General features: G+C 40.1%; 10 protein-coding genes and 3 pseudogenes across 35 annotated transcripts; 3 read left to right on the top strand and 10 right to left on the bottom strand.

Moving 5' to 3' along the window:
• The first annotated feature begins 137125 nt into the window (after positions 1-137125).
• Positions 137126-138986, top strand: LOC118665797 (annotated as a pseudogene).
• Positions 138987-155075: 16089 nt separating this feature from the next.
• On the top strand, positions 155076-336547 carry PTPRZ1 (protein tyrosine phosphatase receptor type Z1). 5 transcript variants are annotated; one of them, XM_036328839.1, is made up of 30 exons: positions 155076-155407; positions 213110-213175; positions 252267-252446; positions 255824-255975; positions 260533-260628; positions 261112-261178; positions 263955-264112; positions 264252-264402; positions 274098-274282; positions 275635-275761; positions 282556-282602; positions 288107-291647; positions 297071-297215; positions 306102-306193; positions 309004-309089; positions 312047-312067; positions 312231-312327; positions 315233-315315; positions 316630-316764; positions 317783-317917; positions 319162-319325; positions 322474-322609; positions 324805-324951; positions 327952-328045; positions 328360-328433; positions 329161-329289; positions 330150-330296; positions 332277-332419; positions 333422-333557; positions 335605-336547. In XM_036328839.1, exons 1-30 carry the CDS (start codon positions 155350-155352, stop codon positions 335743-335745), a joined length of 6933 nt encoding a protein of 2310 aa, XP_036184732.1. In that variant the 5' UTR covers positions 155076-155349; the 3' UTR covers positions 335746-336547. The 5 variants fall into 5 exon arrangements, with proteins under 5 accessions (XP_036184732.1, XP_036184733.1, XP_036184735.1 ...); XM_036328842.1 differs by having other exon boundaries at positions 155086-155407; positions 288107-289076; XM_036328840.1 differs by lacking the exon at positions 312047-312067.
• Positions 336548-342093: 5546 nt separating this feature from the next.
• AASS (aminoadipate-semialdehyde synthase) lies at positions 342094-412129 on the bottom strand. 3 transcript variants are annotated; one of them, XM_036328836.1, is made up of 24 exons: positions 411984-412129; positions 402836-403060; positions 399420-399596; positions 396193-396277; positions 393232-393299; positions 392982-393128; positions 391774-391852; positions 391513-391640; positions 389982-390130; positions 388656-388778; positions 388160-388271; positions 373715-373774; positions 373461-373528; positions 370860-370981; positions 370553-370679; positions 364885-364995; positions 364471-364579; positions 362681-362821; positions 354825-354992; positions 350039-350134; positions 347891-348006; positions 347142-347230; positions 345547-345723; positions 342094-344286 (listed from the first exon to the last, which is right to left on the bottom strand). In XM_036328836.1, exons 2-24 carry the CDS (start codon positions 403043-403045, stop codon positions 344168-344170), a joined length of 2781 nt encoding a protein of 926 aa, XP_036184729.1. In that variant the 5' UTR covers positions 403046-403060; positions 411984-412129; the 3' UTR covers positions 342094-344167. The 3 variants fall into 3 exon arrangements, with proteins under 3 accessions (XP_036184729.1, XP_036184730.1, XP_036184731.1); XM_036328837.1 differs by lacking the exon at positions 354825-354992 and having other exon boundaries at positions 344148-344286; XM_036328838.1 differs by lacking the exons at positions 342094-344286; positions 345547-345723; positions 347142-347230; ... (1 more) ...; positions 350039-350134; positions 354825-354992 and adding an exon at positions 358974-359274.
• A 50173-nt stretch (positions 412130-462302) lies between these two features.
• On the bottom strand, positions 462303-462999 carry LOC118665755 (annotated as a pseudogene).
• Positions 463000-475685: 12686 nt separating this feature from the next.
• Positions 475686-477227, top strand: LOC118665796 (DNA-(apurinic or apyrimidinic site) endonuclease 2-like). Its single transcript, XM_036327074.1, is given in 3 exon segments — positions 475686-475803; positions 475806-476704; positions 476706-477227. Coding segments are annotated over 3 exon segments (1539 nt in total).
• Positions 477228-503876: 26649 nt separating this feature from the next.
• Positions 503877-506139, bottom strand: FEZF1 (FEZ family zinc finger 1). The gene is made up of 4 exons (XM_036327073.1): positions 505345-506139; positions 505034-505168; positions 504661-504793; positions 503877-504226 (listed from the first exon to the last, which is right to left on the bottom strand). The coding sequence occupies exons 1-4, from the start codon at positions 506137-506139 to the stop codon at positions 503877-503879; spliced, it is 1413 nt and encodes a 470-aa protein (XP_036182966.1).
• A 14415-nt stretch (positions 506140-520554) lies between these two features.
• Positions 520555-1027089, bottom strand: CADPS2 (calcium dependent secretion activator 2). Of its 19 annotated transcripts, XM_036328812.1 has the most exons (32): positions 1026241-1027089; positions 926996-927109; positions 851451-851783; positions 837921-838001; positions 829761-829997; positions 822345-822466; positions 778419-778530; positions 754722-754861; positions 699204-699270; positions 678509-678617; positions 676973-677173; positions 673667-673675; positions 669233-669369; positions 668040-668227; positions 644288-644389; positions 633226-633289; positions 629710-629833; positions 627718-627738; positions 606365-606468; positions 604738-604746; positions 598613-598769; positions 581109-581250; positions 580864-580983; positions 574887-575042; positions 573398-573545; positions 572685-572699; positions 566983-567057; positions 561728-561811; positions 561593-561625; positions 546525-546632; positions 526731-526835; positions 520555-521491 (listed from the first exon to the last, which is right to left on the bottom strand). In XM_036328812.1, the coding sequence occupies exons 1-32, from the start codon at positions 1026577-1026579 to the stop codon at positions 521318-521320; spliced, it is 3930 nt and encodes a 1309-aa protein (XP_036184705.1). In that variant the 5' UTR covers positions 1026580-1027089; the 3' UTR covers positions 520555-521317. The 19 variants fall into 19 exon arrangements, with proteins under 19 accessions (XP_036184705.1, XP_036184708.1, XP_036184707.1 ...); XM_036328815.1 differs by lacking the exon at positions 572685-572699; XM_036328814.1 differs by lacking the exon at positions 604738-604746.
• On the bottom strand, positions 588258-590344 carry LOC118666459 (telomeric repeat-binding factor 2). 2 transcript variants are annotated; one of them, XM_036328831.1, is made up of 2 exons: positions 589847-590319; positions 588258-589564 (listed from the first exon to the last, which is right to left on the bottom strand). In XM_036328831.1, exons 1-2 carry the CDS (start codon positions 590309-590311, stop codon positions 588629-588631), a joined length of 1401 nt encoding a protein of 466 aa, XP_036184724.1. In that variant the 5' UTR covers positions 590312-590319; the 3' UTR covers positions 588258-588628. The 2 variants fall into 2 exon arrangements, with proteins under 2 accessions (XP_036184724.1, XP_036184725.1); XM_036328832.1 differs by having other exon boundaries at positions 588259-589651; positions 589847-590344.
• LOC118666539 lies at positions 720069-728259 on the bottom strand (annotated as a pseudogene).
• Positions 883830-885672, bottom strand: RNF133 (ring finger protein 133). Its single transcript, XM_036328833.1, has one exon. The coding sequence runs from the start codon at positions 885254-885256 to the stop codon at positions 884123-884125; it is 1134 nt and encodes a 377-aa protein (XP_036184726.1). The 5' UTR covers positions 885257-885672; the 3' UTR covers positions 883830-884122.
• On the bottom strand, positions 968075-969001 carry LOC118666462 (taste receptor type 2 member 41-like). Its single transcript, XM_036328834.1, has one exon. The coding sequence runs from the start codon at positions 968999-969001 to the stop codon at positions 968075-968077; it is 927 nt and encodes a 308-aa protein (XP_036184727.1).
• Positions 1027090-1145275: 118186 nt separating the features above from the next.
• On the bottom strand, positions 1145276-1145713 carry LOC118665754 (small ubiquitin-related modifier 2-like). Its single transcript, XM_036327050.1, has 2 exons — positions 1145560-1145713; positions 1145276-1145502 (listed from the first exon to the last, which is right to left on the bottom strand). The coding sequence occupies exons 1-2, from the start codon at positions 1145711-1145713 to the stop codon at positions 1145426-1145428; spliced, it is 231 nt and encodes a 76-aa protein (XP_036182943.1). The 3' UTR covers positions 1145276-1145425.
• Positions 1145714-1145912: 199 nt separating this feature from the next.
• On the bottom strand, positions 1145913-1146836 carry TAS2R16 (taste 2 receptor member 16). Its single transcript, XM_036327071.1, has one exon. It carries the CDS (start codon positions 1146834-1146836, stop codon positions 1145913-1145915), a length of 924 nt encoding a protein of 307 aa, XP_036182964.1.
• Between the last annotated feature and the right edge of the window lie 6597 nt (positions 1146837-1153433).

The following is a 1153433-nucleotide window of genomic DNA, read 5'->3' as shown; positions in this document are numbered from 1 at the left end:
TTGCATACTCACTCCTGATTGGCTAATGGGTGTAGCAGAGTGGCGGGGTGATGGTTAATTTGCTTCTTACTCTTTTATTAGTGTAGATAAAGTGATTCCCCCTGCTAAGTTTAGTACCCACCTGGCACCACACATAGTTATTACACTATTGCTGACTATAATAAATTACAATTTACTGATTATTCTCTATGGTGTACTTTACATCCCTGTGACTATTTTGTAACTACCAATTTGTACTTCTTAGTACCTTCATCTTTTTCACCCATTCCCCCAACCATTCTTGCATCTGGCAACATTCAGTTTATCTGTATTTCTGAGTCTGCATCTGTTTTACTTGTTTATTTTGTTACTCAGATTTCACATATAAGTAAAATCATATGGTATTTGTCTTTCTCTGTATGACTTATTTCACTTAGCATAATACCTTCTAGGTAAATCCATGTTGTCATAAATGGTAAGGTTTAATTCCTTTTTATGGTCAAGTAACACTTCATTATATACTACTCTTTATTGAATTGTCTATTGGTGGACACCTAGGTTGCTCCCACATATTGGCTAATGCAGTAATACACATAGGGATGCACATAGCTCTTCAAATTAGTGTTTTAGATTATAGAAAAATACCCAGAAATGGAAATTCTCAGTCATAAGGTAATTTTATTTTTAATTTTTTGAGGAACTGCTGTATTATTTTCCACAGTGGCTGCACCAATTTCCAATTCCACCAACAATGGGTTCCCTTTCCACCACATCCTTGCCAATAATTGTTTGTTGATTTATTAATGACTAGAGGCCCAGTGCACAAAATTTGTGCACTGGTAGGGGCCCTATCAGCTGCCGGCTGGGGCCTGCCTCCCTTTCCCCAACCGGCTCTGCCTCCTGGTCAAACTTCCAGATGAATTCCCTGTCAAGGGGACAATTTGCATACTATGCTTTTATTATATAGGATAGCTATTCTGACAGGTATGAGGTGATATCTAGTAATTTTAATTTGCATTTCTCTGACAATTAGTGATGGTGGACATTTTTTTATATGTCTATTGTCTGTCTGTATGTCCTCTTTGGAGAAGTATCTAGTCTGGTCCTCTACCCATTTTTTTTTTTAAAAATTTATCTTTATTGTTGAAAGTACTGCAGTTGTCTCCTTTTCTCCCATTGACTCCCTCTACCCAGCTTCCTCTCCCTACCCAGGCTTTCACTGCCCTATTGTCTGTGTCCATGGGTTATGCATATCTATAATAATAAAAGCATAATATGCAAATTGACTGAACGACCAAACAGCAGGAAGACTGTCCAGACGACCATGCTATGACATCCACTGGCACCAGGCCAGCCAAGGCAGGTGTGATGCAATTGGTTGGGGGGCCCCGCCATCACCCCACGATTGCCCCACAGAGGAAGACCCAGGCCACCCTCTGTGGGGCAATGAATGGGAGGGCTCTGCAATCAATTGCCCCAAAGAGGGAGGCCCAGGTCAGCTAAGCATCACACCCCACACCTGTGGCCTCAGAGGAAGGTGACAGGTGGTGGGGGAGGAGATCAGTGTCTCACAGATGGCAAGCAGTGGCAGCAGTGGGGGAAGAGCCAGCTGCAGGAAGCTGGGGGAAGGAAAACCCTGATAGGCCCTGATTGCTGGCCAGGCCTAGAGACCCTACCCAAGGGTCCCAGATTGCAAGAGGGCGCAGGCCGGGTTGAGGGACAACCCCCCCCACTGTGCACAAATTTCATGCACTGGGTCTCTACTAGTAGTATGCATATAAGTTCTTTGGTTAATCTCTTACAGCGCCTCCCTCCCTTCCCTCTGAGATTTGTCAGTCTGTTGTATGCTTCAATGTCTCTGGTTCTATTTTGTTTGTCAGTTTATTTTGTTCATTAAATTCCACATATAAGTGAGATCATGTGACACTTGTCTTTCTCTGTCTGGCTTATTTCACGTAGTATAATACTCTCCAGGTCCCTCCATGAAGAGGCTGGACTCTGAAATAGACCTCTTCTGGGAATTAAACCACCGCCCCCCCCCCCCCAAAAAAAAAAAAACCAACAAACTTTTGCAACCATATCGTAGTTACCCTGCCAGACATTGGAATTATAATATTTCTTATTTGTTATCATCATAATAGGTAGGAGATCAAATAGATAGACAATAACTACACACACTACAGTAGGTGTCTATGTAGAAGCTTTATCATGTGAACAACTAAGTGAAATTCCAAACAGAATGTTTGCCCCCTTAAGCTAATAAACGTTCCCAGGTATTTCAGAAATATTTGTGTCCATACAAAAATGTAATGGCAGAGGCTTGCCATTGCTTAAATCCATGTTTTGATAACCCTGTTTACTTGAAAATAATACACATTTTTCTTAAGAATGATTCCTAATGCAGGATTTTATTTCAGATAGACTTCTCCCCATATTCACCCACTTCAATTAGTGTTATATTAGCCTGGGCTGTATTGAGATGATAAAAATCAAGGATGTGCTCATTTTAAGAGCATTTATATTTGCACTAATAAATAGTTCACCCTATTTTTTCCTTTTTACAATACTTGTAAGTAACTAAATAATCTTTTTATTTTATGGAAATTATCTTTGTTTTGAAATACTGCTGTGTTTGTGTCAGCATGTGGAAAACAGTAAGAACATGATAGCCTACCTGAATGCTGTTTAAAAAATGAAAAGATTGAAATGCTGTCCTCACGTTAGGGCGTGTTATTATGTCTGGAAGGTCAACAGTAATGCTTAACACTTAGAAGAAGGAGTCTGGCAGGCTCTTGACCATTGGAAGCATTTATATGCAGAGATATGTTGCCATCTGCACTCCAGGGACACAGATCATATCCCACCTTGACCACAGCCAATCACCAATAGAAAAATAATGTAATGAAAGTCTTACCACTTTTCTTGGGAGGTGTCAGGCCCCTCTGAGGCATTGCCGGAGATATTACAGTGCCATAATGAGACTCATAATTCATGTCAGCCCCAAATTCTTTCATTCATTTATAAATGTTTTACAGCCCTGTGATTCATAATGCCATGAGCTGGTTTTCTTTCAGAACTGTCATGCTCCCATTAATACCATCCATTCCTGCTTCTTGACCAGAGACAAAGCCCTTCAGTAATATATCACAAAGTTTAGCATTCTCCTTGAATTGTTACAGTCAAAATTCTCTTCTAGGTATTGGATTAGTGCAAAATAAAAGGTTTTAGAAAAATATTAAACCTTGGGGGAAAAAATCAAGAAAGCAAGGGGAAAAAAAGAAAGCAAGAAAAGAGCTCTTCACCATCTAAGGTATTATTTTAGAGTTATTCTCCATTTCTAATACAATGCCTATTTTCTTTGTATGCTGAACTGGTATACCCTAGGAAAAAGGTAAACTTCAATGCTTAACTGACATACAATAATGATGAAACTTGCCATTTACATTACGGGTTTATAATGAAAAGTTTTGTGGGTATTGATATGATTTTTTGATCTCCTTCTTAATAAATAATGTTTCCAATGTATTTTTTTAGCCTCACTCAATGATTCATTTTGTAGTTAATTACAACTATTAAACATTATTCTATTAAGCACAACAGAGCAGTTCTTAAAATCATTTGAAGTCACCTAGCATAAAACGAATGTTTCATGGTATATGTAAGCCTGTAGTTTGTGAGGCACTATGTCCATGGGTGCTGTCCTTCACTGGCAATGTCCTCTCCAGAGCCCACTTGCTGTCCTACTCAGCATGGCTAATTTGTTATCACCTTGATCACAGTGTGGAACAGCAGAGGGACACTGCAGAAAGGATCTTTGATTCTACTCCATTCAGCACAATTCTTTGGACCCACCTATGGTTTGAAAAATCCACTGAAGGCTCGATCCAGTTCTAGTTCCCGAGCTAATTCAGGTAAGAAGCTTCAACAGCTGCCCCTGCCCATAAATGGGGGCTTACACTGGTTTCTCTGCCCAGATCTGGAATCCCCTTACGTAAAGATGACTTTGTAGGTCTTTGTTATCGGGCTCCCTGCGCCTTATGTTGTAAAAAGAAAGCCTGGTTCCTCTTTCTGAGTTTCAGCCAATTACCTCATCTAAGTCCTCGCTTAAATGTCTGGAGGCTCTTCTGCCCCAGACACTCCAGTTTATCCCAAGACCCCAGCTCTGAAACTGGAGTTTTGCAGCTTATGGGAGGATTTCCTAATGAACAACCTCTCTCTTGTGAGTCCAGTGTTGGTTACTAACTGGACACTCTATCACCAAATTGAAGTGGTGACAGCCAGGCTAATTTTCTCAGACACAAATGGGTTTCTTTGGTTCTCTAATTGCCTGCTTTTGGGCCATGGGACCAAACAAGGAGACATTCTTTTGTGAACTTTATGTTTTTATTTTCCCTATACGTAAAATTACTTTAAAATTGTGCTAAGTATTGGAACTGGTTGCAGGAGAAAACAGTGTGAAGCTGAAAAATAATTATCTGGTTTCACCACAACCTCAGGAAAGCAATATTGGGGAGAAGACTAGCAAATAGGAACCCCTGGATTCCAAAGAGAAGAAAAAGAGGGGCAAATGAAAGGCTTGTTCTAGTATCCCTAAATAATTTCCAATCAGTTCTTCTTTCCCTTAAAAATCAATAATTTTTCAAATTAAAAAAAAATGAACTCTAAGGCAAACACCCCAATAAGCAACTTGCGAGGTATATAACACAAAATCAGTGCAGCCTTCACTCTAATCTTAACTTTATTCTATTGACTTCACTTTCCTTATGGGTTCACATCTTAGGTTGAGCAATAAACGCCTTTAATTCATTAAAAATGTATCATCATAGCCCATCCATTTAACTTATTTTAGCAGATATCCATTAGGCAACAACTATCATAAGTAAACGATTGAAGGCTTATAATATTCCAGGAACTTTCTAAGCATTTTATATGTAGTATGTAATTCACTCTTTCATAATGTCCACAATGTAAATGTTATTGTTCCCATGTTACAGACAAGAAATTTGAGGTACAATTAGGTTTAAGAACTTGCCCAAGTTTGTTGGGGAGCACAAGAGACTTGGTTGGAAAGTTGTAAGGAGGACATTCTGAGAAAAGGGAAGTGTGCAGAAGGCCGCCTGCCCTGTTTATCAGAATTCTGACTTAGAGGAGTGCTGAAGGCAGTGCTCCTAATTATTCCTTGATCTTTACAAACAAGTCTGTGCATGAGCAGACCCCCAGGTGCTTAGTGGAATCTTTATGCTTAATCTTTTGGGTGTCCTTGCTTAAAAGACACTACAAACACATGTGTCCTCCCAAGAATACTTACCCTGCTGATTGTATCTAAAAGGTAAACTTTATCTCAAACTTCTGTTACAATAAAAGGCTAAGGAGGCAGGCAATTTAAGCTATCTGGTTCCTTTAGCCAGGCAGTCCCTTAGCCCTCTCTTTCACAGAAAATGTGTCAGAGTAATCATTCATCCATCACTCAGGGTCTACTGGCCAGCCTGGCACAAGTTCACCTATCCAATCTGTAATGGAGCCAGAATTTGAACCCAGGCATCTGTCATCAACATTATAAATAACAATGCACATGTCACATATGTGCATATAGAATTGTCCCCATGGTTCTAACACTAAAAGTTAATAATTAAAGAAACAGTATATGTACTATACAACATATACAAATATATGTTTATAAATACTCAAAGCACAGCCACTTTGCTTGCAGAACTTCGCAATTCTGCCTAAGGCTATTTTTCATTTTTCACATTTCATGGCAATTTTCATTCAATTCGGTCTTCAAATGAGCTCCATTTCTTGCTTTAATAGGAAATGATAAATTTATATTATTTAGCACTGATTTAAAAAAGTGTGTTCCATGGAATATCTGTCTCCACATTAAATATTTTAGATTGTAGGTTTCTGGCCCAAACCTTCTGTATCAGAGTCTAGGAATTTGCATTTTACAAGCTCCTCTGGTATGTTCAATGCTTCTTGAGTTTGATTTACTAGTAGAAGCTGCAGAGCTTCCTGGCCGGCTTTCCATTTATCACTTCTGTCTGCTCCAATTTGGACTAATTAGTTAGAATATATTAACTTTCCACTCTTAGGCCCTAATTGTGTATCTAACAAATACAACTCCTTTCAAGTGGTTCTTATAGCCTTGACCTCTACTAAGAAAATAAAATTAAAAAAAAAAAATGAAACTCACAGCTTGTGTCCAACCCATGGTAACCCAGTCCCTAGTGAGCCTTCCAAATAAAACCTTTTAAATTTTCTGAAATATTTAAAAGTATTATTAGCAGAGAATAGTTTCCCACCAAATTTATGTCCTCTCTTTGCAGATGATCCTGCCAGTCATTTCATTCTTGCTCAACAATACTTAAAACTGACTCTGAAGCCAGAGGTTATTCTGACCAGCTGGGTACTTTGAGAAACAACCAGCTTAAGTTCCTCAAAGCAAGGCTGCCAATGCATTGTCCAGTCATCGTCGTGTGCAATATGTGAGGAAAGCCGGGATTCCAAGCAGCCACTGTGGGCGTCAGCTAAAGCAGATGTTTTAAGGAAAAACTTGAAAACACTGCTAGGACATGCTGAGCGACAATCGTAAAGGAGGTAGATTCTTTGCAAACTGTCGAGGAAGATGAGAAGAGGAACAGATTTCCTTCAGAGTTAAAATGATTAATTTCAAAACGGGCCACTGATCAACATCTGAAGCATGACTGAAAAAAAGTAGAGTGGGTTAGGAGCATGATTGCCACAATCACTTCGAAGAGAGCACAATATGAGAATATTTTTGTACACTATAAAGCCTTTATTATTCTTATACAAACATTGAAAGTATAAATAGACAAATGTCATTCTATTCAATTCTATGCTATATCTGTATCTCGATATTGGTTATATTTCTAAGTTTAAGGAATTGTTTTGTGTTTTCAACTGCATTAAAGTATGTGGATACAAGTATTGATGAAAATAGGGTGACCAAAATGTGGCACATTTGGAAATCTTTTAGTTGGAGATTTGGGTGAGTGGGTATGAGATTTATTTATAGATAAAATGCTGCAAGAGACTTTTTTGGGGTGAAATAAGCATGTTTTTTTCAAAAGCCATTACATTTGATATCAATGGTAACTGTAAATTGTGTCATATCAACTTGAAAAAGATTTCTTTATTATGCCATTAATATCAACAATTTACAGTCAAGCCTAGAAACTTGTAACAAAACCACTAAACAATTCCATCTCCTGTGCCCGAGTAAGTAAAGTATTTTTGGTTAAACCTAGTAATTTTATAATCACATTGAGTTACATTAAATCAATGTAAAATATTCTCATTAATTAAATTAATTATCTGGGTGAGAGTATACAAAATGTGTATCTATTACAACCTATCATTTTGAAACTAATGACTATCATTTAAAAAATTCGCTTCCTAATAAATTTTGCATCTGCCCTTCAGAATCCAGTGTAGCATTCAATTAACTGTTCCCAAAGGGCCCGCATTTTAAAATGCACAATTCTGACCTAGCTATTCAAAGCCCTCCTCAGCAGAGGCTGCTTGCCTGTTTTCTAATCTAAAGTGTCTTTGAAGTTATCAAGCTCATTTTTAGCCCTCCTGGGACTTGGGTTTCAGTAGACCATTTTTTATTTTCTCACTCTCTGGGTCCTCTTTTTTTTTGTATTTTTATTGATTTCAGAGAGGAAGGAAGAGGGAGAGAGAGAGATGGAAGCATGAATGATGAGAGAGAATCATTTGTTGGCTGCTTCCTGCATGCCCCCTACTGGTGATCAAGCCCAAAACCTGGGCATGCGCCCTGACCGGGAATCAAACCTCGACCTCCTGATTCATAGATAGACGCTCAACCACTGAGCCACACTGGTTGCTGGTTCCTCTTTTAGCATCCTCTGACCATAGCCGATCTCCATACTATCACAGATATTGCACACACCAGACACTATGGTGTTTTTTTTGGTCAGAGTCCCAATAGAATGACACCTGCTCAAATGTTTGGGTCCTCTATTTTGCATAGCTCAGTTTCTTGATCTTCACTTCCTTTGTTTGGCTGACCTGTGATGAACTTATCTCTGGTAAGGAAATCTAGGAGGAATCATGGTTTATTTTAAAAAGAAGGTACTATTTTCAATGGCCAGGATATTTAAGGGTTATAATTAAGACATGTCCTTAAGACATATCCTAGTCTTTCTTTAAGCCTGTTCTACTGAATTAAACAACTCATAAAATAATCTATACTTATACCAGTGCAAAAATTTAAAAAAATCTTAATTTAGACTTTTAAAATCATTAATCTTTTATTCCTTCTTTCCCCTCCCCATTCCTCTCTCCCTTCCTCCCTTTTTACCTCACTTCCCTCTCTCTCAAATTTTGATATCTGATTTTCTTAAGAACATTAATAAGTAGAATATCATATTTTCTCAAAATAACTAGCTATGAACCAAAAATGGTTCCACATAAATCTTTCAAAAGGACCTAGAGAAAGGGACTTTCCCTCACATTATTTATAAAACTGGAGGTTTGATAATGAGATTCTATGAAAAATTAAAAGGCATTTTGCTTTTTTCTCTAGCTTTGCATACATTGCTTTTCAGTGGTGTAACACATTTTCTCTTCATTCATGTTAGAAAAATACTTAATTTCACTAAAGTCTTTAACATATACAAGCCTGAACTAGACAGGCATGAAACTCTTTGTTAATCTGCAGTGAACACATAGAGACCAGAATATCATTAATAGTGCAGAGCATTGCTCAGAAGGTAAGAGTTCCTAGTTGTCAAGTGTGTGTGTATGTGTGTGAGGCGGTCCTTCATTTTGAGATTCAGGTACATGGATCCTTGTGTGTGGCAGTGGCACCATTGCCTTAGAATATCCCCAAAGGTGAGAGAAGAGAAGACACACCCACTTCATCAACATCTTGACCAGAAATTGATCACTTTCAGTTATACTCCCTTGAGAACTGGGCAGGAAGCCCTAGTTAAATGTAAGAGGGGTTTGAAAATGTAATTATTGTCTGGGCACCTGCTTCCCCACAACAACTCTATACCATGGGAAGCACAAATTTTGATGGACAATTAGTTGTCTCTGTTATACTTACCCAAAGTCTTAGCTTTCTACAGACCAATGATTTCCTTTTTTTTGTTTGTGTTGTTTTTATTTTTATTTATTTATTTTTATATTTAAAATGTAGCTTTATAGTAGTGTTGCATAACATCTGGGTTATTCAACTTACAGTTATTTTTTTTTTGCATTACTCAAGTACATCATGGAGGCTGGGTTATGCATGGATTTTTCTAATGGTTATATATAAAACACTTGAAGTCTCTATCTATAATTATAAAAGGGTAATATGCTAATTAGACCAGATGTCTTTCCAGACAAAAGCCAGGGCTGGGAGAGAAGCCTGGGTACAGGGTGCCAGAGGGAAGCTGGTGCTGGCAGCTGGGGGAAGGAATGAGTTTCTTCCTACTCTTGAATGAATTTCATGCATCGGGCCTCTAGTTAAAAAACACACAAACAGAACAATGATTTCCAATCAGTGTGCTGTCGCAAGCTCACTGGTGTGCCATAAGAATTTTTAAATAATACAATACCTGACTATTTAGTCAGGGTTACTGACCTCTTTTTGCTTAGATTGTCAAATAAAAAATAGCAATAGCCAGTGTGAATGAATACAAATTATAACCTTTTTTTTTTTTGTCAGATCAACAAAAAATGTAAGCTATTTTTTGGTGTGCCACAGAATTTTAGCAATTAGTTTATGTGAGCCATGAGATGAAAATGGTTGAAAATCATTGCTATAAGTCATCATGAACTCCACCCTGGTTACTACTTCTGTTGTAACTCTTGGGGTGAGCAGAGTTTATGTTAAAGTACTGTGAAAAATTTAGAAGAGAATATTCAAGAATCCTTAGAGTTATCCATTTCTTAAAAAAGATACTTCAACAAGTAGATAGTCTTTGAAAGTAGCTTAGATTTCTACTTTTCAGTACTCTTCGATTTTTATATTATAGTTTAGCAACCAAACAGTGATAATTTGCAATGTTAATTGTTCTCATATCATGCTCATCTCGACTGGAATATGTTCTCAACTTATGAACATTTGCTGATTTTAAAGCATTTCCCATTCAATGTGCCTAGTAGGTCAAGTCTCCACTGCAACAATGTCGTTGCCTGTTGATACCACACAGAATGGTCACAGAGGAAAATATAGAGGATCTGAATTACTCTGCAAAGAGGACCTAATTAGGTTTTCCCCATTCATAGAAATAGATCATTCATCATTGACAATACAGTGCAATTAGGGGAGGTCTCTTGTCACTTTTCATGGATATAGTCAGATGATATTAATGTTTCTTTGGGAAGCACTTGAACAAACGATGTCTCATCATTTTTATGTGAGAATTTCTTCTCCTGAGAGTTGTCATCCAACTCAATATTTAGGACTGAACTATTTTTATCCCAGTGACTTTATTTTTAATTCCAATTTATTTTTAGTATAAACTTTGTCAGTTCTGTAAGCATATTTCATATACTTTTAAACACTTTCTAATGGGCATCTTATTGATCAAACACTGTAAGTATGTTTTATTCTACTTAGCATATTAACAACAGTTATGCTAGTATATTTAGAGCTTAGAAAATAGCTTTCCATCTTATTCACTTAATATTTTTTTTAAATATATTTTATTGATTTTTTTACAGAGACGAAGGGAGAGGGATAGAGAGTTAGAAACATCGATGAGAGAGAAACATCGATCAGCTGCTTCCTGCACACTCCTTACTGGGGATGTGCCCGCAACCAAGGTACATGCCCTTGACCGGAATCCAACCTGGAACCCTTCAGTCCGCAGGCCGACACTCTATCCACTGAGCTAAACCAGTCAGGGCTCACTTAATATTTTTAACAGCTTTGTGCAACTCAGAAAATGACTTGCCAAAGGAAACACAGCAAGTCAATAGCAAAAGTGATTTCACATTCAAGTTGGGTGATTTTCTACTACACTATGGTGTCCATTTAACTTTATTACAATGCATGAACCTGAAATAATTTGAGTAATAAAATTCTGTGTTATTGATAGTAAGTGCATAGAAAGATAACAGTGAATATGTAAAGCTTCATTCAAAATTATGACTTGACATGTCATGAAGATGAAAGGATGGATGCTTGGATGTGTGTGTTGGTTGGGTGGATAAGATAAAGAAAGAACTATTCAGGTAGAGGAACCAAATTCCTGGGTAAAATCAGCCATGAGAGGGTTATGTACAGAGACTGTGAGGAAACTGAAATATATGGTGGGAGTGGGGGGAGGGCAAGAGAGTAATAATGATAAAAAAGGCTAGTTGGGTCAGTTAAAGAAGGCCTATGTGCGGGGAGATTCAAAAGCCTGGCAAAGAAATGTATTCTTACTCACAGGGCACTAGCGAACCCACGTGATTTCTTAAGTTAGGAGGATCAGAAGAAAGTGCTTGGAGGATGTACTTGGCAGTGAACTGTGTGATAGCTTTGAAAATAGAAAGGCTGACATCAGCCAGTCCATGGCTGCCAGATCAAGATGTGAAAAGGATTTGACCCAGTGGCAATAGAGTCTGAAGCAAAACAGAGGCCACAGCTCAGGGCTATAGAGACATAGAGAGTAAATGAGAGTAAGTTGTTAAAAATAGAGCCCTAAGGTTTTAACCAAGGAGACTGGAAGAATGTGGAATTTAAGTAAAACGTGTTCAAAAATAATGTTGAGGTAATCTAATTGTCAAATTACAACTTAGTGTTGCCAAAATAAATGCCTTATTTCTGATAATAGACCTATTTCTAAGCTATGCAATTTTGACTTTATTCCCCAATATTAGAAATTTCTAAGAAACTGTTTATTAGATAAATATTAAACTATAGAGCCACTTTATGTCTTAGGAATAGGATTATTTTTTTAAATATATATTTTATTGGGTTTTTTTACAAAGAGGAAGGGAGAGGGATAGAGAGTTAGAAACATCGATCAGCTGCCTCGTGCACACCCCCTACTGGGGATGTGCCAGCAACCAAGGTACATGCCCTTGACTGGAATCAAACCTGGGACCCTTCAGTCCACAGGTTGACACTCTATCCACTGAGCCAAACTGGTTAGGGCAGGAATAGGATTCTTTTTCCAATCCTAACAAAAGTAGCTAGTATGTCAAAAATAAGTAAACCACTAAGTGTCCTCATAAAACAAGCCCGTATGTTGCTAATATTGTGAAACTATTCATTCCAACCTTTAGAATAGCTTGCCAATTTATATACAAAGCAGCACTTTGGCTACTAAGCTTTGAAGTCAACATACTTAAGACATTGTTCTTCAAAGCAGTTGTGTGTTTATAGAACCACAAAGAATTTTAGAGATCATTTTTTAGCCTTCCATTTTATAGACAGTAAAACAGAAAATTTATTTAAAACACAGATCCAATTAGTAGCAGAAATGGGATTCAATATTCTAGAATCTTCTACTTGGAAAATTGTTAGCCATAGATGCAAGAATTTGCCAGGAATGGTTTAAAGTCATTTTATATCTATTGCCTTCTAAATACTGACTAAAACCTCAATGAATAGATGCTACTATGACACCTCCCTGTGAGGGAGGAGCAAATGAGACACATACAGTTGGAATAGCTCAGCTAAACAAAGTTTGAATAACTCATTCAAGTCATATACTAGTGAGAAATGAAGCTGAAATTTGAAGCCAGATAACCTGGTTCCAGAGGCTGTGTCCCTGCTGTCTCTCAAGTCCCAGCCCCAGTTCTACTCTTTTTAAGTACATGTGCCACCTTTAAAACAGAGAATAGTCAACTCAACATAAAAACACACACAATCCAATTCAAAAATAGGCAGAGGACCTGAATAGACAATTTTCCAAAGAAGACATACAGATGGCCAACAGAAACATGAAAAGATGCTTAACCTCACTAATCACCAGGGAAAAGCAAATCAAAACCACACTACGATACTAGCTCAGAATGGCCACACTACGATCAGAATGGCTGTTATTAACAAGACAACAAATAGCAAGTGTTCCGGAGGATGTGGAGAAAGGGGAAACCCCGTGCGCTGTTGTGGGATTATAAATCAGTGCAGCCGCTCTGGAAAATGGTATGGGGATTCCTCAAAATATTAAAAATAGACTATTGTACAATCCATCAACTCCACTTGTGGGTTTTTATCTGAGGAAAAAGAAAACAATAGTAATTCAAAAAGATATCTGCACCCCTATGTTCATTGTGGTATTATTTACATTAATCAAAATACAGAAGCAACCTAGGTGTTCATTAATAGGTGAATGGAAAAGGAAGAGGTGGTACATATATACAATGAAATATTACTCAGTCATACATAATAAAGAATGAAATCTTTCCATTTGCGACATGAATGTATCTAAAGAACATTATGTTAAGTGAAATAAGTCGGACAGAGAAAGACAAATACCAAATGATTTTACTTATATAGAGAATCTGGAAAACAAAACACAACCAATAAAACAGAAATAAACTTATATAATACAAATGGTTGTCAGATGGGGTGGGGGTTGGTAGAAAAGGGGAAGGGGATTAATAAGAAATAATCATGGGGATATAATATACAGCATAGGGAATATAGTCAATGATATTGTAATATCTAAGTACAATGACAGAGGGTTACTGGATTTATTGTGGTGATCACTATCGAAACTAATATAATATTGTATGTCGACCATAATTAAAAATAAGTTAGAGCCCTAGTTTGTTTGGCTCAGTGGATAGAGCATCAGCCTGTAGACTTAAGGGTCCCAAGTTTGATTCAGCTCAAGGACACATGCCTGAGTTTTGGATTAGATCCCCATTGGGGGCATTCAGGAGGCAGCGGATCAATCAGTGATTCTTTCTCATCATTGCTGTTTCTACCGCTCCTTCTCTCTTCCTTTCTGAAATCAATAGAAAATATATTAAAAAGGTAAATAAATAAATTAGAAAAAACAGTGAATAGTAACTATAAGGAAACAAAATAATAGAACTCCCAAATATTTTCTGCCTCTTCAACCAAAGACAGTCTTAGATTTTGGCAAGAGGTTCTTTTGTCATTAAAAGCTTAAAACAGATTTCATGCTCCAGCCAATTTCAGGGGTGGTAGGGCATTCAACCAGGAACAATAACTGAAAAAATCTTTCTTATCCTGCTGTTTCTTGGACCCAGGAAGAGTGAGTTCTGAGGAGGAGAGCCTGAGCATTAGGGGGCCACTAAGCCAGGACTCTAGTATTTGGAAAAGTGCAAAGAGACTGAGTTTCCGTAACGAAGGGGGTGAACAGCAGTATCGGACACTTAAGAGAATCCAAATGAGAAGAGGACTGAAAAGCGGTGATTGGACTTGGGAAATTAGTGAGTTTTAAAAGCAATTTCACTGAAACCTAGATTTCACAGCGCTCAGTGTTTTAACCAAGGTCACCTATCAGAGAAAGGTTGTTTCCCTAGGTGGGGATTTTTCCCTGGAGTTAAGGAGGGAATAAAACCCCTTAACTAAGTGCCAGGCGGGTAATTAATCATTTTAACTATGAACAATCACACTTAAACTACATAATCTTTACTTAGAATAATCTCCTTCAGTTACTTCCTTGTAGCTTAATAGAACAATAGAGTAACCCTGGAATGGAGATAAGAAACGCCCTAACCTTTGGAATAGAATGGATAGGATTAAAACCAACTGGTATAAATACAGAGGTAACAGAATAAAGACAGAACTTGGCTGGAGATCCTGGACAGAACCTGGCTAGAGAACCTCGCTATACTGATCAACTGAAAGCTGTCTCCGTGTCCTTCATTCTTTGCCGATTCCATCCACACCTTGGGGAATCCCTGGACCTGCTGGGGCTGGACCCCAACATAGAGTCAGATTCTCTGTGGTTGCTAGCCATGGGCAACTTATCTGTGCTTCATTCCTTTATTTGTAAAGTAGGAATATTAAAAGTACCCGCCTAATTTGAGTTCCTATGAAGATGAATGGGTGAGTACAGGCAAATCACACAAAATATATCTCAGCAAAGGGTAAAGCGTGTATTTGTTGGCTATAATTAATATAATTAATATTCAGCATACTTTCCTAAGTTTCTTCCCCTTTAGTGGTACATTCTTTTGAAATAGCATCCAACCATAGAATAGTCCTTCACTTTCAAAACCTCTCAGAATAGTAGAGAAGAATCTATATTTTAAATGTCTAAACTATGCAAACACAAACTATTTCAAATAGTGTCAGATTTCTTAAAAATATGAAAATCCTATAAATATAAAAACCTTAAAAATGAAGGTAAGAAGGCTTTCTTCTGTTTCATACTTATTATTATACTCTAGTGCAGTGGTTCTCCACCTGTGGGCTGCGATCCCTTTGGGGGTCGAACGACCTTTTCACAGGGGTCGCCTAAGACCATCGGAAAACACATATATAATTACATATTGTTTTTGTGATTAATCACTATGTTTTAATTATGTTCAATTTGTAACAATGAAATACATCCTGCATATCAGATATTTACATTACGATTCATAACAGTAGCAACATTACAGTTATGAAGTAGCAACGAAAATAATTTTATGTTTGGGGTTCACCACAACATGAGGAACTATATTAAAGGGTCGTGGCATGGGGAAGGTTGAGAACCACTACTCTAGTGCAATGAATACTTATCTTCTACTTACATCATGTTTTCAACTTTAAAAGTTCCAGCTCACACCAAATGAATTTTGTTTGTGTGCCTGTGTGTCTAGTATCACACTGGTCTTACAACATCAAACTGCCATAAAGCCAAAGTGAAATGTCAGATAAAGTAAAAACAAGTATATTTTGCCTGCCCAGCATGGCTCAGCGGTTGAGTGTCGACCTATGAACCAGGAGATCATGGTTCCTGGTTAGGGCACATGCCCAGGTTGTGGGCTCAATCCTCACTCGGGGGCATGAAGGAGGCGGTTGATCAATGATTCTCTCTCCCTTCTTCTCTGAAATCTGTGGATGAAAGGGGCCACATGCTAACCTGACAAGCTCAGGGAAGGCCTGCATGGCAGTCTTGCAAACTCAAAGACCTAAAGTAACTACAGAGGATGGTCTGAGATTAAAACTTTAACTTAAAGCAGTTTACAGTGGGTAGTCATGTTCTAGACCAGTATCTTCCCTGATAAAGGTCAAAGGATGGTCTGAAATTAAACTTTAACTAAAAGCAGTTATGGTGGGTAGTTACGTCCTAGGCCAATATCTTCACTGACAAGATCAACCTTTACCTTAACTAAGCCTATCTGTCTTTTTGCATCTAACATATCCTTGAAATGCCTGGGAAACTTGTAACTTCCCTTTTTCTGGACCCCTTGGGGCACAACCTAAAGTGCCTGGGTGCCAGGACAGATGCCACAAATTCCTTCATTGTTATCATGTTCATGGTTCCTGTGCCCACCTAAGAATGTGTCTATCATTTACTTTTTATCCAATCCCAGAGGTTTCCCCACTTTGCTTTCTCCTACTTCTCAAATTTATCACCAATGGATTTCATGTAACTCACCTATGTCCCTCCTTTGATTGCAATGTATAAATACAGACGTAACCCGCCATTCTCTGGAGCATTATTCCAATCTGTTGAGATATTGCTTCCCAGCAATTGTTGACAGTTGGGCTCAAATAAACTCACAAATTTTTTTTACAGGTTTGAATGTTTTTTCATGTTAACAAATCAATAAAAATATGTAAAAAAGCACACAAGTATTTTTACTTTAATAAACCAGAAAGGCAATGCCATTTAACATATTTAAATTTCCTTGAGTAATATACAGTGGGGCCTTGACTTAAGAGGTTAATTCGTTCCGTGACGGAGCTGGTAACTCAAATTACTCGTATGTCAAATCAATTTTCACCATTACAATGACACGTGATGCTGGGCTGATGTTGTGGCCTTCACTGTGACGTTCGCTGTGTCAACTAGCAGTGGGGTATCTAAAGCTGGCTCGTAACCCGAATTTTAGCTCTCAACTCAAAGCAAAAAAATCAGCCGAGAGACTGCTCGTATCTCGAAAAACTCGATAGCCTGGACACTCGTAAGTCAAGTCCCCACTGTACTTAGCAATTTTATTATCTCATAATTTGTCATTTTTAAGCCACAGTTCTGAATTTATTGTGCAATTATTTTACTTTATTTGCCCATAAAATGCTACAGTTTCTAGTGTGAGATAGTTATCTTATAGAATTTACTAGCAATCATGCATAGTATCTTTTGCATGGAATTGAATGTGTGTCATTCAATTAAATGATGAAGGAAAGTGGGCAACCTGAATATAATTACCAAAGTTGGCATGTGCCCAGGATCCTGTAGATGGCAGTCAGATGATCTCATGAATGATGGGGTTGGCTAGCTCTATTTCTAGATGGATTATATGCCATTGGCCTTGCCCAGTCATAAAATTATTTTCTGTTTTTCACTGTCCAAACTTGTAAAGATTACTCAGACTTTTTGAAATGAAATTAGAGCATCTGGCGGTAGGTCAAATTAAGGATGTTAGAGCAATCTAACAGTGACATCTGTTACTACATTGTATGCCAGGTTTGATTCGAGGGATTTGGATGGTTGGAAGATGTCCAGTAATTCCCTCACTGTTCTATAATTGTCATCCTGCCATAGGCATTGGCTGTATCTTCAGCATGTCACCCACAACAAAAATGGTGATAATCCCAGGCAGAGGAGGATGGCACTCTAGTCCAAGCAATAGAATTAGCTGAACACTCCTGCTAGAAACTCAAAACAAGTCTGCAAGGCTCCTGTTGAAATGCCAAGCTCTACTTTAATTTATAAAACAAACATTTTAAAATGCAGTAAGAATGTTCAATTGAAGGTAAACAGATTCAAGGAAATTGCTTGTTGATATGTCTTTAATGTTCTCTGTTCTGGGAAAATTTCACTCATTTGGTCACTCACTCAACAAAGATCTAGTCATGAAATGGAATTTTTGGACTGGAATACGGGGTATTCCCCTGGGCAGACGAGTTTCTGGGCTCTTGTCCTGTGGAGTGGAAGAATGAATCCATGGACGGAAGGTGGTATAGCAAAGGTGGATATTTACTGAAAAACAAGTACAGATCCCCACGTGGGGAAAGGGAAAGAGTCCATGTTTCCATGGTTTATAAAGGCTGCAGAGCGTGGTGCCTTGATATCCTCTCTGATTGGTCACTATTTCCTTAGACTGGTTACTATAGTAACTCCTGAGCTCAAAGGTGGAACCTCACTTGGGACAGGTGAGGTTCTCCCCCCCTCCCCCCTTCCTTATTGTTTTCCTATTCCCTTTGGGCTTTCTTCTTCTCCTTCTGGATGAAGGGCTTCCTTCTTTTTATTTTGTAAATATGGACCTTTTGCTGTTCCCAGCTCTCTCATTCTATGGAAATGTACCTGTTGTAGCTTTTTAGCTTCCCTATTCTATGGAAATATACCTTCTGCTGCTCTGCAGCCCTGTGCTTCTTCCATGGTCCCCTTAATTTCCAGAATTTCTAAAATTTCCTAAAACCTTCCTTTTTCACCACCCAAAATTCCTATTTCAGTAATCTCATTTTATGCAGAGGAAACAGTATTTGGAAAGGCCTGGAGATGAGAGAAAACATGGCAGTTCAAAGAGGGAAAGGTAATTATGGCCAGACCAGGTTGGACTAAGAACAATAAGAAGAAATTTAAGGATTTAAGTAAGGAATTGATTATTGTACTGCATTTCCTGACAGATTATTTTGGCTATACAATGTAGAAGACATATTGGAGGGGAAGGAAAAGAGAAGGTGTGGGGAGGACCACTATGAGACTGTTGCAGGAATCTAGGTAAGAGATATGATGGTGGAAATGAAAACAAGTGGATGGATTTAAGAGATATTTAGGAGAAGCATAAGATTTGTAAAGAAGAGGATATAGGCACTGGTAAGATTGATGGAGAAGACATAGGAAATGCCCAGGTTTCGGATGTAGGGAACTGGTTGAAAGGTAGTCCTATTGATTGGGACTGGAAGGTGAGATGGGAAGTAAGGGACAGTGATAAGTTCAATTCAGGCATTGGAATTCAAGGAGGATGTGCGCTACTAAAAAAAAAAAATACCCAGAAGGCAGTTGTAAATATAAGTAGAAGGTCAAGAAGAAAGACTGCAGAGATCCTCACTGGAGCCTTAAGATATGCTCACCACAGTTATTTTTGCATAGGTATGCACTCAACCCAGAAAAGAAAGAGTTAAGGTAAGTTTTTGGATAGCAGAGAATGAAATAGCATTGCAGAGAAGGGATAGTTATTTGCATAGTATCTTTTTTCAGCCAGCACTTGGCTAAGCTCTCATGAGTTTTACACTAAAAAAGAATGAATTTTAACAAAAGCTGCTTGGCACCTTAGCTCAGGGCGTTGGCAGCATTGGTGCCAGCAAAGTAGAATTTGCTGACAAATGGCAGGCTTCCTGAGATTGAGCATAAATCCCTGAAACATCGAGCATTAGCAGGTCTTGATACACATATCCATAGGCAGAGCTCACAGAGGAGGGACTTCACAGAGAGCATCAGGGATAGCAGAGCCTTGGCAGACATGGGTAGCCTTGACTGAAACAACCATCCAAAAAATAGCAAGTGCCATAGAGTCACCAAGATGACGGTTAGTGAAGAGCACATGAAATTGGGTATTTTGAATTAAAGAGAGAGCTGACATGCCCTTGGACATGGTGGTGAGAGAACTGGAGACATTCTCTTTTGTTACTGTTTTTGGACCTTATTTTTAACACTGGTCTAGGCAACCTAATGGGGAGGTCTACGATTTTTATTTTACTTTCTTTTCTAACATATGCATTTATTCTTTATTTTTTATTACAGTTACACTCTACCATTCTGTATTAGTTTGAGATGTACAGCAAAGTGGCAGAAAGTTATGTACTTTCCAGAGTAGTTACCCCAATATTTCAAGTACCCACCTGGGCTCATACATAGCTATTATGATGTCATTGACTACAGTCCCTAGGCCAGTGATGGCGCACCTCTGACATGCGTGTCAGAGGTGACACGTGAACTCATTATTTTGGTTGATTTTTCTTTGTTAAATGGCATTTAAATATATAAAATAAATATCGAAAATATAAGTCTTTGTTTTACTATGGTTGCAAATATCAAAACATTTCTATATGTGACACGGCACCAGAGTTCAGTTAGGGGTTTTCAACATGCTGACACGCCGAGCTCAAAAGGTTCGCCATCGCTGCCTAAGCTATAATTTACATCTCTGTGACCATTCTGTAACTACCAATTTGTACTTCTTTTTTTTTTAATATATTTTATTGACTTTTTACAGGGAGGAAGGGAGAGAGATAGAGAGCTAGAAACATCGATGAGAGAGAAACATCGATCAGCTGCCTCCTGCACACCCCCTACTGGGGATGTGCCCACAACCCAGGTACATGCCCTTGACTGGAATCGAACCTGGAACCTTTCAGTCCGCAGGCCGACGCTCTATCCACTGAGCCAAACCGGTGAGGGCCAATTTGTGCTTCTTAATCCCTTTACTTTTTCAGCCAGCCCCCTAACCCCCCTTCCATCTGTCTACTGTCAATCTGTCTCCATATCTATGAGTCTGTATGATTTCACTTATATTTGGAATCTAAAGAACAAAATAAACAAACAAAATAGAAACAGACTCATAGAGTTAATTGCTTTTTAAACAAAATGGATCCTAGTTCATTATTCCCCTAGATCTGTAGTTTGAAATGGAAAAAGTGTTTCTCTGCTTCTCTTTAAAATCCAATGGAAAGAATTTTGTTAATTATAGTTATGCTATTATTTTCCATGTCAGAAATAATACTCAATTGAAACAAGTCTCCCAACCATGAGTGAGAGTGAAAGATGTGCTTCCTAATTTAGATTTTAATTTCACCTGATTATCAATTCATTTTCACACATAAACTGTGTTTTATCAAATTAATTAATTAGGGCAATTGCTTTTGGTCTCATGTGCCCAATTTTATGTGAGGGTGGAGAAGTGATATCAAATTATGTTGTAATTTGATAGGAAGCAATATCTGGTGATAAAACCTGCAAAGAGAAATAAGAAGCTGCTACCTTTGAATTAAAACACTCAAAAACTACAAAGTCCATTGTGCTATCATTATGCTTCATAGCTCAGCTTTGAATCTCAGTTCTGCTACTCTGTATTCAAGTTGCTTTGACCTCTTTGAGCTTTAGCTTTCTCTTTGGTAAAATGATTACTATACTTGGAAAATATTAAATCAATGCACTTTTATTTCTTTCTATAAATCAGGTTCATTTGCTGCTACCTCCATAAGGAAGAAGATGTGACATTGGAGGAAGTTCCTGGCATGCAATGGGAGAGATAAGAAGGCTTTTCTGGCCTTCCTGAAGAAGGGTAAGGGAGCAGGTTGTGAGAGAAGTGGTCAGGTTAACGAAATTCCTAAATTCCAAACCACACCCCTCTCCCCCTCAACACACACTCCTAAGATTCAATTCGCAAGTATGTGAGGAAAAGCAATGTTTAGTTCTTAAAAGGAGGGTGGAGGCATATATTGGGAAAAGTCTCAACCCAATTTCCTTGTTCAGATTCTGGAAGGCAATTGTCTCAGGAAAACCAAAATGGGGCTGTCACTCAGAATAAAAATGGTCGCTAGATTAGATGCCTAAGATGAATGCACTGAATGAGAGTTTCATCCAAGACATAGGGAGATCCGCAGCACAGTCAAAGCCAAGGTGGGGCTGAGGTAGCAGAGGAGAGAAATGGCCAAACCACCTGTGAGCTTTGCTACTATTTCACCACCATGGAAGGCAACACCCAACCTGTGATCCCTTAACACTCAGCACGAGAGCCTGCTCACCAATGTGAGGTCCCAAACCCATCACAAGAAGGCACATGCAGCTTAATTTTCTTCTTAAACAGAGGCCGTCGTCAAAAGGAAGAGACGACACACACACACACACACACACACACACACACACACACACTATGAATTACAAAGTAACTATACACTTCCCCCCAAAAAGGATAGTAACATATTGAAAAATATTTGAATGGTGAATTTCTTTTAAAAATATTTATTTATTTTTGTTTTTGCAGTTTACATTCCTATTATTTTGTATTAATTTCAGGGGTAGGTAATTTGCTTTTATTTGGTAAGTTTGCCTCTATTCCTCCCACCTAGCCTCTACTATAGATTGAGGCCCATGAGGAAGTTGAAATCAGTTATGGAACATTAAAAAAAGTATGTACATCTTGGTACTGAGTTAAATGTGTAAATATACAGTTTCTGGCATCATACTTTTATTAAAAAGCACAAGCAGAGCCCAGCCAGTATTTCAAAAAGCATTGGTAGTTGTAAGATAGTCGTGGGGATATAAAATACAGCATAGGAAATAGAGCCAATAATATTGCAATTACTTTGTATGGTGCCAGTTGGGTACTAGAAATATCAGGGGGAACACGTTGTAAAGTATAGGATTGTCTGACCATTATGCTGTACACCAGAAACTAATATAAAATAAAATTCAATGTAAAGTGTAATTGAAAAAATAGATAATAAATAAATGCCAAAAATATTTAAACAAAAAAGCATTTTCACTCACATTTTCCAGCTTTATTGAGATGTAATTGACATATACCATTGTATAAGTTTAAAGTGACTTGATATGCATGTATATTGGAAACTAACTACCACAATAAGTTTTGTTAACATTCATCACTTCATAGTTACATATTTTTCCTGTGGTAAGCTCTTGTAAGACCTACTCATAGCAACTTTTAAGTATGCAAAGTTAACTATAATCACCATGCTGTACATTGCATCCCCAGATGGAAGTTTGTACCTTTTGACCACCTACACCCAGTTCCCCACCCCCTAGTCCACTTACATTTAACAAATATTTGTTGAGTTATTGAGTGTAATATGGCAGGCCCTGTGCTAGACACTAGAGACACAGGTGGGCAGGCGCGGTGTCATGGTCCCTGTCTTCAAGGGTTTGTAATGTGATAGCAGGGGAGAGTTCATTCACATTGACCATCAGAGTAAATTAATGCTTCTAGCTCTACTGGTAAGCCTAAGGCACACCAGTGGGAAAAAACGATATGAAAAGAAGAAAGATAAAGAGAGGCAAAGGCAGACGTGGTAGCATGTCATCAACAATTACCCTGGCTATCATTCAAGGACACTTTCTACCTCACACTGCCTTTCCCCAGGCCTGACCTAATTCTGAAAGGGAGTGTAATGGGGATGAAATTATGAATGGCAATCGCATGGCTCACTGCCTTTTCATGAGCTGACTCCAAAGTGCCCCAAACAGATTTGCTTTGTGGATGAAACCACATCTTTTAAGAACTAAGCAAATTCAAAGCTTTTGCTGCTTGTAATCCTGGTTGCTAAAAGCTGGTTGTAGTTTTTTTTTTTTTTTAATTAAATATAATTTCACAATCATATAATTCAAAAGTTTTGTATTTTATAGCAATATTCTCAGACATTCAATTATTAAGTAGAGGAAGGAGATATTTATTTTTCTACAATGCAACAAAATTCATTTTTTAAGGGCTGTTATTAATTCTTTGGGTACCTCACATTCCTAATAACAAACCACACAATATTATAATGAGATTCTTAGATGTGATTTTAAGCTTAAATATTGCAAAAAAGACCAAACATCAAACAAGAACCCCAATTCCACAAATTATCTATAATGCAATTTCATTTAAAATTTCTGAAAGAAATGTTTAGGTTTGATTCAGCAGAATGCTGGGAAGGTGGTATGGAAATTTCCAAAGGTTGAGTCAAGGAATTGGTCAAGAGAGAACTTCTAAGCAAAGGCATATACTTGTTCTAACGCAACACTTTGGGTATTTGGTGGTGGTCCATTTGAATGTAGCCCAGGGACCTGAAAAACATATTTATCTATTGCATCATTAAGGATGTCAGCTAAGAGGTTCATAGGTCACCCCCAGAAGTCTCAAAAAAAATGATTTCATGGTCAAGATCCCTATAAACTACAGTACAGGGTAACATCAATGATAACTCAATGCTAGTAGTCACCTAAACAGTGTTAGGAATTTCTAATCCTAGGAAACAACATGCCATTCTCTGAATTTACCAGACTTCTTCACATAAACATGTTGATCCCTCTGTCTGAAATTCCTCTTCCTTCTGCCTGGAATAGCTTCCCCTCCTCCTGCCCCATGTAAAGCTTCTGGCCATCCTCCCATTTCAGCTCTTGTATCTCCTATGGAAAGTGCTCCACGGGTCCATTCTTTTTTTATGCTCCATTGGCATCTTCTAACAAATGTCATCAAAGCGCTGTTAGTGCTGTCTTCCAATTGTGCCAGGGCATGTCAGTTCTAGGCTCTGGGCAACTTAAAGACAAAGACAGGTCATACTTTTAATCGTCATAATTCCAGTGCATAGCAGAGTGACTGGCATATAGGAAGGGCTCACTAAATATTTATTGAATTGATTTTTAAAATATCAAAAGTGAGTCAAACAAGGTCAGTAGGTATCAATTATAAAAATAGTTTTATATTTATGTTCTTCCTCCTGCACTCTATTCTGGGTAATTGTATATTACCCATGTCATTCACCTAGAAGATTTCCAACAGCAGATAACATTCCAGCTGGAGTTGCTAATGGGTAGGAGTTCATCAGCAGGACAAGCAGGGAAGAGCAACCAGGCACAATGGCCTTCACATGCAGAAATAGCAGCGGAGCACGGGGCAGGAAATAGGTCTTGAATTTCATGTAAGGAATTTAGATGTGATTGTGGGCACTGAGGAGCTGTTGAAGAGTTGAGTTGAATTTTATTTGAACAATATAACAGATTATAGAGGAAGAGCATGTTTAGCAGTAAAGATGATGTTTGCTTTTTAAAGTGTTCATCTTGAACAAATTATAGGAAAACTAAACCAGAGGTAATACACTGGTGGTCAGTGGGCTGCATTTGGAATGCAAATATGTTTTGTTTTGCCTCCTACTCTCTCTCTCTATAAAAGCCTAATATGCAAATTGTCCCCTCAGGAGTTTGACTGGGAGACCTGGAGTTTGATTGCTCGCTATGACGTGCGTTGACCACCAGGGGGCGGCATGGAATGAAGGAAGGCCCTGGCCAGTAGCTGGCAGCTGGGGAAGGGAGGCCCCAGCCGGCAGCCAGAAGGCCCTGATTGTCTCTGATCGCTGGCAAGGCCTAGGGACCCTACTCGTGCCTGAATTTTGTGCACCAGGCCTCTAGTGTTTAAAATAAAATAGGGCAAATTTAAAAATCAGAGTACTTCATATAAAAAACCAGATACCTGAAACCTTTTTAAAAATTGGAAAATTTGCCGAAACTGGTTTGGCTCAGTGGATAGAGCGTCAGCCTGTGGACTGAAAGGTCCCAGGTTTGATTCCAGTCAAGGGCATGTACCTTGGTTGCAGGCACATCCCCAGTGGGGAGTGTGCAGGAGGCAGCTTATCGATGTTTCTAACTCTCTATCTCTCTTCCTTCCTCTCTGTAAAAAATCAATAAAAATATTTTAAAAAAAAAATCTAAAAAAAAAAAATTGGAACATTTGATGATGCTTTTTCCACATGCCCCACATGGCAACACTCTAGAGGAAGCAGTAGAGTAGAACAGTAAAGATTATAGGCAGAGGGGCCACACAACTCTTTATTTTATGAGTTAATAAACTGAGCACAATTCGTACTAAAATCTAACGATTACTAAATATATACTTTAATCCCTGTATTAAACAACAAATATAAATTCTAGTCTTCTTGTCTCCTTGCCCCAATTTGGTTTGCAAGCACCTTCCTCTCTGACTATCATACACCCCAAATTTTACTAAAGATACACTCCTCCCTTGTCCTTACCAGATTACTTCAAATGGAGTTATGAAAGAAAGAGTTCTTTTTGGAAACAAAGAGGTGGATTCACCTCAGAAAATCTCTTCTTGTCTATCATTGTAAAATTCATCCCCAGTGTGAACAAATGACATCCTAGAACTTGAATAATTAACCAGAAAATAATTCCTTGACCCTTACTCATGACCTCTCGCCACACATCCAAAACCTGAAAGGGAGTAGGAATGAATAAAAAGCTTTCAACGCCTTAGAGAGAAGTTTCATGTAAATACAAGGTACTATTCAGAGTTACCACACCTTAAATAACTTTCTCCTTTCAATAGCAAAGAAAATGAAATAGAGCCCAACCCTAAAACGCTTGCTGATCAACTTGACTACCAGGTGACACTGATTATAGTCTTATTTGGAACCATTAAGGTGTTTGATCCCTTAGTGAATAGAGTTTTAAAAAGCTTTAACTCTGCATTAAACTTGTATCTATTTAAAATACAATTTTTGAGGCTCTTCGCTTACTGTAAATATAATAGAGCATCTGCACCAAACCAATAAGGAAGGGGTAACAGGCTGCCCCACCCTGTACCTACTGGGAAGTGAATCCTTTGCACTCCAGTTCTTTTTTGACCTCCACATATATCCTCATTCAACTAAGAGTCAACTCAGCATTGGTCAGTTGAACATTCCTTTTAATGGGATAAATACACCTATCAGCATAGCTAAGTTAAATGAGCACATACTGAAGTCCAGCTTTCCAGGTTGATTACCAATGCCATCACTTAGTAGGTGACTAAACTTGGCCAAATTACTTAACCTCTTTGTGACACAGTTTCCTCATTTACAAAAGGAGGAGGAGAACATTTCCTACTTCTTAGTACTGTGAGAATTAATCAGGTGATGTTTGTTAAAGGCTTGAGCACATAGGCATGCTGAGTGCATGTCAACTTGCATAATATCCCCCCAGTAGAATGCAATCACCTTGCAGACAGATGGGTTCCCAGCACATAATGGGTGATTGTTAAATATTTGTTAAATGGACAAACCACTTCTGAGGTTTCTATAGATTTAGAAAGACACATGTAGTTTTATGACATGACTAGAGGCCCAGTGCATGAAATTCGTGCACGGGTAGAGTCCCTAGCAGCTGCCAGCTGCCCGCCAGGACCTTTCTTCATTCCGTGCTGCCCCTGGTGGTCAGCGCATGTTATAGCAAGCAATCGAACTCCTAGTCGGTCGAACTCCTGAGGGGACACTCTGCATATTAGGCTTTTATATATATAGATAACCACTGTTCTAGGTGCTGTACAAATATTCACCATTTCCTTCTCAAAAGATCCTTATGAGGAAGGCACTAATATCCCATTTTTTCAGAGGAGGAAACTATACAAGGTGTAGATCATTTATGTGAGGTCACCCTGCTCTTAACAGGGACTCAAACCCAGAAAGTTTAGCCCCTGAGTCTATGCTGCACTAGGAAGGATTTCCCAAACTTCAGTATTTATAAGAGTCTGCTGGATAGCTTGTTTTTTCCCCACATATATTTTAATTTATACTGATATAAACAAACAAACAAAAAACCCATAAAGATAGAGGTGAAGGAGAATGATCCTTAGGTAGTCATGGAGAGAGAAAATGCTACTTATAAATCTGCCCCACCCCAACCATATCACTGATGACCAGTCCAGGTTGCCTTGCTGGTCAGATTCCAGGTGGAATGTTGGGGTGTCTCGGGGTTTGCTGTGGTCAGAGGCTTCATGGTGATGAGGCAGTGCCTGTGGTCTGTGGAGGGGCTACAGTGCTTCGTGAAGCTGGGCGAGGTGGCCTCACTCCACGCCTCACTGTCCACGTCCTCCAGTGGGAGACAGCAGCATGTCTGCCTCTCATTGGCTTCTTGGTGGGTCTCTTAGTTATACTCAAACGTGTTCGATCTGTTCGAAGTAAGACGTGAAACACAGCTCGCAAAAGCACTGTCCACGCAGACTGAGGATGCATGCCACATCATGGACAAGTCCAGTGCATGGAGAGAGGAGATGCGGGGATCTAGTCATCCTTAGAGGCTGCCTGGAGTGAGAAGGAGTCATTAAATAACCCAGCCCTACCAACGCTTCCAGAAAGGGGACCGTGACCTACTGGGTGCCGAGGCAGGAAATGACGTCCCTGGCTCCAGGACTAAAGGAAAAGAGATGCAAAAGCTCACAGCAAGAGGAAGACATGGCGGAGAGGCGAGAGGCATTCAAGTCCCTGGAAGAGGTTATGCAATCGCTACGTCACGAGGAGCTTTCCCAAACCTGCCAGGAGGCCCAAAGCTACTCCCTGATGGTCCCCTTCTCAGGAGAGGACCTGGGTCTTAAAGCAGTGCTGTCCCCCCTCTACTCAGGCCTCCCAGCTGCCAGGTCCACCTGACAATCCCCGAGGCCAGCAGATGCAGGGGAGTCCCCTCCCCGGACTGGAGCGCCTCCTCCTCACGCCCCACACAGCAGTCAGCTCCTGCAAGGACGACCCTTCCACATATAAAGAACATAAGACTTCCTGAAATACACGAAGACATGTGGGTGAGGGGGGTGGGGGTGGGGGAGGGCTTCTCTATAGTCACAGAGTATTTGGATTCTCTCTCAGTAGCAATGAACATATTTTTTCCTCTCCTTAAAAATTGCATTTTTATTGGAAAATATATGCAGCTTTGCAATAAAGACTTTTAATAGTGAAATAAATTAAATGTAAAACTTTATTTAATTTTGCTCATTGACACAACTTCATTCATAATCCCAAAACAAGAGAGTGTGAGTCCTAAAAGGAACAGATTTATTAACCATTTAGGAGAAACCATCTGTTTTAAAATTTTATCTCCCTCCCTACAACAGAGCAAGTTCTAAATAAATTAAAGATTTTTGTCACCATCCATGATCATTATAAGAGCAAAAGATTTGGAGGAACTCATAACCAAATTATAGAAAAATTATGGTTAGCAACTTAATGAAATATTAAATCAGTTGGTTCTCAACCTTCTGGCCCTTTAAATACAGTTCCTCATGTTGTGACCCAACCATAAAATTATTTTTGGTTTTTATGCGATCTGAAGAGAAACCAGAGTATTGAATTGGTTTTTAGATGGTATAAATTTATACATATAAAAGGTGGGTGTTTTATGTATTAAAATTATGCTTTAGGCATATATGTTTATGTAATATATATATTCATATATATGTATATATACATAAAGCATAAGCTGTAAGCATAAGCTTGAAACTCTACTGTTTTAAAAGTCAAACAAATGTGATAATATTTTTAACGTAGATTTTAAGATACAGATGTTAAAGTATAAGGTCACTAACCAAAACATAAGTTCATTTAACATGATTTACATTTTTCTGGTGGTGGACATTTACAAACTATAATCTCTTTCTCATATATGCTCTCTCCACGCTCAAACTCTCCCAAAAGCTATATAGTGGATTCTCCTTAGAAAATGCATTATCAGAGAAAATGAGTAAAATGGTTATATATCATTTTTCCTATTTCTTACACTTATTGATGTATTGAATGAGTCCCAATATAGAGTAACTTGAAATAAAGAATAATAGGAAAGCAAAGAAAGGGTTTGTGGGACAAGATACTCTCTAAATATAATTCTGAAAAGTAACAATTGAATCATTGGTCTATGTAAAAACTTTATAAATAGTTGATGAATGAGTGAATGCTTAAAATTTATGTTTACAAAGAAGGAACTTAAGACCCCCTAAGTCAGTGGTCGGCAAACTGCGGCTCACGAGCCACATGCGGCGGCTCTTCGGCCCCTTGAGTGTGGCTCTTCCACAAAATACCACGTGCGGGCGCGCACATACAGTGCGATTGAAACTTCGTGGCCCGTGCTCAGAAGTCGGTATTTTGTGGAAGAGCCACACTCAAGGGGCCGAAGAGCCGCCGCATGTGGCTCGTGAGCCACAGTTTGCCGACCACTGCCCTAAGTAATATGTAAATGATATTTGCAGAGTAGCAACATTCTAAACTTTTATAAGGAAAATAATGGTACTAAAAATATGGGCAGCAAAACTGAAGTTTGTGAAGTATGAAGGGGTGAAAAGAACTCTTAGTCCTATCCATGTAAAAATTATATTAATAAAGTGCTCATCTGTTCATCCATTTTATTATTTCATTTAGCAAATATTTCTGGTGAGTGGAGTCTACAGGCAATCACAGTTCTAGGTGATCAGTGATGGTACCCTGGTTGGTAGGGTCCTGTCAGGGTTGAAAGAAAGGTCATATTTAACCAGTTGGAGGGGAGGTAGTGTGACGGGGAACTAGCATCATAGGTGAAGGGAACAGCAGGTACATGGACTGCAAGGGGAGAGAAAGGGTGGTACATTCTTGAGTTTTCAGGATGGCTTGCGCACAGAGACAGAGGAGGAGTGAGAAATGATGAAAAGTGAGGCTGGAAAGGCAAGCAGGAAAGTGGTTTTGATTTGGGACTACCGGGGTCGCCACTGAAGCTCTAAAACCGGAGGGAGTCCTGGTAATATATGCATTGAAAGCATTCCACTGGCTTATTTGGAGTTCTAGAGACATCTATCACTTTTTACTGTCACCAGAGAATTACTCATTTTTATAATATTTTAAATCTTGTTATTAATGTGTCACTCCAGCTAGACTCACAATCACTGATTATTATTTTTTTAAGATGACTTTTATCTTGGGTAAGCGTAATTTTTGATAAAGAAGAAAGGGCAGGCTAAAACAAGTAAAACAGGGTACAAAGAGCAAAATAAAAAAGGATTTGTTCCTTTTTTTTTTTTTACGATGGTTCTCTTTTGAAACTAAATAAAGCAAAGCTGAACACAGTATCATGATGCACCTTGAAAACTTAGGGAAGTTTTCAAGGAGGCTAGACCTCTAGAGAGGCTATCATATTTCAAAGGCTAAGCCAATCATCAGAGCTCCGTGCAATGAAACCGATTTCACAGAGGTCGTTGTTTTTTAAATGCAGGCATGGTCCTCAGAAGTGGGTTCCGCACAGCTCTGGGATTTAACAAAACTACTTATCCCGATCTAATTAATTTTCAAAGCTTTTACACTACATTTCTCTCCCTTTTATCTCTTGTCATGATGTCTCTTCTTCATTAACGCTGGATTGCGGTTTTATTTACTCCTGTTGAGAGAGAATAAAAGTGGGGCGCTTAGTGACTGAGTACAGAGGAGGAGTGGAGAGGCAAAGCATTTCTTGGTGCAGGACAAGATGAGGCGATTGGAAACATTTCATACGGTTTTAGGTTCCCCAGATCCTTCCCCATGTCTTACGGGTTGATTCATGCTCAGTTGTTGGGTGTGACCCCTCCCCTCTGACCACAAGGAAACACTCAGAACAGCACATGCGGATTGAGCGGCTGGGTGCCACACCTTCCGTGGCAGTGCCAGGTTATCTTGGTTATCTGAAGACACCCCTGCCTTTCTTTCACTTTTTCTCCTTTTTAGAAAAAAATCGTTATGGAACTAGTATGAGTGGCATTCTCTAACTTATTAATTCAACAGATACTTGTTGATGCTTCTACAAGTCACTGTGCTAAATGCTATTCTCCTAAAATTTCATTTCTAATCACACAGAACATCTGTGCTTTTCTTTTGTGACAATTAGAAGAATTGCTCGCTATAAGTGGTACATGGATCAACAAAAGGTGTCTATGATAATTCTTTCTGTCAGAAATAAAGTTGAAACATAAAATTGGCCAATAGTTCAAAACAGATACGCCAAGAGGATTAATGAAGAGACATCATGACAAGAGATAAAAGGGAGAGAAATGTAGTCACTCGGCTCTGAAAACCCTCAGAGTTTATTTTAATCTGAGTGAAGACAGTGCCATTTCTAAAGAAGGAAAGTGTTTTGTAGAAGGAAGTTGTTTTAGCCATGCGAGTGTCATTGTCATAATTAGCTACTTTATTAATATTAATAATAGGAAGAGAGCAAAAGGGAGGCCAGGCATTATACTAGTAAGCTTCACAGCTTCACGCTCCCCAGGGAACCACCAGGGGGACCCCTGCAGATCACTGGGGGAAGATATCAAACAAAGAGGGAGATGGGGGCATGGGCAATGAAGTCGGGGTGACACAGGGAAGGTGCTCTCCTGTCAGTCCAGCCTGGGAAAAAGGATTATTGGTTAGGAGAGGGAGGGCGGAGCCACTGCAAGCCTGTGAAATCATGGAAGGTTAAAATCCTCAGAGTTCTCTGGCTCATGCTCTTGCCCACTCTTGCTCCATGACCTGCTGCTTGCCTCCATAGCCAAGTGGCCTTAAGCAGCGGCTGGCCCATGGCCGTGCAGACTCCACATGCAGACACTCTGGGCAGAGACTTTGGGCAGTGGCCTTAATCCTGGCCCTACTGAAAACAAGATGGACTTTTTCCATGGCGAGACGGATGAAGATGGGACCTTGGAGGGGAAGCCCCTTAATTTTACATTATCAATAAAGCTTTCCATGAACCTCATCCTCCTGTGGGGGCCTCAGGAAATTCCTTTCCCTGAAGCACCCCAAGAACTCCACTTCCACTGATATGAAAGTGGGAAAAGGAGATTTCCAGAGACAAAATCAGTTCCATTCAAGTTCTATAGTGGGGGTGGGGGGGGGGGCATGAGGTTACCTGTTGAATCAACAGAAGAAAATAGACCTCTTGTCAGGTATATATCTACCCTGGAAACCCATCAGAACCCAATGGTATAAAACATTTATATCATATAATCGAGCCCCTCTCTTTTGAACCCTTGTTCAATTGAAATCTTGATCATATGGTTTTCCCAGTAGTTGCCCTCAGTGAGAAAATACACTGGTTAAATTAACGTTAGAATTAGGTCCAATTGGCAGTTATGGTTTTCATTGTGAATTAAACTTTTCTGGTCTATATATTAGTCGCGTGGCTGCCTAATTAGCATAAATCGGTTTCCTCAAATCCACTCAGTTCCAGAACTTTGGCAAATTCAAATTCTGAGCCTCTTAGGCTAAGAGCTAGTCTCTGATCTTCAATTAATTCAACAAGACAAACATTACCTGCTGAGATATTGAAATGGCCACTGTTTGTGGTGTCTTAGTCTAATCACTTACTGGTTTTTGAACATCAACACCAAATTTAAAGAGAGGTGTGTTAAGATGATACAAATGTTTTGCCCCCATTTGGCTAGCAGGATAGTGGTACAAATAACTGAATAATTGACCGAGGATAGTAGGGGAGGGTGCTAAGTGACACAAATGAGCTGGCTTAGTAGAATCAGTATTATATTCAAAATGTTATTTAAAAATATAAAAGTATTCTATTTTTATCTTCTACCCTATGTATATATTCAAAGCTATTATTATTTCTTCTTTTGTGTGAATAAATATTTGAAAGCAGGTTTTTTAAAAATATATATTTTTCTGATTTCAGAGAAGAAGGGAGGAGAGAGATGGAGCATCAATGATGAGAGGGAATCATTGATTGGCTGCCTCCTGCATGCCCCACACTGGGGATTGAGCCTGAAACTCAGGCATATGCCTGACAGGAATTGAACTGTGACCTCCTGGTTCATAGGTCAACACTCAACCACTGAGCCATGCCAACCGGGTAAAAGCAGGTTTTAATAACTCAGAGAAAATTGAGCATCTTGGAACAAGGAGACTAGATGTTAAATGATCTGAATTTACTTTAAAATATTCTAATCATGTGATACATATATGTTAACTTTATGTACACCCTGAGGGAGAGGGAACTTAGTAAACATTTTTAATACTCTGATGAGATATGTATATGTGGGGTCCCTGACCAAAGTACAGCAGATATTAAAAGCCTATTGCCATACACATGCACAAGGGCAATAACACAGCAGTGTCACTATATGTAGGTACTGCGCAGGCGCACCCTTATATAACTACTTATGTTACTCTAACACAGATGTCTCTAATTAGCATGAGGCCTCTTTTGTTTCAGCACGTATAAAAGGTGCCATTGACCAGCCAGTTGTTGGCTGCTTTGTTTGCAATAAAGCATGACCCACCTACCTATGGCTGCTGGTTTCTTTTTCCAATTCTTGGTGTCCAAAGAGGTCAAGTCCCTGGGCAGAGGAACTTGGACCCAACAACATACTTCAAGGATGGTTTGTTAATATCTAAAAAGCTCTACTAAAAATCCAGAGGCAGCCTTGACCAGATTGGCTCGGTGGATAGAGCATCGGCCTGTGGACTGGGGTTCCAGGTTCGATTCCGGTCATGGGCATGTACCTTGGTTGCCGGCACATCCCCAGTAGGAGGTGTGCAGGAGGCGGCTGATCGATGTTTCTCTCTCATCGATGTTTCTAACTCTCTATCCCTCTCCCTTCTTCTCTATAAAAAACAAATAAAATATATATTTTTAAAAATAAAAATAAATAAATAAATAAAATCCAGAGGCAGTTTCTAAAAGCATCAGCATTCCATATCTAAGTATTCACTAGAGGGGCTCTTAACTGCATAAAGGAGATCTGCAATAATTTTTAATTGGGTGAAATGAATGGTATCTAAATATATGAATTGGTTAGACATGTTGTACAAGCACCTCGCTTGCATAGACTATGTGAATCCTGGGGTCAAGAATTTCCATTTAGTGCTGGATTTCATCATTTAAGGATATTGTATATCTCACTCAGGGATCCTGGACCTGAATTCCAACTAAAAGGTTACCTGCCTCCTGCTGCTAAAATAGTATCATACCTGTCTCCAAGGAACATTTCATACAAAATACTCGAGAGTGTGTAAGATAACAGAAAAAGGGAACTTCCCTAGAGTGGAAAGAACAACATAGTTAATGCTTTGGGGTCTGCTTGCTCCTAAATATTTGCACTGTGGCAAATAGGTTTGTTCAGACACTTGCTTTGATGTAACATTCCTCCTGGCTGTGACAACATGGAAGAGGAGACTCTTAAACTTTCCTACCTCTAGGGTTAGGTTCTCATATCTCACAGTTGTGCTTGGCCAAATTGGCTTAGGTCAGTTTATATAAGAACATGCCCACTCTGCAATTTTAATTGTAGTCAGAATCTGTTCTAATTAATCACTGAAAAGACATAGCCACCAGTAGGTTCTTCCTGTTCTCACTTTTTACTGCTTAGACTCTTTGCAGTTGTCACAATTTTCAAGGAATGACAACAAAATGCCAAAATTACACTGGCTTTGTGTTGCTAGGAAGCTCAAAAGATTCCTCAGAATGGTGTGTCTGTTTTTCTCCCCTGCAGAGATTCCCTCACTCTAGGGTAGCAGCTTGGTGAGGGGTGTGTGCGGTGTGGGAGTGGAATGAGGGTTTTATGTTTCTTTCCAGGAGGCTCCACCTTAACTTTATTGGCCCGTCTCAAATCTCCTTCCTTGAAGAACAAGCTGGGGACAGATAACCTGTTACTCAATTATCTTTCTTTAAATGCAGAACTAGGTCTTTCCTCAGGCCCAGAAACCAACTGTCTAGTATATTCATAGCTCACTTTGGTAAACAACAAGGGATTCAGCTTATTAGCTGAAGTCCCAGGGTATCGCGTGGGTCTTGGAGACTTCGTTTGCTCACACTGCAGGAGAAAATTCGCTTCCCAAGGGGAGCCGGATCCCAGGACAGCTCTCTGGGAAACTGTTGGCCATCTACTGGCTAGTAAGATTTTCGAGAATAGCTTTCCCATTTCACTACCCTATTAAAGATATAGGAAAAGAGGAGAATTTTTTTTCGAAGGTCACTGGGTCATGGGGGAGAGAAAGAGAAGAGGAAAGATGAGAAAAGGTGGGTTAGGGATAGGAAGAAGAGTAGGAAGTCTTGAGGAAGGCAGGAATTGAACGATGTGCCATATCCATCCCCCTGAGTCCTTTAATGAGTCCCATCTACTGGGTTCCTTTAACTATCCTGAAAGCTCCCCTATGTACCTTCTACAGGAGAGTCTAGTCATGGTTAAGCTCACTTGTCAACTTTAAGCTACAGGTCAAGGTCATTTTTATTTTTATCAGGACATTGTGTTCTCTTGAGACCATTTTCTCTGAGTGACAAAAAAAATTTTATTTTAAAAAATTTTCACCAGAGGATATGTTTTTATTAATTTTAGAGAGAGAGGTGAAGAGAGAGAGAGGGAGACATTGATGGTGTGAGAGAGAAATATCCATTGGTTGCCTCCAGACCACAGCCTGACTGGGGATTGAACCCAAAGCCTACGTATGTGCCCTGACCTGGAATCAAACCTGCAACCTTTTAGTATAAGGACGATGCTCCAACTAATTGAACCACCTGGCCAGGGTGAAAATTTTCCATTGTTAGTCCTTTTATTAATTGTCTAGAGCAGGGGTCCTCAAATTTTTTAAACAGGGGGCCAGTTCACTGTCCCTCAGACCGTTGGAGGGCCGGACTATAGTTTAAAAAAAAACTGTGGCCGAAACCGGTTTGGCTCAGTGGATGGAGCGTCGGCCTGCGGACTGAAAGGTCCCAGGTTCGATTCCGGTCAAGGGCATGTACCTGGGTTGCGGGCACATCCCCAGTGGGAGGTGTGCAGGAGGCAGCTGATCAATGTTTCTCTCTCATCGATGTTTCTAACTCTTCTATCTCTCTTCCTTTCTCTCTGTAAAAAAATCAATAAAATATATTTAAAAAAAATCAATAAATTAAAAAAAAAACTGTGAAAAAATTCCTATGCACACTGCACATATCTTATTTTGAGTTAAAAAAACAAAACAAAACAGGAACAAATACAATATTTGTATTTGCATGTGGCCCGCGGGCCGTAGTTTGAGGACCCCTGGTCTACAGCTATAACAAAGCACCACAAACTGGTGGTTTGAAGCAACACAGATGTCTTCTCTCACATTTCTGAAGGCTGGAAGTCTAAAGTCAAGTTGCTGATGGGGCCATGCTTCCTCTGACTCCTCTTTTGTCTCCTGGTAGCTCCAGGCTTTCCTTGGCCCGTGGCAGCATAACTCCAAGCTTTGCTTTCTTTAGCACAGAGCATTCCCCTGTGTGTGTTTCTCTGTCTCTTCTGTTCTCATAAGGACAGCAGCCATATTAGATTAGGTTGTTTTCCAATAACCTCACCTTAACTGGAGTACATCTGCCTGGAGTTTCCCCCCTAAATAAAGTAACAAGTACTAGGGATTAGGACCTGAAAATTATAATTTCTGGGGACACACTTCAAGCAATAATAGTTCTCCAGATATGGAAATTTGAAAAGCACTAAGTGAGGCAAGAAGGACAACAACTGCCTAGGGCAGTGGTTGGCAAACTGCAGCCCCCTGAGTGTGGCTCTTCCACAAAATACCACGTGCAGGCGCGCACATACAGTGCAATTGAAACTTCGTGGCCACACTCAAGGGGCCAAAGAGCCGCATGTGACTCGCGAGCCGCAGTTTGCCAACCACTGGCCTAGGGCACTGAATTTATCTGACACCAAATTTCTAGCCTATAATAATAATTGTAATATGTACCAGCTATAATTCCTTTATGACTATTAGTATTATTTTATTTTGCTCTTTCCAAGAAATCCAATATTTGCTTTGATTCCTACAAATAACCTATGGACTCTTTCACAAATGAGGGAGGCCAGTAGGATTACATCTTTTATCTTCTAATTAATAATGCAAGATCACATCCACCACACTATCAGGCATCTCACTTTTGAGGGTTGTGTCTTTCCTGTGATTTGTCAGATTTCATGCAGTTGATAGAGTTGAAAGGAAAGGGCCAACCCGACTTTTACATCAAAGAGGGGAGAATACTGGAGAGTTCAGTCAAGGCTCCTTTCCTACTCACTGCCATGTGGTGTCAGTGTTGAAAACTGGTGCCACTCTGGTGATGCTGATAACCTCTCGGGACAGTGTGGCTCTTTGTACGGAGTGCCTCATTCTCTTAGATCAAGTTAGTCTGGAAGGTGCTCCAACTGAGCTCCCACGTTTGCAGCACTTAGTCCTAATTTTCAAGCTTTATACAGTCACTCTCAGGTGGCTACTTGGCCTCTATTAGGCTGTTGAGCCTAATAAGACATCCACCTAGAACCTCTGCTTCCTCTTCTCTCCATGGGAATTCCTACTGAGGGCTTCCAAGTTCTGCGAGGTGCTTTAACGAACCATATGCCTTGCTCAGCCTTCACAGCTCACCTTGTCGCCAAGGTTAAGGTGCTTGGACTTGCTTCCTGCTACAAATGCAAGGAAAGGTTTGAAGAGTGTGTCACTAGGGGATCTAGAAATCCAGGCTTGGAGTGAACGCAAAAGATGGGGGCCCAGTTCTGCCTGCATCCTCCATCAGGGCTGATACTCATAGGGCAGCAGTGCCTCCTTGCTGTCTGTCCACTCTCAAGCCTCATCCCAAGACTATTGCTGGCCTTGAGAACACTGTGCCAGAACTCTGCAACAGTTTTCCACTTTTAGTGCCCTGAGTCTCCTCCTTATTCTCCAAAGGGATTTCTCTTTCTCAGTCCTGCCATTATGTCTATTTTAAATCTCAGAGAACCATCACCTTATCCTTGCTAGGCAGTTATTTGCTGTAATTTCCAGGTATAAAGGGTGTCATTCCACATCCATGTTGTAGACTACAGGACCAGTTGCCCTACCCCTCCCCTTCTGGACACACTATCTTTCGAGACATGTGTCCACAGGGTGGGTGTTGCTGTTCTTAGCAAATCCAAGATGGTTTCTTATGCTTCCCATTAGAAGATGAGGGGGGAAAAAAATCTTAATCTTTATCAGGGCCCTGTACTGTTAAGATAATAGTGATACTTTATATGGCAAATTGTATAAAGCCATTGTGGCCATTTACAACTGTTAAGTTTGGGAAATTAGAAGTGGATAAACCTACGTGTCTCTTCCCCTCACAACCTCACGACTAGACAATGGGAAGCAAGTCTTATACTATAGCTTGCCCTTTATACAAACACTAGAGGCCCAGTGCATGAAATTCATGCATGGATAGGGTCCCTAGGCCTGGCCAGTGATCAGGGCCAATCTGCGGGGTGGCAGGTGGGGCAATTGGGTGGGCCCCTGCTGGCACCCACCATGGCTGGCAGCTCCTGCGTTGAGCATCTGCCCCCTGGTGGTCAGTGCCCATTATAGTGATCAGTTGTTCCACCGGTTGTTCTGCTGTTCGGTCACTTTGCATAGTAGGCTTTTATTATATAGGATTTATTAGCAAGCAGATACACAAAAAAAGTCGTACAGCCTGCTGTGTAGCTTGGTGAAGGCTAAGTTTTTGACCTTTTAGGAACTCTGAGAAAACCTGGCCAATATATATATATATGCACATTCCTGCCACTTGCGAAAGGTACTGGTATTCTTGGCACCACCTCCAGAGAGTGTGATTTAAGAAGTCTGAGCCCTTCAACAGCTGAGTTACTAGTGGCAGCAAAGACTGTACATCCTACAAATCCAAAAACATTTACTACCTGTGCCTTTACGAAGAAATCCTGCTGACCCCCGGTCTACAGCAGTGCTTCTCAAAATCTGTGTTGAAGAAGCCATTTTTTTTCTTTGTTTGTTTCTAATTTCCAACCCATAGTGGACCAAAACTTTTATTTAAACACAATAAAAATAAATTATCATAAAACAGAAAGATGAAAATATAAGGCCTGGGTTTTTTAAATATTAGATTCAAAAGACATTGACTTACTCTGTCAAATTGTTGAAAACGTTTGGTAAGTGCTTGCTTTCCATTTCTGTACCCGTCGCTGACTGGTACCTATGGCAGGTCAGCACTGGCCTTTCAGGCCGTTCACTTGAGTGGCTCTTAGGTGTGTTCACAGCAGCTGCCTCACCTGGCTTTGGACAGCTTGGCTGCCAGCTTGGGCATGGCAATGAAAGCTAGGGATTGAGTATAAATGCTTCCTAAGTATAGAATATCATCACTCTTTGGTAAGCTATTTATTTGAAGAACTTCAGCTGATGTTTTATTTACCACTCTCTCATCACAGCTGCCAGCTTCCATCTGCCTTATTTCAGAATGTATGCAGCCGCTGCCGCTACTTTGCATTAAGTGGTGCTCACCAACTCACTCCTGAGCTGTCAGTTTTAAATATAGTATCTATGCTCACTCTGCTGAAGGATCAGAATCCTCAAAAGACATCACTCTGAAGACACGGGGAAATTCACAACATGTTGTTGTCTCATTGACATGGGGAGCAAATGTTAGATTCCAGAAAAGACAAAGGATTCAAGAACACACTTTCCAAATCCCCCTATAAAAATTACCTGCAGTCTGGGGAAATGAAAAGCCTCCAACGCCCCTCCATTAGCTGGTGTCATGTTGCTAAGCAACAAGCTCTCAATAGCTCTTGGCCCAAATCCGCGGCCAGGTTTGTAGGAGTCAGGCTTGCCTCGGACCTCCCCAGGAGTCCTCAGCTTTGACTCCTGTCTTCTCTACCTTCTGTTCAGTCACTTCAGAGACTGCCTGATTCTGGGATTCTGGCCGGACCCCGAACCTCCAGCCCAATAGAGCTTTGTCCCTTTAGGAATCACAGGTGGGAAAACACTTACCCTGACCTCTGCCCCTGTGTTTGCAGTCTGGAAGAAAGCCTGCAGGTCATCACGATGCATTGCAGGCTGACCAAATGCTTTCCTCCAGAGCTGTTGCGATCTCAAATGTGCCCATAAGCAGAATGAGAGCATATCTAGGCCAGGGTTCGAAAGCACATTGAGTCAGAGAGTGGCACCCCCTGCCAGCAGGCAGCTGTTCTCTACTCTTGACTCCTCAAGGCCTTGAATAGAGCTGTCCATCATTTTAGAGAATGCGCTCCTGAAGCCTAAAAGTGGGTGTTTTTTGAATGATCTGTACAGCGTACACCACTAGGTAAGCACATGATAAAAATTAAATATTAATGTGTGACTTTTTAATACATGAAAGAGTAGAATAAGGTCAGCTGCCAGGTAAACTTGCCATAATTATAGTCAGTGACTCTCAGTGTGTTCCATTATTTTCATCCTCACCTGAGGATATGTTTATTGATTTTTTTAGAAAGAGAGAAAGGTGGAGAGAGAGAGAGAGAAACATCAATGTGACAGAGAAATATTGATTGGCTGCCTCCTGAACATCAGGACAGGAACCCGAAACCTAGGTGTGTGCCCTGACCAGGAAGCAAACCCGCAACCTTTTGGTGTACAGGATGATGCTCCAAGCAACTGAGCCACCTGCATTCCATTTCTAACCATATGTAGGAACAACAAAAATGGTCCAGGACCTTCCCCCAGCACATCATAGATTTGAGAATAAATTGGCCCAAATGAGAAATCCACATGAGAGAGAGAGAGAGAACTGAAATTACATAATTTTCCTGATGAAGGTAAAAGTGGGAACAAGATGAAAGAAATTGTGGTCATTATTCCAGTAAAATGCAACCATTCATTCAGGGTTCACAGTATGCAGGACTTTATTTATTTATTTATTTAATATATATTTTATTGATTTTTTATAGAGAGGAAGGGAAAGGGACAGAGAGCTAGAAACATCGATGAGAGAGACACATTGATCAGCTGTCTCCTGCACACCTCCCACTGGTGATGTGCCCACAACCAAGGTATATGCCCTTGACTGGAATCGAACCTGGGACCTTTCAGTCCGCAGGCTGATGCTCTATCCACTGAGCCAAACCGGTTAGGGCAGGACTTTATTTTTAATCCTGATAATAGTTAAGTGGCTAGGTAAGCAAACTCATTCTCACTTTATAAACAAAGACACGGAGGTTCAGTAAAGTGTGTCCTAGTTGGATTTTTTAAATGGCAGAAGCAGGATTTGAACCTGAATCTTATTTGGTTCACGTTCCTACTAATTACGATGCCTCTATCAGTGACTCCTTGCACTGATAGAGGAAACCAGAGGGACCTAAAATATAGTTGGAGTTTAAAAATGAATAATAAAAACTTCTCGATCATCAGTATCTGATACCAGGATAAAGAGCAAAAGTGACCTGGGGATCCTCAAATTTGCAACGGCAAGTATAAAATGGAGATGGGGCAGGGGAAGGATGGGAGTGAATGCAGCGAAGGAATTTGAAACTTTCTTTGGAGCTTTTTGTGTTCTGTTTCTCAGGGTCTCACCTGGCATTTCAAGTGTTAAATATACTAAAATGATCACTTCGGAGAGTAATTCAGTACACAAGTTTTCCAGGGATGTTGGACTTGCACATCCAAAGGCAAACATTCCAAGCTAAATTATTCAGTGAAGATTTAGTATTCATCTATTACTGCTGAATTCTAATGAGAGTGAGAACGTGGTTTATCATTTTCTATTACAATAGAAAAGAAAGTTATATGCAGAGTCGCTGAGAAATATCTTTCTTAGGTCACTAACCTTTGAATATTTTGAACTCTCAAGTGAGAAACAAATGTTTATGAAGTATCAATCATGTATGGCCACCACTAGGGAATGTGTATGTTTGTGTAATGGTATCTATCTAGTGTCTCCAGCACATGCGTATGTGTGGCAGAGGGTGAATCTGGGGATTGAGAGCATGGGAATTCAAACAGCAGAATGACCTGTCACCAAAGAGCTAATATTTAGCTAAAGAAGTGACGCATACACTTAATACATCAATCCATCGAAGTGATAAAGAAGTAATTGTTTGCCTGGCCTGGTGGCTCAGTTGGTTGGAGCATTGTCCTGTGCACAAAAAGGTTGCAGGTTCCATTCCAGATCAGAAGAGATTTTTTTGAAGGTACCTTGAAGCTTGAATGCTTGTGTCCTTGAAGAAAATTTTTATAAATGTTAGCATGCCCACTGTGCCACTCTGAATGACTTTCTTCCCTCATTATGCGGGAATATGCCTTACATATACAACTTGTTGCCATGACCCGTGAGATTTAGGACACAAACTCAAGTCTTTACTTGCATACTCTGGAAACATGTAAGCAGCCCAGTAGGCAGTTCATGGCAATGCTGTTTAGAATCCTCTCCCTTTAATACTTTGGAATGCCTCAATGCCTCTTGCATTCTTAACACAAAAAAATTGACTTTTTCTTTTCTGTGATCTAGTTCCTTAGGTCATTTCTCTCCCCTTCACCAGAGCCGCTCACATGCTTTGCTCCCAGCACATCCCATTTCTTTACCTGCACATCTTTCTGGGGGAAAGCAACTAATTTAATCTTCTCTGTCACAGCTTCACTCAACACACTGCAGGAGAGGGAGACAAGATAACCTGGTAATAGCCATATGCTCTTTCCACATGGCAGGAAAAGGAAAGGTTCAGAACTACTTTCTCTCCAAACACACAGACACATACACACACACATCACCACCACCACCACCGCCATCTTTGCCCAGTCATATATATCAAAGGAGAAACTCCTTGCCAGGTCTTTTCAAGACCCTGAAATATAAATACTTTGTAAGTGTGCTCTTGCTTCAAGCAAAAAGTAATATATAAAAATGTGCACTTATTAAAAAGAAAATTAGATATTATTGCTCACTATATAAGGGTACTTCACATATTTCCTTTAAGTAAAAAGCTCTCTGGTACAATTGTTATGTAATTTCACATACAGAATAAGTATATTAGTGATTTTAGAAACACTGATAATAACAACCTTGAGTTGCTACTTCATAACTGTAATTTTGCTACTGTTATGAATCGTAATGTAAATATCTGATATGCAGGATGTATTTTCATTGTTCGTGACCCACAGGTTGAGAACCGCTGGTCCATTCATGTGGTCTCAAATGGTAAGATTTCATACCTTTTTAGGGCTTAGTAATATCCCATTGTATATATGTACCACCACTTTTTCATTCACTCATCTATAGATCTGGACACTTGGCTTGTTTCTATATCTTGGCTATTTTAAATAATGCTGTAATGGACACAGGAGTGGCATATATCCCTTCAAATTAGTGTTTTGGGTTTCTTTGGATATATATCCAAAAGTGGAATCACTGATTTTTAAGGCATTTCCATTTTTTGAGGAAACTTCATACTTTTTTCCATAGTGGCTGCACCTATCTGTATTCCCACGAACAGTACATGAGGGTTCCTTTTCCTCAAGACCTCGCCAATACCTGTTTGTTGATTTATTGATGATAGCCATTCTGACCAGTCTGAGATAACATCCTTGTTATGGTTTAATTTGCATTTCTCTGATGATGAGTGACATTGAGCATCTTTTTATATGTCTATTGGCTATCTGTATGTCCTCTTTGGTGAAGTATCTATTCAGGTCCTTTGCCCATTTTTTAATTGGATTGTTTGTTTCTTTGGTGTTGAGTTGTATGAGGTCTTCGTAAATTTTGGATATTAACCCCTTATTTGATGTCTCATTGGCAAATATCTTGTTCCATTCAGTAGGTTGTCTTCATTTTGTTCATGGTTTCCTTTTCTGTGAAAAAACTTTTTAGTTTAATGTAATCTCATCTATTTATTTTTTTTCTTGTTTCCTGTGCCCAAGGAGATATATCAGAAAAAAAATTGATAGGAGAAAAGTCAGAGATTTTACTGTCTACGTTTTCTTCTAGGAGTTTTATGGTTTTGAGTGTTACATTTAAGTCTTTAATCCACTTTGAGTTTATTCTTTTTTTAAAAAATATATTTTATTGATTTTTTTACAGAGAGGAAGGGAGAGGGACAGAGAGTCAGAAACATCGATGAGAGAGAAGCATCCATCAGCCGCTAAATCTATAGATTGCTTTAGGTAATATGGACATTTTAATGATATTAAATCTTCCTATCCATGAGCATGGTATATGCTTCCATTTATTTTTATCTTCTTTAGTGTCTTTCTTTAGTGTTTTATAATTTTGAGAATAGGCCTTTTATCTCCTTGGCTAAATTTATTTCTAAATGTTTTTTTTTTATGTAATTATAAATGGGATTGTTTTTCTTAGTTTCTCTTTCTGATAGTTCATAGTGTATAAAAATGCAATTGATTTCTGAATATTTATTTTGAATCCTGCTACTTTACTGAATTCATTTCTCTGCTCTAGTAGTTTTCTGGTGGAGTCTTTAGGGTTCTCTGAAAATAATGACAGTTTTACTTCCTCATTGGAAATGATGAAGTAGTTTAATTGCTGTGGCTAGGAATTCCAATACTATGTTAAATCAGAGTAGTGAAAGTGGACATCCCAGTCTTGTTCCTGATTTTAAGGGAAATGTTTGTAGCTTTTGCCCATTGAGTATAATGCTGGCTATGGATTTGTCATATATGGCCTTTATTATGTTAAGGCATGTGCTCTCTATTCCCAGTTTGCTAAGAGTTTTCATCATAGATGAATGCTGGATTTTGTCAAATGCTTTTTCTGCATTTATTGATATGATAATAAGATTTTTATTTTCCATTTTGTTTATGTAGTGTATCACATTAATTTATTTGTGGATACTAAACCAAACTTGCATCCCAGAAATAAATTCCACTTGGTCATGGTGTATGATCTGTTGAATGTATTGCTGCATCCGGTTTGCTAATATTTGTTAAGAATTTTTCCATCTATGTTCCTCAGGGATACTGGCCTATATTTTTCTTTCTTTGTAGTGTCTTTTTTTATATATAAATGTAATTTATTGATTTTAGAGAGGAAGGAAGTGGGAGAGAGGAATAGAAACATGAATGATGAGAGAGAATCATTGATTGGCTGCTTCCTGCATGCCCCACTTTGGGGATAGAGCCCACAACGTGGGCATGTGCCCTGACCGGGAATTCAACCGTGACCTCCTTGTTCATAGGTTGATGTTCAACCACTGAGCATGCCGGCCGGGCTTTCTTGGTTTTAATGCCAGCCTCATTAAATGAGCTTGAAAATTATCCCTCCTCTTGAACGTTTTGGAATAGTTTGAGAAGCATTGGCGTTATTAATTCTTAATATGTTCAGTAATATTCATCTGTGAAGCTATCAGGTCCAAGACTTTGGTTTGTTGGGAGATATTTTATTGCTACTTTGATTTCTTTGATTGTAATTGGTTTGTTCAGATTTTCTGTTTCTTCTTGATACATTTCATCCAGATTGTCCCATTTGTTTGCATATTTGTTACTTCAAAAAACTTTAACCAAAGTTTTTGAATTAAAATTTATTAAAATATTAATTACAAATTTACCATTTGTAATTTAATTTTAAAAATTTAACATTTTTCGCTAAAACCGGTTTGGCTCAGTGGATAGAGTGTCGGTCTGTGGACTGAAGGGTCCCAGGTTTGATTCCGGTCAAGGGCATGTACCTTGGTTGCAGGCATATCCCCAGTAGGAGATGTGCAGGAGGCAGCTGATCGATGTTTCTCTGTCATCGATGTTTCTAACTCTCTATCTCTCTCCCTTCCTCTCTGTAAAAAATCAATAAAATATATTTTAAAAAAAATTTAACATTTTTGGAACTCAATATAATTGCTGCCTTTTCACATATTAATATTAGCATTTTAATAACTTTCAACACTGGATTGTTTTTACTATGTATTATAAATTGGATATCTATGAAGATGCTGATGTTACCATAGCTATCTATTTTACATCCTATAGTAATAAAATTTAGCAACACAATATGTTTTTAAAATTAATTGCCAGCAACATAATTTTATATATTAAAGGAAGGAAGAAAATATCAAAACAATCCAATGGACACTAGAAAGAGCTACTTATACTTTCTCCAGTCTGGTCTTCTTCTCACCACACAAAGAAGAATGTTTTCATGGTTGCAAGATATTTCTCATATATCAGATTAAGAATTAAGGTGACTTGTATTTAGAAGACACTTTACAGTATATAAAGAAATTAGTACCTGACATCAACTAGATGCTGAATGACTATTTGTTGAATATAAACTGTGTAGGTGATTCCTTTATCTCACTGAGTCTTCATACCAACTTCTTAAAGTAGGCAAGTATATCCTCACTTTACAATTGAGTTTATCTATGTCAGAGCTGAGATTTTAATTCAAATGATTTTATTCCAAAGCTCTCTTCATTTACATATGCACATTTCATAAAACAATATGTGTAAATCACATTTTCACCTTAAATTATTTATACTATGAAATTGTAGAGATTGTGTTTATCATGTGTTTCAGTCATAGTCATGACAAGACACACATGGCACATCCTATCAGTTAATTGAGGAGAGTTTAATAAAAAAATGTATAAAGTCCTAACCAGTTTGGTTCAGTGGATAGAGCGTTGGCCTGCGGACTGAAGGGTCCCAGGTTCGATTCCCGTCAAGGGCAAATACCTTGGTTGCGGGCACACCCCCAGTAGGGAGCATGCAGGAGGCAGCTGGTCAATGTTTCTCTCTCATTGATGTTTCTAACTCTCTATCCCTCTCCCTTCCTCTCTGTAAAAAAAAATTAATAAAATATATTTTTTTGAAAAAACAAATAACAAAAAAAATGTATAAAGATGTGGGCAGATTGAAATTAAGTCAATAGGTGACTGCTTATGGATCTAGGGAGCTAGCTACAGTGAGTGGGAGCTACTGTCATCTCTTGCCTGAAGAGTGAAAAAAAAAAAAAAAAAAAAAAGAGGTGATTCCAACCTTTCAGCCACCACAAGCCAAGTGAAAAAAAAATCCTTTTGAATTGAGTTTACGTGCAAAAGATAAAGATTGCATAGAACATTCCTTTGGCCACTGGGGTTAGGGGTCTGCCTCAGGGTGCCTACTTGGTTAAAGAAAATAAGTTGAATTGGAGAAATATGGCAGCTCTGGGGCTCTCCTGGAGCAGTCTCCACTCTCCATTTTCCCAGATAGAAGTTGCCAGGAGCTTATCCACGTTTGAGTTGTCTTACTACTATCATGAACAAGAGGACCGCAGCAACAAGAGGATATGGGAGGTACCCTGGAGTGGGAACCTGAGTGGAACTCTTTAAAAATTCATACTTGCGTATCAGGTAAGAGAGCCAGCCTTGGAATCCAGGTGTAAACAATTGGCTTTTCTCATATTTCTCTTTCCCAGCTCCAATGTAGAAGGAGATGGAAAAGAATTAGGAAAGGGGGAGAAGTGAAAGAACAGGACTCACACACATGACCTTCACAGTGCAATTTCCTTAGGCCACCAAGCAAGCAGAAGAAACAGAGAGGCGCTGTGCTAATTTGGCAAATAGCTTACCTTTGATCATTCTAGAATGGAACTGATTTTTTAATATTGTGGAATGGATGGAAAGTTACAAAAACAATCTCAGAGAATTTTAAGAGTACTAGAAAGGGTAATTTAACAGAGCAGGATTGAAAATAGCATTTGGAGAAAAAATAAAATAATTTCATGTTTACACCCCACCAGGATGAAACTACTTAGCAAACCAATTACCTATAGAAGCAATGAGCACCATCACATATGTATTGGACCACGGTACTGCAAAGAGGTAACTGCAAATAACCTTTAGCCTTATTAGCCTACATTATCAATAATTTTGCTTAACAAAACTGACCACAAACCATCAGTTAAGTAGAAACTCATGTTTTACTATAGACTACAAAAATATATTCAATTATCATTTACTATGTATGTGCTATCAAATACATACTGACTCCTATTTTTTAAAACACAAGCCCATTTTTTGTTTTACTTTTGTGACTATCAAATTCACAGAGCTTAGGAGTATAAGTCCCAAGTTCCTTCCAACTTCAACTTCCTACTTGTTTCCATATCTCTCTCCTATATATTTTGAGTGAGCATAGAAATAAGCTTTTTTTCCCCCACAAGATTAAATTCTTTACTCTTTTCCAGTTCTAATCCTTTGAAAACTAAGCAAGAGAGCAGAAATATATCTACTAGCCACTGTATCAAGCAACTAAGAATAACCCCAAAAAAACTTCTTAAAAAATGACGCATCCTCCCTAAAGGTAAAAATGTACCTAATTCGTTTATTTGGGAGTTAGGTTACACTGCTTATCTTCAGCATTCAAGGAGCAAAATGATCATATTCTCCACTGCATAGCTTTCAGTAGCAATAGGGTAAGAACCAAGTCTGTGCATCATTACACAAGATCCTCATATTAATAATATGTATTAATCTTTTTGAAAGCATTAATAGTACAGTGTGCTCCTCATGTTTTTCAGGGGAAAATATCTAAAAGTTTGGATTTTAAAAAATAATTTTTGCCTGCCCTCTGCCCCCAGATGAATGAATTTCGCTCTGAGCTTTGACGTCTCCTACTTTATTTTCTGTCTCCTTGACGATAGTTGACCTTCTTGGTCACCATGTCCCCTTATTGGGATTCCTGTGAATCCCTCAGCTACATGCTGAGTCTCGAGCCCAGTGGTTCTCAACCGTGGCTGCCCATTAGAATCACCTGGGAATCTTTTTAAAATCCTGATTTCTGGGCCCCACCCTCCGGAAATTCTGTTTCTTTGTTACTAATGTTGTGGCCCCACCCCATAACAAACAGAATTTCTGGAGGGTGAGGCCCAGAAATCAGGATTTTAAAAAGATTCCCAGGTGCTTCTAATGGGCAGCCAAGGTTGAGAACCACTGCTCTAGCCTCTCAGCCTGTCATTCTCTTCTGCACCCAGCTGCCAGGACTATCTTTCTCAAACACTACTTTCATCATCCCCGTCTCTTAGAATCACTTTCTCTTGCCTGGAGCATCTTGTCTAAATTCCTTATTCTGGCATTTAAGACCCTTCATTAACAAGGTCCACAATCCCTATCTTTTCTGACCAAACATGTCATTACTCTTCCACATACCATTGTTCTAGTTTCATCAAAATAAACCATCACGTCACACATATATCTTAATCACCCCCTTTATATGTTTTTCCCCACAACCTCAAACTCTCTCCTTTGTCCTTTTTACTGGCCCATGCTTATTACTGGCCAAATTTACTATTTTTGGTCATATTATTACTGCAGGATTGTCAGGCCTGAGACTACAAAACTTCCTCTACTTCCCATCTCTCCGATTTTTGGATTTTCCTTCATGGTCTCATGCTTAGCAGTAATCAGTCAGAGATAACATCTAATTGTTGACTGTTAACTATCCTGCACCCACCTAAGTAAAAGAAGTATGTGTCTATCATTTTACTTTTTATCCAATCCCAAAGGTTTCCCCATTTTGCTTTCTCCCGCCTCCCTAATCTATCACCAATGGATTCCATGTAACCCACTTAGGTCTCCTCTTTTGACTGTAATGTAGAAAACAAGGTGAAGAACTGCCATTCTCCAGAGCATCATCCCAATCCGTTGAGATTCTGCTTCCCGGCCATTGTCAGCAGCTTGGTTCAAATAAACTCACAAAAATTCTTTGCAGGTTTGAATGTTTTTACGTTAACAGTCCTCCCATATGTAAGCAGGTACTAGTTAGTTTTGATTACCACTGGGCCATTTAAATATATGTGCTTTATATCTAGGAGGCATTATCTGATAATTGAAAGAATTCATTCATTCAACAAATATTTGTTGAGTACTTGCTAGGTACAGAATGCATGAGTGAATGAACTCCGTAATGAGGGAAATTATTTTATCTTATTGTAACCAGTGTCAGAGGAAATACATTTTACATTATTAAAAATGTGGACAAAGTACCTAAGGACATGGAATGCTTGCTTTCAGTAGCATTGAAAATTATTCTTCAATTTAATAATGTGTACTAAAATAAAACTCTAAACAGCATTTTGTAATAACATCAAAGATCTAAATATCAACTGTTGTATCTTGAAAGGCAGACCAGAACCTTACGTATTTTCCACTCCCTTATATCATAAAATTCTCTGGAAACACTTAACTGTGATTTTCTTACTTCTAAAAGAAAAATAGCATTTTAGGCTGAAAGAAAGAATTCAGTGTTTGTTTTATTCTGTTGATCTATTTACATAATTAAAACTACAAGTGATTGCCATGGAAAGAAATGTTTTGGGTACCAAAAATGTTTTTTAAAATAGAATTTATTACAATTACTCAGTGAATACAAAATAATTTGTATTTTGTTAAAAATAATTACTCTTTTAAGTCTCTGGACTCTTCACACAGATCTGTTGGTTTCCCTTACATCCTACCTTTTAGTAGTTTTGCCTTGTGGTCTGCCAGCAACAATAAACATGGAGAGAGCCAGTGATCTTTGACCTCCACATCGACCCCAAACAGCTTCGGGCATACATCCAGCCACTTCCTGTTAGTGTGGTATCTCATTTCTCTTACATAATATATATGATGCCCAGGCTTTTTAAAAATATCTCTCAATAGCTACTTATTGGAAAAAGACGAAATAATAACATGCGTGCAATAAAAACTGTTAGAAGGCAGCCTCACGTAGGAGAACCTCTCCTGTTAGTGACCTGAGATGGGTCTTTCTAAGGCATTCAATGGGACATGAATAGCAAACATGACAGATGTCTCATAAACCATCTGTTCACAGAATGTGTATTCCTAAAGTGTCAAAAAGAGGACAACTACCTGCTGGAAATTGTGAACAAAATCAAAGTCCAATCAAGATTTTGGGAGACCTGAAGCTTACACAACATTAGGGTACCCTCCATAAAGAAATATAGACATGCAAAGACAGTATTAGGTAGAAAAGTGCATATATATTTAGAATGAGAAAATAAACCACCAGAATTTTCTGCAAATTCTGGTCCTTTTCTTTGGTGATCTTTTGGGACAATTTCCAACAAAGAAATGCTTCATTTGTCACCCTTCCTTCTCCCCTCCACCTAAAACAACTCCCAGAAATTCTCAGCATGCACCAGGTAAGACACTTGAAGCTTCAGTTCATTAGTTTCATGGTAAATTTCCTTCTGCAAGTTAAAACAGACAAATGAACAAACAAAACCTTAATACTCTATTATCTTTTCAAAGATACAGTTCTTAGTTTCATTGATTTTTTTTTAAGATAGTTGGCAATTTTCTTTTTTTTTTTTAAATATATTTTATTGATTTTTTACAGAGAGGAAGGGAGAGGGAGAGAGAGTTAGAAACATTGATGAGAGAGAAACATCGATCAGCTGCCTCCTGCACACCCCCTACTGGGGATGTGCCCGCAACCAAGGTACATGCCCTTGACCAGAATCAAACCTGGGACCTTTGAGTCTGCAGGCCGACGCTCTATCCACTGAGCCAAACCAGTTACGGCTTGATTTTTTTTTTCTATTGCTTTTTTTTAAGTCTCTCCTTTGTTTATTTCTACTGTAAGCCTTATTATTTCCTTTATTCTACTCTGTGTTTTGTTTGTTTTTCTTTTCCTGGTTCCTTTAGGTAGAGTTGCATTGTTTATTTGGTTGTATTTTGTTTCTTGAGGTAGGCCTTGCTTTGAATTTGCCTCTTGGAACCATAATGATCTTTTATTTTTTAAAAATATATTTTATTGATTTATTTACAGAGAGGAAGGGAGAGGGATAGAGAGTTAGAAACATCAAGGAGAGAGAAACATCGATCAGCTGCCTTCTGCACCCCCCCCCCCCCCCCCCACTGGGGATGTGCCCACAACCAAGGTACATGCCCTTGACCAGAATAGAACCTGGGATCCTTCAGTCCGCAGGCCGATGCTCTATCCACTGAGCCCAACCAGTTAGGGCCATAATAATCTTTTAGATGGTTTCTTCTGTCTGCCTGTTGGCCTTCTATTAAGCTTCTGGCCTTTTCAGGTTTGCTATGATGTGATCATTATCTCTGGTGAACAAACCAGTGCTTTGGATTTAGAACATGGTGTCTAGGAGTTGTTGGTGACATGACTCCACAAAGCGGGCACCACTCTCTTATTCCCCATTATGCAAAAGAGGTTGACATTCCAACTCCACAGCCCACAGTTCTGCTCGCCTGGATTGGATCTACCTTTACCAGACTAACATCCAAATGTTGCAGTCATCTCTATTTTCTTGATCTTCTCCATGTTGACCATAGGCATGCATTCAGGGCCACACCCCCTCCAGACTAGGCAAGCAGAGGGTGCTAAGTTCTTGGGCAGGTCCTTTGGCTCTCGGAGCAAATGTGGTACAGATATCAAGCCAAGATATCCACTGAAGCCAAAAATAAAACTTTCCAATAGATATGTCAGATAGTAAAGCAAAAAATAAAAAATAAATTCCCTACATCATCTGTCTAGAGCAGTGGTTCTCATCCTGTGGGTTGCGACCCCTTTGGGGGTCGAACAACCCTTTCACAGGGGTCGCCTAAGATCATCGGAAAACACATATATAATTACATATTGTTTTTGTGATTAATCACTATGCTTTAATTATGTTCAATTTGTAACAATGAAAGTACATCCTGCATATCAGATATATACATTACGATTCATAACAGTAGCAAAATTATAGTTATGAAGTAGCAATGAAAATAATTTTATGGTTGGGGGTCACCACAACATGAGGAACTGTATTAAAGGGTCGCGGCATTAGGAAGGTTGAGAACCACTGGTCAAGGGCATCATAGGGTAGCTTATAAAATATTCCATTTTCAGCCCAGCTGGTGTGCTCAGTTGGTTGGGTGCCCTACCATGCACTGATAGGTTGCCAGTTCAATTCCTGGTCACATGCCCAGGTTTCTGGTTCAATCCTTGGTAGGGGGCATGCAGGAGGCAACTGATAGATATTACACTCTCACATCAATGTTTCTCTCTCTCCCTCTCCCTTCCTCTTTCTCTAAAAATCAATAAATTATTTTTTTTTAAATCTTCATTGTTGAGAGTATACAGATGTCCCCATTTTCCCACCCATTGCCCCTCTCCACCTGGTTCCTGCCCTGCCTCAGGCCTTCATCACCCTATTGTCTGTATGTATAGGTAGTGCATATAAAATCTTTGTTTAATCTTTTCCCATGCCTCCTCCCCCATTCCCTCTAATATTAGTCAGTCTGTTCCATATTTTCATGCCTCTGGTTCCATTTTATTCATCAGTTTATTTTGTTCATTAGATTCTTTGTTTGTTTATTTTGATTCTTTAGATTCAATTGTTGATAGCTATGTATTTATTGCCATTTTATTCATATTTTTTATCTCACTTCTTCTTCCTCTTCTTAAAGAATACCCTTCAACATTTCATTTAATACTGGTTTGGTAGTGATGAACTTCTTCAGTTTTTTTCTTGTCTGGGAAGCACTTTATCTGACCTTCAATTCTAAATGATAGCTTTGCTGGGTAGAATAATCTTGGTAGTAGGTCCTTGCTCTTCATCACTTTGAATATTGCTGGCCACTCATTCTGGCCTGCAAAGTTTCTGTTGAGAAATAAGCTGACAGTGATGTGGGTGCTTTTTTGTAGGTAACTGACTGTTTTTCTCTTGCTGCTTTTAAGATCCTATCTTTGTCTTTAACCCTTGGCATTTTAATTATGATGTGTCTTGGTATGAGCCTCTTTGGATTCCTTTTGTTTGGGGTTCTCTGCGCTTCCTGGACTTGTAAGTCTATTTCTTTCACCAGGTAGGGGAAGTTTTCTGTCATTATTTCTTCAAATAGGTTTTCAATATCTTGCTCTTTCTCTTCTCTTTCTGGCATTCCCATAATGTGAATGCTGGTATGCTTGAAGTCCCAGAGGCTTCTTACATTATCTTTATATTTTTTTAATTCTTTTTTTTTTTTTGCTCTTCTGATTGGGTGTTTTTATCTTCCCCATAATCCAAATAGTTGATTTGATTCCTGGAATCCTCTACTCTACTGTTGAAGTCCTGAAAATTATTCTTTATTTCAGTTAGTGTATGCTTCTGTAATTTCTGACTGGTTCTTTTCATGTCTTTGGCATTCTCACTAATTTCCTTGAAAGTCTCATTAAGTTCCTAGAAGCTTTCATTAAGATCTTTTAGCATCCTTATTACCTGGTTTTGTACTCTGTATCCAGTAGTTCCCTTGCTTCCATTTTATTTAATTCATATTCTGGAGATTTCTTCTGTTCTTTCATTTTGTGACTTATTTCTTTGTCTCTGCATTTTGGCTGTTTTTCTGTGTTTATTTCTATGTATTAGGTAGAGCTACTATGTCTCCTGGAATTGGTAGAGTGGTCTTGTATAGTAGATGTCCTATAGGGCTCAGGGGCTCAGCCTCCTGTTACCTGAGCTGGGCACTGTAAGTGAGACCCTGTGAAGTCTGTGTGCACAGTCTTATTGTAGTTGAGCTTTGATTGCTTTGGCATCACTGGGAGGAATTGTCATCTAGGCCAATTGGCTGTGAGCATCAGGTGTGACTGCAGTGGAAGAGCTGCTGTGCAAGAGATACTCCTATGGAGCAGGACTTGCTTCATGGGGCTTTGGTGCTCACTGAGTCTGTTCCTTGAGTGTGTCACTTGTTGATGTGTAGAGTTGTAATCTGGTATGGCCTGAAGCTGTCCACCAGGTTCACTGGCTCTGGGGCCTTCCGAGAGGTGCAAAGTCAGCCACTACCTGGGCTCACCCAGCAGGAAATACAGAGCTATCTGCAGATGGCTGCTATTTGTATTGGGCTTGGGAGGGCCCAGGGAGAGCCAAACTGTGTAGCAAAGTGATCTGGTGCTAGTTCTAGGTCTTGGGTCTCTTATTGATAGTTATGAGGCACGCTTATACCAGCTGCTGCTTGTTTCAGATATTTTAGGAGAGTCTGAAGCCTGAGCCAGGACAGGCCATTCATATGAAAAAGCAGCTGCAAAGAGCTTGGGTGGGGCTGCAAATTGGATGGGTTTAAAGAATCAGGAGGGCAGAGTGAATAGTGTGAACCAAGCTGATGGAAAATCAGATATAACTGCCAGTCAGCTCTATGATGGAGGAGGTCGAAGCACAAGAACAATAACCCCTACAAGCACCCCCATCTGGGAGAAAGCCACCCCCGAATTCTTGCCCCAATGCCAGACAATTCTGTTCCCCTCCATATGTCCCCAGTTCCCCCAATGCTGCTGCCAACTGCTGGAGCTCAGAGGAAGTGGGCTGTGTAAGTTCATGTACTGGCCCTTTAAGATGGACTGCCCGGGACTCCAGCAGCCTCCATGTCACTCACCCACAATCCCTGCAGGTTTTTACAACCTGGAGCTACAGGGACTTCTCTTTCCAGTTCTTGAACCCTGGGCTAGGTGTGTGGTGTGGGGCTGGGACCCCTTGCATCTCATGGGGGGCCTTCGCAGTGAAGATATACCTCCTGATTTAAAAAAAGCCACACATGGATATTGGATCAGCCAGTTCCTTGCCTCTGCCCCTCCTACCAGTCTCCATGTACTTTTCTTCTTTACTTCCCCAGTGTAGGACTTCCATTCAGCCAGATCTCAGGCAGTTCTGAACGATGGTTGTTCTATATTTTAGTTGTAATTTGGTTGTGGTTGTGGGAGGTGGTGAGTAGGCGTTTACATATGCCACCATCTTGGTTCTCCTACACTATTCTTTAAAAAAATCAATTTTCATAAAAAACTATATTGCCTTTCACATCTGTCTACAAATTCACAAATTGTTTATACCAAAAGGTTATTTTCTGTTTATAAACAGCACACTAAAACACACGATTTATTGGGAGATCTTGAGTCCTCAGTGAGCTACAAAAAATAATTCTACGCTGTTATTAGGGATAATTTTATAATATTAACAAAAATAAATTTTGTTTCAATATTTCCTATCAGGATTTTAGGAACATTAGGTGGGGCAGAGCCCGAGACTGGGAGTTTGGCCCTAAGGGTCTATATTTAATTCCTGAAATAAAGTGTTTTTGGCAGTTCACTTCATAAAACTCAGTTGAAGCTCATTTAAAAACTGCTGGGTATTGTTATGGTTTATATAAATGGTTGTTGATCCGCTTTTTCTTTTAAGTAAAATGTTATTTTTCCTCAATTTTAACAATTCTGAAGCAAATTTAAAATAATACCGAGCTGTCTTTGTAGAACTTGCAGCACTGTTAAGGAAACTTTAATGAGTAAAATTTATCTTATGCAACTATATTGCTAATTATTTAGCAACTAAATTTGCTGGGAAAACTAGGCTCCCAGAAGATTAATGCTTACTTTGGCAGGTATATTCTGGTATGTTTCTGAATGGAGTAACCCTTTACCAGTGTCTGTAATATAGTAGGAACTTACACACTTTTTAATAAACCTCTTACACTATGTCATTCTTAATAGTGCATATGGGAAACAAATAATGAATACTTTCTAAATATATATTGTTATTGGATAACTTAGAATATTATTTTCCAAGATGAGCATTTTAGGATTCTACTTTATTAATGTGTAGATATGGAAAATCCATTAATAAACCTGCCCTTTGAGAAAATATCACAGTGGTATTCATTTATGGAACCAACTCATAGATGAATGATCTTCTAAGTATGATCCAAGGACTGAAATAGAAACCTATTAAGTGAGCTATTAAGGTTCATTAATATTTGTCATTCATAAACCAAAATTGCTCTGTTTGAAGAGTTTTCTAAAGACTTTAATGCAACATTCTGTAAAGAAACCTGGCTGTCATGCTATGCTTGACAGTGTTGTAAAGTCCTGCTGGGCACATTCCTTCAGATAGCTGAGATTCCTGACATTTGGTAGTAGACTCATACACTATTATTAATGTATCATCGGTGTCATTTTTAGTAAATTATAGCATTTACCTGCTGCTCTTCTTTATTTGTCTTTAATTCTATGTTACTGTTGACTTTAATTCATCATTATCAATTATTTGTCATAAATTGGGGTATTTTTGTTTGTATTGATGTAGATTTTCATAAATACATGAAAAGTGTCTAAATATTAATAGTCATCAGAAAAGTTCAAATTAAACTCAAAATGGGATCACATTTGGCCCACTAATATGGCTAAAATAAAAAGAATGTTCATTAAGTTCATTAAGCTCACTGTATTCTTATCATAGCAAGGAAAAACGTGATCTTGACAGATTTTTAATAGCATAAAAAAGGAATGGCAAAATCTTGGTATCTGTGAGTACCAGGAGTCTGGTTTCAGATAGATATTCAGTGCAGGGGTTTGACTGGAATTGGTACAGATCATTATTATTTAGTTCCGGTGGACACAGCAAGTAAGGATTTTGAAGCATGAATTTCAAAGAGTTTAGGAATGTAAATAGTTGTTTGATGCTATCTGCTGAACAATTGAACAGTTTGTATTTATTTAAATGGCTTTTTCAGGAAGTCCTGGAACAAACTATAAAATTATTTGCATCTTTTATTTTTCTAGATAAGAGCTTCCTAGAATAGTAAATAGTCTGGTATTGTATGTTTTAAAAATTTGTGTGGCACATTGATTGAAAATTGCTGGTGTAAGTTGTTTCAGTTCTCACTGTTCTCATAAGCCTGGGCTGTGAGCGAGTCCACTAACATCAGGGGATCTGCTCAATCCAAATTGTCATCACATGAGTGGTCATGACAATGCATCACATTTCCAGAGATGGTTGTTTCAACCTCCACCCGTGTCAGGTTTTCCTTTTCTTTTTGTTGAATGATCATTAGTTGGCTCATTCAGTGGAACAGGGGCTGCTCAGCAATATAAAAAAAAACAAACATGGAGAACACATATCAGAACACCACAACCATACAAATAATTAGAGAAGAATTATTATTAGAGTTTGTAATTTACTTGTCAGCCAGGAGGCAAGGTGTCCAAATTGGACAGAGAATAGGTCTTATCTTCAAATCAAAGAGCCAAAATATCAGATAGAGGTTATTAGCCAAAACGATAATCTTACGGTTTCTTCCCCCCTAAAACTTTTTCATGATATTAAAGACACCAAAGAGGTTTGCAAGAATGTAAGCACAGGTGTGAGGTCGTATCTCACTGTAGTTTTAATTTGCATTTCCCTAATAGCTAGTGAGGTTGAGGATCTTTTCATATATCTGTTGGCCATTTGTACGTCTTTCCATTTCTTTGTGTCTTTTCTAATCTCTTTTAATAATGTGTTGTAGTTTTCAGTATGTAGATCGTTCACATCTGTTGTTAATTTTATTCTTAGGTATTTTATCTTTTGTTGCAATTGCAAAAGGATTTTTTTTCCCAATTTCTTTTTCTGAAAGTTCATTGTTAATATACAGGAAAGCAGTGGGGTTTTGTACATTGATTTTATATCCTGAAAATTTACTATATTTGTTTATTGTTTCTAAAAGATTTTTTGGTGTCATCTGCAAAAAGTGACACTTTTACTTCTTCATTCCCAATTTGGATGTCTCATTTCTTTCTTTTGCCTGATTGCTCTCACTAGAACTTCACCTGAGACCTGTTAGAGTGGCTGTTATCAACAAGACCAGTAATAACAAGTATTGGCGAGGTTGAGGAGGAAAAAGCACCCTCATTCACTACTGCTGGGAATGTAGACTGGGATGGCCACAATGGAAACAATATGTCCGTTCCTCAAAATATTTAGGATAGAGTTACCACATGACCCAGCAATCCCTCTTCTGGGTATCTACCCCCAAAACTCAAAAACATTTATTCACAAAGATATATGCACCCTTATGTCATTGCAGCATTATTCACGGTGGACAAGACATAGAGACAACCAAGGTGTCCTTTCATTGAGGATTGGATAAAGAAGATATACTATGGAATACTACTCGGCCATAAGAAAAGATGAAATCCTACAATTTGCAACAACATGCATGGACCTTGAGAATAATATGCTAAGCAAAATCAGTCAGTCAGAAAAAACTAAGGACCATATGATTTTGCTTGATCTCTTCCCACCTACCCACCCTCCCCCACCTTCCCTCTGAGATTCCACAGTATTCCACACAAAGTATTACAAAGACATCTTCTGTGTCTTTGGATCTATTTTGTTCATCAGTTTATTTTGTTCATTAGATTCCACATATGAGTGAGATCATGTGATACTCTGACTGGCTTATTTTGCTTAACATAATACTCTCCAGGTCCCTCCATGCTGTCTCAAAGTGTAAGCGATCCTTCTTTTTTACTGCTGCATAGTATACCATGGTTTAAATGTACCAGAGAGCTTGTATGCATGTATGCATAACCCATGGACACAGACAATAGGGTGGTAAAGGCCTGAGGCAGGGGGTGGAGGTGGGCTAGAAGAGGTCAATGGAGGAAAAAGAGGGACATATGTAATAATTTCAGCCATAAAGATTTAAAAAATAAAGTTATATTAACTTGGGAAAAAAACATGATTTTTCTCATATGTGGGATATAAAACTGAGAGGGAAGGGGAGGAGGGTACTAAAAGGTAAAGGGGGCAAATATATGGTGATGAAAGATGATTTGATTTTGGGTGGTGGGCACACATGTAATGTACACAACATGCATCATAGAAATGTACACTTGAAACGTATATAATCTTATAACAAACATCACCCCCCAATAAATCTAGTTTAAAAATAAGAATGTCAGCACAACCGTCATCCCTAAAACAGCATATAGTCCCTCCTACGAGGCCAATATTATATCTAAAGAAACTCTATTCTGAACCAAGACTTGTTGAAGTTCATGCATTTCTCACGTGACACCTCTCTTGGTGGCACTCTCTAGCTCTTTTGCTAGTCTATGAACCATGGCATGAAGGATTATTCCTGCTCATCAGGCCTGTTTTAAAGCACATAGAGAACTTTTCTAAAAGGGGAAATGTGTGGGCCAGAATGGTTCCTGGGTGTTTGATGCAGAGACTAACCTGAAGATAGGGATCAGATTACTAATATAACAAGTCCCCGTCCAGTTGGCAGGTAGAAATCAGTAGTGCTTTGTACACAAATCCAATACCACTCATTGGGAGCCAGCCAATGATCTGTTTTTTGACAATCTATCCTAATGGATTGTCACATAGTGTTAAGTTTGGCACCACTTGTCAAGAATGGTCCAGTACCAGGCGGTGAAGTTTTCAGTGTCGAGATCCTTAAGTAGATCTAAGGCAAAAGAAAAACAGCGTCTCTCTGAGACCTTTGAAAGTTAGTGGCCTTCAAGTGCCGTATATACCATCTGTACCCTGATTCTCTTCTCACTTCTATGTTTGTGAAAGCTCAGCTTCAAAAGCGGAGCCCAACAAAAGATCACTTAATGTTGTTTTATTGAAAACAGGAACTTCCTTTTCTAAGTACAATGTGACATGGGGTTTCAGATTTCTGGCTGTCTGGTCTGTTGTGGGGTTTTATACCTTAAATGTTAGTTAACAGTCAAATGCAGTTGGCTTTAATACAGCAAGAAAGAAAAAAAATATCTAAAAAAAACCCCCAAAAAACAAAATATCACAGATCAAACCATTGCAATCTACAGTCTTATTCTGTGTATCCTGAATGGAAGTTCTTTAAGTAACACCTTGTCATCTTCTCTGTCCGAAGAGCTTGAATTCAAACTATCTCCTTTAGAAGATTGTCTGCTTCTGGAGAGATCCAAAGAATCAGCTTGAGATCTCCGCTAAGGACCATCTCTTAGTGATTCAAAAATAGTCTATGCCTCTTTCTGTGAGAGACATAAATCCAAGGAACAAGTGCTTGGAATGCTACCATTGCTCTAGTTATGAACAGCGCTTGACGGGCTTTTCCTAGAACTGGCCTTAGTTTTTATGTCACGCAATGGTTGCTTAGAAGGAATATAAATACAGTCTGCTCAAACCTCTTGCTGATAATACTGCATGTATTCCCTAAATTCCTTGGCGCATTCGACCATATTTATTTTTAGTAGGTTAGAGTTGAGAATTGCGGGTGTTCTATATATATCAACATTTAAGATAAGGTAAGAGTCAACGAGTCCCAGGATTTGGTCTCAATGGCAGTACCTTAGATCTCAGGAGTTTGAGATTCTCTGAAAGTTTTGCTGATTTGAGTTCTACAGCTCTGTTTGTTCTTTCTCCCTTTCCTAGAGATTGGGAGCAATGTGTACAGTAAAGTTTCTCAGTGGAAGAACTACACAAAGCTTTTTAACAGCAGTCCTAGAAAAATGGGTGCTCTCATTACTGGACAGATAGATTGGACTTTCCTAGGATGGAAATACAAAATTAAGTGATTTTGGGGGGGATATTATTAGAGACTACTTCTCCAGCATAAAAATGTTTTTAAAATCCCAGGAACAAGCAGACCAGAATATATTAAACATCTATTGTGCCAAGAGAACAGAATAGAGAGGAATAAACCCACACATATACATTCAACTGATTTTTGATAAAGGTTCCAAGACTACACAATGGGAAAAGGAAAGTGCTTTTTAAAAATAGTGTTGGAAAAACTGTATTTCTACATGCAAAAAAGTAAAATTGGACCCTTAACTTACATCAAGAACAAAAGTCAACTCAAAATGAATTACAGACTTAGACATAACCCAGCAATCACACTTCTGGAAATTTATCTGAAGAAACCCAAAATACTAATTCTAAAGAATATATGAATCTCTATATTGATCGCAGTATTATTTACAATAGCCAAGTTTGGAAGCAGCTCAACTGCCTATCAGTAGATAGTGGATAAAAAAATCTGTGGTACATTTACACAGTGGAATACTAATCAGCCATTAAAAAGAAGGAAATGTTACATTTTGCAACAGCATGGATGGTCCTGGAGAGTATTATGCTAAACGAAGTAAGTCAAATACCATATGATTTCCTTTAAATGTGGCATCTAATGAATAAACCAACCAAATTAAACAGACTCATAGATACAGAGAACAGGCTGGCAGCTGGCAGAGGGCAATGGGATTAGAGGGCTGGGTGAAGAGATTAAGCAAAACAAACAAACAAACAAAACAGACACAGACAACAGTATGGTGATTGCCAGAGGGAAAGGGGGTGGAGGGAAGAAGAAGAGGGTAAAGGGAAGATAAATGGTGATGGAAGGAGACTTGACATTGGGTGGTGATCACACAATGCAATATACAGATGATGTATTATAGAGATGTACACTTGAAACCTGTATAATTTTATTAAGCAATGTCTTCTCAATAAATCCATTAAAAAACAACAACACTTAGGCATAAGACCTAAAACTATAAAAACCATAGAGAAAAAATAGGGGGAAAGCTTCTTGACATTGGGATTACATCCAACTAAAAACCTCTGAATAGCAACGGAAACAATAAAAAATGTGAAAAGGCAACATTCAGAATGGGAGAAAATATTTGCAAACCAAAAAATTTACTGTAAATAGTGTAAAGAGAGGAAACTTTGGGAGGTTATAGGTATGTTTATGGCATAGATTATAATGATTTTTTTTGTTTTTATATTTTTATTGATTTCAGAAAGGAAGGGAGAGGGAGAGATAGAAACATCAATGGAGAGACCACTGATCGCTGGCTCCTGCACACCCCTTACTGGGGACTGAGCCTGCAACCTAGGCATGTGCCCTGACTGGGAATGGAACCATGACCTCCTGATTCATAGGCCGATGCTCAACCACTGAGCCATTTTGGTTGGGCATGATGATGGTTTTACTTGTGTTAACTTACCTCCAAACTCATACTTCAATAGAGTGGTTTAAAATTTTTTGGGGGAGGGTAGTTTTCTGAAGTCATTTTGGAGGTGTGCCAAGGCATCCTGGGGCTTTGACACTTGTCCAAACCTTTACAGTTTTACTAGAATGATGCTGGTGTCAGGTGATACCTGAACCAGACTACCCTCAGCGATTTTAGTGCAATTGCCTTATCTGTGCTAATTATGCATAGTCAATTTATTCTTGCTGTGGTGGGTAATTTCCTATAAAATATTTGCAAGATTCCATTTGAGGTCCTCTGGTGCTATGAGGAAGACATCCTAAGAGCATCAAAAGTTATCTTTATACAACTTGCATTTTGTTTATAGTCTAACTCTGAAGTCAATAGTTGACATTTTGTAGGAGATTCTTCGAAATTTTCTAGAGATTTTGTCTCTTGGTGTATCATGAGGGTAAGGAGCTTGGTGATCCTGCCTGTCTGCCATAATGGTCAGCCAAGGCATTTCCTTTAGTCTCCATGGTATCCAATTTTGAGTAAGCTTCTTCTTTTATAATAGCCACATCTATAATAATAAAAGCGTAATATGCTAATTAGACCAGATATCCTTCCGGATGTCCTTCTGGATGACCCTCTGGACGAAGTCAGGGCTGTGAGGGAAGCCCAGATTCCAGGTGCCTGCTGGCAACCAGAGGGAAGCCTGGGTCCTGGGTGCTGGAGAAAAGCCGGTGCCAGCAACCAGGAGAAGGAAGGCCTACTCTTGCATGAATTTTGTGCATTGGGCCTTTAGTCCTATATAATAAAGAGCTAATATGCAAATAGTTGTCACACCCTCATGCCCTCACACCCTCATGCCCTCGTGCCAGGACGGGGGGACCTGAGGCTAGGCCAGGGGACATGAGGCCAAGCCCCCCACCCAGCGGGGCTTGACGGGGGACCTGAGGCTGCGCCCCTGCCCTGTGGGGCTTGGCGGGGTGGGGCCAGCCAGGTCTGGGTCTTGCGTGATTTTGAGGCACACATGGGTGGGCGGGGACTTGACTCTGGGTCCTGTGGCATGCCCAAGACTCTGATAGGAGGCAGATTTTCATATACATTTTACTAATTTTTTTTCATCCCTGACACTTCTATTATAGAGAAATGGAAAATAGCAATATTAAAATATTTCCTCTAATTAATTCCCTTTTAATATGCATGAATTTTGTGCACTGGGTCGCTAGTATAATATAATAGCATTAGAGTCCTCAAAATTTCTTTAATATGCTAGGCATTATTCATTGGGGTTTCTTTCAAAGTCAAGAACCCATTTTGCTTCCAAAGTATTACAAAGTTACGAACAACCCCAAAGCATGTCTACTATTAAGATTTACGCTACTTTTTATCTTCAGCTAGTCAGAAAGCTCTGGTCCCCACAAGGAGTTCTATCATCTTGGCAGATTTTGCCTTAGCAGAGAGCATTACAGCATAACTTACCTGGTATTTTTTGGTATAGTCTTAAAGAATGATCCATTCATTAAGTCTAAATTTTCTAAAGGAGTTAAAATAAAACTATTGAGAGCATGAGTGGTAAGCAAACAGAGGTTAGACAATCGTTACATTTTTCAGCAAGTAGACAATCATTACATTCTTCAGTAAAGCAAGAAGAATGTGAGGGAGACAGTAATAGGATTTCCTCTATTTCTGGCTTAAGACTGTTTACAAAAAGTGACAAGAGCACTAAGGTTACAAGTGTTTCAGGTGCTACTCTTGAATGCTAAGAGTGTTTAAGAGCCTATCCCTAAAGTCTCTGAACTCCTCCTTCCTTTGCTTTGAGTACCAGAATAGAGTCCACTCATTTTCACAGGAAAGACTGGCAATAGCCTCCAAAAGACCTTATCTAACATATTTAGCTTTTCTAAATCCTCCTGGTTTCCAATGAAATTTGAAATATTTTTAGTCACCCTCAGAAACTTCCTATTCTGCCTTGTCCATGTAATGGGCCCACTAACATATGAATTAATTGGTACAGATCTGGGACCCATGGCTTATACATTTCAAAACAATTCTAAATTTCTCTGCAAGTTTTTCCAAAGACTTGGAAAGTCATTAACAATGGCTCTCAACTCAAAGAAAGACCAGATCTTAAATCCAACCAAGAGATTTTCCTATTCTGAGGGAGTTTTAACTGTAAGAAGTGATTGAGTTTTTTTGTTTTTTGTTTTTTAAATATATTTTATTGATTTTTTACAGAGAGGAAGGGAGAGAGATAGAGAGTTAGAAACATTGATGAGAGAGAAACATCGATCAGCTGCTTCCTGCACATCTCCTACTGGGGATGTGCCCGCAACCCAGGTACATGCCCTTGACCAGAATCGAACCTGGGACCTTTCAGTCCGCAAGCTGACGCTCTATCCACTGAGCCAAACCGGTTTCGGCAAGAAGTGATTGAGTTTGAGAAGGATGTGGCTGAACAGATTTGGGGAACAAATAGGATCAGAGGGAAATTGAGGAGCATAGGATGGAGGAAGAATATATAGGATTAAAACCTTAAGTTAGTTGTCATTTAAAGGAAACCAAATGAGAGAAAGTTTTAAGTTTTTAACTGTTCTCTTCTTTTGCTTCACCCAGTTAATTACTGGCTGAAGCAATTTGGATTCTATTATTAATTTCTCTTGAATAAATTTATATACCAATAAAAATGCAAATAATTGGATATTTGGAATTTTCCCCCCTTTTCTTCTAAGATACCTCTCTAATGAACAATTATGAGAACATGAAAATTTCCTTTTACATATATCCCTTAGTCCTTTTCTATGTCTTTTTAGAGGAATCTCTGTTAAGTCCCTTGCTCACTTTTAGGTTGAATTCTTTGCTTTTTTGCTATGAGTTGCAGGAATTCCTTACATATTTTGCATGTTAACTCCTTATCAGATACATGGTGTGTAAATATCTGTTCTCATTCTGTATGCTGCCTTTTCACATTGTTGACTCTTTCCTTTGATGAGTGTATGCTTAGTTCAATGTAATCTCATTTGTCAATTTTTGCTTTTGTTGACTTTGCTTTTAGTGTTTTATCCAAGAAATTATTGACAGAGCCAATATCAAGAAACTTTGCCCTTATGTTTACTTTAGGAGTTTTATAGTTTTAGATCTTATGTCTAAGTCTTTATTCCAGCTTGAGTTTATTTTTGTGTATGGTGTAATACAGGGCCCAATTTCATTCTTCTCCATGTAGATAGCCAGTTTTTCTAATACCATTTTTAAAAGAAACTATCCTTTTCCTCTTATCTATTTTTGACAGCCTTACAAAGTTATGGGTAAAGATCAGTCAACTAAACAGTCATGGGTTTATTTCTGGCCCCTCTACTTTGTTCCATTGGCTTATATAACTGCTAACATACTGTATTGTACACTTAAAAATTTATTAAGAGAGTGGATCGCATGTTACATTTTTTACCACAAAAAGCCAGCTTCACAAGATTTCTGTAGGATTCAAAATGCAGTATAAAAACAGTTTTTGGCATTTAACACTTCTGCACTAATACCTTGATCTAAAAATATGAGCTTTTGTAATTCTAAATTATTCTTGGTGAAATTATGTCATCTAGATACAGATATTTAAATCATAATGTTTTACGGCTTCAATTTATAATGTTATTAGCTGATGTTACCTTAATAAATTTAACTTTTTCAAAAGAAATTATGAAAAAAAATATGCCATTTGGGAAAGCAAGTTCCTAGATTTAGTTTATAGCATCTCTCTATATAAAAGGCTGATATGCAAAGTGTCCCCTTGGGAGTTCGACTGGGAGACCAGGAGTTTGATTGCTTGCTATGACATGCGCTGACCACCAGGGAGCGGTGCAGAATGAAAGAAGGGCCCAGCCGGCAGGCAGCAGCTGGGGAAGGGAGGCCCCAGCCAGCAGCTGGCAGCCATGGAAGGGAGGCCCCGGCAAGCAGCCAGAAGGCTCCAATTGTCCCTGATCACTGGCTAGGCCTAGCGACCCTACCCGTGCACAAATTTTGTGCACCGGGCCTCTAATAAATACACAAAAGAAGCAGGAATCTGGCCCAGAGGGAAGCACAGCTGGGTTCAAACAGAGAAGAGCCTGTAAGACGCTAGGAACAATTGGCCATAAGTGTTGCTTGTGTACCTTGTATCTTGGTGCCTCAATCCAAGGGCTAGATTGACTCCAACTTGAAACCTGACTAATTTAAAAATTTTAAGAGGTAGGAAGATGTAGGAAGAGATCTCTTCCAGAACCAGACTCTCTGACAAAACAAGACTAAGGAAATTTCTCATGGGGTTTTGGTAAGTGACCTGTTACCTGGAACACATTTTGTACAGATGAAGTCAGTTGAGTAGACACCTTCTGAATTTCTCAGTCTGCAGAGCTGCTGGAAAAACAGCCTTATGGGGCCTACCTACACTTGTCCTGTTCCCTATGAAATTTAGAGACATACACCAAGAAAATGGCAAGGACAAAGACTAATTCAGTGGTGTCAGCAATTTGGGTTTCTGGACCCAATTTCCAACATGTAGATGGGGCTTCTGCACAACAGCAGGCTGTCTGAGAATTCCACTGAATTCTGAAACTATCTCCCCAGAGATAACATCCGTCTCTGTAGGTTAAGAGCTCAGTTCCACAAGACCGCCCTCTACTGCAGATGCCAATGAGAAGCCAAGGTTTTTTTTTATTGATCAGCTACAAATGAGAGGCTGCAAGGGCCCCCTCCAACTCAGCGTGCCAATGGCAAGTTCAAATAGTTACCCACACTTCAGAGGGACTGGCTGTAAATCAGAGGTTCCCACATACCCTCCTTGGGTTTCATTAATTTGTTAGAGCAGCTCACAGAATACAGGAAACTCATAGATCACTGGTTTCTTACAAAGGATATTAAAAGATATGAATCAACAGCCAGATGAAGAAATACATAGGGTGAGGTCCTAAACAAAGGAGCTTCTGTCCTCATGGAGTGTGGGCCCTAGTACTGTGGTACTTAGAAGAGTTCTGGTTTCCCAATCTGGACACTCTTCGAATCCCTTCTGGTTGGGTTTTCATGAAGACTTTATTATGTCATGATTGATTATATTAATGGACATGGGTGATTGACTCAACCTCAATCCCTCCCTCCTTCCTGAAAATCGGGGGTGGGAGGGGTGGACAGGAGGGGGTCTGAAACTTCCAACCCTCTATTCCTGGTTGGTTCCCCTAGCAACTAATCTTTCATTAACATAAATCAAGTTGTGATGGAAAGGGACTTGTTATGAATAACAAAACACCCATCTCATCTTTATGGCTCTGAAGTGTTTTCAGGAGCTGAGGACAAGAGACCAAATATTATAACAAAAGATATTCTGATTTCTCTCTCTCTCTCTTCTAAAATAATGTTTTTACTGATTTGAGAAAGAAAGGGAGAGAGATGGAGAGAGAGAGAAACATCAATGAGAGAGAAACATCCATTGGCTGCCTCTTTCATGCCCCCACTGGGCATTGAGCCTAAACCTGTACTTGTGCCCTGACCTGGAATCCAACTGGCAGACCTCTCGGTGAATGGGAAGACACTCACCAACTGAACCACTCCAGCCACTCCAGCTGGCTGCTCTTATAGCTTAAGAAATTACAAGGGGTTTGGAAGCTATGAGCCACAAACCACAAGAGGAAGACCAAATATATATCAGAAATATGTACTTGGTCATCTGAATGCCCAAATATATTTCTTATAAATCACCATATTGCAATTGAACCCACAAATTTGAATGCCTAACACAGAATAAGGTCAATAACTTAAACATCAAGTATGCAATAAGGAAAGATTTATTTTCAAGAGACAGCCAAACAAGGAGATGAGGAGAAAGCCCAAATCTTCCTCCCTGATCCAGGGTTCCATGCGTTTGTAAGGGGTTAGAGGGAACCCATATGCAGGAGCACTGGTAAGGCAAGTTGTAACTGGACGACCTTGGAGCTTGGCCATTGATGGTTAAGGGGCTTCAGCACCAGATCTTCCTTCACTTCTGAAAGGGTTCAGGTGCTCAATTTCCAGTTACGTGGGGGCAACACTTTGGTTCTGGGTGCAGTGGGAGACCAAAGTTCTCTCCTCTGTGCGCACCTTTGCAGCATCACTTGAGGTTTTGCTCTGTTGTCTCTGGAAAGCAACTCATATCTTGATAAAAACAGGATAAGGACCATTTGAGCTGGTTCAGTGTTTACAATATCACAGTATTAAGGCAGATTTCCAGCGAGAATAGAAGATCTACAAAACTGATTAGATAACCAAAGAAGTCCCTTTAAATGGCTTATTCTTCCTAGAAGACAAAATAAAGTCAGTATTTGGTGAGCGGAAGAAAAAGATAGAAATAGGAGGTTGGACCCCATGCAATACCCCTGAGCTGAAAGCTCGAGGAATCTCAGAGGGATGCCGTTGTAGTAACTTGGTTATTATTTAGCAGGGAAGAAGGAAAAGGGGAGACCAGATAATAGAGGCATGCCATTTGTACAGCTTTGCCAGAAAGCTGCATTTAACACTGTCTGTATCTGTTGCCTGCTCATTGATGGGGGAAGGGGCTGGGCAGAGGCAGCTTAGATGCATGCCCAGTAATATCTTAATGATGTGGGAAGGTGCTTGCTCATCAGTCACACCTGGGAACAAATTAATGGCCAGGATGGGTGTGGCCACTGCAGGCACACAGAAACCCGAATATATAAACTTCTAGACAAAGAGGCACTCTCTTCTCTTGGCTAGAGGGTGCCAGGCCCCTGGGATTTCTGTTGCACCCACATAGCTCATGGCTATATGGGGCCCCCACAATAGAATAATGGACTTGAATTAACTTGGATGCTGAACCGCACCCAACTGCACCATGGAGCGGGCACTCTTCAGAGTGGCCATCCTTTTGGCTCTGCTGACCCCCCCGCTGACCCTCTTTCAGAACTGGCTTACGGGATATGGGACTTTGAAACCCAAGAAATGTAACTGCATGCAAATAAAGCCTTTCCCACATCCCATCCTCTGGCTATGCCTTCTGAAAATTCTCATTTCAGCAGTACCCCAAGAACCTCCACTTTGCTCCCATAAGCGATGGGGAAATTTGATTCTCCTCAGGCAAGCAGATTGCTCTGTTCCCAGATTGAGCATCTTGGGCTACAGAAGTGTGAAGTTTAAACCAGATCTCAATGGGCCGCCAAGTTTACCAAAGACCACTTCACTACAAATGTCACCAAAAGAATCTTTTGATAAGACAAAGATGAATTTATTCCTTCTGAGATAAAGAAGAACACTACTCTCCTATGGGGAGTGGGGACAAGTTGGGAGATTTAGATACTAGTTTAAGACATCCTTTCAATGAAGAGAACTTTATTGAGATTTTATAGAAATCATGATATAATAAATTAGAATTGATGAAAATGGAAAAATGAGGGGTTTTTAAAAGATGTTTTTAAAGTGTAAGAGTAAGAGTAGTTTGATGCTGTCTATAGAAAAGTTGGACAGTTTTATGTTCATTTAATTTTTTTTTAGTTAGTTTCTGGAGCACACAACAAAGCTATTTGCAACTTATATCTTCTTGGGCAAGAGTTTCCTGAAATAATAAGGCCATGTTGATAAAAATAGTAGAACAGTAACATTGTGTTAGTGAAGATAGCTGAATAATAAAGACACGTAATATAGATGGCAAGCTGTGTGGGTGTATAAGCTTTCAGTTCTCACTTTTGTTCTCCCACAGAAAAATGTGTTTTCTTGAGTTTCCAAGAGCTTCTAAGAGTATGAGAGTATTTTGTTTATCAATAACTAATGGTTGTTAATAGGAATCCATCAAGACCACCATCTCTTGTCTAAAACTCTACAATAGCCTCAACTTTTGTTCTACTCTAAGCTAAAATCCACATAGCAGCCAGAGTAAAACTTTGAAAAGGTAAATTAAAACACTTTTATGTCCTTCACCCTCTGTTACATTAAAAGCCAAATCTCATCAAGACCTTTAAGGCCTTTTGGTGCCATCTTCAGAACCCAGTCTAGAACTTGTGCTGTAGAGAGCTTAGTTCTGGCCTCTCTCCACCTATGCTACCAGTTGCTCCCGTACACCCACCACCAGATAAGGAGTCTCCAAGATATTGAGTATCCAAGGTACCCAAAACATGACCTGGTTCTCCAGAGGCCCCGGATTCCTGCTTCCAGAGCTGCAATCTATTTTTCTATATGATCCATCTCTCTAGAAACAGGTGTGAACACTAGACCCAAAAGTTAGCCAAGAGGCAGCTGTTTGCAGGGGTGAGAGTGAAGCTTGGATATAATGGTCTGGGATGTCCATCCATATGTATAATCTTTCAAAATATAGAATGGAGCTGAAGATAAAAAGAGAAGGGGACAGATTAAGGACCAGGGATCAACTCCTTGTTCACCAGCCGTGGCCTCCTGCGTGTTATAAAGATTAAAGAAGGAGGATAAAAGATTTTATTTAAGAGTATGTTAGCTTGATTTATAACTTTTAAATATTCAACATGGGCCTTCATCTGCTTTTGCCCCTGGTTAACTGTCAGGTATGAGCTGCCCCATAGTTAGTGCCTCCCCTACCACTCTCTCCCTCCTTCACTTCTGTGGGCTGCTTTGCTGTTACTGAATCACAATGGCATGCTTCTGCCTTTGAGCCTTCGCACTTACAGGTCCTTTAGTCTGGAATGCTCTTCCCCAGATAAGTGAAAGCATTGGTTCCAGGCTTTATTTGTCTCTTCAAATATGGCCCCCTCAGAGAGGGCATCCTCCTTCACCGCATCAAACATCTCCTCTCCATTTTTCTCTATACTTTAATTTTATTCATAGCTCTTTTTAAACATAGCACTACCTGGTCTTTTATTAAATAGCTATTTGTTGGTTGTTGGTCTTCCTGCTACTGGAAGTAAGTTCCGCAGGGGCAAGTATGTTATCATCTGCTTGATTTACTGTTGTAAACTCAGCTCCTAGTACACTTCTTGGCAAGTACTAGTCTCTCTCCCTCTCTCTCTCATCCATATCACACATGTAAAATAGAAGTGAATAAGTTAATTAATCTGGAATTGTTCAAGATGTCAATTTAGTTAAACAAAATGAGTAAATTGTCATAATCTTTAACATTTTAAAAGTGTTTCATCTTTCAGTAATTAAAAAGTGTACTATTTGGTTGATTTGAAAGTATATTTATTGGCAATGATATTAAGAATTTGACATTTTTATAATTATGTTTATTTTTGATCCATTTAAAATCCTTCAAACACTGACAGTGTAGCTTCTGCAGAGATTGGTGAACGAGAGAGAAGAAACCCTTTGCATGAACTGGTGCCTCATCTATGTGTGGAATGAAGCCATAAAAGTTAAAGAGGGGAAACAGTCTCTAACTGATACAATACATCACATAAAACATGTGTCATAATATATAAATAAATAAAAAATAAGAAACCAAATAAGAAGCTATGGTCTTTATCATTTTTGTAATTCCTATTGTTATAAATTTAATATAAGATGCATTTTATAAGAGAATAAACTATGAACTATAATAACATATTTAAAATTTGAAGTTATAATACTTATGGTATTGTTTGTTTATAATATTTACAACTATATTTCCAATATTCATATTATTCAAGTTATGTTTACACACAATTGAGATGATTTAAATATTTGACATAGTCTTTTAAAGCCTACAGAAAATATGGAGGCTGAAATAAATATTGGACATAAAGAAATATCCAGTTGCTTTCAAATCCTTTCTGGTAATTTATTGCAGATGACATGAAGTTGCCTCTGGTTTTTCAAAAAGAGTTTCTTAGCATCATGTAAAAACATCCTAGTGCTTAGTCAATAGTAGGCACTTAATAAATATTTCTTGAATAAATAATTAAACTTGAATTGACTAGATTGTTCTGAATTAAAAAAAAAGACAAATATACAGAAACATCATAGAGACAAACATTGAAAACTACAGGAGAAAATACACAGGCGACTTGTTAATTTATTAAAACAATAGAAAGAGATAAAGAAACATACATTAAAACACATATACTCAAAAGCTAGAAGCCAAGATTATACATATTTTTTCTAAATTGTGTTCTGAATTGATCAGTACCAAATAATTTCCTTGACTTATTAAAATTTATCCATTCAATTGAATAATAAAATTGCCCAATGAGATGGCTACATTTAATTAATGTAGATTATTAATACTTATAACTTAGAACCATTTTACCACAGCTTCCCTATCACCGCCTTATTTCATAGTCAGCCAATTGTTTTTTCCTTTCACAAGAAAAACACACTTAAACCAAGCCCCAACCTGCTCCTTTATGTGTTGTAGTATGTCAAGCACTGAGGTATGTGCCTTGAGGGTTTATTTTCCAACTTGAGGAAAGTTTAAACTTGTATCAGGGATTCCAAGGTAGAGAGCACCCTCTCTCTCTCTCTCTCTCTCTCTCTCTCTCTCTCTCTCTCTCTCTCTCTCTCTTTTTTGCAATTGGCACACTGTATCTCCTTTGAACTGTGAGTCATCTGTCAGAGAGAAATAGGAGTAGTTGCTCAGTTCTGGGCAAATAATTCAAAAGACCCATCTTTATCTTCATAAATTTCTGCCCCAAAGTACAGTCATTGTAAATGTAAGATGCTTCTAAGAAGGCACAGGCCAAATGCCTGCGAGAATACCCTCCCTGGGTCAGGGAATTTTCAGGATGGATCTGATGTAGTAGGCAGTTAGCTAGCGGGAGTAGAATAGGAGCAATAGGCCAGGTACAGAGGATCACCAGGGTGGAAAGCCCTGGGTGCCTAGCAATGGGGAAAACTGGGAACATAAGCATTGTAGGGTAGAACCTCACCCCTAGGGTGACTTTTCCTGCCCTAGCATATCACTGGTTATGTGGTTTGGACCCCCTGGCCTTTTATATCTCTGATCATGTGGTTTGGACCCTCCTCTGGCCTTTCCTCCTATGACATGCAACTAGTCATATGGTAGACTCCCTTATAAGGGGAACAAGGGAGCTGGAGAATAGCCTCATATTACTCCCTTGCACAACCACTCCCTTAAGCATTAAGCCCTCAGGACAATGATGTTCTGACCTGCATCAAATAATCTTAAGAACAAAACCTCAGGTCTGGGGACCACAGAGTTTTGTTTTTTTTCAAACTAGAGATAACATCTAGGCTTCAGTTGTGTTTCAGCACCAGGCCCAGAAAAACAGCAAACCAGATGAAATGATGCCATGGCTGACATCAGAACCAGCTGCAGTAACTGATAACACCCCTCCCCTAGCACCGACCAGTCAATAAAGACTATGAAAGGACACATGTGGAAAAGCTAATGAATAGTCTTTTGAGATCTTCCTCTGAGACCTACCGTAAAATCCCTCCCTATGGAAATAGATAAAACCCCTTAAAACAAAGGACCCAGGGAGCACTCGCTCTCTCTCTCTAGAGAGCATGCCAGTGTTCTTCATCCCTCTTTTATCCCTCAAGGTTCATACCTTTTCTTTCTTTTTCTTAAGCCTCAAGGGTCCTTCTTTTGCTCTGTAATTCACACAGCCCAACTGGTTCATTTCTTCTACCTCTGTGACTTTATAAATAAACTTTCACTTGTATTTGAGTCTTATCTCTGAATTCTTTCCTAGCTAAAATGAAGGACCAAGGTCTAACATCTGGTGCTATTCACCATTAACAGATCCAATATATTATTCTTTCAAAATATCAGTCATTACCCCCACCCACCCACTCAGTTCTCAATGCACAAATGGAAAAATGAACAAATTATCATATAACTAGAAATGATAAAACTTGGAATTTTCCCTTTTTTTCCTCTAGCAGTAAATTTCAGGAGAGCAGAGACCATGTCTGTCTTATTCACAATGTACCTGGTATGAAGTAGGCACTCAATAAATATTTCTTATTTGAAATAATTGAAAAGAAGAATGAACAAAAGCCTTTGCTAACAGTTCTCATAAAATGGCAGAAGTATATCATACTTAATATAGCAAAAATATATTTTCTGGAATCTCTGTTTGTTAGCCCTGAATTGAGAAGGAGGGACAAGGTACCTGTTTGGTTTGCATGTACTTAAGCAGCCATACTTGTCATTTTCATTCCATGGCTCCTTCTATAGGCTATAATGCCTCAGAAATGAGAGTCATACAACCAGTGTATCCACAAACCAACAGAGATCCCCTAAGGACCTACCTGTAAAAAGACAGCATTCTTTTGGGGGAAAGGGTATAGTGCAGGGGTCCTCAAACTACGGCCCGCGGGCCACATGCAAATACAAATATTGTATTTGTTCCCGTTTTGTTTTTTTACTTCAAAATAAGATATGTGCAGTGTGCATAGGAATTTGTTCATAGTATTTTTTTTTAACTATAGTCCAGCCCTCCAACGGTCTGAGGGACAGTGAATTGGCCCCCTGTTTAAAAAGTTTGAGGACCCCTGGTATAGTGTGCTCTTATTTCACACTGTAGTTGATTTCTGAATAGCTAGTTTCAGATAACATCTGACTATAAATATCTCATACACTCATATTAAAACAACTGTCTGCAGTCCCTCTTGCTATTTCTCATCTAGAATAGTCTAAGCTTTTAAAGGCTTCAGTTGTCAATCATTCCATTGGTTTTGGTCAGCATTTCCCCAAAAGTTCAATCTAGTCCAAACGGATGTTCCTGTTGTGGGTTGGGTGAGGAAAATAAAGATTTCTTAGAAAAATACAGTGTGCTTTTAGCATATGTAAGGTTCTGAGAATTCCTGAGTTAAAAGAAGTTTTATTTTGTTAAGACTATTTTCCACTCAAATTTATCTAATCTGAAAATTTCCTTTTAAATCAAAATATGTGTGAACCTGTTATAGAATACTCTTAAGGAAGCAATACTAGCACAGTCTGCTATATGTAGCTCCATATCTCTGAGGTCCATCTTTTTAAAAAATATATTTTTATTGATTTCAGAGAGGAAGGGAGGAGAGAGAGATAGAAACATCAATGATGAGAATCATTGCTCAGCTGTCTCCTGCACGCCCCCTACTGGGGATCAAGCCTGCAACCTGGGCATGTGCCCTTGGCCAGAATTGAACCTGGGACCCTTCAGTCCACAGGCTGATGCTCTATACACTGAGCCAAACCGACTAGGACTCTCTGAGGTCTATCTTGTTAAACCTCATGACAAATAGGGTTCTGTTGATGGTTTTTAAAATGCTTGCTTTGGAAGTATAAAACTATTCTGTTTATTCTGAATGTTTGCCATGTGTCCTAGAAGTCTCAAGCTATCTCCTTGTGGGCCAACTGGAAATCTTAACAGTGCCCTAGCCATATTGTTCAACAAATGTTCCATACCTGGAAACACACTGTGAGATTATAATTTAATGTGATCCCAAACACATGAAAACACCATTAAATGAAGGATAAGAATTCCTGGGAATTTCCTGGGAAACCCAGGGAAATGCAAATGAGCTTCACTTCCTCCTCAAGACAAATGACATGAATATCCAAACAAAGTGTGTTTGGAGATAACAAAAATATAGAGGAGGCCTTGGGTTATACATGGGTACACAACCAATGAGCTGCCTTTATTAAGTGCCTACCAGTGAATGAATCTATATTTTAAGCTCCTTAGGAAAATCACTATATAAACCAGTTTATGATTTTCTTTCTCTGATCATTGCAGCTGGTCATTTACTGAAAACGATGATCTCAGAATCGGATGTTCCTGCCAAAGAGCTTGCACACAGAGAGACGCCTTTGTGAATCCAGCCATAGAAACCTGCATAAAATTGGCCTTCTTTTCTTCATAGAGAGCTGCACGAACAAAGATGAGTTTGTTGCTGACTCAGAGCTGAAAGCTTTGATTTGTAAAGCTCTCTGAATGCATTGCACTCTACCAAAGGAGGGCTCCTTCTTAAAAAAAAAAAAAAAAGATGAGAAAGAACAGTAAGGGAAAACCAGACAAATCCAAGTGCACACTCTTTGGTAGATATTTGTGACTAAAATGGCTTGGATCTCTCTCTCTCTCTCTCTCTCTCTCTCTCTCTCTCTCTCTCTCTCTCTCTCCTGAATACTGGTCACATTTCACAAGCTGAATAAAAATGAAAGAAAAAGGAACTTTAATTAATGGGATGCCTTTTGATTTGCAGAGCAAAACTGCCAGAGCAGATGTACCAGCAAAGAGGATTAGATTGTCCCTCTATGACGCACTGAAATTTCCTTTTGCCTCTGTGGTGACCCCACTGAAGAGAGGCCGTCTTTAGTGTCTAAGATTCAGCGCTGCAAAGACACTGTTGTCCTTGGGCACAAAGGGCCACTCTCACAAGACCAGACAGAATATGTGAGGAGAGAACTAATATCCCTTTAAATCTTGGCAAGACGGCTTCCATTTTACTATTTTTAAAAAGCTAAAATAAAGAGAAATTCTGATGCATTCAAAGTTAATAAAATATACATTAAAGTGAACCTTAAAACATTCATGGCTACCATTTATCATTTTCAAAACTCCAATTAAATCAAGGACAAAGGGCCAATTTTCCTTTATTTTAATTTAATCAGTGTTTGAGGGTTTTTTTGGTTTGTTTTGACTTGTTTTTTATTATTGCTGAGCTCCTCATAGAAAACGATAAGGTTATTTCCCCTGAAAGGGAATCATTGCCAGAATGTGAATTTTAATTGCCACCAGAGAAACCAAGATGATCTGTAAATCATCCAGATAGTAAAGGGCATGCTTAAGTGAGTCTTAAGTGAGGGGCAGGAATAGCATGCTATTATTATTATCATTACATGTGCTCATGAAAGGAAAACAAGAATTAAAGAAGTGCATTTGTTCTTAATGTCTACTTCTAGGTCATTGGTATTTCTTCAGTTCTGGGGAACCAGTAAAGGGGCAGAAAGCTACTCTGCTCAGGGGTGGGGGTGGGGTTTGATCCCAAATGAAAATAGCCGTGGGTCGCTGTACAACTCAGGTTGTGGAAATCCATGAAAACTGGCACCACAGACTCATTTATTCAAGGGGAAAGTGAGGTCGACCTATTGAGGAAGCGAAAGAAATAATCCTCTCCTCATTCTACCCACTACAGCCCCTGGGCAGGATAAAGTATTTATGCAAATGAATACTCTCTTAGAACTGGGGTCCATCTATCTCTTTTGCAGACATGAGGTTTTATCTTCTGGCAACAAGTAAATCTGCAGTGCACATACACACACACACACACACACACACACACACACACACACACACACAGAGGCAACCACACAAACAAGCCTAGATCCCCCTCCATTTTAACAACAAAACTGTTAGTAGTTATCACTTTTTAGGACTGAATTAATATTCATGTGACAAATAATGTTCACATTATGGCAGCGGTGGGGAACATCTGGCCCACAGGCCGTAGAAGGCCCACAAAATCATTTGCTCTGGCCTTGCCAAGGCATCAGGGGTGAGTTAATTAAACGTTTAACCAACTATAGCAGGCTGTTTTAAGTTGATAATTTTGTATGGTGTTCGAATGACGTTATAAATATCCAAATGGCCCTTTCAGAAAAAAACATTCTCCACCCCATGCATTATGGTCTAAGTGATTTTTCAAGTAACAGTTAGTTCTATGGTTCCCAGTGCAGGCTGACGGAACAGCTCATTAAGGGTGACACCACCTGCTTACCACTGTCCCGAGTGACAGTGACCAGCCTTCTCATTGTGATAGGAGGAGAAAGTTCCCAGGGTTCTTTTATGATGTTCCAGATAACTGTGCAATACTTCATTGGGTTTCTCATTTCTCCATCTAGACCAGAGCCAACATACAATGGCCCAGGCTAATCATGGTAATTAGACACATTTACATACAACACACATCCATGAGAGGCTGGTGGGAACCTGCAGGCCAGATAATGGTGCTCCCGGAGATCCTTGGAGGGCAATGTCAACATTGACTAACGTTTAAATGAATTTCAGACAAACTGACAATGGCCCAGAAACGGACCCACCTGTATTTTCACATACCAACCTAATCAAATCCCAACGGCATGTAAAGTACCATTGTTCCCTTTGTTTCTACAGAGTGACACAGAGCATTGTGGACAAAGCCCCTGATGTTAGAAAAGATGCGAAAGAACCTGATTGCTGTGGTTGAGTGTTGACCTATGAACCAGGAGGTCATGGTTCAATTCCCAGTCAGGGCACATACCCAGATTGCAGGCCCAGTCCCCAGTAGGGGGTTTGCAAGAGGCAGCTGATCAATGATAATCTCTCATCATGGATGTTTCTATCTCTCTCACCCTCTCCCTTCCTCTCTGAAATCAATAAAAATATATTAAAAAAAGAAAATAGGTGAAAGAAAATTAGACAAACTATATACCTCTTGGTTTCATCCTCAGTAGAGCCAGGAAACAGCTGGGAATCTTTCTCTGCTTAACTACTTAATGTGTATAATTAAAGCCTCTTTTAACTCCCCTAAAACCTCTCATTTTCATCCCAAATCATATCAGTTCCTCTGACCTTTTCTCAAAGGTCTTATCTTAACCTCTAACCTCCTTGTGCCCAAACACTAGACTTTCTCCAAATTCTTTATTCTTCCCTACTCTTGCCATTGTTTCTAGAAGCATGCTGCATAAATGCAACTGTGTTTCTCTTCCTCTAACTCATATCTTCATTTCTTCAGTTGAGCAAATGAGTATTGACTATATTGTAGAAGATGCCATTGGGGGAAATAAAGAATCTTGAAAGTAAAAATACCGTGTCCAGTAAGTTCACAATTCCCTAGCAGATATTTACCCAATAGCGCTTGACTCAAAGCAGAATGAAGTGAGTGCTCTAACCGAGGTTCAATAAATATGCCATGGAAGGAAAAAAGGATGAGTAATGCTATCAGACTGAGGGACAGTGGGATAGCGTTCAGGAAACACTGGCCATGGAGAGGTGGCATTTGCGGCCCAAGTAGTAAAGGAGTGAGATTTTAGTTAGGTAATGAATGATCCCTAAAGGAAGGCTTGGTGGGTAAAGTCCAGCCCTCTAACATTACAAAGTGTTATGCAACACCCCTGCTGTAATCATAATTTCTCAGCAGAAATTATGGTGGAAGCTTGCACTTTGCCTGCTGTAAGTGGACCACTAACCTTCTCAGTTCAGTGGTGATAAAATCGCCCTGGGCCTTACAGGCTAGGAATATGCCTACATTGATGTTCTTCTTGACCTCCATTCTTTCACCATCAATGAAAAGAGGATTGGTAGATGAACGTGTTTAGAAATTTTAGCAAGGTGACCTGAAAACAAACTAAATGTTCCGAGAGCTTAGGTGTCCAGCATGAATAGTGTACATTGAAACATTGAAAATAGTGTTTAAAACCATACTATCCGTTCACTTCTCAGGCATCAAATTCTTTGGCCACATTTCCCACGTGGGCATTCAGAAAGTGTGGCTGAAATAAATTTTCCATCGTGCATCCCTCTCTGGTTTCCACATACTGGTTCCATGCTGTGAAGGCCCTCCTGCCCTTCACCATGTCCTCAACTGCTGTTGCTTCTTTAACTTGTTGAACTTCTTTAAGATCTGGCTGCAAAGGACATGTTTGCTGTGGTGTCTATTTCAAGCCAAATCCACGCAGAAATGTCCAGTCATTCCACTGCACTCAAAGCCCTTTGTACAAATGGTGAAGGTCTTCTATCCAGTCTTTACGTAATGAACCTCAGCAGGGTGCTGACTTCACCGACACCCTCTCTCACTCTCTCCAAAAACACATGGACTCTGGTCCACGCCTGCTCAAAGCTCCAGACAGTGAGCACCTTCCACGGCCCTGCATCCTCTGCCTCTGCCAGGGAGTCACATGCTCACCAAGAGGCAGGTTATTTGTTGCCAAACTTCTTTATGCCACTGGCATTTAACACTTTTATTATTCATATAATATGTAAGTCAGTAAAATATGAATGAAATGATAACTAAGTTACTTGTGGGCAGGACTCTAAGAGAAACTTCTATGAGTTAGTAGCGAGTTAGACATTCATAAACTATTAAGGAAAAAATAAAAATGTGACAGGATTCTACAAGTGTCTTTGCAAGCATGTCTGTTTTCCCAGTGTCTTTAAGCTTCCATTCTACTTTCAGAAAAGTGTGATTAATAGGAGTGATACAGAATGTCTTTTATGTGTGGTTTATGGAAGAAAGGGAAGTTGGAACTTCAATCAGCAGACCCATACTCAAAGGAATTACATATACTATTAAAATATTGACCAACATATGTATATTTATGTGGGTTAAGTTAACGTTAAATATGTATCACTCATGCAATATTTTACTTAAATTCACTTTTTTGATAACCTATCTTCTCCAATCTGAATCTAATGGGTAAGTGGGTTTCTGTTGTACCTCCATCATAGTACTTATTATGATGATCAGCCATTATTTATGTGTCTGACTCCTTATCTGAGGGAGGGGACTATGCCTTATTTATCTTTGCACCCTCAATGCCCATTTCATTGCCTGGCACACCTTCCTCCGTAATGTTTCTTGAATAAAAGGTCACATATTATCTTAGCTGACTTTCGTAATAGTTGGTAAAGTAGCTAATGTAGATAGTATACTAACTCTAAGATGAGAAAACCATATCTCAGAGGTTGAGTGATTGCCCAGGGGCAAAACTTGGGATGAAAATAATGTGGCCTCCTATCTCCTGGCCAGAACTCTAAAGAGCAGATGGAACCAGTGAGTTTGATGAAGGGAGTTTGCTTTGATGATTTTCCAGAGGAAGCTGGATCTTATCTCTCACAGGAAACGAGACCCCATTCAGTGGCCTATATAGAATTATTTTTCCTTTTCTAATCAGAGAATTCTGGATGGCATATGTTTGTTAACCCTTTTGGTCACAAAGTCTACATAAGGGGAGCTGATAGGGCATGAATGTCATAGTTCCAGAAAGCTTAGGGCCCATGGATCACTGCTGTCACCCCACATCTATAAGGCCAAAAGGAAAATCACCCTCCTACAAATATCCAGAAATCATCTGAGGGATGGGCTACGCATTTGCTTAACTCTTTCCACCTTTTTAAGAAAATAGGTAGCATGAGAAAAAAACAATGAAACCATTAAAGAAATTGAGGAGATTGAGGAGCCTCCTGAAATACGAATTAAATTGGAGTCTTCAGTTGCCAAGCCTTTGAAGACAGGTTAGCATTGAGGAAGTCCAGAGTTTGCTGAGTCAGCGGGCAGGGCCACAATGACTGAAGAACCTGAGGCTCTTCAAGGAAGGGAAATGAAGGCGGTCTTAGTCTGGACGGGGAAGAAATGGGCATTGCTTTCACTCCGCACACCTGCCTTCTGAGGGTTACCTGGTATGTTTGTGTTCTTTTCTCCACATTGAAGGCTCATCTGATATTAATCTCAGTGTGAATAGTTTTAAAGTTAGAAATGATAAAAAGAAAATCATCTAGGGCTTCTTGTTAGGAGGTCCCGGGACTGCAGGAGCCCGTGTGGCAGCAATGTTTCTGGTTCTCAAGGCAATTACGTGGAAGGTGGCGAATAATATCATAAAAAGGCGTCTCTGCCTGTCTCAGAAAACATGCTCTCTGGTTTTTGCCCCAGTTGTAATGAGGGCTACTGTTTTCCAGCACCCGCTAAGTGCCTACTGCTCTACATACAAGGCCCTATTTTTTTTTAATATATTTTATTGATTTTTCACAGAGAGGAAGGGAGAGAGATAGAGAGTTAGAAACATCGATGAGAGAGAAACATCGATCAGCTGCCTCCTGCACATCTCCCACTGGGGATGGGCCCGCAACCCAGGTACATGCCCTTGACCGGAATCGAACCTGGGACCTTTCAGTCCGCAGGCCGACGCTCTATCCACTGAGCCAAACCGGTTTCGGCACAAGGCCCTATTTTAATTCTGATAATAAACGGTCACACTTCATTCACGTCAGATACCTGAGCTCCCCTGATTGAAGAGATGTGATGAAATATTGATCAGATGACTAACCCCTGTTAATGTATCAGCTAGCTAATTTGTAACTCTAGTGTTTAGGGGGAAAATGTCTTTATTTATTTAGGAGATGTGTATCTCTAGGAGGTGACGCAGGAATTTTAGATAAATTAAATATGAATAAAATTTGTATTCAGGCTACCTTTTGAGGGCCCTCCAATTAAACAAAAAAGCTTCCTCCACTGTTTCTTTATAGAGTCAGTCCTACTGAGAAAAAAAACAATCAAAAGGCAGAGTACTTCAGTAACCTTGGTAATGACACATGAGCACCCTGCCCATACTCTCCATGAGTCATCAGGAAGTACCAGTAGAAGAAAGCAGGCAGCTCCCAGCCCAACTCTTGCACGCCATTTCCTCTGTCAATAGTTGTAGAACTGGATTTAGAAGACAAAAGCCTCTAAATATTATATAACTGGATATATTAGCTTTTTATAAGTGGCGGTAGAAACCTTAAAGACTGGGAGCAGCTGTGGAGAGAGACAGAGAAACTCAAGCAGTCTTACATCCAAGCCCCCTTTGACCTCGTTTATAGTAAGACATCTGCAACAAGGATGGAGCAGAGGAATAGTCACATAAATACATCTGAGGAAGAAACACAGTTTACAGACTATTTCAAAGACCTGGATCTTGAAGCCAGATCTTTGGGAGAATGGGCACTTTTTAGGAGCTGACTTGAGTTGTATGGATATACCAGAAATAACATAAGGTACTGACAAAATTTTAAGAAGAAACAAAAGGTTGAAAAAACAACTTTGAGTGAGTGAGTGAAGAGGTGCGGTGTGATATTTAAAGAGGGTGGCTAGGAAAGTTCTTGAAGAGGACATGTAGGCAGAGTCTGGAATAAAGTGAGAGAGGGAATCTTTCTCTTTTTTAAAAAAATATATTTTATTGATTTTTTACAGAGAGGAAGGGAGAGGGATAGAGAGTTAGAAAAATCGATGAGAGAGAAACATCGATCAGCTGCCTCCTGCACACCCCCCACTGGGGATGTGCCCACAACCAAGGTACATGCCCCTGACCAGAATCAAACCCGGGACCCTTCAGTCCGCAGGCCGATGCTCTATCCACTGAGCCAAACCAGTTAGGGCGAGAGGGAATCTTTCTAATCACACCCTTCTAAAGTGGTGCATTTTCCACACCACCTTTAAGACTACAGGGCCCATTTGTTAGAGGAAGCAGTGGAAAACACATCATTGGAGGAATGGTGGTCACATGGCAAGTCACAGTAGAAAGGTAGTAAAGGAGAGAAGTTGATATGTGATGACACCTTCTCCAATCTATACCCACCTGCCCTGTTCCCACCACTGAGATATGGCTAGGACTTGCATCCAGGTGGGGTTTCAGTGTCATTCCGATGTCCCTGACAGCCGGCTTTTCTACTGCTTTCCTTAAGAGCTGATCCCTGTGAGCACTAGTCCTTCTTCACTCAACCTTGTTTGGGGAGCTCCTGAATGTTGGGAAAAAGGCGCCAATTTTTCTCTTTGTGTGTGTAGGTGTGGCAGTCAGGACCTTCGTGCACCTGTCACATCTGCCTAAGGCTGGTTCCAATTAGACTTTTCCCAGTGGAACCAGGAAAAAGTTAATTAATGTTGTTGGTAGCTTCCTTTTTAGTGATTCAGCAATTATTCATTTCATGCTAAGCCCTTGAGTGAGCATCCACCCTGAGTTACCAAGTACTGCTCTGATGTCATGGGATTTATGTGTAAGGATACTTTTCCATGGTGTAATCTTGAATGGTATTGTGTACTCTCTGCCTCTGTCAGTGAGCGCCAATTTACTAGCACATCAGGCAAGAGTCTCTTCTGATAAAGAGGAAATTATTACAAATAAATAGACTATTTTCCTGAAATTATAACCTTTAAGAAAGCATCCAGGAGTGGATTGAGATGAGTGAACTGTGAATGGTTTTTACCAGATGGCTCCAGCCACAGTCAAGTAGAAAATTTTAAAGAAAGAACCTATGTTTCTGGAAACCTCTAGGACTCATTGTGTCTGAAAAACAGGATTGCTTCTCTGCAGCTTTCAGCTTACCAAATCTGGGTGTAGAATCTTATCACCTCTAATCCTATATAATAAAAGAGAAATATGTAAATTGACCGTTCTCAGCTACGCTCACTAGCAAATCAGGATTGAGTATGCAAATTAACCCAACAAATCTAGCGGGTTAATTTGCATACACAGGTGCCAGGCGGAGAGCAGAGCAGGAGAGCCGGTGGAGAGTGGAGTGGCTTGGGGAACTTGGCTCCCCAAGCCACCAGACGGAGAGCAGAGGGAGAGCTGGCGGCATGGAGGACTTGGCAGAGTGGGAGGCCATGGGACGGAGACAGAACAGGAAGGGAAAACCAAGAGCATGGGGAGCACCAGGAATTCTGGGAATTGTGCCACACCAGCATGACCAAGGGTGATCCCGAGTTGGGGGGGTGAAAGGATTAAGGAAAGACAGACAAGAGAATAATAGCTGGGTCTCGATGCGATGCTGCTTCCCTGATGAGGAGACAACGACAGCGCCCACAAGCGTGTCTTTATTTTATAGCAGATGCCACGAGACAAAGTAGGGGCGTGATCATGTTGTTTACAGCATTCTCGTGAGTTTCAACCTCACTCAACTACATGCACCCAAACTCTATCACAAGGCACATGGGGCTAAGTGTTTGGACCATAGGTTCAAGCTTACAACCACAGCTGTTGGCTATAATTGTGCTGGGAGGGCCCTGCCCTCCAGCTGGGACTTGCATGTTGCAATGAGAGGACCCTGTCCTTTCGTTAGTCTGAGGCTTAAACCTGGCCAAAACACCTTAACTGCACCCCACAGGGAATAGTAGTTCTGGTGATAGTCCCAGGACCAAAAGCAGAAGCCCAGAGTGGGGGAGCACCAGGAATGCTGGGAATTGTAGTTCTGGTGGCAGACGGATCTCCTAGACCAGTGATTCTCAACCTGTAGGTCATGACCCCTTTGGGAGTTGAATGACCCTTTCACAGGGGTCACCTAAGACCATCGGAAAACACATATATAATTACATATTGTTTTTGTGATTAACCACTATGCTTTAATTATGTTCAATTTGTAACAATGAAAATACATCCTGCATATCAGATATTTACATTATGATTCATAACAGTAGCAAAATTATAGTTATTAAGTAGCAACAAAAATAATTTTATGGTTGGGGGTCACCACAACGTGAGGAACTGTATTAAAGGGTCATGGCATTAGGAAGGTTGAGAACCACTGTCCTAGACACTACAGCAAAGTGAGCCTGGAGCAAGTTACTGTTGTAGTGGGGGATGGAGGGAAAGCAAAGGTGAGAGACATAAGTAAAATCAGAGTGTCCAGGAAAATTTAAAGGGAAGATATACTAAAACTTCCAGGAAATCTCTACCAATGAAACAAAGAAAAAAAAAAAAGCCTTATTATTCTGTGAGCAACAAACCAAACTGAGTTGGGGTCTCAGACAATTTGCTCATATGATTGCAAAGACAGACAGAAACTCCCGGATTGGAGAGGGTGCAGGTCAGGCTGAGTGACCCCCACATCCCCCAGTGCACGAATGTCATGCACCAGGCCTCTAGTAAATTTATATCCTTAAAGGATAAACTTTGAAGCTTTATGTGGCCCCCCCATAGAATACATTTTTCTCCTGCTCATTCAATAATACTTAGAATATCTATGATTCATTTTAGTATTTGATCAAGTACTACAGAAAGTATTTTAGTTTGATACAAAAGAATAACTATATTATTGAGCATGCTATATGATGGGTGCTCTTTGTGAATATTTTATTTAACCCTCACAGCCCTAGGTATAATTATTATTAAGGAAACTGAGGCTTAGTGAGATTATATTGATCACCTGAATTTGCACAGCTGGAGATTATGGCTGTATTGCCATCCTTTAGTTGGTCCCTTAATTAAATTCTGAATATCTAGAACTTTAACACAAACACGGTGTGTGATATCCAGCAATTTAACTCTTCATGTCTATGCAAGTGGGTGCTTGTGAGCTAAGTGGGCTCTGACTCATACCAGGCATGTCTGTCCAATTATACCAGGTGTACCAGTTAATAATGCGGATTTTTCAATAGATGGAGTTACACATATGTTGATATATGCGATTTGATATGTATGCTATTTTGTTGTATTGACAGCAAGCTTCAAAACTTCATATGTCAAATTTTTTTAAGGTGTTAACATCATAGATATTTTTATGCTTAAAAATGTCGAATTTCATGCCAAAAAAAGAGAATTTGCGGGAAGTTTTAATTCATTACTTTATTTTGAAGAAAAGTGCTGCTGAAAGTTATCGTATACTTTGAGAAGCTTATGGTGAACATGCTCCATCTCAAGATACTTGTGAACACTGGTTTAAATGCTTTAAAAGTGATGATTTCTATGTGAAAGACAAAGAACGTCCAGGTCAACCGAAAAAGTCTGAAGACCAACAATTACAAGCATTATTGGATGAAGATGCATGTCAAACTCAAAAACAACTTGCAGAAAGATTAAACATTGCTCAGCAAACAATTTCTGATCATTACAAGCAATGGGAAAGATTGTAAAGGAAGGAAAATGGGTGCCACATCAACTGAACGAAAGACAAATGGAAAACAGAAAAGTCATCAGTAAAATGTTGCTTCAACAGCATGAAAGAAAGTCTTTTTTGCATCGAATTGTGACCGGCGATGAAAAGTGGATTTATTTTGAGAATCCCAAACGCACAAAATCATGGGTTGATCCAGGTCAACCATCAACATCAACTGCAAGGCCAAATCGCTTCAGAAAGAAGACAGTGGGATCAGGAAGGTGTGGTGTATTATGAGCTTCTAAAACCAGGTGAAACCATTAATACTGATCACTAAGGACAACAAATAATCAATTTGAACCACGTGTTGATAGTAAAACTACCAGAATGTGCCAGAAGACACGGCAAAGTAATTTTGCTTCATGATAATGCACCATCACACACTTCAAAACCAGTTAAAGACACATTAAAAGATCTTGCCTGGGAAGTATTAACCCACCCGCTGTATTCACCAGACCTTGCTCCTTCAGATTACCACTTGTTCCAATCGATGGCACACGCACTTTCTGAGCAGCACTTCAAAACATACGAAGAAGTGGAACATTGGGTCTCTGAATGGTTTGCCTCAAAACAAGAAAAGTTTAATTGGGACAGTATCCACAAATTACCTAAAAGATGAAGGAAATGTGTAGCTAGTGATGGACATTACTTTGAATAAAGCACTTTTGATGTTTCTCTTGAAATTATCGTGTTTTTTTTATTATTACAAAATCCGCATTATTAACTGGTACACCTGATACAGCACCTCTACAATTGTGACCTGATATTTTTTTCTAAAGTTTCTACCTTCACATCATTTATAGAGAAGAAATCCCTCTTCAACATTGCTGATACGGTCATTGCTCAGTCTTAATATCTAGATCTGTGGGTGGTAACTCAAAGGTCAGAGGTAGTCTCTGTAGAGCTCCTATATTAATGCTACTCAAACTGCAGGCTGCTGACCAGCTTCCTGTCTATTTGTTGTTCTCAGTATGTGATAAGGAGCTGTCCGAATGCCAATCAACCACATCACTGTTTTAGTCTGCTGCTATAGCAAAATATCATAGACTAGGTGGCTTATAAACAACCGACATTTATCTCTCACAGTTCTGGTGGCTGGAAGTCCAAGACTAAGTTGTGGGAGGTTCAGGCCTGGTTCTCAGATTTATTCTCAGATTAATCTCAGGAAAGGCCACAACTTTTTTTTGAAGTGAAAGTCTCTATAGAATCTCCACATATAAGATATATAAAGGCATAACTTCTTAATTGCAGGGAAATCAGAGAAATTCTTTACCCCCGGAAAGTACCCAAGATACCTTCCCAGAGCCCTAGAATTTTTTTAACACAGTTTGAGAATCACTCTTACAGTCACCAATTTCTGGTGTATCGTTTACAGACTCTAGTTACCTCATCTTTCTCCATACTTCCAACTTTAGGTCCAGATGCCAGAAGTGGCTATGAACAGTGATGAGTTCAATGCTTAAAACATGAAACTTCTTGGGGCACGCTCCCCAAATATTCCCAACAAGCATTGCCACCTCTCAGTTCTGCCATGTGCTCCCGTTAGAGTTCAAGTGGCTTTTCTCCCACTGTGATAACAAACAATCTCTAAAAACAAAACTTAGCTTACAGTAGTGCATCAGGGCAGGCAGTACCATCGCTTCATTCTAAGTGTGTTTCAGAGTTTTGACCCAAAATATGTTCCAGGTCTGGATGGGGCCCAGGCATTTTTACCATCAATTTCTCTCCTTTCTACAGAAAGAAGCCATTTTTCTAAAATATTATAAAGTTAAGATTAGTGCTATTTTTCTATGTCCTCCTCCCAAGATATTGATCTCTTCCTGGGTCTCAAAGATCATGGAATATTCACAGGTCAGCATTTGAGCTGACCTCCCTCCTGAACACTTCACCCACTGTGTCGCCGCTTCTATACCAGTCTGTAAATCCTTTCATATCTGCCAGCTATCATCACAGTCACTGATATCCCTGATATCCCCAAACGTTTCCTCTCAAAGCACACAAAACTCACAAATGCTTTGATGCTCTCAACTACTCATCTTATTTACTGTCCAAATGAAAAAGTTATACAAGTATTTGATGCATGCTTGCTTGTGGGTTTTTTTAAAATTTTTTTGTGTGTCTTTTTTGCTGTTTTTGTTTGTTTGGCAGAAAGTATCAAAGGAGTGTGTGTGTGTGTGTGTGTGTGTGTGTGTGTGTGTGTGTGTGTGTGTGTTTGTAGTAAGGGTGAAGAGAAGACATAAACTTTATCCTATTTGACACTATTTCTAGAGTTTTGATTAAGAAATTATACTGAATTCTGAATTTTCAAAAACTGTGATAAGTTAGACATGTCCTGTCTCATTGAATAGACTATAAATTCCTTGAGGATATAAATCATAGTTTGCATTTGTTTGGAGTTGCCAACAGTATTCAGAACAGTGCCCCTTCATAGTACTTTTGGCATTGAATCAAATCAAGTTAGAGCTTTAAATTAAGCCAGTGATCAGTTCCTACATTGTTCTTAAATCTTGTGAGTGTCCCTCTGTAATTTATTAAGTTTAGGCCTGATGTCTCACATTCTGAATGGACTTATAGCTGAATGATAAAAGCCATCACTGCCGACATAGCTTTTCCACTTCTTTGGTGGACTATTATCCTGACATAAGAACTTGAAAAGAGTCAATTGGGGGCCTACAGAGAGTAGGTGAAGAAACTGTAAATTTAAAGGTCTTAAGTGAGCTAATACCTGATAATGGTAGCCAATCTCCCTTCCTTATCCCCAAGTAATTTCCTATGTTCTATTGGATGTTTTTAAACAAAATTTTATGACACTGAATAAAATTATGTCAGAAATTTAAAATGCAAGTGCCAGTTACAGAGTAACACTAATTAATATCAAGTTTACTCATTGGAAATTGAGAATTTTGGTTATAGGCAGGGGTAAAGGTGGGGATATGAAGTAGGTAATTTTGAAAAGGAAGAAAGAAAGGCATCCAAGCAAATTTTCTTTGAATATCTCTCAGAAGTTTTTATGAGTTAGCAAATGGCAAAAAAGATCCTCATTTATGCAAAAGTTTGTTCATTCATTCAGTTAATAAACCCACCAATATTTATGAAACATCTTCTCTGTCCCAGACACTCTATGAGTCACCTACCACCATGCCCTCATATATTTTTTCTCAACCTCCTTTCATTTTTTTAACCTCTTTTGCACCAAAATATTTACTACTATGTGGAACCCCCACTTCCTAGACCCAGATTTCAAGTTGGTATATTTCAAATACAGTTCAAGCTAATGGTGACTATATTTTTTAAATTACTGGATAACCTGACGTTCATTTATAACAAAAATAGACCACAAAAGGTGTCAAATCTTAAAACATTTCAAGTACACATAACTAATAGCTTGGAAAATTTGGTAAAAATATAGCTTCATGAAATTATGCTTTTGTAAAATTAAACATATCTTCATTTCACGTGGCTACTAATTTCGAATTGTACTCAGTGACTTTCTAGTTATAACTAAGGGTTATGGTGATACTACCCCTTTACACTTTAGTTTTCTGTGTTCTAAGCATTTCTTTGGTGGTTCTCACTGTCGTTAATAGTAAGACTGTGGTATGACCATTACAAAACCTTAAATGTAGTGGTGCTAACTTTTTATAGTGCATCAGTGACCTGTGAAAAAGCAAGCAAAACAAAATGAGAAATGTTGTTGAAAATAAATGAAACAAATGTCAGGAAAAAGTGAGTTGCCCAGATTTAGCTATTAGTTAACAAATATATTGATTCATCTTAAACCCCTTCTGTGAAGCGTGGGTTCAAATACGTAATTTCATATTTGGATAAGCCTGCACTTCTTGAACCAAAAACTAGAAAATATTTTATTTATTTATTTTATTTTATTGATTTATTTTTTTTAATCCTCACCTGAGGATATTTTTCCGTTGAATTTTAGAGAAAGTGGAAGAGAGAGGGAAAGACAGAGAGAAACATCGATATGAGAGAAGCACATCGATTGACTGCCTCCTGCAAGTGATCTGACCAGAGCCCTGGCCAGGGAAGAGCCTGCAACTGAGGTATGTGCCCTTGACCAGAATCAAACCCAGACCCTTCAGTCCACAGGCTGATGCTCTATCCACTGAGCCAAACTGACTAGGGCTAAAAAACGTTCTATAAGTGTATAGTAATTTTAGTAGATTGAGCACATTTTATCGACATTTTCTTCATTTAGATCTAGATTCTACCACTTACTTAGTGGGAAACATACCAGTTTGTTCAACCAGTTGGGCATCAGTTTTCTAATCTAAAAAATGTAAACCATATCACCTGCCTCAGTCTCATATGAGAAAGTGTAGGCAATAGCCTTCTATAAATGATAATATACCCTATAAATATGTAATTAAATATCAATTCAAAGAAAGCAACTAAGAGGAGCATTTGAGGAAAATGTGACAAAAATCTGCAAATCCTCAAACATCTGAATGGTTTCCAGTGGTCGGCAAACTGTGGCTCGCGAGCCACATGCAGCTCTTTGGCCCCTTGAGTGTGGCTCTTCCACAAAATACCGACTTCTGTGCATGGGCCACGAAGTTTCAATCACACTGTACATGCGCGCCTGCACGTGGTATTTTGTGGAAGAACCACACTCAAGGGGCCAAAGAGCCGCATGTGGCTTGCGAGCCGCAGTTTGCCAACCACGGGACAGAAATTATAGAACTTAAATATAAACTTGTACATACATGACACATCTAGGTTAGAGATAATTAGGTGATATCTGTGTTATTAAATAAAAGCACAAATGTCAATAGTCAAAAATGATTTTTACATAAAGACTAATTTACAAAAAATGATCAATTTCTTGTTATCCAAAATGAACATAGCCTTGAAGCATTCCACAGAGAAACAATAGATATTTTTTACAATTTAGATTAGTTAGTTCCCCCCCAAATAAAAGATCATTAATGATAAAGTTGTCATTGGTGTTTAGTGGTAGATGTTAGGCTTCCAGCATATTTGAGAAGGAGCAACATGGAAGTAGCTCTCTAAATATTCTCCTTAAAATACAATCAAGGGCTTTCTCTTTGCACAAAGTGGCTATGAATTGCTCACCACCAACTTATGTAAAAACCACCTAAATATCTGTTTTGTTTTGAGTGTTAAATTTGGTTGTTTTAGATAGTATTGTTATCATTGCTTGCATCTCTTCTTAACTTATTTACATTGTTGCTTGAGCTATTTTTTTTTAAAGAAGAAGAAATTTTAGCTTACTTTCAAAAGCTAAAACACAGGCAAAAAACTAATGCCCACCAGGATTTTGTATATCTATTTCTATGCAGTCATTGTTGCTTAGCAACAGTGACCCTTTCTGTAGAGAGGTGAAAAAAATTATGTATATATACACACACATATATATAAAACCTTTAAAAAATGAATACTGTTTAATGAACTATTTTATCATTTTCAATATCTTCTTGCATACTGGCATTCACATTGCAGTATATGATTTATTAATAGTTTATAAAAACAGGAAAAAATTGTACACTAAAATATACTTTCTCAAAAAAAATTTAAGAAAAAGAGCAGAAAACTAAAAATATGAAACTCAAAACTATGATATTTGCTTTAACTATAAAATGTTAATAAAAACCACTCAGGAGACACAGAGTATAGAGAGAAAATAAACTTGTTAGAAGAGTGTGTAAAATAATTAAGCCCTTTTGGATAAGTAGTCCCAGACTTTATCCTAAATAACAGAAAAATGATTCAAGTATTCTCTTCAAGTGAAACTTATATATATGTATATATATAGAGAGAGAATAATGTATGACATATATTAGAATACAAGATAATTTAAAATGCTAAAGCTCCGCCAAAGTAATCTAACATTTCTGATGTCTCAAGATATATTTCAGTTTCTCTTAATAACTTAAGGTTTCATTGTGAACAATAATTCTTATTGCACAGTACTGTGAAAGTTATATTTATTTAATTGTTTTCTAATTCTGAATGCAAAAACCTATCATACAGCCAATACTTTACTTAAAAAATAATTGACTTTTCACAATGTGGTTCCTAGTCAGTTCTTTGAAATTGTGAGAATATTTTTCCTTTACAAAATGTTATATACTTCTGTTTCCATTCAACATGAAGTAAAAAAAAAATTAGAATTATCCTTCCACCTGAAACAATTAAGAGCTGACAAAATATATGACACAATGGTTTTCAAGGCATTGGCATCAGGCAACAAAGGGATCCCTGAGAGATGGGAAATAAAGAGATGATCCCAATGACTGTCTTCAGAGAATTTCCAAACTGTAGTGAAAGGAGGGAAAACGCATGTGGAGAGTGGCAGGCTCCCTGAGTTTAGAAGATGGGGCTGAGATTCTGAGGGGATCAAAGTATCTAGAGTTTTTAGGATGGAGTACCAAAAAGGAGAGAGATACAAAGAGAGAGAATACATCTTAATATCAGAAGTTCTGTAAGACATCCTGCTTTGGTCCCTAACAAATCTTCAAAGCAGCACCTGAATGAATAAATTTCTCAAGAAACAAAACTAACGACATAACAGAACAGAGCTCGGGAATATTTATAGAAATACAAACACATACAGCACTCAACCAGGTAAATTGCATAATGCCTGCCATCTAATAAACAATTACTAGGCATATAAAGAAGCAGAAAAACCTGACTCATAAAAGGAAATACATCAGTTAAGGAAAACCAACCTAGAACTGACACATGCGTTAGAATTATCAAACAGGAACGCTAAAACGGTTACCACAAAATTTCATGTATTCAAAATGTTATGTAGAGACATGGAAGTTATAAACATAGACCCTAATCAAATTTCTAGAATAAAAAAAAACACCAGATGGAATAAATGGCAGAAAGAAAGATTAGCATACTGAAGCCATGGCAATAGAAACTATCAAAAATGAAATATATAGGACAAAGGAAATCAAACAAAAAGTAAAAAAAAAAAAGTGTTAGTGAGCTGTGGTACAATTTTAAGCAGGCTAATATACAAATATATTTGTAATCACAGAAGGGAAGATGAGATAAAAAATGTTTTTGAAAAAATGCTTAAAAATATTCCAAATTTTATGAAAATTATAATCCCACAGATTAAATAACTCAATAAGCCTGAGATATAATATATCTGAAGAAAACTACATCAAGGCACATTGTAATTAAATGGCTCATAACCAACAAGAAAAGGAGAACCTAAAAGCACTCAGAGAAAAGTGAAATACTAGGTAAAATGAACAAAGATAAGGAGAATAGAGCTCTCAGAACAGTGCAAGTGAGAATATGGCGGAGCAATAACTTTATTATACTGAAAGAAAAAAACTCAACTTATCCAGTTTCAAGAACATAGGCAAAATGAAGACTTTTTCTGACATGCAAAGGATAAATAATTCATGTCAAGTACACCTGCACCGCAAGATGTGGTAAAGAGAGACCTTCAGGCAGAAGAAAATGATACCGGAGGGAAACGATCTACACTAAGGAATGAAGAGCATGAGAAACTATAACTACAGGGGTAAAAATGAGATTTTTTTCTATTATGCAAAACTCTTTAAAATATATTGATTATTTAAACACAAGTTAAGAAACCTGTATTATGGAGTTTATAACACATGGAAAAATTAAAAGTATGTCAATGTTAGCCTCAAGGCTGGAGCAGAAAAAAGGAAGCATATTATTATGAGGTTCTTATACTATGGAAAAAAATGATATAATTTTAAGGTGGAGTGGAATGAGCTAAAGATGTATATTATAACCCCCAAATCATCCACTAAAATAACAGAAGAAAGATTTATAGGTAATAAGCCAACACATGAAATAAAATGAAATCATAAAATGTATTCAATTAATCCCAGAGAAGGCAGAAAATATTGCAAAGGGAATAAAGAACTGGTGAGAAAATTAATAAACACAAATGTGTAAGTAGTCTAAACACCCTAGCTAATAGGCAGAGGTTTCAAATGGATAAATAAATAAGACACGACTGGATGCTGCCTATAAAAAATGTCCTTGAAATATAAAAACACAAATAGGTTACAAGTTTGGGGATGATAAACACAATGCTAGCACTAATCAAAAGAAAGCTGGAGTAGCCATATGAATAGCAATGTAGATTTTAGAATAAAGAATACTACCTGCTACAAAGAAAGTCATTTCATAATGAAAAATAGGTCAATTCACCAAGAGGGTATAATAGTCCTAGACATTAATATACATAATAAAAGAATTCAGACTACATGAAACAAACATTGACAGACTCAACAGAGAAATAGACAAAGTCATAATAGCAGTTGGAGATTTCAATATTTTTCTCTCAATAACTGATGGAACAAGTGGAGAAAAGGTAGTAAGGATATTGAAAATTTGAACAACATCATTAAACGACTTGGCAAAATTTACATTTATAGGACATTATGCCCAACCACAAATACATATTCTTATCACATGTACACGTATTTACCAAGATAGACCATATTCAAAGTCATAATAGAGGTCCAAATAAATTCAAAAGAATTCAAGTCATCCATGTATATTTTCTGACCACAATAGTGTAAGTTAAAAATCAGCCCTAACCGGTGTGGTTCAGTTGGTTGGAGTATCATCCTGTACCCTGAAAGGTCATGGGTTCAATTCCCGGTTGGGGCACATACCCAGGTTTGGGTTCGATCTCTGGTTGGGGCACTTACTGGAGGAAACCAACTGATGTTTCTCCCCCCCTCCCCCAATCCCTCCTGCCCTTCTTCTCTTTCTAAAATCAATGAAAGCACGTCCTTGGGTAAGGATTGGGTGGGGAAATTCAGTAAGAGAAAGATCTCTGTGAAAATCCCCAAATATTTGGAAACTAAACACACTTCTAAATAACCCATGGGTCAGAAACAGAAATCAAAAGAAAATTAGAAATTTTGAACTGATAAAAATACACATATAAAAATTTGTGGACTTTCTCTAAAGTAGTATTTAGAAGAAAAATTGGGAACAAAACCAATAAAGAAAATCAATACAATCAAGAGCTGGTTTTTTGAGATCATTCAAATGGATTAACTGCTAGCCAGACTTACAAGGGAAAAAGCAATATAATACAGAATACCAACATTAGGAATAGGAAAAGTGAAATTGCTACAGATTCTAAAGGTAGAAAAGAAAAATAAAGAATATTAAGGACAAGTTTATGCAATAAATTCAACAACTTGGATAAAATAGACAGATAACTTGAAGGATATCAACTAAGCTCACTCAAAAAAATAAATAAATAAATAAAAAGTATGGATGTCCTGAATAGCCTCCCTATGTCTACTAAATAAATTGAGTTTGTAGTTACAAATTTTCCCATAAAGAGAACTCGAGGCACAGACGGCTTCGCTGGTGAATATTCATAAACATTGAAGGAAGAATTACTATTTTACATAAACTTTTCCAGAAAATTGAACAGGAGTGAATATTTCCCAGCTCTTCTAAGTGGGACCAGCATCACACTGATACCAAACTAGACACACACACACACACACACACACACACAAACACAAAACACACACATACACACAAAAAAAATCAGAAAAGAAATCCCAGATAAGTATCCCCCATGAACATAAATGCAAAAATCCTCAGCAAAATACTAGCAAGTCAAATATAAAGTGATGCCAATGGAGTTTATTCCAGAAATGCTAGGTTCACTTAACATTCAAAGATTCATCAATTTATTTCTAATATCAATAACCAAGGGACAAAAATACATACCTATCTCAAGACTCAGAAAAATCATTTGAATGAATGTAATCTCCATTCGTGATTTTATAAAAAGTCTCTTAAAGCAGGACTAGAAGGGAACTCTTACAAAATGTGAGGCATGGTGTTTCCAGGGTAGCTTGCAAATTGATTTAGTCCTTGTGTGAATTATTATATCTGTACTAGAGGCCTGGTGCATGAGATTTGTGCACTAATGGGGGTATGGCCTGCCGGGATCTCTTGCTGTGGGACCACTGCTCATTCTGGTCAGTTGAGCGGCTGTGGACCCGCCCTCTGAGTGGCTGCTCCCTGGTCTGGCATCTTCCATGGAGCCGGAGCACTCCCCTCTCCAAGGGACCCAGTCTGGGCCAGGCCTAGGGACAATAGCACTGACAAGCAGGGGAGTAGATCTCAGTCCCGGGGCAGCCACAAACCTGCCTCCCAGCCTCTGGGGTCAGCTCTGCGAGGAGGCAGCAGGGAGCAAGGAGGAGGAGCCTGGGGTGAGGAGGCTATGATCGCAGCCTGGGTTCCTGCCCATTGGCCCGGGGTTCACAGCGGGAGCAGCGGCTCATCTTGGTTAGCCGAGTAGTGCTCCCACTATGGTAGCACACTGACCACCAGGGGGCAGCTCCTACGTTGAGCGTCTGCCCCCTGGTGGTCAGTGCACATCGTAGTGACTGGTTGACCGGTCGTTTCGCGTTCAGTCACTGGGCTTTTATTATACAGGATAATTATAAAGGATTAGAGGCAGCACGGTTAAAATCTACAACCTGGCATTTCAGTTACACACACTCATTCCTTCAGCACTAGGGCCCCTAGGGAGTAAGCTGGCTGCTGTCCCAGCATGCCTGAGCTTGTCTCTGAAACTCAGCCACACTCGGGTGTAAATAATTAGTACCAACTCAGTCTTGACTCTGTTAAAGGGGTGAAGACAGAAGATCAAGGAGCACCTACAGAGGAGATGGAAAAGACAATTGGAATTTCTTACATTTGTAATCCTATCACAGGCTTTTATTGTCCATCTCTGTCCCAGAATAAAGGCACAGTTTTAATAGGTGTTAAAGCCAAATGGGAAAGGAGAATAAAGAGGAAGAGGCCTTTTCCAGGCTATATCAAACTTGAATGGGCTAAGATCAATACACATCACAGATCAGAAGGAGGGAAGGGAATACTATCCCAAGATTTTCTACTATTAACCAAATCAGTCCTTGTACTCCCTGCAGCCTGAAGGTAAAGCTGGTTTCTGCTCAAGGCCTGTTCTGTCCTACAAAATCCAGCCAATTGTCTTGCAGCTTAAAAACCTAAATGTAACGAGTCATACTATTCAGCTCTCAATAAAGGCCCTCATAGTTCTTAAGGCTCCACGGAGTCAGCCTTGGTGAAAGAGAAAGAAACTCTGGCGGTACATGTTCTGTTCATTTCCTGTGAGTAAGTGCCTGTATGTGAGAATGTGGTCCACACCCTTATCAAGACCATTGCCGCTTCAGCTCTGGAATCCCACAGTGTCTACCCTCCTCACTCATCCCAGGAGTCCCCTCACCTCTCCCCACTGCGGACATGGATGGTGAGAAACCAATGTTGAGTATATACCACATCCAGCTGAGGTAGGTCTCTGGATTCTACAGATAGAGGAGGTGAGAGGGGGGATAGAGGGCTGCAGGACAATAGGTCCCACGGAAAGGAGTAACATGCTTTTACCACAGGCATTGGAGGCAGTCAGTGTTTGCAGATGTGGGTCCCAAGTATGGGGCTACATGGGACTCAAGAGGTAACATCCGCTTTCCCTGCCTGAGCTAGCAGTGCGAACTAGACAGAAAGGACACAGATAGAAAAGAAAAAATACATACCATCTTTATCACCAATAAGGCTGACTGTGGAGAAGGTGGGTTACATGAGCAGCCACCTAGGCTTTGCAATACTGAATCACTGACTTAAAAAACTTTCCACACCCAGTCTTGGGCATTGCTGAGAAGCAGTGGAAATGGAAAAGAATCCTCCAAGCAAGTGTGAGTCCTCTCAGAGGAAGAAAGGCTCTCCCCCTAATTTTCATCATCACTGAAGAACAAATTGACAATGTGGAAAGGGCAGCAGTGTTGGGTAGAGGCTGTAGGGCTGCACAGGGCTTGGTGAGGAGGAGGATTAGCAAGTAACAGGAAAGCATGGGAATGAAAGGTTAGGGCACAAGCATGCTGCTATAAAGGAATGGGCTTCGTGGTAACAGAGCTAACTTGGAATGAGCTGAAGGGGCAGAATCTTAGCTAAGTAATCATTTTAAAATGCTCTAACATTTTAAAGAGGGAGGTACCTAAAGAAACCTAGAAGGGATTTGGAAAAATCATGGAATGTGGGCACATGACCAAAGCTAAACCAAAAGATCAGTGTGGATGCGTGTGAATAGTGTCAGGAAGATAAAGTCCTCCCTGAAAAAGATGAGGCTCAAAAATTGTAAACATGGCAAAAAGCACGTTAAAGGTGTGTTCCAGTTAAAAAGAAAGAGAACGAGTCTCAGGGAATATGATGTCATGTTCCTATGACAAAGCAACTGAGCTCACGTTACTCCTGGGCGAGTCATTTTGTCTCTTCATGACACAGTTTCCTGCCTCCTCAACACGTGAAAGGCATTGGACACCAAGTTCCCATCCAACTTAATTTTGTTTCCAATGTTCATGAAGAAGCATGATCTTCAAGCTTGGGAGGAGAGTATATACCAAAGGGATTTCCTTATAATCATAGCCCAGTGAGAAAATGTAGGTTGGATTAATAAATGGAAAAGCTACCATAAGTGGAGTAAAAATCAGGCATGTCACATTGATGTCCTTTCTGCTGTGAGAGGAAAGTTCATTAACATAAAGGTGCTTGATTTTGGTGATGTGTGCATGAATCCTCCAAAGATATACTTTTAGATAAAACAATTGGAGTGTAGGGAGGAAAATGAGAGTGAAATGAAATATGAACAATAGGCACAGTATGTGTTTTTATCATTCTAACTGTGTGACCTTGTAAACTTCTCTGGGTCTGTTTTTTTATTTTTTAAAATATTTTATTGATTTTTTTTACAGAGAGGAAGGGAGAGGGATAGAGAGTTAGAAACATCGATGAGAGAGAAACATCGATCAGCTGCCTCCTACTGGAGATATGCCTGCAACCAAGGTATGCCCTTGGCCGGAATTGAACCTGGGACCCTTCAGTCCGCAGGCCGACGCTCTGTCCACTGAGCCAAACCGGTTAGGGCTGGGCCTGGTTTTTTTTTAAAAAAAAATCTTTATTGTTGAAAGTATTACATATGTCCCCTTTTCCCCCCATTGTCCTCTCCCAGACTTCCCCTGTCCCCCCTCCCCAGTCCCGGCCTTCACCCCTCCACCCCCATTGTCTGTGTCCATTGGTTATGCTTATATGCATACAAGTTATTTGGTTGACCTCTTACCACCACCACCCCCCCGCCAGTACTCCCTCCACACCCACCCTCCCCTGCCTTCCCTCTGAGGTTTGGCATCTGATCGATGCTTCTCTGTCTCTGGATCTGTTTTTGTTCCTCAGTTTATATTGTTCATTATATTCCACAAATGAGTGAAATCATGCGATACTTATGTTTCTCTAATTGGCTTATTTCGCTTAGCATAATGCTCTCCAGGTCCATCCATGCTGTTGTAAATGGTAAGAGTTCTTTCTTTTTCACAGCAGCGTAATATTCCACTGTGTAGGCATACCACTGTTTTTTAATCCACTTGTCTGCTGGTGGGCACTTAGTGGGTCTGTTTTTGTTGGTAAAAAAATAAGCACTTTGATAATTTAATTCTGAACTGATTTCCTACTCTAAAATTCAAAGGCTCTAAAGTTCTAGAAACTTGATAACAACATGTAAGGAGACTTTCGTAGACTGCAACAAAAACTTTTCTTAATTTTGCACTGTTCAGGATTTTTAAAAAATTGAATTTAGAGAGGGAAGAGGGTGAGAGAGAGGGTAAGGAGTTGTTCCTCCCAGCGAGGAGCAATTGATTCTCCACTGGCCTCTACCAGCAGGAAGTCCTGCAAATGCCAAATGTCCGTACCACTTGTGCTACCATTGCCACCACTGTTCTACGGTTGAGATGAGCTTCCCCACTCCTCCGTGGACTTGTATTGCTGTTGACAAACACTTGAGCATCTTGGAGAACACTGAGTATCAGAGTAAAAAGACCACGGAGGACAAAACAGAGGTCATGGCCAACTGCAGTGCCATTCAACCTGCCCCTTCTTTCTCTTCACCGGGCTGGGCAATGGCAGACACCCTGCCCCTGGCCACTCAAACTGTGCAGGTCCCTGCTAGCACCACAGACAAGGTAGCTGCAGATTTGACTGCTCAGCAGACTTTAGATATGTATGGTATTTAAATGGACACTACTCCCCTTTCTTATGGTGCCATAATCACACCTTCTCCAGGTGCCAGTAAAAGATTCCTGCCAGTTTACCAAAACCAATACAGTGTGGAGCATAAGCATCCTGCAGTCCCTCCACCGGCCCACTTGCATTGCAGGAGCACTGCCTCACCTCAGATCATCCCACTGGCCCCCAAACCACCTCAGCCTGCCTTAGGGAACGCTGATGGTCAGCAGAAAGGAACCTCTTTCCCCAGGGCTCCTGCTAGCCCTGGACTATCCCTTCTGGGTTCTGCAGTCACCTGTGCTCCAGTAGACAGCACCTCTGCAAACATCAACCCTGCCATGGAGACCGAGGCTGTAAGACCACTCCTTCCCAGGCGGCCCTTTTCCGTGTTCCCCTCTCTCCAGGGATATCCACTCCCCATTGTCCATGGCACCTCCTAATCCTGATAATTCCCCACCCAACGGCAGCATTCTCTCCGCTGATGTCTCCACCCATTTACCTAAAAAGCTAGTGAGCAGAGGGACCCAAGTTTCTAACCCTCCCTTGGGCCCAGGGACCACCTCATAGCCCGCATCTGGGGCCAGTGATGGCCAGCAGCCTACAAACCCTTTAATGCTGAAAAAAAGTGATTGCTCCAGCACCAGGGATGGGCCTAACTTCTTCTCCAGCTCAGGGGCAGCATAACACACTCAGGTAGTGCAGGTTTGCAACTGCCAGATTCCACATTTGACACCACTGGCAACACTCAGCTGGCCATTGGTGACAAGCCACGTTTTCTCCCCATTGTCACATCCACTCCTGCTGGCATTAGAGTTCCCTCCAAGGTGCTAACACGGGGGATAGTAGTTCACTGTTAACCAGTGCACATGCAGGCCCACTTGTGGTTATGGGTCCTGCAGCTCCCCTGGATGGTGGGAGCTCTGGGGTTAAATGTCCATCCCAGGCCCCACTCATTCACAAGCATTCAGAGCATCCCTATTAGAGATGGACTTGGGAAGGCATGAAGCTACTGGACCTAGAAACTGACAAGTGCCCCAGTTAAATGGCCAAGTGATCATTCTGTTACTAAAAAGTGGAATGTGGCTCTAGCTGGTTTGGCTCATTGCATAAAGCATTGGCTGCGGACTGAGAGATTCCGGGTTTGATTCTGGTCAAGGGCACATGCCTGGGTTGCGGGCTTGATCCCCAGTAGGGGGCGTGCAGGAGGCAGCCGATCAATGATTCTCTTTCATCATTGATGTTTCTATCTCTCTCTCCCCTCTCCCTTCATCTCTGAAATCAATAAAAACATATTTTTAAAAAATGGGCGAAAGACCTGTCTAGACACTCTCCAAAGAGCATATAAAGATGGCCAAGAGACATGAAAAAGAGCTCAAAGTCCCTAATCATCAACAAATCAACAAATGACAAATGCTGGCGAGGATGTGGAGAAAAATGAAGCTTTGTGCACTGCTGGTGGGAATGCAGACTGGTGCAGCCATTGGGGGAAAATATATGGAGTCTCCTCAAAAAGTTAAAAATGGAACTCCCATTTGACCCAGTGATCCCACTCCTAGGAATATATCCCAAGAAACCAATCAGAAAGGATACATGCACCCCTATGTTCATAGCAGCACAATTCACCATAGCTAAGATCTGGAAACAGCCTAAGTGCCCATCAGCAGATGAGTGGATTAAAAAATGGTGGTACATCTACATAGTGGAATACTATGCCGCTATAAAAAAGAAGGAACTTGTACCATTTGCAACAGTATGGATGGAACTGGAGAGCATTATGCTAAGTGAAATAAGCCAGTCAGAGAAAGATAAATATCACATGATCTCACTCATATGTGGGATATAATGATCAACACAAACTGATGAACAAAAATATATTGAGACAAATGGCGGGAGTGGGGGGAGGTGGGTTAAAGATCAACCAAAGGACTTATATGCATGCATATTGGCATAACCAATGGACACAGACACTGGGGTGGTGGGGGCTTGCCCGTGGGGTAGGAGTGGTGGGGGGGGGGGGGTCAATGGGGAAAAAGGAGACATATGTAAAACTTTAAACAATAATGAAATAAAATAAAACACATACTTAACCTGGAAAAAAATAAATTGGATGAATATAAAAAAATTTTTTCACAATAAATATAAATTTTTTTAAATATGGACTTCTCCCTGTTTTCTCAGGGCTTAATTTAGCATGGAAGACTGTTGATAAATGATTAATAAGTAATTCGTTAATTAAAATCATGATAAATCCTAAAAATAAAAAGTATACAATACTATACATATATATGTATATATATATATATACGCACACACACAGATATATATATATACACATATATATATATATATATACATATATATAGTGGACATATAAGATATAAATAAATATAATATATGTAATAATATTTTATAATTCAAAACACCTTTTAAAAATGAAGCCATATTCAGTCTAGCTTATAAGTATGTGCTGGTTCTGTAGAAACAATTTTCCTTGATTTCTATATGATCTTGCTATTATGAGTAAAGACAATGATATCTGAGGTACAAAATAGAAAACTGATTTCCCACTCCTGGGCAAGCATCACTGACTAGTTTAGCTGCAGACCTAAGGCGAAAGTGTAATATTGACTTTTTCTTCCTGGTGTTTTACTCTGGAGCAGCTATTTTCTGCTTTTACCAGTTGTATGCAGCCATCTATCATGGTCAGTAATCTCCAACAAAATAAGAAGAGCAAAAATATAAAGAGGCAAGTGATTCACCATTAGTCCTGCCCGCTGGAAGGGAAAAAGCCATTTCTGACTTGGAGCTAGCAGGCACAATAGCACATTATTCCCAAAGGAGCTATGACTTGAAATTTCTGAATGGGCTTCCACCAGTCTCAGCTGGCAGCCTACTATGCATGCTCAGGAATGCAAATTTTTCAAATATACTTCCCTACTCCCCACCCCCCACCCTCCAGTATTGGGACAGTTCCTGGTGTTTCTATAATCATCATAAAACAAGGTTAGATTTTCATTTTTTGTTTTCTCCCACTGATTTAATGCTTCTCACTATGAGAGTATAAAACTCCCTGCTACTCTCTTTATCAATGCCTTTCTCTTCCTCAAACATGAGGCACCATACATATAGGGTGGCACCTCTGATGGTCAGTGATGAGTACCGAGAATAACAGATTGGAGGCTTTGATAGTCATATAAATGGGAGCAGGAAGGCCACCATCCCAGCCACTTTCTGATGTGGCGTGTGGGTGGAACAAGGGCCACTTGGACAGAATCCCGCATTCCAGTTAGGGACGGCCCCGTTGGGAATGAGACCACCTCGCAGACTTGACCATACACAAAAGGTTACCAGGGAGAACCAGTTGTGCTACGGTCCTCAATCGAAAGAAAAAGGCAGTGAGCTAATAAATGCCATTGTTATTGTGTCCTATAATTAAATGTCATTTACATGTTTTTAAAGGACTATGAAGAGCACATTATCCATATAGGACATTTCCCACAATGAGCTACGAATGTTGCCCTTGCAACAAGCAATAAAGGGGAACGTGAGAAATAAAATATGCTTCTCCAGACATTCCCCCCTCTTTCCCTAAGAGGGGAAAACAGGGAATTTTTGTGGCAAACATATTGGAGACATTGTTAAAGAACAGTTCCCCTTCGCATAAGGGTCACCTCTGTAAAACTGCCAAGGTCTGTGCCCTGGTGGGTTATCTGCCAACGAAGTGCCAGTTGTGAAATCTATACAGTGGCAGGCATGGAGGCAGCTTCTCTCTCCCACCGCCCGCGTGAGTCACCACCGTTCTTTGCTCCTTTGTACCAGAGCTGCCACTTTTCCCACTCTCTGCGCCCTGCTCATTGGAGAGATCTCTTTCCTCACATGTGAGCTGAATGTGCCCTTGTCTGCCAGGAAGCCAGGCTTGCTGAATGCTGATTTCATGGAAGTCATTCAAGAGAGGCAAACCCTAGTTTCCCAAGTGATCTAAAATAAAAAGTGACCTTAAAAGACACAAAGTGCTCTACTTGGTGCGTGCTGCAGCATTGGTGCTATTTTTTAAAATTATTTTTAAAATTTCTTTATTGAATTATTGGGGTGGCATTGGTTAATATAAGTATATAGGTGTCAGGAATACAATTGTGCAACACACCATCTGTGTACTGTATTGTGTATTTACCCCGTCAAGTCTCCTTCCATCACCATTTAGCACCCCTTTACCCTTTACCTTTTCCTACTTGTCTCCATTCCCCCTTCCCTCTAACAACCATTGTACTGTTGTCTGTGCCCATGAGTTGTTTTTTTTCTTTGCTTAAACCCTTTACCCTTCCCACCCCTTTCCCCTCCTGACAGCCGTCAATCTGGAGAGGAGGAATATATATATACACACAGAATTTGTTCATGATAGATACACATATACTTATATGTATATGTGTTTGTTTCTAAACTTTGTGAGTATTTTAAATGGCTTTGTCTTTTTTATCCAATGACATTGTTTCCCTTTTAAAGTTGCATGAGAAAAGTGCATCTTCAAACTAGCTGTTCCAATTATTTAGTCTCTTCTCTGGTATATTCAGAGCACTTAATATCCTGTTTCTAGGGACTGATACAGTGCAGAATTAGATTCATTTCTTTTATTTTGACATGTAAGATGGGAGGAACAATTAAATAGAAGAACATAAGTGTTCAATGAAAGATATTCTCCCAATATACTAGTATAAAATGTCCGTATTGTCATTTGGATATTGTATTACTTTCTGAAGTCCTCAAAAGTAAAAAAATCTAGCATATGTCATTTCTATGACCCTTTTGGCATTATTTAAGTTATTATGCTAAGACAGGAATTTACAGGAATCAAAAGATGATTAGGTAATTGCTTGTAAACAGCTCCTTAAGGCAAACTATCTCTCACCTTTAGGTCATCTATCACTAGATATTGTGGCTTGATAAGGTCACAGAGTAAATACTGCCTGATGGTTATTTGTGATTTGTTTTTATAGGACAGAGTGGAGGATTTCAGGTTACATTTTGAGTAGTACATGTTCATAGATACAATTCTTCAAAACAATGGAAAGCACAGATTTCTTGTAATGAAAACCATCCCGTAGTATATCTTAATATCAATAAATTGTCTGTAGTGTGTTAACACATAAACTATGTACAATTTTTAAATATTGTTTTATTTAATATGTTATCTTCTCCCATATTTATGATAAATTTTAAAAGAATCAAAATAAGCTAATTTTGCTTGAGAGAAACATATTTATTAAAAAACAATACACAGCTGACAATATATTGTAAATTGTGACGCAAACAGCTATTAAGACATGAAATATCCATGTTAATAATGTGATTCCACTACAGACATTTTTCATATGCTATTTAACTAATGAAGCAATAGAAGTCATCAAAATGAAATCCAATAAGAAGTCGGATACTCAGAATCTGTCATGGGGGGGAAAGACTCAGTGTCGCCTGCCTGTGCAGCTCAGCCCAGATGGACAGACAACTAAGAGCTGCTTGGCCCTCTGGTAGCAATCTTGGCACAGATTTGGAAGGTTGAATGGAGATGAATTCCTAATGACTTCCAACTGTTTAGGTGGGGGGCTCATTGCAGAAGGGGAATGAGATACAAGGATTACAGTTACAGAATGAGGGAACTGGGCATTGAGGCTTCTCCTCAGGGTGGAAACGTAAGTCAGTTCTCAGGAAACATAATATCCTTATCATTGGATTTAAATGAAAACAAAGGAGTCCTCAACATACATTTAAAATATTAATTTCCAAATAAATAAATAAATAAATAAATAAATAAATAAAATAAAATATTAATTTCCTTCAAACAAAGAGCATTTATGTTGGTCTTCTGAGACATTTAAAGACAGTTATGCTTCTATCTTGAGTGTCCTCAGGTCTAAGATATGAATTTTCCTTTCGGAGTAATTTTAATTGGAAATTACACTGATATTTGATATTTGGTCCTAATGCTCTCAAGCTCTAGGTCAGTGGGTCTCAACCCTCTGGCCCTTTAAATACAGTTCCTCATGTTGTGACCCAACCATAAAATTATTTTCGTTGCTACTTCATAACTGTAATGTTGCTACTGTTATGAATCGTAATGTAAATATCTGATATGCAGAATGGTCTTGGGCGACCCCTGTGAAAGGGTCGTTCGACTGCCCAAGGGGTCGCGACCCACAAGTTGAGAACCGCTGCTCTAGGTGGTCACCTATTGATTTTCAAATATCATGTTCTAGATTAAGCAACCCTCGTCCAGTTTATATATTTTGGAAAGTACATATAAAATAAAAGTCATAACCAATCACCAATTCTAGAATGAAAATGTCTTTCCCTGTGTAACAATGTTTTTTCCTTAAGGCAGATTAGCAATATGCACTCCTATTATCCATAAGGAAGCCACAAAAGTCTATTGAGTACTTAAACTGTGGCTAGTCTGCATTGACATGCAATATGAATAAAAAATACCAGATTTTGAAGATATATAAAAAAGAATAAAAATGTCTTAATAAGGTTTTTATATTAATTACATGTTGAAATTATATTTTAGATATATTGTATTAAAATGAATTTCACTTGTTTACTTTTACTTTAAAAATGTGGCTAATAGAACATTTGAAATTACATATGTGGCTCACCTGGTGTATCTCTTAGATAGTGCTGGTATATATAGTTATAGTTAATAGTCAATATAGAAGCAAATCCTGATCAAAGCACTTTAAATTTTTTTTTTGCCCAGTCCATTTTTCATGTTTTATGCAGCCTAGATATTTCATCTAGGAGAACAAATGAGGAACATGGTAGGCAGAGGTATTTGACATCCAAAAGATGGTCCTCAACATCAGCAGTGTTGCTGTGATCACCAGGGAAGAAGGGTCCTTAATACATGAGGTGATGGACATATTAATTTAACCTAGATCCCAAATTGTAAAAAAGGCCTGGGACCACAAGCACATCACAACACAAAATACAATTCATTGTATGGAAGCATTCCTTTAAAATGTAACACATGAAACTACAAAATATTGAACTTACTATTTCTTACTCTCAGTAGAAAGCTTTGTCTATTTCTAGATTCTACGATTTAAAATGGAGGAGTACAAAACCTTTCCACTGATTTGGTGCCCCCATCATTAGCTATTTGGCAAATCGGGTAATTTTTTTCAAATAATTGGTCTTTTTTAGTTGAAGCCTTTTATTGTCTTCAAAATCAAATTAACAGTCTCCTCCTGCTTTATGTCCCCAGCACTTGTTTCGTTAGTGGTCATTATGTGAACTAGCATCAACTCATAAAAGAGACTAGACTAGGAAAAATATTCTTCCCTTTTTATAGGATGGATTTTTCTTTATACATAAGAAAAAAACTAACCAGTTACTAATTTATGTTCAATTCTTAAAGATGGATGTACTGTGGTATGTTTAGGTTACCAGCTTTCTATACTTACTACATACATATCACAACTTTGTACATAAGTATTGTCCTCATTTTACAAAGAAGAAAAATGAAGAACAGAGATAGTAAATAATTTGTCTATATTCACCCAGCCCGTGGGAGAAAGGAAGGTATATCTGACTCCAGATTGGTCCCTTTTAGTCACATAACTGCACTGCCTTTCAGCGTATGAATTGTGTGCACCAAAGTCAGATGGTGCATATGTTTGAAATTTGCAAAATATTTCATCTGAAAAGTGTGAACAAGAGAAGGACATGCTTAGTCATCCTTTCATATAAAAATTTCCTCAAACAGAACAAGAACTTTGATAAAAATACATAGCTCAAAACAAAACATGCTTTGTTTTTGTTTTTTAACAGAATAACCAACCTAAGAACCAAGAAAATGTAATGTAGTTAAAAAGCATGGAACCACCCTAGCCTTAGCCGGTTTTGCTGAGTGGAGAGCATCGGCCGTTGGATTGAAGGGTCCCAGGTTCGATTCCAATTCCAGTCAAGGGCATGTACCTTGGTTTCAGCCTTGTTCCCTCGTGAGGGAGGCAATCAGTCCAATGTGTCTCTCTCACATTGATGTTTCTCTCTGTGTGTCTCTCCTCCTCCCTTCCACTCCCTTTTTAGAAAGCAATGGAAACATATCCTCAGGTGAGGATTTAAAAAAGCATGGAACTATAGGTAACTTATCAACTTACAAATTTGTCTTTCCCTACAAGTATCAAGTGATTTGGAATGTATTTCTACCTATAAACTTTAAAAATATTTATGTCTGACCTACAAGTAATAATTTTAATGTATAAATTTCATGTACAAATTTCATATGATTTTTGCCTTGGAGTACTGCTTTTATGCATTTTTTTTTCTTTGAGAATTTCTGCTAAAATTGGTTTTGGAATGCATAATTTTTCCTTTCAGCCATGGAGTCCATCTGTTTTCTTACACAAAGCCAGGGGCAATTAACAGAAAACACTACGATGAAATTTCATTGGAATGAGCAGAGAATATTTCTGATCACTTCTGAATAATTTGCTGTTTTTAAACAAATATACCTGGCTTAATATAAATTAACAGCTGGTCAGTGCATGGCACAATAAAATAATAAGTTCCACCCACAAACTAACAGATTGCATTTTAGGTACTGGAAAAAAGCAGTCAAATTTACTAATTAATTTTTTAATGTCAGGGAAAGAATTTTAGCATCTTTTGAAAAGATTGTATTAAATGCATTTTCAGGTAAATAAAATTAAATTTGACAGACATATTCTTATGGGTGTACATGTTAATCTAAATTAAAGTGTAAGTGCCTTCGTGATTCTAAATTGTTTTCAGTAGTTTCATGTTTATTACCTCCATTCTCCATCTATCCCATCCTCTGCCATTAAATGGTATGTTCTTTTAATATATAGTCCATGCCTTTGTTTATTTATTTTTAACTACTGTGACATAAGAAATTTATGTATTTGGTCTCTGCCCCATCATCCTGCATGATAAGGGTGAGATGAATATCCTTTGTATTAATAACTAGAGGCCTGATGCATGAAATTCATGCAAGAGTAGGCCTTCCTTCCCCTGGCTGCCGGCACTGGCTTCCCTCTGGCACGTGGAACCCAGGCTTCCCTCACAGCCCCAGCTTCGTCCAGAAGGACGTCCAGCCTGATTAGCATATTATGCTTTTATTATTATAGATAAGCCCCTTTTAATCATACCTGAGTTTATGCAAATGGGGTGACTTTTGGAAAATGTGGATGGTTGTCAGAGGAACCAAGCATGTAATTAGAAAGTGGAAATTTCAACCCCTCTCCTTACTTCCAAAGAGAGAAGGGCTAGAGATGGACTTAATCATCAATTGCCAGTGATTTAGTCAGTCACGTTTGTGAAAGCAGCTTCCATAAAAAATCCTAAATGAAGGGGTTTTGAGATCTGGCCACATGAAGGGGTCCTGGGAAAGTGGCACACCCAGGGGGGACATGGAAGCTCCATACCCCTTCACCATGCCTTGCTCCATGCATCTCTTCCTTTGTTTGCTCTTGAGTTATATCCTCTTAAAAAGATAGGAAATAGTAAGTAAAACACTTTCCTTAGTTCTGTGAACTGTTCAACAAATTATCAACCCCAGAGAGTGGTTGCATTTGGTCAGAAGTACTGAGGCCTGGATTTTAGGTTGATGTCTGAGGTGAGATACAAACTTGTGGGACTCAGCCCCTCACCTGTGACATGCACGCTAACTCTGGGTAGTTAGTGTCAGAAATGTTATGAGAAGAGAAACTATTTTTTTTTTCTTTTACTATCCCTACTCTTTAAGAATAAAAATACCTGCCTGCAAATGTTTGAATGAATGCATGTATGAATAAATTACTGAAGCAGAACACAAACAATACGGAAAACAAGTATAAACCCAAAATATGGAAGAAAATTTTAAATTCTGCTAAACATTTTTGGACAATAGAAAATCAACTGAAAGAGTACAATATATGAAATTAAACATTATAATCAGTTTATATTTTTCCTCCAGTCCTTTGGCAAATATAATTTTCCTTTTTTGAATTATATTAGTATTTTTACTTGTTTTGACAGTTATTTTTTCAAAAACCTGACCCAACCCCAGTAAGAGAGTGGAATAAAACGAACCTTGCCTTTCTACTCTGTGGGGTGGAGGTGAACAAGCTAGCATAATTCCATAATTCAATATGCTCATTATTTACTCTTCTGTGCTTTACGTTTTTAAAGATAATAGTAGCTTCAGTGAATGTCTGTATTTTAAATATTGGATCATTTACTAGGTTATTTATAACTTAAGGAGAATTAGCATTTTAATGCATTAGTTCCTTTTAGTCTCATAGACGTGCACTTCCATTTGTTCAATAATTCTAGACTTCTTGGGTATGAGTGTCTCTGAAAAGTTGTTTTTATAATTCTTCAGGTAAATTGCTCACATTTTATATTCAATATATTCCTACCTACATTATCTTTTTAGCTCTCATTGAAAAATCTCTATTTTTTAATTTGTAGTTCCTTAGATTTCTTTTACCCATTCTTTCATTTTTTTATGTTTTAAATCACTTAGTTTTAGTTATATGCTACTAAATATATAAAATATTAATAGACAATGAATATTATTTAATAATTAACAGATGAGTTAAAACAATTCACAAGTATCAGTATGACAAACATGGATTATCTTAGTCCTGTTAAATTATTAAATAGCTTTTCTGTTTGAATATCTTAAAAAAATTATTCACCATGTTGCCTGTTTTCTTTATTTTGGTGTATAATTCTCCTGAAAAATGAGAAGTGGTTACCTTTATATTTATACTATGCCTTTATATATTTAAACACCTTTTCTTGTTTGGGCAATATGTTTCTAAATTTCTTTCTAAAAATATTAATATATTTTATTTGTACTCCCCATTTCTTTATCCACTCAATTTTAGTTAATTTTAATATCTTTTAGTTTTTCCATTTGTGCTGATATACCTACATTAACTGATTTAACAGACATGTTTTAAATTTCAGTTACAGTTTACATTCAATGTCATTTTATACTAGTTTCAGGTGTTCAGCACAGTGGTTAAACAATCATATACTTTACTAAGTGTCCTCCATATTTCTAGTACCCAGCTGGCACTACACATAATTATTATAATACTAGAGGCCCGGTGCATGAAATTCGTGCATGGGGAGGGGGGGTGTCCCTCACCCCAGCTTGCACCTTCTCCAATCTGGGACCCCTTGAAGGATGTCCAACTGCCCATTTAAGCCTGATCCTGGACCTAAACAGGCAGTCGGACATCTCTCTCACAACCCAAGACTGCTGGCTCCCAATCACTTCACCTGCCTGATTGCCCCTAACTGCTTCCGCCTACCAGCCTGATCACCCCCTATCCACTCCCCTGCCAGCCTGATTTACATCTAACTGCCCTACCCTGCTGTCCCAATTGTCCCTAACTGCCCTCCCCTGCTGGCCCAGTCACCCCTAACTGCCCTCCCTTACCAGCCTGAGTGCCCCTAAATGCCCTCTCCTTCAGGCCTGGACCCCCCCAACTGCCCTCCCCTGCAGGCCTGGGTTCCCCCCAATTGTCCTCCCTTTCAGGCCAGGTTCTTCCCAACTGCTTACCCTGCTGGCCTGATTACCCACAACTGCCCTCCCCTGCTGGCCATCTTGTGTCCACATGGGGGCAGCCATCTTGTGTGTTGGAGTGATGGTCAATTTGCATATTGCCTCTGGATTATTGACTGAATTCCTTCTGCTGTATTTTACATTCCTATGACTATTTTGTAATTACCAATTTGTACTTCTTAATCCCTTCACCTTTTTCACCCAGCCCCCATCCCCAGCCCTCCTCTTTGGTAACCATCAGTCCTTAACAGATACTTTTTATTTTCAGCTAATAAAATTCATGTAATGGATCCTTTTGCAGCATTTCCCACTTTCTTTCTCCATTGCCTCCTAATGTTTTTTTATATCATTGTCTTTCCTGCCTTCTAATTTTTTCTTTGATTATGTTGTGGTTTTCAATACTAGCTGTCCATTCAAGTCACCTGTGGAGATTTAAAAAAATATCAATGACTAGGCTCCAGCCAAGAACTATTGATGATGAATCTATGGGTTTGGGGCACTGGTAGGCTTTCCACAGGTGGTTCTAGTTCTATGAGGTCAGGTTTGAGAAGGACTGAGTCACATGATGATTTTATGTTACCATTTTCATTCATTCTGCGCATTCAGGTTCCATCACTGATGTCTCACCATCTCTTTCCATTACTCTTCCACAAAAAGGCAAATGCTTCAGTAAGGTTTTTTTTTTTTTTCATAATTTCTGCTTTTCATGATGATGAAAGTCTGACAATTTTCCAGTGTTTGGATGGCAACATTTTCTGGTGAGGGTCTTGCTTTTGTGAATTTATTTTTCTGTTCCATTTCTTTCATTTTCTTGTAATACCTCCGATTAAACCCTCTACTAGCTCTTCTTTATTTCATATTTCAAGAAAGTGAGCTTTTACCTGGGAAACAGCATTCCATTGAGACAAGGCTTCATGGACATGCAACCTGAGTGGTCACACAGGTCCTTTGCACAGAAGGGCTCCATGTTTGGTTCAATGCTCAGTTGTCACTGTATCAAAATGTTTAATAATTTTCTCAAAAACTGTTCCAGATTTTCATTTTGCCCTGGGCCCTACAAATTATTTAGTCAGGCCTACATTGATGGAAGGAAAATGGAAGTGTTTTATGCTAGCAAGAATTTTCCTTATGACCCCAATGGAGATGGACTTTTTCTAATATTCACCCTCCCACTGTGGCTGGAGAGAGTCCTGCTTCCCAGAAATGTGGATTCTTCATTGTGTGGTACCTGGTGTAGCCTTGGCTCCTCTAACTCTTGGAAAAACATAAGATCAGAATAAGGTCATGAAAACAGATCAGATAGCACATTTCAATAGCAGCAGATGGGGACCTAGAACAGGGTAAGTCCTGAGGACTTTCTGAAGTCAGTATGTTTGTGAGGTCCTGTTTCCTACTCCAGTTCTGACCACAGCTTCGCCAGCCCTCTCACCCATGTAGGGGCTCAGAAGTTTTGTTGCTGCCTAATTTAAAAAATAAAAAACAAAAAACTCTGATATTTGCAGTTTTTGTTTTTATTCTCCTTATTGCTTTTGAATGGTTTGTAGGAGAATAAAAAAGGCAAATACTTGAATTTACATGACCATCTTTAAAAGTATATTAACTTTCTGTGTCTTTATGTTTTATGCTAGAGTCCCGGTGCTCTCGCAGTCCGGGAGCCCTTGGGGGATGTCCAAATGATGGCTTAGGCCCACTTTCCCAAAGCTTTAGTCTGGCCTCCCTCTGCAGGAGGTGACCGGTGGGCGGATTGGGGGACGGTGCCGGCCTGCCCCACCCCCCATTGCCCCTCTGCCACTGCTGGTTGCCACCATCCCCCAATAGCCATCCCCGCCTTCTGCCCACTGGCACCCACCTTGGCTGGCCTGGCGCTGCCCACTCTCTGGCCCCGCCCCCTGCCAACTGGTTGTTCCGCTGTTTGGTTGATTTGCATATTAGGCTTTTATTATATAGGATATTTCTTCTGTAGGCAACATATAAACCAACAATTTTTATCTTTTAGCTCTGCTTGTGAGAGTGAGGTGAAGGTTAATGCATGTACATTTACTTGTACTGATATGTTTAACTTTCTTAATTTTTCTATTTTAACACATTGAGGAAGGATCATGAGAATTCTCATGTTTCCTGTTCTAAGTCTTGTGGCCAATCATGAGAATTCTTTAAAAAGATATTAGCTTGTAATAACATGTAATAAATAACTTCAAAATGCAATGGGTATTTAATTTTAAAGAGTGCCTTTAACATTTATGTAAAATGTCTTTTGTACTCATTCAATAGAAACTTATCTGGTCACTGGGTAAAGTTAGTAATAAAACTACTGGTCCGCAATGTGTTAATATATATATATATATATATATATATATATATATATATATCCATCATTTCTTTCTCACTTTCTAGTAACATTTTTTATTGCATTTTCCCTCTTAATATACACTTAATATACAGGACTTTAACTCCTATAGTACAACTTTCTAATTTAATATTTTTGTCCAGACACAAATTTTCTCTATTTGTTTATTATTCCACAAATTAGACATTATTATGGTTGATAACTTGTGGTAAACCCATATATTTTGAAATTTCTTAGCTTTTTATTCCTATTTACTTCTCAGATTTTCTTTATTCTCTGATAGTTTTATTTTTTTTTTCTTCTTTTATGCATATATGCATAACCCATGGACACAGACAATAGGGTGGTGAAGGCCTGGGGGGTGGTCGGGGGCAGTCTAGAAGGGGTCAATGGCGGTAAAGGGGGACATATGTGCTGCTTTCAACAATAAAGATTTAAAAATAGAGAACCAAGATGGCGGCATAGGTTAACGCCGGAGTTTGCTGCCTTGAACAACTACTTCAAAAGTGAAACTAAAAGACGGACCGGACATCACCCAGAACCACAGGAACGCTGGCTGAGTGGAAGTCCTACAACTAGGAGGAAAGAAAAATGCATACGGACACTCAGAGGAGGCGCAGTGCTGAAGTCAAATTCTGAGGTGCGGAGTGCACGGAGCGGGCTGGCAGCGGAGGGCATGGTTGGCATTTTCAATCGGGAGGGAGTCGCAGACTCTGAGCTCCAGATACGGGCGAGTCTTTAGGGACCCAGACTCAAACGGGAGAAGCGGGACTGTCTGGCTTCGGTCAGAGCGAGTGCAGCTTTCTCTCCGAGCAGCGGGTGCTGGGACTCAGAGAGGCAGAGCCCCTAGGGACAGGACTGAGAGCTGCCATAACTGCTCTCTCCGGCCCATCCTGTTGATCCTGTGCGACCCGCCCCACCCAAGCCCTGCACACAGGCATTTGCCGGATAGCCTCAGTCAAAGGCTAGTTTAGCACCTCCCTAGAGGACAGAAGTTCTCTCACTGCAGACACAGGTGATTCTCACAGCCACTTGGCCTGGAGGTCAAACCCTCCCTGGTATTAGCTACAACAATCAAGGCTTAACTACAAGACTGTGCACAAAGACCACTAGGGGGTGCACCAAGGAAGCATAACAAAATGCGGAGACAAAGAAACAGGACAAAATTGTCAATGGAAGATATAGAGTTCAGAACCACACTTTTAAGGTCTCTCAAGAACTGTTTAGAAGCCGCCGATAAACTTAATGAGATCTACAAGAAAACTAATGAGACCCTCAATGTTATGATGGGGAACCAACTAGAAATTAAGCATACACGGACTGAAATAACGAATATTATACAGACTCCCGACAGCAGACCAGAGGAGCGCAAGAACCAAGTCAATGATTTGAAATGCGAGGAAGCAAAAAACACCCAACCGGAGGGGCGGAATGAAAAAAGAATCCAAAAATGCGAGGATAGTGTAAGGAGCCTCTGGGACAGCTTCAAGAGTACCAACATCAGAATTATAGGGGTGCCAGAAGATGAGAGAGAGCAAGATATTGAAAACCTATTTGAAGAAATAATGACAGAAAACTTCCCCCACCTGATGAAAGAAATAGACTTACAGGTCCAAGAAGTGTGGAGAACCCCAAACAAAAGGAATCCAAAGAGGACCACACCAAGACACATCATAATTAAAATGCCAAGAGCAAAAGACAAAGAGAGAATCTTAAAAGCAGTAAGAGAAAGAAACTCAGTTACCTACAAGGGAATACCCATACGACTGTCAGCTGATTTCTCAACAGAAACTTTGCAGGCCAGAAGGGAGTGGCAAGAAATATTTAAAGTGATGAATACCAAGAACCTACAACCAAGATTACTTTATCCAGCAAAGCTATCATTCAGAATTGAAGGTCAGATAAAGAGCTTCACAGATAAGGAAAAGCTAAAGGAGTTCATCACCACCAAACCAGGATTATATGAAATGCTGAAAGGTATCCTTTAAGAAGAGGAAGAGGAAGAAAAAGGTAAAGATACAAATTATGAACAACAAATATGCATCTATCAACAAGTGAATCTAAGAATCAAGTGAATAAATAATCTGATGAACAGAATGAACTGGTGATTATAATAGAATCAGGGACACAGAAAGGGAATGGACTGACTATTCTTGGGGGGGAAAGGGGTGTGGGAGATGCGGGAAGAGACTGGACAAAAATCGTGCACCTATGGATGAGGATAGTGGGTGGGGAGTGAGGGCGGAAGGTGGGGCGGGAATTGGGAGGAGGGGAGTTATGGGGGGAAAAAAGAGGGACAAATGTAATAATCTGAACAATAAAGATTTAATTTAAAAAAAAGATTTAAAAATAAATAAAATTTTAAAAATGAAGTGGTACACATATATAGTGGAATATTACTGGGCCATAAAAATGTGCACTTGTAATAAACTCTTTTTGTGGGTTTTTATTTATTTTTAATTTAAAAATATTTCAGTTACAGTTGACATTCAATATTATATTAGTTTCAGGTACACTGCATAGTGGTTAGGCATTTATATCACTTATGAAATGTTCCCCCCCGATTGTAATACACTCTCTTCAGTTTGCTTGAAAACGTGTTTCAATATTGAGATAGTTTGCCAAGTATATGATTCTATGTGGATAGTTAATTTTTCTAAATTCTATTCATATATTACTTTACCATCCTCTGGTTTTTATTATTGCTTTTGAGAGAGCTTCAGTGGCATAGCATTATAGGTAAGATGTCTTACCCAGTGGTTTTTGATGACTTCTCTAGCTGTGGAGTTTGCTAAGTATTTTACAAATTGGATTTATCCTTCTGGGACTTGAGATGTTTTCTGAACCTGAGAATTCACGTCTCTCTTTAATTCTGGGAATTCTCTGACACTCTCTCTACAAATATACTTCTTCCCATTCTTGTATTTCTACCCTTCCAGAACTCAGAGCAGATGAGTTCTGCTACCCTCTCTCATACTAGCCTCCATATATCATGTATTTTCTTTCTTTCTTTCTTTCTTTCTTTCTTTCTTTCTTTCTTTCTTTCTTTCTCTTTCTTTCTTTCTTTCTTCTTTCTTTCTTCTTCTCTCTCTCTCTCTCTCTCTCTCTCTCTCTCTCTCTCTCCTCTCCCTCCCTCCCTCCCCTCTTTCTTTCTTTCTTTCTTTCTTTCTTTCTTTCTTTCTTTCTTTCTTTCTTTCTTTCTTTTCTTTCTTACATTTTATTTCAGGGGAGAAGAGAGAGGGAGAGAGAGATAGAAACATCAATGATGAGGGAGAATCATTGATGGGCTGCCTCCTGCCCGCCCCCCACTGGGGATTGAGCTGCACCCCGGGCATGCGCCCTGACCGGGAATTGAACTGTACCTCCTGGTTCCTAGGTCGATGCTCAACCACTGAGCCACGAGAGCCGGGCTCTCATGTATTTCCTATTTTCCTTCTCTTTGTGCCTCTTGGTTGAATTCTAAATAATCTCTTTAGATAGACATTGTGGTTTCAGTGATTTTAATTTTTACTTCTAAATTTCTGGTTTATTTCTCAGATTTGCTTTATTTTAAATCTTATTGCTTGCCTATTTTGTGGTTTCGTGTTTTTATTTTCTTAAACTTTCTGGTCATTACTATTTCTTGGTCCTTCAGGGTCTAATTTTGCTGCTTTTTTTTCTTCTGACTTTTGTTTATAGTAGCTTATTTCCTCTTCCCTTTTGAAATGTTGAATTATTAGAGCATCTTTTCTTTTGCATCTAAGAAAATTATGTTGAACGATAGATGAGGATGAATCATTTCAAATACAATTTGTTGTTAACTTATCTTTTCCTAACTTATCTTTCATATGTTTCATCTCTTTCTCTGCATTATTCTCTCAAAAATTTTCTTAGATCTATTTTCCAATGTATTAATACTTTTTCCAGCTTTTTACTCTGCTCTCTAACCTCCCTTTGTTGTTTTTTTTTGGAATGACTTAATTTTCAATTATAGAAATTTATCACTGTTTCAAATATCTTTGTAAAAAATATGTACTGTTTTCACACTGCCTAGGTTTTTAATTTTGTTTCTATTAAATTTTAATCCTTATTTAATAAAATATTAGTGCATATTTATTATAGATAGAATATTCATACCCATAGATGGCACTCTGAAATGTTGTCTTTTTAGTATGAATTCTACCCAATAATTATTTAAGAAATCATGGGAAAGAAGGATTAACTAATCACTATGAGATTACCTCTTCTATTATACCGCTTCTATCACTATACCGCTTCTATCATGCAGAGTTTTGACAAGAGTTGTAACAGAAACTTGAACTACTTTATAATAATGCCTCTTTCATCAGCCAGATAGCATCCAAATTTTTCACTTGAATTTCTTGGCTAATTTCTAAATATAGGACAGTAGGATTAAGTTTTCATTGACCACCCTGGATATTTTGAAGTTCTCCAATCATGCGTGTCTCTGATGTCAGTTATTGTGCAGTGCAAACTGCTTCAGATTCTAATGACAGCCTTAATTCTTTTTGTACATTTCAGGAATGAAGTCTCTTACTTCATGCATAGCACTGTGTGCAAGTATAGAAAATGTATCTTCCCCCGACTGATGAATAATTACTCTTCTTTCTATGAAGCTTTAAAAATTGCATCTCCCTGTTCCAAGAAACTTGGTTCACTTTTTTTATGATGGAATCTGGACAGTGTCTACTGTTTCATTTTCTAGATGCTGGAGATTTTGAATTGTGTTTATTACCTGTTATATCTTCTCCTTTATGACTGAGGCTTGTTGAATGGCCTGCATTAAGTTTTTATTTGTGTCCCTGGAAATTTCGTATTGAGATGCATTACAGCTATTCCCTTATTGATGTCAGCTATTTTAAAATCTATATCACCATTTCAATCTTCGGTCCCCATTATTTCTGTCAATAAATGATAATATCCCATTTTATCCTTCTCAGGAGCATTTTTAAATCACATCACCAGCAGATGCAGTTGAAACCCCTGCATTCATGAATTCTAAACTTCCACTACAAGTCAATACTTCTGCCTTGTACTATCCAATAACTAATTGTTAGTCACATATGCTATTCAAATTCAAACATAAATAAATTAAATTAGCCCTAACCAGTTTGGCTCAGTGGATAGAGCATCAGCCTGCAGACTGAAAGGTCCCAGGTTCGATTCTGGTCAAGGGCATGTACCTTGGTTGAGGACACATCCCCAGTAGGAGATGTGCAGGAAGCAGCTGATCGATGTTTCTCTCTCATTGATGTTTCTAACTCTCTATCCCTCTCCCTTCCTCTCTGTAAAAAATCAATAAAATAAAAAAAAATTAAATTAAATTAAAAATTCAGTTTCTGGGGTATGCTAGCTACATTTTAGATGTGGCTGGTGGCTAGCAGCTTGACTGACAATGCAGATAGATGTAGAATGTTTTGATCATCACAGAGAGCTCTACTAGAGAGCACTTCTGTAGGTGATGACCCATTTGATTCAAGTACCTCAACTGTTACTCTAACTGAGAAAGCAAACTCTTTTTGAACAACAGCACAGAAAGCTTTATCTGCTAGAGCACCATGTTCATGTTCCCTTGAATCTATACAAATGACTTTGTCAACTCATTAGTTATGTAAGTAGAAACCTGATAGTACAGCATAAAACGTGTACCTCTTATCCCATTATAGCTATTATAATAAAATAGGACTTCACAGTGAATTCTGATGAATCTAATGTGACAATACAAAGTGCCAGCAACTGTCCTCCTTAAGAGAGTGCTGATCCATCAAGAGTTTTAAACATGTCAGCCTCACAATTTATATTCCAAAGTGCAGTCATATCTCAACCATCATACCTTTTGTAGTCATTCAAAACAATACTACAAAAACCTCCTGAGAAATGGTATTGAAGGATTCTATTCGTAAGGGATGACCTGTAGAAATATTTCTTCAGTATCCAATATTACTTTGCTTTTAGCTTTATCTCTGGAAATTTTTAAATGTCCAAAATTAAAACAAAATAATCATTACAAGGTGAATATATGACAGTATTTCACAATCTCTTTTAAAGCATTAAATAACATCTAACTTAGCTGCTTGGTAACACCAGCTTCTTTTACTCATTGCTATATAGCCTAAACTATTTGTTGGGTAGATGTCACCACCACTTTGATGTCATGACAGGAATCCTGATGTACCACCTTTTTAAAAAATTCATTTTAGAGAAATAGAGGAAGTGGGGGAGAGAGAGAAACATTGATGTGAGAAACATCAATTGGTTGCCTCCCCTATGCACCCTGACCTCGGATGGAACCCGCAACCCAAGCATGTGCGCTGACCAGGATCAAACTTTCAACCTTTTGGGGTACAGCATGACGCTCCAACCGAGCCAACTGGCCAGGGCCTGATGTACCACATTTTTGCAGACCCTTCCAACATGACAATCTGACGTTTTGGTGCTTGGGCATCCATCAAATTTAAAGTGTAAGGAGATTTTTTTTGCATGTGTATATTATGTTAACACATTCTCCATTAATCATTCCTAATTGTATCACCCCATCAATACCCATTCCAAGAAATATCTCATAACAAGAGGGCTACAAAAGCTCTATTGTTACCATCTATTACAAAAAATTACAACGGTACTATGTACTGTAAAACTAGTCAGCTGGAAAGGGATGTTTAATTGAACCATTTGTTATTCACTTGTAACCTTTTTCTTTTTAATCAGAGAAACCAAACTCCCTTCTGAGAGAGTATGTGGGAATTCCACTTGCTGTCAGCTTTCTGTCTGTTGTCAACCACCAAAGGCATGAGCAGAGAGTGTGAAGATTTTGTTTTACTGACCACTGTGACTATCACTGTAGTGTCACCCCACAGAACAACAATAGAGCCATTCACATATACAGCCAGTTTTCCAGAGAATATTTCTGGTTTCCTTTGGCTTAATTTCACAGCCACATCTCTAGACCTTGTGCCCACTTTCCACAGCACTTGTACCTCCATTAGTGGGTGCAAAGGATGCCATTCCAGCAGTCAGTCACAGGAACATCCCTATAACCTACTTAAATACAATGTGTAAGGTCTTTTGAATTGTTCTGATATTTCTAGTTCTTGTGGTAAAATTTTGAATTATGGACATGTCCATACAACAGAGTTTTCATAAGTCCTATACCAATTGTTAATATTAATTTCCTTCTGATTTCTAAAATTCTACTGCAACCACTCCTACTGTTCCTTAAGTTGCTGAATATGAAACCATCACTATCTCCACAATTGATTTTAATTATGAGTCATGTTCAAGCTTGTGGCACACAGGAATTGAGTTTGGATTATAATTTTAAATCATAGATATGTGTTGTTCTGAAAAAAAAAAGAAAGAATAGAAGGAAGGGAGGGAAGAAGGGAGGTAGGGAGGAAAGAAAGGACTTAGTCAATTTCTTCATGGGACAAATATGGCCTTACATTGAGATGTACCCTTGTTGTGAAGACTACATAAATGAATTAGTTTCCTCTCCCCTGGAAATTAAGGATCTATTTAATAATATTTGCTGATTTATTTTACCTAATAATGAATAATCATTCTAATAGGTACTAGACTCCTGGATACAGATAGATATAATAAGGGCTGCCTATTTATTGCTTTACTTTGATTTCTCTCTCTCTCCCCACCTCCCCCTAACCTGTCTCTCTGGAGGTCAACTCTGTATTTTTTTAGTCTTTAATTTTTACTAATACTTTTCTAAAATGATTCATTACTTAGTATATGATAGTTTTGAGAAAAATTTAGCATTGATCATACATTTACTTATACAGAACAGTCTTCAGAATTCATTGATATGGGGGAAGGTAAAATCAGTTAAGAAATAAAATCAAGCATTACAAAGCATCATAATTTACAATTCAATTACATCTGTTTGCTTACAATAGAGCAATTTCTTCAATGAATAATAAAAACAGGCATCCTATTAATCACTCTGGCATTTAATGCTTCTGAGTTCCATAAGAGCTGATCAGATTGTAATTATTTTCAAGTAACCAATTAGTCTGCCATTTTACCTTCAATTGCTATTCTAGGTTTTCCACCTTTTTGCTTGTCAGCCTTTTGTGACTACAATTCATTGTTAAATGGACTTAATTGTTCTTAGAATTGTGCCTTTTCTAACTTTATGCTTAACTCTGACCAACCATCTTATGTTAGAAATCCAGTAAGTAAGGGAACAGTGGGAGAAATGTGGTAGCAAGAGGTGACGAAACCTGTTGCTTCAACACATACACCCACCCACATGGCACTCCTGTGCGCCCATTCACAAATAGCAGAGCATAAAAGGGGCCTGCTCCGTTCAACATTGGGCTTCCCATTCATTTTGCTAAAAGACAAGAAAAAGTAATAAAAGCAGTTAAAAAAGTTAAAACGTATTTACCGCCATAGGTAACTATAAGCCATCAAATAGCCGACTGTCATGTGTCTCCGGGGCCTCTTTCCCCATCTATGCAATCAGTCCTAGAGCTAAAGAATGAATGGGAGCCATGAGGTTTCTTTTTTTTCTAATATGTTTTATTGATTTTTTACAGAGAGGAAGGAAGAGGGATAGAGAGTTAGAAACATCGATCAGCTGCCTCCTGCACACTCCCCACTGGGGATGTGCCCGCAACCAAGGTACATGCTCTTGACTGGAATCGAACCCGGGACTCTTGAGTCCTCAGTCTGATGCTCTATCCACTGAGCCAAACTGGTTAGGGCACCATGAGGTTTCTTTTTTTTTTTAATTAAAAATCTTGTTTTAATGGTTTCATCAGATATTTTCTTCTCTTTTCTTTTTTATTGCTTAAAGTATTACAAAAAGTATTACAAATGTCGCCTCTTCCCCCCCCCCCCGCCCTTGACAATCCCCTGGCCTCCCCTACCCCCCAGTGTCTTATGTCCATTGGTTATGCTTATATGCATGCATACAAGTCCTTTGGTTGATCTCTTACCCACCCCCCTCCTGTCCTCCCACCCTCCCCAGCCTTCCTGCTGTAGTTTGACAGTCTGTTTGAGGCAGCTCTGCCTCTGTATCTATTTTTGTTCATAAGTTTATAATGGTCTTATTAATCCAGAAATGAGTGACATCATGTGGTATTTTTCCTTCATTGACTGGCTTATTTCACTTAGCATAATGCTCTCCAGTTCCATCCATGCTGTTGCAAATGGTAAGAGTTCCTTCTTTTTTATAGCAGCATAGTATTCCATCGTGTAGATGTACCACAGTTTTCTAATCCATTCATCTACTGATGGGCACTTAGGCTGTTTCCAGATCTTAGCTATGGTGAATTGTGCTGCTATGAACATAGGGGTGCATATATCCTTTCTGATTGGTGTTTCTGGTTTCTTGGGATATATTCCTAGAAGTGGGATCACAGGGTCAAATGGGAGTTCCATTTGTAGTTTTTTGAGGAAACTCCATACTGTCTTCCATAGTGGCTGCACCAGTCTGCATTCCCACCAGCAGTGCACAAGTGTTCCTTTTTCTCCACATCCTCTCCAGCACTTGTCGTTTGTTGATTTGTTGATGATAGCCAGTCTGACAGGTGTGAGATGGTACCGCATGGTTGTTTTGATTTGCATCTCTCGATGATTAGCGACTTTGAGCATGTTTTCATATGTCTCTTGGCTTTCTGAATGTCTTCTTTTGAAAGGTGTCTATTTAGGTACTTTGCCCATTTTTTGATTGGGTTGTTTATCTTCCTTTTGTTAAGTTGTATGAGTTCCCTGTAAATACTGGAGATTAAACGCGTATTGGTGATTACATTGGCAAATATGTTATCCCATGCAGTGGGCTTTCTTGTTGTTTTGTTGATGGTTTCTTTTGCTGTGCAGAAGCTTTTTATTTTGATGTAGTCCCATTTGTTTATTTTCTCTTTAGTTTCCAATGCCCTAGGAGCTGTATCGGTGAAGAAATTGCTTCGGCATATGTCTGAGATTTTGTTGTCTTTGGATTCTTCTAGAATTTGTATGGTTTCCCGTCGTATATTTAAGTCCTTTATCCATTTTGAGTTTATTTTTGTGTATGGTGTAAGTTGGTGGTCTAGTTTCATTTTCTTGCATGTATCTGTCCAATTTTCCCAACACCATTTATTGAAGAGACTATCTTGACTCCATTGTATGTTCTTGCCTCCTTTGTCAAATATTAATTGAGCGTATTGGTTGGGGCTGATTTCTGGGCTCTCTATTCTATTCCATTGATCTATATGTCTGTTCTTTTGCCAGTACCAGGCAGTTTTGAGAACAGTGGCTTTGTAATACAGCTTGATATCTGGTATTGAGATCCCACCTACTTTGTTCTTTCTCAGGATCGCTGTAGCTATTCGGGGTCGTTTTTTATTCCAGATGAATTTTTGGAGAGTACGTTCTGGGTCTGTGAAATATGCCATTGGTATTTTAATGGGAAGTGCGTTGAATTTATAGATTGCTTTGGGTAGTATGGACATTTTAATGATATTGATTCTCATGAGGTTTCTTTAAACTGATCCTACTGTTACGAAATCACATGTGGAGAGCTGTAGCAGTTATCTTTATGTCTTCCACCAAAAAAGGGAAGGAGTCCTCTTCTGGGATGAAGGGCAATGTTTTTACTAAGTTCGAAAATATTTCCTGAGGGATCAACCATTTGAATCCACCAAGTTTCTGCAGTTGAAGCCTTTATCTTTAATAATTGTTAACATACCGTTCGACTTATTTCCTTGTTTTCTCACCTGTTTCTCCCGCATTTTATTGTTGGAATTCTTTTCTGGGGGGTGGGAGGGCTGTTGTTTTTAGGATTTTAAAATATCTCCCATAGGTTCTATTTTCTCAAACTGCATCATTTTGGTTGACTCCTCTCAAAGCCTTTACAGATTTACATCATTTGTAAAACCTGGCCTCAGAAGTTGGGCAACTACTTCCTAAGGGCTTGAACTAGCTTAAGAATTCTCATTTATTTTTCATGCCTCACTAAGGAGATACAAGAGACTGGGATATAAGCTTGTAAATAGTTACAGTAACAAAGGAGAATGCTTATGGCGGTGAGGGGGCACTGTGGGAACATAACAGGAACACCTATTTAGCTGTATTTCTTTAGGTGAAAGCGTGAATTTGCTTATCCCTAATTTTAAATGAGTGCTTTAAAACTATGCCATCTTAATCTTTACCTAAAACTCAAAGGTTTCCCTATCCCTCTACTCCAGCTTCTTGCTTCATTAATTATCCATTTTTTCTTAAAATTTTCAGCTTCTTTTTCTCCAGTGAGTCTTTCAGTCTGCAAATATGCTTAATTGTTCCTGTCCTAAAAAACACAAAATAAAAACTTCTATTAACAATTCCTTCCTGAGTTGTAAATATTTCTCCCATTTTGTTTGTTCTCTAAAAAATTTTAGAGAAAAATCTATAATTTCTTTCTTGCTACTCACTGACTAGTTCTCCTAGTCTTTCTTCCCTTCCTTATAAATTTTTAAAATTCTTGACAGCGGTCTGTATTCCTGTCTTCACTTCCTTAACTCTCTTATGCTCACCTGCACATTGGAATCCGGCCTTCACTGGCCATTGCTCTACGTAAACTTCTTTGTAGATGAATGTCCAGTGGCACTGCCTCCCTGCTCCCTTGCTTGATCTCAGGCGAGATTTGATTCTGTTGAAACTTTTTTTCCCTTGGGTTCTGGCCCACAACGCTCCAGCGGTTCTCAACCTGTAGGTTGGGACCCCTTCGGCGGTCGAACGACCCTTTCACAGGGGTCGCCTAAGACCATCCTCCGTGTCAGATATTTACATGATGATTCATAGCAGTAGCAACATTACAGTTATGAAGCAGCAACGAAAATAATTTTATGGTTGGGTCACAACATGAGGAACTGTATTTAAAGGGCCAGAAGGTTGAGAACCACTGGATTAGGCTCTGTGGGTTTTAGAGCTTGGACTAAACCTTTATCCAATAGTCTATTGAGTGGCTAGTTTTTTTCTTATTGATTTAAATGTATATATATTTTTAAACAGCTCTTAGAGTCTCACATGAGTTGTAAATATTTCTCCCATTTTGTTTGTTCTAATATATTAATCATAAAAAATAATTATCAATATTCATATTAAATGTACTTAGCTTTTTTAGGTAGATTTTAGGCTTTTGGATCTTGATTTCCAAGGTGAAAAATAATTATACCATTATTTCTTCTCATAGTTTTATGATACCAGTTTTTGCCTTTAAATATTAGTCAATCAAGAATTAAATTTCTTAAACTAGATAATTATTTATTAGAAATACCATCTTCATTATGTGTTGAATTCTCATATCTATTTAGACTATTTCAAATCTTATGTCAATACAAAAATATTTAATTTTTAAAATTGATCACTATAGCTTTTATACATTCAATAACTTGTAGGGCTTATTCCTTTTATTGTTTTTCTTTTTCAGACTTTTTTATTTATTTTAGCTATTCCTAAACATCTATTTTCTTCATAAAAATATTAGAATTCAGCTTGCCTAGTTTCAAAAATAGCTCTATATTTTTTGGTCTTATAATAATGTATGCTATCTAGGGAAATAGATATCTTTACACTACTGTTTTTCAATCTATCAAAAAACATTGTTTGCCTTTCTCCGTGTTCAAGTCCCTTTCAGACACATCAAACTAAAATCTCCATAGTGGAAATGATTATTTCTTTGCCACCACCGCCTACACTGTTCAATTTTCCAGTTGGAGAAAATAAAATGCCAAGAGATCTGCTAGAAGTAGTGAACACAAAATTGGCTATGTATACTATAAAGCATAAGTCCAAGTTCTATTTGTTCTGTGACATTAGAAGATTGCATTTTTTTCTGTAAAAGAAAAAATTTTAGAGAAAAATCTATAATTTCTTTCTTGTACTCACTGACACTACCAATATGCACTTTCTACTTAGTGACTTTCTATTGTCTTAAATTTTAATTCATGTGGACAAATTAACAGAGATGACTCTTTGTGCACAAATTTGTCTTTCATTTTTATGAAATTTCAGTCATAACAATTTTCTCTTAATTATCATTATTTAAAAATTATGGAACATAGTGAAAACCTGTTTTCTTCCTCCTTAGCATCTCCTCCATGTCCAAGCTGCTCCGACAGCCTAAGTGCTCTCTTCCTTCTTTCTTTCATTCCTCTTTTGTCCTGTCGCTTCCTTTTTCTCACTCGTGATTCCTGAGAGAAGTTGTCCAAAGTCACTAGCATCCAAGCAAGAGAAACAACAAGACACAGTGTGAAGTGAGGAGTCATTATATGACGTCTGAGAGTTTAGGTTCTGTGGCCACTGCCAGTCTCCCTGTGTCATCATAGATCATTTTGCTGTAGATACACTGGTCTTTCAGTTCTTACATTTATTTGAGTCTTCTTTACCTCTAAGTGTTTGCATATGCTGAAATACTCAATTATCTTCTCACCTCTTCAATTTGCTAATTCTTACTCAGCATTTAACATTCAGCTTAAATCACGTACCCAGGAAAGCCTTTCTAGTATCTCATATGAGGTTAGGCAGCCTTGCCATACAGTCACATTACATATCGTGCTTTCTATTAATGACACTTGTTTTAGCTTTGCTAGAGTGAGTTGATAGCCTTTATTCTGGGGACAGGTTAATCTTACTAGTAAAATAAGGCTTTTGGAGTCCTTATTGAACACTACAAAATGTTAAAACTATCTCAGCTCTGTTTCATTGGAACTTGATATCTCCCAGTCATGAGTGAGCTCTGGGAAATTTTCAGCTTATTCTTTTTGCCCAGGCTTATTGATTTCATCCACAGATTCAAGTACATTTTATGCATATCTCTAGAGCTCAATCTCTTAAGAGCTCCCCTCTCTCCTATGCTTTTCCTCCCAGAGCCACTCAGCCTCCCAAAACTCTGATTGGTCCCTCCAACTCAGCAAGATCACGTGACATGCTCTGCTTGGGTACTCCTCTCCTACACCACAAAAGAATATGCTTCCAGACAGAAAACCAGGATTATTATTGGGCTTACCTTGTTTGTTGCCCTTATCTGAGTATCCACAGTCTAGTGCTATCTATTGCTCAATATCTTAAAACAACTGTTTCCTCGTCCTAGCTGGTTTGGCTTAGTGGATAGAGCCTTGACCTTCAGACTGAAGGGTCCCGGGTTCAATTCTGGTCAAGGGCACATGCCTGGGTTTTGGGTTCCATCCCCAGTAGGGAGTGTGCAGGAGGCAGCCAATCAATGATTCTCTCTCATCGTTGATGTTTCTATCTCTCTCTCTCCCCTCTCCCTTTCTCTCTAAAAATCAATAAATATAGCCGAAACCGGTTTGGCTCAGTAGATAGAGCGTCAGCCTACAGACTGAAAGGTCCCAGGTTCGATTCCCGTCAAGGGCATGTACCTGGGTTGCGGGCACATCCCCAGTAGGAGGTGTGCAGGAGGCAGCTGATCAATGTTTCTCTCTCATCGATGTTTCTAACTCTCTATCTCTCTCCCTTCCTCTCTGTAAAAAATCAATAAAATATATTTAAAAATAAATAAATAAAAATAAAATCAATAAATATATATGTAAAAAAACAACCCAACTGTTTCCTGTATTTTGACTAATATTTATTTATAGCAAGATAGCAAGTCTGGTTCTAGTTCCCTGTCATAATTGAAAGAAGAAGGCTCTATATTTTTATTTAAATTGTAATTTGCAGAGAATAGTTTAGGGAGGAAAAAATGAATGTGGAAAGCAAGTAAAAGGCTATTGAAGCAGTCAGTGAGAAATGACCTAGGATGATATTAATAGAATAGTTAGAATTAGATTACTTTACGATACATTTGAGGGTAGATTAATGGGATTGAAGGGCTAAGGAGAAAAGCAGTCTCAAGGAAGATTCTCAGTCTTTTGGAGTAAGCAGTTAGGTAGATGGTAGATCCATATGTTCAAATGAAGAATAAGGGAAGAGGGATAAAAAGATATTCAAGAAGCAGAACCCAAATATGCTTGATGATAAGTTCACTCTGGTGGTGAGTCAATAGGAAGAAACAAACAATGGTAATCTCATGATATTTGCTTGTTTTAAAGATCAAATGATGAAGTACCTTAAAATGCTCTTGTCCATATAACAAAATACAAAGAATCTTTAAAAGTTACAAAGACAGGAATGTTATTTCAATGATCAGATCCGTTTGGAGTTTATTTGGGGGTGACTCTGAGTTCTCCTATGCTTGTGTTTCCATGGTTTCTTCTCAAGGATTATATTATTTTAGGACCTGGAGGTCATCTATTATTCCCAATTTGCTGATTTTTATATATATTAGTGTTCATAGTCATTAATAAAGGCTTTACTGTCTTTGTCTTTGTCATTGTTACATGCCTTCCCTTGTACTTGCTTTTGGATATTGAAACAACCCTCATAACCTCTGCAAGTCTCAGTGAGTGAGTGCATGTCATTGCCTTCCTTTGTAATACCACTGCACTGCGATCATTAAACTCAAGCTTAGTCCAAAGACTAGTTTCTCTGTGACTCATCCTCTGAATAATTCACAAGCCAGCTCACCCTTCTTTAAATGGCTTCTCATATGGAAATCCCACAAGAACTTTTCTACCTTCTGTAAATTGCTGTAGCCCTGGCCAGTTTGGCTCAGTGGATAGAGCATTGGTCTGTGGACTGAAGAGTTCCAGGTTCGATTCCGGTCAAGGGCATGTACCTTGGTTGTGGGAACATCCCCAGTGGGGGGTGTGCAGGAGGCTACTGATTGATGTTTCTCTCTCATCGATGTTTCTGACTCTATAACCCTCTCCCTTCCCCTCTGTAAAAAAAGTCAACGAAATGTATTTTTAAAAAGACAGTCTATTAAAAAAAAGTACTTGTCGGCATCATTTATATCAGTTGCCATTTTGTGATCGACAATGAAATATTTCTAGTTGCTTATGTCCTGGCCTTAAGAATGTGTTCATTCACCTATTTCATATTTATTAGTTACATCTTAGACATGGCGTTAGGTGCTGGTTCTAGATATTCCTGAAATATAGCTCCTGTTCACAGCCTTTGTGTGTGTGGTGGTGGTGGGGGGGGGGTGAATACCACAAATGACAACCTATGCCTCAAATCCTTTGTGTTTCCCAAAGAGAATGCACCTAAGAGGTACAATAAATACATGCAGGATAGAAAAATACTTACTTGGTATTAAAAACCTGAAATAACCACTTTCTCATTTTGAAAATAATTGTCACATAATGATTGTACTTTACCGGATCTCAATACCTCCCCTCATTCCCCCCCCAAACACACACACACACACACACACACACACACACACACACATTCTTTCTTATATGAGAAAATAAGAGCCTGAATGAACTCTCTAGAAAAAGGCTTATCTGGCATAAATTTCAGATAGCAAGGAGAAAACCTCAAGAGGTTCAGAATTTCAGTTCAGAGAAGCATCCAGAAGTTCAGATGATTATCTGGCACTAATACAACTTCCTTAACATGAAAATAGAGCTGTACGTCTCAAAGAATAGAAAATATTTTTTAAAAGTAGTATTTACCATTTTTTCTTCCTCACCCAAAGATATGCTTCTCATTGATTTTGGAGAGAGGGAGGGAGTGAGATAGAGAGAGGGAAGGAGGGACACAGGAAGGGGTGGGGGAGAGAGAGAGAGAGAGAGAGAGAGAGACATCTATATGAGAGAAAAGCATCAATCCACTGCCTCCTGTACACACTCTGACCTAGGATCAAACCAGCAACCAGGGTATGTGCCCTGACGGGGAATCAAACCTGCCACCTTTAAGTGTATGCGATGACACTCCAACCACTGAGCCACACATCCCAGGGCTCAAAGTTTAGAGGATTATTTAAGAATTTCAAAGCCTCCTGCTATTAGTGGAAAATCTTATAAGGGTAACCCCCTTTAGAACACTGGCAATATGCTTCCAAGCTTAGCATGTAGAAGCCTATGTTCGGCTAAGTGGAGGTCAGAAGAGAAGGAGATGTGTTCCAGTTCCATGGCCTTTGGAGCCTCTGGTAAAATCGGCTCTTTCTGCTGGGCTCTGTCATCATCTGTGAGAAGGAGGCAGCTCTAAAAACATGGTCACAGAGATGCTTCACAGCTCCAGGAGTCACGTCTCCACTTGTTTTAGAATGTCAATAACAGCTCAACGATCACTGCAAAGAACAGACTTTATGTGGGGTCATCTGTTTGTACAGCTCTATCAAAATAAAGAAAAGGAAAAGGGCCCAGAATCACTGTGATTTCCCCAAGGGGCACATTATTTTACAGTAAACCTGGGACAAGAACCCAGATAGCCTTGAACCCTTTCCCCTATTCTTTCCTTGGGTTCTGAGCAATGCAGAGAATCCTATATAATAAAGATGTAATATGCAAATGGTCATTACGCCTTGACGTGTAATGACTGACAGTGTAACGACCGGATCATGGATCAGCAGGAGGGTGTGGCAGCAAGCTATAAGCGGGTGGTGGAGAGCTACAGGAGGGGGCAGGGCAGCAAGGTATAGGGGAGGCGGGGGCGGGTGCTGAGGGAGCTACAAGAGGGCAGGGCAGAGGATGGAGAGCTACTGGAGGGCGGCAGTGAGCTACTGAGGCATGGATTTGTGTGCAGGGCTACTAGTTAGAAACAAAAGGCCTTTGTTCTATGTAACTGGTTCAGGATTGGCAAGATTGCAATTGCATCACTGCTTATTAAATGGTATCTGGAAATTCTGAAAACTAAATAAAATACATACCAGGCACATAGAAAACAATCGTTCCTAAGGACAGTTCTATGGAATGAGCAGGAATGGAAACTAAAGATGTGTATGGGCTGCAGTGCCAAACAGGATGACTGAATCCTTGTTTTCAGGCACCTTGAATGCTCCACCCCACTGTGTTTGATAGTCTTACAATGCAATGCAAACCACCATTCAGCCACAGAAATCATTAAGCCATCATACCAGTTGGATTTCCACGGCATTTTAAAATTTACAAAGGACATTCACCAACTTTATCTCATTTAATCCTCCTAAGAACCCTGTAAGAGAAATCGTACTGCCCTCACTTACCAAGGACGCAAATGAGGTTTGGGTAAGTCATCTGCCCACGCTCACACAGCAAGCAAATGACAGAACGGAGGCCAGATGGGTCTCTGTGCCTCAAAACCCACACTGGGTTTTAACTGTTAACATCTTGGTTACTGCGCATGAAGAAAAACCTTCATTAATTGACACCACTCTGCAAAAAGTGCATTCTTTCCTCTAGCTCTGGGCAAGATGGCTCCATTCCAGGCAAAGCTGGCACTAGCTCCCATTATGTTACTTTCCTGAAGGACCTCCTGCAAAATGTAATCATCATCACCCCAAACAGATTGAAGCTTCAATTCATGGCAGTACGGCACAATTTTACATTATTTCCTTTCACTGCAAACGAGTTGACTCTCAGAAATTACCCCTAACTTATTTAAGTTTTTGTAGAAAATAGTGTTGCAAAATATTGTTAGCAGGCATATGCAAGATGTGTAGGATGAGGTAAATTCTCTCTTTGAACATCACACTTGCAGTAAGTTTCTAAGACTAAAAGTGAGAGCTGCCGAAACCGGTTTGGCTCAGTGGATAGAGCGTCGGCCTGCAGACTGAAGGGTCCCGGGTTCGATTCCGGTCAAGAGCATGTGCCTGGGTTGCGGGTACATCCCCGGTGGGAGGTGTGCAGGAGGCGGCTGATCGATGTTTCTCTCCCATCGATGTTTCTGACTCTCTGTCTCTCTCCCTTCCTCTCTGTAAAAAATCAATAAAATATATTTTTAAAAAAAAAAAGTGAGAGTAAAAATGAGCCCGAGGCACTAAGCACAGAAGCTGTGGGGTTGGCTTCTGGAGAATCTTGTCATTGAGGAAAATCTAGCTGTGCCTACTGCCAGGAAAAAAGTGGGAGAACTGAAAAAATAGGAGACCTTGGTGTATAAAAGTTAATAGGGCAGTAAGTCTGTTTTCCATCATCTAGGAATGTAAGTTCATGTTTGAACTTACTTCACAGTAGAATAATATAAGAAAAAGAACAATAAGAAGGAAAGAAAATGATTATTTCTAGACATAGATGCAGCTCCAGAGTTAGTTCCTTAAATGGCATCAGGGAGCGTTAGAAAGAAAAGTGGTGTCACAGCTCTAAGTCATTGGTTATGATGCCTTTCAGCCTTGCCTCCTGAGAATTTATGATGTGTGTGTGTGTTTTCGGGGAACTAGTATTAACGTTGTCTTAACCCATTAAATATTTGTTAAAGGTAAGAAAGGAAAAAGTAAAATGCTTCAAAATATAGTAAGTGCTACCTATTTGATTTGCTTGATGGTCTTATATAAGAATTTTTCCTATAGGTCCTAATTCAGTACTTCCATTCTTCATTATATAGAACCATATATTATGAAATGTACCTAATCATATCTTCACTAAAGAAGACATATGCATTATTGCCACTAAGTAATTAGCATTTGAAGACCTGTGTAATTTTGTGGAAGCACACAAAAAATCTGTTTACACTGTTATATTTAAGGGCAAGAATATAGAAAAGCAGAAGGCACAGGTGAAATAAATGCAAAATAATTATTATCAAGTGTTTGAGCACTCAGAACAATTCTTTAATTTAACTTGGGGGGAAAAGACTTCTTAGGAAATAAATAATAGCCAGTTCAATATATAATAGGATACTGAGTGAAATTTTTCCTGTTATCTCAAAATTTTAGTGAAGGCCTAAAGCCAAAAGTGAAATGCCAAATTCTGAAGACAGTCCCCCTAAAACAAAACATTGGGAAGAGACCCTGAATGCAACATTTACTAAGAGGCTATCCACTGGCTCTGAAACCACCGACTGGGGAAAGGGGGAGAGGGGTCTGTTCTCTAAGAAGTGCCTGTGCTGAGAAGACTTTCTTCCTCTGTGCCATGCTTCTTTCCCCCCCACCCCCACCCCCAACCCCACAGACAGGTGGCTAGGATGGGGAGGATGATTCATTCAAGTGAGTCATTCAAAAGACATATGGTGCCACCCCAATTAAAGGTATTAAATATGGTGGACTGAACACACACATACATCTATCCCTATTCCTTATAGAAGCCCTACTGAAACAACAGTTAGGAATATTTGTTAAGTAATGATAACACAAGGACAAAGAAAACAGTGGAAAAAAAATAATTGCAAAAGAAGACAAAGAGAAAAATCATAATTTGAAAACTGGGGTGAATGTTAAGGGATCTCCAGGGCCCGAGAGTGCTGGGTCCTGAACTAGCCATGGGGAGAGCCAGTAAGCCACTCAGTGTGCGCTGCGGAGCCCTGAAAACACGCCAGCTGGACACTGCAGGTGCGTCTGTGAGTAAGGGAAGGACGGCCTGAAAAACAGCAGATTGGCTGACAGTCTGTTTAAGAACCTAGAATCCTAGATCCTCTCACTTACTTCACACGTTCGGATTACCCTGCCTTCCCCAACCTGATAGAGACTAGAGGCTTTCATCTCTGAAGAAGGTGACATAGATGGTAAAACACAGCATTCCTGGAACAAGAACAGGATACTACTTTTGAAGGACATTTACATACCAATAAGAGCTCTTGAAAATGAAAAATATGATAAAATAAACAATAAACTCAGCAGACATGTTAAGAGAGAATTGATAAAAACTCTCCCAGGAAGCAATAACTAACTAAATAAAAGAGGTAGGAGAGAAAAGAAAAGGGATTCCTGATCTGTTTCAGCTACAACAGAAACACCATAGCTTCTGAATGGCTTGCGTCTAACAGAAATTTACTTCCTGCCCTTCTGGAGGTTTGGAGGTCTAAGACCAGGGCCCTGGCAGCAATGGTGTCAGCGCAGGACCGGCTTCCTAATTCACGGACTGCCTTCTCCTCACTACACCCTCGCAGGGAGAAGGGGGACACTGTGTCCCCATCTTTTAAGGGTACCATTTTCATCATTGAGGGCTGTCCCCTCATGACGTAATCACCTTCCGAAGACTCCATCTCCAAATACAAACCTAAACAGTAAAAGGTGGACGCCGTCTTGTCTGAAGGAAAGTGGCATTTTGTTCCCTTGTTAGGCATCTGCCTAAGCCGTAGAATTGCTAGTCTGTACTTTGCCCACCTGAGTTGGGGAAATTAAGCACAAAACTAAGAGGAGAGGAAGCAGCCAAGTGTGGAGCAGCCAGTAGCGTTGGCATGGCCAGGACACAAGGTTGCCTGGTGTAGTAGTTCCCCAACAAATAAAAAAAAAAAAAAGAATCACCCCAGATCTAGTGGCTTCACGCAAATTGACAGTTCTGTGGGCGATCCCTCTGACACTGGTGTCCCCGGGCTGAAGTCAAAGTGCCACCACGCCTGCCTTTCCTCCCGAGGCGCTGGGAAGGAATTCATTCCTTTGTCTTTAACCAGCTTCCCGAGGTCACCCATATCACTTGGCTCATAGCCCTCCTCTTCCATCTGCAGAGCCAGCAAGGGGTGGTGGAGTCCCTTCCACATCACACCCCGCTGCCCTCATCCTCCGCCACCCTCTTCCACTGTTAAGGGCCATTGTGATTACATGGGATCCACCTGGATAATCCAGGATAATCTCATGTAGAGTCAGCTGATTCGCAACCCTAATTCTGTCTGCAAATCCCATTTTGCCATGCGACGTGACACATTGCTAGATTCCACGGATTAGGCTGTGCAGATCTTCGGAGGGATCATTATTCCGCTCAACACATCTCGGGATGCGCTGGGCAAAGAAGAAGGTAGCTGGAGCTTCAGTTACCTTGCCGGGTCTGCACCTGCGAGGGATTCCCACGGGTAAACGAGAGCGTGAGCAGCAGCACAGGGGTCTGTGGGGTTTCCAGCGGTTGTAGGTTTAATGGGGGAAAGCTGGAGACAGCTTTGCATCATGCACATAAGAAAACTTGGTAGAGCCGAAACCGGTTTGGCTCAGTGGATAGAGCGTCGGCCTGCGGACTGAAGGGTCCCAGGTTCGATTCCGGTCAAGGGCATGTACCTTGGTTGCGGGCACATCCCCAGTGGGAGATGTGCGGGAGGCAGCTCATCGATGTTTCTCTCTCATCGATGTTTCTAACTCTCTATCCCTCTCCCTTCCTCTCTGTAAAAAAGTCAAAATATATTTTTTAAAAAAGAAACTTTGTAGTGAGGAAGCTCCATAGAATCCATATCTTTGCCAAACCATCAAGAGTTTGACTTTGGGGCGCCCAGCGGCGCTCACGGAGCCCCGGGGAGCCCCTCCGCGCGTCCCGTCACCCTGCCCCGGGGATACAGACAGCTCGGCAGGTTCCACTCAGTCCTCCAGCCGCCCGCCCGCCCGTCTGCCAGTCCACCCCGTCCGCCTGTCCGTCCACCGCCCCGCGGGCCGCTTCTCCCTACCCCCACCCCTCCACCCCCGCCGCCCCCCCAGGGCGCATGGCTCCATGAGACAGGAACAGGCGGTGCGGGAGCGGTCCCGTCCGCCCCGGGAGAGAAGGTACCGGAAGAAAGGATGGGATCAGAAGGAAGAAACTTCATTTCAGAGACAGAATAGCCGCCCTCCTCTGTTACAGCTGTTCCCGGGGCGGGGGATACAAACTCTCTGCTCCAGGTTCTGCGCATTCCAGGCCGCGAGCACCGAGTCAGGATGGGAAGGACGCCGCGTTCTTCCACTCGAGCCCAAGTTGGCCGCAGGCTGCTGCGGGGTCCAGACGCCCACGTCTTCCATCTGGAAGTGGGACGCACACTCACCGGAACCAGTCCACCGCCGGCCCGGCTCCAATCGGGACCTCTTCCAAACCGCCAGCATGCGGTGGCAGCAGGTTGGTCGGGAGGAGGTGTCAGACTTACCTCTGGGACCTGAAACTCTCCCATCGCACGGATGAATCCCGCCTCGGGAGCTCTGAGTCCTCTGCCCCGACCCAACGGAACTGCCAGCACCACCAAGGATCTGGCGGTGACCGCAGAGATGTGCTGCTCCTGCTTTGATGTCCTCTACTGTCACCTCCATGGCTTCCCTCAGCCAGGACTCCCTAGATTCACCAATGGCCCCTTTCTGCTCTTGGTGACATGAAGACAGGGCGGGACAAGCGGCTTTGTGGCTGCATTGGGACCTTCTCGGCCATGAATCTTCATTCAGGACTCAGGGAATACCGCTAACCAGCGCCCTAAAGGACAGTCGACCCTCCACCCCCCACACAACCCCCCTCAACCCCCAGAGGAGCTGCCTAAACTGTCCTGCTCTGTCTCCCTCCTCACTAACTTGGAGAACCGCCAGTGGTTACCTGGACTGGGAGGTAGGGGTCCATGGAATACGAAATGAATTCATCAATGAAAAAGGTGTCAAACTACAGCCACATATTTACCTAAGGTTGCTAAGGAGCAAGACTGGAATCAGATCCGGACAACAGACTCCTTGCTCAGGAAAGGTGGCTTTAAGGCTCCAATTACCAGTGAACTCAGAAAAGTGATCAGACTCACCAGGTACCGAAGTGAGAAAGTGACAGTTATGCAGAATATATTGCTTCTCTACTGCACGGTTTCCAGATTGGCACTCTTCATGCCCCGCCCCTCTACAATCATTACTCCTGGCACACGGCTGCATGACCAGTCCCACCCCCCACCCCACCCCCTGTGGCCACCGATGGCTATGACGTCATTGGAGCAGACGCCTCCTCTTCCTGGTCGCGTTACTTCTATTACTACACCATTTTATGAGGCTAGCTTCCGTTGCCAAGTCTGCCTCCAGCTGACTCGAGGGTGGGGTGCGAGGGGGGTGTTATACTGAATGAAACAGAACTCGCAGGGCCCAAGCCTTATTTCAGCCTTTCCTCATTATGGGGTTCGTTGGATTGGGGCTCCTCCATGACTAGTGAGAATTGCCTGCGGGTACAGAAGGCCCTCGGCATGCACATGGCCACCTGCTTGCTGGCTACACAGTGCGAGCTGGAAGTCATGATTCCTGAAGGCTGACCCCGCTTGCACCCTTGTGGCCTTCCCAGATCCAGTAGATGGGGTCTGGGCAACGGAGAACAACAAGACACATTTTTAGGTTGTTTTAAATTCCTTTTTTTTAACGTCCAGTTTATTGCATACCAACAGCTGATGACAACCTCCATGCTTCCTAAGTGGACACCATGTTCGGATTGGCCGTGGGCACCGTGAGTCTTGTGAGGCTCCTGGACAGACACCCACATCCAGAATGAAAGTTCCCGGATGGCGTGGCAGATCTCACTCGTTGCTGGCGCTCTTCTCGCAGTGAGTCTCCTGGTCCTGCACAGGGAGCTCTGTGGTGGAACCTGCTGAGGTATGAACCGGGACGCCTGCAGGAGGCCCTGACATCCTTGCCTTACTCAGTGTGAAAGGGGAGGCCTCCTCCTTACCACCCGCTACCTCGCTCCTCGCCTGGTAGCAGTGCCTATAGCTGCATCTAGGTTCACAGAAGACATAGATGTTCAAACAAGTACCTGGGTTGGGCTGTAGAAAGACACATTGTCACAGGAGAAAATCCAGGGTCTCCAAGCTGCTTTTGTCTTTTCAGGCAAACATCTTTAAGGGACTGAAAAGCAGAGTAGTTCTTTTTTCTAGTTTCCCTGTAGAAGTGAGAAGATAGTTGATTCAGTCCTTTACAGGACTTTAGAACAAAGCTGTGTAATTAAACACGGTGAATCGTTATCTTGCCTAATATGCTGGGAATCTTCACCCCACCAGGGCAGGGTTCCAAACAGCTCATTTTAGTCTCAGTCATTCCGTTTTCCTGTGGCATATTTCCCTTTCCCATAGCTGCTGACTAAGTACCTGTCAGCAAGTTCCTCTTCCCTCTTGCCCAGCCTTCACTTCCTTGGTGCAGAGCTGATGGCACTGGGACTTGGAAGGGGTGTAGCAGCACTGTCCTGTCACAGAGGCACTGCTGGAAGGGCTTCTAAGAGGAGTGGCCGGTGGGAGGAGAGACCCTACGGCAGTGGTTCTCAACCTTCCTAATGCCGTGACCCTTTAATACAGTTCCTCAAGTTGTGGTGACCCCCGACCATAAAATTATTTTTGTCGCTACTTCATAACTGTAATTTTGCTACTGTTATGAATCATCATGTAACTATCTGATATGCAGGATGTATTTTCGTTGTTACAAATTGAACATAATTAAAGCATAGTGATTAATCACAAAAACAATATGTAATTATATATATGTTTTCCGATGGTCTTAGGTGACCCCTGTGAAAGGGTCATTCAACCCCCAAAGGGGTCGCGACCCACAGGTTGAGAACCGCTGCCCTAAGGTAAGACTGTTCAACAGCGCACTTGGAGAACTCTTGAAGTGGATTGGATGTCAACCTGGTGGACAAAATGTTTTTATTTAATTTATTTTTAAAAGTTTATGTGGTGCTGGTGTGGCTTTCCAGAATGGTCAAATAGTCAAGTCAAAAGGCCTTCTTCTGCCAGGAATTGGGGAAGGTGGTGGACAGGGACACAGTCTAAGGCACGACACATGCTATTATAGGCATAGCTGTCTCGTTTCTTGGAAGAGATGAATACAGATGGGTGGATGTAGGGAGCAGCTCTAGGGTCAAGCCTCAGGCTGACCGGTGGCAGGGCCACAAAGAAGTCCCAGCCTGGAGGAGAGAGCTCTCCTAGCATAATTAAGCCTGACCTTGTAGCCCTCCTTAATTCCTTCCTAAGTAGCTAATGGGCTATGGGAGGGGCAGCAAGTGTTGCCAAAACAAGAACATTTGTATACATGTTAATCTACCCTTGTTTTAATCAGTCTATAAAATAAAGCATCGGCTTGCAGGCTGGGTCTTTTGTGTCCTCATCCAGGCATGGGAGGTCCACCGAGCCTCATTCTCTTGTCTTTTCTTCAATCTTTTACCGCCCCTCCTCAGGTTCACCCTTGGCCATGCTGGCGCAGCACAGACAGATTAGCCTGGCGTCATCCTCTTAGGCTATGGCGCGTGCAGGGGCAATGGGCTGACATCCGGATGCCCAGGATGGGCTGCATTCTCACTTCCTGCCACTTTTCCTTGCAGGGGTAATGAAAAAGAGCTATTGAAGATGAAGGGATTGTTTCATGATTTCCTGCTGCTGAGAATAATAAATGTCTTGTTATAAACGTGACAACAGTTAATTTTAGGTGCCATGGATTGATGTCAAGGACTAAACCACCCACCTTCAATTTGTACAACAAGATTGATCTATAGCAGTGGTTCTCAACCTTCCTAATGCCGTGACCCTTTAATACAGTTCCTCATGTTGTGGTGACCCCCAATTTCATTGTTACAAATTGAACATAATTAAAGCATAGTGATTAATCAGAAAAACAATATGTAATTATATATGTGTTTTCCGATGGTCTTAGGCGACCCCTTGTGAAAGGGTCGTTCGACCCCCGAAGGAGTCGCGACCCACAGGTTGAGAACCGCTGATCTATAGGGCTACACTTCATTATTATCCAAATGTTCTATGTTAAAAGTTGTGTTTAATTTCTAAAGATTAAAAATAAAAGCAAAAAAAAATGGTGGTAAAATTTTACCCCTGAGCACACTCAGTGAAACTGCTCATGCAAGCATTTACAGTGCCAGGCTTTTCAAGCCTATTGTTTCTCATAGAAATGCTGCCCTATTTGTCTTCCCCAATGTATAGTGCGATTTTTTTTATTTTATTTTATCTTATTAGGGATGGGGTAGGATACCTGCCACTAAGAAAATGAATAGAAAAAATTGAGCCCACACACGAGGGGGCTGGGAAATCTGCACAAGAACTGGGCTGGTGAAGCCCAGCACCACAGTGCAGTGGGCTCCCAGTCCCTGAGCTCCACCCAGGCCCAGCAGCAGAGAAGCTCAGGGGTCCTCTTGCTTGTCACGGGGACTCCAGAGTTGACCAAGGAAAGTTATATGGCCCTGGAAAGAATGACGTTATCTGTGTCCGTCTTAAATGGGGCTTAGTCAGGAAGCAGTCTGGGAGTGCACGGTCATGGCCACCTCATGAAGGTGTGGCAGGTGGCTCTCAGGAAAAACACTGAGTCTGGATCATCCGTGTGGCAGTTGTGCAGAAGGGGATGACAGCTCCCAGCTAGAACTGAACTGCTCTCCGCGCACTCCATCTGCTCAGTGATGAGGGCGGCCAGTCCACGTGTGAGTGGTGGGTTTCAAGAGAAGGGATGGTTTTGCTTTGCTCCGTTTGTCCTCGGGCTGCTCAAGCTGAACAGTAGGTGACCACTGTTTTCGACCATGTGGCTGGTTTGGTTCAGAGCTTGTTTCATCCCTGGCAGTGAGGGCCTTTTGGTCTGGAAAGTTAGCTTGTCTCCTAACACCCACAGCGAGGAATTGCTCCCGCTGTGAGGTTCTTAAACTTTTTTTGCTTCATAATTAATATTAAAGCAATTCATGTTAGAGAGCCTTTCAATATGAAAGGTTTGTAATGGAGACAGAACATGTTGTTGTTTATAATAAAAATCATCTATACAGAAGTCCTAGGTGTTCATATTTGCACAAGATCTGTTGTCCATGTTAACACCTACAATTTCACTAACTGTTGGTGTTATTTTCCGTTGAGATTCTGGAGGCTAAGGAGCTTGTGTGTTTTTTGTTAATTTTCCTATTTCCTTGAAGCAAGAGATTTTATATAGCCTTCAAGTGCAAGGACTTCAGACCAATTCTTTGTATTACACTTGGTTGCCTCTTGACTATATAACTGCTGAGTGCAAATCATTGACCTCTTTAAGAAAGTATTGTAGAGAATAAATCATTATGGGTAAAAATTGTTCTTTGTCCTGCCTTTTTCCTTTTTTTTTTTAAAGTAGTTTATTGATTTTTAGAGAGAGGAAGAGAAAGGGAGAGAAAAGCATTGATGTGAGAGAAAATAATTGATCGGCTGTCTCCTGCACGCCCCCTACCTGGGATTGAGCCCGCAACCCAGGCCTGTGCCATTGACCAGGAATCTAACCTCGTACACAGGACTACGCCCAGCCAACTGAGCCACTCCGGCCGGGCATCTCTTTTTTTTTTTTTTTTTGGAATAGTGATATCAGTCATCCTATTTTTAAAGGCAGCCAACCAGTTGGTATTCATTCAGGCTACATATTTTGTGTCGTGTTCATGACCTCCAATAATATTTCACTTGTATATTTTTTTGTGTTTGGAAGTAATGCCACAGTACTGGTTTATTAGAGTCAAGTTTCCTGAACCAGGGTTTATGAGCCCTTGAAAGTCTGGACTTTGGAAAGAAGACTCATAGATCTCATTAGCTTTTCCAATAAAACTGACCTTGCCTATAAAGTTAAAAACTGAAGAGGGGGGAGAGATACTCAAATTTAAGATATCATTTGGTGACATTAATCCACCCTGGGACACTAGTATGTTCTGACCTAATGGAAAAGGTTGATAGTTCTTAGGAGGCCCAGAAAAGATGAGATGTATTTGGAGAAAAATGACAAATAGTCTTCAAACAAATATATTCTGAGATTGTCAGTCTTTGGTTTAAATTTTTATTTACAAGGATGTAATTTTTTTTCTCCTTAAAATACCCAGTTCTGAGGCCTGGCAGAAGTCATAAGCATATGACCACATGTTAGATGTCAGGGTTATATGATGATTTTGGAAAAACTATGAACAACTGATTAAACAGTTTGGCAATAAAAAAAAAAAAGAGTTAGACTTTGAATACCCTTCAAAAGGCACAGACAGCCAATCAATGATAAAGAAGTGGCAAGGACCAATCAGAAGAAGATTGTGTCATCATAAAGTAAGTGACACTCTTCTATGATATCTCTAACCAAAGCCCAGAGGAGTCAGAGCTTTTAGAAGATTTAGAAATGGGAATCCTATAATAATACACCACCACCAAGCTACTTGCATCTATCTGTCCCTGGAGAAAAAAAAGAGCTTTGAATCCATCCAATATTGATATTGCTGACTTGATTGGAGTTTTAATAAACAAGATTGTCTGGGAAATTTGCATACTCTGACCAAGATGCTATAAGAAATGGGAAGAGTAGTTTACAACATAGTACCTGTTGAGGAAAGTCAGTGAAAAAACTCAACTTACTCAGAATTTTACTTTTATGTGTCTATATTCTTCAATAACCTGTTAGAAGTATATGCACATCTGGAAAGCCATTCTATTTGCATGTAATCTAGATTACATTAGCTCTGGGAAGTATAACAGAGAGGAATCATGATGACTCTTAGCTGAGCTAAAGGGCCATGGTCTTTCCTCAGGCTCTTATTTCCAGCAATATATGTTTTTAAAACTATATTCTTACTGTAAAATTAAGGAAATTGGGCTCAAGTTAAAAGTGGAAAAATTATTCTCCCTTTTGTATGTAGTGATAGCACAACTGGTGCTGTTATGCTAGTAAATACAAATGATGAGTTCATGCCTTCAAGATCTGAAAGTATATAAATATAATCAACATTTTTCTAGGTTAAAAAAGGCAGGAAAGAATCAGAGAAACGATTTGCTTTTATAATACAAACTATTTGTCTTGCTGTCATATTCAGTCCTTTCAGTCTTATTCATACCCTCTTCAACCGCCTACGGAAGCCATCAGCGATGGAGCAACATCTCAACTTGAGATGTTGAGGGAAGGTATTAACAATTTGTGAGCTCAAATTGTTAATGGTGGAAACTAAACTCTAATGGTGGAAATTTACTATTTCTTCTGAAAGACTTCAGAATAATTTTTAACATTCAGAACCAAAGAAAAGATAGCAAAACTATTACAATCAGTATGCAATCATAAATCATTGTGCTCTGTTGATTTTGAGTTTCTTTATATCTTTTTTATTTTATACTCTCATTCTCTCTCCCTCCCTTCCTCTTTCTTTTTGTTTGTACTCTGTGTAGCAGACATCCATTTTACCCATATTTGTTTCTCCTTTTCTTCTAGGCACATTGAAAAGCCAATGGATTGGAAGGAAAGTAATATATGCCCTATCTGTATGGAGATATTTAAGTTGACAGTACAAGATGCACCAGCACTTTCTTTCCCTGAAATTGTGAAAAATGCGTGTTGAGAAAGAGATGCCAAAATCATAAAACAGCCTGAATTCAATGCAGCTACCCTGACAAGTCAATTTTCTTGGTTACTGCAGTATAATCTAGCCCATCCTGACTGTTATACTCACTTTGCATTATCTTTTTTTTCCATTTTGGTTTTTATTATTTTAATTTGCTCTCATCCTTGAATACTTCTTCATGTTACTGAACATGCTTAATCAATCTTTGCCTTTAATTTGACAAGTATACATCTATAAAGATGTACAGGTATTACTGCTATGAAGAACCAGTTTCATTGGAGTATAAAGCTAGCAGGAGTCTTGTCAATTCAGGTTGAACCACAGGTGCGCACTAGGGGAGTGGGTAAGTATGGGGCTACTTCTGCTTGAGAAAGAGGCCTTCCTATAGCTAACTAAATTCATGGTGTGTTTATGAAAAGAGCATACGCACTGGCACCAGAGAAACTCAATTTTTAATTCTAATCCCACCCCTCTCCCCTCCAGACCTTTGAGTAATGCTAAACTCATTCCGCCTCAGGAAACATCTACAAAATAGAGAAATGATATATTAAATTTGGGGTTTGGTTGTGATTAAAGATAACAATATAAAAACATTTGGCTTACAGTTGATAGTTGGTAAAAGATAAATGCTATTATTATGTTCTGTTTTCCTGTCAAGGTTTTGGGGATGACCAGGGGCTGGAGGCTTCAGGGAAGAAAACAGGGACTAATAGCGCCCTTTGTTCTCCAGCTTTGGTGTCGCGTTCTGCTCGACTCTCCTATATTGATTTCCCAAACCCTTTGAGGGATAGTTCCAAAATAGATCGACTTAGGTAACTGAAAAGAAACACAGTCAGTATTCTCCTCAGGCTAACAAGAATCTTATTTGGGCAGATGGCACGCTTGAATTCCTGGAATGATGTTTATTCCTTGCACCACACACTGTTCATGTTACTGCCATTTGGCATGCAACAAGCTTTGTAAAATGTACTATGTATCAGGAAAGCAACATAGTGACATGCTTCCTACTATGTAAGGCACCTGATCAGAGTTTGGTAGGGGTTAGTTGGGGAAGAACCTCTTAGGTGTCTTCAGGAAGATTCATTGTAGGTTAATAGTTAAATATATAGTTCATACCCGAGGTCTGTCACTTACGATCTGTGTGACTGATCAAATCATTTTTGTATCAGTTTTCCTACAACATTGGGAAGATGGCAATGTTCCCACCTTGCAATTTTGACGGAGGATTAAACAATCATATACAACACCTTCAGAACAACATTTGGCACCTCATATGTGCTATGTAAGTGTGGTTGTAATCATTGTTACAGTAGAAGGAGTATAGAAGAAAGCCAATAGTTAGTTTTCTAGAACTTCGGTGTATACCAGCTTCTCAACTGTATATCTGTGTAGTTTTATTTTTTCTTATGAGAATAATGAGAGAATCCTCTAGGGCTGTGGAACCTCCTTAGCTTCTATTCCTATTTTAAGGAACAGGAGAAGCTGTGTAGAAATAATGTAAGTAAAAGTGGATGCTTAGACAGATTTTGGCCAATGACAAATTTCATGGTTTTGCAATAGCCTCAAAATATAGAGGCTTCTTAACTCTCAAATTTTTGAATAACTAAAGGCCAAATACTGCTGCTGAAAACATCAGGGAAAGATTGAAGCCCCCAGGCCTGGCTGGTTCTCTACTTGAACAGAATCTGTGGAGGAGTTAATCATGAAAGAAGAGGAGGGAATAAGATTATGATCTGGGAATGAATGCACTGGAGGTATACTAGGTCTGCTAACCACACTGACAGTTGAAGAACAAAAGTCAAGGCAAATGTGTTATGAGTAGTCTAAGTCTATTATCATAAAAACCAGCCTCCTTATTCAGAGGGTGTAAGTTAGTGTCCAGAAAATGATAGGGAAACATCCAGGCTACAGGCGGATGAATTGCATAGCTCTCTTGAAACTTACCGTAAGCAGGCAGGAGAGGCAGCTAGTAGTACTGTTTTGACAATGGCCCATCTTCAATAAATTAGTTCATATATTTAAATATTTATTAAGCACTGACTATATGGTAGGTCCATTGATCATCTGAATAAATAATGATTGATAGAGAGTAGAATCTCAGAGTGAACTGTAGGATTTGGTGAGTGAGGAGCTGAGGCTGGGGAGGCAGAAGAGGCCAAGGAGATTTCTCAGGTGTTATAGAACATAGAAAGCACCAGTTTTGGAGGAACTATGAGATTTTAGTTTCAAGGTGCACTGCACTTGCAAGACCATTAGAATGGGATTATTTTTTACCCAATAAAGATAACTATTAATGGAAAAAAGAAGGCAGAAACCTAATGTTGATGCTTTGAGAGAAATTGGAAGGTAAGGAAGTAGAGATGACGATAGTCCATTCTTTCAAGAGAATTATGAAGACTTACCTGGCACTATAATTATCATAAAATATGGTCAAAAAAGACTTTTTAATGGAAAATATTTACTAGCCTGGTGAGAAGAATAAATTGGAAGGGACAAATTCAAAGAAATGATAGATCCTTGACCCCAGAAGAGTCAGTGGGTTCAGATCAATCCTGGAAGAATGAACATTTAGCAAGAAAAGAAAATAAAAAACTCACTAGGATTGGAGGAGAGAAGGAATTCTTTCTACAAGTAAAGGGGAGAGGTTTTTTTTCTGGGTCCCTAAGGTCAAAGGATGGTATTATAGAGAGATAATATTTAGGCTAAAAATAAAGGTGAACATAATAGTTTTTAATATTGTCAAAGTATAGTGGATCATCAAGAGTGTTTGTATGTTATTTTTGATTGGAGATAGGCAGGAAAGAGCTAAGCGATTATTTACTGGAAATGTATATGCATTTGAAATAGAGTGGCTCATTCCAATGACCCAGTCTACTGCTGATTCTCTGATTTTTCAGAACTTGTTCTACACATTTACTTTCCAGTCTAACACTATCCTGGGTATTTTTCGAAGGCCTAGAGAGCAGAAAAATATTGATTTTTAAATTAAGCTTGTAAAAAGACTTTCAATCCTGTGCTTGCTTCTGATAAGAGAGGGAGAAGAATGTTTTCACCTTTAAATGGCAAAGAAATGGAAGTAGCAATAAACCTAAATTTGGCCACATGAATCTTGGTAATTTAATGAAAATTTGAGGATACATTCCCTTGGAACTTACCTGAATAATGAAATTCAGATCATGGATGTTGGGGGGAAAGAAAAATATCACTAGTTAAAATAGAGATGGTCGTGAATGGGGAGAAGGGGGGGAGCGCAATGTAAAAGAGGAATCACCCGCTCCCATTCTAAAGATTACACTTCTCTGTGGTTGTTTTTTTAAATATGTTTTTATTGATTTTTTAGAGAGAAAGGAAGGGAGAGGGATAGAAAGCTAGAAACATCGATGAGAGAGAAACAGCATCGATAGGCTGCCTTCTGCATGCTCCCCACAGGAGACCGAGCCTGCAACCTGAGCACTTGCCCTGATGGGGAATCAAACTGGTGACCTTTTGGCTCCTGGGTTGATGCTCAAAGGCTGAGCTGCACCTGCTGGGGGTGAATACAATTCTCTTAATACAGCTAACAGTGATCTTAACACAACCAAAAATTAACAATATAGTACACTGCTGATTGACATGAGCTCCTCAAATAAACGTCCCCACCATAGAGATGAATTAATAATTGTTGGATAATACTTTTAGATCCCTAGAAGCAATCATTAATGCCAGTTCCTATTTACTGGTGTGTCCTCCATCTTAGGTATTCATTTAAAAAATTACTCTGGTATTGAGTATGGACTAACCAGCAGAAAGACTAATGGCAGGACAACCAATAAGAAAGCAGGTACAATATTCTATCCAAGAGGGTCAGAGCCAGTAACAAGGGGACGGGGCGGGGGGGGGGGGGGGGGGGTGTGGAGGGAAGGGAGATTCATCTGAGAATAAACATTTTTTTAAAATCAAGAGCAACTTTTCCAAGGATATAACATGGATCCAGCATGCATTATTCTTAAATAATATTAAGTGGCTCCTAATGATCACTACTTCCTTTTCTAAATGATCGTAAATCATGCTGCTAATAAAAATATTCTGAAATCAATACACTTCTTTGATAAGTTCAAGAAGACACCAAAGGAAAATGGCCTGAAAGGTGGTTGGTGAAGTAGTTTAAATCAACCCAACTCCTTTGCCCAGAAGGTCGTTTTAGTTTATGGATGTAGATGCAGATATATATACATATAGAAAGAGAAGAAATAAGAAAAAAGAGAGAATGATAAAGGTAAAATATTAGCAATTGGAGAATTGCAGCTCCGTGTTGATTCATGGATTATAACAAATGTATCTCTTGGTCTGGGATGTTGACAGTGGAGAGGACTGTGCAGCTCAAGGAGACAAGAAATGCAGGGGACTCTCCCTACTTGCTGCTCAGTTTTGCTGTGAACCTATAACTGCTCTAAAAAATAGTCTGTTTAAATAATAAAAACCATTTTTATACGCGTTCATCAAATTAAAAGTTTAGTTCAGGATAAAGAGAGGCTCAAGAATTTTAATACCCTTACTTTTAAACCTATACAAAAATTGGGCCTATTCAAAGACAAAGGAATATTTCCAAAGCAAGACAGCAGTATAACCAATCAAAGATTTAAGATGACACCTAAGATCCTTGTTACAATAACATATGTTTTCTTTTTGACATGTAAGCAATATTCATCCACAAATAATTTTTTACAGTTTTATGTTTATTTTTTTCTAACCACTGTTTTAAATTTATGCAAAATGCACAAATAAATTATTCTAATACACAGAGGAAAAATTATCCTGAACTAAATGTTCCTGACATGGATAAAATGGTTCCTACCTTTCTGTGGTCTTTAATACAGTTTTAATCACTAAATTATATACTTTGCAATCATGAGTTTAAATTATTTTATAGTGAATCATGATAATATACTAAAAGGCTAAGTATGCAGCTCACTGTGATTTTCTTTTAAACCTAATTGTCCCTTCTTCAAATGGACTCAGAGGACCACATCACACTCAGCTCTGGACCTATCAGTGAGGATCCTCCCACCTGTTTTATACCTGAAATGTGAAAAGGTGGTAATAGGCCAACTCGCTAAACTCCTAAGCGTCATTAGGAGCAACAATGCAAAACTCAGGCAGGTTCCTACCTGCTTTTGAGGTAGAAAGTTGCTAGTAGGACAAATCCAAATAAAAGGTTTGACAATGTCACAGAAAGTAAAATTATTCTTCAGTCTTTTCAGAAATTTCACAAGAATACTGAGTATATGCCGTTGTCTCAATCAGATGTGAACAAAATTTGTAAGGTTCAAAACACAAGGTAAATCTATCACCACATTCTAAAATACTTGGTTTCAAGTAAAGTGAGATTTGCTTCTGATAAACATCTTATAATCACAAAAAACAGACTTTACTTCCAGTGAAATAAAATTACATTCTCAGACTGGAAATATTGAGTTGGTCCAACCTAATGATTTCTGCTCAAAAAGATTTGTCAATGAAAAGGGATAGAAATGAGCAATAGCCTATGTGAGCAAAACAGGAAGAACTCATTACTGTCATAGTATAAGAAGTAGATATTTTACATGTTCCTTAATTCCATGTTCTATTCAATGATTATACAATACTCATTCTGAGCCACACATATTCTGCGGAGAAAACACCCTCCTTCCTCCATCTGCCCTATCTTTATCCATATTAGGGACACTTTGGAAATAATTTCCTGAGGAAGAAAACTTACGGGAGACCATGGATATTTCACCACCACAAATGACTAGTCCTGACATCAGACAATTCCCAGGCCCACCCAAGTGTGATGGGAAGACTTAGTAAATAAAAATACAGGACACCCTGTTAAATTTAAACTTCATATAAATAATGAATTTTTACAAAATATAAAAATGTCCCAAAAGTTGCATTGGAGAGCACTAAAAATTAATTTGTAAATAAAAATTATTCATTACACTAAAAACCTATTACTTAAGTTTATTCATTGAATTTAGTGCATCGCAGTACACGAAAATTATTTTGCACTAAAAAGTATTCATTGCTTACATAAAATTCAAATTTAACTAGACATCCTGTATTTTATCTGGCAATCCTCAGTAAAGATATTTTGTAGAACAATGCCTTTATCTCCTTTCAGACTGTGAGTTCCTTTATGGTAATGATGGAGCGACTAAAACTTCAATGGTCAGCTCCTAAAGCCATGCATAATATATAATGGACACACAATAGAAATGTTGCATAATAAAATGTAAAGAATGAATTTTAAAGAACTGATGTAGAGATATAGAGAATGGGAGAATGGATGGATGGATGGATGGATGGATGGATGGATATAGGTACTTACCCTATAGCTTGTTTTGTTAGCATAGTTCAACAAAGTAATTATTACCTGTACTGGCAAAAAGTGAAGCCAGAGTTCCAGCCCCACTAGGTTTACCTCTTTGGCAACTGGTAGGAGCAACAGCACAGCTGCTGCTCTTCTTCGGCTACAGTGTGGCTGTGTAGTGGGTGGAGATGGACATACCCGTCTTCCTCCATGTGAGACCTCGGGGTGCACACTGAAACTTTGGCTCCACTTGCGTTAACCACTTCTCCGGATGAAAACTAAGATGAAGACCCACTAGAAGATCCTGATCTTCATTGACTATTTAGGAATTAAACAACGAGTTTATGGTAAAAAGCAAAGAACTCTGTGACTCTCTCATAAATTGCCATTGGCAGCCTCTGGATATATTTCATTCTAAAATCCAAGATGATAACCCCCCAGACAAGCAAGATGTCCGTTAAGCTACTGAGCTCTCATAGTAAGTGTATCCTGTTTCGTTTTTATTTTTGAAAAAAACAAAACAAAAACCCACAACAAAATATTCTCCCAGGAATATACTAAACTCTATCTGTAAATACAAACTTCCAGGACTTAAATGTGATTGACATGAGAGAGCATAATTTAAATAAACTTTATCAGTCCCCCCATACATATAATATTATAGATTATAGAATATATGTCTAGATATACAAAAGATATAAATATGTAAATATATTTATAAATGTAAGTATATAAAATATAATATATGTAACGATATATGGCTATCAATTGGTTTACACATGGATAAATAGGTAGATAGGTGATAGATTTAAATTCTGATGTGATTTCACAGGTTTATAACTTTAAATCACAATAACTAATGAATATTAATCAGGCAACACATCTCAGAAATGACCATGATCTCCATAACATTGTGAAATGTGAGGTATAACTTGCTTTTGATGTTCCTATCCTTCTGATGCCTTCTCTTCTCCAACACCTGGGCTGTTGACCTATTTTTCAAGAACCTGAACCATCTGAGCCTCCGGCTCCATCACCCACCCCAGGACCATCACATCATTGGCTGGTTCTCCAAGGCAGCTTCCCATTGTGTTACTCAGTCATCTAGAATTGGTGGCCATCCTGCTCCCAATGCAAACCTCCGTAGCAACTTGACAATTCCCTCAAGGTGGCTTCTTTGCCTTCCTGGAAGAATGACAATAATTTTAGCTGAGAAGTGAATTAGCAGAGACCACAGGACCCACCTGTCCTTTGTACCAGGGTAACTTCGATTTCAACAGTGTCACTGTTTTGTGATCTCACTCCAAAGAGTGACTGGTGATGTGACTTTTTGGCCAAGTAAGAAGGGAGTTAGAGTCATTGTTGTTATTGTTGGATTATTCTGGCAGCCTAGTGAGGGAGACTGGATAAGTGAGGCATTATGGAACACCGCATAGGCTCCTGAGCAAAACTAGCTTCTATCTAAACAGTTGAAGTTCCTGGAAGTTTCTTTTGTGGTTCCCTCTTTCTTAGTATTTCATGTGTGAGCTCCTCCAATAGGAAATCAATGTTTCCCACTTAATCTGCTCAAATTTAAGTCACACTGTTTTTATAGCACATGACTGCTTATTTCATTCTTGTCCCCAAACCTTTGACCTCAGTTTTCCCCCTTCTAGTCCTTCTCAATTAACCACAGATCTTCAGGAAACCTCATCTTCCTACTCCAGCCCATATGAAACACTTTATGTGACATCTTGGTACATTCCTAGTTTATATGCATTTCTTGCTGTGTTACCAAATATTTTCTTCCCTAGTGGAAACTGAACAATCAACCCCTATTATAATTCTTTTCAAAGTTGCAACTTTTAATTTTATTCATGGAAGGAATAAGATTGAGTCAATTTCTTTAAATGTATATGTATTCCTGATTAAGCATTCTAGATCGATTTGAAATTTATTACATGATTACAGTCCATTTCGGAAGTAATAGCAAATAGTATTAGTGCCTCTGCACATGTAATCTGGGGGTCAGAGGCTGTGGATATTGGTGAGAACAGGTGGTAACACTCGAAGTACATTCAGAACCCAATATTGTATGTGATAACTTTCTTTAAAATGTTTAAACTAAAATACTATTTTTGAGACAAGAACAGGACACAGGAGCACACACTTTACAGATAGCCTAGTCAAATGGTTGCTAAGAATACAAAGGATAAATTCATAACTTGATTTTCTGTATCTTGGAGTGGACTTCCAAAAAGCTCCAAATTTGGTCTTGTATAAGTAGAAAACATATTCCAATAGTTAAAGGATATATATAAATGAAAATATTTGAAAAGTTTATGAATTTTTCGGGACATTACGTTATCTTGTCATTTAGTTAATTCAACAAATACGTAGGGAACACATATTGGCTATCTCTGCCTCTGTGTGAGGAGCTGGGTGATAAGAACTACGGCAAACTCCCTACCACCACAGCGCACACAGTCTAGATATGGAGACCACCACACCAACCAGCACGCACAGCGTGACAGCTCCAGCTCCCAGGCAGCAGAAGGCGTTCAATATATCTCTGTTGTTTATCTTTCAATCAAGCAATTAAAAAAAATCCTTCCCTGCCACCCATTGCCGTTGAAAGTGCCTCCAAGCCGCTGTGCGCAGCAGGACAAGTTGATGAGACTTTGGGGAAGGGGCAGGGTCTGACTGGTCACACAGTCTGGGCCGGAGATCACTTGCCGGCCAGCTGCCCTGAAGTAACAGGGTCTGGAACTCCTTCGGTGATTCGGAAAATGGAAACGGGGCGGGGCACCCCGTGTCCTAGAGCTTCCCCACCACTTTCTGATCGGAGCCATTTAGCCTCTGCAGGGAGGACGGCAAAGAACTGGAAAACATTTCCAGGAGTGAACCCCCCAAAGGTCAGTCTCTGGCTGTGCGCGACTGCGGGGGGTCTGGCCTCTTCTCTTGCAAAGGGATGAGGGAGTCCGAACGAGAAGATCTTTACTCCGCGAACATTCTAAACCCCAGCGGGTCCCACCAACTTCAGCACCAAGCAGCCACTGCCGGGGCGGGGCGAGGGGTGTCGCCATGGGACTCGTTACCTTGGGACCCGGACCCTGAGCGACAGCCGCGCCCCTCCGCCCACCATCACGCGGAACCCCGGCCCGCGGCGAGTTCCCAGCCACCAGGCAAGGCTGTGCGCCCCCGCCCCCGCCCCCGCCCCCTCCCCCGCCTCCGCCCCCTCCCCCGCCTCCGCCCCGGTCCTGCGGCGGCGCGCACAGCCCGGCCCGGCGCGCACCCGCCACACCCGCGCCGCTGCGCTCCGAGCGCTCAGACCGTGGTCGCCGCAGCCGGAGAAGGAGAAGGAGACGGACTCCCGCCCGCCCGCCCGCCCGACATGCGCCTCGGCTAGTGGCTCCCGTTCCCACGATCACCACCACGCGTTCTCTCTCTCTCTCTCTCTCTCTCTCTCTCTCTCTCTCTCTCTCTCTCTCCACACACTCACACACACACACACACATACACACACAATCTCACATCAATCTACACATCTATATGCTGGAGGAGAAAACATTCCCTTCTCGTTCCCTCCCTCTGCGCCCCGAGAAGCTGAGCGGCCGCGTGGCGGGGGCCCCCAGATCGCCTGGAAATGCTCCTCCTCGCGCGCGTCCTCGCTTTCATTCAGCTCCTCTGTGTCTGCCGCCTGGGTGAGTGATGAGACCTCGGTGGGGTTCCTTTCGGGGACCCTGGGGCACAGGTGGGGTATTTCAGAGCGTTAGGTGCTCGCCCTCGCCGCCGCCCCGTAGCGAGGAGGGAAAAGGGACGGGGCCCGGGATGCCGCCGGGTGTCAGCGGCGGGGAGAGTGCGCCTCCCCACCTCTCACCTCCGCACCTGCCCTCCGCCCGCGGGGTCCAGGCCCCCACCCGCGCAGGGGACACGCTGGGCGACCACTGCCCCTGTCCTCACCGCTTCCCTCCTCTTATTTTGCAAAGTGTAGAAAGAGCCTGTTTGTTCGCTACACATAAGATAAATGCAGCCATAAATACAACCGTGGTGCGGGGCTGCATGCTACATCGCGATTTTGCTGTTAAGTTCATGCTACGGATATTATGGGCGTGAATGAAAAATACACGTGCCTGATGCGCATTACACACACACACACACACACACACACACACACACTCACACACACACCCCACACTCACACACACCCTTCCCTCTCCCCCCGCCCCCCCCCCCCACACACACAATGCCTGAAAGGTAGTAACAGGAACAAGCACCAACCCGACTTTTCAGTGTTTTATCATACTTTTAATTTAGTCACATTCAAGTCTGGGCAGTTACTTTAAAAAAAAAGTTTCAATCAAAATCTCTGTCAGCCTTCTGCCACTGGTGCCAAAGCCAGAGGAGAGGAGAGCTGCCGGTTGACCTGTTTATTCGTGGATTCATCTTTCATCCACCACCTTTTAGGTTCCAGTATTTCATACTGGAGTTGCACTCAGAAGGAGCCAGTCAGTTGCCATTTTCCAGAAGAATTGTAAGATTGGATTTTTTTGCATTTTATTAAAAAATGTCTTTTTTTTTCCTTTAGAAAGATTTGCTATAATGATGGACTATAATAGGTTTGGAGGCATGCACTTGAAAGTTGGGAAGCATACCTCCATTTATGGGTGCACATACTCTTTTTGGTTAGAGGATAATACTTTTTTCAATGTTTAGATTGTTCATATTAAAGTAAATATTAACCTACATTTTCATCCAATAGATGGTGCTGTTCTTGGCACAGTCACATTTACAAGAAAAAATAATTTCATATTCTAACTAGCTAGAATTGTACCGCAAACATGCTGATAACTGCCAACACCCCCTCCCCCCAGATACATGGTCATAATATAAATCCCAAAAGCTTTATGGAAGTACTCAGGGGTGATGTGATGCTCACAGTGGCATTTAAGACTTGCAGGGGATTCTGGTCCTGGCTTTCTCTGGCATCATACAGTTGACTCTGGAGAGGGGAAGACATCTTTCCTAAGTGTTGTGGTAGTCAGATACACACCTGTTGAATGTACATTTCCTCTGTCGATCTGTTTTAACAACAAAGCCAGATCCCCTTGGTACTTAGACCATTATTTAAAGTACATCTCACTGCAGTATAGAAATAACTGAGAGAATACTGCTTTGTATGCCTTCCAAACCGCATCCCCTGAGTATACTATGAATTTTTTTTTTAATTGAGGTATAATTCACATGGCATACAATTCATCTTTTTAAAGTGCACAATTCAGTAGTTTTGGGTGTTTTCACAAAGTTGTGCAACCATCACTGCTATCTAATTATAACATTTTCATCACCCCTCACATAAGCTCCATTCACAGTCATTCCTCATTCTCTTGACCCCAGCCCTGGCAACTTCTAATGTACTTTTTCTTCTATAGATTTGCCTCTCTGAGTATTTCATATACTTGGAGTCGTAGAACATGTGGCCTTTGGGGGCTGGCTTCACTCACTTAGCTTAATGTTTTCAAGATTCTTCCGTGCTGTAGCCTGTATCAGCACTTCATTCCTTTCTGTGGCTGAATGATATCCCATTCCAATAGGCCACATTTTGCAAATTCTTAATAAAACATAATTTGTAGCTTGTTGCTTTTGGTTATTTAGACTGTAGTTTATTGGATATTTTCTTTAATGCTTTGATGATGTTAGATTGTAAAGGATTTAATTGTTTAAGAGCCGCACACGTGTATGTGATGATATAGAATGTAAGCCTGTTTTAGGATTCAAATTGGGTGGGGTGTTTTTTGTGTGGATTTTTTTTTTAGACTGGCAGTTGACTCCTTATATCCTTTCTCCATTTTAACTAAGTTGGCCTTTTACAGTGCTGCCTACAGGCTGACCTACGGGTCTTTACAACCTCAAATCTGATGAGTATCTTGATTCAGCCTCCACTTCAATTATCTTTCCCTTAACATCTACTCTGGTATCTATGGGTGTGTTTGTGACTCATCTTTAGTGCCCCTGAAGCCAACAAGAGACCTCGCACTGGTAATAGATGCTCATGAGCCCTCTTCCTGCTGAGGCCAGCAGAGCTTGGTGACAGCTCCGGGACAATTTGAATGTTAGGCTGCCATTCTTACCATTATCTGTAACAATTTGTAGAATTCACTAATGCTTTCATTATTAGCAATTAAGACTATCAAAATGACCTTATCGCTTTTGTCCAAAATATTTTGTTCAAAATATGTTTTGAATGAACATATAGACCAATTGCATCTTTCAAATAACTTCAGAACACAAACAAAATATCATTAGACTATTTAGACTGAAACAATTTTTTTTCCAAATTACTACCAGGGACTAAAGAGAAACATTATGGGTTTTTTTTTGTTTTTTTTTATTTGGGGGGGGGAGGTTGTTAAATATGTTGTGAGTTCATCTACTTGGACTGTTCTGTTAAGCTTGGCCTGTGGCCTGAACTGTTTTTGCTAACTAGCTAGATCACAGTTCTCAAACTTTAGTGTGCATCAGAATCACCAGAAAAACTTAAAACACAGATTTCAGGGCCCATCCTGAAGAGTTTCTGATTCGGTAGGTAGGGGGTGGGGCTTGAGAATCCACATCTAACAGATTCCCAGGATATGCTGATACTAGGTCCAGGTCCGCACTTTGACAACATCTGAGCTAGTTTGACATGTAAATGTTAGCATAGTATCCAGATAATTAACAAGTTTTTACTGTGGATTTGATTTCTGATACCTGACTTAATATTATTTTTTAAAAATTACACGAGTGCCGGAACCGGTTTGGCTCAGTGGATAGAGCGTCGGCCTGCGGACTGAAGGGTCCCAGGTTCGATTCCGGTCAAGGGCATGTACCTGGGTTGCGGGCACATCCCCAGTGGGAGATGTGCAGGAGGCAGCTGATCGATGTTTCTCTCTCATCGATGTTTCTAACTCTCTATCTCTCTCCCTTCCTCTCTGTAAAAAATCAATAAAATATATTTAAAAAAAAAAATTACACGAGTAACACATTTAATGCTAGAGATTCTTAATAAGAGAGGCAGAACTTAAAGATGACTCTAAGATAATCCCCTAAGTGGATTTGGACCTTCTCTAAAATAATTGAGAGGTGTGCTCCTAGGTGGAGAACTAATGTGATGACTATATGACTCTAATTATTATTTAATCTTGACCCACTGAACAGGTAATGGGAAAAGCTGCGGTGGCTTTCCTGTAAGGAGGCTTAACTGTGAGTCAGAGAGGAGAGGTAACTGTTTTAAGAGCTTTTAAGGAATAGTTCCTTTGAACTAATGAGAACTCAGGATCTTTGAATTGAGTTATAGCCCTGCAAGGTACACAAAATGTAAATGTTTAAATATTATTGTTAAAGGGGGTGGGGGGCTCGGTGCTAGAGCTTTAGTAGTGAAGAGTTCAGTAGCCACTCTGTGGCCTCTATACTAGTAGACAGGTGTTAAAGGGGAGAGATTAGCTCTTAGTTCACAAGTGAGTGCTCTGTTCCCACAGCACATCATCCATGATGGGTTGTAGCATTCACCATATCATTTTATAGTGTATCTCTCTATCCCCCCCTCTAGACTAGCTCCTTGAGGGCAAAGAAAGTATTTCATTCACCCGTGGACTTAGGATTCTTGGACTGAGAACCTATAGTAGGTACTTGGTAAATATTTAACGTACGGGTCATAGAGAAAAAGAACTGTGAAGGTTCTTAGACAGCAGTAGCTTTTTGCCGTTGAGATGGGTCCATCTCATCTGACATTTCCTTCTTTGGATTCTGACCCCTACCCAAGAATTAGGTCACTATTCTCTTTGAACAATCCATCTTTAATGCCACTCTGGCACCTAATCTTCACATTCTTTGATTCTCCCAGAAAGGCCCACAAGCACCACTTAGATCCAGACACAACCTGTGTCTTAAAATGGAGCTCCCATGGTTAACCTTTGAGTGAAGGTTAAATTCTAGATGAGTTGGCACTAATGAAGCTTGGATATGGCCCGGGGAGCAGGGCATCAAGTCATTGTATGTGCCTGTGCGGGTGTGTGCATGTGACTGTGTATATACACGTTTACCTGTTAGGGAGGAGAGGGCAGTCGGGGTGAGGGGTGGTCAATAATGAAAAATGAAGTGTCTTCAGCCCATGAAGACTGTGCTTTTAGTCAGTCAAAAGCCATCATATTGGATTAAGTCTCCTCCAGTTAAGCTGGCTACAGGAGGTAGTGGCCAAAGCAGTTCTGGAAAGCAGATGAAGGACAGGAAGTACAGTTATTACATGGATATGCATGCTTTTGCAATTTGTCTCTAGTTTTATCATTAATCTAAGCTACACCTAGCTTAGCCCTGCACATAGCAGGTATTAAGCACATATTTGAATTGAGTTGAATTCAAGCGGAACTGGGTGTGGGATGAGTTAGAAATCCTTAGAGGAGTTAAAAACAGAAAAAAAAGACTTGGTCCTCTTTTAGGATCTTTGCTTTATTTTCTCCTTTCTCCCCTTCCTTTCTTTCTCTTGTTTGTCTGGTTTTTGGTGGCCATTGATCTTCATCTTCACTTCCTTTAAGCATGAATTTAAGATTTAAAAAAACCTCAGCATTGCCCAGCATCTTGATGAAGAATTTGATAGGGAGGATATTGATGGTGTTTGATACCATTATTTAAAAATATCTCACTGTGATATAATTTGGGGAGCTTTGTAATTAACATAATTTTTAAAAGATGTGTTAACATTTCCTTTTCTTTTCATATTTGCACACATATATGAAAGTAAATGAAAGTCCTGGTTAATGTAAACTTTCTGATCTCATTCAGTAAACATGAATCAATTTATGTACACATTATACACATTAGCAGGGGATATGTTTTTTACAAGTTTCCTTAGAATATATAGTCTTTATATATTTGGAAAGAATAATGCATTAATTGGTAGGAAAGAAGGATTTTCTGTTAAAATATTCATAACAACAAGTACAGTTACTCTCCCACGCTTGTAGAATAGTCTGTCTGTCTTTCTCTGATATCCCCATCAGCATTGATACTTTTTCTGTTCTTTCACTGTCACTGACTGGACTGCTTATTTCTTGAATCCTAAAGCTTTGATATATTTACTTAAAGATGGAGATTGATACTAGACTATTTCTCTGAACTTATTAATTCAGAACTTTGAAGAGGGGGAAAAACACTGTTGTTGTTTAAAATGACCTCTTTTAGCAGAGATCAGAGTCCTGATTGTGTGCTCATAATAACAAAATGCTGGCCAGACATAAGGAACTTTCTATTTTCACCATGATTTTAAGTTACATCGTCATTAGAGTACAAATTATGTCTGTAATTACGCATTTACCCTCTTGCATTCTTACACATTTTCTTGAATGGGATACAGAATTGTGCAGAATCTTGGTCTGCCCACAGGAGTGCATTACACATGCGATATCATTGTCATGTTTGTTTCAGTGCAAATAAAGATTGACAACCATTTATCTAGGTCAATGGTTCTCAGTACTCCATGTGCTTTGTAATTGCTTGGCGTTATGTCTCCTCCCAACATTCCTATGTTGAAACCCTATTCCCCCTGTGATGGGATTTGGAGGTGGGGCCTTGGGGAGGTAATTCGTTCTAGAGGAGGTCATTAGAGTGGAGCCCCCCATGATGGGATCAGTGTCCTTATGGAAGGGAAAGAGAGACCAGAGCTTCCTGTGAGGATACAGTGAGACGGCAGCTGTCTGTAAGCCAGGGAGAGAGGCCTCTCCAGGCCTATCCAGAACCAAATATGCCCGCTCCTTGATCCTGGACTTCCCATTATCCAGAACAATCTTATATAATAAAAGGCTAATATGCAAATCATCCTTTCACCTGGGAGTTCAACCAGGAGCTTGACCAGGGGGCGGGGCGGGGCTGGCCAGCCAACCACCCACAGCCCCTCCTCCCAGCTGGTCCCGCTCCCAATTGCCCCCACATCCTTGATCAGGGGTGGGGCCAGCCAGATCCCACCCATGCATGAATTTGTGCACAGGACCTCTAGTGAGAAATAAATCTCTGTTGTTTAAGCCACTCATTTTATGGTATTTTATTATAGCAGCCTGAGCTGACTGAGACACCTTTGGAACTTTTAAAACATACTGATGTCTGGGCCCCACGTGGATCCAATACATGTGTGGGTACAGGGCCCAGACAGAGACGTTTTCTTAAAATTCCCCAGGTGATTACAGACTACAGCCAGGGTTTAAAAAACACAAATCTAGGTTAACCTTGTGATACTACTAATCTTAGTTCATTTTTCTTACTAGTAAGTAGAGATATTTGCAAGTTTCGTGCTATCCTAAAACAAAGCTAGTGCCACAGAACAAAGGTTCTGGAAAGCTTCCCATCCCTTTCTGTTGTTGTTGTTGTTGTTGTTGTTGTTCCTCCTCCTCCTCCTCCTCCTTCTTCTTCCTCCTTCCTTCTTCTTCCTTCCTCCTCCTCCTCCTCCTCCTTCTTCTTCTACTTCTTCTTCATCCTCACCTGAGGATATTTTTCCATTGATCTTTTAGGGAGAGTGGAAGAGAGAGGGAATGACTGAGAGAAACATCGGTGTGAGAGAAACACATTAATTCGGTTGCCTTCAGGGCCAGGCTGGGGAGGAACCTTCAACCAAGGTACATGCCCTTTACTGGAATCAAACCCAGGACCCTTTGGTCTGCAGGCTGGCCCTCTATCCACTGAGCCAAACCAGCTAGGGTGCAACTCCTCTTCTTAAGGCAGTTTCAGTATCAGAGTAACCCTAGAAGGAGGAGTGTGGACTATAGTGGCTGACCTCATAGTCTTTGCAAGCCAGAGGAACTTCAGGAGGCCAGATAGTCTTGGAGTTGGTCCAAAGATTTAAGTCTGTCAGCAGATGGATGGATACCTGAACCAGCCTCTGAGATGGGAGTCCCAGGTGCAACATAGGCACATAATATATTTAGTTTTGTCAATGACACATATTCTTGCTATCCATTTGTCTTGTTTACTTTCTTTCTCCTTGCATAGGTTGCTAGAATCAAACTTACTGTTTTGTTATGTAATAGGTATAAAATACAGCCATATTTTTTATTTCAGCAATTGATTTGTGTGTATTTCTTAAAATAACATATTCATCAGGTCTAGGCTATTTGGTTTTTATTATATTTGAAAATTACTAATCGCTCCATTTAAAAGTTAATGTAGAACTTTTTCAGATGGTTCAAATAACTATTTTAATATCCTTAATCATTAACCGTGAGGACACAAGCACAAATCAATTCAGTGAGTCTTTGTTGAGCACCTCCCATATGATAAATATTTCCTGAGAGAGAATATTCCTCTAGTGGTTTGCTAAACCTTTGCAAGAGAGAGATCCATCCATAAAGATCTCGCATACATAGCAGAGTTTGCAGAATATGAAGGTGTGAGTGGTATGGGAGTGTAAACTGGATTCACCTTTGGGAAGGTTTCCAGGAGACAGGGTTGGGTGTAGACCCCGCAGTGTGGGTAGGTAGGGCTTCAGGGGTCACTGGTGGAGGAAAAGTCATTAGTTTCAATATACATTATGTATGTCACAATATACATTAAGGATATATGAAGTGGTAAATTAATTAAGTGGTAAATAAATAAATAAATAAATAAATAAATAAATAAAGTTTAGGAAAGAGAATGCAAGCATATTTTTCCTTGTGTAAAGAAGAAAGGTAACTATATTGTTCTATTAAGAGCTGTATGCAAGAATTTGATATTTAAGAAGTATGGCTGAATGGATTCTTCAAGAGTAATATTTGATTATGATAAATTTGCCCTTGATGGCTTACAAAGTGGGGAAATGACAGGTAATATGCATGTATAATATATATTTATATAAGTATTTTATATGTAACTACATATGTATATTTACATATACGCATATATACACACAATTAATATGTAAGGATATATGTTTTCTGCTTCTCGAAATTGATAGTGCCTTATTTTGAGCATTCTAATTATAAGATTATATCCTTTATAAAAATTAAGCTTCATGGTAGGACTTATGCTGAATATTTTGAGCCTGTCTTTTTCCTGCTTCCCACATAAAGAAAGGAGAGGAAGAAGGTCTTCTTCCTGTGACCTGAATACAGTTCTGTGCCTCTCAGAGGGGTTGCGTCCAGTTGAGATCAATAGAACTCATTTCACCAGGTCCTCATTGAACAGCTACTGTTTGCTTAGCACTGTGCTGGACTTCAATAGTTTTTCTCTTTCAGGAGTTAATTTTGCTACAGATATAAAATGAACCCTGGTGGGAGTATACCAGAATAGAGAAGAATGAAATAAATGTTAGATTATATGAATCAGATTTTAAGTCTGTACAAAGTCATAAAAAGGACAAACAAAATAAAGATGTGAATTCATTTAAAAAATATCTCTGTGAACATATGAGCAGTACTTTCTCCTTTTGAACATGGGACATTTACTGTTTCATTTAATAATTGAAGCCCCTTTTGTACCTCCTCCCTTATTTTTGCTATAGACAGAAACAAAAAGATAAGCTTATATTTATTTCTCATTTCAGGTTATTCACCCAAAGAGAAGCTTCAGTACAGAAGTTGGTTGGGTTTTGCATCTGTAGTCTGAAATACATTAACTTCACCTACATACCCCACCACATTGAAAATAGTAGTGTAAATAGCAAGATATAAGCAATATATTTGTTAAAACACTCATCCTGTATGTTCTGTTCAACACCTACTGCTAAGAAAATGTCACAGAATTTCCATAGTTATGTCTGTCCCAATGTAAAGTTTAATTTTTGCTGGTGGCAACTGCTGTTTTATTGCAAAGATAAACTCTTGGTGCTAAGATTTCAAAGACTGGGTTGATATGCCTATGATTCTTAGATAAAAGTTTATCAAAATGGGGGAAGAATTTTAGACATAGATGTCAATGCTGTCTTCAAAATTGATTCACGGGAAGAAGCACAGAGAATGAAATACATTTTAATTAGTCAAGAATAGCTAGAACATGTTGCCTTTACTAGTATCTCCTTTAAGATGCAGTACAATCTGGCCATCATCCATCCCACAAGAGAGTATCCCTCTTGCCTGTGATTCCAACTTATATTCTTCCTTATCTTTTATTACATTTTAGCTATTTAGTATTCTTGGCAGAAGAAATCAAGAAAACACAAGATGCTTCCTTGTTCCTCGGTAATTTATTCAAAATTTTATACTAACCCCTCCATTCCCTGAAATGATAAAATAACCATCATTTTTTTTTTTTTTAAAAAAAGAAAATATTCCAGTTCCCTGTTTGATGGGAGCTTTTCAAGATGGCAGCTCTCTCTCCTCCTCCTTCTCTTCCTCCTCCTCCTCCCCCTCCTTCTCCTTCTCCTCTTCCTCCCCCTCTTCCACATTTTGGAATTAGAACCCTACAGCATCTGCCATTTAAAAAAATAAAACAACTGGTGCATTTTTACAAGCATGATGAGCTGTGACGATGCATCAGACTCAATGGCATTCAGGCACAGGAAGATGATATTTAGCCAAATAGTCACTCTGGTGATGGTTATGGTGCATAAATCCTTTTACCTGAGACGGGTTGCGTTTTCTCTAAATGATGACAGAAGGTCACCTCATGCAGTGAGTTTTCCATTATGAGCCATGGGGGTGCTGGCTTTCTAAATGTGAGGCTTTGCGACTGCAGCACACAGTCTTCTGGAGATTTGTTTGGGTGATTGCATTATTGGAGTAAATGCTGAAAATAGGTTAAGAAAAGATTGATACAGACTTTTGTGTGGAAGTGATTGTGCTTGTTCGTTGCCTTCTGCTATCGGCCAATATGCCAGACGATGCAGTTTCAGTGAGAAAATGTGTTCACATTTATCCCAGTTAGGATTTGTAGGCTGAAGTGTGTGTTTCCACTGATTGGACCTCTCAAGATCTTTATAGGAAGAGTTTTTTGCATATTACATATCTTATTGCTCGGTCATCTATAAATCCCAAATACACACTTATTCGTTGATCAAAACACAGCTGGAGAGTTCCATTGCACTACATGTCATTCACTTAACATACATACACCCACACACCCACACACAGAGCCGTGAAAATAGTAACACATCCATTCCCTATTAACCTAGGAAATCTTGTTAACCTAGGAAACCAACCTGTTCTCTTCCCATAATGTAAAAAGTTCAATAAACATGCTATAGTCATTAGTGACTTAACACACAGTATTGCTTGTCTAAGGCCAACGTTAAAAAGTTTTATGCAAGTTTGTAGCAACAAATGTTGGTATGCTCTTCCTCTTACACAGTGTGTCTCTGTAATTCTCAAAAAGAAACTCATCAAAAACCAACTTCAATAATGAAACACAATAGAGGAATAAGGTCTCCATCCATGGAAACTAGAAAATATTAGATGGGATTTTGTTTTGCTTCTACTCATTATTGGGAAGGATTCGTTGATTCATGTCACTCTTGATATCATATGATGCTCTTACGAGAGCATTCAAGGTGCTTCAAACCTGAACTCAGGCTACTTGTCCAACTTGACCTGACCCTCCACACCTGTGCCCCTTCACTTTGGCTAAGCTTTTCCTTTTCCTTTGGAGGCTGTGGCCCCTTGCATTCCTAGTTCTCTTTTACACACACTGTGAAACCTCTAACACATCACGTTTCCCTCCCCCAGAGAGCGAAACATCACTCATGTTTTATCCATAGCTCTCTTCCTTGAAAGGGTCTTGTTACAACAATCCCTGGTCTGTAAAGACCCCTGACGGATAAAGTAGGTGCTCAATAAGTACTTGCGACATAAATCAAAGGTTGTAATTCCTGCCAAACCAGTCACTTTGAGAACAGAAAATTTAATAGGATCCATCTCGTCAAATGTGAAATATCGCCTCCACCTCATCTCATTCAGCACACTCTTTAGCAGAGTAAGGAACTTGGGATCACATTTCCAGCATTCAGAATTAGAATTCAGTTCACCCTCTTATTTTGAAAAAAGTAAACTAAAAGTAGGTCAATCAAATCACATTCTCATTTTAACAGACCCAAGAGTCTATATAGATTTTGAACTGAATTGGCATACTCTCATGGACCACTTTCTAAGGGCTTTTCCTCTTGGCATTCAGGCTTTTAAGAAAGAAAATTAAGCGATTGGAATAGAGTACAATAGTGAATGCAGAAGAAGGGAAGAAAGATGACTGTGGCCAGAAACATGAGAGAAAGAGGACTATAAGTTTCTTTATTCTAAGTAGTGGTGGGAGACTCTACTCGTTGGCCTGCACAGCGGATGCGCCATTTCTGTGGCTAAGTTTTCCCTATGCTTCCTGTCAAACCAGGGTTTTAATGAAACAAAAAGATACCGGATCCTTGTCACTAACACCTCCTCATCCCTGCAGGGCCAGCCAAGAGCATTTCTCTCAGTTCTTTTTATCCTTTTTTCAAACCAAGAACAAGATCTGAGATACGTGAGATCCTGTTCGATTCAAGTGTGGAGAAAGCACTGTAAATTTCATAGCCACCGGTTACCTGTTGCTGTCAATAGCTTTATTGTCTGCATTTTATCATGTGTCCAGTGCTTTAAAATTTTGAACAGCCTAAGTTTTAGATTTGTAGCATAAAAGCTATTTTACTTGGAAAAGAGAGCCAGTGTTCTTGATACTTAAAATCTCAAAAAATGTGAGAATAGCAGAGTTATGCCCGGCCCTCCTTGGGGGTCTGTGAGGGACATTCTAAAACCAAGTTTTGTGACAAAAACTTTAGTTTCTTCTCTTTGGGCTTCTGAGCTGGTTTACAGTGTAGCTGGAAGGCTCACAATAAGATATGTAAAATATGAAGAGTTTATGAAAAAACAGACTGCTAAAATCAAGTCTATCAAGATGAGGCAAATGTTCAGTGAAATATTATAGAAGTCAGTGTTCTAGTCAATAAAAAGAGTTTAAATATATATGAGATTAATAGGCAAATAGAAATTATTTGCAGACCTCTGTAACTTCCCAATTCTGCAAATAACCATGAAAGGAAGTTGAATTCAGGAAAACTTGTCCTGGTTAGACTAGGATAAAGGACCCTTTAAAATACACAATCACTCATATTGAAAAAATTAGTCATTCTTTTTAACTTAATGTCAATTATACTATTATTTAGTAATAGATTATTTAAGAAATTATTTTGAAATGTTTAATATGCCCAGAACAAAATGTAGGCATTATAATTTAAGAAATACAAAATTAAGAGAAAAAAAAAAACATCTGAGGAAAAGAATTACAAGGCTCAGATATTTAATTAAAATACACTGAAAAAGAGAGTGCTTGTTGAAATAGTGATGCTTGATAGAATATTAGGTTATTAAAAGTTCAAAAAGCTATTTTTTTATATAATAGAAGCAGCGGTATTTGGTCTGATGCAGAATTAGCTAATAGATTTAAGCAATGATTAAGGTTCCTATGGGACTTACTTTGGGAAACAAGGTTTTAAAACGGTTATATAGGGAATGAATTAGATGATCAAAGTTTTAAAATTATGACCACAGAGAAGAATTGGGTTAATTTAACATTAATTTTTAAGAGACGCAATATTTTCATCCTGCTTTTTAAAGAGGCTTTTGTGATTTTAATTAATGAATTATTCTTTCAGAATAAGAGGCTTTTGTGATTTTAGTTAATGAGTTAATCACTCATTATACGGAGCCTCACACAAAAATTCAGCCATTATGGTTGTGGTCCTTTGGAGGTAATATTAATCATAAAGTTATGTGTAGCCTATGTTTTCGGAAATCTTGTTATGACTTCAGAAATTTTTGATAATAAATGATCTCTTTTGAAAAAGCAGAAGGGACAATGTAATATTGGAAAATGTGGGTGAAATTTCTGTGTGTGACTTTGCAAGGACTTCCTCCCATCCTGAATTAGGAGGCTCTGTGTGAATGCTTGCAGCTAAAGCAGAATTTTAGTTTTTGCGTTATATCTATTCATAACTGAAGCGATGCTTTCTTTCCAGTTATTAGCTTAACATATGATAATACAAATTAATCAGCAGATGTTCATTTAATGAGTGTTTCTTATTAAATGTTAAAATAACAAGTGTTTCTTGTCATGCTGTTGGTTCTACCATTAAAAAGAAATCCTCTCGCCTTCTGCCCCATTTCTCTCTTTCCCTTTTCAGCCAGACCTTTGGGAAGTGTTTTCTGTATTCATCATCTCCATGTGCTCTCCTCCTGTTTGCCTCTGAACGCACTCTAAACAGGGTTCTGTTTCCACCCCTCCGAAAAACTGCCCTCATCAATCTCACCAGTACCCTCAAGATGGCTACACCCAATGGGCAACGTTCTTGATCCTCATTTTACTGACCGACCAGCAGCTTTCGAAAATTATCACTTTGTCTGTTTGGCACGGCTTTGTTCGTGTGACTTTCAGAACGCCACGCTTGGCCTGGTTCTCCCGGCTGTCTCACTGGCCACCGACGTCACCGGCTCCCTCAAGCACTTTTGCTGGTTCCTTCTCATCTCCCAACTTCTAAACACTGGCCTCCCCATGACTCAGTCCTTAGGCCACTTCTCTTTTCTGTCTACACTACTTGCATGGTTCTGTCATCCCTGTATTCTCGACATAGGGAACTCCCAAATTTATATCTCTAGACTAGACTCTTATATGAACTCCAGAGCGATATATGCAACTGCCTACTTAGGTATTTAATATACCTTTCAAACTTGATGGATCCAAAATTGGTCTGCTCTTCCTCCAACCCCATTCCTAACTTCCAGTCTCTCTCTCTCTCTCTCTCTCTCTCTCTCTCTCTCTCTCTCTCTCTATCTCTCTCTCTTTTTATAATCCTTTATTGTTGAAAGTATCACATATGTCCCCTTTTCCCCCACTGACCTCCTCTAACCCCCTCACCTCCACATTCCGCCCCAGGCCCTCACCACCTCATTGTCTGTGTCCATGGGCCATGCATATATGCATACAAGGTCCTTGGTTAATTACCTCCCACCCCCCAAGCTTCCCTGCTTTCCCACCTAGATTCCAAACTCTGTGTCTTCTTTATCTAAGTAAATAACTTCACTCTTTATGTTGCTCAGGTTCAAAATTCTTGAAGTCATCTTTGACTCTTCCTTCTCTCTCACAACCCACATTTACTCTATCAGCAAACATCTCCTAGCTTGTATTTTCTTATGTTCTGCAACCACTGCTACCATCTGTTGGAGCTTCCATCCTCTCTTACTTGGATTATTGCTCCAGCTTCCCATTGGTGTCCCTGCTTTGCCTCACAAATCACCTGGGTGATCTTGTCCAAATGTAAGTTAGACCATGCATTTCCTCAATTTCCTGTCCCACTCACAATAAAAGGCAAAAACTCTGCATTTTTTCCTCAAGCCCTGACTGGTCTGGCTTCCTTTGAGCAGTTTAGCTTGAAGGAGTCAAAATGTATATGCCAGGTTTCAATTGTGTGGCTGTTGGTGCCCCTAACCCCCGACATTGTACAAGGATCAAATGCACTTCACTAATTGCCCCCCTGCCCTCACTCCTCCTGCCCCAGCCTCACTGGCCTCCTTGCTAGTCCTGAGTCATCCAGACTCATTCTCCTCCAGGCTGTGTTTCTGCTGTTCCCTCTATTTGAAATATCCTTCTTCTATAACTCTTTATAATCCACCCATCATCCCCTTAGATTTTTGTTCAATATACATTTTTATTGTGGACGTTCCTGGACACCTTGTTGAAATTGTGACCATCTCTCTCCCCCAAATGCCTTCTATCCCCCTCTATTTATCTTCTTCTTCAGTACTTATCACTTATATGCATTTTTAAAAAAAATTTTTTTTTTATTGCTTAAAGTATTACAAAGGGTATTACATATGTGTCCATTTTATCCCCCCGCCCTAGACAGTCCCCTAGCCTCCCCTATCCCCCAATGTCTTATGTCCACTGGTTATGCTTATATGCATGCATACAAGTCCTTTAGTTGATCTCTTACCCCCCTACCTCCTGCCCCCCAACCCTCCCTGGCCTTCCCGCTGCAGTTTGACAATCTGTTTGAGGCAGCTCTGCCTCTGTATCTATTATTGTTCAAAAGTTTATAATGGTCTCTATTATCCATGAATGAGTGAGATCATGTGGTATTTTTCCTTCATTGACTGGCTTATTTCACTTAGCATAATGCTCTCCAGTTCCATCCATGACGTTGCAAATGGTAAGAGTTCCTTCCTTTTTAGAGCAGCATAGTATTCCATCATGTAGATGTACCACAGTTTTCTAATCCATTCATCTACAGATGGGCACTTAGGCTGTTTCCAGATCTTAGCTATGGTGAATTGTGCTGCTATGAACATAGGGGTGCATATATCCTTTCTGAATGGTGTTTCTGGTTTCTTGGGATATATTCCTAGAAGTGGGATCACAGGGTCAAATGGGAGTTCCATTTTCAGTTTTTTAAGGAAACTCCATACTGTCTTCCATAGTGGCTGCACCAGTCTGCATTCCCACCAGCAGTGCACAAGTGTTCCTTTTTCTCCACATCCTCTCCAGCACTTGTCGTTTGTTGATTTGTTGATGATAGCCAGTCTGACAGGTGTGAGATGGTACCTCATTGTTGTTTTGATTTGCATCTCTCGGATGATTAGTGACTTTGAGCATGTTTTCATATGTCTCTTGGCTTTCTGAATGTCCTCTTTTGAAAGGTGTCTATTTAGGTCCTTTGCCCATTTTTTGATTGGATTGTTTATCTTCCTTTTGTTAAGTTGTATGAGTTCCCTATAAATTTTGGAGATTAGGCCCTTATCAGATATGAGATTGGCAAATATGTTTTCCCACACAGTGGGTTTTCTCGTTGTTTTGTTGATGGTTTCTTTTGCTGTGCAGAAGCTTTTTATTTTGATGTAGTCCCATTTGTTCATTTTCGCTTTCGTTTCAAGTGCCCTAGGAGCTGTATCAGTGAAGAAATTGCTTCGGCATATGTCTGAGATTTTGTTCATTTTTAAATTATGTTATTCTCTATCTCTATTAGCACCTAATGCCATGAGGGTTTGTGGGTTTATTCACTCACTAGCTCCAAACCCCAGCACAGTGTCTGGCACAGAATAGTGCTCAGTAAATATTTGTTGAATGAATAAATAACTAAAACTATGCCCCCCTCCCCTTTTGCTTGATTTTGTTTGAATTCTATTTTGGGTGATATCATTGTGTCTTTCTTTAGTTTGCATTGGCATAGATGTTTTAAGCTCTCCTTTTATTTTTGACATTTCATGTAACTTTTCATTAAATGACCCCTGTAATCATCATACGGCCAGATTTTAGCTTTATCTGAAATCTCAGTGTGTTTTTTCAACATTTTTCCTCCATCTTGTGTTATTTCAATTTAATATTTTTGCATTTTAATTGTTTTACATGCGCTCTGATTTTTGCCTTATGCACTGTTTGCATTTATCTTTTCCTGGGTTATATTTTTAATTTCTATTTGATTTTAAGTAGTAGGATGCTTTAAAACTGTTACGAGGGAAGTTCCTTTTAGTCTTTCACAATAGCAGCCATGAGATACATTACCCGCCAATAGCCTCTTTCATTCTACCAACCAGCTTTCTCTAACTTCTCGGTCACTATTACTTGGTGTTGTAAATATGGATCTGTTATTTTAAATATAGAACACTGTTATTAAGTTACTATTTTTTACACTTTCTTTGGCCATTGATAATTGGTTCAGCAGCCAGCTCTGTGAGATACATCTGGATTGATTACTTTTTATGCCTTAGAGCTTACAGTGGTTGTTATATATCATAATTTTATCATTCTTGGATTCCTCCTTGACGTATTTATTTAAAGGAGACTTAGGTGACTTGCTTTATGTATCAAGACATAAACCTTAAAGTCTTTTTCATCTTCACAGTCAAAACCTGGATGACCTAAGTTTTTTATCATAACCTTTTTTTCCCTACAAAATACATGGGCTCTGCTTTTTTATATGATGGCACTTAGTGTTACTGAAAAAAAAAAAAAAGAGTGTAAAGGGCACTCATTTTCTGCCAGAACTGGCATATTTAAGGGCTGCAGAAAGAAGGCAGGCGTGGTGAGAGTGGAGCTGTATCCTGGTTTCATCAAAACCCAGTGCCTGCCTGGTGAAAGGAAGGGAAACAGACTTCTGATTGGTGGAGACACCAGAACTACAGAATGTATTGATTGTGGCTCTTTGTAGTCAAAAATGATTAAAGGCATTTAAAATTATGTATTTTCCACTGTAATATTTAGCATGAATAGTCCAAAAGTATTCAATTTGGCTTTTCTATTTTACTATTTAAAGGATAAAGTCATTCTGCCTGATATATCTTAGAGTTCTGCAAGATTTCTCATAAGTGTACACATACTTATGTATATGTATATGTGTGTGTGTGTGTGCCCATGTATTTCATTATGTGTCTCTTTTTTTAATCTTCACTGGAGTAAATGTTCATTTATTTGAGAGAGAGAGAATATCTATGTGAAAGAAAAACATCAATCAGTTGCTCCCGTACACACCTGGACCAGAGATTGAACCCACAACCTAAGTATGTGCCCAGTAAGATAATAATAATATAATACTTAAAAAGTGCATAGATAGCATTTCCTGCATGATAGTGGCTCTCCTTGTTTTTTGGAAAAATCTTTTTCACGCTTATACAATTGTCATTGCAGATATCCAGAAATTCAACCCCAAATTCTATCAGAGATAAATATTTTTAACATTTTAGTTTACCTCTCCCCTGAAATTGTTCTAAGTACGTACACACACACACACAGGGAGGGAAGGAGAAAAATATATATTTTTAACAAAGATTGCCCTGTACAAATGGCTTAGTGATCAGACTTTTGAATTAAAATATAGTGAATAATTTGAAATGTCATGAAACATTGTGATTTTAAATTGATTTAGTTAGAATATGGCTTGATCGCATGTTGAAATCTCAAATGATTATTTGTCTCAAGTCAGAATGAAGTTTATTTCTCTTTTGCTTATCAGTCCAGCTTGGTGGAGCGTTCTCCTACAAAGTCAAGGGTGATAGTCTGCACTCAAAAGTGTCAAAACCCGGAGTTCTTTCATCTTGTTGTTCCACCATCTCTGGGGTATTTTCCTCTTTGCTGTGTGTCCCTGATGACTCACAACTATGTCAATGGGAAGGGTCAATAGGGGAATGGCACGGCCTACACTTTCACGTCTCATTAAAGTTACAAAGCTGAAGTTGTACTTAGCAGTTTGCCAGAACTTACCCATGTGTCCACAAGGAAAACTAGAAAATTTTGAGGATACTCTGGATAGCTAGGTGTCCAGCTAAGTATTTGTTACTGTAGAAGAAGGGGGGGAGAATGGAGCAATTAAGAATCACTGTCAAATAGTATTCCTTTAAACAATGTGCGACCAGTTTATTGCTGTTATTTACAATGTATTAATGAACATCCTCATATTTCTATATCTGTTCCCTTATCAAATTAGCTGTTTAAAGATGGCCAAGATTTTCTGAATATTTGTCAGGTGCCAGATAATATGCTAATATTTTACATATGTCTTTTTTCCACTAAATATACTAGTCTTTTAAAAAATATATTTTTATTGATTTCAGAAAGGAAGGGAGAGGGAGAAAGAGATAGAAACATCAATGATGAGAGAGAATCATTGATTGGCTGCCTCCTGCATGTCCCCTACTGGGGATTGAGCCGGCAACCCAGGCTTGTGCCCTTGACTGGAATTGAACCTGGGACCCTTCAGTCCACAGGCCAACTCTCTATCCACTGATCCAAACTGGCTAGGGCTATAAAAATCTTAATAGGTAAGTATTCTTCTCAATCCTCATTTAGGAACTGAATGAGGAAATCAAGACTTATAAGTCTTCCTTAGAAGGCTTAGATTAAATAAGAAAGTATTAAGTAGCTTTATCACATACACAGGCCTAATAAATGGTTGGTTAACATGAAATTCAGATCCAGGACTATCTGACTTTCAAGTCCTACTTCCTACTGCCTAATTACTATTTTAGGGTAAATTAAAGGAAGAAAATGTTCTGCTACAAAGGTATGCATATGGCTAAGGCTGCTGATTCCTTTTGTCAAATTGTCCTCTGGAAAGCAGATCCCAGTGGGTGCTCCTGCAAATGGTCCCATTGGATATGTAATTAGATATCTTTGCCATTAGATATGTAAGAGGCAAAAATAAAAGTAAAATAATGAAAACCCACTCTTAGTTTGCATTTAGTTAACATTTATTAATACATAATGGGGTTTAACATTTACAGCTGTATTTATTATTATTACTTATATATTTTTTATGAATAGCCTTTTGGACAAATCACTTGCATTAAGATATTTGTCTTTTATTTAGAGATTATTAGAACTCTTTTCTTAAGCATAAACATGTTTCAGATTTCCTCCCATCTCCTTGGATTTTGATGTACTCTATTGGATTTGGGGGAGGATATATTGTTTATGTTCTTGGTTTTTTTAATATGTAGCTTTTCAGGATTTATCTCTCTGAAAGTCAATCTATTTTAAAAGTGAAAGATAGCCTAAATGTCATGAGAGTTGACTCTTACATGAAAAGATCACCCTTATTTTTTAAAAAATAATAATAATCCCTTTCCTAGGGTGTGGAGGACTGGAGTGAAATATGTTCTTTGATGGCTTTTATTTTCATAAATTGATTATCTCTTATTTAAGTACCTTTAGCTATTTTAAGATTTGAATGCTTAGAAAAAATACGTTGTTTCTCTTTTGAAACAGAGGATGAAGCCATCGTTTAAGGTGCATAGAAATAGGCATTGGCTGAAAACAAGCTGGCCTGTGACCCCAATGAGAAAAATAAATAAGACCTGTCTTTCCTCTGTTCTCATCTCATCAGGTGTTGCCTGCCAGGTCCTGCAGGTGTGGGATAAGCATACTTATACATTTTTTGGAGACAGATATTGGATTTTAGTCATTTAAGAAAATGGGACAGCCCAGCCAGTGTGGCTCAGTGGTTGAGCACTGATCCAGGAACCAAGAGGTCATGGTTCGATTCCCGGTCAGGGCACATACCTGGGTTTCAGGCCCGAGTCCCAATAGGAGGCGTGCAGGAGGCAGCCAATTGGTGATGTTTCTCTCTTATTGTGTTGATGTTTCTATGTCTCTGCCCCTCTCCCTTCCTCTTTCTCTAAAAATCAATAAAAACATATTTGAACCATAAAGAGAAAATGGGACATCTAGGAGGTGGAGTGTTGGATGGGATTGATCCCAAAGCTGCTTAGAATTCTTGCAGACTGCTTGCATCAAAAATAGCAATGCACCTTTTTTATAAAAACGCTAGAGGTCTGGTGCATGAAATTCATGCATGGGTAGGGTCCCTAGCCCTGGCCAGCGATCAGGGCCAATCGGGGCCTTCCAGCTGCCGGCTGGGTCCTCCCTTACCCAGCTTCGGCTGCCGGCCAAAGCATTCCTTTGTTCATACCGCCTCCTGGTGGTCAGTGCCGTCATAGCGAGCGATCGAACTCCCAAGGGGACACTTTGAATGTTAGCCTTTTATATATATAGATACTTACTGAGGGAGATTTAAAACAATGGTATTTTAAAGGAAATGTAAACAGAGGACAGAGTAGAGAATTTTATACATGCCATGTTGTGGTGAAGGCTCAATGTAGAAAGTTGTTTTATTATAACCATTGCTAGACTTTGATGAATCTTCTGGTATTACACACTATTGATCTCAGAAATAAAGATATCTTTGTCTTGAAGGGTTATTTGAGAAAATTGTGATGACTCAGATAGGCTTTATGAGGAAAGGATATAAAAGGAATTGGCAACCCACAGTCTGTACCCCAAACAGTTTAAGAAAATAATTTTCAATGAAATACAAAAAACCCTTCTTTCAGACATGCAGGAAGATCTCAAAGAAAAAAACAACACTCTAGCTTAGCAACTTTTCCTCTTCTTTTACTTATTTATTTATTTAATTTAGTTAGTTAGTTAGATTTTCAATTACAGTTTACTTTCAATATTATTTTGTATTGGTTTCAGGCATAGAGCATAATGGTTAGGAAATTATTTACTTTACAAATATTTTCCCTCAATATTTCCAGTACCAACCTGGCACCATACATAGTCATTGCAATATTATTGACTATAATCCCTATGTTGTACTTTACATCCTCACGACTATTTTTTAACTGCAGATTTGTATTTTTAATCCCTTCACTTCTTTCACCCAAGTCCCTCAACCCCCCTCCCCTCATACTACTCAACACAACACAAAACAAAACAAAACAAAAACACCCCAAACAATTCAATTTAAAAATGGGCAGTGCACCTGAATAGATACTTCTTCAAAGAGGACATACAGATGTCCAATAGACATATGAAAAGATGCTCAACATCACGAATTGTCAGAGAGATGCAAATGAAAACCACAATGAGATATTTACCTCATACCTGTCAGAATGACTATCATCAATAAATCCACAAATGGCAAATGTTGGTGAGGATATGGAGGAAAAGGAACTCTAATGCACTGTTGGTGGGACTGCAGATTGGTGCAGCCCCTATGGATAAAATTATGCAGGTTCCTCAAAAAATTACAAATGGAACTGCCTTATGACCCAGAAAGTCCACTTCTGGGCTCTTATCCAAAGAAACCCAAAACACTAATTCCAAAGAATATAGGCACCCCTATGTTTATTGCGGCATTATTTACAACTAGAGGCCCAGCGCACAAAACTCATGCACAAGTAGGGTCTCTAGGCCTGGCTTGCGATCAAGACCAATCTTCTCCAACTGCCATCAGCTGGCCCAGCGCCCCAGCGCCACCACTGCCAGTCACCCTCTGTGTGGGGGGAAACTGGTGGGGAGATTGGGGCCCTGGCGCCGCCTGCATCCACCTCTACCCACCCCTGGTTCCCGGGTCCCCATTGGGCAATTGGGGCTTGCAGGCTGGGGTCAGCTCCTGCATTGAGCATCTGCCCCTTGGTGGTCAGTGTGCATCATAGCCGACCGGTCCTTCTGCTGTCCGGTCGATTTGCATACTACACTTTTATGTATATAGACAGCCAGGATATGAAAGTAACCCAAGTGTCCATCAATGATGAGTGGGTAAAAATGCTGTGTTACCTACATACAATGGAATGTTACTCAGCTCCCTTCTTGATTTATTCTTCTCCCATCCTCCTAAGACAATACTTCAGGCTGCATTTGGAAGGCCTGCACCCACTGTTTCTGCACCTCTTCTGGGTTCTCCTTTTTGCCAAGTGTTTCAGGCTCCCTAATTAGTCGGCTGTCCTGCCTCTTTTTCCAATCAAATCTCCATTTCTTTATCTTGACTACTCAGTTGCATACTTCTTCACTGGTTGTCTGATCCATGCAATTCATGCTGGTCTGTAAATGATCAAAATCAACAAGGACACAGGTAGAATTGAAAAGGCAAGCACATTAACAGCAATGATTCTGTAACTGGCATAAGCATAGAGCAGATATTTTTGAGGGATTGAGACAGCAGGCTCTTTTGGGTAGGATGTTTTCCACTGCTTCATACATATGACTTCATATTATTTTTCCCTCCATTGACATTTTGCCTTAATCTCTAGATTAGCAGTGGATTTTTCTAATAATCGTTGCTTGTGTGAAGCTTTGTGAATTCCTTCATTAATAATAACCATTTGTTGAGGCATTCATGGTACCAAAGACTTTATTTCTATGATCTCCTATCTTTATAATGCTGTGACAGACATGATTGTTCTCATTCCTCTTTTAGCTTCCTTAAAGTCACAACTGGAAGGAAGAACTAAGATTTACACCCAAGTCTGCTGATTTCAAAGCCTCTGCTTTTAACCCCTGTACTGTTCCGTAAAGATGGCTTTTTATATCTTATATCTTTTTTATCTCTTAAATGTGTACACATATATCTTAGTGTACACATTTCAAAGCACTAATCTCTGGGTGGGGGAGGGAGAGAAGCAACATGATTTAAAAAACAACAACACAGAGTTTCGAGGGTTTTTTACATTGCTTCTTTTGGTTTCAGGCTTCCTGCTGCCATGATGATTTCAGAAGCATGGACATTTGTCACTCATGCTTCTAACCCCCTATGTGTATGCCTTGGTTTCCAGAGCTGGCTGGTTGGTTAGCCTGACCACTCTGTCACTACCTGTCTTAACCGTCGTATTTCACCAAGATTCCTCCCTTTAAGTATCTAGGAGGCTTTGTTCACTTCCCACTGCGATGGAAGCCTGAGCCATGGTATCCCGCCTCAGCATTTTTTCCACCTTGAGTTGTGCACATCAGTTTTCTCTGCCTTCTCCCCAAGCACGTGCAGTGACTACTTTTACTCAAAAAACACTAAGAGATTGTAGTGGTAAGAAATACAAAGCAGCATGATGGCATAGAAGGCAAAGTTATCGACTTCATGCATCCATTCCTCATTTAATCATTCAACTCGAGTTTTTGAGCACTTGTTATTTTCCGTAAAATATTATGGGCCCACTGATTGCCCTAGCTTGAGTGAAAAAAAATAATTTTTCCCAGTAAAGGTGAAAAGTAACATTCACTGGTGGGATATTTAAATGCTGCAGTAGCAGAAAGTGATGTCTGAAAATGTGTAGCGAGAGGTATGATATGCCCCTTCTGTTGCCGAAACAATAAAACATGTAAGCATTGGGAGGCGTCCGAGAATATGTGCAGCCCTCATAGATTTCACCCCAGGTAGTGAATTACCTTCAGAGAACGTCTCTTTAACCATGGAAGTATTTGATGGATTTCTCATGTTTTATGCATTGTATCAGTATAAAAAGAATTTGAAAGAAATAGGACACAGGCCCTACCTGGTTTGACTTGGTGGACAGAGCATCAGCCTGTGGACTGAACGGTCCCAGGTTCGATTCCAGTCAAAGGCACGTGCCTGGGTTGCATGCTTGATCCCCAGTAGGGGGCGTCCAGGAGGCAGCCAATCAATGATTCTCTCTCATCATTGATGTTTCTGTCTCTCTCTCCCTCTCCCTTCCTCTCTGAGATCAATAAAAATATATTTTTTTTTAAAAAAAAGAAAGAAATAGGACACCGATCTTTCCCAATCCAAAAAATGGTATTGTTGTAGACGGTTCAGAGGTGTCTCTGCCATTAAAGGAATATCCTTAAAGTCTTTTCAGCTGCTGTTTGGGGTAACCATAATATAAATATACTAGGTGTCATCTCTGTTAAATTCAAAGAATATTTTCTGGAGCATGAGAAGCTGAAGTTTGCTGGCATTCTTTACTGTTGTTTTGTTTTTTGTTGTTTTAAGGATAGTTTATTAATTTTTAGAGAGGGAGGGAGAGGAAGAGAGAGAGAGAGAGAGAGAGAGAGAGAGAGAGAGAGAGAGAGAGAAACATTGATGTGAGAGCAAAACATCGATTGGCTGCCCCCTGCATGCCCCCTACCTGGGATGCAGCCTGCAAACCCGGGCATGTGTGCATGTGTCCTGGACAGGACAACCAACTGGCAACCTCCTCGTGCTTAGGATGATGCCCAACCCACTGAACCACACCAGCAGGGCAACCCTTACTGTTTTTTTTAAAAATAGTGGTTTTCTTCGCTGCAAGAATAGTGGCAAATTAATTTATGTTGCTCCTTCTTTTGGATACACGACGGAGCATCTTGGATGTGTTCCTTTTGAGTAAACTGACAAGTCTGACTGAGAAGTGCTGCCAGGTCCCTTCTTTACCGCATTACACATCAGAATGAGGGGGATGCTATTCTAAACATAAGAACATCTTGCTATGAAGAGAAATGTTTCATACACTTGTAATCTACCAAGGAGTGCAGGGAAGCTCTTAATAAGTAGTTCAGGTTGACTAGCCTCCAGGGAAAAGCTGATGCAGAGTGTCTACGTGGGAAGTACAAGAAGACATGGAACAGAATAGTCAGTGATGGGAGGGCACGAGGAGCTGCTGTGAAGCGATATCACAGGAGAGCAAATCCAGTCTAATGCTTGTGTTTATTCATGATCACGTAGCTTTGGATTATTACTGTGTTTTAAATTTTCCCAGACAAAAACTTGCCATCGCTGTTTGCTTCTCTTTTTCTTTGCTTGTCTTACATTCAAGTCCTAGATGTTTTTTAAAAATAGCTTCAAAGCGAATGTTTTCCATTCGGCTAAAACAATAGTGAGGAGGACATATCTCTATTCCTCCTCTTTGCAAATCCGATTAGGCATTGCCGTTCCAGCCCCAATTCAAATCGATTCTATTTCCTTTCAGTCGTGCCTCAAAATGCCTCTAGCTTCTAATGCTTGGAGGCATTCCTATATGATTTCCAGATCTCTCAAATACATCCCTTGCAATTGTTTTTGGCTTCATTATATTCTTAATACTTTACCTGTAACACTCTGAATATATGAAAGATAAACTCTGCTCTTTGTACAAGTTCCTATCTTGTTGTTTACATTATCAGAAGTTTTATCTTTGAAGTTTCAGGAAGCTCAGATTTCATTTGAGCAGAATGATCACTTAGGAACCCTATCTGGTTTCCTTCAGACTGTCTCTCTCTCTCCTCAGGAAGCTCGGATCCCGGAGCTCCTGGGAGTTGGAGCCGAGGCCAGGAGACAGTGGGTGGCTATGGACTCGGGGAGAAGGGAGGCCTGTGTTTCAGGCTCAGGCAAAAGCCAGATCTGATCGGAAGGCTCTACAGCTCTGTGCTGGCCGGGCTGGGCCGGGGCAGCTTTCCCTGGGAGCTTGACACGTCTCCCGAGGCGAGGCAGTGGGACGCGGTGTGTGTGGATGAAGGTGCCTCCTATGGATTATTGGAGACCAGGCTTGGGGCTGGGGACGAGAGAGTGTTTGTAGTACCGGCAATTTCTGGAACGATCATTTACGACTCAAGCGACCTAGTTGTGTTATAGTAGTGACCGCTGTGCTCTCTGTGGCTAAACTTTGGGGCCGGCATTGCTTTTGGAACAGACTCACATCCATTTTTCTGAAGAAAATGCTGGCCTTGTCAATAGATACTCCTATGGCAGAGATGAGACAGCCATTCACCGGGGGACAACAGGACACCAGAACGGTCACTGAAACCTGAGATACAGGTGTCAGGAATTCATAGTTGGTTTTCAGAGTGAAGAGGTCAAGTTTGGAAGCTGGAAGGAAGGAAGAAACATGACCCCGGGAGAGGGTAGATAGAAAGGGTGACCTGAAACTGGATGCTAAGGACACGGTCATAAATGTGAACCAGGGTCAAAGCCTTGGCAACGCAGGAAACCACAAGAGGCCGCTCACCCTTCAGAAGAGAATACAAACATCACCTTCTCTCTGATGCTTCTCTCACTGTCCCGAGAGGGTCACTCACGCTTCTGTGAAATCATATTGTTCAAGCATGTCTCTCACTGCTAAGATCCCGCGGTATGGCAATTGTTTATACATTCCTCTTCCAGTTCTAGTGTGTGAACTTGGTGCCAGAAACTAGCTCACCACCTGGCACGTGCATGCTGTTGAATTGGCAAAGAAACCTTGAGAGTCCCTTTATCTGTCTATAGAGAGAGCCAACAGATAGCCTATTGATATGTTGGCTCATTCTGGGACGTAGATAAGGGTAAGTCACATTGCCCCAGTCAACTCCGTGGCTCTCCCTGCCTGCTCTGCCTTTGCATTGGTCGAGGGGCACAGGGATGTATGGAGATACATACCTGGAGCCAGAAGTGGCAGGTCCGTACTTTTAGATAAGCATTCTGATCAGTGTGTGGGATACAAAATGAAGATGATGAAATCCCTACCTGCAACGGCTAAGGCTAAGCATCATAACCACTGTTTCTTACCCATGACCTGGGTGCTCATCATGGCTAAGTATTGTCCGTTTTTATGTGATATAACTCTTCACAGCAACCCTATGGGATTTGTTTTATCCATTTTACAAATATGAAGTGTAGGGAAGTCAAGTAACTTTCCCCGGTATCATGCAGCTGGTAAGTAGGAGAGCTTGGAGTAAAGTGTCTGAGCCCAAAGGAAAGGGAAGGTCTCAGTGGTATGTGTCCCTATACATGTACTCCATTCTCTGTGTCTGACACTATCACCATGGCTCTGAGTGAGAGTGTCTTTTTCCTGAGAATGAAAACAGTAAAGAGAGCACTATTTAAGACGTCAGGCAAAGACATTAGCCTGCCAGAAATCTCATTTTCACATTCACTATTCACTCAAAGTGCGAAAACAAAACTAAAGTAGGGATGAGGCTGTGTAATGTAAAATTCCTGAGCAATGTAATGAAAGCTAATTTTAAGTAAATAGTACAGAAAAAAAGATGTATTTTGTTAAAATGGTGAGTAATTGGGGGAAAAGAACAATAAGATCTTAAAATCTCTTCTGTTATGTTTGTGTTCAACTGCCTATCTGTCTAGCTCAACCACTTTGGAAGGAGCTGAATTTGTGCATTGTAAATAGCAGCTCTCATCCAATGTGTGGTTCAACCCTAGCTGGTTTGGCTCACTGGATAGAGCATCGGCCCACGGACTGAAGGGTCCTGCGTTCAAGTCCGGTCAAGGGAATGTACTTTGGTTGCAGGCTTGATCCCTGGCCCTGGTCAGGGCACATGCAGGAGGCAACCAATTGATGTGTCTCTCTCACATCAATGTTTCTCTCTGTGTGTCTCTCCCCCTTCCCTTCCACTCTCTCTCTCTCTCTTTCAAAAAAAAAAAAATCAATGGAAAAATATCCTCGAGTAAGGATTAACAACAACAAAATGTGTGGTTCAGTTGTATTGGAAAAGAGTATCAACTATAAACTGTGTATTTCTTAGTTATATTGTTTGTTCTTTGTTAAGAGTACTGGTGCATCCTTCATGTTCCTTTCCGGTTTTTGTCATATTCTAGGTTCTGCATCAGATTTATTTCCATCCAGCCTTTCTTGTGGGCTTCAGCTACTAGTTTTCCCGGGTCTTACCGCCCTTCTGCTCCAAAATGGATTGTGTATTTCTGTAATGATTCTCTCTGTATTTCTACTTCCTTTAGTGGCAAGTGACAACACTTTAGGTGAGCTCTCCTTAAAAATTAGAAGCTTGAATAAGGTGAGACTTTAAAATAGGTCACTAACTAGCCATTTGGACCTAAAAATGTTCCCAATAAGCAGGTTTCAGGCTAGAATAACGTCAGGTATGACCTTGTAGTGACAGTGCTATTTGTTTTTTTTGAAATAAATGTCAGATAGACTGGGATAAGGATTAGCAAAGTAAAAATTTGGAGCAAATTATTTTTGTTGTAGAAAAAAATCTATAGTGTTGATTTTTTTTAAAAAAGAATAGTCATTGGTACCTGAGGGTTTCATGGCAATTTTTTAAGGATTTGCAGGATATCAGCAGACGTGTTTAGGCTTTAATATTGTGCTGACATTTCTGATTGTTCTATGTATTAAGTATGTGTGCTTGTGCTAAGATTATTTTGAATTAAATTTTTCTCTTTTCAAATTAAACTTTCATCCTGCCCTTTACATCTTGCCTTGGATACCCATGCGTAGCAGAGGGCAGAGATGCGTTACAGGGGTGAGAAGAGGGAGTTAGCTGAGAGTCTGAGTGCCAGCTGTGATGCATTCCTGCATCCTGGCCTCAGGATGCCCAAGGGGTGGTGTGAACAACAGATACGGCTATTTGAAATGCCACAATGGAAAATCTACCTTACGTTGTGGTCACCCTCTAGTGAAACATCATTTGACAAACTTCACTCACGAAACACACCTTCTCTAGGCTTTAGTGTGTTTCTCATAAATAAAAAGGGTCAGTCTAGGATGACCATATATTTAAGCAAAATCTCCTAGTCTGAAAGTGATCCAAAGAAACAATAAGTAAGCAAAAAGAAACTCAAAAGAAACTGAGACAAAACAGGAAATAAAGTGAAATTTTATAAAACCTAAAATTATTTAGAGATATTTTATATTCACAAAATAAGAACAAGATATTTTTTAAAGGGCATGAAAAGAGAACAAGAAAGTGCCCTTAGAATTTTTTAATAATGAAATAATGGTTGAAATAAATGATCAAATATTAGGTAGAAAATTTCCCTAAAAGTAGAACAAAAATCCAAATACATGGACAGTAAGAGAGAGGAGATCATTGAAAAGTAGCTGATCCATCCAGAAAATCAAATATCTAACTAATAAGAGTTTCAGGAAAATGAGTAACAGGAACAAAGAAGAGAAATTTATAGGAAGGAAATGTCAAGAAAATATCCTATTACTGAAGAATAGGATTCTCTAAATTGGAAGAGCCAAAATAGACCCACTATAGTCAATGATAAAGAGATCCAAACCAGAGGATTATTATGGAAAATTCAAAACATCGGAGATAAAGAAAATATTCTGAAAGTTTAAAGTGGAAAACAACAACAACCAGATTCAATATACAAAGACTGAGAACAAAAACGGTGTGAAGTTCCTCAGCATCCATAAAGGAGTGACACATACCTTGAGAAATTAGGGGGCAAAGTTATTTTCAACTGAGGATTGTGAAACTAGAACAAGACTGCTTATGTTCAGACATAAACATTCTCAAAACTTCCATGTCCTGCACTTCTTCCCAGAGGCTGGCTCAGTGTGCCTCAGTGCTCCATTACCAACCCAGATACACTCACAGGGGGTTTGGTGGAATCCCCTTTGCAACCAGTGAAACAGCAACCAGAGGGAACACCTGACGATACCAGCTCGGCAGCAGACTGTGGCACCACCAATTGGAACAGAAAAATTCAGGAGTAAAAAAACAACAAACAACTGGATTAGCTACTAGTAATTAGCATTTCATTATCGACATTGTGTCCCTGCCCATTGTTGTTTGAGAGCTGTCAAGTATGGGAAATATAAGATAAGAGAGTATTTATAAAGTTGATAATGTATGTAGCATTGCTGTGCATCAGTACATCATTCATCAATTCTTTTCCTGTTACATATGTATTGAGCACTAATTTTGTGCATGGTATTATAGAGGATCCAAGGATTCCCTGATTTCTATTCTTAGAGTGAACATCAGACAGAAGAGAGACAGGTATAAATTTCTTGCAGGAGGGCAACAGTTGCCGTTAGAAGAATGTATGGGAGCAAAGATGCTTAGTGCATTTGGTAAACAGAGGTCAAGGGGAGGTTTTTGTTTTTGTTTTGTTTTGTTTTTTGTATAGCAAAAGGTGGAAATTTGTTGAGAAACAAGCACAGACTCCCACGTGGGAAGGAGAAAGTCCCTGGGAAGGATAATTTTTAGGGTGCAGGGTTGAGTGTGTTACAAGGGCCCAAGGAAACACTCCAGTGAAGAGAGAGAGATTGAAGCCCAAGAAATCCTGGAGAAGGTAGGACGAAGAACTATAAGTAAAGATAAAAGCTAATTAAAAGGTGCAGTGGCTTCTGTTTTCTTGGTGATAACAGGATGTTGGGTCAGCCTTTAATTGTAAACGAAGAGATTTAGCACAGTCATTAGTCTAGAAAATGTTGATGACCAGAGAGGGATAAATGAATTATACGTGGCAGGGAACATTCATCTGAGATTGTAAATCCTAAATTTGTAGTTTATTTATTCAATGAATATTTATTTAATGCCTACTGTGCATCTAGGTTAGGTGTTGAGAAAACAGCAAAACAAATAGACACATTTCCAACTCTTAAGAAATTCACAGCCTCTCACAGTAAACAAACATCAAATATTATTACACAAGAAAAAAGAATTACCTAAGAAATAGTATAAATTGGTTTGACGTAGGGGAAGAGAAAGAAAAAACTATTACACAAGTTATTTTTCAAATATAATTGTGAGTGAGACTGTGAAAGAGTCATAATAGAAAGGACTTCTTTGAAAAAGTGGTATTAAGATACCATATGAATGATGAGAAGGATTGGGTGTGGGTAAGGAGGCAGAGAAGGGAGAGAGTAGCTATGTTCAGCCAGGCTGACAGCTGAGCAAGGACTGTCAGGTAAGAAGTTGCTTGGGGGAAGAACTGCCAAGAGTGTGTCTAGTATTCATCTATTCAGGTCTTACATGTCAGGCCAGGGCACTGCCAAAATAATCATTTTCTGAGTCATGATAGGAAAAAGTTTGAGAAGCCCTGCATTAGGTGGATGGATGCTAAAAAGTTCTCATCTGAATCAATAGCTAGATGCCTGGAGTAGATGACACCTTTATGTGGCCCTTCTCATGTACCGAGTTCTACACATCCCAAGATGATGTCACATCTCCTGTGTTTACAGTCATTGAATGAATTCCTTTATTCTATGTTTACAGTCATTGAATGAATTCCTTTATTAAGTTAATATGTATTTGATAAAATGATGCTACATTTAACCTGTCGTCGTCATTATATAAATACTAGAGGCCCGGTGCACGAAATGTTTACACTCGCGGTCGGGCGGAGGGGGTCCCTCTGCCCAGCCTGCACCCTCTCGCAGTCCGGGAGCTCTTAGGGGATGTCTGACTGACGGCTTAAGCTGGCAGTTGAACATCCTTAGTGCTGCTGAGGAGGCGGGAGAGGCTCCTGCCACCACTGCTGTGCTCGCCAACCGTGAGCCCGGCTTCTGGCTGAGCAGTGCTCCCTCTATAGGAGCACACTGATCACCAGGAGTCAGCTCCTGCATTGAGTGTCTTCCCCCTGGTGGTCAGTGCACATCATAGCAACCGGTCATTTTGCATATTAGCCTTTTATTATATAGGATCATAAATCAACATGCAGAGGGTGTGTAAAATGAAAGTTTATCTTGGGATTGCTTACAGAGAGAGTGGGACAGTGCTCTTACCTTAGGCAGCAGGAACAGGAGAGAGTTTTCTTTCATTCTTTTTATATTGACTACTGCCAGTAGACTAGAATAAGATTGAGTGGAACTTCAAATTATGTAATATTCAATGAAAAGAATCCTCAGATTATTTACACAAATTAAATAATTCAGGAAGTCATTCATAAAGTTCAGGCAAAAAATTATCCAAGTGGAATTGTTGCCTGGAATTATCCAGCTCCACGGACTATATTCCTTAAATTGCATACTTATCCTCTTTATTTCTGAATACAGTGCCTATTTAAGAGAAGCAAAAACCCAGCATTGCTTTTCTTAGCTGTGCGTTATTACCACTCTGACATCATGTGTTTGACACTGTCTTAAAGCATTGGTTTCTGATTGCTTGATATAGTCTGAATTTTTAAAGCATTATATTTTTATTTCTGTAGAAAAAAAAATGTTAGCATCATAGACATTACTGGTAGTGATTTGTACTATCACTTACAAAGGTGCATATTGAGGTCCTAAGTAAGCTTCATGCATAGAAAAGACTCCACGGCTCTCTCTTCTTATACTCAGACGTAAACTTGTGACGGTCTCGAGTCTGAAAGGCATGGGAGCGTGTGTCCATGGCAATCTGCTGGCTGTGTATAGGAAGCTGCAGCAGCATCCAGCCATGAAAAGGATCAGTTGTTTTTGTGAAAAATCCTCAAGACATGCCTTGAATTCAAAGACACAAGTTCATTAAAATTGTGAAGCATCTATTAGTCTTTTTTTTTTTTTATCATGAGAAGTTCTTGATGGCCAGTTGTATTTTAAAGATCAAAATGAAAAACATGATTGTTGAAGACCATGAAATACAATCCCCACTGCCTTTTCTTCTTAAAAACTTTTTACCGAATACTTGCTAACCTTCACCTGACCATAGAAGTGAACATGATGTGAGGTTTATAACTTTCCATTCATTTATTCACTCCTGTGCCAGGCACCCTGCTGGTTTTGCAGACGAAAGCATCCCAGGGGTTCTTGTTATATCCAAAAGCACTGCTAGGTTTCCCATAAATCATTTGGTGGACTGGGCATTGAGGACATTATATTGTTACCAGAGAATTGAACTCCTTTGTAGCTGGAGGGAGCGAGATAGAGGTTCTCGGGGTGCCGCTGAAATAAGAATTTTCAGAAGCCCCCAAGAGAGGAGGGGATGTGGGAGAAGGCTTTATTTGTGTGAATTTACATTTCTCAGGTTCCAAAGTCTCCTGCCACTTAAGCCAGTCCTGGAAAAGGGGCAGCTGGGGTTCCAGCAGCCAGAAACAAGGCCAGTGCCCAGAGCTTCAGCACTCAGGCCAGATTCAAGTGCATGAGTCCACGTGTGCCGCCCCACATGGCCCTGCGCTCTGTGGGTGCAGGGGAGCCCAAGCTCTCTGCAGCCGCAGTCCCAAGAGGGCCCAGCGTGCCAGAGAGGAAGAAGAGAGGAAACTGCCTTTGTTTGGAAGTTTAATATTCATGTTTCTCTCACTTGCAGTGGCCATGCCCATCCCGGCCACTGACTGGCTTTCAGGTGTGATTGAAGAGCAGACAGGTAGCCTTCCCAAGTACCCACACCTTACTCGGTATGCATCTAAACTGCTTTTGTCTAGTCTCTTCCCCCAGTGATCAGCATGGAGCAGACTTGGAGAATGTTAAATGCAGCTTTCTGGCAAAGCCGTGTAAATGGCATGCCTATATTATTGGGTCTTCCCTTTTCTCCTTTCCTGTTAAATAATAAGCAGGTTATTACAATGGCATCATTACAAGAGGCTGATAACATTACTTTACTTCTAATTGGATGTCCCAGGAAGATGGGGTGATCTTGCTCCCTTTGAGGAGAGATGGATGAGGAAGGCCCATTAGGGTGTCACAATGTCCTGCACATACACTCCTGTGGCTGACAGGGGCTCTGTGGGAAATGGGAAAGCATGTAGGGTGATGGTGTTACCGCCAGTTCGGGGTGGAACACCACCCGAAATTACCAGACGCTTCCTGAACTGGAGGGAACAGTGAGTCTCTGGCCCTGGTAATAACTAGGAAATGAGTGCGTAACCTCAAGGCGCCTGGCAGGATTCTTGGGAAATGCCAGAGTACTTGGCCTACTCATGCCCTTTGCTCTGATACCCAAGAGGCTTCTGGGAATCCTTCCTCATGGGAAATATTTATTTCACTTAAATATTAAATGAAGCGAAGCATTTCAGTTAGCTGGAGGTACATAGATGTCATTTAAAACGGAAGGAGCCGACAGTTTTTGTAAGCTGTTTTTTCTGAAGTTTAAGAAAAAGGTAGTTAATTAGTATTTCAGTAGTCACTATTTTCTAAGCTTGCCAAAGAACTTGAATGACATGTTAAAGAACTTTAGACATTATGCTATAATTTGTGAACAACTTGAAGAGAATCATTTTTATTTACTAGTAAGTGGTGTGTCCCTCAGGCATACAGTTTAATAGGCACTAACTGTTAAATGAATTCTTAGTGAACATTCCATTTGGTACCATTGTGATGGAATTAAAGAAATGTTTAAGTAACTAAAATACATCCATTAAAGCCCCAAATAGTTACTTTAAAATCTCCCCAGTTTATGATGAAAACCATCTTTCTACAATGTAAATAATTTTTCTACTTTGTTAAAAATACAGTTAATATAATTTAACTTCTTAAATGACATCTCACATCAGTATTCTCATCTATATCGTCTATCCTATCTAATAATAGAGAAACATGGTAATTAACCGTAACTTTGCTACCCTTCCCATTGGCTAATCAGCGAGATATGCAAATTAACTGCCAACCAAGATGGCGGCTGGCAGCCAGGCAGCTGAAGTGAACAGGAGGCTTGCTCCAGTGAAGGAGGAAGCCAAGGTTCCCCGCCTGCTGCTGCTGGGCTCTGAGCTTGCACTCTAAGAAACAATGTTGCAATTATAGAAGCTAAACAAACTCCAGAAACCTGCTTTCAGTCATCAGAGCTGGAGCTGCAACAGTGTTTCAATTATAGAAGCCAAACAAACCCAGATACCTGCTTTCAGCAGCTGAGGTCTCAGAGCTGGAGCCGAGCCTGAGAGCTAAAGCCAGCTCTCAGCTCCAGTGACAACCATAGAAGATAAATAAATCCCAGAATAAAAAGAAAAAAAGAAAAAAAGGAGAGGTTGGGAGCTTCAGTCATCCGCCAGCCTGAAAATGGCCCTCAGCCCCTCACCCAGACTGGCCAGGCACCCCAGTGGGGACCCCCACCCTGAAGGGGGTGCTACCAGCTGCAAACAGCCATCATCCCCTCATCCAGACTGGCCAGGCACCCAAGTGGGACCCCCACCCTGATCCGCAACACCCTTCAGGGCAAACCAGCCAGCCCCAACCCGTGCACTAGGCCTCTATCCTATATAGTAAAAGGGTAATATGCAAACTGACCCTAACAGCAGAACGACTGGGAATGACTGGTCACTATGACACACACTGACCACCAGGGGGCAGACACTCAATGCAGGAGCTGCCCTCTGGTGGTCAGGGCGCTCTCAAATGGGAGGAGCTCTGCTCAGCCATAAGCCAGGCTGATGGCTGCCAGTACAGCGGTGGTGGTGGGAGCCTCTCCTGCCTCCTCAGCAGCGTTAAGGATGTCCGACTGCAGCTTAGGCCTGCTCCCCGCTGGCAAGTGGACATCCCCCGAGGGCTGCCGGGCTGCCAGAGGGATGTCTGATTGCCATCTTAGGCCCAATCCCCCGGGGAACGGGCCTAAGCCAGCAGGTGGTCATCCCCTGGGGGTCCCAGACTGCGAGAGTGCACAGGCTGGGCTGAGGGACCCCCCCTTCCCCCCAAGTGCACAAAAATTTGTGCACCAGGCCTCTAGTATATGTATAAAAGCCTAAGCGACCATTTGAACCTGAATGACTGGTCACTATGATGTGCACTGACCACCACGGGGCAGACGCTCAATGCAGGAGCTGTCACAGCCAACCTCCCGCGGCCCCTCCCCCTGGCTGGCCAACCTCCCATAGCCCCTCCTCGCTTCATCCAGCCAGCCAACCTCCTGTGGTCCCTCCCCCCAGCTGGCCACCCCCCCCCAATAGGCCTTAATCGCCAGCCAGGCCGAGGGCCCCTACCCATGCATGAATTTGTGCACGGGGCCTCTAGTCTATAATAATTCTTTAAGATGCTGTTGAAGAATGAAGCCTATTTTTCATGTCATTAAATGGCCCATTACTATTTTTGAGGTTCTTTCTTTTTGGATTTTTAATGGTTGTTTGGTCCACTTGCTCTACTATCCATTGTCACTTTTTAATACTATTGGAATTTCTTCCTTCAGATTTTCTCCATTGTGTTAGTGTTTGAGACTTTTTACTTTCTCTGGATTCATGGTAGTTATATGTATGTTGAAGATGTAAAATCTAAACTCTGGGTGATATAAGAAGAATTCTTATGTACGAATTTGCTTTGTAGCTATTTCTGTTAACTATTCAGGTTTTTAAATTAATTTATTTCAGTTTAATTAAATAAAAATTTATTATCGATTGCTTACTCCTGTGGATCTCTTCAATTGGATTAATTTTTATTGAGTAAATATGACTATAAAAATATCTTTTAAAATGTAGATTTCTCCTTGAATTAAATTCAGTGAACATTACTGATAGAATCTTTATGTAAAATGACTTGCCAGATGCTAATTTTTGCAAATTAACTTTTTTGTTTGGCAAAGAAGTTAATGGATCAGTGAAATTGATGAAGTTAAAATAATAGCAGGATAACTCTAAATGTAAAGTATATATATATATATATATATATATATATATATATTCCCAAGCATACATTGACATAATTATTATGCCATTCTGTAGATACAGGAATTGAGACTTAAAGACAAACACCGACTGGCCCACAGAGATAGGAAGCAATATAAAGCCTTGTTAAACAATAGGATTGGGTAATATGGAACATGAAAGAAAGGATAGAGAAAATGTCTGCTGTAGCAATATAAGAAGTAAGTTTTGTTCTTTAAGATAATGTGAAAATAGGGTTCCAGTTATTTCCCGGATGAAAACATTATTGCTATGTCTTCTTATCCTTTATAAACACATGCAAATGAATTAATGAATTGGATCCCAAACCACCCCACCAGCACAGGAGGGCCTTATGCTTCAGGCAGAGGAACTGAGGCTCTGAGGCAGGCAAATGACTTCCAAAATTCCATAGCTGGGAAAGTTAAAGCCAGGTGTAACATCCTTAGTTCTTCTGGCCCCCTGGCTGGTTCCAGTCTCCTTCCATCATGGTTCATAGCCTTTCAAAGTTTCACAAATGAAGCACGGCCTTTTACTTTTGGGAGGCACCCTTGACTGGAGAAGATGAGTGCTGTCAACTAGGGAACACAAATTTACAACCTCCAGTGAAATGTTAGTGCTAAATATAAACACACAAGAGCACTTAATAGTTAGCCCTTGCCTTTTCTTCCTGTAATCTATATTTAGTCAGTGTGACCATTTAGAGAGCAAATACAGTATAGGAGAAAAGTATTATTTTTAATCAAAAGGTTAACATTTTTATGTTTAAAGGTGAACTTGGAGTGGTGATTGTAGCATTTCTTTTTAATCATAGATCTGTTCAGTCACCCCACTGTTTTTTATTTTAAAACTCAAGACAGCAATAAAATAGTATTCATTTCAGTATAAAATAGATATTGTGCAAATTTTATTTCCCAGGTTAAATCTGTGTTTCTTTGACTAGATGTAGAATAAATTATCAATTAAACATTTGCCACCAAAAAATGAAAATTAGGATAAAGACATAAACTTCAGAAAAGTATAAAGTCACTTAAATGTTTAAAAATATATTAATGAAAACAAATTATATTTCAATATCATAAGTATTTATGATGTATTTATATATATATCATATCAAGGAATTACATGTATGTTTCAAGGACTAATTCCCTTCATAAGAAACAACTTTTCTTTTTCCCTTGAGGAGCAAAGATGCTATCCTGTTTTTTTTAATCCTCACTAAAGGATACTGTTAGGGTCACCGAAGGAGGAAGGCACAAGGGCAAAAGGGGTAAAGAATTATGAATTTATTAGGTCATCTGGAAACTATATGGGCTGAACCCCCAAATGGCGGCAGCCCCCAAAGACAGGAGTCAGAGGTTTTTAAAGGACTCTAGGGGGGCTTTTCCTGGGCAGAGAATTCTCTGTGCAGGTCCAGATTCTGGGAAACTCCGGAGGGGAGAGAGAATGGTCTTAGCAAGTGGAATGTGGTCTAAGCAAGTGTAATGTCCATTGTGAAATGGCCTAAAGGTCAGTTCCCAAGGGAGGGGGCATCGATTGAATTATTTGATCAGACCTAACAGGTATGTTTTTATTGATTGTTAGAGAGAGAGGAAGGGAGTGAGAAACATCCAAGTGAGAGAGAAATATCAATCGGTTGCCTCGCATACTCACCTTGACTGGGAATGGAACCTGCAGCCTTTTTGTGTATGGGACAACGCTCCCACCCACTGAGCCGCCCGGCCCAGGCAGAGATGCTACCCTTGGTCTGTTGTAAGATGTTCTTTTTCATTCCACCATCTCCATTACCACATTAGACACTGCAGGAGTATGCTAATTATCTTGAGGTGCCCCAGTGGCCCAGTAACTCCAGGGCAAAATACCAGCAGAGTCCTGGTTGCAATCCAGGTTGAAAACACTGCATTAACTTGTTTAGTCTCTTAGCATCCTCACAAACAGTAAACCTGGAGAGAAAATGCGTTTAATCAAGCTGAGTTAAGTTTTCCTAAATAAATAATACCTAACTCCTGGCCAACTACTTGTGATTGTGGGTAAAAAGTCACTAAAGAACTATATTCTCCAAGGCTATTAATTATCTACAGAACAGGAATGCTTTTTAGATATTGATCCTCTGAGTGCAATAAACCTGGGTTATCTAGGCAACCTAATGAGCATCTTTGAACATCTTTCACTGCACACAGCTTTCAAGTTTCAGGAAAAACTATTGCAACAGTGGGCCACTATGTCAAGACAGGTCACCAGTGCCAGACTTGAAGATAAGTGTGTCATGATTGATGATTGAATAGACGCCTCTTTTCTTAGCGTGGACTTTGGTGGTTTACAGAATGAATATCATGGAGACACCAAGTTCCATGGGGTGTACACATGTTCTACATGAGAAAGATGAGTGCAGTGGGAGGCTTTGCAAAGAGCAGCAGCTTGGTGGGAGAGTAAGAAAGTGAAACATACAAAATGATTCTGCTACCCCAACAGAACCTTCCTACATCCTCCCAATCAATTGAGCCAATAGGATTTGAGCAGTTTCCACTCAGTTCAAATGCATTTTGTAACAGACCAAACTAAGTTGATGAATACTATTTATCACTTGATAGTCTAATGGCATGTTGTCCTTGTGAGACTCGGTTGAACATTTGAATGTAGGGATTTGTATTCCCCATGTACATTGAATGTCCATACTTACCTTTAAGACTAAAGGATACTTTAGTCTAAAAGTCAGACAACCATAAACAAATATTGTGACTGAACAGAATATGCTCTGCACGTGATCTAAATGTATTATTTTGGGGGCTTTTGCTTCACTCGTAGAAGAAAAAACTAAACACTTGGAAAATAAATTCAGGAAATAATGAGTTGATATAGCCTTTTTTATTTTATAAAAGAGAATGGTCAGATAAGGCCTCATAGAGAATATAGTGTTGACAATTATTATTTAATGATGGTGGTGTTGGTGGGTATATTACTTTCTGGTTGTCATTTAAAAATTATGATTTTAGAGAGAGGGAGGGAGGGGAAAAGAGAGAGAAAGAGAGAGAGAGAGAGAGAGAGAGAGAAGAAACATCTCTTGTTTGCCTCCCATAAGCGCCCTGACTGAGAATTGAACCCACAACCCAGTTATGTGCCCTGACTAGAAATCGAACCAGAAACCTATTGCTGCACAGGATGACACTCCAGCCAGGGCACTATGTAAGCCATTTTTAGGGAGCTCAAAATGGCTTAATATATGCCCTATCATTTGTTACAGTGTCCTTATAAGTAAATAGGAGATAACTATCCCCATTTTATAATTGTCAAAATGCCACCAAAGACATGTGACTGCTCCAAGGTCACCACTCAGAAGGAGGGTCCAGATTTCTGATCCTAAATATTCATAAAAGGGTTGTAAAATATTGATAGGTCTATAATTTAAATTAGGCAGATCTACCAGGCTCACTCTGGTTTCTTTTTGAAATATTGCCCAAGCCCATGTAGGTTTAATGAGCAGTAACATCTGGCTTATTAAGCTTATAAAATAAATTATAAAATGATAAATACTCAAAATCATTAACAGCTATTGAAAAATGCCCTGGCCGATGTGGGTCAGTTGGTTGGAGTGTCATTCGTACACCAAAAGTTTGCTGGTTCAATTCTGGTCAGGGCAAAAACCTAGGTTGCGAGTTCAACCCTGGGTCAGAGTGAATAGGGGAGGCAACCAACTGATGTTTCTCATAGCGATGTTTCTTTCTCTCTCTCTCTCTCTAAAATAAAATAAAATAATCTATTAAAAATTATCAGCCTCTTTATTATAATGACTATGCTTCCTATGAATAAAAGCTTTTTTTTGCTAGATCATTAAAAAAATAAAGTCTAAATGAAACATGTGACAAAAATGAATTTTCAGTCACTACATTGGAAAGTCAAGAAAATCGTTCTGCCTTGTCCAGATATAACTACATAATGAATCAGTCAAAACGCTGGCAGCTATTTTAACATACAATCCACCTGTAACCTATTTCATAACAGGCTGCCAACTCATAAAGTTGCCAGGTTTTCCTGCTTTATAGGATAGATATGTACACGTGGGGCTAATTTTGCCTCGGAAAAAAGTATTTGTTTTAGAAGACACAAAGTGAAATAAGGCTGTTTCAAAGTTTACACCAAAATAGATGACTTAGTCAGTCTAGTCATCACAGCTAATTAGATGTTCTGAGAGTTTGCTACATTCCTATTTTGCTATGGCTCTTGTTTTTAATTTTCTTGGTAGTTGAAATGCTCAGATTGCCTACCATGTGTAGGCTTGGTTATGATTTTCTAAACTTAGCTCAAAAATATTGTTAATGCTACTGTGCAATCTCTTGTGAATAAAGATAAGCTGTTATTGTAAAATCTAAAATAAGAAAGGAAAATGGGTTTCAAATTTTTCTTTACCCAGTCTTCAAAACATAAATTTGGCTTGGGCTGGTTTGGCTCAGTGGATAGAACGTTGGCCTGTGGACTGTAGGGTCCCAGGTTTGATTCCAGTCAAGGGGCATATGCCCAGGTTGGAGCTCGATCCCCAGTAGGGGACGTTCGAGAGGCAGCCAATCAATGATTCTCATCATTGATGTTTCTATCTCTCTCTCATTCTCCCTTTCTCTCTGAAATCAATAAAAATATATTAAAAATAAATAAAACATAAATTTGTCTCTATTTGGCTTTAGAATTAGAGATACTGTTTCAGAGATGCATATACATTTTAAATTTTTTAATATTTAACTAATACAAACATAAAATACATGGAAAACTTTAAAACATATTAAAAAATAAAAATCGCTCCCAATGTGGCCCCACATAGAAACTTACATTTCTGAATATATGTAATATTATAAAATTTTTTACCGTAACTGTTGATAAGGTTTTATATTGTGTGCATTTCTCCAAATCAATAAATACATTATTTCATATTATGAACATTACATCATTTCTTTAAACTTCCCCTCACTTATTGTACATTAACTTATTTTCCAACTGGTCACTGTTACTTTCAATGTTTTGAACATCGTGGAACATGGCACTTTGTTCTTATCTCTGTTAATCTTTTAAAATATTCTCCTTGAAATGAAATTACTGTCTCATAGGATATGAAGATCCTTAAGAATCTTGATGACTCTTGCCAGCTTACTTTTCAGAAAAGTTATACTTGTTCATACTTCCACCTGTATATTAAGAAACATCTCAAGATAATTTGGGTGTCACTGAATATTTAAAAGAATAATAATAATAATAAACCTTTGACAGAAATGCTATCTTAGTATTATTTTAATTTTTGTTTCTTTGATACCCAGTAAAGTCTAACAGTTCTCTCTAGGTTTATTAATTATATTTTCATTTTAGAAACTTGTCTGTTCATATATTTGCCTTTATTGACTTGTAAGCATTTATATGTTTGGAACATATTGTCACATTTGTTGAGTGCATTTTAGCAGTTACCAATAGTTCAACATTTGTAATTTGCATTCTACTAAGCATTTTTCTTACAAGTTTTGAATGTTATGGAGTCAATACTATAAATATTTTTATTATATCTTTTGTTTGTGTGTACAAAGGTCTTCCCCATCTTATAATAGATTAAATATTTACTTATATTTTTTTCTTATAGTTTTTGTGAATTCTTTTTTAATCAATCCTTAATCCACTTGGATTTTATTATTGTTATTTATTTATTTTTAATCCTCACCCAAGGATAGATTGCCATTGATTCTAGAGAGAGAAAGGAAGAAAGGAAGAGAAACATCAGTCAGTTGCCTCCTGTACAAACCTGGACAGTGGGTCAAACCCACAATCTAGGCATGTGTCCTGACTGGGAATCGAACCCACAACCTTTTGGTGTACAGGATGATGCTCCAAACAACTAAGCCACCTGGCCAGGGCCACTTGAATTTTATTTTGATACTAGAGGCCCCGTACACAAAATTCGTGCGGGGGAGGGGTTCCCTCAGCCCGGCCTGCACCCTCTTGTAATCCAGGCCCCTCAGGGGATGTCTGACTGCTGGTTTAGGCCCGATCCCGCACGGATCCCTGTGGGATCAGGCCTAAACTGACAGCCGGACATCCCTCTCACAATCCGGGACCGCTGGCTCCTAACTGCTCACCTGCCTGCCTGCCTGGTCGCCCCTAACCACTCGCCTGCCTCCCTGATCACCCCTAACCACCTCTGCCTGCCTGCCTGGTCGCCCCTAACCACCTCTGCCTGCCTGCCTGGTCGCCCCTAATCACTGGCCTGCCTGCCTGATTGCCTCTAACTGCCTCTGCCTGATCACCCCTAATAACTGTGCCTGCCTGCCTGATTGCCCCTAACTGCTGCTCACCTGCCAGCCTGCCTGATCCCCCCTAACTACCTCTGCCTACCTGCCTAATCATCCCTAACCACTGGCCTGCCTGCATGATTGCCTCTAACTGCTTGCCTCCCTGCTTGATTGCCTCTAACTGCCTCTGCCTGCCTGATCACCCCTAACCACTCTGCCTGCCTGCCTGATCACCCCTAACCACCTCTGCCTGCCTGCCTGGTCGCCCCTAATCACTGGCCTGCCTGCCCGATTGCCTCTAACTGCCTCTGCCTGGTTGCCCCTAATCACTGGCCTGCCTGCCTGATTGCCTCTAACTGCCTCTGCCTGATCACCCCTAACAACTGTGCCTGCCTGCCTGATTGCCCCTAACTGCTGCTCACCTGCCAGCCTGCCTGATCCCCCCTAACTACCTCTGCCTACCTGCCTAATCATCCCTAACCACTGGCCTGCCTGCATGATTGCCTCTAACTGCTTGCCTCCCTGCTTGATTGCCTCTAACTGCCTCTGCCTGCCTGCTTGATCACCCCTAACCATTCTGCCTGCCTGCCTGATCGCCCCTAACCGCCTCTGCCTCAGCCCCCGTGGCGACAGCTTTGTCTAGAAGAATGTCCGAAATGACGTCTGGAAAGTCATTCTGCTGTCCAGACTAATTAGCATATTATGCTTTTATTATTATAGATGTGTAAAGTGTGACTAAACTGCTTTTTCAAAATAGCCAGTGTTCCCCAAATTGGTTGAACTTTCATACTTTTCTTATTTGACTGTGATGTTTCCTTTATCATGGATTAAACTGGTATCTATCCTAGGTCCAATTTTGGTGCTCTATGCTTTGTTAAATTGATCTGCATATCAGTTTATCTTTTAGTGATTGCTTAATCAAGCCCCCTTATTTCACTCTTTTTCTTAACTGTGTTATTATTATTTTTCATTTAATTTCTACTGAACTTTAGAATAACTTTACTGATTAAAAACACTCCATTGAGATTTGACCTATTTATTGACATGCAAAGAACTGATATCTTCCCGAAATCCTGTGCTTCTACTTAAGGATGTCATAGTTCTCCTTATTTATTTACATTTTATTTTATGTTAATAACAGGTCATATCTTTATTTATAAAACATCTTCATATTTTATGCTTTTCACAGTAAATGTAAATGGAATCCCTTTGTATCCTTGGGAATTTTGGTGTGCCAGTTGTCCAGAACTTCCTGAGTGATCCTAACCATGGAGGGACACAGACATCCTTGCTCTACTCCTAACTTCACATGGGCATAAAACTGAACAGCAGAAACATTATTTAGATCACTGAATATTAACACACTATCATTTAGATATCACTATAATTGTATATAATAGAATAATAGTATATTAATGCATAACACATTTTTGTACTAGTGGCCCAGTGAATGAAATTTGTGCATTGGGGGAGGCTGTGTTCCTCAGCCTGGCCTGCACCCTCTCCAATTTGGGACCCCTCGAAGGATTCCTACTGCCAGTTTACAGGGATCAGGCCTAAACCAACAGTCGGACATCCCTCTCGCAATCCGGGACTGCTGGCTCCTAACCACTCACCTGCCTGCCTGATTACCTCTAACCACTCTGCCTGCCGGCCTGCTCGCCCCCAACTGTCCCCCCGACCCCTGCTGCCGGCCTGCTTGCCCCAAATGCCCCCCCGCCAGCCTGATCACCCCAAACTGCCTCCCCTGCTGGCCTGCTCACCCCTACCTTCCCTCCCCACTGGCTTGCTCATCCCCAACTGTCCCCCTGCTGGCCTGCTCACTCCAAACTGCACCCCTGCTGTCCTGATCACCTCCAACTGACCCCTCACTGATGGCCTGCTTGCCCCCAACTGGCCCCCTTGCTGGTCTGGTTACCCCCAACGGCCCCACCCCCCACCAGCCTGATCACCCACAACTGCCCTCCCCTCTTGGCCTCCAACAGCCTCTACCCGCCACCATGGCTTTGTACAGAAGAACATCTGGAAGGTCTTCTGGAAGGTCTCCCAGTCTAATTAGCACATTACTCTTTTATTAGTATAGATATATTTGTCTGTAAATATGATTATAATTGCAGATATGAGTAGGACCAGGTAAAATTTTATAGAATGGGCCTTTTATTACAGATAGTTTGCCATATATGCATTTTTTCTAAAGAAGTAAAAATTACTTCAAAAAATTTTTCAGGAAGACTTTGAGAAATTTACAGTATCTGCTTTTCTTCCAAGGAAGTTGTCACTTTTATGCCAGAGTGAGAATTATTTGTATGTCAGCATTGGGCCACTGTGACTGGGGAGCACTTAGCTTGACTTGAGAGTAATTATTTTGCTCACTGGCTGGGAGGGAGGGTGTGTGGCAGAGGAGATAAATACTCGGTTCTGGATTACTCATAGATTGCTGACTTTCTGGATTGATTGTCCACCTTCTATTGACAGACAACTACCCTGGGAGAGAAATGAGATGAAACTCTCTTTTCATTGCAAAAAGCATTTGAATTCCTAAGGTGTGATAAGGCCACCCAGCCATCCGCAGTCAAGGTACACATTTTCATGGAGGATGTTCCCACTCTTGAATAAATTAAAACAATTTTTTTCTTTTATTTTAAACATTCTTCTATAACTGTTTTCTTGTTACTTAAAAGCTAGTTTTTTTGAAACTACTTCCAAAGCTTTTCAAGCTGCATATGTCCTTGGAATGAATTTATAAATAAGAATTGAGCACGGCCGGTGTGACTCAGTGGTTTAGCATTGACCCATGAACCAGGAAGTCACGGTTTGATTCCAGGTCAGGCCACATGCCCGGGTTGTGGGCTTGATCCCCAGTACGGGGCTTGTAGGAGGCAGCCGATCGATGATTCTCTCTCATCATTGATGTTTCTATCTCTCTCCCTCTCCCTTCCTCTCTGAATCAGTAAGAATATATTTTAAAGAGAGAGAGAGAGAGAGAGGGAGAAAGAAGAGTATATATGTTTGTAAATAAGAAAACATGTATTTGATGCTCTTAGAAAGTCTTATTTTCTTTCGTTAAAACTTGTGCAGTATAAGGAACTCCATAGATTCTCTTAATTTGAAGAAAGTTAGAGGGAAAGGTACTAATTCAGAGTTCCTTGGGAAAATGTGTCACTTATATATTTTTTATGTTTATTTTTTTAATCAAAAACTGAAATATTTTCTATTCAGAAAATATATTTGGATCTAAATATCTTCTGTAATTTTAACCCTAAAATATCAACTTAAATATTTTAAAAATGGTTGGGATGTTTGTTTTTTAAAATAAGTTAGGTTACTGGAGTTCTACATGTTACTGATCACCTGGGGTAATTTTCTGATTGGAAAATTAAGAATTATAGTCAGAGGGGAGGACATGAGAATTTTTAAAGAACATATTCAATTTACTTTAGAAGTCAAACCTCTCTTATCATGTGACTTGTTTTGTATGTTTCTTAAACTATTTTATCACATAAGCATTGCTGCTATTGGGACAAGCAGTGACAGTTGATTCGGGTCATTTGAATGTCCACTGTCTGTTTTAATTTGTATGTTTGTTTTGACTCTGTCATATGCTCAAACTTCAGTGGAAGTCATGAGAACCTATTATTTTTGCCTTCTCCCTCCTTTACGTTGGAAATATTCTTTTTTACTCAGAGGGACCTTAACTTTGATGTAAGGGATTATTTCCGTTGCCAACTTTTTTCTTCTTTGCCATGTAAGACAGTTGTTGTGAACTCTTCAGTGATGCCTTCCCTGGGATATTTGCAGATGTGGTTGGGAAAAGTCATTTCATCCCTGACCTTTGCATGTCAGGTGCTGGGGTGCCGGGGTGCCCCCTTGTCTGCGCCCTGGCTCTCCGATTGTGATGCGGCTCTCTCTCCCTCTGATCGCCTGTGGCCTGACTTTCCAATGGCAATCACCGGCTGGGGGGCTGGCAAAGGCGCCCAGCTCTCAGATCCAGGGCCAGGGGGCAGGATCTTGCCTGCTGCCTGGGTTTCCGATCACTGTTCTTCCGTCCTTCCCCTTTCGCCTCCCATAATTGTGCCTATGTATGCAAATTAACTGCCATCTTTGTTGGCGGTTAACCGCCATCTTTCTTGGCAGTTAATTTGCATATCACCCTGATTAGCCAATGGGAAGCGTAGCAAAGGGATGGTCAATTACCCTTTTTGTCTTTTATTGGATAGGATATTGGTGAAGTCCGTGTTTTCTATTCACATTCATATGCTTTTTCTTCTACAGATTTGATTCTCTTCCCACTTTTAGTATTATTTTAGCTCCTTCTTCTAACAACTATGTTCACACATGTTGTTATTTCTATCTTTGATCCCATCACCATTATTTCATCGACAATTGTGTTTTTCTCTTATAGTGGAATAATTTCACTGTTAGTTGTTGTCATAAACCTAGGTAGTTGTGATAATTATAGCCCTGTACAATAACAATGAATTTGTGCCATTTTAGTGTTTCCTTGGTGTGGTAGAACACAGTTGACAGGGAAAATAAAAAGTGTTGCTTACTCCCCTTCAGACTTTATTTTATACATAAAGCTCAAACTAGCTTAATGGAAACTTTCATCACCCATATAATTTAAGTCCAAGGAATAAATTTTCCAAAGTTAAATCAACTTTTCATTTTAATATTAAGAATGTAGAGAATGTTTTAACTGAACTGTTATGAGGCTATAAAACCCTACTATTAACTGAGAACATATCAATGATTTATTATTATGTGGAAAAAAACAAGTCACCAAATAATGAAGTAGTATAATTCAATTTACATAAATTATAAATTCATTACATAGACGTAATATAACATGCACAAAATTATATTGGCTGTAAGAGATGGGATTATAAGTGACTTTTAAAATTATTTTTCTTATCTTTATTTTTCTAACTTCTCTGGAACAGGCATGTGTTATTGCTCATGTAATACAGATTAAAATTATTCATATGTTTTTGACAGAAAAGGCCTCAGCTTTAAGGATACAAATAAATACATTAGGTTAAACTCACACATCTAAGGAGTATAAGAAAATACACTGGTTACTTTTTCAAGAAAAGCTTGTGAATATTTTGAGCTTTCATTGAAAAGTTTTCAGTAGCTTTAGTAGATAAATTGCCAACATACAAACCCTTTTTAGGGAAGCACACACAGTACTCAGTGTCTAGGGAACAGTAATATCTAATTGCTCACCTCCAAGTCTGTCCTTAGTCCTATGAGAAATGTGTATTTAATTAGATATCTGACTACCAAAATAAGCATATGGAAGAAATATCTCCCTTTGTGCTCTTATTTAATTATCTTTTATATCTATTACTAGAGGCCCAGTGCATGAAATTCATACACTTGGGGGCAGTGGAGTCCCTCAAGCTGGATTGAGGGACCCCACCAGTGCAAGATCCTGGCTGGGGAGGGACACAGGAGATTGGTCAGCTGGGGAGGGACCGTGGGAGGGCTCCAGGGCATGTCTGGCCTGTCTTGCTCAGTCCTGATTGGCTGGACCCCAGCAGCAAGCTAACCTACTGGTCCCAGCATCTGCCCCCTGATGGTCAGTGCACGTCATAGGGACTGGTCAATTGGTCGACTGTCTGCCCCCTGGTGGTCAGTGCACATATAACGAGCGGTTGAGCCGCCTTAGCATATCATTAGCATATTATGCTTTGATTGGTTTAATGGCTTACCGGATGAACATACACTAAGCATTTTATGCTTTTATTATATAGGATTATATAGGATATTTAATTTTTCCATCTCTCTGGATAATTTTCCCATTTTCAGTATAGTGTCTCAAGAATATACTTTTTCATCTTTTTAACCTTATCTTTAAATGAAAAGTCATCTGGACTTTAGTAATTCATCTCTTTTCAGAATTCCTTTTTGTTATCAATATGAATTAAGTACCCTCTTATTTGGCATTAAGTTGTAAATTTAAGTTTCAAGACTGTAAGCAGTACTTTAATTTTTAAATCTTTATAGAGAAGAGAAAAACCAGTGGAATTCTTCTTACTAACACAGAACAGTAGCTGAAATTGGGAAACAAATGATTTAGGGGGAAATTTATATATAAGTATAAATTTATATATACTTCTTTAGGGAGTTTTATTATATCTGAAGAATAAACAGGAAGTATTATGTTTGAACTATAATAGTATCTTAAACAAGCTTATTACCTGAATCATCGTACTTAGCTAAATTATGTTTCACAAATGTCTTTGCACATATACTGGATAAAAGCTTATTATCCACATTGGTAAAGGCAGGCTATATGATGACACAATTTGACAGTAATATTGAATGACAGGAAAATCCAGAGAAAATCTGCCGTGTATGACATATAGACTCTCTACTATATCATGGGCAGATTTAATTTTACTTGGAAAGTTTGCCTTAGTTATCTAATCAGGGTTTTGGTTTAGGTCACTTGGATCATAAACTCAGCTTGCTTATCAAACAAAGATATTATAATAGAATACTGACGAAATAAAGGTCTTTCAAAGCTAGGTGATGTGTTCACAGGTGTTCTTTAATCAACTGCTAATTCTCTTCTTTTTCTTTTTTTTTTTTAATATATTTTACTGATCTTTTACAGAGAGGAAGGGAGAGAGATAGAGAGTTAGAAACATCGATGAGAGAGAAACATCGATCAGCTGCCTCCTGCACATCTCCTACTGGGAATGTGCTCGCAACCCAGGTACATGCCCTTGACTGGAATTGAACCTGGGACCTCTCAGTCCGCAGGCCAACCCTCTATCCACTGAGCCAAACCGGTTTCGGCAAATTCTCTTCTTAAAGGAACTCATATTTCTGATTTTTTTTTCTTTTCTGAGAGGGAAGTTCTATTATTTTGTTTCTAGTAATAGATGGTTAATGACTGCTGTAGCGATCGCCCTTTTTATTCCTGCCACTTCAGTCTTATGGGTGTCTGACTGCCACATTATTTAGTGGGTGGTAATTGCTCCAATGACACTAAACTGTCTTCAGGTTTTCCAGGTCCCTCTTCGAGCAGATACCAGCCACCTAAATTTCTTTACCCACCCACCCCCAACCTCTTTCACTTCAATTAGAAATATTTATTGCATTATTACACAATCTTATTCTTTTTTTACTAAATATGCTTTTTATTGATTTTATAGAGAGAGGAAGGGAGAGGCATAGAGAGAAGCATCGATGAGAGAGAAACATCAATTGGCTGCCTCCTGCACACCCCCTACTGTGGATTGAGCCCTAAAACTTGGCTTGGTCCCTGACCGGGAGTCGAACTGGTGACCTCCTGGTTCATGGGTGGATGGTCAACCACTGAGCCACACCAGCCAGGCTACTTACTCTTCTGTAATTCCCTTTAAAATATACACAGTATATGAAATATACTTATACTTTCCAGTTAACTCAGCAGACTATTTCCTTCCTGTTTTTAGAAGAAATGTAGATAAGAGGAGAGAGTTGGATGAAAACAAAAAGTATGGAAATTGATGTGACTTTTGTATCATGGTGAGCTGTCACCAAGAATAAGTTCCTAGTGACCTATGCAGACCCTACATGAGGGCCCAACTGGCCTTTTAAACCTTTGGTTTCAGCATTTGCCACTGCTTGGTGCGCATGCCTTCCTCTGCTTGAACCTGTCAGTCCCTGTCTCCCAGTCTCCTTGTCAGTCTTAACCAAGGGCTTTAAAGATTCACCTCTAAGGTATTTCTCCTCTGCCTTTCCAGATTTCTGCCATCAACTGACTTCCTTCCCCTCCTCTGAAGTTCCTTCATGATTGTCTTTTAAAGGCTGTGAAATTTGTTAGTATCATCTACTTTAGCAAAGTCCATTAGAGAAATTTAGTTTTAGAATCCTAGACTTCAAACTTATATCGGTGGTTATTTTTCACCAAAAGCTTTTTTTTTTCTTTTTCTTAAAACCACTGAATTTCTTCTCCTTATCATAATATTTGGCCACTTTATAGCATTAAAGAGAGTGTGTGTATTTTGTCAGAGCACTGTTGCTAGATTATGTACTTGGATACAGACAATAAAGTAGAATACATGATAGTCAGCAAGAAGCAGAGACTATTTTTAAGTTAAGGGCAAAATCAGGCATTTTTGTAATTCGAAATATAATGATATTTTAATAGGAAGTGAGCACTCTGATTTTGTTGTAAAAACCTGAGCAAAAATGCTAATTTTACCTATATCTTTTATAGACATATTTTATTTTTCTTTATGTTCTTTGAATATAAAATATATATATAATATATATATATATACATATACATACTTGCATATATCTACGTGCTCAAGGTAAGTATAAGATCGAATATGTTGCAACAAATACTTTTACGGTTACTGAAATAAAATAAAGCAAATTTCTCTCCGTTTTTTGTAGTAGATTATAAAACCATTTTATGAAGAATATTTTAGGACAAATTTTAGAGTAGCCTTAAAAAATACTTTCTAATGTATATTTTCTTGTGTATCATGTGTGCAATTCATTTCTGAAATTTATTTCTTAGTTTTAACACTACAGAACACACCAAAACAGACCTGGCAAATACATTTAAATAAAAAGAAAAATATATAAAACTAAAGAAACTAAAATTCCCAGAAACAGAAACAGAAGGCTATTTTGTTATTTTAATTGGTTTAAAAATATTTACTTGGATAGATTCTGTTTTATATACTGATTTTCAAAGTATATAATGCAAGAAAAACAGTGACCCTAGCTTTTTTCTTGTTCATTGGAGCTATCACATCTTATCTATCAGACCTCTAAGGAGATACTCTCTCACACTCAAGGACTATGCAATTAGCATATGAATGTGTACTGGGTTGTTTGAAGTAACAAGAGAATAATACGGAAAGGAACTGAAGGAGCTACCAACACCTGGGAATCTTGTATTGGAAAAAAGCTTGCTTTTTTTTTTAAATAATAATTCTTTATTGTTGAAAGTATTACACATGTTCCCCTTTTCCCCCCCCATTGACCTCCTCCAGCCCATCTCCACCCTCCACCCCACGCCCTCACTGCCCCATTGTTTGTGTCCAAGGGCCATGCATATATGCATACAGGCTCCTAGGTTGATTACCTTCCACTCATCTACCCCTGCTACTTCCCTCTGAGATTCCACCCTCTGTTTTATTTCTTAATGTAAGCAATTAAAAACCAAGGACAAGTGCTCATTGTTTGAGCCCTACAAGGAAAACTAAAATTTGCTATTTGCTGTCATCTTTTAGACTGAATCATTTAAACAAGAATTTACTGTTTTATTTATTTCAATGTAATACTTGCTAAATGTAGGTTTTGTATGGTCTTTGATCGGAAATCATCAAAATGCATTAGAGGACAAAAAGTCTTACATTTAAAAATATTTATATTTATAATATATAATAGGATGAAAAACCTGTTCCCTGTGGTCAGTGCAAAGTTTCAGAGGAAAATTACAATTGATAGCCAGTTCAAATCAGGTATACAGTCAATTCTCAGTCATTTATATATCTAAATAATTTCTGTAATGTTTTGTTTTGTTTCTTTTGAAGGTATACATGCTATAGTGGTTCCTGCTCAGGCAACATACCTTTGGATAGTAACAAATAGCTCAGGATTGTTAGAGTCACTGATACTGGGGAAGGCTCAGTGGAGTAGGAGGCAGGAGCTGTGCTTATTGTGTTCATTTCCGTCACTACCTTTACACACCACTTATATTTCTTTGGCATAAATTACCTTACTGTAAAATAAGAATTTTTTTAAAATATATTTTTATTGATTTCAGAGAGGAAGGGAGAGGGGAGAGAGATAGAAACATCAATGATGAGAAAGAATCATTGATCAGCTGCCTCCTGCACGCCCCCCATTGGGATCGAGCCCACAATCCAGGCATATGCCCTTGACCTGAATGGAACCCAGGACCTTTCAGTCCGCAGGCTGATGCTCTATCCACTGAGCCAAACCAGCCAGGGCAGGAATTTTTTTTTTTTTTTTGTAGACTGTTGAGGTCTGAGTCAAATGACCTTTGAGACGTTTTCTAACATTTAATTGTATATATTCCTTGATGATCATGAAGAAACACTTTAACCATAAATGACCACCATACTATGGGATAACTCTATTTGATAAATGAAGTAGGAACCTAATATTTAATTTTTAAGTAGAAAAACAAATACATACATACATGTTAATATCAATTCTATTCACAATAGTCCCCCCCCCCCCAAAAGAAACAACCTAACTATTCATCGGTTGATGAATGGATAAATAAAATGTGATACATCCATTGTCAAAACAAAAATTGTACCAGACAGGGTTAAACAGCAAGGAAGACTTTATTCAAAGCTATTGCAGTTGGGAAAGAAGCCATAATTAAGTCTGAATTCAACTCCATTGAAGTAGAGGGGGTAAAGTTGGAATGAGCCCTAGTGGAAAAGTACTGCAGGACAGTAAGGGGAAAATCATACACCATTTGTGTTTGCCAATTGGCTTTATTCAAAGGAAAAATAAGTGCATAACTTTATGGCAAAGGGGTAGTTTTTGCAACTTGGAGTAGGCACCCCAATGAAGTTAGGCTCCTACCCTCTCATAGAAACAGGAGATAAGGGTGCTATTTCCTTTGATGATTACATTTCAAAGAGAAGATTCCCCTGTCCTTGAGAGTACATTTCTGATAGTAAAAGTGCCACGTGGCTAGGAAAAAAGACTTACATCTCAAAGGGACACAGAGAGAATTTACCACATGAGTTTTCTAAACTCTACGAAAAGGTAGGTCAGGGGCCTAGAGTCAAGAAGAAGCCAGTCCAAAGTTTATTCAAGCCGAGGGGAACTTTAAGACCATTTTGGTCACCATACACTGAGTATTTTTAAGGCAATGAAAAGGAATGAAGTAACGATCCATGCTACAACATGGATGAACTTTGGAAATACTAATTATGCTAAATTAAAGAAGCCAGTCACAAAAGACCATAGATTGTGTGATTCTATTTATAGGAAATGTCTAGAATACCAAATCTATAGCGACAAAGTAGATTAGTGGTTGCCTAGATCTGAGGGTTTTGGGTGTTGGGTTTGGAATGGCAGCTATATGTTTTTTGAGGGAAAGTAATGAAGATGTTTTAAAATTGTACTCTGAATGTACAACTCTGTGAATATACGAACAGCTATTAAATTGCACACTTTAATGGGTGAATTGTATGATATGTGAATTACATTTTAATAAAGCTGTTATAAAAACAAGTAAGTGTTGAAATGTGCTACATGGCCAATGGAATATTTTCTAGTATTTATGGTTATAAAAATTTTTAAATAAAAACAAAACCCTTATTTCTCCAAAGTATATTTTTATTATCCTATGGATTCATAATGTATATTTCTCATAGCTGGCCTGCTTTTCAGTTTTTATAAAATAGTTTACCAATTATTTATTACCATGTTGAGCTAATCAGAGAGTATGTGATGTAGGAAAAAGGAAAATAATTTCTGAAATGTCCTTAAGATATTTGCTTCCCTGAAATTAGGAACTGTTAATAAAGAGAAAACAACTGTTTATTGAGAATTTTAAAAACACAGTTTTTTTCTTAGCTATTGAGAATATCAGTATAAGTGTGGAATGGAATGGAATGGAATGGAATGGAATGGAATGGAATGGAATGGAATGGAATGGAATGGTATGGAATGGTGTGGTATGGAATAATATGGAATGGAATGGAATGGAATGGAATGGAATGGAATGGAATGGAATGGAATGGAATGGAATGGAATGGAATGGTATGGTATGGTATGGAATGGTATGGTATGGTATGGTATGGTATGGAATAATATGATATGGTATGGTATGGTGTGGTGTATGGTATGGTATGGATGGTATGGTATGGTATGGTATGGTATGGAATGGAATAATATGGAATGGTATGGTATGGAATGGTATGGTATGGTATGGTGTGGTATGGAATAATTGTATGGTATGGTATGGTATGGTATGGTATGGTATGGTATGGTATGGTATGGAATGTTATGGTATGGAGGTATGGTATGGTATGGAATGGGATAATATGGAATGGTATGATATGGAATGGTATGGTATGGTGTGGTATGGAATAATATGGTATGGTATGGAATGGTATGGTATGGTATGGTATGGAATGGTATGGTATGGTGTGGTATGGAATTATATGGAATGGAATGGAATGGAATGGAATGGAATGGAATGGAATGGAATGGAATAATATGGAATGGTATGGTATGGTATGGAATAATATGATATGGTATGGTATCGTGTGGTGTGATATGGTATGGTATGGAATGGTATGGTATGGTATGGAATGGAATAATATGGAATGGTATGGTATGGAATGTTATCGTATGGTATGGTATGGTATGGTATGGAATAATATGGTATGGTATGGTATGGTATGGTATGGTATGGTATGGTATGGTATGGTGTGGTATGGAATAATATGGTATGGTATGGTATGGTATGGTATGGTATGGTATGGTATGGTATGGAATGTTATGGTATGGAGGTATGGTATGGTATGGAATGGGATAATATGGAATGGTATGATATGCAATGGTATGGTGTGGTATGGTGTGGTATGGAATAATATGGTATGGTATGGAATGGTATGGTATGGTATGGTATGGTATGGTATGGTATGGTATGGTATGGAATGGAATGGCATGGCATGGCATGGCATGGTATGGCATGGAATGGCATGGAATGGTATGGAATGGTATGGTATGGAATGGTATGGTATGGTATGGAATGGTATGGTATGGAATGGTATGGTATGGTATGGAATGGTATGGAATGGTATGGAATGGTATGGTATGGAATGGTATGGAATGGTATGGAATGGTATGGTATGGAATGGGATGGAATAATATGGTATGGTATGGTATGGTATGGTATGGTATGGTATGGAATAATATGGAATGGTATGGTATGGTACAATATAAATAAATCCTTGCATTCCAATGAAGGCTTTATTGACAGATCCTCAATTTCTGAATAACATTCTATAAGTTCTCTTGTAAACTATTTGTAGCCATTTCTACAGAAACAGTTTTGTCAACACTTATCAGGGTTTGGAACCTGATTTATTTGAAAGGATTTATTTGACCCACAGAGTACTAATGATAGTGCAGTCTGGGTGTAAGGGACAATGGCACAAGGAGGAGCAGGATCCATCCAAACACCCCCATTTTCTGGGTGCAGGCATGACTCCAGGCAAAATTTTGAATTTTGCAGAGTGAGACTGATTTTAAAAGGTTCTGGAACCAATTTCTACTTGTGGGGCCGGGGGGTTCCCACACCAACAATTCTTGGACACCAACTGGGTGTCCTACAATTTTACTCAATTCTGACACTATCTACATGGGAGAGCAGCCGATCGTACAGGGTTAGTCCTACAAGATTGTCCCTACCTCTTCAGACACCAGTCTCCAAATCCATATTTTCACCTGTGCTTCTGACCAACTGGCTGAGGTTTAGAGTTCCAATGACCACCTCCTCCGGTTGCATTAATTTGCTAGAGTGACTCACAGAACCTAGAAAAACTTTTTACTTACTAGATCACCAGATTATTATGAAAGAATATAACCCATGGACGGCCAGATGGAAGAGAAGCTAGGACAGGTATGGGGAAAGGGCTCAGAGTTTCCATGCCTTCTCAAGGTGTGCCTCTGTCCCCAAGTCTCCACATGTTCACCAACCAGGAGTGTCTCCAACTGGGAAGTTTTCCAAACCCTCTTTGAGTTTTTATGGAGGTTTCGTTACATAGGCATGGTTGGTTAAAACACTGACCACTGGCACTTGGTTCGTCCTCCTGCTCCTCACCACTCCGCAGGGGATGGGCGAGAAAGGGACTGAGAGTTCCAACCCTCTAACATCAGGTGGTTCCCAGGACCATTGGTTGGTGAGTGTCCTCATTAATCTAAAAAAGACACGTTTATGGCTCTCTACAATTAAGAAATTCCAAGGTTTTAGGAGCTCTATGCCAGAAACAGTGATGGAGACCAAATATATATTCTTACTATAAATCACAATATCACAGGCTTTTACCCACTTTCTTTTCTATACCTCCTTCCCCATGTTCTAAATCTAGAGACTTTCTTTCTAGTCATGAGGCATCTCTAAGCTTTGAGGATGCCCTAAGCTTCCCATTGTGCTACCCAACTCAGGCATCTCTGTTTCTCCAAGGGACAGGTTTACCTACACTCTCTAACATAACCTTTCTCCCAGCCAATACACACACATTTACATTCCCACTTTCTTCAAGGCACCTTATTTAACTTTGTATTGTAAAAGAAGCAAACTTTCAGAGCATGGTAACCTCTGGGTCTCCCAGAAGCATTTACAGATAAAACCTGTGTTTTTATAAACCCAAAAGTATTACTAATAATCAATAGGATTTTAAGCATTAGACTTAGGGAATGGGAAGAAAAATTTGAAGATAGGAAAAGTTGAACTGCCTGACACCCATCTCTCTTATTGCCTCCTAAAATTTACACTGTCTACAAAAAGAGCAACAATGGAATCTATAACGGTAGTGATTGGGATTGGGAGGAAACATTGGGAAAGTGATGTGGTAAGGATAATCAGGAACCATTCATGGCATGGATAATTTGACCATCTTACGTTTTGGGTGTTTTTTTTTTAATTTATTCATGTTTTTCTATACATTAATTCTTGTTTTTTTTCTTGGTTATAGATTGGGCTTATGGATACTATAGACAACAGAGAAAACTTGTTGAAGAGATTGGCTGGTCCTATACAGGTAAACATATTAACATATAATGAGTTTCAGAAGAAAATTTTATTGGCTTTTTATCTATTTTTATATGTAATAGGAAACTTTGTACTCAGATTATCTTTTTTAACTTAGCTACATGGATATTCATTTAGATTAACTAATACAAATGTTATATGCAAAATGATCTCTAGTGGATTTCCCATAAGCAAATTTGTTAGTGTGGAGATATTGGCATCAAATAGAGCTGGATGTGAATCCCAGTTCTACAGTGGCTTTATCTCCTTGGGAACTATGCATAAACTACCTGAGGCTCATTTTTTTCATATTTGAAATGGAGGAGTATTCTGGACATTAAGATAAATGAAATTTGAGCAGTGCCTTCTTATAAACAGGAAGCTCTCAAGAAATGTTACTGCTATTGTTATGATGACAGTAGTGATTTTTTTATTCATTTAACAAATACTAATGGGATTTTTGCTCTCAGAGGGGTTTTCCTTCTGAGTTACTGTGCTGCACTCATTGGAATTAGGTCCAAAATGATTTTTTAGAATTGCCAACCTTGGCTTAGAGCATCATGAATATCTGAAGGTGGCTTCACATGGTTACAACCAGACATCATGGTCAGAAACCCTAGGGCAGAGGAGAAGCTCCAGGCCTGATGGGCGGCATCTGGATGGGCCATGACATGCCTGGCGACCATCTGAGACAGTGTTGAGTGGTAGAGGAGTGGAGAGGGGTTGGGGAGCTGAGTGAAAAGGTGAAGCGATTAAAAAAAAGCCACCCCAAACTCATAGACACAGACAATAGCATAGTAATTACCAGGGGAAAAGGGATAGGGGGAGATAGAGGAGGGTAAAGAGGGGCCAAGTGGTGATGGAAGGAGATGACTTGGGGTGGTTGAACATACAATACATTATACAGATGATGTGTTACTGAGTTACACACCTGAAACCTATATAATTTCATTAACAAATATCAACCCAATAAATTCAATATAAAGGGGAAAAAAGAATAAAATTGGATGGATAAAATGGAATCAGATTGAAAGGGCTTTAACATGAATATAGCCAATTTGAACTTTATTTTATAGGTGAAGGGCAACAGCACCATGGATTTTATAGATAGGTGTGCATTTTCTATTTTTCTATTCTTTCTTTAAAAGTAGTAAATATTTGTTGTACAAAACTTAGAAAATATGTTTAAAGCACAAAGAAGAATATAAAAATTACTCTTAAGTACTTCCAGGCTTATCCACTAAAAAAATTGTATATTCCTTTTAGGCCAGTTTTTATTATATTATGTTTGTATATTTTATATATAGTGTTATGCATCCAATATGCTGGAAATTATTTTTTGAGCATTTACTCATTTCAGTGATAATTCTTGTTGACCATCATGTTTTATTTTTAACCATTCATTATTTTTTTTATATTTAGCTACTGTAGAAGCAACACTAGATGAATAGACAGATTGATATGAGTCTTTATTTGTAATTTTATCATTTGGTTATTAAAGAATATTTGATATGGCAGTTACTGAGTACAAAAAATAATTAAATGCTTTCCTTCAAAATTCTTGATATACATAGCCTAACTGTTTTCAGACTAACCCACTGAATGCTAGCCGGGATTAGTGATTGTCATTTTTAAATCTTTACTAAACTTAAAAAGTGACATTTTGCTTTATGTTGTTTTGTTTAATTACCACTGAAGTCAAGATTTTTATTTCTATTAGCCATTTGTATGACCTCTTCAATGAAATAAGTTAAATTAGAATTTGGAAAATAATCAAGATATTCATCAGAGCAAGAAAAATGAGCAAATTAAGGCTTACCTATACTGTGAATTACTGGCAGATAGGTACGAGATAGATCTGTATGATATTACTATATGGAAGGATTTGCCCTTAATTTACCCATTTTTAATTATGACCATATATCTAAGAAATACCAGTTTTTTAACTTTAATATTTCAAATCTTGAGGAATATATTAAAGGAAAAATTATCCATGATTCTACACCACTTTTAGTTATTTAATTGCAATTCTTTCTTTTGTTTAATGTTTTGCTATTACATACCCAAGAAAGTAAACATTTCCAAACTGTAGTTACTTAAGCAATTTTTTCAGAATATTGAACTTTAATAAAAAAGGTTTATTACATCAAAGTGTCTAAATGTTTATAATATTAATAGAGGTAATCCAATTAATTTCAAAAAATTTTGTTAATTCATATTTCCACATTTTTACTAATACTGTTTTTTTTTATTTGGTCAATTTGATTGACAGAAATTACAATCTCGTTTTTAATTTGTAGTTTTCTGATTACTTAATTTCTTACATTATCCCAAACAACAGGGTCTTAATTAGGGTTTTGGAAGGATATATGATAAATAAATACTACTTGAGGTAATGGTTATGTGAATAAAAATGATAGACATGAATAACTAATATAAAAAATGAGTGATTCATTGGTTTCTCCTAAACAATTTCACTTTTTATTAAAATTGTACATGTTATATTCTATTTGAATAAATTTGTGTCTTTCTCTGGATTCGATTCCAGGCCCTGGACCAATTCTTTCTTCTCTATTTTATATAAAACTCATAAAACAATGATTTTAAGAGAGGTTATTTTGAGTAAAAGATAAAGGTAACGTTTTTTACTTTAAATTGTATTTAAAGTAAGATTTTTAAGTAAAGTATTTAAGCATAAGAGGAAAAATATTTTCCCTTAGTCTTACCTTATTAAAATAGCACCAAGACTAAGGTTAAAAATTATTAATAATGCCGAAACCGGTTTGGCTCAGTGGATAGAGCGTTGGCCTACAGTCTGAAAGGTCCCAGGTTCGATTCCGGTCAAGGGCATGTACCTGGGTTGCGGGCATATCCCCAGTAGGAGATGTGCAGGAGGCAGCTGATCGATGTTTCTCTCTCATCGATGTTTCTGACTCTCTATCTCTCTCCCTTCCTCTCTGTAAAAAATCAATAAAATATATACAAAAAAAATTATTAACAATAAAACAACCATCAAACAAGAGTAAATACCAAGATAAATCCAAAGGAAGAGATAAAAAATTTGTAGAAAATAACTGCTAACATGTTTTTCTACTTTTGAAACATTTGAAAGTCTTGACTATTCAAATATATTTCTTGATTATTCAAATATATTTCTGACCTGAGAATATTGTTACTTTTAATGAATTATTTAGGGAATTCCTCAAAAATTAATTTGCTTATAATAAAGAAAAGCCAAAATGCGTCTCCTAAATCATTTTTGGCATCATGTTATATTCTTTAAAGATACATGTCATTTACAATTATTTTTACAGAAAGTTGGTTTTAGATAGAAAGTAATATATATATACTGATATAAAAGATAAATTTTTCATGTCTGTTTTTATTTGTACTATGAGTTGGGTTGTAATTTTATTTCATAATAGTATTTATTGGGGTGACATTGGTTAGTAAGATTATATAGGTTTTAAGTGTACATTTCTATGATATATGGTCTGTATATTGCACTGTGCCCACCACCCAAAGTCAAATAATCTTTTATCACCATATATTTGACCCCCTTTATCCTTTACAACTCCCCCACCTCTCTTCCCTCCTATAATCACCATACTGTTGTCTGTGTCTATGAGTTATTGTTTGTTTTTCTTGTTTGTTCATTTGTTGCTTTGAATTTTATATCCCACATATGAGTGAAATGATATGGTTCTTAACTTTTTCTGTTTGACTTATTTCACTTAACATGATATTCTTAAGGTCCAACCATGTTGTTGCAAATGGCAGTATTTTATCTTTTGTTACGGCTGAGTAGTGTGGTCCATTAGATGTACCACATCTGCTTTATCCAATCATCTATTGAATGACACTTTGGTTGTTTCCATGTCTTGGCCACCATAAATAATGCTGTAATGACTAAAGGGGAGCATAGTATATCTTTGCCAATAAATGTTTTCAAAATTTTCAGGTAGATATCCAGAATAGGGCTTGCTAAAGTCATATGGTAACTATATTGTTAATATTTTGAGGAGCTAGCATATTGTTTCCATTGTGGCTATACCAGTGTACATTCCCACCAGCAGTGAATGAAGGTTTCTTTTTCTCCATAGCCTCTCCAACATTTGTTACTACTTGTCTTGTTGATAATAGCCATTCTGACAGGTGTGAGGTGGTATCTCATTGTAGTTTTGATTTGCATTTCCCTAAAAGCTAGTGAAGTTGAGCATCTTTTCACATATCTGTTGTTCATTTGTATGTCTTCTTGGGAGAAGTGTCTGTTCAGGTTCTCTGCTCATTTTTTAATTGGGTTGTTTGGTGGGATTACAGGAGTTCTTTATATATGTTAGATATTAACCCCTTGTCTGAGCAGAGAGTCCAGAGATAAGCTCATATGTATATTTGCAAATATTTTTTGACAAAGGAGCCAAAAAAACACAAAGGAGAAAAGAAAGCCTCTTTAATAAATGGTGCTGGGAAAATTGGAAATTCACATGCAAAAGAATGAAACTAAACTATTGATTGTTCCCAATACAAAAATTAACTCAAAATAGATCAAAGACCTAGATATAAGACCTGAAAAAAATAAATTACATAGCAGACATAGGTACTAACTTACGGACCTTGATCCTAGAGAAGATATTATGAATTTGACCCCAAAGACAAGGGAAATAAAGGCAAAAATAAATGAATATGATCATATCAGATTAAAAAGCTTCTGCACAGCAAAAGAAACTCCCAACAAAATAAAAAGGCACCCAACCGAATGGGAAAAGATATTTGCAAAGAACAGCTCCAGGCTGTAAGTTTATTACCAGTAACTGATGTAAAAAGTCTTGTATTGTTCTATTTTCAAAGCTTTTTGTGCTTTGTAACTTTATATCTGACCACTATAACTCATTTTGTCTTTCTTTTTCTCCAAAATCAAAATCCTAGTTTTTTTTTTATAAAAGTGACAGCACATTTTTGCCTTCCTAATAATTATGAAAAAGTCTGAATACTTGGAGTGCATTTATAACCACGGAAGATAGCATCATGATGGGCAGCCCTTTTGTTCTCCTGGAAAATATTTGCTGATGTCACTATTTGGGGATTTAATCCAGGATACCTTTTAAAAAGGATTTATTTGGATATCACTGGTAGGTATTAGGGAATGCTGATTGCAGGATAAACTTTCTCCAAGAAGTTTTTCATGAGGATTAAATTTCTACCTGCTTTGGCTGGTTACATTTATATTTCCTATTTTTAACTGCCAAGAATATCACAGCCAATTTTTAAAAGTTCAGCACTCTGTTTGGATAGTTTTTGCTGTGGATAAAAAGTGACATAGATAGCCTTTTTAGGAAACTTGATACAGAGAGACATGTTCATAGATAAAAATCATCTGGGTTTAGTTTCTTAACAACCACCTAGTTTTAGAGATGGAGCTAAAAGTAAGTTATTTTCCTCTAGACAATAAATCTTTAAAGAGAGAGCTCAGATATTCACCAAGTATGACTTAAATGGAAAAACAAGCTTTAATGTGTCCTCCATTCTTCCTAAACCTAGAATCAGAAAACGGCCTAAGGAGAGAGAGGGTTACAGTTCTCACCAAGCACCAATGTGTGTTGACTGATAGAGTGTAGTGTTGTGTGTTTTCCAGCAGACCAGGGTCCCTGAGCAGCTGGGTTTGCCTCACCAGGTCAGGAGAAGACAACACTTCTAACGTTGGGTTTATTATTTACCAATGCAGATACCACTGTGTATATCCTATTGTCTTAAAAGGAAGCCACAAAGCTCTCCCTTTAATGGGCTAATTGTGTATAGACCTGGCCTCTGTAGAGTGGAGGGGTCTTAGCATAAACAATGCACAGCTCTTTGCTCTCTCTTGCTCTCTCTTATTTATTGATATTTATTTATTGATGTATTTATGTATTTATTTTACTAAACCATCGACTTAAGCTAGCTTTTATTTACTAAGGATTAATCTTAGATCACAGGAATTGAAAAGCATTGAGTTAGTTTCTATATTTCTGAAAATTGTAGAATGCTCAATCCTTACTAGTGCTTGCCTTTAAATTAATTTTGACAATACCATCTGGAGGTAGAAAATTATCGCATATTTATAAAATACATCTATATGCATACCCAGATAGACACACACAGAGAACAGTTGGATTCAAATTTTGTTTTCGAGGCTTTTTATGATTTATATCTGCCCTTGACGAGTCAAGTTCTAACTGACCTTCCCCTTTTAAAATAAGGACAGCCATTTTTAACACCTTAAAGAATTGTTTTGACATCTAAATGACATAATAGGTTGATCTATTTCTCTAAACACTCTTTTATGAAGCTTCTGGAGACCAATGAAATGTTTAATTTTATAGCTAGCTTTTTCTAATTGTGTGCACAAAAATTAATTTAGAAGTATCAAGGAATCCTCATCTTGGCCATCTTTATATTAATGGGAGACTGTGGTGGGCCTTGCTGGAGTGGGAGGCTCCATTTCCCTTGTTAATTTTGAGATCTGTGGAGTCTGAACAAACTTCTAGGGAGTACCAGCCTTTATGTGCACATCTCTAGATGAGCCTAATGCTGTGTATCTCTGTATAGGAGTACTTTGTGCCCTAGGGGCAAATTTTTCTCAGGAAACTCCACAAAGATTCTTAGTTTCCTAAGAATAGTAGAGAAAGGGCCACAGAGCTTACCGGGTGTGTTGGAACTGTGGTGCTTCCCAGGCATGGGTCCCTCTCTCGGGGTGAACCCATTCCAGGGTGCCCTTCCCTTCTCCCCAGGGCTCCCACTGGCTTCTCTGGAATCAACTATGCATAACTGCACTAGACAACTCCTGATGCCCATGTCTGCCACTCCAGATATGGGGTTTGAAACAACTGTTGTCACCCCATTGGCTATTCTGGTTGGGGAAGCAAACGTTCTCTCTCAGAGCTAAAGAAAGTTCAGTCTCTCATTTAACCAGCAAATATTTGTTCGGATTCTGAGTAAGTGTACGATTCAAAATCTAGAATTAAAAACTACAACCTATTTTTTTTTTCCTTTCCCTTGGTTATCTCACCCCAAGGATTTTCTAAGAATAGTCCAAATAAAGTCATGGTCTGCTACTCAAAGCACGGAGGCCTGAAATCCCAATGAAACTCACCCCAGTTCACCCAATACTAAGCTGGGGGCCAGTAGGGCACAATGGCCCCTGCTTGTACCTGGCACCAGGTCCGGGTCTCTGGGGTGATCCTGGGTAGGCTTCTTTGGAGTCCTGCTGACTACGCCAGGTAAATGTCAATGTAAGAAACATCCAAACCTGTAGAGAATGTTGTAAGAGCTTTTTTTGAGCCAAACTGATAACATATGCCAGGGAGCGAGATCTCAAATGCTCCCCCAGTTCTTTGCTTTACGTTCAAGTTGCATCATCTTGCTTATAACTTAGGGCCTGTTGGCTCCTGCTCCTTTAGGAGACAATCTGCTGATCAAAGGCATAGACTCATTAAAAAAATGCCATTTTCTGTGTGGGGAAGTGGTATAGGTCTCAAAAGGGAACGTTTCAGATGAGGACATTTTACAACTGCTTAGCTCCAACTGACTACAGATTGCTTTTTTTTTTCTGAATTCCTAAAGTGTTAAAAATAAAGCAAATGAAAGTCTTTATCCAAATGGATGTGTCTCTCTCAAGCAAATTACACCTAACCAAGCATTTATACTGTGGATTATTCACTATAAAGTTTATTATCTCTTTTTATTGTTAACACAAGTAGTTAAAGGTTGATAGTATTTTCAATTTCTATGCTTACTGTTACACCTAGAAAGTGAAAAACTATACTCCCTAGATGAAAGTCTTAAGATTCTTAACTTTAACTGATTGATGAACGGCTGAAGTAAATTGGTTTTGACTACACTTGATGCTAATTTCATCCAGAACAGTTTATCTTGGTGAGCTATATAGTTCTGTTCTTTCTTGTATTGTGTTATCATTGAAATGTGTCAGATTAGTTGCTATCTCAGTAGAAAGGTTTTGCCTTTGAATATTTGTACATACAGAATTCTATTAAAAATTACTGGGAACATCATGACATTTATCTGTAGGAGAGCTCATTGCTGTACCATAGCCATTTAAAATATTACTGAAAAGGAATTGCATCAGGCTAAGGTTGTTTATGAAAGATTACACAGTTATTATATGTGAAAAAACAGTGGCAATCTCTGCTGGCTACCCGCTGGGTGGAGAAATAGAGGGTGGAAGAAGAGAAGGTAGTACTCTTTCAGCTGTATTTTTATATAGGTTAAAAACAACTCTATAGGATGTTTGCTATCATTATGTTGAGAAATGACAGGGTTGGTAAATACAGTTGACAGTCCCGTTTTTAAAGTTATTATAGGAAAGTGAGCAAGGCGTGTTAGTCATTGAGACAAAATAGTGAATGTTAAACCTGGGAATGTCAGCACTAAAATCCTTAGTAATTTAGTTCTTTCCTTAGTAACTGCATTTCATTAAAGGGCTTCAGAAGGTGAATTTCCTTCTTCCTAGTAACCTAAAATTTTCTATGACAATACCTGAACAAAGACAATTCAATAAAAATAAAAACTAAGTTACTTGGTCTTTCTTTTTTTTTGATATATTGAACACATAACCCACGATCATCATGGGAAATGTTCGGATCCTCCGTTTGAGGTATTAGAACTTTGCAACTTCAAGCAATAGATGGGCTTTCACTGCTGCATTCTGAGGAGTATCACTATTGAAATGGAGTCTTATTGCCCTGTCTGGTGTGGCTCAGTTGACTGAAGCATCATCCTAGGCACCAAAAGGTTGCCAGCTCTGTTCCTGGCCAGGGAACTTGCCCAGGTTGCAGGTTCAATCTCCGTGTGGCCAATCAATGTTTCTCTCTCACATCAACTTTTTTCCCCTCTCTGTCTCCCTCGCTCTTCCTCTTTCTCTAAAATCAATAAAAATTTATTGCCCAGCCAGCATGGTTCAGTGGTTGAGCGTCGATCTATGAACCAGGAGGTCATAGTTCGATTCCCAGTCAGGGCACATGCCCAGGTTGCGGGCTTGATCCCCAGTGTGGGGCATGTAGGAGGCAGCTGATCAATGATTCTCTCTTATCATTGATGTTTCTATCTCTCTCTCCCTCTCCCTTCCTCTATGAATTCACTTAAAAATATATAAAAAATAAAAATAAGATAAAAATCAATAAAAAATTATTGTAAAAATAAAAAAATGTAGTATTTATTTCCTGGATTTGAAAAATATTCTGTTTTGTGTTGTTTTTTTGTTGTTGTTTTTTTACCATATTTCAGAGCAACTTGAAATTGAAAAATTTTTTTTGATATTTTTCAAGTTCTTAAAACCTGGATACTTGTAAAGTTTTAGTTAAAGGGTTGCATTGGATATAAGTAAAAAAGGCCACACAGGTGTCATTCTTAGACACTTGGCTGAACAATTCAGAAGGAAGGAGGCTTTAAGTACTGAGTTGATTCTGTTGTCATAAATAGAATATCCTGCCTAAACAGTATTTCCAGTCCAACAAATATATAAACTAGAAGATGCCACTTATGGCAAACTAAAGAGCCATAATAGAAGGTTGTGTGCATGGTGGTTTTATGTTTGGCATTTATTTTTGGACATTCTTGGATTTAATGTTTTAGCTCTCTTATACTAGGAGAAAGTAGGCTAAATGTATCTCAGAAAGAAAATTTAAATCCACGTAGAACAATGACTGGTTTCTGGCTCATCCAGGCATCCTTTTTCTTCTAAAATCTAAAATATGTTTTTACAGTAACATATTGTATTTTCCTCTTTGATTCATCACTCCTTATATTAAACACACTGTTCACTTATCGTTTCCAACTTAGGTGTGAAAAAGCAAGTTCCAGAACTCTATGTATAGAATTATCTCATTTCTGTAAAAACCTGTATATGAACATAGACAAAAGGCCTAGAAGGATACATACCAACCTGTTGGCAGTGGTTACCACCAAGGAAGAGACTATGGAAGGCCAAAAGAGGCCGGAGACATTCACCACTCATTGTATACTGCGTACCTATATTGCATTAAAATTTTAAAACAAGTATATTGAAACAAAAGGTTTCAACTCACTTAGCTAAGAAGGGTAAGGTAGTTGGGTAAGGACCACAGCTTTGGGTTTTCACCAGGCAGAATGTAAGGCCTCTGCTTGGCTGAGTTGCAGGGAGAGGATGTCCCAGACATCTGATCAGAGCAGAGAGCGCTTAAGCCAGGCTTTGTGGACATCACTAACACTCAGGCTCACCAGTCTGCCATACTCTATATTTCAGTTTTGCTATTTGTCAAAAGTTTGTAATGATGCCCCACTTAATTGTTCATGGTTCAAATAAAGGTCGTAGGAGAGCTGTTTGAACAAGTTCACTGCAAACCTAAGTGATTATTATTTGGCAGCATCTTAACTGGATCCCAGATTGTACGAGTCTCACAGAAGGATTTAGAAGGAGTTGACTTGCTTGAATGCATATTATAGACAAGGACTTTCTATCAACTGTATATTTTCAAGAGTTTAGCTAAGATCTGTGTCCTGGGAAAACTTTCCCTATGCTAAATCATCAGTAGAGTATACCTCATTGTAGAGGCTGAGCAGAGTGCAGTTAAATGATCTAAAAACTCAGAACTTATTTCCCTGGAACTATCATTTAGTATAGAATTAAAAAAACAAAGTGTGGCTGTAGAATAGCATTCTGATCAAATAATCACAGCAAAATTTATCTAGTAGTAAAACCAGATACTAATGAGTATTCTTAAAATTGTATAGATTCTCTAGCCCAGCCTCATAAGTAACCCTCTGGGAGCACCTTGAATGGATTGGTCAAGTCCTTTGGCAGCTCAAGCTGAGAACATCTGGCTGTTCCTCCTCTGTCTGTGCTCACACTTATGGGTTTTATATCTTTGTGTAGTGTTCTTCCCTTTTCTGGAACTTCTTTATCTCTCTGTGTTCTTTTCTCTGGAGTGCTCTACTACGTGAAATATATATTTTAGCAAAATAAAAAAGAAAGATTATTAGATGGTTAAGAAAACATCTAAGATTAGGCCATAGTTTGTGTTGTCACACAAAACTCATTTAAACATTTTCAACTTTTAGGCAAAATACCATTGCAGTTATTTTAAGCTGGCCTTCCTATTTTATGAGTCAGTGAAGACTGAATACAAGGGTTATTTAGTTAGTTTCCTATGTTTTCCTAATGGTAATTCTGAATCTTTAAACCAAAGATTTTCAAAGAGCAAAAAGTTGAAAAATAATATAAATGACTCATTATATTCAGAAAAATTTCTTATTAAAATGAATATAAAATTTCTTATATATTTTCATGACTGAAGCACAGAATTACAAAAAATTACTTTGAAATATATTCAAATATGTTTAGGACTGATAGATTTTATTTGTTTATCCCTTGAATGTAAACATAAGTAAATATTTATAAACATATACATATAAAGTATATAGTATTTATAGATATAAATATAAAATAGCTGGGATTTCACCCTCCAGAGACAACTGCTATTAATATCTTCTGTTCAGAAAATATAATTTAAAATAAAATCTCCAAACTCAGAAATCCTTTCCATAAAGGTAGTAGAGAAAGAGAACAGTTTTATTATTGAACTAGAGGCCCGATGCATGAAAATTCGTACAAGAATGGGCCTTTCTTCCTCTGGCTGTCAGCACCGCCTTCGCTGTGACCAGAGCTGCCTTTCCACCTTCCCATGCTGCCCGGAGGCCCAGAGGCCCAGAGGCCCGGAGCAGCTGGGGCAGTGTAGAACTCCTGCATTGTAGCCATGGCGACGACGCAAGCATCCTGCCCCACCCCCAGCTGCTTGGCACTTGCATATGCAAATTAACCTGCCATCTTTGCCAGTTTAATTTGCATACTCACTCCTGATTGGCTGGTGGGCATCACAAAGGTATGGTCAATTTGCATCTTTCTCTTTTATTAGTGTAGATAAGCATTAAACCAGAACATCAAGACAATGCACTGAGAGACTGCAAAGACAAAAAAGAACTTCATCCCTTTCCAGTCAAGCAGATACAACCAATGACACACATATTTTCAAGATAAACAATGACTAGTAAGTCCTCAAGTAAGAACTTGGCAGCAACTTTATCGCACATAGTTCACCCTAAGTTTCCCTGGTAATTGGAGTGTCTACATGTGTTGTTAGCATATTGGCTTTACCTGGAGGGAAAACAAACCTCCTATCTTTATCAGAGGAGGTAGCTTTGCAAATTGGAACAAGGCACCCACCTCAGTTAGGCTCCTACCTTCCTTCCCATGGAAACTGGGAGATAACGCTTTATCTTCCTTCTTGTTCACATTCCATAAAAGATGGCTCCCAGGTCCTTGAGAAAGACATTCCTGGCTCATAAAGATCACAAAAGGCCCGTGGAGTTTTCAAAAGGATGCATATACTTTTCAAAGAGCAGAGAAAGGACTTACCATGATCAAATTTCTAAAGAAAATGCTCTAAGAAAAGTAGAAGTCACTTCCCTATCTTCAACAGAATTGTCTCTTATTTTTAAGGTTAATTTTTCCTTATACTTCCTAATTATTTTTTCAGACATTTTTCTGACCTCTTATTAAATGTGCCACTCTCTGTACTCTGCTTTATTCCAAGAACACTTTTTGGCTATTTTTCTAGGGAAATCTATTGTAACTAAGTCAGGGTGGAGGAAACAAAGAACTAAGCTGCTCCTAGGGCTAAGCTTCTGTTTCTTCATTGTATTTCCAAGCCTCGAGCAGAGCCTCACACATAGATGACCAATAAATATTTGACACTTATTCATCTACTGCATTCTGTCTCATTGGGATATAGAATTAATTTCACCTGGGAAAAATTGTGACTACTAGTAACATAATTTTAGGGAACCAACCTAAGTCAGCCTTGCAACAAATAGGGATATAGAAAAAAGGAACACTGTGGAGTGAGTCCAGAGCAAGTTTTAGTACATGAGAAGTAGCTATACATCTTAATGAAGTGGGAGGCAGGAAAGTCTGTATTTTGTAGCCCTTTGCCACCTGGAAATTGAAGCAATAGCAGAAGCTTCCAAAATCAACGTTAGAGCAAATTCAAAACTTGGCATAAACCAAATTGGATGATCGATCTCTAAACTGAGAATGGCTAATTTAGCTCTCCTCCCATATGGTTCCTATCCTTTCATATTCCATGAGCATCTCTAGGATGTAAGAGCTGCTTGCAGAACATTTCCCATAGATAACATATAGTTTTCCTTTTCCAAAACCCCAAAAGTTTGTTCTTGAGGACCAGTTGCATTTAGGCATATACTAGCAGTGCCCTCGCATATATCCCTGAGAAGATTTTTATATTCAGTTCATCTTTGTTAGAATGTGTAGGATTTCGGTTCCTATCACTTCCCTGGCTTTTCTTCTCTTTGATTATTATTCTCTGGTCTTCAACAAAGGAAAATCTAAAGTTTTGAGATTATACGTTTCATTAACAAATGCTTACTGGGTGCAAAAACATCAGCCAGACTGAGTGCTAGACTCCAGGATGCAATGAAGGATGGAAGCAACGACGAGCATGCCAACACCAGTGATTACAGAGTGATACATGCCCAGTGGTAGACTGTGGTGACAAGCACAAGGTCGGGCGGGGTGGGGCGGGGGAGAAGGTGGGCTTCTGCATAGCTTCAAGGGTTCAGGGAAAACTTCCTATAGAAAGGGACTTTGGACAGAGATAAAGCATGTGTAGGAGCTAATTAAGCCACCATGGGCGAAAGATCGCTCCAGGCACAGGGAGTAGGTGTGCCAGCCTGGAGGTGAGAGAGAAGTGGCTGTGCTCCAGCCTCTGCAATATTCTTCCTGCTTTTGGACACAGCTAGGAATATGGCCACACTCTCTATAGAGCACGCCCCGCCCCTAACTCTCCACTCTCTTTTGTCTCTCAGGGTACGTGTATCTCTCTCTCTCCCCTAAGCTCCAAAGGCCCTTCTTTTGCTGTAACTTGTTTCCTGGGCCTTTTCTTCTATGTCTCACTTCTTCTACCCCTGTGACTTTCTAAATAAATGTTTAATTATAATTAGAAAAAAAACTAGGAATGTGATGAGACCGATTCTTAGAGCCTCATGAGTTAATTCTCATTCAGTTGACATCCTTGTCCTATTCAAATTTCTGGATAATAAAATTCATACCATATTTTGATTGGCAACGACTTGAAATGTTAGTTATTGGATTATTTTGCATTAAGGGATATTAGGCATGATTTTACACCAACATGTTAGTTAGTGAATGAAAGGAAGATGAACTGGTAAAAACAAACAAACAAACAAACAAACAAAAAAACAGACCAAAAGAGAGAGGTATGAGGAGGCGAAGGTTTTACAGAACATCCCACTTTTACAGAAATGGAAGAGGGTTTCAAAAAGACAGGATTAATCAACATCATCGAATGACTTCACAGGGAGTCCGCGGTGAGAGAAAGATGGTGGACCAGGCCATGTTCTAAGGAAACAGATTTTAGTGGGGTTTCTTCTGCCGGTTTGTCTGAGGAGGGACAAGCTCTGGGCTCAGACTATCTAACTGCTTGCCTTCAAAGATGGCCTCCTTAGACCTCACTTCCTTCCCATTTCCTCATCGCTAAAAAGCTGAATTAGAGATGCGATTGTCTTATTCTCCTGTTCAAATCCCTCCCGTTGCTCCCCATCACCTACGGAATGAAAAATGGACCCTAAAGAGTGGCATAGAGTACCTTTTGTGATCTGGTTCAACCCCCCTCTCTGTTGCCCATCATTATCTCTCTCTGCCTACTGCTACACTAGCATTTTCAAAAGCAGGTTCTCTCTGATTGTAATTGTTCTCCACTGTTTTGCCTGAAGCCCAAACCTCTGCACCTCCTGCAGGAAGCGAAGCCTTCCGGATGCCTCCTGCCCGTGCTCTGTCCCCAGCTCTCCTCCTTGTTGCCCGTGACACAGAGACGTGGCAGGTCCCGTGTTCTTTTCATCTTATGCTCTCAGAGGGCAGCATACAGTTTGTGCTCAGCAGGTGTTGGTGGCGTGCGTGAACCAAGCTGAGAAGCAGACGGTGTTTTCACTTTACAAATGCAGAACCAGGTGACGTCACTGTGCAGAGTCACAAGAGAGCAGAAGACTGGACTCTTGAGCCTGAGTCTTGACTTCAGCACTATTTTCTGAGAATCCTGAATTCTTTTGTTGCAGTGATGTGGGCGATAACATAAGGTATAAAGCTGTTAGATTTTGAATTCTTGTGTAGATATAAAAAATGCTGGTTCCAAAGCCAAGGTGTTTGATATTGTCTTTTTTTACTTTACACATGTGTTTTTATTTTTTTAAGAATAGTCTATTGAATTTTAGAGAGGGAGAAAGGGAGAAGGAGAGAGAGAGAAACATCGATGTGAAAGAGATACATATATCCACTGCCTCCTGCATCCTTCCTACCGAGGATCTAGCCCACAACCTGGCATGTGCCCTTGACTTGGAATTGAACCAACAACCTCCTGGTGCACCAGATGACACCCAACCAGCTGAGCCACACTGGTCAGGGAGTGCATGTGTCTTTATTAGGATGTGTTAAGAGCAGACACTGCTAACAAATGTGATTGTGGGTGCCTTTCTTCTTTCTATTTTTCAATCCTCACCTGAGGATATTTGTTGTATTGATTTTTAGAGAGAGAGAAAAAGAGAGAGATGAAATATCCATGTGAGAGAGAAACATTGATCCATTGCCTCTGGTATATTCCCCGACAGGTATGTGCCCTGACAGGGAATCGAACCCTTGAGCTTTTGGTACATGGGGCAATATTCCAACCAACTAATGTATTTGTTTTATAATTGAATTGGGGGGGCTTAAACTGAATATACGTTAATTTTTATTCTGTGGATGATTAAAATGTTGTTTGCCGTCACAGAAAATCTGCCTCTTCATACTTCCTCATTCAGTAATGGTCTAGTGCAGCGGTTCTCAACCTGTGGGTCGCGACCATTGGAAAACACATATAGCATATCAGATATTTACATTACGATTCATAACAGTAGCAAAATTACAGTTATGAAGTAGCAACAAAAATAATTTTATGCTTGGGGGTCACCACAACATGAGGAACTGTATTAAAGGGTCGCGGCATTAGGAAGGTTGAGAACCACTGGTCTAGTGATTTATGTATCTGGGCCCATTGCTATTTGACCATAGCAGGTGAACTGCTTTGCTGATCGATAAAGCAAAAAATACTATATTAACCATTTATATCCTTAAAGAGTATGTGATAAGTTGCAATTAGTGTAGAAATGAATAGCGTTCTCTCACGGAAATGGTAATGTTATTATACATTTGGTTTCACCCGGACCCAATCTAGCCAGCATTCCATCGAGGGCACTGACAGGCTCACCACCTGGTGTTCTCTGCGGCGGTGCTATCTGCTCACTTTACATTTATTCCTAGTCTGGGTCATCATCCCAGCTCAGTGAGAATATTTCTCATCATTGACGGAACCACTACCAGCTCAGTCGCATTTTGTACATCATTTACCACAGAGTATATATTTTTTAAGAAGTCAGAACAATTGTGCATGTCTCCTAGAGCCTTGAAATGCCCCCCAAATGTGCTTCGGAGCAGTTGCCCACCCCTGGAGCTCCACTTCTTCTGCAGATTGATTGACAGTGTTGCTGGCCTCTAGATAAAGGATCCCCATCCCAATTCACCGTTTTCTAAGTGAGCCTCTGTTGGCATGAAAGAGTCCATTCTCTTTTGAAAGGAGGACGGCTCCTCTTTGGAAAGCAACCTCTATTGCTGCCTTTTAGCAGAATAATTGCCTCTTTAATTTCTGTGGAGATAATGAAGAAAGCCAGCTCGGGTCTATGTCTGTGTGGCTTCAGTTAGATTTGGAGAGAAGGTTCTTTGATTTTTAATTATGATTGTTTATCCCCAAAACATACATGTTTTAGTAAATTATAAGAACGTCTATTGTCAGTCCCCATGATTTCTTATTCATGCTTAAGCACAAGAAAGGCGTGATTTAAAATCCAAAGCCTACTGATGTGTTTTAAAATGCCATCAACATTTCAAAAAGTAAATTGAAGTAAAAAAAAAAATAAGTTCTGGCATATGCAAATTTCTCTAAAGTATTTGGCCTCAGTTTAATCATTTATGAGCTATCACTACAAGACATTTATATAGATTAGAAACCACAGAGATCTAAGGAGCTATATTTATTTGATCCTAATTAATAGTTGGCCTTACATAGATAATCACAGCACTTTCCAATTTCCTAATGTTAAGCAATTAAGCAAGCGGCTGTTGGCCAGATACATATTAAGTATGCCAAGTGGATGTATCAAATTGTTTACCATAGTTGGACTGTATTAGAATAGATTCCTAGACGTGTTGAAATCCACATACCTTAAAAAGAGGGTCTATTTAATAGTGCTAATATTTATGCTGAATTATCACAGATAGTTTAATGCATGTTTGTTCATAGTTTGTGAAGATACAACTAAACTTAACTTTTTGAGACTATGTAAAAGTGATTGATACTTAACATTAAAAGTAATAGAATACTGGATTAGTAAGGAAGTCCATTACCTTCATTGGAAGGTTCTTAAACTTTATATGTTGCCATTTTTGGAAAATGAAATTGCCAGAGGAGCAATTACAATGGTAAAGAATAAAGGGGACACTAAATATAGATAGTTTATCACTTAGACCAGCTGTTTCTAAACTTTAGTGTGCATCAGAATTACCTGGGCAATTACTCAAATAAGACTACTGAGTCTGACTTCCAGAATTCCGTTTCCGTAAGTCCTAGGTCGAGGCTGGAAATTTAATATCTAACAAATCCTCAGGTGATCCTGCTGCTGAGCTGGAGTGCCTCAAATTGCACTACCCAGAGCCTTGACCAGTCTCTACTTCCATTGCCTTAATCTGTGGAATGAATGAATGGATGAGAGAGTAAAAATTAAGAGAAATAATATGCATTTATAATTGTGAAAGTGCTTTAGCTCTCCAAATGTGTTAAATTGATACGAAAGAATATTATCATTGCTTCCATTTAATATACCATCATATCTTAAATGTTATTTTTAAAAAAATATATTTTATTGATTTTTAAAAATATATATTTTATTGATTTTTTTACAGAGAGGAAGGGAGAGGGATAGACGGTTAGAAACATCGATGAGAGAGAAACATTGATCAGCTGCCCTCTGCACCCTCCCTACTGGGTATGTGCCCGTAACTAAGCTACATGCCCTTGACCGGAATCGAACCTGGGACCCTTGAGTCCTCAGGCCGACGCTGTATCCGCTGAGTCAAACCGGTTAGGGCTATTTTATTAATTTTTTACAGAGAGGAAGGGAGAGGGATAGACAGTTAGAAACATCGATGAGAGAGAAACATCGATTCAGCTGCCTCCTGCACAGTCCCTACTGGGGATGTGCCCACAACCAAAGTACATGCCCTTGACCGGAATTGAACCTGGGACCCTTCAGTCTGCAGGCTGACACTCTGTCCACTGAGCCAAACTGGTTAGGTCTACTGAAATATTTTAATAAGACAAACTGGGACACATGAAATGGAGTTTCATGCTCCATTGAACTGAATTCTCTGAAGCTGTTTAGAGATGTTTAGAAAGTTTTAGTAACTTTATTCAGTGTTAGTGATGATGTTTCTCCTTCCATTGTAAAGTGCATTTTGTTGTTCATTCAATTATTCTGGAAATGTGAGTTTGTTTATCTGCCTGCTTCAGAGAGCACTCATGAGAATGAAGAGAAATGACAAATACTAGTAAATACAATAACAATTATAGGTAATACTCATCAATTTATTCATTCGGTACTAGTCTCTGTAGATACAACAATTGACAGACCAGATAAGTTACTTGCTGTGAGTAAGCTTACGTTCTATTAGGGAGGGAAAGACAGAAAAACAAGTAACTGTCAATGTAAGAAACATTCAAACCTGTAAGTGATATTTGTGAGTTTATTTGAGCCAAACTGACAACAATTTCAGCGGTTTGAGAAAATGCTCCAGAAAAATGGCAGTTTTGCACCTTATTTTATACATTACAATCAAAAGAGAAGATGTAAGCGGGTTACATGAAATCTATTGGTGATAGATTAGGAAGGTAGGAGAAAGCAAGGCAGGGAAACCTCTGGGATTGGATAAAAGGTAAAATGATAGACATATACTTCTTCTACACAGGTGGGTACAGGATGGTTAACAGTCAACAATGAACATGATAACAATAACAATGCGGGTATTTGCCGTCTTTGCTGTGGTGCAGTGCCTATGCTTTGAGGGGTCTGGAAAGAGGTATTTGTCATAGATGCAAAAGGTATGTTATCATAGATGCAAAAACACAATGACAGGCTCAATGAAAGTAAAGACTGACTTTTGTCAGGGAAGATTCGAACCTAGGAAATCACTACCCCGCCTTAAATTACTTTTAGTTTAAAAGTTTTAATTTCAGACCATCCTATGCAGTTTCTTTAGGTCTCTGAGTCTGTCAGGCCACCACTCAGGCCTTCCCTGAGCTTGTCAGGTTTAGTATGTGGCCCCTTTTCATCCACATAAGTAAATAAGATAATTGTTGACCATGAGAAGTATTTCAAAAGGAATAAACACAGTGATTTTATTATTGGTGGAAGTGGAGTTCTTGGGGTATCCTGAGGCCCCCACGGGAGGATGAGGTTTTGTGGAAAGCTTTATTGATGATATAATATTAAGAGGGTCCCCCTTCAAGGTCCCATCTCACCATGGAAGAAGTCCAATCTTAACTTCAAAAGTGCTAAAAGTAAGGCCACTGCCCAGAATTTCTGCTCCATATTGAAGTCCAGTCTAATCCATTATCTGGCTAGTTTATAACTTGTGTCCCCAGCTGCAGTCCATTGAGTGTAGGATCCTCCTGGCCATGGGCCATGCGGCTGCTTGAGGCCACATGGCTATGGAGAGGAGAACACGGGCCAGTGTGGGTCATGGAGCAAGAGTGAGCAAGGGAAGGGAGCAAGGAGAGAGGGAACTCTTTGGGGGAAGCTGCCCAGATGACCATGCATATAACATCCCCTTTGCTCTCTTCCTATTATTAATATTTACTAGGCAATTATCACGATAACAATGTGATAAACAGCTGCTTAGCAGAATGGGGAGGGGGCCATTTCAACTGAGATACGAGGAGGAGAAGGAGCCAGTTGGTGAAGAGTAAAGTGTGAACGTTTCAGGCCAGGGCATAGTGCATGCAGGGGCACCGAGACAGTAAAAGAGTGTTGTGACTGAGAGAAAAAGGGTGGAGTGTGGTAAAACGGAGAATCCATAATCCCTTACTTTGTGTCAAGCACTGTGTTAGCTCATTTAAGCCTCACAGTAATCCTGTGAGGTTCATCCTAATATAATCTATATTTTTAGGTGGTAAATACTGGGGAACAGAGAGGTAAAGAGACTTACCCATGACTAGTCACCTGATAAGTGATGGGGACAGGATTTTCAACCAAGCAATCTGACTTCAGAATTTTCAATATTATTGCATGCCAATTACCCAAAGAAAGTGCCATACAAATAGAAAGTGCTTTGTTATTATGGTAAAGTTTTTGTTATACTTTTTAAAAATATATTTTATTGATATTTTTACAGAGAGGAAGGGAGAAGGAGAGAGATAGAGAGTTAGAAACATCAATGAGAGAGAAACATCGATTCAGCTGCTTCCTGCACACTCCCTACTGGGGATGTGCCCACAACCAAGATACATGCCCTTGACTGGAATTGAACCTGGGACCCTTCAGTCCCCAGGCCGACTCTCTATCCACTGAGCCAAACCTGTCAGGGATTTGTTATCTTTTTTAGCTTAGAAAGCTCACCTGGCCCTACTCGGCTTGGCTCAGTGCATAGAGCGTCAGCCTGTGGACCGAAGGGTCCCAGGTTCAATTCTGGTTAAGGGCACGTACCTTGGTTGCAGGCTCCTCCCTGGCCCGGGCCCTGGTCAGGGTGCATGCAGGAGGCAGCCAACCGATGTGTTTCTCTCACATCAATGTTTCTCTCTGTCTTCCCTCTCTCTTCCACTCTCTCTAAAAATCAATGGGAAAATATCCTCAGGTAAAGATTAAAAAAAAAAAAAGCAAGCTCATCTGTATTTCCATAGTTCATTTTTTTATTGTCTAAAGTTTTACATTTGTCTTCAGTTCATAGTTCATTTCTTAAAGAATGTTATGCCCTCCCCCATATGCCAGGCTTTCAAAAAATATAGACAAATTGGAGAGTATTTGGAAGAATACCACCCCTCTTCGTTGGTAGTGTCTTGACATATGTAAACAGATGTGGTTCTATCCTGAAAAAGATAAGACTCAGGAGTCTAGTGCCAATAGTCATATATTTACAGAACTATCATGTGAAAATATAACAACATTTTGAATGGCTCCAAATAGATACTATTTGGAGAGGAATTACTTGTGAAGAAAAACTTAACATTGATAAAGGAAATGACTTCCTAACCTCAAAAAACTTAAAGTACAATATCCTGTCATCTGTGAATAATAATTTTCCTTCCTTCTTTCCAATTTGGATGCCTTTTATTTTTTCTTCTTGTCTGATTGCTGTGGCTAGGACTTTCTGTACCATCTATATAAATAAAAGGCTAAGTGACTGACCATCTGTCCACCCGACCATCCAACCGACTGGCCAGTACAACTGACTGGCCAATACAGACTGGCAATTTAAAAATAAACGTTGACTGTCACATGTGCAATACATATAAAGCTCTTGCTGGCGCCAATCATACACATGTTTCAATATGTCATTGCCGATCATGAATTTGGTTGTTTTTGTTGACATTCTGAAGCTGAAAGAAAGCAGTGTCTGTTTTTATATCATGTTTTTGTTGTTTTTATATCATTTCTTTATTGTTGTTATATCATGTTGTTTATTTATTAATCAATTTATACATTTTCATATACATTTTACTAATTTTCTTTTATCTCTGGCACTTCCTTTATAGAGAAAGGGCGAATAGTGGTATTAAAATATTTCTTCTAATTAATTTCCTTTCAATGTGCGTGAATCCGTGCACCAGGCCACTAGTGTTGAATAAAAGTGGTGAAAGCGGACATCCCTGTCTTGTTCCTATTCTTCAGGTATAGATTTTGCCATTGAGTATGATGTTGGCTGTAGGCTTGGCATATAAGGCCTTTATTATTTTGAGGTATGATCCCTCTATTCCCACTTTGCTGAGAAGTGTTATAAAAAATGGGTGCTGGATTTTTTTTTTTTTTTAACTCTTTTTGTTTTGTTTTTTTTGTTGTTTTTTTATATATTTTATTGATTTTTTACAGAGAGGAAGGGAGAGAGATAGAGAGAGAGTTAGAAACATCGATGAGAGAGAAACATCGATCAGTTGCCTCCTGCACATCCCCCACTGGGGAAGTGCCCACAACCCAGGTACATGCCCTTGACCGGAATCGAACCCGGGACCTTTCAGTCCGCAGGCCGACGCTCTATCCACTGAGCCAAACCGGTTTCGGCGGTGCTGGATTTTGTTGAAAGCTTTTTCTGAGTCTAAAGAAATGATCATATGATTTTTATGCTTTATTTTGTTTATGTGATGGATCACATTTATTTATTTGCATATATTATACCAGCCTTACATAATTGGAATAAATTCCACTTGATCATAATGTATGATATTTTTATTATATCACTGGGTATGATTTGCTACTATTTTGTTGAAGATTTTATCATCTACATTCATTAGGATATTGCCCTGAAATTCTCTTTACTTGTGGTGTCTTTATTTGGTTTTGGAAGTTTTATGTTTCTAAGAATTTGTCCATTTCATCTTGGTTATCTAATTTGTTGGTATGTAGTTGTTCATTTCTTACAATCCTTTTTATTTTTGTGGTGTCAGTTATTACTCCACCATTTTCATTTCTGATTTTATTTGTTTGGGTCCTCTCTCTTTGTTTCTTGATGAGTAAGGCTAGGGGTTCTGCCGGGGTCCAGCCCCAGAAGTCCAGGGGTTCCCAAAGGTGTGGACAGAGTTGGCAAAGAATAATTTACATGGAGACAAATTCTCCGTGGATATTCCCCGTGCCTGGCTGAGGCCACAGAGAGAGATGCAGAGGCAAGCTGAGCCTTTATAGTCAGAGGTAAACAAGGTAGTAGTTACCATAGTTACATTGTTCTTGTGAGTTTCACTTGTTTTGGCAGTACTTGCTACACCTCCCTCAGCCCATTAGCTTCCCAGATAAGATCTAGGGAGCATTATAAGGTCAAGCCTAGTTATGCTAAGAGGACTGTGCCCTCTAAGCTAGGACTTGTTTGTGACTTTGCCAACAGGTCAGTCTGAGGCTTAACCCTATATGGGCTCCCCACATCTCATCCTTCTTTTACTTTTAAGCTATTATAATGAAAGTTTTTAAGCTACCATAATGAAAGTAAAACTTAAGCATCAAGAATAAAACTCTGGCTATTAAAACAATAACAAAACAAAGCCAATGCAAAACCCAAACTACAGACCATAATGAAAGTAAAACTTAAACATCAAGAACAAAACTCTGGCTATTAAAACATTAACAAAATAATGCCAATGTGTTAACATTTTTAAAACTTAAGAATAACATGCCCTAACCAGTTTGGCTCAGTGGATAGAGCGTCGACCTGTGGACTGAAGGGTTCCAGGTTCAATTCCGGCTAAGGGCATATACTTTGGTTGCGGGCACATCCCCAGTAGGAGGTGTGCAGGAGGCAGCTGATCGATGTTTCTCTCTCATCGATGTTTCCAACTCTCTATCTCTCTCCCTTTCTCTCTGTGAAAAATCAATAAAATATAAAAAAAAAAGAATAACAAAAATGCCAATGCAAAACAGTAATAAGTGAGAAATCAAACTACAGTAACATTTTTCTACTAAATGAAAGTTTCTTTTGCTGATTTACTCAGAGTCCTTGGACATGGCTGTGCAAGACTTTGCAGAAGACTGGCAGCTAACCAATGCTAACATAGCCAGAAACATGGTTGAGGGAGTAGCTTCCACTTCTTACTTTTCTACCATCTGCTGGGACTCAGTTGTTAACTTCTTCAGCTGACCCCATGTTGGCACCTCGGTCCCTTGCGTAGCCTTCGTCGTCTTCCTTTTCCGCATCGCTGTCATCGGGGCAACTTTCAGTCTTTGGAATGATGGGACAAGGAGCTTCTCTGGGTCCATTGTGGTGATGCACGTAATGCTCTGGTACCCAAATTGGCTGCACTGCTCCTTCTGGGAAAGATACAAACACAGCCTCTTCCCCACATCATTGCTGAATCTGGTAAAACTCTTATCTGGTTTGTGCATCCTTCCACTGGGCTAAGTCGGCAGAGGCTGTTGTACAGGAGGCCCGATGCCTTTCGGCCGCTGTACAACCCTCTGCATTGTATTTTTTTTTTAATTTAACATATAACATTCTTCTCCTCATTTTTTGTTTTTATAGAAAAGGTTTATACTGATGGAATTCTCAGTTTTTCTTTTTATGTCAAGAGCTAGCTTTGATGTGTTAAAACGAAGTAAAATGCATTTACTCAATCCAAAGCAGGCATTAAAAAGAAAAACCCCAAATGCTCTCTTGTATCCATTTTAAGAATAGGATTGGCGCTTTCCGCTATTACCTGAGTCCTGATCTATCACCCCAGGGAGAGCTGGCCAATCCTGCACTTTCCCGGGGTGGAAAGGCTGCAGCGGGGTTAAGGATAAGGCTCCTTGGGCCTACCTTCTCCCATGCCTTTACATGTACCTTTCCTTCCTCAGAAGAGCATGGACGTACGTCTTGTATAAAACATTCCGTCTGACTGGGAGTAACCTTAACTCCTCTGTTAGCAAGCACGTGTTAAAAGATCAATACAGAGTCTTTTTTCTTTAGATTCAGTATGGCACATCTTCTCAATCTAAAGATCAATACAGAGTCTTTTTCCTTTAGACTCAGTATGGCACATCTTCTCAATTTAAGTTCTGTACTATCCACCTTCTTACCCTACTTATCCTCTATAGGGGGGTCTGCAGCACCCTGGTGGAGTCCTATCCGCCCCGAGTGTGGGGGCTTCTCAATGCGGGGGGGCTTACCTAGGGAAATCCTGTTCGGCCTCTCCAGGCGCCATATGCCAGGCGGTCCAGCCCCAGTGGTCCAGGGGTTCCCAAAGGTGTGGACGGAGCCAGCAAAGAATGATTTACATGGAGACAGATTCTCGGTGGATCTTCCCTGTGCCTGGCTGAGGCCACAGAGAGATGCAGAGGCAAGCTTTATTTTATAGTCAGAGGTAAACAAGGTAGTGGTTACCATAGCTACACTGTTCTTGCGAGTTTCACTTGTTTTGACCATAGTTACACTGTTCTTGTGAGCTTCACTTGTTTTGGCAGTACTTGCTACACCTCCCTCAGCCCATTAGCTTCCCAGATAAGATCTAGGGAGCATTATAAGGTCAAGCCTAATTATGCTAAGAGGACTGTGCCCTCTAAGCTGAGACTTGTTTGTGACTTTGCCAACAGGTCAGTCTGAGGCTTAACCCTATATCCACTCCCCACAGGGTTCATCAATCTTGTTTATCTTTTCAAAGAGCCAGCTCTTGGCTTCATTGATCTTTTCTATTGTTTTTTTTGTTTTAACTTCTATGTTATTTATTTCTGCTGTAATCTTTATTATTTCCTTCCTTGTACTTACTCTGGGATTTTCTTTTTGTTCTCTTTCTAATTCTTTAACTTGTAGGGTTAAATAGTTCATTAGTAATTTTTCTTGTTTTTTGAGATAGGCCTTAGTGCTATAAACTTCCTTCTCAGGACTATTTTTGCTGTGTCCCATAGATTTTGTGTTGTTGTGAGTGCATTTTAATTTGTTTCCAAGTAATTTTTTATTTCTTTCTTGATCTCATTGGTAACCCATTCATTGTTTTATAACAAGCTATTTAGCCTGCATGCTTTTGAATGTTTTTGAGTGATTTTACTGTAGTTGATTTCTAATTTCATGCCATTGTGTTCCGAGAATGCTTGATATGCTTTCAATCTTCTTGAACTTGTAGAGACTTAGTTTGTGTCCTAACATGAGGTCTGTCTTTGAGAATGATCCATGTGCACTTGAGAAGAATGTATGTTCTGTAGCTTTGGGGTGAAATGATGTATAAATGTTGATTAATTCCATCTGATCTAGTGTGTTATTTAGGATCACTGTTTTCTTGTTGGTTTTTTGTCTAGAAGATCTATCTAGTGATATCAGCGACATGTTAATGTCTTTTACTATTATTATATTGCTGTCAATCTCTCCCTTAAAGTCCTCCAGAAGTTTTTTGTTTGTTTGTTTGTTTGTTTTTTATATTTGGGTGCTTCTATATTGGGTGCATATATTTTTACCAGGGTTATATCCTCATGTTGGGTCGATCCCTTTAATATTATGTAGGGCCTCCATTGTTTTTTGTTATGGCCTTCATTTTGAAGTCTAGTTTTCCAGATATGAGTATGGCTACCCCAGTTTTTTTCATTTGCATTTGCATAGAAAATTTTTTCCCATCCCTTCACTTTCATCCTGTGTTAGTCTTTTGTTCTGAGGTGGGTCTCTTGTAGACAACATGTATATGGGTCATGTTTTCGTTTCCATTCAGCTACCCTTTGTCTTTTGATTAGAGCACTTATGCCATTTACATTTAAGGTTATTATTGATAGGTACTTACTTGTTGCCATTTTTATTTTTTTATATCTATGTTCCTCTCTTTCTCTCTATTTCTTATCATTATTATAATAGTCCCTTTCTTGTAGTGCTGGTTTGGTGGTGATAAACTCCTTTAGCCTTTTGTCTGTGAAGCTCTTTATTTCACCTTCAATTTTGAGTGATAGCCTTCCTGGATAGAGTAGTCTTGGATTCAAATTCTTGCTTTTCATTAATTTGTATATTTATGCCACTCCCTTCTGTCCTAAAGTGTTTCTATTGAGAAATCAGCTGACAGTGTAATGGGAGCTCTCTTGTAACTTTCATTTCTTGCTACCTTTAAGAGTCTTCTTTGTCTTTAATGTTTGCCATTTTGATTATGATGTGTCTAGGTGTGGGTCATTTTAGAGTCATCTTAATTGGGACTTTCTGTGTTTCCTGAACTTGAATGACTTTTTCTTTCAACAGGTTAGGAGGTACTTTCTTTCTGTCATTTTTTTCAAACAGGTTCTCTATTCCTTGCTCAGGTTTTTCTCCCTCTGGCACCAATATGATGTGGATGTTGTTATATTTCATGTTGTCCCAAAGCTCCCTTAAACTATCTTCCTGCTTTTTAATATTTTTTTCAATCACTGCTAAACTGTATGTGTTTTTCTCCTTTATCTTATACTTCATTGATATTGTCCTCAGTTTCTTCTAATCTACTCTTGTTTCCTTCCATGGTATTCTTTATTTCAGGTATGTCATTATTTATTTCCAATTGGTTCTTTTTTTTTTAAATATATTTTATTGATTTTTTACAGAGAGGAAGGGAGAGAGATAGAGAGTTAGAAACATCGATGAGAGAGAAATATCGATCATCTGCCTCCTGCACATCTCCTACTGGGGATATGCCCACAACCCAGGTACATGCCCTTGACCGGAATCGAACCTGGGACCCTTCAGTCCGCAGGCCAACGCTCTATCCACTGAGCCAAACCAGCTTTGGCTCCAATTGGTTCTTATTCATAGTTTCTATACAGTTTTCATGCTGAAATAGTTTTCACTATATTCCTTATAGTTCTCAAGTTGTTTGAGCATCCTTATAACCATTACTTTGAACTCTATGTGTGATAAATTGCTCTCTATTTCATTTAGATCTTTTTCTGGTGATTCCTCCTGTTCTTTCATTTCTTTGTTTCCCCCTCTATTCTGTTTCTTTGTGTTTGTTTCAGTGTGTCAGAATACTACTATGCCTCTCAATCTTGGTGGGCTGGCCATCTTACGGGACCCAGTGGTATAATCTCCTTGATCTAAGTTCGGTACTCTAGGAATGACCCTTGTGTGAGTTATTTGGGTTCTCCTGTTGAATTTGGGTCTTGATAGTTGTTGTTATATTTGTGGATGAGCTCAGCCCTCAGGCTTGTTGACCGTGAGTCTCAACCCTGAATACATCATTCCAACTGTTATACAGGTGCTAACAGAACTAGACTAAACCAAAAAGAACACGAAGACAACAACAACAACAAAAACTAAAAAAGGAAAACAAATACCAGTACCAACAACAATAAAACAATAGCCACAACTTGAAGACTAAAATACAAACAAATAAATGAAAAACAGATACTAAAAAAGAACACTAGAATACATGAGACCAGAAGAATTAGAAGAGGAAATAAAAAAAAATACATTTGACCTAGTAATACCACTTCCAGGAATATATCCCAAGAAAACAGAAACATCAATCAGAAAGGATATATGCACCCCTATGTTCATAGCAGCACAATTTACAATAGCTAAGGCTTGGAAACAGCCTAAATGCCCATCAGCAGATGAGTGCATTAGAAAACTGTGGTACATCTACACAATGGAATACTACACTGCTATAAAAAAAGAAGGAAATCTTACCATTTGCAACAGCATGGATGGAACTGGAGAGCATTATGCTAAGTGAAATAAGCCAGGCAGTGGTAGAAAAATACCACATTAACTCACTAATTTATGGATAATAAAGAACATTATAATCTGATGAACAAAAAGGTAGATACAGAGGCAGAGAAGCATCAAACAAACTGTCAAAGTATATCAGGAAGGCTGGGAAGTGTTGGGTGGGGGAGTAAGAGATCAACCAAAGGACTTATATGCATGCATATAAGCATATTCAATGGACACAAGACACTGGGGGAGAGGGGGAGGGCATGTGCCGGTGGGTAGGGGAGGCCGAGGGAAGGTCAATGGGGAAAAAAAGGAGACATTTGTACTACTATTTGTAATACTTTAAACAATGAAATAAAATTAAAAACAAAACAAAAAAATTAAAATAAATAAGTAAAAGAGAATGTGAAAGCAAAGAAGGAAGAGATCAAAAATTGGGTAGGTATAAAAATAAAATATAGAAAATAACAAAATAATAATTTTTAAAAGTGATAATACTAAATAAAATAAAATGTAGAGTAGGAAAAGAAAAATGGAAACAGAGAAAAAAATAAATTGAATTAAAAATAAGAATTAACAAAAAGAGGATGAGAAAGAGGAAAAACAGACCAAAATTTTAAAAAAGCAATTAGAGAATATGCAAGTGAAAAGAGAGAAAGAAAATAAAAAACAAACAAACCCAAAAAACACAAAAGAAAAAAAACCAAAAAACCAAAAGCCACACACACAAAAAGCCTTGGGTATACTATTTGTGGAGCTCACTGGAATTTGCTTTGATGCTGTTGCATCTGGTGTATGGGTCTTGAATCAAGTAAGAGGACCACACCTCAGGGTGTGATGTGTGTGTTGGGGGGGATGTTAATTTGAGGGTAAGGGGAAAATGAGCCCTGTTGAGAAGTACCTGCAACTTAAATCCCTTCAATAGACTATCAGATAAAGTTCAAACCCTTTATCCTGGCATTTAAAACCTCAAAATCTCATCTCTACTCATTCCTCTCCCCTCCCTGCCTTGCATTTTCGGTATCATCACATAGAACTTCCTGCTGTTTTTCCCAAATAACCATTCTGTGCTCATGCTGTTCTCTCCTTCTAGATACCTTCGGCCCTGACTTTCTTACCCACCTTCAATTTGATGATCCTTGCCCATTATTTAAGACTTCTTTCAAGTATCTTGTCATTCAAAAGTCTTCTTTGTCTCTTGTCCTGTCTGGATTAGGCATGACATTTTATGTCCCTGGAATACTCCATGCATCTCACTGCTGTCATACTTAGTAGATTGTATTACAATTCACAGTTGATATGTCTTAGGGCTCACTAGAGCATGAATTCTTTGATGATGTGTGCTGTTTTATTCATATTTGAATCTTTTGTACTAGATTTATATTCTATCTCACACTAGGCACTTCGTTAAATATTTGATGACTCAGTGAACCAATGAATAAATGAAAGCTGCCTTCATTGGGATTAAGTTTTCATGGAATATAGAGATAATACAAAATATAAACTTCCCTGCTGCAGCAATGGATTTATGATATCTTCCCACAGCTTTTTCTTAGTCCTTGCATGGAGCAGAAGCACGCACTGAGATCTGATTTAACGAAGAACCCCATAATCAGTGTTTATAGAAAGGAGGAACTGACGATTCTATATAGGGATTAAACCAGAATATTTGGTTTTATAGACAGTGTGCTCTTCAACCAAAGCAATAAAATAATACCGCAGAAAATTATCAGAAAGCCTATCACAAATAGAAAGATGTAGGATGATATCTGTGTCTCAGACTTCAACTCTGAGTCTCTGGTCCTTTTACCCATGTCAGTAATAAGTATGTGGACAGTAACCCTTGGGGGCAGATGTGATGGTGGTGCTACTGTCAGAAAACCGGTGTTATCTATTGCGCCATTGCTTCTTTGCAGAGGAGCCTGGCTCCTCAGTTATTGGAGAAGAGGAATGTTGATGACCACAAGTGTTCACAGTGACTTTAAGGCACTTTCAGAGTTTTTCCTCGAACCAAGAAGTAACTTGCAGGACTTCTTTGGGTTCTGTATTTACAATATCATCAGTGATAGCCAGTCTGCAGCAACGAAGTAAAGAAATCTCACTGTTTCTCATCATTCCACAGGTAGTTTGCCTGCCTTTCAGTGAGGTTGGTTAGTTAACAGCAAATACTACAGAAAGGTCCTGCACTTCTTCAGCCCGCATTGCCTTCCTTCTGAAGCCTGAATATTCAAACACAGTGGACTCATTTGGAATCATGCAAATTTAAAGTTCATGACTTTAATCAGAGTTACCTAATCCCTGAGCCTCGTCTTCCTTTTTAGAAGTGCTAGCTTGTTGGGATAGGTAGACTAACAAGAACTCTTCATGATTCTTACAGCTTGTTCAGGTTCAGCTGTGTTTTTCTGATTTGTTCAGTGAATATTTGATACCAGGCTACAGCAGTAGAAACACTCCTGCATTGGGCCACAGTAATTTATAAAGCTGTAATTTATAGTGTATGGAATCCTGGAGTGTATTCAAGGCAATTAGTAATGAATGTTATAATCATTACTACAGCCTTACAGCAATATTACATTTATATTTGCCTTTTAATATTTGTACATGTAAAGATATAGAAATGCAAACATTTTCTTAACACAAAATCTGGACCAGAGCTCCAGCCCCTGTGACTCAGTTGGTTGGAATGTCATCCTGAACACCAAAAGGTGATGAATTCGATTCCCACTCAGGGCACACACCTAGGTTTCGGGTTCCATCCCAAGTTGGGGCACATATGGGAGTCAACCAGTAAATGTTTCTCTCTAACATAGATGCTTCCCCCCCACCCTCTCTAAAATCAGTTATATAGCCCTAGCTGGTTTGGCTCAGTGGATAGAGCATTGGCCTATGGATTGAAGGGTCCTGGGTTTGATTCTGGTCAAGGGCACATGCCCAGGTTTCAGGCTTGATTCCCAGCAGGGGGCATGCAGGAGGCAGCTTATCAATGATTCTCTCTCATCATTGATGTTTCTATCTCTTTCTCCCTCTCCCTTCTTCTCTGAAATTAATAAAAATATATTTTAAAAAAATAAATAATAAAAGCAATTACATATATATAATTTGGACTGGAAAATAAATTCATTAAAATATGTTTTTCTTAACAATATCTTGCTATTTGAGTAATCAGTTCTAAGTCAACTAACTGTTAATCAAATCTTGTTAAATAATAGCACCTTATGGTAACTTAAAAGAAATCATATTGGAATTTTTATCAAATTTTTGTGAATTTTCAGTGGCTCTCTGCTGAATACCTTAAATAATATTACAATTATTTTATCCATTTTCCTCACATTGGAAGGGAAGACCAACAGGAATAATGTAAAAATAGATAGGAAGAATTATTTTTCAAAACTTTTATTTTTTTACTTTTTTTCTCCAAACAGTGAAAACATTCTTCTTTTTTTCTTTCTTTCTTCTTCCTTCCTTCCTTTCTTTCTTTCTTCTTTCTTTCTTTCCTTTCTTTCTTTCTTTCTCTCTCTCTCTCTCTCTCTCTCTCTCTCTCTCTCTCTCTCTTCTTTCTCTTCTTTCTTTCTTTTCTTTCTTCTTTCTTTCTTTCTTTTTTCTTTTTGTTAGAGACTGGTGAAGTAATATTTCCCCACATAGAATATTTTTTAAATGTGTTTTTATTTAAGACAATAATTGGTCAAGATGTATAATACAAAGACAGAGAAGGGTAGGTAACTGTAGCTATCTTGCTGAAGCATTTATTTATTCAGGAAATGTTTAATCCTTAAGTGGAGTTCTAAGAAAGTTGCTGAAATTACAACATGAATAAGACACTGATATATTGTTGTTCAAATAGGTCTTTTCAGGCTGCTATACCAAAATCCCATAGGCTGGTAGCTTATAAACAACAGAAATCTATTTCTCACACTTCTGGATGTTCAGAAGTCCAAGATCAAAGTGGCAGAAGATTCAGTGTCTAGTGAGGGTCCTTTTACTAGGCTGCTATCTTTCCACTACAACCTCACCTGGTGGAAAGGGCCAGGGATCTCTCCGAGGTACCTCTCATGCGGCACCAAGTTCTTTCACAAGAGCTCAGCCCTGGTGACCTGATCACCTCCCAAAGATCTGCCTTCAAATACATCCATCCCAATGGGGATTCAGATTTCAACATATAAAATCTGAGAAGGCAAACACTCAGCCCCTTGCATAGGGATTTTGTAAAAAGTGAATGAAATCTTAGCTATGGTGAATTGTGCTGCTATGAACATAGGGATGCATATATCCTTTCTGATTGGTGTTTCTAGCTTCTTGGGATATATTCCTAGAAGTGGGATCACAGGGTCAAATGGGAGTTCCATTTTTAATTTTTTGAGGAAACTCCATACTGTCTTCCATAGTGGCTGTACCAGTCTGCGTTCCCACCAGCAGTGCAAAAGGGTTCTTTTTTCTCCACATCCTCTCCAACACGTGTTGTTTGTTGATTTGTTGATGATAGCCATTCTGACAGGTGTGAGATGATACTGCATTGTCGTTTTGATTTGCATCTCTCGTATAATTCGTGACTTTGAGCATGTTTTCATTTGTTAAGATTTGGAAACAGCCTAAGTGCTCATTAGCAGACGAATGGATTAAAAAAATGTGATACATCTACACAATGGAATACTACAGTAAAAAAGAAGGAGTTCTTACCATTTGCAACAGCATGGATGGAACTGGAGAGCATTATGCTAAGTGAAATAAGCCAGTCAGAGAAAGAGAAACACCACATGCTCTCACTCATGTGTGGAATATAGTGAACAACATAGGCTGCTGAAAAGGAATAGATCCAGAGACAGAGAAGCAGCGATAAGACTGTCAAACCTCAGAGGGAAAGTAGGGGAGGGTGGGGGTAAAGGGGAGAGATCAACCAGAGGACTTGTATGCATGTATATAAGCCCAACCAATGGACACAGGCAACAGGGGGCAAGGGCATGAGTGGGGGGGGGGTAGTTTATGGGAGGAATGAGGTCACATGTGTAATACCTTAATCAATAAAGAAATTAAAGATTGAAAAAAAAGTGAATGAAAACAAATAATTGATGCCTGTGAAATGTCTGCTAATTATGCAGCCTCTCTCTCTCTACCTCTTCTTCAGTCCTGCCAGCTTCTTCTCTCTAATAGGACTGTTGCGAACTCCTTTCCTCATCCAAGGCCTCCGGGCCTCCACTGGCCCACGCAGGCTGCCGTTCCACCTCCATCTGGAGGACCTGGGCAGCCACTCTTTGCTCAGTGGACCAAGCTGGGTTGCTCACTTCTCTCTGAGCCTTGCCTGCACTTTTCTGCCACAGGGAGCTCCCTCCAGCTCACAACTCAACCAGACATACTATTGGTTCCCTCTCGGTGGTGAGGATTCTACCCATTTCTCTGGGCTCACTGTGTGCTTTTACTCTCCATGTTGACCTACATTCAGATCATCTACTCCTTTAGGCATTTGTCTAGTTCTTATGTAACAACATGCCTCCAACCTCTGGAATGCAAGAATGAAAAAGCAAGTCAACAAACTTGAATCCATGTTTATTTACCTCCTACAAAGCCTAGAATCGCTTTCAGTTCTGCTTGGAATGGAAAGTGCGCAGTGTTTAAATACTGAATACATTCGTTAGGTGCACAAAGACTATTTTGCGAGAATTTTATTCGTTTCTATGTGCCCGCCTGGGAGTTTGGCAGTAAGATACAGATGAAATAGATAAGTTAACAAACAAAATACAGTCTGTTACGTGCTCCACTAGAGATAACCACAGGACATGTATGGGAGTGGTACTAATCCAGGTAAGTCAATAATTGGATGAAAGAATGGATGACTGTGTGAATGAATAATTTATTTTCATTTTCTAGAGCTGACATTTAGTACTCTACAGTCCTCCTTGTGGGTAATCAGCCTGATAATTCTGTGTTGCAACTACAGTGACTCTCCTCATTTCTTCTTCGCCACAGTCACTAATAACACAGTGAATATCATTCTAATGAATTCTGTACACCTGCTTTCTCAGGTACATCATCATGGCTTTAACCACTACGTGGACCGAGCTCTCAAATTGCGACATTAAAAATATTAATTTGGGAGTTTTAAAAATGTTTAAGCATAAGGTTAACCTACTATTTTATTATTAAAGACAGGTAAAATATACTTAATGCTTCTTTGATCTATGTTTCATCTCTGTGCACAGTTATAACACATTATTATTTTACTGCTCTTGGTTTTGTACTTATGACGATTTGAAAGAACCTAATTTCTAGAGTCGTTTGCAAAAAGAACCTCAGTGGGCTTTTGTTGTTTTATAGCTTTTTAAAAATGTTTTTATTTTTATGGGACTTTTTCTTTTACAACCTTTTCATAAAATATCATTTTCCCTACTTTCTCTCTTTTATTTTGTCTTTTAGTCACAAACATTAAGGATGCTTCTTGACCCTGTATTTGACCTCATGCTCTAGTACAGTGGTTCTCAACCTTCCGGCCCTTTAAATACAGTTCCTCATGTTGTGACCCAACCATAAAATTATTTTCGTTGCTACTTCATAACTGTAATGTTGCTACTGTTATGAATCGTAATGTAAATATCTGATTGCAGGATGGTCTTAGGCGACCTCTGTGAAAGGGTCGTTCGACCGCCAAAGGGGTTGCGACCCACAGGTTGAGAACCGCTGCTCTAGTAGCTGTTTTAAACTAGGTCCACACTCAGTGTAACTATTTGATTCACTTCAAACCAAACCTTATCACTCAGGATCACTATGCTATAAAATGTCAGACAACATTTAGGTTGGATGTCATGCCTTTCTTGATATCCTTCAGCAGAAGTTTAGTAGGGACTACCCAACAAAAGTATCATATGGCAAACAGTAAAATGTGACCTACTGGTGAGGTTAGAAATGGTTTTCTTTTCTTTTCTTTTTTTCTGTTGCAATTTAATGTTAATCCCTATGAGCTCAAACTCATATAACAAAAGACATCATCATCTTTTATTTGTCTGATTCAGTCATTCTACAAATGTTCATTGAACACCTATGCTATGTGCCAGGACTTTTTTTTCCAGGTTCTAAGGAATAGGAACAAATAAACATAATTAATATCTTAGGAGAACAAAATTAAAGAGAGGGAATCAGGAATGACCAGGGTAGGGAAGTGTAATTTATACAGGATATCCAGAGAAAGCCTCTAACAAGATGCATTTGGGAGGGACCTCATTGAAGCAAGAGAGTAAGAGAGAGAACCTTGCACAGCGTTTCGGGAAGCCTTCTGGGAAGAGGTGGCATCAAGTGCTGGGCCCTGAGGCTGCCCACGTTCCAGGAACAGAAAAGCTAGTGTGGCTAGAGTAGAGCTGGCACCACAGAGCAATGGGAAGTGAGATTAGGGAGGATGTAAGTGGTGACATCATGTAGTATTTGTCAACCATGGTAATGTTTCTTTACATTTTTCTCTGAGTGAAATGAGAAGTTATGGGAGGGACCTGAGCCAAGGAGTGACCCGCGATCTGATACATATTTTAAAATATTACTTTCCCTACTTGTTGCTTTAGTTTTCCCACATGGCACAACAAATTAGTACAACTTTAATGGCTTAAAACAACATGTATTTGTTATCTCACAGTTTCCATGGGTCTAGAGCAGCGGTTCTCAACCTGTGGGTCGCAAACAATGAAAATACATCCTGCATATCAGATATTTACATTACGATTCATAACAGTAGCAACATTACAGTTATGAAGTAGCAACGAAAATAATTTTATGGTTGGGGGTCACCACAGCATGAGGAACGTATTAAAGGGTCGCGGCATTAGGAAGGTTGAGAACCACTGATCGAGAGTCAAAGAGGAGGAACCATTTAGCTGACTTCTCTGCTCATAAATCTAAAAACAAGATGCCCTTTGCAGCGCAGAGTCCTGTTTCTAGCTCATGCAAGTTGTTGGCTGAATTCACTTCCTTGTCGTTGCAAGATTGAGATCCAGGTCCCCAATTTTTGTTTGTTTGTTGTTGCCACCCTAATCATTTTCCTACTGTGGTAAGAATTTCATAATATAAAATTTACCCTCTTAACCATTTGTTAAGTGTACACAGTTCATTAGTGTTAAGTTTACTTACATTATTGTGAAACATCTTTAAAAAAAATTTTTATCTTGCAGATTTGAAACTCTATACCCATGAAATAATTTCCCTTTATCCCTCCTCCCATTTCCTGCTAATCACCATTCTGCTTCCTATCTGTGTGAGTTTGACAACTGTATGTGCTGCAAATAAGTGGAATCATGCAGTATTTGCCTTATTGGTACTGGCTTGTTTGTTTTGGCTGGCTACCTGCCTGTGGCCACTCTTAGTACCTAGACATATAGGGTGTGGGAATTTCGGGGGCCATTTTATAATCCTGACAACTATGTAATTGGGGAACAGAATTGTGGGAGGGATAGGAGAAGAAGCTGGAGATCAGATAGAAGGCACTGGAGATGTCTACCCATTGCTTCTCAAAATTTGATCTCCTGGGGTTTGTGTTAAAATTAGCTTCTGACCTAGTAATGCTGCGAACTGCCTCTCCTAACCATCTCCTAGTGATGGCAATGCTGCTTGTGGAAGATAAAGGCATAGACTAATGATGACAGTGGGCTGGGCTGGGCTTGGTTGGTAACAGTGGAGATGAGAAATGGTCTGGTTAGGGATATGATTTGAAGGTAGACCCAAGGGGGTTGCTGAGGAAGAAAGAGGCATCAGGCTGACTTCTAAGTTTAAGGGACCACAAAGATTACAGCTGGAGCTGGTTTCAGTTGTTCAGTTTGGATAAACCAAATAGGAAGCCAAAGAGAGATGATCACGAAATGCTATGGGAAATAGCAGGTTTATAAATCATATGCGCTGGTACCAGAGACTTGAATTTGTATGTTTCTGTGAACCACAACTATAAGATTCATCCTAGGGTTCTTGGATTTATTTCACTATATTAAAAATTTAAGCAAACAAAGGGTCTTACTGATTGGTGTTGCATTTTCTCTGCTTCTCTTGCACTGACATAGTAACATGAGCTGTGTTTTTTTTGTCCTCATGCCAATTTCTTTACAGTGAAATAAGCACAGTATTTCTCATTAATAGAGCTGTTCCTGGAAGCTGACATGTGCATCACTGTGCATATTTAAAGCATCTGAAACTCCAGTGCTCTCTAGGAGTAGTTAGATTTTTTTTAAAAAAATTTTAGCACCTGTCGATTTTGGTAGATGCCTCACTAGGGGATGAATTACCTAATCGCCCCTGGCTATCTAGGTATAGTTTCATGGTGTGACTGATTATTATTTTTTTCCTAAGCTAAATTATGGGTATTATGATTATGCATATAAATGTATTATGTAATATTAATATTAAGATGTATATGCTTATATTTGATGGGGAATATAATTTAATGTACAGTTATACATAAAATGTATTATGCAAAGCTAGTTTTGTCACATTATGAGAGCTTGCATGGAGGTCCATCCTCACTGAGTTCTTTATCACAGCGATTTTAGTGTGCCACAAAATTTTTGGGGCACACCCAAAAAAGTATTTTTTGCTGATCTGACAAAATAGTAGGTATAATTTTAATTGATTTAAAAAAATAATAATAGTAATTACCTACCCTTTTTTTCTCCAAAGTGACTTTTTTTAAAATTCAGGTGCCTATAATTGTATAGAGGATGTCTGGTACCAAGAATTAAAGAATCATACCCAGCTGGTGTGGCTCAGTGGTTGAGCATCGACCTATGAACCAGTAGGTCATGGTTCATTCCCATTCAGGGCACATGCCCAGGTTGTGGGCTCAATCTCCAGTAGGGGGCATGCAGAAGGCAGCTGATCAATGATTCTCTCTCATCATTGATGTTTCTGTCTCTCTCTCCCTCTCCCTTTCTCTCCGAAATATATATATATATATATATATATATATATATATATATGTTAAAAAAAGAATTTACCTTATTATGTGGTGTGACCAACAAGATTATATGACCTATTTATTTATGGTTCAAAACAGGGCATTCATACCAGAAGGCTACTGTTGTGTTGACTGTCGTCATATTTTTATTTGACAATCTAGGGAAAAGAGGTCATTGCCCTTCATTAAAGAGTCAGGTATTGCATGTTTAAAAATTCTTGCAGTACACTATTTGAAAATCGCTGTTTTATTACAAGAAGTAGATTGCATAGACTACAGGTACAGGGGGGTGGAGGTTGTTTACTTATAATTTCCTTCAACATCAATCATGGAAAACCTTGGCCTTGCTCAAACGTGGGCTAGGACTCACTGCCTTACATGACAATCAGGCTTTCTGTTATTTGATGAGTGTGATGGCTAAAGAAAGGCTGTTGATCTCTGTACTTGATGTGTTTGTTCTAGAGGCCTGTTTTTATAGCGTATTATATTAAAACCCAGAATCTAAATCTAGGCATGCTAGTTTAATATTGGTTCAAAGATGTCTCAAGTTTCTTCCTATTATATATATTTTAATGTAATGGATTCATTACTTTATAACATAAAATTTAGCTTTTGCTTAGTAATTTATGAAATTAACTTCTTACCCTTTTCTTTTCCTAGGAGCACTGAATCAAAAAAATTGGGGAAAGAAATATCCAACATGTAATAGCCCCAAACAATCTCCTATCAATATTGATGAAGATATTGCACAAGTAAATGTGAATCTTAAGAAACTTCAATTTCAGGGTTGGGATAAAACATCTTTGGAAAACACATTCATTCATAACAATGGGAAAACAGGTAACATGTTTGCATTTTACTTGTGACTTTAATATATTTATTGGACCTAGAGGAAGTTCAGATTAGTTTCATTTGATTTTCCTTTTATAATGTACTATGAACTGGATATAAACTATCTGTACAACAAACCAAACAGAGCCTAGAAAATCCGAAGTTTAGACATTTTGAAAATGTGTACAAAAAAATAAAATCACCAAAGTAGTTATCTCATGTTCTCCAATAATATAACAATAATGATGCCTCCACTAGAAGATGTGATAAATATACTGTAATATATAATTAATGTAATCTAATAATTCCATCACCGGTTAATCACTTAGTCAATCAGGATTTCCTTTTCTTGGGCATTATAGTTTGATTTGTCTGCTGAACCTCAGACTATATTCAATAATTGGATAAGAAAGAAGCAATTGACTATAATTGAATTTTAAGAAATTACTAGCCCTTTTACACAAAAGCTTAAAATTATATACAGTCCTTAGGAAGCACTCTCAACGTGCTTTTTCTTGACACTGTCTGTTTTTAAAAACATGCAAATTATAATGCCATAAAAAATTCCACTAAATGATAAGTAGAAAAAAAATATTTTTCAAAAAGTGTATACCTTTCTTTTCTCTGATATGTTTTAAATGAAATTGTATATATTTCAAGAAGTTACGTAAAATAAATATAGTCATGGGGAAGAGATTGGAAAAAATATTCAAAATGATCATAGGGGTAATGTTGAGGTGGTTTGTAATTAGAGATTCCTAGAAGTGGAATCCCTGGGTCATATGGCAGTTCCATTTTTAATTTTTTTGAAGAAATTCCATACTGTTTTCCATAATTGCCGCACCAATCTGCATTCCCACCAGCAGTGTACTAGGGTTCCCTTTTCTCCACATCCTCCCAGCACTTGCCATTTGTTGATTTGTTGATGGTAGCCATTCTGACAGGTGTGAGATAATACCTCATTTTAATTTGCATCTCTCAGATGATTAGTCACTTTGAGCATTTTTTCATATGTCTCTTGGCCATCTGTATGTTCACTTTGAAGAAGTGTCTATTTAGGTTTGCCTATTTTTTTATTGGATTATTTGTCTTCCTTTTGTTAAATTGTGTAGGTTCCTTATATATTTTGGATATTAACCTTTTATCAGATGTATCATTACCAAATATATTCTCTCATACAGTGGGCTCTCTTTTCATTTTGTTGATGGTTTCTTTTGCTATACAGAAGTTTTTATTTTTAATGTAGTTCCATTTGTTTATTTTTTCCTTAGTTTCCTTTGCCCTAGGAGATGTATCAGTAAACATATTGCTATGAGAAATGTCTGCAATTTTGTTGCCTATGTTTTCTTCTAGGATTTTTATGGTTTCATGACTTACATGTAAGTTTTTTATCAATTTTGAGTTTATTGTGTATGGTGTAAGTTGGTGGTCTAGTTTCATTTTTTTGCATGTACCTGTCTAATTTTCCCAGCATCATTTATTAAAGAGACTGTCTTGACTCCATTGTATGCTCTTGCATCCTTTGTCAAATATTAATTGAGCATAATGGTTTCGGTCGATTTCTAGGTTCTCTTCTGTTCCATTATCTATATGCCTAGTCTTTTGCCAGTATCAGGCTGTTTTGATTATGGTGGCTTTGTAGTATAATTTGATATCTGGTATTGTAATTCCTCCAATTTTGTTCTTCCTTAAGATTGTTGCAGCTATTTGTGGTCTTTTATTATTATTATTATTATTATTATTATTATTATTCCATATAGATTTTTGGAGAGTTTGTTCTAGATCTGTGAAATATGCCCTTGGTATTTTAATAGGGATTGCAGTGAATCTACAGATTGCTTTGGGTGGTAAGGACATTTTAATGATGTTAATTCTACCCATCCATGAACATGGTATATTCTTCCACGTGTTTATATTTTCCTCATCTCTTTTTTCAATATCCTGTAGTTTTCTGAGTACAAATCTTTTACAAAACTCCTTGACTAAGTTTATTCCTAAGTATCTTTTTTTGTTGCAATGTAAATGGGATTGTTTTCTTAGTTCTCTTTCTGAGAATACTAGCACATTATTGGTGTATAAAACACCATCGAGCCCTACCCAGTTTGGCTCAGTGGCTAGAGCATCCACCCATGGACTGAAGTGTCAACTTACGAACCAGGAGGTCACTGTTCGATTCCCAGTCAGAGCACATGCCCAAGTTGTGGCTCAATCCCCAGTGTGAGGCATGCAGGAGGCAGCTGATCAATGATTCCCTCTCATCATTGATGTTTCTATCTCTCTTTCCCTCTCCCTTCCTCTCTGAAATCAATATATATATATATTTTAAAGTACAGCATTAAATCCTGATCAGGTTAATCTCTGTGTCTCCCCCTTCCTAGGATTGTGTGAGTAGCAAATATTTAATGCATGGCACATTGTAAGTGATAAAAAAGAATGTTGACCATTATTGTTATTGTATTGTTATTGTTGTTATTATTAATGGAAGTTTATGTCTCTAGTTGTCCGACCAGCATGTTGAATTAAGTCCCTAATGCCAACAGTGGTTTCTGCCTCATGGAACAAAAACTGTTTAGATCTGATTGAGAGATTTCAACATCTTGTCTTAAGCTCTCAAGAGAATCCTTAATCTCCACACAACTCTTGAAATACTGTCAGATAATATCTGATATGGAACTCAAATTAAGAGATTTTAAGATTCTGCAAGTTGTCACTCAGGATTCAAACATGAGATGGCTAAAACCCCTCAATGGGACTGGGTTTCCACCTGCCTTGCTGCAGCCTAGGACATGGCTTGATGAAGCCTGGGGTGATGCATGGAGGGGTATGAAGGGGAGACAGAAACAGCACCCTGATAACGAGTAGAAATGAGCTGAACATGAGAAGGTGGGGAGCACTCCCAAGAGAAGACTTCTTTCCTCTCTTCTGTTCCTTCTCCCTTTGCTCTGTCCCCTCACTGTCATCACATGCCTTAGGGAAGCAGAGCTTTGGGGTAAGGGCCATCTCAGGACTCCAGAGAAGCAGGGCAGGTGGACTGGCTGGCTGTCCTCTGCCAGAAGGGTCCCACAGTACTTACAGTCTTCAGGTTAGTTTACATTTTAGGCAATAAGATATATGGATTTTTTAAAAATTTGAATTTCCTGGGGTGACATTGGTTAATAAAATTATAAGGTTTCAAGTGTACAATTCTATAATACATCATCTGTATATTGGGTATATTGTGCAGAGTTACAGTTCAGCTTCCAAAATGGCAACTTAATTTTTAAAAAATTAATCAAAGAAATTATTTTTAATGTACCTGTAATAGGAGAAAATGTACTTGAAATTTGTAATTTTGATTTTTAGAAATTTAGATGCAATCTTATTTTTGTCTGTGTATGTGTTTTTAGTGGAAATTAATCTCACTAATGACTACCAGCTCAGTGGAGGAGTTTCAGAAACGGTGTTCAAAGCAAGCAAGATAACTTTTCACTGGGGAAAATGCAACATGTCATCCGATGGATCAGAACATAGTTTAGAAGGACAAAAATTTCCACTCGAGGTAAGTCACTAGTTCTGCTGGTGCTCCAGTCTGGACTGGTTGCCCTCTACATCCATGCACAGCCATCCTAAGATCTCCTGAATCATTCCCTCGGAGTCCCTCTGATCCTTTCCTCTATTCATTGAGATTTTATTAAGCATATTATTTTATTAACTAGAGGCCTGTTGCATGAAGAGATTCATGCAATAGGCCTTCCCTTCCCTTGGCTGCTGGCACCAGTTTTCCTCTGGCACCCGGGACCCAGGCCTTCGCTCTGGCTGGGCTCCGGCCAGAGCCACGCCTCCCAGCCGTCAGGCCTTGCGGCTCCGCTGATTCTGGGGCTGTGAGGCCTCAGGGCTCTGCCTGGTGCCGGGGCCCTGAGACCCCTCAGCTCTGCTGATCCCTGGCGTGAGGCCTCGCGGCTCCACTGATCCCAGGTCTGAGAGGCCCCGCGGCTCCGCTGATCCCGGGGCCATGAGGCCTCGCTGCTCAGCTGGCTTCGTTCCACCTTCGTTCCACCACTTGGAGCCTACATATGGAAATTAACAGCCATCTTTGTTGGCGGTTAATTTGCATATCACCCTGATTAGCCAATGGGAAGTGTAGCAAAGGTATGGTCAATTACCCTTTTTGTCTTTTATTAGATAGGCTTTGCTATCAAATTTTATAATTTGTACAGTTATATTTTGTTTGCTTTGTTAATATCTGTCTTCCTTACCAGACTAAGTTAAATAATACCCAAATTTGCTTTTTCACTTCCTGGTAACCCAGAATGTCACATTATTGATGATAAATGTTTATGAGTAAATGAATAAATGAAATTTTTTCATATCCCTGTAGGGAAAAAAAGAGGGGGGGAGGGTTCATCATTATACTGGAGAATCAAAGAAATGCAAAGTAAAAAGAAAAAATTTTCAGCTTTAAAATTGGCAAGATAAACATAATTATAATAAATCATGAATGTGGGATGAAATAAACACTTTCATACATGTCTAGAGAGTATAAATTGGTAGACTTTCTGGATGCAATTTGCTTGTTTTTATCAAGAGCTTTAAAAAGCTTATTGTCAATATCTGTCATTTCAATTTGTAGCAGTTTAACCTAAAATATAATTAGAGATATACTCAAAAATGTATGTGCAAAGATTTATTTACAGTAATAAAAAGTTGAAACAAGAGAACATGATTACATTATGATGGGATATCATATATCTTGTAAAAATCATATTCTTAGATGATTTACACAAAAATGGTTCATCATAAGATATTAATGCTTTTTACTTTTTAAAGATATTAATGCTTTTAAAAAAGAATATAAAAAGGTGAACATGGTATTGTTATTTCAACTTTGTGAAATATGAAAACTAGTCACTGAGAGTACAGTTTGAATCACTGACTAAGTTTGAATATGGATTTCATCATTTAATTATTAAAGACACAACATTGTACAAATTATTGTTAGTTTAGTTATTAGTTAAAGACATGACATTGTAGAAATTATTTACTTTACCTAAGCTTCCAGTTCTCTTCTGTGAAATTAATGTAATAGTAGTAGCAACTATCTTATGCAGTTATTATGAGGATTAAATGAGAAGATGGATTATTACTAATATAAAAATAATTGAGGGAAATCAAGAAAGCATTAACAATGATTTTTCCCTTTGTCATGGCATATAGGTGCCTTCTTCAAAATTCCCATGTTTTCTAAATTACTTAAAATGAAACTATTAATTTATAATCCAAAATATATATTGATAATAAAAGTAAAACTAGCGTGAATGATCTCTTAAAGCAGCAGTTCTCAACCTGTGGGTTGCGACCTCTTTGGTGGTCAAACAACCCTTTCACAGGGGTCGCCTAAGACCATCCTGCATATCAGATATTTACATTACGATTCATAACAGTAGCAAAATTACAGTTATGAAGTAGCAAGAAAATAATTTTATGGTTGGGTCACAACATGAGGAACTGTATTTAAAGGACCAGAAGGTTGAGAACCAATGTCTTAAAGGGTTAAAGATCATTTTTCATGTGGATAAGCACATTCAGATTTATAGCTTGCAATTTATTTTTAAACTAGGGGCCCAGTGCATGAATTCATACACCTTGAAAGGAACTGTGGGTCATGAGGCTACGGTGGGCACAGGGGTAGGTCTCGGCCCGTCCTCCACACCCCTGCCCAGTCCCTCCCACTGTGACCCCTGATCCCCTGTCTGCTGGCAGCCCCGCTAATGCCTCCGATCCCATGAGCTGACAGCGCCAGCCCCACTCGTGCCTGCTGCGGCATGGAGCGATTGGGGCCGGCACCAGCAGCCGGTGTGAGCGGTGGCTGCTTCCCCAATCACCCCCCCAGGAGCAGGTTTCATATATATAGATATATTAAATGTTCTTAAAGAAAATACAGTATCAAATTTGGTTTGTGAAAGAAATAAAAGTCAATTCATTAAACACACATAACATTCTCATTTCTGAGAGTTAGCTCTTTCACAATATTACTTATTTAAAGCACAGATGAAAATCAATATATAGATGATGTCTTAGAGAATTGTACACTTGAAACCTATATAATTTTATTAACCAATGTCACCCTAGGAAATTCAATAAAAATTTTTTAAAAATCAAGAAAAACTCTGGCAACAACATAAGTTCTGAACCGGCAAATGAAACAGTAGAGAGTCTGTGCACTACCCTCATATATTTTTCTTATTTAAAAAGGCCCTCAAGTGTTCTTAGTGGTATTGTCTGTTTGATGGTTGTTTGTGTAACTCTCTCCATGTCATTGTGCAAGCAGGAAACTGAGGGGCATCCTGGACTTGTTCTGTTTTTCTGGTCTTTCTGCTTGCTGCAGACAAGTCTTCTCCATTCTGCCCCTACATGATGTGGGAGATCAGATGAAAATGTAAACCACCTTTGCCTCTTACGTCGCATATGGAATGTTTCTGAACTGGTCTCCTTCTCTCTAGTCTTAATCTCTTCCATGTCCCCCTCTCCCATCCCCCCATCCTGCTCCCTCCGCACCCTGTTAGCTGAAATGCATCAGGACTTGCCATTGCTTTCCAGACCAAACTGCAGTCAGGGACGGCCTCGCAGGCCTTCCTGGTGTGTCCCCTGCCTACGTTTCCAGCTTCATCTCTCCTCTTGGTCACATATGCTCAGCTGAAATCACCAACATGACTTCCCATTTCCCACATTTCTCATATTTGCTTGCCTATTGGCCTTTTTCTGGTCCCTCTGACTTGAACACAAGCTTATCTCTTCTGCCTTTTCACCTCTGAGCTTTAAAGCTTCTCATCCTTTTGGATTCGGCTTAGAAATTCTCTCTTTGAAAGGCTTTGGGGATCACTCAAGGCAGGAGCCACTACCATCCCCTGCTTCACACCCACTATTTCTCTGATCACCGCCCTACAGCACATTAGCCTTCTCAGAGGCATTCTCTTCTTCCCTTAATTATGCTTCTAAACTCAGTTACCTCATTTCCAAGCCCATGACATGAAGATCACCCACTTATAAGTGAGACTAGGGGCTATCGACAGATATATAGGCTAAAGTAGAAATTAACAAGGTGTAGCCTCAGACCTGGAAAGAAGACAAAATAAGGAATTAAAACTCTTAGTATTTTTTAGGTGGAAATAAGGTCCTTAAGAATTTCACAATTAATAGAGTGAAAGACAAAGTCCGAAAATAGTAACCCTCAGACCATCAAGAAAGGCACGTCCAGTCAAAAAAGAATGAAACTATATTTGAAGGAATACCAGGAAAATAGTTGAAGTAACATTTGATCATTTATTACATTTGATAATTGTTCTAGTAAATTATTACTTTAATGCCACCTGGCAATCTCAAAGTGGTCATTTCAATTGTAGATATGTCTAATTTGTGTTTCCTTCCTCAATGCAGGATGAGAAATGATAGTAAATGCAGTTGTGTATACACAAAATTGAATAATTACTTTTTGCCGGGGCTCTTGTCCCCAGCATCAAGAAGGGTTCAGGAATCTGGAGAAGGCTGTGTGTAGATTTAATAGGAATCCAGAGACTAATGAAGAGTCCGGAGACGAGATATAATTTTGAAAGGCATTGGGGGTCAGAGGAGCTTAGCTAAAGGAGCTAAGATCCAAGATCTTAAGTCTAAGGTCTGAGGTTCTCTCGTTGTCCCCAGAACCCCATGCTTTTTATTAACACAATTTGTCATGAGGCGAGGCAGAGATATACACTTCAAAGGGTTAGGGTTTGGTACAGAGTCCATTGTCAGAATGGGGGGAATTAGCCTATGGTTGTTATCAATTTAATGTATCCTATTCAGGTTTGGGAAATGCCTTCAGCCATTCCCAACAGGTAATTACATGTGTAACTCAACCCTGTTGAGTCCCCAAGTTTCATCTACCTTTTGATGAAACTCTTGAAATTATGACATGCTGGAATTGGTGTCTGGCAACTTTTAAATATGCAGAGTACAGAATTATACAGTTTAGAGAATTTTTCAGATAGAAGAGATTGAATTGGTAAATTATTTTATTGTTTCTTTGCTCACTTTTGTGAAGCCTTTCTATATACTAAAGCCGTCATTGTTACATTTATAGATGCAAATCTACTGCTTTGATGTGGACCAATTCTCAAGTTTTGAAGAAGCAGTTAAAGGAAAAGGGAAGATAAGAGCATTATCTGTTTTATTTGAGGTAATCATTGTACTTAGATTTACCACTAACTCCATTCCTGTTTGAATCACATGACATATTGATGTGAAATGTCAAAACGTTCTTTGGAACAAATAGAAGAGCTCACAAGTAGAATGCTAACTTGGAGAACAACCCCTTGGCTGGGCAGTTGAAAGGGCCTCTTGTACTCATCTGTTGGGTACCTCACAGCCAGCCGGAGCAAACTGTCCTGAGGGCACCGATTTGCCTCTTTGTATATGCAAAGGATCATAATGATATAGCAGAGACTATGAGTCATGACATTTTAAAATGTACTTTTCATGGTGGAAAAGTTTAAGAGATTTAAAAGGTTTATGTTGTATTTGTACCTTGCTGTGGAAAAAGAGTGAGCAATTTGGAGGACATTACTTTTGACTATTAAAATGGAAACCACTAATCTTTACATTTTAGTGGACACAATCAAATATTTTACCCCATTTTTAGAATGTCATTCTTCTTTAACAGATTGGAATGGAAGAAAATTTGGATTACAAAGCAATTATTGATGGAGTCGAGAAAGTTGGTCGTTTTGGTAAGTAAGCTATTTGGAGACGTCTTCTAGATTCTGCTTTGGATGCTAATGAATTTTTACATTATTACAAAAATCAGTTGGGTGGGAGAATGAGTTAAGAACAGATCTCACTGGGAGATTGCCTCCTGCAGGAGTGAGGGTTGGCACACGAGTAGCTAAATGACCAAGGCACTGCTATTGGGATGTGCTACTGGGAAGATGCAAAAACAAAAATGGGACTATTCAAGGAGACAGGAAAGCCATATTGTTTAAGGATTCTAGGACCAGATGAAATATTTAGGAAAACTCTACCCATTTTTTGTTTTGGGTAGGAATTCTCTGTTTTGAATACAAGACCTATATTCTTGTATATCTAGCAAGTTAAATCAATATTTGTTCTTGTACTATATATGTATGTGTATTTATATACATATGTTACCCAGAATATATGTTCCACTTTTTGTCTTGGCTTTTTACTCTCTTAATAGTGACTATGGATGAATAGATCTTGATTATCACATCTTAAAATTTATCTTTTATGGATAATTTTTGTGTGCCATTTCAGAAATCTTAATCTACCATAATATTATAACGATAATTTTCTCTTTTTTCTCTTAAAGTTTTATTATTCTGTTCACATTTAGATCTATAATCTATTTATAACTGATCCATGCAGTGTATTTAGAACTGATTGAGTGTAAAGTAGGGATTCAAGATGCACTTTTTTTCCATAAAAATATTCAACTGATGCAGCAGTCTTTTTGTTGTTGTTGTTAATTCTTACCCAAGGACACTTCTTCCATTGATCTTTAGAGGGCGTGGAAGGGAGAGGGAGGGATAGAGAGGAAACATCAATGTGAGAGAGACATATTGATCAGTTGCCTCTGGTACTGGGCCAGGTGATTGAGCCTGCAACTGAGGCAGGCACCCTTGTCAGGAATCAAATCTGCAACCCTCAGTCCTTGGGCCAACGCTCCAACCACTGAGCCAACAGGCCAGGGCTGACCCAGCACTCTTTATTCAAAATGCAGTTCATACCAACTACAGAGTAATTTTTTTCTGTCATAAATCAAGTGACCATGCATATGGGGGTCTGGACTCTGTTCTCTTCCATATTCCCTTTGTCTCTTTTTCCATAAAGATCTCACTGTCATGACTTTTACAACTTTATATGATCAGTTGCCTCTGGTACTGGGCCAGGTGATTGAGCCTGCAACTGAGGCAGGCACCCTTGTCAGGAATCAAATCCGCAACCCTCAGTCCTTGGGCCAACACTCCAACCACTGAGCCAACAGGCCAGGGCTGACCCAGCACTCTTTATTCAAAATGCAGTTCATACCAACTACAGAGTAATTTTTTCCTGTCATAAATCTAGTGACCATGCATATGGGGGTCTGGACTCTGTTCTCTTCCATATTCCCTTTGTCTCTTTTTCCATAAAGATCTCACTGTCATGACTTTTACAACTTTATATAACAGATCTTACTATCTAGTGGTGAAAGTTCACCAACTTTATTATTGTTCAAGAGTATCATAACTTTGTTTTTTTAATTTCAGTTGACATTCAATGTTATATGTGTTTCAGATGTATAGCATAGTGGTTAGATATGTACAAAGTGATCTTCTCAGTAAGTCTAGTCATCACACGGCACCATACATAGTTGTTACTGTATTATTGACTGTATTCCCTGTGCTGTCCTTCATATCCCTATGACTATTTTGTAACTATCAATTTGTGCTTTTTAATCCCTTCGCCTAACTTTTCTTTGTATTTCCAATTGAATTTTAAGATCAGCATGTCAGTTCACACAACACACACACACACACACACACACACACACACAGGCAAAGTCCCTCTTGGGACTTCCATTAAGATTTCATTGACTCTATAAATTAATTTGGAGAAAATCAACACCTTCACAGTACCAAATCTTTCTACTCCTATACATGGTGTTTCCCATTATTTTAAGATTTTATCAATTAGAGAATTACTCTTAAGAACGGTTTGTGATTTTAAATAAAGATGTTAAACACATCATTCTTTAAATTTACTTATACTTGATACTTTGTTGCTATTATGTTCCATGGTTTAAAATTTTTATTTTCTATAGTTTGCTACTATAGAAATAGAATAACTTTTTGTAGATTGGTCTTATATGCAGTGAGTTTACTAAATACAGTTGTTAATTCTAATAGTCTGTAATTTTTTTATATTTTATATGCACAATCATGTTATTTGAAAATTATGGTATTATCATTTATTCCTATCCAGTCTTTATGAGTTTTTTCTTTTTCTTCTTTTGTTGCATTAGCCCAGTCTTCCAGTTCAATGTTAGATAGAAAAGGTGATAGCAGGACGTCTTTATTTCCCCTTGATCTCTAAGGGGAAAGCTTTCAATAAGCCATCCTTGTTATGTTTATTATGGGCTTTTGAGGATAATCTTCAGAATGAGCTTTTGTTTTGGTTTTCCACTAAGTGTATTGAATCTTATCAAATGATTTTCCTGTATTTATTAAAATGGTCATATAATTTCTGAATATCTTTTATGTGTAAAATAGTCTTTCTAGCATCTTCCTGGTGTAAAGATGAAGCATCTAACACTATGTAGTGATATATGTAAAAAAATCTCTGTATGTGCCAGTTTTATTGCCATTTAAAAAGTAGATCTAAACTGTTCTCAGATTCTCATTTCTGATTAAATAGATACCAAGGCATATGTCTCTGTTTCATAGAAGTTTTGAACAGCTAAGTTCCAGAGTTGGGATGCCAGCTGAGACATCTGTTATTACTTTGCAGGGAAACAGGCGGCTTTAGATCCTTTCGTATTGCTGAACCTCCTGCCAAACTCAACCGACAAGTATTACACCTACAATGGCTCGTTGACCTCGCCTCCCTGCACGGACACCGTTGACTGGATTGTTTTTAAAAATACAGTTAGCATCTCTGAAAACCAGGTAATATTAGAAATTCAAACACATGAAGTAATTTGAAAAAAAAAATTTTTCGGAGCTTTACTACAGAATGTTTTAGAGCCTTTACTGATGCCCGTGAAGCAGGAATGTTAAAGTACATGTTAAATTATCTTCTTTTTAGTTGGCTGTTTTCTGTGAAGTTCTCACCATGCAGCAGTCTGGATATGTCATGCTGATGGACTACTTACAAAATAATTTTCGAGAACAACAGTACAAGTTTTCCAGGCAGGTGTTCACCTCTTACACTGGAAAGGAAGAGATTCATGAAGCAGGTATGTATTGAAATATAATTTTTCTATAACTCACAGATTCAGTTTTGTAGGAGGTAATTGTGGTACAATGGAAAACAACAATTTTTAGAAATATATAGATTATTAGCTTTGTAGCTTTAAACAAACTATTTAACTTCTCTAAATCTCAGTTACCACATTCATAAAATGGCAATTTAAAATATCTGTTCTTCCCCACATGAATATTTCCATTTTGCAGGTGAAGAACAGTGAGATTCAATAAGGCAGTGATTTTTCTAAAACACACAGCAGTAGATGGCAAAGCTCTGAAGTCACTTGATGGAATTTGTACTAAGAGCTCTAAAAGAGAACTGAATAAACAACCAAGATGTTCAGAGCTTGGGGAGATCACATCCGGATGGGGTGATCAGGGGAACCCCGGCGAGAGAACTAAATTTGAGCTGAGCCTTGACATGTGGTTTTGTTTTGGTTTGTTTGTTTGTTTCTGAGGTAGATCAATCATTTGTTCCAACAAGTATTTTTAAATTAAATGTATTAAGTTGACATTGGTTAAGAAGATAATGTAGGTTTCAAGGGTACACTTCCATGATCTTGTGCCCACCACCGAAAGTCAAAATCTTCTGTCACCATATATTTGGGTTTTAAGGTGTTCATCATAGTGTTGGCAGCTCCTGGGGAAGAGCTAACACCTAGTAGGGATGGAAACTAAATGGGCTGAATTATTAATGAAAAATGAGTCTTTTCCCCAGTTGCCTTCTTTGGAGGGAAGAAATGTCTTGTCAGGCAATAGAGAGGACGCCAGGGAGCCTCTCCGCAGTGACTTCTTTGAAGCCAGAGCAGCAGTCAGAGCCTTTGGAAATGCCCAGAGAACACAACCAGTTGCATCTACTGACTTGTCCTTTTCATTTCACCCTTTGAATGGACTAGTTCATGAAGGAAATAGTTGAAGTGGCCTTTGCTTTGGGGACTTAAAACCTTTCCAAGTACATGGTCTTCTTTGATCTCGGCCCTGCCATGAATTTTTGGCCATGTATAATATTAATGTAATAATCATCTGCTTTTGAAGATTAGGCATTAAAATGGCATGCTTTAATGTGCTATTTGTGAGCATTGTTTACACTTTAACCACACAAGAAAAAAAATACAGCACAAGACAGCAATGATGAATAGCTGCATTTAATGTTGCATTAAGTTTCAAATTAAATCGCCCCAAAGTGAGGAAATTTAATTATATTTCTACTAGCAACACTAAATACTATAACATCCTGTCTGGTAAATAATAGACAATTGATTAGAAAAAAGAAGCTGGATTTAACCATTTCCTTTTCTAAAATACAAATGACCAAATAAAACTTTTAAATAAATGTATTTCTGTCATGTACTTTTATCAATTATATGCTATTAAAACCCTTCCATACCATTTGCCATTTTATGATAGGTCCTGTTTAATACTAACTAGTCTCAGTGCGTTCTCCTCCCCATCTAGCTTCCTTCTTTCATTCTGAAGAGGGCGGACCCCATCTCCCAGGCTGCACTTACACATGCTCTTTCCTGTCCATGGCATGTTCTTCCCGGCTGTCTTCACTCATTGGTCTCCTCATTCTTCAAAACCAAGTAGACCGTTGCATCCACTGGAGAGCCACTCTGACTCTACCGCCATCCCCACCAAGCCTAGCTCTGGCCGGGGCACAGGATTGTGCCCTGGTGGAGGTGCTGTACCCACAGAGTAACAGATAAATGATGTGCATCTGAGGTTGTGTGATGGGCACAGGTGTGCCTATTCTCTGCGCATCCAAACCTCACAGCAGTTGGCATAGAATGATAATTGTCTGTTTACTCATGAAGGAAGTAGCTAAGTTTTTCACCTCTTTATCTCTATTGCTGAGCTAAAGTGCAGCTCTCATGCACCAGACATCTGGCAAATGACTAAAAGAATTCATCTCCATATAGTGCAAATATGGCAGGTTATACTTCAAGGCTGTCTATTGCACCATTTTACATGTCTACCCATATATAGATCTGATTTAATGTGGAACATTGTTGTTTTCACAGTTAAGTGATGAAGTCCAAAAGTAATCCATAAAAACAGTAATCCACCATGTATTGTGTGAATCAGTGGCCTTATTTTCCAATTTGGAAAGATGATATTAAGTGCTTTGTCCAAGTTCACAGAACTATAAAGCACTGAATGAGTATTTGAACTCAGCTCTTCTTGATTTTAAAGACTTCCAAAGCTTTCTCCACTATGCTTTATATTTATAAGGGAAGATAATTTCTGCCTATATATTTTTATAATAAAAACTGATTACCTTAATGACATGAAACTTTTCAAAAATAGTAGTACTACCTTTATCCACAGACGGTAACAGCTGAATTCTCGCTTGTTCCATCATGAGTACTAGTGTTCAACAAGCTCCTATTATCATTTGCCTTGTGCATATTCCTGTGATGGTTGTTTTCTTAATTGATACACTACTTCCTGTCTACTTTCTTGAACTGAATTTGAGAATAAGAATGAGGTTTGGCCCTAACCGGTTTGGCTCCATGGATAGAGCGTCGGCCTGCGGACTGAAGGGTCCCAGGTTTGATTCTGGTCAAGGGCATGTACCTTGGTTTCGGGCACATACCCAGTAGGGAGTGTGCAGAAGGCAGCTGATCGATGTTTCTCTCTCATCGATGTTTCTAACTCTCTATCCCTCTCCCTTCCTCTCTGTAAAAAATCAATAAAATTTATTTTTTAAAAATAATTGAGGTTTGCATTTATGTTCATACTTAATTTTTATCATATTTAATCTGAAAGTTTTTATTAAAATAAATATTTTTAAAAAATAGGTAAATATAGATAAACACACAGAAGAAAATAAAAATATTTTATAATGTTACCACCCAAAGATAATTGCTATGAGGATTTTGATGAATATCCTTCCAGACCTTTTTCTTAAAAATACATTATTATTTCTCACAGAAATGAAATTGTACTGCATACATATCTGTTTATTGGTTTTTTTATTCCATGATATAAATATATTGTTAATACACCATTTTTATGTAGTATTGCATTGTAGAGTCATAACAACTTACTAATCCAACTTCTCAGTTCTGGATATTTGGGTTACATTTATATATTTTACCATTATAAATATCTAACATTCTCATTTTGACCAAGAGAGAAGTAAGAGTTGGCATGAAAATGGTCAAAATTCGCTCTCCGTAGATGCATTGTAGAAAAATACACTCTGCAAAACTACATTGCAAATAATTGCAAAACCCACATGAGGTCTGTATATCCATGTAAACCCCTTCAGAGTAGAGGTCCAGCTTCATCCACTTCTGCATTCGGAGCAGGAATGCAGTAAGAGTTTGTGCGTGAACTCGTCTTACCAGAGCTCAGTCCTCAAGTTTTGCATTTTTTATGCGGAGCTGCCATTTACTAGAAAGGCATGTCTTTTTGGCATCATGGAATGCACAATGGCTTTCTTAGAATCACAGAATTTAGAAGAACCATTGGATCGTGAAGGAGTAAGTAAATGCAGGCTTTTAGATAATGAGGAATATGTGTGAGTAACCATACAGACATGGCGTGAGTGGAAAGTAGGTGAAGTTCAACTTTGTCTCCTGCCTTCCAGGTGCCAGGTGCTTCCCTACTGCCCTCGCAGCCCCTGGCAAGACTCCCACTGAGAAGCGGGCCTGGGAAAGCAGTAGGAAAGACGTGGTCTTTAAAGTCCAGTAGGCTCTTGCTTTCAAACCAAAGTGCCAACACTTATTAGTTACACAAAAATTGTCAATTTACTAAAGCCTCAGCTTCTGCACCTAAAAAATGAGTTAAAATGCCACCTTTGTAGGGTTGTTGTGGGTTTTAAATGAACAAAAGTTTGCAAAGCAGAGCAGTCCTTTGAACATAATGTGCTCCAGACATATAGCTACTACTAGAGGCCCGGTACACGAAAATTTGTGCATTTGGGGGGCCCCTAGCCCAGCCTGCACCCTCTTGCAGTCCGGGAGCCCTCAGGGGATGTCTGACTAAAGGCTTAGGCCCACTCAGCAGTTGGACATCCTTAGTGCTGCTGTGGAGGCAGGAGAGGCTCCCACCACCACTGCTGCACTCACCAGCCCTGAGCCCGGCTGCGTTGAGCATCTGCCGCCTGGTGGTCAGTGCACGTCATAGCGACCGGTCATTCTGCCGTTTGGCCAATTTGCATATTAGTCTTTTATTATATAGGATTATTGTAATGTGTGTGTGTATGTGATACACTCTTATTTATGTGTGTGTGTATGCATACATCTGTCTATATATGATGGCTAACCTATCACAGCAAGTATGGCATACTATTCAAGTTTTCCATGTTTAAGGCTTTTGTTTGTTGAATAGAATTATAAATGCACTTCATCTGCTCGCATGGTAATATATTTAATGATGCTTTTCAAGGGAAAATGGCAATACAGGATGGTATTTATCCCTTAATGTTGTATTTGAGCAATGAGAAATTTTCTATAATTTCCTGAAAAATGTCACGATGAATTATACATCAGCAGACTTACCTTCTTAAAAGTCAGTAGTTATAAATAGCATTCATTAATGTCACATGTCCGTTGACACTATATACGGAAAAGTGACATGAGACTTCTTAGAAGATTATATATTACAAATCAAACTGTTGATGAAGTGCCTGTGCTCCCCAAGAGAAGACTGACTGAATTATGGAGAATTTAAAAGATTTCTCTTGGCTATTTATCTCAAGTGAATGCTGTAATAACTTAGAGGTACCAAACAGTGACAGATCATTTCTAGTTATTATTTGTCACAGTTGTGGCCATGTTCACATTAGCTTTATTAAGATCTGCTACTCCCTGAGGGGAAATCGCAACCTTAATACTGATTGTCTTCTGGGTCTGTGAGTCTTTAAGCTCCTCTCACAATAGTTTTTCAAATGGTGCTCATAAACCTCATACAAAGATGAGGTGGGTTTATCAGTTTGGCCACAATCTCCTTTGTCATGGGTTGTGTTAAAGGGCACCACACTTCAAGTCCGTGTAAAAGAACTGGGTAAAACTTAGTGACATCGCAGGCAATTGTGACATTTTCCCTGCCCCTCCCCCAGAATCACCATCTGTCTTGTCACCTTTACTCATCATAAGCCCTGGAGCTAAGACTGCACCTTCTCCCTCAGGGCAGACTCCCCTTCCTCCAAGGTGGGCGCATGAAGCAGCAAAGCAGAAGGAGACTCCTACCTCCCCTTGACCATCTGCAGCAACTTGCTTGATTAGCTGAGAGATGTGTCAAGCCAGAGTTGTCACTTTCTCCTCACTTGTACTTTGCCTCTTCTTTTCCCTCATTTTTTTTTCTCATGACACTCAGTGCTTTGCTTATTAATCTTTCATACTTGTTCTCCAAGTCATGCACATCCCTACATGTGAGATATTCACCCTTCATATAGATTTACGTAAGTTATGGGAGGATAAATGACTCCCTGTCAGCTAAAAGTTTGTGAAACTTTTACAACTTCTAGTGAGAAAAATATGTGGTTTTGAAAATCACAACCTAATTTGGTCTACATGGTATATTTTTACAAGTTTATTTTTATTCCTCTCTAAATGGAGTCCAGGACTAAGAAACTAAAAACAGCCATTGTATTTTATAGCTTACTAGCTACAAGGGTTAGAGGCTACCATAGGAACAAGCTTCTCGGAGGCAGGGACAGCATTGCCTGTATTTGTACGTTAAGAGAGCCTGCTACCGAGTGGATGAGAATTTAATGTTAAAAATAAGTGTTTTAAGTGAGAACACGTATTGCACCCTGAAAAGGAGGACTGCATCCTCATTCTTTATATGTGAGCATCCTTTGCATTTCTACTAAAGCAGTGGCTATACTTTACGTGACTTGACATGGACCACAGGATTGTCAAGGGCAAGGGCTTACAGTAACCAGATTCTCATGCTTGGCCAGTGCTCCTTAAAGAATCTGTAACTAGGGTTCAGATCACATGTATCTTGTGGAAAGATATCGGGGAATGTGATTCAGTCCTGCTGTAGGAACTGGGACCTCAACATAGTTCTGAACTTCCCATAATCAAGGAAATTAATTACATTTTTATTACTACTTTATTATATCAATTGGTAGCCTGATCTGGAAAACCCTTTTTAATTTTAAATCCAGATAATATGCTTTGTAGAGTGAGTATATGTCCTTCTGATAAGATAATTAAACTAATTTCAATAAGAAATATAATGAAAACCTGGATAATTTAGTGCAAATTAAAAACTCATTTCACGGTAATTACCAGTTTTATGCTTGAACATCAAGTAGTATATGTATATGGAATTAACTAGATTGTTATTTAAAGATTCTGTCCTACCTTATAGAAGGGCAGTCCTTTGGCAAGATCGCAGACTACAAATAGAAGTACGGGCTTCTCTTTTGAATACATCCTGAAATATATATATATCTTTTCCCCATAAAAAACCTGTATTTCAATATCTAAAGTACAAGATTGGGCTGTAGCTTTGTAACCTATTATTAAGTTTTTGATTATCAATAAACAAAGGGAACCCTGGCCAGGTGGTTCAGTTGGTTGGAGTCTTGTCCCTACATCAAAAAAAAAGGCTTCCGGTTCGACCCCCAGTCAGGGCAACGGCAAACAATCAATGTTTTTTTCTCACGTTGATGTTTCTCTCTCTCTCTCCCCCATTTCTCTAAAATCAATTTAAAAAAACACACATATCCTCCAGTGAGGATTAAAAATTTTTTTAAATAAAAGAAGAGAGTGTTGTTAACATACATTTATAATTTAAAAATAGATGGACTTATTTTTTAATTACCAATAGGCTCTTATAGGTCTAAAAATAAGAAAGCAAATCAATGACGACCTAATGACAAATATAGCTTTCTTTTTTAGAATTCTTTTTACCAATGTTGGTTCTTAAAATATGAAGCATCTGTGATTTCTACTATTATTAAGTCGAGATAAACATAGACATCTGACCAAAGAAGTTTGTGCTATTTAGAGAGTAGTCATTTGGGTATTTATATTTGTCTCAAGCACTTTTTGTGATTTCTGTGCATGCACAAAATTTATGCATTTTAGGATTAATTTGGGGGGAAGAGATTATTTCACTTTAAATCATTACCATATTCTAAAACCTGGGATTGAACTTTTAGGACAAAATCTACAACTGATATTGTCTAGAATCACTTTTGTCCTTCCAAAAGAAACTTAGGAATCATTACAAGCAAAACTGAGGAATCTTGTTCCTACAATGATAGTTTATGTGAGTAGCTCACATATATTTTGAGATGATTTGATGGTTTCTGCCATCTGGTGGACACTAATAGAAGTGTCACTAGGTAGAGTAAAGATAATATAGTCTGGACCTAAATTAGAATATATTTTCTTATTATGAATTCATGTTTTATGATAATGGAAGAATCCTATTCTTATTCCCAAAGGAACACTTCACCCTAATTCCCTAGTAAACAAAAAATAACTTCATAGTTTTTACAATAATAAATCCTGTCTCTAACTCATATGAAGTTATTCATGCACTTATTTATACAAAGTATATATTTTTATATTTTCCTGAATCATTCATATTCCATTACTAGCATAGTGTACATTTGCTGAAATTGTTAATATTATTAAGTACTGTATGTAAAACTTTTCAATTTATAAGGCCAATTGTTAGTTTTGGGTGCCCTCCTGTGTTCATGAGATAAACTACAGACTTGTAGAGAGATGAAGACTTGGTGACAATGCTATTAAGGCACATTTTCATTGAATCCTTGAAATATTTCTTAGAGCCGTGACAATTGGGTGACTGGAGTCACCTGCATGATCTCAGCCAGATGCTTTGTGACTGAGTATCTCCTGAAAAGAAAACCCAGATTCTGTGAGCTTATTACTTAATCCCGGGTCTTAGTGACCTCTCTCTCTCTGTCTTTGCAGCTCAATCTGGTCTGTGAAGAGATATAGTTATTACTTTGCTTAATTTGTACCACATAAAATTTCATAATTTCCATTCTCACAGTTAGCTCAAACTAGCACATTATGAATGTGTTTCAGAAAGTACCAGAGTGCTCTTCCTGTTGGGACTAAGTATTTGGCACCATTCCCAGCATAGGCTTGAATTCTATTCTAAGCCCCTGAAAGATTTTCAAAATATTTTTTTTTCAGATGAGATAAGCAAACTTTCTAATTCCATGAAATTAATTGCTTAATCAGTTTATTATGTCAAAGTAGGATTTTTTGTTACCAGATCTGAAAAATACTGAAATGATTGTTTTACTTGTTCTCCTATGGTTTTCTCTGGTGGGAAATTTTTAATTATTTCAAGGATTTTCTGTCAACAAAATGTCCAGACCATATTTTATAATTGAAATTCTCCTCGTCCCAAGCTAAACACATTTGTCAAGTACCTAACAAGAGACATAAAGGCATCATAAATTTGTAGATGTCCTTTGTACATTTATTTCCAAAAATAATGCCAAATATTTAAGGTAGCATTTTAGTCAATCTAGAAATAAAAGGCTATGGCTTTTATGTTTATAATCTGCTAGAGAAGTTAAGAAAGACCAGTTCAGAAAAACAATAGAAGAGAAAATGCAATTAATCCAGCAGTAAAACCAAGCAGACAAATGACACAGATCACTTCAGCAGAAGTCAGAGCATTTGGCCTAGAACTCTCCTGAATGGAAATGTAGGACCTGAACAACTAGAGATAGGTGGGAAGGAAGAAGTATTTCTAGACAGGAAATGGCATAAACAAAAGCTCTGCAGCAAGTAAGTATAACTCTTTACATTCTTTTGAAATAAAATACAAAAAAATCATATATATATATAAATCATATATATATATATATATATATATATATATATATATGGATAATATGCTAAGTGTCCGACCATCCAGGTAATAACATCATGTAGCAATGCCTGCCTTCCTCTCCCTAGCGACAACTAGCTTCCTTGCAGTTTCTTCAGTCCAGGAACATGACTTGCTTTATAGCCAGATGGAAACATTTCCCACTTTAACCAAATGTCTGTGAAGCATTTTCCTATGCCTCATCTCATTTGATCCTTACAGAAGTCCTAGAGTAGGTAGATAGGTGACTCAGTGGAATCCTATTTTCATTAGCCAGAAAACGGAAATTTAGAAAGCTTAGAAACATGACCCAACTGAAAAGAAGTAAGAAATGGTGGACCTTGAAAATGACTTCAGGTGTTCTCACTGCGCAGAATATAGTCAAAAATGGCTGCAGTTAAATAATTTACCCTTTGTTCTCCCTGCATGATTTACAATAATAATTTGCTTTGTGTTGATATTTACTGCTGTGTTGCTGACAATTACCTGAAAGAGAAGTTGGGGTGCTTCACTGGGCTGGGAAAAGTTTAGCTAAATCAGAAAGCAGGTCTAATTAAGCAAGTTTATTCTATATCTATGAAAGGCTAAGTGGACTCGTGCATGCACGATACATATAAAGCTCTCGCTGGTGCCTATTGTGTGCCTGTGTTTCGATCTCTCATTGTCGATCGTGAATTTGGTTGACACTTCTATTATAGAGAAAGGGCGAAGAGTGATATTAAAATATTTCTTCTAATTAATTTCCTTTCAATGCGCACAAATTCATGCACCAAGCCACTAGTAGAATATGATGTAGTACTTGTTAAATTCCTAGAGGCTGACAGCTATATCAATAACTGTATTTTTTTTTTCTCTGAAGTTTGTAGCTCAGAACCAGAAAATGTTCAAGCCGACCCAAAGAATTACACCAGCCTTCTTGTTACATGGGAGAGACCTCGAGTCGTGTATGATAACATGATCGAGAAGTTTGCAGTTCTTTACCAGCAGTTAGAGGGAGAAGACCAAACCAAACATGAATTTTTGACAGATGGCTACCAAGATCTGGTAACTATAAGATCAATTGTTTCTTATATTGATAATATCATAGTTTAACTTTCAAAGAAAGATCTTACAAGTGATTGTATATTGTTGCCCTCAGTTGTTTAGAGTTGGTATGAAGGTCACCAGTGGGGAGGAGGAGGAGCAGAAGCTAGCCTGAATGATGTCCAATCTTACAATGAATCACATTAGGTTATTGTTTATGGTTTTAATTATGGGAGACCACCACTTTGCCAACAATAACATTACAGAGTAGACCCAGATAGAAGGCTTAGGAAGTAGAGATCATCTAGTGTCACTTCTCTTTAGAAATAAAAGGACTGAAAGAGCAGTTAAATTCCGGGACTGTGGTCTCACAATTGTGGAAAGAACTGGGCTGGAATCCCTGTGCTCTGGCCCATCATGTGTTATGGGCCCCTTCACATTACACCAGCACAAGGAAAATACAGTAGGGCTCTCCAAAGTTCCTTTTTTTGGCATCAAATTTGCAAGTAGCAATGAAATCAATTGAGACAGAACTTTCGGGACACAAGGCAGGTCAGCCTCGGGAAAGACCCACCTGCCCTTCCTCCCTACCCAGGCACGGGAACTAAAGAAAATAAAGGACAGGGTCCCGCTGTGACCTGCGGGTCTCAGGAGCAGACTCTGCCTCAGCAGGGAGAGTTGGAAGTGCTGGCTGTGGACTGGAGTTTCATTGAGGCAACACATCTGGGTGTGGCTCTACGAAGATCCCACAGCAGGGCAGACACTGCACTCTGCATTCAGACAGCTCAAGTCCCACACGCCCTAGGAAGCTGCCTTTAAACAAAAACTCCCTGTGATCATGGTGTTGGCTACCATAGGGACAAAAACGATCAAATTTGTTCCAACTTTAAGATTCATTTAACTAGAATAGAGACACTATGAACTTGGAAGATTGTGGAATTTATAGGAATATGTTATTTTTCACTTCATAATAGTGTGATGATAATAATAACCCTGTTACTATCTGGCTTATATATTGTTAAGATTAGAAATAAGTTGTTTTTTATTGTGTTTCCTTCACCTTTTGCTCCTTGCAAATGCTACATGTTTATTTGTCTAGAATATCAGTTTGCAGATTTTGACACTCATGTATAACTTTTATGAGTTCTAGGTAAAAATGAAACTTTCTAAAACTAAATCAGGTTTTTTTAAAGCTAAAAAATGCCTAGTGTTCGGTAGGTTTTTTACTTAACATTACATAAACTTTTTCTTTGGTTAATAAAATATAAATATTTCTCATTGACAAATGAGAAAAAGTTTTCTAAGGACAAATGTGTACATGATATACTCCTTGAAAATAATACAGTTATAATTTATTGACATCTTTCTTTTAGGGTGCTATTCTCAGTAACTTACTACCCAATATGAGTTACGTTCTTCAAATAGTAGCCATATGCACTAATGGCTTATATGGAAAATATAGTGACCAGCTGATTGTCGACATGCCTTCCAATGACCTTGGTAAGTGCCCACCTAGTAGGCCTTTATATTATCTACATAAATGAGGCTAGTTTAATTATTGGATGCATTGGTGTTTTCTCTCTGCTTTTATATCCTTTGGGCCAGAAGGCAAAATGATTCTCTTTATAGTCTGGGTCACGGGTAATTTTGTGAAACATGGAAGCTATTTTCCATCCAGCAGGTCTGGGCAGGACAATCACTGAATTTATTCTGAATATTGACATTTTCTATTTGTAAACTAAGAACAGCAAAACCTTTTGTAATGTCTGTGATGGTCACCAAATGAAAATAGCTGTGTGAACATTAAGACTTTTATTTTGGACAATGAGCTTTGGTTTCATTTGTGGTTATTTCCTTTTCAGCCCTCAAAGCATTTTGTAGTAAGTATATAAGTGGTGCTGGGATTATGTAAGGTACTTTGGAATATCTATACAAAGCACCTTGAGAGTTTATCTTAGATATTTTTATTCACTTTTTGTAATTTGGTTGGGGGGAGGGGTGGTGGGAGTGCTTTCCTCTTAGTTGATTTCCTAAAAGCAAAACAAAAAGTTGGTTCTGATTGTATTTTATTTGCATGCATCTCCTCTGAGTATTATGGGAAAATCTTTTGATCTCAAAGCATATGCAATAATTAAATGAATGGCTAACTATCATAATTTTACAATTTATAGCTATACATAATTAAACAAAAGTCTTCCTTTGTTAATATAAGCAGTTTAAAATAATAGGATGGAATTAAATATGTATATATGCATATATTTATATATACATACACATACATATCCTACATGTACATATTCTTAAATATATTCAAAAATACATATATAAATCTAAATATTCTGTGGTCATCTCTATAATGAGGCAACACACTGAAGTTTTTACAAGTTTTTAATGGAAATGAATGGATACAAATTACATTAAGTATAGCATGTTTCAGTCTTATGTATGGATGGACAACTGTGTATTGACTTACCTTAGTCCATATGCTACAGCACAGACTTTATTTAATCCATATGAGCTGTTCACTAATTACCTCTTCTCAGTGTTTTTACTAGTTGAATTTTTCACTGAAAGAATATATGCCAGAGCATTAGACATTAGATTATGTATTTTCCCAAACTACAGGCTACAAAACTTGCCAAGATATTTCCCAAGGTAAAACATTGATGGCTAATGAATATTACTACTATCATGCTGGCAATATCATTATTTAATAGTATTTCACATGGCCTGGGTATAACAATCCTTCCTTTTGCTCTTATTTGGCATTGTTTTTCAAAATCAGGTTACTTTTAAGTGGAGTGTTAGCTCTAAGTCTTATTAAAAGGTGAGTCTCAAATGAGCTGACCATGGTTTCAGCTGTACCATCTCCTGCTCCTCCACGGAATGTCATCCCTCACCAGCGAAGTGCCCCTGTTGATCCCCCCAGAAAACGGCATCTTCAGCAGCGCAACACTGACCATGCTGGTCAGGGTCATACGTGATATGTCGTCCAAAACCTCCTCTGATCCTACTGTGTCTTTTAAGATAGGAATTACATCGAATATATTCACTTGACATTACTATCTTGGTTTCATTAAAACTATCTAATTTCTTTACATAAAACAATTTCCCAGTAGTTTATAAAAAACAATTACTGTTAGCTATTTATATTACACTTTTTCTTACTCTGTCCACTATGGCGAAATTTCAGTCCACTATGGCGAAATTTCAGTCCACTATGGCAAAATTTTGAACTTCCTGAATGTTTTTTTCTTTTTGAGAAACTTATTGCATATGAAAAAATAGATCAAATGTCTGTTTTTTATAGAAGTGATTTCTGAGTGACCCTTTTAGACTGAATCTATATTGGCACAAAGTACAATATTCTTGTATCCTGTGTAGCACTTTCACATTTGTACAAAATAATCAATATTATAACCTAATTTCTATTTATTTAAAGGATCGCGACACTATTGAACTAATGAGATGCTAGTGTGGACACACCATTTAATCTCCATGAATGTCTCAGTCCTTTAAAACATTTTATATTATAATGATGTTTTAGTAGAAGATGGTAATCAATTTATGTTTCACTATGATGTTCATTTTAAAAACCAAGGGTTAAAAACAGATAAATGATCCTTTAATTATTCTTTCAAAAACTACTTCATCAAAAGTCAATTTACCCAAAGTTTGAGGTCTTCCTGTTTTATATAGAAAAAAAGATTAGTTCTCTTACAACTCATCCTTTCTGATCTTAAAGGCTGCAGAATCATTCTAATCAATATGTTTTCAATTCATTATTGAAATTACATTATGTTAAATATTATTTCTATGGTAAATACACCACAGTAAAAGTCATGGTTTAGTGTGATGGTACCTTCAAGATTTGTGAAGTTTGTGATTTATGTGGCTAATATAGATGTAAGTAGATTTGAGTTTGCTTATTTCATTGTCTTTGTTAGTACCATTTCATCCTGTTTGTCATGTTGTTTCATTACTTTAGTAACCTTGTAATATGTCCTATTGAATTACTCTATTATTATTTTGGATAAACTGTTTTGTAAATACTGCATTGTTTATTGCTTCTACTCAGAAGAAATGAAGGAGGTCATTTATAATTGCCCTTATTCTTTCAATTAAAGATTTCAAATATTTGATCATTATCTGTGAAGGAAACCTCAATCTTCCAAACTGTGCATTTAACTTTGGCTCCTTTGATTAAGTTATTGCTTTTGCATTAAATTATATTTATTGTGTACAACAGTATCACCATACACTAGTAGCCATTAAATATTATTAGAATCTGCTGTTTTAAAATAAATGCATAAATTCATATTCATAAACAATTTAACTTTGTCAAGGAAAACTTTTTAAGTTTAAACAGAAAGAACATTCTTTTCAAATACTTTGCAGAAAATTATATTTATAAATAAATAATTCATAAATATTGTTTCTATTGTAACTGAAATAATTGTGTTTGTTTCTTTTCTATAATGTAGAGCTAATTACTATAAATTTATGGAGACATTATGTAGGTACATGTTTTAGGGCCTTGGTAGTTATGCATTCAATTTAAATGCATGGTGAATTAAATCAACACAGTTTTCTGTTATTGTGTGCTTTTCAGTTGTGTAACAATTGTCTTTGTTAAATCATTCTACATCTGTCCTTACCCTGCCTGTATCATCTTATGCTATGGCTAATATAATATAATATATATAATATAATCACAGTTTGAAGAGATTGCAGTCCACATTGCTTTCACTTTTTGCACTGTGAAACTTGGCTTACCTTCAAACAATTAAATAAGTCTTACTTGCCAACCTATAATAGTGTTGCTTTTTTTGTGTGTTATGGAATATTAATGTGTAACTAACAGGCTCTTTTAGAAAATCTGGCATTTAAGTACCCAAAACCAAAACCAGAATGAGTCAAGAGCTTTTATTCAGTTATCACACAAACATGAATTTTAAATATTCACTAAAAAAAAAAAAAATACTGACAATCTTGGCTGTTAGACTTTTACCGCCCTCACGGAATCTATTTTGATGAAGTGAGAAGATTCTGTAAAGAAGCATAATTTTTTTCACTATCATATATGATTGTAGTAACTGAGTTAGGCCAGTAGCTACTAAAACATCAATTATTATTTGTGAGCAAACGGCAAGCCAAAGGGTACCCAATGTGAGACCTTGTGCCAAACACTAGAGTTTGACCTTGGCTGCTATGATCTCTCAGACCCAGAAGTCTGACTTCCGAATCTCCAGGATGACAGAAACTGTCTCCCCAAATTATTTTATTTCAAAATTGTTCTGAAGAGATTCAGGAAAAAAAAACTTCTGGATTATTTGGAGGGGGTGTTGAAGTGTTGCTGGGTAACCCCAGAATTTCAGTTAATTAAAATGATCTGAGTTTAACAGGAAACCAGAATTATGGTCTTTCAAAGTGTGTACTAGTATATATACTTGCCAATATGAAGGCCCACATGTGGGGTATTCACCCATAAGAGTGCCTTGAAACAGAAAGGGATCAAAGGGCTGTGTGGGTGCCTACATGCTGCCCCTAGGGCCAAAGAGAACTTCTTACTTTTTTAAAAAAAATATATTTTTTATTGACTTCAGAGAGGAAGGGAGAGGGAGAGAGAGATAGAAACATGAATGATGAGAGAGAATCATTGATGAGCTGCCTCCCGCACTGGAGATCGAGCCTGCAACCCAGGCATGTGCCCTGACCAGGAATCGAACCATGACTTCCTGATTCATAGGTCAATGCTCAACCACTGAGCCACACTGTTCAGGAAGAACCTCTTACTTCTTAATGCAGTAAACAGCAAACACAGAGTAGAGCTCACTGATATTTTAGGGATATGTTTGGGTAAAATTATGTATTTTAACTTTTTAGGATCCATAATCCATATAGTTAATTTATACTCTGGCAAAATGATGCAAATAAATGCAATTAACACAGAGAATACTGAAAGAGAAGGAAGTCAGTCCTCGATGTGATCATTATGTAAACCAGTGGTTCTCAACCTTGGCTGCACATGAGAAAAACCTGGGAATCTTTTTAAAATCCTGATTTCTGGGCCTCATCCTCCGGAAATTCTGTTTCTTTGTTGTGGGGTGGGGCCACAACATTAGTAACAAAGAAACAGAATTTCTGGAGGATGCAGCCCAGAAATCAGGATTTTAAAAAGATTCCCAGGTGATTCTCATGTGCAGCCAAGGTTGAGAACCACTGAATACCCTCCCCCAACCCTGACAATGAATAAGAAAATTACCTTTACCCATTACAAGTACAGTGGGGCCTTGACTTACGAGTGTCCCGACTAACGAGTTTTTTGAGATACCAGCTGTCTCTCCGCCAATTTTTTGCATTGAGTTGATAGAGTAATTTGAGTTAACGAGCTCCTTAACGAGCTCGGTCTCGGAACGAATTAAACTCGTAAGTCAAGGCCCCACTGTAAAGAGTTAGGTGATGTTAGACCTATTTTAAAAAATATTGTTAACACTTCTTAAGCATATTGAAGAGAAAAGACTATCTTTGAGGTTTTTGCTCCTGGATTCTTAACAGAGAGCAACAGTATAATATATGTATCACCAAGTATTTGATTATGATTTGCCTTTATTAACATTAAAGTATTTTAAAAGTCCACGAAAAGGAGTGACTGCATTTGAAAGCATTGTCAGTAAAATTTTGCATTGTCTTACTGCTGAATTTGAGGAGTTTACATGCATGACCTTCTTAAATTGCAGTTTTTAGAAAATCATATTGAAATGGTTATGTCTCTCACAGTGTAGTTGCCTCCCACTTTAAATTCACAGGTAGTGTTTACTGCTTTCCTTGGCGGTTATAGAGACACAATTGTTTCAGACTATTGAAATCACTTTCATTTGGTAACCTAAGGAGTAAAGAGCATGAAAACCATGGTGAGGAAGGGGTTTCATAGAAACAAAAATAGAAAAGAGAGAACAGTAATAATCCAAACATTCAAACTCTTTCAGTTTTGGTCAGTTTTAATATGAAAAAACATTGAGAGCTAAAATTCAAGACTTGTTCTCAGGGAATATTTTCATTTTTACAGCCCAGAAAATTGTTCAGGGTAAGTCACTTTGAAATAGCTAAATAGTAAAGAATATTAATTTTCTCTGAAGTTTTTTGGAATTCATGCATACCATTGTATCATGGTTTTACATTTCTGAACAGCTAGAAATTTCCTGATAAAAATCAGCTCAAGAAAGTCTATGCTATAAAACGGGCCTGGGTTTGAGAAACATTTATTGTTAGTTCAGTCATGCCTTTGAAAATTCTGTAGAACTTGCATTTCCTTTGAGGCTATAGAGAGGCATAAAACAGAACATAAACAGCATGGGGATAGTGAGGAGCATAAACTTTGGCGATGGAGTGAGATTTTATAAAATAAGAGCAATAAAAGGAACCTCACTGTAATAATGCTCGCACCCCCACAGTTAGCCTGTCTCCCTAGGCAGCTCAGGTGGAGAGTGAGCAGGAATCCTCTGTCCCCCAGTAATTTGGCAGTGGGGCAGGTCCCTTGTTGGGGAGAGAGAGTCAGCTCTTAACCTTTTCTAATATTTATGGACAGATCTTGTTTTCAGATTCATATGTTCATGTACTAGAAATATGCTGACTCTAGTCTGTTGGAAAATGAACTTGAATGATCCTGGTCATTACATTCTTTGATGGGCAGCATTAGCTGAGTTTCCCTGGGGAGGAGGCAGGGAACACCAGCCCAGCCCGGACCTGCTAGAGAACACTCTCCATTTTACCTGGGGCAGCACCCCGTGTACAATTCGTTATGAGCACAAATCTGAAGAATCAAAAGAAGCAGTTGACCCTTAGTCAGAAGATGACCTTAAGGAATAGTAGCTGAATGAGAAAGTAAGTCCTGTTACTTCTCCCCCAAACCTCTGTCATTTCCCCAACTATGCTTTCATCAGCTCTGCAAAGGTTGAAAGTAAGTTTGTACTGATGAAAATTATTTGAATTTTTTATTAAATTTTTTTATCAGTCTCACTGCCCCTCTCTTCCTTCTTAGCTTCAGTCACACTGGGGTGGGAATGGGGAAGGGAGTTGGATTGGATTCATACAGGTGTATGTAGTGTTGTGTTATATAGTGTTCAGTAGTGTTGAAAACTGAAATTCAAAATTTTTATTTGGACAGATTCTGTATTTTCAAAGCTAACAAGTCTTTCTTTTTTTTGTCTTTTTTCTCTTTCCATCCAAAGGTAAATCCACATGGCTAAAATAGTTGAATAAAAATTTTAATAATTTTGTTTTTAATTTTGTAGAACTTGACCTCTTTCCTGAATTAATTGGAACTGAAGAAATAATCAAGGTATCATAGCTATACTGAATATTCAAATGTTTTAAACTTTAAAAGTCTATTATGAATTGTTCATTAGGTTTCAGATATTCTATTAAAAAAACTTTGTGTTGCATTAGTTTTTGTAGGGTTGGTTGATGAGCTTTATAGATAGTCATATAATTGGTATACATAATTTTTATATGAAGAACTTAGAAGACACTTTAATGAGTATAATAAAAACAATAGAGATACAAAGATTTGGTGATAATGAAAAATGAATCTTAAAAATAATTATAGCTATGAACTATAGCTATAAATCAGAAATTTTTTAGTGTCAAATTTTTCAAAAAGACTAAAATAATATCAATTCTCTTTTTTCCAGGTGCATTTTTACTTTTCTAATTTTTTTATCAATTCTTAATATTACTACAGTTTATTTATAACTAACTTAACTAATGATTAATAGATTGATAATAAATATGGGCCAAAATATAAATTGAATATATTTTTTGCCCATTTAATTTGAATATTTGTGTTTGGACTATTCAGATGATAATGTTTGTTCTTCAAGTAAAGGGGTGATTAAAAATATTTATACATTTTAACATTGTCTTAATTTTTAAAAGATAGAGAAACTGACTGATGTATCTAATATTTAATCCTAAACCCAAATGCACTTTTCATCTTAACTGAGATTATATGCTTAAATCCAGATGCTGTTGTTAATGTAGTATGAATGTGTGTATATGTACATGTATATGTATGAGATCATAAAGTGTGATAACTAATGCTATTATCTAGCAATAAGTAGCAATTGGGTTGTGTTTTACATGTATAATTACCTCAATACTTTATATAACTTAAAGCAATTCTCTCTTGCAAAGGATTGTTTTACCAAAATAGCCAGTTCATCTATTAACAAGAGTTCATAGAATTCAGCTAAGGGTATCTTTCTGTGAGTGTGCATGCATGCATGCTTGTGTGCACATGCGCATGGATATGTATGTACCTAGAAATTATCACCAGAATCAAGCAAAAGGCAGGAAAAAGAAAATATTTTTACACTGTAAATTCAAATCTTTAGTTTGTGTCTTAGTCCATGCTGCTATAGCAAAATACTGTAAACAGGATACCATCTAAACAACAAAAATTTATCTCTCACAGTCCTGGAACCTGGGAGTCTGAGATTAAGGTGCCAGCACGATCAGGTTCTGGAGGGGGCCTTCTGGGTGCAGGCCGCGCGCTTCTCCACATGGTAGAGAGCAGAGCAGAAGAAGCTAGCTCTCCCATGACTCTGACAAAGGCACTGATCCCACTCACGGGGTTCCCCTTTAAAACCTAATTTTAATTACCTCCCCAAGACCCCCACCTCCTAATGCCATCACATTGGGAGGGTAGAATTTCAACAGATGAGTTGAGAGGGGTGGGCACAAACATTCAGTCCATAACACTGTTCACTTTCATTGATTCATGCAGGCATGAATGACAGAGGTTGGTGAATATCTGGAATGTATTTGTAGGGGGTTTAAGCTTGAATATGGAAATGAATAGTTTGGGGATGTTTCTCAGACCCTCTTTAAATAGAATTGTATGACTTTGAAAGACAAAGTATCTCCAGCATAATCCAGGCTTTCCAATGATTTTTGAAAAATGGAAGTTGTGAAGGATAACCAGCATGGCACAGATCAAAACCATAGTGGAAGCGAGATTCACAATAACTCCATAAGAAATTATAGGAAGGAGTACCCATTAAAATATTTGTATAATCATAGAGCATGACTTACATATTCTCCTTTAAATGCTGACAAAAGGCAGTATGGCCTCATAGAGATTTGTAAGATTTGATGGGTAGGATTAATACCGTAAATGATCCATCACCTTAATCAGATACTGGGAGGTATCTGAACTTCATAAAGTCTAAAATCTGCTAGAAAAGAGAGAAATAGAAGGGAAGTGTGTATCTACGCGCATATAGTAATTTTTCCAGATTTAACAGAAGAAGAAGGTGTGTAGCATTATGTTTTAAGAAAAATTTCATAGAAATCTACAAAGCTTATGGAAGTGTGTTTGTATAAGCAGAGAAAGTAAAGCAATGCTATTGTGGGATTTGATAGAAATTGTTAGATAATATAGAGAATATATATAGATGATGTCTTTTGGGAACTTTGGTTGAAGGGGAGGAGAGAGTGGAATAATAACTAGAAATTAATTAGCGAGGGTGGAGTTGGTAGGTCCCTGTTTTGGGTGTTTTAGTGTTAGGAGGAAGTATGTGTTTGTCTATGGCTTGTATTTTCCCCATAAACAGTGAGGTCATCTGCTGTGAATGAAGGGTGAGGAGAGGAAAACAGATTTGAATAGAGCAGGAAAAAGTTTGAAAGAGTCTTGGCAGAGGATAAGAACATGGAGTGATACCAGAAACTAGGCACAAATCCAGATTTGCAAAAATGAGGAAGAGTTGAGAAAATCCATGTTGTTAAACTTAACACTGATCCTCAGCAAAACTTTCAATCAGATTATAAAACAAATGGGTAAGAACTTCTAGGAAAAGCAGAGATATCTGGCACCAACAAATTTTCCCCGAGAGTGAGTCAAGGCAATCTCTTCTCATTTCCTTTTTTATGAGGTGTTGGGGCTTGTAAATTAGTATTTTATTCAGGAAAATTATTTGGTGAAAGCACTTGGGTTGTCCTTATGAACAAAATATTAAACAATGCAAAATTACATTAAAAAATACTGACCACTAGTGAGGCAATTTGTCTAGGCCCGTGGTCGGCAAACCGCGGCTTTCGAGCCACATGCAGCTCTTCGGCCACTTGAGTGTGGTTCTTCCACAAAATACCACATGCGGGCACGCACGTACAGTGCAATTGAAACTTGGTGGCCCATGCACAGAAGTCAGTATTTTGTGAAAGAGCCGGTATTTTTTTTTTAAATATATTTTATTGATTTTTACAGAGAGAAAGGGAGAGGGATAGAGAGTTAGAAACATCGATGAGAGAGAAACATCGACCAGCTGCCTCCTGCACACTCCCTACTGGGGATGTGCCTGCAACCAAGGTACATGCTCTTGACCGGAATTGAACCTGGGACCCTTGAGTTCACAGGCTGACACTCTATCCACTGAGCCAAACGGGTTAGGGCAAGCCGGTATTTTGTGGAAGAGCCACACTGAAGGGGCCAAAGAGCCGCATGTGGCTCGCAAGCCACGTTTTGCCGAGCCCCAGTTTGTTGACCACTGGTCTAGGGGATCTCAGAGAATATTTATTTTTAACATCAATATAATCTAGATCATTAAAGCTGAAATACTTCTCACAATTGTCATATATATGTCTTAGAAAATACTTAAAATCAAAAGAATTAAGTTCTGAATAGTTAAGCATGAAAACCAATGCAGCTTTTCATGTGTAAGAGATACATGATCATGAACACATATGGTTTAAGATTCAGATGTTATCTATTGATATTGGTCAAGTTCTACTGATTAATTCGTACTCAGTCACTTTTTTCTTTTAAGGGACATGGCCCTAAAAGATCTAATAGATGACAATGCTAACAAACTGGCAAATCATATCTCATATGGGCTAAAAATATCATATTTTGATACCTTTGGCAGTTTTGTTTCTACATATATAATTAGACATGTTATAAAATGAACAGGTTTTTTATTTTTTTAATATATTTTATTGATTTTTTTTACAGAGAGGAAGGGAAAGGGATAGAGAGTTAGAAACATCGATGAGAGAGAAACATCGATTCAGCTGCCTCCTGCACACCCCCCACTGGGGATGTGCCCGCAACCAAGGTACATGCCCCTGACCGGAATCGAACCTGGGACCCTTGAGTTCACAGGCCGACGCTCTATCCACTGAGCCAAACCGGTTAGGGATGAACAGGTTTTTTAAAAAGGCAAGTCAAAACCAGAAAGTATGGGTCTTGGTTGACCTCTCGCTAGATTGTTCCTGGGTCATTATAGTGACTAAGTGGTCATGAAAGGCTGGGTCACCTGAATGGTGTTTCCAAAGGAAACACAAAATAACTAACTAGTACTAGAAATGTATTTTGACAAGTTGTCTCTAAAATGTCTGCCTAAGTCTTAAGTGGAAAGTATTTCAAACAAAATGAAAAAAAAAAAAAACCTCTTTCTATTATGAGGTCTTAAAAATTATGATTCATTCTTAATATATACAATGAAATATGCTGAATGTGCAACTACTTTGGTCTTTGAAATAAGTTGTTTCATTGACATTTCATATTACAAAAAGCTAATTCCTGTTTAGTTTGTTGTCAGATGCACTGAACAGAGGAACAAAAAGTAATAAATACTATGTTAAATAACACTCCCAGTAACTACAATGTGTCTTCCTTTCAAAGCTGTGGTATCTATTAATTTAATTACTTCATTACATAGCATTAAAATAAAGGCAGCCATAAATAGGATATTTTCATTAAATTTAATTACTCTCTCTAGAGTAGCAGTTCTCAACCTGTGCGTCACGACCCATTTGGAGGTCGAACGACCCTTTCACAGGAGTCGCCTAAGACCATCCTGCATATCAGATATTTACATTATGATTCATAACAGTAGCAACATTACAGTTATGAAGTAGCAACGAAAATAATTTTATGGTTGGGTCACAATATGAGGAACTGTATTTAAAGGGCCAGAAGGTTGAGAACCACTGCTCTAGAGGGTGGATGATAAGGGTTATAGGATAGAGCAGCGATTTTCAACCCATGTGCTGGAACACTTTAAAACATGCGATACCTGACTCTTTAATTAGAGGCACTGACCTCTTTTCCCTTCAGTGGTTCTCAACCTTCCTAATGCCGCGACCCTTTAATACAGTTCTTCATGTTGTGGTGACCCCCAACTATAAAATTATTTTCATTGCTACTTCATAACTGTAATGTTGCTACTATTATGAATCGTAATGTAAATATCTGATATGCAGGATGTATTTTCATTGTTTGCAACCCACGGGGCTGAGAACCGCTGCCTCAGATTGTCACATAAAAAAATGACAACATCCCGGCCGGTGTGGCTCAGTGGTTGAGCATCAACCTATGAACCAGGAGGTCACTGTTCGATTCCCAGTCAGGGCACATGCCCAGGTTGCCACTCAATCTCCAGTAGGGGGCGGGCAGAAGGCAGCCGATCAACGATTCTCATCACTGATGTTTCTATCCTTCTCTCCCTCTCCCTTCCTCTCTCTGAATAAAAAAGAAAAAACATATTTGAAAAAAAATGACAACAGCCAACACAATAACCATCTGGTGTGAATAAAATAAAATTATACCTCATTGTTTTGGCAGATTGGAAAAAATATAATATATTTTTTGGTGGGCCTCAGAATTTTAGTAATTAGTTTTGGTGTGCCATGAGATGAGAAGGCCTTCTCTGGAATGGTGCTTCATGGGAAGTCCCCGAGATCCCACGAATGAAGATGACCAGTATACTGCAGTAGAAGATATTATTGAGATGTAGGTGTTCTCTTATTTCCTTATGTTCCACTAAATCTTTTTGCTTTTCAAAGGAGGAAGAAGAGGAAGAAGACACGCCTGTGAATCCTGGTAGAGACAGTGCCACAAACCAAATAAGGAGAAAGGAACCCCAAAGTTCTACCACAACAAACTACCATCGCATAGGGACTAAATTCAACGAGGCCAAGACTAACCGGTCCCCGGCACGAGGCGGAGACTTCTCTGGAAAGGGTGATATTCCCAACACGTCTCTAGATCCCACTTCCCGACCAGTCACTGAATTAGCCCCAGAAAAAGATGTTTCTTTGACATCACAGACTGTGACCAAACCTCCACTTCTCACTCTGGAAGGCACTTCAGCCTCTAAAACTGCTCTCAGATTTCCACAGGGGAACGTGTCTGGGACTGTGGAATCTCTAAGCACAGCTTCTGTAATGGAGTCTCAAGAGGTATCTACTGATCTCAGTGACGAGAGTTTACTCACCAGTGTCAAGCTCGACCCGGGAGCCGATGATTCTTCAGGCTCCAGTCCCACCACTGCTGCTGTGCCATTCACCTCCGAGAACGTAGCCCACGGGTATGAATTTTCTTCAGAAAACCCAGAGGCCATCACCTATGATGTCCTTATCCCAGAACCGACGAGAAATGTTTCCGAAGAGTCAGCATCGTCGGGTTCAGAAGAATCCCTCAAAGACCCTTCCGGGGAGGGAAGCGTGTGGTTTCCTGGCCCCACAGACGGGAGGACACAGCCCGATGTTGGATCAGGTGGCGAGGGCCTTCTCCCGACTCATCCCACCGAGATCCATGTGGACGCATCTGAGAAGACAGCCGAGTCCTCTTCTCCAGGCCCATGGGTGCCCCAGGGCCCCTCGGTCACGGATATGGAAGTGCCACCTTCTTCTTCCTTTGCCTTCTTCCCCACCGAGGTAACACCTCGCGCTTTCACTCCGTCCTCTGGGAAACGGGATTCGGTGCCCACTGTCAACGTGGTCTATTCTCAGACCACGCAGCCCGTGTACAATGGTGAGACACCTCTTCAACCTCCCTCCAGTAGTGGCGCCTTTCCTCTAGTCACCCCTGTGTTGCTTGGCCATCCGGTCCTCGACACTCCCCCTGCCGCTTCGAGTAGTGATCCGGCCTTGCATGCGACGCCTGTGTTTCCCAGTGTCCCTGTGTCATTCGACTCCATCCTGTCTTCCTCTGATGGTGCACCTTTGCTTCCATTTTCCTCTGCTTCCTTCAGTAGTGAATGGTTTCGCCATCTGTACACGGCTTCTCAGACCCTCCCACAAGTGACCTCCGCTGGGGAGAGCGCCCAGGGGTCCCTGCATGCTTCTCTGCCAGTGGCCGGGGGCGCTGTCCCGTTAGCGCCCAGCCTGGCCCAGGCCTCTCCTGTGATGGCCCATCAGGCCACTCCTCATGCTGCTTCAGAGACGTTGGAATTCGGTGGTAGTGACGCTGGCGTCCTTCATAAAACGCGTCTGTCTCCTCCAGCTGAGCCAGCCAGCAGTGATGTCACCATGCATGCACGCTCTCCGGGGCCCGAGCCTTCCTCTGCCTGGTCTCATGCCGAGGCCTCCCGACACCTCCTCACTGTTTCTTACGGTTCTGCAGTCCCTGTGCATGATTCTGTCGGTGTGTCTTCTCGGGTTTCCTTCCTTAGCGGTCCTAGCCACACACCCGTGCCGCGGCCTTCGTTAATATCCCCCACTGCACCGTGGCTGCAGCCCACCCACGGCCTCTCTGGTGATGGGGAGTGGTCTGGCGCCTCCTCTGATAGTGAGCTGCTTTCACCTGACCCAGATGGCCTGCCAGCCCTTAACATTTCTCCGCCTGTTTCTGTCGCTGAATTTACATATACGATACCTGTGCTTGGTGATGATGATGATAAGCCGCTCTCTCAAAGGGATGTAGGAGGTGGAAATCAGACTGAACTGCACATTTCTCCTTTCACTGAGATGGGTGCCCGGCCTGAAGGCGCAGTCACGCCCGGCCTGTACAGTAATGTAAATAAGTTGGATGCATCTGTACAAGAGTCCCCTGTTTCCATTTCTAACACAAAGGGCATACCTCCAGGCTCTCTTGCTTATACTACCACTAAGGTTTTTGATCATGAGATTAGTCAACCTCCAGAAAATAACTTTTCAGTTCAACCTACACATGCCGTATCTCAAGCAGCCGGCGATACTTCTCTTACACCTGTGCTTAGCGCAAAACCAGCACCCCCTGACCCCGCTTCTAGTGAAACGTTATCTCCTTCGACTCAACTCTTATTTTATGAGGCCTCCGCTTCTTTTAACCCTGAAGTATCGCTGCAACCTTCCTTTCAGGCTTCTGATGTTGACACGTTGCTTAAAACTGCTCTTTCGGCTATGCCTAGAGCTCCAATATCGGCTGCATCCCCCAAGATTGAGCACATTAGTCCTACAATACTGCATCCCATGGCATCCAGTTCTGCTTCAAGTGAAAGCATGCTACACTCCACATCTGTGCCAGTTTTTGGTGTATCACCTGCTTCTAATGTGCCTGCTGCCTCACTTCAAAGTGTAACCATTTCTTATGCAAATAAGAAAGATGTTGAACCAGTCTTGCTTAAAAGCGAAAGTTCCCAGCAAGTGGTACCTTCATTGTTCAGTAATGATAAGTTCTTCCAAACTGCCCGTTTGGAGCTTAACCATGCCTTTCCCCCAGAAGGAAGGCAGGCATTTGCTACTCCTGTTTTATCGATGGATGTACCTCCCAATACACTTTTAAATGAGTTTGTATATCCTGATGAAGCCTTCATCTCCACCAAGGGTTCCATTACCGAGGAGGTATTGGCTGGTATTCCAGCAGTTGTTTCTGATACACTTTTAACTGCTGATCATTCTGTCCCTCTCGGGAATGCGTATGTGTCTATTCCAGCCGCTTTTCCCAACAAAGATGGTTCTGTTGCCACAACCAAGTTGCTGTTTCCTTCTAAAACAATTTCCGAGCTGACTCACAGTGCCAGATCTGATGCTGAGTTAGTGGGTGGTGGTGGTGATGATGATGATGACGATGATAGAGATAGAGATGGCTTAGCTGTAAATAAGTGTATGTCCTGCTCCTTCTATAGAGAATCCCAGGAAAAGGTGATGAATGATTCAGACCCCAAGGAAAACAGTCTTGTGGATCAGAATAACCCAATATCATACTCCCTGTCTGAGAAGTCTGGAGAAGAAAGTAAAGTCACAGTTGTGACCTCAGAAAGTCAGACTTATATGGACAGAAGTCCTAATAAATCACCATCAACAATTGTGCCCTCCCCAAAGCACGGTGATGGGAAACAGGACAGTGACCTTCAGACTGCTAATGCCCTGCTTCCTTTCCCCCCGGCATCTACAGCATGGGCAGTTCTTACAGGGGACGAAGAGAGCGGATCAGGGCAAAGTGTCTCAGGTAGTCTTAATGAGAACGAGACCGCCACAGCTTTCCGTTTTCCAGATGTTAATGAAAGCTCTGTGGCTGGGGTCCTGGAAGCAGGTGACTCAGAGATAACTCCTGGTTCCCCACAGTCCTCAGCACCGACTGTTGCTAACAGGCACTCAGAAGTGGTCAGCATTTCAGAGGCAGGTTAGTGGTGCATCAAAGGGATTTTCTTCCTCAAAAAATAGAAAAATCATGAAAACATAGAAAGTTGGTAAAATGATGCATCGGTTTTTAACCAACACTTCAAATCAATTTACGGTTTTTAGAAGATGATTTTATTCATTACTTCAAATGAATACTCACTATGTGGGTGTTTTTTGTTGTTGTTTTTTTTTTGTTTTTTTTTGCTTTTTATGAAAATATTAGTGGCATACCATGTTGTATTAGTTTTAGGTGTACAACATAGGGATTCAACATTTATATACCTTATGATGTGTTCACCATGACAAGTCTATTAACCATCTGTCAGTGCAAAATTAGTATGCTACTATGGACTCTATTTCCTATGCTGTACACTACATCCCTGGGCCTTATCTATTTTATCACTGGAAGCTGTCCCTCTATTCCCCTTTACCTTTTTCAGTCATTGCCCCATTTCCCCACCCCAACTCCCAGCAGCCATCACAGTTTGTTCTGTGAATCTGAGTCTGTTTCTGTTTTGTTTGTTTTGGTCTTTAATTCTCTGCAAAAGAGAGAAAATGACTTTTATTTATTGTCAGTTTTTCATGTTCTACAGGATGCCTATTGTATGTGGGAGCAATTATGCGTGCATAATATATTTTTACTATACTGCTTTTCAAATGATAGCTTAAAGTGTTGCTATTTTTAGATGATTTTAATTTTCCTATTTACTCATGTTCTAAAATAAGGTGTAAATGAGTTCTATGGAATTCGAAAATGAATTATAAGTTCTGAGAGTAATATGATATAAGCACCTTTTTCTGACCTGCCCCATGAAAAGGAATTACGTAATTTGCACCACACCAGCTTGGGGAGTTTTATAAAAATGTCCTATTGCTAACTTTTGAGAGTGAATGATAAGCTTTTTTTAAAAACAAGGTTTTAATTTTTTAAAATTGTCTTTGTTTGATTATCTTAATGTTGCCTAAAGAGGGCAGTGTAAACTAACAAAGCACAGTCTACTTTGTACTTGTTATACGCCTTTCTAGGAAGTTAAATAATGGGCATTAATATACAGTGTATGTATAGGTATTGTATGACAAGATGTAAAATGTTAGAACACTTTCTGTAGAGATGCATTTCATTTATTAATGGATTTTATGCAAATTAGTTTATTGGCCAGATGTTTCTTAGAGCAGATTATTTACAGCATGTTTGCTTCAAGTGCCAGTGAGAAAAAAGAGAAATTCAATACCATTAACCACACAGAATACTAGATAATGTTATTGAATTGATCATAAGAATTTTATAATTTGCTTTTATTAAATTTTAAAACATTTTTTAAGTTAACAATGAACATATTTAAATCTAACAGTAAATTAAAAGACAGGCTAGAGTAACATCTTTCAGTATTATTGCATAAAAGTGAATATTATAATCCAGAACATAGACACTAATCCCATTGGGACATTTTTTCTCTTTCATTATTTGTATTTCCTTCAATTGTATGCTGTTCTTTCAGTATAGCAGCAATTAAAAGTTTGTACATTTTGATAGAGAAGTTGTCTAAGTATTCTGACTTGATACTATTTAACATTGCATTACAATTTAAAAACTTAAACTCTATGTGAGAATAAATAATGAACCCATAGGTCACCATATTCACTAGTATTGCCATATATATATATGCCCGGTGCTATGGCTCCAATTATAGTACATTTTAAAAATGTTTATCAGATGCATTTTAGAGGAAAATATCAGGAATCAATCTATTTTTCTGTCTTTCTGGGTAGTGACATCATTGAGATATTCTTGCTAGATTATGCTTTTATGGAAAGACAATATATATAGGGAAATATCAAACCTAGAATTATTGACTAAAACTTAGCAATTTCTCTTCAATAAATCTTACTAAGATTTATCAAGTTATTAAGAGTATGTTTTCCCACTGATGAGGAGAAAACAACATGAATATAGCATCCAACATTATCAAATAACAATTAATGAAGTAAATGAAGTAAAACAAGATTAGGGAAATTTTTGCTTGTTTTTAAAGCTATATCTGTAAAAAAATAATACATAGTATGTCTTATCAAATAAGTGAATATGCCTCTTAGTCAAATGCCTATAGATTAATTCTGAAAATTATAATTTGATTATGTATCTTTAAAGGTAGAATAACTTACAAGACATGTTCCTCAAAATAATATAGGTAAGCCAAATATTAATATCTGCAGTTTATGACTGCATAAACCTAGACCCAGAGATACTAGATTATCTGATCCAGGTCAGTTAGGGAGTTAATACAAAACTGAGACTGAAAACCTGAGTTATTGGTGTCTATGTCTTAGGACTAGGCTTTCAAGATTGTAGATAATAAAATATGTATGTAATGCTTAGTTTGTAAAGCCAGAATTATAATGTTTTATTCTGAAAAGGTACTTTAAAACATTAATCTTAGTTTTTTTATTTTCTAATTGCCTATTAGTAGATTCTTGCCTTATCATTTAGGTAAGTGATATATACAACTGAGCTTATATCAAAATTAATATTTTAGTTTCAACTAGTGAATATAAAAATCAATACAACTAGTTGTCATTATAATATGCAATGTAGTCAGTTGGTTGTGTGCATTGTCCTGTAGTATCTCACCTTGAACAAAATACCTAGGTTTCATAATATGTAATTAATTATTATGGATTTATAATTCTAACTCCTCAATTAAAGGTTTTATTTAAAATCAGACCTCTCAGAAAGCTTAAGAGAAAGTTTGTATACAAGACTATATTTGTGCACATGTGTATGGATAGTGTGTATACATAGTGTGTATGGTATATATGGTAATTTGTTATGCATTTTATGTGTTATGTATCTTATATAGCACATATATGATCATACATATCTCATATGTTGCACATGCATATATAAATGAGATGTATGTATCTATATATGTTTATACGCATATTGTTATGAATATTTGTAGTCATTGAAGACCTGTGTAATTATATAAGCTCACTTTGTATGTAATTAATGTACATCATTGGTTCTCAAACTTTAATGTGAACCAGAATCACCTGGAGGACTTGTTAAACACAGATTTCAGGGCCTTACCCACAGTGTCTTTTTTATTATTATTAATTTTCAGAGAGAGAGCAAATCATTGACTTGTTCCACTTATTTACGCATTCATTGGTTGATTCTCCTCCCCCCTCCCCTCGCTGGTTATTTGTGGGTCTTTTTTAATTCTTTATTGTTGAAAATATTACATATGTCTCCTTTCTCCCCCATTGACCTCTCCCAGCTTGCTCCCGCCCCCCAGCACAGGCCTTCACCCCCCTATTGTCTGTGTCCATTGGTTATGCTTATATGCATGCAAGTCCTTTGGTTGATCTCTTACCACCCTCCTCCCACTTTCCCCTGCCTTCCCTCTGAGGTTTGATGGTCTGTTCGCTGCTTCTATGTCTCTGGATCTATTTTGTCCAGCAGTTTACATTGTTCAATATATACCACAAATGAGTGAGATCAGGCGATACTTATCTTTCTCCGACGGGCTTATTTCGCTTAGCATAGTGCTCTCCAGGTTGACTCTTTTAAAAATGCCCTGATTGGAGACTGAATGCAACCTTGGCATATCAGGACAACGCTCTAACCAACTGAGCTACCCGGCCAGGGCATCACTGAGTTTCAGTAAATGTAGGGGTAGGCCCCAAACTTGCATTTTTAACAAATTTCAGGGGATCCAATGCCACTAAGGGCTGCACTTCGAGAATAACAGACACAGATATATTAACCACCCTTTGTAATTACTAGGTACGAAGAACTTTGCTAAATGGTGGTTTAATTTATTACCCACAGATTTTCCATTTAGACCATGATAGTTACAGCAGAAAAAATGTAAAGACAATAAAATAAGGTGCTTTTGTAAATTTCATAGAGATATTGTAAAGGATTCATCGTCAGATTAATTCATTTTCTAAATGAGCCTTGCCATATACGTAACTGCCAGAGCACATGGTTAACAAAGTAGAAAGTAAAAGTGGGCTTCTCTCACAGAATATTAACTACAGCGCAAGTGTCAATTGACTTACAATATTTCCACTTTTCCATTTTATGATTTTTCGGCACATCCTTGAATTCCACTATTTTTATTTTTTTTAGAAAATACATTTATAAATTGTAAGAACAAACATTTTGGGAAATTTGAGTATCATTTCTATGCCTTGGATCTGTGTGAGCAGATTAAAATTTTGGCCCTTTTCGCATCATCCAGTTACAGAAGGAAGCTATCATTTTACATCTTAAGTTCTCTGCATTAGCTATATTTTGCTTATGAATGTATATCACTCTCAAAATATTTCAATTTTTTTGAATCCCTTTGTCTCATGTCACTAAAGGCAAGGTACTTAGTGTAACAGCACCAGATGTGCCATTTGTGTAGGAAGCAATGGAGACGCTCCTGGAGAAAGTAAATGTAGTTCTTTCTAAACTCCTCCAGGTAGACAGGTAGTGCTGTCAGCATGACATTGTGGTAGAACAGTTCTGTTCAGGCACCTTTGTCTCCCACTGTGCACACCGCAGAGCGGAAGGGACGATGGTGCCTGGCCACTGACCCCCTGGGTTCTCAACCGCCTGTAACAACTTGGAAGGACAGCGCCAGTGGCAGTGATTTTGAAAGTGCTAGAACAAGGACACACCTGCTTGCTCACAAAAATACTCACTTGCCACCTTTTAAAATGAACCCAAGGAGAGAATGTAACCTTTTTCATAATTTACATTGGCATATTTGAAAAGAATTTCTTAGATCTATGTAGTCCTTCCATGCATGTACAGTAGTATTTTTATTTTTGATAGAGAAACATTTGATAAGAAGGATATTCAAAATAACATTTTTAAAGCATCCTGCATTTAAATTTTAAATCGTTGTTATCTTCATGAAGACTTATCTTAATGTAAGAACGGTTGTCCTAAGATTCTCTTTGAATGAAATGATTAACTGCTCCTAATTATTTACCTAACTGCAGGATTAAAAATGATTCTTTTAAAATTAATTTTGGAAAATCAAGATTTTATATGGTGATTCAGTAAGTAGCGCTGTTTTCCTGATTGTTTTATTTCAAAGCCTTCTTATTTTAATGCTTCCATTTTCCGGTTAACAGTCTTCTCAAGGCAGTATTATGCTCACGCTTGCCATAGCTCCGCTACCTGGGAGCCAATCTCTGTTAGAATATTATAGTTCTTCAGGTCTGATTGCCTGCCTTCTTTTTAGATTTTGGTTTACTTAAATTGGCTTATAATCATAAACATTCTTTGCATCATAGAGTCAAAATTTTAAAGGTAAGCAATTATTTGCAATTGTTTATGATTGAAAATAGCAATTATTTGATTGAAAATGTTGTAACTTTCCTTTAAATTTAAATATCAACTCTCTTCATTTTCTCCGACTACAGAGGCCAGTAATAGTAGCCATGAGTCTCGTATTGGTCTAGCTGAGGGGTTGGAATCCGAAAAGAAGGCAGTTATACCCCTTGTGATCGTGTCAGCCCTGACTTTTATCTGTCTAGTGGTTCTTGTGGGTATTCTCATCTATTGGAGGTAAGTTGAGTGTTTTCTTTGGAGATGTATTTCATAAAGCTCAGATTTTTGCCTGTTTTTACCTGAAAGTTTGTCAAAGCACATTCAAATTCTTTTTACTTGAGAGCTACCATTAACTTATCCAGGTACTATGAATGAGATTAATTTTTGAATCCAGAGTCATAATAATGAAAAATTTGATTATTCTTCATACTTCAATCAAACAATGAAAGGTAAAATGGAGGACCTTTGGCTTAAGTTATTATAATGCAGTACTTTTACAGTTATACTTTCATATTTAACATTCAAACCTTAACATAACATTTAACATGATTATAACCTTCTCAGCTTCAATGCTCCTACTGTTATAATTTTTAAAGTTATTACTTAAGAATACATAATTTTTGACATAGTAAAAAGTAGTTTTTTAATTATTGGATTTTGCACAAGATGCATATCAACTGCATACTAAAAAAAATAATACCCCATATATAAAAGTAAAATTCAAGCAATTAAAATATAAATTTAAATTAATGACCATATAAAGACCCATGGTATTTGAAAATATATCATAATTTGCCTTGAGGATGAAATTTTGCTTCATTCCCACCAATAACCTACTAAAATCTTTAAAAGACAGGGAAAATTGTACCCATCATAAGCTTCCCATCCTATAGCAAGATGAACACAAAGCAAATTAGTGAGTTTAACATGGACACAATTAAGTCAGTACAGCTGTTATGATTGTGTCTGTTAGTAAACAAGAACTTCATAATGATAAAGAGAACCAATCTGTAAACGAAGTAAAGGGCTTAGCTTAGTACTTTCTAACTCTGTTTTCAAAGAGCATTTTGTTCAGAAGATCTATAATTAACTCCTTTTTGTTTACAACATTTTGCTATAAATCCATACTACCATTCTTTATGTGTTATCCCAAAGTATATTCTCATTTTATTCAAAAATATTGACTATTTTCCATGTACCTAAGGTAACAACTATGGAAGAATATTTTTAAATGAATGAATGACAGTCAGTTCTCTCAAGAAATTTATGCTCATTGAGGAGAAGTAACTTTCCATGAAAATACATAAAATATTATAAAAGTGCATGCATGGCAGCTGATATCTGTAAAGCTAAAATGGTCTAAAAGAGCTAAAGAGCTAAAGCTAAAAGAGAACAAAGGATCTTGACAGGCCAGAAATGGCAGGCAAATGTAATATAGTGCTCGAGCTGGACGGGATTCAGGTGGAGATAGGCCTGGCCAACGTGGCTCAGTGGTTGAGTGTTGACCTATGAACCAGGAGGTCATGGTCTGATTCCTGGTCAGGGCACATGTGGGGCATACAGGAGGCAGCCTATCAGTGATTCTCTCTCTTCATTGATGTTTCTATCTCTCCCTTCCTCTCTGAAATCAATAAAAATATGTTAATAAAAAAAATTTAGAAAGCCCTCACAAGGCTTTGTAAAAAAAAAAAAAGAAAGAAAAGAAGAAGCAGGTGGAGATAATGATAAAGGAGAAGGGCATTACAGGCAGGAGGCAAGACTGGAAGCAGGATGACTTGAGTATCTGAAGCATGTGGTTGCATTACATTGGTTGGCTATGGTAGAATGTTTTCAAGGCCAACTGTATTTTATACCTGATTTCCTTTCAAAACAGAGTAGACTGCAGAATGTGGAGAACAGATCATGCTTCTGTTATTGTACATGGGTTAGGTGCCTATTTTGTCCACAACATGAATCAAACAAAGCTGCTTTCTTCAGTAAGTTCTGTAGTTGCCAATGACTCTTTTTCCAGAAGATCCCATGCTCTGCAGAGTCCCGAGATCACAGTACAGAATTCATACATGTTTGCTCAACAAGAATTCATATTGTTTTTCTTCCTTCTTACCAACATTGATACCATATTTATTTAAATGACTTATTTATAGCTAATCATATTTCCCCTGCCAAACCAGTTTTTAGACTTATTGGGAATTGGAGTTAAACAAATTTAAAATAAGATGGAAAGCAGGACCTAATTTTACTTCATAGCAAGTAGTGCTAGAACAAAGTTCCAATAAAGATGTCAGATAGTTTATAGTTATAAGATTGAAATAAGTATTATGAGTCTTCTAATCTCTTACTTAATATTTTAAGTTTATTTTCTACAAATCTGAAAATTACTCTTATTTCAATATGATTTGGTATTTCATAGAAAATTAAATTTTGGAGTGTTTTTTTATCTTCAATTAATAATGGGTCATTCCATCTGTATCATGCAGGGAAAAAATATAAAATTACAAGTTGAACAATATTAATTTAACTTTCACCAATAAGATGTCTCTCATTTCCTCACAAATAACACGTGATGTACCTTGAATACAGAGTGCATTAACACTCTGATGGTTTTATGTGTTTTGTTTTTAATATATTTATTGGTTTCAGAGAGAGTAAGGGAGAGGGAGATAGAAACATCAATGATGATAGAGAGTCATTGATTGGCTGCCTCCTGCATGCCCGCTACCAGGGATCGAGCCCGCAACCTGGGCATGTGCCCTTGACCAGAATCGAACCAGGGACCCTTCAGTCTGCAGGCTGATGCTCTTTCCACTGAGCCAAACCAGCTGGGCTTTATGTGTATATTTTATATCTAGCTATCAAATGTTTTGATAAAGTTTGCTACTTTGACTTACCCATTTCAGAACTTGACATAGCTGTTCTACTCACACCCATGTGAAGTTAAATCTCTTTGAAATGTAATCTTTTTTTTTCTTTTTTTTTAAAATATATTTTATTGGTTTTTTACAGAGAGGAAGGGAGAGGGATAGAGAGCTAGAAACATCGATGAGAGAGAAACATCGTTCGGCTGCCTCCTGCACGGGATGTGCCCACAACCAAGGTACATGCCCTTGACTGAATCGAACCCAGGACTTTTCAGTCCAAAGGCCAACGCTCTATCCACTGAGCCAAACTGGTTAGGGCGAAATGTAGTCTTTTAGATCAATAATATAGTAGGGGTGTCATTTGCTAAATTACAAAATGCCAGTGTTAGTACATTCTTCAAGGTTTGTGTCAATTACCCAAATTCCAATGTAGATGCATTTGTGAACAATATAATTCCACTAGTCAATTTGGAAACATTTTAGGCCTTCCTGGAAACTACAGCCTGTGGGAAGGTTAAAAATCATACCAGCCCAGCTGGCATGGCTCAGTAGTTGAGCATCAACCTATGAACCAGGAGGTCATGGTTCCATTCCCGGTCAGGGCACATGCCTAGGTTGCAGGCTCGATCCCCAGTAGGGCACATGCCTAGGTTGCAGGCTCAATCCCCAGCTAATCAATAATTCTCTCTCATTATTGATGTTTCTATCTCTCTCTCTCCCCCTTCTTCTCTGAAATCAATAAAAATATTTTTTAAATCATACCAAGGGTCCCAATGGCCCTTATATGTGTTTCCAAATTTACATATTTAAACATTTTTCTAGCCTAGTTTTTAGGAGAAAAATATAACCCCAGAGTGTTATGCTAAATCCTCTCTTTTGTCTAATTTACCTAACTCAAGGTGGTCCCCTATGTTTTGTGCAAACCTTGAGAGAAAAGATGTTGTAGCAGGAAGACAGAATAAATTAGAGGTGATAAAATTTGGGTCCCTTTCCCAGTTCATCCTGGCATTTGTTTTATGGCCTTGGGCACCTCACTCACCCACCTCAGAATTAGTTTTCTCTTTTTACCATTTGCAGGGAAGTTTCACTAGATTACCGTACAGATTTCAGTCAGCCCTTTTGGGTTTCTGTCATGAATACAGCATGAGGGATGGATAGTGTTTCCTATTTGTATAAGGATCTAAAAAATGGAATAATAATTACAAATGTTGAGTTTTTAATTCTAAATACTTACTGTGATGAAAAGGTGTAAATTGAATAATCAGATTAACGTTGATTGATAGGGCCTATGTCTGCAAGTTTAAAACAGTCATCACTTTTTCATCGTGGCTGAGTGATAATTAGCAGGAGACATAGTGATCAACACTTAGCACATAGACGTGAAGGCAGTCATTACTTATACAGAACAGATGGACTATAGATAGTGTCTTGTCATACATTAAATAATATGCCTGGAAATTATTTTCCAGATGTTTTAAGGTATAATTTACATAAGCCAAGTTGTAAATTTCAAAGATGCAAAATTACTTTGATAAGGAAGATAGTCAAAAAGTTCTTTTTAAAAAGACCAGGGGTAAATTTTTTTAGAGCTTTTTTAGTAGTTAGAATTTTTAAAAAAACGAAACGCCAAAGTTATATTCAACAAAACAGCATTCATTAAAAGCAGTGTAGAAAAGAACTTGCCATAGACACATTGTTTTGACTGGTGGGAGTGGGAAGAAAAGCATTTCGAATTCTCTCTTCATCTTAAATTTAAGTTTGTAGGCCATTGAGGGGAGCTACCACCCCAGAATAGAGGCCTCCCAGTACCGTGCTGCCTTTTAAGTAGAATGTTACTTCCTAGGTAAGATTACCTAGTAGCAATATACAAATGCCCTTCATCCAGAATTTATCCTGCACTATTTTAATATTTCCTACTTACAGGCTTTTTGGTATGATTTTCCTACTTACAAGGTTCTTTTGCTAAAAAAAGTAGAGTTGGTATTTACCCAGATACTACAACGAACAGTAGCAACATGTTAAACGTCAGTACCAATGTGTTTTAATTTATCTTTTCTATTTTATGATATGCTATCTTCTTCCCATTTTCTCAGAGACAAGCTCTTTCTATTTGTCCATCCATTCATCCATCCATGCATTCATCTTTCTCTAGCTGTATACTACACCTCTCCCTCCCAAATGCTTTGAGATTTTTAAGTTACCCCATTTGGGGCTTGGGTAGATAAGAGACTTTAGAATGCAGCTGTAAACTAATTTATGATTGGTAGGTTTACTTGCTCCTGAAAATCCATCTAATCATTCAATTTTTAATGCCTGTTGTATTCCAGGCACTGTATTAAGAGTTGAGTGTATCCCTAGCTGGTTTGGTTCAGTGGATAGAGCATTGGCCTGCGAACTGAAGGGTCCCGGGTTCGATTCCGGTCAAGGTCTCATGCCTGGGTTGCAGGCTCAATCCCCACTGGGGGGCATGCAGGAGGCAGCCAATCAATGATTCTCTCTCATCATTGATGTTTCTATCTCTTCCTTTCCTTCCTCTCTAAAATCAATTTTTTTAAAAAAAGAAAGAGTTGAGTCTACATAATTCCCATCTTTAAATATATATAGCATGGCACAAAATGAATATACTGCAAAGAAATTACTCTAACCACCAATTAAGAAGAGAATTTAAAATAAAATAATGGAGAATAATGTCCAGTGAGGTGATGGTAAGGATTAATTAAGCATATTTTTTAAATCAAGTAAAGGTGACTGTGAATGGACGTTTGCGTTAGGTGCAGGGGGAACAGAGTAACTGAGTGCTAGAGTCTGCTCAGACAGCAAGAGAATGTTTTCCCGGGGAAGATGCCGCTGAGCGGTCTTGAAGGAGGGCAGCGCTTGCCTGGCATATCATAAGAGAGGCATTTGATCAGAAGGAGAACAATGTTTAAAGCTGGGAGGAGAAATACTGAGTTAGGCCAGAAAAGGGCATGTTCAATGATCTGTAACTTGTTAGCATTATTAGAGTAGAAATGTCAAAAAAGGTGAGGACCATGGGTAGATAGGGTATACATATTGTAAGATACTGGGTACCATAATCTGAAAATCTGTAACATACAGAACTAGAGCCAGTGTGTTAACGGAATAGAGAGACTGAGTTTTGGGTTGATACAAGAACAATTTCAACAGTAAGAGGCACAACAGTGGGACAGGAAGGCCTCCCCTTTGGTACCATTTGGAGACACTTAGAAGGGAATGAGCTTTGAAGTAGTGTGAGAAAAAAATAGCGAGCAACTAAAGATGGTAAAAAGAAGTGAGCTCCTTGTTACTGAAGGCATTCAGACTGGGCCTTCTTTATGTGTCAAAGATGCTATAGAAGAGATTCTTGTATCAGCTGCTATATTGCACTGTCTCTTCATGCATTTTATAGCTTTAAGATTCATTGAAAAGTGAATACAAACCCTTTTACCTGCTTGTGTAACCTTATTTTAGAGGAATGAAAGAGACTGTACTCCGTGATCTTAAAAGCAAGTATCTAACCCAGTTTCAGAATATGCTACATCTGTGGTTGCAAAGATAAGCCAAATTTTCCCTGTGGTTTCTGCTCCAGTCTGCTTTCAATTCTATTCAAATGTGGTATTTCAATAGGATGGTTTTTTTATTGATTGATTGGCTGGTTGGTTGGTTGATTTGAGAGAGAGAAACATCAATTTGTTGTTCCACTTTTTTACGCATTCATTGGTTGCTCCTTGCATGTGCTCTGACCAGGGATTGAGCCCAAAACCTTGGTGTATCTGGGAAATCTTCTAACCAACTGAGCTATCCGGCTAGGGATAGAGGATGGTTGCTTTATCATGAGACCTACTAGAGGCCCGGAGCACGGATTCGTGCACCGCTGGGGTCCCTCGGCCTGACCTGCAGGGATCAGGTTGAAACCAGCTCTCCTACATCCCCCGAGGCGTCCTGGATTGGGATAAGGTGCAGGCAAGGCCAAGGGACCCCACCAGTGCACAATCAGGGCTGGGGAGGGACTGTGGGAGGGCTCTAGGGCGTGTCCAGCCTGTCTCGCCCAGTCCCGATCTGCCAGACCCCAGCAGCAAGCTAACTTACAGGTCAGAGCATCTGCTCCCTGGTAGTCAGTGCACATCATAGCAACTGGTCGAATGGTTGAACGAATAGTCAGATACTTAGCATATTAGGCTTTTATTATATAGGCTGGCCCTCATCCCTCCATTCTTCATTGATCTGCCATATCTACTGCACTTTCCAGATGTGAACAGGATCCCTTTGTCATTTGATTCTACATCCACTCATCTTCCTCTTGCACCATCTGCTCGCTTTTGAAGCCATTCTTGTGTTCTCTCCATTATCTATGTTCTCACAGGTTTCATTATCAAAGACTTATAGCATTGCAGCAGAGGGCTAGGTTTTGCTATGCACATCGTTGCTTTTGTATTTTTTTTCTTGTGACATGAAGGTTACAAATAAACTATATAATGTTATGTAACTCATACGGATAGCAGTGAATTCATTGAACAAATATCTGAGGGCACCTGCACATGCCAGAGCTGTTCTTAGCACTGAGGACTGACACTGCACTGATTAAGACAAAGTACTTTGCCTTAGTGGAACTTACATTCTGATGAGGGGGGACCAGCTAAAAACATATAAGGCAAATGAACAGGTACATAAATAAGGTATCACGCAGTGCTAAGTGCCATAAAGCAAACAAAGGGCAGAGAATAGTAACTTGGTGGGCTAGGCTGGTATTTTTAGCTAGCATGGTCAAAGAAGGACTCTCAGAGGAAGTGGCTTTTGCACCGATGTAAAACTGATGGGGAAGAGGAAGGTGGCCAGAGGGAACGGCAAGAGCCAAGGGCTTGAGATGGTACTAACAGGGCCTCCTCCAGGGAGAAAGAGAGGAGCCATGAGGACTAGAGCCCATTGGGTAAGGGAAGGAGTTAAAGGAGATGAGAGAGTTGAAGTAGGTAAGGGACCAAATCATGAAGGGTCTTTAGTCTTTCCTGAAATAATTGAAAACCATTCTATTGGGAAGCCATTGAAGAATTTATGCAGAGGACTGATTGCTGAAAAAATGTAGGTGTGGCCCTAACCTGTTTGGCTCAGTGGATAGAGCATTGGCCTGCAAACTGAAAGGTCCCAGGTTCAATTCAAGGGCATGTACCTTGGTTGCAGGCACATCCCCAGTAGGAGGTGTGCAGGAGGCAGCTGATCGATGTTTCTCTCTCATCAATGTTTCTCTCTATGTCTCTCCCTTCCTCTCTGTAAAAAATCAATAAAAAATATTTTTTAAAAATTTTAAAAGATGTAGGTGTGTCATGGAAGAACAAATGTTATGTTAGAGTTTTTTAGGATAAATATCTAGTAGCTTGAAGCTTTTAAGTGGAAAATGAGATTGGCATTTATTCAAAATAAACTTAACCACTCATGAATAATACTTCAAATAAATTAAATGACCCACATCAAAGAGTGTCATTAGCAGTTTTAATTATCTAAATTTTTAAATTAAGCATGTTTTGCATTCATTTATAGCAGCAGTTGGTTCTTTGCTCTTCTCAGTAGTTTGTAGTGTGTTCTTACCAGATGTTACTCTTATTATCTGAATGGAAATAGATGCAAGTGACATTGTAGGTTATAGTTATCGTTGATTCCAAATATGTTTATTCTCAAAACCTTCATCAACAAGGCTAGCATCTGTTGGGAAGAAAATCACCCCTGTTTTTGGTTACAGCTCATTATTTCCTCACTTTGTTCTGTCATCATTGCGTTATCATACAGTATAAAGCTGACTTCTTTTTTCATCAAAATGTTACCACTGTGGAATTTTGTTTCCACACAATCATAGCTTGCTGCCTTTTGCTAGCGGCTGAAGGGGCTCGGACAGGCCTGGTCACTGAAATGTTGAGTGAAAATAGCTTTGGACAGGCTCTTTTCCACTGTGGTCCTATCCAAGGTACAAACAGTGGAAGAATAACTAGGGTGTTAAGACATTCGACCTCTGCAAAGCTACCACTTCAGCTATAACTTCAAATACCATCTCTGCTTTCGGCAAGTCTGATACCCACTTGCTCTTCTGCATCTGGGACATAAAACTGAGATAAATTTGGAGGCCATAAACTGCTTCAACACTTTGTGTTTTATAAGAATTGATACAGATTTCCCCTTATGTTTTGTTTCTGAAGATTTCTGTCATGACTTTTAAGCAGGTCAGAAATCGTCTCATTCTCTGAGGCAGCTGGTAGTTTAAATTGCTTTCTTTCCCTTCCAGGAAGTGTTTCCAGACTGCACACTTTTACTTGGAAGACAGTACTTCCCCCAGAGTAATATCCACACCTCCAACACCTGTCTTTCCAGTTTCAGGTAATAGCTTAACGTATGACCATGCGTAGCTGGTTGGTGTTGAATGCAAAGCAAAATGCTGGAAGGGTTGTCCTTATTGTACTTTACAAATGCCTATAATATACTTTAGTAAACATCTGTGTTGCCCAAAATATGTATTACATCATGTATCAGGCATCCAGTTGTATAACTTGTTCTCAGAAATTTTGAACATTCTTAGCCATACACAGGATGTGGGAAAATAGCTTATAATCGTTCAGATGTACTATGTTAAAGAACATAAGCACTTATAGCAATAACATATTAGTTAAGAATAATGCTGAGTTTGGGTCCTTTCAGCTTCTTTAGTGGAAACCTAAACTACAAAAATGGACTAAACCAATGCAATAGGGTGGATAGGACAAAATAACAAAAATGAGGAGAATCTTGCCCTAACCAGTTTGGCTCAGTGGATAGAGCATCGGCCTGTGGACTCAAGGGTCCCAGGTTCGATTCCAGTCAAGGGCATGTATCTTGGTTGCGGGCACATCCCCAGTGGGGAGTGTGCAGAAGGCAGCTGATTGATGTTTCTCTCTCATCGATGTTTCTAACTCTCTATCCCTCTCCCTTGCTCTCTGTAAAAAATAAATAAAGTATATTTTTTTAAAAAAAATGAGGAGAATCTTTAGTTCTTTCTGATCATCTGCATTTATGGGGGAAAAGGTTTCTTAACTATGTTAGAAAAAAAGTCAACTATTTTTATCAGAATTTGCCTGATTAACACTATGCAAGAATCAGCCAGTGTCATTTAAGTCACCCATTGACCATAGAGTTCACACTATGACTACATTCCCAGACACTTATTTTATTACCATTGTACAACCTCTCAGCATGAAAGAGATAACAAAAAAGGAATTGTCTAGAAATGTGTGGCCTATGGAGGAAGCACAGATAAAAGGTGAGATAAGGCCATGGACAGTCACCAAATCAGGGAAAACAAAAGGAAAATTTCATCCACGTGGCCATTTTACAGAAGCCTCCTTTTAAATTTTCTGGTACTGCATATATTACTGCTAAAGACACAAGTTCTACCTGATATTACCTTCTGAAATCTCAGGATTTAAAAAATAAAAGGAAAAAAGAGAAGCATTTTCTTTGTAACTTTTAACAAGCATAGGAGTCAGACATCTCCGACTGTTTTTCCTCTTTCATTAACTCTATGTCTTTAATCCGCTACTGTCTCATTTCTGTTTAACTCTTTGTATTAAACTACTGTGTATTTATGTTAGGACAGCACCATTTCTCATGAACATATAAGGGATTTGTGACTTTCAGTTCTGTTATCTATTGCATTTTGATTCCCTTCACTTTCAAACTTACCTCTTCTACATATCCTGTTAGCCTGGGTATGCAAATTAGCCATAATATTATCCAAAGTCCAGCATAGGTTATCATTAGCAATATAAAAAATAAATCCAAAATCAGGATCTTGTTCAGGAAAGCCAAAATCCCTGTTCTGCTTCTCAAAATAGTGATCAAGGGCATCTCCTCTTTTTTCCCTGCTCAGCTCTCAAAAATGCACTCCTGATCACCCAAGTGTGTGCATTTTCATATAAAATCAGAAAATAAAAAGATATTTGGGTCTCACTTGCAGACCAATTCATAAAAGCAATTAGCAAAATAACTTAATTGTAAATAAAAAGTAGTCAGTTTGCTTGTGCGAAGAGGTTACCTGTACAGGATAGCATCAGTGGATTGGAAGGACCTTTAGTAAAGAACCAACAATTTTGATGTGACAAATTATTTCTGTTTCCTTATCTGCTTATAAAAGCTACTTGCAGGCAAGACCCTCCAGTAGGTGTGAAGGTGGAATTACATCTTTGTCTAGAGTTTCTTAAGCTTAACTGGCTAATTCCATGTTAGTATTCAGGTATACTCATCTAAGAGAAAGAACAGATGGATTCTAATTTTTTTTTAACCAACCAATTCTTGGTAATTGAGGCTTAAAAATATTAAATGGCCTGGATGCTTGAACAGCTGTTGATGTAAATAACTGTTTCCAGTGAAATGTGTTTGATGTTTCCTTGTCAGAGAAATCACTTGTGAAATTGCATGCTGTGAACTAGTAATATGTTTAATCTAAGAAAGTCTTTCCAGGAATAAAAATAGAGCCAGTTGAAATAATTTGGCCTCTTCACAATTAACTCACAGATACGATGAGTTTGTTTCCATAGCATATTTTCAAGTTAAAATTCTTGAAACACTAAAGATTAAAAGTCCCCAAAATTTTTGACATCATTTTTAATGAACAGTCTACATATAAGTCTTCTCTATTACATATAAAATAAAGGAAAAATGTTTTCAACTGTAAAAAAATCTTACTATTTAACTGTAAGACATTGAGCTATACCATTTTTTAAAAACTGAAATTGCACTATATATCATGTCCATGATAAAATTGAAAGTATATTGTTTCTGCATTTTTCCCTAGAATTTACATGCAACTCCTACTCATGTTAAAGAAAGTTAGCCATAAAGAGTTGCAGTTCACTGATAAAAAGTGAGGCTTTGGTGGCATTTATAATTTAACATTGAAAATGAACTCTTTTCTCTTTGGAATATAAAAGGAAAAGAGATTCTTGATCTAGTCAGAATTCTAAAATGGAGATTATGATTAATAGTAAATATAGAGAAAATTGGTAATTGTTGCTAAATGTTTCATTGGGGTTATAAGAATAACTGAATTTTGAAGTTGTTTTAGAAGAAGCCATCTAATAAATCTTTATAATGGGAGCACATTCATGTAAGTTGAATTATCCTTTCCAACCTCATTTTTTTTTTTATTCACTTAGATGATGTTGGAGCAATTCCAATAAAGCACTTTCCAAAGCATGTTGCAGACTTACATGCAAGTAGTGGGTTTACTGAAGAATTCGAGGTATGATTTTACTACGTCTATGTTAAGTAATATGGAAAATAGCAAATTTAAATGATTCAGCAGTAGACTATTTTTGACCTAATGACATTGAAACCATTTTGACTTCTGGTGAGAATATTAGTTCCATATATGTGTTTAGGAGATGTGGTATGGTTATCATATAATTTAGATAATTGGTTTTCCATTTTAAAAAGCCATGTCATGCTAGTGGAAACATTTTTAAAAAACATAGTTAATACTAGCACATAAAATACAGAACTCTAGCATTCTTTTTAAAAGTAATAGGCATTAGTAACACTGATTCCTTTTAATTTTCTAAATTACATAAATTACCCTAAATGGCTAAATTTCATGCTTCTCAGCCAAAGTATATACAAATGGTTAATTATAAATATCACAGCACTGTAAATGCAGAAGCACTTATTATACAGGTATAAAAAATATTATACAAAGGAACATCCCAATTTCTAAAAAATAAATATACATTTCTAAGAAGCATTTAAAATTTACAATCAATGGAAATTTTTCTAGTAACATCCCTTAGAATACTTGTGATGAGGCAGATAAATTTGCTGTGAATTGATCATGGCCCATTGAACTATCAGTTTACAGATTTTTCAAAATAGGGTCACTTTTTGTACTAGGTGACTCTACATTCAGCCTTCACCCAACCCTAGAAGTTATTTGCTTTTATTTACATTGATGATGAAATCAGTTTCCATAGAAGTGAATTAATAACTAAAATAGCAGGACTGGGATTCAAACCTAGGTCTGTGATTTTAAAGTTCATGTCCTTTCCATTCCAGAAAGCTAGGGATCTTCAGCCCCACCTCCCCACTCTCTTCCCCCACCACCCCTAACCCCCTCTAGGAAGCATTATGTGGCTTTTCTGTCTCCCTCCTGAATATCCAAGTGCTCTAAGGACCTTTTTTTAAAATATACATTTTTATTGATTTGAGAGAGGAAAGGATAGGGGGAGGGGGAGAGAGAGAGAGAGAGAGAGAGAGAGACATCAATGGTGAGAGATAATCATTGACCGGCTGCCTCCTGCACACCTCACACTGGGGATCCAACCCAAAACCCGGGCATGTGCCCTGACCGGGAATAGAACTGTGGCCTCCTAGTTCATAGGTCGGCGCTCAACCACTGAGCCACACCTGCCGGGCTAAGGACCTCTCTCTTTAAAGCACTTTCAGCTCTGCTCCTGATCAGAGGGTGTGCCACTCTCTCCATTGCACCCAGCAATCCCAGGAGTCACGCCAACCAAGGTGCATTTAGGGAAGGAAGATGCCACAGATGAGAAAGCTTTACGAAATCAAAAGAAATAGAAATGAAAAGTAATGTAGTTTCATTAAATTTAAAATAGGCAATTCACCAAATCTTAAAAAAACCCAAGCCATAGCGACTTTGAATAAGAAATCAGTGTGAGATAATGACTAAGTAAAGCGGAATAATATAAAGAATTACATATTTAAAACGTCAAATTAATTGCTCTTATTTAACAGAGGTTACTGAGTGGTCTGATTTTAACTCATAGAAACTACCAGGCTCACCTCAAACAAAATCATAATTGAAAGTGGGAGAATAGCCGAAACCGGTTTGGCTCAGTGGATAGAGCGTCAGCCTGCGGACTGGGGGGTCCCAGGTTCGATTCCGGTCAAGGGCATGTGCCTGGGTTGCGGGCACATCCCCAGTGGGGGATGTGCAGGAGGCAGCTGATCGATGTTTCTCTCTCATCGATGTTTCTGGCTCTCTGTCTCTCTCCTTTCCTCTCTGTAAAAAATCAATAAAATATATTTAAAAAAAAAAAAAAAAAAAAAAAAAAAAAAGAAAGTGGGAGAATGTGCCAAGGATAGGTCTGATTTTCCGAATGTTAAAAACCATCAGGAAAAATAAACAATTTATAATAAAGTTGCTGATAGCATATGGGCAAAAGCAAATTTATCACTTTCACAACTATAAAATCATTTTGAATATTACTATGCTATTTGTAATAATGAAATTAATAACCTCAGAATGTGTTTTTAATTCCATTGCTTTTAACTCACAGTTTGATTCAAGAAAGAAAACTTTTCATTAACTTAATAATTAGCTTAGTAACTAATAATGCTATACCTTTTAAATATTAGATTGTTTTTAAACCTAGAGTCAGAATGACTTGCTGCAAAGAGACATTAAAAGCTTACTTGGAGAGAGACTGGGCCATTTGTGATTAATCAGGTTCATATTTGGGTTTTATACTTTCTCAAAAAAGTGTAAGGCTTTTATGTCATTATTTTAATATTAAGTAATTATTAATTCCAAACTAATATAGTTAGAAAATATCTCTGAAAAATATTTTAGCTCCTTTTTAAAGATAATTGTCAGAAGTAATTTTCTATACCCATTAAAGATTAAATTAAAAAGAGGTCAGTGTATAGAAAGTAATGCTATCTAAATTTTTGTTTCAAAATGACCTAGAATATATGATAAAAAGGTTTTGGTGATTTTTAATATTTTGTAACCCTAAATCTATTTCAAACCACCTAATAGGAAGTGTTTTATTCTTTAAAATTACTCAAATAAAAATATGTATCACTAATTCACAGTTTCAAATAGTGCTACAGTGATCAAATAGCATTATATTTGGATATTAGCAAATCTACCTAATATGACAAAATGTGTCATCAAATAGATGGCTTTCTCATCTGAATTTTTAAAAAACCATCATATTATTTTACCACTGTCCTTTTTAAAAATGTTAATTTTTCCTTTCACATAATTTTAAAGTTCCAAATTGTTAGAAATTTTGATTTGCATGTAACTGTTTGAAACATTCTGTTTTGTATTTGACAAATGTATTTATTGCATGATCATAGTTTTCCATTGTAAACCTAATATGAACACTTTTTTTTCTCATTTGTCGTGTGCTGTGGAATTTGATTTCTTTACTTTTTTGGCATTCATTCCCTCATTAGACACTGAAAGAGTTTTATCAGGTAAGGCATTATTTCACTGCATTTTCTCTTAGCCAAGAAATAGTTGTAACATGCTAAAATTTTTTTGGATAGACTATTTTGTTTGTTTTGTCTTCATTATATTTTAAGGCCCTTTGTCTGAAAGGACACGTGTGAAAATGTTGCACATACGATTTCTTTACAGGAAGTGCAGAGCTGTACTGTTGACTTAGGTATCACAGCAGACAGCTCCAATCACCCAGACAACAAGCACAAGAACCGCTACGTAAATATCGTTGCCTGTAAGTATGTCCTTCACTCAGCTCTGACTTGGCTACCATTGTCATTGCTATGCCCTTAAACAATGTCCTCAAGTCTTCTCAGCAGACCTGTGGTCACTGTTACAAAGCCTTTATGTCAGGGAATAACACATGTGTTATCAGTGGTTCTCAACCTTCTGGCCCTTTAAATACAGTTCCTCATGTTGTGACCCAACCATAAAATTACTTTTGTTGCTACTTCATAACTGTAATGTTGCTACTGTTATGAATAGTAATGTAAATATCTGATATGCAGAATGGTCTTAGGCGACCCCTGTGAAAGGGTCGTTCGGCCGCCAAAGGGGTCACGACCCACAGGTTGAGAATCACTGTGTTAGATAATACAGCGCATTGTATCACTCCAGTTTAAATGCATTTTGCCATTAATGACATCTGTTTCTTTTATTTTTAAAAATTTACCTTTATTGTTGAAAGTATTACAGTTGTCCCCTTTTTGCCCCCATTGACCACCCTCCCTACCTCTTCCCCTCCCCACGCCTTCACAGCGCTGTTGTCTGTGTCCATGGGCTGTGCATATATGCATATAAGTTCTTTGGTTAATCCCTTCCCGCCCCCCACTTCCCTGTTCTTTTTAAATAAAACAAACTCATTTTAATCCAGCTCTTTCTTCAGGTCCCATTGACTATAAATCTGTTCTTGTGGTTTCTGTCATTATTTATATTCCATGGTCCTATTTGCATTTGAGATCTATTTACTATTATGTGAATTTATTAACCAAGTCATATTTTCTTTGGACTTTATTTTTCCTTCCACTCTTTCCTCCCTCTCTTGCCATTCCTCCTGGGGTCTTATAAAGGGTTAGTTGGATTCCTTCTTTCCCTTTAATTTCTAAGTTGTGTTTCTCTTTTTCTTCTCAATAGCTTTTTCCCTTAATGCAAGTTTACCTTTTTTTCCTATAAAATTACCGTCTTCTGTGTGTGTTTTTTTAATTGAAGTATAATTGACATATACAACATTATATTAGTTTTAGGTGTACAACATAAAGATGCAACATGTATATATATATCACCTCTTGTTTCTATCTCTTCCCTCTGATTTCCTTCTGTATTCCCTCCCCTCCATCTCTTTCAGTCCATCTTCATCCCCCTTCCTGAATCTCTACTTACATTCTTCCTTATATATTCCGTGTGCTCCCCTAGACCCCTATGAACATGGTATTACGAGCCTGGTTATTTAAATACTGGTTCCAGTCCAGCTTCTGGAGGCCAATGGAACTGCACTCGCCTCCCTTTCGTTATTACATTTTTTTCTAAATAGTTTGCATAGATGCTGCCTGTCTTTCCAGGGGGCTTACACCAATGTTTATTTTTTTAGTAGAAGGTTCCCCTTCATGTTTGTCTTCCTCAACTGAAGCAACTGTCTGGCTGCACAAAAAACTCAGCTGCTTCTTGGAGAGGGTGAAGTTGTTAAACTCTTCCCTCTACCAGCTAAATAGGAGATACCCAACAGGTAACTAAGAAGAAGATGGAGATTAACATTTGTTGAACAACTCCTATGTGCCTGGCACTGTAAAAACATCATTTTGTTTAGCCTGAGCCGGTTTGGATGGATAGAGTGTCAGCCTGTGGACTGAAGAGTCCCGGGTTCGATTCCATTCAAGGGCACGCACCTTGGTTGCAGACTCCTCCCAGGCCCAGGCCCTGGTCAGGGCGTGTGCAGGAAGCAACCAGTTGATGTGTTTCTCTCACATCGATATTTCTGTCTTTCCCTCTCCCTTTCAATGGAAAAATATCCTCAGGTGAGGATTAAACACACACACACAACATTATTTTGTTTAATTCCTGAAACAATTTGGCAAGATAGGTAACTAACAGTCCTGCTTTAGAGATGGAGAAAAACAACTCAGAAAAGTTAGCCAGGAACATCCAGCAAAATATATTAGAACAAAAATACAAAAATTGGTGAACCTGGCCTCTCACCGCTCATTCTATTACCATACATCATTTCTGCTTATATCCCTGCACCTGTGTGAGCAGCTGTCGTCACAGAAGCATTAATATCACTGAATATCTCTATCTTGTCACGGTTTGGTCTGTACTCACTTCTTTACCCTTGAAAAGAATAGTCTGCCCTGGGAAACTCCCATGTTTTCTTCCTGTAATATTTTTCTTTCTTATTCTTAGTCCCCCAAATATAGTCTCTCTGTGGAAATGCAGTTCATCCCACACACTTCATTTCAACATGTTTAAATTACCACAGTCCACAGTGTGGAAGTCACCATAGCTTTCATCCCCCTTGATGGACAGGGCAGGATCCGTGTCTGTTGCTGGGCAACCTTTCTCCTGTCTCCCTCTGCAGGAGTTCCTCTGTGAGGTTCTTCCCTTGAGGGAGCTGTTTGCTGTAACCATTCGCAGACGCTTCCTAGGTCCCTTGTGCTTCCTTCTCTACGTTTCTTCCTCCATCAGCCTCATCTTCAGGGCATATTACAGCCATCAGCCTCCTGAGACCCCCATCACTCTTCTCTCCCTTCAGTGGCTCTTCTCAGTTCACAGCCCAATATCCACCTTTAGACACCAATCTAAGATGTCAAGTTCAGGTTTCAATCTCTACCAAAATGTTTATCATCCCAAACCAATACAGGTTCTTCCTTTATGTTCCCCCTACTACTTTGCACCTCTCTCAACACCTCAGCCTTCCTTTCTGTGCATATGTCTATTCTCACCTTTTGCATTAGAAAACTTGAAGGCAGAAGCTCTTGTTATTTTTATATTTATCTTTGTCATCTCTGGAGTCCCCCAAAGCCTACTATAGTAAATTATATTGCATTGATTTTCATTATATTTGACAAATTATTATGTAAATATAAAGAACCTTTATGCTTAAAAGTAGTCAATGCCATAATGAGATTTTTTTTTTTTTATTACAGATGACCATAGTAGGGTTAAGCTGGCACAACTTGCTGAAAAAGATGGCAAACTGACTGATTACATCAATGCCAATTATGTTGATGTAAGCATGCTTCAACTGAAATGTTATAGAAATTACATTAGAGTAAGAAGTTATTATACCACTGCGCCAAACACATACTAGTATTTAAGACGTGTTATATGATCGATGATAAGAAACACAAATCAGTGGTGAGAGATTCCCCTGTCTAAAAGATTTCAGACTGAATAACAGCCCAGCTCATATATTTGGTTTATCTTCTAAATGTGTGAGGGATTCAGGCTGGGAATGTATACTCAAGGTAGGATGGATGGATAGATAGATAGAGATTTAGGGAGGTTTATAACCCCTTCAATATGGGGAGCAGGATCAGTGCGTATTTTGCATGTCCCAGAGCCCCTGGCACAATGCTGTGTAGATAGCAGATGATCAATAAATCCTTACTGAAAAACTTCCAAGGTGGTACTAGCTAAAAGTGATTACTGCTAACCAGTTATCAGTATAACCTCGAACATCCCTCAGGACACCCAGCTTTGGAGGGCCTGTTAGAGCTCCTCAGGGGCTGCAGACCCCTGACTAACTTACTGGTTTTTCACTGTGGCCAACGGAATGTCAGTGGAGCTCAGCTATTCTCCTGACAGTGAGCTCTCAGTCTCGCTGCCTTCATTTTGATGCTGCGTGGAACACTGAATTCAAAGAAGTGAGCACCAAATATAAGTATCCAGTGGGTTTGCTGCAGGCACCCACTTCTTGCTTCCAGATGAGGCAGTAAGTATGTCATATCGAACATGGGGTTGGGAGTCAGAACTACTCGTTTTGAATCCAGGTCTGCCGCTGGCTAGCTGTGGGAGCTTGGAAAGCCACTTAACTCCTCTTCCAATGAGGATGATGCTTCCATTTTGCAGGTAGCGTATGCATCAGGGTCAATGTTTGTAGAGCATCTTGGCCAGCAGTGGGTGCTCAGTGAAGCATAGTATTAATCATTGGCGTCGCTCAGTTCCACCAAGGAAAGGGTAAGGAGACGCCAGAGGTTTCCTAACTGTTGTAAACAATGGAGCCCCAATGCCTGGACCACGTTTCAAAGCAGCACAGTTACGGACCAGATTTTAAGCAAAGTACGTAGACTTAGAGTAAATATACTTGGATTAGAGGTGCACAGAATGGTGCACCCTCTTTTTCTACAAAAACATGTCGCTAAAGGAGAGTTGCTGTGTGTTTTAGTGCTATTAAGTTTATCCAGCTTTGCAGGTGTTTTTTTTTTTTTTATGGTTTTCTTTTATAGAAAAAAAAATGTCCTGACCTAAAAATGTAAGTCTTAGATGGTTAAAAATGGCATGCAAATCAGTTAGTAAGAAATGTTTTCATTTATTTCTTCAGGGTTACACCAGACCAAAAGCTTACATTGCTGCCCAAGGCCCCCTGAAATCCACAGCTGAAGATTTCTGGAGAATGATATGGGAGCATAATGTGGAAGTCATCGTCATGATCACAAACCTCGTGGAGAAGGGAAGGGTATGTGGCTAATCCCTTATGGCAGCGGTTCTCAACCTGTGGGTCGTGACCCCTTTGGGGGTTGAACGACCCTTTCACAGGGGTCGCCTAAATACATCCTGCATATCAGATATTTACATTATGGTTCATAACAGTAGCAAAATTACAGTTATGAAGTAGCAACGAAAATAATTTTATGGTTGGGAGTCACCACAACATGAGGAACTGTATTAAAGGGTCGCGGCATTAAGTAAGGTTGAGAACCACTGCTTTATGGAATCCCCAAAGTAATGACTAGAGGAGCTTCAAGGTGCTTTCATGGAGTCAGCTTTAGGAAGCAGCAAAAGGTAGGAGAGCTCATCAGGATTCCTTTCCAGTAAGTATGACAGCTAAAGGAAAATGTAACAGTTTAGGGCAAAAAGTTTCACTATTTATCCAGTCATCTGCTATTGAAATGCATTCTTCATAGTTTGAGGAAGATAAATGGGGCTCATTGAAAAGCAATGTGGAGTGAGTTGATTATAATTCAGAAGAGCTGTATTCCAGTGCTGGCCCTATAGTGACTAGATCAGGGGTGGGCAAACTTTTTGACTCGAGGGCCACAATGGGTTCTTAAACTGGACCGGAGGGCCGGAACAAAAGCATGGATGGAGTGTTTGTGTGAACTCATATAAATTCAAAGTAAACATCATTACATAAAAGGGTACGGTCTTTTTTTTCAATAGTTTTATTCATTTCAAACGGGCTGGATCCGGCCCACGGGCCGTAGTTTGCCCACGGCTGGACTAGATATATCTAGCCACACTTCCCTCATCTGAAAGGGGGAAATTTGGACCAGATAATTGCAAGTCCCTTTTGCTTCTTTGATCTGTCCCTGGTCTCCTCTTCAGCCAATCTGCAATCGCTTAGAAAGGAAAGAAATATTTAGAAGAGTGAGAGAGTCCATTCCTGTCACAGTCTCAGACCTTTGCAGATTTCAGGCGCTGCTCTTACGTGGCGTATTGGATATGGAAAAGCATCTTTACTTTCTCTTTTGCAGAGAAAATGTGACCAGTATTGGCCTGCGGATGGTAGTGAAGAGTATGGGAACTTTCTGGTCACTCAGAAGAGTGTTCAAATGCTTGCCTATTATACTGTGAGAAATTTTACCCTGAGAAACACAAAGATAAAAAAGGTGAGTCCATAAATGATGGACATTCTCATTTGAGTAACACATCTGGCCCATTTGCAAGTGAGTGGATGGTATAAGGAAGATAGGGTAACAATGTATAATAAAGGCATTAAGCGTTCTTACTGTAGCCACACCTCAATCCCAAAGTTTCTTCCAAGTCTCCAAATGCCAACCATGGCTTTGGAGCTAGATTGGACATGGTGCTGATGGTTGCAGTGGATTTAATGCACAAACAAAAATTCCTGCCCCTTTCATCACTGCACATCCAACTAAAAATAGTGGAGCTTAAAGTAAGGGAAGGGGAAAAACAGAACAATGATGTAGTAATCAGGGGGAGAAATAGGAAGGGAGAGAGGGAAGGAAGAAGGTGGGAAGGAGGGGGAGAGAGAGAGAGAGAAGGAGAGAAAGAGAGATACTGAGCTTGAGATTGACTGACTCCAGGGTGGAAATTCAGGCAGTGTCTGTGTTACAGACGTGGGGAGAATTCCTTCCTCTCTCAAAAACCTCAGTCTACTCTTCAGGCCTTCATCTAATTGCCTGAGGCCCACTCATATTTTGGAGCATAATCTGCTTTACTCAAAGTCTACTGATTTAAATGTCAATCACATCTAAAAATATCTTGACAGAAACATCTGGCATGACTTGGTGTTCGACTAAACCACAGGCCACTACAGCCTGGCCAAGCCAACACATAAGATTGTTACAGAGAACCGGAATAAATCAAGCAATGCTCGGAGAGTTTGGAGTCACACTTTATTATTATTACACGCAGGCCCAGAGAAAAATGCCTTTCAAATTCTGGGCCAAGCTACAAGCACAACTGCCCTTTTTATGAAAGAGCCAGCCCTATGTGTGCTTAGTGGCAATCTCACTGGTGGCCTTGAAAACAGCACAGTTCTATCCAATTAAAAATACACCTGGCATTCATTGAGAGTATGGGCGTATCTAGTCTCTGGCCTACAAGGTCAGACCGCTAAGCTTATCTTCCTCATTATTCAAGCAGGCTAAAGCAGGCTAGAAAGCAAAGCTATTATTTTTTTAGAATAAGAGGCCGTCTAAAGAATAGCAGAGAATTCCAAACAGTAGTTTTACAAAATAGGGGTTAGCCTTCTCAAGATCAACCATCACAAACAGTGTGCACATTTGCTTCATTACAGGCTGCCCACATCCAGCCGTGAACCCTAAGCTGCTGAAGAGCCCCATGTGTTTTGCGTGTATTCCTGTGATTGCTGTCTGGTCTTTTCCAGGGCTCCCAGAAAGGAAGGCCCAGTGGGCGCGTGGTCACGCAGTACCACTACACGCAGTGGCCCGACATGGGCGTGCCAGAATACTCACTGCCCGTGCTGAGCTTCGTGAGAAAGGCGTCCCAGGCCAAGCGCTACGCCGTGGGTCCTGTGGTGGTCCACTGCAGGTGAGTTTCTACCCCATAGACTTGCTTATGCTAACGACCAGGAAATCTTGCAGTGGTTTTGAACCTGGACAACCAATGAGTCCTGGCTGCCTGTCACTACTTGAGCCAATTCAGCAGAGACAGGGTTGAATCATATATGAGTGTTTATCCCAATAATGCCGGCAGAATGGGAGAACAGCAAGTCATCCACAAAAATCTGCTCTGCACCCCCCCCCCCCCCAAGCCAGCTGCTTATATAGGATAGGAAAAAAGATTACATGGGGAAGTAGGGATTACAGGTATGGGGAAGTGCATAATTCAGGCTGGGGTGAGACTCCATTGTTTGGGCAGCAAGGTTGTTAATCTTTCCATTCTTGAATGAGAATGGTCCACATTCCAAGGTTGACTCGCATGTCCCCGGTGCATACAACTCCCAGCCAGGTCAGAATGTCCTTTCTTAAACCAACCCAAGGCAATCATGGTTAACAGCGCATGATTAATACTTCCCATAACCATATTGTTAATGTAAAAACATTCAAACCTGTAAGGAATTTTTGTGCGTTTATGTGAGCCAAACTGTGGACAATTGCCAGGAAGCAGAATCTCAACGGATTGGTATGATGCTCCGGAGAATGGCAGTTCTTCACCTCGTTTTATACACTACAATCAAAGGAGGAGATCTAAGTGGGCTACAGGAAATCCATTGCTGATAGATTAGGGAGGCGGGAGAAAGCAAAGGGGAGAACCTCTGGGACTGGATGATAGACACATGCTTCTTTTACTTAGGTGGGTGCAGGATAGCTAACAGCAACAATTAAAATGATAACAATAACAGTGAAGGAATCTGTGGTCTCTGTCCTGGCGCCCAGGGCATTTGGTTGTGCCCTGAGGGGTCCAGAAAAAAGGGAACTTAAAGTTACCCTGACATTTCAAGGATATGTTATCGTAGATGCAAAAAGACAAGAGGCTGAGTTCAGGTAAAGATTGACCTTGTCAGGGAAGACACCGGCATATGACGTGACTATCCACTGAAACTGCTTTTTAGTTAAAGTTTAATTTCAGATCATCGTTGTGGTTACTTTAGGTCTTAGAGTTTGCAAGACCTCCATGCAGGCCTTCCCTGAGCTTGTCAGGTTAGCATGTGGCCCCTTTTGTCCACAAGGGCTAGTCCCCAATATTCTATTTTGCCCCTAACAGTTTCATGAGGGGAATGAAATCACATACAGATTTTCATAAATATTGATCACTAGGTAACGAATATGTCAGACTCCAATTTGATTGCTGAATATTTCAAAGCACCAGGTATTTTTACAACGTTTATTATATCCTATTTGACTGTTGAATTGGGTTTTAACTTATTAACCATGTGAGGCAGATGGAACAATGTTTTGTCCTTAAACATGTATTACAACATGGCATGAGATAAAAATGCTTGAGAAGCAACAATCTATTGTAGAGGGTTTGTTTTGTTTTGTTTTAATCCTCACCCGAGGACATGCTTAGAGAGAGGCGGGGAGAGAGAGAGAAACATTGATGTGAAAGAGAAACATCTATCTGTTGCCTCCCATACGTGCCCTGCTAGGATCGTAGCTACAAAGCAGGTATGTACCCTGACTGGGGACGGAACTGACAACCTTTTGGTGCACAGGGCACTGCCAATCAACGGAGCCACACCGGCTGGGCTGTTGAAGAGTGATGATGCCCGGCTTACATTAGAGAAAGCAAAGCACACGGAGTGTGAGGAATCTGACGGAATTCTTTTAAGTTGTTTTAAAACAGTTTGGACTCTAAAACCCTTCCTCATTTTCCTGAGTTCTCCTAATATGTCCTATTGAATGTGTTATCCATTGATCCTTGCCCAAGTCATTCAATTTCCAAGCCTGGATTGATGCTAGGGAAAAAAAATGATATAACAGAGAAGGAGGAAACAACACTGGCGGTTTCAGGTGCTATTTTTCAGTTAAAATAAAAGTAGCAGTTAGCCACTCCTGAGGGTGGCCTCTCCACCAGGCTCTGTGACCACAGAAATCAAATCCATTTCTGTGTGCAGTGTTTTCATCAAAGCAGTGCCCGTGTTCTTATGGAAGCAAGTATTTTCCTTTGCTCTACAGCTTATCTGACATATTCTAATTACCTATCTCAGGAGTTCTCTTCAGACAAACTTTGAGAGACCTATCCTGAGGTTTTTATCTGTTCGCCTGAAGATAAGCTGAGGGAAACAGGAAGATGCAAGAAAAACAGCTCTGAAGGTCGGGAATTGTTTCTGAGCAAATGGAGAAGGACCAGGGTATTGTGCAGAGCAGGTGCCAATTTTCCTCTCTAGCACTTTCCACTTGTTGGAGCCGCTGAAAGGAATCCCGTCTGTGAATTCTGTCCCTTCAGTAGAGTCTTTGAAGAAGTCAGTAGATAATGACCCTTTAGAAATGACTGAAGTTAAGCTTTATTGTTCACGCTCTCGCTGAAATGATATTTTTCAGCTGCAAGCCGGATCCAATTCTTTTTCCCATTAATGCGGAAATCTTTACAAACATGTCTCCCTGGCAATACGGACCCAGGGACCTTTTCTTTTCAGAATCTGGTGACGCTGGTGCTTTTATTTTTCTCAGATTAATTGTCTATTTATTATGCTCTGACAAACAGTGTTTTCACTGTGCAATATAAAATGAATAATAAATATAATTATTGAAAATATAAAATCAACAACAGAGCCCTAGCTGATTTGGCTCAATGGGTAGCGCGTCAGCCTGCAGACTGAGGGGTCCCGGGTTCAATTCCGGTCAAGGGCACATGTCTGGGTTGTGGGCCGATCCCCAGTGTGGGACATGCAGGAGGCAGATGATCAATGATCCTCTCTTATCGCTGATATTTCTATCTATCTCTCCCTCTCTCTTCCTCTCTGAAATCAATAAAAAATATATTTTTTTAAAAATCTACAACAGAAATAGATTGTTTTGCAATTTTACCGGTAGCAAAAAAAAATTAATGGAAACTTTGTCATTTGAAGCATATGCTTACCAACTACTTCAATTTTGGATAGCTAATTATTTATTATGTGGCTCATTTGCTCGAGGAAGGAAATTATTTTCATTTACAAGACAGCTCATCGTGACCTATCTTCTAGTTTATCCTGTGCTTGACATTGAAACAGTTTTTCTTTTGTGTTCTTCAGTGCTGGAGTTGGGAGAACAGGCACATATATTGTGCTGGACAGTATGTTGCAGCAAATTCAACATGAAGGCACAGTCAACATATTCGGCTTCTTAAAACACATCCGTTCACAAAGAAACTATTTGGTGCAAACTGAGGTATGAGAAAAGGGATGCTTTTATTTATCTAAGGGTGGGAAACATCCCTAAAATGCTAACGCTGGATAGACAAGTGTTTGTATTAGCAGGTGAGTTAGTCTGGCAGGGTTGCCATATAAAGTACTACAAACTGGTTTAAACAACAGATACGAATTGTCCCATCATTTTGGAAGCTGGAAGTCCAAAATCACGGTGTTGGCAGGGCCATGCTGCCTCTGAAACCTCTAACGGGGGGTCCTTTATTATCTTTTTGAGCTTCTGGTAGCACATGTGTTCCTGGGATGGAGCAGCCTAAGTCCAACCCCTGCCTTTGTCTTCAGACGGCCCTCTTCCCTCTGTGTCCATGTCCCAATTTTCCTCTTACAAGGACACTAGCCACTGCCTCTGTCTAATTATTTACATGTGCAATGATTCTGTTTACAAGTACGGTCACATTCTGAAGTGCTGGGGGTTAAGGCTGCTTTTGGGGGGACACAGTTCAACCCATAAGAGGTAATTGCATATAATTCATGGAAGGGCCAGATAAATTTTGTCTATTTTGTGACCAAATGGGAACTATCTTTAAAGTAACACCAGTTACAGAGAAGATTCAGAAAATGAATCTTCCGCTAGCAAAATCCTCAAGTTTTTCCTCCACATAGTCAACGAATGGATTCATTTGTATATTTAAAAAGCATGAGTTATGCTCAAGTTCTATCCATTTTTAGGCCCATATTCTTTACACATCTATGACACAGGACAAGTCTGCATATCTGTGATGGTTGTCGCTATGTCTAAATAAAAAGGAATGTAAATTGAAAATTATTGATGGCAGCTTGAAAGCGATTGGAAACAGGACAGGTTTTAAACCAAACCAAATTTCATTTCATAAAAGAACTGACATTCTAGTCACATAAGACTAGAGCAGTGGTTCCCAGTGTGGGGCACACACTCAACGGGGGGGGGGGGGGGGGGGGGAGGGCAATTTGATTTTTAAGTGGGGGGGCTTTCAAAAATGAATTATTAACAGTGAATTTTTTGCATTTCTTATGACTCTAGGGGCCTCATATACAGTATATAAATATATCTTGTGACATATTTATGCATTTCAGTTCTCTATTATATGTTTTGAAACTCTATTTGCTATTTTTTCATATCACTTCGTATTATTATTTTTTAACAATTTCTTAGTGATTTCTTCCTCAGTACTTCAACTGTCCTTTCGTTTATTTAGTTTTCTCTTTCATGGACGCCATGTTCTTTGGAAGTTTGCTTAGCCCAAGTGAATGGCCTTTGATGCTTCCTCCCCGTGAATAGGAGTTCTCTTTTTAAATAATAAGAATTATATGTCATGGGGGTGGGGGTGGCATCAGGATTTTAGAGATGCTTAGGTGGGGAGGCACGGCCAAAAAAAGGTTGGGGAACACTGGTCTAGAGAAAAGAGTCCTATTCATAAAAAAAGAAGATAACTCTTAAAAACCATATAAATAATTACACTAAATTATATATGACGGGCTAAAGGGAGAATTAGAATGAACAGAGGGGAAGACCCATCAGAGGGATAGAGGTCATGGAAGTCCTCATGCAGAATGCGGACGTGGGCCTTGGGTTGACGGCAGGGCAGAGACAAGGCATTGCTGTGCCTCCCCAAATCATCCTGCCTCCTTCCCACAAGAAATGGAGAGGTGAGGGAAGAGAAGAGCTGTGTTCCCCCTCGACGGCCTCTTTTCCTCCCCCTGCCTTCCTGCCGGGCCTGATAAGCAATCTTTTGTGAGTTTCTCTCCACCCTCAGTACAACTCCTTCTGTCTGTCAATGAAAGATACTGCTCTTATACCTAGATCAGTGATTCTCAACCTGTGGGTCGCGACCCTTTGGGGGTCGAACGACCCTTTCACAGGGGTCGCCTAAGACCATCGGAAAACACATATTGAATATATAATTACATATTGTTTTTGTGATTAATCACTATGCTTTAATTATGTTCAATTTGTAACAATGAAAATACATCCTGCATATCAGACATTTACCTTACGATTCATAACAGTAGCAAAATTACAGTTATGAAGGAGCGACAAAAATAATTTTATGGTTGGGGGTCACCACAACATGAGGAACTGTATTGAAGGGTCGCGGCATTAGGAAGGTTGAGAACCACTGACCTTGATGCCCCTAAGGAAACCCTGAGTAATATTCCCTGCTGTCCCCGCCTTGCCAGGAACAGTACGTCTTCATTCACGACGCGCTGGTGGAGGCCATACTGAGCAAAGAGACTGAGGTGCCAGAGAGTCACATTCACGCCTATGTCAACGCGCTCCTCATTCCCGGGCCGACGGGCAAAACAAAGCTGGAGAAACAATTCAAGGTGAGTCCTCTTGGCAGCGCCTCGGGTCCCGCCACAGAACTGGACGTGCCTGCCTCCCCTCGTTGCAGTGGCCAGGGCCGTGGGGATGGGTGGAGAGAGCTGCTGGCACAGTGGCTCGTATTGTTCTCTGCAACGGGCAGCGAAGCCACGTGGTACATTTCAAGGAGAACCTTCCTCTGGAGTGCGAGAAGAAAAAGTTCTCAGAAACCCTAGACTAACTTTCATGAATGCAGACGCGGGCGGGGGTGGGAGGGCAGCCAGCCCACCAGGATGAACAGACAGGCCTGACAATACAGACCGCACAAGTGCTCTTCTGGCTCTGAAAAAACCAGACCACTCAGCCGCGAGTGTGGTGGCTCAGGCTGTTCGTGCTGCTCTTTGGAAAAAGTCTGCCCCACTTGAGGGCCCTGAGCTAGAATAGGCGACACCGCAACAATGGCTTCTGCAACCCCGTTTCTCCCACGTGCCCTGTCCCCCCCCGCAGGCCGCGCACCAGGGAGGGGTGTTTCTGTTGTCGTTTAATATTATTCCTCCTGCAGCCCAGCTCTCTGACTTCCAGAAATCAGGGAGCAAAGAATTCAGAAAGCAGGTGTTACCCGCCTGCCAGCTGGGGCCGGGGCTTCCGGAGGAATGGAGGCTGCTGCTGTGCTCCCCGTTATTCCCGTGCTAACCTCTTACTTCCCATGATCCCCGGAGAAACAGGGCCAAGTTCTGGAGAAGGACAATCTGGGAAGAGTTCAGAAGACGTTGGAAAAACCCAGGAGAGTTAGTTAACAAACCTTGAGATTTCAGGTTTCCCTCCCTTCTCCCCAGCCTACGACATAGAAGATGTTGGCACTGAGTTGTCTCTGATGTGTGGCCCTCTTAGCACCATTTGCACTTGGGAGGAGTAAGAGAAAGATGAGGGGGGAATGCTGAACAGAGAACCTGCTGTTGGGAAAACATAAACGTTTCACTCAGTCAAGCTTCTCTGAGGCAGAAAGAAACACTTAAGGAAACGTGCCCGGCACGGCTCCCAGAAAGAGATAATAAGGAAATACTAAATGTGAACATTAGGTTGTTAGGACAGCTTTTCCTTTAATTAAAAAGAAAAATACATATGTCTTACCCATATTCAGCATTTCACTATGCGCTATCCCTGACACCGTTCTATAAGAGAACTGATTTGGCTTCCACTGGATGACCAGGATCAAATGGAAATATCAATTATGACATCAGACTCCAATGAAAAAGAGAGACATTTGACTCTGTTTCCTGTTGACATCATAACTAGGAAATGCAGGTGTGTGGGTGTGCTTATTGTCATCTAAGGAAAGGTCTTGACTCAGGTTTATCCATAGGAAAATTTCTCTGAAATAAATTGCATTTCTATTTATTCAACAAATATATATCAGACACCTATCACATGTCAGGCTTTTGTGTTTGACACTGATTTTATTTTATTTTTGTGAAACTGATTTTAAAATTAATATAGCACAAAGGTCCCAAAACATCCAAACCAATACTGAAAAATAAGAAATAAAAATGTATTGTATTGCGTATGGAAAACTTATTATGCAGATATAATAATATTTAAAAACAGGCAAATAAGCCAGAGGAGCCATGCACATGTGTAAATTGTTGTGATTAATATGACATTCCAAATTAGTAAGGTAAGGATGAACTAATCAGTAAATGATATTAAATAATTCCTCTGTGGGAACAAGTAAATTTAGGCCCCTATCACACCTCAAACACTACAATTATTCAGGATGGATTTTAAGTACCTCAAGGTGAACATAACTATTATAACTATTAGAGGGACATACCTTTCAAGGGTTCAGAGTAAAGAAGGGATTTTTAAATAAAAACATAATTTACAAAAATCTTAAGGGAAAACTTAATACATTGGGTATAAATGTCTATGTGATTAAAGAGAACAAAGAGATTTGCAACTTTTTAAACAGACTATAGGTTTACCTTCAAGATTTCAAAAACCCCTACAAATCAATAACTAACAGTGAAGTAGAAATATGAAACTACAGTCCTCAAAGAAGAAACCTAAATGGCTGATGAACATTAAAGTACTCCATCTCACAATAATTAAGGAAATGCAAATCAAAACCATGATGCAGCACTTTTTTATATATCAAAACTTAAGCACTGGACACCCTAGTTGGTTTGGCTCAGTGAATAGAGTCTTAGCCTGCGGACTGATGAGTCCCTGGTTTGATTCCAGTCAAGGGCACATGCTTGGGTTGCAGGCTCGATCCCCAGTGAGGGGCATGCAGGAGGCAGCTGATCAATGATTCTTTCTCATCATTGATATTTCCATCTTTCTCTCCCTTTCCCTTCCTCTCTGAAATCAATAAAAAATATATTAAAAAAAAAAAAGACTTAAACACTGGTGACTCCTAATTCTCTGTAGAAATCCTCACATGTGTGAACATTCAGAAATATAGAAGAGATATTCATTGCTACAAATATTGACATAGCAAAACATTGGAAATGACCTGAACATTCAGTAATTGGGGAATAGATAAATAGCAAGTAGATTATTCATGTGATGGAGTATTAAAAGAATGAATAAAATCCAACTATACCCATATATATTTACACACACACACACACACACACACACACGCAATATGCAGCTTGTCTCCCAACTGCACGAGATTGAAGTAGAGGAAATGGAGAGTGCACACCCACCGAGGAAGCCATGGGGAAGGTCTTCCCAATGCTGCAAGTCACCTAGGAAGCTAGCGGTCTCTGCTTCTTCCAACTTCCCTGGTGTAAAACCCAGATGTGCCACAGAGTTCCCTAAAACAAGTTTAGTTCAAGGAATTCTTGGGGGAAAAAGTCAGATTTGTTTATATTCAGTATCCCACCTTGGTTGGGCTGTGTATGTATAGGAGTGTGTGTGTGTGTGTTTGTGTGTGTGCGCGGGCGCATGTGCGTGTATTTGAGTGACTTTAATGAAATAAAAAATAACCTGTATTTTTCCTTCACTCCCATTCTCAGCTCCTGAGTCAGTCAAATATACAGCAGAGTGACTATTCCACAGCCCTAAAGCAATGCAACAGGGAAAAGAACAGAACTTCTTCCATTATTCCTGGTAGGATATGTTGAATCTTGAAAAAAAACAAAACTTTGTTTGGTTTAGAATACAAACCTTGTAAGTAATTTGACAATATTTGTACATTTTAGGACAAAAGCAATACACTCAGATTTTTTCTAATTAGGTAACTTTTAAAAAGGACTCTCAAACCCTGAAGTGTCATCTAAAACTGCAAAATACATGGTAACGTGAGCTTCAAGGTCACAGACGCTCAGCTTGAGACATGCAGCTGTGTTTTGCCATGTGGGGCTGAAGGGGAAGGTGTAGCATGGGGGGCAACGCTTGTTTACCCAGAATGCTTTGTGTTGCAGTGGAAAGATCACGGGTTGGCATTTCGTCCCTGAGCGGGGAAGGCACAGACTACATCAACGCCTCCTATATCATGGTAAGTCAGAGAAGTCGCTGGGGAGACTGCCTGCAGTTTGTGTTACCAGAACCAAAACCAGAGTGAGTTGCCTGAAGCAGTAGCTGGGAACATGGGCAGCAGCCCAGGTGGACAGAAGTCAGATCTGATGACGGCAGGCCCACCACCCGCAGTAGCGATAGAAGACAGCATTCCCTGATGGTTTAATGTAGGCTGGGAGTGGGAAAACCTGGAAGTAAGTAGGTGCAGGGAGCAAACACCATTAGGGCTGATGAAGAGACACAAAACATGTGCTCACCCATCAGAGGGCCTCTGGACACCAAAGTGCCCTGTTGCCAGAGGTGTGAAATTTGCACGCTGTCGCTGGGACTTGTGGGAAATGAGAAATGTAACTCTTCTCTAGATTTCCACCCTATAGAGTGAAGGAGATACGGTTCATAAGTCATTTTGATAAGTCTGCTCCTAGAGCTGATGGCTGTGTGAACTTGGGCATCTGCTTAATCATCTCTAAAATGGGGATCGCATTTTCCCCGTAGTACCGCTGGGAGGAATAACCGACTCAAGGGGAAGAAATGCTTAGTGCTATACCTGGCATAGAGCAGTGCCCCCTAAGCACTGACTGGAGTAATCACATTGTTATTTATAAACACGATCTGAAAATGAAGAGACTGCCATAAACCTACCAATGTTTTCTGAATATTTAAAGTCGTAGGTCAAGGTTTTATCTACCTTCTTTTTGATTGTGTAGGGTTATTATCAGAGCAACGAATTTATCATCACTCAGCATCCTCTTCTCCACACCATCAAAGATTTCTGGAGGATGATATGGGACCATAACGCCCAGCTGGTGGTTATGCTTCCTGATGGTCAAAACATGGTAAGGCCCTCTGGCTGCTTTTAGTACTTTCCTTGAGGGAGAACTGTCAGCTCACAACAGCCGGAAGTCCAGCAAACAAACCAGTCATGTTTCAACTAATAAAGTAATGTCCCTGGAGTTGCACCTTGACTATTACTGGGCCTGGTTTGGTTATGCAATCAGATCTGAAATTGTTGAATGACAGTTTTAAATAAGGGTAGGTTGAAATTAATTTAAATTTAAGTATTTTGTGACACAGTTTAAGAAAATTACAATCACAATCATGAATGAAGTCAGTCCATATGCTTCTACTGTATATATTTTTTAAAAACTTTGTACGATATTTGGAGATTCCCTCAGTTTGAGGCTATCCATAGAAGACCAATTTGGAATAAAGTGAACTCCCAGTATCCGAAGGACTTTTTAATATCAGAAAATCATGGATGCCCTATGCTACTATTCATATATATTTGGAGAAACCCCAAAATAAAATCTAATTAATATCTCATTTAGCCTTTGCATATATACCTTGAGATTCATTTCTTGTCCATAAAGTTATGCTGACCATTCCAAATGATGCTGTAAATTGCTGAACTCTTAAAATCACTTGACTTTCATCTACTAACTTATCAATTATAGAAGCAGCAACTAATCTTTGTTATTGATAAACTAAGGAAACAAAAAAGCAATAATTTGTGTTCTTAAGTTTTATTATGCAGGTCAATCTGGTTTATAAGACACAAGATTTTAAGAGTAAATTTTGCAGTTCAAAGAAAAACATGTTGAATTGTCTATGGCAACCAGTTAACTTCATTTCACAGCCTGCTTAATTAAGAAATTTTATTAAAATCTAGAATTTTCTTTGGTTTTTAATCCTCCAGGCAGAAGATGAATTTGTTTATTGGCCAAATAAAGATGAGCCTATAAATTGTGAAAGCTTTAAGGTCACTCTTATGGCTGAAGAACACAAATGTCTGTCTAATGAAGAAAAACTTTTAATCCAAGATTTTATCTTAGAAGCTACACAGGTATGGATATAAACTAAATGACAAACTTTTCATCTTAAGCACATTTAAATATATGCTCTTTAAGGATCTTTTCCAGCAATAAAAAGAAGGAAACCGATTTCTTACAAATTGAGACAGATTACCTAAATAGTAAGTTTTACTTTACTTGTCACTTTCATTTTCAAAATCTTGTAGAATCATTAAATACTTAATTATCACTAAATGACAGGGTTCCTGACTTCTACACACACAGGAAAACAACGATTTCTCTTTTACTTCAGAACAGTTGCCGATAGAACTTAAGTTGAAAGTAAACAAAGTAAAAAAAGTTGAATCAATCCTTATTCTCATGTGTTAACTTTACCTTGAATTATCTTAAGTAAAATGGAAAACATATTACCTAGTAAACTAACGCATTGCTCTCCAGGAATATATGAGCTGATAAGTGAAGAAGTGCTTTGAAAATGTGCAGTGAACTAGAATTGTTTTACTAAATTAAATATATATATATATATATATATATATATATATATATATGATTTATTTCAGAAAGGAAGGGAGAGAAAGAGGGAGATAGAAACATCAATGATGAGAGAGAATCATTGATGAGCTGTCTCCTGCACACCCACTACTGGAGATTGAGCCCGCAACCCGGGCATGTGCCCTGACCGGGAATCAAACCATGACCTCCTGGTTTATACTAGTAGGTCGACCTATGCTGAACCACTGAGCCATGCCAGCCATGCTCTTGTTACTTTTATAAGGAAATCATCTGGTGCCTTTTTAAAAAATCCATTTTTACCTTGAAAAATCATCTTTTTACCCTTTTTCCTAAATGTTTTATAGCTCCACCTGAAATTAACATTTTGTATTATGTTTTGTGAGGCAAAGGTCCAATTTCCTTATTTTCCATGTGGCTAACCATTGTCCCAGCATACTTAGTGATCAGCAATACCAGCTCAATCATAAATCAGATTTCTCTCGTGTATGTATGGGCTTGTTTCTTGGATCTCTGTGTATTATATTGGTCTCTTTGTTCATGCCTCCGCCAAAACTATAGGGTCTTATTCATTCTTATAGAATATAAGACTTTGTGATAGCTAATGAGATAGTTTCCTATATTGACTATCTTCTTCAGTTGTATCTTGGATATTTTGGACTTTTGCACTCCCATATAAAATGTTGGTTCTGCTGCTTTTTTAATTTATTTTTTTATTATTCTTTAAAATATATTTTTATTGATTTCAGAGAGGAAGGGAGAGGGAAAGATAGAAACATCAATAATGAGAATCATTGATCAGCTGCCTCCTGCACACCCCCTACTGGAAATTCAGTCTGCAACTCTGGGCATATGCCCTTGATCAGAACCGAACCTGGAACCCTTCAGTCCACAGGCCAACACTCTATCCACTGAACCACACCGGCTGGGCGTCTGCTGCTTGTTTTTAAATGTAACATTTGATTGCGTACACTTTAGGAGCCGGGAGGTCTGAGGTGTAAGGGATTTGAAGTCACACAGGCTGCTTGGTCACTTAAGCAAGAATCAGAACTGGGACCAGGTTGAAACCAAACACCACCCTCCTTGCCAGCGTCTTCCCCAGTGTCCTGCTGTCTCCTTTCCCCTTAGTTAAACCTGAGTGATACTGGTACTGAAAAAGTCTACGATATTTTTAAAATAAATTTTAACACTGAAGATTTATTTTTGTACGTTTAAATTTAGCATCGCAGACTCATCTTTTGCACATACTTTCATGGTTTGATTGGCATAATCCCACAAATAAGGTTTATCGTTAGAATAAGAAAGAGATGCATCTATATGTGACCAGCGTGGCCTCACAGCAACGTCTCTCTTCTGTGAAGGACAGGCTGACACTGCTGCTGCTCGCTTGTGCGTGCCGTTGGCTTTCATCACCTTCCTGTGGTTTCTGATTTTCCTCACTTACTCTACTCAGTAACCCATCTGATTCTTTTAAACACATGATTTTGTCTTTCTTGTTATAGGATGATTATGTACTGGAAGTGAGGCATTTTCAGTGTCCCAAGTGGCCAAATCCAGATAGCCCCATTAGTAAAACTTTTGAACTTCTAAGTCTTATCAAAGAAGAAGCTGCCAGCAGGGATGGGCCCATGATTGTCCACGATGAGTAAGTTCCACACTCAAAATCAAGTTGTACCTTAGCATCCCCTCGGTGTACGCGGATTTCTGCTGTCTTTGTACTCACCTAATGCTTTGGGCCAATCTAGTGATTCAGTGTGGGTGGATTATCTGCTTCTTACAGACAAGGTGAACATGGAATTTTTTTTCACTTACCTTGGAGCTCCCCTTGAAGGTAGGAGATGGATGTGTGGTCACAAAAAATGTGCTCTTGCAATGGATGCCAAGAGCCTTTTGTGTGATGGTCCAGATTGATTTGTTTATAGTTAATCCTCGCCCAAGGATATTTTTTCATTGATTTTTAGAGAGAGTGGAAGGGAGAGAGAGACACAGAGAGAGAAACATTAATGTGAGAGAGAAACATTGATTGGTTGCCTCCCGTGCATGCCCTGACCAGGGCTAGGGATAAGCAAACAACCGAGGTACATGCCCTTGACTGGAATCAAACCTGAGACTCTTCAGTCCATGGGCCAACACTCTGTCCACTGAGCCAACCTGGCTAGGGCTGATGACTCGTTTTAGCATTTGAATTTTTACAGATGCTAATCAGAGACATTTCTCAGACATGAACTTTCTTGGAATAGGAGTAAAATTGACATATTTTTTTACTTACCGAAAACAGAGATCTTTAACCAATAGGTCTTTCCAGGTTTTTGCTATAAGCAAATAAAAAAATGTGTGTGCTGGAATTACATATTATATACATGTTTTATGTAATGCATATTATAACCTTAGAGCATTCTTATTTATTGCCAGCTCCTCGTATAAGCAAATCTTAATCCTCTGTAAAGTATCTCATTACTAAGATCATGAGCACTTGTTGAGTGTTCTATAAACCATAAACCACAGTTTTCTGCACAGTAAAGAGAAGCAATTCATTAGAAATCTCAGTGTTCTTAGGGCAAAGTTGTCAAGAGTACATACTCTGTGAGTCCCAAATATGAAAGCCCGATGAATCTGAATGGAGTCTGTCCCTCTCCTTTGCTTCAAGGCACGGAGGAGTGACAGCAGGAACTTTCTGTGCTCTGGCAACCCTTATGCACCAACTAGAAAAAGAAAATTCCGTGGATGTCTACCAGGTAGCCAAGATGATTAATCTGATGAGGCCAGGAGTCTTTGCTGACATCGTAAGTAACAAAGCAATGAAGCAATCTTCTCACTGCTACTACTTATTTCCTAGAGGCTGCCAGCGTCATTTTATCCTACATCAAAAAAGGCCACATTGACAGCATTAGATGTAGTTTTCAGCCTGAATTACAAGTTATTCTGTCTCCAATCCATATAACTGGAACTATAAATAAGAAACATTTACATTTTTTCTTCTAGAAAATTTATGGCTAAAAATTTTAAATCACATGTGTGCTTTTTTTTTTACAAGATTTATTGTAATTCTGCAAAATATCCCCAGTAGAAGCACCACCACTCTGACTTGTCCAACAAAATAAATGGCTACGTTTCCAGAGTTCAAGTTCCGCCTAGCTCAGAGAACCGTCAGAAGACACACCCAAAAGTCTTAAACTTTTGAAGTTTTTACTTTTCTTTCAAGTGAAATTTAATTTCTGAAGTTAACAAACGGCTAATTCTTGGATACTTTTAAAAATAAAGAGAGGCTCAGATGATCAAAACAGAGATGCAGCACATCTGGAGAAGTTGGTTTCGACACTGAAATAATTTGGAAGTTTTTATTGTAGAAATAAGGGCTGAAAAGACGATAGGGAACTTAGTTCAAGTGGCCCAATGGGAGAAGCTTATGTGGTCTGTGCATGTATAAGGGACTTAGAAAAGGTCTATTGTTTGAGCTACAGCCCAAACCCACTGGCCAAAGGCAAGGTTACCCCTGCACACTTGCACCTCAGAGGAGCCCCTATTAAACATCTCATTCAGATCCGTTGGGTTGTATCAAGCTGGTCCTGTAGGGAATTGCTTTCCAGAGGTTGTCCTTTCACCCATTTTGAGGATGCATTCAATGGGGCACCAGTTCCCATGTGGTCCTGAGGATGGTTTGCTATGATGTTAGTCCCCAGCTCACTTTCTCTGCAGTGGCTCCCCCTATCCGCCACAACCACACCAGCATCTGTAAGAGGAAAGCTACTTATTCTACTGTGTCTCTACTCTGAAACCTCAGCAGGGCACACGCTCGCCCACCTTTGGCAAAGCAGGGATGGGCGCGGTCAGGTGGGGAGAGTGTGAAGAATACTGGGTAAGTGGATCTTGGGAAAGGCCTGCATTCTGCATGCGTGTCTCAGCTGACTGACATGCAGTCCTGCCCCCTAATAGACAAACCCAATGGTTTCCATAACAACTAGAGAACCGAGAATGAGCACCTATTTGGGAGTGGGTTACAGGTGCCCATGCCAGGGAGCTACACACAAGTTGACCAGTCACTGTCGGAGCCCTGTCACATCGCCTTCTCGGTGACACCGTGAAGTAAATGAATAAGGACGGAGTGCTTACCATAAGCCGATGTGTGTGGACCAATTTTCTAGGACAATGAATATTAGCTAATTAAAACGTGTTTTTTTTTATATTCTCACCCGAGGATATTTTTCCATTGATTTTTAGAGAGAGTGGAAGAGAGAAAAAGAGAAACATTGATGTGAGATAAACACATCAATTGGTTGCCTCCTGCACATGCCCCAGCGAGGGCCCAGACCTGAGAGGGGCCTGCAACCGAAGTACATGCTCTTGACCGGAATTGAACCTGGGGCTCTTCGGTCCGCAGGCCGACGCTCTATCCACTGAGTCAAACTGGCTAGGGCCGTGGTCGGCAAACTGCGGCTCTCGAGCCACATGCGGCTCTTTGGCCCCTTGAGTGTGGCTCTTCCTAAGCCTTAGGAGTACCCTAATTAAGTTAATAACAATGTACCTACCTATATAGTTTAAGTTTAAAAAATTTGGCTCTCAAAAGAAATTTCAATCCTTGTACTGTTGATATTTGGCTCTGTTGACTAATGAGTTTGCCAACCACTGGGCTAGGGCAATTAAAAAGCTCTTCTAAATGTCATCAGAAGAAGACATTCATATAGACTGTGTGCCTTTGCTGAGTATCACAGAGCCCCTAACACAGAACTCTTCCATGGACAGTGCCCAAGTGTCACTAAAAGTATTCCTTCCGTTTACAGGTGGATGTCTTCACTGAGCTTCTGTTTGTAACTCCCATTCTCTGTTCCCTAGGAGCAGTATCAGTTTCTCTACAAAGCAGTCCTCAGCCTTGTGAGCACGAGGCAGGAAGAGAATCCATCCACCTCTCTGGACAGTAACGGCGCAGCCTTGCCCGATGGAAATATAGCCGAGAGCTTAGAGTCTTTAGTTTAGCACAGAGAGGGGTGACGAAACTCCCTATCTCAAATTAGACTGGAAAATCCGTTTTTCTGTCCCCTGTTTTCTTTCCCATCACCTGACAGTAACTTTCATGACATAGGATTCTGCTGCCAAATTTATATTATTAACAATGTGTGCCTTTTTGCAGAACTTCTTGTAATTCACTTATTGTGCTTAAACTAAAATGATTGAATTTTACAGTATTTCTAAGAATGGAATTAGGGTGTTTTTTGTATTGATTTTAACAGAAATTTTAAATTTATAGGTACTAGGAATTCCAAACTACAGAAAATATGTTGTTTTAGTGTCAAATTGTTAGCTGTATTTGTAGCAATCAACAGGTTTGCTGGAAATGTAACTTTTAATACAGTAGACTGTAAATAAAATGCTCTGCTCCTTATGGTATTCAACATTTTACAACTGCAGTATTCACCTAAAGTACAAAATAATCTTCTACTTACTGTAAATACTGCTCTAGTGTCTCCATGGACCAAATTTATATTTATAATCGTAGATTTTTATATTTTAATACTGAGTCGGTTTTCTAGTTCTGTGTCATTGCTTAGTTTAATGATATAGTTCCTTGTCTGGCCTTGCTTTATAAGTCTCCTGATATTGTTCCATGTTATCTCAGTGGTTAACTCTGTTTTAGCATGTAATTTTAACTTTTATGGAAAATAGAAATACATTTGTTTTGAAAGAATATGTTTTTATGAAAATAACACCTTACCCAACATTGTTCAAATGGTTTATTGAAGGGATTGCAAAAATAAATATAAGTATTGCCATCAACTTGCATTTGCCTGTGCAGTGTTGTGCCAGAGCCTGTGTGACTGCGAATGGTGGGCAGGGTCCTGCTGAGATGAAGGAAGTGAAAAAGGTGGATCTGGTGGAACTGTGATTCCAAACTGCACTGAGGCACACAGGGACTTCATAGAATTTCCCATGTTTGAGGACAACACAGTAACATGTACTGACACTGCACAACTACTAACCTGAAATTATGTGGACCTAATTACATAATAAAGGGAACCATTACATACGTCTTTTGGCTTAGTGGAGCTAGGAAAATGTTACCGGGAAGCTAAGGGCACCACATACCAAGAAATGTTGAGAAATTTTAGTTTAGAAGCAAACTGAGAGTTAGATTTGCCAGTCAGGGACAAGCTACGCTGGTTTGGAAACTTAGGTGAAGGTAAATCAGCAGGACCCACCAGCTGTGGGGAACCCAAGTGCAACAAAACAGGGAATCATGGGTAACCAGCCTGCTTTGATACTGGAAACTGCCCTCATGAAAGTATTAAGAATGAACATAATCCAGCTATTTAGTTAAATGCACCAGAACCATAAATTCCATCATTCCGTTATTATACTCCCTGAGAATTTATGGCAACTGCTTCTTCATATAAAATGAATACAAACATTTAATACATGTATATACTACTTAATATCACACCATAAGGATCTTACTTAATTTTCATATTTCTGATCTGAATCCCCCTAATTTGTTAGCACTTAAAAGGACTCATACCAGTTATCTACTATACAAAACATGGAAAATAAGACCTCCTTAAAAGCAGAAACATTTTAAAATATTTTCTTAGAATTAAATCCCACTCACAAATAGCACACAGAATCAGACATACTAAGCATTTATTGAAATTAACTTTTTAGAAAAAGTGGGAAAGAAAATCTGCACATTTGTCAAAATAAAGAAAAGCTTTTGTTATAAAAATTAAAATTATTTAATATTCACTCACTTGAGAATTATAAAATATTCTGGTACATTAGAGGTAACCTCATTGGCACAATATTGGCATGTGAGTAGGTGGTATCGTTAAGGCATGTAAATGAAACAGACTACACCAGTTTAAGGAATCTAGACATCCTTGTTGTTAAATTATAATGAACAAGTTTTTCTAAGGTTATCATTTCCTAAAAAAAAAACAAGAGTGATGTCAGAGGAATGGCAGCGTGAGAAATTCCCTTGGCTTCTCCCACTGAAATTTCAGCAAGTTAACCAACTCTAATTCAACAAAGAATTCCCTACTCAATACAGAGGCAAGCCCGAGAGACCCGCCAATTGAAGCATCTAAAGATGGACAACCGGGAATAAATAGAAAGATGAGGGGAGGAAGCTGGAGATGGCAGGCACTGCCTTAGGCATGAAGGAACAGAAAGTTGCAGAGGGCAGTCCAACAGGGAAAGGAGAGTGAACAGTGAGCCAGCAGATGACGGACAGGGCACGGGTTCTGTGCATGGCTGTCTGTTGTTGGGCGTTGGAATGTCATACAAAAAAATGGAACTACAGAGCCCTGCTGCCCCTTGGACTCCCAAAACTCGTCTCCCGTTGCCCTTGGTGTCAAGTAAAGGAGCACATTACCTGTAAACCAAAAGTTATTGCAGTATAAGTGCTGCTTCCCTCTGTGATTGACCCCCAGTTCAGGTCCTTGGGGAGGGTCCCCACAAAGGCCTGGGGTTGCCATTATGGTGAGGGCAAAACAAACCCCACCCCCCAAGCAGTGTGTCTGTACTGTCCCTACAGAAGCTGTGGCAGTAAGCTCTGGGAGATAACAGAGGTAAAAATCTTGGGATTCAGCAACATCTACTTAAAAATAGTAGAAAGACCTCTTCAGAAAAAGCTGCTAGAAAAGGGCCATTAATATAGACATCCATACATGCCTGGACAAAGGAGACCAGCAAATGCCACGAATAACCATGAATACCATCAGTAAAAAGGATGCTCAGAAAGAAAATGAAAAATCCCCAGAAAGCAAGCTGGAACACATAGAAATATATATATATATATATATATATATATATATATATATATATATCCCTAATATGCAAATAGACCAAATGACAGAACAACTGAACAACGAGTGGCTATGTGCGCTGACCACCAAGGGGCATGCGCAGAAGATGGCGGGCATCGGCTGTAGCAGGATGGTGAAGCAGGTGAGCAGGGGCGCCAGTTGCTGTCATCTGGGCGAGCCTCTGGTGGTTACTGAAAATTCTTTGTTCCTGCACTGAGCCACGGTCCCACCCGGCACTCACAGCTGCTGCTGGTGCCAGCCCCACTCACACCCACTGCTGGGGCAGGCAGCCACCTCTGGCAGCACACCATTGGTGGGTGCGAGAGGCTTCTCCATCTCCCCCTGCTCCTGAGGGACAATCGGGGCCAGCAGCTGCCTCTCACACCCGCTGCCAGAGACAGCCCCACTCACACCCACTGCCAGCGCCAGAGCTGCTGCTCACACCCACTGCCGGTGCCAGAGCCGCCACTCACACCCGCTGCTGGCACCGGCTTTGGTCCTGATTGCTTGGTGCCATCAGCAGGTGCAAGTGGCAGCGGTGGGAGCGGGGCTGCCAGCAGGGAGGGACCTAGGGGCTGCGGTGGGAGGAGCTGGGTGGACGTGCAGAGGATGGGCCGAGACCCGGCCCTGAGCCCACTGTAGCCTTGCGGCCCACAGTTTCTTCCAAGGTGAATGAATTCGTGCACTGGGCCCCTAGTATGTGATATAAATAGCAGAGATTTCAAGTCATTTAACTTTGTAAGACACATTTTCTCTTCTACAACATCAGAGGCCTGGCCAAATTATTATTTTGGTCCTTTCTACTCTAAGACCACTTTAAGATTCTTGTTGTGAAGCAGATACATCTATATTTCATTTAAGCAGCATGGATGTTTGAGGAGTCCTCCAAAGTTATCCAAAAGATTGAAAAAAAAAACCTCAAAGCTAAAATCTCATTAACTTTAACATAAACTTCAGGCAAAAATGTTATTGCTAAAGAGGGAATGCTAATCTTCTGGAACATCTACTAGGTAGCAGGCTTTTATTCTCTCATTAACCTTTATAACCATCCTGTGAGTCTCTGTTATCCTCATTTCATGTAGAAGAAAACAACTAGCATATTGGACAACTAATCACAGTGCTTCTCAGAGGCCCAGGGTCTACTGTCTCAAGGGTCTAGGACAAGGAAAAATGGACAATAGAAAATAGAATCTGAAAGAGGCCAAAAAGGTAGAAAGATCTGGAAGATGTGGACATTAAGCCTACCAACATGGTTAGACCAGGGGTTCACAAACTATGGCTCAAGGGCCAAGTCGGCCCATCACCTGTTTTCATAAAGTTTTAATGGTACCAATCATGTCCACTCATTTAGGTGCCATCAATGGCTGCGTTCACACTACAAAGGCAGAAAATAGCAGCTGCGACCCCCCTTAGCCTTCAAAGCCTAAAATATTTATTTAACATATAAGTTTCCTGACCCTCTGAGAGAGTCATATGCTTATTAACTATAAGCTATCCATTCATCCCCAGATCCTACCACCACCATCGTTATTATTGAAATTTCTGTTGGAAAGTTTGTTACCGAAAGCCAATGTCTTTTCTGGCGCTTACTGCCATTTCCTTTTCTAGCGCTGACATTAAACCAGCCCTGTGATCACATCCCCTTTATCACTGTTATCATAAAACCCAAAGCAGTTCATTATATCGAGATCTCAACAAGTTCCCACTCCCACGCAAGGTGCTAGTTCCCTGGTTCCCATTCCATCAGGGCACTCTTCAAGGTTGGGGGTGGAATCAAGTTCTATTTCCAAATTCATTATGTTAAACTCAATGCTGAGATAAACACTTCCATAACAGAATGTCTTTACTTATTAACAGACTAGAGGCCCGGTGCACAAAAATTTGTGCACTCGGGGGAAGGGGGGGTCCCTCAGACCGGCCTGTGCCCTCTTGCAGTCTGGGACCCCTCGGGAGATAATGACCTGCTGGCTTAGGCCTGCTCCCGGGTGGCAGAGGGCAGGCCCAATCCCTAGGTGCAGCCCCTGGTCGGGCTCAGAGCAGGGCCGATTGGGGAGTTGGGGCGCCGCCCCCTGTCATGCACAGAGCAGGGCAGATTGGAAGGTTGCGATGCCACCCTCAGTCACGCTCAGGGTAGGGCTGATTGGGGGGTTGGGGCACCACCCCATCACACTCAAGGCAGGGTCGATGGGGAGGTTGTGGCACCACCCCCTGTCACGCACAGAGCAGGGCCCATCAGGGGGGTTGGGGCTCCATACCCTGTCATGCACAGAGCAGGGTCAATCAGGGGGTTGGGGAGCTCCGCCCGTCATGCACAGAGCAGGGCCGATCAGGGGGTTGAGGAGCTCCCCACTGTCACTCACAGAGTAGGGCCGATAGGGGAGTTGGGGCACCGCCCCCTGTCACACTCAGGGCAGGGCCGATGGGGAGGTTATGACTCTACCCCATCACACACAGAGCAGGGCCCGTGGGGGGGGGGGGGGTTGGGGCGCCGCCCTCTATCACCCACAGAGCAGGGCCAATCAGGTGGTTGGGGTGCCGCCACTCTCATACTCAGGGCAGGGCCAATGGGGAGGTTATGGCTCTACCCCGTCACACACAGAGCAGGGCCCGTGGGGGGGGGGGGCACCCCCTGCCACACACAGAGCTGCAGGGCAATCAGGGGGTTTGGGCGCTGCCCCCTTTCATGCTGATCCCGGTGCCAGGAGGTGTCGCGGCTCCGCTGATCCCGGTGCTGGCAGGCATATTACCCTTTTACTATATAGAATAGAGGCCTGGTGCATGGGTGGGGCTGGCTGGTTTGCCCTGAAGGGTGTCCTGGATCAGGGTGGGGGGTCCCCACTGGGGTGCCTGGCCAGTCTGGCTGAGGGGCTGAAGGCTGTTTTCAGGCTGGGACTGAAGCTCCCAACTGCTCCTTTTTTTCTTTTTTTTTTTTTTATTCTGGGCCAGCTTTAGCTCTGAGGCCTCGGCTGCTGAAAACAGGTTTCTGGCCTTTGTTTACCATCTGTATTTGATACAATGTTGCGGTCCGGCTGGCTGAAGCTCTGCTGAGTAAAGCAGGTTTCTGGGGTTTTTTTAGCTTCTTTATTTGCAACATAGTTGCTTAGAGTTGCAGCTGAGAGGCCGGCAAGTCAGGTGGGGAGTTCTCCGTCACTGAAGCAAGCAAGCCTCCCCGTTCGCATCAGCTGCCTGGCTGCCGGCCGCCATCTTGGCTGCCAGTTAATTTGCATATCTCGGCCCTACTCTGTGAGTGACAGGGGGATTAGCCAATGGGAAGGGTAGCGGAGTGACACTAATTATCATGTTTCTCTTTTATTAGTGTAGATTAGTGTAGATTATTGCTCTCCATATAGTACATATTTGTGATAGGTAGAAACCAGGCCTTAAATCAACTTTTCTCCTTTCAAATAGCATAGATGCTTCCTCGACTTTCATATACTCCACATCTAATCTCTACTATTTCAAGGGTGGAATTAGTTTTAGATGCCAGGATATGAGCACAGTCAGTGAAAGTCAAACAGGTATTTAGTTTATCTGTATAACTAATTATAAAATTTTTATTAGTTATATATAATGTTTTTCCCAAGGAGCCAACAAATTGTAATCGAATCTCTTTTATAACAACTTGAGATCTAATTCACATCTCATACAATGTATATTCAAAGTATATAACTCAGTGATTTTTTTTAGGATATTCAGAATTGTCCACCATTACCACAATCAACTGTACAATATTTTCATCACCCCAAAAAGAAACCCCCAACTCATCAGTAGCCACTTCCGCTCACCTCCAACTCTAAGTAACCTCTAATCTAGTTTCTCTATATACAGATTTGACTAATTTGGACATTTTATATAAATGAAATCATCTATGTGGCCTTTTCTGTCTGGCTTCTTTCACTTCACACAATGCTTTCAAGGTCCATCCATCTTGTAGCCTGTATTAGTAATTTATGTATTTTTTTTATTGTCAAATATTCCATTGTATGAATACACCACCTTTTGTTTATGCATTTATTAGTTGACTGATGTTTGGATTGTTTTCATTTTTGGCTATCATGGATAATGCTGTTACAAACATTTCTTTACAAGTTTGCATGGACATAGTATGTTTTCACTTCTCTTGTGTATATACCTAAGAGTGGAATTGCTGGGCCATATGGTAACTACGTTTATCCTTTCGCTGAACTGTTTTCCAAAGCAACGGCACCATTTTGCATTTCCATCAGGCCTTTATGAGGGCTTCCGATGTCTCTACATCCTCACCAGCATGCTTTTATTACAACTATCTTGGTGAGTATGAAGTGATGCCTCGTTGTAAGTTTGATTTGCATTTCTCTGATAGCTAATGATGTTGAGCATCTTTGTATGTGCTGATAGCCTTTTGTTTATCTTCTTTGGAGAACTGTCAATTCAGATCCTTTGTCCATTTCTTTACTTTGGGATCTTTGTCTTTTTCTTGGGTTATAGTAGTTCTTTATGTATTCTAAATACAAGTTCCTCCCTTACCTGATATATGATTTGCGAACATTTTCTCTCATTCTTTGAATTGTCATTTTGCTTTTTCGATGGTACCCTTGGAAGCACAAAGGTTTTTTATTCTGATGATGTCCAATTTTCTTTTCCTTTTGTTTCTTGTGCTTTTGGTTTCATTTATTTAAGAAATTATTGCCATAAAACCAAGGTCATGAAGATTTATGCCTATAATTTTTCCTAATAGTTTTATTGTGTTTGCTCTTATATTTAGGCCTTTGGTTCGCTTTGACTTAATTTTTATATGTGCTGTGAGGTAAGGGTCCAACTTCATTTCTAAGCATGTAGATATTCAGTTGTTCCAGCACCAATAGATAAAAACACTATTTTTCTCTAGTAAATTGTCTTAGTAACCTTTCCAATAATCTATTGACCATAAATGTGAGAGTTATTGCTGGACTCTCAATCTATTCCTATGAGTTTGGAAGTGTTCCTTCCTCTCCAATTTCTTGGAATGATTTGAGAAAGGTAAGTGTTAATGCTTCTTAAATGTTTGGTAGAATTCACCTGGGAAGCCATCAGATTCTGGACTTTGGGGGAAGTTTTTAATTTACTGACTCAATTTTATTACCTATAATTGGTCTACTCAGATTTTCTATTTCTTCATGACTCAGTCTTGGAAGGTGTATGTTTCCAAAAATTTATCCATTTTTTCTAGGTTTTTCAATTTGTTGGCATATCATTGTAGTAGTCTTTTAGGATCCTTTGCATTTCTGTGATGTTGAGGAAATATTTTCTATCTAAAAAGATGAAACTTCGTCTGCTAAAAATAGGAAAATATATTCTTGTAGGAAAACAGTTGCACAATAAATTAACAAATAATACAATCATCATCACTTTTACACACATGTGAAAAAATACATGATAGAATTATTAAAGTTCTCTGGTAATTACTGGCATATCCTGTTCCAAATATTTGCATAAGAAAATAGAGATTTATATTTCAAAAACATCATTGTAGTGACAATCAAAATATATGTTTTATACTTTAAAATAGTACTGTAGCAAACATGTTTGTTGCACAAATGTTCAGAGCTGTATTGCTTGGGAAGATGAAATATAATTCTCAATTAAGGTTTGATTGTGCTCTGTGTTGTATAGATAATGCCTTCTGCTTTAATTCGCTCCAATATTGGTCCATAGATCTCCTTTGAAAAGGGTCCAATTAGGCCTTTAGCATGAATTTCACCTGAAAGAAAATTAATTTGTAGTTATCATTTTAAAGGTGGTATTAAATGCTAATTTCTGCAGCAAGAGTCTCCATATAACAGTCAAGTCAGAGCCAATGAATTATTGGAAGCCTAAACATTTTTAAAATAGCTGCTTAAATGTCCCCTACTAAATTATTACTTAATCAATTTTAGATTAAAAACACATCTGGACTTAGGGATAGTGTCAGAATTTATACACTTGATTGCATTAACCCCTGCCAAGACAATCAGAGAATAAAGTAAAATAAGAAAGTAAAGTAAATCTAACTGGCTGCTTTATTTGCTAATTTCATTTTATTTAAAAGCATAATACCCAACAGAACAAATTAAAGCCCACCTGGTTATTTGGGCATGGGTGTCTGTCTGTTGCTGAAACAGTAAGTCTGGACACATTCCTTAAAGTCCATTATTACCTCATCCTTCATCACGTCATCACCCTTGTTCCACAATAACTAAGTACATGGTTTAACGTGATATTAGCTGAGATGCTATTGTAGATACATCTTCTGATCATTTGACATTGATATGCTTTGATGTTTTCTACTCTCCTCACACTTTCACATGGGCCAAAGGGGCATTGTGTTCAGAGGTAATGCTTACTTGAACTTATTACATGATCTTCAGGGAAGAGTGAAGAGTTAAAATTTGAATTCATTCTGTTCAAAATATTTATTGAGTACTCATAACATACTGAGACATGAAGATTAATAAAACATGGTCTCAATAAGGCGAGTGCTTCACAGCAAAAAACAAAATTAAAAAAAAAAAAAAAAACCTGGTCTCTATGTTCGAAGACCTGGAAGTGAATGCCCTTTGCTATTTCAGGGTTACAACCTCCCAAATATATAAAAAAAAAAAAAAAAAGAAAAGAAAGGGAGTTCACACTGCTTGGAGGCCCCACCATGTGGCAGGAGCTTTACGTATTATTTCACTTTAGCATCACAACAACCCTATGAATCGGCGATGACGATCCCAGTTTGAAGATGAGGAAGCTCTGGCTCAGAGATGCTGAGTAACTTGCACCTCATCGCTCAGCCATCTATGACTGAGCTGGGAGAGAAGGCGGTGCTAACTCCAAAGCCCATGTTTGTCACTCCCACGGAGTCACTCCCAGTCAGCCGCGCCTGGATCTTCTGAGATGGCTCACTTTTAGTGAACGCAGTGTCATACTCAAGAATAGTTATTGGATGCCCAGGCACCGAATGACCTGAAGATGATAAGGAGATGAAAGAACTTACCATCTAGCAACATCTTGGCTGCCATCGCGGTGGGGAACCCCACAGTTTTAGCCATGGCTGAAAAGCCATTGATGTCTCCATAAACCACAAGGTCAATAGTTTTATTTTCTAAATGCCCAGAAGGATGTCTGATTCCAAAGCTGTCTCTCATCACAATCATATCTTTCTCTCCAGGACCTTAAAGTAAGTAAGCAGACATTATAAAATGCCACCGTCATTACAACCCCAATATTGTATTTCCTCTCCTCCTGCGGCCCTTTCCTCTCACAAGTCTCCCTCCCCTTAGATATGGTTCTTAGACAACTAGCCATACTGCTTTGTAGCTCAGAGACCCAATGGAAAGTTCAAGGAAACGATGACTCAAATCACAGTCTGCTATCCAGGTTACCGTCACTACAGCCGGGTACAGGCACGAGGGCTCTGCCACAGCGGCCATCCACTTTCTCTCAAAAATGCTCCTGCAGTTTTTCCAAATGAGCTAAAAATTACAAGTAAAACTAATGATATTTTCCTTTTACATATTACCCAAGTTCATCCTTTTTATTAAAAAGAAGTATTTATTTTAGAGAAAGAGGAAGGAAGAGGGAGAGAGAGAGAAACATCAACAATGAAGGATGCTTGGGTAATTCACTGAGATGGGTCAGATTGAGCAGAAACAGGTTTGGGGTGAGGATGTGTGTGTGGAAATGAAGAGTTCTGTATTAGAGATGATCATTAGACAGGCACCACTTAGATAGCTGAACTATGTATGGATCTATAACTCAGCTGGGATGCAGGCTGGAGACTTGAATCCGGAATTCTTTAACCTATAGCGCAGCACTGTGCAACAGAAATAGACTGTGAGCAAAGTATGTAATTTAAAATTTCCCAGTAGCCCCATTAAAAAATAAAAAGAGCCAGCAGGTTTGGCTTAGTGGCTGAGCGTTGACCCATGAACCACGAGGTCATGGTTGATCCCATCTCTAGGCACAGGTGGGGTTGTGGGTTCTGTCTCCGGTAGAGGGCCTACAGGAGGCAGCCCATGGATGATTCTCGCTCATCATGGATGTTTCTCTCCCTCCCTCTCCCTTCTCTCTCTGAAATCAATAAAAACATTAGAAAAATAGAGAGAGAGAGAGAGAGAGAGAGAGAGAGAGAGAGAGAGAGAGAGAGAGAAAGGAAGGGAGGGAGGGAGAGAGGGAGGGAGGGAGGGAGGGAGGGAGGAAGGAAGGAAGGGAGGGAGGGAGGGAGGAAGGAAGGAAGGAAGAAAGAAAATCAACAATGAGAGAGAATCATTGATCAGCTACCTCCTGCCCGCCCCTCACTGGGGCTCGAGCCCACAACCCAGGCAAGTGCTCTGACTGGGAATAGAACCGTGACCTCCTGGTTCATAGGTTGATGCTCAACCACTGAACCACACTGGCTGGGCCCAAATTCAGTCTTACTTTACAGTTCTCTCAATTTTCCCTCTGAAAAAAGCCAAGAGCTCTTTCCCTCATATCATACTACCCCATTCCTACTGCTTGGCTCCAGCCCCCTAATATAATTTGCTGGTTATACTGACTACATCGTATGGTTCTTCTTCTGAGGTGTTCAGCTAATGGCCAATGGCTTACCGTAGGAAAGTTTCATGGCCAAATACTTGGAAAGTGCATCCACAACAGACTCTGCCCGAGGGACTTGTTCATCCCCAAGCAAGCCCAACCTGAGAAGCACAAGAGATGGCTGCGTTAGTACAAGGCCTGTGCACATTCCCACTTGGGAAGCAGAGGGAGCCCTCCTTGGATTTCACCTTGAAGGGAAGAATCACAAAATGACAGTTCAAGGCATAGGACTCTCCTAAATTGTAAAATAATGATAACAACAGTCATGTTACAACCTTTAGAATCATCCCCAGACTCTCCCGGGCAGCACTCTCTGGAGCAGAACTAACACACTGGAAATCCACGCTATTGCAAAGCTTTTTATGAGATTCTCTCGCGGGTTTGTTCTCCCACATTAAGGATGACAGCACAATGTGCCACTGTTGTGTGAACAAATGTTTTAAAACAGTTGGAAAACGACTGGGTGATTCTCCAGAGGAGAAAAAAAAAAATCCCACTTGTCTTGAGTACTGAGTAGTAAAGTGTCTCAAAATAAGTATTTCCCAAGTTATAATTGCCATTGAATTTCTCTCTCAATCAACATCTCACCCCCACATGACCATGGTATATGTTAATCTCTCTAAAACAGGCCAGCACTAGAGCAGCAAATTAGCCAAAGGCAATGTAAAACGTTTGGTTTTATTCTGACCTTTCTTTGATGGAAAAGGATTAAGGGATCATCTATCCAATAGTTAGCTCTGCGTTGACTGGTGGGTGCCTACCGTTCAGCAGCCTCCAGCTGGGTGCTGTCTCCGCCTAGTTTCTTCAAGACAGCTTCCTTAAGCGCGTCCTGCGTGGAGGAGGGCGGAATCCCAACTAGATCACACAGGAGCTCTTTCTGGTTAGAAAAACAAAAATGAAAACTCTAAGTTCCTAATAGGATAAACAAGTTGAGAAAGTAGTTTGTTAAGACATTGGACCTCAAATGCACCTAAAATTAAATTAGAAATAGTAAACTGTAATGCACACATGTGCATACACATGTGTCTGCACACCCACACATCAATAAATGCACGGTGTTCCAGAATGATATTTCAGCAATAAAAAAATGGGCCATAACATTAAATCAATACTAAACAGATGGTATCATAATGACATCACATATCTTGTCTTTGCGTATCCTCTCCATCACTTTTTCACCCATTCCCCCCTCACCCTCCAGCCATCCATTTTGGCCAGAATGAAGTGGCTTATTGCTTTGGTTGCTAGTAGCAACCAAAGTTATTTTGTAGGTTCCAGAGATGAAAAAGACCTTGCAGATAATAAAATCTCAAAGAAGAAAACTTAAACAGTGGCCATAGCTTTTTCTACTTTCTAGACAAGAGTTTTTTTCAGTCTCTCAAGGGAAAAATTATGCTTTAGATTGCAGGGGTGGGGAATGTCCAGCCCTCGGGCCATAGAAGGCCCACTAAATCATTCAGTCTGGCCCTGCCAAGGCATAAGGGGTGAGTTAATTAAATGTTTGACCAAATATAGCAGGCTAATTTTTGATAGTTTTGTATGGCCCACAAATGATATTATAAATATTCAAGTGGCCCCACCCCTGGTTAAGGAAAATCAAACTGGTTCACAGGTCAAATTGGGCTCACCACCTGGCTTTGCAAGTAAAAAGTTTTATTACTAGTAAAACCTGCTCATGTGTTGAGCTATTGTCTATGGCAGAATTGAGTAGTCTGACAGACATCGCTGGCCCATAAAGCCAAATATATTTTCAATTTGGTCTTTAAAAAAAAATGTTTGTCCATCCTTACTCGAGACTGTAGCTACCAAGATACTTGGACCAGCTCTAAGAATACCTGTACCAGCCTTCCCAATGCAACTGCCTCACCCCCATATTCACCCTCTAGATACTTACTCACTTCTGTCCAACCAGTACATTTGTGGATGGTAAGACTTGAATTGGAAAGACTCTCAGACACACAAAATAACTGAATTAAAAAGCAATTGACCAACAAGAATGCCAAAGTTTCTTTGGGGAGACTTATAAAGATTTGCAATATTGATCCTTTTCTCCTATGATAAATTTCTGGCATTTCTATTGGAATATGGGCACATTAAGTTAGATGACCAGCTAGTAACAAGTTAATTCCTAGCAGATAGTGGAAGCTCTACTTTACATTTAGTTCCAAGCCTCCAAAGTCCCTTCCAACACTGAACCTCTAGGATTTTTCAAAAAGATTTTTTAATTGATTTTTTTAGAGAGTGAAAGGGAGAGGGAGAGAGAGAGAGGAACATCGATGTGAGAGAGAACCATTAATTGGCTGCCTTCTGCATGACCCCTACAGGGGTTAGAGCCTGAAACCATATCCCCTGACACAGGATCAAAACAGCAACCTTTTCATGCACAGGACAACACCCAACCAACTGAGCCACCTGGGGGGAAATCTTCCAATTTTAATTGACTTTAATACAACACAGATGTGGGGTGAACTCGGGAACTGAAAATTCAAATTACACTTAGTTACAAATGGCCGAATGAAAGAACTGTTGGGATTCGCGGGTTAGGAAGCAGTTCTGTGGTACTAGCAGCCCTCCTGTGCTATCAGTGGCAGGAGGCCCAGACTTAACTCCTCCCACTGGGTCACCACGGAGGCCAGTGGCAGAACCCAGAGCCCAGTGCGGAGGACAAGTCCATCTCTTCCTGGAGTGAGGGAGCCAACAAGTGCTAGAACTTGCTGAGGAAATAGGCCCAGAGTCAGCCTCCAAGCTCTCTTCTTCCTGCCTCCATCCTCCCACAACAGTGAACGGAAAGGGGCCTTTGGGCTAGGGTTTACCTTGCTGCGGGTAAGCCACACAATGGGCTCTTTAGCTGGCCCAAACCAAGTTCACACCTAACCAGTCAGAATGCATATCATTGTGGAATTACTCACCCAGGTGAGAGGCTTTGCCTCGGGTCGAAGCGCTGGAAATGCATCTCTGTTTATAAGACCCAGTTTCACCAGTCCATTCAAGGCTTTGGCATATCCCTGCAAGGAGAAGGATTAAGCAGTGTATGAAAATTTTCTCTTCAAAAAACAATTTTAAGTGTTTTTGGAAAGAGGGCTCTATGTTTACAACTTGTTTAGAACACAGGCTGAAAGCAGTCATCTGCATCTGCGCGGCTCCTGTGGATGCGGCCTCCTTCAGGTTCAAAACAAAATCAATAGTGTCAGCAACAATTCCACTGTTTACATAAGCGGCCTTGAGAGACTGGGGTGCTGACTGCTGTTTCTGGGGCCATCGAGTGGTATTCTCTGGCAGCAGGAAGGCAATTTCCTTCTGCGTCAAATTTCAGTTCAGCAAACAGTATTCAATAGAACAGTTGTTCTCGCTCCTAATGGAAGAAGGACGTTTTAAGAATAGCTCCCCAAAGCAGGTAATCCATTCTAATGATTAAGAGCCACCATTCTAATGCCTATACAGAGCAGGGGGGAAAGCAGACCAGAAAGATTTTTCTAAAATGTCATAACTCTGATAAAAATTCCTCGTGTGTTCTTCATTATCTACAGGAGAAGTCTGAAGTCCTTGGCCTATTACATCCAATCCATCCCAATATGCCCCTCTAGCCTGCTCACTATCATCATCTCCACCACTCGCCATTCCCCGAGTGGAATGGTGCTCTGCAGAGACCTGGGCCTCTGTGCACACTGGCCCTGTGCCTGGAATGGGGAGCCCCCTTCTCCATCAAGGAAATGTTTACTCCTCCCTTACGATCAAGCTCAGCAAACCTATTGAGCCCCTAGGTCAGTGATGGCGAACCTATGACACACGTGTCAGAGGTGACACGCGAACTCATTTTTTTGGTTGATTTTTCTTTGTTAAATGGCATTTAAATATATAAAATAAATATCAAAAATATAAGTCTTTGTTTTGCCATGGTTGCAAATATCAAAAAATTTCTATATGTGACACGGCACCAGAGTTAAGTTAGGGTTTTTCAAAATGCTGACACGCCGAGCTCAGAAGGTTCACCATCACTGCCCTAGGTAAATGGGCACTCCCTTCTCCTCTGTAGCATTTTGTATATATCTCTGTTATGGCACTTGACACAAATTGTAATTCTCTATTCAGCTGCTGAACAGTAGTATAGACTGTGTGTGTGTGTGTGTGTGTGTGTGTGTGTGTGTGTCCTCACCCATTTATCCATCTCATCAGCAAGCTGAGAGAACAAGTGACTGGATGAATAGATTCTGAATGATGAAGTGATTGAAGATCATAACTGTATGTTATGCTGTGAGCAAATATGGGGGTGGGGGTAAGGGGCTTTGTATCTGCTGCAGTTAAGAGACAGAGGCAGAGGGAGAGGGGGAAAGAGCGGAGGAGGAAGAGGAAGACAAGGAGGAGGAGGAGCAGCAGCAGCAGGAGGAGCAGCAGGAGGAGAAAGAGAAAAATGTAAAATTATTTTAAGAAGCAATAAAATGTTAACATATCAAAGTGTCTGTAGCCATCGGGTAGTTCACCGTTTAATGTGTGGCCAACTAGTAATGTTCACATTTCAGAGAGGTTGTATTATTCAAGCTGTTCAAAGGTTACTAAAGAATTCACATTTATTTGATGCTATCCAATGCAAATATATTTCAAACAGGAGAAACAAAAAAGCAGTACCCCAGCTTGCTTCTAGAATCCCTTCATCCAATATCTCAAATACTGAGATATTTCTTAATTTCAGAAATATATTTTCATGGCGATCTCTATAAGTAAATGTATCGTATGTATTCATTCACCAAGAAGCACTTAGCAAATTGCTCCCATGTGTCAGACTTGTGCTAGGGGCTGAGGCCACAGGGATGATCAATACAGTCCTCACCCACAAAGAAACTGAAATCCAACAGAAAGTCAAACAAACAAACAAAAATGCCTGGTACACAGTGAGCAAAGCTACATGACTGCTGTTGACTACACTGCAGTAGAATATTCTAAGTGCTATGACAGAGGTAAACAGAGCCATGGGAGCGCAGAGGAGGGGACCTCACGTAGATGTGGGAAGGGGAGTCCAGGAGAAGGAGTTAAGAAAAGATTCCCGGGGAAGGTGGGATCAAGCTGAGTCTACCAGGACAGCAGGTGACGGGCAGGTGCCTAAGACCCGCGGTGTCCCTGTCACACGGGGATGACAGCGTCTCATCTCTAACACCAAGAGAATGGCCAGGTTATGGAATGATCGCTGACATTGCGCAGGACGGTGGCCCTCGTGGACATGAACACTGCGATGTCTTCCATCCTCCAGGGCTAGGTTGCCTGGCTCCCAGCCATGCACTCGAGAGCTGGGTTCAGTTCTTAAATCTCTTAAAACCCTCTGTTTCTGGGCCTACACGTTTGGCAAGCAACTATACCTAAAGCTAACAGAAAACCCTAATTCCTGCACCTGCCCCAAGAAGTTACTACTCTCGAAATAGGAATCAAGAAATGTGCCAGAGCTGGGGCTGGTCTGGCTTTAATTCAGACGGGACCTTCTGTTGTGCTTCCAGGCACATGTAGCACTGGAGGTGCCTAGATCCCCTAGGATGTCACCACAGGCACCTCAGTTGACTCCTGGCCAGTGAGGAGGACATCCCATTCATGACAGTACATGTACCTGCCCTCCAGGGGCTTAACATCTATTTCAGGACACAATGAAAATATACATAAAATAGAACTAGAAATGCTGGAAGTAAATGCTAAGTGCCAACAAATGCCACCACTCTCTAAAGAGCAAGAGATGTAGTGTTTGTCTTCTCTTTAAGGATAAACAGAGCTCGAGGAGAAGCGAGGCAAACCAGAAGGCAGTCTTCATGAGCCGGCACCGTGGAATAGCCTGTGCTCTCACAGTCACTTTCTCAGGGATTCCCTTCACACACGCGTGCCACCGGCACCGCCTCACACAGGGAAGGGGATCGAAAGCGTCCTGGATGGCAGAGTTGTGATTTTATTTAAATATTTTTAAGAACCTAATTCAGTTTAGTCATATATATATATATATATATATATATATATATATATATTAAATATATATATAAATTCAGTTTAGTCATATATAAATGTATATAAATATGTATAAATTAAATATATAAATATATATAAATATATAAATTAAATATATATAAATATATAAAAATTATATATAAATATATAATTAAAATATATAAATATATATAAATTATATATATATAAATATACATAAATTTCAGAGAGGAAGGAAGAGGGAGAGAGAGATAGAAACATCAATGATGAGAGAGAATCATTGATCGGCTGCCTCCTGCACGCCCCCTACTGGGGATTGAGCACACAACCCGGGCATGTGCCCTTGACTGGAATGGAACCTGGGACCCTTCAGTCCGCAGGCTGACGCTCTGTCCACTGAGCCAGAACGGCGAGGCCAGAGCTGTGATTTTAAATACCAGGGTATGGAGAGCCTCACAGGCCTGGGGCAGTTTCTTTCTCAAGGCCTTCAGAAGGTACCCGCCCTGCCCACACTTTGACTTCAGACTTCTGACCTCCTGAATGATGAGGAAATAAACTCTGTTGTTTTAAGGCACCCAGTTCGTAGTAACTTGTTATAATAGCCCTAGGAAACTATTTCAATAAAATTGTCTTAATCTGGTCATACTTGTAACTACTCTGGTGTGATTAATAAATGTGTAATGAACATTTGTGTTCATGCTTCTCGAACAGTGGTTCTCAACCCTCCTAATGCCGCCACCCTTTAATACAGTTCCTTATGTTGTGGTAACCCCCAACCATAAAATTATTTTCGTTGCTACTTCATAACTGTAATGTTGCTGCTGTTATGAATCGTAATGTAAATATCTGATATGCAGGATATATTTAGGCGACCCCTGTGAAAGGGTGGTTCGACCCCCAAAGGGGTCGCGACCCACAGGTTGAGAACCGCTGTTCTAGAAGCTACACCTCATTTTGTGGTAAAAAGGTGTTGCTTTGGCCTGGCAGGCATGGCTCAGTGGTTGACCTATGCACCAGGAGGTCACAGTTTGATTCCGGTCAGGGCACACGCCTGGGTTGCAGGTTCAATCCCCAGGGGGGAAAGAAGGGGGTGAGGACGTGTGCAAGAGGCAGTGGATCAATGGTTCTCTCTCCTCCTTGATGTTTCTATCTCTCTCTCCCTCTACCTTCCTCTCTGAAATCAATAACAATACATTATTTTTTTTTTTTAAAAAAGATGTTGCTTTAGGAAAAGTGATGCTGACTACATCTTCAGCTTAAGGGACATAAAACAGAGGGCAAAGCTGATTGGCACCTTTTATCCCACTGGCCTCAGGCACTAATGAAACCAAAATTACATTTTTAGATTTTGAAAGATGCACGTTTCATTCTCACTGAACCTAAGATGGTGGGGATGCTACCACCATCCGGCCGCCCTGGGAGCCTGGGACTGCAGCCAAACCCTGAAGGCAGAGCTGAGAGGCGAAGAGAAAGCAAGTCCCAGCGAGGTCACCTGAGTCCCCAAAACTCATTACCCCTGAAGCCAGTCCTCTGCCCCCCCCCCTTCCTCCTGAGTCTAAAGCTCCCTTTTGGCTCACATCATTTTGAGCTGTCTCCTAATGTCTCTCAATCAAGAGTCCTGAGGACACAGACTCCAGCGTGGTCCACATCTTAATTATTCTGATTTCTAGTAACAATGACGGGTACGCATCACTCACATCAGAATAGGCGACGCGTTTCATCTGAAACACAGCCGCTTACCTTGTATCTCAGTGTCCCCCGCAACAAAGTGTGAGCAGACGAAATGCCATAAATTTCAGCGTATTTGGTGCTGTCTCTGTTAGGATAGCCTTCCAAATTTAACCCGGGGTAGTAATCCATGGGAGTCACCGCATCCAGAAAGGCGACGCCCCCTTCAGCATTCACCACCTGAGGAAAAGGCACACAGGTTACACTGTGTTCCCCTGGCATCCATCTGTTGTTATTTGCATCATAAAGAAATCGAAGTTTTAAAAGAAAGCAATAGGGAATATTTTTTTTTGGAAAAAACTTCACTGAAACTACCATAATCAGCATTCCATATTCAAGCTGTTTCACTAGTATGAGACTTCTCAAGGCCGTATGCTCCCAAGCTTTACTTTAATTATTTTTTATTAAATTTATTGGAGTAACAATTGGTTATATATTATGAATTTCAGATTTACAACATTATCGCTTGATATTTGTATCCTCTACGGCATATGTCCAGTCTTATTCCACTGCCATATATTTGACCTCCTTTACCCAATTCACCCTCCCCCCATCTTGTTCCCCTCTTCTTTCAAACTTGAAAATCTGACTGAAGCATTTTATTTTTTACTAAGATCTTGTTTTCTCTATTTTTTCATGCCCCCGGATTAAATGGCACTGAATAATGTCCCCTTGAGGTTTTGTTTTTAAGCAAACAATAAGCTAAAAGCAACAGATACTCATTTAAATGGTTTCTAAGCTCAGAGCAACGGCAATGTTCTCACTGTTCTTTGGCTTCAGCCCGTCCCCTTTCCGAATCCACACCAGGCACCAGCCTGGGACATTTCATTCACACAGCTAGCGCTTGCCGAGCACCTACTCTGCGGACCTGGATCCCACTCATTGCGGAGGGAATATGAGGGATAAGACACAATTCCTGCCTCCATTCACTCCTTTATTCATTGAACAAACACTTCCTGAATGTCCACCAAGTGCCATGAGCTGTGCTGGAGCAATTATAAAGCGCTCATAGCCTGCACTCGTCAACCTACAGTGTGTGCTGGGGACAGGGAGCAGGGGAGATGTCCCCTCACAAGAAAGACAACCAAATGAGCATATAGTGAAATGCAAAAAAGTGCTGCCCCCACTATTACTGCTGGTGAGAAGTTAAATCCCCAATGCCCAAGCTCTAAATTTCTCAGTAGTCTTAGTACACAAAGCCCACCCCTAGCACACACTCAACTGCAGTGGAGCATTTTTTTCCCTTTAATTTTGATTCAAGGACTAAGTTTTTCTTTCAGCTGGTGAGGTTTACGATCATTCTTGAGATAACGGAAAACATCCTGGAATGAGACAGCCAGGGCTGAGATTCCCAGGGAAGGGGTGTGGCTGCTGGTGGAACTGGATCTTGTCCTGTTTGCACCACAGGAAACAATTGCTGATCATGTGAGTAAAGCTGCAAAGAACAACCCTGCATGACAAATTCACCCAAAGAAGTCTCGGCTAAACCTAATGATTCCCAGAGCTTATCTGTAGGTAGGTTCTGGAGAGACAAATGGAATTGTATGTCTCTCTACGGTGGAAGCCCAGAAGGAAATGTATTCTGCTGACCAGGGTAAGGCCTGGTAGAATCTCTGCACTTAAAAGGCTCACTTTGCAGAACGCCAAGCACCATCTAAAACTCCAGGACTGGCCTTAGCTGGTTTGGCTCAGTGGACACAGCGTCTGCCTGTGAACTGAAGGGTCCCAGGTTTGATTCCAGTCAAGGGCACATGCTGGGTTATGGGCTCGATCCCCAGTATGGGGCGTGCAGGAGGTAGCTGATCAATGATTCTCTTTCATCATTGATGTTTCTCTCTCTCTCTCTCTCTCTCTCTCTCTCTCTCTCTCTCTCTCTCTCCTCCTTATGCTTTGAAATCAATGAAAATGTGTTTTTAAAAATAATTTAAAAATAAAACTCCAGGACTGAGAATCTAAAAGAAGTGAGGAATGCTTATTTCATTTCCCGATAAAATTCTTCTGGATTGCACAGAAACCATTTTCAGGGAGACCATTTCTGTGCTATCCTATCTAATAATAGACAAACATGGTAATTAACCGTACCTCCAACATGCTTCTCATTGGCTAATCAGCGAGATATGCAAATTAACTGCCAACCAAGATGGCAGCCAGCAGCCAGGCATCTGAAGTGAGCAGGAGGTTTGCTTGCTCCAGTGAAGGAGGAAGCCAAGGTTACCCGCCTGCCACTGCTGGGCTCTGAGCTGCACTCTAAGAAACAATGTTGCAATTATAGAAGCTAAACAAACCCCAGAAACCTGCTTTCAGCCAGCTGGGCCTCAGAGCTGGAGCTGCAACAGTGTTTCAATTATAGAAGCCAAACAAACCCAGATACCTGCTTTCAGCAGCTGAGGTCTCAGAGCTGGAGCTGAGCCTCAGAGCTAAAGCTGGCTCTCAATTCCAGTGATAGCCATAGAAGGTAAATAAATTCCAGAATAAAAAAGAAAAAAAGAAAAAAAGGAGAGGTTGGGAGCTTCAGTCACCCGCCAGCCTGAAAACGGCCCTCAGCCCCTCACCTAGACTGGCCAGGCACCCCAGTGGGGACCCCCACCCTGAAAAGGGTGTGACCAGCTGCAAACAGCCATCATCCCCTCATCTAGGCTGGCCAGGCACACAAGCGGGACCCCCACCCTGATCTGAGACACCCTTCAGGGCAAACCAGCCTGCCCCCACCCATGCACCAGGCCTCTATCCTATATGGTAAAAGGGTAATATGCAAACTGACCCTAACAGCAGAACAACTGGGAATGACTGGTCACTATGACACACACTGACCACCAGGGGGCAGACGCTCAATGCAGGAGCTGCCCTCTGGTGGTCAGGGCACTCTCACATGGGAGGAGCTCTGCTCAGCCACAAGCCAGGCTGATGGCTGCCAGTACAGCAGTGGTGGTGGGAGCATCTCCTGCCTCCTCAGCAGCACTAAGGATGTCCGACTGCAGTTTAGGCCTGCTCCCCGCTGGCAAGTAGACATCCCCCGAGGGCTGCTGGGCTGCCAGAGAGATGTCTGATTGCCATCTTAGGCCCAATCCCCTGGGGAGCGTGCCTAAGCCAGCAGGTGGTCATCCCCTGAGGGATCCCAGACTGTGAGAAGGCACAGGCTGGGCTGAGGAACCCCCCTCCCCCTCCCCCCCGAGTGCACAAAGTTTTGTGCACCAGGCCTCTAGCTTCTTTACAACAAATTTATTTTTATCATAATTCTAAATTTTAATAGAAAAATTTATTAAGAAAGTATCTGTTAACCTTCAGGGTCTTCACACCTATCTCATTTCTATAACCTATAGCAATTCTAAATCTTGTTTACTTGCTTGAAGGTTAGAAAAAAATTTTTAAGAAAAATTCAATAAAGACGACTAAATTCCAGCAACTTAGTAATCAGAAAGAAATCAGCTAGTTCACAAGTCTACCATGAGACCCTTGTGAAGAAAACATGGAAATGTAAGGTGAATGATAATGATTCCTTTAGAGATTGGCAGATACTAAAGCAACTTGACCCAAAAATTACTGGGTAATCACTATCATTTGATATCAACTGAGAACTGTTATTTCTAGTGACATATTATAAGATTCATTAATAAGCTCTGTCTTGTTTAATATTTTATTAATGACTTAAATAAAGACAAAAAGAATGATTTATCTATTTGACAAAGAATATGCTTTCTTTTCTGGCTCAACAATACTCAGCTGCAAGACCCACTCCCAGCAGAGTTGCTCTATGTCCAACTCTTTTACACACACACACACACACACACACACACACACATACATCTCCCAACCAATGAGAATCGATGATAAGCTCATCTATTGAACTAACAAGAAATATAACACAGGAGATATACAGACAATCACTTAGGACCCACTGTACTGGGTGCCTCATAAACATGACCTTTAACCCATGCAATAACCCATTTTTCAAAGGCGAAACTGAGGCCGAGTCACCCAAAGGCACATTTGAACCCAGGTTTACCTGGGTTCTTTCTCCTGTGCCATGTCTACACCCTTAATTGTGCTTATTTCTGGACGTCTTAAGAGGGGTACGATTGACGAGGTGCAGCATTCAGGATTGTGCCAGATCCTTCCCTGAAAATCGCACTAAGCATGGTTGCAGGCAAAGAGAACAGCAGCTATTTTTAAACATTTGTTTTATTTCACAAATACTTTCTGACAACATTTACAGAAACAGAATTTCCTACAAAGGAGGGGCTGGGTGCGGCCATCAAGATAAACTTGACTTGCAGGCCGACTCCAGGATGAGAAAACCTTCCTCAGAGCTGTGTGTGCAGAGCAAGCATGGCCCTGACGCAGTGTGTCTCTGGGAGTAGCTGGGAGAGGAGGCTGACGGAGGGGGTGGAGAAGCTCGGCATGTCATTCCCAGGTGCCACCATTGCAGAAACTGTCCCTCTCCCCACGGAGATACAACCACCATCTCCAGAGATGTAGAAGAAATCAGGTGTCATTGAAAATAGGATTAGAAACATCGATCAGACTATCAATCCCCAGAGGGAAAGTAGGGGAGGGAGGGGGTTAGGGGAAGAGATCAACCAAAGGACATGTATGCATGCATATAAGCCAAACCAATGGACATGGACAGCAGGGGGATGAGAGCATGAGGGGGGGGGGGGAGGATGGGGGTTTAATGGAGGGGATGAGGACACATTTGTAATTCCTTAACTAATAAAGAATTAAAAAAAAAAATAGGATAAGGAGACACATCCTAACACTGCCTACGTCGCTGGGAAAGTTTGAGGCTTCAACTTTAAGCAGAAGCCAGAGGTCCCTTGGGTCCTCCTTTATGATCCTGTGAAAACATAAGGCCACTCCACGGTCACAGAGGGACTGGAGGGACAAGAACACAAGAGAGGCTTCTGGGCTGCGAGACAGGCGGGTGCACTTGAGTTGCTGAGTGAATGACACAGCATCTGAAAGATTCTGAGACACAGACAACGTGTGGGAGTGCAGACAAAAGAATAGGGAGTGAGGGCTGGAGTGGTCAGGGAAAGAGGCACCCGCAAGAGGACGCTTGAGCAGGACCTTGAAAAAAGTATCCATTTTAGCAAAGAAAAGCATCGTGTTTGCTCTCGGTGTCCTCCACGGAGGCAGAGCGATGCAAAAAGCACTTTCTACAAAAGGAGCTCAGGCTGGAACGAAAAAACTTCAAATTCAACAAATACAACTTCTGCTGCCTGAAATCTCCTCTTGCTTCCCCCCCAGCCTTCCCCACCATTGAACCCTCCGGCAGGAACCCTGCAGACGGGTGTTATGTTTATCTTCCAACCGGGAGCCCAAAGCTCAGAGCGATGAAGTGATTGTTCTAGTGCCCCAGCCGGGCCAGAGCGCGAAGCCAGGCCAGCTGACATCAAAGCCCTTGTTCTTTTTTCTTTTTAAATATATTTTTATTGATTTCAGAGAGAAAGGGAGAGAGAGAGAGATAAAAACATCAACGATGAGAGAGAATCATTGATTGGCTGCCTCCTGCACGGCCTCTATTGGGGATAGAGCCCACAACCTGGGCATGTGCCCTTGACTGGAATCGAACCCGGGACCCTTTAGTCCGCAGGCCAACGCTCTATCCACTGAGCCACACCAGCTGGGCAAAGCCCTTGTTCTTTATGTAGCACTCTCCTGACCCCCTCATTGCTATCACTTATATGGCCTCCTGAAGCATTTTGCCCAAATGAAGCAAGACCTTTTCCTGCACTCACAGGTTAGGCCAGTCTCTTTTCCAGGACTACAGAGGTGACAGGGGCATTGGGAAAATACATGTCGTTGGGACAACATCAGGACGAGTTTCTTGCCCAAGCCTTCGATTCACAGACTTGGAGAACTACATGGAGCACTGGTGCTCACATTACGCACCAGGAGACAGAGTTCCAGGGGACCTTTCAATTGCCTGGCCTTTGGGGACATTGTCAGGGGTGCCACCGCCTGGACCAGAACTCAGGGGTCTGTTTCATACCCTGAAACTTATGAGTGTATCTTCCCACCATCGATTGTTTAGTACAGTCTATGTGCAGCTCTGGTCCTCTGATCACTGAATCGGTCCTTCTCAAATCCAGCTGCAGATTAGAATCACTTTGGGAGTTTTTAATCATCCCCACACCCAGGGGAATCAGAAGCGCTGAGAACGGGGCCCAGGCACCCGGGTTTTGTAAACTGCCCCGTGACTCCAATGTGCAGCAAGGCTGTGAGCCAAACTGTCCGCCATAGGCTCAGAAGACCGTGGCCGGTAACAACATTCACCTGGTTTCTAAAGAAATTATTTAAGCCCCAGCCAGTTTGGCTCAGTGGATAGAGTGTCGGCCTGTGGACTAAAGGGTCCCGGGTTCAATTCTGGTCAAGAGTACATGCCCAGGTTGCAGGCTCGATCCCCAGGATTCTCATCATCGATGTTTCTCTCTCTACCTCTCCCTTCCACTCTGAAATTAATAAAAATATTTTTTTAAAGAAATTATTTAACTTTCCTCTTTTGTTTGTATACAAAACACACTTAGGTTCACAGGTATGCTGGGAATTTGTAATACTACTGCCAGACGCAAATCTTTAAGGTGCACATCTGATCACATGAGTCATCACTCCCTGCAGGGCCAGGATGAGGGGAGGGGGTGCAAGGTCCCCGCATGTAAAGAGGAGCCTTAGTCCAGCCACATTTCTCCCCAAATCTGGGTCTTTCCTTGTGGTCAGAGAATAACCTCTGAAGGCAGCCCGATGTGACTTGGAGATTGGCTGTGCCATTTGCAACCTCTTGAACTGTGGCTGTTAGCTAAGCTTCTTATGTTTGCTTTCTGCCTTATGAACCTGGTAAGGTTGTTGTAAGAAATGAGTGGCAGCAATCCGACCCGCCTGGCAGCTTCTTATCCTTCAAGGCCAAGCACATGTTCTCTTCTCCGCTAATTTTCTTCTCCCCAACCCCTCTCACCAAGTTCAACTCAACCCCGTGGCACTTCAGCATACTTCAGACCTGCTCTCCCTGGATGGCAGCTATCATCCCAGGGTCTGTCTTGCCCACCATGAGGGGGAAAGAAACTGCTCGGGAGTTAGTGAAACATACGTTTTCAAACCAGGCTGCATGATCTTAATGTTCTCTTTAAACCATGGTTTCAATACCAAACTCAGAGAGCACTTACATTCTGGTACACAGCAGCTGGGGGGAAATTCGTCTTTCTCTGACCCACCAAACCATCTATTCCAAGAGCCACCCCCATTCCAGCTGTAAGTTCTCTGAGGTCACTTCATGCATTGTGACAACCTTGGGAGTCTTTTTTTAAAAAAATATATTTTATTGATTTTAGAGAGGAAGGGAGAGGGAGAGAAAGATAGAAACATCAATGATGAGAGAGAATCATTGATTGGCTGCCTCCTGCACGCCCCCTACCGGGGATCGAGCCTGCAACCCAGGCATGTGCCCTTGGCCAGAATCGAACCGGGACCCTTCAGTCCACAGGCTGACGCTCTATCCATTGAGCCAAACCAGCTAGGGCAACCTTGGGAGTCTTGCCCCCTGGCCAGCACACAGTAGGGACTCTAATCATGTGCCATGCTGAAATAAATCACGAGATGACCAGCATTCGCACATGCAGAGAAATTGAGAAGTGAGTTTTCCAAATGCAGAAACAACTTGCAAGAAGAGGAAAGAATGAGCACAGGCCATACTGGGAACAGCGAGGAGACTAAAGGGAACAGAAAATACACTCTGGGAAACGTCAAAGGAGGAGGGGATGGAGCACAAGCAGCACAACCAGCAGGAAAGGGCCTCGGTGTCAGGGAGAAAGAGTCTGGACTTCCTCAGGCAGTTGCTGCCGGTTTGTATCTAAAGCTATCATGAGCATCCTCACCTTTCCATTGAGCAGGTAGGTGGCGGACTGCATAATGTTCATCAAAACCCCCACTGGACTCCAGCTGAACTTGTACCTCAAAGGATTGTCTGAATGTTCAGGGGCTGGAAGCCCACCACAGTAGGAAATGTAAGATTCAATCTGTAAAATGAAGTTTCAATAAATTAGGAAGAATTAGCCATAAGTTAGGGAGTATGACATGCATGAGGTAGACTTGCTACAGTTTTTCCTTTCTTAAAGTTACTAAGGCTTTCCAAAAGACATCCCAAAAGGCAGATATCATTTGATTAAGTCACAGTTACATTTTATGCATACTAAATTTTTTAAAAACCCTCTAAAGATTGTGACTAACATTTTGTTTATTTAAAAATCTAACTATTAATTCAATTTGGCTTGGTATTAAATTGTATGCTTGATGATAATTTGATTATATACATTATAATATGCAACTTTAAATATTCTAATCAGTATATGATATAATTAATATATATATATACAGTCAAACCTTGTTTCTTGAACATCTCCCATCTCCAACAATTTGCTTCTCAACCAGACAACCCTTTCATGCTGATACCTGTGTGATCAGCCACACATCTCTCAGGTGACAAATAAAGGAGAGGATGTGTGACTATGAGTCAGTTTACTGCTCTTACCTCAGGATATTGTGCTGTGGATATTTTTGTGTTTAGTTATTGTTTTACTTTTGTTACTGCTTATTATTATCATTAAATGTTCATTTTTTTTTACTGTATATTTCCTTTTTGTTAAATTTTCATTTATATTTAATGTTCTTTTTATTTTTAAAGCATTTATTTATAGATTAAACAGTACATTAGACATGTACTGAAAATAAGTAAAACATTATGCTAAGTGAAATAAGCCAGTCAGAGAAAGATAAATATCACATCATTTCACTCATCTGTGGAATATAATGAACAACATAAACTGATAAACAAAAACAGATCCAGAGACAGCAAAGCATCGATCCGACCGTCAAACTTCAGAGGGAAGGTAGGGGAGGGTGAGGGGAAGGGGGAGAGATCAACCAAAGGACTTATATGCAAGCATATAGGCCTAACCAATGGACACAGACAACAGGGGGGTGAGGACATGAGTGGGGGAATGGGGGGTAATGTGGGGATAAGGACACATATGTAATAAAAAAATAAAAAAAGAAACATTAAAAAAATAAAAAATAAAGGTTAAAACAGGGAATCATTTGGGGGTCTGGAATGCATTAATTCAATTTACATTATTCTAATGGAGAAAAATGCTTCGGTTTTCATACATCTGTCCCAAATGAATAACGTTCGAGAACCAAGGTTCCACTGTAATTATAATTCATTTGAATCTATATTTGATTACATATATTACGCACATAAAACCTAAAACATTTCATCTGATTCATCACATTTAATGCCCAATAGTTCTTTCTCATGTATAAAAGATACTTCATGTACCAATAAATGGATAATATTGTAAAGAATTTTTCCCACTTTTAAAAGTCAAACTTTATTAAAGAATCTTTAAGGCAGTCTAAAATATTTTATTAAACCAAAATATTATAGTAGCATCTATTTCTCTAAAAATTGATTGCTCAGAGGTGGACATTATTTTACCATGTAGATATTTCTGCCATTACAGAATTTTACTTGAAATTTCTGGTCAAAGTACAAGCTAGGATATAGCAACACCTTTAATCAAAATTATAGAAAGATTGCTTGCAAACACAGAAACCTGGACCTTTGAATGTTTTCCTGAATGAATGTTTGGGTGTAAATGAGACTCACTGTGGCTCCCACTTCTTTGGCCTTATCTATCGTTTCCATTGCTAGCATGTGATCAAGACCAGGGTCCAATCCCAGTTCACCAATGACTGTGATGCCAGCATCGTCCACACTACAACAGGTGAAAACAGGAGGAAGAAAACGTTGAATGTGAAATAAAACTAATACACCCAGCCAGCATGGCTCAGTGGTTGAGTGTCAACCTATGAACCCGGAGGTCACGGTTTGATTCCCAATCAGGGCACATGCCCGTGTTGCGGGCTCGATCCCCAGTAGGGGGCATGCAGAAGACAGCCAATCAATGATTCTCCCACCACTGATATTTCTATCTCTCTCTCCTTCCCTGAAGTCAATAAAAAAATTTAAAAATAAAATAAAAATAATGCCATGGAGCTACTTTCTTGAAACTGAACTTACCTCTTTTCTAATTCCTTTAGTGCTGGTGTGATGTAGCTTGCCGTGACCATGTTAACTTTGCTTTTGATGCATGCCTTGGCCACAAGAGGATGCAATACGTAAGGCAACAAGCTTAAAAACAAAGGGAGGAGCCAATCAGAAACTTTCTTGTCCAACCCTATCTTCTATGTACCTTGAAGCACTAAAGCGGAGACATTGCTCTGATTAATTTACTAAGAGATGATCAGTGACTCCTTGAGGACTATAGAACACATGCATCCTGTTATCACATTTAAAACTCCCCACAATATGACCTTCACCTAACTTTGCTATTTTTCTCCCTCCATCTTCTTTATAAACCATATGTGGGAACCAAAGAAGCCATTGTAACTCTCAACTCTCAGCCTTTACTTTGCCATCTCTGAACCTTTACTCACTGTGTCTTCCACATGGAATGCTCCCTTCACCCTCATCCCCCACCCCCCACCCAGCCATTCCCTCTTTAAAGAAATGTCTAAACAGTTATCTCTTCCAAGAAGCTTTCCCAGATTCCCCCAAAGCCAAATGTCCTTCCTCTTCAGATATCCAACTATTTTTTATAACATTAAGTGGGATTTATTTCATCCATCCTTATATTTCTATTATATCCTGTTTAGAGCCCCCTACTAAAAGGTAAGGCTGTTGTTCTTTTCACTTTCACATTTCTCAAATGACTATCAGAAAGGGGTGAAATTTAGTCTAGGTGGCCTGTGTGTTACATTAAAGAGTAGAGTCTATGAAGGGCCAGGGTGGAAGATAGGTTTTAATGGTATTGCCTGGTGTAAAGCCTATCAGAATGGCTAAAAGGCTATATACTGAGTGAAAAACTGAAGATGTACTTAAAACTCAACTTAAAGTGGGTTTTCTAGAAATCTGGTTTTGGTGTTTTAATTTGGTGCTGGGAATACACAATCACAAAAAAATGAATTTCTATAAATGTTTATATAAATGAGTTTATTCATAATCTATCCACGAAATAATAAAACATACTGTAACTTACTTAACACTATTTAAGTTCCACTAGCTTATTGCCTATTTGATAAAGCATTCTACATAGTAACCATGAAAATATAAATACAAACTTATAAACACATTCACACTATGTCCATGTATATGTCAATGTCATCCTGCATACTTGAGATTTTCTCTCTTTCACATAAAACATAATTTCTTAGACTCTACTCCTGCTCAGGTCAATAGAATAAGTATTGTTAAATAGATTTATTATCATGTAGAATAAAATTATGTGCATATTTTGCCAGTATCAATAGGAAGCCCTTGATCTCTATTTCCTGGCTTTTTCAATCCAAAGAAGTTATTACTGAAAGTAAAGAGATGGAAAAAATATTTCATGCAAATAAAAAAAGCTGGGATAGCTTATATCAGACAAAATAAAATTCAAAATAAAGGCCATAATGAGATACAAAGAAGGCCACCACATAATACTAAAGGGATTGATTCAACAAGAGGATATAACCCCTGTAAACATATATGCAACCAACATAGGAGCAACTAAATATATAAAGAAATTATTGGTAGACATTAAGTGAAAGATCAATAGCAATACAGTAATAGTAGAGGGTTTTAACACCCACTGACATCAATGGATAGATCTTCCAGACAAAAAATCATCAACAAGGCAACAGCAATCTTAAACAACACACTGGATTAGATGAATTTACGGAACATTTTATCTCAAAGCAACAGAAATTACACTCTTCTTAAGTGCACATGGAAATTTCTCAAAGATAGACCACATGTTAGGGCACAAAATAAGTCATAACAAATTTTAAAAGATTAAAATTATATCAAGCATCTTCTCTAACCACAATGGTATAAAACTAGAAATTAATTACAATTTAAAAAAAACAAAAACTAAAGGCTAAACATGGAGGCTAAATAGCATGTTATTAAACGATGAATGGGTTACCAGTGAGATCAAAGAAGAAATAAAAAGCTGCCTGGAAATGAACTAAACTGAACACACAACCATCCAAAATCTCTGGGACACAGCAAAAGCTGTCCTGAGAGAGAAGTTCATAGCAATATAGGCCAACCTTAAGAAGCAAGAAAAAAAATCAAACAATCTAACCCTATACCTAAAAGAAGTAAAAAATAAATAAATAAATAACAATAAACAAACCCCAGAATAAGTAGAAGGAAGGAAATAATTAAGATTAGAGTGGAAATAAATGACATAGAGACTAAAAAGGCATTACAAAAGATCAGTGAAACCAAGAGCTGGTTCTTTGAAAAGATAAACAAGATCGATGAACCTCTAACCAGACTCATCAAGAAAAAAAAAGAGAGGTTCCCAAATAAATAAAATCAGAAATGAAAGAGGAGAAGTAACAACTGATACAACAGAAATACAAAGGATTGTAAAAAAAAAAATACTATGAATAACTATATGCCAACAAATTGGACAACCTGGGCAAAATGGAACATACAATCTTCCAAAACCAATTCAGGAAGAATCAGAAAATTTGAATAGACCAATTACAACTAAAGAAATTGAAGCAGTAATTTTAAAAAAACCTCTTTTTATGAGGCCAGCATTATCTTAATTCCAAAAACAGATAAAGACACTACAAAGAAAGAGAATTACAGGCCAATATCGCTAATGAACATAGACGCTAAAGTCCTCAACAAAATATTAGCAAATTGGATCCAGCAACATATTAAAAAGACCATACACCATGACCAAGTAGGATTTATTCTAGGGATGCAAGGCTGTTACAATAGTCACAAATCAATAAACATGATACATCACATAAACAAAGTGAAAGACAAAAATCACATGATCATATCAATAGACACAGAAAAAGCATTTGACAAAATTCAACACCCATTTTTGATAAAAACTCTCAGCATAATGGGAATAGAGAGAGTATACCTCAACATGGTAAAAGCTATACATGACAAGCCTATATCGAACATCATACTCAATGGGACAAAAACTAAAACCATTTCCCTTAAGAACAGGAATAAGACAGGGATGTCCACTTTCACCACCCTTATTCAACATAGTATTAGAAGTCCTAGTCACAGCAATCAGACAAGAAGAAGAAATAAATGGCATACAAATGGAAAAGGAGGAAATAAAACTCTCATTATTTGCAGATGACATGATATTGTACATGAAAAACCCTAAAGACTCCACCAAAAAACTACTATATTTAATAAATGAATTTGGCAATGTAGCAGGATACAAAATCAACAGTCAAAAATCAATGACTTTTTTATACAGCTATAAAGAATTCTCAGAAAGAGAAACTAAACAATATATCCCATTTACCATTGCAACAACAACAAAAATAAGATACTTAGGAATAAATTTAACCAAGGAGGTAAAAGACTTATACTTAGAAAACTACAGGATGTTGAAAAAAGAGATAGAGGAAGATATTAAAAAGTGGAAGAATATACCCTGTTCATGGATTAGTAGAATTAACATCATTAAAATGTCCACACTACCCAAGGCAATCTACAAATTCAATACAATCCCTCTTAAAATACCTACAGCATATTTCACAGATCTAGAACAAATACTCCAAAAATTTATATGGAACCAAATAAGACCCCAAAAGCTGTGGTACATTTATAGCATGGAATACTATGCAGCAGTAAAAAAGAAGAATCTCTTCCCCTTTGAGACAGCATGGAGGGACCTGGAGAGTATCATGCTAAGTGAAATAAGTCAGAAAAAGACAGGTATCACATGATCTTACTCATATGTAGAATCTAAGAAACAAAATAAACTGAGGAATGCAGTGGATCCAAAAACACAGAAGCATGGAACAGAGTGTGAAATCTCAGACAGAAGGTGGGGGAGAGTGGTAGGTGGGAGGTAATCAAGCAAAGACCTTGTATGCATATAAGCATAACCCATGGGCACAGACAATAGGATGGTGAAGGCCTGGGCTAGGGGGTAGGAGTGGGCAGGAGGGGGTTAATGGGGGAAAATTACATATGCAATACTTTCAACAATAAATATTAAAAAAAAAAAATTTAAAAAGCTCAAAAAAAAAATACCACTGGGACTTAAAATAAAGGAAATCTTAAGTTTTGCAACAGTATGGATGGACCTGGAGATTATAATACTAAGTGAAATAAGGCAGTAAGAGAAAGAGAAGTACCCTATGATCTCACTTATATGTGGAATCTAATGAACAAAATAAACTGGCGAGCAAAATAGAAACAGAGGCATGCATACATGGAACAGACTGACAGCTGAAGGAGGGGAGGGTGTTGAAGGGCTATGAAAGAGAGTGAAAGAATTAAGCAAAACAAACAAACAAAACAACCAACCCCTTAAGTATATAACACAGACAACACTGTGGTGATAGCCAGAGGGAAAAGGTAGTGGGAGGTAGCTGGGTAAAGGTGGGGAGAACTGTGACAGAAAGATACTTTGCTTGGGGCGATGGGTGCACATGCAGTGGGCAGACGATGTTTGGTTGAGTTGTACACTTGAAACCTGTATGGTTTTGTGAAGCAATGCCATCCCAATAAATTCAATTTTAAAAAAAAAGAAAAGAAAAGTTACCATGGATAAATTAATAGCTATTTACTTAAGCACAAGAAAATTAAATTTAAGTGAAACCCTTAACTTTCTGTGTTGTAGTATATTTTTGGAAGATTAAGAATACTTTAATAATGTTCATTATTTAATCCCTTTGAATACTTAGAAAAATCATATTAAATTTTCAACACTCCTTAAAAAATTCTCTATAAATAAAAATAAATTTAAAAAATAAAAAAATAATAAAAAAATTGTCTAACCACGATTCTGTACATCTGAAACCAATATAAAATAATACTAAAACTAAACTGTAATTGAGAATAAAAACATAAAAAGAATTATTACTAAATATGGAAATAATTTAAAAGCCAATGAGCAAAATACTTGCAAAATGCTTTGTTGAAAAAGTATTAATAGAAAGTGTAGAATTACATCATCTGAAAGGTTAAGTGGAGACTTGTCACCTTCTGATCATTGAAAACTTGCCTACTAAAAGTGTTATCTAGATCTAATATTTTTTTATTTGACATTAATTGCACTAACCTAATAATATGTTGAGAACTAGAATGATAGAACTTTGATTGATGGTGCTTTTTTAGACAAAGGGATTAGAGTTCATAACTGATTGTTTATGTGATACAGTAACTAGCCAGGGGCCATAACTCTAAGTCAATTAATTCAAATACTTGGAAATACCACTTGTAAAAACATACACAAAATACAAATGTAATTTTCAAAGCAACGTATCAAACTTGATTAATATTTACTTTAAAACATCAAAAACTAAAATTGAAACATTCAAACCAAAAAGATTTGATACATCATTATATATTTTTTTGTGAAACATATCCCTTATTTTATTTTTAGTAGTCACTGTGCTTACCTCAAAACACTCTTTCTGCAACTTAAAAATAAGTTATTTGAGGAACATTACAGGATAACCATGTTCCACAGCATTATCACTATTCAGCAGGGAAACTCAATCAAGAAAAATTAAATATAAAACAGATTTTGCTAATGCTAACTTTCATGAAAGGCTACCAGTTTGCTAAATTTTAAAATTAAGGAAAGAGAAATAACACCACCAACAAAATACGCAGCAATCATTTCTTGCTAAATACTAACCTGATGACAAGATGCTGTTTTGCCACCAAGGAGGCCAACTTCTCTTCCTGTTTACTGATGTCCATGATAACAGGATTGATATTATATTTCTTGCCTAACTGCTCAATTTGATTCCTTAGGTCAGAGCCTATTTCAAGAATAAAGAAGTCCAAATTTTAGATTTCCCTCTACTAGTCAGAGAGCAAACACATTTTAATATCTCCAAAGTAATTTTTCAAAGTTTAGAAACAAAACAGTCATTTAAAATTCACAAGGGAAACATGGAATGAGTTTTTCTTCTTCTTCTTCAAATATCGGGCTCATTTACCTACTGTTATTTCTATGTTGTTATCTCTTGACAGGTATTCCAACACAGGCTCAGATACATAACCAGTTCCAAGGACCAAGACCTTTTTCTTGGTGCCCATTGAAAGTGACTGAGCACGTTCCCTATAAAAATCAATCAAAAGGCAGGGTAGGCGTATCATTTAACAACAACAACAAAATTAAATAATAGAATCTTGCTGGCAACAAACCAAACTAAAAGTTAACACTATGAAGCAATAATTTCCCCACATTATTCATAAAAAGAACCTCAATGGGAGTTCCCTACACTAACATTTTTCATTGATTATTTTAGATTTTGTACAATGGACAACAGTCCCTGACATCTCTGAGGTGTATGTTCACAGACTTTCATGCATTTGCCTAGTGAGTCACAGATGCTGGACCATTGACTCTCTTACTCACGACTGAGTAACTTGGTCTCACACTTTGTCCTCCCAGGGGACGTGATTCAAAATCGTGCTAGAAGCTTTACCATGGAAACCTTATTCACTCCACACAAAATCCGAGGAGATTATTATCATCCATATTAGACATTTGTTTGGCTGTTTATCTTTAGGATCACTTGACAATAGTTGAAACCATAACTTTGAAATCACAAATGTCAGGGTTCAAATATAGAAACCTAAGAGAAGTTACCAGGCAGGAATTTAATTCTTGAACAGTTCATTTTGTTCAGAATTTGTACTTTCCTGACAGATAACTCTTTGTCTTTCCAACAAACTATGACCTCCAAGACAGTGATTAAGTCTTACTCATCTTTATAAACACACTGATTCTCAGTTTAGTTTGTCTTAAATACAATAGGTACTCAATAAAGGCCTTCTGAATCAAATTCCCAGATATCAATGTACAACCATGGAAATGGCCTGGTGCCAGGAACTTAAGCAGCAAGCTCTATTGTTTAGCTCTTTTAGACCAGGATATCTCTCAAACTTGGACTTTTTCATTAATTATGATTGAATAAAAATAACTATAAATGTAAAATGTCCCTGTCTCTCATCACCCCAATACTTATATTACTGATGAGGGAAGGTCTTTAACTTCTACCCCCATTCCATACCATCTCCCAGAAAATATCACTATTTTATTTGATTATTGGATGTGCTTCCTAATAACACTTCCTACAGTGTATATAATGGAAACATATTTTGATGTCTCAATGTGGTGTTCAAAGTAATTTTTTTAAAAAAATCGCACCTAGATTCTAATACAGTTCATCTCATTGGCACCCCCAAACACTCCAGGTTAATAACCTCTGTGTTAAGTGATAAAGATAACATAAGAATAAGGCAGGGTGCAAGATAATTAAATTTCCTTTCAAAATTCAATCTTCATATTACTCTCTTGGCACTAGATTCCGCTAGGGAAGGAAGGCAGGAAACCCTAGTGACTGGAGCCAAGTAGACCTGCTGCCACATGAAATAAGGTGTGTAAGAGTGAAGATGCCATCGTCACTGGTCACGTTAGATATGGCATTAGGATTAGTCACTAGAAGTCCAATGCGCTATCCATTGCGCCACAGAGCCCGCTGGCATTAGGATTAGTATGAGATCAGGTGATTAGTATTAGTATCAGGTGATGAGAATCAAAAGACACAGGGAGTATAAAAAAACAAATACACATGACGTTTCCCCAATAATTAACTCTCTTACGTTGCAGAGTTAGCTGGTTTTTTTGACACACAAATTACACACTCTTGCTGTCTTGTGCCAAAATATTTCATTGAAGCATAAAAAGTAACCACAAGCAAATACATGGAAAAAGCATAACAGATCTGTGCAGCGCTCCGCATTTACCTCTTGTAGAGACAACAACTGAGAAAGAAGATAAGACAATCTGTTTGCTTGTTTATTTGTTATGAATTTCCCCACTCTGCTTTCTCCTGAGCATTCAGTGCATGGGTTATTTTGTTAGATGGGAATAGACCAGTGGGGAGCAGAGCTAAACACAAACCAAGTGCACTCAGCTGAAGTGGACTAGAACATTCCAAAGAAATGTCAACGTTTTCAAACTTTGAGTAGGAAAAGCAGGTGAGGGAACGAGGGCCTTAGCTAAGTGCCTTCCTGTGAGAACTATTCTCTTGGGCAGACGTCACGGTACTTTTTGGCACCTTCCTCCTAGGAAGAATCCCCGGGAAAACCGACTTCTGGTCATTTTCTTTCTTCACAGCTTCTACTCTCTAACCAAGAGCCCACTTTCCTAAATATTACACTACACAAAAGAGTCCAAACCCTCAACTAAAAACCAGACTGAAAGCACCTCAGAAAGAGTTAGTTTGCTCACTGTCCTTCAAGCAAGTCACAGAGGCGTGACAATAGGCAAAGTGCTAGAGAGAGGGTTCCCAGAAAGGATGGTCTTTTGGACTTACGTTGGTTTGCATACAAATCTACACAGAATAGGATACAGCCCAACACTGTCCCAGAGATAATAATTCACACTGGTTTCAACCAGTCACTTAGTTTGGGTGTCCTATATTTATAGGCATTTTCAAATTTTTCCTGTTGTATAAACCTAGTTCTTCTGAACTCACATTGAAACATTAAAAAATACTCATCAGATCCAAGATAAGAACAATGCTTACCTGCTCTCTCGGAGTTTCTGGATATATTTATACTTATCAGTCAAAATACCGTTGGATGTAATCACTGCCTAAATGTATATGACACAAGACATTTCTTTAATATCCACATATTAGTCCCACAAACATGGGCTCATGATTGATAGAGAAGAGACAGAGACATGGGGAGGGAGGAAGGGAAGGGAGACGGGGCGGGGGGGGGGGGATGGCAGTGGGGAAAAGTACACTCATAGAAAAAAATTATTTTTAGAACTTACATCTCTCACCACAGGAGAAAAATTCTGACTTTCAAGAGGCTGTGTTGCATCTGACAATATCTGAAAGGAAGATGAGATTGGTAAGAGATAAATGACATTGCAAGGAAGGCTTCTTGGCATTTCTATTCATATTACATTAGTCAAAAGAAAAAGGAATTTAGAAAAGTTTCTAAAGATCAATAATTGGTAATGAAGACTTCTGCAAGCAGTGAAGTCTGCCCCCAAACACATGCTATTTCTCAATTTTAAAAGTAAAATCTGATTAAATTCATCTTCACTTACTGGAAACATGAAAAACTCAGAGACACCCCCCCCCACACACACACACACACACACACGTTAGATGTGTCATATTGAGCATGATGGCAAGTATCACCACAAGGTCTATAGCCTCGCTCTGGGGGGGCTTCCTTCACATTTCAAAGGTTCGGGCAACAAGCCATCAAGCCCCAATAGGAAATCTCCCTCAAGTCAATATTAGTTCTGAATATAGACACATCAGCTTTTCCAAAGTGTTAGGGAAAATGACTTCAAGAAGTAGGTTTCAAAAAGTCATCCACACTCTTCCCTTTATTTTGCAAGAATGAGTCAGATGGCCAACAACAAAAACGACATCACTCATTTTAACATCCTAACATCTTTCTTGGTCTCCTCTTTTCTTACAAAAAATCCCACTCTAGAATAGACTGCCAAGGGGTAAAGATCATATAAATCAGTATTGTTGCTTCTGGTGGTCAGGGTGTTAGGGTTAATGAGACAATCCATAGGTTAAATCTAGAGCACTCACCCAACTAAGAAAGAGTAAACTGAACAGATGCTGGCATGGGAGTACTTACTTTCTGCATTAAAATACACATAAAACTACTGTCATGTATCTAAAACACAAGACACCTAGGCTATCTATTTATATATATAGACTAGAGGCCCGGTGCACAAAAATTTGTGCGCTTGGGGGGGGGAAGGGGGGGGACCCTCAGCCCGGCCTGTGCCCTCTCGCAGTCTGGGACCCCTCGGGAGATAACGACCTGCTGGCTTAGGCCTGCTCCCGGGTAGCAGAGGGCAGGCCCAATCCCTAGGTACAGACCCTGGTCGGGGTCAGAGCAGGGCTGATTGGGGAGTTGGGGCGCCGCCCCCTGTCATGCACAGAGCAGGGCAGATTGGAAGGTTGCGATGCCACCCTCAGTCCTGCTCAAGGTAGGGCCCATTGGGGGGTTGGGGCACTGCCCCCTGTCACACTCAAGGCAGGGTCGATGGGGAGGTTGTGACGCCACCCCCTGTCACACACAGAGCAGGGCCCATCAGGGGGGTGGGGCTCCATACCCTGTCATGCACAGAGCAGGGCCAATCAGGGGGTTGGGGCGCTGCACCCTGTCACGCACAGAGCAGGGCCCATCAGGAGGGTTGGGGCTCTGTACCCTGTCACGCACAGAGCAGGGTCAATCAGGGGGTTGGGGAGCTCCCCCCTGTTATGCACAGAGCAGGGACAATAGGGGAGTTGGGGCACCGCCCCCTGTCACACTCAGGGCAGGGCGGATCAGGGGGTTGGGGCACCGCCCTCTATCACCCACAGAGCAGGGCCGATCAGGGGGTTGGGGCGCCGCCACTCTCACACTCAGGGCAGGGCCAATGGGGAGGTTATGGCTCTACCCCATCACACACAGAGCAGGGCCCGTGGGGGGGGGGGGAGGTTGGGGCGCCGCACCCTGTCACACACAGAGCACGGCGGATAGGGAGGTTGTAGCCCCACCCCCTGTCACACACAGAGCCACAGGGCGATCAGGGGGTTTGGGCGCTGCCCCCTGTCACGCTGATCCCGGTGCCGGGAGGCCTCGCGGCTCCGCTGATCCCGGTGCTGGGAGGCATATTACCCTTTTACTATATAAGATAGAGGCCTGGTGCATGGGTGGGGCTGGCTGGTTTGCCCTGAAGGGTGTCCTGGATCAGGATGGGGGTCCCCACTGGGGTGCCTGGACAGCCTGGGTGAGGGGATAATGGCTGTTTGCAGCTGGTCACACACACTTCAGGATGGGGGTCCCCACTGGGGTGCCTGGCCAGTCTGGGTGAGAGGCTGAGGGCTGTTTTCAGGCTGGCAGGTGACTGATGCTCCCAACTGCTCCTTTTTTTCTTTTTTTTCTTTTTTCTGGGCCAGCTTTAGCTCTGAGGCTTGGCTCCAGCTCTTAGGCCTCTGCTGCTGAAAGAAGGTATCTGGTTTGTTTGGGTTCTATAATCGAAACACTGTTTCAACTCCAGCTCTGAGATCCCAGCTGGCTGAAAGCAGGTTTCTGGGGTTTTGTTTAGCTTCTATATTTGTAACAATGTTTCAAACTGCAAGCTCAGAAGCTGGCAGCGGCAGGCGGGGAACGTTGGAGTCCTCCGTTCCTGAAGCAAGCAAGCCTCATGTTTGCTTCCAGCTGCCTGGCTCCCGGCCGCCATCTTGGCTGGCAGTTAATTTGCATATCACCCTGATTAGCCAATGGGAAGGGTAGCAGAGGTATGGCTAATTACCATGTTTCTCTTTTATTAGATAGGAGATAGATATAGATATAGATATAGATATAGATATAGATATAGATATAGATATAGATATAGATATCTATCTATCTATATATATATCTATATATGATAAGCCAGGACATACTTTGGGAAGTTCATGAAATTAACACACCTAGGGTCCTCCCACTGCCTCTTTCTTCCAGGCACCCTTGGAATGCTCCCTTCTCAAGCTGACTCCTCTACCTACCAACCCTGTCTACAGGCCGGAAACCATTAGTAGATAATAAAATGAGGCTTGAACTTCACTCTGCATATGGTCAAACCACTGAACTCTTGTGTATCTTTCCCTTATCTGGGCTCTTTCTCTATATTTCTACAGTCTTTCTTTGGCCTTACTGGGATCATGGGAACTACCTCTCACCTTTTTTCCTTTCATTAAAATCACAAAACTGATTGTTTCCCTGTGCCTACGTAAACTAACTCAATATTTTCCCCTTGCCTTCAAGATAAAGTCTCTTGAAGTGTCCCTAAGTGTCCCACAAGTTCTCTACTGGCTGGTGCTGCCTCCCCACGTCAGCTCTCCCTTTTGCCTCACACCCAACTCTTCAGACCCATTAACAGCATGGAGTTCCTGCTCCGGGTCATGCTTCTGTACGCTTCTGTGCTAGCCAGGTAAATGCCTCCATGCTGTTCCTCTACCTGGAGCTCCCACTTTTCCTCCTCTGAGGTACAGCTGAAGAACTGTCTCAGCTGTGACGTCTTTACCAAAACTGCCCCTAAGCACACCTGGAAGGTAGGGACTGTACTTGGCATTCTGCCATATACCTGCTACATCATAAAATGGTAAATATCCAGTGAATATATTAGTAGGTACATGCAATAATTATTAAAGTTCAATGGACTTTTCCCTAAGAAACTAAAAGAAAGACACACATGTCAGACAACCAAAGGCTACTCAATCCACCAATTACACACATGCAAGCACAGGGTCCTGAGCATATGGGAAGCCATATCACTTTCACATAGAGCCTTGAGAGCTCATCACTCTTTTCTTTCTTTCTTTTCTTTTTTTTTGGGGTGAGGGGGGTAATCCTCACCCGAGGATATTTTTTCCATAGATTTTTAGAGAGAGTGGAAGGGAGAGGGAGAGACGGAGAGAAATAAACATCATCGATGTGAGAGAGACACATTGATTGGTTACCTCCTGCACGAACCCAGCCTGCAACCTAGGTACATATCCTTCACCAGAATCGAAGCCGGGACCCTTCAGTTCGTGGGCCAACGGAGACCTCATCACTCTTGCCCAAATTACTTTCAAGCTATTTCTTCTGATGTTAAGACCCTTTCCAATATGGAACAAACATACTTAACCTTTACTTCAATCAGAAACCCTACGTTAAATTAACTCCCTCCTTTGCTCTCCCGTCTCCAGCACATATTGTGCCTCCCACTACCATGCAAAGGAACAGATACTCTACATCTATCACGAGCCAGCTCAAATGTCACCTCTTTCATAAGAGCTTCCCTAACTTCACCCAACAGGACAGAGCCTCTCCCACAGAAGGAGCAGCGCTCTGCTGACCAATAGGAACCAGAGGCAGGGCTCATGGCTGGTGAGTGCTGCTGCAGTGGCACAAGCCTCTCCTAATCGGGACTGACTGGGCGTGAGCCCATGGTAGGTGCAGCGGGGCCAGGATGAGCAGGAGCAGCAGGCGGTGTTGGACTGCTGGTTTCGGCCCATTCTCTGCAGGCCATGCGGAGGGACCCCACTAGTGCACAAATCCATGCACTGGGCCTCTAGTTGTGATATATAAACAAAAATAGTGTGACAGAACATTCACTCCACAACTTCACTGCCATCTTTCTAATGACTGTCACATTCTACCTGATGGCTGGTTTGCACACTTATCTCATCCCCTTCTGGACCTCATGCTTCTATAGATCAAAGCCTGTGTTTTCATTCTCTCCATCCATGTGTGTGCCTTGTTCCAACAGACAGTAAATATCTATCGAATTCAAGTAAAACAAAAATTCTATGTTGGTACAAAATAATAGAATGTACCCTGCAATGCTAAAAAAGCTATATGGACCTTAAGTCAAGAAGAAAAATCTGGGGGGGAAAGGACAGTGCATATACTTTAAATACAGTTCACATACAATTATCAGAAGAGATCACAGACAATATACTTAATATTTTAGTGGAAAACTGACACATATATATCAACACTAAAATACAGACAGCCATCAATGTTCACAAAGGTTCAGTCTTCAAGATAGCACAGAAATAAATGCCTTCAAGGCAAGCCCACCAAGCTGTTTAGAGGGCTATCCAATATAATAAAAGCCTAATATGCTAAGTGTCCAACCCTTCGTTCCACCAGTTGCTATGACACGCACTGACTACTAGGGGGCAGACACTCTGACTGGTAGGTTAGCTTGCCATTGGGGTCCGGCCGATCAGGATTGAGCAAGATGGACCGGACACACCCTGGAGCCCTGCCACGGTCCCTCACCAGCTGGCCAGCCCAATTGGCCCCAATCGGGACTGGGCAAGATAAGCCAGACACACTCTGGAACCAACCTCCCACAGTCCCTCCCCGGCTGGCCAATTTCTCGCAGTCCCTCCCCAGCCTCTAAAATATTTCTTCCAATTAATTTCCTCTCAATGTGCACAAATCCATGCACCAGGCCTCTAGTCTAAGCGACCAAACAGCCAGTCGACCAGTCGCTATGACGCACACTGACCACCAGGGGGAAGATGTTCACGCAGGAGCTGCCCCTGGTGGTCAGTGCACTCCCACAGCAGGAGCACAGCTTAGCTGACTGACGGGAACCAGAGGAAGGGCTCATGGCTGGTGAGTGCTGCTGCAGCAGCACAAGCCTCTCCCAATCAGGACTGACTGGGCGTGAGCCCATGGTAGGTGCAGCGGGGCCAGGATGAGCAGGTGGCAGGCAGGAGCAGCAGGCGGTGTTGGACTGCTGGTTTTGGCCCGATCTCTGCAGGCCTTGCAAAGGGACCCCACTAGTGCATGAATCCATGCACTGGGCCTCTAGTTGTGATATATAAATAAAAATAGTGTGACAGAACATTCAAAATGGTGGCGGAGTAAATGGAAGCTACACTGACAATCTGCTAGGACCAAACTGGAAATACAACTAAATTAGAGAAAAAGCACCCTGACAAATCAACTGAAGGCTAGCTGGAGAGACACCTGATAACCAAGGACAGAAAGTGGAGACCACATAGAGACTGGTAGGAAGTGCAGAGGCATGAGAAGGCTGGCTGGGCTCCCACAGGCAGTAGCTGAAGTTCCAGAGGGATATCTCAGCTGGAGGGCAGGGAGGGGCAGTTTCCCACTGAGAACTCTGGGGTCTAAACCCCAAGCTTGGCTCCCCAGCCCAGAGAACCAGAACTGAGAAGGGATCCAACAGAATATCTGGCTGTAAAAAGCATCAGGGTTGCTCTCTGCCAGCCAGAGACAGATAGTAATACTGGCACCCATTTAAAGAGCCAACACACAAAATTTTGTGTGCAGCCACTCACCTTGGGCTCTGGCAGAGGGAAGGCAGAGTGGACTGGAGCTGTGTGAGTAGAAGCCAGGGTTGGGGGCTCTGGAGTTGGAGCTTGGAGGGCAGCCACCCAAGTATCCTGTGCTGAGTCATTCCCTTATGCCGTGGGCCTTTGTTGGAAGACCTCTCGCCTTACCCTGTGGTCTATAACCTGAGGCAAACTAAGACTCTGAGAATAACAATCAAACTGCAGGCAGGGGCAGATCTTTGGAGGTTTTGTGTCTTTGCCTGATTTCCTTCTGGGCCCAGGGCTAGGAAAAGCAGAGTCTGGTGTACAAGTTGGTCCATTGCAAAGATACCCAGCCCCAGCAGAGGGAGCCACAAGCTGTGGATTGCTTATAGCTCCAAACAGGGAACTCATCTGACATTGTCCTGCACTGGAGACTGGGAATCATAGAAGATCTACCTAATACACAGACACAAACCCTAACAGGCAGCCAAAATGGGGAGACAAAACAAACAAACAAACAAACAAAAAACAAGCCCCAAATGAAAGAAAAAGAGAATTCCCCAGAAAAAGAGCTAAACAAAATGAAGATAAAAAATTTATCAGATATAAAGTTTAGAATAATGAAGGTGAAGATGCTCAACAGTATGAGAAAACATATAGTAACTATGAATAAGGGCCAGTTGGAAATAAAGAATGACATAGCACTAATAAAGAACACATTGGAAGGAAGACAGAGTAGATTATGGGAAGCCAAGGATCAGCTCAGTCAATTAGAAGACAGAGTAGAAAAAAATCACTCAGAGAACCAAAAAGAAAAGAATTAGAAAACAGGACAGCTTAAGAGAGCTGTGGGACAATGTGAAACGTAACAATATTCAAATAGCAAGTGTACCAGAAGGTGAAGAAAGTGAGCAAGGGATAGAGAATGTGTTTGAAGAAATAATGGCAGAAAACTTCCCTAACCTGGTGAAGGAAAAAGTCACACAAATACAGGAAGCACAGAGAGTCCCAAGCAAGAAGAACCCAAATAGGCCCACACCCAGACATATCACAATTAAAATTAAAAACAAAGAGATAATCTTAAAGGCAGCAAGAGAAAAGCAATTTGTTACCTACAAAGGAACTCCGATATGGCTGTAACCTGATTTCTCATCAAAAAGTCTACAGGCCAGAAGGGAATGGCATGAAGTGTTCAAGGTAATGAAAAGCAAGGATCTGAAACCAAGATTACTCTATCCAGAAAGGCTATCATTCAAAATAGATGGTCAAATAAAGAGCTTCCCAGACAACAAAATGGCTAAAGGAGTTTATTACCACCAAACCAGCACTGAAAGAAATGCTAAAGAGACTGCTGTGATGAGAAGAAGAGAGAGAGAGAGGGGGGGGGAGGGGGGGGAGAGAACTATAAACATACAGAATTAAAAAGGCAATAAAAAAGTACCTATTAATAATAACCTTAAATGTAAATGGACTAAATGCTCCAATCAAGAGACATAGGGTAGCTGAATGGGTACAAAAACATGACTCAATTATATGCTGTTTCAGAATTTTGGAAATGTGAGGCAGACACTGTAAAGCAGCTTTTATAACTATACTCTATGTGACAATGAAAAGTACACTCAAAATAAATCAGACAAATAGAAATTCTCAGCAGAGAAAGAGAAAGAAAAGAACTGAATGGAAATTTTAGAACTGGAAAGAGAATATCTGAAATTTTTTTAATTCACTGAACGGAGAGAACCAAGATGGCGGCAGAGGTAAATGCATGCACTCGCTGCCTCCCACAACCATATCAAAATTACATTTCACATACAGACCAACCATAATTCAGATTTGTCTGGAATCTGGCTGAATGGAAGTCCTACAGCTAGAGAAGAAGAAAGTACTCCCAGACTGGTAGGAGGGACAGAAGTGCAGAATGGGATGGTCCGACACCTATGTGTGGTGTGTTTTTAATTGGGAGGGCTATCTCCACTGCAGAGGCCTCCTTTTGAGAAGCAAGGGGTCCCAGCCCAACACAATACCCCTATCCCAGTGTTCCAGAGCTGGGAAGATAAGTCCCCATAACTTCAGGCTGTAAAAACCAGCAGGTATTGTGTCTGAGTGACATGGAGGCTGCTGGAGAACCAGGCAGTCCCTTTTAAAGGACCAACACATGAACTTACTCAGACTTGATTCCTCTGAGCTCCAGCATGGGGTGATGATATTGGGGGAACCAGAAACATACAGGGAGGAACTGGACTGTTTAGCACCAAAGCAAGAACTTGGGGGCAGCTTTCTCCCAGACAGAGGTGCTCACAGGAGTCATTGTTCCTCTGCTGGAACCTCCCCATCACAGAACTGACTGGCAGCCATATCTGAGTTTCTATCAGCCTGCCTCATACTGTTAGCTCCATCCTAGTGATTCCCTGAGACCCGGTCCCATCTAACTTGCAGCCCCACCCAAGTTGTTTGCAGCAGCTTTTCCTATGAATGGCCCATCCTGGTTCAGGCTTCAGACTTACCTAAAATTTCTTAAATAAGCAGCAGCTGGGAACAGTGTGCCCTATACCTAGCAATAAGAGGCCCAAGACCTGACACTAGTACCAGCCTGCCTTGCGTCACAATTTGGCCTCTCCTGAGCACTTCCAAGCCTAGTACAAATAGCAGCCATCTTCAGATCATTCGGTAGTTCCTGCTGGGTGGCCCCAGGCAGTGGCTGACTTCCCCAGAGCCAGTGCACCCAGCGGACAACTTCAGACCATACCAGATTACAACTCTACAGATCCACAAGTGAAACAATCAAGGGACAGACTCAGTGAGCACAAAAGCCGCACTGAAGCAAGCCCTGCTCCATAGGGGTGTTTCCTGCACAGCAGCTCTTCCACTCTCGTTGCAGCTGGGTCTTCACAGCCAATTAGCCTGGAAGTCAATTCCTCCCAGTGACACCAAAAGCAATCAAGGCTTAACTACAACAAGACTGTGCACACCACCCACACAAGAGAACACCTAGAATGCCCAGCTCAGGTGACTGGGGAGGGTGAGCCACTGGGTCCTACAGGACACTACTACACAAGGCTACTGTATGAATTCTAGAAGACATTGCAGCTCTACCTAATACATAGAAACAAATACAGGAAAGCAGCCAAAATGTGGAGACAAAGAAACATGAAAAATGAAAGAACAGAAGAAATCTCCAGGGGGAAAAAAAACTAAATTAAATGGAAGCAAGCAAATGATGAGATGCAGAGTTCAAAATAATGGTTATAAAAATACAAACAGCATATTTCACAGACCTAGAACGAACTCTCCAAAAATTCATCTGGAATAAAAAAAGACCCCAAATAGCTGCAGCGATCCTGAGAAAGAAGGACAGAGTAGGAGGGATCTCAATAGCAGATCTTAAGCTGTATTACAAAGCTGTTGTTCTCAAAACTTCCTGGTACTGGCATAAGAACAGATATATAGACCAATGGAATAGATTAGAGAACCCAGAAATTGACCCAAACCAATATGCTCAATTAATATTTGACAAAGGAGGCAAGAACATACAATGGAGTCAAGACAGTCTATTCAAAAAATGGTGTTGGGAAAACTGGACAGATACATGCAAAAAAAAATGAAACTAGACCACCAACTTACATTATACACAAGAATAAACTCAAAATGGATAAAGGACTTAAACATAAGACAGGAAACCATAAAAATACTAGAAGAATCCACAGGCAGCAAAATCTCAGACATATGCTGAAGCAATTTCTTCACCAATACCACTCCTAGGGCAATGGAAACTAAAGAGAAAATAAACAAATGGGACTACATCAAAATAAAAAGCTTCTGTACTGCAAAAGAAACCATCAACAAAACAACAAGAAAGCCCACTGCATGGGAGAACATATTTGCCAATGTAATCACCGATAAGCATTTAATCTCCAGTATTTACAGGGGACTCATACAACTTAACAAAAGGAAGATAAACAACCCAATCAAAAAATGGGCAACGGACCTAAACAGATACTTTTCAAAGGAGGACATAAGAAAGGCCAAGAGACATATGAAAACATGCTCAAAGTCACTAATTATCCAAGAAATGCAAATCAAAACGACCATGAGGTACCATCTCACACCTGTCATAAGGGCTACCATCAACATATCAACAAATGACAAGTGCTGGCAAGGATGTGGAGAAAAAGAAACCCTAGTGCACTGATGGTTGGAATGCAGACTGGTGCATCCACTGTGGAGAACAGTATGGAGTTTCCTCATAAAACTAAAAGTGGAACTCCCATTTGACCCTGTGATCCCACTTCTAGGAATATATCCCAAGAAACCAGAAACACCAATCAGAAAGGATATATGCACCCCTATGTTCATAGCAGCACAATTCACCATAGCTAAGATCTGGAAACAGCCTAAGTGCCCATCAGTAGATGAATGGATTAGAAAACTGTGGTACATCTACATGATGGAATACTATGCTGCTCTAAAAAGGAAGGAACTCTTACCATTTGCAACGTCATGGATGGAACTGGAGAGCATTCTGCTAAGTGAAATAAGCCAGTCAGAGAAAGATAAATATCACATGATCTCACTCATTTGTGGAATATAATGAACTGATGAACAAAAACAGATCCAGAGACAGAGAAGCATAGATCAGACCGTCAAACCTCAGAGGAAAGGTAGGGGAGGGTGGGGGAAAGGGGAAAGATCAACCAAAGGACTTGTATGCATGATATAAGCCTAACCAATGAACACAGACACCAGGGGGGTGAGGGTGTGAGTGGGAGTGGAATGGGGGGGGGGGTAAGGACACATATGTAATACCTTAATCAGTAAAGAAAGTAAATAAATAAATAAATAAATTAATTAAATTAATTAATTAAATAATGGTTATAAGGTTACTCAAGGAGCTTAATGAAAGCTTCAAGTGACTTAGTGAGACTTTCAAGGATCTTAGTGAGAATTTCAATGAAATTAGAACATTAATGACATGACACAGGACCAGTCAGAAATTAAGAATACACTAACTGAAATAAAGAATAATTTACAGGGAGTCAACAGTAGAGTAGAGGATTCCAAGAATGAAATCAATGACTTGGAATATGAGGAAGCAAAAAAATACCAAGTCAGAAGAGCAAAAAGAAAAAATAATCCAAAAATATGAACATAGTATAAGGAGCCTCTGGGACAACTTCAAGTGTACCAACATTCGTACTATAGGGGTGCCAGAAGGAGAAGAGAGAGAGTAAGATATTGAAAACCTATTTGAAGAAATAATGACAGAAAACTTCTCCTACATGGTGAAAGAAATAGACTTACAATCCAGGAAGCACAGAGAGCCCCAAACAAGAGGAAACCAAAGAAGACCACATCAAGACACATCATAATTAAAATGCTAAGGGTTAAAGACAAAGAATCTTAAAAGCAGCAAGAGAAAAGCAGTTAATTACCTACAAGGGAGCACCCATATGACTGTCAGCTGACTTCACAACACAAACTTTGCAGGCCAGAAGGGAGTGGGAAGAAATATTCAAAGTGATGAATAGCAAGGATCTACAACCAAGATTACTCTACCCAGCAAAGCTATAATTTAGAATTAAAGGTCAGATAAAGAGCTTCCCAGACAAGAAAAAGCTAAAGGAGTTCATCACCACCAAACCAGTATTACAGTATTACATGAAATGTTGAAGGATATTCTTTAAGAAAAGGAAGAAGAAAGAGGAAGAGGAGGATGAGGGGGGAACAGGAAGAGGAGGATGAGGAGGAGGAGGAGGAGGAAGAGGAGGAGGAGGAGGAGGAGGAGGAGGAGGAGGAGAAATATGAAAAATAAAATGGCAATAAATACATATCTATTAAAAATTGTATCGCCCAGCTGGTGTGGCTCAGTGATTGAACATCAACCTATGAACCAAAACATCATGGTTCAATTCCTGGTCAGGGCACATGCCCAGGTTGCAGGCTCAATCCCCAGTAGGGAGCATGCAGGAGACAGCCAACCAATGATTCTCTCTCATCATTGATGTTTCTCTCTCTCTCCCTCTCCTTTCCTCCCTAAAATCAATAAAAATATTTTTTTTAAAAAAAAAACACAACTGTATCTAAAAATCAAAATAAATGAACAGGGAATTTAATGAACAAAATAAACTGATGAATAAAATAGAACCAGAAGCATGGAAACATGGAACAGACTGATGAATCTCACAGGGAAGTGGGGGCAGGGGGAGAGGCAGGGAGAGATTAACCAAAGATCCTATATGCATATATGCATTGCCTATGGGCACAGATAATAGGGTGGTGAAGGTCTGGGGTGGGGTGGGAAGCAGGTAGAGGGGGGCAATGGGAGTAAAAATGGGGACTGCTGTAATACTTTCAACAATAAAAAATTTTTAAAAAAATGAAAATAAATTCATTGAACCAGCTAAAGAAAATTATCAAGTCTACAGGAAAATGATGCCAGAGGGAAATGAATGAAGATCATCGAAAATGGTAAACATCTGGGTAAACTTATTATTTTTTTTTATATACATGCCTTTCAGCCACTCAGACATCCACATATAGAATGTTACCGCTGGAGGGGCCATTAAGATTTTAAATTACAACCAACGCAGGTGAAACATCTGAGGCTCAGAAAGTGAGTACCCAGCTCAAGGCCAGAAAGCAAGATGAGGCCTCCAGTAAAGCCTGGGAGGTGTACTCTGCTTACTATGCTACTTCACACCCTTTCTCAGTCTTAGTACTTTATGCCTCAACTTTCTAATCTTTAATATGGGTTTATTTATGGTACCTATCTGATAGGGCTGTCATGAGTAATTAAAAATTAAAACACATAAAGTAATTTATTTATTTTTTTAAATATATTTTATTGATTTTTTACAGAGAAGAAGGGAGAGGGATAGAGAGCCAGAAACATCGATGAGAGAGATCGATCAGCTGCCTCCTGCACGCCCCCCAGAGGGGGTGTGCCCGCAACCAAGGTACATGCCCTTGACTGGAATCGAACCTGGAACCCCTGAGTCTGCAGGCCGACGCTCTATCCACTGAGCCAAACCGGTCTGGCCACATAAAGTAATTTAAGCACTGCCTGGCACAGTGTAGATGCACTATAATATTGTGCCAACTATGGCAGTGCCTGATGCCTGCATTTTCTAAAGCCTGTTACATCCTCCTGCTGACATATTACAGGAGAAAAAAACAAAGGTTCAAAATGGAATAGTAAGTGAAAGAAAAGAAGTTCACAAAGTTGCATTTATTCATGCTCCGTAATTACTGTCCCATTGCAGCGTGAGAGCTCCAGAGGGAAGCCAAGGATGAAAGGACAGAAGCCACTGATTCACACCTTGGGCCTCACTGCCAGACGCAGTCAGCCAGCAGCAGCAGACATAAAGCAGGCTGAGTATGAAGGCTTCAGGTAAATACTGAAATAAGAAAGCTTGTCTTTGGCAACAAACAAAAACTGTGGTAAATTTACACACTGGAATAGCACTCTGCTGTAAAAAGAAGGAAATTTTACCCTTTGCAACAGCACGGATGGGCCTGGAGCACATTATGCTGAGTGAAATAAGCCTAAGCCAGTCAGAGAAAGACAGGTACCATCTGATTTCACTCACATGTGGAATCCAGTGATTAAAATAGCTATCAAGCAAAACAGAGACAGGCTCATAGATAGAGAGCAGGCTGACAATTGTCTGGGGTGAGGACTGGGTGGGGAGATGGAAGGATTGAGCTAAAAAAAAAAAGAGAGAGAGAGAGAGAAAGGATTCGTGAAGAATTTGTGGACAGGGATAACAGTGTGGTGATGGGGGGAAGAGGGTGCCAGTGGAAAAGGGTATAGGTGGGATAAATGATGACGGACCGAGACTTGACTTGGGGTGGTGAACACACAATACAGTGTACAGATGAAACTTGTGTAATTTTGTTAACCAATGTTACCCCAATAAATTTAACAAAAAGGGGGGAAAAAAGAAAATGGAATTTAGATAACACAGTATTTTCATTAATCAATCACTGACCACAGTGAAAAATACAAGACCTCAAGAAAAGCTGTCACTTAACTAAGCATTAGTGATTAAAATCCAATAAAATTTCTTATATATACCTGATTTTTCAAATCTGCTAATCACAGCACACTAAGAATACCCCCATATGAATTGACCTAGAAAGCAGGAAAATTGAAAATAAATCTAATCTTATCTTCATGTCATGAACATTCTTACCCAAACATGCATAAGGAGAGGCAAGTGCAAATTGTAATTAAGCACGAAGACAGTTATTCAACCATATTTCCCATGAGACAAGGAAGCAGAATATGTAAAGTGTCAGTAAGGGCTTCAGGGAAGGGCTGGCATTTCACTTTGCAACAGATTTCTTAATACCAGAGACCAGAACATCGATAAGATCACACCACAGTTCTATTTCCAGCCATGGAAGTGTTACAAGGCTCTAGGTTTGCTTACCATTTCTTCAATATAAGGATAAAGCATGTCGCCAAAGCACTCTGTAGCTTCTTTTGGAAGCTGCGCGGGCAAATTGTCAATGGAACACATCAGAATCCCAGAACCTTCAACACTAGGAGAAGCAATATGCTTTATTTGGATGTACAAAATGTTACTTGAGAGTTCTAACTTTTCCAGATGCCTACTCCACTATATTTGCTTCATATCATTTGTAATATGGTACTGGAATATGTAACAAAATAAGCAAGAATTGTCCAACAAAGCTTTTCCCTTCTTCAGCAACCTATCTCCCACTTAAACATTGTGTATATGGATTTAAGTATTCTAATTTGCATGCGGGTTTTCTACCAAATTTTTAAATTTGTTTCAGTATATCTCTGGAAATTTGCGTAGTCTTCGCAATAATGTAAAATATTGAGTATTTTAGGACTAGTATACAAAGCAGATGACGTGTTTTTATGTCTTTCTCACTATCTAACAGCTTTAGCAAACTCACCTGTCATGAAGAATATGCTGGTCTGCATCATACATGCAGAAGGGATGCTCTATTGTCGTGCACTCAGTCATAAACTCTATACTTCCTCCTGGGTCTGCAGAAATGTCACATATCGCTACAAGTCTGAAAAGAACATCAACACTTAGATCAGAGCATGGCACTCTGAAGTCTCCAACAAGATTAAAAATGGCTCCAAATGAAAGGTGCTTGGGACAATTTTTAAGGTGGCTGCCTAGGCTCTTAGCTTTTCCCCTACAGCTCCCCGTGTGCTTCTGGGATGTACCACATCTTCTCACTATGAGTTTCAGGCTTCACAAGGAAGGAAAAGAGGGGGAGAGAAAGGGAGAGGGAAATAAAAGCGGAAAATCCCTTCCCGAAATATGTCATTGACAACAGCCTGAACTTAACCTACTTGGCCAACTCCCTCCGCCCTGCTTTGTACTACATGATTTTACATGTATTATTACACGGAAATCTCTAGACCTATGAACAAAAGCCTCAGTCCACCACTTGAAATCCTTTAGAGTTTGACCCCGTATTCCTGCCCCATCTCCAATTACCACTTGCCTATGTAAACCCTCGGCTAGGCCTGGACTGGCCCACACAGGGTCTTAAACTGTGCCATGGTGACTCCGTATTTATCAAGCAGCAATCCTGTCACTTGCAATTCTCATTCTCCTCACTCCTCCCTCTTAAGCTATTGCTGAGCCCCGCTCCCGCTTTCTCTTAAACACTGTTAATATCGATTGCTCCTAGCATTCCCTTGGCACCTACTTGCTGCCAGCGACACGCCAGCGGGGAGCAAGCACAGTTTTATTCTCCTTTATCTTTTAGCTCAGCAGAGTGCCAGACAGATCTGGTGTTCCATAAATATTGATTGCTTCATTCATTAATTGGACATTTAATCATTATTTGAAAATATATGATTTGTCAGGCAATGCCCTGGGTACTTGTAGCCAAGAGAAAGGGGGGCCCTCTGCTTAAGAAGACTTAATTCAAGGGGGAGAGGGAAGATCATAAACACTGGGAAATAAATGACGGTGGGTGTCCATAAAGAAGCAGAGGAGCAGACTAGCGAGAGAGGGAATGGGGAAGCAGGAAAGGACCTCACTGAGGAGGAGACTTCTGAGCCACACATGGAGCCACAGAACTTCAGAGATTCAAGAAGGAGGGAAGTTTAACTGTCAAATGTTCTCAAGAGCTCAGCTAAGATAAGGCAACTACTCAGTCACAGTCCAGTCCTGTGACACACGAATCCCCTATGTGTGGTATCCTAACGGCGGGCCCTGCTAAAAACTGCCGTCATTGCTGAAGTAAGGTCCTTACTTGTGTGACAATGCAGGGCAGCCTTCCACACCACCAACAGGGGACTTGCCTGGAGCCAGGAGACTCCGAAGATCTTGGCGGGTGAGTAGACGCGGGCTGTTTTGTTCCCAATAGATTCCATTCACAAGGCAAGATGTGAAGGGTGCAATCTGTAAAGCAAGTTTCGGGTTCAACAAACTAGGAAACAGGGTATTTCAATAGTGTGTTGAAAGAGAGCTATCAGTAAATTCCATGAGAAATATTTTAATGTTATTTCAAGTTGACTTTATTTGCTAGGTCAGTGGACTTCTTTTGAGTCCGAGACAATAAATAACCACCCAGATTCAGTGTAAAAGTTCCTATGACAAATATATGAACATAAATAGATTAATACATTTGCTCTCTAATATATTACATAGCTAAGAAAAAGGAAGGGACAGAGAATCAGGTGACCTAACGCTCTATGCAGCATGACCTAAATCAGGCTACCTCAACTTCTCTGGACTGTTTTCTTTACTTGCCAGATGGGGATAATACATACCCTATCCTCAAAGGAAAGTCATAAAGATTAAAGCATCTGTAGGCTCCATGGACAAATGAACTACACACATGCATACATGGTAACTAGGCCATTATAAGTTTTAGGAGGCAGCCAATAACCGATACCTCTGTGATTGGGAAAGACAGAGGGATGGAAATTTACTAGATGCAAAATTTTTCAGTCTGAGTCTAGTTTCATAATATTTCTTTCTCAGGTGTCTCAAGAATGTGCAAGTTACAGGTAAGATGCTCTTCCTAAAACATGCTTTACATGCTAAGCATTACATTTCACGCCAGAATCTAAAAATGCTATGTTGTTGAAACATATTCAACATTATTTAAAAAACAATATTCCTTCTCACCATACCTGCCTGCATTTTTGTTTTATTTTTTGTTGATTTCTTTTGAAGAGGATGGTTGCATGACCAGTGACTACAGAACATACAAACATGTGGTCCTTATGAGTCCAGTATGCTCCCATCAAAAGGATTTTAATTGAAAGTAACTTTTTGGTGCACTGGGGATGGGTCTATGCTTCTATAGCCTCACTGTTTCACCCTGGAGCGCTATAATCAATGGCATGCATTTCAAGACAGCTGGCTGAGGTTATGACTGCAATTCATGGCCTGGAAGGAATAAATCTATGTTGAAATCAAACCTCATAGACACTGTGCTTTGCCAACAGTACAAGCTAGTCCAGGATAAACACAGAAAATGACAATCCACAGGAAATGTTTAGAGCTATTGGGCACACACAGACCTAAAGAAGAAACAGAGTCAGTGAAATAAAGGGCACAGCCACAGAAACCACCAAAACCACTCAGCAAAGGCCCCTGCAAATGTCAATAAAAGCCAACAGCGCCTTCGCCCAAGTCATAACATCCAAGGGACTCACCGCAAGTCAACATGAGGAACTAAAAAGCAATGTACGCATCCATAATTTCTCTCCTGAAAACAGCCTGGCTATGGTGTACCATGAGCAACCAACTCAAAAGCTGAGTGTGCTACTCACATCGGTATTAAAACGACTTCTGTAGCGCTCAGGGTATTTGTCATATTCCACAGGGTCATATACACCATCTGTCTTCCTGACGAGGTGATGATGGCGACTTATCACCGTTCCATACACTTTCCTCAGGTCTTGCAGAGGAGAAAGGAAATTAGTAACGTGGGTGACAAATGATAAAGATTGATAGTGATAAAATACTGTAACACAGACACAGTTAAAAAAAACAAAAAAAAAACACACACACAGCCACCCTCCCCCTCTTACCTCCGGTTTGGGAAACCTCTTTTAATTCATGTGGTTCTACATATTCACAGGGCAGTTCATTGAAGATTTCTCGGGCCCCCTGTAAATGACACATGAGTAAAAATCTAAAAACAAACAGGAAAAGAGCCAACACGATGTTATGCAAAGATGCTAAATCATCTTCCCCACAATTATACAGCTCCACTTGTCCTGCCCTGCGACCAGGACTGAGGCAAGGAGTACAGATGAGGTTTTTGCTCACAGCAAGCAGTGTGAACACCATGCACTGGAAGGGGCTTTAATTTATTATCTAAGACATTCAGCACAGAAACAAGAGTATTTAGAAATGAGAGCACCACAGAGTATTTCTATTTACTTTTTGGTCTGTTGCAGAAATTATTTCAAGTGGGGAAACTATATTTCCTACCCCAAAATTAGGCCCCTATCTCACAGCATAATACAAATAGTGATGTCCTCTTTGTAAAATATTTTCATTAAAGAAAGATCTATTTTATAAGTTTCGGGGGGGGTGGTTGGGAGGGGTCTACAAATGCATCCTCTAAATCATCCCAGAAGAAGAAAGTATTAATTCCAGTCTTGAATGCATCCAATTAGCAAAACTCCCCAAGTCATCTTGAAAAATTTACAGGGTAGGGCAGTGATGGCGAACCTTTTGAGCTCGGCGTGTCAGCATTTTGAAAAACCCTAACTTAACTCTGGTGCCATGTCACATATAGAAATTTTTTGATATTTGCAACCATGGTAAAACAAAGACTTATATTTTTGATATTTATTTTATATATTTAAATGCCATTTAAAAAAGAAAAATCAACCAAAAAAATGAGTTTGCGTGTCACCTCTGATAAGTGTGTCATAGGTTCGCCATCACTGGCCTAGGGTAACGTCCAAACTTCTGGACATCTCAGTGATGGAGGTAAAACAGATCACCCTAAAAACAGAGCTTTATACCATTAAAAATGAGTTTTCCCTCTAAAAAGGGGGGGAAAGCATGCAAAACCTCTCACAGCTTGGAATCAACTAAAAACATAGAACATAAGTTTAGACTATGACTGCTCTTTACCATAGTAAAGGTTCATACATGGGCAAGGAAAGTACCTCAAACAGAATGCCCCGTTTATGAAAAAGTGGGGCTCTGGAATGCTCACGACACGCCCACACCCTCTTAGAGTTTCAGGCTGCTTTACAGAAACAAGACAGGAGGGATTTACCTTCGATACATTACCAGTCCCTGTGAACACAAATGTTAGGGGCCCTATCGACTTGGGCATCAAACCCAGAGATATTTCATAGCCAGCATCACGGACAGCTTGCACAGCCTGGCTGCTGTTCCTATAGTTATGAGCCATGCCAATGTGCTGAAAGCAAGCACACAATTCAAGTTAGTCTACCACTTGAGACATTTTCCTACTCTAAAAGTGTGATATGTATTTAAAAAATAAAATAAAATCAACATCTCACCATAAAAGGTGTGTGATGTCCCAAAGCGAGGAGCCTTAAACCCATTCCGTGCAAAATGTTGATCATCCCTATTGTAGAATCAGACCGACAGAAAGACCATTAGTTGGGAGAAGTGGGACCTGTTCTCTCTGCCCGTTCTCCAACCTGATCAGGGCTCTGAGGAAGCACAGGCCACAGCATCTCAGCTTTGGGAGAGGCCATCATCGTATCCCCTCAACTTTCTGCGATCAAAGGCACTAAGCCAGCTTCATGCCCGCCCTCCCTTCCGCTTTCAATCCTGCTGCAATGGAATGAGTGTCCCTCTTCTTCTCTATGGATAATCGCTCCACCTTTGCTCCAGATCCCATGCCTTCCTGCCTCTCGAAGGAATCCACTCTTGAATTATTCTTTTCATTATTGCTGTCTATTGGTTTATTCCTATCAACATTAAAACACTCTTCCATTCCTGCCATACCAAAAAAAAAAAAAGAACAAATGAAAACAGTCACCATTGACCCATGACCCCCATTAACAATTTTAGTGACCTAAATAACCAAACTTAGTGGACACTTCGATCTTCACTTCCTTGTCAGAGGTATTTGTCTATGAAGAGTCCCTTTGTTGGAGTCTTTCCTCAGTATCCCATGTCCATTCCTTGAACATTAGTGTCCTCTGCCTTTGCCTTAAAAATTAATCAGCTAGCTTTAGGATTCTGTCCCGGGCCCTATTCTCTTCAATCTCTCGTTTTTTCCCTTAGCTAATTTCATCCAGTCCTAAATTCCAAGTACTCTCTGTATACAGATGACAACACATCTGGATCTCTAACACAGATATTTTTATTTCAAGACCTAACCATCCACCTTACGGATTTCTGTTTGGATGTCCCCCCAAAAATAAAAACTCAGCATGCCTGTAGCAAAGTCCTCAGCACCCATTCTTTTCTTCTTTATTGGAACATACTTTTCCTGTCCTACAAAATGTTCTTTTATTTTTTTTCTGAAATCAACTTTTAAATGGATGATTTATATACAATAAAACACAGCCACAAATGTATCCACCCTCATTACCACTAACATAATCAAGGTAAGAATATTTCCATCACCCCAGTCACTCCTCCCCAACCCTTAGCCGAAAACAACTACTGATCTATTTCTGTCTGTATAGATTAGTTCCTTCTACAGTTTCATATAAATGTATGAAGTATATATTTTGTGTGTGTCAGCTTTCACTCAGCTGAATGTTCTTGAGATCCAGAAATACTTTGGGTGTAAGAGCAGTTTGCTTCTCTCTATTGCTGAGTTTTCCATTTTACTTATTTATCCATTCCTGTGCTGATGGACATTTGGACTGTTTCTAGCCTATTATGAATGAAGATACTATAAATAAGTCTCTACAAAAAATAATTCATTTCCCTTAAGTGTTTATGTATGGTATTTATTTTGTACATTGATATTCAAGTTTTTTATTTCTCCTTGAGTTGGATTTGGTAATTTGTGTCTTTCAAGAATTTGTCTATTGTATTGCCATTGTCAAATTTCTTGGACTATTTATAATATTCTCTTATCCTTTTAATGTTTGTAAGATATATAGTGTGTTCCCTCTTGGGTTCCTAATATTGGTAAATAGTGTCTTGTCTCTTTTTTTAACCAACCTAACTAAAGATTTATCAATTTTATTAATATTTTTTTAAAAGAATCAGCTTTTGATTTCATTGATGTTCTCTATTGTTTTCCTGCTTTGATTTCATTGATTTTTCTCTCTTACCTTTATTATGTCCTTTCTTCTATTTGTTTTCGGTTTAATTTCTTGTTCATTTTCTAACTTCTTAAGATGGAAGTTTAGATCATTAACTTGAGAACTTTCTTCTTTTCTAATAAAAGCATTAAATGCTGTAGATTGCCTTCTAAGCACCACTTTATGCACATCCCAAAAATGTTGGCATGCTGTTTTTAAACTTTTATTCAGTTACAAATATTTTCTAATTTGTCCTGTGATTTCTTCTTGACTCTTGAATGGGTTATCCAATAATACATCATTTCTTTTTCAAATATTTGGAAAATTTCTAGTTTTCTTTCTATTATAATTTCTTTTTTATTTATTTTTATTTTTTAAATTTTATTTTATTGTTTAAAGTATTACAAATAGTAGTACATATGTCTCCTTTTTTCCCCCATTGCAATTATAATTTCTAAGTCAGTTTTATTATAGAGCACATACTCCATGATTTCAAATCTTTTAAATTAATTAAGAATTGTTTGTTTTGTGGACCATCTGGGTGAATGTTCCACGTGACTTGGAAAGAATATGTATTGTGCATATTGAGAAGTGCTCAATGACTGTCACTTTCATCAGGGAGGATGGTAGTGTGTTAGTATCCTATGTCCCTACAAACTTCTGTCTACTTGTTCTGACGATAACGGACCTTCAGGTATTCATACAGTTATACCACATGGTGTTTCTTGACTAAACAAGGTTCAAAGTACTAACTGAAATCAAGTAGAGTTTTTACTCAAACTCCAGCTTCTATCCCTCCTAGATTTCTCCTTTGTTGCTCCTGCACCATACCTTTTTCCTCTTTGTCCCTTTCTTCTACTCCCCAAGTTCTCATCACCAAACTGACCTCCCCGTCTAGTCTTCCAAACAGAACTACTGAGAAAGTCAGAGCTTATCTACAGTTGCTTTCCTTCTCCCTGCCCTCTTTTCCTTTTTAATTTTTATCATAAACATATTTTCATGATTTACTTTGTTATTCTAACCCCTAATAGTCATCACCCTCAGATGCACCCTCACGTTTATTTTTATTGGTGAAAATGGACATTTCCATCCCTTTGCCACAAAAAAGAAAAAGCACACACTGTCACTCACAGTCCAATGTAGAGCACGGTGATGTCAATGCCCACACACCTACCTGCCACACCGGGTGATGTCAATGCCCACACACCTACCTGCCACACCGGGTGATGTCAATGCCCACACACCTACCTGCCACACCGGCCCACTGTCCGAACGCCACCACCCGGATTCCTCTGTGATCCACCATTTTCTCATAATCAATAAGTCGGATTTCCTGATGAAAGAATAAAAGATTTCTCAACCAGACCCACCAAGCTTAATTTCAATGAGTAGAGCACATATACGAGCAAGTCAGTGTTTCACATTGTTTCCTCTTATAAAATATATCTTGACTGGCCAACGTAAGCTACCCTAAGGGGCACCCTGAAACATTTAGAAAATATCATCGGTCACAAGCCAATGACAGGTTTATGATTAGAGATAAAAAAAAAAAAAATGGTCCTAGACAGGTGCTCAATGCAAATAATAAAGTCATTATTTATTTAAAATTTTATCCCAGCAGCATCCACAAGTATACCTACAACCCCATGTCTCCTCACATTCCTCCTTCTAGTCTCAAAGAAAGCAAGCCCCTCTTGAAACTAAGCCCTGTGAGCTAGATCCCAGCTTCTCCATGTCCTCTAACACCATTACTTTGAGCTTTTTCTGTCCTGCATTATTCCTCTCTGCACAGCTCCCTCCCCTCAGCCATTCTAAGTGACATTCACCCAGGTCCCTTCTACCTTAAAAATAACAACACCGCCCTCGCCGGTTTGGCTCAGTGAATAGAGTGTCGGCCTGCAAACTGAAAGGTCCCAGGTTCAATTCCGATCAAAGGCACATGCCCGGGTTGTGGGCTCAATCCCCAGTGAGGGGGCTTGCAGGAGGCAGCCAGTCAATGATTCTCTCTCATCATGGATGCTTCTATCTCTCTCTCCCTCTTCCTTCCCCTCTGAAATCAATCAAAATATATTTTAAAAAATAATAATAAACACCACTCCCTCTCAAGTCTATATGCTCAAATATCTCATTCCTTCTCTCTCCCTCCATCCCTCCCTCTTTCTCTTTCTTACTCTATCTCAGTCTCTCTTCTTCTCTCTCCTCTTTTTTTTCTCCATCCCTTCACAAGTAAGCTTCATTTAAAAAGTAGCACAGTCTGCCTGCCTTTTAGTTCCTTGCTTCCACTAAAACCAGCCTTCCTCTTTCCTTGGGAATCTCCCCTCTCTTGGGAATGTCTAATTAACTCGTGGTTAAAAGCTACTGACATGTTGTAATTATGCAATGTTTTAAACAGTCCTTTGATTTCCTCAAAGATCAGATGATTTTACCATATGCATGAATGTAAGAATGTTTACTGTTTATCCAACTCCAAGTAATTGGTTACAAACTGCTGCCAAAAAGCAGCCCTGCTGGGTCTGTTTTATTAATTGACTTGTAATGAATGAAAGTTCATATAACCACCACCAAAATGTTTCTAAAGTATTTTTTAAAGGAGTTTATCTGCTTAAGGTGAAGCATTCTTCTTATAATATTACTTCAATTAATTACTTTCTGAATTTGTTCTTCAGAAACACTGCAAATTAACTGCAGCCTGGGTCTAGCCTATTTCAAATGACTAAGAATTTGTTCTAGCCCGGCCGGCGTAGCTCAGTGGTTGAGCATCGACCTGTGAGCCAGGAGGTCATGGTTTGATTCCAGGTCAGGGCACATGCCCTGGTTGTGGGCTGGATCCCCAGTGAGGGGCGTGCAGGAGGCAGCTGAAGTAATTCTCTCTCATCATTTATGTTTCTATCTCTTTCCCTCTCCCTTCCTTTCTAAAATCAATATAAATATATATTTTTTAAAAGAATGTGTTCTATCACCTACATAAAATACTTCCACTGCTTTTACTGTTTGCAAACTCTCCTGTCCTCTGCCTATCCTCAGGTTCTAGTCTAGTTTCTAACGCTCTAACATCCTTGCCCCAGGACTTTGGAAAATTTCTAGTTGTCTCTCTATTACAATAGACCTCAGGCTTCTCCAGCTACGCTCATTCCCTAAGCTCACCCACTCTCGTGGCTTTAGATACTATCTAGTCTCTGACAACCACAAAACGTGTGTCAGAAGGAGCTGCCCTCCTGAGCTACAAATTCATATCCAACGGCCCACACAGCATCTCCTTTTAAATGTCTAATGGACAAATTAGAGGCCCTAAACCCAACTCCCGAGCCTCCATCCAAGCCTGCTCCTCTTACAATAGCATCATCTCAATTTATGGTGACTCCTTTAAAATCTTGGAGTCATCACTGTCTCCTCCCTTTCTCTCATATTCCACATTCATTTCATTAGGGAATCCTTTGGAATCAGACCTCTAAAGTACTTGTGTTTGTCCATGCATCATAAACTCCACCACCCTCATACAAGCCCCCATCACTTGTAGCCTAGCGTCTAGACTGGGCTAGACTTACAATCTTCTTATCAGCTTTGCTCTCTCCCATTTCCACAACGCAGGAAGAATAAGCCTCTTAGAACATCAAGATTTATTCTCATCTTTCACGCAAAAGACCAGCAGGGCTTGGCGTTACTATTCTCTCTGCTTGGAAGACACCCAAATGGGCAGTTTGATCCTTCATCTCCTTCAAATTTTTGCTCAATGAGGCTCTCCCTGGTAACCCTATTTAAACTAGCATTGTCCCTTTCCCCAGTGCCCAGCCCTCCTTTTCTCCTCCTATAGTCTATGTATCTCCATTGCACATATCACCAAGTGACCTATGAGAGGTCATTTATTTATTCTGTCTCCTCCCACTAGAACGTAAGCTCCATGTCAGACACACTATAGGCACTCAGCACATATGTGTGGAATGCATACTCTGTATTTTAAGTAGCTGCTAGTCATTCCAATAGTGTGTATATCTCCAAAATGCTTTTCTCCCCTTTTAATGTCAATGACGGCAAAAACAGTCTACACTCCAGTTCTGGCACTACGGAGCTGTGCACCTCCGTCAAGTCACTTCGCCTTTCCGGGCTCCATCTGAAAAAGGAGGGTGATGGATTATATGATTCCCGAGGTTCTTGTCAGCTCATTCCACTTGCTAATATCTGACCACGTGGCCTTATAAACTGGGATCATTTTGGGAGGACGCTTCTCTCATTCCTTCCATTTCAGAATACAAAAGGAATAGAAGATGTTTGTTTTCTCTTATAACAAACTCCAAACTCATGCTGCAGAGGAGCCTTAAGAACAGCAGAGCTATTCGAGCACTAACTCATAGATCACCTTTCCTACAGAGGTGAATAACAAGATGTACTTCCTTCATGCTAAAAAACACACAACTAAAACTCTGCTTGATAATTGAAAGTAATTTCTATGACATTTGTGAGTGTTGGTTACCAATTACCTGGTTTAGAATCTCATCCAATAGGCCCATATTGGCCTCCTGGGCCTTTATTGTGTGGGAGAAGAATGCGTAGGTCTTCTTGGGCATTAACTTATCCTCTGGGGGTCTTTTAACTCCCACAATAAGACAAGCTTCAGAAATATCCTCCTGAAGAATGCCGCCAGCTTTGACATATTCCTGGGAATGCAATTTTGGTTAAAAGTTATTCCCCTGATTTGTTGTATTCATGTTTTCTTTCATAACAAAGTATAGCAATTAAAGGCACAACCTTTTGAAGGAGTACAATCTGTATGAATAAGAGCAAATAATAGAATAACTACTAATATTTTTACTTGCTGGCTAAAGATCAATTTAACGTGTTTGACTTTTATAGCAAAAATTTAGAAAATTCAGCACATACTCCTATTTTAAGAACAGTTAATGGTTTGATCATAACCACTAGCACATGTGATTTACATGTCATTGTGAAATATATCTTTTATACCAACAATGCACTGTAATATTAAATGCTAAGGACTAATACCTTCTGTATCAGAGTGAAGGGGAAATAAGAACATGTACACACACACTCACATGCTTATTTTTGCAAAAAGAAAGATAGGAATGATAGGTCAGAAACTAAGGAAAATAGCAGCCTATAGGGTGGGTGAGAATAGATGTCGGAAGATTAAGATCACAGCAAGACTTCACTGCATTACCACTTTTTTACATAGTTTTAATCTTTGAAACTCATAAATGTTTAAGTTATTTGAAAAATAAAATTAAATCAAAAGGATATAAAAGCAAACATAAAATGTAATAGAATAAAAAAAATTAATCCAACTGGATATCACATGGACAATATAACCATACACAAAAAAGAATTCAAGTAACTTTTAAACATAGCATTCTGAATATTTCTTGTGAGATCTATTATAAAGAAAAAAGTCAAAGAAGTATTAAAGTCCATTTAATATTTTGTGAGATCTGATTGGCATAAAACATTACGTTAGTTTCAAGTGTACAACATAATGATTCAATATTTGTATATTTGCAAAATTATCACCATACTAAGTCTAGTTAACACCTGTCCAGACATAGTTACAGAATTTTTTTGTGATGAGAACTATAAAGGTCTATTCTCTTAGCATTAGCAGGTTTATTGTTAACTGTAATATTTGCATTGTGATTCCAAAATTATTTTATGTATATTTTGTGGTAGAGCAAAATGTGCATTCATGTTATAAGAAATTTAAATTTTCACTGCTAGGGAAACAAATGCAAATATACAATTTTAAAGGTAAGAAATACCTGCAATGTTAAATTTTGGAAATATCAGTGTTAGCTCATGATTAAATTATATACAATTAATATAGACAGTTATTACATACAATTAATTATATATATATATTTTCTGTGTGTGTGTGTGTGTGTGTGTGTGTATTTCTTTGCTCTGTCACTGAAAGGGCTAAGAGCAACAATCTCTCAGTAACATAAGCACACCTAACACCAGATACTAGATCTCGGTTTCTATAAACTAAAAAAAAAATCAGGATTCCGCCGAAACCGGTTTGGCTCAGTGGATAGAGCGTCGGCCTGCGGACTGAAAGGTCCCAGGTTCGATTCCGGTCAAGGGCATGTACCTGGGTTGCGGGCACGTCCCCAGTGGGGGATGTGCAGGAGGCAGCTGGTCGATGTTTCTCTCTCATTGATGTTTCTAACTATCTCTCTCCCTTCCTCTCTGTGGAAAATCAATAAAATATATTTTAAAAAAAAAATCAGGATTCCTTGATATAATGGCTGATTCCAGCAGTGGGGCAGAAAAAACACAAAGTGAGGCTAGAACGATTTGCTGTTTAAGGCAACCAGAAAGTTCAGAAATAAAAGGATTCATGTACAAATGACATAGAAGCAACAAACAATCCAATAAAAAATTGGCAAAGGATCTAAATACACTTCTCTAAAGAGGATATACAGATATACAGATGGCAATAGATATATGAAAAAAATGCTCAATGTCACTAATCATCAGAGAGATGCAAAAACTACAATGAGGTATCCCCTCTCACCTGTCAGAATGGCTATCATCAATAAATCAACAAACAGCCTTAACCGGTTTGGCTCAGTGGATAGAGCGTCAGCCTGTGGACTGAAAGGTCCCAGGTTCAATCCCAGTCAAGAGCATGTACCTTGGTTGCAGGTCCATCTCCAGTACCTTGGTTGCAGGTACATCTCCAGTAGGAGGTGTGCAGGAGGCAGCTGATCGATGTTTCTCTCTCATCGATGTTTCTAACTCTCTATTCTCCCTTCCTCTATGTAAAAAATCAATAAAATATATTTTTAAAAAAAAATAAAAATAAATAAATCAACAAACAACAAGCAGTAGTGAGGATGTGGAGAAAAGGGAACCCTCCTGTACTGTTAGTGGGAAGGCAGACTGAGTTTCCTCAAAAAATTGAAAATGGAACTGCCATTTGACCCAGAGATTCCAATTCTGGGAATATATCTGAAGAAACCTGAAGCACTGATTCAAAAGAATATATGCACCCCTATGTTCACTGCATTGTTATTTACAATAGCCAAGATTTGGAAGCAGCCCAAGTGCCCATCAGCAGATGAGTGGATAAAAAAGCTGTGGTACATTTACACAATGGAATACTACGAGGCTGTAAAAAAGAAGGAAATCTTACCTTTTGCAACAGCATGGATGGACCTGGAGCGTATTATGCTAAGTGAATAAGCCAGTCAGAAAAAGACATATACCACATGATTTCACTTATATGTGGAATCTAATGAACAAAATAAACTGACAAACAAAATAGAAACAGACTCATAGATACAGAGAACAGACTGACAGCTGTCAGAGGGAGCGGGGTTGGCAGGCTGGGTGAAAAAGGCGAAGGGATTAAACAAAACCAAAATTCACAGACACAGGCAACAGTACGGTAATTACCAGAAGGAAAAGGGGAGGTCGGTGGGAGAGATAGAAGAGAGAAAAGGGGCGATAAATGGTGACAAAGGGAGACTTGCCTTTGGTCGGTGAACAGACAATACAATATACAGATGATGAAATGCAGAACTGTACACCTGAAACCTATATAATTGTACTAATCAATGTCACCCCAATAAATTCAATTAAAACATTTTAAAAACCTTGAAAAAATAGAAAGGTCAAAAATGATTTTATAAATTAAAGCAATCTCTTTACCCCTCAGCTGGAGAAAGCATAAAATGGATTGAAAAAAAATATTTATTGGTTGAATTCTGGACTCAGGTAAGGATTCTAACTGGCCATCTCATGATAACCCAAGTAAAGAAATATTGCCATGTGGTGTTCAATATTTTTGAGACACATTTTCTTTTCACTGGGGTGCTCCCTCATTTCCATTGACAGTGTCATATTATTCTCACATATTTAAGACATTGGAAATATTTACCTCATCGTGAATGGCTCGCCGGTTGGAGGGCTGGATTAAGACCTTGTATCCCAGGTTGGTGATCCCTTTGATGTGCCGGGGAGCCAGTGGCGCCCTCCTCTCCCAGGCGTTCACATCCTCCCGCCTCAGGGCCATCACAGGCTTGTGGTGAAGCCCCCTGCGGAGGCTGAGCCCCAGCCGGCCCAGCCTGGTGCTACACGTGCGCAGCATCTCGAAGCCTAGTGACTGCAAAGACATCATAAGAGCACAGGACAAGGGGCAGGCGGGCTCACAGGTCAGTTCTGGTCTCCTAAGAAATCTGCTGTAAAAGCCAACCAGCTCAGATGGTAGCAGATACAAGATAGAGAAAACAGGAGAAGAAACCTGGACGGTATAGTGTTCCTTTACCCAGACGCAAATTGCCACAAACGATGTTATTTCTTTCCAAAAATAAAAAAAGTACAGAGCGCCCTGGCCAGGTGGCTCAGGTGGTTGGAAGGCCATCCATGCACCAAAAGGTTTCGGGTTTGATCCCCCATCAGGGCACATACCTAGGTTACAGGTTCCATCCCACATCCGGGTGTGTACAGGAGGCGACCAACTGACCTAGGTTACAGGTTCCATCCCACATCCGGGTGTGTACAGGAGGCGACCAACTGATGTTTCTCTCTCACATCTCTCTCTCTCTCTCTCTCTCTTTCTCTCTCTCTCTCTCTCTCTCTCTCTCTCTCTCTCTCTCTCTCTCCCTTTTTCTCAAAATCAATAAAAACATATCCTTGGGTGAGGATTAAAAAGTACAGAGCAATGTATGGAACACTAACCCATATCTGGAAGCTGAAGTTGATTTTTAAATATATGTTTTTATCAAACAACTATTCAGCACCAAAGTTTTAAGCACTTTAACCTGCAATGCAAATATAGGAAGATTTGAGAGCATAGGTTTGGAATTCTCTAATCATGTCCAAGATTCTTGGTGATCTAGCTCCAACGTGTTTCAAGTTTCATCTCTGACCACTTTCTAGCAAGTGCTGCTCAGTGTTGGGCCGCCTGTTCCTCAGTGAACTGCTTTTCACTTTCACTGGTCGGTGATGAGATACGCACAGAAAGAGAAAGTTAGCATTTAGAGACCTTGGCATCACATGACCACTTGTCTAGGAATTCACTGTTACAGAATTTTATAAAAGGATTGGTCCCGGGCACATTGGACATTTAAGAAAACAAAACAAACACACATGTCTGTCCACCCACGTGTTAGTTTAAGAAGCAGAGCCCTGAACGCAAATACACGGACTACATGATTTCACACGTCCCAGAAATGTTCTACCAATTACTACTAGCATTTAGCCAAAGTGGTATGGAATACCTTTCTGTTACATCAGACGGCAACCTCTAAACCAGACCCACCACGCAGATGGGGAATGTTTATCCAAACCTGGGGCATACAAATACTTGCCACCGGAGAAGGCAGCTCACAGCACCACAGACCAAAAGAACAAAGGGACCAGCAAAGAGCCCCTGTAAGAAGGCTTAGGGAGGGAGAAGCCATGAACAGAAAGGGCTGCACACAGCAAGTGAGCACGCAGATGCTTAGGGCCCGCATCGATGATCAACAGCATCTCAGGAAAAGACTGTTGGGTATTCTCTCTAAATTTTGGTTTACTTAAGATACTTTTGTTTTTAAAAGAGACAACACTGAGCCCAAACACAAGCCAAAGCACATAGCATTGATTCTCTCCCAAGACAGAGGAAAAAACAGCAGCACCCCATGAACCTTGAATCCCTATGTTCTCCAATAAAACCCACTCCAAAGACATGCAGTTCTTTTGAACACACAGGTAAGCCCAGAAATGTCCCCATCGTCCCAGCAGGAGCTGTGTTTCATATTCCACAGGTGGTGGAGGGACACCACATCCTCTGTTGTTCGAAGCAATTCTTGGCGTTAACATGAGGGAACACTTTCAGATAATATAGCCCCTCCCTCCCCTCAACCTGATTCATAACCACAGCCTCCCCTCCCTTGGCGACCATCCCTCTCCCTCCCCCCTCCTCCTCTGTCTGGGGCGGGGATGTGATAGGAGAGACACAGACATAAGCATGTCATAGATTTTGGCAAAGACAGGCTGAGCCTCTGGAGTTTATTTGGGAAGTTGCTTTCACTTTCCCTTTTTGTAGGCAATTCTCAAATCACAAGTCCCGGAACTTTGTTTTCAAACAAATGTTAACAATGGTTACCACTGACTGGACATAATATGCCAAGCACCAGGCTGGGCACCTTGCAGACATTATTTTATTTTCTCCTTGCGAAAAGTCTTATTAAGTAGATACTGTGGTTACCCCGTTTTACGGGTGAAGAAACTGGCCCGGAGTCTCAGTAGAACTGACGCTTTCAAGCAGAAGCGGGATTCCTCGGTTACCAGTTAACAATCAGGATTTTCTCTTCTTTGCAGAAGCCTGCAGATCCACACCATGCAGATCTGACACGGGTTGTTACTGCTGCCAGCTTGGTTCAGAAGTGGATGAGATCCATATAGCATCGGCTTTACCACTTCCTAGTGAATGATCAATTCTGCCCCAAGCATGGGCTGCCTCTGCCCACCCCTTTCCCATGTGCCGCCAAAAACCCTTCCTGAGTCCCTGCCAAGATACGTCCAGTTCTCTGGGAGCTTAGGAAAACATTCATGCAGGCATTACTGCATTACTAACTGCCTGAACCTGAAACGTGGTCTCAGCCTAGAACTTTCCGGGCCCACCATTCATTTCATTGTAAGGTTATACTGAACTATCCAGCAGTGAAGATTTCTCCATTGCTTTTAGGCGAGGCACGGCAGGTGTCTGGTATTTCATGGAAATGCCCAGGTTGGCTGTTCCGGGTGTCCCTGTCCTGGAATTTGTGGTGTTGTGTTTTTTTCCCCGAGGAGATCGGGAAGTAAACAACTTGTGTATTTCTGGTAATGCCTCCCACGAAACAAAGCAGGAAGGCCCCTGGCTTACCGCTGGCGCTGGCCAGGTCACTTCACGGTGACAGGTGCTGATAACAGCCCATAGCATGAGCAAAGAGGATGTGGACGAGCAAGAGGAGAAGAAAAAGAAAGATCTGGGGAGAATAAGGAGGAGCAACAGGAGAAGAGGGCTAGGGGGAGAAAGAGAAGTGTCACCCAGTCAGGGGAGGGGACAAAACCCTTCCCCTGACAATTGCTAAAAAGTCTTCCCAAAAAACTCAGGAAGGGCTAATGCTTCAACAACATAAAAATGACATTTAAAAGATTCTAGCCTATGTTTTTGTAAGATAAGAAGAGCACTAAGGTACACATTTCACTTCCCTAGGATTGATCGGGAATTTGAAATGACTCTGAATGTCGGGGGAGTACTCTACTGAACTAAATGCTCAGACATGCGCAGAGACAGGGGGACAGTCAGTGGATGGGCTCTAGCAATAGGACATAGTATGTGATATCGCAGTACCTCTCTTACCATCTCTCAATGGGGGAGAAGAAAAGAATTTCTTTCAACTTACAAATTATCAATCTTTACAACGTACACATGAGAATCGGGGGAAGGAGAACATGCTTATATGTTCTTGGTATTTCTATCCTTTTCAAGCGAAATGAAAAGGAAAATGGGTATTAAAAATAGAAATAGAGCATAGATAGATAGATAGATAGATAGATAGATAGATAGATAGATAGAGCATGGCACTCCATACATATACCACAATTCTCTTTCAGTGACCATGATATAAACTGTGGTGATTAAGTATATCATCACCCCAAATCACATGAAGGAAACAAAGAACATTTTGTGAGGTGTATTTATAAAAGATTCTATCTGAGGAAAAGCCATGTTCACAGGCAGAGGAACTGATACGTATTTGGGAAGGTCCTTTCAAATGATGAGCAGACTGGTCTTTGTACAATTACATATATTAATATAGTAGTAGCTGATCTTTTGGATATTTAAATAAAAATATAATAAAAGCCCCAAATTTTCTTGATGGAGTTAGATTTTGCCCATTGATTATAGAAGAGGTGTTTTGATTTCTTTCTTTAATTCAAAAAAATCTGGTGGGCCCCTAAGATGTGCATAGCATGATGTTAGGTACTTCTAAAGAAGCAGAAATTCCATTTCTGCCCATTTTCATGGGATCCAACAGGAGCAGGGTGAGACAATTTCATTTAATTATATGGTCCCCATTAAAATCTAATGGTGAGCCCTGGTTGGTGTGGCTCAGTTGGTTAGAGCATTGTCCTATACACTAAAAGGTATCAGGTTCGATTCCCAGTCAGGACACATGTGGGACGCAGCTCATTGATGTTTCTCTTTTCTCTCTCCCCCCACCTCTCTCTCTCAGATGAAATTTCTAAAAAAATTTTAAAATCTTATAGTGAAATATCAATTACTGATTCTAACTGGTGAATTATCAATTACTGATTTTAACTGAATATTAGAGTCAGAATGACCCTGAAGGTAGTGAGCCCCATAAAAGTCAGGAATTTTCTGTGGTTTATAAAAATCATTTTCCAAGTATCTATGGATGAATCACAATAAAAACAGTCTACTGTTCTGGTAGTCATAACTTTTAAACGTAACTGGATTAACCATTTGTACGCTATAAGCATCTAGAGACGCAAGCAGGGGACCTTTTTTAATTAAATTCAAAATATCGTGGCAGTTAACTGGTTAAGTTACATCTATCTGCTACTGTTTAGGTAGTAGTATGCCATACCACATTGTATTTGATTTGTGCTGATTTTCATGAGTAAGAGTGGTAGGTAGTTTAATAGAGCTGAGGTCTACATAGAGCTTTCTATTTTTTTCATCTAATATTAAAAAATCCTTTAAGTCTCTTCAGTCCTTTTCATAGCATCAACCTAACCAGGAAACTTTTTAAACTCACAAACCACTCACCTAAACCAGAACAATTTGTTAGCTAAATTCAAGAACTTAAGTACAAAAAGGGCCTCCTAATTTCTGTGTCCAGTGGGACACATATAAAGTAATACAAATTCCGAATTAACAAATTAAGTCCAAACCTCCCATCTCTAGCCCCCATAGTCACAGACGTGCTCTTTGTCCTAATGTTTAGATTTTTAAAATAATGCCACCAGTCTATAATTCAATGACTCAAACTCAAACTAAATCACATGGAGAGATTTCTCAATGCCAATTATTTGTTGTACCAATCAGGCACACATCTTGATTAAATATTGAGAGGCTAAGGAATGGAGTAACCTTGAGTTGAACAAAATAAGGAAATGGCTGAGAAATGAAAATGTTTTATACTTACCCTTCCAATTCACTCAAAAAACACAAGTGTCTTTAAAAACCAGGGTTTCCCAGGAAGCCTTGGTACTGTAGCTAAGGGAAGGCAGCTCCATGGCGGTGCGCCTTGGCCCACACTACGTAGTATTTGGTATTCAGACCATAATACTCCTGGAGAGGTCCCAAAAAGTTACAAATTAACAGAACACCTGATGATGGCCTAGCACTAATTCAAATGCCTTCCAACCCCAAGGCTTGCTAGAACTCGGCCTGGGCATGCAGTAACACCGTCCTGCCTCCACGCCTGTACTTCCTGTTGCACAGCCACATCCTCCAATGCTTCCACATTAAACTCCTCACAGTCGGCCAGAAATTTAAAAAAAAAGTAGACTTGGGGGGGGGGGTGGACTCTATGAATATTAATTAATCTGGTCTAAGAATACTCCTAAATTCTCAAGCCCATGAACTAGGCATAGTTACCCAAGGATCGGAGACCCAAGGTTCACCTGGTGTCTAGCCCACAGATTTTGTTTCGCTGAGATGGAATGCAAAGTTAGTTCTGAATTGGAGGCTCATCCAAAATGTCTCTCTGCTTGTTTGCCTGTCTCTTTGCTAAACTGCAAATGCTCTGAGGGAATAAACTGTGTTTTATTCACCTTTTGTTACTGGTACGTAGGAGACTCAAATGTTTTAAGAAAAAAAAAAGAATGAATCAATGACCAAGTTTAAGTGAACATCATAAAGACCTATGCAGCCGGGAAAACAAAGTAGACACACCAAACAGGGACTCACATTCCCCTCCCCACCCCGGCTCCCAGCCACAACATTCAACAACAACAAAAAAAGCTATTCTCTGCCAAGGTCTTAGAGACCAACAAATGTTATGAAATGCAATATAATATGGTAGGAAAATACAGACCTGGGAGCCGAAACTAATAACTAGTTGTAGGGTTCCCTCTCTTGACCTCAGTCTCCTCTTCCAGACTAATTTACAGTACAAAAGTCCTTTTCAGCTCTCATAGTCTATTAAGGATATTAGTGCCCAGGCACTGTGGATTACAAAATCATTAGAATTTTAGAACATAAATAGACACTCTGACTCAGGGAGATCCAGCTAAAGTATACTAAACAAGGAAGCAAAAACACTAAAAAGACTATGGGCGGCAGCCATTCTCCTGTTACCTGCATTAACTAACTGCAGTCATCGGGAGCCCAGAGCTTGCAACAGGAGGTCCACACCTCAAAGGAATACCAACTCCTTGTCCACAGATGGCCTGGGCAACTGGACTCCACTTACTCTGTGGCCTCGGTGCATAACAACCTGTCTATATTTTATCTGCAAAATGGAGTCGGGTCTGCTGTGAAGTTTATTCGAACTAATACACATAAAGTGCTGAGCACTGCCTTGCATGCTGTAAACACTCCGTAAATGTTCAAAAATGAAGTCTCTAAGCCTGACCGCTCCTCAAAGAGGAGCACAGCGACACCACCAACAGAAGACACTATCTTCCTCTCCTCTTTGTCAGACCTTGTAGGTGAGCATGTCAAACTCGCCTCATAACAAATATAATGGTATGTAAGAAATGTTTTAATAAAGATTTTGTAACTTAATTTTTACAATATCCTGTTATACATAATTATTAATAACAAACTACAACATTCGCTAATGACTGATTACTATAATTGTGTTGCATTCACTTCCCTTACACACAGGCACACCATTTCTCTCCACTATTAGCAGCAGCGAACATTTTAGCAGCTGATGGCCACGTCATTAGTCTCGGACTGACTTGTTTTGTGTGCACAACAGGAAATATTTCGCTTTCGGAGAACAAAAAAAATAGGTTTATTTGCATTACGCTTATTAATTTGTGCAGTTATTCAGAGTCTGGTAAGTTAATGTTCAAGCAAAAGTATTAATTTTTATTAAAATGTTCTATATTTTATGTTAACGATGACTTATTTCAGCCCTTTTATTCAGCATGTCTATCACGATACACCTATGTTTCTATGAAAATTGAAGCTTTTGTTTTTTTGCGGCCCACATAAACTTAAACCTTGTTTATTTGGCCTGTGTTCACCTTTGAGTTTGACATGCTTGCTGTAAGGCCTTCACAATGGCTTCCTGTTAATTCCCTCCCAGTCTTACATCCAAAAAAGGAGCCCAGGAAGCCCTCTTTGCAACGTCACCCTTAGGCACGGGCATTCAAGATAAACAACTTACCATGTTGATGCTGCGCTTCATCAAATTTAAGACTTTTTATTTTTTCACATTTTAGCATCCCTGAAATAGGAATGCATCTTAAATGATTTCATCTGAGATAAATATGGTGATAATGTTATTGGTTACTTCCCATTCAAAATGCCCAGTGCTTCTGTTATTCCATGAATTTCAGGAATTTGCTGTGGCCTCACCAAGGAAATGTGCCACTGTTTATAGTTTTACTTCTATAAAAAAATAATTTGCAAAAATGAAAACTTTTTTGTTAAATGGACACTACCTACACTTGAAAGACCACTTCCAAACTCCCAAGCCACGATTGGTTAAGATTTAAATAAAGGTTTAAAGTTAGCTAGGGGGGTAAATTTCAATTGTAAATAATTCAAATTAAAGTGCTGCTGATGATGCCGCCCATAACAAATGAGAGTGATAACAAATACGGATTTCTGGAGAGTGGGAGAGTGACTTAGGAACGTTGGTTTAAACCTCTGTCCTCCCAGCTCACTTTGCAGAAAAGCCACCGGTTGACATCACCAGGTCAGGAAGCCCTCGGCTCGCTAGTCTTTATGGGGAAAAGGCGGGAAAGGAAGTGCAAGTGGCAAAATCAAAATACATGCACACACAGACAATAACACAACGCGCTGGGAGTGGTTTCTGTTTTTAAATAAAGTATGTGGAAGCCACTGCCCGGTCAGCGACCTGTGTGTGCACAGCCAGCTACGCCTGCGTAGTCACAGCTGCACCTTCTCCCCATCCCATCCCCGATGGATGGCCCACAGTATCAAAACATGCTCCTCTCTGTTCAGGTTACTGAACTCGCTCTCCTCCCCGCTCTCCAGGCCCCCACCCCACGTCCACTCCCCTAAAATCGGTGCCTGGAAAGCACATCGCTTCTGGAAGGCGTGAGGACACTGGAGCCCAGTTCCGTCAGGCAGGGCAGGCGAACAAACGGCTTCCACCCGCACCCACTCGCCGGGCGGGCGGGCTCCTCACTGGCCCACACAGACCCTGCAAGTCTCGGGGTTCAGGAGGCGCTGAGATCCGAGGCGTCCATCTCCCCCCCCCCCGCCCCCCGCCCCTCGCCTCCCTCCTGTCTGTTAGAGTGCGGACCCGGAGCCGCAGCTTGCTGGGCGAGAGGGAGGGTCCATGTCAAAGCCAGCCCGAGATGGCCGGGTGAGAAGTTTGTGATCAGAGTTGGGCTCAGCAGGCCAGAACTGGACAACAACTGCACAGAAAGACGGCGGCGGGGATGGGGTCCTCCTCCCCCCCCCCCTCCCCCCCCACCCACAATCTCCATCAACCACCCCCGCAGCCAGCCAATCTAAAGAAGCACTCAGTCCGAGAATCAACAGAGAGTTCGCTCCTCGGTTCCAACACGGATCGATCCTGGACTCCTCGGCAGCCCCACCCCCTTCCGCCGCCAAAAAAGAAATCCGAATGGCATCCCGCCCCCTTCTATGCAGCCAGTTGGGAGCCGCGCCAGCGGCCCCCCGGCTGGGCTGAGCCCTCAGTCCTCACTCCCCCAGCCCCTGCGCGCAGCGGCGAGCCCGGCAGCCTGCGGGGGGGCCCCCCGCGCGGCGCAGGAGCGGGGCGCAGAGCTCCGCCTGGGCTCCCGGCCGCACCCCGTCCCGCCGGCGACGCCCCCATCCCCGCGCATCCCGGCGGCGGAGCCCCCCGCACCCTCCTCACCTCGTCCTGCCGGGCGCTGACCGGTCCCCGCCGCCTCCCAGCTCCCGGGTCCCCGCAGGGTAGGCCCCGAAGTCCCGGCAACAATTGGGATGCGAGCCGGGAGGAGGAGGTGTTTGCTCAACTTCTGAGGACGTCAGGCCGCCTCCCCCCGCAGCCAATCAGCGGCCAGCCTGAGGGAACAACCTTCTCCTCCGCCAATCGGCGGCGCTCCCAGGTGCTGGGTCATGCCCGCCCCCGCTCCGCCCCGAAAATCCTCTGCCTGTTGGATCGCTGACCTGCGTCCTTCGCGGGGCCATCAGGTCCTCTCGGGACAGTTATTGACCAGGTTCCTAGCTGTCCGCAGCAGAGGACAGGCAGGGGCAGAGAACGACGAAAATAGCCGGGCCACACACGCTGCATAGATGCGTGCATTTCCTGGAAAAAGTTGTGCGCTCCTGTCCATTGCGTTTGTTTAGCAATTTACATTTTTTTTTTTTTTTTTCAAAGCATGTCCCCAGCCCCATAGCAAGCCTCTGAAGGCAGATAACAGCTCGGAGCACAGTTTTTGAGTCCAGCAAACGGAGGCTGGAAAAAAATTAGCATATCCATGTCCAATGATTCTTATGAATCAGGTGTATCTGGCAAAACCCAATGTTCTTTAAAAGTCCTAAGTGGCCCCAGAGGAACAGGGCAGATGCATTTCATAAACTCCAGCCTCAGCACTAGAGGCGGAGGGATGCCCGAAGCCCATGCGCGGTCCTGCTAAGGAGTCAATGCCAGAAGGTACTCTTCCCCCCTGTTTTTATAACTTTCTCCCACACGCACACTTTTCTCATACCTGCCACAGAGGTGTTGAACTATCAGACTCTCGTGTCAATAATCTAGAGCCTAGAATATTCTCATAAACTCCTCTCGCACCTGTAATTGCCGAGTAAATTAGAATCTTCTCTGGAAGTAGGAATTTTCTTCTGTATCTTCAGCTTCACATACCCAGAGTGACCTTCCTGGTGACCCCATCCCCACCCCACCCCCAAAGCCTTCTCTTCTTGCTGTGTTTCCCAGGTCTGTTCTTGATCTCTTGCCAACTTCCTAATCACCACCTCGCCGCGCCTGAAACCCCAAGTTTGCTTTAGTTCTTCCTCTGGCCTGTCAACCTTAACCTGTCCTTTCAAATCCCTCTACTATCACCCTCATTCAAACCCCTTTGTACACCACCCAGACTCTATTCCCTTAAGCACACAAATCTGACCAACTCATTGGCCTGAGCAAAAAGCCTCTGGGCTTCTCAGTAACCCTGGAACACAGGCGAAAGTCCTTCATACAATGTTGCTTCATGGGGTCATTGGGAGGATAAAATGAAATGATGCCCCAAGTGTTCTGCCAAGTGTCTATATAAAGAAACTGGTGATTATCATTTATTTTCCAGTGTTGGCCACCTACCTGTAATTCTCATCTACAAAAATGTCCACCTCTCTGAAACTCACCCATCCTTCCGGGTGCAGTTCAAACACCACTTCATCCACGAAGCCTTCCCTGAGCATTTCAACCAGATATGATCTCTCCCTTCTGTCTTACGTGTCTGCCTCTCTTGTTCTTACTGCAACCTTCCTCATATAATAGTCATTTGTGTTTATCTTACCTCCATCCCTTACCAGTCGTCGTCATCAAAACCTCAATAAAAACAAGTATATATATTTGGCCTTGCCTTCTTTTCCCTACTGCTCCTAGCACAATACAATGCATGTGCCGTGTCATAGGTAGGCCGGGGTCTCAGAAGGAATAGATGGCACAACCCAACTGGGGACATGAAGGGTATAGTGCAGGGGTGGGCAAACTTTTTGACTCGAGGGCCTCAATGGGTTCTTAAACTGGACCGGAGGGCCGGAACAAAAGCATGGATGGAGTGTTTGTGTGAACTAATATAGATTCAAAGTAAACATCATTACATAAAAGGGTACGGTCTTTTTTTTTTTTTTTTAGTTTTATTCATTTCAAACGGGCCGGATCTGGCCCGCGGGCCGTAGTTTGCCCACGGCTGGTATAGTGTGTGCAGGGATAAAGGGGGGCAACAAAAGACAGTGCTGCGCCCTGTGACTGGCAGCAATGAGAACTACCTGTAGGCCTTAGCCAGGCCAGAGGCAGGGATGGTCACCAGGATCCAGAACAAGCTCTAGCGATGGTGTAGCTGCAGCTATAGGCAGTGCCACCTGACAGAGGGGGCTTTGGAATCAATCAAAAAAGGAGCTGCCCACAGAATCAATAACCCCATCCGGAGAGGGAGCTACTTAAAGCAGGGGTCGCACAGCCGGTGTGGCTCAGTGGTTGAGCATTGACCTATGAACCAGGAGGTCATGGTTCAATTCCCCGTCAGGACACATGCCCGGGTCTTGGGCTTGATCCCCAGTGGGGGGCATGCATGAGGAAGCTGATCAATGATTCTCTCCCATCACTGATATTTCTCTTTCTCTCTCTCTCTCTCTCTCTCTCTCCCTTCTTCTCTGAAATCAATAAAAATATATGTATATTTTAAATGAATATATTGGGGAGTGAACAAACTTTTTTTCTGTAAATAAATATTTCAGGCCTTGCAGGCTTTAAAGTACCTGTCACAATTATCCAAATTGAGAAAATTGCAAGTCCCGTGGCATTTTCAGGGTCAATCTCTGTTGGTTTCTAATGTTTCCCATAGTCCCCAAGGGTCCATGGCATCCCAGGAGAGTCCGTTCCCTGCGCAGGGCATAACTCATGGAGCAAGTTGACTGCCCCTCGTCTCCTGCTTAGTTACTGTGATAAGTCTGCCACGCCTTAGAAATTTTCAGTTACACATCACTGTATCTTATATATCGGATGAGAGTTATATGCTATAATGTAAGTACATTTGGGGAATGCAAATGTTGTCATATATTTCACTGACACATGGTAAATCTAATATATTCAAATAAACGGGAAAAATCCAGTGCCCCTCCTTTCAGCTTCTCTCGAATGAAAGTCTCAAAAAATAAGATGTCTTGAAGGACTGAGAAAAGATTGGAGACAGGAGGGAAAAAGTGATTAAAACAAAAATGAAACACAAGTGTAATTTTTCTGGAATAATTGTAAGTGTCATTGAGCTGGAGATAGCTAACAGCCAGGTTTCAGAAGTAAGGAGACTCGAGACGTTCTTTTTCTAGTCCCAGTCTGGGTCAGGTACTGAATGAAGCCAATCTTTTACAGCAATTGTCTCACTATAGGGAAAGAAAGAATTAAAAGAATATAAAAATTGTTTTTGCAATGTAAGAAGTAGCAACCAGGAAAAATAATCACAACATAGGCAAAGTCCCAGCAAGAGCAGAAAATAAGAGAAAATAGCCCTCACATTGAAATGACTCTCATAATGATTGCCATCTGTACAGCTCCCCAGAAACAAATGAAGTAGAATTTGAAAGGAATGGGAAAACAATATTGAAGAAGGATGTTCCCTCTGGATGGTGTGTGTTGACATTGCCCATGATAGGCACAAACCTTTCTGTCTTTGTCACTTTTTAAAAAAATATATTTTATTGATTTTTTTACAGAGAGGAAGGGAGAGGGATAGAGAGTTAGAAACATCGATGAGAGAGAAACATCAATCAGCTGCTTCCTGCACATCTCCTATTGGGGATGTGACTGCAACCAAGGTACATGCCCTTGACCGGAATCGAACCTGGGACCCTTCAGTCCCCAGGCCAATGCTCTATCCACTGAGCCAATCCGGTTAGGGCTTTGTCACTTATTATTGTTGAACAACCCCAAACCCCTAAAACAAAACAAGCACAAAAAGACTAAAAGACCAGAACTTAATATATAGAGAGAGTATTTTGTGGGCCTGTATGCACAAGTTAACTCCAAATATGTTAGCTATTTTGTAAATATAGTTTAAATAAACACTTTCCGAAAACTAAATACCTAAAATGATAAAGGTGTTGCCCTAGCCAGTTTGGCTCAGTGGATAGGGCATTGGCCTGCAGACTGAAGGGTCCCAGGTTCGATTCCGCTCAAGGGCACATGCCCAGGTTGTGGGATCAATCCCCGGTAGGGGGCGTGCAGGAGGCAGCCAATCAATGATTCTCTCTCATCATTGATGTTTTTAATCTTTCTCACCCTCTCTTTTCCTCTCAAAATCAATAAAAATATTTTTTAAAAATAAAAATAAATAAATAAAATGACAAAGGTGTGTCAAGACAATGACCACACCAATGTACAAACTTCTCGGAGACAGAGACGTGCACCGTGTTTTTGGAATCCGCCAGTGTCTACTGCCTGCCCTATACACACTGGGGTCTGAGGGACCTAGGTCGTTATGAGACAGAAATAGATTTGGACACTGATAAAACAGGGGAACGAAAAAGGAATAAAATGAGGGAGAGTGGAGAAAACGAGGGTAAAGAATGAAGTGGAGGGTGAGAAACCAATAGCGGGAGGATTAAGGCAAAATTTACTCATTGTGTTCGAACCTGGAGCAAGGGCAACAAGGAGAATGAGCCACCATGGAGAGCGGAAACATAAATGTTTCAGAAAGAGCAAAGAAATCAAAGTTTTTGTGAAAACACCCAAATCTTAGAAGGCCTCTGTTGACGTTTCAGAAGGAAATTAAGCTGAAGGGGATTTTCACAGCTACAAACAACTTCTGCTTCCCACCTCTCTTTCTTGGGCAGAGGTGACCCTTGCCTTTTGACTGCAGCTTTTTCTCAGCTTCCTGGCAGCTGCAAAGCTCCATGGCTGGTGGGAGCATGGATGGGCTATATCTGCTGAGCTCCCAACCATGAAGTACCATCTCCCAGACAGGAAAGAAACTGTGTCCCTAGCACCTAATGAAGTTCAGTTGAAGTGGATTGAGTAATGTCCTCCAAAATTCATGTCCACCCAGAACCTCAGAATGTGACCTTATTTGAAAACCAGAGGCCCAGTGCACAAAATTCGTGCACTGGTGTGGTCCCTAGGCCTGGCCGGCAATTGAAGCGTCTGGCGTGGAAGGGCTGGTCCCAGCTAACCTCTGGGCCCTGGGCAGCACCTGGGCCCCCAGACCCCGAATGCCCCCCTCCACCTGAGTCACAGAACCCAAGTCCCCACACGGAGATGTGGTGAGCGCGGCCGGGAGCCAGGGCACAGTGTGGGCCTCTGGGCCACCCAGCAGCACCCCACAGAAGCCGGGCGGGCAGTGTGCTCTCTCCAGGCTGGCCTTGTAGACCAGCTCCTGCGCGAACCCACTGGAGCCCTACCAGTCTCTGCAGTCCCTGCAGCTACAGCCCAGCTCAACAAGAAGAGGCCATGCGGTGCGGGGCGGGCTCCTTGTGGGGTCTTTGTGGGCAGCCTGGCACCTGAGCGCAGGGGATGTGGGGTGGGGGTGGGAGGGGGCTTCCCCTGAGCACGAGCCCTGGCGTCCCGGGGGAGGGTAGCAGGGGGAGTGAGACTGAGCTAGGAGGACACCCCACATTCGCACCACACATCCATCCCCATCACCCCTGCCCCCAGTTAGCCGGCGAGAGGTCTCAGCATGTTGCTGGAGCCCACCATGTTCCACATTGCCCCCTGGTGGTCAGTGCCTGTCATAGCGACTGGTCGAGCTCCTGGTCTCCCTGTCAAACTCTGGGTCAAACAACCGCCCGAGGGAACAATTTGCATATTAGGCTTTCATTATATAGGATAGTGTATTTGCAGATATAATAGAATCAAGATGAGATCATACTGGATTCAGATGGGCTCTAAATCCACTGAAAATGTCCTTAGAAGAGACAGAAAAGGACACAGCGGCACCTGGAGGAAGGCCGTGTGAAAACAGAAGCAGAGCTCTAGCTGGTTTGGCTCAGTGGATAGAGCATTGGCCTGTGGACTGAAGGGTCCCGGGTTCGATTTCAGTCAAGGGTACATGCCCGGGTTGTGGGCTCGATCCCCAGTAGGGGGTGTGCAGGAGACAGTTGATCAACGATTCTCTCTCATCATTGATGTTTCTGTCTATCTCCCCTTCTCCCTTCCTCTCTGAAATCAATAAAAATATTAGAGGAAAGCAAAACAAAACACAGAAACCGAGATTGAAGTTATGCTGCCACAAGCTAAGGACACCCAGAAACCACGGAGCAAAGAGTGCACGGCCCTGCCAACACCTTCCTATGGGACCTCTGAATCCCAGAACTGTGAAACAATAAGTTTTCTTCTCATTCTTAGCCACTTTGTGATACTTCTTTATGGCAACCCTAGGAAATGGATACAGCCTTACACCACCAAAGATCTAGGTTGCCCTCCAATGTTGGGTGATTACCATGTAGCACTGTCATGAGGACAAAACAAAATAAAAACACACGATGAACAAAGAAGGTGGAAACGTACAGTTACTGCGCAGAAAGAAATTTACTACTCTACGCTACACCAATCTTCAAAAGGTTGTTTGCTCTGAATATCTAGAGAAGTTGAAGCTGTGAGCTCTGAAATCAGTGTGAAATCCAGTTACGCTGCAGCTGTTTGAGTCTACCTTTAAAAGAGCTATGCCTCTGGGTTTTGGAGAAACAGCCTTATTCCTGCAATTTCTACAGGCCCATCTAGCAAGGTATTTCCCTTTTAAAAACATGTGAAGAGAAAGTAGTGGAAACAAACTTGTTTTTAATCACTTCATCCCTGACAAGTCTTCTGTAACTCATGCCCCCTCATTAGGTAGGCTGACAAGAAGCACATCAGAGAATTGGTAAAAATTACTTGAAAACAGTCTCATTGTTATTATTATGCAGGGTACACTGGGCACCATAACTCCCAGAATATGAGAAAAAAAGTCCGAAAAGTACCATCCTCAAATGAAACAGATGAACAGCAACAAAATGGAGAGAAGAGTGACTGACTTTAGAAATTGTTTTGCAATGAAGCACTGAAGGCCCTGGCCGGTTTGGCTCAGTGGATAGAGCATCGGCCTGTGGACTGAAGGGTCCTGGGTTCAGTTCCGGTCAAGGGCATGGACCTGGGTTGCAGACTGTATCCCCAGCCCTGGTCAGGGCATGTGCTGGAGGCAACCGATCAATGTGTCTCTCTCACGTGGATGTTTCTCTTTCTGTTTCTCCCCTTCTCTTCCACTCTCTTTAAAAATCAATGGAAGAATAGCCTCAGGTGAGGCCTAACAATAAAGAAAGAAAGAAAGAAAGAAAGAAAGAAAGAAAGAAAGAAAGAAAGAAAGAAAGAAAGAAAGAAAGAAAGAAAGAAAGAAAGAATCACGGAAGGTACTGAGAAACTTCTCAGATCTCCTTCAGGAGTCTCCAAGGTCTTCTCAAAAATACCTCCATGGGATACAGGGTGTCAACTGTCACTTAATTGCTTCTTCTCTGTCTGAAGCAATGATGTGGTAACAGACGAATTGTGAGAGGCATGGAAATCTACAAAAAGGTAAACAGAGTCTTGTCCATGAAAGAGGGTTCCCTGGTCAGGCCAGCAGAGAATCTATATCCCGCCATGAAAGACTAAGGGGCAGATCCACACTTGGGGAGAGGGGCGGAAATACTAACAGATGGACTTTCTTCAATAAAAAAATCAAAATTGTAAATTTAAAATTAAGTGTAAAAATAAATATTTCTACTAAAAAAAATAATTCACCAGGAATTATTAGAGTCTTGAAAATTCAGGTCCCATTTTCATGAGATCTCAGTCAATTTACCAAAAATGCTTACACAGAAATGCTTCCTGGTTGCAGTTCTGGCTCTCATCTCTACCTAAAACACTCTGTATCTCCCAGCCACTCCCAACACTCATGGGACTCGTGAAAGCGAGGGGCCAAGGCTGAGGCCCTTTTACTTTATGCTGCATCTACCTCTGTAGAAAGGGTTGCATCCAGCTGTAATAGAGACTTCCCTGTACAGGAAAGAATGCACTGCCAAGCAGTGACATGTATTTCTTATTGCAAATGAATAATAAACTGACATTTTGGCTTCTCAGTCTCGTTTGAGTTCAATTAGCATGAGTCAGTCCCTCAGAACCGAAAGTGCTAGTGACTTAGATGTGGGGACGCCAGCATCCTGAGATGGCAGCCCGAGAATCCCTGGTCGAACAACCAGCTACACGACATCTTTAACATTTCCAAAAGGGATGACCAGGCTTCCAGCTAAAGCCACTAATACTCTTCCCCTTCACACACACACACACACACACACACACACACACGCACACACACACACACACATTCACTTAGCTAAAATATTGACTCTTCTTCTCAGTCACTCACACACATAATATACAGATCACCTTGTTGTCTAAGGACCAATTATGACCTCAGTTTAGGATGAATTTATATCTGAACTTTGGCTGTGTATCAGAATCACAAGTAGGAAAAGCACTCTAATAGAGATATGCACAATAGATTTTTTAAAAAGAGGAATGATCAACTCCATTGGATGAAGGGGTTAAACCCGTGCGTTAGTTAAAAAGAGTCACCTTGTGTTTCCCTGAGACAATGTCATAGCCGTGCTGTTCATGCAATAGAGAGTGAAGGAGGAGAGATGTGGTTTTAGAAGATAATGAGTTAAGTTTCATGTATATGTACTTTGAGGTACATGCAGAATATACCCAGATAAGATGTTTGGTAGCCATTTACCACAATTGCATTCATACATGCCTTTATCTCCTAAGGTTGTGAGCCCCATGAAGTCAGATAATGTATCTTATTCACTTTTTTTTCTTTCCAATCGTTTTTTTTTTAATTTTGTTTCAATCCTTAAAGTATTACAAAGAGTATTACATATGTCTCCTTCCCCCACCCCCCGCCTTGACTCTTATTCACTTTTTAAAAATATATATTTTTATTGATTTTAGAGAAGAAGAGAGAGGGAGAGAGAGATGGAAACATCAATGATGAGAGATAATCATTGATTGGCTGCCTCCTGCATGCCCCTTCCTGGGGATGGAGCCCACAATCCGGGCATATGCCCAGACTGGGAATTGAACTCTGACCTCCTGCTGATTCATAGGTCAAGGCTCAATCACTGAGTCATGCTGGCCGGGCTCTGATTCTCTTTTATATCCTTGGTGTTCAAGTTGGGGCTACAATATAGAAGGGACTCAATAAATATTTGATGAATAGATGTGGAGTCAATGGACCACTGTTTGATAATCTGTTCAGAAATGGAATCATCCAGATTGAAGCTTTTCCATGCACTTGCAAAGTCCCAAGCCGAGACAAGAATGCTAGTGCCTGAAGCCCTGACACCTGGAAAGCTTGATTCTCTCAATCTGTCTGCTTGCTACCAGCTTCTCCCAAGGAGTGCCTACTCTTGGACTCTTGATTCCCTATTCCACGTGCCAGACAATTCATGCCGCCACTCCTTGCTATTACTGTAATGCAGCTTGCTCGCCTAGTATGCCAGCTGTTGTCTGTGCCCATGTTCTCAGTATTCTGTGTCTTGCATTCCTAGCTGCATTTTCCCCATCACTTGTAGTGGCATTCCAGTGGCTGTCTTCACCTGGTTCCTCCCAATTTATCCTTTCCCCAGCAATAGTGTTTTGGGAGCCTAGAAAAAGGGTGGAGTCTTAGAAAAAGAACTGCTGGACCAAAGCTGTAACCTCAGAATAAAACCACTGCCAAAAGTGTGACCAAGCAGCCCTGGCCGGTTTGACTTAGTGGATAGAGCATTGACCTGGAAATGAAAGATCCTGGGTTTGATTCTGGTCAAGGACACGTGCCTGGGTTGCAGGAGGCATGCAGGAGGCAACTGATGATTCTCTCTCATCATTGATGTTTCTATCTCTCTCTTCCTCTCCCTTCCTCTCTGAAATCAATACAAAATATATATTTTTTTAAAGTGTGACCAAGCCCTAGCTGGTTTGGCTCAGTGGATAGAACATCGGCCTGCAAACTGAAGGGTCCCGGGTTCGATTCCAGTCAAGGGCACATGCCCAAGTTGTGGGCTTGATCCCCAGTAGGGGGTGTGCAAGAGGCAGCCAATCAATGATTCTCTTTCATCATTGATGTTTTCATCTCTCCCTTCCTCTCTGAAATCAATAAAAATATATTTAAAAAACAAATAAATAAAATAACAAATAAATAAAAAGTGTGACCAAGCAAAGGTGTTCACCTTCCAATACCCTGCTGCTGCCTCCCTTTGGCCAAAACCATCTGGAAGTCAAGAGAAAGGGAAGCTTGGTAATAGAATTCATAAAGGTCAGTGTCCTGGGACACACAGGGTAAGGGGCATGGTTCGGATCAACGTAGGGGTTAGGTGAAGCAAACAGAGAATAACCAGCACAGTCCATCCCTCTTGCTACTCAGCTTCAACTCTTGACCTTTGCCTGGATGAAGAACTTCTGACCCCAACACAGGAGAAGCACAAAGTCTGATCAGCCACAGTAGTTTTGCTGAGTGATATCAGTTCTGTCATATTTCCTACTAAAACCTACATTGTGATGTTAGCCACCACTAGCACGCTTCATAAAATGTTATGTAAACAAAAGTCTAGAGATACCTTTAAAAAAAAAAAAAAGAAATTTAAAGAGAGTTTATTCAGATCATTATTTGCAAACTGGGAAACCCAGTCCTCAGTATGAACTAAGAAAACATTTCCACTATGGAGGGATAGGGCAGGGTTTATAAAGGCAAAAGTTGCAAAGAGTTATTGATCAAAGAGATGGGTTGCTAGGGGATACAAGACCATAAACTTACAACTGGAATCTCAATGATTGGCTGACTCAGTGATCAAGCAAGTGGGGTTGTGAGGTAAGAACATTGGGTAATATATTAATAAACATTTGTCAAGTCCTACTTTCAGCTCTGGCCTGTAGAATAAAAAGACTGCCTTTGAACTCATAACCATAGTACAAGGAGAATTATTTAAAACAATGCAAGGAGTACAGTTCATCAAACAGTACAATCAACACAGCAGGGGGTGGGGTGAGTTGGGGGCTGCTGGCTCTGCAGGCAGTTCCAGGACCCCAAAGGGCAAAGTTAGGCTATGCAAGCAGCTTCAGAGCTCGAGCTATAAATTAGAATTAAAGTTCTTATAAGTCCTCAATAAGAAGGAAAAGGCAAAATACAACTTAAGACTAGAGACTATAATGCTCTATAGCTGGCCACACGACCTGAACTGATAACAATGGCTTTCATATTTTACTACTCATTCCATTACCCTCTAGCAGAATCCTTTATCTAGTGAAGTTATCAAAACCTCCTTTTCTGCAAAATCTGAGCCCTGGGTGGTTCTGACTTTATGAAGCTACTGGAATTTCTCATTGACTGGTGCTTAGATCTAGGAATTCTAGACTTTAAGTTTATCCTTTATGTAAGCTCTCCAGAGCAGCCAGCAGGACTCAGTCCATTCCAGGATCCACCTCATGGTTGCCATAGCAACTAAGTACCACAGATATTTGATTTCTCACTACTTTGTTCTCTCCCTATACTTCATCACATGTCACCTTTCATGATGATTTCAATAATGTGATGTTATCTCATGATACATCATATTTCATTTCTGAACAACGAGGTTATCCATGCACTCAAATATGTGAACATCACAATCCTAAAATCCCATTTTGAGCATCAACCCCCTGGGGTCACTTCTGGCACCAATATTAGCCAGCGTCTCAGCAGGGAAAAGATAGGTCACTCGAACAGTCCCTGGGCATCCTTTCCTGCCCAGACTCCAAACTTTAATAGAGTATCTCACCGGCCCAACTCAACAAAAAACCCTAGGGCAAAGTCTGGGATGAAGGCAGCCTCCTGGGGCACAGAACATGTCAGAGAAACCTGCAGAATGGAAAGGGTGGAGCACTTGTGTTATAGAATAGTAAGAAGCTAGGAAAGTTCCAGGACAAGTAGAATAGGGAAACTAAGACGGAGAGTTAAACAGCAGTTTGCAGCCACCTGGTAAATCCTATCTTCCCTAAACCAAGGATCCTTAAGAGTAAATGGTTTGCACTTCTCCCCGACCAGAGGGTAGACAGCTTAAATCACCCTCCTCTGGGAGACAGATAGCATAAGTCCAAGTAGTGCCCCTTGCCAGCCACACCCAAGGACAGACTAATTAAGAGAATAGATCTCATTTTGGTGCATCAGCATAAAGCTGATGAATATTTTGATTCACCCCTACGACCTTCTCTAAATACCCAGCCTTTAAAACCCCTGAAAATGAAGGGCCCAGCTCACTCTCCCTCCAAGGAACACAGCTCTGCCATTTCCTTTCCCTTCTCCTTCTGCCACAGGCACATATCCCCTAACTTCTAAGGGACCCCATGAGACTTATAACCAGGGGAGCAATGGGCAGCGGCAGCCCGTCCTGGACTAACCCCCTAAACCTGTCTCCAAGACCCCTTTTCTCTGACTTCCCAGTGAGCCAGAGCAGCCCAGCCCAGGCTCTCATTGCTTCTTCAATGCCCCTCCTGTTTCACTGTCCTAAGTACGTTTGTGCTGCAGGCAATAAATTCTTGCTTGCTTTTCTACACTTTGTCTCTTGACTGAAATCTTTCCTTCTAGAAGACAAGAACTAGGTCTCCTTGTCTCTCTGAAAACACTTAGATAATAATCAGCATACTTGGTCACAGTGACATTTAAAAACCTACTTGTTTTTGAAGTTATAACACCTATCATCAATTAGAAGAGATTATATGGATATGGGCATGAAAGACAGCTCTCCGTTCTAGAGACCGGAGACCTCACTATCTAAATCTCCTCCCAAATGGAAAGATTACTCAGCAAATGCCAGCATGCCTTATAATTATTTTACTTTGGTTATATTTTCCTTTCAAGGTTTAATGAGTTTGAATAATTTGCTGATGCAATTTTATTAAAATGAAATTTATCAATTTCAAATATCATTCATTACAAATTATATTTGATATAATTATAACTAGAAATATTCTTCCATAATAATGTAAATGTTTGCTAATGTCATTTGGAGCAAACAAAATTACCAGACCATGTATTTTTTTCCTTGGCACTAATGAATATTCAAGTCTCATCCTTATAATGGTAGCAGTCCTCGGAACTGATGTTTTTCCTTTTTTTGATTTTTTTTTCTGCAAAAAGCTTTATTGTTTCATTTGGTCCAATGCATGGGAGAGGGCTTCAAGGTGGTTAAAAGAATGGCTAGTAGCTTCGGGAGAGGTTCAGACAAAAGTCAAACACAGGGGCCCCTCAAAGGCCTCTGGGCTCCAAAGGCTCCTAGTCGTGCTTGAGGGGGAGCCTTTCAAAGAGATACACGCCCAGTGCAGCCTGGGGGCCAGCAGCCTGAGGAGGTGAGTCAGGTGTCGCCCGTCTTCTTGGTGAGTTTCACCTCCTCATCCAGAAAGTGGTTCTGCAGGAAGTCACAGAGCTGAGGGTCTGCGTGAGTAGAACCCAGGGCCTGCAGCTCCCAAAGGGCCTGGCTCAGGTTCCTCTCGGAGGCCAGGGCGGCTGCCATGGCATCCTGAGTTTTGCCCACTCATCTTGGGAGGCTTCAGCCTGTCCTGGAAGAGAATGCGGCCACCGTGCTGGTTTTGCAACTTTAAGAGATGCTCAGCGCCCTCTCTCTTCTCCGACAACTGGCTGAAGAAGTGGCCCATGCTCTTCGGAGCCACATCATCTCAGTCAAAATAGAGGCCCAGAGAGAGGTAGGTGTGGGAGGCCCGCAGGTGCAGGTTGGCCAGGCGGTTGACTGCAGCCCTACCTCGGTGGAATAATTCGGACGTATTTGGGAGCTCATGGTTATTCAGCAATAAGGACTTAAGGCAGAAAGAAACAAAACAGTGTGTTGGCTGGTCTCGGAGGTGGTTTTAAAGGTGATAACTGGATAGGACGCAGGAGCGTGGCCCAAGAATGGAAGCAGGTGCATCCCTGGGTCTGTTCCAAACTCTGCTGAAGCAAAAGACAGATCCAGGCCGCCAAAGGCAGTGTGTGTGTGTGTGTGTGTGTGTGTGTGTGTGTGTGTGTGTGTGTGTGACCTGCCATGTTGGCATGCAAAACTGGAAACCATAGGTGTGGGTTATTCATATAAATAATATTAAAGTTCAGTGTAATGTACACAGTGAGGGGTATTTATGGATGCTAATGTATTTCAATGGGAGAATTTACAGAGTTCTGCAAATGCTGGATGGAAATTAAGTTTAAGAGCACTGATTACGTTTAGTATTACAATTGCGTGGAGGAATGGGGAAGTGGAGGTCTTAGGGAAGGGGAACTTTGGGAGAGAGATACTCTGTAGGAGCTTTCTAATAACCAAAATAAGATCTTATCGAGGCTTGGCATTTTGGCTGAAGAGTCAAAATTTCCATATAAAAAGTTTTATTTGGACAATTGCAAGTGGACTTTAACTTCAAGATATGCTTCTCTAGACTCAGATATGATGGAGTACATAAGGTAGTATAATAGCATTTGAGGGAAGATTGTGATAAGTTGAAGATGTATATAGTGAACTCTAGAGCACTAAAATAATGGGATATAGCTGATAAGACAAAAGGAGGGAAAATTAATTCTAAACAATTAATCTATCCAAAGGGGCAGAAAAGGGAATAAAATGGAACACAGGCCAGATGGGATAAATATAGAACAAATGACCTGGTGGTAATTATACTCCAGCAGTATTGGTAATTATGTTGTGGGTGGTGAGAACCGCACAGGTGTTAGATCCATGGAGTTGTTAGGGGCAGAAATAGAATACTGGGGACAAGCCATAGTTATAAGAAATATTAATCATGCTCTGTTAACCATGATTGCTTTGTTCTGATGAAAGAAAGCACATTCTAACCTGGCTGGGAGTTGTGGGCACCCTGCCCCTCCCCCAACCCCCCTTCCCTCCCCGCAAAACTGGGAATCAACCTTGGACCTGGGAGTCAACCTTGGAATGCAGTTCATTATCATGGAAAGATGAACAACCTTGTTTCCCAAGCAATGGGGTCCCATCCGCATTATCTGTAACCTATAACCATTATACCCATTCTTATTCTTTTTGCATACTTTCCCAAGTTCTCTTTGTCCTACTCAATATAAGCAGCTGGCTTATGGGGGATGCAGAGCACATTTTCATGGATGACCTGCTGCTCTCCCATACTGCAGGCATTATTGGCATAAAGGCTCATGTATGAGTCAATCCTGTCTCTGTTTAATTGGCTCAAGTAGTGATAGGCAGCCCTGACCCATTGGTTGTCCAGTTTCAGGGTCAGACCAGACCTGGGCTCAGCAATCTCAGTAATTGAGTTCTGGCTAGGAAATAATTCAGAACCAATACTCAAACTGTAAAAGAACATTTATTTGGAAAATCACAGGGGTAAAAGAAGTCATTTGTAGAATAAATAGGCTTAGAAATCATGTTATAGAGGTAAAGGAAGGGCCTTTGGAGCTTGGGAGTGAGGAAGGTAATAGTAATGTGCCTGAGAGGAGGTGTAGGAGTAGGGGGAAGGGAAAGGGCAAGGCCAGGGTGTCCCCCCCACACACACCCCCCACGCCCCGGGAGGGAGAGGGCACACTGGGTCCTCTTAAGGCAGTGGTTCTCAACCTTGGCTGCACATTAGAATCACCTGAGAATCTTTTTAAAATTTTGATTTCTGGGCCTCATCCTCTGGAAATTCTGTTTCTTTGGTATGGTGTGGGGTCACAACATTAGTAACAAAGAAACAATTTCCGGAGGATGAGGCCCAGAAATCAGGATTTTAAAAAGATTCCCAGGTGATTCTAATGTGCAGCCAAGGTTAAGAACCACTGCCTTAAGGTTTGAGATTTTAGGGGTGGTCCCAGAGGAAGATCAGAATACAATATTCAGCAGTTTTCCAGGTGTATCCTTTCAGGGAGGACTCTCCACTGATTGATTGATTGATTGATTGGCTCCAGGGCAGGGGTTCCATTGTCTAATGCAGCTGGTTCTGAAGTCAGCTATGGGTCACTTGTCTGGTTTTGCTACTTTTCTGGGCCTGCAGCTGAAATAAGATTGAGGCCTGGATGTTATTTCTAGGGAGGAGAGGTCAGGGGTCCAAACCACAGGACCAGCGGATATGTTAGGGGAGGAAAGATCCCTGGGGGTGAAGTCCTTCCCTACAATTGCCCACAATTGTTCCTGAGCTTTCCACCCTGGTGACCTTCTGTACCTGGCCCATTGCTCTACTCATGTCCAACTGCCTACCACAGAGATAAGAACCGCCTTTTAGAGTTGCCACTGCTGTTATAACTTCCATATAACTTTGAGTTCTCTGTTACCCCTTTCAGTAAATGATTATTTTTTACTAGAACAAATTTTTTTTTTAATCCTCACTGGAGTATATTTTTTCATTGATTTTCAGAGCGAGTGGAAGAGAGAGAAAAAGACAGAGAGAAATATTAATGTGAGAGAAACACATTGATTGGTTGCCTCCTGCCAATGCCCCCACCAGGGCCCGGACTGTGGAGGAGCCTGCCACTGAGGTACATGCCCTTGACTGGAATCAAACCTGGGACCCTTAGGTCCACAGACCAACGCTCTGTCCACTGACCCAAACGGACTAGGGCTAGAACACAATTCTTTATATTAAACTAGAGGCCCAGTGCATAAAATTCATGCATGGGGGGATGTTCCCTCAGCCCAGCCTGCACCCTCTCCAATCCGGGACCCCTCAGGGGATGTCCGACTGCTGGTTTAGGCCAGATCCCTGCACAATCCAGGACCGCTGGCTCCTAACCGCTCACCTGCCTATCTGCCTGCCTGATCACCCCTAACCCCTCTGCCTGCCTTTCTGATCACCCCTAACTATCTCTGCCTACCTGCCTGATCACCCCCAACCACTCACTTGCCTGCCTGTTTGATCGCCCCTAACCCCTCTGCCTGCCTGCCTGCCTAATTGCCCCTAACCAATCCCCACTGCCAGCCTGATCACCCTTAACCACTCCCCGCTACTGGCTTGATCGCCCCTAACTGCCTCTGCCTCAGCCCCCGCCACCATGGCTTTGTCTGGAAGGATGTCTGATCTATCCAGTCTAATTAGCGTATTACCCTTTTATTAGTATAGTTGTTTCCTTAAAATCACTCTGTAGTATCTGTTTTTTGATTGAATCCTGACAGATACAAAACACATCATTTATCCATTAGTCCTATAAAAAAGAATGAATATATAATGAAGACACATCAGACAAACCCCAAATAAGAGACTTTCTACAAAATAAGTACAGTAGGTCCTTGGGTTACGTTGGAGATCCGACATAATGTAATTTTCGCCATAAGTCGGAACCCACCTACATAAGCACCTACATCACTCACATGGAGCACATACACAGCAGTAATGAAGTGAAACAGTAAAAAAAAATTAAGAGAAAGATATCAATTCCTGATCTTTACTTGTGGTAAATAAATAATAAAAAACATAAAGCACATATGTACATACATCGAAATGACAGAATTTTTCTTTTTAATAAATAAATGGGAGGTGGCGACGTAACCATAAAATGGCGTACATCAAGTCCGACGTAACCCAAGGACTGTCTGTACTTGTACTTTTCAAAATTTCAAGGTCAAATAAGATTTTTTGAAATAACAATTAATTGCAGTGTATGACTCTGGATTAGCTTCTATTGTTGGGAAATGGAAAGTAATTGTCACACATATTTATTGGAACAGTTGCAGAAATTTGGAGTATGGACAATGTATTAGAAAATAATATTATATCAATATTATAGTTCCTAAATTACATAATTATACTGTGCTAATGTAAGAGAATGTTCTTATTCTTAGGAAAAACACACTGATGTACTTAGTGGTAACATAGAACTTTTAAACTGTTCAAAATAATTGTGTGCACATGTGTATGTGTGTGTGTGTGTGTGTGTGTGTGTGTGTGTACCACAATTATATTAAACTAGAGGCCCAGTGCACCAGTGGGGTCCCTTGGCCTGGCCTGTGGGATCAGGCCAAAACTGGCTCTTCAACATCCTCCGAGGTGTCCTAGATTGCGAGAAGGCGAAGGCCAGGCCTAGGGACCCCACCAGTGCAAGATCGGGGCCAGGGAGGGATGCGGGAGGTTGGCCAGCTGGAGAGGGACCGCAGGAGAGCTCCAGGGTGTGTGTGGCCTGTGTTGCTCAGTCCCAATGGACCAGACCCCAGCAGCAAGCTCACCTACCAGTCAGAGCATCTGCTCCCTGGTGGTCAGTGCACGTCATAGCGATTGGTCAACCGGTCGACTATCTGCCCCCTGGTGGTCTGTGCATGTCATAGAGAGCGATTGAGCAGCCTTAGCATATCATTAGCATATTACGCTTTGATTGGTTGAATGGCCAACAGGACAACTGGACACATTGCATATTAGGCTTTTATTATATAGGATGTTAATGATTACAGCATTCCAACAAAAGGGCATAGATTATCACATTGGATAAAAAAGCAAAATTGACCAATATGCTTGTTATCAGCCAGATGAGGAGAACCTCGTTTCTTGTCTTCTTGAAGGAAAGATTTCAATCAAGAAACAAAGTGCAGAAAAGCAAGCAAGAATTTGTTGACTTCAGCAAACACATACTTAGGACAGTGAAACAAGGACCATTGCTCCCCTGGTTGCAAGTCTCATGGAGTCCCTTAGAGATTAGGGAATATGTGCCTGTGGGGGAAGGAGAAGGGAAAGGAAATGGCACAGGCATACTCCCTGGAGGGAGAGCATTCTGGGACCTTCATTTTCATGGGTTTTAAAAGCTGGGTGTTTAGAGAAGGTCTTAGGAGAGTATCAATAGCATATTCATCAGCATTATGCTGATGTACCAAAATGAGATCTATTCTCTTAATTTGTCTGTGCTTGGATGTGGTTGGCAAGTGGCACTAATTGGTTTATGTTATCTGTCTCCCAGAGTAGGGTGTTTTAAGTCAACTACCCTCTGGTTGGGGAGGAGAAGTGCAAACCATTTACTCTTAAATATCCTTGGTTTAGGGATGATAGGATTTACTAGGTGGCTGCAAACTGCTGTTTAACTGTCTTAGTTTCCCTATTCCACTTGTCCTGGAACCTTCCCAGCTTCTACTTTGCTACAAAAAGGTGCCTAAAAAGAAACCCAATTGAAAAATAAAAATACAGCTTTAAAATAATGAACATGGAAATACATACTATGTAAATACTAATCAAAAGAGGTCCTATAAATTGGGGAATTTCAAAATATAAAGAGGTCATAGATAAAATACTTAAATATAAGAGCTAAAACTAGAAAAAAAAGCAAGAGAAAAATTTGTGACGTTTGTTAGGCACAGATTGCTTAGATAGGATTCAAAAGAAAAATTGATCAATTAAATTTCATCAAAATTAAGACTTTTTCTCTTATAAAGCTTTTAAGAAAATAAAAAGGCAATTCAAGACTTGAAGAAAATAAATATTTGCAGATTGTTAAATATTGAGGAATTTTGAGAGCCAGTCATTGCTAGCTGGAAAGTCACAATGATAAGATTATTTACACCTTGGAAATCAGCAAACACTATGAAATCAGGACTTTTTTTTTTTTTTAGGAAAGTGGGTGGCTGGCTTACCAGCACATCCCCGCCTATTGCTGTCACTTCCATTCATCTAATCTTTTCACCTTGGGGGCATCTATCTTCCTGGGGATTCTAACTTAGCTTTAATAAGCTCTGAGAGTTGGCAGAAGAGGCAAATAGTGCCTTCTCTGTCCATCTGGGGTATTTTGGTTGGTCACGATGTACAAAAGGATTGCAATCTGGATGTCTTAAGAGATCTTAAACTGGACTTAGAGTTATATGTGTGGTTGTTTTCTCCTCAAATTGTTTTAATTACATACTCATATGGACTTAAGAAAAGCCTAATATTTAAAAGTTAGGAGGTCAAGAGAGCCTAAGGCAAAAGCTAAACAAACTCCAGCAAACTAAAAAAAAATGATGATATGACAAATGCACATAAAATTCACAGACATTCTGCACAAAGCAGTGAAGCTGTTCTGTCCTGTGGAGTAGCAGCCTTGGAACCTGGACAAAAGGCACAAAGATGAATCCTTCAAACACTTTTACCAACATTTCAAAGCCACGGTCCAAGTATATTGAGCACCGCCACTTGTAAGCATTCCCATGGCTCTTACAAAACATCGCTCTGACTAGACTCTACCAATAAAACCCCAACAGCAAACATATTAAGTGCCTCATCCCCAGTACACAGTGTTTCAAAACCATTATTCATGCCTCTGCTATTTATTCTAAAGACATTTTTTCTAATTCAATGAGAAAACACAGTCAGATTGGTTTTGAAAGAGCGTTATTTTAAAAAACCTGGTAATTGTCATTGCCTTCACAATATTGAAAGTCCTTTTTAAAAACTAGACCTAGGTAGATGAACTTGGTGAGCATTTGGAACTAACAGAATTTCTCATAAGTTAGCTGCTTGTGGGCACTGACCTTATTATTCTTTGATACACAGTAATCAAAGAACTCTTTAGCCGTAACTTGTTTGGCTCAGTGAATAGAGCGTCGGCCTGCGAACTGAAAGGTCCCAGGTTTGATTCCGGTCAAGGGCATGTACCTTGGTTGCAGGCACATCCCCAGTGGGGAGTGTGCAGGAGGCAGCTGATCAATGTTTCTCTCTCATCGATGTTTCTCACTCTCTATCTCTCTCCCTTCCTCTCTGTAAAAAATCAATAAAATATATTTAAACAAAGAACTCTTTATATTTCTATTGTGTGGTGTGCTGCTTAGTATCATCATGAATTTCCCACTCTTCAGGGATCAAACCCTGGATCGTCCTGAGGAATTCAATGTAGTTTCTTCTATAAATTTAAACTAGAGAAATCCCTGAAGACTCTTAGAAATCTGTGAAATGAATAGTCCAGGATAAATTAATGGGGTTATAATGAGAGAACTTAGCCTGAAATGCAAGCACACAGGCAGGGGTCCAGTGGAAAACAAAGGCAGGTGGCACATAGGTGGGGGCAGGCATGGCAATTTGAGCAGCCTAATCATAGGAACCAACCAAGCCGAAATAATGAAATGTTTCTGGACTAAAGCAGGAGGCATGGGAAACCAAGGGAGGGCCTGCAACAATAGAGTGTACTGACACATAGAAACAGAGAAAGTTCGGCATAGGAACAGAGAAAGCACACACAGAAACAGGGAAAGTTAAGCTTCGTTGCTGGGCAAGAACAACTGAGGGAATCAATCAGGAGATGACACGGATAGATATAGAAGCAGGCTTGTAGCAAATATACACCCCGGACTACAAGGCTTCACGGGGCAGCCCATATTGGGCCCCCATCCCCGTGAGGGGAGTCTGAGTCTGCTTGTAATACATTTTCCACACTTTTGCTTAAACCTTCTGGTCTGCAGAGCTCATTTTTCAGTGTCTTGAGACCCAACCCCAGGGGGAATAAACCCTCGGCTCACCATTCCAGTTATCAATAAGACCTATCTGTTCCAAAATTATGAAGCAGTTCTAGGTAAAATCTCTCACCCCTTTCTTTTCCTTCTCTGTGTCCTCTCAGGCACAGATTTATCTAAAGTGAGAGTTTAATCCTAGAGACACCCCTGTGATGGGTAGTATTATTTGACAATTTGGCCAGTCTACAATCCCCAGTAGTTCAACCACTAATCTAGGTGCTACCGTGAAGATATTTTGTAGATGTGACTCAAGTCCTTAATCAGTTGACTTTAAGGAAAAGAAATTATCCTAAACCATCTGGGATAATTTACAATTATTGAAATCTCATTGTGGCTTTAATTTACATTTTCCTGATAATTAGTAATTTTGAATATCTTTTTATTTAGCTGTTGGCCATCTGTATGTCTTCATTGGAACAGTGTCTATTCAAGTACTCTGTCCATTTTTTAATTGGATTGTTTGTTAATGAAGGTCTGTTCTATGCCCAGGCTTTCTCCCCCTCCCTAATCCCATCCCTTTCAATGGTCCTCTAAGCCATCAGAGGTGTTAGGAAAGACCAAAATTCCTCACTAAGGGTATTTTCTCAATTTTATCCACAATTTCTCTTAGAAACGTTGCATTTTTATTTGTTTTATAACAAGCTGAGTCAATACAATGTGTTGGCCATGCAGGTGCAACTTCTCTAGTTTTCCAGCCCCAGCTTTCCCACCCTCTTGCCACTCCCATGCTTTTCCATGTAGAAATTCTAAAGCTACACATGCTAAAAGTTGAATTCCACAATTTTGTTCAATAGAGAGAGCCAAAAGGGCTCTTCAGAATCTGGAGGTAAGACCTGAGATTTGTAGTGAGATTGGTTTGAAAGCCAAGGGCCAGGAGTACATGAGATAACAAAGACAGGGTTAGAAGGAGTGAATGGGATGCTATCTGAATTGTTTTGGAGACAGACACTAATGAGATCAGTGAGGCTTTCATGGGATCTTTGTGATAGGTCTCATTTATTGCCCCAATCCATTTGAAGGGCCCAGGAAATGACCAAATGGAGGGCTTGAATCATTCACTTTAAGTTCCGAAACACAAGGACCAGGTTCTATTCATAGCGACATTGCCAAGCCAAACACCCAAACTTTCCACCTTTTTGTTTCCTTGCCTCCCCATGCGGGAGACTGAAACCATACGTGAGCATTAACAGGAAGTATAGTCCTGGTTCAATCCCCCCAGACTCTGCTTAATGAACTACCTCCAACTACCATCTTGTAGTCTCACAGATCAGTTTCAGGCAATTGAGAAAGATACGAATAGAGACTTGCTCTAGTTGCAGTGTAGGGAGTCACAAGTTCATATTCCATTTATGCCTCCAATAATTCTATTCGTTTCCTTTGCATTAGGTGTTCTGAGATAATGAATACTTCCATAGCAACAAAAACCTGACAATAAATCGTTACCTTGATTTCCACATTTTCAAAGAGAAATCCTTCAATGGCAACCAAACCAGAAGTCTCAGCAATGAATGTACAATAATGGCTACAAGGTGAACAGTTTTTCTATTTTATTTTCTTAGCAACATCATGGATTGATTCTCTTAGAAAGGAATTCAGATGGGTTTAGATGATTTCTCCCCACTTGTATAGTGCGATATTAGCAATTAAAATACTCAATTGCTTTTGAACAACATAGGTATTTAGTGACTTTGGTAGAGATTTATTATATTCTGATACAAATGATTTATAAATGCAAATTTATTTTAAAACTCTCTCTCTCTCTCTGGTTACAATTGTCAAAGGATTCTGAAAGCAGAAGGTATGTGCATAACTGAAAAGAAAGTATAAAATATTTCAGCTATAGTAAATATTTTGCAGGTTGAATTTGAAGGTCTGCTGCTACTGTTTTTTTGTTGTTGTTGTTGTTGTTTTTTAAATCAATCACCCTTCTTATATGCTCAACACACTTCAGGGACAGCTTTCCTAATGTGGGAAACAAGAAAACATTCTGTAATGATTTAGAATCAAGGGAGGGCTTACTTATCAGCCATAGGAAATTGAGTACTGGCAAATTTTTTTTGAATTTTTAAAAATTATTATTTATGCCCTAACCGGTTTGGCTTAGTGGATAGAGCGTTGGCCTGTAGACTGAAGGGTCCCAGGTTCGATTCCGGTCAAGGGCATATACCTTGGTTGCGGGCACATCCCCAGTAGGGGGTGTGCAGGAGGCAGCTGATCAATGTTTCTCATTGATGTTTCTAACTCTCTATCCTTCTCCCTTCCTCTCTGTAAAAAATCAATAAAATATATTTAAAAAATTATTATTTATTGTTGGAAGTATTAGATATGCCCCTCTTTTCCCCTGCAGCGCCCCCCGCCACCTACCGTAGGCCCTCACCGCCCCATTGTCTGTGTCCATGGGTCATGCATATACTCATACAAGGTCCTTGGTTGATTACTTCCCACCCTCCCACAATATTGAGAGTTTCAGACTCCAAGTGCAGCAGCTATGTCTTTGTAAGGGCTTAACTGGAACATAGGCATGTGCAAAGGGATCCCTGAAAATTCAGAACTTCAGTAAGCTCAGCCTAAGTCCTGGAAGGACAGATAGCTAATGTCTAATCTAAACATTTCTAAACTGACATGGTTGGGTATAACTTTTAAAATGATATACTTACATTTATTTCATTGTTCTGGACCTTGTGATTGTGGGTTTACAGAGCCAATAAATAGCACTTCTCTCTATCCTAATAGATGAGGAATCTGATAGAGATCAAATAATGAATTTAATTATTGGTAAAAGTTAGATGGAGCATATGGCTTAAATGTTCAACCTCAATAAATTTCCTAACATTTTGTCACTATATTAAATTTACTGTTAAGGGACATAACAGTGAATCCAATGTACTGAGAGTTGAGACTGGCACCTGACCACTTTGAGCTCCTCGTGACACTGAAACAACAGGCAGAAGAGGGGATGACTGTACTGCTAGGGGTTGATTGATCTTGAGTGAAAAGGGATTGCTAGTACATAATGAGAGAAAAAGCAGTTTGTGTGAAAAACAGGAGCGTCTCTAGGAAACCTCTATCATGTCTTCTGAGTAAAGTTCATGAAAAACAACAGTGATCCAATTTAAGTAAAACTGCTAATGGCTCAGATCCCTTTGGAATGAAAGATAGAGTCACCTCACCAGGTAAAGAACCATGATTAGTTGAGGTCAATGCTCAGGGCAGAGGACATATGGAAGGGGTAGTAGAAGAAGATAATTATAAATAGTAGCTATAAGCTTCTATTTATAAAATACTAGAAGCCCAGTGCACAAAATTTGTGCACTGAAGGGGTCCCTCAGCCCAGCCTGCACTCTCTCGCAGTCCGGGACCCCTTGCTCCTTACTGCCCGCCTGCTCGCTGCTTCTTACTGCTTGGTTCGCTGCTCCTTAGCACTGCTGCAGAGGCAGGAGAGGCTCCCACCACCACCACTGCACTCACCTGCTATGAGCTCCTCCTGTGGGAGCGCACTGATCACCAGGGGGAAGCTCCTGCTTTGAGCATCTGCCCCCCTGGTGGTCAGTGTGCATCATAGTGACCAGTCATTCTGGTCGTTCCACCATTAGGGTCGCTTAGGCTTTTATTATATAGACTAGAGGCCCGGTGCACAAAATTCATGCACTGGGGGCTGTCCCTCAGCCTAGCCTGCACCCTCTCCAATCTGGGACCCCTAGGGGGATGTCTGACTGCTGGTTTAGGCCCAATCCCACCTGCCAGCCTAGTCTCCCCCAACTGCCCTCCCCTGCCGGCCCAATCACCCCCAACTGTCCTCCTCTGCTGACCTGATCGCCCACACTGCCATCCCCTGCCGGCCATCTTGTGGCTGTGGGTGCCACCATCTTTGAGGGCATGGCAGCCAATTAGCATAGTCCGTCCTTATTAGCTGTGGGCACCGCCATCTTTGAGGGTGGGGCAGTCAATTAGCATATTCTCTTTATTAGATAAGATGACCTATTGCAAAAATTAGGACTGTAATAGTTATGAGTAGTTTTACTTATTTTTATATTATTTTTTTCTTCCTTCTTTTACAACTTTTTATCTAATATAAAATGCAGTAATAGTAGTTAAATTCAGGTTAACAGAATATCAAAGTGGAGTGTGAGTCAGCTGGGAGAAGAATTAACACCCAAAGATAAAAAAAGAGAATTGCAATGTTTTTCAGTTGTATGTGATACGGTTGTAGCAAGTTAGGTGGAAGTATGACTATTTTATTATCATAATTTGAGATTAAGTATAGTTTTAGGAGATGTATATAGATGCCCAGTTAACAGGGATTTGATTGTGGTGACTTGTCAATTTGGTTAGGTTGAATTCCATTTTTTATAAATCCCTTCCATGCTGATTAGGGTGGGACAAATCTGGAAGCAGAAATATATAGATATAGATATATAATATATATGTGTGTGTATATTTGTAAATATATCCATAAACATTTATATATATATTTATAAGTATATTTACATCTATACATATTTATATCATCCATCTACCCTTCCTGACTACCTGGGCTGTGGACTTCAAAATCCAGTATCAGATGTGATGACAACAGTTTTATGGGGACAGCTTAACCAGCTCCCACAACCATCCCCTGAAATCAGATCCCTAAAACAAATCTTTTTAGATAGAGATATAGATCTGTCAATGGTTCTCCTTCTCTAATTAAATCCTGACACAATATAATTCAAAGATGGAGCCAACAGAATTTGCTAACATGTTGAGCTTAAGAGTACAAGATAAAGAGGGGCCATGAATGGCTACAGGTTTTTTGCCCCAGAAGCTAGAAGAATGGAGCTGCCATATACTATGAAGGAGAATGCTGAGACAGAACGGCTCTAAGGGAGAAAGTCAAAAATATGTTTGTAGCTACGTTATATGTGAAATGCCTACTAAATATCCAAATGGAAGTGTCAGGTAACCACCTGAATTTATAAGTCTGAAGTCCAGGTGAGCTGGCCTAACTGCAGATAAAAATTTGGCATTCATCCCCACTATTAAGTACTTCAAAGTTAAGCACATACTTTGTATGGTACTGAAGTATCCCAACTACCATCGATAGAACATAAGCCAGGCACATGAATTAAGTCACCTCGGGAGGAAATGTAGAAGGAGGAAAAAGGTGATTTGAAAATGGAAAACTGAAAGAGGAAAAAGAATTGGAGAAACAAAAAGGGTTCACCAAAAGACATGAAGAGGGGGCGGAAGGTGAGTCTTCCCCTCGCGTGCAGCATCATTTAACGGCGCCCAGTGGGATACACATCCCACACGGTGTGTTACAGGGTTTCTTTGAGATACTTCTTAAAGAATCGGTCTGATATTCTGCAAATATTCACTTGCTTTCCCTATTGGGATTCATTTTTATTACCATACAGAAAAAAAAACAAAACACCTTTGGCCTCAAAAAGGAAGTCTGAGGCACAAAGAAATTATAGCCTCCAGTAGCTGGTTTGCAAATACGTTTCTGGATTTTTAAAAATTTATTAACTTTATTGAGGTAACATTGTTTAATAACATTATGCAAATTTTAGGCTGTTCCTTTAAAAATTGAGAATAGAGGTACCATATGATCCAACAATTCCTCTTCAGGGTATTTACCCCCAAAATATGAAAACACCAATTCATAAACATATATGTACCCCTATGTTCATTGCAGCACTAATTACAATAGCCAAGACATGGAAGCAACCTATGTGTCCACCAATGAATGAATGGATAAAGAAGATGTGGACACAATGGCATAGGATTCAGCCATAAAAAAGATGAAATACTGCCATTTGCAGCAGCATGAATGGATCTTGAGGGTATTATGCTCAGTGAAACACGTCAGATGAAAAAGGACAAAAACTGTTTAAATTCCTGTTTTTTACTTCAGTTTCCCTGACAGGTCAGTCAGCAGCAGTGACTCCTCACTGGTGCCCTGTAGTTTGCAGAGCCTGCTCTCACGCATTTTGTGAGTCAGACTTCCCTATTTGAGGTTACCACTCAGAGCTGTAGCTGGAGGTCAAGGGGACTCAGACAGGCAGGACTGTGAGTGAAAGCTCCCAAACTGAAAATGCTCTGCATGAGTCAACTTGCTTCTAAGATTGGGAAGTACACCTTGTAAGTCAGCCCTACGTGGAGCACAAAGATGACACTAGCCAGCAACTTCATGGCCAAACTGTGGATCGCATCAAGATTCTAGGTTCCCAGTATAACTGGCTTTGCAACAGCCAGGCTACCCTGTATGTATACAAGACCTTGTAAAGAGGAAATGTGCGTGGCAGAAAGAATTCCTTTGGAAAGATAAGGAACTTCCAGGAAACCCAGAGTATCCTGAGTGTTGGCATCAGTAGGAAAGGCTATATAGTTTCTGAAGAATCATTCCAACACTAAAATCATTTTGTGCTGAGAGCTTCAGAAGCAAAGTTTTAGCCATTGACATGGAATCAAATTATGTACAGACTAGAGGCCCAATGCACGAAATTCATGCAAGAGTAGGCCTTCCTTCCCCTGGCTGCCAGCACCAGCTTCCCTCTAGCACCCGTGACCCAGGCTTCCCTCCAGCTGTTGGCAGGCACCCAGGACCCGGGCTTCCCTCACAGCCCCGGCTTTGTCCGGAAGGATGTCTGGTCTAATTAGCATATTATGCTTTTATTATTATAGACTAGAGGCCCAGTGCACAAAAATTTGTGCACTCAGGGGTCCCTCAGCCCAGCCTATGCCCTCTTGCAATGTGGGACCCCTTGGAGGATGTCCACCCCAGTGGGGACCCTCACCCCATGGAGGTTTGGCCAGTCTGGGTGAGGGGCTAATGGCTGTTTTCAGGCTGGCCACACCCCCTTTAGGGTGGGGGGTCCCCACTGGGGTGCCTGGCCAGTCTGGGTGAGGGGCTGAGGGCCGTTTTCAGGCTGGCCAAGCATCCTGGCGACATAAGCTCCCAGCCTCTCCTTTTTTTCTTCTTCTTTTTTTTTTAATTCTGGGATTTATTTACCTTCTATAATTGAAACTTTGTTGCCTTTAGCAGAGCCCTGTGGAAAGCTTGGCTTCCTCCACCACCAGGGGCAACCCACTCCTGCTCACTCCAGCAACGTGGCCACCGCTGGCTGAAAGCAGGTATCTGGGGTTTGTTTACCTTCTATAATTGAAACTTTGTTGCTTTCAGTGGAGCTCAGAGCCGGGCCACGGCAGGCGGGGAACCTTGGCTTCCTCCATCACTGGAGCAAACAAGCCTCCTGCTCGCTCCAGCCCCGTGGCTGCCGGCTGCCATCTTGGTTGGGTTAATTTGCATATCGTCGTTCTGATTGGCTGGTGGGCGTGGCTTAAGGCATAGCGAAAGTATGGTCAATTTGCATGTTTGTCTTTTATTAGTTAGTATAGGATACCTAACAATTGAAAAAGTTTGGAAACAGTATATAAACACAGCTGTGTAAAATGGCAGGTAATTGTATTTCTGTTACCACTTCAGCATTCCAGTTAAACTAGGAGGAATTTTGAGTTTTTAATTAGGTGCTCCTATGTGGAAAGCTAAATTTACAGTATGATTGTATTTTCCTATCCCAGAATTGATCATTTAATTGAACTTTGCAAATTCAAGTATGAGTCAGTACATAGAATGGCAAAAAAAAAAAAAAAAAAAAAAAAAAAAAAATTCATGAAAAAAACTCTCATCTATAGCAGAGGTTCTTGGCCCAGACTACAGTTAGAATCACTTCAGGAGCTTTAAAAAAAAAAATCTACAGCTCTGTGGGCCTCACTCCAGATTAACTGCAGCATGATGAAAGGAGAGGTGGGGAAGGGAAGGGCACAGGTGTGCTTGGTGATTCTGCACTGAGAATTGCCTGGGAAGGTTTTGAAACTTGTTGGTAGCCAAACCACACCTTAGACCAGCCGTGGGCAAACTACGGCCTGTTTGAAATGAATAAAACTAAAAAAAAAAAAGACCGTACCCTTTTATGTAATGTTTACTTTGAATTTATATTAGTTCACACAAACACTCCATCCATGCTTTTGTTCCGGCCCTCCGGTCCAGTTTAAGAACCCATTGTAGCCCTCGAGTCAAAAAGTTTGCCCACCCCTGCCTTAGACAAATTAAACCAGAATTTTGAATTCCTGGGTCCAAGGATCAGTATTTTTAAAGCTCCCCAAGTAATTACAACATTTGGCTAAGGTTGAGAATCACTCTTTTAGAACCACTGGTATAATAGGACCAATTGCATTGGTTTACTTTCCTTGTTCATTTTGGCATAAGTAAATGTATGTATGTATGTATGTATGTATGTATGTTCCACTGATAGAAGACCATATTGATATTGTTTGCATACCAAGTATTCCATTAAATAAGAACTTTCCATAAAAAAGACACAAATTTATGGGGCAGATTAAGTCTTGGACCATTCAACCAGGTATGAGAACTCAAGCAGCCATCACTCAAGCTGCATGTTCAAGGTCACAGATAGAAAGAGCCTGGTGAGGTCCTGGGTGAGTGTAGAGCTCCACAATCCTAAATTTAAAATCTAATGTAGTATTGCCAAAGTATTATGTGTAGTTGACATTTAGATCTTGAAGAATATACATTTTCCAGCTGTTGGCCATGTAGATAACATATTTTTATTTTACAAATGAAGCAACTTTAGAACATTCATTTCCAGTCTCTAATTCCATGTTTCACTTTCTATATTATATTGTCTCATGTTACAGGGCAATGTAATTCCAAACTTATACTATTTTTAATAATTAATAATACCTCTGTGAATTGCAGGGTATACTAAGGAACCAGGTGCACTTTCATTTTGGAATTCTTTCCTCACAGTTGTGCTTATGCTGCAATTCATAATGTTGACACTAGATGGCACCAAATTTTCCCTTACAAAGTCAATTTTCCATTGAAATGGAGACTGGTACACAGCAGTAAAGTAAATATTTAAGTTACAAGAGTTACTCAAGAACTAAACACTTTAATCAGGTAAAACTCACACCCTAATCCCCAAGTCAATGCTAAAAATCAGCATTTTTGTACCAGGTATTTGTAACTGAAGAAGCAAAAATATATGTATAAATGAACAATACAACTAAAAAGTGCTGACTCAGTAAATCGCATGTAACATCAGGAATGTTTAATCTTGAAATTAAATCAATTCAAAGGAAAATTTCTCAAATCCATAAGTCACAATAAACTCTAAGAAACTTGCAGTACAAAGACACAGAATGTAATGCAGATATGCTCCAGCTGTGTGAATTCTGCTTGGACAATATCTAAAGTTAATAATAATAATCACCTGTTTTCTTGAACAATCTACCCTGAGAATTCACTCCAATATGTCATGCTCTTGGTGGGTTTTCTTAGTCTTGCTGTGGTCACTGAAGTTATACACACACACACACACACACACACACACACACACTAGAGGCCTGGTGCACGAATTTGTGCACAGGTGAGGTCTGGCTGGCCTGTCCCAATAGGGGCCCATTGGACCAGGCTGGCCGGGGGGAGGGGCTGCGGGTGGTTGGCCAGCCAGCCCTGCCCCTGATTAGGGTGGAGGGGGAGGCCAATTGGGGCTCAGATCAGACTGGTTGGCTGCCGCAGTGCATGTCATAGCCACCGGTCATTCTGGTTATTCTGCCCTTCTGGTCACTGGGCTTTTATATATATAGATGGTGTTTTGTTGTTGTTGTTGTTTTCTTTTTCTTTTTTTTAGAGAGGAAGGACAAGGGTGAGAGAGATAGAAACATCAATGAGAGAAAAACATCACATCAATCAGCTGCCTCCTGCATGCCCTCACCAGGGATTGAGCCGGCAACCCTGGTCCAGGCATGTGCCCTGACTTGGAATTGAACCGGCAACATCTTGGTGGATGGGACAATGCTCATTCCTCTGAGCCACACCAGCCTGGCCAATGAAGTCATATTTTAATTTTCCTGTCATTAAAGGAGCCAAACATCAAGGTGTTTTTGGCTTATGCTTTTTTCCCCTCCTCCCTCTAATTGTAATTTACACATTTAATTCAAAATTGTACTTTAATCATTTGCCCACATATATGTGTATCAAGTCATCACATTGTGCACCTTAAACTTCCACTATACATACTGGCTTATTGCACATAGTAACCAGTCTTTCCACGTAATACCAAGGAAAATGCACACAGGAGAAGGAGGAAAACCAGAAGAGGATAATGTATGGGAGGCAAGAGAAAAGTCGTGTGGGACAATTTCTTCCTTTCTGTGGCTCAGACCATAAATACTTGGGATTATCCTTGACTCCTCTCTTATTCTCACACTGCAAATCCCATCTATTAGCCAGCCCTATTGTCTCCACCTTCAAAATATATACAGGACCGCTATGGTCAATGTCTGAATGTTTGTGTCCCCTCCTCCCCCCACCAAATTCATATGGTAAAGGCCTCATGAATGGGATCCGTGCGTCTATAAAAAAGACCACACAAAGCTCCCTGGCCCCTTCCTCCATGTAAGGAAGCAACAAAAAGTCTGCAACCCAGAAGAGGGCCTTCACCAGAACCCTGCCAGGTTGGCATCATGATCTTGAACTTCCAGCTCCAGAATTGTGAGCAATAAACGTGTGCTGTTTATAGGCCACCCAGTCTGTGGTATTTCGTTATAGCAGTTCAAATGGACCAAGACAAGGACCCTGCACTTCACCCTCCCCCTTCTTCATAACCCTAACCCAAGACACTATCTTTTCCCCCTCATGTACTTCAATAGCCTCCTAACTGGCCTTGCTGCCACCACCTTCCCTCTCTACAGTCAGCACAGCTGCCAGTCATCACTCTGCTGCTCAAAATCCTCCAATGGCTTTTTCTTCTTCATTGATTAGAAAGCTCGTGATTTTTTTTTAGGTGAATCTCTATGTTTCCTAATAGCAAATTACATTACTGGCTTAGCCTTATATCTTTGGACATTTTTCCATGTCACTATGTAAGACCCACCTCACTTTTTAATAGCTGGACCACAGTGGTGCTTTAACTGGCTGTGCCATAATTTGTTTAACCAATACCCCCAATCTATGAACATGGGGGTTGTTTCTGAAAATTTTAAAATTAATATTTCAGGCATCACCATTGCACAGACATTTTTGCATGTGAGTGTATGTCTCTGTAGGGAAAGTCCGAGAAATGGGATTGCTGGGCCATAGGGTATAAGGGACATAAATTGGTGTCATAGCCTTGCTTGTCCTAGTTGCCATGTCTATGCTCTACCCCTTCTTGTGAGGAAAAGCTCCTCCTCCCAGTTGCCCTTGAGTCCTACACAGAAATCATAGCGCTTTGATCTGACCCTCACCCGCCCAGGCCACAGCACAGAGTATCATCCCCATCTTGCAGAGGAGACAAGTGAGTCTCAGAGAGCTCTAGCTTCATAGACCTCACGTGCTCAGTGAATAAAATCAGAGTCACACCCAAGTCTACATGACTCCAAAGGCCTTGTTCAGCTCCCTGTGTTGTACTTTGATGCGAATATCAATATTTCTGTTGAAGCCATCTAAATACGGAAGCTAATTGGATTATCTGGGACTCAGGCTTTGACTCTGGTTGGGTTTGTGCTATTTTCTGAGCAATGACAAAGGAGAAAATCCTCACTGTGGCATCTAAATATCCTGACTTCATAGTAGCACAGTCAATGCTTTCAAATACCTGGATGTTTGGATTTAGGTAATAAACCCTTACATTTTATTTGAATACTAGAGGCCCGGTGTATGGATTCATGCACATTGAAAGGAAATTAATTAGAAGGTGGCCGGTGGGGCGGGACTGGGCGAGATGGGCTGGTCACGCCCTGGAGCCAACCTCCTGAGGTCCCTCTCCGGCCAGCTGCCCCTGGGGTGGAGCTGGGGCTCAAAGGGCATCTGTGGAGTGAGTGGGGTCTCTCTGGCAGGTGGGGTCCCTCAGCCTGGACTGCGAGGATCAAGCTGAAACCGGCAGTCTGACACCCCCCAAGGGGTCCCAGAGTGCGAGAGAGCACTCTGCAAAGTTGCTGTTGCTCCGCAACTCCTGCATTGAGCGTTTGCCCCCTGATGATCAGTGCACATCATACCTATCAGCCGGTCAGCTGGTCAGCCGGTCGGCCAGTCGCTTAGCCTTATATATATATAGATTTGGAGACTATGGAGACAAATATAATGTGGTTAAACACGTACAGTATTCACAGGGAGATACTCTGTTAATTGTAGCATTTGTAATTCAAGGAAAGAGGAAAACTGCTAGCAATAGAAGCATGCGCTTATTTGGACCAGATAAAGCACTCATATACTGTTGATACTTCCTTATCATAATGATAAGGAAGAAAGAATAAAGCTGCTAATTTCCTTGCATTACATGCAACATGCTTTAATAGTATTATAGTAACAAACACGTTTGTTTCCATTTGGTGGAATTCTCTCTTCTTATTCTACTCTAAACTTACTGAGGTCCAAAGCACATGTAACTGAACATTCATCACCCAATCCCTATCTGGTTCTCAAGTGGACAGTGTTGCTCTAACAGAATATACCAGCCTGAAGCAAACCTGTAAAGTGAGTCAGGCTGCCTTCAGCACAGCCTCTTCCTAAAATTACCTATCTTTCTTATTTTAATAAAACCAACATCAGCAACAGTGATAATAATAGCAATGATAACAGCTAACATATACTGAGTGTATATATGGTCTGTGGCCAACACCTTATACTGAGTGTATATATGGTCTGTGGCCCACACCTTATCAAATGCTCTCAAAATCATTTGAGATGGGTATTGTTATTATTCCCTTCTACAGAAGAGGACTCTGAGCCCCTAATAACTGTCAAGCAACAGGGCCATGGGCCAAACCTAGATCGGACTAATTCCTCATGCCCTTGTTCTCACAGTGCCCCCTTGTGTTGTCCTAGGGAGGCCAGAGGCCACAGTGACTGGTCCTTCTCTGTGTTTCAGAGTCTATCACCCAGTTACCCAGTTAATCTAGACTTTTTTATGGGGATACATAAAACATAAAGTTTACCATACAAAACCAGCAACACTTCATGAATTGAGTGCACACAGATACCAAACAAAATGATTCTTGATGTTTGTGATTCCATTGCTTCACCGCTATAAGCAATGTCTGGACCAGAACATCAATCAGTTTGAAGATAGGCATTGGCAAAAAAAATTATTCATTTCTTTAGACTATTTATAAAAATTTTAAATATATTTTTATTGATTTCAGAGAGGAAGGGAAAGAGAGAGAGAGAGAGAGAGAGAGAGAGAGAGAGAGATCAATGATGAGAGAGAACCATTGATGGGCTGCCTCCTACAAGCCCTTTACTAGGGATGGAGCCTGTTACCGAGGCATATGCCCCAAACTGGAATCTAATTGTGACCTCCTGGTTCATAGGTTGATTGAACCACGCCAGCTGGGCTAGATTCTTTTAAATTTTGAAAATGAATTTTACATTAATAAGCACTGACTTTATACTCATTCAAAGTGTGAATACATTTTTGGGACACCCTCTATGTACTATATTAAATTAAATTAAATAATAAGTATTCAATACTTACTATTTAGTTATAATGATGTCAGTTATAATTAAAGTTATATTCATTCATATTTAAATATATTGTCCATATTGCAACACCTCACAATTTGGATTTTTGTCATAGCTCTAAACCTGGTACAAGTATAAAATATGTTATGAGAACTATTTCAACCTCATTTTTGTACTAGAAAATAATTTATGAAATCTTGCATAGGAAACCATTGGAGCTTTAATTTTCTTCACTCTATTTCTCAGCATGCTGGAAAGTGTATTATGCTATTGGTTATTTAGTTTTGGAATTTTGTTCATGCTGTTCTCAGGAAGTATTACCAAGGAGCACAGATGGAAATCAGAATTGTGAATATTTTTTATCCAAATCTTACTGCTAACTCTATCTCTGATGGCTGGTCCTATTAAAGGCTAAAGTGAGTCATTATAATATGACCTTTAAATTGCACAATCTCTTTATTTAAAAGCATTATTTACTCAAATGGCAGCTGAGAACCCAGAGCCCATGGCTACTTACAGCATTTTCTAACACAGGCAATTTTCTGTCCTAAAGACAAAATGTGAAGGAACAATGAATGAGGTATGACTGAAACAGAAAATTAAATAAAGGATAAAGACAGAATTAAATGTCACAGACCAGTCTCATTATCATCAAGACATGGGGGTAGGGGAGAGAGAAGGGGTCATAATCTACGGTGACTGAAGACTTGACTTTGGGTGGTGGGCACACAGTGCAATATAAAGATCTTATAACATAGAAACCCACCCCTGAAACCTATATGTTCATGTTGACCAATGTCACCCCAATAAATTTAATTTTAAAAAAGACATCAGATTTTCTGGAAGCATTTTATTCACAATTAAGTTGATTGGATGAAGATGATAACCATTAAGTGAAAGTGGACCTAAGAAAAATTTAGGAAGTTTAAAATTCTTCTACTAAGTAACCAGTTCATCAGTCCAATCTGTTTTAAAACTAAAATTTTAGCCATGGCCAGTGCTGTTTGTTCAGTGGTTAGAGCATTGGCCTGCACACCAAAGGGTTCAGGCCAATGCGCAGACCCAGTCGGGACACATGCAGCAGGCAACCAATCAGTGTGTCTCTCTCAAATTGATGTTTCTCTCTCTCTCCCCCTCCCTTCCAACTCTCTCTAAAAATCAACAGAAAAAATATCTGCAGGTGAGGATTAACACACACACACCAAAAACAATAACAAAAAAACTATTAACATTTTTAAAAAATTATAGTTAGAAATTCTATTTTATTTAAAACTTCATATGGGAATTTTAAAAAATTAAGAAGATGTAAAGTCAAGTAGCAGTCAAACAATACATTCTAGGTACTGTGAGACAGAATTTTAAAAGCTCCTGTCAGGAGCACCAGGACGCTCTAACTAAAATGATGAATTTCATGATGTGTCAAAAAGGACAATTTACCTTGAGAACTGTGGCTTGCAAATGATGTTCAAGGAGCAGCTCTCTTCCAACGAAAGACAGAAGTTGCAATGACTTAGTTCCAATATTGATTATTCTAGTATTCTGGCATTTGAGATTTGCTGAATCTGATTTGTGACAATTGTTAAAACACAAAATAAAATTTGATTTGCCTAAACTGACCAGCATGTTGGGGTTTTATTAAGGATCCCAACCTGGCCTGTTTGATTTCACATGGCTCTTATAGTTAAGTTGCCTTAACTGTTATGGTTAAGTCTCAAACATTATTATAAATATTATATTCTAGTAGTTGATATATAAGTACATATATTTTATTATCCTACCTAATAACGAGGGAATATGCTAATTGACCCTCACCAATACCATGATTAGTTTAGGTTGGGCAAGTGACTAAGTTTGGTCAATTACTCTAGATCTTTTTGTCCCCTTTAACTGATGCAGTTGCTTAACACAGCTTTAATTATTGAGTTTACTTAAAATATGCCTTAAAAATATGTAATTAGTCCATATGTTTATGGAAAATTCTAGTAAATAATAAGTGATATTGCATTTTACATTTTATTTTACTTTTTTATTTATTTAATTTGTTGGGGTGACATTGGTCAACCTGATTTATAAGTTTCAAGTGTGGGTTTCTGTGTTACAAGATCTGTATATTGCATCATGTACCCACCACTCAAAGTCAAATCTTCTCCTGTCACCATTAATTAGGAACCCCTTTCCCTCGGGCAACCACCACACGGCTGTTTGTATTCGATTTTCAGTTTATGTCCCATATATGAGTGAAATCATATGGTTCTTAGCTTTTTCTGGTGGATTTATTTCACTTAGCATAATGTTCTCGAGGCCCATCTATGTTGTTGCAAAAGGCACTATTTCTTCCTTTCTTAGCTGAGTACTATTCCACTGTGTATATGTACCACATCTTCTTTATCCAGTCCTCTATCACAGGATGCTTTGGTTGTTTCCATGTCTTGGCCACCGTGCTTAATGCTGCAATAAACATAGGGGTGCATATATATTTGCTAATACATGATTTCAAGTTTTTCCAGTATATACAAGTATATACCCAGGAGTGGGATTGCTGGGTCATATGGTAGCTCTATTCTTAATTATTTGAGGATTTGCCAGACTGCTTTCCACAGGGCTGTATCAGTCTACCAGTACATTCCCACCAGCAGTAAATGAGTGTTCCCTTTTTTCCATAACCTCTCCAACACTTGTTATTGCTTGTCTTGTTGATAATGGCCACTCTAGCATGTAAGGTGGCATCACATTGTAGTTTTGATCTGTATTTCCCTAATTGCCAGTGAGATTGAATATCTTTTCATGTATCTATTGGTTGTCCGTATGTCTTCTTGGAAGAGGTGTATTTTCAGGTTATGTTTTTTTGATGTAATGTTCTCTTTATCATTATAAATTGTCCATCTTTGTCTCTCCTTGTCTTTGTTATCTTTAAATCTATTTTGTCAGATGTACTAGTAAGTATGGCTACACCTGCTTTTTGTGGATGTTATTTGCTTAGAGAATCATTTTCCACCCTTTTACTTAAAATCTACCTTTGTCTTTTCTGCTTTTGTGTCTCTTGTAGGCAGCATATGTTTGGGCTTTGTTTTTTGATCCACTTTGCTACTCTGCACCTCTTTATTGGTGAATTCAGACCATTTACATTTAGGGTAATTATTGATGTGTGAGGATTTCCTTTAGCCATTTTATCTTTTGTTTACTGATAGCTCTGTGCCTCCATTGGGTCTTTTCCTTTATGTTTTTTCCTGGTTTTTTTGTTTGTTTGTTTAGTGGAATGCCATATGTCTTTCCTTTGTTTCCTCTTTTTTTAAGCGATATGTCCTGGTTTGGGGAGTTTTGTGTGTGGTTACCACTAGGTTTATAAGATATGAAGTTCCATATATACCATAGTTGTTGGGTTTTTTTGTTTGTTTGTTTGTTTTAGTGCATCTGACCTTCATCTTCCTTTGCCAGTTCAGACCTTTCTCCCTTCCCCTTGTATGTTTTTGTTGTCACAAATTATCCCTGTTCATGTTGTAAGTTTTTTTGATGATCTTACTCATAGTGATGTGACCTTATGTTCTTTGTTTCGGGTAGAAAAACTCCCTTGAGTATTTCCAGCAATGGTGGTTTTCTAGTAATAGAATCCCTCAGCTTCTGTATGTCTGGGAATGTCTTAGTTCTCCTTCATATTTAAAGGATAATTTTGGTGGATCAATTATTTGTGAATGGTAATTTCTCTCTTTCAGACATTTGCATATTTGGTTCCACTTCCTTTTTGTAAAATAAATCTTTATTGTTGAAAGTATTACATATGTCCTCTTTTTTCCCCTCATTGACCTCCCCCCGAGCATGCCCTTGCCCTCTGCCCCAGGCCTTCACCACCCGATTGTCTGTTTCCATGGGTTATGCATATATACATACAAGGTCTTTGGTTGATTACCTCCCACCCACCCACCTTCTCCTGCCTTCCCTTTGAGATTCTGCACTCTATCCACTTACTCCACCCGGTTCCACTTTCTTCTGGCTTGCAGAATTTCTACTGAGAAGTTGATTGAAATTCAAGTCCTTTGTAGGTCACTTCCTCCTTTTCCCAAGCAACTTTGAGAATTTTTTCTTTGTCATTAATTTTTGACAGCTTCGATATAAGTGCCTTACAGAGGTCCTCTTTGGACTGAGGTAATTGTGTGTTCTGTTTGCTTCTTGGACTTGAGGATCTAATTCTTTCCATAGGTTTTGGAAGTTCTCAGCCACTATTTTTTTAATAGACTTTTCATTCCATACCTCATCTCTTCTTCCTCCACAATGCCTATAATTCTAATATTGCTTTTTCTAATGGAGTCAGATAGGTCTCTTAGAGCTCTTTCATTTTTCTTTATTTTCTGGTCTCTCTCTTCTTCCCTTTGCACAATTTCTTGATTCCTATCTTTGATATCACTAGTTCTTTCCTCTAACTAGTTGGTTCTGTTTTCTATGCTCAGTAGTTCCCTCTTGATCTCCTTAATTGCATACATTTTCAGGATTTCTGACTGGTTCTTTTTTAAAAATTTAATTTCCTTGGTTCAATATTCATTTTGTTCATTGACTTATTTTCTGAGTGCACTGAATTGCCTGTCAGTTTTTTCTAGCATCTCATTGAGTATTTTCAGAACTGCAATCTTGAAATCTTTGTCATTTATACCACATATTTCCATGTGTCCCAGCCTGCTTTCTAGGGATTCTTCATTTTCTTTCTGGTCATCGTCATTACTGTGGTTCTTCATGGTATTTGCTGTCTTCCTTTGTTTTTGTTTTTGTCTTCGGTTATCTCTGAAGAGGTCTTTCTACTATATTCCAGTTGATGATCCTGAATCACAAGATTTTTACTTCTGTGGTCTCCCAGATTTGAACCTCCACAGCTTCCATTAGACAGTACAACCATGCTGCTTGGGCATGGGGTTTGTTTTGCCCTCACCATAATGGTGACCCCTGACCTCTGAGGGGTCCCACCCCAACCATTCCTCCTGGGAATCAGTCACAGAGGAAGACAGAGATTCTATTGCAACAGCTCTTGGTTTACAGATGCTATGCTCCTGGGCTTCAAGGGCAACCAATGGGGAGTGAGTTTGGGGAGTAAGCAGCAGCAGGGCTCTGTGCTTCCATTTCTTTGACTGAAAAACCACCACTCAGCCCAATAGTAGGGAGCTGCATGGCAGCACCCCGTGCTCTGTCAGTCATCTGCTGACTCAGACACTATTTATTCTCTTGCTGCATGCAGCTCACCCTGCTAGGCTGCCCCCTGCAGCTCTCTGTTCCTCCTGCCCAGCCAAGAGAAGTGCCTGCTATCGCTGGCTTTCCCCCCTCTCCTGGCCACCAGAGCCAGGAGCTCCCGGCTGCCGTGGACAGTCTGGGCTTTCCTCCTTTCTCATTTCCCGGTATCTTCCCGGATGCTCACCTTTAGGTGTTTCAGTGTGCGAGCCTCTCAGGCATGCGTCAGTTGAGCAGGGATTTCTTTGTTGAATTATAGATGGTTAACTTGTGAAACGTCAGGGGGAGAGGAAAAACTGCACCCTTATGCCACCATCCCTCTGACATCACTCTCCACATTTTACATTTTAAAGCGGGAAAGAAGGGGAAAGCTAGTCCAGGATTAAGTGGCCATTAGTTTGTAATGGAACTAATGGTTACATAAGCCCATATATTTCCTTTTGTTGTGTTCTATAAGCTGCTTTGAGTAAGAGTCCTGTCACAATCAGAAGAGTCCTGACGATTATTAAGAAATAGCAGGTACAGTCCATGTCCAGTGACATTGTCCTGTGTGCTCTGGGAGCAGTGTGCTCAGTGTCCAGAGCAGCTTAACAGAAGAGCTGGGTGAGGTCACACTGAGGCCAGATTTGGATCCTTAATAAAACCATAACATGCTGATCAGTTTGGGCAAATCAGATTTTATTTGGGGTTTTAACAGTTTTCACAGATCAGATTCAACAAGTCTCAAACATGATCATAAATATATATATATGTATATATAACATTATATATTACAATACAAATATAAATAATATAAGATATAAAATATAATAATTAATATAATAAATATCTAATTATTTACATATATTTATATAAATGCTATAATTTTAATCAGTATTGTTAGTAAGCATTGTACCTATAGGATTGCTTCTCATCTTTACATCACCCCCAAGAATTAGGTCTTATTCTTTTCGTTTTGTTTTGTGTTGTGTTTTGTTAATCCTCACCCAAGGACATTTTTTCCATTGTTTCCTAGAGAGAGTGGAAGGGAAGGAGGGAGGGGGAGAGAGAGAAACATCAATGTGTCAATTGATTGCCTTCCACACAGGCCCCGACTGGGACTGAAGATTGACCTGCAACCCAGGTTCATGCCCTCGACCAGGAACAAACCCATGACCCTTTGGTGTGTGGGCCCTACACTCTAACCACTGAGTAACAGTGGCCAGGGCGATTATTCTTACACCTAATTGGCATGACACTGAGAATTCGAGTGGTTAAGTAGCTTCCTAAAGTCTCACTGCCAGTGAATCTCAGTAGTCAAAGTCCCTCTTCCCTGTTAACACGCTGCTGCTGGCAGCAGTCACAGCCCCCTTTATCTTCTGCTGTTCCCTTATGTAGTAAACATCTGCAGTCCCACGGTCTTCAAATATTTGTCCTTCACTTTTTCCTATGAAATACTGTTGAGTCCGAGCTCCTCTGCTAGGGACTGGACCTCCTTGGATGCCGGGAATTGGAAAAAGACACGAGCAGCTGCAGGTATATGGGATATGCTTTATTGCAGACGAAGCAGCCAATCACGGGCTGGTCAGTGGCACCTTTTCTACTAACGCAAATAAAAGAGGCTTCGTGCCAATTAGTGACATCTGTGTTACAGGACCATAGGTGGGTTATACAAGGGTGCACCTGCACAGTAGGTAGGGTGATACTGCTGAGTCATTGCCTTCGTGCATGCATATGGCAAATGGACTTTAACGTCTGGTGTACTTTGGTCAGGGTCCCCACAAATATCCAAATAATTTTGACAGTCTGACCTATTGGTTCAGGGTATCATGGAGAGGAGGGGTACAATTTACACGAGTATGGAAACGAAGACACGAAGATATCTAGTGAAGATCGATTTCTTCTGTCCTTCAAGCAGAGACCAACACGAAGCCGAGGGCTCACAAAGGGTGGAGGGCAAGCTGCCGAGGACCCTCCCATCTGCAGGTCCTAGGTAGGGGTGGAACAGTCCACAGCAAGATGGCAGACTGGTGTTTGCTGAGGGCCATTAGTAAACACAGGGTCTAATTACGTCAGCTGAAATTCAGAGTGAGGGCAAAGCCAGCCCTGAGGGCAGAACCCAATCAAGAGCTTGGACGCCGCTCAGTCTGACTCAGTCTGACTCTCCCGCCCAGTGTTAAGGGGATGGATCTCATGATGTGGCGCTCAAGGCCCACCCGGATGTGGTGTAACTTCCTGTAATTCCAGTATATGATAAACTGCTTCCAGTGCTGGCGCTCTCTGTGTGTCTGTCCCTCCATCAGAGGGCAGACGCCGCACCCAGGCCCAGCTTTCTCTATTTCTGTCTCAGTCTTGTGTTTTATTCATTTTCCTCAGCCCTCGTAGCGTTCTATTCAAGATTTCATGAACCCCCACGTTCTCTCTTTCTGCGCTGGGTGCGGGAAGAGAGAAACCCCCAATTGGTGTTCACTTTCTGATGTAATTATTTGCCAAGCACATCCATTCTGGAGCTAAGGTGAATATGTACGTACACGCGGGTTTGCACTGACATCAGTACTATTGCTCATAGTCTGCAAGGCATATCAGCTTTAGTCTTCTTTTTACATTATCTGAGCTCCCCAATCTCATCACAACCACTGAAAATGGAGTCAGGTACTGATAACAGCTTGCATTTTGTGAATCAAAGAAGAGAAGCTGAGAGCATCATAAACAGCACAAGGAAAAGATAAATGCCGCCAGATGTTTGTTTTTCTAAGTCTTTGATCGGAACACAGATAAAAACAGTCTCTAAAATGACTTGAAGAAATTATACTAAACTCTTACTGAAATTTTCCTTGGTTTCCTTTACTAACCGTTTCTAAATTGGTATTCCAGGAATAGTAGTATATTTATTTTATTAAGAGCTTATATAGAAGTATAAATATTATCCAAGGTATAGATGTTTAGTAAGGTGATAAATGACTTCCCCCAGAAGTGCATGCAAATTAAATTAACATTGAGAGGGAGGTTCTTTATCAAAAGAATCCCACACAATCTAGGCTTTCTTCCCTGCTGAGAGCGCTAATTTATATTTTCTTAGCGAGAAAACTATGAGAAGGTCTCTCTTAAGACTAGGCTTTCTATTTATTAATTTCTTTCACTGATTCTAAGAATGCTTTAAAAACAACTGTGCATTATGGTTACAGTATGTTCAAGCTGTTTAATGTAATGTCAGACAATATGTGTCACATTAGAAAGAGAATCCCTTTCTAGTGTGAGGCTTTGCCTCCCTAGGTAAGGCATCAAAGAACAAGGTAAGGCAAGTATTTATTGCAGCCTCAGAGGCCCAGTGATTGGATAGAATTCTTTTGGTCAGCAACAGACACAGAGAATTAATGTTATTTTTTCAAAGATTTTATTTAGAAAGCATTTTGGGTAAACACGTTCAAGAAAATATCTAATATTAACAATGGCTGTTTATGACTTTTCTCTCGATTCACATGAGCTCAACAACTCAGGACAAAAGTAACAGCACTTCTCTGCTGTCAAATGTAACTTATATTATAGCTAGTAAGTAAAGACACTCACGTCAAATGACTTATCGATGTTTCCATGCCCACAACTCCAATGTGTAAGCTGCTTTTCTTCTAAAAATTAATTTGTAGCTTTAACTATTGTTAGGGTAGGGTAGCACTGCTATACTACTAGTTGTGTTATCTTGGACAAAAGCTTCATTTCTCTGAGTTTAATTCTTCATGTAAAAAATAGAGCTAATTTCTAACTTACAGGGTTATTTTGATGATTTAATAAGATAGTGAATGCAAAATATTTAGTACACTTTCTGGCAAACAATAGATGTTAAATGGAATGTACCTGACAAAGGCCAATTTGAGCCATTTAAAAAATTGAAAACCAATTTTAAATGTGTTAATATCAAGTTCTGGAATCAAGAATATGCAGGTTATTTTTTCAAGTAAGCTTCTTACTGAAGTATCAATACATAGCAAAGTACACAGTAGTAAGTGTATTGCTCAATAAGTGTTTAAAATATAGACCCAAGTAGCCAAATTAAGAAATATGACATTACCAGTATTTCAAAAGCCCATTCTTCTGTTTTCTGTCAGGCACTACCCCATTCTGAAAGGTTTTCAATATTTTCACTTCTAACACCTTAGACTCATTTTCCCCCATTCTTTAACTTTCTATTTGTGAAATATACAGTGTGTATTCTCTGTCTGCCTTCTTGCACTTCAAAATTATGTCTTGAGATTAATCTCTGTTATGTATCACAGTATCTCATTTTTTAATGCACCATTGTATAAATATATCACAATTTATTTTTCATTTTACTGTTGATGGGTTTTTGGCACTTTACTGGATAATGCTACTATAAAAATTCCTAACAAAGTAATAGTATAGGATAATTCTACTATGAAGATTCTCTGTACAGACTTTTTAATTCATGTATGTATACATTTCCATTGGGTGTAAGTTCTGTTGTAAATGGAACTGCTGGGTTATAAGGTATACATATGTTTATTTTCAATTCTATACCAGGAAAAAATAAGCAAAGACAACTAGGATAGCTATTTTAATATCAAACAAAGCAGACCTTACAACAAAAAAGCTTTATTTGTAATTTTTTAAAAGATCACTATATAAAGATAAAGAGTCCAATTAGTAAATGTGGCTTAAAACTTTTAAATTTGTACACAAATAAATGGAAAGATATTCTGGATTTATGGTTGCAAAAATTAATATTATAAAAATGCAAGATTCATGGATTGGAAGAATTATTATTAAAATGTTCATACAATCAAAAGTAATCTATGAAGATAATGTAATCTCTATCAAAATGCCACTGTCATTTTTCACAGAAATAGAAAAAACAGTGCTAAAATTTGTGTGGAATCACAAAAGACTCCATAATAGTCAAAGCAGTCTTGTGAAATAAGAACAAAGCTGGAAGTATCACACTTCCTGATTTCAAACTATATTGAAAGCTATAGTAATCAAAACAGTATGGTATTGTCATAAAGACAGACACATAGATCAATGGAAGAGCATAAGAGCACAGAAATAAATCCATGCATATAAGGTCAATTAATTTTCTTTCTTTTTATGTGTATTTTTTATTGTTCACAGTGTTAGATATACCCCATTTCCTCCTTCTTGGCCCAATTGCTACACACCTCCAGGATTTCACCACACTATTGCCTGTGTCCATGGGCTATCCACATAAGTATGTAAGTTCTTTTTATCTCCAGGTCCATGCATGCTGTCTCAAAGGGTAAGAGATCCTTCTTTTGTGCTGCTGCATAGTATTCCACTGTGTAAATATATCATAGATTTTTTTATCCACTCATCATTGATGGACACTTGGGCTTTTTCCAGACCTTAGCTATTGTAATTAATGCTGCTATGAATGTAATTAATGCTGCTATGAACATAGGGATGTATATATTCTTTCTGATTGGTATTTTGGGCTTTCTAGGATATATTCCTAGAAATGGTATCACTGGGTCAAATGGTAGTTCCACATTTAATTTTTTTGAGGAAACTCCATTCTGTGTTCCATAATGGCTGCAATGGTCTGTATTCCCACCAGCAGTGTACTAGGGTTCCCTTTTCTCCACATCCTCTCCTGCCAGCACTTGTCATTTGTTGATTTGTTGATGGTAGACATTCTGACAGGTGTGAGGTGATACCCCATTGTGGTTTTAATTTGCATCTCTCAGATGATCAGTGACTTTGAGCATGTTTTCATATGTCTGTTGGCCTTCTGTATGTCCCCTTTGGAGAAGTGTGTGTTTAGGTCCTTTGCCAATTTTTTAATTGGATTGTTTGTCTTTCATTGGTTAAGATGTATGAGTTCCTTATATAATTTGGATATTAAGCCTTTATCTGATGCATCATTGCCAATTTGTTCTCCCATGCAGTGGGCTCCCTTTTCATTTTGTTGATGGTTTCTTTTGCTGTGCAGAAGCTTTTTATTTGATGTAGTTCCATTTGTTTTTTTCTCCTTAGTTTCCTTTACCCTAAGAGGTGTATCCACAAACATTACTAGGAGAGATGCCTGAGATTTCCTGCCTGTGGTTTCTTCTAGAATTTTTATGATTTCATGTCTTACATTTAAGTCTTTTATTCATTATGAGTTTATTCTGGTGTATGGTGTAAGTTGGTAGTCTAGTTGCATTTTTTTGCATATATCTGTCTAATTTTCCCAACACCATTTATTGAATAGACTGTCTTGACTCCATTGTATATTCTTGCCTCCTTGATAAAATATTAATTGAGTATAATGGCTTAGGTCAATTTCTGGAGTCTCCATTCTATTCCATTAATATATATACCTGTTCTTGTGCCAGTACCAGGATGTTTGGAGTACAGTGGCTTTATAATATAACTTAATATCTGGTATTATAATCCCTCCAACTTTGTTCTTTTTTCTCAAGATTGTTGTGGCTATTCAGGGTCCTTTTAGGTTCCATATAAATTTTTGGAGTATTTGTTCTAGATCTGCGAAATATGTTGTTGGTATTTTAATAGGGATTTCATTGAATCTGCAGATTGTTTTGAGTAGTATAGACATTTTAATGATGTTGATTCTACCAAGACCATGAACATGGTATATTCTTCCATTTATTTATATTTTCCTCTATCTCTTTTTTCAAATTCCTGTCGTTTTTTGAGCACAAGTCTTTTATCTCCTTGGTTAAGTTTATTCCTAGGTATCTTAATTTTTTTGTTGCTATGGTAAATGGGATTGTTTATTTAGTTTCTCTTTCTGAGAATTCATTATTGGTATATAGTTGATTTTGTATCCTGCTACATTGCCAAATTCCTTTATTAAATCTAGTGTTTTGGTGGAGTCTTTAGGGTTTTCTATGTACAATATCATGTCATCTGCGAATAATGAGAGCTTTACTTTCTCCTTTTATTTCTGCTTTTTATCTAATTGCTGTGGCTAGGACTCCCAGTACTATGTTGAATAAGAGTGGTGAAAGCGGACATCCCTATCTTGTTCCTGTTGTTAGAGGAAAATTTTTTCTCTAAGTATGATGTTGACAGTAGGTTTGTCGTATATGGCCTTTATTATGTTGAGATATGATCCCCCTATTCCCTTTGCTTAGAGTTTTTATCATAAATGGATGCTGGATTTTATCATATGCTTTTTCTGCATCTATTGATATGATCATGTGATTTGTATCTTTCAATTTGTTTATATGATGTATCATGTTTATTGATTTGTGAATATTGTACCAGCCTTGCAATCCCACTTGGTCATGGTGTATGATCTTTTTAATATATTGCTGGATCAGATTTGCTAATAGTTTGTTGAGGATTTGGGCATCTATGTTCATTAGGGATATTGGCCCGTCATTCTCTTTCTTTGTAGTGTCTTTATACAATTTTGGAATTAGAATAATGCTGGCCTCATAAAAGAGCTTCGAAGTGTTCCTTCCTCTTGGATTTTTTGGAATAGTGTGAGGAGGATAGGTGTTAGTTCTTCTTTGAATGTTTAGTAAAACTCCCCTGTGAAACCATCCAGACCTGGGCTTTTGTATGTTGGGAGTTTTTTTATTACTGCTTCAGTTTCATCAGTTACTGGCCTATTCAGGTTTTCTGATTCTTCCTGATTCCGTTTTGGAAGATAGTATGTTTCTAGGAATTTGTCCTTTTCGCTCAGGTTGTCCCATTTGTTGTCAGATACGTGTTTTCTTACAATCCTTGTACTTCTGTGGTGTCCATTGTTCTATCACCACGAGGGCGTAGCGACTGCCTTTCTCTCAAAACCACCTGGATAGCGAAGGTCTGCAGGAGAAAGATGTCCTCCACAGCGTGAGGGAAAAACTCCGCACAAGAAACCAGGGTGGCTGCCCTCTGAGCTCCAGCCCCAGAGCCCCCAATCCTGGACACTCCTCACACAGCTCCAGTCCACTCTGCCCTCCCTCTGCCAGAGCCCAAGGTGAATGGCTGTGTTGGCCCTTTAAGAGGGTGTCTGTATTTCCAGCTGTCTCTCCCTGGCAGACAGCAACCCTGCTGCCTTTCACAGCCAGATGTTACGTGGGCGCCTTTCTCAGTTCTGGTGCTCTGGGCTGGGGAGCCCAGCTTGGGATTGGAGTTCACAGGTCTCAGTGGGACCCGCCCCTCCAGCTGAGACGTCCCTCTGGACCTTCAGCTGCTTACTGTGGGAGCCTGGCCAGCCCTTTCCCATCTTCACACTTCCTACCAGACTCTATGCCGTCTCCATTTTCTGTCCTTGCTTCTCCAGATTTTCTCCAGCTGGTCCTCAGTTGATTTTCCAGGGTGGTTTTCCTGTATTTTAGTTGTATTTCCAGTTTAGTCCTGAGAGAGAAACACGATAATTTCAAGAGAAACATCAAAAGTGCTTTATTCAAAGTAATGTCCATCACTAGATACACATTTCCCTCATCTTTCAGGTATTTTATGGATAACGTTCCAATAGAGCTTTTCTTGTTTTGAGGCAAACCATTCAGAGACCCAATATGAGTGACAATGGAAATATCCATTGTAAGTTTATATAACAGATTATTTTAAAAACTCTCAAAAGATAAGTAAATTCTAAAGGGGAAAGTTATTTTAGTCAAGTACTTTGCTTAAAAATAACAAGCGTATGAAAACATTAGCTATGCCTCGAGATCGTTATCACTGTTAACGCTAACATGAGAACTTATCTCCCGCAGGTACCATCAGCTTTGTTACTCTACTCGTTGTCTTTGCCAACATCACTTTTGGTTTAAAAAATAAAGAAAGAAAGAAAAGAAAAAAAGCACCTGAAAACCTTGAAACCGGATGATCTTTCCAACATGATTCTAAGACAAACACACATTGTTCAATGTTCCATAATAATGGTAAGGACCTTTAATAATAATGTCAGTGCACCGACAACGTTGTCAGATGGTTTGTGCTAGTTCTGAACACACAGGAAAAATACACTGTGTCATTGGTGCTTTCAGGTGCTCTTTTAAAAACCTTTAAAAGCCTGGTACCATGTGAAATCTTTAGCACTTAATGGAAAAGTTTCACTTTTTGAGAAACCGACTTACGTGAACTAATGTTTTTTTCTGTTAGCAAATGGAACACCCACAAAATTTTTTAAATGAAGTCAAGTTTCTTAGAACTGTATTTTATAGAATAATTCTTTGAAAGTGATGGTTTATTTATTTCACTGCAAACTGTTGAAATGACAATTCAGGACATTGGATGGGAAGATGCTATTTGAAACACTGCACACACACACACACACACACACACACACACAACTGTCATGAGCACAGTCTTGGTACTGCTGACACAGAGATGATTTCAGCAGAATGATTGTAAAAGCATGAGCCAATACAAGCCGTAGTTTCCAGAATAATCTCTAAATTCTTACATTCATATTTTAGAATACAATTTTAGTACATATAGGAGCCACTTGAAATAATTTGTTATTGTATTTCCAAATAAAGTTGCTATTGTGATTATTATTTGCATACACTTTATCGAGGGTCTAGTATGAGTTAGGAATCAACTAAGTGCCTTATATAGACTTTCTTTAATCTGCACAGTAGTCCTGCAATTCTCTGATGAGGAAATGAAAGGTCAGAGAAATTAACTGACCTGCCCAAGGTCGCATTGTTGGAAAGTGGCAGCGCTGGCCTCCCAACCTGAGACTGACCACTCCAAAAGTCTCTTTAATGACTTATGCATCCTCCCATGGTTCTGATGTGTAAACCTTAGCTTCTCGTCTGAATTGGAAATCAGGTTAAACTGTAATTTTTAAAACAATCTTCAGAGAAAAGGATGGTTTCATATCACTGGTTGGCATTATTTAAAAATGGGGCAGCTAATCAATATGTAACAAACTGTCGTTTTAATTTTTTATCATCATGCTCCCCAGAAGTCTTCCTTCCCTCTCTTCATACAATATTTTTGTTTGTTTGTTAATCCCCACCAGAGGATATTTTTTTTCATTGATTTTTTTTGGGGGGGGGAGAGTGGAAGGGAGGACAGAAGGATGGAGAAAGAGAGAGGAACATCCATGTGCAAGAGACACATCTACTGGTTGCCTCCCGCATGCACCGCGACTGGGTAGGGGATGGAACCTGCAACCCAGGTACGTGCCCTTGACTGGGAATGGTACCCATGACCCTCCGGTACCTAGGTCGATGCTCTAACCACTGAACACGCCAGCCAGGCCTTCATACACTATTTTTTTCCCCATCACCTTTTACTTGCACCTAGTACGTTTCCCTATTTCAGTCCACTGAGTCACCGGTCAGCCCAGCTAAGAGTATAAAAACCCTACCACTTTGGGAGTGGAGCCCTTGAAGGTCACCAAACAGACCACTGAAGTCCAAGGCCAGGGTGCCAGCTAGAGTCAGAGTTTGGAGGGAGTCATATTTCTGTTTTCTTCCTCGGCAAGTAGGAGCTGGAGATCTGGTGCACGATCACCAGGACTGGATAGAGGGGCAGCGCCAGGCACAGGTACCAGGCCGCGCCTTTGATCTGGGCCTGGAACCACACCGAGTACATGCCTAGGACCACTGTCACAGTAGCCATCAGGTAGACCACCAGTCCACACGTCAGATGGTAGAGCTTGAGGCGAGCCACCCTTGAGACCCTGGCTTCCCCGGGGGGAGAGCAGGCAGAGCCCACACAGTGCCTGGCCCCCCCGTGGCCAGCAGCGTCAGAGCCCCCACCCAGCTGTGCCAGGGCGCCAGGTGGGGCAGCTCGCTGCGGGTCCTGCTGGCGATGATGACGCCCAGGCCCAGGGCTGCGCTGAAGAGGGCCAGGCTCTGCCCCACCCAGTGCAGTCGGATCCAGGCCTTTCCTTTCAGGAGCAGAAGGAGAACAGGGAGTGCTCAGGTGGGAAGAGGAGGATGGCCTCGGCCATGAAGACGCAGAAAGCCAAGGTCATGAATACAGGGTGCCGGGAGAAAAGACTGGTTCCCGGCCGGGACAGCACAGTCAGAAAGATGGTGAAGCCCAAAGCCAGCAGATGCGCCAAGATCCCACTGCCTCTCAGCAGCCAGCGGGTCAGTCTCGGCTCCCTCCCTGGAGCGGGAACCAGACCCAACTCCAGGCTCTGCATAGCCGGACCAGACCGGCGCTCACTCCCGGCCGCCCTAGCGTGTCTTCCAGGTTTTCGATCCACTGGCACCGCGCCCGCGGGAGGCTCCACCCCCCATACACTATTTTTAATACACTATCCACCTTCTGATAAAAACCAAATGCTATGAAATGCATTAGGGATGCCCAAGAAAGTAGAGACATTCAGCAATTTAAAAGGTTGTAGAAAAAATTATCTGCAGCCTAGGCCAGTTTTATACCTATCTATAATAATAAAAGCATAATATGCTAATTAGACCAGACGTCCTTCCAGACGACCTTCTGGATGAAGCCAGGGCTGCAAGGGAAGCCTGGGTCCCGGGTGCCAGAGGGAAGCCATTACCGGCAGCCGGGGGAAGGGAGGCCTACTCTTCCAAGAATTTCATGCATCGGGCCTCTTGTGTTCAGATAATGACTAATGAAAAGAATTCTCTGAAATTTTACTTTTGAAAAATCCTACCTTGTGTCACAGACTGGATGCTGACTCTGAGACCCTGATTAGCCTGTGGGAGGTTTATTAAAAAGCGCTCTTAGGATCTCCACCTGTGGACAGAAGTTGGGCCGGGATGTAGGCCCAGTGAGGCCTCACCTGACCCCATAGGGAACCCTGGACATGGATATCCCTTTAGAGTTGTCCTAGTTGTGGCAAAGGGGCTGGAAAATTCAGCCCCTGGATTCAGCCATTTAGGGCAGGCTGCCTTAGAAGGAGGCCAGAACTCCCAGGGGCAGTTTTCCTCAACTGAAGACCAACTGCCCTGGCCAGGGAGGCTCAGTTGGTTGGGCGTCGTCCCATTCACTGACCAGTGACTGGTTCCATTTCTAGTCAGTGCACATGCCTGGGTTTCAGGCTTGATCCCTGGTGGGGGGCATGCAGGAGGCAGCCAATTCTTACATCAATGTTTCTCTCTCTCCCTCTCCCTTCCTCTCTCTAAAAATTAATAAGCTATTCTGAAATGACAAACCCAAAGAGGTTTGACAGCTGTGGACCCTCTTCAGGAAGCTGTGGGAGGGGGGCCTGAGCAGCACATCACATGTCCATTGCATGTCCATTACATGTTCATTGCATGTATGGGTTGACTAGTGTCCCAGTCCCAGATTTATATGTTGAGATCCTAATCCCCTCATACCTGTAGTACCTGAGAATGTGGCTTTATTTGAAATAGGGTCATAGCAGATGTAATTAGTTCAGATGAGGGCATACTGGGATAGATGGGCCTCGTGTCCTGTGTCCTCCTGCCAAAGGGTAATTAGGAAACAGAGGCACACAGGGGGAACAGATCTCACCCAAGACCCACACACCCACAGACAGCTCTGAGATTCATCCCGGAGTCAAACCCACATGCAGAGACAGGCTATGGAAGTCATAGGGGGCTTTTCCAGGCCCCATCTATAATTTTTAAAAAATATTTTTATTGCTTTCAGAAAGAAAGGGAAAGGGAAAGAGAGACAGAAACATCAATGATGAGAGAGACAACCTGATTGGCTGCCTTCTGCATGCGCTCCAACCAGGGCCAGGGATCGAGCCTGCAACTGAGGTATGTGCCCTTGACCAGAATCAAACTCGGGACCCTTCTGTCTGCAGGCCAATGCTCTATCCACTGAGCCAAACTGGTTAGGGCTCCACAATCTTTTTAGCTAAAATTCAGAACAGCTGCTTGTCCTGATTGGTAGATTGCTCTATCATTTAGGAGAGAGAAGGAAAATTGCCTGTGATGAAAGTCACCGAGGGTCAGGCCACAAAGCTCTGACTTGCCTTTTCACCAGTTGTTTTAATAACTTAGGGGGATTGATGCCACGTTAGCCAAACCTTGAGTAAAACAGACTTTGAACGTGTGTGTGAAAGAACCAGTATCCCAGCAGACTAAACAACGGGATAAGCCTGAATGATGAAATAAATCAAACAAAAATGTAATGCCATTAAGCTTATTTTAAAAGTAAATTAAGTATAAATAAGAAATACATGATTAGAAATGATTTGTGTTTTCACTGACCATAAGCTCACTCTGAGCCACCCGGAAAGGGATGTGCAGGAGTGGATGACGCAGCAGCTTCATTCATGAAGTCTGAACGCGCAGCAAAGAACCAGCCTCGCTCAACTTGCTCTACTCGCTGGTGGAATGCCTAGGGCAGTGGTTCTCAACTTGTGGGTCGCGACCCCTTTGGCGGTCGAACGACCCTATCACAGGGGTCGCCTAAGACCATCCTGCAATCAGATATTTACATTACGATTCATAACAGTAGCAACATTACAGTGATGAAGTAGCAACGAAAATAATTTTATGGTTGGGTCACAACCTGAGGAACTGCATTTAAAGGGCCAGAAGGTTGAGAACCACTGGCCTAGGGGGTTCAATTTCATTCAGACACCACATCCCCGGGCTCCTGCCAAACTAGAGACTTCTCAGGAGAAAATTACCCGGATGACGAATGACCTAACATCATTTCACACCGGGAAACACCTGAAGCAACGGGCAAGAATTCACCAGGAGAAACAAAAAAGGAAGATTGAAAGCCCACCATAGAAAAGGGATGAGCTGCGTTCTGAAGGATTCTGAGAGATACGGGCACAGCCAGCACCAGCACGCGGAGGTTTCAGTCAGAGACGCTCATTAACTTAAAATCCAGGAGGGCCTTAGCCAGTTTTGCTCAGTGGATAGAGCGTCGGCCTGTGGACTCAAGGGTCCCAGGTTCAATTCTGGTCAAGGGCATGTACCTTGGTTGCGGGCACATCCCCAGTAGGGCGTGTGCAGGAGGCAGTTGATCGATGTTTCTAACTCTCTATCCCTCTCTCTTCCTCTCTGTAAAGAATCAATAAAATATATTTTTAAGAAATCCAAGAGAAACTAGGAAGCATCAGAGCTGTGCAGAGAGAGACGGGAGCAGAGAGCCACGGGGTCTCTCCAAGGCTGTCCGTTTCAGCAGGCCCCTGACCCCTTGCCAGGCGCGTTAGAGAAAAGGTCTGTGTGCCAGGTAGAGCAGGCAGATGCCTCCTGTGAATCGAAATCTGATCCACCCCTTCCTGACCAAAACCTCTGCCTGACCCCTCAGTGCACACTTCTCACCATTCGTCAGCCCCTCTTCGCTTCATCTTTTGTTCAGTTATCTCAGGCCAACTACAAGGTCGCAAAAGGGACCTGGGAGGCACTTTGAAGCAATTTGCTGGCAGAATATCCCGTATAGGCGTCCAGCGCATCCTTGCTGAGCTCCCCGCTGAGACACCCCCCCCCCCCCAGGGCCCATCTCTCAGGATGTATCCATTGCCTTAGCCCTCTCACCCCACATCTGTACCTGCCCTTTGTCGCAATGTAGTGTAGTGACCAGGAGCTTGGCCTTTGGAATCACACTTAGCTGGCATCTAATCCTGACCCGGCCACTCATTAGCTATGTGGCTGTGAGCAGGTTGCATAGCCTGTTGGTTTTGTCTCAGGGAAAACAGAAATTGTGATAGCATGTAAGCGATAGTGTTAGTGTATAATAAATTAAATGGGTTATTACGTGCAAACCCTTAGGATAGTATGGCAGATAAGTGCTGAGTAAACGTTAGCAAGTAGTAGATACTCTCTTCTCTATCCTGGTTTCTAATCTTCTCCATAACTTCTACCTGCTTTTAGCCTCCTTCCTTTCTCCCAACAATATGCCCACTGAGGACCTTAACCAGGTGCTACCCTGAGTGTGTGAAGATGGGAAGGAGACTCAAAATATGCTCCAGAGCCTTATTCTTCCATCCGGGCAATTTCCCTGCTGTGTTTTAAATAATACATGCAAAGACAGCTTCCAAGGCCCACTTCTTCAACAAAACATGTCATAATGCGGGCAACTAACATCCCATAAGAGAATTAGTGATGGAAAACATGTGCAGGCCTCTCCCTCTGCCGATGTCACCTCTTCACTCTGCTGCTGGTGACAACACTCTCTCCTGAAACCATATACATGAGGTCCACACCCCCCCAAATTAATTAGCTGCGTAGAATCATTACTCTGGGAGTCTGTACAAATCCATATATATATTTCAATTGATTTCAGAGAGTAAGGAAGAGAGAGATAGAAATATCGATGAGAGAAAATCATTGATTGGCTGCCTCCTGCACGCCCCCTCCTGGGGATCGAGCCCATAACCTGGGCATGTGCTTTGACCAGGAATGGAATTGTGACCTCCTGGTTCATAGGTCAACTCTCAACCACTGAGCCACGCTAGCTGGGGTACAGATCTTTTTCTATCCCAACCTTTATCCAGCCATCACAGAAAAATCTGAACGTGGGAGAGAAAGAGGAGCTTGCCTGTTTTCTTGCTACCATTCTGATCACAAGTTTACTGGGAACAAAAGGTTTTCTTTACAAGAAAATACAGATAACATTTACTAAGTCATTGCCAACAGAAACTAAAATTCCCCGTGCTGTCAATATTTCTGTCTCCCAGATGCCCTTCACAGCGGGCCTGTGGCCATGGCTCAGCTTCTCGGCCCTTCTCTGGCTCACCTCCATCTGCTCCAGGTGACTACAGCACCATTCCTTTCAAGCCCTCATCTGGGTGCTTGTTCCTCGGTTTACTAGAAACCCACCACTTACTCTCTGAGGCTAAACCACGGTTCTCTCTTTGCTGTGATGCCATAGCCCTGTCCTATGCCTACTACACCTTCCCAATCTAAGCATTTGGGTAGGAAGGTGGAGGTGGGGGTCAGAGAGACTTGCCAGGCATCACTAATCACGTTTGGCAATAATTTTGATGTCTTTTCCCAACCAATTCACATACCACACCACTAGCACCACCATAAGGAAATACTTTTTTCCAATTCATATCACATTTTCAGCTGGCATGCCACAGCTAAACTTAAAGATTACAACTTGTCTAATACATGACCCAATTCTACTTTTAACCAGCCCCTGGCCTAGTGACCAGGCTATCTCCCTCTACTCTCTCAGTAGAGAGAGTGGCTCCAAGGTACAGGCCAAAAGAATCCTTTATTACCATTCACCGTGGCTCATTGAGACAACCTGAGGAGCGATGGCACTGACCTTCCTGATTACCTGCAAAATTCTAAGCCCATTGAGAGTTAGAATAAACCTAATCTTGGTACGGTGCCTGACTCCATGAAGCACAGACAAGTCTTTCCCGCAGGGGAATGCATTCTGAAGGCTATGAGAAGCTACCGCTCATGTGACCTGCTGTAAAGTCTCTTAAAACAAATTACATGAAGTTTCCAATAAAAATCCAGTAATACTGTATCTAAATTTCTTTTTAAATATATTTTATTGATTTTTTACAGAGAGGAAGGGAGAGAGATAGAGAGTTAGAAACATCGATGAGAGAGAAACATCGATCAGCTGCCTCCTGCACATCCCCCACTGGGGAAGTGCCTGCAACCCAGGTACATGCCCCTGACCGGAATCGAACCCGGGACCCTTCAGTCCGCAGGCCGACGCTCTATCCGCTGAGCCAAACCGGCTTTGGCCTGTATCTAAATTTTAATGGACAGTTCTAGATATTGAAAACTTTTAAATATTAAATAATCAATTAATTCAAACTCCAAAAAGCAGGTCTTTAATAACATTTCAATAATAGGAAAACCTAATAGACCATGAATATCTCATAATTAAGAAATATGTGATATGGGAAAGTTGTACATATATGTTTCTGTGTGTGTGTGTGTGTGTGTGTGTGTGTGTGATCCCTTCAGCAGGAGGGACCATGGAGTTCATTATATGTTAATTGAAAAAAATAAATAAACAGTCCAGCCAGTGTGGCTCAGTGGTTGAGCATCGACCTATGAACCAGGAGGTAGTGGTTTGATTCCTGGTCAAGGCACATGCCCAGGTTGCAGGCTTGATCCCCAGTAGGGGGTGTGCAGGAGGCAGCCAATCAATGATTCTCTCTCATCACTGATGTTTCTCTCTCTCTCTCCCTCTCCCTTCCTCTCTGAAGTCAATAAAGATCTATTTAAAAAATAAACACAAAATCAGGGATAAGATGAAACTTGAAACTCAAAATATTAAATTCTTATTACCTTTCAGCTTTAAGTAACTTAAAATACAGTCCTCACTCTTTTCTCTTGTAATTCCTAGAAAACAGGATGAAAGAGGAAATGTTTAAATGTGCACTTAAACTTGAACTGTTGTAAATATATGTTTTCTTTGAAACTGAAGGGAAAAGGAAAGCCAAACAAATAAATTAAAAAAAAAAAAACTGTGATAGTAATTTTCAAGGTATCAAAGACAAATGCTGGAACATCTTATTTATAAATTTATGACAGATCTTAGTGGGGAGGAGCTTGGGGACTTGGAAGAGACTAACCAAAGAACTTATACACATGTGTGCATGGACATAGACAATAGTGCGATGAAGGCCTGGGCTGAGTCAGGGGATGGGTAAATGGAGGCAAAGCGGAGGGGATGGGGGACATCTGTAATACTGTCAACAATAATATATACATTTATATATATATATATATATATTAAAGCTGAGGTCACTGAAGGTCAGCATCCCTCTGTGTCCAGGTAGAGCTACCTCTATACATACTAAAACTTTAGAGAATGCTGCTCTGCGAGTGTGAATGAAGGTGTACCCAAAGACCTACATGATTCAAAGGTATTTTGAGTTTATTTTAATTTACTTGTTACACTAATAAAAATAGTTATCAAATGTCAAAATAAATAAATGAAACAAGCACTTGCTCTCCTGAACATAATGACAGCTTTACTTCTGCGTCCTATTAGATAAGTCACAGTGCCTGATAGAAACTCTCCCTCTGCTAGATCTAATTGGTAATAATTAAATTTCACCAGTAGGCCTGTTCCATATGATTTTTAAATGTATCATCCCAACTTAACCACAGGTAATGGATGCTGTTCTCTGTAAAGGACTCTCAAGGGTAAGGTAGTGACTTTCAATTACAGACAGCGTGAAACTTCCATTGTCTGCCCTTCTGTATTCAGCGTCCCCAGTCCTTGGGTTGCAGCCAGCTAACAAAAGACAATCTATCGCCATCTTTCTTATTAGATTAGACTGTTGACAGTATGATAATCCGCATGTGAGAGAAAGGCTGATAAGATAAGTGAGCAGAATTCTCTTTCTTCACAGCAAGCCCAGGAAGAACATCATTTAGATTCTGGCAAAAGACACTGCCCTAAGAGCACCCTTGGTGGTAGTTCTGTGTCTGCCCTGTACAGGTTGTGTCTTCAAAACATCTGTTTGATTGGCTTGTGCTTGCCCCCACCCCGTGTTGTCCCCTTCTTGGAGGCAGGAAATCCAGTGTGTGTTCCTCTGAGGTCCCGAGGGAACTGGTGATCTTCTCTGAACAGTAGGTAATCAATAAGGACTTGTTAGGCTAATTTGTTGCCACTTCTGTTTGCCACCAGTTCACAGCGACTCCACATCGCTTGATGTTGTGCTTTAGTGAAGCCCCTATGAGGCCTTATAACAGTGTCACACAATGGAAAAGGCAGGTAACAGGAGATCCTAACACCTGGATTTTGGTCCCAATGTGCTGCTAACTTAGATGTTGTGGGTCATGCCGAGAAAAAAATAAAACCCTCATTGGGCCTTTAGACTCCTTGACACCCTCCCACAGAGAATCTTTAATGTCACCTTCTAGTGAGATCTCCCTAACTATCTTAGTTAAGATTACAGCCACGACCAGCTCCAATCCAGAAGACCTCTCCCCTATTCTTGCTTTATTTTTTCTTCATACTACTTAGCACCATCTCACACATTAACTTATTGACTGTCTCCCCTCACTAGAATGAAAGTTTCATGAGGGCAGAGACTTAGTCTCTTTTCCCCCTTACCTGAGGACATGCTTTTTATGATTTTAGAGCAAGCGGGGGGTGGGGGGGGGGGAATAAGAAGGAAGGGAGGGGGAGAGAATTGATGTAAGAGATACATCAATCAATTGCCTCCAGTATGTGCCCCAATGGGGATCAAACCTGAAACCTAGGCATGTGCCCCAATTGAACCTGCCACCTTTCTGTGTATGGGATGATGCTCCAACTAACTGAGCCACACTGGCCAAGGTGACACTCTGTCTCTTTTAACAAAAGTATCTTTGATAAATGCAAGGGAGACTTTAAATTTTTTTATATTTTTGTTGATTTCAGAGAGGAAGGGAGGAGAGAAAGAGAGAGAGAGAGAAACATTGATGAGAGAGAATCATCAATCGGCTGCCTCCTGCACGCCCCCTGCTGGGATCAAGCCCACAACCCAGGCAGGTGCCCTTGACCAGAATTGAATCTGGGACCCTTCAGTTCCCGGGCCAGCCCTCTGTCTACTGAGCCAAACCAGCTAGGGCTGCATCAGAAATTCTAGATGCTCAATGAATACTGTTAATGAGAAATATATAACTGACATTCCACTCATGAGAAGAAAATAGAATTAATAGATTGAGACTGGACGAAGGTCCATTGCTTTAAGATTTAAGGACGCTTTTCCCAGAAAATAGGATACATATGTGACTGAGGAAGAGAACATATAACATTTGCAAAGTTCGTATCTCAAGTCCCTCTTTGTTCAGAAAGTATGCAAACCTAGTCTTCGTATTTCTTCTGGAGAATAAGGAAAAACTTTCACTCCGGTTTTCTATTTCATAGAAATTGTCAAGAGAAAATGAGCGATGACTAGATTCCAAGTTACATAAAGCATTTGCTGGCATTTGGAACTTCAGAGAAAATTAACGAGAGGGGGCGAGAATCTCTCCTCTGGGAGACAGCACTTCAATACAGCAGAGCCTCCGTTGGAAGGTTCAAGAGCCTCTGCTTGTAGTCCATCCCCAATCCCGCGAGCGTAATGTCATCTATGGCTCAGATCACTGAAGAATCTCACCTTCAGGCAAAGGACAGGAAGCAGCACTGAAACATCTCAGTACTACTGAGTATTCTATTCGACAGGGAATAAGTGGATTGAAAAGCTCCGTCGCATGTTCTGTCTCTCGGTGCCCTGCAGTTTTCCATCTTATTGTCATTTTTTAAATTTGGAGAATAACTTAGCCTTACCAACCCTGGCAAATCTACATGGTAATCATTCTTCCAAGTCTTCTCCAAAGGTCCTACGGCCAGTTACATGGGGAGCTGTTCACTGGGGGCACAGAATGTAAATTTGATTTTTTATAGCTGTTTTGCTTTGTCTTGTCTTGTTGTAGGGTTCTTGGACAAATGGGCTGAGTTCAAATGGATACCCAGGGACATGAAGTGCCCTTAGAGCCCAATTGTTAGAGTAGAAGCACATGGGAAGCAAGTAATAAGTCCTGTTCTGGCCTAGATTTGACTCATGGTAGGTCTACTGGATTTACTTGGTTCATGAACTCACCCAGTAGTTATTTCTCTGGTCCCTGAATGTATGTACATAGTATTGGGCAGAATTAACAGTAATTCTTTGACATGTGAGGTAAGAACAGTTGCAGTGAAAGCTTTGGAATCTCCTTTACTCTAACTGAGCTAGTTGATAAAAAGCATGAGACTGCCACTCCTCGTTATGATATAGAAAATAACAGCAGCCCAGCCGAGTGATCTGTGGTTGAGTGTCGGCCCACGGACCAGGAGGTCACAGTTCGATTCCCAGTCAGGGCACATGCCCGAGTTGTGGGCTCAATCCCCATGGCGGGGAGGGGGAGGTGTGCAGGAGGCAGCCGATCGATGATTCTCTCTCATCGTTGATGTTGCTATCGCTCTCTCTCTCTCTCTCTCCCTTTTCTCTCTGAAATCAATAAAAATATATTTTAAAAATATTATATACTTTTAAAAATTGCTATAATATGAAGATTCTTCCACACCCATTCATGGATTAAAAGACTAAAAGTTGGCCCAGCCAGTGTGTCTCAATGGTTGGGCATCAACCCATGAATCAAGAGGTCACCAGTTCGATTCCCAGTCAGAGTACATGCCAAGGTTGTGGGCTCAATCCCCAGTAGGGGCCATGCAGGAGGTAGCCGACCCATGGTTTTCTCACATCCATTTTCTATCTCTTTATCCCTCTCCCTTGCTTTCTCTCTCAAATCAATTTTTTAAAAACCATATAGAAAAAGACTCAAAATTATACGTATTTCATGTCTCTCCAAATGCAATGCAATTCCAGTCACATTTTATAGAAATTTACAAGCTGTTTCTAAAATTTATATGAGAATGCAAAGAACCTAGAATATCCAAACCAAAATTGAAAAAGAAGGATAAAATAAAATATTTACATTGTCTGACATAATGATTTTACAGCTACAATAATTAAGAGAATGTGAATGGCCTAAGCACAGATGAATAGGTCAATGGAACAGAAGAGTCCAGAAATAAACCAACACACATATGATCAACTCAGTGGCAAAAGGAAAGTCTTTGTAAACAAATAATTCTGGAACTGGATAAACATATGGGAAAAAAATGGGTCTCTACCTCTACGCAATCATACAAAAAAATTAGATTAAGATGGACCATAGAACTAAACATAAAAGCAAGATTCATAAAGCTTTTAGCAGAAAATACAGGTATGTATATATTCATGATTTAGAGGGAGGAAAGGTTTCTTAAATCAAAACAAAAAGCATTAACCATAAAGGAAAAACATGATAATTTAGATTTTATTAAAAATAATTTTCTGCTTATCAGAGGCACCTTTGAAAGTGAACAGTCAATCCACAGACTGGGAAAACAGTCACAGTATAACCCTAAGAAAGAAATCATAGCTCCAATATATTCTTAAAAATTACTACAAACCTACAATATAAAGAAAAACAACCCTATTTTTCTAAATGGGCAAAGACTTGACCAGACAATAAGAGAAGATATAGGTATAGCCAATATCACATGAAAATGTGCTCAAAATCATTAAGCATCAGGGAAAAGTAAATTAAAACCACAACAAGGTGTCATTTCACACCTCTTAGAGTGGTTAAAATCAAAACAGTAGTACCAAATGCCAGTAGTACCAAATATTGACAAGGATGTGGAGCAATTATAGCCTCATATACATATTGTCAGTGGGAATGAAAATTAGATAAGTAAAACATATGTCCACACACACAAAAAAAAACCTTGTATATCAATGTTAAAAGCAGATTTACTGCCCAGCCGGTATGGCTCAGTGGTTGAGTGTTGACCCAGGAACCAAGAGGTCGCCATTCAATTCCTGGTCAGGGCATATGGCCAGGTTTTGGGCTCAGTCCTCAGTGCGGGGCATGCAGGTGGCAGCTGATAGATTATATTCTCTCTTATCAGTGTTTCTAGGTCTCTGTCCCTCTTCCTTCCTCTTTCTAAAAAATCAATAAAAACATATTTAAAAAAAAAAAAAAAAGAAGCCCTAGTCAGTTTTCTCAGTGGTTACAGCATTGGCCTGCAGACTGAAGGGTCACAGATTAGATTCCATCAAAGGCACATACCTCAGTTGCAGGCTCAATACCAGGCCCTGGTCAGGACGTGTGCGGGAGGCAACCGATCAATGTGTCCTTCTCACTTCTATGTTTCTCTCTTTCTGTCTCTCCCCTTCCCTTCCTCTCTCTTTCTAAAAATCAGTGGGAAATATATGTCCTCAGGTGAGGATTAACAGGGGGGAAAAAAGCAGCTTTACTTATAAAAGTCAAATCTTGGAGATAATTCAAGAATCATCAACAGGAGATTAGATAAACAAGTTATGATCAATCTAACTATTGGAATACTACTGGGTAGTAAAAGGAACAAGCAGCTGGTACTAGGGGCAATGTGGACGATCTCAAAACATTATGGTGAGAGAAAAGCCGAAAGAAAAAATTCATACAGTATGGTTCTGTTTATTTTTTTAAATATATTTTTATTGATTTCAGAGAGGAAGGAAGAGGGAAAGAGAGACATAAACATCCCTGATGAGAGAGAATCATCCATTGGCTGCCTCCTGCATGACCCCTACTAGGGGTAGAGCCTGCAATCCGGGCCTGGGAATTGAACTGTGACCTCCTGGTTCATACGTCGACTCTCAACCATTGAGCCACACCAGCTGGACTGATTCTGTTTGTATGAAACTCTAAAAAAGCCAAATATAATATATTCAGAAAGTAGATCAGTGTTTGCCTGGGGTCAGTTGAGGGGGCAGAATAAACTTGAAAAGGACACATGAGACCTTTGAGGGCATAGAAGTGTTCTATATCTTGACTATGGTAAGTTTTACCACTTATACAACTGTCAAAACTCAGTGAACTATACACTTAAGATCTGTGCAATTTATTATTACTGAATTATGCTTCAATGAAAACCAACCCAACCAACCATTGATTAATTAAATATGTATTGTGCTTGGGCAGAGATTTGTAACACCCTTAAAAAACTAGATGTTGCCCTAGCGGGTTTAGCTCAGTGGATACAGCACTGGGCTGTGAACTAAAGAGTCCCGGTTGGATTCTGATCAGGGGAACATGCCCAGGCTGCTCGCTTGATCCCCGGTAGGGGGCGTGCAGGATGCAGCTGATCAATGATTCTCTCTCATCATTGATGTTTCTATTTCTCTCTCCCTCTCCCTCCCTCTCTGAAATCAGTTAAACTACTTTTTTTAAAAAACAACAAAAAACTAGATGTTGGTCCTACCGTTGCATGGCACGTCAGAGGACGCCCGCGCCAAGAGCGCGCGAAAAGCCGGAAGGCCCGGGCCAGGGGGACTTGGGGAGTCCTGTTGCTCTCTGGTCCCCGGGTTGGGCGCGGGCTGGGAGATTTTAGCGGTTCGGTGTCACAATGCTGCGCGTGGTGACCTGGACCATTAATGGGATCCGGAGCCCTCTGCAAGCGGAGGAGCCGAACAACTGTACCACCGTGGCCATGGCGCACGTTTTGGACAAGCTGGATGCTGACATCTCTGTCTCCAGGAGACTAAAGTTACCGGGGATGCACCGACAGAGCCCCTGGCTATCACTGAGGGCCACAACTCCTATTTCAGCTTCAGCCGCAACCGGAGTGGCCATTCCGGTGTAGCCACCTTCTGTAAGGACGGCGCCACCCCAGTGGCTGCTGAAAAAGGCCTGAGTGGCCTTCTTGCCCCTCAGAATGGGGATGTGGGTTGCTATGGAAACATGGGTGAGTTCAGCCAAGAGGAGCTTCGGGCTCTAGATAATGAGGGCCGGGCCCTCCTCACTCAGCACAAGATCCGCACCTGGGATGGTAAGGAGAAGATCTTGACCATAATCAACATGTATTGCCCCCACACTGATCCTGCGAGGCCTGAGTGGCTGACCTTTAAGATGCTCTTCTATCGCTTGCTGCAGATCCGAGCAGAATCCCTCCTGGCAGCTGGCAGCCATGTGATCATTCTGCGTGACTTGAACACAGCGCACCGCCCCATTGACCATTGGGATGCAGTCAACCTGGAATGCTTTGAAGAGGATCCAGAACGCGAGTGGATGGACGGCCTGCTCAGTAAGCTGGATTGCCAGGGTGGGTCCCACGTAGGAGCTTTTACTGATGCCTACCGCTGCTTCCATCCAAAGTCAGAGAGGGCCTTTACCTGCTGGTCAACAATCACTGGCGCCCGCCGTCTGAACTATGGCTCCCGGATTGACTATGTGCTGGGAGACAGGACTCTGGTTATAGACACCTTCCAGGACTCCTTCCTGCTGCCTGAGGTGATGGGCTCTGACCATTGCCCCGTGGGTGCAGTCTTGAGCGTGTCTTCTGTGCCGGCAAAACAATGCCCTCCTCTTTGCACCCGCCTCCTCTCTGAGTTTTCAGGCACCCAGCTCAAGATCCTTCATTTCCTACCTAGTCCATCCCAAACAAGAGCCTGTGTCCAAGCAGTCAGTGCTGCAGCTCAGCAATCAAACCCAGGGACAGAGGCGCCAAAACAAAGCCCATGTGCGCTCAATCAGGCCTCGGCCAAGTCGGGCTGACTCCAGCAAAGGCCAAAAAAACCTGATTAACTACTTCCAGCCATCCTCCAGCCGTCTCCAAGCTTCTACCAATTTGGAGCTTCCTATCATGCGTGCCCTTGTGACTCCAAAGATCCCAGAAGACGAGGTGATGGGCAAAGGGGTAGTGGGGCAGGCCAAGGATGCAGAGGCCAAGGATGAGAAGGAGCTACGGACCTCATTCTGGAAGTCTGTGCTGGGGGGTCCCTTGCCCATGCCGCTCTGTGGGGGCCATGGGGAGCCATGTGTGATGCGAACTGTGAAGAAGGCAGGACCCAACCAGGGCCGCCACTTCTACATGTGTTCCAGGCCCCGGGGGCCTTCCACTGACCCCTCTTCTGTCTGCAACTTCTTCCTCTGGAGCAGGCCCCGCTGAGCCCACCCAGGCAAGGGATATCTGGCCTGGTCAGCCCTGTACATGAACTGAGGCCAGCACCTTTCTATGCTGTCACCTCCTCCCGCAAGGCCTCCTTCCCCACCCCCTCCTCCTCCTTCACCTTCCTCAGGGATCCTTCTGTTTCTTCTTTCTCTTCCTCCTCTAAGGCCTCTCTCTTCTCTCTTCCTGCTTTGCTCCTCATTGGTGAGCTACTTGTGCCTTAATTCTGCACCCCAGTCCTCCACCCCAATTTCCATCTTCCTGTAAGAAGTACACAGGAACCAGTTGCTCCAGGAACTTTTAAGACCCTTTCCTTCCTTGCTAGGAAATGTATCTGCCTCAATAAAGTCTGTGTCTTTGTTTAAAAAAAACAACAAAAACTAGATGTTGCAGGAGTGCTGGTCTCTAGCACATTTCTATTGAGTCACCTGTGTGACCCCTACTATACTGATGAATCCCAAAGAATGGCAGTAGCTGCCTTCAAACCCAATCCAGTCGTAGCCCCAATTGCAGATATGAAATATTTACTACAACAGATTAACTTATTTTCAGATGCATAATATGTAGCCAGTGGTCTGGCAAATGTATTCTTTCCATCGCTCTCAAGGAGGACCAGACACAATTCACATCCATGCGAGACAGGCGACAGTATACCTTCCCGGGCTTTCCCCAAAGCTGTGTTAACTCCCCTGGTCTCTGCCACGACATATTCCAAAGAGGCCTAGAACATATGGACATTCAGTGTGACCTGACATTGGCCCACTATACCAACATATTATGGTAACTGGGCCAGATGAGCAAAGGGAGCTAGGATGTTGGAGGCCTTAGTAAAGCACTTGTGTTTCAGAGAGTCTGAGATAAACCTTATGAAGACTCAGCAGTTGACCACATCAGTGAAGTATTTTAGGATTTCCGTGGTCTATGCCAGGACTATCACACAACCAGGTTCTGGAGACAGACATCCCACACTTGCCAATACTGCTCCAACCCATTTACTGAGGGTTATGGAAGGTGACATAGATGACATTCTCTCTCATGAATGTTTCTATGTCTCTCGCTCTCTCCCTTCCTCTGTCTCTAAAAATAAATAAAAACAAAAAAGTAGCCCTAACTGGTTTGCTCAGTGGTTAGAGCATTGGCCTGCAGACTGAAGGGTCACGGCTTTGAGAGAAACATCAATCAGTTCCTTCCCATGCATTCCCCAACCTGGGTGTGCCCTGACCGGGAATCAAATCCACAACCTTGTGATGTACGGGGCAATGCTCCAACCAAGCGAGCCATGCAGCCAGGGCAATGCCATATGAAGTTTATGGCAAGTTCCTGTAGGAGAATCATAGTGGTAGACACCTAGAGTTCATGACTGTGGCATATACAGGAGAGAATTATAACTACGCTAAACACAGAAGTGGTACAGGCAGGCAACCCAGATGTCTACAACATCCAGGACTATTACAGTGATGTCTCCCCATCAGCTCACACCTATAGTGAGTGCCACCTGAGGCCCAGGGATGAAAGATGGGCAAGCTGAGTTCACAGAAGAGTTGGCTCAGTGTGGATGTACAAGCTAAAATTGGCTGCTGTTGCATTATATCCTCATTCAGAGGGAGGGAGGTTCTGAAAGAAAGTGGTGATGGGAAAATCCTCCCCAAAGACAGCCTTGGATGTGGGCTGCCCTGCGGAAGTGGTGTTCAATGGCCCAGCATCTGTGTCTTAGTTCAGCCTCATAGCACTCTGTGGGGTGGGGGAGGCCTCTGTGATGACTGCATCACAATCCATCTTCTCCCTCTGCCCAATCCCACTTCCCTCATATCCTTTATTCTCAAAAGCTCATCTCAATAATCGCCATAACTTGTGAACCAGGAAACCCAGCCTGCAGCAATCAATAAGAAGAATCAATATAATAAATAAGGATTAAAAGTGCCATAGTTTGCCCTAACCGGTTTGGCTCAGTGGATAAACCGTCGGCCTGCAGACTGAAGGGTCCCAGGTTCGATTCCGGTCAAGGGCATGTACCTTGGTTGCAGGCACATCCCCAGTGGGAGGTGTGCAGGAGGCAGCTGGTCGATATTTCTCTCTTGTCGATGTTTCTAACTCTCTATTCCTCTCCCTTCCTCTCTGTAAAAAATCAATAAAATATATTTTTTAAAAAGTCCCATAGTTTGCCCTGGCTGGTGTGGCTCAGTTGGTTGAGCGTCATGCTCTAGGTGAGCGTCATCCCACGCACCAAAAGGTCACAGGACTGATTCCCAGTCGGGGCATGTATCCAGGTACAGTGGGGCCTTGATTTATGAGTGTCCCGACTAACGAGTTTTGTGAGATACCAGCTGTCTCTCCGCTGACTTTTTGCATTGAGTTGACAGAGTAATTTGAGTTAACGAGCTCCTTAACGAGCTCGGTCTCGAAACGAATTAAACTCGTAAGTCAAGGCCCCACTGTATCAGGTTTGATCCCTGATCAGGGTGCATACAGGAGGCAACCTATCCATGGTTCTCTCTCACATAGATGTTTCTCTCTCTGTCCCTCTCTTCCTTCCTCTCTCTCTAAAAATCAATAAAAATATATATAAATTTTTAAAATTCTACAGTTTAGAAAGTTTGTGGGAGGCAGGGAGGAATGTTAGCTCTGCTTGGAAATTCAGGTTATCCATTTTGAAACGTATCTTGTGTTAGCTCTCTTATTTCAGAAAGTGGAGACATAAGACCTGGTGAGTCGGAGTAAGACTGCCACTCCACTACCTGACAGCAGAGAGCACTTTTGCCCGGACCCTGTCTAAACAAATTACTTTCCCCTTCTCTGCAGGAAAGGGAGGGTAGCTCCCAAAAGGCTAATGCTTCCCGATGAAACTGAGAGTTCTCTAGCGATCCACTTAGATGTATACATCCGTGGAAATTAATGTCCAATATTGTGGGGAAAGGCATATACAGTGTAGGAATTGCCAGGCTTGGAATATGTTACTCAAAGGGCAAATATTTCCTCCTCCCTTTTCCTTTGTTTTTATTGGACCTCAGGTGCACAGAATTGCATTACTCATAATCCTCTATTCATACCAACTTGTCATCATTTCTACATAAAAGCTCTTTTATTTATCTATTGTTCATTTGTTGGCTTGTTTGTTTTAATAATATCATAAACAGTTTCAAAACACCACCCAACGGAAAACTAAAATGATGACAATAACTTACACCCACATTAAGTGCTGGTCCACCCTACCCCTCGCCTCCCACCTTGCCACTTAAGTCCACTGTTGCTTTCCTTTCCTTTTAACATAATTTAATGCACTTATGTGTATTTATTAATAGCATATACCTTTGTTTGGGTTGTTTTTAAATTTATTTTTAAAAGGGTGATTTGATCCACTTTGTGTTATATTTCACAATAAAAACGTATTTTTTAAAGGTATCACGCAGGATGTCATCTCTGGGAACTTTTCACTTAAAATTATATTCCTAAATTATATTTATCTACTTTCTTTCTTGACTTTCCCTCTATTTTCAAGATAATGTGTTAACTCTGAGTATTATTTCTTTAAAAATATTTTTAATTTTTTTCTTTATTTCCTTTCTCTTTCCTAGACAATATTTTTTTTCCTCGGTATCATCTGCATGCCTTGCTTTTTGTCCAACAGAGTTTCAAGGAACCCTGGATTCTCTTGTTTAGCCTCGGGATCAGGGATGCTTGTTTCTCCAGAAAACCAGAATAGAGAAATTAAAAATGCCTATAATATAATGCCACGTGTGAATCCCCCTGTGCCTACAGCGAAACCTTGTTCTCGTAGGTCCCCGGAGCCCACCTGAGGCCTTGCACCAGCTGAGCTGTTTGTAAAGATGCATTTGGTGGGGGATAAAGAAATCTCCTGTGGCTTTGAAAACACATCCCTCGGAGAATAAAGGACCAAGCTGTTGGACATAATGAAAATCAAGTATTAACCCTACGTCATCCAGGCACTTCACACACCTGGAACAACAGCCTGATGCTTCGGGGAGACAATGGCAGAAAACGAATCTCATGTGTGTTCCAGATGGTTCTGAAGGATCCCAGACAAAAAGCGTTCTGTCCCCGCCCTCTTTTCAGAGCAACTCCAATTAAAATGTCCTCCTCTCCTCAGCTAAATCTGAAAAGTGAAGTGGTTGGATAAACCCCTGAGATGTGACAGGTTATCTTTATCCTCCCAACCTGCATGTGCATGGGAAGTTGTCCTGCAGAGAGAAACTGCCAACACCCCAACTAGTGAAACGACACTGACTTCTTAGCGGATGAAATGACCAACACAACACACGGATCTTCACAGAGGTCAGGTCAAAGCTGAGACCCACAGAGCTGGGCAGCCTGGAGGGCACATACACCCCAGCTCTGAGGGGCAGCAAGCAGTGGACGGTGCTGCCACATTCCTGTGAAGGCGTAGAGAACACAGTCCCACCATCACAACAGCTTTTAAAAGAGCAAATATTTTCTATTAAGTCGAAAGAAAATTATGTTTGTGAGACTAGAAAATTGTGTGGATGCAAATTCTCCAACCTAGTAATCACCTCTGATTCATTTCAATAAGCAAAGGTTTGGGGGAATTATTCACGTCTGAATCATTTTCACTGCTGCTTATTTGCAGAATAGATTGGAACTGTATGAATAAGAGACCTTCAACTCCTATTAACATTTTTGAATGCAATCGAGGCTCTCCAGAAATTAAAAGACAAACGTGGGTAAATCAATAAAAGAAAACATTATTTTATTTCACCTTGGGCTCAGCCACCCACTGCCTATCTTCTCTCCATCCTTGGAAATTTTTTTTTGGAGCTGACCCAGCTATAGGGAGACAGTCGTGAGGAGGTGGTGCGGGCATTGCAGCTGCAGGGAGCTGCCTGAGCAAAGATGGGTCTTTGTGGAGCTGGAAAAAAGCAAGTCACTCTTGCCCTAACCAGTTTGGCTCAGTGGATAGTGTTGGCCTGCACACTGAAGGATCCCAGCTTCAATTCTGGTCAAGGGCATGTACCTTGGTTGCGGGCACATCCCCAGTAGGGGGTGTGCAGGAGGCAGCTGATCGATGTTTCTAACTCTCTATCCCTCTCCTTTCCTCTCTATTAAAAAATCAATAAAATATATTTTTAAAAAACAAGTCACTCTTTTACTGTATTGAGGGGCTTAATTGGGGAACTGGTTGTAGAGCAGTGATTCTCAACCTTGGCTGCACATTAGAAATTCTGCTTCTTTGTTATGGGTTGGGGCCACAACATTAGTAACAAAGAAACAGAATTTCCGGAGGATGAGGCCCAGAAATCAGGATTTTAAAAAGATTCCCAGGTGATTCTAATGTGCAGCCAAGGTTGAGAACCACTGTTGTAAAGGAAGAGGCAGTTTGTGGAGGAACTTGAGGGTTAGGATAATTGGAAGCCACAGAGTACAGTGGATTAAGTGTGTGTGTGTGTGTGTGTGTGTGTGTGTGTGTGTGTGTGTACATGCACACATGCATGTGCATGTGCATGTGTGTGTTGGGGATGAGTGCTGACCAATGACTTAGGCTAACAAGGACAGCCAAGACATGGCAGTAGATCATTCATTAGGGTACCAAACTGAGCGACTGGCATCAGACCAACCACAATTGAAATACTGGCTCAGCTACTTACTGCCCGCTGCCTTGGGCAATCTACTTACCTCTTCTCTAAAATGGAGATGATATTAGAAATTGTTAATTTCTCTCAACCACACCATGAGAGGATTAAATAAAATCAAATAAAATCATCTATATAAAGCACCAGACACATGGTAAGATTAAGTATAAATATTAACACTGATATTATCATCTTCATTATTATAATTGTTATTTCAGGAAAATTAATTCTCTATATGAGATGAGGACAAATACCTCTGCGCTATGATAAAAAGAACCCAATTTTCAGTAATAAGAAAAAGCAACTAGGACATGTGCTCGTTTCATTTTGAACAGCCTTAAAAAGTGTCCCTTACCCGGGCTAAGCCATTGCAAATGATCTTAAATGTCCTTAAGGCAAAGTGAACTTTAGCTCTTTAAGTTGCAAAGAAAAAACACATGTGAACTTCAACTTAAGTTTCTCTGTGAATTTTCTGTGGAAACAATAACTGTCCCAAGTGTAGGAAAAAAAGACCTAACTCACATGTTAAAGGCAAGTCACACAGAGAACATACAGTGATGGCTGTCTCGGCCGGGAACCGCCTCCCCCAGCAAGGAGAGGGAAGCTATATTGTGGCAGATGGGGATTATGTTTTCTTTGTTTGGCTCTACGGGTCTGAAGCACAAGAACGCGATGGTGTTGCTCAATTGCAGAATTACGAAATTCTAGACCCACCTAGGCCTTGCAGTTTTCTTTTTTTTGAAAGAATGAGGAAATTCAAGGGAACAGCCATGTTCATTTTCTAAATAAGTTACTTAAAAGTCAAGATTCATGTTACCTATTTAAGTGGGTGGCTGTGTGGCAAAGAAAAGCTTACTGACATGAGGATGGGGTAACTGGGATCAGATACCAGTTCCTTATTTCGGGAGAGATGGACTGTGCGACTACCTGATTTATAGACAAGGGAAGGGTTTGGATTCAGTGATGTAAATCCTGATTTCATATTAGCCACATTTTACATAGTAGTGTCACCCAACTCCTCCAAACCAGATATAATGTTTTCCCCCATTAAAAGTTTGTAGGATTGTCCCCTCTTTTACACTTGCTTTGTTCCACCTTGGATTATAGTTGAGTGTGTGTCTATCTCTTGATTGCCCTCTGACTGTAAAATCCTTCAAGGCAGACATATTGGTATGATGCAACAACGTACAATTATACACTGCAAACAAATGAGATTTATTCCAAGTATCCAAGGCTGGTTCAACGTTCAAAAATCAATTAATGTAATCTACCATATCAATGGCCTAAAGAAGAAAAACCATAAAAATTAATGCAGAAAAAGCATTTGACCCATGAATGATAAATACTCTCAGCAAATGAGAAATAGAGAACTTCCTGCACTTGATAAATAGCATCTACAAAAGGTCCACAGCTGGCATCAAAGTTACTGCTGAGAAACAGATGCTTTCCCCCTAAGACTGGGGCAAGGCAAGGATATTCTCTTTTTTAAAAAAAATTATTTTTATTGATTCCAGAGAGGAAGGGAGAGGGAGAGAGAGATAGAAACATCAATGATGAGAGAGAATCATTGATCGGCTGCCTCCTGCATGCCCCACACTGGGGATTGAGCCCGCAACCCTGGCATGTGCCCTGACCGGGAATCGAACAGTGACCTCTTGGTTCATAGGTTGATGCTCAACCACTGAGCCACACCAGGCCAGGCAAGGATATTCTCTCTTATCACTCCTATTGAACTTTATACTAGAAGTCCTAGCAATGCGCTAAGACAAGAAAAAAAATAAAAATGTATACAGAGTGATATGGGAGAAATAAAACTGTATTTAGTGATAGATGGCACAGTTGTTTACAGAGAAGTCCTCAAAGAATCTACGGAGAACTTCTGAAACTAATAAACTAGTCCAGCAAGATTGCAGTATAAAAGGGCAATGTGCAAAAGAAAAAAATTTTTATATACCAATAATGAACATTGCAAGCTGAAATTTTTAAAAAAATGCTATTTACAATAACACCAAAAACTTATATACTGTGGTATAAATCAAGCATAATATAGACAGAATCTATATGTGGAGATTTATAAAACATTGGTTAAAGAATTTTTTAAAAAACTAAGTAAATGGAGAGATAGTTTATAGTTATGTTAATGTTCAGCTAATTTTTGCCAGGGGCTCAAGGGGAAAGGCAGTTGAATAGGTGAGGCACAAGAGATTTTGGTGGGTGGCAAAATGATTCTGTATGGTATGCTGATGGTGGATATATAACATTATGCACTTGTCAAAACCCATTTAACTTTATAGCTCAAGGAGTAAACTTTAATGTGTGTAAATCTTCAAAACTCACTTAGGAAGTCTTGGAATCCCAGGAGGGCAGATTAGGACAAGAGACTCTAACTGTATTGCAAATATGTGAAGCAACCTCACTTAATGGGACAGGAAAAAGGTGCTGACCTAAGTAACATGGACATAAGTGATCACTGTAAGACAAAAGGAACTAAACGCAATCACTATACTCTAACTGATAAAACTTTTCCCCACAAGTGTACAAGTGACCAGCTCAGAAACCACTACACATGAACAAATAAATAAACAGATAGTGGAAAGCAGATTTCTCACTGTTGAAATGGGAATCTGCACATAAGAAAGAAGAGAGAGCAAGAATGAGCCATGTGGTATTTGACTCCAGTTCAAGACATCATTATGAACTCATGTTTAGCTTAATACAGATACATACAGGAATATTTATAAGTATGTGTAGATACACCAGTACACACACACACACACACACACACACACACACACACACACACATCCTTGCTCTGAGAGCTTAGGCCCTGGAAGCACTGACAGAACTGTAGCAGAGAGCATACCTGGTACCCACATCTTGATTTCTAATATCATCTATACTAATAAAAGGGTAATATGCTAATTAGTCCAGATGTCTTCCAGACATCCTTCTCGACGTCCTTCCGGACAAAGCCACGATGGAGGTGGCTGAGGCAGAGGCGGTTAGGGGTGATCAGGTCAGCAGAGGAGAGCAGTTAGGGGCAATCAGGTCGGCAGGGGAGAGCAGTTAGGGGCGATCAGGCTGGCAGGGGAGAGCAGTACGGGGTGATCAAGCTGGCAGGCAGGTGAGCAGTTAGGAGCCAGCGGTCCCAGATTGCAAGAGGGTGCAGGCCAGGATGAGGAACCCCCTCCCGTGCATGAATTCATGCACTGGGCCTCTAGTTCTCCAATAAAAGGAACCAAGGATGTTTGGGGAAATGGTTGATTTTATGACTAGAGCAGGAAATATACAGGTGAACTTAGAACACATTGTAGTGTCAGTCTGTAAGGAAGCATGCACACACACACACACACACACACACATACTGATGCTGGACATACTGACAATAATAAGGGTATGTCAAAGGGACAGAAGAAAGAGCTCTCAATAGCCAAATCTGAAACAATTTGAGCAAAGGATAAAATAGTATTGTATTATAACCCAAGTACAAAATAAACATCTATGAGTCTATACTGAGATAAATACGTGATTACATAAATAAAGGAATGAAGAAGAAACAAATGTCCCTTGCAGAAGAAATCCAAATAAATTATGCTGCTACTCAGCTGGGCAGTTCTGCCTCCCTGATGGCTGAGGTTGAAACCAGGCATATGGAGTGGCATAGCGCCACTCGCGCGTGCTCTTTCTCCAGCAGCACTTTAGCAACCTGCGTGGAGTAAGAAAGAAAGTAGACACACGTATTGATTCAAGATCGAGGTTTGAGGTGAGGCTGCAGTAGAAACAGAAGGAGATTAGGATGCTGAAAATGCCGGCAAACAAGTGGCTGACAACATGTACGGTGAAGTGTAGGCTAAGGAAGGGCGAGGACATTCGCATGACAATGACCTGACGACAAGGAAAGATGAAGAGGTCTCAGAGAAATGCACTGTAGAGAGGTAGGAATGGAACTGATGACTTGTGACTTGGTGTAGGAACACAATTGACCAGGGGACTTGCCTCTTGAGTGTGGCAGGGAATGAGACGGGAGAGCAGGATTGAATGGTCTTAAGTCTGAGCTTCTAAGCAGGCTCTGCTGGAGGCCCTGACGGGTATCCCTGTACTCTCCCTCCCCTGCCTCCTTATCAAAAAGCTTGCCACTGTTGGTTAGCAGCACAAATGAAAGGATAGCGAGAAACGACCTGGCTGCTTTGAGAGGCTGCCCATTTTCCATCCCCTCCTGAGAAGCTGGTTATTTCTCAAAAGCACCAGTGATGCCCTTCATTAACTGGGTACTTTTCATTCAGCTTTATTGAAGTGTGATTGACAAATAAAATTATATACATTTAGTTTGTACAACGTGATGCTTTAATAAATATATGTATTGTGTAATGATTACCGCAATCAAGCTAATTAATATACAGTGGGGCCTTGACTTATGAGTGTCCTGACTAACGAGTTTTTTGAGCTGTCTCTCAGCCGATTTTTTTGCATCGAGTTGATAGAGTAATTTGAGTTAACGAGCTCGGTCTCAGAACGAATTAAACTCCTAAGTCAAGGCCCCACTGTACTATCATCTCATATAGTCACCTTTTTTTTTTCTTTTTTTTCTTTTTTTGGTTTTATTTCTTTACTAGAAGCCTGGTGCACAAAATTTGTGCACTCGGTGTGGGGGAGGGGGGTGGTCCCTCAGTCCAGCCTATGCCCTCTTGCAGTCTGGGACCCCTCAAAGGATGTCCACCTGCTGGCTTAGGCCCGCTCTCTGGGGGATCGGGCCCAAGCTGGCAGTCAGACATCCCTCTGGCAGCCCGGCAGCCCTCCAGGGATGTCCATTTGCCAGTGGAGAGAAGGCCTAAGCTGCAGTCGGATATCCTTAGCGATGCTGAGGAGGTGGGAGAGGCTCCCACCACCACCACTGCTGTACTGGCAGCCCTCAGCCTGGTTTGTGGCTGAGCAGAGCTCACCCTGTGGGAGCGCACTGACCACCAGGGGGCAGCTCCTGCATTGAGCGTCTGCCCCCTGGTGGTCAGTGTGTGTCATAGTGACCAGTCATTCCCAGTCTTTCTGCTGTTAGGGTCAGTTTGCATATTACCCTTTTATTATATAGGATAGAGGCCTGGTGGGGGCCGGCTGGTTTGCCCTGAAGGGTGTCCCGGATCAGGGTGGGGGTCTCGCTGGGGTGCCTGGCCAGCCTGGGTGAAGGGCTGATAGCTGTTTGCAGCTGGTCACACCCCCTTCCGGGGGGGGGGGGGTCCCCACTGGGGTGCCTGGCCAGTCTGGGTGAGGGACTGAGGGCCCTTTTCAGGCTGGCCAAGCCCCCCAGTGATGGAAGCCCCAGCCTCTCCTTTTTTTCTTTTTTTTTATTCTGAGATTTATTTACCTTCTATAATTGAAACTTTGTAGTCTGGAGAGGAGCTCAGAGCTGGCCAGGGCGGGCAGGAAGGAAGCCTCCTGCTTGCTCCAGCTCCGTGGCCATGGCCGGCTGAAAGCAGGTATCTGGGGTTTATTTACCTTCTATAATTGAAACTTTGTTGCTTTGAGTGGAGCTCAGAGCCGCTGTGGCAGGTGAGAAGCTTGGCTTCCTCCATCATTGGGGCCACCAAGCTTCCTGCTTGCTCCAGCTCCGTGGCTGCCGGCCACCATCTTGTTTGGGTTAATTTGCATATAATAGCTCTGATTGGCTGGTGGGCATGGCTTAAGGCATAGTGAAGGTATGGTCAATTTGCATGTTTGTCTTTTATTAGTGTAGATTATTAAATTTTTTTAATTGAATTTATTGGGGTGACACTGGTTAACAAAATTATACAGGTTTTGAGTGCACAATTCTACAACACATCATCTGTACACTATATGTGTGTTCACCACCACAGTCAAGTCTCTGTCCATCACCATTTATCCACCCTATATTCTCCTCCACCTCTCGAATACACCCTGCCCCCAGCAGTCATCACACTGCTGTACGTGTCCATGATTTTTTTTCTCTTTTTTTTGTTCAATCCCTCCCACACACACCCCTAGGCCCCCTCCCAACCAACAGCTGTCAGCCTGCTCTCCATCTATGAATCTGTCTCTATTTTGCTTGTTAGTTCATTTTGTTCATTAGATTCCACATATGAGTGAAATCATATGATACTTGCCTTTCTCTGACGGGCTTAGGCTTATTTCACTCAGCATAATGTGCTCCAGCTCCATCCATGCTGTCACAAAGGGAAAGATGTTCTTCTTTTTTATTGCTGAGTTTTATTCACTCATCTACCAATGGGCACTGCTTCCAAATCTTAGCTATTGTAAATAATGGTGCGATGAACATAGAGGTGCATGTATTCTCTCAAATTACTGTTTTGGGTTTCTTTGGATAAATCCCCAGAAGTGGAAGCACTGGGTCATAAGGCCGTACCATGTTTAATTTTTTTGAGGACCATCCATACTCTTTCTATAGTTGGCTATACCAATTTGCATTTCCATCAACAGTATATGAGAGTTTCCTTTTCTCCACATCTTTGCCAGCCTTGATATTTGTGGACTTATTGATGATAGCCATCCTGACAGGTGTGAGGTATTAGCTCATTGTGGTCTTAATATACATTTCTTTGATGACTAGTGAAGTTGAGCATTTTTTCATATGCCTGTTTGCCGTCTGTATGTCTTCTTTGGAAAAGTGTCTATTCAGGTCCTTTACCCATTTTTTAATTGAATTATTTTTAGTGTTGAGTTTTATAAGTTCTTATTTTTTGGTTTGTTTTATTTTATTTATTTTTTAAAATCTTTATTGTTGAAAGTATTACATAGGTCCTTCTTTTTCCCCCATTAACCTCTCCCTTCCCCTCCCCCAGGCCCTCACCACCCCATTGTTTGTGTCCATGGGTTATGCATATATGCATACAAGTTCATTGGTTGACCTCTTCCCACCTATCCTCCCCTTGGATGATCAACAGTCTGTTCCTGCTTCTATGACTCTGGGTCTATTTTTGGTCATCAGTTTATTTGATTCATTAGATTCCACATATGAGTGAGATCATGTGACACTTATCTTTCTCTGACTGGCTTATCTCACTCAACATAATACTCTCCAGGTCCCTCCATGCTTTTGCAAATTATAAGAGTTCTTTCTTTTTTATTGCTGTGTAGTATTCTATTGTTTAAATGTACCATAGTGGGGGGTTTTTTCCCCCATTGACATCTCCTCCCCCTCCCCCCGAGGTCTTTACCACCATATTGTCTATGTCTATGGGTTATGCATATACGTATATGAGTTCACTGGTTGATCTCCACCCCCCCACCCCCTGCCCTCCATCCCCTGCTTTCCCTCTGAGGTTTGACAATCTGATGTTTCTATGTCTCTGGGTCTATTTTTGTTCATCAGTTTATGTGGTTCATTACATTCCGCATATGAGTGAGATCATGTGATATTTATCTTTCTCTGGCTGGCTTATTTTGCTTAGCACAATTCTCTCTAGGTCTATCAGTGTTTATCTTGGGAAGTTCTCCAATAAGCAAAGTTACATCGCTCCATGTTGTATATTACAGAATAACCTGAGATTTATTTTTTATGGTGAGATGTGTATTCGGTTACAACTGCTTTGAAATTTCTCTAGGCAAACTCATTGCAGCCCTGCCCGATCACATAGAAAATTAGATTTTTTTAAATATATATATTTTTTTATTTCAGAGAGGAGGGGAGAGGGAGAGAGAGATAAAAACATCAATGATGAGAGAGAATCATTGATCAGCTGTCTCCTGCACACCCTCTACTGGAGATCAAGCCGTCAACCAGGTCATGTCCCCTTGGCCAGAATTGAACCTGGGACCCTTCAGTCCACAGGCAGATGCTCAATCCACTGAACCAAACCAGCGAGGGCAGAAAATGAGATTTTGATGACTCAAATTTACATCTTACAGGGATGCTGGCCCATATAAAGTTATCTCTCAGCCCTCCTCTATGCTATTGTCATGTACCAATCTATTCTGGCACATTATGTAATCTGATTCCTCAATTTTCATAATAACATTTTAATTCTATCCTCTGTCTCTATTGATTTTTGAAAATACTGCTCATTGATTTAATTAGAGATATATATTACATGTTATGTTACCTTAGCTCACTGATGCTCAAAGTTTTTTAAACCTCCGCTAGGGGAACACAATATTCATAAAAACTGTCTGAAATACAGTTTAACTATGCCTGTAGAATCTCTCTCTCTCTCTCTCTCTCTTAAACGGAGAATTGCATTCCTGAAATCAAACTGCTAAGCCCCTTATCTGTTATTTTGATTACATTGTACTTTGGTATTTTGCCAATAGCTGAGCAAAACTATATGAAACAATTTTTAAGAGTTGGGTGTTTACTCAAAGGATATTTTTGAGGATGAAATTCCCTGCGTCCTCTCAGTGTCTTCTCCAGGAAGACCTGCCATGGAAATTTCCACTCTGCCTCACTACCAGTGTTGTTTTACTTCCTCCCAGCGAATCTTCCTCTCAGCGCTGTCCTTCACAGCAGTGATGATTTCCCCCTTTTCATGTTTGCTTTCTGAAAGCAGAAAACAACATTTATGTCTCTGTGCCAATAAACCAACACGATCTGGCAGCACAGTTCTGTGTAATAAACCCAATTCAGGTATGATTTGATCATTCCTGCCTTCATTTTCTCACCTGCTAAGTTTAAACTTTATTTTCTTATTATATTTATGTCTTTTAATAATCTATTTTAAATTCTTCCCGGAACAAAGAAAGTGCTGTGTCAGACCCTTAAGGAAACCTTTCTCTGAATGTGTTTCCTGCTAAATCAAATAAATTCAGAGGGCATTCAGCAGCCAAGTAGAAAAAAAAAAAAAGCGATTAATCACAGGGTCCTCCTTTAAATGCGACTCTTCAGCCCACTCAACCAGCCTGTAGAGAGAGAATGTTGCTGCGGGCAAGAGAGAATGGGTCTTTGGTAACCCATTTTTGAAGGCTGTCTCGTCAGCCCTGAATCTATGGTCTGGGGAAGCTCGGGTAGATGAGTGGGGTAAACATGAACACGTCCTCTGAGAGGTCAGTTTGGGGAACCTGCCCCGGAGTCTTCGCCCTGAGGTATTAGCCTCGGGACGGCTGGGACGGCTTCAAGCTTCAGCAGCAACGGTGCCTGTGCAGCACCCCAGGCGGAGCCTTGGCTCTTCCTGATCTCATTGTGTCTGTCCTAGTCCAGCTCACAATTCTTCGCCCCAAATGGTGAGCAATTGGCTCTAGGAGCCCCATGCTTTCCACTCGGTACATTCCTTCTCTGTTTCAGATACAGATCCTGTTCGGTGGGTTGTCTTCAGAAATCTGGATTTCTACACATGGCCACGCTCACTTTCTCAAGAAGAGAGGCTGCCACTCTGGGATTCTGGGAGGCCTCACTTTCAGGTTCAGAAAGTAACTACAGTGGGGCTTATATCTGGCAAGTGGTCCCAGCCTTGAGATACATTCTGACGGGGGGGGGGGGGGGGGTTGTTTTCTGTCAGAAGATGCTGAAGAACACAAATGCTATTTCTCCTCTTTATTTCAAAAGATGCTTTTAGTTTCAAATAACAGAAATTACAACTCAAAATGGTTTAAACAACAGCAACATAAAAACTGAAGCGTATATGATTTTTGTGGCCCTCTTCAGGCAAAATTATAAATTTCATCACCCAAGCCGGTTTGGCTCAGGGGATAGAGTGTCAGTCTGCGGACCAAAGGGTCCCAGGTTTGATTCCGGTCAAGGGCATGTACATTGGTTGCAGACTCCTCCTCCCCAGCCTGGGCCCTGGTCAGGTCTCGTGCAGGAGGCAACCAATCGATGTGTTCTCTCACATTGATGTTTCTCTCTGTCTTTCCCTCTCTCTTTCACTCGCTCTAAAAGTCAATGTAAATATCCTCGGGTGAGTATTAACTAAAAATAAACAAATAAATTTCATACTGCTAGGCCACTCTGTAGGTCTTATGCATTAGAAACACCCTGATTGTTAAGCTTCATGTTAAATCTACCTCAAAAAAATTATTTATACCTCCCATCACTAGAAATCGAGAAGTAAATTTATAATAGACAGAGAATTCAGCAGCTTAATGATATCCTCCACAATAAAAAACCATGTGTCCTGATTTTTTTTTAGGGTAGGAGGTTGAGAGGCAACATTTTCACTTTGGAGATGTTATCTCAACATACCCTAGACAACTAGAGCCCTAAAAGCATCACTGAAGTGAGAGGCTGTTAATTTTCACTGAGTTTATCTGTAAACTTCTGACACAACTATGTCATCTAGTAGATGGCATCTAATAAACTTGAAACTTCCTGTACAACGAAGTCAATCAGTCTGATATAGTCAATCCAGTGTTTCAACATGAGTTCCTGGGGGGTAGTGAGGCTGTCACCTTTCCTGTAGTTGAGACTGTGCAGAGCGCATAAGAAATCACAGCATAAGAGCTCAGAGGTAAGACTGTGAAAGCATGTGCTATCCTTCCCAAATGAAAACAAATGGCTTCAGGCAGTCTTCCCTCATCATTACAGAGGAAAGAAGTTCTTTGGTGGATAAATAACAGTATGTCAGGCCCAAGGGGTGTTGTTCATTCACTACAGAAAAGAGACTATCAATAAAATAGCAGTTATCATTGGAATCATCCCCCATTTAAGTCTTACAATCCAAGTGTCATTCTCCAAAATCAACTGATCTTTGGTCCAGGCCAACCAGGTGAGTGTTATAGAAATAATTGTATTTATACTAGAGGCCCAGTGCACAAATTCATGCATGGGTGGGGTCCCGCCAGCCAGGGGGAGGGGCTATCCCCAACTGGAGGTGGGGCTGCTAATTGGGGGGTTGGGGTAGCTGGGGGAAGGGGGAAGGGGCGAAGGGAGGTTGGCCGGCCGGCCCTGCTCTTGATCAGGGTGGAGGGGAAGGGCAGAGCCAGCCATAAGGAAGGGCCGTAGGAGGTTGGCCCGCCAACCCCACCCACACCACGTCATAGCGACTGGTTGTTCCAGTCATTTGGTCGCTTGGTTTTTATATATATAGATGGCTTTTATATATATATAGATATATGTTTGACACTAATATTTGAAACTCCTCCCAAGATAGCTAGATGAGCTAAGTAAGGCTTTTGAAATTAAGAAATATTATTTGTCTCTTGACAAAGCCTAGGTTTTAAGATTTATCTCACCATGAATTCTAAAGGTCAACTGAGAGTTCAGAACAGGTGGCTGACAGGACTGGAGTGAGGAAGAGAGTGTGAGTGAGTGAGGGAGTGAGAGGGTAATTGTGTGGGTGAGCGTGAGTGTGTGTGTGTGTGAGTGTGTGTGTGTGAGTGTGTGTGTGTGTGTGTGTGAGTGTGTGTGTGTGTGTGTGTGTGTGTATGGAACAGTACTATAGCGCGGAGCCTGGCAGCAGGTGGTAGGCACTCTCCTGGCCAAAGAGCCCCTGCTACCATCACAGCCACTCCCCAGGCTCACCTCTGGCTTGGAGACTGCGCTATCTTGAGTGGGGAGCAGCAGCAGCTAGGTGCCAACATAATATTCCATGAGCAAAAACTAAAAGCGTTTCCCTTAAGAACAGAAACAAGACAAGGATGTCCTCTTTCAGCACTCTTATTCAGCATAGTGCTTCCAAACTGTAAAGGAGGAAGTAAAACTGTCATTATTCTCAGATGACGAGATATCGTACACAGAAAACACTAACGACTCCATCAGGAAACTACTAGACTTAACAAATGAATGTGTCAAGGTAGCAGGATACAAAAATCAACATCCAGAAATTGATGGCATTTTAATACACTAATAATGAACTCTCCAAAAGAGAAACTAAAAAAAATTCCCATTTACCATTGCAACAACAACAAAAAATAAGATACCTAGGAATAAACTTAACCAAAGAAGTAAAATATCTGTACTTGGAAAATTATAGGACATTGAAAAAAGAAATAGAGGAAGATACAAAAAAATGGAAACACATACAATGTTCATGGACTGGAAGAATTAAAATCATTAAAATGTCTATACTACCCAAAGCAATCTATAGATTCATGCAATCCCTATTAAAACACCAATGGCATACCTCTTAGAACTAGAACGAATACTCCAAAAATTAATATGGAACCATAGAAGACACCAAAAAGCTACAGCCATCTTGAGGAAGAAGAAAGAAGTAAGATGGATTACAATACTGAATATCAAACTATATTACAAAGCCATTATAACCAAAATAGCTTGGCACTGGCACAGGAACAGGAATATAGACCAATGAAACAGAACAGAAACCCCAGAAATTGACCTACACCATTGCACTAAATTAATATTTGACAAAGGAGGCAAGAATATACAATGGAATAAAGACAGCCTCTGCAACAAATGGTGTTGGGAAAACGAGACAGACACATGCAAAAAGATGAAACTACACCACCAACTTACACCATACACAGAATAAACTTAAAATGGATAAAAGACATAAATGTAAGGCATGAAACCATAAAAATCTTAGAAAAAAACATAGGCAGTAAAATCTCAGACATTTCATATAGCATAACTTTTGCCGATACATCTCCTAGCCGTGGTCGGCAAACTGCGGCTTGCGAGCCACATGCGGCTCTTTGGCCCCTTGAGTGTGGCTCTTCCTAAGCCTTAGGAGTACCCTAATTAAGTTAATAACAATGTACCTACCTATATACTTTAAGTTTTAAAAATTTGGCTCTCAAAAGAAATTGCAATCGTCGTCCTGTTGATATTTGGCTCTGTTGACCAATGAATTTGCTGACCACTGTCCTCGGGCAAAGGGAATAAAGGATAAAATAATGGGACTACATCAAGATAAAAAGCTTCCGCACAGCAAAAGAAACACCATCAAAATGAAAAGGGAACCCAGTGAATGGAGAACATATTTGCCAATGATACATCTGATAAGGGATTAATTTCCAAAATATATAAAGCACTCATACAACTCAACAAGAGGAAGACAAACAATCCAATTAAAAAATGGGCAGAAGACCTGAATAGACATTTATCCAAAGAAGACATATAAATGGCCAGGAGACATATGAAAAAAATGCTCAAATCACTAATCATCAGAGAAATGCAAATTAAAACCACAATGAGATATCACCTCACACCTGTCAGAATGGCTATCATGAAAAAAATCAACAAACAACAAGTGCTGGCAAGAATGTGGGGAAAATGGAACACTTGTTCATTGCTGGTGGGAATGCAGATTGGTGCAGCCACTATGGAAAACAGTATGGAGTTTCCTCAAAAAATTAAAAAGGGAACTTCCATTTCACCCAGCAAGACCACTTCTGGAAATATATTCTAAAAATCCCAAAACACCAATCAGAAATAATATATGCACGCCTATGTTCATAGCAGCATTATTTACAATGGCTAAGATTTGGAAACAGCCCAAGTGCTCATCAGTTGATGAATGGATAAAAAAAAAAGCTGTGGGACATTTACACAATGGAATACTATGCAGCTGTTAAAAAGAGGGGTCTCTTACTCTTTGGGACAGCATGGATGGACCTGGAGAATATTATGCTAAGTGAAAATGCCAATCTGAGAAAGACAAATATCATATGATTTCACTTATTTGTGAAATGAATTGACCAATAAAATAAGACCAAAAGCATTGAGGCATAGAACAGATTGACATACCTTGATGTGGGGCTAAGGGGGGAGGGAGGGGTGGTGAGAGGAGATAAACCAAAGTATATATGCATATTATATACTTACTAGAGGCCCAGTGCATGTGTGTGTGTGTGTGTAATCTCTACTGTATAAATATGTATGAAGATGCACCATGGATTATCCAACATCATGCAGCATTTTCTGCCAATTTGTGTGAGACTGAGGATTGTCCTGACTTCTATTCTAATGCTCATCCTACTTCTTCATAATACTATTTTTATAACTTTTTATATATCACATTAAATATTTTTATTATGTAAATGACAAGATTAAATTGTCTCAGAGTTTAAAAAGTATGTAACCAACCAAATCACATGGTATTCCCTCTTCTACCTTAGGAATTGAGACTGTATAACTTCCCTGATCATGTAAAAGTAGAATCATTTTTCACAATCCAGAAGTTCTTCCTCATGGCTAATTAAATTGTAAGCTTCATGAGTGTAATTTTATCTCCAATTATAGGGATTTTTAAAAGAGCCGGTCCTCATCGATTAATAATTATTTTCAAAGTTGAACTTCATTTTTTAACATTTCTACAAAGTATTTGAAATGAAGCTTTAGATTATGATTATATTAGTCCTGAAATAAGACTAAAAAGAACAATCTAAACAAAAATACAATCACTGCCCTGGCAGGTGTGGCTCAATTGGTTGGTGTCACCCCTGGTTGCCAGTTCAATTCTGGGTCAGGGCACATGCCCAGGTTGCAGGTCCCTGGTAGAGGATGTGCAGGGGGCAGCCCATCAGTGTATCTCTTCTTCCCTCACCCTGTATCTCTCTCAAAAAATCAACAATTGTTTTAAGATGATAAGATTATGGGTGTTTTGTAAAGTGATACAACTTACTGTAAAAGATTGTTAAAAGCTTTTTATGTTAAAATTTAAATTTAGCAACTTTAACCATTTTATTTATTTTTTTTTAATATATTTTATTGATTTTTTACAGAGAGGAAGGGAGAGGGATAGAGAGTTAGAAACATCGATGAGAGAGAAACATCGACTAGCCGCCTCCTGCACACCCCCTACTGGAGATGCGCCCGCAACCGAGGTACATGCCCTTGACCGGAATCGAACCTGGGACCCTTCAGTCCGCAGGCCTATGCTCTATCCACTGAGCCAAACCGGTTTGGCTAAATTTAGTAACTTTAACCATTATCAAGTCATGGCAAATCTCATTGATCTGTACCTATACCCACTTCCCTTCTCCTATGTTATTTTTAAGCAAATCCCAGGCACCTTACCATTTACCCTTAAGTAATTGAAGACACATTCTAAAAGAACTAATTTTAACAAAACCACAATACTGTTTTCACGTCTTAAACAGTAAACTTATTTTCTTAATTTTATCAAACACCCAGTCAGTGTTCAAATTTCCAAGACTCCGATAACTTTTTTATTTTTATAGTTTATTTGATTGACTTGGGGTGAAATAAGATTCACACATCAATGGGTCATTCTGTTTTGAAAACTCCTTTTAACTGGTAGGTTTTCTTGTTCTCCCTGTCCCAGGACTCTCTACCTCGCTTCCTCTCATTGTTTCTCACCCTCGCCCTCTCCAGCTCTCCCTCTTTCCTTTACTATTTCTTTTAATGTATTTTTTTTTTATTTTTTACAGAGAGGAAGGGAGAGGCATAGAGAGTTAGAAACATCGATGAGAGAGAAACATCGATCAGCTGCCTCCTGCACACTCCCTACTGGGGATGTGCCCGTAACCAAGGTACATGCCCTTGACCGGAATCGAATCTGGGACCCCTGAGTCCGCAGGCCGACGCTCTGCCCACTGAGCCAAACCGGTTAGGGCTTTCCTTTACTATTAATTGTCAAGGAAACTGGGTTGCTTGTCCTATAGAGATTTGTTTCAAACTTTGGTTTCTGCTGAAATTTTTAAAATGCAAATCTTATTCCGAGATTTGTGTAAACAATTTGCATCTGAGAAATGTTTCACCAATTTCAGATTTGGCTCACATTTAACTGACAAATTACATTTCTATGGTGAATCATCAAAAGACATATGTGTTCCTGTGATTAGAGGGTTCTGCATTGGTCTAAACTTTTAGATTTCTCACACTAACACACAAAACTATATTATTGTTATCAAGAAGAGTTAAATCAAACAGACAGATGTATTCATTTTTGAGTTATTTCTAGCTCGTTAGGAACCGATACTTGATGCTTTCTCTCCCCACGCCCACACCTTTGTACCCATGAGCAACATTTGTCCGTTTGGCAGCAAAATATTAATCCTGGAGACTTCTATTGACAGAATTCTATTTCATCTTTATTTAGTAACTTAATCTCCATAAGACCAATAGCAACATTTCATTTGACACCAATGTCACCTCAAACTTGACCCGAAAGTACATGATTATTTGTGATAACTTTGGGCCCATTCAAGTGCTTGATGGATTTTGACTTTTCCTCAAAGTTTATTATGGGCAACATGTCACAATGCAAACAGAAAAATATAGTAACAGACGCAGATTTTTCCATCAAAGTCATTTATACACCAGGCTCCCTCTTCTCTTCTCTATTGCCTGAAGTGAGATAACCCTTCACTTGAACTGGCTTGAACTGGCAACTGTTTCATCACCAAGAGTACACAAATGACCAGTGTGTTCATTAATATACTTTGTTTTTAGTTCATCTGCCCTGGAGTTGGAATGGACATATGCCTTGATTTCTAGAAACAATCAAATTCATAATAAGGTATCTTCTACTTCCAAATATGATTAGTTTTTTTGTTTTTAATTAACTGTCAAGGGCATATTCCTTGGTTGCGGGCACATCCCCAGTGGGAGGTGTGCGGGAGGCAGCTGATCGATGTTTCTAACTCTCTATCCCTCTCCCTTCCTCTCTGTAAAAAATCAATAAAATATATTTTTAAAAAATTGGGGGGGGGGGGGCGACCAGTCAACAACTTCACATTTTTATCCATTAACATTTAGGTGTGTCTTGCCTTTTCATGCTTTTATAAAAATGCACTATTTGGTACGAGAGTGAGTCATGATCCCTTAAAATTATAAACTTCATGTTTACAATTAAAGATTTACCCAGTACAAGGATTTATAAAGTGATAAAACAAACTTTTGTTTCTTTCCTAATTTTGAATTTAAGATAATTTATATTTCATATTTTATCTTGTATATTTTGGGATGAGTACTTTACAAAGACAGAATAGACCCTTTAGAATTATAATTTAGTCAATGCTTTGAGTCATCACCAAATCTAACAAATAATGATTTCTGATATTGCTAACTGCACTTATATAAAAGGTATCTATCAAACAGAGTCTATTATGACTGGGAATTGTGACTCCATTGTGTCTGATGGATTCATTTGGGAAGGAGCAAAGCTTGATAAGAAATTCACCAAGTGTCCCAGCTGGTTTGGCTCAGTGGATAGAGTATCAGCCTGTGGACTGTAGGGTCCCAGGTTCGATTCCAGTCAAGGGCACATGCCTGGGTTTCAGGCTTGATCCCATTGTGAGGTGTGCAGGAGGCAGCGGATTAATGATTCTCTCTCATCATTGATGTTTCTCTCTCTCCATCTCCCTTCCTCTCCGAAATCAATAAAAATATATTTATTTAAAAAAAGAAATTCACCAAGCTTCGAACTTACTAACAAGTAGTTTGATGAAGCCCCCAATGCTGAGAAATTGACACCTTAGTCTTAATCTTGCACAATAACTTGTTCTCAAATTAAAATTTTGAAAGTCTGAACAAACTATATCCTTTGGGATGAAGTTATTAGAAGTCAGGATTAGGGTTCTGTAGCATTGGTAGGGAATGAACTATTTACATTATTCATTCTATTCTCTATTCTGATTTTCAAAACTGAACAAAACATAAGGCCCCCAGATTAGTAGATTTCTAAAATTGGCCCCTACAGCCCCACAGGCCGCCTTTCCCTGTAAGAAAAGTTAATGCCAACAAAGAGAGTTGAGGGCAAGTCATTGCTCTCTGCAGGTGATGTGAACACTGGCCACTCTACCTTACACACATGAGTTTGCTGGCTCGCTCTAATAAAAAGAAAGTGGACTTGGAGCAGCCTGTTTCCTGAACAAACATAAACACTCATCACACAGAGATTAGATGATAAAGGAGGGAAAGCCACCTTTTACTATTTGTCAGATGGCAGAGAATGGTAAGGTCTTCCACTGGCCTCTCGCTAGTATCCTTCTTTATCCATTTTTACCACCTCCAGCTTCATCTCTAAAGTCAGACTATCCTTAAAGAGATTCTACTTGATGGTTAGAAGCTCTACCAGCTTTGTCATAAGTCAAAGTTTACTGATAATTCGTCTCCTGACAAGTAATCTCTTGAGTGCTTATTTTAGAGAATTTATTTGCAGCTTTTCCTACTTAATCACCACCACTTCAGGCTACTCAAACAGACAACTGCTTCCTTTTGCCTGCCTTTTCTGTAATTTGCACCAAATTAGACCTATACAGGTCATTCCCTATTACAATAACAGATTCTCTCTCTCTCTCTCTCTCTCTCTCTCTCTCTCTCTCTCTCTCTCTCTCTCTCTCTCTCTCCTCTCTCTCTCTCCCCACTCTCTCTCTCCCCCCACTGACCAATTATTTCTTTCCACAGAAGACTTCCTTTTTCAATATAAGTCAAAGCATACTGGCATGTATTAGAAGATAGGACCACCATATAAGTATTTTCTAACTGGAAATATTTTATGGCTTAGTAATTTTCCTCAACACTATTCCTCTTGTTTTTAACCAGTAAAAGCCTGCCACCTTAAAAGCCTGGAAGAATTACATCCTGGGGTTTTGAGAAGAAGCTCAAATAATTATTGAGAATAAGTTTAAGAAGCAAAGGCCATTTTCTGTCTCCTATGATAATCCCTGGCCTCCTTCAATTTACTCAACGAGAACAAATGCTTTCGAGATCCGAATAAGCCACCTCCAAAAGGTGGCTGGTTACCCACAAACTAGGGGGCATGTGCCTGACTCCCTCTGTGGCTGGGCGGCTGTGCGGGAATGTGGCCAGGGCCTGGGACAAGATGCTTCTGTTGTCTGCGATATTCAGGGAGAGATGGCACCTCGGCCAGCCGCTCAGATTCAGAATCCTCCCAACTGGGGAATTCCAAAACAACCCTATCTCTCCGAAGTCAGATGTAACGCCGATCAGGTGGGTGGGGGAGGTGAGGAACACAGAAATGTGGGGATTCGATCTCATGACTGCTGGGCCCCAGGGCCACGGGGAGTGGGGGGGTTGAAAGGCGTGCGACCTGGGGCAAGAGCCCGCAAGTCTGGCCTCCGAAGTCTGCACGTGGAATCGGGACTTTGCTGTTCCCAGGACCCTGCGGCCCAACTCCGGGGGGGGGGGGGGGGTCTCCGGCGCCCCCACCCTGAAAGGGGCTCGGGTGGGACTGGAGTTGGATGTTCCGCGGGGTCTGATCGTTCCGCCCGCGCTGTCACCCCTTCGCCTCTTGGGCCTCCGGGGAGCCCTTCGGGTCCTGGGCTCCGGCCCCTGCCGCCATCCACCCTTCCCCGCCGGGAAATGCAGGCTCTGGTGGCCAAGGATATTGTCGCCTCGCCCCTGCGGCGCCCCCCTCCGTCCTTCACCCCGCGAGCGGCCTCCGGGCGCCCCGTTTCCTTCAGCGCCGCAAGGAACACAAAAGCCAGGCGGGTCCGCACGTTTCAACTCCTTCGCGGGCCCTCTGGCCGCCGTCCGGGCGCCCCACCCCGGGCGCGGGGAGGCGAGCCTGGGTGTCTCGGGGCCTGCGCCCGCTCGCGGGGCGGATCCGCGGGGCTTTCCCGCTGCGGCGGGGCCGGGCGGGCGGGGGCGGAGGCCGGGAGGGGCGGGGGCGGAGGCCGGGAGGGGCGGGGGCGGAGGCCGGGAGGGGCGGGGGCGGAGGCCGGGAGGGGCGGGGGCGGAGGCCGGGAGGGGCGGGGGCGGAGGCCGGAGGGGACCCCGCCCGGAGGCTCCCCCAGCCTCTCTCCCCGCCGCGGCCCCAGGGCGGAAGGATGGCTGTGCTGGGCTGCGAGCTCGTCTGGCAGCTTCTACTGAGCAGCTAATCGTATGGCATGCCGTCTTTGATGAATCTGAACTAATTACCCCTCTTAATTAAAGTCTTTAGCGGTTGTTTCACTGTTTTGGCAGGAGAACGGGGGAGACTTGCAGTTGGAAAACACCAGAGCCCAAACTCGCAGCCGAGCTGCTGGTTCACACTTGAAGCGTTTCAAGGACCTGGCACCCGCCGCAGTTTGGTTTTCGTCCACGTTTACTCCTTGAACGGAAGTATATTCATCTATAAACACATATACACACACCTCAAAACGCCGCGGCTCCCCTCGCCAGCTGTGTACCAGCCAGCAGTCCCTCAGGATGCAAACAATAGCCACCCCTCGACAAGGCGCGGTTTTACTGCCCTGGGGTGTGTACCCCACACATCTCTCCCCGATAAGGTGTCCCCACCTCACTGAGCGCCCCAAGCTTGCCAGAGGGCCCAGGACCAAGGCATGATGCCTGTTACAAAACGCCACATCTTCTGAACTTTACCAAACTTCATTACTTTACCAAAGTTGGAACTATTTGGAGAGACTATTACTTGCTGTTGGTAAAGTTTTCAGATCAAGCATTAGGGTGATACTATCACAGAGCTGAACTTTTTAAAAAGGAGGAAGGATGAGGCGGCCAGAGTTAGTGATCTCCAGCTGAATAATGGGAACAGAGCCCTGAAGCTGGTGATTAAATAAGCACATTCCCAGTATTTATTTCTAACAGTCAATGAATCCATTTTCACGTGCAAGAATCAAAAAAGCAAAATTCAAATTCATTCATCATGAACCATACTCAACTGATGTGTATGTATGTGTGTGTGTGTTCAATGCAGAATGTGTCTTTCCAGGTACACTCATCTGTGTGTGTGTGTGTGTGTGTGTGTGTGTGTGTGTGTGTGTGTGTAACATACACTCAGTGTTTTGTTACTTCAGGGAAAGAGAAAATGATTATAAACAATCGGCAGGCATTTGACCACAGAATCAACACAATGAAAATATATACAATAATAAAATTAAAATGGTGCAGCATTCCTGGGTAGGATAATATAGATCTCAATAAATACAGCAGAATTTTTTTTAAAACAAACACCATCTCTCCACCGAGATGAAAAGTCTTTCCAAATTAAAAAAAAAAATCAGAAAAACAAAACCCCCCAATTTTTTTCATACTTGTCAGTGTCTATGGTATAGAATATAATACACAGAGACCTGTATCAGGGGCATGCAAGAGGCGAAAGGCTGAGCAATGCAGCGGCTTTTGGTCGGGGCCAATGTGTGGGGCCCAGCATGCCCTGGGGTCTGCAGACCAGCTCGGATCGGGGGTCCAGCTCCACTCTGCCGCCTCGGTGTTGGGGAGCTGGGCTGAACTGGGATGGGACTTTGGCCTTGATCACTAGTGGCTCGGATGGAGCCCGGGCTGCAGAGGCCCAGGGGGCGGCAGCTGCGGCGGCAGCGGCGGGGCGGGCGTCGGCTGCTGCGCGGCGGGCTGCGGGTCGGCGCCGGGCTCCCAGGCCGCCGTGCGGGCCAGCCCCAGGCTGCTGTCGTGCAGCTTGCGGACGTGCTTCTTAAGGTCAAAGTTCCTGCAGAAGCCCTTGCCGCACGTGGGGCAGGTGAAGGGCTTCTTGTCGTTGTGGGTGTGCATGTGGAAGGTGAGGTTGTAGACCTGGTGGAAAGCCTTGTTGCAGATATTGCACTTGAACTGCTTCTCCCCACTGTGGGTCAGCTTGTGGTTTTTGTAATTCCCTGAAAGACACAAACGACAGGAAGGCGGATTTGAAAAGAGGGCTGGAACCGGAGGGCGCGGAGGGGTGGAAGGGCCCGGCAGGAGGAAGGGCTGCCTCAGCTCGGACAGCCCGCAGCCAGGGCAGGGCTCTCGGCGCCTGCACTTCTCTCCCCGCGTTTATTTATAAACGGCAGCGACGGGGCCCTTCCCTCCACCTTTCATTGTATTCATTAATCCAATTATCTAAGATGAGAGGAAGTAGCTAGGGAAAATACCCCCTTGGTATATGCAGCCTTCCTTTCTCTAAGACTAGCCGGACTTCCAGCTAGGAGGTTGGGATGGCAACACATAAGCCAGTTAACTAGCTGCGCTTTAAAAACTATTTTCTAAAACATCCCCAAACAATTGGGGTTTTTGGTAAGACCGCCGTGAAGAGGGCTCCATGATTTGCTACCTTTTTGATGAAATCCTTTGCCACAGAATTCACATATGAACGGTTTGTAGCCCGCGTGTATCCGGGTGTGCGTGTTCAAAGTGGAGCTTCTGTTAAACGCTTTGCCACACTGGTTACATTTGTGAGGTTTCTCCTAAACAGGAGGGAGGGAAAGCAAAAAAAGTTACGGCGTTTTGTTATCAAGTGCAGTCCTGTAAACGCAGACACCCAGCCATGCTCTCCCTCGCGCTTTTAAGAAGAACAAAGGCAAACAACCCAGGCCCAGCATCTCCCTGTGTCCAGCTGGCCGATTCCAAACAAACCTTGCAGCGAAGTGTACGAGTTGATGGGCCGTTTTCTACAAACCAAGCGACATGCAGACCGATGGGCATACCTGGGTGTGAATGATCTTGTGCCGGCACAGGGTGCTGGCTTGCCGGAACCCCTTTCCACACACTTTGCACACGAAGGGCCTGGCTCCCGTATGCACCGGCATGTGACGGGTTAAGTTGTAGTGAGCATTAAAGACCTTAAAGCGAAACAACATGTAGAACAGGTTAGTCCGATGCATACGGACCGTGAAATAAAATCGGGCGGAGGGAGGAGATCACCCTATAACAACTGTATACATATAATTACGAAATAAAATTTAAAAGGAAGGAAGGAGGGGGGGGGAGGAATAACTCCTTTCTTCCTAGTACTTGCCTTTCCACACACTTCGCACGTGAAAACTTTGGGTTTGGCATTCGGAGAGCCTCGGCTGAAGTCGGAGGTCTTGAAGGCGATCTTTTCCGACAGGAGCTGCGCGCTTTCCTTCATGTAATGCTGCAGCTGAACCTGGGACAAGTCTTTGAAAGCTACGCCCGAGGGGTACTTCTCCGCGGCCGGGACCACCAGTTTGTTCCTTTCGGCTAAATACGTTTTGGGCTGCGCGTGCAAAGGGGAGCTGAGGAAGTAGGAGGCCACCGGGTGGATGTTCACGCCCGCCGCCGCCGGGTGGCACGGGCCGTCGCCGCGGTTCAGGTAGCACAGGGCTCCCATGGCGTGGAAGGAAGAATGGTTGACCACGCGCGGCCTCACCAGCTTGTACTGCTGCAGCGGCAGCGCGTCGCGGGCCAGGTCGCCCTTGAGACCCAGCGCGCAGTTGAGCAGGTCGCTGCAGCTGAACGCGGACCCCGCCGCCGGAGCCGCCGGAGGCTCCAGACTCGCCTTCCGCGGCTCCGAGCCTGTCAGTCCAGCCTTGGGGCTCGTGTCGTACGCCACCGGCACGAAGGGGATCATGCAAGGGATCGACGGGCTAAGATGCAGCGGGTGCTTGGAGTCCCCCTTGGGCACGGCTCCCGGCAGGAAGTGGGGGACCGGCAGGGCCTTGGGCTCCGGGGTGCGCGCCATGATCCGCTCGATGGAGAAAGCCAAGGGTTTGGAGGTGCTCATCGCGCTGCCCCGGGCCGGGGCAGTCGCTAACATTTTGGCGGTCGCGTTGTGGCAGCCACTGTCCATGTCTGAGCCGCCCGCGTCCGTCAGCCGAGGCCGGGCTGCGCTGTCGTTGCCTTGTTCTCTGCTTGTCACAGACCTGCGGAGAGGGGGACGGGCGCGATCACCACCAGCAGCCTCCTCCTCCTCCTCCCCAGCATCGCCAGCCGAACCTGCCTGCCCAGCCCAATGGACTCCCGCCATCCCATCGCAGAGTTCTCGGCGCACCAATGACTCAGGGACAATCACTACTTATTTCTATCAATAGAAAGTGTTGTGTCAATAACGCAGCCAAGATCTCGCCAATCGTTAACTTCCAAGAGGAGAAGGTAAACTAGATAATTGCTCAATTCGCTTCCAACAGTCAACAGGAAAACTTTTTTTTTTCTCTGCAGTCGGCGACTACTTCTCATTGGTGAGGGACGTTCCCCCGCCCAGAGAGGAGGCGGGGGCGCTCTCCACCGCGCCGCGCGCCCTCCCCTCCGCGCACACACTCCGGGGCGCACACATCCCTCCCCTCCACCCTCACCCCACCCTCACCCCTTCGCTTTTTCCCTCTGTCTTTTTAATTCTCAATCTGCTTAACCAAGCTTTAGAGGCCAAGCAAATCTGAGATCAATTTTCTCGTTTAGCTCTAAGTGACATCATCTAAAATCATTGTGCAGGGGCTAAATAAGGAAACGGAGTCTAATTCGAGGGCAAACGCCAGGGTATATTTATCAAATTCCAAGCTCCAGAAAGCGGCAGCCAGGATGCCTCCGGCAGCGAAACCCCAGCTTCCCCCCCCGCACGGTTCCGCGGGTCCCGGGCGGGTCCCGGGTCTGAGCCGAGACCATCTCCTCCGCGGCTGCTCTTTCTTGCACTAGGGCGCGGGGCTGAGTGCTTCCGGCATCCCGGCATCCCTGTGGCCAAACGGAGCCTGGACCACTAGGAAGACGCCAGCAGGTAACTGGCCTCCCCAGTAGCCCCTGAGAATTAAAGGCCTTGGGAGACTTGTGATGTGTTTGTGGTTTTGTGAATGCGATGCCGTGACAGACGCCCACAAAGTTGAAGAGGAGTTGCAGGGAATAAGCGCGTGTCCCGCGAAAAGAAACCTCCGTTAGGGCCGGATCCCACCCCCGCCACACACCAACACACGCGTGCGCTTTTATGCGTTTCCATTGAGAGGCCGGAAAGAGTATTTTTTTTGTTTGTTGTTTAAGTGCCTGCACTCACTAGAGCTCTCTCGGGAGCATTTTTAATTCTGAACGTTGAGTGGAGAAGGGAAAGAACGTATTGATTTCCTCCCCCAACCTCCCGACTGCAGGTGTCCGCACGCCTCTCCGAAGCAGCGCGGGCGGCGAGCCCAGAGACCTCGCTGCGCCCTGGCTGCGACCCCGCTGGCGCCTCCCGGAGCGCGGAGACCTGGCTCCCGCGCCGCGCCGCGTCGGGGCGGCCTCTGGGTGTGGCGCCCGGGACCAAACTTGCAGGGAGGAGCGGTGGAGTGTCACGAGTGTTTCTGGAAGACTCCAGTGGCTGCGACTTCAGCTGCGCGGGTTCTCGCCGCCGCGGCAGGCGCGGGCCCCGGGCGCGCTGGGAACAGCGGCGCGCGCCCTGCTCGTCCCTCCCCTTGGCGAGCCGGCGATCGCGCGGAGGTCAGCACCCAGGTCAGGTGTGCCAGCGCCGGGCGTGCCTGGGGGCTGCACCGGGAGAACGCGGCGGCCGCCAGCCCGCGCCGGGGGGCGGAGCGCAGAGCTGCCAGCTCGGGCCTGGCGTTCTGCACGCCCCTCCGGTGGCGGTCCGCAGCAGCCCAGGGTGCTGCCTACCCGGTGAGTGACCCCCGCGTGCGCGTGTAGAACGGATTGGGGTCGGGTGCGTCTCTTGGGTGGCGGGATGCAAGCCCACTAGAACCTGGGGTTGTTGAGCTCCTGACCAATTCCACCAAAAAACGCGAAGTCTCCGGAAATTGACCTGAAACATTACCTCTTCCCTGTCTCCCTGTCCAGCATTTGCCGGGGGCCACTCACCCTAGCTTTTCGTGAGGGCCGGCCTCGCCCCCGTCCGGAGAGCCGAGAGGGGTGGACGCGGAGAGAGCCTGGGCTGGGGCGGTGCCTGATGCCCAAGGCCGAAGCCGAGCAGCTGAGAGGGTGGTGGGGCAACCCAATTGCGAGGAAACCAAGGGAGAGGCTTGATCTTGTTGCAAGTTGAAGGCAGCCCTAGGGCCAGGTGGGGGGCGCGAGGGGCCTTAGCGACTAGGCCTAGACGTGCCCCCTGTCCGGTCTCGGGTGGCTTCGGGCTGGTTGGATCGAAGCGGCGATAGAGAAGTGCAGAAAGAGGCGGGCGCAGAGCCCGGGGCCGAGTCCGGAAAGACGCGCCACACCTCCGGGAGCACCTCGGAGCGGTCCCGGCCCGGGCGCAGTCACCCAGGGTGCGCCCAGGCTGGAAATGCCCCTCCCATTTGCTCTTGGGGCCACAGATCCTGTCCTCTCTTCTCCCCCTGCTCAGACAAAGGGCGCTGGAAGGCTTTGCTAGGGGAAGGGGAAGGGGGCGTCCCACGACAGATGGGTCGCCGTTAAGACTTTAATTGCAGCCTTTTGTGGCGGATCTGGTTTCCTTTCCTACCTGACGATTCCCACATCGAAAACCCCCCTCCCCATTGTATCCCCGCGACACAGGGCTCGGTTTAAAGGAAAAAGCAGAGAAGCACGGACCAGCCTGGCTCTGGCAAGCGCGGGCGCACCCAGCTGACTTGTACAACTCACCACTTCAGGAGCGTCGCCTGCCTTGTTGACTGAATGCCACCAGTTTGTTTTACATTTGACGCGTGTCCTTCCCTCTACCCCTCTCCCCCCTCCCCCACTCCCTACTCCTTAAGGGCACATTGACCTTAGTAAATTTCTCCTTTTCCTAAAAAGGAAAATCATGGCCTATGGGTTCTACATGCTTTGTATAGCTAATATTTCAGACCAGGTTTTCCCTGATCTTTTCGGGATTTGCCTTTTTGACAAGTGTTTGAAAGTAGTGTCATTTGAGTAACAAATATCACAAAGTAGCAATTATGCCCTACCTTTACAGACCTGACCTTCCTAATCCTGAAGCCCGAGGAGGTGCTTGACAAATCCAGTTCTTGATATTCCAACATGTGTGAATGAGTATTTTACAGCCAAAACCTAACCGAAGGCAGGTGTTAATTTTTACAAATATCCCTATTAAGTAAAGGTTGTCTTAAACAAAATGCAAAATGTAATTTAGGAAAGGCCTCCATCTTATTGTCAATCTGTCCAGTACTTGGGATTCCCCCCCCCAAAAAAAATATATTTGAAAAATTACAACGAGAAGATAAAACCACCAATAAAAGCAGAGCATATTTGGAAAATTGTGAAGCTTTTAAAACTGTTCAACACTTAGCATTGTTTATTAAACAATGCAAGGGAGCCCATTTGTTTTCTTAAAGGCAAAAGAGAAACTCAGTTACAGTTTCTTTGGGTTTTCTTGAAGAATCCTCTAATCCCACCTCTTTTGGCCAGAGCTGATGATTAAGGCTTCCTCGCCTTCCCAACCTGGGAAAGGCAATGTTTATTTGCCCTCCCTACCCACTTAAGTTCATGCAGAAGGCCAGTTCCGCGTGTGTGCGCTTTGTCCTGTATGTGATGTTGTGAGGGAAGCAGACCAGTCCTTGACATGAAGAGACCAGATAACAAACTCTGAGTTAAGACCTTCTGAGGAAATAAGAAAAAAGTCCTACACCTCTAAACCAATGTAAGGTTCTCTTTAGGCATCTAATTTTGATTTCAATGATTCCTAAGCCATGTTCTTGACATTACTCAAGAACTTGAATAATTTTTACAGGCTTTTAATTTGCACCCCTGTCACCAGTAAATGCACTTTCTGATTAAGATTATTGCAATCTGATTTTAAAAACAACACAATAGAGCCATCAATTTCCAAATCATGCATAATTTTTACTCTCTCCTTCTTTACTAAGTCATGAAATACTGTTGAGTTTTTTAAAATAAAAAAAAATGGATTGGAAAAATTATAACTTATCCAGCCTTCTGCAAAGTGCATGAATTTATCTCTGCTCGTGTTTTCAGGGTTTTCAGACCTTCCCAACATTCACAGCTCCCACCTCTTCATCACAAGCAACGGTCTGCTTCCTCTGCTTCTTATTAGCCACTTGGAGCTGAAGGAGGGAGAAAGGGTTATTATTCTGAGTAGTCCTCCGCTCAGGCACTCAGACTCACCCATATCTTTCCTGTTTAGTACGTAGCACCAAAGGCAATGCATGTTCCTTCTAGAGGAGGAAAAAGATTCCTAAATTCTTCTACAGTTTTTCTCAGTCTCTATTTCTGACTTGTCTTATGTTCTTTCTTGTGGTGTGGGAAGGAGGCTAGGTGACGGAATAGGACACAAATAGGAAGGGCCTGCAAGGTTCAAGGAAAGAGTCTTGAGTGCTAGTTAATGAATATGCAACCAGAACTCGCTTTCCTGCCCTTAACACCTGGGCCACAAGTTCAAATTTAAGGCGACTAGTGTGTTTTAGTTAGTTTGGTAGCAAATAAAGAATTCTTGCCAGATTTGTACAGCGTGTGAAGGGCAGAATCACAGATCAGGAGTCTAGGAGGGACCTCCTTAACTCAGAGCCCTCCTCCCTTTTGGGGACGGAGAGGTGGGTTACTGTACCTTTGACATTGGGATTTCATTTAAGCCTAGTGAAATTATTCTTCTCCAAACTTATTAAATCCGTTTGTAAAAGTAAATGAAGGGCCCCCAGGGTTGTCTGACAACTGTTCAGTGAGCGGCAGGCCTTGCCACTAGGATCACCTCCACCCTGGGTTTGTCTCTGCCACTCCACTAATGCTGGGATTTTTCTCACCATTCCCACAGGCCTGTGTGGTGTGTTCCCTCCAGACTGCCCGGCTCTGACTCAGGGCGGGACTTGATGGAAAAGAAGTTTCTAAACAAAGCAACACAGTTTCTCCAACTTATTGGAGGAGCTGCGTAGAAGTCAAGCAACAAAAACCAGCTACGGTTTTCTTGCAATTGACCGTGTTATTGAAACCTGGGAAGTGAACAATTAGAAGACAAACCCACCCCCACATAAGCTCCCTTGCCCTGCGCCGATAGCTGGTTAGTGCAATTGGTTCCTTATCATTTTGCAGCCATTGGTCGGATAATTTCAAAAATTCATTTGATGGTCAAAATAAAAAAAAAAATTTCTTCAACACACAGCGCGACTCTGTCCTTGGTTCTGCCCACGAGGTTCGGAGCAGTTTTAATATTATTTTCAAGCTTTCTCCCTTATTCCTCCCGAGATCAAAGTCAGTAACTGAGATTCACATCCCATAGATAGAGCAAAGAATGAGCTTTCAAAAGGATGGAGAAGCCAGAGAAGCAAACGAAAACCCCTGAGCAGAAACGCCTGAGAGCTCTTTGTAAATTCAGTTACCTCCGGGAAGGGCGGGCGGTCGCTCCGGCCCGAGCACCCCGCGCGGACCGCTGCCCTCGGCCGCCTGGCCTCCGAGGGGAACCGCGTTCCCGCTGCGGGCGCAGGAGCCGAGGCTGCGGCCGGAACCGGGCCATTGAGGGCAAGCCAAGCCCGAAGTGAACCGGCAAGCCGACACTTCTCCGCGGTCTGGTTCTCCACCGTGGCCCCCGGCCCCCGAGTCCAAACAGTTTCAATGACTTTGGCAAGGCCGAGGGTCGGTGCGCGCAGCCGCTCGGAGGGGCTGGGAGCTGGGCGCACTCCGCCGCCCCAGCCGGTCCGCCCGCCGGCCCGCTGCGCCCTGCGCGTCCCGCCGGCTCCGGGGCTGGCGTGGCCTCCGGGCGCCGGATCCGTCCGCGCCCGCGGTCGCCCACCCGGTCATCTGACCTCCGGCCCCGCGGTCCGCATGGCGCTCCTCCCCCTTCTCGTCCCTCCCCGGGTGGACCCAGCGGCGGCCTCAGCCCGCCCTCCCTCCCCCGCCCGGCTGGGAGGAGGGGAAACGCCGAAGCGTTTGGGGAGGGGGTGCGGGACCGGGTTTAGAGATCAAGTCGCAGGTGGCCAGGAAGTCCCGATGGAAAAGTTTGCGAACAGAACGGTCACTAACAGACTTGCTGTGACGGCTCGGGGTGTAACTGAAGGGCCCGGCCATCTAGACGGCAGGGGCGAGAACACAGGCCCGACGCCGCGGCTCGCCCCGGAGGGAACCTGAGCATCTTCCCATTCGTTTTGCCTGTCACTTTGAGTTTCCCGGAAAACACTTCCGTAAGCCCATTTTAAACGGGGGCAGGAGGCATCTCTGAGCATCGCCTCCCTAAACCTTTCATGTCCATTGTCAGGGACTGTGATTTTGTGCCCCACCCCCGCCCCCGCCCCCAGAACCCTCCCGTGCCGTCGGACCTGAGCTTAGAATTAGCTGGTGTTTCCTGCTGGCCCCTGGGAAAGCGAGAAGATTTTCTAAACGGGATTCTTCTGTTTGACAGTTTCGTTCCACCTTCCCCTCTCGGCCCCACCCGCCAAGCTGCCCTCTCATCCGGCCCCGATCTCCCTGTCCAGCCAACGAGGGGCAGGGGTGGCTGGCCACGGGGCGCAATAACCGGGGGCCTCCGCCAGCCGGTTCCCAGGTCCTGAGCGGAGAAGGTGCCCAGACACGCCCCCCCCCCCCCCGCCTTTGCTTGGTGGGGTGTACGCTTCCCTGCCCCCCCCCCATCCATTCCGTCCTCCCTCTCCCTCAGCCTCAGACCAGATCCTACAGGCGCCGGACAGGTTTCCTGAGCTGAGCCTGGATACCAGGCTGAGAAAATGCCAAGAAGAGGTCGGATCCCGCGTTAGGGAATCAGCGACTTGTACCCTAAGTCGAGTGATTGCTTCCTTAGTATGGGTTCATTGGGAAGTCATTTTCCGTCCCCCTTTACGTTCGGTTAATTCTTTGAATTCCGCGAACCGTGGGCGCGCCCTTAGAGGGGTCTCTCCTTAGTCTCGCAGAGGGAACCCCGCCAGGCGTTCAGCGCCCCCGTGTTGGTGTTGACTTTGGCGACGGGGAATGCGGAACGACATCCCGCGGAACCTGGCGACCCGGAGGGGCCGCCTGATGTTACAAACCTACCTCTCTCTCTCTCTCTCTCTCTCTCTCTCTCTCTCTCTCTCTCTCTCTCTCTCTCTCTCTCTCCCCCCCCCCCCCCACGAGGGCTATGGGCCCTGGTGAGCCGCAAGGTCAAGGCTGGGGCGCGTAGCTGGTACTGGGTAAAAGCCAGAGGGAGGAAGGAGGCTGTGAATCATGCAAAGACTGAATGGGGTCGGTTCCTGTTGCCTGGGGGGGTGGGGGGGGGGGGGGGGGAGAACTCCTCTACCTAACCCTGTGATTCACAGTTTCTCAGAAATTTACATAATACAGGGGTAGATGTAAACCTAAAGGACAAAAATAATAATCCAACAGCACTTTTTCCATTTTCGCACCACGGGCCTGGATATGTTCCCAGTGTTGGCATATGAGCTGATTTCCAGAGCCTTTTACTCATGACGGAGAATAACCGAGCTCTCACACCCCTGTAGAAAGGAGAGGGAGAAGGGGAGAGAAAAGGGAGAGACAGAGAAGTTGCCTTTAATCACGCTGATGCTGATTTCTTACTAATGGCAAAGGCGCTTTTGGAATGAAAACGATAAACTGTGTGCCAAAGGTGGGGAGCATGATAATAATTGGGGTGCCTCGTGTTCCAAAGGACCTGTTCCCTGTTTATTTGACTGACGTAAACGCTTTATTTGAAAAGCAAAGCCATTGCCCTTTGATATTAATAGAAAATTCCAATTTGCTATTTCCCCAAATAAGTGAGGGGCCATGCCTACAGAGAGTGGCACCCCTATGGACTGGGCTCTAACCAACTAACTCACCTACAGGAAGGAGAAGTGAAACGTAGCAGCTACAGAACACACATGATTGCTGTTGCTGCCTTAATGATTAGGTTTTCCTCCCTGCATTGGAACTCAGACCCCACTAGTAAATTCGAATTCTGGAGCCCTGCTTGCGGTGTTCTCTTAAGGACTTTCTTTGGAACTCGGGGCAAGAGGAAATCCAGGGACAAGGCCTGTGGGACCCAGTGTCTCCTTATATTAGCCTGAAGGGCCACAGCGGCTCGAGTTCGCTTTAGTCTTGGTCTGGACCTCTGCCAAGTGGGTCCAGCCCCAGACCTGGGTGAGCAACGGAGCCCTCCCCTCTAGTTTCAGTGGAGGGTGGTGGTCCCTGGAGATGGGTAGCCAAAGGCCTTTCTTCCTCTTTCTCCTCCTTCTGCATCTGACTATTATTCAGGCTTCCTTTTTCTCTGCAAAACCCGTGTGCAAAATTGGCCATACTCTCTAACACTCACTCCAGCCCACTGGTAGTTTGCAGTTGTTATTTTACATTCATGTTTAGAGCTTTTAAGTAAACGTGTATGGGCAGGAACTTAAGAGGAGAAAGTGTCCATTTTTTTTTAAGTACACAGTGAATTCTGCCCCCATGTGACCCCCAACTCTCCCCTTAAAGGGTAAAATATAATCCCCTTTCCTCCTAACGGGACCATCCCTTTAAAGCTGGATTCTTCAACTATGTGTTCAAATCAAGAACAAACTTTCCTGCTTTCTAAGAAAGTTCTTCCCAAGTACTCCTACCATCAGTTTGTCCGGACATGTTGATAGCAGGGTGTTTCAGCGCCAGAGAGCCACGCAACCGGTGGGCAGATAGGCTAGTGGCAGTTCCCCTTTGCCTTCAATAGCTTGTCTGTAAATGGAACTAAATCAAAGCCCACTCTATTCTTGAGAGGCCTTGGGGATTGAAAAGACATTTAAAAATAAAACTGCACATGAAAAGTCATCTATCACCTCATCAAAACCTTAAGCTAGAAACTCTTCCAAAATATTTTTCAGACAACTGTATTTAAAAAACACCCCTTCTCAGTGATTTGATTTCTGGTTATTTGCAAGGAAATGTTAAAATACACATACGCAACCACATTTGCTACGTTTGTTTTCCTTACAGCCTCGAGGACTTCCTTTATCATACCTTGGGGCCCTGCTCACCCATATTCAGTCCTGTGTTCCCCAGGGGACACTTTCTTCTGTAGATTCACACATTGAATTAACCTTTTATAAAAGCCTTTCAAAAATTCGAGTTTGATTAACCCAGATTTCATCTCTTTAGAAGCAGTGATGCATTTTTAAAATTAACCATTTTTTGATACACTCTCCTAATGACCTGAAATAACTCACCTAGCAATGAATGACACAATGTAACAAAAAACGGGGCAGTTTGAGTGAGTGGCAATGAATGAGCTTCTTCAATACAGCAACTCTGTCATGTGTTTTTAAAAATTATGACCCAGCTTTGGGGTGTGCGTGTGTGAGGGTGGGGGTGGGTAGGACCTAGCAAAAGCCCTAACCTGGCCTTTCTCCTGTTTCACTTTCCACTTTTTGAAATCCAGTCCGTTTAGATTCTGACTTTTTACTACATAGCCCCTCTTTCCTTAACCTTTTCCACATCCTTCCCAAAATCTCTTCCCAAAGTCACAATTAGGTGTGCTTCCTTGGAATTTCAAGGAAATGCCCTAAACAACAAACCTCAGCACTTTAATTGTTTTCCTGCCAATCACACCCTAGAGAACTATTACTTATTGGGTGTCAGGAAACAGGCGGTGTTAAAAGGCAAACCAGAATTGATTTAAAGCCGAGAGGGCAGTAATTTGACGCACCACTTTCAATGTTTGCAAAGGCACAAGCCATGTGTAGGAGCTCCTTACGCAAGCCTGTGCCAGGGCTAGGGAAAGAGGAACTAATCTGCCTGGTGGTCCTTGAGTTTGAATCAACTCTTCTCTCCCTCTCCGATGGAGAACCGCTGACCCTGGGGGTGGACAATGCGGAAGGAGAATGCTGACAAGCCTAGGATATGTTTATTTGCTGGTTTTTTGTATAGCCCACAAATAGGCATACCAGTACATCCACCGTTAATGTGGAGTTGTAAAGTACTGGGAGCTTAAAGGCCTCGTGGTATTCCACAGTCAGGGGCAGGCAGGTGACCTTAAAGGAATGATGGAGAAAGTATTGTATGCCCCTTGCCAAGGGGTCAGTTTCTGCCTCACCCAGGCCTAGCCTGTCTGGCCCCAGCACCGTCAGGGAGTGCGTCTGCCTCTCCACGGAGGTGCTGGGTTGCGACCAAGGAGCACCCCCCACCCCAGGCCTTTAGTTATTGGCTTGTCCTCCGGCCTAGAAGGGCTGCCAGTTCAGTACTCAATGCTCCCTAAGAGTTTTGGCTCAGCTATCGCAGTGCCTTTCCTCTTGGATCTCTCTCTCTCTCTCTCTCTCTCTCTCTCTCTCTCTCTCTCTCTCTCTCTCTCTCTCTCCTCTCTCTCTCTCTCCTCATTTTCCAAAAGCTGTGTGTGCATCTCTGGTCTGAGATGCAGGAGGCCTCTTTAGATTTTGGAAAGCATCAATGAATACCGATTTGCCCCTGAAACTCTCTCTAATGAAACCTACTGGGCACAGGCCAGGGCCTGAGAGTCCTCGCTTGTGGCCTGGCACTTCCCGGGTCAAACCCGCCGGGTTCAGGGCCCCTGACCATCCTCATCCCCAGGGGGACCAATGACGTGTCTCCAGCTGCCTTCTCCCTGAACTGCAGCCCCAGGGGCTGCTCTCAGCGAAGCCGCTGCTCTGGAGACAGGAGTGGGCTTGCTCCTCCCCTCCGCCTCTCCTCCCACTAGGCTGGCCTTGTATATAAATCTCCGGGGAGCTGGACCTGTAGCCAGTCCTGTCTTCGGCACGGCCCGGGGCCAGGGGGCGGGGCTGACTGCAGGGCCTGTGCCAACCCCGGAGAGTGGCCTGTGAGATGGTGACACCGGTGAGATGGGTGAAGGCCTCCCTCATACCTTCTGACCCAGCCCTACTTTAAGAAACAGTTGCCAGGGCGTGGCTCCGTGGTTGAGTGTCAACCTATGAGCCAGGAGGTCACGGTTTGATTCCCGGCCAGGGCACATGCCCGGGTTGCAGGCTCGATCCCCAGTGTGGGGCGTGCAGGAGGCAGCCCATCAGTGATCCTCTCTCGTCATTGAGGTTTCTATCTCTGTCTCCCTCCCTTCCTCTCTGAAGTCAATAAAACTATGTTTCAGAAAAGGAACAGTTAATAACGGCCACAGCTTCCTATACGCCTCTCCTTGCAACCGCGACCCAGTTCAGAGGTGAGAGACCTCGCCCATGGCCACCGAGCGCAGCCGCAGGGGAGAGGAGGCTGCTGGGAGGCAAGCCCAGGCTTTTCCTGCTCCCCCGCTCGCTATGGCGGTTTGGGGGCAGTTCTTTCAGTCGGGGTCTTCTTCACTTGGGAAGACATGGAATTCTCCTTCCTCACCTCCTCTTCCCTGCGGCGTACAGGCTTACACTCGGTGCCACTTCTCCCTTCAAACGGCCGCGTGTGGCGCCGACAAAGGCCGCTGGGACTCCGGGAAGCCGGGCTCCGGTCAGGACCTGCTCCGCTCGCTCCCTGGCGTGTCTCACTCCACCGGCACCGAAGGGCAGCGCCAGGCAGCTCTGCACCCCCTCGCAGCCAACGCGGGGGGAGAGCCTCCCGTGGGGCACCCGCGCCAGGGGTCCCAGCCCCCCGGCACAGCCCCATCTGCAGCGAAGTTCTGGGCCCACTGCACCGGGGCCTCCCCGAGGGTCCCGGCGGCCCTCCAGCCGACTCCAAGGGGGAAAGCAGACCCGCTCCCCACCGGCTCCGCACGGGACCGGGCAGGGCGTGGGAGGGACTCGTTGTAAAGGCGGTGGATCCAGTCCTCCCGGCCCCCGCACCCCAGGCCTCCAGATCCCGCACTAGCCGCGGGGGAGGGGTGGTGCAGGGCAGGCGGTGCGGCTGGGGCTGCGGTGAAGGGCGCGCGGGGCGCACCAGGTGGCTCTGCCGCCAGCGACGTGAGCATCTCAGGAGCATGGATCTATCAGCTCCCTTTAGACCTATCAGCTCCCATTAGGAGCCCGGACCGAGAAGTTTCCACGGTCTATATCGGAAGAAATAAAAGCGACCAAGCTCTTGCTCTACTCGCCCCCTTCGGGTCCTTCTACAAGCGGGTGGCGGGAGGGGCTCGGGGAGGCCGGGGCTGCGTCCCGGGGGCGCGGGGATCCCACGGGCATCCTTGGGCCCAGGGCCCCGGCCTGGGATCGCTGCGGGTTTCCCCGAGGAGGGGGGGCAGCGGGAAGGGGTCCCGGGGGTTCCCTGAGCCGCGAGAGACGTGTGACCTCTTTTCCATTCAAGCGCGCCTTCCAGGGCTCAAGGACCCCTCGCCCCGGGCCGCCTCGGGCGAAGGAGGGCGGCGTCGGTCCCACTACGACCCTGGGGGCGGGGTGGGAGCCCGGAGACACTGCAGGGGCGTTTACTGCAAAAGTAGCAAGAAATCCTTTCTCCGGAGGGAGGGACAATGAGCAAGAACTAAAGGGAATTCAAGTGGAAAAGCCGTGAATGCCGGAACGACCCACACCCGGAGCCCAGAGGTTGACACGAAGCTCTGTGGTTGTCTCCGTTGGCCGGAGAGAGTCTTTTCATGATTTTTCTCCAAGTGTTTGGAGAAATCTCCCTTCCAGACGTGTTACTTAACAAACCCGCTGCGCCCGGACTTGAGACGGTATTATTTTTTCCAGCGACACTCACCAAACTGTGCAGAGAATGCCCTTTTTTTTTTTTTTGCCCTGCCCCAAGGCCATTCAGGAGGGGAGCGCCATTTCTTTGGGGTTAAAAACTGATTTTCACTTCAACATCTTTCACTGCAAGACTTGTTAGGTTTCCGATTAAATTCCTTTTAAAAAAATGATACCCTAAAAAAATAACACGTGGCTTCCTCTAATAGATGCTTGGGTATTCACCCAACAGTCACACACACCAACTTATGAAGTCATTTCAAGCAATTTGCAGTTATGTTGAAGGGCATTTCTGGGTAGGAAACCACAAGCAACTTTTCCGTCTTTTTCAGGGTTGTTTTATAAGTTTCTCTTTACACACCTTTCTTGGGCTGAAAGGATAGTCTTTGGTCCTCATACCTGCTTTTGTTATCCCCACTGTGGGGCGCCAGCGGAGGTTGGAATGGGAAGGGAGCTTTTAGGAATCTGGGTACCGAAGGGCAGGGAGCACCCCAATCTAGAGAGAAGCTAGGAGTGGCTGACCAGCAAAGAGGGCCATTAGGGAGGTTAAGTGGGTGAAGCCAGCAGCAAGGCCCTCCCGCAGGCCCCAAGTACTTTCCCCTGAAACACAGGCTTTCCCCTTTATTGCTTAATTCCACATGCACTCATGGTTATGAGCAGGTCACCAGTCATTCATACTTTAGGACAAAATGGGCCAATTGCACTGAGGTGAACTGTATCAAGGAAATAGACATGTTATTGAACAGAAAACAAGGGCGGGTAATTTCTAAGCATAGAGCAATTTGGGCTGTGTAGCAAGCCCCAAGCTTGGGGACTTAGGGGAGCATGACTGGACACCTGAGGGCTTGAAGAAAGGATGGTCCTGAGCCTGAGGGTGAAGAGAGAGGGAAGGACAGCATTCCAAGACAAACTCCCTTTCAAAATTGCTGAGCAGTAGAGTTAGTCTCTAACCCAGAAAGGGGGAGAAACCTCCTTTCCTGTTGACCTTGTACCACAGGGTCTTTTACCCCTGGGACCCAGAAGTTGAGTGAACACAATATTATGTAACTAGAGCCCTAGTGCACAAAATTTGTGCAAGAATAAGCCTTCCTTCCCCCCTGTAGGCAGCACCAGCTACCCTCTGGCACCAGGGACCCGGGCTTCCCTCACAGCCCCGGCTTCGTCCGGAAGGTTGTCCGGAAGAATGTCCTGTCTAATTACCATATTATGCTTTTATTATTATAGATAACTTGGATGAAATAGATTGTTATGGGCTAATCTGGGTACCAAGTCATCGTTTGTAATGCCAATGGTGGAATGAATTTAAAAATCCAAGAAGCTGTTTCACTTCCAAAGTTCGGGAACTTAAGTTTCCATAAAATTCAGGGATAACTCCACTTATTTTGCATTGACGCGCTTACTGGAAACATTACGTATGAATGAATGCAGTAGCAAACGTGCCAACATATTTCAGAAAAAAATACACAAATAAAAATTCATAGGGAATTACAAAGCATACCACTGTTACTTATCTTTCAAAATTGTTGCAAGAAAATACTTTGGGGGGAGAAATAACTGTTAATTAATAAGTCAATTGCTAGTTAACAGTACCAGCATTCCTAGTACTAACTAATTACTAGTTACCATTAATTGCTAGTGTTAACTAATAATACACAATATCTAAGTATGTAGTCACCATTACCTTTGCTATGGAAATATGCTGTCCTAGCACTAAGTCTTTTAACAAATGTGTGTGCCTACTAGGTGCAAAGCCGTGTTAATTTTTTACTCATTTGATTGTGAACGAAACAAAAAATTAAGCAAGAAACAAAACAGAGCCAAATTGTTATGATGTTTGTAATACTGCGAACATTTTTTACTGCATTTAATCTATACAAGTCTAATAAATACAGAAGTGCTTGTGACTAAATGGGTTTTTATTGCCTGCAAGCTCTTACAAGTAGGAGAATAAAGTATATTGATGGCAGCACACTCACTAACCCACACTTTGGGATTTTTTTTTACATTTGAAAAAGAAATGTTCAGAATGGAACAAGACACAGGACATTGGGTAATCTAGCCTTTATTTGGCTTTGGCAGTCCTTTAAGCCCAGGAATATACCTGCAGGCCAATTCAGAGTACTAAGAACCAAGGTTAATGTTTTCTCAGACGTCACAACAATGACAAATTAATTATGAAACAAACCTTGCACATAAATGATAAACTGTCCACACCACTTTAACACGGGTACGGCAGAGCTGGCAGAGTGAACAGAAGTGACTTCTCACAATGTGGTATTATGAGACATACTCACTTCATACACAGGACACTATCTGATGTGATTACAGAAGAAAAAAGTCAACTAAGAAAATAGTTCTAGTCACAAACAGAGCCAAAGCTCATATTGGGTCAAGCAACACAAAAAAGGCTGATCTTCTTAAAAACAAAACAAAAACTTGGCAAACTTGACATGTTCCCCTTTATTTCTGCTTCCAGGTTTACTTTTGAAAATGTGGAGTGAAAGACAAGCATTTTTATTTGGTCAAACACTGTAACTACAAGGACCAGGAACAAAATAAAGCCATGTCAAGGACCTGCTCTCTTCTACAAGCCGCACACCCTCAGGCCTCCTCTTCTTCGTCACTGTCCTTCATGGTAATGCCCTGAAGTCCGCCTCCTTCTGAAACAGAGGCTGTAGCCTCCTCCACTGTTAACCGCCTGTGCACAGTGTCGTAGGTCTTACTGTTCAGTGTGCCTTCCAACACACCCTGCAATCGAAAGTCCCTATAGGTTTTCTGAAGGAAAAAGAGAAACATTGTTTAGATCACGTATGGATTATATGTGTGCAGGTATATTCGGATGTCTATCCTATATAATAAAAGTGTAATATGCTAAGTGTCTGACCGTTTGGTCGACCGCTTGAACAGTCGCTATGATGTGCATTGACCACCAGGGGGCAGACACTCCAACTGGTAGGCTTGCTGCTGGGGTCCGGCCAATGGGGACTGGGCCAGTAGAGCCGGACATGCCCGGGAGCCCTCCCATAGTCCCTCCCCAGCTGGCCGGCCCCCATCGGCCCCCATCGGGACTGGGCGAGATGGCCTTGATTGCTGGCCAGTTCGAGGGATCCCACCCATGCACGAATTCGTGCACCAGGCCTCTAGGATGTACATAAACACAATCAGCATTTCCAAAATGATCTTGGGCAATCCATGAATAGCTTCAGATTATCAGTGATCTTGTTGGTGTATTTCTAGGGAGAAAATGAAATGAGAGACTTCGGATAGAGCTATTTAACCTAGAATCACTATAAATAGACCAAAATGTTTTAACTATCAGATGATAATTGAGCTTTTCTCCAAAATATTACTAATTACATAGAATTTACTATTTGGATAACTTGTAACAAGATAAAATTATATGTCCTGATATATATATTTAATACGAAAAGAATCCTTTGTATTACATTTGAGGAGACTTTCCTTTAATACTTAAAAATACATCACATTTTATAAAATGCATTAGTTTTTTGGGGAAGGTGTATGGAGGGCGAAGATTAATCCTATTATCAGTAAAAGAAGTTTGTATTTTCACTGCTTGTGAATTATAAAATTTATTTATATGTAACAAGGGATACAATTTTGTGTACACCTAAATGTCTATGCATTCTGTCCTTTCCTTTTGAAATTCCCTTGGACTGAATTGTCAAATTCTGGCATAAAGCTCTCATAGATGGGCTAATAAAATATGTATTCACATCTTTTGTGAAACAGTAAATTATAATTTGGTGTGTTATATGTCAAAAATAGAACACCGTGATATTGTTTCTACAGTGATTCTCAAAAACAACAAGAACAACCGAACTCTGGGTTATGTGACGCTTCAGATATGTAACCTGTAAAGCTTCCCTTAATTTCACTTTCCCCTTACGTGTGATTTTCCTCAGATATGATTTTTCTATGACGAAACAACACAGGTATTTTAGTGTTGATAATTAAAGTTGTAGAAAGAAATCGAGAATTAGTTCAACGGGGAAACAAAGAACAAATGAAGATTTCCATTCTGTTGAGGCACTTCTAAGGCCATTTTTTAAGCTAAACATCTTTAAATATAATTTAACTGTCCTATATTAGTTTTAGAATATCAAGCAGTCAGATTTCAATGAACTGGCCCCAAAGTATCTTCTATACATATCAATATGCCACTGATTGCTAATGGTCATCTTTTTTTTTGGGGGGGGGGGAGGGGAGTTTTGCACTTAATAGATGAATGCAGTAAAATAAGAAGGAATGTTGTACTTGATGGCACAATATTATAACTCCAATATCTGGAAATTAACATTAAAGGATGTTTGATTTCACTCACCACAGTAGAAGGCAAATATGCTATTCAGATGGTTGAGCTAAAGGAGCTTCTTCACATGAGGTGAAAGTGCTGACGGATGACATCTGATTCCCCTTGATATAGATACTGGCCTACTAACAGTCTTCTGGATACAAGGCAGTGGGCTCATTGCTATTTGCATATTTTATCTTCCTGTCTTATTTCATCTGACTTATGCCCCATGTTGTTACACCAAGTTTCAGAAGTGACTTGTCAAAAGTAAGTATGGAGGGTGAATACTTTTTTTTATTTGGAATTATCAGTGGTTAGAAATAAAATTCATATTTGAAAAGTCCACCAAATTTAAAAAGAAGCTGAACTGTGAGGAATACTGTATAGAATCTGAAGTTAGTATCGCAACAGCAAGCAGAATTTAGATGCAGAGTGTAGTTTTCTTCTTATGTGATCAGAACTATTTTTACTTGGATTCTAATATTTTGTTTTAAGACACAAACAACCCTCCATCCTCATCTCTTTCTAAGATGGTACCTTAGTAATAATACATCAAAATTTGTGATCATTTATATGAAAACCCATGAAGTAACTCTGAAAGGTAAGTTTTGTCTAAAGAATCCAGTAACTGAAATACATGGTATTACAACCATAGAGATCTGTGTTCAAGCCTATAAGTGTCTAATAGTTAGATTAAAATGATATCAAACACCCAAATTTTCATCTACAGATGACTTATCTGGTCTAAAATATTATTGCTCCACTGATAATTATATATGTGGCTTGTGAATCCTACTTTCTTATTTTATGGAATGACTTTCCTTAGACTTAGTTTGATTATCAATACGTTACCAGGGACAGATTTGTATTGTGAAGGCTTTCTAACGTAGATATAATTAAGACTCCACTTCCTTGTTTTATTAGCAAGCGATCAGCAGTTAGGGGCAGGTACCCTTGCAATCTCTCTCTTGTTTTAGAATTCATAAAATGTTATTTACACTTGGACAGCCTCGGTGGCTGCCAGGGAAGGTCTGCTTGGCTCTTATTTAAGCTAAGTGTCTGCCATAGGGTGCTGCTCACTTGCCTTTTCTCTTAGTAAAAGAGGCAGCTGCTTTATGTTAACTGATTTGAAATGTCACATGGCCACTAGAGAGAACACAGTCCACCATTTTGATTATATGAGGATTCTATTTTTTCCCTCCCCAAGTAAATCATTCTGATGTTAAAACTTTGCAAATAGCTTCTTAGTCCTAAACATTTTGTGAAAATCTTACTAGAATTAGTTGGGTTTTGTTTTTGGGTGTTTTTTTTCTTCAACTTAAATAAAGCAAGTAATGTCTAAGTATCTTTGTGGGACAAAGTTGGCTCTCATGTAAATGTAGATGGTGTCTGGGTCTCCAGGGGCAGAGAGGAATGACAATGCTTGTGAGTAGTAAGGACTAAGCTGCAAAGGTGGAGGACCGTGACTCCTGGGGAGAGCGAGCTGCTCTGCTGCCACACGCAGGCCAAGTGTAAGGGATTTGGATGAAAGGAAAGCCTATCAGCGGCCTTCACAATTCCATACAATTCTCCTTAAATTCATTGGAAAATGATTATTATAAACATAACCATATAGGTTTGAAAAATGGCGAATTTATGTCTGAAATTGGTTAAAGTCTCTTTATAGTCAAAGTAGGAAAAAACCATTAGAACACTAAATTATTAATTCATCCTGATTTTTTATTGTGAAAATAATTAATTTAAATTATTAAATAAAGCCCTATTAAATTCAGCCCCATTGGCTGAATCTGCTTGTGAAAAACAAAACATTGGAAGTCAAACATATTCATGAAATTTAATATCATACTTATCAGTCTTAGCTATTGGCAGCTATAATGAAAAATATGTTAAAGTTAAGATAAATCGATTGGCTTAGAGTACAATGGAAGTGTCACTGTAAAATTCAAGAAAGCATTAATTGTTATTTTCTGCTAAAACATTTACTGGTGATTGATTTTTAACTGCAATGACTTGAGAATATGAGAAAAGGAATAATTTTGAAAGAAATAAATGATGGGCTAATTGAAAAGGCAAAAAAGAAGCTAAGTTAAAAAAAGAGGTTTTTGTTATAAAAACAAAGTAAAGAGCTGAATCTATCAACTAATATTAATTGATTGAATATGTAACTTCTGACACCCTAAACCCAGTGGACATCAGCTTGAAAATGAGGCTGATCATAAGGGCAGCCAGCTAATCCCAACAGTATAGACTGCAACCTTCACATATACATATTTTTAGAAGGTAAGAACCAGATTATCCTGATTCTCTTTTATGAAAGACAAACTTCATCTGAAAGCTCTCCTCATCACATTTATAGAAACAAGAAGGAAATTAAGGCAAATGTGAACACGTCTTAGCGTGCTTTCAGTTTCTTTGTAAAATAAATAATACCTGGTAAGAAGTGTCCTGGATGAAATGTAATGTGTTAGTAGGTGGCTATCATGTGACTTGTTATTTTTGACTAATCATGGTTGCTATTACCGTGCCATTATAGATCTGGTTCTATGTGCCAGGTTTGCCAACTTCTTACTTTGGAACAGAACTTTTTTATTTGTGGGTCTTTCCAATCTGTGATAACCTGTATGTCTATGGCACAAAATAATTTGCATTCTAATTAGATTGCAGGAACCAAGAGAATGATGGGAAATATTTTAATGCGGAAAAAACTTCCTTTAATGATGTAACAGTAGTTCTTAAACTTGAACAACTACAGTATATCCAGATTGCTGGGCCCTGCTCTGAGTTTCTGATTCAGTGGATCTGGGGTTAGATAACTAGTCAGCATGTCTAGCAAGTTCCTAGGTGATGTTGATAATGCCAGGTCAGGAATGACACTTTGAAAATCAATGTGTATACGTGAGTGTGTATGTGTGTGCATGAACAGATACACATATGCGCACACATAACTATGCACATATATAAAAATACATATGTGCACACACACATATATAGGCACATATGTAATTATACATAACTTTATGTATGTGTGTATATGTAGGTATGTACTAATTTGATAAATGGTACTAAGATTGAAGTAAAGCTTCTATTCACTAAACATCCATATGCTGTTACCTTTTCTCTTCAAGAGCAAAAGTCAAAATGGACGTGATGACATCTGTTAGTTTTGATGGTCCCCAGCACTGAAACTGATGAGCCTTACATATAGGAAGAGGCATGCTTCCAAAGAGTTCAGGCAGTGACAATGCATTACTTTTGTGTCAGGATATAACAAAAGAATGGAGGCTCTCCTTATCCTATTGTCAAATGAAAAAAGCCCTCCTAATGATATATGATCCCAGTAAATAGGGAAGAAATACATCATGAGAAAACATTTCTATACCTAAGAAAATACAAAATTATTGTGTACCACCTACCTTCAGGTAAATGTGCTAGGGGCTTTCTGTATGTTATGTAAAATTGTGATTACTTGATAACAACGTATTTTTTATTTATTAGAGCAAAGAAGATAAGTTTACATTTATTGAGTAATCTAACTGAAAATGGAAATAAACAGCAGCACATCACTGCTGACAGTGTTGTTTGAAAAGTACTTAAACCCACTGAGTCACATCAAATAAGATGCTTTATTTGTATGTCAATATCTTGTCATTACTCTTTATAGCTTGCTGGGCAATTCACATCTACACACATTTTGTTTACCTTCACGATCTTGATGAGCGTCTTCAGTTGGTAAATATGAAGCTGAAGGTCTAATCTGTCTGCCAACCACACACAGATGACTTTCATGGAACTGCTGTACCATTGCTGGAAGGAGGGATGGGGGCAGAGGGGAGGAGAAGAGGAAAGAAAAAAACCTCTGCAGTATTCATTTAACAGATTTGGTAATGAGGGGGTAATGAACACTCCGAAATGACCACAGATCAGCACTTGAAGTCAATAACGCTATAATTTCCTGTTAACAGAATTGTATGTTTAGCTAGAGAATCTGCTAAGCTGACCTGGCCCGTTCTTCCCATGAATTAACATTACAGGCTTTCAGCTGTAACATATTCATGGGAAACAGTGTTTTCGCACTTGCTGCCTACTGGCCTGCTTTGCAATTTGTAGGTAACAATGGGCACTAAATGCACGTTATGGGACTGAACAGACTGCCAAATAGCAGGAAAAAAACAGGTGAATAATTTTCAAAGGAAAATTTGCCATTAGCTTGTATGTTATGTAAAAATCCAAGAGTAGGTGCATTATGCCCTAATGCATGTAGGCAGTGCCTAGAAATGACATTGTGAAGGAGTGATGGCAAAAACAGCCACAGCTCACAGAACTACAACCCTCAAGCACACATGTACCTGCTATTGATTGCCAAGTATTTGCCAAAATCTTTTAAAACCACCTCGAATAAAAATTTCAGGTCGTAGGCATGAACATCATCAGGGTGGAATTCTTGTGACTTGTTTTTTCCTCGTGTCTTATAAGAATCACAAAACAGCTGTCAGTTGAAAGTTTCTGTTCCATTTTGCGAGGGTTTTGGATGGTTCATTTACCTCTGTTTATTACAACTCTCCTTAGGGGAAAACTGAAATTCTTCTTTAATGTAATTTCCTATTCATCTTTAATGTCTGCAAGTGTAGCAGAAGGAGGGATTTTGTTCCAGTTGTCAAAAAAAAGGCAATCTGTCAGTGGTGACATATTAAGAGATTCAATGACTACCATGCGCCAAGCTGGGTTTAGGTGATTCTGTAAGAAGAATCACGCTCCTCGTTCAGGTAACCATGAGACATACCCGTCTACTCAGCACTTAGGAGATGACGAGAGTTTTTGAAAGAGAAGAAATCTCGTACCTTATTTGTATACATAAACACAGTGACACTACAGGTCACACACGTATGCATATGTTTGTAGGTATTGGAACATAAAAAAAACTTAAATATTTTTCTTCACATAATAAAACAGTAAGTGAAACTTCTAAGAGAAACCTCAAGGGATACAAATAAGTCTGAAATTTATCTGGACTTGTAGTAACATTGTTCTAATAAAATTTAATATAATAAATGGTATTTTAAACATAAGTTAAGAATGAATTTGGTTTCATATTCATCAGACTTCTTTCTATTGATTTGTTAGTACACTGAACATACATGTTTAAAATGAGATAAGCTAGATAAAATGAAGAACTGATTTACTAAATACTGTGATAGCAAATGGATGAGTGAACATTTTAAAAATTGGTTAGACTATGATCTTTAAAAAATATATTATTCATGTACCTAATTTCGTTCTTTTCTAAAGATTACTTTCTTAATTTTAAGACGTAAAATTATCAGAAATAAGTTTTATAAAATGAGACAAATTCCTAAACTCTTAAAAAATGAACTGCTAATGAATTCAGTACTTCAGCTGACATATTAAATCTAAAATATTTTATAATCTCTTTATTTCTGATACCATTTAAATTCTATGCTTTCTTATTTCAAATTATTTTTAGTCTTAACTTCTTGAGTTCTATTTTAATACAGGTAAACACTCACCAGACTGGTGATACTTAAGACCCTTACTCCTTCCTTCATAATTTGAATGCTAAAATATACTAGTAGTCATGATGGTTATGACTCTTAAATACTATTCCTTCTGCAGGGGATAATAAAATTTTCTTTTTGTTGGGGGAGGGAGGACAAAATATGATAAATTGTACGAAGTCTAGCATAACATACTAGTTAATCTGTCTGACTGTGCAGGTACTATAAAAATGGTAAGTTGTACAAATTTGAGAAAAATGAAAATACTTTCTTAAATTACTTCATATGTATTTTTTCTTAAAAAAAATCCTTACATAATTTAAAATTAATTTTACTTCATTTTTCTATTACATATGAATAATACTAATGGTTATGTGGTAATCAAAAAGGCACCTAATGTAACACAGAAATTTATTTTTAATGTGGTAATATCTTTAATAAAAATGATAAAATTATAATTTTAGAAAAAAAACTATTTTAGAATAAATGATCCAAAGTTAACAAAAACACACACATAAAAACACAGAGAAAAAAGAGAACTACTCTTAAGTAGAATTTTTAATCTCCTTTACCATAATCGTTAAAGGCCAACAAATTATTCTCTATAGAAAATTCTATAAGAAAAATGATAGTATCTGGTAAGAATGCATAATTTTTGGTTCCCATGTCAAAGCATTTTGAAGAACTTCAGCTAAATCAAGCAAATGAAGAGAAAGCAGTAGCTCAGTTTGTGTTGCTACGAAGAATAAAGTAACAAAAACAAAAACACTCTCCTTTCTTGTATAGAATGAAACACACACACACACACACACACACACACACACACACAAAACAAATCTCTAGCATTTTCCTATTTCTGGAGCTGGAATTGATAGTTTTCTCTTTGGGGTGCTGAAGTATGGTGAGTCCTAGGTTTTCATCTTGAGAAAAAAGTCAAAGATAGCAGCTTAGCTTCAGCCCCTGCCCCCACCAAACCAACCAACCTCCCCAAACAAAGGGAAAACGTTTTGAAAAAGGATGAATGTGCAGTGAAGTCTGCGTGTCCGAAAATGCCCTTTCATTTTGGAAAAGTTATTTTTTTTAAAAGAACTTGGTTGACTATTCCCTTTTCCCGTCAGGGGCTGACAAGGAAGGGGCGCTGCGGCTTGCCCTGGAGCCAGGGCTGTGGCATTATTGCTTTATTCTTTGCTTTGGAATAAAGCAGTCAGTGTATATTCTATCTTTTTTTTCCCTACACCAATTCATGACAGCAGCCTACCACGTTAACAAAATATAGATTTCTTTTTCTTTTTGTGGTTCATTCAGCTCCTGTAAGGGCATGTATTACTCACTTCATTTTCTTGAGATATCTCTTTTAAAGCAAAAATAAAAGGAAAGGAAAGGCTAGGGTTGACTCTGTGAGACCTCTGTATTTATTCACACTTATTGTGCATGACTGTAGACTGGTAAATCATATTAGCAGCCCGTCTCCCCATCAAGCTGCTACTTGCTTTCCAGCCCTGGGAAGGTTCAACAAATCAACAGGAGCACGGAAAACAGAACATCAGTCTAATCTAGTGTTTAAGGTGAAGTTTTCAAACCCAATCTAAGAAGATCTTTAGAGCAAGCAACAAGCTGAAGGGCTCAGAAGGTGGTATTGACAATGGAAGAGTGTGGAAATATTGAGAAGCGCAGCACTTGTGCATTTTTAATAACAAGAGGGTCAACAAGGACACAGCTCCCTCCGTGCCCGGAGTTGCCACTGACTATGGAAATTGCCACACCACGGCTATGAGCGCTTGCAGTTCATCAGCTTTCTTAAACAGTTCATCAGCTTTCTTAAACACCCTGAACCCCCTCCGTGGACCTTTAGTCTTGAATTAACAAACCAAAGCAATGAAAGAGGGTGCAGCCTGAATGGCTGGCATTGATCCCCAACTGTGCCACACTACTACAGGCCCTGAAAAATTCTCTCCATTGTCAATAGAAATTGACAAACCTCCTCTCCTAAATAGTGCAGCTGAGCCGGGCGGGATCCTTGCAGCTGTAAAGGGCTCTGCTCTCGGGGCCCCGGAGCACTAACAATGAAACAAGCATGAGCTCTTTGTCAGCCCCAGACTCGGCAATTTTCTAACAAGGATTAAAGTTGTTTCTCTGCAGCGCGGGTGAAAAGAGATTTAGCAACATACCGTGCTTTCTTCATGCAAGTTAAAGAGAAGCAGTTAAGGAATTCCACTCTTCTGTTGGCCGGTGGAGATGCAAAACAAATATACTAAATGCGCACAGGTTCCTTTCCTGCTAATGTATAACATTTTAAGGATGATTCGATTAAGTGTAATGCGTATTGCCCGGAAACCAGCATTGCACATTTATTTGGGAAGTTTTGTTTTTAACAAGTCCAGCTGCTTGCCACCTGCAATGAGGTCTCAATACATACTAATGCACAATGCCTTCAGGCCCTCTGTAGCTGATATTCCTAAATCTGACTCACAAGACCACATAGGGTTCATATATCGCGGCTGCTTCCAGCAAATGATTTCCGTCAGTCAGAATGTGGCTTCTGATGATGATGGCAAGGTAAAAATAGCCGCTTTGCCAGGGGACAAATCTGTGACATATTTTCTGCTTAAGTGTTTAGCTTTTTATTGATTATGAATTGGTGCAACTAGTTGATCTACTCTCATTTTTCTCCAGCTATGCTCGTCTCAATAGGTGAACAACAGGAAAAATAGAAAAGAACCAACACGTTTTAGTGCACTAACGATATGGAGTGGCTGAACTTCCACAGTAGGCATGTATGTCTTCATCTACTTCAAGATAAGCTGTTTTACAGGCACTGAGTCACTGTGTTGAAATACCATCTAGAAAATCTCACCTTAGAAAAGATGTACCTTTTAAATGCAAGGTTTAATAGAATAAAAACATAATATTCTTGAAATGCTGAAGGTTTTGATATGTTTGATAAATATCAGCCATCCTTTAGGATGACTGGTAGCTTTAGAGAGCAACAAAATACTTAGAGATATTCATGCCTGACAGTTTCAGCAGCCTATTAACAAGTACATAGAAATGTGTTATTACGTACACACCGAGTGTTCCTTTTGTTGACCGTACATCTATATAGTGTAACTAAATTTAGCGCCGCTCACTTCCCATTTCTAAACATTAAAATGCAAAGTTTTTTTTAATGGTAAGTTGGATACAGTGATATCAACATTTCCTCCTCTGTTCAAGGCATCCTGCGAAAATGACCATATTTAGCTTCACAAAACAGACCCCAAAACACAAGCATTTTGGAAGTGTTAAGAGTGAATTTGTTGTTGGCTTGGAATAAGAGTAAGGGATGTATGTAAGGAAAACCGAAGCCAGTCTTATGGTTAAATACAGGCCTAACCTACACTTATCAACACTCCCAGCAAGACCCAGGATGGAAGACAGAGACGTCTCCACGTGGCAGCTGAGGGCTGATTGGCGACACAGCAAAGTAGGGGAGCTGAGAGGCGAGGAGTGCGGCCCCCTTTCATGCTATTCTCTCCTTGATTGAGCCCGTCACTGGCTTTCTCTACGCCTCAGTTTTCTCATCTGTAATGTGAAGGGCAGGTTTTATGAATATAGCTCTAAAATAATTAGATTCTGATAATCTCCAGAAATACCATGAGGTTATATTTGTCAGAGTAAAGGGCGTGATTAGAAACAATATAGCTTGTGATTCTTGTAAAAATGAGGGGAGAAGCTAAATTGCCATATTTTTTCTTTTCATATGTGGCCTAAATATAGCTTTATTCTTAAAAACAAAATGCAAGCTTAGAGTTCCAGAACTTTCTATCACCTATTTGTTTTTTAACTTACTCATTTTGGTATTTTAATGAAGTGCCATATAAAAGTCAAACAAAGTGTAATGAGGAATGCATGAGATTTATAAAGAACTGTAAGATACAGTTATTCTTATTACTATTTTCTTTATGAATTCCGATTATAAAGAAATCTGACATATTTTTCTTAATCGAGTGCATCAGTTAAAATGTCATTTAATTCTTACAACCTTGATGGATGGCTATTGTCATCCCCATTCTGCCTATGAAAACTGAGCTTATGGGTAGATAACTGGGTTTAGATTAAGCAATTAATCCAAGTTTATGCAAGTATAAGTGGCAGGATTTCGATTTTTATCTTCTATCTAAACTCCAGAGTCTGTGCTCACGACTCTAGGCTATTCAATTTCTTTCTAGAAAACAGTTTGTTCTGTCAATAAAATCTCTGATTCTTGAAGGATAATTTGTTGCTTCTAGCAGACAACTAAGAAAACAACTCGATCATTCCTGGTGGCTCTTGCTAGTCGATCTAACACAGGATTGTGAAGTCGCACAGGAGATACTGTTAAGTCCATCACATTTCCTTACAAGTTAACGCAATCTGCTTTTTCAAAGATATCTGTAAACCCAATGATGTAATATGTAAATAAATTATTTAAAGAACCACACTCCCTGTTAGGATAACCAACCAAATGGCTCTTAAGCTACACATCTCCCACAGGCCCCCTTAAGACATTTTAAAGTGCCATACACCCAAATGCTTAGGAATACCAGAAAGGATTTTTTTTTCCACTGTAACAAAACAAGGCAATGTGGACAAAGGTCGTTGGCTCATTCATAAGGGGACCTGACCCATGTTTGTAGCTTTCTTCTTTTTTAAAACCACAGACCAGAGAAGTATTTGATTCATGTCTTTTTTCTTCCATGTCCAATAGCCTCACATTCAGGGTGATTTGTACTTTAAAAACTCTACCAGGAAGTCTGCAAATGAGAGTTCACGAGCACTATGATGAGAAAAATGTAAACAGAGCTAACCTGGCAGGTTTGGCATACAGTAGGTATCTAATAAATGCTTGTTAAATACTGGAAAAACTTTCCTGTTCTTGAAGTTCAATGCTTTTTTCATACTTTCTCTTTTTAAAAATGTCTCAATCAGGTGAATTAGAACCTTTTCAGATACAAAACAGAGTGAGTTACAGAGCAGGGCAAATTCCAGAACTTGGGAGTCTCACAAGTTCTTTTCCACTCACTACTATGACATTAACCCAAACTTCCTTCATTCCAAGGTGTCCTGACGGTAATGTTATTCCACTAGCCTGGCTTTCTCCACACTACACAGGAGACTAAAATAAATACTGTTCTTAATATTCATACTGTTCTTAATATTCATCATCACCAAGCGGGCAAGCACTTCTGTACATTTACTCTGTGGTTTGTTTCCGAATGTTGTAAAGACTAATGACTATAAAGTGAAAATTTCAGATGATCAGTTGTTACTAAATGATGGGGTGGACACTAGTTTGACGAATCTTTTGACTAAAATGAACTCGGGTCAATCCAATTATACTGGCATATGCACCAGTTTGGGGCACAGTCACAGTCCATGAATAGTTCATTGGGGCACTTTGACCTTTTCATATAGTTGAATGGTTCATTTTGAACACTATAGATAACATTTTGGTCAGTACTGCATCTAAATCAATAATGAAGGGTACCTGGGTAAAAAATAAATTGGACCCCAGGAACTGCAACTGAATGGCACAAGTTGTTTTGAGATAAAACTCAGGTCTAAGAATTAGCAGACTTTTTTTTTGCTTCAGTCTTCTTATAAAAAAAAAGGGGGGGGGGACAATCATTCCAAAATGAGTCTTCGAGAGTGCGGTAAGGACTGAAGCACATGGCTACCTTTCTGCCTCCGACTCAGTGCACTCCCACGGGAACCCTTGTCAGCAAACGGAGCGACCCGCTGCTCTGCTGGATGCTGGGTTTCTGGGCCAGTCCACGTTTAACCCCACACAGTTCCCCAGCCAGATCCAAGCTGACCTTTAAGACTCAGTTCAACCATTATTTCTGCTATAAATCCAGTACTCTCTCTTACTAGGTAGAGTTAGCTGCTCCTGTATTTCTGCTCCTAGAACTCTGTACGGGTGTCTATGAAAACATTGTAGAACGTACTGTGTGTCCACCTCAATGGGCTGTATCCACAAAACATCAATGATTCCTATTTTTATTGCTACCTCCAGCCCTTACCAGAATGTCAGGTACACAACATGCATTGCCTAGTTGTTGAAGGGCTGAATGCTTTAAATATTTGGAAATATGAAATGCTACACATATAATAGTGACAGGGCAGCTTTTCAATAGAAAAAGGACAGAAGAGTGTCAGAGCCAGATTTATTGCTGACTTAAATCATCATTCATGATTAGAAAAGTAATTTGATAGATGTTAAAAACGTAGAAATCACCCAAAAGTAAACAACTGATTTTGGCTAAAGGAATTGAACACAGGACTAAAACAGAGCTTTAAAGGTGACAGTCTAATTTCATTTAGGTGATGAGTTAAATACAGGAGAAAGTCCTAATCACCCCCATGTCTATGTCCATATATGAGTGTCACACATATATACACGTTGGCACAACAGTCTGATGACACTCCCCGCTGTTGATGTGTTCAGGGGGCTGCCTCTCCAGCAGGTGCTCAGGGCACTGGTGCCCACTCCTGGGTGCTCTCTGAGGCTCTGGGGCACATCTGGAGCAGGGCTGGCTGTGCTGCCTGTGCATTTGTACCTCTACCTGACCTGTCCTCGTGCCTTCTACACTTGTTGGCGTTGTGCGCTGTCTGTGAAAAGGGCAGAAAACATCAGTGCGATGGCATCGCTGACTTCAGTTTGAGGGAACCTTAGAGCACCCTCCCTCTCACCCCCACAACCCCGGGAGCTGGTGTGAGCCTGGTTTGGAGCAAAGAACTCTTAGAGCAGTGGTTCTCAACCTTCCTAATGCTGCGACCCTTTAATACAGTGGTTCTCAGCCTTCCTAATGCCGCGACCCTTTAATACAGTTCCTCATGTTGTGGTGACCCCCAACCATAAAATTATTTTCGTTGCTACTTCATAACTGTAATTTTGCTACTGTTATGCATCGTCATGTAAATATCTGATAAGCAGAATGTATTTTTATTGTTACAAATTGAACATAATTAAAGCATAGTGAGTAATCACAAAAACAATATGTAATTATATATGTGTTTTCTGATGGTCTTAGGCGACCCCTGTGAAAGGGTTGTTCGACCCCCAAAGGGGTCGCGACCCACAGGTTGAGAACTGCTGTCTTAGAGGGTGGAGAGGGGAGGGGGCGCCCTTATCTCACAGTCATGGCACTTGATATTGCAAACACTGGAGCAAGGTACACATTTGGTGTTGGGCCTCACTTTCAGCAAGTTTCTAATCATGCTCTTGTAACAGACGGAAATAAACTGACACATGTCACAGGTGATCACTAGAATGTATTTTGAAAGAGCATGTAAAACATTTTAATTTACAACTTTTTTGAAAAACCCATCTGATACTAAGACAATAAGCTCCCTTAGGGTGAAGACGGTCTATCTTGTGTCACATTATATTCTCAGCCTCTAGCATAGTCTGTGGCCTCTAGGAAATGCCCAATAAATGCTGGTTGGATGAGTAAATTATTAATAAGAGGGGTTTCACTTTCCTATTCTAATTAGAATCCTACTGAGTCATTGTGACAGCGATAGCCAACTATGTGGGGCCACACCGATGCCTAACCTTTTAATCCCCGCATTCACCACCATTCCTTACACATAGTAACTGAATGGTGAACTGGATCTGTTTTCTAGACCATATGCATTCAAATCATGGACAGAATGAACATTCTACATTAATAACCATATCCATTGTAAGGGTACACGGCAGGCAGTAACTGAGGAGAAAGTTAGCAGAAAGAGCTGTGGGCAGTACATGAAGCCACAGCTGAGGATCAGGAGAGCAACAGTACGGGCGGTTATGTATCAGAATGCCTAAGCAGCGATGTGGCTGGAAAGAATCTTGTTCAGCCACATTCAAATACCGCATCCCATTCCTGACTCTGAACCTTACGCACGACAGAGGACACTTTGAGAAGGTTCAAAGAACAGCCACAGGATGATTAAAGAGCTAGAGAGGGGCCTATGAAGAGAAGTTAAACAAACAGGGATTGCTTGTTCTGGAGCAGACAGGTATGACAGGTGGCTTAATAACAGTTTTCACATAAGGGACAGATCATTCCCTAGAGCAGTGGTTCTCAACCTTCTGGACCTTTAAATACAGTTTCTCATGTTGTGACCCAACCATAAAGTTATTTTTGTTGCTACTTCATAACTGTCATGTTGCTACTGTTATGAATCATAATGTAAATATCTGATATGCAGGATGGTCTTAGGCGACCCCTGTGAAAGGGTCGTTTGACCGCCAAAGGGGTCACGACCCACAGGTTGAGAACCGCTGCCCTAGAGGATGCTGGCTACCTGCTTTTTGTTCTCCACTGAGAGGAAAAGGAGAAATGGGTTTCAAAAACAACATGAAGGCCTTAGCTGGTTTGGCTCAGTGGCTAGAGCGTCAGCCCGCAGACTGAAGGGTCCTGGGTCTGACTCCAGTCAAGGGCACCTACCTTGGTTGCAGGCTTGATCCCTGGCCCTGGTCGGAGGGCATGCAGGAGGCAACTAGCTGATGTGTCTCTCTCACATCAATGTTTCTCTCTCTCTCCTCCTCCCTTCCATTCTCTCTAATGGAAAAATATCCTCGGAACAAAAACCCACCAAACAAAAAAACAAAAACAAGAAAAAACAGCATGAAGAATTTAGGTGAGGCAGAGGTGAGAACCTTCTTTAATCTGAACAAAATATTCTGCCCAGATTAAGAGAGCAACATTTAGATGGTCACTTATCTAGGATTGAGCTGAGATCGAGAAATCGAGGGCTCTGTCTCAAGCTTAGGTGTTTATAATCGTGGCCATCTGGCTGCCACTGTGCTGCCCACTTGTGAGTGGCAGTGACGATGCTGCAGGGAAAGCTTGCGCAGGGGGTGGCTGACAGGGGGAGTTAAAAAAAGCCCCAATAGCAAATGGCCTTAAAGCCATGCATCACTTGCTGATGGAGTTAGGTCTGAAGAGAAGGAGAGTAGTAGCTGTCGGTTCTATGAGAACATCACACTGGTCCACAGACAGAGCTGCTGGCCTCACGGGAGGCCTGTGTATTTCCATGAAGGCACCGTGGCCAGTTGCAGTGCAAGCATGCCAAGTCACCAGGGAAAGCCGGGCTCTGCTTGGGGAAGCCAGAACTTCAGCCCATCTTAAAGGTGAACACAGCACGAAACCAATACCGAGTAACTTTTGGAATGCTCAACTTGTTTCCAGTAATCCTTTCAACTATTGTGTGCAAAATCAGTAGAAAGAATATTCTAATTTCTTCAAAGACTATGAAGTCTATGGTATTGGTTGGTTGCATGAATGCAGATGCACACAGAAAGCACCTGGTGTTTAGAAAAATATCTGGATGAAAAGGAAAGTTTTGTCATCTTCCATTCATCAAAGCCAATTTTACCATTACTAAGAGTGTTTAGGTGATCAACAACATTTCCCCCCGTAGTCAAGTAGAGACCTCAGATCAGTCTGCATGTGAGATTTTTTTTTTTTTTAAATCCTGAGCACTATTAAAGGTGAGTTAAGGCTCTGGCGGAAATCTAAAGAGCATCCGTAAATCTGAGCACTGCTCAGCTTTTGAATTGCTTTTCTTCTTCTCAGTTCTTTTAAATGGTTTTCTATGGCAGGAACATTTTTCTTAATTAGTCACAGCTAATTAGTGTTCTGGCATAGACAAGTAATCAGAAATGTCAGAGCTGCAACGCTACATCTCCCTAATCCTTTGATAATAATTTAGCCTCCTGGGAGGGCCCCAAGCTGCGGTAAGTAGTGACTGACAATAAGGCAAAATTAGGTGGGCAGCAGACCATTAGGATAGAAAAATAAAAAGCACTACCCAATCCTGCTGAGCACCATCAGGCAACTAACTGCACTGCCAGATGAGGTGCCTGTTTAAGCCTGTGTTGTTAATTAGCTGATGCTACCAGGCCTGCCACATATGTCCAGGTGCCTCATGCAAGGTTGTGAATTTCTGGGAATGAGCCAAATGACAATTGTGTCCCATGATCACATTTCAAGAATATAAGTAAGGAGGCCACATATTTCTTGAAGATTATTTTGAACTATCAAAGAAACAAGATCAACAAGCTACCATGCGTTTTCTTTGAGGCAATTAGGCACGCTTCTCTCAAGTTTCTCAGGTTTTCATTCACCCACAGCTTAGATTCAAACGGGGGCCTCTGGCCGCTCGGAGCCCCGCCTGGGCTTGCCAAAGCTGTTTTTGGCACAAACCACACATCAAAATAGACCCCTTAAAAAAATAAATTCTTACACTTACAAATAATAACATGAAAATAAGGGTTATTAACCAAAATGACCCAGACGGCTGTAATGTGAGAGCAGAGGCTTAAAAAGGAAACAAACTTTGAGGGGAAAAAAAAGGTAAAGAGCAAACTCCGCATGGCATTTACTGAGGCAGGTAAGACAATACACAGAGCAAGTGTGACTATGACTATCTTAAAAAAGGCCAAACCACTTCAATGCAAGCCCAGATGCTGTAGGTAAAACAGTGCAGGAATATATACAATTAAGAACACACACACACACACACCCCGGAAAACAATGTGCTAAAGCAGCTCAACCACACAGTGTTAACACACGTGACTGCAAAATGAATGAAACGCTGCTCAGAGAACACAGATATCAAACACTCAGTCAAACTTTGTATCTGCCTTTAGTACACAACGAGGCACCAGGGAACACAACATTACCTGTTTAGAAATAAATGATCTCAAATAGCCTCGAGTACATCACTGACCTTACATCATCCATCTCTTTCTAGTGATAGAAAAGAAATAGAATTCTTATGCCATGTGACCGGAATGAATGTGCAATTTTGAGTGTTGATAGGAGAATCATGGTTGGGCATAACGGAGCCACAGTTAATGTTTCATATTTGAATCTTTTTTTATATACACACAAAGCCAAAAAAGAACATACTCTGTAGTGGAAATCTACACACATTTATGCAGTCTACAGAAAAACTTTCCAGCTACTTGAGAGGGAAAGGTCACTGAAAAGAGGAACACTGTTATTTTTAAATCGACATTCACATATAAGAGAATAGATCTCTACTATCATCAAATTTACGACATGTAAGAAGGCGAAAAAGTCTTTAGACTTAGTGGGGTCTGGCCTGCCTTCCTAATAGAGAGGCTAATTATATACACAAAGAAATTCACCCAAGAATATGACTGAAAAAGTAGATGGTCAGTGGTAAACACACCCTCTGAGGGAGTTATGGAAAGAAAGTTTAACTAGCAGTCATTCTTACCCAGGCTCTGGTGACTTCCACTATTCTTGGGAAATCAACATGACAATAAACCGAATTTTTAAATAACTTAAGGATAGTAATATTGATCTTACTGAGGATGAAAATACATTCTCAAATCAAAAATTTGGGCATTAGTGTGAAATGCTAAACTCAGAAATTCTGAGCATTTCCCCCCTTTCTTATTTGGAGTAGGTGCCAAATTGGTTTTTTTTGAGAAGCACACTTACCTGTAATAGTTGTTCCCCCCCCCCCTTCTTTTCCTTTTCATTGCATTGAATCATAAAATGGCTACTGAACTCATCAATATAGTTGAGGTCAATTTTACTTAAATGTTTAATTTAGAGTTTCTTTACTGAAAAGAATTTTTTTTCAAGGAAACTTCTGAGAAATTAATCCTTATCAAACACTTTGGATGAATGTAGCTGATTAACTACCATTTAAAGAATTACTTTCAATTTTAGAAGACACTGCAACAGTATTTTTTAAAAAAATGTCATTGAGATGAAACTCCTCAATAATTAAATGTTTAATCAGTTTATAACACAAGAGAATGTTTCATTTGCATGATTTGCCAATTAAGTACTGCACCCTGATGTGTCTTCAGCAACATGAGCGCTAAATGAAATTGTTTCAAAGGGACTCACGGTGGACAATGCCCAATCAATTGGCAGAGGTTTAGAGGGGCAGGTTGGTGCACTTTGGCCAACCCCTCAGTGTTGTAATGTTCTTGGCCATCAGGAAATGACCTCAGAGGGCGCTCTTGCAGCAATTCCTCTAGATGTCAATTCTGACATGTAAAACATCACCACTTTCCAACCAGAGACCCAAGGCCCTCCAGGAATGTTACCAGTGTCTCTCCTGACACATGGGCACCTGTGGCTGGCACTGTGTGTCCTGAAACCTGAGAGTGTGGGAAGCAACATCATAGTAGACATTAAGGATGGAGTTTAAGAATTAGAAAATCTTTGTCCTATGTTTATATTGGGATTAGATGAGTTGTAGATGGTTTTGATTTGATAAAAATTTTAAAAAGACTACGTTAGACCCTTGGTTTTGTGGACCTCCATGTAATGGACAAAATTTTCGGTCCATATGTCACATGTGAAAATGAACACTCTGTTAATTTTAAAATGCTTTTAACAAAGATTTGCTTATAATTAAATTAATGGTGTCCTGACTTGCTGGTTTGATTCCCGGTCAGGACATGTGCCTTGGTTGCAGCTTCATCCCCGGTTAGGGGTGTGCATGAAGCAGCAGATCTATGTTTTGCTCTTACATCCATGTTTCTCTCTCCCTGTCCCTTCCTCTCTCTCAAAAAATTAATTTAAACAATCTTTTTTTAAAATGGAGAGGCTGATTCACAGTCTTACTTAAAAATAAATTAACAGGTTTATTAATTCACTGTTATGTTAACAAATTTTAGTAAATAGGCCATATGTTGGAAAAAACACTGTAGTAATCGCCCTAGCTGGTTTGGCTCAGTGGCAAGAGCATTGGCCTGAGGACTAAGGGTCCTGGGTTTGATTCTGGTCAAGGGCACATGTCTGGGTTGCTGGCTTGATCTCCAGTAGGGGGCGTGCAGGAGGCAGCCGATCAATGATGTCTCTTTCATCATTGATGTTTCTATCTCTCTCGCCCTCTCCCTTCCTCTCTGAAATAAATAAAAATACATTTTACAAAAGATTCCATTACTTTATAACAAAACAAAACAAAAAAAACCACTGTAGTCTACATATTTAAATCCAAGAGTCACCATTCATAAACAAAGTTCACAAATGATTATCACGTGATCACACGCATTGCATGCTTGGGGTGATTGCTGCTGTTGTCGCGTGGCATGACTTTCTGAAGCAGTTTTCACACCTGCGGCCAATGTTCCCACGTGCGCTAAGCCTCACCCCAGCCCATGCACTTGGTGACTCGCTGAGACTGGCGAATGCACCTGAGAATATTACAACACTGAGCGGTTGACTAAAGTGCCCCAAACCTGCCCCTCTGACCTGTGCACATTTACTATATCTATTCAGTATAAATTTAACATCACAGTAACGCATATAGAAAACTCTTCTGTGAAATAAACCCTTCATACTTAATTTTAATTACACAAATGTGTCAACATAAGTAAAAACAGGTAAATGAATCAACTTGTCAATATTTAACATATGCATTCAGAAAACCTACTTTTACTATATAATGGGCTTTCGATTTTATATTAAAAGGAAAAAAAGGATACGGGGTAAGAGAGATCGCCTACAAAGTGGAACAATCTTATGGTGAGTCCATTCTCTCTCCCACTACAGGAAAACTTCCTTAAAGATTTCTCTTACCCAGATACATTTTTTAAATTGAAAAAGTAAATTTAGCATGTAGATTTTAAACTTACCATAGTATGTGCACCAGTGATTACTAGAGAGGCAGAGACAGCCTCTGTTTAAAATATTCTGGTCACTCAGAAACACTTACCGTGAATACAGAATATGTGAGTTCCAACTCTTTTCCAAATCTGGGATTCAGACCATGGTGGCATATACATAGAATGTCAGATGGCACAGATTTTTTTTTATATATAGAATCTCTTTTCTACTTTCTTATCCACTGCATTTGCTCTTGTTTCTTGTGTGGGATACCCTGCTTTCACCTGGTCATCACAGAAAATCTCAAGAATTGCTACTCTGGGCCGGTGGCTCAGTTGGTTGAGAGCCCTCACATACTGCAAAAGGTTGTGGGTTCCATTCCAATCACAGGAGGCAACCGATCGATGTTTCTCTCTCACCTCAATGCTTTTCAATGCTTCTCTCTCTCTCTCTCTCTCTCTCTCTCTCTCTCTCTCTCTCTCTCTCTCTCTCAAATATATCCTCATGAAAGAATTAAAAAAATCCAAAAAATAAAATAAAAACAACTGCTAATCTTAGGGGGGAAGGATTGGCATGCAAACAACACATCAATGTTAGCCATTTCTAAAATTAGAGCTAATTTAATTTAGATGGTTTAAAATCTGGAAGCGATTTCAGAAATCATCTGGGATTCTAGACCAACTTTTTCAGTTCATGTGCACTAACTATACTCAGCCTTACACAGGTGACATAACTTCTTAAAACTCAGACAATTAATGGCACAACTGTGGCTGAAATTCAGGTTTCTGTATTTCTGGTCTAACCCTCTTCCACAAAACGCTGACCATTTCAAATTTTGCAAGTAATGAATTATGGTAGAGATAGCATGGACTTTGAAACTAGAGACACAAGGTTTCAAAGTCTGATTCAACACTTACGTCACTTATCTTCTCTGAATGGGAGATTCCTTAGATGGAAAACGAGGATAAAATGGAGGTGATGGCATAGAGCCTATAGGTTAGAAATGATACTATAGGTAAAGCACCCCGCACATGTACCAGGAGGTACCCCAGGAATAGTAGTGGTGATAGCTAAGGCTATTATTACTTTTTGATAATTTGAAAAGATTAGGGACGAACCTAATTGAAGTTGGTTCCTTCTATTAACAGCATAGGGCTGCCATAAATTATTTATATATTTTTGAAGTCATTTGTTTTAAGCAAAAGTGTTTTATAAGTTTAACCACTTATGGAGTGTAGTAGAATGTCTTGATATTTGTCCTATTATTAACTTTAAAAATATATAATTTATTGATTTTTTTTTTTTTACAGAGAGGAAGGGAGAGGGTGTTAGAAACATCAATGAGAGAGAAACACCGATCAGCTGCCTCCTGCACACCCCCCACTGGGGATGTGCCTGCAACCAAGGTACATCCCCTTGACCGGAATCGAACCTGGGACCCTTCAGTCCGCAGGCTGCGCTCTATCCACTGAGCCAAACCAGTTAGGGCATATTATTAAATTTTTTTTGATCTTCAAAGGATACTATTAGTTTTAACATCTCAGGATTTGGTGTGTGTGTGTGTGCATGTGGGTGTGCGTGCACGCGTGCACGTGCACACGTGGGTGTGTTAAGAGGATTAATTTCCTTTTGTACTCAGAAGGTGCTTTAATTAGAATATAAAAAGTTTGTCATGATGCCTGAATAAAATTGTTCTCTTCAATCTTTTATCTGTAATAGACTAATGTTGCTAACAGTATTTACAGGGTCATTATTTTCAACTGTTTCTTAACACTGAACAATATTATTTTAAGCTCCAGCCACGTGGATTTCCAATAATTATATAATGTTTCTCAGTAATGATCTGTTGCTTAAGATACACATTTTACACTACCTTTCAACACATACTTGATAACCTCTCATTTACTAACTGCAATTGAGGCAAATTCAGTCTTGGCTAATTAGGGGCTCTTAGTACCCCCTTATACATGTTATTCTTGATGACATACCAATAGATTTAGAGTCTACTTTATTTTTTAATTATAATAATAAAAATGTGAAACTTAAAAATATTAGAACGTTTAAGGACATTTAACTATTTTACAAATAACAAGTCCAATGTTCTACGGGGTGTTTGCAAAATGGCAGAACCTTCCCAACCCAAACCAGAATGATTGCTTGTCAAGGGCTCCTTTCAGAAGCAAACCCACAGCCAGGTCAGGTGTTTAGGCACTGAAAGGAAACCATCTACAGCTGGGACAAGTAAATAGCACATCGTTTTAATGTTGGCTTTCTTGCGTCCACTTTAGTTAGTTTCATTTGTTATTGTTAACACAGTCTCAAAAGAAGTTTGGCGAATAAAGTGGAATTGAAGTGGGGAATATCATTATAGAGGAAGAATTCTACCTCTATAAAGTTATGAAGTGATAGCAAGCTTTGCAATAAATAGGTCACCAAGACAACAAATTGAAGATGCTAAGAACACACACACACACACACACACACACACACACACACGCCTACAATGGCCTATTTCCAGGATGACTCTACCCTTCTTCACCACAGACTATGTGCTTTAGCTAGACTAAAGGAACATAAAGGGAATAACAGTAATTCAACTTTCCTCTTCTGTTTCACATTTTTGAAAATTACCACATAAGCAAAAAAAAAAAAAAAAAAAAAAAAAAAAAAAGTAAGAGAACTAGGAAGTGAAGCATATGCTTGTAAATTCAAAGCAAGACCAAATGGAAGCAGAAGTTGCTAATATGGTTTCAGAATTTTGTAAAAGAGCCAGCTGGATGGATGACAATTTTTCTACCCCTGCAGGGCATCAAAGCTTTTAGGAAATCATTCTTTTCACACATATTAACACTTAGCTTATTAAAACAGATGATACTTTTATTGTAAAACAGCCTGGGTACAGGCTAGACACATAAAGCATGAAAGAGAAGACTCGTTGTGACCACCCAATCTGACAAACAGAGACCCTGACAGGGCAGAACAGGGCGGGGACGATGACGTAGCAGGACCTTCTGTAAGTGCCACAGCTGACGTGTCACCATGAAGCCCGTGAATTGCTGTTATGAAAACATTTGCCGTAGCTCGCATAATTAAATGAAACTGCCAGAAAAGCATTTCTAAAATGCAGAGATGTACATAAATAAATACAATTCAAAGAGAATCTTACGTTTCAGAATCAGCCTTGTGGCAAACAGACAGTTATGTCACAAGCAAAGTAGCATTTCCTTTGGACTGACTGTGAATAATTACAGATGAATGACAACATTGTTACTGAAATGGACTGCTCTCTTAGTCTCCTTTACAGATATTCAAGAAATAGCTCCAGGATCATGAGATTTAAAGTCCCAGTCCCCTCCCTAGTTGGTTTGGCTCAGTGGATAGAGTGTAGGCCTGCGGGCTGAAGGGTCTCTGGTTTGATGCTGGTCAAGGGCACATGCCCAAGTTGCAGGCTTGATCCCCAGTAGGGGGCGTGCAGGAGGCAGCCAATCAATGATTCTCTTTCATCATTGATGTTTCTATCTCTCTCTCCCTCTCCTTTCCTCTCTGAAATCAATAACAGTATATTAAAAAAAAAAAAAAAATCCCAATCCCCCATTTCTAGGAGCTGTTGTGCGTCAGTGAAGACCTTCCTGCTGACAAAGCTGCACTATTATACCCGTTAGCACACATCAGCACTGTACGTCAAGGTCAAAACGTTCAACAACAGCAGCGGCAGGTATCTGCCTTCACTGCAGCTTATTTCTTTGTTTGACTGAAGAGTATTTCACTGACTTAAAAGAACTTTTAGGGCAGGCCACATCCATTACAATCGGATCCTGTTTATGGAGCGCTGCAGAGGCCAGTGAAACGACGCTGGACACAGTGGTGAACTGATGATCATCTCGCTTGTTAAAATTCACTTCAGAAGGGTTTTGAGACTCTCATTCTAACAGTGACAGTTTTCATGTGCAAAGAGAAGCCAATTAAGGTTTCCATCAGCAAAGAATTAAAACTATCAATGATATTAGCTGCATGGAAGAAAAAGGATCAAAAAAGGAGAGTCTCGCCCAGCCAGCATGGCTCAGTGGTTGAGCATTGACCTATGAACCAGGAGGTCACAGAACCAGGAGGTCACAGTTTGATTCCTGGTCAGGGCATATGCCCAGGTTGCAGGCTTGATCCCCAGTGTGGGGTGTGCAGGAGGCAGTCGATCAATGATTCTCTTTCATCATTGATGTTTCTATCTCTCTCCCTCTCCCTTCCTCTCTGAAATCATTAATATATATATATATATATATATATATATCTGCTTTGCCAACACATCAAAAGGCAACTTTCCCCTTCAGAGCATCTGTAATGCCAGCACACCTTGCAGAGTAGTTACTTACATCAAACAACTTTTCTATATACATTTCTTCATTGACCTTTTCTCGAAGAATATCCTGATTCTGCCGAACAAACATAATATAGGTGTCTGCCAGATCCATTCCTGGTTTCTGTGGTGAGGGAAAAGCATGGCAAAGAAAATAATATCAGACCTCGATTGCAAAAATATTTAATCACAACTCTGGAAATCACTCACTAATCATTTCAAAAACTGCTCCAGAAAAATATGCTCAAGCCCAAATGAACAGTGACCACCTTCAGTAAACTCCATAATTAAAGTAAATAAAAGTTTGTCACTGATGTCTAGAACTTGAGGTTGTAGTTATTCATCATTACTAAAATGATGAGAAATATGTGGTTGTACACTAGATATACATTTTTAAAACGTCTATCTTGAGTCTTTGGTGAGAACATCATCCAGTACATCAAAAAGGCTGGGGGTTTGATTCCCTGTCAGGGCACATACCTAGGTTGTGGGTTCTATCCCCAGCCAGGCACATATGGGAGGAAACCGACCAATGTTTATTGCTTCTCTCTCTCTCTCTCTCTCTCTCTCTCTCTCTCTCTCCTTAAAAGGCTATCTTAAAAGGTCAATATGCCAAGCAGGACAAATGAATAACTTTTTCAAAAAATTCCCACATGCAATCATTTCTTAATTTCATATACAATTTGCTTTCCATCATCTATAGGAGATTTACCCACATCTATTAAAAATAAATATGTTAGCTTTCCTTGGTTGCCTTCCTCAATCACTATGGGTACTTAAGGAATACAAAGTAAATTTCCTTACTAACCTGAATAAAACCTTACTAGGAAGATACTGGGCAAAAAACATTTAATGTATTCAAAATGAAACATAAAGCAAAATTTTGAGTTTATCTATTGCTTCTATTCATTTACATTTATCAACACTATCTCAAGGTTTTATTTTATTTTAGAAATTTGATAAGAGTATTGATAAAGATCCAAAGGTGTGGATTAGATAACTTTCCAAAGTTATCCAACATTTGGTGTTAGAGGAGATAGGACAGTTAATATGATTCCTTCTTGCTATAAAATCAGTACGAGGAAGGGACAAAACCTGAAGGCCCCTCAAGAGTTTTCCTTCTAGGCTTCAGTTCTTCCTTGAGTTTCACATAGCTGAACAGTTAATAAAAATGTTTATTTGTATAATCCACCCCTGGGGTTGAGTCATAATCTATATTGATTTACTGATTCAATTAGAATATGGCATTAGTAATAACAAAATTATAGAATTAATGCCAAATAAGTTAGTCTTGCATCATTTCATATCCACAGAATGCACTTATCTATAATAATAAAAGTGTAATATGCTAATTAGACCTTCCAGATGAAGCCAGGGCTGCAAGGGAAGCCCGGGTCCCTGGTGCCAGAGGAAAGCTGGTGCTGGCAGCCAGGGGAAGGAAGGCCTACTCTTGCATGAATTTTGTGCATCGGGCCTCTAGTGACCTCTATAAACAAACTCATTTTGCAAAAGTAAGTACTGCAAGGAAAGTAGGTGAGAGAAGAAATAGATGATTTAACTATTAAGTAATATTTAATAAGGTTTTAACTTATTAAACATTAATAGTTAAATGAGGCACATGCTGTGGGAAAACAACTCAAGGTGTACATCTGAGTGATGTTAGGATGGTTGGTAGTGCCTTCTCCTTAAATGAAGGAAAGTTCTTATCACTTAATTTTTTTTTTTTGGGGGGGGGAGCATATATTATATACAATGATAAAATTCCCTCTCTCTTAACCAGGGCACATTACAGGCAATGAGCATATCTCATTAATAAAATTTTGATTTTTTGGTAACAAAGTTATTTCTTGGTAATGAGCATCACAAGTTTTTACTGCTTTTCTATTTAGCCTGAAGGGAAATATACACCACACAAATTCAAGGATCCATTCAAACATAACCCTGATATAATAACATTAGTTTTCAGTTATAATTTGAAACAGCTATATAAATGTCTTTCCTTCAATAGCTTCTATTGGCAATGTAGGTAATATATTCCAAGCATATTGGCGGCAAGTTACCAAATTCATTCCTTCTCTATTTTCCTGCATAATTCTCATAAGCAATGTTTAAAAGTTGAAATAACTACAAGGACAATCAAGCAAAACCTAGGTTGCTTTCTTCTGTGGAGTGCAGGTGTTTATATATCAGTTTTTCCAATGAAGAGGCAGGGTGATTCGTAGAAAGATTACTGACTACCAATAAATATGTGAGGACAAATTATCCATAAGTGTTTCTGTCCATGCCCTCAAACTTTGTCAAGATACCAAAAAGGAGAAAATTCAGAACACACCCCCCTGTAGAATGAAAATGAGATGAGAACAATTTTCTATACATAATAACACATTAGCTCAGTGTTGGAGTTGGAGGCAGGTGCCGCGAACAAAATGCTGTGCTGGATATGACACTGAGGGGGCTGGGCACAGCCCCAAAAGTAGCAGTTTAAGAATATATACACACAGGAAGCTTGCCTTCTCCACCATTTCCCCCCACCAACCCCATTTTCATTTCTATCTTTCAAAGGAAGAGTATGCTTGGAAGTTGAACCTAGTCAACCACTTGACCATCAGGCTCACTGGAAACTAAGTCATAGCCATGAGGACTGGAGAATAATGGCTTTAAACACTGGCCATAGACTCTAAGGTATTTTTTATCTCCTTGATCACTTTCAAGATAACATTAGACAGTATGAAACACTGTCCAGGAAGAGTTTATCTTCTATCATCTAAAACTAACCATTTATAGCTTAGGCCCAAGAGAAAATGTAATGCTGTTCTCGTTGGCAAACCCCAGGCATGTAATACAGACATCTGTGAGCTGAGAAAATTCTACGACTTTCTAAGGAAATGAGAATCTCTGGTTGAGAGTGTGAGGTAAAGCTAACTTAAAAGTTTATTTCAACAAAGTAAGTGTTTCTGTGTTTTTCTTTCTGAAATTACATTTTCTCCCCTTTTGGCAAATTAAGATCAACTTGCCTGGAAAACAAACCTAGAATTCTTACAGTCCTCATTAGCATTATTATTTTTTTCTTTCTCTTTGAGCTGTTTACCTAGTCTTGAAACTTTGACATATGGGAATTTCACACCTAGTGAATATATTTTCATGTGGCTTGTGGCATGAGATATATTCATTAAAAGAATACATACAAGTAAGAGTAGCTGCAACAGCTGGTGACATTTGCCAATTAGAATTATAGTTCTTTAAAACACTTTCTCCTTCCTTTGCTGTATGAAGGGTAATTATTGCTGATAAACTGCTGAAAAGATGTAATTTTCCTTTTAAACAGTTTCTACTTATAGGACAAATGTGTTTGGATAGAAGACATTATCGCTGGTTCAGCGGCTCCTTCGTGCAAAGACCGTTTTATGGCAGCAAGATTTACATACTTTGGAAGTCACTGCATCTAATTCCATAATTACATGCTATCTTGTTAGGAAATGAAGTTGAGTTGAAAAACAACAACAACAACAACCTGAACACATTCCGTTAAGTTTTTGTCTTTTTGGGTGTAAATGAAAAGAAAGCACAGGACAACATCGCGGAGACAGAATATCGCTACAAATTCTGGCGCCAGTGGCTGCCCACCAAACTTGCCCACCGACCTTAGCGAAGGAGCAGCTGTGAAACGTGAACGGCTGTGCATGTGGATGAGTTTGTATCAAGAAGGTTTTATTCTAGAGAGCTATGTTTAGGAATCCTTTCTATATTGGCAATTAAATTATAGTTTTCCTAATGAAGATGAGGAAATCACCATTAAAAGCCACCCAGCAAGCACACTCGGTACTAAATACCACTTAGAGAGAGTAAATGCTTTTTTCACGCTCCCATTTGAACCTCTGAGAGCCCACAAATCACTATGCATTAACCTTCCCACCTAATAAACATTAGGGCAGTCACTTCTAAATCAAATAGGAGTCCCTAAGTTACTTCTAATTTGATTCAGAAAACAGAATTTGCCTAACAAAACTGCACTAAAAGGGCACACACACACACACACACACACACACACACACACCAACTAGAAAAATTCCCCATGAGCACAAAGGAATCAATACATAGTGAAGGAAATGAAGGGTGGCGAGGCGAGTTCCTCTGACTGCTACAAAAGTAATAGAATGCGCCGGTGACTGAAGGAGTGTAAGTAGGGGTGCAGACACCAGCAACTTTTTTTTCAACTGTTAATCACTAGCTCACCTAGTGCGGTGAACATGCTGTTTTAAAAAAGGGGGGAAAAAATCCTTGTTAATTATATGCTGTAAATGCTCTTGCTTCCTGCTGCTACACCTAATCCCACAGGTGCAAGTCTGAGCTCCCCCCATTCCCCGGTAGGTGGGTGCAACACTGCCAGTCATTCCTCACAGCAACAGACTTAAATACAGAAGCAGTCGCTTAACCTTCCACGGGAGGTTAACGATACACTGTGCAAACACTGTCATGGTGTCTATTTAACAAGGAGGCACATTTTTAAAATATACTATTCTAGTCTCAAAGATTAACTAGAAGCTACCGTATGATCTACTTAAATGAAAAGTGCACTTCTCACAACTTAGAAAAGCTTGCCTTGAAAAACCAATGGAGAGTGAAACTGTGATATCCTGATTTAGGATAATCTGCCTGCTTTGGAAAGAAAATACTATTACCCTTCGGAAAAAAAAAAAAAACTTGCAAGATTTCAAACATCCGCATGTCTTCTCAAGTTGAAATTGTCATAGGAACAAGTTATATGTCAGTCTAGCATTTTAGATTCAGAAAGTCTATAACTGATCATCAGGAACATGGGACCTAGTGCTACAAACACATAACCTATTCTAGGTCTTGCTAAAAATAATATATTTTTTTCTTTTGCTAATATATCCTTTATTACTTTGACATTCATGCAAGAATATCTATCTATATATTTTTTAAATATATTTCTTTATTGATTTCAGAGAGGAACGGAGAGGGAGAGAGAGATAGAAACATCAACGATGAGAGAGAATCATTGATCAGCTGCCTCTTGCACGCCCCCTATTGGGGATCGAACCCACAACCCGAGCATGTGCTCTTGGCCGGAATTGAACCTGGGACCCTTCAGTCTGCAGGCTGACGCTCTATTCACTGAGCCAAACTGGCTACGTCAATATCTATATTTTTATACATGAGTAAAACTGCTTTTAAGGTTAAGCTTTTCAAAAGCATTTGGAGCAGTTTAAATAAATTATATGTTCTCAAATACTTAAAATTAATAGGTGGTTTTGAGTATAGCTATGAGGATTATGTTGTAAAAGTATATATATTTTATGTTTGCTACAAAGTTGAAAATTATATTGTATTCATACAGAACAGCAAAAGGAAATACACAGAATTGAAACCTTCAGCTAGATTTATGCCAATTTACATATTACAAAAGAAATAATTCACAAAAGGGGTGAGGGGAGAAGGGAAGAAATGTAAACAATTCACAAGAAAACTTCACAAGGATATAATGTTTTCAAGATTATTTAATAGTAGTTTATTTTTTTAAACAATTAATTAAAAAATTCTCATTATTCTCTAGAAAGATCCCAAACTATTATTTCGAGTAGTGAAGCAGCCATGAAGTCACCTTTCTCTTTGTTAAATTCAAAGTATTTAAAATTCCTTTAATTAACATTATGATGCATTTTGTTTCCAAATTGTGAAGAAAATTCTGAATTAAAGACACTGGCATCCAGATCCGTTTGAAAACATCTTTTAGACAGGGAGCACGTAACGTGTGTGTTTTGAATTTGTCCATTTCGTTCAGTCTCACATTTTCAAAGGAGAGGAGTTCCATTACTCCAGAGTTCTTGGTCTGGATAAGGATCTTCTGTGAATATAGTCAGTAAAAAGCAGATTCCTACCATAATGCCATCTATAAGAGTACCTGAAGTCAGAGTCTGCTATAATGCTCCTATAACTTAGGTAGTCATATTGAATTCATTCTTTTTTTTTTTAATTAAATCTTTATTGTTCAGATTATTACATTTGTTCCTCTTTTCCCCCCCATAACTCCCCTCCTCCCAGTTCCCGCCCCACCCTCTGCCCTCACTCCCCACCCACTGTCCTCATCCATAGGTGCACGATTTTTGTCCAGTCTCTTCCCGTATCTCCCACACCCCTTTCTCCCCGCAAGAATAGTCAGTCCATTCCCTTTCTATGTCCTTGATTCTATTATGATCACCAGATTATTTGTTCACTTGATTCTTAGATTCACTTGTTGATAGATGCATGTTTGTTGTTCATAATTTGTATCTTTACTTTTTCTTCTTCTTCCTCTTCTTAAAGGATACCTTTCAGCATTTCATATAATACTGGTTTGGTGGTGATGAACTCCTTTAGCTTTTCCTTATCTGTGAAGCTCTTTATCTGACCTTCAATTCTGAATGATAGCTTTGCTGGATAAAGTAATCTTGGTTGTAGGTTCTTGGTATTCATCACTTTGAATATTTCTTGCCATTCCCTTCTGGCCTGCAAAATTTCTGTTGAGAAATCAGCTGACAGTCGTATGGGTATTCCCTTGTAGGTAACTGAGTTTCTTTCTCTTGCTGCTTTTAGGATTTTATCTTTGTCTTTTGCTCTTGGCATTTTAATTATGATGTGTCTTGGTGTGGTCCTCTTTGGATTCCTTTTGTTTGGGGTTCTCTGCGCTTCCTGGACCTGTAAGTCTATTTCTTTCACCAGGTGGGAGAAGTTTTCTGTCATTATTTCTTCAAATAGGGTTTCAATATCTTGGTCTCTCTCATCTTCTGGCACCCCTATAATTCTGATGTTGGTACGCTTGAAGCTGTCCCAGAGGCTCCTTACACTATCTTCGTATTTTCGGATTCTTTTTTCATTTTGCTTTTCCAGTTGGATGTTTTTTGCTTCTTCGCATTTCAAATCTTTGCCTTGATTCTTGCGCTCCTCTGGTCTGCTGTTGGGAGTCTGTATAGTATTCTTTATTTCAGTCAGTGTATGCTTAATTTCTAGTTGGTTCTTTATCATAACATCGAGGGTCTCATTAGATTTCTTGTAGATCTCATTAAGTTTATCGGCAGCTTCTAGACAGTTCTTGAGAGACCTTAAAAGTGTGGTTCTGAACTCTATATCTTCCATTGACAATTTTGTCCTGTTTCTTTGTCTCTGCATTTTTTTTATGCTTTCTTGGTGCACCCCCTAGTGGTCTTTGTGCGCAGTCTTGTAGTTAAGCCTTGATTGTTGTAGTTAATACTGGGGGGATTTGACCTCCAGGCCAACTGGCTGTGAGAGTCAGCTGTGTCTGCAGTGGGAAAACTTCTGTCCTCTGGGGAGGTGCTAATCTAGCCTTTGCCTGAGGCTATCTGGCAAATGGCTCTGTGGAGGGCTTGGGCAGGGCGGGTGGCACAGGATCAAACAGGGCGGGCGGAGCGAGCAGTTATGGCTGCTCTCAGTCCCGTCCCCAGAGGCTTTGCCTCACAGAGTCCCAGCAACTGCTGCAAACCTCGGAGAGAAAGCTGCCTTCGAGTTCCGACCAAAGCCAGACAGTCCCACTTCTCCCGTTTGAGTCTGGGTCCCTAGAGACTCGCCCGGATCTGGAGCTCAGAGTCTGAAACTCCCTCCCGTTTTCCAACTGCGCCCTCCGCCGCCAGCCCGCTCCGCGCGCACTCCGCACCTGAGTATTTCACTTCAGCACTGTGCCTCCTCTGAGTCTGGGTATGATATTCTCTTTCCTCCTAGTTGTAGAATTTCCACTCAGCCAGCCTTCCTGTGGTTCTGGATGATGTCCGTTCCGTCTTTTAGGTGTACCCTTGAATTGGTTGTTCGAGGCAGCAATCTCCGGCGTTAACCTATGCCACCATCTTGGTTCCCTGAATTCATTCTTAACGTTCACATGAACATTTCACACAATTTCTTCTAAGCAGTGAGGTAGTTTATGCATTCATAGGAGGTTATTATAAATATTAAAAGGAATACTGCCCTAGCTCATATGGCTCAGTTGGCTGAGTGTTGTCCTGTGCACCAAATGACTGCCAGTTTGATTCATGGTCAGGGCATATGCCTGGGTTTCAGGTTCAATCCCTGATGGGGGGCAGCCAATAGATGGTTGCTCCCACATCGATGTTTCTCTCTCTCCCCCTCTCTTCCTCTCTCTCTAAGAATCAATAAAAAATCTTAAAAAAAGGAATTCTGAATGATAGTTTAAGATATTAGCCTCCAACACTTAAGGAAAAGAGGCAGGTTGATTTTCAACTGAGATTTAGGGGTTCAATTTTGATCTTTCTGTGCCTTGGCCATTTGAGACTATGAGCATTTAGTATCTCTTTTGCTATTTCTGATATATAGCAAGAATAACTAACATTTCAGATTTAGAGAAATAGCTACTGATACAAGAGAACCAGACAAGGGGCATGCTAATATGTGTATCACATACTAGCTTTATCCTATTGTTTTCATGAGTGATGGTTATATCAAAGACGAAGGTACTGAATCTACCAGCTTATACTAGTGTTCACTAACCTTTCTGCCATCTATCTACAGTTGTTATAGTGTCAACTACAAAACTGCACTGAGGCTCCGAAGTGAAACTGAAATGCTGTGGGTATTCTTTCATTTGGCTTTGAAAATGTATATTGACTGGACTGACTGCGTCCCAATTTGGAACCTTTCAGCTTTTGGCTTCAGGAAGACCCGAGGATGCGAGAATGTTGGGTTCCAGGGGTAGCCTATGGATTGAACTTATGTGAGAGAGACGAGCCAAACATACAAAACAAAAAGGAGTAAGTGAGAGAAGCAAAAGGCTCATGTAGGAAGCACAGTGCACACCTCCCCCACTCCTATGACGGCGAGGCCCTTCCTCCGGGCCTGGTGTACACCACTCCCTCTCCAGGCGCATGTCCCAGGGGGCAGGTGCTCCTTTCCCTGGGTTCTGCCTGCCTCACATTCTGACGTAAGACACTGAGTATTCGAGTGGCCTTATGTAAGTAATAAACAATATCAGAAGCAAGAAAGCAAAGAAAGTAGGGAAAACACTACTGTGATGAACTGGCCAATTGTGCCTTTCAAAGTCACCCTTAATATATGCAAGGCGCTTAATCTAAAATAAAAGGAATTAAATAAAAAACCCAATCTAACATTTTTTACTCTGTGGAAGGAAAAGAATGTTTCTTTTGGAAAATGCTCATGTTCTGGAGAAGGGAAACTGCAGAGAAATGCATGGGAGCAAGAAGCACCACGCCAGCTAGGAGCGACGCCAGCCCCACTTACTGTCAGTGCTTTTCGTTTACAAAGCGCTATCGTGTTAACACCCACACCGAATCCCCCTAAGAACCCCGCGAGGGGGACAGCGCAGGGACTAGACTTGTGCTCACTGCGCAAATGGGAAAAGGGAAGCCCGTGGGGCAGAGGGCAAGCAGGGGGCAGAGGTGGAACTTCAACTCAGATCCTGGACTCCACATCACACCTGTACTGTCCATTACTGACTTTTTAGAGAGAGAGGAAGGGAGAGGGATAGAGAGAGAGAAACATCAGCTGCCTCCTGCATGTCCCCCACAGGGGATCACGTGCCCTGACCAGGAATGGAACCAGTGGCCTTTTGGTTCCTGGGTTGATGCTCAGCCACTGAATTACACCAGCTGGGGTGTGTGTGTGTGTGTGTGTGTGTGTGTGTGTGTGTGTGTGTGTACGGGCGTGCGCGCGTGCTTTAAGTACTTTCATAATTTCTGTCACCATAAGATGCTCCAAGCTTACCTTGTATAATTCCTGTCCCTGTCCTGGTAGCAACCATTTCTAAAAGGAGTCCTGGATCATTTTACTGGGGATTAGAGAGTAAGATTTGGGCACTAGGTGTGCTTGTTGCTACTGGGGTATCATTGCTTCTAGTCTTTCTCACTAACAAAAACCAAGGGAATAGATGTGTATGTACTCAACAATAGGAAAGCAACCCATGCATATACATATATCTAAAATTATTTCTATATGTAACTGGCTCTACCTATATTAAGCTAAAGCCAAGTTCACACTAATGTCTCCAACTCTAATTCATCAGCACAGGGATCATTCTAGCCTCCACTTGCTTGTCTCCAGCCTCTCATTTCAACAGTGAGAAACTCGGCTCCCACCAACCACCATCCCTTTACTTAATTGTTCAGTTCCAGTGTCCATGTGTAATGGTTTCTGAATTGTTAACCCGTGGGAAAACACTTTATCAGCTAGAGTATAGTGCTTATGCACAATTCCCTTTTCCTTTATTTTTACAGATTCCACTCATTTCTAGTTACTCAGATCAAAACCTTTTCCTCCATCTTTCTCAGTGACGTCATTCAACACATTTGCAATAGAGTTAGTTAGCTTATTTTATCACTGTCTCTTTTCCATCCTGGGATCCCAGGATATCCTAATTGAATTTTTAAATTTGCATATATTGAGGTCTAACCTTTGTGCCGTACAAGTAGGTGCTGACAAATGTATAATGTCATAGATCTTTGGACTAGTTTCACTGCTCCAAAAAGTTCCCTGGGCTTCACCTCTTCCACCCTCCCTGACCTTGAAGTTATGGCAACCATGAATCTGTTTATACTAGTAATCTTTACAGTTTAACCTTTACTAGGATGTGATATAAATGGAATTGTACAGTGTGCAGCGTTCTCTGGCTTCTTTCACTTAGCAACATGCCATTAAGATTCATCCAGGTCTTCTCCTGGCCTGGTAGCTATTTTTTCTCTCTCTGCCGAATTAGTATTCCAATGGTATGAGTATGCCATTTCTTATGTAACCATTCAGCTACTGAAGGACATTTTGGTTGCTTCTAATTTTTGCTGATTATTAATGAGGCTGCTATGAACATCTGTGTGCAGGTTTTGGTGTGGACACTTTAAAAACTCACTCAGATAAACACCTAAGAGCAGAGCGCAAGTGTCAAGCTGCACAGTAAGACTGGTTAGCTGTACAAGAAACTACCAGTCTCCCAAAGTGCCTGCATCATTTTGCATTTCCACCAGCAATAAACGAGAGTCCCTGTTGTTCTGCATCCTTGTCAACATTTTATGATTGCTAGTTTTAAAATTTTAACCATACCAACAGGTGTGTAGTGGTATCTGTTTTAATTTGCATTTCCCTACTAACAAGTGATGTTGAGCATCTTTTCATATGACAATTTGTTACCCATACTTCTTTGTTGCAGTGTCTGTTCCCAGATTTTGCCCATTTTTAATTGGTTGCTTGCTTTCTTATTGGTGAGTATGAACCATTCTTTGTATATTTTAGATCTAAGTCCTTCACCAAATATGTGTCTGTGGCTTTTCATTTTTTTCTTTTTTTAAAAAAAATATATTTTATTGATTTTTTACAGAGAGGAAGGGAGAGAGATAGAGAGTTAGAAACATCGATGAGAGAGAAACATCGATCAGCTGCCTCCTGCACATCCCCACTGGGGAAGTGCCCACAACCCAGGTACATGCCCTTGACCGGAATCGAACCTGGGACCTTTCAGTCTGCAGGCCGATGCTCTATCCACTGAGCCAAACCAGTTTCGGTGGCTTTTCATTTCTTAACAGTGCAGAACAATCAATTATTAAGTCCAACTTATGATTTTTTTTTTCATGGATTTTTTGGTGTTCTATCTAAAAAAAATCATCACCAAATCAAAGGCCACCCATATTTCCCTTATGTTTTCTTCTAGAAGTTTTGTAGTTTGCATTTTACAGGTAGGTTGCTGTTTTTAAATCAGATTTGAGTTAATGTTTGTGAAAGGTGAGCCAGTGTTCTTTTTTTCTCATAAGGTTCTCCTTAAAAGACTACTTCAGGGTGGCATAGTTCCTGGAGTTTTAGCATAAAAAACATTAACAGTCAACAGCCCTTCATAGCTTTTGAAGTTAATATTCAGAGGCATCAATAAGAGAGGTGTAATGTCCAGATTCAGGGAGAAGCTCTTTCCTTAGTAATCCGCCGTGGCCAGACCACATGTATAGTTCAGTAAGCTCTGCTAGGAGCAGGGAGGTGGCCAGTTTGATTTAACAGTGACATTGGTAAACTGGGATTCATCTAGAGCAATGGTTCTCAACCTTCCTAATGCTGAGACCCTTTAATACAGTTCCTCATGTTGTGGTGACCCCCAATTTCATTGTTACAAATTGAACATAATTATAGCATAGTGATTAATCACAAAAACAATATGTAATTATATGTGTTTTCCAATGGTCTTAGGCGACCCCTGTGAAAGGGTCGTTTGACCCCCAAAGGGGTCGTGACCCACAGGTTGAGAACTGCTGATCTAGAGAGTGACTCCCATGATGAGTACAACTGCTATAGCTGCATTCATGTTCTATCTATTTGTCTATCTCTTTCATCCCTAACACTGAACAGCTGTGGGCATTCTGAATGTCCAGGGCCCAGCACTTAGTACTTGCTCAATAAATATTTAATTAGTGAGTTCAGTGAAGAAGTTGAGGATGTTTAATGCAGAAAACAATAATTCCTCAGGTAATATATCCCTTTGAGTATCTCTTGGGAAGAGGAGGCATGATAATTATCATCAAATATTTGAAGGGCTGTCATACAAAAGAGGGATGAGAAGCAAGGCTGAAGTCAGAGAGCTACAGAATTTCAACTCATTATACATAAGAGGAGGCTGCCTTATGGTGAGTCTGCAATCACTTAAAACGTTTAAAAGCCTCAATGAATGTTTGTGAGGGACATCAGGGGAGGCGGTTTCTGCATTTAGAAGGAGAGTGAATGAACCACTTTGTGCAACTTTCAACTCTAGGGCAGCAGTTCTCAATCTGTGGGTCATGATCCCTTTGGCAGTCAAACGACCCTTTCACAGGGGTTGCCTAAGACCATCCTGCATATCAGATATTTACATTACAATTCATAACAGTAGCAACATTACAGTTATGAAGTAGCAACGAAAATAATTTTATGGTTGGGTCACAACATGAGGAACTGTATTTAAAGGGCGAGAAGGTTGAGAACCACTGTGGGGTCTAACTGATCTAGTAGAGAGTCAAATTAAGAATTTCAGAGCTCTAAGAACAGGAATAATTATGGTGTTCCATTCCATTAATAATTCAAAATAAAAACAAAATGATATTATAAAATGTGTTAGTAATTCCAATGAAGTTTGTATGTTCCAGTGATTACTTGTCTCTTTCTTTTTAAGATAAATATCGACTGTTTCTGTAATGCTTTCTTTCTCTCTTTTGTGATGCTGCTTTGCAGGACTCTACACAACTGATTATTTCTGCTTATTTGCCCAATAGTGATTTTCTGATTCGTGGTACAAGACAAGGAGTACACCACGACTTCTTTGGGAATCATTCATAAAACAGATCCCTGTTCCAAAGAAACCCCATGCAAAGGCAATAAAGCTGATGGTCTATTCATTTAAACTGTCCATTTATAAGAGCCACTAGAGACCCGATACATGAAATTCATGAAAGAGTAGGCCTTCCTTTCCCTGGCTGCTGGCACTGGCTTCCCTCTGGTACCCAGAACCCAGGCTTCCCTCACAGCCCTGGCTTTGTCCAGAAGGTAGTCTGGAAGGATGTCCGGTCTAATTAGGACATTACACTTTTATTATTATAGACTAGAGGAACCCGGGCTTCCCTCACAGCTCTGGCTTTGTCTGGAAGGTAGTCTGGAAGGACGTCTGGTCTAATTAGGACATTACACTTTTATTATTCTAGACTAGAGGCCCAGTGCACAAAATTCGTGCGTGGGTGGGGTCCCCCTCAGCCAAGCTTGCACCCTCTCTAATCCAGGACCCCTGGGGATTGGGCCTAATCCGGCAGTCGGAAATCCCTCTCACAATCCAGGACCACTGGCTCCTAACTGCTCACCTGCCTGCCTGCCTGATTGCCCCTAACTGCACCCCACCCTGCTGGCCTGGTCACCTCCAATTGCCTCCCCGCCAGACTAGTTGCCCCCAACTGCCCCCTCCCCCCCTGCTGGCCTGGTCGCCCCCAACTGCCCCCGCCCTGCTGGCCTGGTCACCCTAACTTCCCCCCCGCCTGCCTGGTCGCCCCCAACTGCTCCTCCTGCAAGCCTGGTCACACAATGCAGCCTGCTGTTTGGTCATTTGGTCGCCCCTCACTAACCCCCTGCTGGCCTGGTTGCCCCACGCAGCCTGTTTGGTCATCCGTTCAGTTGCAATGGTCACTTAGGCTTTTATATATATGGATAGCAGCAATAATAAATCTGGGGACCATCTAGTTCACAGTATAAAATGTTATGCATTTACAAGGCTTGTCAGTACTGAAACCACTAACATTCATAATGACAATCCAGAGAAGCGATTCTGCACAAGCAGTCTTACCCAAAGATGAGATTATTTATGTTCCATCTAGTTTTAATTTTAACTTTTTTTCATTTGTGCTCTGATTTTTGAAAATTGGCACATATGCCAAGATATATGATTACACAGAACATTTTATGCCTTGATCATATGTGGTAATAGGATTTAAGGCAAACATTAATTTTGTCATGATTAATAACTTAAAAATGCTGCACTAACTTGTTGACTGTATTTATCATGTGAATTCTTGTACTTGAGTTAGTTTCACAATCTCCTCTCATGGGATCTTAAGCTTTTAACAAATTTAGAGGTTACAATTATTTCTCAAGAATTCTGTGAAAAACTAAATATTAAAATGAATGAAAACTGACTTATAACACTTTTGTGTTTTGAAAATTAGTCCTCTTATGTAGCTGCTTCATCTTTATTGTTACTTTAACCCTACAAGAAACCTTTTGTTTATGGTTATCATGTGAAGGGGTGAGAGAGTGAGCATTTTTTCTATAAATAGTGTGAGGCATTGCTCTCCCAGCCCGGGGTGCTATTACTACCCTCTGCAACTGGGCTGACATGTTCTCATGATGAACTGACCTCCATAAGAGTTCCCAAGTTACAGCAGAAAAAGTACAGAGAAACCCTGCCAGGCCTTGTTACGAGGGCAAGCCCTTAAGAAAAATAAACTGCTCCCTGGGGGAATGGCACTGGTTTAAAGATTTGAAATAAACCCACAGTGAACCATGATTATTTTTTAAAAAATAATTACATACAGTTTTAAAAAGCAAATAAAAAATACTTACTGGAACATCAACATATTTTGCAGCCGCTTTCACCTTAAGTGGAAAAGAGATAATTATGAGAATTATATTCTTAGTTGTGAATAAGGGCTATGATGAGTCAAAAGACAGCAGAAAAGAACGCATGCAAATACTTACAGTGAATGACAGAATGGATGAAAAGAAAGTGCCTTCATCGTATCTCGACAGCTTAGACAACACCCCTTCCAACACTGAAATAAACTATAGACAGTTTACGGTGAGTATTTAGAAAATTTCTGTGCATACAAACTAGTAACAGAGCAAATGATTCTTGGGACAACTTCTGCCACAGGACAGAAATCCACAAAGTATAAACTGACAGCTGAGGGGCTGACTTGTAATATTTGCTCTTTCATTTTGAAGATGAATTCTAAGGTCCTTTTTATTTGCTGGAAATCACACAGACATTTTTAAAGATAGAAGAATAAAACATAATAAGAGTTTGGTCGCTACATGTGAACTAACTTAAACCTTTAGTAAATAACTTTAAATTTAAAATAATTTTCAACTTCACTATAGATGGTTAGAAGTCCTCATCACGATAAAAAATTATAACTCTGTATGAGCATGGATGTTAACTAGACTGTGATTTCACAATAGCTACAAGTATCAAATCAGGTTGTACACCTAAAACTACTATAAATCAATTATACTTCAATGAAAAACATATATAAATTATAAGTAATGATAGTCAAGCATAATCAAATTCCTTCTACCATATATCACTTGGCCATTCCGTAATGCTTTCTATGTATAGGAGAAGTTGAATAAAAAAAGAACAGATAATGATGTGTAACATTTGGGGCTCTTGTAACATTAAACTGAAATCTGACATTAGTTAATAAGCATTTAGCAAGCAGTTCTAATTGTATATATAAGGATGAACCCCACTTTCAAAAGCTTACAAAGAAGTTGGGGAGCTAATACAGATATACACACTACAGGCTACAATAGAAAGAACTTAGCTGGAGAAAATATATATATATATATATATATATATATATATATATATATATATATATATATATATATATGCTGATTCTGTCACTCACTACTCTGTGAGCTCAAGCCAACCATTGCACCAATGCCTTTCTCCATCAGTTAAATTGTGTGTGCATGTGTGTGTGAATGTGCGTGTGAGTGTGCATGTGTGTGTGTGTGTGTGTGTGTGGTTTGGGGAGTATATAAAATTAAAATTAGTTTCAAAAGGGTTTTACATTTCCAAAATTCTGTATTTCTATGACATGAAAGTTAAGACATGTATACTGTAACAGTTAAAATGTGGAGATGTCTTTCATTGAGTGTAAATGTTAAGATCTGGCATGAAGATAAATAAGAGATATAAACAAGGATCTACGGCCCTATCTCTTTCCTCTTTAGAACTAAAATAATATGTACTATTGACAAATTACACACTCCCAAAGGGAAAATACTGACAAGGTTTTTTAAACATGAAAAGGGAAATGAACAAAGGTTGGTTTTTGTTCACATAGCAGCTTCTTCAACAAAGTGATAATAGTTCGAGGGACACAGCTTATTAGTCTCTGGTGACTAGAGAGCTCGCTGAGAGCGCACAGGAGATAATCTTTTCTCCGTGGCTGGTCAATTACTGTAAAATAGTTTATGCAAAAGGAACAAAAACTTCCCTATAGGTTTCTCCATCACATCATGTGCGACATGATGTAAGAACACAGAAACAAAATCATGCAAACTGCCACCTGAACTTTATTTTTAAAGAATGAGGATTATGTAGAGCTGGCTAGTTATCCTAAGGGATACAAACAGCAAAAAACACAAAATTATAAATTGCTCACAACTAAAAGTCAATTTAGCACTTTCCTCCTGCCCATTAGGATTTCTTACCAATCACAGCTGGCTAACTCAACTTGATGTGGTTCGCAAAGACCCAGAAGACCAATACTCCAGGGCTATGTCAGACCAGGGGAAGGGAATTCCAAGCTTAATGGCCCTCTGTGGAAAATGCCTCGTCTCTTGTAACTCAAATCTTAAGAGCCAGTGTGTGCTGGGTGATCTCATTTGCCACAAGGAGAGAGACAATTGCTATGGTTACCAGCCAACCTGAACCGTGGAAGGCTCTGGCATAGCACCTGGTTCTCGGTGTTTTCAAGTGAGTCTATGTTTACACATGTGAGCATGCTGAGGGCCAAGGCAAGGCAGAGGCGAGAGCCCTGTGATTGTATTCAGAGGATCTGAATTCAATTTGAAGTTTTGCCACTCTCTGGCTATGAGACAGCAGTGTAGACATTTAGCTTCTGTGTATTTATCAGTAAAATGAAAAAAAAAATAACAGCTGTTCTGCCTGTTACAGGAATGGTATAAAGATCTGTGGAGATGATTTATGTGAAAGGACTATGAGAATGGCAAAATACGAAATAAATGCAAAGAATTAATCCTCGATATAATTAGCTAAATCTTTATCCATTATATAAGTCTACAAACCTAAATATGTTAAGTCACACGTTAACAGGGGCAGCTTTAGGATTGTTTAGTGATGAGGAGTAATAATGAATTTGGTCATCAGTGACTGGTTTCCATACAATTGAATGATATCTAGGAAGGTACAACAGGGTTGAGGCTGTAAGTCAGAAGATCTGCATTGGAATTCCATCTGTTTTTAGGGCATTTGGCTGATGTTAGAGGAGCAAGGCTTCCAACCTAAGTGGCCTGGCTCCAAAACCCATGATGTTTGCCATCCTACTACAGAGTTGTAAGCATTAAATGAGATGACATAAGTAATGTGTCCAGCACATAATAGGTGCTCAATAAACGTCACTTTGTTGTAATAATTTTTACTGAGAACCTAATAGGAGAAATTAAAAAAAAATGAGTATTAGCCCTCTCCCTCCAGGAACATACAAACTAGTGGGAGAGACAGACACGTATACGATTGTTCACCACGCAAGGCTGGAAGTGTCAAGGGCCAATGTAGACGGGCAAACAGTGTAACTGAAACTAGAGGAGGGAAAGAATGCCTGACTGGAGGATATGGCTGAGCTTCCTTTACAAGGTGGCACAGGGGCTGAGCCACAGGGTACCAGAACAACGGTGGATAAAATGACCCCCGGGAAGCCCACTGGCACATGAGCCTAGGGCAGAGGTTCCCCTGCTTGGCAGCCTCTCTGGCTCGTCTTCTCTTCAGAGTATGAAGCAGCCTTGGGTTATAGCCAAGTCAGTCCTACGCCTGGACCGGTGTCACAGCATTCTTTGCTTCCATTTGAATAATAGGGGAGAGCCTGTTCTTGGGTTCCCCCCAACCCCAAACCATCTCTGGGGAGGCATGACTCCAAGGACTTACATGGCAGTGAGCAGCAACTGCACCTCTGGGATCAATGAGGTGAGCCGTGCAGTTCCTACAGGAAGGTTATTCTTTGTAAAACTAAACTCTATTAGCGTCGGGATTGACTATGACTAATAACAATATATTTCCCATCTGGCTTTTAATTGCACAACACAGCAAGATTCCAAAGAAATCCAGTTAAATGCTGGGTTTGGTTGCTGTGTCTTTAACTGCTTTCTGTGAACTTTCTCCGTGCAGCTTAGGGAGTATGTAAATACTCATGGGCCTGCCTTGCGCACTCTGCTCTCCGGAGGGTGTCCGGTTGGAATGAAACACCATCATCTCCTTCTTTCCTTGCCCTTTATTGCGGATGCCATTTACTGGGTTTGTTGGAATAATATTTAACACATAAACTCTGTCTGGGTAATTACCAACTTTGCTTCACCGCGCATACTCTCAAGGCAATGAGAATGAAAATATTTTGAAATGACTGGTAGAATGAAACATAAAGCAGGCCACAAGGCATGCTGGCTTAAGTTTTCTGTGGAATTTTAATAGGGCATAAGATTCATTTTCCTACATGAATGGAGAGTAGAAACTAAGTCTAAGAAGTGATTTGTGAGGATTCTAGCTATAGCGTGGTGGTTCGAAACACACACACTTCTTGCCTTTTTAGCTGCATTTCATGAAGTAAATAGGGATATCTATATCATTTATACTGCAAGTTATAAAACCTTCCACAGAAAAGAGATTCATCCATAAAACAAGACTGATCTTTTTTGGAGGGTGTTTTGCTTTGAGTGGGGCTAGAGATATCTATAAGCAGATGCTTCATATTTGTTTGGTAATATCAGGACCAAATTAAAAATCCACATGGAACCAGAATACCATGGACTGGAACAAAACAGGTTTCCTTCCCTGAATGGGAATATTAATGTTCTGATGAAATGCAACTGTTTCTTCCTCACCTTCTTTTTTCCAAATGTGACTCCATTTCCTCTTTGAGCCTCTGATCCAATAACTTGTAAGAAGTCTTTCTAGCATATCCACATCGGAATTAAGGATGGGTAGTATCTGACAGCATGGATTTACTCACGACATACCTTGCTCGGCAAGTTTCTTAGACAAATTCCAAAATATCACACCCAGTCCAGATGCCAGTGAATTCTCCATACTTTTCTCATTGTTTTCTTTCCCCTTGCCCCACAAATAGAATGACTTATATTAATTTACTTTCCTAATGGTTCCTAATAGTGTGTTATTCCTTCTAAGCTCATACTTGAGTTGAATAGTTGTCTTCTGAGCATATGGACTTGATCCAAAAAGTAAATTTAATCTAATTAAGCTCACCAGGTTGAGCTGGAAATACTATTAATTACATCATCTAGGCAGTTAGGTTGGATTTGTTCTCTGTCCATCTTATTCTTAAGAGTAATTCAGGGGGAAATATTCTAGGTTATCAAAAAGAATATGGGTGTGTGTGTTTACACCTATACAACTATATATTTATATTTATATCTATATCTATATGTATTTAGTGACAGGGCGTATAATGTATATTCTTTTTTAAGTTCCCTTTTGCAATAATTGATGAGTTAGAAAGTTGAAACTTCCTCTCAGGGACAGAACTGGAAATCTTCAGCATATAGTTAAAGCCATATTCCACAAGTTTCTGTGACTTTCATACAGGAATTTCATACCCAAAGGAATACCACAACAAACACATTACACTGAAGGACTGATCACTACACAATCAGCCCTGGACATAAAACAAATTGTATGAAAACATGAATGTGAAATAATAAAGTATTACTAGAAAATAGAGTTGTTTTTAAAAGAATAACAATGGCAAGTAAAGCCAAAATTGATTCTAAACAAAACTCAAATATTGTTGAGAAAGAGTGTTCAGATGTTGCTTGTAACTTTCTTAAAATTTGAACTTTTCTTGCATCTTTTAAAACTACTATTTCTCAATGAGGTATATAGAAGCATAAGACAGATATTTCTAAAAATTCTCAGAAATAGAAAATATTTTTAAAGTTTGATTTTGGAAAGTGAACAAATAGTACATTACCTTTGAAACTAGCAGTGAAATGATTTCTTTTACAGTGTTGTCAATCAAATCATCTATTTTGGAATGGTACTGTTGCTAGATATTAAGAGACAAAGACACATTAGTTGATGTGGACACAAAACTTTAAAGCTACTAGTTATGACATATCCAATTTACTTAATATAATCATTTTGAACACTAGAAAAACAAAACTTTGAAAATGATCTACCTAATCAACACTTTTTGCATTGTTGTTTGAAAATTTTCCCATGTGCTTTGTTGAGTTAAGCAGCTAATAGGGTTATTATATACATGAATTGAGTTCTTATTCTTATTCAGAGGGAGGAATGTGAAGGATACTTTTTGTCTTCTCCTCTATAATTAAGGTGGCCATGTATTTTTCTAAAGGGTTGGTTTAGCTGGAGAAGCAAAACGACTAGAAAAAGATTTAATTAATACAGCATTTCATGTCTGACAACTCTCATTCATAAGATATTTTAAATGTGCTCTAGAAATAAAATGAGCTCCCAATTGTTCACTCTAAAAGGACGTTTTTGTCAGTGCGGAGAGCAGCAGTTTATACAATTCTCACAATATGCTTAAGCAAGGGCAAAATTAAAATTTCATCAACAAAGGTGAATAGGTGGTAACAAATTAATAGGCCATAAAAGATATAATAAAACGGCACTCACTCCCCATCATTTTATTACTGCTTCTTCATGAAAAAGGCACCTTTAAGTAAATGCAAAAAAAAAATCTATTTAAAATAAACCTGAAAGATATGCACACACACACTCTCTCTCTTTTTTGCTTTCTTTAGAAAATACTAGAGAGTTCCATTCTTAAATTAGCAGGAGCTTCAGCTTCTATGGCGGCATGTGAAGGCACATTCACTTAAACAGTAATTCTTCCTTTAGAAGCATTTATCTGACAGCTGATTGTCCCCAGGAGCCACTTCACAGAAAATGTGACTTGTAAAGACTAACCCTATCTTGATGGTTCAAGGCTTCTTGGAACAGCTAACATAATGCATAGAGTAAAAGTACTCAGGTCAGTGTAAACATTAGACCAACTTAGCTGCTGGTTGAATGGCTTCCTAAGATGTAAGTTTCTGAAAGCTATTTTTTTTCCTTCTGAAAACATGTCTCAAAGTTTCCATACAGAACAAAACATCAACTGAGCTCTGCTTTGGAATACGCAAAAAATGATTCCTCCCCGTAGGCTCTGACAGTTACAAGTGGTTGTCTACCTGCACACGCAATAAAGAAAGGAAGCATGATTTTGGAGTGTGTGAATGATTTTCTCTCTCTGCCTCTGTGTGTGTATATTGAGCAGTGATCTAAAATCAACAGACATATATAAACGTGGCACTTCCCAGGCATGTATTTTGCCCAGTAAAGTGAAATACTAAGTGTCCCTCTCACTTAAAGCCTTACATGTCCCAATCTTGTGCTCCCCAGAGGACAAATGGAACAGAAACATAGAGGTAGCTTTCTATTGCATTACAGGGATAGTTTTGCTTTCAGAACAACTTGGAGAGAAGCAAAAGGGGAGAGAAAAATAAAGGGGAAAAAGTAGAGGAGAAAGAGCCTGAAAAAGCTGGTTGGTTGTTGAAAAGGCCAGAAGCCCCCCCCCCCCCCCCCCCCCCACAGGCACGGGGGGTGGGGGGTGGGGGTGGGGGAGCCAGACTCCCTCCCCCCAGCCGACTGGGCCTTGAAGGAGTTTATGCAAATGAGCTCTGCCCCAGCTCTCCCTCTGCCACTCTCTCTTCACAGCCTCTCCCTTCAAATTTGTGTCTGTGCAGCAGGGGGAAAGGAAATGCCTGACTGAGGCTCCCTTTGGGGTAGACTAGAAAGGGGAGGCAGCAGAGGCCTTCCAGCTTCTCACTCCCTCTTACATGGGAAGAGCTGTAGGACATACAGTGATGGAGCCACCCAGACCTCCAAACGGTCCCATATTCTTAAATGTGCCCTATCCTCATTGTTTATCTCTATTTGCCATAAATTTCATTTTTTAACTCAAAAGTAATCAAATGTCATTAGAAGGCTATTGGATATAAAATAGTAGAGCTTCCACGTGTTAAACTTTCAGGTAGGACAAATTCAGGCAATTCTTAAAATCAAGGGATGAGCCACAAAAGAGGTCCCTTTTGCCTGGCTGGCAGGGCTCAGTAGTTGAGTGTCAATCTATGAACCAGAAGGTCACGGTTTGATTCTGGGTTGGGGCACATGCCCGGGTTGCAGGCTCAATCCCTAGAGTGGGGCGTGCAGGAGGCAGCGGATCAATGATTCTCTCTTATCATTGATGTTTCTATCTCTCTCTTCCTCTTCCTTCCTCTCTGAAATCAATCCAAATATCTTCTTAAAAAAGAGGTCTCTTTTTATTGAAAGGTAGGGAAAAGCCACAGACCCTGGGGGGCCACAAAATCCTCCTATAATACATATTTTTAGAATGCTATTTTGATACCCGATCTAGCCAAATCAGAATGGGTAAGGGGAAGAGGGGGAGGAGGGGAGAGGGAAAGTTAAAAAGAGAGGAAGTATACACCTTAAATATGCTACTTTAAAGGACAAACTCCAATAGGATGAGCTTTATTAGGTTTGTATAATATAATAGTTTGCTATTGTAGATTTTTCTGATTAGCTCTGACTGACAGGAATATTAAATATGAATGCTGCTGGGAACTTCCAGAAGCTGCTCTGGCTGCACAGTTGGCCAGGTGGTCAGGGAGCATTGTGGGTGGGAATGGGGAGGTGGCTTCAATTTTCATATTTTACTTACACTATTTTGCAAAGAGAATAATCCACATATGTCACATATGGAGAACAGAAAGTTAGGTAAAAAAAAGTTATTCATTAGGGGACCCAGACAAACACGAGCACAGAAAAAGATCACAGACAGATAAGAACAGAATTGATCTGCAGAGAGATTTATGTTACCTAAGTTAAAATTGTTAGATTTTTCATTTAGAGAAATAAACTAAAATTTTGATAAAATTCTGTGAAGTTTTTGTCTGCAATAGAAAAACGATAAAGTCCTTAGCATATTTCAAGTTTGATCAGTAATCCTACATACAGGGCTACGGTAGGTTCCAGACTAATTCTCCCATCTGCCCTCAAAAGTAAGCTGTTGGTGCCTTTATTTTCCAGTAGATAACTCTGAACTCAGATTAACAACAACCCTTGAGGAAGTCTTACTTCATGGAGCTCAGGGAATTCAGAGATCAGGCATAGGTCTGAAACCCTGGCCCTTCATCACGTGACACTCTGGTAATTATCACCATTTCACTGGACTGCTCTCATGTAAACACACAAGAAATGGAGACTAATTAAGTGCCAGTGTAATCCAGCATTTGTAAAAGATGTTGGTCCTTCTCTTGGGATGAATTTTAAATGTATTTGAGTGCCAGTTCTAGAAATGAAAGTATTTCACTGCAATTGAGAACAAATCCCTTACAAGAGGCCCCCTGACAGCCCCCTAGTGGCCCCGTTAATGTGCTCTCATCCTGAACGGAGGGGCCATGGGAAGGTCTGAGGGTAGATGATTAATCGCCTAAGGCCCACGCAGTCATCTGCGTTTCTGCAGGGATGGATAAGAAGGATTTCTAAACACCGGTGGTTCTGTGATCTCAACACCTGTCCCTGGGGGACTGGCCTGAGATGGCTGACTCATTACACACACCTGTCACACAAGCAGTTCTGGGCTGTGACTGAGCACGTTTGCATCAACAAGTGTCACGTCAGAGAACACAATCATAACTTAGGAGCCATGTGGGTAAGGCGTCGGGAAGGTCTTATCCACTGACAAGGACAATGTAACAATTTACTGGAGATTGTGCAGAGGTAATTCCTTTATCATTTAGAAGACATCTCTGCTAGATTTACCTATTTAGTTCATATTTTTTTATAAGTTTCCAAATGCGTAATGGGCTAGTATTTTCAACACTGTTATTTGTTGCTTACTATAGAACGGAGCCCAGTGGCTCACCTATGCATGTAATATATTTATAATTTACAACAATAACTTATCTCAAGCCCATATAGAGCAAGAAAGTCTGTGTAATTATGTGGGTATATTTACTGGCTATTAAAAGCAAAGTATAAAGTCCTTCTTTGGCACTGAAATTCTTGTTTACCACTTTTCAGGGTTGCTGATGGGTTTTACGCCTGCACATTTTGAACGAGAAAGCTGTGGGGGAGTTGTTTCTGGTGAGAAGGTATAGATGCAGACATAATGAATGGTAGCAGATGACCCTTCAAAAACCACCCACCTATTAATGTAAAGACTCATTTGGCAGTGCACTGATGTCCTGTCATTTGCATATGTGCCTGTTTTTCTTTTTAAGTGCAGTACCAGAATTGCTTCTAATGGGGAGAATTTTTTAAAGCAGAGATAACAAATCAGTGTGTTCATTCCACAAACATTTACTAAGTGCCTACTGTGTGTCAGGCACTGCAGTATATGCTAAACTAAGAACAAATGGATAATTCCAGTCTTAGTGAGAAGAGGCAAGATAATTCAATAAACCTGATGAGAAATGGATGGGCTTATTATAAAGAGACTTAAGACAATATTCTCCACTAGACAATCAAAGGCTTACCTCTGGGTATTGAAAAACATGAGGTGAATATGAGCTATTGATATCCAAAGCAGCTGCCTCCTTATTCAGATAATTAGAGATAATAAACCATGTTGTAAATGATCAGAGAATAATTACTGAACACTCTACAGCTCTTAGGCAGCAGATACTTAATAGGTAAGATCATATGCTACGGTATTAGCAATACATCATTTCCTCCTCAATTGCCCAAAGAATGAAGTATGTGCACATAAAGTGTGGTCAAATAGCTAATGTCTATATCTGGGTTAAATAAGTATGCCATTCACAAGCAGTAGGCCTTCTCATCCTTCTGCTTAGATGGAATTTGTTAGCCCAGTAAAGAGTTGAGGTTGACTCCCAGGTACCAACTATAAGACTTGTAAGATTTAATATATCCACACAGCACAAAACCATTTTGATTTATAAATATATATATAATCTAGTCAATCCTGTATGCATAAAGGTTTTCACACAATGTTCCTGAGTCTCTGTGTGGTACCTTGAGAAACCCTGTGTGGGGAAGGGGAAAGGGTCCTGATACAGGCCTGCCTCTCTCTTCCCCCACAGATGGCTCCATCCCAGGCCACCAGTGGGAGGAAAGACTGTATCACTGGTGGCCATGTGCCTCACTGAAATCCACAACCGGGTTCTTTTGTCTGAACTGACCTTGAGGGTGGCTTTCTGGTCTTCGAACTTAGGGGTTCCTGTGATAATGCCATATGTCCTTTAAAGCCCCACTCTACATTTTTCTAGTATTAAAGTATGCAGAAGACAAATGTATTTTGAAAATGTCAATAATCATTCTGCTTCTGAATTTACTTAGAACTCAGTTTAAAGGAGAGTGAACTCATTTGGTTTTACATGTAAAAATCTAATAGCTATTTGTAGATTCTGCAGCCTAACAGGGAAGAAACATTCCCCTTGACATTACTCAAGGTATTTACATATGTTTTCACGTGACTTTGGGCTATTGCTATATTATAGGAAGCTGTTAGCATTTTACTCACATGCAGAAACCAAAAACTTGAAAACAATTAATTTTAATTTGAAAATATGAAAATAAAAATGTACATTGACAAAAATAAAAATTCAAATGAGAATGTGGTTAAAAAATGAGACTTACCCATTGACTACCAAACTGGATCATGTCATGGGAAAAAAAGACGATGGAGAACATAGGAAAGAGTAAAGAAATGATGAAAAAGTAATTACAATGGGGGAAAATGCAACAAAATGTCAACATAAACAGATAATCTAAGAAAAAAACAACCATTTTCACTCAATCATGACTCTCAACAAAAACAAATCATGGGATAAGATAATTTATTTCTGAATGTAGACAAATATACATAAAATTAAAAAAATGGGCTATTTATTAAAGAGAATAAAGCTTAATTTTCAAGTATATTTCAACTTGGTCTTTCAAAAAATAGAAATTTTTGTGTAAATAAAGTATTTCATATGCTATTTTCTGTAGCTTGTTTTTTGGATGCCAACTTTGTCTGTGCTAGATTTGTATAAACAAAGCAGGTAGCTTTCTCATTTGCTTGTGAAAAGTAAGCTTTATGTAAATACACAACACCTAAGTTGTTAAAAGGTATATCTGAAATTCAATGGCTATTTGTAAAATGGTAGGCAGTCTTCATGTAAAAAAGAAGAAGCTGACAGAAGCAAAATATAAAGGGCATTCCATATCAGACTGAAGAGAACACCAAAAATTTGCATTGGAGAACTTGGTCTTTTTAATCTAATCACGTGGATGAATTTTGGAGGCAGTGCTGTCCGTTGCCAGGGCACCAGTGCCACATTTCCACATGTGACGCTCAACCCACTCACCTCTTGTCCTCCATCCAGGGCACAGAGCTTGGTGCTTTGCTTTTTGGCATCAACTAACACATTAAACATGGTACACACAGACGCGGGAATGCGCAAGTCAGTGGTTTTGTTTGCCTTTTGCAGCTTGAGTTCAAATGCAGCTCTTGTTCTATTCATTAAAACATGAATTCAGAGTAAGACATTCTGACACATGTCCCACCTGTTTTGTAAAAGTGAAATCAACACGACGAGATGGTAATTTAAAACATGCAAATAAGGAGTGTGGCAGTGCTTGGGAGCAGGGGGTGGGATGGCCTTCTTTTCAGGTGTCTCATTTTATATTAAACCTAGCTTTTTCAGTCACTCGGACAATATCTCTACCCATAGGTAGCAATTTTCCACATCTAATGTATCACTTTTAATGGAACAACCTCACAGTTTCACTTAACTACCTGAACTAAACATCCAAGTAGAAAAATCACTTGCTTCTCTACATTAGAGCAGAACAAACCCTCCATGTGAAGATTTATTGCCAAGTCAAAAGACAAGTCTGGAAAACTCTAAAACATCATAATTAATAGTTCAACACAGAATGTGTAATTCTTTTACATCCTCTAGGTTCTCTTTCAAATACCCAAAGTTGCAGTTAGGTTTTTGAAAGAAACTGAATAACAGGCAATTTGGAATTGGTCTTGATGAGTATCAAAAGAGCATCTACTGATTTGAAACGTTAGAATCACAGATGATGAACATGATTTTCTTAAAATACATTAAATTATCTAATCCATGCCTGGCCTTGGAAGGCCATCATTATTCTAATGACTGAATTGGTCTTGCTTTAAGAATTCAGGATTATTCAATTGCTCCAACCAGCATTTGTTATGCCACTATTGTTCTTGTTCATATTATGAACACAGACAATGAAAAAATAGTGCTTAGCTAGTTAGGATGCAACGCTGATTTTGTAAGAACAATTAAATATGAAAGCACATTTGGAAGAATCCAAAGCCACATAACTTGTTTCTGGTTAAGTACTGAAGGATGAGAATGGTTACTTGGGACTCACCTGATGGGGATAGGGAAGACCAGAAAACACAAGTGATGGCGCTGATCATAATTAGAATTTGCCAGGCCATTTCATGGTGCACACAGTACATAACAGGAAAAGTGTTTAACAGACCTTTTCCATATGTCTCGGGAAGTACCGCCTTGGGAATTTAAAGCAGTATTCCAAGACAGGGAACAATAAACACAATAGAAATGATTAATGTGGTATGGGTGCTACTGATGAGCGCAATGGTTGGGAGACCTAAAAAAACTACCAGGCCAAGTTTATGAATTACATGGGTCCCCAGGATTTAGGTCAGAGAACCTCATGTCCAATAAATTTTGGAAGAGTAGTACATATTGAAATCTTTCTTGTGACAATGATATAACAAATATTTATTTGGTGATAAGTAGTATTCTGGGTGCTGGCATATTAAGCAGCAACTAGAAAATGCATGTCTACCTTTTGACACAGGCCTCTATCATATCACTGGCCATTAGTTTAAGTCTTTGCTCTAAGTGGTGGGCAAATTCTTGTTCTGGCCAGTGTAGGTCAAGGACAAACATTTGAAGTGCATCAAGTTTCCAAAAAAGGTCTTCAGATGTTGCTGAGCCATTGCTAGAAGAAAAAGGAAAAATGGACATCATGAACCACCACTGTTAGCTCTGAGGTCACTAAAATATTGTTTTTTCCTCTTTGTATCAATTTCCCTCAGTGAAAAATACCACATAAAATTTCTAATACAAATATTTTCTTTGTTCAACCTTCTAATTTTCCCTTTTCACTTCTCAATGAATAAGGCAAGGCAAAGAGAATTAATTATACATAAGAAACCATAGTAAGGTTTCTTAGGAAGGGATAAAATGGATAAGGCTACTTTATTAAGGAAATTAAATTGTGTACATAAGAACAAACATCTTAAATGTTCTTTACTAATCTCTAGGAAAAAGATCAAATATATAAATATATCCTTCTAGAAATTCTGAAAAATATGTTTTATGCAAGAAAATCCATACTATAGCAACTACTAGCTTTATTCTTCTACTCATTGGTATGTGTTTCTGTCATTAAGATGGATGGCTTCTGTCTTTCTACAGGTGGGTAGCCCCTAAACTTTTCAATTACAGGTAAAGGTGAAACAGGTACTGGAAATGAAATAACAGGTTGGGTAGGGAAGCAAATCTTATACTCGAAATGCTTTGTGCCTTTTCTAGCTCATAATTAAACTTAACAGTATCAGATATGGTTTACCACATTCAGTGTGGGCTAAAGTTGGAGCAAAATCATGTATTTCAGTTCATTACCTCTATCTAACTTGGAGCCAATATCTACTATGCATTCATTACTATAGTGCAATTATATTTTCAGTCCATGTATGAAGATAATTTGTACCAGAGTATATATACTACTGGGGCTATTACTTTCCATTATGCACATAGGTAGCCTAGTAGAGAAACAAACGTTTTGAAAGTAAAATATTCCTATATTAAAACAAATTGAAACTTGGTGTTAAAAGAGAATAAAAGAAAACAAAAGCAGCTATATGATTCATTTCTCTTCAGCGTTCCAATAATTATTTAACATATGCTAATCTAAAATGTATATTTTTAGTTTGTAAAAGAAAATAAGAAAAGTAAAATAAACTCATTCATCACAAGGGAATAGTGGAAAACTTTTAGAAAAGACTAGAGCCCTGGTGCATGAAATTCATGCACGGTGTGTGTGTGTGTGTGTGTGTGTGTGTGTGCACGCGCGCGCGCACGCGCGCTGTGGGTCCCTCAGCCCAGTCTGCACCCTCTGGAAATCTGGGACCCTTCGGACATCCCTCTTGTAATCTGGGACCGCTGGCCCCTAAAAGCTAGCCTGCCTGCCTGATTGCCCCTAACCGCCTCTGCCTGCCTGCCTGATCATCCCTAACCCCTCTGCCTGCCTGCCTGATTGCCCCTAACTGCCTCTATCTGCCTGACTGCCCTTAACCACTCTGCCTGCCTCCCTGATCGCCCCTAACCACTTGCTGGGGGCTGGCCGGCCGAGGTGAGAGGCTGTGGTCATTCTGGTCTCTGGTCATTCTGCCGTTTCGGTTGGTGGGCTTTTATTACATAGGATAACATTATTTAAATAACTATATCTTAATTAGCCAGCTTTAAAAAATCACTTCTACTCTGCTCCCCCATTTTCTCTCTTCCCACTCCCACCCCAAGACTCGGCATCTTAGCTCCATCACCAATCTCCTTTGCTTTCCTCCTCCCATTTTCCCAATAATTCCTCATGATCTCCTTGTCTAGCCAGGTTGCCCTCAGAGTTAAATTCTACAGGGACCAATCACAGCAAAGCACTGAGATGACCCATCACACATTATTCACTAACTATCTCCTAAGTTTAGGTGCCCCCAAAGTATCATTAAACAAACAAAAGAACCAGAACAACACCATGCTGATATTGCTGTGAAAAATATTTGAAAAAATACTATATTTACTTCTCCTTTTTGCCATAGATATAATAAGAGAAAAAAATGACCAAGCAACCCCCGCCCCCCTTATATTCATAGTGCAATATTTGGTACATTAGAGGACCTATGTTTTAAGTGTAATTCAATATAATTGGCTAAGAAGCAAATCGACTCCTTATAATTTGTTACTTAGGAGAAAGATTAGTAGCTATTTGAAACACACATGCATTCTTTAACAGCAGACCAAAACAGCAACAGCAAAAATCATAATCAAAACAAAATCCCAAATAGAACAGGTAGAATTCTATTAAAATAGACTTCCTCATTAATTATATGTAACAAATCTTTATAGAGAATATGGATATATGTTTCTTCTGTTCTTTAAGGCTATGGTATGATTCTGAACAATACATGTGCTTAATTGGGAATGTAATTAAGAAAAGAAGTGTTTGCTATAATTAAATAGATGAAAAAAAATGTAAATAGGTTTGCTCTCAAGCTGGTGTAGATAACCTGCCATTTTCCCCAGAACTTTTTCATTCTAAAATTATTTCTAATGAGTGACTTATTCCTGAAAGTATTATTAACAAGGTTAAATAATTCACATATGAATAACAGACTCGGGCAATCTCCTAAAAAATGCCAGCAGGAAACTTACCTTACTAATATTCAGTTTCAGAGCCAAAACACCCAGAATGAGGATGTTCTATTCAGGGAGAGATGTGGGGAAGCACCGCGTAAGGTGATTTATTCATTAGTAGACAGGGATGTATCTTTCAAACCCATTGCTCTTTGATATTACTCATCTTCTCTTAATCAGTAATTATAGTCTTAATTCCTTATACATGTGAAATGGAATTTTTTTTTCTATTTACTGTTTTCTAGCAAAAATTCAAAAAACTAATTGCAATGACATGTTCATCGTAGCATTATTTATAATAACCAAGATTTGGGAGCAGACAAGTGCCCATCAGCAGATGAACGGATAAAAAAGCTGTGGTACATTTACATGATGGCCTACTACTCAGCCTTAAAAAAGAAGGAAATCTTACCCTTTGTGACAGCATGGATGGACCTGGATAGCATTATGCTAAGTGAAACAAGCCAGTCAGAGAAAGACAAGTACCAGATGATTTCACTCAACTGTGGCATCTAACAAACAAAATTAACTAACAAGCAAAATAGAGATAGACTCATAGATGGAGAGCAGGCTGACAGCTGTTGGCGGTGGGGGGTTGGGAGGCTGTATGTGTCCGGGTGGAGGGATTGAGAAAAAAAGAGAAAAAACGCATGGACTCGGACAACAGTGTGGTGATTGCCGGGGGAGATGGGGGTAGGGGAGGTGGAGGAGGGTATGGAGTGATAAATGGTGATGGATGGAGACTTGATTCGGGGTGGTGAATATACAATACAGTGTACAGATGATGTGTTGTGAACTGTGCACCTAAAACCTGTGTAATTTTGTTAACAAGTGTCACCCCAATAAATTCAATAAAAAGGAAGAAAACCCTGAATATTTTCTGCCACTTTAAATTTTTTTTAAAAAAAAGGGAAAGGAAAAAAGACATGTGTGGAAAAACTGGTAAAATACAAATAAACTCCGTAATTCATTAATAGTAATTTAGTTATAAGGTACATTTCATCATTTTGATAGCTGTTCTATGATTATATAAGACATATATTAGAGAAGCTGGGTGAGGGTATTTGGGAACTCAATGGAATTCAACTCTTCTGTAAGTCTAAAAACAGTGAAGTTTATAAGAATATGATGAGCACATCCTGGAATTCCTAGCACAGGAGGAATGGAACACCAGGTAAAATCAACGTACACTCACTGGATATTGGGAAAAGTTTCCATAAGTTCAGAGAACAGACAGACAAGATCTCACATCTGGAGATCCTGAAGGGAAAGTGATTCAAGAGAAAAAGTGGACTCTAATAAAAACAACCGTATGAGATAAGTAAATAAATTACTTTCCGGGCAAAGTTAGAAAAACTTAATTGCAATGACATCACAACATTATGAGTAATTCTGACACTTTGACAAAGAGCCTAATGTTGATCATCTTGGCAGGTAAAGATAATGGTCATTAACTTAAAACATTTTTTATTTGCCCAGAATGATGAAAGCACAAGCACTTAATTTACAAAGCCACAATTTGTCATGATTGCTGTCTTGAATGGCAGGTCACTTTAAAAAGGAGCTCCCAAGAATGAGATGCAGGGTTTACACACATCTCAAAACTAATAAAATAGTGATAACAACAACAACAATAGTCTTAAATTTCATAAGGTAATGTCCACAATAGCATTCTTGGTTAAAATCAAAATTGTTATACAGATGATAAATAAGGATGCAAAAAGTTAAATTATTAAACAGTGTAAAGTAGTACAAAATTTCACAAACTTATGAAGGTCCATTATACTTCCTAGGTAACTCCTGAGCACACATAGACACACTATAATGGCCCAAAGCATTTGCCTATAAGAGTAAGATTCACATGTAACCTAATATCCTAATAAATACTATGAGTACAGTGATGATATTTAACTTGCAGAAATATTGCCAAACCATTTTGCAAGGTTGTTCTCTTTCTTGGTCTTTTCTCGATTGGATGCAGACTAGACTGGGATTACATTTGACAGGTAATGGTACTGTAGGTAGAAAGGATGCTAAGCAAGCTCTTAACCAGTATATTCTCTGGAAGCAGAAGAATGATAAGTGAGGCCTCTGAAGTCAGGCAAACCTGGGTTCAAATCTTACCTCTATCACTTCCTTATTGTGAGATATTGGGCACATTTTACTTCTTAACTTCTTTATGACTTAGTTTCCTTAATTGTAAAGTGGGGGTAATGACATTTACTTCACAGGGTTGTTATAAGGCTTAGAGGCAATCAATAATTTGGCACTGTACCTGGAACATAAATTCTCAATAAATTATAGCTATTTTTCTCCTAATTATTTACTTGCTAGCTGACTTCAGATGACATCTTGGGTCAAGTATGGGATATTAATGGGTTCATTTGAATGCTGTGAAGGTCATACTTTTGATAACTATACTGTTAAGGATAATAATGATGATGATTGATGATAGTAGTAATAACTATAGTAATAACAATCATAATGTAGAATAGCAGTCATTATCATTTGTTGAGAAATTAGGATGTGCCAAGTGCTTTTCATAGCTTTTTAAAAATCCTCACAAGAATGTCTTGAAATCAGGTGTCATGTCCAGTTGAGAGTTTAGGGAACTGCAGCTAAGCAAGACTTAAGAATTAATAAACCAGGGTCTAAATCCAGGGCTCATCGATTTGAAAGTCTGTGTCCTTTTCACTTTTATGACTCTCAGTTACTGAATCTATAGTAGGTAGGCTGGTCACAACATGGAGTTAATAAATATGGTTTTTGATGATATAAAGATCATTTAAAAATAACAAGACCCATCAACTGAAGGGACAAAAGAAGACCTTGCTGGTGTAGGGAAATAAAGGACAATGCCTTCTCTGCAATTAGCAAAAACTGTTCCTTTAAAGGTGAGACTAAGATAAAAAGAGAAAACGATTATCTTCTTGAAACTGTTCTTACAATGGTTTTCTACACGCACAAGAGAAGTCATGTGGGCAGTAACAACGCTGGAGCCAGGTAAGGATGCAGACCATACTGTTTGCCACACTGATGGCCTGACATTGGCGAACTCAGGTTATATCACTTAGGCCAGAATCTACAACCTGAGTCACAAAATGACCCTTGCCCCACAGATTACATATAAACTACATCAAACCAGTGAGTATTTAATAAAAATCTATATCATTTATCATCCATGTGCTAAGCTTAGATTGATAGCTTAAAAAAACGAAAACAAAGCCAAAACATAGTATTCCTCAACCAACAATGATAAATGCCATGCAATCTAAACACATCTGCACAGAACACAGCCCAGGCCATGCACTAGCTAACACAGCGCCAGGAAATAAGTGAGGAATACACACGTGGACTCATTTAAAGGAGCCATCCACGAAGGAGTAGAAAAGCTAGGAATCTGTGGAAGATTAAGAGGCAGACTTGGAACTTTTGGAAGAGCTACACTGGGAAGACTGTTGGCGATATTCCTGTAAAGAAACAAACAATGGGGGAAGGGACCACCATAAGCAATAACTACAGATGGCCATGTGGAAAGTCATAAGGTCAGAACAGAAGAGACAGATGCTGTATGGGCACCAGGCAAGATACCTACTTGACAGGCTGCCATGTCTCTTGCTCAAAACCTCTGTGAATTGACTGGGCGATGGAGGACTCCATGAGATCGACGTAGCGAACAACCAAGGGCACAAAGATTTCTTGCAAGTGTTTGTGAAACTTTCCATTACACAAAAGTGCTGAAATAGTCAAGCAGAAACAGTGTTTATCAGAGAGAGAACATCAGACATTTGGAAAATATGGGGGGAAAACTTTTCCTGAAAGAGTCAGACACAGAAGAACTAATAAAATATAGATGATAATGTATCTTGCTCCTTCTATTGAATATCATGTCTTGAAAACTGATTAAGAAGTATAATTGACCTTCTAAATATGGATCTCAAAAGCACAAATAGATTATATTTCTATGAAATGTTCCTGGAAGTGGTATGTCTTTCCTTCTAAGAGGATCAACACAGGAGGCATATGACCACTTGCTAGTGAATCTTTATTCAAGGGAGTTGCTAGGTCCCCTAAAGGTCTGGACACATGTAAATACAGCAATTAAACCATTATAATCCTGGTACCATGTTGTGTGTTACTGAAGAGCGAAACCTCTTCAACTCTAAGAGCTAAGCTTGACTGCTTCTAAGAGAAATACTTGTTAAATTCACTAAGAGGGTGATGGTGGCCTTGGGGATGTCTCTTCTGATTCATGAACTTATTAGTTATCTGTGGATTTTCTTTTTAGTCATCTTGTTTTCCATTTGTGTCTTTAAAAACAGTCAGCACAACACATCACATGCACTTTTCATTTGCCCATTTGCCTTTAATGAATTGGGCATAAAACACTCTACTTAAAGCAGCTGTAGAAGCCTTAGAGTTTACACAAGGTGTACCTACCTCCATGAGAAGATGGACGCTTTCTATGCACATGCTTTCATTAGAACATACATCAGTGCTATAGACTGAATGTTTCTGTCACCCCCACTCAATGTGATGGTATTAGGAGATGGGGCCTTTGGAGGGTAACTAGGTCATGAGGGCAGAACCCAAAAATGAGATTATTGTCTTCATAAAGGAGATCCTGGAAGACCCCTGACCCTTTCATGATGTGAGCACATAGCAAGAAGATGGTTGTCTATGAAGCAGGCTCTTATCAGACACCTAATTTACCTGTACCATGATCTTGGACATCCTAGCCTCCAGAACTATGAGAAATAAATTTTTCTTGTTTTAAGCCACCCATACTATGGTAGTCTGTTATAGCAGCCCAAGCAGACTAAGACAGTCAGTATGTGCCTACACTGCACCAAGACAGAATAGAGAATCTGTAAAAAAATACTAAGTAATACTAAGTTATATTTAATAAAGAATTTGTAATTTTTCAATGATGGTACACATTTTTTCATGTGAACATATCCTAAACGCAGTTGTGATTTTAAAAAATAGCCCTCAAAGTGAGAACATGTTCATGTAAAAAATGTTCTCCGTGTTTAGGAAAGGCATTTTTTAAGTGATGGTATTTTAATTGCAACTAAATGACAAAGGAATCATTCATGGAAAATTTGGAGGGAAGGTTTCCAAGTAGAGGGAGTAGCTAGCACAAGAGTTTTAGGGAGGGATAGCTGGTATTCTGCAAAGAAGAAGTGTGGCAGGAGTAGAGTAAGGGAGAGGGGAGAAGAGTCCAAGGTGATGTCTATATTATGGGACATGGTGAGAAGTATGAGTTTTATCGGGTGCAATGGGAAGCATTATTGTTTTTATTATTACTAAGTAGAGGAGCGACATGATATAATCTCTCTGGCTCCTGAGTGAGAAATGGAGTAGGTAGGTGGCCAAGGGTGGAAGCAGAGAAGGTGGTTGGTGCTCAGTTCTTTACCACACTAGACCAGGTAAAAGATGATGAAGGTGATGGTGGTGGTGATTGTGGTGCCTTGGATAGGGGTGGGCAAACTTTTTGACTCAAGGGCCACAATGGGTTCTTAAACTGGACCGGAGGACCGGAACAAAAGCATGGATGGAGTGTTTGTGTGAACTAATATAAATTCAAAGTAAGCATCATTACATAAAAGGGTACAGTCTTTTTTTTTTTTTTAGTTTTATTCATTTCAAACGGGCCGGATCCGGCCCGCGGGCCGTAGTTTGCCCACGGCTGGATTAGAGTGAAGAGGTAGAAGATGAGGAAAAGTCCCTCAGTAATTTCATTCACAGATTTGAATAGCTGTATATGCTTATAGTTACTAAATCTAATTACTAGCAACTCTAATAGTATTGTCTTATACAATACTCATATTCTGACAATATCTCATATAATCTTTTTCAGGGCAACAATACCCTGAAAACTAGTTGTTGTTTTTTTTTTTTTAATTTGGGAAAAAATGTGACACTGTGGTAGAATGAATATAAAAATTCCTACTATATACTATTTTAATTAAGTGATTCTTAAATTTATCAGAGTCTGGAAAACTACAGAAACACAAAAGTGGAGTAGGAAGTAATCCTAAATACAGAAGAATTACAACAATGATTTTCTCCTCTCTCTAGCTGATATGTGTTAGTATTTCTTTAAATATGTTTTTAATAATTTTAGAGAAAGAGAAAGGGAGGGATAGAAACATTGATGAGAAACATTGATCAGTTGCCTCCTGCATGCTCCCCACTGGATATCAAGCCTACAACCCAGGCATGTGCCCTGACCGGGAATCATATCAGTGATCTCTTGGTCCATGAGCCAACTCTCAACCATTGAGCAATACCAGTTGGGTGAATATGGTTTAGTATTATTTGTGGCTAACTAATATTTTCTGGCTTATCTATATGCTAAATGATTTCCTATTAAAGTGGGAATAATAATTATATTTAAAGATAAAAGTCTTATTTGGAAGACTAATGTTATCTTAATGGTATTTTCATTAGCACTGAAAGAGGAGGCTTTATTTATTCCTGGAGACCCAATCGTGGAGCTAGAAGGCACTACAGGTCATGTAATTTAGTTTCTTTTACCAAATGTCACGAGAATAGGATGCCGAACACTAAGGAGGAAAGATTCTCTCTCAGACCATCTAAATAACTGTGGTGAGCAAATTAAAAAATACACCCAAATCTGAATTTATTAGATCTCTACCCAACAACTCTCCTCTTCTTCTTGCTCTTCCTCATCACTAGCATTTTTAGTGTCAAACATGGTGCTAAGTGTTTGATATGCATTCTCTCATTCAATCACCAGAAAAACTATGAGATAAACACTATAATTTTTTTCAATCTTATCAATAAGGAAACTGAGGTGCAAAGCGTTTCGGACTCTTCCAAGTTATTTAGTTATTTGATAGTAGAACAAGAATTATACCAGAGCCCCCTCTTAACTTCCACAGAACTATAATGCCATCATCCCAATTTGTTACCATAAATCATTATCTGTCTGTCCATCCATTCACATATCTGTCCAACCTACCATCATCACATCAGCATCTTTTAAGACCTGGAATGTAGTACAGTATATGGTTTTAGGTTAAAAAATATCTTGCAAATGACCAACAAATTACACCATATCTTAGATGAATTATATGTTTTCAGAGTTAGAATTTTGAAAAACTGTTACAATATGAAAAAGACAGGAGGTTGAGTAAAACTGTTATATTCAACGAATTGAAAAATGAATTAATGCTGTGAAAATATTCAGTGTGCTTATCATACACATTAAAAGCAGGAAAATTTTACATTGCTATACAGCCAGACTGTATGCCTAAGCCTTAATTTATATGGCCTATTAATAAAAAATATAGAACTTTTGGCTGTACATCTTGATAAGCACTGTCATTATTTTTTACTACTTCAAGACCAAAACACATGCTTATGTAATAAATAATTACATCTATAAATAGGTTCAAATGCTACTTTATTATACATTTAGAGATTAGCTATTAAGTACTTAGGTTGTTAGAATGAAAAAGCACATAAGGAAAATCATACTTGGTTATTAAATGTTTTTTTTTTTTATTATTAGTTAAGGTATTACAAATGTGTCCTCATCCCCCCCATTAACCCCCAACCTCCCCCCCACACACAAACTCATGCTCCCATCCCCCCGTTGTCCATGTCCATTGGTTTGGCTTATATACATGTATACAAGTCCTTCGGTTGATCTCTTCCCCTTACCCCCGCCCTCCCCTACTTTCCTTCTGGGGATTGATAGCCTGGTTGCTGTTTCTCAGTCTTTGGGTCTGTCCCTTTTCATCAGTCTATGTTGTTCTCTATAATCCACAAATGAGTGAGATCATGTGGTATTTATCTTTCTCTGACTGGCTTATTTCACTTAGCATAATGCTCTCCAGTTCCATCCATGCTGTTGCAAAAGGCAAGAGTTCCTTTTTTTTTACCGCAGCATAGTATTCCATTGTGTAGATGTACCACAGTTTTCTAATCCACTCATCTGCTGATGGGCACTTAGGCTGTTTCCAAATCTTAGCTATGGTGAATTGTGCTGCTATGAACATAGGGGTGCATATATCCTTTCTGATTGGCGTTTCTGGTTTCTTGGGATATATTCCTAGTAGTGGGATCACTGGGTCAAATGGGAGTTCCATTTTTAGTCTTCTGAGGTAGCTCCATACTGTTCTCCACAGTGGCTGCACCAGTCTGCATTCCCACCAGCAGTGCAGAAGGGTTCCTTTTTCTCCACATCCTCTCCAACACTTGCTGTTTGTTGATTTGTTGATGATAGCCATTCTGACAGGTGTGAGATGATAACGCATTGTCGTTTTGATTTGCATCTCTCGTATAATTAGTGACTTTGAGCAGGTTTTCATATGTCTTTTGGCCTTCTGTATGTCCTCTTTCGAAAAGTGTCTATATAGGTCCGTTGCCCATTTTTTTATTGGATTGTTTATCTTCCTTTTGTTAAGTTTCATGAGATCCCTGTAAATGTTGGAAATTAAACCCTTATCGGTGGTATCATTGGCAAATATGTTCTCCCATGTAGTGGGTCTTCTTGTTGTTTTGTTGATGGTTTCCTTTGCTGTGCAAAAGCTTTTTATTTTGATGTAGTCCCATTTGTTTATTTTCTCTTTAGTTTCCATTGCCCTAGGAGCATTATCAGAGAAGAAATTTCTTCGGCATATGTTTGCGATTTCGCTGCCTGTGGATTCCTCTAGTATTTTTATGGTTTCCCGTCTTACGTTTAAGTCTTTTATCCATTTTGAGTTTATTTTTGTGTATGGTGTGAGTTGGTGATCTAGTTTCATCCTTTTGCATGTATCTGTCCAATTTTCCCAACACCATTTATTGAAAAGACTGTCTTGACTCCATTGTATGCTCTTGCCTCCTTTGTCGAATATTAATTGGGCATAGTGGTTTGGGTTGATTTCTGGGGTCTCTATTCTATTCCATTGATCTATATGTCTGTTCTTGTGCCAGTACCAAGCTGTTTTAAGAACAGTGGCTTTGTAATACAGTTTGATATCTGGTATTGAGATCCCACCTACTTTGTTCTTTCTCAGGATTGCTGCAGCTATTCGGGGTCTTTTTTTATTCCAGATGAATTTTTGGAACGTTCGTTCTAGATCTGTGAAATATGCTGTTGGTAATTTAATGGGGATTGCATTGAATCTATAAATTGCTTTGGGTAGTATGGACATTTTGATGATGTTGATTCTACCAATCCATGAACACGGTATATTCTTCCATCTGTTTATGTCTTCCTCTATCTCTTTTTTCAGTGTCCTGTAGTTTTCAGCATATAAGTCTTTTACCTCCTTAGTTAAGTTTATTCCTAGGTATTTTAATTTTTTTGGTGCAATGGTAAATGGGATTGCTTCTGTAGTTTCACTTTCTGTAAGTTCACTATTGGTGTAAAGAAATGCCATGGATTTCTTAGCATTAATTTTGTATCCTGCTACATTGCCGAATTCATTTATTAAGTCTAATAATTTTTTGATGGAGTCTTTAGGGTTCTGTATGTACAGTATCATGTCATCTGCAAATAAGGACAGTTTTACTTCTTCTTTTCCAATCTGGATGCCTTTTATTTCTTCTTCGTGTCTGATCGCAATGGCTAGTACTTCCAGTACTATGTTGAACAGGAGTGGTGAGAGGGGGCATCCCTGTCTTGTTCCTGTTTTTAGGGGGAATGGTTTTAGTTTTTGCCCATTGATTATGATGTTGGCTGTGGGTTTGTCATATATGGCTTTTATTATGTTGAGGTATGATCCCTCAATTCCTATCTTGCTGAGAGTTTTTATCAAGAAAGGGTGTTGGATTTTGTCAAATGCTTTTTCCGCATCAATTGATATGACTATGTGGTTTTTCTCTCTCAATTTGTTTATGTGATGTATCACATTTATTGATTTGCGGATATTGTACCATCCTTGCATCCCTGGGATAAATCCTACTTGGTCATGGTGTATGATCTTTTTGATGTACTGCTGGATCCGATTTGCTAGGATTTTGTTGAGGATTTTGGCATCTATGTTCATGAGGGATATTGGCCTATAATTCTCTTTCATTGTATTGTCTTTATCTGGTTTTGGGATTAGGGTGATGTTGGCTTCATAGAATGAGCTGGGAAGTGCTCCTTCCTCTTGGATCTTTTGACATAGTCTGAGGAGGATAGGTTTTAGGTCTTCCTTGAATGTTTGGTAAAACTCCCCTGTGAAGCCATCTGGCCCCGGGCTTTTGTTTGCTGGAAGCTTTTTGATTACTGCTTCGATTTCCTCCATAGTTATTGGCCTATTGAGATTTTTAGATTCTTCCTGGTTAAGTTTTGGAAGGTTGTATTTATCTAGGAGCACAATTAGGGAATCAGGTGGAAGCAACCATTTTCACAAAGAATGGGATTAGGCTTTTATATTCAATCAGGATTGGGGTATTTTTTGTTTGTTTTTTTAAGCTTTAAAAGTCCAGCATAAGGAAGAGAATTGAGAAGAGAGAATGGGGCAAGGGGCTAAGCGTATCTACAATCACCAAAAAAACACACATGTTCCACCACATGAGAAGTGGAGGTTAAACCTGCCTACGTAGCCCAGCAAATATTAGGAGCAAATGCCAAGACTAGGCCTAGGTGTTGATGTCACAACAGGCTAAAACAGTTTTTAAAGGGACCCTGATTCCACCAGGACTGGTCTCTCATCAGCGTGGGCTCTGACAGACGAAGTTCCTTTGCATTTGCACCAAAAGGCCAAAGCTTTACCTGGAACAAGTTCACTCCAAATAATGCTCACGTTGCTGGTTTTAACAGGTCATGGAGTCATAAGTGTTCCTAAAAGACTCCACCGTTTCCTAGGAGAAGGTCCTACTGATTACCAGGGATTGGAATTCAAGCAAACCACTGAAGAAGGGAAATACTAATGATATTCTGGCACTGTACAAGCTGTCTGCCTGTCGTCTCTGCCAAGGACATGGGATATACTTGGCTTGCAGCTCCATGATCTCCAACAGCGATGAAGTGGAACTGGGACCTCCCCCACGTCAGAGGAGGATGCCCAAAATTTTCATCCCAGCCCAACTTCTGAAAGAAAGCAGACTATCGGGGCTATTATTAGGAACCATGCTCCTGTGAATTCTGTGTAAATGAAAGCTGTTTCAGTTCATGCCAAGTCTTTTCATGGTCCGCCAGCGATCCTTAATCATCACAGCTGTTCGGTTAATAAATGGGTAATTTTTAGAAATGGCAGCCCAGTTTCCTTCCCCGAATTTCTGCACTCCAGCCTTGATCCACTCGCTCTCCTCTACAGTCCACTTCTGCTTTTTTGTTACACTGCTTGTACTCTCTTCATCTGGTGCAGCCTGAACATCAAACAGTTCGTCCTCTTCCACCCAAGTCTCTTTTTCTTCAACCCCATTAGAACTGTTCCACTTGCCTTTGGGTAATTTGGGATTCTTCTCCCTGGGAAGGGGTTGGTTGAGAACGGCAGGCATGGATGGTGACGCTGGAATGATTTCCTGAGAGGAGTTGAGGCTTGGGCTCAGCTCAGTACTCTGACTATCCTCCTCCAAAACCAATCTGCTAATTGTCATACGCTTGTTCTTGGGCTGCAGTTCAGAGCCACTCTCTCCCTCAGCAGGAGCTGAACCTTCGTTTTCATCCTTTCTCGGTCTCTTGTTTTTGAGGGCCGGCGATGACAGGGATGCTTTAGTAGGAAGTACCAGATCTTTCTGGTCCAGTTTTGAGAAGATCGCCTCAGAATCTTGTGAACCGCACAGAGTCTTGAAAGCTGCTTTCAGAGTCATAATTCCAAAGGTGGTTGGAGTATTCCGTAGCTGCCTCGGAGGTTCTCTGGGTGGCTTTTCCACAGGCTCTGGTGCTGGCTGTTTATCTTCCTTCACTGTAGCTGAGGCAGAAGACTCAGATTTCAAAGCCTTTTTGGCCATCGTGAGGAGGTAGGGTTCTGCATCATCCAGGTGACTCTCCAGGAAGCGCAGCATCTTCTGTTGGAAGGTCTCATAGGAAAAGTTCTGGATAACAGGGTGGGCCAAGTTCTTTTCACGGATGATGTTCAGGAGATCATTTCTCAGTTTCTGAGTTGTGGGGTCCTTGGACATATGTTTTTTCAAAATTTTTGAAGCCTTTTCAAATTCTTTATTTTTAATACAAATAATGACAGCCATCAATGGTTCTTTCCAAGTCTGGGCTGAGAAGGGGTTGCCTGAAGAGATAATATCTATCTGTATGTTCATGTTTGAGTGTGCTCACTTGCTCTCTCTCCACCGTTTTTCCTCCACCGCACACAAAAAGATAAGCATTGTATCCTCAAAGACCTCTGATTTTTGTTCAAAGAAAAAAGAAAAATAGAGCCTTACAGCCTCCTTGACCAGTTTTCTACTGGATTCCACCACTGCCTCTGTCAGTGTAAATTCCGTTTTAATCATCTCCAGCACATTGATAGCTGATTCCAGGGGTGTGAGCTCAGCCTCCATATCAAAGGAACAGTCTAAATTCTCCCCTTCTTCAATGCGTGACAGACACTGCATAACCCGCAGCAGCCGGGACACGGTGTGCTCCTTTCCCAAGGGCCTGACAAGCAAAGCCTGCATAATGTCCCGGATCTGCCTGAAGTCCCCGTACCGGCTACTTCGAAAGGCCCGCAGCGCCTCGTAGAAGTAGAACTTGAGCACCCAGCGGTTCACAGCCTCCTCCAGCCGTGCCTCCCCCGCGCCCCCCAGCCCCGGATCGTGCCGCCCCCGCCGAGCCCGCCCGCTGCTGCGGGACGCCCGCCGGCTTGCCGCCCGCCCGGTGCCGTCGCTGCTCCCGCCTCCTCCCGCCATCGTGTCCGTTCGCCGCGCACCCTCCCCGCCCTCCCGACCGGCTACTTGGTTATTAAATGTTATAAAGATTCTAAGATTAAGTAAGTTGACTGAAATGTATTTCTAGCAAAATCTCTTTTAACAAACACTTGATAAACACTGAGTTTATTATCTTGTTAAATAAGTCTGCTTCTCTTCTTGTATTCCCATCAAGAGAGTAGATAGGATCCACCTGATCACCACACCAGCAACTTGGAAGTTGCTTCACAGGCCTTTATTTCCCTCCCTATATCTAATTAGTAATCAAGATCTGTATATTTTACATCCGAATTATCTTTTTAACCCTTCCACTGCCTCTCTTTATCACTACTGCTATTGTACTAGTCCTGGCATTCTCATCTTCTGCCCTGATTATTGCAATAGTCTCTCCTAACTGGTCTTTAGGCTCCTCATATCTCTTTCTCCCTACACGGGTGCAAGGTCCTTGAGGCAGGGACCATGTCTGTATTCTTAGTAGCCAGCAAAGTCCTTCACTCAGAGCAAGTTTTCAAATGCTTGTTGAATGAATGACTTTTTAGATGCAATATTAAGATTACCACATTATTATTCAGGAGACTGCATAAGAACCTACTGAGGCTTATGTATCTCTTCATATTTTATATAAAATATATGGCATTAAATAATATTGTTATGAGAAATCCTATATTTGACCTATATGTCTAAGATCATAGTGCTAAAAATTCTACTGGATATGAATGTTGGCCACTTTGTCTCCTTAAAAAAATATATAATATTTTTATATATATATAAAATATATAATATCAATATATATATATTGATTTCAGAGAGAAAAGGAGAGGGAGAGAAAGATAGAAACATCAATGATGAGAGAGAATCATTGATTAACTGCCTCCTACACAACCTACACTGGGGATCGAGACTGCAACCCAGACAAGTGCCCTGACCGGGAATCAAACCGTGACCTCCTGGTTTATAGGTCAACACTCATCCACCATGCTGGCTGGCCTATGACTCTTATTTTAATAAAGGTAATAAAGGGAGAATTTTTCTCTGTTCTGTCATGATACTTGATAGCAAACTATTACATCCTATAAAATTAGGAAAAAAATGGAGATTTCCTAAGACCTGTCACAAATGTTGACTCTGGCCAAAAGTCTGCTCATGTTTCAGCATAATGTTCCTTTTCTTATTTAAAAAGTCAATTTATAAACCCATATTCCAAAGTTTTAGAAAACTGGCAATTGGCAGTATTATTTATTTGGTAAACAGATTCAGGAAATGGAAGAAGGGAGGCAGAGACGGAGACAGTGAGAGGGAGAAGGAGAGAGAGGAAGAGGAGAAAAAGAAAATACACAGTGAGGGGGAAAGAAAAGATAAAATCCAGTTTCAAATGGCAAGCCCACAGAAATGCATGCCACAGTGCACCTCTGTATGTAAATGTATGCTCCTTTTCTCAGTTGCCCATATGCCAGTTTGCAATCCACTCCTACCAGACACTGTCAAAGCCCTCTTACTATGTAGCCCCAGGCATCAGAATGCAGCTTCTATCCTTTCCATATGGTTGAATAAAGATAGGCTATCATTTGGGGCTGCCACCTGCTTAATCAAGCCTGTCCAAGGCACCTATTGCAACTGCTCATTGGAAGAGGCACGTCCTTAGTACGACCTCATCCAAGGTTGCTTCTGACATTGCACCTGAGGTGAAGTAGAGAGGACTGCTCAGAAGGAATCTCAGATAGTGTTTGTAAGAACATACGTGCAGGATCAGCATCTACTTTGTTGATAAAAATAATCAACAAAGATTGCATGTTTCCAAATATCACCTGGTCAGAAAATACTGAAGCATCAATGACATCAAGCCCAATGGCACAATTAGAAATGACAAAGAAAGCAAAAAGACTTAATTACAAGGTAAAGTAGAGATGCAGATGTACCCAATTATTTTAAATATCCCAATAATTAATAAATGAGTGTTGATTATTTATATACACAAAAGTGTTACATTTACAAAGTACTAGTCATAGGCTTTTAAAAGTAAGATTCCAACAGAGAATTTAAACCAAGATTCAATTAATAACAATTACTGGGATAATAATCACTCAGTAAATGAAGGATAAGCAGATAAAAGAGTTCATGTACTGCTTTTAGGGTAAAAATACAATGTTGGCTCCTGGGCCCATATAAGTATTTTACATTGTGCCACCCCCTTCCAATGAACATTAACGGATTACTAGGAAGAATGATTTTTCCTTCCTAAAATTCTAATTAGGCATTTTGGAAGGAAACAAGTAATCTGTGATCAAACAAACACCACCAACCACAATAAAACAACAGCCTTTGCCATAAAATTCAAGGGACTATGAATTATATCAACTGTGAACAATGCAAGTACAATGGGCTAAGATACAAACTTAATAGGTCACTCTCCCTGTTGACAAATACATATAATGAGGATCCCAATCACAAGAAATATGTATACAGGCTTCAGGAGACGTTAGGAGGATCGCAGCCTAGAACAGCGTTATGTAAAAGACACACACACAGACACACACACACAGACACACACACACACACACACACACACACACACACACACACCCTGAGATCTAAGAACAGCATTCAGCCGAGAATCCGACACATTAAGTAAGCATTCAATAAATGTCTATTTATTGAGTGAATGTCCATAAAAATCCATCCCCTAAAAGAAACTCTGAGAGATGCCATTGAAGTTGAAGTAGAATAAGAAACTCATTGGATTTTATTTTCCCTTTAGTTTAAAATTCGGTAAGTATTTTATATAGTTTGGTAATATTAATTTATACCATTACTAGTGTAATAATTCCCTAAAGCTGCACCAAACTCTTCCTTTCTCCTTGGGGCATGTTAAACAATATCCATCCATCCATTGAAAATACCAGAGGATAAGACCATTGGTGTCATCATGCTCATTATGTTTGGGTAACAAATCCAAGTGTGGGTCCCCCTGTGCTCACAGGGCTCTTAGTAGCTACAGCTGCTCCCACGAATCTGCAGTGATAGACACACAGGCATTTAGAGCAGATTATTTTCTTTCAGGCACTAATTTCCAAAAAAAAATATACAAAGCCCATTAAAACTGTAAAAGGTCTACATGTAGTAAAGGAATAGAGCGGTACTATGGAATTTACTTGAAAGAAAAATCTAGTGACTCCTTGCTTTTATATTTCTTTTAGTATACTGGCTGCTAAAACACATGCAAACATACAATTATAAATTCAATCAACTCTGGGGACTGGAGTCAAATACACTTTCACATTCCTGGTCATTCCATCATTTGTAAAAGTGTTTACCTATAAAACTAAGCTGGCCTGCAGCCCTGCCGTAACCCAGAAGTTACATCCTCTCTGCTTTGTTTCTAACCTGTGTACAGGTATATCTCTACAGACAGCAATTCATGAACTTCAGATGCACAGCTCTTTTAAGCACTTGAGGTAGAAGAACACGCGAGTGTCAGCCCTCTATGTTTCAGAGCTTGAAGGTTCGCCTCATATACAATCTGGTGACGTAGCAGTTCTTCATGGGAAAGAAATCGGGAAAATCATATCTGACACAGCCTGAGTGTGAGAGCAACCAGCGGGACTTCCACCTCTTCATTTCTTAATGACTTTTTTGATAATGAGAGGGTGACTTTGCCAGTCACTCTGGGCTCTATTATGGCTAATTTGACGCCACTTCACTCTCTTGTTAATTATTAACACTAGCCTTTTTATCCTCATGAGACACTCCGATTTTTCCTTTTTTTTTCTCCCCCGATTTTTATGAGCCCATCTTTATGAAGGTGAAAGTCTCAGAGAATAGGTCTTCATTTAGTGCAGAGCTCGGACACTTATTATTCCTGTAGGCAGAGATGCTGTGACATTGATTATATAAGCACGGGTGTTCTTCGGGATGGCTTTAATGTGCTAGCAATGTGAAAGGGCTGTTAATTAAAGAAGAAGAACCGCGGTATTTTTTCACTTGGGAATTAGTTCCCAATAGGATGGTCATTTGCCACTTGCTAGCAATCCACAGATTAAAAGGTGACTAGCTCCAAGGGCTTGCCTTTCCGTAGTGTTGAAAGACGTGATTTGTGCCCTTTGCAGATGGCTTTCATTTGTCAGAAGCGGTCACTTGCCATTTCTCTACAACGGGACAACGGTGGGCAGTAGCATGCGAGGGTGGAATCTATTCGCACTAGCATTATAGTCATTCAGTATCATTCAAATACCATGTTAATTGCTTTATTATAAAACATTTCTTTCCCCTCTATTCTAATACATCTCGTTTTCAATATTGTTTCCTTAGATGCCATTTAAAGGGACTGCCCATCCCATTACCCCTTTAGTTGGTGGGGAGTGGATGTGGGTGGGAGGAGGCAGGGGAAGAGACCAATAGGGCTGTGGCCTGTTTTGGACAGAAGTGAGAGCCTGAGTGTGTTTTCATCATCAGTCCTGCCCTGGGAATCAGTGGGTGAGTCGGTGAGGGGCGGGAGTGTGGGGACAGTTGCTAAAATGATGGTGCAGCTGGTATTCATCCCTTGAGGAAAACCACATTTCATCTCCAAGGGTTCCTAAGGCTTACTAGTAGACTTTCCCTAATCATGCCCAACTGTGAGAAAAGACACACGGCCCAGACAGGGTTTTTCCCCTTAAAATAGAAACTGAGTGTTATTGAATCCCTTTCCCCAATAATTAGTTCGGTTTCTGGAATTCTCATCATGGACATGTCGTGACATACACACTAAGACATTATATAGCTTTATCTGTACCCTTTAACCAACTCTCTTCTTCCATCCCCACAACTCAAGGCCCTATACATAAATGTTTTCTCGGGTAAAAATAGAAAAGATTATTTTATAAATGCCCCGAGAACCTGCTTTTGTCACTGTAGACCAACACAGAACTGGAGGCCAAGTGAGCAACTCTAACTCCCCTCTGTGCCTGATTCCCTGTGAGCCAGACTCTGACCAGGTGTTGTCTGCTAGGGATTTCGTTTCCTCCGCTGGAAAATAAAGGTCTGTCTGAGGACCCTTCCACGCACCTGCAGAAAAACACCTATTTTGAAATATTAAAGCATAAAAGTCTTAACAAAAGTAAGATGGCAACCAGTGGACTATCTGAATTAGTCATTAAAAACCAGAAACAGAGGCAGCTCTGAAGATTTCAAGGCACAAGTAAAGTACACATTCTAACCAATACCTTCATTAGTTGGAGACATGTTAGTAATTTTTATTTTGGAAAAGCAAACGTAAGTGACATTCTTAATAAGTAATCACAATCATTTAAAAACCTCTCTGTAATTAGCGTTACACCATGTGTGCGATAACCAGAAGCACTGTTATTCAGCAAATTGCCTCTGGTTCCAACACTGGACCTTTCAGAGCCATCTGCTCTTGTTGCCCTGACCTGGTTAAAGTTGTAATTAGTTAGAATGTGGACTGTAACTTCAATGGGGTCAATCTGATAAAAAGTCAGGCCAAGGCAATAATGTAAGGATCTTCTTGTCAATGGGGGCTGAAAGGATATTTATATTTTCCCATTGGCTTTCAAAAGGGACAATTGGGGGGCAGTATAAGTTGACATTTAACATTTGAACTGAATTCACTAAATCACTATCTAAATATTTCAGGGATTTAATAAAACAAACACTTCATTATTAACAATATTCATTATTATCAAAGGTGATATTAATAGCCAAGCATTATGTTTTACTAGTACTAATATCTGAGATATGACTCAGTGGTTTTGGCTTTGGATAGTGTCTTATGAGCTTGGGAAGAAAGTCACTGTATTCGATTTCAATTCCCCAGTCCACACGGTACTCCCGATGCCAAAAGGAAATTATGACACTGGGGAAGCTTTCTATTTACCTCACTGCACAAAGGTGCTGTTTTTCTCTGAAATAATTGATGTTTTCTAAAAATCTGTTAATCACCACAAAGTCAAAGCCAAGATCTATACTTAATGGCCCTTCCACAAATAGATGACATTCAAAGGAGATCAGTAATAAATACTTCTGTGTTTTGTTTGAGTAATGGGAGGCAACTGATCAATGTTTCTTTCTCTCTATTAATCAACATAGAACAATATTTTATACATTTAATAGCAGCCAATGGCATACAAATGGTTTAAAACAGGAGAGAAATATGAAACTCTTTTGAATTAAATATTTGCAAGTCTGGCTAAAAATAAAAATTCTGTTATTCTTATTTTAGTGGGTTTTAAAAAATAAAACTCTCATAAATTTATACTTGCAATATGAGAGCTCTTTTTAAAACTAAATATTAAAAGATGTTAATTTATTGAGTTGCAGTAGAGATTCCCCAAGAAAGCTTCTAAGAAATCTACATGTTTTGTTTATTCTGTAAATTCTAAGATGTTGAATAAGTTAAATGATTGATCATGTTCACTAACAGTTTGACTGTCAACATTAATGAATAAACTCCAAAATAAATCTAAATATGATCAATTCTTGAGTTTTCATGCAAATGGAGAAAGCAATGTTAGAAACAATCCTATATCAACTTATTCTTATTTAGGGGCTTAATGCATAACACCTGTTTTTTTTGGGGGGGGGGGCAGCAGGTTTATTGTTATACACTTGTCTTAAGATAATATTAACTCTGACTTGTGATTTAGCAGAAAATGAATGATGGTAAGAGACTGGCAATAAAGAAGGACATTCCAAGTATGCCAGCTGGCAGGAGGGAAAGAATTTGGAACTTAAAAACTGGAATGAGAAGCCATGGCCTGTGTTGTTCAGTGGTTAGAGTGTTAGCCCATGCACCAAAGGGTTGTGAGTTAAGTTCCTGGTCAAGGGCATGTGCCTGGGTTGCAGGTTCAATCCTCACCCCAGTTGGGACGTATGCTGGAGGCAACCAATCTCAATCAATGTTTCTCCCTCTCCTCTCTCTCTCCCTCCCCTCTCCCCCAGCCCCTCACTCTCTCTAAAAACCAATGGAAAAAATATCCTCAGATGAGGATTAACAAAAACAAAAACACAAAACCAAAACAGACTTGGATGAGAATAATTTGCAGAATGAATGACTAGAGTTTGGAGAAAGCAGAGCTCAATCTGGTCTTGAATGGGAAGAAGGTTATAGAATAGGTAATTAATGGTCTCATGATTACTACAAGTGTTAGAGCAAGCCTCTCAATAGCTACCAAACTAGGGCTTAAGGGAAACTTAAAAGAATCATTACATAGCCGAAACCGGTTTGGCTCAGTGGATAGAGCGTCGGCCTGCGGACTGAGAGGTCCCAGGTTCGATTCCGGTCAAGGGCATGTACCTGGGTTGCGGGCATATCCCCAGTAGGAGATGTGCAGGAGGCAGCTGATCGATGATTCTCTCTCATCGATGTTTCTAACTCTCTATCTCTCTCCCTTCCTCTCTGTAAAAAATCAATAAAATATATTTAAAAAAAAAAAAAGAATCATTACATAAAAGGTCAAAAAATCTGTATGTTAACAAATGACCCCCTGCTCTGTCTGGGTGGCTCAGCTGGCTGGAGTGTTGTCTGGTACAGCCAAAGGTTGCAGGCTTGATTCCAAGCCAGGGCACATACCTAGGTTGTGGGTTTGATCACTGGTTGGGGCGCGTATGGGAGGCAACTGATCAATGTTTCTTTCTCTCTATTAATCAATAAAAAGTCATCCTTGAGTGAGGATTTTAAAAAAAAGTCCCCCTAAAATTTTGATGAAAAACTAGGTTTGTACTGATTACTAGGAGACCGTATAACAAAATAACTGTGAAAGTGATATTGCTTTGGAAAAATTATCTCAATAGAGAACCTTTATGATCTATTTAATTTCTAAATACGAAGAGAGCAAACTATATCATATCCTATCACCTTTAGAATCCCTTTCAGAAACCAGTATTATCACAATGCATATTAGAGAAACCTTAATATGACACGATTTTTACAACAATGATAACTTTTTAAGGTGTCTTTCGGAGATTTAAGTATTCTTAAGTGCTTTAGAGATGTTAACCTTTGAAGACTTTCTGATTCATAAGGTACAAGGAGAAGGGTGTCTATGTTATCAGTCCTCAAAGAAGCCAGGAGAGTAGGAATAAGAGGAACTCTAGAGGCCAGGGAGCATGGTGGGGGTCAGCTGGTCTCCCCAGGCCCTGGCCTGATACACTCAGGGAGGAAGAGAAGATATTCATGTTATCCATGTTAACTTGTTGAGCAGCTGCAAGAGTCTGTAAATACACTTTCCAACACACAACATTCTCCCACCTCTCCCCATTTCATATACGACAGCAAATGGAAGTGCTTACTGTCATTTCTGAGGAAATTATTAAGCAGTTGGAAAAGAGGAAAACTATCCCAGGAATCTTGTGGCTGAGCCTCCAGTGCAGTATCCATATCCACTGTGAATAAAGCCCAGAACGTCTCCGCATGCTCTGCCAGTAAATCCGGCCACCAGGCAAATGCCTGTTAAAAGATAAGGAAATACTGTAAAAACAAATCACTTGTTAGGAACATACACAAAAACTGTGCCACTTGAATACACATCATTAAAAGTGCAGTTGTAGCTGTAGTGGGTTTTGCTCAGTGGATAGAGCATCAGCCTGTGGACCGAAGGGTCGTGGTTTGATTCCATTCAAGTGCACATAGCTCAGTTTTAGGCTCATTCCAGCCCAGAGGGGGCGCATGCAGGAGGCAACCAGTCGCTGTGTCTTTCTCACCTTGATGTTTCTCTCTCTGTGTCTCTCCTCCTCCCTTCCACTCTCTCTCTCTCTCTAAAAAGAAACACAAACATGCTAAGCGAAATAAACCAGTCAGAGATAGACGAGTATCACATGATCTCACTCATGTATGGAATCTAATGAACAAAATAAACTGATGAACAAAATAGATCCAGAGATATAGAAGCATGGGAAGAGATCAACCAAAGACCCTGTATGCATATATGCATAACCCATGGACACAGACGATAGGGTGGTGAAAGCCTGGGGCAGGAAGGGGGGGGGGCAGGCTAGAAGAGGTCAATGGGGGGGAAAGGGGGACATAGGTAATACTTTCAACAATCAAGATTTAAATTTAAAAAAAAAAAGAAACTAAAAAAAAATCAATGGAAAAGTACCCTTGAGTGAGAATTAATGAAAAGAAAACAAAAAGTACAGTTGTAGTAGAATGTTGTAGAGCATGAAACCAAATGTTTTAATGTTTGCAGAAAAAAAGAAATATTGGAAATACACCAAAACATTCATAGTAGTTATGTTTAAATTATGACATATGGAATTTTTATTTTTGTTTTATATATTTTTCAAATGTTCTAAATTAAGCATGTATTTTTAAAATATAGCAATGATGGCCATTTTACATTTTAATTTCTATTTTAGATTTCATAATTTATTTATCAATGCCAAATGTGCTTATTGTTTAAGTATGTGTATCTATAAAATTTCTTCTCACATTTAAAAATCATTGCTTTTTATTTGTAGTACATCTTTTATAAATCTAAGGTCTAACACTAAAACACACTTTCATATAGACTCCTGACCCTCCAATGTGCATTACGTCCTCCTAAATAGTCTCTCTGATACCAGGTATTTTTATTTCATAGATCTTAGCACTGCACGTATGACTACATATGTGAATATTTTTAATGTCTGCCTCTTAAATTAGACTTTATACTGAACTAGGCATTTTCTAATGCCTTTTAGGTAATGGCAATAATCACTTTAAAAAAACCTGTGCTGTTTAGATAGGTAATCATAATGATCAATAATTTATTTATTTTTTAATCTTTATTGTTGAAAGTATTACATATGTTGCCCCCTTTTCCCCCAATGGCCCCTTCTAGCCTTCCCCTGCTCCCTGCCCTAGGCCTTTACCACATTATTGTCTGTACCCGTGGGTTATGCATATATGCATACAAGTTCTTTGGTTGATCTCTTCCCGCCCACCCACCCCCGCCTTCCCTCTGAGATTTGACAGTCTGCTCTATGCTTCTATGTCTTCGGATCTATTTTGTTCATCAGTTTATTTTGTTCATTATAAAAGTTAACTTGGAAGATAGTGCTGTGGTGGGAAATGGAACATAACTTTCTCTTAAAAATAGCTTCAAGGTGACAAGATATTTTCATCAACTTGAAATTTTCATCATATTTTGCAGAAGTACCTTATTTATGCCTTAAACTGCACTTCTGATGTTATCCCTGATGGTGCAACCAATCTGTGATATAAACCAATCTGTGATGAGTGCTTATGGTTTTAATGAAGACCAGAGAAAGCTTTAAGCAATCACTGTCATTCCAAATAAAACTCAAGGGCCTCAAGTAGTTGACGGCAGAGGGTCAATTCTATACCTATCCCCTCCTTTTTGCCACCACCCTGGGAGACAGTCATCCAATCCGGGTTGGCAGTAAGAAGAGGGGTTGTCTAGTTTCCTCTCTAGAGTCCACCTTCATGACAGAGGCCTGAGGTTCCACAGCATCAGTCTCCACCCGAGAGGAGAAAAGCCCTCTGAGAAACGCATCCATCTGAAGGACACGGATCAAAAGTCATGATCATCTGGGTGAAAGTTATCTTGGCTCTAATGCTAAGTCCCTTGTTCATGTAAAGGAGATGGCAGAGGCAGAAGGCCATGTTTAATTTGATTAAGAGGGAAATACAAAACAAAACTTGACTGTGATCCTTTAGCCACACCATTTCAATTAAGGTTCTAACAGTAAATAAATATTGTACAGTGAAAACAACATATGAGGCAGGCCAGGCTGACCATGCTCAGAAAGCCGTGTTTACTGAACGTGGCTGAAAGCAGTGGCAGGTAAGAATGATCCCTGAAATGGAGCAGAGTACTGAGCTTTTGAACTTGGTGATGAGATGGGAGTGATCATGGGATTTCCATTTACTAATCTGCAAATTGGCAGCAACAATACTTGCCCTAACGGTCCCCAGAGTTGTTGCTGTGAAAATTCAATGACTATAAAAATCTCTTGGTGCACAAAAGTAAAAAACAAAACAAAACAATACACAAAAAACCCAAACAAAAGCCTCAAAACTAAACATCATTAGTAATTACAAAAATGAGTTGAAATTTATACAGATCTTATCATGTAAATCTAGATATTTAAAAAATAGTAATGCCCAACATGAATTTAATAGTTTCTATGTATCAAGTGCTGTTCTAAAGGTTTTTTATATGATTACTAGAGGCCTGGTGCACAAAATATGTGCAAGGGGCTCAGCCCTCGCAGCCCCAGCTTTGTCCAGAAGGTCATCTGGAAGGTCATTCATCCGTCTGTTTTAATTAGCATATTGTGCTTTTATTATTATAGACTAGAGGCCCAGTGCACAAATTTTTGTATCTATAAAGGGGGAGAGGGGGTCCCTCAGCCCGGCCTGTGCCCTCTCGCAGTCTGGGACCCCTTGGGAGATAACGACCTGCTGGCTTAGGCCTGCTCCCGGGTGGCAGAGGGCAGGCCCAATCCCTAGGTGCAGCCCCTGGTCAGGCTCAGAGCAGGGCTGATTGGGGAGTTGGGGCGCCGCCCCGTCATGCACAGAGCAGGGCGGATTGGGAGGCTGTGATGCCACCCTCAGTCACGCTCAGGGTAGGGCCGATTGGGGGGTTGGGGCACCGTCCCCTGTCACACTCAAGGCAGAGTTGATGGGCAGGTTGCAGCGCGCCACCCCCTGTCACGCACAGAGCAGGGCCAATCAGGGGGTTGGGGCGCTGCCCCCTGTCACGCACAGAGCAGGGGCCATCAGGGGGGTTGGGGCTCCGTGCCCTGTCACTCACAGAGCAGGCACGATCAGGGGGTTGGGAAGCTCCCCCCTGTCACTCACAGAGTAGGGCCGATAGGGGAGTTGGGGCACCGCCCCCTGTCACACACAGAGCAGGGCCGATCAGGGGGTTGGGGTGCCACCACTGTCACACTCAGGGCAGGGCCGATGGGGAGGTTATGGCTCTACCCCATCACACACAGAGCAGGGCCCGTGGGGGCGGGGGGTTGGGGCGCTGCACCCTGTCACACACAGAGCCGCAGGGCGATCAGGGGGTTTGGGCGCTGCCCCCTGTCACGATGATCCCGGTGCCAGGAGGCCTCGCGGCTCCACTGATCCTGGTGCTGGGAGGCATATTACCCTTTTACTATATAGGATAGAGGCCTGGTGCACAGGTGGGGGCTGGCTGGTTTGCCCTGAAGGGTGTACTGGATCAGGGTGGGGGTCCCCACTGGGGTGCCTGGCCAGCCTGGGTGAGGGGATGATGGCTGTTTGCAGCTGGTCACACACCCTTCAGGGTGGGGGTCCCCACTGGGGTGCCTGGCCAGTCTGGGTGAGGGGCTGAGGGCTGTTTTCAAGCTGGCGGGTGACTGAAGCTCCCAACTGCTCCTTTTTTTTCTCTTTTTTTTTATTCTGGGCAGCTTTAACTCTGACTCCAGCTCTGAGGCCTCTGCTGCTGAAAGCAGGTATCTGGTTTGTTTGTGTTCTATAATCGAAATACTGTATCAACTCCAGCTCTGAGATCCCGGCTCGCTGAAAGCAGGTTTCTGGGGTTTTATTTAGCTTCTATATTTGTAACTATGTTTCAAACTGCAAGCTCAGAGGCTGGCAAGGCAGGCGGGGAACGTTGGAGTCCTCCGTCACTGAAGCAAGCAAACCTCATGTTAGCTTCAAGCTGCCTGGCTGCTGGCCGCCATCTTGGCTGGCAGTTAATTTGCATATCACCCTGATTAGCCAATGGGAAGGGTAGCGGACATACGCTAATTACCATGTTTCTCTTTTATTAGATACGATATCTTAATCCTCTATACAACACTTTCAGGCAGATGGTATAATTTTTCTTATTTTATGTTGTCAAATTCAGAGAGCTAAACTAACTTGTCAAAGTCACATAGTTGATAATAGGTAACAGAGCAATAATTTGAATCCAGGTCAACTGGAGAGCAGAGACCAAGCTCTTATATATCACTATATATGGAGGACAGCAAAAGTAGGTTTACAGCTGTTCCTATGGAAAATAATATAGTAATGGAATAACAGTACAAGAATAAACTCTGTTTTGCACACTCACAACTGTAAAACTACCTTTGCCCTCCCTGTAGTATGTATATATATGTATGTATCTCTATCTATCATCTATCTATCTATCTATCTATCTATCTATCTATCTATCTATCTATCATCTATCTATCTATCTATCTATCTATCATCTATCTATCTATCTTTTTGCACATCAGACCACTGGTAATGTTTTCTGATTTTTTCTTGTCAGGGCATCTATTATGGTATGATTTCTTTGTGTCTTTTATAATTTCTTTGAGGTCTGAGGCTTTTGATTACTTTACATTCAAAATATAGTTAAATTTATAATTTACAACAAAAAAGGAGGATGCTTACATAAATGAACAAAAACAGTGAATCTGATTTTGACATGTATTATGTGCTTCCCCCATATTTTCCCTATATTTTGTACTAGTAGATGATGCTGAAAACTCTAGAGACAGTCCAGTGTCTAAGGTACAACCTGTCCCCAACATACACATACATACACCTCAACATGTGCTGAGGGGCCATGTTCTAGAAATATTTATGCTGCTTTGAGGAGCCAGTAGAATGGACTAGAACCCTCAGGGTCACAAGTAAACTACTGGCAAACTAACCAAACAATTTTTACAAGTCTTTTATTGATCAAAATCTCTCCCTAATTGGATTCATACCTGAATACAAATACTGAAATAACCAAATGAGAGGATAAACTGAAAATACTTTAAAACATATGCCAGGGTAAAGGCCTACTCTTATTACTATATATTTACACATTAGTAAGTGGTGAGCAAACGTTTGGTAGGTATTTTTGCCCATGCAATTTTGTTTGACAGCTATTGCTGCAAATGGAATCGCGCCTCTGTACCTTAGGGATCTGAAAACCACATGCTGGTCACCTTCTTCCAAAATGAGGGACATTTGTTGGGCCAGAGGCTAATCTAATCCTAAACCCAAACCCACCATTAAAAACATGTTGGTTTATCGCACTGGCTATCCTCTTATAAATACTATGCAATTACAATTAATTCTCTGCAAATGATTTTGGAATCAGACCAATTCACACCCTAATATTGTTCAGAGAAAAAGATAGATCTCCTGGTTAAAAAGAAAAAGAAAACAAACAAAAAACTCCCAAATGAACAAAAAAGTTAGACCAAAATATTAAAATCCTCTCAGCTGGCCCATACTTAGGTGGCTGGCAGTAATTATGCATGCAATTATTAATAAGGCCTAATCACAGAAATACTACAAAAAAACGATTAGCCTAATCAAAGAAATAGTCTTTAATTCCAAAGAGAAGAACTAAGTTGGCTTTAAAATGAACTACTATTAAAGTGGGGTCTATCTTATCTTCACTGGGTTATTTATTCCATGTTAGAAAAATAGCAGAAACAATTTTACGTACCTCTCTTCCCTGAGGGATTCCAAGAATTTGGAAGCATTGTGGAATGGAAAAGTGCCATAGTGTTACAAAGCATTTTGAAAAGAGATCATTATAATAGTTCTATATTTCAGCATATAGCAGAATGATATTTATGAGTTATGATTATCTCTGTTCAATAAAGCCAACTCAATTTTTGAGGATTAGAAAATAAATAATATTTACATTTTAATTGTGTTTGGATACATATTTCAGTAAGCATTCAGTGACTGTGTGAAGTATATAACACTTACTAATTACATTTTTAAAAAGGTTATTATTTTCATTAGTGCAGGAAAATTAAATGTGGTTTTGGTGAAATGTATGAGCATATTAGATATACCTGTGTAGGTGAAATATACTGCATTGGATATCCAATCAAAAATATTTTTTAATTCAAAAAGGCCTAATACTCTGATGATAATGCCATTTAACAAAAGACAAAGACAACAGGCACATCTATTTTATCATATAATCACTTTCATTGTAACGTAGCGGTAGTACTCGCCTAGAAAAGATCCTCTTGGGAATTCATTTCAAATCATTGAAGCAGCTGTTTCTTCAGTTTAAAATAAAATATCCATAACAAGTTCACACATGACAGATGCAAGGTAAAAACTAGACTTCACTGTGTGAGTTAAAACCAGATGTTTTGAATGATCATATTTATAACCAGATACAATAAATCTTAGTTACCTATGGTAAGGTTTCATGAATACTCTTTTTCCAAGAATTTGCTTCCAATATACTTCATGTAGTTTCTTATATTTTGAAGAACTAGCCTTTATTAAATATAAATATTCTATAAATTTTTATGTATCTGGTTATCTTTTATTCTTGCTCACTTCATGTGCTTCTTCAAGAATAAAAGCATTATTAGGGTGCTGGCATTTAATACATTTATTTAATTCCACAGACTTCCCCCATCCAATTTAAGTCAGAAAACTCCTTTAAAAAAAATAAAATAAACTCATGACTACTAGAAAAAGTGATACCTTTTAAGTCAGAATAAGCAGTTTGCCCGACGAATGCCCACTCGATATCTTTAGAGAATGCTAATATATAATTAGAACATCTAAAACCTATAAACAATGAAGGCTTAGTGAAAATTTAAAGAAATGTTTGATGGTAAAAGCCAAAGACTAGAGTTATAAATGCCTTCCTTTCGATGTTATCTTATAGTTTATCACTAGCTTTCCTTTTGCTCACTGACTGACATTTCTAAACTAAAGCAATCATGGCTGCAGCAACCACGAGTGACCCGGCATCACTGGGTGGGGTTCGTGCTCCAGGTTTGCTTCTTACTAGTTGTACATCGTTAGTATATCCCATGAGCTCTCCCGTGGCCCCCCCCCAACAAGGCTATTGTCAGGAATAGATATTAAATTATATATATATGTATATGTACGTATGACACATATATACATATATGGCATTCCTTTGTGACGTGTAGGAGTTATATTTCTAGGCAATGCACATCTGTTCTCAGTTTTCTACAGGTAAATGGCCAAGTGTGTATCAAAGTCTATGGGTAGGCCACTTCTTCATTATTATTCTTACTATGGCAAAGCATCATGGGTAGCATCGAACAGCAGTTAAAACAGGTCGTCACCTCTGCATGATGCTCTTCATTTTGCTGTAAGACTTCTATGCAGAGCTCTGCTAGGTGAAGAACTTCCTCCAGCTTCCTGGCAGGAGCGGCCTGGCTCATGGTCTCTAGATGAAAAACAAATCATAATGACGTTACCTTAAACATAAAAAGCCAAACATTTTCCAAAAGAACGTGAATGCATATTTTTGGAGACAGAAGAGATGCAATACATACAAACCCATTCTTTACAAAAAGAACCAGCTCACCCGACGGCAGAAAACATTTTACCCACAAAGCAATGCCAGGGAGCTGCGAGTGCTCTGCCATTCAATATACAAGAACTAACAGGTGCATCCGCACATCAGATGCTCAATTTCTGCAACAAACAAGTTATAATTCTCCTCAAGGTCAGGAACACAAAGAGAGCAGATACCACAGTCTTTTCCTTCTCTCTGCATTGTATTATCAATACAATACCATTTTCACCAGATGAGTCATTCCCGGCATTGGCATTAGCAAAACCCATGCTTTTTTGTTGCTATTTAAATTCCCAGCCTGACATGTCTATAGTTCACGCTGATCTTAAATTCAACAAGTACAAAGTCACCTAAAACAACTCTGACAGCCTACAATTAACTGATTTCCTTCCCTCGGTCCCTGCCCACCATCACCCCACCCCTCACCCTCCTCCAGCTGGGGAGGAGGGGAAGGAGGTTTGTAAACCTGAAGGTTCCTTCAGCATTCAGGCAAACTGGTAGAAAAAGGCCAGACCACAATGACACTAAGTGCAGCTACTTGAAATTCAGGAACACCAAAGGCAAAGTCGCTGATTTAAGAGATACAACCAATTGGCAGAAATCAGAAGTGCCCTGTGTAAAGAAACTGTTTCAAAATTGAATGTGAATAGAGTTTCCAATAAGGTCAGTAAAGATGACCTTAGATTCATGGGCCCTCCGTAACCCAGTATGGTGATTTAAGGAAGGGAAATGAAATTTGCAGGAAAAGAACTTTCTCTGTGGAACCGAAGGACTCTTTTTTTTTTCTCCTGCAACAGATTTTCATTCAACTTATCCCTAAAACTTCAGACTTAAATTTGGAGGAGACTCCTCCATTTGCTCTTTTTTCCCAAGGGACATAAAATGAAGCCATGAGACATTGTGTGCAGTGGTGCTTGTTCATTAAATATTTCTTTTAAGCTTACTCTAGGTCGTCATGTGATGCACGTGGGGGTTACCATTCCCCAACCCTGGAACACATCCTACTAAACTCCCCTGCGGGAAGAAGAGCCATCGACAGGGGTCAAGAGCACTAGGATTCTTCAGGAAAACGAGATGGCAGAACACCACATCCTTGAGCCAGCCTACAATGTCCTTAGCTTTGGGAAGAAGGAGGAAGTATAAGACACGTCGCTGACGTGAAACAACTCAGACTCTAAAAGTCATTACAGAAAGGACCCTTAGCGACCATCGATCCAGTCTTCCATCGGTTTCATGAGTACTTCAACATCCTCACACAGGGGCAAAGTCAAGGAGGCTCATGACTTTGCACCACAGTCTCCTCCATTGGGGGCGGCTCCATCTATCACAGCCTGGGGAGGAAGACAAGACCTTTAAGAAAAGTTTGAAAATGATGTAAACCAAACATAGCAGCGATGCGGGAATGTGAGAGTGCTGAGAGAAGGTGAATTTTGGGAAGGAATCTGGGAAGGTAAGCAGGGCCTGAAGCAGGTTCTAAAAGAAGTAACAGATGACCAGGGTAAGAGGAGGCGTTTCTAGAAATGTTTGTATGACAGAGAGGGGATGCATTTCAGAAGAAGGTGATGAGGACGATGATTACAAACATTACTATTTACTGAGAGCCAATTAATGTGTCAGGCCCGGCACCAGGAGCTTTCCATGTGTTATCACACTAATTATTTTAATAGCTTCAAGTTGTTTGCTTTTGTATCCATAAAACGCAGAGATCAGGAAACAAGCTTGGAGAGATGAAATGCAACAGCCTATGGGTGCGGAATGCCTTACATGTGCAAGGTGCTGGGTGGAATGGTGATGGGTGATGGAGCCCGAGGCCGGAATGCCGCAGGCAACAAGTAGACTGGGTAACTATATCCTCCAGATAACTTGGGTCAATGTTTCTCAGCAGGGCATCAGAATGAACTGATTTTAGGAAAATGTGTTTGGTGGTTGTACAGAACACGAAAGGCTTGGTGAGGTTGTGTGACGTGGATCCTGCGGGGCAGGTCTACTCGTCTGGAGATCTGTGGGAAGACGGTAGTGGGACAGAAAAGAAAAGTGCAGGGATGCCTTAAGAATTGGCAAGCCCTCGTGAGTAACTAGAAATTGCAGGCCAGAGAAGAGGATAACTGTGATGTCTGGAAGCTACAAGGCTCAGAGAATGATGATGCCCAGTGGATGAGACCAGGAGATAGGTCTTTAATGCACCAGCACATATGCTATGTTAGGACCAATTACTATACACGACTAATAATAATCACAAAATCGGCAAGCACAGGCAGTTAAGATCTCTAACTGCCTGGAAAACTCCTTACTCATTATCCAAGACCCAACCTTAATGCTACCTTAAATGTGGGGCCTTCTCCAAGTTCTGGGGCTGAATGCTTTGCTCCGCATTCTGAGTTTTCTATGACAGGCTCAGAAACTGGTCTCATTATCTTGTGCTGCCAATATCTTAAAAAGGCTTTGGACCATGCAGGGGACTTAAGGAATGTTTACTGAGAATGCACTAGCATAATATTTGGGAAAAGTCATGTTAAACATAAAATCAATACCCAAATGATTCCATTTCACTTTGTGTTGGACTGCAAATAGCTCTTCTGTCACTAACATGCCCAGGGTAGGCTAGACAGCAGGTCCCGCAGTGAACTGCAGCTGTGGTGTGAGAACACTGCTCAAGGAGCTGATGAATGCTGTGTCCTCAGATTATTCAAAACTTTTTTTGGAAAAGTGTTTTCAAAATAATTTTTAATTCTCAAGAGCATATCACTTATATTTCTGAGTTTCTCCGTGGTTAGATTGAGGGTGTTGAGTTACGTTGAGGATTCTTAACTCAGGATCTTAGGACTAGGTTTTAGGGCATCCTTGAATACCTTAAAGGCATATACTAAGTTTTGTGTACAGAAGCATTTTGTGGGAAGAGATAGGTTAAAACTGTCAGATTCTCAAAGTGGTCTGTAAACCAAACAAATGCTAAGAATTACTGAACCATATAATCTCTAAGATTCCTTCTAGCTAAGAGATTCTGTGCTTCCCATAAATGTGGGTTTTTATCTATGTTGGATTATATTATTTCAACATATTTATATGTGTTGATATCACATATTTTTCATAGGGAGAGGCAACACAATTTAATTGGGCTTATCAAAGAAGATAAACTTATTTTTCCTATATACTCGAGTACATTGTTTACTGAATCCTTACAACCATTCTGTGAATTAGGGAATCATGACCCTTATATCCACATTAGGAAAAAGTGTGTTGAAGAGGTTAGAGAAAGTATCCAAGGTCAAACAGATACTGGCCAAGATGGCATTAAAATCTTGCCTCTGGTGTCATGCAAGCAGCAATAATACATTGATTTGAATTCTTTTTCATTTTTAATTTTTTGAGTAGCAATAGCACACACACACACACACACACAATGGAATATATATTTCAATAGAAACTTCTGAAATAGTTGAAAGCTTGAGGAGTTTATAAAGTCATCATATCCTTAGCCACAAGTATGCAATAATGGAACAGAATTACTGAAAACTCAAAACTTAGTTCTGTTTACATGTGATTATGTCAAAACCAGCTTTTACATTTGACACTATCTTAAGAACAAACTCTGAAAGTACCTGCATCCTATTAAAACTTAAAAACAGTCTTAAGCATTTTGTCCTTCCTAGATTAAATTTACTGAGAGGATTTAAACTTTGTACTTGAACATAAGGGCCACTCTGACACTTTAATAAACAGCATTTTTGTCAAGTACACCATGAATGCCATCTCCTGCTAGCTCCCAGGTGACCACAGCCCAGCAGTTTAATGCATCCTATAGTCAGAATGCTATTAGATAACAAGGTTATCAATAGCGCCATTAAAATTCCGAACACTGAATATTTGTGAGTTCCTCTAAAATGCACACTTTCCCTCTTTTTGCAACATGTCTACAACATTACAGATGTCTCTATATTCTTCCAGCTTCACAAGTTGCTGGTTGTTGCAATACATTTCAAATAGTGACATTTCAAACAAACATGCCCCAAGCAGCAAGGTTTCTTAACAAACGGCAACACATTGCTCTTGGCTATAACTTGTTTTCATTTTGGAACATGTTTACTTTTCTCTGAAAACACTCCTTTGCTCCTCAAAGCCATTCCTTTTCCTCTACTTATACGTCTACATTGAGGACGAGATCTCTGAAGAAAAGGTAGGGAGGTGGGAAGGTGCAAAGAAGACACCTGAGGGCTTTGCTTTAATTCTGCCTGAGGGAGGGTGCATACTTCCAGCACTTTCTCCCTGGCTGCCTACCTTAGCCCATGTCCTGTCAAGTCCCTACTGGTGGATACACAATGATGCCCTAGGGGGTAAGTTATAAGGGGTGATGGGGAGACCCAAGATTGCTTCAATTCCTTTTTCTCCATAGAGGATATGTAGGAATTTGTAAAGTGTTTGACCTTAACTTTGAACAGTCTGGTTGTGCCTCTGCTTGCAGCTAAACAAGAAACAGCATTCAGGGTGGTATTGGGTTGTGGCACATGGGAATAATCCCATCACAACGCTGCCTTGTCTTCTTTTTCTTGCATCTCGGTCCTGATGACCAGCTAGGGTGCCTCAAAAAATAAGTCCTGTTTATGCACCCAGGTTTCTTGCTTGGCTCTTCCACGTCCCCAGATTGTGTGGCCCTGAATTTGATTCAACAAACATGTATCTAGTAACAACTGAGGGGATAAGACAATGAACAAGGAAATATTTCTGTCTTCACAGAACTTATGTATATCTCTCCCTAACCAAATTATAAGGTAGACAATCACTACATATCATCCACTTTGGGCCAATATGAGGAAGTTCTGTAATACATCTCTGATAGAAAGTGAATTAAGTGCACTCAGTATGCAAGAACGAGGTTATCAGAATCAAAGATACATAGCTAGGAAGGCTTTAAATTGCTCATTCATAACAGGCAGAGTTCTTCAGAATGAAATGATTCTTTTAATGGGTGTCTGAGTTCAGAAACTCTAGATCAGAGAAAGCTAGCAGTAGTCTGACACTGAAGTCTCCCACATCCTCCCTCCTCCCACCTGAAGAAAAAGAACTCACCCTTCCGGTGCGTCTCCCTCCTAAAGAACATACATGAGACGGGGAGAAAGCCCTGGCACCCAGGAGATGGCTTGTCAGGCTTAATTAAGAAGGGACTCTAGGGCTAAGGAAGGAGGGGGAGGGTCAGTGGGAGAGGGCTTAAGGGAAGGGCTAGGGTGGAAGCAGTAAGGTTAGGACCAGGGCCGCATTTCCCTGCCACACTCTCTGGAGACACAAGCCGTGAGGCTTTGCCTTGCAAGGTTTACAAGAACCAGGAAGTTGGGCCAAGGATACAATTTCTGATTTCTACCACCTGGAAACCCAAAATTCACCCAGTGGCAGGGACTATTCGCATCCTCTTTGTGGACTGCTGGCTGGCAACACTGACCTCAAACCCGGCTCCGAAATGCTGAAATGGCTCTCTCCATTTCCTGTGCCCCCGCCCCACAAAGTAGTGATCGCTACTTCCATGTCCCTCCCCCTACAGAAATACAGGGAAACACACACACACACACACACACACCCACACACACACACACACACACACACACACACACTGCTATGGGCGCATACACGATCGGTTCCAATTAGAGGTCAGGAAAGGTTCTGTCTGAGCCTCCACGCTCGATGCCTTCTTCTACTCACAAACCCCTTTAGGATGGCCTGGCTGGCTCAGGGAGAGTCTACTGGCTTTCTAGCCTGCCCTAATTTGAACCTTAGTTCTCATCTGGTGTCAATGTGATCCAGGTTGATGACTCAGTCGAAGGTCTACATTTTATTGAAATTTTCAGACCTCTCCTCTGCTCTAGGCACAGCACCAGAGTCTAGCACAAGCAGCCTCCTGGGAGTCCCAATCCAGGCCCGATCTCAAGTCATGGGCCCTCTCAGTCCAAGAGGGAAGGCGCATAGGAGACCAAAGACTTCCTTTCCTGTTCTACAAAGCAACCCCGCCCCTCCAAACCTGTCACTTTCCTTAGAGCATGTGCTTAGATTAGATGATTCTGGGGAAACTCTCTTGCCTTAGTCCCCTAGGGGGAATAGTATATAACTTGCTGGTTACTTAAACTGCCCCAGAATCAAGGGGAGAGGTAGTTTCTCAAACTAAATCCCACTTCCCCAAATCTTTAGAGTCAATGGGACTTACACTTACCCAGTATCTGACTCCCCAGGGCCTGGCTCTGTCAGCTAATCAAGAACAGAATCTCATAAGCTCTCTCCTGGCTGGCTGACTGCATCCTAAATGCTATTTGGTTCTATGAGTGCCACAATATGCAGGGGTTTGGCCAAAACAGGTTTTCAGTTGTAATAGAAACAAATAATGTAATAATTAATACATAATAATGCATTATTATTGATAAACTTTGTTTCCGAACTCACAAGTGCAAACCGACTTTTGCCCACTCCTGTATATTGCCGTAATCAATGAATGGAGTGCCTTGGGTATAGGCCTGTGGTTGGTTCCACTTCAGCGGGAACCAGAGTGACCTGGAGGGCTTGCGAAACACAGGTTGGTTGGCCTCACTCCCAGAGTTGCAGATTCAGTAGGTCCTCTGTGGGGGCCCAAGAATTCACATTTCCAACAAGTTCCCAGAATGTGCTGAGGATGCTGGTCTGGGGAACGCACCGTGAGAACTATCAGTGTTTATGGAAGGCAAAGCTTAAGGCGAAGACGACCTGTTTAGACTTTAGATCATTTACTCTGTTACCTGAAATCAAGCCACATCTTTATATAAACTTCATTCTGGAGAAAAGGTGACTTTCTGTAGAATCTGAACATATTTTACTCTCTGTAACGTTATTCTAGACAGGACAGCTTACATATTTGGACAATCCTCTCTATATGTCTTCCCTGTAGCTGCTTAAATCTGCGAGAAAACTAATGCCACGGATGTTTGAAAGCAACGGGGCTGCGGCCTGCTAATGCCCAGCCTCCCTTTGGGGCCAACTTGTGTAATGACCCTGTCATTTAAAGCAACAGGTCCAGTTAATACCTCTTTGCAATTAACCATGCTAATAACATAGTGCTTTGGAATAATTGTCCTGTGGTCACTATTTCACATTAACTACTTTACCTGGATTATCTTTCACATCAGTAAATTAATTTTTAAGCAACACGGTCAGCTGTGGAACAAAAGAGAACTGGCCACTCGAGTATAGGTCAATGGCAGCCAGATTGGATCCAAACTGAGCAATTTCCTTAGCCAACAGCAAGTGGTGACCCATGAGTGACAGGCCATAAAACTCAGATACCTATGGAGGTAAACGTCGGTGATGCCTTTTGTGAGTCTTTAGGGGGCATATTCTCCTCTTAAGATCTTAAAATAAGGTCTGGCCCTGGCCGGTTTGGCTCAATGGATAGAGCATCGGCCTGCGGACCAAAGGTTCCCAGGTTCGATTCTGGACAAGGGCACATGCTAGGGTCGGGGGCTTGATCCCCACTGGGCGGCGTGCAGGAGGCAGCCAATCAATGATTCCCTCTCATCATTGATGTTTCTCTCTCTCTCTCCCTCTCCCTTCCTCTCTGAAATCAATATATATATATATATATATATATATATATATATATATCTTAAAATAAGGTCTGGTAGTGATGGAATTACAGATAAAAGATTACTAGGTACTTAACACAAAATATAATGTGTAGTTTAACATCTGTCGCAGGCTTTTATAGTTATGTGATTTCTAAGAGTGGAGAAACAGACACCTTGGTTTGGGTTTTATTAAAGTTGTCCCTTTAACTGCTGAGACACTGGCTCTCCTTAAGTCTGTAAACCAGGAAGAGCTAAGATCTCACAGGAAAAAAAAATTTCATAGTGTTCCTGCTATAAGAATCATGAAAGTTTGAAAGAGAGAAAAGTTTGCTATTATGTATATTTACTTCGCTTTGGTTAGCTCTGGCCAGAACTATGATGTAAGAGTCTAATGATAGAATAAAACATTTCCAGGTAATTTTGCTTCTATTACTGAAGCTTTTCTAAAGATTGTTTTTTAGCCAGGATCTCTCTCACATATGGTTATATATTCAGCAGTTGAAACTTATAAGCTCCTCCTTGATTTTACTGCATCATACCTTTTCCCTTCCATATAACCCAGATTCAGAAATTAAAAAAATATATATCAGAATAATCTCAACTCTAATAACTGCCAACACTAAATTATCATGTAATGAAGGTCTACAATAGCACCTTAAATTTTATGCTTAGTCCTTCATGCATCAAATGCCTCACATCCTCCTTCTGCACCTTGAACTCCTTTTATCATTCCTTTCTTTAACTTTTAAATTTTATTTTTCAATTAGAGTTTACGTTCAATATTATTTTGTTTAGTTTTGGCATAGCGGTTAGACAATCATATACTTTACAAAGTGTTCCCCCTGATATTGCAAGTATCATCTGACACCATCCTATATAATAAAAGCCCAACGATCATAACAGCGTAATGACCAGAATGACCACTTGACCAGTTGCTATGAGGTGCATTGACCACCTCTTGGTCCCCTCCCCCGCACTGGCCTGCAGGTTCTGATTGTCGGATGGTGAACGGGGAACCAGGGTGGGTTGCGGCAGGGCGGGACTGGGGACTGGTGAGCGGGTGAAAGATGGCCCTAATAGCAGGCTAGGACTAGGGACCCTATCCGCACACAAATTTGTGCTCTGGGCCTCTAATACATTATAAGGTTACTGACTACATTCTCTATGCTGTACTTTACATCCCTGTAACTATCTGATAACTACCAATTTGTACTTATTAATCCCTTCACCTTTTTCACCCAGTTCCCCAACCCCCTCTATTCTGTCCTTGAACAGTGGAGCTCAGGCCAGGCAGGATCCAGTGAGGTGGTAGGTGAAGATGACCACTGTGGAGTGGGCAACGGAGAAGGTGAAAGGGACCCCAGAGGCTGGTCAGCTTGGGGGCAAGCTTAAGGAGAAGTTTCCTGGACATGGCAACCACAATCTGAAAGGTATCATTTGCAAAGATTTGGAGCCTTGGGTGCTAATAAATTTAGTCAAAAGCTCTTAATGTCTGTATGCATGTGTTTTCTTTGACACCTAATGAATAGCTATGGCATGCCTAGGGCAGCCTAGTCATGTATCAGTAGTGATAATCTATTTGACACTAAGATTTGAAGAAAGGCTCCCAGATGGACCAGGTGTAAGGTAGGGTTGGGCTTAGTGACATCTTAAATATTTCTACAGTTTAAACATCCTGGGTCTGCCAGCCACAGTGAATGTGTGTGCATGCCTCAGAGATATGCTATAGGTTTCCCTGTTAAAATAAAAAAAAAATCTGGCATTACAAATGCTTCGATTGGACCTTTTAATTTTATGCTTGAAGCTATATAGCCACTTAGTTATGGCGCACAGTAATCAACCCTTCCTAATTTTGAAAACTGTCCAGGCTTGAGTACCTACTAACTGTTGAGAAGTAAAGAGGTAAAATCTGTCAGTTTGCATTACTCTGGTTTTGTCCAATTGGACAACACTTCTTCATACATCTAAACTACTCAGATTATCATGGTGCTGCAGGGGCCATACTGCTATGTCACTTGGTTTACCTGTTGACACATGTTAGCAAATAAACGAGAGGGTCATCAATCAGTTGGTTTCAAACTCTGGAGTTAGAGAATGACAAATTCTACAAAATTGCTCACACAAGGAAGAAAGGTTACCATTTCGAGTCTGTGTTTATCTGTGAATCACATTCCATATAAAAGCAAAAAAAAAAAAAAAAAAAAAAAAAAAAATCACAAATACCTGACACACTGTCAAGTGAGCTGAGTAAACTCAAGACCTTTCAGGGAACAGGTGTTGAACACTCGTAATGAGATTTCCATGCATCTTCAGAGGAAGGAGGTAAGATTCTAGCAAGAGCTGTTCAGGGTGTTAGAGATCACGGCCGAGGGACTGATTCCCAGTGAGGAGCGCAGCGAAGGACGCGTTACATAAAATGCTTTGTTTTCTCAGGAGGTGCTTATGTTCTCGCTGAGGATTTTTACAGAGGCAAATATTCACCAAAGAGAAGCTTTGGGAGAATATAAAATCATTTTTCCAGGCCCCAGGGATTAAGTGCTCCTGATGTACTTTCCTGTGCGTACATGAATCTTCTTCGGAATCAGGGCATCAAAATATGATTGAGGGAGCTTTCACAGCATCGCTCCAGAGTCTGTGATGTATTTGTTTTCAAGCACAAAGGGTTGTCTTAGTAAACTAAATGGAACCAGCTACGTTTTATAAGAAAGTTGAAACAATTTTGTCTCAACTGAAATAGACATGAAATGAACTTAGGATATCATCAAAGAAGTGAAAAAGTAAAACATTAATCGGAGATAGTTATGATAAAGAGAAATGCTAAATTTATATGGCAGATATTTCTTTCTTAAAAAATTGAGGTGTCTTACTTTCTCTGGAGACCATGTTTTTATTAGAGAGAGTTCAACTTATTTTTATCCACGCAGTAAGCCCATCTTCCTAACATCACCTCGCTAACAGCCCATCCTTTGCCCACTGTGTTTTGGTCCCACTTTACTATGGAGGAAGCACATCACGCTCCCATATACACAGCAGGCCCTTGAGTAATGTTATTTCACTCAATGTTGTTTGTTATGCCGATGAAATTAGCTTTTGTTTATATCAATTAGCCTGTGGTAAAACTGGTTTCATTGTATGTCGCTTCATTCAACATTGAAGAACCTATTGAGAATAGTACATGAGGACTTAGTTTACATGAGTCTCCCTACTTTTCCATTCTGAGTATATGCCTTATTGTGGGCCTTGGTGATTGTCTTCTAATTTGTCTTAGTATCTGGCAAGGCAAGTCTCCACACTGTTCTCTTCTTTCTCTTTTAACAGTTATCTTAGTTATCAGTACCCTTTATTCTTCCACTTAAATTTTAAAGTAAACTTATAAAGTTCTTTAAAATACCCTTGGGATACTAGTGGAGTCTGGGAGGAGAGCTTATATATTATAGTCCAGTATCAGTTCACCCCTCTTAAAGTCACTGGCTATCCCTACATCTACTTCGATTATTCTCTAGGGCCTTTGAGTTTCAAATTTTCCTTTATATCAGTTTAGGAAGTTTTACATGCTTTTGGTACAGTTGATTCCTGGGTACCTTATAGTTTGGGTGTTCCTATGAAAGGCATTTTATTTTTGTTTATATTTTCTAGCTAATTGATTGACAGTGTGAAACAGCAGCTCTCAATGTGGGCCATGGGCCACTGGGGATTTCCAAGACCTTTAGGGAATCTGAGAGATAAAAACTATTTTCATAATAATACTAAGATGGTTTGCCTTTTTATTCTGTTGATATTTGCAGTGATGATGCAAAAGTAATGGTGGGTAAAACTGCTGTTGCCTTAGCGTGAATCAAGGCTTAACCATACTCATTATTGCATTCTTTACCACCATGCACTAAAAAAACTCACACAGCAAAAGACAAAAAAAGTTTTCATATGAATGCCCTGATGAAACAGTAAAAATTATTAATTTTATTGAATCTCTCCCCAAGTATATTTTTAAATATCATCTGTGACAAAATGAGACGTTTGCATAAGTCACTTCTGCACTGAGCTACCATGATTGTCTCTAGGAAAGGTATTTGTGTGATTGAGTTGAGGGCTGTACTAGCTGTTTCTATTTGTTGTTGTTGTTGTTTTCTTTCACAGAGAACCAATTTTAGTTGAAAGGATACTGATGAACAAACTTATGGTTTTTCAGACTTGGCTATTTGGCAGACGCATTACGAGAAACTAAGTAAACCTGTCACTTTAAGGATAATAGGCCGTACTTGTTGCCACTGATAAAATTAAGAGCTTTCAAGGAAAACAAGAATTTTAGAAATTTGTCATGAGATTGACAGCTTCCCAATCCTTTAAAACATTACTGGTCGGATAGGTAATATTAATTAACAAGGGACACTTTTTTTGATATTATATAATAACTTTTGTAAATCAATATTTTCCTTGATCAATACATGATGTCAAAAAATCATGCATGGTGAAAGATCTATTCAAAGTGCATGATAAACCATTTGAATTTAATGAAATAACATGAAAAGTTCATGATATGCTTTCAGATTCCACATTGCAATTAACCTGTAAGAAACTATTACTTGTTAAGTTTTGATGCAATATCATAAAAAACCCACAATTACCTAAAAAGTTTATTCTATTAAAATATTCCTCCCTTTACAACTACCTATCTGTAGGTAGCCAGATTTTTTTCATATACACTAACAAAAATATTATATTGCAATATACTAAATGCAGAGCACATAGGAGAATGGAACTCTTTTATTAAGACAGCTATTAAAGAGATGTGCAAACGAGGGAATATGATCGTAAAACACAGTCGTGTGTACACTACCTACATTAAGGCTAACCGTGTGGCAAGGAAGTGATATTAATGACATCTAATTCAATGTTGATGAGAACATGTTGATAAGAACAGTTTAAAGTTAAGTTCCAATTGTATCATATTAGATGATAGGAATCAAGGTAATTTATTGCTATCAGAAAAAATTACCTTCTTAAATAATCTAAGTAGTTCATTGACCATCTGAAAAATACTCAGTTTTTTTTTTTATGTAGAGTAGAAAAATAACTTTTAATTTGGTCCCTATCCAGATGATCACAGACACTAAGTCAGTGTAGCTCAAGCAATGAGTTTTTACTATAAACATACTGCTTTACAAACGAGAAACTTATGACAGATTTATAGGATTTTCTCAAACAGTCCAATGAAAAAGATAGTAAGTCATTCTTTCTTTTAGAGCCAATTTGTCCCCAAATCATTAGGTGACTCAGAAGCAGAAATGGTCAGCAAGGTTTTCCTTTTAGGCAAAGGTCTATCCTCCAAGCCACACTTTTGCAAAAGGCAACACAAAATTTTTAAAATTACCTGTTGTATTCTTTTTAGGGTGAGGATTCTGTCTTTTACTGATGTACACATTATATTTTGCAGTGCTGTCAATCTTTATGGGAATACAAAATTTCAGATCTATTGTTTGGTTATTGGTAACCTGAATCCATGGTAACATATAATACTAAATTTTTTTAAAAAATCAAATTGGTAAGAAATCAAAACTTTTAAAACTGTTATGTTATCCTAGAAATATTAGTACATAATTACTCCCTAACAAAAAGTATTTCCATCAACTGTGCAGTGTTTTTATAGACTTCCTTTTATAAACACACATCCTTCAGCAGGACAGATTTTATTTATTTATTATTCATCGCTACTGACAATGAGTGCTAAATTAAAATGCCATCCAGATGGCAAACACATCCTAATGACGTAAGCAAGTTGCCACAGTGCAATTCTCCTCTCAGAGACAGTCAGTAGCACGGCCCTCTGGGAAACCATCTCTGTCCCACTCAACTGAGACTGAACTTGAGCTCGCTGGGGTTAGACCGGGAGCCTGGCAACCAGCGGCCCAGACAGAACCTCACTGCACAGAGACTGTCTGTTCAAGCCATGCTACCTTTTGTTTAGGGTACCTCCGACTTCCTGGATTCACAGTGAACCCAGGTCCTAAATCTATGCAAACACTCTCAGGTCAAGGCAAGCTCTCAGTTGTGGTTCTCACCTCTTTTGTTGTAAGTCAGTATAAAACATGTCGTTTTCAGGAAAAAGATGGGACTGATAGTAGATGTATTATTGTTGTTATTGTCTGTAAGAAATCCCTCAAATTAAAGAACAAATGGTTTCTTCTTTAAAAAATCATAGTGAATTTGCATCAATGGGCATGTGATTAAAAAGACAATTAGGAAAATGGGAAATCAACCCAAAATGAATTTGCCTATGGAGTATGATGTTGTTTTATCATACTTTCAATCTTAGGTTATAAATAAAAAGGATCTTACTATTAAATCAATAATAGAGTTAATGATAAGGTTAAACCAAAGAAGAAAGCTAGTTGGTTTTGCAAGAGTGTAAATGTTAAACATTTCTTAAAATAAAATTAAAAAAAAAACACACAAGCTTCCTAGAAATTTTACATTCTATAAAGAAATTGTTCTTATAAAACACGTGCAAATAGTTCGCCAAAAGGGAAGAAGGCACTTAGATAAAGTTAATTTGTTTTATTTCATCTATCTTGAAGTTATGAGATCCCTTTCTTCTGCAAATGTAAGCTGCCAATGAAGAATTTGGAGAATTCCCAAGGATGGAAGCAAATCATGATTCAAAACTGAGCATGATGCTGAATTACAGAAATAACTGAGCCAGGTTAGATTACTAGATATTGTTAATGTAACTGCGATCTACAACCTCTGGCTTCTGTGATCCCAAGTTGATGCCTCCTTGTCCCTCCCCCAAATGACATGACATCCTAGTGTAATTTGTTTCCATCTTGTTACTTTTTTAAGTGGCTAGTTTTTGCTCTACATTGTTAATTATTCAGCAATTGGTTTGAAGGAACCTTCGGGAGCCAGCTTGCCAGTTTACAGATGTTCTCTCTGCTACAAATAGCGTGATCATTCTTTGTGCCGTATACTCATTCATTTATACAGTAAATATTTATCGAGTACCCGCTATGAGTGAGGCAATTTTCCTGGCACTGGAGATGTAGCAGCTACTAAAACACAAAAGCCCTGCCCTTCTGGGGCTAACATTCTAGGACAACAGTCGGATGAGTGAACTATCTTACATGCTAGATCCTACGTGCGATAGAGAAAATGAAAGCAGGGAAGAGGGAGAGATGCTCTGAGCCCAGGGGAGGTTGCGCATGTTAGTCACTTTCCACACCTGACTCTAAAGATGTGAGGCGGTGGGATAAAAAGATTCAGATTCCGGAGCCCACTCTCAGCCTTACACTAGGAACCTGTCCTCTCCAATCCAGCAGCCACTCGCCACACATGGCCTATGACACTTGCAATGGGGCTACTCTGAACTGAGGTGGGGTGTGAGTGTAAGACACACACCGAGTTTCACAGACATCGGATGAAAAGGCAATGTAAGGCATCTCATTAATGATTTTGTGTATTGAACACATTTTAAAGTGATATTAAACATACTATATGATTAAAATTCATTCCACCTGTTTCTTTTTACCTCTTTAATATGACTACCGGAAAATTTTCAGTTACATGTATGGCTTCTGTCATATTTCTGCAGAGACCACCACTGAGCACTCCCTTTCAAGTGTCCATGTCTCAGTTGTGACTGAGAGCAAATTTAACTTTATACAAGCTTACCAAGAAAGGGGAGGGAGGAAGACATAGGAGAATAAGAACATAACGCTATTATCCTACATAATAAAAGGCTAATATGCAAATTGACTGAATGGCGGAACAACTGGTAGCTATGACCTGCACTGCAACCAGGGGCAGACGCTCAATGCAGAAGCTGCCCCCTGGTGGTCAGTGCGCTCCCACAGGGGGCGCACCACTCAGCCAGAAGCCAGGCTCACAGCTGGCGAGCGCAGCGGCTGTGGCGGGAACCTCTCCCGCCGCTGTAGCAGCGCTAAGGATGTCCAACTGTTGGACATCCTCTGAGGGCTCCTGGACTGCTAGAGGGTACAGGCCAGGCTGAGAAGACCCCCCTCCCACCCCCCAGTACACAAATTCTGTGCACCGGGCCTCTAGTTATTATATAATAGTTAGACAGTGGTTTATAGTCTTCCACTAAGCTCTGTGATCACAGCCCAGCTGGCCAAGTCTCTGCTTCAGTTTCCTGAAAAAGTAATCATAATAGTAATGGTACTTGCTTAAAGAGTTACAAGGAATAAATGAATACATGTCAAGTGCTTAGAATAATGCCAGGCACATAAGAGTTGATTATGAAATATTCATTATTTTTTGAAAAAGTGATCCTACAAATGTTAATTAACCCTTGACTTTTGTACATGGCTGAAGTGTTTGTTTAAAAAAAATTCCACTGCTTCAAATGAGACAGCCTTGGAGGCAGAGCAGCTAGTGGAAAGAGCATGCAGAGGGCTCTGGTGTCTGAGGGATGTGGGTGCAAATTTCAGTTAGGTTGAATTTTAATAACAACAGTATGGCCTTGTGCAAGTTACTTTTTCTGGAGTCTCAGTTACCTCTTTTGTAAAATATTTTGGGTCAATTTGTGGGTTCTCTGTTCTGTTCCATTGATCTATATGCCTGTCCTTGTGCCAACACTGGGCTATTTTGATTACAATAGCTTTGTAGTATAATTTGATATCCAGTATTGTGATCCCTCCTACTTTGTTCTTTCTCAACATTGCTATGTCTACTCGGGCTCTTTTTGGTTCCATATAAATTTTTGGAGTATTTGTTCTAGATCTGTGAAATATGCCATTGGTATTTTAATAGGGATTGTGTTGAATCTATAGATGGCTTTGGATAGTATGGACATTGTAATTATGTTAAGTCTTCCAATCCACAAACACGCTCCATGCTTCCACATGTTTCTATCTTCCTCTATTTCTTTTCTCTATGTCCTATAGTTTTCCCAATACAGATCTTTTACCTCCTTGGTTAAGTTTACTTCAAGGTAACTTTTTTGTTGTTATTGCAATGGTAAATGGGATTCATATATATTTTTTAGTTTCTCTTTCTGAGAGTTCATTATTGGTGTATAAAAATGCCATCGATTTCTGGATGTTAATTTTGTATCCTGCTACTTTGCCAAATTCATTTATTATATCTAGTAGCTTTTGGTGGAGTCTTTAGGGTTTTCTACGTACAATAACATGTCATCTGCAAATAATGACACTTTTACTTCCTCCTTTCCCATTTGGATACCTTTCATTTTTTTCTCCTTGTCTGATTGCTGTGGCTAGTACATCTAGTACTATGCTGAATAATAGTGGTGAAAGCAGACAACCCTGTCTTATTCCTGTTCTTAAGGGAAATGCTTTCAGTTTTTGCCCATTGAGTATGATGTTGGCAGTAGGTTTGTCATTTATGGCCTTTATTATGTTGAGGTATGATCCCTCACTTTGCTGAGAGTTTTAATAAACATTCAAAGAAGAACTAACACCTATACTCCTCAAACTATGCCCAAAAATTTAAGTAAAGGGAATGCTTTCAAGCTCTTTTTATGAGGCCAGCATTATCCTAATCCCAAAACAAGATAAACTGACTACAAGGAAAGAAAGCCAGTATTCCTGATGAACATAGATGCTAAAGTCCTCAACGAAATATTAGCAAATCAGATTCAGCAATACATGTAAAAGATTATTCACCATGACCAAGTGGGATTTATTCCAGGGATAAAAGGCTGGAAAAATATTCAAAAATCAATAAATGTGATACATCATATAAACAATATGAAGGATAAAAATCTCATGATCCTATCAATAGATGCAGAAAAAGCACTTGACAAAATCCAGCACCCATCCACATATATAAAAGCCTAAGCTACCAGAACCCCAAAACGACCAGAACGACTGGTCGCTATGATGTGCATAGACCACCAGGGGGCAGACACTGGCGGGAGCTGCTCCCTGGTGGTCAGTGTGCTCCCACAGCCAACCTCCTTCACCAGCCAACCTCCCGCGGCCCCTTCCCCTGTCCAGCAGGCCCCAGCTGGTGGCTGGCAGCCAGAAGGAAGGCCCCAGCTGTGGCCATCAGGAAGGCGGGGCAGGCCGGTTGGGAGGGCCCATGAGAAGGAAGGCCCTGATCAGCCCTGATCACCGGCCAGGCCTAGGGACCCCACCTATGCACGAATTTCTTTTACATGCATTGCTGAATCTGATTTGCTAATATTTTGTTGAGGATTTTAGCATCTATGTTCATCAGGAATACTGGCTTTCTTTCCTTGTAGTCAGTTTATCTTGTTTTGGGATTAGGATAATGCTGGCCTCATAAAAAGAGCTTGAAAGCATTCCCTTTACTTAAATTTTTGGGCATAGTTTGAGGAGTATAGGTGTTAGTTCTTCTTTGAATGTTTGGTAAAACTCCTCTTTGAAGCCATCTGGTCAAGGACTTTTGCTGGCTGGAAGTTTTTTTATTACTTCTTCAATTTCATTAGTTGATATTGGTCTATTCAGGTTTTCTGATTCTTCCTGATTCAGTTTTGGAAGATTGTATGTTTCTAGAAATTTGTTCATTTTGCCCAGGTTGCCCAATTTGATGGCATATAGTTGTTTGTAATATTTTCTTACAATCCTCTGTATTTCTATGTTGTCAGTTGTTATCTCACCTCGTTTGTTTCTGATTTTATTTATTTGGGTTCTCTCTCTTTTTTTCTTAATGAGTCTGGCTAGAGGTTTATCAATCTTGTTTACCTTTTCAAAGAACCAGCTTTTGCACTTTTTTTTTAGTCTTTGTGTCATTTATTTCCATTCTATCTTTATTATTTCCTTCCTTCTACTTCCTCTGGGATTTTCTTATTATTCTCTTTCTAAAATTCTTTTAGTTTTAGGGTTAGATAATTAGAGATTTTTCTTATTTCTTGAAGTAGACCTTGTAGTGCTATGAACTTCTCAGGAATGCTTTCACTGTGTCCCATAAATTTTGGGTTGTTGTATATTCATTTTCATTTGTCTCTAGGAAGTTTATAATTTACTAGAAGCCTGTTGCACGAAAAGATTCGTGCAATAGGCCTTCCCTTCCCCTGGCTGCCGGCACCGGTTTTCCTCTGGCACCGGTTTTCCTCTGGCATCCAGGACCCAGGCCTTCACTCTTGCCGGAGCCGCTTTCAAGCCTTCGCTGCTCCGGCCGGAGCCGCCTTCAAGCCTTCACTCCGCCGCTTTGTGCCTACATATGCAAATTAACCACCATCTTTGTTGGCAGTTAACTTGCATATCTCGCTGATTAGCCAATGGGAGGCGTAGCGAAGGTACGGTCAATTACCATGTTTGTCTATTATTAGATAGGATTCCTTGATGTCATTGGTAACCTATTCATTATTTAATAACATGCTATTTTGCCTCCAGGTGTTTTAATATTTCTGATTGTTTTTATTATAGCTGATTTCTAGTTTGAAGAATTGTTTAAGGAACTACTGAAGCAATGTAAATAAAAAAAATCTTTGGAGCAATAGGATAGATAACATGATGACAAGTCTTGGGCTGAATTTTACTCTTTTCTACAAACTAACAATGGATAATGATTATAATGCCCTAGAGAGTGCTGTTTGAAAGTCTTATCCAGCATTTGTGCTCTTACACATTCAACTGATATCCTTATTTTTATTCACTTTTCTAAGCACCCTAACATCATTTCTAAGTAACCCTGTTAACTCGTAACCAAATGCAACTGAAGGAATAGAACTACATTTCTTAAAAACCTCTCTTCTGTTACTTCAGAACATTCTTCACTTGAGATTAGCTTTCTGTTCCATCCACTTAAATTACCGAGACTACTCTGATTTTTTTTTTCTCTTCTCTATGCAAGCATTTAATTTTTAAAAGGCCTTTTTCCTCGAGTCAGGCTGTCCAGTTGAGCAGAGGTGTGGATGTTCAATACATGTGAAGGGAAGGCTTCCGTCTGGTGGCAATGAGGTAAGAGGGGACGGCAGCACATGCCCTTTCCTGGGCTCTTCAATGGGAACAGGGCAACAGTCTGTGCCTCATCCTTCCTGAAGGTGCATTGCGACCCCTTCATATTTCACAGGGGAAGGAGCGGAGCCCTGTAGGTGGGGGATCAGGACACCTGACTCTCGTCCCAGGTGGCCTACTTATTTACGCTCTGGCAGTGGGAGGGCCACGAACAATCCTGGACTACTGTGTGCAAACTATAAAAACTGTGTTCACCACAGCAAGGTTGTGGGGGGTAAAGTGCCAGGAGAGGGTTTGAAGATGTTTGTTAGAGAGCACTGGGCTGTTGCTGTCACGATGGGCTGCCGTGAGAGGGACTGGCAGTCTCCTTCCTTTATCCTAATTCATTTTTTTCTAAAGTGCCCTTTAGGCGTCAGGATAGGTGTGTTCTCTGCCCTTTTCCTGGCTCTGAGTGTTTTATTCCTGACTCTCTCAGGGGTCAAATACTTTAGAAAGAAATATATAGAAAAATGTAGGGGAAAAAAAGAGAAAGAAACAAAGCCCTTAATAGGAGACTTCAGTTAAAAACAACCCAAGCAAACTTGTCTATAACACTGCGTGCAAAATTTGATGCAGATAAGCAAACTGGGGCTGGAAAGGTTCATTCATCGCTCTTCTCTTTCTCCACTGTTTTCTGATGAAACTAACTTCTTGTCTCTCTCCAAAGTATTAAGTACCTGCTTCATGTCAGTGGCATAGGTCTGGATGCTGGGAATACAACAGTGACTTTGGAAAACAAGTTCAGTCAGGATTATGCCTTCATGAGGCTGAAGAGGAGATAGGTAGGATAAATAGATAACAGCAAACGTAATTAAAATAATTACAGCCCTGGCTGAATAGCACAGTTGGTTGGAGTGTTGTCCTGATGCGTCAAGGTTGTGGGTTCGAACGCAGTCAGGGCACATACAAGAATCAGCCAATCAATGCATAAACAAGTGGAACAACAAATCGATGTTTCTCTCCCTCCTCCCTCTCTCTATTTCTCCCTTCCTCTCTCTCTCTATTGCTCCCTTCCTCTCTCTATCTCTCTGAGTCAATAAATAAAAATATTCAAACATAAAAAAGTTACAACTGTGATAAGTGACACTAGAAAAAAGTAACAAAACCTTTCAAAATAGAGAGACTCTTTCCCAGAAATTTCTTGAGATGGGATTTCATAGCCTCTGCTCCTTCCTATGATTAACAACTTCCAAAGTTAAGAGCTGCTTATTTTTCATTTAACAGCATCGGTGCTTTTCCCTCTGTTATTTCTCAGGAGTGATAAAGGAGAGATGGGCCTCTTTTCTAGCTGAAAGAGCCCTTCAAATGCTGGCAACCGCTTCCACAGAAGATTAGCGTCTATGCTTAAAAAATAATGCATAACATTAACACAGCCTCAGGTATTTTGCTTTGAATTCATATCAGAAACCAGTGCTGAACTTTTACAGAGATAAATGGCCTATACTTTTCCCTACAACGCATTAGCAATAGTTCCGATAAAATCAAAGTTTTCTTCACCATCTTAAAGTGATCCAATAGGAGTCCTGAAAAGGAAAGAGCTACTCATAATACCAAAACACAACAGCATCACGTTAGAAATAACACGTGCATGCACAAGCATCAATTACCTGTCTCCTTTTCTGCTGGGCCTAGAACATAAGAAAAGACAATTTAGGAGAAAATCAAACTCTACCCATGCTGCTCACATAAAATAGTAGGCCAATCGAGCAAAGAAAAGTAGCCCACTTCCTACTAACTTAAATTTGACTTTGTTCTTAGTCTGATCCTAAACATGAAAGAAAAGCTCTTTATTTTTTAAGATACAAAAAAGAGGGGAGGAAGATATTAAAAAGCATAGAAGTTTTTCTCATCAAATAAGCATGCCTTTTGTTTTTTGAAAAAGGTGACTGCTCCGTAGTCCTACCTGACTAGATTTCTAGGATCCATTTTCTAAAATATTCTCAGATAGGAGAGGGTGAGTTCCAAAGAGTATTAGGTAATAGTAAAAATAATGAACAAAAATAATAAAATAGATCCAGAGACAAAGAAGCATGGAACAGACTGACAAATCTCAGAGGGAAGGCGGGTGTGTGTGTGTGTGTGTTTGTGTGTGTGTGTTGGGGACAGACAATAGTGTGGTGAAGGCCTGGGGGTGCAGGTGTGAGGTGGAGGGGGGTGGGGAAAGTGGGACATCTATAATACTTTCAACAATAAAGATAAATTTTAAAAAAGATTTTCATCGTTTTTTTTGATAGGATTCATAATACTTAGATAAAGCAATACTGTATTTATTCAGGTTGTCCACACTTTTCTCATTGCCAGATTTGAAAGGTTTTAATATGTCTACTTTTATATTAATTCTTTCAATCCGTGTACGCACCACCCATTATTCCCAAAACTGAATGAGTATTCAAAATGTGAAACTGAATGAGTATTCAAAATGTGAAAACCAATCTGTTTATCTTCCACTTTCCCCACATGATCTAATATTCATTGCTTGTGCTTTAACACAACATGATATCATAATTAATGATGTTAAACTGGTAACTAAGGAGGTTTCATGTTGTTACTCTCGTGATATAATATTGGTTGCTATAGTGATGGGATGGCTTTTTTGTTAATCACTCAGGAGGTTGGTTATCACATGCTTGTTAGAAAGCTTGATCAGATTTGGAGAGAAGAAAGGATATAACACAGCCAATTATAGTCATCTTTTTTTCATTGTCACCATTTTGATGAAACTATTATAACAGCATCTAATTCATGCATTTAAAATTCATTATGTAAAATTTTATATTAAAAGTGACTAAGTTTTTTCTAACGATCTACTTTTTATATTTAGACATAAATATTCGACACTGCAAACTTTTTTTCTCCCCAAGTAAATGATACATGTGTTGAACAAGCTAGTTTTATGATTAGAGTAGAAAATTTCGGGTCCTTTCTTTTACTTTTAATTATATCAATCAAAGGACTGTTGAGTAGAAACTGCTTGTGTGACTTTACCACAAATTCCAACCTACTTATTTCTAAACATCTTAAATGACCGTTTCCTCAATGAATAAAACCTGAAAAAAGAGAAAAAAAAAATGCACAGTCCTCTCAAGAGATCTAATCTTCCAACGCATCAATATACTGAAAGCAATTAAAAGTTACAAGTAATTCTATCCATTTATTTCAGCCCTCATGATAATCAACAAGTTTCCCCCTTTCCATGAATGATACTGCTGAATAGAAAATAAAATTATGTAATACTACATACACTGTTACTGATCAGGAAAGAAAACACTGTCCATAGTTTAAATGTTAGACATACTTACAGTAATGCCAAAAAACACAACCCATGAAAACACCTCTTGGTTTCTTGCAAACTCAAAATAAGAACAAAGGACAACTTAAGCACGAATCCTGGGTCTTTCATTCAAGCAGAGTCCCAGGAGGCATATTAAAGCAATGAATAGGAAAAAGCTCTTCAGTTCACCAGCTGAGATTTTAATGAGACATTTCCCTTTGCCAGGGCACAGGTTTGTTCAGAAAAGGAAAGGGCTTCTCACAGAAAATTCAGTTAATAGGCATTGCTGGCTCTTGCTGCCACTTCGGCAATTGCTCACTGCACTGACCTTCTATTTTGGCATATTCTGTGAGTCTAGTGTAATTGATCAAGGCGGCTTTCTCCAGACATTTTCTGACCACTTTTTTCACCTCTTCTGCTGGTATGGGAGTGGCAATATCTTTCATTAAAACCTAGAGGGAGGGAGGGAAGGAGGGAGGAAGAGAGAGAGATAGATTGCATAAAATTCTAAAAACAAATTATACAAATTGTTCTAGACCTGACTATTAATTAGTAGGAGGGGTCCCAGGTAACACTGGGGGAGGTAATTAGTCCGAACTTCACAACTGGGAAGTAATCCTCTAATCTCGGCTCCTCCTGTCGAAGCCTCATTTGTGCACATCAAAACCTCCCACAGGCCAAGCCACCATTCAGTGTGACTGTCATTCTTCCCCCAGGGACCCAGGACACCATGAGAGCAGCTGTTTCAGATCAGGATTACCATCGCTGGGACAAGCAATAAACAAAGTTTGGCTTCCGTATCTCTTAATTTCAAAGCTTTAAGTGTTTTGAGCAACATAGAGAAAAACAGTAACAGAACTCCATTAAGAAGCAGCATCTTTTTTTTGTGCTCTATAAAAATCAAGACCACCGCTTTCACTAATTAAACTTTAGTTACCATGATCTACTCACGAGGGAGAAAACTTCTTTGTCTCAGTGAAATGTAGTATCAAGTGTTAAAAGACATGGAAACTTTCTAATTTAGAAAAAAAACTGATTATTTTCTGTTGGGTTCCGAAATTGTGTTTTTGGATTTTTCCTTTTAAAAATATTACTCTTGGTAAGGGGGAAATACAGTTATACCCATAATTGAAAATATAATGTATTTAAACACTCATTTAATGACTGAAAACTTTCCTAGTGATAAAACCACTCACAGTCAGTTTTGATTACACTATTAGTCAAACTCTATTTTTCATAAAGTTAATGGCTTTATCCTGATTTGCTTACATTCAAATGATAAAGTATACAGTGGGGCGTTGGCTTACGAGTGTCCCGACTAATGAGTTTTTCGTGATACGAGCCGTCTCTTGGCCGATTTTTTGCTTTGAATTGCGGGCTAAAATTCGGGTTACGAGCCAGCTTCAGATACCCCACCGCTAGTTGGCGCAGCGAACATCACAGTGAACGCCACAACATCAGCCCAGCATCACGTGTCTCACCCGTTCACTTTAGGATTTGACATATGAGTAATTTGAGTTACGAGCTCCGTCACGGAACGAATTAAACTCGTAAGTCAAGGCCCCACTGTATAGCAAAATGCTACTATAGAGACGACAATACTTAAGGGTTCTAACTATCCTATTAGTCTTTTATTGGGGAAGAAATAATGATAGAACATGAAAACACCCATTTCCTGCTTCATTATTTCTCTCTCTTTCCATAAGTCTTGGCACTAAGGATCTTATAATCTCAAATGTATTCAGTGATTCTAGCACTGGTGATCCTGACAACATATTTTAATTTTGTTAGGCAAAGTTTCCTTTTGAAAACAACCAACTCCATCATTTGAAAGCTTCCTCGCCATCAACTTCATTTATTCATCATACGCTCATAGTAGTAATCTTTAAAACAGACACATATTTGCATTTTATTTTGAACTGAACATTAGACTCTTTATAGTCAGAAAAATTCTTCTGACTATAGTAAAAAATGCACAAGCACTAGCATGCGCTATTATTTTTATGTGATTATTACTGAAATTTGAATTTCAGATTAATTTTGTACCATAGGCAGAATCATACACTTTACCACTAGGCCTTACCATGGTAACAACCTTTTAAATAATGGAAATAAGTAGCTGTTAAAGTTAGAATGAGGTGAGTCCAGGGTTGAAACCAGGCAACATTTCTTACTAAGTATAAAGAATTCACATGTAGATTATATTTTATTTTGCTAAGATGTCAGTAAGTGCAGAGACATGAAAATGAAGATAAGGCTTTTACCACTCCTCCCTCACTTCAGCATGAGACGTGATTAGTGACTGCAACTGCAATAAAGGTCACTGTCCATCCTGCCCCCCCATTAGTGCAGGGCATGGGGCATCGCTGCTACCACTGACTCTTCCCTGCTGGGGGTGGGGAGGGGAGGAGGAAGCTCTGCCATGGCAACCAGCTCACAGAGAGGCTGGTACCCAGGATGGGGTGCGGTTCCCAAAGTAAAGCTATCTTTTAGGGTTTTACCTTACCCATGTACCTTAATGAACAGGATGAGACCTATCCTTTGAAAAGCTTGGGTTGCATGCAGCTCTTAATATTATAAAAATTCTCATAAACAGATAATTCCTACGAGAATATTTCTTTCACACAATGCACAGTAATCAAGGATAAGACAGGGATACGTAGATGAAACCAATTTATATGTGCAAGACCTCATTTTAGCCACTAGTTCTAGCCCTCATCTCCCAAGCCCTTAAATCCCTAAAATCCCTTTGGGGTTTTCATAGAGGTGCTAATAAACAATGCAATCTAGAGTTCATTGGGCTGAAAACGGACAGGAACAAGTGCTTGAAGCTGATTAATCAGCACCAGAATGTTCAAATCATGGGCCATAGATAATTCCTACATATTATTGTCTTTTTCTTTTTTTTTAGGGAGAGTAGAAGACAGCGAGGGAAAGACAGAAACATTGATGTGAGAGAAACACATCGACTGGCTGCCTCCTGCACTAGCCCCAACCAGGGCCTGGGCTGGGGTGGAGCCTGTAACCGAGGTACCTGCCCTTGATTGGAATCAAACCCGGGACTCTTTGGTGGTCCGTAGGCCGATGCTCTATCCACTGAGCCAAACCAGCTAGGGCATAGACACTGTCTTTTAACACTGATAAGGAATAGGAACTGGCACCCACTTACCTGATAGCTTCCAATGGGCATACGAAAAGTTTTACAAACAGATGAAAATGATACTTCCCTTTCAAACCTAATCTATCACAAAAACTGGAGTGGAGAATATACTTGCATTAATAGACAAATTTTCAGCATGGCATGAAACCTTATTTGCTATTTACAATTTCTCCAATTCATGAATTCTAGAGCCTCACACAGATTGAACTGAAATAAATTCTGTGATGATTTTAGAACAAAAAGAATGATATGTTGGTGAATATTAAATGATAAACTCGCTTAGGTCTGAGGACGATGACACACAAGGCAGAAGTACACACAAGTCGGGGGAATGATAACCGTGAGGTCTGAAAAACAGTTCATTACACTTGACTGAAAAAAACGACCACACCTATTTCATGAGGCGGGGGGCAGGGGGGAGAGATGGAGAAATAGAAAATTACCAAAAAGATGCCATCAACTTAGCATATGAAGCCAAGGTGCGCTTCAGAAAGCCTTTGGGAGGAAGCAGCAGGGGATAGGGGAATTTTGAAGATAGCAAGGAAATGTGAGAGGTTGGTGAAAGGCAATGGACTCAAAGGGGAGCACACTCCTGGGGAATGAGGCTGGCTGCCTAGTTCAAGAGCTCAGACACCCGGCAATTGGCAGTGTGAACAGTATTTGTAAAGGAATGTTGAAACATACCCTTTCAAGTAAGGACAGTGTGGCTTTCAGGGCTCCCTCAGGTCGTCCAAAGGGAAAGCAGTATCTTCAAAAACAAAAGGAGGAACAAAGGTCAAACCTTTAATATCCAAACTGCTAAACCATCATCCCCTCTTCTACTACCTGGCATGACAGAAGAACAATGACAAGTGGTTAAAATAGCATCAGCCCATCCAGGAAACTTTTAATGCCGACCTATACCTAGTCCCATGATTTAAATGTCTTAATAAGGGTACGAACTATGATGAAAAAGGTTCTAAAGTTTTGATGACACATGTACATAAAGAATATAATAATCAGAGAAGAACCACCAGGGTTCTATGAGTAAAGAGATACTTAAAAAGCATTCCCTAATAGCCTAGCCGGTTTGGCTTAGTGGATAGAGCATCTGTCTGTGGACTAAAGGGCCCCGGGTTCATTTCTGGTCAAGGGCACATGCCCGGGTTGTGGGCTTGATCCCCAGTGTGGGGCATGCAGGAGGCAGCTGATAAATGATTCTCTCTCATCACTGATGTTTCTCTCTCTCTCTCCCTCTCTGAAATCAATAAAAATATATTTTTTTAAAAAAGTATTCCCTAATAATTTCTTTTCTATGATAACATTGAAACAACTTCCCCCATTTCTCTCTGTGGTTTAAGATGGAAACACACAACTGACATAACTTCTAAGACAAACAAGGTTCCATTTCCCCCCCTTCCCTCACATTTGCCTGTCGACACCGGTGTCCTACTCTCCCTCTTCCCCCCACAAAACACAAAACCCTTATGCCAGGAGAGTCATTGACCGGAGTCCTTCAGGCGCATGCATCCCTGATACACACCCACAACTGAAGGGCAGGCTATGTGGATGTTCTGACGTCAGGGCCAGAGGCTGAGAGCTCCAATGGGCTCCTCTGAAGTTACTGCCACATGGTGATGACAGGTGAATGCTCTTTACAAGGGGCGGGGAGGGGGGTCCCCTCTTCAGGTCACTTCTGCTGGGACTCCTGGCTTTGCTGAACCCTTCCAGACCACTGCTCCAGCTCCAAGGCCAAGTGCTACCAGCAGCTGGGCTCTCCCCAGGCTGTACCTTACTCAGGCTTAGAAATCTCCAAACCAACAACTTGAAAAGATTTCCTTATTGCCACGTCCTTGGCCATTATTTGGGGGCTTGGTGGACATATTATCTAAGACGTAATTCACAATGAAATTCGTTTCTCACACTATCATTTGAACAGGTTTTCCTAAAAGCACTTGTGTTTTAAGTTGAATTTGTTTTATAGGACCGAATTTGAATAAAGAAGAAAAAGAAAGATTTCTCACAAAGCAGTAGTTGAATATAAAGCCTGAGTTTCAGTTTCATACAACTTTTATTTGTCTCAGATAAATGCCAATAAATGTCTTGTAAATCTAATCACTCAAATTTTCCTTCAGAATACTGTTCATTTCATGTTAAAAGTTTCCTTCACTTAATCTCATCTCTTCGCACCCTATTAGCCTCTCCTACACACAAAAAAAGCCACGGCCAATCTATTTTGATAGTTTTCCCTGTGTAGTGGTGCTTCTTAAAGCATTAGCAAATTAGCAAAGTGGCTTTAATCATTTTGTATACCATAAACCTTAATCCGAGTTTAAATAAAACACAAATTGGGTTCTTGTTGTCCCCTCCCCTTGCTTAAATCTTTTCAGTGTATTTGCATAATCCACTCATTGTCTTGCCTATTGTTTATTTCCATTAACCTGTGGGTGATGCATTTTATGAATGGAATGTTACTGATCCCCAGATTACATTTAGCATTGCAGGGCTCTGAGGTCCCACTGGGCTTGTTCTGAATTAGCATTAGCTGCCCATGATGTGTAAATAATTCAACACATTTATAGAGTACAAGTAATCCTGAATCAATAAAGTACAGAAAATAACGACACAGAACCTTAATTAATCTTTACAATACAAGTTTTAAAAGGCAATCATTTTGGCCTGCCTTTCAGGATAAATGTTTTGGGTTTTTACCACTTTGACAGCTCTATAATAAACAACATAAAGTGGAAAAAAACCCCTAAATTATCAAATAAAATTCAACCAAGTTTAATCCCTAATAGGAATAAATTGAAATCCTCCTCATTCCTACTTTAGTACATTAAATATTCAGATAAATGAGCCTGCATAGACCTGTCTTATGATTAAGATGTTCCTTTTACTTAGCCACTTTTAAATGTAAGTATGTAGTTTCATCAAAGTAATATATGTACACAATCTAACAGGAAACTTCCAAAAGGTTTTTTATGAAAACCTTTGTCAGTTCTACCCCATTCCCCAAGTAATTACTCTAGAAAAAATATTTTTAACTTTTAGCTGATTCTTTTGGTATTTAAATGTCATATCCTTAACCTAACTGCTAATATTTCTAATTCTTGATGTTAAACATCCCACTATGGAAAAGAAGCATTTAAAAAAAGTTTAAAGATTTAAGTGGCATACAATGAACTACACATGTTTAAAGCATGTAATTTGGGAAGAAGTCTTTTGTGGAATACGTACTGTGCAAATATCTTCTCACATTCTGGGACTTTTCTCTTTATACCCTTAAAAATGGCTTTGGAAGATCAAAAGTTCTTAATGTTGATGAAGTTCAAAACAACATTTTTCCATTTATGAATTTTGGAATCAGGTTTCCAATTCCTACAAAATCTTTTTGGGATTTTGATTGAAGTAGCATTGAATCTATAGATCAATTTGGGTTTCCCTTCATTTCTTTCAGACTGACTGTATTTTTCAGTGTACAGGTTTCGCACATCTCTGTCAAAGTGAACCATAAGTATTTAGTAATTTTTGTTGCTAATGTAAATTGCATTGTTTTTAATTTCAATTTGTTTGTTGCTATCATACAGAAAAAACTGGTATGTGTATATTTAAGCTCCTACAACTTTTCTAAACGTACTTATTAATTAGAGCAGCATTTATTTATTTTTTTGTAGTTTCTATAGGAATTTCTATATAGATAATCATAACATCTGTGAAGAAAGGCTGTTTTGCTTCTTTTCCAATCTGAATGTCTTTCTTTTATCTGCCTCATTGTACTGACTAGACTAGAACATCAGTACAGTTTCAAAAAGAAGTAGTAACAGCAGAGTTTCTTGCCTTGTTTTCGGTCTTAGTAGGAAAACATTCAGTCTTTCACTGTTATGTATGATGTTAGTTGTAAGTTTTCCATAGATGCCCTTAACATATGATATAGAGTAATAATAATTCTTTTAACACTCCTGTTTATTAATTTTTATCTTCTGTGTCATTTTCACTTTGTTGGTTGGTTTTATTCCCTTCATTAGTCATATTTTACTATTTCTTTGTATATCCGGAAATTTTTGACTGGATGCTAGACACTGTTATTTTATCTTTTTGATAGCTCAATACCTTTGTATTCCTTTAAATACAAAACTCCGTATTTCGGAACTTTGTTTTGGAATGCAGTTAAATTCCTTGCAAACAGTTTGATTCATTTGAATCTTTATTTTAATCCGCATTAGGAGAGACCATGACTGTTTATTCTAGGGATAATTTTTTTTCCACTATGGAGGCAAAATGCTGTGAGTACTATACCTGATGCCCATGAATGAGAAGGTTCCCACTCTGGGTAGGAGAAACTGGAACTAGCTCTGTGTTAGCTTTGGGGATTTCCCATCGTTTTTTGGGAAATCCTTTCACATAGTTCTTTGCCTGACTTTGGATAGTTTTCTCACATACCCGGGGAGAAACCTCCAGGGGGACCTGCAGATACCTGTAGGTCTCTCTACTCTTTCTCTTCCTTGGAATTCTGGCCTGAAAACTCTGGCTGCTTTGGCCTCCTTAGACTCCCAGCCCTGCCTCAAGCCAGGATGTCCCCTGGGATCCACCCAGATTCCTCCACTCTGGGCCATGGCCTGTAAACACTCTCTCTGCAGTAAGCAGGGCCTTACTTCGTTTATTTCCCAGCTCTCAGGGATCAATGCTGTTAATTGCTTATGTTTAGTGTCTTAAAAAGCATTTTCCCCACATATTTTTTTTAAATTGTTTCAGTTAGGAGGGTAAATATCATCCCCTGTTACTTCATTTGGGACATAGCTCTCCCCTCCCCGCTTAAGACCACTTTCTCCCACCCTAAACATAATTCCTGTCCTTTCTATCCTACTAGAAAGGACATCATTTTGGGGGATTTACTAGTAGATCTAAATTCAGTAACTTTATATTATTTATGTAAATGTCCTAGGTAATGGAGACAACATTTTAACTATGATTACTATTTTGTTTATAATACTTGTCTTTTTTTTAATATCCTGTTTGTATATACTTAATCTATATAATAAAAGCCTAAGCAACCAGAACAACCGGTTGCTATGATGCGCACTGACCACCAGGGGCAGACACTCAACACAGGAGCTGCCCCTGGTGGTCAGTACACTCCCATAGTGGGGGTGCTGCCCAGCCAGAAGCTGAGTTTATGGCTGGAGAGCGCAGTGGCGGTGGTGGGAGTCTTTCCTGTCTCCACAGCAGCCCTGAAGAGCAGTGAGCCAAGCAGTAAGGAGCAGCGAGCAGGCAGGCGGTAAGTAGCGAGGGCTCCTGGATGGCAAGAGGGATATCTGCCTGCCGGCTTAGGCCTGCTTCCCAGGGTGACTGGGCCTAAGCCGGCAGGTGGACATCCCCCGAGGGGTCCCGGACTGTGAGAGGGTGCAAGCCAGGCTCGGGGGAACCCCCCCACTCCAGTGCACGAATTTCATGCCCAGGCCTCTAGTCTAATATAACTCCAAAATCTAATAGAATATAATTAATACAATTCCACACTCTACTCCAGACATGTTAAAATAATGAAGAATTTTCTGACTTGTTTCAGTGAGAATTGGTTGCTCGCTAAGCTCAGGTGTCACTTGGGAGCCTTTTTAAAAAATTTATTTTTATTGATTTCAGAGAGGAAGGGATAATGATAGAGATAAAAACATCAATGATGAGAAAGAATCATTGATCCGCTACCTCCTGCATGCCCCACTCTTGGGATCAAGCCTGCAACCTGGGGATGTGCCTGGACTGGGAATCGAATCATGACCTCCTGGCTCATAGGTCGACGCTCAACCACTGAGCCATGCTGGCTGGGCAACACCATTTTGGAGTCTATTAACCATAACCTTCCCTTCCTGTCTCAGGTTGATTTCCTATTACAAGAATCTTAACTCTTCTTTTTTCTTTGTTTTCTCCTTTGTCTTGGTAAGTTGCATTATCTTTTGAGGTTCTTCATATCTGAAAATATCACTCTACCATTACCCTTAATCAAGACTTTTGCTGGTACAGAATTCTGGGTTGAAAGTAATCTTTCCTCAGAACTATAAAATCACTGATGCACTGTTTTCTGGATATATCAGTATCACCCCTCAGGTCAAAATGAAAGCTGCAGAAGCAAAGGATCTTTTTAGTTGTTGTTGTTCACTACCTGACACATAGTACGTACTCAATAAACATTTCTAGACTAAACTAACATTGAAAAACATTCTGATTCGTTGTATTTTGGGATCTTCTCTTTTATCACCAAGAATCTGAAAATTCATTAATATGTACCCTGATGAGTAAATATTTTAATCCATTGTGCTGGGTACTAAATGTTTCAATCTGAGCACATGTCTTTTAATTTTGGAAATCTTTTTGAATGATTTTATTCAAAGTTTCCTACCTTCAGACTTAACTCTTTCTGGAATTCCTATTATTTATGATGATGATATTGTTAAGCATATATTTTTCTTATCTTTGCTGTATTTCTATTTTCCTCTCCCCAACCCTACTTTCTGCAAGGTTTCATTAACCAATTCTTTCAGTAGTGTATATATATTTGTGTGTCATTTGCATAAAATTTGTAAGAGCTTCTATTTGTTCCATGGTTTTGTCCTTTCTTTTAACAACATCTTATTTTTGTTTTACAGATGCTCTATCTTTTCAAACCTCTCCAAGGATATCAGTAATTCATTCCAGCCCCCTCCCCCATTTTCTTCTTCCCATATAATCTTTGTGTTTTTTTTTTGTTTGTTTTTTTTTTGTCCAAATTGCTTTTTTAGTATTTATCTGTTTGAGGCTCTATCTTCCAAAGTAAATACTTTCCTCAAAAGTCTGACGACTTTGGCTCTCTGATCATTTTCAAAAGCATCGTATTAAAAATCTGAATGGAAGCAACATGCACCTAGCTGGGTACATGTAGATCATGGTCTTCACTGAAGGGGAATCTGACTGGGCTGTTTCCATGCGAAGTCTTTACTGTCCAGAGTTTTAGGTCTTTTCTCTTGGGCTAGACAGGCTCCAATGGGAAGACACTTGTAAACAGGCCGGGAGGTATAAACCTGCCTACCTGCCTGTCTCCAGCATTTTGGGAGTCAAGGGGATGAGCTGGCAGGAGAAGGCTGTGGTTCTCAGATTTCAGAATAAACGTTTATTTAATCTCCATGTGTCTGCATATAATCCTAACTCCAACTGTGCCTGATGTTTCCTCCCCTCCTCCACCCAGTCCAAGTGCCCTCTAACCTGACCCTCTTCAGAGACTGAATCTGCAGTGCTCTGCCCAGGGGTGGGGTGGGGAGGGGGAACACAGAGCAGTCCGAGGTGGAAAAGAGATGTGGGGATCTAAGTTGAGTTTTAAGAACACTTATGACAAATTGTCCTTCACTCTTATTTTCTAGAAGGGCAAAGGGCTTGATCTGGGCAATTCCAAAACACTTTGGTGATCGTATGACATAAATCAGATAGCTTCTCTGTTTTCCCCACTGCCGGCTTATGATTCAGTTCTTCCTGGGTGGCTAAAGTAGATACCATTCATCCACCTGGCTTCGAAAAACTCTTTTCCTCTTTTACTTTAGCTGTCCTTGTGGGGTTGTCTTCTGAAAAATAGTGTTCTGTTATTTTAGTTAGGTCCTGGGAGAAAGCTTTGCAAACATGCATCAATCTGCCATCTTTAACCAGAAGTTTCTCATTTGTTGTTTAATTTACTTTGCCTTATTATTTTATCTGTATCTTTGAAATGCATTTCTGGCATACAATTGGATCTAAATAAATAAATTTCTATATGAGTTATGAATAGTACCGTGATTACTTCTTTAACCTGAATTGATAAGTAATTTATGTTCCTTCTAACTGTTAACATAAGTGACTAAGAAAGATTATTTGGTAGAATCCTTATGAAAATCCTCATGGAATATATATATATATTTTCCTATGTGGATGCCTAAAATTTCTCGTTTTATTTTAGTCCCAGTTCTTGTTATTCAATATTTTATGGACTAAGAAAAAAACCCCCCACAGAACTGGCAAAATTTATACAAACTCTACAAACATCAAGAGGGAATATAAAAATCAGCTCAAAATGTCTAGACTGATTCCTTTTAGTTCTTGTCCTCAGTGCTAAGGAAATAAAAGCTAAAAAGTGTATCTTTAGAGATATTATTAAAAGAAGATATAGATTTAAGAGAAACAGAGAACAAAACTGTGAGAGGGGAATAATTATGTGGACAGCCGTGTACTTGCTGGGTGGTGGCGAGGGGGATTGAACTGCCCTGGTGGGGTGGCCCCAGTTAGGCTAATCAATCATGGCAACCCCATGCTCCTCAGCAACTGCCTGAGGAACTTAGGGCATGGGTTTGGTACAGGACTGTCTCATGACCTACATAAGGCTAATGAGATATGAGGGGTAGGATTTGCTAGGATTGTCTAACATAATGTCATGGTCTTAAGAGAGCATCACAGAAGAAGATGGCCCCACTACTCCCTTTGAAAAATGGCATGTATGGAGGTGAGATGTGAGGCCTAGGAATTCTGTGGTCTTGCTACCAATCTGGGGATGAAACCACCCCACGATGGAGGACAGTTATGTGAGAATCACCAAGAAACAGAGCCATGGCTACTGAAGTCAGCCTGACTTGAAGTTCATCCTACCTGAGACCAAGTGATGATGTATACATTAATTTTTTTAAACCAGTTTGAGGTAGGATCTGTTACTTGTTGTTGTTGTTGTTTTTTTAAATATATTTTATTGATTTTTTACAGAGAGGAAGAGAGAGGGATAGAGAGTTAGAAACATTGATGAGAGAGAAACATCGATCAGTTGCTTCCTGCACACCTCCTACTGGGGATGTGGCCGCAACCAAGGTACATGCCCTTGATCGGAATTGAACCTGGGACCCTTCAGTCCGTAGGCCAACACTACCCACTGAGCAAAACCGGTCAGGGCAGGATCTGTTACTTGTAAAGGGAAGCATTAATACAAAACACATAGATATTGAACTGAATGACAGACAATCTCTGCCTCAATGTCAAAAAATGGAAAAGTATGTGTGACTGAGAGACACATACAACAAAGTTAAGGGTCCCTACACAACCTAAAAGACAACACCCTTAACAAACACAAATGCAGAAACATTCTCTGCAAATGCAAAAGCCTTCCTCATATCTCATTTATTTTAAAATCAGCAGAGAATTCAGTCTTAACCCTGTAAGTTGAATTGCACTGTGCTCTCAAGAATAGTGTTCCCTAATGTGAATCTATTGGTCTTTTAGGCAAAACAATTCTCCAGCGTGAGACGGTCCCATGCACTGTATTCCTAAACCCAGAACCAGTGACTGTCCCAGTGCCTGGCTACTGTGACAATGAAAATCCTCCCTCATTCACTTACCTTAAGGTGAGAGTACCAGCCCCAGTTGAAATCACTAATGTAGGGGAACAGATGTACAGTATATTCTTTGAGAATTTCTTCCTTCAAGATCATTTAAAAAAAACAACACCACAGTCTAAAGCAGTGGTTCTCAACCTGCTGGCCCTTTAAATACAGTTCCTCATGTTGTGACCCAACCATAAAATTATTTTCGTTGCTACTACATAACTGTACTGTTGCTACTGTTATGAATTGTAATGTAAATATCTGATATGCAGGATGGTCTTAGGCGGCCCCTGTGAAAGGGTCATTTGACCGCCAAAGGGGTCGCGACCCACAGGTTGAGAACTGCTGGTAAAGCTTTTCATATTACAAATACGAAAATTGAGGTCCAGAGCAGCTAGGCATACACTATTCAAATCTACACTAATAAAAGAGAAACATGGTAATTGGTGTACGACCGCCACCCTTCTCATTGGCTAATCAGTGAGATATGCAAATTAACTGTCAGCCAAGATGGCAGCCAGCAGCCAGGCAGCTTGAAACTAACATGAGGCCTGCTTGCCTCAGTGACGGAGGAAACCAACGTTCCCCTCCTGCGGCTGCAGGCCTCTGAGTGGGCAGTTTAAGAAACATTGTAACAAACACCTCTGGACTTCAGCCAGCAGATTCGCAACATTGTAAGCAAAGGCCAGAAACCTACTTTCAGCCACAGAGGCCTAAGAGCTGGAGCCAAGCCTCAAGGTAAAGCTGGCCCAGAATAAAAAAAGAAAAAAGAAAAAAAGGAGCGGTTGGGAACTTCAGTCACCCCCAGCCTGAAAACAGCCCTCAGCCCCTCACCCAGACTGGCCAGGCACCCCAGTGGGGACCCCCACCCTGATCCAGGACACCCTTCAGGGCAAACCAGCCGGCCCCACCAATGCACCAGGCCTCTACCCTATATAGTAAAAGGGTAATATGCCTCCCGGCACCGGGATCAGCGTGACAGGGGGCAGCACCCAAACCCCCAGATCGCCCTGTGGCTCTGTGTGTGACAGGGGGCGGGGCCCCAACCCCCTGAGCAGCCCTGCTCTGTGCCTGATAGGGGGGAGCTCCCCAACCCCCCCCCCCCTGCGCCCCCCCCCGACAGGCCCTGCTCTGTGTGTGACGGGGTAGAGCCATAACCTCCCCATCGGCCCTGCCCTGAGTGTGGGAGTGGCGGTGCCCCAACCCCCTGATCGGCCCTACTCTGTGTGTGATGGGGGCAGTGCCCCAACCCCCTGATTGGCCCTGCTCTGTGCGTGACAGGGGGTAGCGCCGCAACCTCCCCATCGACCCTGCCTTGAGTGTGACAGGGGACGGTGCCCCAACCCCCCAATCAGCCCTACCCTGAGCGTGACTGAGGGTGGCATCACAACCTCCCAATCACCCTGCTCTGTGCATAACAGGGGGCGGCGCCCCAACTCCCCAATTGGCCCTGCTCTGAGCCCGACCAGGAGCTGCACCTAGGGATTGGGCCTGCCCTCTGCCACCCGGGAGCAGGCCTAAGCCAGCAGGTCGTTATCTCCCGAGGGGTCCCAGACTGCGAGAGGGCACAGGCCAGGCTGAGGGACCCCCCCGAGTGCACAAATTTTTGTGCACCGGGCCTCTAGTGGTTAAATAACAGTATTTTCAGATGGTTAAAGGGGAATATGAACTGAGCTCATGTTTTCAGTAAGTTCACATGGAATGATTCCAAATGACAGGCATGCTATAAGACACAATATGTAGACATGGCAACATTTTATAGGATCTAATGATAAGAGTGATAGAAAAGGAAATATATTGGCATATTTCTGTTTTTAACCCGCTAAGTTCTATTGAGCTAACTATAACAAGGGGAAAAGCAATATTATCAAGATATTTATCTTTCACTCTGCAAATGTTTTGTAGTATCAATACTTAATTTTCTCAGCAAGGAACTGTGCTAGGCACTGTGGTCCTTGTTCTCACAGAACGTAAATTTAAAAGAAAAAAGCGACCCAAGAGATGTGTATCAGAACCATGTGATCAGTGCAGAGTACAGATAGGACTTCAGTTTTTCCAAATAACTGAGAAAGGTTCTGCTGTGAAGATGGGACTTGAGAGTCTCCACGCTGGTGACACAGAGAGAGGGAGGAACAGTCACCAGAGTTACTGTGAAGGGGCCACGCGGGAAGGAGAAATGCACAAGGCAAGTGAGAGGGGCTCTGGGACAGACATTGCAGGGGAGGGGCCTGCTTAAATGAGCAGTGGAAACTGAATGGCAGGCTGAGGAGCAGACCACAGACCGACGCATGTGGAGAAGCTGCTACTAATTGTTGCGTAGTTGCAAAAAGTCATAAACGTTTGTAGGCGATTGGATGGTTGAGTGAAGTAATAAAGCAAATACTTGTATGAATGAAGAGAGTACATACCTGAAATGGCTTATCTGATTTTCTAAAAGGAAAGACAGTCTCTCTTTTATCTCCTCAAATCTCTCTTTTTCTTCCATTGAAACTGTTCCGATTCCATCAGGCCTGGAAAACAATCAGAATCAGTCATTTATACTGATAGAACATCTACTTTTATATATTTTATATCTATATCTACATCAGCACACACATATATATTTCCTTAAAAATCAAATAATTAAAAAAAATGCATAGCACTCTATAGTATACATATTACTTGTGTCTATAGTGAAAATTTATTGCAGATATGTGTAGCCATTTGCTTCATATTTTGACCTGGAATTAATGGACTGGAATTATTCTCTTTTAGACAGCCTTCAAGGTAAAGGATCACAATACATATTTTCCATATCTACAGAAAACAATGACTAGTCCTTGAGAATGGCAGTGAAAAGTGTTTTGTAGCGGTATCAAACATTTGACCAATTAAATGAATATCCCCTGAATGGAAATATTATTAAAAAATACTGAATGCAAGCTAAAGTGTCTTAACGGCTTCTTTTCTTAATTAAGCTAATGTGGAGTAAGGGATTTAATTTTAATTGTTGAAAGAAATGTAGACATCTTGTTTGGATACAAGTAGTGGTTTACTGTTCCACTCTTTGTTTAAATTTATGTACTTATGAATAAAAATAAATCCTATCTAATAAAAGACAAAAAGGGTAATTAATCGTACCTCCGCTAAGCTTCCCATTGGCTAATCAGCGAGATATGCAAATTAACTGCCAACAAAGATGGCGGCCGGCAGCCACGCAGCTGAAGTGAGCAGGAGGTTTGCTTGCTCCAGTGATGGAGGAAGACAGGGTTCCCTGCCTGCAGTGGCCCGGCTCTGAGCTCCGAAAGCAACAGCTCCAAAAAGCAAAAAAGTTTTAATTATAGAAGCTAAACAAACCCCAGATACCTGCTTTCAGCCAGCCACGGCCTCAGAGCTGGGAGCGCCAGTGAAGGCAACAGAGTTTCAATTATAGAAGGTAAATAAATCCCAGAAGAAAAAAAAAAGAAGAAGAAAAAAGGAGAGGCTGGGAGCTTCAGTCACAGGCCAGCCTGAAAACGGCCCTCAGCCCCTCACCCAGACTGGCCAGGCACCCCAGTGGGGACCCCCACCCTGAAGGGGGTGTGACCAGCTTCAAACAGCCATCAGCCCCTCATCCAGGCTGGCCAGGCACCCCAGTGGGGACCCCCACCCTGAAGGGGGTGTGACCAGCTCCAAACAGCCATCAGCCCCTCACCCAGGCTGGCCAGGCACCCCAGCGGGACCCCCACCCTGATCTGGGACACCGTTCAGGGCAAGCCAGCTAGCCCCCACCCGTGCACCAGGCCTCTATCCTATATAGTAAAAGGGTAATATGCAAACTGACCCTAACAGCAGAAGGACTGGGAATGACTGGTCACTATGACACACACTGACCACCAGGGGGCAGACGCTCAATGCAGGAGCTGCCCTCTGGTGGTCAGTGCGCTCCCACATGGGGGAGCTCTGCTCAGCCACAAGCCAGGCTGACGGCTGCCAGTACAGCAGTGGTGGTGGGAGCCTCTCCTGCCTCCTCAGCAGCGCTAAGGATGTCCGACTGCAGCTTAGGCCTGCTCCCCGCTGGCAAGTGGACATCCCCCGAGGGCTGCCGGGCTGCCAGAGGGATGTCTGATTGCCAGCTTAGGCCCAATCCCCCGGGGAGCAGGCCTATGCCAGCAGGTGGTCATCCCCTGAGGGGTCCCAGACTGCGAGAGGGCACAGCCTGGGCTGAGGGACCCCCCACCAAGTGCACAAATATTTGTGCACCGGGCCTCTAATATTTTAATAACAACATACAAAGAGAAAAGACCATCAATGTTGCAAGATTTTTGTGTTTAACCAATATCCCTATGGAATCAATGTGAATTTTCATTAGGACTTTTAAAAGTAGCTATGAGGATGAAACAGAAATCTTCTTTTACTAAGATTAGCATATAAAATATAATATATATCTAATGGCATGGATTTAGAATTTATTCTGTATCAATTTAAGTATCTGGTATATTGCAAAAATATGAAAATATAAATTTTAATTGTCTCTGTTAATACAGAGAAAAGGTATAGTAATCTCATATACATTACAGCATCTATATATTTCAACAAAATAAATCTTTTTGCATTTAATAACACCAATAATTTCTTCCCCATTAGTTCATTTTTCTAAAAATTTTATTTTAATTTCCAAAAGATTTATGCATTTCATTCCAATTTATTAATTTTAATGTTTTTGTGAAAATAGGTAGAAACAAGAACTATGAAAAACAAATGCTTAAAATAACTTTCCAATGAGATTTTTATTTGATATTCCATTGTTATATATATATATATATATATATATATATATATATATATGTGTGTGTGTGTGTGTGTGTGTGTGTGTGTGTGTGTGTGTGTGATGCTTGTAAACTAGTCAATTAGGATAAAAAGCAATTAAATTTTAAAGCTATACCTGTATCTCACTGACATAAAGACCTTTTATTTATATCAAAGCATCATTTAAGTTTCAAGTTTTTTTCCAATGTAGAGTAAATAATTTATTTTAGAAACTCATGTGCTGCTAGGATTTATGCTTTGAAAATATTTCTTACAATTATGGATTTAGAGTTTATTCTGTAGGGAAAGATCAGTTATTTCACTACATAATCAGAGTAATACATCACATTTTCCCCATCAGAATGCATTTGAATGTTCACTAAAGAAAAACTAATGGCAAAATATTGGTCTTTCAAATATTTTTAGGAAGAAGAAAGTCTGGTCTATAAATTATAAAGGAATTAAGTATGAGCAAGCTCCAAGGTTTTATACTTTGATAATGGATTTTTTTTTCACATATTACTTCAGAGCCAGTTCTCATTGAGGAAACGATAACACAAAACCCAGACTGCAACCTATGAATGGATACATATTGACAATGATGCCAAAAGTTCAGCCGGAGAGCTCTATTTTACTCATCAATCTGGGAATTTTGACATTCCAACAAAAACCATAGCTCCATTATGCTATCCAATATATAGCAATAAAAACACATTCCACAAAGTTGCAGGTGGTTATTTCACTAAACACACTTATGCAAACTTGATAGAAAACAGCAAAGAACTCGTTCTGATCACTGACATGCCCCTTGGCTTTGCTCTCTGACAGTGCCACATGGTCCTGTCACTGAGAACTTCCCTGGGGCAACTGCCTACCTGGAGTGGAATCAGGGCTTCGGGCAATGAAAAGCAAGGAAGGTAAATCAAGGGAGTGTCACTTATGTCGATCTTCACCAAGATACAGATCATTATACACAGGGAAGGGTCATCATTTTGCTGAGTTTATTACTAAATTAGGTACATATCTGACAGATTAAACACAACATTTAATGCTGTGGAATTGCTCTTATTCACATGTTCTTATTCTGAATATTAGGTGTATGAAGTGGTGTTCTGTGTCTAAATTGTTGGGAATAAATGGCAACTTCGCTGCAGTCAAGCCTGAAGGTAACAGCTCCTTCTAAAATGATTCCTCCCAATAAATGAAAATACTTCAATAATATTTTCCTGTCATCATCATCATCAAAACAAACGGAGTAATTATCCATTACAAACTTTTAAATATGAGGTTGGTACTGTGCTAGCTGTTTTATATGCAGAACAACAAAAAATGCTCACAGCAACCCTTTCTGTAGTTTCCAAGGAAGGAGGCTGCTAGGGTCCAGGGAGGTTAGGCTACTTCCCAAGATCACACAGCTGGGTGCCAAAGCATAGGCTTTTGCATTTCAAAGCCAGTGCTCTTAATGTCCATGTCTTATTCCCCCCTCCTCCATTTGCACAGAAAAGAATAAAGAGCAATTTTTAAAGACCCATTAGGAAATGGAAGCTTTATTTGAGAAGCAATAATGGCGGCACTATTTTAAATACATGTACTTCAGACATTTTCTATGTTATGTGTATTAAAAGGCAAAGAATTTAAAAATTAACACAATTTTAAATACCTATCATTGAATCATTGAGTCAATTAAAAAAGACCTTAAAAAGGAAGTCCTAGAATGTACTCTTTCAGACACTACAAAATATGCTATTGCAGAAGCCTTGAGGAAAACATGAACTAGTTATATTTTATGACTGTTTATCAAGTAGACTCAGGGTAATAAGAGACTTAAAATAACAGGTTCATAAACTCAGTTATAAAGTAATGTCTATCAGCTGTACCTTCAAGTCACATCCAGAATCTGACCAGCTCTCACCACTTCTACGGCTTCCCCTCTAGTTCCAGCCATCAGCTCTCCCCTGAGTACGATGCCAGCCTCTTTGGTCTCTCCTCTAGTCTCTTGTCCGACCATTGGCAACACACTGTTGCGAACCCTTTTCAAGCATCAGTCATCTCTTTATAATGGTGGCAGTCATTTTAAAAGCTGAAGCCCTTAGAATGGTCTACGAGACTATATGATCCTCCTACCCCACAATGACTCTCTGACCTCTTCCCCTTCCAGCAAGTCCTGTCACTCTAGGTACTCTGGCCTCCTTCCTAGTTGCAAACATATGAATTATGTGCTGCCTTGGGGCCTCTGCATGGCTGTCTCCACTGCCTGGGAGCTCTCTCCCTAGGCACACACACAGCTTGCTTGCTCCCTTCTCCTCTCTACCGATTTGACTCAGAATTAGCGAGGTTATCTCTAATCATCCCGATATAAAGGTATAGTCTCTCTCCTTCCCATAGGCCTCTTTTCCTTTACCAGGCCTTTTTGCTTGCCATTTTACATAAGGCTGTCATCCAACATGTGGCATATTTATTTATCTGTTTATAGTCTGCCTCCTTCATGCTATGCCTCTAGTGCTTAGAACATCTTGTTGATGTTCAATAATACATAAATGCCAAAGAAATGAATGAGTGATACACAGACTATAAAAATATCAGTTATATAAGATTATGAGAATTCATGAATTAGTGCTCTCATAAATATTGCTTATTAGTGTTAATATGGCATAAATTATTTGGAACATTTGTTATATAACAGTAGATAAAATAGGATTTTTTTTTTTTTGGAAAAGTAAACAGAGGCAGGTATTATAGTTAAGTATTCTGGGTAAAAAGATCTCTAACAAAAGTTAGCATGTATTTACTGGTACACAGCAGAAAGTTTTCAGGGTTTGCCTGCCATTTTAATTATTAGTAAAATGATTTACTTTAAATCTCAAGGATAAAATTCTTTCCCTGCGATAATAAAAGTAAAAAGAACAATGCCTCTTTGACAATGATTAAAAGACTGAAAATGTGGTTACTGAAAAGTCTAATATAAAAGACCAATTTTCTTATTTGAATGTTAATTTGGGTTTAACTCTGTACTTATAATTAAATATTAAAGTGGTTCCAACGAGAAAGAAAAGTATTCTCATATATCAAGATTTAATATTTTTTGTTTTTTCCCCGGGGCCTATAGTTATTGAAACTACATGATTTAATAAAAGCAGAGTGTTCTCTGAAAGAAGTTCAAGATATGAACAAATTATAAAACGCAGTGTAACAGTAGATACATATCTTTTAATTATAGATATTGTCAAATAAGTAATGACATGGAACTTCCTGCTGGCATTACACAAGCAGTTGAACACCAAATGCAGTTGTGTCTATGTTAATTATATTTCAAAGATTCTTAAAAAACAGAATTCATACAATAGCACCTTCTGCAAGTATCGCTTAATAGGTTTGATCTTACATCTGCCTATGGGTCACATTCTGTTTTAAGAGAAACTATCACACCTTTACTGTACACACACTCTCTTTTCTGAAAGCCAGATTCATCCAAAAAATAGTTCCCACTCAGTACTAAGGCCTATACAAATTAATTTCATTAAATTCCTCCCTGATCTAAAGGATTTTATCATTTGTGCTATTCGTCAAGCTGACAAATTAGGCATTTAAAAATAAACAGAATCCTTTATGTATACTGGACATCTTGGCATGGTGACCAATTCCTTCTGTAATGAGTACAACATAAGCTCTAAAGGGACAACTTAGACATTTTTTAAAAGACAACTACAAAAAACAAAACAAGAGGGATAAACAGTGTAAATGATCCATTTTCTATGATCTTCATGGCTTTTGGGATAGTTCAGATGAGAAATGAGTTTCTATGAAGTTAAAGGGTGATTAGACTATAGCTCAAGAAAGATCTAAGGCAAAAGGGTGTAGTACTGGATAACAGAGTCAGGCACTTGAGCACAAGACAAAGGATCAATGAGGGACTCTTCCATATTCAGAAATGGACTAATCTGGTAGCTTCATTTCCCTTAGTTGAACTGTTTACAGTTCACACATTTTATAGTCCTTTTTTCCAATCTAACACCAAATTTCAGAGACTCCTAAGGCCAATAAAAATGAATTTTGGCATGTTTAATATCCATTTTATCTGCGTAAGTTGGAGTAAAGAGGTCTTACTGGCTGTCGACATGTTTTTATAAACAGTGGTCCTGTGATAAGCTGCAACTAAAAGGGTTAAATTGCCCAAGTATTTTGTGAACAATACAAATTGTAAGACCTTCTTGGAGGATTATAGTGCAATCAAGGTGTATTAAAGAGTCTGAGAAGCCTGATAGTAAAGAAATCTGTTTAACTTTGTTTTTAAATATATATTTTTATTGACTTCAGAGAGAAAGGGAGAGGGAGAGAGTTAGAAACATCAATGAGAGAGAATCATTGATCGGTTGCCTCCTACGTGCCCCCTACTGGGGATTGAGCTTGCAACCCGGGCATGGGCCCTTGACCGGAATCAAACCTAGAACCCAGGACCCTTTAGTCCGCAGGCAGACGCTCTGGGCCAAACCGGCTAGGGCAGAAATTTGTTTAACTTTAAACAACATGTCCCAAAGTTACTTAGTCATGGGATCTCCTCAAAATTCCCACTTCAGAGCTGATGAGTGGTTTTTTTTGTTTTGTTTTTTTGTGAAAACTGTAACATCTTGTATGGTTATTTTCTCAATCACTTTCCTCAGCTGAGTAGGTTCTAGATCAGCCGTGGGCAAACTATGGCCCGCGGGCCGGATCCGGCCTGTTTGAAATGAATAAAACTAAAAAAAAAAGACCGTACCCTTTTATGTAATGATGCTTATTTTGAATTTATATTAGTTCACACAGACACTCCATCCATGCTTTTGTTCCGGCCCTCCGGTCCAGTTTTAGAACCCATTGTGGCCCTCGAGTCAAAAAGTTTGCCCACCCCTGTTAGATGCTCGGGAGTAAATGTGACCTTGTCTTTATCATCTCTAGGAGTCTGCATATGGCCTGGGACAGAGTGCTCAGGAAGCCGGTGAATTGAATAAATACACCGGAACTACCACTGTACAGAAAAGCCTGGGAAATTGATGAGAAGTTTTCTTCCCCCTCCCCCCCACCTACCCCCTCCCTTCCCAAGCCATCAGGTAAGTTTGCATGTCCTGGCAGTTTGTGGTTTGTGGTTAAAGACATTTTGCAAGCAAGCGGACAAATGACTAAGTTTATGGTGCTTTGGGGTTCCTTATAGGGCTCTGTTCACCTGCCCTCTCCTATACATTCCATCGTAGCTTCCTCTAAGAGATGAGAAGGGGAGAGACACCTAGAGTGTGGTATTTCTGAATTGTCAATTCTGCCTGCAGCACAGCAGGTAAAAGTCACTTTGCACTTCGTGTATTTCCCACCAATATCCATTTGTGAACAGAATAAAAAAGAGAGGAAGGCACAGCATGAGAATAAGAAATGATGGAAGAGGAAGGAGAAAAATCTCTTATTTTTGCTTCCCCAACTTATAACACCTCCTATTGTTTCAAATATAATGACATATTATTTAGATGGTCACATAGTATATAATCAGATTCCTTTTATTTCCCTGAAATTTTACATATCCAGAGAACACATTAATTTGACCCCTTCACATTCACTGAGATAGAAGAAATAGTTTTTCTATGAGAAAATATTTTTAAGACAATTTTAAAATCATTCTTCTCTTTTTCCAAACACGCCTCCCTCCTACTCCTTTCCTTATTTGAATTTCCTACCACATTCTATTTTCTTTGGAGGTTTTTAAAGAGCAGACATTTCCACAGAGAAAGCAATACCTGACACTGTGAAGGTATGTGATTTTGTCATGTAGTTTTTGTGTTAAGGTAACAAACGATATGCTAAGGACAGTTACAAAGATGTTTGATAGCTGACCTGACTTGCAACCAAACTCACAAACATTCTTGGACTAATCCAAATTAAATCACTGCCGCACACAGCTCTAAAATTCAGGGGAAACAAAACACCGAGAGATTTTATACTAAAAATAAAAAATATTAATGTTAGCGAGTGTGTTCTCTGATGCCAACATCACCCTCTGCCACACACCTAACATTAGTATTTTTCTTAAACATATCAACTGATATGTTTTTTAATTAAAGGACTGCATACAAAGTATAATGTGGATGGAGGAATTCAGAAAAACACAGACGCAAAAATTAAAATTTCCTATAAATGTCCCAACTATAAATAACTGGCAGTACCATTTTGTAAATATAATTCTAGTTCCTATTCTATAAATCTATGGATATTATTGTACATTCTGATTTATAAGGTGATTCTTTTAATCACCTTATAAATATTTTTAACATTATTTAAATATTCTAACATATACTTTTTAGTGGAAGGATATTATTTCATTATTGGAATGTACCACCATTTCTTAATAGAATACTTTATTAGTAAAAATCTAGACATTTTCTCCCTTTGTTTTTCCTACCATAAATTCTGCTGCAATAACAAATATTACACATAGATATAATTATCTTTATTGTTGAAAGTATTACAGATATCCCCTTTTTAAGAGATTAACCAAAGAACTTATATGCATATATGCATAACCTATGGACACAAACAATACTACATATATTTTAACCCACCTCTAATTGTTTCCTTGGGATATATTTCTGAAAAAAAAATTTAATATATTTTTATTGATGTTTAGAGAGAGAGAGAGATTGAAATATCAATCTGCTGCCTCCTGCATGCCCACTACTAAGGTTTGAGCCTGCAAGATGGGCATGTGCTCTGAATGGGAATCGAACCAGCGACCTCTTGGTGCATGGTTTCATGCTCAACCACTAAGCCACACTCTGAAAGTATATTGCTAGGTTGAATGGTGCTATCAATTGAATTGTGTCCCTCCTTCAAATTTATACCTTGAAGTCCTAACTGCCAATGTGACTGCATTTGGAGATAAGGCTTTAAGGAGATAATTCAGGTTAAATGAGGTCATAAGGGTGAAGCCCTAAGCTGATAGGATTGGTGGTGTTATAAAAGGTAGAAGAGTGAGATCTCTCTTCTATTATACAAGGACCCAGAGAGAAGGCAATCAACTGCAAGCCAGGAGGACAGTCTTCCCCAGAACCCGACCATTCTGACATCCTGATGTCAGAGTTCCAGCCTCCAGACTGTGAGAAAATAAATTCCTGTTGTTTAATTTATGATGTTTTGGTATGGCCAAGATAACCAAGACAAATGGAATATTATTGGGCATTTGATACATATTGCAAAAGTGCTTTTTAAGAAAGCACTTATCAGCTTATACTCTGACCTATAGTCCATGAAATTATTAATTGCCCTGCAACTTCATCACCCATGGTATTTTATCATTTGTTATGATAATTTTCAACTTTATACATAAAAGACTCTTTCATTGTTTTAATACATTAATTTCTATGGTATAAAATGACACAATCTTGCTGGTTATATAGGGTCTTTCTGTGGGCCATAAAACCATTGCATTTAATTAAGAACATTTAATTGCGAACTCTGCTTATGAAGTGTCCCGACATGTCACTTGCAAAATGTGTCAACAGATGGCTAATGTCATTCTTTTACTTACTGGACAAATATGTATTGAGAACCTAGTTAGGTCCTGGGGATACAATATAAGCACAACAGAAGTGATCCCTACCCTAAGGGAGTTTATAGTAAGGAAAGGCATAAAAAAGAAAAATCAGACCAAAAGCGTACAATTACATTTAAGAAGGGCAAAAGTGCACAGACCTGATGTGGTTTAGATTTTTAAGGGCTGATGCATTTTGGGAACGATAGTTAAGCTGAGAGAAGAGAGTGAGCAGCAGTTAACCGGGTGGAACCTGCAGCAGAGGGGTCCTAGGAGGTTCTCCACAGAGATGTCTCATTTTTTCAAAATGCAAATTTCACCATGTGACTTCTGCTCCTAATATAGTCAACTTACTTGTTACTCTCCAAATCCCTCTTCACTACAAAACACCTAGACACTGAATAAATTATAGCAGGCACACTGTTAAATGTTGTACTATACTTATAACAAGTAAAAAAGAAGTTATCCAAAAGGCAGGAAAACAAAAATTGAGTCAGGAGCTAAAACTGAAATAGGAGTGAACGTCAACACCAGAGCTGCCTTGGAAGCAAATGCTCACACCAAGGGCTCTTTACAGCTATGCCCAAAGGACTCGGCCACCGGGTCAGAGACCTAATGTGCCCGGGCCACTAAACCTGAGATGCCTGTGAATAGGACCCTTGAATAGGCTGTGCTATCAGTGAAAGGATGGCTAGAAAGAATAAAAAATCTTGCAAAGGGAGGCAACAAGGATGCCTGCCTGTATCCACCACAATTATAGACTGAGTGAAAAGGTCTTTTCTGAGAATATGCATCATAGGCCTGACCTCATTGTATTGAGTACTACTGTGCAGGCAAGGGGTCTCCAAAATGAGGGAATACTGTAGCTCCAGCAGCACCCCTATCACCAACTAAAGCAAGAGCAAATCCTCTTTGGAGGAAAGCATTTTCAAATAGGCCTTATAGAACTCCCACAGATTGATTTCAAAGATGTGTGTTTCGTACAAAAATGCTAGCTGAATAAAAAATGGTGACCAAAGCTTAAACATTGGCAGAAACAGTAACTATATATAACTAAAATACCAGACAACATAAACATGTCAGCAAGGAGGAAGGTGATTGGAGTGAAATGTTCTAACTTCTACAGGAAGACAGGAGATTTTATGATTAGTATAAGACTTTAAAAATATACATATGGCCTGGCTGGAACCAAGAAGTCAGAGTATGATTCCTGGTCAGGGCACATGCTGGGGTTGCAGGCTTGAGGCACCTAATAGATGATGCTTCTCTCTCATCAATGTTTCTATCTCTCTATACCTTTCCCTTCCTTTCTCTCTAAAAATCAATAAACACATATATTTAAAAAAAGCCAAAAAACATACATATGACAAAATCTCAAATGCTGGACAATGTAAACTACTGAAGAAAAAAAAGAAAAAAAAAGCTTACAAATGTGAGCCAAAAAAGGAAAGCCAAAAATGGTAGAAATGAATTTACTTATATAAATACACATAACTGTAAATGGACTAAATTGATTTAAAAAAATGTCATGTTGGATAATTAAATCAGAATCTAGTTTGCTATTTATAAGATGCATTAAATACAAGAATACAGAAAAGCTAAATGTATGAATAAACACATAGCAGACAAATACTCACCAAAAGGCTAACATTAATAACTATCTAAATAAACTTTAATGACAAATACATTATTAGTTATAAAGAGGGCCACTAAATAATAATTTCTGTTCACTAGGAAGATTAAATAATTTTAAACTTAAGTGCAGTGATTAAGCAGCTTCAAACTATAAAAAGTAAAATTTGGCAGAAGTAAAAGGAAGAAGCCAATGGCAGTGGCGGTTTCCACTCAACCTTGGTCACAATCCCACAGATCAAACAGGCAAATAAGAAGAGTTTAGAAGATCTGAACCACGCAAATCCTGCTTGTCCTACTAAGCTAGAGTAGACTTTTTTCAGACAACATGAAACATTTACAATATTTGGCCATAAAGAGTCTCTCAGCAAGTTATGAAGAATCAGTATCACACAGACTACATTCTATGAATAGAAATAAATTAGGTTAGATATCAGTTCTCAGGGAAAAAACAAAAAAGTTTCACTTTCTTAGAAGTTTAAAACTACAATTATAAATAGCCCTTTGTCAAATAGAAATTATAATGACAAGTTAGAATTACTTAAGAGTGAATTTTAATCAAATATTACACATAAAAATTTATATTTGTAGTAAAAGCAGTAATTGGTGGGAATCTTCAATGCTTATGTTATAAAAGAAGAAAAGCTAATTAGTAACATCAAACAGGAAGTTAGCAAAAAATAACACAAGAAAGGAGAAGAAATAATTAAATTAAAGACAATATTTAATAAAATGGTTGACTACAAAAAGGGGTACACAGAGAAACTTAAAGGGTGATGGAACTGTTCAGAATGACACTCGTGAGGTGAATATATGACTCTGTGTTTGTCAAAACCCACAGAACAATAATAACTGGCCAGCACAGAACGTGAGCTTCACTGAATACAAACTTAAAGAAAACAAACCACCAGATGTCGAAGGATCTCAGGATGGAATGCATATTGTGACAAGTGACACTAACTGTATTGTATGACATAACCTCACTAAAGAGAACGGGGGGGGGGGGGGGAGAGAACAAAAGCTGTCCTAGTGAACAATGTTTGGACTGGAAACTATAAAGCTACTGACTAAAAGGCCTGTACACAAACACTGAACTCTAAGTAAAGAGATGGTGGCTGGGGGAAGCCAGGTTTCTCACTGTTAAAGAGAGAAGCTACAGACAAGCAAGAAAGGAAGGATAGCCTGGGCTGTGCGGTATTGGACTAGAGTTGGAGACATCAGGAAGGACTAACGGGTTAGTGCCCGAACATCTATGGCCTGGCTCTGTCCAGTGAGAGGGCCTGGAAGCAATGATAACCTAGTAGCAGTGAGCATATCCATCATCCCGATCTTGTTTTCTAAATGCCATCGGTAATAATAAAAGTGTAATATGCTAATTAGACTGGAGTCCTTCCAGACAACCTTCTGAATGAAGCCGGGGCTGAGAGGGAAGCCTGGGTCTCGGGTGCCAGAGGGAAGTTGGTGATGGCAGCTGGGGGAAGGAAGGCCTACTCTTGCATGATTTTCGTGCATCAGGGCCTCTAGTTCTTTAATAAAAGGAATTAGGGCTCCTTGGAGAAACGGTTGATTCTAGGCAGAGGCAGGGAAAATATAAGATGAGCTTGGGGCATGTTTTAGTACAAGAAAGATAGAAAATGCTCAAAGTCACTAATCATTGGAGAGATGCAAATTAAAAGGACAATGAGATATCATCTCACACCTGTTAGAAATCATCAACAAATCAACAAACAATTAAGTTTTGGTGAAGATGTGGAGAAAAGGGAATGCAGACTGGGGTAGCCACTGTGGAAAAGAGTATGGAGTTTCCTCAAGAAGTTAAGAATGGAATTTCCATTTGACTCAGTGGTCCCACTTCTAGGAAAACATCCTAAGATAAGCTGAAGCACCAATCAGAAAGAATGTATGCACCCCTATGTTCATAGCAGTGCAATTTTCAATAGCTAAGATCTGGAAACAGCCCAAGTGCGCATCTGCAGATGAGTGAATAAAAAAGCTGTTGTACATACACAATGGAATGCAACACAGCTGTGAAAAAGAAAGAACTCTTACTACTTGCAGCAGCATGGGTGGACCTGAAGAGATTTATGCTAAGTGAAATAAGCCAGTCAGAGAAAGACAAGTATCACATGATCTCACTCATATGTAGAATCTAATGAACAAAATAAACTGATGAAAAAGAGACACAGAAGCATGGGACAGACTGATGATTTCAGAGGGGAGATGGGGAAGGGTGGGGTGAGGAGTGATTAACCAGGAAACTTATATGCACATATCCATAGCCCATGGACACAGACAATAGAGTGGTGAAGGCCTGGGAGTGCGAGTGTGGGGAGGAGGGGGTCAATGGGAAAGAAAAAAACAAACAATGGGGACAGCAATAATACTTTTCAACAAAAGTGCTAAAAAAAAAAACCAAACACCACAAAACCCAACAAACCCCACAAGGATGGGACACATCACAGGGAGTCAGTCTGAAAGAGCTCTCACTGGCTCAAGCTAGAACAATTTGAACAACAGAGCAAATACACCAGTATTGGATTACAACCCAAAGTATAAAGGAATTATATATGAATCCATATTGATATAAACGGTGGACCAAATAATTAGAGAGGAGAGGACACAAATCTTCCTCACAGAAGATTACTTCATAATGTATGTAGCTAATCCTCCCTCCAAGGAAGTGGGAGGACTAGCTACATAGTTAGTTATATGTATACTGGAGGCCGGGTGCACGAAATTCATGCACTCGGGGGCGGGGGGGGGGGCTCTCGCAGTCCGGGATCCCTCAGGGGATGTCTGTCCCTATGGGGAGCGGGCCTAAGCCATCCGTTGGACATCCTTAGCGCTGCCGCAGAGGCTCCCACCACTGCTGCTGTGCTGGCCAGCCATGAGCCCAGCTTCTGGCTGAGTGGCACTCCCCCTGTGGGAACGCACTGACCACCAGGGGACAGCTCCTTCATTGAGCATCTTCCCCCTGGTGGTCAGTGCATGTCATAGTGACCGGACATTCTGCTGTTCGGTCTATTTGCATATTAGTCTTTTATTATATAGGATATTTAGTACATATTTAATTCCTCTCTCCCCTTGTGTGTGAACTGCGCTTAGTCACTTGCTTCCTAGTAGTATGAAGAAAGCAAAATACCTTCACAGTGGAGAAACCTGGCAAACACCACGTTAACCAAGTGACCAAGGTGAACATGGCTAGTGATGTCCTGTGGATATCATTACTCCTTGACAGAAACAGAAGAAAAGGTATTTCATCCCTTCATAATCCCATAACCCCAGTCTAGTCATGAAAATGTCAGAGGAATCAAATTGAGGAATGTTTGACAAAATACTTGACCAGTACTTTTCAAAACTGTCAACGCCATGAAAAACAAGGAAAGGCTGAGAAACTGCCACAGATCAGAGAAGACATGACAACAACATGCAATGTGGTATCCTGAGTTGAAACCTAGAACACAAAAAAGGACATTAATTTAAAAAATGGGCTGATGATTAGCCAATAGTAATGTACCAGTGTTGGTCTCTTAGTATTGACAAATGTACCCTGGTAATTATGATGACAACATTAGAGAAAACTGAAATACAAAAGCTCTTTGTGCTATCTTTTCAGTTTTTCTGCAAATCTAAAATTACTCTAAAATAAAAACTTTACTTTAAAAAAATTCATGAAATGGAAAACAAAGAAACAAGAGAGTTCAACAAAGCCAAAGTTGCAATCTTTGAGAAGAGTTTATAAAAGTTTACAAACTTCTGGTAAGATCAACTGAAGAGAAAGAGAGAAGGGGAGAAGAATAAAGAATGGGAAAGGGAAGATGTTTGGAGATAGAGAAAAGCATCTGAAATGCACTATTTCCTAGAAAATTATAACCTGATAAACTTACTGAAGAAAAAATGGGAAGCCTGAATAGTTCTTTAACTACAAAAGAAACGATGCAATAGTCAAATATCTCTCCACAGTAAGTGCCCACACCCAGATGGCTTTAAATAGTTTTTTTTAATGTAATTTTATTATTGACACTATTACAGATGTCCCCCATAGTCCTCCTCTTTGTCAACCTCCTCCAAGCCCTCTCCCCCCTGCCCTTCAAAGATGAGTTCTTGATCAACTTAAAAACACACAAAACAAGTTATTTGCCCGGCTGGTGTGGTTGAGCATCGTCCCATAAACTAAAGGATCATCGGTTCTATTCCTGGTCAGGGCACATGCCAGGCTTGTGGGCTTGATCCCCAGAAGGGGTTGTGCAGGAGGCAACAGATCAATGTTTTTCTCACCCTCTCTCTTAAATCAAAAACATATGAAAGAAGAAGGAAAAAAACCGAGTTCTTTGAATATCATCCAGAACAAGCAGGCAAACTACCCAACTCATTTTATACGGCTGCAATAACCTGTATACCAAACCCTGACACAAACAGCATGATAAACAAAAATCACAGGCCAATCTTGAGCATCAACATAGATCTGAAAATCCCAAACTGATGGGAAACAGTAATGGTAAGTGCTATACATGTATATACATACATAGCTTTTTGTTTTGCTTGATTGTTTCTAAGTAACAGAATTACATATGTACGATGTTCTTTTAAAAGTTTAGTATGTTAGCAAATTCCATGGAAGGCCAACTCAAGAACCCAAATTCTTTTTTTTTAAATATATTTTTATTGATTTCAGAGAGAAAGGGAGAGGGAGATAGAAACATCAATGATGAGAGAGAGTCATCAATTGGCTGCCTCCTGCATGCCCCCTACTGGGAATCAAGCCCACAGCCTGGGCATGTGCCTTTGCCTGGAATCAAACCTGGGACCCTTCAGTCCGCAGGCCAACGCTCTATCCATTGAGCCAGACCAGCTAGGGCAAGAACCCAAATTCTTTACCCCTCCTAATGATGCTAAGAAGGCTCTGAAGATCTCAAGTTCAAGACAAGCTAACCAGAGGAGTAGCTCTTGCTTCTACTCCTTGTTAACCTGGTCTATATTCTAACATAAACTGACTCTTTCCCTTTCCCTTGTTTCGTCCTCAGCGATTCACCTTCAGCAGGCTCTGTTATGCACTGTTTCAGAAAAACCCAGGCAGGAGCTGTTTGCTGTGAATGAATGGTGTGAAGGGAAAACAGAGGAGAGTGATTAAGTAACTTTAGTAACGATTCCCCAAGTTCTGGTCTGGCGACTGCTTACCTTACACAATGGGGTTCTTTACTCCTGTTCAGGCTGAGTCTTGGCCACACCCATATTAGGCCCACAGTGTTTCCCAGCAGCATGGGAGTGGGGTGGGGGTTGGGGGTGGGGTGAAATAGCCTCACCATGGCTCCTCCTACTGATCATGGACAGCACATGAGGTGAGGCACCTACTCACTGCTTCCCAGTCGCATCCTCCTACTTACCACTTGTTGAGAGTATGCTGCTGTAACAATGACACCCTCAAAGTTCACCTCTGTGCTGTCGGTCTTCTACACAACAATTCCCCAAAGCTTACTTAACTACTGTACTGTACATGAAATATCACCAACTTGATATTTAAAAGCTGTTTCATCATTTACAAAGTGCTTACATGATTTACGTGACCTACTTAGGAGCCATGTAAAGGCAGACAGCATTAACATTATTAATCACAATGAAGTGATGAGAAACTGAGGCTCAGACCATTTGAGTAAAATGAAATAGCTCTTAAGAAGAACCACCGGGAGAGGAAGACTCCTAGCTCATTGGTATTTCCAAGGTACCAAGTTTCTCCCCATACCATTCACTGTGCTGTTTTTGTCTGTCTTGTTTTGAAAGGCATAATTATCTTGCTTGAGTACTGAACTCGAGGTTGGGTGGAAGAGATATTGCTGCTGGGAAAGTCTGAGGCAGATATGGGATTGTCCTATGTTTCTGATATTCAAAAAAGAACCCTCTGTGCAGACTGTCAAGGCACTCAGTGATAACTGCCCTTCAACCTTTGCACACACAGCATGTAGAAGGGAATCTGTCAGATTGGCTACATTGATAAGGATAACCTTACTTTAATAGTTGATCTGATTGTTCACTTGTCCCAGAAGTAAATCTCCAGATTTAGGATTTGTATAGCATTTATGCTTAAGTTCTCTATGCCATATATCCAAGACTAGAATTAAGAAGTGATAATGACTCGCCCTGGCCCAGTAGCTCAGTTGGTTAGAGCAGTGGTCGCCAACCTTTCGGACCTCACGGACCACCAGTGAGGCAACCGCTGGGTTAGAGAGTCATTCCGAAATGCCAAGGTTGTAGGTTTGATCCCCAGTCAGGGCATATACAAGAATCAACCAATGAATGCATAAATAAGAGGAACAACAAATCCTCTCTCTCTCTCTCTCTCTCTCTCTCTCTCTCTCTCTCTCTCTCTCTCATCAATAAAATCAATAAATAAAAAATGAAAAAAGTAGTAATGTAGTAATGAGGGGGCTGAGGGCTGGTTGAGGTGGGCAAAGGCGGGGGGTGGGTAAAAATGGAGATATCTGTAATAGAGTCAACGATAAATATAAAGTAAAAACATGTGGTGATGAAAATTCTTAATGATCCTACTTGATGTGGTTATCTATGATTTTGCTAAAAATGCACCATTGTCTCTAAAATTAGAAGCAGGAAGATGACCATAATTTCTGAGGCGATAGGTAAGAAGATGGAGGTTTCGTGATATGATGTGACTGATGCCCATAAAGACTGCCCACCACTCTGTGCTGTGACCTGGAACCCACAGAAAACAGGGATTCCTGTCTGCTGCAGCCTGTACTGGAAGCTGGCACGTCTGAGCAGCCCCTTCCCTGTGCACCGAAGAGTCAGTGAACGCACCGCGGATCTTACATTACACAGAAGCACAAAAGCCATTTTGTGTCGCTGCTGTTGTTTCTCCACCCTCAGCCTGACTTACAAAACCGAGATGTATAACCACACAGATCAACCTAGAACTTTGCCCCCCGACGCATTGTCTCTGCAAGTCTTTTTCTCCCTCCTGTCGGTCCTCGGGGGCACCGTGGCTGAGCGAGTGGCTGTGTTATTCACGATGTGTGTGGCTCTCATCCCAAGGAGTGTGTCTGTTTCTGTCCTTGACTCACTTTTTCTCTCTCCCTTTCTTTTTCCCCCCTCTCTTTCTCAGTCCCAGCACCAGCCAGGCCTTTTCTGTTGAGCTCTATTCTTTTATTCCCGAGACACTCTGAGTGCTATTCAGAGATGCGTCTGCACAGAACGCACACACCCAGAGCGCTCGACGCCGGCGAAGAGGACGTGCTTCCGAGAAACTTCCCCGCCAGACAGCTCTGCTGTCCTTCACATCAGCCACGAACAAAAGGCAATCTTTTTTCCTGCCCATTGTTTGCGAGAGGTAGTTCAGGCAATGAATGAAATGACTCTCTCCGTGTGTGTCTTGACAGATGAAAAAATGATCATAAAAGGAGACGATGGCAAACTCTGACTGGAAAGCCAGACTTGACATTGACAGTGTTTTTAATGAAAATCTGCATAGATATCAGATGCTGCAGACGTGGCTAAGAGACGCTAGTTTTCTCAAGGACAGGTTGCTCAAACCTGAATATTCTATCAGCGGAGGAATTGAGTATCATTACATACACACTGAAATATTTCCATTTAGCGTGAGGTATAACCACCGATGTTTCATGTTTTTCCTCCTCTCACAATGTACATTCTTGTCTCTGGGTGAGAAGCATATTTGAATAATAACTAATCAATACGGACATAGCGTTTTATGATTATCCAGTACCTGCACATTAGTATTTCCCCTTTTACATATGAACTCTGAGTTTCAGAAAGGTTAAATGATTTGCCCGACAGGGATCCATCTGCAAATTTCAGAGCCGAGATTCAAGTAGAGATCTGCCTCTTTTTATTCTTTCATTGCGACAGCATGACATTTCTGAATGACATCCGCTTAACTCTAAAAATTACAGGAAGCATTATACCTTTTAGCTTACCTTGTATAATTTCTGGCCCACACTGAGGTTCAAATTTCTCTAAAACCTGCACTTCTTGTTTTCTTTTTTTTTTTTTTTTAAACCTTTTTAAAAAATTGATTTCAGAGAGAAGGGACAGGGAGAGAGAGACAGAAACATCAATGATGAGAGAGAATCACTGTTCGACTGCCTCCTGCACACCCCCACTGGGGATCAAGCCCACAACCCAGGCATGTGACCTCCAGGTTCATAGGTGGACTCTCAACCACTGAGCCATGCCAGCCGGGCCTTGCTTTCTTTTTACTTAAACTACATGTGACCTAAATGTTGGGTCAGAGACTGACTCAAATTTCAATTCTAAAACATACCCAGAGATACCTGCATATGTACATATTTTAACCTGGAAAATGGATTTAATATGTACTATTAACATATGCATGAACATAAAAAAACAGACCTTAGATTTCACTTTACAGTGTACCACGACAAAGAAAACAATACTTTTACAGAATACAAGTAACTATGGCAACCTATAGATTCCAATCAGGCTGCCTCCCAGGCAGTGGCAGCAGCTCCCGGCTGCCTAAATAACTTTCCATTAAAATGTGTCTCAAATGCATACAGTTTGGGGGCGCATTAGCTTAATTTCCTACTTAATGTTTTCAATTTAACGTTACCTTTCTGTGTTAAGGACAAAAATAATCCTATCATACGACATTTGCTGGGTATGTCTGTTTCATTGCATCCATGTTATCTTCTTGCTTCTGGGAGTGCTGCCTAACACTGGAGGCCTGCCCTCTGACAGCCGCTGGTCGGGAGGAATTAGGATGGAGCCAGGAGATAAGACCAGTTTTAGTAAAACAGCCCCCGCCATGCTGGTTATCAGTGGTCAGCCATCCAGACTGTGCCTGCTCCTCTCACTCCCCACACCCTCTAAGTTTGCTGAGTTCAGATGTGATTCATTCGAGGTGATGTGAAAAGCAACCACAGCCTGCAACATCCCCCTGATTTCCACAAAAGCCTGAGCAGGTTCTGAGACCAGGGTCGCTTTTATTTCATCTTGGGATGAGAAATGGCAACAGTGGCAACTGCAATTCAGCAGATATTTATTGTGCCCCCACAATACGCAAGGCACTGTGGTAAGGCCTTCAGAGGATACTAGGTGAACGAGATTAGTTTTTGCCTTCAAATACGATCTAGTAGAATTGAAGGGTGTGTGTGTGTGTGTGTGTGTGTTTATAGCATATAAGTATACATGACTCATTTCATAAGAAAGCTACAGATAAAAGGGTTTAGTGCAGGGGTGGGCAAACTTTTTGACTCGAGGGCCACAATGGGTTCTTAAACTGGACCGGAGGGCCGGAACAAAAGCATGGATGGAATGTTTGTGTGAACTAATATAAATTCAAAGTAAACATCATTACATAAAAGGGTACGGTCTTTTTTTTTTTTAGTTTTATTCATTTCAAACGGGCCGGATCCGGCCGCGGGCCGTAGTTTGCCCACGGCTGGTTTAGTGTTTGAACAAGTTAAGTCCTCTTAAAGGAGTTTTGTGATTCTAACTATTACAAAACTTGGAAACAGACACATTACAGTGAAAATACACAGGCTATCTGGGGGGTAAAGATCATGTGTGGAATATTTGGACTTCATACTAAGTAGAGAGAATGAGATGATATTGAGAAAACCCAAACAGTATAGCATGGGATCTATTTTTAATTTAATAATCAAATGAGAATCACTGAAGTTTTATAAAAGAGAGTACAGTAAAAATTGATCTGTAATTTAGAAGGCAATTGCCAGGCTACTATAGGGAGAAAAGCAGCAGTAGAGAGATGCATAAACACAGATAAGCAAGAAAAAACTGAAGGTCCGGATAAGGGTAGGTGCATGGAAATGGTAGAAAGACAAGTCTGAGGAGTACTAACAAAGACGGATACAAACTGAGTCTAGGAGGTCAAGAAAAAGATGAACGAACAGTGAATGGGCCATGAATGCAAGTAACAGCAGTATAAATAACAAAGCCATTCATTCATTCATCACGTATTTACTTAACACTCTGTGTCAGGAGTGATACTTTTTGCCAGGCATTCTGCTAGGAGCTAAGAGAGGTACAGGCGCTGGTTTGGCGAGATGATGGATTTATTTTTATATGAGGGTTGAAAGTCCCGGCAAAACATCCAAATCTGCAATTGCTGATGGAGATCTGTTCTGTAGAACAGTAACTGGGTGGGGATTATCTGCACTGAGAGAGGTCACAGTTGAAGCTGCGAGATCACTGAAGCTGAATTTTTCACTGAAGTAGGAAAGGTCTCAGAAAGAAGAGAGCAAGTTTAAGAACAGATGTGAGAGAAAAAAAAAACACTAGCCTGTACTTAGTGTCTGGAGGAACAGGACCTGTGAGCGAAGAGATGGTAAAAAAAAATAAATGAGAGGAGAGTTGAGGTGGTGCCGCCTCAGGGAGGGAAGCAGCACTTTAAGCAGCACAGGGTCTATAGCAGTGGTTCTCAAGCTTCCTAATGCTGCGACCCTTTAATACAGTTCCTCATGTTGTGGTGACCCCCAACCATAAAATTATTTTCATTGCTACTTCATAACTGTAATTTTGCTACTGTTATGAATTGTAATGTAAATATATGATATGCAGGATGTATTTTCATTGTTACAAATTGAACATAATTAAAGCATAGTGATTAATCACAAAAACAATATGTAATTATATATGTGTTTTCTGATGGTCTTAGGCGACCCCTGTGAAAGGGTCGTTCGACCCTCAAAGGGGTCGCGACCCACAGGTTGAGAACCACTGGTCTATAGGATGTTCCATAGCATCAACTTTCCGATGAGAGTCAGGGGAGTGAAGCTGGGGCAGAGGTGACTGTGTTATCAGGCACTCCATTTCAGAAAGCCTCACTGGCAAGCGAGGTGCCAGAAGCCCGACAGGGGAGAGGTCAGTGGGAAGGTAGCTTGATGTGATGACAAGATGTAAGATGACATATGGGGTCACATAACGGCTTTTGACCACGCCGCTGGCAGGCACGGTTCTAAGTGCTTGATATATAAGAATGTATTTAATCCCGATCACAACTGATGATTTTTGAGAGAGGTTCTATTTTATGGCTTTCTCAAAGGTAATGAAGCAGAGACACACAGATTCAGAAGCTTGCCCTACCTCACACAGTGCATGAGTAGCAGTTGGAAGCTAGGTAGTCTGACTTCAGAACGTCCTGACCAATCTGCTATGTGGTGGGGCTAGGTCAGGGGTGGGTAAACTTTTTGACTTGAGGGCCACAATGGGTTCTTAAACTGGACCGGAGGGCCGGAACAAAAGCATGGACGGAGTGTTTGTGTGAACTAATATAAATTCAAAGTAAACATCATTACATAAAAGGGTACGGTCTTTTTTTTTTTTTAGTTTTATTCATTTCAAACGGGCCGGATCCGGCCCGCGGACCGTAGTTTGCCCACGGCTGGGCTAGGTGAAGCTTGGCCAGGCTTGTGGGAAGAAAGGAACGGAAATGAGGTGCCACTACTCCATCTCCTTCTTCACTTGCTTCCACCCTCAAGAGGGAGAGATGGCATCCTGGTGGAAGCAAGTGAACAAGGGGATGGAGTAGTGGCACCTCATTTAGGGAGGAGCCCTCGGTTCTCTGGAACAGGATTCAGAAAAGACAGGGGAGTGACATGGAGAGATTTTTAGCTCAGAGGTACACAGACTGGGGAGTCTGCATTATGTCATTTCTTGCCTTTCTGATTAAGCAAGGGAAGAGGTCACTGGAGTGCAAAGAGTAGGTTAGGGAAGGGGCTGGGAGAAGACACTATATAAACTCCACTGTTTATGTTGCCTTATCAATGAAAGTGTATTCTACAGTGGAAAAGCCAGCATTATTAGGAATGTACAAATCTCTCAGCACCACCTGCCCACACACTCACACGCATTACAACGGATATTCCAATGACACTCAAGCTGTGCAGACCTTGGTCAGAGGTGGCCTCTAAGAGCTTAGAGATGACGTCTAATCCCAGATATTCATTCTCTCTCTCTATCTCGCTCTCTCTCTCTCTCTTTTCCAAGCGGCTTCAACGCCCAAAAGGGACATTAACATGCAGCCTACCTAAATCGACAGTATATTGATGTACATTTTTCCTTTGTGGGATTTTGTGTTTTTTTCTCTCCAAAGAAGTGTTTGCTATTTAAAATCTGTTCCTAGGTGATAATGACAAAGCACACTGTTCACTCTTCCCAAGTCCACCCCACACCTTTCATTGTGTGTTTGCAAGTTAAAATACCTGTTGCCGTGCACATGAGAGGCGCAGAATGCAAAGCTGTAATGGAGCAGGGTTGGGTCAATGACAGCACCGTTCTCTGAGTGTTCCATCAGCTCTGCAAGGTAGCAGAGGTGTCTGTGGCAGCCTCGCACACCGTACCGGGCACAGTACTCATCCAACACAAAAACCTGGCCAGGGCTAAACCAACCCTACAAAAAAAAAAAAAAAGATAGTTTTTTTCTTTCGGTTCTGAGATCTGCTTTTCTGAAGGCACTGTTATGCATCATAAAGAAAAGCTGAATTAAAGTGTCTTGTTTTAAATTTTTTAAAATATATTTTATTGATTTTTAACAGAGAGGAAGGGAGAGGGGTAGAGAGTTAGAAACATCAATGAGAGAGAAACATCGATCAGCTGCCTCCTGCACACCCCCTACTGGGGATGTGCCCCGCAACCAAGATACATGCCCTTGACCAGAATCGAACCTGGGACCCTTCAGTCCGCAGGCTGATGCTCTATCCACTGAGCCAAACCGGTTAGGGCTAAAGTGTCTTCGGGCATTTTTTTCATTAATGGTATGTTGCTGGTTATTTTCAGAATATCAAATGTCATCAGTTTTTGCACTGATTTGGACACTGGAAACCTAAAATCATTCTCTCTCTATGGCCATGGAAGGTATGGGCACCTGTTCTCCATAACTGAAGGAATGCAAATGATCTTCTGAGGGTTAAATGAGACTAAAGCGTTCCTGTTATATCGACAGCCCCTGCCCTATTTATCCCTCTGTTTCTTTCCCCCTGTTAATTAGGTTGTCTTTCTAGGAACAAAAGAGAGACTTGAAAAAATATATCAATCATTGGTGAACAGAACTTAAACCTTACAATGTCTGTACGGGTGTTGGTAAATCCTGTCACGGAGGGTTTTTTATCTTCATTAAAGCCTTCTATTTTCATTCGACCTTCTCCAGAGGCACCAATAAGCCACAGCTCAGGGTCTGCCTGAGTCTATTCTCCTGTCTATTGAGTGGCACAGCAGTGGTCTTCAAGTGTATAATTTTCAAATTGGGAAGCAATCGATTGGAATCCTTCACCCCTAACTCCAACTACAGTTATTAAACAAGTCAGGAATAAAATGCCGCTTCATAACAAGTATTTCTCACTTTTAAACCTCTTGAATTCTAACCTGTGGGGAACCAGACAGAAAGACTTGTACTCACCAAGCAAGAATAGGAATCATTCAGTCTGTGATCCAAAGTCTGCCTCTGGAGTATTCTGAAAAGGGAGGCGTGGTCCAGCTTGCAAGGGTTTGCAGAAATAAACTCATCCATACCGTGTTTCTGAAAACGGTCTGCATCTGTAAATTCAGAAAAGCATGTATAATACAATTTATATTTCTGGTTTAATAACAGGTAAGTGGATTTTTTTAAAACCACAAAGTGCATGCCTCATAATAACAAAAGATTACCTTCTATTACATAAAATAGGATGAATTCAACATATGAACATAAATTGCAATTTTTGGGGAGCCCACATAAAAATGACAGGGAAAAATTTACAAGTCATTTGAAATGAGGGGATGAAATCCTATTTTCTTTCAAAGCTACTTCTAATACTCATCACAGAAATAACAGTGTTTTTCAATTTTAGGAAAACTTGATGCATTTTAAGTACATATTGACTGAGGAATGACTAGAAAAGAACCCAAGTCTATTCATAAAAAACTGCAATGATGGCTAGAAGCCTGCTTCCCAAATGGCAAACTAGGACAGAAATGAACACACAAGCTTTAGCTGGACCACTTCCAGTCCTCTTTTTATTTTTTGTATGGAGCCTTTAATGGGACCAACCTTAATGCAGAAATGGCAATGAATGCTCTCAAGCTTCAAGTTTAAGAGACATGAAAAAGGGAGCATCATGTTTGTGCAAATATGCAGACAAAGCCTAAGGTTCCACACGGCACTTCAATCAAAGGCCCAAGTTCACTGTTCTTTATAGATTGCACCTTTCAACGCCTGTAGACCCCGCGGGTGTATCAAAAGGCAAGCTTTTATGATTGCTTTCATTAATGGCATGTTTTGTCAAAGTCTTCAATGTGAGTTATTTACTAAGGATAGAGAGAAAGAGCCACACACCGCCCCAAAGAAGTGCTGGGTGTTACTACATTAGCTCTGTTGGAAATGGTGCGCATATTGGTCAAGCAATCAGTTATCAAGATAAAAGGGGACTTTCCTCATAATGGTAGAGCTGAAGCTCCATTGTTCCTTAAAATTCACAGATAGACCTCGTTTCTGGTCATCACAAGAAGCAGAGCCCTAAATGTAAGCTAACTGTGGTTTTTAAAACCTACATGGTGCAATCCTAAAGTTGCAAAGGGAAGGAGACAAAAGTTTATTGATTAAACCCAATTATAGAGTCAGGCTCATAATAAAACTCAATATTGATCTGTGGACATGATGCTAACATAATCAGTCACATTTAGATATTTAGCCCAGATCATATTGATCCATGTCAACTTCAACTTTCAGCCATATTTATGGATGGAAGAACTATATAATTCAAACTGAAGGGCCTTCAGAATCACATTAAAAAAAAGATATACAAACTAATATATATCTTACAATATCAAAAGGTGGATGTAGCAAGCAATGAATGTCCATTTATTGATGATGAAAGGTAGGGGGCTATAATCCATGGAAAAGTAGGACATGTATCCCTTTACATGTAATACTCACCTGGATGGTTAAATATAGGACATGTGGTAAATTAGTATTAATTAGATGAACACTAAACTAAACTCCTTTTCCTGAACTCTGAAATGAGACAATTCAACTTCCAATGTATTTTATTCTTATGTGTGATACTTTTAATATAAAATTAAATGGAATGATAATGCAAAATAATATCAAATGAGAATGAGGCAGACTGTTGAAAGCTGCAAGGCACATCTAAACTCAGAAGATTATGTTTTATTTTAAAAAAATTATCTTAGAACCTTTATTTCTGCATTTAGCTGAGTACAAAATCTTTGAGTATCACCTTTATGAAATTAAATTACTAGTTTTATAAAACATCTGCTGAATTTTATGCATTATTTTTTTCACCAGAGAAGGTCATAACAGGAAGTTAAAAATAACACCCATTAATGGCTTATCTGTTGAGAATAGGATATGTAATAGAGAGAAAAAAAATCCACAATTCTCAATTAACTATAAAGGTTTGTAGAAGAAAATTTCTATTTTAAAACAATAGGTATACAGTTCTTAAATAAAATATACAAGTTCCTGGAAAAAAACGAACCTATGGTTCATTTCTATAATTAATCATATTTTCAAAAATAAATGTACTTTATGAGGCATCTTCCTCATGAAATATAACTCTAAACCATAAATGTGACAAGGCTTTCTGAGTCATATACATAAAGGGATAATGACTGCCAGCAATTGCCATTAGTGATAAAAATCATATTCATGATAGAAATTTAAGTCACATATACAAATTCCATAGTGACAGTGAGAAAACAACACACTAAAAATTCTCTAAAAAAACAAACACACACAACCCTCCGTGGTTATAATTCTATGACAGTAAAATGTACTCTTAGGGATTATCCCATCTTCAAAACATAGGCTGTAAAGATCAAGCTCCTCGACTTCTTCCTTTCTATGTCTGAAAGCACAATTCAAAATATTTTATGCAAACATACTTCACTGTGCACTGTTACACCGAGAAGGAGAAGAGGTGGCCATTCACTAGCATTGAGACTACCCAGGTGTCCAGACTGGGACTTGAGTACCAAAGGACTCAGATGGTGCTGCTAGTTAATGGTCACCTCCTCTGCAAATCCCTCAGCTGATCGAAGCAGCCATGAACATTTTCAAATATAGTAACTTCGTTTAAAGTTGTCCTATGTTTAGGAGCTGGCCTGGAGCTGCCTTTACTGCTACCCACACCTGATCATACTTTCCTTTAAGCGCAAACTCTCATTGAGCTTGAAAAATTTGCAGGTAGTTAAAAGTGGCATAGAGAAGTACACACCACTTCTCTTTATAGCACACCTAGAGCTGCTAACAGGAAGAGCTTGATGTTAAAAGTTTAAGTAGATTCCTTCCGAGATCCGTCAATCTCAGAGGAAAGTAATGATGGGGAGAGAGAGAGATGAACTAAAGAACGCAGATACATATAAGCAATATCCATGGACACAGACAATATTGCTGTACCTGGGGGTGGGTGGGGGGGGGGTGGGTGCAGGGTGGAAGGGGTCAATGGGGGCAAAAGGAGACATCTGTAATACTTTCAACAATAAAGACAGATTTTAAAAATTTTCAGTAGATCATGCTGGTGGTATGTTTGTGTTTTATGTATGGATGTTTTATGCTGAGACCGAAGAGAAATGGCTGACAGATATATTAAGTAGAAGTTTGTTCACACCTCTGTTATTGACCCAAATGATTTCCTAGCTTGTTTTTGTTAAACTGATTAAAAACTGATGTATGGATTTACACATCTTGCTTTCTGCAGCAAGTAACATGTAATATTTTCACATGATGACAATTTTAATCAACACATACAGACCTAGAATCACAGGCCAAGTACACCAATATTCAACATTTAGTTAAAATAATATATTCAATGTAAAGCAAGACATATTTTACCTTATGTGTGAAATTTAACTTATCAGATCAATCAGGAAAATTAGCTTATATAATTAAATGTAAATTTATACTCTGATTTAGGGATTAAAAATTGGCTTAAAATCGAAAAGAAGGTAACTTTTCTGTTTAATTTCTGACATTAATTTATGACTGGAAGTCCACTAGCACTGTGTCGGATTCTATATTATGAAACATACACACTGTATTATGCTACATACATGAGTTAAAATATAAAATGAAAAATAAGGTGCTTGCATATTAGTTTAATTTGAGACAGCAAAGAAGGATAGTTTAACTAAAGAATGTCCCATAAGTCAGGCTAAAGGCAGTGTCCACCCTATTTCAGAATTTCTATATATCCTGAGAGTCAAGGAAATAGAGAAGAATAGATTATCTTATCGGAGTAATATATAAGAACATGCCATTATTTATATCCTAAAAATATAATAAGGTTGTCTTCCAATAACCTAGATTTTATTAGTTATTATTTTGTTCTGACTATCCCTAAATATCTGGTATGCTTAGTTTTGAAAACAAGCTTTCTTTTTTAAAGTTATAACACAGAAAATTCAGGAGAAGAAATGAATTAGCAACTAGTCCTTCCACATAAATTCACCCACTGTGAATATTTTAAGTAGAATTCTATCTATATTTTTAAATTTTTTTACTTAGTGAAAATACTATCACATAACATAATTTAGCATTTTTCCATTTAACCTTATTGAGCATTTTTGCATGCTATTTTATCACCTTTATAGACATTACATTTATACCCAAATGAATGACAGGTAATAGGTTGTTTCTGCTTTTCTATTGGGCAAAAATAGGCATTTTGTTTCATAAATGGTAAAGTTAACCTAAATATTCTAGGTTTACCTAGAAAAAAGGAGATTGACATTGTAAACAAGGTCATGATACTCCTTTAAAAATTGTGTCATTACCTAATTTTTATACAGTGAAGCAAAAAACAAACAAAAAAACCCCCATGAAAATACTTACCCTTACCAGCTATCAGTCAGCAAAAAAATTAAAAAACAAAGCATCGTTAAGTGGGTTAGGAATATATTTCTTTCTACAGCTAGTCATACTAATTTTATTATTTTCTTGTTGTCTACGAATGACTCTAAGAATTGTTCTTCCAAGAGAGCAATACTAGGGCAGGACTTTCTGCAGTGGCCCAGTGGCATCTCTGCGACAGGCCACACTCAGCATTCTCATTCGCATTAGGTAGAAACACATTTTTCTCCTTTCCTTCCTTTTTTATTTATTTATTTTTCCTCTTTAAAGAAAGATAAAACAGCAGAGTCTGCTCTAATGGAAAATTTTACCATAAGCCTAGAATACAAGAAAGCTGTCGTTAACCCAACTGAAACAGTTTGGCTTTTTAGAAGCAACTTAGTTGAGAGTAGAACAAAATCTTTAAAGTTAAAACAGTTAGCTTTTCCAGAAGAAGTTAATCAAGGGGCAAGAAAATTTAGTTCCAAATAGCCTGACCAATACTGCCTTGACAGCACACATCTAACAGTAGAAGGTTTAGCCACAAAGAGATTGCATGGTGCTCTGAATCAATTGATCATTAGAGCCTTAATTCATTAATTCTGTATTGTAGAGTCATGGCCTTAATTTTCTAGGCTAGTGGTTCCTGACCACATTTCTCGCCTCTCTGTGCAAGATGGGTGATATCCATGAGCTCGGAACACTCCTTGGGCATTCCTTGCACTTAGGATGTCAACAAAAGTGAATGAGTGAGATATTTTTACAAAAATAATTTTCAAGTCATTGTAACTCACTGGTTCTCAAATGGGGATAATTCTTCCCATCGGAACCCTGCCCTCTTGAACATTTGGAAATGTGTGGAGATATTTTGGTTGTCAGACCTAGGTGGGGGGTGGGAGGGCGTACTCCTGGCATCTAGTGGGTAGATGCCAGGGAAGGTGCTAAACAACCCATAACACACAGGACAGACCTTCCCCAAGCCCTGAAACAAAGAATTATCTGGCCCAGAATGTTAATGGTGCCAAGGATGAGAAATCTTGTTCTAACTTACAAGAAATAATCACTGCACTTCTTTCTGGTCAGGATGGTATAAATAAAAACAGATTTACCCTCCCTACTTGAAAGAACTAAAAATTAAGAAAAAAAGCTGTTCTCAAAACATTGGGCATCAGGCAAAATAGGAGAGAGATTCCTAAGCCACGGGAAACATGAGGTGAGCCCTGCAGTTCCCCCCCCTCCCTTCAGGATTCAGTTAGACCCTAATCACCTCACGCCAGTGAGGCAACCACCGGAGGCCAGGGGCAGATCCATTCTAAAGGACTGGAGGGGATAGTGCCCAGGACTCACACAGAGCCTGGGACAGCTCCTGTTCCCAACAGTCAGAATATAAAACCTCAAAATGCAGGGCTCACCAGTTGAGCCCTTAAGAAGACTCTCGGTCCATGAGTGGGGAAAATTAATCATGGATTAGACGCTGTTTGGTTCCACCCACCAAAACTTAAAAGCAAAACCTGAAAGGCTCAAACAATTAAGCTCAAGAAACTTAATTTTAACTGTGTCTTAGAATAAAGGTCAAGAACATTTTCATGAAGAAAACCATACCAACGAACATCATAATCAAACTGCTCAAAACCGGTACAAAGAGAAAAATTTTAAAGCAGCCAGAGGAAAAAATACACTTTATGTACAAAGGGACAAACAAAAAGGTAGCACACTTCTCATGGTGGGTGGTGCTGGTGGTGGGGGAAGCAACTTAGTTGAGAGTAGAACAAAATCTTTAAAGTACTGAGAGAAAAGTCTTTCAAAATAACGGTAAAAACTTTTTTCATATATAAAACAAAAACAAAATTCATCACTATCAGACATGCCCTGCAAGAAAAGGCAAAGGAAGGCCTTCAAGAAGAAATAAAACCTCTCTCCAAGAGAATGAGGAGCACCAGAAGTGGGTGAGTATATACCATTTCCCCATATTATTTAAATTTCTTTAGAAGGTAACTGTTTAAGGCAATAATGCTAATAGCAATACACTGTGGGATTTCCCACAGAGGTAGAAGTTAAATGTATGACCAGACTAGCTCAGAGGCCAGGAGGGAAGGAATGGAAGTCTACTCCTGTAGGGTCCACATACTATGCACCAAGTGATATTACATGATGATGGACTGTGGCAAGTTTAAAGGTATATCATTTAACCCCAAAGCACAAAAGTGACTGGAGTTCATATTTCATCTGTAATTATTTGACTAAAGTGCCTTTAAGATGTCCAGATGTGATACCCAATAGTTATTTGAAGCATAACAAGTAGGAAAAGAAAATGCACGTCAAGATGTTACTCCCCTACAGAAGAATCTTGTGAGTAAAAGGTGCTGATTGAAAAGTCACCATCTGAGCTTAAATTTATAGACAAACGGATTTATTTCAGGAGAAACTAGAGAAGTTTTACAAAGGAGCAGAACAAATTAGAACCTTTGGCCTAATGATTATAAAAGTCATGCTTGAAATTGTTTCTATCATTACATAATTTGTTATTAATCACTTATAAATTCAAGTGAAAAATATATTTGTTTTGATTTATTAATTTTTAGAGAAAGAGAAATAGCGATTTGTTGTTCCACTTATGTGGCATTCATTGGTTGATTCTTGTATGAGTCCTGATGGGGGATCAAACCTGAAACCTTGGCGTATCAGGAGGATGCTCCAATCAACTGAGCAACCCCGCCAGGGCCAAAAAATATAGTTCTTAATGATTTAAATTAGCATTCAAAAATTGACATAAATATTAAGATATTTAGAATAAGAAAGTTGGCTTGATGACTTTTATTTTTTTTTCAATCTACAACAGAAAATAGCCCTGTTATCCTCTGAGTTATGAAGGACAAATCTAGAAAGTAATAGTTCATCATTTTGGTTTTCAGAAATCCTATCAATGTCAATTTCATTTTGCAATACTCTCTTATTTCTATAAGACACCGTTAAAATTTCTACAGGACACAGCAGTACTTAAAACTACAAAATTACCAAAGTTAAAATAAAATTTCTTTTGAGAAGTTTGGGAAAATGTTCTTATATGCTGTTGCGATTCCCAGAGATACTCCAATGCTTGGCAAATTCATGATTGGAAACCATTTACTCTAGATCCGTGTGAAAAATTAGATAACTAACTCTATGACTATTAATATGACTATTAATTTTTATTCAATTAGGAATCAATTCATGATGTAAACTATAACACTAAACAAATTTGCCTCAGATAATTTTGTATCTCATTAAGGTTATTAATTGATAATCAAATTATTTTTTAATAAAACTTACAAAGCTGAGCATCTGCTTGAAGAGTTCCTCCTTTAGGATTCAGCTTCTGGGTTTGAACTGCAGGAACGGGTTTATAAGATTGACCTGTGGCCCTATACATGGCTTGGACCCACAATATTCTATCCTGTTCATCATCACTGGCAAATATAACAGTGTCTCCTTCTTTAACAGCGTTGAAGAACATGCGACCACCCTGAAGGCCTGTGGAGGGAGAAAGGCATCGCTGAAAATCACACAATTGACAGATTTTAATGCTACTCACTAAACGGTCTCATGGAAAGGAATCAATTTGATATTAGCTGCTCAATGCTTTAGTTGAGGATCAAACCCATGATCCAAGAATTGTAGGAGAGACAATAAGAGAAAGGATTAAATCTCCATATTGCTTTGCAAATTAAAAATAACTTAGGGAAATCAACAGTCCATGACACAGTAGCATTGTGCAAGACATGCAAGCCCACCCCATAGAAATGCATACTATGGTCTGGTAGTTCATGTCAGAGAAGTGTTTATCTGTAGGCATGTTTTTCATTCTCTGTACAGAACTATGTGATGAGTTCAGCTGGAAAAAAAATATAGATAAGGCAAAAATATGATACTTTTATTATATGGCATTTTATCTTTTGCAAAATTCACACTGAAGATATTTTTTATTTTTTAGATGAATGCAAAATTAGTGCATGTGATCACAGATTTCTATTGTTAATCTCTACATATTAATTTCTCAATCTCTATATTTAGATTTTTCTTAATACCACTTTATGAAGTTCACCAATCTCCACATGTTGTTTCGTTCACTCACTCCCTCACCAGTTTTAGTAACCAAGAGTCTAGTACTGGATCTAGTGTTAATATGGAGGGAGGGAAGAGAAGTACAAGAACGTGTTGCCTGGGACAAAATTGGTAGAACATATAATAATTCATCTGCCATTTCTTTCCCTATTTCTGCTCTTCTACATTTTGCTTTCCAGTAAGGAAGTTTAAGTAAACATTGATGCTATTTCTCATCTAATTTTTCTGTTCACAGTAACTTTCACACACTTCATAGTCATCCTAAGACAGAGATTTCAACCGGTGTGCTGCAGGAATGTTTAAAACATGCAATTCCTGACTACTGAGTCAAGGGCACACTGTCCGTAACATACAAATATGACAACAGCCAACACAACAGCAGCCATCCCGTGGGAAGCACATCTACTTTTTTTTTAGTCAGAATGGCAAAATAAATAAATAAATAAATAAATAAAAATAAAAATTTGTTTTTTATTGTGCCACAAAATTTTAGTAAGTAGTTTACGTGTACCGTGAGATGAAAACGATTGAAAATCTCTGTACAAAGATAGCAGAGATGATGAGTCTGGCTACAATGAAGTAGCCCTCAAAAAGATATAGTTTGATTTTCATCAAGTCTGTTCAGGAATATCAGTGAAATATGCACCCCGGTCATTGAGTGGAGGTTGTAGAACAGAGACAGGATGTGTATGAGAACTTGATGAATATGTGAATGGATGGGAAAGTGATTCAACTCAGAATTACCTGGGTGGGGATCTGTATAATCCACAGTGTATCCTTCAAGCTGCATTAATTCTTGCGGCTCAGACTTTTTTTCTCTGTAGCTGCACATGGCAAAGGTGTACTGGCTAACCTGCGCGAGAAGGAAGTTTGCAGACTGGTTGCATGAAATTTGTCTTTTAGATGTTTCTGACTCTTTGCCCAAATAAAACAAAACATTATTTTCCTATAAAGTATTAAATGTTAGTGCGTTTCAAAACTGAGCTCCCAGAGGAAGGCGCCTTTCATCTGTCAGCTTGCAGTTGTACCTTCCACACCATGGCCCCGGCATTTCCAAATCAGTGAGCCACTTGTCAGGATTCTGAGATGCTAATAGAAGCATCATAAAGAAGTATTCATGTTAAAAACAAGTGTGGGAATCCCTGGGTTAAACAAAGATACACAGGCTTCTTTCACCACAGGTTTTATGTCCTTAAATAAGATAACATACGCCATGAACCTCTAGGAGTGAGTTATATTAGGAGCATTTGCAAACTTCTATGATAATGGGACTTCACTTTCAAGTGTACTTCCTTCCAAACTTTTAAGTGAAAAAGATCTCAATAAAAGTTGGGAATTTACAGACCCACCTACAAAACCCACAGGAAGGTCTAGCGTGGAGTAAGTGTTAGGGAGCAGTGACTTGGCAGGGCCAAGACCTGCTCTCTCTGCATTCTGCTGTCCAGTCAACTGGCTTCCTGCTATGCTGCCTTGCGGAGGTAGACCATGTTGTGGACAGCTCCCCGACTGCTCCAGCTGGTGTCACAGGCCCTATATGGACCAACCACTGCAGCCAAAGGGGGACAAAAGTACCAGTGTCAGCCCTGTTTGGGTCAAGATCTCACATGCTACATAGGCAGACCCTTACAAGTCCCCGCCCCTGCCTCCCCCCACGCCACACCCCTCCCCAGCGCGGGGGGGGGGGGGGGGGGGCGGCGCGCCCAAATAGGGGAGGTGCTGCTTCCCAGCAGGAGAAAAGAATGTTGGTGGATCAGTAAAATCTAAGTTGCAAAATACACTACCGCACAGGATTCCACAAAAAACAATTTGGTTATTGTGAGTCATATATCTTTTCACTTTGAAACATGACATGAAACTAAGGAAACTTAAGACCATCTCTCAAGAGACAAACATGACTTCAAGAGGACGCCAAAGACCTAATTATAACAGAAGAAGCGGTGACATGGACTATAGTAGAATTTAGGAATTGTCCCTATTAAAGGGTACCAAGAGAAAGTAAAAAGGCAACGCCACAGGCTACCTGAGTACCCTGAGGTTACCCAGAGAAGAGAGCATTCCGCAGCATCCACTCCTGCCTGCGTTTCCAGCCTCTGGGCGGGCCTGTCTGGAACGTCCTGACTGATACCTGACTATTTACTATGTATTCCCTTCGGTCCCCCAATCTTCTAAAATATATCCCAAGGAGACAAATGGACACGTATTCAACGATGCTTGTGCACTGTGTTCACTGCAGCCTTGCATAGAAGAAACGCCAACAGTGGTTCAGATACCTTATGGCAGGACCACACAGTATAATGCTCCACAGCCATTAAAGAGATTTGACAGATTTTACTTTTCTGGACATGAAACTATTTCTAAGATATAAGATAAAGAGCAGGTTGAAAACAAAAATACAGAGTGTGATTTAATGGTAAGCACTATACATACACATAAAAGAAAAGGATATATACTAAAATATTAATAATGGTTATTATTGGATGGAGACATTATAGGTTATTATAAATTACTAGAGGCCCGGTGCATGAATTCATGCACCGGTGGGGTCCCTCGGCCTGGCTGGTGATTGGGGCTGATGGGGGGGGGGTAGTAGGGGGCCAGCCAGCCAGCCAGCCAGGGGGAGGGACCGTGGGAGGTTGGCCGTGGGAGTGCACTGACCACCAGGGGGCAGCTCCTGTGTTGAGTGCCTGGTGGTCAGTGTGCGTTACAGCAACCGGTCGACCGGTCATTCGGTCGCTTCGGCTTTTATATATTTAGATTTTTTCAGTGTTTTGAGTTTTCCCCCAAAGAATATGAATTACTTTTTAATTTATATAAAGTAAAGCTATTTCCATTTTGAAAACAAACACATCCTGTTTGGAAAGAGTGAGGCCAATAACTTGAGACACTTGTGGTTCCTGCTACTCTGAAGGTTTTCTTCTCTTTTTTCACCTCACAGACGGTCGATGAACTTACCTTTTCACCTGTCTATGCCTAAGGCTTGCAGATGAAACCCGGTGGTTCACACAGTGGTTTGTTATTAAAGAAGGCTTCAGAATCCCAGCAACAACACAGCACTGGTAACTATTACGCAGCCAGCTCTGGGCAGTGAACTCCCACTGGACAGAGAGGCCCTATAGCCTCAGAGGCCAACCCCAGAGCATTGCCACCCAGAGGCTGACCCACAAACTGACTCTTTGCTAAACACAAAATAAGGCAGTCTGGGAAACAAATGCGGCTTGCTTTAAAATAAGGACTGTGGTTTACAACACAGAGGAACAGTGTATCGCAGGGAAACTCAACACCCTCCTGAATACCTGGCAGGTCTAAGGCGAGCCACACTGAAGAATAGAAGAACCGAAGGACCTTCACTACTGCAATATTTTTTTTTTTCTTTTTTCACCTTTTAACTAAGAAACCAATTTTTTTTATTTTTTATTTTTTTTATTTTTTTTTTATTTTTTTTTCTTTTCTTCTTTTTTTTTCTCTTCTTTTTTCCATCACCTGATTTTACCCTTTTAATTACTACCTTCTTATTTTTAACAAGTATTATTACTGCTACCATTTTACCATTTTTTTTTTAAAGTGCCATTTTATTTTCTCTTTATTTTATTTTGGGATTAGTGTTCTCCATTCTATTTTCATCGTTATATTATTGGTTGTTTCTAGTTTGCATTCATCTCCAGGGAGCTGTTGCTGGAATTTGTTAGGATTAATGGCTGTTCTATAGGAGTATTCTCCTCATATAAAAAAGTCTCTTCCCCTCTTCCACTTCATTCTCTCTTTTTTTTTCTTTTCTTTTCTTATCTCGCTTTTATTTCCCCCCCTCCTTTTTCCCAATTTCATTTTTGCACTCCTTTTTTTGGTCCCTACTTTTCTTTTCTTTTTTCTCTTTTATCTTTTTCTCTTCCTTCTTCCTTATCCCCTAATTCTCTTAATTCAGGTGGCCACCTTTATTTGGGGTTATTAATATCGTGAATATATTTGTGTATAGTGCCTGGTACGTGGTGCCTTGTTGTGTTGTATTTTGTGCCTTTAAATCAACGCAGCAGATCCAAGCAACAGCAACCTCCTGAGCACCACACCCTCTGCTGAGGAACAGCAGCTGTACGTGAAACCTCGCCCCACCAGCCAGAAGAGCCACCACAGCTGTGAACAGCACCCACCAGAGGAGCTGCTGCCAACTGAAGAGCAGCTGCTACCGCAACCGCCCGAAGAGCAACCACAGACCAAGGAGTCACTGCCACCAAGGGAGCAGCCACTGAACGACTCAACGTCTAGATATGTCAGTGAGATCAAACATGGGTAGACAAAGAAACCCCCAAAGGAAAGAGAAGGAGGACTCTCCAGAAAAGCAGCTAAGTAATACAGAGGCATGCAACATGACAGATAAAGAATTCAGAATAAGGGTCCTAGAGTGCATAAACCGGATGGAGGAAAAAATCGACAACCTCTGCAAGAAGCAAGACGAAACAGATGAAAAAATCGATAACATATGGAAGAAGCTAGAAGAAACAGATGAAAAAATCAACAACTTAAGTAAGACCCAAGAAGAAATGAAGAGTGATATAGCTGCAATGAAAAACTCCATTGAAAGTATCAACAGTAGACTGGGTGAAGCGGAGGACCGAATTAGTGAATTAGAAGACAAGGAAGCAAAACACACCCAAATTGTACTGCAATTGGAGAAAAAAATGAAAAGACAGGAGGAGAACCTAAGGGAGCTTTGGGACAACATGAAACGAAACAACATACGAATAATAGGGGTACCAGATCAACAGAAGGATGAACAAGGATTAGAAAACCTATTAGAAGAAATAATATCAGAAAACTTCCCTGAGGTGGGGAAGAAAAAAGTCACACAAGCGCAGAGAGTCCCAAACAAGGTGAACCCGAAAAGACCCACACCAAGACACATCATAATTACCATGGCAAATGTTCATGACAAAGAGAGAATCTTACAGGCTGCAAGAGAGAGACGGAAAGTTACATACAAGGGATCTCCCATTAGATTGTCAAATGATTTCTCAACAGAAACACATCAGGCCAGAAAAGAATGGACGGAAATTTACAAAGTGATGCAAAGCAAAGGACTGAATCCAAGAATACTCTATCCAGCAAGGCTATCATTCAAACTTGAAGGGGAAATAAGAAGCTTCACAGACAAAAAAAGGCTAAGGGAGTTTATCACCACCAAGCCAGCAATGCAAGGAATGCTAAAGGGACTGGTATAAAAATAAGAAATAAAAAGCTCAGAAAGAAAACAGCCACACAAAAACAGAAATGCCTACAAACAAGTACCTTTCAATAATAACTTTAAACGTAAACGGACTAAATGCTCCAAACAAAAGACATCGAGTGGCTGAATGGATAAAAAAACATGACCCATACATCTGCTGTCTACAAGAAACCCACCTCATTAGAAGGGACTCACACAGACTGAAAGTGAAAGGATGGAAAAATATCTTTCAGGCAAATGGAAAGGAAAAGAAAGCTGGGGTAGCAATACTTATATCGGACAAAATAGACCTCAAAGTGAAGGCCATAACAAGAGATAAGGAAGGCCACTTCATAATACTAAAGGGATCAATACAATAAGAAGATATAACCCTGGTAAACATATATGCACCCAATGCAGGAGCACCCAAATTCATAAAAAAACTCCTGGAAGATATCAAAGGAGAGATCGACAACAATACAATCATAGTAGGGGACTTTAATACACCACTAACAGCACTGGATAAGTCCTATAGACAAACAATCAGCAAAGATACAGCAATCCTAAATGACTCACTAGATCAGATGGACTTAATAGACATCTTCAGAACACTTCACCCCAAAGCCAGGGAATATACGTTCTTCTCAAGTGCTCATGGGACATATTCAAAAATAGACCATATATTGGGTCACAAGCAAAGTATCCCCAAATTCAAGAAAATTGAAATCATAAAAAGCGTCTTCGCAGACCACGATGGCATAATATTAGAAATAAACTACAATAAAAACAACCCAAAATACTCAAACACCTGGAAGCTGAATAGCATGCTATTAAATATTGATTGGGTTACCAATGAAATCAAAGAAGAAATTCGAAACATCCTGGAAACTAATGACAATGAAAACACAACAATCCAAAACCTATGGGACACAATGAAAGCAGTCCTGAGAGGGAAGTTTATAGCTCTACAGGCCTATCTCAAAAAACAAGAAAAAATGGTAGTAAATCATCTAACTCTACAACTCAAAGAATTAGAAAGAGAGCAACAAGAAAACCCCAGAGTGAGCAGAAGGAAGGAGATAATAAAGATTAGAGCAGAAATAAATGACATAGAGACCAAAAAAACAATACAGAAAATCAATGAAACCAAGAGATGGTTCTTTGAAAGGATAAACAAGATCGACAAACCTCTAGCCAGACTCACCAAGAAGCAAAGAGAGAGGACCCAAATAAACAAAATCAGAAACGATAGAGGCGAAATAACAACAGACCCCACAGAAATACAAATGATTGTTAAAAAATACTATGGACAGCTCTACTCCAACAAACTAGACAACCTGGAGGAAATGGACAAATTCCTAGAAAAATACAACATTCCAAAACTCAATCAGGAAGAATCTAAAAATCTCAACAGGCCAATAACTATGGAAGAAATTGAAGCAGTCATCAAAAAGCTTCCAGCAAACAAAAGCCCAGGACCAGACGGCTTCACAGGGGAGTTTTACCAAACATTCAAGGAAGAACTAAAACCTATCCTCCTCAGACTACTACAAAAAATTCAAGAGAAAGGAACACTTCCAAGCTCATTCTATGAAGCCAGCATCACCCTAATACCAAAACCAGGTAAAGACAACACAATGAAAGAGAATTATAGGCCAATATCCCTCATGAACATAGATGCCAAAATCCTCAACAAAATCTTAGCAAATCGGATCCAGAAGTACATCAGAAAGATCATACACCATGACCAAGTAGGATTGATCCCAGGGATGCAAGGATGGTACAATATCCGCAAATCAATAAACGTGATACATCACATAAACAAATTGAAAGAAAAAAACCACATGGTCATATCAATTGATGCAGAAAAAGCATTTGACAAAATTCAACACCCATTTTTGATAAAAGCTCTCAGCAAGGTGGGAGTAGAAGGATCATACCTCAACATAATAAAAACCATATATGACAGGCCCACAGCCAACATCATACTCAATGGACAAAAACTAACACCATTTCCCCTAAGAACAGGAACAAGACAGGGATGCCCCCTCTCACCACTCCTGTTCAACATAGTACTGGAAGTGTTAGCCATTGCAATTCGGCAAGAAGAAGAAATAAAAGGCATCCAAATTGGAAAAGAGGAAGTAAAACTGTCCTTATTTGCAGACGACATGATATTATACATACAAAACCCTAGAGACTCCATCAAAAAGCTACTGGACTTAATACATGAATTTGGCAATGTAGCAGGATACAAAATTAACCCCAAGAAATCCGAGGCATTTCTATACACCAATAGTGAACTTTCAGAAAGAGAGATTATAAAAACAATCCCGTTTACCATCGCACCAAAAAAATTAAGCTACCTAGGAATAAACTTAACTAAAGAGGTAAAAGACCTCTACTCAGAAAACTACAGGACGTTGAAAAAAGATATAGAGGAAGACGTAAACAGATGGAAGAACATACCGTGTTCATGGATTGGTAGAATCAACATCATTAAAATGTCCATACTACCCAAAGCAATCTATAAATTCAACGCACTTCCCATTAAAATACCAACGGCATACTTCAGAGATCTAGAACGAACTCTCCAAAAATTCATCTGGAATAAAAAAAGACCCCGAATAGCTGCAGCAATCCTGAAAAAGACCAAAGTAGGTGGGATCTCAATACCAGATATCAAGTTGTATTACAAAGCCACTGTTCTCAAAACTGCCTGGTACTGGCACAAGAATAGGCGTATAGATCAATGGAATAGAATAGAGAGCCCAGAAATCGGCCCGAACCAATATGCTCAATTAATATTTGACAAAGGAGGCAAGAACATACAATGGAGCCAAGATAGTCTCTTCAATAAATGGTGTTGGGAAAATTGGACAGATATATGCAAGAAAATGAAACTAGACCACCAACTTACACCATACACAAAAATAAACTCAAAATGTATAAAGGACTTAAACGTACGACAGGAAACCATAAAAATTTTAGAAGAATCCAAAGGCAACAAAATCTCAGACATATGCCGAAGCAATTTCTTCACTGATACAGCTCCTAGGGCACTTGAAACTAAAGAGAAAATGAACAAATGGGACTACATCAAAATAAAAAGCTTCTGCACAGCAAAAGAAACCATCAACAAAACAACGAGAAAACCCACTGTGTGGGAAAACATATTTGCCAATGTCATATCTGATAAGGACCTAATCTCCAAAATTTATAGGGAACTCATACAACTTAACAAAAGGAAGATAAACAATCCAATCAAAAAATGGGCAAAGGACCTAAATAGACACCTTTCAAAAGAGGACATTCAGAAAGCCAAGAGACATATGAAAACATGCTCAAAGTCACTAATCATCCGAGAGATGCAAATCAAAACAATGAGGTACCATCTCACACCTGTCAGACTGGCTATCATCAACAAATCAACAAACGACAAGTGCTGGAGAGGATGTGGAGAAAAAGGAACACTTGTGCACTGCTGGTGGGAATGCAGACTGGTGCAGCCACTATGGAAGACAGTATGGAGTTTCCTTAAAAAACTGAAAATGGAACTCCCATTTGACCCTGTGATCCCACTTCTAGGAATATATCCCAAGAAACCAGAAACACCAATCAGAAAGGATATATGCACCCCTATGTTCATAGCAGCACAATTCACCATAGCTAAGATCTGGAAACAGCCTAAGTGCCCATCAGTAGATGAATGGATTAGAAAACTGTGGTACATCTACACGATGGAATACTATGCTGCTCTAAAAAGGAAGGAACTCTTACCATTTGCAACGTCATGGATGGAACTGGAGAGCATTATGCTAAGTGAAATAAGCCAGTCAATGAAGGAAAAATACCACATGATCTCACTCATTCATGAATAATAGAGACCATTATAAACTTTTGAACAATAATAGATACAGAGGCAGAGCTGCCTCAAACAGATTGTCAAACTGCAGCAGGAAGGCCGGGGAGGGTTGGGGGGCAGGAGGTAGGGGGGTAAGAGATCAACTAAAGGACTTGTATGCATGCATATAAGCATAACCAGTGGACATAAGACATTGGGGGATAGGGGAGGCTAGGGGACTGTCTAGGGCGGGGGGATAAAATGGACACATATGTAATACCCTTTGTAATACTTTAAGCAATAAAAAAAAAAAAAAGAAGAAGGCTTCAGTTTTCTTGTGAAATGAAGTCTGATTGTGGGGTTTTCTTGGGGCATGGTGTTGAGCAGTAATCAATAACATCGCATTCAATTATTTATTCTAAAAAGACGATCATTCTCTTACTTAAGAACAGTAACTTAGTCCAAAGTCCCACTATTCTTCCATAAAGAGATTTAATGCGATGTTAGCTTTCAAACAGGATCAGATACTTCAAACATAAACAGAAGTATAATAATATTCTCACATGTATATATTCCTCACCCATTTTTTGAATCATAACTTTTTGCGTACTTAAAACTTTTACGTTTTTTTTTAAATGTCTTACCGATTTTTCAGAAAGAGAGGAAGGTGGAGGGAGAGAGAGAAACCTTGATATGAGAGAGAAACAGCTATTGCCTCCTGTTCGCACCCTGACTAGGGACTGAACCTGAAACCTGCGTATCCGCCCTGATGGGGAATCAAGCCGTGACCTTTTGGTTTATAGGTCAACACTCAACTACTGAGCCATGGCCAGTTGTACTGGTTAAAGGCATTCCAATTTCACTGTTATTTTTCTTCAAGATGAGGTAGTTTGAGTGATTTGGTTTGTTCAAAGAGAGAAACAAGACAAAAAAATATCTGGGTGTTTAGCATAAGATGAGCTAATGACAGAGCTATTTTTTAGAGAAAGGGCTGTCTGTCTTTCCTATGCTATTCTTTATGTCTGATACCTCTATTCTCTGGTTTATTTATTGGCTTAAACAACAGAAACTTTTGGTCTTGCAGTTCTGAAGGCTGGAAGTTTAAAATCAAAGTTTCTGCAGGGTTGGTTCCTTCTTTTAACTAGGGAGAATCTGTTCCGCGTCCCTTTCCTGGCATCCAGTGGTTTGCTGACAATTCGGGGCATTCCTCGGCTTGTCGAGCATCATCTCCACCTCTGAATCCATCTCCCCTGATACATGTCCGTACCCCAATTCCCTCTGTTTATGAGAGACCAGCCAGGCTGGACTAGGGGCCCAGGCGTCTCACCTTAATTACACCTACAACACTATTTTCAAATAAAGTTACATTCTGAGGTACTGGGAGGTGGGACTTCAACATAAGAGGCTTTTACTTTTTAGTCTAGTTTTGTAGATTTAAAAAATATATATATTTATTTAATAAAGCCCATTTCCCAGTTAGAAATTGATTTCTGATGAACAGGTTTAAAATTTTTTTTTATTACATTCCCTTTCTTTTCTCTTTAACCTTAACTGCTTAGTGGCATCTTCCTCATGCTTTTCCTTCAATTTTTTGTTTCTATAGCCTGTTGTCTCTTTTATTCCTTTATTTCATCCTTTCTTTTCTCTTGCTCTCTGACTTTGACTGCAAACAATATATAGCTATACTATATTTTTAATATTTTTTGGTCATTTAAAAAATGCTTAGTATAACTGTTGGCAGTGGAAATGGGCCCTTTCACATTTCTGGGCACCCATCCATGGGAGAATGATGTTTAGTGGTAAGATTTAATGGGGTTTGAAATAAATGGCTGCACCCAGGTGAATTTTGTAGCCTTTTTTTTTTTTAACTACAGAGAAGCATGATAGTGTGATGAAGATGATTTTGAAGCATAATACTTATTTCCTAAGAATAAAATTCCAGCCCAGCTGGTGTGGCTCAGTGGTTGAGCGTTGACGTATGAAACAGGAGGTCATAGTTCAATTCTGGTCAGGGTACATGCCTGGGTTGTGGGATCTCTCATCATTGATGTTTCTATCTCTCTCTCCCTCTCCCTTCCTATATGAAATTAATAAAAATATGTTTAAAAAAAGAATAAAATTCTGTTGGGGAAGAGCCATGGGAATGAGAATTCATGGAGAAAAAGCAAATAATATTCAATTTGCAATGGCTACAGGTGAATATAAAATCATAACAATGTTCATATTCCATTGGGCATATTTATGATAGATTTAATATTTTTATTTTCAAACTTGCATCCATTGTAACTATTTAAATTTATGATGAAAATTTTACAAACACCTATAATTGTACACAATTATTTTAAGGGACATATTAGCAAAATAGTTTAAATACTGAAGTGATTGCTCTTTCCTATCTGGTGTTTTAGGAAGACACATCTGGTCCTTTCTATTTATCCTTTAGAGATATGGAATTACGTCTTCATTGCTTACTAGCCATAATGGTAAATAACTGACTTTAGTTTCATGTGCATTTACAATTTTAATATCTTCCTCTGTGTTTTTATGGGTATTTCCCTCTCTTTCTTATTCATTCATTCAACAAATATTTACTGAACATCTACAGTGATATTTTCTAGGCCTTTGAGGCTATAACAGTATCACCAGCATCAGAATCAGAAACAACAACAACGAAAACAATAGAAAGGAATAAGATTAATCTCACAAAGTGAGAATGGAGAAGACTGAATTAAAAATAAAAGGATATCTAAAAACAATTTTGGGTGGTGAGTTGTTTTGAAGTAAAATAAAGCACAGTAAAGAGAATCACAGTGAAGGGGGTCTATTTCAATAGAAAAGAGCTCTCTGAAGACAATCATATTAAGGTATTTCAATTGGAAGTGAAGGGGGATATAACAGATTTAACAAAAAAGTCTGCCCTTTCAAACCCAAGTACCATTTTCATCCCCCCTCCCCCCAGTTACTTATCTGCATTCTTTCAACTTATCTTTGACAAGACCTATATACTTCATTTTGATGTCCTGTGACACAGAGACAACAGTAACGTATGTTACCAGGTTTGAGAGAATTAGAGATAACGGACATAGATCACCTAGCACAATGCCTGCCTACTATGCAGTAGTCTCCCAATAAATCAAACCCAGTTGTCAGGGGACCATCCTTTCCTCACCCTATTCTCTGTGTCTTCCAAGAGTATTTTTTCCTTTTGGGTTAGAAATGCAATTTGTTGCTGTAACTCAGTGAAGGCACCTGACTGATTTGGGGAGTGAACTGATGGGCCGGCCATATGCTTTTTTACTGTTGATGATCCGGGGACTGGTTTCTTTCATGTCTTGGCCTTCTGTCTCCCAGCCTCACTTGGTTCACTCCTTTCTCCTTCTCCCCACTCATCGTTTGTCTCTTCACATGAAAAACACAGTGACTTTGTTATTGAAGATACTTGTTGAATGAATACATAAATGAAAAAGAAACGGAGGGAGAAAGAAGTAGGGATGCTGTTAACTGTAGTTTTCTGTTATTCCTGCTATTTCTAATGGACATGATCTTGAATATATATTTCAATGTATATATTTAAAATTATTGTTCTCTCAAAAAATAATTGATCTCTAACGCTTTTTACATAAATCATGTTCATATATTGTCATGTATTAAAGAATCTACACTTGGCAGGTGTCACCCCCAAAAATGCTAAAAATTTGCTTGCTATTTAAGAGCTAGCCTTAAAAATTTCCTGTCAAAAGGCTATTTGTCTTTTTACATGCAGTGTTAAATGCTTACATCAATGCTGCCTTTTCTTTATATAACTTAAGCACAAGGTCCAGTAGCTGTGTTATGCTTCAGGTTTGAGTATGGTACTCTGAACTAGCTTTAAATAATACAATTGTTTCTTAACATGATGGATAAAATTTTAAGTCCAATTTCAAGATCTTTAGAGGCACTACATAAGAAACCCCCAAACAAAAAACCTGTAGCTTTAGAGGAATCACCTACTTTCTGAAGCCATGTTGATTTAAATGATAAAGTATTAAATACTCATTTTATTTCATTCTTCCTTTAATATTCTGTTAATTTTAACATCTCAAAAGTCACCAGACAGACCCCGAATCCGTCACAGATACTTGGGCCTCGAGTTTAATGAAGAGTGCAGCTGGAAGAGGAACAAAACACCAACGACTAGCAAAGCTGTCACTGGCAATTAAGAAATCCGACCCTGGAGACAACTGAACACGTGCAGTTTGGCTTTCAAATACGTTGGTTCCAGAAGCAACTACCTATTTCCAGAAAACGATGCTGCCTTTTGTGCTTCTTTGAATTCCTCTAGTGTCTCCAATGACTTTCACATGTGCCCTTCTCCTTTGCAAGGTCACGCTGAGTCACATTCCTGAGGCAAAGCCCACACCCAGCCTGCAGGGCCAGTTCAGGGGAACCTTCTGAATAGTGCTAATACCTCCCAGCTACCCCTTGGCAGGCAGGATCCAGAGGAAGGGTAATGTGGAGAAGCTACACTCTGAAAGAAATGTCAACATCGGCTGGCACTAACAGTTACATGAAGCTGCTGGGAGACAAACAACAGGGACCAGGGGGTCACCCTGCCCACTGTGCTCCTAGCTGGAGGCAGTCTGCGGCCCTCCCTCTGCCCCATCACCACATGCCAGGGAGTGAAAGAGTAACAGGTGGCCTGACCTATTCTGATCTAGTATTTGTTTTCTCCTCTCTAAGCTTACTAGTATACTACTGAACAAAGCTCATATAATTATATGACATTGCAATGAAAAATCCTTTCAGCAAAAGACAGAGCAATGATATACACGGAATGGCCTGAACCCAATCTGCTCTTAACAACTTCAAAAATAATGGATTTGTTGAGAATTGGGGGGTTTAAACAGACTTAAATCCGAGGGCAGCAGTGTTCTGGCATCACGACCTATGACAGGTCACTGTAACTGGAGGTGCTCAGGTCCCATGAGGTGTCCGCACCTGGTCTGGGCAACCTCCCATTTTGTTTTCAATTGCCAACCTGTTCAACACCTGCCCATGTCCACATGGTTAAGGGCTAACTATGAGTTTTTAGAGACCACAGCATTCAGGTTAGTAGGCTATATTCCTGCTGCAGGGATCATGTTAACAGCTGGCAGCTTAGCAACTGCCACCATCTAATTTCAGTAAAGATTAAAGCTTAAAAATCCTTAGCTGGAAACGCTCCTGGCAGAGGCCAAAGGTGCTGGTAGAATTTTTTTTGTTTTAAATCTCAGAGCTTAATTTAATCAAAGAAAATGAATATATCTTCAAGAGCATGATAGATTTAGGGGACTATATATTTATTGTCTTGACTGAATGGCATAAAAAGACTTAGCAACCAGTGTATATAAATTAGAAAGAGAAAAGGCAGTCATGTAAAAACAATGGTCAGAGCTATTCACACATATTCATTTATTTAACAAATACTTAGTTTCTACTCATAGTAGCTTATAAGAAAGACAATGTCCTTAGTTTCATGGAGCATATATTCTAGAAAAGGTAAAGAGATAATAAAAAATAAATATGTAAATAAAAAATAATTTTGATTAGAGATAAGTGCTCTGAGAAATATAATGTGACAGGAGTTGAGGGGTGATCTAGATTGGGAGGACAGAAGATGCCCATTTGAAGTGGCACGTGACCTGATCCCTAAAATGGGAAGGCAGAATGAGCTGCCGTGGGGAAAAACGAAAGCCAGGTAGCCAAGCCTCAACTGGGTTCAATAATAACAACAACAACAAAAACACAACAGGTGACTTAAATTCAAAGGCATATTTGCATAGAAATCACATTTAAAAAACACACCCACATTATACATTTATTTGAGGTATCTTTTGATGACTTGGAGGTGCTAAGCTCCAATTACTGGCATTTACCTGGGCGCAGAACATTACAAGTTAAAGGTGCTGCTCAGTGACAGGGAGGGATCCATCAAAGAGGAAACCAGGGGCCGGAATATGCAGGACCTTCTCTAGATGATGGTCAGAGGTATTCTAGGCATAAGGGGAAGTCATGGAAGGATGTAAGCAGCAAGTTGGCAAAATATGAGTTACGTTCAAGTAGATTATTCTGGCAATGAAAAGATTGTAAGGAGAACGGTGGAAAGTGAAAGCAGAGAGAACCTGGGGTCCGCGTGAAGGATGTAGGGGTCCCGTTGTATGGGAGAGCATATTTGCCAATGATACATCAGATTAAGGGTTAATTTCCAAAATATATAAATAACTCATACAACTTAACAAAAGGAAGACAAACAGTCCAATTTAAAAATGGGTAGACATTTTCCCACAGAGGATAAACAATCCCCCCCAACATCGAGGACTGATCTAATAAAGCCTAATTTTCATATTAAAGCAATCAATATATTAGAAACTCTCTTTCGCCTATTGTCACTTAACCAATCTCCAATAAATGCATGTAGCAATTGAGCTCCTTGGTATTTACCCAAAGGAGTTGAAAACTTATATCCACACACAAAATCTGCACATGGATGTTTAAAGTAACCTTATTCATAATTGCTAAAACTTGGAAACAACCAAGATGTCCTTCAGTAGTTGAATAGATAAATAAACTGTGATTCATCCAGACAATGAAATACTATTCAATGCTTTTTAAAAAGTGAGCTTTTAAGCCATGGAAAAACCTTAGATGCATATTACTAAGGGAAAGAACTCAACCTGAAAAGCCTATGTACTGTATGACTTCAACAATATGACATTCTAGAAAAGGCACACTATGGAAACAATAAAAAAAGACCAGTGGTTGCCCGGGGAAGAAGAAGAATGCACAGGTAGAGCCCAGAAGACTTGTAGGGCAGTGGAAACACTCTGCATGGTATTACAATGATGGATACATGTCATTTTACATTTACCCAAATACACATAATGCACAACACCAAGAGTAAACCATAATGTAAACTATGGACTTAGGACGATCATGGATGGTTCAATGTCAGTTCATCCTTGGTAATGAATGCATCAAGTGATGTTGATAATAGGAGAAACTATGCATGTGTGGGGGCAGGAGTTATATGGGAAATCTCTGTACCTTTCTCTCAATTTTTAACTTAAAGGTGCTCTTAAAAATTAAGTCTTATCGACATGATATTATACATACAAAACCCTAGAGACTCCATCAAAAAGCTACTGGACTTAATACATGAATTTGGCAATGTAGCAGGATACAAAATTAACCCCAAGAAATCCGAGGCATTTCTATACACCAATAGTGAACTTTCAGAAAGAGAGATTATAAAAACAATCCCGTTTACCATCGCACCAAAAAAATTAAGCTACCTAGGAATAAACTTAACTAAAGAGGTAAAAGACCTCTACTCAGAAAACTACAGGACGTTGAAAAAAGATATAGAGGAAGACATAAACAGATGGAAGAACATACCGTGTTCATGGATTGGTAGAATCAACATCATTAAAATGTCCATACTACCCAAAGCAATCTATAAATTCAACGCACTTCCCATTAAAATACCAACGGCATACTTCAGAGATCTAGAACGAACTCTCCAAAAATTCATCTGGAATAAAAAAAGACCTCGAATAGCTGCAGCAATCCTGAAAAAGACCAAAGTAGGTGGGATCTCAATACCAGATATCAAGATGTATTACAAAGCCACTGTTCTCAAAACTGCCTGGTACTGGCACAAGAATAGGCGTATAGATCAATGGAATAGAATAGAGAGCCCAGAAATCGACCCGAACCAATATGCTCAATTAATATTTGACAAAGGAGGCAAGAACATACAATGGAGCCAAGATAGTCTCTTCAATAAATGGTGTTGGGAAAATTGGACAGATATATGCAAGAAAATGAAACTAGACCACCAACTTACACCATACACAAAAATAAACTCAAAATGGATAAAGGACTTAAATGTACGACAGGAAACTATAAAAATTCTAGAAGAATCCAAAGGCAACAAAATCTCAGACATATGCCGAAGCAATTTCTTCACTGATACAGCTCCTAGGGCACTTGAAACTAAAGAGAAAATGAACAAATGGGATTACATCAAAATAAAAAGCTTCTGCACAGCAAAAGAAACCATCAACAAAACAACGAGAAAACCCACTGTGTGGGAAAACATATTTGCCAATGTCATATCCGATAAGGGCCTAATCTCCAAAATTTATAGGGAACTCATACAACTTAACAAAAGGAAGATAAACAATCCAATCAAAAAATGGGCAAAGGACCTAAATAGACACCTTTCAAAAGAGGACATTCAGAAAGCCAAGAGACATATGAAAACATGCTCAAAGTCACTAATCATCCGAGAGATGCAAATCAAAACAACAATGAGGTACCATCTCACACCTATCAGACTGGCTATCATCAACAAATCAACAAACGACAAGTGCTGGAGAGGATGTGGAGAAAAAGGAACACTTGTGCACTGCTGGTGGGAATGCAGACTGGTGCAGCCACTATGGAAGACAGTATGGAGTTTCCTTAAAAAACTGAAAATGGAACTCCCATTTGACCCTGTGATCCCACTTCTAGGAATATATCCCAAGAAACCAGAAACACCAATCAGAAAGGATATATGCACCCCTATGTTCATAGCAGCACAATTCACCATAGCTAAGATCTGGAAACAGCCTAAGTGCCCATCAGTAGATGAATGGATTAGAAAACTGTGGTACATCTACACGATGGAATACTATGCTGCTCTAAAAAGGAAGGAACTCTTACCATTTGCAACGTCATGGATGGAACTGGAGAGCATTATGCTAAGTGAAATAAGCCAGTCAATGAAGGAAAAATACCACATGATCTCACTCATTCATGGATAATAGAGACCATTATAAACTTTTGAACAATAATAGATACAGAGGCAGAGATGCCTCAAACAGATTGTCAAACTGCAGCAGGAAGGCCGGGGAGGGTTGCGGGGCAGGAGGTAGGGGGGTAAGAGATCAACTAAAGGACTTGTATGCATGCATAGAAGCATAACCAGTGGACATAAGACATTGGGGGATAGGGGAGGCTAGGGGACTGTCTAGGGCGGGGGGATAAAATGGACACATATGTAATACCCTTTGTAATACTTTAAGCAATAAAAAAAAACAAACAAACAAACAAAAAAAAATTAAGTCTTATATAAAAAAAGGAAAAAAATTAAATAAAAAGAGTTACTTGTAAAACTCTATGCTTATTAAGAGTCAGCTGGGTGTGTTTATGCCAGTAACATAAGGTACTGAAATTATGGAGTTAAGTTTCTAAATAAATGTATGAAATATGACTATGAAAAAGCTGCTGTTTCTATGAAAAATCAGTTAAATGCTTTAGAAAGACTTGATAAAGACAAGTCACCAACACAAACTTGTCAAATTAGATGTGAGCAAGACATCTATAGGTGGGAATAAAATCAAAATGTCCAGGAAGGTCTGCACTCAAACTGCTTGGTAAATGCATTTTAGTTCTTGTGTCAATATAAAGACATTAAACCTATAAACCAAAGAACACGACTTGCAGGTGGGTTTTGGAAGACAGCTCACCAAGAACTTCAAACAGGGCCCTTACTCAAAGCAAATGCTTGGGCTTCATATCAAAAGACTGTCAATGTGTGTGCACATGTGTATACACCTTTGATTAAATTAGTTGAAGGGTCAATGTGGGGGGGGGGAGGGAACATATGTAATGCTTTGAACAACAAAGATTTAAAAAAAAATAAAAAATTACATAAACTTACAACTAAATAAATCATATTAAAAACAATGGTAATACATACTAAAAAAATACTGGTTCTAATCACATAAGAAAAGGTTACATTTTAGCCATTAAAAAGAAAAGATAGACTGGCTGTTTGCAATGTAGACAAAACCACTTTTGACTACATTTTTTTACTTTTCATGAAATTTCTATGCCACATGGCACATAATTTATTCAGTAATTGATAGGTGGACATATTGCTAGAAGATAGCAAATGACAATTTTCCTTCCTTGGCATTTCATCATATCATTCTGAGTTAGATCATTTAAGCTTGCTTAATGTGTGAGTAGGAATCAATGGGATTTTACAGACCCTTTTCTGTTAAGAATTTAAAAAATGATTTTTTAAATGTATTCCCATTGGAAATAAAATAGCTTAGGTTTATCATAGAATAAAATGACTACTACTTAGAAAGTTATTCTTTAATGTAAATTTAACTTAATGAATATATATGAGCAAATGTGAGCCATGATTCAAAAAGAACAAAACATAAGTCCACAAAACCAAGTGTCAGCCAAACAATATATTCTAGTAATTGTCTACACTCAGAATCCTATCTCAAATAATCTACCGGTCAAGTGATTTAAAGACATAACTATGTAAGTGACATATGGCACATCTGTATAAAATGAGTGCTTTTATGTATGTTTATCTTTTTTTTTTAATATATTTTATTAATTTTTTACAGAGAGGAAAGGAGAGAGATAGAGAGTTGGAAACATAGATGAGAGAGAAACATCGACCAGCTGCCTCCTGCACACCTCCTCCTGGGGATGTGCCCGCAACCCAGGTACATGCCCGTGACCGGAATCGAACCTGGGACCTTTCAGTCCGCAGGCCGACGCTCTATCCACTGAGCCAAACCGGTTTCGGCTGTATGTTTATCTTTAAAACATCAGAATGATACATTGGTACTCAAGATATCATTTGATAATTCAGAAGACCTTCTAAATCTTTTCAGGGGATCTATGAGGTCAAAACTATCTACACTAATAAAAGATAAACATGCAAATTGACCATACTTTTTCTATGCCTTAAGCCATGCCAACCAGCCAATCAGTGTGACTATATGCAAATTAACCCAACCAAGATGGTGGCCGGCAGCCACGGAGCTGGAGCAAGCAGGAGGCTTGGTTGACCCAATGATGGAGGAAGCCAAGCTTCCCGCTTACCGTGTCAGGCTCTGAGCTCCACTCAAAGCAACAAAGTTTCAATTATAGAAGACTAACCCCAGATACCTGCTTTCAGCCAGCCGTGGCCACAGAGCTGGAGTAAGCAGAAGGCTTCCCTCCCACCCGCCCTGGCTGGCTCTGAGCTCCTCTCAAGGCTACAAAGTTTCAATTATAGAAGGTAAATAAATCCCAGAAGAAAAAAAAAGAAGAAGAAAAAAGGAGAGGCTGGGAGCTTCCGTTGCCGGGGGGCTTGGCCAGCCTGAAAACGGCCCTCAGCCCCTCACCCAGACTGGCCAGGCACCCCAGTGGGGACCCCCACCCTAAAGGGGGTGTGGCCAGCCTGAAACAGCCATCAGCCCCTCATCCAAGCTGGCCAAACCTCCATGGGGTGAGGGTCCCCACTGGGGGTGAGGGGAGGCTTGACCATCCTGCAAACAGCCATCAGCCCCTCACCCAGGCTGGCCAGGCACCCCAGTGGGGACCCCCATCCTGAAGGGGGTGTGACCAGCCTGCAAACACCCATCAGCCCCTCACCCAGGCTGGCCAGGCACCCCAGCGGGACCCCCACCCTGATCCGGGACACCCTTCAGGGCAAACCAGCTGGCCCCCACCCACGCACCAGGCCTCTATCCTAGATAATAAAAGGATAATATGCAAACTGACAATAATAGCAGAACGACTGGGAATGACTGGTCACTGTGACACACACTGACCACCAGGGGGCAGATGCTCAATGCAGGAGCTGCCCCCTGGTGGTCAGTGCGCTCCCACAGGGGGAGCTCTGCTCAGCCACAAGCCAGGCTGATGGCTGCCAGTACAGCGGTGGAGGTGGGAGCCTCTCCTGCCTCCTCAGCAGCGCTAAGGATGTCCGACTGCAGCTTAGGCCTGCTCCCTGCTAGCAAGTGGACATCCCCCGAGGGCTGCCAGGTGCCAGAGGGATGTCTGACTGCCAGTTTGGGACAGATCCCCCAGGAGTGGGCCTAAGCCAGCAGGTGGACATCCTCCGAGGAGTCCCAGACTGCAAGAGGGCATAGGCCGAGCTGAGGAACGCCCCCCTTGTGCACCGGGCCTCTAGTTTTTTATAATATTCAGGCATCATCTATCTTTTTCACAGCTATTCTCTTATGAGTGTACAGTGAGTTTTCCAGAGGCTAAATCTGACCCAATATTCAACAGATCGAATGTAGGAACTGATATGAAAATCTAGCTGCTTTCTATTAAAGCAGTCACTAAGCAGATGTACAAAAGTATGAAGGCCACTCGTTTCACTAAATAGTTTGGTTTGGAAAATAGCTGTATATAAAAATGTAATTTGTGTTCGCTAGTAATGAACTTACTACTTTTATTTTTAAATAAATACTTAAACTTTATTTCAATTTTAATTTTTAATACAGTGAATATTGGTAGATATGACCCACAAAAAGAAAAGTTTGAGAACTACTCTCTTAGAGCAATTAAGTAGCAGGAAGAAATTTACTAACCTGAACAAGAACAAAGTAACGTTTTTTCCATCTTTTCCAAACCTTCTGTCCAAGGGCATACAGATACCTGGTAAGAAAAACAAACAAGCAAAGTGTACTTTATATGTGTAATCATATTCCTCCCACCGGTTTTTATCCTGGAGACCAGCCTGCTTAAGGCAAAGTCTAGTTAATTTGGAATCTGAGACATATGCAGCTTTGGTATTACAAAATGATTGAGCTTATTCTAGGTTCCTGAAAGGCAACTGATTTATGTAGTTAGTTCACACCACAAATTGAACAAAGTTGGAGTTAGAAAGGATAATTAGGGAACTAGTAGGAACTTTAGTCTTAGAGTTCTAGAGGCCTGGTGCACAAAATTCATGCACTTGAGGGGAGGTCCTTCAGCCCAGCCTGCGCCCTCTCGCAGTCTGGGAGCCCCGCAATTGATCGCCCCGCAGAGGGAGGCCCTGTTCACCGCCACCGGCTGGGTAGCCTGGGCCTCCCTCTATGGGGCAATCGCAGAGCCCCCCAGCCAGTGGTCTGGGCCTCCCTCTGCCGGGCAATTGTGGGGAGATGGCGGGGCCCCCCGACCAATTGCATCGCACCCACCTTGGCGGCGGCAGTCAGTGCTGGGTCGCTGCAGCGCCTGCGACCCAGGAGGGACTGAGAGGTCAGCAGTTCAGCCTGCTCACCAGTCCCTGCCCACCCAAGCCTGCTGCGTGCGCAGCCTGGCGTCCACTCGTCCGTTTGGTTGTTTTGGACGTTAGGGACCCTGGCTCTTTATATATTAGGATACTTCTCAGGAGAGACAAAGGCTAGGGATTAAGAATAGAGTACTCAATGTCTCAGCTGTCAGTATGGCCTGTAAGGACCAGATATAGAGTAAAAACCCAGGGCGAAGAGAAGGGTCATTGACCAGCGAGTGACCCAGAAATGTGCCTGCCCCAATCTCAGCATCCATGTCCTCAACTAGCAAATAAAAGGATGGGAGTTGCTGATTTCTAAGGTCTGGATCAGCCCCATGATTTGGGGGTTTACCTGATTTACAGGATCATCTTGCTGAAAATTTCCCTAATTACAAAATTCTGATAACAATGAAGGTGACACAGTGTAATTTAACATAGTTTCAATCAAGGCTTTTGTTTAACTCTGCAATGCTATTAGTAATGTGAATTAAAATGATTAAAGTAGTCAATCATTTGAAAATAGAACTTACGTTCTTACTGAATATACAGATGTAAGCTTAAGTATCAAGGGAAAAGAAGAAATTAAAAATTAATCAAGGGAGAGCATGTCATGGAGAGCTATTTTAAAATTATACCACAAAACCCCCCACACACCTCCTATAAAACTAGAAAACATTGTTGGAAGTTTAAAATATGACAACTAGAAGCTTAATTTTTAAATTAAAGTAGGCTTTTTCAATATTTTATCACAATCTCTTTTTCTGGAGTGAAGGTTTAACATTGTAGATGCTGTTCAAATGAACTCAAGTTACATATAGAAAAGCACTGCAGTTAATAGTTTATTTAAGGGTTTAGAGTCTCTAGACTTTCACAATTTGTAGAACTGAGATGGTGGCTTCAACTTTTAGTTTCTGTCTTATGAAAAGAATTCTCTTGTGCAAAACAAAGCAAACGTACTGCTGTCCCCTTCTTGAAAAGTAATAGGCGCTGTTGGCTAAGGCGTGTTGAAATGGACAGGCACTCGTATTCACTGTTAGCAGTGCAACATGAAATCCCCTTTCTGCAGGCTAGCGTGGCAATACGTAGGCACAGCCCCAGCCTTTCATCTTGGAACTTGTTAGGGAAATAATTAGTGGGCTACCTGGATACACAGAACAGTGTTGTTTACATGACTGAAAACATCACAACTTAAGTGCCCAACCTACAGTAGGTGAGTCGCGTAATAAATGTCATAGGCATAGAAATACCATGCTGCCACTGAGATTATGTTTTTGATAAGGATAGCAACATAAAGAATATCTCCCTGTAGAATGTTATATGAAGAGAGATTCAAAACTACAAAGTGTAGGTAATGATTTGGAATTCGTAAAACATATTTGAAAATATAAGTAATAGTTATCTTTGAGTGGTGGGATTTCAGATGATTCAAGTTTCCTTCTTTAGTCTCTGTATTTTATAAATTTTCAGAATCAAACACACAAAAAAGGATGAAGTTATTAAAAGTCAAAATAAAAACTAGGCTCCTGCATTGGAAAGCATCCCCCACGCTGCCCAAATCAATTAGCTATTTTCTTCCAGACGCATCAGCTAGCCGAAGTGCTTGGTAAACTTGTACTTGGCTCTCACAATACCCTTAATACTGTATCGTCTGCGCTTTTGCATGTAATGGGAACTCAGTTACTGACAGAGACACCTACTGCTACTGTTCTCACCTGCTCACTCTGTCCTCCTGAGGTCCCCTGGAAGCCCGGGGCCCCACCTTTGCTCTACCCTCTGATTTCTTTTCTGTGAGTATGGTGAAAGGTGTTGAGCTGCTCTCTTTCTGTCTTTCCTATGTAATTCCCCTCTCCTGAAATGCACATATCCAACCTCTTGTTACAGGGTTAACAGCAATGACCTTGGGAGCTACATACTGTGGACACAACAGATGCCCTCTATCAAAGGGCAGTAGCAAGATGTGCACCAAATAGCTGCCTAGAAGCCACACAGGGCATTTGGAATGACCTCTGCCTGTGACCACAGCCTGTTTCTCAGCTCCTCCAAAGCGCCTCACTTAGCATGTTGCCGGGCAACTGGGTCATACATAAGTGAAAGTGAATATTGATACACAGGCCATCAACACCACAAGCAAGTCAAGGGCAAGTCTTGCTGACAAGTGAAGGTACTGCATAAGGAATAATACTGTCAGCTGCAACATCATTCAAAATGATGGCTCAACAAATCTGGAATGAAAATGGATGGTTTTTCTGAAGACGCAAAGCAGAGGGGTGGCTGGATGCATGAATGTGCACACTAGAAGATGTTCCATGGTAGAATAAAAGACAATTCAAGACTGGAAGCATTTGAATGTTGGGCTTTGAGGTATTTTGGGCTGTGGAACTATAAAAAAGAATTCAACTGAACATAAACAGAAGTGATAATTGACCTAATATATCTAGAAAGTAACTGGTCAAAAGAGTTTTAGTCTCCGCATAAGAAAAAATTTACATTCAATGAAGATTAACTGCATAAAGGAAATGTTAGTTTCTGTCCTTTAGTTTTCATGTACAGCAAATGGAATGAATAAAATACATCAGGAAAGATAACTACTGAATAAAAACACATCAAAATTAAACAAATATGAGTTTTTTAACTATATGGATGAATTCTGGAGTTAGGTACCACGTACCACTGTTTAGCTGTGTGTTTCCCCTCATCCCACTGGTATCAAAGCAGATTCTTGGCATAAGAGACACATTTATAAATGAGCTAAGAATAAAGAAAAAACATGTTCATTAATATTGTTTAAGAGCAAAATCTCAAAACCATCAAAGAATCAAACAGTACGAAACGATAAGGCTGTCATGAAAAGTAATGCCAAAAAAGAATATATAAAAAAAAAGAATGATATGGAAGAATTATTATGTTAAGTTAAAAAAAAAGCAGTTGCATGAGCTTATAGAATATGAATGGGAAAATACCTCAAAAGATGTAGCAAAATAAACTTGAAAAATATTTAATAACATAAAATGTAAAACACAAAATAATTTGGCTGGTGAGATTAAATATAAATTTCATATTCATTGTGCCTTTTTTACATTTCCACATTTCTACACTGAGCATGTCTTCCAATTTTTTAAAACTTATGTTTATTGGTATAGTTTACATGAAGTAAAACTCACCCTTTTTAGGTTTATAATTTGATGAGTCATGTGATCAATCACCACTACAATGAACTTTCAGAACATTTTCACTCCTCAAAGGTTGCTTCATGCCCTTTTATGATCAATCTCCTACTCAGATTTTTTACCTTTCAGGTTTTCATTTTCCAGAATCTCATATAAGCAGAATCACACAGTTTGTAGCCTTTTGTGTCTGCCTTCTTTCACTTAGTATAAAGCTTCTGAGATTCACCCATGTTGTGTTCTATATCAGGAGTCCCTATTTATTGCTGAATATTATATTTTGCTGAATGAATTTACTTCAATGTATTCATCCATCCACCTACTGGCTATCATAAATAAAGTTGCTATAAACAGTCATGTACAGGTCTTTGTGTGGGCACATGTTTTTCATTTTTCCCAAGTAAATATCGAGGAGTAGGACTATTGAGTTAAGGTGAAAATTCTATGTTTAACTTTCTAAGAAACTGCAAATTGTTTTCCAAAGTGGCTGTGAAGTTTTGCAGTCCTAGTAGCAATGTATGAGAATATATATCCTATTTTATAATCAGAAAAATTACGATTATTAAGGATTTGGGGAAAGTAGTCATTATGGCTCCATAAAGAGTGTTTGTGGCATGACTAAGCTGAATACCTATCAAAGATGACGATTTTTGTCCCTTTATCTTGAGCTCCGTGGAGGACTCATAAGCTTTAATGGTTAAATGGGTTTTCCTGTGTTCAAGGCTATTCTCAAGTTCTGGAATCTGGAGCAGTTTAATTCTTTGTAGGTGAGTGATCTCATCAGCTTTGGGAAGGCTGAAATGTAGAGAGGAAGGAAAAAGAGCCAGAATCACTTAAAATGTGTTTGCAATTCAATAATCCATTCATTAGAAAGTACCTGTAAAGAAATCAAAATGCTTTTCCCCCTATCTTACCTTTATGACTAGCATTGCTGTTGAATCACAGTTCTTTTATTTTGTTTGTTTGCTTTTCTAAAATGTTCAATGTTAGGTCACAAATTATCTCCTTTATAGATAAAAATCCAATAAGATTTTTTATTTCAGAAAAAATACACTAAAGTTACATTTAACAGACTATGTTCTACTAGGCAATAGATTCTGTTCATTACACTTACATAGTGATGTTCCAGTATTCTTAATTACTGAAAAATGAGTTGCTCTATACAGAGACTGTATATCTATCTATAACAAATTTTTAAAGAATTTGTATACAATGTTGACTTGACTTCAAATAGTCATAAAATATAATGTGATCTTTCTTTAATAATTTAGAAATGACTATAACATCTCAGGGTCATTATTATGAACATCAATTATAAGTACATACTTCCATAAAAGGAGACGTGCAATCTATTTGACATACAATGACAATAGCATTAATTAAACAGATCCTTGGAAACTATTTACTTGCATTTATTTCTGTTTCATAAAAAATAGTTTAGATTTTTTAAAAAATGTATCGGGGTGACAGTGGTTAATAAAATTATATAGGTTTCAGGTATACATTTTCATCTGTACATTATATTGACCCAAAGTCAAGTCTCCTTCCATGACCATTTATCCCACCTTTAAAATAGTTTAGAATTTTAAAAAGTTTATTATAAATTATTCTTGTCATCTGAATTCCAGAAAAACTATTTTTTTTTCTGCTTTATGAAATCTGATTTCACCCAATAAAGACATAGAGAACAACACGTGCATTTGTCATCATGGAGAGAGAGTACCACTCTAGTGGGTCACAGATCTGTTGGTGGATCTGTTCTGTAGCTGTATTTTTTTCTGAATATATATATTTGTTATTCCTCATCCGATGATATTTTTACGTTGATTTTTAGGGCGAGTAGAAGAGAGAGGGAAAGACAGAGAGAAACATCGATGTGAGAGAAACACATTGATTGGTTGCCTCCTGCATGAGCCCTGACTAGGGCCTGGGCCGGGGAGGAGCCTGCAACCATGGTACATGCCCTTGACTGGAATCGACCTGGGACCGTTTGATCTGCAGGCTCTATCCACTGAGCCAAACCTTTTATTCAATCATTCATTGACTTAATGATTAACTTAAATAAAAACAACAAAGTTTGCCCTGGTCAGTGTTTCTCAACAGTTAGAGCCTCAGCCCAAATACCAAAGGGTTCAGGTTCGATTCCTGGTCAAGGGCATGTACCTTGGTTGCAGGTTTGATCCTGGGTCCCAGAAGTAAGTGTGAGAAGCAACTGGTCTATGTCTCTCTCACATCGATGTTTCTCTGCCTCTCACCTCTCTCTTGCCTCCCCTTCCTCTCTCTCTAAAAATCCAAGGAAAAAATATCCTTGGGTGAGGATTAACAACAACAACAAAAAAAGGTTTTTTTTAAGGGTATATAAATCAGAGTTGTCAAATACCAATCAATCTGGATGACACATTTAACTGGGTTTTATGTGACAATTTATAATGTTATCCAATAAAATAATTTTTATCACATGGCATGAGAGCAACATTATCTAATGGGCATTGTGAATCTTTTTCATCTTATTTTAAAGAGGAAAACAAGTTTTTTATTTTTTATTTTTGTGGTAGGTGTTTCAACATTATTCATTTTCATCATCCTAAAAAATTTGGTTCTAAAAACAGCATTTTTTTTTCTTATCCTTGTCAAATTATTTCAGTAAAGTACAAAATGGATGAAAAATTAAGGAACAATCTTGGTTTCACTATATTTTCAACTAATCTATTTGAGTATGGACCTAAGGGAACAAAAAAAAAAATCCTTAATCAAAGTTAAGTTGGATCCAAGAATTATTATTTGACTGGAGTAAAAGAGATATTCTGTTGTACATAACAAATTCCAAAAGCACATATTTCCAACGCTAATTTGTACTAAGTATAACACTTCCATTGAATTATTTCCAATGTATCACAACATTCATGTAACTATAGTATTTTAAGTTATTTAAAAATAATTGTTCTGATACTATTTAAAAGTGTTTGCTTTCATCAGCACATCCAACTTAAGTAAGGTATTAAGAAGCTGTTCCCTTTGAACAAAAAAAATGCCTGCTTAACTTTAAAATCTTCTCTTCTCACACAGGATTAGGTAACAAAGAAATTAGCAGCACTGACACAAAGCTTGGATTTAGCGCAGAAGAGCAAAGTCGTAAAGCATTTGGTTTTATAAATCAGTGCAAACACAGCAATAATCTTAAAGTATTAATCCCTCTTCTAGGGTTGTTTCTAATGGAGAGCACTATTTGCTCTATTTGAAACATAGGAATCAATGCTAGAAACCAGGCACAAAGCCAGCTGAATGTGTATTAATGTTTCATCCACCTGTGACTGTCTCTTTAGCATTTCTAACTATTCTTAGGTCCTGCTCTATCCTCAAGTATCAAAGAGATGAGAAGCTGAATTTTAAGATATTTTATTACATATTTAAAATACAATGTGAATGAACAGATCAGGTACAATGCTGTTAGGAAAAGAAGAGAAGAGAAAACAAAAGAATTGTGTTATGGCCAAACTTCAAGCCAATGTAGTTACTATCGACAAGGCAAACAGGGAATATTTTTTTCACCTTCTAAATCAAGAGTTATATATGGTCATAGAGTATCTCAACACTTACACTAATAAGTGTACAATCTCTGTGGGATCAGCATGATTCTTAAAAAAGTTATGTTAACTTAATAAGCCAACTGGAACATTTACCATAATTACTTCAAAAAGTTTTCATTTGTGGAAAAACAAAAGCAGAGTCCTTATGAAATGCACCAGAATGTTCTGACAACAGGAATAAAAACTTTTCTTTAGGTATAAGTTGATCCTTACAATTATGCGTTATTCTAATAAAATCTCAACAATAGACTTACTGAGTACAATAAAGTTAGGTAAAAATAAACTTCAGCGAAACAAAAATCAGAAAAAATTACTTTGCTCGTTTTTGTTAAATTTCAGTAGATATTTAGATTGCATAACATTTCACACTGCAATGCTTATAAAATCATTTTGAGTGCTTTTTTTACACAGAACCTCTTTCCATATGTTTTTTTAAAAAATAGATTCACATTTAACATGCTGTGATTTGTCTTACTTTAAGAACTCAGAAATTAGTTTTACTAACAAATTAAGCCATTTTTCTATAAATACTATATAATCACAAAAGTTAATGAAATTTCATTTTCTGATTAGTTTTAAAAATTAAGATTTAACTCTTCTTTAAACACAATATATTGGAACTAAAATATATCCCACATTATTTCAGGAAGGAAACAGCTCACATTCTCTATTTATGCCATATTTGAAATTAAAAAGGACAACATGAAATACTGTCATTTATTCAAACACATTAATAGCACTTTTAAAACATTTCTAACTTGAAGATTGTTCAAAGAATACTTCCACAGAGACCACGCCTTCTTGAAGAGCAGGACTGCTTGCGACTAGGACCCTAGCTTAGCCTCGCCACCACCCAATCTGGTCTCAGACACAAGACTGGACCCTACAACCACTCGGGACAAAGACCTGTAGACCCACGGACATCAAGACTCCAGACATCCTGGCCACCTCCCTGCCAGCCCGCTGTGGCGGCAAAGGACCTGCCAGACCTGTTCTGGGTGAGCAGACTTCCTGCCTACATAGGGTGGCTGTGCGACTTTGACTCTGGGTGCAGCGTGCACAGGGAAGTCTGTTCCCGCAGTGCAGGAGTGGGCCTCCTGCTGACACAGAGCAGCTGTGCATAGAGTATCTCAACAGACCGCCAAGCAGACCGGGACACTGATTCTCTGTGCGAGAGGCAGCACTGCGCGCACATATGGGGACTCTGTTTCTCATCTTGCATGCACAGGATCCCTGATTCTCGGTGCACGCACACTGAGCGCCTGTGATTGCAATTCTTGGCGCATGTGCACACAGGGACCCTGATTCATGGTGCGAGGCCTCACCAAGCTACAGAGACTCTGAAATGCAATTCTCTGCGAATGCCCATGGGGTCTCTGACTCCTGGCATGCTCTTGGAGATTCTGATTTTCGGCGTACACCTGTGGGGACTTTTTTTCAGCATGGCGCAGGCAGGGCCCCTGATTCTAGGTGCGAGCATGAGGCTGCACTGAGCGCTGGTGACTCTGATTCTCCGGGTGTGTGGCTCCCACCGAACCACGGCAGCCACACACCAAGAGACACTCGGGTGGCACAATACTCTCACTGCGCATAGCTCAGGCTCCAGCAACTCAGCATTTGGATCTTCTGGTGATAGTTAGAATGGGGAGACAACGAAACAATCCCCAGAGAAAAGAAAAAGAGAAATCGCCAAGAAAGGAAATAAGTGAAACAGGCATGCAATATGACAGAAAAATAATTCAGAGTAATGGTCATACAGTTCATAAACCGGATGGATGAGAAAATCAACAACCTATGCAAAAATCAGGAAGAAATCAAAAGTGATACAGCTACAATCAAAAACGCTATGGAAGGTTTCAACATTAGACTAGAAGAAGCGGAGGACAGAATTAGTGAATTAGACGATACAAGAGAAAACAAGCCCAATCTGAGCACCAATTGGAGAAAAACATTAAAAAGCAGTAGGAGAGGCGAAGGGAGCTTTGGGACAACATGAAACGAAGTAACATAATAGGGGTGCCAGAAGGACAAGAAGAGCAGCAAGTATTAGAGAATCTATTTGAAAAAATAATGACAGAACACTTCCCTGATATGGGGAAGAAAAAAGTTGCACAAGTACAGAGAGTTCCAAGCAAGATGAATCCCAAAAGAACCATACCAAGACACGTCATAATTACAATGGCAAATGTCAACAACAAAGAGAGAATCTTAAAGGTTGCAAGAGAGAGACAGAGTTACCTACAAAGGATCCCCTATCAGATTATCAAATGATTTCTCAACAGAAACACACCAAGCTAGAAGGGAATGAAATGAAATATACAAAGTGATGCAAAGCAAAGGACTGAATCCAAGAATACTCTATCCAGCATGAGTATCAATCAAAATTGAAGGGGAAATCAGGAGCTTTGTGAACAAAAAAAATGCTAAGAGAGTTTATCACTATCAAGTCAGCAATGCAAGAAATGCTAAAAGGAATGTTATAAAAAGAAGAAATAGAAAGGGAGGAACACAGGCATAAAGCACAGAAATGGCTACAAACAAGTATCTATCAATAATAAACATTAAACGTAAATGGATTAAATGCTCCAATCAAAAGACATCGAGTGACTGAATGGATAAGAAAACATGACCCAGCCCTGGCCTATTTGGCTCAGTGGATAGAGCATCGGCCTGCGGACTGAAGGGACCCAGGTTCGATTTGGTCAAGGGCACCTGCTCAGGTTGCAGGCTTGATCCCCAGTAGGGGGCATGCAGGAGGCAGCCAATCAGTGTTTCTCTCTCATCATTGATATTTCTATCTTTCTCTCTCCCTCTCCCTTCCTCTCTGAAAGCAATAAAAATATTAAAAAAAGAAAAGATAAAGAAAACATGACCTATATATATATGCTGTCTACAGGAGACCCACCTCTCAGAACAAGGGACTCAACAGAAAAAGTGAAAGGATGGAAAAATATCTATCAGGCAAATGGAGATTAAAAAACAAAAAACCTGGGGTAGCAATACTTATATCTGACAAAACAGACCTCAAAGTGAAGACCATAAAAGAGACAAGGAAGGCCACTTCATAATTCTAAAGGAGTGTATACAACAAGAGGATATAACTCTGGTAAACATATATGCACCCAACGCAGGAGCACCCAAATACATATAAAAGCTTCTGGAAGATGTCAGAGGAGAGACTGACAGCAATACAATCATAGTAGGAGACTTTAATACCCCATTAACATCACTGGATAAATCCTCTAGACAAAAAATTAGCAAAGAAACAGCAATCCTAAAAGACTTACTAGATCAGATGGACTTAATTGATATCTTTAGAATATCCCACCCCAAAACTACAGAATATACATTCTTCTCAAGCTCACATGGGACATTTTCAAAGATAGACCACATATTGGGACATAGGCAAAGTCTCTCCAAATTCAAGAAGATTGAAATCATATCAAGCATCTTCTCAGATCACAATGGCACAAAATTAGAAATTAACTACAATAAAAACCATCATAAAAATTCAAAAACTTGGAGGCTGAATAGCATACTATTAAACAATGCGTGGGTTACCAAAGAGATCAAAGAAGAAATTGGAAACAAATGACACCGAAAACACAACAATCCAAAATCTTTGGGACACAGTGAAAGCAGTCCTGAGAAGGAAGTTCATAGCATCACAAGCCTCCTCAAAAAAAACAAGAAAAAATGGTAATAAACCATCTAAATCTGCAACTTGAAGAATTAGAGAAAGAGCAACAAGAAAAGCCCAGAGTGAGCAAAAGGAAGGAGATAATAAAGATCAGAGTGGAAATAAATGACATAGAGACCAAAAAACAATACAAAAGATCAATGAAACCAAGAGCTGGTTCTTTGAAAGGATAAACAAGATTGATGAACCTATAGCCAGATTCACCAAGAAGCAAAGAGAGAGGACCCAAATAAACAACATCAGAAACGAAAGAGGCAAAATAACAACAGACCCCACAGAAATACAAAGAATCATAAAAAAATACTATGAGCAACTCAATTCCAACAAACTGGTCAACTTAGAAAAAATGAACATATTCCTAGAAAAATACGACCTTCCAAAAACTCAACCTGGAGGAATCAAAAAATCTAAATGGGCCGGTATCTATGGAGGAAATTGAAGCAATAATCAAAAAACTTCCAACAAATAAAAGCTATGGACCAGATGGCTTCACAGTGGAGTTTTATGAAACACTCAAAAAAGAAATAAAATCTATCTATCTTCCTCAGACTATTCCAAAAAATTCAAGCTCTTTCTATGAAGCCAGCATTACCCTAATCCCAAAACCAGATAAAGACAATACAAAGAAAGAGAATTACAGGCCAATATCCCTCATGAACATAGACGCCAAAATTCTGAATAAAATTCTAGCAAATCAAATCCAGCAATACATTAGAAAGATCATAAACCATGACCAAGCAGTGGGATTTATTCTGGGGATGTAAGGATGGTACAATATCCACAAATCAATAAATGTGATACACCACATAAACAAACTGAGAGATAAAAACTATATAATCATATCCACTGATGCAGAAAAAGCATTTGACAAAATCCAATACCCTTTTCTTGAGAAAAACTCTCAGTAAGGTGGGAACAGAAGGATCATACCTCAACATAATAAAAGCCATATATGACAAACCCACAGACAACATCATACTCAATGGGCAAAAACTAAAACCATTTCCCCTAAGAACAGGAACAAGACAGGGATGCCCATTCTCACCACTCCTGTTTGACACAGTACTGGAAGTACTAGCCATTGCGATCAGACAAGAAGAAGAAATAAAAGGCATCCAAATTGGAAAAGAAGTAGTAAAGCTGTCCTTATTTGCAGATATTGTACATAGAAAACCCCAAAGACTCCATCAAAAAACTAGTAGACTTAATAAATGAATTTGGCAATGTAGCAGGATACAAAATTAACACCCAGAAGTCTATGGCTTTTCTATACACCAATAATGAACTCACAGAAAGAGAAACTAAAAAAGCAATCCCATTTACCATTGCAACAAAAACATTAAGATACCTTGGAATAAATTTAATGAAGGAGATAAAGGACCTGCACTTAGAAAATTTCAGGGCGCTGAAAAAATAGAAGAAGACATGAACAAATGGAAGAATGTACCATGTTCATGGATTGGTGGAATCAACATCATTAAAATGTCCATACTACCCAAAGCAATCTATAAATTCAATGCAATCCCCATTAAAATACCAACGCATACTTCAAAGACCTAGAACAAACTCTCCAAAAATTCATCTGGAATAAAAAAAGACCCCGAATAGCTGCAGCAATCTTGAGAAAGAAGAACAATGTTGGAGGGATCACAATACCAGATATCAAGCTATACTACAAAACTACTGTTCACAAAACTGCCTGGTACTGGGACAAGAACAGACATATAGACCAGTGGAACAGAACAGAGAACCCAGATCGACCCAAGCCATTATGCTCAATTAATAATATTTGACTAAGGAGGCAAGAGCATACAATGGAGTCAAGATAGTCTCTTCAATAAATGGTGTTGGGAAAATTGGACAGATACATGCAAAAAAAGTGAAACTAGACCACCAACTTACACCATACACAAAAATAAACTCAAAATGGATATAGGACTTAAATCTAAAATGAAAAACCATAAAAACCTTAGGAGAAGCCATAGGTACCAAAATAGCAGACATATGTTGTAGCAGTATCTTTACTGATACAGCTCCTAGGGCAATGGAAACTAAGGGGAAAATAAACAAATGGAACTATACCAAAATAAAAAGCATCTGCACAGCAAAAGAAACCATCAAGAAAACCCACTGCATAGGAGAACATATTTGCCAATCTTATCTCCAATAAGGATTTAATCTCCAACATTTACAGGGAACTCATACAACTTAACAAAAGGAAAATAATCCAATTAAAAAATGGGCAAAGGACCTAAATAGACACTTTTTCGAAAGAGGACATTCAGAAAGCCAAGAGACACATGAAAACATGCTCAAAGTCACTAATCATCTGAGAGATGTAAATCAAACAACAATGAGTACCATCTCACACCTGTCAGAATGGCTATCATCAACAAATCAACAAATGACAAGTGCTGGAGAGGATGTAGAGAAAAAGGAACCCACTTGCACTGCTGGTGGGAATGCAGACTGGTGCAGCCATTGTGGCAAACAGTATGGTGTTTCCTCAAAAAATTAAAAATGGAACTTCCATTTGACCCAGTAATACCACTTCTAGGAATATCAATATATCCCAAGAAAACAGAAACACCAATTAGAAAGGACATATGCACCCTTATGTTCATATCAGCACAATTTATAATAGCTAAGACTTGGAAACAGCCTAAGTACCCATCAGCAGATGAGTGGATTAAAAAACAATGATGGTACATCTACACAATGGAATACTACACTGCTGTAAAAAAGAAGGAATTCTTACCATTTGCAACAGCATGGATGGACCTGGAGAGCATTATGGAAGTGAAATAAGCCAGTCAGTGAAAGAAAAATACCACATGATCTCACTCATTTGTGGAATATAAAGAACATTATAAACTGATGAACAAAAATAGATATAGAGGCAAAGAAGCATCGAACAGACTGTCAAACTACAGCGGGAAGGCTGGGGAGGGTTGGGGTGGGAGATAAGAGATCAACTGAAGGACTTGTATGCATGCATCTATAATAATAAAAGCATAATATGCAAATCGACCGAACAGTGGAACAACCGTCCAGAGGACCTTCTGGATGAAGCCGGGGCTGTGAAGGCCTACTCTTGCATGATTTTCGTGCATTGAGCCTCTAGTATAAGCATAACCAATGGACACAAGACACTAGGGGTGTAGGGGGTGGTGAGGGCATGTGCCCGGGGGTAGGAAAAGCCGGGGGAAGGTCAATGGGGGAAAAAAGGAGACATATGTACTATTATTTGTAATACTTTAAACAATAAAAAAAGAATACTTCCACACAACAAAAATTTGCAAGCATATTATTCAGTATTATACTTTAGTTGTCATTAGAGGGGTGGCCTACTCTTCTAATAGAAAAGAGAGTATGACAATTTATTTGCACTGAGTCCATGCTGTGAGAGTTCATGGTTTTACTTTATGATGAAAAACCATCACTAATGAATATGTGAAAAACTTAATTTTATGCAGAATAGGGGAATAACTCTGTGTTTGAAAAAATGACTATTACTTTTGGCAGATGACTTATGAGTCTACCTTTTAATTCAAAGAACTGGAACGATCAATCTACATGTTGAATGATAAAGCCTTTTCTCCTACAAGCCTTCATTTCTCAAGGAAAAATACAGAAAGGAAAAAAAAAATCAATATATAGAGTAGTTTCGTCCTGGAAAGGGCTTTCTTAAAGAGAAACCTCAGTCAAGGTTGAAAGAGCAATTAATGTAGGCTCAAGAATCTGGGCCATTCTGATAGAGTTCGGTTAACATGTGGCAGAAGTAATCATCCACTTGTGAAAATGATTTTCAGTTCATTCTCAAACACCTTTCAGACACTCATGATCCCATTTAACTGACAACAATACAGGCTATCTGCAGGCACCACTGCACTGGATGTGAAAACCGATAGGGACCAAATGCCCTCAGGCACTTTCAGTCCTCCCTGCAGTCCTCCCTGCTTGCATAAACGGACTCTTCCTTGCACTACCTTCTCTCCTTTATTTAACCCCATAAGATTAAGACATTTTGTTTGTTTGTTTTCAGCTAAGGATGAGAAAAAGAAACCGTTTGATTCCAGACAACAGTGCAACCTGGGCATTAAGAAACCTAGAAGTAAATATTTCGCAGTTGGCTTTTTCTACTTCCTGAATTCTTATGGGAAAGAGTACAGAGGTGGGGGGATGCAAAAACAGAATCATCAGCAAACAAGTTATGTACCGTTTGAGGGAAATTACGAATGAAGAAAATTCAGAAGCTCCTATTGTTGAGCAAGAAATTAAAATGAATGTGCTGTATAAACAGGAGATTTATAAAAGCAAACTTCAGTAAAATGTAGAGTTCTACACTCATTTTTTGTATCACTTCGTAGACTCAATAATATAAACACTGTCACCTCTTCGTTTCCTAAATCCCATCGTCTGCTAGTTTAATCTGAGTTAAATCTCAGATTAAGTTTAAGAGTCTAAGGTGTAAAAACGCTCTTAAAAACTGGCTTGCACTGTACAATCTAAAATATGAACAGCCGCAAACCGCTAAGCTGAGAAGGCCGTAAACCCCACTCCATCCCAGATCAGACACCGAGAACTACAACTGGTCCTTCTGAGAGGGGGAGTTCGAAAGTCCAATGCACTGCCACCTAGAAACAAAGCTGAAGTGGGAACCATGAATGTGGTTCTATGAACAGCTAAACACAAGCCAAACAATCCAACCAAATCAAACTCCACAGAGAACTCTCTTCTTAACAGGGAAGTTTTTCCTACATTTACCTTTGATAACTGGTCAGCCTTCTTTCACATCTCGAAAAAGTGCCCTAATATATACTTTGTAACGGTTCATGATGTCATCAACAGTGGTGTTTGCAAAGTTATACAACTACGTAGGATATCATTCTAGTTTTGTAAAGCATGGTTTCATGTGTCTCCTCAGTTTAAATGTTCTTCAAAATATGGTGATATATTTTTTGAATCTGCAGAAGCTTCACTGCTTTGTTAAACGTTTGAGAAAGTTAGTGGACTTTCCAAGCTGCTTACAAAATGTTTCAGAAGAGGATCAGAGGCGGAAATATCCCAAGAAGAAATTAAACAACCTACCCCAACCAGGAAGACTTGCATAGAATCAAGTCTATGCTACATCCCCTAGGAAGAGGGGAGAGAGGCTGCACAGACCTGAACCCCTGGGGTTCCGGCTACGATACTTTTCAAAGAGGACACTCCACTCCACTTTACAAAAGCTCTTGGGCACCGTAAAGATTTAAACTGCAATAATCCATTTACACAACCCTAGATATTTGTGTAAGATATCCCACTACACTTTCCTCTTCCTGAAAATGTAATTGGGCTGGTAACGATAAAAGTTTCAGCAAAAGCTTTTATGTATGTGTCCAAGTATATAATACTGACTAAAGAAAACGTGTTGTGTCCCTTTTGGGGCACAACATGCCCAAGCAAAAGCAAAATGATCAAACGTTGTTAAACATTATATATAACATGGGTAATCCTGAGTTAACACAAATAATTTAGACCTCAGTTTCCTTATCTATTAATGGAGGTACTATCATTCCATCTTCATAGTTAGGATAAATTCAAGTGAAATATATACATAAGGTGCCCATTTTATAAACTATATCTATGCTAAAAAGAAAATCATTGAGAGGGTCATTTGGGATTCAGTGTTGTTCACTGTGTGTCTTGGAACATCTGGATACAAGGAAGCATTCGGCAGAAAAGGAATGAGACTGGTGGGCAAATGTGAGAAATACTGAGCGAACCAAAGCTAAAGTCTCTATGTGAGGACTTGCAAGAACCTGCAAATGATCTGGACAAGGAGATGCTGAGGAGTGGGGGTGGGTGGGGAGAACAGTGTATACAGTGTCTCCAAAATCATAGAATCTTTTTCACAGAAGGTCTCATAGGAACAATGTCCTCTAGCCTACACTTCAGGCAATTAGCAGGATTGGATGACAACTAATGAGTCTTTAAGCAGTAAAATGATGTGACTGAGTTTTTACATTCTGTTAGGAACTAACTAATATCCCAATCATAATTAAATATCTTCTTCACTTCTCACTTCATTTCACTAAGAATCTATAAAGATTTATGTTTGGGAAAAAAAAATTTTTTATGTGAAATTTGAATTCTAACCGTCATGGATCATGTATGATTACAGACAGGACTCTGTAATGTCCCTCTCTGATCTTAGTTAACATGGGCATTTTTGGAGGGCACTGAGATTTAGAAAACAAACTAGTTAGCCCACATTTAAAGTAACTATTGCATGTGAGTTATTTTCCAAGGTATTTGAATTTCTCCCAGTGACCAGCATGTTTCACAGAATCTCTTCCCCAACAGCCTTCTTCTATCTGAACTGTCACTTGAACACTCCATTTTATGCTTTGTACCAATCTTGTCTGTGTCCAAGGAGGGTGGAGATCTGGTTGAAGGCTCCAGAGACCAAGCAGTGAGATCCCCTTGCCATCATTCCAGCTCTGACCTTGCGCGTTGGCTTCTGTGTCTCTGTCCCTGTCCTTCACCCTTGTGGTAAGTCCGTAAGTGGCTGTTCTGATGAGCAGCTCAATACGCTGGGCTGAAGACCCAGCTTTGCTCTTGTTCTTGCTAATCTTTCTCTGATGCTCTGTTCTTGAATTCTGGACATGTTAGTTGGTCACAGACATTTCTTTGCTCACATTTGTGAACATCGCCTGTGCTGAGATCCTGGTAATTTTCTTGGCTTACTTTGACACCAAGCTTTCCTTTACAGAATTACACAGAGTTCTCATGGCTCTTCTAATTGTTGGTGTGCCATCTATCTTACCCCATCGGTCCCGCACGTCTTACAATTTCATCCTTTTCCAGCAAGTTAAATTTAATACTTGAATCACACATTTCCAATTTCTTCCTATCCCTCATTTCAACAATCACTTTCTCAGAGAAGCCCTCTCTGATATCCCCAATAAGAACACATTTCCTTGTTACATGTATTGGGTAAGATGTGGACATTTCTCCAGAGCCACGGGCGTGGCACACTGGACTAACGTCTAATCCGGCACAAGGCCCTAAGATCTGTGAAGGCAAGGGCCAGATTTGACTCACTGCTCTATTCTGGCACCATACCTCTAGAGAGCAGATATTCCACAAACATTTTTTGGAATGACTAAGTGGCTGTTCCTAGTTTTGTCATTAGGAGCAATCACAATAAAAACATGATGAAGAAGGTAAACTCTAGCAAAAATGTGCATACTATATGTAAAGGTAAAAGCAAAAACCGTGTATAGACTTCAGATTTTCCATAAAGTTGGTGTGTTTACATTTATTTCATCAACAGTATTCAAATAGTTTTGGCAGCAGAATGGTACCCTAAAGTTTAACTTAGAATGGGGGGATATTTAACAGCATAAAGGAAGCACAAAGTGACTCCTACGAAAGCAGGAACAGGTAGAAGTTAGCAGTCTAAGCCACAAACCATCCCAGTATCTGAAAAAGGGACGAGGAGCACTTTAGACGAGACCCTTTGACCCAGAGCTGAAAATAGTCCCAAGGTCACAGTAGCACAAGGGCCTTTTAAGTCCAAATGAAATGGGAAATATTTTATGCCTAAAGACCTCAAAATGCCACCAGATATTATAATTCTCACTAATATTCATTTTTTTAAAAACTTTTTGACATGCCCTGGCTGGTTTTGCTCAGTGGATAGAGCATTGGCCTACGGACTGAAGGGTCCCAGGTTCAATTCCGGTCAAGGGCACATGCCCAGGTTGTGGTTGTGGGCTTGATCCTGTGGGGGACATGGAGGCAGCTGATCAATGATTCTCTCTCGTCATTGATGTTTCTATATCTCTCTCCCACTCCCTTCCTCTCTGAAGTCAATAAAAATATAAAAAGTAAACAAAAAAAACTTTCTGACATATAAATATTGTTGGAATCTCTGAGGAGGCTTAATACTTTAGGACCTCTTTTCTCTACCTAAGTTCTAAACAGTTGGCTAAAGACAAAAGAGTTAACAAGAGGCTAAAACATCCTATAAAATAAAAGCCTAATATGCTAAGTGTCCTACCGTTCGTTTGACCAGTCGCTATGATGAGCACTGACCACCAGGGGGCAGATGCTCCAATCAGTAGGTTAGCTTGCTGCTGGGGTCTGGCCAATTGGTACTGGGCAAGATTGGCCGGACACTCCCTGGAGCCCTCCTGCGGTCTCTCCCCGGTGCGGTCCTTGGCCTGGCCTGCGCCTCTTGCAATCTGGGACCCCTTGGGGGATGTCAGAGAGCCAGTTTTGGTCCGATCCCTGCAGGCCAAACCAAAGGATCCCACTGGTGCATGAATCTGTGCATGGGCCTCTAGTTACCTTATAAAGACAATACTGCAGAGTGTTTCCTTCTGTAAGAAGGAGGCTCCTTTACTAGGGTCAGTATTATCATCAGACATACTTTCCCCACTCCAGTCACAGGCAGGGCCAGATAGGATAGGCCTGCCCACATGGAGGTCCTGACGCTGAGGCATAGATGCAGGACGAAGCAGAGAGCAGGTGCTCCCTATGGACAACTCACCTTCAAGGGACAGAGAGGAAAGGGCTGACCTATGCATGCCCAGTTCCTGCTCTCAAGCTAATCAACCAGATATGTTAAAAAAAATGGGGGGGGGGAGGGGGAGGAGAGGACAGAGGGGGAAGCCAGGGGTATTATTGTCATGAATGTCCTAGCATGAAAGCATACACTGGAGGTGCAGAATAAGTACTTTTCCAAAATAGAGATGAAATAGTGAAAATGATGGGGTGGGGGTGGGGGGGAGGAGGGAGAGAACAAAAAAAAAACCAAAAAACAAAGAACAAAAACACAAAGGAGCGATTCTCTTGAGTCCCTTTTACTTTTAACTGCTATGTGCCCAATGTGGCTTTCACATTTTTCATCTGTAAAACAGGAATAGCAACATTTGCTCTGACTATAATACGTGGTGTCATTACAAAAATCTACTGAAATAATATATGTGAAACAGCCTTTGAAACGATAAAGCACAATATAAATCAAGGCATCGTTACCATCATCATCATTATCATTATATAGTAGTGTAATATTCCAGAAATATTTCAATCCAACAAATTTAAAGGAGTCTTTGGAAAGCTTGGAGTGGCAGTAATTTTTCGACTTTATCCATTTAGAAAAAAGAACCTTCCAAACCATTGGGCAAAACTCTGAGGGTATCTTTTTGTAAAATAAGCATAACTATGATAACACACAAGTTACAACTAGTTCTTCTCATTCATCAGATAAAAGTAATATTGCTATCGAGTATACATTTTTTGTTTCCCAGCTACTGAATTCCTTCGGTTCTTAAGAAATTACTATTTATCAAACAGGAAAACCTTCCAGACCACTATAGGAAAGTGTACTTTGATGACCAGTTTCTTTTTCCCACACATTTACTTATTTGAAGGAGAATGAATAAAAAATACATAAAGGCAATAGTAATGAGGGGAGCATATATAATCAGGCTGGAATTCATTAGGCTTACAAAATGTTTCTCTCTCTCCTTTAACTTAAAGATTAAGAATTCATGAGGGGGGAAAAGTGTGGAAAATGGGAGATATCAATAATAAAAATATATTAAAAAATAAAATAATCTGTAATTTCAAACCCAATTATAATCACTGCTGGTGTTAAAAAATAAGAATTCCATTTATTTATTTATTTATTTATTTATTATTTATTTATTTATTTATTTACCTGTTAAACTATATTCACAATGCTTCTGCCTATAAATGCAGGATACAAAGAAAAATGAAACCAAGGTAATCAACAGAAATAACCGTTATCATTTACAAAACATATTCAGAATTTCAAGCCTCAGATATTTTTAGTTAAAATTGACCGTAGTGATATAGCTTTGATTATTAATACACTACTAAACATTAAAGTTTTTCTGCATTAATTTGATAAAATGTCTTGACAAGTTTTATATGTGCAAAGTGAACTGTGACTTCACCTTCTTTTAACCTCTTCTTCTTACATTTCTTTTAAAAGGAAATGTTTTAAGATTACTTACTACTGCTTAAACAGTGCTACCTTTATTACCAAGTTCTCTACTTTCTTTAGTCCAGACAAAAATATTTTCTATTTTCAGGGAATGCTTGCGCCATCTACTGGAGAAATATATTACCACTTTTGTCAAACAAGATCTATAACCGCAACTTCGAAACAAAATCAGGCCCTTTCCTTTCTCCCATTTTAAGGCATGTGTCAGTATAGGAAAAACCTTTTCCTCGACATAACAAAAATATTGACAGTCATTCAAATAGCTCAACATTCCCATCTTCATGGAATAACTTGACACATAAATTCATAGGCAAAAATAAAAGAGAAGCACAGATAGAGAAAAGGAGATAAGGAACCATTTTGCACCTAAGTTTTTAAACCAAGTATAAACAGAGGCCTCTCCCATTTAACCATAAAGTTAGGGCTAAAGATTAGAATTCTGTCATGTGAATATGTAAAAAAAAGGATTACTTCACAGAAAGGAATTAAAGCCATTCTGGAGGTATCTCTGAATTCCTCTCTCTTCCCCTCCCCCCCAATTTTAAAGTACTCACTGTTTATTAACTGGCCAGATTACAAAAATAACTATTTTTTTAATATCTTAGTCCATTCTTCTAATAAGTCTATTGAGCTGGTCTTCCCTGTTGTCAGCGTTTCCACCTTCCACAAAATGGGTGGCCTTTTTCTTCATTCTAGCTCTTGGAAGATAATTTGAAGAGCCACAGGAAGTTGTTTGCTTCTTTGAAGCATTTTCCAACAGCATAGATCTCACGAGTCAGATTCTCCATGCAGATGATGCTGTGTTTACCAAAAGATGGAGCAATCACTGTGTTCTGTCGGGGCAATTTGCCTTTTGTTGATTTTGCCAGAACCATGTCTGGAGATCAATACATTTATTGACTTCAGGTTCAGGTACCCCAAGCAATACATGGTTTCACAATCCTCTGCGTGTTCATTGAAGTCTTGTGGAGCTTAACAAAGGTGCCACTGGAGATCTGGCAAAGGGGCAGCACCTTTCCAACCTCTGGGCTCACACCACTGATCCCACTGATCCCACTGATCCTGAGGACAAACACCAGCTTTCTTGACGTCCTAATCTCAGTTGTGTACATCTGCCTATATTCCTTGTGATAGTGTTTTAGCTCTTTATTCCTTTTTCCTTTTTGTCCTCATTGGAGGACATGTTCACTGATTTTTAAAGAGAGGGGGAGGAGAGAGAGGGAAAGAGGGAGGGAGGGAGGGAGGGAGAAACATTGATGTGAGAGAGAACATATATAGTTTGCCTCCCAAACACAGCTGACCAGGGATCAAACCTGTAACCTAGGTATGTGCCCTTATACGGAACTGAATCACAACCTTTCAGTGTACCAGATGAAGCTCCAACCAACCGAGCCACACTGGCCAGGGCTAGCTTCTTCATAATAACCTTCCTCCTGGCCTTTCGAAGCAGCTTTGGGGCAAACTTGTTTCTCAGGTGCTTGATGTTCACCTCTGCCAAGTCCCTTTGCTTTTTCTTAAGGGTTTCTGGCGTAGCAGGAACCTTCTTTTCTTCTCTTCTGCCCCTTCATGGTTGCAGCCAGAAAAAGCACTCCGATTTTTTCTTAATAAGTAACCACAATAAGATGGAGTGTAAAAAAATCAGTACATAGAAGACAATAACCTGTAAATATATATTTGTTTCAATTCTCTTTATGGTTTCACCTCTGAAACAGCAGAAGAACTAAGTTTGAGATCTGCTCATTTGCAGTTAAGGAGGAGTGCTATTTTTTCCTAGGAAAAAAATGGGGAATCTTGCTTGCAGGTCCGAATCATAATTACATCCTGGGGTGGGGCACAAACATATCCATGTTTCAGTGAAATGCATAAATTACTAGAAAGTTATAACTGTAACTGAAAGTTGTAACTGTAACTGGCTAGAATCAGAATCATTTTTAATTTATCAGAGGGCTGATTCCCACTTTGTTTGCTCCACAATTACAGAAAAATAGACAAGAAAAACTGACTTCACAGACTGAAAGACGTATATTGGAGTCAGTGCTCTTCAGTGATATTTACTTAATATTTACTTTGTGCCGTTTAGGACAGAAGATATGCTAACCATTAACATAAAGCAGAAAAATGATGAAAAGTGAAGATAAACTACCAAGGGTGTCAGAGAGTCTCAGACGGATAATCATAAGCAAATAAATGACCCTTAAGAATCAAATAAAGTAAAATATATTTATGGACTCTACTCTAGAAAGCAATACAAAATTGTAGTAAATATTAAGGGAATTTTCAACAACTTAGTTTCAAATGTAAAAAGATTTCCAGTGAGACTCAGTCAGTTACCATTCAAGTTAACTAACCTTTTAATTCAATCTAAAAGTTTAAAATGACAGACTATAACAGAATATATTCTGTCATAGCATCCATTTTATACTGATATTTTTTCAAATAACTATTCCCAATGCATTTCATCATAGTTTTCCTTATAACAGGTTACATTTTTAAAGATTTACTGAATTCTAGCCATTGTATTTTATACTTTACATATATTATGTCAATATAACAACCTATAAGGTAGATATAGCTATTATTATAAAACTACCATAAATATAGTCTATAACTTCTGATACTTTTAACACTACAAAAATATTCACTGAATATTTACCAAGTATACTTCAACTTTGCCACCAGATTCACTTCACAGTTATAGTTAATTGTAAAGGAATGGCCACCACCTAATCCTATATAATAAAAGGTTAATATGCAAATAGACTGAACGGCAGAACAACTGGTTGCTATGATGGGCACTGACCACCAGGGGGCAGACGCTCAATGCAGGAGTTGCCCCCTGGTGGTCAGTGCACTCCCACAGGGGGAGCACCGCTCAGCCACAAGCCCTGAGCCAGGCTCACAGCTGAAGAGTGCAGCGGTGGATCCTGGACTGTGAAAGGGCATAGGTTGGGCTGAGGGGACCACCCCCCACCCCCGAGTGCACAAATTTCATGCACCAGGCCTTTAGTATGTACATAAAACACTCACCTTCATGTATGATTTTAGCCCTTATATATGGAGAAGGTGGCCTTGATCTCAGAACAATCAGACCAAGACCACTCCTTGCATATTGGGAGGATGTATCCTGGACTAGCTGTGATTTGGTTGTGAATGAAAAACTGGTTACTTACAGAGGCCATTCCCTGCTGGTGGCTGGTAAGGTAAGAGTCCTCATTTGGAGAGAAGACTAAGAGCAAAATCCCAGGGCACCTTTGTGAGGTGCCAGCTAAATCAGGCCAGCCTTTGGGTAGAGCACAACAGCATATAAACAGAATCTACCAGGCTGATGGCAAGCTTTACTGGTGTTTCTTTTTTCTTTTAATCCTTATTGTTGAAAGTATTACATAGGTCCTCCATTTTCCCCCTTTAACCGTTCAGTCTCTCCCCTACCCCAGGACCTCACCACCCCATTGTCTGTGTCCACGGGTTATGCATATATGCATACAAGCTCAATGGTTGATCACATCCCACTCACCCTCCCCTGCCTTCCCTCTGAGGTTCAACAGTCTGTTCATGATTCTATGACTCTGGGTCTATTTTTGATCATCAGTTTATGTGATTCATTAGATTCCACATATTAGTGAGATCATGTGGTGCTTGTCTTTCTCTGACTGGCTTATTTCGCTCAGTATAATACTCGCCAGGTCCCTCCATGCTGTTTACTGATGGTTTCTTATGTTATTCTCTGCAACAACTTTATTTGTTCTTCCACAGCATAAAGGCGTTGGAAGTACTAACTATTGTAACTGGCTAAACAAAAACAAGGAAGGAGCGTCCAGATGGAAGAGAAAGAAAATGAGGGGCAGGCAGGGCACATCTGAGTCCTGGTCTGTAGGAAGGAAGGATGTGAAGAATACCTCTAGGGAGGGAATCCCACATCCCAGAGAATTCTCCTTCTGAACTAACACGTTAGAGCAGCGGTTCTCAACCTGTGGGTCGCGACCCCTTTGGGGGTCGAACGACCCTTTTACAGTGGTCGCCTAAGACCATCGGAAAACACATATATAATTACTTATTGTTTTTGTGATTAATCACTATGCTTTAATTATGTTCAATTTGTAACAATGAAAATACATCCTGCATATCAGATATTTACATTACAATTCATAACACTAGCAAAATTACAGTTATGAAGTAGCAACAAAAATAATTTGATGGTTGGGGGTCACCACAACATGAGGAACTGTATTAAAGGGTCGCGGCATTAGGAAGGTTGAGAACCACTGCGTTAGAGGTTTATGGTTCTTTTACAGGCAGCAGGATTCTCTTCCAGCAGTTCTCACTCTCAGGAACAGGGGAACAAAGTTAACTACTTATTAAACAGGGAATTAGTAAAGTCTCTATCTGAATATTACACTTAGGATTCTAAAACTGGTCTCAGCTTTTCCTAACTGTAAACAGAGGCAATGATTGACTTCCTAATTGCCTCAAAGAATTATTCCAAGGATCAGATGACCCAGTAGATATAATAATTTAAACTTCAATACGTGTAAAGATATTATACAGACGTAAAGAAACACTGTTAGCAGTACTAGGTTGAAATCTAGGCCATGTCTTGACATTATCCCAAGGAGCTATATTTGAGAAATTCAATTACTTGGCTGATTTATCTATATAATAGAAAACAAATGACTTAGCTTAAGTTTTCACTTGATTGACAATTTGGGGTGGGGGCAAAGGGTGAAAGTGACTAATCAACTAACTGTTCTGACTCATCTGACCCTGGTTGTATAATCATGGAGGCGGGAAAAGTTTAATTTAAGACTTCAGACTCATTTATTGTTCATGTAGGAGAGGAGCCTTTCCTCAGAAATACATTTTCACAATATTTCAAGCCCGTTTGACCATTTTTAACCTAATAATTTTTCAACAGTTAGAAGCTTTAAAAGTATGTCAAAATCCACCTATTCCAATTCAGTGTTTCTCCAATGTTAGCAAGCGCAGAGAGAATGCAGAAAGCTTGGGAAAGCCACACTGATGAGCCCCACACCCCGATTTCTGATTTGGAGCAGCCTAAGGACCTGCCTTTCCTACAGGCTCCCAGGGGATGCTGGGGCTCCTAGTCCACCCTAACCACTGATCAGTCTATACCAGCCGTGGGCAAACTACGGCCCACGGGCCGGATCCAGCCCGTTTGAAATGAATAAAACTAAAAAAAAAAAAAGACCGTACCCTTTTATGTAATGATGTTTACTTTGCATTTATATTAGTTCACACAAACACTCTATCCATGCTTTTGTTCCGGCCCTCTGGTCCAGTTTAAGAACCCATTTTGGCCCTCGAGTCAAAAAGTTTGCCCACCCCTGGTCTATACCTACTGCAACTCCAACAAACACAAACAAAAATATCAGCCATATTTACATTTGAAAAGGAATTTTACCTAAAAGTACATAATTAGTTAGGGTTTCCCTACAGTAGTACTCTGAACAATTTCTCTAACTGAAGTAAACCAAACAAAAGAAAACCATTTTTCTCTTTTCTTCTTGTACAGGGGTGGAGAAAAGTAGGTTTATGGTTGTTCATACTGGAAATAATACAAACAAATGATACATTAATTAATAATACAAGAATAAACTCTCGCTGACTCGCAACTGTGAACCTACTTTTGCCCACCCTGTATTTGATCATAGTGCCCCCACGTGGATAGAAAGATTATTGACAAGAAAGAAATTAGAACAGTTCTCAAGAGGATGAAGTCACTGTAAATTGATCATTGCATTTGCCGGAATGCTCAACCTGATGCTTTGTCCAGATACACCCAGTACAGGTTCATGGAATAAATACCCACACATACTTTAGAAATGCTAACCACTCTTACTCTCAATGTTGTATTTAAAAAACACTAATATGTCTGCCAAGAATTGCAAAATCTCTTTTAGCTCTTCAATTCTATACTGGCATGAAGTAATCCTATGTAGAATACAGTAGAATATATATTACTCTCTCTCTTTCTCCTCCCCCTCTCTTAATGTAATGCCCCTCCTGGCTGCAGCCAGAAAAGCTGGAAGTAACAGGGAGACCAATACTATTCTATGATTTCCATTCTCACAATCATTAAGTTCCTCAAAGGTGTGATGGCATCTATAGATATAAAAGCCTAATATGCAAATTATCCCTTTAGGAGTTCAACTTGGAGACCGATCGATTGCTATGACGTGTGCTGTCCAACAGGGGGCGGCATGGCATGAAGGATGGCCCTGGCAGGCAGATGGGGAAGGGAGGCTCCAGCCGGCAGCCAGAAGGCCCCGATCAGCCCTGATCACCAGCCAGGCCTAGGGACCCTACCTGTGCACAAATTTCATACACTGGGCCTCTAGTTGTAATAATAACTCATTTAGAGGTTAGAAAGAAAATCATCCGTGCTTAATGACTGTAATGCAAGGTGGTTACATGTGTTCTGGCTAAACTTGTTTCCCCAATGCAGGATTACTGGCAATTGTCTATTTGTGCCATATCCTAGAAGAATTCTTTAGGATAAAACCAAGTTTTTCCTAGGTGTAATCAATAATACCTTTACACTCCACTCCACAGAAATGTGCATAATATTTTGAGGTACTATACCTAAAAACTTATCAGCTGAATATACTTTTTACTTTGATGGGGATATATGGAATCAATACACAAAGGAGCCTTAGTCAATGTCACAAATGGAATACTGTTGATATCTAAAAATTATTTAACATAATAGTAAAGAGGCTTGGAGCTTAAAGGCTTGATACTGACAATCTTTTTCTTAATAATTTCTTTACACGCATATATGTGTTTTTTGCCTATTTCCCCTCCCACCTACTAGCATGTATATACATATATCTTCTTCACTTTTCATCATTCTCTTACCTTCATATATATTTGAAATGTATATTCACATTTGCAGTGGGGTTTTGTTTTTTTTTTTTGGTAATTTTGGTAATCACTCAAATCAACAATCTCCTCTGGTATAATATAGGAAAGACATTCACAGGACAGAATCACATAATTTGCTGGCACCGCACAATGGCATTGTAAATGCTAACGGGGGCTAATGAACACATTTACCACTTTGCCTTTTCCTTAGCTTCCTTAAGCACATATGAAACACGAAGAAAAGCCTCGCGTTATTTCATGCCAATTAACAAATTGCTAACATGTCATGTTAATAAAAAAAAGCAATTGACCTAAGTAGAAGGGCTAATTAAATGGAGTAAGATAATTAAACGGTTCTCAATATGTAATCAAAAATTATGGCTGGAAGTGTTTCACAATGTTGTCTTTTTGTTTTCAAGTATCTATCCGCAAAATTCTAATCAGTGTATCCATATGCATAAACGGCAGATCTAGTGCAGATGTTAATTTGTTGCATGATGGAAATCAGGTGTTCAATTACAAATAATGGGGTGTCTGAGAGAACGGCCAAGATTTCCATTTAGCTGAACACATGCATCTCAACCGACAAATGATTGCAAAGCATTCATATTGGAATTAGCTACTAATATGCACTGGAGGCACATCGCATTTCAGTCCTTTATTATCCTCATTATATAATATTCACATCTCCAGCCCTGTGTGTTCCCTAATGTGCCACTGACTTAGAAGTTTGAATATGTGGTGATATAAATGACATTTACTATATCTGAATTCTTTTAAAAGAATGATTTCTATTTTGATCTAAATTCTAGGGCACTTTAACATGAGAAATTTTGTTTCCTAATCTTACATTTCAATAACCAAAATAATTTGCTTTTGTACAAAGGCAAATTCCTTGAACTAGGACCATTATACACGTTTAACAGTTAAAACTTATTTCAACAAAGCCCTCCCACTATATTGTCTAAATGTTATTTTAGCAAAATAACTACACAGAGGCTATCAAAAGTACTCACCTGGACAAAAGACATTATGCACATTTGCTTTTTATATAAATTACTACAAAGATGCAGGCTTAAAATGTATTTATGACCCAGCTGGTGTGGCTCAGTGGCTGAGCACTGACCCATGCACCAAGAGGTTGCCGGTATAATTCCTGGTCAGGGCACATGCCGGGGGGGGGGGGGACGGGACACGTGCAGGAGGCAGCTGATTCATGTTTCTCTCTCATCAATGTTTCTAATCTCTCTCTTCCTTCCTCTTTTTCTAAAATCGATAAAAACATAAATTAAAATATATTTATGAATTAAGATAGTCACCATGCCAAGCCTGTAGTCTGATATAATTCTGAGGGGATAAATAAATATCAGACTGATACTGAATTCTATGTCCTATCTTAAGACCCAAAATTTAGAGTTTGAAAATTATTTATTCAATAACTAACAAGGCTATACCTCGCAAACCTTAACATCGGATAGAGAAGACGATGGGAAGGATCATTGTATCAGATGGCAGAGTAATAGCAGTGTACACCCTTGGGACTCCATTAATTAAAAAAAAAACACACACATAAAGTACATTTTTAAAAAGAAAAAAATTAATTCTTTTCATTCTATTTCAATGAAATCAATTTCAAAATATGTAACTATGGTCCCTTACTCATTAAGAAAATAAAGAAATAAATGCTATTTCTGAATGTGTGGCAACTAGCAAAGCCTCAAATATTACTTGAAGGTAAAAATAGAGAGGAATAATTTCTATAAACAAAGAGATGCAAATATGGTGCACTTATGGGTCAAGTCTCTCCTGCATTAAATATATATGTATATTTTGAATTTCTTTTCATGTCCTCTTGATTCTTATAATGCTGATTATTCCACTCTTCATGACTTTATACTTAATCACTTCACACATTTATGTGGCTTGCCTTGCCTTTAGTAGCATTTGAGTTTTATGAGTATAATCATTTGAAAAAAGCATTGTGTACTATTAGACAGTGCTGCCTAGTGGTTTAGGAATAAGCTCTGGAATCTGACAAACAGGTTTAAATCATGGTCACTTACTGGTTGTATGACCGGTCAGAGTTCTTAACCTCTTTATGTCACAGTAATCTCTCAGTACGTTGGTATAAAAGTGATACCAATTATATCACACAAATATATAATTATAGGAATATATCACAGAGTTGTGAGAACTAATTAAAAGGATATATATTTAAAATACTTAGCTACTTTAAATGTATTTAAAGCAATCACTCTGCTTTATTTTGATGTCAGAGCTGTAAGAAGTCATACACTTCATCAGCTTGCTTATTAACGGGATAACAGATGATCACACTGAAAGGGTGAGTCTACTAGGTAATGAATGCATAGCCTACTTTAAAAATTGACTGCTGCTATTAAGGAATCTTTCCATTATATTCACATGACTTCTACAGAAAGGGCACAACTGCAGAAGTTATCCTATTTACATTGACCACACACTCCTTTAAGAACTAATGGAAACTATCACTGTACAACTAATGAGGACACTTACATATATTTGAAACTTCAACAAGAAACCTAACGACAAGCAGATTTTGTTTTAAGGCTAATGGTAAAATTGCAGGTTATGGAATGTGATATCAAGTCCAACATCAGAAAAAGTGACGCATATGCACTTTGAGGCCTCTTCGAACTTTTCAAAAGAAATTCTACTATATAAGTCTTACTTTTCCAATCATACTTGAGGATAAAAAAGAATAACAACACCTTAAAACAGTGGTTCTCAACCTTCTGGCCCTTTAGATACAGTTCCTCATGTTGTGACCCAACCATAAAATTATTTTCGTTGCTACTTCATAACTGAATGTTGCTACTGTTATGAATCATAATGTAAATATCTGATATGCGGGATGGTCTTAGACAACCCCTGTGAAAGGGTCGTTTGAATGCCAGAGGGGTCGCGACCCACAGGTTGAGAACCGCTGCCTTAGGAGAAACCCTAAACTAAACCTCACTGCTGGGGAAAAGGAGAACATCTGTAACAGGACAAGTTGCCCTCACTGAAATCACCTCTGTAATTGGGTTTCTCCAAACCCAAATTTTATCATAATATCATCTCCATAGAATAGGGTAGAAGACACAAGACAATGTTAAAGAATGCCCTTGTGCATTTATGAATAATCAATAGTTAGAGATTATAGTTACAGAATAGTAAATAAAGCAGACTTAACAAAGGGAGGTTTTTATGGTTATTTAATAGTCAATTAGATACCTATCCTTTGTAAAACAGTGCACTACGAATTCAATGAGGAATTAAAGATGAAATGGTCTCAGATCACGGACACAGGGCTCTTACAAGTAGGGCAGCTAAGGCATTTTCAGACATAGTTAAAATACATAGTAGAAAGCTCTATGGGATTCAAAAAAGAAAACTATACTTCTTCTGTCAATTGAGCATGTTGAAAAATCCAAATTACTTCCCACTTTAAGTAGAAATCATATTTATGAAGATCAATAAGCTGAAAAAGTACCCAAATCCAATACATTTTTAAACTGGAAGTTTACTAGGGGAGAAACACCAACACCCTTAATCAGGTGAGACCATTTACTGAGAAGGGTTAGAAACGGTAGAGTGACATTTCTACACAGAGGGATCTTATGGCAAACAATCTTTCTACGTGAGAGGGGTGGCAGGAAAAGAAAGGGGGTCTGGAAGACGTTTTCAGTAACAGTATTCACAGCACTTTAAGAAAAAAAAATCTTAACTATTGGATCAGAGATATGGAAGAGTAAAGGAAGGGAGGCCCAACCAAGCTTCCCAAGTTATTAGTTGGTCAGACTTGGTCATCACTGGTTAGACCCATCGATGGGAGTAATGAAAAGTTAAAATGGATGAGGCCATTAAGAGAAACTGCATATCTGAGAAGACTTTCATGAAACATATATAGTATGCGACTATTTATCTAAGAAACATATATGTCCTAGGGAGTTTACTCAAGTATCTGTGAATGGCAATTAAAAGCAACGTATAAAAACTAAACAGGATGTTTCTGAGAATATAGAAACAATGCATACAAAGGGGAAGTTCTGAAAATATATTTTTAAGTGTAATACAATAACTAAGAAGAATCATATTTATGCCAATATAGGAGGCAATTCAAGATAAAACTAGGTGAGAAAAACACAGGATCACTATACATAGAAAAGTAGTTATTTTGATATGAAAAATAACTTCCTGAAGAAATGGGGAAAATTCTTTAACTTGAGTGATAGAATAAAACAAACAAAATCAAATCAAACCCAAATTTAAAAAAAAATACACATTAAAGAGTCAAGGTTAGCCCTGGTTGGTGTAGCTCCATTGGTTGGGCATCAATCTGTGTACCGAAAGGTTGCTGGTTCAATTCCCAGTGAGGGAATATGCCCAGTTTGAAGGCTCAATCCCTCGTAGGGGGCGTGGAGGAGGCAGCCGATCGATGTTCCACTCTCTCATAGATGTTTCTCTCTCAGTCTCAAACTCTCTCTCCCTCTCCCTTTCTCTCTCTCTACAAAAACAATAAAATCTTTTTTTTAGAGTCAAGGTAATTGGAAAATAAAAAATAGAGGAAAAATGAGCTGAATTCAACTCAAGAAGTTAAAAAAAAGCACAACCTAACAAAACTAGAGAAAAAAGGAAATATAGATTTGAGTAAAAATCAATGTAATAGAAATACAAATTTAAAAAATGAACACAACCAAGTGTTAGTCTTTTTAAAAGATTAGTAAAATAAACAAACTTCTTTAGGAATAATAAAAATTAAACAGAAATATAGAAACATATTTTAAATGAGAAAAAAAATGAAAAAAGGACAGCTATAGACACAATAAAGTATTTTTAAATGTTAAAACAGGGGTCCTCAAACTTTTTAAACAGGGGGCCAGTTCACTGTCCCTCAGACCGTTGGAGGGCCGGACTATAGTTTAAAAAAAAACTATGAACAAATTCCTATGCACACTGCACATATCTTATTTTGAAGTAAAAAAACAAAACGGGAACAAATACAATATTTGTATTTGCATGTGGCCCGCGGGCCGTAGTTTGAGGACCTGTGTTAAAATATCAGTATCATTTTTCAGATATAAAGGAAAACTGATACAAGATGTACTAGAAAGTTTAAACAGATCAAGTCACACTAAAAATTTTGAAATGGCTATCAAAGACCTCCCCTTAACTGCCAACTCAAGCTTCCATTCCAGACAATATTACAAACACAGCAAAATTAAGAGGAAGATACAATAAACCCCTTTATGTATGGGGAATACATTCCAAGACTCCCAGCAGATACCTATATTTACTACTAGAGGCCTGGCACACGAATTTGTGCACGGGTATGGTCCCTAGGCCTGGCCTGTGATCAGGGCCATCTTCCCCGGCTGCTGGAAGCTGGCCCTGCACCTGTTGCCACCCACCACCCGCCAGCTGGGAGGAGGGACCGAGAGGTTGGCCATTCCCGCCTGCTTGCTGGCCCCACCCCCCACCACCGGTCGCCCTCTGCATGTGGCAAGGTGGGGGCCTTGGGGCTGGCATCGTCCATGTCTGCCGCTCCCCCACCCCCCGCCCGTTCCCCATTCCCCATTGGGCGATCGGAGCCTGCCAGCCAGGGGAAGAGACCAAGAGGTTGGCTGGCAGGCTCCCATCGGGCGATCGGTGGCTGGGGGCAGCTCCTGCATTGAGCGACTGCCCCCTGGTGGTCAGTGCTTGTCATAGTGACCAGTCATTCTGCCATTTGGTTGATTTGCATATTACCCTTTTATTATATAGGATGCTATGTGTGTTTTTCACATACCTATGATAAAGTTTAACTTATAAATTATGTACAGTAAGAGATTAACAACAAAATAGAAAAATTATAACAATATACTATAGTAAAAGTTATATGAATGTTCTCTCTCTCTCTCATAACTGATCTAATAACCAAAATGGTTACTAAGTGACTAATAGATGGATGGGGAGCTTATACAACATAGATATGCTGGACAAAGGAATGATTTATGTACAGGGTAGGATGGAGTGGGAGGTCAAGAGATTTCATAAGGGCTTGCAATTTAAAAATTAGGATTTTTTATTTATGGCATTTCCCATTTAATATTTTTGGAGATTTCCTTTATAATCCCTCGCCCCATGCAGGTAAACATTCAGCATCAGAGTGGTACATTTGTTACAACTGATGAATTTACATCTACACATCATAATCACCCGAAGTTCAGAGTTTACATTATGGTTAAATCTCGATGTTGTACATTATACATGTATTTGGACAAATGTATAATGGTACATGTCCATCATTATGGTATTATACAGAATATTTTCGCTGCCTTAAAAATTCTCTGTGCCCCCCTCCATTTTGCAGAATGTCATGTAGTTGGAAACATACAGCACATAGCCTTTTAAAAAACACTGGCTTCTTGCACTTAGTAATATGTATTTAAGATACCTTCATTTCTTTTCATGGTTTGATAGCTCATTTCTTTGCAGCACAGAATAATTCCATTTTTTATTTTTTAAGGAAGGGAGAGGAGAGATAGATAGGAACATCAATGATGAGAGAGAAACATCAATTGGCTGCCTCCTGCATGCGTCCCCACTCGTCTCCCCGCCACAATGAGGACTGAGCTGGCAACCCAGGCATGTGCCCTTGACCGGAATTGAACATGGGACTCTTCAGTCTTCAGGCTGATGCTCTATCCACTGAGCAAAACTGGATAGGCCTAATGCCATTTTTTTAAAAAAATATACCATTTATTTATCCATTCACCTACTGAAGGACATCTTGGTTGCTTCTAAATTTTGGCAATTACGAATAAAGTTGATATAAACAGCCATGTGCAAGTTTTGTATGGATATAGCTTTCAACTTCTTTGGGTAAGTACCAAGGAGCATGACTGCTGGAGCAATTATACGGTAAAAATATAATTAGCTTTGTAAGAAACTGCCAAACTGTCTTCCAAAGTGGCTGTGTCATTTGGCATTCCCAACAGTGATGAAAGAGTTTCTGTTGCTCCATATTCTTGCCAGCATTTGTTGTCAGTGTTCCAGATTTTGGGCATTCTAAACAAACTTTCAATAACAGAAAATCTTACACAGGTCGTTCTAGTAAAAAGGTTTTAAAAAAACGGAGAAAGTGAAGGAAAAAAAATAAAAGCAGAATAAAGCTGCTCAACTGATATAATGAGATTACTATAACTTTTATTCCCAAACTTCAAACTTAAAAGAAAAAAAAGAAAAAACTTAAAAGAACCTTAAAAGAAAAAAAATGTTAGCAAATTTCACCTATAAACATAGATGAGAAATTTGGCAATGGAGATGACCATATGAATTACAGAAAGAAGAGCTCAGGTAGTTAAAAGCAAATGGAAACTTACTCAAATTCATCAGACAGATAAACTGAAGAGAATATTTAACTTATTTAATTGTAAATAACTTTTATAGTAAAACTATGTTCCATGAATGTAAAGATGATTTAACATCAGAAAAACCACCAAATGTAAATCATTATATTTACGGTTTAATGGAGAAAAATAATATTGGTACCTTAATAAATACAGAGAAAGCATTTGATACAGTTCAATAAATTTTTAAAATATATATTTTTATTGATTTCAGAGAGGAAGGGAGAGGGAGAGATAGAAACATCAATGATGAGAGAAAATCATCATTGATAGGTTGTCTCCTGCATGCCCCATACTGGGGATCGAGCCTGCAACCCAGGCATGTGCCCTTGACTGGAATCGAACCTGGGACCCTTCAGTCTGCGGGCCAATACTCTATCCACTGAGCCAAACCAGCTAGGGCCAGTTCAACAATTTTTGCTTTAATAAATAATTTAGTAAAGATGTGTACTAAGAACATAAAGCAAATATTATAAACAATAAAATAAATTTTAGGTATTTTGATGGTTAATGGTATGTGTCAATTTGACTGGGCCATAGGATGCCTAGATATTTGTCAAGTAATATTTTGGGTGTTTCTGTGAGGATGTTTTTGGATGAAATTAACATTTAAATCAGTAGATTGAGTAAAGTAAATTGCCCTTCCTAATGTGGAAGGATCTCATCCAATTACCTGAAGGCCTGAATAAACCACAAAGCTGATCCTCACAAGTAAGAGAATTCTCCTGTCTGACAGCCTTCTAACGGAAACATCAACTCTTTCTGGTTTCCAGTAGCTCCTGGCTTTCAGATTCAAACTCAACTGGGAACACTGGCTCTGCAGATTTTGGATTTGCCAAACTCTATAATCATATGAGTCAATTATTTATTTTAAATCTCCTAACACACACACACACACACACACACACACACACACACACACACACACAGAGGCATGTGTATTCTATTGCTCTTGTTTCTTTGGATAAACCTGGCAAATGCAGATTTAGTTCTAAGACTGGGAAAAGGCAAGAATGCCTGTTGTCACTTCCAAATAACATAGCGCTAGAGGCCCTGGACCATTGTATAAAACAAGAAAAAGAAAAAGAGTAAAGTCAATAAATTAAAAGGAAAAACTGTTGTTACTTGCAGATGACATAATCACCTACAGAGCAAAATATAACAATATCAAGTCAATTTCTAATAGTCAGCACTATGCTTTCACATGCAAAAGCAGAGGGGGAAGATTGGATTGCCCTCCATATAAAAATGTGGGAAAACTGGCTGTTAAGAAAACAAAGGAGTAGGCTCTCCTTATACTATATCCATAGCATGAAAGGTCTACTTCAAGAAGCAAGAAAAAGCTCAAATTAATAATCTAACCCTACAACTAAAAGAACTAGAAAAAGAACAACAAACAAAGACCAGAGGAAAGGAAATAATAAAGATCAGATAGGATATAAATGACATAGAGACTTAAACAACAATACAAAAGATCAATGAAACCAAGAGCTGGATCTTTTGAGAAGACAAACAAGATTGAACTAGCTGGGTCATTCAATTGGTTGGATCATTGCCTAGGACACTAAAAAAGTTACAGATTTGATTCCTGGTCCAGGCACAATCCTATATCGTGGGTTCAATCTCTGGTCAGGGAGCTTGTGGGAAACAACTGATTGATGTTTCACATTAACCTCTCACATAAATGTTTCTCTCTCTCTCTCTCTCTCTCTCTCTCTCTCTCTCTCTCTCTCTCTCTCTCTCTCTATCTCTCTCTCTTCCTCCCTCACTCACTCCCTCCCTCCCTCCCTCTCTCTCTCTTTCAAATCAACAAAAACATATCCTTGAGCAAGGATTTAAAAAATAATAATAATCAACAAGACTGATGAACCTATAACCAGACTCATAAAAAAAAAGAGAGGACCCAAATAAGTAAAATAAGAAATGAGAGAGGAAAAGTAACAACTGATGGCAAAGAAATACACAGGATTGTAAGAAAATACTAGGAACTATATGCAAATAAATTGGACAACCTGGAAGAAATGGAAAAACATTCCTAGAAACATATAATGTCCCAAAACTAAATTAGGAAGAATAAAAAAAACCTGAATAGACCAATTACAACTAATAAAATCAAAGCAGAAATCGAACAGCTCCCAGCAAACAAGAGTCCTGGAATGGATGACTTCACAGGAGACTTTTACTAAAACATTCGAAGAAGAACTGATACATAACCTTCTCAAATGATTCCAAAAAAATTTAAGAGTGGGGAAGACTTACAAATTCTTTTTAGGAAGCATTATCTAGTTCCAATACCAGATAAGGACACTAAAAAGAAAGAAAATTATAGGCCAATATCCCTGATTAACACAAGTGTTAAAATCTTCAATAAAATATTAGCAAACCAGATTCAGCAATACATTAAAAGATCATACACCATGATCAAATGAGATTAATTCAGGGGATGCATGGTTGGTATAATATTTGCAAATCAATAAACATGATACATCACATAAAACAAAGGATAAAAATCACATGTCAGATCAATAAATGCAGAAAAAGCCTTTGATAAAGTCTAGAACCCATTTATGATAAAAAACTCTCAGCAAATTGAGACTAGAGGGATTATATACCTCAATATAAGAAAGGCTATATATGACAAATCTACAGCCAACATTATACTCAAAGGGAAAACACAAAAAGTGTTTCTTTTAAGATTAGGAACAAAACAGGGATGTCCACTTTCACCACTTTTATTCAACAGCAATCAGACAAAAAGAAGACATAAAAGGAATCCAAAAGGAGGAAGAAAAACTGTCATTATTCACGGAAGACATGATATTGTACTTAGAAAAACCTAAAGACTCCATCAAAAAAACTACAAGATCTAATAAGTGAATTTAGAAGGCTATTAAATTAATATTCAGAAACCAGTGGCATTTTATACACCAATAATGAACTATCAGAAAGAGAAATTAAGGAAACAATCCCATTTACTATTGCAGCAGCAACAAAAAATAGGGTACCTAGGAATAAATTTAACCAAGGAGGTAAAAGACATGTACTCAGGAAACTATAGGACATTGAAGAAAGAAATTGAGGAAGATACAAACAACTGGAAGCATATTCAGTGTTCATGAATTAGAAGAATTAACATCATTAGAATGTCCATACTATCAAAAGCAATCTATAGATTCAATTCAATTCCTATCAAGAAACCAGTGGCAGATTTCACAGCTCTAGAAAAAATATTCCAAATATTAATATGGAACCAAAAAAAGACCCTGAAGAGCCACAGCAATCTTGAGAAAGAACAAAGTTGGAGGGATCACAATACCAGACGGATATCAAACTATACTACAAGGCCACTGTAATCCTAACAGTTTGGTAGTGGCAAAAGCACAGGCATATAGACCAATGGAACAGAACAAAGAGCCCAGAAACCAACCCTTTCCTTTACAGTCAATTAATATTTGACAAAGGAGGCAAGAGCATACAATGGAGTAAAGACAGTCTCTTCAAAAAGTGGCGTTGGAAAAATTGGACAAAAAAATTTGCAAACAAAATAATGAAACTAGACCATCAACTTATACCATACATAAGACTAAACTCAAAATGGATAAAAGACTTGTATCTCTCATAGCAGTATTTTTGCCAATATGCCTGTGAGGGCAATAGAAACACAGGAAAAGATAAACAAATAGGACTACATCAAGCTAAAAAGCTTTTGCACCACAAAGGAAACCATCAACAAAATGAAAAGACAACCTACCGAATGGGAGAACATATTTGCCAATGATACATCTTATAAGGGGTTAATTTTCAAATACAAAGAACATATACAATTCCACATCAGGAAGACAAACAATCCAATTAAAAATTGGGCAAAGGACCTAAATAGACACTACTCCAAAGAGGACATACAGATGACCAATAGACATATGAAAAAAATGCTCAACATTACTAATCACCAGGGAGATGCAAATTAAAACCACAATGAGATATCACCTCACACATGCCAGAACTGCTATCTTCAAAAAATCAACATGCAACAGTGCTGGTGAGAATGTGAAGAAAAGGGAACCCTCATGTACTCTTGGTGTGAATGTATACTGGTGCAGCTACTCTGGAAATCAGTATGGAGTTTCCTCAAACAATTAAAAATGGAACTGTCTTTTGACCTAGCGATCACACTTCTGGGAATACATCCTAAGAATCCCAAAACATGAATTTAAGAGGATATATGCACCCCTATGTTCATAGCAGCATTATTTACATAGCCAAGATATGGAAACAGCTCAAGTGCCCATCAGTAGATTAGTGGATAAAAAAGCTGTGGTACATTTACTCAATGGAATACTACATCACCATAAAAAAATGAAGGAAATCTTATCTTTTGTGAAAGCATGGATGGACCTTGAGATTATTATGCTAGTGAAATAAGCCAGTCAGAAAAAGACAAATAACATGTATCTCACACATATGTGGAATCTAATGAATGAAATAAACTAAAAAAATAGAAACAGAGGCATGGATACCTGAAATAGACTGACAGATGTCAGAGGGGAGGGAGCAGAGGACTGAACGAAACAAGATGAAGGGATTAGTCAAAGAACATATATTCGTAACACAGAGACATAGACATAGCATGGTGATAGCCAGAGGGGGAGGGGGGTGGGGCTAGGTGGAGGTGACTAAAGGCAGGTAGAGACTTTGCCTTGGGTGATGGGCACACGATGCAGTGTACAGATGATGTTTTATGGAATTGTATGAAATCTGTATGGTTTTGTGAACCAATTTCATCCCAATAAATGTAATTAATAAAAAGAAATAAATGAAATGAAAAATAAGTAAAATAAAATACTGTGAGCTCCATTCTTCAAGCTCAATAATTCAATAAAAAATCAAATTGTACCAAATTAAAAAAAAATTTAAAAATTTTATGATTGTTAACCTTTCTTAACCATACATTTTAACAAAATATGCTCTTGAATTTGGAATTTGTATCTCAGCTCTTACAAATATTCAAACTAATTATTTCAAAATGAATGTAAATGACATTTTAATTAGTAATGTGTCTCCTGGCAATTAAGATTCTCTTTCAGCAATTAAAATGGCAAGGCATATTATTAAAGTCCCATGACTCTTCATACCTCTTCCTGACAATTACCATGAAAAACATTAAAGGCAAGATTGTAGCTACAATCCATTCACTGAATATTTGGTAGCAGGATAAACACTTTCTCCTCCTTGCCTGCTAAATTTTCATTTCATGCATATTACCTATCAATCATTAATGTAATTAAATGTCACAAAGTTCAATTTTTCATTTTTATAACTTATTACAATCAACTGATTTTGTAGAAATAAAAGTTGTAGGGATAACTGTAATTAAGAAATAATATTTAACCCATTTATGATATGACTTTAATGGTCAGAACATTAAATAAAAAGTGGTTGATTCTAGCAGAAGATTCTAGTGCTGAAAATATCAGACATCTAAAATTACTGTAAATTGAATATATTAATATGACAAGGACATATGCACAAAATTGTTTATACTGCTTAGGGGGGTGTCAAAGAATAAAGGAAACACTTTCATTTTTAACTTTTAAATATCTATTTTTTAAAAAGGGTATTATGAAATTACTTTTATGTTCTTTGAATTATCACTGTAATAGAAAAACATCTTAACATTACATGGATCATACTGGTGTAACATATCAAAATAGTATATCATAAGTTTAAAACATACTATTTATTTGTAAATCAGTTTGAATCAACTATTGTTTATTAATAGTTAAAATGTATTTAGCGTTAACTGTTTTCCTAATAAACAATAAGTAATTAATAACCCTCACAACAATCTTTTTTTTTTTAATCCTCACCTGAGGGTATTTTTTCCATTGATTTTTACATAGTGGAAGTGGGGCGTGGGGAGAAGGAAACATGGATGTTAGAGAGACACATTGATGGGTTGCCTCCTTCATGTGCCCCGACCAGGGCCTGAGATTGACCTGGAACCTAGGTATGTGCCCTTGACCGGGAACTGAACCCATGATCCTTTGGTGTGCAGGTCAACGCTCTACCACTGAGCCACACTGGCCAGGGCCCTCACAGCAACCCTTTTAAAAGCTGATCATCATTATTCCACTTTACAGTTGAAGAACTGAGGCACAGGGAGGTTAAGGAGTTTACCCCACAATGGCCTGGAGGTAGGACTACAGGTAGCCACAGTGGCTGTGCACTCCCACCACCCCAACAAGACAGCACTGGTATGGCATAACACTGCCCTTTAGCAGTTTTAATTATGCCTTAAATACTCCATCAATTATTCATACCTTTCACTATAAACCTAACACTTTTTTCTCTCAGAGAGTACCTAGTGTCTAATGGTTAAACCCTCAAGAGAACAATGTGCAGTTTTCTATAACTAAGTACAAGTTTCAGAAATATTAAACAGACACTGCCAAATGTCCATAACTGTCTTGCTTGAGGTCAAGGCAAAGACTGAAAATATGGGAAATTGTCTTCCTTTAAATAAAAAAAGGTATATTTGTATCCAAAGCAAAAAAGAGGTATTTCAGGGAATGATAACCATACCCAAATTATCTGCAGTATTTGCAAATGCAACATTACTTTCCTGTTTTATTGTAGCTATATTATTAATTTTACAGTGTTTTACTCATTTATTCATTTTTAAAAACCGAGGTATAACTGACATACAACATTAGGTTCAGTCATATAACAATGATTTGATATTTGTATATACTGCAAAATAAAAACAACAAGTCCATCGACATAGTGACGGAATATTTTTTCTTGTGATGAGACTTTTAAGATCTACTATCTTGCAACTTTCAACTATGCAAAACAGTATTATTAACAACTAGAGGTCTAGTGCATGAAATCCATGCATGGGTAGGGTCCCTAGGCCTGGCTGGCGATCAGGGCAATCGGGAACTTCTGGCTGCCAGCCGGGGCCTCCCTTCCTTCTGCGCTACTCCCTGGTGGTCAGCACATGTCATAGCGAGCTATGGATCTCCCAGTCTCCTGGTCGAACTCCCATGGGGACACTTTGCATATTAGCCATATATATAGTCATCATACTGTCCATTGCCTACTCATGGCTTATTTTATAACTGGAAGATTGTACCTTTTTACTCCCTTCATCCAGTATTTCTTCTGCCTTAGTCATCACAGTCTACCTCAGTCTAGAAACTTAGCTGATCACCCAGGTTTGATTAGTTTTCCTTCTATAATTTTTCATATTTCATAAGAGAAGTCGAGCCCCTTTCATTCCTCTTAAATATACACCATATTTGTTTAGTTTAATAAATATTCACAAACACATATCATTATCACAATCCCTACCTACAGGGACACTATTTTTCAGTTAACGAATATTGTTCTCAAATAATCTTTCTATCCTTTTCATTCACTGACCAGAATGACCAATAAAAATTATATTCAATTACTTTGGGCAATACTTTTGTGTATATAACACCTTCAAGGAAGAGTAAAAAAGTTTTTAAAGTTATCTATTTTTTAAATTGTTTTTGAATTTTGGTATAAGGGTTTGTTGTTTTGTTTGTTTTTTAGAGAGAAAAACTACTGATTTATTGTTCCACTTATTTATACATTCATTGGTTGCCTCCTGTATGTGCCCTGACCGGGGATCAAACCCACAGGACGACACTCCAACCAACTGAGCTACCTGGCCAGGGCACTGGTATTTAAAGCTGTTTTTACAACAGATTCTGTATTTATTTATTATGTATTTTCAGTCAGGATATCAAAGTCATGGAAGAAGCAATCAAGTATTTGATAATCCATTGCATTCTGTACTTAAGATTGTCATATGTTGCCAGCTTAAATTGCTTTCTTTTACAGTTTTCTACATTTTCTAGCCTATGCTATTAGGTTAACAGCTTTTCTACTTCAGTGGTGGAAATCATTCATTAGCTCTACTATATCTAATGTATTTTTAGGTCTGATTAATGTCTCTTTTTAAGCATCACTATATTTATAGCAAATTTCACCCATTCATTCACTTCATTCAAAGAGCACATGGTAATCAAAAAATACATTCTGAGTGACTAATTTGATGAAACCAAGTATGTATTCAGTGCCTGGTCAAACAATGTTGAATAGTAAGCTCCAGTCTACAAGGAGTTAATCTTAGCTGGAGAGACAGACAAGGGTGTGGATGGTTATAATTCTGCAATAGAGCACGCTCAGAGAATTTGGGAGCATAGATTCTGGATGCCTGAGTTAGCCTGAAGTGGAAAGATGAGGAGTATAAAGGAATTTCATATTGAATCAAATTGAAAGCACATCAACAAATTATTAATATTTAATTTTATGCACTATGTTCTCAAGCCTACAAAGTACCCTATTTTTCTGTGTAGAAGACGCCCCCATGTATAAGATGCCCCCCACTTTTCCAACCCAAAATTAAGAAATAAATATTTTAAACATAAAGCAGAACATATTTTTATTTAGTAATTACCGCAGGTAATGTTCACATACCAGTACTATGATATTATGCAGCATATCACTTTATTCAGCCTCTGTTGCATCAGTACTCTCTTCTTTATTACCATCAGTTCCAGACATATCAATTTCTTCAACTTCTATTGTATCACTGCTGTCTTCTGCGTCACTGTCTATATATGTGAGATCATCCTCATAAACTGGTGGCATTTTCTGAGCTAACTTTGTTCTCATGCCAACTCTTCTCTCCTCATGAAATTGAAGCACCATTTTGCCTTTCCTGTAAAATCAACAATGTTCATTTCGCTTGCAGACATTCTTGCCTGACATTGAATAGGCTTGGTTGACACACATAAGCCACTCTGGCGCTGCTCCATAATCCAAGTCGTAAGCCTCTGCTCCAAGTTTGCCCATTTTGCTGGTTTTCCTCTTGAGGCCTTCTTCTTTTTTGGCAAACAGGAACTGTTCTTCCTGTTTTCTCCACTGTCGGATCATGCACTTTGTGGGAGGAGGTCCAAATTGTCTCTCTGAGGCTCTATTCCCATGTTCTTTGGCACAGCTGATTACATTCAGTTTGAATTTTGCAGAATAAGACAATTGCTTACCGGTATTTAGTATCCTTTTATTTTTTGACATCAGAATGCTCTGGTCCCTGTTGCATCTGCACATTCTCCACCTCCACCTCCAAGTACGGCATCAGCTGACGTCAGTAACAATAAAGCGCCTGATTGGAGGAAGCCTGTTTGACAAGGTATGGGCAGCTGCACATCCACGTGGTTCCCTCCTCGGCTGACTTTCATGTATAAGATGCCCCTCAATTTTTCAGTTTGATGATTTTAGAAAAAAATCGCATCTTATACACAGAAAATACGGTCATAGAGTTAGAGTCAGTATCCCTGCCTTCAGGAGACAACAATGTAGCTATAGATATAAGACACACACATCAGAAAACAGAAGTATCAAAAGAAGAGAGTAGCTGGAGAACATTATGTTTGAACTTATGGACGTGGACAACAGTGTGGTGACTTCCAGGGTAGAGAGGAGGAGAGAGGTGGGAAAGGGTGTGGGGGATAAATAGTGATGGAAATAAAAAAGATGTGCTTTCCTCTCTGAATTGAATATTAATATACTATCCTTAAGGCTATAAAGAATTTCAGAATAAATGATTAGAAATTTTAATACTTTAAAAACCCTTTGCTCTCTCTGTTCATGTCATCAACACTGGAATTAATTAAAATTAGTGAAAATTGTGATTATGGTTCTTTTTTTATAATCAGGATACACATTCATCCAGCTAAAATTCATTTGCTACCGTTCCCATTATCATGAACTTACAATGATTTCCACTCCTTTCAAATATAATCTGGATATGGAACTGTGTCTGTCTGTTATATTCTGTTACCTATGCCCCGTTCTGCTAAACTCTAGCTATGATCAGGAAATAGTCCTTGTGACAGTACGTTATCATTTATGAAAAGAATGCCAGAATTAAACACATTGTTAGACATTGGAATTACTTCTGGAGAAAGGTAATAGTTTCTATGTTTTCAGACACTATTCTACCCGTCACTACTTTGCACTAACCCTTTTTTCCTTGTGGGCCCGTCAGATCCCTCTATGCTACCTTACGCCTCCTTTTGTCAGGGCTTCCAAATGAGGTGAGCTTGCTGCCACATGTGTTGATCAGGTTCTTCTGCTCCTGCTGCCCTTCTCTATTGCTATGCTTCATGCTCTTTTCTAATTTATGTAATCCTCAGCCCCCTACATTTCTTCCTCATTTTGACCCACAGCCATGCTCTGGCCCTCTGAAGTCTTTACAAATCCTAGAGCAGTCAGCCATCCTTTTGCTTACTCCAACTTCTCTCTCATTTACAGGCCCACAACTTGACCAATCTCTCTGAGCAAGGTGCTGGTTCCTTTTAAATTAGACAAGTACCAGGCGATTTCACTCATATGTGGAATTGAATGAATAAAATGAACTAACAAGCAAAATAGAGACAGACTCATAGACAGACAGCAGGCTGACACCTGTTGTGGGGGAGGGGGAGCAGAGGCACTGGGTTGTGAGGAGGACTGAGCCAAAAAGAAAATAAAGAAAGAACTCATGGACACGGTTAACAATGTGGTGATGGCTGGGGGGAGGCAGGAAAGGGAGCTGGAGGAGGGTATGGGGTGATAAATGGTGATGGATGGAGACTTGACTTGGGGTGCTGAACACACAATACAGTGTACAGATAACGGATGTGTTGTAGAATTATGCACCTGAAACCTGTATAATTTTGTTAACCAGTGTCATCCCGAGAAATTCAATAAAAAAGAAAAAATTTTCTCTTCGTTCTACTTTGTCAGTTGTTGGGAAGAATATTTTCACGAAGTGTTTGGTGCCTGTCTAAATGGAGGAAAAGTGTTCACTAACTAGAACTGACAGAACAAATTTGGAAATAAATAGGACTATTACAAATCAGCCATCACCATAGAAGAAAATAAATTACTTTTGATTCCACAAAAATAGTATGTACAAGGCTCAATCTAGTTTTCTTTTTTGCCTTTAATAAGTATTGGTTACATATTAGTAATACATCATCCTTATAAACAAACCCCAAGATATACTTCTACCCACAGGAAAAGTTGCTAAAACTTCCTCCTACCAGTCAATCACATATTACAAGAATGGTTTAAATATAAATGTTGACATAATAGATAATATTAGAAATTTACTTTACCATATTTAGGCAAAAAGTCATTAAAAAAGCAAGTCTCACTATAGAAAATAATGACTTTAAATTTAAAGTTTTTAGACAAGGATAAATTTTTTCCATAGTATTGTCCTTAGATTTCTAGCAATATAGAACATTTTAGAATAATGAAACACTGTCATTCATTTGGGGGCAATACGGCCCAGAAATCAGGATTTTAAAAAGATTCCCAGGTGATTCTAATGTACAGCCAAGGTTGAGAACCACTGCACTAAGTGGTAGGCAATTTTCTAAAAAGTGGGTTTAAAAAGAGCAGTGAAAAGACAAGGTCCCTATCCTATTGAAGTTAGATTTGGTTGGAGACTTGGTCACCAGCAAGTCACCTAAATGGAGACACAATTTTAGTTGGTGGAACAGTCAATAAACAATAGCCGATCAATATAGTATCAGCTACTCATAAGAGCTTAGAAAGAATGAAGCAGGTTAAAAAGAACGCCGGCAGTAAGGAGAGAGAGGCATGACTATGGAGCGTGGTCAGGGTGGGCCTCTCTGTAGGATGACATCTGATCAGGACCGGACAGAGGGAGGGAGTGGGTGTGGGGAAGGGCATTCCCTAACAGTGTCGGCAACTGCCAAGGTCCTGTCCTCGGAACCAGCTGGGAACGTCCACGCAGCAGCTTCATAACCCTCATCGCAACCACACCAACCTCTCCCAGTGATTATTTTCATGAAACATTAGCATATATAATTAGGCTATTTATTCAATTACACAAATGTCTTGGGTGCTATGGTAACAATAAAATAACTGTCTTTGAGCTAGTTAGTATTAAGTAAGCTTACCAATCCTACCTTAAATTAAACATGTATAAGCTATAATTAGCAAAAAAATAGCTAAGATGAAATTAAAACTAATGTATTTGGAATGTAAAAATTATTAAGACCAACAATTTACCAAAAAGTGAACAAATTTCAATACTAGCAAAACCTGATAGACTGTTTAGAGCTATGTAGGGTCAAGTACTATTTGTCTAATGATGCAGGTAAGAAAATTAAAAGTAAAACTAGCAATTGCACTAAACATACCAAAGGCACTACTAGTTATTTAAAATATGCTTTGAAAGCATTTGATCTGCTGCCTCCTGCATGCCCCCTACTGGGGACTGAGCCCGCAACAAGGATGTGTGCCCTCACTGGGAATTGAACCATGACCTCCTGGTGCATGGGTTTACACTCAACCACTGAGCCACATCGGCCAAGCAGCATTTGCCATTTTTAACACGTTATACTGCGTTGGGCTGAAATAAAGGGAGAAGGTCTATCTTATTCATTTCACTTGCTATGAAATATCCTCCTTTTATAGAATGTGAACTTATTTTATCAGATAAATCAGTCAAGTCAGCTCTTCAGGCACAGTAGAGAGCTCTTATGTAATATTTCTATTTTTCTAAGTTTGGACATAGGGAAGACAAAAGAAAGCTAGCAGCAAAACATACACAGGCACACAAAGTGAAACAAAATACCACTGCCAACACCTACATTCAAAATAGCTGTGAAATAAAAATGTAAATAAAAACCAACAATTAAGCAGAAGGCCCAAATGAGGGATATAATTCTCATACTCGCCAGGAATTACTGAGGACTTGTGCACTTCTATTTCCCCATCAAACTCCGAACATTTTCTTCTGAATAAAATCAAAGACATGGTTAAAACCAGGTTTTATTATAGTTCATGGGAATATGTTTAATAACTGTCCCCAGTTAATTGAGCACTTACTATGTAACAGCACTGAGCTACATGCTTTACAAGTATATCTGATTTCATGCTCAGGGCAACCTAACTTTATGGCTGAGAAAAGTGAGGCTATGTATGAGGAGTTAGGTAGCTTGACCAATATTGCCTAAAAATGACAGGGCTAGAATTTGAACCCAGGTCCGTCTAACTCCAAAGCCTATATTCTTAACCACGTTGTATCTTGCTTCCTGGTTATGAAGATGTCCTTAAAGAGAATAAGGTGGCTTGGAAATAATTTATTTATTTTTCATCCTGCCCAAGAATATGACCATGTCCACCTTACTTTCCTTAAGAGAGATTTAATTTTAGGTTTAAAATGAAGAATAAAAAGAAATAGACTTCAGAGCTGAGAGAAACCTAAGGGAAGATGAAGAAACGAAGGAGGCACGTGGCCACAGACCCAGAGCAGCAACCTGCCTGCAGAACTGGCTACAGCCCAGGCCTCCCAGTCTCGTGGATGCTTGAGAAGGAGAGAGAGGGATCAGACATTAGGGGATGTGCGTGCTCTATTATTATTAAAGTGGTTTTTACTCTGTTTCATAGCATAAATGTTTATTTTTCCTTCTTTAACTAGTGTCGCAACTCAAAGGTGTAACTTTTTTAGGGTTTTATCAATGGCTAAAACATATTGCATATTACTGTGAGAAAGCCAGGATTTGAAGGCAGGAATCTGGCCCCAGAGCTCAAGTTCCTAAACCGTGCTGCTCCTTTATAGACTGGGTGACAGAGTCTTTCTTCAAGGCTCACCTTAAGGAATCCTCTCAAATGAATTTCCCTAATAATCAGATTTTGGGTTAAAAAAAAGTAACTATTTTTTATTTTAAAAAACCTATTTGCTTCTTCACATATTAGTGTGATAACTGCATTCTTTCATCATAAAAGGACTATATCTACATCACAGAAAATCTAGAAACTAGAAAATTTTACCCATAGTTGCATTATTCTATGTAACATATTTAGTATACTTATTTCTTTCTGAATTTTTATATCCATTTTTTAATACTATCAGAGTATAAACAATTCTATGTGTATTTTTCAAATTAATGTTACATAAAGCATATTGTTTCAGTCAGTCTTCATACTTCCTCTTCTTGCCTGGAGAAAATCTGAATAAATCATGTCATCTCTCTCCATGTTGCCCCCACTTCTCCCAAAACTCTGTACATCTCTATCTGTAGGAAATGCCGTGGAAGGATGTGTGTGTGTGTGTGTGTGTGTGTGTGTGTGTGTGTGCGTGTGCGCGTGCTCATAGAGGGCTAAGGGAGGAAATAATTTGCTAAGTCATGAATTCCTAGGGGGCTTAGAAGCCATTCACATTTTTCTAGTCTAATGTCTCCTTAAGCAACTGATGAAATTGAGGCCAAGAAAGATGCAGTGACTTACCAAGGTAGTAAAAAAACTGAGACCTAAATACAAGTGTCTTAGCTCTTACACTAGTACTTATTCAACATAACTATTACTGCACCATCTGCCTCTGGGCAATACAATCCTTAATGGCCATTTCTAAGCTTTCGCCACAGGAGAACAAAAGATCAGGAAAAATTCGCTGGATCTCAGGAGTCAGACCACATAGAGCAGTGGTTCTCAACCTGTGGGTCGCGACCCCTTTGGGGGTCGAATGACTCTTTCACAGGGGTCGCCTAAGACCATCGGAAAACACATATATAATTACATATTGTTTTTGTGATTAATCACTATGCTTTAATTATGTTCAATTTGTAACAATGAAAATACATCCTGCATATCAGATATTTACATTATGATTCATCAGTAGCAAAATTACAGTTATGAAGTAGCAACAAAAATAATTTTATGGTTGGGGGCCACCAAAACATGAGGAACTGTATTAAAAGGTCATGGCATTAGGAAGGTTGATAACCACTGATATAGAGAATAGGAACTGTCCTGAAGGCACATGATTGCCCACCTGCATTCCAAGCCCACCAGCGCAGCCCCCAGACCCTCTGCTGACAAGAGTTTCAGGCCAGTGATTCCATATAAGGATGAAACTCCAGCTCCAGGGTGTTGCCATCATCCACCCAAAGTCCCCTTGGCTCAGTGCTGTGCAGCCCTTCCATTTGGATATCCCATCTCCTATCCCCTTTACTTAAAATAAATTCCATTTTTCTTTAATCGCCATCTGACATGGCTATTTAGCCTGCCCATATGCACCATGTTCACCTTTCACTTCTTAAACTCTCACAACATCTCTTCGCCTGGCTCCTTTTGGCTAAGATGAAAACATGGGCCACAATTCAGCTCCATGTATCAGAGGAATGAAGGAAGAATCAATATCTGTAAATAATGTCCAAATTTTTCGTGACCTCCCAAAGTGCTCGAGCATTCAACAAGCCAAAGATGTGTGCTTGTTAACTCAGGGTTAATATTTTAAAACTTCTGGATGTGTGCAAAAGAATAAAAAGTATCACTGTGTCAGTACATACTACAAAAATTTTATAGTAAGGCAAGGATTAAGAAAATGAAACTATTCTATAATTGTATACATAAAGTCATTATAAAATTGTACAATGTTCCTGACTAGTTTTCACCATAATTTTTTAAGAAGTACCCCAACTTAATTAAGATAAGCTATGATATGGCCTGTGGTTTCTGAAAGAAAATAAAGAAAAAAGGACCTCATATTCCCTCTTTAATTTTTTGCCCTAAAGTGCCTTTGTTTAAGATGCTCAGATGTGGCATTTAAGGAGGTCTAAATCCAAAAGCAAGCAGTTATTTGAGGCATGAAAAGAAAGAAGAAAGTAATTAAGATGTTACTCCCCTGGGGAAAATCCTGAGAGTAAAAGGTTGCTGAATGGAAAGCCACATTTCAAGTTAACATTAAGGGCTAATTTATTACGGGAACAATCAGAGAAGTTCTGCAAAGGAGTAAAGTCTGAAAATGTTTCTATCATTATCACATAATTTATTAATCACTAGTACATTAAAATGAAAAACAGAGTTCTTAATGACTTAAGTTAGCATACAGAAAATGACCTAAATATGAAGGTATTTGGAAAAAGAAAGTTGTCTTTTTGACTTCCTCTTTTTATCATTCTACAATGACTATATCAATGTTGATTATCAAGTACCACAGACGGACTTCTCTTCTGAAGAGAAGTTGTATTTGGAGGAAAAAAAAATCAATTCTGTATGAAGAACCTAGCAGACACTTTGTCAGAAGTTTTGACAAGGCGACAAGAAGTGGGGTTTCTATGAAGTCAGGATAAGCCAAAATGAGGGAAATTCAAATTGGGAATGCAAACATAGCTAAATATAGGTTCAGGTGAAGGACCGATGCCAATACATGGTTATTTCAGAGAAGAATGTGTGAAGTCATTTTAAAAGGTTCATTTAAAATGAGGAATCCATTTTTCCTGGGGGAAAAAGCAGACTTGTCCTTTCTGTAAGGCCTGGACCCTCCAGGCAAGTGCCATCCTGAAAAAAATAAGATTTTCCTTCCCTCGGTCATCAGATTGTCCCTTAAATGAGTTGAAGATCACAAACCTTAAATCAGAAATAAAACACTGCAACTTTATTAGAGTGCAGTGATTTCACTTTATGAGCAAATGCCTTGTCTGAATTTTAAGTACGTGACTACAAGTTTCCGTGGGCATGACAGCCCCGCCGGAAGTGCCTGGCTGGCCCTCTCTGGGAGAGCAGGATACAGAAATGCAGCCTGCTTGGTGCTGGCCCGGTCCTCCCTGTCGGGAGCTGAACTGCTGTCCCTCCCCTACAGCAAGAGGTGGGCCCAGTGCCCGTTATACCCTTGTGATGTAAGTTAAATGGAGACTTCATATATGACAATTTCAAAGTATTTCAGTACTCCTATTAATTTCACAAGTTTATGGATCTACATAGAAAGGAAATTTATATGACAGTGATAAAACTACAATTTTATCTTACCAATTCTTAACTGCATAACTATTCTATAGTTATATAGTCATGAAATTTTCATTCCATTTTTAACTATAAGATAACCAGTTGCTTGCAGATTTCTGATCGGTCCTGGTCAAAATGCCTCCACATATTTGTGATGGCCAATTTAATTTTCTTCCTCCTTTTCAAATGCAGATTTAATTGTCCTAACAGTCATTTGTATTATTAGTTCCATTGTATTTTACCTTTCTTTTGGTTTAGAAAATATCATTTGAATTAGGAAAATGTTATTTAATAAAAACGGGGATAGTATTTCTGAGATTTAAGTTAATACTGTTACTTAGCCACTAGGCTATGCTAAAGGATAGCCCATTTGTTCAAGAACACGGCTGTCTTCCAACTACCTAAGAAAGCAGGCAAATTAATTCAAAAGCTGGATATGAATTATTTAACCATTCAAAATCTAGCTGGTAATTCATTTAACAGATTTATATGAGTTAGTTTATATAATTACTTTATATGACATACTCCAAAAGAATAAATGAACGCTTTTTAAAATGTATTTTACCAAATATGTCTTGTGGTAATGTCTAATTAGATTTTAAAATAATGAAATCATAATTATGCTTATTTTATCCAAATTAAATATTTATTTTCATTTGCATGTAGTTAATTCTATTTTTATAAATTATAATGTACACAGTCATGGACTGATTAGTTATTAGAAACATGAGTTTTAAACCAGATAAATATTTTTTTCTGCTTTAAAAACAGGTCATATTAAAATGTAAACAGTTGAGAGCCAAACACCACTTATTTCACTTAACTTAGGCATTTTTCACATTAAATTTATACTCTATTCTGTATTAATTATGCTTAGAACCCTTTCAGTTTCAGCTTACTTCCATCCCACTACTTTTCCCTGAAAACTCTACAGAGCACACTGCTTTCATGTTCACCATCACTATTCACATCTGTCCTTGATCGCACACTATGGAGGCACTGGGGCTCAGACAGGTCTGAGCAGCTCAGCCGCTACCTGGGAACACATATAAAAATATAGATAACACTGATAAAAACATTTATTAGGGACAATACAGGGACAATACATGTGACAAATGAGTGAAACATGAGAAAGATATACATGTGCCCGCCATATTAAAACAGAAAATAGGTTTCATGACTAAAGCCCAAAAGGATTTCAAAGGCTACTTCTGAAAACACTCTGAAGATAAAGGCCCATAATCCTCCTATTTAATCTACTTGATAACTCTATCTGTAAGAGTTTGCCGTATTTTAAAGATATATTAATTTTAACTTGGGTTGTCTCTTTTTCAATTATTCATTATTCATCTGTTAATTATTCATTATAAGATGAATTATTGACAGACTACAATTCAGTCTGAAAGCACAGTGCTATTAATCTACTATGTGCTCCTATTCAATTATTGCTCTGGCATGTGATAGAGCACTTGGGAAAAAAGATTATAGTTAAGTTTCTCTTCTTAAATGTAATTAAGTTCAGTGAAATCTATTTATGAAGCACCTCAGAAAAATATGAATACATTTATATGTAGGTCAAATTATGTTTACTCATATACAACTGTACATAAGGGTGATATTACAAATATTTAAAACTTATCACCCAGGCAATGAGAGACCTGAACTGGTAGTGAAGCTCTATACTGTCCCTGCCCATAGGGATAAACCCTATTACAGCAATGCTGGAAGCTTTCAATTTGGTTGATCATTATCATTATGCCCAACACTGGTATTAAATAATTTGTGAATGACCATTATAAACTATAAGTAAGAATATTAAGAAAATTATAATATTCTTATATATGCTACATCACTTTAGAGTAGTACTCAAACTCCCTAATCTCAAAGTTGCACCAAACTTGTCATTATCATCCGCAACTCCTTAACTCCTTCCCACGTACATGCTCTGTCATGTGACATTACCATCTGCAACTCCTGCCCATGTACATGCTCTGTCATGTGACATTATCACCTGCAACTCCTGCCCATATACATGCTCTGTCATGTGACTGGAATGCTTTTCCTCCCCACTGCCCACCTGCTGAATTAAATACGTCAGAGTTCATCTCAAAGGTCAGCTGTCTTACGAGACTTTCAGGACTAACTGCAGCTGGAACCACACGGATGTCTCCCAGTTCTCAGTCCTCCCTGACAGCACTTATGACTCAGTGTTAGAATTATCTGTAGACGAGCCTGAATCCCTGACGAGCCAGTTCTTTTAGGCCTCGGCTGGTACCTTACTGAGGTCTGTTCTGGTTTCAACAGAGTAAGTGCTCAAGACACACTGCTGCATCCATCACTGGTGAGCAGGCAGATGGGTGAGTGAGCAAATTCTAAATATTAAATCCCAGGAATTCCAACTGCATTATGAGCTGAGTCGCAGTCTTTACTTTGCATTACTACATTAAAGAGGCCATAATGGGAGCTACCCAGGTTACTGTTGCCCTCCATGAGATTAGTTCTGATTCTACATACACTGCCCACCCATTTAAGAAAAATGGTCACATTCCTTCCTAATGGCTAACACCCCTATGTTGGGATTTGGTTGTACTGAGTCCTGAAGTGTTAACCTGAAAAAGATCTGGGTTTTTTAAAAATCCGTTTTATTGTACTCATGAGTTCAGCCCTGTTACCTCACCAGCAACAAGGGGGCACGAGCCCTGGCCGAGATGACCCTGCCCCATGCAACCCCAGGAGGCAGCCCCCGCACTTCTGTTTCCTCCGTGGACTGAGTTTTTCAATCCCATATTGGATCTCGCCTATCAAAATGTATACAGCCTCCTGAGTTATACCTGAACCACATTTTAGGTTTAGTATATTCCATGTACGTTTATTTCTGGGGACGTGAATGTGAATCTTGTCTCAACTAGTATTGTATCTTGAGAAATATTACTTAGACATTATCCCCATATATCACTGTTCTTTATCAATATAAGTGATGTGTAATACCAATGCAATCAAGTGCCAATTTTATCTTAGGAATGCAAACAGTTATATTGACTAAATAACCATATATACTTGGCTCTGAAGGTGTCCACAGGTTTAAAAAATTAAGATAACCTACATATGTCATTTGGGGGTGGGGGTAGAAATCCATGTAAAAGTCTGATATCCTGGCTCCCTCAGTAAATTTTCAAAAGTGATACACTAAAATGAAATCCAAAATTTCAACAGAAAAAAAAAATCAAGCATACACTCACCCACTATGTTTCATATGTGGCGGTTTATCCATTCGCACTGCCAATTTGATTTTTAAGTCAGAATCCTGGCTATTTTTTGGAACTATCATTTGGTGCAACTCTGCTGACTTGGAGCTATTAGAAGTTGGGTACAATATCACCTGTAGGATACAAAAAAGAAAACATTTAAGTGCATAATACAAAGTGTCTAAGAGTTGGAACTGAAATCTTTTCTGTACGTTTTCCTGTTTGAAAAGCAGGTGCCATGCCCAAACCTGCCTAATACACCATTTCACTCCCACCATAGCAGATAGGTTCAACACAGACTCATTTATCTTTTGGACAAATATGTATTTTCATATTATCACATAAGTTTTCTTCTTGTCCTGGCCAGGTGGCTCAAATAGTTGGAGCGTCATCCCCTACACCAAAAGGTTGCTGGTTCAAATCCTGGTCAGGGCACATTAATAGTTTGTGGGTTCCATCCCAGGTTGGGTGCATACTGGAGCTGGTCAATTGATGTTTCTCTCTCTCATACTGACGTTTCTCTCTCTCTCTCTGCCCCCTTCATCTCTCTCTAACAATCAATAAAAACATATCCTTAGGTGAGGATTAAAAACAAAACAAAGCACAAGCTTTCTTCCTGTATCACTTCATAATGAATTAATAGCACAATGACAACAGTTGAATTGACAGTTGAAAAATACTTAATAGACACCTATAATTTCAAGAACACTCTAAATTCCTCAGGGCAAAATAGTTCAGAAAGAAATACGCTTTGAAATTACAGATAGCATGCTTAAAAAAGAAAAACCAATTATTTTAAGCAGCAAAAATACCCCTCGTGTTTTAATATTTTCACTGTGAAACAGTATTAAAGAAAGTCAACTCAATTAGAGGTAGAAGAGACTGAGCATAGCACATTTTCTGCTCTAGGTCAACATCAAAGAGGAATTTCTCCCCCTGACTACATGTTTTCAAAACTATAAAGATGATGTTATCATGACTAAAACAAAGTAATTATTTTAGGTAAAACTGCCAAACCACGTGATTATTTCACAACACCAGAGGTCCACAGAGCCACCCGAAGAAAGAAAACCTTCCTCTTCAGATGTTAGGTGCCGAACAGATTAAACAATGCCTTTTCCCCCTTTCAGTCAGTCATGACACTATTTAGACACAGCCCAAACCCAAGCCTTCAGGGGTATTTTAAAATGGGAACACTAACTTCTGAAAGAAAACAATAATGACATGACATGCAGTGCACTGTATTTTAAATAATTCCTACTTTAAACCAATGCGAAAAGCAAGCAAGCCTGACATTTCTGCGTAAATGGAAGAATTCTAACATGCTCAGGTATGGTTCTATGGTGCTGAAGTACAACCTGACAGTTGAATTTGACATGCTCTGCCAAAAAAAAAAAAAATCTTCATTTTTATGTATAAGTGGAATATTCACTGAGAAATCTTCCAGCGACGTTCTTTTTCTCTCTAGGAAAGGCAACACAGTCCAAAAAGCTTCTCAAACTATTCTCAACTTCCAAGTTGTTAAATGTACCTACTATTTTGAGACTTTTCTTAGGCCTGTTCTAAAAGCCACAGCTAAATTGAATCCAGCATATTTGTACCCTTGAACATATAAAGGCACATCCAAGAACAGATTAAATGGCAATTGTGATGTTTTGAAAAATTATGATCATATTCTAGAATAAGTTCTTCTTCTTTTTTTTTTTTTAAATATATTTTATTGATTTTTCACAGAGAGGAAGGGAGAGAGATAGAGAGAGTTAGAAACATCTATGAGAGAGAAACATCGATCAGCTGCCTCCTGCACATCCCCCACCGGGGATGTGCCCGCAACCCAGGTACATGCCCTTGACCGGAATCGAACCCGGGACCTCTCAGTCCGCAGGCTGACGCTCTATCCACTGAGCCAAACCGGTTTCGGCAGTTCTTCTTTTGACTGCTAAAATATCCAGTGTAATATTTTACAGATTCCTTCTTAAATAACAGCAAATGAAAGTAAGTTGAAACTTTTTGGCTCAAACCAGTAGACAAAGGGATATCATTATCAATTTAGAAGATGAGTCCTAAAAAGGATCAAAGAATAAGAGCTAGATATCCTCTGGAGCTATCGCTGCTACTTGCCCCAGCCATTCCAGAAAGCTTTCCCCTCCCCTCCCTTTTCTTCCTCCTCTTCCCCCCCCCCCTCCCCCCTCCCCCCCCCCCCCCCCTCCCCCTCCCCCTCCCCCTCCCCCTCCTCCCCCTCCTCCCCCTCCTCCTCCTCCTCCTCCTCCTCCTCCTCCTCCTCCTCCTCCTCCTCCTCCTCCTCCTTCTTCTTCTTCTTCTTCTTCTTCTTCTTCTTCTTCTTCTTCTTCTTCTCCTCTCTCTCTCTCTCTCTCTCTCTCTCTCTCTCTCTCTCTCTCTCCCCTCCCTCCCTCCCTCCCTCCTTCCTTCCTTCCTTCCAAAGTATTTTGACATGAGACTTTATTTCTTTGTAATTTTCTTTTCTATGTTTATACAAAAGTTGGTTTTGTTCCAAACTCTAAAAGTCTTTTACAGGAAGAGGATATTTAAATTAAAATGTCTGACAATTTCTCACTCTCTAAATGCCAATGATGGGTTAACTAAACAAGGTCCCAAAGTAATTAATTGCAGCTGAACCACTAATGAAGGATCATCTCGGATTGAATGCCATAATTTCTGCCACATTTCAGCTCTCTGATGGGTAATTCTAAATGAAGTCAGTGAAAGGATTTGCTACTTATCTCTGTTCAAATAAACAAACATTCAAGTGCTCGTGATGTGGACACACACAGATAAAAAAATATAAATGGCGCAGTCCCTCAAAGAGCTCATATACCCTTTTTATCAGAGCTAAGAGCTCAGGTAATATCTGGTAATATCACTTCCTCCTATTGCCCTTCTATCCCTAGGGGGTACAGCAGTTTTCTGATTGCATTAGTGTCTGAGTTTATTGACCATCATTTGTTTGCCTGCTCCGTTCTATCACCTGTGTAGCTAATTCCTGTGTTAAATTTTCTCCATTGGAAAGACCTGGAATTGTCTTGTTTTTCTGGACAGTCTCTGCCTGATAAAGTTATAAACACTGGCACATGCAACAAATAGAGGTTCACAGATACGAATTATTCCTATATATCACGGATCTATTATTGCTAGTGTTTCTAAAGCCACTGTTTCAAAAGAACTGTACTGGCAAATGAACTCCAACGTAGCCTTAAGTATGTCCTGTAAAATGGCTTCCAGGTTCCCCAATGGCACCAGCAGAAAGTGGTCATCGTCCTTGACATGACGTAGCCTCGGATGATGATAGGTCAAGGAAGATGGTCCCACTGTAGGTAGCCCAAAGGGTCAAGGAGAATCAAGGACAAAGGAGTTCTTCAATCAAGTGAACATGAACATGGCCAGGGTGTCCTCACAGTGCCTGCCACGGCAGGATTCCACTGCTGTCGCTGACAGTTATCCCGATGCACTTTCCACTTCACCATTGTTCTAAGGGGAACCTTAACTGCCACCCTCCTGCCCCCGCTTCACTGCGGTGTATTGGATTTGTGCCAGGACAGGCGGGGAGGGGAGGTGGAGCAGGGGGCTGTTGACTTGAACTTCAGTGCATAGGTCAGGAGGCTGCAAAGAACCCACAGTGGGACCCGAGGGAGATGTTGGACTTTGGACTGGATGTAAGGACAGGAAGAGACTCTGGGTTGTTTCCCTTGAGTTGAAGCAAACACGTGTGTAGGAGAAAGGGTAACAGTCATTATCCCTGGCTATAGGGATGAACTACGGCAGGTCATCTAACTGGCTACCGGAACTCACGTTCCCCCTCGTGTAGAACTGCTGCTGGGAAGCACAGAGGCAGCGAGGACCACGTTCTCCAGCTCCCCTTGCATCTGAGTAGGGACATGGTTCTAGCTAACGGAATCGGAAGAGAACTGGTAAGTGTCACTTCGGGGAAAGATGATTAAGATACAGATATGCCTTCAACCTTCTTTACTAAACTGCCAGCCAAATGCAGAGGACTCCGATGCTCAGGGGAGGGCGCGCCATCAAATGGAAAACCAGAGCCCGGGTCACCCACCATGTGAAGGAAATCTACCCATCTAGCAGGAGCACCCATACTAACCTGCTACATAGGTGCTACTGTTTAAAACAACTGCAGTGATGCCATGTATTTGTTACAGCATTTGATAGAACCTTCACTAGTACATTAACAGAGTTTTGCTTCAAAAGTCTTTTACAAGTAAATAAGTGCTTGAAGAATTTTATTTCACGACAAATAGTTCTGTTTCACAGGACTTAGTTCATGTTCAGAGAGGTGTCTCTGATGTTGACTGTATAATTAAAATACTTAACATATAAAAATTTACTAAGGATTCTTCTGTATTGTAGGTTTGCATCTAAATTAAATTGTATCTGTACAAAACAGCTTTTTATATTACTTAGCAACAGTTTTTTTTCTATCCTTTTATCTTAACCTTTCTATTCACACTCAGTCTTCTATTTTATTTCTGTCAGCAACACTTTAAATGTCTTGTCACTTAGCATGACAACACATTTTATGATTTCTTATCTTAAATTGAGAGCCAATGTATCTTCTTCATAATAAAATGTCAACATTGCTTGTCATCTTTGCTAAGGTGTAATGAAAAATATCAAATGGATTTTTAGATTTTGTTTAAAATTCTGTCAAATTTAATTTACAGGGAGGAAAAAACTTAAAAATGAAGTGTAAGTATATGTATATTCATAATATTTAGAGCATATGGGGTCCAGAAAGATCTTTCTCTTAAAAGGAGACTTATGTAATACATTAAGCAATTGAGAATTTAAATTTATGTTGTTCATTATATTCCATAAATGAGTGAGATCATGGCATATTTATCTTTCTCTGACTGGTTTATTTCACTTAGCATAATGCTCTCCAGTTCCATCCATGCTGTTGCAAAAGGCAAGAGTTCCTTTTTTTTTACCACAGCATAGTATTCCATTGTGTATATGTACCACAGTTTTCTAATCCATTCGTCTGCTGATGGGCATTTAGGCTGTTTCCAGATCTTAGCTATGGTGAATTGTGCTGCTATGAACATAGGGATGCATATATCCTTCCTGATTGGTGTTTCTGTTTTCTTGGGATACATTCCTAGAAGAGGGATTACTGGGTCAAATGGGAGTTCCATTTTTAATTTTTTGAGGAAACACCATACTGTTCTCCACAGTGGCTGCACCAGTCTGCATTCCCACCAACAGTGAAGGAGGGTTCCTTTTTTTCCGCATCCTCTCTAGCACTTGTTGTTTGTTGATTTGTTGATTTGTTGATTTGTTGATGCTAGCCATTCTAACAGGAGTGAGATGGTACCTCATTAATGAATAAAAATAGAACAAGAGACATAGAAGCATCGAACAGACTATACAACCTATGAGGAAAGGGAGGGGGTATGGGGGTAAGAGATCAACCAAAGGACTTGTATGCATGCATATGAGCAAAACCAAAGGACACAGACAGTAGGGGGTGAGGGCTTCTGCTTGGGGGTGAGGGTGGCCGGGGAGAGGTCAGTGGGCGGGAAGAGACATGTAATACTTTAAACAATAAAGAATTTAAATTAAAATATATATATATTTGTTATGTTATAAAAAAATAATTTAAATTTAATAAATAAATAAAGTGGGGTGAAGTGAAAAATAAAAAAATAAAATATACTTGCACAAGCAGGCACCTCTCCACTGTTTTCCTTCCTATTTAGATAAATTACTTAAAGCCAAACCACATGCATTTGTGTAGATATAAAATTAGTTGAACTTTGTGACCTATAAATACATGTCTTTCTAAATTTATAAACTGAATTTTAACAAAGACCCAAAAAACTAAAAAACTAGGGGGCGGGGGCCAGGGGAAATCTAGAAGAACTGAGAGGGGCTAGATGAGTTCTAGGGCTAGGTAAACTATTCTCTGCCTTTTCCCATAAGCAGCCAAGAGGAAGCAAAATAGTTGTACTGTAGTCTTATAGTAAAATAATAGAGAAACACATCTGGTATAATTCTATCTCAAAGATGAGTACCATGAGCAATTCTTCAAGGAATCAGGACAGACTCACATAGAAGAATGATTGACTCATTTGGGAACCTAAAAGAACACCTAAGATTTACAAAGCCAAACACATGGGAAGGGCCTGAGACATAAATACATGAGGCCATTGCAACGGAACCATTCTAAGAGTGGCACCCTAGAAAAGGGCACACCATGCTGATGCTGACATTCTCACCTCTACCTTTAGTTCTCAATGCCTTCCTCCCAGCCAGACAGGTCAGCTCTTTCTTTGTTCCCTGGGCTGACCCTCAGTCAGTTTCCACTGTTTGCCATGAAAAGAACTTGAACCGATACAAATGATTATTACATTTTCTGCCATGCCAATTCTCCATCTCATCAAAAGGTAAGGAGAGAGAACCCTGTGGAACATAGCTTTTAAGGATTAGGAAAAGGAAAAGAACTCTATAACTGAGACCTGAGGCCAAGGAAAAGCAGATGAAAAACCAGGAGTTTTGTGTTCCACTCTATTCACGGTTGGCTGTTTTTCAGGGAGTAGAAACTGGCCAAATGGTCAAGCACAGTCAGGGTGGGAAGGCTATTGCTTGGCTTAAAAGAGAAGTCACGAGAGATCTCCAGCAAGAGAAAATTTAGGTGAGGTCAGACTACAATGGCTTGACGAAGAAATCTGTTTGAGGAATAGGGGAAGACTTCACTTAATTCTTACATGAGCAAGACTGGGCAAGATGGACAAGATCACTTTAGCTGGAAAGAAGGAACCTTGTGTTCAATGGCATGGCAGAATGAGGATATGACCAGGTAGGTTGAAGAGGTTAAGGAAATGAAAAGGTTGCACTGACAGATGAGATTAATAAAGAAGTCTAGGAATAGACTATAAAAGAATGTGTTTAGTTAAGGAGTTTGTATGTCATCCCATAACATGCAGTCAAAAGATGCTTTTAAGCCAATAAATGACAATCAAATTTTCATACTTTTAAGTAAAGAATAATGCCCTTCTACTGAGCTGTGGGAGTCATAAGACTCTGTGTGTGGTCAGATATTCTAACATTCAAGTAAGAGATGAATTGGCATTAAAAATACATCCTTAAAATAAGTGTAAGAAGGAACAAAAATGTTATTAGCTGGAATCCTGTTTCGATTTGTGATTAAAAATCATTTTTGCTGACAAGCGGATATCCTTGAGACACAGGGTATTTTAAGGAAATGGCCAAGTGAGCATCTCTCCAGAGGAGTATAGGTAATCCTATGAGAAACCTTGATTCGGTTTACATCTTTCTCTTTCTCATTCAACTGACAAGAGTTTTTACAGTTTAGCAAAGATTCACAGTGACTATTTCTTATGAACCTTTCGAGTACCTCCTTGAGAGAGTATGTGTTGTGAAAGGGCTAACTGAATTTGCTTCATTTCAGTAAATTTTTATTTAGCACACTAGAGGCCCGATGCACAAAATTCTTGCAAGGGTAGGCCTTCACAGACCCGGCTCCCTCAGCTGGGGCCCCGCCCTCCACCCACTGGTTGTTCTGAAAGGTCATTCCACCATCCAGTCTAATTAGCATATTAGCTCTTTATTATATAGGATGTTAAAAACTAGCATATATTTTCTCCATTATCAGAGTCCCTACATTTTCAGTGTGTGGAAAAGAAAAATTGGATGATTTTTCTGAGAGAAATCTGCAGCCTTTTTAGTAACATTTTCCAGTGTTCAATACACTTGAGGTTGCTTAAATTACTTCTTCTTTGATTTAATATCAACACTTCCTGTCCTACTGCGTTGAAACAAAGAACACCTGCTCACTCTCACTACACAATGCTCTTTTGTATACTGAAAGATTTGCAATAAGTCTTCTGTCAGCCCTACTGTCAGTGGGCTAAATCCTGTTTCCTTTATTTTGAAAGCTGGGAAGAATCCTGGAATTTACAATACGAAGTTGATCAAACTTCCAACCCCTTACTAAATGTTTTCCTGACCTGACAGAACCACACAAAGTACACAGTACATTTTTATGAGGTCTTTTACAAAAAGAAAAAGAAACTGAGTAAAAAGAAAAAAAAAAGGGAACGTATTGTCTTAATTATATACTTTTTTCTGGCATTAGATTGTTAAAAGACAGAGATTAAAAGTTTTGTTAGTTGCATGATGGGGACTGAGGAAAAGCCATGGAAAAGAAAAACCAAGGTGCATAAAATTATTCCCAAATCTTTTTGACATCTCTGCTTAAAAATGAATCATCATATGAAGGGGCTCTTGGAATGCATTTAGCAGAGTAATCTACTTGAGGGCAGAAGCTATTCTGTGGCTCATAGGGTAATTTAAGCCAGTATCTTTAATTAAGCCATATTTTCACCAGGGTTTCCTTCATATACTATAGTAGACATTATTTTTTGGTTGCTTGGTTATTTAGTTGACTGACTAAATGGATGGATATTTAGAGAAATTAGAAATAAAAATGCAAATGTAAAATTTTTATTTCACTGACGTAAAAAAAGGCCTGCCAACTAAAGTAATGCCAAAATTTGGAAAATGATAGTAGTAAATGCCAGAATTTGGATGCCATTTACTTACCAGTCTCTAAAAATTTATGAAACTCTCATCTTTCCGTTTCTGGACTGTGATAGGTAGAATAAGTCTCCCAAAGATGCCTATGTCCTAATTTCCAGAACCTGTGAATATGTCACTTGACGTGAGGCAAATTGAGGTAGCAGATGTAATTAAGGTTGCTAATTAGCTGACCTTAAAATGGGAAGATACCTAGATGTTCCCGATGGGCCCAATCCAACCACAAGGTTCTTAGGTATTGAAAAGAAAGGCAGAAGAGTGAGTGTTGGGATGATTGTGAGAAATATTGAACATTGCTAAGCTTTGGAAACAGAAGGGGGCCATGAGCCAAGGAATACTGGCAGCTTCTAGAAGCTGAAAACTGTAAAAAATTGCCTCTTCTCTTACATCTTCCAGAAAGGAACACAACCCTGCCAACTCCTTGATTTTAGCCCACTGAGATTCATTTTGGGCTTCTGATCTCTACGACTGTAAGGTAACAAATTTGTATTGTTTTAAGCCACTAGTTTTTAGTAACTTGTTAAACTTTAATAGGAAACTAATACACAAACAATAAAAGCTGAAACTACATCATAAAAGAACACTAAAAGCTGAGATTTGATAATAAAAAACACTAAATTTACCTTTCAGATATTTCCACTAAATATATAATTCAAAGATATCTTTATATATACATTTCTATCATTAGCTTTGTCTGATTACTTTAATGAAAGGTTTTATGTTTGTATGTGTATGTGAGATGATTTCTTTCACATTCCTAAAGCATTCTGCTTGTATGAAATCTTTTGAAAAAAAATTTTTCTCACTTTAAGTTTTTTCACTTAGACAATGTTTTTAATTTCCTTATCATGAATATAAAAATTTGTAAAGAGATGAACAATGAGGCTGAATATTTTGGTTACTAGAATGAACACAATCATGCACATATTTCTAACAAATCCCACATACCCAAATGATCAAGCATTATTTCTTCTATGTCAAAGTCTTCCCTTGAAGATTTTGAAAGACATACTCAGGTTAGTCACTGTATTTTTGTCATGACTCAATTAAAAGTATTGGCCTTTCCTCATCTTCACATATCAGTTTTATTGCTTGTAAGGTATCAATTTCATATTTCTCCTTGGATGCAGCATATATTCATTCCATCACAGCTATATCTATATTTTTAAAGACTTATCTAGACAGGAAAGCCTATTTATTATTCTTGATTGATTCCCCTCAGCCATAAATTAAGAATAGCAATAATCTTTATATTTCCTTACCAAGACAGTTTCTATGAGGGCACTGCACAAGTAACTTTATCATGTTTCTTTTTACTACTCTGGTTATAATGCATGGAATTTACATAGAACCTTTCAACTGAGTGTCTCAGAGTGTTTTTCAAAAGTTAAATTACGTTTCACATCATCCTTAAAAGTGGGCATTACTCTTGTTATGTAAATAACTTGACATTGAAGTCAAAAATTAATGCCTATAAGAAAAATCACTTCAAGTTAACAATAGACACTTTCAATTTTACATCCCCTCCCTAATCCCACACATTATTCCATCAGTTGTTTCACAAAGATTAGGTATTGTTTGACATTCTTCTTACCCTTTGGCCATTAAGTACCATTTAGGAATTCTTAAAGCCAAGTCAATTTTATTTCTGTCAATCCGTAATACATGGAAAGATGGGAAGGAGGGAGTTACATATAGTATCTAAATTTTAATAACTTCAGTTGTATCCTGAAACTGAAAGCATGAACTAGCCAACTGTATAGCAAAATGTTTTAGGATTGACTAATTTATGGATAAGTATTGTTATTTATGTTAAAAACAAAATACCACCCTGAAGCAGGAAAATGAACTCTTATTCTTCATTTGAAAAAGAAATCTATGGATCTTATAATAATCACAGCCTAACAATTTGCCAAAATGGTAAGACTCAGGAAAAACCTTCCAATTTGCAATTACATAGCAAACTAGTCAGTAGTCATTTAAATAATGAAAAAGGAAGACAGAAAGAAAAGTATGAGGTTGAGAAATATTGGTGATACATTTCCCATGCTCCAAAGAATTGAATGAATTCAGAAAATATGTGATAAGATGGAAGAGTGGTGGGGAATAAAGGTCAGGGCAGAGGGAGAGATAGGTTAAGTGACTTGTTCATACCCTCATAATTCTTGAGGCAGAGCGAAAACAAGAATCAATGTCTTCTAGAAAGAGGTTCCAAGCTTTTTAGTTTGTGATACTCAAGAGGCAGCTAATTAGAATCTGGTGCCTTTGATCTAAGGACTTTATTTTTTGGACTCATAGATCACATGCAATAAGAACTAGCAGGGAATAAAAGTAGATGGCTTTTAGGTACAGGTGCTAAAGACAATAAAGGTGGATATTCTTTTTTTAATTAAATTTATTGGGGTGACATTGGTTTAAAAAATTACATAAGTTTCATGATATTATATATATAGAACCCTAAAGATTCCACCAAAAAATACTAGAACTGATCAATGAATTCAGTAAAGTAGCAGGATACAAAATAAATATCCAGAAATCAGTTGCATTTTTATACACCAATGATCAACTATCAGAAAGGGAAACTAAAAAACCAATACCATTCACAATTGCTTCAAAAAGAATAAAATAGCTAGGAATAAGTTTAACCAAGGATGTAAAAGAGCTGTACTCAGAAAATTCAGTGTCTCAGTAAGACACTGAGGAAAGAAATCTTCCTCAATTTCTTTAAATTTCTCAATTTCTCCAAATCTCCCTCAATTTCTTAAAATCTTCCTCAATTTCAAATAAGTGGAAGCATATGCCTGATTCATGGGTAGGAAGAATTAGCAGGATTAAAATGTCCATACTACCCAAATCAATCTACAGATTCAACACAATTCCTTTCAAGATACCAATGGAGTATTTCACAGAACTAGAACAAATGGTTAAAAAATTTGTATAGAACCACAAAAGACCCAGAATAGCAACAGCAATCTTGAGAAAGAAGGACAAATTTGGAGGACTCACTCTATCTGATATCAAACTACACTACAAGGCCATAGTAATGAAAATAGTATGGTGCTGGCATAAAAAAACAAACATACGTATAGATCAATGAAACAGAATAGAGAGCCCAAGAATAAATCCATGCTTTATATATTCGATTAATATTTGACAAAGGAGGCAAAAACATACAATGGACTAAAAATAGTCTATTGAATAGACTGGGAAAATTGAACAGATACGTGGAAAAAAATGAAACTAGACCACCATCTTACACTGCACCCAAAAATAAACTCAAAATGGATTAAAAACTTAAATATTAAGACTTAACTCCATTAAAATCCTAGTGTAAAACATGGACAGTAAAATCTCAGACATGTCTTATAGCAATATTTTCTCTGATATACCTCCTCAGGCAAGGAAAACAAAAGGAAAAATAAACAAATGAGACTAATCAAACTAAAGAGCTTTTGCACAGCAAAGGAAACCATTGTAAAAATGAAAAGACAACCCACTGAATGTGAGAACATATTCACCAATGATACATCTGATAAAAGATGTATATCCAAAATTTATAAAGAACTTATGAAGCTCAACACCAAAAAAAAAAAAAACAAACAAAAACAAAACAAAACAAGCAATCCAATTAAAAAATGGGCAAAAGACCTGAATAGACACTTCTCTAAAGAGGACATACAGATGGCCATTAGACATATGAGAAGATGGTCAACATCACTAATTATCAGAGAAAAGAAAATTAAAACCACAATGAGATATCACCTCACTCCTACCATCAATAAATCAACAAATAATAAGTGTTGGTGAGGATATGGAGAAAAGGGAACTCTCATGCACAGTTGGTGGGAATGCAGACTGTGCATTACCACTGTGGAAAGCAGTATGGCGTTACCTCAAAAAATTAAAAATTGAACTGTCTTATGATCCAGCAATTCCATTTCTGGGAATTTATCCAAAGAAACCTGAAACACTAATTTGAAAGAATATATGTACCCTTATATTCACTGGAACATTATTTACAATAGCCAATATTTGGAAGCCAGCCCATGTGCCCATCAGTAGATGAGTGTATAAAAAAAGCTGTGGCACATTTACACAAAGGAATACTACTCTGCCATAAAAGAAAGAAAATTTTACCTGTTGTGACAACATGGATGGACCTGGAGAAATTATGATAAGTGAAATAAGCCAATCAGAGAAAGACATATGATTTCATTCATATGTGGAATTTAATGAAAAAAACAAACAAACCTGAACTATGGAGCAAAATAGAGACAGATTCCTATAGAGAATGCAGGCAGACTGCTTTTGGGGGGAGGGTGTTGAGTGGAGGGTGGAGGGACTGAGCAAAAAAGAAAAAGTGAGAGAACTCCTGGGCATGGACAACAGAGTGGTGATGGTAGGGGGTGGGTGGAGGTGGAAGAGGGGATAAATGATGATGGAACAAAATTAAAAAATAATAAATTTAAAATAAAGATATTCTATACTAATAAAAGACAAACATGCAAATTGACCATACTTTTGCTATGCTTTAAGCCACGCCAACCAGCCAATCAGAGCAACTATATGCAAATTAACCCAACCAAGATGGAGGCCGGCAGCCACGGAGCTGGAGCAAGCAGGAGGCTTGGTTGCCCCAATGATGCAGGAAGCCAAGCTTCCCAGCTGCCGCGTCGGGCTCTGAGCTCCACTCAAAGCAACAAAGTTTCAATTATAGAAGGTAAACAAACCCTAGATACCTGCTTTCAGCCAGCTGTGGCCACAGAGCTGGAGCGAGTAGGAGTGGGTTGCCCCTGACAATGGAGGAAGCCAAGCTTTCCGCAGACCTCCACTAAAGGCAACAAAGTTTCAATTATAGAAGGCAAATAAATCCCAGAATAAAAAAGAAAAAAGAATAAAAGGAGAGGCTGGGAGCTTACGTCGCCAGGTTGCTTGGCCAGCCTGAAAACGGCCCTCAGCACCTCACCCAGACTGGCCAGGCACCCCAGTGGGGACCCCCCACCCTAAAGGGGGTGTGGCCAGCCTGAAAACAGCCATCAGCCTCTCACCCAGGCTGGCCAAAAATCCATGGGGTGAGGGTCCCCACTGGGGTGGACATCCTCCGAGGGGTCCCTCACTGCAAGAGGGCATAGGCCGGGCTGAGGGACCCCCTGAGTGCACAAATTTTTGTGCACCGGGCCTCTAGTTTTAAATATAAAGAAACAAATCAATTATAGGATGGAAAGAGATATAGGCTGACACTAATTAAAAGAAAGCTTGGGTGGCTAAGATAAAGTAGATTTTAAAGTCTACCAGGGAGCAGGAAGGTCGTCTCACAATGACAAAGCAGTTAATTAATGAAGAGGAAATACTGGTCCTAAATATTTATGCACCTAATAAAAGATCCTTAAGATACAAAAATAATTGATGGAACAAATACAAAATTATACAGAGAGATTAATACCATTCTGTCAATAACTGATTTAGAATGTAGACAGAAAATCAATAAGGATATGGAAGATATGAACAATACCTTCATCTATTTGACATTTATAAATTTCTACTAAACAACAGAAGATATCATGGTCTTTTCATATGGACTGTGGGAATTCATAGTACTAAATATTAGAAAATCAGATTTTTCTCAAATCAGTGAGTTCAGTTTTTACTTTAAAAAGTAGAAAAAGTATCATGAATTAAACCAAAAGTAGATAAAAAAATAAAGATCAGAGACAAAATAAGTTAAATAAAAATTAGCAGAAGGAACTGTATCATCGTGATGAAAGGGATCTACCAACAACCTACAGCTAATATCAAACATAACGTTGAAAGACTGAATGCTTTTCCCATAAGACCAGCAACAAAACAAGGATCTCCACCTCCACCACTTCTATTCAACATACCATTGGAGGTCCCAGTAAACACAATAAGGCAATGAAAAGAAAGCACCAAGATTAGAAAGGAAAAAATAAAACTGTATTTGTAGACAATATTACCTATGAAAAAACAATAAATCTACAAAATTGTTACTAGATAAGGTGAGTTTAGCAAGGTTGGAGGATATGTGATCAATACAGAAAAATCAATTTTAGTTCAATATACTAGCAATACATAAATTAAACATTAAGCTAACAAAATAATACCATTTAGAATAGCATCCAAAACATGAAATACTCAGTGATAGATTTAACAAAGGAAATGCAAAACCTGTACACTGAAAACTATAAGGCATTGCTACAAGGAATGAAATCAGACCTAAATAAATGGAGGGGTATATAAGATGGGCAAAAGTAGGTTTATAGTTGTGCGTAAACAAAGAACAGAGTTTGTTTTTTTCCAAACAAACAACCGTAATCCTAATTTTGCCCACCGCTGTACTGTGATCATGAGTTGAAAAACTCAATATTGTTGATCATTTCCCAAGTTGATCTGCAGATTCAATGCCATCACAATCAAAATCACACTGGGTGTTATTTTGTAGAAACCCACAAATTGATTTTAAAATTCATAGGGCAAAGTAAAGGACCTAGAATAGGCAAAACAAGTTGGAGGTTGGTGGTGGTGGGAGGAAGAACAAAATAGAGTTAAAGAACTATCACTACTTCATATAATAGACTTACGATAAAGTTAAGGTAATCATGGTGATATGCTACTGGCATTGAGATAGGAAAACAAATCAATGGAACAGAACAGAGAGTGCAGAAATAGACCCACAAATAGATAGACAATTGATTTTCAACAAAACTGCTAAGGAAATTCAGTGAAGAAAGCCTTTCCAATAATGGTATGAAAAACAATATTCATATATAAAAAAAGTGAACTTTGATCTACATGTAGCCCAAAAAATAAAAATTAACCAAAAATGGATCAAATATATAAATGTAAAAATCTAAAACTATAAAACTTCAAGAAGAAAACAAAGGGTAATTCTGACCTTGAGTCAGGCAAAGATGTCTTAGATATGGCACCAAAAGCACAAGTCATGAAAAAAACAAAACAACAACAGCAACAAAAAAACCCACAAATTGGACTTCAAAATTAAAAAACAAACAAACATAAAAAACTTCTGCTCTTTGAAAGACACTATTAATGAAAAAACAAGCTGGACTCTAGGATAAAAATATTTAAAAATTGTACATCTAATAAAGAATATGTAAAACAATATATTATGGTCTTTCCAAACTTAAGAATAAGCGAAACTCGGTGAAAATGTGTGAACAGATTTTTCAACAAAGATGTACAGATGAAAATAAGTATGCAAAAATATGTTCAAAATGATCAGTACCAGTTGATGGAGAAGAAAAATTAAAATCATAAAGAAACATTATAACCCACCTATTAGAAATAAAGGATTAATTAGTACAGAATATATGTCTAACATTTGCTCCATCTATTGTGCTGAGGAAACTGAAATATCAACTTCTACTATAATCACCCACACGGACCCACCACGAAGGATGCCTATTGATAACTTGCTCACCCTCCTTTAGTGGTGAGAAAGTTAAGACAATGCATTCCTCTACCTCTACAGTGAGGATGGTGGCCACCTCTCTCTGAGGAACTGATGTAGGCTGTCAAGGTCTCCTTTCTTTCAAAGTCAGACTTAGAATAAGTAGCCTGCTCTATAACATTTCACAGCATGTTATTAATGAGCCAGACATAATTCATTGCCACTAGAAAAAAATCTTTCAAAAAAACATGCACCATGTACGAATTATCTCTGACCCTTCGCCTGTGTGGTCTTGCTTCTTGTCACCCACATGGCTTCTGAGATATGGCAACAAACTCTTGTCAGAAATGGCCACATGAAAGGATCAGAGGAAGGAGACCTTCTCTGTGATTTTTAGTTTCAGAAAAGTTACACTACTTGTTAGAACTACAAAAATGAAAGTCTACTGTGTATGGTAAGCTAAATGAGACATATATGAAATGCAAATGAATTTCCATTCTATGTTGCAGCAAATGATATTAATTTACTGACTAAACTGGCAGTCATTTAGTGCTGGTTATTTCAATGAAATTCAATATTAAATTTTACTTTAAAACTGAAGAAAAATACCTATGATTTTACCAGTAGCTTCTCTAATGCTTTTTTTGATTCATCTATAATAATAAAAGCAAAATATGCTAATTAGACCAGATGTCCTTCCGGACGAAGCTGGGGCTGCGAGGGAAGCCCGGGTCCCAGGTGCCTGCTGGTGGCTGGTGGAAAGCCCAGGTTCTGGGTGCCAGAGGGAAGCCGGTGCCAGCAGCCGGGGGAAGGAAGGCTTACTCTTGCACGAATTTCATGCACTGGGCCTCTAGTATGTAGATAAATCACATTCATAAAATGCTAGAAACTTTTTATTAAATCCTCAAATATAAGCTTTGTCTGAGTTAAGGAAAGTCTTAGGTAATTTTTATGAATTTAACTGTTTCATTATTTGTGAAAAATTAGGATGCTTAATTATTCAATAACATATCTTACCTATTGTTTTATATGTTGAAATGAGAAGTTCTACAATGACTGCCTATATAAACAATCAATCAGATACATGTTTTTAACTCTATGGCTCCTACACAATTATATGTATGGGGTATTCAGTCAAATATGCTGCATTTGGGTAAAGTAATTCACATACTCCTAAAAATTTTAACAAAAATGAGAATTATTTTTTTGAGAATTCAACTTAACTAGAACCATATAAATGAAAAAAACTAAAAAGACATAGTTTAGAAACACAAGAGGGGCAAGACAAAGAAAATTAGACTAGCCAATTAGACTTTCTAAGATAGTTTCTCAAACCTCCCAAGAAGACAAATATTTGAACACTACTACATCACTTCTCTCTTGTCAAGTTTCAGAAACAAAAATTGTGCTTATTCTGGTAACTCCTCAGATGACTCTCCTTTGATGCTTAAAAAAGCAAACAAAAGAAACAATTTGATGAAAAGGGCAAAAATATGGGCTATTACTTACTACATTAAGATTTAGCAAGCTGCTTGAAACATAACAGTTCATCATAACAGAACAATCAATTCAGCAAGGCTAATTCAACTTACCATTAAAAACGTATCTGAAATTAACCACTACCTGCTGCTTCAAGGTAGTATTTAATTTGTAAAAGAAGCATAATGACTGTCCCTTTCAATTATTAGGTAAGAATATCTCCAGATTAAGATATGTTGAACAGAAGTATACGTATTCAAAAGTAAAAAGACAAGCCAAATACATAAAATGAAAGCCATAGTTTCAAAAATATTACTACTCTCAAAATGTCTATCTAAGAGGTGAACAAACTTTTAGCTTTTTGCTATCTTGAAATATTATTTAATCAAATTAGAAAAAAAGTGTATGTTCTGGCTCCTCTGCACTGTAAAAAAAAAAATTCTCTGATTTGCATGATTCTCCATCCTCAGGGAGGCAGAACAGCCTCCTTCTGGTTATGCTGAGGTGGTACCAAGGCCACGAACTCCGAGTGTATGAACAGACAATAGGTTATTTTTCTAACGACTGGCAGAAAGAATGTCTTCTTAGCAACACTTTTAAAAGTAAAAAGTTATTTGGGAAGAAATTTCAAAAATTCATTTTGTACTCAAGAATACCTTTTGGCAAGTTAAATACCGACCGGGGAGTACAATTCATTCTGAAATTCTCAATGGAAATTGTCTAGCCCACAAATAGATGTCCTGTGGGATCATTATTTAAATTTTCGTAGGGCTACGTTAGTATGGCTAAACTTGCTTTTAAAGGTTTCTGGACAAAATTATCTTGATCATGATAAACCTTAGAATTCTGGGTGCTTGACTGGTCGACTGCTTACCTGGTAGGACAACCCCATAATATAAAACATTCCCTGTTCTGCCTCCAGGTATTCCCTTAGTACCTGGTGGAGGGCTGGCAACCAATTCAGATGAAAAATCTCCATATGCCACCTCCATTTCCATAAATAAGTACTGGCATCTGCCATCTACAAACATAATCTGCATGTCAAGCACTGGCCAAAAAAACACAACCTTCCACAGCCAAGGCCTATCTAATATTGAGCTACCATTTCACAAAACTATATGCTATGATAGATTTTTTCTTATCCTTATTAATTATCAGTTCTAAACTCTGGCTACACATTAGTAGTAGCAATTCTCAATCCTAAATGTGCATTAGTATCTCCTGAGAACTCCTTCCTGAGTTCACCCCAAATCAACTAAAAAAAAAATGTGGGCCCAGAACTTGCTTCTTTTCCAATACTCCCCAATGCGGTTCTTATCTGCACACAGAGTTGAGAAGCACTCACAGAAATAAAAAGACACTGGCAGCCAGGGAGAACCCTAGTAAGATTCAAATCATTGTATGAAATGATGTAAAGTATATGAAATAGCTATGCATAAAATGACTTTAGCTTAAATTATATTTGGTTCCTGCTTTAAGTCATGACATTAAATTGGCCTATACTCACAACACGATTTCTAAAACACTGTCAAATGTCCTCATTTTATCAGGTGTCATGTTTAATAATTGTGGTAGGATACAGACTTTGGAGTCAGGTAAGCTGAGTTCAAATCCTGACTCTTGCACTTACAGAGTGGTCTTAACCTCTCCAATTCTCATTTTCCATACCTAAACACTAGAGGTCTGGTGCGGGGGAGGGGGGAGTTGTCCCTCAACTCGGCCTGCACCATCTCACAGTCCAGAAACCCTCGGGGGATGTACAACTGCCACAGAGGTTGGAGAGGCTCCCACCAAGCCACTGTGCTCTCCAGCTGTGAGCCTGGCTTCTGGCTGAGTGGCGCTCCCCCTGTGGGAGCACATTGACCACCAGGAGGCAGATTCTGCATTGAGCGGGAATGGGTTGAAACCCAAAGGGTCCTAGATGGCAAGAGGGCACAGGCCAGGTCAAGTGACCACACTGGTGCACGATCAGGGCAGGGGAGGGGGTATGGGAGGTTGGCCAGGAAGGGAATGAGGGCTCCAGGGCTCCAATTGGGACTGGGGGCATCTCTCCCAGTCCCAATTGGCAAGACCCCAGCAGCAAGCTAACTTATAGGTTGGAGCGTCTGCCCCCTGGTGGTCAGTGCATGTCATAACAACTGGTAGACCAGTTGACTGTCTGCCCCCTGGTGGTCAGTGCACATCATACCAAGTGGTTGAGCAACCTTAGCATGTCATTAGCATATTATGCTTTGATTGGTTGAACGGATGACCGGTCACTTAGCATATTAGCCTTTTATTATATAGGACTAGAGGCCCGGTGCGCAAAAATTTGTGCACTCGGGGGGGAAGGGGGGTCCCTCAGCCCGGCCTGTGCCCTCTCACAGTCTGGGGCCCCTGGGGAGGTAACGACCTGCTGGCTTAGGCCTGCTCCTGGGTGGCAGAGGGCAGTCCCAATCCCCAGGTGCAGCCGCTGGTGGGGCTCAGAGCAGGGCCAATTGGGGAGTAGGGGCGCCGCCCCCTGTCATGCACAGAGCAGGGCGGATCGGGAGGTTGTGATGCCACCCTCAGTCACGCTCAGGGTAGGGCCGATTGGGGGTTGGGGCAACTCCCCCTGTCACACTCAAGGCAGGGTCAATGGGGAGGTTGTGGCGTCACCCCGTCATGCATAGAGCAGGGCCAATCAGGGGGTTGGGGCACTGCACCCTGTCATGCACAGAGCAGGGCCCATCAGGGGGTTGGGGCACTGCCCCCTGTCACACACAGAGCATGGCCAATCAGGGGGATTGGGGCTCCGTACCCTGTCACGCACAGAGCAGGGCCCATCAGGGGGTTGGGGAGCTCCCCCCTGTCTCGCACAGAGCAGGGCAGATCAGGGGGTTGGGGCGCCGCCCTCTATCACCCACAGAGCAGGGCCGATCAGGGGGCTGGGGTGCCGCACCCTGTCACACTCAGGGCAGGGCCGATGGGGAGTTTATGGATGTACCCCGTCACACACAGAGCAGGGCCCGTGGAGGGGGGGTTGGGACGCCAACCTCTATCACCTACAGAGCAGGGCTGATCAGGGGGTTGGGGCGCCACCACTGTCGCACTCAGGGCAGGGCCGATGGGGAGGTTATGGTTCTACCCCATCACACACAGAGCAGGGCCCATGGGGTGGCGGTTGGGGCGCCGCATCCTGTCACACACAGAGCAGGGCCGATAAGGGGGTTGGGGCGCCGCACCCTGTCACACACAGAGCCGCAGGGCGATCAGGGGGTTGGGGAGGTCCCCCCTATCAGGCACACAGCAGGGCTGATAAGGGGGTTGGGGCGCCTTCCCCTGTCACGAACAGAGCAGGGCGGATAGGGAGGTTGTGGCCCCGCCCCCTGTCACACACACAGCCGCAGAGCGATCAGGGGGTTTGGGCGCTGCCCCCCTGTCACACTGATCCTGGTGCCGTGAGGTCTCTCAGCTCCGCTGATCCCGGTGCTGGGAGGCATATTACCCTTTTAATATATAGGATAGAGGCCTGGTGCACGGGTGGGGGCCGGCTGGTTTGCCCTGAAGGGTGTCCTGGATCAGGGTGCGTGTCCCCACTGTGGTGCCTGGCCAGCCTGGGTGAGGGGATGACGGCTGTTTGCAGCTGGTCACACACCCTTCAGGATGGGGGTCCCCACTGGGGTGGCTGGCCAGTCTGGGTGAGGGGCTGAGGGCTGTTTTCAGGCTGGTGGGTGACTGAAGCTCCCAACTGCTCCTTTTTTTCTTTTTTTCTTTTTTTTATTCTGGGCCAGCTTTAGTTCTGAGGCTCCAGCTCTGAGGCCTCTGCTTCTGAAAGCAAGTTTCTGGCCTTTGTTTACCTTCTGTATTTGAAACAATGTTGAGATCCTGCTGGTTGAAGCCCAGCGACTAAAGCAGGTTTCTGGGGTTTTGTGTAGCTTCTATATTTGTAACATAGTTGCTTAGAGTTGCAGCTCAGAGATCGGCAGCGGCAGACGGGGAACATTGGAGTCCTCCGTCACTGAAGCAAGCAAGCCTCGTGTTAGCTTCCAGCTGCCTGGCTGCCGGCTGCCATCTTGGCTGGCAGTTAATTTGCATATCGCCCTGATTAGCCAATGGGAAGGGTAGAGGTCGTACACTAATTACCATGTTTCTCTTTCATTAGATAGGAAGGATGGAATGTTACTATCAGCCTTAAAGAGGATTAAATGGGGTTCGGTTTCAATGGTAAGCAGTAATGATAATCGGTAAACCGATACAATGATAGAGAACTGGAACTAACAATGACAACAGAGAGTTTTTATTTCACCTTGCTCAATTTATAGACAAGGGATGGAGATCCAGAGAAGCAATACCTCCAGATGATAGTTAAAAGCTGGGTGGAGTGAAACTTCCTCAGCAGGAAAAACTGATTAAATAAGCCTGTTAGTTGCTCAGGGGAAAACTATTATTTGATATATTTGTGGACGAAAATCCCCAAAATGACTAAACTTGCAATTTCTTTATTAATTTTCACTCGCTAGAATATTAATAAGAAGTTTTATTATTTTCCATTGCATTGAGTGACCTTTGACACAGCAATCAGACATATACCTTTACTGGAATATATTCTAAGGACAGAAAAAAAAAAAATCTGTAAAGAAATGCTGACCTTTACTTTATAAGCTTGTTATTGGCTCTGTGCTGCTGTGGTTTTTCTGAAAGGATTTTGTATGTATTATAAGACAGAAAATGAGTAAGTATATTGATACTGTGGGGAACCAGGAAACGCATGATATATATATAATTTATTTACCAGAACTGATGATACACAGAATGTTGGTTTCTAAATTCCATCATTAGTAAAAGGAACCAGTGCTGATTACAGGCTAAGGGCAGGGAGGGTACAGGCTGAGTCTGATAACTCAAGTGCCAGAAAACAAAGACTAATGAAACCATGTTTAATTACCATCAATATCAAAATAATCCGCCATTATCTGACTCCAGATATGACACAATTAAAACGAAAAGCACAAAACATCACAAAGGTAGTGCTTTTCCCAAAAATGTTAACCTGAATCTAATGATGAAAAAGAAATAATAAAACAAGTCCTGAATAAAAAACATTCTACAAAATTAGTTCAAACTCTTCAAAAATTTCAACATCATGACAAAAAAAAAAAAAAAAAGAGATAGAGTAAAGGAGACTAAGTAGTCTAACATCCAATGCACTACATGGCACGACCCTGACTGTAATCTGGATGAGAGGGAATCTAGCTTTTCTAGACATGTTGGGATAATTAGAGAACTCTGAATGTTGTCTAGCACATATTATTGAATAAATATTAAATTTCCTAGGTGTGATAAAGGGATTGAAGTGTAAGAAAATTCTTGTTTCTTAGAATATATATGGTAAAGTGTTTTAAAAAATATTTTAATAACATTTAATTTTAAATCCTTATTCTTATAAATCTTTTTAAAACCAAGCTTTGCATTCTGAAATAATTTTTTACAGAAAAGTTGCAAAGATGGTATTGAAAGTTCTGATATACTTGTGACAATTCCCCCGTAATTAACAGCATACACCATCATACATTTGCTTTTTGTTTTGTTTTTTTACACATATGTTTATTATTTCCATTCTTTGTTGCTGTTGTTAATCCTCACCTGAGGACATTTTTCCATTGATTTTTTGAGAGAGTAGAAGGGACAGGGAAAGACACATTGACGTGAGACAGACACATCAATTAGTTGCCTCCCACACAAGCCCCAACCAGGTCTGGGGATCAAGCTTGCAACTGATATATGTGCCCTTGATGGAATCTGATCTGTGACCCTTCAGTCTGCAGGCCCATACTCTAACCACTAAGCAACCTGGTTAGGGTGAGATAATAGAGAAAAAATACATGTAAGAGAGTCCGTAATTAGTCTAACCGTAATAAACATAAAGAGCAGATTACTTCAAACACAAAGATGATGCCTTTAACCCATGGACAGAAATGTTTGAATGAGAATTACCTTTTACAAAGAAGTACAAGTTGGCCTGTAGAGGACTTGTGTGAGAAGAATGACTCGAGTCAGTGACTATGATCTTATAGGTACCCCTTACACACCCAAAGCTCATCACAACACTATGTTATCAACAATTACGTTTAATACATTAGAGCTGCAAGCTGGGCTCCTGGAGAACGACTCTGAATGAAAAGAAGTTAAAATTGTATGACCTCGGACACAAAGAGCTGGTCGCAACTCACCCTTCCCAGTTCTTTGTCTTCAAGGGCCAGGACACCAGTGCTCTCTGTGAAGAGCTTCACTTTGACCACGGGCCTGGGATGGGTGGTGGTGAAATCTCCTTGAGTTCCCCATCTGCAAAGAAGAAAAACAATTCCCTTTGAAATGCAGCATTTTTCCCCCAGATAAATGTGCCTCCTCAGAAGACATATTAGCGATACAAATCTTGGGTGGCTCAATGAGATTTTTATCTTTGCTTCTGTGTCTGACAGATGGCTCAATCAAGAAGGAAAATAACAATAAGCTTCACAGCTTGGAATAATTATTCAGCCGTTCCGAAAATTAGTACACTACAATACAAAACTGGTGTGTGATAAGAATTTAGCTTAAGGTAAAGCAGAGCAGATGCAGCTACTAAAATCTATTCTTTGGTTAATTCAAGTATAAATAAAACACAATTATTTATGTACTAGAGGCCTGGTGCACGAAATTCGTGCACTTGGTGGGGGTCCCCCAGCCTGGCCTGTGCCCTCTCACAGTGCGGGAGCCCCATAATCAAGTGTCCCAAAGATGTAGGCACTGCCCAACCACCCGGGACTCCTCGATGGATTGCCCCAAAGAGGTAGGCCAGAGCCGGGGATCCCACCTCTGCACTGCATGGAACTGCAGGACCCCTGGCCTCACTGCCCGGAGCTGCGGGACCCACCACCGCACCGCACGCAGCATCAAGCCCTCGCCCACCCATGCGCACCTCACCGCGCATGCAGCCTCCTGGTGATCGCTCCTTACAGCATGAGGGTGTCACGACCACATAGGCTGTTATTACATAGGATGGCTGAGGTGGGGAGGGGGGATACTAAGGGTTTGTTCAGGTAAGAGGCTGTTTCCCAGAAAAGTGTTTTTGCATACTGAGGATTTTACCCCATCTCTTCTTGAGAAGTTTTTACAAGATATTTTATTTATATTTTAAAAAGTGAAGTTAATTATCTCAAGCCTATTACTTTATCTGATTTTTTTAAAGCTCTGGTCAAAGAGAAAGAAATAAGCATTACAAAAATGAGTGTTTTCCTGTTAATTTCCCAGTACAGTTTCCTAAGAATGGAAGACTAGTAAGTCTGCCAACAGCTGGCTTTTCAAATCATCATCATAAAAAAAACATGTTTTCTTGGCTTATCTTTTAATTAATGGCATTTCATCTTTACCACACACCAATTCATTCTAGTATATTTACCCATTTAACTGGCACATAGCTGATATTAAAAAATCTTATCAATAACTCTCAGAGATCACAGGCATGAGATTCGGTACAGCATGAAGAAAATGCCATTGAGAAAAATATACATAAGAGAAAGAAAAAGTGAGATTTAACGAAGTAAAACTTTCTGTTAAAATAAGACACTTAATAAAAGTATCAATTGTGTTGTTTATATGGTTTAAAAAAAACAAATTATTTAGCATTTTTATGGAACTATCTAAATTTATTTTATAAACCTTACTCAGAAAGCAAGAGAAACTCAGAAAACTGAGAAGTATAATAAAACTTTAACAAATAATTGCGATGACTTCCTCTCCAATGCAGTTATATCACAATATGTGTACAGTAAACCTGAGGCCATTTCAACGACTGAAGAAACTAGCATCCAGATATAGTTTGATGTTTTTAAACTAGCATCAGATCCCAGAGGAAAGAGAGAGATTCAATTAGGATGGGAAAGCAGCTTAATTTCTACTTTAGACTTCTAGAAAGGAGTTAGCAACGATTCTTTTGCCATTTCATAGAATTAAGATGGTCTGAGAAAAGTAGAGCTAAATAGGAGTAAAAATAAATTTCTCCATTAGTGTGTAGAATCTGAAGCCTTGAATACAGCCAGGCAATCTGGATGAGACTCGAGTAGATCCCAATGACATATCCTTCTTGCTTTGGTATCACGTGGTGAAACTATATATATATATATATATATATATATATATAATTTTATATATATATATATATTTCCCCCGATATATATATAATTTTATATATATATTTCCCCCCCAAATATATATTCCCCCCCCAAAAAAAAATTTCTGTGTGTGTGTGTGCGCATGCGCGCACGCATCTTCCTGTGAGTACTTGAGGGGGGAAATGTATTCTCCATTGTGAGTACAATATTGTATGTATGGCCGGCTATAAGATCAAGCTTGTTAACTCTGCTGTTTATATCTCTACTTTATCCTTACTGATTTTTGGTATCCTTTATATAGCAAGGTAGAACTATTACAATCGTCCATCAAGAGAGATTTTGTTAATTTCCCTTTATATTTTTTCAACTTTTTTTGTCTATTTGGTGATGTAAAAATGTTCAATAGCAACCATGTTCTTTGCATATAAACTGTTTCCCTTTTCCAATCCCAGGGCTATAGTTGTTTTTCAATAACTGGACGTGTGTAAAATTAAAGAACTAACACTATGCTAGGAAGGGTGAAATTAGAGTCATATGCCAGAGTTACAGACCAGCTTAGAGAAATCACACAAATAACCTAATCAACACATTGCAAATATGGACAGTAATTAATTAGAAAACAAAGAGTTGGCTAAAATTTGCAGGAAGTTATCAGTAATGTCGAACCTGGAAGGGAACCCAGGATATCCATTCCCCAAACCAATATGCCAATGAAAGCAGGAAACAGGTACATATCTCAGGACCCAGTAGGTACTCTATAACAGTCTTACCTTTAAGGTCTGGAACCTCTGAGTCAAGAGCATGCAATACTAATGGCCAGCTCCTGTGGGGAAGGCCTCAGTCACATGCTTTCAGATGGGGAGGCGTTAGGTACAAGGTACGGGCAGATCCTAGCTGAACAGACTAAGCTTTTACTGACATTTGACAAAAATGTGCAGTTTTAAAGGGGCACATAAATATAAATATAGTGGCAATTAATAGTCTTTGTAAACATTCCAGGCTACAAACTTAAACTGACATCACATTGAGTTTCTCCTATGAAAAATAAAAGTTAAAATGTATAGCTATAAAATGCTTGTGATTTCTATAATGAATGAGTTAAAAAGCCAAAGCCCTTCTCCTTCCACCCCCCCAAAAAGGCAAGAAGATAACATGTCTATCTTCAATATCCGCCACCATCCTTCCTTGTTTTCTACTTAATTGACATGTTTAAACACTTTTAGGAATTCATAGCAGCAATTATCTTCCTACTCTTTTCTCTGTATTATGTGATAAAAGAATACATTACCCTCGCTGTCAATTTTCTTTGACTCAAAATACAGTGCCTTTCTCTAGTTCTATTTATGTATTATTTATGAGGGTTCAGACTTCCACTCTAAATCTTCAGATGAATAAAATATCTACAAAGTACCCTGATGAGGACAGCAGGACTTCCTGGCTATGACAACACAGGGTAGTTCATATGCCAACTGAAACAACTGACGCTAATTTTGTGTTGGATTACATAAAGTATACTGGACATATGTATCAGGAGCCAAAATGTATGTGCATGTCTATTGATCCAGTAAGACCATATCTAGGAATCTGTCCTAACAAAATAATTCTGAGTATTGAAAAGACGGTAAGGTAAGCAGGAACATATTCACTGTAGCATTGTGTATAACAGCAAAAGCAAGCAACTAATAATAAGGGAATGATTATGTAAATTATGTGGCATACAATGGAATATTTTGCTGCTACTTATAATGATGGCTATAAAGGTGATGTGAAACCATATGTGATGTAACATAAAAAAAAACACAATAAAGAGGGCACAAAGCTGCATGTGGACCTTTTATTCTTTCAAAAAAAGCTATTAACCTCATTGTGGGCCAGTCATCACGATTCTAGAGCCAGCAACCACAGTCTCTCGTCTTGGAACGTATATTCTAATACAAGATTAGAGATGACAGTTTCATTATTATACACAGTATCATATACCTCCCACCCTGGCATTGCATTCTATTTTGTTCCTATTAGCAGTTTATTTTCTCTCATCATTGCTCCTTCCCCCACATCACACATCATAAATAGGCTTCATTTCCCTCATTCTTAACTGCTGGATACTTCCCAGGTCTCTCAGAATATCCAGAGAACTAGGTTTAAATTGCAACCTGAAAGGATTTTCAAAAATTCCTAGCATATTTGTTTGAAAATACATTGAAAATCATGCACGGTAAAAAAGTTAAGTCAAAAAACATTCAAATCCCTTCTCAAAATTCTTCTTGTGAACATATAATGTATCCATGACTACAGAAGCGAGAACAGAAAAAAAAAAACCATGCTCAACCTACATTCCTTATCTGTGACCAGCTCTGGAAATTAAATAAGACATACATTATTTCATCCATCTCTATATCCTTTTATCCACCCAACTGTGTGACCAGCATTGGGAAAGGATGGGTATTTTAAAAAATCAAGATGACGGATCCTGCACTAAATGCACCCAGACTGTGGGGAAGACAGTAATGTTAAGTCCATAAATATACATAATAAATGATATACAGAATTGAAGAGGGTTCTAAATTGCAGTTCTTAATTACTTCTGAGATGGGGAACTTTTTGTTTACTAGTCATCTGCATTTCTCTTATGACTTGCCTTTTTATTACCATTGTCGATTTATCTATTAGTAGACTTTCTTTTAATCAGTGATTTAACAGAATTCCTTATAAGGAGAAGACATTTACTGTTTCTGATACATCTGATAAATACTGTTTCACCTGGTTATTTTCTAGTTAACTCTTGTTTATGGCTTTTGAAAATGCATAGTTTAAAAATATTAGGTAGCACAGTTCTATCAATTTGATTTAGAGTGTCTGATTTTGACATCCTCAAGAGTCTCTCCTTAACTAAAACTTATATGAATATTAACGGGTATTTCTTACACCCGTAGAGCAGGGGTCCTCAAACTTTTTAAACAGGGGGCCAGTTCATTGTCCCTCAGACCGTTGGAGGGCCGGACTATAGTTTAAAAAAAAAAAAACTATGAACAAATTCCTATGCACACTGCACATATCTTATTTTGAAGTAAAAAAAAACAAAACAAGAACAAATACAATATTTGTATTTGCATGTGGCCCGCGGGCCGTATTTTGAGGACCCCTGGTTTAGAACTTCGAGTTTTCTGAAAGTTAACACATTGCGGACGGATCACAAGAATTCTCGCTTCATATTACACAGTGTTTTGCAAAGTATCATACTTTAAAAAGATATTAGCTTGTAAGAACATGTAATAAATAACTTCAAAATGCAATGAGTATTTAATTTTAAAGCGTGTCTTAACATTTATGTAAAACGTTTTTTGTACTTGTTCAATAGAAACTTATCTGGCCACTGGGTAAAGCTAGCAATAAAACTACTGGTCTGCAATGTGTTAATAGTGATATTAAATGGCAGTTTCATTTAATTCTTCATCTATACCAGCGGTTCTCAACTTGTGGGTCGTGACCCCTTTGGGGGTCGAATGACCCTTTCATAGGGATCACCTAAATACATCCTGCATATCAGATATTTACATTACGATTCATAACAGTAGCAAAATTACAGTTATGAAGTAGCAACGAAAATAATTTTCTTTTTGTTTTTCTTGGGGGGGAGGGGGTGGGGAAAGGAAGAGGAGGGGAAAGGTGTGGCATGCTCCTGGGAGGGAGAGCACCACAACGAAAATAATGTTATGGTTGGGGGGCACCACAACATGAGGTACTGCATTAAAGGGTCGCGGCATTAGAAAGGTTGAGATTGGTAGATTCTATACCAATCTTATGTGTTTTAGAAGTAAAATGTATTTATAAGATTATCTTACAAACTTGGGTTTGGTTTTGAATTTTCTGTCCTAAAGATTTATCTCCTGAGCTGTGCTATACTGTTTGAATTATTATAGTATTATTAGAAAACAAAGGAAATAGTTATTTTATTTTGAACTTATTATATGCCTTTTTTTAAAAAAAAACAAACATATTTTTATTGATTTCAGAGAGGGAAGGAGAAGGAGAAATAGAAACATCAATGATAAGAGAGAATCAATGATTGGCTGCTTCCTGCATGCCCACACTTATGTCTGAGTCTGCAACCTGGGCAGGTGCCCTGACTGGGAAACGAATCATGACCTCCTAGTTTATAGGTCAACGCTCAGTTGACTGGGCTGAACTTACTTATATTTCTATTCAAGAAAAAGTGAGATCTCTCTATTTATGAGAATCTGTTCTAACATTCCTTGGTTAGGTCTTAAACTTTTTTCTTCTTCTAGGTAGGTCCTACACCAGTGATGGCGAACCTCTGACACGCAAACTCATTTTTTCTGGTTGATTTTTCTTTGTTAAATAGCATTTAAATATATAAAATAAATATCAAAAATATAAATCTTTGTTTTACTATGGTTGCAAATATCAAAAAATTTCTATATGTGACACGGCACAAGTCTGTGTTAAATTCATTTTATAGTATTTTATATTTGGGAATTCTAAGTAATGTATCTTTTATATTGTCTGACTATTACTGGTATGCAAGAAAGTTATATGCTCTCTTCTTTTGTCATATGATAGTTTTGCCTTATTTCCAATTTAGTAATTGCTTTTTTAAATGCTCTCGTCACCAAATTACCATAATTCTACTACAAAGATGGAGTTACTAAAATAATCAAACAACAATGACATATAATTCAAAATACATCACTCATTTTGTAACAGAACACATGATACAAGGAGATCTAACTATAGGGGCAGAAATAAAAGTCTTTGAAGAATTACACATAATACAAAAACTAAGAATAGAGCTATCATATGACCCAGCATTCCCTCTCCTAGGTATATACCTGAAAGCTCGGGAACATGTATTCGCAAAGATCTATGCACCCCTATGCTCCCTGCAGCATTATCCACGGCGGCCAAAACATGGAAATAACCAAAGTGTCTCGCTATAGAGGATGGATAAAGAAGATGTGGTTCACATACACAATGGAATACTACTCAGCCATAAGAAAGGGTGGAATACTACCATTTGCAACAACATGGATGGACCTTGAGAACATTATGCTACGTGAAATAAATCAGTCAGGAAAAGCTAAGAACCCTATGATTTCACTCATATGTGGGATATAAAACTGAAACTTATGGACATAAACAGCAATGTGGTGGTTGCCAGAGGGAAGGGGGAGGGTAAAAGGGGGCCTAATATAAGGTGACAAGAGAAGATTTGGCTTCGGATGATGGGCACACAGTGCAATATACAGATCTTGTAATATAGAAACCCACACCTGAAACCGGTATGATCATATTAACCAATGTCACTCCAATAAATATAATTTAAAAATTTTTTAAATAAAAGAATTACCTATAATTATTAAGATTTTTGATGCTTTAATTATTTTAACAAACAATGCAACTACAGATAAATTATTTTCATAATTTAGGCATTTTAAGGACTAACATGATAAAACATTCCCCCAAAATATGTGCCTCAATGAAAGCTTTGGTTCATAACTTAAATATTCAAAGCACCAGGGATATGGTGGCACTGATTTAGATATTCTCTTGGGAAAGTAAAAAATCTTTCCAAGTTTTCTGCAATCGACTTCAAATAGGTCCAAGTCCTCTCTCTGCTGTCCTATAAAGGATTTGCCCAAGAAAATGAGTTGGATTCACCCAATTGAAGGTAAACAGTCAGAACTGTTTTGAGTTATCTTGAATTACTCATGTTTGCTGACAAATTCGATGGGCACGCTTCACTAGCTCTTTAAGAGGGATTAAGAGATGAGTGCCTTCTTGGGAACTGGATGCCAGGGGACTTGACTGGCTGACTGAGGGCACACGGCTGTGTCCCTGCTCATGCAGCTACCTTGATGCAGGTGAGCTTTAATATGTTTTAGTTACATAAAGAAAGCTGTACCCCTTCCCTGTCTCTGTTGGTCTGCTATCAGTCATTGTCCTGCTCATGATGGCCATGAATCCTCCACAACCATTCTGAAACAATTTGCATGGAAAACAGGTATATTCATAGGACTTGTAAGATATACCAAGTAACTACAAGACCTCACTATTATGCATATACAGGGCTATAACTTTTTAATTGAATAACAAAATTGGGGATTAAATTTAAAAAGAATTACTAACAGCCTGATTATTATATAAAAGGAGATTAAAATAAAACACTGAAAGCACTTTAAAAGCAACATTAACCATTGTAAAAATGTTTTTATTTACTTATTTATTTTAAATTTATCTTTATTGTTGAAAGCATTACAATGTCCCCTTCTTTTTCCCCACTGACCCCCTCCACCCTGCACCAGTCCCTCCCAGGCCTTCACCACACTACTATCTGTGTCCATGGACTATACATATATGCATCTAAGTTCCCAGGTTAATCTCTCCCCACTCTCCCTGCCCCCATTGCTATCATCAATAAAAAATATCTTTAAATATAGCATTTCTGATTAATATGAGCAATTAAGATAGTCGTAAGCTTTTTCTAAGTAGAAGACACTTTTGGAAGAGCAGCTTTTGATATTTGAAAAGTTCAAGATTTCTAAGTCATTTCCTAAGGCCAAGCATATATAAGTTTTATCCAATACTGACAGACTTAGGCCAAAGATTAAGGGAATATTGAAGAAAACTACAATTTTCATGGGAATGTAGATGGCTGGTGCCACATTATTTACTATGGTCAAAACTACAAGAGGTGAAGGGACCTAACTGAAAAACTCAAATGTCTGATCCAAAAGGATGCTGAAAATTCAGGTCTATACTTTTACTAAAAGGCTGCAAATGAAGATACAGATTTGAGTGTTATTAACATAGAGACAGCAGGAGTAGCAGCAACAAGAATGAATGAGCTTATGAAGGGTGACCACTAAAACATGATTTGTATCTTCTAAGTCCAGCCTATATGTGTATAGTATATATTCTTGTGTGTGTGTATTCAATGCATATTTAATATTTATTTTAAATTAATGGGATATTCAAATTGTTCTATAACACATTTTTATATAACATCATATATTGTTCCTCTTTATTTATTAGTATATGGATGTACATAATTCTTTCTAAGACTGTATGCCTATACCATAATTTAGTCTACCACTCTTCTGCTGATGGACCTGTAGGTTGTTTTCAATTTTAACGAGTACAAAAAATGCTGCAGAAGCTATCCTTCTGTTTATTCAATAGTTTTACATAAATATTGAGAAAAACAAAAGAACAAGGGGCAGAACTCTAAGATAGCCCAAGATTTTAAACTGTTCTGAAATGTGAAAGGTTATCCTAAGTAATTAAAAAGGCTGATTTATAAGAAATTTTCCTATGTAAAAAAAAAAAAAAATTACCACAAAAAGCCGTTATAATCAAAAGTTCAAATTTTAAAATTCATTATAATACAAAATCCAAGGTTTGCTAGAATTTCAAGATTTTACTGTGAACAAACATCCTTCAACCTCAATTTTAGTAATCTGTAGAAGAGATTTAAACTTTAAAAAATATATATATTGAATATATTAATAAAATTTCTATATATTTAATTAAATTAGTTTAATTTGTGTGATCAATAGTGTTTATGAAAATTGTCTTACTTGTTGCCATTATTACTGTTGACATACTTTAAAAGAATTTGAAATTTCAATTTGTGGTATATAAACTGAATCACACAGAGGTTAATAATACACTGTAGGCAATATTGCTATAACAATGAGTTAAATTATGGCTGATTTTCTAGGTCATGAGGATAACATTTATACAATCAATTACATTGTTATTTATGACACCAAAGTACATATTATACTTTATGCTTTCAACAAAACCGAAGGACTTACTCTACATAGTTACACAGGGTGGGGCAAGTTGGTTTACAATATGTTCGTATGTAAAATAATATAAAAATTATAAATACAAGAATAAACTGTCTAATGAAATCACAACTGTAACCCCATCTATAATAATAAAAGTGTAATATGCAAATCTACCGAACAGCCAAACAGCGGAACAACTGTCAGGACAACCACGCTATGACACCCACTGGTGCCAGGCCAGCCAAGGTGGGTGTGATGCAACTAGTCAGGGGCCTGGCCATCACCCCATGATTACCCCGCAGAGGGAGGTTTAGACCACCGGCCAGCAGGCGATCATTCTGGGGGGCTCCATGATTGCCCCAAAGAGGGTGGCCCAGGCCATTGACCAGCAGGCTGCGATGGGTGGGCAGGGCCTAACTCTTTGGGACAATCAATCACCTCACAGAGGGAGGCCCAGGCTACCTGTCTGCCAGCACTGAAGTGGGTGGGCGGGAGCTCCCTCTGCAGGGCGTTGATCACAGGACTCCCTGACAGTGAGAGGGTGCAGGACGGGCTGAGGGATACCCACCCCCCCAGAGTGCATGAATTTTGTGCACCGGGCCTCTAGAGTGTGTGTGTGTGTGTGTGTGTGTGTGTGTGTGTGTGTGTGTGTGTGTATAATCTCAAAGATAACAACCTTATTTTGCTATAATGGCATAGCAGTTTCATATAAAGATGTGTGAGGAAAAACACATCAAACTGATTTTTTTTAGAAAAAGGGAAGAAAAAAATTAAAAACAGTATCTGAGCCTTTGCCTACAATACAGTACAGCGGTGGTAAGAGAGGGCTAACAAGTTCAGCCCCTAGAGACAGTTTCAAGTCTCAAATACCAATTCTAAGATGCAAAGGAACGCTGGGCAAGCAACTTTATCATAGCTTACTACTCTCCTCCAGGAGCTGATGAGGCACAAGTGAAAACGATTCATGTTAGCACCCTCAGAGCCCAGCACCTATCATCCAGAAAGTGCACACAGAGGGCTCACTACTCCTATTAGTACCCAAGAAGTATTACTTTAGCTTTACTAGCTAAGCCAGTGGCTCTCAACCTTCTGGCCCTTTAAATACAGTTCCTCATGTTGTGACCCAACCATAAAATTATTTTCGTTGCTACTTCATAACTGTAATGTTGCTACTGTTATGAATCGTCGTGTAAATATCTGATATGCAGGATGGTCTTAGGTGACCCCTGTGAAAGGGTTGTTCAACCGCCAAAGGGGTCGCGGCCCACAGGTTGAGAACTGCTGATAAGCAAAAATAATACCTCCCTGAAAAAAATGAGTTATGAACATTAAAGTTTTAATGTTTCATAAAATGGTGACATTATAATCTAGACAGTATTAGAAACTACAACAACAGACATCAACTAATAGCAAAACACAACAAAGGAGAAGAAAAGAGAGAATGGAAGACAAAGAGGAGGGAGGGAAGGACCGAGAGGAAGTGGAGAGACAGAGAGGACATGGAGCGGGAAAGAAGAGAGGATTAGTAAACGACCAAACTAGGAGAGGGCAAGACAGTCCTACGCTTAGCATTACTCTGAATGTCAAATGCATTTTTGCATGTTATCTTTAACCTTCCTTTAAAAATAGTTTAAAGCCCAAAATGCTGACATGATACATTTTTAATAGAAAAACTAGAAAATATCCTTTAAAGTAACGAAATTCTGTCGCCCTAAACTTTGAGGGATACCTTTCAAAAACACCACATTAAACTTTTCATTATAAAGTGAAGACAATACAGTCATCTGTTTCTTCAAACAGATGAAGAAATCCCGCTATGACATCTTGCACGTTAAGGCAGAAAAATATTTGCAGGTGGGTATGGGTCACTTCCGTCATAAGAGAAAAATCCCATGGGCTGCACCTTCATGCTCTCCCTTGTCATCTCTCGAATGCTATCCTTTCCCTTGGAAAAGACAGATCCCATTTTGCTTCTCTAAACCTCAAGAGCAACAGGATAAAATTGTCCTCTAAAGTCCGTATTCCATTTGTAAAGTATTCATGCTATTAAACTTCCATATCCAGAGTACAGAGATCATATTATGCTGGTACTGTTTTCTTCTGGGAAAGTGTAGCAAGCATGTTAGCACAAAATCAGGTTTCAGAAAAGACAGAAGATACAATCTCTTGCAAGCGTTTTCCTTTCTTTCCCTTACAGCAAGATAGTTCAAAGACATTCGCTGGAAGCATCTAATTTTAAAGAGAACCATTTGTCACATCTCGCATTACAATTCTACTTGGACAAGACGGTACAAAAAATGTGTAACTTTTCATAACACAAAAACCAAGACTTTTAAGAACTTAAATATAGGAAGACAGGATAAGTAATTGCTATATAAGATGACTTAATGTAACTAAAATGCATAAAGTTTGCATAACACACAAATCCCTAGAAAGAGGTTTAAATAATAAACTGCAATAGTGCATAAATGAGCACAATTATACTGCATAAACCAACAATTAAGTCATCCATAGAAATGTACCAATATATGTTCATACTGTTGTCAGACCCTCAACTTTGAGGGTTATGTGAGAACATTAGCCTGGTTTGTTCCTGTTTTATGACCTAAAGTAAAAGGTACATGTGTTGTATAAGCTGGAAAATAAAACTTTAAAATATAGGGATTCAAATGATTAGGTTATAATGATCACTAGTCAGCACAGCATATTGTCATTAGTGCATTGGGGTGTCCATCAGGTACTACTACATACTTGCTTTTCCTGATCTTCCAACAGCTGATCTCTAATTTGATAGAACTTAAAATGGGTTAATGTTCTTTGGGGCTAGACATATGAGTGTGAAAATGTTTTGCTTCTTAATTTGAAGGCCCTAGAATTGCCAAAGTACGATAATGTCAGAGCATCCTATTCTTTTAATTTTTTTTATCCATTTCAGAGAGAAAGGGGAAAGGGAGAGAGAGAAATATCAATGATGAGAGAGAATCATCGATGGGTTGCCTCCTGCACGCCCCACACTGAGGATCGAGTCCACAACCCAGGCACATGCCCTGACTAGGAATCAAACTGTGGCCTCCTGGTTCATAGGTTGACTCTCAACCTACTGAGCCACGACTGTTGGACCAGGGCATCCTATTCTTAATGGCTTACAATAAATAATAATGATAATAATAATAATAATAATAATAATAATAAAGCAAATGCTCCTCAGCTGTTTCCTGCTGCTCAGAAGGAGAAAGCCTCTGGGTCCTGTCCCAGAGCGGCTGAATCGCCCACACAGGCTTCTTTCATTTCTCCCAGGAATCGTTCCCCTGGGGCCTCCTGCAGATAAAACAACATTTTATTTCCTTTCGTAAATAACATTTTTGAGACAAAATAAAAAAGGCTTTCCAACTGCACACAGAAGTTAGTTTGGCACAAGAGAAGTTCCTGAATCACACAAATATCCCCGATTCCAGAAAGGGTTGAATTGCATGAGACGCTTCCTGAGGAGGCTGAGAAGACGGCCAGAGCAGCACACCTTCAACGGGGCCGATGCATGGCGCCGAGACCAGCAGATGCTCAAGTGCACAAAGCACGGTGGGCGCCCGAAACCTGCCCCAGGGGCAGCTCGTGGAGTAACTGCCTAGTGGCGACACTGTCCCAGCAGCCTGAGGAGGAAGCTGTCAACAGTGAGGTCTGGTAACCTTCACAGGCTAAACAGTGACCATTGCACTAGCTGCTTCCTGGTCCTAGGAGACCCTCCCCATGTTACCCAGGAACAGAAAGCCCCACTTGAGAATTGCTGATGGCCAGCAACTACATAAATGTGAGATGCCTTGGGACACAAATGCAACATACATGTTTTTTTTTAATTAGGCACACTTAAATTCATTTATTGGAAAAAGAATTTTGAGGCTCATGAGAGAATGGAGACCCTGCCAAGGTTTGAAAGGAGTGGAAATTGTAGCTGTGACCTGTGTTTCTCCAACACTAACCTAGCTGGCCCTTGAGGAACAATTAAATAATGACACTTTCAATAATTCTTGTCCTCACTTGTGCAATCTTTAGAATGCTATTTAATAAGCATCTGAAATGTGCCCACCGTGAGGATGAATGTTGAAAATATGAAGATGAAGGGAAAATGACTCTGGCCTCCAGAGATTCAGGCTTATGGGAAAGGGACAAGTTTGAACTACAAACAAACACAGCATTGAGAAAAGCTACCCAGTGGCCTTCATTTGAAGATCCAAGTCTACTACATGACATTTCTACGTTTATAATTAGTCTTAGCAATTACAGCCACGTCCCTCACGGCAGCCACCACGTGCTCCTGACATAACAGGCACACATACCGATCCAAGAGTGAAGAGTGTGTGGAGAAAGAATATGGACTATGGACTGTGGAGTCTAAGAAGACCACCGGGTTTGAATACTCGTTTCTCCACTCAGAAACTACACTAACTTGGTTCAACCTTTTGAAGATCCATTTTCTTATCTAGACTATAGGCATGTCAGTAAAAGTCTTGTCTGACATAAGTAGTAGGAAGACATGAAATCCATAAGAAAATATCAATCACAATGTCTGGGAAATCAGAAGGCATGCAAATGAATGGTTCTCACTTCAGCACCCAATTTTCATGATTTCAGGACATAAATGACCGACTCCTGAACGTTTTCCCACATGAGCTTCTCTGAAGGGAAAGGGGCCATGTGGGTGGTCTTACATTCTCTTTTCTGTGGAAGGAAGTACCATATATATCATATATGATAGGTGATGGGTTTTATCCATATTTCTAGTTGTTAATGCAGCTTTTCTTTATAGTTCTTTGACTTTTGGGAGTCCGTCAGCCCTGAATTAGCTCCAGAAAGCATTATTAAATCGTTATAGGTTCTGTTTGGAAAGAATTCTGCAACAACAAAAATATAATTTCTTATAGTACTTTGTAGTGTACCAAGCTGGTGCTTATCTTGGTTAGTCTAAGAACTTGGTAGTGGAGGTGGAGTATTAGCTGCCGAGATGTTGGTGGGAAGTCCAGTCTAGAGATGAGTTTAGCTGTCTTAAGAGTCAAGACTCAACCTGGCATCATTCTTCCCGCTCCCATTGTATTTGGTACCTGCAGAGGGAGTCTATCAGTATTTTTGCTTTGTTTTCTTTTACCCCACTTCATTCACTCTGTCCTTGAACTACCATGGTTACCAGTAAAGTTGTATTTGTAAAATAATAAAATATAAAGAATGGCTGCATAGGTGAACTGACTAGAATGACCATAGCCAAGAAACAGGCCAAATCAAATGGCCGAGATGTGGTGATATACGCTGAGCATATGGCTTTGGAAGGACCAGGCAGACAAGCAGATTGGGTGTAACCCCCAAAAGTCGGCTAAGGATGGGGAAATCAGGTGATAAACCAGGAAACAGTACAGGAGAAGAGGGCGAAGGTAACCTGAGAAGGAGCCTTAGAAAGGCTGTAGTACTCTGATCCAGCTACAGAGCTGGAGCAAACTCGTCATGAACGCTTGGCCTCCCGCCACGATGGGAGAAGAAAACACTGCTGTTTTACACATGAGCTGTCTTGGCAAATGCTGCTTTCCAATCAAACTCCAGAGCATGCAAGCAGCTCCTTTTGCTTTTCTCTAGGAAGATTTTACAGGTCTCATAAGCACTAAGCAAGTCTATGCTTAGAGATAGACTTCTACCACAGAAGACGGGAAAGGGTAAAAGAAAAAGAAAGGGAAAAAAATGATAGAACGAAGATTAATGTCCTTAACATGGCTCTGGAGATTGAGCACACCCAGCCCTTACCTATTCCTCAAGCCTCAGCTCAGCCCTTCTAAACCCCAATCCACAGCCATCCAGAAGGTTCCTGTCTCAGGGCACCACACCTGCCTGCTCCTCCAGTAGTAGCCCTGATTCCTCATTGTCACATCATTCCCCGAAATGTCGGGTCAACTGCCACTTGGCTTTCTGTTGAGAACTCAAGGGTCATGTTTTCAGAAAGACTTCCCTAACCTTCTCCACCTGCTCCACTGGACAACCTCCCAATAAGTCAGATTGCTGGGTCACACGTTTGCACAGGAGCATATTCCTTTTCTTTAAAGCAGTTACCTAGTTTGAAATTACGTTTATCTGGGTGTTTAGTTGTTAATGGCTGTCTCTCCCCCCTTTAGCCTATACATGCCATTTGCCATAGCCATGTCTGATTTTAGTCATCATTTTAACACCAGCGCTTGTGCAGCATTTAGCACAGAGCAGAGCTCAATGTACTTTATTCTAATCAGTCTGGTCCTCAAAGGACTATGAGGAGACCCACAGTAGTTGGATGACCAAGTTTCTTTCCTGGTATATATTTACTGTGATAAACACAGAAAAGGAACTGGGTCAGATCAGAACTGTGCTGCTTAAATGACTGCCACATTGGAAAATTGCACCAGGTGCATGTACAGCAGCTCTAGATCAGATTGCCATTGATATATACAAACTATGCAAAATACATCATGTTTACCAATGAACAGTTTTTATAGATAAAGCAACCAACTCAAGGTGGGGGTTGGCGATGTTGTTAAATAAGAGTAATCAGCTGACTCTTGAAGCCACTTCTGTATTTTAAAATATGCCATTGCATTTAGCTACAATAACATCAGTATTTTTAGGATAAATTATAGTGTTTCAGAAAGATTCTAAAACAAGTGAAGATCTACATGTCAGAACTGTCACGGCTGATCAACCACATGTGTTCTAAATGTGTTTACCTGGAACCACTGTTCATTTCTTACCCAATCTCTCTGTCTTGGCTTACTGTGAAGTGGTGGAACTTTTTTTTTGGCAAAATTTGTTAATGAGGAACAGGTGTGTTTGAATAATTTATTCAAAAGACATTTTCAAAAGTAAATTTATTGAGGTAACTCTCATAAACAACGTTACATATTTTAGGCGTACAACTTTATAATTCTCCATGTAGCAAAGCCAGACGTGGAATTTTCTTAATAATTTTTAAACAGGCACCTCCATAGATAAGAGAACGACATTCTCAGATAAAAAGAAGGTGTGTTCAAGGTGGAAAAAAAAAGTATTTCTATTTTGAAAGTGTTGAATCTCAGATAACTGAGTGACGATATCCAGACAGAAGGATATGCTGTCCAAGATCAACCTGGGTAACTGAAAAAAGGGTCTGTCTATTGCAGTCACTTTAACAGCTATCTGAACCTGGATGCCTACTTCTTTGTATTCTATCACAGGGTGGGACATTGTAAAAGTTTCTTTGAGAATGAATAATAATACTACATACAATATGAATTACTTACTATTATAATAATACAGAATAAATGGTATCTGTCTCCTTTCTAATAAAAGTGAGTGATTATATCCTACTGTGAAATTCTTACTCATCCATGCCATGTGGGTAAATATTCCTAAATCAGATTAATTATCAATTTGCAATATATCTTAACTGACATTTACAGTGGTGTTATAAAACTGTGCACAATTTTGATAAAGTTATAATGTTTGATCGGTTTTAAGAAAAAGATAATTATAAAATGGATGTATGTTTTCTGTCCAGGCCATCACAGGCTACATGATGGAAAGAAAACAAAGCAGAGCACCACAAGCAGTTGCTCAGGAAAGGAACCGGTCTCCTTCTAAACAGAAAGAGCAGCCCTGTGGAGTCAAAGCAACAAAGCCAAGCTCAGCTTGGTATAAATAAGCTTTCTCTTTCTGAAGATCCCACTGACTGAGGGAAAACAGCAAAGGTCACTGACTAGGTTGGGGATCTTCTCTGAAAAATTAAGCCAGGAAACATTCACAGATATGTCCAAGAAATAATTAATGATAAAATTTAATGCAATCACCAATCTGATCATGGGGGAAACAGGTCCATCTGTCAGTAAATCTCATCAAAAAGTGACTATGCACATTAGGCCACAGACCTCCTTTGGCCCTCCCAGAAATAGTTACTTTTGCCATTTTTATGAGTTTGCAGCAGAAATCAAGACCCTTACTCTAAGCCTTTTATATTTCAACTAGTGTTTCGGTGCACGGATTCATGCACATTGAAAAGAAATTAGAAGACATGTTTTAATATCACTATTTGCTTTCTCTCTAATAGAAGTGTCAACCAAATTCATGATTAACAATGACAGATAGAAACACATGTGCGCAATTGGTGCCAGCGAGAGCTTTATATGTATCATACATTCGCAAGTCAACTTAGCCTTCTACACTAATAAAAGAGAAACATGGAAATTGGTGTCACTCTGCTAAGCCTACCAGCCAATCAGGATGAGCATGCAAATTAACCCAACAAAGATGACGTTTAATTTGCATATGCAGGCACGGAGCGAACACTGAAGACTGAAGACTGAAGAGGCTTTGCTTCTCTGCTGAGGTCAGAGCGGAGAAGCCTTGAGGCTTGGCTTCTCCACTGCAGCTAGAGCGAAGGCCTGGGTCCCAGAGGAAAACCAGTGCTGGAGGCCAGGGGAAGGAAGGCCTATTGCACGAATCTCTTCGTGCAATGGGCCTCTAGTTTATATATATAGATAAACTTGCTTAATTAGACTTGCTTTCTGATGTAACTAAACTTTTTCCAGCCCAGTGAAGCACCCCAACTTCTCTTTCAGGTAATTGTCAGCAACACAGCAGTAAATATCAACACAACGCAGATTATTATTGTAGATCACGTAGGGAGAACAAAGGGTAAAATATTTAACTGCAGCAGTGTTTGACTATATTCTGCACAGTGAGAAAACCTGCAGTCATTTTCAAGGTCCGCCATTTCTTACTTCTTTTCAGTCAGGTCAAGTTTCTAATCTCCATTTTCTGGCTAATGAAAAGAAAATAGGATTCTACCAAGTCTCCTATCTACCTACTCCAGGGCTTCTGTGAGGATCAAATGAGATGAGGCACAGGAAAACGCTTCATAGACATTTGGTTAAAGTGTAACATGTTTGCACCTGGCTATAAAGCAAGTCGGGTTCCTGGGCTGAAGAAACTGCAAGGAGGCTAGTCGCTAGGGAGAGGAAGCCGAGTTGCTATGTGACGTCATTACCCGGAGCCCACAGCATCTTTTCCGGGCAAGGCTGGGCTGTGGCTCCATTTTGCACCACGGGGTCTTGGCAGCGTTGGCTGTGATTTGGTGGGGTGTCACCCTGGGGTGGTGGTGGAGCCTGTGTCCCACTTGGGGGAAGCCGAGTGTTGGTTTGTCGGTGCCAGGTCCCTAGTGCCATTGATTTTAAATGGCCAGTGCACGTCATGGCAGCTCCTGTGTTGAGCATCTGCCCCCTGGTGATCATTGCACGTCATAGCTACCAGTTGGAGGGAAGGACATATACTTAGCTATATATATATATATATATATATATATATATATATATATATATATAGAGAGAGAGAGAGAGAGAGAGAGAGAGAGAGAGAGAGAGAGAGGGAGAGAGACACACTAGAGGTAGAGGCTCGGTGCATGAAATTCGTGCGCGGGGGGAGGGGCGAGGATAGTGTCCTTCAGCCAGGCCTGAGCCCTCTCTCAATCCGGGAAACCTTGGGTAGGGTCCCTAGGCCTGGCCGGTGATCAGGCCTTTGGGGCTTTCCTTACCCCAGCTGCCGGCAGCTGACCCCACCCCTGCCCCGCCACTGCTTGCCATCTGTGCGGCGCTGCCCCCCCTCCCCCACCACCGGACACCTCCCTCTGGGGGCGACAGGCATAGGGAGCAATCACTTGGTTGGCCTGGGCCTCCCTCTGCGGGGCGATCATGGGTGATCGCGGGGCGATGGCGAGGCCCCCTGACCAATCGTATCGCACCTGCCTTTGCTGGCTTGGTGCCAATGCATGTCATAGCGTGGTCATCTGGAAGGTCGTCCAGATGGTCGTTCAGCTGTTCGGTCGATCTGCATATTACATTTTATTATTCTAGATTTCCACTATAAGTAGGATGTGTGCTTAATCAAGCAGTTCAAATAAATACTAAAGTCCACCAAAATCTTGCTATGATACAAATTTGTTTGGAACTGAACTTGGAATTACTCATGTCTGTTTTGGTCCTGCTTAAAAAGGGTCTTATTTACTAAAGAACTGATGAATCCCTCCCCCTAGAAGTTGGATCTATGGCCTTTGCCCAGAATTCAGTATTTTCAAAGAGAGAACATGAGAATGAGGCAATCTGAACCACTGTCCTATGTTAAAAAACAACAATTGAATATGAATGTTTTGAATTTTAGAGGAAATTGACAGGAAAAGTAGTTTAATGTTGATGTAAATGTTGATCTTTACTGATTTTATTTTAGCAGCAACACATGACACGATGGAAAACAGTTTTTAAATGCTAAAGATGGTAAGTTAGGTTTTTATATCCACAAAATATTATTCATGGTAAATAAAGAGGTTCGCTTTCTTTCCTAGACATCTACCCTATTTAAATGTAAAGAAGTACAAAGTAAAAAATGCAGAATACTCTGTCTCTACCATTTTGGCAGGGCTATATAAAATGTGTGATTTTGTACACATGCAAACATTAACATTTTGAGGATTCTTATGAAAATTTGCCTAATTCAGTATCATCCAAATATTGCCATCTGCCAAAAAAGCTATACTATGGCAAGAAAAGTTAAACATGAGAACAGAGTGAGAATTTAACAAAATTGCTCCAGGTAAAATTTTGTTATTTTATAAACCAATATATTTCAAACCTTTGCCAACCAAATCCATCTTGCATTTTATGTAATAAAGAAATCTGAGCCAGTATTATAAAAGTGTTACTTGTCTAAAAATTGACTAATTCTTCACTTTTATTTCTTTTGCCAAATTTATCATCACTGTGGTGGTGTTAATTCAAAGTCTTTCCTGAGAAGAAAAAAATTTTTAAATAAGCTTGCCTCACCATCTTTCAAAACTCTCTTTAAATGATGCTATGTCAACATCTTTGCAGCAGCATTTCCAGAGGCTACAGTTTTAATTTGGAATGTGTGCAAGTGCAAGGGAAAAACAACCCTGATGCTTACATAAGACTACTTTTCTTAAAACAAAACGCAAGGAAAACTCTGCCATATCTACTAGGACGCAGTGCTCCTGTACTTACAAGTCTCTTTAAACTTCACAGAGAGTCACTGCCACGGACACTTGGTTTCTGCATTCTAAAGAATTCTCACTCTGCAAATGTTACCCGAAAACAGCCAATACTTATGAAGATTTAAGTGTCCACTTCCTTATAAAGACGAAGGCTTAGAAATTATGATTTTTAAAAACAATCAGCATGTGAATAATATTACTAATATTAGTGACAAAAATAAATAAAATATATTGAGAAAAGTCACTGTCATGAATATAATCATGTGTCTTAGTAGGAAGAAAATATATCACTTAGGTGGTTTGAGCAGAAATTTCTTAAACCTAATTAACAAACATTTAGCTAGATTGTTTAGGAGAAAGAGAGAAAAGACTCAAACAAAATCATAAGTGAAAAGGGAAATATTAAAACTGATGCCACAGAAGTAAAAAGCATGATAAGAGATTACAAGAAACAATTATACACCAACAAACTGAGTAACAGAAGAAATGGATAAATTTCTAGTAACAGGAAACCTGCAAAGATTGATCCATGAATAAATAGAAAATATGACCTGGCCAGTTTGGCTCAGGGATTAGAGCATCAGCCCATGCACTCAAGGGTCACTGGTTTGATTCCCAATCAAGGGCATGTTCCTAGGCTGCAGGTTCAATACCCACCCCAGTCAGGGCACATGCGACCAATCTATGTGTCTCTCTCACATTGGTGTCTCTCTCTTTTTCCCTCCCTTCCTCCCTCCCTCCCTCTCGCTCTAAAAATCATGATCAGACCTATAATTAACAAAGAGATTGAATTAGTAATAAAAAAAAAATCCCAACAAAGAAAAGCCCTGGATCAGCTGGCTTCAAAGTCCTCAACAAAATACTAGCAAAACAAATTCAACAGGACATTAAAAGGATTATGCACCATGACCAAGTGAGATTTATTCCTGGAATGCAAACATGGTTCAACATAACAAATCAATGTTACATACCATATTAACAGAATAGAGGATAAAAATGACATGATGATCTCAATAGATGCAGAAAAAATATTTGACAAATTCAACATCCTTTCATGATAAAAAAATTCAACTGCCAGGCCAGGTGTTACTCAGTAGTTGAGTGTTGACCTATGAATCAGGAGGTCATAGCTCTATTCCCCATCAGGGCACATGCCCAGGTTTCGGGCTCCATCCCTAGTGGGGGGCATGCACAAAGCAGCCAATCAATGATTCCCTCTCATCATTGATGTTTGTATCTCTCCCTCTCCCTTCCTCTCTGAAATCAATAAAAAAAAAATATTAAAAAAAGAAAGAAAAATGAAAAACCAACACATTTTTTTAAAAAAGATGTATTCTAGACACTGGAGATAGAATGACAAACAGAATGACAAGATTCCTAGTGGGAAAAACAGACCAATAGGGGGGTTGATGAGGTAAGTGAAAAATAAAAATTAAAAAAAATAAAACCTCACTCACAGTGCAATGCATTGTATTGCTATTACACTATGTTTAATTTTAAAAGTGCTAATAGCCTGGCGATGTGGCTCAGTGGTTGAGCGTCCACTCATGAACCAGTAGGTCATGATTCAATTCCCAGGGGTGTGCAGAAGGCAGCCAATCAATGATTCCCTCTCATCATTGATGTTTCTCTCTCTCTCTCTGCCTCTCCCTTCCTCTCTCTGAAATCAATGAAAACATATTTTTTAAAAGAATAATTTTAAAAAGCGCTAATGAAGAAGAGAGTGTGCTAATATCAACTAGGGTTCAAAAACCTTCCAGTTGAACTAGTCTTGGACCATTATTCCAATTCCCTGGGCAGAGAAAGGCCACAGGAAGCACCCTCCTCTCAGGTAGAGGCATGACAGAGCACAGCATTTTTGATGCCTACTGTGCTGGGACCTCCATGTCCCCAAGGCTACTTAAATACACTGATTGACAGAAACACCCTTCTGTATGCCCATCTCACCTCCAACGTCCTGCAGTGGTTTCCAAGATATTCAAGATAATTTCTACAAACTCTTCTAGATTTTCCTGTACCTGAAATAATCCTAATGAACAGCTTGTCCTGAATTTAGAATTATCCTTTCTTTTCCTGATCTGCATGGCAACTGCAGTGGAGCCACAAGCTGCATTTCGATCCCGCAGATCCAGTGCAGGTTGCAGCGCGTGTCCTGCACATAATGCACTAACGCGGTGCCAGCATGGGAGGCAAGGCTGCAAAGTAACCACCAGCAACGCTGGGACCCTCTGCCTGCTGCACAGCATCAGTGACCCACTGACAGCTGGCTTTACCAGAGAAGACAGACATCTTCACTGATATCAGCTGAGAAACAAAACCAATGTTGATAGTAAATATATGGCAACCAAGAATGTTGTGCCCTTTTATAATACCAGGAGGGCATTATTCACGTTGGAAACTACTTTACTTTGATTGAAACTAACTCTCGAATCTTAAAAACAAAGGAAAGGGTTTAGGGGGTTCTTACCGAATAAGTCATACCAGCCAATAAAAACACAAGCAAAAATCGCAGGCAGGGCTGGGGAGACAAGCACATTTCACTTCATAAAACAATGTTCTTCCACGCTGTCGATCCTCCATTAAGCGTGAGCCCTCTCCTGAAGTTTTTCTGGACTTTAAAACAGGGTGCTAATAGAAAAGGTTTAAAGGAGGCAGAAAAATTAACACATGAATAAAAAAATTGAAAACAAGCACACAAAGCAAAGATTAAAAGAAAAAACAGCGGGTGTACAGGAGGCAACCGATCCATAATTCTCTCTCGCCCTTCCTCTCTCTCTAAAAATCAGTAACAAACATATCCTCAGGTGAGGATAAAAAAAAAAAAGAAAAAAAATACTGAGTATATTGAAAGAGGTAAAAGCAGAAAAACATGGTTGAGTGTTCCTACATACATGATCTCAATTAATTCACAAAATAGCCTTCATATAGGCACGACTGTCCCCATTTTACCAATGAGGAAACAGAATCAAAGAGACTTAAATAACTAGTCATGATTATACAGCTAATGTGTGGCAAAGTTGGGACTGATCCTCTGGTCTGTCTCATTCTTCCCTTTAAAACCATGCTGTCCTGTCCTGGCCAGTTTTTCTCAGTGGTTAGAGCATCTGCCCACAGACCAAAGGGTTGTGAGTTGGATTCCCAGCCAAGGGCATGTACCTTGGTTGCAGGCTCATCCATGGCCCCTGTTGGGACATGTGTGACAGGCAACCAATCGTGTGTCTCTCAAGTCTATGTTTTCTCTCTCTCTTCCCCATTCCTACCATTCTCTCTCTCTCTCTCTAAAAAAAAAAAAAAAAAAAAAAAAAAAAAAAAAGGAAAAAAATATCCTCAGGTGAGGATTAAAACAAATAAACTAAAATAAAAATTAAAACTATGCTGTTCTGATAAATACCCATTGTAACCACACTAAAATTAACATTTTTAAAACCTTAAATTTTGAATTTTTTAAAAATCCTACTTCCTTAACTTTCATTTCTAATGTCTTTGTTTCTATTTTTAAATATACAGATTCTGGGCAACTCTGAAAATATAAACTTATTACCAACTCACATCAAATGTTATTCAATTAGGTTTCTTAAAATACCTTCCTTACTCATCAATATCATCATTCTTCCTCATTCATTGATTGTTCTGAGGATGCTAGCAAATCCCTGGCATGTGAGACCTCCACTCTCTCCTCACAGCAAGGTTCTAAGAAGTTGTCATTGCTCATATGTCTCAAGAAAAGACTGGTCCTGCGGTGTTCCATTAGGCACTGCTCTGGGCTGGAGGAAGACCTGCACCGGCAGCAGTGGAGGTGGGCCCGGGGTTGCTCCTGGACTGCTGGGCTGAATTCTAGATGGAAGGACAGGAGCAGCTAAGAACACTAGCTTTTTTCTGAGTGTAGGAATTAGGCAGTTTGCACGTGAAGCACGTCAGCAGTAGTCTTCTGACCTCAGAACTTAGTCTGGCTCCAATACATGGCATGTCTTAGAAAAGCACCCTTCAAACTTTCCCTCATGGATTTCCTAAAATGATGTTGAAAACATATCTACTCCCTTCACACATTTTTCAAGTTAACATCTAGACATTTCAAATAGAAATTTAAAGAGATGCAAAGGGTATAATTTCTGGCGTGTTGTGTACACTGACATTTAATATAAAAGTGTGATGTCATTCTGAAATGGATCTGATGGATTCTAACTATCGTAGAAATACGATCCCACCACAACCCATTAAAAAAAACACCTGTACTAATCTTCTTCAGAAGAAATCTGACATTTTTTTACCTTAAACTTCTACTTGGATTCCATTTCCTATTCAGATAGTTAGAATTTTATCCTACTGTAATCTATTTGAATGCTTGAACATGTTTTATTTGAAGACCCTATCCCAAGTATCTGCACCGAATTTGCATGTGTGTGTTACATAAAGCCTTACAATCCTAGAAAATTACACACACACACACACACACACACACACACACACACACACGTGTGTGTGTATATATATATACATATATATAACCTTTTAAAATGTACTTCAACAATATAAAAATCACATATGACAAGACCTCAGCTAATATTTTACTAAGTGGTGAAAAACAGAAAGTTTTCCCTCTAAGATCAGGAATAAGGCAAGCAAGCTTACCACTTTTATTCAACATAATACTGTAACTCCTAGCTAGAGCAATTAGGCAAGGAGAAAAAGACATCCAAATCAGAAAGAAGTAAAATTGTCTCTGCAGAAGACATATAAAACTCTAAAGATGCCACCAAAAAAAAAAAACGCTAAAAGTAATAGATGAATTCAGTAAAGATGCAAGATATATAATCAACATAAAGATCAAGTACATTTCCACACACTAATAATAAACTACCCATAAAGACATTTGAAAACAACCCCATGTACAATAGCAACAAAAAGAATAAAAGACTTAGGAATAAATTTAACAAAGGTGGTGAATTATCTGAACCCTGAAATCTGTAAGATATTGATGAAAAAACTCTTAGAAGACACAACTAAATGAAAAGATATCTCTTGTTCATGAATTAGAAGAATATTGTTTAAATGTCTTTTCTATCCAAAGTGATATACAGAGTCAATGCAATCCCTATAAAAATTCCAATGGTACTTTTCAAAGAAAAAAGAATACTAAAATTAGTTCGGAAGCACAAAAGGCCTTAAGTAGCTAGTTGAGCAAGAAGAACTAAGCTGGAGGGATCACACACGCTGACTTCAAACTATATATTACAAAGCTATAGTAATCAAAAACAGTATGGCACTGACATAAAAATGAACACATGGATCAATGAAATAGAATGGAGCCAGAAATAAACTCATCCACATGCAGTCAAGTGATGGTTGACAAAGGCACTGAGAATATATGGTAGAGAAAGGAGAGTCTTTTCAAATAAATGGCTACTGGCTATTCAGGGTCTTTTATGGTTCTATACAAACCTATTGATTTTTTGTTGTTGTTCTATTCCTTTAAAAAATGCTATTGGGATTTTGATGAGGAGTGCATTAAATCTGTATATTGCTTTAAACTATGTTCATTCTTTTCATTCTTTAAATCCATGAACATAAAATCTCTTTTCATTTCTTTTTGTCTTCCTTAATTTCTTTTAATAATATCATTTAGCCCTGGCCAGTGTGGCTCAATTGAGTGTTGTCCCATGCACCAAAATGTCACAGGTTCAATTTCTGGTCAGGGCACATGCCCAAGTTACAGTTTGGTTCATGGCCAGGGTGTGTATAAGAGGCAACCTATCAATGTTTCTTTCTCTCTCCCTCTCCTTTCCTTTCTCTCTAAAATCAATTAAAAACATATTTTTAAAAACATGGCTTATAGCTTTCAGTGTGTAGATCATTTGCATCCTTTGTCAAGTTTATTCTTAAGTATTTTATTCTTTTTCTTGTAATTTCAAAAGGAATGGTGCTTTTTCTTTCATTTATCTTTCTGAAATTTCATGGATAGTATAAAGGAATGCAATGAATTTCTATATATTAATTTTGTATCCTGCAACTTTATTTTATTATTTTAATAGTGGGTTTTTTTGGTGGAGTCTATAGGGTTGTCTATACAAATGAACTGTGTCATTTATATTAAGAATAGAGTTATCATATGACCCAGCAACTCCTGGGTATCCATCTAAAAACTTTGAAAATTTTTATTCATAATGATATATGTAACTCTTAAGTTCACTGCAGCATGAATTCACAGTGGCCAAGACATGGAAACAACTGAGATGTCCTTCAATAGATGATTGGATAAAGAAGGTATGGTACATATAATCAATATAATACTACTCAGCCATAAGAAAAGATGAAATACTGCCATTTGTGACAACATGAATAGCTCATGAGAATATCATGTTAAGCAAATAAGTCAGACAGAAAAAGTCAAGAACCATTTGATTTAATCATATGTGGGATGCTACAACAATCAAGGTTTAACGATAAGACTGCGCACAAAGACCACTAGGGGGTGCACCAAGGAAGCATAACAAAATGCGGAGACAAAGAAACAGGACAAAATTGTCAATGGAAGATATAGAGTTCAGAACCACACTTTTAAGGTCTCTCAAGAACTGTTTAGAAGCCGCCGATAAACTTAATGAGATCTACAAGAAAACTAATGAGACCCTCGATCTTATATTGGGGAACCAACTAGAAATTAAGCATACACGGACTGAAATAACGAATATTATACAGACTCCCGACAGCAGACCAGAGGAGCGCAAGAATCAAGTCAATGATTTGAAATGCGAGGAAGCAAAAAACACCCAACCGGAAAAGCAAAACGAAAAAAGAATCCAAAAATGCGAGGATAGTGTAAGGAGCCTCTGGGACAGCTTCAAGCGTACCAACATCAGAATTATACGGGTGCCAGAAGATGAGAGAGAGCAAGATATTGAAAACCTATTTGAAGAAATAATGACAGAAAACTTCCCCCACCTGGTGAAAGAACTGGACTTACAGGTCCAAGAAGCGCGGAGAACCCCAAACAAAAGGAATCCAAAGAGGACCACACCAAGACACAGCATAATTAAAATGCCAAGAGCAAAAGATAAAGAGAGAATCTTAAAAACAGCAAGAGAAAGAAACTCAGTTACCTACAAGGGAGTGCCCATACGACTGTCAGCTGATTTCTCAACAGAAACTTTGCAGGCCAGAAGGGAGTGGCAAGAAATATTCAAAGTGATGAATACCAAGAACCTACAACCAAGATTACTTTATCCAGCAAAGCTATCATTCAGAATTGAAGGTCAGATAAAGAGCTTCACAGATAAGGAAAAGCTAAAGGAGTTCATCACCACCAAACCAGGATTATATGAAATGCTGAAAGGTATCCTTTAAGAAGAGGAAGAAAAAGGTAAAGATACAAATTATGAACAACAAATATGCATCTATCAACAAGTGAATCTAAGAATCAAGTGAATAAATAATCTGATGAACACAATGAACTGGTGATTATAATAGAATCAGGGACATAGAAAGGGAATGGACTGACTATTCTTGGGGGGGACAGGGGTGTGGGAGATGCGGGAAGAGACTGGACAAAAATCGTGCACCTATGGATGAGGACAGTGGGTGGGGAGTGAGGGCGGAGGGTGGGGCGGGAACTGGGAGGAGGGGAGTTATGGGGGGGAAAAAAGAGGAACAAATGTAATAATCTGAACAATAAAGATTTAATTTAAAAAAAATCATATGTGGGATATAAAACTGAAAGCAACAAATGAACAAACAACAAACAAACAAAAACTCATAGATGCAGACAACAGTATGGTCATTATCACAGGGGAAGGGGGTGTGTGGGTGGTATTACAGGGTAAAGGGAGTCAAATAATATGGTTACAGAAGATCTGACTTTGGGTGGTAAACACATAATGTAAAATACAGATAATATATCCTAGAACTGTACATTTAAAACCTATATAATTGTATTAACCAATGTCACCCCAATAAATTTTAATAAAAACCAACAAATAAAAGTAATCACACACAAAAAGTCAGTCCTGTCATTGGCAACAACATGGATGAACCTAGAGGCATTCTAAGTGAAATAAGACAAACACAGAAAAACAAATAGTCTATTATCTCACTTATAGAGGGAACCCAAGAACAAACAAACAAAAAGTCAAACTCATAGCAATAACAAAAGAATGGTGGTTACTGGAAGTCGGTAGGAACTACGGGGAGAATTTTATCAGAGTACCAACTTTCAGTTATAAGTTCTGAAGGTGAAATGGTCAATATGGTGACTATAGTTTATAATAATGTATTGTATACTTGAAATTTCTTAAGACAGCTCTCACTACACACACAAAAAAGATAACAATGGTATGTGACGGATATAGTAGTGTGACTGGAGTAATCATTTCAGAACATATACCAAAACATCTTGTTATATACTTTAAATACATACTTTTTACTTGTCAAAAATAAAAACCAAGACATAAAATTCCGCCTAAATTTAGTTATTATTACAATTACTAGTATGCAAATAATTCCAAATAAAGAGGATAAATGATTATTAATAGTAAATATGAAAAACAAAATAGTTGATTAGATATGTATCTCTTACTGAAATGGATAGTACTATTTTTTTCAATTAGTTTACATATCCACTGGTGTCTATTACTTAATTCTAGATGGAGACAAAGCTCGGCATAGATTTTTTCTTCTTGTTTATATTTCAGCATCAATTTTAATCCAGGTTTTTGTTTTCCCATTTTAAGCTAGAAAAATAAGTAGATGGGACATTATTATAGCAATATCCATCAATTTGCTTAATATCTTCCTATTTAAATGTTCCAAACAATACAGTGATAAGACAAACGTATTTTTTAATCACTTAGCAGTTGAAATTTTAAAGCCTTCATCATCTTTGTTGAAAAGCAAAGAAGTAGAAGCCATTTATTTTACAGAAGGATTTATTACATCATTTGTAAATCACTTTCTTAAAAATAACACAAACATTACAAGTTTTCCTTTGGAATGATGACCTGGAGGTTGCGCCACTCTGAAACACTAGCTACAGGAAGATTCCAGTTGGTGAGAGAGTGCCTTTCTTTTGTAAAGGCAAAGCAGGGAGACTGTGAAAAGGGGGTTAAGAAAGTGAACTTGCATAGAGCAGCCTCTTTACTAGAGAGAAGAGCTTTAGGAAAGAATACTAATGAACTAGAGGAATCATAGTCTATTATGTCTATTTAATCAGCTCTGCTAAAATTACCCTTGTGTCTGTGTATCTCTTCGGAAGCTGCTTTTTTACCCATGTGGACCCCCATTCTCAGTGATCCTGAATTCCAGCCTCAGGTTAGCACACACGAACAAAAGAACACACCCTTTCATGTGAATATACATGTTTTCCTAGGAATTTCCAGAAAAATGGGAGCCTCCTGTGGGAGAATGAGGACTTCACATCCTGCTACTATGGGTAGGTGCTGGTTCAATGGGCATACCGCGAGACCTACCTGCAGACTAATCAGAAACTGAACACCCACTGGTCCTATTACTGTGGCTGGTGCTAGATAGGAACTAGAGGTTTAATGTACAGTCCTTGTCTTCAAGGAGCTTCTACTTGGAGTTATCTGCTGAGGAAATTAAATTCCAGCAGAATGAGGATGTGTGGGTGATGTCAGTAGCTCAGGGGAAGGGGAGGGAGGGCAGCTATAGGATGCATCCTTCTATGAGGGAGCAATGTGACATCAGAAGTTCCAGGCCACGAGGTGCATCATTACGCACCTGACTAGAGAAGTTACATGGGGCATGTGCCTGACAGAAAGTATTTGCTAACCAAGAGAGGGCTACCAAGAGTTTCACATGCAAAGACATTTTGCTCTGCTCCACCTCAGTCCTACCCCAAAGTGTTAGGAAAAATATATGAGTAGAGAACTCCCATTTGACCCAGTGATCCCACTTCTAGGAATATATCACAAGAAACTAGAAACACCAATCAGAAAGGATATATGCACCCTATGTTCATAGCAGCACAATTCACCATAGCTAAGATTTGGAAACTGCCTAAGTGCCCATCAGCAGATGAGTGGATTAAAAAACTGTGGTACATCTACACAATGGAATACTTCGCTGTGGTAAGTAAGAAGGAATTCTTACCATTTACAAGAGCATGGATGGAACTGGAGAGCATTATGCTAAGCAAAATAAACCATTCAGAGAAAGATAAATATCACATGATCTCACTCATTTGTGGACTATAATGAACAACATAAACTGATGAACAAAAACTGATCCAGAGACAGAGAAGCATCGATCAGACCGTCAAACCTCAGAGAGAAGGTAGGGGAGGGTGGGGGAAGGGGGAGAGATCAACTAAAGGATGTGTATGCATGCATATGAGCCCAACCAATGGACACAAATAACAGGGGAGTGAGGGCATGGGGTGGGGGGGCAATGGGGAGATAAGGACACATATCAATACCTTAATCAATAAAATAAATAAATAAATTTTTAAAAAGAATATATGAGTAGGCAAATGAAAGTGAAAACCACAGACTAGAGTACCCTTTCTCTTGCTACAGGTTTCTGAATGAAATGGGAGGAAAAAGTTTTAAATGAGTAAGTCTCAATTTAAACTGAGATGCAAACTTTAACACCTAAACATATTATTTAATACCTGAAAATGACCAGAAAAGCTATGGTTCCTGCCAAGATGTCTTCAAAGAATCCTGGAGTATGGCTGAAATTGGGAGCACCGGATGAAAATTAAGTTATTTGCTACTGGAACTCAGCCCATGCAATAAATCGGTTACATACATCAAATGAATACTGAAAACAACTGCAAAAGGTTGCTCTGAAAAAGTACAGATAAGGGGAAGTTATTTATAAGCTATAAGTATATCATAGAGATGTTGATAATCCCAATTACACAAACTTTCTCGAAAGCTCTCTCACCACTTTTTATCACTATTGCTCTTCAACCAGCGCTTGCAATCTTAATCCATCACATTTTCCCTTTAATTCAGATGCCCTCATTTTGATGATCCCCAGATTACCTTCCCTCAACTGAAAATAAAATTTCAATGAATGCATTTCCGTATTTGGCCAGTTTGTCTCTTTTGACTTTATTTTGTTCTGCACCAGTATCTTCTGGTGAATTTTTTTATATAAGAGTGAGAAATCTCATGCTTTTAAAAATGGAAATGAGAAAAGATAAAACTAAAAGATGCAGCTTTGAGTGTTTTCCCTTTAGTTTCTTAAATACGGGCACCCTTTTTGATAGATTATTTAAATATGCAGTATTATTTTTCTCTAGCCTGCAAGAGTAACTGTCTAATGAATTATACTTCAAAACTAATTCTGACATCACTAAATTAAAACGAAAACTAACATCATTTTCCAATGCATGGTTAGCTTCTCTTGTTTATATGCAGTCTGTATTTATTCTCTAACACTGTTCCAGTAGCTTGTCATTCTGATAAGCTTCCCATTTGTAGTTGCAATACTATTTCAATAATTTGACAGATTGTTACAATCCTGGTTTAGAATTTAATGTTTCCAGAGACAGGTACTGAAGCCTGAATTTCCCATCATTTTCATGAGGCAGACGAATGTTCTTGTCCCAATATCTGTAAATAAGTTTCTGTCATTATGCAACTCCTCAGTTTTTCTTATCGTGCCCTACCTTTCTATTTTATTACTTTGAAGGGGGTGGGAAACAAAGACCCATTAACCTTCAAATGTTTTTAATAAAATAGCACCATGGTACGAAAGATACAGAGGATGTGGGGCGGGGGGGGGGGGGGGGGGCGAGCATTGCTTTCCATATTTTTTTTGTGCTAAAAACATTTAACATGAGATCTACCCTCTTAATAAACTTTTAAATATACAATATAGTACAGTACTGTTAACTGTAGACACAGTTTTTACAGATCTTTAGAATTTATTCATCTTGCACAACTGAAACTTTATACCTGTTGATTAGCAACTACCCATTTCCCTCTCTCCCCAAGCCCTGGTTTATTTTTAATAACAAATATCCTTGGTTTTACTTCATCAGTACCAAGATCTATGATGGCCCTCCATAGGGCAGGATCAGCTCTTGTGTTCTGAGGCACTCAAAGGATGCTCATCATCTGTAGGGAAAAGGTTTTAAAGATCAGTACATATCAGGAGTCCTGTGACTACAGCATGACTATAACGAGCGGCCCCTCTGCCTCCAGCTTGTCATTCTTGTTGCTATCCTTCCGCTTCCTTTTAGGTGGTATCATTAAGGGCATAGGCTAAAACAGAAACACTGACATGTCTGGGAATGGCTAAAAAGCTATAAAAGTGTAGCAACAACACTTCGGTGCCTCATTCATAGAGAACAGAATCTTTCACAGTTAACTGAGAAACTAAAACAATGAGTTAAAAATCCATAGAGTTTGTTCCATAAGTAAAAAAATACAGTTTATCTATATTCCCTTCCCTATATTAAAAAACTAAAAACACAACTTAAACAGATAACCTCACTATCATTCTTTACAAATAAAGCTTGTCTATAGCCACCACCTTTATTGGACCCCAGTTTCTCTATTCAAAGCTATGTACTAATGCCGTATGCTGTGTCCACCTAATTGCTGGCAGGAAATCTGAGCTACAGGAATGAAATAGGCAATGCCTAGAAATCTTGATTAAGTTTATTGGAAATATGAACTAAATAAGATACTTTAATTAGTATCAGACAGAAGGATGGATTGATCTCCAACAAAGCACAAACAGTTAAAGCAATAATATTTGGAAAACGTGTCCAAGGCATAATTCGCCATGATGATGGAGGAGATAAATCTCTTTCCTGTTGTGTAAGATGAGAACAAGATAAATGTAACCACACCGTTGAAAACTTCAGTTGGTCAGCACTCGGGAGATACATTTGTGAGGTAATCTGCCCCAGGATTTGATGATAAATACAAATCTTTTCATTCATTTAAAAAGTTAACTGAGTGTTCATGAGGAAACGCAGATAAGGTATTTTAGCCAAATTTCCTTGTAGTAAGAATAATAAAGAGTATTGGAGGCTAATATTTTCTCTCTAACTTCCAAGTATTTTTTAATTTATTTAAATTGTCCTTCAGAATGTCCTTATAAGTACATTACAAGTATATTCAAAATTAAATGAGAACCATCCTATAAAAAGTTTTACTAGCCCTGAATGGTTTGGCTCAGTAGAAAGAGCGTCAGCCTGTGGACTGAAGGGTTCCAGGTTCGATTCCAGTCAAGGGCATGTACCTTGGTTGCGGGCACATCCCCAGTGGGGGGTGTGCGGGAGGCAGCTGATTGATGTTTCTAACTCTCTATCCCTCTCCCTTCCTCTCTGTAAAAAATCAATAAAATATATTTTTAAAAAACACACTTTTACTATTTGTGAAAAAAATTAGTGTTAAAATAATATAACAATTTCTTATAAAAGTTACTTCATTTGATTGATCAAATATTATCAATTAAATAAAAGATTTTTTAGAAATTGTACTAAGTTAAAAAAGCCAAATACAAAATACTTACACGATTTCATTTACATAAAACGTCCAGGAAAAATAAAATTACAGAGTGCGAAAGCACGAGTGTTCCCCGGAACCGGGAGGGGGAGTAAGAACAGACACAGAGGGGCGTGAGGGAGCTGCTGAAGTGATATGTTTCACAACTGAACTGTAACGATAGAGGCACATGTACTAAAACTCACCGGAACTGCAACTGAAGAATTTTATGCTACATCAATTGTATCTCAATAAAACTTTCCAAACAGATTCTGTAGAAAATACCATGACATTGAGACTCTTAGGGCATGTGTTTGTGGCCCTCTCCCCCCAATTCATATGTTAAGTCTCTAGTCCAGTGATGGCGAACCTTTTGAGCTCGGTGTGTCAGCATTTTGAAAAACCCTAACTTAACTCTGGTGCCATATCACATATAGAAATTTTTTGATATTTGCAACCATAGTAAAACCAAGATTTATATTTTTTATATTTATTTTATATATTTAAAATGCCATTTAACAAAGAAAAATCAACCAAAAAAATGAGTTCACGTATCACCTCTGACACACGTGTCATAGGTTCACCATCACTGCTCTAGTCCTCAGTGTGATGCTATTTGAAGTAATTAAGTTTGGATGAAGTCATGGGTGTAAAGCCCCCATGGTGGAATTGGTGTCCTGGTAAGGAATGAAAAGACAGCTCTGTTTCTACACACTGTGAGGACACAGTAAGAAGGCAGCCGCCTGAAAATCCGGGAGAGCGCCCACATCAAGAACCTGAAGATGCACCCAGCCAGTGTGACTCAGTAGTTGAGTGTCGGCATATGAACCAGGAGGTCAAGGTTCAAATCCTGGTCAGGGCACTTGCCTGGGTTGAGGACTTGATCCCCAGTGTGAGGCGTGCAAGAGGCAGTAATCAATGAGTCTTTCTCATCGTTGGTGTTTCTATCTCTCTCTCCCTCTCCCTCTGAAATCAATAAAAATAATTTTTTAAATGTATTTAAAAAAAAGAAACTAAAGATGCTGGACCCTGATCTCAGACCTCCAGCCTCCAGAACTATAAGAAATAAACATGCGTTGTTTAATCAATACAGTCTATGCCATTTTTATTGTAGCAGCCAGAACTGAGAAGTGAGCTGCTGCTGTAACAAACACCTAAAACTGTGGAAGTGGCTTTGGAACTGGGTTGGGCATAGGCTGGAAGCATTTTGAGGTGCTTGCAAAAAAAAAAAAAAAAAAAAAAGCCAATATTGCAATAAAGAGACTTTCAAAGACAATTCTGGTGAAGGCTGAGGCAGGAAAAAAAAAGCTCTAGAGAAACTTCCCATCTTCTTAGAGAAAACGTACATAATCATGTATAGAACGTTGGCAGAAATGTGAACAGTAAAAGTCATTTTGATGAGGTCTCTCTCAGGCAGAAAGGAGAAATGTGTTATTGAAAATGGGAAGAAAAGCGATTCTTGGTATCAACTGGTAAAAATCCTGGCTGAATTGTATTTGTGTTCTAGTGTTTTGTGAAAGGCTGCACTTGCCAGCATGAAGCTGGAGATTTAGCTGAGGAAATTCCTCAGTTAAATGTTGAAGGAGTGGCTTGATTCTGCCTGCGCGCTGAGAGTAAAACGCAAGAAGAGAGAGATGATTAAAGACAGAACTCTTAAGCAAAAGAACTCAGATTATAAAGATTTTGAAGTTTCTCAGCCTGTCCACATTACAAAAAAACTAGAAAGTGTGTTCCGAAGAGAACAGTTAGGGTGTGGCAAACCAACCTTTTGCTGAGAAGATTAGTATGAGTATGAACCACAGACCAAATCAACCATGCCAGTGGGAAGTGAAGAAAATAGAGACAAGAAGAAATGAGAGAAGACTGTCACACTTCTTGGAATCTACAAGACTGCACCACAGATTCAGTGTGAACACAATTATTCAAGACAGGCAAAGAATGACCCTGAGAGTGACCCGGACGCCATCGAAGCCGCACTCCCAGCACAGGCCCACAGTCCGCGGGGCTAGAGCTATCTCCACCTTGGCTTCAAAGGAAAGGAGCTCTGCCCAACAAAGTCACGTGTTTGGGGATAACACCTCGGCTCCAACAAGCCAGGTGGCAGCTACTCAGAGCTGCAGGGGCACGACTCTCACCTGGCAAAGCTACCAGGGCACAGCCACCCTCCCAACAGAGTCATGTAAGTGGGGAAAAAGCTCTTGGTTATGTGAATCCTCCCACAACCACGTAGAAATTACAACTAAATTACAGAAAAAGCATCACCCGGAACTGCCTGAAATCTAGCTGAATGGAAATCCTACAACTAAGGATATAAAAAAGAAGCCACTTCGAGACAGGAAGGAAGGCCGGAGATGCAGAACCGGCTGGTCCCACACCCACATGTGGTAGATAAAAATAGGAAGGGATGTCCAGGCTGCAGAAGTCCCACATGAGAAGCGAGGCATCCCAGGCCCACACCAGGCCTCCCTGCCAGGGTTCCAGTGCCAGGAAGAGAAGTTCCCATAATTTTTGGCCATGAAAACCAGGAGGGGGGCGAGAAGGGGGGAGGATGCACCTGGAGTACTCAGTTCAGGTGAATGGGGAGGCTATGGCACTGGACCCTACAGGAAATCTACTACCTTAGACCACTCAACCAAGCCTGGGAGACATAGCAGCTCTACCGAATACATAAAAACAAACACAGAGAGGCTTCCAAAATCAGGAGACAAAGAAAAATGTCAAAAATGAAAGAACAGAATTAAACTCCAGAAAGAACTGAACAAAATGGAGACAAGCAATCTACCAGATGCAGAGTTCAGAACACTGGTTATAAGGATGCTCAATTAACTTAGGGGAATAGAAGATAAACTCAGTGAGAACTTTAACAGCATAACAAAGGACATGGAAACCATAAAAAAAGAACTAGTCAGAAATGAAGGATACACTAACTGCAATGAAGAATAAACTACAGGGAATCAACGGTAGAGAAGATGAAGCTGAGATTCAAATCAGCGATTTGGAATATAAAGAAGCAAAAAACATCCAATGATGAGAACAGCAAAAAAATACGAGGCTAGTGTAAGAAGCCTCTGGGACAACTTCAAGCCTATCAACATTTGCATCATGGGGACGCCAGAAGGAGAAGAAAGAGAGCAAGAAAATGGAAAACCTATTTGAAAAAAGAATGACAGAAAACTTCCGTCACCTGGTGAAGGAAATAGCCATATAAATCCAGGAAGCACAGAGTCCCAAACAAGATGAACCCAAAGAGGCCCACACCAAGACACAGTATAATTAAAATGCAAAAGGTTAAAGACCTACAAGGGAGTGCCCATATGAATGTCAGCTGATTTCTCAACAGAAACTTTGAAGGCCAGAAAGGAGTGGCAAAAATTATTCAGAGTGATGAAAAGCAAGGACCTATGACCAAGATTACTCTACCCAGCAAAGCTATCATTTAGAATCAAAGGACAAGTAAAGAGCTTTCCAGACAAGAAAAAGCTAAAGCAGTTCATCACCACAAACCAGAATTATACAAAATGTTGAAGGGTCTTCTAAAAAAGAAGGAAAAAAAGGATAAAAAAATGTAAATAATCAAATGGCAATAAATACGTATCTACCAAAACTTGAATAAAAACAAAACAAAACAAAACAAAAAACAAACGAACAAGCAGAAGAGAAACACACTCATAGGTAAAGAAAACCTTTTCAGTTTCTAGATGGAAGGGTAGTTGGAGGGATGGATGAAAAAAGTAAAGGGATTAAGAAATACAAACTGGTAGTTACAGAATAGTCATGAGGATGTAAACATAGGAAACATGGTCAATAATATTCTAATAACTATGTATGGTGTCAGATGGGTCCGAGATTTATTGGGATGATCATTTAGCAAGTTATATAATGTCTAACCACTGGGCTGTACCTCTGAAACTAATATAATATTATATGTCAACTATAATTGAAAAATATAAAATGAATTTTTTAAAAAGAGGCTTATGCTTGAACCAAAATAACTGTTAAAAAGGAGAACATAGTTGGTAGATGCAGAGTCCTGATTTACAACTGGTAATCAAGATAATGTGATACAAGAATAAAGATATATATGTATCAATGGAATATAATTGAGAGTGCAGAAATAAACATGTGTATCTATGATTTCAAAAGGATATCAAGAAAATTTAACGGGGAAGGAGTAGCTTCTTTAATAAATGGTGTTGGGATAACTGATTGTCACACACAAAAGGGGGAAGGTGGACCCTTAGATCAGATCATATACAAAAATTAACTTAGAATAGATCAATGACCTAAATGTAAGGGATAAAACTATGTAAGTCTTTGGAGAAAACATAGGGATAAATCTTTGTGACATTGGATTTGGCACTGGATTTTTAGATATGATACAAAGCATAAGCAACACAGAAAAAATAAATAAATTGGACTTAATCAAAATTTTAAAACTTTATGCTTCAGAAGACAATATATTAAGAAGATAAAAGATCCTCTGAATAAAATAAAACACTTGAAAATAATATATGTGATAAGGGTCAAGTATCTAGAACAGCAAGTTTCAACCTTTTTCATCTTGTGGCACACATAAGCTAATTACTAAAATTATGCAGCACACCAAAAATAAGTATAATTTTGATTAATTTACAAAATAAATAATAATTACCTACTCTTTTGCTCCAAAGTTACTTCTAAAATTTTTTTTATTGATTGAGTTTACAGAGAGGAACGAGAGAGAGAGAGAGAGATCAATTTGTGTTCTGCTTACTAACGCATTCATTGGTTGATTCTTGTATACGTCCTGATTGTGCATTGAACCCACAACCTTGGTGTATTATGACAATGCTCTAACCAACTGAGCTACATGGCCAGGGCCAAAGTGACTTTTAAAAAATGTACGTAAGGAATTCTAGTACCAAGAATTAACGATATCAGGTGCAATCTTATTATGCTACATAACCAATAAGATGTGACTCTATTATTATGACCTTTTTTTTCCCCCTTTCTTTTTGTTGTTGTCAATTTTTCCTTTGACAATCTAAGGGAAAAGAGGTTAGTGCCCCTGACTAAATAGTCAGGCATTGTATGTTTTAAAAATTCTTGTGGCACTCCAGTTGAAAATTGCTGATCTAGAGTTATATAAATAGCTCTTATAATTAACAACCAAAAGATAACTCAATTTAAAAATGGGAAAAACACTTGAATAGATATATCTCTAAAGAAGATATACAAATGGCTAATACAATATGTGGAAATATGTTCAACATCATTAGTCATTATGGAAATGCAAATCAAAGCCACAACAAGATACCACTTCACGCTTACTAGGATGAAGATTATATCTGAATCATCTATATATCTAATCTATATCTAATCTCCATATGTCCATCTCTATAGCTATCTATCTATACATCCTATCTAATAATAGACAAACATGGTAATTGACCATAATCTTCGCTACGCCTCCCATTGGCTAATCAGCACGATATACAAATTAACCGCCAACAAATATGGCGGCTAATTTGCATACTGCAGGCAGGGTGGGTTAGCGCCATCCCGCCTGCCCCGCCGCTGTCCGGGCCTGCTATTTGCCACCCGGGGCGGCAGGGCGAGACAGGGCCATCCCGCCTGCCTTGCTGCCATCCGGGCCTGCTATCTGCAACCTGGGCAGCAGCGATCGGCCAGCCTGCCTGGGCATCCCATGTGCAACCAGAACCAGGGCGGCGGGGTGGGACAGCGTGGCTCCTCTGTCACCCCAGCTTCCTCATCACAGCTCCCTTGGGGGCCTAAGCCTTTAATCGGACATCCCCCGAGGGCTCCCTGGCTGCCAGAAGGATGTCTGACTGCAGCTTAGGCCTGATCCCCCGGGGAGTGGGCCTAAGTCGACAGGTGGACATACCCCAAGGGGTCCTGGACTGCAAATGGGCACAGGCGGGCTGAGGGACGCCCCCCCCCCAAGTGCACAAATTTTTGTGCACCGGGCCTCTAGTATATATATATTTTAAATTTATCTTTGTTGAAACTTATACAGTTGCACCCTTTTTTCCCCACTGACCTCTTTTAGCCCTCCCCTGACCAGGCCTTCACCACACTATTGTCTGTGTCCATGGGTTATGCATATATGCATACAAATTCTTTGGTTAATCTCTTCCCACCCACCCACCCCCACCTTCCCTCTGAGATTTATTAGTATGTTCCATGTTTTCATGTCTCTGCATCTATTTTGTTGATCAGTTATTTTGTTCTTTAGATTCCACATATGAGTGAGATCTTGTGACACTTGTCTTTCTCTGAATGGCTTATTTCACTTAGCATAATACTCTCCAGGTCCCTCCATGCTGTTTCAAAGGGTAAGAGATCCTTCTTTTAAACAGCTGCATCGTATTCCATGATGTAAATGTACCACAACTTTTTTATCCACTCGTCTACTGATGGGCACTTGGGCTAGCTATCTGTATTTTTTAATTTAAATAACGAACACTGTTGAGAATGTGAAGAAATTTGACTCTCATAACCCTGGTGGGAAAATAAGGTGTAGTCATTAGGAAAAGCATTTTGGTGGATACTTTAAAAAATAAGAAACTAGAAACACCAATCAGGAATATATGCACCCCTATGTTCATAGCAGCACAATTTACCATAGCTAAGATTTGGAAACAGCCTAAGTGAAATGAGCCAGTCAGAGAAAGATAAATATCACACGATCTCACTCATTTTTGGAATATAATGAACAACATAAACTGATTAAAAAAAACAACAACAAAAAACAGATCAAGAGACAGAGAAGCATGGATCAGACCGTCAACCCTCAGAGGGAAGGCAGTGGAGGTAAGGGGAGAGATCAACCAAAGGACTTGTATGCATGCATATAAGCCTAACCAACGGACACAAACACCAGGGGGTGAGGGCATGAGTGTGGGGGATGGGCCAATGGGGGGATAAAAACACATATGTAATATCTCAATCAATAAAAAATAATAAAGAAAACCTCTAAAATAAATAAATAAATAAACGTAGAATTATATATGATTCAGCAATTCTACTGCTCGCTTTACACTGAAAAGAATTAAAAACAAGTACTAAAACAGATATTTGTACACTCAGTTTAATTTGCAGCATTATTCACAGTAGTCAAAAGGTGGAAACTATCCAAGTATCATTAGCCTAGATCAGAGATTTTCAGCAGGTGTGCGGAAAGAATTTTTAAACCATGCAATGCCTGACTGGTCAGGGGCACTGACCTCTTTTCCCTTAGACTGTCAAAGTAAAAAAATGACAACAGCCAGATACAATAGCCATCTGGTGTAAATGAATCAAAATTATCCCTATTTTTTGTCAGATTGGCAAAAAATATATGTTTTGGTGTGCTGTGCAATTTTAGTAATCAGTTTATGTGTGCCATGAGATGAAAAAGGTTGAAAATTGCTGGCCTAGATGCATGGATCAACAAAATGTGGTGTATAGATATAATGCAATATTATTCAGCCATGAAAAGAAATGAACTCCTGATCCATATTCTACCAGATGGATACATCTTGGAAACATTATACTAAGTGAAAGAGGCCAATCACAAAAAGACCACGTATCATATGACTCTGTTTATGTGAAAATGTCCAGAATAGGCAAATCTATAGAAACAGAAAGTCAATTAATAGTTGCTTAGGGCTGAGGTGACTTGAGGTTGAAAAGTAAAGGGTACAGAGTTTCTTTCTAAGGTGGCAAAGATGTTTCAAAATGGACTGTGGTTGCACTGCTCTGTGAATAGCTAATATACATTGCAATACTAAAATAGCCGACCTTTAAAACAAACATACCCCAAACCTCTCCCTGACTCCATATGTACTTTCTCACAGCCTCCTCCCGGGAGGTGTTTGCCTTTTAACGAATTGTTGATCCCCATTCATTTCACTTCACTGTCACACTGTAAATCAACTCTATCTGGCGCAGGAGTCAACACCACACTGTTAAATATTTACTATGGATAACCATTAAAAGTAAGTTCAAGCAGTTGAATTAACAAATTCTGAATGTGTGCCAACAGGCACTAGGCTATAGAAGCAAATAGGACAAGACTCCCTTTTCTCAAACGAAAACAACAATGCAAAATAAACAGCCAGGACACACACATTTGTGTAAACATTTAAAAGTGATGAGCCAGAAAATACCTGCTTCCTGTTGGATGAACCAAAGGGAAGGGCTGTTCTCAGGAAGTGGTGTGTAAGTTAAGATTCTCGCTACCAAGGATCCAGCCAGAAAAGATAAAAGGAAAGATGACTCCAGGTAGAGGGAAAAGCAGGCGCAATGATGAAAATAGGTGGACACTTCTGAGGAACTGCATAGAGTCCAGGGTGGCTGAGTAATAGTGGACCAGGGAAGAAAGGGACAAGGTGAGGTCCCAGAGCTAATGAGACTGGTCAGGGACAGACTTGCAGGGGTGTGTAAGGCCAGGTGAGAAGTTCCAACTTCCTTCTGCTCAATCCCTTAAGATTCTGTGCACATCTCCCTGTTACACTTAACCCTCTGTATCCACCCCTTAGCCTGTGCCTGTCCTAAAGAAAATGAGTTTCTTGTTCACCTTCCTCTTGGGGGTATAACCAGTGTCTACCCAGAACCTCAACAGAATGAACAGGCCACATATATTGATTCTGTAAGAAGGTTAAAATCCTAAATCCTGCAAGAAAATTTGAATAAAGTTTAAGTGGAAGAAAGAGAAATTATTTCTAAAGTTAGTTAGTGTACAAATGAAGGCCACGCAAGTTTCATTTGAATTCCTCAGGCCAGTCTCGCTATTTCTACCAGAAACTGAAGTTTCCCATATTGAAATCAACTAAACTGAACATCTTCCAAACTTAATTAAACTCATCCCCAGAATTTGAAACATAAAACAGCCAGCAAAGAACAGCTTTTCCTCTGATAACTGCACAATAGTTACTAACAGGTTCTCTAACTCAAGCCTACCCCTAAAGCATTCCAAATCCTTGTGCACAATCGTGGTAGCTCCCTCGACTTCACCACAGAGCTCTTATATACAGAAATAGAAGTGCTATCCTATATAATAAAGGCTAATATGCAATCGACTGAACGGCAGAATGAGTGGTCGCTATGATGTACACTGACCACCAGGGGGCAGACACTCAATGCAGGAGCTGCCCCCTGGTGGTCGGTGTGCTCCCACAGGCAGCCAGAAGCCCTGAGCTGGGCTCACAGCTGGTGAGCACAGCAGCGGTGGCAGGAGCCTCTCCTGCCTCCATGGCAGCACTAAGGATGTCCGAATGCCCACAGGGAGCGGGCCTACGCCATCATTCGGACATCCCCCAAGGGTTCCTGGACTGTGAGATGGTGCCCCTCCCCCCGAGGGCATGAATTTCGTGCATCTGGCCTCTAGTTGGATTATAATTCTGATAACTGAAACAGGATGAAGTACTCTCTTTGAAATAACATATAATGACAGCACATGCTATATAAATGACTTTTATTGCTACTATACCTTCACATTTGCATGTTGGATTTTCTGTTTGTACTATAGGGGATTCTGCTACAGTTCTAATTGTAACATCATTATCCAGAAAGGCACACACTGACTCTAATATAGTTGACACAAAGCTAGCCAAGTAAACCTTTCAGAGTGTCAAACCATACAACTGTGCAAATACCGGTAAAAGCCTGTTCCTTTGGTAGGAAAAGAAAAACACATGGTTTTTAGCTGGCTTACTGTGGCCTTGAGGCTTCCGCCTGGTCTGTCTGCAGTTTCTCTCCTCCTTCTACTTCCATTGTGCAGTAAACAATTCGATTGGGAGCGACTGACTTCAAACCTTGCACTTCCATTATGACAATCTAAGGGTAAGAAAAATGTTAAATGATATGTCAAGTTGACAGTGTTTAGCTATTGAGACCGCGGCATAAACAACTAGATAGACCAATTGAAAAAATTTTCTCGTAACATAAATGGAATTTTGTCTTCCCAAGAATCCCTCTACTTACTATCCCTCTATTCATGTCAGGGATGGTAAAAAATCATTCTGAGCATCTGGAGAGGTATTGCCTGACAACAATTAAAGTAATAAGGTTAAGTCTCTAAATATAACTCCCAGTGAATCAAGTGAGATTTAAACTCAGATCCTTAAACAATTACAGCAACTCTTTATACAGTAAAACAAAATTACAAATGAAAAGTCAGTGCATTTGATAAAAGGAGTACACACTGAGTTCCACAGAAAGTGTTATAATGTGTATTGCTGGCAGACACTGTCACCATCAGACCAATTCACTGATGTCAATGTGACAGCATCAGAAATTTTCTATTCTCACTCACTTCAGATGACATTATGAAAGAATTTTCTAAAGAAAATTAAACTCTTTAATTTTAACTATTATACAAAGTATTTACCAAAGAATTTTCTTTATGGCCATTTTATAACATTATCAAAATAATGAAAAATATAACACCACTAAACATCTTAATACTAACTTGCAAAGGAAAAGGTAGTTTCCAGCGATGAAAGGCATACACTAGTTTAATGCAGTCCACTGGGAAAGGGTGCAGACACAGATACTACATTATGGAGCTATAATTCCTGAGGGAAAGGGAAACTATGTTTCAAGTATGTTTTCTATCCTATATAATAAAGAGGTGATATGCAAATTGACAGTCACACCCGTGCACAAGATGGCCTGCAGGAGAGGGAGGGCAGTTGGGGGTGACCGGGCAGGCAAGGGAGGGCAGTTGGGAGCGATCAGGCCAGCAGGGGAGCAGTTAGGCGTCAATCAGGCTGGCAGGGGAGTGGTTAGGGGGTGGCCAGGAAGGCAGGCAGGCAAGCGGTTGGGAGAGGGATGTCTGACTGCCGGTTTAGGCCTGATCCCTGTGGGCCTAAACCAGCAGTCGGACATACCCCGAGGGGTCCCAGATTAGAGAGGGTGCAGGGTGGGCTGAGAGACACACACCCCCCCCCGCCCCAGTGCACAAATTTCGTGCACCAGGCCTGTAGTACTTTTATAAAAGGCTGCCAATCTTAGAAGATTCTTGCTGGATGTACACACAAAATACGATTACTTGCCACAGTTTTTTCCCATCAAACTTGAATAATGAAATTCCCTAAATTCCCAAATTTTAATTTATAAAATATACTCAATGGCATTTCCATATATGCGCATTCATTTCCGTACTGATCTCATGCTATATTTGCATATGCAAGATTAATAGCATTAATGCTATACAGCAACCAAAATCTTCACCAAAACACCCTCTATATCACTTATTTGACCACTCAATACATGATTAAAGTCATAATACTTTTCACAGAATTGTGATATGAACCTTAAGACCAAGCTCTCAAAGAAACAAACCATCTTAAAATAACTGTTTTTCCTTTCAGCTCTGCTGTAACAGAAGTGTTATGTTTATAAATACAAATGCATATTGCTGTGTTTTTTCATAAAAATATATGGAAAACCGATCACGAAAAAATAAAGATCAAATTCAGGACCACTTTCCTCCCTCAACCAAGCCTTTTCTCATTTTTTTCACAGTGAAATGCAGAGCAACTGTGAATAAAAAATAAGGACTTAACTAAAAACTGACTAAGAGAATTAATGGAGAACAGCCATTATCTGTCACAGCTGCTCTAATACTCAAGGAAGTTGGGGTAAAATACTAAATCCTGTTTAAGAAAAATAAAACAAAAAATTATGTATTTTTAATAATCAAATTTACTATGTTAGTAATACTGAAACTCATTAGAACGGAAATAAAATAACCAGAAGCTGAGGCAAATGAAATTTATAACCGTATCAATTAATTTACCACCATGACTCTAAAGACTTCTTAATTCAATGATAAAAATTTTGGAGGGTCACTTAAAATGTATGAAATAGGAGAATTGTATCTCACAAGAGAAATCTAGAAATCCTGACGGCCTTGGTTCATAGTGGGGCACGGGACTGCTTGCACTGCATCTCTCTGTGATGCGTTTAACAGCCAAAGTGCGAGAGAGAAGGAAGGAAGCATCTGCTTGACACTATTTCTGTCACCTCTGTTACAATTTGCTGTAAACAGGCTCTCCTAAAACATCCAACTTATGAAACCGCATTCCGCCCCTCAGAACAATACACCCATCTGTGCAAGGGGGTGTTTTATCCTGCAGAATTGCCACTTCCAAAAGATGTCACTTCTGTTATGAATCCATACACATAAATAAAACAATTCTACAGACAGAACTGCCAAAAGGATGAGAAAGAAAGAAAAAAGCCACACACAGCCAGTTTGAATCATTAATGATACAGAAGACAGCCAAGAATTAATTCTATGGACCATTAAATTAACCTAATTTAGGTAACTGTCTCAAAGCAACTCCCAGGAAAACGTGATAATGGAACTATAGAAAATAAAACTGTTCTGTTTCATCTTCTCTTCCCTGATCTCTCTGTGACCGACATAATAAGGATGAAACAGACCACGTTATCCTAGAGGCAAAAGGGAGGGAGGCATATACAAAACATGAAACTAGAAAACACTTCTGAGGAACATGTTGCCAAAGTGTTATGGGGCACTCAGACATGGGTAGGTTGTGAGGAAATGAAGTGGGCAGTATGGTGAACGGGGGATATGTACCTCCAGATACAGAAGAAGTCAGGTCTGCCAGCCTAATCTAATGAAAACACGCTGTGTGAACATCCACTATGTCCATGCCATGTCCCACTTCCCCTTATAACATAACTTCAGAGATGAACGTTTGCTTTCCTGGCTTTACTTGAATATGTAATTTTGATATACCATTCTATGGCTTCCGGTTTTGTGGGTTAGCTTATCTCTTGCTTTATTATTCTCTCTGAAGGCTTCATGGATGAAGAGACCTACAGTACCCTTGTATGGCTAACTGATGCTTTTTGGTGCCACCAAAATCCCTAATTAAATAAATATTCATCAAGTCCAGTGAGTGTCGTAGGCTCTTGCTATATGCTTCAACAAACCAAAAGGAAAAACCACCAAAAATATCTTACCTTCCTGCAACTTACATTCTAAGTAGAAAAAGTCAGGGAATGAAAACACATAACAAATGTCTAAATATGTCAGGTGATAAGAGCTGTGGGAAAGATTAAGCTAGGTAAAGGAACAAGGTGTGGTGGGAGGAGGGAGGAGTGGGCAGCAATTGAAAAATAAAATTGGAAAAGTTTTTCAAATCTGCACGTGTTCCTTAGACTCAGACTTCAGTTCTTAACAAGACGCCTTTCTCCGCTGGACCAACTCCGAGCCTGGGTGATGTGTGAGGCCCTTAACCTGGATGAACCGCTTGCCTTTCAGAGTTTCTTGGGCTAAATCTGGGGTCTGAGGAGGAGGCTGGGAGAATGAGCTGGGATAATTACTCAGGTGAGCTAGGCCTGGGTCACAGGGGGTCCTACAGGTAAGTCCTGTGTAATCTGCTCTTCGTGTGGTTTCCATTTATTACGAGACATGTGACTTCTACTTAAAATACTGCGGGCACCAGGGAATAGGTCTGTATTGTGCTCTCGTAGGAAATTATCTGCCTCCTATGGACAGAGCAATAAAGAATATCAAAATAATTTTATAGCCCTAGCTGGTTTGGCTCAGTGCATAGTGTGTTGGCCTGTGGACTGAAAGGTTCCGGGTTCGATTCCGGTCAAAGACACATGCCTGGATTTCAGGCTCATCCCCAGTGAGAGCATGCAGGAGGCAGCCGATCAATGATTCTCTCTCAACATTGATGTTTCTATCTCTCTCTCCCTCTCCTTTCCTCTCTGAAATCAATAAAAATATATTAAAAATAATAATAGTTTTACAAATATGCAAGCTTTTTATACCGTGCAGAATTGTTTTAACTTGTATTCCCTAAGGCTATTTTGTTGTTGACTGAACAGACCCATTTAACATAATGGCAGTAAAGTTCAGAATAATAATTCTTAGTTTCACTTAAGCACCAATTCACAGCATCTGAGATTTTTAAACAGAGAAAATGTTTTGAACTGTTTTCAGTTCTAAGTGCTTATAGAAGTAATGGTATATTTAGCCATTACAAAAAATAATTTTCTTCACACGTTATTTTTATCATTAATGAATTTAAATATCAAACTCGTAGAAAAAGTTATGCTGTCATTAAATACAAAAACCTATACAAGTGTGTGTGGGGGGGAGGGGTGTTGGCATTTTACATGTTAGTCAGTAGGAAACCTATGGAGGAATAAGAAGGAAATCCACTATGTACTTTCAAAGTAAACAACCTTAGGTTAAGAGGCTAAAAAGACTGAGAAGAAATCTAACACGCAGCAAAGCCAGTTCTAAGTCATGAAGTAATCCCAGACTGTGTCCTGTGTCAGAAGAAAACGTCTTATTCCTACTCTGAAACGAAATTTAATCTACCAACCAACAAAAATCATTAGCCTGGAAGTTAAGAAAGTGAGAGGCAGCTGTTTTTCCCAAGCGTAAGTTTATCTTAGAGATGCAGAAGTGGAGAAAAAAACAACAAAAAACAGAGATCTGATTTCTGATTTTTTTTTTTTTTTTGCCATAAAGTAAGCAAGCTGAGTGTAGGAATATTTCAAAAAAGAAATGTAAAACTGTGCCTCCTAAAACTCCAGGGTATGTGTTTTTTTTGTCACTCAGCAAACTGAAATAGCAGCACTGGAAACCAGAGAGAGGATGTAACAATGTAAGCAGGGAGGGAGCTTTAATGTAATGTTTGAGAGAGCTATAAATGTCAGCTTGCTATCACTAGAGTGTATGTGTGTTATATATAATCCATAGACATATATGTGAATTAGTCCATATACAGGGGTTGGCAAAGAAGAAATGTAATTGTGAGGACAGGCGGCTGTAATAGCCAGTCAGTATCAGGATCTGGTTTCCAGGGATTTGCGTGGAAGGGAAGAAACGGAAGTCTTGGAGGACACAGTGTTAAAGGCATAACATTTGTTTCGATTCTTTGTAATGTTGATGGCACCTCTAATGAAACTGGGTGTTCTGGAGCGTAAGAGTTCTCCGCTTCTCATCACCTATATGCACCCAACACTATACAGTACAGCTGCTTTAAGTAATTTGATTCTAGACAGGCGATCTCAAAGGGGAAGTAGATTTTTTTTAAAAAAAGGCTAACTGAAAGCCTGAGAGGAGTTCCCCAATATTAGAGAATGCAGTTATATGTTTAAATCCAGTGTGCTTTGGTATTTCATTTAACAATAAACCCACACTAGCCTAAGCTGACACAAAGATGACTGGCCTCAAAACGTTTTATATATATTGATTTCAGAGAGGAAGGGAGAGGGAGAGAAATATCAATGATGAGAGAGGATCACTGTCAGCTGCCTCCTGCATGCCCCAATTGGGGATTAAGCCCACAAGCCCTTGACCAGAATCAAACCTAGGACCCTTCATTCTGCAGGCCGACGTTCTACCCACTGAACCAAACCAGCTAGGGCAAAACGTTTATTATTTTTACTAGAGGCCTGATGCACAAAATTCACACAAGGGTAGGCCTTCCTTCCCCCGGATTCCCTCTGGCACTTGGAACCCGGGCTTCCCTCGCAGCCCTGGCTCGTCCGGAAGGTCGTCCAGAAAGACATCCAGTATAATTAGCATATTATGCTTTTACTAGTGTCCCAGTGCACAAAATCGTTCATGGGGGGTGGGGGTGGGTGGGGATGTTCCTCAGCCCAGCCTGTACCCTCTCCAATCTGGGACCCCTCGGGGGATGTCCCTCTCGCAATCCGGGTCCGCTGGCTCCTAACCGTTCACCTGCCTGCCTGCTTGATCGCCCCTAACCACTCTGCCTGTCAGCCTTCTTGCCCCCAACTGCCGGCCATGCCAGCCTGCTCGCCTCCAACTGCACCCTCCCGCCCCCCCTGCGGGCTTGCTTGCCCCCAACCGTTCCCCCCCCCCCGCCGACCTGCTTGCCCCCAACTGCCCCCCCCACCTGCCAGCCTGATCGCCCCTAACTGCCTCTGCCTTGGCCCCACCACCATGGCTTTGTCTAGAACAAACTACGGCCCGCGGCTGTTCTATCCCGCCCGCGGAGCCGAAAGAGCGGAGGGTTCTCTTGCTCTCCCCTCCGCTCCTTCACCAGCAGCAGTGTTAACATGTATTAGTTCACACAGACACTCCATCCATGCTTTTGTTCCGGCCCTCCGGTCCAGTTTAAGAACCCGTTGTGGCCCTCGAGTCAAAAAGTTTGCCCACCCCTGGTCTAGAAGGATGCCCGGAGGTCTCCCAGTCTAATTAGCATATTACTCTTTTATTAGTATAGATTATTATAGACTAAGAGGCTCTACTAAGGAGGAGGGTCCCTCAGCCCAGCCTGTGCCCTCTCACAGTCCAGGACCCCTCGGGGGATGTCCGGGACCCCTCGCTCGTTACTGCCTACCTGCTCGCTGCTCCTTAGCACTGCTACAGAGGCTGAAGAGGTTCCCGCCACCGCCAATGCGCTCGCCAGCCGTGAGCCCAGCTTCTGGCTGAGCAGCACTCCCCCTGTGGGAGCGCACTGACCACCAGGAGGAAGCTCCTGTGTTGAGTGTCTGCCCCTTGGTGGTCAGTGCACATCACAGCGACCGGTCGTTCTGCTGTAATGATCACTTAGGCTTTTATTACATAGACTAGAGGCCCCGTGCATGAAATTCATGGCCTGTGCCCTCTAGCAGTCTGGGAGGCCTTGGGGGATGTCTGACTGATGGGAGTAGGCCTAAGCTGGCAGTCGGACATCCTTAGCACTGTCGCGGAGGTGGGAGAGACTCCTGCCACCACCACTGCACTCGCCAGCCATGAGCCCAGCTTCTGGCTGAGTGGTGCTCCCCCTGTGGGACCACACTGACCACCAGGGGGCAGCGCCTGTGTTGAGTGTCTGCCCCCTGATGGTCAGTGCACGTCATAGTGACCGGTTGTTCAGTCCATTTGCATATTACCCCTTTATTATATAGGATTACTTAATCCCAATGGCGCTGCTTTATTTAAAGGACAGTTTACATCAATTTGCATTCACAACCCGAGGGCCTAGCAAGTGAAGAATAACTTAATTTCTTCAATATATACCATACTGTTTAAATGTGAAAGGTTACCACAAAGGTCAGCAAAAACTATCTGCAGCCTCATTTACGCTACCAGAGGCGAGCTTGAGAGAAGGCCACCTACCTCTAAGGTGAACGACAGCACCACATCAGACTTGGACAGCTGAATCTCGCTCTCATCTCCTATGTCCAAAAATGCAGAATTCTGGGAACGTTTTAATTTCTGTAGTTTAAACTCTGGACCACCTTTCGAAACTGGAAGACTTTCCAAATTGGCCATTAGCAAATTCACTGAGGATCGCAACTCTTCTATATACATAGTCTCCATTTCTTTTGTTATGAATTTGGGGAATTTTCTTTCCTTGAAAAAAATTTTTAAAATAACAATGTTACACAAGTCATATTTCTAACTGATCATAAAACACATTTGGCATATAGTGACTCTTAGAAATTGCAACACTAGACATAATGCATCTACTTTAGTCTCTAGGCTTTAAAAGCCTCAGGCTCTGGCAAATTTGATTATATCTGAAGGTACATGATATACCCTACTAAAGATCATTATGGTACAAAATGAATAACATTATATATATTTCCACGTTAACTTTATTTTTCATGAGGTATTTGCTTAAAGGATAAACAAACTCTGAAAATATACCTGTAAGAAGTTTTAGTGTACAGATGAATCTTAATTAGCCCCTGTTAGCTTTGAAATTCTCGGGATATCTGGCCTGAGAACAATGTTCACTGTGCACTGCTTTGACTTTTAGGAAACAAATTTTTTAACAATATCTTTCCTTCTTAACACACATGTGCATTGTTTGGAGGTTATGCTTTTTATAAATAAGCATTCAAAGGCAAAAAAGAAAAGCCAAGGTCAGAATATTAAATAGCAATACAGTCATATTTCTAAAATTGCTTAATTTTCAATGTGTCAAGATCCCTTATGTCCATAAATTCAGATTTTTAGTAAAGCCTTAGGAAATATTAAGTTTAAAGCAAAGAAACAATTTATGATAAAAGCTCAAGGTAAAAAAGTAACAATACCAAAGTTAAAGATTCTATGTTTTCTGAATTACATGAGCATTGCCATTCAATCCTGCTACCTCTGCAATCAGATTTGTTTCTTCCACTCAACTAAAAGCACATTCCAAATGTTGATATTTACGTAAGATATTGAGAGAGATTGCCAAACTGTTCTTAGAGAAGATTATATACATTTATACTCCCACACACAGCAAATGAGGTTTCCTCGCACTCTTAGCTCTGTCTTTAATCTTTGACAACCTGACACTTAGCTCTTCTCTTAAAGGTAGAGGGTAGAGCTTTAGAATGTCAAGTGCAGTGTAACATAGCCGCCACTGTACACAACCGGCTGGGGTGAGAGCAAAGCAGACATCTTTCAGATGATCGCCTAAATTTCCAGAAAGCCGATGCCTTCCCTGTTGTTTCCTGTGGCATCATTCAAAACATAAGCTAAGATCTGCACCTCTGTGTGACTGGACCACACCCAGCGCGCTCAGCAACCGGCAGCAGGCTCGGCCTCACCGGCACCAGCTCGTTCTCACGACGGGAAGAACATCTGGTGTCACTTTTCAACTCAGTCCCAGACTCTCAGGCCACCTGTTCTGCTTTTCCCCCACGTAAATTTCACATGTTTCTCTTACAGTAATTTACACATAATCAATATTAAACTGCATATTTATTACCGCAGAATGATTAAAATTCTACATGCATAATTAACCTCCCCAAGGAAGATTAAGTATCCTTTCAACATTCCTCTACAGTTTTTTTTAAATATATTTTATTGATTTTTTTACAGAGAGGAAGGGAGAGGGATAGAGAGCCAGAAACATCGATGAGAGAGAAACACGGATCAGCTGCCTCCTGCACACCCCCCACTGGGCATGTGCCCGCAACCAAGGTACATGCCCTTGACTGGAATCGAACCTGGGATCCTTTAGTCCGCGGTCCGATGCTCCATCCACTGAGCCAAACCGGTTAAGCTCCTCTATAGTTTTAAGCAACATTCCAAAATAGCAAGTTTGCCTCCACAGTAAAAAAAATATATATATATAAGTACACAGTTACAGAATACCTTGATTACCTTTGGGAAAAAAAATAATGCTTTGGGATAGTTTTTCTGTACACATACCAGAAAAAACAAAAGTAAGCCATAATAACTGAATTTTACATTTGCGGACCAATTTTATTAGCTGTCATAAAAAGCATCCAAAACTCAAAAATAGGGCAAAAAGCTGAGGGGACAGTTCCTTTCAATGTCATGTGCGGGAAACGGCCATCCAAGGATCATCTGAGGAAATGTGCTTATTTCAACTTTCTGTTTACTACTGATTAAAGCTCCCAGACAGTGAAGTTACATGTTACCTAATAGACATTTCTCTGAAACACATGCAAATAATCTGTGTCTGGTGAGCAGAATAATCCAATGGTTATAATGTAAATCCTAGTTGGAAATTAATCCCTTTTATATCTCTATTAATCTTATTTTACCTTTGCCCCAAACACCCAGTTTTCAAACACCCTCCAGTTTAGACTAGTTTTTTTTTAATTTCTTTTTATTGATTAAGGTGTTACATATGTGTCCTTATCCCCCCATTACGAACTAGTTTTAACATCTAACTAGTTTGCTTATTAATTATGCATCGAATGAAATCTTCATTGTATGTTCATTTTATATTTGTATAAGAGTCATAATTGTGCCTTTTAAAAATTATACTTTAGCAAAGCAAAAGGCAAAATATATCACAAGTTTGAAAGTTTGTATGTTCCGTTTTTATTTTTCAAATTTTTGGGGTTTTATTTTATGGCAAATAGCATTGGCACATGAAAAAAAATCTATTCTTTTTTTTATTTTTTATTGACACTATTACAGATGTCCTCCGTTCCCTTCCCCAAGCACTTGCCCACCTCCACCCAGCCCCCACCAATGTGTCCCCTGGTCTTCACTACATCGTTGTCTGTGTTCATATATATTTCCCCCCCTCTCTTTGGATACTCTCTATTCTTATTTACCTTTAATTAAAAACACTTCATTCACTATCATGTTTCAATGAGAAGACTGTTAGGAATCACCAAACTTAAATATTTTGTCAGCATTTTCAAACTTTTAAGAAAATAGACTATACTAGAATATTTTTCTCTTTGAAAAAAAAGTGACAACTCTGTTTAAATGCTTTTAGGTTTACTGGTAGTACTCCATAAACCTTATTTAACTTGCTTGTGTTACCTATTTCTTGGAAACAGACCAATTATACGTCAGACAAGTATACATGTTAAATGCGATCTTTTAAATTAAAACAGCATCAGAAATAGGGTTATTCTCTGGTTTAATACTGAATCACCAAGTGTCTGCTATGTGTTCTATTCTAGGCCCTTAGGATGTAACCACAAAGATACTAATTTAAAAAAATCCGCCAAAACCGGTTTGGCTCAGTGGATAGAGCATCGACCTGCGGACTGCAGGGTCCCGGGTTCGATTCCGGTCAAGGGCATGTACCTGGGTTGCAGGCACATCCCCAGTAGGAGATGTGCAAGAGGCAGCTGATCGATGTTTCTCTCTCATCGATGTTTCTAGCTCTCTATCTCTCTCCCTTCCTCTCTGTAAAAAATCAATAAAATATATTTTAAAAAAATCCTCTGTACTATGGAGCCTAAATTTTACTGTGAGGAGACATACATCATAAATAAGGAGATCATTTCAAAAGGTAGAAAGTGATCGATGGGAGAAAAAGCCCAGATGGCGACATGGAGTGTAAAGGTGTTGTAAATAGGGTGGCCAGGGAAAGACTCAATGAGGAGATGACCTTTAAGCATAAAAGTAGATGAAGGAGTAAGATAATTAATTTTATATGTCAACTCAGCTACACTATGGTGCCGCTGTTTGGTCAAACACTAGTCTAGATGATGCTGTGATGATAATTTTTAGATATGATTAGCATTTACAATAAGTAGACTTTGAGTAAACCTGATTGCCCTCCCATATCTGAGCAGGCCTCATCCAATCAGTAGAACACCTTAAGAGCAAAGCAGCAATTCTGCCTCAATACTGTAGTATCAAAACTTACCTGAGTTTCTTGCCTGTTGGCCTGCCCTGCAGATTTTGAATTCAAGACTACGATATCAGCTCTTCCTTGAATTTCAAGCCTACTACATTGCCCTATAGGTTTTGGACTTGCCAGCCCTACAACCATATGATCCAATTCCTGTACATCAAATCAATCAGTTAATATTTCTCTCAACATATATATTTATACAGATATATAGACACACATATCCCTATGCATATATGTATATATAATGTGCGTGTATATATATATGTATGTACATATATATAGCTGTACATGAAATTATATTATGTCTATACGTATATCTATTATGCATATATATCTATGTCCAGAGATAATCAATAGGAGATCATATATCTATATTGGTTCTGTTTCTCTGGAGATCTCTGTTTAATTCTGGGAGAAAACCACTGCAGGAAGGGAAAGTAACCAGACCAAAGACCCTATGGCAGGAAGACCAAGAAGGCTGACACAGCTGGGGTGGACTGAGCAAAAGTGAGAGCTTGAAGGATGACAAGGTCAGAGAAGGAATTCGCAGGCCACTGTAGGAACTTATTATTTTATTCTTGGTGACATGGGGAGAGGTCTTTGTGCAGAGAATCACGGGCTGTCTGGTTGAAGTAGAAACTAGGAGCCTAGCCAAAGGACAGAATGGTGGTTCAGGTGAGACACAATGGTAACTGGACCAGAGTGACAGGTGGAAAACAGTGACAACTGTTCAGTCCCAGAAATATTTTGAACACAGATGCAAACAGAATTCCTAATAAATTTGGCATGAGGTATGAGAAAAAGAAAGGAGTCAAAGATGATCCCAAGTTTTTGGACTGAGTAACTGGAAATATAGCACTTCCAATGACTCGCCTACTCTGACCTCTTGCCTGAAAATTGTAACCACCCTTCCTCTCTGTTGTATTTTCCAAATTATCAAATGATCACTCTCACAATTCAGTTATATAGCACCGGGGTTCTCCCAAATAAAATTTAAGCTCCACCGTGGCATGGCAGAAATATTTTTGTCTGGTTTTATCCCAGGACAACTACATTTGTCTAAATCAGCGGTTCTCAACCTGTGGGTCGTGACCCCTGATGGTCACAGGGTCGCCTAAGATCATCGGAAAACACATATATAATTACATATTGTTTTTGTGATTAATCACTATGCTTTAATTGTGTTCAATTTGTAACAATGAAATTGGGGGTCACCACAACATAAGGAACTGTATTAAAGGGTCGCGGCATTAGGAAGGTTGATGCATCCCAAGCACTTAAAACAGAGCCTGGCTATTTTAATAGGTATTCACAAATATTTTGGCTCCAAAATTCAGGCTCCAAAAGGTTAAAGAACATGTCTAATGTTATATATCTAGGAACTAATGACAGATTTGACCACAGGTTTTTCTGGTCCTGTCCACATTTCTTCTCCTACTTCCTAATTATACCTTGGCTGAAATATTAAAATCAATATTTCTATCTCTTGAAACAGAAATTTCTGCCCTGTGGTTCTATTATATCGTGTTGTTGAGCAGTGTGGTAGAAGATGTGACTGATTGTGAACTACTAACTATTAATACACACTTCTGGATTTATCAGACTGATCTCAGGGAGAGGGGCCAGGCTCTGGAGTCAAAAGACAAGGGTTCGAGGCCTGCCTCCACCACTTGTTATAGAATCTGGGTGAACTCAATCATCTTGCCTAAGCCTTGATCTCCTTGTCTATAAAATAAATTCATTATATCATCCATCTAACTTTGTGGGTGAATAGAATTAGTGTAGAGATATAATCCAACAAGGTCAGCAAGTTGTAATTAGCCTTATAAATATTTTATAAAGATGGCTTAAATTTGGTGACACTGAAGGAGAAAACAATTAAACATGCTCTATGTCAATAGTCTATTCAACAGAAAGTATCTTATTTTTTTTAAAAAATCCTTCCATATTTCTTTTAATTAAATATTTTTATGTTTTTATTGATTTAGAGGGAGAGAGAGATAGAAACATCAGTAATGAGAGAGAACCATCACTCAGCTGCCTCCTATAAGCCTTCTACTGGGGATTGAGCCCGCAACCCAGGCTTATGCCCTGACCAAGAATTGAACAATGATCTCCTGGTTCATGGGTCGACACTCAACCATTGAGCTACACTGACTGGGCTAAAAGGCATCTTATTTTCGTGTTTTGGTGTTTTTTTTTCCCCATCTGATCCCATTGGCTTCACTTCTTTCTCCACATTTCCTACTTAATCACATTGCTGATAAAACCATAAGGGTCCCCTCAAATAAAAGTCTCAGAGTGTGTATCACAGGCCCTCCTCCTCTGACTCAGTCCAGAGGTTATTAACACACATTCCCCTCTGCAAACAGAAACAAGAGAGCCTATCAAAGGCCTCCCTTCTGTTCTATAAACCCTCTAGAAAATTATCTAAACTTTATCCTAATGTGTCAGCTATTCAGCAAGGCCATTGGAGAAACAAGTCCAATTTACGACAATGTGCACAGTCTCGGGTACAACCTACATACAAGCGGCAACTTACACATGCTGAGCCCAGGAGCAGAGTCCTGCCCCAAGGCGTCTGGCACATTCCTCTGAATTCTCTCTCAGCCTCAGGTTTTTAAGAAAAGCGAATGCCCTTCCAACCAGCTGTCAATTTAGGTAAGGGTTTCAAGGAAAGTGTTTTTCTCTCTAAAGCTTCCAAAAGCCTGAAGCTTATTGATTTCTGTCCTATGATCCCATATTCCAATTTCTAGATTTATGTGCTGCCTCTCTGGAAATCCAGGGAATGGCAACATAGCAAACTGTGCTGCCAAACACTGCTCTTTTTGTGAATGTAATGTTTTAGCCCCAATTCATATCATCTTATGACCTCTCTCCTCTAGAGTTTACTCCTTATACAAGGGTGGGCAAAAGTAGGTTACAGTTGGTTGTATGGAAAAAGACATGCAGGTCATGATTATTACAATAGTGAATAAATACACTCTGCTTCATCTACTCACAGCTGCAAGCCTAATTTTTCCTGCCCTTTATATCTCTGACTTGGTTCTTACAACATATTGTCATCTCTATTACCCATTTTCTTTTAAATTTTTTTCTATTTTTCTAATTACCTCCAATTTCTCAGCTATTCTCTGCTTTGTTAATAGACATTTAGATAAACACAACAGTAGTATTCTTAAGACTTATAGATTCATAAATACATATTTTATTTGCAAAAGTAAAAATGTAATTATTAAATCATTTTGACGTGTCTTCTCAAATGTTAAAAACTTCAACATCTTGATTTGGGAGATGGTTATACAGGGTGTATATACACACGTCGAGCTGTAAACTAAAGATTTGTGCACTTTGCTGTGTACATGTTACACATATTTTCTTAATGAAGAAAAAATCCCTGAATAGAGAGGATTCTTCAGAGACAGAGAGGAGGAGAATCTGTCAATCAAACATTCAATGTTTTTGCTTAGCAGAAGGGAAAGGGGGGGGGGGCGCGGGGACTTATTCTCAGAATAATCAACAGCATTATAACCACAAGTCTATTGGGAGGGACTAAAATTTTTGCGCCACTGAAGTAAATTAATGTAGCCATTTACTAAAGAATAATTTAGACAATGAAATTCCAATCTCTCTAACACATCTCTAACATTGAAAAAGAAACTCATGGCTTTTGTTCAAAATCTTTTTCTGTTCATAGAAACAGTGATTGCACAAGTAAAATAACTACAATATTATACTGAACACACTCTGCCAGACTCTGTACTAGAAACTTCAAATGATATTTTTCACCCACTCAATCATTCAATCAAATATTGGTTGACAACTACTGTGTGCCAAACACTGTGCTGGACACTTTGAGATATATAATTTCACAGAAGGGAGATTTTTCTCCCTGATTATGTTATGCTCAGTGCAATATTAAAATTCATGTAAATCTTGCAGTTTGAGAAATTCAGGCATTGTTTTAAGAATAATTTGCAAAAGTTATCATTGAATTTAAACATTTCACATATACATTGGATATGTAAAATAGAGAATATGTTCCATTTAGATCATATACATTCAGATATTTTGGCTTAAGAAGTATGTGTGTCAAGGAAAAAAAGCGATAAAATTACGCTGGCTTTATCTATACAAAACTCTTTCAGCTCACAGAAATCTAGGTAAAGAAAGAAGTATTGTACAGTATGTCCAAGTTAATAATTTACCTTTGCCATCTTCTCTGCCAATTGCAACCGGCCATCAAGTTCCCTCCTGATCTGGGCTGCTTGTTCATCTGCATTATCCAACTTAAAAAAAACACACACAGAAATTATACATATGTGATTGCTTAATTACAGTGACCTGCAGATTACAGTAAAAACGAAATGACTCGAAATCTTTTAAAATAAATTTTCTCAGCTACCTATTCAAAGAGAACAGTGAAGACTATTTAATTAGGTTAGCGGTCCAATTAAATTTCTTGGGCGCTTCTCACTGTGTTTTGGTTCACAATAAAAGTTAATAAATCTCTAAGGTTAATAGCTCAGTTTACCAAAAAAACTAATAATAACAATTCTTCACCTAAACTGTACACAACTCTAAACCAAGAAGTCCTCATTTCCTTCAGGTTATTTTAAATTGTCATGAAGCTCATTCAGCTCACTTCTCTGTCTTCATGAAGGTCAGTCCTAAATGGCTCCAGATAGATACATCTCATGTTTTGTTCTTTGAAATTCCCAGAATGCATTTCTGGACTGTGAGATACTGAGTCATATTTCATTTCTTTGTTCTTTTAAAAAACAGTCCCTTCATTTTTATAGCAAGTCTGTATTAGTGCCAAACTATAGAAGTACTATTTGATTGAAATAATTTTCTACCATTCAAGTCTTTATATATGCCTCATTCCAGTACCAACAAACTCACACTGCCAAAACAGCCTCCCATTCTTTCACAGACTGGCACCACAATAGAATTTCAGTCTTGTTCTAAATTGGACTGAAAGCAAGAAAAGAATGCTATCATCGTTTTTAAGATATCTGCCACTTACGTGAAAAATTACTCTCACTTCTCCACTGAAATAATCTTCAACTTTTTCTATAACTTCAACTCTCCTCATGATTCCTTTTCCCCCAATTACTCATTCAATCCTCCTTTATTAATCCACTATAAAACCTGTTAAACTGACCTGAGTCATGCCCAATATGGGAAGCACTGGGGGCTAGAGATGTGAACCAGGTAGATGTTTCTCTGAACTCATTCCTTCCCTTCTCCCATGCCTATCATTAAGAGGCCTGCACACACAATACAACCATGTCTTAGTAAAGATCCATCTAAAGATTGAATTAGTACTGAGTACATTAAACACCCAGGAGAATGCAGATTTGCCGAAGCCAATTCCAGCATGACAGTAGGGCTGAATCTGGGAATGGCTGATGGCATTTCCCCAAACCTGAATAGGATACATTAAATTGATTGTTTTCTGCCAGACAGGTCAGGGCATCTTAATCTACATGTTATTGCCTCCTACTGGCCAAACACCTGAACAGCCTTAAGCTAATTCCCCCATTCTGACAATGGACTCTGTGCAGAAACCTGACCCTTTGAAGTGTATATCTCTGCCTTGCCTCAGGACAAATTCTGTTAATAAAAAGCATGGGGTCCTCACCCTAACCGGTTTGGCTCAGTGGATAGAGCATCAGCCTGCGGACTGAAGGGTCCCGGGTTTGATTCCAGTCAAGGGCATGTACCTTGGTTGCGGCCACATCCCCAGTGGAGAGTGTGCAGTAGGCAGCTAGCTGATTGATGTTTCTCTCTCACCGATGTTTCTAACTCTCTATCTCTCTCCCTTCCTCTCTGTAAAAAATCAATAAAATATATTTTTTAAAAAAGCATGGGGTCCTGAGATGAGGAGATCTTAGTTTCCTTTAACTAGGCTCCTCTGACCCCCAAATGCCTTTCAAAATTATGCTTCGTCTCTGGACTCCTATTTAATCTACGCACAGCCTTCCCCAGATTTCCTGAACCCTTCTTAATGCTGGAACAAGAACCCTGGCAAGATTAATTTGTCCATTTGCTAAAGAATTAAAAAATGACAATGTTACCTTTTGAAACTCGCCTTAACAAGAAAGAGATAAGAAGGAGCAAGCCAGGTCAACAGGATAGTGGTGTTTTACATGGAAAGCAAAGAAAAGGGAAGATGTTCCAGTAAGAGTCACCAAATCTGGAGTTGAGACTCACTAGACAATGGTTTGGGAAATGAAATACTTCGGGATTGGGGAAGGGGGACTTGGGAGATGGGTCTGGAAAGAGAGGAAGAGCTACTTCATGAGCTCATCTTCACGGCCAGGGAGTATGGAGTTGGTTCCTACATCAATGAGAAGTCATTATAAGGTTTTACCTCTTTTGTAGAAAGATATCATAAAAAAGAAAAGGAAAGGAATTGCATGGAGCTAAAAATTGGGTCAGCTGTCATACAACTTTTCAGCAGTGAAACACCGAGAGGGGGGATCAGATCACCAAGCAAAGAAATAATAAAGTGATGCTTACATTCCACCCCCCAAAAAAGGTTTTGAGCAGGTGAAGGACATGATCAGGTCTGAACTTTGGAAAGGAGAGATCACTCTGTCTCCAGCACAAACAGGAAGTATATTTGTTTATTTAAAAGAAGATCTGGGGTTACCTTTCTAAAAAAATATGTTCCCAAGTTGATTTTAAATATCAAATCCATTTTAAAACAAGGTTAAAAATAGGCAAGATTTTCGTAAACTAAATCCTTATTGCAAAGGAGTTTCTCTGTCATCTCAAAAACAAACAAACTTATAAATTAAACTTTATCATAAGTCTGTATATATATGAAAAACATAGTATATATAAGATTCAATATTATCCATGGTCTCAAGCTATCCACTGGGGGGTAAGGGGACTACTGTAATGTTGAGCCATGTAAATAGCATGCCTACATACCCAGTTGTTCAAACCTTGGTGTCATCATTGAACTCTTTCCCTCACAGCCCACATCCAACCCAATCTAGTCATGTAGAGTAAAACCTAGAGTCACATAGTTGAGGCAGACCAGAATTTAGGTACTGTGAGTCCTTGACCAAGATTCTTTCTACTTTAGTATGGTGAAGCGTTTCCCTAGCTACTTTAAGCACATCTCATTTTTGCAAGTACAGTTGTACATACTGTCATGGTGAAAATATTGTTTTCCTTTTTAACCCTCCAGAGAACTTGGTTTTGCATACCACTCCCCCCCCCCAACCCCCAAAAATGAGAGAAGGAAGAAGAGAAGCCTGAATGGATGGTTTGTAGATGTGAGGCATTAGACTTTAAAATGGTGGTGACACACCTGTCTCTAGTGCCAGATTTGGGCTGAGATAAAGAAAATGGGGATATGGAGTTTGTGGTAGGAGCCAGGGTCAAGTCCTCACTCCACAAAGACTTCACCTTAACTCCACTTTCTTTTACTTTAAATTTCTGATTTCAACAGTTTATGTGATGATAGATTACCTACTTCACAGATGGCCTTTCTTGGCACAGGATAGCTTCCAAGTCTTTGAAAGAGGGTCATTCAACCCTGACAATAACAGATGCCCAAATGTATCTTTATTCTCTGCAATGCCTCTAGTATCTATTACATGGAGCCTTCTACAACTTATAAAAATATTTCACTGGTTTGACAAATATTTAGTACGGAAGACAGAGCTGTATTTTCCTCCTGTTCATTACACAAGGATTACTGTTTCCACACTCAGACTTCTCTAGGCTAGGGAGTTTGAAATCTGGACCTTTGGGAGTCTATGAACCTATTCAAGTTGTTGTGAAAATCTGGTAGAGCTATGTGTTTCTTTCCCCTTGGGGAACTGTTTAAATTTCATAGCTTACCAAAGATTCTCAAAGGGGTGGTTAACTCAAAAGAGTCAGAAAGTCATGTTCTAGGAGAAACTTCTGTATAGAAGCTTCTGTTTGTTCTAAAAGAGTCTGCAATGGCTTTCAAACATAAGATATGGAAAACGGCCACCTCAGACCTACACATCATCAACACTACCCTTACAGAGATTTGTTAAATTCTTTGGAAAGGGGCAATAAGACCTAGGCTCTTAACAATGTTGACTTGAATGGCCCATGACTACTTTATTAACTTTGCTTTTTTCTCCACTGTACAGCAAGCAGTATTACGAAGTCTTCAGCAGCTACAAAAAGTGTGTCCTTCCAGAAGCTCACACTTTATACAGAAAACAGTAAAAACTGTACGTAAAACAATATAATTGATACAAGAAAGTTACTGGTCAAGTATTGTGGGAATTCAGTGATGGAAGAGATGTTTTTCCTGGCTAACAATAACAGGATGAATTTGTGAACACTGAAGTATTAAAAATGGAGTTTGAGGGGTAGAGAAAACGTTGACCTGATGCAGCAGTCTAGTAAGCTTGACATACAAATCTCAAACCCTGGGCTCTCCATGCCCCACGCCTCTCATGTTCCATGGAAACAGCTCTAAGAGAGGTCTCAGAGATGTCCAGCAAACCTCTCTTGGCAGAAGTCCTGGGAAGGACCAAAAGCATGTGTTGGTGGTCAACTATCTGACAGTTAAGAACATTTTAAACACACCACAAAAATAGCTTTACTGAGTTTAGCCCAACTGCTCCATTTTATAACTTGTGATATCATTCTTGCAGTGCTTAAAAAATATAAATATCAAATACTTGGATAAATTAAATCTCATATTTTAAACAAAAAAGATCTTTTAAGAAGTGCTTTTCACACCCTGTTGAGCATCATTACCCTCTCTGATTAATCTATTTTCTAGAATCAGGATAATTGTTTTTATATTAATATTGTCAATCACTAGACAGAGGGACTATTGGCTGTGTTTTTCCATACTGATGCCTTTGTAACGCTGTGTCAATGTGCCCTTCTTCCACCCATGAACAAAATCAATTCGATTTTTCTCTGTGACCCCACTCTAATTATGGTGTAACTGTTCAGACATATTATATTGTGTTATTAGTGTAATATTCATTTTTATGCTTTATTATTAAAAATACAAAGTAGACTAGGATTTGCACTGTCATGGAAATTTAGTGTTTTCTCTAAGATAAATTCATATGCTGGTCCACTGTATTTAAATTAGCTGTAAGTCTGGAGAGTTACAAATAATCCATCATGAACAATAACCAACACAAACCTAATAGTGATTCCAAAAGAACACTCTACCCAACATTTTACCATATAATTTTCTAGTTGCCCTGTGTTTGATTTATTTTGACAGTGCCATATGTATGGGTTTTTCAACATAACCTTAAAACACTGACCAAAGCTTTAAGTATTAGCAAATTATTTTATCAATACACCTGTTAATTCTCCACTATCACTTGAATCACAAATTATATATATCATAAAGATAGAGCAAAACTCTACCCTACTGACTCTGATTATTACTGTTGTTTCCTGTGCTAGCCCCTTCACTCTCTCAGCCCACAAGCACACACGTTGGTCTTAGCTTGTTCTAGATGTCAGAGTGTCTGCAGTCATTTCTCAATACAATGTCATAAGGGCCTCTCTCCTGAGTTCCATCCCTCCACCTCCAATTGAAGGCAAAGAATTTCCTTCAGGCACCCCACACTAACCTCAAAGTAAAACTGAACTTATCTCCTTTACTATCCACTCTTCAACCTGACTCCATTTCTACATGATTCTGACTACCCATAATCAGGCTATAATCTCAGAGGGAGGGAGGAAGGAAGGGAAGGGAGGAGAAAAAAAGAACAGGGAGTAAATGATGAGAACAAATAAATATGAATGAGAGAGATGATACCCAAACACCCTAAGCCTAGTATTCAGGTCCTCCCATGTTTTTTTACCAATCTAACTTTCTAACTTCTTAGATAATTCCATAATTTATACAAATTAGCTGTTTCATTATTTACCAAACATGTTACACTTTCTGATCATATATCCATCTATATCTATATCTATATCTATATCTACATAATTTCATCATTTTTTTATTTTTCAGTTACAGTTGACATACAATATTATATTAGTTTCAGGTGTACACCTCAGTGATTGGACATTATAAAACTTAAGTAATCATCCCAAAAAATATCATACACATCTGATACCATACATAGTTATTAGAATATTGACTATATTTCCTTTGCTATTCTGTAGCTATTCTGTAACAACCAATTTGTATTTCTTAATCCCTTTACCTTTTCCACCCATACCCCCAAAACCCCTCCCATCCAGCAACTGTCAAGATTATCTCTGTATCTATTAGTCTGTTTCTGTTCTGCTGGTTCACTTATTTTGATTTTTTAGATTCAATTGTTAGTAGATATGTATTTGCTAGTATTACCATTTGATTGTTTATATTTTTTATTTTTCCCTCTTCTTATCATTAAAGAAGACCCTTTACCATTATATTTAATACTGGTTTGGTGGTGATGAACTCCTTTAGCTTTTTCTTGTCTGGGGAGCTCTTTATCTGACCCTTAATTCTAAATGATAACTTTGCTGGGTAGAGTAATCTTGGTTGTAGGTCCTTGCTTTTTATCACTTTGAATATGAATATGTCTTGCAATCCCTTTTGGCCTGCGAAGTTTATGTTGAATATGTTTTCAAATTCTTGCTCATTCTCTTCTCTTTCTGGCACCCTCATGATGTGAATGTTGGTAGGCTTGAAGTTGTCCCAGAGGATCCTTACACTGTCTTCTTCATATTTTTTGTTTGTTTTTTGTCTTTTTGCTGTTCGAATTTGGGTGTTTTTTCCTTCCTGATATCCCAAATAGCTGATTTGACTCTGAGCATCCTCTATTCTACCACTGATTCCCTATAAATTATTCTTTATTTCAGCTAGTGTATCCTTCATTTCTAACTGGTCATTTTTTATGTTGTTGATCACTAACTTCCATGAGTATCCTTAAAACCATTGTTTTGAACTTCGTATCTGGTAGTTTTCTTACTTCTATTTCATTTAATTCTTTTTCTGGAAATTTCTCCCTATCTTTCATTTGCAATATGTTTCTTTTTCTCCACATTCTGCCATCTTTTCTGTTTTTCTTTCTGTGGATTAGGTAGAGCTACTATGTCTCCAAGACTTGGTAGAGTGGCCTTGTGTAGTAGGTGTCCTATAGGGCCCAGTGTTTCAGCCTCCCCAAACACCTGAGCTAAGCACTCCAGGCACTGCCCTGTCTGGGCTTTGTGCACTATCCTGTTATAGTTGAGCCTTGATTAATGATTGCATCACTGGGAGGGATTGACCTCCAGGCCAATTGGCTGCGAGGAGCAGCTGCAACTACAGTGGAAGAGCTGCTGTGCAGGAGTCAACCTTATGGAGCAGCACTTGCTTCAGTGGAGCTTTGATGCTCACCGAGTCTGCCCCTTGAGGGTATCACTCATGGAGGTGGTAGGAGTGTAATCTGGTGTGAGCCAAAGCTGACCACAAGGTGCACTGGTTTTGTGGCCTCCAGGAAGTGCAAAGTCAGCCATGCCTGTGCACTGCCTGGGGCCTCCCAGCACAAACTACAGAGCAATCTGCAGATGGCTGCTACTTGCATTGGACGTGGAGGTGCCCAGGAAAGGCCAAGCTGTGAACCAAGGATGGCTGCTGCTGGTGCTGGGCTTGGGCCCACTTATCAGGCAGTACGGGGCACCCTATGGCCAGCTGCTACTTGTTTGAGAGATTTTAGGAAAGTCTGAAGCATGAGGCAAGAGAGGTCAGCTATATGGAAAAGCCATTGGAAATGGTTTGGACTTGCTGGTTAGGTGGGGTGGGGTCTCAGGGAATCACCAGGGCAGGACAAACAGTATGGGCCAGGTTGATGGAAACACAGGTATGGCGCCTGCCTGTCAGCTCTGTGGTGGGGAAGGCTCAGCAAAGAAGCAATGGCTTCTGCTAGCACTTCTGTCTTGGAAAAAGCTGTCTTCCCCAGCTCTTGCCCTGATGCCAGACAATTTAGTTCCTCCCTGTATGTCCCTGGTTCATTTCAAGCTGCTGCCCCAATACTGTAGCTCAGAGGGAGCGAGTCTGAGTAAGTCTATGCATGAACCCTTTGAGAATTGCCTGGGACCCCAGAAATCTCAGCATCACTCATCCACAATCCCTACTGGTTTTTACAATCTGGAGATATGGAGACTTCTCTGCACTGGAATCCTGGGCTGAAGGGTCTGGTATGGGGCTGGGACCCCTTGCTCCTCCTGGAGGGACCTTAGCAGCCAAGATATCCCTGATAAAAAACTGCCACATGTGGGTGTGGGACCAGCCTATTTTGTGCCTCTGCCCCTCCTACTAGTCTCAATGTGGCTTCTTTTTTAATTCCCTAGTTGCAGGACTTCCATTCAGCCAGAGTTCACACAGTTCTGAAGGATAGTTGTTCTGTAGTTCAGTTGTATTTTTTTATGTAGTGTAGGGTGGAGGCAAGTACCACGTTTAACTACACCACCATCTTGACCAGAAGCCTCCCAATCATATATTTTGCTTGTGTTTCTCCTGCCTGGGACTCTCTTCTTACATACCTTCATTGCCCAGATCAATCTCCAAATCTTCTGAGAAGACTAATTAACCAATCATGTAGTAACAAAGCAGGTACTATCTGATAACATATCTTTCATAGTTGTTTTATTGTTGAACTCTGATACTTAGGACTGTACCTCAAACTGCAATGCATGCCCTCTATTAGTACACCCTACTCTAATAAAATCCATCTCCAATGGTGGGACTCTTATAACTAGACTCAATTTTAATACAAATCCTAAGAATAATTCCTGTATTTAAAAGGTCCTTAGATCCTAAGGACTTCCATGCTGACCCATCTTCCATAAGGCAATCTCCTTTAAAAACAAAAACAAAAAACCCTTCCTCCCTTTTTCTTGATCACTGAGAATTAGCCAAAAATCACCAGGTAACTAAAACTTGTTTTGTTAATTTCATACAATGAAAAGAACATAAGGAAATGAAGTCATTCCTCTATTCAGAAGAGCACATTGCCTATATGATGTTATGTATGAACCAGGTAGCATTCTGTCTGCTGGAGGAAAAGTTTTCAGAGAACTCCTTTACCGTATATCTACCTTCTAAATTATGTAATAGAAACCTAACTCAGAAATAGCAGTTTTGCCATGGATTCTCATTGAGTCTTAAAAATGCATTTCCCAAACCACACTTTCTTTTGAATACTTAAAAGCAGGGAAAAGATAAATGAGTTAATTAGATATAAAATTACCCTATGTGAACTGAACTAAACTATATTAAATAATAGATCAAATGTTCAAAAGCGAGAATATATAAAATTTAACCTCAAACATAAAAACCCTGGAACTTCAACAGCCTGGAGAATATGCATGCATATTCTCTAAAATAGTAGATCTAATTTGGCAAATTTTTACACGTCATGAAATTTTCTTTAGTTATTTTCATTTGGTATTAACAGTTTATCTTCTGGACAAAAGGAATGAGCTCATATCTTCAAGCAATTATTTACTAACTATACTCACCCCAATAAAGTAACTGAATATGCAGTCACATTACTAATGAAATAATGCTGAAATTGAGAACTTAGCACTAAATAAAACAACACATGCACTATCAGTGCTATTAGAGAACAGTAACCCCATAAAGTTCTCATGGTAAGGATTCAAGAAAAGTCCCCATGTGGATCAGGCAGAAAGAGGGGAAGAACAGCCATTATTAACCCCCTGGATTCTTTTCCCTAAGGAAGGGGGACAGGCTTTGCCAGAAGGAGCACTGACAAGTTGTTCCAGCTGAAGGAAGAGAAGGCTGCCTCTGTAGTCCTTTGCAGCCTTTCTTCAGCTTCCATTAGAAAAAACGAACAAACAAAATCCAGAGTGAACAGGAGGAAAGACCTCAAGAAAATAGACTGGGGATGCTGCAACCAGGAAAGGGAATACAGTACATGGGTGAAAAGGGAAGCAATATTCGTAGACAAGGGACAGAAACCCCTGTGAAAGTTACAACCCAAGATGCAGGCCCACTAAAAGAGTGAGGCTTCCTCGCTATTCCCCAACTCCCTGCCACAACACCAACACAGCTCTAGGACAGTAACAGTCAATCACAGTTACAAGATGCAAGACACTGACCCTCTCTGAGGAGGAATACTTAAGGAAACCCAAAGTCAAGAGGAAGACAAAGACAAGGATACGAGAACTTGAAACTTCTTGTACCTATGGCTACAACAAACATTAAGCACTGCCCAACTCCCAGTCAGATCAACAAATATCCTCACACTAAAGGCAAATATATTTCAGTTCTTGTTACCTGATACAATGTGTCTGGATTTCAATAAAAAGTTACAAAGCATGCCAAAAGGAAAAAAGGAAAAATGTAGAGAGCAAAAACAAGCACTCAAGCCAAATTTAGATGTGACAGAGAGGTTATAGTTATCAAACGAAACATTTAAATAACTATTATTAATATGTTAAGGACTCTGATGGAAAAAGTTGAAAACATTCTCAAATAAAAAGAGAAAAAGCTCCAAGACAAACAAAACAGAACATCCCAGAACTATGAGGCAATATCAAAACTGTAATACCCAAAGGAGAAGAGAGACTGGGACAGAAGGAATATTTGAACAAGTAATATCTGAGAACTTTCCAAAATTAATGACAGACACCAACCCAGGAATCACAGAACACACCAGGAAAGAGAAATATCAAAGGAAAACCTATACCTAAACATATTCATATTTAAATGGCAGAAAACTAAGATGATAAAATATTGAAGGAAGCCATAGGACAAAAACACCTTACCTGTAGAGAACCAAGAAGAGCTATATCAGACTTCTCATCAGAAACCATACAAGAAGAAAGTGGAATGAAATCTTCAGTGTTGAAAGAGAAAAAGAGCTAACTGATAATTGTATGTCCAATGAAATTATTCTCTAAACATGAAGGAGAAACAAAGTATTTCTCAGACAAACAAAAACTGAGGGAATTCATCACCAGAAGTCCTGCCTTTTAAGAAATATTAAATGGGCCTAACCAGTTTGGCTCAGTGGATAGAGCGTCGGCCTGCGGACTGAAGGGTCCCAGGTTCGATTCCGGTCAAGGGCATGTACCCTGGTTGCGGGCACATCCCCAGTAGGAGGTGTGCAGGAGGCAGCTGATCGATGTTTCTCTTTCATCGATGTTTCTTACTCTCTATCCCTCTCCCTTCCTCTCTGTAAAAAACCAATAAAATATATTTTTTTAAAAGAAATATTAAATGAAGATTTTCAGAGATAAAGATACTGATATAGGTAAAAAACTAAATCTACATAAAGAAAAGGAACAAATGAAGGTAAAATATAATCTTTTATTTTTCTTATTTTTTTCTTAATTGATCATAAATTTTATAGCATATAATCAACAAAATGAATAACAGAAATGTCACAAAAGATGGGAAGAAGGAATTAGGAATTCTCTATTATGGGATAGCATTACACTTAACACCTTATTGTGTTATTTGAAGGTAGACTTAGATTATTTCAAAATGGATATTGTAAACCTTAGGGCAACCACTAAATAAGTTTTTTTTTTAAAAAAAAAACAAGTATAAGTAGTACATCAAAAGAGGATATAAAATGGAATCATAAAATGTTCAATTAAAAGTAGAGAAGGCAGAAAAAGGAGGGGAGACAAAGAACAAATGCAAGGAAGTGACAACACAAAGACTGTACAACTTAATCCGAGTAAACTATTTCAAATATGAATAATAAACACAGCCATTAGAAGGCAGAGATTGTGAGGTTGGATTAAAAAAACAACAACAAGCCCTAACCGGTTTGGCTCAGTGGATAGAGCATCGGCCTGCGGACTGAAGGGTCCCAGGTTCGATTCCAGTCAAGGGTATGTACCTCAGTTGTGGGCACATCCCCAGGAGGGCGTGTGCAGGAGGCAGCTGATCGATGTTTCTCTCTCATCATCGATGTTTCTAACTCTCTATCCCTCTCCTTCCTCTCTGAAATCAATGAAGATATATATAAAAAAACACACACACACAAAAAACAAGATGCAATTATATGCTCTACAAGAAACCCGCTTTAAACATAAAGAATCATATAGGTTAAAAATAAACAGATGGAGGAAGACACCCCATGTTAATCCTAATCAAAAGAAAGCTAGGGTAGCTATCTCAGTATAATACAGTAGATTTCAGAGGGGGGAAAAAGAGGGACTTTATATAATAATAAAGGAATTAATTCCGCAAAAAGACATATTCTAAATGTGTACAAACCTAACAGAGCATAAAAATACATGAGGCAAATATTGACAGAATTTTTAAATAATTAATCTCTTGTTATAAAGATCTGAATTATAAGTACATATGTTCCAAGTCATAGAGGACATAAATCAGGGGATCCACACCATTGCTTTAGAAGTGATCTTAAAAGCAAGCAAAGGATTGATTTTAAAATATCTTGAGTTAATAAACAAACTCATAGATTCACATATATTTATGACCCTGTAACAAACATCCAGTATAAACTTTCATGCATATGTAACAACTCCTTTTCTGGGCCGATCTGCTCTATTAGGCCTTGGCATATGGAGAATAAATACTTTCATCTTGCTCAGCTTGACTTCCCCAAAGCCTAGCAAGGTTTCTGACTTGACTAAATACCCAATAAATATCTACTGAATCTGAATTTTACTACTAAATTAGGTTAATCAAGATTTAACTGTAAAGTAAGCTATTGTTTCATTAAAAATACAAACTCCCAGTTGCATTTATCTTTTAAAGTAGGAAATTTTGCTTTTACAGTCACCTTCCACTATTATCAAACCGCCAATGGGTTTAATAACACAGTTAGAAACAATTACCATGAATCACCATTGTTCACAGGGTTAAGGTGCCACATTGCTTTAGTATTAATTAACTCTTTTAATGTATTCATCTTAAATGATACATAAATTAGTAATTCAAAGTAAATGACGGATAGCATGTCAAAATAAGAGAAGTAGATCTGCAAAAGATTAAAAATAAATGTAAACATATAAACAGTGTAGAAGTATAACTCTTAATGAACTGGTGAACTTTTAAATACCAGAACTTTGTCCATTTAAATTGTGTATCAGGGCAGAGTTAAATAATGTATACCTCTAAAATAAGCAAGTAAAATGCAAATAGAGAAGGAATACATTACTAGACAAATCACAGGGTCTAAAGATGAAAGACTTGGAAAAAAACATGATATTTTATTGAGCTTTTACATATGTATGATTTGAATTAGAGCAGAAAAGAAAATACATTAGTCACTGTAATCACTTTAAATTATGCAGTTTAGGATTCATCTCCAATTAATTTCTATCTGGCTAGGTTAAAAAAAAACACCTGAAATTTCAGTTACTTCCATAAAATTTTACGTTATCTTTATGTAAAATTATTTTGCACTGAAGAATAACTGTTTATTTTAAACTGCCAACCCAACCTTCTTCAGAGAACAGATTATTTCTATTTTACTATTTGGACATTCCCCTTATATACCAAACAGGCACAAATCTGATGTCCTAAAATAGGGCACATGGGAACATTTATTTACTAGATAAAATGTACTGATGTTCTTCTTCCTCTATCAAATAATTCTTTCCAAACCTTCTTTACAAATATCACTATTTGACTTACTGAAATTATATTTCACTCAACTTTTCAACCAAAGTGATTCAATAGAAAGTAAAGGACATCTCCATAGGCTTGTAAACACTTGAGGTGCACTCTGAGTCCGGCAGGGTAATGGGAAATACGATGGGCCACTTACCTGACATGCATTGTAAAGGAGTTGGTGCTCCAGTTTCTTAATACCCAGAATCTGCTGAAACATTTCATAGAGCTGTTCCTTGCTCAGAATAAGTTCAGACACAGCACTGAGGGTCATCCTACTTGGCTGTTTGCACAGGTCCTCTTCACCCCTGTAAATGGCATCGTATTTGGCTATCCATGAGCTCAGCACTGTCTCTTTGCTTAAGCCATCAATTTCTGGCAAACTCCGCACACGCTTCTCGATGTTCTTCTTAAACACCTCTCTGAAGTCATTAGCAGAACATCCTCCACTCTGAACCATTCTGGCCACTCGATCACTCTTCAGAAAAACCTGGAAAAAAATAAAGAACAAAAACCCATTTATAACTAAGCAGAGACACTAACACACCTGCTTGTAGCAATCTAGCCAGAGTCTTAACACCAACCATTCCACAGTGATTCATATGTTTTTTAATATATGATAATGAATGATAGAATGGAGGCCCCAAATCTACTCTCTAAAATGTTGAAATATTTAGGAGAGACAGTAACCAGTGTTGAGGAACTGTAAGATGACCTTGATCTACATGCTATCCCCCGACCTGTAAATCAGAGGCCTCTCTGCTAACTGAATCCTTTAAGAGTTGATTAAGAAAGTAATTGGAGATATGACTGTACTTGGGAGTTCTGGCTAGTTTTTCAGCAGCGATAAAGTCCCCGATTGTTTGAGCGAGGATCTGAAAGACAATAGTGTGGTAAGTCCAGTATCCAAGTCAATACGCATCATGTATAACTCAATCACGCATGCTTCACATTTGGGCGTGAGGGTACGCCCGACCCCATCCCTGATCTCACCAGTCCTCCAACTTGTCACACATTTCTTATAACTAGGAAGAATGGATGACAGAAAAGAGATGCTCTTGAAATAGGTAGGAAGAGATGGGCTATCTATATATATAGATAGAAGCCTAATATGCAAAGTGTCCCCTTGGGAATTCGACTGGGAGACCGGGAGTTCGATCCCGCAACTATGAAGTGCACTGACCACCAGGGGGCGGCACGAAACGCAGGGAGGCCCCAGCCAGCAGCTGGAAGGCCCCGATCTGCCCTGGCCTGGGGATCTTACCCATGCATGAGTTACATGCACCAGGCCTCTAATAAGTAATAAAGTCATCCTATATAATAAAAGCCTAGGTGGCATGATGTGCGACGTCATCACAAGATGGCCGCCACAAGATGGCCACCACAGGATGTGGGATCCTGTGGGATCAGGCCTAAACTGGCAGTCGGACATCCCCCAAGGGGTCCCAGATTGGAGAGGGTGCAGGCTGGGCTGAGGGAACCCCCGCCCCCGTGCACAAATTTCGTGTACTAGGCCTCTAGTATCATATAAGAGACATCAGGCAATCTCTCCCTTCTTGTAAGTTAAGGACCCAAATATAAATAAGTATCAGTCATGATTTATTAAACATCTATTCTGTCATCAATATTCCTAAGCATCCTCTAGGGGTCATATATAAATGCTTTATTCCTGCTTTTTTTCTTTTTATAATGACAACAAATTACCCCAGAAGAGTCCGCAGGACTGTTTAATGCAGCCTCCAAAAGTTATATTTGTAATTAAACTTATGGAACAAAAATTCATGTCAACTTTTACCCTAAGAACTGACTCATAATATGGAGGCACTCCCAAGTTATGGCCCTATCACCTGACCATGCTACCAGCATGTCTGTCTGCATGTGGGCAAGCGGCACATGTGTTCCACACAAAGTGGCCTCGCTCATCCCACTGACTGCCATGCTCAGCTATGGGACCCCAAACCTTTCCCCACGACTTTATATTTCCTCTTTCACACAAAATGTCCTTGTTTCCTATCTTTGCTAAACAGACAGAGTATTCCTGATTCTCAAATATTTTGGTTTACTGACTAATGTACTGAACCAGGGAAACATGTATAATATACATGCAATGCTTCCTCTCTCTCTTTCTCAGCTGTGGCTCAATTACTTACTATAGGAAAGATTCTTGTCTTATTTTCTAATTTTCCAAGGCAAAACTAATTTATTCTTAAATGACAGATGTAAGAATAGTACTTTTAATATATCTAGATCAGTGCTTCCCAAAATGAGGCACATGCCCCACAGGGGGGCAACTTCATTTTTAAGGGGGCAATTCGAGAATGAGTTATTAACAGTGAATTTTTCACATTTCTTATGGTTCTAGGGGCCTCATATATATTGTAACATACTTATGCATTCCAGTTCTCTTTGTTTTGAAACTTTATTTGCTATTTTTTCATAACACTTCATATTATTATTTTTAATAATTTCTTAGTAATTTCTTCCTCAGTATTTCAAATGTCCTTTCGTTCATTTATTTTTCTCTTTCATGGATGCCATGTTCTTTGGAAGCTAGTTTAGACCAAGTGAATGGCCTTTTAGGCTTCCTCCAAGTGAATAGTTCAATTTTTTTAATAATAATAATTATATGTCACGGGCCAGGGGAAGCATCAGGATTTTAGAGATGCTAGGTGGGGCATGGCCAAAAAAAAAGGTCAGGAACCACTGATCTAAATCAAGGCACATGAAATTAAGATATTTAACAATATATTTTGTCAAAGAAGGCCATTTACTACTTCAGAAGACATAGGATATCCATCTCCTTCTTTGTCATCGTCATCTAATTGCACTACTGTCATTGGGCACTAGAACACTATATGTAATATTATATCTATGGGAAAATAATTGAAGTTGAAACAAGCAACTTTTGAAAACTTGTAATTTTGTCTAAAGCTGGAATGGCAAGATAAATGGCCTACTAGTATATCTTTCCTAATTCCTGTGATAGCTAGATCTTAATTAGGAATATAGGAAAGCTCAAGTAGTCAATGAAGGTGAACTGTGCCAGTTGTCAATCTATAGCTTCTCAGCACTACCCTGCTTATGCCAGCCAGGATAATTTTAAAGGGTCCTGATTTTTACTGTATTGATTTTAGAGAGAGAAGAAGGGGGAGGGAGGGGGAAGAAAGATAGAAAGAGGGAGACAGAAACCATGATTTGTTATTCTACTTATTTATGCACTCATTGGTTGAGTATTGCATGTGCCCTGACCAGGGATCAAACCCGCAACCTTGGCATATCAGGACAACGCTCTAACCAACTGAGCTACCTGGCCAGGGCAGAACGATTCTTCTAACTGGTTCTCTTCTTATTTGGAGGTGCATGGCACCCACCCATGGACAGCTTCTCTCCAGACCTCTGATGGTGGCTTCACGCCATCCCACCCCCATTAGCAGATTCCCAGTGAGTTCTGCAGGGCAGCACCTCCCTGAGGACCATTTCCCTCCAGCACCCAGAAGGCAGATTTCCACGAAGTTCACTTCTGTGAACTTCTCTGCCATCCAGTAGGACACAACCACGTCTTCTCCAGTGAGGTCTGATTCCAGCCTTGGGGATGGGGGACTGGGACCCTCTTCCAGATTCCTTCCTTCCTTGGATGCTGTGTTCCCCTATCTGCTACTCCTGTGTTCCTTATTTTCCTTACTCATGTAGTCAATCCCACGTTGTTTGTATTAAATTTTCCCTGTTCAATTATTGTGTGGCTTCTGGCTCCAGATTGCACCCTGGAAATACTGAAACACTATATGTAATATTATATCTATGGGAAAATAATTGAGGTTGAAACAAGCAACTTTTGAAAACTTGTAATTTCGTCTAAAGCTGGAATGGCAAGATATTTTTAAAGTGCAATATAACTGAAGACTGGCTTCAGAAAAACTTTTAATTACTTGGTATTTAATATTCCAAGTTGGCAGGCATTTCATTTTTTCCAACTTCTGCCTAACACAGTCAGTACTAAATTCCACCAAGTAATCAAACCACATTGTTGAAGCAAAGACTCTATTGAACTTAAGTACTATCTGGATTCTTAATTTCGCCTATACAAGCCATACCTAGAGCCATACTTAGTCCAATTACATGTTATTTAATTGACATTTATTAAGTTAACAATGTGTCAAGCACTTTGCTAAGGGTCAGAGAGACAAAGATAAATGAACCTAAGACCCTGCCTTCACACAGCTCATGCTCCTTGAGAGAGACAGAAGAAACAATAAGATACAATCAGGTAAGAGAATAATAGAAACCTATGCAAAGGGAGGAAAAGCAAGGAGAAAAAAATTATGAACTCTGTTGGGAAAGGTGGGGTGGTTCACCGGGTAGAGACGACAGAACTATAATTTTATTTGGCCTGTGGGTTAAGTGAGGGGTAAAGTGAGAATAAAATACATTTCGGGAAAATAAAAAAAAAAAAAAAAAAAAAAACAGGATTAGAAAGCATAGAGGCATTCCACAGCATGACCTTTTAAGGGAAATAAAAACTTTCATATTGTAGGAGCCTTAAATATAAGGGTGAGGGCAGCAAAGGCTGGGCCAAGCAGACCAAGAGAGACCAGACAGCAAGATGCATGTGTGCCACGCAAGGCATCGGTGCTCACTCTGGTGACCAGGAGTCAGTGATGTGGGCAACCAGGTACTGAAATGTTGAGACACATGAGTTAGAAGAATAACGGGCAGTAGCATCAAAGGTAAAAGGACAACTGACCAGAGCAGAGATTGGGATATCAGTTATCAGAGGAGTACAGTAGACCAGGTGAGAAACAGTAAGTGCCTAATCTAGGGCAAAGGTCGTGGGCTAGAGAGAGAGGTAGAAACAAGAGAGCAGGCTGAGAGAATTAACAGATCTTGATGATTTACAGAATGTGTGAAAGCAAGGCAGAAAAAACATTATGATTCACAGGTTTTTTAATGGGGTGCCTGGATTCTACTAACCTAAAATAAAGAACCAAATAATACAGGTAGAACAGCGTGTGTGTGTGTGTGTGTGAGTGTGATGTTTGTATATGGTGTTGGGTCATGGATAATTCCATTTTGGTAGAGGTCAGCTTTGCAGACAAAATACAGTACAAATAAAAAAGAATCAAGAACAAAACTCTATGAAATACCTCCCTTTAAATGGCTGACAGAACAAGTAGATGGAGGGGAGGCCGGTGGTGCCAGGACACCAGAAGGAAAATTATGACATGTTGGCAATTAAGGGGCGGGGGGGGCAGTAAGAGAAAAGAGAAAATGAAATGCCACAATAAAAATCATTTAAATTAACATGAGAACGGGTTGATCTTCATCACGCTAGGCCTCCTTTCGCAAAGAAGAGTTAGTGACATGGTGAAGAATGGGAGCCAACTGGCAGGAGGGAGAAGAGAACCAGTGGCAATGAAGTTAAGACAGCAGATATAAACTGTCCTTTTAAAGTGCTTGAGTGAAAAAGGAAGCAAGATAGAGGAAGGCAGAGCTAGGCCAGAAAATTACACGTAGGCGATGGGGAAGACAAGTCAGTAAAAAGAGGCAGATTATGGTAGATGACAGAACATAATGCTGCAATGTCACTTGTGAGATTAGTTCGTAAAGAATGGTGGGGCATTCTCTCTCTCACCACTTGCCCTAGGGCAGTGGTCGGCAAACTGCGGCTCTCGAGCCACATGCGGCTCTTTGGCCCCTTGAGTGTGGCTCTTCCACAAATTACCGACTTCTGCGCATGGGCCACAAAGTTTCAATCACACTGTACATGCGCGCCCACACGTGGTATTTTGTGGAAGAGCCACACTCAAGGGGCCAAAGAGCCACATGTGGCTCGCGAGCCACAGTTTGCTGACCACTGCCCTAGGAGAAGCAAGCTGCCAGGAGGCAAAGACCCCAGGCGCTCAGTCTAACAGCGCTCAGTGGTCTGCCAAGAACTGCATGAGTGGGCTAGAAAGCAGATTCTTCAGTCCCAAATGATCCATGGCTAACAGCTTGACTACAAGCTCTTTCTAAGCAGCAACAGCCAGCTAAGCCACTCCCTGATTCCTAATCCTGAGGAACTGTGAGATTATATTTGTTTTAGCCTGCAAATTTGGGGATAAGCTGTTATACAGCAATCTACAAATACACTCATAAACCCACATGGCTCACTCTCTTCATTTGGGTCTCAGTACTGTCACTTCCTCAAAGGAAGCCCTGTCCTCCCCAGTTCATCCTCCTCCCCTCTTACCTTGCTCCACCAGACAGGTATTTACTAGTATTGTCCGTTTCCCCAAACTAGAATGTAGAGGGCACCACAGTCCTCCTTTAGTTTGCTAGTAAAGCCAGTGCCTGCTATAGAGCCTGCCCCATGTACACGGTAAGAAGTCAATAAAGACCTGTTGAAAAAAGTCATGACTATCTATCTAAAGGATTCTCCAAGAAGAGGACTAGATCTGCCTCTTGCTCCCGGGTTTCCTAAGAGATGATGATTGTGCCAGAGGAACTCGGAAACTGAAAGTGTGAGAAGAGATCAGGTGGAAAGGCATGAGCTCCCGAGAGAAGAGATTTTGCGTGAGAGAGGAAGTACCAGGATCTGAAAGCAGAATAAAGAACAGTTCTCCAGGCCCGAGGCGCAGGGGAGGCAGGAAGGCTGCTTTTCCTCCGTCTCCTTTCAGGGTGCCCTTCTGTTCCTCACCGGTTAGGTCTGGGGCACTCCGCTCTGCATGTGCTCCCAATCCGGACACCACCGCAGTGTGTCCATCAGCCACTCCTGGTTTATTTAAGCTTCAGACGTGGAGCTGCAATACCAGCCAACAGCTTTCCTTACATGTCCCACTGGGCCCCTAAACTAAACAAGTCTCAAATGGAGTTCATGACCTTTCCAATTATTTGTTCTGCCTCCTGCTGACCTGCTCCAGTCAATGTCAGAAACCTGCTCCAGTGACTGCAGGTCCCTCCTTGAGAGACCCGGGTGCCATTCTCAGTGTCCTCCATCATCTCCATGTTATTTTCCCCAACAGACAACCTGTCACCAAACGCTGCTGGTTCCCCCCCTAAATCCTCCCCAATCCCTCTCTTCATGCCACCACAAGAGCTCTGCATGCTCCTCACTGTGACTTGTCTAAGAGCAATAGCCTCTCCTTAGCTGGCCCTCCTGCCGCAGAAGTTTCCCCAACATATTCTCTTCACTGGTATCAAACTAATATTTCTTTTAAAAATTATGATCACTTTAATCCTCCTCCAACTTAAAAATTCTTCACTGACTTTCCGCCAAAACCATCCCCAAGGCCTCAGATCCTACTATTACTGGCCTCTAATGAATTCTCTGGTTTCATCGTAAGTCATTCTCTCTCATTCAACCTCCAGGCTCCAGATCCACTGGCCTTTAAAAAAAACCCACACTGTCCATCTCACTGTCATGGAAGAGTAATCTCTTAGCAACTCTTCAGGTCCCCACTCAAACTGACCTTCCTCGGACATTCCTTTTCCCAGTCACCTTGAATTACCCAGAACCTGTCTTGTGTGTCTGTAATCCTAGTATCCTTTCTTTTTCCTTTAAAGTACTTATCACTTTGGAACTGTAGTAATTAAGTGAAAATTCTATTACCATCTTGTGTGTGTGTGTGTGTGTGTGTGTGTGTGTGTGTGTGTGTGTTTTACTCACTAGTAAATTCCATGAAGCCAACAATGGTTTCATTCACTCTGTCTGTAGCACCGAGCACCAGGCCAAGCACAGAGAAAGCACTTAAAAAATATCTACTGAACAAGTAAATGAGGAGTAAATAAATGATTTAGATCAGTGGTTCTCAACCTTCCTAATGCCACGACCCTTTAATACAGTTCCTCATGTTGTGGTGACCCCCAACCATAAAATTATTTTTGTTGCTACTTCATAACTGTAATTTGCTACTGTTATGAATCATAATGTAAATATCTGATATGCAGGATGTATTTTCATTGTTACAAATTGAACATAATTAAAGCATAGTGATTAATCACAAAAACAATATGTAATTATATATGTGTTTTCCGATGGTCTTAGGCGACCCCTGTGAAAAGGTAGTTCGACCCCCAAAGGGGTCGCGACCCACAGGCTGAGAACCGCTGATTTAGACAGTCAAGTATGTTTCCTCACCCCACACACTTAGTTAATGTAAATAATGAACCAGAGAGGTTTACTGATTTTCAATTAGGCATACAAAAGAAAGAAGTATAAGGCACTGACCTTGTGCATGAGTGGGAGAGGGAAAGACATCTTAGATAAAAGGAAGCACAATGAGGGATGTCATAGGGGAAAGCAAAACTAGTCTGGTGAGGAAAACGAAATGTGTATGTCTAAATAACATAATATTGTCTAATTCCCATAATCTGTGCTGTTCTTACAGAAATGATAGTTTTTAAAAGTAATTTTTCAGGTGTTGCTTACGAAACTATAAATGACGGATTTGGTCCCAGGAGACATCAAAGATCTAATTCCTGTGTCCTTTCATAACAGTTATCAAATTAAAGGCAGGGAAAGTGTAGCCACAGGCAGAGAGTGGTCCCAGAGCTGGTGCACAGGCGCCGGGATCTCTGTGAAATTCTGACTAGAGTAGAAATAATACAGCATTACACTGTCATTGAAGCTGGCGTGGGGCAATTCAGTGTATCAACAAACCCTAGAAAGCAGACAGTCTGTCTTTCTCGAGCTCTTCACACGTGAACTCCTTTCGTCCTCACAATCACCCGGTGCCCTTTCCATTTTCATTCTCTTACAGATTAAATGGTTTTGGCTGGCCCGAGGTCATAAAGTCACTGAAAGAGTAAAGAGGAATCCAAAAGCAGCATTCCTTTACTTATTCCTTTTTCCCACTCCCTCACCCTACCATAGCCCACTCCCATCAGAGCTCACCCCTGGCAGCGATAACGTCTGCTGAGTGATGGCCAACACCTGTGGAATTCCCAATCGACGACCTTCTTGTGAAAATGCCACCACACACAACCAAGTCAAAGTAGGGAACAGGAACCTGACATCACAGAACTATAATATACTGTGCATGTTGTACTTCTCCACATTTCAGGGAGGTTTACCTTGCACATGGGTTCTCAGTGTCAACACTGTCAACCCTTTCCATTCACCTGCTCCGCTCAGACACAAAGAATTCACCAAATATCGTAACAAAATGCTGGTAAACAAATGGCAAAACTGAAATGTGGTGACTGTAACAAGAAACGATATGTGCAACGGATAAGTCTGCTCAGCTGTCCAAATAAGACTTCAACCATGCTCAGCCACAGAAGCACCTATTCATGCACTGCTTTTGATCTGAATGATGCATTGCTTCTTTGCTTCAAGAGGATTGTATAAACGAAGAGAGAAACATTAGCTGCTTGCCAACTCATTGTGGCTATTTATGAGATGCTTCCTGGGAATGCTGCCAGCCTGTGTTCAGCCAAGAAAATGTTGAGGAAGCACAAGAGCCACATGTAAGTGATGCCTTTTTCTCTTTAATAATGACAAATAAAATACTATAACAATTCCCGAATCTATGCTGTCCACAAGAGATTTTTAAACTCTTTTTTCAGGTGTTATCAATTCGTGAGGCTTTTCTGCAGTGATGATTTGAGTTTCACTAGGTATCAAATAACTTCCAGTTTCCCAACATAAATACCAGTTATCGTGCCAGTCAATGGATTCCCGGTTAGCACTGTATTGTTCCAGTCTCTTCATCCAGCCAGGTCTCTCCTCCCACCTGCCTTCCAGCCTTTTCTTCTTTTGCTTCTGAACACGTATATTCTGTTCTAATAACGGGAACACTTGTTTAGCCCTCAACACTCTCCATAATTTCTTCCCCCGTACCTCATGCCGTATTTGTCCCATAAATACTTATCAAAACATACTACATGGCGGGACCCTGCTCAGTGCTGGGAGTTTGCTGGTGATCAAAATGATGTGAGTTTGCTGCCTTCACAGAGCATAGAGTGGAGGAAATAATTATACATACAAAAATGACTATGGCTTGATGAACGCTACTGAGGGTTTTTGGAACTAGGAAAATTTGTAACAAGGTTTTGAATCTGGTTGAGGAGGTTATAAAAGAGTTCCCTCTAAGGAAGTGAGTGGACATATGAAGACCAAGAGGAATTAGATTGGAAATGTGAGGAGACCAAGGGAGTGTGGCAGGTGGTGGTGAGGGGGACACAGCTGGTCTAAGTGGGTTTGAAAAAGGCCCCTTGGGCTGCAGTGAAGGGACCAAGAATCCAGTGGTGTGAGTGGAGGATAATGAGGAGGAACAGGCTTGACGTAAGCCCTGGGAAGGTATCTGGTCTTTATCCCAAGAGCCTGGAATGCCATCCAAACATTTAAGTCAGGCGGACAGTCCCCTGAGTGGGGGCTGGGCTCTTCCCTCCTCGGCTCTTGTCAATCTCTACCGAAGAAATTCAAACGAGTGACAGAAAGCAAAGCAAGCAAATTTATTAAAAATGCAGTTGGTATAATGCACAATTGGGCAACTCAGTTACTTTGAGTGCCCCACCCTGTGGGAGTTCAAGGGGTTTTATACCTTCCCCCCCTATAGGATTCAAAGTTCCCCTGTTGGAGATCTTGGGTAGCAGAACAGGTTTCAAAGTCCCCTTCTACAGTGTTGTGACTTATATCAGAATGTTTGTACGTACATCTGGTCATCTTGTTTGGCAAGTCCTAAGACAGTGACTTCTTTGTTCAGTGGGTGAGATAAACTCCCCTATCTTTCCCCCTCTCCTGTCCTATGAGCTATCTATGCTATCTAAAAGTTCCTATGAGAAAAACTGCATTTTAAAAGTAGCTACAATTTATTCTAGGGGCTTTACCTATATTAACCACACAACCACATAAACTAGGTGTCAGTAACTATTTTAAAGGTAAAAAACAAAAGCAGGGAGAGGTGAAGACAAATACTCGAGGTCACATAGCCAAGCATTGGAGGGGTGAAAATTTAAGCCCAGAGATTCTTGCTGCAGAGCCCCCCTTTTTTATCACCATGCAATCAAATTTGGTGATTTCTCAACTTATGGCTCATTAAACTGAGCTAGAGGGGCAAGGAGTGAAGGAGTGGATGGATTAAAGAGAATCTGGCACGGGGTGTGGGGGAGAGGGATGCTCTGTTATTCTCTGCCTCCTTTGCAAAGCTTCCCACAGCTTGATGCCATTTCTTTACCCTGAGCCTTCTCAGCACATCCCCGCCCTCTGAAGGGATTCAACACACCTGTCCTCATCACGTAGCAACTGTGTACAGCATTGCTGTATCTTTTCCCTGCTAAGACTAGAATTTCATTAGAGCTGCACCTTTGAAGCTTCTGCAGGGGCTGATGTCATTGGATACATACAGTTTAAAGGAAATCACCAGGTCCTTCCTTAGAATATTAATGAACTCTGGAAAGTTACTGAATCTAAAAGATGCTGTTCTGACCAGTGTGGGGAGAAATTTTCACTGATTCAATGTAAAGAACTAAACATAAGGTTACAGAGTAATTTTAATAAAGCTCAATTTATTCAATATTTAGAAACCATAAGTCCAACAAGTCTCTTCCTTGTAACACAATGTTATTAATAATAAACTGTGGGCCCTGGCTGGTTTCTCAGTGGTTAGAGCATCGGCCTGGGGACCAAAGGGTCTTGAGTTCCATTCCCGGTCAAGGGCATGTACCTTGGTTGTAGGTTCCAATCCCTGGGCGCCAAGCATGGGGGGGGGGGGGGGAATGCAACCAGTCAATGTGACATCAATGTTTCTCTCTAACTCCCCTCGCCCTCCTCCCTCTCTTCCTCCACTCTCTCTCTAAAGATCAATGGAAAACATATCCTCCAGTGAAGATAAAAAAAAAAAAAAAGTAAATTGTGGGTTAATTTTTTGGTTGTAGTGAAAAAAGGGCTATACTTTTTATTATATTTATGTAAAATATATTTCATATATTTATTATATACTGTGTTTTTTAATTGATCAATGAATTCCAAAGGTTTGGAAACCATTAATTTAATCAGTTCTGTTCCCGTATTTATCAAATGTGAAGAAATCATAACTTAAAACTTACAGCAAAGAAAATCTAATTTAAAAAATTAATTTGGGTAAGTCGTACATCTCAAGCCCTTTAGCTGTACACTATGAAGCAGGTGTTCTCCAAGGACTCTTCCTTATAATTAATCTAAATCTCTTAAAGCAAATCTAGCCACTAAAGCCTGGAAGTTCCTGGGGTTGGGCTGCCCTCGTCTCATGTTTTCTGTGGAAGGAACTGAGATGAGTTTTTTTATATCCAAAATAACATGTGATTTGTAAAATATAAAACTATTTTTAGAAAAAAATGTGCATACTAGTCCAATCATCTTAAAAGAATTACAAAGTTGTTTGTATGTTTTTTTAGCTTTGCACAGTGGCAGTATCATAGCCAATGAGCTTTATCTGAGGCACAATTATTGCTAATTGGGGGGAAAAATTACAAAGTTTTTATATAGCTTATATTTTATAGAATCACGTAACAGATCTTATAAGTCTTTCTTCATAGGTATTTTCCAACTCATTACCTTAACTCTCCCTAAACTGATGGCAAATTTTCCTTACCCTTGTAACTACAGAATTTACCACTCTATTCTCTCTGAGCACAAATTTAAACAGAGAAACAAGATCACTGGGCTAAGGCTGGGCTTCCAATCTGAGCCTGAGATCAAGGTCATGTTCACGTGGAAAAGGGGGCCATGGCACCGGGAATGTGAATTTCTAAGCAAATGTCTACATGCATCCGAAATGAAGAAGATGCCTCCTCTTCCACGGCCTCGCCCTCCCCCCATTTCATTCAATGTGTCAGGGTACGAGAGAAAAGTCTGGAAGTTCCTGGGGTTGGGCTGCCCTATTCTGCCTAGTCTGTGAAGGAAAGTTTTGGGGGTGTTTTTCTCCATCATTGTAATGATATAGAAAATAAAATTTAAAAACGCAGTGTTTTATATTTGGAGTATCATAATATCGAATGGTCAGTGAATCCTTAGAATGATTTACCTTTATTATATGGAACAAACAAACCACGCTCCCACTGCCTCACAGCTTTACAATATTCCTCTTTATTCCTGTTGCCGTTAATGGAGTAACTCTGTTCACTTTGCTCTCACTTCTCCACCCTCCTCTCATCAGCTGGGAAATGATGGGGCAAAAGCAGAGCAGAATCAGACCCGAGTGGCCAAGGTGTCAGGGCAGCTGAGACACTGAGCCTTTCTGGGTCAATGTCCTCACTTAAAGTGATGTGCCGGTGCCATGATAGCCGAAAACATGGTAATTTATATTTTGTTATGAAAATGACCAAACACACAGAAAAATGGGGGAAAAGAGTTTATAGTGGTTTGGAAATCACTGACTTAATGAATCCCATTCCTTTACTTACCAAATTTGGAGAAATCAGAACTTAAAAACTAATAACAAGCAATCTTTTATTCTGACATGTACCTCCTACCTAGATTCTTCGAGTAACATTTTAGTCTGGTTTTTCTTTCACATATCTATCCGTCCCTCCATTAATCCAAATTATTTTTGTTATGCGAGTCACAAGAAGAAAACATGATTCTGTATTTACAAAATGATCCACAGTGGATTGGAAAACTATAAAAATTGGTCCTTTGCTGGACATACAACAGGTGGAGAAACTTTTCCTTGAGAAGGGGGTGATGTATTAATGTTGACAGAGGAAAAAAATATTAATTTGGGGAGAAAAGATATTCCTAAAAACTAAATCATTATATTCTCCACAATACTACACAAGGATACAAGAGAATGAGCTACAAACCCTTTCAAAATTTAAGTTTATAAAACATGAATCTGCAGGGTAGCAAGTTATTTACTCTTGATAAGCCAAGAGCCTTTACAGAGAAATAAAGTTCCAAATGAAAATGAAAAAAATAAAATTTCTAGAGAGTAAATCAATCTTAAAAGCCAACATTCTGTGAAGTCGAAGAAAAATGAACCTAAAATGTGACTACATTTTCTAGCTGTATATTGGCTCTTAATAAATATTTGTTGGATTGTGTCACTTATACCTTGTAGTTATTTATTTTTCCACCAGATGGCAACTCTGTGAGGAAGAACAATGCTTTTCAATCCCAGAATGTGATTTTCAGGGTTGTGAGGGACTTCAAAGGCACTATAAATCCAGCCACCCTTCCAGAGCTTATATTCCCTCACCATCAAAATGACATCCAAACACCAGACTCCTTCAGGGAAGAGAAACTCGTGGCTCCCTGAGGCAGTAGCCTGTCGATGGGCAGGACCAACCTCAGGCAAGTGGTTTCCAGGTGGCACAACTCTCCCGATGGCTGTCATGCTCTCACCTACTTCTAACTTAGAAATTCTTTCAAAGGCCATTTTCCAAGTATTTAATGGCAGCTAACACTGTCTTCACCATCCAGGTGAAAGAACCCCTGACTAACAAGATGACAAGACCCCTGACTAACCTGGGGACTCCCCTTTGCACATGCCCCGCGTTTCCTCTCTGTGTTCTGATGTCGCCCCCTCGTTCCTTTCAGGTCATCGTTCAATTGTTTATGTCCTTGGTGAAGTCTCCTCTACTTAACACATTGCGTACCGCATAGAAATCGCTAAGACATACGCCAGGGACCGCGCGTTTTGGGGCAAACTGCACATTATTTAAATCATCACAATGCACTTTAGGTGTTGTTTTTCAATAATTACAATATTTTTATTTACAAAAACAATTAAACAATTAAAGTTCCTAGTACTTTTTTAACATATGGTACTGCATAAAACATTTTCCTCTATGAAGAGGGACCAAACAAAATTTACATAAGTATCTAGATTAGCTCCTTTTTCCATGGGCGTGAAAACGAGAACACTCGTGAGCGGTCCTTAACAGATGGCGCACGAAACACGAGAAAACTCCTGAGCCGTACGAAAGGTGTTAAAACTGTGACTCTGCCTCTAACAGTCCCCATCCTATTCCCTTTGTCTCCACAGCACTTACACATTATATATTTTATAATTTCTTGCCACTAGAAAGTAAGCTCTAGGTGAGCAATGAGTTTGGATGGCTCACCTCTGTATTTCCTGGGCAATGACTATTTGTTGAATGAATGAATGAATGAATGAATGAATGAATGAATGAATGAATGAATGAATGAAAGAAATGAGATGACTGATTAATCTGGGTGAGATCTCACCATCAATGTAAAGAAAAGGACAGATATTAGTTCTAGTTAAGACACAATGCTGCTGCCCTAACCGGTTTGGCTCAGTGGATAGAGCGTCGGCCTGCAGACTGAAGGGTCCCAGGTTCGATTCTGGTCAAGGGCATGTACCTTGGCTGCAGGCACATCCCCAGTGGGGGGTATGCAGGAGGCAGCTGATCGATGTTTCTAACTCTCTGTCCCTCTCCCTTCCTCTCTGTAAGAAATCAATAAAATATTTTTTTTTTTTAAAAAGACACAATGCTGCTGTGAATGCCTGAGATTCCCTGCCCCTTCAGATGGCCTGTTTAGATGCCCACTGGCTCATCTTGCATTTATTTTCAGCTACATTTTTATGGACACTGAGTCTCTCCCGTTTTTGTGAAGCTGGTTTTATGGACCCAAACCCAGGAATTTACATGATTCTCTTCTGAATTTCACCTATGACACACTCTTTAAGTAAATTATTTTTATACCTTTAGTCAGAAAATTATCCTTTTCTAGCGTGGGCCTCCTGGTCCAGTGTGGAGATGCCCTAAACTGTTTGCACCTTCCAGGTTTCTTTCTATTGTTCTACCTTGGAATTCATAAACTGTAGAAAATCTATGCAAGTCCTCACAATTCCCTCAGCAGTGTGATAGTGGTGGCAGAGAAATAAGAACTGGGAGAGGAAAGGAGTAGCATGTATATGCACAAGTCATGCATACATCGGAGAGCAGCTGGGTTAGCGAAATATGCCTAACAACTTAGTGCAAGAATCGTAACTGATATTTGTGTAGAGCTTTAAGATTTGCAACCATCTCCATTTATACTATTTCTCTCTAATTACAACTGTGTGATGCATGGTGCATCCTCTTCTGAAAATGCACTGAGTCTCTGAGAGAGCAGAGGCTCCTAAACTTGAATGCCCACCCCAGTCATCTGGAGGACTTGTTAAAACAGATCGCTGGGGCCCCCTGAGTTTTTTACTCCATAGGTCTGCAGCGGGGCCTCACAATCTGCATTTCCCACAAGCAGAGGTGGTGCTGATGTGCTGGCCTGAGGACAGTGCTCTGTGACGTTCTGCCTTCAGGAAGGGATATGAATGCGGGTCAGGTGATGTAAAAGCCCAGCACTCTTTTCAACAGGCGACTGTACACCGCATGCCTGGACTTTGTAAATGGACTGATATAAATTCTTAGAGAAATTATGAAATTATTTCTTAGCCCTTTCAAGCTCCGGAGGAAAAGAAGGCTATATAAAACCTCTCAGACTAAATAATCATTTTTTACAAAAGAAAACTACCAGTTCTAGTATCAGTACTTCCTAAATGGAAGCATCCATTTTCTAGAGACTGGCTACTTTCAAGCGAAAACCAGTAGAATGCACACGAGACCATCACTTGACCAGTTTCAGGTCCTTATCAGAATAGACTGTGCTGCACATAGAGAACTTGTCTACCCCCGCTCCTTGATTTATTTACTCTGTATTCCCTCTCCCTCCTTAAAAACAAAAACAAAAACAAAAACACTGCTTGCATGGAGGTGGGGAGATGGGCTTTGAGATGGTAGTCCCCGATCTTCTCAGGTGGCCAGCACTTGAATAAACCCCTTTCTTTTTCCACCAGCACCTGTCCCGTGAGTATTGGCTTTTGTGGCAGCAGGCAGCCAGACCTGGGTTTTGGTTACAAATTCACCAACTACTGCTTTTGTTTTTTCCCCCCAATCAGATACACCCTGCCCATGCCCTCACCCACCTACAATCCTTTATCTTTCCTAATCATGTGAGATATCATGGGTTATCATGTCAACTCTCTCCTCTAACACTTTCAATGCCTTTTAGCGGGAATTTTTTTTCCAAGGTCCAACCCTTGAAGTATGAAAAACTGGACTCCTATTAATAAGTTCTCTTTCACTTAAAAACTAGCTTTTCCATCTAATTGACATGCGGTGGTTAAAACCAGGAGCTATGGAACCAGACCAAGTTCAAATATAGGCTCTGCCACATAATGGCAGTTTCAGTTTGGGCAAGGTACTTCCTAGTAGCCTCTCTGGGTCTCAGATTCCTCATCTAAGGAATGGGAATATTCATAATGCCTACCTCAAAGAGTTATTGTTATATTTAAATTAGATTCTACCTGTGAAGTGCATATACAGCACCCTGGTATATTGTAGCTGTTATCATCATTACCACCATCGCTATCCCTGCCTCAGTCACCAGCTTCATTCTCAGGCTGCTAAGCATTTCTGAGAAAAAGTTATACAGCACTGTAAACAGGGATACTACAAAACCAGAGGGCCCAAAATAGCAACATTCAATTTTACATAATAGTAAGTCACCACTAATGTAAAAGTAAACAGTCGGTTAATTGCTTTTGTAGTTGTCAGTAAATCACCAAAATTGAGTACTTAAATGTATCAAGCCTTTGCTATATTGATGCATTTATCCCATTTAATTAGTATAGACCTATATTTTCACCTGTGCAGTGCACATCACCTATAAGTCTTTGGTTTTGTCAAATTCAGCATACTCAAAATCTGAACTCCATGCTAACCCGTTCTATGCTAACTTGCTTCGCCAAATTATATTTTCTACTTCACTGTATGGCATCATTATCACCTACTGGCTGAATCCAAATGTCAAGGAGTTTTCAGTCTTCTGACCCCACTGTGTGTTGCTAAACTGGAGATGAACTGAAGAGGAAGGTTATGGGTATGGGCAAGTTTTGAAATCAGTGTTAACTAGTCATTTACAAATGAAGTAGAAAATTCATTATCAGCAAAAAAAGTCACCACAGAACATTTCTTGGAGGTGACCCACCTTATATTCATCTCACCCAATTGTAACAATTGGGAATTGTAACCAACCTCACCATTCCTTTGACATTGTTTCTGTACATGCTGACTCTGATGACTATGTAGCTTGAAGATAAAAAGCATTTTTTATATAGGAATCCTAGGAACTAACATGAGAAGATACAGACGCTGACCTTCGGGCATTCCAGCTCTGAGAGACTGGCTACTTTCAAACGAAAACCAGTAGAATGCACACGAGACCATCACTTGACCAGTTTCAGGTCCTTATCAGAATAGACTGTGCTGCACATAGAGACCTTGTCTACCCCCGCTCCTTGATTTATTTACTCTGTATTCCCTCTCCCTCCTTAAAAACAAAAACAAAAACAAAAACACTGCTTGCATGGAGGTGGGGAGATGGGCTTTGAGATGGTAGTCCCCGATCTTCTCAGGTGGCCAGCACTTGAATAAACCCCTTTCTTTTTCCACCAGCACCTGTCCCGTGAGTATTGGCTTTTGTGGCAGCAGGCAGCCAGACCTGGGTTTTGGTTACAAATTCACCAACTACTGCTTTTGTTCATACTTTCACCTCATCACTCACAGACCACTGCAACAGACTCTGAATTCCCTGTCTTCATTTTCAAGTTCCTTAACCAAATTCTACATGACACTCAAAACTTCTTTACAAAACACTGTTGGGGGAGAACCAAGATGGCGGCATAGGTTAACGCCAGAGATTGCTGCCTTGAACAACCAAATCAAAACACACCTAAAAGATGGAACGGACATCATCCAGAACCACAGGAAGGCTGGCTGAGTGGAAATTCTACAACTAGGGGGAAAGAGAATATCATACCCTGACTCAGAGGAGGCACAGTGCTGAAGTGAAATACTCAGGTGCGGAGTGCGCGCGAGCGGGCTGGCGGCGGAGGGCGCAGTTGGTGCTTTCAATCGGGAGGGAGTCTCAGATTCTGAGCTCCAGATCCGGGCGAGTCTCTAGGGACCCAGACTCAAACGGGAGAAGCGGGACTGTCTGGCTTCAGTTTGAACTCGAAGGCAGCTTTCTCTCTGAGGTTTGCAGCGGTTGCTGGGACTCTGTGAGGCAGAGCCTCTAGGGACGGAACTGAGAGCCGCCATAACTGCTCTCTCTGGCCCACCCTGTTGATCCCGAGCCCGTGCGACCCGCCCCGCCCAAGCCCTGTGCAGAGCCATTTGCCAGATAGCCTCGGGCAAAGGCTAGATTAGCACCTCCCTAGAGGACAGAAGTTTTCCCACTGCAGACACAGCTGATTCTCACAGCCAGCTGGCCTGGAGGTCAAATCCCCCCAGTATTAACTACAACAATCAAGGCTTAACTACAGGAGGACTGCACACAAAGACCACTAGGGGGTGCACCAAGAAAGCATAAAAAATGCAGAGACAAAGAAACAGGACAAAACTGTCAATGGAGGATATTCAGTTCAGAACCACACTTTTAAGGTCTCTCAAGAACTGTCTAGAAGCCGCTGATAAACTTAATGAGATCCTCAACAAATCTAATGAGACCCTCGATGTTATGATAAAGAACCAACTAGAAATTAAGCATACACGGACTGAAATAACGAATATTATACAGACTCCCAACAGCAGACCAGAGGAGCGCAAGAATCAAGGCAAAGATTTGAAATGCGAAGAAGCTAAAAACACCCAACCGGAAAAGCAAAATGAAAAAAGAATCCGAAAATACGAAGATAGTGTAAGGAGCCTCTGGGACAGCTTCAAGCATACCAACATCAGAATTATAGGGGTGCCAGAAGATGAGAGAGAGCAAGATATTGAAAACCTATTTGAAGAAATAATGACAGAAAACTTCCCCTACCTGGTGAAAGAAATAGACTTACAAGTCCAGGAAGCACGGAGAACCCCAAACAAAAGGAATCCAAAGACGACCACACCAAGACACATCATAATTAAAATGCCAAGAGCAAAAGACAAAGAGAGACTCTTAAGAGCAGCAAGAGAAAGAAACTCAGTTACCTACAAGGGAATACCCATACGACTGTAGGCTGATTTCTCAACAGAAACTTTGCAGGCCAGAAGGGAATGGCAAGAAATATTCAAAGTGATGAATACCAAGAACCTACAACCAAGATTACTTTATCCAGCAAAGCTATCATTCAGAACTGAAGGTCAGATAAAGAGCTTCACAGATAAGGAAAAGCTAAAGGAGTTCATCACCACCAAACCAGGATTATATGAAATGCTGAAAGGTATCCTTTAAGAAGAGGAAGAAGAAGAAAAAGGTAAAGATACAAATTATGAACAACAAACATGCATCTATCAACAAGTGAGTCTAAGAATCAAGTGAATAAATAATCTGGTGATCATAACAGAATCAGGAACTTAGAAAGGGAATGGACTGACTATTCTTGGGGGGGAAAGGGGTGTGGGAGATGCGGGAAGAGACTGTACAAAAATCGTGCACCTATGGATGAGGACAGTGGATGGGGAGTGAGGGCAGATGGGGGGGCAGGAACTGGGAGGAGGGGAGTTATGGGGGGAAAAAAGAGGAACAAATGTAATAATCTGAACAATAAAGATTTAATTAAGAGGGGAAAAAAAAAACAAAAACAAAAAAAACACTGTTGTTCACACTGTCCCCTCCATTATGACGCCCTTGCTCCCAATCCAGCAGAGTTCCATTTCAAATGTTATTTCCTAAGTATCTTTGCTTCTCCAGCTTAAATCCATTCCTTCATACTCCCAGAAGCCTTTATCAGTTCCTTCTCATTAAATGTAAACATTTATACGTGACATGTCTATTTCTACCTAAATACTTTCAGTAAAGTGAAAACAAGTTGATCTGAATGAAGCAGTGGGTGAAATTGGGAACCTGATTACTGTAAAGGTGCTTTGGAACAGCCCTATGGCAGTGGTCCTCAATTCAATGTGCACATTGCAATCACCTGGGTAACTAAAACAAAACTGATGCCTAGGCAGCTCATAGGACTTGAGTGCAGCCCAGACAGTGTCTTTTTTTTAAGGTTTTATTTTTTTTTTTATCCTCTCGGAAGGATATGTTTTTATTGATTTTTAGAGAGATAGGAAAGGGGAGAGAGGGAGGGAAGGAGAGAAAGAGAGAGAGAAGAGAGAGAGAGAGAGAGAGAGAGAGAGAGAGAGAGAGAGAGAGATGAGAGATGAGAGACAAACATCCATCAGTTGCCTCCCATATATGTCCTGATTAGGGATCAAACGCACAATCTGGGAATGTGTCCTGACCAGGAATCGCACCTACGAGGTATACAGGACAACATCCAACCAACTCAACTATCTGGCCAGAGCCACAAGTCTTTTTAAGAGTTCTCCAGGTGATTCTGTTGTGCATCTTAAGCTGAGAAGCACTGCTCTGTGAAAAAAAAAAAAAAAAGAATTAAGAAATTAATAAAGGATTTTTAAATAAAAGTAAAAATCGGGTGGAAATCAATAGACATCACTGATTTTTACAGTAAGTAAATATTACTGTTAAAAAATTCCTAGGAGGTGAGGAATTCCTTGGTGCAGTAAGGATAAAATGGCTTACAATTTAACTCTAGGCTGAAGCTGAACAAAATAAGATGGGCCGGGAAAGGACCAGCAAGGGAAACTGCTTGGAATGAGAACAAAGAGCAAGTGGTGAGAATGAGAAGTACATTCAGGTAAGGAATTCTGGGAAAGATGCTATACATTGGGAAGTTTTCAAAAAAGACAAAACCTGACATGTGTCCACAATGGAATGTTACTGACTGGAGATGAATGTTAACAAACGTAGACAATATTTGAAATCAGGGATTCCTTGGTCATCAACAGTGAAGAGGAAAATGCATGTGAGCAGCTGAAATCATAAAGGAACACAGAATCTCAGAGGCGTGACAAGATGACAGCATAATTGTGGAGACAGGTATTGTCAACCGTAGTGTAGATGTGAAAATGGGAGGTTTTGTGGAGTACATTTCCCCCCTACTCCACTCGCCCCAAAATTCCTATGGTTTAGAAAACCAGGTATGCATTTTAAGACAGTTCTGTGTCAGTAGTTGTAATAATCAATAATCCTATTTTCACCAGTTAGCATTAAATGATTAAAATAGGCAGTAAATGCAAAACCAAATAAATTCTAAAACAATAGCAGAGCAAGAACATGGCCTCACCACCTCTATGACGTTCACAATATCACCAACATGTGAAGCCTCCCTCTTTTTACCTTGGTGCTTCGCTGCACTCTGACCCTCCCCCCACCTTGACTCCTGTGCGCTGCTTCACACACCAGGGAGTTTGCAGAGGAAGGAAACACTTTAACTGTACACTAAGCTTAAGTACTATCAGACATGCCAGATCTCTAGCTCACTAAATCCTCTGAAGTATTCACATTATTGAAAATACTGTGCCCTAACCGGTTTGGCTCAGTGGATAGAGCGTCGGCCTGCAGACTGAAGGGTCCCAGGTTCGATTCCAGTCAAGGGTGTGTACCTTGGTTGCGGGCACATCCCCCGTAGGGAGTGTGCAGGAGGCAGCTGATCGATGTTCCCCTCTCATCGATGTTTCTAACTCTCTATTCCTCCCCCTTCCTCTCTGTAGAAAGTCAATAAAATATATATTTTTTTAAAAAATACTGTGGCTGACCAACATCCCTCTGCAGGACAAATGCATGATGATGATTCTATAGCAAGAGACAGGTATACTATCAGTGTGTTGTAATACTGCAAGGAACTGCATAGATCTGTGATGGCGAAGCTTTTAAGCTCAGCGCGTCAGCATTTTGAAAAACCCTAACTTAACTCTGGTGCCGTGTCACATATAGAAATGTTTTGATATCTGCAAACATAGTAAAACAAAGACTTATATTTTTGATATTTATTTTATGTATTTAAATGCCACTTAACAAAGAAAAATCAACCAAAAAAATGAGTTCGTGTGTCACCTCTGACATGCGTGTCATAAGTTCATCATCACTGGCATAGATAAACTTACCTGAAATCACCCAATCAGTGGTAAGGGATTTAGAATCATTTTCACTTTAGTAGATATTAAACCTAATGTGTCCCAGTAATGAAAAATAATGTTTAATTTTTATAAGGAACATCAGCCCCCTACCTAGTCGAGGTAGGCACAGGGAATCAATTTTACTACCAGAGAATGCAAAAATATATACAGAGGAGAAATGCAAAAGAAATCCATTATAACAATGGCATTAGGAGTAAAATAATTCACATTATAGTCCCATATCATTATGGCAAAATGTATTTGCATCAGTAAGTAGAAGAGGAAGTGTAGCCCACAGACCACACTAGGTTAAAAACTAACTATAATGAATAGTACCTAACATTTGACATACCAGTGCTATTTCCAGGTCCTAGTTGTTAAATCTACAGTAAAAGTGGTTTATTGATCTGTTTTCAACATTCTGAGGCATAAAACGGCTGTTTTGTTCAGATATGAGAAACAGCTATGGAAAACTCTTAGCCTACTGCCTGCTCCCAGCAGGCACTCAGCAATGACAGTCCCAAGTCCACTACTTGACCTTTCCCTCCCCACCTAACAGATAGATTCTAACCACCCTTTGAAGAACATCCATTGAACATTCTCAAATCAAGACAAGCACACTGTGTTAACAAAAGACACCTAATTATAAAAGTGTGCCCGTGCTAATTTCTTACAGATGAGGGTAAGTCAGATTTAAAGCTGACAGTGAGGAACAAAGCAAAGAAAAAAGGCAAAGGAAAGGAGAAACCAATGGGGTGGGGGTGCAGGGAAATGGTAGAAAGGGAACGCAAAGGCAATGCTAGTGTGAAGAGTAAGTGACAAATTCTTCAAGTGCTAGGTCTATTACGAAATATGTACCCCATGTGAATGTGCTAAGAGTGCAGAGAGCTGTAATGATCCCGGGTTTGAGGACTGCCAGAACTACCCCATTCATTCACATCCACAGTTTCAATGATTCGTCTGGGCAACCGGCCACCCCCAGGAGATGCTAACCCCAGAGACACCAACAGTAGTCAGTCTGAGGATGACAGCTTATCTTGCTTAGGAGCTGATTCTAGCAGAAGTGTCTCTCACAGGGTTCTCAGTGTCCTGTTTCTCCAGTGTGATCCTTGGTCTCTTAGGAAATGACTTTCCTCTCCCAGAGTAAACTAAACAAGACACTCAGAGCAGTGTTCCCGCTAAATCCTCCCGTGCTGGTGCTATGCAGTCCTTTCAAAGAGCAGCTCCTGTGATTAACTAAGTCCAAACCTCCCAAGGGTTGGCTATACAAAAGCCTGAGCATACCAAGCAAGGCTAACACCAGGCCTGGTCATTTGCCCACTTAGTGCTGTGCCCCTCCCTCTCTGAAAGAGTCTTCCTTGGCACTGCTCTTAGAAACAAGTACTCCTTCTGCCTCTCTCTGAATTCCAGTATTGTCAGCCCTTAGCAACTCACAAAATTCCTCTTAACAGATCTATCTAGGGTTGCACAAAAATTCAAAACTCACCGTCAGCCCTGGAGAGGTCAGAGCTCCTCATTAAAAGTATGCATGCTGGAGGGAAAATGGCGGAGGTATAAACGGACGTGTCCGGTGCCTTGTCCTGGAGCAGATAAGGGTGAGCAGCTGAAACGGGTAACATGCAGCCCGAATAGGCAGAGGATTTTCAGCTGAGAGACTGTCTGCAGCTAGGAAAGACCGAGAACCCCCAGGAAAAAAAGGACGGTTGGAGACTGCGGCTGAAGCCTCTCGTGGTGTGCCAGCTAAGCAGCGGAGACTGCGCCATCTTGGGTGGTTGTTGCCGGCATCCAGAGACCAGCTACTAAGCTGGAAACAAGGGATCTCAAGCAGCGTGACTGCGTGAACTCAGACAAGCACTGCTTCTTCTCATGGAAAGGTTGGACATCCCCTAAAGGTGCAGTTTGCAGTTCGGGTTGGAGGGAGGACCGAGCTCGCGCGTGCGCGGGGTGGAATCTGCGCCCCACAGAGTCTGCAGCCGTTGGGACCAGTGTGACCCGCGAGTGGGGAAGGGGCCCCACAGGGCTGCTGGCAGAAGGGAACGCGAAAAATGAGCCCATAGCTGGACTGGATGTAAAGGAGCAGCCTTGGACTTTGCCAATCTGCTGGCTGCTTGGTGCCAGGGGCGAGTGGGCGCGCGGAGACTGTGTGCAGACCTGGAAGGTGGAGGCTTGCGAATTCGCACAACTATCAGGCTCTTGTTACAGTTCCCCTTAGATCCGTGCATTTGATTATTAAACCCAGTGCATGGGATTCCCCAGTTGGGGTCATTCGCAGAGCCTGTAGGGGAAAGTTCTTTTTGGGGAGCCTGGGAAACAGCGGGCAGTGGCAAGGAACCAGCTCTGGGCAGTGGTCTTTCCCAAATCAGTTCCAAATACCATAGAGGAAAAAAAAAAAAAACCTACTGATAGAGGACTTATAGCCTCGGAGGTCAACCCAGACACACTGCCATCCAGACGCAGAGCCACAAACTGTCTCTTCTGTGATCACAAATAAAGGCAGTCTGGTAAACAAATACAACCTGCCTTAAAATCAGGCCTGTGGTTTACTGCACGAGGGACAGTGTATCGCAGGGAAGTTCAACACTCCCCTGAATGCCTGGCAGGACTAAGGCGTGCCAAAAAGAAGAGTGGAAGGTCTGAAGCACCTTCACTTCCGAATATTTTTATATATATATATATTTTTTTTTAATTCTTTTTTCACCATTTCATTAAGAACCTATTTTATTATTTTTTTATTTTTAATTTTTTTCATCACTTGATTTTACCTTTTTAATTACTACATTTTTTTAACCAGTATTATTGCTATCCTTTTACCATTTTTTCAAGTGTCATTTTATTTTTTATTTTTTTTTATTTTTCTTTATTTTATTTTGGGATTAGTGTTCTACACTCTATTTTCATCATTCCTTTAGCATCATTTCTCTCTATCTCACATTTACCCTTAAGCCAAAACTCTCTTCCTAACTTTTCCACTTTTGTTGTCCTGTTTCTCTTACCCTATTCCTGCTTTGGATTTTCCCTATTCCTTCTTTCTACCCACTGTCTAAATTTCACCCTACTTATATATCTAATTTCCAATCCCTCGCTCTAAATCCATATACACCTCTCTCTTATCTTTCTTCACTATCTAATTTTTTTTTTCTCTCTCTGTCGTTTTGCTAGTGTTTGCTTGATTTTGAGTATATTGGGGTTTTTTATGCTTATGTGGGAAATTGTTTTGTTTTTCATTTTCATTTTTCTGTTTTGCTTACTTTTTCTTTATCTGGTTATTTTTGTGCTTCTGTTTTCCCTTGCCTCGCTTGATATTGGTGGCTGTTTGTAGTTTGCATTAGTCTCCAGGGATCTGCTGCTGGAGTTCATTGAGATTGGTTGCAGTACTCTTGGAGTTTTCTCCCCATACAAATAGCCTCCTCCCCACCTCTATTTAATTCTCTTACTTTTTGTTTTTGTTTTTGTTTTGTTTTGTTTTGTTTTTTTGTCTTTTTGTTTTTTTCTTCTCTCCCTTTTCCAATCTCATTTTGGCACTCCTTTTTGTCTTTTATTTTTCTCTTTAATCTTTTTCTCTTTTTTCTTCTTTATCCCCTAATTCTCTTCACTCGGGGGGTCACCTTTATTTGGGGTTATTAATATCGTGAATGCATTTAGTTCGGTACCTTGTACGTTGTGCCTCGTTGTGTTGTATTTTGTGCCTTTGAATCAGCGCAGCAGAGAGAGAACTACATAACCAAACACCTTGAGAAGAGAAATCATGGTGAAACAAAGAACCAACCCAAATATGAAAGAAAAACAGGCATCATCAGAAAAGGAAGTAAACGAAATGGAGGCAATGGAGGCAAGCAACCTGTCAGAGAAAGAATTCAGAGTAATGGCCATAAGGTGGATGAAAAGAATGGAAGACCAATTCAACAATATGTGTAGGAACCAAGAGGAAATGAAGAAGAACCAAGAGGAAATGAAGAGAAACCAAGAAGAAATGAAAAATGACATCACTGCCATAAAGAACTCAATAGAAAGCATCAACAGTAGACTAGAAGAAGCAGAGGACCGCATCAGCGAGCTAGAAGACAAGGTAGAAAAAAATACCCAAACAGAACAGCTTCTAGAAAAAAAAATTAAAAAGCAGGAGGAGAGCCTAAGAGAACTCTGGGACAATGCTAAACGAAACAACATCCGAATAATAGGGGTGCCAGAAGGAGAGGAAACTGAGCAAGGAATAGAAAACCTGTTTGAAAAAATAGTAACAGAAAATTTCCCTGATATAGGGAGGAAAAAACTCACACATCCAAGAAGCTCACAGAGTCCCAAACAAAATGAACCCGAAAAGACCAACACCAAGGCACATAATAATTAAATTGGCAAACACCAACGACAAAGCAAGAATCTTAAAAGCAGCCAGAGAGAGACAGAAAGTTACCTACAAAGGATCCCCCATTAGACTAGCGACCGATTTCTCAACAGAAACACATCAGGCAAGAAGGGAATGGAATGAAATATACAAAGTCATGCAAAGGAAGGGTCTGAATCCAAGAATACTATACCCAAGGAGGCGATCAATCAAAATTGAGGGTCAAATCAGGAGCTTCACAGACAAAAACAGTCTACGGGAGTTTATTACAACCAAACCAGCAATGCAAGAAATGCTAAAGGGTCTGCTGTAAATAGAAAAAACAGGAAACAAAGAAGGAATGCAGCGGTAAAGAACAAAAATGGCGACTAACAAGTTTCTATCAATAATAACTTTAAATGTAAATGGATTAAATTCCCCAGTCAAAAGGCATAGGGTAAATGAGTGGATAAGAAAACACGACCCATATATCTGCTGTCTACAGGAAACCCACCTCAGAAAAAAAGACGCACACAGACTGATGGTGAAGGGATGGAAAAAGGTTTTTCAGGCCAATGGAAGTGAAAAAAAAGCCGGGGTAGCAATACTTATATCTGACAAATTAGATCTCAAAGTGAAGGACATAAAAAGAGATCAAGAAGGCCACTTCATAAAACTAAAGGGAGCAGTCCAACAAGAAGAAATAACTCTGGTAAATATATAAGCACCCAATATAGGAGCACCCAAATACGTAAGAAATCTTCTGGAGGAGATCAAGGGAGAGATTGACAGCAATACAATCATAGTAGGGGACCTTAACACCCCATTATCTCCACTGGACAAATCCTCTAAACAGAAACTCAGCAAAGAAACATCAATCCTAAATGACTCACTAGATCAGATGGAATTAATTGACATCTTCAGAACATTTCACCCCAAAGCCACAGAATATACATTCTCCTCAGGTGCACATTTGTCATCTTCAAAGATAGACCATATATTGGGTCACAGACAAAGTCTCTTCAAATTCAAGAAAATTGAAATCATATCAAGCATCTTCTCAGACCACAAAGGCATAAAACTGGAAATCAACTACAACAAAAACAATCCAAAAAAATCAAACACATGGAGACTAAATAGCATGCTATTAAACAACGACTGGGTTACCAGTGAGATCAAAGAAGAAATAAAAAACATCATGGCAACAAATGACAATGAAAACACAACAATCCAAAACCTATGGGACACAGCAGAAGCAGTCTTGAGAGGGAAGTTCATAGCTCTATAAGCCTACTGCAAGAAACAAGAAACAATGAGAATAAATGAGCTAACTCTACAACTCGAAGAGTTAGAAAGAGAGCAACAAAAAAGGCCCACTGTAAGCAGAAGGAAGGAAATAACAAAGATCAGAGCGGAGATAAACGACATAGAGACCAAAAAAAACAATACAAAAGATCAACAAAACCAAGAGCTGGTTCTTTGAAAGGATAAACAAGATTGATACACCTCTAGCCAGGCTCACCAAGAAACAAAGAGAGAGGACCCAAATAAACAAAATCAGAAATGAAAGAGGAGAAATAACAACAGACCCCATAGAAATACAAAGGATTGTTAGAAAATTCTATGAACAACTCTACTCCAACACACTAGACAACCTGGAGGAAATGGACATATTCCTAGATACATACAACCTTCCAAAACTTAACCAGGAAGAATCTAAAAATCTCAATAGGCCAATAACTATGGAGGAAATCGAAGCAGTAATCAAAAAGCTTTCAGCAAACAAAAGCCCGGGGCCAGATGGCTTCACAGGGGAGTTTTACCAAACATTCAAGGAAGACCTAAAATCTATCCTCCTCAGACTATGTCAAAAGATCCAAGAGGAAGGAACACTTCCCAGCTCATCCTATGAAGCCAACATCACCCTAATCCCAAAACCAGATAAACACAATACAATGAAAGAGAATTATAGGCCAATATCCCTCATGAACATAGATGCCAAAATCCTCAACAAAATCCTAGCCAATCGGATTCAGCAGTACATCAAAAAGATCATACACCATGACCAAGTAGGATTTATCCCAGGGATGCAAGGGTGGTACAATATCCGCAAATCAATAAACGTGATATATCACATAAACAAATTGAGAGAGAAAAACCACATAGTCATATCAATTGATGCGGAAAAAGCATTTGACAAAATCCAACACCCTTTCTTGATAAAAACTCTCAGCAAGATAGGAATTGAGGGATCATACCTCAACATAATAAAAGCCATATATGACAAACCCACAGCCAACATCATAATCAATGGGCAAAAACTAAAACCATTCCCCCTAAAAACAGGAACAAGACAGGGATGCCCCCTCTCACCACTCCTGTTCAACATAGTACTGGAAGTACTAGCCGTTGCGATCAGACACGAAGAAGAAATAAAAGGCATCCAGATTGGAAAAGAAGAAGTAAAACTGTCCTTATTTGCAGATGACATGATACTGTACATACAGAAACCTAAAGACTCCATCAAAAAATTATTAGACTTAATAAATGAATTCAGCAATGTAGCAGGATACAAAATTAATGCTAAGAAATCCATGGCATTTCTCTACACCAATAGTGAACTTACAGAAAGTGAAACTACAGAAGCAATCCCATTTACCATTGCACCAAAAAAATTAAAATACCTAGGAATAAACTTAACTAAGGAGGTAAAAGACTTATATGCTGAAAACTACAGGACACTGAAAAAAGAGATAGAGGAAGACATAAACAGATGGAAGAATATACCGTGTTCATGGATTGGTAGAATCAACATCATCAAAATGTCCATACTACCCAAAGCAATTTATCGATTCAATGCAATCCCCATTAAATTACCACAAATCTAGAACGAACGTTCCAAAAATTCATCTGGAATAAAAAAAGACCCCGAATAGCTGCAGCAATCCTGAGAAAGAACAAAGTAGGTGGGATCTCAATACCAGATATCAAACTGTATTACAAAGCCACTGTTCTTAAAACAGCTTGCTACTGGCACAAGAACAGACATATAGATCAATGGAATAGAATAGAGACCCCAGAAATCGACCCAAACCACTATGCCCAATTAATATTCAACAAAGGAGGCAAGAGCATACAATGGAGTCAAGACAGTCTTTTCAATAAATGGTGTTGGGAAAATTGAACAGATACATGCAAAAGGATGAAACTAGATCACCAACTCACACCATACACAAAAATAAACTCAAAATGGATAAAAGACTTAAACGTAAGACGGGAAACCATAAAAATACTAGAGGAATCCACAGGCAGCGAAATCGCAAACATATGCCGAAGAAATTTCTTCTCTGATAATGCTCCTAGGGCAATGGAAACTAAAGAGAAAATAAACAAATGGGACTACATCAAAATAAAAAGCTTTTGCACAGCAAAGGAAACCATCAACAAAACAACAAGAAGACCCACTACATGGGAGAACATATTTGCCAATGATACCACCGATAAGGGTTTAATTTCCAACATTTACAGGGATCTCATGAAACTTAACAAAAGGAAGATAAACGATCCAATAAAAAAATGGGCAACGGACCTAGATAGACACTTTTCGAAAGAGGACGTACAGAAGGCCGAAAGACATATGAAAACCTGCTCAAAGTCACTAATTATACGAGAGATGCAAATCAAAACGACAATGCGTTATCATCTCACACCTGTCAGAATGGCTATCATCAACAAATCAACAAACAAGTGTTGGAGAGGATGTGGAGAAAAAGGAACCCTTCTGCACTGCTGGTGGGAATGCAGACTGGTGCAGCCACTGTGGAGAACAGTATGGAGCTACCTCAGAAGACTAAAAATGGAACTCCCATTTGACCCAGTGATCCCACTACTAGGAACATATCCCAAGAAACCAGAAACGCCAATCAGAAAGGATATATGCACCCCTATGTTCTTAGCAGCACAATTCACCATAGCTAAGATTTGGAAACAGCCTAAGTGCCCATCAGCAGATGAGTGGATTAGAAAACTGTGGTACATCTACACAATGGAATACTATGCTGCGGTAATAAAAAAAAAAAAGGAACTCTTGCCTTTTGCAACAGCATGGATGGAACTGAAGAGCATTGTGCTAAGTGAAATAAGCCAGTCAGAGAAAGATAAATACCACATCATCTCACTCATTTGTGGATTATAGAGAACAACATAGACTGATGAAAAGGGACAGATCCAAAGACTGAGAAACAGCGATCAGGCTATCAATCCCCAGAAGGAAAGTAGGGGAGGGCGGGGGTAAGGGGAAGAGATCAACCGAAGGACTTGTATACATGTATATAAGCCAAACCAATGGACATGGACAACAGGGGGATGGGAGCATGAGTTTGTGTGTGTGTGGGGGGGGGAGGTTGGGGGTTAATGGGGGGGATGAGGACACATTTGTAATACCTTAATAAAAAAAAAAAAAAACCTAAGGGGGGGAAAAAAAAGTATGCATACTAAGTTATAATAATGAATTCTGGGCTAATAATTGTAGTTTTCTATTTTGTCAAAGTGATTTAGGATGAGCATTTTCATGATTAGGGTCCCATTATTTACAATTGGGATAAACTGCCCAGTTTTTCCAGATTAACACATAATAGTTACATTATGAAAAAGGTATTTATCATTATTCATTCACTCACACATATTCAAATGTCCAGCTCTGCCCCATATTCCTGAAAACACAGTGAACAAAATGAACAGAATCCCAAGATGTCATATTAAAATTCTACAGTGTGACACTTATCTCCAAAATAATCTGGAATATTTTAAATATTTAATAGCAATAAATAAATAAATTGGGTAATACAAAACATATAGGAAGTAAATACACCGTGATTAAATATCTTAGGAATTCTTTATCATTTAAGCCTTTCTACACACTATGAACATGTAACAATTATGATAAGAAATATTGGGCACTGAAATATTTGCTGGTCACTTTAAGAGTGCTACTATTTTATTTTTAAGATTGCAGATCACATTGAATGTACTAATTGCTTGAACAGAATTATTTGCCAAGAGTAAAATTCTATAAAGCAAATCTTTATGACAAGAATAAAAACATATAGCACAATGAGGTCAAATTATACTGTACTATAACTATCAAAAGATACATTTTACTCTTCCTAGCACAGCAAAGATAACTAGTTTTTCAAGCTTAATTTATAGCTTTGGGATTATAAGGAACATGCAAATATATTAACAATTTTCCTACTAAAATAAAGTCAATATATATAATACAAAAAACACCTAGGGAGAAAAGTTTGTCCTTGCTTTTAACATGCATGTGTACATACAAATAAACATCTATACTCACAGGAGTAACATACATTGACAAAAAGTTACATTTAGCAAAGATTTTTTTTTTTTAAATCCTGCTAGGCCTTTTTTCTTTTCTTTTTTTTCTGTCTTTAGGGCTTGACAAAGAATGTAGAAAATTACCAAAGTAACAAAAAAGGACACAAAACCACACTTCAAGCAAACTGCTTGTCAGTATTAGAACCTGGTTTGACAAACAGGTTTAATCCGCTTCCTCAAAGGTCATGCTATCAAGGTGAAGGATGAACGTCTTCTGCCGAGTTAGGCTGGCTGTCATTCGGGGAAGGAGGACGCTCCGCCGCCTCTCCCATGTGGGTCGCTTTATCTGGCTGCCTTGCAGGAGGAAGTTCACTGGCGGTCCCCTCTTCACTAGGTGATAGAATACCAGGCCATTCATTTGACATCAGAACTTGCAGTGACTGTGTTCCGTCTTCAACATCCACTCGGATTCCCAAAGCATTAAGAATGTCACACTTGCACATGGGGCATGTTCCATGTGACAGAATCCAGGGGTCGATGCAATTCTTGTGGAAAAAATGTTTGCAAGTCAGAATACGAATTGTGTCATTAGGCTTGTAGAGCTCGAAGCAAACTACACAGCTGTCTCCGTTGGGACTTACTTCCTCATCCCCTTCTTTCAGTACCCGGAGCTGAAGCTGGCCAAATGCTAGCTTGAGATCTGTTGCTAAGCGCAGCCATCTCCTGCTCTGAACCCTGGCTACCCAAAGTCTTCGAATATGATAAAAGACGAAGTACGTAAACGTAGCGGTGGTGACAATCAAAAAAGAGACAAAATAGTGATTCATCCAGATGATGTGTTTCCTCCCCATCTCCACCATGACTGTAACATGAACTCCCTTCCGAATCAAGTGCAGAATCTCCATGCCTTTTAAGTTACCAATCATCAAGACCACAATGTCTTCAAAGGCCTGATGAGACATGGGGAAAATCTGGTTGCCGGTCCCTGGGAAGTTGTAGACGATCACTCCGCTGGCTCCCTTCTCAACGGCCACCTTAATTTTCTGTGTGAAGGGACAACCTCCCCGTTCAACAAGTGCGAGCCACACCTTTGAGTTCTTCGATCTGCTGAAGCTGGTGCTGGGACTGCAGGCATACTGCGATTTTCCATCTGGTGGCACAATAACTCCGGACACTCTCTTCAGAGTGGAGCTTCTTCCAAATACTCCAGTTTCCCCCAACTCTGACAGCATGCGGTTCCCAACATGAAATGATATGTTCATGTAAGCGGTCCAAACAGCGCTGGCTCTGCAGCAGTTCCGACTAAGCAGCCAAAGAAGAGTAAATTTCGCCAGCCAGGTCGACACAGTGCTGTTTCTCTGAGTGCCAATCTGGAGTAGATTCATCTCTCTCTGCCTAATAAGCCAAGGACCGATCCAATGAAAAGAGATGGCTCCCACATCTGTTGGCAATCAATTTAAAATAACAAAATGAAAAAAATCTTCCGGGTGAAAACAGGTTCCACCGTCTTCCAGCATGTTTTTGTGAGAAATTCTTAAAGATGTTGTATGAGTTGCAGATGTTTTATTAGAGGCAGAGAGAGAAAAACTTTACATTGGGGGAAAAAAATCCTAGTTTCACTGCTGTAACTCTACATACTGCTTACTGTTTGTTGGGTGATGTGATTATGACATAAAAGGCAACAGCCAATTAGATAAGAGCTTAGAGCAGTGGTTCTCAACCTTCTGGCCCTTTAAATACAGTTCCTCATGTTGTGACCCAACCATAAAATTATTTTCGTTGCTATTTCATCACTGTAATGTTGCTACTGTTATGAATCATAATGTAAATATCTGATATGCAGGATGGTCTTAGGCGACCCCTGTGAAAGGGTCGTTCGACCGCCAAAGGGGTCACGACACACAGGTTGAGAACCGCTGGCTTAGAGCATCCTGTAAAATAAATTGGCTTGAAGGCGTCAATGTTGTTATGGGTAATTTTTCTAAGTTGTTATAAGCTAGATTTCATCCCTGAGTGGCAAATAATTTTAGCAGATACCACAATTAAACTAAAAATTAAATATAAAATTCATACAACACATGCATTTTAAAACCTGAACGGATATGCATATGGAAGAAAGCTATCTATATATATAAAAGCCTACTATGCAGTGTCCCCTCAGGAGTTCCACTGACCTGGAGTTCGATCACTCGCTATGACGTGTGCTGACCACCAGGGGGTGGCGCGGAAAAAAGGAAGGCCAGGGCTGGCAGCCAGCAGCCACTAGGGACCCTACCCATGCACTAATTTCGTGCAATGGCCATCTAGTGTGTGTGTGTGTGTGTGTGTGTGTGTGTGTGTATATATATATATACACACACACACATTTACACATATACATACATACACATATATATATATGGCTAAGTGTCAGCGTCTGTCCAACCAGTAGCTATGATGCGCACTGACCACCAGGGGGCAAACACTCAACGCAGGAGATGTCATGATGTGCACTGGCTATTTAAAAATAAATGGCACCACAGACCTGGCACCAACAAACCAACACTCAGCTTCCCCCAAGTGGGACACAGGCCCCACTGCCACCCGAGAGTGACACCCACCAACGCTGCCGAGACCCCGTGGTGCAAAATGCGGACCACAGCTCAGCCCAGAAAAAGTGGCTGTGGGCGCTGGGTAATGACATCACGTAGCAACGCCTGGCTTCCTCTCCCTAGCAACTAGCATCCTTGGAGTTTCTTCAGCCCAGGAACCCCACTTGCTTTATAGCCAGGTGCAAACACTTTACAGTTTAACCAAATGTTTGTGAAGTGTTTTCCCGTGCCTCATCTCATTTGATCCTCACAGAAGTCCTGGAGTAGGTAGATAGGAGACTCGGTAGAATCCAATTTTCTTTCCATTAGCAAGATGCAAACACCGATATTAAAATATTTCTTCTAATTAATTTCCTTTCAATGTGCACAGATCCATGCACTGGGACACTAGTATAACTATAATTTTTCTTCAAAATAAATATTTTCAACAAAATGGCAAGTTTTAAAATAATTTAAAATTAGCACTGCCGCCAAATACATGGTAAAAATGACGAATTCTGTAATACCATTTTTAACTCACATTTGGTTAAAATGCACATTTTTTACTTATCATGTAAACCACTGTACTAAATTGACTTAAAAGCTTCCTCAGAAGTTTGGTGTGGATTTGATTTTTTAAAGTAGGGTATCCTGTTAAATGACACCAGCCTCACTTCCTCACACTTAACACTGATCAGATATAGGAATGACAGCAGGAAAGACAGAAACATGAATCTCATTTCTCTGCAGACCTTGACATCTGATAATAATCTAACAATATTTTGAGGGAAGAAAAGGAAGGGTGCAGGAAAGTTTAAATACAACAGTTTTAGTTTAGTATAACTCATTGTCAACAAAAGTGTAACTACTAATTTTAAAAAGAAGAGTTTCAAGGTCCCCACTTAAAATCAACCACAGCCCTAACCAGTTTGGCTCAGTTGATAGAGCATCGGCCTGCAGACAGAAGGGTCCCAGGTTCAATTCCGGTCAAGGGCATGTACCTGGGTTGCGGGCACATTCCCAGTAGGGGGCGTGCAGGAGGCAGCTGAATCGATGTTTCTCTCTCATCGATGTTTCTAACTCTGTATCCCTCTCCCTTCCTCTCTATAAAAAAAAAAATAAATCTATAAAATATATTTTAAAAAACAACAACCACAGCAGTGACTATTAAAGGCCACAGATGTTTTTAATAAAATGTTTGCCAAAATCAACAAACATCCCTAGAGGAAGACCTCACATACACACTGTCAGCTCTGCCTGTATTTTAGCTACACTTATGTCAATGGCACCATCTGACATTCAAGCCAAAGAGTGTGAACTAACAAACATGGGCAGTCACTGGGGCTGCCATACACTTTTTGGGGGGTATATTTGAGTGGTTCTTATTCACCAGCTAGGAAATCAGTGAAGGATTTTGACCTTGAACATGAATGCCTCTCACCTCTATGCACAGGATGCTAAGAGACACTTTTGGTTGGGTCTCACTAGGACAATGGATGCTAGTACTTCTTATGAATTGTGAATCAACAGCACGATTACTTGAGGCAGGAAAGAGGAAGGAGAAAAGGGCCATGTGTGCCCAGCAAAAAGGAGAATAAGAGACTACTGACATGAAATGCTCAGCTCATAATGGTCAATTTCCTTAACCAAAGGCCATTAATCTGATTGTACTTCCATACAGTCCACTCTTTAAAAAAAACAGTATAGTTAGTATGAAGTGTGTGGACACACAAAGTGCCATCTGAGTGGGACATCAGTGGTTCAGCATATTGTCCATAGAGATTTTCATCAAAACAATGTAACCCAAATCTTTCAGTCTCTCATGATTACAGAGGGGTTTATTCATATGCTTGAAAAGAGTAAAAGGCAAAGTAAAGCAAAAGACAGAATTCAGAAGGGCAACTGAAAATTTCAACTCTGCACTTTCTACATTATTAAAGAGAGAGACCAGTATTTTGAGAAGAAAAGCATTTACTAGCTTATTTCTAGAAGGGAAATCTGATGACCATAGCTGAATCCTACTATGGTAGGATTTAAAGTGCTCTGGTAAACAAAGGCGATTTTTTGCAATGCTGCCCTAAATGAGACCTATAACAATTTAAAACAGTTTTAGTTACATAACTAAAAGTGCTATCATCTATACATATAAAACCCTAATATGCGTAGTGTCCCCTCAGGAGTTCCACTGGGAGACCAGGAGTTCAATCGCTCGCTATGACATACGCTGACCACCGGGGGTGGCGCAGAATGAAGGAAGGCCCTGGCCAGCAGCCAGAAGGCCCCAATGGGCTCTGATCACCGGTCAGGCCTAGGGAACCAACCCATGCACGAATTTCGTGCACTGGGCCTCTAGTCTAAAATAATTATTAAGAATATCAGAGGCCCAGTGCATGAAATCCATGCACTGGTAGGGATCCTAGTGGCTGCCAGATGCCAGCCAGGGCCTCCCTCCCTTCCCCCGGCCTGTCCTACCCCCTGGTTGAACTCCCGGACAACTCCCAGTCGAGGAGACAATTTGCATCTACGCTTTTATTATATAGGATACTACCTACCCAGTTAGTAACTCTGGAAACCAGATCCTTTGGTTATTAATAAAATTAATTAACGGAGCATTAAATCAATATCTTATCCTATAATAAAGTTTATTAAGCAGAGATATTATTAGATATCAAATGTTAAAGAAACTATGGTAACAAAGTATAAAAATTAACATAAAAACCTTTAAAACAGTGGTTCTCAACCTGTGGGTCGCGACCCCTTTAGGGGTCGAACAACCATTTAACGGGGTTGCCTAAGACCATCAGAAAACACATATATAATTACATATTGTTTTTGTGATTAATCACTATGCTTTAATTATGTTCAATTTGTAACAATGAAATTGGGGGTCACCACAACATGAGGAACTGTATTAAAGGGTCGCGGCATTAGGAAGGTTGAGAACCACTGCATTAAAATATTATGACTAACTCTCTGTGACATCAATGTGACATTGTAACTTGAAGGTAAAGACTAATTTGCTTTTAACATATGCTAATGTCCTTATGCAAATAAGAGCAAAAATGTATAACAACTAAAACTTCTTAGAAAAACAACAAGTTCAAATAGGTGAGCATGATATGGAGTTTTATTTTAAAAACACACAAATTTCACCCTCTTTGGTACTTGGGTAGAGAAGCTGGAGTTGAATTTTCTCTCTACATATAGTGCTAAAAGAACTCATCTAATTTTAATCTTTGAAAAGACTTGGTTACATCTTCAGAAAATTCTCTGGGTTTCTTAAGTTTTCAGAATGTCACACTTGCACATGGGGCACGTCCTCCGGGCTAAAAGCCAGGGGTCAATGCACGCCTTGTGGAAAAAATGTTTGCAAGTTAAAATACGTACTGCATCTTGGGGTTTGTATGTGTCAAAGCAAACAACACAACTGTGTTCATTGGGATCGAGTTCCTTATCCCCTTCTCTGAGCACCCGCAGTGGAAGCTTAGCAATTGCTTTCTTCACATTTGCCTTTATCTGTCTTCGCCTCCTGGTGGAAGAGTTGGGCGCTCGTGGCCTCCAGGCGCAGTACAAGAAGAGGTAGGCGACGGTGGGAGCCAGGAAGGTGAACAGAGACATGACGTAATAGCTCAGCCATGGCATGTGCATTCTCCCCACTTCGATGACGATCGTCACGTAGACTCCTTTCTGAATCAAGTGCAGGAGTTCCAGGCCTTTCAAGTTGCCTATCATCACTGCGACTGTATTCCCCGTGCCATGGTGAGACATGGGAAATACTTTGTTGCCAGTACCTGGATAGTTATAGATGATCACGCCGTTGGCTCCCTTCTCTGCTGCCACATTGATTTTATGCGTAAAAGTACAGCCTCCCCGTTCAATGAGGGCCAACCAAGAGTCTTCCAGCTGAGGCCTGCTGAAGTTGGTCAGAGAATGACAAGCATTCAGATTCCATCCTTCCGGAAGTACCACCGCACCGGCCACCCTTTCCAGGGGAGAATGATTCCCGAATACTCCACTCTCTCCTAGTTCGGATATAATGCGGTTTCCCACCTGAAATGTTATGTTCAGGTGGGCTGTCCAAATGGCTTTTCCTTCTGCGTCAGGGAGGCTAAGCAGGAGGAAGATGCTGAGCCTCAAGAGTCGAGATGAAACAGAACGATGAGTTGAAGAAGCAAGTCTAAGCAGGCTCATTCCTCCATTTGCCTGTGAACTGACACACATGAACAACAAAACGCCAAGTATAAAAGAAAGTCAAAAAAAAAAAAGAGCTAGCTTCAATTGTTCACAGGTGATAATTAAAGCACGTTAATGGAAAAGGTCTGCCTGGATCAAAGATATCTTGCTCCTTCCAGTATTTTTATTTTGTGTAGATAACCTTTCTGACAATGAAACAAGAGTTGTTAGCACAATGTGATTTCAAGAAAATTATGACTTCCTAATGGGTGAATTGTGACATCAGAGGTAGTTAAGCCAATCCAAGAGTTTATGTTAGTGCACTGCATACTGAAATCCTATTGGCCAAAAAGCAACTAAGCAATGACTCATGGTTTTTAACAATTTGAATAAAATCTAAAGCAATGAATAAACAGATAAGAATATTATATTTACAGTCTTGGGTTTCTTTCCTCATTCTGGATAGGTTGAAAAGCTGCCTAACCATGTTCATACTCATTGTTTTACTATCTGTCAGGGAAAGCAGCCATCACGTACCTGGCCAGTCGCTAGTTTTCTTGGATGGTATGCTACCTAAAATGCCATTCTATGGGAAGCAGGAACAAATCTTTCCTAGCATCTTCCAATAGCAAATGTTTGCACAGGCCTAAAGACTCAACATGGGGACAGTGTAATATAAACTTACAATGTTAGCCCAATATATTGTCATCTTGCAAGGAGAATTCAGCTTCATGCACAAAAATAGCTATTGCAATTGTACTATGTGCTAGACCAGTGATGGCGAACCTATGACACGCGAACTCATTTTTTTGGTTGATTTTTCTTTGTTAAATGGCATTTAAATATATAAAATAAATATCAAAAATATAAGTCTTTGTTTTACTATGTTTGCAGATATCAAAACATTTCTATATGTGACACGGCACCAGAGTTAAGTTAGAGTTTTTCAACATGCTGACACGCCGAGCTCAAAAGGTTCGCCATCACTGTGCTAGACAAATACTAAGATGGGTCCTACATCAAAGAAGAACACAGACATGCGCCTACTTTGTAGAGCACGTTATCCAGTGAGGGCAGATTTTAAGCAAATGCACAGAGAAATGCTTAAGTGCAAGTCGTGAGAAGGGCTCTGAAAAGAAAACAGAGTATCGAGAAAAAGAAGAGATGTAACAGGGAGTGAACTCTGATTAAAGAAGTCCAGGGCACTGCTCTCTAAGAAAGTGATACTTAGCCTAAGACTTGAAAGCTAAATCAGAATTGCCCAAGCAAAGAAGGAGTTAAGAAGATGTCAGGCAGGAGCAACCGCAGTTTCAGGACCCCAAGATACGAAGATGGCAGAGAAAGGATCTGAAGAAACAGAAGTTTGGCAAAGTGAGAAAGGAGAGAGCTAAGGGTGAAGAGGGAGGAGAGGCAAAGGGCAGGCCGTGTTCAGGGTCATGAACGTTAGAGTAAGGATTTTGGATTATGTCCCAAGGACAAGAGAAGCACTGAAGGGCTCTAAGCTGGGAAATGACATATAAGTGTCTCAAAGCGTTCACTTTTAAAGACGTGTGCTTTGACTGCCTTATGAGGAAAACAGACTGAAGGAGGAGGAGAATGGACTGGTGAGATGAGCTGCAGCAGAAGAAGCGAGTAGCTCCACCGCCTGAAATACCAGTAAAGATAGAGAGACATCTTTACTTTGAAGGTTGAATTAACAGGCGTGGTAACTGGAAGAGGGTTACCACAGAGGAAGGATGACCACAACTGTCACAATTCACTATGTTACTTTAACATTGTGAACTACAGAATCTCCACTACTTTAAAGATGTTTTAATGCTTGTTTGATTTGATTTTATAATTTCATGGAAGTCTGTTTCAGGGAGTCAATACATTGGCAACAGCATTCAAACACTTATTATTTACTACATAGGACATTTCCATGCATGAGGCCTGCATATAAAACCCTGGGGATACAAAAAGGGGGGGCGGGGAGATCCCTTTTCCCAGTGTGCAAATGGACACCAACATTTCAATCAGAGGCATGTGGAGAGAATCCAGTCTTTTTGTTTTGTTAATTCTCACCTGGAGATATTTTCCCATTGATTCTAGGTAGAGTGGAAGGGAAGGGGGGCGGGGGAGAGAGAGAGAGACAGACAGACAGACAGACAGACAGACAGACATTGACATGAGACAGACACATGGACTGGTTGCCTCCATACATGTCCCAACTGGAGAGGGGGTTGATCCTGCAACCCAGGTATGTGCCCTTGACTGGGAATCGAACCTGAACCCTTCCCTGTGTGGTCCGACACTCCAACCACTGAGTCATACTGACCAGGGTGAGAATTTAGGCATTTTGTAAAAACCATTTATTATACTTACCAGCCCATAATATTTTAGTTAATACTTGCTTTTAAAAATAAAATTGGAACCAATCAACTTGCCCCATTCATACAGTTGTATTGAGACATTTTTCTGTTCACATCTGCATTGTCTTTCCATGTAGACTGTTCCCAGGTTCAAACAAAGTGTGAATTCCTGGCTTTTCCTATGAACATCTACAAAATGAAGCCTCACTCAGAAGACAATTTACATCATCATATTAAAAGCTGTTTGTTAAATTTGTGGTTATTTAACATTTGGGGTGGGATTTTTTTTAATGATGTGACTCTAACTTTACTTTTGTATTTTTTTATACATTTTATTGATTTTTTACAGAGAGGAAGGGAGAGAGACAGAGAGTTAGAAACATCGATGAGAGAGAAACATCGATCAGCTGCCTCCTGCACATCTCCTACTGGGGATGTACCCGCAGCCCAGGTACATGCCCTTGACCGGAATCGAACCTGGGACCTTTCAGTCCGCAGGCTGACGCTCTATCCACTGAGCCAAACCGGTTTCGGCCTAACTTTACTTTTTTAGTTTGCTGAACTTTAAGGGTGAAGAGTTTAAACAGTAACTGTATTTAGGCTCAAAATTGAACTGAAACCTAGAGATTCTTTGTGTAGTTGAAGAGACCAATTTGAAGAATTTATGAATTCACTGTTTTTCTCACTGTAGTTAAGACAACAGTAGGTAGAACTTCCCTGCTCGCCTGCCTGAGTCTTAGGACAAATGCACCTACCTGTAAGAAGCAATCCCTTATCTCTACCACACTGGTTCACAAGGTGGGGGGTGTGATTTTGCCTCCCAAGGGGTATTTGGCTACTTCTGGATACATTTTTGTTTGTCACAAGGGGGAGAACTACTGGCATCTGGTAGGTAGAGGTCAGGAATGCTGCTAAACATACTAAAATGCACATGACAGCCTGTGCAATAAATCACTATCTGGCCCACAGTGCCAATAATAAGACTAAGAAACTATTCTCCCATGGGACAGCCATGGGGGGAGGATCCATCCCAGAACTCACTATCCCTGATGGACAATCGCGCCTGAGCTCTCATCATGGAGTAAGCTTTTATACTAGTAATTGACAATGCTCCACTGAGGACGATGCCCTCAAACCACCCCCATTTCCTGTTCTTGGAATAGAAATGGTGGAGATCTCAGAAACAGTCCAGACCTGCCCATACCAACTATTAGCTCATGAAGATTGAAAACAATGCATTCATTTTATTGCACCAGATCTCAGTCTTCTATCCTGGGGCCAGACTGTTTGAGTGGGAGAGAGAGGCGGGTGCAGGCTAACAGCTACTACTCGAATCTATTCCTTAGCAGCACTTACCTAATACACAGAACGCCTTCCTTTTTATCAGCCAAATATTAACTGGGCTTTCCTCCTGCTGAACTTTGCAGGCAGGCTAAAGAGGACTGACACGGACCGCTGGGGTGGACTGATCCAGGGGGTCAAAAGTCCCTGCTCCTTCCACCTGGCCACTTGGCCTCTTTACAGGTATGCCCTGCTTTTCGAGAGTTCAGGTTACGCCACTTCACTTTTATGCAAGACTTACATTAGTGAGGATCTGTTTTCGCTAACCAAAGGAAATCCAAAGAGTTTTTACCTTTATGAAAAAAAGGTGAGCCCTGCCACATGTGGTTCAGTGGTTAAGAGTGTCGGCCAGCGCACCAAATGGCTAAGGGTTTGATTCCCAGTCAAGGCCACATACCTGGGTTGCAGGTTCGATCTTCACATGGTGGGGGCACATGCAGGAGGCAACCAATCGATGTGTCTCACATCAATTTTTCTCTATTTCTCTCCCCCCCCACCCCAAACCCCCTCCCCTCCTTTCCACTCTCTCTAAAAATCAATGGAAAAAATATCTTTGGGAGAGGATTAACAAAACAAAAGAAAAAAGGTGAAAAGTGAGGCCTGGCCAGGTATCTCAATTGGTTAGACGCAGTCGTTCTCAACCTTCTGGCCCTTTAAATACAGTTCCTCATGTTGTGACCCAACCATAAAATTATTTTCGTTGCTACTTCATAACTGTAATGTTGCTACTGTTATGAATCGTAATGTAAATATCTGATATGCAGGATGGTCTTAGGTGACCCCCGTGAAAGGGTCGTTTGACCTCCAAAGGGGTCGCGACCCACAGGTTGAGAACCGCTAGGTTAGAGCATCATCCCAATATGCCAAGGTTGCAGGTCTAATCCCCAGTCAGGGCACATAGAAGAATCAACCAATGAATGCATAAGTTAAGTGTTAATTGATATCTCTCTCTCCCCTCTCCACACCCCACCCTCCGCCTCAAAAATCAATTTTTTTTTTTAAGTGAAAATAGTATTCAGCATTTGTTTTGCAGCCAGTCATCATCAAGGCAGTGCTCACCACCAGCTCCTTCCCTGGGAAACACCCTCAGCATCATTCCACCATAGCTTTGTATTGTGTCTGTGAGCATCTGTGCTTTATGCTGAGTTCGTCTGTGCACCCATTAGCAAAATGTGTCCTAAAGTATCAGAAAAACTTAACAGAGCCCATAAGGGCCGAAACCGGTTTGGCTCAGTGGATAGAGCGTCGGCCTGCGGACTGAAAGGTCCCAGGTTCGATTCCGGTCAAGGGCATGTACCTGGGGTTGCGGGCACATCCCCAGTAGGAGATGTGCAGGAGGCAGCTGATCGATGTTTCTCTCTCATCAATGTTTCTAACTCTCTATCCCTCTCCCTTCCTCTCTGTAAAAAATCAATAAAATATATTTTAAAAAAAAAAAAGAGCCCATAAGGGTCTTATGTTTAGTGTAAAACAGGGAGTAATGAAGTGTATTTGCTATGATTTAGTAGGTTAATTTGGGCTCTGGGAATGCTAAAAATTTTTCCATATAAATTAATGGTAATGGCTCCTTCACTTTATACCAGCCGTTTTCAACCTGTGGATCTCGACCCCTTTGGGGGTCGAACGACCCTTTCACAGGGGTCACCTAAGACCATCAGAAAACACATACATAATTACATATTGTTTTTGTGATTAATCACTATGCTTTAATTATGTTCAATTTGTAACAATGAAATTGGGAGTCACTACAACATGAGGAACTGTATTAAAGGGTCGCGGCATTAGGAAGGTTGAGAACCACTGCTTTATACCATTTGGGCGTATGAAGGGTTTCACAGGCACACTCTGCTGTGGGTAGCAGGGAAAGGTGTATGTTCACCTTCTTACGTAGGCTCACTTCATGATCCCCTGATGTGGCCACTGTTGTTCCAGGTCTCCAAAGGCAGCATGACAGCCCACACCCAGAAGCACTGAGAAACTGTTCTTCTCCCGTATCTAAGAGTAAGAGAATTCCCCCCACCCCTCCCAGGAAGCTCCCATCAATGGCTTCCTTCAATGACCCTCTAGCAGTGCTTCACAAAGGCATGACTAATAAAGCCTGGAAATCAGACTATCTTGCTTGGCTCAGTTAATCAAGATTTATCCTTGTGTGGAGAACCCTTCCTGGACTGAGCACAGGCTCTGAACTCCTGAGGTTTACCCAAAGAAATGGCACTTAAATAATCATGAACCACAGCCCTCGCTGATTTGTCTCAGTGGATAGAGTGCTGGCCTGTGAACTGAAGGGTCCCGGGTTTGATTCCGGTCAAGGACACATGCATGGGTTGCAGGCTCGATCCTCAGTAGGGGGTGTGCAGAAGGCAGCCAATCAATGATTACTAGCAACTCTCTCATCATTGATATTTCTATCTCTCTCTCTCTCCCTTCCTTGCTGAAATCAATAAAAATATATTTAAAAATAATAACCATAAACCACAACAAACATTTATAATACTGGACACACTGATACAAGCCAGAACCTATATTATTAGGGACACAATATGGCCCTATTCTTAAGAAGGTCATCATCTAGACAGGAGAAACGAGTTACATACAAACTAGGTGTATGCATATATCCTAACCTCTAAGTCCCAATTACAAATTCAAAAAGGTTATAATTTTCATTAAGCTAGGGAGGAAAATCAGCTTATCTCTAGCCCTCTGCTGTTCATCAACCTCTGTTAAAAATGTTCTAACTTCCAGAAATCACTATTCTTCTAAGAAAAATAGTCAAATACATTCACATAGCATTGCCCAGACAGCATATCTAAGGTGCAGGGAATACCGAAGAGGCTTCAATAAATTACTCCACAAGTCACAATATCCAGGGCTATGCCATTATTAGAGAGCTCAAAGAAGTCACAAAACACACTGGGTTTGCATTTAAGCTTGAAAACAACTATATAGGTTTTCTCTGAGTAATTAAATGCATCATAATGGGGTTTGGCAAGAACAGAATACTTGCTCTCAGTCGTTTACTAAGAACAGCAAATATTTTCTGAAAGCAGTATATTTATTTTTAAAGATTTTTAAAGGTAAAACTAAATTTAAAAATTTTACATTTGTTTGCAAATTGGTAAATCCTCAAACATTAATGTATTTTCCCTAAATTTCTCCTATAAGTTAATCACTACTCCTACATATTCTAACATATACAATAAAATTCCTTTTTTAGCCCTGGCCAGGTGGCCAGTTAGCTGGAGCGTAGTCCTGTACTCCAAAAGGTTGTGTGTTCGATTCCTGGTCAGGGCACATACCTAAGATGTGGGTTCATTCCCGGTCAGGGCATGTATGTAAAGTAACTGCGCTCGCGCTCTCTCTCTCTCTCTTCCCACCCCCCCTCTCTCTCACACACACACACACACACACACTCTCTCACACACACACACTCACACACACACAAAATCAATAAAAACATATCCTTGGGTGAGGATTAAGAAAAAAGAAAACATATTTTTCAGATACTTTTTTCTCACATTATTTTTGAATTTAGCAAAGATCTAAGTATGCTAAAATGGGATATGGTAAATTTTAAAATACATAAGCTTCTGAATTACCTTGATAGTCACACACTACAATAGGTCAGGTACAGATGCATGAAAATCACAAAATTTACTCAGGCTCCTCTTTCATTATTCTTTCTATTAACCAATATAACAGCTTTTAATATATTAAAACTTTGGTAATTAAGTATTTTGGGAAAATAAACAGCCAGAACAGACATATTTTACATCACCAGACCACTAACCATGATTTTTTCACTATGTAACACAGGATTACTATTCCTCTCTATTTATCTGCAGGCCTACCAGTGGGATTCATGAGTAAAGAGAATCATGTATTCACTTTACTCCCAAGGCCCAAGAAGCCTTTGTGACAGGGAAATACTCACTGACGTTTCTCAAACACCTAACACAGTGCCTGGCTCCGAAATGTTTGTGTGAGTGAGGGATTCCCATGCACAGGTTTACCACATTTGAATGAATATGCTCCCGACAGCTTTAGTTTGGCCTTCATAATCATCCCCACAGCCTAGAATTTTGCAATAGCATCGAATCCCCCATCACTGTTTTTTCTCACCTTGAATTCATTCTGTTCCCAGAACACCCTATAGGAAAAAAGTAATGAAGTTTACACAGGCATTCCTGCTGGCTTGAAATCTATGTGGCTCCCTCTAGCCAAAGGACAACACCCGAGTTCCTAGGGCAGAAGTATGAGCCTCTCTATGCTACGGCCGCAATCACTATATGCAAGACCGACAATAGGCTTTGTCCCTTCTGCAAAACTGCCTACAAACTACCCTACGGGAGGTACATTGATGGGGAATCAGCCTCAATTTCTTCCCTTCCTGTACTGACACCCCCCTTGCAATGTGACTTAGCAGGTCCTTCCATGAGAAGGTGGGATTTCTCTCTCCTCCTCTTCAGTCTGTGGCCTGGTGACGTACATGGGTGAACAGACTGAGCATAAGTGCTGATGTGCCATTTCTGAGCCTAAGGCTGAGGAGCCCTGCCCTCCTCCCCGCCACCCCCAGGAAGGAATGCCAGCCTGAGAGAGGAGGGGACACTACCTGGAGGAGAGCCCTCCGGCCTAGGTGAGGTCCCCCTAGATCCACGTACAGATGGGCAAACATGCGAGAGCTTAGGATGAACAGAGATGTTACGTGATCCTGAGCTGGTCACAGACACGTGACTGAGTCTAGCCACGACCTGAAGAATCACCTCGCCGATCTAGGGACAGCTGAGCAGTAACAGATGCTGACTCCCTTTTTATAGTTTCTAAGAAAAATTGCCCTGGTATATACTAAGGTGCGGAGTAGTACATTATGCAGCAACTGATGCAGTTCTCTCTACAATATTATCTATTCTAATTTCTTGAGGATTGAGATTAAATCTTATTAATTCTCATTTTCTTCAATACTAAGTTTCCAGCACAGTATCTAGCACACCATAGGTTCTCAACGAAGGTTGAATTAAATTGAAAATGTCATTATCCTCTGCATTCTAACTTATACTATTCCTCACGCAATAATGTATCTATTTAGTTTTATCTTTATGAGGGTGATTATGTCTGTTAGAATACAGAGTAGTCAAGGCTATGCATAAAAAGTTCAACCCTGAATTCTTTTATAGATTTAATACTCATGAAAATAGATTTATTATGTCCATACCTAAATATAAAAACAAATGAGCATTTGGAATATGACCAAATCTTTTAACATTTTTATGGGTATAAATCAAACTACTTAAATTATACTCTCTTCTGCATTCTGAATTCAAGCCACCGTCTATATAACTTTACCACTAAACAACTTTTTCTTCTCATTCAATCTGAGTTAGAAGCTGAAACGGTAACCAACAGAGTAGAAACCCACTACTAGTCTGGGAAGTAACGGAGGAACTCTCACACCAGTCTCTGCATTGGGAGGGATAAAGCGTGGAGCTGAACATCCGTAAGTAAACACAAGATGAAGGGTGGTATTTGGTGGCACTGTTACCTGGAGCCTAGGACAAAACACATCTTAATAGTAACCCAACCATTGAGACTGGATTTATCTTTTTAATAACCACCAGAACTGGTCCTGTTCTCTTAACAGGCTATTCTGCTCCTGCAGTTCATCAGAGCCAACGATGAAGGCCACGTGTGGAGGCTGCTTTTGGGACTCGGCCATTTCCAAGTTGTCCTAGAACTCTGAAGTAGATTCTAGACCAGGGGTGGGCAAACTTTTTGACTCGAGGGCCACAATGGGTTCTTAAACTGGACCGGAGGGCCGGAACAAAAGCAGGGATGGAGTATTTGTGTGAACTAATATAGATTCAAAGTAAACATCATTACACAAAAGGGTACGGTCTTTTTTTTTTTTTAGTTTTATTCATTTCAAACGGGCCAGATCTGGCCCGTGGGCCGTAGTTTGCCCATGGCTGTTCTAGACCTTCTTATGCCACAATGCATCCCTGAAGGTTTGCAGTGCTTGGCCTTCTTAAGACCAGTTCCACAGAGCACGGTTAACTCTGAGAGTTCTTAGCAGTCACAAGTAGCAGGGCACAGGCAAGTAAGGAGATTTTCCCACTTAGACCCCTTATATTTCTCTGGTTCACAGGTCACAAAACCCTTGCTCACTTATTAGGTAAGGTAAACCCTCTTGGGAGGCAACAGCAAAGAAACAACTATGAAGTCTTCACACCAGCAGAATCTGTGCCCAAGCACCCATCTGTGTGACAGACTGCTGTGAAACCCCGTCTCCGCCACACGCTGGCGGTGTGAGGTGAGCCTCACTGAGCCTCAGTTTCCTCACGTGTAAGACAGGGAAGTACTGCCTGCCTCCTGGGGCCATGATGTGTATCAGATGATCTGTTTCACATCTATTCGTAAACCAATCACCAAGCACATGGCTAGCGTGGCAGGCACTTCCCAATTCTATAAAGCATCTTTCTTTTTTTTCTTCCATTTTCCACCAAATAAAATTCTTCTCGTCCTTCAAGACAACTCTCAATCTCCCTTTTGCAATTTTCCCAGCCACAACAACCTGGTGCTACAACACATCCTTTTTGTAACAATTTGACAGTCATTTAATTCTACCCTAGTTCATATAGTGAGGTGCTTCTACATCTATATTTCACTTGATTTAGAATGTCTTGTGAGGAGCAGTGTCATCTTACTCATTTTTGTAAATCTTTGTTTCCTCTTTCTTACCCCCATACTAGCACAATGAAACTTGCTCAGGGTCCCTGACAAATGGTTGGCTTTTCAAGCACTTATTCTTCAAAATATCAAGACACAGCAGCAGCTATGGCAACCTCTGCTTCACACAGCCACCCATTTGAAAAAAATAATAGGGCGGGCAATGATTTGACAACTCTTCCCTCAGCTAAGAATTACTTTGACAACAGTTGTCCAGAAAAGGGCTTATTTAATATCACAGAATCAGAGGCCATCTGTCTTACATTTTCTGTCTAAAAGACAAGAACAAATTCCATCCACATCTCTGTATCTGAAAAATGTTATAAATATGGAATAATGGAATAAATATGGAATGATATACAGCCATAAAGTCACAACTATTTCTACTATATAAGCAAACAGACTGCTGAATTTAAAAAATCTTCCTTTAATTCTGTTTTATATGTCAAGATACATGGATCTAGATACATATCTATCTATAGAAATATAGTCATATCTCAAATCATAAGCGACGAAAGAGTCATTATCAAGAAAAAAAATGGTATCAGATTTGTATTGCTCGGTGCCTAACACGCCTGAACAGCATCCCAGCAATAATCTTAAAGCAGAAAGTTCTAAATGCAGCCAACTTTCTCACGAACTCAGAAGGCCTTCTCTTTCCAGCCCAAGATGCAGTCAGATCCTGTCATCCCCAGAAACCTTCTCTGGTGAATCCAGTCCAAATTATGCCCTTGCTGCTGTGAACTACAGCATTCAAGCTTTTAACTTGTTTTACAGCAAAAACAGCCTGTATTGACTGAAAGGGTGGCAAGATGGCTGCAGTCTAGGGAAGTTCTGTCCACTTGCTCCCAGCACCGGACCAGACTTGCAGCTAAACTAAAGAACATTCCACTTGAAAAAACAGCTAAAAAATCGCCGCTTTGAAATATTGTTAGCAGAGAGCACCGAGAGGGGACAGGAGAAGACGCAAGGGGGTGAGCCAGTCCCCGCAGCTGCGCAGCATCTCCCCGCCAGAGGGAAGGTGTGGCAGCCCACCCCCTGCCCCTGGGAACGTGCAGCCTCCTCCCCACGCAGGATTTCCAATCCAGAGAAACAGGAGGAAAGGGGAGCCCACACGGCATCAGGCAGTGGGGATCAGTGGGGATTCGGTCCAGTTAGTGCTTGGTTACAACGCCAGCCTGGAAATTGCACCCCAATCTGTGTCTGCAGGAGGCGCCACACAGCAGAACTCTGGACCAGCGGAGTGGACTGGCCGGCTCACCCAGCAGTGAACCTGAGGGTCCAATGATTCCCTGAAAGAACTTTCAGTGGAGAGCAGAAGGAGGGACAGAGAAAGGTCCTGGCAAAGAGAGGCAATCCTCCCCACCTCAAGGAAGGATGAGGCCCCACCTGTGGAATGATTCTGGGCTGAAAATCTGCACCCATGTGGCTGGCCTGGCAGCAGGGAAGTCTGACATCTGGCCTGGTGGAAGCCTGGGAGGAGGCTCCAACCAAGGAGGGCCGGCCATGCTGAAAGATTGGAACGTCAACCGGGGTTGGGTATTTTTTTTAAATATCCTCTCCTGCTTGGGGTGACAACAAGGGGGCGTCAGTGACCCAGGCAGAGCTGAGGCACTGGAAGGAGAGGAAGCAAGCACTGCCTGGGTCTCCTACAAGCTGTGGTCAATACCCCCAACATGAGTCTGCTTACCATCCAGACGAGGACCCGGATATCAGTGCAGAGTTCAGTTCTGAGCGGGGTGGGAGAGCAGCTCATTACAGGGATATCAAGGTCTGAGACCCCAGGCAGACCCAGCCTCTGGCCCACGGAGGGCCTGCCCGCTGGACTACTTGGGGATGGGCCCTGCAGGATGTCCGTCAGGTTGCCCAGGGTCAAGCAGGGACAGCGACTTTCACTGGCCTGCAGCACAGAACTTCCTGGGAAGCCTGGGACCCACACACCAAAGGGCCACATTTAACAACACGGAGAGAAATCCAGCGAGCTCCACAAATAGCAAATACAAAGGTTTGTTTGTTTGTTTGTTTTTGTCTTCCTTTCCCTTTCTTCTATTCTTCTATTTCTCTTATTTCTATCATTCCTTTTAGTCTATTCTTTTTTTCAATTTGTTTACTATTTTTAATTTTTATTTCTTTTGTTTTCCTTTTCCTATTCTCAGAAAGAGAACTAAAAAAATAATCCCAATTACTATTGCAACAACAACAAAAATAAGATTCCTAGGAATAAACTTAACCAAAGAGGTAAAAGACCTATACTCAAAAATCATGGGACACTGGAAAAAGAAACTGAGAAAGATACAAACAAGTCAAAGCATATACCGTGCTCAGGGGCTGAAAGAATTAACATCATTAACATGTTCATACTACTCAAAGCAATCTGTAGTTTCAATGCAATTCCTATAAAAATACCATCAGCATATTTCATAGATATAGAACAAATATTCCAGAAATTTATATGGAAGCAAAAAAGACCCAGAACAACCACAGCAATCTTGAGAAAGAAGAACAAAGTTGAAGGGATCACAATACCAGTAATCAAACTATATTATAAAGCCACTGTAATCAAACCAGCATGATAATGGCACAAGAGGCATATAAATAAAAGGAACAGAACAGAGACCCCGGAAATTGACTCATACCATATGGTCACTTAATTTTTGACAAAGGAGGCAAGAGCATACAATGGTGTAAAGACAGTTTCTTCAATAAATGGTGTTGGCAAATGGATAGATATGTGCACAAAGAAGTGAAACTAGTCCCCCAACTTACACCTTATACAAGACTAAACTCAAAATGGATAAAAGACTTAAATGCAAGATGTGAAACCATAAAAATTCTAGAAGAACCCATAGGCAGCAAAATCTCAAACATCTCTCGTAGCAGAATCTTCACGGATACATCTCCTAGGACAAAGGGAAAAAATTAACAAATGGAACTACATCCAAATAAAAAGCTTCTGAAGAGCAAAAGAAATCATCACCAAAGATGGTGATCCATGGTATGGGAGAACATATCCACTAACGATACATGCTAATGACAATTTCCAAAATACAGACAGAACTCACACAACACAAAAATTCCATGGGCAAAGCACCTGAATAGACATTTCTCCAAAGTGGACTTGCAGATGGCCAATAGACATATGAAAAAATGGTTGTCACTAGTCATCAGAGAGTTGCAAATTAAACACCTGCCAGAATGGCTACCATCAATAAATCAACAAATAACAAATGCTGGTGAGGATGTACAGAAAAGGGAGTCCTGTACACTGCTCGGGCAAATGCAGACTGGTGCAGCCACTTGGAAAACTACATGGCGTTTCCTCAAAAAATTAAAAATGGAACTGCCATTTGACCCAGTGGTCCCACTTCTAGAAATATAGTCTGAGAATCCTGAAACACCAATTAGAAAGAATATATGCACTCCTATGCTCATAGCAGTGTTATTTACAATAGCTAAAACCTGTAAAACATCCAAGTGCCCATCAGCAGATAAGTAGATAAAAGAGCCGTGGTACATTTACACAATGGAATACTATGCATTCATAGAAGAAAAGGATCTCTTACTCTTTGAGACAGCATGGATAGACCTGGAGACCATCATGCTAAGTGAAATAACCCACTCAGAGAAAGACAAATATCACGTGATCTCATTTATATGTGGAATCTAATGAAAAATAAACTGATGAACAAAATTGGTCCAGAGGCATGGATGCATGGAGCAGACTGACAGATATCAGAGAGGGTGAGATGTGGGCCACAGGAAGAGATTAACCATAGAACTTATATGCATATATGCAAAGCCCATGGGTAAGACAATAGCAGGGTGAAGGCCTAAGTGGAGTGGGACCTGGGTGGAGAGGGGATGTTGCGGGGGGGGGAGGGGGGGGGGGGGGGCGGGTAGAATAGGAGACATCTAATACTGTCAAAAATAATGTATTTTTTAAAAAGTTAATTGACTATATATGTGTGGATCTATTTTTGGACTCTTTGCTTTGTCCTATTGATCTATGTATCTGTCTTTAAGTTACTACTACATTTCCTAATTACTGTAACATAATAAATCTTGAAATCAAACAAGAACAAAACTGCATGTACTATATGTACATTTAAAAATAAAAACAGCCCAGCCAGTGTGGCTCAGTTGGTTGAATGTTGTCCTATGCACCCGGAGGTCGCTGGTTGGATTCCTGGTCAGTGCACATGCCCGGGTTGTGGGCTCCATCCCCAGTTGGATGTGTGCAGGAAGCAGCCGATCAATGATTCTTTAATCATTGATGTTTCTATCTCTCTATCCCTCTCCTTTCTTCTCTCTGAAATCAATAAGAATATATTTAAAAAAAAATATGTTTGTTGAAGTGTCATCTAGTACACTAAAAAGGTTGCAGGTTTGAATGCCCGTCAGCACACCTACAGAGGTTGTGTTTGATCCCCATTCAGGGCGAGTACAGAAGGTAATGCATTGATGTCTCTTCTTTCTCTCCCTCTCTCTCTCCTTTCCTTTTTCTCTAAAATCAATAAACATATCCTCAGTTGATAATTAAATTTTTAAAATAAAATACTTTTTACATTTTTAAATTTTTTTATTGGTTTCTGAGAAGAAGGGAGAGGGGGAGAGAGATAGAAACATGAATGATGAGAGAGAATCATTGATCGGTTGCCTCCTGCATGCCCCACACTGGGGATTGAGCTCGCAACCCAGGCATGTGCCCTGACCAGGAATCCAACCGTGACCTCCTGGTTCCTAGGTCGATGCTCAACCACTGAGCCACGCCAGCTGGGCACTTTGTACATTTTTTAAAATAAGGACTATTTTGTTGCTCATTTTTCTACATCCTTAAAAAATTATGTACTGCCCTGTGATATTTTCCTGCAGGTGTTGAAAACTGTTAATTTATTTCTTCCCTCTTATAAAGGTTCTTTTGTCTCTCAATTATAAGCTCTTTGAGTTGGGACTTTGCCATATTCCCTTCTCTTTATCCAGAGCTTAGTATACTAATTTGTGTAAAATCAATTACTTATTTGATTTTATATAACAACTAGTGGCCCAGTGCACAGATTCATGCACATTGAAAGGAAATTAATTAGAATTCCTGGGGCAGTGCCATGGCTCAAAGGGTGTCTACAGAGTGAGGGGGGGAGGGGAGAATAAGAAAACTCTCACTCAGGTCTTCCAGCTTGCACACTGGCTCCAGTGCAGGGACTAATGCAGGCGGTCCCAGTGGTGGCTGGCGGGGCTGGGCCAGACACGCCCTGGAGCCAACCTTCCACAGTCCCTCCATGGCCGGCTGCACCTAGGGTAACGCTGTGGCTCTAAGGGCATCTGCAGACGAAAGAGGTCCCTCAGCCTGGCCTGTGGGGATTGGGCCGAAACCAGCTTTCCAACATCCCCCAAGGGGCTCCGGAGTGCAAGAGGAAACTCTGCAAAGTTGCTGTCAGGGTGTAGAATGCAAACGCAAGTGTGCAGTAAACCAGATTCAGGGCCCGACAGTGCCCCAGGAACAACATACCCCACAGCCGAAAGTGGAATTGCTCTGGCTTGGAAGGAATCGGGCTCCCTCCTCTCTGGTTCCGGGTGCATCACCCAAGAACCACCACTGCCAAGTCACCACAGCTCGGCAGTTCCTGCATTGAGCATCTGCCCCCTGGTGGTCAGTGCACATCATAGGTACTGGCCAGTTGGATGGTCACTTAACCTTTATATATATATAGATGATTCTGAGGCATAAAAGGACCTGATATGCCCCACTGTTATTCATAGCCTCCCCAGGAGTCCAGTCCAAGAACCATGTTTCACCAACTAATTGTTATATTACTAATCCATGTCAAACTGCAAGAAGAACAATCATGACACCAATTACTCAAAATGTCATTTGAGATTTAAGGAAAAGAGGTTATCATCATGTGGGAAAATAAAAGTATTTGTAAAATCCACATAAAAATCTAGTTCTGGGCAAGACCTGGAATTGAATTACTGTTGTTCTAATGTCTATTTAATTGAGATTATGCTAACAGCGACTATGCAGGTGGGAACACTAAATGATATATAAATCCATATAAATCAAGAGGGAAAGTGATCGTTAACCTGAAAATAACCTCTGGATGAGAAGCTCTTTACCCCCAAGTAGATAACATGGACAAGGTATTCACCTTCCTATCCTCTCTTCAACTTCTGAATTGTTTCTAATTGCCTTAAACTTTTAGCTTGAGTTTCTACATCCCACCTTTACTTAAGTTTTCATTTTAAATTATTTGATAAATTTCCTCAATACTTTTCTCTCAGCAATCATTTAATAAGATCAGGCAAGAAGGGCCACAGCTGAAACAAAATATAGAAACTGGAGAGATTGATCTCCACAAAATCTGGTTTTATTACGTTTATGTCTTAACAAAAACACATATATGCAAGATGGGAGGCTATGTATGGTGTAATGATTGAGAGCAAACCAGAACAAATGGTCCTTACCACAAGGAAACTATATCAGATTAATTTTGTACTTTTTGGTACATCAAAGAAAGCCCCAACATCATATCAGCAATAACACTTAAAGCAAAAAGTTCTGAATGCCATACACAGGAATAAAGTTACTCACAAGGTAATTAATGGACAAGCTGTCCTAGCTGAAAATTCAAGTATAGCACTTTTATAATTTGTTGAATTACAGTAATTTACAATGCTATTGCTATTAACAATAATCTAAGCTTCAATTTGAGTCTTTACTGAATGCTTGATGTTTTATGTATTATTTCATACTCACAATAATGCAATAATCTCCATTTTATAAATGAGAAAACCCAAGCCAAGCAAATAATCTGTTAAATGCCATCTAGCTAATTAAGTAGATGAACTAGGATTCAACCCCAATGGCTATGTGAATATTTTGTAGTCTAATTACCTTTGATTTTTATAACTAGGTCCAGATGCACAATTATTTTCCATATTGGATACTTGCCAAGAGCAACTTTCCTGATGCTGAGTTTGCCCTCCCCCAACTTTTTAAAAATATTTGAAACCCTTAACTGACCGCAGGAAATGTACAGTTGTTACTGCTCATTTTGCCAACTATGCACACATCTATTTTATTTTTAAACTCCATCAAAAAGTTCATTATAGAAAATTCAATCAAGTTAGTGGGAGTTAGTTTTTAACTAGTTTTAGGATACAATATATGGAGAGAATAATATAACCCCCATGAATTCGTCACCCAACTTTAAAGAACCTTAACATTTTGGATATGTATTCAGTTCCTAGGGCTGTTGTAATAAAGCAGCATAAACTGGATAACTTGAAACAAAATCATTCTTTTTCTCAGTTCTAGAGGATAGAAATGGAAAACCAAGAGGTTTTGGCAATGTGGTTCCCACTGCAGGCTCTGAGAATCTTGTCATGGTGGTTCCCAGCAATCCTTGTTGGCCCTTGACTTGTAGATGCATCACTCCAATATCTGCCTCTGCCTTCATCTCACAGGGTGCTCTCCCTGTGTTCTCTCTCTCTCTTCCTCTTATAAGGATCTCATTTTTTAGTTTAAGGGCCCACTCTATTATGCTCTCACCTTAGTTTAACTCATTACATCTGCAACAAACTAAAGTCACATTCTGAGGTTCTGGGAACCTCTGAAAGCCTCACCATTAACTATGATATTTTCTCTACATTTCTGATAGATATTAGAAGTTTCTTTCTGGTGCTCATTTTATCTTGAATAATATTCTTATCCTGAACAGATGCTGAATTTTATTAAATGCCATTTTTGTTATGTTAATGTAATCATAATTTGTCTCTTTAATTTCTTTTATTTTGGTTTTTTATTTCTTTTTGAGTTAATTTTATTTTCCAATAAAAGTATCACTTATAAAAGTATCACTTCATTTAAGTTCCAAATTGAGTGGCATAATGTTGTTCAAAGTATTTTTACTGATTTGAGAGAGAGAGAGAGAGAGAGAGAGAGAGAGAGAGAAGCACTGACTTTCTGTTCCACTTATTTATGCATTCATTGGTTTATTCTTATATGTGCCCTGACCAGAAATCTAATCTATAACCTTGACATAGCAGAATGATGCTCAAACCAACTGAGCTACCCAGCCAGGATGTTCAAAGTAATTTTATTATTTTTTTTAAAAAAATTATTCTATCTGTAGTTAAAACCATTTTCTATTCCTAACTAGAGGCCTAATGCACGAAATTCATGCAAGAGTAGGCCTTCCTTCCCCCAGCTGCCAGCACCAGCTTCCCTCTGGCACCCGGGACCCAGGCTTCCCTTACAGCCCCGACTTCGTCCAGAAGGTCGTCCGGAAGGACATCTGGTCTAATTAGCATATTACGCTTTTATTTTTATAGATTGTGTGTATTCTTTTATTTTTTTTCATCGATCATGGTAGTATTTGTCTCACAGGTCTTCTCATATAACTCAATTTTAGTTTTATTTCTTTAGTATTTTTCTATTTCTATTTTATTTTCATTTTTATCATGTTTACTTCTTTCTACTTCTTATAACTTTATTCTGTGTGGCTATTACCTACAGAATTAAATACTCAAACAGCAATATATCAGGCAAAAGTATATTCAGCAAAGACTATAGTGAGGATTAAATAGTGTACGTTAAAAAGAGTAAACAAAAAATCAAAGAGCCTTAGTTTTAGCTTTGCCAAGATGCTACTCAGTTAGTCCATGGCACCTGCTCTGAATCTATGACCTGTGAACATGAACACTCCCATCAAGAAGCTAATTTTGGTACCAAGTCGGGAGGGGGGGTGGGGGGCATAAATCCAGATGGATAGAAAAATCTATCTATGTACATAATCTCCACTTTAAGAATTTCATTCAAGACATTGCTTCCTTCTTTGCAATGGCGAGTACCATTGTTATCACATTTTATTTGAGGTTCTTGGTCTTTTCCATCATATATATGTATATCCTCTTAACTTCTATAACCCCTTTCATTCTCCTCCCCCCCCCCCCCCAACACTGAATGGCAAGGGAGTTCTCTCCAGTGATACGACATCACTCTTTAATGAGCAGACACCATTGGACTATCCACTGTCTCCAGTTAGGATTGGTCAGGCCTCATAATCCTGCCTCATAGAGGAGGTTTCTCCCTACAGAACCAAGTCTCACTCCTCTATAAGCCACACAGGATTTCAGTGCCTTGCAACTTGAAAGCAGCAGATAGTATTCAATACCTGAAAGACAGGAAAAGATTCTCTCGTCCATACACCTATGCCCAGAAAAATACCAGTGTTGTCCCAGGCCTGTGGACCACGGCCACTTGTACGGCTGGCTCACTTACAGTTCAAACTGAGTTCGTGCTCCTTTGAGTAAGGCCTGGAGTGTATAGTCCTGCATCTAAAGAAAGCCGCTTTCCCACAGACACAGCCAGGTAGACCTACCTGCCGTGGTAAAAATTCTCCACAGGACAAGCCTTACAACTTCTCACACAATCCGTGACAGAAAGCAAGTTGTACAACTATAAAAAACAACCCCAGTGAAAAGCTCCGAAGTAAAAATCTCACATGCTGTAGGTAAGGTATCAACAAAGCCTTTAAGGTCAGCCACCCTAGCACTAACAGAAACATCAGCAACAACATATGAGGGTGTTCCTGTAGATTTTACTAGGGGCCATAATCTCTTATACACTATTCAAATTTTTTTTTTTTTAAGTTTGCAGCAAACACTTGGGGCACAAAACCTGATCTGAAATAGTGTAAGTCTACTTACAGTCTCTCAGTGTCCAAAGGAAATAAAATGGGAGTTTAGTCTCTACTTGGAATGTGAACATGCCTTTCATTTTACTAGAGGAGAAAATAAAACTTCAAATGTTCACATACATTTTCAATATACCAACACAATTTGCCACTTAAGGGAACTTTGTAAGTAAATAGAAAAACAAAGACTTTTTTTGCAGTGTGAATAATCTTTCCCAATATTATCTATTGTGTATATTCATACTTTTGAAATCAGGATATAACTGATCCTGGCTTTTCATATTTGGCAATATCACTATTTACCATTTTGCATTAATTTTCCAAATAGGCTGGTCACAACCCAATTAAGAAGTTTTCTCCCTCTTCTCAGTTTGGTCCCACCAAACAAGCAAACATGACAGATATTTAACAGCAATGCCAGAATAATCTGGCAACTTCAAAAATGTGTAAATTAAAGATACGAAGACATAAACAGGCCATAAATAGTTCTCACTGATAGGATTTATTAAAATTCTGAATAAACAAAAAATATTAAATGGGTAAGACCATATAAAAACTTTCACAATTATAAGGCACATTGACATTAAATAGTGGCAGAAGTCTTTTCTCCCAATGAATATTGACTACAAATGGCTCAGAGACAATACTGCTTAGATTTCCCACCTGAAAGTTATCATGGAAATTAAAAGATAATAGTTAACTTTTTCATATGCAAAAGTTAATAGTAATAATAATGTATTTTTAAGATTAGGGAGAGAAAACACTCCACCGTAGATAATCTTCTTATACAACACTTAGCAACTGAAATCTTTCCATCCCTTCCATCTTTTGGCTAATGAGCCTTATATTTAAGAATGAACCCTGGAGAGAGTATAATCATTTTCCCCATATGGAAAAATTACTGGGCAGAAAATACTGAAATACTACTTCATTATCTCAGCTCAACAGTGGTATAGCCCACATTTAAAAGAAAAAAACACATGTCAATTTTACTAAGGTAGAACTTTATGTCAATACTAGAGGCCCAGTGAACAAAATTCGTGCACTGGTAGGGTCCTTAGCAGCTGCCAGCTGCCGGCCGGGGCCTCCCTCCCTTCCCCCAGCCAGCCCCCCTGGTTGAACTCCTGGACAACCTCTCAGTCAAGGGGACAATTTGCATACTATGCTTTTATTATATAGGATTCCCCATTATATTCTTATATATATGGAAATTCTTTGACACGGAAAAATCACAAGAATTGGTAAAAGGAGAAGGAAAAGAGGAAAGGGAGATGGAAAAGAGGGAAAGAAGGGAAAAAGGGAGGGAGAAGAGAGGAAGAGGATGGGGGAAGAGTGTGAAAGGAGGAGGCAGGAAGAAGAGAAGAGGGAGGGGCAGTGGAGCTACCTAGAGCAGTTGTCACCAACTTTTCGGACCTCATGGACCACCAGTGGTCCACGGACCACCAGTTGGCGACTGCTGACTTAGAGGATATAATCAGTGAACACTGGCAGAGTTCCCTAAGTAAATAATGGTGACAAGAACCTTCTAAACAGGACAAGGATAATGAAAAGAAAGATGTGTACATTCTACTCAAGTAACCCCAGATTTTGTTAGTTTTCTTTTTGCATCACTAACCAGTCAGGTATGCATGAGGAAGTTTGGTTAAATAAGGCACTAAGATTTGGACATTTGTGTTACCTCCCAAAGTTCGTATGTTGAAATCCTAAGCCCCAGTGTGATGGTATTAGGAGGTGGGGCCTTTGGGAGGTACTTAGATCAGGAGGGTAGAGCCCTCAAGAATGGGATTAGCCCTCTTATAAAAGAGAATCCACAGAGCTCCCTAGTCCCTTCCTCCACATAAAGACACAGTACCATCTGCGGACCAGGAAGTCAGCTATCAGACTGAATCTCCCAGAATCATAATCTTGAACTGTGAGAAATAAAATTCTGTTGTTTGTAAGTCATCCAGTCTACAATGTTTTGTTATAGCAATGTGAATGGACTAAGGCATAAAGGTAGAAGAGTTGGGGAAAAAAAAACAAAAACCTGATCAAACAGGTCCACCCATAATCTGAGCATTCCTGCATCACACTCACAGGAAGGAGAAAACACTGTGGACAAAGAAGCTGAAGCACTGACCACCTCTCAGACAACCTGTGGATGGTTTGGTAGAACAGTGAATAGAAACAACGAAATGAATGCTTTCTCGGTTCGAGAGCCTTTGGCTAACAATCTAAGGCCATGGTGCACTCTATCCTGCTTTCTCCTCCAACCTTGTGGCATTTACAGTAATAATCACTTGCCACTTACTGTTTCCATAATAAAGTTTTCAGGGACTGCCACCTTATGCCAAAGTATACACAGTTTTGAAGAGCTAGGTAAAAGAAAGACCAAGGTGTAAATCCCTCCATGATACATGGACTCGGCCCCCCTCGTATACTTTCTGATAACCAGGCAAGTCAGTGTTCTTCAAGTGTGGGAAGAGGCAACCCCCGTCACCTCAGATGTCCTGGAGGGACAGTCTAACTAGGCAGAGAGCTCTGCAAAGAGGCCCAGAAATGGAGTGAGAAGGATGAGGGGGGAAGGAGTGGGGAGAAAGGAGGGAGAGAGAAAAGGGGCCAAGCTAGACAGATCTCTGGAGCTCTCTATGGAGGGGAGCAAGCAGGAAGTCCCCAAACATAGCCCTTCTTCTCTGCTCCCTGGCTTGTTCAAATCACCTTCCTCTGACTCTCCTTAGGAAAGAAGGGGGGCCAAGTTCATCAGTGAGTGCACCAGAACATGCACTGAAGTCAAGTTAAAAAACAAAGACCACCAAGCAGTGAGTGAGGGTGGGAAGGCTGGTCTCCATCATTCTTCCTAGCACACATGGAACAGAGGTTAAGTCTACTTAATGCCCGTTGAAGGCCCCTTTACAGCATTCTATAATCATCACTAATTTAATACCTGTCCAAGCTACATCATCAGATGTGCATATAATTTTATAAGAAAAGTAGAAGATAAACTAGGAGGGAAATTAAATTCTTGTATGTGATGTAATTTTTGGAACAAAACTCAGTAGTGAAGCTAAACTCTCAGCAGTTTATAAAGGATTAAATATATTCTATGGTGACTGAAAAAAAAAACATACTGCTTCATCATCATGATGTAGAGATTAAAGGCCATAGGAGGAAAAAATTTCCTTTCTGCAACTATTTGTTGTAAGTTAAAAGATAAAAGCATGTACAAAGCATCTCAAATGGACAGAATTTGCTCAGAAAGGAGCAATCTTGCAATAGAAAAACCACAATTACCAAAATAATGGTTCCTAAACACTTTGCTTGAATTCAACACGGCATGATTTCCCCCTAATTTTGGAGCACTGGACTACTCCGAATCCACATAATCAGTGGACACTCAAACGTTGGCCGAGTAGAAATAAAACAAATATTTGTCGGTCAAGCCTAATGAGCCAGTCTAGAGTAAACTGTTTTAAAGACAATAAATGTATGTGGTAATGAAACTACAATAATCTCACTAAATTAAGTAACCGTTAGTTTTAATTTCTAAATGTGATGAAATATATACCAAACATTTGGAAACAAAATTAAAAGCACATAAACCAGTGTTACTGCTGTTAAAAATGTATCTATACTAATAAAAGGGTAATATGCTACACAGGCTGGATAGACCAGACATCCTTCCGGACAAAGCCATGGTGGCGGGGGCCAACGCAGAGGCAGTTAGGGGAGATCAGGCCAGTAGGGGAGAGCAGTTAGGGACAATCAGGCAGGCAAGCAGAGGCAGTTGGGGAGATCAGGCAGGTGAGCAGTTAGGAGCCAGCAGTCTTGGATTGCAAGAGGGATGTCCCAGATTGGAGAGGGTGCAGGCTGGACTGAGGGACACCCCCCCTCCCAGCCGTGCACAAATTTCATGCACTGGGCCCCTAGTAGTTACATAAACTTGATAGTGAATAAAGTTAAAGGTCTTATAAAAGTGTATATGATGATACCTTATAGGGGGATATAGCTGGGGAAACTTTAGGCATCTTCTAGTACACTTTCTAGTACGCCCCTAAAAATGACCCGCATCCTTGTCATGTTCCTATAAAAGTCAATCAGCTAGATTCAGAATGACAAATGTTCACAAGATCACTGCCACACAAAACCACCCACTATTGCTGCTTTAAATACTACTGCTTTATCCATAGGAAGCTGCCTTTATTTTATCAAAAAGTCAGGTATCGGCAGTTTCCTGTGGTTCATCTGAAAAGTTACCATTTATTATTATTTTTAATTTATCTTAACTGTTGAAAGTATTACATATCGCCCTCTTTATTCCCCCCCATTGGCCCTCTCCTCCCCATTACTACCCCCTCCCCAGGCCTTCACACAATATTATCTGTGTCCATGGGTTATGCATAAGTGCATGCAAGTTCTCTGGTTATGAAAAATTACCAATTAAAATGCAATATGTGCTGGGCATTGTGGTAAATCAACGTGCATAATCTTATTTCATTTTCACAGCTTCATAGAAGTCCACATAATATTGTTTCTATGTACATAATATTTCCATTCTGAGATAGGTGTCAACATGTTCAAGTCCGCTGGGTTTGCTCAACACAAAAGGGAAAGCTTTCAAAGAGTGACATGGTCTCAACCATCCCCTACCCCAAGATGGTAAAGTGAGCCAGGGCGACTTTTATAATCAACTGTTATACACCTGTCTCTCCCCCATCTGACTTAATAGGGGTACGAGGGTAAACTAAAAATACGATTTTTTAAAGTTCTCTTCCTTTCTCATTTCCCACCCTTTTTTTTATTATTATTAGTTAAGGTATTACAAATGTGTCCTCATCCCCCCATTAGCTCCCAACCTCCCCCCCACCCCCGCCACGCACACTCACGATCCCATCCCCCTGTTGTCCATGTCCATTGGTTTGGCTTATATACATGTATACAAGTCCTTCGGTTGATCTCTTCCCCTTACCCCCGCCCTCCCCTACTTTCCTTCTGGGGATTGATAGCCTGATCGCTGTTTCTCAGTCTTTGGATCTGTCCCTTTTCATCAGTCTATGTTGTTCTCTATAATCCACAAATGAGTGAGATCATGTGGTATTTATCTTTCTCTGACTGGCTTATTTCACTTAGCATAATGCTCTCCATTTCCATCCACGCTGTTGCAAAAGGCAAGAGTTCCTTTTTTTTTTTTTTTACTGCAGCATAGTATTCCATTGTGTAGATGTACCACAGTTTTCTAATCCACTCATCTGCTGATGGGCACTTAGTCTGTTTCCAAATCTTAGCTATGGTGAATTGTGCTGCTATGAACCCACCCTTTTACTAACAGAATGTGTAATTGATTAATCAATTGTCTACATTGAACCTTGTGTTCTGGCTGAGATTTTGTTAAAGTTCTCACTTGACCAGGCAAGAATAACAAGACTTTCAAGCCAGCCCTGAACTTAGAGGCCTGGCCACCAAGAATGTGGGGGCTGATTGATTAGGTCTCAGACACTTGGGGATGACACACTCGATCACCGCTTGAGCAATTTCAGAATGCTGACCATCCTGTTCCGGGGACCAGTAATAAAGACATTCATCAAGACCCAAGACCCCACAGGAACTCCCATTCCAGGACTGCAAATCACCAGCAACCCTCCTGTACTCTCTACCATTCCCTTTCCCCGATTCCCCCTATATAAGCTTTCTCCTTACAAGCTCAAGGGAAAGATGGATATTAAGGTTTTTACTGGTCACCTTCCCAGACTTCTGCAATATGATATTATTAAACGCACACTTATAACCCAATCCCTGTCACTGCTTTTTGGCTGGGGAGTGGCAGACAGCAGGGGCCCAGGACTCTGTTGATCTCTGGTTACAGACTGTGGACTCTTGAGGTCAGAAACACTGCCTGGTCATCCTTATAGTTCCAGGGCCCCGGGCAGTACCTGATCAGCGCTTAAATGAATGTTTAATTAGATGAGCTGTTTAACTGGGGGGAAAAAAAAGGGCTCCTTAATTTAGAGTCTAGATATGATTAGTACTGTATAAGCCATGGTTTCTTGTTCTAAAAAAAAAAACTTATTAGAAAGCAATACATGTGACAACATGAATTAAGTGTTCAATTCTGCAAAAAAATAAAAATAAAAAAAATGGGCAGATACCTTTTAGGAAAGCAATACTTCAGGCAATAATAATATCAGCTCACACTGAGCACTGTGCTTAGTGATTTAAGTTGGTTTAATCATTCATGACCTTGGGAGGTAGGTATATTATATCTGTTTTACAGATGAAGAAAATGAAGCACAGCAGAATTAAGTAAATTCCAGGAATCACAGAGGTAATGTATGTTAGAGCTTGCGTTCCAACCCAGATAGAAATAAAACAGTTGTTTCTGCCTGTTTTTCTTTCCTGTGTTTAAACTCTATTTCCTCTGTGACGAAGCCTTCACAAGTCCTTTAAGTCAGATTTCTAACCATTTTTGTAGCATGAACCTTCTGGCAGTCTGCTGAAGTCTATGGATCCCTCCAAAGTATAATGCTTTTAAATGCATACAATTAAGTTCATAGCATCTCAGAAGGAAAGCAGTTTTACTGAAATATAGTTATAAAGATATTTTTAAGAACAAATTTGTGCTATAGCAATTTATGTGCATCTTTAATAAGTCATCAACAAGATATAATGAGAGATTTAAGTGCACTATAGCTTCAGTGTAGTTTATGAACGTAAAGAATATTTCAGATAGCTGCAATAAAATACATAATACAAAAATATATGTACTTCAATTGGTGATAAAGCCACGGATGCTGCTAGTAGTACTCTGGTTTGTTGTCTACATTCATAATGAAAGTAAAATGCTAAATTTTAGTTAGAGAAAATAAAGGCGCAATGTTTTCCCATCTGAGTTCACCGATTCCCAAATTTTATCCAGATGAAGAATCTCAGCTGTAAATTACAACTAATCAGTTTCTTTCTGAAGCTACTGAATTTGCCCTCAGAGGACTCATCATGGTCCCTCCTCACATCTTGGCTAGGAATGTTGGGAATGTGCTTAACAGAATATCGAGCACTTAAGAGCAAGACAGAACTCATGTTCCTGGGAGGTCACTTGCAATAGCATCTAACATAAAATAGATGGTCAAAGGTTTATGAGGTAAATGCATGCAAATTTGATATTATCCCCTTGGCTAAAAATATTAGGCACTTCCTAGAAGCTTGAATTTTGTTTTTCAAACTGCTATCCTTCAAGGCAGCAAAGCTTGCCTCAGCAGTTCAACTACGTTTAGATAAAACTTCCATCACAAACCTGGATCTGTATGGAAAAGGATGCTCCACCCAATGATCTTAAAACAAGTTTAACCATGCTAGAGGTAACTTCAGTGACAAAAATAGGTCATTTTTTAAACTGCAAAGCATTAATTAGTAGAGACTACATCTTTAGAGTGTTTTATGGGGTACTAAATGAAAACAGGCCTTTCAAGAGTTATTTTTAAGATGATTACTATAAAGGTAATTAAGTTATATAAGCTAAAACAAAAATGAACTGAGAAAAAGATGATCATTGACTACCTTAGCAGGTCATAGTCTTGCATATTTGACCTATGTAGTGCTTTAAGCTTTCCAAGAGCTTATTCTATCCATTTTTATGATTATGAGAGAGAAAAGCTTTAAATATACCAGGGTGAAACAAGCACCCACTGGGGCTATGTTAATAAGGGTATATATGATTCCTCAAAAGACTTCACCTCTGAAACCAAAAGATAAATTCTTTAAAAATAGAAGTGTAATGATGAAGTGTCTATTGAGTAAATCTGATAGAATCAACAGAAATGCATTTAACTGACTTGAGTGTGACATTTAAACACACACAAAGCGCCCTGGCCTATGTGGCTCAGTGGCTAGAGGGCTGGCCTGTGCACCTACGGGTCACGGGTTGGGTTCGATTTCTCAGTCAAAGGCACAAACCTGGGTTGCAGGTTCGACTCCTGGCCCTGGTCAGGGCGCGTGTGGGAGGCAACCAATCGATTTGTCTCTCTCAGATTGATGTTTCTCTCTCACGCTCTTCTCTCCCTCCCTTCTACTATCAATAATAATAATAATAATAAAATCAATGGAAAAATATCCTCCGCTGAGGCTTAACAACAACAAAAATTATAAACACACACAAAGCTTCATTACTCTTCCAGGCTTGTAAAGGAAGCCAGGGAAATGGAATTATTTACACCTGGAAACTTTTAGAAGTTGAACAGTGACCAAGGTAATAAAGGAAAATTTTAACTCTAAAATTAGGGAGAACTTTCTGAAACCAAAAAAACAATCCACATAAGAGGTCATTTGCCTAATGAGGCAAAGAACTAACTATACTTGTTCAAATAAATGTTCCTTAACCTTAAGGTAACAAGATAATTAATTTGAAGTAAAATAAATGAAACTAAGCAACTTCCTCAAGAAAGACACTTAAAGTTAAAGAGCATGTCCTGTATTAATGAAGTAGTCTTACTAAATGTAATCTGTGAACAAATGGGCTTACACAGCAATGCTTCTGCTCAGAGACCCTCTAAACACCAACTTGGCACTCTCCCTCACAGAGAATGTGGCTTTGCTGACTCTGAATTTAGTAAAAGCATTAAGTTTCCAATCAATAGCCTCATGGCAATAAACTCCTAGATATGTCTAAACTCTTCCTGAACTGTGGCATCAGGCCAAAGTATACAAAGACTGCGCACAGCACAAAAGAAGCTCCTCAGATCTGGCCAGGGTCCCCTTCGCAAGGGAACCCTAAATTCAGCACTCCCTCACGACTGGGTTTAGAGAATTCGAGAATGCTACAGAGGGAAGCCACGAGAGGTAAGCCACGTGCGCTTCTGTTCTTTGTGCCTTGGGTTAAAATTCCAGATCACTGGTCAAACAGGAAATCTACATTGGGTCTACTCACCGCAGCCCACTGTGTAGACACAATATCCTTTAATAAGAATGTAGACTGTAGACGTAGGAGAAAAGAGAATTTTAAGAGTTAACAGAGGTCTAACCCTGCCCTTTGCCACAAATGTGCTATGGGGGCTTGAAAAAGTCAGTTTCTTCTAAAAGTACATGAAGAAAGAGGAGGAAAATACTCGAACAGGATGATTTCTTCATCTGTCTTCAAGCAACAAAATTCTACAAATGGTGGATTATCCGGTCTTCATCACAAAGTGGATGTCATCAAGAATGTAGGCAACTCTGCAAAACACAATGACAGGCAGCACAAAGCAAAGGACCCTAAATAGAAACAGCAATCTCAGACTCGAAAATACATTTTCCAGAATCGTACAGAATACCAAATTTAAAATGCCAACCTTAGACTTTAAGAAATGTGATGTCAAACAAAACGGCTAATATCAAAAATGAATAAATACAATGTGATCTGCAGAGCTCAACGCAAATTTAAAGCCTCACTTCTCATTACCGGTCACTGGATTTCGTCTATGAATGTGTTGACCTTTTTTTTAAACTTTCCTGCCACAGGCTGCCAATCTTGGTTTACTTAGTGATCATCAATTCCCTATGAAAAAACAGACCTTTTTCATGACATTATTTTAAAGTGTAGAAAAGATTTTGACTGGTCAAACATCCCTTGGAATATGAAAAGCAAATCTTCCTATTCCAAAGTAAAATCATAAAGAAATTCTCATTGGAATATTTAAATACAGACCTGCCCAGCCCCTTTACCTTTAGGTTGTACACACAAGACTAAGTAACACACAGGTTGTGCATCTCAATTCTAAGGAGGTAAGGCCATTACATAAAACAAGATAAAACAAATGCCTTAAAAAGGCTCTCATTTTTCACAAGCTAATCACTAAACAAATGCACTTAATTTGTAAATCAATTTTAAGAATCTGATAATGTTAGACCAGTGGTCGGCAAACTGCGGCTCGTGAGCCACATTCAGCTCTTTGGCCCCTTGAGTGTGGCTCTTCCTAAGCCTTAGGAGTACCCTAATTAAGTTAATAACGATGTACCTACCTATGTAGTTTAAGTTTAAAAAATTTGGCTCTCAAAAGAAATTTCAATTGTTGTACTGTTGATATTTGGCTCTGTTGACTAATGAGTTTGCCGACCACTGTTAGTTAGACAAAGAAAGTAGGCAGTAGAAAAGGAATGATACCGAAGTGATTGCTGGTGGTGAGAAGCTGTCGCAGATATTCCTGAGAAAGAAGCAGACCAATGCAATCAAGTTCCTGGGCATCCTGGACTAGGAATTAAGATACATAGGGTCCTTCGTGTTTTTTCTTTTTTTCATGAATGTGTACAAAAATTCAAAAACCGTAGCCTGGATATTTCTCCTGGAATGATACTATCAAGCCATGCTCCTGTCTGTGTTCTTTACATTTGGAAATATAAGAGCATGCAAGCCAAGGAAAAGGAGAAACAGAAACAAATTAACTTAGATGTGGGCAATGAGAGGAAGCATCCGAGACCACCTTCCCCATTCAATGGAGTGGGAAACAGGTGCACAGCAATGAAATGAGTGCACACCAACATGCAATTCACAGAGCTACTGATACAAGAAGGGTGGTAGCTGGAATGAGGAGAGGGAGGAAGAACTCTGATGATTTATGAATAAGAAAACACAATCCAAAAACAATAATAAAATGAGAAATTGTATGCATATCTGCATAACCCACAGACACAGACAACAATGTGGTGAAGGCTATGGGTGCAGGGCGGGGGTTCAGGGGTGAGAAGGAAGAGATCAAGGGGAAAAAATGGGGACATATGTAATACTTTGAACAATAAAGATTTTTTAAAAAACAATAATAAAATGGGGTGCATTCTCCACTCGGAATGTAAATTTTTTAAACACCTTGTAATTTTTAAAAGATTAAATACCTCCAATACTCTCTTCCATTGTTTGGAACCACAAGACAAGAAGGACAAGTGGCACTAATAAAAAAACTACACACCCTTTCTGAAAAGTTGTCAACAAAGTTGACAACAAAAAGTTACCAAAAAGTAAAAGAAAAGCTCCAACATCTATTTTTTTGCACAATAACTGAATTGGAATGTTTCCATTATGCTGAAAACAGCTAGTACACAATTTTATGTACTGTCTTTTTCACTATCTGTTATAAATCATAGTCATTCGTTATATTTGGGTGAAGACCACTTGAATTTTGTGAAAGAGAGGTAGATAACTGATGAGAAGAACAAGTTGGAAAATAATATGTTGCAGTAAACCTATGTTTACCCAACCACAGAATCAGCTGAAGTTTCCTAAATTGAAAAGCAAAAGCAAGCAAAAAGATATGGCCAGAAAGAAAAAGCAAGTAGAATGTGTGTTCGTTTTATGTCTTCCTCCAGACAATGAGTCACTTGCAGGGGGGGAAAAGAACATGAAAACAATTTTTTTTAAAAAAGATGAAGGTAAAGCAGAATCAAATGACAATTAGCAACCATAAAATTATCAAGATTATAACTGCTAACTTTTATTAATCAGCTATGTATGCTACCTGTCATTTCTTTCTTCTTTTCTTGTTCTGGTCCTTCTCTATTAATTTTGTCTGCCTAGTTAGATGATCCAGATGCTTGGATCCATTCTATTTCCAAATTATTCTAACTTTATGAGGAAAAAGATTGATGAAATTTCAAGAGCAGATTTGTTATCTCTTATTCTTACTTTATAAGCCAGTATTTAAACCAAACAAGACATCCAATAAAAATAACACAACAGAAATTATAGTCATATAAAATCATCATCTTCACAGTATATGCTTCCTCATAACATGCTGAATAGTACTAGCAGTAAATATTTATTAACCAATCGATATAAGCATACAAAGACACACATCCAAGTGGGCACCACATATAAACACCCAGAAAAATCCAATCCTTTAAGGACCTAGTTAAACAAAAAATAAAACTATTTAACTTTTAATACAGAAGATATCTTGGTCAAATAAAGTGGAGAAAAAGAAATACCTTGAGTCAGATACTAAGATCCCAGGTATTAAAGAGAAGTAAAATAGGCCAAATATCTGAAGGTACAACCAATGTAAAAACAGGCAGATAATTCTTTTAATTTACTGTAGAATATATAAATCTACAACCAAGATGAAAAAAGCTATTCATAAAATTAAAGAAATAGGATTTATAAAGCAAAAAAAATTAATAGCCAACACAGACTTTGGTAAAACTAGTATCCCCAGAGTATGAAGATGTATTTTTCAACTAAAGGGATAATACACACTTATTACATATATATTTTTTCATGGTTAGAAATGGCCATCACAACTAAAGGCAACTAAGCCTAACAAATAAGAAAATCATCACTGATAGGTTAATAGTTGAAAACAGCTGCATACAGTGAACAATATGTAACAACCTAAAAAAAATAAGACTTCAAAAAATCAAAGACCAAAAAGATTGAGGACTCACAGAATACAAGTTTAGAAAGAACATAATAGCCCAACCATGCTTTGAAGTATCTGCCATCTTCAAGGAAATACAAAATCATGAAACTAAGAAGATGAGAAACTAATAAGCAAAATAAATTCCATAGCAAAACTGAAATATTTCAGAAACATAGAATTATGGGAAAATAAGAGTAAAGAACAAAAGATATAGTTTCTACATAGAGCAGTAAGTGATGAAATACTCATTCACTTAGCACAACACGTATTTGCTGAAGGCATGTGCATGCTACATACTGCGATACAATGGAAACCAGGACAGAAGTGGCTCTCCATCATGGAATATATCCCAGAAGTTGTGAGATCTAAGTCAATACCTTTCTCAATCATAGTGTGAATCAAATCAACCAGGTTAGCAAGTTCAAAATTCAGATGCTCCACTGCCAGGAATTCTGATTTCACAGATCTTGGATGGAACCAAAGAATCTGTTGGTAAGCCTTAGTGGATGAGTTCTTAGCTCTGCTATTAAATATCTATGCAGCTTTGAGCACAAGTCACTTCACCTCTAAGATGAAAATAATTCTACCAGTTTAAAAGGTTTATACTAAAGAATAAAAATACTTTTTGATGTGCTTCACATAGCACCTGGTACAGTTGTATTCAAAATGGCAACTGTGGCAGAAAGAGTCCAAAACTCTGGGTCCACATTTAATTCAGCTGCTTATCAAATACATAAACACTAGCCAAGTTATTTAACCTCTGAGTTTTAGTTTCTATTTATGTAATATGTGGGTAGTAATATTTGCACTCTATCAAGAAGAGATATTGTAAGAAAAAAAAATAGGTCTTTTTGATAAACTATAAAAATGCTACCTAAAGGTAATTAATAGTTAAGGCTACTAGCATTGTTAGTCATTGCAAGGTATACAAAAACATCATTAAAGAGGGAAAAAAATTGTCCTGGCCAGTGTTGCTAAGTGGTCCACACACCAAAGGGCTGAGGGTTTGATTCCGAGGCAACTAATCGATGTGTCTTTCTCACCTCTCTCTCTCTCTCTCTCTCCCCTTCACCCCCCCCCCCCCCCGACCCCTTCCTTCCACTCTCTCTAAAAATCAATGGAAAAATATCTTTGGGTGAGGATTAATGACAACAACAAAAAAGAAAAGGGAAAAAAATTGAAAAGCATCTTTTTTTTAACCAACTTTTCCCCCAAAAAAAGCAACTTTGGGGGGAAAAACTCTTGAAAAGCAACTTTTTACCCACCAATATATACTCATTCAAGACTTTATTGAGTACCAACTATATGCCACCTTGGAAATAATTCCCCAGTTTACTAAGATCAAAATCTTAACAGCGCTTTGAGAGTTGCACTAAGACAAGTTGGATATAGTTTCCCAAGTAAACACCGGCTGGAAATATTACCAGAAGAATAGAAAACCCTTGGTGGCCTCTTTCAATACTACATCTCTTTGTAACAATCCTAGCAAGCAATCATCAATTCCATTGCTTAGCAATCTACCAGTTGTAAGAACATCATCTGGGGAGCATGGAGGGACCTGGAGAGTATTATGCTAAGCAAAATAAGCCAGTCAGAGAAAGACAAGTATCCCATGATCTCATTCAGATGTGGAATCTAATGAATAAAATAAATTGATGAACAAAATAGATCTAGAAACATGGAAGCATGCAACAGACTGACTATTCTCAGAGGGAAGAGGGGAGAGTGGGGTGGAGGGGGGCAATGAGGGCGGGAGAGGGGACATCTGTAATACTTTCAACAATAAAGACAAATTTTTAAACATAAGTAATAAATAAAAGTATGGATTCTGAAATTTGGACTCAGTAAGTCTAGCCGAGCTCTGGGACATGCATGTGCAGCGTGCTTCCCAAAAGCCCGTGAAGCGCAGCCAAGAACCGGCCACCAGTCAGGTTCCACTCACCAGTCCATTCTGCATGTGGCCAGTGCAACCAAATTCCGAAAGTATTAGCTTGAAATCTTCCTCACTTCACCTACCATCTTGGTCCTAATTTTGCTCTTGGTTCCGCATACAACCCAAGCCTAAACCTTCTCTGGGCTAAATATCTCCAGTTCCTTCAAGTAATCTCCAAATAATACATTTCAAACCTGACAACGCTAAATTGTCCACATCTTTTTGTTTATATATCATGCCCAGAAGAGTACACAATCCTCATGTAGAATACAATGGGACACGCTCCCCTCCTCGGAATTACAGTATTTTCATTAACACAGCTTAAGTGTGCCTTTTACGCAACTGTGGCCCTATCACATTATGATTACTTCTTTTAAATACACTTATTTTGGAAAAATTTTAGATTCACACGAAAGTTGCAAATATAGTATGGAGAGCTCCCACATCCACCTCACCTAGTTGGCAATTTTCCTAATGTTAACATGCCACATCAACTTACCAAAACCAAAAATGAGCTCAGTGCTTTCTTTCAATTACATCTTTTTATACAAATTACTCCTCTGAGCCACATTTCCTTCATCCTGAACACAGACTTTTTCACTTTTGTTTTATTACAGGACGCAAATAAAGGCCCTTGCATATTATCCTTTAAGATTCAGCGCAATATTTCATCTTGCTAGACTTTGACTCAAAGACTCAGGCTTTGAGTCCTGCAAAATGAAATGTAACATCCTATACTTAAGATTTTTGAGGTCCTATATTTGTTGATATTCTGAGTCAAGGTTCACTTCAGACAACAGCAACTATTGCCATGAGATTCATGTCGTACATATATATGGTAAGCAAGATGTCTATACTTTCATCCAATTCAACAGGCCAATTCTTAGGTTAATGTAAACCTCCCTCAGGGTGCATTAAATAACTTCTGAAGCATATCATCAATGATTTACAAATTCAACCAATTTTCTGTACATCCAGTTACTGTGCTTTCATGCAAATATATTATTCCCCATCTCAGGAAAGTTCTTACACATGTGTCTCCACATTTTTTATTTTTTACTAATATATGTTTGCATGTGTTGCTTCTTCAGCTGAAAGGCTTAGAGTTATCTGCACAATGAAAGGAATCCATTCACCAAATAATCTGAAATGCTTAGGAAAAAAGGGAACTCTCTAACATCCACTGGCAACTCACTGAACAGCTCATAGGAAAACTGGTGCTCATAGGAAATCCACAGAGAATTCCTAACGAGTCAGTCACAAAATAAAACCAGAAGAAACAGCGACGTGGCATTTGTAGTATTATTCCTTCAGGAAGAAACGACATTCAATTTATCCTCTTGAAATTAGTTACTGGTCCTAATTATTATAAAGCTTAGGGAACAAAATGACAAAAGACAGCAATTTACTATTGAAATCCCAATTAAAAAGGATAATTTAGACATGTGGACCCAAAGATAGCTATATTCAGCTATATCAATCATGGCCAAAAAATTTTTCTAAACCGTTTACTTCTCCTCAGAGATGTGAATAATGTTTAATTCTGTTTATCTCTCAAAAACCAGGCTGGGGAATCAGAGTTTTTAAATTACAAAATAGAGTTGACAATGATTTCAGAAAAGTTGCAAACTCATTCCTTTTTTTATTATTATTCCAGTGAGTTTCTTAAAGTGGGAAATCCATTTTTAAAAATCTTGAATAAAGCATCAGGCCCTAGCCAGTGTGTCTCAGTTGGTAGGAGCACCGTCCTGTACCTTGGAAGTTTGTAAGGCGTTCGATTCTGGTAAGGGCGCATACCTAGGTTGCAGGCTCGATCCCTGGTTGGGGTACATGCAGGAGGTAACCGATCAGTTTCACTCTCACAACGATGTTTTTCTTTCTCCCCCTCTCCCTTCCTCTCTAAAATCAATGACATTTAAAAATAAAATAAGTGTAAAATAAATAATAATAAAATATTAGAATGCCAAAAACAAAGACCTCTTCCCACTTACCTCATAGTAACTCCGGACAGCATTGAAAAATGCTTCATCAGCTACGATCTGGGTTTCCCCGTTGAGGAAGGCCTGGAATCGTTCTTTCAGTAACTGCAATTGTTGCTTATTAAGCTATTAAAAAAAGAGAGAAAAGTAGCTTAAAAATTTGCCAATCCATGAAATGTAATTCTAAAATGTTGTATTTGTTACATTGTATTAGATTTGACACCTAGAATTAAATTTATGGTAAAGAAAAATAAAAATTAAAAAGTCCTACTATTTATACTTATGACTCAACTAGAGGCCCGGTGCACAAAATTCATGCACGAGTAGGGTCCCTAGGCCTGGCCAGCGATCAGGACCAATCTGCAGGGTGACGGGTGGGGCAATCAGGGGTGGGGGGCCCCCGCTGACACCTGTCTTGGCCAGCCTGGCACCTCCCGCTCACCGGCCCTGCTCCCCCTGCTGCCACCGCCAATCGCCTCCCTCTGTGGGGTGATGGGGGGGCCCCCACTGGCACCCGCTTGGCTGGCCTGGGGCCTGCAGGCTGGGGGCAGCCCCTGCATTGAGCGTCTGCCCCCTGGTGGTCGGTCATAGCAAATAGTCGTTCCGCCGTTCGGTCTATTCGCATATTAGCCTTTTATTATATAGGATTGTAAGACATTTTCAATTTACTTGCCCATATACTCTGGAATCCTGACATTGCACTGAAATCCAAACTTCTACCCCAGATGGAGTTCCTGTGATTACTACCCTGGTCTCTTTGCAGAGACAGGAAAAAAAACTAAAATTTGGGTGAGAAATTACCTTGTGCAAAATTACCAGATATCTTGAGCAGAGAAGGCAGAGAACAAGCAGTCTTGAAGGTGAGTGGATAACCCTCGGCCTTGGACAAGAGATAACAGAAAGACTGCAAGGTCAGGGATTCTCAGAAAGAATCCTCTGGAAAGGGCATCTATTGGATGCCAACAGTTTCAATTCCATGAATAAATGTGTGGATTCAATGACTGAGATCAATAAATTAATGATCAAGAGGAGACAAATCCAGAAGAGAACAGAGGTGCAACGGGTGGATAGTGAGTGCATCTTTAAGCACTTCGGTGTGTGGACGGAAAAAAGGCCACATGCTAGCCTGACAAGCTCAGGGAAGGCCTGCATGGTGGTTCTGCAACCTCAAAAACCTAAAGAAACCACAAAGGACGGTCTGAGATGAAAACTTTAACTAAAGCAGTTTATAGTGCGTAGTCATGTCCTAGACCAGTATCTTCCCTGACAAACATCAATCTTTCCCTTAACTGGGCCTATGGTCTCTTTGAATCTAAGATAACATCCTTGTGAAATGTCAAGGTAACTGGTAACTTCCCTTTTACCGGACCCCTTAAGGCACAACCAAATGTGTCTGGGCGCCAGGGCAGAGACCATGAATTTCTTCATTGTTAACGTGTTAATTGACTATTAACTATCCTGCACCCACCTGGGTAAAAGAAGTACTATGTGTCTATCATTTTACTTTTTATCCAATCCCAGAGGTTTCTCCCGCCTCCCTAATCTATCACCAATGGATTTCCTGTAACCCACTTATGTCTCCTCTTTGATTGTAATGTATAAAACAAGGTGAAGAACTGCCACTCTCCTGAGCATCATCCCAATCTTCTGAGATTCTGCTTCCTGGTCTCGGCAATTGTCAACAGTTGGGCTCAAATAAACTCACAAAAACTCTTTACATTATACAGTGATTCTCAACCTTGGCTGCACATTAGAATCACCTGGGAATCTTTTTAAAATCCTGATTTCTGGGCCTCATCCTCCCGAAATTCTGTTTCTTTGTTACTAATGTTGTGGCCCCACCCCACAACAAAGAAACAGAATTTCCGGAGGATGAGGCCCAGAAATCAGGATTTTATAAAGATTCCCAGGTGATTCTAATGTGCAGCCAAGGTTGAGAACCACTGCTTTACAAGTTTGGATGTTTTTACGTTAGCAGGTGGAAGAGCTGTGGACTTGGGAGAGTGTAAGTTCGCAACCAGATTTCCTCGCCTTGGGTCTCGCTGCTGTAATTATTACCAGGGGTAGGTTAGATGTTGGATGTGTACTATGACTTACCACCAGTACCATCTAGTCATCAACTAGAAGCAAAATCAGCTACTTAATTTGTAGGGCCCAGGACAAAGTGAGAATGAGGAGCCCACTAAGAATTTCAGGTCAGCAACAACAGGGCATTAAACAAAGCACAGAGCCCAGAGCAGCTGCACAGGCTCATCCAAGGCCCCGGAGCCAGCCCTACTACAGGGACATAAAAATCACTGGAAGGAGAGCATATTAGCTCATGCAGAAGCATTTTCTTACAATTGCTAACTGGAGAAGGAACAACATAGTCTTGCTGATAAAACCAATCCCAAGACATACAGGAACAGGACAGGAGTAATCTTCCCATTTCGCTCAATCCTCACCAGACTATTACAGAACTCAGTCCAGTTCTGGATTCTACAGAGAGATGTGGAACATCTGAAACTAAACTGAGGATCAAATGATTGAAAGATTAGAAAGTCAAATCAAACTGGTATGACTTGGCTTCAAAAATAAGGCTGATGTGAACTAAGTTTAAATCGTTTCAAAAGGCTTATTATTGCTCTGACCGGTTTGGCTCAGTGGATAGAGCGTCGGACTGAGGGGTCCCGGGTTCGATTCCGGTCAAGGGCATGTACCTGGGTTGCGGGCACATAGCCAGTAGGGAGTGTGCAGGAGGCAGCTGAATCGATGTTTCTCTCTCATCAATGTTTCTAACTCTCTATCCCTCTCCCTTCCTCTCTGTAAAAAATCAATAAAATATATTTTTTAAAGGCTTATTATTAAAACTAGAGGCTCTGTGCACAAAAATTTGTGCACTCTGGGCGGGGGGGGGGGGGGAGGTTCAGCCCGTCCTGTGCCCTCTCGCAGTCTGGGACACCTCGGTGGATGACCACCTGCTGGCTTAGGCCTGCTCCCCGGGGGGATTGGGCCTAAGCTGGCAATCAGACATCCCTCTGGCAGCCCGGCAGCCCTCAGGGGATGTCCACTTGCCAGCAGGGAGCAAACCTAAGCTGCAGTCGGACATCCTTAGCGCTGCTGAGGAGGCGTGAGAGGCTCTCACCACCACCGCTGTGCTGGCAGTCATCAGCCTGGCTTGTGGCTGAGCAGAGCTACCCTGTGGGAGCGCACTAACCACCAGGGGGGAAGCTCCTGCATTGAGCATCTGCCCCCTGGTTGTCAGTGTGTGTCATAGTGACCAGTCATTCCCAGTTGTTCTACTGTTAGGGACAGTTTGCATATTACCCTTTAATTATATAGGATAGAGGCCTGGTGCATGGGTGGGGGCCGGCTGGTTTGCCCTGAAGGGTGTCCCAGATCAGGGTGGGGGTCCCGCTGGGGTGCCTGGCCAGCCTGCGTGAGGGGCTGATGGCCGTTTGCAGCTGATCACACCCCCTTCAGGGTGGGGGTCCCCACTGGGGTGCCTGGCCAGCCTGGGTGAGGGGCTGATGGCTGTTTGCAGGCTGGTCAAGCCCCCCCCAGCGGGGACCCTCACTCCATGGAGGTTTGGCCAGCCTGGGTGAGGGGCTGATGACTGTTTTCAGGCTAGCCACACCTCTTTAGGGTAGGGGGGTCCCCACTGGAGTGCCTGGCCAGTCTGGGTGAGGGGCTGAGGGCCATTTTCAGGCTGGCCAAGTCCCCCCCCAACCCCCAGGGATGGAAACTCCCAGCCTCTCCTTTTTTTCTTTTTATTCTGGGATTTATTTACCTCCTATAATTGAAACTTTGTAGCCTTGAAAGGAGCTCAGAGCCAGCCAGGGCAGGCGGGAGGGAAACTTGGCTTCCTCCATCGCCAGGGACAAACAAGCCTCTTGCTCGCTCCAGCTCTGTGGCCATGGCCGGCTGAAAGCAGGTATCTGGGGTTAGTCTTCTATAATTGAAAATTTGTTGCTTTGAGTGGAGCTCAGAGCCGGGGCCGCAGCAGGCAGGAAGCTTGGCTTCCTCCATCATTGGGGCAACCAAGCCTCCTGCTTGCTTCAGCTCTGTGGCTGCCGGCCGCCATCTTGGTTGGGTTAATTTGCATATAGTCGCTCTGATTGGCTGTTGGGCGTGGCTTAAGGCATAGCAAAGGTACGATCAATTTTCATGTTTGTCTTTTATTAGTGTAGATGCCATTCAATATGAGAGACAAACCCTTTCTAAGATGGATTTTATTTAGGAGCCTAACAAATGAGACAGTTTGTAAAGACACTGTTGCTGGTAGTAACACACTGATGAAGGAGTGTCCTATTGTACCCCAATGTGGAAAACTTCTTGCCCTGAGCAGTGGAGAGAAGACTATTCTATTTCTTTACTAAAGTTATAGCCTTCATTTTAGGAAAAGCTACCCCACGCTGAAATGCAGAAGCATCACCATTATACTTCATTTTACATTTCTACACTATGGGGTGAATAAAAGCAGGGACTGTGTGTGTGTGTGTGTGTGTGTGTGTGTATGCGCGCGCACGCTAGCAAGGCAAATTAAGTCCATGACTTGCTCTAAGCACAGTTCACAAAAGAGACCAAATGGAAACAGGACAGCAGTTGCTGAGAGTGAGACAGCTGAGAGCGCATTAGCTGCCAAGCCCTGAGAACGGCCAAGAAGAGCTTCAACTTGCAAACAAACCAAGCGTCCAGACAAATAATGGAGATGGACATGTACGTGGGAATGACAATGAACTGGAGGGGACCTTAACTATCTTTTGTCCCAACCCCCTCATTTCATAAATAAAGGCATTTAAAACCTAGTGGATGCCTTCATTCAATTTTTCTCTCATCAGACATTATGTTCTTTAAAAATTCCTTTAAATCTTTGCAATTTCTGAGTTTACCAGTGTGTAACTAGCCATCGTATCTATGAGCTACTTTTGGTGATTATGGCATGGAAATTTCATGGGTACAAACCAAGGAAAGGGTATTTGAGACAACCACCTCTTGGAAAGTCCAATGTTGGCATGTTCACAAAATATGCCAGAGGCACCTGGATAAATAACAAGCTTCAACTTTTCAATTAATAAAAATTACTGCAGTTATATTTAAGATATAAAGTGAAAAATATTACAGTGATATACAAATACTCAATAAATGGATACTTTGTTAGTATAGTGAAGAGGTCCCCACTGCCACATAAACAGATAGGGAGAAAAAAGGAAATGAAATTTAAAATCTAGCAGTGGGGAACCATCGTGGGGAAACAGACTTCTTTACATGCTGTTTGCATGATCAAAATAAGCTACATGTTACACCTACAAGGAGACCAATGGAATATACCCAACAAATGGATACAAATATAATCAACAATGTTTTATAAAATACCTTTATTAGCAACCACACAGAAGAAATTAAATTGGAGCATAACACCTCTGGTTACAGTCCAAATGAATTAAACGTTTAATGTAAAGAGATGAAACTGTAAAGATACTAAATGAAAAAAAAGAAAAAGGAAAATTCCTTATGTTCCAGTATGAGAAAGAACATTCTACCCATGAATCAAAATCCACATGTAATAAATTTAATTACATAAACAATGAAAATAAATACCAAAAGTAAAATCATTGGAAAATACTAAAGAAAAAAAATACATATATACACACATACACTTACAATTCATACCATAAAGAGCTATTTGCAAACACATGGATCCTAGAAATTGATAACAATGTGACCAATAATCCAACAGAAAAAGTGACAAAATGAATACATTCAGAGAAATGACTCCTAAACTATAAAAGCCTAACCTAATTCATAACCAAAAAAAAACAAACAAAAAAAAAACCAGATTAAATCTACATGAGTGGGTAAGAATTCTGGGAAGATGGTAGAATGGTGAGCATCAGAAATGTGTCTCAACCAGAGCAGTGACAGTGTCTGCCTGATGTAACTATTTTTGTAGTCTGGAGTCTACTAAAGGCTTGCAATTTAAAGGGGAAAGCCTGAATGGAACTGCAATTAATTTAGGTTAATTTTGGCTCTTAGCACAGCCACAGCTACCCATCCCTCACCTCAGCCCTAAGGCAACAACAACAAAAAGCCAACAACCTAAATTTTCATAATTACAGAATTCAAACAATGGTAATACTATTAGTTCTATAAAAAGAATAAAAACGCTCCCTTATATACTGATATGAAAAGATCTTCAAATATCTTGGGGAAGGAAGCTAGTTATAGCACAGTATGCAAAATAAACCACCACTAGAACACAGGCAAAATCAGAACTTGCATTTGAATTTGCTTCCAAATGCAGACAGAAAATGTGTGAACTGGACAGATAAAAAAAAGGGGGGGGGTGAAAAAGTGTTTTCAACCTATACTACTTTATTCATTTTAGGTTTTAAATCACAGGACACTTTCTATCTGCACAAATTTTAACTTATATTTAATATACATTATGATAGCAACTGTGCATATCTTTTTGTTGTTATTGTTAATCATTCCTCAAGGATATTTTTCTATTGATTTTTTTTAGAGAGAGTGGAAGAAAGAGAAAAACATTGATGTGAGAGAGACACATCAACTGGTTGCCTCCAGCATGCGCCCCAGCCAGGGCTGGGGACTGAGCCCGCAACCAAGGTACATGCCCTTGACCAGAATCAAATCTGGGACCCTTCAGTCCACAGGCCAACGCTCTATCCACTGAGCCAAACCAGTTAGGGCAGTTGTGCACATCTTTAAACTAAGAATGATTCTGATACATCACATGCAGTTTCAATCTCATCATCTTGTAGGGAGACTGGACAACAAACCAATGGATTTTTAAATTTTTCCTTTCAGGTAGAAGATCTGAACTTGGCTTGATCCCTTCATTAATGTTTCAAGGTTGATGATTTCCAATAAAGGTAGATTTGTGTGTTGGGGGGTGGGGGTGGGCAGGGGTAATGTGTTTTAATTAAAACAAGTCTCTCTCTCACTCATTTATGGATAATAAAGACCATTATAAACTGATGAACAAAAAGACATACAGAGGCAGAGCAGCCTCAAACAGACTGTCAAACTACAGCCGGAAGGCTGGGGAGGGTTGGGGGGGGGGGGGGCGGGAAAGTGGGGGAGAGATCAACCAAAGGACTTGTATGCATGCATATAAGCATAACCAAAGGACATAAAACACTAGGGGGTAGGGGAGGCCAGGGGATTGTCAAGGGGGGGCGGAAAAAAGGAGACATATGTAATACACTTTGTAATACTTTTAGCAATAAAAATAATAATAATTAAAAAAATACAAAAAATGGAACAAGTCTCCATCAGAGGTGCTGATATATCAGGGCAACTGCTCTAGAGCACGCATGTCAAACTCGCGGCCGGCGACGAGGAATGTGGCCCTCCAGCTGCGAGTTTGACATGCTTGCTTTGGTACAGAAGAAAGATAGCAGCACCTCACATGGAACGAGACGACAATGTCAGCAGCACACCATGGACAACACTCCCCTGGAACCAATGTACTGACTTTTACACAATCCATACCAACTAGCCTCAAAGCCTCCATTAAAACTAAACACACACACACACACACACACACACACACACACACCCTGCTTTATTATTTCACAATGAAGCCAATTCTACTTTGGGATAGCTATAAAGAATTAAAACCCATGTCCCTATGACTTCCCCACAATCCTAGTTTTATGCTATCTAAGATAAAACAGATTTCTCCATCTCCAACACAGCAAGCAGTTCAGAAACTTGAAGACAAGTCCTGGATTATTTGTGAGTCTTCTCTTTCCCAGAAATAAATTACGCATTAAACAGTTAAATAAAACTAAGTATAAGAAAGCACTTGGAAAGCTCTAACATTATGCAAATGAAACTCCTAAAATAGCGATGTCCTTCCTAAAACGTACCGGATAGATTGATCGTGATTCTTCCAAGGATAGTGTGGCTGACACAAGAGACAAGTGGGAGGGCTACTTCCCACATCCTAAGCAGTCTGTGTCTATTAATTCAAACTAAAAACAAATTAACTCTTCTTGGCAGTCGCATCGACTGACTCATACTGTGATTATAATCAAGAAACATTTCTAAAACATCCTTACAAGTGCTTCACTAAGTTCTGTCACCTCGCTAGATTCATTTGCTCCACTGTTCCAGTTGATTCTATTTTTTACAAGTCTAATTCCTTCACAGGATGAGCAAAGAGCTCTCCTAGTTTTGCTATACCCACTAATATAATAAGGTGTAGCCATAATCTCCAATCAGGTCTCTTTAAAAAACCTTCATCAATTCAGGATTAAGAAAATCAGGAAACATGTCATTCCAAGAATTCATCCAGGTTGACACCATCTATCCATTAACATTCTTTGGGGAATTTGATTATGTTATTAATCAGCCTACATTTTAGTTCTGTCCATATATTGTCTTCGCACTCATGCGTTTACCAATGAAATGATTAAACTATTTTTCAACAATTAAGAAAAATTTGCCCTGGCTGTTGTGGCTCAGTAGTTAGAGTGTCGGCTTGTGCACCAGAGGGTGGCAGATTTAATTCCCATTCAAGGGCACATAACTGGATTGGAGGCTCGATCCCTGCCCTTGGGTGGGATGCTTAAGGGAGGCAAACAGTCGATGTATCTCTCTCACATCTATGTTTCTCTCTCTCTCTCTCTCTCTCTCTCTCTCTATATATATATATATATATATATATATATATATATATATGATATATTTTATTGATTTCAGAGAGGAAGGGAGAGAAAGAGATAGAAACATCAGTGATGAGAATCATTGATCGGCTGCCTCCTGCGCGCCCCCTACTGGAGATCAAGCCTGCAAGCTGAGCATGTGCCCTTGACGGGAATCAAACCTGGGACCCCTTAGTCCGCAGGCTGATGCTCTATCCACTGAGCCAAACGAGCTAGGGCTCTCTCTTTTCTCATTTCTCCCCACCCCCCTCACCTCCCTTCCTTCCACTCTCTCTCTAAAAAATGGAAAAAATATCCTCACTTCTTGGGTAAGGATTAAAAATAAATAAATAAAAAATAAAGAAACATTTAACCAGCAGAAATTATCTTACGGGAAATTTAAAAACTAAATTGCCGATGCTTAACTAGAACATGAATACCTGAATAAATATCTAAATACAACCATGAGATTAGCCTTCTAAAAAGAACACTTCCAATACTGACAGTAATAGCTACAGTGTGTAAATCCTGGCTGGCAGTGATCATTTATCCATAATAAAAACAACTGCCACAGGAAAAAACACAACTTCCAGAGTTCAAGGAGATGTTTTATATTTCCTAGGTTTTACTTTTCGTCGTCTTCTTTCTTAATGTCCAAATTAGATTCTAGCCTTTTCATTTGAAGTCATGATCAACTGCAGACTTATCCCAGAATCTCGACGACAGCAGGAGACCAGCCATTATGCTACCTAGGACCCAGCAACCTCTGCTGTGCAGAGCCTGTGCTGACCTGTGGACCCCGTCATGGGCCTTGACACTCATGGTGGGTGCCGTAAGACACCCAGTGAGGAAAGGCCATCACAGACTCCACAGGTGACTGGTGGGTACTGTGTCTCTGGGGATGGAGGGTGAGGTGGTGGTGTGTGCATATATTTTAAAGAGGCAGAAACACATACTTTTTCTTTCAAGTAGGTAAAAGGAGTCACTTCAGGAACAGTCTCTGAAATGCACAAAGGCCTAGTTTTAATGCCTGTCAATGAAATGTAGTAAAGTATATTAATAGGGAAAGAGTAAAAGAGAGGTGCTATTTTCTTTTTTAATATATTTTTATTGATTTCAGAAAGGGAGAGGGAGAGATAGAAACATCAATGATGAGAGAGAATCATTGATTGGCTACCACCTGAATGCCTCCTACTAGGGATTGAGCCCGCAAGCCAGGCATGTGCCCTTCACCAGAATTGAACCTGGGACCTTTCAGACCAGAGGCCAATGCTCTATCCACTGAGCCAAACCAGCCAGGGCAAGGTGCTATTTTCTTTTTTCCTTCCTATGTCAAAAGATCTACATAAAACCACTGGGGCCAAAAAATTAGTGCTGCTTATGTGTCTGAAACAATGAAGCTCCCCAAACTGCCTTTAAGAACAGAATAACAGAGGAGCCCTGACCACATTATTATCCTATATAATAAAAGGGTAATATGCAAATTGACCCTAAGGGCAGAACGACCAGTCACTATGATGTGCACTGACCACCAAGGGGCAGACGCTCAATGCAGGAGCTGCCCCCTGGTGGTCAGTGTGCTTCCACAGGGGGAGCACTGCTCAGCCAGAAGCCGGCTCATGGCTGGCTAGCGCAGCAGCAGTGCAGCGCTAAAGATGTCCGCTCCCCCTCAGTTGGACATTGCCTGAGGGCTCCAGGGCTGCCAGAGGGATGTCTGACTGCCAGCTTAGGCCTGATTCCCCAGGGAGAGGGCCTAAGCAATCAGTCAGACATCTCCCAAGGGGTCCCGAACTGCAAGAGGGCGCAGGACAGGCTGAGGGACCCCCCCACCAAGGGTGCACGAATTTTCACCCATTAGAAGTTCTTCATCTAATCTACTAGTGTTCTAATTTTCGTGCACCAGGCCTCTAGTACATTATAACAACCTTTGGGAGGCACTACTTCTAATAATTTTCTATCTAAATAACTTTTCTTGTTCTCTTCTAGAAATCCAGAATTTGAAACATGCATCACCTGAGATTACAAATACCAGCCTCACTTAACAATGCACATGGTCGAATGACTAAGTTAAAGCCAATGAGATATAAGCAAAAGTGCCATGACATACAGGAAACCATGAAAGGTAGATGAAGCAGATTACTTTTTGCTTCTCTCTTTTCTCACCTGCTGAAATTTGATGTGCTAGCTGGAACTACTAACTTGGCCCATGAGGACAGCAGAATAGCAAGATAAACAGAACCTGAGACTTCCCCAATGTGGAGCAGCCATTGCAACCCTGGATTGCTACCTTCCCACTTCCTTCATATGGAAGAGAAATAAACCATCTATGGACAGATCACTCTTATCTGAGGTTTACTGTGTCATATGTTTCTGAACAAAATCCTAACTGATACAAATCCCAATAAAATACCCAAGCAGGGAAAAAAGACAATAGTACTGGTAAGGTTTATCTTAATTAACTCTAAAATATTCTTTCCATATATTATTTTATATGAAAAAAACTTCTTATCCAATGCAATTGCCCACTGAGCAATGAACACCAGAGTCAAAGTGTCTGAGGTAGACTGAAATAGTTATTTTGGCAGACTGAAATCTATCATTCCACAGTATTTAAAGGGGAGATTAAAAAGCCCCAAATCTGCAAATACCACTTTAACATATTTTATAATAAAGGTATACTAAGTAATGAGTACAGAACAGCAAAATCCCATTGCACTGTGGACAAATGGGCCCCAGGCTAGGCTTACTCAGTCTAAGTGAATTATTTCTATCCACATTCTCACTGACCTACTAGTGTAATTCAAGCCTCAGCAAAATTACTTGCCATTACAGGATTGTCTTGGGGGAGGGGGACTGCTGGTAATACTGCTACTACAAATGTTAAACCCATGAATGCTAGGCACATTCCGCGCATGTGTCAACCTCCCTAAGTCTCCTATAAAGTGTTTATCCTCATTTTACAAATGAGGAAATTAAGCTGAAAGAAGTTAAGCATCTTCCCTGATTTCACATCTAGTAAGACATAGGGGCAATATTTGAATTAGTATCTTATCTAAAGTCTATTTTCTTCCCAGTCACACCCATTATTTCTGCCTCCCTTATAGCCTCACTTTTTTTTTTTCCAATAAGAGGTGTTTTTCCATGTCTGTTATATCATATATAGCTTCAATGTATTTATTTCCTTATTATTTAAGCCCCATTAGAATAAAATCTGCTTTAGGAAAAGAACTTGATTTTGGCTCACAGTTCTAATTCCACACTAAAATAATGTCTAGCATATGGAATGTGATACACATGTACACTCATATTTTTTAAGAATGAACGAAGGAACAAACAAATGTCAGGTGGTTGTTATGAGATTATTCCTTACCAGGACGACCAAATCTACTCTCATGCTCACCTGCTGCCACAAAAGAAAAGTTGGTTCATTGTGCAATCATAAAAATGTAAGATTACCTAAAGCTACCACAATGGGTATAATAGCAGAAGAGCAAGACATTGAACACCTATTTGAAAAAATAATAACAGAAAACTTCCCTAACGTGGTGAAGTGCAGAGAGTCCCAAACAAAATGACCCCAAAGAGGCCCACATCAAGACACATCAGGATTAAAATGCAAAAGGTTAAAGACAGAGAATCTTAAAAGCAGCAAGAGAAAAGCAGTTAATTACCTACAATGGAGCTCTCATAAGACTGCCAACTGATTCCTCAACAGAAACTTTTCAGGCCAAAAGGGAATGACAAGAAATATTCTAAGTGATGAAAAGCAAGGACCTACAACCAAGATTACTCTACCAAGCAAAGCGATCATTTAGAATCAAAGGACAAATAAAGAGCTTCCCAGACAAGAAAAAGCTAAAGGAGTTCACTACCACAAAGCCAGTATTACATGAAATGTTAAAGGGCAGAAGAAGAAGTTGAAAAATATAAACAATAAAATGGCAATAAATATATATCTATAAATAAATTAATCTTAAAAAAATAAATGAAGAAGCAGAACAGAAACATACTCATAGATACAGAGAACATACTGATGGTTGTCAGATGGGAGGGGGGTTAGGGGTATGGATGAAAAAGGTGAAGGGACTAAGAAGTACAAATTGGTTGTTACAGAATAGTCACGGGGATGTAAAATACAGCATAGGGAATATAGTCAACAATCCTCCTACTTAATAAAAGGGTAATATGCAAATTAACCATCACTCCATCACAAAAGATGGAGGCGCCCATAGCCACAAGGTGGCGGCACCTAGCCAGAGTCCCCCAGTCCCAGGGGGACGGCCACTGAGAGCAGGCAGCATGAGTGGCCTGGCGGAATGCTTGCTTCGTCACCGCGCCTAGCTCTGGCCAGACCCCCACAGAGCCAGAGCAGACACTGACAGGGACGGGGGGGCCAGCCAGCAGCCTCTGTGGCCAAGTGCAGGCCCGGAGAGATGGCGGGCGGGCCCGCCTCCCGTGGAAGCAGCACGGCTCCCTTCCGTCTCCCGCAGAAGCCACATGGCTCCCGTGGAAACAGCACAGCTCCCGCGGAAGCGGCAGGCGGCCTACTGAGTGCAATATAGCGCAATGGGCTACTAGTATTCTAATAACTGTGCATAGTGTCAGATGGGTGTGAGATTTATCAGGATAATCACTTAGTAAATTATGTAATATCCAATCACTGGGGTATACACCTGAAACTAATAATGTATGTCAACTGTAATTGAAAAATAAAAAATGAGCCCTAGCCAGTATGGTTCAGTGGATAGAGCATTGGCCTGAGGACCAAAGGGTCCCGGGTTCGATTACAGTTAAGCGCATGTATCTTGGCTGCAGGCTCCTCCCCTGTCCTGGCCCTAGTCCAGGCTTGTGCAAGAGGTAACCAATGGATGTGTTTCTATCACATAAATGTTTCTCTCTGTCTTTCCCTCTCTTTTCTACTCTCCCTAAAAATCAATGGAAAAATATCCTCAGGTGAAGATTAACAAAAAATAAAAATAAGAAAAAAATGATTTAAAAACAAAAAGAAAGACCCTCTAAGATATCTTTACCTATTTCATTATTTAGTAAGATTGCATATGACTACTGGGGCAGCAGAGTGAGTGATAAAGAACATAGGTCTTGGTATAAGACTACTTCTGTCTGTATCCAGCATCCCCCACAATTTGTAGGATCTTCAGGCAGGTCACTTAACCTCAGTGCTTCAACTTCTTCATCTAATCAATGAGGACAGTAATAACATATTTAATAGGGCAAATGTAGTAAATCAGATAATACAAAAAAAGTGCTTAACACATATTAAATACTATATAACTTCTAGCTACTACTTTAGAAATACATGGTGATTTCATTTCAGCTATTGCAGAAGCTAGAGGGAAAAATGAATTTTAATATAGATGCAGATAAACAATGAACAAGAGACTGCTCAGAGCTGTGCTGTCCAACACAGTAGTCATTAACCAACAGGGCTACTGAGCATGTGAGATGTGGTTGGTCTGGGTTGACATGGACTCTGAGTCTAAAGCACATACCAGCTCTCAAATACTCTGTGCAACTAAAAGAAGAATATGAAACATCTCACTAATACTTGCACATTGGCGATGTCTTAAAAAAAAAAAAGTTTTGGATACTTGGGGTAAAATAAATTATTAAACAACTTTCATCTATTTGTTCTTTCATGTTTCAATATGATTAGCAGAAGGTTTTAAATTATATCTGTGGCTCACATTATATTTCAATTGAACAGCACTGTTACAGAGAAATGTGTATGACGGCCAAGTCTCCCTTGAGGACACAAATGACCAAGGCCTTCCTCACCTGAGAAACAGGAGTGGCCTGACAGCAGCCAGCCCCACATTATATAAACTGGTGGCAAGTCCTATGTATGATATGACTAACTAAAGAGAAACCGAACAAGCACCAAAATGCAATATCTAAGTATTTACCTAGTGTTTTTCCATTGTTAGAGTGAAGTGGGTATTACTAATCCCATATTATGGAATAGAAAACAGACTGAGAGATTAAGCTACAAAATCAATTAGGTCGTAGAACCAGGAACCTAACTTAGTCTCCTGAACCCATGCCCAAGGTTTTTAACCTATCACTACATGACCCCTTACCCCACTGGCATGTTCTTATTCAACTCAGACTTAACTCAGCTTAGTCCTGCAAAGGACAATCCAGTTAAGTGCTGAGGAGTTAGGTATTCAATAGGTTGGTTTCATGTTCCTGAACATGGTGATAGGTAGGCAAGAGAAAAAACTGGCATGTCTTTTTGGTCATTATACTCCAAAAATTTGCTTGAGGACCCTCTTATTCATTGATAGCATCTCTGAGAGTGAAATGGACCCAAGATAATAACCTTTAATGGTCCTCATTAATAATATAAACTCATCGAAAGCAAAGGCAAGCCAATTGTGATGGTTAATTTTGTGTGACAACTTGACTGCCTTAAAGGATGGATGTCCAGGTAGCTGGTAAAACACTATTATTAGGATATGTCTGTGAAGGTGTTTCTGGAAGAGATTAGCATTTAATCCTGTAGTCTGAGTAAAGAGATCCACCCTCATCTATGAAAGGGAATATCACCCAATCCATTGGAGGCCTGAGTAGAATAAAAAGGTCTATAGAAGGATGAATTCTCTTTCTTCCCTCCCCGCCTCCTTGAATTGGGAGGTCTGTCTTCTCCTGCGCCTGGACATCAGAGCTCCTGGCTCTTGGGTCTTCAGACTCAGACTAAATTATACCATCAGTTGTCCTGGTTCTCCACTTTGCTGAGGGCAGACTGTGAAACTTGTCAGCCTCCATTAACTGCATGAGCCCATTCCTATAATAAATCTGCTTTTATATTTATCTATGTATCCTATTGGGTCTGTTTCTCTAGAGAACCCTGACTAAAACACAAATCATCATAAAATAATACCAGCTTTAGCAATGAAGCAATTCGGAGATGACTATGGGGGTAGAGGGTTAAAAAAAACAGTATCTTAGGAGCCATTCTGAGAAGTTCTTATTATAATCACAAGTCATCCCCTCCCCGATAAGGCCTGACAAGATCAATAAAGCTTCCCAAACAAGTAGACTTGCAGTCTTACTATGGAGAAAAAAGTGGGAATTTGAAACCATCTGCCCTGCCCTGTTATGGTCCTGCGAAGTCAGAAGATTCTGTCACAAGCCATCACACTTTCTAGTCAGTGCGTTCTTACAAATACTTCTAATGACTATATCAACGTATATCATGAGAAATCTGTCTTTGAAACATTCTGATTTCTCCTTGACCACTATTAATAAGTATATAATTTAATACCTACTAATAATAGCTAATATTAATTGAGCACTTACTACATAGTAAGTGCATTTCTAAACTCTTCATAAAGATGATTTTACTCTCCCTAGGAGGTGTTCTTGATCCAAATAGGAGAAAATCAAGACACAAAGAAGCTAAGAAAATAGTCCAGTTCATCCAATTTGGGGGCAAAGCTAGGTACATCTGACTGGAATGTTCTCAGCCACTTGGGTTCCTTTGAGATTTCTTCTTGGAGTCCTCAAGTCACATTCTCCACACCCAGGTCAAGACACAAGACCACCTGAGCTTGGCAAAGCCAACCACATGGTCTGATCAGGCTGAAGAGGTGAGAAAGCTCCCCCTCTTCCCATTTACCTCCAAAACATCATCCTGTCATGCTTGTTCAACGGCTTGCAAGAGGCAGACTGTGGAACTTTTAAGAACAGGCACATACTACTACTGACCTCCACCTGGAATATCCTTTCACCCTTTCGAACATAACTCAGATAAAACCTCCTATTAACTTTCCTTCTGCCCTCCCACACCCCACCCTAAATAAAGCCATCCCATCCTCTCTGTATTACTTTTGTACCTCAGACATACATCTATCCTTTGCTTAACATGGCTGTCTCCTCACTAGGGTACAGATTCCTTAAATAGTGATGCCAGTTATCTGTATATCCCCCTTTTCCACCAAGTCCAATGTCTGCTGATAAGTATTCACAGTGGAAGAAAATCCAGAGTGAAAGAGGGTATCACCACGTATGACTGCTTGTCTGGGATGTGTCCTGTCATAACCACTGACAAACGACTCTAGCAGTGACGTAACTTGGGTGAGGAGTAGGGAACAGACAGTCTAAGAAAAGAATCCCAAGACAGTTTGTGTGTTGTCCAAATAACAAGTTCATGGCCAGACTCAGTGAGGCCTGAGAAACAGCAAAGGATTTTTGTTGCGCTGCAGTGTAAGGAGTTCTGTTTGCAGAGGATATTGTTCTCAGGCAGGAAGAACGTGGTGCCTCAATACCATCTGGCATTTCATGGCAAAGTTCCGTATGCAGAAGCCACATTTGCAAGAAACAGAGATTTCATGTTTATTACCAAGAAATCAGACAGACTCTGCAGCAGACCACTGCACGCTGGCCTAAGAGCTTAAACATGCTGACCAGCTCCAGGCCACACAATAGCCTTTGCCACCAGGTAGTAAGTGGTTTGGGACAGTTGTTTTTGAAAGAAGCAACCATCATATAAACGTGGTTTCCCCAGAAATGTTTGAAGTTCCTACTTTCTTTCTAAAGTAACTATATCATGAATTAGACATGGATCTCTATAAAGGCTGGAGAAGAGGAAGGGACTTTCTCATCTTTGGTAAGTCATCCTCTGAAGTGGCAGAATCTAACAAGATAAGCATTTAAGGTCCACCTCACTCCTTTAATTTTGTGAAGGGGCAATTGACTGAAAACTGCAGAAACTCCAACTCAAATGGCCAATGAAACAATAAAGGGGCTTATTATCACACATCTGAAGAAGTCCACAGGTAAGAGGGTCACAGTCATTCAATTCAGCCGCTCAATGAAGGCATACAGGACCCAAGCCTTTCCCACCTTTCTACAGCCTCCATGTGCTGGCTTGTCCTCAGGTTTACTGCCTCCAAAGAAATCCCTATTAACTCTATGCAAAGCATCCTCACACAACAATAAAGACTGAAGAAGAAAGTATTTTTACTCTGAAAAGGGGGTAGAGTGAGGAGAAAATTTCCCTAGAAACAGCACACCCTCCAGCAGATTTCTCCTCCCACATGTCACTGGCCAGCAATGACCCATGTGTCCTTCCTCAAGAAACCACTGAGGAAAGGGGAAGAGAACATCATGACTGACCAATCAACAGTCACCCTGGGGACATAAGGAATCCAACCACTCCTGCATAATAATGGGCACTGATACCAGAATAAAACCAAGGGCCTATTAAGGAAACTGGAGAAAGGCTACTGTGTAGGCAACTACCACTGCTGTTCTGTCCCAACCTTGACCTTCCCAATAATGAGGCCTGAACTGGAAAACTTCATAGGAAAGATCAAAATTATTAATGTCTTCTAATGCCTTAACACTATTTCCCTAATAAATAACAAAATTCTAGTCTGTATCTAAAATAGAAATCTTAGCTGCAACAATTTTTAAGTAATTTATTTCAAATAAATTATATTGTATTAATTATTGCATATATACCCATGTACGTAGAGCAGTGGTTCTCAACCTTCTGGCCCTTTAAATACAGTTCCTCATGTTGTGACCCAACCATAAAAATTATTTTCGTTGCTACTTCATAACTGTCATGTTGCTACTGTTATGAATCGTAATGTAAATATCTGATATGCAGGATGGTCTTAGGCGACCCCTGTGAAAGGGTCGTTTGATCGCCAAAGGGGTCGCGACCCACAGGTTGAGAACCGCTGACTTAGAGGCAAGGATCACATCACTCCCTAAACAATGAAAATTATTTCATATTTATTTCCTTCTTTAACCTTACAAAATTTAGCCAGCAAAAATGCTATGCTACCTCTAAGACATCATGGCAAGCTTATTTATATTAGAAAATTCAAGGATTTGGGAAGATTAAGTGGATAAAAGACTCCTTTAAGATTAACATTAAAATAAATGAACATCTAGACCAGGATGGCATAAATATTTGCTTTCGATTTTTGGATTCTAAAAGCAATTCTGAAGTCATAGGCAGAATATTGCTGATAAGTAAAAAGCAAATGTTTAGTACATTTGCTTAGCAAGTGAGGTCACAAAAGAGGAATATATAACAATTTTTCCATTATGAGGGAAAAGCAAATGGGAGTCTATTCTATAAGTTAGTTTTCAAGAAATTAAAAAGTTAGCTTTCAAATAATTAGCAAAAAAACAACAAACAGAAATGTATTTTAAAATAAAGCGTGTTCCTAGGGCTAGTTTGGTTGAATGCTGTACTGCTGAGTCTATAAACAGTATGCCATCTCCCCCTTTGGCACCACTGGGCTTCCAGGTAGGGCTGCCAAATTAAATATAAGATGTCCCATTAAATTTGAATTTCAGATAAACAAGAGGTAATTTTTAGTATAAAATGTTATTATCTCTATCTCAAATTTTAATATGTCTTATGAAATATTTGGGACATACTTATACCAAAACATATCCATTATTTACCTAAAATTAACATGTAACTGGGCATCCTATTTTTTATTTGTATTTTATCTTCTAGCCCACACTCTTAGTCTTTGATAATATCTCCCTTATGTTCTTTGGACTGTCTTGTGTTTTTCTGCTTAGTTATTGGTGCCTCTTAGGGTTTGACAGTGTCTCGCGGTTCCAGTCCCCTCCAACTGAAGCTTTTCAGTGCTGTCTGAAAGGAAGCACAAAGGAAATTTCCACAGCAGATTTCAACCTGCTGTGCAAGACTAAAACCAAGCAGACGAGGTGCCACTAAGAGGCTAGTGTGATCATTTTTAACAGATTAAAAAGCAGCGAGTTTCCTAAATCTGGCTAATCACAATCTTCAAAAAGCTTTTTTAAAATATCGATACTGAAAACCTACCCACACCACTACTTCAGGACTCTGAATAGAGTGACCTAGACTGCCACTCGGTTTTAAAATTCCTGAGGATCAAATATTCAGCAGGTTAGGGATTTGCTAAACCTAGTATTAGTTAGGAAATCTACCCAGCTAAACCAAAGGAAGGGAGGCATCAGTGAATGGATTTAGATATATTTATACAGTATAATACTTAGCTTTCACTCCAAAATCTGGATTTTTACCAATCTAAAATGAAAAGATAAGCATAATACACAGGATATGATTGAAACCCTTTCAAAAATTAGGCTTCTACTCATGACAAAGAAGTATGAGCAGATTTATCCTCTGGCTAGCATAATTATGAGTCATATTTTAAACTTTAGGCACTACTTAAGTCTCACGTCTTGTAAGCTTAGAAAACTTAAAATGTTTACATTAAAACAAATTTCTCATTAGAAATAATGATAAAGGACATCATTTCCAAGGTCTGGGGAATTGAAATAAGGCACCCCTGAGGCTCAACTGCCTATTCACTGAGGGGAAGACGAGCAAGGTGTGGCAGAAATTAAAAGCACATTCCCCTCACTTGTGTCCAAGACAATCAGCCCTCACATACAGCCTAACCGTAACCTGCCTGAATCATGAAGGAGGTGGTGACATTACACCAAACCTACAAGAAAAGCTTTGAGGAAACCATACATTTTACTGGCCATATCCTAAAAAAATTAAAGTAATTCAAATAAACACAGAAAGGCTCTGGCCACACACACAGAAAAAAAGAAACCTCCAACTACAACATAAGCCACAGGGATGGTGAGTCATTGATTGCACAGCACCACTTATTTAGTGACCAGATGTCCCTAAACACATCACCACATAACAGCCTGGTCCAGTAAGAAAATCTACACCATACTAAATGTATACAAAATAAAGGCTGCTCAGCAGTGTAATTCTGTGTGATTCAGGCATATGCACTTTGGAACTAAAACCCTGTATGTCGGTAGAAGGGGTCTCTGCCTCTACTCCATCTGCTGGCCACCTACTGAGAGACAGACTCAAGCCAACTTGGAGAGTCCTTACTACTCTTCCTTAATATTTAGAAGGATTATGAGTTTCATTTTATAGGAGAAAACTCAAATTCACAAAACAGATAACCAAAGAACTCAAAAGGGATTCAAGTTACTTAAAACTGAAAGATAATCTAGGATGTGAAGAGATGGAACAGAACACATATTTCGTGCTGAAATCTTTTTCCCTACTAGAAGACATTATTCTAGTATTTTCTTTTTAGATCATTTCTTTCACAAAAAATATATTAACAAACCCCACTTAACCTATAAAACATCTGTTTGCATTATTAAACTACAGGACCACCCAGAATTATTTTTGTAGCAAAGAATAGCACATTCTATATACTTTCTGAAAGAGCTTTCTGAAGTCCTGAGAATTAGAAATTTCTGAAATGTACCTGAATATCACTGTGAAATTTGACTATAAGGTGAGTTGGGTAAAAAAAAAAAAAAAAAAAAAAAAAAAAAAAAAAAAAAAATTACATCAATATAGAGATTCAACTAATGTGTTAACAATTACAAACATAATTAAGCACCAAAATCATTAGTATATTGCAAAGAATTACATAAAGTAGCTAAAATGAAAAATGATTGGGTAAATTTTACACAATTCAAAAGCTTCTATGTGATAGTTTTATGATTTGCTACATTTTCCTAAATATCAGTCACACATTGTACTTTTGCCTACCAAAATGTCTGGCACTCTAACAGTGACAAACTCTTTGGGGTATAGCATTGTTTGTTAAAATTCCTACAATAGTTTAATATACAAACCCATCAGTCCTCCAAAATGCTTAGCAGCTTACCATTAGGTCACTAAGCTTACAGCCTGCTTCTAAAAGGGCAGGACACATCAAATGAGAATTTTCCCTAGTGCCCTGGCCAGGTGGCTCTGTTGGTTGGAGAGTCCTATACAGCAAAAGGTTTGGGTTCAATCACCGTGCATACAGGAGGCAACCGATCACATCACTGTTCACCCCTCTCCTTCCCTCCCTCCCTTCTGCCTCCTCCCTCTTTCTCTAAAAGCAAACAAAAACAAAAAACTCAAAAACATATCCTCTAGGGAGGATTAAAGAAATTTTTTCCTTATTGACTAGGAATTTATTGAGGCAAAAATTACATTCAGAGCTTAATACTTTCCTAATAGAGAAGCATCAAATCTATTATTAGCAGCAAATGGACCCCTTAAAGTTACACTTGCTTCCCTTTATTCTATTAATAACTTCCTTATGGTTTTTAGATCTTGGATTATAATTTTAGTTCATTATGCACATGTATAACCATCCATGCCCATGATATTAGAAATTCCTTTTGGTTGAAAACTTCCAGGTCTCATTCATTTTTAATTTGCCTGAAGGTTCTCCAATAAACAAATTTCTCACTCCTTCTGGAGTTATGTACCTAACCTCAGCACAAGAGATAAAGAATCAAGCTGCAAAGAAAGCAAACTTTTTAGAGGATGGAGTAAAATAAAAAATATCTTTGTGATCATTCATATTAAGACTCTTACTAGTACAAACATTTTCATACGCATTCTAATGACCACAGAGGTGAAGCAGAGAAATGCAATCACGATCTTATTTTGAAAGCCTCTTCTACTGATGAAAAGCACAGTGATTGTGTAAAATATTTTTGTGATGTATCCTAAATGCTGAAATTAAGAGCCTGGTTTAGGTATAGACAACATAAATGTTAGTGCCTATGCCTCTTAAAAGGATTTCCTACTCAAAATATAATACGTTGTTGCCAGTTTTTACACAGGCACATCATATCAAGTCATCTATATAATGCTTAAAAGGGTACATGAAATCAGACACAAAGGGAAATGGGGCAGAAGCTTCTTAAATTGAAAGGAAGATGTGACTTGCATACGTTTGCTGAACTTTCCCTAAGCAGTCTTCAGAGCTGATGCTAAACCACCTCTCAAAATTAGAAAGAATGGAGTTTATTCAATTAATCTTTTTGCTACCATGAAAGCCTTTGGGATTAAAAACACAAAGTGATAGCTGCAAACCATTCATGTTTCTAAACCAATGTTATCAACAGAGTTTGCGGGGGGGGGGGGGGGGGGGCGGGGCGCGGTCTTAGAATTGCCAGGAAAAAAATAATCACAAAGGTTAATACATGTAATGAGTGCATTTGTTTACAAGGGAAAACTTTCCTTAGCAGAGAGTGAAAACAGTATCTAAGGACTTTCTCCTTGGGGGGTAAGGGAGGGAAGGGGGGAGGGGGGGGACTAGAAGACTTTAAAGCAGTGGTTCTCAACCTTCTGGCCCTTTAAATACAGTTCCTCATGTTGTGACCCAACCATAAAATTATTTTCGTTGCTACTTCATAACTGTAATGTTGCTACTGTTATGAATCGTAATGTAAATATCTGATATGCAGGATGGTCTTAGGCGACCCCTGTGGAAGGGTCGTTTGATCGCCAAAGGGGTCTCGACCCACAGGTTGAGAACCGCTACATTAAAGGAAAAAAATAAGAGGCCAACGAATCCAGTAGTTTCAAAGCAGAAAATCAGTCAATGGAGTTGAAGACAACAACAAAAATCACTATTTTCCCACTGAAAGGATTATGAGTCTACTAGCATACTAATCTTGGGTGGCATCACCAACACCAGTGTAGAGCTTTTCTTATTATATCTGAAAATGAGGATCCAGTCATGTAGTAGTAAAAGTATGACTCTGAGTAACAGTTATTGTATTAAAGAAACAGAAAAAAACTGAAATGCAAAGGTTAGAGAAGAAATTGAAATACCATTTTAATAAAGTTGTATTTCTAACTTTTAAAAAGTACCAATAGAAAAAAATTACTAGCTTGGTGCAGTCATTATGCAAATCACATTGTAATAAAAAGAATAGGGTAGGGGCAGTCTCTCTGAATTCTCAGAAAGTATTTGGGGTTTCGTTAGAAAAAAGCTTTTGAAACTTCTGAAATTCTGCAGAAGAGCTTTATTTCATTAGAGTACACAGTCATTAAACTGATTTATCGAGGACCTTAATGATTTTAATGGGTTAACTGGGAATTATTCAGAAATGAGATTGTAGAAATGCAGAATCCCTTCTTGCCTAAACCTTTGCTATTAATCCAATTGTCACTATTTCTGAAGAAAACCACTTATCTTTGTAATTTGTCTAATTCTAAAGCTAGTAGCAAAGGAAGAATCAAAATCTAAATAAGAATTCCTTAAGTGAGCACATCAAACAGAAGATAACCACTGTTCAGAATTTCAGTCACAAGTTTGATTTGTGCATTTTCTATACATAGCAAATATATGTACATAGGCACAGGTACAATTAAATATAGAGAATATAACAGGATCAATATAGGCATGCATTTTGTATATACAGGCATGTAGTTATACATACACACACACACACACACTAATTACTAAACAAATTTTGTTTGGTTAACTATAGTCAACTAGAGGCCCAGTGCATGAAATTTGTGCATGGGTAGGGTCCCTAGGCCTGGCCAGCAATCAGGGCCAATCAGGTTCCCCTCCTCCTCCTTCCCTCGCAACCTGCGCACTGCCACATGGTTCCCCCTGCCTGCCCCTTCCCTCGTTCTCTCAGCGCCCTGCCACTGCCATTGGTCAGCCACCACGTTCCACACTGCCCCCTGGTAGTCAGTACACGTCATAGCAAGAGATCAAACTCCTGGTCTCACGGTCGAACTCCCAAGGGGACACTTTGCATATTAGCCTTTTATATATATATACTAGGGGCCCACTGCAAGAAATTTGTGCACTGCAGGGGGAGGTCCCTCAGTCTGGCCTGCACCCTCTTGCAGTCTGGGAGCCCTCAAGGGATGTCCAACTGATGGCTTAGGTCCACTCACCGCAGCAGTCAGACATCCTTAGCACTGCCGCAGAGGTGGGAGAGGCTCCTGCCACCACTGCTGCACTCGCCAGCTGTGAGCTGGCTTCTTGCTGAGCGGCGCTCCCCCTGTGGGAACACACTGACCACCAGGGGGCAGATCCTGCATTGAGTGGGAATGGGCTGAAACCAGCTCTCCAACATTCCCCAAGGGGTCTCAGAATGCAAGACGGCACAGGCCAGGCCGAGGGACCCCACTGGTGCAGGATCGGGGCTGGGAAGGGAAGCAGGAGGTTGGTCAGCTAGGGAGGGACCAGGGGAGGGCTCCAGGGCATGTCTGGCCCGTCTCCTCAGTCCCAATAGGCCAGACCCCAGCAGCAAGCTAACCTACCGGTTGGAGCATCTGCCTCCTGGTGGTCAGCACACATCATAGCAAGCAGTCAAGCGGCCTTAGCATATCATTAGCATATTACACTTCAATTGTTTGAACGGATGATTTGACACTTAGCATATTAGGCTTCTATTATATAGTTAGATTGTATATATAAAATGTATTATCAAGCACTGTGCAATTATCTAAGCAAACAAATCATTAGCTTTAGGAAAAAAAAGAAAGGGAGGAAATATAATCATATTGTACAACAATCCTCAGTTGTGAGTATTTGTATATGCATATTGTCATGAAGGGGGGAATTCCTGTTCTATGCTTCTTGAGTTCTTATAGCTAGACTACTAATAAAATTGTACAAGATCACATTAAGAGGAGAAAAACCAATTTAAAATGAGTGCACAAGAGATCATAGATGATGCTTCTGAAATGATGACCCAGCCAGCTTTTTATACTTCTTAGATGAAGGAAAAATAAATTCATGAGGAAATAACAGGACCAAATGCACTTTAGTTCGGGGTAAGCATTAGTGAGGAATCTAAACAAAGTTTGGGTTTAGTAAATTAGTAAGGGAGTAACGAGGTTTGTTTATGTAAGCTTTCCAGCCCTGGATTCCTTAACTCTAGCTATAAGGGTGTCTCTCAAACTCCTCCTGGAGCAAGGAGGGGCACCTTTCACCAGGGAGATTTAGTTCCAACAGTCAAGGAGACGAGGGATTGCCAATGTGCCCTTCTTGTTCCAAATGCTTGTCAAGTAACTTTAATTGAGAGGAATCAATAATGACATTATAGGTTATTTGGGGGCAGTCTGCCCTGGACCCTGACAATATATTTAGATAATATATAGTTATATAGAGATACATTCAAATAAAGATTGTCAGAGACTGAAAAAAAAAGCCTCTAATGTAAAAGGAAAAAAGAACAAAAAAATTTAAAAGGCAACTTGGAAGCAATAGACTATGCAGAAGAACAACAACAAATCCATCCTTAACATTTTCTGAAAAATACAAGATACAACATGCAACAAGAATATAAAGCTATAAAAATATTCAGAGAACAAAATCGCTCTTCAAAACTAAAAATCTGATAGCAGAAATGAAGTACTCCATGGAGGGGTTGGAAAATATGAAGTTCAAGAAATCCCCCAGAAGTTAGAGAGAGGAGATGTCGACCCACAGACAGCAGGGAAAAGATTATTGGAAATTACCTTTAACCAGACTAATTGGAAATTCAGAGAATGAGCAGAGACACTGAGAAGCAAATCAACAATTCAAGGCCATCTGGCAGAAAGGAAGCACGTGAACTTCCAGATCAAGAAGGCTGAGTTCTCAGCACAAAGGGTGAAATTAACATGAATCAAAAGCCAAGACAACAGAACAAAGGCACCAAAAAACTAAGATTCTTTCCCCAAACTAACAACTGAGTGGGTGAGTGAAGAGACATTTTTCAAAATTCAAGAATTCAGAAAATATTCCTCACATATACCACGGTCTCTCAGGGTGTTATGGTGCTTCCTCAACATTAGATCCTGTACCAAAGACAAGAAGGATGAGGTCACAGAAAACAGAGGCTTCCACTAGGAGCGAGGGAAGGGAATTCCCCAAATGATAAGGGAAGTAAGTCTCAGGATGAGAGGTGTGCCCAGCCCCAGAGGGCAATCCTGCTCAGACTGGAGCCCGGAGGCAGGTTTGTTAAGGGCTGTCATCACAGTGCACTTGGCTGCCATACTTTTTTTAATCTGAAGGAGGATGAGGAGGAGTTGTTGTTATTCTTATTAGAGAATGTGTTCCACTGAAACAAGGAAAAAACCAAGAAAGAGAGAGACAGTAGATCTTGGTAACAGGGGAAATGGCTCAGAAACGGCAAAGGGAATGATGTCCAGGATAACACACCAAAGGGAAGTTTCAGGAAGATCTGGAAGGCAGCCTATTGAGTAATCCATCCAGATCGTGGAGGGAGGTCTCCAGAGAGATGAGATCGCACGCACACACACACACACACACACACACACGCGCGCACACACACGCACGCACACACACGCACGCACACACGCGCACGCACCCAGTCAGTCAAGTTCTGTTCCTGAACATGGCCAACCATGTGGGGGGCTGTGCTGAGAGGCTTTTGGATAGGGCGGAAAATTTTGCAATTGGTAGAGTGAAAACTAAATAAGGATAAGCACATCAGCATTCTCTTCAGGAGAGGCAAAATGAAGGAAATGTAATCATACTGCATAACAATTTCCAGTTGTGAATAATATTTGATGAATAGTGATGATGAGAGAAAAAATATAATACAACTCTATGGGAATGAGAGGAGGACTGGGAAGCAAAGAGGGTAGAGGGATAACAGCATCAAATCCTAAACCAGGGTGATAGGAAATCAGCGGAGAATGGCTACAGCTGATCAATCCAATTACATCAGTACATGAACATTCATTTAGTAATACGGGCATGTGCAATTGTCAGAAACAAACAAAAACAGTCTCCTTAATGTCTTCAGATAGATATATGCGGAGATAACATTGTCAGTAACATATCCATATCCAAAAAGCACTGTATCACATACATTCAAAATGTCAACTCCATTCTTGAGCACAAGGGCTTTTATTCACCATGCCTAGCATAAAGGACTTGCTCTATAATGCTTATTGATGAATAAATGAGTGGCCCCAACATTTAATACGATAAGGTCTGGAGAACTATGTTAGATAGTCCAATGGCATTCTATTTATGACAATACTGACATGGAAGACATGCATGAAAAATTTAAGGTGTTTCAAAATGATTAAAGCAGAAAAAGCAGTTATTTCCCATAAATCACTTTATATGATAGGGAACTTAGTGTAGCCAAATACATAAGTATATATTTGATTATTTCATCGTTATATCTAAAAATGTATATATTCAACTTGGATAAAACTTTAAGATCTACTCTTTCAGCACGTAACTCCTAACATGCTCAGATGACCCGCTCCTCTAGGCCTTTCTAGCTGTAGTTCTCGCGGCCTGGTAGGCCTCCCCTGCCCAACCCTCCCACCACACCCCAACTCCCTCCAGCTGCTGCCTCTCAGCTCCTTCTAAAGCTCAGCTCAGATATCACCTTCTCCAGGATACCCTGTCAGAATTTCTATCACAGAGTATAACACAGAGTTTTCTGATTTTGTCTCTCTTTCACTAGAAAATTAGATCTTGACAACAGTGACCATATCCTATTTGTAACTATATCCTTGGCAACCAGCATCATACTTGGTAATCATAGACACAAACATCTGATAAACAAAAGTGTGTTATTAACTTAAGTAATATTTATTCAGCACCTACTATGTACCAGGCATTTTCTAGGCATTGAGGATAAGTCTGCCTTTGTCTCTTCATCTACACCCTAGATGAAGAGACAAGACAAACACAAACAAATGTTCACATATTTTAATAGACATAAAACACAATGTAAGGTGTTGCTGAGTGTTGTAAATAAAATAAAGGTGGATACGGGAATAAAGAGGGGTAGGAAAGCATGCTATCTTAGAATGGTGGGGGAGGACTCTAAGGATTAGCATTAGAGATCTAAGTGAGAGAGTTAAGTCATGCAAATATCAATAGGAAGACTATCATCCCAGGGACAGGAAACAGTCAAACACCAAGGCCCAGGTAAGGATGTACTGGGTGCATTCAAGGTAAGCTTGCCACCAGCTGGTTTAATAGTTTGCATGAAATCCATCGTCCTCTCTAAGCCTTTTTTTTCCCCATCTACAACACTAAAGTATGTTAACTAAAAGCAACACTTGCAGCCCAGGCATCCTACTGCCTGACTACACTGCTTCCGCACCTCCAACTATCACTCAGTTGGGTTCAGGTGATAGGCCACATATGCTGGCTCTCAGACATACACAGAGTCACTCCCCAACACATTCTCTCCTGAATTTAATCCCAAAGCAGAGGCTCATCTCACCCTGAGATGGATTATACTAAATGAGCTGTACATGTTCTGGTAGGTAACGGAGTGTAAGTGCTCCAATGTGCTGACCAGATTAAGATTCCGGAAGGCTCACAGTTGGATTTTGCTCTAGCAACAAGCCAGGGCCTGAGTTACAATTATATCAAACAGGGCCTCCATAGGGTTAAGCCCATAAGTCTAATGCACATTTAATGCTCCCTCCTTGTGGAAGATAGGGAAAAATGGCCACAGAAAATTTTGGTTACCTTATTCGCTTATTGCTAATGCATGGAAAAAAACTTGATAAATTAATAAACAAACCCTGGAAGCTCAAGGTGGACAACAGCACCCAGCACCATGCCCAGGAATCTGAATAAATGCTGGATTAGTACATGGGTGAATGACTGACCAGTAAGTCATTGGAAGATGCCAAAACTAATTAGGAACTCACGAATCACTAGTGCCTCTGACTACACCTGAAGGACTGTGGTAACAACATTTTCTTAGCTCCAGAACCTCCAATAGCACCCATTTCACTGTATTATTATTTCTACTAAAATAAAGCTGTCTATAATATTTCTAAAACTAAAGTGTACACTGTTAGGGATGTGACATGTCCTCTTTTGTAGAGAAATATATAAAAGGCTAATATGCAAAGTGTCCCCTCGAGAGTTCGCCTGGCAGACCAAAGTTCGATTGCTCATTATGATGTGTGCTGACCACTAGGGGTGGCGCGAAATGAAGGAAGGCCCCAGCCCACAACCGGAAGGCCCTATCGGCCCTGATCGCTGGCCAGGCCTAGGGACCCCACCTGTGCACGAATTTTGCGTACCAGGCCTCTAGTGTTAAATAACAATAAAATGTGTCATAGTTGAAACAGCAGCTACCAATAATTAAGAGCCTCATATGAGATATGCTAGCTGAAGTGTAAATCCATTTGATCATCAAAACAAACCTACATGGTCATTTTTATTATCTCTAATTTACAGTTAAGAAGACCTACTCCACTTAGGTGATGTTCCCATGGTCACACATTGCTGGCTCGTTGCACAGTTAATATGCAAATCCCAGGTGTGTTTGATTTCTGGGCTCAACTTTCCTCTCTTGTGAATTTGAATAAACAAATATTGAAGGTTTTTTTAACTATGTGAACCACTGGCATATAAATGCAATATAGAATGATTGGTTAGCCAGCTGTAATTTAGAAATATTTTATGCTGATTTAAGAATATTTTCATATCTGTGACCATTTTACCAATATACCATTTAGTTTACTTCCCTCAAATAAACCTAATAATTACTGTTACAATGTCCCCAAAACCGTATTTGATGAACTATGGAGTAGAGAAACAAGAAAAACTGTCCACTCCCTTCCTTTTCAATACACTGATAGGTTCGGCTAAGAAAAAATGACCTATAACACCAAAATCATTTGAAAAGCCATCTTGCAAACACCTATGAAAAGGATGTATGCCCATGCCAGAGACAATAAATCTCAAACAAGTGAGGGCTATTTCCAAAGCTTTTAAAAAGACTTTGTGGAACACGGAAATGTGGGAGCATGTGAGTCAGCAGATGATGGCATCTGAGCTAACAGGATAAGGAATGACAAGTAACAACTCAGACCCTGACAGCTGAAGTTAAATCCCAGATCTACCATTCGCTAGTTACTGGGAAAATAACTCATGCTCTCTACAGCTACGTTTCCTATCTGTAAAGCAGGGATAAGAGTTTCACAGGACTGACATAAGAATGAAATGAACTAATGCATATAAAATACTTGCCAGGTGGCTCAGCTGGATGGAGCGTAGTCCTGCACACCAAAAGGCCGTGGGTTTGATTCTCGGTCAGGGCACGTGAGAGACAACTGATTGATGCTTCTCTCTCACATCTATGTTTTTCTTTCTCTTTCTCTCCCCCCCTTCTCTAAAATCAGTAAGAAACATATTGTTGGATGAGGATGAAAAAAAATAGTAATAAAATATAAAAGCCTAATATAAAAATGTCTAGCACTTATTAACTACTTAATAAAAAGTCAGTAATTCCACCCTAGCTGGTTTGGTTCAGTGGACAGAGCACTGGCCTGCAGACTGAAGGATCCCGGGTTCGATTCCGGTCAAGGGCATGTACCTCTGTTGCAGGCTTCTGGCCCTGGTCAGGGACATGCGGGAGGCAACCAATCGATGTGTCTCTTTCACATCAGTGTTTCTCTCTGACTCTCCCTCTCCCTTCCACTCTCTCTAAAAATCATTAAAAAAAATATCCTCGGGTGAGGAAAAAAAAAGTCATTAATCCCAGGACAGTGTTAAAAAGAAGATTAAAGAGAAGACTGCCTGCCAAGGCGGGTTTCAGGGCTATCAAATGTAGGTTGTTTTCAAGCAGCCACTTGGGAAATTTAATGGGCTTTTAAATATGCATATGCCATTTTAATTTTTTTCCTAGTTAGTAAGGAGATCCTCACTTATTGAATGCTTCCTAGGTTTCAGACACTAAACTGAAAGCCATTTTTCTCATCTGTTTCTCGCATCTCTGTGAGGAAAGTGATATTAGCCCCCATTTTACAGGAGGGAAAGCATAGACTCATAAGGACACTGCCCGTTCTGATAGATGATAAAGCTGGGATTCCCAGCCCAGGTCTGCTGAGTCCAAGTCCATGCTTTTTTTTTTTTTTTTTTTTTTTTAAATATATTTTATTTATTTTTTACAGAGAGGAAGGGAGAGAGATAGTTAGAAACATCGATGAGAGAGAAACATCAATCAGCTGCCTCCTGCACACCTCCTAGTGGGGATGTGCCCGCAACCAAGGTACATGCCCTTGACCGGAATCGAACCTGGGACCTTTCAGTCCGCAGGCCGACGCTCTATCCACTGAGCCAAACCGGTTACGGCCAAGTCCATGCTTTTACACATGAGGCTACCCTAACCCCTTACTACCCCAGAGACCAAGGTTGAGCCAACCACCCTGCTTTTCAGGAAAGTTAAGCTTCCCAGCTGGAAAGGAATTGCTGAAAGATTGTTTCTACAGGGAAAAGCCAATCATTGAAGAGCACATTCAAAAGCATGCAGCTAGAGCTAGACCAACAAAGGCTTTCATTCTACACAGCGGCACACCCACTGCGCCTCTTTCTTCTTCCCTTTCCCTTACCTCTAGGCCAGTGGTTCTCAACCTTCCTAATGCCGCGACCCATTAATACAGTTCCTCATGTTGTGGTGACCCCCAACCATAAAATTTTTTTCGTTGTTACTTCGTAACTGTAATTTTGCTAGTTATGAATCATAATGTAAATATCTGATATGCAGGACGTATTTTCATTGTTACAAATTGAACATAATTAAAGCATAGTGATTAATCACAAAACAATATGTAATTATATATGGGTTTTCCGATGGTCTTAGGCGACCCCTGTGAAAGGGTCGTTCGACCCCCAAAGGGGTTGCGACCCACAGGTTGGCGACCCACAGGTGGAGAACCGCTGCTCTAGACCATGTTGTATAAATAATTTTAGTGACTGTAGATCTCACACTTCCTGTCATTCCAAATAATCTAACTCAGTACCTTCAGGAAAACAGGATAAAAAGAGCTATCACTGATTGGAAGAACTCCCAGATTTTTAGCCTATTCATGAGATTGTGTTTAAAAAGGATGAAGAAAATATTTCATAATAAAGCTCAGATAATCTATATAGGAAAACTAAGCTTCTAGAATTCGTATCCTTACAGTGGTCTGCTGCCTCTCATTTGTTATTCTATGTGAAGACAATAAGCTTGAATTCCTCTTTGTTCACAATTCTAGAAAAAATGAGTAAAAGTCAGGTGGCAGTGGTGGCTAAAATGAGTTTCTGGTCTTAAGCACAGCTTTTATTGTAGTCTTCAGTCAGCTGTCAATCACAAATTAGCAAAGGGAACTGTGACAATTAAAGCCAAATTGTCCCTTCATGAAGGAGGGCTTACAGCAGGACCCTTTGAGTGCCTGTAGTCGCTGTGTTGGCTGAGTGAGACAAGCGCCTGGTATATTAATCACAGAAATACAGTTGATATTGGCAAGCTTACATCCAGGGTCATGACCTTCATTTCCTAGTTACTGCTCTGGAGTGCTTGAGCTACAAGGGTAACATGAAGGTAACATGAAGATTTAGTTCCTTATCAGAAATACACTACAGTCATATATAAATCTATTACAGGCCATCCTGTTAGGAAAATAGACATCTTTAAAGTGTTCCTACTTTGTTCCAAAACTTCTAAATATTTTTTAATTTTTATTTTATTGATTTTAGGGAGAGAGGAAGGGGTGGGGGAGAGAGAAACACTGATTTGTTTTTCCACCAGCATTCACTGGCTGATTCTTGTATGTGTTCTGACTAAGAATCGAACCACAACCTTGGTATATATCAGGATGAAGCTCTAATCAATTGAGCTACTCGTCCAGGGCAGAAAAACTTTTTAATGTTTTTTTAAACCAAATAAAGGAGCCAAAAAAATGACTACTTAATCTTTGAATCAAGTAAAAGAGGGACCTGAAAGATTTTAGAAATGTCACATTGCCTTACCCAACTGGTCATTCAGTAGTGATCTCCAAAACTGTCGGTCACAGAAGACTGCGATTGGTTTTTAAAAACTGAAAATAAAATGCCTTGAAGAAGACACAAAATAATGTTTTCAGTTTTACAGAATGAAATGAAAGGTTTGATATTCTTCAAGTTTCTTCTTAGATGTGAAGAAAATTATATTGTGGATAATTATATAAGTAACAGTTCCTTTGGAAGCCATATATTTAGACTTATAAACAATATTTCTCTTTTGTGTACAGAGTAGCCCAAAGATCCCAATCATATAAAGTTACAAAATCATATAAAGTTACGAAGATCTAGTTTGTTCCAAAAAGAAAACCCAAAAGAGGAATGGCAATCACACAACAAAGCACAGAGCTTATGACAGAAAATGCAGGTAACCTGAAAGACGGCATATGCTAAGTGGCACTACCAAAAATAAATAAATAAATAACAGTTGCCAAAAATATTTGTTCCCAGATCACAGCAAGGCTGCCATTCAAACTGCACTGTCAAATCGGGTCTACGTTCAACGTGGGATGCAAAGAGCTTTAGAGGACCAAGAAACAGCAAGACGACTGGAACTAATGTGACTTTCTTTTTTATTAGCACTGCTCTCAAGGCAATTCAGCTTAGTTTTATGATTAGTGGATAAGAAGGCACTTAGCTCTGATTCTTCTGCCAACACATGGTTTTAAAATTCATAGCTAAAAATCAGAGCCCAAATATCATTCTCTCCCTTTGGATGGGGCTTTGGCAGCATTCCTGCTCACTCCCAATTCATAACAGGGCAGAGCTCCCTTCGCCTGGGGGATGCAGTATTTGCATCCACAGCTTGCAGAGGCACAATTCTGAGGACTCCTTGACAGGACCTGCGCTATTCCTCGAGCCCACCTCTTTCTGTTCATCCAAACACCCATCGCCTCCCAGTGGAATTTTTTTTCCCTACAAGAGCCTCTTCCTCCTCTACATCATAATGGAACATGCTTTTCTAGAAATGCCATTGAATCATCTGTCAGAAGTCAATGTTCTCAGATAAAATAAAACCTGAAAACTTCCTAATGATAGACTTTGGAATGTCCATTAGTGGTTTCAATACCTTCATCTCTTTTTCAGGGACAACATGGTCTAGGCTTCAGAATGAGACCGTTGGATTTGAATCTGCCACTTGTTTACTGGGTGACCTTGGACAAGTGAATTAGCATCTCTAAGGCTGTTTTTTCTCCCTCTAAAATGAAGATAGTAATAGAAATCTCAGATGACTGCTGTCAGGGTTAAATTATTATAATTTTCATAATTATAATTATAGCTAACACTTACTGAGCACTTCTATATGTCATGTAGTATTCTAAACACTTTACATAATTAACCCGCTTAATCCACACAAACACCCATGAGGTAGGAAGTAGTATCTGCTTACAAATAGAGAAACCAAGACAGAGAGGTTAAGGGACTGCCCAAGGACACCAGCTACAATTGCTGGGACAAGAACCGAAACCCAAGTGTGTTTGCAGAACTCTTAACCCTTAGGACACCTGGCTCACTTAATGACAGTGCTATGTGTGTGGAGTCTGTTCTAGTGCCACATAAATTTCTTCAAATTTTTCCCTACCCTACTCTGAGCCTACATTCTGCAGATGATGAAATCAATTTAATAACGTAAGTGGCAAAAGAAAATTCTATTACAGAAATTTTAAAAATATATATATATTTTTATTGATTTTAGAGAGGAAGTGAGAAAGAGATAGAAACATCAATGATGAGAGAGAATCAATGATCGGCTGCCTCCCGCACATTCCACACTGAAGCTGGAGCCTGAAACCCAGGTAAATGCTCTTGACCAAGAATCGAACCGTGACTGCCTGGTTCATAGGCTGATGCTCAACCACTGAGCCATGCTATTATAGAAATTAAAAAAAAAAAAAAAAAAAAAAAAAAACACGAGGGACTAAGAGGGTTCCCTAAATTAAGAATTTTTAAAAGCTCACCTTAAAGAAACAGAGTCAGGAAGATCATGTTGGCAAGAGACAGTAACTTCCTCAGAGATGTACCTACTAGTACAAACAAGGGCCACTGGTCAGTGCCACAGACTGAATGATTAGATTTACCTTTTAGAAAGAAAACTCCGGTAGCAAGGAGGAATAAGAGGAAAAGACAAGGGTCTTCTCTAATGCAGGCTATTGGTAGTCTATGCATTGAGTCAGCCACTCACCTGACAGTTACTGAACTTCCTCTACTTAGGAGAAAGAGTGAATAAGATGGATAAGATACACCACTCTTGCTCTGAAAAAGTTTCCAGTGGAGAAAGAGGCAAGAAAACTAAAACACTGTGCAATAAGAATACAAATGTGAAGGATATAATGAAACTACAGAGGAGAGACACCTTAACTCGAGAGTGCAAAGCCAATGTATGGGAAAACACTTCCAAGACCATGTGAATTCTGAGCCTAAGAGGGAAGCTGAAGGAGTCACCAGGCAAGCAAGATGGTGGTAGATCATTCTACGCTATGAGAACTTCCTATCATGAGTCTATAAAGTTAAGTGAAAATAAGACTGGAACAGGGGCAACCATAGGGACCTGAAGGTAGAAAATCAAAGCCAGAAATGACTCACGTAAAAGTTTCAGCTTCACAATGAAGGCGATGGGACACTACTGACCAGCTTTAAAAACTTAACTGATAGCCCTGGCTGGTTTGGCTCAGTCAATAGAGCATCTGCCTGTGGACTGAGGGGTCCCGAGTTCAATTCCAGTTGTGGGCTCGATCCCCAGTAGGGAGCGTGCAGGAGGCAGCCAATCAATGATTCTCTTTAATCATTGATGTTTCTCTCTCTCTCTCTCTCTCTCTCCTTTCGTCTCCAAAATCAATAAAAAATATATATATTAAAAACTGAACTTATATCATCAAACTTATGTTTCAGGGGTGGGGGGGAAATCAGTCTCATAGTAGAGAAAGGATAGAAGAAAGGCAGACAGTGCAAATCAAAAGGACAATGAGGTACCATCTCACACCTGTTCAGAATGGCTATCGTCAACAAATGACAAGTGCTGGAGAGGATGTGAACAAAAAGGAACCCTCTTGCACTGCTGGTGGGAATGCAGACTGGTGCAGCCACTGTGAAAAACAATATGGAGTTTCCTCAAAAAATTAAAAATGGAACTTCCATTTGACCCAGTAATCCCACTTCTAGTAATATATCCCAAGAAACCAGAAACACCAATCAGAGAGGATATATGCAGCCCTATGTTCATAGGAACACAATTTACCATAGCTAAGATGTGAAAACAGCCTAAGGCCCATCAGCAGATGAGTAGATTAGAAAACGGGTATATCTACACGATGGAATACTAACTATGCTGCTGTAAAAAAGAAGGAATTCTTACCATTTTCAACAGCATGGATGTAATTGGAGAGCATTATGCTATGTGAAGTAAGCCAGTCAGAGAAAGATAAGTATCACATGATCTCACTCATTTGTGGAATATAATGATGAACAAAAATAGAACCAGAGACACAGAAGCATCAAACAGACTGTCCAATCTATGAGGGAAAGTGGGGGTTGAGGGTAAGAGATCAACCAAAGGACTTAAATGCATGCAAATGAACATAACCAATGGACACAGACAGTAGGGGGGTGAGGGCATGTGCTAGGGAGTGGGAGCGCTGGGGAGAGGTCAATGGGGGGAAAAGGAGACTCATATAATGCTTTAAACAATAAAGAATTTAAATTTAAAAAGAAGAAGAAGAAAGGCAGGTAGGCAGACCAGTTAGGGAGCCATTCCAACAAACTAGGTGAAGAAGAGTGAGGACTAGCAGGGTAATGGGTCAGTGGGGGATGGGGGTGGATTTCACTAATTTAGGGGTAGAAATGGTACTGAGCTGACTCATTGGATATGGAAGAGTGAAAGAAAGAAGAGTTTAAAATTAAGTTAGGAAGACAATGTGAAGCCCCTAGAAAAGATTCTAGAGGACAGAATTCTTCAAGAACAGCTTAAGATACAAATTCTATTAGTATATCACTACTAGGTCACACTTTAGGACTCCATAGAATGATCTTAATATATACTAAAAATGTGTTTGTCAATTTCAATATGAAATTCTGATTTTTAAAACTAAGTAAATCTTGGGAATAATATTACACAATCTATACTTCAAAAAATCAAAAAGCATTCTATTTTTTAATAATTTTTTATTTACTGATTGACTTTAGAGAGAAAGGAAAGGAGAGAGGGGGAGGAAGGAGGAGGGAGGGAAAGAGAAAAAATATCAATTTGTTGTTCCATTTATTTATGCATTCATTGGTTGATTCTTCTATGTGCCATGACTGGGGACTGAACCTCAACCTTGGTGTATCAGGAAGACGCTCCAACCAACTGAGCTTCCCAGCCAGGGCCCAGAAAGCATTCTTAATGGCAGAGAAACTGATGGCAATCCCATTAATAGTATAAAAAAAAACAAAACAAGAATGTCACTTCATTTTTAGATACTACTTTCTAAGAAGCCTGAATTAATTGAGTTATCACTGATAAATGAGGAAGGTCAATGAATTCAATGGATACAAGCTAAATTTACCCAAGAAAATCAAGAGCTTTCCTGGAGAATAAAAATTATTTAATGTAACAGAAAAATCTATAGGCAAAGATAGCCACAAACTAAACTGTGAAAAAATATATAGAAGGTTCAAGGAGTCTATATAAAGAAAACATATCTTTACTGAGAGATTTAAAGGAAGGCTTAAATAATTGGTGAAACAGACCATACTTCTAGGTGAGGAGGTGGATGTCAGTTATTCACAAATCCATATGCATAATTATTACAAATCCAATAACTAAATGCACTCTTTTACACATACACAAGATACTTAAAACTTATAAAACTATAAGAAAATAAAGGTAAAACTCTAGGCTCTTCATACCAAAAACTTTCCAGGCAAAGGAGGTAACAAAGAATCATTAATTTTAAATACACAAATCTTTTGTTTGTAAAAACATCTCAAGGAAAATTAAAAGTCAAACAAATTGCAAGGAAATTGCTCTACATGAAATGGGTAAAAGTTACCTTTATTAAAACTATCCTATCTAATAATAGACAAACATGGTAATTGACCATACCTTTGCTACACCTCCCATTGGCTAATCAGCACGATATGCAAATTAACTGCCAACCAGGATGGCGGCCGGCAGCCACGCAGCTGAAGCGAACAGGAGGCTTGCTTGCTCCAGTGATGGAGGAAGCCAAGGTTCCCTGCCTGCCGTGGCCCGGCTCTGAGCTCCGAAAGCAACAAAGTTGCAATTATAGAAGCTAAACAAACCCCAGATACCTGCTTTCAGCAGGCCATGGCCTCAGAGCTGGAGCAAGTAGGAGCCAGCTCTCAGTTCCAGTGACAGCAACAAAGTTTCAATTATAGAAGGTAAATAAATCCCAGAATAAAAAAAAAAAAAAGAAAAAAAAGGAGAGGCTGGGAGCTTCAGCCGCTGGCCAGCCTGAAAACGGCCCTCAGCCCCTCACCTAGACTGGCCAGGCACCCCAATGGGGACCCCCACCCTGAAGGGGGTGTGATCAGCTGCAAACAGCCATCAGCCCCTCATCCAGGCTGGCCAGGCACCCAAGCGGGACACCCACCCTGATCCGGGACACCCTTCAGGGCAAACCAGCCGGCCCCCACCCATGCACCAGGCCTCTATCCTATAGAGTAAATGGGTAATATGCAAACTGACCCTAACAGCAGAAAGGCTGGGAATGATTGGTCACTATGACACACACTGACAACCAGGGGGCAGACACTCAATGCAGGAGCTGTCCTCTGGTGGTCAGTGCGCTCCCACATGGGGGAGCTCTGCTCAGCCACAAGCCAGGCTAATGGCTGCCAGTACAGCGGTGGTGGTGGGAGGCTCTCCTGCCTCCTAGGCAGTGCTAAGGATGTCTGACTGCAGCTTAGGCCTGCTCCCTGCTGGCAAGTGGACATCCCCCGAGGGCTGCGGGCTGCCAGAGGGATGTCTGATAGACAGCTTAGGCCCCATCCCCCGGGGAGCAGGCCTAAGCCATCAGGTGGTCATCCCCCAAGGGGTCCCAGACTGCGAGAGGGCATAGGCAGGGCTGAGGGACCCCCCCCCCCAGTGCACAAATTTTTGTGCACCGGGCCTCTAGTATCTATATATATGTAAAAGCCTAAGCGACGTTACAACTGGTCGACCAGTCACTATGACGTGCACTCACCACCAGGGGGCAGGTGCTCAGCATAGGAGCTGCCCCCTGGTGGTCAGTGTGCTCCCACAGTCAACCTCCTGCGTCCCCGCCCACTGGTCAGCTAACCTCCCACGGTTCCTCCCCGCTGCCGGCAGGTCAACCTCCTGGGGTTCCCTCCCCCTGCCGGCAGGCCCCCCCCATAGGCCTTGATCACCAGCCAGGCTGAGGGATCCCACCTGTGCACGATTTCATGCACTGGGCCTCTAGTATCAATATAAAAAGAGAGAAGACATGAACAATTCATGAGTTAATACGTTCGTCTACCAGTAATTGCTCTAGTAATAAAAAGAAAGCACATTAAACAATAAGACTGTTTTGATTAAATTAACTATTTTTAAATTAACTATTTTAAAGTTGTAATGCTCGATACTGGGAAGGACAGGATGATATGGAAACTTTCAAACTTTATTGGTGAACATGAAATGGTAGAGCATTTCTGAAATGCTAGTAAGCCTAAGGCCTCAAGACTGTTTTTCTTCTACTTCCGCAATTCCTCTTCTATAATAACTCAATCAGAATAAAATATGCTTCAAAAATCAATTTTCATTTACTGAATGCTATTAGTGGCAACACTAAAGTATGCATCCACTCAGCATTCACCCTAATTTTCACTCCAAGAGATTAAAATTTCTCCTTATCCAGTTACCAGTTGGTCTCTGAAATTTGCACATTGATGCCTTTTAGCAAAAACTTTCAAGCCTGCCTTAGAGGCACCCAACTCTAATTAAAGTTTTCTACAAAATTATTTCTAAAAACAATTGCATAGTAATTGGAGCAAACCGTTTTAAAACATTTAAACAAAGATTTAATAGGATCACTATTTTACTTTAAAAAAAAAAAAGAGGTTCAATAATTTTTTAACACAAACTAAGGGAAATTCTTGAATGTTTGTTTTTCAGAACAAAAGTACATGTTTATTCTATTCACGTGTGACTTGGTGACATTTGCTTGAGGGGGGAGAATAAACCTGAAAAAAGTCTGACTGCCACTTAGACATCAGAGAGGAGAAAATCAAACTCAGAACAATGGAAATATCAATTAGATGGGGGTAGTGTAAAGAAACCTTGAAGTGGCTTTAACAAAATTAAAACCAAATTACCCAAGCTTGGTGTGAGGAAGAATCTCCACAAAAGGAAGGGCGTTTAGACCTCACAGCCCAGCCACCATCTACCACACCTGTCCCTTAGTAGTAACCTTGACTTTATCCTCACGAAGGTTGCTGCTTCCCCATCTACACCCTAATTCAGTTGTGGACATATTTTCTCTTAATTTCCCATTAGGCTTTCAAGATAAGATAATATACTTAAGACATTTAACTGAAGGCTTTCTCTCAACACGAGAATAGACAAACAGAGAATAGCACAAAATTTTGTATTCTGACCTTCTGAACAATATTGGCTCTCTGGGACCCACAGAGCCCTATGTTAACAGTGTCCCAAGAGAGGTATCATGCTCAGTGTTCCCAGATTTTGTACTCCTTCTCTCCTTTCAAAGGAGGAGCCAACAGCATGATCCAGTAGACATCTACCTATGAAGATATTTCCATGTAAATGGGCCGTGGTTCTGTCATCCTCACTTGAGTCTCTTCTGGGGGTTAGAATAAGGAGGCCATGGCACCTAGACCAGCCAGAAGCCCCTGGCCAACAGAAGTAGCTGCCTGAACACCTCTCGAAGCCTGAGGTTGCTGAGGATGAGGATAAAGGGATGAACAGATGTGCACAGGTAGGTTACAATTTGCCATGGCCAGAACCAGTCATTCTCTGTTGAAAAGAAGCCTACAGCATCAATGATCAGGGACATGAAAGACAGAATGTAAAGAATGAGGAAGAAGATGAGTGACTTCAGAGCTCTGGTGTGAGCCTGGGTGCTGGCGTCTTGCAGGCTGTGGGCACTTTGCCGCATTGTCTGAGCGTGTCTCCTCAAAGAATGAATCAACAATGCAGTCGCGACCAGAAAAACAGAGCAAGGAATCGACAACGTGACGAATTTGAGGGGTAGGAAATAGTGAATTTCCATCCTCATGACCCTCTCCATGTAGGTCATATTCCCAAAAACTTCTCTAATGAAGAAACCTTGATTCACAGCGTAGTTTCCCCAGAAGAAGAGCAGGGTGACAACAGTGGAGATCAGGAGAGAGCCCAGCAGAAGCCAGGGCACTGACCTTGGGAACCTCCACTTCAGCCAGAGGAAGGTCGGGTGGGTGAGGTTAGCAATCTTCATGCAGAAGAAGACACTGAGCCAGGTACCAAACCAGAAGGTGGCTGAATTCAGGAAGTCCCATTGGAGACCAAAGAGCTCCCGTGCAGGACCCTTGCTGAATTCCCCCAGGTGGAAGAAGAGGTAAAAGTTGTGCACCATTCCAACCCACTGCAGGCAGAAACGGGAGGCACCCAAGCTCATGAGGATCATGTCAGAGGGAAGCAGCCTCCCAAGCCGCCTCCACTCTCTGCTCAGCACCAGCACAATGAAGCCATTGGCCAGGATTCCCAGGAAACACAGCAGGACAAAGAGCAGCATGAAGAGGGCTGTGAATGCCGGCTGCATTTTGGCCCCTCCTCTGGTCACCAGCCTTGCGCCTTGGTCCTTGGCCTCCTTCCTACCCCCACTCACAGTCCCCTCTTTTGATTTTTCCTCAGGGGATGTGAAAAGAATGCTCAGGTTCTGCATTTGAGCCAGAGCTCACTTAAAAGGAAGATGCTTGGCTATGGCTATGGAGGAAAGGTGAGCTTGGCTCAGCAGGATGCAAATTTCTCCCAGGCTCAGTTACCATTATGCTACCAACCGCACCTGATTTGGTTTTTCAGGTTTTGCCTACATGTTGCCATGGTTAACATCAATGTAGAGGGCTTCTCAGCGAGTCTGTGACTAAGTTTCATCTTTCTTATGCCATCTGTGGGCCCTGTAAACACACACCTCCCCATCAGGTCATTCTCAGGATATCTATCCTATCTAATAGGGAAACATGGTAATTAACCGTAACTTCGCTACCCTCCCCACTGGCTAATCAGTGAGATATGCACATTAACTGCCAACCAAGATGGCGGCTGGCAGCCACGCAGCTGAAGCGAACAGGAGGCTTGCTTGCTCCAGTGATGGAGGAAGCCAAGGTTCCCGGCCTGCCGCTGCCAGCCTCTGAGCTGCAGTCTAAGAAACAATGTTGCAAATATAGAAGGTAAATAAACCCCAGAAACCTGCTTTCAGCCGTCAGAGCTGGAGCTAGCGGACTGCAACAGTGTTACAATTATAGAACCCAAACAAACCCATATACCTGCTTTCAGCAGCCGAGGTCTCAGAGCTGGAGCCGAGCCTCAGAGCTAAAGCCGGCTCTCAGATCCAGTGACAGCCATAGAAGGTAAATAAATCCCAAAATAAAAAAGAAAGAAAAAAAGGAGGGCTGGCCTGGCACCCCAGTGGGGACGCCCAACCTGAAGGGGGTGTGACCAGCTGCAAACAGCCATCAGCCCCTCATCCAGGCTGGCCAGGCACCCAAGCGGGACCCTCACCCTGATCCGGGACACCATTCAAGGCAAACCAGCCGGCCCCCACCCATGCACCAGGCCTCTATCCTATATAGTAAAAAGGTAATATGCAAACTGACCCTAACAGCAGAAGGACTGGGAATGATTGGCACTATGACACACACTGACCACCAGGGGGCAGACACTCAATGCAGGAGCTGCCCTCTGGTGGTCAGGGTGCTCTCACATGGGAGGAGCTCTGTTCAGCCACAAGCCAGGCTGATGGCTGCCAGTACAGCGGTGGTGGTGGGAGCCTCTCCTGCCTCCTCAGCAGTGCTAAAGATGTCCTACTGCAGCTTAGGTCTGCTCCCTGCTGGCAAGTGGGCATCCCCCGAGGGCTGCCGGGCTGCCAGAGGGATGTCTGATTGCCATCTTATGCCCCATCCCCCGGGGAGCGGGCCTAAGCTAGCAGGTGGTCATCCCCTGAGGGGTCCCAGACTGCGAGAGGGCACAGGCCGGGCTGAGGGACCCCCTCCTCCCCTCCGAGTGCACAAATTTTTGTGCACCAGGCCTCTAGTATATATATAAAACCCTAATATGCAAATAGACTGAATGGCTGAACAACCAATCGAATAACTGGTTGCTATGATGTGCGCTAACCACCAGGGGGTGCAAGTGGATGGTGGAGCAGGTGAGTGGGAGCACCAGACCAAGGCGGGGCATCAGTTGCTGTCATCAGGGAGAGCCTCTGGTGGTTACTAAAAATTCTTTGCTCCTACCCAGCATTTGCACCTGCTGCTGGCGCCCGGCCCGGATTGCTCAGCACTGTCAGCAGGTGCGAGTGGTGGATGCCGGCCCCGATCGCCCCTCAGGGCTTTTCCACCTCCCCAGCTCCTGAGGGGCAATTGGGGCTGGCAGCCACCTTTTGCTCCTGCTGCTGGCGATGGCACAATTCACACCCGCTGCAGGCGTCCGGCGCTGGTCCCAACTGCTCGGTGCCATCAGCGGGTGCGAGTGGTGCCTGCCAGTCATGCTGAGGGCTTCTCCACCTCCCCCTGCTCCTGAGGGGAGATAGGGCAGCAGCCACCGCTCACATCTGCTGATGGTGCTGGCCCACTTGCACCTGCTGCTGGTGCTGGCCCCAATTGCTCCATCAGCGGGTGTGAGCAGGGCCGACGCCATCAGCGCGTGGAAGCAGTGGCAGCGGGAGCGGGGCTGCCAGAAGATGGACTGGGGGCCATGGCGGGAGGGGCCAGATGGGGGCATGGAGGATGGGCCGAGACTTGCCCTTGGGCCCACCACAGCCTTGCGGCCCACAGTTCCTTTCAAGGTGCATGAATTCGTGCCCTGGGCCCCTAGTTAAGTATGTAAGCAAGGAGTACAGAGAGACATTCATATGGCCAAGACCTAAGCAAATACTGAAGCTAAAGAAGTCTGTATCTAGCCAAGCTTCCCTGTTACATGTCCATCCTTACTTAGGAGTAGTCACCCCCTTCAAACTCAGATACCTTGGTAGCAAACCTCTTCTTAAATCCTTCTTGGCCTCTGAGATATAAATGATTGACAATGTTTTAAACTAGTTGTACGCTTCCACTGAGAAAATTCATTTCCTTGTGGTTATGGGACTGAGGAGCATCTGCTTCTTGCTTGATGTCATCTGAGGGTCAACCTCAGGTCCTAGTGGCTGCCTGAAGTCTGCCAAGTGGACTGTTTCAACATGGAGGCTCAAGCCAGCAAAGTGAGTCTCTAGAGAGAGCCTTAAATATCAAAATGTAATCACAGGTGTGACATCTTATCACCTTTGTTATAGTCTATTGGCTAGAAGCAAGTCACATTCCCCACAGACACTCAAAAGGAGGGGGTTATACAATGGTGAGGGTACCAGGGGTGGGGGACATGAGGGGCCAATTAGAGTCTGTCTACCACACTGAGATACTGTAGCTTACAAGGCATGTGTGAGTACTGTCCTCCAATACCAAATTAAAGAGATCCCAGCCCTACCTGGGTAGCTTAGTTGGCATCCTCCCAATATGCCAAGGTTGCGGGTTAGATCTCTGGTCAGGGCACATTCAAGAATCAACCAATGAGCCGAAACCGGTTTGGCTCAGTGGATGGAGCGTCGGCCTGCAGACTGAGGGGTCCCAGGTTCGATTCCAGTCAAGGGCATGTACCTGGGTTGCGGGCACATCCCCAGTGGGAGATGTGCAGGAGGCAGCTGATCGATGTTTCTCTCTCATCGATGTTTCTAACTCTCTAACTCTCTCCCTTCCTCTCTGTGAAAAATCAATAAAATATATTTAAAAAAAAAAAGAATCAACCAATGAATGCATAAATAAGTCGAACAACAAATTTACCTCTCTCTCTCTCCCTTCCCCTCCACCCCCCCCCTCGCCCCACTTCCTCTCTAAAATCAATAAGTAAAAATTATTTTAGAAGAGAGATCCCTATGAGACCATGTTAAAAATAAAAACAGGATGGACCTGGAGAGTACTATGCTAAGCAAAATAAGCCAGTCAGAGAAAGATAAATATCACATGATCTCACTCATTTGTGGAATATAATGAACAACATAAACTAATGAACAAAAATAGATCGAGACAGAGAAACACCGAATGAACCAAACCTCAGAGGGAGGCAGGGAAGGGGGAAGGGGGTGGAAAGGGGAGGCTGTAAGAAATCAACCGAAAAACTTACATGCATGCATATTAGCATAACCAATGGACATGGACACTGGGGCAGTGGGGCTTGTCCTGGGGGATGGGAGTGTCCGGGAGGGGTCACTGGGGGGAAAAGGAGACATATGTAATACTTTAAACAATAAAAAAAGAAATTAAATAAATAAAATAAAAATATTTTTCCACATTAAAATAGATTCAAGTCAATCCATACTCAAATGTTTTCTGTTTAATATATCAAATTTGTCCTTCTTCCACATTTGTTTAAAGTATTTTTGTTTGTCATAAGAAAGTCAGCTAAGAAAATTAGTCATACAAATAATATAAAGGTTGTTACCACCACAGCATGAATGTATAATTGTTCTAAAAATAATTCACAATAAAAAGAGAGGGCCCATTGAAATTGGGTGAATATGCATTTTTCTCACTCTCAGATATCTGTTCCTTATACAGTTTTCACATTCATTCATTCATTCACTCAACGCGTATTTATTGAGCACTTATACACACAGGGCACCTATTCTAGACAATGGGAACAGCAGCAAACTAAAGAGGTGGGATTCCTGCTTTTATGGAACCTGCAGTCCAATGGAAGGTAACAGACAATAAGGAAACACAGGAACAAGACACTTTCACATAAAAATCGGTGCTTTGAAGAAAATAGAAGAGTAGGATTGCTGGAGAATGACGGGAGAGGGAAAAGTGGTTTTCTCAGGGGGTAACTTGGCCTGAGAAGCCTAAACAGCTAGAGCTTTTCCATGTATAATGGGACATATTCATAATATCACAAACCATAATTTTATATCATTCTCTTCCACCATTCTTTTTACCTTTATTTGGCAGGAATCTTCTCCTGCCAGAAAATAAGAACTCCAGCAGACCGTATGACTTTTCCCTTTACTCTTATCAAATAGGTTGTCCCAAGATCACTTCAAATCACAAAACATCCTCAAACCAGAAGTTGGACATCTCCGTACAGTATATGAAGACTAGAGGCCCAGTCCATGAAATTCGTTCATGGGAGGGGGGATCCCTCAGTCCGGCCTACACCCTCTCCAATCCAGGACCCCTCAGGGGATGTTCGACTGCCAGTTTAGGCCCAATCCCAGTCAGACATCCCTCTCACAATACAGGACCGCTGGCTCCTAACCGCTCACCTGCCTGCCTGCTTGCCTGATCGCTCCTAAACGCCTCCAACTGCCTGCCTGATCACCCCTAACCACCTCTGCCTGCCGACATGATCGCCCCCAACCACCTCTGCCTTGGCCCCCACGAAGAAGGACTGGAAGGAGGACCAGACGGCAGGAAGATGTCTGGTTGACCTGGTCTAATTAGCATATTACCCTTTTATTAATATAGACTAGTGGCCCGGTACACAAAATTCGTACATGAGAAGCGGGGTCCCTCAGCCAGGCCTGCACCCTCTCCAATCTGGGACCCCTCGGGGGATGTCCGACTGCCAGTTTAGGCCCAATCCCACAGGCAGTCGGACATCCCTCGCAATCCGGGACTGTTGGCTCCTAACCACTCACCTGCCTGCCTGCCTGATCACCCCTAACCACTCTGCCAGCCTGCTCGCCCCCAACTCCCCCGCCTTGCCGGCCTTCTCACCCCCAACTGCCTCTCCCACTGGCCTGCTTGCCCACAACTGCCCCCCCCAGCCAGCCTGCTTGCCCCCAACTGCCCCCCGGCCTGACCACCCCCAACTGCCCCCACCCTGCCAGCCTGCTCACCCCCAACTGTCCCCCCTTGCTGGCCTGCTTGCTCCCAACCAGCCCCCCCACCAGCCTGCTCACCCCCAACTGCCCTCCCTGCCAGCCTGCTCGCCCCCAACTGCCCCCCCACCAGCCTGATCACCCCTAACTGCCCTCCCCTCATGGCCTGATCACCCCTAACCACGTCTGCCTCGGCCCTGCAACCATGGCTTTGTCCGGAAGGACGTCCAGAAGGTCTCCCGGTCTAATTAGCATATTACCCTTTTATTAGTATAGAAGATTACATATTAGTATCACCTCTCCCATTTTAAAGGAATAATAACAGCTAGATCTCACAGTTTTGATGTTTGGCATTCACATTTTCTTCCACCCCCTTTGTCCTGCATGCTACACAGATTATAAACCTATGTTTGCTTAGTTCTCTGTCTTGTGCAAACCTTGTATTATTATAGGTCAAAATTTTTATCAATAACAGGCCATAAAAAAAATCAAACAGAAAAAGCAATATGATTCATAGACCCTGAATTAAAGTCTTGAAAGCATTTTAAAGAAAAAAGAAACAACTTTTGAATTTCATTTTAAATTTCAAGCACTGTATGTATATTAATCTCTAAAAGTGGGTCTAAGTTATTGAAAGTTGTTTTTGAATAAATTAATTTGCTCAGTTTTGTTCAAGTCTTTCTATAAAAATAAAAAAACACAGATCTGGAAACCTACTAACTGACAAAAAAGCCATCTCCAGCCAATTTACTTCTTTCAAAGTTAAAAAGCTACATATTTTTTTCTTTTCTAAAAATGGAACATGTTAGCACAGATTTATATTTAGGCATAAGAACCAGAACCATTTCCAAGGACAAGTTAGTTAAGACTCCCTAGTTTCTAGATCTGAATTCTTTCTTCATATATTTTCAGATGATTTTTTTAATGAAAGCATAAGGTTATGAATTTTCTACCAAGTGTGGTTTATATACTTACCATAACCTTTGCTGTATAGAGTATGTCTCTTATCAACCCTGCAGTGCAATTTCATATTTGATATCCCTTTGATCCCAAAATTATTTAGAAAAATTTTAATTTCTGTTAGAATTTTATCCCACATTTATTAAATGGATTTAGGCAAGCAAAGAAAGGCTAAATTGTTTCTACTCTTTAATATTTATTTAACTTTCATTTAAAGACTATAGAATATACTTAATACTCATTGAACTTTCATTTAAAGACTACATTTAATGTTTTTCACTTTCATAGGCACTTAATTTATATAATGTTTAAGTAATATTGTAGATGTGCATTCATAAATATTCAACATTTACTCACTCAGCTTTTTGAAAGTGATAGTCAAATTTCCTAAAATTATTTGTTGGCCTATCTGATCTATTTTGAAAGAACTAAGTTAAAGTCTCTCAGTTGACTTTTAAAATACAAAATAACATACTTCTAGAAGTTTTAGTTTTATAGATTCTATTGCTATGTTGTTTTGGATCATAAAAGTTTGATGACAACTGTATTTGTTCTCAGCATGCTGTACCTTTCATCCAGGGGTGATTGTAAAATATTTAACAAACAGTACAGCACAGTTATCTGTGAAAAATTTGAGATTTTACTGTATGCAAGCTAATGAATTAGCCTACCATCTTTTTACAGATACTGGCCCAAGACAGGAAACTCCTGGGTCAAAGACAAAGGATGTTGTTATTCACAACACAGAAGGCAGCATTGGCATCGCACTCCCCTGGGTTCTCCTTGCCAAGTCCCACAGGAGGGCACAGGCGGCTCAAAGAGATGCCACACGTGCAGGCAATTGTGTCACTGCTGAAGATTTCTGGAGTTTAGGAAACGCCAATATTTTTAAAGGGGTCACTAGCACATACATCTACCCAAACTGCATCCCAGAGGAAGGCAATAGATGTATTACCCCAATTAGAAAACAAACCTGCCCTCTCTGCCAGAGAGATACTTTACCTTTTTAAACACAGCGTTTCTTTCTTACTAGTGATTACCTTTAATTTAGCCTATCCACACCTATATTTGCTTATCACCATCAAAATTAATACTAAATATATGATCTTTTCCCCTACTAAAATAGGACTATAAACAAGGTTTTAATTTCCCTTCCTTGCCAACCTCCTAAATTTTACTAAGGTTAGATTCCTGATACTTTCAATAGTTCGGCTTTTGATTTTTGAATATCTTTTCCAACAACTACATTAAGATTCACAATCTCCTATGAATTTAATCATATTCTTACTAGCTTCCACTCTACTTCTATCTTCTGTATTATGCTGATTCTTCCACTCTACTTCTATCTTCTGTATTATGATTCTTTTTTTCATTTGAGTAGAGTATGTCTTCAAGTTCTAGTAAAGTTGATGAGCACAGAGATCTCAGACCCATAAAACAACAGGTGTTGTTGGTTTTTCTGTCCTTATGTGAGTTGTCTCACTCTCCTATTGCTAGGTAGCAGCCCACCACAGAACCTCAGTGCACACAGCAATTAGCACTTGTTCCCACTCACTGGTCTTCATCCGGGTGACTCTGCTTCACGCTTCCGGTCTCATTCTGGAGCGAGGCTCAAGGAACAGAAGCTACCACGTTCTTCTCAGGATGGCATTCAGAAGAATTAAGGGGGCCATTTCAAACCTCTACTCACATAACATGCAAGTAAAAAAGCCAAGCTTGCTCTAACCGGTTTGGCTCAGTGGATAGAGAGTCGGCCTGCGAACTGATAGGTCCCAGGTTTGATTCCGGTGAAGGGCATGTACCTTGGTTGCAGGCACATCCCCAGTAGGGGGTGTGCAGGAGGCAGCTCATCAATGTTTCTCTCTCATTGATGTTTCTAACTCTCTATCCTTCTCCCTTCCTCTCTGTAAAAAATCAATAAATTATATAAAAAAAAAAAAAAAAGCCAAGCTTAAGAGAAGGGGCAAGAAAGTAAACTCTGCCCGGACTGAGCAAGGAAGGTGAGCATTTGCTGGACAAGGATCTAAACCGTGTCACTCATCCACAATACATGACCGAGTGAACACTCACTCCATGGCTCACAGCCCCTCTCCCCACCGAACAAACATTCCTTCTGGGTCCTCAATATTTGAGTATCAAAGCAAGTAAAGCCAACTGCAGCAAATGCCCCTTTATTTTGTGGACAGTGCTTAGTACAAAAGTCAGGGGTCACACGTGCAGAATTCATTGATACATGTGAAGGGCCTTCATTTTCTCTCCCGATGGACCACCTCATCGCATACCCACCATGCTCCGAAGCCCTGCTACTCTGAAACTACAGCCTTACTAAAAAAAAAAAAAAAAAAAAAAAAAAAAAAGCCTTTCGGCTGAAATTCATTGACTGGCTACTTTCTAAGGCAGACTCATTCCTTCCATTCCATGTATTGAATCAAGTGCTAGTTAGCATTAACATACTTTTCTCCTTATCTGATCCTGTCTGCAGAACAGCTTGAAATTCCTCAACATCTCAGGCTACTCACTGGCTTCCTTCCACACTTTCTAGCACTGTTGTCGGGTTTTTTTCTTTTAGTTTTTATGTATTTGTTGGCCTTTTCTGGGGACGAAAAGGGGGCTCTATAATAAATCTGACAACTCCAGTGACTAAAAGTCACCTCCCAGAGTGGTCTGATCATGAATTCCTAACTGGGCAAAGGATGGTGGGTAGTCATGCCCCAGGCCTGTAACTTCTTTAGTGAAAGGTTTGAACCAAGCCCTGTCATTATTCTTGTGCATCTTGGTTAACACCCTCTGAAATGCCAAGAATACCCCTGGAAGGTATAACCAACCTCAAAAGAACACAAAAAACTTAACTATCCAGTAATCCTGTCCTTGCCTGGCTTTCTCCCACCTTTATGAAATTTTCCATAGGTTCCCTCCCTAACTTCAAATGCAAATAAGAGGAACTGTAAAACTGTCATTCTCGAGGGCATCTGAGATATGGCTTCCTGGCAATTGTCATCAGTTTTGGCTCAAATGAGCTCATAAAAATTCTCTATAGGTTTGAACGTTTGTTTCTTACGTTGACAACATAAATAACATCATCGTGACTTCCTTTAAAAAAAAATAATACTTTTTCTTTTCTGCTTCACTTCACATTTGTTCTGATTTCTCTCTCTGCGCCTGCAGGTCTTACACAGATTGCTCCAGTCTACTGTGGCTCCCTAATCTGGATGCACACCAGATTCACTTGGGTGCTGGGAAAGTTTAAAATTCCTAATGCCTATTGAATCAGAAACCCTGGAGGAGGTGCTGCTCAGGCATCAGTACTGATGTAGCAACTCCCTCAGGTACCACCAGAACCAGAGCCCTCACCCGATTCCGAGTCTCATCACGTGAGCTGTGTAAAGAAAGAAGGCCGCCAGTCCCATGAAGAGAGCACTCGGGCCTACCTGTCCTCTCAGGCTCTGGGCACGATGCTGCATCTAGCCATTCAGCCCCCTCCTGGATTTCTAGGGGGTCAGAGACATCCAGCATACTTTCATACACCTACTCCCAGGAACCTTCAAATCTCTGAAGCCCGGGCTTTTTCTGGGATCTGCCTCTGTGAAGCTCTTTATCCTGTGGTTCCAACACTGTTCTTCCAGCAAGGCTCAGATCACTGGAGAAAGCTCCCATCATCTCCCTTCCCTGAAGCGCCCCCTCACACGAGGACTTTCAATCTGCTGCCTAGGTCCTTCTCGCTCAGAAAAGTCAGGGAACAAGGTTCTGGCAGAAAACAAACCACACCCAGATCTGCAAACGATACCTCTTCGGAGGAATCTCATGGGCTCTGACCTTATATGTTTCCCATGTTTATAGTCAACATCTAAATATAGTTTTTGTTCATGTAAGTAGCAAATGAGCATCTTTGGTGAAATGGGTGAGAGGCCAGAGAGAGAGAGAAAGGTAGGTCTGCTAATAATGAACATTAGATGCCAACAGCAAATTTCACAGGGGAAGGAGGAGGATTAAGCAGTCAAGCTGGGAGAAAGGACTGATCAGATAATGCCTAAAGCAGAGTCAAAATGACTTACAGATATAAATGGATAAGAAGTACATTTAAAGATTAGTAGCTTTACACAACAAGAGTGTTTAGCTGGAAGCAGGTGAATAGGAAATGACATCCTTACATTTCTTCTAACTAGTATTTGGCAAGGATGGGACATTTTGCTTATAAGAATTTATCAAGAATTGCACCCTAGTGAGACGACTAGTGAGATAAATATATGGCACAACTTTTGTGGATGATTTTGCCTTCCAATTTTGAGATGTAAATGTTTGTACTACTGTTGTGAGTCCCATGTTTAAAACAGGATTGCAAATAGTATTTCCAAAGCTCTCTCCATTCCCTGAGAATTAAGTAGAGAGCAATAATAAAGCGTCACCACATTCCAATTTCTCTATAAAAGGGGTTTTCAAATTGGTTTTAGTCAACCTTTATTCAAAAGAGAGTTGAGATAAAAGCTCACACTGGAAAACAAATGGCAGCAGAACCCAGGCTGCTGATGACCCCACCCTCCCAGCCACAGCATTCTCCCCACTAGAGGAACCAGGCTCCGTGAGAATGAGCCCTTGTGTGTCTCACAGCTCCATCCCCCAAGCTACAAAATGCAAGGCACTTCAGTAGGCCTTACCTAGCATTTGTTTAAGAAATGAATCTCCTAAGAGCATGCAGGACTATTTAGAAACCATTACTCTTGACCCTTTTGTGTAAATATTCTCCGGGTAAGCCATTCCAGAAAGAATAAAACTTTAAGCACCAAGAACAGCTCATGCTCCTACCAGCTTAGTGATAAAGATATTTAACCTTTCTGTGTCTCATGAAGGTTTCACAAGAAACTCAAAGAGGGAGGGAGGGAGGGAAAGAAAGTATCATGGACAAGATACCAATGTCTCTGTAAAAGGGGTTTTCAAACTGGTTTGGTCACCCTTTATTCAAAAAAAAGCTGAGATAAAAGCTCACACTGGGAAACAACGGGAAGTGGAAAGGAGGCTGCTGATGACCCACCCCCCTCCACCCCCCACCCCGCCACCCCGCTGGTTTGGCTATGGTGAGACCTTCAACAAGTCTTTCATTAACTGTCCCTTCCATGATTGAGTTCAAATGCAAGCAAAGCCCCATGCAGTAAACCTGGGCTCCCTGAGGTCATAGGGCACCACTTTGTCACTTGTGTTCAGTCAGGCTTAAGTGTACTTGTCCTGCCCAGGATGTAAGTCCTCAACCCAGTCGTTAGGGCTGAGAAAACGCCAGCTTCAGCAGTACAAGCAGCTAATTATTTCCGTTTTCGGTAAGCCCTACTTTCAACACTCAGCACACCCTGGCTCTCATCCGATGCTGACCACAAAGGAGGACTGGTTATGCTCTCTTATCTCCAACTCTTGGTCCCAGGGGTTAGACTCCAAGTCCGTAAGTCCTCAGAGGTGGTAAGTATCAGATGGTGGAGGCAATGGTAGTGGCTTTTCTTGGTTCCCAGCTTGGCTGTACCCAACATGCCCCTGAAGTAGGAGGTTGAAGGGTGAAGGGAATGTCCTTAGGAGTACAGATTTCAGTATTAGGGCATCATTCAGACTAGAAGGATGCAGAATGCCAGCCATAGCATCAAGTACATCCAGGGCTTAGTATTTTTATAACCGATTCCTTTCTTAGTCAGAAAGGAAGACTCACTGCTGTATTAGCCCATCTTCCTCAAGGCCCACACATTTCAAGGAGGGGGTCAGCCACTAATTTGTTTCTTTATTCCAAAGGCCCAGCGATTTAGTAGTGAGAGCTCTTATTTAATTGACTCAACCACTTTATCTTGCTTTGGAAAGCACTCAAAAGAAAGGGGTCTTGCAGGGCATATCGGCTAAGGAATACAAAAAAATTCAGCCATTTACTAGAAGCGTTACATCCTAACCCCAAAGCATCTTCAAGCCTCAAACCCAAAGGACATCAATACAAATTCTTCTCCCTCCCATGGCCAAAAAAAAAAAAAAAATCACAATAAAATGCTTTAAGAAATTAAGTTACAAAAAAAAAACAAAATTAAATTACAGCTAAAGTGTCCATAGATAAATGTGCACATTCAACAAATGCTTTCAAAGTTATTTGCAGATAAAACCCAGAGGCCAAAAGGAAAACACTGGTAACTTGACTGCCTAAAACTTTTATATAAAAACACAAAACAAAACATGGAGAAAAGCCAAAACCTACATGGGAAAATATCTACAATGCCAAGAGATAAGAGCAAGTTTCCTTAGCACAGAACATAGCCTTGAATAAGACATTCACAGAAAAGAAAATAAAATAAAAATGGCACTTACCCATTTTCTTAAAAAAAAAAAAAAAACTATAGTTAAAGGTAGTGTGCTGATAAGAAACATAAGAAATTCTGTATGTTCACATAAAAATAAGGAATCATGTACCAGGCAATATTTTTATGTGTGTTTTTGAAGAAACACTGGTTACCTGTAATCCAAGTTTGCAATGATAAAATTGTGGATTTAAAAAAGAAGAAAGTGTCAGAGTGAATTGGTTTTTCCTCAGATGAGATTTTATTAAAGCTCTTATAAACCAGTAAAATATTCTTAAGCCCTCCCACTCCAATTTAGTTTTGTGGTTTTTTTTAAAATCTACTCTGTCTAGAAGTGAATTCAAAACACAGGAACTACAGGGCTTTAAAATATCAAGGTATTATAAGATCAAACTAGCTCTCCTTATGAATAAAACATCTAACTTAATCCATATGAAATTGTGTGTTTTTTTTAAAGTACCGAAATCTAGTACTTAGATCCCTCAGTCATTCTTCAAATTATGGCTCATGAACACCCATCACATCTGAAATTTGTTTCAAGATAGCTCTAAAAGTTATTCCAATGCATGACAAGTACTGCCTAACTGAAAATTCACAGGAATAAAATCCAAGGCTGCTGTAGAACCAAGCTCTCCCAAGAGCCCATCTTTATAACTTCTCCTGGCCATCAAGTCTTAATACCCAAGAATTTAGAAATATGAACTACGAGCAAGTACAAAAGGAAATGGTGGCACCCAACATAAGAAAGCAAAGGAAAAGACACAAATCACCTTTAATTCAGGGTTCACTATGTGGTATGCCCACAGTGTATGCAGATGTGCATTAATTCTCCCAGCTGTCTGAATTATTTTTCTCAAAATATGTAGACCTCCCTGGCCACTGTGGTTCAGTGGATAGAGCATCAGCCTATGCACCAAAGGGTCTTGAGTTCAATTCCTGGTCAAGGTTATGCAACTGGGCTGCAGGTTTGATCCCTGGCCCAGGCCAGGGCACATGCAGGAGGCAACTAATTGATGTGTCTCTCTCACATTGATGTTTTTCTCTCTCCTCTTCTCCCTCCCTCCATTTCTCCTTTCCACTCTCTCTAAAAATCAATAGAAAAAATATTTTAAGCAATTAAAAAATAAATAAATAAATTTAAGTTCTAAAAAAAAAAAAAAAAAATCCTCAGGTGAGGATTAACAACAACAAAAAAAAACAGAACAAAATTAAATAAGCTATATGAGACTGTGCTGATGGGTGAGAAAAAGTATAAATGACCAATTTGTAATATATGAGGTGCAGGTGCTAAAGAAACTTTAACATCACGGTCTTATGTAAGAAATTATTTAGGTATGAAGTAATATTGTCTAAGTTTTAGATTTTTATACTACAGAAAAAAACAATGAGGAAACAAGAGATGCAATCAGATGAGGTTCTGATTTGCAGAGATACACACATACACAATAATAAATTCTTAAACTTTACTATTCTTGGTGCTTCTTTCAACCATTCTAGTTTTCCTTGTGTTAGTTTCTTGAACAGTCAACGTCAACTAAATCTTCTGTTCGTTCTGAACTGGACAAAGGACAAAAGTCAAGCACTTCATGAGCTATACCAGCATAGCAATTCATAACAGCCGCCAGATTAACAACCACTTTCAAACAGCCTGGAAAAAGACTACACAGGATGCCATGAACAAGTATATTGTGATTTACTGACTTCATATTGTGATTTACTTCCAACTAAGCATACACCTCACTGCTTTGCTTTACCCCTCCGACCTCAGCTCAAAAAAATGCCTCTTTACCTAACACAGGTATGCACATATATGCCTATATACACCCGAGGGGTAGGTCTATCCCATTATACATCTCAAACTATAACCATCCCATCTTCTTCCACCTGCCTAGTGTTTGCATTCCCATCAGAACATAAGCTCCATCAGTGTAGGAATTATCTCCCCCGTCATCTCTGGGGCCTGGCATAATGCTTGGCACACAGGCTTTTGCTTAAACAGAATTTATGAGTGTGTTCTTCAAAACACAATGCCTACTTTTTCACTATTATCAACCGCCTAAAAGTCTAAGCTGTTGGTTAAATAGTTACACATGCATGCAGTGGGACAATATACAACCATTAAAATGATGTTGCTGAAAAAGGATTAACGGCAGCTATTAAAGTATATAAAACAATTTATGTATACAAAAAACATAATACACACAATTCTTACAATGGCTACTTAATAACATGTTAAGTGGTTTTTTGTATTTTTATTCATTTTAATGCTTTTATTTTATATTTTATAAAATAACTATGAATTACTTTTAATAAGGAAAACCCAATATAGGTGTGTTGTTATTGGATGGGGGTGTGTGTATTTTTAAAATATAGGCCTCCACTCTCCCAACTTCCTTATTACCTTTTCCCAACATATATAAACTTGGGGGAAAAATCAGTTATACCAGTCAACTGAACAAGTTATACAGCTCAGTGCTGTTTGTAGAAATCCACTCAATACTTTCCTTGCTACTTAAAAAAAAAATGCAAACCTTAAGTAAAATAAACTAAATACTGCCATTATTTGCTCTTTAAAGGGCAATCACAATTCAGAAAGACTTTTTTCTTCCTTTTCAAAGTAGTATCAAGAACAACAAAACCTCGCTCAATTCTTGCCCTGGTAATATAGGAAAACCAGCAGGGAAGAATATATGTTATTATTATGGAATCTCATTTCAAGGTCTGGAAAAATGTCATATTACTGCATGTGACACAGAGCTCTGTTTTATATCAGAATCAAGTATGAAAATGTGACACAAACCATAAATTACGGTAACCTTTAACCACTAGATGGTGATCTCGCAGCTTGGCAGCTCCGGCCTGTGACATCATTGCTCCCTCCCTTCAGTGGAAAAAAGTTTGGGAAATAAGATACTCAATTCATCTTAAAAATGAAGTGTTTCGCATTTGTAACTGAGCATCACACAGTTCAAACACATCTATCAAAACACTTTTTTAAATAACCAAAATGACACACTTAAGTCCTGGTTTCTCATCCCATACTATACTTTTTTTTTTTTTAACCTTCCCCTGAGGATATGTTTTCATTGATTTTAGAGAGAGGGGAGGGGAGAAGAGAGAGAAATATCTATGAGAGAGAGAAACATCAATCGGTTGCCTCCCCTATGTGCCCTGAACGGGGACTGAACTGCAACCTCGGTATGTGCCCTGACTGGGAATCGAACCCGCAACCTTTTCGGTAAAGGGGACGACACTCCAAACAACTGAGCCACCCAGCCAGGGTTCCTAATATACATTTTTTTCCATGATATACATTTATACTCAAATTTAACTGAGGTGAGAGGATGTACTACTTAAAGTGAGAACCCTATGTTCAGGCTTTCTAAGTTTGGTCACCCACCTGTACTGTCCTTTTAACCAGTCTTGAAACAATCGCTGGCAGGCTTGTAGTGAAGTTTCTGCTTGGCGTAATGGACAGCTACACTTTAGCCAAACGCTAGTTTAAAACAATCCACTGTGGTCCAGCATTCCAGGCCACCATAGACTCTTGCCTCCCTGGTCCCCGAGTGCAGATAGGACCAGACCTGAACTCTGGTTTGTTTGGAAAAGTCTAGGCCACAACTCTGATCCTGACCCCTGTAGTTCCCTTTCCCCACACGCCAGGGCCAGGCCATTGGTATTACCAGTATTAATCTTGAGAAAAAAACACTTCTTGTAAGAGCTTCTCATAAGCCCAAACAAGCCGTATCTATTCATCAAGATCTGAAACACAAAGATACACAATCACTGAATACCATTCTGCTGCATTTTTACAACCATGGATATATACTGAGTTTTCCTTTTACTTTCGGAAAAAAAAATAATAACTTTTGTTAAACCTCATCCAAGGATTTTTTTCCCCCTTGATTTTTAGAGTGTAAGGGAGGGAAGAAGGGAGATAGAGAGAAACATTGATGTACATCAGCCAGCTGCCTCCTGCACACGCCCCATCCAGAGCCTAGGATGGAACCTGCAACCCAGTCACAAACCTGACTGGGAATCAAACCTGAGACCCACCAGTGTGCTGGCTGACTCTCTAACCACGGAACAATACCGACCAGGGCTAGAAAAATATTTTCAATGTAATAAAGAATCTACCCTCAGAAATCCTATGCAAACAAATGGCTGAAAATTTTAGAATCAATGATAGTTTTGTTTAAAGACAAGAGATCATTTAATTTACCATTTCACAGGATAGTTATTCAAGGACGTTTTTTTTAAAAGGAAAGTTTATTTAGAAAGTTACAGAGGTATTAGAAGGGCCCTTGGAGGTTAGGAGAAAGAGGGAGAGAGGGATGAAAAAGGGAGGAGAGGTGCGGGCATGGTCTGACAAAGAGAGCACACCTATTCAATGACATTTTAAGGAAATAACTAGGGTATGTGGTATTAAGTAATGAAGCAGAAAATACTTAAACCTTTCTTAAATCTATGTCATCATCATGAATGCCAATTATTACTCTAGATTAGAATACACACACGCCCCTCAGGACACCATGTTCCACAAAGAGTCTGTTTCCCTGTATTTAATGACTCAAGATTGACACACTTTTCACAGTCTTACATGCTTTTATTGGATTTTCTAGGTTCTGTCTTGAAGTCAACTATCATTTTTCACTCCAACCATTTTTCACCGCCTCTAGGACAGCCGTGGGCAAACTACGGCCCGAGGGCCAGACCCGGCCTATTTGAAATGAATAAAACTAAAAAAATAAAAAAAAAAAGACAGTACCCTTTTATATAATGATGTTTACTTTGAATTTATATTAGTTTACACAAACACTCCATCCATGCTTTTGTTCCGGCCCTCCAGTCCAGTTTAAGAACCCATTGTGGCCCTCGAGTCAAAAAGTTTGCCCACCCCTGCTCTAGAAATTGGTCAGGAGCCTTCTTACCAATCACAAGCTCAGGCGCTGCAGTGGTAGGATCTTGTCTGATCTATTTAGGGATATGTTATCCTTTTAATATGTGTCTTATCTTCCTTTATTAGTCACACATTTCTGGAGGGCAAAGGCCACAGGAATCCTCCTCGGATTCCCACAGCTAATCCCCCTGCAGTGCCTTGGTAAACACTGAAAGAATTCTCACATGCTCACTGTTTACTTCTTTTATATTTTGGATAGCTTATGTCCAGATGAGTATTTTTACTAATTTTAACAGTGGCACCAAAGGTCAAAACTTGACCAGCTCACAAATTAGGCTGCAGTCCTTCCAAATCAAATCTCTTTTACATTGACATGCCCCATAACCATCTTTCCCAGTTATGATTCAAGCAATTACACTGTTAACCAGGACAAGTATCAGTAAAAGACAAAACTGAGGGTCTCAGGACCGTGAGGGTCTGTGAAAGGCCAACACTGACAGTGGCACCATCACACATGCAGCTGTTACCCGGAAGTACGTGCCCCATTAACTCACAAAAGAACCCCTCCCCCAACCACAACAAAAGGAACAGAAAAAAATACACACAGATATTAACTTGCTACAGCCCTTCCCGCCCTTAAACTTGAATAGGGTGATTAAAAGGAGACAATGATCCATAATACGAGAGGCGCAAATGAGGGACACAGAGCTCCACCTCAGCCACCATGTCCCAACCACAGACCCTCACAGTGAGCTGACAGCCCCAGCTCAGCCCAGTAAACACTTCACCATGGCCTGCTGACATGGAGAGTGTACTCTAGGTCTTGCTCCACTCAACCAGTGAGCACATTCCCACTGCCCAAATCCCTCTGTGCATCCGTCCACCAGTCTGGGCCCCCCTGAACACCAGAGAAGTGTTCCTTGCCTGCCAATCTCAAGCTGCCCATAATCTGGAAGAGTTTCCTGTTTGCCTGGCAACAGGGCCAGCCCTGGCCTGGACAACCCAGTCAACTTCTAGCATCCAGTGGGCCACATGCATACCTTCTACTATGAGGTCTGAATTCCAGTGCTGGAGAGGTGGCTCCTTTTCCAACTTTGTCCCTTCCTTGGTTTGTCTGTTAGGGCTGCCACAAAAATACCAGAGACTAGCATAACCAATGGACACAGACAGTAGGGGGGTGAGGGCTTGTGCTGGGGGTTGGGGATGGCCGGGGAGAGGTCAATGGGGGAAAAAGGAGACTCATGTAATACTTTAAACAATAAAGAATTTAAATTAAAAAAAAAAAAAGTCTCATGGTCATATCAACTGACACAGAAAAAGCATTCAACAAAACCCAGCACTGAATTTTTATCTTTTTATTTTTATTTTTTTAAATATATTTTATTGATTTTTTACAGAGAAGAAAGGAGAGGGATAGAGAGTTAGAAACATCAACCAGCTGCCTCCTGCACACCCCCTACTGGGGATGTGCCCGCAACCAAGGTACATGCCCTTGACCGGAATCGAACCTGGGACCCTTCAGTTCTCAGGCTGACGCTCTATCCACTGAGCCAAACCGGTTAGGGCAGCAGCACCAAATTTTTATAAAAACTCTCAGCAAAGTGGGAATAGAGGGATTATACTACAAGAGAATAAAGGCTCTATATGACAAACCTACAGCCAACATCTTACTCAATGGCAAAAATTAAAAGCATTTCCCTTAAGAACAGGCACAAGACAGGGATGTCCAATTTCACCACCCAGTCAACATAGTACACCAAGTCCTAGAGTACTAGCCACAAAAGGAAAAATAAATGGCATCCAAATTGGAAACAACCCAAGTGCCCATCAGTAGGTGAGTGGATAGCAAAGCTGTGCTACATCTGAATAATGAAATACTATGCAGCTGTAAAAAAGAAGGATCTCTCATCCTTTGAGTCTGCATGGATGGACCTAGAGATGATTATGCTAAGCAAAATAAGCCGGTAGGAGAAAGACAAGTATCACATGATCTCACTTATATGTGGAGTCTAATGAACACAATAAACTGATGAACAAAACAGGCCCAGAGACATGGAAGTATGGCACTAAGGACAGATCTCAGAGGGAAAGGGGGCAGAGGGCAGGAAGAGATTCACCAAAGAACTTGCCGTATATGCATATGTGCATAGTCAATGGACACCGACATTGAAGGCCTGGGTAGGGCAGGAGACAGGTGTAGGGAGGCAAAGGGGGGAAAGTGGGGGACATCTGTAATACTCTCAACAATAAAAATAAAATTTAAGCCGAAACCGGTTTGGCTCAGTGGATAGAGCGTCGGCCTGCGGACTGAAGGGTCCCAGGTTCGATTCCGGTCAAGGGCATGTACCTGGGTTGCGGGCACATCCCCAGTGGGAGATGTGCAGGAGGCAGCTGATCGATGTTTCTCTCTCATCGATGTTTCTGACTATCTCTTTCCCTTCCTCTCTGTAAAAAATCAATAAAATATATTAAAAAATAAATAAAATTAAAATAAAATAAAATTTAAAAAACTTAATATCAACTCCTTCAATTTGGGTAAATTTTTTCTACCAAAATTAGATCTATCTATTTATGTATAATTGCTCAATATTATTGATGCTGAAAAAATTTAGACAAAGAGGAGTTTTTTACCCAAAGAGAAATACTATCATGATGCTCTCTCCCCCAACTTATCTCTTTAACATTCCGTATTCATTATAAATCAAAGATAATGCAAAAAAAAAAAAAAATACCATGGGCTAGATGGCTTAAACAACAGAATTCATTTCCTCACAGTTCTAGAGGCTGGATGTCCAAGATCAAGGTGACAGCAGCTTCAGTTTTTCTTGAGGCCTTTCTCTTTGCCACACAGATGGCCTCGCTCTTGCTGTGTCCTCACATGGTCTCTCCTGTGTGCTTGCATCCCTGGCATGTCTCTCTTTGCATGTCCTCATCTCCTCTTCTTATGAGGACACCAGCAGATGGGGTTAGGATTTCAACATGTGAATTTGGGAGGGGGACACAATCTAGACAGTAACACATGGGTACTCTCACTCATCCAATTAAGACTGTTTAAAGTTCCTTTTAGCCCTTCCTTTGTAGTGAATTCCCCATCATAGTTAATTTTTAATTAAAGTTTTCTTATTCAAACTACTTTGTGGTTTCTGCCTCCTGGCTGAGCCCTTTCTGATACACATAAAACTGGGAGGCCCTACATTCTATGTTCATATTTTTATAACTTCAGCATGCCTGTAGTTTTGGACCAGTATGATTTAGAATTAAGAAAGTAAAATAGGGAGAAGAAAATGGCGGAGGTTTAGACAGACGTGTAGGTGCCTTGTCCCGGAGCAGATAAGGGCGGGCAGCTGAAACGGGTAGCATACAGCCCGAATAAGCAGAGGAGATTCAGCTGAGAGACAGTCTGCAGCCAGGAAAGACAGAGAAATCCTAGATAAAGGGAACGGTTAGAGGCTGAGGCTGAAACCTCTCCAGGTGCGCCGGCACAGCCGCGGAGACCGTGCCATCTTGGGTGACTGTCACCGGCATCCAGAGACCAGCTACTAACCCGGCAACAACAGCTCTCGAGCAGCGCAACTACCTGAACTCAGAGGAACCCTGCTTCTCCCCACAGAAAGGTTAGACTTTCCCCAAAGGTGCGGTTTGCAGTTTAGGTTGGAGAGTGGAACGCGCACAGGGGGGTGGGGACTCTGCGCCCCACAAAGACCCGGCCGTTGGAGCCAGCGTGACCCACGAGTGTGGAAGGGCACCCCCAGGGCTGCAGGCAGAAGGGAACGCTATAAATAAGCCCACAGTTGGACGGGACACAAACGGGCAGCCTCAGATTACGCCAGTTTGCCGGCTCCTCGGTGCCAGGAGCCAGAGCGCGCGCAGAGACTTCGCGCAGATTTGGAAGGTAAAGCGTTGTGAGTTTGCACAACTTCCCAGGCTCTTAAATCTGTGCGTTTGATTGTTGAACCCAGTGCAAGGGACTTCCCAGTTGGGGTCAGTCACAGAGCTTGTAAGGGAAGGCTGTTTTGGGGGAGCCTGGGAAACAGAGCGGGGAGTGACTACTGGGAAACCAGCTCTGGGCGGAGCACATTCCAAACCAGCTTCTGGTACAATAGAGAACACCTGGTCAGAGAGGTCCTATACCCTCAGAGGTCAATCCCGACGCACTGCCACCCAGAGGCAGAGCCACGAACTGACTCTTCTGTAAATACAGATAAGGGCTGTCTGAGAAACCAATACAGCCTGCCTTAAAATCAGGACTGTGGCTTACAACACGGAGGGACAGTGTATCAGAGGGAAATTCAACATTCTCCTGAATACCTGGTGTGCCAAAAAGAGGAGCAGAAGATCTGAAGCACCTTCATTACAGCCCATTTTTTTTTAATTATTTTTTTTTAATTATTGTTTCACCTCTTAACTAAGAAACCATTTATTTTCTTTTTTTCATCACCTGGTTTTACCCTTTTAATTACTACATTTTTATTTTTAACCAGTATTATTACTGCTGCCATTTTACCATTTTTTTTAAGTGTCATTTTATTTTCTCTTTATTTTATTTTGGGACTAAGGTTCTCCATTCTATTGTCATCGTTCCTTTAGCATCATTTTCCTCTACCTCAATTGTGTTGCTGTGCTAAAACCCTCTTCCCCACTTTTCCCCTTTTGCTGTCCTGTTTCTCTTACCCTATTCCTGCTTTAGATTTTCCCTATTCTTCATACCCCCTGTCTAAATTTCACCCTACTTAAATATCCCTTTTCCAATCACCTGCTCTAAATCCTTATCCACCTCTCCCTTATCTTTCTTCACTATCCAAATTTTTTATTCTCTCCTTTTCTCTATTGTTTTGTTGTTGCTTCCTCGATTGTTGAGTATATTGTTTTTTTTTTCTCTTTTCTTTAAGGATTGTTTGTGAGGTTGTTCTGCTTTTTCTTTTTCTGTCTCCCATTCCCCCCCCACCGCCCCCCCGGCCAGTTATTTTTGTGCTTCTGTTTTCCCTTGCCTCACTTGATATTATTGGCTGTTTGTAGTTTGTATTCACTCCAGGGATCCGTTGCTGGAATTTGTTGGGATTAGTGGCGGTTCTATCGGAGTATTCTCCTCATATGAATAGTCTCCTCCCCTCTTCTACTTCATTCTCTTTTATTTTTCTTTCTTTTTTTTTTCTTTTTCTTTTTTTTTCGCTTTTTTCTGTTTTCCTCTCTATTTTTTCTCTTCTTTCTTCCTTACCCCCCAACTCTCTTAGCTCAGGTAGCCATCTTTATTTGGGGTTATTAATACCGTAATTCATTTGTGTTCAGTGCCTGGTACGTTGTGCCTTGTTGTGTTGTATTTTGTGCCTTTAAATCAACGCAGCAGATCCAAGCAACGGCGGCCTCCTGATCTCCACACGCTCAGTCTGAGGAACAGCTGCTGTGTGTGAAGCCTCCCTCCACCAGCCAGAAGAGCCACAACAGCTGTGAACAGCACCCATCAGAAGACCCGCTACCAACAGAGGAGCAGCTGCTACCACAACCGCCCAAGGAGCAACCACTGCCTGAGGAGCCACTGCCACCTAGGGAGCAGCCATTGAACGACTCAATATCTATATACATCAGTGAGATCAAACATGGGTAGACAAAGAAATCCCCAAAGGAAAGAAAAGGAGGACTCACCAGAAAAGCAGCTAAGTGATACAGAGGCATACAACATGACAGAAAAAGAATTCAGAATAAGGGTCCTAGAGTGCATACACCGGATGGAGGAAAAAATCGACAACTTATCCAAGAAGCAAGAAGAAACAGATGAAAAAAATCAACAACTTAAGTAAGACCCAAGACGAAATGAAGTGCGATATAGCTGCAATAAAGAACACCATTGAAAGTATCAACAGTAGACTAGGAGAAGCGGAAGACCGATTTAGTGAATTAGAAGACAAGGAAGCAAAACACACCCAAACTGTACTTCAGTTGGAGAAAAAAATTAAAAAACAGGAGGAGAGCCTAAGGGAGCTTTGGGACAACATGAAACGAAACAACATACGAATAATAGGGGTGCCAGAACAACAGAAAGAGGAACAAGGATTAGAAATCCTATTGGAAGAAATAATATCAGAAAACTTCCCTGAGGTGGGGAAGAAAAAAGTCACACAAGCCCAGAGAGTCCCAAGCAAGGTGAACCCGAAAAGACCCACACCAAGACACATCATAATTACCATGGCAAATATTCAGGACAAAGAGAGAATCTTACAGGCTGCAAGAGAGAGACGGAAAGTTACATACAAGGGATCTCCCATTAGATTATCAAATGATTTCTCAACAGAAACACATCAGGCCAGAAAAGAATGGACGGAAATTTACAAAGTGATGCAAAGCAAAGGACTGAATCCAAGAATACTCTATCCAGCAAGGCTATCATTCAAAATTGAAGGGGAAATAAGAAGCTTCACAGACAAAAAAAGGCTAAGGGAGTTTATCACCACCAAGCCAGCAATGCAAGAAATGCTAAAGGGACTGGTGTAAAAAGAAGAAATAATAATCCCAGAAAGAAAACAGCCACACACAAAAAAAGAAATGGCTACAAACAAGTACCTTTCAATAATAACTTTAAATGTAAACGGGCTAAATGCTCCAACCAAAAGATATCGAGTGGCTGAATGGATAAAAAATCATGACCCATACATTTGCTGTTTACAAGAGACCCACCTCATTAGAAAGGACTCACACAGACTGAAAGTGAAGGGATGGAAAAATATCTTTCAGGCTAATGGAAAAGAAAAGAAAAGAAAGCTGGGGTAGCAATACTTATATCGGACAAAATAAACCTCAAAGTGAAGGCCATAACAAGAGATACGGAAGGCCACTTCATAATACTAAAGGGATCAATACAACAAGAAGATATAACCCTGATAAACATATATGCACCCAATGCAGGAGCACCCAAATACATAAAAAATCTCCTGGAAGATATCAAAGGAGAGATCGACAACAATACAATCATAGTAGGGGACTTTAATACACCACTGTCATCACTGGTTAAATCCTCTAGACAAACAATCAGCAAAGAAACAGCAATCCTAAATGACTCACTAGATCAGATGGACTTAATTGACATCTTCAGAACACTTCACCCCACAGCCACGGAATATACATTCTTCTCAAGTGCTCATAGGACAGATTCAAAAATAGACCACATACTGGGTCACAAACAAAGTCTCCCCAAATTCAAGAAGATTGAAATCATACCAAGCATCTCCTCAGACCACGATGGCATAATATTAGAAATAAACTACAATAAAAACAACCCAAAATACTCAAACACTTGGAAGCTGAAAAGCATGTTATTAAATATTGATTGGGTTACCAATGAAATCAAAGAAGAAATTAAAAACATCCTGGAAACTAATGACAATGAAAACACAACAATCCAAAACCTATGGGACACAATGAAAGCAGTCCTGAGAGGGAAGTTTATAGCTCTACAGGCCTATCTCAAAAAACAAGAAAAAATGGTAGTAAATCATCTAACTCTACAACTCAAAGAATTAGAAAGAGAGCAACAAAGAAACCCCAGAGTGAGCAGAAGGAAAGAGATAATAAAAATTAAAGCAGAAATAAATGACATAGAGACCAAAAAAATAATACAGAAAATCAATGAAACCAAGAGCTGGTTCTTCGAAAGGATAAACAAGATTGACAAACCTCTAGCCATGCTCACCAAGAAGCAAAGAGAGAGGACCCAAATAAACAAAATCAGAAACGATAGGGGCGAAATAACAACAGACCCTACAGAAATACAAATGATTGTTAAAAAATACTATGGACAGCTCTACTCCAACAAACTAGACAACCTGGAAGAAATGGACAAATTCCTAGAAAAATACAACATTCCAAAACTCAATCAGGAAGAATCTAAAAATCTCAATAGGCCAATAACTATGGAAGAAATTGAAGCAGTCATCAAAAAGCTTCCATCACACAAAAGCCCAGGACCAGACGGCTTCACAGGGGAATTTTACCAAACATTCAAGGAAGAATTAAAACCTATCCTCCTCAGACTACTACAAAAAATTCAGGAGGAAGGAACACTTCCAAGCTCATTCTATGAAGCCAGCATCACCCTAATACCAAAACCAGGTAAAGACAACACAATGAAAGAGAATTACAGGCCAATATCCCTCATGAACATAGATGCCAAAATCCTCAACAAAATCTTAGCAAATCGGATCCAGCAGTACATCAGAAAGATCATACACCATGACCAAGTAGGATTCATCCCAGGGATGCAAGGATGGTACAATATCCGCAAATCAATAAACGTGATACATCACATAAACAAATTGAAAGAAAAAAACCACATGGTCATATCAATTGATGCAGAAAAAGTGTTTGACAAAATTCAACACCCATTTTTGATAAAAACTCTCAGCAAGGTGGGAGTAGAAGGATCATACCTCAACATAATAAAAGCCATATATGACAGGCCCACAGCCAACATCATACTCAATGGACAAAAACTAACACCATTTCCCCTAAGAACAGGAACAAGACAGGGATGCCCCCTCTCACCACTCCTGTTCAACATAGTACTGGAAGTGTTAGCCATTGCAATTAGGCAAGAGGAAGAAATAAAAGGCATCCAAATTGGAAAAGAGGAAGTAAAACTGTCCTTATTTGCAGACGACATATTATACATACAAAACCCTAGAGACTCCATCAAAAAACTACTAGACTTAATACATGAATTTGGCAATGTAGCAGGATACAAAATTAACCCCAAGAAATCTGAGGCATTTCTATACACCAATAGTGAACTTTCAGAAAGAGAGATTACAAAAACAATCCCATTTACCATCGCATTAAGCTACCTAGGAATAAACTTAACTAAAGAGGTAAAAGACCTCTACTCAGAAAACTACAGGACGTTGAAAAAAGAGATAGAGGAAGACATAAAGAAATGGAAGAACATTCCGTGTTCATGGATTGGTAGGATCAACATCATTAAAATGTCCATACTACCCAAAGCAATCTATAAATTCAACGCACTTCCCATTAAAATACCAACAGCATACTTCACAGATCTAGAACGAACTCTCCAAAAATTCATCTGGAATAAAAAAAGACCCCAAATAGCTGCAGCAATCCTGAGAAAGAACAAAGTAGGTGGGATCTCAATACCAGATATCAAGCTGTATTACAAAGCCACTGTTCTCAAAACTGCCTGGTACTGGCACAAAAACAGACATATAGATCAATGGAATAGAATAGAGAGCCCAGAAATTGGCCCGAACCAATATGCTCAGTTAATATTTGACAAAGGAGGCAAGAACATACAATGGAGCCAGGATAGTCTCTTCAATAAATGGTGTTGGGAAAATTGGACAGATACATGCAAGAAAATGAAACTAGACCACCAACTTACACCATACACAAAAATGAACTCAAAATGGATAAAGGACTTAAATGTACGACAGGAAACCATAAAAATTCTAGAAGAATCCAAAGGCAACAAAATCTCAGACATATGCCGAAGCAATTTCTTCACTGATACAGCTCCTAGGGCACTTGAAACTAAAGAGAAAATGAACAAATGGGACTACTTCAAAATAAAAAGCTTCTGCACAGCAAAAGAAACCATCAAGAGAAACCCACTGTGTGGGAAAACATATTTGCCAATGTCATATCTGATAAGGGCCTAATCTCCAAAATTTATAGGGAACTCATACAACTTAACAAAAGGAAGATAAACAATCCAATCAAAAAATGGGCAAAGGACCTAAATAGACACCTTTCAAAAGAGGACATTCAGAAAGCCAAGAGACATATGAAAACATGCTCAAAGTCACTAATCATCCGAGAGATGCAAATCAAAACAACAATGAGGTATCATCTCACACCTGTCAGACTGGCTATCATCAACAAATCAACAAACGACAAGTGCTGGAGAGGATGTGGAGGAAAAGGAACACTCGTGCACTGCTGGTGGGAATGCAGACTGGTGCAGCCACTATGGACAGTCACCAGGTTCTAGTCAGGTTCTCTTGCCAATTTCTGTAGTCAGGTTCAGTCCAGGATCTTTTGCCATGTTCTCTCGCTAGGTTCTGTCTCTAGGTTCTGAGGCCAGTTTCTGTCCAGGATCTTTTGCCATGTTCTCTCCAGCGAAGTTCTTCTGTCTCTAGAGAACGTTCTGTGTAGGTTCTGTGCCTAGGTTCTGTCTCTCTTGGTTCTGTATTCTAAGTTCTGTGTCTGCTGTCTTGTTACATCTGTATTTATACCAGTTGATTCAATCCTATCAATCTCTATTACAAAGGTTAGGGCGTTTCTTATCTCCATTCCAGGGAGTAAAGATTATGTAGCTTAAGCATGATTGTTCATAGTTAAAGTGATTAATTACCCGCCTGGCACTTAGTTAAGAGGTTTTATTCCCTCCCTAACTTCAGGGGAAAATCCCTACCTGGGGAAACAACCTTTCTCAGAGACCTTGGTTAAAACACATAGTGCCAAGAAGGTGAGCAAACATATTAAGAACAGTATGCCATATATGCCAGGTCCCTTGAAACAGCAAGCATGGACCGGCTCCTGGCAGGAAGACAGTATGGAGTTTCCTCAAAAAACTACAAATGGAACTACCATTTGACCCTGTGATCCCACTTCTTGGAATATATCCCAGGAAACCAGAAACACCAATCAGAAAGGATATATGCACCCCTATGTTCATAGCAGCACAATTCACCATAGCTAAGATCTGGAAACAGCCTAAGTGCCCATCAGTAGATGAATGGATTAGAAAACTGTGGTACATCTACACGATGGAATACTATGCTGCTGTAAAAAAGAAGGAACTCCTACCATTTGCAACGACATGGATGGAACTGGAGAGCATTATGCTAAGTGAAATAAGCCAGTCAATGAAGGAAAAATACCACATGATCTCACTCATTCATGGATAATAGAGACTATTATAAACTTTTGAACAGTAATAGATACAGAGGCAGAGCTGCCTCAAACAGATTGTCGAACTGCAGCGGGAAGGCCGGGGAAAGTTGGGGGGCAGGAGGGAGGGGTATAAGAGATCAACCGAAGGACTTGTATGCATGCATATATGCATAACCAACGGACATGGGACGCTGGGGGGTGGGGGAGGCCAGGGGATAGTCAAGGGCAGGGAAAAAAAAAAGACACATATGTAATACCCTTTGTAATACTTTAAGCAATTAAAAAATTTAAAAAAAATAAATAAATAAAGTGAAATGACTCTCAAAAAAAAAAAGAAAGTAAAATATAGTTCTGCAGAATTATAGTTCTGTTGAACTCTCTGCCACTTATTACTCTTAACAGCATGACAACTTTACTGATCAAGTGCATGGGGTCCTGTGGGGTAACAATAAGAAACTAGCTAAGAGCAGCTGTACCTACTGCAAAGCTGAGAAGACATAAACCATTTTCTTGATAACAGAGAAGACCCATGCAGATGCTTACAAGTATTGGTTTGAGGCAAATGAAGAGTTCTATGTCAAACTAATGATTTAATCTAAATTGAAGTTTTCATCATGAATGCAAATAAATCTAATTCAGATAGCGCTGAAGAGAGGCACGCTATACAACTGACATCCCAGCATTTGCCACAATTGGATAAATTTAGGGAAAGCAGTATTTGAAGACCTCAGTCTTGGTACTACAGATACTCATTATTACTAGGTTAGTTATTCCTGTGTAAGAAGTAAGATATCTCTATCTATAGATAGGTAGATATAGATATAGATAAGCATATACATAAATTATGATATTAGATGTGGAAGTTCAATCTGATAATTCTGATTAAGCAACCTCTTGTCTTAAACTTACTTCTTAGTGGGAGAGGACAATGGAAGCTTCTGGAGTAGTAGGTAAGGCTATTACCTTATCACCAAAATGAGGTTGTTCGCCTGTAATAACCCATTAAGCTCTATATTTGTTTCATATGCTTTTCTACATGCATATTATATATGTATGTTGTTTATATCATAAAAATGTTTTTAAATAAAATTGCAGTTAAGAAGAGGACAAGGATCTAAGACTTTTTACAATACTCTCTTACACCCTCATATGAAGCAGCTTTGTAATATATTTTAAAATATTCACAAATATGAATTATCAAGCCATGGAGAAACCTTAAATGCATTTTACTAAGTGGCTTTTTATATATGGAGATAAAATGTCCTTGAAACTGATTACATTACACTGTGCTGAGCAGTACTACTGATTAAGGAGATAATTTGCTAAACTGAGGAGACTCATCTTTTATTTAATTATCTACTCAATCATTTAAATCATTCACAGTTGTTTTTTCCTCATCTAGCTTTCAGATTCCAGTATTCTTGGTCCTAAGTTAACTGGGGATTTCACTTATTTCTTTCCCTCGTCTGTCTTTCCTTTCATAGAATTCAGTAGGTTGAAGTCCCTAAGTACTAAATATTCTACTTGTACCAATATCTTGCTCAGTGGTTTCTAAATCAAGTAAATTCCCCATCTGTAAAATGAAAGTATTATACCCGTGGAAGCTATTTATGCTGATAAAGAATCGTTCTAGTGCAGCTGGCGTAGCTCAGTGGCTGAGCGTCCACCTATGAACCAGGAGGTCACAGTTCCACTCTTGGTCAGGGCACATGCTTGGGTTGCAGGCGAGATCCCCAGTGTGGGGCTTGCAGGAGGCAGCCAATCAATTATTCTCTCTCATCATTGATGTTTCTATCTCTCTCCCTCGCCCTTCCTCTCTAAAATCAATAAAAACATATTTTAGAAAAAGAATTGTTCAAAACATATTGATAGACACTTCAAAAAAAAGTAGCATCTACTTCTAATTATTTACAGACGCTGTATAACTTTGAAGCAACAAATGCTAAAGGCTACAAAGTCTGTTACACAAATGTAAAAAAAAAATGTAAAAAAAAGTGTTTAACGTGTAAATTACACGTATTAAGAACACTCACTGTGTGAGGAAGGGATGGGATGAGAGTTGTCTTTATGATGAAGCCAATGTCTTAGTTATCCTTCAGAGTTTCTTCTCAGTACTCAGTACTTATTCATTCAACAAATATTTGAGTTCTACTATCCTCCAGGTATTACAGTAGATTAGATTAGATGTTAAAAATAAATCCTAGTCTCTTACTACTATATCCATTTTTAAGGTAAGTATACTGTTCTACCATGAACTTACTCTATAAAGTTGTTTGCTATGCACACTAAGAACCTAATGGACATTTCTAGTTGGCACTCAATGTGCTATATGTCAATCATTCCTTGGACCTCAAGCTTAAGAATCAAATTCTTTTGGTGTTACATCCAATATGAGCACAGTTAAAAAAAAAAAAAAAAAAAAAAAAAAGCTATGATAAAAGGACAAAGGCCCTCTACCACTTCCCATTCTACCTCCACTCAGATTTTAAACTGGATAAGCAGTAAGTTCTTTAGAAGTCAAAGTTATTATCTTAGAGAAAATCACAAGCTCATTATGTCTTTATCTGTACCAAGTCCCTTTGACTCTCCCTGCAAGATGTAAATCAATATCTACATTTATGTATTTTTCTTCTCTTCCCACTCACAATTAAAAAACACACTTAAAGCAAAATCATGAAAAATAACACTTTGATTTTCTATGCAAGTCCAATTTTTTAGATTAAATTATACAAACAGCTTGCAATAATTATATTGCTTAATTATGCTAATTTGTAATAATTACATTTTCTTTTTGCTAAAATATTATTGTGAAATTCAATAATTCATCATTTCAAATTGTTTATTAACCATAACTAGAGTGTTTACAGTTCTCTAGTCAAAAAAAACACTCAAAACCATCATCAATTGTAAATTTACATTAACAGCCTTTCAGGTACAAAAATCTTTTTTTTTTTTTTTTTTTAAGAAATCCTTTTAAAAACTGAACTTTATCATCAAAAAGTTGCACTTTAGCAAAGCCTGCTAATACATAGAGGCTACAAAGGGGCATGCTAACAATATCACTGCATTTAAACTGTCTGATTTTAAAAAACAGCTTTGTCTCAATTACTTTTTAGGGCTTTACCTGATAACACCATTTTTAGTATAGCACAAAAAAAGACAGTGGATACTGGAAATACTTAAGGAATAGAGCTTATTTCTTTGTAAGATACGGATGCCCTAGCTTTCCATTTTTTCAAAGAACTTCCCCTTAAATTAATGCAGAATATTAAACATTTCCCATAACATTGTGAACCAGGGAGAAGTAAGGTCTGACTGAAAATTTTAAAGGTAATATTTACTATCTACGCTTTTATTTTAGAATATTTTTAGTGTAGTTTTAAGTTCACAACAAAATTAAGGGGAAAGATACAGAGAACTTATAAATACTCCATCCCTCCTAATTCACAGCCTCCCCCATTACATCCTCCACCAGAGTGGTACATTTGTTACAATTGATAAACCTACATCAACACATCATTATCACCCCAAGTCTACATTTTACAATATAGCTCACTCGGTGGTGTTCACTCTATGAGTTTAGACCAGGGGTGGGCAAACGTTTTGACTCGAGGGCCACAATGGGTTCTTAAACTGGACCGGAGGGCCGGAACAAAAGCATGGATGGAGTGTTTGTGTGAACTAATATAAATTCAAAGTAAACATCATTACATAAAAGGGTACGGTCTTTTTTTTTCAATAGTTTTACTCATTTCAAACGGGCCGGATCCGGCCCGCGGGCCGTAGTTTGCCCACGGCTGGTTTAGACAAATGTATAATGATGACATGTACCCATCACTGCTGTATGATACAGAGCATTTCAGTGCCCTAAAAATCCTGTGTCTGCCTATTCATTCCTCCTCCCACCCCCACCAACCACTTATCTTTTTACTCTCTCTACAGTTTTGCCTTTTCCAGAATGTCATACAGAAGGAATCGTACAGAAGCCTTTTCAGTTTAGCTTCTTTCACACAGTAATACGCATTTAAGGTTCCTCTAGGTCTTTTATGGCTTGACTAGAGGCCTGGTGTACGGGTGGGGTCCCTCGGCCTGGCCAGCAATCAGGGCAGTCTCACCCATTCCGGGGGGAGGGACTGTGGGAGGTTGGCTGTGGGAGCATACGGACCATCAGGGGGGGCAGCTCCTGCGTTGAGCGTCTCCCCACTGGTGGTCAGTGCGCATCATAGCAACCGGTCGAACGGTCCTTCGGTCGACTAGTCGCTTAGACTTTTATATATATAGATAGTTCTTTTCTTTTTAGTGCTGCATTATATTCCACTGTCTGGATGTACAACACTTTATCCATTTACTACTGGAGGACATATTGATAGCTTTTGCTGCTGTAAACATCCCATATGCAAGCTTCTATGTAAATGTAAGTTTTCAACTACTGTTCAGTAAATAACAAGGAGTGTGATTGCTGGATTATTTGGTAAGAGTTTTGTAAGAAACCACCAAATTGTCTTCCAAAGTGGCTGTGCCATTTTATATTCCCAGCAGCAAAGCACAAGAGTTCCGGTTGCTCCACCTCCTCACCCACATGTGGTGTTGTCAGTGTTCCTTGTTTGGGCCATACAAAGATGGGATCTCTTTGTTGTTTTAATATGTGTTTACCCCAGCTTTTTGGTTTCTTTTTCAAATTACTTCATTAATATGTGTCCAGAGATGTGGGGGCAAAGTTAGTCATGTTATTCCCACTTTAAAGCTGGGTACAATAAGACTGAGGAAGTTAAGTAAATTGGTCCAATGATACAACTAGCATGTGGAATCTGACTTAAAGTCTACACCTTGCTATTATGCCTTCCAACTGGTATCTTACTAAGTATTTTGAAAAATAAGGGGGGGGGGGGGGGATTAAGCAAACCACATGATTAGCAAAACCCTAAAGATAAATAATGAGATAAGGAGACATACTGAGCAGATCACATAAGCAAAATAACGACATGAAACCTCAATTTAGTGAAACCAGAAACAAATGCAAACTTTTGAAATATCAAATGAAACACTCTAAAATAAGCATCTTAACTGGGCCACTATAACCATAACCGTGTCAGTAAAAATCATAAAATTTATAATATGGGGGCCAGCAAACATTTTGTAGGTCCAGCAAAGTTAAGAATATTCTCATGTTTAAATAAAAAAAGTATATTATTCATGACACATTGTTATTGTTAGCAGAAAAAAAAATATGTTCTACCTTCTCAAAAGTAAAGTTTATTTAAATCTTAAATTATTTTATATCAAGGAGTATGCTGCGAAAAATTCAATCCTTATCAAAGACAGAAAATCTGAACCTCACATCTCACAGTAACTTTTAAATTGTACAATGCCATTTTATTTTAGGAAAAAAACAAGCATTCCTTGACTCAGTTTCTCATTCTGTAAAATAAATTAGAACCTAACTCTTAAGTTTGAGGTACTAAATGAAAATGTATATACAGTGTTTAACAGAATCTTACCACATAAATGATTAATAAATCATTTTTATGATACATCCATAAAGTCTCAATACTGAGAATGAAAAGGCAGTCCAACAGGTAATAAAAATTTTAATTAGGTATGTAGTCCATCCTTTCTCTCTCCTAGATAGCTTTATTGTAAGAGTATCCACTACACAATGCTTTAATAGGCATACATATCTCCTGGAGATTTTGCTAAAATGCAGATTAATTCCATGGCTAGGGGTGCGGGGGTTAGAGATTGCAAATTTCTCCTTTTAAAAAATATTTTATTCATTGATGAGAGAGAGAGAGAGAGAGAGAGAGAGAGATTTGTTGTTCCACTTATTAATGCATTCATAGGATGGTTCTTATATATACCCTGACCAGGGATTAAACCAGCAACCTACTGAATTACCTGGTGGCCAGGGCAAGATTCTGAATTTCTAACAAGCTCTGAAGACACTAGTCCACAGTCTTTGCGTAGCAGAGCTCTGTTATCAACTATGCATGGGGATCAGCTACAATTAAAAGGGCTATTTTGGTTGCAAGAAACAGAAACCACTGAACGTTCACTTAGGAAATTTAATAAAATAAAATATATCCTGGAACAGACCTAACTTTGGAGCTGGGTCTCTGAGAGAGTCTTTCTCTGCCGCTTGGCACCTGCGTCCCCCTTCCCCTTTCTTTCTCTTCAATCTAGGTCCCTCACCATCTACTCCAGTGGGTTAGTATCAGACTAAGGGTGGAGGTGGGCTGGTCCTGTGTTTTTAAAATGTACTTATAGCATCGATGAATTCTGACAGCTTCACTATTTGTACTTTGGACAACAACAATGCCATTGATGTAGATTTCCAGAGAAATTCCCTGGTAACATCTGAGAATTCAAGAACTCTAGAGCTCCTCAATCTTTGTTTGCCCTCCAGCCAGCAAAGTCTAACACCTACTCACAATTCCCAAGTAAAATGAATATAGTGTCCGTCATTTAAGAAATGCCTGCTCAATTTAACAAAGTTTTGTTTGTGTGTGTGTGTGTGTTTTAATATGTATATATGTATGTATGTATGTATGTATGTATGAGAGAGAGAGAGAAAGAGAGAGACAGACAGACAGAGGGGTAGAAAGAGGTAGAGAGCAGGAGAAGGAGAGAATCGTCAATGTGAGAGAATAACATCTATCAGCTGCCACCCACATACACTATGGCCTACTGAGACCAGAGATTGAGCCCAAAATCTGGGATGTGCTCTGAGACAGGGAATCAAACCTGTGACCTCTCAGTGCACAAGAGGATGCTCAACCAACTGTGCCACACCAGCCCGGGCTTAACGAAGTTTTATTAAGCATGTAAGTTTACCACTGCAGGCAGCGGCTGTGGCTGATATAAAAGCAGCATTTGATTGAGTCTTTCCCTGAAGGAGGTTTCCATTCAAACAGCTAAGAAGTATCAGCAGAAGCTCCAACAATAGCCAGTGAGGACACAGTTTATTAGATCTCCATTCTCTTGGGCAGCATTCTTATTCTGCAAAGGGCATGCTGTAGCTAGTGGCTCCTTTTCTAGCCGCCCGGGCACTTCTATTCTCACTAGGACTAGCTATGCTATACGTCCACAATGAGACAGTTGTGTTTCTCAATTCACGCATGTCAGCTTTACTTATTATTGCAACTGTTCTTATTATTTAAACATCATGTGCATTAGTAGTTTGGGTCTACCATGTAAAGGAACACTCAAATAAGATGATCAGACATGCAAAAGACATACTGAGGTAGTGTCTCAGTGTTTCCGGCTGCTAAAACAAAAATACCACTGACTGCCCTAACTGGTTTGACTCTGGATAGAGCGTCGGCCTGCAGACTGAAAGGTCCCAGGTTTGATTCCAGTCAAGTGCATGTACCTTGGTTGCAGGCACATCCCCAGTTGGAGATGTGCAGGAGGCAGGTGATCGATGTTTCTCTCTCATTGATGTTTCTAACTCTCTATCCCTCTCCCTTCCTCTCTGTAAAAAAAATCAATAAAAAAATATATTTTTAAAAAATACCACTGACTGGGTGACTTAAACAAAAAATCATTTATTTTTCAGTTCTGGAGGCTCAAAAGTCTATGATGGAGGCACAAGCAGATTCAGTGTCTAGTGAGAGCCAACTTCCTGGTTCATACACAGACCTCTCCCTTCTGTGTCCTCACAGCTCAAAGAGGTGAGAGAGCTTTCTGGGGCCCCTTTTAGAAGGACACTAATCCCATTCAGGAGGGCTCCACCCTCATGACCCAATCACCTCCCAAATTCACCTTGGGAGTTAGGATTTCAAGCTATGAATTTTCTGGAGAGACACAAACATTTCAGTCCATGAAGAGTAGGAACAGGAGAAGACAAGGAGCATCCTAATACAGGATGCTGGGCTGGTGTTGGTAGAAGAAAAGAAAGGAAGGAAGGAAAACTGGACTTAAAGCAAAGATCAAAGAAAGGATCACCTGCTAGCACAATCCCACACTCAGAGGAATGGGTGTGCCTTACTATCACTTCTGTGCCCAGTCACTGGCTAGAAGGCCTACAGAAAACATGACATCAGAGTGAAGGTGGAAGCAAAGGGGCAGCAGCTCGGCTATCAGTCAGTTAAGCTCCACAGCAGGAGACCAGAGGGGCGCATTTTCCTGGTCACTGCAGCATGTAAATCCACCTTTATAAGAATAGCTAAGATCTAGTTGGCACTTACTGTGTAGAGTAGACTAAAGTGTTTTTCATGCCTTAACTTCATACTTATAACCACGTGGTGCGGTACTATTACTATCTCTATTACAGACAAGGAAGCTAAGCCACAAGTAATTGTCCGTGAACAAACTGAGAAGTGTCAGAAGTGCAATGTGCATCCAGAACTCCTCACTACCTCAAAAATTTTAGTCAAAAATAATTCTTTTTTTCTATTAAAAATTAAGGTAAAACACTTTAGAAAGACTCATGAGAAGCAAGTAAGTTATTACTGTCACATTGAAATGTAATTAAAACAACTAAGAGATTTTTGAGAAAGAACTAAAAATCTAGGAAGACTCCTAGCCATTCATCCAACAACAGCATATGAGCCAGATGTGCTATGAATAAAACTGCCAAAAAGTCCCCCCGCCTCACGGAGTTTACATTAACGGGGGCTAGGGAGGGGGAAAGTAGAGGTAGATCTTGAATGTTATGTAGTGTACTAGGAGGTGTTCAGTGTGACAGGGAAAAATAAAACTCAGAAAGTAGTTTGTGAATAAGAAGAAAGGACCATGTTAAACAGGGAGGTCAAGAAACACCTTATCAAGTTGATGACTGAGCAAAAGTGAAGGATGGGAGTTGGGAGGGAAACCTGGAGAAAGAGCCTTCAAGGTACAGGGAACAGTCCATAAGAGGCACAAGTAAAAACATGCCAGCATGTTCCACCAACAGCAAGGAGGTGAGTTTAGCTAGAACAGAAAGAGCAAGGTGGGAGGAGCAGGACATGAGGTCTGAGAGAGAAAGGGGGCAGAACACCTACAGGACCTTGGGAGATGGAACACTGTAAAGACTTCAGCGGGGAGTGTAGTGGAACCCTTCGGAGGTCTTGAAGGGAAACAAACTCACTTTTCTTATAAAGGACTCACTCTGAGTGCGTGTAGAGCCCAGATTAGAGGTGGGGGTGGTAAGGATGGAAGCAGGAAAACGAATTTAGAGGCTACGGCAAAACACTGCATGTGGACTGCATTCTCCATTCCAAACATTTCCAAGAGAAATTAAAGAATTCCTATAAATTAAAAAATCTAAAATGGGAAATGATGGAAGGTACGTTAGGGATGTGCCTCATGCATGACTAACATCAACAGAACCATACGTTTGTGCCAGTCCTTTGCCTGTTTGCTCTCCCACTGGTTCCCCTTCCTGCTCCTTCACAGGACTGAATCCCGCAAACTCCAATGCCTAGGTTTCCCTGACAGCTGGCTACTGGTATCTTGGGCTAATGAGAGACTAGCAGGCGACCAGACATTATGAGGCGGGAAAAGGCCAGGGTATTTCTACCCTCACCTCCTCTATTTCAGGTGGCAACTCCAGCAACAGCTACAGCTCCTCTGTTGTTTTAGCTCCCCATGGGCAGCCCCCTCAACAGGTCCACTGGGTGACCCTGAATCCTGGGTTCTGCTCTCACCAGGCAGCACCCTCATTCCCTCCCTCCCCCCATAATGTCAGCTCCTCTGTCTCTTTAGCCCAAGAGATGATAGCTGCTTCCTGCAGTTGGTAACCTCTGCATTGCATAACAGATTCACATTTGCTCTTTTGACTTTTCCAATATCTTTGTAATTAGTTCCCTATATTAAATTCCCACTATTAACCCACTTCATGATACTTGTTTTTCTGACTAGATCCCGACTACCATACTCCCACTTCAAAAGATACACAAATAAATGTACGCTTATATATTGTTCTATTAAAATCTGGAAAGTGTGCATATATCATTCTGTATGACCCATACTATTCATATCAACTCCTTCCCGGAGAAATCAGGCTGCAGGAATAACAGCGGAGATGGAAGAAGAGAAGGAAAGGCAGGAGAAGACAGGGTGGTGGCGGAGGGGAGAGGCAGAAAAGGGTGCGTGGCATGAACTGTGTGCCACTGTTTCCGTGCTTTGCAAGCTTCCTCTTATCTTGGAGCCCAAGGGAGAAGCCCCAGAAGCCGCTGGGGCATGCAACTCTGGTGGAAAAGCCTATCCCACGCCTTCTGGAGAGCCTGTGGCCACCAGTCAAGACAACAGGGCGCCAGGCACTCCTGGGACGCTGTCCTCGGAACCCCCAATGAGGATCTTGCTTTCACCTGCCCTATCCTCACAGCATATGATGTTTTACAAGGCAGAGGAGAGGAAGTCTACGTCAACAGAAGGTGTCTGACAAAGCTACCATCCACATTTGCTACAGAATGTCGCCAAGCAAGGCACCCCACACCATGCTGCTCAGCTGTGCTGGACCGGGAGTGCTGTACATGCCGAGGACTGTGAGACGTCCACAAGCAATCAGGGCTAACACTTCATAGTGTTGCACATCAGCAGTCTGCGCCAACACTGACAGGAAAATTAGCTTCAAGTACATGCAGACAGCAACAAGTTCTACAGGAAAACACTTAAGATGATATTGTGCTGCAAAAGTGTTTGGTATAAAGGGAAGGCTGAGTTGACCTGGAGAAGACAGACATTCCCAACTGATCAAAACACATGGCTTCAGCAACAGAGCTGTTAGTCGCCACTTAGTTTAATCAAAGAGGAAGTGTGTCCTTGAAAATCAGCACCTAAAGGGGCATCCCCATATCTGCAAAAGACCTACAATAATTAGATAATGTTTACTGACTTGTTATATATCAAATATAACCCATGAAAGCCTTGAATTACTTAAAAGCCTCTCTCCCGGGAGAGGAAGTAGTTTGTAGTGGAGTCTGAAAGCTTTCTAAAGTGTGACTTTGATCCCCATCCGCTGTAGTCAGGGCCAGAGAGGAGCACTGATGAGAAAACAAGCAGGATCATTTCCTTAGGAGTAGAATTAGGAACAGTCCTTAGCAGCTTTCCGCCTGGAAGCTAGTTCTTCCTATACCAAGTCACCATCAGGGGGATGGGAAGGAAACAGTCCCGGGAGTGAGAGTCATTATGCAGCCAGTGTGGTCAGTCTCAGCAACAATCCATCCCCCCAGGTATGAAAAGGCATATATCGAGAGGGCTGAAAATGTGGTTACTGCCATATCCCTGATAAACTGCAGACTGGAATTAAAATTCCAAACATGGATAGAGGACCACCCCTCCCGCACCCCGCAATTAACACAATAAGCAAGCATACCCAAGAGAATTTTGAGGGCAATTAATGAAATAACAGCAAATAGACCAGAATGATGGGATGTCATGAGGGAATCTAGCCTTGTGGCTGGATGGTGCTGGATAGTCCTGACACAAAGTGACCTGAAACCTCATAAATGGAATTCAGGCAACAAGAGAAGCCATGGAAATAGGACAGAAAAAACTGAGAAATTGGAATTTGAAGTCCTTTAGATAAAGGTCTGAATATGAATCAAATGCAGATCGCATCTACGTCTATCTTCCAAGCCCTGATAACTTATTCTAAAATCTAAGCACATTTTCCATTGCATAAATGTCTCCTCCACAAACATGGTCAAGGTTAAATTTATTATCCATCCCATTGTTGGCATACTTTCAGTGGCTTAATTCCCATTCCAAATCCCCTCTCCTCTGCTCTCCCCTAGTACAGAATGGTAAAAAAAAAAAAAAAAAAAAAAAAAAACTAATATCCCAGCCTTCCTTGGTGCTATGTTTTGCCAATAAGACAAAGAAAGTCCATACCACCCAAAACGATCTACAGATTTAGTGAAATCCCTATCAAAATTCCATTGGCATTTTTCACAGAACTAGACCAAGTAATTCTAAAATTTGTATGGAGCCACAAAAAACTCCAAACGGCCAAAGCAATCTTGAGGAAGAACAAAAATAGAGGTATCATGCTCTCTTATTTCAAACTATACTATAAAGCTAGAGTAATCAAAACAATATGCTAGTGGCATAAAGACAGACACACAGATCAATGGAACAGAAGAGATCCCAAAAATAAGCCCTCACGTTAAGTGAACAATTAATTTACAACACAGGAGCCAAGAACACACAATGGGGAAAGGACAGTCTCTTCAATAAATGATGTTGGGAAAACTGAACAGCCACAAACTGGTGCAGCCACTATAGAAATTGTATGGTGATTCCTACCAGGTGACCCAGCTATTTATTCAAAGAATACAAGAACACTAATTTGAAAACATGCAGGCATTCCTATGTTCCTTACAGCATGTTTACATTAACTAAGATAAAGAAACAACCTAATGCCCACTAATGGATGAATGGATAAAAGATGATGTGGTATGAGTACCATTCAGCCACACCAAAAGGAAACCTTTCCATCTGCAACACTAACATGGATGGACTGTGAGGGTATAACGTTAAGTGAAATAAGTGAGATGAAGAAAGATCAATACTGAATGATTTCACTTATATGTGGAATTAAAACAAAACCAAATAAAACATATACAGAGAACAGATGGGTAATTACCAAAGGGAAGGGGGGTTAGGGAGGGCAAAATGGGTGAGAGAAGCCGACTATTTGATGATGGGTAGTAACTAGACTTGTAGTGGTGAACACTATGCACTGTATACAAATATCAAATTATAATGCTGTCCCACCTGAAATATATATAATCTAGTATCGCAATTTTGCCACAAAAATAAAGAAGTCAAGGTGGGGAGGGATGCTCTTTTCCAGAATAAAGTCACTCCATGACAGAGCCCATGGCTCCATCTTTCCTTCGGCCAGGAATGTAAATCCCTCACCTGCAGGTAGTTGCAACCATGAAGGTAAAAGCCTCAGGCTAGGGATGGAAGAGCAGGAAAACAGGAAGATGAGCCACAATCCCAGCTGCTATTGTAAAGTAAGAAAATAAAGTCCAGTGGCTAAAGCTACTATGAGCGAGGCTTTGTGTTCAGAGCCAACCTAATCCTCACTAGAATATCCCCAAATCCTTTTCACATATTGGTAATGTTATCCTCAACCCATAAGTAGCACCAGCATGATCCTAAGAATAATCTCTAAATCCTGCTCATTTACCAGTCCGTTTGCTTCTCACTCTGTTTCCCAACCATCTCTTACAACCCTATTATTATTTCTCCATCACTTTATCCATCTTTACCTTCACCAGGTCCGTTCATCTCTCCTTCCCTAGACTACCGCTATACCACCAAACTCCTCTCCCTGCCCCGAATCCACCAATCCTCTTAGACACACAAACCTCTACTTTTTAGACACATCAACATGAATTCTGGGCTCTCAGCTTGCCTCACAAGAGCCTTCCCAATTATGGGGCCCAACAATTGGCTAAAAGAAACACATGAAAATGGAGCTAAAATTTTCGCTAACATTTTTTTTAAGTAAAACAAGAACCCATTTGTGGTAATCAAATATACAAAGATGTCTAACAAATTATTTAAAGAGCAGAATAAAAATTATACCTCTTTATTAAAAAATGAACTTTACAAAGACATCTTTAATATAATATTGAAAGCTGACAAGGCTGTAGAGAAATGGGTATTCTTACAAGAATATCTATAATTAAAAAAAAGCATAATATGCTAATTAGACAGGACAGCCAAACAGCAGAACGACCATCCGGATGACTTTACAGACAAAGCTGGGCTGTGAGGGCCGAGGACAGCCACCACAGCTGCGAGGGCCAAGCCCCTTGCACAAATTTTGTGCATCAGGCCTCTAGTGTATATATATTTATGTGTGTGTATTTGTTCTAGAGAAGAATTATTCAATATATATTACAACTCTCAAAATATGCCCTCGTTACTTTGATATTCCCAGTCTAGAAATACTGAGAAATCCATCCCTCAGCCCCCATAAGGTATACCTACAGGATCATCAAGGCACAAATGTTAAGAAAATTATGATACAGAAACAATATGAGGAAAGAGTACACACCATTTAAAAAGTACTAGAAATAGTTTTTTAAATAGAAGGATATTCAGTATATGATGTTAAGTGGGAGGGGGGGAAGCAAGATTCAAATTCATAGGGTGGTCAATAGGGGGAAGCAATCATGGAAAAAACAGTAAGGATGAACTGCTCACCACTTGCTGCTGTTACCTCTGGTCAGATGGTAAATTTTTTCCCTTAATTTCTCTGCATGTTTCTGGACTTTACTACAAGCACATATTATTTCTACATTCAGAAAAAATATATAATTCTAGAGATTTATGAGTAAGAAAGATAGTAAAAACTAAAAAATAAATAAATTAAAAGAAACTGAGGTTGGACTATTTATTAAATAATGACAGCTTTCCAAAACCAGATTCCACGTGGCTTTGGGGAAGGTAATGGGAAGCCCTGAGTACAGATGCCCTAAGGGCAGGCACTTGGAATCAAGATCAATAACCCCCTCAGGAGTTTGACAGATTCTATTAGACTTTATGAGAATTCAGAATTCCAATTATGAGGTCCTGACATTTTAAGATTTCTTATTCAAACAGTTTCTCACACAATCCTAACTCCCTTTATAAAGCTGGCGTGAAGACCACAAAATACTCAAGTCACCTTCTGTCAGGCTTTAATAGGGTGTTGTAATGTGTTAGTGGCACATGATTTCTCCTGCAATTTGACTTCAGCGCAATCTAATAAAACTACTTTAAAGAGTTCTTGTAGCAAAAACAAAGTAGTTGTAATTTTGAGGGAAAAAAACAAAACAGAAAAACACAACACAACACCTCGGTAAGCACCTGAAGGGAAGATCCAAGGGTTTGGAAACACAGAGGTCCAAGTTAGAACCTGAAGTCCATTTACAAACGCAATGACCTTAGGCACACTGCTACGATCTCTGTGCTACGATCTCTGTGCAAATACCGAAATAGAAATAAGATGACCTCAAAGTTCTAAGACTTAAAAATGTCATGTAATCCTATTCACTTTTTTAAAAAGTCATTATGTATTTTACCCATTGTTTTTTAACCTTCATGCTCAGCACCTGGTAAACATTAATATATCTGGCACGTTATGTAGAGTTGACATTTTAGACTACACATTTTTTGTGAAGATATTGAGACCATTCTGCTGTGAGGCCTCAGAACAGCAATATATAATTCTGAAATTAATGAAAATACTGAGGGCCTAGTGAATGAAGTCACTGGCAAGAAAAAAAAAAAAGTAAAAAGTTCAATGTTTAAGCAAATATGAAGAGAGCTGCCTTTAATGAGAATAAAAGATGCTTCCTAACAAGTTAAAATGTTCTCATTGTCATACAGTTGGTTCTTGTGAGGGGGGTGGAGAGGGTACAACAGATGGTACTACTGAAACCATTACATATTGATACTAAAGGCCTGGTACATGAAATTCATGCATGGGAGCGGGGAGGGGAGTCCCCTCAGCCTGGCCTGCGCCTGCTCGCTGTCTGGGAGCCCTCGGGGGATGTCCAACTGCCGCAGAGGTTGGAGAAGCTCCCACCACCACCACTGTGCTCACCAGCCGTGAGCCTCGGCTTCCGGCTGAGAAGTGCTCCCCCTGTGGGAGCGCAATGACCACCAGAGACGCTCCTGTGTTGTGTTGAGCATCTCCCCCCTGGTGGTGACTGCGCATCATAGCAACGGGTCTTTCTGCTGATCGGTTGGTTTGCATATTAGCCTTTTATTATACAGGGTGGTCAGGGAACAGGGCCACGGGACCTTGCACTATAAAAAGAATTGAGTAACTCCTGCCAAAAAGTCACTAATGGAATTCAGATCTCTCCCTGACCCTAGCACATACCTCACCAGCTGGTTTTCAGAATATGCTTTAGATTCACCTTCACTACTCCCTTTATTGGTTTGCTCCTAAAACTGCTTAAAACATTCAGTTCAACTTGGTGTTGGTTAATTGAAAGCTTATACTATTTTACAGTAAAAAAAAATTCTCCTAAAAATAAAATTTTATAAATAATTGACTGAGCTTGTGAGATATATATATATATATATATATATATATATACACATACACACACACACATTTCAATATACATATATTAAATCACTAATTAGATAAGGACCTTTTCATTTTTATTCTTATCTTAAGGTTTATAACAACTGGTTGTTTTGTGTTGTGGGGAGCAGCAAAAGTTATGCTCAGAGACTGAGCTGTCTTTGCCAGCAAATTAGCCCAGGTTTTCTGTGGGAAATATAATAATTTCACAAGCCAATAATATACAGGAAAATATCACTTAATAAGCAAAATCTATATATATAAAAGCCTAAGCAACCGGCTGACCAACTGACCAGCCAGTAGCTATGATACGCACTGACCACCAGGGGGCAGACACTCAACGCAGGAGCTGCTGAGCTGCAGTCACTTGGCAGCGGCAGTTCTCACGTGATACACTTGGAACCAGAGAGGAGGGAGCCCAGTTCCGGAGTGTGTCACCCAAGAACCGCCCTCTCACAATACAGGACCCCTCAGGGAATGTCGGAGAGCCAGTTTCGGCCCAGTCCCCGTAGGCCAGGCTGAGGGACCCCACCGGTGCACGAATCCAAGCACCAGGCCTCTAGTAAAGAAATAACATATTCTGAACAAATGACAAATGACACTACTGTTCCAGGCAAAGGGAGGCATACCTTTTTAGATGAGGAGACACTCAGGAGAGTCAGTACCCAACCAAGAACTGTTTTCCAGCTGCCAACACCCAAGTAAATGCCCCATGTTGCTAGAGCCTGCTGCTAGGGAATGCAGATGCCAGTGTTGATAGGTGGGCTGATCTCTTCCAAGGGGCCACAGCAAGGCTGGCTTATCACCAGAGCCAACCAAGGAGTCACCTTGACCACAGCAGAAACTATATGCCCAAAGACTCCTGGAGAGTTTCTGTTACCAAAGAGTCACTTCACCCAAGCTGAAACTCTTAGTCCTCACAAACTCTCAGAATTTATATTTTAAATGTCCCCTTGCCATAGTTGCTTCTATCACAAGCTCTTATGGATCAGCCCCCTCGCCTCCCCCCTCCCCCGTCCCCGTCCCCACGAGGCGCCCTCAGCTTCTGGGTTGCTGACTGCTTATCGAGGACAACAGATTTAGAATGAAGACATACTGGCACTGCTTACCTTCATTCTTATATCAAAGAAATGTGGAATGATGACATCCTGCCACAACTTCACATTTGGATCAAAGCAACTCTCTTTTTCCCCCTTGTCATACGTAGATTAAAACAACTTAGGTCATAAACAAGTGGATTTACAATTAAAATAAACCTATACACAATGCTACCTAATGCCTCTAGGCCAGCCGTGGGCAAACTACTGCCCGTCTGAAATGAATAAAACTAAAAAAAAAAAAAAAAAAAAAAAAAAAGACTGTACCCTTTTATGTAATGATGTTTACTTTGAATTTATATTAGTTCACACAAACACTCCATCCATGCTTTTGTTCCGGCCCTCCGGTCCAGTTTAAGAATCCATTGTGGCCCTCGAGTCAAAAAGTTTGCCCACCCCTGCTCTAGGCAAATATAATGCTGAATGAGCAAACATTTCTTTTGAAATTCCTTTCTCCAACTAGAAGTTTACATGTCATCATATCAAGATCATTTTAAAATCTATGAGCCTTACTCCAGTTAATAGCTCCATTAATATACAAGGAAGTCAAAGATAAAAACCACAAAGTCATATATGAAATTAAAACATAAGAAAAAAAAGGGAATATTTTAATTACACACATATGAATACCCTGTTGTCATGTTGATTCTAAGCAAATTTTACATTACTGTGTACTTAAATAAAGCCAAGAGGCAACGAAGAGAAAACACCTGTTTGTTAATGACAATCTTCAGTATAATGAAAATTCACCCAAATTGATGACAATTCACCCAAATAGAACGTTTCGAGGTTTATAAGTGTGCTAACAACCAGTAGGATGATGTCAAGAAGCTGTGTCACCTTAAAGAAAGCAAACACCATTCTTTACAGCCTGGCCTTCCATTCCAACTTCACACAAAAATCTCTAAGAGTTGAAAGACCTGGTCCTGTAGGCAGATTGAATGGAAACAAGTTCCTTGCACAACGAATACTTTTAAAGCTAAAAAGGTTATTGTAGCATTTCAGAACCCTCTAAAGACAAAGACAAGAACATAAAATCATTTGAGAAAGGGGAAAAAAGGCCATTTAAAAGTGAAACCACACTTCAAGCTTTTCATTACAACACTGGAAGCTAGAACACTATGGAGGAATCATGCCTTCAATGTGCTGAGGGAGAATGAGTTCAGCCCAGACTTGCATGGATTCGGACGATTTAGCACACTTTCTTACAAAGGTACATGTGAAAAAGTTCAAACAAAGTGAGGGAATTGCCCCAGCTGGTTTGGCTCAGTGGATAGAGCATTGGCCTGAGGACTAAAGGGTCCCGAGTTCCATTCAGGTCAAGGGCACATGCCTGGGTTGTGGGCTCGATCCCCAGTAGGGGGGCGTGCAGGAGGCAGCCAGTCAATGATTCCCTCTCATCAATGATGTTTCTATTTCTCCCTCTCCCTTCCTCTCTGAAATTAATAAATATTTTTTAAAAAAATGAGGGAATAGGAGAACTGTGTCTCCAAGTCAAAAGGAACGATGAGAATGACAGCTCTCAGCCTGCTGTCCAAACACAGATTCAGAAATGAGTTATGTCAGAGGAGGGCTACAGGGGGTACATATCTGGGCGAGAAAGGTAAAAACAAGAAATTAGTGCTACCCTTTAGAATCTTGACTCTCACACCTAATCAGACACAACATCCCCTGTGCTAGGAATCCCCTTCACCTGTGCCCTCCAGACCCATTTTCCCCTATTGTCTACACTACTCTGCGCCTTGGGAGGCTAATGAACCGCAACAGCCAAGGCTTTTTGCTCCTCAACTTCTCATAGGGTTTCCCTTTTGGTGAAGTAACAGCAGGAAACCAGAGGGAGGGAAAGAAGAGCAAGAGGAAATTTACTCCCTTGGCTCCCTCCCTGCCACACCCAGTTTGTCAGTCACTGGTTCTTCACCTGGAGACCTGAGCTTCTTTCTCCCACGGCTTTAGTTCCTATCCAGCTCAGGCCACAGCTCCCTCCTTTTGCCCATGGAGGCTGAGGGGTAAGTAAGGGCACCGCTCTGCAGCCAACTATTGAGGCTTCAACATCCCTCATTGCTTCCATTAAACCTGTCAGACCCTCTGTGGTTTGTGAATTCCCCCCATGGAGTGTGCCAGCTATTTCCTACTGGGCCCTGCTAAGCCCCTTTTTAATTTTAAAGGAAAACAAAATAACCCTTTTGCTACACAGAAATAACATCTATTGCCAGGTTATATTATCTGCACAGATGTTTTAAAAATTATAAATACATGATCCTAACTGGAATAGAAATAATCAAGTGAAATAACATGTTTCTTAGTATGTAAATGCTTAGGCATAGCTGGTCTAGAACATAAACTAGATGCCTAGACCCTCGTATATAATGAAGGAATCTGAACTTAAGGGAAGTTAGGAAATATTTAACTGTTGTCAGCACTATTCTTTACTTTTGACATTTTGACCTAAGGGCTAAATCGTTTTTGTATACATCTATGAAATCAAGGAGAATCTGACAACTGTAAGTGAAGGCTGACACAAGCATCCTGCATTGATAACACAAATGTCACAAGCATCACTGCTGTTGGTGACATTATTTCCAAAAACGATGAGCAATTCTCAGAAAACTTCCTAACAAAATAAAGTGCAATCTTCCCTCCATTTACCCAAGAGTTGTATTTCTAGAAAAAATAATTACATATCCCTGTGACTCAAATAATTATAAACTATCTTAACCAACATAAGTGTCCAAGTGGACATGCAAATGCCATATAAGATGCAATTTATCATGCATTTCAGGATTTGTAGAATCCCTGGATCCCTAGAAAATACCAGTAATAACCCCTAATCATTGACAAAACCAAAAACACCCCACAATTATTTTTTTAAGTTTGTTTTGATTGTTTCCATTTATTTTTAATATATATTTTATTGATTTCAGAGAGGAAGGGAGTGAAGAGATAGAAACATCAATGATGAGAGGGATCGGGTGTCTCCCGCATGCCCCCACTGGGGCCTGAGCCCGAAACCCAGGCATGTGCCCCTGATGGGAATCGAACCCGGGACCCTTCAGTCTGCAGGCCAATGCTCTATCCACTAAGCCAAACCAGCTAGGGCCACAATTATTTTAAACATCTGCTAAAGGGTACTACCATCCCCTTGAGAACCACTGGCTTATAATTTGGTCCACTATGAGGAGGCAATGAAAGGAGACAAGATGGGTAGAGAAGAAAAACAAATCAAAACTCCAAGAAAAATACAAAGTTTTGTAAGAAAAGGAATGCAACCAAGCATATTATGTGGTATTGTAGTGAAAAACAGTCTTGATAATGTAACTCCATTAATTTTTAATGTCTAGACTCAACTACTCAACAAAGTGCAGAGATCCTAATGATTCTTATAGAACAAAGTAAATTAACAATATATTGGCAAAAAATATTGAGAGAATATTTTTCTCACAGAGAAACGTCTAGATGCAGGTACTGTTGGCAATGGTTTCAGAATCAAGTGTGTCTGACCCAGCCAGCACATCCGAAATTTCCTTAAGTATTTCCCTCAGAGTCACAAGACGATTGTCTGTCTCATATAGCAGAACTTGTGTCACATGGCCACCTGTAGCTGCAAGGGAAGATAGGGGTGGGGAAGTATCCAGAAAGGAGGGGAGGTGAACATCAAGTAACACTAACAGCAGGAAAACTACAGCCATAAGGTCTACAGAGAAAGGAGCAAGAAATAAGAGAGTAAGTATATACTCATTCTTATCTTACCGTCACCTAGAGAATTCATAAAAGCTAGCCCTTCCTATTATTTTAATAGGAAGCTTAAATATTTGTAGCATGTTATAATTTCAAAATTAAGTGAAGGGTTGAGCCACTTGAAGATGAAGAGTCTGGAGAGATAGGGCTAGCTTTTATGAATTCTCTAGGTGACGGTAAAATAAGAATTTAAGTGTGATGAGAAGCTATTGACAAGTTTTGAGCAGGTTCAAGAAGGGATCTAAGATTCTGAAAAGATCTCTTTGAGAATAGATAGTGCCACTACATTGCAGAACTCTAGGGTATACCAGTTCCATGGAATTTAAGGCACTGCCTTCAAGTTGTACAGCTGTGAGAATAGACTAAAGGGGCACTATCTATTCTTCATCTTCAAGTGGCTCAACCCTTCACTTAATTTCAAGTTCTGCTCAACCACTACCTGCTCCTCAAGGCTTTCCCTGACCACCCGACCTGAAACAGCCAGTGATGCCAAACTCCCTCCCACAGTCACTAGATATCCCTTATTATGTAGATCCATATACTTGTTGACCACCCATCTCCTCTGCTAGAATATAAATTCCTGAGGAATCCTTGTCCACATCTCTATTCCTAGTGCTTACAACAGTGCCTAGCATACATATCTGTTCAAATATTTTTTGTTAAATGCAATACGCTTTATAGAATGAAAAATTTCTTTTCTGAAGGAATATTATGAGGAAATAAAAAATAAAAACTCTTTGAAGATCTACTCCATGCCAGACACTATGCTAGTTGCTGTTCAGAAATCTTACATGATCTTCATGGCATCTTGCTGAAGTATTAGTCATTTGACAAATGAGGTGACAGCAATGTAGAGAGGACAATGAAGGGCAGAGCCCTACTCTCCTACACACAGGTTCCCACAAACGACACAGAGAGTGGGAAAGCCAAACCAAGAAAAGGGAGGCAATGTAGGAGAGGAGACATACATTTCCACTGAGATAAAACATTACAAAACCTGGTTGCAGCCCACTTTTCAGTTTATGTATTTGTACAAGTTCTTCGAGTCTGAGTGTTTCATTCACAATTGAAATGAAAAACAGCTAAACTGAATAAGCACCCAATTTAATGTTAAAAACTTGCTATGTGTAGCATAGTTTGGTCTTTGTCTCAATTCTACCAGATTTGAAGTCTATGCTTATCACTAATAATTTTTATTTCACTTCTAAAAAACAAAAGCACAACAAATTTTTTAAGAACCTCCATACTGTCTTCCATTTCGAGTTCATTCTTATATATGACATGGAAAAGTGGTCTAGTTTCACTTTTTTTGCAAATCTGTCCAGTTTCCCCAATGCAATTTATTGAAGAGACTATTTACCCTAATGTATATGCTTTCCTCCACTGTCACAGAATAATTGACCATGTACGTGTAGGTATTATTTTCTGGGCTCTCTATTCTGTTCTATTGATCTATGTTTCTGTTTTTTATACCAGTACTATGCTGTTTTGATCATTACAGCCTTGTAGTATAGTTTGATATCAGGGAGTGTGATACCTCCCACTTTGTTCTTTTTCAAGATTGTGGTGGCTATTCAGGGTCTTCTGTGGTTCCTAGATTATTAAGATGTGTAGGGCTCTTTGTTCCTTATGAGAGCATTCCTATTGCCTTTTTCTTAATGTGGAATACTGGTTTAATTACTCAGTAATCTTAATCAAATACTTTCACCTTGCTTAGGTGAAAATAAGCCATTTCCCTGTAGCTTTCCAGTCTAAAACATTGGTATGCAACCTTGGTTGTAGATTGGAATCACCTGGGAAGCTTTAGGACTACCCAGAGATTGATTTAATTAATCTGGGGCACAACCTGGATAATGGCATTTAAAGTTCCCCAAGGTGTTTCTAATGTGCAGCTACGGATAAGAATCACAGGTGTTTTTCTTTTCAAAAAGGAAATCATAGCCAAACCCTTAGGTAACTTAAACAGTGATCATAAAATGTTATAGATTTAAGACAACAGTTCCATAATTTGATTCTTAAATATTCCTAAAACCCTGGAGAAGGTGTCATTTGTTTCAATAATGCATCCACTACTTACAATCATTAGGCCTTTTCTAGCCTAAAAACTGAAATAACATGTGACTATGCAACCCACCTCTTCCTTCCCAAAGAAAGGTCTAAATTAATTTGAAATGCATATAAAGTAACACAATAATTCAAGAGAGACCTGCCTCACAACCAAATAGCTGGTAAGATTTTCCACTCAGAATGCCTATATTTCATAACCTGGCAATGGGCTTCCTTTTGTTTTGCTTTGAAGGTCTTTAATGACCTTACAAAGTGTGCTTTTTATCTTGTGAGTGTACAAATGAAGAGGACTGTTTCCATTAACAGACAGACAGACAAAAGCTAAAGAGAAACCACAGCATGACAATATTTCACTTTATAGGCAGTCATTGTGTATTAAAACTACAGCTGATTTTTTTGAAAGAGAAAAGCAAATGCAAATTTTACTTAATCTGCTTGAGTTCTCATTAATACAACTCATTTCACCAAATTAAGTTCTGTGGTCTCAAGACACCCTGGTGGGGGGTTAGATGGATCAGTTGAAGCAACAATCATTTTCCTCTGAGATACTGTTTAAGACCAATCTCAAGTTTTACTTTTATGTGTGGTTTCCGACTCACCCCCCTTAGGACAACAGCAAACAACAAAACCTTTCTCTTCTGTATTTGCACCATAACATCCCAAAGCCCCAGGGAGCACAATGGATGGATTTTTATACCATCCCCAGATCTGCTGGGACTCTGCAAGCAAGAAAGCAGGGATACTGTGGGGCTCCTACAAGCACTGCGTGCCTCTAGGGATTGGCAGTGGGAAAGGGTCACTTTGAAGTTATTACTTGCACACCAAAAGGTATTACCTTTTATGGCTTTCTTTAGAAGAGAGGGGGTGAGTCCTGGTGGTCTCAAAACACGTTTATGGAACATTAGTTTCCACAGCAAACTATAAACTATAAGACTCCTCTTTTGCCTCTACAGCATCCTTCCCCCATCCTCTATGTTGCTGATTCTTTGAGGTGGACTAAATGGAACCCTTCCACATACCCAGACATTTACTCATCTCTTAGACTCCCCGCATCGGGCCACCATTGTATTTTAGTCCCCCAAAATGGAACAATAGCAGAATCATTGAGGCACAGTGACTCCTGCTATAAGGTAAGCGATTCTCAGTCTTCGAAAATCTGTAGCTAATATTTTATAAAAGTGGCTCTTTCCCTGGGGGGGGGGGGGGGGGGGGGGGGGGGAGATCACCTAAGCCAGTGGTTCTCAACCTTCTGGCCCTTTAAATACAGTTCCTCATGTTGTGACCCAACCATAAAATTATTTTCGTTGCTACTTCATAACTGTAATGTTGCTACTGTTATGAATCGTAATGTAAATATCTGATATGCAGGATGGTCTTAGGCGACCCCTGTGAAAGGGTCGTTCAACTGCCAAAGGGGTCGCGACCCACAGGTTGAGAACCGCTGACCTACGCAGTCAGAAGATTCAAAATCAAAACAAAACCCCAAAAAGAAAACCATTTCTAAAGAGGGACAGAAGTGCCCACTTTACTGTAGTATAATATTCGGATGGGAGAGAGTTGTGGGCAAGAGTGCACTGTGAATTATTTCACCAATACTATTTCCCCACAATTGATCTCTTCCTGATCAATTTTAATTAAGGAGTTTACTCTCCCCCAACCCCATCTGCAATTTCACAGTATTATTTGTATACATTAGTCAAATTTAGAATTAACAAGAAAAATTGTGTGACGTGGTGGGAGTGATTATATAAACAGGTTTAATAAGGCACAATTTAGTGTGATTACAGTGACAATGCACATAAAAATGCAAAGAACGTGGGTATACGAAGCATGTGGAAAGTTATTAGGTACCATTTCAATCTTTTTAATTCCCTCTTCATTATTTCTAGTTTAAAAAATAGTTGGCTCCTTCTCAACATCTGACTTTAACTTAATAAAAACAAAAATAATGAACAGAGCAACCACCAACTAGAAACCTATAGACTCCTGGCTAACCAAAACGATTACCACGTAAGTCAAGCACATATGAAAGACAGTTATAATTTGAGAATTATAGTCTGTAAACCCACAGCTACGTGAGTGAATGTACTAAATCTCTCCCGTGGGTATCATGTTTGCCAGATTCTCCCTACCTTCTAACCACTATGAACCCCTTTTTTATCACTTTTTCCTCCTGGATCTCAATGTTTTCCAAAGGTTCAACAAACAAATCGCCTAAAGCAATAACTGGCTTGCTTTATCTGTGTCACTGTTTTCCCTTTTCAACACTGATCCCACCTTTACCCAATGATAGAGAACCACCCAAAGTTCATCTTTACTGCCCTTTGCAGTGTGATGGTGCCAAGGTAATCAAGGTAAATAAGCACCACAGGCTTTAAGCACTACTCAGACAAAGCTACTTGGCCATTGGCAATTTACTTCACATCCATATTATGTATGTCCACTTAGGAAGTGTGCCCACCTGGTACAGAGCCTTATCAGTGCCCAGTCCACACCCTACCACCACCACCACCCAGAATTTCCTGTAAAGTCAGTCAGAGGGTCTAACGGGCATAGGGTGACGACTGTTGTTCCTCAGTGCTGAAATTTCCCAGCCAAAATCAAAGACAGGCGTGTTTTAGTCAACTGTGAGTTTAAAGCTATGAAGCTTTCTCAAGTAGCTCATGGATGAGCCCTTCACTAGCCTTGTGGGCCCCTGCAGCCAATTGAAAAACAACACTGCTCTCCTCAGAGGCTCACCAGCCCTAACAGTGAGAGGGCTCTGACTGGCAAGGGAAGGCTCTTATCTCCGATTAATTTTCTTCATTTATAAAATGAGGACCCTTTCAGATCCCAATTTCTGAGTTCTAAATTCACAAAGTTGAAAGAAGTGACTTGAGGGGGAAACACGCAATACAATATACAGATGATGTGTTGTAGAACTGCATACCTGAAACCTGTATAATTTTATTAACCAATTCAATAAAAAAAAAAAAAGAAGTGAGCAGCAATATGCATTTCAATGACAACAATTTAAGCTATTAAATCCTTTTATGGGATGTCTGCCTACTTGAAGACAGTATAAAAGTATACAATAGATGGTGATTTTGTAATTATCCTGTTATTTCCTCTATATAACCCAACTGTATAATTCAAGACTGGCTTGTGCATCAAATTTGCAAAAATATAGTTTATTCCCATTTCATTTTGTCCAGGAGGAAATCTGACTGTGAAGAATAGCTCCAGCTCCCCTTAGCAAATAACATGTTTAAAAAAAAAAAAAAAAAGCATGAGGTGCCTTTTGAATAAGTTTGACTAATAGAACGACTTAGATTGTTGTGGGGTTTCTTCCTTAATAATAATAATAATAATAATAATAATAATAAATTCACAAAAGTTAATCTGACCGCACTCAATGCTCTCAACATTTAGAAAAATTTCCAAGTATTCCAAATTATTTTTGAGCAGAACATATGCAGTAGTGTTGGGAAAGCACCTGTTTGCCAACACAATTTCTGGAGAGACATTCTACACTCTACAGGGCATATCTCATTTTACTGCGCTCCGCTTTATTGCACTTCACAGATGTGTGGGTTTGGGGCATTTTTGTTTTGGGGGAGGAGGTGGTGCAAATTGAAGGCAAGACCCTCCAGCAGCAAAAGATTAAGACTGGCTTTATTGAGTGGTCTGGAAGGGAACCTGCAACGTCTGAGGCATGTCTGTAATTAAACAGGCCGTGTCAGAGAGATCTGCCCTAGCTCAACAAGCAAGGGAGAGTTTGTTTCGTTACCAAAACCCAACAAGAACATACAGTATAAGTCAGCTACTAATAAGTTGCAAACACTTATTTTCAAAGATAATATTCCAAATAGGACAGCATCTTAATGTCACCAAACTTCGTTTTTTTAAGACTTTAACACACCAAAAATAAGTGTTAATGCAGTATGAGTGAAAAACAGTGGAGAATGGATGATATTCGTAAACTTGATATGACCACTTATCACAGCGTGCCCCCAAAAATGTATACACATTTTAACAGCTGATAGCTCAATTTTGAAAATGAAACGTATCTTAATAAACACTGCCTTTATAATTATTTTTTTTTATTGCTTAAAGTATTACAAAGGGTATTACATATGTGTCCATTTTATCCCCCCGCCCTAGACAGTCCCCTAGCCTCCCCTATCCCCCAATAACACTGCCTTTATAATTATTCAAAGTGTGTGAATACATCTGGGGGGCACCTATACTTGTCAAAAGTTACACTTGGTTTAAGAATGGCTACTGAAATTGAAAGTCATTTGACCTATAGAATTCAGGAGAGGTTAGAGGGGACTGCATCTCCACAGCAAGCTATAGACGAGAAAGTAGGGTACTGGCCTAGGGGTGAATGGAAGGCTCCCAAAACTCCCCGGTGCACTCAAATCTGACCTGAGGAATGGTGTCATCAGTTATGCCAATTGGTCTGGGATTAGGAATGCCACTCTGACACGATCCCTACCTCTCAGAGGATCCCTACCTCTTTTCCATCTCTGGGGTTGTGAATCTGAAGAGGGTTAGGTATTTGAAGGATCTGTGTAATTAGCGTCCAGATGCAGAGAAGCATCCTATAAGCTTGCCCTGAAAATGAATGATTCAAAACAGCTGCTCAGGTTGGGCCTGTTTTAAGAGGATGGGCACACAGGGTTAGGATGGTGTGGGAAGACTGCACTGACACTGAAATGCAGGCTTTCAAAATTCAATTCGAAAGCTCTCCAAATTTCCAAGTGCCTCACACGCTAAAGTTACTACTCCAGGAAACTAACAAACACCTGTGCATCCAGGTATGCATGCCTTGGGCAATCTCTCTAGGTCTCCACATCTTGTCCCAAACCAAGGAGACTGCTATATGTTTCTACTGAACCTTCTAAGAATAATCTGGGTTCAGCATTCTATTAGAGCAGTGGTTCTCAACCTTGGCTGCACATTAGAATCACCTGGGAATCTTGTTAAAATCCTGATTTCTGGGCCTCATCATTAGTAACAAAGAAACAGAATTTCCGGAGGATGAGGCCCAGAAATCAGGATTTTAACAAGATTCCCAGGTGATTCTAATGTGCAGCCAAGGTTGAGAACCACTGTATTAGCGAGACTGTCTACTACACCGTTTCTGTTGAAAACAACCAGTTAAGGCAATCTGAGCCATTACTTTTGTCTGCTACAGAACATTCAATCCCTGGGGTCTTTGGCATGCATTACACCCGAAACAAACTCCTTACCTCTTGGGGGGCGGGAGCGGGCAACAGGGAGGGGACATTTGTTTTGAAGTGGTTATGAGCCAATCCTTTATTTGTATCAATAGTGCGCTTCACTGGGCCTGGCTGGCCCAGGAATTACTAACTCACGGTACCTCTACAAAGCTGCGTACCTTTTGCAGTGTTTAGATCCGAGGTCCCAGTTTATAAAGCAGTATAGGAAGCCTGTCCATTTTACTTTGGGTTTGGTTTTGTTTTTTAGTCACCAAGGAACATTCCCACCCCTTCGCCCTAGTGGAGACTCCCCTCTGACCAACGCAAGTGTCCGGATCCCACTCGCTACATTCATTCCGACCTCCGGCCAGGTCCAGCTCCAGCTGGGCTAGGCGAGCAGGAGGCGCCGCTGCCGCGAGAAATTCAAGTTCACGGGGACTGCGTTCGAACCGGGCCAGAGCCCGGCCCTCCGGGTGCCCCACCGCAGGGCCGGCGCTGCCCGGTCCGTCTCGGTCTCACGGACGCCAAGCTGACAGTCTGCCAAGCCCGGGGCGAAGATGCGTCCGCTGCCACCGACTCCCAGGGGGGCTAAGACCCTGTCCTCCCCGCAAAGGTCCCCCTGCCTCCAAGACTAACAAAAACACAGCGTCCTGCGTGGGGCAGAGGGACCGCGGCCCGAGCGCTCCCCGCCCCGGGAGGGGCAAGTCCAGGAGGCGCGCGGTCCTGCCCGCAACTCACCTTCTGCTGCCTCCGGGCCATGTCTGTGGGCTGCTTGGCGTTGAAGGGGTACGCGATGCATCGCACCACGAAGACGTAGAGCTGCAGGCGGATCCTCCGCTCCTGCTCCTCATCCAGCTGCCTCTCGGGCTCGTCTCGCCCCTCGCTGATCACCGAGGGGCTCGGGCTCCCGGGTCTGACCGCGCCACCGCCGCCCGCGCGCCCCGGCGCGTCCCGCCGCCCTTCCCGAGCCGGAGCGGGCAGCGCTCGCTGCGAACCGCCGGCCGCCACCGGCACCTCGCGGCTCTCCTCCTCCAGCCCCTCGTCCGACTCCTCTTCGCTGGAAGAAGGGTCCAGCATGGTGCCCGCGGCCCCAGGTGCCTCACCCCCGGCGGCAGCGCCCGCGGGGCTCCGGGAGCCGCGCGGCTGGCAGCAGCGGCCGCGGAATGAAAGGGAAACTGGCCCGGGCTTTCCGGACACGTCGAGTTAGACTCGGGAGCGTTTCCTACCACCCGGGCGCCAGGGGCGGGCAGGCGCCGGGAGGAGGACGCGGGCGGGAGCCGGGGAGCCGCCGCGCTTCAAGAGGCGGAGTTAGCGCGGGGGGTGAGGCCGCGCGCCGGCCCCGGGCCCGCCCACCCCGCGGTCCCTGAGCGCCCGCCGGCCGGGGCGGAGCGGCCCGAGCGCCCGGCGCAGGTGGGGAACCTGTGGCGCCGACAACAAGCAACACGTGGGCTGCAGCGCCCGGGCGGGCGCGGGGCCGCGGAGTGCGCGTGCGCGCGCTGCCTCGGCTGCCCCGGCGCCCGGTGCCTGGGAGCGCAGCTTGCAAAGGCGGGGAGCTGCAGAGCGCGCTGGCTCCGTGTGCCGCCACCCGGAGTGGCCTGGACGGTCGTGACCGCCCCACCCCATCCTTTTTTCTCTTCCGAGCTTCCTGAGGGGCGGGAGCTTTGACCCCACCGCCCCTCTTCCTTCCTCCCCACCCCTCCTCCCGCCCCTCAGATAAGGGAGCTGCCAGAAACTCTCTCGGACCCGAAACGGATACGCAGGTTTGGAACCGGAGCACAGGAAAGTGGGGCCTTTGCTGTTCTCCTCCAAATAACGTTGGGAAGAGACTTTGAAAAGTCTCTCTCTCTGCTCTGCTGCTGTTTGATCCTCATGGTGAAGTTCCAATGGTAAAAGTCAGAGGAACGTTCTTGAAAGAAAAACAAAAAGCAAAAACACGCGAGGCTTTAAAAAAATAAAAACTTTATTGCTGTAGACGCATGAAACAAGATAGATTTTATATTTGCTAAGTTGCGTGCTCATTCAGCTGTCGCAGCTCGATTGTTTTCTGGGTTGGGATGCGGGTGACTCCAGGCACGTAGTGCGCTGGTGTGAACATTTATTCAGCTAATATTTGCGTGCACGCCCAGTGTCCAGCCCTAAGGATCCGGACGAGCCTGCGGCGCCCTGGGGCACACCGCACTCGGTCCCTGTCGGTTCTGGCCTCAAGTGGGCGTCTCCTCGCTGCACCAGAAGCCTATCTTATCTGCGCAGATTTCTCAGTCCCAACGCCGGAACCACCTGGAAGTTTCTGAGATTTTGTTTATGTTCTAAATACCGACAGAGCGGAGAAATCAGGAAAACGGGGCCTTCAGCACACGGAGCGGAGCAGTGTGCCGTGGCCAAGCTGGCAGGGAGGTGATAAAGCGCAGTGGTAGTACCACTGAGCAGATGAAATTACTGCCTCTGAGCCTGTCTACCCCGTGGCCAAAGAGCAGTTTTAGCTTTTTCAAGCCACTTTCACCGTTAGGTAAACAAGAGAGAGGCGTTCCTTCTGCATTGAGTGACATTCTCCCTCGATGGCATAAAAAGGCAAGGAGGCATTTACTCCTTCTTGCCAATTTATCAATCTTTAATGGGTGCTCACAGTGATAAAAGGGATTCTCTGAAGCATGACTGATCGCCAAATGCCAAGGAATAGGAAATCTCAAAAACTGATATATTTAAAGACAGTGTTTCATTTCTAGCAAAGTAAACAATAAATGGCAAACTTATTCATGTAAGTCATAGTATCTAGTGCTTATATTCATAATTTGCAAAGTTTTGTGAATGTACTTATATAATGTCACCGAAGTAACCTCTTGAGAAAGGTGATGATGATGGTGATGATGATGATGATGATGATGACAATTACCATTTACATGCTTTGTACCAGGTACAGCACTAATCCCTTTATGTAATCTCATTTAATTTTAGTTCCATTGTACAGATAAGGAACCTGAGACTTAAAGAACCTTCTTTTCTACAGAACTAACTAATGGAACAGGGACTCAACATAGTAAATCGCTTCTTGTTCCAAATAGTAGCTTTTACTACTACAATTATAAATCAGTATATACTAAATGTGTAATGTTTATTAAACTAATAACTAAATAATTTAGTTCCTAGGGACATGCAAGTACATTTGAAATATAGCATCTTTATTGCACTTCCTTTTCTTGCCAAGGAAAGGTATATTTTTCATTTTCCTTTATTAATTAGTTAATAGTATTTGGCGTGATGGCTTGTTATTTATTCTCTTCCTACTGAAAATGGTTATCAAATTAAAGATTCTCCAAGCCTTGGGGACCCCACTGGAAACATCTAATAATTTTTAGAATAAGATATATGGTTTTCTCTATGAAGATGAAAATGGTTCAAGGAACATAAATTAAAGAAATATCCAAAAGACAACAAAGAGAATGTTTAAGCCCTGGCTGGGTAGGTCAGTTGGTTAGAACATCCTCCCAATATGCCAAAATTGCCTGTTCAATCCCCAGTCAGGGCATTTTCAAGAATCAACCAATGAATGCATAAATAAGTGGAACAACAAATCGATTTTCTCTCTCTCCATTCCTCTCTCCCAATTCCTCTCTTTCTCTCTCTAAAATTAATAAATAAAAATTTTAGAAAAGAGAATATTTAAGGATTTCATTAATTAAACATACATTGTTAAAAAAAACTAACATGTTAAAATGATGCTGGACATACTCAGAAGAACAAAATGCAGTCTCTGACCTTAAAAAGGATAAAGAATGACAAATGAGAAAAACATTTATTTATTTAAAATAAAACATTTATTTAAAAAATCAGAAAATAAATATTGGTATTGCAATCTGATAATCATTTTAATAAACCAGGAGATAATGGTCGTACAGAGGAAAAATACTTCATTCAGGAGAGAGCAAGGGAAGGCTTCCAGGATACTTGATGTATATTTTGAAGAATGATTTAGAGCTTCTGGGCGAGGGCACTTTAGGCAAAGGCATTATATTCTTTGCTTCATTGCACAACTGCAAGTAAACTGGTCTACCAGCAGTGAAGGATACATATGAAGATGGGGGAAATGCAACTAGAAAGCAAGCAGAGACAAATTCAGCATCAGGCAGAGGGTAACGGGCAGGCATCCAGGGCCTTGTATGCCATGCTTTGTTATTTAAGTCAGATCTGGAAGAAAATGGGGAAACCCTTAAAGGTTTAAGTAAGGTAAGACATAAGGTGATCTGTAACTCTTAAGAGTCAATCTGGAGTAATGTAAAGGCAGTGAAATCAGAGGCAAGATACCAAGAGATTACTAAGGAAATCTGGGAGGGAAACAATGAGGGCTTGAATATAAGACAGGAGACAAAGAGAGAAGTAACTCTTAAAAGATGAACAAAGGAATTAATACCATAAGTATGAGAAACTGAGGGAGAGGGTCAAAGATAGAATATGATTCCCAAGCTAAGATAACTTGACTGATAATAGATGAGATATGGACTTCTAGAAGATGACTAGATTTGGAGAAACATGGAGTTTTGAGGAGCTTATCAGAGAGACCCTAATCTGTGTTGGAAATACAAATGTGATACTCAAATCTAGATAAGGAGATCATGAGCATAGATGGTAGTTGAAGCTACAGATACAGATGATCATAACGTCCAGAGGTCCTTTGTTCAAGGTGAGAAGAGGGAGAATGATGGGTCTCTGGGGAACCCGCTCTGCCTCCCCTCCAATTAAGGGATGGATGGAAGAAAAAGAACCTGAAAAGAAAACCTGACCGTTAAAAATTCATTATGCCTTAGTAATTTCTAATTAGCATTTTCAATTTTGCAGGTACACTAATGTTCTTACCAAATTTCTATGAACAATGTTAGCTTTTCAAGTAATTATAACATCGGTTGATGCTCTGGGATAATTGAATAAATGAAACCCAACATAAGATTGCTATTGGTTTGTGCCATTTCATAAATACAAGAAATACACTGGAATTTAGTCAGTGATTCCTTTTAACTTCTGTAAAGGTGAGCATAAAAACAAATTAAAGTTATACTGCTTTTTAATGAGACACCTCTAATACTGGTAAAAGATGGATGCACAGTAATAAAATAGAATATAAATGTTGTTTTAGCAATGATATTTAAGAAAACAGGTGTGTGGCCTGAATAGCTATAGGCGGTCTGTTTGCTGGTTGAGAATTGATTTGTGCATTTGACCTGAAAGGAAGCTACTAACTCTTTCAAGTCACAGATGAAATCATTCTTTCATTTGAACAGGCATTGTTTGGGCACCCACTCTAGGCTATACAGTATTTGGAGTAGGTAAAATAAATAAATAAAAGTTTGACCCTAGTTGGTTTGGCCCAGTGGATAGAGCATGGACAGGAGGCCTGAAGGGCCCAGCTTTCAATTCTGGTCAAGGGCATGAACCTCAGTTGCAGGCTCAATCCCTTCCCCGACTGGGGTGTGTGCAGGAGGCAACCAATCAATGTGTCTCTCTCACATCCATGTTTCTCTCTCTGTGTGTCTCTCCCCCTCCCTTGCACACTCTCTAAAAATCAATGGGAAAATATCCTCGGGTGAGGATTAACCAAAAAAAAAGTTTGTCCTTGAGGGAATGCATATGAAACAGACATGAGCAAAAAAAAAAAAATTATGGCAATACATGCTCTTGTGGAAATAGAGAACAAAATTCACAAAATACCCCTTAACTGTTTTGGAAGTTATAGTTAAAATTATATTACAGCAGAGAGAAGAATCATTTCAGGTCATTTGGAAAGACCAGTTTTGCAAATATGTACAAAAAATTGTCAACTCACAAACCCAGCTAATAAGAGGAATATGCTTTTACAAAAGTAAGATAAAAACAAATTTTTGAAACTTTAAAGGGAGTGCTTTTATCTTATGAGGCAATAATCCTCCTGGCAACCCCTTCTTCCCTTTGCTTAGCTTTCTCTTTTTCTCCTCTCCAGTTATAATTTGAATGCTAGCAGAGAATTATTCTGGGACCCTAATCTTTACATATAATGGGTAAAAATATATGCAGATGGTCAGCACAAATTGATCAGTAAATGAGCCGTCCACATTGATGCGCACACAGACACACGATACAATAAGAGGATTGTTATGAAGATTAAAGAAAACAATGCTTGCAAAGTGCAGAAAGCCATCTGTTAGAGTAAATTCTAAAGTTATGGGCCAAGTATTTTACTGCTATTATAATTGCTGTATCACTTAGCTCACTTCTAACCGTAGAACTATAGAAACAGTGCTATATTATAAATTACATATATTTATTTTTTAAAAGTACTATATTTTCGAAATAGAAACAAATTGTAGACAAATTAGTAAATGATTCAATGCATTCGTTTATTGGGTTTTACATAAATTAGAATTTTTATTTCTAAATTATTTGCCTTGAAACAACCAGACCTAAGAAACTCCCCAATATAGGTTAAGGTTATTTTTTTTTTTTTTTTTTTTTTTTTTTTTTGTTTTGTTTTGTATAAAAGATTTTATAATTTGTCATATGAAATTCTTTGTACATTGCAACAAAAAGAAAACCTAGTGATTGCTTAGGGCAGGGGTTCTCAACCTTCCTAATGCTGCGACCCTTTAATACAGTTCCTCATGTTGTGGTGACCCCCAACCATAAAATTATTTTCATTGCTACTTCATAACTGTAATGTTGCTACTGTTATGAATCGTAATGTAAATATCTGATATGCAGGATGTATTTTCATTGTTACAAATTGAACATCATTAAAACATAGTGATTAATCACAAAAGCAATATGTCATTATATATGTGTTTTCCAATGGTCTTAGGCGACCTCTGTGAAAGGGTTAAGGTTATTAAGATCTCAAAAATTTCGTAATTTTTATAAGGTTGACCTCCCAATAAGAAGTTACTTTACTTCTATTCCTTTCAATCTGGGAGTACTCCCATTAATGATTGATTGCAGTTCTGTTCTTTACTTTTCCATTTTGTGAGAAACTGGGAGGAAGTAACAGAAATTTGAGTTGGTTGTAAAGTGCAGGGAGGAAAGAAAGGTAGAAGTATATTGTGACCTATGTGCTCGAAATATCATGAGAAAATAATTGTATTATTTCAAGATATATAATGTATGGGATAATTATTATGATTGCCTAGTGAAGCAGGTATTTAGCCTACAAGAGGATGCTTGTATTTTAAATGTGAATAGAAACACAAACTATGTGAACTTTTGGGGGAAATGGAAAAAATCTAAGAATGATGCTCATATGGTAAAGCAATAGTCAGAGCTTTTTCCCTCTCTAGCTTTCACAGTTTTTTGTACTTGTATTGACTTGTTAAATACATTTTCTGCCAGTCAGTGAATAACAGGAATTGAGTGCCCGTTCTATATAAAGCACTATACTAAGACTGTAAAGAGGACATTGCATTGATTGACTAGGAATTCAACCAATGTCTTACTTCAGAGATGAAAATCATACTGCTGTAAACACACCATTTCAACAATAATGCTCCAGAAGATTAAATTAAATTGAAGTAGAGATTTTACTGGACAAAATGATAAAGGATAGTCAAATAACATCAAGTGAAAAAAAATAAAGATATGTCTATAACTACTTACTATTATTTTGATCTGTAGCAATAATTAATAACTTGTTCTCAGAACCCATTTACACTTTGAAAGTTATTGGGACCCCAATGATCTTTTGGTTAAACGGGTTACATGTACTAGTATTTGTAATAATAGAAAAATAAGACTAAGACAATTTAGAAATAGCTATTTATTAATTCATTTAAAATAACAAATTTGTGCTATAACATAAATTACATGTATTTATTTTTTTAAAAGAATTATATTTTCAAAATAAAAAAGTTGAGTGGAAAGAGTAACATTATTTTACACTATGCAATTGTCTTTGTTGTCTGACTTGGTATTCATGTTACCAAGATTCTCATATCTGCTTGTACATTAAATCTGTTGCAATATATTATTTTGTTTGAAATAGATGAAGAAAATCCAGTCACACATAGATATGTCACTGAAAACAGAAGGAGTATTTTAATGACCTTTTTATATAATTGTAGATGTTCTCCTTTCATATTACACCAAAGCTAATCAGTGGTCATTTCTTTCAGATTAGCTCCAGTGTGGAATCTAAAACCACATTAATACACTTTTTTACTCTCTGATATTAAAAAGTTCATTACTCTATCTTGCCCCTTGAACTGCTGGTTTTGTGATGTCATTCATTGCTCATTTGGAAAACACTGATTCATTGGGTAATACAGACCAAAAGTTGACACTTTTAATTTTATTATATACTATTTTTAAAATTACATTTTTCAATAACCACCAATCTCATAAAAAAAAAGCAGTGGAAGACTATCAAGCTTATAGCAACAGATACAAACTTTACAAAATATTAATTTTTTCTTGAATGCTTGCATTTTATCACTGGCAACAATATTGTCAGCTGTTTTTGTTAAAGTAACAAGCTTACTTCACTGACATCTGACAAAGTATCTGCCATATATCTAAGTATGAATAACTAAAATTTGTCAATTGTTCTCTCAGGTGAGAATGGTGTTCTAGGAAAAAGCTTCCAGCTCAAACCAGTGCTCCTCCTACAATTCACTGTGCAGAAGTGTTTTATGTGTTCTTCCCATTTCACCTCAAAGAATATTTGTGTAATCAAGGATAGAGATTTAACAAAATTAATACTTTTTACTGCCTAATCAGAAGTATTATTAAATGAAACTGGTACTTTTTTTTCTGTGAGTGTATGCCATGAAGAACACAATGATTATTAGTAGATTTTGGTACCTTGTCTTGATTGTCTTGATAAAGCTCCACATGAATCCACATTTGGTCTGCACCATCTCTGAAGTGTTAACACGGTGAAAAAGAAATGTAATGCTTTAGTATTCATATGGAAATAGTTTCAACATCACTGATTTCCCAGGTAAGGCTTCAGGGACCCCCTATGGTTTAAGGATCCTCAGTCTTCAGGGTTAGGTCTCTGATTTGACTATTGCACAACTAACTCAGCAAATATTCACTCTCAGATATTCTTCTCTCTGCCTGATTTAAAGACAAAATAGGTATTTTACTATGTTGAACAAATATATCCTGTGAAACTTATTATAGCGAAAGGTATAGAGTGTGAAGACGTTATCATTCCTATTTTAAATGATTAGATAGCTGAATTTTTCATAAATTTCAACGCCCTTAAAAATTAAAGTATTGTGGGTTTTTAAATTGAATTTATTGAGGTGACATTGGTCAATAAAATTATGTAGGTTTCAGGGGTTCAATTCTATAATCATCTATACATTTATTGTGTGTTCACCACTCCAAGTCACATCTCCTTCCATCACCAAAAAATGAAAGCATTGTATTAAACTAACCCATATAACCAAAAGATCATTGGGGTCCTTAATAACTTTTAATAGTGTAAACGGGTCCTGTTGCAGTAGTGTTAATTACTGCAACAGACCAAAGTAATAGTAAATAGTTAATAAAGACATATCTTTATTTTCCCACCTGATGTTATTTGATGATCCCTTACAGTTGTATCCAATAAATTAACAAGATTGTTCTAGAATATTAATAAATGAAATATTTTTTTAAATTAAGATAAATCTTCAATTTGATAACAGGAAAAAATTTAACATCTAATATAGTGTCTTGAATCTGAATTTAAACATCATGCTATTAAAATAAATATATTAAATTTCCCTGGATTTTCTATTAAGCTAGAAAATACCTCACCACATTAAGAGTGAACATAAAAATATGTATATGCTATGGATAACATTTTACAACTTTTGTTAATTTTTTTCTATGAATATACATATCTAGGAGTAACTTACTTTTATTAAATCAATGACAAGTTTACATTTGAAACAAAATTTAGAGTCAAGAGTCTAAATTATATACAAAATGATTCCTAATAGGACATTTTTAGAACCGGTACTATTCTGTGAGGATAAAGCAAAAAATTCTATGTTGTTTGTAGTCAACATCATATTTTTACATCTCACTCTAAAGTAAATAACATGAAAATAAAAACTACATGAGAACCCCTTTATTTATACTGACACTTTTATATAATTTAGTTGGAGAAGGGGGAGAATGAGTTAAAACCAAATGGAAGTGTGTGTGTGTGTGTGTGTGTGTGTGTATAGAGCTTCTCTACAACAAAAAAGGCTCCATAATTAAGCTACTGGCTTTCAATACTCAAAATTAGGATCTAAAAATAAATAAATGTTAAAATAAAGAGAATACTATTTAAAATCATAGAGCATGGAGGAATCCCAGGAAGTCCAGAAGCCTATAAAATTATACGCAAAGTATATTTTACTAATGGACTTCTTTCTTAGGAGAGGTTCCAAAGCTTATTTCATAGAATTCAGGACACCAAAAAGCTAAGAACCACTGAATCTATGTTTTGCTTAGAGTAGAGTAAATCTGCATTGTGTGAACTGGGTAAATTATGTAATGCCTCAAGTCCATATATGATAACTAAGGTGAACTAAATATTAAAACTATACCATACATCCCTAGCCAGTTTGGCTCAGTGGATAGAGTGTCAGCCTGCAGACTGAAGGGTCCTGGGTTCGATTCCGGTCAGGGGCACATGCCTAGGTTGCAGGCTCAATCCCCAGTAGGGGGCGTACAGGAGGCAGCCGATCAATGATTCTCTCTCATCATTGATGTTTTTATCTCTCTCTCCCTCTCCCTTCCTCTCTGAAGTCAACAAATATATATATTTTTAAAAAGCTATACCATACACGTGTAACTATTCCTTAATAATTAATTGAGAAGTTTTCTTCATCAATTTTTCTGAAATCTCCTTAAACTGGGTATGTGCTCTACATTAAAATAATAAGGATGATTAGGAAGTGTTCATTCAAAAATATCTATATTTAAACAAAATAGTGGGCATAAATCACTTATAAAAATGTTTAAATGCTAAATAAATATGAGAAGAATTTATTTCCAGTTATATAGTATCCGCAGATAATTAAATAGGTTTATTAGCATACCTAATTTTTTTCAGCACTCTAGGAAGTGTGGCTCATGGCTCATAAGAAAGTTCTACTTCTCGGTAGTTTAGCTGTTTTAAAACATCTTTGCAGGTTGGTTATCAGTGATGCCCCAGTGTCATTTAGAGACTGATAATATTCTGGGCTACATGTCTTCTTTCACAAAGTTATCTATTTTTATTGTGATAACAGTTGTTTATGTTTCCTTTTATTAGAATTCTTAATTTTGAAAGAAAAAAGAATTACAAATCTCAGTTTGTGCCTTTATTTATCATGCCATCACAAACACACATTCACACGAACACACGCACACATTTAAGTTATTCAATGCCACATATTTTCTTGTTATATTAAAATATTCTCCTCCTATCATTTTTTTTACTTATTTTTAAAAAAATATATTTTATTGATTTTTTTACAGAAAGGAAGGGAGAGGGATAGAGAGTTAGAAACATCGATCAGCTGCCTCCTGCACACTCCCTACTGGGGATGTGCCTGCAACCAAGGTACATGCCCTTGACTGGAATCAAACCTGGGACCCTTCAGTCCACAGGCCGACACTCCATCCACTGAGCCAAACCGGTTAGGGTGATTTTTTTACTTATAAATTAAGCTTTGCCATTCCCAAACTCAGAAAGACTTTTACATTTCTAAATTTTACAAATATAGAAATATCCATAAGATGGTGCTGTATCTTTAAGTTAATTTGGTCAGATACTTGAATGCTAAAATACATCTATTACAAATGTGTTTTTAAAAGTAGGTTAGAGTTCAATGTTTAATAAGCCTTATGATATAGAGATGTTGATAAACTATAATCAGAACCCTTATATAATTTATTTTTCATATCTCACACAATTGCTAATGTATCTTTGTCCCAGATTTAGTTGCCAATTATAGGTGAAAAAAAAAATAATTGGTATTCTTATTGAAACTGACATTTTCTGAAAAATAGCCACTTTGTACATATTAGATAAAGCAGTTGAATTATATACCATATCAATTTCCACCAAGGTCAATAATAGTCTTTAAAAGTCCTTTGAAACATCCAATTTGCTGAAAATTAGAAATGATATTGCATGCAAGCACTTCCTTTCAAAAGTAGAACCACGGAGAAATTAACTCAATAATTTTGTATACCTAACAAGATTATTTATCTAGTGAGGGAAAGGTAATTTAAGATATGCCAATTGTACAAAAGTATTTCTTATTTAGAGTGATACAATTCAGGAGAAATAATATTTCATATTTCATGCAATTATCACTCATAAACATATTTAAAAGTAGAGTACTTAAAATTCATTATAGAATCCTTTATTTTTTAAAGATAAGCAATCATATGCCAAAAGGAATAGTGGAGGTAACAGGAGAAAATGTGTTCATGAAAGAAAATATTTGGAGTTACAAAGAGCAATAGTATCTATATTGGCAATAATAGCCAAGCCTGGAACCAGGACTCCATCACATAACTACATAAAAATCTCAAAATATTTACTGCTACGACTTGAGACATTTTATTTTGTGGATTTGGTTTTCTATCAATTGCTCAGAATATTTTCTCCCTATCAACAGTGCCATCTTCTGAATGACACCATCATTACAACTTTAAAAGGTGTAATCTAATGCTATAATTTTGCAGAAATCTTTGAATAGTTTAGTAGTTATTATAAGGTTCTAGCAAATGGAGAATCCTATGCAACATTACATTGCAAAATATCAAAACTTAGTGAATGGTTATTATTAAGAACATATACATTTTTGTCAGCAAAAATATCAAATGATAGTCTAAAAAATTATAAACAAATTCTAGGAAATATATGATAACATATTTGTGAGGACATTTTTACCTTCTCAAAATTTCCAGGAATTTAAATTTCTTAATTTTTTCTTAATAATCATTTTTCTTTTTTGTCCTGAAATGGAAAGTCTAAATAATACTAAGATTTATTTAAGTAACATAATATAGCAAAACTCATATTTGTGTGGTTTAAAATAAAATTAAGAAACTAAAACCAAGTAATGAATTATTTTCCCATCCACTCGATCATGCTGCTGGTTATGCAATGATACATAAAGAACATTTATGTCAATGGTACCTTCCCACACACTGTTTTCTTTGCCAATGTTCTGTATTCAGTGGGAAAAATAGTACTATGATATAAAAGAAATAATTAATGTGAATTTAAAAGATTAAGAAGATAAATATTAATTATAAGTTTCATCTGTACATTCATTTTGAAAATAAGACTGCACCTGTAGGAAAAATAATACCTTATCAGCTCCTTTGGAAGAAATCAAAGAGATGATAAAAGTCTGTAAATACTAAAGGTACAACAGGGCAGGGACTATGTGCAGAAAATCTTTGCACATCAGTCAGAAGAACATGAAAAATACTAAGAAAGCAGCAACAGCCAGGGTTCTACTATAGAAATCTCCACAGCTTAATTAATTCAATGAACATATATATATATACTTTGAATTAATCAATAATTTATACTTATTAATAATAAATATAATAGTTTTTATTAAGTGTATTACAGATGTCTTCTTTTTCCCCACATTGACCCCCTCCACCCGATTCCCACCTCACCCCAGTCCTTCAACATCCTTTCCTGATTGTCCATGGGCAATGCCTGTTGTTGGGCCAGTACCAAGCTGTTTTGATTACAATAGCTTTGTAGTATAACTTGATATCAGGTATTGTGATCCCTCCAACCTGTTCTTTTTTTTTTCTCAAGATTTCTGTGGCTATTTGGGGTCATTTTTGGTTCCATATAAATTTTTGGAGTGTTTTCTAGATCTGTGAAATATGCCATTGGTATTTTAATAGGGATTGCATTGACTCTATAGGTCAGATGTTTGAGTCAAACCTCCCCCTCCCCCGCAATTGCCAGGTCCAGCCCTATGGGCATAGCTTTCCAGCCCAGAGTTGTTCCACAGGGCACCTCCTGCTCCCTCAAGGTGGGGATGACTGCACTCTTTCCAAGGGCACTTTGGCCCTCATCTTGCTCTGCTGAAAATTCTCTTAGAGAATAATCCACCCCTCAGATTCACTGCTGGATGGTCTGCTCAGACTCCCTTTGCCAGTCTGGAGTTCTGCTGAGTGGCCTCTCCCACAGGCACTGATCAGGGCAAGCTTCTCAGGTGGGTGTTATAAACAAGAACCTGCTTTTTTCCTGGGTCCCCCCCGGTAGACCGAGTCATCACTGATTCCCATTGTACGATGCTACCATAGGCTCCCTTTCCCTTCTCTGTTGCTCTGGTTTGGGGATCCCTGCAAGGACCTCAGACCCTGTACTCCCAGTGGGCAGGAGCTGTGCTGCCAAACCTTTCCCCTGGCTTCCCAGGGGTGCTGTGCACCTTGGGAGTTGGCTCACCCACTGCACATCTTCTCCTGTCCCAGCTCTGTGCTCTCTACTCACAGTATTTCAGTTCAACGATTTTTCAACTTTTTTTTTTTTCCAAGTCAAATGTTCTGCAGTTTAGCACAAATCCAGTCTGGTGCTGGGAGTTAGCGGACAGAACTTCCTTAGACTACAGCCATCTTGCCCCTCTCAATGAATGGATATGTATTAATAATTCACTATGATCCAGGCACTGTGATAAGTGGAGGGGATACAATGATGAGCAAGAAAAGGACACAATTTCTCCCTCATGGGACATAAGGTGTAGGGTGAAAATAGACATTAATTAAAAACACACACACACACAAATACACCATTACAAGCTGAATAATTATTATAAAGTAGAAGCACTGAGAACAGTGAGAGCATATAACAGGAAGGAATGACCTAGGCCAGTGGTCGGCAAACTCATTAGTCAACAGAGCCAAATATCAACAGTACAAAGATTGAAATTTCTTTTGAGAGCTAAATTTTTTAAACTTAAACTATGTAGGTAGGTGCATTGTTATTAACTTAATTAGGGTACTCCTAAGCTGGCCTTTGCTAAAAACGTCCTCAATCTGAGGGGTGGACCTCAGTGAATGTACCCCCACTTCTTCTAATGCCACTTCTTCAAAATAGACTTGCCCAGGCCGAAAACCGACTTCTGCGCATGGGCCACGAAGTTTCAATCGCACTGTAGTGGCTTGCGAGCCGAGGCTTGCCGACCACTGACGTAGGCTGTCAGAGAGGTGAGGTAAGCAAGAGGTGCTTGAGTAGAGATCTTAAGGATAAGCCTGAGTTAGAGTCTTTTGTACTATGTCTGGTATTTGCTTCAAAATTATCTGGAGTGGAGGTGGGTGGTCATCCATAAATGAAATAAGACATGTATTGGTAATATAAATATATTTGATAATTTCAATAATAAATACTTTTAATATCTTTATATGGTATTTAAGACAGAAGTTGAAACATATTTGAAGACCCCAAGACAAGAAGGAATTTGGTTTGTTCTAAGTCCCTGAAAGGATAGAGTGGCTGGAATGCAGGGAACTGAAGCAAGACAGTACAGGGCCCTGTGGACTATATTAAAGGTTTTAGCCTTTATCCAAATGGCAATGATGTTTTTTAGACATCAGAGTTATATTCTTATATTTTATTTTTTATAATAAAAATCACTCAGGTTACACTGTAGAGATTAGAAGATGGCAAGAATAAGAGAAGGCAGTGGAACCAGAAAAAAGGAAGTGATCAGAAAGAAACAGGAGGTACATTTGAAAAACCTTGATGAAGAAATGGATATTAGATAAAAATGAGAAAGATATTAAGAGTGTGTCTTGTTATTTTTAGTTTGTGCAGCACTCGGCTTAAGAAATTCTTAAGCCCTGGTTGGTGTGGCTCAGTTGGTAGGAGCGTCAGTCCGTACACAAAATGGTCGTGGGTTTGATTTCCAATCAAGGCAAATGCTTAGGTTGTGGACTCAATCCCCAGCCCTAATTGGGGTGCATGCGTGCTGGAGGCAACCGATCAATGTTTCTCTCTCACATTGATGTTGGGGGAAAAAAGAAATTCTCTTCATTAAAAAATGTTTCCCTTGATTGAATTTTTAAAATAACATTTTAGTGTTGGTATCTTCCTCATGCCGTAGAATCTTGAGCAATTCTGTCATTTTTTTCCTCTCTTTTAAAAGAAGATTTAAGTACCTCTTACAGTGCTGAATTCTTCCTATTTAGCTTCTAGCTCATCTGGATTGGGAACCATAAAATTAGTTTAGCTTTTCTAAGTGGAGGAAAATCAGCTCTAATACCCTGGGTCTTGTCAAAGAACCCAGGATATCAGTTATAATGTAACTGATAAACATGCTCCTGATGCTTATTTCTCTCTATCCTCTTACAGAGTTTCCAAGTCAAGGATTCTAAATGTATGTCTTTAGACAGATGCAATAGATTTTCAAGAAATAAAACAAAGATATCATCATCATGCTAAAAATAGACAGTACTAGTAAATAAAATGCGAAAATAGATCTTTTCTTTCCTTTTGTATATACTAGGGTGAGTCTATAACTCTCAATATACTAATGACGCTGACAGATTTAATTACATTCCTAACACATATTAACTGGAGGCTAGAACTGGTTCAGGATTAGGAGTAGCTATTGAAAAGAATTTAGTGCAGAGAAGTTTCACTTGAAACCCTCACTGGAGAGTGTCTGTCACAGGTTGAAGCGCTCACTATAAGAAAGGATACTGAAGTAAAATTTATTGCTTCCAGGCGTTTAGTCAGTTTCATGTCCGTGATACAATACTGTTCAAATGTTCCCATTTAATATTAACAAGAAAGTTTAGAACTGATGTAACCCTTTGTCTGTATCCACCTTCCCCCCCCCCCCCCCCAGGAAATTATCAGAGAAGTTTTGGGATAATAATCCAAGACAAGTTAATTAACATCTTTAGTCTTTGAATTTCTCTGTGATTTGATGTGAAGAACAAACAGACCACCTAACCTGAACCCAAACTTACCAAAGCCCTGACCTGAATGAAATGCAAATGTCCTAAAAGTGAGAAATCTCATTTTGTTATATCTTGCTTAATTGTAAACAGAGAAGGAAAAAGGATAGGGCATAGAGGAGAAGCCATCATACATGCATATTTCAAGCTACTGCTTGTATTATGCCTGTCAGCATCCTGTTGGCCAAAGCATATCACATGGCCAAGCCCAAAGTCTAACTCAAAAGAGAAGAAGAATACTCTGTTCGTCATGAAGCCAAAGCCCGTCACATGACCAAATCAAACATCAATGGGATGGGGAAGTGAGGGTGGGGAAGGGTGACTATTTCGAACAATAACTCAATCTACCATGATGGCTTTAACATCTCGCCTCAAATTCTCTGTGTGTAAAGCCCTTCTAAGGTTGCTGTGAGAATTCAACAAAGCAATTAAGATGCTTGGCAGATGGTAAGTGCTACGTAAATAGGAGAACTACTATTTCTATATGTTTCTGCTTGTTTAGTGGTATTCCCACCTCCAGGCCTCCCATAGCCATTCCATTTCCTCTCATCTTCATTTCTTTTTCCCAAAGAAGCACATTTGTTTGGCCCAAGACAGAAACTTTGCACTTAGGTGAGGCTAGCTCTAGTGACCATATTAAATGACTCGCCTGTAAGGAAGCTCTCTCAGGCAGGCCACCCAGATTTCCCCTTTTCATTTAAGGTACATCTCATTTAATGTTTTGATCCAGATGAGATTAATCAAAAATCGAGATTAATGAAGTATATGCCCTTGTTATTCTTTTCTAAAGTCTCTGTTATGAATGTGTTTCCTTTTCTAAAGAAGGCAAAAGGAATTATAATAAAGATAATTTACTTCAAGTGACATTTCCAACTTCCCTTCCTTCCTCTGTAATTCTCAATATTATTTCCCCCTAAATATTTATTGCTACAACTGGATTGTATAGGAAACGTTTTTATTTCTGTATACCAAAGTGAAATCTTCCAGGAAATGGTTTTATTCTTGTCTCTTTCCTAACATGACACAAGGTAGATGATTAATAATATTTATTGGCTAGGATTAAGGAGAAGAATGAAATGAAACCTAACAACATATTATTACATATTAAAAGTAATGTTCACTAAAAGATACAGATTGCTATTTGTAAATTACATCTCAATAAAGTTTTTTTAATGTTCCCAAAGACAAACGATCAATGCCATATGGAATATTATCTTTTTACTGGCAGACAATGATGTTTATTGAAAAAGGGATATAAAATAATATTGCCAAATGTTTTTAAAATTGAGCTTTGGTTAGTGCTAGAAAATAAGCATTGTAAAAAAGATGGAGGGTAGTATAAAAGCAGTTTTTTCAACAAATGGTGCTGGAACAGCTAGATACCCATACAAAAATATAGGTATCAATCATCATCTCATATCATTCTCAAAAGTTAACATAAAATTGATGACAGAACTAAAGGAAAAGCTAAATTTATAAAATTTCTAGAAGAAAACATTACAGAAAATCTTTCTGACATTGGGTTATCCAAAGATTTCTTAAGTAAGATGCAAAAAAAAAAAATGTGAAATGAAGAAAAAATGAAAAATGGGTCTCTAATTCTAAAACTTTGTTCTCATAAAAAAGACACTATTAAGCAAATGAGAAGGCAAGCTTCAGACTGGAAGAAAATATTTACTACACATATATCTGGAAAAGTACTTGTTTTCAGAATACATAATGAATTCATGCAGTTCATTCATGAGAAGTCAAATAGCCCAACTTAACGGTAGGCAAAAGATTTAAATAGGTACTTCACATCAGATATGCAAATGGCAAGTGAATCCAAGTAAAGATGGTCAAGATCATTAGCCACTAGGGAAAAATGCAGATTAAAAACACAATGAGACAATACTGTATACTCATTTGAATTAAAATGAAAAAGACTAACGATACCAATTGTTGATGAGGATGTGAAACAGCTGGAACTTCCCCTCTGCTGGTAGGAATATAAAATAATACAGTCACTTTGGAAAATTATTTGGCAGTTTTAATACAGGTAGACATATACATATACTTACCATGAGAACCTATGTCCGCAGACTTGTATATGAATGCTCAGATCAGTATTATTCACAATAGCCATAACCTAGAAGCTATCCAAATGTTCCTCAACAGGTGAATGGATTTTTTTAATGTGGTAAATTTATACAGTTGAATACTACTCAGCAATAAAAAGAATGAACTACTGATACATGCAACACAAATGAATCTCAAAAATATCATGATAAGTGAAATAAGGCAAAAAGTACATAGGTATAATTCTATTGTTATAAAATTGTAGAAGTTTCAAACCAATCTATGACAGAAGGCAGGTCAGTGGTTGCCTAGACCTGGGAGCAGAGAGTGAGATGGATTGCAAGGGGCATAATGTGGGGATTTTGACAACGTCTGTATCTTGATTAGTAGCAGTAGTTTCGCAGGTGTATACACCTGTCAAAACTCAACAAATTGTATAGTTAATATGGATGCAGTTCATTCTTTGTAAATTATACCTCAATCAAGTTGATTTAAAGAACAGATTTCCAAAAGCTAGGAATGAAATGACCTACAGAAAATTAACATTTTATTGGCAGATAATTATATATTGCAAAATTAAAAAATGTAATACAGCTAAACACTTGTAAAAAATACTTTTGTTAGTGCTTAAATATTAGGATTGTATAGAAGATGAAGAATAACATAATAATCAAATATAAGCATTTTTTATCCTTACCCTCTGGGTCAATGTATTCTTACTCCTGCCTCACCTCTACTCCCCCATTTCCTTAGCTGAACAGGTGGACATTGCTTCTCTTCCTCCTTCCCCTCTGTCTTTATCCCCTCCTCTCCACATATTGAAAAAGGTCTATTATTTTATGCACTGTGGCGTATACAAAATAATTTATTTTTTTTATTTGAGAAAGAATTTTCAGGTGTAAAATTAAAATACCAGAGGCAGTACATATAATCCCATTCAAGCAATTGGAAGTATTGACAAAAATGAATTGAACATTTCGTATGCAGTCTCCAGAATTCAGAGAAAAGGCTCCCAAACTCACAGTGACATATAGAGCTGACAGAAGCTCATGAAATCCAACCCTGATTTAGTGCATCTCTCAGGAGACTGTTGCTGGTTTCTAGTTGCTTTCAACCTACAAGTTGATCTTATATTTGTTTTGTTTTTATTTCCTACATATGAAGTTTACAAAGAATAGTAGAATTTAAGGGTTTGTTTCCAAAATAAATTTAATTTTGCTGTAATCCAACTAAAAGTCACAGTTAAGCTTTTAACAGTACAGTCTCTATAAGTTCCAACTGATTTAAGTTTTAACTTAATTTCAAGGACTAATATTACAGAACCATTTTAATGAGATTCTTAAGAATTCTAATAGAATCTGCATATTTGGGGATTTTTCACCTAGAAACATTGATGTATACATAAATAATTTTCCTTGGCGAATGTATACCTACACGTATTTCCATTACATTCACAAATTTTCAAGAGCTGGATTGGGAAGAAAAAATAAAGAGGTTAGGGATAATATTAAATAATCAGAAGTTTTAGTTAATGGTCCATTTTTCAAATAATTCATAATTCAGACTTGTTCATAATATGTCATACATGGAACTATGAGAAATTTGAAGCATTTTGAATATACAGCAAAATACTGTACTATTTACATTTTTTAAACCATCGCTATCAACTGTTTATTTGAATTCTAGAGCCACCAGTGCATTCAAATGATGGGTTGAAAACTTGGACTAGTACAAAAAGAGGGCCTATACTAAGGAGGACATACAGATAGCCAATAGACATGAAAAAATGTTCAACATCACTAATCATCAGAGAATTGCACATTAAAACCACAATGAAATATCACCCCTCACTATCATAATGGCTCTCCTCAGTAAATCAACAAACAACAAGTGTAGGTGAGGATGTGGAGAGAAGGGAACCTTTGTGCACTATTGGTGGGAATACAGATGGGTGCAGCCACTGTGAAAAGCAGAATGGCATCACCTCAAAAAATTAAAAATGGAACTACCTCTGACCCAGAGATTTCACTTCTGGGAATTTATCCGAAGAAACACAAAACACTAATTCAAAATAATATATGCGCCTCTATGTTCATTGCAGGGTTATTTACAATAGCCAAGATATGGAAGCAGCCCAAATGCCCATTAGTAGATGAGTAGATAAGAAAGCTGTGGTACCTTTACACAATGGAATACTACTCAGCCATAAAAAAGAAGGAAATCTTACATTTGTGACAGCATGGATGGACCTGGAGAGCATTATGTTAAGTGAAATGAGTCGGTCAGAGGAAGCAAGTACCATATGATTTCACTTTTATGTGGAATCTAATGAACAAAATTAACAAACAAAATAGAAACAGACTCATAGATACAGAGAACAGACTGACAGCTGTCAGAGGGAAGGAGGGTTTGGGGGCCTGGTGAAAAAGATGAAGAGATTAAACAATAACAAAAAACACCACACACACACACACACACACACACACACACACACACACACACACACACCTCATAGACAACAGTATGGTGATTATCAGAGGGGAAGGGGTGTGGGAGGACGTACAACTGAGTAAAGAGAGGATAAATGGTAATGGAAGAAGACTTGACTTGGGGTGGTGAACACACAATACAATATACAGATCATGTATTATAAAATCATACACCTGAAACTTATATAATTTTATTAACCAATGCACCCCAATAAATCCATTAAATTAAAAAAATAGCTTTTCTAGAAGCTTCTCTCCTCCCCAAAAAGATGGCCTGTGAACACTAAAAGTATAATCCTGGCATGAATACTTTTTGATACTGTGAATTTTCAGCTGTAAAATTACCTAGAATTTTTCCAAAGCTACCTTAAGTCCTTCCTTTCCATAACAAAATTTTATTATTACTTGAAATATATTATCTAATTACATGGAAGTCAAATACTTAAGTAGTTAATAACAACAGTAATAATAACAGAAACTCAGAAGCATTACCATCTGTTTAAAGGTGAAAGGTATATCACAAGCCAGCCGACTTACTAAGAGTTCATATAATTTTTTTCGCTGGATTTTTACAACCCACCACCTCCATGAAGTAGGTTCCATTATTGTACCAACTTTACAGCTGCAGCCGGAATGCTGCTTTTGTTCATATTAGGAGAAAACCTTCTCTTCCTCAAGACACAAACAGCCAGCCAACAAACAACCCTGGTAAAAAAAAATCCAAAAGGCCATGGGCCAAACTGTGGCTGAACTCACATCTAGAGCTGTTCCTAACCAATCAGATGCCCTGGCCCGGAGAAAGACCACACCGATGACCCTATGCAATTTAGCGAACTTTTTCTGCACTGCTCAGCTAGCATGGAAAAAAACGGAGGCAATCAGAAAGATCACTTAAATTCTTTGCAAATGAGAGCTAGGTATACTAAGTAAAAGAAGATACTTTGACTTTTTAGTTTTCATGGCACCACAGCTTCTACTGAATGTCAGTGAATCTTGCTACGTATCAGAATTTTGTCATTTATCTATTTAACCCAAATATCACCTCTTGTCTACATATAATTTGTTTTGTTAATCCTCACCCAAGGATATTTTTCTATTGATTTTTAGGGAGAGTGGGAGAGGGAAAGACAGAGAGAAACATCCATGTGAAAGAAACATACCAATTGGTTGCCTCCGCACAAGCCCTGACCAGGGCCCCGGCTGGGGAGGAGCCTGCAACCAAGGTAGGTGCCCTTGACCAGAATCAAACCCGGGACTCCTTGGTCTGCAGGTTGAAGCTCTATACACTGAGTCAAACCGGCTAGAGCTTGTCTTGATATTAAATTTAGCATGTCAACACTCTCTAGAACAATGTGAAATGAAATTACATTTTAACTGCTAATTATAATTTAGTCATTTAAATCACACAAGTCTAGTATACCTTTTTGAAGCAATCATATTCCTTATGATGCAATACTGTCAATATCAGATTTCATTAGAAGAGTCATGTTCCCATATGTAATTTTCCTGATTAGCACTGAAAATGGTTAGACAAAGTAGATGATAAAAGCTATTTTTTTAAAATATGTTTTTAATTGATTTTTAGAAAGAGAGGGAGAGGGATGATAGAGAGAAACATCAATGTGAGAGAATTATGCATTGGCTGCCTCATACATGCCACCTACGGGAGATCAAGCCTGCAACCTAGGCATGTGCCCTAACCAGGAATCAAACCATGACCTCCTGGTTCATGGCTTGATGCTTAACTACTGATCCACACTGGCTGGGCATAAAGGCCATTATTAAAAATTCTTACACTTGAAGAGTAACTAAAAATCAGTTGGGTTTGTTTGGAGATGGGGATATATATATATAATTTTACTTTAAATGAGATTTACAATCTTTTATGGTGAAGCAAAAAGCTACCTAGTAACCCAGTATGTGTAACATATAAGGAAATAGAACATTTAATAAGTAGAAAATACTATTATTAAGAGTTTAGAAAAAACTGTAAGGAGAAAACTTAAGATACTGATCTCAGTCATAAGAGAGATGCAAAATATTATGGGGAGTTCAGAAAATAAAGGAGAAATCGTGTGTTTACATATTATATATGTGTGTGTATATACGTATATGTGTGTGTATGATATCTGTGCTTAAGTCCAGAAGTACTGTTTAAGTTGTATCTTGAAATATATGAGTTTTTAATATTCTCTATTCTCTTTCATTCTCTCTGCCTAATTTCCATGGAAAAAAATATGGAAGACATTGAAGAAAGCCTACAGATTAATTATTCTTTCTATTATCAAATGCCTTTTCTTTTCTATATTTGCTGCTTTACACCCTTTATGAGTGTGACAATGATTATATTATATATTTTATGCATTTGGGGATTGAAATTGGAATAGGCTTTAAGATTAGTACTATACTCATCTATTACCCTTTTTCTTACAAATCATGAAAACTAGGGATGAGGTCAAAATGTAACTGGCCATTATATTCACAAATATTTTCAGTTTCTAGATGAGTTTGAGATGAATAATTAGTTTAAATAATAAAATTTAGTTCAGGGCACACCAACAAAATGTATCATAACTAAAATTCAAGTTAATCTAAAAATCATGCCCTAGCTGGTTTGGCTCAGTGGATAGAGCATGGGGCTGTGGACTGAAGGGTCCTGGGTTTGGTTCTGGTTGCAGACTTGACCCCCAATAGGGGGTGTGCAGGAGGCAGCCGTTCAATGATTCTCATCATTGATGTTTCTAGCTCTCTCTCTCTCCTCTCCCTTCCCCTCTGAAATGAATAAAAATATTTATATTAAAAATCATGACCTCACAAACTAAAATGTTTTTCTTAGTAAACAAACAATGATTGAAAAGCTGGAGAGTAAAACAATCCAGAATCAAAATCAAGTACCTCAAACCTCAAATGACTATAAATCTCAGTAATTGTTTATCTTAAGCAGTTTATAGATACCCAGCCTGAGTGTAGCAAGGTGGAGTATATCCGTAGTATTAGGTTAGATCTGGTAGACAGAAAACCAACATAGTAAAGACTAGCTGCTTTGGATAAAAATGTGCCAGTACATTAAGATGCTGGATGATAAAGTAAGCATAGAAAGAGTAAGCATAAATGAGAGCTTTTTATTAACACTTCAAGTGAAGAACCAGGAACCCAAGTAAGCTATCAAGTTAAAAGGTCAGCTCCAGATAATCAATGGTATCTTGAAATTTCCAAGAAAATTTCTGTTTCTTTCTATTTCAATATTACTTAGAATATGGCTACTCAATAATAATTTTTAAGAACCAAAATTTTCAGAGATACATGCAATATAAACTCTATAAATCATAACATATTAGGTTCTTCAAATGGGGAGGTGGTTGATTTAAAAAACAAAAAAAGAAAGCTCTACCCTAATGCTAATGTTAAAATAATGTTCCTTGGTGTCCTCCATCTGCTGTTTATGAAGCCCTGTGTCTGAGTGATGTTAGGATGGGGATGCTGCAAAATAATATTTTTTATTGTTTATTCCATAGTAGAATACATGCTCCTTTCTATCTTGATGAATTCAGTTGGATATCCCAGAAAGAAATTTGAAAGCTCCTGCACTTTTTAGTCCAAAGATAAAAGCAAGATCTGAACAGACAACATCTATTTTAACATTTAGTACATTCTTGCTAGGGAGATAATTTTTTTCCAATCTATCTTCTTGTTTCTGAAGAAATTTTGCATAAAAATGTGCATGTCTGAAGGAATTCACTGAAGAAGGCCTGTGGGCTGTTTGTTCAGAGTTCTTACAGAATAGCATTAATCTTGACAATTAACCAGGTATTAGTGGTTGGTTTTTATATTTACAAGCTTTAAAAAGCAAACAAAAACATAATAACAGATTAAGAATGGACTTTTCTATGAGAGTATACAAATAATAAAATTCATAGACTGATGTGTATAATCAAATGCTTATTATTTTACAATGAGAAGAATAATTATGCAAATCAAAATTCTTGCACCTATTTAATGCTTTGAATTTTTTAGGGAAAACCATTTATAATCAAGAATTGGGAATGGGCATGGAATCAGAACAAAGAGAGTTGTGTTGGAGAAATGTAATTAGAAACAAATCTCCTCCAGACGCAGAAAACCTCACCACAAAGGTAGGAGAGAAAGAAAACAATTTTATTTTGGGATAAGCATTAAACCACAATGTGGTGTGCATTGTAGGCAGTCAAGTAAAAAGATTGTAAAGACAAGGAGATCTCACCCTTTTGTATAGCCAAGCAGATACAACCCATTGCATGCATTTATGTTCTCATGGTGAATAGCAACTAGTTCTTAACTAAGAGAACTTAACAGAACCATTTGTCACACATAGTTCATTCTCAATTCACTTGGCAATTGGGGTGATCATCTGTGTTAGCTAATTGTCTTACCCAAAAGAAAACTAAAATCTTATACCTTTATGACAGGAGGTAGTTTTACAACTTGGAGTGAGACTTTTACTGAAGTAAGGCCACTATGGTCCCATAGAACATGGAAAATAGAAATGTTATCTTCCTTGATAATTGCATTTCAAAGAGATGGGTCCTAGATCCTTGAGAAAGACATTCCTGGGTCTTTAAGCTGGCAAGACATTCCTGGATCATTAATCTTATTAACTTTTAAGAACACATACCTTTTGATCTCACTTATTCAAGGAGTCTAAACAAGCAAACAAACAAAACCCATAAAACTAGCCAAACCAAAATCCTAACTTCTGAAGACAGAAAACAGATAGGTGGTTACCAGAGGCAGGGTTAGATGGAGGGCAAAATGGGTGAAGGGGTGGGGTTTTTAAAAAGTATCAACTTCCAGTTATTAAAAAAAATGTCATGGCAATATAATGTACAGCATGGGAACTATCCTCCTATATTATAAAAGGCTAATATGCAAATTGACGGAACAGTGGATCAACTGGTCTCTATGACATGCACTGACCACCAGGAGGCAGACATTCAACACAGGAGCTACCTCCTGGTGGTCTTTCCACTCCCACAGGGGGAGCGCCGCTCAGCCAGGAGCCCTGAGCCGGGCCCACTGCTGGTGAGCACAGCGATGGTGGCAGAAGCCTCTCCCACCTTTGTGGCAGCGCTAAGGATGTCCATGGGAAGCGGGCCTAAGCCATCAGTCGGACATCCCCTGAGTGCTCCCGGACTGCGAGAGGGCACAGGCCAAGCTGAGGGACCCCCCCCGAGTGCATGAATTTCATGCACCAGGCCTCTAGTAGTTAATAATACTGTAGTGTATATTTTAAAGATCTTAAAAGAGCAGATCTGGAAAGTTTTGATCCTTTCACAATATATACAAATATCAAATCATGATGTTGTTTGTATACCTGAAAATAATATAATGTTATATATGAATTATATCTAATTTTGTTTTTTACCTCCATCCTCAGGGGAAATGATATGGCTGTCCTGTGTCCAAGGGTGGGCAGAAGTCAATGATCAGGAAACCTTCAGCAGCAGAATTAAGATAAGAGTAAGGGCTCCAGTCTGGAAAGTCTATGTAGAGGCCAGAACCTACAGTCTCCTGTGGACTGGGAAGTGAGTATGGCCTGCATGTGAGAGGAGGAGCAGGGGTGGGCCTGGTTACCATAGTTAGCAAAGTCATAGCCAAGGCCAGAGGACCTGTGTGAGGGCCTGGAATCTCCCAAGGTACTGAAAGCTAGTACTTCTTGGACATAGAATTCTAGGACACCAAAGGATTGGAAGGTTGGACTTCTGGGACCTGGACTCCCAGAATCCTGAGGGGTTGAGAGCCTAGGGACACCATAGGACTGTGAATAGACTACTGGACTGCAGAGAACCTCTGGAAGATCAAACTTCCACTGGGTCCCAGCAAGAATCAGGTCCTGACCCCTAAGATTCCCAAAGTTCTAAGAGTTGGGATGTAAGTCCCTAAGGGAAGCTGAGGCTGGGAGCTGAAGGAACCAGGTGAGTTTCCAGACTTACCAACCTCATCCTTGTTCACAGATGGGGTCAGGGGCTGGGCTGGGGGAGGGGGGAACTGTCCCAATAGAGACATAAGCAAAAAGGAACACAGTTGAATGTATTTGGAGATTTTTCAGCATCCATTCTCCAGCTGTGAGAAATGGCTCACCTGTCCGAATTTAAAATGACGGACTGGGAAACAGAAGCATGGCAAAAATGAGACTTTTAATAACACTCTGGAGAAGGGGCACCCATTGTACAGCAACACACTCGATGAGGCAAATTTGCTTATTGCTGTTTTTTTCTCTCTCTTTTTTTCTTTCTTTTTTTATGCTTTAATTCCAGTCCCCGCAGTGTGGGAGGCAGGCACCAAGGACTGCCCTGAGAAGACTGGAGAGCCCGCCTTCTCAGCATGGCAAGAGCCAGGACAGCCCCCACCCCCGCCCCCGGGCCCGACCCCCAAGAGAACTTCTGGTTCAGAGTTCCCATGACTTGGGCCAACACGCTGGCTCACTGAGTGGGGAGCCAGGTCCAAGGCCAGCAGGAAGGATGTGCTTTGGCTGAAGACGAGGCAGGTCTTTGTCAGGGAGGGACCTGGGGCTGACGGCAGGAAACAGAGCCTATTTATTTAGTCCCTCCTCTGGTTCTCACTGGCTGAGTACTATTTGGTCACCTGTTTCCTAATATGTGGCTTTAGGTCTTGCTGTCTCCTATGGGGATGAGACTTTTCTGTCTTCACCTCCCCTTTCTAGATGAGGCAGGTGCCTCAGGGGATTCCACCATGTTGGCCCAGGTGCACAGTTCTTTGTTCCTACATCCTCTTCCCTCCTCCCCACATTCTGTTTGCCCTGGGGTCATTCAGCAAATTCCACCAGATGCCAACCATGCTGGAGATGGATCACAGAGGCCCATTTTGTACACAGCTATAGGGCATCTAAGTCAGGACTATATCTCTCATCCCTGAGGGGGTGGTCTGGCATCTCAACTTGGACAGGCACATTGAGTTTCCCAACATCTCTCTGCCAAGAAGTTCCCTAATACTCTTTCCTTGGGAAGCCAGGTATCCCCATCCCTTCTCCTGGGGAAAGCATGAATGAATAGTCCCCTAGCCCCTCAGAGATCCAGAGGTTCAGACCCCATCCCCACCTTCAGACCTAGGAGTCCATGCCCTGTCCCACAGGAGTCTGGGAGCCTAGCAGCCCCTTGCCTGGGACCCAGGAGTCCTGACCTTTAGCCTCCTCCTCCCTAGGACCTAGGAGTCCCAGTTCCCAGATGCCTCATTCGCACAACCTCAATTATATCTAAATTTAATAAAATAAAAAGACATACATATTTCAAAGAGGAGGGAAAGAACTCACACTTTCTAAAGTAAATACTCTAAGAAAGAGAAGGGGGAGAGAAGTCCCCTTATTTTCAACAGGGAGAATGAAGCCTCTTATGTTTAATTTGTATTTGCCCTTAGAGGTACACTATGCCACTGTCTAATTTGCTTCAGACACGTGTTGCACAGATTCTTTTTTCTTCCTTCTTTCCTTCCTTCCTTCCTCCCTCCCTCCCTCCCTCCCTCCCTCCTTTCCTTCCTTCCTTCCTTTCTTTCTTTCTTTCTTTCTTTCTTTCTTTCTTTCTTTCTTTCTTTCTTTCTTTCTTTCTTTTTTCTTTTCTTTCTTTCTATCTTTCTTTCATTCATGTTTTTATTGCTTTCAGAAAGGAAGAGAGAAGGAGAGAGAGAGAAACATCAATGATGAGAGAGAATCATTGATCGGCTACCTCCTGTATGCCCCCCACCAGGAATTGAGCCCACAACCCGGGCATGTGCCCTTGACCGGAATCGAACCTGAGATCCTTCAGTCTGCAGGCCGATGCTCTATCAATTGAGCCAAACCAGCCAGGGCTCCTTTTTCTTTAGATGCTTGGATTTTCAATTCCTACCTTTGCCTCTTTCTCTCTCTCCCTCTCATTTCTACATTCATTAACACATTCTTCCTTTAAATATGTTGCTATTCCATTCAATTAGGTTACACAAATTAGCCAAGGGAGCCATTCAATCTCTTTGAGGCAAATTTGCTTATTGCTGTTTTATACGCTGATTCCAAAGTTTGTCTCTTAAAGCAAACTCATTCTGCTTCTTTCAACTTTTTTGAGAGGCACTTATACCTCTGCCTAGAAAATCTTACAACACAGAGTTTTCCCGGAATAACATACCCTTCCAGCAGGTACTCAGCAGCTATTGCTGATTGATTGAGAAACCTCATTAACTGAAAGACCAGCATAGCTTTCCTTCCAGTTCAACTGGTTCCTGTGTAAAGTTTCCTATTGGCAATTACAGGAATGGTTTTCATTTCCCTTTGCTGTTAAAGAAGCTAGCAGAATGAAGCAATGACATTACCGAAATAATGACTACATCTAAAATGGAAACATTCCAAGTGTCTTGTGAGGCTTTGTTCAACCCCTTGAGATTTACCTGAGCTTGTATAACCACTTTGTTGTGAAAATGTAGAAAGAAAGAAATCTTGCCTCTGCACTAGGAATGTAACCTATTCAACTTCTCTTTCCTGAAACTACATCTGGCTACTTCATTAGCATGCTTATTCCTGTGGGCTCTGTTGCTGCATTTAGCACTGTGAGAAGTACTCAAATTAATATGTGTGTAGGAAGCCTTTGCCTTGATTCCCTTAGGGCTTGATTCATCTGAAATTACCTTTGGAGGCAGCTCTGCTGACCTATGTGCACGGATTTAGTAAGGAACAACCACCATTCTTGAGAGTTAAAAACTTTCAGCTGCGAGTCAGTTGTGTTTCTTTCTTCAGCAGCATCTTCTTCCAAATAAGATAATTTATTCTGGAAACGCAGAAAACAAAGAAAAATTAATACTGTAATCATTACACATCTTCTAAATTAGTAACTAAATGTGTTTCTGCAAGACATTCCAGCAAGAGCTTCTATAAAACCTTTTTAAAAATATCAAGATGTGTTCTCCACCCCAAAATAAATACCAATTTATAAAAAGCCATAATTCCTCAATATTATCTCTACATTTTTTATACATTTTCCCTCATTTGGTATATAGTCTACTGCAATTCAAAAGTGGCAGAATAGTTTAATAGGAAACAGTTTTTCTGAAATGAGGAAAGAATACACGGCACTCTCTTTTTTGGGAGATCACAAAAAGTAATGGTCTCAAAGTGGGAAAGCAATGGTCTCATGAAACCCCAAAGACCTGAGAATGGATCCATCTCTTGCAATGACCAAATCTGTGAGTTTAGGTAAATTATTAATCTCCTTGAGCCCTTATCCTCTCATCATTTCCTCAGACATAGATTTTACCTCATGGTCACTGTATATACCACTTTAATCTATATATATAGAGAAAAGGTTAAGTGACAGCTATACGTCCATCTAATCCTCCGACCGACCGACCAACCGGCCAGTACATATGACGCACACTGGCACTTTAAAAATAAACATTGACTTGAGTATGCATGATATTTGTCCCTGTCTGACACTGGGCTCCCATTTAAATTAATTCAGAGACAGTTTCTTGTGATGCCAGCATTTGCAATGACTATTAATAAATCACAAGGACAAATTCTAGACAGAGTAGGAGTATTTCTACCTGAACCTGTTTTCAGACATGATCACTTATATGTTGCTTTTTTGAGTTTGAAGAGCGTGATGTTAAAGTTGTAAATACTTCATCACAAGGGAAATTAGTCAAGCACTCTGAAAGTGTTTTTACTCTTAATGTGGTATACAGAGAGATATTAGAATACGTTTAATCACTTTATCAATCATTGTTTATATATCATGTTTTTATTGTTTTTATATCATGTTTTTGTTGTTGTTATATCATGTTGTTATTGGTTATTAATCAATTTATATATTATTTTCATATACATTTTACTAATTTTCTTTCATCTCTTACAATTCTATTATGGAGAAAGGGCGAATAGCAATATTAAAATATTTCTTCTAATTAATTTCCTTTCAATGTGCACGAATCGGTGCACAGGGCCACTAGTATGGTTTATGGACGAGCATTATGAAGAACAGAAAACAGCCAACACGTAGCAGATGTTCAGTAAAGGGTAGCTGTAATTATCTTCCTCTCCAAGGTTCTATAGCATCCTGTTTAGAGCTCACTGAAAAATTACAATTATAATTTGCTTGGCACTATTCTCCTGGACATGCAGAATTTCTGTACCTGAGATTAGTGCAACATGCTTTCCTAATGAGCTTTAATCTATTCCCAACTCATTATTCTTTTCCTGCACAAGCATCCAAATCCTGTTAGATAAGAAAAACAAATCCCATCAAAATATGTATCCAGGCTTCCAGATAAAATCTGCCTTACATATTTGTTATCGAATATTGCAGCTTTGTTTTTACTCAAAACCTAATACCAGAAAATAAGGTTATTCTCATCACATCTATTTGAATAATAACTATGAAGCATTATAGATTTAGAAATGTCAAAGAAAAATGAGGTTTTTGTCTATTCAAGGATCTTAAAATAAACAATCAGGAAGAATAGAATTTTGGTACTGATAGAGCCGTAGTACTTCAGAGTTCACCTTATTCAATTATTTCACTCCCTCACCTCCCCCTACCTTTTTCAAACAAGAAATTTTATTCAGAGATCTAAAATAATGTCATTGTGATATTGCTAAGACCAAAACTCAAGTTCCTGACTATTATACCATGGTAGCTGTAATTATCATTTTCTTCATTATTTGTTTGAACACAGAGCTTCAAGAGGAAGAGATAAGAATTGGCAAGTTTTCAAAACTTCATTTTTCATTCCCATCTTTCCATGCTGCATAGGTTTTGAAAATAAACAGTGGCATGACTATTTCTTGGTTTTGCTCAAAATGTGTAGCCTTTCTTCTGGTAATAGAAATAATTCTTTTCTGTAGGCATCCACTCTATCCCTACTCATGGTCCATGTGGCTTTATCTTAATAAATACTTGTTAAACTAGTGAAATAATGAAGCAAACTGTATTTTATTGATCAGACACATCTACACTTTTTTTTTTTACTGCCCATCAGCAGATGAGTGGATTAAAAAACTTTGGCACATCTATACATTTAAAAAATAGCAATGCATGAATGAGAAAAGCATATTCTGTTCACTGTCTAAAGACAATTTGGGGTGTGTATATGTATTTTTGGCTGAAATTTCCCAAAAATTCTCAGCTAAGGTGCCATCCAAAGGGGAGTTATTCTCAAGATAATGAGAAGCAGCAGGAGGCATCTTGCAGAGCATTTTGTATAAAGTAAACATGAAGGTTGGGTGGAGGAGGGATAAACCTGGGGGTGTCCCCTGGTACTGTCATGCTAACTAGAATGAAGGGAAGACTAGAGCAAGTACCCAAGCAGGATCATCAAAGGTTTACTTGTCTAAGGAATGAAATTTGATCCCTTGCCAGTCAAAAGAACCTTAGTCAGTTGAAGTGGTAGCTGAGGGCAAAGACAACGCTAAATGGATAATATGGAAGGAAATCATACACATCAACCATCTTTAGAAACGAAGGTGGTATTTAAAGTATTAACTAAATTTTATTTCCCCCACTTCTTCTACTGGTCTACATAGGGTTTGTGGCCAGTGGTTATATTTATAATTTAGTCTATAAATTATAGAATACCAAAGTAGCTCAATAACTATATGGTGATGGATATTAAGTAGACTTATTATGGTGATCATTTTTCAGTTGTACCAATATCAATTGTTATGTTGTATGCATGAAACTAATGTAATTTTTTATCTCAATAAAAGTTATTTTTTAATTAATTAATTAATTTATATTTTTATTGTCTAAAGTTTTACATATGTCTCCTTTTTCCCCCATTGACCCCCCCAAGCCATTCCCACCCCTGAGGGCAAGCCCCCACCGCTCCAGTGTCTGTGTCCATTGTTTATGCTAATATGCATGCATACAAGTGCTTTGGTTGACCTCTAACAAATATAATAGAATCAGGGGCATAGAAAGGGAATGGACTGACAATTCTCGGGGGAAAGGGGTGTGGGGGGTGTGGGAAGAGACTGGACAAAAATTGTACACCTATGGATGAGGACAGTGGTGGGGGGGGTAAGGGCAGAAGGTGGGGTGGGAACCAGGTGGAGGGGAGCTATGGGGGGGAAAAGGAGGAACAACTGTAATAATCTGAACAATAAAGATTTAATTTTTAAAAAAAAAGGACAAAAAATAAATAAAATAAATAAATCCCAAAGAGTCTGAGAGTAAACTAGTAGAAGAGAGCACATCAGTACTTAGGAATAAATACTGCAACTGGAGTTGGATGCAGTAACTGATGAGCTTTATGGATTATTTCTTTTAGGAAAGACATGAACATATTTCATTGTGCTTTGCTTTTGTAGAAGCAGCATTCTTCTGAAGAGATGAGAAAATTAATATTTGGATGTTTAGGTTTGGAAGAAGTATCATGTTGTTACTGGGCAATCAAGAGATGGGATGTAGAAGATATTCATCAGATGGAGATGTCTGATCAGTTTAAACACTCCTCTGACGTGTTAGTAATTTTCTGCATCATAAAATCAGCCCTCCCTAGAAAGCAAGAAAGTTTACATACCCAGATTTATGTTCATCTAGGATGCAGGCATGTGGCATCTAGGTTGAAAAATGCTTTCTCTTAGTCTTTTGAAGATAGTTAAAGACACTTTCCTGGATTCTAGGATAATTATCATTCCTTCTTTCAGATAAAATTTCTTTTCAATGATGCTTTTCAGTAGTGTGTGTGTGTGTGTGTGTGTGTGTTGGCATTATGTATTTCACTACATTATCTCTATGTGTGTATTAATTTTTATTTATCTTTTTTTATTTTCTGTGAGTCTTCAAACTTAACATTCTAATTTTTCATCAATTCTAGGAAATGATTCAGTATTACCTTTTCCAATATTCATTTTCCCCGATTCTCCATTCTATCATTCCAGGATGCTATTTTATATATATTACTAGAGACCTGGTTCACAAAATTCTTGCATGAGTAGGGTCTCTAGGCCTAGCCAGCAATCAGGGCCGATCGGGGTATTCCAGCTGCTGGCTGGGGCCTTCCTTCTGGCTGCCAGCCAGGGCCTTCCTTCCCCTGGCTGCTGGCTGCTAGCCAGGGCCTTCCTTCATTCCATGCCACCCCCTGGTGGTCAGCGCACATCATAGTGAGCAGTTAAACTCCTGGTCTCCCAGTCGAACTCCCAAGGGGACACTTTGTACATTAGCCTTTTATATATATAGACTAGAGGCCCGGTGCACAAAAATTTGTGCACTTGGGGGGAAGGGGGGGTCCCTCAGCCTGGCCTATGCCCTCTCGCAGTCTGGGACCCCTCGGGAGATAACGACCTGCTGGCTTAGGCCTGCTCCCGGGTGGCAGAGGGCAGGCCCAATCCCTAGGTACAGCCCCTGGTCGGGCTCAGAGCAGGGCCGATTGGGGAGTTGGGGTGCCGCCCCCTGTCATGCACAGAGCAGGGCGGATCGGGAGGTTGCGATGCCACCCTCAGGCACGCTCAGGGTAGGGCCGATTGGGGGGTTGGGGCACCGCCCCCTGTCACACTCAAGGCAGGGTAGATGGGGAGGTTGGGGCGCTGCCCCCTGTCACGCACAGAGCAGGGCCCATCAGGGGGGTTGGGGTTCCTCACCCTGTCACGCACAGAGCAGGGTCAATTAGGGGGTTGGGGAGGTCCCCCCTGTCAAGCACAGAGTAGGGTCGATAGGGTAGTTGGGGCACCTACCCCCGTCACACACAGAGTAGGGCAGATCAGGGGCTGGGGCTCCACCCTCTATCACCCACAGAGCAGGGCCAATCAGGGGGTTGGGGCACCACCATTGTCACACTCAGGGCAGGGCCAATGGGGAGGTTATGGCTCTACCCTGTCACACACAGAGCGGGGCCCGGGGGGGGGGGGGGGAGGGTTGGGGCACCACACCCTGTCACACACAGAGCCACAGGGCAATAAGGGGGTTGGGGAGCTCCCCCCTATCAGGCACAGAGCAGGGCTGATCAGGAGGTTGGGGCGCCTTCCCCTGTCACGAACAGAGCAGGGCAGATAGGGAGGGTGTGGCCCTGCCCCCCTGTCACACACAGAGCTGCAGGGCAATCAGGGGGTTTGGGCGCTGCTCCCTGTCATGCTGATCCCGGTGCTGGGAGGCCTCTCGGCTCCGCTGATCCCAGTGCTGGGAGGCCTCGCGGATCCGCTGATCTCGGTGCTGGGAGGCATATTACCCTTTTACTATATAGGATAGAGGCCTGGTGCATGGATGGGGCTGGCTGGTTTGCCCTGAAGGGTGTCCTGGATCAGGGTGGGGGTCCCCACTGGGGTGCCTGGCCAGCCTGGGTGAGGGTATGATGGCTGTCTGCAGCTGGTCACACACCCTTCAGGGTGGGGGTCCACACTGGGATGCCTGGCCAGTCTGGGTGAGGGGCTGAGGGCTGAAGCTCCCAACTGCTCCTTTTTTTCTTTTTCTTTTTTTTTTTTTTTTATTCTGGGCGAGCTTTAGCTCTGGCTCCAGCTCTGAGGCCTCTGCTGCTGAAAGCAGGTATCTGGCTTGTTTGGGTTCTATAATCGAAACAATGTATAACTCCAGCTCTGAGATCCCGGCTCACTGAAAGCAGGTTTCTGGGGTTTTGTTTAGCTTCTATATTTGTTACAATGTTTCAAACTGCAGGCTCATCGGCCAGCAAGGCAGGGCGGGGAACATTGGTTTCCTCCGTCACTGAAGCAAGCAAGCCTCATGTTAGTTTCAAGCTGCCTGGCTGCCAGCTTCCATCTTGGCTGGTAGTTAATTTGCACATTGCCCTGATTAGCCAATGGGAAGGGTAGCGGTCGTACGCTAATTACCATGTTTCTCTTTTATTAGATAGGATAACTTGTTCTTCTACATGCTGCAACTTTTCATTTTATATTTTCCTTCTGGTTGTCTCACTGTGCTGCATTTTTTTCAAAGTTTATTCCCCTCTCTCTTCCAGTCCTCGCTGTATCTAATTAGCTGATTAATCCTTCCATTCAGGTTTGGTCATGTAAATTTTCTTGGATTATAATATACACTAGAGGCCCGGTACTCACATTCATGCACCAGTGGGGTCCCTCAGCCTGGCCTGCGTGATCGGGCTGAAACCAGCTCTCTGACATCCCCCGAGCGGTCCTAGATTGCGAGAGGACTCAGGCCAGGCTGAGGGACCCCACCAGTGCACAATTAGGGCCAGGGAAGTACGTGGAAGGTTGGCCAGCAGGGGAGGGCTCCAGGCCATGTCCTCCCTGTCTCACTCAGTTCCAATTGGCAGGACCCCAGCAGCAAAATAACCTACCAGTCAGAGCATCTGCCCCCTGGTGGTCAGTGCACATCATAGTGACTGGTTGACTGGTTGACCGGTTGACTGTCTGCCCCCTGGTGGTCAGTGCACGTCATAGTGAGCGGTTGAGCAACCTTAGCATATCATTAGTGTATTATGCTTTGATTGGTTGAATGGCCAACCAGATGACCAGACACTTAGCATATTAGGCTTTTATTATATAGGATTTTAAAAGTACACAAATCATAAGAGTAGCTTAATGTATTTTTAAAAAGTGAACATACCCACTTAACTTTCACATTACTAGCATGTCAGAAGGCATCTTAATGTTGCATATAGGGCCTCCTCCCATTCTAAGGATAACCAGTATCCTGGCCTAATAGAATTGGTTAGTTTGGCTTGTTTTTTTTGTTTGTTTGTTTTTTTGTTGTTTTTCCTTCTTCTTCTTCTTGTTCTTCTTCTTGTTCTTGTTCTTGTTGTTGTTGTTGTTGTTGTTGTTGTTGTTGTTCTTCTTCTTCTTCTTCTTCTTCTTCTTCTTCTTCTTCTTCTTCTTCTTCTTCTTCTTCTTCTTCTTCTCCTTCTCCTCCTCCTCCTCCTCCTCCTCCTCCTCCTCCTCCTCCTCCTCCTCCTCCTCCTCCTCCTCCTCCTTCTTCTTTTTTTAACTTTCTATGAATGGAATCTTAGAGTATCATCTCTTTTGGTTATGGATTATTTCTTCCAACAGTATATTTGTGCTGTTGCATGAAATTGTAGTTTAATCCTTGTCATTGCTCTGTAGCAGCGATTTTCAAGCAGTGTGCTACGGCGTATTGCTGTACTACAACAAATATAAAGCATGGAATACCTGACTATTTAGTCAGGGTCACTGATCTCTTTCCCCTTAGATTATCAAATTAAAACAAAATGACAGCAGCCAACACAACAATAACCATCTGGTGTTATTGAATCAAAATTATACCTTTTATTGTTACATAATGAAAGAGTAAATGATTTCCAGCCCAACATATCCATTTTTTTACTATTGCTTTTTGTGTCTCATATAATAAATATTTGCCTATCTCCAAATAACAAAAATATTTCCTCAGTTTTTCTATTTACATTATTTACTCACCTTTCACATTTGCCTTGGATATACCTCAAATTAATTTTTGTATAATGTGTGAAGTAGGAGGTTAATGTCTTTTTTTTTTATTTTATAGAGAGAATTACTGCAGAACCATTTATTGAACCACAATTCATTTCCTACTGAATTGCTGTGATACTTTGCCATTTGGTTCCATTGCTTCATTTATCATCTATCCTTGAACCAATGCCACAGTTTAAATGTGTGGTAATATAATGAGTCTTGATATATGCTAGGTCCTCCAAGTTTGTTTTTCTTCAAGATTGTCTTGGCTATTCAATTTGATTTGACTTTTAAGTAACTCTTAGAAACATCTTGGCAATTTACATACTCACAAAAACACACCTTTAAGGATTTTTGCTTAAGATTGCATTGAAACCAGAAGTTAATTTGGGGAAAATTGACATCTCAAAAAAAATGAAGCTTCGAAATTGTAAATACAATGAATACTATTTTTATTTACTTGATTTTTCTTAATAAAGTTTTGAAATTTTCATTTTGGAGACATTGTACATCTTTTATTAGATTCAGTGTTAAGTATTTGATGATCTTAATGTTATTGCAAATGACACTAACTTAGAATTTTACTTTCCACTTATTTATTGCCAGTATACAGAAAATATTGATTTGTTGTATATGAATCTTATTAAATTTACAACTTTGCCAAATTTATTCATTAGTTCTAATAGTATTTCTGTATACTTTTTTGGATTTAAAAAAATACATACACACATGTCATGTGCAAATAAACAGTTTTGCTTCCTTCTTTCTGATCTTTATACCTTCTTTTTCTTTTACTTGTCTTATTACACATGGAGTGGACATTTGAGTCTTGTTTCTGACTTCAGCGAGAAATCATTTACTCTTTCATCATTAAGCATAATGTTAACTACAGGTTTATCATAAACAACTATTATAAGATTATGAACTTTCCTTTCTAGTATCAGTATGCTAAAAGGTGTTTTGTTTTGTTTTAAATCATGAGTAGGTGTTGAATTTTGTCAAATATTTTTTGTACCTATTGAAATGATCCTTCTTTATTCCGTTAATGTAGAAAATTATACTGATCAAATTTTGAATGTTTATCCAATCCTGAATTCCTGGGATGAACCCCAGTTAGTGTTGATGCATTATCCTTCATATATATATATATATATATATATATATATATATATTTATTTATTTGAGGTAACAACTTTTTAAAAAATATTTTTTTTATTGATTTCAGAGCAGAAGGGAGAGGGAAGGAGAGATAGAAACATCAATGATGAGAGGGAATCATTGATTGCCTGCCTCCTGCACACCCCCTACTGGTGATGAAGCCGGCAACCCAGGCATGTGCCTTAGACCAGAATTGAACCCAGGCCCCTTCAGTCCACAGGCCGATGCTTTATTCACTGAGCCAAACCAGCTAGGGTTAGTTGACAACTTTTAAAAAGGATTTTGCATCTGCAAGATTGGTGGTCTATAAATTCTCTTTCTTGTTATATTTATGTTAAATAAAATGAAATGAGAAGTATCCACCCTATTCTCTGAACAAGTATGCCCAAGATTGGTATTATTTTTCACCTAAGTGTTTGGAAATTTTCACTAGTGAAGCTTTTGGAGAATGTGCTTCTCTTTGTTTTATAAAAAGATTTGATTCCATTTCTCCAATAGATTGAGGAGTATTTAATTTTTTCTTTTCTTTTTTTGACAATCTATATATATAAAACCCTAATATGCAAATAGACTGAATGGTGGAACAACTGGACAACTGAACAACCAGTCGCTATGATGTGAGCTGACCACCAGGTGGTATGCACAGAACATGGTGGGCATCGGCAGCAGGTGGCAGAGCACGGAACATGGCGGGAGTCAGCCATGGTGGGATGGTGGAGCAGGTGAGCGGTGGTGCCAGACCAAGGCAGGGCACCAGTTGATGTCATCAGGAAGAGCCTCTGGTGGTTACTGAAAATTCTTTGCTCCTGCACACCATGGTCCCGCCTGGCACTTGCACCTGCTGCCAGCACCGGAGCCGCTGCTCACACTCGCTGCCAGAGCCCTGCGCTGGCCATGATCACTCGGCACCATCAGCATGTGTAAGCAGCAGCTGTGGCCCCGATCATCCCTCAGGGCTTCTCTACCTCCTCCTGCTCCTGAGGGGCGATCGGGGCAGCAGCTGCTGCTTGCACCCACTGACGGCACTGGCCCCGCTCACATCCACTGCTGGCACTGGCCCCAATCGCGCATCGTTAGCAGATGCGAGCAGGACTGGTGCCTTCAGCGTGTGGGAGCAGCAGTGGCTGGAGTGGAGCTGACAGACAGGGGACCAGGGGCTGTGGCGGGAGGGGCTAGGCAAGGGCACAGAGGATGGGCTGTGCCCACCACAGCTTCGCAGCCCACAGTTCCTTTCAAGGTGCATGAATTCATGCACCGGGCCCCTAGTTGTATATAATTAAGGTGAACAATATGATGTTTCGATATATGCATACATTGCTAGATGATCACCACAATTAAGCTAAATTAACATATCCATCACCTCACATAGTTACCACTTACTTTTGTCTATTTTTTGTTGTATTAGTTTTAGTATTGTGGAAATTCAATATGTTTAAACAATAAAGGTACTACCTTTTTTTTTTTCATTTTTGTTCAACTGAAATATAAAATTGCTTCTACATTTATAAACGTAATTAGGACTAAACAAAATTAATTAAAATACTGTTTTAGTAGAACACTGGCTGCCAAAATAGCAAATTTTCCCTGAATTTAAATGATCTATTAAGTGGTTTCTATGGTTTCTCTATAGTCTTTTTCATTCATTTTGCAAGAATGAATTTGGCATAAAACATATAATTAAAAAGTAACATAACATTTACTTTTACCATATTGGCTTGTTATTAAACCCTTTTCTTTCTATTTCAAACCTACCCTTCTAGTTTCTGCCTTGTCTTTCTAGGTCTGGGGCTCTGCAAACCATATTGCTGCCTTGACAGTTGCCTCACTGATAGACTTCGACAACAGAGAATTCTAAGGTAAGATTGGAGGTCTAGAGAAGGACAAAGAGACATGTTCTCTCCCGCTTTGCTTCCTGTGACTGTCAACATCACCTGAGCAATGATTTTTCGCCCTGGAAGTGGCAGTAGGTAACAGGAGCAGTTGGTTCTATTTCTTCTTCTTTCTCCCAAACTTCTACCACCAGTCTCATTTTGCCTTCTCAAGAGTCCTGCATCAGTTAGCTGGTGCCCCATCCTTAGATATCTGAGTCCCTGCTCCCTGGGCCCTCTCCGCTGAGACCTGGAGTACAAGCACCAGCCAGGCAGACTGTCCTCAAACTACTAGTTTTTCTAGTATTCCACTACTGGTGATAGCTTCCTACTGCAGTAGCTAGCTCCACAATCCTCTAGTACATATTAAATCAATTCCCTTATTAAATTCTTGTTAAAAAGTTGGTGAGACAATAGTGTGATGAAGGCCTGGGGTAGGGTGAGGGGATGAAGGCAGAAAGGGGAGGATATAGGGGACATCTGTAATCCTATATAATAAAAGGGTAATACGCAAATAGACTGAACGGCAGAACAACTGAACAACCAATCAAAGCGTAATATGCTAAGGCTGCTCAATCACTCACCATGACATGCACTGACCACCAGGGGGCAGATGCTCTGACCAGTAGGTTAGCTTGCTGCTGAGATCCGGTGGATTGGAACTGAGCAAGATGGGCCAGGCACACCCTGGAGCCCTCCCACGGTCCCTCCCCAGCCTGATCATGCACTGGTGGGGTCCCTCAGCTTGGCCTGAGCCCTCTTGCAACTGGGACCCCTCATGGGGGGAAGGGTGCGGGGGGGGGGGGGGAGGATTTCAGAGAGCCAGTTTCAGCCTGATTCTGCAGGCGACACCCTTGGGAGGGTGCCAGATGCAGGGCTCATGGCTGGCAAGCGCTGCTGCAGCAGCACGAGCCTCTCTGGATCGGGACTGATTGGGCTCGAGCCCGCGGCAGGCGGACCAGGATGAGCAGGAGCAGCAGGTAGAAGCTGCAGGTGGCATTGGACTGCTGGTTTTGGCCTGATCCCTGCAGGCCACCTGGAGGGACCCCACCCATGCACAAATTCATGCACTGCGCCTCTAGTAATGACAATAAAAAATAAACTTAAAAAAAATGTTGGTCTGATTTCTGCTTTCTTAACTGATAAAAAAATTTCTTAATCTATGTGTTTTCTGTGCAAAACCAAAAACTTACTTAAAAACTAGGTTAAGAAGAAAACAAATTTTATCATAGAATATAGATTTTTATTGGAATCTTGGGACAAGAAGGGCTATGAGGCCTGGTAAGCTTTGGGAAAAAAGCCTGAACTAAGATTATTCCTTTTTGTCTTTCTTGTATTCTAGTTTCCCATCTTCTCTATTCTTTCCTTACTTTCTCTATATCTCGCTCAGTAGACCAATTTTCTCTACCCTTTTATTATAGCACCTCATAGCTCTGGTTTATTTGTTTTTAGTTCAAGTAATGCTCACTAGGCAAACTGAACTCCAGTTCCAGATAAGGAGACAGAGGCCCTTAGTACCCTTGTTTGTACAAATGTCCACACCTGGCTGTACCCACTTAAGCCATTACAAACACAGCTGTGGGGCTCTACCACTGGAGAAGGGCAGGGACGGGGACTTTGTGCTGAGTGTACAGCTCAACAAGTTTCTAATTTTTATTTTTCATTAAAAAGGATCATAGATTAAGGAGATTTTTTTGGATAACATATTTGAGGCCTACACCATCTATGTAAAATAATTATTAGATTATTACTTAAAACTTTGTTAAATGCATGCTCACTGCACAAAAGGTATAAATATAGATGATCCACAGTAAAATAAAAATAGGTATTATGTAAATTCTCAGTACACGGGTATATTTAACCAAAATTATATTCATTTATATAAGCATAATTTTTATTCTTTACAAAACTGGGATTCCCATTAACAATAATTTTGAGTAACTTTACATGTCAATAAATATGTTTCAAAATATCATTTTAAAAGACTACTCAATAATTTATGAAACACAGTACTTAACCCAGATTATCGGACATTTATAGCCTTTAATAATGCAGCTACATATTTTCAGTTACCTTTAATTATTTCCTGAGAAGAACTTTTTTAGGAGAGGTATTTCTAAGTTGATAAACATAATTTCAAGATATTTGGTGTATATTTTTTGTATCGATTAACATTGCTTCCATTAATATAAGGGATTACCTGTTTGTTTCTTTTCATACTCTGAACAAAATTGTTGTTATCAATTTTTTAAAATGACAATTTGAGAGGCAAAAACCCCTGGTTTCAGTCCTGGCCAGTGTTGCTCAAGATTAGAGCATCAACCCATACACGAAGGGTCACAGATTTGATTCCTATACCTGGATTGCAGGTTTGATCCCTGGTATGTGCAGGAGGCAACCAATTGATGTGTCTTTCTCACATCAATGTTTCTTCTCTCTCTTCCCCTCCCTCCCTCGCTCCTTTCCACTCTCTCTAAAAATCAATGGAAAAATATCCTTGGGTGAAGATTAACAACAAGAACAACAACAAAAAATCCTGATTTTGCGTTGTTGTTTTAATGTACATTTTATTTTTAAATATTGAACTAAAGATTTTTAATATTTGTTTAAGTTTTTTCTTTTGTGATTTGCTTTGCTTCCTTTCTCTCTCTCTTTTTTAAATCCTCACCCAAGGATATTTTTCCATTGATTTTAGAGAAAGTGGAAGAGAGAGGTAAAGACAGAGACAAACATTGATGCGAGAGAAACACATTGATTGATTGCCTCCTCCATGCACCCCAACCAAGGCCCAGGGAGGAGCTTGCAACCAAGGTACATGCCCTTGACCAGAATTGCACCCGGGTCCCTTTGGTCTGTAGGCCGACACACTATCCACTGAGCCAAACCAGCTAGGGCTGCTTCCTTTTTCTATAGTTGTTCTTTGAGTAATATGTAACAGTTTATGTTTTAGCATTTGAGCCATTTTATGGTTTAGCATTTGATCCTTGAACCCATCAAATTAGTGTGGTAAAGGCCTCAGGTGGGGTTTGGGGGCAGGCTAGAAAGGGTCAAGGGGGGGAAAAGGGTACGTCTGTATTACTTTCAATAATAAAGATAAATTCTAAAAAATAAAGTTCATATCACTTATTTTGTAAGTATCATTGAGATTTAAGCTAATTTTTTGCCTCTTCATCTAAATCTATTTTATTAAAAAAAAAAATTATCCCTGAAATAAGTGTTCAGTTTAATATACAATCAGGAATTGTATATTAACCTGCTCTAATTTGGTCAAAAGACAAAATACACTTCTATTAATAAAAAGCACCCAAAAATAAAATAATAAATCCATGAATAGAGGAATTAAATAAGGTATAAAGCTTGTCTATATAAGATTCAATGAATAATATATTAGCTGATTTAATTATAAGATATGCCAATGATAAAATATTATTTATTACAAGTATCACATTAGAATTTGTTGTTGTGATTGTTAATCCTCGGCCAAGAATATTTACAGAGAGTGGGAGGGAGAGAGAGAGAGAGAGAGAGAGAGAGAGAGAGAGAGAGAGAGAGAAACATCAATGTGAAAGAGACACATTGATTGGTTGCCTCCTGCTCACACCCTGGCCTGGACCTGGGATTGAACCTGCAACTCAGGTACCTGCCCTTGACTGGGAATTGAACCCGCAAACACTTCGGTGCATGAGCCAGCGCTCTAACCACTGAGTATACTGGCCAGGTGCATTTGAATTTTAATAGAAAATTTATAGAGATTGTATAATTTAATAATTTTTTATTTAAAGATTTTTTAAATAAAATATTAAGTTTATTCAGTACATGGTAGTATATAATTCGTATGCTTCTTTTCAAGTGTTTGTTAAAATTATCTATACCTATATGCGGAAAGATTCTGAAAGATGGAAGAATGGAATTGTATTCATAAATAAATTTGAAATGAACCTTTAAATTACAGAAAACAATTTTATGATATTTGATAGACATCATCTTGCATAAACTTTTCTTGAAGACTTTTTATCTTTTGTGAAAACTACAAGTTCCTTATTATATGACAAATTCAAAAACTCATGCCATATCACTGTTAGAATGGAACTTAAAAATCATTCAGTCCACTTGTTTTATTTTGCAATTGAAATAGAGATTTAGTAATCAAATCTTAGCTCAACATCACAAAGCTAGATAGTGCCAGAGATAAGACTAGAACTCATTTCTTCCAAAATCAAACTCCAAACTCTGGAGTAGAGACTACACTGGCAGCCTATCTTCATATTGCTTCAGAGGCCTAGGAACAGCACACCATTTTATTTAGGAGTCACACACAACCTCTACGAAACATTTCCTAGACTCCCTTGTAGCCAGATGTGGCCATATGACTACACTTCAGCCAATGAGATACAAGGATAAGAGTGAGGACTTTTAGGAAGCCTTCTAAAAAGGGGAGAGAGGTCACCATTCTCCTTTCTCTTCTTCATTCTTGTTGCTTGGAATGCAGACGTGATAGCTCTAGTTCTAGCAGCCATGTGGGACCATGAGAATGAGGACCACACCTTGTGGGTATTAGTTAGGTAGAGCGCTTCTGTAGAGTGAGCCTGAATCCCTGATAACCTTCCTGATAATTGTTGATGGAATGGTTGTGGAATATGAAAAAAAAACAAGACATTAATATTGACCCCAAGGTTTTTAGCATGAGCAGTTGGTAGAATGAAACTGACATTTACTGAGGTGGGAGAGGAATGGGTTTAAGGGTGGGGGACAAGTAAAACGGGTTAGTTAAGTTTGGCTATGTTAATGTAAAAATATTGAAATCTGTAAAGAATTTTTGTGAGTTTATTTGAGCCAAACTGTCGACAATTGCCGAAAAGCAGAATCTCAACGGATTGGGATAATGCTCCGGAAAATGGCAGTTCTTCACCTTGTTTTATACACTACAATCAAAGGAGGAGATCTAAGTGGGTTACAGGAAATCCATTGGTGATAGGTTAGGGGGGTGGGAGAAAGCAAATCTGAGGTGAGGAGGGGCGAGGACCTCTTGGATTGGATAAAAAGTAAAATGATACACACATAATTCTTTTACCCAGGTGGGTGCAGGATAGTTAATAGTCAACAATTAACATGATAGCAATAACAGTGAAGGAATTTATGGTTTCTGTCCTGAGTAGTCTGGAGAAGGGGAAGTTACAAGTTACCCTTACATTTCACAAGGATGTTATCTTAGATGCAAAAAGACAATAGGCTCAGTTGAGGCAAAGATTGACCTTTATCAGGGAAGATACTGGTCTGGGACATGACTACCCACTATAAACTGCTTTTAGTTACAGTTTTAATTTCAGACCATCCAATGTGGTTACTTGAGGCCTTTGAGTTTGCAACACTGTCAGTCAGGTCTTCCCTGAGCTTGTCAGGTTAGCATGTGGTCTTTTTTTCATCCATAGCTACATATAACTGAAAAACTCAAAATCATGGCAGCTTAAGTAACATAGATATTTATTTTTCATATAAAAAAATATCCAGAAATAGGCTGTCTCATCCACTCTTTCTTCATAATAGACCCAACCCCATCTGTTCCTCATCACTCTCACTGCAGGCACTCTGGTCCCAGTCACCATCCTCTCTCACCTGGTTTACTAGTGGCCTCCTAACTAGTCTCCCTGCTTTCATTCTTACCTGCCTCCCCCCAGTCTATTTTCCACAGAAGAGCCAGACTTACTTTTTAAAAACATACGTGGGCCCCTGTTACTCCTCTGCTCAGAACTTGCCATGGCGCTTCTGATACAGAGTAAGAACAACGTCCTTATTGTCGCCTATCGGTGTCTGTAGGTGATCTGGTCCCCTCCAATGTCTCTGACTTCTTCTAATATTTTAATTTTAAGAGAGTGGAAAGTTCATGCAAGTAAGGAATATTTGGGGCACTTGTATATTCCCCACAATTCGAATGTCATCAGCATATCACACCAACTTCCCCTGGAGATGACAATTCAGTGGGAAACCGGCTAAACTTTAAATGCAGAAGATGAAAACAAACATGAGTCAAAACGAAGTAAACTCCTAGAAGCTGACACATAAAATTAAGCTTATATGTAAAAGAATTCAAAATACGACGGAGACATCTTAAGCTCAAGCAATTACTGGAATAGTTGGCAGTCATTGTATTATAATTTCTAGCTTGACATTAGATGATCTTGAGTGGCTTAAAGCTCTTTGCCCATTTCCCAAGTATAAATGGGAGGGTGATATGAACAATAAAAAGCATTGAAAAATATTCTACACTTCTTAGTAAAAACAAAACAACATCACTAAAACATTCTGATTTTTAAAATATTTTTTAAAAATATTTTTTTATTGATTTCAGAGGGGGGAAGGGAGAGGGAGACAGAAAAATCAATGATGAGAATCATTGATTGGCGGCCTCCTGTATGCCCCTTACTGGGGTTCAAGCCAGTAACTGGGGCATGTGGCCTGACTGGGAATCGAGCTGTCACTTCCTGGTTCATAGTTCAGTGCTCAAACCATTGAGCAACACTGGCTGAGCCTGATTTTTTGTTGTTGTTACATTTCTTTTCATTCTGTCTTATAAGAAACAGCAGAAGAATTATGCGTATTAAAGTTTATCATGTAAAACATATCCAGATACTACTTGAAAGGAAAAACTCTGGGCCTGTAGTGTCAAAAGCTCTGTCTTATCTCTTATAGGGATTAGAGTAGTCTAATGAAACAAACTCAGCACTTAATGAGAATGAAAAGAAGTCTGGGAAGGCCTGAGGGTAGTAGTGGTTCAATGGAGACAGTTGACAACATAACACAGGGAATAAAGTACATTTCTCAAATAGAGAAGAATCTATATGAGTTAAGTATATTTCAAGAATGATGTCAGCAACATGGCAGAATAACATGTCCCTCATTGTATCCCCCCTTAACAACAACAATTTGGCATCCAAAGACCAAAGTGCCTGTGTGGGAGCTATGGGGCCCAGCACAACATACCAAGACCCTGGGAGCAGTCTTACTCCCCTGTGTGTTGGGTAATAGTAGGCACACCGACCTTGGTCCTGTCTATGGACCGTGGACTCTGCAGGGACCTGGGAACTGGCTCCAGCCCCTTGTGGCTTCAGTCTGAACAGCCCTGAAGTGCACTGTTTTAGACAAGCACCTATGGGTGAGAGAGCCTTTGTGAAAGTCCAGGTTATCGGTGAAGTTCCAGCACAGCATTCTAACAAAAAACACAAGTTTGAATGCATTAGAGAGAGTAAGAAGAACAATTTGACTTTACCTATGTCATCCCTCCCCCAAAGTGACACAGCTCCATACCAACTGAGAACTTACTGGCCTGTGATTCCTTCCGTGGGGAAAAGTGAGTGCATAGGAATGAGAACCCAGCTCCCAAGAGGGCCATTTCTGTCTCACCCCATGCAGAGTACCGAGTCATGAGCAGCATGACTGGAGAGAGGCAAGAGGCTGAGAGAGTGGCCGATAGGACACTCAGAGGGCATTAAAGGGACATGGATCCTACTAACTGTTTCACTAACTCCATCAAGAACCCCACTCATGAGATACAGGGGACACCTCACCTGTGCAACCCCCCCCAACTGGCCCGTGAACACCCTAGGTGCTCATTGAAGAAGATGAAGCTTACATTCTGCTTAATATTTGTCTGCACCATTTGGAGAAACATATTTATTGAGCATTTATATCACTGCTTGATGTTCACCAGTTGCCATTATTTTCAGTAAACATAGCTCATAAATTATTAGTTTTGAAATTTCTAATTTACCACTGTGGACCCATTGAACACTAATGCTTAGTGAACACTTGTCATAGGAACATTTACTAGGTTTTGTGAGAGTCTAACTATGTGTAAATGGGCTCCTCAGCCTTCAAGTTATTACCTAAAATAGGAAACTAAAACCAAGGTTAGGAAAACCAAATCATCCTAATTAATTAAAGGCTAATATGCAAATTGTCCCCTTGACGGGGAGTTTGGCCAGGGGTCGGGGCTGGCCCGCCAACCGCCCTCGGCCTCTCTGCCCAACTCACCCCCCTGGGCCTGGCCTGATGGTCCCTGATCAGGTTGGGCTGGCTGGACCCCACCTGTGCATGAATTCCTGCACCGGGCCTCTAGTCTATTTATATAAAAACCCTGGGTATAACATCACGGCCAGAAGTGCGACCAACTGGAAGGAAGTCAGTCCTGCAGGGGTCATCTTGGAAACGGCTGCGCCCTCCCCCAGCTGTTTTCTGGAGGGTGAGGTTTCAGGCAGGAACCCGCCCTCGGAGTGGAGCGTGGAAGTGAAATGATTTGTAATGGATCTATTATTGAAGCTACCTTTGGAAATACTATATCTATAGATCAGTGGTTCTCAACCTTGGCCGCACATTAGAATCACCTGGGAATCTTTTTTAAAATCTTGATTTCTGAGCCTCATCCTCTGGAAATTCTGTTTCTTTGTTTCTAATGTTGTGGCCCCAACCCATAACAAAGAAACAATTTCCAGAGGATGAGGTCCAGGAATCAGGATTTTAAAAAGATTCCCAGGTGATTCTAATATGCAGCCAAGGTTGAGAACCACTGCTATAGATAATATTCAAAATATATCTAAATGTGCAATTCTTTGTCCAAAAAATGAGCATGTTCAAAAATTAAATGAAGAAAATTTAAATATACTCGATGGAGATTTTCACACATATTTGAGTGATGATTCCATTGATTCCACAGATGATACTGAAAAGGAAAATTTTCCCATCAAATTTCTTTTTTTCTTTTTTTTAATATATTTTTTATTGATTAAGATATTACATATGTGTCCTTGTCCCCACGTTACTCTCTACCCCCCCCACCCCCGCTCATGCCCTCACCCCCCCGTTGTCCAGGTCCATTGATTAGGCCTATATGCTTGCATATAAGTCCTTTGGTTGATCTTTCCCCCTTACCCCCACCCTCCCCTACCTTCCCTCCAAGGCCCGACAGTCCAATCAATGCCTCTCTGTCTCTGGATCAGTCCTTGTTCATCAGTTTATGTTGTTCATTATATTCCACAAATGAGTGAGATCCTGTGGTATTTTATCCGCTCTCCAGTTCCATCCATGCTGTGGCAAATGGTAAGAGTTCCTTTTTCTTCTTCCTCTTCTTAAAGAATACCTTTCAGCATTTCATATAATGCTGGTTTGGTGGTGATGAACTCCTTTAGCTTTTTCTTATCCGTGAAGCTCTTTATCTGACCTTCTATTCTGAATGATAGCTTTGCTGGATAAAGTAATCTTGGTTGCAGGTTCTTGCTATTCATCACTTTGAATATTTCTTGCCACTCTCTTCTGGCCTGCATGGTTTCTGTTGAGAAATCAGCTGACAGTCCCTTGTAGGTAACTGACTGTCTTTCTCTTGCTGCTTTTAAGATTCTCTCTTTATCTTTTGCTCTTGGCATTTTAATTATGATGTGTCTTGGTGTGGTCCTCTTTGGATTCCTTTTGTTTGGGGTTCTCTGCGCTTCCTGGACTTGTAAGTCCATTTCTTTCACCAGGTAGGGGAAGTTTTCTGTCATTATTTCTTCGAATAGGTTTTCAATATCTTGCCCTCTCTCTCCTTCTGGTACCCCTATAATTCTGATGTTGGTATGCTTGAAGTTGTCCCAGAGGTTCCTTACACTATCTTCATATTTTTGGAATCTCTTTTCTTTTTTCTTTTTCGGTTGGGTATTTTTTGTTTCTTTGTATTTCAAATCTTTGACTTGATTCTTGGGATCCTCTTGTCTGCTGTTGGATCTCTGTAAATTATTCTTTATTTCAGTCAGTGTATGCTTAATTTCTAGTTGGTCCTTTTTCATGTCCTCCATGGTCTCACTATACTTATTGAGGGATTCATTAAATTTATCGGCGGTTTCCATAAAATTCTTGAAAAACCTTATAAACGTGGCCTTGAACTCTATATCCAGTTGTTTGCTTTCCTCCATTTCTGCCATTTGTGACCTGTTTCTTTGTCTCCGCATTTTGGCTGCTTCCCTGTGTTGATAGAGTGGCCCTGCGCACCAGGTGTCCTGTAGGGCCCAGTGGCTCAGCCTCCCCAGTTACCTGGGGTGGACACTCTTGGTGCACTCTTGGTGCCTTGGTTGTTGTAGGATCACTGGGAGGAATTGACCTCCAGGCCAATTGGCTGTGAGAATCAGCTGTGTCTAAAGTGGGAGAACTTCTGTGCTGAAGACACCCTTCTGGGGCAAGACTTGCTTCAGTGGGGCTTTGGTGCTCACTGAGTCTGCTCCCTGAGTGTGTCTCTTATGGATCTGAGGAGTTGCAATCTGGATGGTCCCCCTCTGACCACTGGGTACAGTGGCTCCTGGATCTAAGGAGGTGCTAATTCAGCCTCTGCCTGAGGCCACACAGCAGGAGCCACGAAGAGGCTCAACTTTGAAGCAATGCAAGCCGCTGCGGGGCCTTGGGCCTTCTCTTGGAAGTTCCGGGTCTGCCTGGCTAGGCTGCAGTTAGGTACATTCACATGCAAAAGCCTCTGCCGCAGCCTGGGTGGGGCGGGGTCTCAGGGAATCAAAGGGCGGATCAAGGAGCTATGGCTGATTCTCCGCCCAGAGTCGCAGGTCTCAGTGACCTGCTAATTGCTGCAAGCACCTCTGAGGGAAAGCCGCCTTCAAGTTCGCCCGCTGCTGGACAGACCAGCTTCTCCCCGTATGAGTCCTGGGTCCCCAGAGACTTCCCGGAACCGGAGTTCAGAGCAGTCGGGATCTTGTGATTCAAAAAGACAGCCGCGTCCTCAGGTGCCACCCCCTTTCGCGAGCGCACGCGAGCCGCCGTACCTCTGCACTTGTACCTCTGCACTTCACCTCCGCAGCTCCTCTGGCTCTCAGCGTGCTTTTCTTTCCTTCTAGTTGTAGAATTTACACTCAGCCAGCCTTCCTGTTGTTCTGGATGATGTTTGCTCAGTCCTTTGCGGTAATTTTCAATTGTTGTGGGAGGCGGCAATTTCCCAGTGTTTACCTATGCCGCCATCTTAGTTTCTCCCCCCAAATTTCTTAATAGTATTACTCCTTCGGGAATGCTGTGTCATAAATTAAAATTGAAAGTGGGTGCAATCATTATGCTATTGAGAAATCTCAATAGTAAATGGGGTCTTTGTAATGTTACCAGATTTATTATCAAAAGATTACAACCTAACATTATCGAAGCTGAAGTATTAACAGGATCTGCAGAGGGAGAGGTTGTTCTGATTCCAAGAATTAATTTGTCCCCATCTGACACTGGCCTCCCATTTAAATTGATTCGACGACGGTTTCCCATGATGCCAGCATTTGTGATGACTATTAACAAACTCTAAACAAAGTAGGCATATTCCTACTTGAACCTGTTTTTGCACATGGTCAGTTATATGTTGCTTTCTCTCGAGTTTGAAGAGCATGTGATGTTACAATAAAGTTCTAAATATTTCAGCACGAGGGAAATTAGTCAAGCACTCTGAAAGTGTTTTCACTCTTAATGTGGTGTACGGGGAGATATTAGAATAAGTTTAATCACTTTATCAGTCATTGTTTGCATCACTGTTGTTTTTATATCATGTTTTTGTTGTTTTCATATCATGTTTTTGTCGTTTTTATATCATGACTCTGTTGTTATATCCTTTTGTTACTGTTTATTTACTAATAAATTTATATATTATTTTCATATACACTTTACTAATTGCCTTTCCTCTCTCACACTTCTATTATAGAGAAAGGGCAAATAGCAATATTAAAATATCTCCGCTAATTAATTCCCTTTTTTAAAAAAATATTTTATTGATTTTTTACAGAGAGGAAGGAAGAAGGATCGAGAGTTAGAAACATTGATGAGAGAGAAACATCGATCAGCTGCCTCCTGCACACTCCCCACTGGGGATGTGCCTGCAATCAAGGTACATGCCCTTGACCAGAATCGAACCTGGGACCCTTGAGTCTGCAGGCCGATGCTCTATCCACTGAGCCAAACCGGTTAGGGCAATTAATTCCCTTTTAATGTGCACAAATTTCGTGCACCGGGCTACTAGTGTACTATAAAACTCAAGATTCAAAATAAATGTTCTGATATCCTAATCAGACACTAAATTACTCAGATTTATTTAGACCACTGGTTCTCAACCTTCCTTATGCTGCGACCCTTTAATACACTTCCTCATGTTGTGGTGACCCCCAATTTCATTGTTACAAATTGAACGTAATTAAAGCATAGTGATTAATCACAAAAACAATATGTAATTATATATGTGTTTTCCGATGGTCTTAGGAGACCCCTGTGAAAGGGTCATTTGACCCCCAGAGGGGTCGCGACCCACAGGTTGAGAACTGCTGATTTAGACCTTTCCTCCATCTTTAATTTTAACCTCTAATATAGGAAAAAGTACAGATGTAAGAAACCCTTTCTTATACATCTTTTGGATATCAGTGATTCTCTCTCCATTCTTCACTATGGATTAAAGGACTTTCTCTAAAAGGCCTTGATTTCAAGTAACTTCATTGATTGTTTCCTTCCTGACATTATGAGAAATAATATTGGGACACACTTTCCCCTGAAGAGCTATACATCCACAAATGTTTCCAATTACATGATATCATTCAATATGTGGAGGATCATCGTGCAGATAAGAATGTCTGACTATTCCTTCTGCCGTGAATGACGGGATAAGAGATCATGAGTTTAAATTGAAAGAAAAGAAGGGATTTGGCTTACCTAAGGGAAGAGTTTGATTATTTAAACCCTTCTACCTTCGAATAGCATGGATCTTCTGCAGTTAATAAGAGCCACCTGGAACTTACCATGCATCAGTCACTGTTCTAAGTCCTTCATTAGCTCATTGACTCTTTGCAATAGTCTTTTGAAACAGATATTGGTGTTATCCCTGCTTTACAGATAGGGAAGAGTTAAGATTCCAAACCCAGGCAAAAAAGAGAGAAAAAATTTCATGCTCTCAGCCACTCCATTATTTATATCTAGCTGTCCCTTGTTCTGCCTTAGTTTTTAACCTACCCCAGATTCTTTCATGCTTAGCCTTCCGGATCTTTCCTCCAGAGCCCATCTTCCCATCCGTGCTGATTTACACTGCATATCCAAATTCTAAATGCTAAATCATATAATTTTAATTAAATCTCTCATACTATTTTAGAAGTATTGCCCATTTAATCCTTTCAGGGGAGTCACATGTAGAAGAAAGTTTAGTCTACTGCTTCCCAACAAAGTAGTTTATAACTTTTCCATTGCTACCTAGCAGCAAAATGTCCCAGTGATATTTTATGTGCCTTTCTACTCTTATTCATAAACTCTTAACTGTTAAACAGTAGTATTCAACTGAAAATTTTTCAAGGAAAGCTTGGCAATGAAAATATCCACCTATATAAGAAGAGAAATGATTATGTTTAAGTTCTCTATAAAAGACCATGTCTATTCTTGTTTGATTTTTTTCTAAAACCTCACACTGCATAATACTGAAGTCTTAGACAAGCTTACTTAACTGAGCTTAATTGCTCATTAGTAAGTTAAAGATTATGGTGCCCTCCCTCCCAACATGCATCCTCATCTTCTGCTATCATTTAGTTGTGCTTTGTATTATCTTCCCTGCTACCATCTGCTACTGGGCTATGACCTTCAGTTTCCAAGCCCAGCTGCGTGGAGTCTTCTAATGGCCTTCATTCTAACAGAGTCTCACAGTGTAGAAGCGATGGGGGCGAATTACAGCCACTTTGCGTGGAATCATTTCTACTACAGCATTTTTTTCTTATTTTGATGTCATAGCATTAAAACGGCCATTTCCCTTTCATGAGCTCTCTTCTAATCCCGTGGGTATCTTGGCCCTATTCTGAAATATGTAGACTTTAAAGAAATTTTGATGCAAGATCATGTGGCCAGGCAAAACTCTGAATAACTTCAAGGGACTTTGGACAAAGCAGAGTACACCTAGAAAACATCAGTTCCTGGATTTTCTTTATAAGTAACTTCTCAAGGTGTGATCTTCTACCATCTTCATCAGAAACAATGAAGGTGCTTTTTAAAAATGGAGGCTCTGGTCTCCCTCGAGATCTAGTCAATCAAAATATCTAGGCACCGTGGATTGACATCTAAATAAACATCACAGGTCAATCTTACATCCTCATGGTTGAGAACGAATGTTTTGTTATTTAGACACCACCTACCTATAGAAGTAACGAATAATGGGCACGTACAGTCTTGAGACCCTTTTGAAAGAAATACGTTTCTGTTTTAAGTTACTCTTATTTAGGCTAGGTGCAGAAAATGAAAATAGATACAGCTAGCAGGGATCCAGCCATAGAGAGGTGCTCTGCATAAACTAAACTCACATAGCGTAGACGTAAGGTATGCCATCTGTTACTGAGATAGCTTGATGCAAATTTCAGCCCCATTGGGGTGTTCCACATTGGATGGTCTCATTAATGTGAGGCTGCCTCCCATTAGGAAGCGGTTCCTAGGCCTTAGGCTGAAATATCCTAGGTGAAAATGGCCTTTGTTTTGTTTTTTCATGGAGCTCCATGCAATCCATGCCCTGGGGTGATGCATTTCTGAATGAGCTAACTGCTGAGCTAGGTTCCCATGCTTCTTTACATCCGGCATCCTTTACTAACCTAACGTCATCTAATTTGACTGTCTTTTTCTTGCAACCTCAGAAAGCTTAGCAAAGACTTCGTATAAAAATTCATTTAATAGTAGCCATTTAGTACCAGCAAAAGGAGAGAGACCATCAATAATAGAAACAAGGCAAATTTTTATTTTACTAGAAACATCCTGTTTAGGTCTCCTTTCTGCTAATTGTGAAAGAGGAAAATTGCAAAACTGGAGCCTAATTTGTATGAAGACACCGTCTGGAAAATCAACACTTGGACATCTTTCTCTGTGCATGCTTACTGAACATTTCTTAAACATTTAATTTTTTTTACACAAGGATGCACATAGGTCAGGCTCAGGCGCCAATTAATTGAGTGTGAGCCAATGAAAGCAGTATTCATCTGTAAGTTTGAAGGGTACCCCTCCTTTCTACTCTTTCTTGAAATTATTCAACAAAATAAGGAAAAGAAGGGAAATAAATAAATAAACTATATTAAGGTTTTAGGTTAAAAATAACTATGTGGAAGGAAAATGTTCAAGAAATATAAACCTCACTTCAATTAGATGTCTCTAAACTTTATTTACGCTCATAGTTGTCAAAGAGCAAGAAAAAAGAGCATTCTTAAATCTTTCTATTCTGTCAAAACTAAGATTGTTTGATATATATGATTTTTGTATTTAAACTTGGGATTTATGTGTGTGGGCCTTTTAAGACTGTTAATGTGTATGTATCCTTGCTATTGAAGTGTAATCTGGAAATGCATGTTTCATAATTGAGGCTACTGAGTACATAGCATAATTTAACACCAAAGTCATGATAAAATTTATTGTTAAATATTCACTAATCTAAAACGCATGACTATGATCAAGTGCAGTACTTTCCACTTGGAACAAAAGGAAAATGGAAGCTTATGAGAATGACAAGGCAAATTAAGGTGAAGCAATACATATTTTTCTACAAATTTCAGCTTTCGTTTTATTCCTTTTTTCCTTACCAATAATGAGCATTCACAGTTTTGAAAATCTATCATTCCAATCGATCATTTCTTTCCAGGCCCTGGGAAGTGGTCTTTTGGAGGAAACATCACTGATTGTGGCACCTAATCTTTTTCTACTTTTCCCCATCTCCCAACATCATAATCATAAATCAGCTGTTCTCCACAGCCATACCCATTCTGCACCCATCCACTGGCCCTCAGCCTTGTCCCCATGCATGGATTTCTTGCTTTCTCTATCATTGTTGTAACTTCCTCCCATTACTTCCAACCCTGCCGTATTCAAACATACAGAGATATGGTCCTCTATTCAATGTGAACCTACCCTGTATCTTTTTACTTTCTTTGATTCATCTTGATCAAATAGAATTCTCCTGCAGATTTTCCTACCTTTTTCAAATTTTGTGGTTCTCTATTGTGATTTCCATTTTACTGAAATCATTCAAATTAAAAAGTGACAAGAGATACCCAAATCAAAGTGCCCATTCTCAACTTTCTTTTCTCCCTATTGGACAGTATTGTATGTCTGCCCACCTTGACACAACCACATTATTCTTGTTTCTCCTTTTATTAAACATCTTAAAGTTGTTATTTTTAATTGAATTTATTGGGGTGACAATGGTTAATAAAATTATATAGGTTTCAGGTGTATAACTCTATAATACATCACCTGTATATTGTACCGTGTGTTGGTTAGGTTTGAGTTGATACCCTTCCCCTGGGAACTGGCTTTTCAGGTCATTTCACTATGGACATTCCCTTTGCTGAGACCACATTTCACTTGCGGTGACCACATTCCATTCTCTCTACTCCGGGTAGGCATAAAGAAGTCTCTGCCCAGAAAAAAATCCCACCAAAAGTCCTTTAAAAGCCACTGACTCCCCTCACTGGGTGCTGGAGCCATCCAGGCTCAGCCACCTGGTGTGCGGATGATCGAATAAATTTGTAATCCCTCACCACTCTGGCCTAGTGCATTCCTCCTTTGGCGACCTAACAGTGTTCACGACCACAAGTCAAATCTCCTTGCATCACCAGTTATCCCACCTTCATCCTCTTCTACGTCCTCCCACCCCTCTTTCCCTCTGGTAATCACCATGCCGTTTCTGTGTCTATGAGTTTGGGGTTGTGGCTTATTGCTTAATCCTTTCACCTTTCCACCAAGCCTCCCAACCCCTCACACTTCAGACAGCTCTCAGTCTGTTTATTGTATCTACTAGTGGTCCGGTGCACGAAATTTGTGCATGGGGGTGGAGGAAGAGGGTCATGTCCCTCAGCCTGGCCTGCACCCTCTCCAATCTGGGACCCCTCGGGGGATGTCCAACTGCCGGTTTAGCCCTGGTCACAGAGATGGAGCCTAAACTGGCAGTCGGACACCCCTCTCCCAATCTGGGACAGCTGGCTCCTAACCGTTCACCTGCCTGCCTGCCTGATTGCCCCTAACCACTCTGCCTGCCAGCCTGCTCACCCCTAACTGCCCCCCTCTGGCCTGCTCACCCCCAACTGGCCGCCCCACCGGCCTGATCACCCACAACTGCCCTCCCCTCTTGGTCCCTAACCACCTCTACCTTGGCCCCGCCACCATGGCTTTGTCCAGAAGAACATCCAGAAGGTCTCTTGGAAGGTCTCCCAGTCTAATTAGCATATTACCCTTTTATTAGTATAGATGAATCTGTTTCTATTTTGTTTGTTAATTTTGTTCAATAGATTTTACATATAAATGAAATCATATGGAACTTGCTTTCTCTGAGTGGCTTTTTTCACTTAGCCTAATTCTCTCCAGGTACATTCATGTCATTGTAAAGGGTAAGATTTCCTTCTCTTTTTTGTGACTGAGTACTAGTCCATTGTGTAAATGTACCACAGATGGGCATGTGGGCTGCTTCCAGATCTTGGCTATTGTAAGTAATGCTGCAATAAGCATACAGGTGCATATATTCTTTTGCATTAGTGTTTCTGGTTTCTTTGGATATATTCCCAGAAGTGAGATCACTGGGTCTTATGGTAGTTCCATTTTTAATTTTTGGGGGAAACTCCATACTGCTTTCCACAGTGGCTGCACCAGTCTGCATTTCCACCTACTGTGCATGAGAATTCCCTTTTCTTCATGTCATCGCCAACACTTGCTGTTTGTTGATTCATTGATGACAACCATTCTGACAGGTGTGAGGTGATAAATCACTGTGGTTTTATTTTGCATTTCTCTAATGATTAGTGATGCTGTGGATCCTTTCATATGTCTATTGGCCATCGGTATGCCCTCTTTGGAGAAGTGTCTGTTCAGATTGTTTGCCCATTTTTTAATTGGATTGTTTTTGTTTCGGGTTGGTTATTTTTCTTTCTTTCTTTCTTTTTGGTGTTGAATTTTATGTTATTTATAAATTTTGGATACTAACCCCTTATCAGATGTATTGTCAAATATGTTCTCCCATTCAGTGGGTTATCTTTTCATTTTGTTGATGGTTTCCTTTGCAAAAACTTTTTAGTTTGATGTAGTCCCAGTTGTTTATTTTTTCTTTTGTTTCCCTTGACAAAAGTGATATATCAGAAAAAAAAATATGGCAACTGAAATGTTTGAGATTTTATTTCCTATGGTTTCTTCTAAGATTTTTATGGTTTTGAGTGTAACATTTAAGTCTTTAAGTCACTCTGAGTTTATTCTTGTGTGTGGTGTAAGAAGGCGCTCTAGCTTTATTGGTTTTTGCACATATCTGTCCAATTTTTCAAACATCATCAATTGAATAGACCATCTTTACCCCATTGTATGCTCTTGCCTCCTTGGTCAAATATTTATTGACTATAAAGGCATGGATTTATTTCCGGGCTCTCTAGTCTGTTCTATTGATCTTTATGTCATTTACCATGCTGTTTTTGTTGTTGCTTTCTTTTTACTTTATTTTTTAAATGTATCTTTATTGTTGAAAGTATTACAGATGAGATCCTTTTCCCCTCCATTGACCCCATCCACCCAACACCCATCAGTATCATGCTGTTTTGATTACTATGATTTTGCAGTCTAGCTTGATATGAGATAGCACGATTCCTCCAACGTTGTCCTTCTTTTTCAAGATCTCTGTTGCTATTTAGTGACTTTTGTAGTTCTATATAAATTTTTGGAATATTTATTCTAGTTCTATGAAATATGCCATTGGTATATTCATAAGAATTGCATTGAATCTATAGATTGCTTTGGGTAGTATGGACATTTTAATAATGTTAGTTCCTTCTAACTAACATTAGTTAGTGAACACAGTATACTGGTATGCTTCACTTATTTGCATCTTCCTCAGTATTCAGTATCTTATAATTTTCTGAGCATAGGTCTTTTACATCCTTGTTTAAAATTCTTCCTAGGTACCTTATTTTTTTCCTCGCTGCAGTTGTAAATGGGGTTGTTTTCTTAGTTTCTTTTTCTGAGAGTTTATTATTGGTGCATAAAAATGCAACTGATGCCGAAACCGGTTTGGCTCAGTGGATAGAGCGTCGGCCTGCGGACTGAAAGGTCCCAGGTTCGATTCCGGTCAAGGGCATGTACCTGGGTTGCGGGCACATACCTGGTGGGAGGTGTGCAGGAGGCAGCTGATCGATGTTTCTCTCTCATCGATGTTTCTAACTCTCTATCTCTCTCCCTTTCTCTCTGTAAAAAAATCAATAAAATATATTAAAAAAAAATTTAAAAAAATGCAACTGATTTCTGAATATTTATTTTGTATTGTGTTACTTTACTGAATTCATTTATTAGTTCTAGTAGCTTTTGGGTGGAATCTTTAGGGTCTCTACATACAGTATCATGTCATCTGCAAAAAATGACAGTTTTATTTCTTCCTTTTCAATTTGAATGCCTTTTATTTCTTCTTCTTGTCTGATTGCTGTGGCTAGGATTTCCAGTACTATCTATCTATCTATCTATCTATCTATCTATCTATCTATCATCTATCTATCTATCTATCTGTATATATATATATATATAAAAGCCAAGCAACCGGAACAACAGAATGACTGGAACAACCGGAAGGACTGTTCGCTATGATGTGCACTGTGGCAGCCAAATGGCCAGATCAAGGCCCTGATCAGCCTCCCTACCTCGATAGGGGGCGGGGCCAGCTGGCCAACCTCCTGCAGTCCCTCCCCCTGGCCAGCCCAGTCCCCAATCACCCCTCATTGGGGCGAGCCAGCCAGACCCCACTGTGCACAAATTCGTGCACCGTTCTCTAGTGTTGAATAAGAGTGGTGAAAGCAACATCTCTGTCTTATTCCTGATCTTAAAAGAAACACATATGTGTAGATTTTGCCCATTGAGTATGATGTTAGTTTGGGTTTGTCATATATACTCTTTATTGTATTGAGGTATGTTCCTTCTATTCCCACTTTGCTGAGAGTTTTCATTATAAATTGATGTTAGGTTTTACAAATGCTTTTTCTGCATCTATTGATATGATGACATGATTTTTATCTTTCTTTTTGTGTTTGTGCTGTATCACATTTATTGCTTTCCAGATATTGCACCAACCTTCCATCCCTGGAATAAATCCCACTTGATCATGGCGTATATCTCATCTGCTGCCAGTGGGAGCAGGGCCAGCCCTTTTCATGTCTCCACCCTTCTTACCAGTCTCCATGTGGTTTCTTCTATAAATACTTGGTTATAAGACTTCTATTCAGGTAAACTTCAGTTGGTTATTCAGGTTGATTGCTCTGTATTTTAATTGTCATTCCAGTTTGGTCCTGGGAGAGGGGGATGTAACATCCATCTACTCTGCTACCACCATGGATCCTCCTTTTATTTCTTTATTTGCTTTTGAAGTTTCTTTTTTGCTGGCTCCTACTTCATGACCCCATTAGCTTGATTATGCTTTCTGGAGGATCTATGATTTTCTTTGGATACCAATTGCCTCTAAAAACTCCTTATGTCTTATATTCATAGACACCAAATTGGATCACATCACTCTGACAGCTATGTGACTAGGAACCAAAGTGTCCAAAATTTCCATTTATATCCACCAGTAAATTTTCATTTATTCACTTTAAATTGAGTTGAAAAAGTAAGAACTCTCACTCTTATTGTCCATACTTCCCAAACTGCCTGCTTGTTCTCCAGCTATAAAACTTTTGAATTTTATTCAGCTCTTTGCCCCCTCATAACTATTTCCTACTAATTTAATTTAATCCATCAATTCCTTTGTGCTCTGTTCCCCCATTCCTTATTTAGGCTCTAGTTACTTTATGCTTGGACTCATTCAAAATAAACTTGTTGCTATTTACTAGGAATTATTCTGAGTATTACACACACAAAGATGAACATGTCATCGTCTCAATATAGATAGAACTTTAAACTTTTTTGTGAGAAATGATTTCATTTAAAACAGCCAGCAACATCTGTATTTAGGTTGGTATTGTAAATTGGCTTTGATCAGTTTTTACTTAATCTGGAAAGAGTCATTTCAGTAGTCTTGGCTGTGTTGATATAAAATAAGTCATCACACATTGCTCTAGAGCAGCGGTTCTCAACCTGTGGGTCTCGACCCCTTTGGGGGTTGAACGACCCTTTCACAGGGGTCGCCTAAGACCATCGGAAAACACGTATATAATTACATATTGTTTTTGTTATTAATCACTATGCTTTAATTATGTTCAATTTGTAACAATGAAATTGGGGGTCACCACAACATGAGGAACTGTATTAAAAGGTCGGGGCATTACGAAGGTTGAGAACCACTGCTCTAGAGGTAAATGATATCAAACTTGTATTTGCGGTGTTCAATATTATTACAACTTCTCTGATTAATTGTATGATTCCAACTAGGTTTTCTGGTAGGAAGGACATAGGGATATTAGCCATGTTGGTTTGCCTGGGACTTCATAGTTTCTTGAGATGCAGGATGCTCAGTTCTAAAACTGAGAAAGTCTTGGACAAACCAAAACGAACTGACGACTCTGTCATGCAAGGAAGGGCAAGTCTGGACTACTGATCTACATTTATTACTAGGGCCTACAAACTCAACACTCTTTAGGGGCTCAGGCAGATGATCTAAGTATGTAAGCTGCTGATTACAAAGTGCAAGGAAATGGTGTGATCTGTGGAGGGTACATGCTGATTGTGTCAGTTTACTAGGGTTTCCTTAATAAAGTACCACAGACTAGGCTTTGGAGGCGAGAAGTCTAAAATCAAGGTGTCAGGAGGGTTGATTCCTGAGGGTTTTGAGAGAATGATATGTTCTAGATCTCTCCCCGCATCTTATAGATGTCCATCTTCTGTTTCTTCACACCATCGTCCTTGGATGCATATCTCTGTGTTCAAATTTTCCCTCTTATAGGGACACCAATTATATTGTATTGGTGCCCAACCTTATGACCTCAACTTAATTTGATCACTTCTATAAAGACCAAATAAGATCACATTCTGAGGTATTAACGGTTACAATTTCAACATATAAATTTAGAGGAGACAGAGTTTAATATCTGCCATTCATAATACATGATACTTAAGAGTGATGGCAAATCAAAACCATCCTACATATTATGTGACCAAAAGTTTCTTACCACTGGTCTAATCTGTCATCAAAGAAGACTAATTCCAGCACAGTTGTGCCTGAATCTAGAAGTACTCCTGGACCAAGCTATCTTAGTGTAGTGGTATACTTTGAAAACCAAGTGTGAGTCAGTTAGCACAATCTTTAGTTGTAACTATTTGGCTGTAAGCTGTGAGCCTAAGTTTCCCTGAAGATTAATAACACTAACCTTGGACCTAGGCAGCATACGCTTGCTTACCATGGTAGGCAAGAATATGTTAACCATGCAAGATGAGTTGTTTTCAACAGCAATCTGTAAAAAATTCAGTGGAAGCAATGGCAGCAGAAAACATATCATGTATGGAGTAAGTAAGGAACTAATTATTTCTTCCAGTACTTTCACTGCTTGGCATTTGGACTTAGGCATGGCCCCTACATTACTTTTTTATTTCTATGTAAAACGTGGAGACTTAAAACAATATCCATGAATAGCTCACAGCTCAGAAGTCTGGTCAAAGCATGGCTGGATTCTCTGCTGGCAGGCGGGGGGAGAGGGAGAGGCCTCACAAGGCTGAAATCAAGGTGTTTACCAAACTGGGCGCTTATACGGAGGTTCTGGGGAAGGTTCTATTTCCAACATCATTTCAGTTGTTGGCAGAATTCAATGCATTGCAGCTGCAGAACTGAGGTTCATGCTTCCTTACTAGCTATTGGCCAGGGGGCTTCTTTCAACTCAGTATTTTCAACTCTCTTTCTCATGTGACCCCCTCCATCTTCAAACCAGCAATGACACGCCAAGTCTTTCTCATTCTGTCTTCCTCTCCTGCTTTTAAGAGATGATGTGATTACATTAGGACCTGGATAATCCAGAACAATCTACCTATCTTCAGGTCAGTGTATTATTAACCAAAGGGCAACTAATTAGTAACCTTAATTACATCTGCAAAACCCCTCTTGCTATGCAATATGGCATAGTCATGGGTATGATATTTCCTCAAACTCACAGTCTCTAGTGTAAGTGCAAGAAATCTTGAAAGCCATTTTTATTTTATTTGTTTAAAATATGTTTTCATTTATTTTAGAGAGAGAAGAAGGGACAAAGAGATAGAAACAGCGAGGAGAGAGAAATATTGATCAGCTGCCTCCTGCACGCCCCGTACTGGGGATTGAGCCCACAACCTGGGCATGTACCCTGACTGGGAATCAAACCATGACCTCTTGTTCCTATGCTGACACTCAACCACTGAGTCACATTGGCTGAGCTTGAAAGCCATTTTTAGAACTCTGCCGACTATAGACCCTTCAGAATGAGCAAGCTTCTCAGATACACTTTCTTAGTACACTGGGACTGCATTATACCACATGAATTCAGAGAACCTTTTTTAATAGAAGCATTTCCCACTGTTACTCCTGGCTTCGAGAGAATAGCTACTCCAGAGGCCTCAGGGATGCTGGTGCTCCCTTCGCTAGTGCACTTTTCAAAACCTTTATAAAAGAAGTGTCTCCCAGACCTCCCCTGGGGACATAATTATAAGAAGGATGATTATAAAGTCACTACATCATCCCAATTTTCTTAAATATTTGATATCTTTCTCTACAAAATACCAGAGTAATTCTGGTTTTTCAACTCCAATTAGCATAAGCCACATTTGATTCTGAATTCGGTCTAGTAACTGAACCCATGAAATTAATCCAGTCAAAAGCACAGAGCCAATCCAAGTTCACACATTAAATTTTTAAAATCTGGTTAATCCATCAGTATCAATAAATTTGGCCTCATTCAATACTGCATTCCTCCTATCCAATCTGTGTGGCTGAAACTAGCTCTAGGAAGGCCTGCAGGGCAGTTTTGCAAACTCAAAGACCTAAAGTACCACAAAGGATGGTCTGAAATTAAAACTTTAACTAAAAGCAGTTTATAGTATCTTCCCTGATAAAGGTCAATCTTTACCTTAACTGAGACTATTGTCTTTTTAAATATATTTTATTGATTTTTACAAAGAGGAAGGGAGAGAGATGGAGAGTTAGAAACATCGATGAGAGAGAAACATCGATCAGCTGCCTCCTGCACACCCCCCACTGGGGATGTGCCCGCAACCACGGCACATGCCCCTGACCGGAACCAAACCTGGGACTCCCCAGTCCACAAGCCGACGCCCCACCCACCGAGCCAAACCAGCCAAGGCCTATTGTCTTTTTGCATCTAAGACAGTGATTCTCAACCTTCCTAATGCCTCGACCCTTAAATATAGTTCCTCATGTTGTGGTGACCCCCAGCCATAAAATTATTTTCATTGCTACTTCATAACTGTAATTTTGCTACTGTTATGAATTGTAATGTAAATATCTGATATGCAGGATGTATTTTCATTGTTACAAATTGAACGTAATTAAAGCATAGTGATTAATCACAAAAACAATATGTAATTATATATGTGTTTTCCAATGGTCTTAGGCGACCCCTGTGAAAGGGTCGTTCAACCCCCAAAGGGGTCGCGACCCACAGGTTGAGAACCGCTGATCTAAGATAACACCCTTGTGAAATGTCAGGTCTATCATTTTACTTTTTATCCAATCCCAGAGATTTCCCTCCCCCCTTTTTCTTTCTCCTCTCCCCGCCCCTCCTTCCCTAATCTATCACCAATGGATTTCATGTAACCCACCTATGTCTCCTCCTTTGATTGTAATGTATAAAACAAGGTGAAGAACTGCCATTCTCGGGAGCATTATCCCAATCCGTTGAGATTCTGCTTCCCAGCATTTGTCGACAGTTTGGCTCAAATAAACTCACAAAAATTCTTTTCAGGTTTGAATGTTTTTACATTAACAGATCCGAACTCTTGAACTCCATTATGATAATATTTCTCATGTTTTTGTACATTGGCAGTATCTTGTGATATTGTATATGCTACTTTCTCCAAGGACATACTTTCTACCCAAAACCTTAGATTTTAATAGAGTTATAGGTCAGGAGTAACGAGAAGATTATTAAGATTTTCCTGCAAGGCAATACTTTTGGAAAGTCATTAACAGGTTCTTTAGGCAAGAGAAGTCTAACCTCCGTAGCCAGAGAGAATGGGCTGTTACTACTGCCAAAGAAGCACAGCAGAATCTATCCAGAGGACTAAGGTCCCCAGCTTCTTTGGAACTTACTCAGATTTTTATGGTTCAAATTCTTTTCCAGTCAGCGCTATAACTTTAACAAATCTGTGGCTTCGAATTCTATATACATTTTAATTAAGCTACCTGTAGGATTAGACCTTGGGTTTGTTTTCAGAAATCGCAACCATTTAGCTATAGGGCATAAGGAGGCTTTCTGGTTCATTTCCTAGGCCTTGGGCTGGGAATTTAAAGCTTTAAGGCCATTATTTTCTTTTTTCCCAAGTTTCCAGAAGCAACCAAACAAACCCACAACTTTATACTCTATTTCCACCTAAAAACCTGGCCTTCTCCAGGTGACAAAAGGTAATCTTATAGCTCACCCATAGGTCTGAAAAATGGGGTTTATCCAAGCCAAGAATGAGAAGGGAGTGATTCTTTCAAGAGAAACCATGGTACTCTTGGTGGGAGAGAGTAAGAATGTAAGAACAGACAAATACCCATCCACTCTGTTCATAGTCAGTCTTTTCTCTCCAAAATTGAGTATAAATGTAATGCCATTATTTAGAAGATCCACCTCTGAGCACAAGACCAGAACGGAGCAGGTCGGGCTGGAACATCGGATAGGGCAAAAGAGAAGGTAAGGAGACCAGATGCTTGAAAGATTAGAAGAGAGCAACAAAAATAGAAAATTACATAATAGCTAGGCTGGAGTGAAGACAGAGGCTCTGACTTCTCCGGAATTTTGTTTAGAACTATTCCTAATAATGCTTATGTGAATTTACTCATATCCAGTGTAGCATTAATTTTTAGGAGACACAATTGGTATTTTTTTTAGTATATGTGCTGCCAAAGTGAGCACTAGACACAATTGTTTACATTTTAAAAATATTCTAAGATCTGAAAGAAAAATCGTGTTTGATCATCTATATCTGAATGAGAACATGACTGTCATATATAAGTGGATTTTTGTATTCTGATACCATTTGAATAGTAAGTAATAATAATATTATTCTATTTTATTAATGATTGCTTTCACCCTATTTTCATTTTTGTATTAGAATGCAATCTATGCTACTTTTTAGGGGATCCCACTAAGCTTTCTGCTTCTCACGTGTCACAATATTTCCAGGAAATTGAAATTTTTGAAGTTATTTTCCAGATGGTGGTATCATATTGGTGAATATTATTTAAAATCCTTACATCTAGGAGAGATTACCAGGACTACCCCTAATTCGTTATAGGGTTTTGGGGGCTCCTCCAGCATTGGCAACTGCTAATCAAGCCTCCTGCTCTTCCCCACAACTTGAGCATTTTCTATCGTTTCAGAATAGAGATTTTCAATTCTTGTGCAGATGTAAATTGAATGAGCTGGGTAATAGAAGCATCTGGCTTTAACTTCTGTTTTCTGAAGTTTTACCAGAGGGATTTTAAAAATGATCCCGTTTAACCTCATTTTCATTTGTCAGTGTCAGCCTCTTCTGTGGGAGTCCGAAGTTTACCTTCTGTGACCTGCTGGTCGTTTAGCAGAGCTAAAAATATAAAAACACCTTTTTAGGCTTTCATGTCAGTTAATATCTTCAAGAAATAAATCCTATACACATGCTCTTAAATGCTCAAATTCGCATCTTGCTTAATTTCTACCCAGACAAATTCAGTATTTTAAAAGATGCAGCTCTAATAGATTGACTTTCAAACTAACTACCCCATTTATTGCCATATTTTGATATTGCAGACAATTGTGAAAGCACTTGAACTTTAGGCCAAAGGGTTTGTATTTATTGTTGTTAATCCTCACCCAAGGATATTTTTCCATTGATCTTTTTAGAGACAGTGGAAGAGAGAGGGAAAGACAGAGAGAAACATCAATGTGATAGAAACACATCGATTGGTTGCCTGGATCAGGGCCCAGGCGCATGCTCCTGACCGGACTCAAACCCAGGACCCTTCAGTCTGCAGACCAATGCTCTAATCCATTGAGCCAAACCAGCCAGGGCCCAAGGGGTTTGTATTTAATTTGGAATGGAATGGATCAGTGAGATACTATAAGATGTTTTAATAATGAAATAATGCTAAATGTAATTTCATATTGTCTGTATTGAGAAATCCCTTGAATCTTCAAACAGACTTCTGTGTGTTCATTAAGAGCCATTCTCTTCTTATTCTATAGAAATGGAATTTTCAGTGGACCACATTACCAACCAACCAGTCTTCTTTATATTTAAATGTGGACATATGACCTAGTTCTTACCAAGATAGCACTTAAAGGACAGAACTTCCCTTCTTTGGCCTTTTTTTTCATCCTGCTACACAGGATGCAGGCAGGATGGTGAGGCATTTTGAACTGCAGCTGCTTGAGGGATACAAGAGAAGCAAGGGACAGCATGGCGAAACCTGGACAGTATTATGCTAAGTGAAATAAGCCATTCAGAGAAAGACGTGTCATATAACCTCACGTATATGTGGAATCTAATGAAGAAAATAAACTGATGAATAAAACAGATCCAGAAACATTGAAACATGCAACAGACTGACATATTTCAGAAGGGGTGGGGATGGGAAGAAAGTAAAAAACAATGTATATGCATATATGCATAGCCCGTGGACAAATAATAGTGCAGGGAAGGCCTGAGGAAGGGGTGGGAGCAGGGCGGAGGGAATCATGGGGGGGGGGGGGCGGGGGCAGACATTAGTAATACTTTCAACAATAAAGTTTAAAAAAGAAAAAGGAGAAAAATATTTATTTCTATGTGATTAAATTTTATATAATGCTGCATGAAACTTAAAATCAATCAGGAGTACTCATCTTGCACTTCAGAAATGCTGCTCTTTGATTCTGTTTTTCATAAATAAATAAGAGATAGTAATATCAGAAAAGTGGTTGAGGTGAGATGTATTTCAGTATGTAGTATAGTTTCACTCTGTTCCTATGTAATCCCTTGTTCTGAAATTAGATGGTAAGATAGTCAACTACCTACACACTAGGAGTCCTTGCTACTTGTTATTTCTTCTCATATTTTTTCTTTTAAACCATACATTAAGTAATTTTTAAAAGTAATTTTACTTTACCAATATGTGACCCCAAGAGTAAAATAATGACTTCATTGTGGTGTGTGCCTGAAATGAACACAAGGAACAAACTAGTTAAGCTTGAATGAACATTTAACCTTGGACAAGAAAATAATACACATCATTAAAGAACAAGATGAAAAGAGAGTGGACCATTTTACAAACAATTATAGATTTGTTTAATTTGAATGGTTTCTGATTACAGAGCAATCTTTCCAAGATTTTGAGGTTTTTGTTTGGAAACTGTGAGAACACAATGATGTGATTTTGCTAAAATGGTGTGTAAATGTGTTGCCTTAAAAAATGGGGGCTTAAGAGTGCTGCTTGTACAAAAGGGAACAGTGTGGGCTGATGTTCTAGGAGCCTCCCAACAGGGATTCTCTTATGCTCTGGGTCCTTAAGAAAGGGTTGATGACTTGATTGGCATCAGTTTACCATTAACAGGAAGTTGAGCACATTCTGAAGCATTTTTAATATCCATAATACATCTTATGAGTATTTCTAGTTATAATTCAAAGTTTTGCATTCACAAAAAAAAAGTCTTTTTCCTTCATAGTGTTTGTTGAACAAGTGGAAGTTTTATTTGTTCAGGTTCTCCATTCAGCACTTGATATTAGGCTTCCTTCAGCCAAGAAACCAAAAAAAAAAGAAGAAAAAAAAAAGAAAGTTTCTTCTGTTTTCATTCTAAACTAGAGGCCTTGTGCACAAATTTGTGCACCAGTGGGGTCCCTCAGACCTAGCCTGCAGGGTTGGGCTTAAACCAGCTCTCCGACATCCCCTGAGGGGTCCTGGATTGCAAGAAGGCGCAGGCCAGGTCATGGAACCCCACTGGTGCACGATTGGGGCCGGGGAGGGATGCGGGAGGTTGGCCAACCAGGGAGGGACAGGGTGGGTCTGGCCAGTCTCACTCAGTCCCGATCTGCTGAATCCCAGCAGCAAGCTAACCTACTGGTTGGAGTGTCTGCCCCCTAGTGGTCAGTGCACGTCATAGCGAGCGGTTGAGTGGCCTTAGCATATTATTAGTTTATTACACTTTGGTTGAATGGATGACTGGACACTTATCATATTAGGCTTTTATTATACAGGTTTCATCTGGATTTACTCAACACCATGATGCATCCCTGCTTTAAAGATTAGATTGTGTGTCAGATAGCTGTATATTCACCATAATCTATTTCCTTTTCTTCTGGGTTCACAGGCAGACTTCACTTTTTATTACTAAGGTTGCTATATAATTGAGCTCTGGCCAATGGAATGCAGAAGGGCTTAACCACTTTCAGGTTAATCCATAGGCATGGGGACAACTGTATGATTTTCCTGGCTTTCTTTCTTCCTCTGCCAACCAACTGGGTTTGGAGAATTCAACTGAGGTCTATGAGTTCATAGGAGATGGTAGGGCTACAGTATTTAAAGTCCCTCTATTCTTGAATGACTTCATGGAGCAAAAAGTCTGCTCCCCTGCCCCCCCCCCCCCCACACACACACATTGATTGTAAATTTTAATTGTATTCATCCCCTAATATTTTGAGGTTGTCGCTAGACATATCTAATCATATTGAATGCAGTTAGATATGATTAAAAGTATCAGATAACAGATGATAAATTTAAAACTGAAACAGACCTGGAAAATATCTCAGCCCACGGACCTCCCTGCCAGATCCTGATGTGGCCCATGTAATATGCAACCACCTCCCGTTAGAGGCAGCAAGCAGGAAGGAGAGCAGTCCTCTCTGCACTCTGTCCCGGATGTTAGTATCATCTCTTCAGCTTATAATTTTAAGATTCTGAGAGAAAAGACTTTAAAAAAGTAGTCCAAAAATCCTTATTTTACAGATGAAAAAATTGACTGAGAGTTTAAATAATTTGCTCAAGATTACTTAGTCATCAAACAAGATGGTAAAGTAAGTCCCCTAATTTGTAGTTCAGGTAATGCATATGTACAGGTCATTAAGAACATTACTATTCTGATGTATATCAGGATAGTTATAGGCTTTCAAAGTTTGAGGAACTAGTTCTTAAATTTATTTAAGTATCTTTGGTAGATTAAAAATGGTCTCAAGTTCTTAGCTCTTTCTCCATTGGGAGTCTAAATACCCTCCCTTTGAATTGGGTGGGGTTTTGCAAGTTGTTTCACCAATAGAATGTAGCAGAAAGGATTTTTGAGATTAAGTCATAAAAATCCTTGAAGTTTCTGCCAGATTCCTTTGGAACACTTTTATGGGGCTTCTGACTCTCCCTTGAAGTAGTTTGATTCTTTTGAGCCTGCCAGCAGTAATGGTCATGTGTAGGACCTCCAGCCAACTGTTCCAGCTGAGCCCAGCTTTCTAACCATCCCTGCCAACAGGCCAGCCATGCAAGGCAAGCTGCCTTGGACTTCACTTATCAGCTGAAAAATCAAGCTTGACTTCGATTGATGCTACACAGAGCAGAAGAATTGCCCAGCTGAGTCCTGCTGGAATTTATGATGGTTGTTTTAAGCAGCTAAATTTTGTTGTAATTTGTTTTATAGCAATAGGTACATAGTGAATAAAATGGTGTCTTTTTATGTAGTTTAATGGTTAAAAGAGCCACTCTCTCTGGATTCAAATCCTAGCTCCACCATTAACGAGTTGTACGGTCTTAAATTACTGAACTTTTGTGTGTCTCAGTTGCCCAACCTGTAAAATTTGGACAGAATCTACCTCCTGGCCAGCATGGCTCAGTGGTTGAGCGTCAACCTAGGAACCAAGAGGTCATGGTTCGATTCCCGGTCAGGGCACATGCCTGGTTTGTGGGCTCGATCCTCAGTAGAAGGTATGCAGGAGGCAGCTGATTAATGATTCCCTCTCATCATTGATATTTCTCTCTCTCCCTCTCCCTTCCTCTCTGAAATTTAATATATATATATATAATAGTGTCTACCTTATAGTGGAGATTAAATGAATTAACATATTTCTAGGACATTGCCTAGTGCATAATAAATAAAATATAAAAATTGGATTTATTCATTGCTCATTGCATTTTCTCATGATAATGCTCATAATACAGCCTTCCTCTGGTTTGCCCAGTAGGCTGCTAATGTGTTGGTTTACCAACCATGTCAACTTGATTAAACTGAAACTACTTTTCCTAGAATCCTTTTAGGTGTTATCATTTTTTGAAGATACATGTTAAAGATACTCAAGTAATACAGGGAAGTACTAAGAAAAAAAGGAATAAATATCATCTTTACCCATAACTCAGAAATAAGCATTAACCTTAGGTGAATATCACTCCAAACAGTAAACAGGTAACTAGAAAAAAAAGGTGAATTAAAACATTAAAGTATTTATGAAAGGATAGATTCATAGATATAAAGTTATGTGGAAGTAATTTCATATTCCTGAAGAGCAGGCAACTAAGTTGGGCATAAAGTTTGTGGCTATGTATTTTTTATTTTGTAGAACATTACTGACTTCTTTTGTCAGAATAACTTTTTCCCTTTATGGTGATTTTCTTTTCCTATAAAATAACCGAGAATGCTCTTTCTCTCTTTCCTTTTTAATGATTTAATTTTTTTTAGAACTGTTTAGTTTCATAGAAAAATGAAAAGGAAGGTACAGAGATTTCCCATACCTGGCCCCATACATGAGGAAATCTCTAAACTTTGTCTTTAAAGTATAACAATTAAAGTAGAGTATATTTACATAGATAATTCTATATTCATTTTCCTTGGATCACAATGTGCCCATTTGATCTATACATTTAGATTGTCTTCATTTCAGGGAAATTATTCTTCAGACCTCTAATTACATTTAGTAATATAATATAAAAAATATCCTATATAATAATAGCCTAATACGCAAATTGACTGAACCGTGGACCAACTGGTCACTATGACACGCACTGACCACCAGGGAGCAGACGCTCAATACAGGAGCTACCTCGTGGTGGTCAGTGTGCTCCCACAGGGGGAGTGCCACTCAGCCAGAAGCCAGGCTCATGGCTGACGAGCACAGCAGCAACCCCCTCCCAAGTGCACAAATTTCATGCACTGAGCCTCTAGTCCTATATAATAAAAGGCTAATATGCAAATAGACCACAGCGGAGGCGCCAGACCAAAGTGGGGTGCTGGTTACTGTCATCGGGGTGAGCCTCTGGTGGTTACTGAAAATTCTTTGCAGTCCCGCCTGGCACACACACCTGCTGCTGAGACTGGCCCTGCTCACACCCGCTGCTGGTGCCTGGCACCAGTTCCAATTGCTTGGTGCCATCAGGGGTGCAAGCAGCGGCTGTCGGCCCTGATCACCCCTCAGGTCTTCTCCACATCCTCCTGCTCCTGAGGGGTGATTGGGGCAACAGCCACAGCTTGCACCCACTGATGGCACTGGCCCCATTCACACCTGCTGCTGGTGCCAGCCCCAATAGCTCGACAATATCAGTGGGTGCAAGCAGGGCTGGCACCATCAGCGTGTGGGAGCGGCAGTGGTGGGAGCGGGGCTGCCAGCAGACAGTGAACTGGGGGGCCACAGCATAGGGGCTGGGCAGGGACATGGAGGATGGGCCGAGACACACCCCTGTGCCCACCATAGCCTCACAGCCCACAGTTCCTTTCAAGGTGCATGAATTCGTGCACTGAGCCCCTAGTACACATATAATGTTATAGCCAATTATTTTAAACCGTTTTTCATTTTCTGTATTTATAGGGATTATCTCAAGCCTTTTCTTTATGGGTTTAATAGATTTTCAGTCATTTCAACACTGTTCCTTTCTAATTTTAAGCTATTATTTAGTTCCACAATAATGTTTTTTCTCAATTTGTTTCTTTAGCCACTTATAGTTGTTTTATCATCTTCTCCTTTAGTTTATGTTTTATTGAATTCCTGTTCATAGTTTTTTGTGGCTCAAGGCACTTTGGGGGGCTTTTCTTTATCTTGAATAAGGTTTTCTTTCATAAAGCATTCGTCATCTCCTTTGCATGCTTATTTCTCATCCCTCTCTTCCTCCTCCTTTTTCTCTCTGTTCGCTTATTTTTTCTTTGTTATGTTTTTGCCTTCCTCCTCCCCTCTTGCTCTTTTTTAATGTGGACAAATTTATCTAGATACTGAAGGCCTGGTGCATGAGATTCGTGCACCCCGCAAGGGATATCTACCTGCCAGCTTAGGCCCAATCCCTGGCTGGCAGTCAGACATCCCTCATGCAGTCTGGGGCTCTTGTAGTCCGGAACCCCTCGCTCCTTACTGCCTGCCTGCAGTGGAGGCAGAAGAGGCTGCCACCATCGCTGCTGCGCTTGCCATCTGTGAGCCCAGCTTCTGGTTGAGCGTTGTTCCCCCTGTGGGAGCGCACTGACCACCAAGGGGCAGTTCCTGCATTGAGAATCTGCCTCCTGGTGGTCAGTGCACATCATAGTGACTGGTTGTTCCACTGTTCAGTTGATTTGTATATTACGCTTTTATTATATAGGATGCTTAATGTTTTTTGTAAAGTGGTTGAATTCTTTTTAATAGCCTGAATACTTTAAGACTGGTTTATCTTTTGCTCGAAGATTGGGGACTATATTTTATCCTCCCTTCTGAAATTTGAAATACATGTGAGAGCTGGAGCTGAAGGCATAGGACTTGAATGCTGAGTTCCTGCTTAATATTTTGTTAATGGCCTACTCGACTGCATAGGGTCTACATTATCTAGCGCAAGGTATATTGTATTCTCAAGACACTGGCTTCAGGCTGTGGATTGTTCCCCTATTTTGGGATTAACCCCTGGACAATGGTAATCTTAACATTTTTCTGCCTCTGCTGAGCTTCTAAGAGCTAGAGGTAAGTCTTAGTGGCTTCCACTCTGAAGATTTTCCTGTGCTGACTATTCACCGTATAGTAATTCTATGATTGCAACAGATTTGTCATTTTGGATTGTCCTTTATTTAATTTGCATTTGGAAGTAGAAGATCTTGCAATCCTGTTTTGCTTTGTCATCATCAAAATGACTTTGACAACACATTTGAAAGACTGTGACCAATATGAAACTGATTTAGAAGAAAACAATGGCGATAATAAAGTGATTCAAAACTATGACAGTTATGAAACACTTAAAATTTTCATTTAAGGAAAAACAGAAGATCCATCTTTACAGAAGACTCACACAGAATCAGCAATGATTGAAAGGGTTAGCTATCTAGCTTAATTAGGCAGGTTTAGAAAGTCTTAGAGATAAGGAGGGTCTATGGGAGAGGAATACATAATGGAGACTTGAAGACACCAGCGTGTTTATCTTACTTGTACAGAGGATAGAGAAATGCCACAGGCAAATAGCAATATTTCTGGCCTGAGCAATTAAAGTGACCATAAACCAAGGACAGACAGGGGTATCTCTGGCCTGAGCAATTAAAGTGACCATAAGTTAGGCCAAAAGAAGCCCTGACCTGAGTAGCTGGGAGGCTATAAGACTTTCTCTGCCAGCACAACTGGGAGAGCTATAAGATAGATCAAAAATGACTCCAACCTAAACAAATGACCAAATGAGGTAAAGTGCAGATGTGGGGGTCAGGAAAGCTGATTATAGGGCTAAGGTCCCACCATAGAAAAGGGGGGTATCCGGCCTACTTGGTGCCTCAGGACAAAGCAAGTAGTGGTCACCTTTCTTAGAGGCCCCTCTGTCCGTCCAGGAGGGACAGAGTCTTGGGCTTAGAATTTAGAATTAAGGTTTTAGAGGAAGTGTCTGCTTGCAATAAAGGTTCTGTACTTTTCACCTACCACCTTTTGTCCATGGCTTCATTCTTCGAATCCATCTGGACAAGGACGCCGGGGAAAGCAAATCACCCCACTCAATAAAACAACCCAAATCATCATGAAAAGACTTCTTTCCAGGAAGGAATAGCTTTAGTGTGTGAACCCAGGGACAGGAGAAATATAGATGGGCTGAAATCACAGAGGAACTGATTTCAGAGTGATACAGTGAAGAAACTTCAGAAATAAGAGCATGCCTACCTCTGGGTTTTAGCACTTATTTTTCACCTCCAAACTTCCTTTCCATGTGATGTCTCTGGAATGTACTGCACTATTCTCACTTCTTCATGGGATTTTTTTTTTTACCTCTTCCCATTATTATTTTAATCTCTCTCATATATGTTCTCCTTTTGTAATGTTGAACAGTTAAAGTATAAATGAAAGCATTTATGGTTTTTAAAAATAATATACTTAACTTGTATGTCATATGATACTATTGGAACTGTTAGGTCACTGAAGGAGGAACGCACAAGGCCAGAATGGTGAGGGGTTACGAATTTATTTGATCATCCACATATCAAGTGGCTGAGCCTGGATGGTTCCAGCCCCCAGTGACAGCAGTCAGCGGCTTTTAAAGGACTTTTGGCGGGCTTTTTCTGGGCGGAGACCTCTTTATGCATACCCAGAGGGGAGATAATGGCATGTGGTCACAGCAAGTGAAATGTGGTCTCAGCAAAGGGAATGTCCATAGTGAAATGGCCTGAAAAGCCAGTTCCCCGAGGGAGGGGTGTTGATTCAATTATTTAATCAGGCCTAAGAGGAACAAAAGCCTTTATCATGGGTTATCATACTTTTGCTCTTACCACTGTGGATGAAAAGGGGGCCACATACTAAACCTGAGAAGCTCAGGGGAGGACTGCATGGTGGGTTTACAAACTCAGAGATTGAAAGGAACCACACAGGATAGTGTGAAATCAAGACTTTCTAATTATGTCCTGGGCAGATATCTTTCTTCACAAAAGTCAAGCTTTACCTGTCTCATTGTCTTTTTGCTCCTACAGTAACACACCTTTGAGTAATTTCAGGGTAATTTTCTTTTCCCAGACCTCTCAGGGCACAACTTCCCACCAGAGCAAGAACCACAGAGCCCTTCACTGTTACTGTTACCTGTTCATTGTTAACTGTTTACTATGGTATGCCCGCCTATGTAAAAGAAGTATGTGTCTGTTTCATTCAATCCCAGAGATTTCCCAGTTTTGCTTTCTCCCGCCTCTCTTATCTATCACCAATGGACTTCATGTAACTCTCCTTCCACCTCCTGCTTTGATAGTAATAAAATAAAGGGCAAAACTGCCATTCTCTGGAACATTTCCTCAATTTGTTGAGATTTTTGCTTCCCAACAATTGTCCTCCATTTGGCTGAAATAAATTCACAGGAGTTCTTACAGGTTTAGATATTTCCTACAGTGACACCACTGAAAGTATTGGCTATAAATTTTAACCAATTTACACATTTCTCTGTTTGTTTTGTACTCACCACTAATTCCCTTCCCTGCCCCTCACTAGCACTCTCTTATTCCCCATGTTTTGACTGGGTCACTCCTTAGTACTTCAAGCTTGGGTTGAAAGGGCGAGGAGTACGCCCTCCACCTTGCCCCAGGGTAAGGGCTATGCCCTTCATCTTAACTTGGCCATGTGCTCAGCAAGCTTCTTCCCGGAAGATAGTCAAGGGAAGTGCATGCCATCACTATGACCACATCCTGTGTACTCGCGCCTGGCCAATCAGCAGGGCCCACAGTCCTTTCTCCTCCCTTTACCCCAAACCCCTATAAAACCTCTCTCCACACAGAGTTCTCTCTCTCTCGGCCACTGGAGCTTACCGTTGCATCGGTGAGTGTGGCAGGGGAGCCAAACCTAGGTTTGAAATGAATGACTCTTTGCTTTTGCATCGGACTCGCTGGCTCCCTGTGGGTTCTTGGGAATCATGAAATCTGGGCACAACATTTGGGGGCTCGTCCGGGATTCCCAAGACCATCGAGGGACCCCCGATCCGAAGAGTCTGACTGACCGCAGTATGTGTGTGTCGTTGTATGTTCTGTTCAGTGTGAGCTCGTTTCTGGAATCTGTAATTGCCTGAGGGGTCTAGGCGGACTCGCCGTGAACGACCACAGGTGGGGGAGAGTTGGAAGACGTTCCGCTCCCCAGGAGGGATGGATATGCCCCTCACCCCAGGAGGGATGGATATGCCCCTCACCCCAGGAGGGATGGATATGCCCCTCACGAGGGATGGATATACCCCTCGCGGATTTGAGACAAGGCAGGTCGCTCCTGCCGGTTTGGCGTAAGGCCAACGTCTAGTTGCTTCCATGGAGTTGGAAGCCTGTATTTTCGGGCCCTGTTTAGTGTTCTGTGTTTGTACTGGACGGATGTTATGGGATGGACTCAGACTGCTCCTTTGGGTATTGTGATTGATCATTTCAAGGAGATTGGGGGAGGCTTTAGAGCTCCCTCAGGAGTTGGGAAGTTGTTAGGAATTGAATGGATTGTTTAAAGTCTGAATGAATGTCTGGTGAAAGTGTGGGAGTGTGGAGGGAGGGGGATTGCCCTCCCCCCTTCTTTGTGTGGCGGTCGGGCGGCCGCCTGAGTGAGGGTCTGTGGAAATAGGTCACCCCCTCCCCAAGTAAATGCGTCTGGGATTTCTGTGCACGTGTTAGGAGAAAAGCTGGCTTAAAACTAATGTGCGCACCATCCATTTTCGGATAGGGTTTTGGGCTAGCATATTTAATTTGCTACCTAAGATTTTAAAAAGTTCTGCAATATAATGTTGGCCATCTCTCTTTTAGGGGTTTTGATTTGCTCTTCCCTTGTTTATTGTGAGAATGAGGAAATCATATTTTCTGTCAGAGAACAGTTTAGACCACCACAATGTTGAGCTGCCTGACTTGGCAGCCGCCATGTTGGCTGCATGGCATGCCGTGCCCCTGGGGGCCGCCATCTTGGAACAGCAGGCCCCTCCCTCTGACTTAGTCAATCACAAAAGGAATGTCTGCTCACTGAGGCAGGATGGGATTTCAGGGGTGGAGTTTTAAGGCAGAGTTTTACTAAGGAAATGCAGATGGGGCAGAAAGTGTGCCTGCCTCCCAGATTTATTTAATACTAAATTAGCAATCACGGTCTTAATATAATTTTAGTGGTATGATAGACCAATGTTTTGAGCAGTTGGCTTTATAAGGGCCGACAATAGAGCTTGTATTTCTTAAAGGGCTTGTAGATAGAGAATTGAAAAGCTTTTACAAATTCATAAATGCATCCAGGATTTCTGTGCACATGTAAAGGAAAAGGCCAGTTTAAAAACGAGTGCGCATAGTTTTGAGCTGAACTTGACCTTTTGCTGTGTACAGAATAAAAACCCGAGACTGTTTTGGCCTTAATAGTTATGGGTTTGCTTCTTGAATTCCCCAGCAGGAAAATTGTGACCATTTTGAAATTTAGCAGCTATGCCAGGATAGCAGTAATCCAATTTCTAAAGTAAAGTACAATTATTTCAGGTAGAAACTGTGGTTTAAAAGTTCTAGCTACCTGGAAAGCATGGCCTTGGTATGATAGGAGGAAAAAGAAATATTAAATGAATGGTAAACCAGTGAACTGGGACTTGTCACTGATGGTGGATTGTGAAAAGGGCTGGACGTGGCCTAACTTCTCCTTCCTTGGTACCCCTGAAACGTCTGAGGGTACTTCTGGCCTTGGTTTTCCAATGTGTTAAATCTGTCGATTTTGTTGTTTCGCCGAAATCCTCTTGAAGGACATTGAATGGTTCTTTCCTTCCTCTTTAACTTTTGGGGGATTGTGTGAATGGATTACTGATGTAGATTATCAAGAATCTCTAAGGTACTTGTCCTGTATCTGGAGGAATGGCTTCTAGATGGTATTCACCATCTCTGGGACTTCCGGAGGGAAGTCAAAGCTCGGACTGGCTAAGGGTTTGGATCTGGCCTATCTTTTAAAAAGGTAGAAAAGAAGCATTCCTAGGCAGTTTTCTACTGCCTCTGTTCAGGGACTTGTTCTGTATCTCGACACAACTGAAACTGATTTGTTGGTATTTTGTGGTATCAATGTGGCATGCACCTCGAAGTTCTTAATGGGGAATGTATCTAGTTATTGTGTCTATTTAGTCTTGATTTCCTTGTTCAATATGAGTACCGTTTCTATCTGGATGAGACATAGGTCAAAAGTCCTGTCCTGGGATGTGGGAAAGGGAGGCCTCCACATCTGTTCCTGTCTGCTCACTGAAAGGGTGTAAGTTGGATGTTTATTTGATGTTTGTATGTCTACTTGGGTATAATTATTTGTTCATGTAAGTGTGGAAGTCTGTGGGAAAAAAAGGCACATGCTTGCCCCAAGAGCGCTTGCTCTCTGTCCGAGGTGGAATCTGCCCGCCTAACTAGTAAACATCTCTGTCTGTTTGTTTGCTGGGAACTTTGATTTGCTATGTGATATTCGGTGCTGGGTTGGGATTTTGGAATTCTGGGGTAGATTTAAAAAGTATTTGTGGCTTTTCTAGTCTGATTGGGACATTTAAGGGTGGCGCTCACAGTTCCTCAGGGCAGAGATTTCATGGGCCCTTCCCCCTGCCTGTGCTGAATTAAATAATACAGGCCAGTGTCATTTGGCTTGCTGGTTAAAGGAAGACAATGGGCCTGAGAATCTGTAAAGGTGAGCGGGAATGAAGCTGTTCAAATGTACTGAAAGGGTTTGGTACCTGTTGCTGCTGTAACTGATAAACAGGGTTACCTAGAAGCCATCAGGACTTTGAAGTTCTCCAAGAGAGGAGGAATCTGTCTGACTCGGAGACTGGCGAGGACTGGATGGCTTTTCTTTAACAATCTCTTTCCTTGAGAGGGCTCCAGAGGGCGCACGAGGACATTTGGCCGCGCCTCCGCGCCATCTATGAGACCAGCCCAACCCCAACTCCTCATCAGCACAGACCAGGAGATTGGGTCTACGTCAGAAGGCACCGCCGGGAGACCCTAGGGCCACGTTGGAAGGGTCCCTACATTGTGGTGCTGACGACCCCCACCGCTCTCAAGGTAAACGGCCTCGCGACCTGGGTCCATCCGGAAAGATTTCATCACCAAATGGAGCATCGATCGAGATCAACGCAACCCGCTCAAGCTCAAGCTACGGCGTGCTCGACCTGCCTGATGCCGGTAACATGACTCGCGATCACTCCTGTCACCAGGAGCCCCCACAATACTGTGTAATACATTTAGATAATGCCGGCATCTTCAAGGACATGGCTCCAAAGAGACAAGGACAATTTATAGGATCACATGTTTGGTAGCAGAAGATTTGGCTGCCTAAAGCGGCCATGATGCCAATATTATGTTTCATTGTATTGATATGTTATATTAACCTTTGATTCTTTTGCAGGTTTGAATGTATGTTGGCTGTCCTGGGAGGGAGCTGTGTGGGGTGACCCCCAAAAGTAAAGGGTGCCTAGCTGCCAAGAGGGCAGGGGCCCAACTGGGCAGGGAAGGGTGCCCATCAGGTTTTGGTCTCTTTTGAGAGACAGCTAACAGTTGGCAGCCTGTAATACTGTCTTGCAGGCCTGAGTCACCATGCCATGTCAGGGGTAGTAAAGCTGGAAAAAGCCTGTTTAGAATAGAAGGTCTGAGGCATGGTTATGCATAGAAAGAAGGTTTTATGCCAACAGTTACTGTTTTGTTTTAAATCAGAAAATCTTAGAGTAGATCAGTATGTTTTTCTCCTTATGTAATTCCTCCGAAATCTGGCAATGCTAAATAAGTACGTTTCTTTGCATAGATTCAGTAAGACTGGTTCCTAATAGTGGTTTTATTAACGGAAAACTTTGACTGGAGTATCATATTTCGAAGAGCCCTATCTGAGCTCTAAAGACTTGAAGCCAGTAAAAATGCCACGAAGAAAGCCTGGTATCCTGCTTGGGAGCCCTGAAGATGGCTGGCGCTGGAGCGTCAGGCTGATGCCCTACCATCACTGGCGGTTGGTAAGAGTAGAAGGGGAGCAGTAAAGATGCCTCTGCATCCCTGCAGAACCCCACACACTCTGGGCCGCAACAAGTAGGAGGGCTACTGAGATGGGCCTTAAAGCCTGGAGCGTGGGCTCAGGTGGAGTTGCTACAGGTGAGGGATTCACCTAACTCAGCAGATACTGCAGGCAGGCTTGATGGCAGCTGGATGGCTTGGCTTCCTGGCCCTACGGGGCACATTAAGATTCAACCATGAAATTCCAGCAAAGGTAGTCAGTTACCATTCTTGTTGTGTGTATGCAAACATCAGGACAGTAGATAAATTAATCTTGATTTGGCTTTTTGATAGCCATGGAGGAATTTTAAGAAGAAAAATCCTGTTTCAATAGAAGTTGTTAAATCTAAAATGGTTTCTTTCCCTTCCACCGGGCCATTTGTTAAGCTTATAGGGATAGTTCAGTTGATAGTTCTGTGTGCCCAGTATGGGCCTCTAGCAATGGTGGAATAGAAATGCAGTCCGTCTCATGATTGAGCCGGAAGTTCCAAGACAAGGGGGGAATGAAAGGGCGAGGAGTACGCCCTCCACCTTGCCCCAGGGTAAGGGCTATGCCCTTCATCTTAACTTGGCCATGTGCTCAGCAAGCTTCTTCCCGGAAGATAGTCAAGGGAAGTGCACGCCATCACTATGACCACATCCTGTGTACTCGCGCCTGGCCAATCAGCAGGGCCCACAGTCCTTTCTCCTCCCCTTACCCCAAACCCCTATAAAACCTCTCTCCACACAGAGTTCTCTCTCTCTCGGCCACTGGAGCTTACCGTTGCATCGGTGAGTGTGGCAGGGGAGCCAAACCTAGGTTTGAAATGAATGACTCTTTGCTTTTGCATCGGACTCGCTGGCTCCCTGTGGGTTCTTGGGAATCATGAAATCTGGGCACAACAGGTTGCATATAATCTGTGGACACCCCCTTCTCCTGCTCCCCCTCTCCTCCTTTTCCTCATCTTTGCATTTGCATAGGAGAGGAGAAGTAGAATTAAACTGATCTCCCAAATGTTCCCTGTTTCTGTGAAATTTTTCCCATCTTATTAAAAAAAATTGCCATTTTGTTCTATATTTTGTATTCTCTTGCTATCAGGGAAATAAAAATAGAAAGTAGAGGAGGAAAGACAAGTGCAGGAAATTAAGAAGAGCGAAGCAATAAATATGGACATTTGGAGATAAGAGAAAAAAATGAAATGAGGTTCAAGAAAAAGATAAAGGTTTTATTTAAAGTGAGATGCAAGAACTCTGATAAAGTACAGGTGAAAGAGTCAGAATAGATGTTAGTAATTAACTTCCCCATCCCACCTTCATTCTTTGTAGACTTTACTTTAATATTTTAATCTCTATCACAATTTTCTATCTCTCTGACTTCTTTTTTTTATTTTACAAAATTAAAAAATGTTAATACACCCTAACAAATAAAAAGAAACCAGAACTCGGGGAGATATAAGAAATGTTAACGTAAAAACATTCAAACCTGTAAAGAATTTTTGTGAGTTTATTTGAGCCAAACTGTCCAAGGTTGCAGGAAGCAGAATTTCAATGGATTGGGATAATGCTCTGGAGAATGGCAGTTCTTCACCTTGTTTTGTACATTACAATCAAGGAAGGAGACATAAGTGGGTCCCAGGAAATCCACTGGTGATAGATTAGGGAGGCGGGAGAAAGCAAAGTGTGTGTGTGGGGGAACCTCTGGGATTGGATAAAAAGTAAAATCATAGACACATACTTCTTTTACCCAGGTGGGTGGAGGATAGTTAAGAGTCAACAGTCAACACTTAACATAACAATAGCAATGAAGGAATTTATGGTCTCCATCCTGGTCCCCAGGTGCATTTGGCTGTGCCCTGAGGGGTCCAGAAAAAGGGAAGTTACTAGTTACCCTGACATTTCACAGGTGTGTTATCTTAGATGCAAAAAGACAATAGGCTCAGTTAAGGTAAAGATTGACCTTTGTCAGGGAAGATACTGGCCTAGGACATGACTACCCATCATAACTGCTTTTAGTTAAAGTTTTAATTTTAGACCATCCATCCTATGTGGTTACTTTAGGTCTTTGAGTCTGCAAAACTGCCATGTAGGCCTTCCCTGAGCTAGTCAGGCTAGTATGTGGCCTTTTCTTTTTTTCCATCCACATAACTTAATTTTTTTTAGTCTTTTTTTACTTTTTATGATACTGCTACCATAGCTAGCCAGATATTAATGAGGAAAAGAGAACAGAGGAGTTAGGCATTGTTGAGCATATTCAGCTGGGCCTGGTTGCTTACCAGGAAGCTATAGCTTCACACACACTCCAGGGCAGCTGTTCTCAACCTGTGGGTCGAGACCCCTTTGACGGTCGAACAAACCTTTCACAGGGGTCGCCTAAAACCATCCTGCATATCAGATATTTACATTACGATTCATAACAGTAGCAAAATTACAGTTATGTAGTAGCAACGAAAATAATTTATGGTTGGGGGTCACAACATGAGGAACTTTTTTAAAGGGCCAGAAGGTTGAGAACCACAGCTCCAGGGGATCAGAGCATTGCCCTGCCAAGGATGAACACCCCTCCTTTCCCCTCTGGGTTGTCACAGGATGGGGAGGGATGGTAGGAGAAGATAGGGATATGCACAATAAAGTCAAAATGGCACAGGGACGGGGATGCTCGACCATAGAGGCCTGTCATTCTAACCTGGGAAAAAGATCATTGGTTAGAGGGGTGGACCCCATCAGAAATCCCCCAAAGCTTGGAAAGTAGATTGGTTATTTTGAAAAAGCACCTGGTTCCTCCCAAGCCCAAGAATACATAATGCCAGGGGAGCAAAGAAGCTGTCTCTCTCTTGCCTGTGGCTCCCTGCACTTGCCTGTTCTCTCCATAGCAGCCAGGTGGCCCTACTAGCCACAGAGCTGCTGGCCAAACACAGGCTCCAGGTAGGAGCCTGGATACAGCAGTAAAGCAATGGATTGCAGCTGGGAACACAAGCTAAATTAGCCAATGCTGGCTCGGGACTCAGCTTTAACATGGCATAGAATCTCGACATTGACTCTTTCTGGCCCTGATTTTCCATGGTGGGACAGATGGAGATGGGCCATCAGAGGGACATCCTTTTGATTTTGCCTCACAAATAAATATTACCACCAGACCGCATCCTTCCTTGTGGGTTCCCAAAATGCTTTTTCTCGAGACACTGCAAGAACCTGACTTCTACCACCAACAGTGCCTTTACATAAAACATCTCAAGTACAGATTGTTACTGCTCACAGCTGTACAGGACAGAATTTAATGTCCCCTTTTTGATGTGACCAGATATCACTCCCCGCCCCCCCCCACCTTAATAGTAAATTAAAAATGTTTTTCTTACTATAAATCAGTATTTCTCAAAATTCCGTAATGTATTAGAGCTGGTTCCTTCTTTTCCCTTGGATGGTTTCCCCCTGACACAGTGGAGAGCTTCTTAGCCCCTCAACACAAAGGAAGTAGGTTTATTTCCTTAGGGAGAGGCTGTAGCCACACATAGTGTTTACACATGAAGACCTGGCACTGTATATAAATACAAGCTGTGTTCCATGTAAACACAAGGATCTTCACATGCTCTTAGAGTTGTTGATTCAAACAATTGACTGATAAATTTTCAGATGAGAGCAAATACTTTACTCATGGTCCTGCCCTTAGCTTTTCATCATTTTCTCCCTTTTCCTCCTCTTATTTCCCATGTAGGTAGAGAAAGAGGATGAGGGAGATTTGTTTTTCCACTAAGAATGCAGATATTTTAAAATATATGCTTTATAAAAGTATTACTTAATGTGTAATCTGCAGCAAAATTTAAAGAGGTGACCCAGGAAAGTTGAGGGCAACATAGTGGCAAATGTTAGGAAATGCTGTCATATTATAATATTCCTGCTACAGTTTGAAAAATGAAATTCTAGCTGGAGAATAAAATCCAAACACCAGAGCAAAAGCTAATCTCAGCTTTCACATATAAAATATTTATGTTTCAGTGAAAGGCAAATCCTTATCTGCCCTTCCTCCTGGCCTTCCCTGTCTCCACAATATTTTATTTGTGAAATTAGCCTTCCTTCTAAAAATAAAAGAACTAATACTCTAGAAAAATCTTTCTCATATGGTTAGTCTTCTTAAATGATCAGTTCTGTAGGACCCTAACGTATGTTCCTGGAGATTATGTTTCATGCAGATCAATCTGTGACCTGGGCAATAGTGTAGACAGACTGGGCTGTGCTATTATATGGTGAGCAACGACATTCAATATCATAGTACCCTTTAAACAGATCTCACAGGCTTGGAAAACTACAGGACACTGAAAAAAGAGATAGAGGAAGATATAAACAAGTGGAAGAATATACTGTGTTCATGGATTGGTAGAATTAACATCATTAAAATGTCTATACTACCCCAAGCAATCTATAGATTCAATGATTCAATGCAATCCCCATTAAAATACCAACACAGATCTAGAACAAATACTCCAAAAATTTATATAGAACCTAAAAAACCCCATATAGCCGCAGCAATCTTGAGAAAGAAGAACAAAGTTAGAGGGATCACAATACCAGATATCAAATTATATTACAAAGCCACTGTAATCAAAGCAACCTGATACTGGCATAAGAACAGGCATATAGATCAATGGAACAGAACAGAGACCCAAGAAATTGACTCAAGTCATTATGCTCAATTAATATTTGACAAATGAGGCAAGAGCATACAATGGAGTCAAGATAGTCTCTTTAATAAATGGTGTTGGGAAAATTAGACAGATACATGCAAAAAATGAAACTAGACCATCAACTTACACCATACACAAGAATAAACTGAAAATGGATAAAAGACTTAAATGTAAGTCATGAAACCAGAAAAATCCTAGAATCAACCATAGGCAGCAAAAATCTCAGACATCTCTGGTAGCAATCTATTTGTGGATATATCTCCTAAGGGAAAGGAAACTAAACAAATGGAATTATATAAAAATAAAAAGCTTTTGCACAAAGAAATCATCAACAAAATGAAAAGGGAGCCCACTGTATGGGAGAACATATTTGGCAATAATACATCTGATAAAGGGTTAATATCCAAAATTTATAAGGAACTCTTACAACTTAACAAAAGAAAGATAAAAAATTCAATTTAAAAATGGGCAAATAACCTAAATAAACACTTCTCCAAAGTGGACATACAGATGGCCAAGAGACATATGAAAAAATGCTCAAAGTCACTGATCATCAGAGAGATGCAAATTAAAATGATAATGAGGTATCACCTCACACCTGTCAGAATGGCTATTATCAACAAATCAACAAATGACACGTGCAGGCAAGGATGTGGGGAAAAGAGAACCATAGTACTCTGCTGGTGGGAATGCAGACTGGTGCAGCCATTATGGGAAACAATATGGAGTTTCCTCAAAAAATTAAATATGGGACAGCCATTTGACCCAGTAATCCCACTACTAGGAATATGTCCTAAGAAACCCAAAACACCAATCAGAAATAATGTATGCACCTTTATTTTCATAGCAGTGCAAGTTACAATAGCTAAGATCTGGAAACAGCCCAAGTACCCATCAGTAGATGAATGAATAAAAAAGCTGTGGGACATGTACACTAGGGAATACTATGCAGCTGTAAAAAAGAAGGATCTCTTACCTTTTGATATAGCCTGGAGGGACCTGGTGAGTATTATGTTAATGAAATAAGCAAGTCAGAGAAAGGCAAGTATCACATGATTTCACTCATGTGGAATCTAATGAACAATATAAACTGATGAACAAAATAGATCCAGAGACATAGAAGCATGGATCAGACTGTGGAATCTCAGGGAGAAGGTGGGGGTGGGTTGGAAGAGATCAACCAAAGAATTTGTATGCATATATGCATAACCCATGGGTATAAACAATAGGGTGGTGAAAGCCTGGGGTGGGGGGTGGGGATGGGCAAGAAGGGGTCAACAGCTGTTGGGGGAAAAGGGGACATATGTAATACTTTCAACAATAAAGTTGAAGTGAATAAATAAATCTCACAGGGAGTGAAACCAGAGACCAGTGAAACCTGTGTCATTCTTCTGGCTGACCTTAGCCCAGATGGTGAGAAAAACAGCCCAGGAAAGTCGACCATAATTCGACACAGATATATTGAATCACTATTTAGTCTGCTAATCAAATCATGTGAGTTTGTGTCTCCTGATGGAGGAGGGGGATGATAGAATATGTAGGCAGAGCCAGGAGTCTTAGTGTTAGGATAAAGTAGGGTCAAAAAGTTATGGAGAAGTGCAGAGGATTGTTAGAAATCAAAGAAAACATACAGGCAAGAGAAGCCTTGTGTTCAGGAAGAACTATGATCCTAAAATAAATTGAACTTTTGTACCAGAGCTAATTTTCTCATTATATGTGAGAGCAGGAAAGAGATGAAAACATACAGAAATCAGAAAGGGACTGGAAAGGGATGTGGGGATGGGGAAAGCCTGGGAATTAAACATAATCAATTAAACATGGTTAAAAGTGCTTTCTATCTTATTGTTTTCTTTATCTCTCAGAGTTCTTTTTTCTTTCTTTCTTATTATGTAAGCAATATATATTCAATGTTGAAAATTTAGAAAATGGAGAACTATATAGTAAGCAAATTAAAAATCTCTTTCAGCCGAAACCGGTTTGGCTCAGTGGATAGAGCGTCGGCCTGCGGACTGAAAGGTCCCAGGTTCGATTCCGGTCAAGGGCATGTACCTGGGTTGCGGGCATATCCCCAGTAGGAGATGTGCAGGAGGCAGCTGATCGATGTTTCTCTCTCATCGATGTTTCTAACTCTCTATCTCTCTACCTTCCTCTCTGTAAAAAATCAATAAAATATATTTAAAAAAAAAAAAAATCTCTTTCAATCTTCCATTCAGACAAGCAAATAACATCATGAATGTTTTGGTATGTTTTCTTCTTAAGCTATTTGTCTTTTATATTTTGAAATGTAGTTTCAGTTTTTGTCCAAGTTATATGTGCACAAGGCTTTAAAAGAACAAAAGTTCTTCAAAGTTTGTTAGGAAAAGCAGAAATTTCAAGTTTAAATGGATTCTTTTGATATTAACCCCCACTATTCTAAGTAACATGTTTATTTTGCTTTTTAATTTTAGACATTGTCTCTTAACTTAAGAAAGGTTAACTATATTTTTTAAAAAGCTAATACCATCATGACTCTTATGCAATCTTAAAATGAACATATGTCGAACTTAGTGGCTTAAAGTAACAATTCAGTTTACAATTTCTCATGGCTCTGTGGTTGGCTGGGCAGTTTCCGGGCACTAAGAGGGCAAGGGCAGAGGCTTCCAGACTTCCTGGATGCATACTTACCCCACCATTAGTCAGTTAGTCAAAGCCCATCACAAGTCAGCCCAGATTCAAGAGGGTGGAGAAGTGGACTCTGTTCCCAGGAGAGCAGCAGTATAACCTTGCAAAGGGCGGGGCCCCAGAGAGCTTGATTTAATAGGGGACATGACAAAAAAAATACTCCTGAATTTTTGTTCCCACCAAGTTACTGTTCCCTGTATTCTTGTTTCCCTTCTTTTCTTGAATAAGCTGGAGCTACTGTTCAATCATATTGAAGGATATGGCACTAAAATGTTGATGGGAAGCTCTGTGCATAGGATCAGGGTGTTGCACGCCGGATGCACCACTGGGTGACTTGACTGGGCCTTTTGTTTGGGGAACCCCTATTAGTCAAATTCCCCAGGACAGTGTTCCTAAGTCCCTGCCTGGAAGGTAGCAACTTGGTGACTGGGGTGCTCTGTCCTGAGTCCTGTGAGAAGGCTGTTTGCAGTATGGTGCTCTGTCTCAGCCACGTCCCTGTCCCATTTCAGGCACCCTCTGTGTGATCCTCTCTAGAGAATAACCCTGCAGGCTTCTGCCAGGGCAGGCAGAGGAACTGTGGATCCCACTGTTCAATAGATTTCAGCACATTCTCATGTTCTTACCTCACTTTTACTCTCACTTCCAGAGGTACCTGGTGCCTTCCTTTCTTCCCCTGGGTAGTGCGGTGTAAATTGGTTTGCTTCTTGGATTTGCATATTACCAGTCTACATTCAAATTTCTCAGTAATGCTGTCAGCTACCATACATCTGCTCTCCAGCTTCCAAAATCTTATTTTTGTTCTCTCTTCTCCCTTTCTCTTTGTCTGTATAGGTTTATTTCAGCTCTCCTTACCTCCCTATACTTTTATCAACATTATTAATGTAGTTTCAGGAGTAACTACTGTGTACATTCTATTTCAATTAGAAATGTCACTGCTTTATGCATACTACACATATCCTATATAATAAAAGGCTAATATGCAAATTGACTGAATGGTGGAACAACTGGTTGCTATAATGTGCACTGACCACCAGGGGGCAGATGTTCAATGCAGGAGCTGCCCCCTGGTGGCCAGTGCACTCCCACAGGGGGAGTGCAGCTCAGCCAGAAGCCAGGCTCATGGCCAGCGAGCACAGCAGTGGTGGCAGGAGCCTCTCTCGCCTCCACGACAGCTCTAAGAATCCCTGGGGGATGTCTTCCTGCCAGCTTAGGCCTGCTCCCCGCTGCAAGAATGTGCAAGCCAACTGAGAGACCCCCCTACCTGAGTGCACGAATTTCGTGCAATGGGCCTCTAGTATTATATATTAGTTCACTGTATATATTTTCAGAGTTTGTTTCTACAGAAACTAGGCCATGTGAAATGGTTACAGTTACAATGACCCTTTTGGAAACCATAGTGCTATGGTTCCACTGAGGAATCGTTAGGTCATGATGCCATGTTTTGTGCCCCCAAAAGTCACCACAGCTCATTGAAGTCAGGATGAGCATCTGATCCAAGGAACCAAATCTGTTGGTTGAAGTGGCCACACACCAGTGCTCTGTCTTGTATGTGATATTCCATATTGAATAGTGACTGCTATTTTTCTAAGATGCTGGTATTTAAGAGTCACACACAGAAAGAGAAAGAAGTCTATTATTAGTAAAAACAAGAGCATTACATTTAGAGATGAGCTAAATCAACATCATATCAGAACACTGAAGTAGAGGACGATGTGTGTCTGCTGCCTATTGGGAATGAAAAAATTGGGACACTAAATTGCCTTGTACTAACGAATTGCCTCTGTGAAGCCTGGTTATGGGATAGGAGATACCATTTACTATATAATTTACTTCCTCATATATCCATCCAATAAGTCCAGATTAATTAGCCTAAACTAATCATAGTTCTGTTCTTGTGCAATCTGAAAGTAACTAGGTCCCTGTAATCCTGAGCAATGGTGAATGTACTGCCCCTACTACTGTGATGATAACAATCCTGGAAGAGAGGAAAATATCAGTCTTGTCTTACATTGGTTAGGATAAGTGCACTCCGCTAAGAATGCATGAACAGAAAAAAAAAAGCATCTCAATTGAAAACTGGAAGATTGTTGTAAACTTTAGTTTCCCTACCAACTACTTAAATTTCTGAAGCAAGTCACCTACTATTTACTTCTTTTTAAAAAAATCTGTTAATGAAGGGCTTTGTACTAGAGGAATAAAAGATCTCTCCTAGTTCTCAAGTTCTGTATCAACATGTCATAAGATTATTTCAAGACTAGAGGCCCGGTGCACAAAATTTGTGCATGGGCAGGGTCCTTAGGCCTGGCCAGTGATCAGGGCCGATTGGGGCCTCCCTTCCCCCCAGCTGCTGGCTGTCTGCTGGGGCCTTCTTTCATTCCCCAGCTGCCAGCTGCTGGCCAGGGCCTTCCTTCATTCCATGCCACCCCCTAGTGGTCAGCGCACGTCATAGCGAGCGGTCGAACTCCTGAGGGGACAATTTGCATATTAGCCTTTTATTATATAGGATCAGGGAGGAAGGGACTTACATGCAACTCCCTTTCTCATATAGTTACTTCACTCATTGCTACCCCCAAACAATACTTACTCCATTCCTTTCAGTTCTATTCATATTTTTCTGTTATCATCAGTCAAATTTTTCCCTGCAAAAGAATTTCTTTAGTGAATCAGAAAAGCCCAGGTAACAATGTTTAAATGTCTGTGGACAAGAGGGTGTACAGTGTGTGTCTGTGTTCTGTGTGAGTGTGTGTGAACACAGTGGATATGTGGATTTGGGGATGGGAATAGCAAAGGCAGGAAAACATATGATGATTGGGAACCTGTAGTATTTAGGAAAGCCTTCAAAGTTTACCTTTGAAAAGAAATAAATGCCTCATGGACATAGTACTTTTTTAGTGTGAAATAAAAAAAAAAAGCTGATGCTAGGTTGGATATTGGATCTAGAAAATTATAGAAATTTGGTATGAAATAAATTTTGTAGACATAAAAGTACATTATCTATCTATTACACACAAAAAAAGAAGAGAAAGAAAGAAAGAAAGAAAGAAAGAAAGAAAGAAAGAAAGAAAGAAAGGAAGGAAGAAAGAAAGAAGAAAGGTATTAAGCCAAAAGGCTCTGGATTCAAATTATAATTTGTCTCCAGAGCTTCAAAAGTCATAGTCATTTTCTAAATAAGCTAAAAATAAATGAAGCACTTAATTATGACTAGAGTTTCTAATTGGGGTTTTTGGTAAAAATGCAATTAGGATTACTAAGAGTTTGTGGTGTTTTGTTTTTTTTTCTTAAGTAGACAACACAAAACATTCTGGATAAAAGTACAGTTTTGTTTATCCCTCTAGCTATATGCATTCTAAAACTATGTTATCTCCTCAGAAAATTAAAAATAAAACTCTCATTTGCCCCAGAAATCTCACTTCTTTGTATTTATCCAAAGGAATTAAAATCAGGATCTTGAAGAGATACTTACCTGTACTCCAATGTTCATAGTAGCATTGTCCACAATAGTCAAGATATGGAAGCTACCTAACTGTTCATGACAGATGTATGAATAAAGAAAATGTGTATATACATACAACAGAGTATTATTTAGTCTTGAAAAAGAAGGAGCTCCTGCCATTAGTGATAACATGGATAGACCGGGAGGACATTATGTTAAGTTAAATAAGCAAACACAGAAAGACAAATACTGTATGAGCTAATTTATATGTGGGAAAAAAAATCAAACTCACAGAAACAGAGTTGAAAAGTGGTTGCCAGTGGGGAAGGTGATTGTCAGAGGGTACAAAATTTCAGTTATGCAAGATAATAAGTTCTGGAGGCCTACTATACGGCGTAATGCCTATAGCTACCAATACTATATTGCATACTTAAATATTGGGATGAGGGTAGACCTTATGTGAAATGTTCTTATCACAGACACACAAAAAAATGATAATACAAGGAACAAGAGGAAACTTTTGAAGGTGATGGATATGAATTTACAGGTGGTGAGGGTTTTATGGGTGTATACTTAACCTCAAACTCATTGAGCTGTGTATGTACATTTTTTTACATGTCAATCATATCTCAAAAAAGTGGTTTAAAAATAAAATAAAATAAAATACTCAGTACAGACATACTTTTGATATATTGTGTGTTCAATTCCCGACCACTGCAATAAAGTAAGTCATAATCTTTTCAAAAATATATATTTTTATTGTTGATAGTATTACAGATGTCTCCCATTCTGCCCCCTCCTTTACCCTCTTTCTCCCAGCCCCTACCCACCCTCCATGGTGTCACCCCCATATTGCCTGTGTCCTTGAGCTATGTATATAAGTTTTTTGATTTATCTCTTTTGGTTTATCTCTTCTCCAATCCCCACATCAAGCTATATCAGTCTGTTCCATGCCTCCCTACTTTGGGTCTTATTTTGTTGGTCAATTCATTTTGTTCATTAGATTCCACAAATAAGTGATATCATGTGATATCTGTTTTATTCAGATTGGCTTATTTCACTTAGCATAATAGTCTCCAGGTCCATCCATGCTGTCCCAAAGGGTAAGAGATCCTTCTTTTTTACAGCTGCATAGTATTCCATTGTATAAATGTCCCACAGCTTTTTTATCTATCCACCTACTGATGGGCACTAGGGCTGTTTCCAAATCTTAGCTATTGTAAATAATGCTGCTATGAACATGGCATGCATATATTCTTTCTGATTGGTGTTTCGGGATTTTTAGGGTATATTCCCAGAAGTGGGATTGCTGGCTGAAACGGAAGTTCCATTTTTAATTTTTTGAGGAAACTCCATACTGTTTTTCATAGTGGCTGCACCAGTCTGCATTCCCACTAGTCATGAACGAGTGTTCCATTTTCCCCACATCCTCGCCAGTACTTGTTGTTTGTTGATTTTTTTGATGATAGCCATTCTGACAGGTGTGAGGTGATATCTCATTATGGTTTTAATTTGCATTTTTCTGATGATTAGTAATTTTGAGCATTTTTTTTCATGTCTCTCTTGGCCATTTGTATGTCCTCTTTGGATAAATTAAATGTCTATTCAGGTCTTCTGCCCATTTTTTTAATTGGATTGTTTGTCTTCCTCTTGCTGAGTTGTATGAGTGCTTTATATATTTTGGAAATTAACCCCTTATCAGATGTATCATTGCCAAACATGTCCTTCCATACACTGGGTTTCCTTTTCATTTTGATGCTGGTTTCTTTTTCTGTGCAGATGGTTTTTATTTTGATGTAGTCCCGTTTGTTTATTTTTCGTTTGTTTCTCTTGCCCTAGCAGATGTTATCAGCAAAAATTCTTCTACATGAGATGTCTGAGATTTTATTGCCCATGGTTTCTTCTAAGATTTGTATGGTTTCATGCCTTACTTTTAAGTCTTTTATCCACTTTGAGTTTATTCTTGTGTATGGTGTAAGTTGGTGGTCTAGTTTCATAATCTTTTTGCTGGTGGAGGTGCTGGCCTTTGATCTGTAAAAAAAAAAAAAAATTTGCACCATTTGTAAAGCACAAGAAAACAAAGTCTGCCTGCATTTGGCTTTTTCCAGAAAAGATATGCTGACCCCTATTTTATGGCACCAATTTCTATATGTCAATGTTTATCTAAATGATTTGGAATATTTTTTAAAATGTAGCTTCCTAGGTTCCGCTCTTGAAATAGTAATTTAGTAAATTAATAGAGGCCTAGGAATTAGCATTTAAATACTTCAAATATTTCTGACTCAGATTATCTTGAGCTAAACTTTAAGAAACACTGCCTAATTTACATGGTCACCAACAGTTCCCTTTTCTTCACATCCTCACCAACAATTGTTATTTGTTGACTTTTTGACAATCATTACTCTGACATGTGTAAGGTAATAGCTCATTGTAGTTTTGATTAGCGTTTCCCTGATGACTAGTGATGTTGAGCATTTTTTTATGTGTCTGCTTTAAAACTATATATTCTCTTTAGAGAAATGTTTATTTAAGTCCTCAGACCATTTTTGAATGGATTGTTTTTTATGTTGAGTTGTATGAGTTGTTTATATAAGGTCTTCAAAAAATATTAAAAATAGAACTACCACAAATTCCAGTAATTGCACTCCTGGATAGTTATTTAAAACACACACACACGAAAACACTAAATAAAATAGATCTATGCACCTCTATGCCCATGGCAGCAATATTTACAATAGTCAAAATATGGAAGCAACCTAAGTGTCTATCAATAGATGAGTTGATGAAGAAAATGTGTCAGTATAGATATAAATATAGGTATAGATATAGACAATGGAATATTACTCAGACACAAGAAAGAATGAGCCCTAGCCATGTGGTTCAATGGTTAGAGTGTCCACTCTAGTAATAAAGGGTCACAGGTTTGATTCCCAGTCAAGGGCATGTACCTGGGTTGCAGGTTCCCTTTTCCTACCTGCTCGAGGTATGTGGGGGAGGCAACCAGTCGATGTATCTCTCTCACACTGATGTTTCTCTATTTCTTCCCCCACTCTTCCTTCCTGCCACTCTCTCTGAAAAGCAATGGAAAAGATTTAAAAAAAAAAAAAAGAATGAAAAATTTCATTCGCTACAAAATGGATAGACCTAGATGGAATTATACTGAGTGAAATAAGTCAGACAGAAAATGACAAATACTCTATGATTAATCAGAAAATAAACAAACAAAACAGAAACAGATTCATAGATACAGAGAGCAAATTAATGGCTCCCAGAGGGTTAGAGGGGTGGTGGTAGATGAAAATGGTGAAGGAGAGAAGGAGGTACAAACTTCCAGTTATCAAATAAATAACTCATGGGATGTGGTGTACAACATAAGGAAAATAGTCAATGATATTGTAATAATTTTTTGTACAGTGACAGATGGTTACTAGACTTATTGTTGCGATCACATTGTAAGGTATATAAATTTTGAAGCACTATGTTGTACATCTGAAACTAATATAATACTATATGCCAATTATACTTTAATAAAAAATAAATTAAAAAAGAAACACTTTCTAAGGGGCAAGAATAAAAGTTTAGGAGGTGGTTCATAGAAAAATTCAATGAACTCCACCGAACTTCGTCTTTTTCCTCCAAATTAAAATCAAGTCTCAATGTTCTTTGTCTTTTCTATAAAAGACAAAGTTTTCCTCATTAGAATTTCTCCCTTTACCACTGAAATATACAGCCCTGGATATTTCACAAAGAGCTTCTCAAAGTAGCTTCAGTTTGAGACATACTCTCCTGAGGTTTGGAGCAATGACTCTATTCCCTGTCAGTCACATGTTTTTCATGAATATATTTTGATTTGTTCCTGCACATACACTTTTACATACATTGGAATAATTTGTTTAAAAGGTTATCTCTTGTCCTTAAATACTTTTCTAAAGGACAGTATTCAAACAAAAGTAAATGAAATACTGTGCTTAGTTTGCTACCAGCTTCTCACTAAAATTTACTGTAAGGTAAGTTCAATATTGAGTTTCTTCTCTTTATAGCTCCAGAAAGGAAATTATAGTTTAACAAACACACATCCAGCTCCTAGTATTTCATAATTTAGTGTTAAGCATAAGGATTATCATGACTTGATAATAAAATGATTTGCTAGTAACACAAGATGTGGTTTACAGCAAGACATTGTGAAGAGACTGTGTTCTAAGACTATTTCCCAAATAATTCTGATCCAGGGAATCCCACGAGTCTTGGCTCTGAGGTTCTGGGGTTCTGAGGTTCTGGGTTTCTGAAGAACCTCTCCTGAAGATTCTGAATTGTTAATCTAGAATGGTCCTGAGGGGTCTTTATTTTTAATAAGAATCCAGATGATTCTTAGGATGAAATTGAGGGAATACTGTTACAAGGTTAGATTTTATTCATCTACGGTAATTATTGTCAATAATTACTCATCAATGGCAATGCTTTTTTTCTTCAGCGTTTAAAAATGACAAGGAGAAGATGGACTGTGTTGTTCAGGCCTCACATTGTAGATGCCTCTGATTTCTCATTCACATGGATTTCTGCCTCTAGTAAGAGAACAGAGATGCTTGATTTGAATCTATTCCAACAGGAGAAAAAGCACCCTGGATATCTGCTTACTCTTAGGATATAGAAAGATGAAAAGAACATGCTCCCACTTATCAATGAGAAAGAGCTGGATAAATGACAAAATTATAACTTTTCCTGAACCCATGAGAGGGCTAAGGACACAAGACAACTGAAATCCATGGAGGGACAAACTCCTTCAAGGAGAGAAGAGATGTATGGAATTGATCATCTATGGTAGAGCAAGATAGGAAGAGATGTCAGCCACCAAAATTATACCCTCACAGAAGGCAAGAATGCCTGTATCTAGGAACAAATATTATTTTCCTCAACCTCTACTATTCTACCTAAGATGTCTGACATTCAATCAAAAATTATAAAACACACAAATAAGAATAATAGAATCATCCTCAAGAGACAAATGACCCAAATGTTGGAAGTATTATATAAGCAATTTAATTGCTCTTTAAATATAACCTTCAATTTTAAGATACATAGGTATACAGAAGAGTTGTAAAGATAGGAGGACAAAGAGTGCTAATGCTTGGTTTCCCTGATGTTAATTAGGGTACATGGGGTGCCTGTGGTACCTTTGTCACAACTAAGGATCTAACTTTGAGACATTGTTATTATTCATCAACTTCTGAAGTTTATTCAGATTTCACTAGCTTTTACCTAAAGTCTTTTTTCTGTTCTAGGATCTTCCCCAAGCCATCACCCTGCATGTAGTTATCAGGCTGGCTTAGTTTCCTCTGGTCTGTGACCATTTCTCAAACTTTCTGATAAACTGGACAGTTTTGAGAGTACTGGTCAGATATTTTGCAGAATGTCCCTAAATTTTGGTTTGTCTGACTTCTTTTTCATGGTTAGACTGGGTTTTTAGGAAGAATACCACAGAAGTAAAGTATCATTCTCATTACATTATACCACGGGCCCAGGCTATCAACATGACATATCACTGATGAGGTTAACCTTGATCACATGACCTTGATAATATTTGCCAGGGTTCAGTCTGTCCTGCTTTTTATTTGCTGTGTGGATGGAATGGCAACTTCTAAGCTCCTTACGTGTGGAATAGAAAACTAGAATTCTTTGTCGTATTAGTCTAGAAAATTATTTATTTGATCTGTGTCTTACAATTAACTTGCTTAGAATTTTGCAAAGTAGTTTCATGATGGTTTTTAAAAGTCCTTCTGTTTAAAATGGTTTATTAATCTTTTCTCAGTTACAATTTTGTTTTTCTCCTTTACTTCTGGATTAAGTTAGCTAGCAATCTGTCTACTCTGTTAAAATTTTCAATTAACACTTTGATTATATTTAACTCTTTTTGTTTTTTAATTCATTAATTTTCACTTTTATCTGTATTAATTTACTCTTGCTTCTTTTGTTTTCCTTTTATAGCTTTTTGAGTAGGATGTTTAATTAATTTTCATATTGTGTATTATTTTTATAGGCATTTAAAAAACTAAAAGTGCTTTAGTTTATCTCATAGATTTGATGTGTTGTATTTTTCTATTTCTTATTGTTAATAAGTTATGAAATCTTGATTTTTGTTCTCTCTTGACATAAGGTTTTTTAAATATATATATTAGACAGGAAGGGAGAGGGAGAGAGAGAAATATCAGTGATGAGAGAGAATCATCCATTGGCTGCCTCCTGTGCGCCCCACACTGGGGCTGGAGCCTGCAATCCAGGCAAGTGCCTGAGGGGAAATAGAACCATGACCTTCTGGCTCATAGGTCAATGCTCAACCACTGAGACACACTGGCTGGGCCCAAGTTGTTTTTATTAGAATGTTTTTCAACTTTTATATGAAGGGATCCTTATAGTTTTATTATTAATATCTAGGTTTATTGCGTTATGTCAAATGCCATAATATTATTTCCATTTTGTAATTTCTTGATTTTTTTTCATTTTGGTCTAATATATGGTTAATTTTTATAACATGCTATATGCACAATTAAAACAAAGGGATATTCTGTATTGTTGGAGTTTGACATATGACTACCTTACTTTTAATACTGTTTAGCACTCAAACATATCTCTTCACTAAGTATTTGTCCCTCCTATTTGTACTTTGCTATTTTCTCCTTGTTTTCTACCACAATCATATTGATATTAGCTGTTTCTTAGCTCATATTCCTGGAAACAAAACTTGAGCAGCATCTTGGTCAATGATATATTGAAAGAATGTTCTCAGAAGGAAATGAGTGAGGGATGCTGGCTGAGGCCGGGTGGGAAAAATCTCGGTAATGAAGGGATGTAGACGAACTCCCAGGGGGATTTCTGAGCAGGGCTTACACCGTAGAGTTAATCTGACCCAGGGGAGTTGGTCATTATGTGTGGCTGCAATCTGTGGGCTGTTTCTGCTGTTGCTTGTTGGCAATTCTCTCAAGAAGGGAGCACCTGTGAGTGTGTAGCAGCCCACACTGACAACAGTTAGGAGGTAAGTGCATGCACTTTTGGTAAAGTGGGTCAGGGAGGGAAATGAAGACCATTTGCTACAGATAATCATGTCTCCTTCTCTTTCCCTACCATTAAGTTCAAGGTCCCCTCCCCCCATTGAAATAGAAAGCAAACAACATGGGGAGAGGGTAAAGCATGTACTGCAAAGCTTACTATCATCTTACACGCACTTCACATATTTATGCTACCAGCCCTGAAATCATTTGAATTTGGGATTCTTGATTTTAACAAATGCCAAGGTAGCTGCAGTTAATTATCCTTGTTTGTTTTAGATATATTTTTTTTCTGGCATCAATTGCTTGAAAACATTCATGATTTATTTTCATATCCATTTTAGTTATAAAAACAATTTTGGCGATAACAAATTTTTATTAGTGAAAAATGGTAATAAATACGTGAAGACTATGAATTACAGATTTTAGTTATTTGTGTAATAAAGTTGTGAAGAGACTGCTTAGCCTTACTCTTCTCCACCTAGAGATCCCTTCCCGTGAGCCTGACGAAGGCTGGAAAACTAAACATGACCTTTTCCAGACTCTTTGCAGGTAGGGCTCTGTATGTGACCCACGTTCAGTCAGCAGGGGCACCCACCAGAGTCCTACAAGAAGGAAATAGATGATGTAGGATAGTGGCTGTGTAGGCCAGATTTCATCTTGGCTCAGAGGCATCTAAGGCTCCTGGGGTAGCTGTGATGCAAGTTCTGTTGCCTGTTCTCTGATGTCATGGATGCCAAGTGGCAGATGGTGCTGTTGGAACAACTCTGTTGCATGGTTGGGCATTTATTTCTTCTAGTTACATTGCTTCTGACCATTTTCCTAGACCTCCCTGAATCTATCTGCCTCCTAAAATCTTATAAATTCCTCCTCCTTAAGCCATCTAGAATAAATTTTGTTGCCTATAACAAAGAAGTAACCTAGACAGTGACAGTAATAATCCCAAATATGGCAGGATTATTCTCAAAATAATCTTAGTGAGGTCATCACCTTCGAGGAACTGCTCAATTTTATGGGTCCATTTCTCTGGCGTGGTCAAGTTGAGAAACTAACTCATACCTTGAAACTGAGACAGATGTGACTGAGATGGGGATAAGCACGTATGTTAAATGACAAGATGTTAGGGGAATTTCTGCCTACATTCAAGTTAGGTATGATCATAAGCTTAGGTAAAGAATCTGAAACATACTTAGGTATGAAGATGGCAGAAATGAACTTCATAGATACCAATATAACAATATTTGTCAAGTATCAAAAACATGATGACAATATCAGAGACAGTGTGAGTGTAGCTTTCTCTTGTATTTCTCAGGGGATGCTCTCAGAGTGGTGAGCAGTCTGTGTAGAGTACTGAAACCCAGCCAGAATCCCTTCATGACCCCTCCCCCAAGTTTCTTGCTTGAAGAAAACCAGACCTGAGTCTCTTTTCCTTACATTTACTTAAGTCAATTTTTTCAGACATAAATCAGGGTTTGGGGGCACTGGAATTACAGAAAATATTGATGTGCACCTTGAGTTGTTTTTTGCAAAACCTCCACTAGATAGAAAACTACGTACCAGTACTGACCACAGTCACATAAACCCCAGACTACCGGGTACTGGAGGATTGATCACCAGAACTCCTAAAATATCTCTTTGTTACTCCAGCTCCAACCAATCAGAAGATACCCATAAACTGACCATTTATTGAAGAACTTTACCCCCATTTTCACCCTTTAAAACTAAGTTTGGGCTTTTAAACTTGTGTAGCTTCTTTGTGTAGCACTACCAATAAAACAAATCTAATTCTGTACTGCAATTCTCAATGTTTAGTGTTTGACTCAGCTGGTGCTGGGTGGATGAATATTTTGTTTGGTTACAGTACCAGCCACCTGTCTTTTTTTTTCTTTTAAAGATTTTATTGACTTCAGAGAAGAAGGGAGAGGAAGAGAAAGAGAGAAACATCAATGATGAAAGAGAATCATTGATCAGCTGCCTTCTGCACACTCCACACTGGGGATGCAGCCCACAACCTGGGCATGTGCCCTGACTGGGAATCAAACTGTGACCTCCTGGGTTCATAGGTCAACGCTCAACCACTCAGTAACACTGGCCAGGCTCAACCACCTATCTTAATGTATAGGACCTGGGTCCTGAAAGTCTTGCTGTGCCATAGTCATGTATATTACACATTCTCTTTTTAACTATCCCCATATTTTAGGACCTAGAAATTTTCTTTTTTTTTCTTTGTTATTCCTCACCAAAGGATTTTTTTCCATTGATTTTTTAGAGAGAGTGGAAGGAAGGGAGGAGGGGGGGGAGAGGGAGAGAGAGAGAGAGAGAGAGAGAGAGAGAGAGAGAGAGAGAGAGAAACACCAATGTGAGAGACACACATTGATTAGTTGTCTCCCGCACATACCCCAACCAGGGCTGGGGATCAAACCTGCAACCCAGATACTACATGCTCTTGACCAGGAATTGACATGACTCTTAGGTGACCAGGCTGATGCTCTAACCACTAAGATACACTGGCCAGGGTAGGAATTTTCCTTTTATGTCTACTTAGGGATATAGTCATAGATTATCATATCATAAAATGCCAAATCATAATGATGTGAGAGCTGTAGAACAAAAACTGTAAGGATTCATATGACCTTATGACAAATCTCTCAGATAATAGTTTGAAGGTCTTGTCAATAAGACTAGAAAGCTTTACATTGTTTGACCAAACATCCCGCTAGCATGGTGTTGGCAGAAAGCCCCAACAGTCAGAATCATCCCGAAGAACTGATTCATAGCTTTATTCAAATTCGTAAGAGCTTTAATAGGAGAAACTTACAGACACTAACAAAGAAGCTGCTCTCAGTGGTGGTCGGCTGGGAAGAATCCACACCTGTTTCAGGACAGGGTCTCTTTTTTATAAGGGGTGAACATCAAAACCATATGGTGCGTAGTTACGTAGACCACCAGAGAGAGCAATGCATCAGGCAGCTATACATTCATTAACCTCCTTCCTGGGGGCACGATGCTTGTCTTTGGCTGGCGTTCAGGTTTGCTGTGTAATCAGTCAAGCCTGAGGCTACAGAGAATTGAATCCAACATTTCCCAGACACCTTTGCTGCTGGAGCCATATTTCATCTCAATGAGTTCCCTAAACCCGGGCAGACTGGGACAAACATAATGACATTCAAATTTATCTTTTTGTTATAAGTTCATTTCAAGACCTGTTTTACCTCTTTTTGTGTAACATTTTACAATCTGGCCTAGATTGATTTGAAGACATTTACCCACCTATTTTTTGGTTAATTCTTAGGTGATTACATTTAGCATGGAGGTAGGAGGAAAGCTGATTTACTCTTCAGAAGACAATATTATTTCTAAGTTCTTGGAGGGGGCTTCATTCAAACCATCAAGTACTGACAACATCCAGTTACCAATATTCTCAAGAAATAGCTACCTACATATTTTATCTTTAAAGAATGAAGGTTTGTGAAATGTATCTTTCTTCTAATTTTAAACTTAAATGTTAAAATCTATTTTCCTCTGCAAATCAAGTGATTATTCCCAGTGATTTTGTTGGCTGTGTTTCAGTTACTTACATCTCTTACATCTAGCATATTTTAATAAAAGTTAATTTTAAAAAAAACCTCTAGCCAGTTAGGTTAAAAAAAAAAACAAAAAAAACTTAACTTATAATAAGGGTTTTCTCTCGTATCTAACCAAATGTAATCTTTCATTTTGATGTATTTTATTTTATTTTATTTTTTTAAATATATTTTATTGATTTTTTACAGAGAGGAAGGGAGAGGGATAGAGAGTTAGAAACATCGATGAGAGAGAAACATCGATCAGCTGCCTCCTGCACACCCCCTACTGGAGATGTGCCCGCAACCAAGGTACATGCCCTTGACCGGAATCGAACCCGGGACCCTTGAGTCTGCAGGCCGACGCTCTAGCCACTGAGCCAAACTGGTTAGGGCTGATGTATTTTATATAAAATAGTATTTGAAGAAACTTGGCACTGCAATATAGTTTCTACAACTATATATCCTTGTCACCAAAACTAGCAAAAAGAGAATTCATGCTTAGGAAAAATTTTATACGTTTTATTAAAAAAATAAGTAATTTTTTTTAAATGTTGTTTTTGGAGTTTGAGACATGACTAATAGATTATAAATGAGTCTCAAAGAGTCTATTAAAAGCTCTGTCTAGAAAGGCAAGAGAAGATGCATTTCCCCCAGGATTACGAAGCATTTTGAGATTATAATAGTCAAAGGAATAAATTATTTTATACTGATTATAAGTACATAATCATCTAGGCTTCATATGAAAGAGTTCCCAAACTCTTTTTTTTAATGTGCATTTCTAGAATAAAAGTAAACCTGGGTAATTTTAAAAAATTGGTTTACAATTGCAGTTATGTCATGATTTTTTTATTGCGACAATGCTACTTATACTATTATCTTTGGAGCCTTTCTTTCATTTCTTGCTCTTTCTTTATCTTCCCTAAGACCAATTTCCGGAAAGAACTTACCACAATTTATAGTAGAAATGCACGAACAATGAGGACCATTGACACAAAACAACACCATTAATAAAATAGAAACTCAAACAGCAGAACTCAGTGTTTTGCTCTTGAATTCCTATTGAAACCAGAAAAATCAGAGTTTGTGCTGCCCGTCACTACCAGAGCTGATAAGTAGGGGCAAGGATTGAATCTTTATGGGCCCTTTATTCAGATGGCTGGCAATCTGAGAAGACGGCGGGTTATGTACCTTAAAAGACTGTCTTACATCTCATCTCAAGCCAGCCTTTTTTATAAGGAGAAGAAAAGCGTAGGTAAATGGTTTGAAATTTAGGAGAAAAGGTTCATCAGATAAAAGCTGCAGTGGGCGCTTTTCTGAGTGACTCTTCATCTGCTGACGGGTGATTCTTGGTCTGCACCCTGGGCAGCTGATGCTCTCTCCCTGGAGCACAATGGCTCAGATAATGTCTTGGTCACTTGCAATCCTCCGGGGGCACAAAGGTCGAATTGCTTGCAGGTCTCCTGAAGTCAGGCAGGGTCCACTCATACATTCTAGTCCAGTGGCTCCCAAACTTATTTGGCCTACCGCCCCCTTTCCAGAAAAAATATTACTCAGCGCCCCCTGGAAATTAATTTTTTTAAAAATTTTAATAGCAATTAAACCGAAAGATATATGCCCCCAAATGCACCTGTGGCCATCACCGCCCCCCTGGATCGCTGCAGCGCCCACCAGGGGGCGGTAGCGCCCACTTTGGGAATCACTGTAGTCCCTGGAACAATAGCTTTCTACCTGAGTTAATTATCAAGCCTATCAACTATGCATCTAAAGCTATCAAATTTGTAACTTCTTGGGTTCCCCATCACTGTGTGCAAAGGTATTGTGATCAAGCCCACAACTTAAGGCTGCTCTATCTGGATTTAGGTAGAGAGAATCATAAGGTCCCCTAATGGCTGGAAAACGAAGGATCATCACAGGTAAGCTCTTACCTTAGTCTTTGGTTTAGCTCCTGAGAAAGGCATTTACCTCAGGGTCATTTTATAAGGGGAATGTAATACACAGTATCTGACGAGAAATCTCAGAGAAAATGTGAATGTATTTAGCACCTTCCTGACTTTTATGTATCATGCAATAAATTGATTTGATAGACTGAGCTCTGATGAAAAAAGTTTTTCTTTAACCAATGCCTTCAAACATATTCCAGAGATCATTCATTCTTTCCCATCTCTTAATGGCATTATAGATTCCACAGGTTTGTTGTGTGCAGATTATAAAGAGTCTAAATCAAAACATTAATGCTATATCTAATTAAAGTCTTCATCTTTCCCCCTATCGGAGCTCTAACATAGAGGTTGGGGATTAGCAGGGAAGAAAGTGAGAATTCAATTTTTCACTCCTCTACTGCCTCTTATTCTTGCCTTTATAGGACTGTGGAGTTGAGGAGGTGGAAGAAATAAAATTGAAGTGTTAATTGACTGGTGCTATTGTAATCTGGCCATTGGTGCCCTCTGTTGGGAAAGGAGTCCAAATGCAGGCTGTTTCCTGTTCTTCAGGAGCCTGAGAGGGCTATGGAACTCAACCATTCATTGATAAGGAAGGGACACTTCTCTGCTAAACTCCTCTCAGCTCTTGCCCCATTGTGAAACCCATAGCCTCTTTCTTATAGGGAAGTTTAAAGTGATAAATGTATTTATTAAGAAAAGAAAGATCTCAACCTACCTTTACACCTCAAAGAACTAGGAAAAGAAGAACAAAATAAGGCCAGAGTAAGCAGAAGGAAAGACAACAAAGATCATAGCAAAAATAAATGAAAGAGAAACTAGAAATACAATAGGAAAGATCAACAAAACTGAGAGCTGTTTTTTTAATAGATAAAATTGACAAATCTTTAGCTAGACTAAGAAAAAAGAGAGAAGACAAAATCAGAAATGAAATAGGAGACATTACAACTAATACCACAGAAATATATAGAATCATAAGAAGCTATTAAGAACAATTATATGCCAACAAATGGGTTACCTAGAAGTAAGGGAGAAATTCCTAGAAACATGAAAGTTACCAAGACTGAGTCATGAAGAGTATACGAACAGATCAATAATGAATAAGGAGATTAAATCAGTAATAAAGAAAAAAGAGTCCCGAGAAAGAAAAGCCCGCGACCAGGTGTTTTTACTGGTGAATTCTGCCAAACATTTAAAGAAGAATTAACACCAATCTTCTCAAACACTTCCAATAAATTGAAGAGGAGGGAATGCTTCCAAACTTATTTTATGAGGCCAACATTACCCTGATACTAAAACCAGACAAGAACACTGATGAATATAGATGCAAAAATCCTCAACAACATACTGGCAAACCAACTTTATCAGCACATTAAAAGGATCACACACCAAGATCAAGTGGGATTTATCCCTGGAATGCAAAGATGACTCAACATATACAAATCAATAAAAGTGATAAACCTTATTAATATAATGCAATATGAAAATCAAAATATTATCTCAATAGATGCAGATCAAGCATTTGACAACATTCACCATCTTTTTATGATAACCCCCCCTAAGCAAATTGTGTATATAAGGAACATACATCAATATAATAAAGGTTATATGTGACAAACCCACAGCTAAAATCATGATCAACCGTAAAGATTGAAAATTTTTCCTGTAAGATCAGAAACAAGACAAGGGTGCTCATTTTTATTGCTCTCATTCAACATACTAGTAGTACTGGAATAAGATAAAGGTGAAATAAAGACATAAAAGGCAACTAAATTTGAAAGGAAGAAGTAAAATTGTCTTTATTTGCAGATGCTATAATTTTATAAATAGAAAATCCTAAAGACTCAACCAAAAAACTGTTGGAACCAATCAGTGAATTTGGTGAAGTTGTAGGATGCACATGCAACATACAAGAATCAGTTATGACTCTGTACACTAACAATGAACTATTTAATGAGAAATAAAGAAAATAATCTCATTCCTAATAGCACCAAAAATAATAAAATACTTAGAAATATATTTAATCAAAGAGGTGAATGATCTGTACACTGAAAACTACAAGATTTTGATGAAAAAAATGGAAGAAGATACAAAAAACTGGAAATATTCTGTGTACATGAATTGGAAGAATTAGTATTGCTAAAATGCCCATACTACCCAAAGCTATCTATAGATTCAATGCAATCCCTACCAAAATTTGTTCTTTTCCTATTCTCTACTTATGAAGATCTCTCTCTCTCTCTCTCTCTCTCTCTCTCTCTCTCTCTCTCTCTCTCTCTCTCATTATCCAACCATGAGAAAGAAGGGGATAAATCCTGTTATTTGCAACAATATGAATGGGCCTGAAAATGTGATGTCAGACAGAGAAAGACTAATACTGTATGATATTGCTTAGATTTGGAATATTTATTTATTTTTTTTTTGAGGTTCTTTTTTTTTTTTAATTAAATATTTATTGTTCAGATTATTACATTTGTTCCTCTTTTTTTTCCCCCCCATAACTCCCCTCCTCCCAGTTCCCGCCCCACCCTCCGCCCTCACTCCCCACCCACTGTCCTCATCCATAGGTGCACGATTTTTGTCCAGTCTCTTCCCGCATCTCCCACACCCCTTTCCCCCCCAGGAATAGTCAGTCCATTCCCTTTCTATGTCCCTGATTCTATTATAATCACCAGTTCATTCTGTTCATCAGATTATTTATTCACTTGATTCTTAGATTCACTTGTTGATAGATGCATATTTGTTGTTCATAATTTGTATCTTTACCTTTTTCTTCCTCTTCCTCTTCTTAAAGGATACCTTTCAGCATTTCATATAATCCTGGTTTGGTGGTGATGAACTCCTTTAGCTTTTCCTTATCTGTGAAGCTTTTTTTTTTTTTTTTAAATTAAATTTTTATTGTTCAGATTATTACATTTGTTCCTCATTTTTTTCCCCCCCATAACTCCCCTCCTCCCAGCTCCCGCCCCACCCTCCGCCCTCACTCCCCACCCACTGTCCTCTTCCATAGGTGCACGATTTTTGTCCAGTCTCTTCCCGCATCTCCCACACCCCTTTCCCCCCCAAGAATAGTCAGTCCATTCCCTTTCTATGTCCCTGATTCTATTATGATCACCAGATTATTTATTCACTTGATTCTTAGATTCACTTGTTGATAGGTGCATATTTGTTGTTCATAATTTGTATCTTTACCTTTTTCTTTCTTCTTCCTCTTCTTAAAGGATACCTTTCAGCATTTCATATAATACTGGTTTGGTGGTGATGAACTCCTTTAGCTTTTCCTTATCTGTGAAGCTCTTTATCTGACCTTCCGTTCTGAATGATAGCTTTGCTGGAAAAAGTAATCTTGGTTGTAGGTTCTTGGTATTCATCACTTTGAATATTTCTTGCCACTCCCTTCTGGCCTGCAAAGTTTCTGTTGAGAAATCAGCTGACAGTCGTATGGGTATTCCCTTGTAGGTAACTGGGTTTCTTTCTCTTGCTGCTTTTAAGATTCTCTCTTTGTCTTTTGCTCTTGGCATTTTAATTATGATGTGTCTTGGTGTGGTCCTCTTTGGATTCCTTTTGTTTGGGGTTCTCTGCGCTTCCTGGACCTGTAGGTCTATTTCTTTCACCAGGTGGGGGAAGTTTTCTGTCATTATTTCTTTAAATAGGTTTTCAATATCTTGCTCTCTCTCATCCTCTGGCACCCCTATAATTCTGATGTTGGTGTGCTTGAAGCTGTCCCAGAGGCTCCTTACACTATCTTCATATTTTCGGATTCTTTTTTCATTTTGCTTTTCCAGTTGGGTGTTTTTTGCTTCTTCGCATTTCGAATCTTTGACTTGATTCTTGGGCTCCTCTGGTCTGCTGTTGGGTGTCTGTATAATATTCTTTATTTCAGTCAGTGTATGCTTAATTTCTAGTTGGTTCTTTATCACAACATCGAGGGTCTCATTAGATTTCTTGAGGATCTCACTACATTTATCGGCGGTCTCACCAGTCTTTTCGAGGGCCTTACTAAGTTTATTGGCAGCTTCTAGACAGTTCTTAAGAGACCTTAAAAGTGTGGTTCTGAACTCAATATCCTCCATTGACAGTTTTGTCCTGTTTCTTTGTCTCCGCATTTTTTATGCTTTCTTGGTGCACCCCCTAGTGGTCTTTGTCCGCAGTCTTGTTGCCTTTAAGCCTTGATTGATGTCGGCAATACCGGGGTGATTTGACCTCCAGGCTAACTGGCTATGATAGTCTGCTGTGTCTGTAGTGGGAGGGCTTCTGTGCTGGATCTCTAGGGCGGTGCTAATCTAGCGTTTGCCTGAGGCTATCCGGCAAATGGCGCTGCGCAGGGCTTGGGCGGGGCGGGTCCCCGGGGATCTACAGGGCGGGCGGAACAAGCAGTTATGGCGACTCTCAGTTCCTTCCCCAGGGGCTCTGCCTCTCAGAGCCCCAGCAATGGTTGCAAACCTCGGAGAGAAAGCTGCCTTCGAGTTCCGACCGAAGCCAGACAGTCCCGTTTCTCCCTGAGTCTCGGTCCCCAGAGACTCGCCCGGATCTGGAGCTCAGAGTCTGAAACTCCCTCCCGATTGAAAACAACAACCGCGCCCTCCGCCGCCAGCCCGCTCCGCGCGCGCACTCCGCACCTGAGTATTTCACTTCAGCACTGCGCCTCCTCTGAGTCTGGGTATGATATTCTCTTTCCTCCTAGTTGTAGAATTTCCACTCAGCCAGCCTTCCCGTGGTTCTGGGTGATGTCCGTTCTGTCCTTTAGTTATATCTCTGAAGTGGTTGTTTGAGGCAGCGATCTCCGGCGTTAAACTATGCCGCCATCTTGGTTTCTCATCTGTGAAGCTCTTTATCTGACCTTCAATTCTGAATGATAGCTTTGCTGGATAAAGTAATCTTGGTTGTAGGTTCTTGGTATTCATCACTTTGAATATTTCTTGCCACTCCCTTCTGGCCTGCAAAGTTTCTGTTGAGAAATCAGCTGACAGTCGTATGGGTATTCCCTTGTAGGTAACTGAGTTTCTTTCTCTTGCTGTTTTTAAGATTCTCTCTTTATCTTTTGCTCTTGGCATTTTAATTATGATGTGTCTTGGTGTGGTCCTCTTTGGATTCCTTTTGTTTGGGGTTCTCCGCGCTTCTTGGACCTGTAAGTCCATTTCTTTCACCGGGTGGGGGAAGTTTTCTGTCATTATTTCTTCAAATAGGTTTTCAATATCTTGCTCTCTCTCATCTTCTGGCACCCCTATAATTCTGATGTTGGTACGCTTGAAGCTGTCCCAGAGGCTCCTTACACTATCCTCGCATTTTTGGATTCTTTTTTCATTTTGCTTTTCCGGTTAGGTGTTTTTTGCTTCCTCGCATTTCAAATCATTGACTTGATTCTTGCGCTCCTCTGGTCTGCTGTCGGGAGTCTGTATAATATTCGTTATTTCAGTCCGTGTATGCTTAATTTCTAGTTGGTTCCTCAATATAAGATCGAGGTTCTCATTAGTTTTCTTGTAGATCGCATTAAGTTTATCGGCGGCTTCTAAACAGTTCTTGAGAGACCTTAAAAGTGTGGTTCTGAACTCTATATCTTCCATTGTCAATTTTGTCCTGTTTCTTTGTCTCCGCATTTTGTTATGCTTCCTTGGTACACCCCCTAGTGGTCTTTGTTCGCAGTCTTATAGTTAAACCTTGATTGTTGTAGCTAATTCCAGGGAGGGTTTGACCTCCAGGCCAAGTGGCTATGAGAATCAGCTGTGTCAGCAGTGAGAGAACTTCTGTCCTCTAGGGAGGTGCTAATCTAGCCTTTGCCTGAGGCTATCCGGCAAATGCCTCTGTGCAGGGCTTGGGCGGGGCAGGTCGAACAGGATCAACAGGGTGGGGCGGAGAGAGCAGTTATGGCGGCTCTCAGTCCTGTCCCCAGGGGCTCTGCCTCTCTGAGTCCCAGCACCCGCTGCACAGCTCGGAGAGAAAGCTGCACTCGCTCTGACCGAAGCCAGACAGTCCCGCTTCTCCCGTTTGAGTCTGGGTCCCTAAAGACTCGCCCGGATCTGGAGCTCAGATTCTGCGACTCCCTCCCGATTGAAAACGCCAACCGCGCCCTCCTCCGCCAGCCCGCTCCGCACACTCCGCACCTCAGAATTTGACTTCAGCACTGTGCCTCCTATGAGTGTCCGTATGCGTTTCTCTTTCCTCCTAGTTGTAGGACTTCCACTCAGCCAGCGTTCCTGTGGTTCTGGGTGATGTCCCTTCCGTTTTTTGGTTTCACTTTTGAAGTAGTTGTTCAAAGCAGCAAACTCCGGCGTTAACCTATGCCGCCATCTTGGTTCTCCTAGATTTGGAATATTTAAAAGCCAAGCCTGTACAGAGTAGAATGCTGGTACCCAGGGGCTGGAGCATGGGGAAATTCAGAATATATTGGTCAAAGGGTACAAAGTTGAAGTTAAGAAGATAAATAGGTTCTGGGAATCTAATGCACAGCACTGTGATTATAGTTAACAATACCATATTATACTAGTGGCACAATGCATTAAATTCGTGCACCGGAGGGGGGATGTCCCTCAGCCCAGCCTACACCCTCTCCAATCTGGAATCCCTTCACAATCCAGGACTGCTGGCTCCTAACCACTCACCTGCCTGCCTGCCTGATTGCCCCTAACTGCTTCTGCCTTCCAATTTGATAACCCCTTAACTGCTCCCCTGCCAGCCCGATCTCCCCCAACCGCCCTCCCCTGTTGTGACCTGCCTCCTCTTCTGGGACCCGCCTCCTGTCGCACGGAGCCGTGGTGCCCCTAGGCCTCACCATGCAGAGTGGCCACTGGGCCCTGCCTCCACTGTGCGCATGGCCATCTTGTGGCAGCCATCTTGTGGCAGCCATCTTCTGACGATGTCACACATGAGGGCATGAGGACCACCTAGGCTTTTATTAGTATAGATACTTGAAAATTGCTAAGTGACTATATTTCTTAAATATCTTTATTGTTGAAAGTATTACAGATGTTCCCATTTTTCCCTCATTTGACCTCTTCTAGCTCATCCCTGCCCTCCACCCCAGGCCTTCACCACCCTATTGTCAGTGACCATGAGTTAAGCATTTATGAATACAGTTTCTTTGGTATATCTCTTCCCACCCTCCCACACCTTCCCTCTGAGACTAGACAGTCTGTTTCTTGCTTCTATGTCTCTGGATCTATTTTGTTCATCAGTTTATTTTGTTCATTAGATTCCCCATATGAGTGAGATCACGTGACTATATCTTAAATGTTCTCACCGCAAAAAAAGAAATGATAATTATGTGATGTGATGGAGCTGCTACCTAACACTATGGTGGGAATCATAGTTTGATATATAAGGATATCAAATTTACATGTTGTATGCCTTAAACTTACAGTGTTGCATATCCATTATATTGTAATAAAAAAAAAGAGGTAAAGGGAAGAGAAATTTACTAGTGTGATAGAGCTTACATTTAGTGCCAAGTCAAGTAAATGGCATCAGCAAATATGACGACGTAGAGCTATGCATGGATATTCAGGAAACAAGAGCAGATGCATTGGGTGCAAACACTTGGGTTTATGTTGGAGATTATTGGAAGTTAAGGCTGGGCCAGTAGTTCAGAAGCAGATCTTGAAAATCCTTGAATACTAGGCCCCTAAATAGGCAAATGGTGCAACTGAAGTTTTTGAACCCATGTAACATGAACAGTAGGCATGGGAAGGGGCATACAAATATCCACTAAATAAATTTTGTGGTGTGTCTAATTAGGAACAAACTTCATGTAAGGTGCTACCAAGGATTCATTATTTTTTTAAAATCTTTATTGTTCAAATTATTACAGATGTTTCTCTTTTTCCCCCCATAGTTCCCCTCCACCTGGTTCCCAACCCATCAAGCCCTGGACCCCTCACTGTCCTCATCCATAGCTGTAAGCTCTTTGTTCAATCTCTTTCCGCATCCACCACACCCTTTTCCCCCCTGAGAATTGTCAGCCCACTCCCTTTCTATACCCCTGATTCTATTATATTCACCAGTTTGTTCTGTTCATCAGATTTTTTATTCATTTGATTTTTAGATTCACTTGATAGATATGTATTTGTTGTCACTTTGTTGTCATAATTTTTTATCTTTACCTTTTTCTTCTTCTTCCTCTTCTTAAAGAATACCCTTCAGCATTTCATATAATACTGGTTTGATGGTGATGAACTCCTTTAGCTTTTTCTTGTCTGTGAAGCTCTTTATCAGACCTTCAATTCTAAATGATAGCTTTGCTGGGTAGAGTAATCTTGGTTGTAGGTTCTTGCTATTCATCACTTTGAATATTTCTTGCCACTCCCTTCTGGCCTGCAAAGTTTCTGTTGAGAAATCAGCTGATAGTCATATGGGTGCTCCCTTGTAGGTAACTAACTGTTTTTCTCTTGCTGCTTTTAAGATTCTCTCTTTGTCTTTTTCACTTGGCATTTTAATTATGATGTGTCTTGGTGTGGTCCTCTTTGGATTCCTTTTGTTTGGGGTTCTCTGAGCTTCCTGGACTTGTAAGTCTATTTCTTTCACCAGGTAGGGGATGTTTTCTGTCATTATTTCTTCAAATAGGTTTTCAATATCTTGCTCTCTCTCTTCTTCTGGCACCCCCATAATTCGGATGTTGGTATGCTTGTAGTTGTCCCAGAGGCTTCTTACACTATCTTCATATTTTTGAATTATTTTTTCTTTTTGCTCTTCCAGTTGGGTGTTTTTTCTTCCTCGTATTTTAAATCTTTGATTTGATTCTTGGTATCCTCTAGTGTACTGTTGAATCTCTGTATATTATTCTTTATATCAGTCAGTGTATGCTTAATTTCTGACTGGTCCTTTTCTGTTTTTTTGGTATTCTCACTAAGATCCTTGAAGTTCTCACTAAGTTCCTCGGAGGTTTCTTGAAGATTCTTGAGTAACCTTATAACTTTGGTTTCGAACTCTATATCCAGTATTTTGCTTTCATCCATTTCTTTCATTTGTGATATGTTTCTTTATCTCCGCATTTTGGCTGCTTCCTTGGGTCTATAATAGAAGAGCTCCTGTGCAAGAGACACCCTTATGGGGCAGGACTTGCTTCATTGGGGCTTTGGTGCTCACTGAGTCTGCTCCTTGAGTGTGTCACTTCTGCATGTGCAGAGTTGTAATATGGCATGTTCTCATACTGACCACTGGGTACACTGGCTCTTGGATTTCCAAGGAGATTCAAGTCAGCCACTGCCTGGGGCAGCCCAGCAGGAACTACAGAGAGATCTGCAGATTCCTCCTTTTTGTATCGGGTTTGGAAGTGCCCAGACAAGGCCCAACTGTGTAGCAAGGTGTGCTGCTGCTGCCAGATTAATTGCTTTGGTGCACCCTGACCCATCTACTTCCTTTTTGGCAGGTTTTAGGCTGAGAAAGGACAGGCCATTCATATGCAAAAGTTGCTGTGCACAGCTTGGGTGGGGTTGTAACTTGGCTGGGGCGTGGTCTCAGGGAATCACCAGGGTGGAGCAAACATCAATGGCTGCCAGTCAGCCCTTCACCAATGAGGTCCTGGCATAGGAGCAATTATGGCTGCATGCACCTCCATCTGAAAGAAAGCCACCTTCATGTTCCTGTCCCAATGCAGACAGTCCAGTTTCTCCCCGTATGTATCTGGGTCTCCCAGAGTCTCTCCCAGAACTGGAGTTCAGAGCAAGCGGGAGCTTGTTTCTCCCTTCTGATGAAAAAAGCAGTGCACCCGGGTGTCATCCTGTTCCGCGCCTCCGCACCTCCTATCAGTCTCAATGTGCTTTCTTCTTTACCTCTTTAGTTGTAGAACTTCCACTCAGCCAGCTTTCCCACAGTTCTGGATGATAGTTGTTCTCTCTTTTAGTTGTAAATTGATGTGGTTGTGAGAGGCAGCAAGTACAGGTGTTTACCTATGCCGCCATCTTGGTTCCTCCAAGAATTCACCATTTTTACCAGTCTCCTCCACATGGGACATTGTGTGAAGGCTAGGGGGTTACTTTCCAGTTGGCAATATTTGATGTATATATGATTTATATATGCTTGCATACATATGCTGGGCTATGGAGGTCACATAACTCCTGCTAAATTTAACTTGGCCACTCACAAGTGCCCTGATATTTGCTCCTAAAACCAGGGACACACCGTCTTTATCTTCTGCTCCCTGTATGTTCTGAGTTATCATGCAGCACATTTTTTGCATGAGTGCTAATAAGTGTTACAGGGAAGGATGTTTACCAATTAGAAAACACAGGTGCATAGCCTCTTAGTGCCTGAAATTCATATCAAGCTACTCAAACTCAAAAGAATGTCCTTGTTCTTAGTCCAAGCATTGGAGGTGTTGTTCATCTTTCTAAATGCACCTACCTTTAAATCCTAACCATCTTTCCCCAAATTTAAACTCTTTGCTTCTTTAAAATGCATCCCCTGCTTTCCTCACCTTTTTCTTTGGTTCTTAGGAATGATATTAACCAGTCTGGTGAATTTAAGTAATTCATTTGACCTTCTTAGGTCTGTTTTCCAGCTGAGTTGGATTGAATAATCTTGACCTGCCATTTAAGTTGAAAATATATGTAAAAGCTCTCTGTGAATTATTAGGTGTCCCAAAGATGAGAGGTAGATATTATTTCTGTTATTATTATTATTTTTAATTTCTGGATTCCCCCCAACTTCCTATAATACTCATCCAGGATAAGTTTTCCATTTCACTTTATGAAAAAGAATACAGTGAGAGTACTACAAATATTTAACAGATTCTGGAAGAATGTCTCTGTGTTTATAGTAGTGGAGGATGGGAGATTCATACTTCCCCCATTCTCTACTTATATAAAGGAAACAGTTTCTTCCAGCTCTCTGAGATTTTATTTTATTTTATTTTATTTTTTATTGTTTTATTGCTTAAAGTATTACAAAGGGTATTACATATGTCTCCTTTTTTCCCCTGCCTTTGACAATCCCCTGGCCTCCCCTACCCACCAGTGTCTTATGTCCATTGGTTATGCTTATATGCATGGATACAAGTCCTTTGGTTGATCTCTTACCCCCCCTCCCTCCTGCCCCCAAACCCTCCCTGGCCTTCCCGCTGCAGTTTGATAGTCTGTTTGAGGCAGCTCTGCCTCTGTATCTATTTTTTAAAAAAATATATTCTATTGATTTTTTACAGGGAGGAAGGGAGAGGGACAGAGAGTTAGAAACATCGATGAGAGAGAAACATTGATCAGCTGACTCCTGCACACTCCCCAGTGGGGATGTGCCCGCAACCAAGGTACATGCCCTTGACCAGAATCGAACCTGTGACCCTTGAGTCCGCAGGCCGAAGCTCTATCCACTGAGCCAAACCGGTCAGGGCTGCCTCTGTATCTATTATTGCTCATAAGTTTATAATGGTCTTTATTATCCATGAATGAGAGAGATCATGTGGTATTTTTCCTTCATTGACTGGCTTATTTCACTTAGCATAATGCTCTCCAGTTCCATCCATGCTGTTGCAAATGGTAAGAGTTCCTTCTTTTTTACAGCAGCATAGTATTCCATCGTGTAGATGTACCACGGTTTTCTAATCCATTCATCTACAGATGGGCACTTAGGCTGTTTCCAGATCTTAGCTATGGTGAATTGTGCTGCTATGAACATATGGGTGCATATATCCTTTCTTATTGGTGTTTCTGGTTTCTTGGGATATAATCCTAGAAGTGGGATCACAGGGTCAAATGGGAGTTCCATTTTTAGTTTTTTTCAGGAAACTCCATACTGTCTTCCATAGTGGCTGCACCAGTCTGCATTCCCACCAGCAGTGCACAAGTGTTCCTTTTTCTTCACATCCTCTCCAGCAATTGTCATTTGTTGATTTGTTGATGATAGCCAGTTTGACAGGTGTGAGATGGTACCTCATTGTTGTTTTGATTTGCATTTCTCGGATGATTAGTGACTTTGAGCATGTTTTCATATGTCTCTTGGCTTTCTGAATGTCCTCTTTTGAAAGGTGTCTATTTTGATCCTTTGCCCATTTTTTGATTGGATTGTTTATCTTCCTTTTGTTAAGTTGTATGAGTTCCCTATAAATTTTGGAGATTAGGCCCTTATCAGATATGAGATTTTAGAACATGTACAATGTGGATGCGAATGATCAATAGCAGTAATTCAAATTTCATTGGCCTCTGTCCCACTTACTCTGTCAGGACACTAAACTCTTGCAACCCACCTCCTCACCAGCCTACTAAGCATTCCCAGAAGTCCCTGGGCAGATAACTCAATGCTGATATCTACTTTTTATTTCTCCTCAGTCCCACATCATCTAGTTATGATTCTGCTCCACAGACATCACTGCATCCACCAGGTTCCATCCCATCTTTCACTATAGTTCAACCACTGGTGCTTGGGAGATGCCAAGGCTGCATGGCGAGCTGCTGCAAAGTGGGAAAATAGGCTTTACTCCCCTTTCTGTGCAATGGTAAAGATGCTGCTGAGATGTGCCAATTGGCATAGTGTCTTTGGTTACAGTGTATTTCCGTTTGTACTTATATTTCGAACACTCAGTTTCAAGTATTAACTCAAGGGATGATTTGACAGGGAGGTAAATCAGAGAGATAGACCCAAGACCAGATCAGAAATTTCCACTCCAGCGCCTACGCGTTCCGTTCATAGTCAAGCTTGATATACCTCCATTCCTTTCCCCATAGGATGGTTATCTCTCCGGATGTGTTTCAGTCTTCTAATGGCAGATGCAGAAGTTCAGTTTCCAGATATGCCCAATACATATATGAAAGGAGAATAAAAATTATATTCTTAACTTCTGGCACCAGGAAGCCTTAAGAGATGAAGCTGTCTTTAGGAAAACACCCTAATAAATTCCTGAAGCAGATGGAAGCTGAGACCCAAAAGCCTGGGATTTGGCTGTGACCAAGATCCTTTTTGCTAGTAGGTGAGGGTGAAGAGAACAGAAATGATGAGAGAGATGCCATGTGGAGATGGTGAGATGGAGTCCTACAAGAAACAGGATTTGAGATAAGCTGAAGGGAAAAGGAGATTGGGGAAGCAGAAAAGGACTTATAAAGAACAGAAAAGTCCCATAGGTGGTTTATAATAGATTACTATATGGCTCCTATATTCTTGTCAATTTGGGAGAATTTTGAACTGTTGCAGAGGAAGAAATAGAAGAGTATAGAGAGTTTAAGCCAATGTCACTCAGATTTTATGAAGTTAGAAGAGTCTAAGTCTCAATCTGGGAATCTTTCCAGATAATTTATTCCAAACTGTAGTACAATTGAGAGGCAAGAATCCTGCCAATAGAAACCATATGCAATTGAGGCAGTTAAGTTGCCAATATTTGGAGATGTTCTAGGAAGAATCTAGATTGGGTATGTAGTTTGCTGTTCTGGGGAGAATATAATGTCTTGACAAATGAAAATGAAAGAAGAGTTAAGTTTTGACTTGAGTTTTAAAGGAAAAATGTCACATTGTGTGGAAGAGAAACAAATAAGAAAAGTTATGCCATTGGGTAAAGGTCCAGAAAGAACAGAGAGAAAGAAAGATGGTCAGACAATTTCCTGACTAAATTTAGAAAAATTGATTAATTGGGACCTTAGCATGGAGAACCTTCAGGGTGTAGGCAATACATTATTGTGGGGAAGCTATTTCTATTAATGTGTGAAGCAATTGGCAGTCATGAAAAGGATAAAATAAATATAATGAATGGACATCATGATTTTGGCTCTTTTGTGTAGAATACACTGGGAGTAAAACTCCAGAGATTGAAAAGACTGAGGAGAGATGGGGAAGTCATGAGAAAGGTGCGACCAACCTGGGGACTGTAGAGAGGAAGAGATAGGAGAGGCATAGAATAGAGAAAGACTGGCTGTTTAGAGATGAATGGCTGTGGGAATGGAAGAGAGCGAGGCTTGCTTGGTCTTCCTTGTATTTAGGGAACATTACTATCACATAGGATTGTTTTTTCTTTCTTTTTTTTTATTTTAAACAAGAAGTTTATTTAAACAACAAGACACTTGACTTGAAGGGAAAACTATCTAGGATTCATTTTTTTAGAGTAATTCATCCCTACTTAAAGACAGATTGCCCTACATGTAACAGCTACGCACAAAATTTATAAAATTGTCCTTGGTTTTTCTTTTTTTCTTTTTAAATATATTTTATTGATTTTTTTACAGAGAGGAAGGGAGAAAGATAGAGAGCTAGAAACATCGATGAGAGAGAAACACCGATCAGCTGCTTCCTGCACATCCCCCACTGGGGATGTGCCTGCAACCCAGGTACATGCCCTTGACTGGAATCGAACCCGGGACCCCTCAGTCCGCAGGCCGACGCTCTATCCACTGAGCCAAACCAGTTTTGGCCGTCCTTGGTTTTTCAATGATAAATGTAAAACATTAAAATTCTCCAATCAAACAAGGTATGCAAGAATTTTAATGTTGTTCTTTTTTTGTTAAACAGTCAGAGCAAAATAACTTACTGGAATATAAAGATAAGAGCTGGATGAGCATGCGACTAATGGAGAAAGGGGGTGTTTTCACAGAACCAGTATTTTTTTTTCCCCCATCCCATCTCATTTGATGTAGATCAAAACATACCATTGGCCATTTAGTTAAAAAAAAAAATTCAAATGCTTCTGCACATACATCAGTTACTTTATGTACAATAAAGGAATGGGGAAGGGGAAAATGAAAGAACAGAGAAAACTATACTGTAGTAGTCAGATGTGTTGAAACCAAATTGCAGTTTTCTAATTGAGAATGTCTTCTTGGTCTGGAGGCACAGAGTTCTGGAGTAAAGTAGCAGGATCCCTTTTTAGTAGACCCCTCCTGTCTGCTGCTGGAACACATCAATTGTATCTTCATCCTCCATTTTCAAATGTGCAGGTGTGTCTGTTTCATTGATAGGCTGCCCCTCAAATCAGAATCTGATCTGCCTCATTGACAAACCCTGTCGTTCACAATAGGCATTCATTAGATTACTAAGTGGTGGATGCCTCTTAATCTTAAACTGCACCACAGAACCATTCTGCCTGGCCACCTTCAAATTAATATGATCGTTGTTCTCAGTTTTGACTCCTTCATTGGGCTTTTCGTCGGCCATGGCGAGAGCCAGAGTTTTCACAAAAGAGGTACCAGGTCCGCACCAAAAGAGCACACAAGCAGCACCAGGAGCAGCAGAAGAAGGAGGCAGCAGTGGTGGAGGAGGGAGAGGGCACGCGCACTCTGTGCCTATCACATAGGATTGTGAAGAGTAGAGCTGGCAGTTGGTATTAGTTGCATCAATGCAAGTTCCCATTTGCTTAGGGTCTTGCTGTACCTGGAGACTCAGGCAGCTTTGGCCCACAGCAGTTTACCTTTAAAACCTTTTTCAACGTAGGGCTACTCAGCATTAGTGAAGTTAAATGAATAGAGACTGTAGCATAGATGATAGTTTCACCGGCCCAGAACCAGGAAGTCTTATGCCTTAGGATGTATTTAGTGGAGACGATTATGGTCAAAAAGTAAGAGGTGAAAAAGATGAGGAAGAAGGCAAGAAACCTGAGGGCAGTGGCATGAGCTTTCATGCTGGAGTTGCTGTGGCCAGTGTCGTGATGTCGTATCTGCCTCAAGTGTTGGCACAATGAGGCTATGAGCAAGGTGGTGGAGGTCAGGAAGAGGAGGAAAGGAATGAACAACATTGCCAGATGCTGACCTATGTAATATTTTTCCAGGAATGTCCTAAGTGTCTCAGTCTTCGAGATGTTTCCAGGTAATTGCAAGATTAACTGACTCTTGATGTAATGTTTAATAGCTGAAACAATGATTGTCACACAGGAAATCATCAGAGAGCACAGCAACAGCTGGGGAATCAGCCTCAAAATTCTCCACCTCAGCCAGAGGAAGATGGCGTAGGTGAAGGAAGAGACTTTGACACAGTAGACGACAGCTAGCAAGCTGGTTAACCAGAACACAAGAGTATTAGTAAATTCCCAGATGATTGCTATGTACCAAAGGTCATCGTCAGGGTTGAAATAGGAGCAAAAGTTGTGCAGCGCTGATGACCACTGTAGAAAGAAGCGGCAGATGCCCAGGCTGATGAGAATCATGTCCACGGGTGACAGCCTTTTGACCTGCACCCACTCTCTGCTCAGCACTGCAACAATTAAGCTGCTCTGCACAATTATTGTCAAGGACTCGAGCAGATAGATGGTCATGAAGAAAACAGTGAGTTCGTTGGGTATCATTCTTCCACTCCAAAGTATCTTCTGCACACAGACCCAGAATCTCTGCAATAATTTCTAAGTAGAAAATACATTCCTGGCCTATTGTCTGATGCAAGAAAATACCTCTCTACAGATGCAAATTTCCCCTAGCTGAATTTTGATTTTGCATGTTCCTATCTGCAGAATTTGCTTATGCTTTGCTTGCTGGTTTGTTATCAGACCTGGGATGGAGGGAAATGTTATTTGAATGTGGATTTGTGCTCGTTAGGTTATTTGATTATTCCCAGAAATGAAATGCCTGTTTCTTAACCATGCCCTTGATTCCTCTTTATCTCTGTGAGGTGTCTTGTCTTTAACTTATTTCCCCATCTCCTTTAAATGATAGCCTCATTTTTTTAACCTACAATTTGAACCGCAGGAAAGACAAATCCTTCACTGTTCCTTCATGTCCTGGGCGATATATCTATTTTGCTAACTAAGTGCTTTAATCATGACAACTTCAGAATCCCTGTCTCCCCAGCTTCCACAGGAGCTGTGGGTAGATGCAGCAACCAAAGTATGAGTGTCAATAAAAAAAATAATAAAGTCCTTACTCTGAGATTCTACCCACAAAATTGCTGGAACCCCAGACCTTCAAGGATCACCCTCCAATACAGACCATTTCATAGCTGCCTGTCAAATTCTTCAACTCAAGAAACCACTGCACACACCCCATTGCCCTCCCTACGTCGAGGTGTGGCACCTTTACTGTTGATCTTCCAGTTCAAAAGAGTTGACCTTTTTATATCTTTGGAGTTGTTCTTATCCCATTAATATCACTGCATTGAGTTGTTTTCTCTGTACATAGCTAAGCTCTTTCTGTTACCGCTCACACTGCTTAAAACAATTTTAAAAAATTAAGCCTATTGAATAGAAAGGCCTAGATGCCTTGCTTACTTTTTTTTTCTTCAATTTATTATCTTTGTGCTTCTTTTTCTCTGACCAGACTGTGGAGACAAATGGATCACTGATGGTGTTAACATAAAATGCCATGGACTCTGGTGTAATCTGGTTTTGTAAAATTGCACTCTTCTAGAAAGTGTCCATTTGATATTTCTGGAAGAATCTGTGGTCTCGCAAGGAAGTCTGACGCCAGTGGATGAAGGATGATCTGATTGGTTAGGCACCCGCTGAAGCGACTGCACCTGCCAGCTGCTTCCTTCTTCAGCAGCATAGCATGGCCTTTGCTGCACCATCCCTGTCACGTGCTCATGCTGCTCAAAGCCCATACCCAGACCCTGAGCCTGAGCTAAGCAGCCAGTGGTCTGTGGTGAAGACCTGTGTCCACACTCTGAGCTGTTTGGGGCAACTTGTCCTTCTAGCCTTTGTAATCTCAGCAGAGGAAAATTGGGTTTGTAGTTGCCCAAACAATTACAATAGCACCTTCATGAAGCCAGGTGTTTTTCTATCTCGATTCTGGAACCACATTCTTGAGTATCCAGTGTTCCTGGTGTGGAAGTGACACTTGTTGTGTGGTAGATTGTAACATAAAGCTGAGAATTAAAAACCTCAGAGGCAAAAAGATCCCTATAAGGAACTTGTGAATCTGTAGACTTCAAGTGCTGTTTTGGACAATGGACAAACTACACATTACTTCTAAACATCTAGAAATTAATTCATAGCTATCTAGGCAGGCTAGAGAATAAATGCAGGAAATTAATTCAGAAAAACTATACCAGATAGACACCAAATATTGAATTAGTGGCTTCAAAAATGAGAAGAGAATTCTAGTAATTGTTACTTGGTGAGAAAGACAAAGTGAGTCATTGACTCTAGGTGTGATAAGCACCAGACTTGTGCTTATCACCCATGGACTTTAATTATTCAAGGAAGGGAAAACAGAAGTAATCTAGCCTAAAGGTTAGAATTCTTAAACATAAAACAAGAAACCACCAAACTCGTGATGCAAAGGTAAACCATACCTTTAAAATATTACACTTGGCCGTGTCCAGGTGGCTCAGTTGTTTGGAGCATCATCCAATACAACAAAGTGTTGCTGGTTCAGTTCCGGGTCAGGACACACACCTAGGTTGCAGGACTGATCCCCAGTCTGGGCGCATAGGGGTGGTAAGTGATGAATGATTCTCTCTCTATCCCTCTTCCTTCCTCTCTTGCCACAACCTTAGCAATGGGGTTCAGGATCTGAAAGAAGAGCCAACACACAAATAAAAATACTATACCAGAAATATGAATTTAGAAGGCACTGGGGGTCAGGTAGAGACCTTTTTCTTGAAGAGGCACACCGACTTCTGGCATGGTTCACTATTATTTACTTGAATACACATTTGCTCTTTAGCATTGCATACAGGCATATCAAAGGTAAAATTTGGTAAAAAGTAAAAAGATTATCAGGTTAGGGAATTGCCTTGAGCCACCACTATTTCAACAGACATGAAGGGGAAGAATTAATATTGCTAAAATGCCCATATTACCCAAAGCCATCTATGGGTTCAATGCAATCCCTACCAAAATTCGTTGTTTTCCTATTCTCAACTTATGGAGCTCTCTCGCTCTCTCTTTCTTTCTCTTGTACACACACACACACACACACACACACACACACACACACACACATATTTATCCATGATAAAGAAGGGAATAAATACTATCATTTGCAACAATATGATATTATGCTAATTGAAGTACGTCAGACAGAGAAAGACAAATACTGTATGATATTGCTTAGATTGGAATATTAAAAAGCCAAACGTGTACAAACAGAGTAGAATGCTGGTCACTAGGGGCTGGAGCATGGGGAAATTTGGAATATATTGGTCAAAGGGTACAAAGTTGCAGTTAAGAAGATAAATAGGTTCTGGGAATTAAATGCACAGCACTGTGATTATAATTAACAATACTATATCATACACTTGAAAATTGCTAAGTGACTATATCTTTTAAAATATCTTTATTGTTGAAAGTATTACAGATGTTCCCATTTTCCCCCCATTTGACCTCTTCTAGAGCACCCCAGCCCTCCACCTCAGGCCTTCACCACCCTATTTTCAGTGACCATGGGTTAAGCATATATGCATACAAGTTCTTTGCTATATCTCTTCCCACCCTCCCATGCCTTCCCTCTCAGATAAGACAGTCTGTTCTATGTTTGTATATCTCTGGATCTATTTTGTTCATCAGTTTATTTTGTTCATTAGATTCCACATATGAGTGAGATCATGTGACTATATCTTAAATGTTCTCACCACAAAAAAAGAAATGATAACTATGTGATGTGACAGATGATAATTCGATATATAAGGATATCAAATTTACATGTTGTATGCCTTAAACTTACAGTGTTGCATATCCATTATATTGTAATAAAAAGAAAAAGAGGTAAAAGGAAGAGAAATTTACTAGTGTAACAGAGCTTTTATATGGTGCCAAGTCAGGTAAACGGTATCAGCAAAAGTGAGGAAGTAGAGTTATGCATGGATATTCAGGAAACAAGGAGCAGATGCATTGGGTGCAAACACTTGGGTTAATGTTGGAGATTATTGGAAGTTAAGGCTGGGCCAGTAGTTCAGAGGCAGATCTTGAAAATCCTTGAATACCAGGATCCTAAATTGGCAAATGGTGCAACTGAAGGTTGTGAATCCATGTAACTTGAACAGTAGGCATGGGAGGGTGCATACAAATATCCACTCAATAAATTTTGTGGTGTGTCTAATTAGGAACAAACTTCATGTCAGGTTCTACCAAAAATTCACCATTTTTGCCAGTCTCCTCCACATGGGACATTGTGTGAAGGGCAGGGGGTTACTTTCCAGTTGTCAATGGTTTCATGTATATATGATTTATATATGTTTATACACAGGTGCTGGGTTATAGAAGTCACATATCTCCTACTAAATTTAATGTTGCCACTCACAAGTGTCCCAACACTTGCTCCTAAAACCCAGGGACACAACCGTCTTTATCTTCTGCTCTGTGTTCTGAGTTATGCAGCACACTTTTTGTCTGAGTGTTAATAAGTGTTACAGGGCAGGATACTTACCATTTAGAGAACACAGGTGCATAGCCTCTTGGTGCCTGAAATTCATATCAAGCTACTCAAACTCAAAAGAATGTCCTGTTCTTGGTTCAAGCATTAGAGGTACTGTTCATCTTTCTAAAAGCACCGCCCTTTAAGACCTAACCATCTTTCCCAAAATTAAACTTGTTGCTCCTTTAAAATGTATCCCTTGCTTTCCTCTCCTTTTTCTTTGGTTCTTATGGATGATATTAACCAGTCTTGTGAATTTAAGTAATTCACTTGACCTTCTTAGGTCTGTTTTCCAGCTGAGTTGGATTGAATAATCTTGACCTGCCTTTTCAGTGAAAATATATGTAAAAGCTCTTTGTGAATTATTAGATGCCCCAAAGATAAGAGATAGATATTATTTCTGTTTGTCGTTTTAATTTCTGGATTCTACCGAACTTCTTCTAATACTCATCCAGGATAAGTTTTCCCTTGCACTTTATGGAAAAGAAGACAGTGAGAGGGTTTTAAATATTTAACAGAAACAATCCTTTATTGTTTACCAAACCTTACCATTGATGTCTGTTTGTTTTGCTAAAGGGCAAATGTATATTTTAGAAAATAAAAAGCCATGGGTCCAGAGATTTGGGAAGCTCACTCCAAGAGGGCGAGGCTTCCACCTGGCTTTCCCCCATGCCTTCTAAATTTATATTTCTTGTCTTGTGTATCCATTTATGTTGCAGTCCCTTGTCCACATATTTAACAGATTCTAGAAGAGTGTCTCTGTGTATGCAGTAGTGGAGGGAGGGAGATTCATAATTTCTCCTTTCTTTACTTATATAAAGGAAACGGTTTCATCCAGCTATCTGAGATTTTAGAACATGCACAATGTGGATGCAAATGATCAATAGAAGTAATTCAAATTTCACTGGCTTCTGGAGGCTAAGACCAGCAGGTCATAATAAATGTGAGAAGGCCTCAGAAGGCTGATGGACTTTGATATTCAGCAGGGCTGAAAAATCAGCATTATATTACCCTGCTGCTGGCCAACTGGTTGAAGGTGATCCCCTAAGCTGATAATCCTTTATTGTTTACCAAACCTTACCATTGATATCTGTTTGCCTTGATAAAGGGCAAATGTATATTCTAGAAAATAAAAAGCCATGGGTCCAGAGATTTGGGGAGCTCACTCCAATAGAGGGCGAGGCCTCCATCTGGCTTTCCCCCATGCCTTCTAAATTTATATTTCTTAACTAGTGTATCCATTTTTGTTGCAGACCCTTCTCCAGATTCCTGAACCCTTGCTGCTAAAGCTTATGGCATTTATGGATCCCAAGACAGGGACTGGAGAAGAAGATTCGCTGGAGCAAAAAAAAGAAGTTCAGCGGAAAAGGTGAGGATCACCAGAAAAAGGCGGGGAGATTCACTGCATATAAAGCTTGCACCAGCTTTGGAAGTCACAATCCAAAATGGGCACGGATGTCTTTTATTTCAAACCAGGTTATAATGGGCAAGAATTTGACTAAAAGGCAAAAATATCATCGTAAATTTACAGCTTGTATACTCAAGGATAGAGAAATTGAAATGTCAAAGGTACTTTCTTAAATCAGGCTCAAGGAAAATGAGTGCCCTTGTCATTTTTAATTATGTGGGTTCTTGTTCAAATTGATTCGTATTGGGGATCAAAAGTCTGTAATAACTAAAAAAAAAAAAACACCCACGGGATCCTCCGCCTCTAGTGAGGAAAGGCTGGGCAGCTAGAGAGGATAGAGCTGTCAGCTCTCTCGCAGGGGGACTCTTTGAGGCTTTCTCTGAAAATTACCATATGATGCCTTGGGACAGGCAGATTTTAGGTAAAATAACTTTAAAGGCTAGTCAATGCTATGGAGAGTGGAATAGGAAAAGATTTATGAAAAGAACTCTAATTTATTAAGGTTTGTCTATGTGTTATGGGTGATTATTTGTTGTGGTTTTATCTGTTCTTCTTGCTTGGTTTAATGGGTTTATTGTTAGTCTATTAAGCATGCCTCTAATTTAATTTAATGGGAAAAGAAACCTAAGTCGCCAGGCCATTTACTGAATTTGCCCATAGCAAACAGGATGTGGGGGTGCGAAGAATGAATATGAGCGAGGCACATAGCCTGGGGTACCTGTCCTTGGGGACAAAGGGAAGTAGAGATAATAAAAAGAAAAGTCTCATTTTCGCCATGTTTTTTATTTCCCCGTCTGTCATTTAAAATTTGACACAATTTAAGGGATATGTCTAGGATTTCTGTACTTGTGAAGAGAAAAAGGACAATTTAAGAGAAATGGCGCACCCCTGCCAATATTGGATGGCTTCTTACACTGAGCTCCATCTCTTTACAGATGCTTTAGAGTAAACCCAATACTGTTTTTCTCAAAAAGATGGCAGAAATGACTCAAGAAAATATACAGGCTGGATTGAGGCATCAAGATTAGTGTTTCCATAATAATGGGTAGATTTTAAATAATAATGGAATACATTCCAAAGTTAACAATAAGGCCACTGAAAGTCAGTGAGTTATCTCTGTTACAGAATTTGCCAAAGTAAATGCCTTAGATGGAATAATTGGCTTTAAAAATCTCAAAATTGTTGA

The sequence above is a fragment of the Myotis myotis genome, unplaced genomic scaffold (assembly GCF_014108235.1).
Source record: "Myotis myotis isolate mMyoMyo1 unplaced genomic scaffold, mMyoMyo1.p scaffold_m19_p_11, whole genome shotgun sequence".
Taxonomy (NCBI): domain Eukaryota; kingdom Metazoa; phylum Chordata; class Mammalia; order Chiroptera; family Vespertilionidae; genus Myotis; species Myotis myotis.
Note: the sequence above shows the minus strand (reverse complement) of the source record. Positions and strands in the feature narration are given on the sequence as shown.

What these genes read in the sequence shown, in the direction of transcription:
- FEZF1 (XM_036327073.1), bottom strand. Translation starts at nt 506,139, where the DNA reads ATGGACAGTGGCTGCCACAACGCGACCGCCAAAATGTTAGCGACTGCC. An exon ending in CGTGCGAAGTGTGTGGAAAG is followed by an intron (nt 505,169 to 505,344) that starts GCAAGTACTAGG and finishes TTTCGCTTTAAG; the next exon opens with GTCTTTAATGCTCACTACAA. An exon ending in ACAAGATCATTCACACCCAG is followed by an intron (nt 504,794 to 505,033) that starts GTATGCCCATCG and finishes CCTCCTGTTTAG; the next exon opens with GAGAAACCTCACAAATGTAA.
- PTPRZ1 (XM_036328839.1), top strand. Translation starts at nt 155,350, where the DNA reads ATGCTCCTCCTCGCGCGCGTCCTCGCTTTCATTCAGCTCCTCTGTGTC. An exon ending in CATTATCTGTTTTATTTGAG is followed by an intron (nt 260,629 to 261,111) that starts GTAATCATTGTA and finishes CTTCTTTAACAG; the next exon opens with ATTGGAATGGAAGAAAATTT. An exon ending in TTATCTTAGAAGCTACACAG is followed by an intron (nt 330,297 to 332,276) that starts GTATGGATATAA and finishes TTCTTGTTATAG; the next exon opens with GATGATTATGTACTGGAAGT.
- CADPS2 (XM_036328812.1), bottom strand. Translation starts at nt 1,026,579, where the DNA reads ATGCTGGACCCTTCTTCCAGCGAAGAGGAGTCGGACGAGGGGCTGGAG. An exon ending in GTTACTTTGTTCTTGTTCAG is followed by an intron (nt 678,618 to 699,203) that starts GTTAGTAAATTT and finishes CTTCTCGCGCAG; the next exon opens with GTTAGCCAGTACACCTTTGC. An exon ending in AGAATATGCCAAAATAGAAG is followed by an intron (nt 627,739 to 629,709) that starts GTCAGTGCAGTG and finishes CTTATGTTCTAG; the next exon opens with GCCCAGCAGAAAAGGAGACA.
- AASS (XM_036328836.1), bottom strand. Translation starts at nt 403,045, where the DNA reads ATGCTGCGCACGTGTAGCACCAGGCTGGGCCGGCTGGGGCTCAGCCTC. An exon ending in TGCCCTGCATTGTCACACAA is followed by an intron (nt 388,779 to 389,981) that starts GTAAGGACCTTA and finishes TGTTCTTTTCAG; the next exon opens with ACTTGTAGCGATATGTGACA. An exon ending in CAGCTGGAGGCTGCTGAACG is followed by an intron (nt 347,231 to 347,890) that starts GTAGGCACCCAC and finishes TGTGCTTCTCAG; the next exon opens with GTTGGGCTTGCTTGGGGATG.
- LOC118666462 (XM_036328834.1), bottom strand. Translation starts at nt 969,001, where the DNA reads ATGCAGCCGGCATTCACAGCCCTCTTCATGCTGCTCTTTGTCCTGCTG.
- LOC118666459 (XM_036328832.1), bottom strand. Translation starts at nt 590,311, where the DNA reads ATGGCGGGAGGAGGCGGGAGCAGCGACGGCACCGGGCGGGCGGCAAGC. An exon ending in GAAAACTGGTCAAGGAGGCT is followed by an intron (nt 589,652 to 589,846) that starts GTAAGGCTCTAT and finishes GAACCATTGATG; the next exon opens with GCTGTCATTATTTGTATTAA.
- LOC118665754 (XM_036327050.1), bottom strand. Translation starts at nt 1,145,713, where the DNA reads ATGGCCGACGAAAAGCCCAATGAAGGAGTCAAAACTGAGAACAACGAT. An exon ending in TGCCTATTGTGAACGACAGG is followed by an intron (nt 1,145,503 to 1,145,559) that starts GTTTGTCAATGA and finishes TCAATGAAACAG; the next exon opens with ACACACCTGCACATTTGAAA.
- TAS2R16 (XM_036327071.1), bottom strand. Translation starts at nt 1,146,836, where the DNA reads ATGATACCCAACGAACTCACTGTTTTCTTCATGACCATCTATCTGCTC.
- RNF133 (XM_036328833.1), bottom strand. Translation starts at nt 885,256, where the DNA reads ATGAATCTACTCCAGATTGGCACTCAGAGAAACAGCACTGTGTCGACC.